A 1,153,433-nucleotide genomic window follows, 5' to 3' on the forward strand; every position below is an offset into this window, starting at 1 on the left:
AACCTTATAATCAAAACATAATTTTTTTCTCTGATAATAAAATGTGTAACATTTGTAACTGCCAGGTATAATACCTATGTGTGTGTTTATTAACTATTTATTAAATAGTAATATTGTATTTATTCTCTTTTGCTTCTTTTTCCAGAATTAGAAAAACAACAAGGGGTAAATTTGAAAATAGAAAAAAAAATCACTGACATTTTTCTTTGTTTTTATTGAAAGATATATATATTTCACTGAATTTTGTATATGTATATGTTTGTTTTTGTCCAGGACACTAGACAGTATTTGTGATGCAAAGAAAATACAAACTATATATTTTACACTCAGTATGTGTGTAAATACCTGCATGTTTTATATGTATGGACATATATAAATATATGCATGCACATGTATATATGTACGTCTATATGTTTATGTATGTGAATAGATAGTAGCATGTATGTCAATGTTTGCATATGATTAACATAATCTGAAGGACAGATTCCTGAAATAAATTGTTGTTGCATAAATATGAACATTCTTATCATTAGTTAAGCTCAATCACTTATTTTTTAAATCCCTGCAAGAATTCTGTAAAGACAACTATCAATATGAAAATCAACTGTCTTCCATAATCCTTTAAAGAGACAAATACAGAAAATAAAATGTAAAAACATTGACTTTACTATTATGTTTCTTTGTAAGGTCAAACACAATTACCAACTCAAACTTTTCACTCTTTTTCAATTATAGCAAATCCTTTTGAAGTATAGGAATGGCTCCTTGTACCCCTGCAACAGAACAGAACCCCTCAGTATTAGGCTCCAAGTTTTTCAGTGAGCCCACTATGGTTTCTAGTAAGTGCATCCTGCAGTCCACAAGTACAACTAGCTCTCCTTGGTTTGGACAAGATGATCCTAAGCTTTACTGTAGCTTTAAATTTCTATGGGTCTCTGGTATAAGTCAATTTAATCATTGTGTTTTCTATCAAGTTCTTATATTACCTATACATTTTGTGAATGATCACTTATTTTCATTCTGAAGACCAATGTGTTTTTTCAAATTGAATTGGGGCTGCTTTTATATATCAACTAAGTTCATTGTATTATAGAATTGTAAAATCGTGAAAAGATTCCTCTCTTCACCCCCATGATTACTGCAATCCTTCAAGTCCCCGCTTTTTGTTTTCTGAAGTAGTAAATGGTCTCTGCCTCCATTTTCATCATACTGTCACTTAATTGATTTTTTTCTAAAACAAAAGTCTGATCATATTAGTCTTCTTAAAATCCTGCAATGGTTCCATTGCCTACAAGCTAATATCCACATATTTCAACATGATTTAAAGGCACTTCATTGATCAGGTACAAACCTCCCTGCACCTTCCTTTCCAATTATTTGCCAATTACACTCTCCACCTCTGAAGTACATTACACCTCTCTACATTTGTTCATGCTGTTCCCTCTGAATAGAACACCTAACCCAATTTGTTCCTCTTATTTCTTTCAAGCTTAAGCTCAAGCATTACTTCTACAAAATAGCTCTCTGATCCACCGGAGAGGTGGAAGAGACATCCCCCTTCTTGTCTTTCTCTAAAACCTCAAATTTACAATATTTATTCAGCCACCCCATGCTGTGTTTATTTTTCCATTTGCCAAACTTCAATATCAGTATTTGTTAAATTATTTGTCTTTTTTATTAGATTCAAAATCCCTTTAGGGAAAGGTCTTCATCTTTGTATTATCAGACTTAGTATAAGACTGAATCATAGTAGATGCTCAGTTGATATCTACTGAAAAAACAAAATGAAGTATCTACACCAGAATATAAGCCACATGAGATGAATAAAATACATGGATTATGCAAATGACTTTATGCATTATGTTAATTTCCATATTATGCATTTATATGAAAACCAGAGACAGTATAGTGAGTAACAGCAAAATTTTCTGAAGTGCTTATTAAAATACAGATTTCTGAGTCCCAAGAACTAGAAATTTTTATTTCTTAGGTTTGTGGAACACAGGAATCTATATTTTGGCTATCTCCCAAGTTGATTTTTTTTGCATACTAAAGCATGAAAATAAGTCCTTATAAAATATTGCAAGAAAAAGTGGGGTCATTTTTTTTAATACCCTGGTTGACAAAGTCTCATCTTTGTTTTCATAATGAGCAGAGGGGTAATTTTTTTAATAGACTGGTTGACATGAAGCAAATCCTCATCTTTGTTTTCATAATGAGCAGAGTTGAATAAAGGAATTCTAAATACCTGAGTCTTGATCATGAACAAGTTTCTTCATATGTCAATTTAGCTGTCTCCAAATATGTCAAGATGGCATTGTAATATTTTGTCTTATAAAAACAGAGTTGCTTAATACTTTTAGCAGTCAGAGTTGCTTGATGATTTTAGCATTAAATATTCTCAAATGAAGTGTTGCTTTAGATTAAATTTCTGTTAGCAGAATTTACTGAAGGACAATCACAGGTTTACATAATATATGCATTTCTCGATCATATGTATTTATATACTTTATTAATATAAGTTTCAGTAACCAGAAGATAAGTGATGAAGTTAAAATCTCTCTGAAACTTAAAATACAGTATATCAAATATATAGTATACTTCTTCAGGCATATGTACTAAAGTATTTATATCTGATCCATGTTCTTAATTGCAACTATTATACAATTAATGGAGTAAGATAATATAAACAAGTATGATTTTTTTCTGAATATTTAGCCTTGTCTTCTCAGGGACCTATATGACTTGCAGAGAAGTTCATATTTTCTGTATGGACACACACACACACACAGACACACAGAGTCACATACAATTTCTTGTCTTAAGTGCCATATGGTCTCTTTTTAAATCTTTTGTCTTCCAGATTGTATAGACTTTTACTATTGATTTGGCTTATCTAACTCATTTTCAGAAATGAAATGAGTTTTCTGATTAACTTGACTCATTCTTAAATGTATAGATTAAATGCCCCTTAATGTGTCTGCTCACATCTGGTATTCCAGATGTTTGCTATAATAATCATATAAAAATCGACACAGCATTTCCAGGGCCGTGAAAAACACTGAAGAATGAATAAAGGCAGAATTGTATCTCTTCCTGCATATGATTCCCTAGAAATTGAGTATTCTGTACTGCACGACCCAAATCAATTCAAAACCCCAAAACTGAAACAGTTTTAACCCAGACTTAAACAAACCGGAGTCCTAAATAGCATGAAATAAATTTCCCATTCAAAGATTCTTCTGAGTACGGAAATCTTACCATAATAATACCCTAAAAGGAAGCATCTTGAAATATTTTTTTTATTATGATGATTTAAAAAAAAAAAAAAAACACAACACCCAGAACTGGTGTTTGGTGGGGTATGGTGCCATCCATGCCAGACAGACATAACGAGGAGTTAGACAGCCACACAGAAGTGAATTTTAAGGGAAGGTTCAAGTTACAGGTATTAGGAGAGAAAGTAGGGACACATAGATATCACTTCAGTGGTAGGTGCCGTCAGATAATAGGTTGGGACACGGATGGATAGGGCAACATGAATGTTTCTGGTTAAGTAGCAGTTAGATGTTTCAGAATGGGAATATAGTACAAGGATTTATAGTATATCCTGTACGTCAGAAAAGGTAGCTGGGCACAGAAATTTATCTTCAACTTATCTGAATTAATAATTGAGATTCCCAATATGAATGCTAGCAAGACTTTCTGAGCTCATGGCTCTGTACTGGGAGATTTCAATGAAAACTGCTAGGTAATTTTATACAATTATTCTTCATTCAGTAATGGTCCTTTGCACAAAGCCAGACTAAAGAGTGCATAGGTAGGTTGAAAATTTTTAATTTAAGTACCCTCTGACATACTGAAATGATGGGTGTAAATAATCAACATAAAATGAATAATGAATAATGCAAACTTCAATTGTAGTTAAAAAATTCAAGGAGGTAAGTATAGAATGGAGAAGCAAAATCTAACAAAAGATGTCTGTGGAAATAATTCTATGTCTATACGAACATAATATCATTTGATGCCTCAAATTCTAATACAATAATTAATCCATTAAAAGAATTATGGCTTTTATGGGCGCTGGGGTGTCTCAGTCGTTTAAGCATCTGCCTTCCGTTCAGGTCATGATCTCAGGGTCCTGGGATCGAGCCCTGCGTTGTTGGGCTACCTGCTCTGCCACCTGCTTCTCCCTCTCCCTCTGCCCCTCCCTTGACTCATGCACACTCTCCCTCTCCAATGAATAAATAATCTTTAAAAAAAATAAAAGAATTACAGCTTTTAGATCAAGTGAAGCAATATTCCACTATGTTCTACATACCTACTGTTTAATTCTGGACATTTTTGTTACAAAGAACATTGGCAGGCAATCACATGTTGAAGAGAGCAATCAGTTTAATTTCAGTTTATCATATATTGTCATGCTGATAATTTGCCAAACACTTTGCTAGATATAATAGAGAGTCTAGAAAGCATTATAGAGAATATAACTTGTAAAAGTGAGACTATACTTACCTGGAAAAGTGAAGACTTTGTATGAAGTAGAGTGAGGTTAGAAGGAATACATTGTATCTCTTTTGAATGTATAAAAGACCTAATGCCCAGGACAGTGACATTCACTAAAAGTAACTTTATAGAAAAGAAACTGAATGGAGTATCTTATGAGGTAGTAATTTTCCTGTTGATCTACATGGTCAAGCAGAAGACTGGTGACAATGTTTAGGTACTCTGAAATAAAGAAGGGGTTACATGTTATGTTTAGTGGAAAACTGCTTGCAATTCAAAAATTTTCCCCCCAGCTATTGTATGGCACGGGCAGAAACGGAACCTAGGGATACTGTCTTTCATTCTTTTCAATATACTCTGACTTATCTGGGTGATATTCACCAGCCTGCCTTATCTCCTTTGGCAAGTAGATAATTCATGATGGCCATTTTATATCAGAAAAAAAAATAGGCTGTGAAATGTTGCTCCAACTATGTATACTATGTCCTAGAGAATAGCAATACAATAGCTTGCTTTTTCCAGAAGGGTGGAGAACTATAAACCTAATGTGAAGGAACATGAGGAATTTGGAGAAGGAGGTATTATTTGAAACCTAACTAAAACAAACATTATTTTATTTACTATTTTAAAAAAATGTTTATGGTTATACTGTTTCTGATGACTTTAGGTATCATAATTAAATTATACCTCTATTTTCTTACTTTACTTCTATTGTACTATAAGCATAATTTATTCTTTTATTCCTACTGTGATGGGAGGACAGTTTGGGATGAGAATTTAATACAGTGTGTGTCCTATTTGCTTCTTTAATTGGTTTTGAGAACAACGCAGGATATAAAAACTTGAGCAACTTGTGATATACTTGTTTCCTTTTGAATAATATGGGGACTTACTATGTGCCAGATAAGATTCTTAATACGTCATATATATTTTCTCATTTAAGCAAGTTTCAATCACATAATATGATAGCACTTCCATTGATACTGAAAGAAAAGCTCATTTTCACCCAATGAACATACCAAGCTAATTGGCCATGGTTTACGATCCTAGCAATGTGCAAGGTAATATGGTGTTTCAAAATAAATTTGAGACTGTTCTTGATACAAGTAGTCTAATATTTTCCCAAGACACGAATGATATATCCACAAAATCATGTTAGCCTTGAGGTATCCTTGACAGTGACCAAGGTAAAGCAATCCTTTCACTAACTTTCATATAATTACAAAAGGCAGGTTTTTGTGTTCTTTTTTTAAACAAATATCTGGATAATAAAAACCATTTTGAATGCGAAACATTTCAACCATACTTGAACGCTGCATTTTCCTTCTATGCCAGTTTTCTCTACTTGAGCAGGTGTTTTCTATGACAGTTTAGCTAACCTGTAACATCTTTGTGGAGGAAAGATGTCCTGGCTAGCACTAGTAACTATTTTGTTACAGTACCAAGATGTGAAAATGGCTGCAAAAGAATTCCTAGCAGTTCAAACCTGAAGATATCGGAACAAAACAGTGAAAAAATGTTCATGCAGCAGATGTACTTTGAAAGTTCTGTGTCTTTGCCCATGACCCAACACTTACAGTATAATCAGTTTTGTAAATGGAAATGGTGTAGCATACGTGGCACACTGCTAATCCAGAGAATTCTCAAGTAGTTTTTCTTTACTTCTAAACTAACTCCACATAAGTCATGGGCTTGGGTCACTGATTATAAAGTGGAAAACTATAGAAATCCAAGCTTAAAAAAGTCAAGATGATTAATGTGCAATCAGTTCAAGTCTTTGTATGTGTAATATTTAAAATCATCTTCAAGAAATATTTTAGAAAAAGGCTAAAATTGGCTAATTTATTTTGCTCTAGAATTCATCCTAAAATGGGTAAAAAATATGAAAAAATAAACTGTTGAGAATCAGCTAAATTGAACCTCAAAGAAGACAGTTTTCATTAGCAATTTTGAATGCTGACCACAATAGGTATTTTGAGAAATAATTCACACTGAGTAAACATACGTACCCAAGTCACATTATGTATTTCTCATTCTTTCTATGAGTAGCATTTGTTAACATGTAAAAAAATGGAAATACACCAACTTTATCAGTTAAAATAATTACAGCATTTTGTCCAACAAGATTGCTTAAGTGAAGCAAGTCAGAAATGAAAATATAGAAATACACCTATGATTTAAATAGAGAAGAAAGTACACTCAAACTTGGTTAAATACTGAGTTTTAACCACACAAGTGAGTTAAACATTTTAGATATTATTACCCTTGTCGGCAAAATACAGAAAATCATATGTCCCCTACATAACTCAAAATGTTATTGCATGTTAAAAAGTGATTATGAAAATGAAGTTGTTAGAAACCATAGGAAAGCATGTAACTAAGTGATGAATAAATGGACAGAGAAAGGTTGAAAAGGTTGGTTTGCTTGAAGTTTATAAATTTGCAGTTATCTTAGTTCTATTTGAAGAGTATGTGCTTCTTAAGGGAGACTGGTTCCCACAACCTGGTGTCCCCTGGCTTTGGCTCATCTGATCAAGTTCTCCAACTTTCTGGTGGTTTCCAAGACCTTCCATTCTTCCAAAATGTAATATTTCCTGCATAAGAGAGTCAAAGTTGGTTTTTGCCACTTGCAATAAAAAACCTGATTGTCGTGCAATGAATTCGTCAAAGTTCGTTTTGATACATAGCATGATTGTAGTAATATGATTGGTACCCTTTAAAGATTTCAAATATGATTATTGATTTCATGAGTTCCTCTTCATTCCTAGAGAATACTCCTTTCTTTCCTTTTTTTTGGGGGGGGGTAGTTTTTTATTTAAGTTCTAGTTAGTTAACATACAGTGTAATATTAGTTTCAGGTGTACAATATATAGTGATTCAACACTTCCATACATCACCCCGTGCTCGTCAGGACAAGTGCCCTCCTTAATCCCCATCACCTATTTCACCCATCCCCCCACCCACCTCCCCTCTGGTGACCATCAGTTTGTTCTCTACAGTTAAGAGTCTGTTTCTTGGTTTGCCTCCCCATCTCTCTTTTTTCCTCTTTGTTTGTTTTGTTTTTTAAAGTCCACATACGGAAAATACTCATTTTTCTTTCTAGCTCTCTGATCTTTTAGATATCCTAATATGATAATACTGTATTGTGGCAGTCTGAGACCTCTTCTATGATGTCTTACCTGAAATGGGCATACATACGGAGACATTCCATATCCCCATCAGAACTTAAATTATATTATGGTAATTACTATCCTGAAAAGAGACAGTTAGAAACTGTATATACCAAATTGAGAGGGTAGATATATTAGTAATGCATATTTTAGTGTCTACGGGTCTACTTTTCACTGAAATACGGTGTTTCTACCCTTCACTTGTATAATGGAATTGACAGCATATTTCTGAGGACTGATTTATTTGGCCCGGTTTGTATGAACTGATTCATTTTGGGACATTTGACAGAACGGTTGGTATCAAAATAATGCTGTATACAGAGCACATAAACACATTATTGAATGAAGAATGAACTGAAAGATCATAAGTTCTCAAAGATGATGCTCACAGCAAGAGGATTAAATTGCATAAAAATCAAGTCACTACTCTGAAATACACGGTGTAATAAAAGCTTGGAAGAAAAATGTGAGATGAACTCAATTTCTCAGCCATTGCCATGAGTGTAGATGTGCTTCCTGCTGTTATGTGAACAATTACCATGCCTGGAGGGAACTGAATGAATGCTGGCACCTATTGGTAGACAGAATAAAAACCTAAGCTTATTCTCCTATCATGAGGCTCACATGCCATATGCTACAAACTAATACATTAAGCTGGCATAATGAGGAAGATAACACATTTTACCATGGCTTGCTTACACTGCAAAAACTGGAACACCATTATATAAATTGCCTGCAATTCACTGAGTTTCTTTTTTCTTGCAATTCTTAGAAATTTAGAACAACACAAGTCATGTAGATTCACTTGGTTAAGAGTATAAGGTACTTTGAACTTTGTCCCAAGGAGTACTCTTCCCGTTTTCTCTGGAATCTTCCAAACTGTGTGTTATATAGTTATCATTGATATATGGTATATATCTTTATTATAAAATACAAGAATGCATAGAAAATACACAGAAATGATACTGAGAATCTTATTTTCATTTGGTGGATTATTCTTATAAATATAATTTAATTGTACAATTTTAACATCAGTGTTAACGTTATGACTATGTTTCCTGTATAATAGAGATATAAAATATCTAGCACAGTTTAGGCTTTGAAGCAAGAAGTCAGTGAATGCTTGACTATCGACGGACAGTTGATACATGGAATGCTTGAAACTTTGAAGTTTATATAACCAAATATCATTATTTCTGAGTATCAAAGTGAGGATGTATGGCGGGAAAATGAGTTCTTACTTCAAATAAAAGGGAAACGGGCGCTTGGATGGCTCAGTCAGTTAAGCAGCTGACTCTTGATTTCGGCTCAGGTCATGATCTCAGGGTCATGAAATCAAGCCCCACAAGGGTCTATATGCTTAGCTTGGAGTCTGCTTGAGATTCTCTCCCTCTCCATCTGCCTCCCGCCACCACTTGTGCTCCCTCTCTCTCTCTTTAAAATAAATAAATAAATCTTTAAAAAAAAGAGAGAGAAAACAAATTTAATCTTCTTTCCAATTATTCCTGACAGAAACCACATGAATTTCTCTGAACAAGCAAACAAACAAAGGGCAGCATAGGGCGAAGCTACTAAGAGTGAAAAGGGATAACACGCACGTTATTACCATGTCCCTAGACCTCTCATCAAATCAGCCAGTGAACGAAGTGTTTTGCATTTGACCATGCACTGTGGGATATTCAAGGAAGTTAGGACACATTCTTTCTTCTCGGGGAGTTTCAATTTCAAATAGGGTGCCAACACATACAGAGATTAAATGCTAACAATAAAAACTCAATAGAGAAAAATGGTATGTAACGTAAACAGAATAGACCAAACTACCATGGGATTCCTGGAAAGTTGGAAGGTTTAGTGCAGAAGATTGGAGTTGACTGGTTCATGAAGGATGTGAAAGATATGGATAAGTAAGAAAAGGTGTTAGAGAATGCCATGGAAAGACGGGCCAGAATAAGCAAAGTCATGATAGTAGCAAGGAGCCTGTTTTGTCTTCAGGAGAAAGAAGCAGTACTGCTTGATGAAATGTCACAGAATAATTTGATATATGTTTAGCTAGGAAGGAGCAGATAGCTCATGGAAAATATTGAAGAAGAGCAGATATTTGGACCTGATCTGCTGGATAATAAGGAAATACTGAAGAAAACACAATTTCATTCAAAACTAATACATATTAATGTAATTCCCAGCTACTATTGCCTGGCCATTGTCCAAGATGTTATCTCGCTAAAATAATTTCCCCTGCTTTAGAGTTTCAAAGGAAGGGGAAAACTCCAGGGGTTCTATCATCTAGGATAGCCTAGCTATTATTAATAATATTTATTGGTTAGGTATTCTAGGTGTATCAGCTAGTTTCGGTGTGTGGTTTCTTCATCTTGAAAATGTTTTCTGCCTTGCTTAAAAGTTTATTTTTAGACATCAAAAAGGAGAAAAATAAAATATGGAATTTCTGGTTAAGATGACTCTGTACATTGACACTTTTAAACTTTGATTTCTCTGATACCCTACCTCCTACAACATAATGTGCGGCAATGGTATATAAATACATGAAGAGAGATTTTAAAAGCCCAGAAAAATAAACATTTCCAGGTATCAGATATAGAATGTAAATGTAAAGCAGTGAGTAGAGGTTAAAGCCACATGCTTCCTGGATTTCGGGTATCAGTTTAAGCTGGAAAAACCTGAAGTTCATTCTGTCGAAGTAATAAAAATGGAAACTGCATCATATAAGATGGGGCGGGGGGGGGGGGGTATCCATAGACAGGCTTACCTCTTAAAACCAGAGCTGAAGAGGATTTCCACTGAGAGTGAAAGGAGCTAAAATAAGTTAATGCCAGATTGGGCCTAAAATTATGGTTTATTAGAAACTATGACTCTGGGAATAAGATGGGAAAAAAACCCAACTTAAGACCAAGAAAATAGTCTCCTTCCGGAGCAGCATTTGAATTTACCATATCCCCAGTGTTGTTGTAGGATAGGAGCTCCAAACTGACACTTTCAGAATGGGCTCTGGATTATGGGCCTTGTGGGTTAATTGGAGGCATTTAAAATCCAGCATACAAGATGGGTTATGAGTAAGAGATAGAGAAAGATGGAGAAAGCATTACAGCTCTAATCACTGCCACACACCACACAAGATGAACCTGAAAAATCAAAATTCTAACAAACGCAAAGAATGAAAAGCTGGCAAATTACTCTGAGTGAATTTACACTAAATTAAATAAGAAAATGTGAAAATATGTAAAAACTTTTAAATACTTCTATTTAATATCATTAAAGAGATAAGTGATGGAATAAGACTCAAAAATTTATTCCTGCAAGAACAGTGCAGAAATGAGACAATATCAGGCAACTGTAAAAAAAAAGTCCTTTGGAAATATTTGAAAAAACATAAATACTGAAAACAAAAACTCAGGATAAATTCTAGAATGTCTAGAGTTGAGGTCCACCAAGCTAATTGGACCTGATGGTAGACAAGTATTCTGGATGCTTGAGAGATAGAGTCTTCAAAAACTTGGAGACTGCCACATCAGTAAAGCATTTAGGGTTTCAGTAATCTGCTAGGATATCTTTGTAAGTCAGTGGTTCTTAAACTTTATTGTTCATTAGTATCACCCTCAGAATGTCTGATTAGTAGGTCTGGGTTGGAGCTCAAGAATTTATATTTCTAACAAGTTCTCTAATAATGCAAAGTCATATTATCTGTAGCAGGAAGCAAGACACTATTTAAGAAGCAGATCTTTATAGTCTATTGGGCACCAGCTGAAGCTAGTTGCCTGACCATGTGATATCAATGAATAGGTATTATTATTATACTCAGAGACTCATGACGTTGGGTGCACAGAGCAGCAATTCATCATGCAGTAGAAATGATATACTTAAGATGGAGGCCTTGAAGTTCCAGAGGACATAAGTAAGGTACATAAACAGGAAGCCCAGACACTCATGTTACCTATCTCTGTCTCGCTGCTACCTGTCCTTCAGCTTCACACCTATAGTCTCCTAGAGGGTTCCCTGAGGCTCACTGACAAAGGTGGATACTAATTCAGCTCTAATTTACAGGTAAGTTGTTACTAGAGGAAAATGGACTACTTCCAAACCACAATCCCTTTTCCCCTTACAGGGCTGGTCCTGAAGATAGCGGGCAGGAAGAAATATCCTCCCAATGGGAAGAGTGGTATGCTGTGCACATTGGTCATTTTGGGTTGGAAATGGCCTTAAGTACCAAAATACACTGACTCCTAGGCAGGCATGGATGGCCTACCAGTTTGCTCCAGATATTTGAAGGACAAATTTGGAAAAATTAAAGTCAAAGAGAGTGACAATGAGTTGGACAGGATATTTCTAGTCTGTGTCTACCAGCCTCTCTCCTCATAATCTCTTATTCTTGCACAGGGGGTCCAAGAAGAGAGTGCACCTGGTAGCAGGGTTGTAAACTGAATATGGGCTCAAGGACATATGTTCGCTATCACTACCTATAAACCTGCCAACAGAAGAAAACAACTCTGAGCCCTTTATCTTAGCACCATTCCTCAAAGAGACCTCTGGTGCCAGGTTGAATATACTGGACCCTTTCCCCCTGGAACATGCAGCAATTCATTCTTGCTGGAATTGCCATCTAGCTCAGATAGAAGTTTGTCTTCCTTGTCTGCTGCAGGGCCTCTGAGAACACTATCATCTTAGGGCAAAGAGACACCCTGACTTATTGGCGTGGGCTCCTGTACTGCATTGCCTCAGACCAAGAGACCAACTTCGTGGCAGAAGAGATTGAACAATGAACTCTTAATCATAGAACTGCTGCTTCTATAGCTTGTTACATCACAAAGACATAACTTGACTACTAGAATAATAGAATGGACATAAAAGTCACCACTAAGAAATGGCTCAGATTAACATATTTTATGAGTTCGAGTTGCAATTTTCCAATTGGCTTTGAATCACAAGCTTACATATGGTGAAAGGTCCTCAGAAACTGAAATCCTTGGGTCTAGGAACCATGGGTGGAAGTAGATTGGCCCCTCTAAACATTACTACGAAAGAGCTACTTGGGAAATAAAAGGGCAAGAGGAGTGAAGTAGATTCTGCAGAACAATTCGGGAAGACTCACTGTAGCCCATGTTAAGGCAGTGTAGCAGGAGTGCAGACTGACAGAATAGAATGGCAGCTTGGGAATATGTGAAACGACAGACTGGACTTTATGAAAGCAGTGAAGAAGGAACTTTCTGTGTAGTGCGGCAAGGATGACTGGTTCTTCACATGGAAAATATAAATCTGGATTCTTTCCTCCTGTCATGGGACAAAAATCCATTCCAGGTAGATTGCAATTTAAATGAGAAAAGCAAAACGTTCAAATTTTAAAAGAAAATATAAGAAAACATGACTTTTTTAGATTCCACATATAAGTGATATCACACAAGACTTATCTTTCTCTGTCTCTTCACTTAGAAATTAATGTATTCATTCATAAGTTTTTTAAAAAAGAAGATATGACCTCAGGATAGGGAAAGGTATCTTAAAGAAGAAACAAAGAGCACAAAATGTACAGGAAAATATTTATAAATTTGACCACAATTACTTTGCATTTTGTCTAAATAGAGACACCAAAAACAAAGTGAAAAGAAAAGCTACAATCTGAAAGAAGATACTTACCAGGCATATATAGAAAAACAAAAGTTAAATTACTTATTGTTAAGAACTTCTCCCATAATAATAAATAATAAGATGACAAAGAGCCCAATGGGAAAACTGACAACAATAAAAATAATTCACACAGAAGGAAATCTGAATGAGCAGTGAACACAAAAAATATAACGCCACTAGGGTCCACGGAAATGAAAATTAAAACACAATTAGATGCCATTCTCATAATTATTATATGGGGAAGAAATTCTAAATACTTGAAAATGTCAAAAACTATCAAAGATGTGGAAAAATAACATTGGGAATTGTCTCACATTCCTGACGGAAGTGTCAAGTAACAGCAGGGTTTTGGAAAGTAATTTGGCAATATCCAGAAAAGTTGAAGAGGCACTGTGTCATTTAGCATGAGGTCCCCATATAAGTAACCGTAAACCAGATTACAGTGGCTTAATCAAGGAAGAGGTTTGTCTCAAACATTAAAATAAAAATTATCTGGACAGGCATCCCAGGGCTGGAGCAACGGCTAACAATGCCCTGAAGGAACCAGACCTGTTTTGTCACTCTGCTTCCTTAACGTGTGGCTACCGCACCTCCGGGATCTCCGCAGTCCCAGGCAGGAGAAAGGTCAGCGATGACTGAGCGGGCACAGGCAACGCACGCTTGCGTTGTATTGGCTAGATCCAGCTCGTAACGTAGCCGCCTCTAGCCGCAAAAGAGGTGGGGATCCAGAATACTTTGTTTCTCAAACTCTAAAGTTGAGGGAGCCAAATGTAAAAGAGGTTTGGATAATGTTGAATGAGCCAGGTTGCAATACCCACTTCATCGGCGGACACACACACACATGCATATACGGGATATATATAGGACATAGGAGATATGCATATAGAGAGGATATATATATATATAGAGAGAGAGAGAGAGGATATATATATATATATATGTATATATACATATATATGTGTGTGTGTGTATATATATATATACACATATATAGTGCCTTGCTACTCAATGTGTGTTTAGGAATTTGTTAGAAATTTATAATCTCGGGCTCCATCCCAGATCTACTGAATCAGTATGTGCATTTTAACAGGAGTCCCAGGTGGATCCACAGGCAAATTAACATTTGAGAAGCAGCAATCTAGAGAAACCCCTGCACGGGTTAACAGCGTGCATTGCATCTTACAGGGGAAAAATGGAAATCAACTACATGCCCATCAATAACAGAATATTGAATATATTCAGAATTCCAAATATTGAAACAAATATTGAGTATAAATTTATTTTTTCAACAGAATAGTTTCCAGGGCAGTTGAAATGAATAACTACATTGACTGGTATAAATCTGGACGAATACCAAGAGTGTAACATCGATTTTAAAAGACAGGATGCAAAATTAAATCAATAGCATGGCATAATTTGTGTATATATTTTTTAAAGATTTATTTATTCACTTGAGAGAGCGAGAGAGAGCAAGTGTGAGGGGCAAAGGGTGAAGGAGAGAATCCCAAGTGGACTTCCTGCTGAGCCTGAAGGCCTATGCAGGACTCGATCTCAGGACCCTGAGATCATGACCTCAGCCAAAATCAAAAGTTGGACACTCAACCGGACGAGGTGCCCCATTTTTTAAAGTGCAAAACAATATTTAATATGGGCACACAGATACTTATCGAAAATATTTTGAAATGCACGGATGTAGTTTGCTTAGCAACTTCGCGATCCTGGTTAACTTGAGGCAAAGTTGGAAGAAAATGTGATTGGAAAAGAGTACAAAGTGGTTTCAATTGCATCTGTTGTACTTTATTTCTTAAAAAAAAAAACTGAAGCAGTCGTGGCAAAATGTTAAGAAATGTAGGTGTAAGTTTGCACTAGTGTCTGCAGGGTTATTCTCCCAACTTTTTTATATGTTAAAAATATTTCATAAAATATTTTTGAAGATAAAATGAATGCAGATAATTTTTGAAAGGATAGTAATGGTGTAACTCTTTTTGCACTGGCAATTTGTTCTTAAATGATTTAGCAATAGCTGGGTAAAAATGAATACATTATTTATGAAGATTAAGTAAGTCAGCATTAGAGCAACATTTGTAACTGATTTTTATGATAGGGAGTCCAGAATATTTCAACGAATTTGCAGCTCTCTCCTGGTAATAACACAGTTAGGGAACTCAAGAATATATCTAAATACATGCACACATATTTATAACAAGCATGCTTCAAAACTGCTAAAGATGAATGGAAAAAATGTAGTGAAGCTGAATATTATGCCTCTTTTTGAAAGGGATCGGAATGCTCTTGGAACCTATATGCCATTCTCCCAGCCTCTTGTAGTCTACCTCTCCACCAAGTGCTTTGACTTTGACAGTGATGTTTATTATATGCTTGCTCCTGTTCAAAACAATATATCTGCTTGAAAAATTTGCATCCCAGTTCTTGTCATTATGTTTGCTTCATTTTCAGTACACAACTTTCTCTGTGTTTTTGGTCCTTAACATTAACTCTAGAAATAGCATATTGTTTTACACTGTAGAAAACAATTGCTTAGCATATAATACTCCCAGGTAGAAATAAGCCTTGTTAATAAAAGGATCATTCACCTAGTTTCTGCCATGTATGCCACTCTCACGTTTATTAGCCATAAGATAAGTAAAATAACAGGAACAACATTTAATTAAGTGCCATACCATGAGGACACATGACAGAAAGTGAACAGGCAGAGTTGGAAACAATCCCATGTGATTTCCACTCTGTTCTTTCTGAACCTTCCATGAGCTTCACGATATCCTGAAATTAAAACCCAGAGACTTGTAGCTTCCTACTAAAATATAAGATTTTTCGTTTATTCTCATATTGGCCTCAAGTAATTACTATTCCCTGTCCTTTCCCCATAATAGATGTCAGAATAGCTTATTATTGTAAGAAGTTGATCCATAGCTACTTGGCCATCTTTACGCGCCAACACAAGAGCCTGAAGCTGGAGCACCCAGAGGGTAATTAGAGACAGAAAGCTGGCGAACTTTTAAATTGGTGAACCAAGAAGGAAAAAACTAAATTGTCATTAGTTGCACATAATATATTTCTCTTCCTGGTAAATGCAAAAGGACCACTTAAAAACTAATAAAACTAATGAGTATTCAGTGAAATAGCCAGATACAAGGAAACATACCAAAATAATAGCTTTCTCAAATGCCAGCAATAATCAGTTAGGAATTCACGCACACACATACTCTCACACACACACACACATACACACACATACACACACACACACACACACACAATTTAAAAGAAAAAAAACTTCCATTATACACTTAGGAATGAACTTCAGAAATTAGAGAAAGATGTAAATGAACAAAATAACAAAGAGTAAAGAAGTATTAATTTAAAAGACCTAATAAAAGGTACTATATTGCTGGTAAGGGAGAATTAATAATACAAAAATGTCAATTATCCTAAAATAAACATGTTATTTCAGTGTAATCTCCTCCCAAACCATAGTAAGAAGTAGATATATGCACTGACATGGAAATATATTCCATGTGTATCGTTAGTTGAGAAAAAGCAAGATGTAGAATAATATCTGATCCTTTATCAGTCATCTGAGGTTGTGTATACATAGAATACATAGGCTATACATGCATTTTTCTTCCTTTCTCTGTGTGTGCATTTATGCAGGAATGGAATAATCCACACCAAACTCTTAATATTGGCGATTGCTGAGAAACAGGAGCCAGAAAACTTTTTATATATTATGCTCTGTGTTGCTTGAAATTTGTACGATGACCGTACTACATTTGAAAAAAAAAAAAAATGAATGAATCGGCAAAGGAACCAAATGGAATTACGTCATATTGGGGGACATAAAGGAATCATTTTTGGACACCTCTGGTTGCTTACAAATCTGTTGCAAAAAAGGCAATAAAGTATGCTGAAATGACTCCCCCAATGGTGTGAGCAACGGAATCCCTGGAACCTGTGGATAGATGACCTTACCTAAGGAAAGGGACAAGCAAATGTGATTCATTTTAGGATTTTGAAATGGGGAAGGGGTTATTCTTGATTATCCAGATGGACCCAGTGTGATCACAAGGGTCCACACAGGAAGGAGGCGGAGGAAGATTTGAGTAGAGAGAGAAGGCAATGCAAAGACAGAAGCAGACATTAGGGGAGCAGCCGTGAGCCAAAGGATGTCAGCAACCTCTAAAAACTGGAAGAGCCAAGGACAGGTTCTCTCCTGGAGGCTCAGAAGGAATCGGCACTGCCAACACCTTGATTCTAGCCCTGTTAAGACTTGTTTTGAACTTCTAGCCTCCAGGACTGTTACAATATATTTGCATTGTTTTAAGCCACTATGCATGTGCTATTTGCCACAGCAGCGACAAGGACATGAATGCAAGAGAAAACATGCAGAGTCACATCCGGTACATGGTTAGAGTGACCAGGTAACCTGCATGGCCAAAAACCTATAAATTGATGAGATTGAGTAAATTTGGCAATGTCGAGCAAGAGGAAAAAAAGAATGAAACGGAGAATCACCATGGTAAGGGTAGAGCCAGCATTTAAATCACATGCGGAAAAGTTAAATGAAAATCTGGGATAAGACTGAGACAAAGTGAAAGACCTAGACGGTTGTCAGATCAGTGAGTCAGTAGATTAACAAACAATTGTTGAGTGGTTTTATGCACAAAACTTGGGATGGAAATGTGGGGAGACATGTACCGTGCCTTGACAGAGTTAGCAATTAGGGAAAGACGAACCACTGAATGACTTTAGACAGATGTGTGATACGATCACTCACCTTGTAGAAGGATTTCTTTGGTACCATTGAGGGAGATTGGATTGGAAAGACAGTATTAACCACAAGAAGAACAGAAGCCTATGCCCCATATGGAAAAGCCTAGACAGGAGGTGGGAAAGATCAGGTCAGAGCATCCATAGCGATTAAAGGTCAAGGAATGAACTGCGCCCAGCATTTCTTGTCTGGACCCCCAAGGCCTCTCAAGAGATGACCTGAGGCTTGTGCTGGGAAAGGAGGCCTGAGAAGCAGGTGTCCCCAGAGGAATGACATTTTTGTTCTTCTAAATAGAGCATTACACCAAATGAGAGAAAAATCCCCACACAATTGTATTGAACACACAAAAGTCAAATGAGAATTCTGTGCCAACTAATGCCAGCCCCCTGCTGATCATTCTTGTAACGGTGTCACTGATCGACTTCTAACCCTCATAATGGAGAGATGTGGAAAAATGCACACACACAGGTGCACACGAATATGCATGTTTGTTTTGTACAATATTAGGTATTCTATTAAGGTTTTAGAAAAAACATCTACTTATTCAAGGTCCACATTTGTTTTCATCCTGTAGTATTGGTTTTAAAATATAAACTTTTGTGATGAGGGTGGTGTGGTCTTGTTAATCTGTTCCAAAGCCATTTCAGTGTCAGGCACACATTATACACTAATTGGATTCCTGATGCATCTTTAAAAACTAATTTCAAAACACTAAGTAATCAGAGGCTTTGTCTTCAATACAAGACATTGCATCAGCAAAAAGTGTTTATTACTCAGCCACCTGTGTTCTGCACAAAGCAATTTAGACAGACACAGTCCCTGCCCTGAGGAACTGTCTAAAGCCAGTGCCATTTTAACATTCAAAGACATCAGACAACTACACTAATGACAACCACAAACTACTAACGTTATTAAAATATAAAAGAACCCACTTCATAATGTTATTTGAATCAAAGAATGAGCTACTGTTTTATTTGGGGAAAAGTGACATGGGAACTTGCTAAATACTCAATAAATATTTGTTGAATTAAATAATGCATACGACAATCTTATTTAGATTCAAGAGGTGGAAAAAATTAAAATGCAAAAGTGGTTTCTTGATTAGACCATATTATAAATGGCACTGTCTATATGAAGTGGTTTTTAAATAGTTTATCTGAGAACCAGGTTCTTATACGTCTTTCTGTAAATTCTACTAGTTGAAGACAAGATCAAGAAATACGACCCTTTGTGTATCAGTTTTCACCATAGTATCTGGCATATAATATAGACCTTACAGAAACATTGAGGATGACGAGCAGTGAACGGCATATAATAATATCCGGACCAGTTTTCCACAAGCAGAAAAGTTCCTGTTTATTCCTTCCTACTAGGCCTGCAATTTGCTATTTGCGGAGGATTATTAATACCTTTCAATAGAAATAATTGTATTGCATGGAGCACTGGGTGTTATATGCAAACAATGAATCATGGAACACTACATCAAAAACTAATGATGTACTGTATGGTGACTAATGTATCATAATAAAAAATTTTAAAAAATAGAAAGAATTGTTAGATCACCCTGGCTTTCTTTATAACACTTTCCCATAATACAGATTATCCCTCTTTGCTTCATCTATGCCACTATCAAATGTTTCTTCAGGAGCAAGAAGAGGGATTAAATGAATTTCCAGCTGAGTCCATTTTGTGAGCCCATCATATATGGATGTACCACACAACTCTAGGGGAGCACCGTGTATGTGGAAAAAGGAATGTAATTGGAAATTATACCCCCTGAGTTGTGCATCATGGTGGTCCTGTGTGAGCAAAGGTGCGTACATCACTTTCAGCGTAGACAATAACTTTTCTCACAAACTGATGTGTGTAGGCATCATGCCCCTTTAAAGCAATCTCTTCACTGGAACACTCTCCAAGTGTTCTTTCAAAATACAACCCTTTTCCTCCCTTCTGGTGGAGAAGAAGCAGATTAACAAATAAACAACAATAAAATATTTATGGCATCCTCATACATCTATTCTTGGGAAAAGGAATTACCTCCATCAAACCATGGAATAACTTTATTCTGAGACCAGAACTGATTGAATTAAATTCGCTTGTTCTAATCAATTTTAAAGTATTGATAATCTATAATCAGATTTGCTCTGTGATACATATGAGGTTTAGTAAAATATTCTGAGCTTAGTTTCTGCCTTAAAGAGTTTTCTGGGAAAATAAGAACTACAAAGTACACAGAGTGAGTTTCATTGTCAGATCTTTCACTATCAAGACACTTGGGGAAATTCTCATAGGATGTGTAAGAAAGAATTTTGTATAATCAATTATGTCATCTTAAATTTATATCATATATTTTCAAAGAATTTTAGATATATATGAAAGATAGAGATGGAAAGATAGATAGATGATAGATAGATGATAGATAGATGATAGATAGATGATAGATTCATGCACTTTGCAGAATGACAGGGAAACAGAATCAATACAAGTAACTACAAATAAATAAATCAGAATCAATAAAAATTTCACTTGACATCTACTGTAGTAGGCTAAATAATGGTCCCCAAAGATGCCAAGTCAGAATCCTCAGAACCTGTAAATATTATCTTATTTGGAAAAAGCATCTTTGCAGATGTGGTTAAATGGGAAATGGGGAGAGTATCCTGGCTTATTAGGATGGGATCTAAGTGTAATCACATGCATCCTTATAAGAAGGAGGAAGAGGGAGAGAGAAATGAGAGGAAAAAGGGACGTGAAGGCAAAACAGATACTGGAAGATGCTATGCTGCTGAATTGAAAGATGGCGGAAGAGGCAGGAGTCAGGGAGTGCAGCCCTAGAAGCTGGAAAAGGCAAGGAAACATTTTCTCCCCTAACCTCTCTAGAGGGTGCACAGCCCTGCTGACACCTAGGTTTTTACCTGGTGAAACACACTTTGGACTTCTGACCAAAAAGACAGGAGATAACCCATGTTGGCGAGGATGTGAAAAATAGGGAACCCTAGTGCACTTTTGGTGAGAATGGGCAGCCGCTATGGAAAGTGGTATGAAAACTCCTGAAAAAAGTTAAACTAGAACTACCATATGAGGGGCGCCTGGGTGGCACAGCGGTTAAGCGTCTGCCTTCGGCTCAGGGCGTGATCCTGGCGTTACGGGATCGAGCCCCACATCAGGCTCCTCCACTGTGAGCCTGCTTCTTCCTCTCCCACTCCCCCTGCTTGTGTTCCCTCTCTCACTGGCTGTCTCTATCTCTGTCAAATAAATAAATAAAAAATCTTTAAAAAAAAAAAAAAAAAAGAACTACCATATGATCCAGCAACATCACTTCTGGGCATACATCCAAAGGAAAGGAAACCAGGATCTTTAATAGATACCTGCACTCTCATGTTCATTTTCAGCATTATTCATAATGGCCAAGGTATGGAAACAACCAAACTGACCATCAATGGATGAATAGATAAGAAGATGTGGAGAATATATAATATGGAATGTTGTTTAGCAATGGGAAAGAAGGAAATCCTGCCATTTGTGAAGACATGCATGGACTTTAAGGGCATTAGGTTAGGTGAAATAAGCCAAACAGGGAAAGTCGGATACTGTATGATAGTCACTTATATGTGGGATCTAAAAGAGCCGAACTCACAGAAGCAGTACAATGGTGGTTGTGGGGGGCTGGGGCAATAGGGAGATGTGGGTCAAAGAATATAAACTTCTAGTTAAAAGATGAGTAAATTCTGGGGATCTAATGTGCAGCATGATGATTATAGTTAACAATAGTATTTTACATACTTGAAAGTTGCTAAGAGAGTAGATCTTAAATGTACTCACCACAAAAAAGAAATATTAATTAAATGGGGTGAAGGAGATATTAACTAATTCTACCGTGATAATTATTTCACAATATATGACTGTATCAAATCATTACATTGTACACCTTAAACTCTCACAATATTATATATCAATTATATCTCAATAAAGCTAGAAAAAAATAGAGATTCTAAACAGGTTTGAGTATACTTTCAGGTGGGAAGATAAAGATGGTCCAAGTCTCATGAAGAAACAACTAAAGCAATGAAGAGAAGTAGTGGGTTTTAAGATAAAGATGAGTTAACTTAAAACTTGTGGGGTATGGGGGTGCCTGGGTGGCACAGCAGTTGAGCGTCTGCCTTCGGTTCAGGGCGTGATCCTGGCGTTATGGGATCGAGCCCCACATCAGGCTCCTCCACTATGAGCCTGCTTCTTCCTCTCCCACTCCCCCTGCTTATGTTCCCTCTCTCACTGGCTGTCTCTGTCAAAGAAATAAATAAAATCTTAAAAAAAAAAAGTTTAAAACTTGTGGGGTATGAACAGCAGTTCTAAGGGGTACCCTGGACCTTTAGAGGCCTCCCTGCTGCTCAAACTTAATCACCATAACACCCCTCAAAACCATCAGACACAAACAAGTTTCTTATCCTTGCCATGCAAATGCATCTTCAAGATCAGTATTCACTCCAGAATAGATTGGCTCTTTAAACAATTCCTACCTCGACTTTCTTGAATTGCCAGTGAAGTTATAATACCTAGTAACATAAGACTACCTGTGTTAATTTTCTCTTCTTCCATCCAAGCATTGTTATTAAAACCACTTGCCCCCCACATTCTAAACTATAAGTTCTGGCATTTGTATGTGACTTGTAATTGAGAAATGTGCCAGATCACAGATTCAGAGGTTGAGATGTACCAGCAGTTTAACTATCTGCCCAGTTGCAAACCTAGTAATAGATTTTATCTGTTCTTTTTTTTTTTTTTTGGCCAACTTAGTTGTTCATTTGCCTATACAACACAGCAGAGGCTTGAATTTTAACTTAAATTCAGATCCCTAAACATCCCTTAAAATGTCTTTAAAGTGATAGCACTACAATCCAGCATTGGAGAAAAAAAATCATACACAGAAAATTGCCTGTCACACACCAGGCAATGTAATCAAAGTTGGTAGAAATTGCCAAATTTCTCAGTACAGAATAAATCTTTTCAAAATCTGGACTTCACAGGGAATGGATTCATACGTGATGAAGAACGATGACACAGATGCCAACAGCTATAAAAAAATGTATTTTGGCAGGCTTGAGAGAAGGGCTATTTAATTTTCAACAATATTTAAATTAATTTTAATTAAAAACAAAACAAAACAAGAATTTAGCCAAATAGGAAATGCAGACAGAATCATGCCACTGTTTCATATTATTGGAAATTGTATCTTGAAGATTAAGGATACTTATACAAAGATGCTTACACATATTTTTACATAGAAGAAATGTGCCACATTTCTATAATGATTGTCAATTGTCTTAGGTGATTCACAAAAATCTTTGTACCCTGAAATTGAATTAGGTATAAGCTTAAATTGTAATTGTGACATTTAAGAGGGAAAATAGGAATTTGAAAGGATAGCATTATTTATTTTTGATTGGTTAAAATGTTCTGTCTTTAACAGAGTACATTATTGAAAAAAAGATCGTGTATCTTATAATTTATGAGGTATTGGCTTCATGAAAATATGACAGTAAAATCATGATTAAATACTCCAGCTAGATCTCACCAGTGTTTCGAAGATTTAAGACCCACAACTCGCTGGGGCCATTGCAGTGTTAGAAAAATCAGTGAGAGTTCGTCAAGAGAATAAGGGTGAAAGGAGTCAGTAGCATGAAGTTCAACTATTGCTCTTCATGTTGGCAATCTTTAGGAATTAAGTTGTAATTTATTAAAGAATAATAAATTTCCATTAGAGTTATCAATTGATAAGTGGTCTTATGATTCTGAATGCTACCCTCACACCCTGTAGAACACTGAATTTGAGTGTTCCTAATTTAACTCTTTCAATACCGTACTTGAAGAAACTCTGTTGGAAAGTTGAGCACATCTGCTAAAATATGTACGTTTTCAAAAAAAGGTACACTAAGGTGGTTTTCCAACTCTAGGCATTGCAAAATTAAGCATTGTCCTTAGAGTATATCCATTCTATCTGGTTATTTATGTATCTGAAAAGGAACACTTTTAAACTTTGCACTTTATCAATGCATAAAATACTTAGTTGTAAAAGAAAGAATCCACATTTTGCGATGATAGCTATTTGGGCCCATCCAAGACTATTTCAAATAATCTGCAATAGAGGTTTTATATGAGTTACCATTAACTCTTAAATAAAGAATTGTTACAGCATCAAGGCAAGTGTGACTAATAACAAATGATTCAGTTGGTTTTTCATCAGGAAAGAACAGCATCACCCTTTGTTTGGCTACTTTGTGTTCCATGCTATTTTACTTTAGCTAGATTGTTTCTTTAGAGCTGAGTACTTAGTACGTACTGTTACCCAATTTCCCATTATCACCAAAAAAAAACAAAAACAAAAAACAAAAAACAAAAAACACAAAAAAAACAAAACCCAGGCATAAGGCCACTGAGATAAGCATCAGCATTCACAATCTATATTCCCAATCTGTAAACCCAAAGTTCAACTGAAGCAAAGTATATGGACAGCTATGCCAGCAGTTCTTTGCTAGTCCACAAGAACACTGATCGAATATCTAGTGCTATAGTCCAGGCTGATATTTCTTGTCCATGAGAGCCTTGTCATCTCTCCCAGCTCCTCCTCTCCATCTTTTCTCTAATAATAACTTCCAAAATCTGTATTTTCCTAAGTAACCTGAAAAATATCTATAATCTTCAGCAATCTTATAACCCTTTTTTTATACACTGAAGCTGTGGGAGCCTCTGGCTTTCCCTGGTATATGATTCTTCTACCAAAGACCACCCTGCACGGACCTTGTCTTTTCTTCTTCTTTTTCCTTTTCTTGTAAAAATGTTTTATTTTTATCAAAGTAGTAAATTTCCATAGGCTTAATAACAGAGATCTAGAAAACCTGTTATAAAAAACAAATTTGTAGTTCACACTCCTTATGCCATGCCTGTCCCCCAGAGGTAACAAATTTCGTCTTTACCTTTTGTTCTATAATTTTATCCATATTTCTTATTTTTTTAGTCTTAGATACTATTTATCTAATTATCTTAAGAAAAATTTTTAGATATTATCTATTAAATTTTATCTACAGGTGTTTGGGGGTTTATCTCTCTTAAATTCAAACCCACAATAAACCTCATCCTCTCAATCTAACTATAACAAAAATTTGGTTATACTGTTTTCTATGATGGCCATTAGCATTGTCCTTTAATTGTTGAGATTATTATTTACAGCTGAGCCATGTTATTTATTAGTATATTTCCTTTCTTGTATAATTTGTTTTCCTCCCATAATTAATTGTATAGTTATTTTTCATTGGTGAGGATTTTTTATACTTTTCCTTAATTCATCCCCAAACTCTCCCACAAAAATAAATATCTCCTTTATTACAGTCAAACATGTCAAAATTTCTATTCGTTTCTTTTCCTTTCTTTCCCTTTCCTTTCCTTTCCTTTCCTTTCCTTTCCTTTCCTTTCCTCGTCTTGTCTTGTCTTGTCTTGTCTTGTCTTGTCTTGTCTTGTCTTGTCTTGTTTTGTCTTGTCTTGTCTTCTCTTCTCTTTTTTCTTCTCTTCTCTTTTCTTTTTTTCTTGGAGAAAGTTTCACTGAAATCCCCCTGCTCCAATGAGTCATTTCCTTTATGTTGCATGACTGTCATTTTGAGCATTTCATTTGTGCCAGTGTCCATTTGTCAAATTAACTGTTCTCCACAAATATTTCCCATCCCTTGACTCTCAGTTCTTATTTAAGACCGAAGCACAAATAATCCCGTACACTGAGGTTCACTAACAGGTAATCATTACCCTGTAATGATCAGGCAGGGATTCATCAGCTTAGTTGAGCATGTGTAGATCTTTCCTCCTGAGTTTCTAGGTTTTCATTCTTCAGAGAGAAATTATCCGGCCTCAAAATGACCGCCTCCAATATGGAAGCAAGGTCAAGGAAGAGGCTAGGAATCCCCCATTAGGTATGTAGACTTCCACTTGGCCCTGTTGTTCCGGCGCATAATGTCTCAACATCTCCAGGGAGGAAATTCACAGAGCTCCCAGCAATGTTGCCTGACTTTGCAAGATGGATGAAGGAATCTTTGGTAACTCTTTTAAGACAGGCTTTGGAACAATGGTCTGGCTTTGAACCACAGAGCACCCCTTTGCTATAACCCACTCCCGTTCCTGAGGCTTTAACTGGCTAAGCCACATCTCGACTATCTTCCTGAAAGCTTTGGTATCCATTTTCTCTATGTGCTGAGCTTTATCCACATTCCAGGTTCAAAACTTCTGTTGACTTCTGTTATCTTCTTAACTCTCTTTTCTTGGTGCTTATATGTTTATGACTTTTAAAAATCTTTGTTTTATTGCTGGAGTTTCCAGAGAACATGGAAATAAAAGCATGTGCTCAGCCCACCTGTTTAACTGGCTCTCTGCTGCTTTTTAAATCAATTTCTCATTAGTGAAAATTTCCCTCTAACTGTTGTCCCCAGTACATTGCAATGCTCTTCATTTCTTTCTTATTACAAAGCCGTGGAGGATCCATCTCCTAGGAGATGGGCGGCACCTCTATGCGGTTTCACCATCTTCAGTAGCAATCACCTAGCTGACTGCAAGGTAATCTGAGATTAGCAGTGTTTCTGCCTCCAGCCATCAAAATGGGAACTTCAATAATGCAGAAGTCATCCTTGTATGTGCATCCACTGAAAATTCTTTCTCTGAGTCTGCAATGGCTTAAAGTCGAGTCTTTAAACATACAGATAAAATTTATAGACTATTTTTTATGGAACTTCTGCTTGCCTAACCCATGCTCTGCTGAGTCTCTGCTGGCACTCATTTTCTTTCAGTAGGCACAGATCTGCACCTCTCTTTTTCTCTCTGAGAATCCTAAGTGTTGATGCTTTTTAGGAATAAGAAGATACTCATAGTACTATAGTGAGCTGCACAAATGTATTAACTGAAAACATAGCATCAGAATCCCTCCTAGAAAAGTAATGATCATTGCTGAGCCAATCACACTGATGAAACTATATGGGGAAAGTGGAAATTTCAAGCTCAGGTTGTGGAAAAGAGCAACAGGATAAGCTAAAGTGCTCAGCCTGAACCAAAGAGAGGCATTTCTTTGGCACCTAACTAATGAAGGAATTATAGGAGATAGGAACAGTTTGGGAAAGAAGTCAACAAGGTTTTGGTTCTTTTGTATTAAATTGAACATAAACAAAATCATAAACTCTATCCTTGCATTCTTCAAAAGGGAAAGAAAATTGGGATAAAGGAAAAGTACAAACAGGATTTTACAAACAGGATTTAAATTCTATCTTTAGTGTTCTATGTCTTAAGAAGAAATCTGAATTAAATATGGCGAAAGGGTAAAGCTATATTAGATTATGTGGTAGACATATAAGTATTCATGATGTGGCTTTTGGTGCCTTTCCATATGCTTGAAATACCTCATAATTTAAGAAAAGGCAACAACAAAAGAATATGGCTAAATATCAGTTTTTCAACTCAGGGAACCAGACCTATGGTTGAAAGTTTATGAATATCAGCCTGATCGGAATTTTCCCAGGTCATGAGACCTAGGTGCAGGACTCATTCCAACATCTGTCCAAAATTGACCTTTTATCTGAGAGGCAAATTAAGGGGAAAAAGAAATTAGGAAAGTAGAAAAGAAGTAGCAATTTTCTTCCATTACAAAAAGAAAAACAAAAAACAAAACAAAAACCAGCAGAATTATCAAAGGTGAAATAGATATTAAAGGACTAACAAAACAATATAATGTTCCTTCCTTTGTGCCATGTTACTCTATGCAGGCAGATTCCCAGACTGTCGCACTTACCCATCCCCTACTTGAGGGTCTATTTTGTTTGTTATTTTGTTTTCTATGTCATGCCTTATTTCCTCATCTACTTATCTGCATGTCTTATTTCCTCATTAAGACTAGTAAGTTAAAACTTTATCATTTATCATCACTTCCGATCTGTCTTCCTTCACACAGAATTTTCTAAATTTAATTGGGGTTTAAGGATTTATTATTATTATTTTTTTAAAGATTTATTTATTTATTTATTTGACAGAGAGACAGCCAGCGAGAGAGGGAACACAAGCAGGGGGAGTGGGAGAGGAAGAAGCAGGCTCCCAGCGGAGGAGCCCGATGTGGGACTCGATCCCGGAATGCCGGGATCACGCCCTGAGCCGAAGGCAGACGCCAACAACTGCGCTACCCAGGCGCCCCATAAGGATTTTTTATTATTATTTTTAAACATGCGATCTTTCTCATAATCCCTCAGTTCTAGTATCTCATGGAACACACCTGAAAGATGATGGATTAGATAATTCCCTAAGGCACATTCAAGGGCTAATATTAGGTGATTCTATCATTTCTTTGAAATATCGCCCCTTCCTGTGCTGGTGGTAGATGTTCTGCTGCAGCTTATTAAACAGCAGATGCTTAGGTATCCTGCTGTCATCCAGGGAGCAGGTTTATTTTGTAGCAAGTGACACTTCCAGATGGTGAACTGGATGCAATCTAGCAAGCTGCTGATGAAAAGGCTCAGGAAGTAGTGTAAGGCATTTGTGGGCAGTCCAAATTTCATTCAAAATCAGATATGAACACCATGTTTTACACATTCAAATGGTTTGGAGCTTAATGTCAGGGTTCAGCTTTGTCCGTTAAGCTCATAAAGGTCATGCTTCATCATTAAACTCAATACATTTCCTCCATTAGTGTGTTATCTTAGTAGCAGATCTTGTAAAGAGTTGTCATTTCTGTCTTACAAGTAAAAAATTGCCATATCTAGTATATTAATAGACATATGACCTTCTCTTTTAGCTTAGCCACATGCAGCATTTTATCTACTCTGCAAAGCAAGTTGGATTATTTTTTTGCTTTTCTTACTTTTATTTTTGTATATTTTCAAATAAAATGAGTTATTTATTAAGTTTTTCTCGGCTGTTTTTTCATTTTAAAACAATTACTGAAGAATGATTATATGTCAAGGGCGTATTAAACTATATAATTTAGGTGTAAGTGTTAAGTTGTAGGTCTGGAAATGATAGAGAACAGTAAAGCATAAAAACTCTTAACTGAAGAAAACACTGAAAAAGTGAGATCACTACAGCATACGTGAAAGCACGTAAGGACAGATTTTAGAATCTATTTGAGTTATGTTGAAACAAATTCTCTGGCATTAGCATCGTTTTTGTTTTGTTTTGTTTTTTACTTTTTCCCTTCTTGCTTCACAAAACGAGTATTCTCTAGTTGTCTCATAGCAATCGCTTTTCTAAATGATTTATATTGTGTTATGCCCAGTTATATTGTTCTAGTTTTCATAAATCCAACAAGGTTCAGATAAAAGAAAGTAGCTAATTTGATCTGAGTATTCGGCTTAAGAGTTTACCTTTATAATATCGTTATCCAGGTATATAGTAACATCCACATGCAAAGTGGCTTATTTCCAGATAAATAAGCCAAGAAAAATGAGCTCTGAGTCTATACAGAAGTAAGAGAAAAATGTATGAAACTTACTAGAATATCTGTATTAGTTATATATCATATATAATAATTTACTTCAAATATAGCCGCTAAGCAACAAACATTTTATTATTTCACGGTTTTTGCTGGTCAGGATTCTGTGCATGGTCTAGTGTGATCTTGCAGCTTATAGTTACTAAGCTGAAGTCTTACTAGGTTAAGTGGCTGCAGCCTCCTCTTAAGGCTCATGTGATTGTTGTCCGACCTTGGTTTCTTTCTCTTGAGTTGCCTCCAGACAAGGCAGCCGGCTTCTCCTAGGGTGAGTGATCCAAGAGAGAGTGAGAGCGAATACCCAATAGAAAAACCAGAGGCTTTTTATAACCTAATCTTGGAAGTGACTTCCCATCACCTCAGCCGTATTAAACAGCAGATGCTTAGGTATCTGTTCCTTAGAAGAGAGTCTTCGAATCCTGATTGTCCTCAAGAAGAATGGATCACACAAGAGCATGGATACCAAAAACCAATGGTCATTGGGTGATTACCATAATATGTTTTGTATCTTAAATGACTGACGTAAATACTATTTTGAGTGACTTTAAGTGTTTTTAATACAGAAGGTCAGTAGGACATAATTGAGGCATACAGGTCTTAAGAATAGAAGTTAATACCCAAGGAAGGATAAAAACCCAAAAGCCTCTTGGGGTAATTTTCCATTCTTTGTGTAAACAAACCCAAACCTAACTTTAACGCTAGTAGAGAATTGGGTTCACATAATTCTACACTGGGAAGAGTAGATTGTTCTGCCTGTGAGGAGATTTACCTGACTCCAAAGGGAAACAATTATGTACGTGGACTTTATACATGGACATATATCTTTATGGGAAGTTATAAAAATCCTATTTGATAAAATGCCTTTGTAATTGTCCACTACTTTTAATGCACAGAAGCAAAACAAACTTAATTATTATAACAGTGTAAGAGGTTAAAGCCCTTTTTGAACAGATGTTTATATTTCATTATAGAATGTATTGCTGCTAACAATTTAAAGATTTATATCAGTATTATCTTAGTATACTTAATAATTTTATTTATGGTAGAAGAAAACATTTTGGTCCTCTGAACAAGGATCATGATAAGATAGGATATTTTAACCCATCTCTGATACATAAAATACCAACAATGAGCTGACAATCAGAAAGATGCCTCTCTCTTTCTCCCTTTGGTCATATTTTCTCTACTCTTTTTAAAATTTCCACTGAAACTATAACTCACGTTTTATACCATTCAAAGGGATTAATATAAAGCCATTCACATGCCAGAGAAACTTTAGGTCATTTTTAAATACTATATTTCAGTTAATAAAATCTATGCTATGAAAGAATTCAAAATATTAATTCATAAGAAATGTGTGGAAAATATTAGTTGCATTACAAAGTCATTTTCCAAAATCAATACAGCCTCCCACATTACCAAGTGACACTCACCCTTTTTCAAATAATCCTAATTACCATTGCATATCTAAACATTGAAAAAGTAACCTATTTCAGATCAATATTTCACAATAGATACTTTTAATGATAGCTATCCATATCACACAGCTTTTGTTTGTTAAGCTGACACAGAAAATTAGCTCTGCTTTTTCTCGCTTATGATTTGCACTTGCACATGAACCAGATGGCAGTAAGAATCAGATAAAAGAATAATACACTTAAGCTAGAGAAATTGAGATTGTTTGAAACAACATATCATTTCAAAGATATAAAAACCCTGACAGTTAAATCCTTTTCCTTTTGCTCCTTGCATGAGCTGTCTAATGCATTTATTTCCATCTACCTTTATTGGAGAATCTGTCCATTAAATTAAACCACGGAAATGCAGGGCAGACGAGTCTTCGTTCGGGGAACTAATAAGCCCACTAAGTCATGAACAGTACATCAGATGAGCTGTAGTTTTTCACCTTTCTTACACACCTGGGAGGCATTATACAATTTTTCCTCTGAAGGGGACTTTTTTCCTTGTCCAGAGGAAATACTTTTCTTACACAGGCTCTAAATAACAAGCCACTTTAAGGTAACTCTGTGTGGAGGGACTTGCGAGGCCGAAGTACATCACAGGATGTGTGCTGTATGAAACCCAAGCTTATTACTTTGATGTGCCAAATGATGCCACAACTCAAAAATTCCTAAAGCTCTATCTGTTTGGCATGCAATGAAGTAAGTGACAAATAAAGATGTTCTAATATAGCCTTGCTGTCTCCATGTCAAGGCCTGCATGAAACAGAAACCTGCTTCTCATAAAAAAAATCTTGGGAGATACTTGCATGAGTGTGGATCCTTGTGAGATTATAAATATGTTCTTACTGCATGGGAGGTTAGCTTTAATAGCACATTAAATATAGTTAATAAAGAAGCTATTCTGACAATGGATAAAAAGAACATAAGAGGTTGAACTAACTAGTGGATAAAGACGAGCAAGACATGAAAATTTAAGAGAACGCCGATAATTTCAAATTGAATAGTAGTGAACTAAGTTGAGAATTAAAAAAAAAAAAGATTGGATTTTTAAGTAATCTCTACACCCAATGTGGGGCTCGAACTCACAACCCTGAGATCAAGAGTCACGTGTTCTACTGACTGAGCCAGCCAGGTGCCCCAATAGGCAGAGATATTTACAGATGTATGATACAACCTATCTACCTGCATTAATCACTGCTGATACAGTAAAAATGGAAGAACTTGGTGGAAATCTTTTAAAGTACTTTTTAATTATTTTCAAATTGTTCAACTGTACATTTAGATAAATTAGCTATTTCAAATGAAAAAATCATCCCACAATTTTGGGAGTCTGAGGAAATGTGTGTGTGTTAAAAAAATAAACATTTTCAGGTAAGAACTAAGAGATTGGAATTGCTAAAAGGCCATTTGCTAACAAAACCTGATTTTTGTGATACTATTTGAATTGATAACCTCACATAATTTTGTGAAATAATACTAGTATTTTTCAGTAAATTGAAATGAATAAATAAAGCAAGTTGAAATAACTAAAGGGGTAGGATAAGTTATGCATGAGAATTTCATCAGCTATTGTTGGTGTTTCTTGTGTAAATTGTAGGTTAAATTCTGACAGGCTAGAGAAAGAAAGTCAACTCAAAATTGAACACGTGCAAATTCAGTCTCTGTTTGCAACTTCAGATAACATTTCTTATACTATAATTGACTTCTCTTTATACTTTTAATAATGATCATTTTAAAGCACCTATAAAAAGGTAATATTGGGGGCACCTGGGTAGCGCAGTTGTTAGGCTTCTGCCTTGGGCTCAGGGTGTGATCCTGGCGTTCCAGGATCCAGTCCCACATGGGGCTCCTCCGCTGGGAGCCTGCTTCTTCCTCTCCCACTCCCCCTGCTTGTGTTCCCTCTCTCGCTGGCTGTCTCTCTCTGTCAAATAAATAAATAAAAATCTTTAAAAAAAAAAAAAGGTAATATTGATGAATATCACCCTGAGTTGAGAGAAAAGGATTGAATCTAGTCAACATACACTTGAGAGAAGTAAAGATCTGTATTTGTCCAAAAGTAACTACGTTAAAACCAAATTTCAAAATTCTGTTAATGAAAATAGATTAAAAATTGAAATTGGTTCACCAGAAACATATTTAATTCAATGATCCTTAGCTTCCTGAGTTTAGTGTAAAGTGAGTGAAAATAAAAACCTCTGTTATTCATTTTTTTAAATGTTTTTGAAGACACTCGCTTTAATAATGAAAATTTGGAAGTGTTGTTTTACCTACTGGATAATAAAGCAAAATTGAACGCTGTTTGGATTGTATTTAATACTCAGCTCAGTCTGACGTAATAACCCCTTCACCTCCGCACTTTCTAAAGTTTGGTCAACATGACATATAGGTGCAATGTCCTTGGGAAAAACAGCACCCAAATGGGGAAGAAGGAACCATCTGAAAAGCATTCCAGGTCTTTCAGTCAGTTACCACACGTAGAGAAATGAACTGTGGTATGGAAGTTTAATCACTGGCTGCTGAAGAGCGAGTCATGTATTTACTTATTCACCGATTCCACTTGCAAAGAACAGTTGGGGTGTGTTTGGGGCAAGGATCACCTGTCAGTGTGCTTCAGACAATAAATAAACTGTTGGGGTTTTCTGAATCGAAAGCACAACAAAGAACAGATCTAACCAACTGCTTTAATGGAATTTAATTCTTCTATTTCAATGAAGGTATTTTGAATTTCTTAAAGCTCACAATGTCCTTTAAGACAAACTTTTGTTCTTCACTTAGAAAAAGTGAAGTAGTCACATGGCCATAGTTATAGCCTTAATTTTTAAGCACGCGCGGGTGTTTCATTTAGACAGAGGAATTATTGTTGATTTGTATTAATGGATATTCCAGAATCATTCAGAACAGTTTAGCAGCTGCAGAAAAGTCATTCTGAAGTTCAAAACTTCTACACAACTGATATTCTTTTTTTTTCTGATACTGTTTGTATATGCTATGTCTAATACATGTCATTGAAAGTTATTACATTATTTTGAATTTTTTTGCCACATTGAGAGAAAACAAATCTCTGAACAAAGCTCTCAGTTGTTATTTTGTTCTAGTAAAAATCATGACAAAGGATGCCCAATATAAAGTATCTTAATATCTGAAAAAATAAAGGGCAAATAATAACATTTGTACAAAAATTAAACTGCTAACACATTAATTGCAGTACAGGCACAGCTATGGTAAAAAAAATTAAATTGCAAAATTCAAAATACAGTGATGTACATGAAGAGAGTATATGTATTTTCTCTGTCATCACAGTCTAGAGATCAGTGGCAGATTCAGAGGAGTCTGCTCCAGGAAGCAGACAGGGTTCCGGTTTCATTTCACATTTTTGCTTTGCCATTGCCAGCGTGTTATTCTCTTCTGCATTGTTGAACCGAAGTCAATGCTCTTCTACACTGTAGCCTGTGCAGAGAGAAAAGGCAATTCAAATAAATTTCATTTAACAAGTGAGTTGGCTGTTCATTCATTCTCACAGTCTACTGAAGGAAAAATGTCATAACTAACTGCAAGGGAGGTTGGAAAATGTCTCAACAGTCATGTGCTCAGCAAAAATCTACTGTAATGGAAGAATGGATCTGCAGCAGCAGTGAATAAATGGACCCGAAGGCATGGGTCCTTCCTTATTCCCACATGCGGTTCATCTTACAATTCATTGCATCTGGCTCAGCTTAGGATTCTTAGTGAAGTCTAGTGGTCTCCATCAAGCCTAAATACGACTCTTTGCAACCTGATAATCTATAAACCGATAGATAATTTATATGACTACCTCTCACCCAAAATGTAATAGTGTGATATATCAATCCACCACTTGCAAATAACTGGCTTTAGTAATCCAGACATTTGGTTTGGGTTCATTAACAATAAAATTCTCTCAAAAAAACTTGAGATTGTCATCTTATTTTATTCCAGTCAGTTTTTCTTTTTGTTGTTGTTGTTGTTGTTAAAGTAACCATTCCCAAAGATTTCTTCTAGACTTATGGCTCAAGCCTACAATGCTTCTATCTACGGGTTCTGGGTAGACTCCCACTCTCCAATGATGTGAAGGCATCTAAGTGGAAGATACCTTGAAACAAAGCGATTGGATGGCAAGGCAACACCTTCCTCTGAGCTTTACCACAGACTGGCTCCCTATTCTGCCTAGAAAGTTTAATTTGGAGGCTGTGGAGATAGGTTGCAAGTGACAATCTCATCTTTTGCTATTTAGGATAAAAAAGCAGTTGTTATTTTAATACTTTTAGGGCCCAAAATAATGCTTGCTCAGTCAATATGATTGCTGATTGTAGGCCGAGATTGCCTCTCTTAGCAGTGCTATATTTTCTTCTATGTAGAATTGCAGAACTTATCATTTCTTGTCTGATCTCAGCTCTCTTTACCAGTAATTTTGCTAAAACAACAGAGAGCAGCCAAACACATCGTTCGTCTGAATTTTTTAAACAAATTCCAGTAAAGCTACAGACTTGTAAGCATATGGTCTGCCATTGAAATCATCACAGGTGATAGCTTTATAAGTTTCGCCTCGTCCCAATATAAGTTGTCGTCTTTCCAGCCAGAACACTCACGCCATCCCTTTTCACCTTCTTATAGCAATGCCTTGTCACATGATTTGGTTTTTGTTTAATAGCATCTCACTTCCAGATATCCTTATTGCACTTTGAAGGACAAAGTTGATTACAAATAAACCACAGAATGCGTTAGTTTAAATAGGAGTTACTGCTCTCACATGTGCAGTACGGAAGTGGTTTGGACTGAAAAGCATCATGCCTCTGTGAAGTGCTTTTTTAAGGAAACCCACGTTCTTTCCATTCGTTGACCTTTCTTCCCCTACAGAATTGATTTCAACTACATGTCCAAAAGAAGTTATTTTCAAGCCATGTTTCACCCATGGTATTAGGAACATCTCATTGAGGGTAGGTGACTTCCTTTTGAGCGAGACAAGCAAATGTTACACAGATTACATCTACTATCCATATTTCATTAGAAAGAACTTGTTCTCTTGGCCACAGTTAACCTGCTGAGAACCCTCCAGACAGATTACTTTTCAATGAGGGACTTGTAAAGGGGACTTTTTAGAGTGTTGTCAGCAGATGTATTTCAGTCGTCCGGTTTTTCAAATATTGCCTGTTATTTTGTCTAAGGACAAATCCCATCCAGGACAACCTATATGCAATGACTAGTCCATGTGGGGATACAGAGTCTGGCTCCCTCACCAAAACTGAGGGCAACTTGGAAAGCCTATTCCATTTTCAAAGTGATCCATGGGCTCAGGCCAAGCTGGGCTGAAGCATGACTTCTCTCTCGGACCACCATTTTTCTCCCCTACTCCCACAGGTGTTGATCCCGAGGACCGTCCTCAATATCCCATGCACTAAACTCCATCTCAGAGTCAGCTTCCTGAGGAACCTAATAATCCATAGTGATAAGGTATTTCATTTAGTTAATGCATATATAAATGTATCTTTCTACAATTCAGCTAGCCACACCAAGGCCAACATAATAGATGTCCCCATGCATGCCTTCCACCCGATTCAAACTTTCCATCAGTATAGAAGTTTTTCTCAAATAAGGAAGTTATCCTCTATCCTTGTCCTTGTGACTACAGTATCCAATGAACAAGAGAATGAGGAAAATATGCGGCTTTTATTATTTTAGTGCACATTACATGGCTCCTTAACAATATATTTATTATAGCTGTACTCAAAAGCTACTACCTGATAGGAGTAACCAGACTGACTCTCATCACTTCATTCCAAATTCATGTCACTTGAGTAGGCAATGGTAATACTCTGACCTTCTCTGCTTCTATTGTAAGTACTAGTTTTCCTTTAAATGGTTCATGCCAAAGCCAATATATCATATATCACTAGAGACTAAATAAGGAAGCTTTTCGTCAGCCTCATAAGCAATGCTTGTTAAAGAAAGAAATGCATGCAGAAGAAAGACCATGAGGTCTATGAGGGTTCATAAGGAAAGGAGGATTTAGCTTGCTCCTTCCCCTTCTTAAGGACAAATGAGGAGGGGAGAGCTAGAAAGAGGTTGCCAGTGGGCACGGGAGTGACTCTCCCTCTGATCAGGGGAAAGATGTTCCCAGAGCGAAGGAACAAAGGTGAGTAAATTCCTGCTAGTTGGAAGATAAGACTTCATTCTGAATACCCTATGCCATATCTAGCCTGCCATTACATTTTTTTTTGAGGCAAATGAAGGCCAAAATTTTAATGCATTCTACATTACATAAATTACCATAGTGTGCTCTGCTGTTTTGACCTTTTCAGCATTCCTTGTATAATTTGATTGGGCAGCCATTATATTTGCTTTCTGTTTACAACATTTAACCTGAAAGGAAGAGAGATCTTGAGCCAAACAAGGAAAAAACTAAAATAACACAGAGACTTAATTAGAGGTATAATGTGCAGCAAGTCAGGGGACCAAAATGCCAGCAAGTCTGGAACTGCCTTGTGAATTTCTTGATTGACAGAGGCAGCAAGAGAAGTGAAAGTGATAAGTAAAGTGAGGACAACCAAAACCAATTATTGGTATTATTCAAAGGTCATTTACATTAAAATTTTCTCTAATATAGTAGATGCAATAATAAAAATGTTTTAAAAATAAATTCACAATTGAGGAATGGGAAATGTGCTGAGCTTACAAGAGAATACCTTCGGATAAATAAGATTTGGCAGAACAAATCCAGTCTGTCAGGTGGCATTTCTTGAGTGCCTAGAATGTATAACACATTGGGTTATGAACCGAGTACAAATAAATATAAGACATATTTCAAACAGCTTACAATCCGCAGCTGAAGTTGTAGACAATGAATGTGTACTGACACGAATCCATACATCTGAGTGATTTTCCCCAAGAGCATTCGGCAACCTGAATGAAGAAGTAGTGGCAATGGACAGTTGGATTCATTGAGGGTTGAACTTTGCCAGTTGATGTAACAGAAAGATTAAGGAACAAGGAAGTTGAGGTTGTTTGTAAATTGGTGGTTTTGGTGAGGTCTAGGAGTATGATGAACGGAATATAGTATGTGAAATAGGGGAAGAAAGACACAGAGGACAGTAGAGAGAATATACAGTGCTGTAAAGGAGGAAGCAGAGATTAGTTTGGAAATAAGTGTAACGGAAATGTTGTGAAATTAGCACCTACATTTCTGATGCTGGACAAGAAAGGCAGGGATTGAGGCATGGTAGCAGTAGCTGATTTTACTTTTGTGAGAACAACAGAGAAAGGATTATGAGAAAGGAAACTACATCAAAGTATGTGAATCTTAATTTTTGAAAGATAATTTAAATGAACTAATAAGAAAACTATCTTTAACCCACCCAAAAGCCCTAATTATATTCTATATTTTAATTAGTTAGCTTATATTTTTAATTTGTTATAATCCACTAGATGTGCAATGCCTGCCATTGTGAAATGACTCTAAAAGTATAAAAAATGATTATAAAATTAATTCTCCAAAATATACCAATGCCCATATATTCAAAATAGTACTACTTTTCAAAGTAGCCTGAGTCTACATCTAAAATTGGTACATGGTTGAATGACTTAAGATTTTCTTGATTGATGATATTTCTAAATCATTGATTTATGATTCTCATATAAATCAATATAGGCATATTCTTTAAAAATAAGACATAAATCTAAATAATATTGTGTAGGTTCACCCACCAGAAATTTCAATTTTCTGAACTTCTGAAAATAATACAAAATATATTCTAGTATTTCATATTATTGCATGCTAGTAGTACAAAGACCTAGAAAGACTTTCTACCAAAACCAAGCAAAAACAAAACCACAAACCCCCAACTTCCCAGTTAAAACTTACAATATCATGTGCTAGCAGGGTTTCAAGAGGTAAGGGCAAACTCTACAAATCCTATTCTTTTTTTTTTTTTTTAAGATTTTATTTATTTGAGAAAGAGAGAGACAGAGATAGGGAGAGAGAGCATGAGCAGGGAGGAGAAGGAAAAGCAGGCTTCCTGCTGAGCAGGGAGCCCAATGTGGGACTTGGTCCCAGGACCCTGGGATCATGACCTGAGCTGAAGGCAGGTGCTTAACCGACTCAGGTGCCCCTACAAATCCTATTCTTAAAAAAGGGGAATTGAGATTCCATTTCTGAGAAGATGGAATAGATACACTTTTCCCTATTCCTCCCTCTAATTATACCTAAATTCCTAGACATTGTATATAAAGCAAACATAAGGATGGGGCACCTGGGTGGCTCAGTTGATTAAGCATTGGACTCTTCATTTCGGCTCAGGTCATGATCTTGGGGTAGTGAGATCAAACCCCACATGGGGCTCCATGCTTAGCCTGGAGTTTACCTGAGATTCTCTGTCTCTCCCTCTGCCCCTCTCCCTGCTCACATGCTCACTCTCTCTCTTTCTCTCTCTCTCTCTCTCTCTCAAACAAACAAACAAACAAATACAGTAAAGCAAACATAAGGATAATCTGAAAATGTAGAGAGAAAAAAGGCAAACTAGCTAGAAACCAGGGGACCCAAAGAACAGCAAGGCAGTAAGGTCCTAGGGTTTCTTTTTGCCTCATATACCCAGGATTTGGAGGTAAAAGAAGCCAGCAACTCAGAATGCCAATTAATGCAGATTTTTAAAAAAAATCCTGCTCTTTCTAGCCAAAAGGGCAAGAAAAGTGCAACATAGCAAGACAATAAGGTTAAACATGAACTGTTCTACACCAAACAATACCACAAGAAACACAATAAAACTGTGGTCCCATCCTTAAGAGCAAAGACTTGATTTGATATCAGGAGCCTAGACTTTCACTCTTGCCAGGAACTAACAAGACACTAACTTCTTGCCAGGGTAATGTCAGAGAAAGCTAAGTAGTGAGCTAGAACTTAGTCCCTTCTAGTTCTAACATTCACCACCCAGACCCACCACCCCACCCCACTCCCACCCCTGCCTGGCAATGTTAAGGTCCCACTCCTTTTCACTGCTAGGAATAGTCAAATAGGAATTTTAGAGCTAACAAATACAATATGCGAGATAAAAAAACTCAATGGATGGAGTTAACAGCAGGATGGAGAGTATAGAAGAAAAATCAGTGAATTTGAAGATAGAACAGTAGAAATTATCCAATCTGAAAAACAAAGAGAAAATGAGAGGGGAAAAAAAGAGTATCAGTGACCTGTGTGACTATAACAAACTATTTAATATTTATGTCATCAGGATTCCAGAAGGCAAGGAGAAAGAAGCTAAAAAGAAGCTTTCAGAGCTGAAAAGAACCTTGAAGAACTAATGGCTGAAAACTTCTCAAATTTGACAAAAGATCTAGACCTACAGATTTAATAAACTGAGTGAACACACACACACACACACACACACACACACACACACACACACACACACACACACAAATCCACACCAAGACACTTGGCTATCCAACTTTGAAAATTAAGGACAAATAAAGATCTTGAAAACAGCAAGAGTGTAATAACACCTTACCTATAGATGTAAAACAATTAGAATGATATCAGGTTTTTCATTAGAAATCATGTAGGTCAGGAGGGAGTGGGACTACATTTTTCAAGTGCTGATAGAAAGGAAATGCCAACTTAAAATTCTACATCCAGAGAAAATACTCTTCAAGAGTGAAGGGGGTATCAAAACATTCTCAGATGAAGAAAATCCAAGAGAATTTATCACTAGACTTACCGTAAAAGATTGACTAAAGGAGATAGTCTTAACAGAAAAGAAATGATATAAGAACTCTTAGAATGTTGGGTAGAAAGAAATAGCAGAAAGAATAAAATTGGGGCAAATGCCATACTTGCAATACTTCTCTTAAGTTTTACAAATTTTGTTTGATGGTTGAAGCAAAAATTTAACATTGTCTGTTTTGGTTTTAAATATATGTAGGAAAGAAATTTAAGACAATCATGCTATTAACAAGTGAGGCAAAAGATCAGTGATAGGTTTCTACATTTCAGTCTAGCCGGTAAAATGTCAACATGTCTCTATTGTGAGAGGCTCTGTACATCTTATGGGATACTACAGAGATACACTTAAAGCAATCCCACCAACAATATGAACGTTCTAGTTGTTCCACATTTTTTTCATCTGCTAGTATATGTCAATCTCTTTAATTTTAGCCATTCTAGTGGGTGTGAAATTGTTCTCATGATTTTAATTTATACTCTAGCACTAAGTTTATGTCTTGCCTTTTTGTTTTCTATATTGTATGTCTCAATAAGCAGAGATATTTAATTTTGATGAAATTCAATTTATCATTTTACTATTTTTATTATCATTTTTGCCTTTTGGGTCCTTGGAAGAGTCATTGCCTAATCCAAGATCACAAAGATATTCTCCTGTGTTTTCTTCTATAAGCTTTGTAGTCTCAGCTTTTAGTTCTATGTCTATAATCATATTTGAATTAGTTATGTGTGGTGTGAAGTAGAGATCAAGATTCATTTTTAATAGATTTTTCGAATTTTTCCAACAACATTTGTTAAAAAGTCTTTCTTTTTCTACATTTAATTGTTTGGTTCCTTTGTTCAACTCCAATTAAATCTATTCATCAACTTTCTATTCTGTTTCATATATCTATTTTCTTTCCTATAACAATACTCAATTGTTTTGAACACTTAATTTTTACAGTACATATTGAAATAAGGTAGCATAAGTCTTTCAGCTTTTTTTAAAGTCAATATTGTTTATTTTCTAGGCCCTTTAAATTTTCATAAACATCACTTGTCAATTTCTCCAAACAGCCTTGTTGGGGTCTGATTGAAAATGTGTTCATCTATTGAACGCTACATCTGAAACTAATGTGCACTGTATGTTTGCTAACTGAAATTAAATAAGAAAAAAGAAAATGTGTTCATTTAAAAGTCATTTTGGATTGAATTCTCGTCTTAACACTTTAGTGTCTTCCAATCCATGAATATTGTATATTGACCCATTTACTTAGATATCCTTAATTTCTCAACATTTTTTTTTTGTTTAGTTGATTTTATTTTTTAGCTTTCATTGAGATGGTCCTGCACATTTTTGATTAAATTTTTTCTAATATTTTAAGGTTTATGATGCTATTGTATCTTAGTCAATTATTAATATAATAATAACATCAACTCAAGAACAACAATAATAATAAAATACTAATAAGCAGTTAGGCATTCACTATAGAAAATTTTTTTTAAAGATTTTATTTATTTATTTGTCAGAGAGAGAGAGGGCACAAGCAGGGGGAGTGGCAGGCAGGGAGAGAAGCAGGCTCCCCACCGAACAAGGAGCCTGATGTGGGACTCGATCCAGAACCCTAGGATCATGATCTGAGCTGAAGGCAGCTGCTTAACTGACTGAGCCACCCAGCCACCCCAGAAATATTTTTTGATAATGGATTATCTTATTTTTTTACCCTCCTTGAGGATGGATTATATGAACAAATTGAGAATAAAACATATTTCATTTGCAAGTAATGCAATTGAATAAACCAAGACAGATATTTCTAGGAGAATGTTGCTTTAGGAAAGCAAAAAATAATAAAATTTATAGCAACAGATAAAACTGTATTATGAAAAGGAACTGGTCTATTTAATGGTCAAAAGGCTAGTATTCTGGCCTATGATGTTCCACTAATTAGCATTATGACCTTGGGCAATTTATGTAACCTCTTTTGTCTCTTGACTTCAATTTTCCCCATCTGCAAAATAAAAAGGATAAGCTAAATGATCCGTTCTTTTCAGTTTTAAATCACTCTCTTTTCAAAGATCACTCAACCAAAAATTGAATATTGCTATTTAGAAGTTCAGGGAAATTATTGTATATGTTCCTTTTGTAGAGGTGGAGTGGCATGGTGGAAATATTTATGCTTTGGAGACATGGTTTATGGTTTGAATTGTGTTTCCCTATAAAAGATACACTGAAGTCCTGGTCTCCAGTACCTCAGAGTATGACCTTATTTGGACATAGTGTCATTGCAGATGCAGTTAGCTTGGTTAAGACGAGGTAATACTGAAATAGGATGGATCCCTGATCCAATATGCCTGGTATCCTTATAAGAAGAAAGTCATGTACCCACAGAGACCCATAGGGAGAGTGTCAAGTGGTGAGAGAGGCAGAGATTGGAATTATGTAGTTGCAAGCCAGGGAACATGAAGATCATCAGCAAACCAACAGCTAAGAAGAGGCAAGGAAGAGTTCCACTGTAGATTTCAGATAGCATAGCCCAACTGACACAATGCTTTTGGACTTCCAGCCCCCAGAACTTCTAATCTTCAGAACTCTGAGAAAATGAAGCCGACTAGTTTGTGTTAGTTGTGGCAGCTCTAGGAAACTAATACAAAAGATTTTTATATAAGCTCTGCTGTTTCCAGTATATATGACTATGATACTTAACCTGTATGAACTTTAGTCTCTTCTGGTGTAAATTTTGGATGGTGAAATCTACTACACAGTTTTGTCTTGTGAATTAAATTAGAGAACATATAAAAGTGACTCAAATGCTCTCTCACCATAGCAAGCATTCAACAGTTTCAGTCCTTATAATTTATATCACTGGTATTTGAACTGTTGGAGAAGTTTTGTAAAATGTAGATTCCTTGGCCCCACCCCAATTTCATGAGCTAAAATTTCTGGGAGTGTGTTTTATGACTGTACATTATTTTAAACTTATTCCTAAGGTGATCATTATCTACTTTAGCCAGCCTACTTGTAGATCTATTTTGGGGAGCCACTTATTTGAATAAGAATGGTTTCATTGTTGATCTAAAAATTGTCTTACAACTATAATATGGAGTTATTGCTTTCAAACTTAAAACACTCTTCATAGCTAGAATTGGTTTCTGGAGTTTATTATCCCTTTAAAAGAAAATCTATCTTCCCCTCTGGAAAGTAGTTTGTATACATATTTTGTAAATTGGGGTTTTCAACCAAAATTCTAAAGTTTGCCTATCTAATAATAACCTAAAAAAGGTGTTTCAAAGTCTCTAATGGTCTCTCAAGAGAACCGCAAGTAGTTTTATTCAAAAAGACTATGAAATAATTTTGGTCACATGCATTTCACAAATTTGAATGTGTAGCTTCATTGATATTCTCTCAGAAATGTTGTTGTCATAATAATCTTTGTATTTTTAAAGGTTTTTATTATACTCTAGATTTGTGTGTGTGTCTTATTTAACTTTCATTCTCAAGTTAGTAACAAGTTTCATCTCAGGTGATGGTGGGGGGGGTCATTTCATAGTGTCTGTTATAAATTATATTTTTTGAATTTGTATTTTTATTGAATTATGGAAAAGCATATAAACAGCATGGACCCAAAGCAATTTTTGAAAAGATAAAAGTTAATGATAAAAACAGTCATATAAATATTACAGTCAAGACTTGTCATAAATAAGTAGTGAGAAGGATGCCAATACTGATGTAGATTATGAATCGGTATGAGCTGGAGAAAGTAAAACAGAGTATGATAATTTTATGCAAATGGACTAAAATGATTTAAAAGTCATAGGATTGGAAAATGGATTATATTGTAGTAGAAATTCATTAACTCAAGTTTTCAGTATGTCATAATTTATGAAAATTACAAATTTTCAAAGCAATTTTCATTTTGGTAGACTAATCACATTTTTTTCTAGAACAAGTAATCGATATTAATTCCACTGTATTTTGACAAATTTATCATGATTTAGGTACCAAAACTGTGGACATATTAAAATGTTATCCCTTTAGGAAATTATAAACAATCATATTAGAACACATTATTCCAGATTAATAAACATTATTGCTGGATAGAACACAGAAAGGAAAATTAGCAAAACTCCTTTATCAATGAAAATATAAATGGTAGCAGACATAGCATTTTACATTTTAATTAGACCACTGACATGTAGGACATGAATCAGCTCTTGGCACATAGGATTATTAGGTAGATGTGTTCAACAATTTACAGTCAAGTCTCATTATTCCTAGATCAGATTCTACATTTGTGAATTCATCTACTTCCTAAAATTTATTTGTAACCTCAAAATTAATACTTGCAGTGCTTTCATGGTCATTTGAGAACATGCTCATAGCAGCAAAAAATTCGAGTCACCTGGCATCTACATTCCCGGCTGAGATGACAGGAGTAGCGGCTCTACATTCTTGTTTCAGCTGTCATGCAGAGATGAGTGGGAAGTGGAAACAGTAGCAGGTAGTGAAGTCAAGTGCAAGAACTCCAGCTCTGGGTTGAGGACTGAATCCTAACTGGCACCTGTTAGTGGGGAAGTCTAAGGCAAGTCACTTAACACTCTTGAACCTCATTTTCTCTTTTACACACACACACACACATGCACACACACACGCACACACACAAAATCAGCCAGAACAGTTGTTTTTAGGGTTTAAGATTATAATCTATGTGAATTACGTATATCTATATGTACATATTTCCCCTGGGGCAATGGTTGAGTATTTGCGAATTCAGCTTTTGGCAACTTTATATAGACATAACTACTGTGCATAATAAGAATTAACTGTACATTGTCTCTCACTGCAAAGCTACACAAAGGGAGAAAAATTTCCATATATACTATTTTATGACCAATTATATAGATTGTAAAGGTGTGTTATCTGGAGCGAGTATCTTCCAATTTAATATGGAAGGTTGAACACATGAGTTTTTACTTGTTCCCCAAACCCACTAAAATAACAGTTAAGAGATAAAATGTAGATACACAGAAGAAAAAGGAGGAGGGAGTAGACAAGATATGTGAACAACTTTTGGGAGATTGAATGTGTGTAATTCAAGGTAATGGTTTAGAGAAGAGAAAGCTGAAAGTATCAGGAGCAGTGAAGGCAAATGGTCTTCTTCCTTTCAGTAATAGGTCCCTTCTCTTCTATCAACAAGATAGAAGGAAACTGAGTCCCTGGACAGTCTCTAGGAGGAAAGTTACTTTTCATTTTGGACAGTCTTCCAGTTTGCTGGCTGTCTATGAAGGACAGCTGACAAGTTGGCTGAAACCCATAGTACCTCTAGGTCTCTTTCTCCGTTCCAGCAGGAGACAGGAAGTTGCTTCTCTTAAGAGACTGAATCAGAATTACTCTGAATAAGAGGAAACGGGGCTTAGCTGAGGGCAGGAGTAAAGCACTACACCAAAACAACAGATATTAACTAAATGTTTAAAACTTAAAACCATAAAATCCTAGTCTTTCCCCAGCTCTATAGCCGGCTTCCCACCTAAAAAATTGGAAGACTCCTCTCTGAGGAAATGATAAGCCAAAGAGTAAAATCGACAAAGATCGATAGGTAAGTGTGCCTCAAAAAAATGGTAAAGTCTAAATTTTTTTTTTAAAGATTTTATTTCTTTGTAGGACAGCGAGAGAGAGCACAAGCAGGGGTAGCGGCAGGCAGAGGGAGAGGGAGAAGAGGGCTCCCCGCTCAGCAGGAAGCCAGATGTGGGGCTCGATTCCAGGATCCTGGGATTATGAACTGGGCGGAAGGCAGACGCCCAACCGACTGAGCCCACCCTACAATTTTATAAGAACCCAGTGAACACTAAGCTTTTAGTTAACTTTTTAACATTTTACTCCTAAATATAAACTGGCAGTCAAGGAAAGAAATGCCACAAACAGAGGACAACGAAGCAAACAAAATAGAACGAGAATTCATAAAATATTAGAAAAACCCACAGAAAAATAATCTCTTAATCTGAAATTAATAATATCCATATTAGTTATCTAGTGATGATTAATAGATTATCTTAAAAATTAGTGGCTTAAAACACAATAAATGGGTGAGGAAATCAAGAGGTACAAACTTCCAGCTATAAAATAGAGATATAATGTACATCATGACAACTATAGTTAATAATACTGTATTGCATGTTTGAAAGTTGGTAAGAGAGTAAATCTTTAAAGTTCTCACCACAAGAAAAGAGAATTCTGTAATTTTGTATGTAACAATGTTAACTAAACTTATTGTGATGATCATTTCCCAATATATGTAAATATTAAATCATTATGTTGTACACCTGAAACTAATATAATGGTAGATGTCAATTATATCTCAATTAAAAAATAAAGCTTCCTGCTGATTTCTAGTTCAAAACGGTAGAGAGATCACACACCTGTCTCTTCCTTTTCTCCCTAAATACTAATGAAGTAACACTCAAAAACTCAGAGTGTTGAGAACAGGAGGGAATCCTTCAGTATAACAGAGAATCTGAAAAAACGAAACAAAACAAAACAAAGCATTGGTTATCTCCCACAGTTTCTTTGGGTTAGGAGTTTGAGAGAAGTTTAGCAATGTGGTTCTGGCTCAGGATTTCTCGTGGAGTATAAGTTAAGGTGTCTGAAACGTTAGTCATCCAGGGGTTTGAATAAGGCTGGAAGACTCCTTCACAAGGTTAGCAAGGGTACTCCAATGTCCTTATGACTCTGGTGGCTGGTGTCCCCCAGAGCAAGTGGTCCAAGAGAAGCCAACACAGAAATTACAGTATCTCTTATGGAGTAGCCTCAAAAGTCATAAAGTCACTTCCTCAGTATTCTGTTCGTCATACTGGCTAATCATTACTCATTGTGGGGGGGGTTTACACAAGGTGTGGATATCAGAAAACAAGGATCATCAGAGTTCATTTGGGAGAATGTCTACTGCATCATCTGTAGGGAAAAAGTAAATATTAAGTTGGAGGGAAAAAGACCAATACTCCAAAAAGGAACTTTCTAAAAAGAAAAATAAATCCTTCAAAATTTAAATTTTAATGTCAAATATTAAGGATCCAATGGAATTTTAAAATAAACTCCAGAAATTAAAATTTAAAAAAATGTCCAGATGTTAGAACTAAAAGACAAAGAATTGGAAAATATGAAAGACATGAGTATTATGACAAATTGCCTAGAAAGCTGCCTACCAAGAATTCTTCCCATCTCTGTATATTCATGAAAGTCCTCCTGTCATGTTATGGAGTCCATTTCCACTCATTCCGAATCGAGGCTGGCTTTGGGATTTGCTTTGATCAATAGAATTTGGGAGCAGGAAGATTAAGAAGGGGGGAGGGATCTATTTCTAAGCTGGCCACTGATTTTCAATGAATAACATTCAGTTGCTCATTCACATAAGACAATCTGAAAGAGGGTATGAAACTACCAGATAGGCGTATGAAAATAGCCCATGGTGTGCAATATTGGGCAAAGTAAGAGCAAGTATTTATCTGCTAACTCCTCCTCACATCCTATCTTTCAGGTCTTGAAGTTCACCTCATGAGTATGAACTTTCCTACCTAATTCTAAGTTCTTATTGATGCCAGTGGACAGCAGTTACTGGGAAGTCAGATTACCCACCATCAGCACTGCCACCCATGAGAGAGCTTCTTTATTTGACCCTGGAAGTGGTGAGCTGTGAGAATATCTGCGTGTTCCCTAACACAAGGCTTGGCTGCTACAGATGCTCTGTTGTCTCCACAGCAGTGCAGCCAAGGTCAGGTTATCATTTCCAGGACCCCCGAGACAGCTAGTTTTAGGAGATTAGGGGACAATCATGGCAGCTAAGGATCTCCATTTTGTAAGTATTTCAATTTGAGAGGCAAATGGGACTTAACAAATTTGTTGGGAGAGCACATCAATTAGGTTTCGTACAGTCCATCCCTTGTCCCACTCACATTCTTCATTAACAATATGAAAGTAAGATTGCCACGTTACTTTACCAAGAATGGAGGTACGAATCCAATCATTCAGTAGCTGGTTGCAGAATTTTAAAAAGTATTTCAGAGTGTTAGTAAATCACGCTATAGTCCCTATCCCTGCAGCTGCTCCCAAGCTGTAATTGATATTCCTCTTCCAAATTCTAGATTCATCACCCCCTTCTGCTTTGTCCAATATTTCACCCTGTCTAGTGAAGTAATGAAGTGACTGAGATCTTCGTGACTGAAGGTTCTGAATGGAGCTTTCTCGCTCATGTCTGGCTGAATTTGCTGCATATATGCAACAAGTAATGTCACCTTGAAATTCATTCATTCCATACATCTTCCTTCCTGCACCTGTTGTGCAGAAGTACCCCCAGCTTCTCTTGGTACTCAGGGTTAACTATACCAACCAATCCAGCAATTATTTCCTTGCCTGCTAATCCTGGAATAAGGAACCTATTACGGCCTAGTGTTATTTGCAACTTCCATTTCAGTGAAACTCTTATAGTTTCCTCTGGAGGAAATTACTCCCATAGTAAACAGAACCTCTATTTCAGCAGCTATTACTCCATTTCAGGGAAAGCCTGTACAAATTCTACAAGCTGATCGCTGGAAGCTATGATGAGGGAATCAATTCTATTTCTTCTTGTTGTTGCCTGAAACTTTAGGAATACAGCTCCAATGTCAGCCACTGGATCAGCTCATATGCCATCTCCAAGAGGACAATGCATGCAAATTCATATTTTCCAAAATGGCTACAATACTACCTTCCATTCCCTGTGGTCTTCCACAACGTAACTTTGCCAGGCCCACGTCAGGAGGTGGGATCCCCACCTCCTTCAATTTTATGAATCTGAGCCAGCCTTAGTGTCAATGGCGATATTATAGTCTGAATCATAAGAACTTTTATAGTTCCCACGTGTGCCTTTTAGAACACCTGGTGTGGGAATGCTCCCTTCCCAAACCTAGACATCAAGCCCAAGGTGCATGGCAAGGCCATGTGTAGATACTTAAGTTACCAGCCCCAGCTGAGCGCCTGACAGCAACTGCTAGTCATGTGAATGAGCTATTAGTCCCATCGAACCTTTGGCAGCCCCAACTACAGCTCAGCCCCAGTATCTGAGCTAAGCTTTCTAAGAACTTCCAGTGAGGACATTCTAGCTGAGCCTAGTGAGAGGTAATTTATTTAAGCCACTTAGTTTAAGTGTGGTTAGTTGTACAGTAACAGATGACCAGAATAGTGCCCCAAACACTTCCAGGGGATAACCCCAAGTTGATACCTTAACACACCTTAAAGACTTGTCATGAGCCTTACTGTCATAAGTCATTCCCATTATATAGCCCTCTTAGTTAGAGGCTATGTGGGATACTGTGTTATTGGATTAGGCGTTCTAAAGGCCATGGTCATCAAATGGTGAAGTTGGCAGGAATAGGGAAGGCAAACCCATCTCCACAATGTGTATCAATTTCAGTGAAAGGAATCTCTGTGCCCTCCAAAGTAGAAGGTGCCTGGTATAATCTACGGAAACTAGCTGGTTTCCCTGATAATAGCGCCATGCTGAGGAGCCAGCACTGTGCTTTACTTCAGGGGTTGGATATTCTGCTATAGCTAATTCAGCCTTTGCAATAGGCAACCTACAATTTTTGACAAATACATGGCTTCCAGACATGCCACCATAGCTATTCCATTCATAGGGCCATTTTGCAGGTATTGGAATGGCTGGGGAAAGACACTTGCTAACATGGACAGTATAGTATGTTGCCTAGTTTTTGAAAGTCTGTTCTTCAAAAAAGCACACTGGTGGGTGTGAATATGAGACGCAAAATCCTCATACTTTGCGCAGTCTCCCATTGTGTCTATCCATATAATTCTTCTCCAGACATCCTTATTCTCGGTCTTCCATTCTTATTTCTTTCCAGTCATTATGCATGACATAATATTTTATATATATCCATATATTAGATGACATCTGCATACAAAATGGATGAAAGAGTATTTTGCTCACAGCTTTGTCTCCTGGCATGATTTAATTTTACCAGGGCCACCTATAAATGGGGTTATAACATGGCGGAAGCTTTTTTCCTGATAGTTCCAACATAGTGTGGTGGCTCATCAGTGAGCCAGGCCTGAATCTTTTCTTCCTCTGTCAATTGGTCAAAAGTTATCCTCCATAAGGACATAGTTGTGAGTAGAAGGATAAACATCAGATAAACAGAAGTAAGTGACAAGGGAGTCTGGGCCATCTGTTCATTTAATTTACTTGTGCTTTCTGAATCTGCTTCAGCCTACTCTTAAATGTGTCACTTCTATTAAATATTTGATTGCTATAGCACCTACCTAACCTTAAGACTAGCTAAATTCAAAACAAGTTACTTCATAATGGAAAGTTCTGGTTACATAATCTTTTGGGGTTCTTTGGTCACATCCACAGACAAAAGCAGGTGCTTAGATAAAAGCAGTTTCTGGCATATGCAGAAAAATGTACTTTTCAAATATGGTGTGCATGGCTTTGCTCCAGGACCCTTCATGATTATTCCATATCCAGAGACACAACACAGCATCCATATCTACCATGGAGTCCGCTAGCGTAAATTTGTCAGTGGATGACACGGCTACAACAGCAGGACAGTCTGCAGTGAAGACTGGATCTCTGAACCTCATTCAATACTGACAACATTCAGAATCTCCTGATCACTGGTTTGGAGCCATAGTCTCAAAAGCTGTGCATGTGGCATCAATAATGCAAAGAGACTTATCAAATACAATGGCTCTTTCTTAACGTATGTAGTTCTGTGAGCAGCAACAACTTGTCTTTATTTTAATGCAGGGTATCCTGAATGCTCCAGATCTCTGAACCCCTACAAATTTCCCTAATCTAACAGTCTCTAGTTTAGATGGGTTTATTACCACCTCCTGGCATTCTTTCACTGCCATGACTCTCACTTGGGTATAAAACATCTGTTGAAGCTTTAAAAACACAACCAAAAACTTTCTTGCAGTTCTACCAATCCCATAATCAGATCTTTGGTCTGATTTTCAAGAGTCTGTCTAGTAACTGCAGAAGATAAAAGTCTTTTTAAAATCTACCGCAGAAGCTCTTTGGCTTTGACAGCCTACCTGAAGTTGACAATTTCCTTTTTATAAAGTCTGCAAGCCATTAAAAAGGTCATACCACGTTATTTAATGTTCAGTATTGGCCATGTACAGATCAACTGCACTTGTCATACACTTACACCTTATGTAAAAACATAACCATGATGTCATTGAGTGCAAAGTTATCAATATCCCACTTATCACAAGAAGCATGGTCCTATTTTATTCAAGCGCTAGGCCTATAGCCTAAAGTCCTCTCCTGCAGATTGACCTCATAGGGCGAGTGCCAGTCAATTGTTTCAGCCCAAGTTCCTTTGAAACTGTGACTTTAACTAAGGCTTGTGTACTAATGCTTCGTTGGTGGATAAAATTCCAGACAGTGAGAGAGAGCTAAAAATGAATGTGGAGCAACAATGGGGAGAAAGCAAATGCAAGAACTGTTACTAAGCTGGTCCAGCCTCACAAGGTATCCTATATGGGTGGACTTGGACATCAGAGCTACTCCAACTCCCACTGCAGTGGAAATAATGGAGACTACCTAGTCCTTAACCCAGGAGAGAGATGGGACAGCCAGCAGTGGCTAGAGGTTTAGTGATGAGGCAATGGAGGTTGCTGTGGCCACATACTTGATTGGTTAAACAACAGAGAAGGAAAGTGGAAATTAACAAATATAGATAGGTGTTTGAATTGGTCCCAATAATATAAATTATAAAGTCAAAGCATAAATTCTGAACATTGCTCTTGGAATTATATTTTGTTTTTTAGATTATTCATGTGGATTAATGTTAGTAATTAGTATCACTTTCTTTAGGTACTCTGTATACCAGACGTTTGCAAACCTTTTCTTTTAATCTTCACTATAAGTATCATAGAAATCTCTAGTTTAGAGATGCCATAACTGAAATTAAGAGAGATGAAATAATGTCCCATTATCAGATAATTAGTGTTTGTGATTCCAACCTAGTTCACGTTTGTTTTTACTATAGTGTGACAACTCAGGAAAAACAAATTGCTTTTGTCCATTGCTTGATAGCAAAAAAAAAAAAAAAAAAAAAAAAAAAAAAGTCAGGAATATCTATTTGTCCCCTTTAAAACTTGTAAAATAAGTATGGTATAAATTATTACTCTTATTTTACAATCAAGAAACCTGAAACTCAAAGAAGGTAGACATCGTACCTAAGTTCACATTCTTGGAGAGCACAAGGTTATGGAAATTCTTCAATCACCAATCTGAAAATTCAGTAAACCACCACAAGGACTCCAGGAAACACAAAAACATTTTAAAAATGAGGCTCAAGTTTACGTTATGTGTCACATTTGTCAATGACCATTCCATTCTGCAACACTTCTGCCTGCTAATTTGGTTATTTTTTTCCCTTTGAAAAAAGAAGACGGAAACTATGAAGAACTGTCATAATATGGCCTTCGCTCAAAAAGCATTTCTACTAATGGAAAAGCACAGAAAAAAAAACAGTAACTCATGTTTGAGAAGAGAGAATTTCTGTAAATCCTTTTCAATAATTAATCAGTTTTCTTTTTCTGCCTTAATAGAACATTCTAGAAGTAATAGGATGGTCTGTACCAATAATATAGGTGCTTTTGGGGTTCGTAGTGAGGTTCTGAAGTATGAATATGCGCTGCAGAGGCAGATGGACCTGGGAGCTAAAGCTTTGTACAGCCGTTGAGTAGCTATGAGACCTAGGTGAAGTTAACGGGTCTTTCCCACGTCAGTTTTCTAATACGCAAAATGGAGATTTCTAATTGGTGTGTAAAAGGTATGATTTGCAATGAGCTTAGTAGATGCCTAGTTCCGGATTCCTTAATATCTGTCAGTCCTGTGGTTTAATTTCACTCCTTTAAATTCCTATTTTTTGTTTATATATTTCAGAAAAGGTAGGGTGTTTATTCGTTTTACTATCACTCTTGCATAGTCCCACAACGCTGGCCACTAATGAAGTTAACTCTCAGTTGCTAACTAATTAATCTGAAAATGCTAAATACCCACATGAATTAAATCCTTGTTTTCATGAGTCACTCACTAAAAATGAAGAGCTATTTAAGGTTGTGTAAAACACTGATTAATTATCTATCAAAAATAAGAGTTCAGGGATACTTAAATTCTTTGCATTTCCATAGGAGACAGTGTTTAACTTTTATCACTAAACTAAGTCGTTTTAGGATTGAGGATGCGAAAAATGAGCTCTCAGCTATGAGAAAGGGGTAAGACGACACCAGAGAATGACCCTATTCCCCATTTTTGTGACAGCATGTGAAGTGTGTTGCTGTGAAGTGAACAACACAATCACATATGGGGAGAGGCAACAGCTGTCTCCATAAAGTCTTTGGCCTCCTGCTGCCCTCCATCCTAGAGGCAGGCGGGGTGGTTGACGGCTGCCCACCATGCTGTGCTTTATGGCTTCATTGACTGTGTTGCAAATGCTGACAACAGTTTACCAGCCGCAAAGAAATTATTTGATTTACTCAAGTTCTTTTGCTACCATTCCAGAGTCTTGCATGTCCTCGGTTAAATGGTGCCCTTGTAAAATTGCAAGGCAAAAAATAAACTGTTTTCCCCTTAACCAAATAGATATAGTGCTGCGATGTGAAATTACTGAAAAAAAATGTGATTTGGGGAAATTACAGTTCCTTGTTTAGTATGTATTTTGCATGCCCTACAGCCTTCCCTAACCAGTAGCTCCCAATTTCATTTAAATTGTAATGATTTCCTTTAAGGACAATTAAGTTGCCTAAGAGCATTGCATGCATACTAATGCGGGAGAGGCAAGGCTCAGTGTAGAAGAGAGTAATAACTGTTTATTAATATGATAATTAAGTGTTAATGCTTAGCAACCTAATGATATCTGTTAAATAACTTACATTTTGGAACCAAATCCTGGCAAATGGAATTCTATTAAAAATAACAAAATGCAGTGAATATAAAAATAAATGATGCTAATCTGCCATTAAATCATATATATTTTCTGATTTGCATCTCATATGAGAGAAGTCCCCTATTCTCTCTTTTCTACCAAATATGTGAAACCAGCGTGATTATCCACGCCCATTTTAGAGCTTTTTGGCTTGTGGATGTTTATATATATTCAAAAGGAAGGAGAAGTAATAAAAAGTAGGGATGAAGATGAATACCATTTTAGAATATTTCTTTTCAAAATTATCCTCTTAAAAGTATGCGTTTAGATATTTAAGAAATTCTAAAATAAGAAAATAAAACATCCAAAATGTGATATTCAAATTTTAACGCTCTCTACGGGTCCTATTTCTCCAGTCTCAAATTATCTTTCATTTTTTCATAGGTTATTCCATAAATAATGAATATTTCCAATATCCCCAGTATTATCTGAATTATTTTCTCTTTTTAAAACTCACTTTTAAATTTTAAAATGCATATCTTTGATTCTTCATTATCATTACACTTTTAGTGACATACACATTTGAGAGTGTAATTAGCTATCGATTCTTAAATTAACGGTTTCAATCAATGTGATATATTGGGAGAACAAGTAGAAATTGTCATTGTTCTTGCAAAATAGGTAACAGGGAAAATTTGTTCTACGAGTGAAGATCACTCTTCTATATAAAAGAAATGAACAAACCTCTTATGAGTTGCTTCCTTTTGGAGCTGTCAAACTACTTTCTAGGTAGAAATGAGACACAACAATATCTTATCCATTGAGTGATTTTTGGTCTTTGATGGGCAGTCTGAACCCAACAATCAAAGAAGGAAAATATCCCATTCAACACCACAATCCTGAAATTCCATTTTTTCTTACACTCCCCCAGACTGCACTCTCACTGCTGTCCATGAGTTAAAGTATACACAAACTGATGGTGTAAAGTCCTTCAAAAGGAGACAAAAAGCCTGGTGAGCTTCTTTCCAGAGAGTGACATGTATGAATGTTGATAGAAGAAGCCAAATGCTTTAGTGGATCAAATAAAAATGAGAACTAGCAGCACTCATTGGATTTAATCACAAAGAACTCCTTGATGGCCTTTAAAAAGGCAGTAATCTTACAGTATTAAGAGCTAGGTCAGACTGCAATGATCTGAAGTGTGAACTGGATTAAATTAAATCACAAAAAAATTAATACAAAAAATAATTAATAATTTTCAGATGGTAGCTACACTTGTGAGTGTAGCATAATGTATAGAGTTGTCGAATCACTATGTCGTACATCTGAAACTAATGTAACATTGTGTGTCAACTATACTTCAATTAAAAAAATATAACTTTCACGAAGCTTGGCTATAAAGGGAGGAAGAGATAGAGGACATTAGCTAAAGAAAGAATATAAAATTGAGGACTCTTTAAAGATAGAGTATATGTTTACTTCAATGTGTTTAGATGTTAAAGAAATATTCAGGAGAGATTGGTTGAAGAGTAACAGGAAAAGAGTAAAAAATAATTTAACAAGTTCCCTGAAAAAGTAGGAGGAGATGAGACTCAGAGCACAAAGGTAGATATTGGCCTTGAATCCTACCCAGGAGCACCTAAGTCTCTCAAACTGCAAGAAAAGGGGGTGAAGTGGTTGTATTTGTATTGTGAAGGTGGGAATCTCTTACCAAATTACCTCTAATTTCTCAGTGAAATAAAATAAAAAGCACTGCTATCTCATCTTTTCTTTACTACAAGTGGTTTTATGTTTGGTGTATTTCTCTTCACAATATTAAGTAGTGGAGTTTGCAAAATCCAGGCTTTCATGGCACACCTGTCATTATTCTCCTTTAGTCTGTAGACCTCTCAACCTCAAAGGTTGTAGCTGATGTAGTTAGTCTTTCCTATTTCCAACTTTCAGCTCAAGTTATTGTCTTATGTCTCTCTCTGGATCTCTAGGGTAGTAAGAAATTCTTTCCTATTTGGCCTCAGGTTCACCCCTTTGGCTTCTGGTCAAATTTAGACTGGCATACTGTCTACCTCGTTGCAAACTTGGCTGATACTCACAATGCTAACAGGAGAGGGCCTCTGTCTCTTGGCTAACTCTTCTGTTCAGACAGGGGCATAAGTCCCACTCCGTCCATTAAAGCATGCTAGATATTCTGTTTTTCTACCTTTTCTGCCTGACTTTGACTATTTGTATCTTATCTCTTATAAAGTATAATAAAAAAAAATGCAAACAGAATAAGAAGATCGCTTTTGTTGTAAGTGCCAGTTAGCTATTTATGTTGAGGAGTCTGGACTTTCATTAATATTCCAAGAGCTTGGAGGTCTCTTGTTATCTAATACATGTCTCCTGAGCAACAAGTAAGGGAATAGGATCCACAGCTCTAGAAGAAGAGATTAATAGTTTGATTAATTTGGAGTTAAAATGACTTCTTACTTGATTTTATGATTGAATAGAGTAGAACTTGTATATAAGGGCTAGCCATGTGAAAGTAGTGAAAATTACATATTCCAATGAACATGTTTCCAAGGGAAGTTGTAGAGGGCAGTCAATCTCAGGTCAGGAAAAGAGCATGTAGAGGTCTGAATGGAAATACAGCACATTACCAAATTTTCTTTGTTAACCTAGTGAGCAAACACACGTCAGTGGTTTGGGGATGGGTAAACTGGTATCTAACACTGTGTTTACTAAGAGATTCTAAGTGTGCACATGAGGCTTATCCCTTGATGCCAGTTGTTTATCTTTATTGTATTTTTGCTTGATCAGATTTCCTAATGTAACTGTGTCAGAGTGCTTATAAGAAATCACATGCACTGCCTAGTCCAACAGGTAAATCACTTTGACAGACCTAAAATTGTAAAGGAGATCAGAAGACACAAAACCAAAGAGATTCATACTAGTTAAGGCATTATGAATGCTTTATTTTTACAAGGAAACAAAAACAATAAACTATTGATTTCAAGATGTCAAATTGTGCTCACGTATTTATATTTCTTCCCTTTAGGTATAATAGAAATTATCAAGTAAACACAATAAATGTTAAAACAGGGCTAAGAAAAAACAGTGCTATCTCAATAGACCAAAACTTGGATTAATTTTATAATAGAGGAATCAAATGGGATTGGATTAAGAAAAAAACCAATTAGTTTCAAAAAGCCTTTGATTAAACATATCAGTAGAGAGACAGAAACAAGTAGACTGTTTCCCCCTCCAAAAAAATCACCAGGTTGCTTTATGAAGTCAGTGTTACATGTGAGCATACGTGTTTGCACCTATCTTCATGTGCGTGTGTAGCTGTGTGTGTTTTGTGGTTGGTGGGGATTGAAGGAGTATGAAAACCTCATCAGGACCAAAAGTCATCCTGTCTTACAGTTGTAGCAGTCACTTGGTGGCCAGTCAAGTAGATAGTCCAAGATGGAGAATCCAGTACAAAAAGATAGGGAAGCAGTTCTCCAAGTGAGCCCTGGATTGCAACTACCCCAATAAATACTGAAGAAGAAAACCTTCAATGAAGTAGAAATCTCCAAATGAGACAAGTTTCCTCATTACCTCCTTCCCCATGTCCTACTCATAACTGCACTTAGACTGAAAGGCATTCTCAATACCTCACAGAAGATGGAAGTGTAGAAGTTGACTGGTGGATAGAGATTTGATCAAAGATGTAAGGAACCCCTTTAGCCTCCTTCACTGAGAGCAGGCAGAGACTGCATGCAGCTCCAGGGCAAGTGCAGAAATGAGTTTTGCCCGCCAGCTTCCATCATCAGAGGTTTCTGCCCCACCCTAAAACTCATTTGGAGGAGAATTCTCCAAGTATAGGAAGAGAATTCAAGTGATGAGCAGCCAAAGAATTCACTATGTTGCTCATGTTCTTGATACCAAAACCAAACCAAACCAAACCAAACCAAACAAGACTTAATAGAGTGCCACAATCCAAATTCATAAATGGCACATTCTCTCATCATAATAAAACTAGAAATTAGCAACAAAAAGCAAACCAAACAAAACAGCTTACTGCTCAGAAATGTAACACTTCTTAGTAAATCTGGGATCAAAAGCTAAATCAAAATTAAACTACAGAAGTACTCTACAAGAGGACTACAGTAGAAATGAGAGCTAATCTACCCTCTTAAATCCCAGAGGGGCACTGAGCTGGAATCAGCACCTACCATGAGGGCTGGAGTAAGAAGCAGTGCTGAAAATCAAGGACTAGTTGAAGGTCTATAAAAAGGAACAGCTCTGCCCAATGCCTGTCACCACCCTACCAATACATGCCTGTGTGTACACGTGCATGCGCATACACACACACACACGCACGCACACACGCACACACACACACAGCATAACTTCTGGCAAAAGAACAAGTGGTTTTTCCCTAAAGAAATTGAAATAGTAATCAGGTGAGAAAAGTGAGAGCAAAGGTTTTTGTTTGTTTGTTTTTTTGTTTTTTAGATTTTATTTATTTATTTGAGAGAGAGAGAGAGAATGAGTGGGGGCAGGGGGAGTGGAGGAGCAGAGGGAGAGAGACAAGCAGACTTCACACTGAGCACAGAGCCCAGTACAGAGTTTGATCTCATGACCCCTACACCATGACCTGAGCCAAAATCAAGACCTGGAAGTTTAACCGACTGAGCCACCCAGGCACCCCGAGAGCAAAGGTTTTTAATGGAGTGTTAAAGCTTCACTGTTCTGGGTATTTACAGTTCCTGCCTGACGGCCAGCTACTTGTCTGCAACCTAACACCTGAGAAGTGAAGACTGCCTGTCAACCCCAACATTTCCCCATACATCAGGGTCCCTGCAGACTTCCTAGTCAGGGAAGGTAAGAAATCACTCTGCATATACTATAGAAGAAGAAATCCATACCACCCTCCCAGGACTTAATTACTGAATAAAACGGACAACCAGAAATTACCAGATAGCTGTGTAATGAATACTGGTAGCATGAAAGACAAAAGTAGATTCTCAGAAAAATATATAATTCAAAAGAAGATATTTTATACTACCTAATTTGTATATCCAGAGAGATTAGGGGCAAAAATTTACATGTTTAACACAAAAATAGAATGCCAAGGGGGAGAAAAAGGAAAGATCAGAGAATGAACAAAAACCATTATGAGAATATGGATTTTGTGTGCAAAACATGAGATTTATTATTTTGTCCATTCAACAATTACTTATGGAATATCTGCCGTGCGTCAGTATGTCAGACACTTTCTCCCCATGCTCTCACATCTGAAAATTGTTTGGCAGAAGAATCTTGGCGAAAATTCAGGCTTAAAAGGCCAATATCACTGAGAAATGAAAGAAAAATTTTAAATGCCCACTAATATGCAAATAATAAAAATCAAAATTTTAGATGAGAGAAGCTGGCACTAGAGGAAGTAGACTGGGCAAAATCCTGAGGCAAAATGACAGAAATGAAATAAAAAAAGATACTGGATGTTGAAGAAATTTGCCTACACCAAGTGGCTTGTGGCCCAGCTGTGATCGATTCGTTGTTAGGTGAGTGGGTAGGTGCTCCTGGTGTTTCCCCACACCTGGAAAGTGTTTCCTAAATACCATCTCCAGCCCTTTAAGGAGGTTGTACTGAACCAGAATCTCCAGGGGAGGGGCACTCGTAACAACTAGCCTCCAATCAGGAACTGAGAAAAGGAAAGGAAGCGGAAGTGGATGGGCGGGTTTGCAGGCACTAGAGAGCAACGTCTTGACTTCAAAAAGGGAAACGTCGGTTCCTGGAAAGCCTGAGTCCCTGAGATCTCTGGGAGCTTCCGGAGTTAGTGCTTCCTCGGTGAGGTTAGTAGGCTCCTTTGTTTCTGCCTTACTTCTTTTGCCTTGTTTTGTAGTATTTCTCTAAAGTCAAATGCAAACTCTGAAAGGAAAGAACTGATTGGTGTGATGGCTGACAGCTTGCCTTTTTTTTCTAACCTTCAGTCTTATTTGAAATGGAGATACTAACGCCTAGTACACAGAGCTGCCATTAATATTCACTAAAATGGTAATTTAAGGAATAGCTGGCATGGTGCATCGTGCCTACTGGGAACTCAAGAAAAGAGAACTGTTAATGCTGGTGAATTTGTAGCTGCTAATGACAAACATGTTAGTTTTTTTATGACTTTTCTCTACAAATATTAATCACATTGCCTTTTTCCTGAAAATATTTAAGAATGTGATTATCAGTATAACTGCTACCACTGCTGTTTTTACTACTACTCTAAAACTCTTCAGTCAGTTGTCAGTGTGGCTAAATTTTATAGAATGAAATGCTTAAGATAGTGCATAAGCATAATTAGGGACATCTTTCCTTAATCCATAGGAGAAACTGTCAGGAATGGTTGACAAAACCTAGAATGTATAAAAACCACAAGGAAAATTTGTTAAAGAACACAGGTCCCTCTCTCAAGAGTTTCTGGTTTGGGCCTTGGAGTAATTCCGGCAGAACCCACAGTTCCCCAATTCTATACCTGGGGAATCAGTCCTTGCTTATGAATTGTCAAGAAATTAAAATATCTTCGTCTGTCTGAGTCAGCTATTTCTGGTTGAGCCATTTATTACATCTTAAACTATTAATAGAGTTTAATATCCCCATCTTTACTCTTATTTTAATTCAAAAGGAAGAGAGTTCTGCTGTAGGGAAGTCAATTAAACTACTCATTACTATAAATATGATGAAGGTAGAAAAATTTTATATTACCATAAACCTGTAAGGTACTTGCAGGCAGATTTAAGAGAAAGCTTAGCAGAATATTTGTGGTGTGTTCAACTTCACAGGTGTAGACTGTGAGTAAATCTGTGGTTGGGTGTATTTGATTAGTGCTCCGCTCTGGCTGTGATGGCTCAATACACAAAAATGGGCTGGAATAAATTGAGGTGAGAAAAGGGTTGAATGCAGCCAAATGGCCGTTTGAGGTTCTTGTCTGGGGCTCTCTAAAAGCAAAGTTATTAACTTTAACTTGGTTGTTTTTCTTTCCAGAAACCATTAGTTCATTTGTTTATTCAATAAATAACTCCTGGAAGTGCCTACCATGTCCCAACGAGTATGTGAAATTAATTTATCTTATTCATACACAAGAGCTTTTAGTGAAAATTTACAGAGTTCAATACTGTCCTGACCTAAAAGAATAACATTGTTATCAGAAGGCAAAACTCAGGACGGACTACTTCCGTTTGAAACCTATTTCAAATTCTCTTTGCAAGACTGTCCCCAGGGGAAGCAGGTGAGTAAGACTGGGTCTAGCATTTTGCGTTTATGAACGTCAGCCAGTTACATTTCAATCACCCATTCAACAGCACGTAGAGCCACACAGATTATTTCATTCAAATCTATAGTTTGCTTTGCTTATCAAAGGATCCACCCCATTTTAAAGCCTAAGCATTCTTATAGTTCTCCCCGGGTCATTTTTTAGAGGGCTCCGCGAAAAACTAAGTCTCCTCAACCATGTCCATTATTATTACTTACCAAAGGAAAAAAAGCATTTCAGAACATTTGACCTAAGAAATATTTATTTCCTCTTTATTTTTCCAAAATATGTCTGGAGTTACTAAGATAAAAATTAACTTTGGCAAAAAATGTGATAATTCAATATTAAGTAATGCATTAAATAAAATTATATACGATTGGTATTCTTATTCCACCAACACATTTGAAAAGATTTAGTATTCTGAGCTTTAAAAATTATTCATAATGGATTAAATATAAAATATATGGGCATTTCTTTTAAAAACTTCAGTGTTATCCCACTGTCAGAAATATTTTACCATTATTTCTGTAGGAAAATCAGGTTTGATTTATATCATTTTTACTTTTTTTTTTTTTTTAAGATTTTATTTATTTATGTGACAGAGAGACAGCCAGCGAGAGAGGGAACACAGCAGAGGAGTGGGAGAGGAAGAAGCAAACTCCCAGCGGAGGAGCCTGATGTGGGGCTCGATCCCGGAACACCGGGATCACGCCCTAAGCCGAAGGCAGAGGCTTAAGGACTGCGCTACCCAAGCGCCCCTATATCATTTTTACTTAAACTGCCTTTTATGGGTCTGTAACACACCTTATGTGTCAAGACTATTCTTGTCTCGATTCCCCCTCCTCTTTTGGTAAATCAAACTCAAGTTGACATTTTTTTCCCAAGGATGTCAACATTATAAGAACTACATCTGTGGAAAACAAAGGAAATTTGGAAATGACCTGAAAAGATTACAATAGCTGTCTGAATGCAGTGAGGTGCAAGTAATAAACCTGGTGAAGGAAATAAAACTGATGGGATATGTAGATAGTAATCTGTTAATGAAAAAATAAGCTCAAGGAAGATCTAGGAGAGATAATGGAAAATAGAGTGAATAAGTCTTTCTAGACAGAAAACCATTTTGATGGCAAGCTGATTCTAGTAATTAGAAATTTTGATACTGAAAAAAGCAATCAGATACAAACAAGGAAATGATGGTGGCTTGAGGGTTAAGACTGGATTGTGGCCTAAATGCTGTGGCCCCTACAAGAACACCTCCGTAGACTTATAATAATCTAAGTAACTACTCTATTTCAGTGAGTCTAGGATTAAAAACATGAAAGCATTCAGGGAATGGGAAGAATATACAAATTTTATAGATAACCAAATGGATAAGAACTGTTCCAAGAAGAGAAATTCTCCAAACCAAAAGGATAGATGATGGGAGGGAGAAGGGCAGAGTAAAATACTGTAATATGTGTAGCACCTTAGAGAGCTGTACATTATTCAGTCTTTCTCATGTGATCCCCACAGTCACCAAACAGAAGAGATGAAGATAGTCTCAAGCAGATGAAAAGGCTTACACTCAGGCTAAATTTTCTAGGCCGTCTTTGTATTTTTCTCTGATATTACCCATAACTTCCAGCATCTCTTGTTTCTTTTCTTTGATTTCTTCTCCTATGCCTTTTTTTTTTTTAAGCTAGGAATTATAACAATAAGTATTATGATCTTATTCTCTGGGATTCTTATGCCTTTTTTTTTCAGCAGAGGGAAAACTGAATGGTATTAGCAGGCCATATGTTTTCAACTGATGCATGGTGGTGCAGAGGGGCTCCAATACCAATTGTGTGTCATATCTTTGTCTCTGAGCTGCTTGCTGTCTGTACTCCAAGACTCACTTCTTAGATTTTTTTAAAACTTTTATTTATTTTATTAGTTTATTTTATTTTTCCTTCCAAGTTTTTGTTTAAATTCTAGTTAGTTAACATATAGTATAGTATTGGTTTCAGGAGTAGAATTTAGCTATTCACCAGTTGCATATAATACCCATTGCTCATCCTAACAAGTACCTGCCTTAATGCTCATCACCCATTTAGCCCATTCCCTCAGCCACCTTCCCTCCAGCAACCCTTAGTTTGTTCTCTAGAGTTAAGAATCTCTTATGGTTTTCCTCCCTCTCTGTTTTTATCTTTCTTTATTTTTCCTTCCCTTCCCCTACGTTCCTCTGTTTCGTTTCTTAAATTCCACATGAGTGAAATCCTATGGTATTTGTCTGACTTACATCACTTAGCGTAATACCCGCTAGTTCCATCCACATTGTTGCAAACACCAAGATTTCATTCTTTTTGATGGCTGAGTAATTCCCTTCTAGATTTTGAGGTGAAGATATTTTCCCCATTTATATATCTGTTGGTAGTTAAGACTGTTAATAAATTACTCCCTCTCCTTCTGTTTCTCACTAATGGAGAGACCTGAAATGTGGTGTTCCGAGTGAACAAGCTATCATGAACGGAAATGCTGGAGAAAGCAGTCAGGGTGAACCTGAGCCACCTGACCCACAGTCTTGACACAGTCCTCTTGATAAATGAGTTGGTAGAGCAGAAATGTAAGTATAATCCACTGTCTGTCTTGGACCCTGGAGGAGAGGGAAGGAAGGCAGACCTTTCCACTTTGGAACTTCTGGAAAGCCAGACTCATAGACACAGACTAGAATGGTGGTTATCAGGGGGAGGAGGGAGGGGACGATGTTGGGCAAAGAATACAAACTTCCAGTAGAAGATAAGTTCTGGGAATCTAATATACAGCATGGTGATTATAGTTAATACTGTATTTTATACACTTGTAAATTGCTAAAAGAAAAGAGTAGATTTTAAATGTTTTCACAAAAAAAAAGAAATGGTAATGATGTGATGTGGATGTTAGCTAATGCTATGGTGGCGATCATTTTGCAATATATAAATCAAATCAACAGTTGTACACCTTTAACTTACACCATGTTATATGTCAATTACGTCTTGATAAAGCTGGGGAAAAGCTTAGGAAACTTTTTAAGATTTTATTTAGAGAGAGAGCATGGGCATGCATGGGTAGGTTGGGGGGAGCAGAGCGAAGAAGAAACGAGAGAGAATCTGAAGCACTGAGCACAGAGCGCAATACGGGGCTTGATCTTACCACCCTGAGACCACGACCTGAGCTGAAATCGAGAGTTGAATGCTTAACTGACTGAGCCACCCAGGCACCCCAAGAAACATTTTGTTTCTATAGAACATACTTGCAAAACTATGGATTAGTGTTTGTTTTTTTTTTTATATAAGTATTTAGCATGAACTTTTTCTCAGGAGGATAGTTCTCTTATTCCTGCCAGTAAAACAAAATATCATGTACATCTTAAGGTCTACCACAAACATAGTAACCTGCATGAATTAGAGTAAGTAGAGACGTAAAGGGGAGCAGATGAGTGCAATGGGCAAGAGTGACTTGCCTGCCCATTAACCAGTACCTTTTATTGTGGTACCAGCACCTCAGTTTTTCGTTCACCTACTCTCCATTCATAGGATTTAGACTTCTGCTCCTGTGCCTTTCCCCCAGATTCCCGGAGTGGGAAGGTGACCCAGCACTGGCTAGTTGGGAGGAGTTTCATTCCCCCTCGCTGTAAGGATGAGCACTGAGCGCAAGACAGATCAATAGAATCCATTCAGAACTCTTTAGAAAGCAGTTACGTGTCAGGGGCACCACAGAACCCTGCTGGCCCTGCAGTCAGGACAACCTTGCGGCTGAGACTTTTTTGTTAAACAAATTTTCTTCCTTTCTTTTTTGACAAAGCCAGTTTGAGTTGATTTTCTGTAACTTTTTTCTTCAAGTCTAGACAAGGTGGAGGTCAGACTGTTGGAATCTTACTTCTTTTACTGTAATCAAACGAAAGCGTTTGGTATGAATGTGGTACGGAGCCTGAGGACGGCTGTAATAATTCTGGTCTCGTAGAGAGTCCACAGTCTGCTCTAACCCCCTCCTCTGAGTGCGGGCTGACCCAGTGACACTCTTAGAATGAACAGAAGGCAAAAGTGATGGATTATCCCTCCCAGGATGAATTTACGAAGAACTGTGGCTTTTGTCTTGCATGCCCTTCCGTAATCTCTATCTCGGTTCCCTTCTCTGAGACAGAGGAGCTGGAGTGTTTGAGCTGCTCAGGGAGGGAGGTCCAAGCGGGGAAGAAAACTGATGACTCCCACCAATAGGTGGCACGGACCTAAGACCCTACTCACATGAGTGAGCTTGGAAGGGGCTCACTCTAGCCTTTAGAGGATTGTAACCCCAGATCGTACCTTGATCTCAGACTTAAGAGACACAGTGAGCCCAAGGACCCAGCTAAACTGCAGTGAGATTTCTGAACCTATGGAACTGTCAAGGAACTATGATATAACATTGGTTTTTAAGATTTTATTTATTTATTTGACAGAGAGAGAGCACAAGCAGGGGAGCAGCAGGCAGAGGGAGAGGGAGAAGCAGCAGACTCCCCACTGAGCAGGGAGCCCAATGTGGGGTTCGATTCCAGGACCCTGAGATCGTGACCTGAGCTGAACGCAGATGCTTAACCAACTGAGCCACCCAGACGTCCCAACAGATGCTTTTTTTAAGCTGCTAAATTCGGGGATGATTTGTCATGCAGCAATAGGTAACTAATAGAATGGAGTTAATCCCCAAATAGATGAACAAAATATCCTTTTAAAAAACTTAATTGGAATAATGTGTCAATAATAATTTGTTAGTGGAATTTATTAAATTTATGTATCCTTTCTAGTATAATATAAACACCTTGAGCAGATTTTTAAAAAGAAAGGGAGACTGGATAGTGGAGACGGCCGACAATTTCCACTCCCCTCGCCTTTAACTTCTGCGCACCAGCATCCTACGGGCGGGTAGAGTAACATTCACGTAGTCATTGCTTCTCTGTTTCTGGCCAATACATTTCCAACTATCTCATGAGTTTTTACCCTTAGTTTGATGAATGCTGTTGTGTTTTGTTTTGTTTTTGCTACTTTTACTTTTTGTTCCTTTTTTGTTTGCTTTTTTACTTTTGTTACTTTTTGTTTGCTTTATTACTTTTGTTACTTTTTGTTTGCTTTATTTTGTTACTTTTTGTTTGCTTTATTACTTTTGTTACTTTTTGTTTGCTTTATTTTGTTACTTTTTGTTTGCTTTATTACTTTTGTTACTTTTTGTTTGCTTTATTAGGTGTGGAGAATGGGAATGTTATGACACTGTTTATTCTGCCATCTTTTCTGTGTCACCTTTATTTGATTTATGCTGTTGTGCTCGCTCACGATACTTCCTAGTCTTTGAAGCATGTGAAATCTTCTCTTACCCTATAATCTTAAGGAAAAGTACACATGAAATATATATATATATATGTAATTATTCTAGCTGTGGTGGAATATATGAAAAGCACATATCCGGATTATTGTCAGCAGATTGTCCATTAACTTTTTAAAATTCATGTATCTCTTCTCCTACTGGATTAAAAGCTTCCCGTGGGCAGAGATCAGGTATTGTTCTTAAGTTCAGATGTATATAGCTATATAAATATAGGGAATCAAGAATTAAAAGTAAAGAGAAATGGGACATTGGGTTCAGGTGAAAAGGAAGGAGAAGGGAACATGGGTGAATAATTTACGCTAAATTTTATGAAATAGAAATATTTGGTACATAAGAACAGGCTAGACTACCATGGGAATCAATTGAAGGGAAAAAGGGACACTCGATTTAAAGTATCTACCTACATTACATATCAGTTCAACATTATTCAAATATATAAACATGACTAAACATGTAAATTATAGTCAAAGTAGACAGGAAAACAAATAGCACATTTTATTAACTTCCATCAGTGATGCATAAAAATAATTGAATAATTGCCCTTGTGGATAAATATTTTCTTTAAATAATTCAACTCCCATACTTTCATGAAAAGAACAAATCAAATGCTAATGAAAATATTATACCTTAATACCAAAAGCTAAACCTCTGGCCAGTGTTGCTAGTTGATACACATTATTTATGACGGGTATGGTTTAATTAACTCTGAGGCTCAATGATCAACATTGTGTGGTCTGTTTTACCAAACTAAACATACCCAAAATAACAAACATAGATTTATCAAAACAAATATTTTATTAATGCCGTCATGACTTCCTTGGGACTGCTTTTTCTCCATAAAACTAAAGATACTAGGAAATCAAAAAAAAAAAAAAGGAGGGTGTCCTTGTCCTTTAGTGGTGGATAAGCCAGGAAAAGTGTCAGGAAGCTAAAAAACTTGTCCTTGGGCGCCTGGGTGGCTCAGCAGTGAAATATTTGCCTTCGCTCAGGTCATGATCCCGGGGACCTGGGATCAAGCCCCACATCGGCCTCCCTGCTCAGCGGGGAGCCTGCTTCTCCCTCTCCCTCTCCTCCTGCTCGTGTTCTTTCTCTCTGTGTGAAATTAATAAATAAAATCTTTAAAAAAAATAAAACAAAACTTGGCCTTGCACCTAACTGAATCATTCAGTAGGGTTATAGTCAACTTTATGGAAAAGGACAGAGAATGTTAAATAATAATTCCCGTGGAAAGTGATATCAGGCAAGTGAGTTTTACTCAAACTACCTTCTCCATCTTCATATTCTAAGCTAATAAATTTCTATTTTCTCTTCACGTGAATGTAATTTTCCACCATATGTGCTAAGTACTTATTTTACTAGCATATTTAAGTGCTACTTGAGAAGGATAACTGAGATGCCATCCTTGGTCTCTAAGGTCTTTGCTACTAGAAAGTAGTGATAGTCTATAAAGCCTTAGTAAACTTACCACTATTAAACCTTACAGAATTAGTACGTCTGCACGTGTGTATATATATACACAAATACACTCTATACACCAGAAAGCAGGCTCTACAACGTACTTTCACTCATTTTCGATACCCCCTACCAAACCTACAGTGGGGTTTCCGGAGGCTACAGTACTGGGAACATTTTTAATTCTACTTAGTGAAGACTAGACCTCTTTGTGCTCAAGATTAGGTGAGCTTTTTCAGAATTAGAGTGCTAGGGAAGACGCCAGCAGTGTGATTGTCAGGCTAGTAGAAGATAATGGTATAGTCCCTGGCATGTTATTAGAAATTCAAGCTTGTGGCTCAGTTGTCTTAGTAGTGTAAAAACTTTATATAAAATGTATCGGGTCATAAAATACACTGAGAACTGATGTTTGTAAAGACTGGTTCCAGAGGTGTATCAAGGCGATCAGAAACAGGCCATATAGTTTGGCTAGATCCATGTGATTTCAGACAACGGTAAGTAATGTTTTCTATGATAAGCAAGTTCAGCAGCCACAGTTCAGATAGAACCCCAGTGCTATAGGATTGAGGAGGAAGAGAGAAGCTTCAAGCAGGCAACACACTTCAGGACTGAGTATATCTTGAAAGGAAAGCAGAATTCTAGGACAAAATCCACTTACACCTACAGAGCCACCACCTCAAAGGAAGTAGAAAACTGACTTGCAGAGCAAATTGACTCCTACGTGTTCATCCATGGGGTTCTAATGTAGCTCTGTGGTGAGCCAGGAAGACCAAGGGATCCCTGAGGAATGCTGTCGGTCAAGACTGCCGAGGCAGAGCTTCGGGAGTCCCAGATGAGGGAGTTTTCGGAAGGTGTGGCCAGAGGAAGTAAGGTTGAAAGGCTGAAAAGTGGGGGGTGACTAATACTCCTCATTTGCTTTTGCACGGACTCAGGGCAGCCAACACAAAGAGCTGAAAACAAGAGAAATGGAAGTAGTTTCCAGATTTAGTAAAAATGTTAAAGGAAAATATGTAGAACGATGATTTTAAACAACTTTCAAATCAAGCCTATGAAAAGTGACATCTATTTAAACCAAGAATACATTTAAAATGGAATAGCCAGGGGCGCCTGGGTGGCTCAGTCATTGAGCGTCTGCCTTCGGCTCAGGGCATGATCCTGGAGTTCTGGGATCGAGCCCCACATCAGGCTCCTCTCCTGGGAGCCTGCTTCTTCCTCTCCCACTCCTCCTGCTTGTGTTCCTTCTCTCTCTGGCTCTCTCTCTGTCAAATGAATAAATAAAATCTTAAAAAAAAAAAAAGGAATAGCCAAAAATCCTGATGTGCTTTGTAGTTATTACAGACTTGGAGAGAATATGCTAATTGTGACTTAGGGGCAGGAACTTATGATGCACAAGAGGCGATCTGTGACCTGGCAGTGTCAGCAGATTCAGGGCTGCCTCCCACATCTAAGCTGCACGTAGAAGAAAGATTGATGAAGATTTAGCATAGGGGTGCAAGAATTATTTGTAAGCAGTAGCTGGCCTAGGACTATTTAGCAACTATATTTTAATTTTCATTACAAATTAGCCATCTAAATATCTTTTCCTACCCCAGTAAGAAGGCTGATCTTTAGTATTTATCACTCATGCCGGCCTTGCTCATCTTTAGCTGTGTTCACTTCCTTAAGGAAATCTCAGCTTTGTAGTCATTAGTGATCATTATCCTTAAATGAAAATGTACTGGAAATAACTTTTATATCATTCTTATTGGGTAATTTAAGGGAGAAAATGGGAATATTAATGTTGAAAATGTACAGTCTAATAGCTAAAAAGCCTGTTGAAGAGAATAACAAGGATTACCAGGAAAGAAGCAGCCTTGTCTGCTGCTTCACATAAGGTCTCTATTACTTCATTCCCATTACCAGAAAAAAACTCCGCCTTGCCTTCCAAAGCGAAGAGAAAGAACGCCAGCCGATACAACCTAACATCAGACTGGTACCTTAGCTCTCAATACTTGAAGTATCTGCTTTCTTTCATTGCCAGAATTATTCACTAAAGCCCTAATTCATGCCTGAATTCTCCATCTAAAAAGAGCTGATGATATAACTTTTAATCTGGACCAAGCATTCATAAGCTGGAAGCCCCACCTACCAGATGCTGCCTTTACTTAGCAGCGAAAACAAAGTACCCAAAGGTACTCTCACTTTGTAGTAACCGCGAGACCTGTGCTTAACAGCAGATGGGACTCAGCAAGTCTAGGCTCAAACAGCAGTGGAAAAACCCTGACTAGCCCTGAAGATACACGAAAGCGGGACAAGGCACTCAGTCGTCTTCTCCACTTAGACTCAGGTTACACTGCATCTGTTGAGATTGTTCCACGTGCCAATCCAAGCTACCCCCAGATCAGCTCACCAGTACCCCGACGTTCCACTGAATTGTCCCTCTTCGTGGGGATAGTCCGTCCCTGCCTCTCCTAGCTGTAGTTCCTGAGGCTCTTACCCTTCCACTTCCCCATTACTCTCATTCTCTTATTCCTGTCTAGCTTTCCACTCTCGTTGCAAAATCCAGCTTCATTGCGCTTCAAAAGTTCCATGTAATTATAGTCTCTCTCTAAGAACCTTACATTTACTTGCCTTCGTAAACTGAAACCTGGATTTCCACTAGAAACATCTGCTTTTTCTGCAGCCTGCATGCATGGAAATCAGTCCTTTTCTCTTACCTCATGTTATTGACTATGAAGCCAGGTGGCAAAGTCCCCATTCTTCTAACCATGCTTTTCAAAACTCAGTCATTATTCTTTTACCCTCCTGAATAATCTTCTCCTACAAATTCCTACCCTCTTGCCCTCTTTTTCATTAATCTATTCTGAAGAGTCACTTGTTCACATCATTCAGGAGTTAAACTGAACTAAAGGCTCTTTGGTCATCGCAACTCTTGCCGCAAGAGTGAGAAATACACATATAACAATTTGGATATCCATCAGACAACCAGATCTCTTTCTTTTCTTCATGTTGTGACCTCTGTTGCCCCTCAATTTCTGCAGTTCACTCCCAAGAGCACACCTTAAACTTCTACAAACTTAGTTCTTATCCTAATTTTTCACTACAACTTTCTATTCCTTTCATAACTTCATGTCTTAGAATACGTGAGATATAGATCACTTAAAATATTTGATTTTGCAATGGAGGGAGAAGATGAGAAACCTCTTAAACTTTGAGGAGGATATAAATGTCAGAGGGAATTCTTTAAAGTTGTAGAGAACAAAAACAATTTTAAAAATTTTAAAGATTGAATAGAGAAAGAAATGTCAAGTTATTTGTAAAGTTGAATAAAATAGAAACACTGAGTTTAAGGAAAAATACAGAAGGCACAATTAAAAGGAGATAAAATCCTACATTAAATTTTTTTTAAATAAAGGAGAATGTCCTAAATACCAATAAATCAAAGTCTTAGATCAATGAGCAATTTCTCGAATAGTTTATAGAAATGGACTCAGAAAGTCAAAGAGAACTTGAAAAACCTATAATTATGGAAATTGAATTTATAGCTGGATTTATGTCACACACACAAATACACTAAGCCCAGTTACCTATATTCCTTACCTTATTGCTGATTTTCAAACTTTTAAACAAGATTTTCTGAAATAAAATTTTAAGGCTATATATTTCCCCCTTCATGCAGTTTTACTTTTCAATGAAAAATGTTTCCGGAAAGGTAAAATCCCATGTTTCACAAAGAAAGGTGAGCTTTACGTGGTCAAGGGGGTGTCATTGCTATAAGTGTTCCAGTTACTGTGACTGTAAAAAACTAGTCCAGGACTTAGTGACATTTTTTAAAACAACCTTAATTTGGCACATGAATCTACTACCTGGAGGACATGTCAAAGAATTTGCAGACCTGTTTTAAAGACATCCCAGTAACCAAGGCAGTGTTTTTAAAAGATGGGAGTGGATAGAAATAAGATGGACGCTTAGAACTGAGACTGTCTCAAAAGACAATGATCCAGAGAGACTCAGAACATAGGATTTTCACCCCCAGTGAAACAGTAGTAGGAAAGACCAACCTCTAGGAGAGAGAACAAAAACATGTCTGTCTTAGCCACGATTTTAGAGAGAGAAAGTTCCATTGCCCCACTTCAAGATTCATAATTACTGATCCAGCCCTAACCTCAGTTTGGTTCTTGCTGAGCCTAAGATCATAGTATAACATTGCCAACATATATTGAAAAATATCTGAAATATCTTGAAAGCAAGAACTGCCCCCAAATTTTCAAAAGAATAGTAGAAAAAAAAAATAAACCCACCTCATTCATGAGCTTAATATTGCAATGATAAAGCAGCTTTCTCTCCCCCTTCCTATTGTTGAAAACTGACCTCTGTGCTGCGGAGCCAAAATACACAAAGACAGTTTGGGATAAAGAGAAACAATAGCTTTATTGCTTTGCCCAGCAAAGGAGGATGCACAGGTCATGGCCTTAAAACTACTGCACACATGACCTGAGGAAGGGGTTGGGGGGTTTTATACGGAAATGCAAGATCTAACTGATTTTGATAGAATCATGTACTTGCTGCTAGCCTCCTTTGTCGTGTGTTTAGGGTGGTACCAGGTTCCTGACACAAAAGGCTAAGAAGGAAGGAGGGGAGGTTTGCATAAGAGAAAAAAAAAGGTTCCTTTAAAATGGAGCTTCACTGAAGCATTAGGGCAGCCATTTTGATTTTTCTATTACTTACAGAAAGCCAGAATTGTTGGAGTGGTGCTGTATCAGGGCAAAGTGATCTAGTCCTCAGCTCCTTGTTAGAAGTGGGGTGGGCGTGTGACTATTTTGGTCCAAGTACAGGTTACTGAATCAGGAGTCTGCGAAGACCTTTTAAAAGATGCCCCACTCAACTTCACGTGCCCTTTTATTTTTTTCATCTCCTACCCGGACTGCATATGTCATGACTCTTGAAGTCATTTCTTGAGCATGAAGATAAGGTTCACAATTACAGTCTGCATTAAAACTCTTGTGTGTCCTTTTTTTAAACAACATGGATTTATTGTCTTCCCCCACCCCCTTCTCCTTGCTCTTCTTTGTGTTTGAAAGTATATAAGAAACATTGCAAAAGTGATTGATGTTCCTCCTATAACAAGAATCCATAACTAGGGCAGTGGCCCTACGATGTCATCAATGCTTCAGGCACCATCTACCTATGGGGCCTGCGGTTTTTGAAAAGTGACTTTTATCCTCAATTGCAACAGGGCTCTGCACTCCCATGCATCACAAAGACATTCCAGAAGATAAAAGGAGAGGCGGAAACTAAAAGTAAAAGGGGAATGACAGCTAAATCTGTTTCATTTAATCCAAGAATAAAGCACTCTCCCTGGGGTTCTGCCCAGTATTATTCCATTTACATTTTATTGGCCAGAAGCATATCACTTAGACCACACCTAGGTGGGCAGCAGCCTGGAAAATCCTGTATTTAGCTGGAAACATTATTAAACCCAAATAAAATTGGGTTTCTGTTCCTTTAAAAAGGGGGGGGGGATTGAGTGGACAGCCAGTACTGTTTAATTACATCCTCTTTCTCCTCAACATTCTGATTTTGTTTGATTATATGTATAAACCAAAGTCCTGGGGATATTTAATATTTAGCCCAAATTAGACAAACGGGTATTTTTCAAGTTAGGGAAAAAGTCATAGAATTTCAGTAATTATTTTAACTATTAATACATACAGACCATTTGTCCAGTCTTTTAAAGTGATTACAGTAGTGTACGTGGTAGCATTCAGATTATTATATTTAATATTGGGCAGTCGGCCCCAATTTATTAAAAAACAAAACAAAACTAGGATAACTTTGCCTAACTTCCCAGTGAAAGCTTTTGGATGTTATATTCTTAACCCAAATGTCCTTATTATATTTTCCTCAGGCGTTTAGCCATTTTGTTACATCTTACAGCAGCAATAATTCTCTATTCCATAAAAAATGGAATTTTACAAGCAGGACAAACGGTTCCATAAATTAAGAGGAATACCTGCCTATGCTGGGACAACGCATTTCTTTCTTATTCACACTTTTGTGATGTATTTGTCTTGGAATCACACTCTCATTTTTCTTAAATTTACAACTCCTTTTTATGGCTTGAAAATCCGGTGAAAAATTGGTTGACACCCAGAATATCAAGAAGCAAGGAATTTGTAAGTTAAATGCATATTTCAGATATGAATGTTTTCTCAAAACCTAGCTTTTCCTAAAGTGTTCCTGAATATATTTAGTAAGGTTTTTCTCCCAGCCCACTTTCGGTCGTTGAGGTGTGTGTAAACACATTTATACATGTATGTAGTTAGCCATGTAATTGAGAATTTTTTAGTTTTTTCTGAGACAAAATTTCATTGTTTTATTTTTTCCTGAAAATTTCCTGGTATCAGTCCAAATCTATACATGACAATTGCTAAAGGAAATGAATCCTTTAGAAACAATAGTAGGGCAAGTTTACATCTTGCATTTCAGTTCATATTGGATCTGATCATTTTCTCACATGTTACAGGTAAGGCAACTTTATCAGAATGGGTAAGCACTTTTCATATTTTCACATTTGAATTATGCAGTTCTAGATTGAATCAGGAATATGGAACCCAAGTGCTTTGTGCAAGCCAGACACCTCAGAGCCATGCAAATACTGAAAATAACATTTGTAGAAGTAGGATTTCCTAGTATTGTTACCAGCCCAGTATGTAAAGACCTATTCAATTCTAAGAAAAAAAGTATAAAAATTTAAAAATTACTAAACTTTTCCAAAATATATATGGCTTGAGAATTTCAACTTAAGGGACGCCTGGGTGACTCAGTCAGTTAAGCATCTGCCTTTGGCTCGGCTCATGATCCCAGGGTCCTGGGATGGAGTCCCACATGGGGCTCCCTGCTCAGGAAGGAGCCTGCTTCTCCCTCTGCCTGTTCTGCCTGCCGCTCCCCCTGCTTGTGCTCGCTCTCTCTCTGACAAATAAAAAATAAAATCTTTAACAAAAAAAAAAAAAAAAAAGAAAAGAAAAAAAAGAAAAAGGATTTCAACTTAAAGGGCACCTGGCTGGCTCAGTCGTTAGAGCATGTGACTCTTGATCTCAGAGTTGGGAGTTCGAGCCCCACATTGGATGTGGAAATTACTTAAAGAATTTCAACTTAAAGATTCTGAAATATTTTTCTTCTGATATTCTTAGGACAACTCTTCTTATGAGTCAATACTAATTTTTTTATAGATGTATAATATCTCTGAACTCTCACAGATTTTCTGCAGATGGATCAGACTTCATTCATAAATATGTATTAAGCTATTACTGTATCTCACCTCCCATGCTTTGGGAAAAAAGTTTGTTGATCCATAAACTTTAGTTAAAGAAAAATCCAGATTTGCAGGGGTGAAAAGTTAGTGAAACTTAGTTATGCATTTATACTTTATATGACTTTTGAAAAATAAAATGCTTAATGCTTTATTTCTGTCAGTTTCAGATTAAATAGATCTAGGATTTCAGAGAACTCTTAGCAAGTCATTTCTGTATTGGAGAAACATGAGTCCTTTCCAAGTATTTAAAAATGTCCACTGGAAACTATGCTAGGTGCTTAAAGCTAAGGCAGACCCAAGAATGAACAAGACACATGCTGTGACCCTCCAGCACTTAAAATCTAGCAGGCAAAAAAGGAACACTAATACAAAGCAAAATGAAAGGTGGAATGTTACAGGTGTTCAGGAGAGAAGAGAAAGAAGGAGAAAGAGGGAATGAATGTTCTCTTTGGGACTTCAGAGAAGTGCTTTATGTATTATTCTCAAAGGCAGACATTCCCATTTTGTTGATGAGAAAATGTAAAGAGACAGTAACTTGCAGGGTCTGCATCAGTCTGTATCTCTGAGACTCTGTAGAACAAAGGAATCCCTCTGCCTACCTTCCCCAGTCTGCCACACACAGAAAATACGTTCATAGTTAGCAAGAAATAAACTTCTGTTGGGTTATATCACTTAGATTTGGGGTTGTTGGTTGCTACAATGTCACCTATTATATACCCTCAATCAGAGACATTCTGGGTAGAGGAAACAGTAAATGTAAATATTTAAGAGTACATCAGGAGTGTAAAATGGTAACAAGTTTAGTTTGGCTAGAGCATGTCACTTCTGTAAGGTAATAATGTGGGATGAGGTTGTAAAGGCCGGTTATGTCTGTGGTTTGGGAGTCTTTTAATACTGGAAGGAAAGCAACTATCCTCCAGTCAGTAGGTGTAATCCAGTGCTTAGGCAGCAGGCTTAGGATATGCTAGGAAGATCGCATCAACATGCAGTGCATAGAATAAAAGTGCTTTCTAAACTAATGAATCTATTATCCTAGATTTTGAATCTGTTCTCTGTATTAAGTGGATATAAACAATCCTTCTTTAAAATGGTTTTTATAAAAGCTACACAATAGGAAAAGCTGAAAATAGTCACTTTTGGAATAACATTATTTAAAATAAGCATGTTTGCTCTATTAGACAACTGATGGTGATAATAAAAGGAATATAAATATACTAAGACATAGTATCTATTCAGCTAACAGATAACTTGAAGAAATACCAAAAGCTCTTTTGGTAAAGATATGGTTGTTTCCCATAAATCATTGCTAGGATTGTTAATATAGGGAAAAAAGGCTTTCCCATAGCTTGGATCCAATCAGCAGTGGCTGGTTACCATCTGTAGTGTAATAGATATTTAATATCGGTCATCTCTCAAACTGGAGCGACACATGGGGTAGATACTGGGCTAGGAGAAACTCACATTATTGCAAATAAAAACTGAAGATGTGGAGCCTGAAAGTAAAAACAAAGATGGCGCTCAGTGGACTGCAGCAAATATCTGGGCTGATAAGCAAATGTGCAAACAACAGTAGCAAATAGTGATGAGGGCATTTTGAAACTCCTGTAGGCCTGTAGAGCACACCCAGGGAAAAAGGTAGCCAATCCCTGCCCCAGGTCTCCATATTCTGGGATTGTAGACAAAACTAATCAGTTACTAAAAAACAGAAAATAAAGGTCTCTAGAAATGCCAAATAAGTGAGCAGAAGAAGACCAGAAGACCTTGCAGAAAGAAGGCAATAACAGAACTAGAAGTAGAAGCCGATGCAGTGGCTGATGTGCATTTTCCTTAGCTCTAGCTCCTCCCCTTTGCCAATGAGATCGACAATCTCTTTGCAGGTTTACAGTTCTAGGTATGCTATAGATTATTCCAAGACCCCTATAATTAAGAGGATCATTGTTGAAACAGTCTAAATTATAAAAGATGTGTATTTTTAATGCATACATTTGATTTTGCTAGAAATTAGGAAGATGAACTGTAAAGCTGATTTTTAAAAAGTGTACTAATTTGTACATTTTCCAAAACTCAATCTTAAGAAACCTTAGGCTCAGTAGATACTAATTTTCTAAGAACAGATCTTTGTTCACCTGCTCTTTAGAATTACTAAAGAATTCACTTTTCTCTTGTAGCTTCAAAATTAAGATGTCAAAGTTCCCAAGATGTCCCATAGTAAAGAAACGTCTTTTAACTTTGAGTTGAAGAAGCCTATTTCCACTGTAGTTTTTTGTTTATTTCTATGAAAACCAACCTAACAACACCCTTTAGTGCTGGACTAGAAAGCTTAAACTATGATTTCTCAACCTTGGTGCTATTGAAATATTGGGCCTATATTTGTTTTCTGTTGCTACGCAACAAATGACAAGTTAGGCAACTTAAAAACAACACCCATTTATTAACATGCAATTCTGTAGTCAAAGCCCAATGCAGTATGCCTGGGGTCTCTGCTCTGGCTTGGGCAGAGTTCTCATCTGGAGGCTCCACGTCCTTTTCCAAGCTCATTCCTGTTACGGGAAGAATTCAGTTCGTTGTGGTTGTGAGATTGACTACACTGTTGTCTTGCTGGATGTTAGCCAGGAAGTGCTCTCAGCTCTGAGAAGCGGCTGGCAGATCTTTGCCCACAGGCCCCTGAATCTCAGCAAAACAAAGAACCTCCCCCATGTCTGATTTCCCCTTCGTGATCCTCAGGAGAAAACCCTCTGCTTTTAAAGGGTTCGTATGATTGGCGTACTTGACTATCTCCCTATCGTGAAGTCGGCTATGCTATATAACATCACAGGCATGAAATCTCATCGTATGCACAGTTCAGGGTATATATACGGGGATGGGATAACAAATCGTAAGGGACATCTTAGGACCCTGCCTACTGCAGGGTGGGATAACCCTTTGTTGTGGATACTCTTCTGTGCATGTGGAATATTTATCAGGAACTGTGGCGTCTACCACTAGATAAGTTACACCCTCCACCCCATTTGTCTCAATCAAAAATGCCTCCAGACCTGCCAAATATACCCTAGGAGGCAAAATTGTTGCTGGTTACCAACCACTGGCAAAAACCCTATTATGGAACTCAGTGCAAAAATGTGCATAGTCCTAGTTTTTTAAGTCCAGTAGAATACAGATTTTGTTAATACAATGTATTGGTGCTGATCTTTAAGTGCATTTCCTAGCCAACATCTGTATAATAAGCATTTTACTCAAATGGAACCATAGCATTTGTTTAGCTTTGCTAGCTAACAACCATGATAAACCAGTTTTAAAAACTTAGGCAGAGTAGTGGGAACTTCAAATATTGAGAGAACTCATTAATAAAAGTCATAGCTTAGAGCGCATTGGCTTTCAAGTTCTAGTTTCCCTTCAATCTGATACTAACTCGCCACCTTTGGAAATTTCTCTACCCTCTTCAGGTTTATTTATATCTTCAACATGGAGCATTTTCAGGGTTTTAAGTTTCAGTTTTACAACTAACTCTGTAAAATGGAAGTATCTTTTATTACTTCTAAAAAGTAACTTTTGTGAGTTTCTGGGGACAGCCTCTTCAAATGTTCTCAAATTGCTAAAAACTTTCACGTCCGTTCTCTCATATATTTTTGAATTTATGGATTTTATAATATTCCTTCTTGACTTTTATTTCTCCAGGTTGAAGAATTCCAATTTTTAAAAATCTCTGCTTATATAGTACCATTTTTGGCTCCATAATTCATGAGTCCTCAAGCTTTTGTGAGGAGAGGAGAGAAGATGGGTTGCTTTTTTTTTTTTTTTTTTTTTTTTTTTTGCCTTGCTTCTGTCAGTAGTATGGAGAGAACGGGTATGGGCTAACACTGCCAAAGCAGATACTAGCCAGTTGTGTGACTTTAGACTACTTAAATTTGATAGTCCTTATTATCCTTCTACTAATTTAGGAATTATGTATCTCTAGGATTGTTTAAAAAAAAAAGCTGTAACTTATGCAAGGGCCTAATATTGTTACTTAGTACTTAGCTCAAAGAAGTCCTTAGTAAACCTATCCATTCATTTAAGAAATAATGTGTTGGAAACTGGTCTGTGATAATGCTGAGTAGGAGTTGAAAACACACACACACACACACACACACACACACACACACCCCAAGGCTGGCCCCAGTCCTCATTGGTCTCGTCAGTTTTACGTTCATATGAAGAAGAGGGAAAGAAGACAAAGATGTTAATTGATGTTCTTTCCTGCCCCACTACTAGGAAAAATAAAATTTTAGAAGCCACCCCACAGGACTAGATACAGTGATAATTTCCAACTCTGTCTTTTCAGGCTTTAACAAGAACTAGTAAGCAATTGATGAGTAGTTTATATCCTCTGATCATCTTCTGGGGGTGACTTTACAAAATACAGACATCTAGGCCATAACCCAAGACAACATGATTCATTAAGTTTCTAGTGTGGAATACTATCTGAATGTTCAGAAAGGATACAAGTAAGTTTGAAGCCTAATTCAAGTCTAGAAGGTATGGCTGTGTGGCCAATGAATTATGGCTATGTATAGCATCATTCGTTGACCAATTGTGTATCACCACCTTAATTTGAATCATTGTATGGACTTTTCTCACTGTGCTCATTTCTTGCCTGAAGTGGTTTCCAGAAATGCATGTAATTTTTTCATGTCTGGATGTATCATTATTTTACAGAAGAGTACAATATTATTCTATTTTGTGTTCACCATTGCTCAAGGATTCTCAACTTCACAGCATGTTGTGCTATCTTCAAGACAAAGCTCACAGTAATTAATCCTGGAATATGGCTGATTATTAGAGAGTCAAATTAAAAATGAAGTAATTTTTTATGTCTAATGCAGGTACTATATACTCTGTACTGTGAAATTCATGTTTCTCCTCCCTCCAGTATATAACTTCTCCTGATCATTTTTAGATTTTGCTACTCATGTGCCATTTCATTCTCCACAACCTTAGTGATATCTACAAATCTAGCAGATTTACTAATTACTTTAGAAATTCTATTAAATTGTTATGGCCTAGTAAGTTATTATGGCCTTAAGCAATTTTTAGAAACCCTTCCATTCACAGCTTTGCCTCTATGTTTAATCTATGTTCATTGACCTTATGGACAAATAATTGGAAAAAAAAAATCTATTTCCTCCTTTCCCCTAATCCTTTAATTTTTCAACATTGCATTTAACTTTTTCAAAAAATTTTGAAGGTTATTGGTCTCCTCTTCCAATTGTAAAAATAAACCAAAATATTCTTCAATTAACCAAAATGATCTTCACTTACAGTTTTGTATCTCTTTCTTAATATATGCAATCCATAAATACCCCCTAATCCTACCTTTTATTGCATCCTAAATGGAAATAAATACATAAATGAGACTAATTGGGCTATAATTCATACTTATCCTTGGAGCCCCACTCAGGAATAAAGTCAACTTGTATTCTTGAAAGAACTATTTAATTACATGGTACCATACTTTCATAATTTCACCCTGACATTTTTTTCTCCAAATTCTTGGTAATTGCTTATTTAATAATTCATCTCTGTTTCCTTAAAATGCTGGCTTTCAAGTGTTTACTACAGCTGCGAGTAAGATCACTATCTGTAAGATCTGTTTTACATGGTGACCAAAGAATATCCAGCACAGTGGTTGATGACCAGAGGCATCTTCCCAGCCCAGCCTACATCCTTCCCTCCAATTTTCTTGGATAGTAGTAGCCCCGGATTGAGGTGGAACCTAGTGTGTATAGTGTGTGTGCATGTCATCGAGCTTTTTGCTCACTTTTGCTGTTGGACATCCAGAACTTGATGGGCATTCAGGATTTGATTTGTTTGGCAGAAGTGGAGAAATGTCACAGTTTTTCCATTTCCAGCGTCCTGGAGCAGCTAATAATCATTGCGAATACAATTCTTACTGTTTCTTTGCTGCTTTCTAGTATTGTTTCATACAGATTCTGAAGTTCACCATTCTCTCTAGAGACTAGAGATCAGGCTCTATAATGGAATAGAAACTGGTTGTAATTTGAGCTTTTGTAGTCTTCTAGAAGAGATGTATGTGATACCCTCATTATAATGATGGACAGAGTCCTAGAAAGTTAAGAATTCTCAGGTTGGTAAACTTTGCATTTTTTTAAGAAGAGAAGTAAGGCTGTTTGCCTGTGACTATTTGCCAAAGGCACTAAAAATCATTTGTTTTTACAAAGGTTATTCAAAGCAAGAATAGTTTAGAATTTTCTCTTTTAAATATACAAAGTATCTGCTATATTTTCTAGGAAGATGATAAATCGTTTCCAAAAATATATACATTTGAACTGAAATATATCCTACTTGAAAAAAGCCTAAAGGCAAGTAAAGTTTAGGTATTTGAAATTACCAAGTTTCATATGCTAATATACCATCAACTGATGTGTGTGTGTGTATATATATATATATAATGTTATGTTAAAAATGTAAATATTAGTAAAAGATTCTTTCTCATACAGAGGTTCTCTCTCAACTTCTGGGCATACTGTATTTACTTTGACAGTTAAAAATCAGGACTCATAAAATTAAGTTGACTAGCATAGAAGATAAGACTGATAAAATTAATTTGTAGGGATGAGAGTCAGAGAAGTAAGATAGAAATGTCACTGTCCAAATATTAAATATTTGAATTCTGTCATTAAGCAATATATAGTAAAGACTTCAATGCCCTTTTTAATTTACTTACTTATGCTATTTCATCACAGGATACCATGTTTGAATAGCAGATATAAGGAAAACATGTTGAGAAAGAACAAAGGGGTCATTAAAATACATGTAAAAATGGGAAGTAGGCTACAAAAATTTATTTAAATATCCATATCCAGAACTGGGAGCTTCTCTTTTATGTAGTATCTTGGTTCACACAGCTGTTTTTATTTGACCAACTTTTTCAATTCAGAAATACATATATCTTAACTATGGTGTTGACAGATTTTTTAAAATGGGATAACTAGGAAATTAAAAATTTAGTGAGGAACTGACCTGTAAACTAACAAATATAATATAGTGAATTGATTGGTATAGATTTGGAAGAAAGTCTGTCTTAAAAGAAGTAGCCTGAGTTTTGCAGTGAGAATGAAATGATTTTGAATCCCTGCTCTGCCACCAACACACGGTGTGAACTTGTCATGGCACTTAAACAAGAGTGTTTTTAGAGGATTATTCGCAACATGAAGATGTAAGTTCTCGGAGGGGTGAAAAAGGCTTACACAGGTGATGACATTCGTGAAGTACTTGGTGGAGTACCTGGCACACAGTAGGCATTCAGTAAGTGGCGGCTGTTCTGTTCAACAGCGGATCGTTTTTCTCAAGGTGAAGGAGTGGGAAGGAATATTAGAAAGGCTTATGATCACATCATGCTGATACCATTCTGATGATAATGTTATATAATGACAAAATACTATTGGACCTTAACCTCAGAGGACAGATTTTATATGCTGTCTGCCATCGATAACATTAATTTGCTCTAAAGTTGTATTTGTCCCTGGCTCTGTAACTTTTATAAAAAAGGGTACAGCATAAAAAAAGAAAAATGTGCCATTATGTTCATTTAAAAATTTTAGTTAGATAATGGACATCAAAATAGGGTAACCAAGAACAGCTTATTCAAAATACAAAGAGTGACACTGAATTAACTACTTTTAAGATAGCTGAGTCCTATTAACCTTGAATCACACATGCTTTCAAATAAACCAATACTGACTTGGTAAATTTCTAGGGGTCAGGACAACTTCAACTATGTTTTAACAGCTTTCCTGAAGTATCCCTCGATATATCCAATACGTTGGCAGGAAGAGATTATGGAGGTGGAAAATAGGAAAATATAGTTAATTTCCAGGTTGAAAATAGGGCAATTAAGTGACTTCAGCTCTGCCACTTTGAATACCTCCAGTCCTATTAACCCTCTTTCATGCTGGGACCTTACTGTATCCCTTTCCATAGAGGCATAGAGAGAAACATTTGGAACAAGGATTGTGGTGGTTTTTGCTGTTTTTGAGGAGAGGTTGGACATGGTGAAACTGTGAAGGGCTGAGATCAAAAGAGTATCATAAAAAATGACTAGTTCCTGACCCTTAATTCCATTTTCTAATGTAAGTTTGCTGTGGAAGTACTTGGGTATGTTTACGTTACTTACAAAGTCATTTGTCAAATACATAATTACTAAGTGTCCATAAGATACCCACAACTAAGCCAGGAGATACAGAGCATCCAGAAAAATATGGAATGCTCTCTTCACCTTTAGTAAATTAGTTTATTGGGTCAGAGGAAATGTATATTATGTATTGACAAATAGGAATAGAGGGCATTCAATGAGGTAAAAGACCTAGAATAAGAAGAGGACATGACTAAAGACACTGGTGGGCTAGTCGTACAAGGGAAAAAGGGGTGTTACTCTGGGAAGGCTGAAGTCTTTCTGGAGGAAGAGTTGCCTTAGTTGAGAGTTCTTGCTAGGGACGAGTTAAGGAAATGAAGGGAAAAAATGCAATCTTAAGGTAGAAGAGTGATAGCTCTGACAGAGAGTTGAACTTTGAACTAAGTAAATATTTAAAATGTACATTTGTAAATAAGGAAAGACAGATGTTCAATTAGCAAACTACCCATCACTATTCAGTATAGAACAGTGGGTGATAGAAGATTGAGTTTGGATTGAAGATAATTTATTCAACTGAAAGTACTGAGTGAATTTGTGCCAGAGACACATCAAATGTAAATGTTGGGCTCTTGCACCTTTCACAACCTCTCCGTCCCTCTCGGTAGACAGAGTGGTTTTGAGTGTTCTGCATTGTTGAAAAGAGAAGGTTGTCCACCTGGCATAGTTCAGATGAGCTGAGCAAAGATTTAGACTCAGAAGGCATCAACTCCACTGAACTTTCAGGGGAATGTATGGTAACTTCAAAGCCAAGGCCTTGCCTGACAGAAATGGGAAGTACAAGTAGTCTTTGGCCACGTGGTTGTGGGTAGAATTCATTCACATAGTGAAAGAGTGGTTATTCATTGGGCTTCCTTGCAACTGAAGCCGGCATAGACTTTTAAATGATTGCCCCAGAACTCCTATCTCAGACTTGGAGGGCTTAGTTCTCAAATCCAAGCTTTTAGAACTCAGTTTTTGTTTCTCTCAAATTAATGCCTTTGAGATGAATATTAAGTGTGTTTTGAAATTCAATAGATAGGCATTGTCTTTCTAGCTACCTGAACTTTTCCTTTCCCAGGGACTAGGTGGAAAATCAGAATTTCCCAGACTGGAAGATTATTCAGTTTAATGCATATACATATATAAACAAACACATTTTATTTATGTACCTAGACACACAAATATCAAATATACTTATTTTATATATCATAAATACACTACATCTACTGTTTTCTGAAACACCATTACCTTTTTTAAAGATTTATTTATTGTAAAGAGCATGTGCCTACAAGTGGTGGGAGGGGTAGAGGGAGAGAACCTCAAACTAGACTCCCTGCTGAATGTGCAGCCCGATGAGGGGGCCAGTCCCACATCCCATGAGATCACGACCCAAGCCGAAACCATGAGTCTGACGCTCAACAGACTGAGCCGCTGATGTGCCTTCTGCAATACCATTCCTAATTTCTCCTTTGTAAGTAAAAACATTCAGTCAATTTAGAAACGCATTGTTTCTTTTGCTAAGTGATAACTTAGCAATATATTTTTTGTGGAGTCCTAAAATATATTTAAGTAGAACATTCCAAACTTATTCGATCATGGAACCCATTTCTCTAGATCTGTTTTATTTTCTCATGAGTGCTGAGGAACACCTTATAGAAAATGTTGCTAGATGGCATAGAGATCAGCCTTTTAAGTGAGCTTTTTCTTCTTTCTCCCCTTTTCTACCTCTACCTACGCTCTGAGAGGGCACAAACACTCTTATTCATCCTATATTCTCAACATCTGACATGTTATATAAATTACAGCTGGGCTTAAACCTGTTTCGTTCAAATTTGGATTTTTTTTTTTCTGGTAAATGCATCAACATTTATTCCTTGCTAAAATATTGTACAGGTTTGAAATCTGACTTTTGTTGTTATTGCCATGTTAGTATAGCTTTCAATAGAGATGAAGGAAAATTAAGTAAAGAATGTTTTAAAAGTCTGTAACTGCTTAATTAATTAGTAAATATTTTTTATGGTCTTGGGGTGAGTAAGACTTGTAGCTATGATGTAAAACTCAGAATTGGAAAGGAGCACGGAACAAATTTGATTACATTTAGACTTAAATTCTCTAATAAAAAATCATAATTAAATTTGAAAGGCAAACAGATAAAAATAATTTGAGAATCTTTTCAAAATGCATTAGCTTCTATATTTCAATAAGAAATATGTAATTTGTTAGAAAACAAAATGGCCTGAAGAGGGAACTACTAAAAGAAATAAAAATATATATCATTTAAAAATCCCAAATTAATGATCAAATATATCAAAAGCTAATTCATTTTTGCCTATGGGATTATGATCAATCTTGCTCATTTTTATCAATGTTAGAAAGGATTCGATATATACTACTGGTACATCTTTAAGTTCATATCTATTGGGAAGGCAGTTTGGAAATATTTAACACTTGCATCTCCTCTGACCCAACTATCTCCGTTCTAGATATTTATAGGAAGACAGAAGAAACAAGGATATATATATTGTGATGATCAACATAGCAATCAGTTTTAGAGAAAAAGTATATGGGAATGGTTACATTTCAAGAACCTTCTCACCAATACTGATAAAAGTGATCTCTGTGTTTCCATACAAAAAATAAATGCTGAATTCATATTTGCATGTATGAGTGTGGTGGGGGTGAGGGATGGGCTTGAGAATCTAGACTCACTGTGCACCAATCTGTTGTAGCTGAAGTGAGGGGAGACATTCACGTTCTGTATTACACTGTTCTTAAAGAAATTTCCTTTTCCCTAAGGAGTTTATATAGCTTTGTAATTTAAGGAGCTATTTCAACTGGAACACTTTCATCTATGAATGCCACATTTGGGTGGGAGGAGAGTATTAAAAGTAAGATTAAATTAAGCGTGGTATTTAATCACTAATGTGAAAAGGTAACCATTCTTTTTGTATCATACTAAATTATGTAACCCTGTTACTAACCTGAACTTGTTAAAGTGTTTACAACACTTGCTTAAGTTATATGGGGAAAGCTCTATTTCTCAGCCATTGAAAGCCTTGTAGGAGAGGTTTGAATTTAAATAGATTAATTGTATAAACTTAAGATACAAAAGTGGTAAAGATAGTGCAGCTTATAGATGATCAGAATTACAAACAGCAAGTATAATTCATATTGACATTTAAAATATAAAATGCTGTTGAAATAAAAACAATAAAAAAAGGTTGGAAAACTGCAAAATCTACGTAATTACTCAATGTATATGTCTTTTTTTAAAGAGTAAATGAGGGACTTGACAAAATATCTATGAATTTCATGAAGTCTTAGTAAAAAAGCATTTAAAAAAGATATTATGTATTTTTCCAGTTATGTGTAATTTTTCTGGATTCTTTTTCAAGCCTTTAAAAAGTTATTCAGAGAAAAATAAACCATTTCCATGTTTCATGGTCTAGACCTCATAAAAAATTAACAGAATGCTGGAAACCCGATCAGTGCATGTATTTGTTTCATGCTGGTAGTTGAGTTTTATTAAGTACGTGATTCTGTTGAAAGAGCTAAGCACGTGGCATGCAGCCCTGCAGGCTACTTTATGGGAATGTCACATGTGTCTGGCGTTGGAGTTCAAACCTGAAACCTCAGAAAAATAATCAATAGACATTACAATAGGCAGATACCAGTTCTTCAAATTGTAAGTGGTCTATAATGCACTGTGGTCTTTTCTATTTGTTTAAAGTACAGATGATTTTTTTTTTTTTAAGTAATGAAGTTACGGAGGCAGGGAGAACAGCTGACTTAAAGAGCAAACATTCTAAGAAGTATTTGTGCAATAAGTTAAGAAGCCAGATGGGAATGCCCTCAAATAGATTTGAAAACCACTGCAACCCCAACAGAAGATTTTTCAGTCCTTGTGAGGGAGAGAAGAGACCAGAGGAAGAATGGAGGGAGGCACAGGGTGTTTAGGCAAGCAGCTAGGCCAGCAGACAGCAGGACTAAGGTGATCCTTTTAGTTCTTCAGGTTTAATTTAGTTACTCGAATGCTCCCCAGGAAGTGCAGATGGGGGATGGGAATGAAGAAGGTAAGCATTACAAACGTTAACTTCCAAGACAAATTGATGAGTGAGTCCAAATTAAAACACACAGGACACATAATCCAGCAGGTCCCATATTTGGTGACCATAGTCTATACCACAGTGAGGTTCAGAATCCTGCTAATGACAGCAGTTGACTCCGCCGTTGCTCTATGAATTAAGGCTTACTCCAAACAAGGAGGTGTAACAACAAGAGACCACAACGCATTAGGACCAGGGAGTTCAGGATGCCCGCATGTTAGAACTCTGCACAGGCTGCAGATCCTATGGCGAACTGGGAGAACTACGAACACAAGGCAGGCAGAGGTGGAACCTCAGGGGCGACTGGGGCTGCAGGGACTTCATGCTCCAGCCTTACATTGTCACTGAGAATTCCAGGTGAATTCCCCAACAGGTTGGAGGCCCCATGTGTTGGTAGAGTGGTCTCCCAGTCACTGCAAGTAATGCCTTAAGAACACATATATAGATTGATTGTATAAATTATTAAATATCCTTTTCAAGACTGTACAAAAGCCCTAGCAACTAAAGTGGAGAACAGATTCTTTCTTAAGGCTCTTCCTCAAATGGTTTTGCATGTGTAGAAACCGACTTAGCCCTGTATTCATTTGTTCAATTACCAGTGATGCTCTTTTGATGTTTAATATCTGCTGAATGATTAAGCAAGGAAAACCATCTTTATACTCAGAGACTGTGACTGAAGACTTATTTTTCTCTACCAAGCAACAAGCTGGATATCCTTCATCCTGGGGAAATGGCATCAGTGAAAGCTAGGAAGAGTGAGCAAGGAGCCATGACAAAGCCATGAGAGGTGACATTTTTAAAGTGTTTTTTCAGGATTACGCATTCTACATGCAAAACGACGAAATTACGTGGATGTTGAATTTATCCTCTTAAAGCAGAAATAATCAGGTGACTGGAGGTATTCTAAGTACAACCAGCATAGTTGATGCTGTATTCACATTAATGAGAACTAACTCATTCCTGGGATAGATTTCTAAATCTAATATATAGTATATATATATTTATACACACATCTATAATAAGTACATATAAATACATAATTTTTATGTAAATATATGTAGTTTTTTTTTCCTAGATAAGGGAATGATTGCATGTTTAACACCTTCAAAAAACCCCTCACAGTGACAGTAAAGAAATAAACTGGGGCAAAAGCCACAAGGGTGAAGAGCATAGAAGGCTGTGAGCAGAATTGAAGCTTCAAGAAATTTATGGAAGATCAAAAAAACAAAGGAAGCACATGTTCAAAGTGAAGAAATCTGTAGTTTAGGACACAGGAAATTTAGAGCTAAACTTAGAAAAATCCCAGCTCGCAAGAAGTTTAGGAATAAGAAAGACTGCCTATGGGACTTTACTTTTTCCCAGGTGATCTGTGAGAGAACCCTGGAATCTCAGTCTTTCTTTTTTTTTTTTAAAGATTTTATTTATTCATTCGACAGAGAGAGAGAGACAGCCAGCAAGAGAGGGAACACAAGCAGGGGGAGTGGGAGAGGAAGAAGCAGGCTCATAGTGGAGGAGCCTGATGTGGGGCTCGATCCCATAACGCCGGGATCACGCCCTGAGCCGAAGGCAGACGCCTAACCGCTGTGCCACCCAGGCACCCCTGGAATCTCAGTCTTAACCCATTTCTCCTTCTTAGCCTATGTCAGGTTCACTCCTTCATGGGTGCTACTGATCAGGGGTTGGGTCTCCAAAGTCCGAGTCCTGGGTCTTTGCTACTTTTATCTTGGGCCTCAGCCATCTTCACAATGTGGATTCAAAATTAAGCCAAACCCAAAACTATCAACTACACAGAACAATTTGAAGAAAAACCTGCATTCAGGAGACAAGAACAGGATGCTATGAAAAAGGATCTCTCACAGAATGTGAAGCAGCATTGGCATTTGAAAATGGGACTGGGAGTTTTTTTTAACAGTAGTAAAAGACAATGAGGAAGGAAAGTTCTTTACTGAAAAACGACATCTAATAAAAGAAGAAAGGATAACAGCGTCAGGAAATGTGTTCTGTAACCTGTCATTACTGATTCAGGTGCAAGATCATCAGTGCATGCCTGAGTCGTCTGGTGCCAGTTTGGCTGTCTTTGACTATTTTGTTATTTGATGGTGTGTCATCCCACACAACATTTACTGATTGAAAAGGGGAAAGAGTCCTCTACAGTAGAAAGGATTACAGTGACTTCTTATAAAATAACCGTACTTGACATCATGAATAGTGAAACGGTCTGAAATGGGGTCTCCTGGTGTAAGTGAGTGTGAAGAACACAGCCTCACCTACGAAATACTGTTGCTTGTGGTGCTTGGCTTTAAGACTCTGGTTCTAGTCCTGTGCTCTCCAGTATGGTGGCCACTGGACCTATGTGGCCATTGGAAACATGAATTGTGCTCTGGGTATACAGTATACACTGCGTTTCATAGATACAGTACTCTAATAGTTAATACATTTTTTAAAAAAAAATTGTATTGGTTACATGATGAAATGTGTTTTAGATATATTGGGTTGAACAGGATATCTTATTAAAATAATTTTACCTCATTTATTCTTAAGAGCGGCTATTAGAACACTTAAAGTTATATACATGGCCCAAATTATATTTTTATTGGACAGCACTGCTTTAGATCTCACTCCCAGTTTACAAAAATTCAGGTCACAGAGAATCAGGTTAATGACCCAAGAGGAAGCAATTAAGTAAATCCAGATTGTGGAATGGTCTACCCTACAACTGTCCTAAACTGTCAAGAAAAAAAAATTAATGCTTTAAGACTAAAGAGTTATAGCAAAAGCATTGTAAACAGATTGGATTGGGTCCAGAAGGGAGGACACGTAGATGGCTATAAACTTTCTGGGAATAAGAAGAAAATGTTGAATATCAACTAGCCATTAGATGTTTGGGATTATTACTACTACAGCATGCTATTGTGGTTATGTAGGAGATTGCTCTTAGCTGCATTCTGAATGATTTTGTAGTGACAGGTCTGTCTTTGGAATGACAGCAAATATGTGATGAAGAGATCAAGGACACTGGATACAGTATTTAAAATTGCTGAATCTAGATAAAGAATTGCATTTTTCTACATGTAAGTTTTCTTATTAAAAGGCAAGTGTCCACCGTTTTAAGTGCAAAAGGATGGCCAAAAATTTTACACTTTCTATTTCTCTTTCTTCCATGTGTATTTCTTATTGATAAAAAATACAGGGGTGCCTGGGTGGCACAGTCAGTTAAGTGTCCAACTCTTGGTTTGAGCTCAGGTTGTGATCTCAGGGTCGTGAGATCAAGCCCTTTGTCCGGCTCGGTTCCACGCTCGGTGCGAAGTCTGCTAGACATTCTCTCTCCATCTGCCTCTCTCACTCATGCTTTCTCTCTTTCTCTCTCTCACATAAATAAATCTTAAAAAAATACAATACATAATTGTATAATATCAAATAATATGAAACTATTAGCAGTCTCCACTGTAAAAGTAATTTTCTATGTACATTGATGTGATTCAGTTTCTTCCTTTCTCATCAGTGATCATTTACAATTGAAACACCAGATGCAAAATGGTGATGATTATACCAGTCAGCATTCCACCACTATCATTAACCCTGTAATTTTTACTCATGTAAATGTAAAATAATAATTGAATAAAATTGGACTCTACCATGGATATTCATTGTAATGAAAACATCAAATTATGAAAAGAAAAATTACTTGTATAATAACTTGTCATAGATTTCTCCTCCAGCTAGGCATCTGAACAGCTTTATAGCAACTTTGCAGAACTGCATTTTAATGCTACGTATCTGTCTTGTTTGACTTGATTTGAAATTTATACTCTCCTTTGTCTTCCTAGAAACAGAATAATCTCTAGCAGTTTAAGTGCAGATCTAAAGTGAAGGTACTAAAATAGAATCTCAGCCATCTAAAAAATTGCAAATACACCAAACATGAGTTATAAGTGATACAAAGTAGACTGTTCACAAATCTCAATGATCTGGAATTCAAGGAGCACACAAAAAAATTCAGTAACACTTGTATAATTTTTAATTAAATGCATATATTTGATAGCATTTAACTTTAAAATGGACACTATTCGTAATCTGGAAAAATTGTCATAGAACATACATGTTTTTCTTACTTTTTTGTATCATTTTGTTTTTATTATTCACTGATTTTTGATGATGGAAACTTCACAAATGCTAAGGTGTTAGTATTTCTATTTAAATAGGCAATACAGCAAGGTACCTCTCTTTTTAGGTACACCTTTTTAGATCCTGAGTACCCTACAGTCTCAGCCACCATTGATTAATGAGTAAGTTCTCAAATAGCAGACTTAGACATCAGCACATTGTAAACTAATGAAACAGGAGTGAAAAATGTTCGTTAAAACTAACGCAAAAGAGGAAAGAAAGAACTAACAAGAATAGCACAGGCAACTTTGTTGCTTTTTCTGAAAGAAACATTTGTTTTAAAGTGCATACGTTCATACGTTGACACCATTGTATTGCTGGTTTTTCTACTCTTGATTCTAATGTATCTTTTGCAAGAATCTGACTATAATTCTATTATAATTAGTTAACTAAATACCAAAATTAAGTTACTATGTGACAAATGTGAATAAACAACTTAAAAACATGGTTAATAAAAATTTCAAAGAATTTCTTTAACAGTATTGATCCTTAAATCACAGAAAAAATTATCTAATGGTTTAATGTTGCTCTTAATTTTATAAGATAAGAATTTTGTTAGGTTAGTGAAATTTATAAAAATTATAGGATAAATCCATACGCTTAATACATTTGGGCATTTTAGTTTTGATATGCATTACCAAAAAAGTCCTCTAGATGGCAGTGTTTACCACAGTTAGAAAATACTTTAGCCCTATTTTAACATTTTCTCAAATGAGCCAAATTGTAACGTAGTAAAAACCTCAGTCTTCTAGTACTCAGTATTTCCTCAGAATTTTTATTTTGCTCTGAGTGAATGTTTAACCTAATTCAGCAAGAGTTTGCTCATTTATTAGGTTATTATTGCAATTTAATTTGCAAATTTCCAGAAACTATTCAGTTGACCCAAAAACTTTAGAATAAACATATATGTGATCTGTATCCTTTGGAGGAATTAAAATAAGTTCTTGAGACTATGATAATAAGGATGAAAGAAATTTTAGCAACTAACAGGAGTTTGTTTTTGTTTTTTTTCTCCAGGCTTGTATATAATCATAGATTTGAATAGAGTTATAGATGCTTTACTGGGAATTAGAATCTTAGAACCAAAGGAGGTTTTCATCTTCTATTTGAAATAATCGTAGTTTAATTTTTTGCCCTGATGAAAACCCAAACGAGTCAGATATAACAAAATCTAGGGCAATCACGTTTTGTTAGAGAACTGTGGGTGGGGTAGATTTTTTTAGTACTATGAATAATAGAAATGATAAGGGTATATAAAACTAACTTATACTAGATATATTACACACTAGCATAAAACTAGTAAAAATGCCTCACATATACATGAATCTTAAATTTTCTGGAAACGAGAATGGACAGAAATGGCCAAGTTCAGGCCCTACGGGGTTGGAAGAGATTTCTTCAGATTTCGACTAGTATTTCAGAGAGATAATTTGTAACCTATTTTGTCCATTTTCCTGTGGGTTATCAAATGAACTCCAGTGGTATTTTACCTTTTGCTCTGGTGATTTAGAAACTTTAAATATAAATTAAATCATAATATATGAAAAATACAAATGCTCTTCTTCTAAAGCAGCCTTCCTCAGCTTTGGCACCACTGCCAGATTGGTAATTGAATTGGTAATTCTTTGGAGGTGGTGTGGTGGTTGGGTGGGGGGGGAGGGGCTTAGGGAAGTGGGGGAGGGGTGTGGAAGCTGGTCTGTACATTCGAGAAGATTTAACATCATCCCTGGCCTCCATGTACTAGATAGCAATAGCAAACAGCAGCGACCCTTCCCGTGAGCTCTTTCCTCTCCCACAGACCCCTCTTCCCATGCTCAGTTGTGATCATCTAAATGTCTTCAGACACAACCCGAGCTGAAAACCATGGATATAAATGTTTGATTTTTCTTCTCAGGTATTCTCTCTTACAACTATAAAATGCCGATCATGTTAGTACAGTTCATGAGTCCTTCAGTGGGTAAGTTAGGAGTGGGGTCAAGCAAAATTACTGAGTTGCTGTGGTGAATTCTTACATTAGCATTCTTGGTTGCCAGTGATAGTTCGCAAAAAGGCTACTCTGAGTGTAGCTCTCGCACTGTGGCCCGGATATGACCGGAGACCAACAGTGAACTGGAACCGGGTCATTCTCTGCCATAAGGGATCTTCATCTCTGATTCTTTCTGTGCATCATCTTTTTTCTTCCCTCCCGCAACCTTCCTTTGGTTTTCTGACCTATGTAATGAAAAACTGCTTCTAATTCCTCCTGAATACATAGTTCAGAGTGATTCCATCTTGGAATATCACTGTTTTGGACTCAGGTTTTTTAGGGACAGGGTTTGCTGGTCAGTCTTGAATTTAATATCTTCCTATGTCAAGGGTTGGCAGAACGGGATGGGTCCATCAGCTTCTGGCAGGGCGGGAGGAGTCCACACTGTGTGGACATGGCTGTTTTGCTGACCGTAGGGATGGGACATGGGGAAAAACATTTCCAAAAAAGGAAGTCTTGTGAGCATTGAAAATGACCCATAAGGTGTCCACACATGTGTTTTATCACCTCTTTGTTGGTGCCTTCTATACTCATCAATGGCGTGGTGCTCTCACGTTGCTCAGAAAGTGTCTGAGCCCTCCCATTCTGCCCCCAGAAGACTGCCAGGCTCTCCAAATAGGCTTCCTTCTCACTGCCAGTTCAAAGTCAAACTAAAACTTAGCTCAAGATACCCAATCTCTGAGGGAAAAAAAACTAAAGTTAATATGCATAATGTGTAAATTCTTCAAATCTCTGAGCAGTATTTCCATCAAAAGAACGCTTGCTTGATAACAATTAATCCCTGTGTGGTAAAATGGTAGGTATAATCCTTTCTCCAATGTTTTTGTCTTTTTTTTTTTTTTTTCCTGTGGGTCACGACACTTCTTAAAATTCCTCTTAGGTTCTTGCTACTTAAGGTATTGTCCACACACCAATATCAGGATCGCCTAGTAATTCGGTAGAAATGCACCACTTCAGCTCTCTCCCCAAAACTAATGTATCAGAACTGGCATTTTATTTAACAAGATATATGGGTGATTCATATCTGTATTAAAGTTTGAGAAACACAGAATCAGGTTAATTCTTATTTAAATCACTAAGTTGACTTTAGTATAATATTAGGCTTGAAATAATAAACCCAGTGGACCTTCTGGACTAACATGAAGAGAGATCAAAATCAACTCGATTGCTGGCATATTTATTTATGAATATTATCAAGAACTCACTACTAAGTGTTTGAACTGTTCAGATTAATGTCACAAGCAAAATGTTTTAAATCTAAAATATAAAGGAGAGAAACTGAATAGTTAGCGAAGTAGAAAGGACTCACAGGCTAGTATGCCTCAGCTGAATTACGCTTGAGATGCAGACATTTGAATATTTCTGTACTGAGCATACAGGAGGTTTTAAAAAGTCTAGTAGGTATTCTTTTTGTACTGCATGGTTCTTAAATAGATTTTTGAATGAACTAGTGAAGATTAGTGACACTCAATTTGTCCCATATGAGTTTAATAATTTCATGTAATTCTCATTTTATACTTTCTTAATTGTGGTATTTACATGAAGTGTCACTTGGTGGTTAAGATCTACTTATCTGTTGTAACATACCAAAAAGTCTGTCTAGTTCCATGGTGAGAAACAAATATCACTGAAAAATAATCCCATTACACCTCTTCACCATAGCTGTTGAAGATACCTCTATTGGTATGGTTGTTATTCCCAGAAATTAACAAATAAATTTGCAATTAGGTCATAGATACACTAACGTTACTCTCAAACATGGTGCTCTTTACTCTCCAAAGTCAATACATTGCTTGAATATTTTTGTGATATAAATGTTTATGATCTTTTGGAAATTATAAGAGGTATTTCTTGCTTTTTGTTATATTTTACAAGTGATTTTTTCCAAAGAAAATTCTCTTAATTAGGCTTCCTTACAAGTTCCATGTAATGTGTCTTGTAACATACTATTTTTAAAAGTAAATCACTTATGATGTGTCCTCGCTTACTTTAAAGCAGATCAACCCCATTCTATACAGTCAAGAAGTATCTTTGGTGAATTTTCATCAAGGATTAAAAGAGCCTCAATCTTTTATGGCTGGAGCACAGTAAATTCATAGGCATAGGGTTGAAAAGATGATGTGCATTTTAGAACCTTTCAAAGGAGTGTATTAGTATACACTACAGAATCAGCTTTTCATTTAAGAAGAAATTAAAGAATTATGTGTATACACACAATTTTTGTAGGCAGAGTGGTATTGACTTAAGCCCCAGTCGAAGCATAGCAGTATCTTTTAAAGGCTGAGCAATCCTTATATCCATTACTTGGGTCTTATCAGTGATACGGAGTTAAGCCAGGGCTGCAGGAGTCAATGGAATATGCATAGTCTCCCTGACTCATCCTAATTCAATTAGGGGGAACTGTGGGTTGAATTTGGTTCCTGAGAGGAGATTATAAGAAAAACGAGGCTTATCCATCCTGCCCTATATTAAGTCTATTTATGTGCACATTATGTAACAAATTGGGCTCTTAGAAGAATATCATATGAATTTGTCCTTAGGAAAAACAGGAAAAAATTATAGGTATGAAGAAGTTTGGGGGGGCTATAGAATGAGTTACTAGAATGACGTTTCAGGTAATACGAAGTTCTGGTTTCAACAACATACTCTTATTGAGAAAGTATTGAGAGAATAAAAAACTTGACTTGACAAAGTCCTAATATTTAAGAAAATCATTTTCCCAGTGCACACTTGGGCAAGTGTGCACGCTATTTTTGCATCTTTGGACATTGATTTAAATATGAATTGAATAGATCATAGTTGATAGTCTAAAACTTTTTACCCACAAAAAATGTCATATACAGGAAATAGGAAGTTTTGTATGTTCTATTTCACTTGGAATAACATGACTTTAAAGTGATCAAATTAAAGTTAAGCATATATTCTCTCTTTGCAATCTTAAAACCCCTTTTCATGTTTTCCTGAGTGATTACCTGTATACCTCTGATGATAGCTTTGTTATGTCTGTATATAACCCTAAGTCTTAAATAACCAATAACGAAATTAGAAAATTCAGTATTTCCTTTATACAGTAATCATGATAAAATAGTTGCACTGGAAGATGTCAGTTAATATTGTAATAACGTTAGAGCTACAAACCTGACATCTGTAATCGTTGTCAGTCATAAAAATACAGCAAATTGGGATAAATTTAGTTCAGTCATTCAAACAGAATGAAGCTTCTTGTCACCTGCTTTCCTTTGTGATTTGATTACCTTGGACTAGGTTTTCCTTAAAGAAAAAGAAAAAAAAAAAAGGGTTATTCAAAGGAAAGAGCTAATAGTGAAGCAAAGGAATTATTCAAGAATCTTACTACACTTTCCCAGTTTGCACAGCCTTAAAAGGTGTTAATTTTCTTTCTGTGGTGTTAAAGTTCTGCATTGTCATTTTCTAAACAGTGCTAATATGAATCACCTTTAGTATGCTTCACACAGTTTCCCCCAGAAGTACACTACAGTAGTCCAGCCTCTTTTGTGAAATGGGGACAATCCTACCTGCTATGACGTCAGAGCCCCTGTGATTGATTGATTAATGTCCTTAGACACAATAAACTATATGGATTAAAGGAACTTCAGAAGTACAGGGCATGGAAGTATTTTTTAATTTAATTTTTAACTTTGAATACAATATACAATTAGTATATTAGAGATGAAAATTTTAGTCTTGAAATCCTTGAGGTCATTTGATCATTCCAAATATCACAGTCTATCTCTTATATAAAATGTTTTTTTTAAAAAGCCTTTGCAATCCGAGTGAAAAGTAATTTTAAAATGCTGGATGATAAGTAGAAAATCAGATGAAAATCCAATTGAACAAGGTCAGAATTTTGGTTATTAAATGCCATTACATGGAAACTTTGGTTAACATACATAAATCGAGCAGCATTAAATTTTTGAAATATAAACATTTTAACTTGACATCTGTCTTTATAGAAATCTGTAATAGCATTTTAGTTTTCAGTCTGCTGGCTGAAGGTGACTTAGCTTCACAAGTGTCCCATGACTTATATAACACTCAGAGAACACCAAAGGCAATTTTACTACAGCCCAGACGACATAATTACTAAAGTCCTAATCAGGTACAACGCAGGTGAGAACTTCATAATTCCTGGCTGTAGAGCACATGCATTGACAAAGATGGATAAGGGTTAAAGAGATCTAACTGGAAGTCTAGGATACATATTGAAAGCTCTGTATTAGAAGTCATAACTGGAAATCTAATATTTTATTAAATTCACTAAGGAAAAATGACTAAAATGCAGTAAGACAACATATTCCCCTACAAAAACTAAAATTACTGTTTCCCAAATTCATAATTCTGCAGACACAACTTTTGAAATAGAGGTGGATTGGTGAGCAGCTTGCATTATGCACGTGTTCTACATAGTGGTTTGGGCAGAAGCCCCAAGTTATTTTTTTCCTGGAATATTAATGAGATCTCTAATCCTAGTTCTCACTCTATAGTTTACAAGTTGGAATATAATAGGGCAAACAATAAGCTTCAGTTCTGGCTTTAAGAGCTGGCACGGTGAAAGAATCTCAATAATTTAGAAATGCTAAATAAACACAAAATAGGATGCACCGAAGTCAGCTCTATTTCTGTATTCAATTTCCTTCACAAAGAATCTAGAAATACTTCTGTTTGGGGGCTTTGACCTGTAGGTTCCACTAATTGGAGTCTCATGGTCATAAATTTAATCATGTGATGATTTTTTTCTCTTCCTTAACCTTCATCTGTGTTCTAAGATTTCATCTATGAGCATAGGATAATAATGGGTTCTGACTACAAGTCAAGCTCTCCCTTAGCAAACAGAAACAATTACGCTTGGTAATAAGGTTAAATAATTATTGCTAAGCTATGTGCTGCGATTACAACAGAACTTTGAAATGACTACAGTATGATTAGAATAAGAATGTGAGATAGCATGATACTTATGAAATGAACTGGAAAGTGGCTGTGCTGCTGTTGTTTATTATAAATGTATTAGGGTGATGGTTCATTTATATTAAACTAGTCCAAAGCGTAAAGTAGGTGACGATTGGAATAATACACCAGCTTTAACTTTAGATTTTGTGGATGGCAAAATAATCATCACTGATAAAAGAACTTTAATTCACATTGTATCAGGTAATTTTTTTTATTTTTAGATACGTAAGCAGCCCTTTTTATTAAATTTGTGTATTCTAATCCTACAAAATACTATTATAAGAGTTGTTAGGCTATTTAAAAACAAAATCGACCTATTGCTTGCAAGAAACTGGTTTTGTATTTTACATCTAAGGGATCAGTGTATTTTACAGTGGGCTTTTAGACACTGCACTTTTACTGTGAATATGCACCGGAGAAGTTTGAATAAAAAGGAGCTTACATTTTCATAGATGAGGGGAAATTGTAACGCTGCATGGGTTGGTTAAAAAAAAAAAAAAAAGGAATTATATACCATACCTAAGTTTGGTAGGCTTAGTGTTTTTTTTTTAACTTAAATATCTAAAAATAAGTTGTTCGATTGAAAAACAACAACAACATTGTACTAAAAAACAAAAGGTATCTCCTAAACATGCCATCATAGTACGTAACTATGTGAAGAGCTTTAATGCATCTACAGCCAGCACAGAATATGGAACACGGAGGTTTAAAATAAATGCTCTTTATCCGCCGTGTAAGTTAGAACAAGTTACTCAATCAGGCATTAAGACCTTCTCAGACAACCTTTGTAGGTCATTCAAAAATTTTTGTGCGTTCCAAGTGAACTGTTATTAATGCCTCAAACTTAGGTATCTGGCATTGTAGGTATAGCCCCTTACACGAATTTTCGTGGTTTTATAATTTTAAAAGATCAATCAAAAACAGTGCTTTGGGGCTAATACTTAGGGAATAAAGATAATCCTTTCGGGAATCATTCCATTCAGCTCTTGTATGAAAATGAGAAACGTGTGAGGATATGCTACAGAACTGGTCAGAAAGGCACAGGGAAAGACAAGTAGTACCACATGTAAAGTTGGAATCAGAAGTGCAAAGGGAAAGGAAACGTTCTACAGTTTGGGGAGCAGCCGGACGGGACTCCTTCCAGCCTTTCGCATGCAAAGTTTGCAGTTGGGTGAGCTGGAAGCCGGTTTTGCCGCAGCCGCCGCGCGACCTAGCAAGCTCGGGTTCCCAGGTTTCTGGCCACCGCGGGAGCCGAAGTGCAAGGACAGCTAAGATCGGCCGCCGTGGCCCATGCTGTTTTCCGAGATGAGACTCCACACCGCACGCCAGACTGGCCTAGGGCTGATTAAGGGAGTTCCCAGAGGCTGCCACTTTCCCTTTCCCCCGGCAGCTTCCGTCACCCTGCTTCTAGGAAGTGCTCAAATTAATTTTCTTTCCGGTTTTGATTGAGATTCAAATATCCTGTCCCGACCTTTCGCTCTCCGCCCTCTCTGCCCTTCTTGCCAGTGCTCCTGCCAGCAAAAGCCTCTAGCTGCAGTGCTGGGGATGTTGTCTGTTTAACGCTCTCCGGAGAGCTGTTGGCCCGTGCTCCCTCCCGAGGGGTGACAGTGTGTATCGTGCCTTGTACCCTGGGTTGACTCTTTCCCTTCTTTGCATTTTGGCCCCTCCATTTACTAAAGACAAGTGCGAAATGTGCGCCCGGAGATGAGCCGTCTCCGCGTCCCCCGTCCGCCCACCGCGGTGCGGGAGGCTCCCCGGATCCTTGCCTGCGCTCCCCGCCAGCCTCTCGCGCCGCCCCGGGTCGTCCCACCACCGGTGCTGCCGTTCTCTGCCCGGTGCGGCACAGAGCGACCCGCCAGCCTGGCTCGCGGGGCATGAGAGCTGCAGCCGCGCGGGCCTGGAGAGTACCGGCGTTTTCCTCCCGGGCCGGACCCTGCTGGGCATGCTCAGTGCGCCTCCTGGAACCCGGCTCTCCCGGGGCCAGGATCGGTTCTCCGGGTTTTCGCGTCTGCCGAGGGGGCGCTGAGGAGGGGAGGCTGGGAGACAGTCAGTGCCTTGTTCCTCGCCCCCTCCCTCGCGCCCGGCTGCGGCCGCCCGCACCGCAAGATGCGGGCCAATCAGGGGCTGGGGGCGGGGCTCGGGCAGTCACGCCCTCCCTCTGGGCTTATTGAGAGTTATATCAAGAAATTCAGTTCAGAGAGGAGAGAGGAGAGGGAGAAGGAGAGAGGGGCAGAGGAAAAGGGAGAGAGGGAGAGCATGCAAGACAGGAAGGAGCGCCTCAGAGTCTCTGAAGCACGAGAGATAACCGATTAGGAATTTTTCAGGCAACTGTCATCCCGGAGAGCAGCCAGAGAATCACCATCACCCCAACTCTGACGTTTCCTACAAGAAGTTAGAGACTTAAGCAGAATTGACATCGGAGGGAAATGGTATGCTTGATGCTGTGGAAAATACCCCAGAGCTGAAGAAGTGCAACTGGATGTTGTGTGTGTGTATGTTAAATACCAGAAGAGCCCAGACCCCGTGGGTAATAGAGACGAAATGTGGAGAGAATGACTAACGGCAAATCTGTGAATTTGTTCTCTGGAGTTGCTAATTTGCCAGCCCGAAGCAACACATTTTACAAGGAGGAAACGTTTTGCTGCTTCTGATTTCTCCCCAAACTGGTGCTACCAGATGCATGGCTTTCTATGTGTTGGAACAAATCATTCCTAACCGCAGCATACCGGGAAAGGGGAAAGGTTGAGGCAACTAACGTAAGTGTAAAGTTTCGCATGCACAATTGTAAATTTTGTGTTTAGATATGTCCTCAGTGGGGACGAGGGATGTTTGTAATTGGGTAGACGGTTGGGGCAGAGCTCACCTACTAGGCTGTATCTGCATCCCTACCTGCATCACTCTGCTGGAACTAATCGTGGGTATCAGCTACCGTGCAGCCTAATGCAGATAAGATTAGAGCCTGGGAACTGACCAGTTCTACTCAAGTAGGTAGCTGCCTGGAGGCTTGCACCCATTTAAATTGCAGTTAGGGGAGCATCTAAGCAGAAGCCTTTTTACCTGCGTTATTGGGTTGCAGTATTTATGTGTGGCAGATGTTACTAATATTATAACCAGGGATGAGGGTTAAGAAACTGCATTTTTTCCTCTCTTTAATGCTCAGTAGAAAATATTGTGCTGGTACATGGAAATGTTAGCTGCGTTTCACTTACATCTCAACACTCTCTTCCACCTCTAGGATAAGGAATCCTGTTTTATACATTTTTAAAAGTTTTAGTGTGTTTCTTAATCCAAATGGGGAGAATTTGGCAATATGGAGAAATGAGAGCAAGGTCTGGGCAGGAAATTTGAAGTCTTGGTATTGTGCTTCTAGGCAATGAGGATATGTAGTGGCCGGTGACTACTGCTTCTGATGCTGCAGCAGCATGTCCGGATGCCTGTTTCCCAGTAAGACTGGATTAGAAGGCAGTTGAAGAACTGGGAGGAAAGAAAAAGATAGTCTTTTTAGACGAAAGAGATGACTCAGTGTAGCAGAGAAGAAAACATCACATTTGACATGTGACAAAGCAATTAGCAGGAACCATAGCTAAATACTTAGTGTTTTTCACTTGCACCTAAAAAAACTAAGGGAGGTGGGTTAGAAGCCAGGAGGTGGGTGAGACAGGGGGAGGGGAAGAGGAGAACGCAAGAATGCATGTTTTGAATTAAACAGTGTCCTGAAAAACAGTGTGGGTGAACACAGGTAAAAATAGCAGCTGTCCTTAATTCAAAAGTAGATGAATTTGATTTTCTCTGGGCAAATGCAACAAGCAGTGGGTATTTAGTGTTTTCCTCCACAGAGTTAACTTGCAAACAGTGGCAGAGCAAACTGCCATGTTTACTAATATGCAGTGGAAAATGTGTTGTGATGTTTCATGACTGTGTGTTTTTGTTTACTGAAGAATAATATTGTCTATACAATTGTGTTGACAGTGGCTGTCTCCAAATAAGCGATGAGATGTAATGCATCCTCCAGTCCATGCACGCTTCCTCTTGCAATTCGTGCATCATTCCTCAGTGGAAACCTTTAAACCCTAAAATCCGGGAAAAGAAAATAAATACATTATCATGGACCTGAGGAATTTTTACCTGTTGGCTGCTCTGATTGCCTGTTTAAGGCTGGATTCCGCAATAGCTCAAGAACTTATTTACACTATTAGAGAGGAATTGCCTGAAAATGTGCCCATAGGAAACATACCAAAGGATCTGAACATTTCTCACATCAATGCTGCCACAGGGACCAGTGCCAGCCTTGTCTACAGACTGGTTTCTAAAGCTGGGGATGCCCCTTTGGTGAAAGTGTCCAGTAGCACTGGGGAAATTTTCACAACCTCCAACAGAATAGACAGAGAGAAACTCTGTGCCGGAGCCTCTTACGCTGAGGAGAATGAGTGTTTCTTTGAACTTGAGGTAGTGATCCTCCCCAATGATTTTTTCAGGCTGATCAAAATAAAAATAATTGTCAAGGATACCAATGATAATGCCCCCATGTTTCCATCTCCTGTCATCAATATTTCCATTCCAGAAAACACTTTGATCAACAGCCGCTTTCCAATTCCATCAGCAACAGATCCTGACACAGGCTTCAATGGTGTACAGCATTATGAATTGTTAAATGGGCAGAGTGTTTTTGGACTGGATATCGTGGAAACTCCGGAGGGAGAGAAGTGGCCACAATTGATTGTTCAGCAAAACTTGGACAGAGAACAGAAAGATACCTATGTGATGAAAATCAAAGTAGAGGATGGAGGCACTCCACAGAAATCCAGCACGGCCATACTGCAGGTCACAGTAAGTGATGTCAATGACAACAGGCCAGTGTTTAAAGAGGGTCAAGTGGAGGTGCACATTCCAGAGAATGCTCCTGTGGGCACCTCTGTAATTCAGCTCCATGCCACTGATGCAGATATAGGCAGTAATGCTGAAATCCGGTACATTTTTGGTGCCCAGGTCGCCCCTGCAACCAAAAGACTCTTTGCTTTAAATAATACTACTGGGCTGATTACAGTTCAGAGGTCCTTAGATCGCGAGGAGACAGCCATTCACAAGGTGACAGTGCTGGCTAGTGATGGCAGCTCCACGCCCGCTCGAGCAACGGTTACCATCAATGTCACTGATGTAAATGATAACCCCCCTAACATAGACCTCAGGTACATTATAAGTCCCATCAATGGCACAGTGTATTTATCTGAGAAAGATCCTGTCAACACAAAGATTGCCCTAATTACGGTTTCAGATAAGGACACAGATGTGAATGGCAAAGTGATCTGTTTTATTGAAAGAGAGGTCCCATTTCATTTGAAGGCAGTGTACGACAACCAATATTTGTTAGAGACCTCCTCTTTGTTGGACTATGAGGGCACCAAAGAATTCAGCTTTAAAATTGTTGCCTCTGATTCTGGGAAGCCCAGTTTAAATCAGACTGCCCTGGTAAGGGTTAAGCTTGAGGACGAAAATGACAACCCACCAATTTTCAACCAGCCTGTAATTGAGCTGTCAGTTTCTGAAAACAACCGACGTGGGTTATACTTAACAACTATTAGTGCCACAGATGAAGACAGTGGGAAAAATGCGGACATTGTTTATCAGCTTGGGCCGAATGCCTCCTTCTTTGATCTGGACCGAAAGACAGGAGTTTTGACAGCCTCCAGAGTCTTTGACAGAGAAGAACAAGAACGATTCATTTTTACAGTAACTGCCAGGGACAATGGGACCCCTCCCCTCCAAAGCCAAGCGGCTGTGATAGTTACTGTTCTGGATGAGAATGACAACAGCCCCAAGTTTACTCATAATCATTTTCAGTTTTTTGTGTCTGAGAATCTGCCAAAGTATAGTACTGTCGGGGTAATCACAGTGACAGATGCAGATGCTGGAGAGAATAAAGCTGTGACTCTTTCCATTCTAAATGACAATGATAATTTTGTGTTGGATCCCTATTCTGGAGTCATAAAGTCAAATGTCTCATTTGATAGAGAGCAGCAGAGTTCCTACACTTTTGATGTCAAAGCCACCGATGGGGGACAACCACCCCGCTCCTCTACTGCAAAAGTCACTATCAATGTCATGGATGTCAATGACAATAGCCCAGTTGTCATTTCTCCACCTTCCAATACTTCTTTTAAGTTGGTGCCCCTCTCGGCCATTCCTGGCTCTGTGGTAGCAGAAGTTTTTGCAGTGGATATCGACACTGGGATGAACGCGGAACTGAAGTATACAATTGTGAGTGGGAACAACAAAGGCTTGTTTCGGATTGATCCAGTAACAGGTAACATTACTCTGGAAGAAAAACCGGCACCTACTGATGTGGGCTTGCACCGTTTGGTGGTCAACATAAGTGACCTGGGATACCCGAAGTCTCTGCACACACTCGTGCTTGTTTTTCTCTACGTTAACGACACTGCTGGGAATGCCTCCTATATCTATGACTTGATTCGCAGGACTATGGAGACCCCACTGGACAGGAACATAGGGGACAGTAGCCAGCCCTATCAAAACGAGGACTATCTCACCATCATGATCGCCATCGTCGCGGGTGCCATGGTGGTCATCGTCGTGATCTTCGTCACCGTCCTGGTGCGCTGTCGCCATGCATCCAGGTTCAAAGCAGCTCAGAGGAGCAAGCAAGGTGCTGAATGGATGTCCCCGAACCAGGAGAACAAACAAAACAAGAAAAAGAAAAGGAAGAAAAGAAAGTCTCCCAAGAGCTCTCTTTTGAACTTTGTTACCATCGAAGAGTCCAAACCCGATGATGCAGTTCACGAACCTATCAATGGGACCATAAGCCTGCCGGCTGAGCTGGAGGAGCAAAGTATAGGAAGATTTGACTGGGGCCCGGCCCCTCCAACAACCTTCAAGCCTAACAGCCCTGACCTGGCCAAGCACTACAAATCTGCTTCTCCACAGCCTGCTTTTCATCTTAAACCAGACACTCCAGTTTCCGTGAAAAAGCATCATGTGATTCAGGAACTCCCTTTGGACAACACCTTTGTCGGGGGTTGTGACACCCTTTCCAAACGCTCTTCCACTAGTTCAGATCACTTCAGTGCCTCAGAGTGCAGTTCCCAAGGAGGCTTCAAGACAAAGGGCCCCTTACACACCAGACAGGTAAACGAGCACTTTTACTGGTCTATAAGTACTGCATACAAGTGCCCAGTCAACCAGTATTAGCGTGCCAGTGTGTCTATTGTTTTGGTCTAACTTTAGCTTAGTTTTAAAGAGGGAAAAAAAACTTGACCCCTTTTCTGTTCCTCTGGGGCTCAGTCAAGAATTTTTAGAACAGCTTTGAAATTTCTGAGTTCTGAGAATTATTTAACCTCCCAGTTTCCTTCAAATGGCAAAAGATGAAAAGAGGAAGTAATTCCAAAAATGTCCCAAGATAATGTTTGCTGAAGAAGAAAACCTGTCCTGATATGCCAAATTCTGCTCCTGGGGTTTCCAAATTGACTGCTTCAAGATTTTCACGTTACCTTTTGATCTAAAAAGTCACCTTCAAATCCCAAGTTTTAAATGACGTTTGAAGGTCTGACCGTAATTATTTTGGAGCTGTGGTTGCTAAAGGGGTTAATTTTTTTTTAGTCTCTAAACAAGATAGTAGATTATTAAATGTACATCAGCTGTGAAGCACATGCTTGTCGATAGATTGCAACGAAGCCATATAGGAAGCTTTCTCTTTGATTTCAGATGATTTCATTGTAATATAGTAAATTGGGTATTGAATAGAAAGGTTGGCAAATTGTCCATAATGGCCAAAGTACTCTTTCAAGAAAAAAAAAATAGAAGGAATGCTTTCTCCCTGATATAACCAATTTATACAGAAAAGAATTAATCCATTGTAAATATTCTCCCATCTTAGTAATGCATAAGTGATCTGTCATAACTCATTTTAAACTGTGAAATATGCCATATGAAGAGGGATTAAGAGGCTGAGAAACTCATATTTCAACCAAATCCAGAATTAGTTTTTCTTAGGTCTAATAATTCCTTGTTAATAAAGATTTAAATGCAGCGCTGTCTAATTTATTTCACTGGTGCTTGTCTATTGCCCTGAAATTTGGGTGTCAGTAACAGCCTGTAGATGGCACTAGGGTATCATGTCGCTGGTGCTGGCCAGGTGCCAATCCCGCAGTAGCAAGGAAAGGGGGGAGGGAAGGATCAAGCTGGTGCTACAGCCAAAGATACCTTTTATTTAATGATAGTTGCTCTGGAGCAACTAGCATTTAAATTCATCTGCTTGCTCTTTTGCGATTAGCTCTCACCACACCAACTTTCTAGGATTTTGCAATCCAAGTGCTTGCCTTGTTGGTATTGAGTCCACCCATGGTAATGCCCCATCTGAATTTGTTGAAAATAAGGAACATACAGATTTCAGAAAATCAAGGAAAGCAAAATAAATTTGCAGGATAGTATTGGCAGTTGTCGATTAGTGTTTGAAAACTCAAGAGTTTTTCCTTTGTTATGTGGGGGTGGGGTGACGTAGAATGTTTTACTGAAACTCTATTTCCCTCTTATAATCTAGTGTTTATTGCTCTGGAATGACTTTAAGGTTTGGTGATAGTAAGATATTTATAAAAATAATTTTGACAGTGAATCACATAGATATTCCCAGAACAGTAAGCATAATGCTTATGATTATTCAACTGCAGTCTCCACTCTTTAAAGGAAAAGATTAGATACCTAGAGCATTTTAGAAGTACACATACTTAGAGCTCGAATGCACAGAATGAAAGGAATTAAAATAAGTCCATATGGAAATTCTTGAGAATATGAAGTTGTTCGATAGAAGTTCAAGTTGGAAGGACGCATTTTTATGTTAACTTCCTCAGCTTTATAGGAGAGGTTGGTGTTTTAAAATGTAGAAAATTTCCGAGCTTAGTAAAGGTTTATAAAAGTTGGTAAACAGTTAATCGCGTGAAGTTATTTATGAAGCTAAATGTGAAGTTGCTGTTAATGAAAAGAAAGAAAAGGGCTTTTTAAAAACTTTACTTTTAATGTGAAGGTCACTCACAATATACCGAGATTGTGTGATTTGCATAATATCTTGAAAAAACCTAACATGATTGAAACTTTTCACATAAATTCTGAAATTTGTTTTCCAAAGGAAGACACTGACATTCTTCCGACATCCTCTTTCTTTTGATGTAACGTGGTGTTCCTTGCGTTGACGTACAGGCCCACTTTTTCTGACTTCTCCGCGAGAGTTGAAACTATATGTAGTACGGTGCCATAAATGTTAAGTGCATTTCAGCAAATTATGGAAAAGAGACTTTGTTGAGGCTTAGTCATAAGAATATTTGTATGATGTAATCTTTAAAATAGGATGCTGACTAATTCTGTAACTGGAACTAAAGTGCATTTTAGACATTCCTTGAGACCATGTGTCACTGTGCAGCTCTCGCTGTGGGCATTTTGATGTTCAGACATAGCTGTAATTCACCATTATGATAAAGAGCTGTTGAAATGGCTTTGCTTATACCTCTTAGAAGTTTTCATGCTGAGAAAGAAAAATTGCAGTGTTGGAGAAAAGGGATATTGGAAGTAAGGAGAAGTGATGGTGATAGCAAGATGCACAATTTGAGTATAAAAGAGGCATATTTTCTATGAATGAAGAACACAAATTATATACTATCCTTTTAGTTTTCCTTTTTTAACTGAGCCACATGAGTGTTATCTGAAGATGTTCTAGTTAAGCCAAAATAAAAAGTCTTTTTTTAGCTCCTTCACTTCAACTAGTGGCTTTTATACAAAATGTGCTCCTGAAGCTACACGATTTTGAAAAAGTAGGGCTTATTACAACAAAAGCTTTCAAAAGGAATTTATAAACATATAATCTGTGAAGATTTTTAGTTGAGTGGGCACAGATTGCGGTTAACAGGAATACCTTTTCCCTTAGTGGTGCTAGGCGATGTGTGAGTACAATGCAACTCTTGAGTAAAGGGTTACCAGATTTAAATATCATTAATTTGTATCATCTATACAATGAAAACATAATGTCTGACTCTTACACAAGTTTGCTTATAGTGCGTTGGTTCTTATTTTGTCTTCTATTCCCCTGCTGTTTTGCCTTGTGTGACCCTGCAGAGAACATTGGAAACCACATCCCTCATCCACTCTATTTCACTAAGCTTTCATTTTCCTCGAATATAACAAATCGGTCACTGGATTATTTCGCATGGATTTTTGGAAGTACCCTTAGCATTCACAGATTGAGTGAAATGTCCCTTTAAAAAAAAATGAGGTCATGTCTTGATATTTATTCACAGAGAAGCAGAGTTTACTGTTACAGGGTTAAGAGGATGACAACATAATCAATTCCAGTAGGGCTTTAAGTGATAAAGCTCACTGGTGTATTTTTCTAAAAGGAAAATATATTCTTAATGGATGTGATTTTTATAAAGTGTGATATTAAGTTTTCAAATTTTAGGGTGTCTCAGAATCACCTGGAGGGTTTCTTAAAACAGGGGTTGTTGGAGCCCTCTCCCAGAGGTTGTGATTCAGTGCCATTGGGTTGGCCCCGATGGCACGGAAAATTTACATTGCCGACAAGATCCTAGGCCACGATGATGTTGCTAGTCCAGGGACCATACTTTGAGAACCACTGCCTGAGCACCCTGGAATCAGAACCGTCAGCTCCTTTCCCATTCAGATTTCCAGAGTACCTGTTTGTGCAGGGCCCAGCTCTCAGCTCGCTTATTGACAACCTTTTTATTGTAGCTGGAGGGGCTTTCCAGTAAGCTGTTTATTGCTATTTCCCAACCCAGTTGACAGCATTTGGGGAATTAATTTTCTTGGCCCCAGTGTGCTTTTTGTGAAGGTATGAATGAAAAAAAAATTTTTTTTAAGTGACCTATTTACATTTGACAACTTCTTCCAGTAATAAAACAATCTGTGAGAGTTGTACTAGAGTTTGGTTCTGGGTAAGCAGTCATGTTTAATTTTCTAAATGAAATGTTTAGAGTTTAAACATCCTGACTTTAACTGTTCACAATTGAGAGTGTTGGCTCATATATACATCTGTGTATATACTGAAGAAATTAGACATTGAAAACGTGTGTGCATGCTATACTCAAGTGTATACATGTACTCGTACCGTGTAAAGGGAGTTGCTTCTATTCCCAATCATTTAGAGATACTGTACTACATTTATGATTACTTTTCATTTTTGAGGAATCCCACTACAACCACTAAAATGCTATGTTATGTAAAATGTGTGAGGCAGTCATAGAATTGCTATTTAGGAGGGTGAAAAAAATTCAATTGAGAGTGAAGGGAACAAATCTTAACTAATGTGAGGCTAGTAAAAACTTTAAGGTACTTGACTAAATTTTGCAGTCTACTGTTGACAGTTGAACGCGGGTGGCATGTGGAGAAAAATTGCTCCCCCAAATGCAAATTATATTTAAAGTGCTGTCAGTTGCAATTTTTATTTCTACTCCTTCCCTTTGGCTAAGTGCCCTATGATCATGAAATGAGTTACGAGGCAAAGGATACCCAGACCCTTTGGATTGATTTAAGAATTTGAAGTGAGGATGAGCCATCTATTCAAACAGGCTACTTTTCCTCTTGGATTTGTGAGACAAATACTTGTTTTTTTTTCAACTTGATACAGCCAAGCTATAAAATTCAAGGTGCATTTTAATATTCATTGCTAATAACCTTAAGGAGAGTAAAAATAAAAGTTGCCGCTGTATTAAGCATGGACGTGTCTTCTGATTACTGAATATGTGTTAACACAGAGAAAACAATTTCTGCAGTTAAAATATTATCTCCTAAATTTTGCAATTATTTCTATATATAGAAACACTCTAAACTGATGTTCCCTTAGTTTCAAATGAGTCATCCTTATGGTGTCACAGAACAGGCTTTAGCATCATTAAAATTACCTTGCAAGTATTGTACTTGTGATAATGTGTTATAGTCTTATGGTATATGGGTAGTCTTATTAAATATTTCAAGCTATAATGCATCTTCTCATAATAGCACAAATTAAAATGTATGTGAAATAGTCAAATAGAATTTAGACTTAATGAAAAACCTCAAACTTAAAATCACATTTCCTCATAACTAATTATGAATTAGTTTGACTCTTGAACTTTCATTTTTCATGTTGACATACATGAGATGTGTGTAAACTATGCCCAAAATATTAGAAATGGCCTCTTACCGAATTATTTTTCATATTATATTATCTTACATGATAGTACTGAGGTATGAAAGTGAGACCTGTAAGTTATTTTCTCAGAAGCTCTGTTTCCACAGTTTTATTTTGTTTTTCAGATTTTTTGATTTCCAATTGTTTTTTGGTTGGGTAGGAATGCAGAAATCCCTCAAATGCTGAAAACTGCGGTGGTCGTGTTGGTCTAGCGGTACCAGACTGTGTGTTTATAGGATCGGGGGCCATGTCAACTGCACTGTGCTTTTTTTAATACTTTCTCAGTTTGACTTTGTCAGAGTTGAACTCTTAGCTTGTGTATTGTTACAGACCAAAACAAAACTAAGTTTGGTGGATTATTTACCACTTTCACTTAAAATCCCTGGAGGAAGCATTCTCTGAATTTAGGGTGGTGTCTTCTCTGAATTTAGGGTGGTGTTTTCTTGATGGAGCTCCTTTATTCAAACTACTCTCTTGCTAATATTAACAAGTCAGTTAATATCGTATATAGTCAACGTAGTTGGAAACTAAGAATTATTTAACACAGATTTTTAAATTGTGCCTTTCTTGACAGCTGACTTTATGTTTAATATATTTTCCAGAATTTTACATACCAGGGCCCTAAAATTTGCTAGTTTTTTTGTTTTTTGTTTTTGCTTTTTGTTTGTTTTTTTGTTTTTTTGAAATACGACTCTAATCACAGGCCAGATGTTAGCGAGAATTTGGGACTGCGAGTCAGCAAGGGGCTTACTCTGAAGTTTTCAGTATCTGGAGGCATAGGAGTTCAATAACTAATGTTTCTCAGGTGATGCATCCTTTGTAATAGTTAGGACTCCCCAAATCTGCATCAGATCACAGAGGAAAATCCAAATCTAGAAAGAAGATCTCTCAGGTAAAGACTCTGCTGTTTAAGATTTCATCAGTTATTTCAGATAGCTGTTCAATCTGTCAAACATTTCATTTGGAAAGGAACACATGCTTTTTACCTTTGTTTGATACAAACCTATTGGGTTGTCAGTCATCAGAAACATAGAACAAGAAAGACATATTACTATGATTGACATTTTGGGTTTGATTTATATTCTTTTTTCCCTAAGCCAAGATTGATTAAAATGGAAATTCCTAAGTAAAACAACTACCCTTCCTTAACGGTAAAGAGTGATGGCAGGAACAAGCTGGGAAAACAACCCATATTTAATCTTTCATTCACATTGTTTTCCTCTAGACAGTTTGTATCCTATAGACAAGAACGGTAGCAGAATTAGTAGAATGTTCCGAGCCATAAAATGACTTTAAGGCATTCAGAACTTGAAGTCATTCATTAGGGATGTGTTTTTACATACTTATCCATTATTTAAGTGGCACGTGAAAATACTTCCCCTGATCTTTAACAGTCTGATTGATTACAGCGCCATCAGCACATGTCACATTAAAATGATGGGCTTGGGACCACCCGTACAGCTGGGGGTGGTGGGGTTATAAGCACCATCTTTGAGGCATATTTGACTAATTCTTTCTAGTCATTTTACGCTTGTTATTCTGGAATTCCTTGAGAAAACAGGTGAAATTAACTTACCTTTTCTTTCTTTCTTTCTTTCTTTCTTTCTTTCTTTCTTTCTTTCTTTCTTTCTTTCTTTCTTTCTTTTAACTTACCTTTTCTTAAAAGGAGTCTACTACAGCCTCACCACTCATTATTTTATACAGATTTTTAAACTATATGGGCAGCAGGGAGATGGAAATTTGGTCGATTTTACCATGTTTGCATAATATCTTTTAACATTCTCCCATTGCTTGTCTTCCTATCTGGCCATCTCTGCCTTTTAGAATTACACTGCTTGTGAATATCCAGTCTCTGGCTTTTTTAAGTCTGTTAGCAGTTGATTAAGAAATACTCTAATCCCTTCCAGGATATTGAGAAACTAATGGATTGCAGAGTATTTGGGTCTTTAAGCTTCAATTGTAAGTGGTATGAAGAATTGTCATTGAGCTGATATTTGCATGTATCTCTCCCAGTGCTGGTTACTTTGCCTCCCTTTTGTCCTCCTAATCTTCAGCTTTCATTCTAAGAATATTTATTTTGGTCGGAAATAAGCATGCCAGTGATAGAAATTTGGGATTCACCTCCAAATGAATGCCATCACAGACAGGGAAGTTCTGGCACATTTTGCATAGATCTGTATGAACACAGTGAACCCTTCATAAGCTCTTAGATTGCAGGAAATCAGTGCTGAAAATTAAGTGGGGTTTTAAAGATTTGCAAAGTAGAGAGCTTTGTATAATGCTGGTATTGCAGGTGCCTATTAAATATGAAGTAAAGGCTTTGTAATACAACTAGCTAACACATTTCCCTCCACAGTAGAGTGATTTATTGCCTAGAGAATTAGTCTTGCCTATTTTTTTTTCCAAATGCAGAAACATTGGAAATGTCTGAAAGACTAAAAATCCCAAACGCACGCCTTAGAATAGACAGATTTGCTTTCTGATGACTCTTAAGTGATTCCAAGTGGAGAGTGAAGGCCTGCTCACACTTACCTTCGGGACCTCCGATGCCTGGGATCTGGCTTGCAACTCTGCCTGAGAAGAAGCTCTCAATTGTGTGTGTAGATTCTCCTCTAAACGTAAATCAGATTAAAACCCTAGGTATCTATGCAACTACGGCATTACCATAATGAAGAGGGCTGGCTACTAAGTGAGTGCTTTGATCCTCATAGGAATTGATATTGAAACATTTCTCAAGCTGTATTTTTAGAATTCATCTTTGCTCCATTTGTAAATAGTGTGTATTTGTAGCACAGCATCTCATTCCAGACATACGTGCATTTCAATATACTTACCTTCATGACAGTGTTCAGTAAAATGCCTTGCAGTTCTTTAATACTTAATGTCTTTGGCCCTGTTAGGTATAAATCAGTGGAAATAGCCATGCATATTTTTAAAAGATTTTACAACTCCTACATCTTGCCTACTAGAAAGAGCATATAATCCGTGTGCAGTCCACAGTAGGTACAGTGGACTTGCTGAGAATCATCATAGATGATTGATTTTTAAAACAAAACAGTTTTTGTGCAAGACAATAGCAACCGCAATTCAGTGAAATGAGGTTTTTTCCTCATTAAACAAACCTCAGTATGGAGAAGAATGGAAACACAGAAGGATATATAAAATGAAACCATATCTTTTATAGGAAGAAAATGTCTTCTGCTGACAGTAGTTCCATAGTAGATCTTTTCTTTGGGGGAAAAAAAAATACTGGTGCTTTTTTGGATGCGGAGGATGCAACCAATCTGTGCCTCTGTGTGATAGCAGCTGCATGCTGAGGACTTTCAAACACACAGCTACATAGGATTCTGCAGGCAACTTTTTGTAGAAGGTGCAAGTGACAAATGGAGACAAAACGGACTGAGTTCTGAGTTGTGAGCTGATGCCCTCCTGTGTCATATATTCATGTCATTGAACCAATTTTCACATTGGAAGCCTAGAATCACAATAGCCTTCCTTCTGTTGGTCAGCTGTGAACACACGCGCACTGGCGACTTTCCTTTGCTCCGTTTCTTGTCATTCACTAGGTGGATTACATTCATTTATGTTACTTGATGTACATCTGTTTTCTTAAGTCTCGAGAGATTTGAAAATGACGCAAAATTATTTCTGCATGTCTGTTCTGCATGTCTGTATATTTTGCTCAAGAACACCCAAAGAGTATCAACACACCCACCATGTGTCCTTTCTTCCTAGAAATAGAAAATCTCTATAGTTGTCCTTTGCAATTTTTAAAATCGAGTTTTTCTTACCGATAACCATTTTCAAGGTGAAGGAATAATGTTAAATTAAACTGTAAGGATTAATGTTTCAGTGCATTCCCAATCTTCAAATTTCCAACATAAAAAAGATGTTAGAATTTTTATAAAAATAAATTTTCTCTTTGCTGCAGAATTGAAATGAGTATCAAAATTACAGTAAGTTGTAGTAAAAACAGACACAGTCTTTAGGATATTTTAGTTTGACATGAGCTCATTCTTGGTCTTGACAGCAAAATCTTCTGCCAAGCAGTGACGGCAAAATATGTTGAATTCATTGATTGATTTTTAAACATGGTAATAATTAAGCAAAATCATTTTGACACCTCAAGTCTCTGTTTTAGACAATTAAATTCTGCTTTCGCTAAGGTTATTGACTTCTGGATGATACTGGAAGCAACACTCCTCAGGGTTTAAACTATTCCTGTAGGACCATCTGTTACTGGCAAGTCTGTGCATCCTCTCCAGCCAATGCAGTACCAACCCCAGGCGTATATTCAGGATTGTTCAAAACACGGCCCTGGTTCCTCATGATCCTTCAGTCTCAAGTGGTAACTCAGTTAAGTCAAATACTGGTATGTTGTAATTTAAAGCTTAATAATGAGGGTGACTGTAAGAAAGTTCCTTAAATTAAGAGGCTGTATCTTACTTACCTTTGTATTTCCAAGACCAAATCTCCAACAATGCCTAGGAGTGATCTTAGTAGACATTCAGCAAATGGTGACCTAACTGGAGAGAGAAGCTGATATTGGAATCGTACTTTATATATGTATAACAGTTCCATTGATTGAATCCCCATAACCATATAAAGAAGACATTCCATTCTTACTCAGCCAATGTAGAAACTGAGATTCAGAAAATATGTTGTTGTTGTTTTTTTCCCAAGTCACATGGCTAAAGCCAATGGCTCTTATTTCCAGTCTAGAACCCTACCTTTACACTGTCATTTCTTCCTTATGTGTGGCCTACTTTTACTTGTAAAACACTATTTTTAGGCTATGTATAAATTTGAAACATTTTCCTCACTAGGGACTTTTTTTATTGAAAAGGGTTGCAACCCTTTTATATATTTTTAAAAAATATATTACAAGGCAACTCAGTGCACTCAAAATTGTTCTTCATAAGTTACGTCCCAGTAAGGTCACTTTAGATTGCATTAAAATGTGGTAAACGTATGACACACAAAAGCTCATCTATACCCATTGTTGCTGTGACAGAGGCCGGAGTGAATAAAGTATATATGGAGGGAGTGAATGTTTGGTTTCAGCTGCCGTCCGTATTTTCCTCTATAACATCTGCGGCCTGATAACACAAGCTCTAATTAGTTTAAAGAATTTTTTGTAGCTGAGGGGTCACTATCCTCTCCAATCTAAGAAATTATGGTCTCCCTGGCACCCCTCCATTCTTCTGGAGGTCTAACTTAACCCAGTCCTATAGATGAGTTAGTATAGGCTGTCTTAGACTCTGCATTTCACCATTTTGAGTTTTTAACAGTGAAGTATAGTTAACACCTTTATATCATTTATCAGTGTCTTGACTCAGCAGTTTCTGCATGTAGGTGAGAGAGGAGCAGAAAATTAGAAAACTGCCAAACTGCTGATTCTAATGGACATAAAAACTCTCCTGTCACATAATCAGATGTCTCCAGTTTCCATCTTCTCCCTCATTTCTTCCACACCACTATGCCTGCCCATCATAATACTTTTTTTTTAATATATTGGGATATAATGGGAAAAGAAAGGATGAACTAAATAAACAGGATCAGATCTCTTTTTTAAAAAAAAAAAGATTTTATATATTTGTTTGAGAGAGAGAGAGCACTTGAGCGGGGGGAGGGGCAGAGGGACAAAGAATCTGAAGCAGACTCCGCACTGAGTGGGGAGCCCGACACGGGGCTAGATCCCACCACCTCGAGATCATGACCTGAGCCCAAACCAAGAGTTAGAGGCTTAACCAACTGAGCACCCAGGCGCCCCAGATTCCTTTTCTTCTAAGCCTCCTCATCAAAAATTTTTACTTAAACCTTGAAATACTTAGATTATTGAGCGATTACCTCTAAACATAATGATCAATAGATTTTCTTTGTTACCTGCTTGATAGGGACAGGTGTTTTAGAGGTTAAAAAAAAAAAGTTGTTACATTAAAGTTCCCTTAATAGACTTTTGAGTCAACCAGACATCACCCTAGAATCACATATGAGTTCTATAAAAAGAAGCAAAATAATAATTGAATAGTGACTAGAGCAGTGTCTAGCTACTATATTAATTTTAGAAAGATAAATTCGGTGTCTAAAAGAACTCATAGAATAGTTTCTCAAGACTCAAATGGGCCTTTGAGAGTATTTGGCCTATTTAATTCTTTTTCCAGGTGAAAAAAACTGAGACCCAAGAAGAAATGTAATATTTGGAGTAAGAAAAATGACTCCATGAACTGCTACTAAAAACTGTGACATTGGGCACATCATTTAAATATACCAGTCCTAGCTTTCCTTGTCTGTAGAATGAATGTAATCATGCCTAATCCATAAGGTTATCAAGAGACGAAAACATGGCCCATGGTAGGCAGACACTCAAAAACAAAAACAAAAACAAAAACACACAACAACCCAAACCAAAAAATCCAAACAAACCTACCTGCTGTTCTCTTTTTTCTGTCCAAGAATGCCGGCTTGCCGCTGACAGAGGTGCTGATTTCACTTAATGCATGTTCTCTTGGTTTTGTTCTTGGTGGTTTTTTGGAATCTGAGTTTTATATCTTTTTAATAAGTTATGTTTGTTAATCTGCCTTTGGTTTAAAACATTCATTTGGTTGTTTAGGATTTCTGAAAAGTTGACCTTGTAACAGCCTCAGAATAGTGCCGACAGGATCTTATGTTTTCTTTTTGATCTTAGTCCCCATTGTTTCATATTTACGTAATTGCTTCATCTTTCATTTTGAGTATTTCACCATTTTCATTCGCATGTTGTATTTAAAATTATTCTGCTTTTAGCATTTGTTATTAATTTACTTCCCCATTGATTACCCATAGGAACTCTACCTGTCTGGGGATTTTCACCTTATACATCACTCCTATTACAAAACAACATATAAGAGAGTGAATCTGTTTCACAGTCAGTACTTAACACAGCTGGAGCCATTTGAAACCTGCTGGTTTTTGCTTCCAATTATTCCATAGACTAGAAAGCATCTCTGTCGAAGTAATGACATCCATGGTGTAATCAAACTAGTTAAAATGCCTTGGAGTATATGGATCATATTTCTGGGATTTATCATATGTAAGCCAGAAGCATAATAACCAACAGGGCTTTTTTTTTTTTCTATCTTTCTTATTTGAAAGTAATATATATTCACTTATAAGTAAGTGTGTAATGTCTGAATATGCAAGTTTATAATGTTTGAATATGTGGATGATGTTATAACAAATGGGATCCAATAAATAAAAATATAACACAATATGATAGTGTCTGAAAAATAGCTTTTCTTAATATCCTGGGGTCAAAATCATTGCCTTATGTTAGACTAGCTGAAATCATCAAGATAAAGTTATTGATTTGGATTTGGAGCGAAAGGTAGTGGGGATTTGTTACTAATTCAATTAACTTTATCAACTAAAGAAGTAGATTTGCCCAATGTTTAGGTGGCTTCATTGTGACTTGAATTGTAGAAATTAAATTTTTAACTTCTTACTGACCTTTACTACCTTCTCGGTGTGATAAAATTGTTTTTGTATTGGCCTTTTGGTTTAGTTCTAATTTTATATATAGACAGTGGCTAAGTAAGAAAAAAGGACTTTAGAACAAAAACAATATGAAAACTTATTCCTTGCGCTTGGAAAATTTGAATCAAACAGACAAAACATGGCACATTGGCATGATTTCCTTTTAGACTTCTGCTTGCTTTATGGTAAGATGTACTATCTTACAGCAGTGTATAGTGAGCAGAGCAGGGACGGACATAGTATGGATATTACCTTGAGTTATCAGGCTTCATGGAGTTGTAAGGATTATAGCATCGCATACAGTAGATGTTCAATAAATTTTGCTCAATCCCACCACAAGGGCAAATGTGGAGATAATTCGACAAAATGAAGGTGTTAAATACATTTTAAACGGCAAGAATCAGGCTTTAAGGATTTAGATTCATTCTTTTTTATAAAAAAATATTTAGTCTTCTCATGGCATCAAGTACATATAAATGTATACTGTGTATTGCTAAATGTAAGTTAAGATGGCCACCATTTTATGTTGTCCATTTCAATGATAAACCTCTCTTAACTCTTAGAGTAGAGAAGTGATTGTGCATCCCAGGAAATATATGTAAATTCCAGTTCAGATAATGACCAAATACCTATTCTATGAAGAGAATTATATTTCTTGTATTGCAGTCCTCACATCTCTCCTTCTGCAAACAGGGTCCATTTGATTTTCTCCCCTAGAAATCTGAAGGACCTTTACTGCCTGTTGAATTCCTATTTGGCCGTAAGCCTGACAAGTAGACAATATCCAGTTATCACTAGACTGCTAAACCATGTTACATTTTCCTTAACGGATACTAAAACTTATTCCAGAATTATATCCTATAGTTTTAAATGTGTATTCTTTTTTGAGAATATTTTTATATCTTTTTAAAAAATACATAACTATGATTTTTTTTCTGCCAAAGACCTGTAATATGATCTACTGATATATATATGTTAATCTTTATTTTTCATTAATTCCATTATTCAATAGACATCTATTGAGTAACTGCAGTGTTCCAGAAACAGTGTTAGACAGTGGGATTTTTAAGAAAATAAGACATCTGTATTTGCTTTAAAAGATTCCAGTGGGTTTAAAACATAATACATTTTTTCCTTGGAATTCCCTTACTTAAAATATGAGTTCTCTCTGTTTTAAATTGATGTCATCATTTCCCTGAAATATATTTTTTGAAGTCTTTTTTTTTTAACTAGAGCCAGAGATTTGATCTTTCAGTGGGGTAATAAAATTCTAAGATCTATTACTCTAATTATAAGAATGCCACATTTAAATTTATCCTTTGGTTAATTTAGAGGGAAATACACTTTTTCATCCTTAAAATCACACTTCTTCTACAGGCAAAGGTGTTAATAAAATATAGTTGCGAGAAAACTTCATTTTTGTAACTATGAGATTAGCATATTTGCTATGTTAAAAATCACTTTAAAAACATGGCACACATTGATAATGTTGAGTAATAACCTAAGTTGAAGAAGACAGTGTTCTCTACAAATGGAGTTCCACTTATGCATGGATCCCTTTTCAAAGGGGCGTTTTGAATCATGGTATTCTGCAAAACAGCCTTCACCCTTGGAAAAGACATAAGCTTAAATGGAACATAGATGTTAAACTCTGGCTAGAATAATTGTTTGGTTTAATTGGCTTTTACCTCCAGATGGTTATGAGTTGGGCGAGTCCATTTTCTTATGAATATTTATCACAGTATTTCAAGGAATGGATGCAATGAAGTCATGTTGAAAAATAGAGACCTATATTGCATCTTTTTTTTCTTAAATTGAGAAACATTCATATCCTGAAAATTTGGTTTCCTTTAATCACAGAAGAAAATGTCATAAGTGAGCTTTACATTTCAGGCAAGACAGACTATAATATTTTTAACTTTAATCATTTCTAAAACACTAATTTACATATGGATGGTGTTTATATGAGCAGGTCATTTCAAAATTTTAACATAGTATTCAAACAGATTTTTTTTAAAATAATGCATTTAATGCCTCACCTGTACTTTTTTTGTGCATTTTTTTAAGATAAATTTTCACTGCCAGAAAATTGTACTATTTTAATTGCAGTTAGGCTTCAGTGATAACCACCAAGCTGGTACCTAACTCCAAAAAGATCTTTCCAACTGTTCTGTGGATACTTAGGCAACTATCTCTAAGTAATTACTCTAACGTAAATGAGTTACCAAATTGAAACCTTAGGAATATGTACACCTTAGGAATAAAGTGTGTAATGGCACTTAAATATACCAATTAAAATATAAACAATTTGTGGGGAAGTGATAAACTTATTGATATGACCAACCACATAAGTAATGTAATCCACTTTTCAGTGTGAAAATATGGACAGTTAAGGTAAGCTAATTTAATACCAAGAAACAGAATAGATTAAACTTAGTAAAATAGATACATTTAAATAAAGGTTGGTATGGAAATCACATGCATGTTATTCTGTTTGCAGTAACCAGTTTCTACAGACAATCAGAACTGTGTCAATCTCATCATTACAGTGATTGTTAACTTGGTGTTTTTACATAGTTTAAACTTTTTGCTTATTATGATTTTTGTAAGTGACTATACATTGCTTTACCAAAGAAAATGAACCAGTAGGGGTTATTAAAATAAATAGATTTTCCAATTTTTAAAACTTTGATACTTCTTGCTTGCTAATTTTTGGCAATAATCTTATCTATTCAAAAACACTTAATACTTTGCTGAAGTTTCACTTAGCATCTTGAGAATTAAATTTTCTCATCTGAAAATTAGATCATCGGATTCAGCCATTTTTTTCATTTCTATTAAAAATTGAACTATGGCTTTAATTAATACTTAGGCATCCTCTTTGGCAGATTTCCTCATACCACCCAACATCCGTCTGGCCTACTTCTTTCTATCATTTGATATATGTTCAAACAGTGCAAATCAGTGTTGACATTGACTCATGAAAAACAATTACAAAATAAACTGTATGGTTCAGTCTCTCCTGACAATGAACAATTCGCAATATCCCCATTGTTTGTATGATCTCTGTTATCACTCTCTTGCCCAGTGTTGATAACAGAGCATTGCCTTTATCTTCTGTGAGGTCTCTGCCTGATTAATTTTTTCCCTTGTGAACTAGAAAATTAACTTTTTTCCTCCTATATCAGAAATCACAAAACAGAAGAACTCTAAAATCTCAATCAGATTATTGGTGTTTATAGTCTGATTAGAAAATTATCCACTTAAAACAGTATGTAGCTACCCTATTTTTATCAGTAATACTACTCTGAATTTTTTTCTGTAGTAAAGCATGAATTTTACTATTTTAACTTTTGTGAACATTGCAGACACATAGTTTTGGGATAATGTGTAAATAGAATTTTTGAAAAGTCAAACAGTGGTCATTTGGAATGATGGTGGTGTTTATTATCAGGATACGTCTTAGAAAAGCTAATTAAATCTAATGCTTATTGATTTTACTGGCAGCCTGTACATTCAAAGACAAAATTGGGTTAAATCGAAGAAATAATGTAAATAATCAGAACTGTCAATCTATTGCTGAAGGAAAATCAAGTTTGGGATTAAAGAGATTGAATTGCAAATTCGCTGACGTAGCCCCCAAATATACCACCTGAGTGGCAGACGAGTGCTATTTGCTCACAGGAATATAAACTAGAACTAGGTTTTGCCACAGCAGAGCAGCTTACCACATTCTCTCCAGAATAGTGCAGAAACGGGGCCATTCAGGATCCTTCTGAAACCTGAACGGTAGCCAAGGAATGCTTATTAGGATATCTAATCCCTCAATGATTGCTGACCCTCAGATATGCTTGCATTTATCCTGACTGACTGCACTGGGCTCTGTCGTCTTATAAAAACTTCAGGAAAGAGCTGCTGTATCAGTGTTTTTGCTGGAGGTATTACAAAAAGACTATTTTACACCATAGGTGGATGTGTCTCGGAGTTGACAGAGATGGGGGAGGTGTAGTTCTAGAAATGCCACATGTTGGCCACAAGACACTTTTTTTTGGTTTTGTTTTTCATATGAAGCAGCCTCATCCAATGCTCACGTCTTGAATGTGCAGCAATCGAGATGCCTTTCTTAACCATATGGCTCTATGGACCTGATGTTTAAAATTTTTTCTTCCATGGATATAAGGTCATTTGGAGGTCATTCAAAATAAAATCCCCAAACTATTTAATGTTACTAATTCAGGCAGCAGCAAATTATAAAGAATCTAAAAGTAATATAAAACAAAATAATAAACCCCATAGATTAGGTGTCAAATGAATAGCCTATGATTTTTGCCTAAGAGGCATCTTAGCTATTTTGAGCGGTAATTGATGGAATGAGATGTAAGCAGTCACTGGCAAGGTGAGAAGCTGGACAGGCCAAGTCTTAAAATCCTGTGAGTTCATGGAGCATTGTCAGTGTGAGCCGTTCTGGGGACAATACAGTGAATCACAGCTATATGATTAATCAAATCAGTCCTCTATTGTAAAAGTACAAAGAGAATGATGTCCATTGGCATCTGATTTGGAATTGGATACTTGTATATTAATGAATTTGTGTAGACTGTGCCTTCCAATGTTTTGCCTGGAAAAGAAATTCATTAGGAATTTGGACGAAAGCAACATTAGATAACCATAATAGAGTTAGAGTAGCCTATACAGAGGAAAAGCTAACACTAAGAAGAATAAAATCATTAATCCAAATAGTATGTTATTGAGGTTGAAACTAATTATTGAGTACTTTAACATGATTAGTCATTACTTCATTACTAAAAGATGTAAACATGCTTTAAACGTGTGTAAAAGCAACTGGCCAAAATAAATCACAGTAATTTCAGCTAAATAGCAAACAGTTTCACAGGAGGAATGGGGGAAATTTGGGGCTCTGAAAGACAAGATCACAATATTCACTTTGGCACCATTATCTCTTTAATTCTAAAACCTGGTTGAAACTAGATTTCCAACACCAGATAATGATAATAGCCGCCATTTACTTGCGTGTTCATTGTATGCCTGGCCTTCTTCTCAACCCTTTACATGTATTAACTCCTTAAATAGGAACAGTGACATTGTGAGTCAGGCACTATTATTAATATCCCTCTTTTACATCTGAGAAGTGGAATGGTTTGCTCAAGGTCACAGTTCTTGTAAGTGAAGAGTAGTTCAGGACTTGAACCCTCCCAGTGTTCTACGAGAGGCTTTGCTCATAGTTGCTAGGCAATACTGCCTCTTGATTGAACTTTAAGTTAAAAAAAATAAAATTGTGGTGCCATCACCAAGAGTCAGTTATGCCAAAAATAAATTCTTTGTGTGATGGTAAAAAAAAAAAAAAAAAAAAAAAAGGACAAAGTCTAACGTGTTTTGTTTGTAATCCCTTTTGTGTACACATTTTGTGTACACATCTTGCCGCTGAGCACATGGCACGACGACGCAGTCGTACCTGAGGCCTGGTTCTTTCCCGTTTACAGAGAACCTTCTTCACAGACAGTACAGAGCAAGAGTAGGAATAACATTTGTATCTTTTCGGCAGTAGGATTCTGAATACTTTTCACCAACAGTAGATTTTAGCAGTGAATTTAAAACATTCTGCTAATCTCAAAATAGAATAAGAGTTTTTTGATTATCCTTTTTTTAAACTACTCCTATCCCATAAGAAGGGAAGTAGAAGAGGGGGAGGTCAAACTAGAATGATAACAAAAAGATCTCTCTTCTGCCCTGGATTAGAATGATGCTTTCTGACTCCTTCAACAATTTTTAGTCCAGCCCCTATTGCTGAATGGGTCAGAAGCGTCATCCACCATCCAGCTCTGCACAACTTGCCAGCTCAGATCAGCAGGGGCCTCTCCCAGCCTGTTTGTAGTGCACGGGGAGAACGCATAGAAACATGCATATAAGTAGTGTTTATTCAATTTTAGCCCTTTTCTCAGGTTCTTTAGTTTTGTCGCCCACAACCACAAAAATTATCCATTAATTTTATGCAGTTCTGTATATATATAATATTTTATTACTGGCTTAATACCTTCTTGCTTAAAATTCTCACAGTAGCTGGTAAACACTTGTCAACCACACGTTGGACTTTCAAGATCCCCCTTCAGTCTGAGAACTGGAAAGAATGATTTCAGCCCCATAGTCAAATAAAATTTCTTTACCCCTGATTCTTATAACGGATGCATTGTGATGAAACTTCTAGGTGAGAAAGTTGCAGTTTTAATTTCAAGTACATTGGAAGGTTAAAATGAAATAGCTAGGAGTTAGGCACACACGGCTTTCCTTATTCCATCTGGCAAAGGAGAGTGATTCTTGGAACAACGTGCTAACCTTTCCATCCATTGTGTCTAGTGCATGTGGGTCACCGAATAACTTTCATGAATGCTATTCTTATTTAGAACATAAATTCTGTCACACGCCTAAACAATAAAAAAAAAAATTGGCCCTTTGAAAAGTTCCTTGTTATGAGACAAGCAAATTGACTTATACTTCTAAAAACCTATAGTTTGGGGGCTACAGTTACATTTGGATTGTGTGGACTCAGTTATTATTTAAAGCTTGGTTCGATTTTGGGGCAGCAGCTTTTTCTTGATGACCCTTACTAATAAGCTTTAATTGGCAGACAAATTTCAATTATTCTAATTAAGGAGCAGAATCGAACATGTTGACCGAAGTAGATTCATGTTTCTAGTTAGACAACAAGAATATGGTAAGGGCATACTTTTAGATTAACCATTGAAGTAAGAAACCTAAGTTTACCTGTTAATTTGTCAGTGAACTAGAGTGGCAAGATTTCTTTAGTTTAAATGATTAAGGTAAGATATTGGAAAAGCATAATTCTTAGATATGAATTCGAAGACATACAGGCAAGTTTACTTTGAACTCAATAACATATGTAAGAATAGAAATCAATTTGTAGTAGGAAGGTGAGGAATGGCTTTTGTATATTTGTTTAAAGAGTCATTTTTAGAGAAGTAATCTTTCTTTAAATTATACTTTTTTAATAATAATTTTTAAGTATGTTACATTAGTCACCGTACTGTACATCCCTAGTTTTTGGTGTAAAGTTCCATGATTCATTACTTGCGTATGACACCCAGTGCACCTTTCTTGATGTAACTCATGTTTAATGAGACCAAACATACAAGCAAACACTTTTAGTAACCTCTATTTATCAGGTTCAGGTAGAAGACCGCCAAACTGTTTTGGTTTTACAGTAGGTTATGGTCTTATGATGGAGTTCCCAATTTGGAACTTGGTTTGGGAACTAGAACCCTGGCCTGCAGACACGACGTGCTGCTTCAGCTTCCTAGGTGACTTAAAATATGGCCGGCGTTCTCCTTTATTCAGAAACTAAACAGACAAGGCCTCGTGAGGAACTAAATTAACATTGCATCGACATTCTGGGTGTTGGTGATAATTTGTAGTGACATTATGCCTATTGGTTATGATTGTGATAGGCAAGCTCCATCCAAATGGACATTATAAGAGCCAAATTTAATAGTCTTAGTATTGGAAATTTCTGCCTTGAGGAGAGCAGAGTCTCTCCAGCATGAACTTTGCTTTCTACCTCCACAATTATGTATTAATATACATCAATTCTTCGAAGCTGAGGAAGAGCATGAGGGGATGAATGGAACTGGACAATATTAAAGTAGCCAAGTGAAATTTCTGTGGTGGTTTTCCTGTAGGGATGTAGTAGAAAAGGCACAGGGACACCAATTCCCAGCCTTTGAACATTCAAGAAAATTAATTAACTTTCCAGAAAATGAATAAAAAGGGAAGTGGAAAACAGCTATGTAACTTAAATAAGTAATTTTTCACAAATATCAAGAATTGATTCAACAAAGAGGTCCAATATTATACGTAGTGTATGCTTTTGTTCATTTAATTACGATCACTTTTATCTCTTAAAAATATTCACAGGAAAGGTATGCTTTACCTGACCACAATAAGAAAATTAGATACAATGAATGTACACAGCAAATCTATTCAACCATATACATATTGCTGTATGAAATGTCTGAAGTGAAAAGATTTTTCCATACCTTACCAAAAGTTTTAATGAAAATATTTTAACTAGAACATATTGAAGCCTTCCTTAATTTCAGCCCCGTTTCCTGCTATCCAGCTTATCTACGATGGCAGTAGAATTATGGCAATATACAGTTGACCCTTGAACAACATGGGTTCGAACTGCACGGATTCACTTACATGTGGAGTTTTTTGATAAATACAATACTGTCGACTTATTTTCTCTTACGATTTTCTTAACATTTTCTTTTCTTCAGCTTTATTGTAAGAATACAGTGTATAATACATAGAACCCACAACATATGAGTGAATCAACTATTTATGTTATCAGTAAGGCTTCCAGTCATCAGAAGGCTATTACGTTTTGGGGGAGTCAAAAGTTATACACAGATTTTCGACTGTGCCCGAACTCCTGCGTTGTTCAAGCATTAACTGCCTACACTGCCTAAGGCTGTGTATGTTTTCAAGTTATCTGAGAACTTTTTAGCCGTCCTTATTGCAAATTGATAAAATTACCGTTTTAAAATTACTGTATTAGTTTGGCAAGCTCTTGAACCTATTTTTTCATAGATTCCTGATGGGGTGCTAATCTTTAGATTTTTGACAGTATGACTTTTTGGAAAGGATTAATGCAACTGGACAACAGTATGGTAGCAGAGTAAAAATTCTGTAGTGGTTTGTCTGCAGTGAGGTGATAGAAAAGGCAAATGGATGCCCATTCCTAATTTGAGATATCTATTCAGTAGATGATTTATTTTCCTTGATTGCATGCATTTGATTTTTTTAAACTACAAAATGTATTTGAATGCTGTGCACACGTTGGCAGAAGTGAACTGTGGCAACATGAAAATAACTTACTTGGTATCTCTTCTATAGATCAGGCAGTGGATTGTAGCAATTCATCGTATTTTTTAAAGCTTTTAAACATTACCTCTTACAATAGTAATTATTAAAGCCGAAAGGATCAGGAATATGCCAAATGTAAGATCATTTGTAAAAAGTGATTCACAAACTTGATAATCATATGACAATTGAGTGATTGTCATATGGTGATTATAGGTGAGTTTTTGATATACAGAGTGGCATTAAAATAGAAGTATAAAGTCAACTATAATGATGGAGTTCTAGACGTAGACAAATAAGATGATTGTTTTTAAACTTTCAATAAATTTGTTACCTAATTTACAGATATCCGTAGCTTATGAACCCTTATTTACGTTTATTTAACTTAAAAAAATGAAGAATTAAAGAATATTTGAAGTTGTTATTTTATTTCTAGCATTCTGAGAGAGTGGCCAAGAGACTGGAAATGTCTTAACTTGGTGTGAATGTAGTTAAATGAATCATTGCTATGCTACTGTCCAGGTCTTAAAGTGCAAAGTGTTGAGAAGACATAGTAATTTGCTTAATTAACCCCTGTTCATTTCACAGGGCAAGAAATAAGATTACTCTTTGGCAATCACATGTTACTTGAATTATATTTTATTTTTATTAACCTGAAAGCGTACCAACACACTCACACACACAACCCCTAATGCAAATATGGACGGAAGGAATCCCCCCCCACTCATAAATCAGTCTGCTTCTTTCTAACATACAAGAAATGTTAGTAGCTCTGACGAAAAAATACGGTGTCATAAAGCTCATGCTTTACAGTTTATGGCCTGACTAAAAGCAGATGACGTCTGCATTTGTGTGTTTCCTCTGCATAGCCTCCCAAATAATATCAACCGACTTCTTGTAGAAAATGTACATGCTTTTCATCCTGACCAATAAAAGGCAACTTGGTGAGTTACGGAGATTGACTGGGTGCTTGACATGTGGTGCTGCTCCATTGAAACAGTGGGCACTTGGTACCGGGGAGGTTTAGGAGAATTTAACTTGCTTGCTCGTTTTTCGATATGTTGATATCCTAATATTCTAAAATTATAAAAATGCAAGTTTAGTTCACATACAATAGGTTTCCTTATATTGCTTTTGTAGTTCATATGTAAAATAAAGAAAATAATGTGCTCCTAGTCATTCTGTAATTGTGTTCTGATATTACCAGGCAGTTTTTGTAGACATAGTCAGATAAACACATTGTTCATTATTTAAATGCAAAATGCATCTTTTCGATCTTATTGCCTAAGTAAGTTTTAGAGAATGATCATTGAGGGGTCCCTCCTCCCACTTCACCACTTTAAGATGGGTGGGTGTGTTCGATTCCTTTTCCGTCCTTCTATTATTAAAAGAACCCTAGGGAAAATATAGCATTTGTTCTCAATTAATAAAAAAAAAACCACCCTGGTAATTATATTGTTTTACTTCTGCAAAATAGCCACATTTTTACATACTCCAAATAAATTGTCACATGTAACTATAGGCTGAAAACGTGGCTGAAAATAATTTCCCTTGTTGTACTACAATGTATGAATAATTATAAATGTAAACACTTAACGTCACATTTACCATTATTCTATAGGTACCATTCACAATACGGTATATTCTATTGCTACTTTGTGAAATGAGTTCTTGAGATTCATAGTAGGGCACTACACAAAGCATTATTATTAAAGAATTATAGGGAAAACTTTCCCAATTGAAAACTGATAACTGAAGGTATTATTTAAAATAAATATACTGCAGAGTAGATAAGTTCAGTGTAGCAATACCTTTCTATTTTGGTCTCAGATTAAGTTTTTATATACACAAAAACAATTTGCCTCAAGAATTAGGTGATCTATTTTAGAAGATTTAAAATAACCAAAATAATGTTGCCGTGTGTTACATTAGTAATTTATCAATAAAAATTATTACTGTTAATAATTGGTAGAATTTTTTCCTCCCTGTGCTAGTGATTTAAGTTGATGGGGATTTAGTAACATGTATAGGGATGCATCTTATATCTATATTTGCTGAACAGTGTAAAAACACAAAACTGTCCTCATTAAAATGGACTTTTGTACACTATAATTTGAATTAAGTAATGAATATATAAAGTATTTAAAAAGTTGTATATCAAAATGTATAACATTCCATTTTTGGCTATATTTTGTAAAACATTTTTGGTGTAATCAGTATGACTCTCACATATGTCAAATCAAGTATTTTACTATTTATTTAAACAGATATATACCTAATGTATTTGGAAGCTTATTGCACTCATATAATTGTATATATTGTGGCTTCAAAAGTCTGTACTTATCCTTGCTTTAAAAAAGTAGTATGTGCATTTCTTTCCAATTTATTTTAATTAATTATATTAAGGAAAACATCCTTTACTAAATGTATCTTAAAATTCACAATAAAGTTTCAGAAATTGTTTTGTACAATGTTGAGATTTTGTGTTGAATTTGTTTGTGAGCATTTTTTGAAATTGTTCTCTGGTTTTCTAATAAGGGTTCCCTGAACTTAACCGTATTGATAAAATGATGAGTGGCAACACGTGGTGTGGTGAATAGCCAGCCCCCGGTGAATCGGGAGGCTGTTCTCCTAAGTGGTGAAGTGCTAACACCTGTGGAACCTTGGCTAAAAGACACCAAATGTCCCCCCCACCTCAAATTTCTAGTAACTCATCATGTCTAGATTTCTGCATTGGGATGTCAAGCAATTTGGACTCTGAGTGCCCTAGAGGGCAGAGAAGCAGTTACATGGAGGTAATGTGGAGAAAATATATGCAGGTCTGCTCATCAAACTTGTTAATTTCTATTTACAGAACTTAAATGGATATTTAAGAGTTCAAGTTTGGCGTGTTACCTTTGACATCCCATTAAAAAGATAAGGCTAGACCCCCCCAAATACAGTAAATATAAATATCCATATTTGGTTCAGGTTAGTTCACTGAGGGACAGACTCACTCATTTTGCTAAGAAAATTCAGGTTTCTGAAGCGAGGAAAAGGCCTTTTCGTTGTGAGTTCCCCACAGTCCTTCCGGTCACCCTTGAGGTCTGTTACGACACAACCAGTTGGCTATTTCCACATGAAACACATAATTTTCTACCTTGCTGGATGGGGATAAATATGCGTTTCATGTTTAGATTTCCTACGATTGGAAGTGGGGAGCGGAGCGAAAATTTCATAACCACTTTCCCAGTTGCATGTTGATTGTTTTACACATACTTGTTAAAGACAAGCAAAAAAATCATGAATGTCCTTAAAAGGTCCCGGCATTCTTCACGTGAAAGGACTCCATTTTGTAATGATACTCATTTGAAATAGCAGAGATGAAAACTTTCTAATCATAAATATGGAATGAGTATTACAAAATTGCTGTTGCTCTTAAATTTGTGTTTTAGCCCAGAGAGACTTAGCCCATCTGCCCTATTTGCAGGTTTTGTTTGTGCAGATGTTTGTCCCTTCAAAAGAGTAAGTTGGTCAGGTCCATTCATCAAATGGAGTTGAATGAAAATAGTTTTGCCTGTGCTGACATTCCAAAGCTACCCATAAAACAGAACACTGTTTTACTTTCCATTCATGTAATGAAAAATCTTTTGAATACTGAAGTAGTCAAATGTGAGGACTAGGAGCTGGGCAGGTGGCTTGTTGGTATCTTAAATATTAAACAGCCAGGGGAAACGGGGTCCTTTTTCCATAGGAGAAGTGAAGTGATTCCAAATATGCCTTTTCCTCTTTGCAATTGTTTCCTGTTCTAATGCTATCCAGCAGTTATATCCATTTCTTCTTTTATATTTTTTCAGGAGATACAATTCCTTACAACGATTTTACTCACTTTTTAATTCATAAATAGTGCATGTTCTGTTAGTTTATTAAAGCACATTAATACAGTACATTATTGCAAACCATTTTCACCACTTAATTTCACCTCAAACATGCATTCTGATATTAACTTGCAGGGTTAATTAAGAATTATTGGTCATATTTTAGAAGATGCAAGTGATTTTTAACAAGAATCGGTGGGGAAAAAGGAATGAGTATTATTCCGATACATTCTGACCGACAATACCAGCTAATGTAGTCTATACTTTTAAGCATTTGATGGCTAGAAATAAAGAGATGTATTTGGGTATATGTTCATACATTTATATATAGATAATTTGTGCATATATGTATGGAAGAATATATATGTTTTTTATTTTTAAATTTTTTTTATTTAGGTAGATTGAGAGTGATTGGAACATTAATTCTTCTATACTGTAAAACCTAATTTTCGTTGTTTATTAAATGATATAGGCTACTTATCTATTATATAATCCGATTTTAATACATATTTTAATGCCAGAAATTACTTTTGACATTATTTAAATAAACCTATCAGCTTTCTGTTTTAAATTTTTGAATAGAGCCTTTGGCATTTTTATTAATATTTTTATTAACGTAAACACCAGAAGCTGAGGTCAGTATTTTTATATAGCTGCTTTTGATATTTAAACATATTTCTTTTAGTAAATCACAACACCCACTTAGTTTTTGAAAATGGACAAGTAACCACTCATTCATGAATATATAAATCAATTCAGAGTTTTCCAGCTAGTGTAAATGAATCCTTTATTTAACTTTTTTTTTTTTTTGGTGACTTTAAAATGCTATGTCACCAAGGATGATTCCACACTTTATTTAATACATACCTCCTGATCACCTATATGATGGTCAATGTTTTTGCCAAATGAGTCTTTACGCATAATTTGATGTGTTTCACATGCTGTACTTAACAGCCTTCGTTTGTAAGGTGTCTAGGTTTTGGGGGGTGAAGGGGATAAGACAGAGTTTTGTATAGCAAGTGGGACTGAATAATATGCTGCATATTGAAAAGAAATCTGGCAGAGTTCCTGGTTTATAGTAGGAACTCAAATACATTATGGATAAATGAATGATGGAAGACTCCTGATGATGGAGTTGTTTTTATTAATATAATAATTAGTTATACTTTTTTCAAGTAAAATTTCAGTTAATCTTGTTGATAGCAAGATGCATGCTAAGATTAATTTTATTTCATTTCTTTTTCCTCAATCTACTTGGAAGATAGAAAAAGTCTGTTCCGTATACAATGGGAAAAATAATGATTTTTTGTTTTGTTATACACAGTGCACACTTGGTATTTAAAATAAGTATTGTCCTTACAGCCCAGAAAAGTTATCATCCAACTATTTGCCATGTTGAGTATAAGTCTATATTTAATAAAATGGTATTCTATTTTTAAAATATTGAAAACAAATACTGGTAAACTTTCGATAAACCAGTGTTATTTGCATTATTACGTCATGTCTTATATGGAAGAGTAAGGGTGTTCAAGTTAATCCATTTATACGTCATAACTATTAATTGGTACAGTTAAGGGATTATTCTTAAATATATGGATTAAATGCATACATGTGATATTGTGCCTTTTAGTAATTACTTATTTTAGTCATTTTGGAAATATGCAGTAGCCTCAGCATATAAATGGTTATTAATATAACAAATATATTTATTAGTTTAAATATTTCATTTTATAACCAGCAGTGCTTAAACTTTCTGTGTTCTGACTCCATTGAGTATCATTTAAAAGCTGTAGGCTCAATCTCCAGAAAAATTCATATATATATATATATATATTTTTTTTTTTTAAATTGTAAATCATTCAGAGTTTCCACAGACCCTGTGAAGCCCATCTATGAAATCTGTCAGGGACCTATGGCCCTGGGTAATAACCAAATACATGTAAATTATTGGACTCTCTATGCAACTCCTACTAAATATTCTTTGAAAATAGTTTGAAGTATTTCAAAGAAAAAAATGTAATATTCTTTTTTCAGCACTATTTCTTAGAAAATGAACTTTTTTGGGAACAGTTGCTCCTATAAAAATGGATAGAGCCTAGAAATATATTTCCTTCTTTGTACAAAAAAAAAAAGATAAAATGTTAAAAACATACAGTTTTGCCATAGGAATACATTGATCACATTAATAAAATGGTTTTCATTGCATATATAATTGATGCTGTTAGCAGACATGCAAATAAGCAGCTAGACAGCCAGCCAAATGGAATAGGGCAGCTTTAAATTTAAGCTCCCTTTGATGTATGCAGTCCTCACAATTTGTTAAATTTGGTTTCTTTTTTATATTTTGTCCGTTGTCCTTTTGCTGTTGTAAGATGCACAGAAAATTCCTACAGAGTGACATCACACAGGTGTAATTTCCTGTTCACCCTCACATTTCTAACCTAGATTTTGCCTGTCATTTTCTTTCTTCTTAAAAAGGGAATAGTAAAAACAATACTTTTTTTGCCTATAGCCATATAAATTTATAAAGTAATTTCACATAAAATAGTGTGTTTGAATTCCACAAAAAATGTGTGAATTTGGTTTTTATCCCCAATTCTGAGAAAATTAAAGCTCAATGTTTGAGTCGTTTTCAAGGCCACACAGCTCCTATGTGGCTCAGCTAGGATTTTTTTTTTTTTTAATCTTCCAACACTCATGCCAAGAATCAGGATCGATTTGAAAAAGAGTCAAAAGTATGTTAATGACAGTGATATGAAACATTGCATATATATACATCAAAATGTATTTGCCCAGAATTCATCTTTGAAGATATGTTCAAAACTTTAAGGAATTTATTTTAATATTTTAATAGTATTTGTCGCATATGCAGAGAGACTTTTTACAATACATTTTCACTATCCTCTAACCCTGTCAGAGACATTTCAAACTTGGTGAAGTCATAAGGATTTCTGTCTTCTTGTCTGTGTGTCTGTCTCTGTCCCTCATCCTTCCCCTCTCCCTCCCTTTCTTCCTTCTTTCCTTCCTTCAAGTGTGTGTCTTCTGCCAGAATTAAGAGATAAATGTAGTTTCTCATCTTTCATGGGTAAGAGGTCCTGAATGAGAATACTAACCAGTACAAACTTATTTCCATGTTCTGAGTAGGATTCTTTATCAGTCCATTTTTTAAGATGGATTTCTTTCTTTATTCCCCTCCTGTTATGATTCCTCTTTAGTTTTGGCAAATTGATATTAGTACATGAACTGCTATATGTAATAATTATTATGCATTAAATACATTCCACACATTTTTTTTTCAGGGATTTTTTAAACCCTCAAAACAACCCTATGAAGTAAATGTTACTCATATCCTCAATTCCATTGATGAGGAAATGTGAGTTTCATAGACATTAAGTAATGTATCTAAAAAGTTTGTTTCAACTTAAGTAGTAAATCACTTCAACTTTCCTTTAAAAGTTAGTGATCCTTTTATTTTTTTATGATTTTACTGAGGCATATTATACATATCATATTATTCACTATTTATATTGTACAATTCCAAAGTTTTTAGTAAATTTAGCAACTTGTGCAACTACCATTATGTCACTTTTATAACATTTTATCAGTCTACTGAAGTCTCTTGTGTCTATTTACTGTTGATCTCTTCTCCTCAACCCCCAAACCCTGGCCCCAGGTAACCACTAATTTACCAGCTGTTTTTGAGATTTGACTTTTCGGGACATTTAGTATACATGAAATCATATCATACGTATGATTTTTCTCTTGTATTTTGCTTTTTAGTGATTATTTTTGACACTTTTAAAATAAATACATCTTTATTACAATTATTAATACTGAAAATATAATAACATCTACCTATATTCCCATGAACATGAACCATTCCCCCCTAATTGGACTCGATCCTTATACTTCTCAAAAAGAACTGATAGGGGATAATGCTAAGTGAAATAAGTCAAGCAGAGAAAGACAATTATCATATGGTTTCTCTCATCTATGGGACATAAGAACTAGGATGATCGGTAGGGGAAGAAAGGGATAAAGAAAGGGGGGATAATCAGAAGGGGGAATGAAGCATGAGAGACTATGGACTCTGAGAAACAAACTAAGGGCTTCAGAGGGGAGGGGGGTGGGGGAATGGAATAGACTGGTGATGGGTAGTAAGGAGGGCACGTATTGCATGGTGCACTGAGTGTTATATGCAACTAATGAGTCATCGAACTTTACATCAAAAACCAGGAATGTACTGTATGGTGACTAACATAATATAATAAAAAAATATTATTATAAAAAAAACAACAAAACAAAACAAAAAAAAACTGATAAAATCAAATAACAAATGATCATTATTGCACCCAAAACTGGTATTTACATCGTTCATTACCTATTAAATAAATAATAGACTACCTATGAAAAGATTCATTAAAGGATCTCAAAACGTATGAAATTAACAATATCCAAAACATTATTAATTTACCAAGTGGGGCTGTACTTACTGCATTTTTATAAGCATTTTTTGGTAGTGGTTTGGATGTGGCTCTGATGACCTCCTGTTATGGAGATTCCTAAGTTGATACAAAAGATCCACCTTCACTGAAACTGGCAATACTTCCTTGATACATATCACACCATTGTAATTACAACCGGCTCACGGTAGACATTCCCTCCTTTATATTAATGGTGTCTCTTCACTATGTTTTTGAGATATGTTGGTTTTTACCATATTTCTGCATGTATTCGAACTGCACAGTGGTTCCAACTATGCCACTCTTGTCAAAAAAAGTTATAGAACCATAAAAACTATCAGTTCTCCCTCAGGAAGTTTCATGAGTAGAAACAAACTACTTGCTATGTCCTTGCAATTATTATAAAGATCATTAGAACAAAAAACTTCAAATTTAAAGGGCAATTTAATAAAATAATAAATAGGAATATTAATATATTTGAGAAGCAATGATAATATGTATTACAAAATAGCAAATAATCCAATTATATGTGCTTTTATCTTAAGATGGCATTCCTGGGTTTTGGTAGCAAATTTAATTCCTCACTTGTAATTTTTGAGCAAATATTTCAATGATTGTATCCTCAGCAAATATTAAACAGGTGGTAATATGAGATGACCAGAGATAGTCACTAACACATAAATAGTTCACTGAAGATTCATCATACCTATGAAGAATGAAGTACATAAAAATAATGGAGAGGAAAGTGAAGTTACAGAGTTTATTTTTGTCTTCGTGCTCACTACTGAATTTTTGTCTTTGTCCCTTGTTTTAATTTGGAGCCAATGATTTGTGAGTGTCTTAATATTTGTGAAATAGAGAAATATTAAATGTGTTAACGTTTTTATAATGCTTATATGAGTGCAATAATCAATAAATTAATATTTGAAAAGGCTTAGAATAATGCCTGGGACATGGTGAACATCATAAAGTGTTTAATAAATAATATTGCTAAAGAAAACAAAGTTTTCCTCTCAATTTAACTTTAACAACTATTTTTGTTTTAACAGTACTCTGTCCAATCAGTTTTTTAAAAAAGATTCATCTTGACTCCTGTGGGAGAAAAGAACAAAATAATCTAAATGTATAAAATTTGGAAGTTACATTGTTTCTCGTTCCTGTGTGTGTATGTGTAACTTAAATATCAGTGACACTGGAGTTAAATGCTAGCCCTGTTTGTATAATAAAATCTGATTTAACAGAAATATTTAAAACTAGCTTCACTTCCATATAAATGTGGACAGAATTAGTAGAAGGTTGTTGCCATGGGGATTTAAAGGAGACTATCAAATTGAAAAATTAAAAGAGCCTCTTTTTGAAACGTCCATAAACTCAGGTGTAAGCTGCTCTTTCACCATGACTTGTAATTAAAATTTTTCTTTTGTCACTTATATGGCAGTGAACTGAGAATATATATCCAAAGTGATCTACAGAATATAGGCTTTGCATGAAAGGTTACTTATTTTTATGATTGATTTCTTTTGGAAAAAACTCCTGTTTTGGACTTTAACAGATAGGAAATAGAGTTTGGGATTCAGGTTCACTTCCTAACTTCATTCAACATCAGATCGGAATTGAGATACTGTGTTTTTCTGCATTTACTTATATCAAATATAATGAAACGTAAATAGAGGAAAATGTGATAAATGACTATGCAAAAGGAATTGTGAAATGGAAGGGATGAAGTCGTAAGGGAAGTGTGACAGAGACTTTCTTTTTTCTTCTGTGTGTGTGTGTGTGTGTGTGTGTGTGTGTGTGTGTGTGTGTGTATGTGTTTTCAATATCAATAGCACACAGCATGATGCCTTAAATACAGTTGACCAAGAACTAAAGCTTCAAGGAAATGGAAGATCTTAGGATACTAACCACTCTGGTATGGGATTAATTTATCAGATACCTTTTTCACCCAGTTGAAGAATTTATCCTAGAAATAGTCTGAATCTGGTGTGTCACTGGATATATGCTTGATTATAACCAAATGCGAATTTAATCAGGCATATATGAGCGCACTCATAATGCCTCCTGCTGTAATTGGGTTTCATGTGCATGCGTTCAGTTTATCTCTCTAGTTTTTACAAGATTAAATTGGGTGCTAACAAATTGGGAAAGGAGCAATATGAGGAAGGAGCCCACAACAGAACTGGGCAGAGAAGATGGTTCCTGCTAAAGAGTCTTCCCTACTAGCTATTTGATGGAAGATATTAGAATTTTGCATAAACCTCCTTACAAACACATGGAAGTCATATATGCTTCTGGTAATAAATAGTTCAATGACCAGGGTATTTAAATTTAGTGGTTGTAAAAGTCACAGCTTTAAAAAAAAGTTGCCGCTTTGTACACAAAAGTAAGGCAAGGGCTATCCCTCTTATAGAATATCTGCTTTATTTTATTTTATTTTATTTTATTTTATTTTATTTTACTTTATTTTATTTATTTTGTGGTGGGGAGCAAAGCATAGTTTATTGAGTGATAGTTATTGAGTAATAGTACAAAGCTCCCGAAGAGAGAGGGAACCCAAGAGGATTGTCCTATCTGTGTTATTTTAAATGGCATCTCCTGGGGAATCTGCTTTCCTTACAATGATTTCTACTTTTCTGAGTTTAGCCATTAATGCTTAGTTATTCAGCTTTCCTTCCATTTCATGAGAAAGCCCAGGACCCTTGTGATACATTTTTAATTCTACCCCTCTAGTTTTGAATTCATTTTCATTAAGTCAGACTGGGTTTGTTGTTGTCATTTGGAATCCAAGGATTATAAAAGCCTTATCAATCTGGGGAGTTTATATTTATAAGGTTAGGCAACATATGATGGCCAAAGGTTCTATAGTCCACAGGTTCTGTTATTATGACTGGGATGGTCAGGAAACCCTCACAGAAGAAACTTAAGAAGCGTCTCAAAGTTTAGGTTGGTAGTAAAGTATTTGTTTAGTTTTTAGTCTTTTTATATCACTTTTTTAAAAAAGATTTTATTTATTTATTTGACAGAGATAGACAGCCAGCGAGAGAGGGAACACAAGCAGGGGGAGTGGGAGAGGAAGAAGCAGGTTCATAGCGGAGGAGCCTGATGTGGGGCTCGATCCCACAACGCAGGGATCACGCCCTGAGCCGAAGGCAGACGCTTTAACCGCTGTGCCACCCAGGCGCCCCTTTATATCACTTTAATATTTATTCTCTCAGTTATACTTAACACATGGGCTTGGAATGTCAGGTATTTTTTTCCCACATCTTATCGTTGACAAAATTAAAGTCACTGATGGGATGCATGGTGGAAAAGGAATATATATATTATATTCTTAATATGTACTAAGAACTGTGTTAATCTCTCTTAAGTCTTCCTTTAAATCATAGTTTGATTTGACCCAATTTTTACAAGTAAGAAATCAAGGAAGTGACTTGCCTAGGGTCACATGGAAAGCAGATAGTTCAATTCCAATAAGAACCCCTTGTTTCTGATATGACTCAGATACGTTTTTTCTTTCTTATAGTTTCTAGAAGGAAAATTAGCAGAGGGGGAAAAAGGGGGAGAGAGAAAGAGAGAATGCTCTTGGGAGATGCCTGAGGAGAGATAATAGAGTACAGAAATATATTAACAGAACTGAGGGCTTCAGAGGGGACGGGTGGGGGATGGGGATAGGCCAGTGATGGGTATCAAGGAGGGCACATATTACATGGTGCACTGGGTGTTATACGCAAATAATGAATCATGGAACACTACATCAAGAACTAAGGATGTACTGTATGGTGACTAACATAACATAACATAACATAATAAAAGATTATTATTAAAAAAAAAAAAAAGAAATATATTAACAGTCTAGGTGAGGGGCTGCTGGTTTGGCCAAGCAGAGATTTGTGCAGAAAAGTGGTTAGAGGTGCCCCTGAAGTAACACACTGGTGTTAAATTACAGTGAGCGGCAGAAACTCTCTAGGTGTTTCTATTGTTTCCAGTGTTTTCAAACTGAAGTGTGGGGATATGTTCCTAACATGTAAAATTATATATTGTTTTCTTCAAAAACACTGGAAATAGTTTGGGCCAGTAGAAAGCAATTCAGGATTGTGAGCAGAAGACAGGGACAGAGTAGTAGACTGTGGAGATGAACTCTTCAAATTCATTCAAACACTTATCAAGTATTGTTATATGCTTATCAAGCCTGTTATATGCTTGAAATTGAGACAACAAAATGAGCAAGACATCCTCCCTGTGTTCAAGGACTTTCTATTTTTCAAGGCACATACATTTTCCCAGGATTTTACATTCTAGACAGAGAAAAACAGTGGTTATATAATGTGCATATTAGGTATACATAGGTATATATTTGTTTTACTTATGGAATTAGGACTTAGCTCATAGTAAAGATTAAAACCTCTAAAAGTGAATTATTTTCCAAAAAAGGAGTATTTTCAGAACATTCACCAAGTATTAGTGGTTATTAAAACATCAAAAACATATTTCATTGCTTCGAGAGATTTAGTCTTCAGAGATCATGTATGAGTGGAATAGAGGCCAAGGCCTTGAGAACTTCTTGTGCAATCATTTTGCAGTATTTTTTAGTAAGACAGAAAATAGAAATTACCAGTGTGACATTTTCCCCCCCATTTTCTACTTATCTATAAGAAGGCCAAATGAAAAATTAGCTTTCATTTGACATTTTTAAATATTACTGAGAAGAATCAAGAAGTTAAGGGATATAGAACACTAAAAAAGTAATGTGTATTCTAACTAAAAGAGAAAAATTGAGTTTTCTGCTGTTTCAAAATATATCATTTAAAATTACAGAAATTTTTGAATTATAAATAGTAACACTATTCATATTTTAAAAACTTTGTTGACCAATCTACATTAGTTAATGCGTTTGAGCACTTCTCCTATCTATAATTACTAATTTTACATGAGTAGATTTTTACTTGATTCTGACCACCCAGTATGTGGGATTGAGCATTTTTAAAGTAATCCAAAATTCTGTCTTGGAAACTACAGTATTCAATTTGCTAGTTTATCTTTCTCAAAAGGATACACTAATTACTCAATTTCCTCTAGATACTGAATTCATTATATATATAACAAAATAAAACATTTCTTCCTAATTTAAGTTATTAAAGTCTTAGTGAACTTACTGGAAAGAAATCTGGTCGTTTCAAATCTGGGAAAAGTAAAAGTTAGCCCTACGACCATTCATCCATTAACTCATTAACTTAACAAACATTGATATTTTGTTCACAAGTAGTGTCTTTGCCTGTCTTATTTTTTGCTTATCTAATGTCTGAGGCATTAAAAATACCCGGCTTAGCACTATCATGTAATAAGCAGCAGGACTGGAGGTCGAAGGGCCTAGTGGCAGGAATGACATCGTATCTTTACACCTCGGGTTCTTTATCTGTACAATCAGAAATTTTGAGTAGAATTTCCAAGATTCTTTGGTTATTAATATTCAATGAGGACCTCTTCAAAAGTTTTGAATAGCATTAAGCCTTACAAAACGAGATTGGCAAATAAGTTTTCAGTTGATAAATGTCAATATCAAGAATGGCAGAAGTGTTTGATGGGCCTTTGTGGCAGTATCTAAAGTTGTATCAGTTTTTTTTTTTTTAATTATTTATTTATTTATTTGACAGAGATAGAGACAGCCAGCGAGAGAGGGAACACAAGCAGGGGGAGTGGGAGAGGAAGAAGCAGGCTCCTAGCGGAGGAGCCTGATGTGGGGCTCGATCCCATAACGTCGGGATCACGCCCTGAGCCGAAGGCAGACGCTTAACCGCTGTGCCACCCAGGCGCCCCAAAAGTTGTATCAGTTTTGATCATGTTACTTTAAGAATATTTCATTTCATCTTATTTTAGGAATATTAGTTTCAGTGGATTAGTTTATATCCACTAATTGCATTTATAGAGATAAATTAAAATCTCATGCTTTTCTTTTGAAGCTAAGTTACTTTTTCCCTGCCGTATTAGCATAGTAACCCCTTTTTCTCTTCCTAAGTTCCTTATCTCCACTTGGAACTTTTCATTTTTTTTCCCCAGATTGCCATGTGGCTTTCTCCCTCACTTGATTCACATCTCTGTTCAGTAGTCCCCCAATGCTATCTATCCTTTAAAATTATTATCTTTCATAACATTGCAATTTATTTTTTTTAACTGTATGCATTTTTGTGACTAATGAGAAAAAGCTTTATGAAGCTGTTTTTTTCTTTATAGCAAAGCCATATCCCTATTGCCTGGATTTGCTTTGCTGTCCAGTAAAGTTAGATTTAGTTAAGAATAAATAATATGAGAAAAATATTTCCCCAGTCACAGTAGTCACATATCTGCTCCTCAACAGTCTGACGTGGCCAGCGGCTACAATATTGCAGAGTGTAGACACAGAACATTTCCATCAGCCCAGGAATTGTTATGCTCCACACCACAGTGACTGATATACAAAAGATGCACAAAAAGTGCATGGTCAAAACACAAATCTGAAATTTTAGTGTTTTGAATTAAAACCTATCATTTTTTGTTTTGTTTAGATGGAATTATTCCTAGGCAGTGAAAGATAATATAAAAGTGAAAAGATGAAGCCTATATATCCCAGGCCCTTGTTTACCAGTAAAGTCAAAGATTTCCAGGGCAATTCACTCGTTCCTTCTTCTTTTCAAGTGTGATTACAAGTATTTCATTAAAAGAAAAAATAAATTTCTTTGTAGATAAATAATTTGCTAAGATTAGCAGAAAATTAATTTGTTAGGAAAACAGAATTAGTGTTAACAGACATGATCACGTGAGGAATTATACCTCTCTTGCCAATTAGAAAATACTTTTAATAAAATCATTTATTTTATGAATAACAGCATTATCAAAATAAAAATCCCCAAACCTTTAGCTTTAAAAAACTACATTTGCTTCACATTAGTAGGCTTAATAAAGATTTAGACAAAATTAAGAAGATCGTAATGGGAGGGCTGAGTATTTATGACAGCAAATAACCTCTTTTATAATAATATTACTATAAGTTTGGTGATATAACAAAGTAATGAGTAAAGGCAATAAATTATTATCAACCAAAATTATTATCACAAAAGTAGTAATCTTACACGGATGCATAGAAATTGGTATGATAAATATAATGCACAGATTTTTTCCAATTCTGTTTAAAATTCAACTTCATTAGTAAATCATAACATATAAACTGGCTTGTTAGCTTTAATACCAAAAATTTCTTATAAGCTTTTTACGATGAGATTTTACTCTTGAAATTGACTTGTTCATGTGAAGAACGTGGGCTTTGAAATTGCTGTATTGTGGATACAGCTGCATTTTCCCTTAGCCTATATCAATAAAATAAAATGGATGTGATTTCTAAATTTTATTATAATTTATAGGCATATACGTGTGATCACATTATAATGATACATATTTACAGATGAGGTCCTATAAAATCTGTGATGCAGCCCAGGAACATTTTCGATCAGCTGTCCATTAGAAAAACAAAATGTTATAGATACACCATTTAAAGACGTTGGAAGGTCTTCTGCTGGAAACAGAAACTTTATCTTGGAAAACCCATTATCTAATCTTCACAGGTTATAGCAGACCATACTGTGTAAATCAAATCCATCCGTGGACACTTTGGTGTACATTTCTATACACTGCCTTTCCTCTATCCCCAGAGGTTCAACAAGATTCGGGGAAAGACAGTTATGATTGTTTTCAGTTACTGAAGAAAGCGGCTTTTATATTTACGGGGAGGATCAGAGAGGCATCGTGCAACCTGGAGAGCTCCCTTGGCTCCAGATTTTAAGTTGTTGGGGTGTGTTTGTTCTTTTGTTTGTCTTTCAGGGCTGCATGGAACAGCATGACCATCATGTTCAGCTTTGATGCCTGTGGGAGGGATAGGTTAGATATAAAACACAGTACAGAGGAAGACAGATGCTTGCTGCATTTGTATTGAAAAGTTTAGAGGAAAAACATTAAAAGCATTTGGGTCCACCTAAATTGAAACAAACAAACAAATGAACAAACAAAAGTACTTATAAATTGCTGGTCAAACTATCAGTGGTTCCTCTCTTTTAATTATAACATATACTATAGAAAATGGCCTTAATAGTTCAGATATTGCTTTGTAATACCATTTTTTTATGCAGGCTTAAACTCAGCCCAAGCATTTACCATGTCTGAAGCTTAGTGTGTGTGTTCTTTTTGGGTTGTACCAAACCCATGAGGTAAGAAATAAGCATTAGTATATCTAACTATTGTTATACATCAGTTAATGTTATTATCCAGCTGATTTTTGACCAGATCTTTCACTTTCTCTTTCTTTTCTTCATCCTACTCTTTTCCCTTTGTGGTAGTTCATTAAACCTGAACTAATTCTATTTAAGGTCTTGCTACTAAAAATGCAGACCTCGCATGGATGAGAAACATCTGCATTACCTGGGAGCTTGTTTGAAATGCAGGCTCCCCATTCCTACTGAACCAGAACCTGCATTTCAGTAGGATTTCCAGGTGATCTGAATGCATATTTAAGTTTGAGAAGCAAAATTTTAATGTATACATTATATTGCAATAGACATATCCTAATCCTAATAAAGTTTTGATTCCTGAAACGAAATTATACTTTTCTATTATATAAAATCATCAAGATAGGAATTTTTAACTTCACTGTTACTCAGCGTGCTTGAAGGTTAAGTCAACATAAATTATTTTAATAGTATACTTATCTGTTAGGATCTAGATTGTTAAGTATATGCTTTTAGGATTCAAGAGAGAGTGTGAAGTATAATTCATTCCAACAGCAGATTATTTCATTTCTCTTGGTACCTTATTATGTTTTTATACACTAGAACAAATTTTAGCTTTTGAAATTCTTATTAAAAATATTTCCAACTAGTTAAAGAATATCAATGGTAGAGTGTCCCCATGATACTAAGAAATTTTTTCAGAAGATTTGAGATCTGTGGTCTCAGTGTCATGTCTTTGAGCCTTAAAAATAGTAGATTAAATATCTGAGCCAATTAAATATTTCAAATGATTGATTTTGGATTATTAACTACAGCTTGTTAGCCTCATGTATAAAGATTTCTTGGCCTATTGATGAAGTACATTGTTTTAATGTATCCTTATTTCATATACTGCAATCACTTATACCATATGTTACATATTTATATATTAATATATCTCGCATGGACAGCTATAATCCTGATTCATGACATCACGTCTGTCCTCTCACACCCAAAATATGAACTTTGAACCTATATTCATCTCTTCTCTTTGTTCTAACTTATTCATTTTATATAGTTTGAGTAATATTTCCTCCTGTCATTTTTAGCTATTTTTTTTAGTTTGAAGTCATCTACACATTCAACTACTTTTAATCTGTGAAAACAATTTGGAGAGGAATACCATTGTAATTTGTTTATCAAAGACCTCATCATTATTTATAAAGCACAATGCACTTAATAAACATTTATTTTAAGTTTAACAAATCATTTACTTCTTTCTGGGCCACATGTCTTCAACTAGAAATCAGAGATATGTTGGATTCTCAGAGTACAAGATGAAATTGTATAGACATTTTCAGAATGTCATAAAACTCTTTTTATAAATCTATTCTATGTATTACATAAAGTAATACATAGTTCTATATTTTAAGAGGTTTAATTATAAATATCTACTAATTATAACACTAGCTAAATATTAATGTATTTTATTTATGTGCAAAGTAAAGTAGACAATTTAATTTTTAAGTTATTATTTTATATTTTTCATTTAGAGTTGGTGATAGATTTTCACTATTACCCAGTAAACACATAAAATACATAAAATTAGGTACTGAGAGTAGAAATATGTATGTTAGAAATATTGTTAAAGAAAATGTCACATAAATTGTCCTTGGTGGTGGTGATGGTGTTTCCTTACTGTGTGTGTGTGTGTAGTTATGGTAAGAAAACTTAACATGAGATCTGCTCTCTTATTGTGCATTTAGTACCAAATACTTTGTGCTGTGTTCTTTTTAAAAAGTGAATTACAAACAACACATTTATTTTAGTTGACAGTCTCTCTAATGGATCAAGAAATTAGTATAACATTCATTCACGGCTCTCAAGGACACTGGTAGGTATTAGATAGAGAAAATGAGTGGACAAGTAATTATTGTAGAAGGTAGTATACGACAATGCCATAAGGGAAGTCTTGATTATGTCATATGGACATTCTGTAGAAGGAGTTATTGTGGTCAGCTGAGAAGACCAAAAAGAAATGCATTAGGATGAGGTTTCAAAGATGAATCACCCTTTGACAGGTCAGGAAAAGTCACCCTAAATGAGTGGAAAATAGTGAAAAACTGTTCTATTTCTACGATTCATAGTTTTATTTGCCAAGGTAATAAAATTACTTTCCCTGATAACACAAGGCATGAATTTTATAGGGTAGAGTTGTCATTTACAATTTATGAACACCCTTCACCCTGCCCATGCCTTAGTTTTAAAGTCCTGTACCTCCACAAATTCAGAGATCTCAATGGGGATCAAATTAGATTATCACTTGGACAAAGGGCATAATTTGTTCAGAATTAGCATAGAATCCATTGCATGAAAAGGACCTTGACCTCTTTTTCCATTATAACTTTCATCTTCACATTTTTTGCTCTAAAAGAAGCTGTGTGATTTTTATTTCCAGTTTGTTCCCTGTGTCACATAATAGGGTGTTCAAACACCAAACACCTGAAGGAAATTTTATCATGCATTTCCACTGATCAGGTGGTTGTGAAGTACTGAATAAAGAAAGAGACACTGTTCTCTTTGTCACTTGAGCATGAAACATGGAAAATTTAGCTACCCGTGCAAATTACTACATGTTTTAGAAAGTGGCAAATACAGCACTGGGGCACAAGTTTTCTCACTAACACCAGCCAGTAAAGTAAGAAAAGTATCAATGCATCGTAGAATGATTTACAAATATATACATGAAAAGATACTGCAGATCCATATCTCATATCTTCATTTTAACCACTTACACAGTGTTATTTTGTATCTTTACTCAAATTATTATTTCAAAATGTAATAATAACTTCGTGATAATGTTAAAATTAGTCAAACTGCTTAGACTATTTCTCTTTTACCTCAAACATTAGTCGTAAATTTTTTTTGGCTTTTGAAAAATAAAATATACAATGTATGGGAAATTTTGTAATTAAAAGTGATTGCCTCTATCCTCTGAGGCACCCTGCTATAACAATGTCCCAAAGACTTAAGAGAAACATAATAAAAACAACAACTAAGATATCTGGAGTGATGTTTGGATAAGAAAGAAAGAAAGAAAGAAAGAAAGAAAGAAAGAAAGAAAGAAAGAAAGAAAGAAAGAGGCAAACAGACTATGGATTCAGGGACTTGTAAGGGATCTATTTTCAAAAATATATTTACCTACATTGTCCAAAGTTCCACCTGACATGCTAACTTTGTATTTTTTCCTAAGTAGTTAGGAATTCAGGCTTAGAGTCAGTAGAACTAGATTTCATTCCTGCTAATTGTTTGCTCTCTGGTTTTAGGCAAAATTTTACCCTCCCCCCCCCATACTTTCTGAAATGCATTGTACTAAGGTTCAAATGGTACTCAATACATAGTAATTATTTTTATTATCATTGATATTAGCTATAGTAGTAGTAACCATAGTTGTAGTGATCATTCAAATCTGTGGATAAATTAATTGAACCCAATTAATTCCTCTCAACATCTAGCTAAGAAAGCTACACTGAGGAAACAGAGACATTCTTTTTGTTCATTTTACAGTTTCAAGAGACTGAAAGGAGAGTCATTTTAGAATTTAGATCCTTCCTGCCAGGGCACCTACCAAACATTCTAGAGAAGTTGGGGGTAGTCACGAGGAGCTTGGGGTATGAGGAGAACACGTCAGGACAGGGACGACTAAAGTAGGAGGCTCCTTCAAAATAAATTTTATCTATCTCCTAACTTTTCCAGGAAGGACTAGTAAGCACTTTGACTTGCTTCAACCAGTGGTTCCTTAGTCAGAATGGTGAAAACTTCCTCTCTCCATGTATTGAGGGATGTTGACGAGTTGAGGAGTAGGCAGAGATCAATTCATCTAAGGTCTAATCAGCAAAGATTGAGATTGTATTCTGAGTGGGAGGAAGAGTGATTAGACATTTTCAGCAGAGGGATAGCTTGATGACATATGACTTAAAAAAAATCATTCCAATTACTATGTGAGAACTGACTTTAGTGGGGAAAGAATGAAAACAAAGCTAGAGATAATGGTAGTTTGGACCTGGGTACATAGCCAAGGAGGGGTAAAGAGTGGTAAGATTTGGGATATTTACTACATAGATAGTAGAGCTGATATGATATGCTGACAGATTAAATATAGAAGTTCGAGGAAAGAGACGATTTGTGTCTAACCTCTTGATTCCTTGGTTTTTGGCCTGAATGAAAGGGGGAATAGGGAATCCTGGCCTAGCGTAGATTGAGGATGGAAACTAAGAGTCCTGTTTTAGTTAGAAGAAGTTTAAGATGCCTATTTGATATCTAAATATCAATACCAGGGAGGTAGTTTAATTAATGAGTCCTGAGAGGAGAGGGAGGTTGTATCTGGAGCTATATACTGGGAATCCATCATTGTATAGTTTAATGCCCTGGTAGCATGTGGGAGAAGAGATTCAAGGGCAGTGCCCTGAGACATGCCCACATTCAGAAGTGGGACGAGGGGAGCCACCAGAGTACACAGAGAATAGGGTGAGGGACAAATCGAGGACGGTGGTATCCTAGAAATCAAGTACTGAAAGTGTGTCTGGCGAAGAGGGTGATAAACTGGTAAAATTCTGCTAAGGGTGCATGGGTACATTAAAAGACAGAAGGGACCATCGGAAGAGAGGTGGTGACCTTCAGACGAATGGTTCTAGAACCTGTTTCGTTGCAGTTTTTTCATATCTTGCATTTTCAGTCACTTCCCTTTGATGACTTTGAAAGAAATAGCTCAGTTACAGTGTCCCTACATTTCTCCAGGCTTAACTCACATTATTCTGATTCTACACCCAGATATAGAGCTGGCACATACTGTTATCCTCACCATTTTTAGGATATTCATGTGGAATGTTTATATTGCCTCTGTTACACTATTGCCTACGAAGATTCAAATGCCATCCCAACTTAACGAGTTAAAAAAATTATCTTAACCTCCAAATGCTTTCCAGTTATTTTCATATTCATTTTATAAACCTTTTTTGAGAATGCTCTGTATCCTTTTTCTACCATTTCCTCTCTATTCTCTCTCTCTCTCAAACCTCTCGCAATATGAATTTCCTCTACAGCTCTCCTGAAATTGCTCTGCTTAATGACACCAATGATTTCTTAAACACTGAAACCAGTGGCTTTTTATGATTGTTCTCTCTATGCAGCTACTTTAAGTAGGAAGTTGAAAAAAAATTATTTGTACTATTTGCAAGTTTGATTTACCATGACTTAAATTTCAATAATAAATCCCCAGGAACTCCTTTTTGACTTAAGCTTTTCATAGACCCTAGTTTGAAAGCCACTGATCTAGAAAACAAGCATTATGCTAATGTCTTTTACAGAGGACAACACCTAAGGTAAAGGCCAAGCTGATTGTCTCTGGGTTCCTACACATCTCCCACAGTTAAATTTCACATTAATTTGAAATTGATTTTTAGTAATTAAAATCACAGTTATATTAGCCTCTTGACACAAATTTAAAATGAAGAGCTTTAACTTTATAAACGATAATGCTTATTGCAGTTGATGGTACTAAAAGGTAACAATACAACTCTGTAAACACATTTGGAGTTGCTATCCCTGAACATGAGCCAGTATCATAATCTGCTTATCAGTGAGAAATGTGCAGGGAGTGTGAAATTCAACAAGACAAGCCAAAGAAAATTAATTCAGACTTGCCTTAGAAATGCCAATTGACCTAATCTTCTCAATCTATTAATTCTGAAGGTAGAAGGAGCAATAGATGGAAAAGCCTAGGGGGTAATCATAATGACACAAGACCTAGATGCAGCTCACAGAGTCAGCCCTGCTCCTGAACACCAACCAGGGAATTCTGAATAGTTATTTTAAATGTGCATAGGCCATTCAGAGTCTTATAGGTCAAAAGCAAAATCCAAAAATCAATAACAAAAAGTGAATTAGGAAACTTGAAGACATAAATAATGTGATGGGGCTGATTTAATACAAGTGACTCTCAGAGTTGAAGGCATCCTGTAATAATAGCGGTGAGACATGCAGAAACCCAACCGTGAGCTCGATAGTGAGCTTCAGTAGCAGATTCGTAGATAATAAAAGCTTTGAATCATAATACTTATAAAATGGTATAACTGTAAAAAAAAAAAAAAGTTCCTGCAAAGTAGTGCCAGTTACATAGCGTGCAGAGTGTGGTTGTGAGTTAAAGTTTGTAGGTTTCACGCTCCGTAGCCTGTCCATTCTTTTATTTTCCAACACAAATAATAAAGCAGAGAGCATCTGTAATTAAGAGATGAAACTGATCTTCAAGGAAATATTACAGATCATTAAAAAGCATCTCAATATATCATACTTAAATCAAATATTCATTACCTATTTCATCTAACCTTCAAGCAATCAAGTTTTGTAGGAAGAATTTCAAAGAAATTATATCAATGGGTTGTTTGGAAATTTAGAAGAAATTCTGTTCTAGGTGTCTAACTGACCATAAATACGTGCACTGATAGATATATTTTGGTTTGGAGTTTTCTTGGGTCCCTGAAATACAGACCATGGATTTCTTAGCAAACCATAGTTTTAAGTCTGTATCATAATCAATATTTGGTTTCCTGTTCTATTTCTCTTTTCCCTTCCCCTTAACCTTGACTTTGAAATAGATTTTAAAAAGATGATAGAAACAGATTCCCAAGAGAAGTAATGAGAGCACATCTAAGAAACTGGGAAGAAATGTTGTAGCCTAGCTTAATTTTTTATCATTTTTCTCCAAAATAACAACTCTTGGTTAAAGAAGATCTATGAAATAGTTGCTTCATAAATGATGACCTCAAAACAACTTCTGGTGTTTTTAGCTTGAATTCTAATAGAGTATGACAGGCATAAAAACTAGATTTAATACCAGTAATTATTATAATTATTATAAATTAAATAAACAGCAGTTAACACTAGAAAGCTGTTTTTGCTTAACCTGGTTTATTTGATATAGTCCCTGTAGTTTTGATTTGACCTATAACCTAGTTACTTTAACAACCCACTTCATGGTCAGCAGTTGTGCGCTGAACAGGCTTCGCTGCACGGTCTGTGGCTAGATTGCCATGGGTGTATCACAGCCGCTGTCTTAAGCCTCAGCGATCCCCTTACAAGGACTACTCATGCTGATGCTTAAATAAAGAAAATAAAATTTCTATATGGACTTTTGTTTCTGACAATTTTGAGCGAGTGCTGGCTCTGACAGTTACTATGGGCATTAGGCAATAAATAGATGTTCTCTGAACCTCTGTTTTCTTTTCTATAGAATAGGGATTTTACTACCTCACTCATAGGAGTTAAAGGACACAAACTCAGTACATGGCCTGGGATGTAGTAATAAGCGGCCCCTTATGTCTTCAGGACTCAACAGTGTTTACTATGCATTACTGTGTACCACAACTCTGTTTCACTGGGGATATGGGCATACGTGCACAAGCTTATATTTAAGTGTCCTTGTGCACTTCAGAGTAGGACTGGGGAAAATATTAAGCAGGTCTTTGCATTTTGCTCTTTGTGATCTGTACAGAGTACCAGCGGGTTTTATAACCGAGGGATCTGTTTGTCATTCTACTGGAGCTCAGGAAAGTCCTTCTCTAACGTGACATTGTTTTGAGGAATTTAAAATGAAATTATTTGTATAAATCTTTATTCGGTACCTAGCATAAAATAAGCACGCAGCAAATATTACCTGTCATCAACGTGTTTAAGATGGACCTAACTGGCAAAGACGGAGGAGGGATGGGTGATTCGGGAAGATGCAGAAGCAAGTGCAGAGACCTGCAGTGAATGAGACTGGCACTTGGAGGAGCTGGGGGAGAAAAGGCTACTGCACGTAGTAACGAGGTCGGACTAAAAGGGGTGGAGTATTCAAGGCTAGAGTCATGAAAAGGCCAATGATAAATTAAGTTAAAAAGTGTAGACATTAAATTGTAGTGGAAATTCATGAAAAGTTTTTAATATGAAGAGCTGACATAATCAAATATACACAAAACAATGATAAGGAACGTTTACTAAATATTAGAATGAACGGTGACTACATGCCAAATATATCATTTTATCCTCCCAATATTCAATGCCCTTATTTTACAAGTGAAGAGATTGAGACATTAAGAAATAAGTCATTTGCCCAAGATCATACAACTACACTGGTGAAAATGGAATTCTAACCTATTTTAGCCTTGTCTTTAACTGCTATGATACATTTTTCTTCCATCTTAGTGATCTTAACAAATCTCTTTCTGTTTACCGAGAGGTAAGATAGGATTTGGCAGCAGTAAGAATTGAGGAAATACTGTCACATGGACTAAGAGAGTAGCAGCAAAATAAGAGAAAAGGACAGGCTTGAGGGAGTTCAACAGCATTTGATACCTGAGTGTATATCGTGTTTGAATGAGAAGGAGGATTCAAGGATGAGCTCTAGGCCTGGCTTTGGCATTGGGTGGGTATTGCTTCCATTGAGTGTACTAGGGAAAACATGAAGAGGACTGGTTTTAGGGGTGGAAGTTAAACATTATGGGTTCATGTTTGGACATGCTGAGGTTGGGACATATCCAAGTTGAGAGGTCCAGTGGAGTAAAGTATGTCTTCCTGTCTGAAGGCTGAGATTTGAGGACCATCAGTAGTAAATGGTGACAAATAGTAGTTGAAGTCATGCTCTACAAGAGGTTGTAAGAAAGAAGAGGACAAAGGGGGGGAAACATCAACACAGGAGATAAACACCAATACTTAAGGGTTATACACAGAGACAAGATTGTGGAGCTGTGTTTTCAGACATGGACAGAGGTATGGAGTGGGAGGGGGGAGGGTCTAAGGTCAAGAAAAAGAATGAGGATCAAGGTGCCAAATGCTGCCAAGATACTAAATAAGGTAAGGCCTGGAAAATCAACCGATTGGGTGCAAGAACTCCTGTGAGAAATTTCGGCATAGTGGTAAATTCCAGACGGCAGTCAGGCGCTTGAGCAGCAAGTGGTGGTGACAAAATGGGGAGTGAATGGAGATAGTTTTTTGTTCAAGAAGTTTGATTCTAAAGGGTGGAGAAAATATAGAAGTTTGGAGCAGTGACAGGTGGCAGAAGATTTTATTTAAAGACAGAAAGTGTTAATTATTTAATAACAATAAATGAGAGATACTCTCAATTTTAATTTAAAAAAGCAGACCTAGGTTTTGAAAGTAGTTTCAATATCTGAAACTTTTATGACTTATAAGTAATAAATCATAATAATTCAAAGGAATAATAAAATAATAAGGCAATAATAAAGGCACTTAATCAAATGCTTACTATTTACTAGACACAATATTTCATATTAACAATAGACTAATTCTTATATCAGCCTATTAAGAATGTGTGACTCTTGCTCCCATTTTTAGAAATGGAAACATTATAGCTATGAGAAATTACAGTTAGTAGTTCAAAAACTGCACTGTCTTTCCAATAGCAAATTGGTATAGGGTATTTTTCTTTAATTTTTTTTGAAATAGGATCATAGGAATAAGGTCTTACGAGGGTAGAAAAAAGTATCCTCACACGCTCTTAAAAAAGGGAATGCCTATGTCAGTACAAAAAAAAAGTCCCACGAACGAACCAGGTATGTAGTAAAAGAGATAAAACTAGATAAAGGATAAAAATAATCTATTCTTTTTTAATGTTGTATTATATATATATATACATATATAAAATATCATATATATTCTATACATATATATACTCAATGTTTATATATATATATATAAATAAGTGAAGCCGGGTAGCACTGTCAGTTGAAGCTTCTCTGAATATGTTTTCAGTCCTAATAGAGACTTTTATTTTTGCTTTTTGTTTTTATTTCTGGAAACCATTCAGTAGACACTTTAACAATAGTGCTTTGATAGTAGAGTGATTTTAGTCAAAAACTTTAACATTGAACGGAAAGTGCCTTTTAGTTGAAGAGAAAATAAATGAAGAGAGTGGGGCAAGATGCATGTGCAAAGATCTAGGCAGATCAGCTGGTTAAGCATGGGGGACTGGACCTGAAAAGATTTACGGGACCCTGAGCAATTTGCTTTAGGCTGGTAATAATTGCAACGCCGCTTCCTCCCCACTTCCCTTATTCACTTTCTCTGCATCACCGCTCTTTTTGAGTTCATCCATCTTAATGAAATATCCATCTTCTGTCTTTCTTTCCCGCTTTATATTTTAGACCTTATAGGGGATTGAAAGTTGTTTTCTCAGCTAGACCCACTCACTAGCCAGAGGCCAACTTTGCTTCCAAGTAAGACTCCATGCAATTTCCCCCATTAGGCATTTGTTTCATTGTCTACATGAGAGCAATAAAACTTATCAGCTAGCTTAATCAAACACATCAGCTGGAAACATCTTCTCGCTGTGAATGAACAGATCAGTTTGAAAAATTAAAAAAAAAAAGTTTCCCTGGATTTTGTTGTTAGAACAGTGTGGATCTGTTGTTTGAGTATTAGACGTGGTTTCTATGTCTACATATTTGTGCATTCCTAAAATCTGGTGCTGGTATTTTAAAGTACTATCATAATTTGCTTTATAATTAGTTAAGATGTGGGACTGGAGGTCTAATTTTAGGTGAGTTTTAAAAGTTATAGAAATAAGTACTTTATTCTATCTGTAACAAATCTGAATACATAACCCCTCTCCAGCAACAATTAAGTTTCCATTCTCTCTTATAATAAGGGATAATATATTTATGAGATCTCTTTCACTTATCTAAGATGCTCCCTGAGCTTTGAATGGGAGGATTGTTGGTGTGGGTGGTAACAAGTGAGGGCTTAGGAGAGACAGTTGTGGAAGCAGGAAGCTGGGTTTCACAAGAAACAACCATTAGTGTGTGTGTGTGTGTGTGTGTGTGTGTGTGTGTGTGTGTGTGTGTAAAAGATATTTAATTTTCTCACAAATAAGTATTCTTGTTATTTTAGTGAGTGTTTTATCTTGCAGATTCTATGGTCTATGGTCTATGGGATATTAAAAAAAAAAAATATATATATATATATATATATATATATATATATATATATATATATATATAAAATATATATATTTTTCCCCCCCCATTTTATAGCCTGTTTGTTCCAGGCCCCCTGCATATGGTAGTCTCATGGATAGTTAGGGTGGTTTATATGTGAGAGTTCACATCAGATAGCTTACATATTAAGATCATTTATTTATAATGAATCTTGGGTTGTGGTAGGTAGAAAACAACCAAAACCCCTTTATTTCTGGGGTTGTGAAAATTACTTTTCTATGATAGTAATAATTACTTTTCAACATTAAAAAGCTAGTTTCTCTGAAGAATATCATAAATATCTCAGGCACAAGCACCATACTGTCCAAGCTTAGTGGATCATTAAAGACATATTGAGTCAAATAAGAATGAATGTTTGCTTATGTTCATATCTGGATATATCATGCAAAAGTGTTCAAAAGCAAACTTCCAGGGCACCTGGGTGGTTCGGTGGGTTAAGCACCTGCCTTCAGCTCAGGTCATGATCCCGGTGTCCTGGGATCGAGTCCTGCACTGGGCTCCCTGCTGAGCAGGGAGCCTGCTTCTCTGTCTCCCTCTGCCTGCCTCTCCCCCTGCTTGTGTTCTCTGTCAAATAAATAAATAAAATCTTTTTTAAAAAAAGGCAAACTTCCAATCAACATTTCAATAAGTGGAAATGGCTCTTTATAAAAAAGAGCATTTCGCTTTATTTAGATCAAAGTCAATGAATAAGTATTTTTCTGATAGATGCTTAATTTGTTTTCAAATATACAGTAACTTATTACACATAAATTTGACATTAACACAAGATAAATAAATAAAAGACCAGTTTAAGATGGAAATAAGAAATCTAGGATGGACACATCAGCCTTGCATTTAATGGTGTGGGATCTCGCCCACAGAGATCCAGCCTACCTTACCTTCTGCTTACCCGAAGGAATGTAGCTTTAGCTATTAATTCAATGAACAGATAAATTTATTATTAACAACGTTTATAATCCATAATAAAAGGGCTATTCATACCTGGGCTTTCTGTACATAGGACCACCATAATAAACAATAAATTTCTTTCCTCCTTCCATACCTTCCATGCATATATGTATGTACACATGTATGTATGTATTATCTACTATCTGCAGTCAGTGGTATATTTCAAAATTAATATTTTATATATAAGTACACAAGAACCAGTTGTATGTATATTTGGAGTGTGTGCATGGGTGCGTGTGAAAGAGATATTTAATTTTCCTACAAATAAATATTCTTGTTAATCAATGTTTTGTCATGTAGACCATATGGTCTATGGGATATTAAAGATGCTTTTTTCCCCTCCACTTTAAAATATAAAATAATATTAATAACTTAATTATAAATTTTAATGTCTATAAATTATATGGATTATTAACCTTTTGTCCACTTTAATGGGTAGTTTCATTTGACAAGGAAAACCTGTCATCTAAGTTGTTGGGATAAAGTTAGCTTTTGGTTCTGTACAAAGTGATGTTTTTTAAAGCACAAATAATTCATGCATACAACTCTACAAATCAAGCCTCTTTGGAGGAAGTTTATGGTTTGATAAGAGGGTGGTGGGGTTCTGTTTTATTTTTGTCTTATAGCTGGAGGCATAAAACAGCATTTTCTGCCTGTAAAGAGTACTTAGAATTCGAAATTCAAAACATATCGAGGCACACACTTCCTGCTGCCTTGCTAACCTATTTTCCAGGGTCATTTTCTTTCAAGTGCAGTTAAATTTTCTCTCTGTCGAACTGAAGTATGTACCAGAGGCTCTTGGGATTTGAGTTCGCCATTCCAGACTTTTATCTAGAGCAGGTAGCCTAAGTGAATTTTCCATCTTGCGAAACTCCTGCAGTGAGGCCTCAGAGGGGAAAATGGAGCTAAGTACTGACAGATGTGCCACAAGGCCCCAGATTGTGAATCAGGGTTGCAGTTGGAAAAAGTATATATAATTTGCTGATCTTACAGGATATATCTTTCAAAGGGCTAAGCTATTCACCCTTACATTTTCTACTTTAATATTTTTCACTGGAAGGTTGATTCAGTGCCTACACTTCTCAGGTGACATAGTTCTCCACCCTCCACCTCTTCCCCCAGTTGTTTTTATAAAGCAAATTGCAAATTCTATTTATTCAAGAAGAGCACTATGGGGGGAGGGGGACCCTTCATATGGATAACTTTCAGTGTTCCCAACTCCTGCTCTAGTTTTTTGGTCTGTCTGTATAAGGTAACCATAGTGATCTAAAATTCCTCCTCTTGGATTCTTCCTTAAAGATGTTTTTATTATTATTCTTATTTTGAGTTTACTGAGCTATAAGAAACAGTTTCAGAGAGTTGAGTGACTCTTTGCTATTCAGATTTTAGCTGCTGTGGCTGCAAAGGTATGAGTTTCTGCTTGAGGTCTGAATACAGCCCATAGATTTATTTTAGTTGGACTTGCAAGTGTTTTACATTTGAATTAGCTGCCAACATTTAAAAATTAAGAAATGTTAGCTTTCCTTGAATGCTTGCATGAACCAGCATCATTACTCCACTCTTTTTTTTTTTTAAGATTGATTGATGATTGATTGATTGATTGATTTCACAGAGACAGCCAGCGAGAGAGGGAACACAAGCAGGGGGAGTGGGAGAGGAAGAAGCAGACTCCCAGTGGAGGAGCCTGATGTAGGGGCTCGATCCCAGAACGCTGGGATCACGCCCTGAGCCAAAGGCAGACGCCTAAGGACTGCGCCACCCAGGCGCCCCAACACCACTCCACTCTTGAATGGCCACAAAACCCTTCAAGAATTGATCCCCAGCTACCACTTTAGAAAGCACAGGCTCCCGCAGATTTATGGGTCCTACACCACAATATTACTCCCTCCACTTGAGGCCACATCCCCACTGCCATTTTTCTCTTTCTCCCTGTTTTAGCTTCACTTATTTACTTTAACTACCTGCTCATTGAAGTCATTTGTGTTTTCTGCTCATTCTACAAGGGAGGGCAGAAATGTTACAAATTTTCTACCAACTCTTATGAATTAGGATGTGCTGCCTGGAGGGATGTATTAAGAATAATGCTGGGGCTCTCGCCTAGCAGCAAAGTATGCCTTCCAGAATTACACTACCTGCCAGGGGAAGCCAGGCAAGTAATCATGTCAGACATAGTTGACACACACGTGAGATGAAGGACAGCAGGGCTGCCTGAGAGAGTTCCATTACAGCAACTGGAAGAGAGGCTGGTGCTTACTGAACATTTTGCTTCAGACAGATGAACACACAGTCACAGTTCTTGGATGCATAATAATCTTGTTAGGCCCAATTTACAGATAAGAAGCTGAAGTCCAATGTCTCATCTGATGTGATAAAACTAGTAAATGGTAGTCTTACGTTTTAAATGTACATCTCTGTTTATTACATTGTACATCCTTAGTATTTTGAAAAGTTTAACTTTTTTTTTTTTTTTTTTACAGCAGCCAGTGAAACCCACATACCTGTAAGCAGAGAATTAGATGCTAAGAGTAAGGCTTTTTAGAGAAATCAATTCCACTGCTCTCATTTATTGAGGGCTTATGACGCATCCATCACGCCGCTAGGTACTTTATAAAGGTTATCTCATTTACCTCTACAATTCCTCAGTTTGTAGGAAAGTATAATCATTACTTTATAGAAGAGGAAACGTGGCCTCAGGCAATATATCTAAGATCACAAAACTAATAAGTCACTGAGGCAGGATTTATATCCTGAGGGATAATTTCTTCAATGCCTAGTTTCTATGCACTATACCATTAAAGGTCTGTGTTGAAATGTATAATAAAATGAGGATATAACTATATTACCAAAGATAAATCACTACCATCACAGTGTTGCCCATATCTAGTTCTTAAGATTTTGGATGAGATCATAAGTAACTCAGTATCTTGGTTCAAGGCTTTCAGTTTCACTTCTGATAGGGAAGAAGTATATCAACTTGACGCAGGATTGAATAAATAGAGTTGAGTTTTAATGATTGATGACAGTCTTGTACCCACAAAGTCTTCTGCTACGAATGGGAACAGAACTCCAATACATAACCCTAAGCTAGGAAAGTCAAGTTACCCTCATTTTAAAGTTTTACCCCAATTTGTAAGTATTTATGCTGGCCTTTACTTAATGTAGAGGCCCTATCTTCACTTTTATCTTTTAAATATTTTTTGGGCTGGAGTACATACAGTTAATTTAAAAAATCATTCCCTGTAGAAAAATTTACTTGGCAAAATTAAAAATGACAAAAATCACTCATTAAGAACATGGAACCAGTTCATGGTAAATGGATTTGGGTATGCTTTTTTAATGTTGGAGAGATAAGTTGCTTGGGCCAGGAGTGGTCAAACTTTATGACATCACTCCTTGATACTTCCAGGGATATGGTGGCCATATTTCTCCCTCACTCATGATCACATATGACTTTTAAATTATCTCCCTGGTTCTCATTTCTTACTTCTGGTAAGTATATTCCAAGATGCATCCCCATTGTTGCTACATTATAATATTCTAATGTTATATTGTAAAAGTTTGATTCTTAAGGGAGGACCTCTTATAGAGTTTCCTTTACTATGGCAAGTCAAAATGGTATTTCTCATTTTAGACTTCTTGTTGTCCTTTCTGGACAGCCACTCTCTATATCTGGTATAAAAATAATCCTTTTACCATAGATTTTACTCAGTTTTAAAGTAACTTTCAGCAAATGTTTTTTTGAAACCACTTATGTGAAATGTAGTCTTCTGTATTAGGAAAATAATCATGATCTCCCTTCACAAGCAAATAGTTATTATCTAGAGAAGTGTTATATGTATTGCCATTTCTTTCCAGTGGACACTAGGATACATGATTATGTAAGTTTTACACTTTCTTAATGAAGCATTAAATTCAAATATGAATACCAAAAAGAACTTTGCCAAAGAATGTAAATAAAATAACCTGATACCTTTACCATACCATAGCACGGATACCTCTGAGTAACATGAAACAATTCTTGCCCTTAAAGAATGTAGCATCGAGAATGAGAGACCAGCCTGTAGATAGGCTGATACCTATTATGTAATAAATGCTGTAAAAGAGGAACGGGATGATAACGGGATGCCCTACAAGCATATAGTGGTGTACCTAATCTAATTTCTGAGATTTGGGGAGCGGGATGTGTTGCTAGCATTATAATTCAATATAGTGAGATACAGCAGAAAAAGAAGCAGAGACCCATGTGAGATGTTCGGCAATGAGCTAATTGGACAAAAAGATATAGAGGGGAAAATAAGTGCTAAAAAGATTAATTTACTTGTTCAAGAGCACTTACAGCGTTAATAGAAGAAGTTTTTATTAATCATAAAAAATGTCATTTTATATATCTTGTCAGGAAACTACACAGATACTTTGTTGTTGATGTTTTTCAGTAGCATAGGGTTACTAAGATTCTGTGAGTTGACATTGACATGACCGTTTCAACAGCTAAGGATAAGTCTAAAGTTTAACTTACAAAATAATCTCTTAGTCCCTTTAGAGCTTTTTGGTGATAATAATTAAAAAATGAACACTTCACAATCTGCTATAAGATTCTATTTTAAAGAAGCCAAAAGAAGTGTAAACAGCAATAATGTTATGAGTAAAATCTGTCAGAGCTTTCCTTAACAACAACAAAAACAACAAAATGGAAGGAATTTTCTATGGTAGAGCATTGGAACACATCAGTGTGTAAGTTTTTAATTTTCTTAATGAAAGAAAGATTTAAATACAAATACCACAGTGAGCATTGCAAAATAAATATAACTAATTTGAACTGATTTTAGAATGTTATAGCTTTGATTTCCTTAAAATGTGAATTTTCTTTTTTTAATAATAATTTTTATTATGTTATGTTAGTCACCATAAAATGTGAATTATCAATAGTTGCACAGTTTTTGCCTCATATTTGCATTCTTGGTTTTTATGTCAAATGCAATAATCTGTGTGAAAAATATAACTGTGGTCTTCATTTACAAACAAGCATTGATTTTCTACAATGACTCTGATGACTGCCGGTGTCAACAATATGAATAGAATACTATCTCCACACTCGAGTTTGCAATGTCTTGTGAATGTGTGAGGAGTAGGGAAGAACAGATAGAATATATATTAATAAGTACATGTTCAACAAAGATTTGTTTATTTATTTATTTTAAAGATTTATTTATTTGAGAGAGAGAGAGGGAGAGGGAGCAAGAGAGCACAACCGGAAGCGGGGGTGGGGGTGGGGGTGGAGAGAGAGAATCTTTCTCTGTGCTGAGCACGGAGTCCAGCGTGGGGCTCAATCTCATGACCCCAAGATCATGACCTGAGCCAAAACCAAGAGTCGGGGGGGGGGGGGGCGCCTGGGTGGCACAGCGGTTAAGCGCCTGCCTTCGGCTCAGGGCGTGATCCTGGCGTTATGGGTTCGAGACCCACATCAGTCTCTTCCGCTATGAGTCTGCTTCTTCCTCTCCCACTCCCCCTGCTTGTGTTCCCTCTCTCGCTGGCTGTCTCTATCTCTGTCGAATAAATAAATAAAATCTTTAAAAAAAAAAAACAAAAAAAAACCAAAAAAAAACCAAGAGTCGGATGCTCAACCGACCGCGCCCCTCCACAAACATCTATTAACCATCTACTGGAACTAGTGCTTATCCTCAGAAATACTAAAATGATCCAGACTCACTGATAAAAGGTGTCCTAACAGTCATTTAAAAAGTGTTGTATAGGTTCAGAGGAAGTTGAGCTCGTTCAATTTAGAGATAACAAAAGTTTAAAGACTGAGATAGCATTTTATATGAATCTTGAATAATGGTTGACAATTGGCAGTCTTTTTTTTTTTTTGTATTTTTCTTCTGTATTATTAATATTCATTTTTATAGTCACTGAAGACCTTTTTAGTATTCTTGGTATAGATCTGTTTCTCTCCTCATATTTCCTCCTCTTTCCTGTTTATTTCCCCATGGTTATGAACATTCTGTATCAGCCTTTAGAATCAATGTTCTTGAACTACAGCAATAGAAGATGGTGATATGATGCCAAAGCTTAGCTGAGAGATTATATATTGAAATCATTTTCAAATCAGATATCCTACATTAGAAGAAAGCTGCAAGAATAAAGGTTTTGTCACAACTTGTCATAAACGTGAATATGGATTGCCACCTGCTTAGGATAACAAGTGATTTTCTAGAGAAGTTGTCTACAACATGGTTGCCTTTATCAGTATGTTTTCTTCTCTCCCGGCATTGTATTTGTCATTTTTAATATGGGCTTTTGTTATCTATTGCTGTAAAGCAAACAATTTGTTTCTGCATGAAATAGTAAGGATGTGACCTCAAGTTCCCGAAGACAGCCCTGCCTCCTTTTATTTTTCCTTGGGTGTATTAGGAGAAGCTTCATTTCTGACTATTTCATGTAAATCTAAATCCCTCTATACATTAATTTTAATACATTTGCTAATAAATTGGATTATGAATATAACTCCAGACAGCTATTTGTTCTAAGTTTGGGCATAGTGCGGTAACTAGTATTATGGCATAGTCATGAAGAAAAGGAAAAAAATAAATGTTTCAATATATATTTATTTATTTATCTCACTTTTTTTTAAGTTTATTTATTTATTTTTTAAAATAATCTCTATATACAGCGTGGGACTTGAACTCACGACCCCAAGATCAAGAGTTGCACACTCTTCTGACTGAGCCAGCCAGGTGCCCCGAAATATTCCAATACTTAGATGGAATGGGGCTTAAAAATATTTAAAAGGTTTTTGAAAATGAATTGGAAATGGATAGATGCCAAAGCTGGGCCTGAATCCGTTATTTAAAGCAAGTGACTCAAAATGTTGATTTTCCTGCCACAGGGGAATGTCAACACTTGTAAAGAAAAAGATATTGACTTAAACCAAATGAGTTAGAAGGCTACATCAAAAGCTTTTCCATGGTTAAGTGAAAGCTTGATGAAGAGTGGCTTTTCTCCTTATGAAACAGTGAATTTGACTTTATGTACTAGAGAATTATATGATACAGTCCTTACCAAAGTCAGGTGCTGTCCTTATTGTTTTTATATTAACATCTTAAATCCTCACAATCACACTATGAAGTAAATATAGTTATTAGCCTTATCATTTTATGAAAGGGGAAATAGAGCCCCAAAGGGTTTAAGTAATTTGCTGAGAGCTATGCAGTTATTAAGTAGTAGAAGCAGATTAAAACTTATATAGTCTGGCCACAGATTCTCTCTGCTCTTAGCCATTTCATTATGCTCTCTAATGATACACATGGTCCCTTTTAAAGTTAAATAACGTAACTTAATATTTTACACTTAGATAGGACAAAGTCTTAAAAAATCATAATGAATTCTTATGGATTTATTATGTTGAAGTAGAATAAGGAGGGGTATTGTTCTAAGGCAAGAAGCCTGTATTAATCACTAATGACATAGTTTTTTTTTTTTTTTTAAGATTTTATTTATTTATTCGACAGAGATAGAGACAGCCAGCGAGAGAGGGAACACAAGCAGGGGGAGTGGGAGAGGAAGAAGCAGGCTCATAACAGAGGAGCCTGATGTGGGGCTCGATCCCAGATCGCCGGGATCACGCCCTGAGCTGAAGGCAGACGCTTAACCGCCGTGCCACCCAGGCGCCCCTAATGACATAGTTTTTAAAACCCTTATTTTTCAGTGATCATTATAAAATATGTGATTATTAATGTTATGTAAAGACCTTTTCAAGTTAGTTTATCAAAGAAAATATATTTACCAGATAGTGGAAATAAACGTAAAGTTGTGGTCTACTGGGCAGAAATGCTGTCAGAGATAAACATGGACTTGGACCACTCATTGCAACATTATGTATTTTTTTATCCTGATAGGGAAAAGGAATTTTATTTCTCCTATTACTGTTATAATAAGATAGCACAGAAAAAAAAAGCACAACAAAACAATCAAACTAAAACAAACTCAAAATCCTTAAAAATTCTTATTGGGCACACTTTCTATATGAGTCTAATAAAATAAGTAGACACTTCCATTTGCCAAAAAATATCAATTATGTTGTGTTACCAACTTTAGTTTGTTTTAACAATGTACTAACCAAATAATTTATATAAACTCATTACACTCATAGTTTATGTACATACCTAAATATCTACATTTTGTATAATATGAAATTAAATTTTCAAAGAGGTGAGGTGACTTGTTCAAGATTATGTAGTATAGAGAAAGTAGGTTTTCAGTTCAAAGGGATGCCATGAGTGCTGTGACTCAGTCTATTCTCTTAGCCTCCTGCTCTAGGCAGCCATCTTTTGGATGCCTGATCCATATGTATCACAGGTGGTGGGTACAGCACTAGCAAACCGAGACTCTGCACTCATGGCACTTATCTGTATTTGATAGAAGAGAAAACCAAATAATTTATTGTATGTCATGTGCTCATAAAGGTCAAAGGTGAATTAAAGAAGTATAAAGGGCCAGAGAGTTATGGCGAATGTGGAAATTATTGTATATGGAGTGGTCAGCGGAGGCCGTGCTGATAGGAAAATCCAGAGAAAGCCATTTCAAAGCCCCTGATCTTAACCATTCAGACAAATTGACGCCACCCTACAGCATTTTCCACCCAGGAAGAAACAGATTCAGAAAGTCTAATTAATCATATTGGCTTAAATGTGGTTAAGCCATTACTTGCAATATGTGTATGTAAGTCTGCAAAATGGGTAGAATTATGGAGCTTCTAATTAACAGAACGTAATAAGCTGTTAAGAAGTAATCATAAATCAACAATCTTCAAATAAGATTTATTACACTAACAAAAAAATGCAAATGCCAAAACATCTTGGAAAATTATTCAAATTTACTAAGAAATAAAATTATATTAAAAAGGTAAGATAATAATTAATGCCTACCTACCAGTCAAAAATACAAAATGAAGTATCCAAAATTGACTTAGATTCAAAAACTTAGATTCTCTGAAAGGGCTGATGGCAATATAAATTAGAATAACTTTCTTTTTCCTGGAAGGGATGGCTAGATGGATGGATGGCTAGATGGATTGATGGCTAGATAGAAAGATAGATAGATGATAGATAGATAGATAGATAGATAGATAGATAGATAGAATAAAACGTTCTCTTTGAACAGGGTTCAATCTGAATTCTGCCATTTAATTTTAAGGTAGTCTTGATAATTTATAAAACAGAACAATATCAGACTTACTGAGAACATAGATGAAGTAATTAATGTAAGGTTTTAACCCAGAACATAGTGTAATAAGCACCTACGAAATATTAACTAATACTATTATAAAATAAATAAGTATATTCTGCTGCCATAAAATTCAGCTATGAGTTCAATGGCATGCTGAAATTTTTATTAATATATTATGGATAAATAAAAATTGCAAGTTACAGAACAATATTTATGGTATGATTTTACTTTGTAAAAATAATTATATTAATTTTTATCATGTATAACCACATTTGTTTCACTATTTAACTAGATTAAACTCTTTTATTTTTTTATTATTTTTTTTAAAGATTTTATTTATTTATTTGACAGAGAGATAGAGACAGCCAGCGAGAGAGGGAACACAAGCAGGGGGAGTGGGAGAGGAAGAAGCAGGCTCACAGCAGAAGAGCCTGATGTGGGGCTCGATCCCATCACTCCGGGATCACGCCCTGAGCCGAAGGCAGACGCTCAACCTCTGTGCCACCCAAGCGCCCCTAAACTCTTTTATTATCATAGTTCCCTAATGAAACAAAAGGAATGAGAGAAATAAATAATACCAAAGGAATTAACAGAATTTATTTCTGAGTGATAGGATTACATGCGATTTTTAATTCTTTTTCCATTTATTCCTTCACATATTGTTTTTCAACTCACATTATCAAGTACCTACACTTTGCTAGGGCCCTGTTTCAGATGCTGTATTGCTGTGGTCAGTCAGAGGGTCAAGGTCTCTGCCTGATGGGGCTTTCACTGAGGGGCATAGTTGACAGGTAAAGACATTCATTTGTAAGATTATTTTCACAGGGTTAGTGTTACAGGAACATGAAACAGAGTAAGGAGGCAGAAAGTGACTGGGTAGGGAGTGGGAGGCAGAAGTTCCTATGTATAAAGCGTGGTTACAGATCTGAGGAGTAAGAAATAAACCGAGACCAGGATGAGGAGAGGAAGACACAGGTGAAGAGCAATCTGGTCAAAGGCCTGAAGGGGAAAAACAGCGGAGCTCTGCCCAGGTGACAAAGGGCGAAGGGCGTCACAACAGAGGGCCCATCTTGGAGGGCGGTGGAGATCTGATGGCTGGAGCCAAATGCTAGTTCTTAATACTCCTGTTGATTTTAGTATTTTTCTTTATAGACATGTTACATATTTCCAGATATCTTAACTGATAGCATTTATAGATCTGTGCTGTTATAAGGGGCAGACATAACAAGGATAAAACCGTTTACAGACAAAATGAAAACGGCAGAAAGTGAACTTGGAGATGTATTCTAATGGCATGGCGTGCAACTGCACATGCGTCTGGGCAACGGCTAAAAGATATCAAAGCACATAATTATGTTTGAGGGATTAATAACTTTTTAAAAACTAAATCCTTTAAGCTTTTAGCTAATTAATTTTTTACAGTAAGGTAAGGAAAAAATCATGTCATTTATTCCCTTCACAAACTTCAGGAACCCCTTTTATCTTTTACTTCAAAATTCCTGTAGGCTGTCATACTTCTCCTTATTGTAAATGGCCTGGTTTCAGATTACTAATAAACAAATCTGGACATATTTATTGATAGTATTGTTCTAAAAAATAACAATGTAAGCCACTGATTATTCCATAAAGAATTGTACAGTTTGGCCACCTCAGTATAAGTGACGAAAGGGACGCCTGCGTGGCTCACTTGGTTAAGTGTCTGCCTTCCGCTCAGGTCATGATCCTGGAGTCGCAGGAGCGAGTCTCGCATCGGGCTCTCTGCTCGTCAGGGAGTCTGCTTCTCCCTCTGCCCTTCACTCCACTCTCTCAAATAAATAAATAAAATCTTAAAAAAAAAATAAGTGACGACATATCTTTGCAAACTATTATGCAGGGTTTAAATTCAGTTTAAATTCAGCAAGTTTTAGGATGAAAAATAAACTTTCTTTGGTCTTCTTTGACATATTAATAACTAAAACCAGAAATTATAATTACCGCCTGAATAGCTTCCTACAAGATAAAATGAAATGTCACCAGATTTGAAGTTAGGGAGTTTAATGTTTTTGATGTGACCTGCTACAATAAACTTGCACTGAAATTTTAAATGGTTGGAATATAATGAGAGAGAGGCAACTTTAAGATAGAAAAGTTAGAGCACACGTAGAGGATAATTTTAATAACTGCGTTTGACAAATGAGATTAAAGTACCTGATCTATCTTCTGAAAGCACTATTCGAGATTCTACATATTACATATTTTTAAAATATGGGTTTTAGATATTTTTAATACATATTATAATTGAAAGTAGCTTGATTCCTATCTGCTGAGGATTGACAAATTCATGAACAATTGTTGTATGGCAGGTTTCTATAACTTTGTCCTATGGGTAACAATACTATACTGTACCCTTAAAAATCTGTCAAGAGAGTGGATATGCTAGGTGTTCCTACCACGATACCATTTTTAAAAAGAATATAGATGGATTTTTATAATACCATGATATTAAAATAAGAAAACAGATTGATTCAAAAAAGAAATTATGAGCAATTAGTGCAATTTTAATTGAGAGCTGTGGTCTTCCACATTTTTATTTATCAGGGCTCAGATCTGTGTGCACTTCTTTATATGTGATTCCTTTTGATTCTCATTCATGCACATGGAGTTGCTACAGTAACGAAACATTGGAAAGCCCAGAGTTGGTTACCTCTTTGATTTCATATGCGGGAACTTAAAAGTGTTACTATTTATATATGGTAACTAATTAATTGTCCTGGCTACTCCGCGTCATGATCTGAATGTGAAAGAAATGGAGAGCGATAAAAGACTGTGAAAATACACATACGAGATCTCGCCCATGTTTTCTCTTTAACTTCTACGTTTCCCTACTAAATTTAATGACATACTTAAGAAAGATTTTCTTTTAGCAGCCTCAAACCAGAGTGCCGTTTTCTCAGTTTAGAATAGTGCAGGTAGTTGTATATTGGACAGTTAGCTTTTTTTACGAATACATTATGACCGAATACAGTCATGTCTAGGGGGTGCTTGATCAGTTTTCCTTTCTCTCTGACATGAAAAAAGATGTGAAAGACTCTGAAGCCCCTTATCTTCTCCCCTCACTTGGGAGTTTTAGAAGAGGGCATTGAAGTACGGCCGATTTTATTTTCTGTTGCAGAGTCCTGCAGGCCAGGAACTGGGTCAAAAACTGCTGACCTTCCGTGAACAATTTCTTCTGGTGATCAGATAGGAAAGGCTTTTGATGCTTGTTCTGTGAGTTAGGAGTCCAGCAAGTGGAAGCCAACGCTGCTTGTGGTCTTTGGCATGTGAACTTTAATAAAAATATTTCACACAGAAAATCCCGAGAGAATCTATGTAGTCCACTTTAATCAACCGAAATTTTGAGACTAAAGTTCTAGAGAGAAGCTTTCAGACAGTCAGATGCTTTCAAAGTTAACATGTATTTTGAAATTGTTGTATTTTAGGAGAAATCCAAACTGTAATTCAACCTGAGAAAGAGACTGGCATATCTTTCTATTTTATCAAAAGTAATAATTTACAAATGTTAGTTTTGTGCAAATGCACATGATTTAGGGTAGCCAATAAGTATTAATAAATGGAAGGAATAGAGCCAAGGAAAATTTAGCCTGAATATGAAAAATTAATAACACTAAAAATTATTGGCTTTATAATTGCTTCCCAGAAGATGTGGCAAAATCTCTACTCCTAGGATCATTTAAGAAGGCTGACTTGAACAAAATGCTTACACTGTGGGCTAGGCCAGCTAATAGGTTTTGGCCCTTTCCAATTCCCAAACACTGTTGACTGTACACAGACTATCACAGTTATCACTTTAGGAAATCCAGAGAAGGGCAAAACTCTCTATAATCCTTGGAGGAATTGTGGTGTTGCTATTATTACAATGCCTTCTCTAGTCGTGAAACTAATGGAAGAGGCACAAATTACAGACATTTGGCAAGGGGAATAGTTTCATTTTCTATTATTCTCCCCTATTAGCTCCCAATTCCCGCTCCCTACTCACATTAACCCTGCCTGACAGTCCCTAGAAATTAAAGTGTTTATTAGGTCCCAGGCTTCTATACACTGTCAGTGGTACTTTCTACAGTAAACAGTTCCCCACCATAAATAATAGCTCCACATGTGGGGCTGTGACCTGCGGAAAGTGACTTACTCCTCTTGGAGTTCAGTGGCTCTCTTTGGAGCTTACCCTCAGATAAGCTGCAAAAGCCTTGGGCTCTGTGGATAAATTACGTTGAGACCAAGAAGAAAGAAAGAGATGTAGCTATTCAGAGGAGGCTGGAGTCAGTGAGTCCCGAGCCAGGTGTTTCTGTCAATGACGAGCTTTGAGCATGGAAACAGCAGCATGGCAGCAAAGCAAGACCTCCTGAATAATTCATCACTGCCCCATGCTCTTTTGAGCCTGTACTCTTATTTATGAACATAGATTATACTGTTATTGATTGCAATCCTCATGGAGGCATTTCATTAACTAGGAGGTTTGTCTGTTTGCATATGCTTTGTTTCCCTGAGAGTTTCCTTGTATTTGAACAGAAATTTAGAGCTGAAGTAAAATTAAAGAGAATTGTCTAACAATTCTGGCTCATTCTGCAATCAGGAAGGGGATTGGAAATGGTTTCCTCTAGATACCCAGGGTGTTAAATCATTTTATTCCATTAATTGTACTGTGATCTAAAAGTGTGATGAAAAACACCCCAAAAAAGTACTCTTCCCAACAATCTCTCTACCTACCTCATTTACTACTGTTGTTCCAGATAGATTATCTGAAATTTCAAATAAATTTTCCCATGGTATTTGGATTTCAGAGATGCTTAAGATATCTAAGTGACTAGACAAATTGCTCGAATGCTCCACAAACTAGCTCCTAACCACATTAATTCAAAGCATGTGAGAATTCATTTGTTCTCAGCACTGCATGAATGCTCAGAGGGAATCCAGAATCTGACTCAGTAGACAAATTGTTCTCTTAGGTGCCTCTGAGCAGAAGCATCCTTTCTTAAAGAGGAATCCTGAATGACGCTCGCGGCACATGATGTTGCAGGAGCTGGTTAAAGTGAAAGGCTAATTTATATCCAATAAAAGTGCAATGGTGTAAAGGGTGCCACGTGTCTTGAATCATGACATTCAAAACATGAACCCTAACACACGAACAGCATTAGACTACGTGCGATTGAATCAAAACAGAAATATGAAGACAATTTTTTATTGCAGGAAAGGAAAATCAGGAAACTTCTGGAGTATTTGTTTCTGCTGCATTTTGTTGCTGTTGTGGATGATGATTTGTTTAAACCTGTACTTTTAAAAAGAAATGAATCACAAAAACTAAGAGGGGTCAGGATTTCTCAGGTGGCAGAGATGCCCATCTGGGGAAGCTCTTCAGAATGTCTCTGAGCTGCAGTACTTTTTTTTTTCATGTCATTTAGAGTTTATTTCAAAATGCACTTCTTTTTGAATTTAGAAGTTCACTTTGTTTTTTAAAAAACTGCTCTTTTATCATTCACATATCATAATTCATCCATTTAAAGCACATAATTTAATGGTTTAGTGTATTCACAGAGTTGTGCAACCATCACCACAATCAATTTTAGAGTATTTCACTCACCCCAACTAGCAGTTACTCCCATTTTATTCCAGTCCTCCCAATTGTAGGCAATCATTAATCTATTTCTGTCTCAGTAGACTTGCCTTTCTGGACATTTGATATAAATGGAATCAAGCAATATTTGTTCTTTTGTGACTGGTTTCTTTTATTTGGCATAATAGTTTCCATGTTGTAACATGTGTCCATATTTCATTTTTTTATAGCTCAATATTCCATTACATGGATATACCACATTTTGTTTATCCATTTTTTCAGTTGATGGACATTTGGGTTGATTATATTTTTTGGTTAAGAATAAAAATAAGTATATTACTATGCTAAACAATATCATCTGCTTCTGGACTGAGGTTGACTGCAGGCAACTGAGACCTCACAAAGTGAAATTGCTGATAAGGGGGCACTGCTGAACTGTGTGAAACAACATGAAGAAGTAGATGTATTTACTTTCTTTAGGCCTAAAATAAGCGCTGATACCCTTATCCTTGTAACTTGTCTCTCAGGAACATTAAAAGGTCTAGTGGTACCAATTATGCCGATTGTAGAATGTGTGTATGACGTACTACAGAAAGACATGGTAGTTATCGTTATTTTAGAGAAAAGCATAAGATTCTGACATTCGGTTACCTTTGTAAGAAGTTTACTTTTAAAATCACTTCATCTCATTTGGCATCTAAACCCACCACAGATGCTTCATGATTTTATGTTTTTAATTAATGTCAACCCCCAGGTTGCAGTGAGAGTTGTCTGATTTCCCTGCCAGAGCCCAGACTGAGAGAATTATGCTGGTAATGAAGAAATGATGATGCCCATTAAGGTTTCAAACTCAAGTTTAAAACTTTAACAAAAATCTGGGTCTGTTCATGTGCTACTCTTAAGGTTGTCTTCTGCTAAGGGCCCTTCTCTGGTCACCAGAGAAATTTCTTTAATAAATATTATCACTGAAAAACAGACTACCTTCATAATTATATTACTACTTCACTATCTCACATGGCATGTTTTATTTCTCATCCAATTCCTATTCAATAAAAGAAATTATTTGGAATTTTAAACACTTTTGTATGACCCTTACAAGGGTTGGAGAGTCAGTAGAGTTTACTTACAGTGTAGGCTAGTGCTGTCATCATATAGGTGCCATCTCAGAGACTTTCAGAAAACTGACCATCCTTAAGCTGCGGGGAAAAGTAGAAATAATCATTCTTAAATTTGCTGTTAATGTAATTTACATTCATTTATTTAATATTATTTGAGCACTTAGTGTATCTATGTCTTTGAAACATGAATACCTCAAAAACAAATAAAAGAAAACCCAGCTCTCAAGAAATTTATAGTTTAATAGAGGAGATTTTTAAATTACATAAAGCCAGAGAGTGATAAGTGGCCCAGGTGATATATATATATACACACACACACACATACACACAGTGTCAAGGGCAAGGACAAATATAAAGAGGTATGATGCAGTTAAGATCTATTAATACCCATAAAGGAGTGTGTTTCTTCAATCAATTAATATTCTATATACGTCAGGCATTCATGTAGGCACCAAGGATACAGAGGATAACATAACAGATAAGCAACTCATTTTATAAAGCAAAGAAAGAAATAAAGAAAAAAATAGTATCAGATAACGTTAAATATTCCAAAGAAATGTGTTAGAGATTAAAAGGAAGGACATATGATACAGGCTGGTCTCCTTAATGATGTGGTACTGGAGCTGAGGCCTGAAGGACGAAATTGGCCAGCCACATGAAAATCAGGGGAGTGGGTGTTCCAGGCAGTAAGAAGAGCAAGCTCAAAAGCTCTCAAACAGTCACATGTTTGCCAGTTGTATTAGTCTTTGAGTTGGATTCTTAGTTATCGATATATTTCGGACACCCAAAGGCAGACGAGTTTGATATTGCCTTTTTTAAAATTCCCACAAAACAGCTTCCTTTTGTTGGTTATTTCAGAGTCCAATGTTTTACTCCTCTTTGTACAGTTCTTAGTATTCTGGATATTTCCTTTAGGGTGTCTAGCTTCTGTCAACAGTGAGTAATTCCTCAGCAAATACAGAAGGAAAAAGGGGACTGCCCCTGGGAGGTAAAGAGAAGATGGCTTAAAAATAAAATCACCTAAGGGAACACATCATGCATCTAGCATATGCTCCCTTGTTATAAAAAATACAAGAATATTTGCTTTCCATACATTTGGTAATTACGACGAAGATTATAATCCAATTTCAACATAAATAAATTAGGTTTTTTACACCTCTCTCTTTCCCATTTGGAAATCTTCCCATGCTTCTGTCATGCTCCAGCCTCTGATATAGTAATATCAAGTAATCGCTTAACCAAAGCCTTATAACAGATTTTAAAATATTAGAAAAGCCTGAAGCATTGAACTATCTCTGAAAAACTTTTGAAAGATTTAGAAATGATGCTGGAATTACTTGGGCCTGCTGGCCTGTTGCATTCAGGTCCAGAGAGTTTTAGTTTGCTCCTGAAAAATAACTGAGATGAGTTTTAAAAGGCCAAGTTAGAGAGAAACTGTGAGATATCTGATAAGCTGGGAAAGGATGCCAAAATACAAAATTGAAAATCCAATGTATAGAAAGCAAAACCCCTTTGACAAAAGACACATTAAGAGAATGCACTGAAAATTAGGTAAAAAGAAATCGCTACAGGATAATATTTCTTAATACAGCGGAAGTTACCAAAACAAGATAGTATCTCTCGCATATTCTAAACTGGCAGTGGATTATTTTATACATTTACTTTTTATATCTTATATGAGGAGAACTTTTTGTCATTTCAAGTTTCTGTTTATTTTTATTCTCTTCTTCCTTACATTTCTTTCAATTCGATGCACCAATTCTTTTTAAATTAGTTGCGTAAAACAATATATGCCTTGAGCAAGATGCCGAAGTGTATGTGTGTGTTCCTTGTGTGTCTTTAATTCTAAGGTCACAACAAGGCCAAACAAGACTGCCATTGCTTTTGTCATTCATACAAAATGATTTCCTTTGGCGATTTAGTTATTTCAGGGTGAACTAAATTTTTCATCAGTGCCTATTATACTGTAAATGTATTTTTTCAGCAAATGGTAAATCTCCAGTAACTGTAGATAAAAGCATCATAGAAAGAAGAAACCTCTGGGTAAGCAAAGGGATAGACATTAAAGGGTTTTTTTTGTTTTTTGTTTTTTTAAATTGTATGACCTTCATCAACATCTATGGAATACCCTAAATGTGTAAGGTATTTCAAAGTATACAAGGATGAAAATGACACAGCTTTCATAGGTGAGAAGCTCATACAGCTCACAACTGTACAAATATAAAGTATGTTTAAACAAGCTAAGTATGTTGTGAGAAGTGATGTACTTTTGTTTGTTTGTTTTTTGTTTTTTTAATATTGTGGAAAGGACAACTAGCTCTGTTAGAGAAGAAGGTTTAGAGAGAGGAATCTGGCCTGGGCACCGAGGACAAGGAGACAGGACGGACGGCATGGCCGTAAAGTCCCAAGGTGAGAAAGAGGCACAGGGCAGGTCCAGGGGCCACTGATTAGGGTTAGTTGTGGAAGTATCTGGAATGCCACACCAAGGTTTGGGGGCCAAGGTGGTAGCTAACTTCATCCACTTCAATAGGAAGAGAAGGAATCATTTATTCATTTTGATAGAACACACTGCTGCACTGAGATCTAAGCCTCGGTCCTCTAATTAACATCCTAGATTTATTCTTCCTAAGTATTTACAGCGTAAAACTCTCTCATCTTCCTCATTCTTATTTCTTGAGTACAATTTAAAACAGGTTTCCCCAAATAAAGCGAGTTTTAAAGTAGCTTTAATGATGATTCTTTTTCATATTGATTGATAGAAGGCTTTATTTTTTTCATCTTGTTGGGGAAAAAAAAGGTGCCGTTTTTGTTTTAAGAGTATAAAGACAAGACAACATGCCTTTGAACAAAGCTAATATTCCTTCCTTTCCAAAAGGGCATCAATCATTTTGAGGCAGCAGACATTTTCTTGAGATGCTTAAGTGTGTCATGTCTAAGGGGATTTAATCAGAGATTTAGAAATATTCTGTTATCTACCCAAAGAGATGATGATTTCAACTGATTTACTGTTGTTGCAAAATTGAAGAAATGGTCAGAGATTTAGGTTAGAAAACCTATGTTGCTCATGATTCTTTCTTCATCAATGAAGTAAAATCAGAAGTCTAGCAATGTCATGCTTTTTACTCTGAAAGGTACAGAGAGGCCTTAGGCACAAGTGGATTTCTGGAAGCAGTAGATTCCATAAATTTGAACTAAATTGTATCAGGCATGGAGCGCTGCCAAATTCTAATTCATTAGTTCACTGTTTGGCAGAGTTCCGCATCCCATCAACAGTGAAGCATACAGGTTTCTTGTGGGGGCATGGAATGTTCTCACTTCCAAAAGGCAGCTTGTGCTTTTATTTAATGTAAAAAGTGATTCTTAAAACAAGTACAACACAAAAAAGTCTTAAAAGTTCTCTACTTACGAGAAGATGAAATTTTGGGGAATTTGTGAAATATTATAATTTCTCTTACGTAATTTGGGATGAGTGTTTTAAGAAGTGAAAAAATATTCTTAAGAATCTTTGGCTTCACGCGCATCATCTTGCAACAAAAGAATTCTCTCTTTAGGCACAACGATGATACGGGAAGCCTGAGTGCACCTGAGCCATCGTGACTTAAAAATGAGTGTGGTCCGGAATTGAGTAGAGATGTTCCCTTCAGCTCTACTCTGGTCGTTACTTCCTGAGGTCTTTACAAGGCCTTAAAAGCTTAAAGTCCCTGAGCTTAATGACATTTTTCTCCTGATTATTATTTGCCTCAGTTTTGATCAATTGGAAAGATAATTTTTTTTCTTTCTCTAAGTATTGAGCAAAAAGCTTTCCCAGCTTCTAAAAGGGCAGTTTCCACCATTGTTAGCTGCTGTGTGAAATGAGGTCCTTGGATCAGATGAGGTCTTCCAGTTCTAACATTATAGGATTTTAGAATGCAGTTCTTCCTCTTAGATTTCCTACCCAAGTCAGAATCATGCCCATTTCTTTCAAACCAAAGAGGTTATAGCTATTGATTTGCCAGAAGAAACTAACCCTGTTCCCCTTGCATTGCTCAGACACATACACCCACATCCAGCAACCCATAAGCAGAAATGGCAAGGGAGTTAGGAAATACGGCCATGTTCCTTCACTACATTAAATATTAATAGCCCTAAAGAGGAAGGAAGAAATGTTTTTTTCTTCAAGTTTTTTTTTTTTTTTTTGGTCACCTGCTATATGCAAAGTGTTGCATTAAACTGCAATGGGAGAATATAAAAGTGAAAAAAGATTCTGTCTTTCTTACCAGAACTTTGTCCCTAGTAGCAGAAGACACAATAAGTGGCCCTATTTCAAGACAGTACAGGGATAAAACCCACAAATGTGATTTAAAACAAAGAAACAAACAAACCAGGATCCCTAGATATTCATAGAAGGAATAATTTTGAATAGAAAGGCCAAAAAGACCCTCAAGAAAAGGATGAGCATTTCACTGGACTTTGAAAAAAATGGAGGACTTGATGGGTTAAAATAGGTAAAGGCAGAGGACAAGACCATGTACAGCAGAAGTCGTATATGGTGAATGTTGGATTCGGTTTTTCCATAGATTAAGTTTTGTTTATGGAGTGGACAGTGGAGAGTAATTGGAAGGTCTTGTGAAGGCGAGAGTCACAATTAAAATTGGTGAGATAATGTAGCGTAGCAGGTAGATTGGATTACAAAGGATTAGTTACTAACTCTGTTTGCAAATAGTTGTGCAGTGGAAAGATACGGTCTTCCAGGAGTTCTTGTTAGGTGAGGGAACAACACTGAATGCTTGTGCTTACAAAGGGAAAGTTCTAGTTACTCTCTTTTCCAGTAGGATTTTGGTTTTTTTTTTTGTTTTTGTTTTGTTTTTTTGTTTTTTGTTTTTTTGTTTTTTGTTTTTTGTTTTTGTAAATTAAAACCAAGTATGCACTAGCTGTAAATGGTTTTCTACTTATTTACAAATCGTTATTCTCACTCCTTGATATAATTACGGGCACTTATTTTGGTGTATTGTGGTTAAGAATCACATGACTTAAATAAATTATACATATTGATTTAGCAAAACCAAGGGTTGGGGAGCAACATGGGCCACTGAAATGAACAAGAAACCAATGATTATATTTTTTGTTAACATTCATTCAAGATGCCTTAATTATGCGTTCATTTTACTTGTCAATGCAGTCAAAATACGGCTTAATAAATGTAACAGTCTCTATTAGTTATGATTTTTTGGACTTGTTATGGAAAGCAATACCTTAGACTTTTTGTTTTGATTAAAACTAGAATTTTGTTTTGCCATTAAAATAAGGACTGAAAATATTCCTGTCTACATATAACCCTTATAAATATTTATTTTCAGAATTTTGGCATTAAAGGCGAATATTAGATATTCTGCTGCTAAGGAGTTCTGTACCTTTGAGTCTTAGTTTCTTCATTTGTAAAATGGGGATAAAAATACAATCCAGGGTGTTTGTAAGGATTAAATACATTAATTTGTGTGAAAGTGTCTAGGTAAAAGCAGAGTTTTAAAAACTATACCAATGCAATTTTATTACTACTGCCATTGCCTCGTTTTAAAGTTAATAATTTTAGGTTTTAATAGGAAGTAAAAGCTTTTAGGTTTTCTTTATGGAAGTAGAAATTGCAATTTCTTTGTGATTTTAGGGTAATAAGTAATCATAAAAATATCAAATAAAAACTCATGGCTATTAATATTTAGAGTTTGATTTTCCCTTTAATGCTACTTTGTGTTTTATGAAAGTGGATGTTGTTCAGGTTTGTTTTTTTCCTTTCTTGTGAAAATAAGGATGATGACCACAATAACACAGGTGCTGTGCTTGAAATAAGATATCTCATTGAATTATCATCACACCTGTAAAGTAGGCACTATTGTACACCTTTCATAAATAAAATGAGACTTAGAAATATTAAAAATGACATGTTTGATATGACAGAACTGGGGGTGGAAGCAGAATTCAGCTGAGGCAATCAGCAGTAGGAGCCCATATCTATACTGTATTATGCTTGCTGTCTTCATACTGATAGTATGAAGGTAACTTTTGCAGGCTCACAAATTCTAGGAGGACAGATCTCTGTCTTAGCACTTTTCCCACATAATTACTCATGTTAATATTCCCTCAACAGATCTAGCAACATTGTTGGCACATAGTTGCTCCATCAATATGGTTGCAGGGTTACTGGTCTCATATACTAGATGAGGGCAGAGAGCTGGGTGCTGAGGTTTGAGTACCAACCTGAGGGTGAAAACCATGGCTCCACTTGTGTCATCCTAGCTGCAGTCCTGTAGTAGATGTTTCTTTGGATGATTCCATTCTTGATTAGAACTGATAAGATCATGGGATAGTTTATATCCTATGAATCACAAACTTAATATAAAATATTTTTGAAGATCAAAGGAACTGGTTTATTTATTATATTCATCGCTAGATAGTTTTCCGTTGCTGTAGTTTTGCAATTTAACATGTAAGCTCAAAACTTGAAGAACATGAAACCTCCAGGCCTTGATCAATTTTTCTTAGGCTTTAATGGTAAATAAAAATGTCTCTATGACAAGTGTAAAGAATGTGGAGAAGGACTTCAAAGGACCTGGAAGAAAATTATGTCTGAAGCAAGAAATGCCAAGTTTTAAATGCAAATGAATATGTTGATTGATTCAGAAAAGTGGTAATTTTAAAGAGAATGTTGGTTTCCTTTGCCTTAATCTTTTCATTTAAAATTAAAACTCATACAAGCATTCTAACCAAATGCTGGTTATTGCATATAACAAGGAACAACATAATTACTTTTTTCTTTTCTTTTTCTTTTCCTTTTCTGTGTCTCATTGCACATGTGCACACTGCTGTTACCTAGGAGAGGAAGCAGTGTACATCAGCTGTAAAAATCCAAAGAATAGAGGAAATTCCTATAATTGGTCCCTAACCGTCTGGGGAGAGCTGCTTCACACAAAGAAATGGTCTTGAACAAATCTTATTCTGTAGTATGTTTCCTTCAAATCACAAAGGGGAAGAAAAAATACAAATTCCAATTAATGTAATTTTGCAGGAAAAAAAAAAAAAGACATGGAAGGTATTCTTAACATCCTAGATATGCTTATAAATTCTCAAAGCCACTGAGACTTAGTGACTTCTGAGGACTTAAAGTATGTTAAAAAGATAGACCCGCATTTAAATGCTGATCTCAACTTTTCACTGGGGACCACTAAAAAGCCTTTCAGAAGAAAAGACCAGGATCAGCAAAACATGAAATCATTATAGCAGCAGACTTTCTAGGTCTGCTTTATATTATACTTTTGAAAAGGACATTTGTTTAAGGATATGATAGTTTTATCCTGCATGTAATGCATGCTCATTTACTAGGGAGGATGGAGTGGGTTGGAGGGGTGGGATGGAATACTAGGACAGTGAGTTTACAGAACGAAAATGCAAAATAACTGGCCCAGACCCCAGCTATTTCTTAGCAATTCATCTGTGAAGGCATTTTTCTAATACCGAATGAGGGCAAAAAAGAAACAATAGTTTCTGCTTGTAAATGCGTCCCTGAAATATAAGGAAATGATTTTGGCTTTTGAAAAGTTGCCTGTCGTAGAACAGTCCCCAAATGTCCTTGCCTTCCTTCAAAATCACTTCATTTCAGTTGTTATTCCTTTTTGGTTAACAACAACAGCAACAACAACACTGAATATGGTACCCTCTTCAAGCTCATTAACACAGCTGTGAATATTAGCCAGAGGTCAATTTAAAGTGAGACAAGCGTATCCTCCCTCCAGCAACAGCGCAGAGCGTGTGGTTAGATGTGACCCAACAGCACTTGCTATCCCATTAAATACACGCCATGGACTTGTATGTGTGATGTAGACTTCCTCTCACTCTCTCCTCTTACCCCACTCCCACCTGTGCTGTTAAAAAAGAAAAAATACCATTAATAGATTTAAATTACCGCAAAGATAAAGCCATTTTATCTTTCCAAAAATTGTCATTCTCATTCAAAAAAATGAAGGTCTGATAGAAAGTTTAAGCATCGAATTTTCAGCTGTCGAAAATAAGAAATTGAATAAAAAAGAATGCTAAGTCTAAAAACAATGGTCTAAGAAGTCTTTTCAGATCAACTGTAATACTTGCAGAACAGATAAAATGCTGTAGGCTAAGGGAGGGGAGCAGAGAAATGGTCCATTAGAGCATCTTTCCTCCATTGTTTATCTACTTTGTATGTATAAAAATGCTTCTCCTTGCCTCTGGGCACCTATATAACAAAATTCAGAACCTTGAAAGAATAACTAAACTTAAAACAGAAAGCCAAAATCACAGTTGTTCCTTGCCAAACTAGAATCTCACTTCCTATCAGAAAAAAAGAGAGGGGGAAAAAAACCCTGCTTCACTATTTACTTTATGAAATGTTTAGAAAAAAAAAAAAACTGCTCTTAAGTGGAAGTTTGTTTTGACTGAAGAAGGCTTTTCTGGCAGAGTATGTTTAATAAAAGAGAAAGAAGTTGCCAGTTATCCACAAGCATTGAAAGCATTTCAGAATTGGACCCCTTTCATAAGTCCTTAATGTAACCACTACCGCTTCTAAATGTGAACAGTCTCAAAGATTCCTGGAAGGATCTATTTTGGAAAGGGTCATTTGCTGGTTTCCGATGTTCCGTGCATATTTTTTGTGCACTTTACAAAATTTACTGAGCAGATGATTTTTCAAGATTTCCATTGACATAAATAATGGCAGAAAGCCTGAATCAAGATGTCCATCTGAGCAAAGCAAGGATAATCATTCTGGTTTGTTTGTTTGTTTTGTCTTGGTTTGTTTTTTAGGAATTTGGTTTCAAAATTACACTAGAAATTTCATTTGGAGGAAAGAACATATGGCATGTGTGATAACCTCCATTGTATAAATCATCATAAGTCCACATATCAATTTATATGCATTTTATATATGCTTAGTTTTGTGACATCTTAATGAGTCAAGTAAGTTACCATGAGCATGTAGCTTCATTACATAAAATCTTAGGAAAGGCTTTATTAGAGACACGGATTTCTGCTGTTATTCAATATCAAATATAACAGAGACTGTTTAGCATGAATTTCCTGGAAACATTTGAAGACTTTTCAATGTCATTTTATGTTGACTGAAATGGAACGTAGACTATTTCCTCAATTACCTGCCTAAAACATTCAGCAAAAAGAGACCTATTAAATCTGAAGATTAAAGGCAAGCCAGCTTTATAGCAGACAAAATTAATTCTTAAACTTATTGCCTTGCAAGAGCAAAAGACTTTCTGATTATAGATATTAAGATCCTATAATGTCATCCTTCAAAAGCACGTGTTAATCTAAAATCCTTATAAAATATGATTTTGGTGTCATTTTATTGACAGATATATCATCTCTTCTGAAGTTTGAGAAATGTCATTGAAATGACTTTCTAAACACTTTAGGGAGACTTTTCATTCATTATACTAGTATATTTTATATCCTATAAAGAATAGTACAGTAACCATCATGTAGTAATTTGACTTTGAACTGGACTACTTTGCATTGATTCTTCTCTTAGTCTCTATCCATAAAAGGTTCCTGTTACTTATTTCTGGATTTGAAAAGTTAGGACATGCATACCTGAATATATGACTGAAACTTCAAAAGGTTTTCTTTGTGTAGTCCACTATTTTATATCATAAAACCTATAGTATAAACTGTAGTGTGGCTGATAATCTAATAGGGTAAAATATCCTTTCCTATTAGGCATGGAGAGTCTCTTCTTGTTTTTGAGAAATCATATTTTGTCTTAATTAAGACTGTTGAGCTTCTCTGGTACTAAATGAGGTGCCTAAAATCCCTCAATATTCCTATCATGTATGAAAAAGGAAGAACAAAAAAATTTGACAAGGTAAAAATAATTAATTCAGAACACTTGGAAGAAACCTAAGAATCATAATAGAGAGATACTTCATTTATAAGTATCTTGTTCAGACCAAATCATGAGTTCTTGAAGAATTCTATTTCTTTGGTGTTTGCTGCTAATATTTGGACAGTCTTCCAAAGAATGCTTTGGGTAGTCATCAATGCATGTTGGAGTGGATTTTTTTTTTTTTTTAATTTCATCATTACATTGTACTATGGTGCGTAAAAGATTTTTCCTTTAAGGTCTTTCAGGGAGACTAATGAATATCAGATTTAACGTAACTTTCATTTTCTGGTTGTTTTTATGTCAAACACCAAAGATGGGGAATCTGAAAATCTGTGAACATTCCCACCCCCCAATTAAGTCTATGGATATACTTGTAAAGTAGTGATTTAGTGTGTAGAGGAACTAATTTTTGGAATTAAAGGGGTCAAAGTGACAGGTGGGCTTTAAATAACTGACAAACATGAGAAGTTTTAATTTGAAAGAACGTGATCGCTGAGATAGTGTTTCCTACTTCATCTCATTTTTGTGTAAGGAAATACATAGTGAATTGCAGAACATTTGCATGTCCTCTTCGAATGTTTTTCTCCCTGATGCATACCATACTCACCTTCTATCAACAGCTTTAAAATGTGAGTGGAATGAATCACGAGGAACGCTGGATCTGATATACAAAGGTGTTCTCTGGACACTCTATTAGCATTCTTTTACAGTGAATGATAAAAGTCCTTCACACAGGGATTTAGCATCGTTGACATTTTTACTCCTTCAATGTCAGTTTGGTATATAGCAAGTGCCTAACGTTTAACGCTTTTAATATGTGTACTTGTTCCCAGAACTATAGATATTTCCTAGTATGAATATTTTATAAATTGTATGAATATTTCACTAATTAACTGAGGTGGTTCAAGATTAATAGACACTGGTTCTTTATCTGGACTGTATTTTCTTTAGCAATGACAAGGCCCTTCTCATATGAACACTGTTCATGAGGACGAAAAACAAGGATCACTGTTCCTAAGATTCTTATAAATTTTACAAAGTTGTAGCACCTACCCTGTCCTTCATTTTAAAACATTTTCTTCTTGTTTCCTGACAAAATAAGCCCGCTATTTTTAAAGCAAATTAAACATCTCTTTTGGAAATTGTGTGGCAAAACAGAGGTTAAGAATTGTTGCTCTAAAGAGTTCTATTTGCAGTTCCTCTTTACACATTTTTCTGTTAGAAAGCTCCTAAAAGGAGCTTTTTTTTTTTTTTTTTTTTTTTTTTTCCGTTCTTAGGCTGGGGGGAGTTCCTCTGTGATAGTTACTATTGCCTTTCAGGGGGATATAGGACCCGATTTCTCATGAGAGAAAATGGGAAGTGTGTTCTCTGACAGGGTTCAGTCTCCCAAAATACAGGGTGCTTAATGCTTATAATACACTTACGTATAAAGATGCACTTCTTCAATTTCCCTTTCATAGTCTGCCTGAGCATGTAACAGCCATGATATCTTCAAGTGAGTCTGAATTGAATAGGACTTCGGTTGGAAGCCTCTAGCACTGGGGAGGCTACATGTATATGATGATATATCTCTCCCTTTGTACCACTCCTCCAGAGTTCAGCCTGCTCTTCTGTCTGGCCAGCAGAGAGTCCCCTCCCTTCCTCCCGTCCTCCATTCCTCCTTTCCTTCCTAGATCTTTTGTGACTTTTCTAAACCTGTAAGCCCAAGAGTGAAGGAACACCTTCTTGGAGAGCTCTCCTACTTTTTCCAGTTCAGATACTACAGATGTCTTTTTTCTTGTGCTGGAGCGTTTATGTTAGATATATTTGTATCTTATGCTAGATGTATCTATATTAGATATATTTATATTTTATAAACATCTCCATTATGAAGTCAGTGTGATGAGAACCACTTTTCCAATAACTAGCAGAAAGGAGCACTATACAAAACCCCAAACCTGGAGCAGATCAAACTTTAGCCACAAGACTTCCTAATTCTAAACCTTAGATTCCTTAATGTTAAATTCTATGTCTATATCACAGAATTGTTGTGAAGTTCAACGGATGATATTTTTGAGAAAATACAAAGAATAAAACTGAGTAAAAACGAGTTCTTAAAGTCTAGTCCTGTTGCTGTCCAAGATGCTAATGATATATTTGATGAAATAATTTGTTTTGATGTATTTAATACATATTTAAGGAAAATAAGTCTAATTTTTCAATGCCTAGTTTCTCATTTTATTTACTCACATCAAATCTACCATTATTTCTAAACATTGCAAGGATTTTAATTTCAGAAACTAAATTCAAATATGCTAGTATCTATTTGTACTTCTTTATTCTCTTAATATTTTAATTTTACTTTTCCTTAGTATCACATTGCACTCTCAAAGTGTATCTTTGTTAATTCTGTAACATTTTCTTGAGCATGTGCCAAACACACTCAACTGCTAGATAGGAAGTAGTGAACTAGGCTGCCATCTTTGTTTTCATTTAAAATTCAAACATCAGGTATGAATGGGGCTATTGAAACTGTTGCTGATTTAAAAGTCACACAATCTAAATGAATTAAAACCCATAATTGTTAAAATATCAGCTTTTTATTAGAATCAGTTTGAGCCATTTTTCTGGTCTTTAATGCAGAGCAATTTTATTTCCATATTGAATCAATGTAAGATCTTAGCAGAGGTAATTAATGTTGATAAATGGAACTATATAAAAGTTTATTAAAACTTATACAGGCATACCTTGGAGGTATTGTGAGTTTGGTTCTAGATCATTACAATAAAGCAAATATTGCAATAAAGCGAGTCAAAAATAAGCTATTTGGTTTTTCAGTGCATATAAAAGTTATGCTTACATTATACTGTAGCCTATGAAGTCTCTTAGCATTCTATCTGAAAAAATGTATATTCCTTAATTTAAAAATACATTATCAATAAAAAGTGCTAACCATCATCTGAGCCTTTAGCAAATCACAATCTTTTTGTGATCTGGAAAATCACAATCGTACCTCTGTGTTGATGGCTTCAAACTGATCAGGGTGGTGGTTGCTGAAGATTGGGTGGCTGTTGTGATTTCTTAAAGTGAGACAACGATAAAGTTTATGCATCAATTACCTCTCCCTTTCATGAACGATTTCTCTGTAGCATGCAATACTGTTAGATAGTGTTTAACCTAAAGTAGAACTTCTTTCAAAACTGGAGTCAGTCCTCTCAAATGCTGCTACTGATTTATCAATTAAGTTTTTGTAATATTCTAAATCCTTTCTTGTCATTTCAACAATCTTCACAGCCTCTTCACCAGAAGTAGATTCCATCTCAAGAAGCCACTTTCTTTGCTCATCCATAAAAAGCAATTGCTCATCCATTACATTTTTATCATAAGATTGCAGCAATTCAGTCACATCTTCAGGCTCCACTTCTAGTTCTCTTGCTATTTCTACCACATGGGCAGTTACTTCCTCTACTAAAGTGTTAACCCTCTCAAAGTCATCCATGAGGACTGGAATCAACTTCTTCCAAACTCCTATTAATGTTGATATGTTGACCTCTACCCATGAATCAGAGAGGTTACTAATAGCATCTACAATGGTGAATCCTGTCCAAAAGGTTTTCAATTCACTTTGCTCAGATTCATCAGAAGAATCACTATCTACAGCAGCAATAGCCTTCTAAGATGTATTTCTTAAATAGTAAGATTTGAAAGTTGAAATTACTACTTGATCCATGGGCTGCAGAATACATCACTGTGTTAGCAGGCATGAAAATATTAATCTTGTTGCACATCTCCATCAGAGCTCTTAACTGACCAAGTGCATTGTCAATGAGCAGTAATATTTTGAAAGGAGTATGTGTTTCTGTTTCAATTAGCAATAATCGCGCCTCGGATAAACCTCATTGGCTATGATACTGCCACTGCGCAAAGCTGAAAGGAGTATGTGTTTCTGAAGAGTAGATTTCAACAGTGGGCTTAAAATATTTAGTAAGCCATGCTGTAAACAGATTGGCTGTCATCTAGGCTTTGTTGGTCCATTTATAGAGTACCCGCAGAGTAGACTTAGCATAACTCTTAAGGGCCCTACGATTTTTGAAATGGCCAATGAGCATTGACTGGCTTCAACATCAAGTCACCACCTGCATTAGCCCCTAACAAGACAGTCAGCCTGTCCTTTGAACCTTTGAAGCCAAGCACTGACTTGTCCTTTCTAGCTTTGAAATAACTAGATGGCATCTTTTTCCAATAGAAGGCTGTTTCATCTATCTGAAAATCTGTCGTTTAGTGTAACCACCTTCATTAATTACCATAGCCAGATCTTCTGGATAACTTGCTGCAGCTACTCCAACAGCACTTGCTGCTTCCCCTTGCATTTTATGTTATGGAAATGGCTTCTTTCCTTACACCTCATGAACCAACCTGTGCTAGCTTCAAACTCTCTTCTGCAGCTTCCTCACCTCTCTCAGCCTTCACAGAATTGAAGAGAGTTAGGGCCTTGCTCTGGATCAGGCTTTGTCTTAAAGGAATGTTGTGACTGGTTTGATCTTTTGTCCAGACCACTAAAACTTTCTCCATATCAGCAATAAGGCTGTTTTGCTTTCTTATCATTCATGTGTTCACTGGAGTGGTACTTTTACATTTCCTTCAAGAACCTTTCCTTTGCATTCACAGCTTGGCTAACTGGTGCAAGAGGCATAGCTTTCAACCTATCTCAGCTTTCAACATACCTTCCTCACTAAGCTTAATAACTTTAGCTTTTGATTTAAAGTGGAGACATGTGACTCTTACTTCCTCTTGAACACTTGGGAGGCCAATGTAGGGTTATTAACTGGCTAAATTTCAATATTGTGTCTCAGGGAATAGGAGAGAAGAGAGAGAGAGAAAAGAGGATAGCTGGTTGGTGGAGTACTCAGAACATACAACATTTCTGATTAATTTGTTGTCTTATATGGGCACAATTCATGATGCCCTAAAGCAATTATAATATTAACATCAAAAATCACTGACCACAGATAATGAATATGTAATAATAATTTAAAAGTTTGAAATATTGCTAGAATTACCAAAATGTGACAGAGACACAAAGTGAGAAAGTGCTGTGGGAAAAATGATGCCAATAGACTTCCTCAACACAGGGTTGCCACAAATCTTCAATTTGTAAAACAGAAAACAAAACAAAACAAAAAACGAACCCAATTTCTGCACAGCACAATGAAATGAGGTATGCTTATCAATATACTAGACCATACAAAAATTTAATTGTTTGATTTTCCTAAAACATATAGTACCAAAACAATGGGGATGTAATGGCATTAATTGTCCACATTCTGGATTCAAATGAACATATTCTGATATTTACATGTATCTTCCCAGACTTTTATATCAGACTTGTTTGTTTTATTGATGGTAACATAAAATAGCAGTCACCAATATCACTGCAATACTTTCTTACCCAAAATGCATTTAGGTAGTCATCAAAAATTGTTTCATATAAAAATGTGAGCCCCATATTTATAAGTGGTAAGAGGCAAGTCTTACAGCCATTGAAAATACTAGTGCTTTGTAAATGAAGAATTATTGATGCAGAAGGGACTCCATATGATGATGTTGCCAGAAACTAAGGAATTCTAGAGTTGGTGCAATCATTTTCTTGAGATTCAGGATCATGGTTATTCCATGTAATCCAAAACTCGCACACCAGTTTGCTTCCCTTCCTCTCTTCTTCCCATTATTCAACTTCCATGTCTTCTGCTTTCCAATTCTTGTTTCTCCTTTTCCCACCCACTCATAATACTTAGCCTGCTGTTCCTATTGCATATGTGCTCTTGTCTCTCTTTTTATTTTTGGTAAGAGAAGAGAAACATTTATCCTGATGGTACAAATGCAGATCGTTGGAGAAGGCATATTGGAATGAACCAGGGGCTTTTAAGAAACATTATAGGCCCCATTGTAGATCAGTTAAATCAGAATTTTTGTGGGGCGGGGGACCAATAATTCTTATTTTAAAAAAGCACTGAAGGTAATTATAATGTGCCCTCAGGGTTGAGAACACCTAACATAGGGTAGAGAGGACTGGTTCCTCGACTTAAAGCAGCTACATACCAGATGTATGTGCTTGACGATATTATTCCCCAAGGTTTTCTGATTTCTACATCAAAGAGTTTGAATTAGATACTTTAAAGGGTCTTTCAAGTTTGCAGTATTTTTCTCCTTATTCTTTTACCAGTGGACTTTTACCTCTAATAGTTCTCATGTTGCACATTTTCCAGAAAAAGCTAAGATATACATGGATGGCCACCTGCGGTCATCATAATTAATGGCCAATTCTTCAACGTGAGCCAGACACTTTGTATGACTAAGTTCTGGACCCAGGAGGTACATTTAGTCTTCCAGACAATTGACTCAAAGTGCTCGTCATAAATCAGTGACCATTGACGCTAGCGAGCATGTTCTTTTATGATTTAACCCTTTCTTAAACCCCAAGAATATTGTTGTTTTGAAAAATAAGGCAATGGGGAGTGAGAAGAAAATACCATTTTTCAGTTGCAAAAGAGAAATCAACTGATGGAATGACATTATGAAGAACGTATTTCAGATAAAGAGAAATACCCAATCCTGTTACATAACTAACCCCCAAACACCAGAAAAGATCACTTGAAAATAATCCAGATGACTTAATTATTGACTGTTTGTCATTTGTGACCAAATGTCAGCTGATGGAAATTGTTCTGAGGTTAATGAAAGCATAATTACTTTATTTCAAGGGTTCATATCCAGAGTCAGATTGCATACTGTAGAGCAGATGTCATGCTATGGTGCAACCTGAACCTATTACAACGATTTCCTCTCAACTGGATTGGGTAACCAGATGTACAAGTCATATACCTTGAAAAGCAAAACTGCTGATTGTTGGGATGCTTTTAATTTTAAAGTAATAGTGACATATTTTGGATACGATCAAATCCTTGGTGATACTGGATATTAATAGCCACGGCAAATTTAGGAAAATAGCATCTTATGAGTAAGTTTGTATGATGGTTTCATTTTTATTCCCAGAGAAGTGGAAGAAAAGGAGATGAAGTTAGAGAATTTTGTATTATCACTCTGTTAGTTTCATTGGTAACTTCTGTGCTGGAATCAAATGGGGGAATTTGCTCTGATTGCAATATCCTACTGTGCTGAATCTCTGAGCGATTAAGACTTGTTAATAGTAGTGAAGAGTCAGTAAGACTGCTCATAGGTTTGAATGGCAACACTGAACAGTCAGAGCAAAAACTAAGTTATTTTAATAAGCAAATCTGAGTGGCACATAGTGTGACAGCTGATGCCCGAAGAAAGTCTTCCGTTAATGTTTCAGATGGTTATGTTATTACTTGGGTGATTTGACAAGAATCTACGATGCCTTATGCAAAATAGGACATGGCAGATGTCAGGACAGCAGAAGATACACATGTGATAGTCCTGACTAGAGTTTTGCCCTTGAGAACTGGGGGGAGTGTCATTTCCTTCCCAATAAAGTTATCATCTTAATGCTTTGGGTTCTCAAATAGGAAATCCTGAATCACACAGAGGCGCACATTGTTGATATTGTTTTATATTATTTTACTTTAAACCATAACTGTTCCATTTTGTTTCCAAGGAGAATTTTGTGTGATTTGATCAAGGTATTTAGTTACTCTGATCTATACAGGCTATTTTCAGTGATACATTAACAGATTACCATGAATTTAGTAGTTTAGATTAATAGAAGACACAGACTGTATGTAATAAAGCCTGAACACACAAAAACCATTACCATATCTTAAACATATCATGCAATTTACATAACGTGCATAAATAATGGACACTATGTACTGAGTACTATGAAGTGTCAGACAATGCACTAAACGGTCTTAACAGTTCACATCATTTGGTCCTCACAACTCGATGAGAAGGGCATGTGTTATTTTTAACCTTCTTATAGAGGAGAATACTAAGCCTCAATGAGACAGAGAACTTTGCTCAGAATCTCTCAAATAAATAGTAAATATGGGATTTAAAGCCACTTCATATGATAAATTCATGCATTTTCTATTGAGCTAAAATGTAAATAATGCTATAATGAACACAGGGTGTGAATATCCTTTTGAATTAGTGTGGTTTTTTTTTCTTTGTATAAATACCTAGAAGTGAAATTGCTGGATTGTATGGTATTTCAATTTTCAATTTTTTGATGGAACTTCCATATCATTTTCCATAGTGACTGCACCAATTTACATTCCCAATAACAGTCCATTGCTAAATGGCTAAAATGGACACCTCAGTCTTTCTCTGTTTCTCTCTCTGTCTCTCTTGCACAGAATATTTCCTTATTCTCTTACTGTATCATCTAGCATGACTACTGAAAATAAGACTGGAATCAGATTATTTGTGGGCACTCCCTTCAGCTTCAAATTTTTTAAAGAAATTTTTGATATGGAATTGAACAGATTTTCTCTCCTTTTTGGATATTTTCAAAGTTGTGCTTTTTAGTAAAAGCCAAGTATTGATTGTGAACAAAGATAAACAAATAATCCTTGTGGTTGATGACATTTTTAGGCCGAGCAGCTTTTTGAATAGCTGGAAGAGACCTCCAGTGAAGAAAGAACTCCCTTCTGCTTCTGTATATTAATAGCACATAAGTAGCTTTCGCAGAATCTGTAACAATAGCACCACCTCTCACTATTGCAGACATAGCTGAACAAATGTGGATAGGTTAAATGTTCTAAAATGTATTATAAAATTACATGTCACAGCAGCTGAAAGCCAATTTCCATTACAACATAGCTTCACTGTGCCGAAGTTGAGTCATCTCTATTTTGGTAACTGTTCTTTATCACTAAAGATAATTCATGCTCTATTTTCATCCTCATGATGGAGGCAAGAGGATCACCCCAAAGTTTTGACCTACAAAATTGCACTTGATAAAGCAGACTAAGGAAATAGTGATAGAGACTCTCATGCTTTCATTGAGCTTATGGTTGTAGATTTCAATAGACAAGATTTGATTTAAATAGATTATCAACTAGTCTTCATCCTTACATTATTATCGGAATCTGACTTGGCTTCCGTGTATCGGTTTCTGGCTCTTCATAGGCAATGATAGAATATTTACTGAGTAAAATGAATGAATGAGAAGTTCTCGCTTCTCACATTGCCTCTTATGTTGCCACACAATAACATTCCAGGGCACATAAATACAAATAATTTCCATAAGTCATTTTACAGAGCCTTCTATTCATAAAGACATTGTATAAAATTTGTGGAAAGAAAAAATGGAGCCACAGATATTTTACTGTTCTTTCCTGTTATTATTACCCACTTTGTAAAATGTTAAATTAGAGTCCAAGTGATTGATTCAGATTGCAACTTTAGTCTCCATTTCAAGAGATTAGACAGGGCTATTCATCTGAAACTACAGCATTATGTAAATAGTTTAGTTACCTTTCATTTCTAGTGGGCGCAATTAAATATAGCATATCAAATCCTCAAAATATATACTCAGTATCACATCCCAACCTGCTTTACTTCAGCACTATATGATGATCAGAGGACCAACCACAGGTCTAGGCTATGATGCCATCTAGAATACGGGTAATCCTAAAGAGGACAAGGTGCTGCAGTGAAGAACTGATTCATTCTCTACCTCATTACTTGTAGTTAGAATTTAAAATATTCAGTATGGATGGAGAGGAAGTAATAGCAATTCAGGAGGCACCATAGCAGACACATCAGAGAAGCCCTTTCTTGCTTTTTAGGGACAGGCAATGTTATTGTAAATAAGGACAGCACAACTTCACTATAGTCAACACTACCAGATCTCCTACTCTCCCACTGTCCAAGAAGAGAAAAAATATGGTGGGAAAACATGCCAATACCTCTCTCCACTTTTCAAGTGGACTACAATTTCTTCCACTTGTATTTTTCTGTGTTTTTTTTTCTTTTCATTGACCCCTGACAAGTTTACTGCATGTGTTTTCAAATTCCTCTTGACTATTCTCATTGTACAGCCTCCCCTCAGAGCACTGCTCTTTATAAACCACTAGTATCTCTTAAATACAGCCTACCAGGGTTCTTAATGTGAAATTGCCTTGGCTAGTGAAGTACTGGTATTTGGTGGAATATTCTACCTCATAATTTTAGAAAACCTTAAGCTTTATGTGAATGAAAGTGAGACAGAATGAAAAAAGTTGGGGGGGGAGACAGGAAATGTTCCTTATAAAATGATGTCTGTGGGAAGAAAATGGAGGGAGATGTAGAAAATATAAATTGATACATGCAGCTAGAGATTAGATTATTTTTTCCCAAGCTGGGCTCTGAAGCCAAATATCCAGTTTGAGCTGCCAATGATACCCCTGTGTGTCTCTGCCCTATCCTAACTCATAGCATCATAAAACACCAAACACATTAAAAAGTAGAAAATATTAATGTATTTTAACAATTCACAACAGATGTTTTGATATTTCTGAAATTGTGCTGCATCTTGAATCATGGTATCTTAAAGCTAGTTGATCACATTTTTAATGGCACATGGAATTATAGTACACTGTATAATTGATGGCATCTTAGAGTCAATGAAATGCATTATTATTAGCAACAATAGTTAAGAGTAATCTTTCCTACCCAGGAATGATTTTTATAAACCTATGCATATTACACAGGGGCCTGGAAATTTCTTACCCCTCACATGTCATTGCTACCTCATAACTGTGGCCTCTTTTCAGTTTCTTTGGCATAATAACTAACTGGCCCAATGTGACTTTTTTTCCTCTTTAAATAACCAGTTGTTTGATGGAGTTTTAAACATAAATTTGGGTGAAGCGTTGAAAAGTTTAAATTGCCATGTCACCCATACCAGATGCCACTTTCACATTGGTTTAGAAGCTCCTGGAGTGTCTTTATAGGTGACTTGTTTGTTCTCATACATGTTGCTAAGTTTATATATGCTGCTGTCTGGAAGTATTTTCAGATGAACTGTAGTAGCAAACCCTGCAATTCAGCCTGGATTCCTGAAGAATGTGCTTTTGAAAAACAAAAACAAAAACAAAAACCAAAAACCAAAAAAGGGTGGGGAACCCCCAAGCTTTAAATAAAGAAGCACACATATGTTAGCAGGAGGGAACTGGCTATGGGACCAAGATTTCAGTGACTCTGATTCTCCAGGGTCATCTTAACTGCTGTATGAGCAGCAGGGCTAGTGATTCCAGGTCCCCTTTGGGTGGCTACATATATGAACCATGGTGAATTAGAGTGCTGAAAAGAATGGCTTATTCTGGATTATTAAAACAGCTAATTCTGTGATAAAGGGTGATTTATATCACTTATTACAAGTCTGTGTTTTTATCTAAATGAAATGACCTATATCTAAGAACCTCAGGGAGTGTTTTGAATTTTAAATTCTCCTGAATCCTGATCTTCGCTATTTGAAAATGGGAAAAGAAGAGGATACAACGATTAGGGCTTTTGTTTCTTAAATTGTATATTTTGGTCAACACTGGGTTTCAGAGTTACTTTGAAAATACTTGGAAGCTGTCTTAGAAGGTTTTATGAAGAAAAATCACTTTTATTAGAAGTTAAATTGCTCAACATGAAAATATAATTATTGGACATAAATATTTTAAAATCATCAAAATGCTATTGATGTAAATTTTCAAGTGTGGGAGTCTTCCTGACCTGCTTTAATAAATGTTCATTGCTATCTCCTTTAAGAGACATCTCTGACTGTGAACATTCAGTGGTATCTTTAGGTAGAAGTCTTTCTCATACTACCCTCACCGTGGACTTTTTAAAAGAGCACATGAGACCTCCATGTATTCCTAAGCTTAATTAATCCATGTAGCAGGCACTGTTTCTAGCATTGCTTTTGATTAATTTATTGCATGAAGAGTCTAACATTGACTATTAAGATATTTTCTTAGTGATGTCTCTTTATAACCTTTCATTTGTGGATGAGCAACACAAGAAGAGGTAATGCGCTCATTTAGATAAAACACAAAATGCTTGCCAGGGAACCTGGGTTTGTTCCAAGTCTCCTCTTAGGCAAGTCTTTTATCTCCCTTTGATATAGACCAGGGTTCTATAGAGTACTGAACTAATGAAAAAGGGCTGTCTTTTTCTCTAATGTTATGACACAGAATTTTGATTTGATATTATAGAACTGTGGAATTGAAGATGACCTTATAGTCATGTAATCTAACTTTTCAAGCAATGTAAGAATTCCGAGTCAGAATTCCTTGCGTGCAATTCTTCTTTGCAAGTGGATCCAGATATATAAAACTCATCATCTTTACAGGGAGCCTATTTTACTACGGGGCTTCAGTTACAAGTCAAGCTAAAATCGACTTCTCTCGTATCTTTATCTGTTGGTCCTCTTTCTACCCTCTGGAAAAAAAATGGATAGATCAACTTTTCTCCAACTTAAGACCCACCAAAATTTTGGAGTAGCTTATTGTGGCCCTTTTCCACTGCAGATAGATCAAGATGTCACATTCCAAATTTAGTTTATTTTTTATTTTTTGAGATCTTGCATTTCTTGTTTGAAAATCTGATATGCAGATTTTATATGGGCACAAGTTTGCCTACATATGGTCTGATTGTGGCAAAGTACTTTTGAAGTGTTGTTTCTCATGATATGGGTACCCGATCTATGAATGTATCTTTTGAAAAGCATTACTGAAATAACCTACAGAATATGTCATCCTAAGTTCTGGTACACAAAATGATTATTGCAGAAATTCAGAAAACACAAAGTACTCAGGATAGATTTCCTACGTATAATTGCATCTGAGTACGGCCTTAAGGAAAGCATAGATGTTTAACAAGAAAAAAGGATCAGGAGTATCTTCCCTCTGTCTGACAAAACACTTTGTATTGAATTCCTGAATTTTATTGACCTGTCTGATAAATTAAGGACCTCAATCTTTTTAATGTATACTTTGTCAACCATATCTGTAGCCATATATTTAAAGTCACTTATTTTTTTAAGGCTACGTTCTGTCGTTGGCATGAATTACTACTAACTTCTCTGTTGTTGATTTTGACCCACTATTATAGCCTGTGAAAATTATTTTGAATTTTTGCTGTTATCTGCCATTGTTGCTATGATCTATGTGATACTTTCTTTTTTTTTTTTTTTTAAAGATTTTATTTTATTTATTTGACAGAGACAGCCAGCGAGAGAGGGAACACAAGCAGGGGAAGTGGGAGAGGAAGAAGCAGGCTCCTAGCAGAGGAGCCTGATGTGGGGTTTGATCCCAGAATGCTGGGATCACGCCCTGAGCCGAAGGCAGACGCTTAATGACTGCGCCACCCAGGCGCCCCATATGTGATACTTTCTATTTGATACACATACCTTCTGTATCTTAATTTATTGTTTTAAACATGGTGAAAATGGAAGGTCTTTGAACTGCAGTTTCAGTCACATAGGTACCAGAAAGTAAACTCGATTGTGAACCCCTAAGATATTTCTAGCTGGAGAAATCAGGAACAATTTCTTGAAAGGCATAACCATTTGATTGTGGATTGGAAGATGAGAGGAAAAGAGAATGAGGAGTATATTTCAAGTAATTCAAATATATTCCTGGAGGTGAGAAGTTACGGTAACATGGTGAAATGAGAGCATTGGTTGCTGACAGAGATGAAATGAAAATTGAGGCTGAAGTAATATACATTCTTTCCTCTTTTCCCTGATCAGGCAATCAACTTTAATTTTCTAACTCTCTGATCCCTTATACTTTCATATAACTTACAAGTGAAATTTAAGTCATATCTATAGGTACAGAAAGCAATTTGGTAGATAATTAAACTGAAGTAGACACTTGCATTTGTAATCCCTGTGAGAAGAGAACACCTCCTTCCTGATAATAGCAGCAGAAATCCCAGGTAGGCATCTGACCGATTTGGTGTGAGATCACAGAATCGAACGTGTGGATAGGTGAGTGGGCAGAAGCTGGGCTCTCATTGAAAGGTGGTCTTTTACTATCAGAACAAGGGTGGGGTTCTGCAGGCCTTCACAGGGTCTGTTGTAAGTGTGATCCTATGTTTCTCATACCTATGCTTCCTGTCTCAGAGGCACTTGGTCTAGGTGGTACTGTACTGTGTAGTTGAAGATGACCCCTGACATAGGAGCTGAAAGTTGTGTGAAAATAAGACAAAGTAGTTTGCACTTAGTTTCTTTGGATTTTATTTATCTTCCAAACTTTTTTTGAACTTCCCCCCATCCTCATTTTTCTGCAGCATTTCCCTGTAATTGTTATTAATGCTTTCTCATAAGCAATATTGCAAAAAATCATGTCACTGAGATTTTGTGAATGTAATATTTTCTATCCTGGCTTAACCTCAGAAGCAACAAATTGTAGGGTTAGCAACCAAAATGCCAACAAGTTTAGTAATCTGCACAAAAAAACTGGAAGAATTTGCCATGTTAAATCACACATGTTAACCCTTTAAGTTTAGGAACAATGACTGTAAAGTGTGCCTTCTTCTTTCAAATCCATTCCATTTTCCAAGAGCAGTACAACAGTCACAGAGAGGCAAAGAATCTCTGATGATCAGTGGAGATGAATTTATTTAACATCCATCTCCAGAGAGGTAGGACTCCTGTGATATGGACACTTCCTGGATCCTTTCTACAATCCCTGCTTGGGATAAATAATATATTGGAGACCACAGGTCCAAATAATAGTTTAAATAAGTAGAAATTTCATATTTAATTACAAAATATATCATCAAGCCCAAACTATAAGTAATGTAAGTAAGCACCAATTTGAATTAAACATCTAAACATCTGATTTTTCTTTTCATTGTTCTCAATTGGTATTTCTACATTTTAACCTGGTAGCATATTTATTTATTTGTTTATTTTTATTATATTTATTTAATAAACATATTATTTCAGTGTTCTCACCACAAAAAACATCATAGAATATGAAAAGCGATACAATATCCTGTAAGCAACACAACCACTTTGGAATAGATCTATGAATTTTAGATAATTCATACATTTTCAAAAAGCTGAAGAATTACTTTACAACATATAGAATTAAGGCCTTATATATGATGGTCATCTTATAGTTTTGCTTTTTGTTGTTGCTGTTTGGGTTTTAAACATTTATTCATTTTAGAAGTGTTTTGTTTCTAATAGCAAGATGGTATCAGAGATACACTGAAATAATCCTTTCCTGCAGAGCTAAGTGACTACATCTGTCTCCTGTTTCTTTCTTTGTGTGTGCAGAAAGTGAAAATGCCCATTCATAATAAGAAAATGTAAGTCTGGTAGGCACCAAGGTTTTAATATTTAATTTTCCACATTATAAAGCAGACTCTTCTCTGCCTTCCCATAAATGCAGAAATGGATAAGATTAATTAAACATTAAACCATTATTCTTCATAAAAGAAAAGTCCATTGCCAGTCATGTTTGATATACTTTCTTTCCAAGGTGATCTTTCCCAAGTCTTAACTCTCATCCCTTCTTAAAATTTTTAAAATAATAACAAGGAATGTAGTCATTTTACTGTCATTTTTCTCTTTTATTTTTTTCTTATATTATTGTGACAGACTTTCATATGAATTGTGGATTGATTTCAGAATAGAGAATTTATTTGATATTATCTGACTTACATTGTAGTAGAATTGTCTGCAGGATAGAAAAACTAATTTCTTTTCTAGATCTCTTAGCTATAGAGAATAAATATATGTCATATATTTACACAGTATATATTCATTGCATATTACATATACATGTAAATATATATTTATCCTTTGTTTTATATATATATATATATATATATATATATATATATATATATATATATATATATATTTGATTGGAGGGAAGAGCAGATATGTGAACACTTAGTGGCCAATCATGCTGACATGTGTGATTATAGTCTTTTAACAAGTGACTTATTCCTAATAGATTCTAATAGGTATTAGACACAAATATACAGTTGAAATAAGGCCAGAATATTGGATTGAAACACACACATGTGTACATGCACACATTTCTCATGCATATCATTTCTATCATGCATCGTTACCTTCTACACCTATAAACATAACTCATAATTGCTTGCACTTTTTAAACCACAGGCATAATTACCATGAACATAATTATAGCATTTGCCAGTTTCTGTATATCATAGAGAGGTTTCCTTTCCCTTTCTCCTCTTCTTTTGTTATGCAAGGTTATTAGCTATTTTCATTGTCAGATGATGATACACTTTCTGTATTTTACAATGATATTGAAGAGAATCCATGGAAACATTCAGCATAAAATATGCATATAACAGAACTGCTAACTATTTTTCGTGATTATGTTATAATTGTTCTCAGAGGATTGTCTTCTGTCCTGAGGTGCCATCAAGTTAAAAAAAAAAAGTTTCCAGTAGTCAAGGTGTTCCATTAGGCAGGAGCATATGTCTGCCAATGGGAAGAGACAAAATGGATAGGTAGACGGAGATTAAACTTCCTCTGCTATCCCCTTTTAACTCGTTCTGAGAGTAGGTAGGGTTTCAGTAAATTATCAAACTCATGTACTGGTGAGAATTTTTTGAACAGAATTGTGTCCTAGCTGTTCCATCCTCATTCCTAGGTAGCACCTCAAATTGGAATGTAGCTGTGGAGACTCAGTATCTCCTAGGGGAGTTCAAGAAATGGAAAGAGATGTAACGCCAGTGTTTATCCATAGAAACCTCAGTAGTAACGACATTCTACATCCTCATTTCTAAACAGCAACTGAAGCAAAAGTTTACAACCAATAATACAAACTGGGGGTGAAATGCTAGAGGGAGAGCAGAGGGTGATAATAAACCCACTGAGTGTATGAATTAAATTAAATAAATAAACGTAGGGAAGACCTCTGTGGTACCCAACTGCCATAACTTTGATTAACCTCACTGTGTTTCAGCACTGGGTCATGCAAGCCTTTGACACAGTTTCTTTGAGATGTCAGTCACATTTCAATAACTTTTCAGCATTGGCTTGTAAGTCCTGTCTCTTCATTGACTTTGAATGAGGCAGGCTGCTTAAGAATGCAGCTTGAAGTGTCACTCAGAGATACTTGCATTGTGTTATCTTTGATTGGCATGTCTGGGAGTTGTGGAAAAAATTCCAGCATATCCAAATGTGCTTCTCTAAACACTGAATATCTTTACACAAGTGTTTTCTCCAGGAGAATCGGCTCATACCCTTATGATGATAATCTGTTATTGCAGTGTTCCCTCTTACTATAGAGGAGGTATATCCTGAAGGGGTAGCTTTATAGGACTTGGGAACTCAGATTGCGTTTGCAATTCTGATCCTACAAGCCTTTGGGGCTACAATTTAACTAATGTATCACATTAACTGCCACATGCAGAGCCTATCTAACAACCTAATTACTTTGATGAGAATACCTGTGTAATATCCTTCTACTTGGCAAAAACAAGTGGTGCTAAAAAGATCCCAAAGCATCTACTTCATCTAGAAAAAAAAATAATAAAAGCATTCCCTTCATTAACAAAATGCCAGACATATAAACAACTGATTTGTGAATGATCCTTACAGACAAAGAAGTGCTCTTGTCCCCAGTACTGACTCCCTTGCAACAAATGACACAAGCTGTTGGTATCCACACTAGGGCAGTTAGAGAAACTATGGCTGGATATGTTAAATATACATACATATAACAAAAGCAAAAAACCTGAAATGCATAGGGGAATTGACCTCTAGATGGCTGAAGCAAGGTTATGCTCAAAATCCCCTCCCCACAGCATAAGCCTTTGTTCTGCTGTAGTGCAAAGAGGGCACACACGTGCATGTGCGCACACACACACACACACACACACAAACACATACATACATTAGCACCCAGCAGTGTACTGGGTTATCAAGGAAAGAGTCACTACCAATGTCCTTCCAAACTCTCATCATCCCACAAAGAAGAGTGCTTAGGCTGGACACAGCTAGACCAAGCACAACAGGGAAAATGCTCTAGGAGGGGTTCTCCACCCCAACAATGCTTTACATGTTAGATACCAAGGGACAGAAACATTTGGACAACCATGTACAGGTAAAATTCTAGACTGTCTTGTCAAAAAAGTGGCCTTGGAAGGTGACACCTTCAGAGAATATCATGTCCGTCTGCTCTTTCATTGAGCTCATTGAGTCTGTTGAGCAAGCTTTTTATGAAACTACCAAAAGCAGGGGGAAAAAATCTGCCTCTAGGACCATCTGGGTTTTCTCTCCTCATTAAGAGACCAAATTCAATTAATTTACTATTAATGTTGGTAAGGGGTATCTTTTTATAATATAAATATATCTGGGTCCATTATGGGACAGTTGTCAGTTATATATTGTTATTCATTTAAAGTCTGAACTCCCACCTAACACATAGCAAAGTTCAATTGGTTTAATGAAATAAAAATCTCGATTGCCATGGAAATGAAATATGACGGACTAAAATAGCTTGAGGACACCAGGGATATTTGGGAAGTACCAAAATCAGATTTCAACTGTTTTAAATTTTTGCCTGCCATCAGCCCTACTCCTTTTTTAGGAAAGGGAAGAAACTTCTCTATACTCTTCTTTGTCATACTTTTCTCCTTGCTGCCAGGACATAGAAACATTAATGCCTTAATTAATGACTAATTAATAATGGATTAAACAGACCTTTATAGCTATCCTTGACATCTAACCATTATTTATAATATTGTTTCCATATCCTTGACATCTAGCCACTATTTATAATATTATTTCCATAAATAACTGATTTATAAATTAAATCTTTAAAAAAACCAATCCATTTATAAACTAATATCTTAGCTACATTGATCTAATGAGCACTTATTTAACAGAGGCACTTATTTCACTCTATGAGTATACTAGAGTTTACTACAGAACAATGTTATTGGTTGATTAAGATGTTTAAATGAAAAGTGGAATAGCTTCAGCATGTTAATTAACTTCCTGCAGTGTATCACCTGAAAGCCCAGGCTCAGGAACCACACAGTCTAAATTTGAACCCTGATTATATATTATTATATTAATAATACTAAGTCAATAATTAATAACAACTAGGTATATTTCAATTTAAAAATTAGGCTGTTCATTTTAAACATAACACCTATTTTGTAAATCTTTTATCATCATATTTCTCAAAACTCTCCACTGTTTGTATGTTAATACATGAAGGAAAATGTAAAAAGAGATGCTTTGAAATTCTTAAAATACAAAGAATGTTGAGGGATAGGAGATTAGGATACTTAACATGTTAAATCATGTTTCCATTCTTCTCAGCTCAGTATTATATAAAATTACACATACAGACATATAATCTTTAAGAAGAAACTTTCTTTACTTGAAATATACTTGACATATAACATTGTGTAAGTTTAAGGTACACAACATGTTGATTTGATACATTTATATATTATAATGATTGTCATTATAGCATTTAGAAGAATCTTTTTAAAAGGACACTATATCAGAGCAATTTCTTCTGGAATGATTTTTTAAATTTAAATTCAATTAATTAACATATAAGGTATTAGTGATGTCATATCCATTTGTATATAATAAGGACAGTTAAAATATTTTCCAATAAATGTTGAAGAATGAAAAAAAGGACACTATAAATGGCCAAACTCAAAGGTAGAAAATATGAAAATGTCTGGTCAATCTGAGACAAATTATGCAAAAGTAAGTGAAAATATAAGAGACAAGCCCAATGGAATATATGAAAGGTGATTATAGGTCACTCACTCTGCATTTTATTGAGTTTAGGACTAAGAATAAATAAATTTGAAATGCATCATAGACTGGATGATGGTGATACTGATAATGAAAGAGGTAAGTGAGATATAGGTTCAAAAATTTCCAGAACTTACTTCTCCTTCTTCATGTATTACCATGTCCACAATTATGTTGTAATTTTTCTGTAGCTTAATATTTCTGTAACACAGGGAAGAGAAGAGATTCTTACTTTCCTCCCATGTTTTTGTTCTCTCCTTCCTCTGGCCAGGTAAAGCCAAATAGCTTTTATTTTAAGCCATGCCCTCTACACCACACCAACACAAAGTGTGGGTATGGGCAGACAGGATTAAGAATAAGGGATAAGAATTAATTGTTCCCTAACAAGGTTGTATTATTCTTGCATCAGCAACACTAATGTACATGCACTGTGTTCAGGCTGCAGAGTCACCGAGGTGCTGCAAAATAGGACACCATAGGTCAAATCCATGTCTGTATAGGGCCCAGTGGCATACCATGGAGAATACTGATCTGGGAGCTAGGAAGGAAAAGAGGTGAACATTTTATTAGTGTCTGATCTGTGTCAGACACAGATGCTTTATTTCCATTATTTCATTAAATTTTCACACATTTCTGCACATTTCCAATTTTGCAGACAAGAAAGAAACTAAGACTCAAAGATTTGCCCAAAGTCAGAAGTTTCATGAGATGCAAAGCGAGGATTTGCACTCTGCACTGATTCCAAGCCCAGGATCCTCCTTCCACACAACCTGAGTTCTAGTTCCAGGCTTGCCACTGGCTATGTTGACATAAACAAGTCACTTTCCTAATGTGTTAATTTAGATACTTGTACCAGGACCCATCTGGATCTTGGGAATATCTAAATTAGTAAAACCTAATGGGGTGAAACTAAATACATTCATGCCACTGACAGGAATGCACCACTCAGAAGGTGCACAGTGATTTCTTCTCAACACTAGTAAAAGGCTTTAGCCTCACAGGGATAAAGGTTCCTGAATAATGTATTACTCTCCCAGGTCAGCTGAAATCTAATGTAGACAGCAATGACTATGGTGGGGTGGGGGGGGAGAAGAAAAATCAAAGAGAATCCAAAATCTGTCTTCTTTTCCCACTTCTTCTAATTCACTGTGTATTTCAAAAGAAGATTCCTTTTGTTTCCTCCGCCTCCACATACTCCTCCAAAAAATTAATCAAAACAAGAGAGAATTACAGCAGGTGAGGTCAATGATCTACATCAACAAATAATACCACAAGAAAGGTAGGGGTGATACTCTAGTAGATGTTAGGTTATTCAATTTAATAAAGAATAATGTAGCTTGAAAAGTGCTTTGGGTTTGTCATAAATTAATACTGGGCAGCCAACAATATGTTTATTGTTTTACAGCTAAGAACTGATTAAGAAGTCTCATAGGACCTTCTACCTTGTTACAGAATTAATTTTTAACATCCTTTTCTACTTCACAAGATTGAAAAATGCTTGAGGAAAGAGAACAGGTTATTTATAAACCCTTATTTTTCATTATACCTATAAGATTCCCATATACATGTTGGATACTTAGTAAGTGTATATTAAAGTCTTCAAATGAATATATATGCCTACTACATTCGAGACCCTCACTAGTCATTTATCTAGTTGAGTTCAGAGTTTTCATTTGCTGTATTTATTTGTCATAAATAACAAAGACCGGAGCGTACTTAAAACTCAGTTTGATCTTGTCTCCAGTGGATAGCAGTATGGCATACTACAAATGCCATTGCTTTGACAATATTTAGTAGTTATGGAATGCACGCATTTTACTCTTTTGAGACTGTGGATTCATTATTATTTAGTATTTGAAAACAAATAAAACAAAGTTATGATTCAGAATAATTGTATAAATTATAATAAAAGACTTACATGCAGTCATGGCTAGGCACGATAGCAAGCTATTTTTTTGTTTAACTCTTCAGATGAAGCATATTTTGAGAAGTAAGATAGTGTCTGGGGTGATTCTTTAGTACTGATTGTTTAACTAGTTAATCTGAGCTAATTTTGAGCAATAGTATATAACATACATATAAATAACTGATGTTTTATAATCTGTGACTAGATGTTTTATGAAGGAAACAGAAACTTGGGTATTTTTTAATAACTTCTTGGAAACTTTTCATTTCTTCTTAATATTCAGAATAAGTTGGTTCTCTAATACCTTATATTTTCTTTAGATTAAATAAGAATGAGATGACAGATATTCACTTTAATTGAAGGCACAAACTCTCTCCTAACCATGCTTTCATAATTTAATAAATATACTGAAGACGGGTGTCATAAAATTGCTTTAAAAAGAAACATCTGAAAAAAGAAAAATCAAAGTAGGGCTTGAGCTAGTGCTGAAAACAAAAAAGACAGAAAGAGGTAATGAAAGTATTTCTCTTCAACCAAGTATATATTTATAAAGGATGGAGAGCACTGTTTTCTGCCTTAAACATGTGAATAGAGGTGCTATGTTAGAGCACAGCCACGTGTTGATTTGCTCTAACTGGGGACAGGCTAGGAGAGGAAAGGAGGGTGTTCTGGGTAGTTACATTTCTCAGCATTTCTTGCAGGAAATATGCTGCCATACGTCCATTTAAAAGTAGCAAACCATGGCAGTCTTGATTTATTTGCTTTCTACTTATGGGAACTTTATTTTGTGAGTCAGGTAAGAATATAAAGATGGGTAGAAAGAGGTCCTTTACTGCAACATGTCCATAAAGGTGAACAGATTTGTCTTTCCAAGTTTAAAGGGCAGATTCAATCAAATTTAAAAGCAGTTATATTAATACCTGAATGAACGAATGAATGAGAAAGCCTACGACAAAATTAGGGAATTTGCATACTAACTTTGATAAGCTACTTTCGTAATCGTTTTTTTCAATGTTTGTACCACTAACAAAATAGCAATAGAATTGTTTCTCAGAAAGAATGAAATTAATTTCATGGGTGAACTAATCTATACATTAAAAGCAATATTATTTGCCTCATCTCTTTGGAAGATTTCTGGTATGGGAAAGTTACATTCAGGTGAGTAGGATCCTTGCTTCCTGTTACTTTCACACTGAGCCTCAACTTTCTCATCTGTAAAATGGTGCTAACATATTCTTCATGAGGTTACTGTTAGCAATAACCTAGAAGGTATATATAATGTGTAGAAGAGGTAAGACATTTCAGAGATATTGATCCCTTTTGGCAGGCATCTATACCATGTAAAAAAAAAAGCTTGATGGTTACAGTTAAATGCCACATTTTATTTATGTAGACATTAATTTCCTTTGTTGCAGTTGGAATTATCAATTCTGTAATTCAGTTATTCATAAATAAGAAAAATAACAACAACATAAAAACCCAGTTAGGAATCTAGACCATTTAATGGATGTTGGGAGAGGCCTTGTCAATAAATTCAACTTGGTCATCCTAAGATAGATTCAAGTTCTTAAAAGTATTTAGAGTATATTTACCATGATCAATTATACGATTAAAAAAAAAGAACAAATAATCCTAGAACTAGGTGAGAAAATTGAAGCCCAGGCAACTACATGAGTTCTATAAGATTACATACATTGATTTAATGACAGATCCCAAGTCATGCCAAGTCTCTTGCACTCTCAAATCCAGACAACTTTCCACTATATAACACAAGATTTTTTCCTACAAAGAGCAATATTCATATAATCTTGCATCAAGAGGATTCTCTTCATTGCTATCACACAAGGACTTTTTCTAAATAAAAATTCTGAAAGGGGTATATATTTAAGTGGCATTCTCTTGAGCTTACTGATAGTATATAAAAAAGATTAGAGAGTACAATACAAAGTAATGTGGAAAAGGGCAGAGAAAAATAATTATTCTGTATGATGGAAAAAAAAAAGTTTAAGATACCACAACAAAGACATTAAAAGTTAACATTGCTCTAGGCGGCAATATGTTGCAATTCTCTGGCAGAACACAGAGCAGATCTCCCCAGTCCCAATACAGTAGCTCATGGGGCCTGCAGGTTCAACACATTTTAAAATAATAACTCATGCTCATTGTTTGCTTGTGGGACAAATAGTGGATGTTCTAGGAGAAGCAAGAATAAGAATCTGTATGTCTCCGACTACAGAGGCCAAATAAATTATATTTGAAAATCTTATGATGTCCATTGATTCTGATATTTTATAATAATTCCCACATTTTAAAAAATAAATATTTATATAGGAGTACCCTGAAAGAGATGGAGATTATTTTATGATAGCTTTGTATATTTGTCTGTCTCACTGCTCAATTCTGAGTTGTTTTGAGGGACCAACTTTGTCATTAATTGGTGTCTTCAGAATCTTGCAGAGTATATGGTAAGAAGTCAGTAGTTGTTAAATAGATTAATAAGTAGATAGATTCTGTTAACAATGGAATGTTCCTTCTCAATGGAAGGCGCCTCTAGGCCAATTTCCTCTGCAGTGGTCCAAGTAATTTCCTAAAAACAAGATTTTTTAAGCCACTCAAACATATGCTGACTCCTTATTACAAAATCCATATTTTTCTGTCTTAATACACGAGGAAGTAACTTGAAAACTATAATATGTTACATAAATAGAAAAAAATATCAATTTATTTTAGCGAGGTTTTACAGAGGGCTTATTATATGACACTGAGGACTCAAATGTTAATGAGACCTTATATTTGTCATATTGGACCAAGTATTCCTGTGACTAAACACTGATACGATGTAACTGAACTTTGTGTAAAGTACTACGTAAGCAATAATGAGAAAGCAATTTGGTTTGTTGGGCCAGGGAAGAGTTAAAGATAATTAGAGAAAGTCATATTTTAAGCTGGATCTCTAAAATTGAATGGTACAAAGATTAAAGGATAAAAACGGAGAAGCAAAAGGAGAGGGTCTGGGTAGGGAAAGCCAAGTTGTTGAGTGGCAGAGAGAGGAATTCAGTCCTCATTTCTAACCCATCATTCTAGGTGAGGGCCTTGCATGAGGGCTAGTGAAGATTCACATTCATAATGAATAGCATCAGCACCCACAGGGGTGGCCTGTGTACAGAGAAAAATCTATATTGCACATTTCATCATGTAATTGCATAGAGACCCAGAGTAAGAACAATGACATAAGTATTAATGCCTTTTCTGGAAGCACCATCAGCCTTCTTTGGTGCCTTTATAAAGATTCTTCTCTTTCAATGCACAGGCATGATGTGTCATAGAATTTAGACTTGCTTTTAATTCATACACTACATACAAATATAGGGTTGCAAAAAATAGAAAATCTTCTTAAATTCTTCATATATTTAAACATATTGTCTGTTCTTAGGGACAGCATGAGATTATTAAGGAGGTGGCAAATGAAGTTATAAAGTTAGAGTAAGATGAGTACATGATCGTTGCTTTCTGTATGTAGTTACACATTTTCTAAAAAACACATAGACAGTGAAAGACCTGGAGCTGTAAAACAAAGGCCATTAACGTGCTTAAAACACAGTCTTCTAAACCAAACCTCATGACCATCTAGCTCAGTATCTTCCTAACTAACCTGCATCATCCTTTGAGGTCTTGTGGTTATTTTTCTGGCTCACTCCTGCATACCCTATCTTAGCCATTACAAATCATTGCTTAAACATTTCTAAAACATGTAGGCTTCCATATCTCAGGGTAGATCATTTGGTCAATCAGTACCTAAGATTAAGTTCTACTCCTGCATCTTGAGGGAACAAATGAATTTGTGTCATTTCCCAATGTAAATCGCCACAACTCCAGATTGCGCAATTTTTTTTTTCTGTATACTTGACTAAATTTTGTTCTGTTTGAAAGACACTTTAATAGTCACTTTTAATTTTTTTTAAAAAGAAAGATTTATATGGAAATGAAATAATCTTTCCTTATTTACTGATGTAATGGTAGTGTTCAGAAGGAAGCGGAAGGTGTTGTGTTGATCCTAACAATTGTAAGCTCTCATAGATGATTGCTTACAGACAATATAAGGATACAATATGTATTTTATTCCAGGTTAATATCCAAAAGATCCAAACCCAGTTAATTAAATGATAAGGATCACAACAACAACAACAACAAAATCAATAACCAAACTCAAAAGGAAAACAAACTTGTAAACCTCTTAAGGCTTTAGGCCCACAATGGATTTTAATTTAAGAGGCAGCCTTTTATTTTTCCATCCAGTACAGCCTTGCTGAAAGGACATTCTGTTTCTTACTTGATATATTCTAAACATGATCTTAACCATGTGTGCTATAATTCACTGTTATAAACCACCTGCTACGGCAAAGAAGATGTTTTAAATCCCAAGCACAACTATATTAATAATCGTATGATGCATGCCAGGTCATCTAGCTTTTTTTCTGACCAAATAAACTAATTTAAATAAGTTACTTGTTCTACATTTAGATGCTGACCCTGGTAAATTGTGGTGACATCCAGAAAATTACTTGTTAGGAAAAGGTATTTAGGATAAATAGGTTGTAGTGTGAAGGTGCTGCAATGCCATAGATATAAATATTTAGGAGCTTGATTAAATTTTGATCTTTAGTTCAGGCCAATCTGCGGTCGAATACTATCATGTTCTATGGCTTCATCCTTTCCAGGAAGCTGTGGCCACTTGGAAAGTTAATTTAAGGTGTACATGTACATTTCACCTTGCTTGGCTTGCAGGGAGTCATGTTTATAATAGATCTTTCACAAACAAAGAAGAAATGCTGGGAGCTCACTTTAATGAAGCACAGATAAACAAACAAAATCCATTGTGCCATATGGCAATTATGCCATATGATTGAATTTATTACCAAATAAAACTGTTGGCTTATGCATTTCACAGTTTTTACTCTACATATCCAGGGTTTTTAAAGAGGTTTTCTGTAGGGTTATTTGCCCAGAATTCAACAAAAAAATAACAATGTGTCTTTGTTGCAGGAAGTGTAAGAAAGTGAAATCCAACTAGAACAGTGAATAAAATTACAAACTAGTTCCCACCCAGCCTTATTACAAGTGCCAAGGGCTATGAAGACATTTAACCTAATGCATGTAACATTTTGTTTGGTTACGGAGAGGTATATCTTTGTATCTAGTATCCACAGAAAAAGTTTCTGTAGCATATAATCTTTTGCTCCTAAAGAGAAAGTAGATATTTTCTTACCTTAAAAGTATTTAACATTGCCCATATGAAGTCTTAACTGCCAATTAGGCTGCTAAATTGTATTAAGCTCAGACAAACTCGGTGTTGGAAATTTAATGTCAGTTTTCATTTATGTAGTGATGTTACACTTTTCCTAATATATCATATATTTTAGTCCTGATCATCCAGTCAGCTTAACCGGAATCCCATAAAGAATACAAGCACGTCCTTTTCTTGGGGAGTAACTGAATAGTTCTTGCGTTTTATGTGAGCTATCTTCAAATCCTCAAATAAGTTATATTTGAGATCTGACATTTTTATGGCTCAAAATTTTTTTTAATTTACACCCTTAATTAGGTCACATTAAGAAAAGTGCTTTTTTTTAAAAAAATCCAATGTATCCATTCATCTGTGAAAGTGGACATTTATATTATTACTTCAGATAAGATTGCTCTCTGTGGTTCAGAGGCTCCGATGCATTTAACAAGTGTAATTTCATAGCATGCGTACATAGACAACATTATAAATAGCATTCAGTGTAACTTTTATTCAGGCTAAAAATTTATACTTTATTCTGTTTTCTTTTTCACTCTTCTGTGTTTCTCATTTTTCATTAAGCCACTTTTAAAATAAACTCAAAGTGTGATGCTTATGTTTAGAACCCATCACAACCCCCTCTCCCAAGAACAAAGCTGGATGCGAACCCCCCTTACTTCCACTTGGATATGCAGTTTGATTTTCTCAATGAAGTTGGCAGTGATCCTTAAGGCTGAAAGGGAATCCTTCAAGGAGGACAATAGTGCTTTTCTTTGGCAGTAGGAAAAGAAGCAAGAGAACACAATTAATTCCCTACTCTTGCCTTCAATGGCTCAATTCAGCTGGGCCCGTTCACCGGCATTTTCAGTGATTGGCGTGGAAAGGAATACAGAAAAGTGGATCTACAGAATTGCTCCTCAACTAAGACAACTCACTTATCTTTAACCTGTCAAATTTGCCACCAATTAGTGTCAGTATCATAAATTCTTTACAAATTTGTCAACACACTTTTTTTTCTTTTTTTTTTTAAAGATTGGTTCTGCTATCAGAGCATATCCTTAAAGTTAATCCTATTCCAATATATAACTTTCTTCTCTTTTTAAATGGACAATGTAAAATATGATTAAGTTGTGAATAATATTTGGCCCCATTCATGGAAACTTCCTGAGAGGCAACATTAATAATGGGTTGCCACAATAAGTTTGCTAGAATGGAGTTTGACACCTTGATTGCATTTCTGAGGTGTATTTGTTGTTGCTTTGGGGAAAGTATGTACATTGGGTTCAATAGAGCATAGAATTTTAAGTTAACCTCCTATTTTCCTCTTCTGGAAGATAATGATTCAAATAGTATCTTCTTACCTATCTAAGGCACAAAGAAGAAATGGAACAAAGAAGAGTGGAACAAAGAAGAAATGTGTTTGCTTTTATCAACATCTCTCGCCTTATTTCGGGCAGTTCAGCTGAGAGTGAGAAAGTATGAGTGACGGCTCATGCATCTGTTTTGTAGGTCACTTGCCTAAGCCTCATTTCCAAGAGGATTTTTTTTTCTATCAAGTTGAATTCAACAGTAATTTACTCTAATCAGATCCTAAGAGTGGCAATGATTAGTACTTCATTTTCCAACTGGCCTACCTAATCTTTTCTCCCACTCTCATCCCCGACTGGATAAATTTTCGAAGAATCTGGGGAAATCACTAGTTGATTTCTGAAAGTTATCAAACCTTGTCTGGATCAGCTTTGGAGGTAAATAACAATTTTTTTTTGTGATGGAGAGACGTAATTAAAAGTAATTTATAAGGATGAAGATAATATAATACTTTCATCTAATTTCCTCTGATTTTATGTGGCTATGTTTCCAGCATTCTCTAGTTGATACTGTGGTCTGTATCACAATATCTAGATTTGGGGAGTTTTCACATACTAAAAGAAATAATACAATCTCTGCATAAGTCTAAGAGAAAGGGGTTGAATAAAAGAATTTATGTGTTTAACAGATTGTACTGATGCAGGAGAGCTAGGTTCTTTTCTCACGGAATCGAAGAATGAATCTCTCAGACAAAGGAGAGTGAGTGTGATGTAGGAAAGACATTAGGGCTTGAAGCCCACAGCCAAGAAAGAATTCTTGAGACATTTTTGGTGCAATAAAGGTGATTTTATTAAAGCATGGGGACAGGACCCGTGGGCAGAAAGAGCTGCATCGGGATCATGAGGAGTGGCCCATTATATATTTTCAAGTTTGGAGAGAGTTAGGGATAGCGTAAATCTCTAAGGAATTTTGGAAGCAAGGTTTCCAGGACCTTGAGCCAGCTAGCTATAGTTGGGTAAAGGTCATTTATTACTGTCTAATAAAACCTTAGTCATGAGACCCTTCAGATGTATACCAGTGGGCCATATGCTTGGGGGATGACTGCCAACATGTATCTTGGAGGGTTTAGAGATAAAGGAAGTTTCCAAAGGAATTTTTATACCCTAAAGTAGACTTACAGGATCCTGGTGGGGAGGGAGGTGGTCAGGCTAGGATTGACTTTTGCCCTTAGCAAAGTATTGACTTTGAGGCCGTTGGGTCCCTAGAGGAATATCACTCTGCCTGTTTCAAGGACTTGTCACTGGGCTCTAGGTAGTAAAGAAATTTAATAATTTTTCTTCTGCCTTTGTTTTCCACATCAAGTAAAGCAACAGAAGTTTATTAAGCAAGGATACAGAAAAAATGCTCTCAGGAGTGAGGGGGTGGGGACAGGGTTGCCTCAGGGATGGTCTTTTATAGGAAGTTAACTAGGGAACTTACATCCTTTTAACATCTCTGTTGATAACACCATAGAGCAAAGACTCAAGCTAGCCATAACACCTTCAATGGCTTACTTCCTTTTTAGGGTCAGTAATTTTCTTGGTCACAAGTAGCTGTTATAACAAGACCCCACCTCTGACACCTAGGACAGGATGGTCTGGTTTGTTCCCTTATTTCTGGTTTCCTTTGATCTCCCACATTTTTGAATTTTGTGAGCCTGATCCTGTGGCCCCCTACCTGTCTCTCCCCACCTAGCCCCATCTGTCCCTTACTCAGTATCATTCATCCTGAGAGGTCACCAAATTAAAACATGTTGGAATAAGGCAGGAAGGAAAAAAAACCCAATATTGTCAGTCACAAGCAAAGAAAAAAGAAAACAAGTTACAGCAACTCAAATATTGCTACTACTGCCATTGCTACTCCAAGTAGTCCCTAACATTTAGCTCCAGCCATTTGGCAGTCTGACTTCATTGCATTTATTTTCTCATTTACTCATCCCCCAAATCCCATGAGATAGAAGCTGGTAGTGTTCCCATTTCACTGATAGGAAACAAAGGCATATTGATTTAAAAAAAAATTATAAGGAAGTTAAATCATGCAAACCCTTTGTCTACTGCTGAAATGGATACTTGGAGGATTTAAGTTGCCAAAATCATAAAGCTGGCAACATCTGGATTCCAACCCAGATGGTGGTCTGACTAGTGTCTTTGGTCCTAAAAACTATGCTGTGGTGCTGCTCCTTATTTGAGTTAATAAAGGATAAAAAGTAAAACAGGATACAATTATTACTCTCATCCATATATAAAATTAAAACATGCCAAAGATTTTTTTAAATTCATTAATTAATGAGGGAGCCATTGAGTTATTACATGTGGTTCAAAGGGGAACCCCAAATTCTTCATATTAAAGTCAAATAAGGAATGCTGGAATAAATCTACAAACTGGCCAAGTAGACCAGTCACCAGAGGGGCTTAAGGAATTGCATTCCACTGGACACAATTTATATTTTTATGGATGAGAATTATTTGTATTACTATCTCTATTAATGACACATTCATCCCCTTGATTTTTCCACTGCTGAAAGGACCCACAAGAGTCACTTATTCTTATGGGATAACTTTATTACAGGCAGAAGATATAAAAGAGCAGCAGAAGCATTTGCATTAAAAAGGGTCCAGAGATATTAGGTAGAAGCTCTTTTGTCCTCCCACTCCTGGATGGGTTGCACGGGACTTAAACCATCACCACAGTATATGCAAAGCCACTCTGTGCCAGGTACCCCAAAGGCTGCTCATGGAGGGAGGCATGCTGTTCACATAGGCACATCCTAGCTATACGACCAGCTTTCACCTTTAAATCCCCACCCACCAAAACTAGATGCAAATCATAAATCCAATTGCTATTTAACAACACTAACAGCTTGATACATCCTACTCCAAAACAACATGTAGACTCACGGTTACAGAACAGCATTTATTCTTAGTTAAAAGATTCTAGAGCATTGGGTTAGTAGCCAAGGGGATTAGTGTGTGGTCCATCCAAACCAGCTGACATGAACTCATGCATTTTTCTACAATTTAAATTCTACCTGTACAGAGCCATTAAAACAAAACAAAACAAAAAACAAAACAAAACCCTAAGCAAAGACAATTAGATAACAATGAAGTAGAGATATAACACAGATGGGTGGCAGGACAAATTTCAGTCTTTCATGATTTTTTCATAGAAAGTGTACTCAAAAGTAAGAAAATTGCTATAAAACACCAGTGTAACCAGATAAAAAGTAAAAATCCAGGCACTCTTCCCCTTGTGTTTCTATTTAGAATGGAAGTTTCTGATACATAGATATATTTATTGTTGGTTTTCTCTTTTTCCCCTTTCCCTGCACATCCTCACCCTCCTCATAGAGACTGTAGTTTACAAAATTAGAATTCACAGAAAGGGGCTGTTGCATAGTTTCGGAGTTAGCTTAAAACTTCATTTGTAAATATAGTTTATGGTTGAAATTCTATATTCAGCAATATCTCGTCTCATGAAGTAACTGCTATATATTGATTTAAAGATGGTAAAAAAGAGTTTCTTTGCTTCTCTTCATTCATCTCACTTCTTTCATTTAAAATTCTTTCTACAAAAAAACTGACAGCAGGTTAAACTATATGAACTGGCAAAATAAATGCCTCATTGAAATTAAATAAAAATATTTTCTATAATGTGAAACTTTGAACTTTGTCTACTCATACATTCTCGATGGGAGATATAGCTCTCAGAGGTGCTAAAATTGGTTCCTCGAGGGGGGTGGTGAGAAAAAGCCTTACTCTTTGCGTGTATAAAACACAGATATACATTACAGGAACACTTACCCCCTTTATCTGTGGCATTAAAATTTCATGGGGTTAACAATTAAGAAAAAAAGCTGTAAAGGGCTACACAGGGGAGAAATGAAAAAAAGGTTGGCAAACCAACGTCTGTTTAGTTGATAGAATAGTGAATTACAATATAGTCAATAGATAATTTTTGTCTTTTTTTTTTAACACTGAATTGATCAATTGTTTTGACTTTTAAGTAGATGAACTCAGACTTTGCTGGTAAATTGTAATTATGCTATGTTATGTTCTCTAATTTGATTCAGAAAAGTAAATAAATGAAACTTGGGTTACACTGTATAAAGCATTACTCTCCGTGATGTACCAAATTGAACACCTTGACTTTTAATTAGCTCTATCCAGCAAAACAGGAACATTTTATTGCCTACCTCAGTGATTGCATTTCTCAGTGTGATCCAGGTGTTTGATGGGCAAAGTTTTGGCAGTTACTGTATCAGAAGGAAACGTGACTTGGCAATGCACAGACTAACGTAAAGCGTTCTTTCTGTTACCATATGGAACAAAAGTAATTATTAATGATGGAAGGTAGAGCAATTTTATCACTTGCAGTTTGTTGAGAAATATTCTTCGCAGATGACAGTGTTGATGTTGAAGTTGTAAGATGTGGAATATTGGAAGTCACCTGTGTTAGGAATGTAAACAATATTTTCCTTTGCCATTTTCTTTACAAAGGCAGAAGAAATATAGTCACATTTTGTGTGGTTTTTGTTTGGATAAAGTTCTATTTATCTAATTAAGATTATGGGATGATTGGATCTACTTCACTACATCTGGGTGCTATACTTTTACTTAGTATTACATTGTGGATTCAAAATTAATTTTAATAAAGTTTCAACCTGAGGGCAAAATATTAATAAGGAACTAGGGTCTAAGAGTAGGAAATAAGATCACACTGAGGTCAGTAATATGATCTAACTGGAAAATTAAATATTCTATTGATATTGGGCTAACATCACAAGGCAACAGATGCCCAAACAGACATACAACATCATCTTGTAGAGGCTTTACACATTTTTGCATTTTAGTCAAATGACAAGAAAATGTTACTCAGTTTAAAAAAAGGGAAAACTTAGCTTCACTTATTCTTTTAATTCTCTGCTTGGATACTTAATTAGTGTATATACTCTAATAGGAACAGCAGATCAGGGCAAATGAGAATCCCCACCCTGGAGGAGTTGTGCTGCTGAGGGCAAAAAAAACAGTGTACACGGAGAGTTACAACAGAACGTGTCTGCTGTGGGTGTGTTCTGTCGCAGAATGCAGTAACACATGGGTCTAAATGTGGATCCTTCCCATGTTGCCTGTGTGTCCTTGGAAAGATGTGTTACCTCACTTATTGAATGACAATCATGATAATTATATCATAAAGCTACTTATATATGTACTAAGGCAAATACATATAATGTAACAAATACCCTGCCTAGCACAGAGTAAATGTTCAAAGAAAGTCTAATGTTAGGGATAAAGAAAATGATGATGATGGGAATGATACTAATAATACTTGTATACACAGCCGTGGAAGGTATACTGAGCAGGGGCATGCTTGGAAGTTGGGGCCAGAAGCTACTCTAAGTTGGTTATGTCTTAAATGCAGAAAATGACTCAGAAATAATCTAACTGACATTATCCTGATGTCAAGTTGCACTACTAAAAATGTGTATAAAACTGATGTGCTTGCTCATACAGCAAGAAGAATAGTGGCATGACTTATCTAATGGATAGACTATGTGTCTATCTAAAATTATGTGTCAATTTCCTGAAATTTAGTTGCAGGTTAAGACAGTAGCACCATTAGTTACATAAATATATAACTTTTTAATAAATGAACAACAACGGCATCGTGGGAGGCTTAATTAGCACAAAGAGGTGAAAGTTACATATAATCCACATTTTTGTAGCTATTATAGTTATATATCTACATTTATATTTATTATATACTTATTTATAAATTCAATATATATTTATATATTATTTATGTTATATATTATATATACATGATATGTACATATATTAAAATATTACATGTTAATAGTTATTTTATAGTGGGTAATTAAAGATCAGTAATGTGACAGTGAGTTTTAAATTTCTCCCATATTCCTTAAGAGGAAAAAAATACCCTCTTTGGTAGTGTTGACAGGAATTTGCAATTTTCATGATGTTTCATTCCTTGGCTGGTATATATTATTTATCCCTTGCAATAGGCCATACATACATAGTACAATTTAAGAGTTGCTCTTTTGGCCTACTGCTCACCTCTCCTGAAGAGGAATATGTTTATTTTATGTAAAGCTCTAGCTTCTGAGCTCTTTTACCTAAAAGCATAATATGGAAATACTGCATATTAATATCTCAGATGATAATAACTGTATCTAAATTCCACATGTTACTAGACTCATTACTTCTCTTACTTGCTATCCTGGGTTTACGTGTTTACCTATTAGACTTGCTTTACAAAAAGGGTCTGGAAAATATGAGATATAGAGACAGAACTAGAATTTTAACTCCCTTTGGTTAAAGAAATAAAGAAATGTTGTTCCAGGAAGTCACCTGAAAGAATGGCAAGCCAGATAATGAAAGGGCGATGAGATTCGGTTAGTTCAAATTGTTTATTTATTTAGACAGTCAGTCAGTCAATATGCATTGAGTAGTCAATGTGTTCTATATGCTGGGAATACAGAAAGCATTGACTTCATGGGAAGAAAGAAAACGAAGCAAGGTAATAGGTAAAAATGGACTGGGTGGGAGTGCTTTACTGGGGAATAATATAAAAACAAGCACAGGCCTAGAGTCAGGGAGGTAAACAGATACATGTATCAGTCAAGGCTCAGCCATTTCCTGAGTATGTATGTTACTCAGGCTCAGTGAACTTCTATTTCCTTATCAATATAAGAAGGATCACACCAACCTTGCAAAATTGTCATGAGATTACGAATATTATGTGTATAATACCCGGTGCATTGAAGGTCTTCAGTAATTGTAATCATTAAAAACCATATAATGAAAGACACGAAGATCTCTCATGTGGTTGTGTCCCGTCTATAAGGTCCCTTAGAATTGCTTTCTCAAAGGCCTCATAAACTAAATAAATAGTCAGGTATTTTTATTTAACTTTTAATTCTCACTGTAAACGGCATAATTATTCTTTGGTCAGGAGTTTTTACTCCTCTACAAGGGTGAAGAGAAGGTGGTGACATGTTCATCGGGTATTTTGGGAAATTACTGATCTTGGTGAACCTGGTTCAGAGGCATTACTACCAGCTTGCATTTCAGGGGCCACCTGGCTTATCATCTGCACAACAACAGGCAGTGTGACGTTAAAAGAATCATTTCCATACTTTAATTTTCTGTAAATGAACGTTTTTGCATAGTAGTTTTCCATATGAGGAGCTTAAACCTAATTGCAAGGACTCTCAAAATGTGCACTTGCTTAGATGTTGCTTTGTCAGTCTGTCTATTATTAAATTCTGCTGTGTGTATGTAAAGCCTCCTCCACCAAATTGTCAAGCCTCTGAGATCAAGGACTCATCTACTTCTTTAAAATATTATGGAAATGTAGTACACAAAGTAAGTGTTGTGTACATAGTAAGGGTCACTTGTTCTGGTTAAATGTAATTATGTTATATGATGCACTTCAAGTGGCATGTTGTCATTTCACTAGGGGTTCATCACAAAAGGTTTGATATTTCATTTTATAAATAAGAAATCAAAGCTTCAAGATGCAAAATAGCCTGTCCTAAAACCAAACAGAGAAGTCTGAAGCAGTTTTCATTATCCCAAAGAACTATTTTGATCTAAAATAAAATATTTCACTATTTCTAGAAGAGCCTGAAAATCAATTTAGCTTTACTGGAGAATGAGTTTTGAAAAAATTTCTTATGTCATTATGATACTAAATATCAGGATTATCTAGAGACTTTTATTCAAATGGGTGGTATAAATATTGATTGTGGGTTAGAAAGTATTAGGCACAAATTTTAGAGAAACCTTTTAAAAAATCAGTAATGAAGGTTTATGTGTGCTTATGAATAGGGAAGATGTCCAGACTATAAGCATACCAATTAAAGACAGATGCATTTGAAAAATGAAATACACCAAACTACGTGATTAGGCTACATTATTGGCTTACTTAGGAAAATGAATTTGATCATTTTCATAACACAATTACTTAAATCCCATTGACAAAATAGAACTTCAAAATAAATCAAGACTATAGCTGGTAAAATGTTAGGTGTGGATCTAAAGTAGGAAGAGGGTCAGGAAGTGAGGAGGAAAGAGAAAAAGTGGCAAACTCAGAGAACCCTCTTTTAGTAAATCAGAGATCACCTTTTATTTTTTCTTTTGGGACATGATTAATCTCCATTACCTCTTTAAAATTTCAGATGTGTGAGTTTGCAGTGGGTTAGGAATTACTGTAAGAAAATTTTATAAAATGTACATATTTTTCAATTTGCATAGATGTTTTCTAGACACAGGACTGGACCACTTATCCCATTTCAAATAGGTCACATGACTTTGACTAAAATTAACTGAGTATGACATGGCAATGGTATTGAACAAAACTGCTAAGATTATGCAAAAAAATTTGGCAACCTGATGAATAGTTTTGTGTGTCCATACTGCAGTGTTATTCTTTATGAATTGTTAAAATGGAAAATGGTGCATATTTCCTCAAATACACATTCATTGGTATAAAATTGATATGATTATTCAAATTTATTAAAATGTTCACCTTGTCTCCATCCAGTTATTTAATATACTGCCCAGTTTAATTAAAGTTGTATATTTATTTGATAAATAAATGGTGATTTTCATGTTTTTATGCACAAATTTAATCAGTCCTTGCTGTATCCTTGTATATTCTCTATTCCTGTAATAAATGTTATATCAGGCTATATGCTTTATGGTAGAAATGGTACAAATGGAGATGAGCTCTTCCTCTAAACCAGGAATTTTTATTGTCCTAAAGTGGGATTTTTCTAAACTGAAAATGACAAAATAAGTTGTTTATCACTTTGGCACGAGTGTATTTTTTTGGCACATCTGCCTCATTCCCACTGTCACAATTTAAAACATTATATATTGCTTATTATGAATAATCTTCAGTTTCCCATAATTATGCTATCAGCTTACTAGTAAGTAATTTGTGTGTATCATTTAATTATTTTGAAAGACAATATCCTGAATCAGAACTGCATTACCCTTAATTTACCATATTAAAATGAGAATTGTAATACAGCCAAATTAACTTTCATCATAAAATATGAAATAATCACAACCCATGATTAACCCGTGACTTTTCACTTAAAGATGATACAAACCTTTGTTACATTAAATACAGAGCAAGTCCAAAAATATAGTTAATGTTTAAGATAACCTTGATGACCTTACATTTATACTGTATTTTATACAAAATACTCTTATTTTTATTTATTATTTTTTTAGATTTTATTTATTTATTTGACAGAGAGAGAGACAGTGAGAGAGGGAACACAAGCAGGGGGAGTGGGAGACAGAGCAGCAGCCTTCCACTGAGCAAGGAGCCCAATGAGGGGCTCGATCCCAGGACCCTGGGATCCTGACCTGAGCCAAAGGCAGACGCTTAGTGACTGAAATACCCAGGCACCCCTAAAATACTCTTTTAAGGTAAAGCACTTAGAATATCTAGCACACAGTAAGTACTTAACATGTATATGTTGGATGAATAAACAAATGAATAAAAAGCAATTGCATGTAAAGCAGGACCCCAAAGGTTTTCATAAATTATCCAATGTAATTCTCATAGTGACTCTGACATAAGCAAGGGTACTTTTATTGACCGTCTTCCACATGTGAGACACTTTATATACTTAATCTTCATTAATTCTAACAGCATTATCTTCAATTTACTCATGAAGAAACAGATTTGAAAAATTGGGTGATTTGGTCAATGACATCATTATCTTAGTGGTCAAGTGAGTATTGATGCAAGTTCTAGCTGACTCAGAAGTTCATCAAAATTTCTTTCCTTATACCACAAACTACTATACGTACTAAATATATATTTTGAGATTGTTAACTTTGGTAATGGATAGAATTACATGTCATGTATCTGATACACTAAATATATTTACCTTGGGGCTATTAATATATTTCACATTTAAGCAATTGTGAAAATACAAGCTTTAGAGCTTAATAAATGTTATTCAATTATGTATAAATTTAATGACAGAAAATAAAATGAAAACTGCTCATTTTAAAAAGAGAGAAGATGGGGCACCTAGGTGGCTCAGTCGGTTAAGCCTCTGGCTTGGGTCATGATCCTGGGGTCCTGGGATCTAGCCTCACGTCAGGCTGTCTGCTCAGCATGGAGCCTGCTTCTCCCTCTCCCTCTGCCTGCTGTTCCCCCTGCCTGTGCTCTCTCTCTCTCTGTCAAATAAATAAATAAAATCTCAAAACATAAAAAGAGAGAAGAAACAAAAGACAATAAAAACCCCAACTCTGTCCCTTAGTTTCCAAAGATACTGTATCATTCCTCTTGTCACTCATTTTCTTTTCTCTTCTTTTCTTTTTTTTTGAGAGAGAGGGAGAGAACATGAGTGGGGGGTGGGGGGGCAGAGGGAGAGAGAGAGTCTCAAGCAGGCTCCACGCTCAGCCCAGAGCCCAACCCAGGGCTCTTTCTCATGACCCTGAGATCATTACCTAAGCAGAAATCAAGAGTTGGACACTTATCCAACTGAGCCACCCAGGCGCCCCATCACTCATTTTCTAAGGAGGCTGCTTTTATTCTGTAAAATTATATCATTTCTGAACTTATATAAAAAAATCATAAAGTCTTTCAAATTTTTATTAAAAAGCATTTATTTCACAAATAGGCAAGTTTTATAATAGTTAATTCGTGTGCTCACTTCATCTCTGGATACACAGAGAATTTGCAGCTAGAATTATTTATTTCAGCACTTCCCTGTCAATGACCCATTCTTTTCTGGTAATCCAGCATGCAATTCTCAAAACCTATAGCCGAAGAATAGGGTGTTTTATGGTCTAAAAGAAAGTGTTCTATTTCTTGTGTTGTATTTCCAAAGAGTTCCTTTGCCCAATAGTATTATTTTAATTTACTAATTACTGACAGGTGAAGGAAGACTTTCCTTTTACCTGATTTTTTTCTTAGAACAAAAAATAGTACAATCCTTCATATTTTTCATCTTTTGCCAAAAAGTGTAGGCAATGTCACATTATCTTCTTTCCAAATCAGTTGGTGATCCAACTAATGAAAAGAGACATAAAATACTGAAGGAATGGAACAGCAACTCAAAGACCAGGTGGTTTCAATTTTAAGAGTATTAGTGGCAAGATACGTGACTGTAGACGTAGCAGTGTGTGATGAGAAGGGATGTGAGTTCAAGAGTCAGGTAATCTTGTGTAGGAAAAGTTTTGAAAGAAGATTCTAGAGAAGATGCAATGGTTTTTATTTCAGTGAAGTTGAACTGATTTAAAAAGTGAGATTAAAAATTCTCTTTTAGAAAGGGGGAGATCCTAAAGGTGATAACTATTTCATTGTATAAACAGATATGATTTATATGCTTAGCAATCCAAAGGGATCGTTTGTAAAGTGTCATGCTAAACACATTTGCAATCAGTTTAAAATCTATATTGTAACTGGGAAGGAAGATAGGCCCAAAGGGAGGTGGGGGAATGTGAAAACAGCCCCTATCGTTGATATAACTGGCCTGACAATGCTCTAAATGTCTAACAGCCCTTTAAAAATTCCATGTGAGTTTATTATTTTTGCCATACAATTCTGAAACATTTGAGTTTCCAGCAGTTCAATGCATAAACAGGCTAGGTAGAAGTAAAAAGATTTGCATTTCTGTAATCCTCACAGTAAAACCTAGCCTAAACTCAACATGATAGGTTTAAACTCTAGGACCCAGATTTTAGATGAGGTACTTACTGTCAGTTGCTTCTTCACGTGAACTTCGTGCCATTCTTTTCAAGAGATAATCTAGAGGGAAACACAAAGCTTAAAATGTTTCTGTATTTCACGACTTTTTGATAGCAAGCCCTAACTTTGAATATCTCATATAAAAACTATGTATTATTCAAGGGTATTTGATTATCTTGAAATGTCTAATGCAACAGTCTAAAGATCACTAAACTCTAGCCACATCATCACTACTGTAATTTGATCTCAATTGGCCTCTTTGCAACTAGATTCAAAGTATTTCACTTAGCCCTGCACATAACCATCAAATTGACTGTGTGAATTCCCTGCTCAAAGAACTTCAATGGCTCCCCACTGCCTACTCAAATGACAGAAATTCCTTAGTCAGGCATTCAAGTCCCTGTGCAATTCACCAGTCTCCTGCGTTTTCTATGAGCTAAATTATCTTCTATGAGTACAAACTAAATTATCTTGTTTCTTGTCCATCATGCATCATTTCTGTTTCGACATAATTTAAAATACTTCCTCTGACTGTGTTAAGTAATACACACTTATTGTAGATTAGGAAAATATAGAAAAGGAAGAAAAAAAAAGAAAAGCACTTGTTCTGCTGCTTGAAGAAAATCAATATTAATTGCTGATATTGCATTTAGCAAGTTTGAAATTATATTGAATTTAGAGGTTTGCAATACTTCTCTTAAGTAGTTTCTTTTTTCTAAAATTTTATAATATATACATTTTTGTGAGCATCTCTAATATACTTGTAAATAAATTCTTGAAAGTGGGATTACTGAATTATAAGGTAAAAAGATTTGAAAGCTTTTCAATTTTTATCAACACCTTGTCTGCAAAGCAGGCACAGTGATTAGCCTCCCAAAATGCAAGGGTGTGGTTTTAATTCCCCAACCCTCCTCAAATAGGTGTTGGTATTTAATGTTTTAAACTTATGAGTGTTTTTTTCATGGATATCATCATTTTCCCAGTACTATTACTGTATTTTTATTGATTTTAAAGATCCCAATATATGCATAACACTTTGTCATATATCGTGACATTTTCCCCAGTTTTTTACTTAAATTTTGCTACATTTTATAAACATTTAAAAATATTTGTGTAGTGGAACTATCTTTTTCTTTTATGGTTGTTTCGTTTGCCATAACGGTTAGAAAATATTTTAGGCAAATCCTTACCTATTTTTTTACGTATACATTTTATTAAGTATCAAAGTGTTATTGCCCTATTCTATAGGGGCCTTGTTTTGGTATGTGATGAGAGGTAGAAATATAACATTGTCTTTCAAACAAAGTCATCAATTGCCCAGTTTGTACATATTTTATAAATTAATGGTTTCCGCTGTCAATTTAATTATGAACTAAATTCATGTGTATGCTAATCTGTTTCTTTTATTTTGTTTTTCATTTTCATCTGGCAAGTATTCTTTTAGTAGTACAGTGGGTTTATAATATGTTTTATATCCAATAGCTCAAATCTAATCATTATTTCTTTGCATCTCTCCCCATGGAAAGTAAAGCTCGAATGTGTTTTTTTGTTTGAGTGGTATGAAGGATAAATAAAGATGGTAATTTGGTCATTAAGTAGTTTTAGGGTTTTTTTTTTTAATAGTGTTCCATTTTTTAAATTTTTAATTTAATTTTATTTATTTTTTAAAGATTTTATTTATTTATTCGACAGAGAGAGAGAGACAGCCAGCGAGAGAGGGAACACAAGCAGGGGGAGTGGGAGAGGAAGAAGCAGGCTCCCAGAGGAGAAGCCTGACGTGGGGCTCGATCCCAGAACGCCAGGATCACGCCCTGAGCCGAAGGCAGACGCTTAACGACTGAGCCACCCAGGCACCTCAATGTGTTTCATTTTTTTAGACCTTCGACTTCTGTTGTTTTATATGTAAAAACGCAGGTGTTAGGGCACACTGTTGGCAACACTAACATTTTTGAATGCCAGTGTTTTATATCTGCGTATCATTCCATGTTCAGAATATGTTCAATTGTAGGTGTAGTTTGACTACTTTACAGATGAGATCACTGATGCTCAGAATGATCTCAAGATTGCAAAATCCAAAGACACTCATGAAGGAGCCTTTGTTTTGCCTGTGTACAAAGTCTGTCATTACTCTGGTTTGAAAACAGCTAAGGATCATGGGGCCTGAAGTCCAATTCTCACAGTTTCACTATGGCACAATGCAGAGTCCCTATGTCCTTCACACCTGGTGCATTTTAATTGAAGCTCTGGAAGACTTACAATTGTTTGATCTTTTAATGTAGGAGGATGACTTTTGAAAAAAGGACCTCTCTGCCCTTTTATGATAGAGAAGTCTTATTAAAAGGGACATAAATATTATGGTTACTACAGAAAGAAGCATTTTCACATAGGCTCAGTATTGGGACTGAGATATTGCGGAGATTTAGAAATTTGTGATTATTTAACAGCATTGGTATTCCATTGAGGCATTCCAATCCATTCCATAACAAGCATTGGTGTTCCTTTTAACAGTCGTGGTTATCCATTGTTTATTTTTATTCTTTTTATTCTTTTTTTTTTCCCTTCACTGTCACTCATTGATGTTTACCTTGGAAGAAGACTTGTGTCATAGCTGAAAATGGTGTAACATAAACCTAGACTTAAAAATCAATAGTTTATTCTCTCTGGGGTTAAAATGCTCATTGAGTGATACACACAAAAATATTATTTGGGATGTGTACGTCAATATAAAAAACAAACAAAAATTCCTTACTGTAGTTAGGAGTTACATTATTATACATTGGCTGGTATTCTCAATTTTGTGGATACACTTATAAGTATGTGTGTATTTTTATATTTATGAAAATAATATATATGTGATACACATATATACGTGAGTGCATATACACGTATGCACATGTATGTAAACACATGTATTTACAGGATGCTAAATGGGTGATGCAAATTTATATCCTACTTCATTGGCAACCTACTTTTTAATTTCTTCCTTTTTCTAAGATTTTATTTATTTATTTGAGAGACAGACAGAGAAAGATAGACAGCACAAGCAGGGGGAGGGGAGAGGAAGAGGGAGAAGCAGACTACCCCTGTGCATGGAGCCCAACTCAGGCCTCGATCCCAGGACCCTGAGATCATGACCTGAGTTGAAGTCAGATGCTTAACTGACTGAGCCACGCAGGCACCCCTGCTTTTTTAAAAACTTCTTAAAGAACCCCCCCTTTTTTTTTAAAGAAATTGCTTTTACATTGTTTTTTAGAGGAAAAGCTGAAATACCAAATCCCAGAGTGTTTTCTATTCACACATAAAATATACTCCCTTTACTTCTTTTTTTCCCAGCTGTACAGAAGCTGATTCAGTGAGTGATGATTAAGTGGCAGTATACATCACAATTACAGTTTTTGTTCTTGCTTCCAACCAGATTGCATTTAAACCATTTTCTTTCTGGAATCATGAATGAAAAGGTAGGAGTTAGTGTTTGATATTGTGTTTTACATGAAACATTTCCATTGGTGGGTGGTAGTGGCATGGGTTAAGGGTAAGGCATAGCATTGTTCTGGGGAGCTGACAAGACACTTGATATCAGTGGTTCTGCCTTCTACAGATCGGCAATGCTTTTCCAGTCTAATGGGCATGGTTAGGCACCTGCTGACACCCTTCAGGGGTAAATCAGAGATTCTGTTCAAGAGGTACTTTGCACACTAGAGAAATGTACCCATTCTTTGAGTGATTACATTACTTTCTCAGCGTTGTCTCTCATAGCTCTCTTTCTGTACTTTTCATTGTGCTACTTCTTCAGAGGACTTTTTCTATAGCTATCCCATAATCAGGCTAAAGACAGATGTTCAACCTCAGCTAAATAGGTTGAGAAGGAATAAATTGTTTAGAGCAATCTATAAGCAACCAGGCAAAAAAAGGAAATTCTCAAAGTATTTGCTGATACTAGAAGACAATAAGGAAATGAGTGAGAAAAGACAGTGACAAGTATCTCTGAGGAAGAAAGAAGCAACTTTCTGAAAGAAATTTTTTTAAAGATTTTATTTATTTATTTTACAGACAGACACAACAAGAGAGGGAATACAAGCAGGGGGCATGGGAGAGGGAGAAGTAGGCTCCCCTTTGAGCAGGAGCCTGGTGCAGGGCTTGATCCCAGGACCCCGGAGGACCCCGGGATCATGACCTGAGCTAAAGGCAGACGCTTAAAGACTGAGCCACCCAGGCGCCCTGAAAGAATTTTTGATAAAGCTAAGATAGAAACTGCAGAGACTACTTTTTTGGTACTTACTTCTGTAGTTTCTTAGTATTAATTCTTACATTAAATTAATAGTATTCCTTAAATTCATACATATATTTAAGATATAAATATTTCCTGTGTTTCAGCAGGCTTTACTTTAATAGAGATAGTATGAATCAAGACAGAAATATTTCTGTGTGTTGTGCTTGATGTATACATTTAAGGGTAATTTATTTTGTACTCTCCAAGTATTTTTGCATTTTAATTAAACTAAATAATACATATAAAACAGTCCCTGGTACATATGGGGTGCTCAGTAAATTACCTCATTATTATTTTTATTATTACTAAGGGTATATTATATCTTGATAGTATGAGGATCAAAAGAAACCAATAAAGTTATAATTTAATTAATTTGTTACAGGTTAGCTGACCTAAAAAGCATTAATGACTTAAGCAATGTCAAGTTCTTTAGGGACTGTGAAGAGGGAGCATTAATGAAGATGTCAACCACTTCAGAGGCAAGGGCAAAAAGCCACAGACTTAGTGACATATCTACTCTAATGTTTTCTTTTATTTTCTTTTAAATGTAGTTCAATGATTTAAAATCACTAGGAAGAGTGTGTTTGAACTTCTAGAGATGTGTAATAGATGTTATACAGTGCCATGGAGCACAGGGACCCATTATTATATTTCATTGTCTCTTTTATTACCTGAGGGTAAGCGCAGGCAATAGAACAAGGTGTCAAACTTACTTTTAACCTTTGCTAGAGGAAGAAGTTAGATGAAGGGTTGAAAGGTATTTCTAAGTTATTATCCTTAGAGACACCTCACTTGCTGTCCCTTTGCAGCTACTGAGCACGAATGTTATCCAGTCTGTATGTCAGCCCCTCATATCAAGTTCTACTTAGTCCTGTTGTGTTCTCCACGGGGCCATTCACCCGAGTGCCTCTGCTTCATCTAATGCATTGTAGATGAGTTAGCTTTTCCCACTGTGCAGTCTAGTTGGATGAATTGTACTTAACAACACAATAAATTCCCTTTCTGAATATGTAGAAAAAGTTACTTTTTTACATCATTTCATTTAGGACATTCTGGATTAAATGTCAAATTTACTGACTATAGTACATTCCCTTAAGTTAGATATATATCTCTCTATATATATGGTGAGATAATAAAAAGTTAATATTGGAAGTCATTGATATTTACCTCATTTATTTTAACTGTTACAAATTTAACAACAGATTCTTAAAAGCCCACTGACTTTTAACTTAAATGGATGGTTTCACGTGGTCCACATTAGTTACCTGACATGCAGTATACATGAAAGGATGTAGAGAACAGAGTCATTTAGTTATGCCAAGCCAGACCAATTCAGGGAGTTCTCAGATAATCTTTCCTATGACCGGGAAAAGGAAAACTAGAGCATCAAGCTAAAGTTCTAAAATATCTGACTGATGGCAACTACCATATTCACATCACAGCATTTCTAGGTTTATGTAAGTTGATTCTAACCTTTGATAACTTTGTTGGTGTTTAGTTGACTCGCAGGAGTAGAGTGAGAGAATAATGACGATATGAATCCACAGATTTTAGCGTAAAATTCTAGATTCAGAGGGCCCAATTTGAGATCATTGTTTGCCAAGGATTAACTGGCATGACACATTGAGGGGAAATGCTTTGTGATTTATCCAATATCCACTTCACTTCTAGAAAAAACTGGAACAACTAGTCTACTCACCATCACCCACTTTCTAGTTAGGAATCAGTTTTCCTGTTGCTGTTTCATTGCCTTTTTATTTTTGGCATTTTAACTTTATTATTTATATGGGTTTATGGATATTTTAACCAAACTTTCCTATCACCCACCAATAATAACTTTACTTCAGCAAGTAAGAGCAGGTTGTGGGAATACAAATTTTGTCTATCTCGTTGCCACTCTTGTTTGTAGTACTCTTTTTAAATTCATTTTTTCTAATACTTTTGGCATAAGGTAGCTATGCAAACTATAAAACTTAAAGAAAATTTGAAGAAATTTTATCAGAAACAGGATTTAGACAAAGATTTTAAAAATAATTGTGCACAATAAAATGCATTGTTTATAATCAGAAGATGTAAGGAAAAAAGGCACTGCATTTAGGAGACTTTGAAAAAGCCCGTCTTTAATAAAATAATACCTAGATTTTTAAATTTCACTTAATTTTAATAGGTATTTCCCCTAAGCATTTAACCATTCTTTAAAATTATATTATTCCTAGATGTATAGAATTACAGAGCTGGGCAATGCTTCAGAGATCACTTAGTCCCATTACTTAACAGATGTGAGTGCTTACAGAAATGTCATGATTTAGAGATGATGTAAGTATTTTGACATTCTGCAAAGTTAATATTTATATATTGCATACTCTTCTATAGCTCTATTTGTTTGGGTTTTTTAGTCATTTGTTCCTCCTGTGTCTTTTGTTGTTCTTGTTGCTGCTACTATCCATGTTGTTTTTAATCTTGCAAATAATACTATTTTTAGTTTTCCAGTGATATTCTTCATGATCAGAAATTGTCATGTGAGTGTTTTGTGTGTATGTGATTGTTTGTGTGTGTTTAATTCAATCTGCAAGAGTGGTTTTTGAACTGCTTTACCTTCTGAGATGTTTTTTTAAAGTATTTTTTATTCATAAATGTGTATAACACTTAATTTCACAAGGATGTTGTCTGGAGTAGCTAATTAAAAACTACTTAGCACATTTATAATAAGTAATCTGAAGTCCTTATCTGATAATGTTTCCCCACAACAGTGAACTGTTTAGCTCTCAATTGGTTGTGTTCCTTGTTTTTATCACTTCTGGGTGTGTAGTTTTTCTTTATATCAGGAATGTATAAATGCTTTTTATCCCACAAATTTGCTTTAGTAAGGGTTCCAGGATGCTAAAATAAAATAAAAATTAATTTTTTTTCCTTTACTGGAAAGAGTAACTATAGATCAAATGACCATGAAAGCAGAAAATTCACTTAATGTTAGATTGTAACAACTTTTTACAAAACTCCTGTCCTAAAAGGCCCAGTCACTATTTTAGTTATAATGAATCCCCTTTTTTCCCTAATAATAAACAGCTTAGCAATTAAAGTATTTTTTATCAAAAAAAAAAATCCTATTGCTTTACTTTGCATTATATTTGATAGACGTATTTTCAAATTGATTGGTTCCTAAGAATAGAGATCACTTATTTTGTAATGCATGTAAAATTCTTCAATTAAAAAAAGAAATTAACAGGATAGCTTGCAGTTAAACCTGCAGTTATATTTTGAAAATATTTCAATTACAAACTTCTTAAAATATTTTTTAAACTGTGCCAGTCACACATTTGATAAGGAAAATGATCATTTTAATTTTACATGGTTTTTAAAAATAGACTTTTTTAGAGCGATTTTTTAGGTTCATGGCAAAACTGAGCAGAAAGTACGGAGTTCCCATATAACCCCTATTTCCACACACATAGAGCCTCCCTAGTCCTACCCTACGCCAGTTTTACATAGTTTTTACATTTACTATGAAAAGAGAAAGAAAACAGAGATGGATAAATAATGCAGCAACACAAAACCTACAGCAGTACTATGTCAAGTATGGGTCCTATCCTACACTAGGGTTATCTTCAGCTAGTGGTGTAAAAGAGAACCTCTGACAAGAGCAGCTAAAGAGGTGTGAAGAGCATTTAAAAGTGGTATTTTCGCCAACCTGATGTAATTAGGATCCTGTTCCTTGAGTTGCTGAGGATTCTTGTGCTATTGCTGAGAATTATATCCTTCCAGGGGGAAACTATCTACAGAAAAATAAATTTAGTTTTTATGCCTTTTGGTACAATGAAAATATATTCTAGAGACAAGATCTAAATAAAATGAATATTTTTTTGAAAAAAAAAAACCTCTTCTGAGTCTAGGAAATGGAATGTTTTTCAAATGAATTGGTTGAATTTTATGGGTTATACCTTGTCATGGTATATTGTATGATAATCTAGTTAAAACAGTGACAGCAATACTACCAACTGATAAGGAAAACAAAATATAAGAAACATTCCCCCAAACACACACACACACACACACACACACACACACACACCATTTATCGTGTAATGCCTCTTTATTAATTTCTCCCCAATGTAGATATTAAGTAAATACTTTTCCCCAAATAGGTTAAAACCTGTTTAGTTTCTTTTTTTTAACTTTTTATTTATTTTTATTTTTTTTGATGTAGTGTTCCATGATTCTTTATTTGCGTATAACACCTAGTGCACCATGCAATATGTGAAAACCTGTTTAGTTTCTTAAGAAAAATTTATTTTCTGTCAAATATTAACTATATTTCAGCAAAAAGAAAGCACTATTACATGTTAGCTTATCTTTACCAAGATAATGTACATAATTCTAAAAGTTAGCATTCTTTTCCTTACTGGCCTGAGTACAGCTTCAGTTTTGGCATAAGAGAATCAGATTTGCCTTTTAGTCAAAGGTTTTTAGTTTCTATTTAATTGTGGCTTTTTTGTGAGGATAAAGATTACAACTGCAGTTATTTGGGCCAGATGTTGTTATATAGCAAACCCAACAGTTCATGATAAATAGGGTATTGTCTGAGACCTTGTTTTAGCTTAATTTAGCCAGGGAAAGGAACTAATCATTTCTTTGGTGAGAAAGACTCAGTAGGTGACAAGTGCTATGATAGGTACTTTATATACGTTATCTAATTTAATCTTCACAACAAGGAGTCCATTAAAGTGAACGGAAGAGCAGAAAGCTAATAATGCTTCTAAAGACACATAGCTATGAATGACAAAGGTAGAATTTAGTAAAATGTATTGCCCTGATGACTAATGTGATAACGTTTCATTCTAGTCAAATATGCATCCTCTCTTCTGTCTTAACAGAGGCTGCCATCCTGAGCTGTGTTTTCTCATCTTGTTTTTCTTCAGTCTAATTTACCCCACATGTGCATATGGATTGACCTTGAGGATCTTAAATATATTACCTTTTTAAAAATAGAACATTTAAAATCTTTTCTGAATTTGGTAATGATTATAAATAATCCATGACTTTGAAGTAATAATCAAGAAACACCTTGGGTCCAAGTCCAAACTGTAATCATTCACATGCAATCCAAGTGAATTCTATACCACAGTATACAGAGTATTTAAAGAAACTCTGAAATACTTCTTGGACACAGCTATATTCCATGCTGTCTGAGTAACTGGAATGCAAGTAACACTCAATTGAATTACCCACAAGCCTAAGACTAATGCCTACTTCTGTGCTATTCATGCTTCAGTGAAGGTGGTAAAAATGAACAAAACAATTTGAAAGAATATTTGTCTTTTGGAAAAAAAAAACTCTCAAGATTTTAAATCAAAATATATGTCATAAGGAGGGCCAAATGTTTCATAGTTTTCCCATCAGCTGAGGGAGACAACTTGATTTTCAACCAAGGGTTGCTTTTCGGTCCTTAAAATATTATTTACTGATTTTAGTCTGAGATTTTGGCCAAATTCTGGGCTCAGAAGACAAATTGCTAAGACATCTGAAGGGAGGGGTGCCTGGGTGGCTCAGTTAGTTGAGTGTCTTCGACTCAGGTCATGATTGCAGGGTCCTGGGATTGAGCCCCACATCAGGCTCCCAGCTCAGCTGGGAGTCTGCTACTCACTCTGTATCTTCCCTCCCCCCCAACTTCCACTCATACTCTCTCTTTAATAAAAAAAATAAAATAAAATCTTAAAAAAAAAAAAAAGACACCTGAAGAGAATGGACCATTTTTAGTTGGAAGGTAGCAATGGTAAATGGTTGGATTTCCCCAAGAATGAAATTCAGAAAATTCATAAGATTTGGAAATTGTATAGAAGAGATTCATGAATCAAAGTACCAGCTTGACATTATTTTAAAAACAGAAGGAGAGAGAGAGAGATTTATGCCTGTTTTATTATGTGTGTTTATGCAGGCAAAAAACCAAACAGGAATGTCTGAGGTCTTTTTTTGTAGGCAAAACAGCAATGCCAGACATGGGTTTATCTTGGTATTCTTATGTCACTGTATCACTTTGGGCAAGTTTACTTAATCTTATTTCCATAATCTATAAAGAAACACAGAACAGGAATCAGGGTTAAATGCTACAAAAAATCTAGAGCATGAAACACATTGAATGCCTTCCATAGATGTCAGTTTCATTCTTTCCTCCCCTATGGGTGCAAATGATGACACCAACAAGAAGGTTTTTTAAACTTTGCGAAGTTACATTAATAGGAAATTGAAAAATGAGAATAAGATAGAATGATTGAAATGCTTTTTCACCAAGAGTTCTCACTACTCCATTATTTGAATTCATGCCCATCACTGCTACAGATATTACTTAGGAAAGTCCTGTTCTGCTCCTGAATATCCAGAAGTTTTAACTCTTGTTTGGAAGTGTATTTACTATGACTTAACATCGCAGTCAAAGATTAGAGGAGTATAAAGATTTTCAATTATACAAACAAAAATATTGTTGTAGTCAATAGGAGTCTTCAGAGTGGAAGAGTAAAAAAATTCTTGTTCCATTTTCTCTTTCCTGCCAAACCTACCCATTCCATATCTGGTACCTTTCCTACCACCTCACCTTCCAGATTCCCTAAAACTAGAAAGTGAATTTACTAAGATAAATTGCATTAATAATATTGGAATTATATCCTAATTTCATCTAATGGCCAACAGCCCCATTCATAAGTCCCATTGTCTGTATCTGTAGCCACCTCCAGGTCAGTATTGACTGTAGGGGCTGGAATCCCTGCAAATCTGTTGTATTGAAAATAGGTATATTAGTCTCCTCATGGGAAAAAAGAAGCAAGTGATGATTTTCAGAGAAATGATTAGCATACCTGTATCTGAAGTGTTACTCTGAGGTTTTTTTGTTTTTTTTTTGGTTCAGAGCCCTGAGATTACAGTTGATACTTGTGCTCTTTTATGTTTTTAAAAAGATTTTATTTATTTACTCGTCATTGAGAGAGAGAGAGAGAGAGAGAGAGAGAGAGTGCACAAGCAGGGAGAGCAGCAGGCAGAGGGAAAAGTGGGCTCCCGATGTGAGACTCCGTCCTAGGACCCTGCGGTCATGACCTGAGCTGAAGGCGGACATTTAACTGACTGAGCCACCCAGGAGCCCCTACTTTTGCTCTTTTAAAGACAAATTAGTCAAATCTTATTTTTCACTAATAAACTAAACTTCGCTAATAGCTACTTCTTTGGGTTTCAAATGGTAACAAGTTCTCTTTGGGGGTCAAAACATACCTAGCTCAGGTTTTAGTGTGTTACTGAATTGTGTAATTACTGAATTTAAAGTTACTATAGATGTTTCCCCCCTTACCTAGTGGCCTAATAATCTACACCACTAAATAACTGAAATTCTAGTCAGTAAGTGAATCTAATAGCTGGTTGGGGTTCAGAAATGCTGAAGCCAATATGAGAAACTCATTCACATTTGCCCACATTATTATTCTTCTGTAAGAAACTTAATGATGTTATAAAACTGAACATTACAGTTGGAGAGTAAAAGTTCTGGCTCCTAGGATATTTCTCATTGTGCTTTTTATGGGAAATAAAATGAAATAACATAGGGGAGAAATCATGTGGTTTAGTGCTGTTGAGATGACAACTTTAGCAAACAAGGTATGCTACCATCAGGGAAGGCTGGAGAGGCATTAGGCATTATAACTGTCTCTTCAGTTGGGGGAATAAACTATGTGGAAAGAGTTACAGCAGTGGCAGTAGTTCAAATCTCTATGGGCCCTTAAATATGAGATTTTTGCTTTTCTCCTTTAGGTTTTTGCCTGGATTCTAATAGCTAAACATACATCGAGGTACCCTGTGATTGAGTCATTTTCTCTACAATTCGGTACAGGTTTAATGAAGAAATTAATAATAAGCCATGTTATTGATGTTTTGACTTTGCTACAGATTGAGCACTATTAATCCATAGAGTAAAAAGCAAAATACTAAAATAAAAATCTGCCAGTAAAGACTGGGATTTCTTTCCATGTATGTTTCATAAGTTAGATATAGAATACATCTTTGATGTGAATATTAAGAAATAGAAAATAAAATAAGAACCATACAAGTAAGTGGACAAAGGGCTTTTTGTTACCTTAGAAACAAGATCAGGATGAAAATAAGTTCACTTAAAACTGATAATTTCAGTGTAGAATCTCTAGAACCATTTTTGACATCTATCCAAAATCTTAAATCTCATTTCTGTGTTTTAGATGTAAGTAAAACATATTCCCTTTAAAGGATTACATTATATCTCAGAAAATAATTATAAAACAATTTAAAAAAGCATGAAACTAAAAAAAACAATAAATAATACTTAAAGCCATTTTATTGGGAATGAAAGCACATGATTTATCATGAGTCACTAGCTAATAGATACTCTAAGTGATATCAGGAAAAAAAATGATAAGGTTCTCTGACATACCCGAGGCAATATTAACAGCAAATATCCACCACAATTTGAACCATGCCAGAGAGTTAAATAGCCTACTGATTTTTACATGTTTTGTAAGTTTAATGTTCATGTAAGTATTAGTTTCTTCATTATGCAAATGAGGCAATAAAGGGTAGATCAGGATCAGCTGTGTGTGACATCAAAGGCAATGATCTCACAGCAACAATATAGTGCGTCCTTGCAGGAGATACTGAAGGCACAATTGTATTGGTTATAAAAGTAAAGAAAGGATGTTTGAGTGCCCGTCTATATCTAAGTAAGATTTCTAATATGCATAAAAAATAACCATGGTGTAGTGAACAGCAGTGGGATTTTGATTCACAACCCCTGTATTCAGAATATTTCCCTTTAGGCTGTGAGCCTCAGTTTTCTCATCCGTAAAAAGAAGAATTCATATCACCTTCTGGTTGATCCATGAAAGCCATATATGTGTTTTGTCATGTATGTGTTTTGTCAATTACAGAGCACATACAGATGTTGATTTTTTATTTTCATAACTATTAATTACCCTAGCAAGGAGGAAATCAGGAAGCAATTTTAAAAAGTGTTCCAACACTGCTGTTTAAACTCAAGCTTATATCGTTCTATTTATGAAATTATTTCTTAGGATGATTGAAATATAGAACATTTGTCTCTAATAATCTGATGAATGTAATGTTGGAAGATTAAACACATGACAAACTAAAGTGAATATGAACAAATTCAAAGGTTGTGGCTGCCATCACAGATTCTTGGGCATGTAAGCTAAAATCCGCATGTACTAGTAAGAGAACGCCACTGGCAGCAAGTCCTACAAGTCATGGCAATCCTCATATTCAACAAAACATGATAATATTTGTAGCTGGGGTTTTATAAACTTTAGCTTTTGTAACTTTGAACAGTGTAGATTTAAATTGGCAAAATCTACACCATAATAGCTTTATCTCTTGCATTTTTCATGAGGGTTTTTGTGTAGATAAAACATAGATTTTGTTTTGAATTTCAGTTTTATGTACTTTTATAATATTTAAGTCATTTAAATAAAGAACATATGTGATTTTAAATTTCATTGCACCAAAGGGATGTAGAATTTATTTAAATTAATACTTGAGTTCAAACATGTTATGAATTTACAAATTCACTGGAGGAGGAACAAAGTGAAACACTGTAGAAAGCATTCAAAGGAGAAAGAAGTTGAAACTGAGTCATTTTATAACCACTGTCACATATAACATCAAGGATTGAGGAAAAAGTACAATGAAGTTCTAAAAATGATAACACACTTTTAGATCTACAGTCTCTCTAATGTTCAAGAAAAATAATTTCAGAGAAGATTATAGAATTACTTTATGTGAACACTGGTTCTACCAGTTCCTAGCTGTGTGACCCAGACCAAATGATTTAACCTACCTATACTTCCATTTTTTCATTATAAAATAGTACTTGTCTCAGGTTATTTGTAAGAGTTAACAAATGTGAGCATCTAAAATGTGATTGATTCAAGCCTTTTGTGATTGGAATACACCCTCGATGTAACAGCATCTGTTCTTTTTCTCATATTTCTATCAAGCCTACCAATTTTCCTTCATTTTTCTTCTTCAGCATTTCAGAACTTCACTGTAATTTTATACAACCTTTGCTTTTTAGCTGGTAACAGTTAGTATAGTTAATACTATTTTTTCTCTTAAAGTTGCACAACATTCTTTATTTACCCTCCAGTGAATCTATAAATTCCTAAACTCTAAAATGCCTGCCACGTGATAAGTACATGGTAAGTATCAAATATGAAACAAATAAGTTCAGTGAAAGATTATGCCTTCTAATGGATGGTTAAGCCAAGTGTTTACAGCCAACAAACATGTATCCAATAATAAGATTTTATAGCAGTGCCCCAAATTCCTCCTATATAAAGTGTTGATGAGGACCAGCAGTATTAGTATTACTTGAAAGCATGTTAGAAATGCAGACTATCAGGTCCCACCTCAAAAGTAATGAATCAGATGCATTTTCACAAGTTCCCCCAGATAAGTCACATAAATACTAAAATTTGAGAAAAACTGCCCTAAAACATTTTTGTCCAATATTGGTCATCATTTAATCCACCCTTCCAACAGATACTTCTCAAGTGCCTATTTTGGCTTCTCGAAATTTTTCCATTCTAATCACTTGAGGTGATGGTCAATGCGAAGGGGGCAAAGGTTGATTTGGAATGACCATGCTAAGTCCTCTGCGGACGAATTAGCATCTTAACTTGAGCTAGGGGAGAGGTCACAGAAGCAATTAAGAAAAATAAGAACAATTCTGTGAATTTGGGATGCTAGTTAATTCATCCATGACAGGTGTGACTGATTGTACTTACAGGTATACTAATATCTCCAGGAACAAATTGGGTTAAGAAGTGACACCAAATATGGACTTGGTATTTTTTGCCTAGGGACCTCCATGAACACTTGAAAAGGGACCAAAAGGTAATGTTAAAATGCAGGTAAATGTGGGGGAGAATATTTATGTTCTAGAGGACTCATTATTTGACCAAAGAGGTTCTTTATAAAAATAGTTTCCCTTGTGTATTTAGAATAATTTTATTTATTACATGTGACTAAATAGTTCTATTTCAGGAATTAGTTATTTGTCACAGTATAACTTTTTATAAAAGGAAATTACAAAATTTTCACAAAACTCTATATTGATGGAAGGCAGAATGAAAATTTGCTTCTCCTTCATATATTCATGGCCTAGTGCATTACATAGATATCGTGTATGTTCAGAAAAAAATTGTTCAATAAAAATTTATTGAATGGAACTTAACTGAAGCCTTGGATTCATTCACAAGAGACATAAAGTTCTTCAGATATATTGCTGCTATCTCATCATTGAAGAAAGAACCACTGAGGTTATATATCTTGGGCTTTGTAAATAAGTAGCAAACTTAGAAAAAGCCAAATAAAAATATAATTTATATAAACAAGCAATTATATTTCTGTACTTGCATATAATTAAAGTGAAAAAGACAAGTGATATTTGATTCTCTAATTATACATCCTCCACACACACTCTTCCTTCCTATTGTTATAATATTCTGCCTCCGAGTGTGGAATTGGATATTAGAAAATAATGCACACAGTATTAATGATTTTTACTCTTCTGTTTTTTGGCATATATAGTGTGAAACAACCTTAAAACTTTTCTAGGTGAAAAAAATTTGAATGAAGGCAATGAATATACAAAAGAAGATAGAGTGTGTTTATTTTATATAGAGTAAATTCTGTCATCTCTCTAGTTATATTACCTAATTTTATAACTACTGCTCTTCTTCCATGCCACAAATTAAATATGATTCTCAGGCACCTGCCTGGCTCACCCAGTAGACCATGTGACTCTTGACCTTGGGGTTGTAAGTTCAAGCCCCACGTTGGGTGTAGAGATTACTTAAACATAAAATCTTTTAAAAAATTAAATATGATTCTATTATTAATATTAGAAATACTTGAAATATTAATTCAAACGTCAGACTTCCGTGACAATCACTGATGTCCTTATAGCATTCTTTTCATTGGAATACAGCTAGAATTGTGTTTCTAAGCTACTCAGTAATATTTTTTAAACATATGTTTGATAATGCAACCAGTCTCACAGAATTCAGAACGCCCAGTTCTCAACGCAAGCACTCTGAACCCTAATACTGTGTATGTTTCAAATTATTAAACTCTTTGTTTTCAGTTGGATGACGTAACAATTATATTCTCTGCCAAGTTTTCTTAAGACCTCCTAGGATATAGCGATAAACTTTCCTTTTTAGGGGAGAACAAGTGGCCCCGTGTCGAAAGTTTAAATATTATTAGTTGAAAACATAAATAAATAAATAAATAAATAAATAAATAAATAGACATTATTAGTTGAGATACTTAGGGTTTTCTTATGACTTTTGCCAAAATTCTAAGTTATATTATGTCAGCCACTTAAGGAAAAATCTGGAAGAAGATATAAAAGAAAAAAACCCTGTTTTGTCACTACTGGATTGTCCATGGAAGTTGAATCACTGCTATGTAGTAAGTAGATGCTTGACAAAATTTGGTGAATGAATGGATGGCCTGCAGACTAATCCTGATGTAGGATATCATCTGAATTTGTTTGCATACCCATTTCTAGAAGCTGGGTAAAACTGAACTGCCGTCTAAAATGATCTGAGATCCAAGAAACATGGGTTAATATAGTACATTAAATAACACTAGGACCTCATCCACAGAACTAGAGATAAATGTCACATCAAGCCATTCAAGCCGAAATTCTTGTTCTTTAGGCAGTAACTCTACGAGGAAAAAAAAAACCCAAAATGATGAAATAGACCAAATCCCCTATCTTTCACATTGCAGAGTAGCTGCAATTCCTAATAGTGAGGCTCAGCAGCTTTGGGGCTGATCAGGCTATTTTGGTGCTATATCAAGAGAAAATTTTGACAGTCTTGGCTCGCAATTTAACCTCATTCAGAACTGTTACAATCTGGTGGGGGAATATCCACGGAATACTAACCATCTATCTTGTTTTAAAACCAGCCATTCTCTCATAAATAATAGCTGTATTTCATGCATGATCCTCTTTTTGTTCTGTTGCTGCAGAGGCAGCCAACGAAGCAACAGAGGAAGCAAAAGTAAACTAACATATTCCCAGTTCTCTTGGCATCACTGATGGAAATGTCTGTGATGCTTATGATGATCCAAAAGGCATCAGAAGAAAAATCGTGTTGGCTCATGCTGTATAAGTAAAGTGTGTGTAACAGGAGGACGGAGCATGGACAGCCAATGTTTGCCAATTGAGAACAAAGCTTGGAGGGAGAATGTGTTACGGTGCCGCAGCGTGCTGTAGTTCACAGAGACTAAGAGATGAGCATTGAAAATATTTTTAACACTCAGAACTCGCATTTACCATTTATATTCTAGTAATGGTTGAATTACTTACTGTATTAAAATTTATTTCTTAAGGAAGATTAGAAAGTATAAACCTTTTTCTCTGTAGATTAGAATAAAATGGGGTTTTCACATATTTGTAAAATTGTTAGTAAGAAGATTTATTCCTATATCCGTTAATCTTTGCTCTCATGGAGCATATCAAATACTTTTTTAAGGCCTACAAGTAAGAATCCTAGGGGAGGGTTTTAGCACAGGGACTAGGAAAGCCCCTTCTTTGACATACAGGCAGTCCTGGTGTTACACACTGGGGAAGGACCTTAAAAATGACTGTTAACTGAGGTTCTGCAAACAGGTCTTAATAATTGGATATTATGATATCCAATAATGGATATCATAATATGATCGTTCTGTCTCTTTTTTCCCCAAACATTGAAACTCTCTTCCTGATGGCTATACAGGTATAGGGAAATGAACAATGGTAAAACTACTATTTATTTAGTACACTATAATTTAAAACCTTAGAAACATGGATGATTAAAGTATTTTGTCTCTTTGCAAAAACAAAACAAAACAGAAACAAAACTTTCTAAGGGTAGTTTAAATAGTGCTTGCCTTTTTCATCTCATCATAGAACTTGGAGTACATCTTTACTATGCCTTAGAAGTAGCATCTTTACTATGCCTTAGTGAATTGTCATGCTCCTTTCCAAGTTTGGATTAGCTAGCAACAGTTTATCCATTGCAGTTTCAATGCTTTAGGGTCTCTGAGAATTCCATTATTGTGACCTTTTTGCCAGACTCACTTCTTCTGGGACATCGTCATCCTTTCTGTCACAGCTACTTCGCTCAGTTACGTTAATAATTTTGCCTCCCTTAAGTTTCTCTGGCTGTAGATCTAAAGTATCTTGAAGAGTGACAGGATCAACACTCCCACACTCAGTTATTTCTTCTATAACTCATTTATATTCTATCCAAATTTTACTTGTAATGCTATCACTTTTTGTTTCTTTGCTGTACTTTCATCTTTGTTGGCCAATTGTGTCTTTCAGTTACCGAGTTCTGTAAAATGTCACAGGGGTTTATCACTGGGAGACAGAAGGCAACAGAACTATATGCTTTGCTATCTGTGCATTTTAAAAGAAATACCAAGATTGGTTACTGATAAATACATAGAGATTTGTGGACTGAACAGCTAGCAGCAAAGTGTGTGCTGTGTAACTACAAACTGTATATCAGCCCCTGTGGTATCTGAGATTCAAGACATGTTGTTGGGAACACTCGTGTTATTTAAATCATGGTAACTACAATTCATACATGTAGGAAATGTATAAATGACCCTCCCTGTATAGATAATTGTTAATAAGTTATATGATTAAAGATGCTTTATACTTGTAGAATAAATTCTTTTAGGTTCTTTATCAAAAATAAAAACATTGAACAGTCTATAGGGGATATATCATTTGTTCTCAGCCATACTTATGCCTAGATAGAATTTGCCTGAGTAGAGTGTTAATATTTCCCATAGTTATAAAGACGATTCAAAGAAAACTATAGATTATATCCAGCTTGGTGTCACAGGATCAACTACTAGGGTCCTTTTGGGTCAAGGAGCATTTTATTTTGTTTTGTCTTGTTTTTCACCTTACAGATAGTGAAACTTCACTTTAACAAATGACCTGTAATAAGTGATGAGGCTCTGGGGCATTCATTTTTGTTAACTAGGCTAATAAGAAAATACCAATTTGCATCGGGAGATCTGTTGACCCCAACCGTTTGTTCGCATTTGGCAGTTCCTTTGGACAAACTCATTCAGTTAAGAGGTAAATTCATTTATTGGAATATTGCCTATTAGTTATAGAAACAGAATATATTAAGAGTTAAATCTCGAAGTATTTTCTTCAATCAAATAAGCACATTCAATAATCTGTCTCTCCCTATTTGAGAAATATTTCTTTAGATCATGGGTACCACTTAAAAGAATAAGCACTTTATAACCTTGGTGTGAAATGAGTATGAACAAACTTTAAGTTTCCAATGCTTATTTGTCAACAGTGCTTATTAAAGACCAAAATTAATTCATTTTTAACTCTTTCCTTGTAAATACTTGAACTTTACACTTCATATGGCAATATCCTACATATATTTGAAAATTGCCTGCACATCGAATGTGTATATTATTTTTTTATCTTTTCTTTGCTTCCTTTAGCTATTTTTGTGGTTCTTGTTGGTAATCTTTCTTTAAGGACCTACAGTATTGCTCCTTGTAGAGAATAAAAAACTTAGGATTCCCAAGGGCAATATTTACAGAACACAACATTGATTATTTTTATACTGGGAATATTTTCATCAGGAAGCCATTTTAAATCATTGGTTAAGTCTTAATTCACAGAATGACTTTTTCCTCTGAAAGGAAAACACAGAAAGTAAAATTTTATAACTTTTGACCCCCCACAGTAAGGGTAAGTGTTATTAAAACTTATAACTTCTAATTAGTATATATACTCCCAATTGTAAGACTAAATGACAACATATACCAGGAACTAGTGAGGCATAAACTTTAAATACAGGCCCTACATTTAGATGGAATTTATATGGGCTAGAAAATTAAAATAGACTAAAATTCTCTTTCACACTAAATTGTCAACCTCTTTCAAAATAAGTGTTCCCAAGACATGGTAATAAATTGAGTTGCGTCATGTTTATATCTGGAATCTTATAAGGGCGGGTTTCGAAACAGCCTTCTCTGGTGTTACATGGATGCAGCTCTCAGAGTGTCTTGTACTAACATGATGTATTCTCTGACATGTTCCATTTACAGAGCCCTTTGTGTTCATTTTTCTGCTGCCCACTTCCTTGTCAACTTTTCTTCCTATTACTAGATGAACAACACTCTTGATTTAAAAAACAAAAAAACCCATATTGGGCTCATGATGTCTCATAAGGATACTTAGTAATGAAAAGCCACGGAACTGATTATTTTCCTGTAATTCTCTGTATATACTTCATTTTAAACAGTCATAATTTCCTTTTCCCAGTTGTAGGCTGGTATTTTAAATTAATATATACACCCTCTTTTCTTAATAATGCTAGTGACACATTTTTTTTGTTGCTCTCTCTAATTAGTTATTTAAGGCTGATATAGGAATGCTTCCCACTAGACATCACTAAATGTACCTAACCCAGTTATGTTTCCAGACTGACTTTTGTTATTGTAACATGATTAAAATACCACATTAATTATGCAAAACTTTATCAAATGGAATTCAACAGAGGTAATAAATGCATATTAATAAAACATAAATTATTAATCTGTATATTCTGTTGAATGAGATGCAGAATATATTTTCAATTCATAGAGATTAACTGTACTTTTTATATAGTTATTATCTTTAATCTTATCCAGCTAAAAAAAGAAAACCCTTTTCCTGGTTAACCAGGATTCAAGATCATTGTCATTAATTTTATTTTAGCTTTATAATCTAATTTGAATAATTACTTGGTACATTGGAGAGCTCCAGAGACATTCTGGTATTTTTTTTAGACTTGGGTTTTCATTACACAAAAGAACAAGTAGAAATCGATGTCTGAAAAGATAGAGTTTCGGAAGTTTGCTGGCAATTTTTATCTAAACATGGCACTGTAAAATTATTTGGTCTATATATTTAGGAATTTGCATTTGGGTATAGCTCTCTGCGAACATACATTTGTGGGGGTTTTTTCTTTTTTTGTAAGAAGCAACACAGACCAGGGATGATAAAAAGTACCATTTGTAAACTTGGCTTTTTAACTAGGTAATCTTTCTCCAAAATCTGAGAAAAACTCTGAAGTCTAGAATAAGGGATAGTAGAACACAAAAAAGAAATAATTGGTGAAGTTTTGATTTAAAAATCAGACCACAACTCAGAGAAATATTAAGCAAAGTGAAACAAAATTTGTGAGTGTACAAGACCTAAATTATATCTTGTCAGAGGCTAAACAGGATCACTGATTAAAAGAAAGTTAAGAAAAATCTGATAAAGTAGGGGCGCCTGGGTGGCACAGCGGTTAAGTGCCTGCCTTCGGCTCAGGGCGTGATCCTGGCGTTATGGGATCGAGCCCCACATCAGGTTCTTCCGCTATGAGCCTGCTTCTTCCTCTCCCACTCCCCCTGCTTGTGTTCCCTCTCTCGCTGGCTGTCTCTATCTCTGTCGAATAAATAAATAAAATCTTTAAAAAAAAAATCTGATAAAGTAAAATAGTTGAACTCCTAGTTCTAGTCAGTCTCCAGGAAACTATTCAGTAGAGTAGAAATGTTACATTTCAGATATTAATAATAAATTTAATACTAAACTTAGGACAGGATTTTACATTTTAAGAACAGAAGATTTGCAGTACAGGGAAGTGAATACAGATTACATTTGTAGGGTTTCAACATACCCCCAAATTAATCATATAAAACAACATCCTGTTCTATGAGACTGTCATTAACCACAGATGGTACTTGCTTAAATGCACACAAATCAACACAAACAAAAATCATTACATTGCTTTAAGTATTATCACCACAAATAACAGTTTATTACACATAATTCATTCTTGAATTACCAAGGTTCTCCATATCCTTGTCATTTCATTTCTTTGAGTCAGTCTTGCTATTTTCAAATAATAAATTGAACAATGTTTAAACTCCAGGACAGTTAGGTATGAGTATTTCTTTTTTTCAAACTTAATTCAGAGGTTTCTTTTATCATCACTACTACCTTATAAGTACACCTCATATTAAGTTAGATAGATTGACAATACTCTAATGGTTTGCTAATCAAAAAGTTACTGTACTTTTTGCAAAATAATGAAGTTTATTCCATTTGATTTAATAACAAGATCACACAAATAATTTCAGGTGTTTATTATGCACTGATAGATGTATCACAACTAATACTTCACAAATGGGTTAATTCACAGGTTATGCTTTTGTTGACACTTCTGTTATCCACTCAGCACTTACTATATTTGTTGATTACCATCCTAGTAGGCTGTTAACATTGGGCAGTTGATTTCAAGGCAATTTGCCTAAATATTAACATTTTGCTTTTATTGGGCGCCTGGGTGGCTCAGTTAAATGTCTGTCTTTGGCTTAGGTCATGATTCCAGGGTCCTGGGATTGAGTCCTCCATCGGGCTCCCTGCTCGGTGGGGAGTCTGCTTCTCCCTCTCCCTCTCCCCTACTCCCCTGCTCATGCTTTCTCTGTCTCTCAAATAAATAAATAAAATATTTTTTAAAAATTGCTTTTATTTTTTAATTCTTTCTGAAATCCCAAACTGTTTTATTGAGTTTGATTTGCTAATTCCCCTTAATACAGAAAGTGGTCACAGTTACATGACAACAGCATTAGACTGAAAACTAACACTTCATAGAAATATAGTTTAATAAATGGCCAATCAGAGTAGTACATAAAGAGGGACCTTTGAACATTGACTACTAGGCAAAAAATGGTGCTAATGTAGCCATGTGTCCATTAGAATTGTGATTTTGAAAGTTTTAACTCAAATAGCCTTTTCACACATTTTTCACTAAAATCCCAAAGCTGTATTCTGAAGCCTATGTGAAACATATGAATAAGAATAAAATATTTATTACAGTTTATTGGGTACTTGGTTAAAATTTTAAGTGCTTTGACAATGATTTAGGAATGATAAAATCATGTTTTATATTAGTGCAAATTTTATTAATTTACCAAGATAACATTTCTTTTCCCATTTAAGATAACACATTTAGAAACTATTTTATGTTTCATACAGTTCATCATATTTTTAAAATAGTCTTTTTTAATTTTATTTTTAAGTAATCCCCATACCCAATGTGGGGCTCGAACTCATAGCCCTAAGATCAAGAGTCACATGCTCAGTCAGTGACTGACTAAGTCAGGTGCCCCTCATTTCATCCTATTTCTAAGAGTAAAATAGGAATAGATTTCTAAAAAGTATATTTTTTTTCTAAGTTTATTTATTTGACAGAGAGAGAGAGAGAGTGCACAAGCAGGGGAGGGGCAGGCAGAGGGAGAGGGAGAAGCAGGCTCCCCACTGAGCAAAGAGCCTGATGTGGGCCAATCCCAGGACCCCAGGATCATGACCTGAGTGAAAGGCAGACGTCTAACTGACTGAGCCACCCAGGTGCCCCTGAATATTATAATTTCTTAATATAACTTTTCTTTGCTACATGATAAATGTATTCTATTGCCTTGCCTTTTTCACTCTTCCAAAATCCTTGATTCTATTCCCCTCATGCTGATCTTTAGTGTTTATTTAACATATTCTAGGGGAATAGTAATTATACTACTTACATGTAAACTTTGTTAACCACCCATGAACCTTCAACTTTGTCCACTAGTGTAAAGTGAAATTTTCTTAGCTTCTGGTTTGTGGACCAGATCCAGACTGGCCCCTACATAACTCTAATAGAGAATTGCTTTCTGATTTGTTGGAATGTTATGAAAGATTTAGACATAAATGTGAAGAGGGGCTCTAGATCATAAATAGGACTTTATTTTGATATGCTAGCCTCATTCTCTCCTAATAAAGGATCTTCAGCATCCAATTCATCAAATATATACTGAATTTCTAGAACTTCCAAGGTGCTGTGTTTACACTTTATGAAGATAAATAAGACATGGTTCCTACCATCAAGAGGCTTGAAGTCCAATGGGAGGATGAGATATTATATAGGAAGAGCTATAATAAAAGACTTTTTTAAAAAGTTCACAAGTTGGAGAGATTACAGAGGGGATATATATGAGGCACAGTTGAGTCCTTGAGTTTGCCACTTTATGGCCAAGTAAGATTTAGACTAGTAGAAAGAAAAAGGAAGGCATTGCAGGAAGAGCAAAGACTGGTTGAAATTTACACCTTTGATGATCAGTGAACCAACATTCTAATTTTGCAAGAAAAGCAGGCAACAAGATCAGAAGAGATCTATGAGAGATTTATTGAAGGATAAAGAGTAAAGAGCTTGGGAAAGACAGGGAGAACCTAGAGGTCTCAGATTCAGGTCTCAAATCTGAGGTAGGTAAAGGAGGATTGGGTAGGAGAGATTCAGGACTCAATGCAGGTCTGAGAAAAGTGTGGCCAGGCTGATGGCACAGCTGGGAGCCAAAGCACTGGCACTAGTCCTCCTGCCACTGTTAGCCTTTGGTAGGAAGCAGCCCAGGGAACCTTGGCTTCAATATCAATGGACAGCTGCTAAAGACTATGCCCAACTGTGGCTCCTATAAAAGTCTGAAGGAGATCTGAGTGGCTGATGTCCCTTGACATCACCACCATCTGGAAGAAAGCCAAGTAGTTTTGTTAACTGGAATATATAGAATATAACACAGGTAAGGAGCTACCTCAAGAGGGGCCTGAAATGTCATGCTTTGCAATGTGTACTTTATCTAATGGAAAGGCATTGAGAAGTTTTAGACACTTCTATAGAACTATCATTTAGAAAGAATTAGCATTTGGAACTATATCTAGGTTAATATACACACAATGAATATTTATAAGAGGCAGGCTAGCTACACACACAGACTCAGTATCTGTTGTACTAACTCCACTGAAAAAAATGATGCCCTAAATATTAATATTAAAAGTTAATAGCTGTGAGTGAAATGCAATGTTGACAAAAGAATCAAAGACTCAGGGAGAGATAACAAGTAGGATTAAAGAATGGGAGGGAACAGAAGTGATTTTGAATTTAAACCTAAATTTCTCAAAGAATGTTAATGTCATCCATTTACTCATTCAAAAATATTTATTGAGCATCTACTATGTGCTGAATACTATTTTGGCCACCAAAGATCTGGCAGAGAGCAAAAGGGGACACAAATTACTTTTTAAATGGAGTTTACATTTGAGAGGGAAAAGACTGAAAATAAAGGTAAGATTTTTATCAAGCGGTGGTAGTGTTAGGAGAAAAATCAAGCAGAGAGTGCAGAAAAATTAGAAGTGCCAGGGAGGTGAGGAGATTAGCTGCTCTTTAAAAAAGTGATCAGGGACACCTCATCAAAATGACATTTGAGAAACAAACACAGAAATAGCTGAAGATGCAGGCAAATGGGCATCCGAGGAAGAGTGAGGGATAGAGGAAAAGCAAGGGGAAAGGCCCTGAGGTAAGAGCATTCTGTTATATTGAGTAAACGGCAAGGGAGCCAAGGAGATTAGAGAAAAGAGAGTGACAGAAAGAAGGGGGAGAGAAGGCCAGAGAGTGATGAGTGATGATGATTATGAGGTGGGGGCAGGTATCTTTTATGACATGACATCAAATTAAAGGTTGTCATTTTTGAACAGAGCAGTGACATGATCTCACTTTGGTCTTCATTCTGCTTATTCTTTTGAGAAAAGACCACAGGAGAGCAATTTCAGAAACAGGACAACCTCATTCGAGGCTCTTCATTACCACACAGGAAATGTTTAGTAATGAATGTGGTGCTAAGAATTCAGATTTTGGATAAATTAATCAGACATGATCAGACATTAAACACTGCTACCCTGTCATTTTTTGCACATTCACTTCTCAGAGGTTGAAGCAATGGCAATAAACATGTCTTAAGTTACTTTGAATAGGACAATTAAACTCTATATTGTGCATACATTGAGTCTAGCTGGTGATCAGTATTGAATTAAATGTACTGTCATTTCTCTTCCTTTAGTTTTTGGAAAAGTAGCTTCGTTTCATGAAGTTTTATGATCAGTTCTATCAATAGTTTTCATAGAAACTAAAGACTTTGTAGATGCAGATTCATTTGCACAAACACTATTTCCTTTCATCACAGTTTTGCTGTTGGTTTAAAAGGAACTTCAGCTGAGAAGTCTTTCCTGACCGAAAGCCCACACCACATCTGTGCTACCACTCCGTGTGCCCACAGCCTCTCTATTTTGCTTGTTATGGCACCTATGCTTTGTAGTGCTTGCTGACTTAAACTTCCACCTTCCTCTTAGCTGACTAGCCTTTTCCATTGAATGAAATTTTCTTCTGCTTCATTACACAGCTATTTGATTTACCAAAGCATGTTTCTAGTTCTTCACATACCAGAAAAGCGTAGCTTCTCACAAATGTACTAAATGTTATCTATTTCCACAAATCAAATGCCCCACTGTGCTAAATCTCTATATATGGACTCTCTCCCAAACAAGAGATTTGCTTTTATTCTTGTCTATAAAAGCTCTGTAACTAAAATAATGCAGGTAAAGTACTCGGAGCAGTATTTGGCAATGGAATGTGCTCAACATGTTTTGTTCCCTTTATTATAATGACTATAATCATTTTCTTTTTTTGAAATGGTTGGAAGAATAGAAGTTATAAGTGGAGTGCTTTGGACAATCCACATATTTGCTTATTTTAATTATTCTTTTTTTCTTTAAACTTTTAATTTAGGTTAAGCTTTTTGTATATGAAAATTATATTAATAATACATTCCTATCACTGTCTTGTCAATATTTTTTGTCAATTCTTTCCAAAGCTTTCCAATCTCTAAATTTATAGAATTGCATAATGGGGCTGGATAGTAGTCCACAAAGTAAAGTAGGAGTTTCTTACAGTTTTGACATATCATGCTATATTGGGCTTTTTATTTGTTATTAGTAGTGGTCACAGTATTGTCATTCACTTAATCATTATTTTCTTGAATTAAAAAACACATTTGAAAAATTCTAACTAAAATATTCAGAGGGAGTGTTTTATCTGCTCATAGGGAAAACAACGGATATTGTTAAAAAGATTTTAAAATCTAAATCAGAGAGTGTATTAGGTTGTGTGTGAAAATATAGAAGAGCACAGAAATAAATATATACATATGATGAGTAATAGTACAGAAAGGTGTGATGGAATTTCAGCTAGATGGGAAAATAGATGGAGAGATTTTAAGAAACGTTCTGAAATGTGCCTGTCGAAACTACGAGAGAAAACATTAGTGATTTCTCAGTTCCTCCAGGAAGAATGAACTGTTATTATACTAGAGAAGTGAGAGCTGGGGATGGCAAAGCAAGTTTGAAAATGCTTCCTAGGGTATCTACTCCCTTCCCTTATGAGAACCAGATTTTTTAAAATCACATTTTTCCTTTAAACAATTAATTGAATTAACTCAAATGTTATACTGTAAGAAAGTAGGAATTTAAAAGGAAAAGCGTATTGAAAGGAATGTCCTAGAATCCTCTTGTAACTTACTCAGTGAGCATTAATAAAAGCTACATCTATCAGATTGGTTTTTTTTTTGTTGTTGTTGTTGTTGTTGTTTTAACTTTATATTTCCAGAAAATCAAAACATTCCTAGTTCCTTTCTTTCCCTCTTTCATAACTGACTTCAATAACCTTCCTCTTTGTGCACCCACAAGAAGAACAATAATCTTTTTTCCCCAAAGAAAAACAAATGTACTGAATTAACTGAGAAATTTTGAGCAAAACAAACTACTTCAAAAGAGAGAACTAAATGTTGAAAATGATACATGTAGGAGAATTATACTGTTTGGTGTCCTTAAATTACTTTCACCATTTGGCTATCTGCTTCTAAGCATTTGATTTTTTTTTTTTTCCTGAGCATTTCATTTTAAACAAAAAGTTGCATTTTTTTTTCTTGTCTATCACACTAATACACTAAGGAATTGCAAATAGAAGCATGCATGACAACTGATCCATTTCCCATTGGAACAACACAAGGGGCCTAAAAAATGTCTATACTTAGGATAAGCAAATTCTGGCTCCAGCTCAGGTTTATAGTGTCTGATCAGGTTCCAGGGGATTCTCCCATCCTCAAGTGTTAGAATAAACTAATATATATTGAGAACCATAGTTTCCATAAAAGCATTTTCTTTTTTTTCTTAGTTCAAAGCAATCTTTTACATACTGATACTAAAATTCTATACTCAATTCCTTTTTATTCAAAAATTATAAATCACATATTAAAGACACATCAGGCTGCAATACATCCTTCAAGTTTTTCTCAATTTTGCTTGATATTTATATTTTTACGGTTGAGTAGAACCATTCTATAGCACTTGTCTTGAGTTTTCTTCCCCTGGATAACCTTATAAATGAAACTACCTGTGGGTGTTTCAGGATATAAATACCCTGTTAGATGATATTCAAGATATAACTCTCTTATACTGAATTTTACTCCATAATATTGACTATTATAGAGAGATAGCTAGCTAGCTAGTAGGTTTTTCTCTTATTTACTATTATATAGCCAAACATATTCTTCTTTGTAGAAATTTTGGAATATTTACCTAACACTGCCACCAAATCTTGAAAGTATATTATGTAAAAAATTCCCTTCCTGCCCCTTGGGTTCCAACATGCAGAATCTCACCCTCCACTGTCAACAATATGGGACTGATTATTTTCATAAGGTCAGCAATCACTCCTAGTCTGCTCAAAGGCACATCTCTCAACTGTCTGAAATAAGCCTTATGCAAAACTCTTTACTTACCTCTAGAAACTCAATTACATTACCATATTGTCACTTTGGTAATTTTACTAAGATTTTTGGGGGTAACAGATCATCGAACCATATGTTTCTTAAGTATTCTCTTACTACTGAATGGTGTGTGTTAATTTTTTCTTGATACACTTTTAATAAATGTGTTTATCTTTTCTGGGAAAAAATTATTAAAAGTAACATTGCTGGATAAAAGATTATGATGATTTTAGCTTTGACAGATACTATATTACTCTCGCCATTGATTTTGCCAATACTAGAAATAAATTTTGAATATTTAAAATTTTGCCAATCTAGGTGTCAAAGATTGTATTACATGTAATATCCACTGGCTTTTTATAGTATTTGGTGAGTTTGTTTTATATTTCGTCTTTTATGATTTGGAGGGTGGTCGTTGTTCATTTTGTTTAAAAAAAAAATCACTGCAGTAGTTAGGCATGAAACAGGGAAATGGGATTACCAGTCTATTAAAACTGATCATTATGCTGTCATTTAATAATGTGGTTCTTCCTGTTCTATTATGCCCAGGTATAGAGGGCTAGGCAGAGAAAGCTAATTTTCCTTAAAGAGAAAAATCCCTGAAGAGAAAATGCCTTTTGCTTGGGAAATTAGCTGGAATGAATATGTAAATCTGAATGTTCAGATTATTGCTTCCATTTGCTAGAATGACATTTTGTCAAATATATGCCAGATTACCTAGAGTTTAGGGGAGCTTGAAAAAAATGCAGATTACTGCTCCAGATCTTTTGAATTAGAATCTCTGGGAAGTGAGGGTAAGGAATCTGCATTGTAGCATTGCTCATATGCAAACTATAATTTGAATACCAATGCTGTAGGAAAAAAAAAAGAACCAATTTATATGTAATTATTAGATTTTGCATTCAAGAGCTGAATTAAACAAATAATTAGAAATACCTACTACAGACCACGATTTTTTTTTTCTAAAAAAGAGAGCTATTAAGATGCATAATTTAAAGAGAAAATATACGTTAAGACTTGATATGATTTTCCATGTCCTCGGCATAATTTAATCAGTGACAATTGCAGTGCTTAGGTGAAGTAGGATAGGCTCAACATAAAACAGTTGTTTTGCTTGTTCTATGCAATCGCTAAAAACAAACACAGCAGGTAGATTCCTGAAACAATTGTGAGCCTGAAGTTTAAAAATAGGAAAGGCAACTTTCATGCAAATTGTAAAGTGTTAATACTTCTCACACTTAACAGTGAAAGGCTGTCCAATGCCCTTTACATTCAATGTTACTGATTTCACAAACCTCCATAATAGCTGTTGGCAGATTTAAATGAACTTTTTTTGGAAACTGTGAAGGTAAAAATGAGCCTCTCTTTTTCTTCACAGCAGTTATGCTTAGCAATACTTAACATCAGGTGGAAGTCACTTGTGATTGGTGCCTTTATTTTATTTTAAAGATTTTCTTTATTTGTTTGAGAGAGAGAGCGGGGAGATGGGCAGGGAGAGAGGGGAGAGAGATCCTCAAGCAGACTCTGTGCTGAGTGTGGAGCCCAACACGGGGCTCAGTCTCACGACCCTGAGTTCATGACCTGAGCTGAAATCAAGAGTCAGACGCTCAACCAACTGAGCCACCCAGGTACCCCTTGTGATTGGTGCCTTTAAACATTTCTTTTTAGATGACAGAATCAGGGGTAAATACTTTTTAATTTAGCCCACAATAAAACAAATTACTAATATGTAGCTATTAAAAACCTCTACATGGAAAACAATCACATTTTATTTAAAACATATTTTTGTATTTATAAAGTATTCTATCTTGTTCAATCTTCATATGGTGGCAGGGCTGATAAAAGTCTAAAATCCGCCAATTACTCAGAATGCTCTTGAAGCACTCTGGATCACAGAATGTCAAGAGACAGAGGAAAGCTTAATGGTCTCTGTCAAAAGAGGTTCTTAGTCTTTTACTTGATGTAACATGAATGATGGACGATACTCACATGCCTAACATATTCCTATGAATATACCCTGCTTTTGACAATCCCAGGATTTTTTCAGAGAAGCAGAGCAATTAGCACCACAGATTTTTTTAAATCAATTAATCTGCCTAAATCTGTTCCCATTAGTACTGTTTATTCTTAGCCTCCATAAGGGTAAAAAAAAAAAGCAAGAATTTAATTAGAGTAAACTTCCTCACAGTAAATACATGTAATGATTTCTTTACCATAAAGAAGTTTTGTGGTCTGCAAAAAGCAGATTCAGAAAGAAAGGAGCTGGTCTATTACAGGGTGTGAAAAGCACTAGCGAGAGATCAAGCTGCTCATTCTCAGCGTGGACCGAGAAGTAAGAGAAGGTTAAGCAGGTTTGAAACCGGCCTGATCCTTCTCAGGCAGGTTGTAATCCTATGAACCTATGATTTTGGTTCAATTTTTTGTAATTCATAGATCTTTAATTACAAAATATTTGAACTTTATTTTATTTCATTTTTAAAAAAGATTTATTTTAGAGAGAGAAGGACAGAGCACACACACATGTGAGTGGGGGGAAGGGAAGAGAGAGAGGAAGATAAGCAGACTCTGTGCTGATCGTGGAGCCAATGGGGCTCGAACTCACAAACCTGAGATCATGACCTGAGCTGAAATCAAGAGTTGGATGCTTAACCCACTGAGCCACCCAGGTGCCCCTGAACACAATTTTAAAAACAACTGCAAACTGGATAGTATTTCAAAAATTTTTTCAGTTAGGTTGCTATTTTCTCCACCACTGAACACCAACACAGGAAATAAGGGTTGCTCTTACTTCAAGTCACTTCTGTTTATTTGGAGTTTTGGAGGAATTGGGGGGGGGGGGTGGAGAAAGATACTATCACATATGATGTTCTCTTCATTAAATAATAACTTTTTTGAAAGAAAGAATATTTGCAGTTATTCAAGAAATTCATTAGAATATACTTACTAATATAACTGATAGAGTAATTATGAGTAATATTAGTTTTATGAAATTGTAAATTAAATGCATTTTATTATATGCCTTAAAAAGTGAGCACTAAATGTGAATCAAGTGGGTTTGTTTAGCTTTCATTTTTATAAAAACATTACTGTAGCAATATCCTCAACTTCAAAATGTTAAGAAAGTTTAAAAATTTAAGGCAGCAAGTTCTGTGTTGTTAAAAAATAAACTGGGTATGTAGTTTCATTTGAGCTTAGTGGGAAAAGCTGTAAGTCCTATTACACTATCAGCTGCCAAGTTGGCCAACTTCTGGCTACTGAAAAAAAATGTTCCTGGCAGTATTTAACAACCTTTTGGAAGTAGGTGGCATCTCCAGAAAGGGTGCAAAGGCCATCACTCTCTCAAGATGCAGAGCCACTCCCAAAGATAACCAAAACAAAGAAGAAAGCCTTAGATAATCCCCAACAGCCGGCAATAGTCAGTAGGGCCCCAGCCTCAAATGGAGTGAAATCCAAATTTCTGTCCAGCCACATTTAGCTGTAAATGGGGTGCAACCCACATTTCTGTTTGGCCATATTTTTGGGGTACCCAACCTGATAGTTGCCAAGTTAAGTTCTCAGGATACAAAAAGGGGACAAACAAGAAGGCAATAGCTGCTCCTGGGAAAGAAAGGATCAACAACCAATGGGTACCTGAAAGAAAAATTCACAAGCCACAATTCGAGGATCTAATTCATGCACATGTTTTTTGTCTGCCAATCCGAATTTGGAAAGGAAGGGACAACATGAAATTTTACCTTCTCTTGATCAGGCACCGCAGTAGAAATCTAGGAGAGCTGACTCTGGTAAGAATTCTCACCTTTCGCTGGTTTCTGCCAGTTTTCCCAGGATCCTGTCTGTAGGCTCCAAAGTGAGTGGGCTGTCCCAGTGGGTTTCATCCTGGTCACTAGAAACTGTAAAGGAAGAAAAAATAATTTTTCCTTCTATCCTCAATGGTGAGTGTTTTGTTATGACCCCTTTATCTCTAGGGCACCTCTGTAAATGTTTATCTAAAATGGTTAAAAGTTTTCTCCTGTGGCCACTGTAATTTAGGATTATCTTTGGTAAGGTTAACCTGATTGTTCAGCCTTGAAACAAAATTGTACTCACCTGAGGCCTCACACTGGACCTAGTTCAGTTTCGATCAGACCCAGTCCAACCGTGGACCTAGCTTGGTGTCTAAGTCAGACCCAGTCCAATCCTGGACCGAGCCGGGTTTTTGAATCAGAACCAGTCTGATCCCGGAACCATTCTGACCCTGGACACAGCCCGGTTTCTGAGTCGGACCCAGTCCCCCCTGGACCCAGTCCGGTTTCTAAATCAGAACCAGTCTGACGCCGGAACCATTCTGACCCTGGACCCAGTCCGGTTTCTGAGTCAGACTCAGTCCCGCCCCGGACCTAGTCCGGGTTCTAAGTCAGAACCGGTCCGAGCCCGGAACCATTCTGACCCTGGACCCAGCCAGGTTTCTGAGTCGGACCCAATCCGATCCCGGACCCAGCCCGGTTTCTAAGTAGGAGCCAGGTTGACCTTGGAACCAGTCCTGTTTTGAAGTCAGACCGAGTGAGGAAAAGAAATGCTCAAATAAAGCCTGGAAGCTCATAATGCAAAAGCTGCTGAGCCAGGATCCTAGAGGGACTTTCTCACTACCTCCTGAGGCAGCAAGAAAACAGCCAGCTCTAGGGGCTCAACAGGTACAGCTCAAGGCACTCGATGTTTGTTTGCTCACTGTTCCCAGGGCTATCGGCGTCTCCTTTTGTTAAAAGACAAACTGAGGCATATTAAAAATGTTAAGAGTTTGAGCAAGAATTGATTCAAATCGGGCAGCATCCAATCTAGCAGATAGAAAGGAGCTAAGGGGAGTTGTACAAAATAAGACTTTTATAGGCTGAAGGGAGCAGAAACGAAAAAGTTAGGCTAAGTAAAAGAGCGGGTTGGTTATTGCAAGGTTACTTTCCTTTAGGGGATGGCAGGGGTCTGTCAGGCAGATTACCTCACTAGTGCTGATCCTGTGATTCCTGATAAGATTCCTTTTCTGGGAGAGCTGAAACTAATTAAGTCTTGGTTTGGTGATAGGGGATTTAGTGTAAGCTATCCATTTTGGGCCTCTTGCCTTGCATTTAATATTGTGCAACTACTAGTTTAGAGGATGCAAGTTTTAAATTCAAGGAGATGACAAGAAAGTAAGATAAACATTCTGATAGGATTAATCCATATTTTCACATGTTGAGATGATTTAAAATTATAATAGGTGTTCTTACACTTATAGTTGTTGATGAATTAAATGTACCACTTTCGCAAATATTTGAAAGATTATTTTTCCTTTATTGTTTCTGCTTTCAATTTTTTGCTCGATGATTCTAAATTGTAAGCAACATGCTGTTTAGAAGTAAGTTTGAGGTTTGGTATCAAACGCACCTATTCTAAAGCAGGCTTTGCCACTTACCTGTAGAAACAGGAATAGGCTATTTAATATTTCTGCTTTAATATTTCTTTTTTTTTTTTTAAGATTTTATTTATTCATTAGGCAGAGAGACAGCCAGCAAGAGAGGGAACACAAGCAGGGGGAATGGGAGAGGAAGAAGCAGGCTCCCAGCAGAGGAGCCTGATGTGGGGCTCGATCCCATAACACCAGGATCACGCCCTGAGCTGAAGGCAGATGCTTAACGACTCAGCCACCCAGGCGCCCCTGCTTTAATATTTCTTAAAAAAAAGATATATTTATTTTAGAGAGAGACAGCACATGGGGCAGACTCTGAGCTGGGTGTGGAGCCCTAAGTGGGCTTGATCTCAGGACCCTGAGAGTACCTGAGCCAGAAGCCAAGATCTGGTGCTTAGCCAACTGTGCCACCCAGGTGCCCCAGCTATTTAATATTTCCGAATTTCAATTTTCTCATGTGTAAAACGGCAATGATAATATCCAAACTTTAAAGGCATTGTGTTAAATAATGTAGTAAATATGTAGCTCCTAATTTTCTAAACACAATAAATATTCTCTTTGCTATAGCTCGATAGAGATCACATATCAGACATCTTTGAAACTCTAGCTTTTGGTATAATGCATATACCATGTGCATGCAAAGCTAATTTTTGTTGATAACTGCTTCTTGAAAAAAATAAACTTTTAATGAATATGCTTTACATAAAAAATCATCTTCTAGAATATCCTCTTATTTAATACTTGAAGTAAGTTTTTAAAGAAAATTTGAACGAGGTAATATTTTACCAAATATATGTTGATTTTATCAGGACTATTGTTTGTGCTGGTACTATGTAAAATTGGACAATAGTTAGCATTGTTTTGTACTGAGTATGCTTGTTTTACACTGCTTCCTGGTGTTATTCTATTGTAAAATAGATATGTGCAGGAATTGAGAAATTTGCCTAGGAATTAAGAGCTATCAAAACTGAATGCTGTGTCACTACAACTGGTTCTACCAAAAGAGAGTAGTAAGGGACTATAAACTTTGAGTGACCTAAGGATGACAAATCTTATTGGAAGTAACGGAAAACTTTTCTCACTGGGGATTATTGCCATTAAATCCTGACAAGATTTACTTAACCCATGCAATCCAGTCCATGGAGCTAGTTTTCCATCTTTAGTTACCATTAGGATAAGTTGCATGAAACCCTACCTCCTCTTCCGTATAGGCCCAGTACTCAAACCATGGACTTCTTTCCCTAAATCAGTGACGTATACCGCCAGACTTTCCTTGCCTGGAAAGTTAATACACTCAGATTTTTGTTTTATTGTTGTTTTTTTAACTCTGGTGACTTTGTGTTATTCTTTAAAATTCCTCTTCCCCCTGGGGCGCCTGGATGGCTCAGTCCTTAAGCGTCTGCCTTTGGCTCAGGTAATGATCCCAGGGTCCTGGGATTGAGCCCTGTGTCTAGCTCCCTGCTCCTCGGGAAGAGCCTGCTTTTCCCTTTCCCTCTGCCTGCGACTCCACCTGCGTGTGCGCGCTCTGTCTCTCTCTCTCTGTCAAATAAATAAATCTTACATTTTTTTTTTTAAATCCTCTTCCACTTCCTTCTCCTCGCCCCCCCTCCCCCAAAAAAGGTTAACAGAAACAAAATTATAAGCTACGGAGTGACTACTATGGGAAGAGAAATGACATTTTATATTAGTAAAGACTGTGCATCAAATAGGAGTACTCATGGGCCACATGTGGTAACTGAGCCCTTGAATGTGGCAGGTTTAAATTGAGATGTGCTCCAAGTGTAAAAATACACAGTTATTCCAAAGACAGTGTACATACACATGTAAATTATGAAGATTTCATTAATATTTTAAATTGATTTCATGTTGAAGAGATGGTATTTTGGATACATTGAGTAAAATCAAGTGCATTATTAAAATTAATTTCACCTATTTCCTTTTGCTTTTAAGATACGACTATTTTAGATACTTAAAATTACATACGTGGCTTATGTCTTCTATAGGACAGTCCTGGTTTAGAACTTAACTTGCCAATTGTGTTTCTCTGCTCATTAACAGAAATCTTCTCCCACAATTAAATTGAGGGACAATATGAAGAAGAATAGTTAGAAATATGAATGAAAAGATTTTGTCTGGAATTGTTGGCTAAAAAGAAAGAAAAGGAAAAGAAAAGCAGCAAGTAACCCTGGCAGGCATGACAGCCCTAAGTGGTTTCCAAATCTTAGCCATTTATCACTCGGAGAAGCAGAGTTCAACACCACTAATAGGCAACAATGCCATTGAGGATATAGATTCATTTACTTAATATGGATATGCTGTGTCTGCTCTGAGTATAATAGTGATAGGTGCAGGAGAGGAAAAAGTTTTCCTCCACCCACCCTCTTAGGGTCCCTTGATAGATCTGAAAATTAAACTGGCAAAGACAGATTAACAGGACGAAAGCACATATATTTGTTTAACATAAGTTTCATGTGACATGGGAGTGTTCATAAGAAAATGAAGACCCAAAGAAACAGACCTGAGTAGTTTTAGGCTGGGTTTCATGAAAAGTGGGCAGTTGTGGAGAGATATGATAGGTCAAAGAGTATGAGGTAGATATAGTAAACTGGGGGGAACTTAGCAAGGCCTGTTTGTTCTGTTGCGTCCCAGCATTCCTTTGTTCTGAGATTAGGATGCTCCTTTCTTCCCTGTATAGAGGGGGAACTTCTCACATGAGAGTTTTATGACCTATTTCAGAGGAGAAGGGTGGGGTAAAGTCATATTGAACTTCCTGCTTCTGTTGTTTTCTCAAACCTTTTCAACTTAAAATATTCAGTATGCCAAGGTGTCATATTTTGGGGGGTAGCATATTCCGGACCCCATCAAGGGACATTATAAGTGCATAGCCTTATTATCTGATTAGGGAAATGTTATATGACCTCAAATGAGTTGCAACAAAATAGGGCATATTGAAATTGGTCATATAGGTAAAAAATTACTAGGTGTATATTAATGTGGAAAATTAAGAAGTAGCTTCTTTTATTTTATGATAACCATATCCATTATTCCTCAGCAAGAAAAACACTGACAAAATCCCTAGAATTTCAAAATATAACAAATACAAAAAAAATTTTTCTGTATGAAAAGCTTCACTTAAGATTTTTAAATATTTATTTCATTTATTAAAATGACTTAAAAAATAAGGAAAGGAAGAAGTCTCCTGCATATGTGGTTTAAGTTTAAGCATACTTTTTCTTTGGGTTTTCAAACCAACTGAAATTTATAATGATTGCTTTTTAATGACTCCCAAATATTCCACTGAATCAATAGGCTGAAGATGCACAAATATGTAATTTTCATTTAAAAAAATGTTGTGAGGAACAACCTGTGATCCTCAAATCATAGAGCACACACTTTTTTTTTTTCAAATAAATTTTTTAAGGAAGGGGTGCATAGTGAAAGAAACATTGTAACGTGATTGCTAGAGCCATAGTTTGTGTCACTTTGTACTTTTACATGCAATATAGGAGAGTGACTCTTTTCTAACTATGGCTTCACTAAATTTTAATCTTTCAAAACATATACTGATTTTTATTTCCCAACTTGATGCCTAAGTATTCAAATTAATATATGCTTTATTTCATGGTTTTAATTTTTTTGAAGTAATCTGTATGCCCAACGTGGGGCTTGAACTCTCATTCCCAAAATCAAAAACCGCGTGCTCTTTTGACTGAGCCAGCCAGGCGCCCCTTAATTTTTTTAATTATAAAATTAAAGTACCACAAAAAGAGTAACAAGAGCAAAATTCTTTTCATATCAAATGAAAGAATATTGGACTTGTGTGAGGAAACCTGTTCTGCCCCCAACAACCATATGGCTTTATGATTTTCATATCAATTATCTGAGTCACAGTTTCCTCATTCCCAAAGCAGCAGTGGTGGTAGTTAGTATTTGCCGGTGGAATTTTTGAAGTTCTAAACTAAAATTTTGTTTTAAAGTTGTATCATTTAAACCATACCATAATGGAGTATTTAATGGAATTTTTAACCCTCACAGTTTCCTGGTATTTATATAACATGATTAAGAATCTTCCAAACTCAATTCTATCTCATTCTGTTATGTTGGAATTGAAGTTCAGTTAGTATCTGAGACAAGAATATAATTTTAGACAACCGAATAAAATCTGTGAAGAAATAATTATATCTTTAAGTGAAAGTTTACTTGTTTTCAGGTATTATTTTAAAATTAGATGAATAAAAAACTTTTTTGGGGGGTGCCTGGGTGGCTCAGTTGGTTAAATGTCTGCCTTGGCTCAGTTCCTGATCCCAGAGTCCTGGGATTGAGCCCCACATCAGGTTCTCTGCTCAGTGGGGAGCCTGCTTCTCCCTTTCCCTCTGCCTGCTGTCCCCCCTGCTTATGCGCACTCTCTCTCTGTCAAATAAATAAATAAAATCTTAAAAAAAAAAAAACAACAAACCCAAAATCCCAACCTCCCCCCTTCCAAAAAAAACCAAACCAAAACAAAACAAACGCCCCCCCCCCTTTTTTCGCCCTAAATGAACACATCCAAACTCCTGTTCTTCTTTTAAAAAGCTCAGATGTGGAGGTGGGGACTTGCATGTTTTTCTTTTCATTTATCACCATTCAATGGACTTGCAACAAAAGAATGATTAAATACATGATTAACATCATGTAAGCATGCTTCATTCCAGTTTCCTGACAAGATACCAAATCCTCTGAGTTTTATGTGAGAAGTAATCCCAAGATCCAATGTCAGCGTAATTCCCCCAAGACAGCTTAAATATTTATCATTCTTTCTTAAATCAAGTAATCCCTTAGGTTTCTTTGGATTGCATTTCTGCAGATATACATATCAATATCCATCTATCTATCAAACATCTATCTCTTTACACAGGCATATACACACATATACAGACACACATGCATATATTTTTTCCCTTGGAATACCCTAAAGGATTGTTGAAATGCTTGCCATTTGTTTTTCTTCATAGTACTCTAATGAAATACATTTTAAAAAGTGTGCATGGTTGACAAATTTTATCTTTTGGGAAAGTCTAAACCTGGAAAAAAAACATGAGGGGAGAGACATTTATTATGATTACTAGACTGGAATCTCAGTAGGCTAGGATTATTGTAAGTAAAATTGATTTTGTCCGTGATTTGATTTTAATCTAGTTTCGCAGAATCATATTCTACAAGGAACAGATATTTAATTTAGTACATTATGATGAAAAGGCTTCAGTTCAAAGAAGTTTAATGCATTTGATGTGATAAAAACACTGATTATTAGGTTTTTAAAAATAGTTATTCCTTATTATTTTATTACCATTCGAATACTTTCTTCTCATAATATTTATGTTAAATGTAGAAAATATTTTAGGCTCTCGTACTGGTACTCAGGCTGATTGTCTCTGTAAAATGCAGCACTTCCTTAGGAAGGAATAAATAGAATTTAAAATTTGCTGCACAGTTGTTTTGTTTGATCTGGGGATTTTCAGAGAAACTACTTGCTATAGATTGAGTTGGAGCTGTCTACTTACCAGCTACAGTTGTAAACAAGAGTCTATGGAAACCAATCTACTGTAATTTTCCAGTCTACTGTTTTCCAATATCAAGGAGTTAGAACACTTGGCAGTTTTGAAGATGCTGCTCAACAGAGGTCTCTAGCACTTTAACAGTTGGGACCAGATGGGACTGTTTTCTGAGGTTAAAACCAAGGCCAAGAGAACTATCCAAGCAAAGGAAAAGAGACAAAAGGGGAAATTCAGGATGGCATATCAAATTTCTTTTTTTTATTGAATAATTTATGCAGAAACATTCTTGCTCTCCATTTCTCCTATGGGCTCTTGATGTTATATAAATATTGTGTCAATTCATCACATTCCCTGAAGCTCCCCAACTTATGTGTAGTACAGCAGCCCCCCTTTATCTGCAGTTTCACTTTCCGTGGTCAAATGAGTGTAGCCTGGAAGTAGATGATCTTCCTTCTGACTTACTGTCAGAAGGCTAGTAGTAGCCTAATGCTACGTCACAGTGCCTCCATCATTCCCTTCACTTCAGCTCCTCTGGTGGGCAGTTTATCATCTCCTCTCATCACAAGTAGGTTGAGTGCAGTACAGTAAGATATTTTGAGAGAGAGCCCACATTCATAGAACTTTTATTACAGTATATGGATATAATTGTTCTATTGTACTATTATTGTCATTCTTACTGTGCATGTTTTATAAATTAAACTTTATTATAGGTAAGTGTGTGTAGGAAAAAACACAGTATATATACGGTTCAGTACTATCCACAGTGTCAAGCCATCCACTGAGGGCCTTGGAACATACCCAGTGCAGATAAAGGGAGACTGTGTTATATTTTTGAGTTGTAATGAATACAAAGCACAAGTTAAGGTTGTGCTTTCCTTTTCTGTAAATAATTAAACCTGTCTTTTAGCTTTGTACCATTAATTCCTTTACATTTTGTTGTATTAAATCACAAAGTCACATCAAAATGGCTGTATACATGCATCATACATTTTGTTGTTGCTTTTAAGGTGAAGAATTAAGTAGTACCTGAGACCTAATGGGAGACTCCGCAGTACAGTATAGAGAAAGGAGGGTGACCATTGTCAGATAGTAATAGCTTTTTTGCTTTGGATAGCTTCTTAAATTCTATGAGCCTCAGGTTCATTTAGTAAGCTAAATGGAACCTTAATAATATCTACCTGCAAGAGTTACTGTATGTATTAAAATTATGTGAATTAGTTAAAGCACCTCCTCAAACTGAGCACTTAGTTGGCCCTTAATAAATGGTGGCGGCTTCTTTTGATATTTATGCTTCCTGACTCCCTTGTGGTTAGATGGTCTCTTGTGAATAGTACACAATGAATTGTGAGCAAGAGTGAGGTTTATTCCTGCTGGGCCGGAGCATGTAATTGCTTGTGTAAGATTGTCCAGAACTCTTTATTTCTCTCTACCATGGCAACCGGTAATGTTGCAGGTAGTAGTTGCTCCATCAACTAAGATCCCAAAGTGAGTACGACACAGAGCAGAGCCTCGAGCTAATCTGTGATGGACGTGTAATATGTCCGAAGAATAAATCCTTTTTATTTGCTTTAAACTACTACGCTTTGGGGGCTATTTACTGCGGCATATCTACCCTATCCTGATTTACCTAACCTTTGGATAGGTATAGAATATAAGACCAACATTATTCTAGCTCTTTGAAACTACTTAACCATTTAGCAACTTCTGACCTGGATTAGGAAACTTTAATGCATGTGTTTTAGATTGCTTCTCTTCCCTTTTAAGAGAAAAGTGATGAATATATCCTATTATTCTCAAACACATTAGAAAAGACCAAATTTACATCAATTTAATTAAGCTGAAGCATGTTTAGCTATTTTCTCCAAAATTGTTGTAGGACATAAATTCACTCCCAATACTTCTGATTTCAGAATAATTTTGCAATTCACTACAGTGCTGAATGAAATCTATCTGTATACAATTTTGAAAGTTTTAAAAAATGTAACAGTTTAAGACCAGCACTCCAGATGTTGTAAGGAACACACAATTGTTCATAGTTCCTGATGATTATCTTTTTCTTCCTTTTCAACATATATCTGCCTCTGCAAATGAGAGCTAACAGTATACAATGTGCAATATGCAGTCATACAGTGAAATGGCAGGAGATGTGCTTGCCTTTTATATTATCTAAGATGGTTAACATTGTGAAAGAAGTCTTGCATCCTCTGCAGATTTCTCCCTTACCACTCTTGGGAACTGCAAAGAAGGCTTTTCTTTTGTCAGATGGCTGTAGCATGCAAGCACTCATTCTGATTAACACTGGCATTTTTCCTGCAATATGTTGAGGAATTTGGGGCGTAGGTCACATGCTTAAAGTGTTGTGTTTTTCTGGGTTTTTAAAAAAATTTTAAATCTATCTAATCTCTCCAATTTCATGTCTGTGTTTCACTATCTGTTTTGGGGCAAGTAAGATTGATAGTGCTACCTTGGATTCCTGTCACTTGGGGCCCGGTGAAATAGTGTAAGACACATCACCCACGCTGAAGCAGGGGAGCACTCCTTCGGCCTGTCTTATCAGTAATCTTTGACTTCTACCAGCTGCAACTGCTAGAGTGCCTCACTCAGCCTCCTTCTCCCTCCTCTAGATTCGGGAGTAATGAGAATTCCCCACCTTCTTGCCTACAAGTCCTGCACTGAGATTACATCAGTTCATTTAGCTGGAGCTTTTCAGGCACTCGTTGGCAGGAATTGATTTCCTTATTTTGGTCCCTTTGCTTTTGGATTCTGCCCAAAAGACAGATTCAAGGAAGTGAATTCTCCCTTCACAAGGTCTGTTTCAGATAACTACCTGAAAATGTTAGAAAATGTAAGCCAGTACGGAGGTTGTTTTTCTTTATCTGTAAACCCACTAAGAACGTGTCTATAGTGCACTTTTCTTCTTGGGAGTTTGTTGAGAGGCAAGAGACAGGAAGGGAATGAGAAAGTTAATTGATTTTCCTTTCAAATTGTTTCATTAGAAAGTTTCTAAAAGATCAAAGGTTCTGAAATAACAATAAAAAAGTAAATTGAAAAAAATATAGCATGTGTTTTTAAACCAATCTTTTCTTCATCAGTCATCATGTCACTTCAAATACATTTCCTGCCAGTTTTCAAACCATATCTCCTTTGCATTCAAATATAGCAATTATTTTATGCCTATGCTAGGTATAGATACAAAAATATGATTAATGTATTGTTCCTGCTTTCAAAGACCTTGCAGTTCAATGCGTATTAGGTTTTCTGCTCATTTGACTGTCTCCACAACTGACCTGAAAGGTCTCTGGGGAGGCAGTCAAATGAACAGAAAAACTGGTATCTGTTGATAACTACTGTGATTGAGGGAAGCACCTCCAGACTGCTTAACCTAGGGGAATGGAGACAGTGGAGAAATGAGGGGGGAAAATCCCTGTTTGAAAGGGATGGAACTGAGGGTTGCTGGAGGGGAGTGGGATGGGGGAATGGGGTAATTGGGTGTTGGACATTAAGGAGGGCGCATGATGTAATGAGCACTGGGTGTTATATAAGACTGATGAATCACTGAACTCTACCTCTGAAGCTAGTAACACAGTATATGTTAATTAATTGAATTTAAATAAAAAAATAAAGGTGAAGGTTTTGCTCTTTTTTCCCTGTTTTTACTGCTACGAGACAATACTAGACAGTATTTTTTCATATTTCATGTGACGTAATCTAACTTCACATGAGTACAAAAACAGTAATTAAATTAAAAAAATCATTTGACTTGTCAGCTATGCAGGGTGTAACTTTATTTGGTTCTATAATGATGATAATGATGACAGTGATAATAATGATTCTAAAATAGTACAAACGAGATCTTATTTGCCAAACAGGTTGCTCTTACTTCCTCCCCAAAGATTTTATGCAGGAGCCTTCTAGTGTAAATGATCTTAAAGGAAGCCTTTACAGAATAGACACCAGAGAAGGGAATTGCGGAGGAAAAATCCAATCCATATCATCTGGGAAATGATTCAAGAATGGATAGAATTGGCCTATATTATTTTTGATGTTCTGCTTGGATTTGAGTCCATGAATGTTGCTCTCAGAGTAATTTAGAGAAAGTAATTTGGGGATAGAGGAGGAAATGGAAACAAAAAAGCTGATTTGAATATCATCATATTTCCATTATATGGTGATAATTGTTAGAATTGTGGTGCTGGTGGTGAGAATGGAAATGAAGGGATTTGTAAAAGAGCCATTTCAAAATAAAACACAAATAATAGCAGGTCTTAAAGAGTGATTCGATATGACAGGTGAGAAAAAAGAATCTAAAGCATTTATTATTTGTGACGTGACGTAGCAAACAAAAATAAAAAATAAAACAAACAAATGGAAGCTAAAATATAAAACGTATTTGTGGTTGTAAAGGTCCTCGATTTGAAATTTAGCTCTTCACTTCTACTGTGAGAGCTTGGAGAAATTACCTAACTTTTCAGGCCTTTCATTTCCTCTCGGGTAAATTGGGCTGTTGTAAAAATTACATGGAATAAATGTGGGAAATATCCACCACCTGTGGTCTCCGTTGCTCCTCTGAAGTGCCAAGTGGTGCTCAGGCATTTTGTGCACCTGACCTCTTGAAATCATTCTGATGAGGTTGGGGAATATAGTGAGGTTCAGTGGGGTGGAGTCCGGAGCCGATGACCAAGAAAGAATTCTTGAGGCGTCTTTGGTGCAAAATTGGTGGTTTATTAAAGCACGGGGACAGGACCCGTGGGCAGAAAGAGCTGCTGCCCGGGGGTTGTGAGAGGTGGCTGTTATATACCATGTGGTTGGAGGAGGTAAGGAAAAAGGGAGGTTGAGAAAATACTTTCATATGTTAAAGAAGATTCACAGGATACTGGAGGCCTTGCCATTGTCAAGTTAAGGTTGTTTTTCCCTCTTAAGATGGTTGGGAACTTCCTGGAGGCTGCAGATTATAAAGACATTTAATTGTATCTACATTCCCTTCCGGAAGCTAGGTTATTGATAGAAATGCTTCGTTCTTGTAAACTGCTAAGACATTTGTAAACTGAGGGATTGTGGTATCTATAGGTTAACTATTTCTTTGTCCGTGCAGGCAGCCAGGAGTGCCTGAGGAATGTCACATACATCCCATTGGCGGGGGGGGGGGGGGGGGGCGGTGCACGGCGTCAGTTTCTGCTTTGTCCTCAGCTTCCCTTCTGTTCCCTCATCACTTCCAGGAAAAAAGCTGAGGAAGTTTTATTCTCATTATGATTTATAACAGTGAGGATCAAATGATGTGACAACCTGCCCTTATTTCATTCAGGCTGTTATGACAAAATACCACAGTATGGGTAGCTTACAAACAGAAGAAATTTGTTGCTCCCAGTTCTGGAGGCTGGAAGTCTAAGATCAGGGTGCCAGCATGGTCTGGTGAGTGCTCTCTTCCAATCATAGTTCTCCTTGGATCCACACATGGGGGGAAAAGGAGGCTAGGGGGCTGTGTGGGGTGTCTTCTCTCAGAGCACTAATACCTTTCATGAGGATTCTACCCTCTCCTAATCACCTCCCCAAAGCCCTACCTCCTAATCCCCATTGTCTTTAGGGATTAGGATTTCAACATTTGGGGAGGGATACAAACATTCAGGCTATGGCCTTCCTGGAGTCACATGGATAATGAGTAGCACAGTTAGAATTTCTATCTCAGTCTCTCTAAATTCAGAGCCACATTCCCTATTACACAGCAGGCACTCAATAATGGCATTTCTCCTCTTTGCAAAGTGTTTGTTACACTTTCTGAACATATAGCAAAAGTGGTGGGCCTTCACCTCAGAGGGAAAAAAAAGAACATACATAAACACAAAATGTTGGCATTATGGATGCTCTTAAAGCAGTAAAAATCTCTGAGAAGCTGATAGTTTCAAAGTTAATTTTTATAAAATTGAAAATATGTTAATTAGAAAATAAGTACAACACTAGAAATACATTTCCCTCTTCAAATGGTTTCTTCTGTTAAGCTTCCCTACTCTAATTAGGCAAATGTTGAGTAGCTTCATTGTTGCGTTGAAAGGACATTTAGACCCCACAGATGCCTGGATTCTCTTCCCAAGACTTCCCAAGACTGCACTGATTCCTTTCATTCAGATTTCTGCTCAAATGTCAGAGGCCCTCTTTGACCAACTGCCTTATCTACAATCACCCCACAACATGTTGCATTCCACACCCCGTTGTATTTTTCTTTTTTTAAAGATTTTATTTATTTATTTGAGAGAGAGAGAGAGAGAGGAGCAGAGGGAGAGGGACAAGCAGACTCCACACTGAACACAGAGCCCTATGCGGGGCTTGATCTTACAACCCTGAGACCACGACCTGAGCTGATATCAAGTCAGGTGCCCGACCAACTGAGCCACCCAGGTGCCCCTGTATTTTTCTTTATAACACTTTATAATTACTTGACAGTGTAGGATAGTTTTATTAAAAACATTTTTTTCCCCTATTTCCCCACTGGAATGTAAGATTCTTGAGGTCTTGGACTTCATTTTGCTTGATCTTTGTATTCAGCACCTAGAACAATTGTGTCAAACGGTAGGCAGTAAATACATACTGTGCACCTAAACGGAAGAGTTTCTAGGTGGCAGACAGTTACAGGTGGACAACATCTGTATTGTGCTTGCTGTTTTCAAATAACAGAGGAGGACAGAACAGGAAGGAGAGAACAGAGTTGTTCTGAAACTTTTGGTTCAGGGTGCTTGAGTGACCCTGTGAGAGTTCAGATTCTCTTGGGGAGTGGCTGTGTAAGAAGAAGAAGAAAACAGCATGCAGTTGGGTGTAATTGGAATATCCTCACTAATGTTGTGGTCAGTTAGTAAAATTTCCTTAGACACTTTTTACTCAATATATGTTGAAAGACCCCTTTCTTAAAAAATTACACCTGGGGCGTCTGGGTGGCTCAGTTGGTTAAATGTCTGCCTTGTGTTAAGCGTCTGCCTTTGGCTCAGGTCATGATCACAGGGGCCTGGAATCAAGCCTTGTGGGTAGGGCTCCCTGCTCAGTGGGGAGTCTGCTGCTTCCTCTCCCCCTCCCTCTCCCTCTGCCTCTTTCTGCCCCTCCCCGCACTCATGCTCTCTCTTGGACTCTCCCTCAAATAAATTAATAAAAATCTTTTAAAAAAATTACACCTGAAAACAAGTAGCGTACATGTGTTTACAGTAATTGGAAAGCTGTTCTATATTTGCAGGTTAGCTCTATGCAGTTAGTTTCAGGATGTGGGCTTCCCTGTGCCAGATATTGCCTGGATATCTAGCTAAAAGCCCTTTCCAAAGGTGTGCTAATGTATAGAAAACTAATAATACAATTATTTGTTACTCTTTGAGGGTCAGAGGTGAGCCGCTTACAGTGTTGCCATTTAACATTGATCCTAGGCATGCTGTTTTTGCTATTTAAGATTCCCCACACACTTCAATGCATAAAAGTCTGTTTGCTCTCATTTATAGTAATACTTCTGTGGTAGGAGGAAAAGTATGTATAGTTATAAGTTCAATTACAGCTCCTGGCTTATCAGTAGCAGTGTCCTAGACTGGACCGTGGCCCTGACGAGGGCAATGCAGTGAAAAATGAGGATCATGCCGAGTACAATGGAAACTTAAAATGAGATTGGGTTTAAATTCACTGCTGGGACTTGCACACTTGGCACAGAAGAACATGGGGTCACTATAGTAAGATAAGGAGCATTCAATCATAGCCTTCAGGGAAGCTAAGATACTGGTTTAATAGCTGTTGTTTAAATGCGTAGAACTTTCTCTTAGATGATGTATATGTTTGTAATGTGAGTGTGTGTGTATACATACTTAGACACAAACACATAGATATGTATATTTTGAACAAAAAAGCTTTATTTGCAAATGAGAGGTAAAAATTGTGAAGTCATAAAACATGCCTTTCCAATATTATTTTTTACAGTGCTTGATAATAAAAGAAAATATCAGATAATGTAAATATAAGACTTTAGAAATAATGTTTCCTTATGATTTTAAAAGCTATTTTTAAGGAATGTTACTATTTAAGTAGGATAAAAACTCAGTTTTTAAATTTTTATTTACACATTTGCAATTACAGAGTTTCAGAGAATAAGACTGAGTTGGAAAAAAAATACAAAAATTGTAAGCAAGAAAGAGAGACAAAAAAGAAAAGAGTACCACATTTTATTTGTGGGCTTATTATGTGCCAGGTATATGGATTGGACATTTTGGGGGGGGGGTGGCACAATGCTAGTTATGCTCAGAAATAATGTAAAAGCTAAGTATCATCTCTACTTTTAGAGGAAAACGTACAGAATTAAGACATTCAGTAATTTGGCCATTTTTAAATTGGTTGTCATTGGTAGAGCCATAATTTATACTTAGATCCTTCAGAATTCAAAGTACATATTATTTCTAGGTTTATCTAATTTTTCTCCCTCTTTTCACAAAAGTATTAACTTGGGTTTTATTTGTTTGTTTATTGTTTGTTTTTTTTAACATATAATTTAGGAAAGGGCATCTCAGAGTAAGCCTAATTCAGTGCTAGGAATGCATGAAAATCTCTCAAACACAGCAAATACATGGTTAAGAGGTCTAGATTAAGTACATCACTGCTTTTGATGGCCAACTATTGTGCTGATGATCTATTACCTTGTTGTAAGATGCACACTTTGATTATTTCCAAGTGTTGTCATGCTGAGAATTTCATATCCTCTCAGTTATTTCCCTAGATCAGTTGTCAATGGATAAAAAATTGGTTTGAATCTGAGACAGAGTGGTTAATTAAAAAACTACTGTGCTTCCCTTTGGATTTCTGTCATTTATTTATTCATTCAGCAGATATATGATGAATACTTGTATAGTTACTGTGCCAGACCTTTGCCTGATCTTTATGGAGCCTAAGGGCTTCTACACGAGTCGAGAACACAAATTTTCAGACAGGTAATATAAAGGAGAGAAGTAGTGTATGGGGTCCATCTGTAATAACCCAAAAGATACCTGCCTCATGTTAAAGAGTATCATTGCTACTCAACACTTGCCAGTCATTGCCATGTAATGATACAGCTCAGCATTGCCTGTAATGTAATTTTTTTTAGGAAAACAAAAAGATTTCAGATTTTTGTATGAAATCATTCATTTTTAAATATTGACAGTTTTTGTTGTTGTTGTTTATCTGTATGCAGAACATTCGGCCTTTGAAATGCCTTATTTATAGAGAATATGTTGTTTAAAATGTTTTCTACCAGGGGTGCTTGGGTGGCTCAGTCATTAAGCGTCTGCCTTTGGCTCAGGTCATGATCCCAGGATTCTGGGATCAAGCCCCGCATGGGGCTCCCTGCTCCACTGGGAGCCTGCCTCTTCCTCTCCCACTCCACTGCTTGTGTTCCCTCTCTCGCTGGCTGTCTCTCTCTCTGTCAAATAAATAAATAATATCTTAAAAAAAAAATGTTTTCTACCAATAGATAGTGAGTTCCTAGGGGACTGGGATTATTTTTGCATTTGTAGAGTTTAGGAGGCAATGCAGGTTAATAATTGCTCAGTAAGGTAGAAATCTTAATTTAGGAAGCAATTGGTGATACCTAGTAAGTGGGAAATAAGCCTCTGACCAGCATGGGAAGAAGATACTTAGGAGAACCTAATACAGCATAGGCATATTGAATTGGTAATGCCACTTGGTGATCCAAATCAATGTTGTTATTAGAATTATCTGTTTTATAAATGAAGAAGATATCATAATTAAATAAGGTGAATGGGGTTTCATCCTGCAATAAGTGCATATTTAAAATAACTGGAATCTTGAATCAAATATACCTGACTTCAAATTCTGGTGATTTCAAATTATATTCTTGTAAAGCATTGTGTAAGATATTTAAACTCATTGATCGTCAATTTTCTGATATATGCAGAGAATAGAATAAAAACCTTATAGAGCTTCTGTGATACTTATTTGAGATTCTTTGAAGATTCTTTAATGGCCAGTAGATAACATTATAGCTATTGTTTTGTGTTTAAAACCTGTGTTCTGTCTGCTATACCTCTGAGGGCAAACAGTATATCAATGGTATTGAATTTGAAGAAAGCAGAGACAGTGGCTTGTTATCTTTCCACATATTTGATTATTTTTAGGTCACTATGCTAGTGGGCCCAAAGGTCACCAAGACTATGTTCATGCTTCTCTGTGGGTACAGAGCCAACTTTAGCATCTCCCAAGCTCCAGTCAGTCAGATTCAAGCTATCCAGTTAATTTCGCTTAGCAACTAAGTAGCCACTCTTCTAAGGAAAATATACATTGCATCATGGATTTCAACCTGGAAAACACATTCAAAATTCCTGAGATATCTTTGTCTAGTTACAGGTATTCTTAACCTCAAGGAGGCATATCAAGTAGCTGCGCCCTGAGTTGCGAACCATTGGTTTTCAAAGAAGCCTATATTCAACCAGAAATGTTAAAAAGATAAGAATACCCATTTCATGGTGATGATTTATATCTTTTTAATTAAATATCTATATTGTCATGAATCTGAGAATGTATGATGAATAGTGTGGTAATATAGTTACAGACTGAAGAGTCCTTCATCTTTGTATCCCAGATTCCTTGCACAGTAGATGTGAAATGGTGCCTACATCATCAGTGCTGGCTTTTAAAAGCTTCAGTTGAATCCGTTCTTCCTACTTTTGTGATAGTGTGGATGATAATGATGGTGATGATGATGATGAGAAAGATTAAGCATGCCCTCACTCTCACAGAGTGCCAGGCCCTATAGTAAGTGCTTTACTTGTGGTATCCCATATAATCCTCACAATATCCCCATTACTAAGCTGCAGTTTTCATCTGCATTTAGCAGAGGATGAAATGAATGGATGAAGAGGTTAATTAGTCAAGGTTTACATACTATTATAGAGCCATGATGTGAATCCAGGCATTCTGACTCCAGAACATGGGCTCCTAGTTTTATACTTTGTTGTCCACCATGAAGGAACTCTGAGGCTAGGGGGTCTTCCTTAAATAGTTCCCCTGAGACCCTTCCACCAAGAAAGCTTCTTTATCATCTGTAATATTGGACATCTGTTCCCTCCTTTAGTGAATATAATTAATAATTGACTATGCATCTTATTGGGAGCAGGAAATCAAACACAGAGATACAAAAATAGACATAGAGATACATAGATAGATAGTATCTGGTCACCTAGCTAACTTGAATAGATATAGCAATCAGATCCAGAAATAATCACATTTTTGTTAATTAGGCCCTCAGTGTTTTTTAAGTGCCATCCATTCTCCTAACAAATAAGTACTTGTCTCTTAAATAAGTAAATTGCAGCCCTGGTCTCATTTAGTACATTAACCGCCTTATGAGAATTGATAAGACCTCTTTAAATATCATAATATCCTGTGGTTCTCCTTTTAAAATAACAGCGCTCAGTTTTGTAGATTCCACTTTAGTAAATCTGCGAATTTTGCCTTTCTTAAAATATGCTATTTATTTGTTCTATAACTGCTTGCAGTGTTTCTGTGTAGACTGTTTATCTTAGAATATGATCCCCCTTACCACCCCCATGTCTAGAATACATAATTCCATTTGAATCTGACCAAAAATCCTAGAGGAAGTATAGAGCATTTAAAGACAATGAATGTGGATTGGATGACTACTGATTCTGTCCACACAGCCTGTTGAGATACACACATGTTTATCTTAAAATCTCAACAAATATGTCAGAATTTTCAGAAAAATAATTTGACATTTGTGAACCGTTTGGAACTTCTCCGAGTTTATTTTGGCCAATGGTTTAGCAACTATTATTCTTACAGTGTTTTAACAAACGTACTGTGATAATATCAAAAACGCCAAAGTAAATAATTTTTAGTAAGTGAGGTGTTTTCCTCAAAGGACAAAACAAACAAAACAAAACAAAACAAAACGAAAAACAGATAAGATCAAAATAGTTCAATGACTTTTAAGCAGAGATAAAGTATTCCGCTAAAGGGAAATTGAGTTTCTTCCTAGGATCAGCACAATGGTGAGAATTTTAAGCAAGAATTTAGCACCTCAAGATACTTTTAGCATCACATGGTTTTTTGATGGTCTCAACAAATAGAATATTCTTATCCTTTTGTTGCCCAAGCAAACATATTCACTCATTTATCCATGCAAAAGATACATATTTTTTGAGTGTCTACTGAATACACATCCCAGTGCCAGATAATATGACAGATGCTGTGTAGTAAACGTTCCTGACATTAAGGATTGTGATTTTTCTTAGGGTGAATTTAGTCCTGTTATTTCTACTTTTAACCCTTCAAGCTGTTTTGATTATAACAAGTTTCTTAACATTAAAGCATTGCAAAGTTTTATTTTTTTAAATTCTGAAGTGTTGAAAATTAACATAACTCTGTCAAAACTTACATATACCCATGATATGTGCAATAGAAAAAGATAGCTAGAAAAACTCTGAAATTTTACTAATACTGATTTATCTATCCTCCAAGACTGCTGCATAGGTATTTTAGGGCTCTTAGATGAATTTTTTCTGACAAAATTGCAAGATACAACAGAATCAACAATAATTAATCCAACATCTTTTGAACCACTATGTGCGAAAACTCACATATTCCCAGGTAAAATAAGCAAAGGTCTTTGCTTGCTTTGTGGTGTGTGTATTTTTACAGTAGAATATACTGATGCTTTCATTTACAGATTAAAATATATGGAAATAGAAATGTTGCAATCTTAAAACAGCAGAATTTTATTTCCCAATGTATTACGTTAACTAAGTTGTGTGCCTTCAATTAAAGTGAACTATTATTGTTATTTTGAAGAGATTTTAGAAGTAATTCTAAATATGTGGTCAGAAAGAAAACCTTAATGTTTTACCCCCCTTCCTTTTTTTCCTTTATTTTCCTAGTCTGTTACAACTAGGTTTGCTATTTTTACCCCAAAATGGGTAGGTGGGTGAGTGGGGGCAATCAACAGTTTGTGTCTTCCACTGATGATGATTCAGAGGTTCCATAATTTTAGAGCATCTTAGAATAGAGGGTTTTCCTTCACTGAAAGGAGTGTGATGGTCTCTAGCTCATTGGGTTTTTATGAGGATTCAATGAATTAGTAGCTATAAATTGGTTAGAACACTACCCTGTCATATAATAAGTGCTCATTAAAAGTTGTTATTTAAGTAATCACAGAACTTGTTTCAAACATGAGTCTTTTTTTTTTTTTTAGGATTTATTTATTTATTTGACAGAGGGAGACAGCCAGCGAGAGAGGGAACACAAGCAGGGGGAGTGGGAGAGGAAGAAGCAGGCTCCTAGAGGAGAAACCTGATGTGGGGCTTGATCCCAGAACGCTGGGATCACGCCCTGAGCCGAAGGCAGACGCTTAATGACTGCGCCACCCAAGCGCCCCCCTCAAACATGAGTCTTGATAAATATCATAATAATAAACTTCAGTGTGTCATTTGTATTATTGCCATACCTAATTTAAATGACAGCTTTGCCTGGAAGGCAAATATATATATATATATATATATATATATATATATATATATATATACATATATACATATATGTATATATATATTTATTTTTATTTTTATTTTTATTTTTTTAACCAGTGGATAGCAAAGGTGTTTTGCATTATTTAGTTTGTTTTGGTGCATAAATCACTGTTTTGAGATAGCTTATGGACTGAAAATCATATCTGGAAAGAGAGTGAGAGCAAGAGAGACCAAGACCTAATGGCTTTTATGTGTGTTTTAGTGTCTGCCCCCCTTTCAGTATTTTTTTAATCGTGTTTTATGCTGTTAACTGAAATTTCCCACCCCAGAGCACCACACTTTGTTTCTTCACTCTGTAACACTTTGTTGTTTCTTGTCATGTGTCGTGTTTCTTCTGTGCTATTTGTGGCTTCCATATCCCTCTGCTCCTCCTTTCCATTCTAAGGTCCCTGGAAGATAGAGCAAAAATGAGGGTCCAGACATATGTATGGCACTTATTTTTGGACAAAGCTTTGGCATAAATTCTGCCCCCTGATGCATTTTTTAATAATATGGGTTGGACAGTCAAGATGAAATTGAAATTCCCAGTTTATTTCATTTGTAAATTGTGCCCTGATGTCGGTTTTACTCAAATGATCTTTATTTTCTCTATCTTGGGATCTCTCCTGCTCCCACTGGCTTCACTGAAACAAGGCACTCTATTGCACTTGACCTCTCTACCCTTTCTCAGACTATGAGCTGGTCTCTGGATGACTACTCCGTTTCAAACTGATAGAACTGCTGATTTGTCGTGTGCATATGGGCAACACCATATGGGTACCTGCAGTGCATCACACTCATCCTTGTCTAAAACGGCACTATCTGTGCTCTGACTTTGTAGCTTGTTTTAGTAAACATCGTACCGCCCCGAACCAGAAGCCTTGAAGACCCCTTCATTCCCTACCCTCTACCTCCACAAATAAGTCACGAAACTCATTCTTTTTGCCTAATACATATCTCATGAATTTATATACTTACATATATGTTTATATATAATTTATATAAATAGCTCACTTCCTCCTGTCGCAGGTTCACCCACAACTTCTCCCAGCCTTTTATCAGAGTGCCTGCACCTCCCTCCTACCTGGCCTTCTTGCATCCACTCTTAAGCCACCTTTACTTGTGCTTTTTTTTTTTTTTTTAAAGGCGCTGCTAGCGTGATTACAAATAGGATTCTGCAAGTAGAACTTCCTGTGGATTTTTAGTTCTCATTCAGATAACCTCCCAAATCTTTCAACAGGGCTTACGAGGTGATGTGAATACTGACCCCTCAACCTCACTTCTTTTAGTTCCTGGAGCCCTTCAGCCTCCTTTCCCTCTTAGCCTAAGGGTGTGCTTCCCTCACCTACGCAAAGAATCTTCCCTTTCTCCCCTCCTCCACTCCTTAAAGGGGTAACTTCTGCTCTCACTTCAGTGACATTTCTCAGGTATCCCCTTGGCCCTCTCCTACCTACTCCACTGCTGGGTATGCTGTGCACCCTGTTGGTTTACACTTATCTTGCTGCTGCTCATTGATATCTCCCAGCATGTAAGAGCACCAAATAATTATTTGGGAAACTGAATTTGGATTCAGAAACACGAGGACCGAATTCCAGTTACATCCCTTGTAGCTGAGTGACTTTGTGTATGCCATTTAATTTCTCTGGGTTTTAGTTCCTGCATTTATAAAATATGGACTATAATTTCAGTCTTGCATGGTTGCATTAAGTTTTAATAATATCATATAATAGCTAACATGGTACCTGGAACACTTAAAACACAGCATGAATGGCAGCTGTTATCTGGATATTTCCCAATATAAGTTCTTCAGCCTTCCAGTGAGTTTAGTTGTATAATCTGTTCATCCAGCCTACCAAGATGTGACCTAACAAATACTAAGATAACTTAACATATATTAGGAGAAAGAGAAAAGTTGAGAGGCAGATGGTTTTTGCCTGCCAAAGTTGTAAAAAATGACCAGTTTCCCTTAGGTCTTTTCTTATTGGCCCTTCACTATTTGATAATGGATTTTTGTGTTACTTTACCTTTTTATTATGCTTTTGGCTTTTTGACTTTAATTAAGAACCGCTAATCCTTACTCCAGATCATGTAGCCCATTTCCCAGAAAGATGGAGACAGGAGGACGGTTAGCAAGTGAATGCCAGTTTGAAACCAGCTAATGTTTTCTTTCCCTTTATTAATGTGTTTGCATTTTATAAGCACTTTCAGAGATAAAATGGTTTAATCTAAAGGCTGTAAGAGTAGGTATTTTCATTGCCAAGGTCAGTCTGGTAGGTAATTATTTTGGAGCAGGTTCTATTTAAGGAATCTTGAAACATTCTCTACTTTATCTGTGCTCTGAGTAGAACCTGATTCCTAGTGCTACCGCATCTTCATTTGTAGCCATTAATACAATTCAAAAACCAAGTGAAGGAATAAGATTTCTAATCCCCCAAAGATCTATATATATTGCTTGTTGAGCTTTTAGTTGTATTTTTTATTACTAACTCTTGACATGTTTGTGTATGCTGAAGATTTCAATTAAAACAGACAGCAGGGTGATATTGAATCAATACTTGTTGTTTTGTATCTAGGGAAAAAGAAGCAATATGAAATATGGAAATCTGAGAGAATGTAACGGTTCTAGGATCTGCTATGAGACATACCCTCCTGCTTGTCAGATAGACATGATTTTTAGAGCAAAGAATTTGTTGGCTTAACAACGGCAACTTGCCGGTTTCATTAGTTCCGTATCTTACTCTAAACAGAGTCACTGTTCCAGTCATTAAAGTACCAATCCTAAGCTTCCATTAAGTTTGAGCCAAATGATAGCATCTTTTGGAAGTGCTTTGTACAATAACATTATGGAGCTGAATACTGCTTGTAGATGAGTAAGCTTGTGATAACTTCACTATAAACTGGGTCTGCTCTCTTTTTCATTCTTGCTTCGGTTTAATTTTCATGAGCTTGCCAAGAACATCATTATTAGTGCTTCTTATAAATACCCAGTGAAGATCACATTGAAAGAGAGTCATTCTTAGAAGAGTGGAAAATTTACAAATATAAAGTAAAGTACCAATATGGTAGGAACTGAGTGGGTGGAATCACTGATTGATTTTTATTATGGTAAATTTGTGGCTTTTTTCCCCTACCTGCTCAGGGGTATGTAGAGAGTTCAAACAGATTAGATCCAAAGAACAGTGAATTGATTAAACATATTTAAGGAGCTCTTCAGAATAAATGCTATCAGATCATGGGGTATCTCTTGTGACCAAAATTTGGATGGGAAATCCACCTGCAAAGAGCAAATCTCTAGTGAAGAAAATAATATGTTTTCATTTTTAAAACCAAACTATTTCATTATTGTGTGTCATACTGTGCACCCCACATAGCATCAGCCTGGGATTTAGAGAACCTGTGGGAAATCTTGTGACAAACATTTAAGGTCAACTAGATAACATTTTCATTCTCTGTGATTCCCTCTGAATTTGCTATTGTTCAATCTGAATTCATTGTTCTCTGAAGGCAAGAAGCAGAACAAACACTAACTGTTGGATATCTTGGCTACATGTAGTTCTTCAGAATATGATAGAAAATAGTATTTATGTTTATATATTTTGTGTTTTTCTTGAACATATCATTTTCCTACAGATGCATTAAACTTCTTAAACTGCTAATGGACAAGTTTCCCAAATTGGCAGTTATTTCATAGACTGGCAAGGTAAATATTTCCTTTGTTTGAAAAGTTAACGCTAAAGTAAGGATGAGGATACCAGCTACCAGTAAGTGCTTGGTGCCTTATTAAAAGTCCGTGGCTTCTTTATAGTCATCCACAGGCAAAGATTCCTACAAAAGGTGTTAATAAGTTCTTAATATATATACATATGCCTCTTGGGCTTCTTCTTCACCAACAGTGAGGAGAGAACTATAATAATCTGCCCCTTGAGAAAACTCTGTTCATTGCAGGGAAGAAGAACCTGATTGCTTTTTTCATAATGCTTGGATTATGTTTCATCCCTGTTGTTACAGGTGTCCAAGTATAAAACAATACGGTAAATGATTCTCTACAATTTATAGATTTCTTCTGTTAGCAACATTATCCCTTAATGTGTGCCTGTAAAACAGTTCATCGGGACTGTATAAATAATATGTTCAAGATTCTTTTTAAAGCAATATGCTAGACCCATGAAATAATTAGTTCTGTATCATTCAAATATTATCATTTTTACATTTATTCACATGTTTTATTTAGTTTTTACTTTTTCTTAAAGATTTTATTTGTCAGAAAGAGAGAGAGAGCATAAGCAGGGGGAGAGGCAGGTAGAGGGAGAAGTAGGCTCGCCTCTGAGCAAGGAGCCCGATGTGGGACTTGATTCCAGGACCCTGGGATCATGACCTGAGCCAACAGCAGACGCTTAACCGACTGAGCCACCTAGGCGTCCCTATTCATGTGTTTTAGTAAACACAGCCTAGTATTCAAGAAAGCTACTTCCCATTAAAATAATTTAAAAAAGATTAAGGAAAGCTCAGAGTTAAAGAGGGTAGATCATTTTAAAATTTTAGACTATTAGAAATATCTGATTACAAGCACTCACATCTAAAAAGTAATTTACCTTTCAAGGGTGACTAGAATTTTTGATTTCCTAAGGCTTTAAGCACATGTCACCACTGCAAACCCTGCAGGTATTTCAGTATTATAATGTCTTCCAGTGGTTTTGCTTTTAATTCAAAGTGTAACAGGCCCCCGTGTTTGCCTGTCAGTATAACAGAACTAACCCAGCAGCAGATTCAATTCTATAGACATGATATGAACACCTACTGTGTATAAAAACTGTGTGTACTACTGAACAGGACATACCTGTGAATAAGGCAGAGGCCCTGCCTATAAACTGCCCACTATCTAGGGGGAGAGGCATAAGCTTTATTGAGCTTTTAATTAAAGCCAAATAGCTTCAGAGTTAGCAGGCCTCGGGAAACTCCATTCAGCACACATTTGTTCTATCCCCCTCCTACCCATTTATCGTTATCTTTGTTTTCCCATGCAGTCTGATTTCTTTCTTTTGGCCTCCTCCCTCTGAGGCTGAGAATATACATCTGTGTGGGAGTAAATGCCCTGAGTCACTGCACAAGCACATGAAAACAAACAGAAGGGACAGGCAGCATGTTATGCTTTTAGAAGCACGGCCTTATTCCCCTACACTCCTGACAGTGTCACTTCAGGCCCTGAGCATATGGGCAAGGGCTTGTCTTCAGAGCCACCCATGGCACATGTATAAAATTTACTTTACTTTCTGGAAAAACGCAGTGTTTGTGAACCATTCGGGAGAGGGATGGATTTATGCAAGGGAAAAAATACACCCAGTCAAGCTATTAAACACTGGTTTCCATGCCATTTTCAGTCACTAGGCTATGAATGAGGAGCTCTCACGTTAGGCTATAAGATGAGCAAGTGTTTCCATCCTTTTTGAAATAAACTGCTTGTCAAGATTTCTTTTAGGGATCAATTTCACTATATCTTTGGAATCATAGGTTTTTGAGGTCAGTTATGAGGGATTAGGGATGGGCAACACATGTAATGACGGAAGTAGCATAAAAGTTATTTTTCTACTGCTGAAAAGAAGTGCAATATCAGAAACAGCCATTTCTCAAGTAATTAATCCTTCTGAATTGATTTTTCAAAGAAATCTGGTTCGTAGAGTATTCCATGCTTTTGTTGATAGAGAAGTGGTAATATGTTCTATGGTCCTTTGGGGTGAATAATCTTAAAGTATTAATCCATGTAGGTCCTTAAATCAACTTTCCAATTGGACATTCGTATTCCCATTTTGCTGTGCATAATATTTTTAACATCAGGAGAGTTGACTTTCAGTGTAGGCATATATTAGAACAGAAGATCTTGGTGGCATGCTGTTAAGATCCTATACTTGGAATGGCATTGTACATTTTCACTAATATGTTTTATTTTACTTAAAGTGTTACACTTATTCCTTCCTGTATATTTGTGAAGTTGTATCAAGAAATTTTCATGGTGAAATGTGATCCCAAATTGATAGGCAGCAAGGGTGGGAAAGAGAACACTTACAGAGAAGACCTTCTGGATGTCAATTTCCAATGAACAGAAGGAGGGAGAGCCCTTTGTATGTAACTATGTATTTTGCATAACTTAACCTTTGAAGTGCTGTGAGATTTATTTATATATATGAAATCAAAAAGAAAATGCCATTCTTTTCTATTGCAGATGTCATTTTGGTTAAAGCTATAATTAGAAAAACATAACTTGAATATTTAGAAAGTGTTTTGTTTTTACTTGGGTGGGGGTTGAGGAGGAAAGAGAGTGGCAAGTGTACTTCAGCAGGTGCTGCTTACTATTCAGCTGAAGATTTCATCCCAGTGGAGCCTGTGAGCACCATGGCCTTTTGGAAAAGGCATTAGAGTGGGTGTTAAGAAACCTGGATTCTAGCTGGTTTTGCCACTAGTTATGTAACCAAGAAAACCTCACTAATCTTGTCTCCTTACCTCTCCTGCATTCCCCATTAGTACTTTATATGTGATATGCATATTATCTAAATATGTATATATTATATCATGTACTTACTATGCAGGCATGTGATAAGTCCCTAACATGCCTTGCTTTATTTGAAATGTCTTATCAGAATATTTACTAGATTATATTGAAATTATCTTTGCATGAGTCTAACTTTCCTGTGTGACAGAGACTATAGTTTATTGACATACTGGGTGCTTATTAAGGTCTGTTAAGAGGAATTGATCTTTTATGTCCCTCATTTCTCAATTGTTTGGGTTTTATTTTGTCAAATAAAAATAAGATAATATTTTCTTCTCATCTGGGTGAGAAGGGTTTTCTTAGTGTTTTCCGTATTGTTGTTATGCTATAGTTTAGCCTTTTTTTTGGTATATATTTCCTGTGTTATCATAGATCATTGCTATTTTAATTTTATGTTTATAGCTCAGATGACTCACTCAGACACAGTGAAACATTCCCTCAATAGATTGTTCTGAGTGATAAAATAAGGCAAAACATCATAGATTTTCAGTTCCATGAGACAATAAAAATATGTAGCAAAGCCACAGGGTTTGCCAAAATCTTTGATCTTTACTTTTGATCTTTACATTGATCATTGTGAACTTGACCTTAGGTCTTTTAAAAAAGCTATGCCTTTTTATATTTTTGTATTTGTTTTTGTGATGCAAATATTAATGTTTTTACTAAGCTTTTTCAGTTTTATCAAACAGAAAAAAGTTTGTTTGATTCAACCAGATTTGTTAGTCTGTACTCTGTAATCTAAAAACACCTTTCAAGAGTTATTTTCTAAAATAGTGTTAGGATCTATATCTCAAAGCTGAGCATAAAATCCATTAGCAGCCCACACTGAGGACTAATTGCTGGAGTGTAATCTTGGCAACATTTTTATAACTGCTAGTGAAGCCCACATAGCTAAGAGGGTACATTATCTTATAATAATTATATTCTTGGGGGATTTTGTTCTTAACATATTACAATAGTGTGAATAATAGAATGGGCCTCTGGCCAAGATGGAATTCTAATCTGTTGAGATGAAGATCTCCTACTAATATAAACTATGTTTGAAGTGTTTTGAGTTTATATTTGGGATGAATGAGATGAGTTACATTCAGTTAAACACTCTTCCTTTTTCCCCTATCTTTTTGAGCATTAAAACATCCCAGTACCATTCAGAAGTAGGAGAGGGAACAAAGAGAAAAATAAGAATTAAAAAAGCAAGGAGAGAATGAAAACAAAAAACACAGACCAAAAGTAATCAGGGGACAGCAATCATCAGAGTTTGATGAAAAGTTTCTTTCCACACTGTTCTGGACAACCAAAATGAGGCCAAGTGTTTATTCCTTTTGGAAAGGAGCACTGAAGTTTCTCATCATATTCAATTACATTTTAGTAGGCATGATAGGGACATTAAAAACATTGATAGGATTTGTGTAAGGAAGAGGTGGTAAGGAATAAAATAGAAAAGGGAAGTTTGAGTCATGTGTAGAACAACTCCGACTCGGCTGAGAACATTTACCCCAGCAGGCACTAAAGTTGGTCATTAGGCACTAAAATGATAAGGTTGCTAAACAAAGGGCTCTGTTTTTATATGTTATTTTACCCAGATCTTTGCTGAGGCTCCCCCAGCCTCTTGGAGATCTGAGTAAACTTGCTCTGTTTCCCTAATTCCTTATATCCTGTGAATGTCTCAATCTTTCCCCCCGATTTGTAAATTCCCAAAAGCTGGCATTTCCGTTTGTTACATCCGTGCCCGCCATCTATGCTCAGACAATCTCACTTCACCTGATATGTCCGGATATCTGATAGGATATCAGATCCAGCATCCTCATTTTTTCCATAAAAAAATCCATTTACAACAAGGATTTTACATTTTAAGTTATTTTGCTGAAGATTTGAGAGGCCATACCCTGAAGCTGCTTTCTCTTTACCCTCTCCTTCCCATTTCACTGGGAATAATTTTCCCCCTTCTCTGGAGCCCTGATACAAACTGACATCCATGCCCTTAAGGGGCTTCCCCACCACCTCCATAAATTTGCTCATTTTCTTGAATTATTAATGTTCAGTAAGATTTAGTCACAGCCTTTTCCTGTCTCTGAAACTGTAGTGTAAAGTCAGCAGCCTTTGGAAGATCCCAGGATATACTTTAACATCTGCCATCCCACTTCTGATACTCCATTGAAAGCATTAGATTTGTTTTAAAAGGGATGGCCTGGAGCAAGCTTAGGGCATAATTCTCTTGGGGCTAAAGAAATGAGTTATTGCACTTTTATGTGCGTGTGCATATATTGTGCACAAATACACGCTTTCAGACATGAAAATAACATAGTGAATACTTTTGAAAAGCACTAAGAATTCCAGGTGGAATTGGCATTTTGGGTATCATTTTGATAGCCATACAAAATGCGACATGAATTTTAATTTCTTCTTTCTAGCCACTTTAGTAATGGAATTTTGTTGTAAGATTATATTTCTTACTATTTTCTGATGCAATGGGTATGTTAAGCTTCTCTTTTCAAAATGATAATGCTTTCTTCCATTTTCCCCCCTTTGAATGAAGCTTCAGGATAAAGGAGTTTCAGAAATTGGCCCAATTTCTCCCCTGACCTTTGTGGGCCTTTTTGGTTACCTCCCTAGTATCTGTGACTCCACTTCTCATTCCCAGTAGAATCCTCATTGTGTTCCTTGGTTCCAACCCTCGCTCCAGGGTTGAACTTGTTCAAATGAGCTAATTCTATTAAGACCATTCTTTTTTCCCTAGGTTAGGAATGGTTTAGTCTAACCAGTTTAAACTAATTTGATAAAAGATTTGCTTTGGCCTGCTTAAAGTTTCCATGCATTTAAAACAGACGGTAGAAAGCCCACACAACTCTCCTACAGGACATCAATAAAGTCACACACACATAATCATGATTGTTATACTGGGGGGCCATCCCATGACCATCAGAGATAGCAAACTTATGATGAAACAACTACAGACCACAGACATATAAAGGAACTGGAAATTGATGGTGGTATTAAACCGCTAGATCAACTAATGCTGACACATGCTCTAACTTTGGATTCTTGTTAGAGGAGCCCCTACTTTTCCATATACTCTAAGCCATTTCTTCCCTCTTATTAAACCAACATTTTCCTGTTACTCGACTCTATGGTTCCAGTGGTTGCATATTTCTATCTCAATGCCCCATAGGTCCTAAGGTTATATCACATTATTTCCATTGTACTACTATTTCCTATATGTTTTATCCATGTATTTGGTACTGCCATTCAGTTTGTCACAGAAAAGAAATCTTAGATTTTTCCCTTCCTCTTCCCCCTCACTTCTCACATCCAACTGTTTGCTAAGTCTTATTGATTCAAAATTCTGGGTATCTCTTAAATTCATACAGTCCTCTTATGCCTACTTCAACTGGCTTGCTTCAGTCCTTAATCATTCTTTATGTGGATTGCTACAATAGATGCCAATCACTTTCTTGGCCTTCCATCTCTTCCCCCAGCAATTCAATCTCTAAAATTACTTCCAGGAAGAGCTTTCTAAAATACAAATTTGGCATGTCATTTTCTTGCATAAAATTTGTAAGCAGTTTCCTACCCCTTTAGGATAAAGTCCCAAGTCTTTTTCATGATATTTAAGACTTGCTATTTTTTTCTTTTTCTTTTTGTGCTCTTCCTACCTTATTGCTGTGTAAATCCCATCTTCCAACTATACTGAATTTTCCAAAATTCCTTAAATATGACTTTTTTTCTCGCAACTTGATGGTTTTTCAAATTCACCTCCTTCCATGTACTCCCTCTAATTTATAATATTTGTGTATGGCAAACTCTTTTTTATCCTCAAAGATTGTCAGGGATTAGCTTTTATGTAATTGCTACCCTAACACTCCTTAGGAAGCACTAGGTCTTTCTCTACAGGACTCCTGCAATGTCATTGCATACCTCTATTAGAGCACAACAAGGCAAATTCTAATTGTTTCGTTTCTATTTCTCTGCTAAACTCTGAACTCTTGGAGCTAGTCACCATTTGTCATTGTATTTCTGATATTCTCATTGTGCCTGGCACATGTTAGACAAGCAAAGTTTGTTTTCTAATGAATAGTGAGAAAGAGAATTGCTAATGCAAAGACTAAAGGCTATCTGTATATGATTCAGCCCAGCTTGTTAAAAGGAACATTTCAGAGAGTTAATTGTTCTTTTTCAACTATCCTTGTAATAGCACGTGACCAATTTTATATTTGTTTTGGTCATTGCATTTTGTTTTTCACTTAGATAATTGAAGTTACTTTGTAGTTTTGTATTGTTTTTCTGCTTTGGAATGTATTCAGTCACAGGAGATAAGGTGGATTTGTCTTACATGAGAATTTAAGCCACTAATCAGGAAAACAATGGAAATCACATTTTTAACCAAAATTATTTATTAATTACAGGATGGTAAATCAATGTATATTCTGCCCAACTTAGGGGTAGACTGTAGGACTTACAGTAAACTCAGGAGATGATCTTCTATAGCTTATTGTGGGTGAAGATGTAGTTATCAGGATAGGCTAGGTCATGAAGTAGTAAAACTAAACAAAACATCCCCACACCCCTCCCTAAACCCCAAGATCTCAGAGGCTTAATGCCACGAAATCTCATTTCTCATTACTGCTACAAGCTCCATGCGTGGCAGAACACCTCCATTCCACACAGTGTCTCAGGGACACAGGCTGACAGAATGTGCTCATCCTGGAGATGCACCCTTAGGAACATCGGTCCTCCCCGACAAGCACTCCTCCAGCACTCCTCCGTGCCTCTGAGTGTACTGAAATTTTTAACCTAAGTTAAAAATTTGATAAGCAATTGGTTATTGGAAAACATATATCTAAGTTTTTAATGTAATCTTAATGTTTATTTTTATAAATAGTCATATTAATGTGATTATTATGACTTATGTGCTTTCTTTTCATGAAGAAGAGTAGATTATTTGGCTAAGTGCTTTTAGTATTAGATTTATAATATCATCATGAAATTGGACACAGTTTGGTTCAAATCTAATTAATTTAGGTTTGGGTATGTGTATGTTTGTTAAGGCAACTTGCTATGTTATTTCTTTATCAGCAGTTACATTAAAAAATTAACACTTTAAACATACCAGATTGCGTTTTCCTAAAATCCTAAACCTATGCCTGCACATTGAAATTACTATATTTATCTGCAGTGATTATGTATATAATTATATAAACACAATATATATTATAAATGTATTTATAATGATCATAAACATAATCACTGTATTCTTATTCTCTCAGGTCTATGTTGATCTTAAAGTATATCTGAAAAATGTTTGGAAGATGTGACTTTTCATAATATAATTAATGTTACAGTATTTTTACTCTAAAAACCGGTCCCTTAAATTAAAATTTAATTTGTTTTCTAATACAAACTCCCAAATAATTTCTTAATACTGGCAAGCAATATCAAAGCCTATTTCCTTGGATTCTAGGTGAGTTCTTGATTTCAAGTGGAATTTCATGCAACTTACTTTAAGTGTTTGTGATTTCCATTTCTGGTGTAAAACAGCTGTTTTCATCATTTCCATATGAGCTGTTATTTATATCTTCATGTTAAGCTTCTAGGAATTTCTTTTCACTGGACTGTCTCACGACATTCTAAAATTTGCCGTCTTCCTCCCAGCTCTCTCATTACAACCATCTTTCCATTTCTATTGCAATGATTTTTTTCACTATTTTTATTACCAAAAAAATTGTTCTCTATGCCAATATTCCAATATTCTTATTGCTCAGAAAGACTTTTCTCTCTTGGCCAAGAATTAAGGCTTATGGGATTAAAGGACCTACTCCACATTCTCAAGTTGGTCTTCTTTATTAGAAGTTCCCATTACTTTCATCTTGCTGGGATACTGAAATATATAGCACTAATATACTTTCATTTATGAAATGGAACATTCCTGAACCACGACCCATCTGAGAGTTTCCATCTCTCATTCCTGTGATCTGTGACAGTAAGCTTGGTACCAGAGAGGAACTTTCAGAGTAATTCTGTCATCTAAAAGCTACAATATGGTTCTCACAGGAAGAACTCTCCTAGTTTTAGTCAGATTATACAACATAACAAGAATAGCATTGTGTATTCAACATAAACCTCAAAATTTCTTTAAGATGATCCATGTAAATCCAGAATCAAGACCTCATAATTGTGTGTTTATACTTTGGATCATAAGGAGTCACAAAGATGGCCATAGTCATAGTTAGCAATAACAAGAAAATAAACCTTAAATATAACACTTTTAGAATTGAAAATTTATAGTGGAATATTTTATCTATTCATGGAATACCTACAGTAAAACTGCAGAAAGTATAAGTATCCTGAGACTCAGGGCTGAGAGTCTATATGAAAGTAAAGAAGCTAAGTCCAAAAACTGCTTCTGTGCAAGCCAAGCAATAACGTAATGTCATGATTTAATGTTATTAAAGTGAGCATTTTTCTCCCAGTTCCAACACTACTTAATCTGGAATTTGAAAGAAGTTAAACAAAAATCCACAACCTCTCTTGAGTTGATTTAGACTTTTCCTCCCTATGAAACAGCAATCAGAAAAAAGTGTAGAATTTTGTGGAAAGTTGAAGGGGATGTAATCAGGGATTGAGGGGTACTCTAAAGCTGCTTTTAACTAAGTCTGTGGGGTAATCTGAAAACTAGATCCTCCAGCCTAGTGTCAGGTATATGCTAAACCCCAGTTTTAATTTACAACCTATAACATAGTTTCCTTGGCAGTGATTCATAAATCCCCATTTCAGCCGATGACTGCTGCATGATAATAATGCTTTCTCTGGAGCAGCTTCTATCTCTGCTAAGCCTGTGTCTTAGGCCATGAAGGCTTCCACTTAGAGAATACCACCCAATGCCAGTCTTAACAAATGCATAGCCTTATTGAAAATGTGCTGGTGCCTCATATTGTTATGCCGGTCCATGGTCATTAAAATTTTATCATATAAACCCTGCTGTCTGCACAGAAGAGAAATTGAAATGTTGGCAAGAGATGACCACATATTTTATCAAAATCTCCTAAAAGGGAAAACCAACATGTTTAGAGCAGGAAGGAACCAAAATAACATCGCCTTTAATTTAAATATAACAAAATGTCAAAACCCCTGAAATTGACATTTATCTACTATAGTTCATTTTCACATTTTCCTTGAATGTTTCAGTCTTCCAAAGTTGCATGACAGTTTGATCCAGTTGCACATGATATGATTTTCATATGTTTCTCTTGGAAAGCTGATATTAATCAAAGGATGCCACTGAGACCCAAAGGCAGCATGCTATTGATTGCAATGTTGACTTATCAAAGGTCTGAGAGATTAGTGGGTTTAGCGCTTTATGTAGGAAGAGAGATTTCAATGCCTGGAAACCTGATTTGGGGAATGTACTTTAGCTTATGAACACAGATAAAATATGGAACAGTGGGGACAAAACCAATCTCACAGTATCCACAACATTTTCGTTAAATGCCCACGCATTCTGCTCACCCGTCCGCCCATATCGCTCCATACAGTTGTGTCTGAATACATTTTGTTTATTGTGAGATGCGGCATTTCATGTTACTCATTTTTAGATTTAGAACAGACTATAACTCTACTAAAATGCTCATGTGCTGTTCCAATTTTCATCAATGGTATGAGTAATCATTTTAAAAAGAGAAAATCTATCAGAGCTTTTGAAAATATACAGAAGTTGTTCTTTCTTGTCATATTTTAACATTTTATTGTTTGTAATAGTTTTAATGATTAATGTCTAAGTTTTCAAGGTTAGAATCAGAGTATATTCAGATAACTTCTTAGCAGATGAGAAAAATCAACCAAGGACAAATGTTGGATTATGTGCTAAACTGTTAAATATTTGTATTATTTTGTATATAGATAAGGTAAGAGTTCCCATTATTGGTAAGCAATGTCTGGATAATATTCTAGAAGTAATAATAGATTTGCTTTGATTTATCATTTTCTCTTCAGCCTTTTGAAATTGTTGTGGAGTTTTGTGGGGAGAATTAATCTATGTTGACATTTACCGTAGGTGCCCATCATATTCATTTTTTTCTCTAACAAGTCAAAATTTATTATATAATTCAATTTTAATATGTAGTTTAAATTAATATATAGTTATATATTTATTTATTTGAAGCAGTCTTTATTTTTATTGAAGCCCAATTTCTGAGTTTAGTTTTAAAAGGTTCAAAAGGTAAGAGAAGATAAGGTTGTGATGAATAATTGCAGTGTTCACTTAAGAAACTGAAAACTCTGTATGATGCTGTGAACGTAATTCTACCATCATGGCAGTTCTGAGTAAATACAGTGGAAAAATTGAAATGGGGATTTTATCTATTGTATATAATGTATATGCATATAAATATTGTATTTAGCACATTCATATAAGAATAAAGCTTGTCAAGATATTTTGGTAAGGGATGTGTGCCTTCTACATGACTTGGGTAGGTTGGAGAGTATATGCTTGCCTGCCATGGTATCCTGTGGCATACTCTTCATCTGAAATCTGTTTATGCAACAACAGAGCAAGTGTTTCAGCTTGGGTTTCATAATGCCATGAAGAAATTAACAATCGCTTGATAATAATTGAATCTTCCTTCTTTTCACTTTTAGCATTATATAACATAGGTATACATACATACATATATGAACATAAACATATATGCATGTGTACATATAGGTACACACAACCAACAGACCGTAATATTTCAGGACCACTGTATTCATGATGTAACCATATGCAATCATTTCAATGGGAATGTAATATGATTCTAGGACTGACTAGCATAGTTAAACGAATTGACTAAACTTATAGCAGTGAGGTATTCTGAACTTATGTTTATTTATTTAAAAGATTTTATTTATTTATTTGACAGAGAGAGAGACAGCCAGCGAGAGAGGGAACACAAGCAGGGGGAGTGGGAGAAGAAGAAGCAGGCTCCCAGCGGAAGAGCCTGATATGGGGCTTGATCCCAGAACTCCGGGATCACGCCCTGAGCCGAAGGCAGACGCTTAATGACTGAGCCACCCAGGCGCCCCGAACTTATATTTATTAAATTATACTTCAAATAGTTTAAATAGTTCAAATGCTTCAGATAGTTTAAAATTTTTAACAGACTAAATTTTAAGAAGTGGAAGAACATTCTAGTATAAAAATATGGACCTAAACACTGCCACGGTGTATATTGCAAAAAAACACAGTTGCTTGCCATATTTGTTCCTTCAGAGTTGGTTCTATCATATAGTTCCTTGTGCCAGGGTGGTATGGGTGGAACATAGTTCTGTATTTTATGGCGTACAATGGTTTATGTTTTTGCTGCTTTTTCTTTAAACACGCTAAAAGATCATCAGTAAAATCGCACTTCACTCATCATGCAGGCTTTGGTATGAATGTCATAGGCAGGATCAGCATATTGAAAATGTAAAAAATTGGTCTTAGATTATTACATTCATATTCTATTGTTTATACTTCAAATAGTATATAACATGTTTAAGATTATATCATTGTCCATTTTATTTATACAAATTAAAATAAGGGGCACCTGGGTGATTGAGGCTCAGTTCATGATCTCAGAGTTGTGAGATTGAGCTCCCTGTTAGGCTCCGTGTACGGAGCCTGCTTAAGATTCTCCCTCTGCCCTTCCCCCACTACAAATTTTAAATAAAACACCATCCTTTTGAAATTTGTAAGTTTATTTCCTATAAAATAATTTCATAGTCTGAATTTCTTCCTAATCCATACTGTCTTGAATGAATAGATGTTTTGTTTATCATTATTGAAATGAAATGGACAGTAAGTGTTCAAAGGATATTTAATGTCTTGCTTCGTGGGATTATCTCAGAATGATTTCCAGTATGAGAATGCTCAGCCAACTGTTCCTTAAGCAACAAAGACATTTAATAATTTAATAATCTTATATTACAGAAAGTGGAGAGATAGGCAGTTCTGGGGCCCAGTGGTTCAGTGATACAAGGGTAGCTTTTGTGAAGGGTAGAGTTTTGAAAATTCTCTTGGCTTCCTCTCAGGGTCACAAGATGCCTGCCACAGCATTGATTATGAGGTCCTATGCCATTGTTTCGGGCAGGAAGACGCTCTAAAGCAACATATCCTCATTAGCAAAACCTTTATGTACAGCTCCAGCATCTATATTCTCACAGATTGAATAACACAATTTTCTTCTGTCACTGTTCCATTTTTTTTCCCCTTCAGTCTTTCAATATCATATCTATGACACAGAAACTCAGCCATTCTCTGTGTTTGTTGGGTGCTATCATTTATATGAATCTTGATTTTTTCCTTGCAGTCACCCATAGCTCTAACTACGGAAAATATTTCATTATCCTGCCTCAACATTCAGTAAACCTATGAATGCACTATTTGACAACATAGGAGCACAGCAAAGAGAGAATTCCTAATTTTCATTGGCATGAGGATAACTATTTTAGCCCTCTCCCCTTTTTTTAAGATTTTATTTATTTATTTGACAGAGCACAAGCATGGGGAGCAGCAGGCAGAGGGAGAGGGAGAAGCAGGCTCCCCGCAGAGCAGGGAGCCTGTTGCTGGACTCCATGCGGGGCTTGATCCCAGGACCCTGGAGTTCTGACCTGAGCTGAAGGCAGATGCTTAACTGACCGAGCCACCCATGCACCCCCCCCCCCATAGCCCCCTTGCTTGTAAATCTATGTAAGAGGAATGGCAGAAAAGGTGGACAGAAAATCAGGGGAGTCCAGGTTGTAGTCTAAGGATTTCCTCAGACCTTGTAATTTACTTTCCACCACTCATCACAGCAGTTAAGAGCCACATTTAGAAGAAAACTTATCAAGCAGACTAAAAACATGGACCAGTATTAGAAATAAGTGACTCAGATTTTACAAACTATGAAAACCATTCTGGTAGATCTGGTAGATCTACAAATAAAAGCTGATTCTAATTATTTCAGAACAAAGCACTTGCTTAGGAGGCAAACTCTTCAAATTGTTACTCAGTAACTTGCATGGAACAGCATCAGTCCTGTTACATATGAAGAACTATTTCCTGAAGTTTGGTGCCCTTTATATAACACAGCTAATGATACTGCTTCAGAGTTTTAATTCAGACTAAAAAATAGCATGGCCATTTGTCTAAATAGTCTTATAATAAGTCTCATTCAAATTGTGCTAATAACATGTAAAAACTTTCTGGATTTACATTTAAACCTTAGAACAAGAGAGATTTTGTTTTAATAGTCAGCAGAATTTTTACATAAATACAAGCAATTGTTCACTTTTCCAAGTTAGAAATATTTGCTTATTAAAACTGAAATTTTCTTTCTTTTTTTTTTTTAACTGAAGTTTTAATTCCAAAAGCCACTTAGCAGTTGCCTTCACACCTACAGTCCCTGACTGCTGACTGTTTTTAACAACTTCCACTGGAAGCTCAGTGACTAATTACAAAAATCTTGTTGGTGCAGGTGCACCTGTACTCTCTATAGAATTGACCTCTTACTAAAGATTTTAGAACTTCTGTTTTGAAATTGCTTTTTCCCTATATTTACCAATGGCAGATTTCTGTAAAAATCATATGAAGCCTAAGTAAAAGACCAGAAGGGTTGTATCTCCTTGACAGGCATTGTCTCCAAAGTTGATTTCTCTTAATTCTGTAATAATAGGTCAGAAACAATATAAAACATTTTAAAAAAGTACACTGGCAAGGCAGGTGTTTCAGACATAAATAATGGAAAAAGCTATCAAAATAGCCAAACAGTGAAAAATCCAATGTTTTATACAATTGTATCTTACACATAGGTTAATGGATATTTTGGAGGGATGCACGTGTTATTTGAATTGGACTTTACAGGTGGGAAAAAAGAGTTAAGAATTCTGGGTGAAATTATTACTATGGATTGTAGAAAATATAGATAATCCTTAACTTCATTGTGTGGGTGTGTGTATTTTTTAAATTTTCTGAAATAACTTGTTTTTTTATCTTCTTGCTCATTACAAAAATTATGGATGCTTTCAACTTTAGATTACTCTGGTTTTGTTATTGGTTCTTTTCTTAACACATACTTTCAAAGTAGTTTATGGCTGGAAAAAAAGAGACAACATTATAGCTCTCTCAAAGCTTTCCATAAATGGTTTAATTTTTTTCACTCATTTATGCTTTGAATACAAAGTTAGTTTGAAGCAGTAAATTTTTTTTCATTATTTTACTCTCAAAAATGTCACTTGTGAAACCACAGTATATAGTTATAGGATTAGTTATTCACAGTTTCCTGTATCAGTGTTACTAGGACTTCAAATGGGTTACTGTGAACGACTACTTTAAAATACTAATAAACAGGGGCGCCTGGGAGGCTCGGTCGCTTAAGCGTCTGACTTCGGCTCGGATCATGATCCTGGGGTTCTGGGATCGAGGCCTACATCGGGCTCCCTGCTCAGCTGGGAGCCTGCTTCTCCCTCTCCTTCTGCTGCTCCCCCTGCTTGTGCTCTATCAAATAAATAAATAAAATCTTAAAAAAAATACTGATAAACAAACTTACTTTAGGAGTTGAGGATTTTTTAGGTCTTCTTATAACTGCTACTTTTTAGTTTATAGTCCAAAATTTTAAATTTTGCTTTCTAAGTCATAAGGTAATACCTTTAATCAACAATGACAGAAAAGTGAAGGTAAACGTTATTATATAGAGTGAGAGACCCTCAGCCTTCAGAGTAAAGGCTCGAAGGTTGGTATGAAGAACATACTTTTCTTTTCATGAAGATTAACTTGGGTAGAAAGCACCTGAATTCTGGTAGAAGTATCCTCAATCTCAGTTGAAGGAAAGAGTGCGGACTCTAGAGACTCTTATGAGCATTCTGAATACTAGAACAATTATTGTCTTTCACTTTGCCCATTTGCACCCATGGAGAATGTTTTCTTACTGGTCTAAAGCTATAGTTGCACAGCAGGGTATGCTTGGGACATTTCTTCTTTTACTCATGCACGATAAAGTGTAGTCTCTTTCTGATAATGGGATCACTAAGCCAGCAAGAAGAGCGACTGGGTCAGAAATTGCAAAGTTGTGGATGTCCCAAGGCCTCTGCTAATTTTTATAATTGATTTGACAGGAGGATAAAGGATTCTGACTTTTTCCCAAATATTATTTATTAAATTGAGAGATTTACCTGGAAAGAATGAAAAAATAATAGAAAACGAAAATACTTAGAGTTTGGGAGTTGAAAAATGGAGAGTAATGAGAGGTTGCAGGAGGTTAGTATTATAATTTATGTTTAAATGTTCTTGGCAGAATTTTGATGTGTTTTCCTGGTTGGAAAAAATGATGAATAAGCATAGTTCCATAATGCATATTGATCATTCAAAAGCACATTGCAAACTAAAAGGCAGACAACTCAGTCAAGGTTCTTAAAACATGCAGGGAATTATGCCAGCAAAGGAAGCTGCTTTCTAGGGAACATAGGGATGTATTAGCTTTCGAATGAAGAGGTTAACCGCTAAAGAACTATTTTAGAAGTGATGGAAAAACAGAGAATATTGGGGAAAAAAGAGAGATAATTCTCCATGATTGGGGAAAGGCCTCCATGTAAGTCTATGCAGGATATTTTTAAGAACTAGGTAATTAGAGTGAAACTGGAAGAAGACTACATTAACATTCTTTTTAAGAAACCATTATATTTTTCTCATGCTTCCCTGCCCAACTTTTCACATATAAATCTCATCTAAGGACAAATTTGAGGAAGATACCATCCTCCTTTCTTTCTCCTTTTCGTTTCTGATAAAAAATGATTCCAACAGCTCTTTAAGTATTTTATCAAAATTATTATTCCATCTGTCTTGCCTTGATACTGTGAGTTCCATGACAGCAGATCATTTTTTTCTGATTCATTTTTTTGCATAATCAGTGTTTAAGTCAAAATATTTATTGAATAAATTAAGAAATTGATAGGAATATATCAAGATCTATTTAAAATTATAGAGTTCATATAGGCTATTTTTAGAAGCCAATTTGATTTTAGGCCAACGTGATTTTGCCAGAATTATCTTTCTGATACAATTAAACTCTAGTAAGTTAACTTAAGAAAGAATAAAGTTCTTTGAAGTTGCTAAGGTATCTCTAACCTTCATTTAAATTTGTAACTAGCCCATTAAAATTAAGGTGTCATTTTCTTAAGGAGTCATTGTATGTGCAGTGAGGCAGATATTTATTTATTTATTTATTTATTTATTTATTTATTTATTTTTGACATTTTATTTATTTTACTTTTTAAAATTTTTTTACAATTTTTAAAAATTAACATATAATGTATTACTGGTTTCAGAGGTACAGGTCTGTGATTCATCAGTCTTATATAATACATAGTGCTCATTACATCATATGCCCTCCTTATGTCCATCACTCAGTTACCCCATCCCTCCATTTCCCTTCCCTCCAGTAACCCTCAGTTTGTTTCCTATGATTAAGAGTCTCTTATGGTTTGTCTCCTTCTCTGGTTTTGTCTTGTTTTATTTTTTCCTCTCTTCCCCTGTGATCCTCTGTTTTGTTTCTTAAATTCCAAATGAGTGAGATCATATGATAATTGTTTTTCTCTGATGGTCTTATTTCACTTAGCATAATACCCTCTAGTTCCATCTACATTGTTGCAAATGGCAAGATTTCATTTTTGTGATGGCTGAGTAATATTCCATTATGTGTGTGTACACACACACATACCCCACATTGAAGCAGATGTTTAAATAACATGTTTTCATTGTAGAGAAGTAACACATGTTAGTAAAATATTTAGAAGAAAAACATATTTGGAATGCAAGTACAGGGGAGGAAGTTTTAAAGTTTGTAGTCTTATAAGCCTCAGGTTAACTTTTAATAGTTAAACATTTTTATCTTTTTCTCTAAATTGCACACTTTAAAAATGAACTTATTCCATGTATATAGTGTTGTACTTGCTTAAAAATACTGAATAATTTACGTTTGTTACTTTTTGAAAAGAACATATTATAAAAGAAAAAAGGCACAAGATCAGCTACACATATAGCATATAGCATGATATTGTGTATTATATAGTGTTATATAGTATTATATGTATTATATAGGTTATATAGTATTGGATATACTATATATAAAGTGTTCTTTCTTCATTCTACAGACTTTCAAATGGGTTGAGGTAAATTGACAGGGAATAAAATGCACATCTTTAAAATGCAATTCAGTAGGTTTTGACATGTGGCTATACCTGAGAAATCACCACCACAATCAAAATAGCAGACATCTCCAACACCCACAAAAGATCCTTCAAGCCTTTGTAACCACCCCCTCCTACTCTCCCTTAGTAACTTTTAATCTGTTTCAGAAATGGAATTGCTTTAGCCTACAGTGGACGTTCAACAAATGGAAATTAAGTAAATCAATATTAAGTTCAAGCTCCAAAGCAATTCTTTTCAGAGAATAATTTAGTTAATTTTTGATGCCAATGCAAAATCATTATTATATATTTCTGGATTGTGTTCACCTGTAGTCTGGAGAGAAAAAAATAAAATAAAGGAGCTTCCCTCAATAGCAATCAAGATTTTTGAATACTTAAGGGTAAGGAAACAATCATATTAATTTTTTGGACACCCCATGAATTATATTTGAAATGACTTGGTTTTGCTATTTTATTACATTTGTCTAGTATCAGCTAACAACCTATAACAGATGGCCTGGCTTTTCATAGGAGAATTAAGATAAAAACATACTAAACCATTTTCTCCTGTCCATTTAGATGAAAAAAATTAGAGTACAGCAGCACAAGTAAGCAATAGGTTCTTCTTTCGTAGCACATGTACACATATATATGTTCAAACCAACACATGCACATTTATTGTACGTTTTACTGATATAAAGAATGTGTAGCTCACAATTTATTAATAACATGTACTCATGATAAATTCCATATAACCAACTGATTCTTACAGAATATTTTCATTAATTGGTGGTAAAGGACAAACGAGTACAATTTTGACATTCATGTTGGTTGATATTTTCATTTATGCTAATAAATAAAGCAGAAGTAAAACTACAGTAAGACATATTATTGAACTTCATTCATCAAAAATGTAAGCACTTCTTTGTTTAATCAGATAATTGTTTTCAAATACTGGAAGAATATTTCATCACTTTTTTCCTCCTGTATGCAATGTAACAGCTATAGTTTATTCTGTATTATTAATATTTTTCCATCACTCTCTTAAGTCTAGATGATCAACAAAGCAATAAATCAAGCCCTGATATGTAATGTTTGCCAATTTCTATGGTGTAAGTCTTTCCACCACAGCCAATTTCAGGGTACCAACATAATATTACAGAACATAGAGTTGAGAAGGATTGCGCATAGCACATCATTATATACTGTTTCTACCATACAGTTACAATAGATGGAAAAATCTCGAGAGCATAGATAATAGTGAAAGTAAAACAATGATTTTAATATTATTTATTAAATTACAAGTTCATATGCATTAATTTTTAATAATGACTGTGTTTAATAACCAGCTCAGAAATTCCTGAAAAATATAACAGGTTTTAACAGCACCAGTACACCATTGCCCATAGAGTGCTGCACTGCTAAATATGGAAACTATGACCAATGGCCATTGAATATTATGGTAGTTAGCTTATTCTGATACACATTTTTGCTCCTTAGTAGTTAATCGCTGCTCAGTCACAGGTCAGTTTTTGCTAAAGTCGGCTTAAGTTTGTATCAGATTGTAAAGTTCTGTATCTCTTGATCTAATTAACTCAGTAGGTTCCCATCATTCCTTTACATTAAAATACATTGATTTAAAGGTAAAATACAAAAATTGGTTTCTGTTGGCCGTCTGATAAAAGAATTTAGAGTAATACATGGGCTAACAGTTGCATGCAGGTTTCACTTTTCTGAGGTTCCTGGGCATAGAAAACAATTATGGCAACCACAGCTTTACTATTTTCACCTCCAGATAGTGTCTTATAACATGGGACATCCTTAAAATATAATCCTGGTTTCTTATCGATATAATTTAATATATTTTATTCATTTATATTATTTCTGATAGACTCTGGCTTTGCCTAAAAATTGCATTTAAATATGCATTCTTTCCAGTCCAACCTGTTTTTCTTTTTCTTTTTTTATTTTAATGTTTTTTTTATTATGTTATGTTAGTCACCATACAGTACATCCCCGGTTTCCGATGTAAAGTTCGATGATTCATTAGTTGCGTCTAACACCCAGTGCACCATGCAATACGTGCCCTCCTTACTACCCATCACCGGTCTATCCCATTCCCCCACCGCCCTCCCCTCTGAGGCCCTCAGTTTGTTTCTCAGAGTCCATAGTCTATCATGCTTCATTCCCCCTTCTGATTACCCCCCCTTTCTTTATCCCTTTCTTCCCCTACCAATCTTCCTAATTCTTATGTTCCATAGATGAGAGAAATCATATGATAATTGTCTTTCATTGCTTGACTTATTTCACTTAGCATTATCTCCTCTAGTGCCGTCCATGTTGCAGCAAATGTTGAGAATTCGTTCTTTCTTATAGCTGAGTAATATTCCATTGTATATATGGACCACAACTTCTCAATCCAGTCATCTGTTGAAGGGCATCTCGATTCCTTCCACGCTTTGGCTATTGTGGACAATGCTGCTATGAACATTGGGGTGCATATGGCCCTTCTCTTCACTACGTCTGTATCTTTGGGGTAAATACCAAGTAGTGCAATGCCTGGGTCATAGGGTAGCTCAATTTTTAACTTTTTAAGAGACCTCCACACTGTTTTCCAGAGTGGCTGTACCAACTTGCATTCCCACCAACAATGTAGGAGGGATCCCCTTTCTCCACATCCTCTCCAACAATTGTTGTTTCTTGCCTTGTCTATTTTTGCCATTCTAACTGGTGTAAGGTGGTATCTTAGTGTGGTTTTGATTTGAATTTCCCTGATGGCTAATGATTTTGAACATTTTTTCATGTGTCTGTTAGCCATTTGTATGTCTTCATTGGAAAAGTGTCTGTTCATATCTTCTGCCCATTTTTTGATTTATTTGTTTCTCGTGTATTGAGTTTGAGAAGTTCTTTGTAGTTCTTGGATACCAGTCTTTTATCTGTAGTGTCATTTGCAAATATATTCTCCCATTCCGTGGGCTGCCTCTTAGTTTTTTTGACTGTTTCCTTGGCTGTGCAGAAGCTTTTTATCTTTTTTTTTTAAGAATTTATTTATTTATTTGACAGAGATAGAGACAGCCAGTGAGAGAGGGAACACAAGCAGGGGGAGTGGGAGAGGAAGAAGCAGGCTCATAGCGGAGGAGCCTGATGTGGGGCTCGATCCCATAACACCGGGATCACGCCCTGAGCTGAAGGCAGAAGCTTAACCGCTGTGCCACCCAGGCGCCCCAGAAGCTTTTTATCTTGATGAAGTCCCACAAATTCATTTTATCTTTTGTTTCTCTTGCCTTTGGAGATGTGTCATAAAAAAGGTTGCTTTGGCCGATGTCGTAGAGGTTGCTGACTATGTTCTCCTCTAGGATTTCGATGGATTCCTGTCTTACATCGAGGTCTTTCATCCATTTGGAGTTTATTTTTGTGTATGGTGTGAGAGAGTGGTCAAGTTTTATTCTTTTGCATGTAGCTGTCCAATTTTCCCAGCACCATTTATTGAAGAGACTGTCTTTTTTCCGCCGGATGTTTCTTCCTGCTTTGTCAAAGATTAGTTGCCCAAAGAGCTGAGAGTCCATTTCTGGGTTCTCTATTCTGTTCCATTGGTCTATGTGTCTGTTTTTGTGCCAGTACCATGCTGTCTTTGTGATCACAGCTTTGTAGTACAGCTCGAAATCCGGCATTGTGATGCCCCCAGCTTTGTTTTTCCTTTTCAACAGCTCCTTGGCGATTCGGGGCCTTTTCTGTTTCCATACTATTTGTATTTAAGGACTATTTGTTCCAGTTCTTTGAAAAATGTCCTCGGTATTTTGATCGGGATAGCATTGAAAGTATAGATTGCTCTGGGTAGCATGGACATTTTAACTATGTTAATTCTTCCGATCCATGAGCATGGAATATTTTTCCATCTTTTTGTGTCTTCCTCAGTGTCTTTCAAGAGTGATTTATAGTTTCTAGAATATAGATCCTTTATGTCTCTGGTTAAGTTAATTACAAGGTAAAGTATGGTTTTTGGTGCTATTGTAAATGGGATGGATTCCTTAATTTCTCTTTCTTCAGTCTCATTATTTGTGTATAGAAATGCAACTGATTTCTGAGCATTGATTTTGTATCCCGCCACATTACTGAATTGCTCTATAACTTCTAGTAGCTTGGGAGTGGATTCTTTTGGGTTTTCCATATAGAGTATCATGTCATCTGCGAAGAGAGACAGTTTGACTTCTTCTATGCCAATTTGGATACCTTTTATCCCTTTTTGTTGTCTGATTGCTGTTGCAAGGACTTCTAGTACTATGTTGAATAATAGTGGTGAGAGTGGGCATCCTTGTCGTGTTCCTGATCTTAAGGGAAAGGCTTCCAGCTTTTCCCCATTGAGAATAGTATTTGCTGTAGGCTTTTCATAGATGGTTTTTATGAGATTGAGAAACGTACCCTCTATTCCTACACTCTGAAGGGTTTTAATCAGGAAAGGATGCTGTTTTTTGTCAAATGCTTTTTCTGCATCAATTGAGAGGATCATATGGTTCCTGAGTCTTTTCTTGTTATGATGTATCACGCTGATCGATTTGCGAATGTTGAACCACGCTTGCATCCCAGGTATGAATCCCACTTGGTCATGATGGATAATCCTTTTAATGTACTGTTGGATTTTATTAGCTAGGATCTTGTTGAGGATTTTGGCGTCCATATTCATTAGGGAAATCGGTCTATAATTCTCCTTTTTGATGGGGTCTTTGCCTGGTTTGAGGATCAAGGTAATATCGGCCTCATAGAATGAGTTTGATAGCTTTCCTTCTGTTTCTATTTTTTGAAATAGCTTTAGGAGAATAGGTATTATTTCTTCTTTGAATGTTTGGTAGAATTCCCCAGGAAAACCATCCGGGCCTGGAGTTTTGTTATTTGGAAGGTTGTTTATCACTGATCCAATCTCTTCATAATTAATTGGCCTGTTTAAAAAATCAGTTTCTTCCTGTTTCAGTCTTGGTAGTTTATAGGTTTCCAGGAAGGCCTCCATCTCTTCCAGATTGCTTAATTTATTGGCATATAGCTGTTGATAAAAGTTTCTAATAATCCTTCCAATTTCATTGGTGTTGGTCGTGACCTCTCCATTTTCATTCATAATCTTATTAATTTGGGTCCTTTCTCTATTCTTTTGGATAAGTCTTGCCAGCGGTTTGTCAATTTTATTGATTTCTCAGAGAACCAGCTTCTAGTCCTGTTGATCTGCTCTACTCTACTTCTGGTTTCTAATTCATTGATTTCTGCTCTAATCTTGGTCAACTGCTTCCTTGTGAGTGGATTAGGCCTGTCCCTCTGTTGCTGTTCCAGCTTCTTGAGGTGAGAATATAAAAACTGCCTTTTAGATTTTTCTGTTCTTTTGAGTGAGGCTTGGATGGCTATGTATTTCCCCCTTAGGACTGCCTTTGCAGTATCCCATAGATTTTGGACCATTGTGTTTTCATTCTCATTGATCTCCATAAATTGTTTAAATTGATTTTTGATTTCCTGGTTTATCGAGTCATTCCTGAGCAGGATGTTTCTTAGTCTCCAGGTGTTTGAGTTTCTTCCAAATTTTTCCTTGTGGTTGAGTTCCAATTTCAGAGCGTTGTGGTATGAGAATATGCAGGGGATAATTTCAGTCTTTTGGTATCGGTTGAGACCTGTTTTGTGTCCCAGAACATGGTCTATTCTTGAGAATGTTCCATGGGCATTAGAATAGAATGAGTATTCTTTGGTTCTGGGGTGTAGTGTTCTATATATATCTATGAGGTCCAACTCGTCGAGTATGGCATTCAAAGCTCTTGTTTCTGTGTTGGTTTTCTGCTCCGGTGCTCTGTCTATTGCTGATAGTGGAGTGTTGAGGTCCCTTACTATTAACATATTTTTATCTATATGTCTCTTTATTCTGGTTAAGAGTTGGCTTGTGTATCTTGCTGCTCCCCTGGTGGGGGCATTTATATTTATAATTGTCATAGCCACTTGTTGGATACATCCTTTAAGAATAATATAGTGCCCTTCTGTGTCTCTAACTGTAGTCTTTAGTTTAAAATCCAATCTGTCTGATGTGAGAATTGCTACCCCAGCTTTCTTTTGAGGTCCATTGGTGTGAAAGATGGTATTCCATCCCTTTACTTTCAGTCTGAATGTATCTTTAGGTTCAAAATGAGTCTCTTGTAGACAGCAAATGGATGGGTCATGTCTTTTTGTCCAATCTGCAACCCTGTGGTGTTTTATGGAAGCATTTAGGCCATTTACATTGAGACTGATTATTGAGAGATGTGATTTTAATGATGCCATGTTGCCAGTAAAGTCTTTGTTTCTATAGATTGTGACTTTCTGTTCTCTATCAGTCTTGGGGCCTTTTTACTTTTATAGAACCCCCCCTTAATATCTCCTGTAGGGCTGGTTTCGTGGTTACGAAATTGGTCAATGACTGGCGATTGTGAAAGGTCTTTATTTCTCCATCTGTTCTGAATGACAGCCTTGCTGGACAGAGGATCCTTGGCTGCATGTTTTTCTCTGAAAGAGCTTTAAAAATGCCCCCCCAACCCTTTCTCTCATTCCAGGTTTGTGTAGACAGGTCTGATGTAATTCTGATACCTTTGCCTTGGTATGTGAGAAATTTCTTTGCCCTGGCTGCTTTAAATACTGTATCCTTGGATCTAATATTTGCGAATTGCACTATGACGTGATGTGGCATAGGTTTGTCGTGGTTGAGCTTGGGAGGGGTCCTCTCTGCCTCTTGGACATGAATGTTTGTTTCCCTTGCTAGATTAGGGAAGTTTTCAGCTACAATTTGTTCAAATATCTCTTCTAGACCTCTGTTTTTCTCCACCCCCTCGGGGATGCCGATGATTCTGATATTGGAACGTTGCATTGAGTTAGTAATCTCCCGTAACCTACATTCCTGTGTGTGGATTTTTTTGAGTCCAGATACTATTTTAGATTTTTCTTCTACTAACCCATCCTCCAATTCACCGATTCATTCTTCTGCCTCATTCACGCTGGCCGTCAGAGCCTCTAGTTTTGACTGCATTTGGCTCTTAGAATTTTTAATTTCTGCCAAATTTATTCTCATTTCCGCCCTTAGAGATTCTATATTCTCATTAACATTTTCTTTAATACTTTTTTCAAGTCTACACATCATCTTGACCATTGTTACTCTGAATTCCATTTCCGATAATTTGGTTATATCCATATCCATTAGTTCTGTGGCAGAGGCCACAGACTCATTGTCTTTTCTTTGCTGGGGGGGACTTCTCCTTCTCGTCATTCTGATGAAGAGAGGTTGCGGGGTTGTCCAGAGCCCAAATTATTGACCGGGACCCAGGCCGTGCACCCTTGTTTTATAGGGATCTTAGGGATGTGGGGGTCTTGATTTTTCAGCCTGTCTTCTGGGAGAGGGGCCTGCCGCTCCAATACTCAGGCAACCCTGTTTGGGTAGAGTCTCCGTGTCCCCTGCAAGGGGGATTGGGGATGGGCACACTGTGAGCCGGTATTTCCAGGCTTTTGTTCTGGTGGCTTTCCCTGGTGGTTTGCTGTGCCTCTTCTGAGAGTCAGAGCAGCAGTGGCCGAATCTCAGCCTCTGTCTCAGAACAGAGGGATCACGGACCGTTCTCCGCTGATGTTCTGGCCACTTTAACTCTGTTTATGTTGGTGCTGCTCAACCCTGCAGCATCCCGGGATGTGCGCCCCACACCCGGTGTCCCAGCCCTCACTTCCAGGGCTGGTGCATCTCTGACCTTTGTGTTTCTAATACCGCCAGCTGCTCCCGGTCTCAGTCTGGTTCCAGTGAGCCCACCGAAGTTCCCCGTGAGAAGTCTGGTGGTGCGCTCCCGGCTCATGGTCTCAGTCTGCTCTCTCATGGGTGCCGTTGGCGAGTCCGCCTGCTCCCCCTGCAGGTGGCTACCACTTCCCGGCACCCGAACACGGTGGCTCCCTCCCCCTTCTGTTTATCTTCCGATATCTGTGTGCGGTTTCACGGCTCCCCGCTTCGTACCGCAATACTCAGCACTGGAGATGTTCATCTGTAGAGATCCAGATGTATCTTCCTGCGTCTCAGGCTGATTCTGTAGATGTTCAGGCTGGTCTGGTACCTATCCAGCTCGACTCAGGGGACCGGCTGAAAAAGGGGTCCCCTACTCCTCCACCATCTTAACTCCCTCCTCCCAACCTGTTTTTCTTTTAAGTGTTTCCCAACTGCCTTTTTCTTAAGTTAGTTTTTTTTTTTTTTCCTGTTGGCTGCTTGTAGCCATGGCAACAACCTGTGGTAAGCCATTGTGAGCTTTTCCATCCAGGAGCTTTGCAAAGGCTGGCCAAATGCCAGGGATATGTGTTGATTCAGAACTTTGAAAGGGTCCATTTAGTTGTCCAGTCTTTGATCCAAATTGAGAGTTCTTCGCTCTGTTTGCTTCCCCTTAGGCAAACTATCTTCATTTACTTGTTTCAAATTCTTGACTTAGCTATTGTCATTTCAAGTAACTGTTAAAATGAAAAGATTCACTTCAAATATGTCTTTATTTTATTTGCTTTCCTATTTCCTGGAAGTTGATTATGTTGGCATATAGAAGATGCAGTTTTACTATAGAATTTCTGGTATGTCTTTGAAGTTTTGAAATTGTGTTACAAAGGATGCTAATGTGATTGCTTTTTTATGGGTAAAGGAAGGGAAATAACAGTTGGTGGAGAAGCGAAAAAGGAGTGTAGGACTGGAGTACTAATTTGAAACAGGTGTTGATCATTTTTGCCTAGATTAAATAGTGTAACTATAAACAAATTGTTTTCTGAAATAAAGGTTCAAAGTTAAAAAGGCTGAAAGAAAGGTTTTCCATGAGAACTTCCCTCAAGCCTCTTCCTGAAACAGAAATGTTACTGTAAAACAGAAGTTTCTCAAAGTGGTTAAGAGTGGGTGGTTGGAAATACAAGCCAAAAGAGAAAACTGCATTTCAGTGATTGGTTTGATTTGGTGAATAAATTGCTATTTTCAGATTCAATTTGTATCAATAGGTAAAGCTCTGTACACCTGCAGACCCTGTCACAATATCAGGGCACTGAAGCAGCCAATCTTAAACAGTCTGTTTCCCTTTCCACAATAATTGCACCCCCATTCTTGAAGCCTTAACCTAGGAGAGGAGCCTTTGATGTCTGATCGCCAAGCAGTACTCTTTTCTATTTCTAATGGAGAGAACACCACGGTTAAAAATTTAGAAAATATCTCAGAAAATTCTGCCTCCTTGTTGTTAAAAGAGCTGAGGGTGTTGAGCTGCTAGAAAGATTCATCTTTATTAAATGTGACTGAACACTGGAAGTGTAAGATACTGTTTCCTGAAAGATAGTAAAGAAATCACATTTTGGTTATGTACAGTGCTCAGTATAGCAGATTGAGTTAAACAGGTATTCATGAAAGTTCATAGTTCCTGGTTAAGAAGAAAAGCAGTGAAGTAATTTCACACACTTCTCACCATTGAAGGTTAGGGATTGAGGTGAAATACCTGAGTCTTCGTAGGCTCTGATTTAGGTTCATAATTAAAGACCATTTTCTTGTTGTTTTAGCTCTCAGAAGCTGGAGCTTTTTTATGAAATGAAGAAATCTTTCATGTTGAGGCCCTAATGCAAACTAAGTAATTATTTCATAAATATATTTTTTATTTAAAAAATTTTAATGATTTTATTTATTTGAGAGAGAGGGAGAGCAAGAGAGAACATAAGCTGGGGGGAGGGGCAAAGGGAGAGGGAGAAGCAGACTGCCCGCTGAACAGGGAGCCCAACAGGGCTTGATCCCAGGACCCCCGGACCACAACCTGAATGAAGGCAGATACTTAACTGACTAGGTGCCCCAATTCATAAATAGCAAAATGTAGCATATATGTATATAGAAAGAGAGAAAGAACCAAAAAACCTTGTGTTTGAAAATGACATCATAATCAGTATAAAAAATGCCACTCCACATCCCTTGGTATATTCATAGTAACATATAAACTTTTAAACCCAGAGATATAAGAGGAAAAAATACATAATTTATTTCAGTGATACTTTCCTAGTATCAAACTTTTACGGGTGCTTGAATAAAATAAGGCTATACTATTGTCATATGTAAGTATGCATTCAAGTTATTTAATGATTCTGTTTTTCCTGTTACATTCATTTATTAAATATTTATAGAGTGCCTGATACTCAGGCACTATGCTAGGTGAGAGATATACAGCTGTGAATGGTTCTTGCAGAATTCCATTTAATCTTCTAAAGAGAGCCTATAGGTATAGCAAAATATTCTTCCTTGTCTGCTAGTAGTTGTATAACATAAGCAGTTGTCAATTTGCTTCTTGAGTTTGAAGCTCGACTAGATCTGTATTGGGTAACATAGGAATGATTTGTACCCTGAATGACAAGAAATGTAAAGGGAGACTGGAATTTTGAAAAAGGAATATGTTTCTTTTATTTCACATAGACAAAGAAAATGAGGATAGAAATGCCAAGTTATAATATGTAGATATTTGTGTAATGAAGACATTCACATTTAATTGTATACTTTGTTTCAACAAAGTTTTCTCATACTTATTTTTACCAGTGTTTTAACTACTGATAGAAATCTCATATATTCAGATTTTGTGGGCTCAAAATGTTTCATTCACCAAATAAAAATTTTCCATAGTCTCATATGATTTAGGTTAACAGATGACAGATACATAATCCAGTCAAAATCAAACACGTTGTAGTGGTATTATTATGATGATTCTATTTCCATAATTCTGCATGTGATATATTATAACAGGCTGGATTGATTTATTTGACCTCTCCTCAGATATTTGTTTATTGACTGAAATCTACATGGCATTTTTCCCTGTGGGGATTTGGCTAGTATGTGAGAACAACATGCCAACTACGAATTTTACTGTTTTGATTTTTCCAGCTGCTTTCTTGATGGACAGTCTGTTTCTGATTTTTCTTTTTGCTTTGCAAACAGTTTGGGAAGAAAGGAATGTCTGCATTTCATTTCCTGTTGTGGGGATACTTTTTCAGGGGTTCAATCCTCCTGACCCATACTTTACCTTCTTAGTAATCTAGACAGATATGGATATTGCTTGAGTTGCTATGGATTCAGCAAAGCTTTACTTGAGCAGTGAATCCAGAAATAATTTTGTCTGTCAGTGTACTTCAGCTTCTATTTAACTGCAGCTTGTCAATGGCTGGTGGGGAGAAGGCAGGTGGTTGGATGCATTGGCATTAGTCACACATGGTATAGCATTGTCAAACTGGGATAAGTGAGTATCACACAACCAAATAAAAGCTTTTTTTGTTGTTGTTTTTCTGTATTTTTTTATTCACAGATGGATGCTGCCTGTAAGCAGTACTTGACTTTTAGAAAAAAAGAAACCTATACTACACACACAGACTAAAAAGAAAAATATAACTTGATACATATGCATTTTGAAATATAAAATATAATATAAAATTAAGGGTTTGTTTGCAGAAAATTTATAAAAAATATTATGTTTCTCAACCATAGAAGATTTGTTTATAACTAAAGAATTCTTAGTTTGTAAATGACTGAGAGGGTATGTCCAATAAAGCAAATTATTGGCTAAAAGCCACCTGTCCACCTACCATCACTATTCAGGCACCTTTCTCTCCCAAGTAATTGTCATATGGGCAAAACAGTTTGCTTATTTTCCCTGGAGTGTGCCTGGAATTCCCCTCTCCTGCCCCTGAAGTTTTGCTCTATGCCCAACAGGAATCTCTTGCAGCTTCCTCTCTGCCTTCAGATAATCCCTTTATAATCTCTTTTCTAGTGTTTCCCCATTTCCCCCTGTCTACCCAAGCTTGAGGTTATCCTTCTTCTCCTTAAGCATTTTCTGAAGACTTATTATAGCCATGGCCATGTTCAGGTCCTGGGGACAGTGTCTCCCCTCAAGAGCTTATGGTCTTGTGGGAGATCCATAAAAAGCAAACATCACAATGGAAATACATAGATAGTGAAATTAAAGGAGCTACTGCCTGAAGATGTTGGGAAGGCCTTGCAGGCAACTATTTGAACTGACATTTTCAAAAGGAGGAGAAAATTCTCATGTGAACTTTGTGAGGGAAGGCATTTTAAGAAGAGAAAAAAAAGTATGAGAAAACAATGATGTGAATAATGGAGCTGTTCAAGGAGCTGTAATTAGCTTAGCAGTACTTAAGGGGAAAGTGAGAAACAGGCAGGGCAGGTGATGATGGTTGTTATGAGACTAGATATTTATGAAGTTATGAGATCACGAATGTTCTTATTTGGCCAAATAAATTAAGTTCGAACTTTATAATGGTTTTGAGTTGGGGGAGCGGGTGACATAGTCATATTTAAATGTCAGAAAGAGAATTTAATTATCAGGATTCATTATTGAGTTTAGAGGCAGAGAGACTAGAACACGAGCATTGCAATGCCTAAGTGACGGGTATGAGAAGACTGAAGTGTTAGAGACTAGTGTGTGGAATGGAGAATGAGAAAAAAGGAAGGGCCTAGGAGAAGGATGGCAAATACAGCTGTGAGTGCCGTCTCTCTCACTCTTGTACCCATAGGTACAGTACTAACCAATCAGCGTACTCATTGTAGCTAAACCAGAGTACGGCTCAAACTTCTGAAACCCACCCCCAGTCAATCCAAGGGGCCAGGTAAGGGGACACATTTTGCCATTACCCAGATAAGATGACTCCCAGTTTATTGGTTCTTTTTGGAAATCTCATGGAAATATGTTCTATTTAGTAACTCATTATTTGGCTGCCCCTTTTGTTATGTTATGTCATATATTTTATTTATTTATGTTTCTTATAAAATATAAAATAAATCTCACATTTTAAAATAATTTTATCCACTTATAACTCTTCTTCTAACTAAATTGCAAGTTTATTTAGAATCCTGATGATGTTATTTACCTAACATAATTTTTCTTATTCCAAACATAATTTGCACTTAATTTGCAATTAGTCCATATTTGCTAAGTGAACTTGTGAGCCGTATAGGCTATCACAAGGCAATGTCCAAAGACAAGAACACATGGCATGTTAGTGATAGGTGAATTTGTAATACATAAATAAATTATTAATTAATAAATAGTAACAACAAAGAGTTGGGTTACTACTAAAGAAAGAAAGGTACATAAATGTGTCTATGTCCAAATACGTGTACTTGAGTCCTCCTGAGTTGTGTATCTGTGGGTGTTCAAAGTAGTTATTTTCCCTCACCTACACCATTACTTCTAAATTGATATGTACTTTCTGGAGTATCAATCTGAGATTATTGGATTTGTAATCTGTGGACAGCAAAAGCTTTGAACATTTTTTCCCTACTTACTACACCGATAAATTTATGTGCACTATAGTTTTAATTACTCGTAGACTGTTCGGAGCAGTAATTTTCTTAAATTCCTGAAGATTTTGTAATTCTTTTTAAAAACAGTCATTATTTTACATTTGGGATATATTTAAGTTCTAAAAATATGAAAATAGTACAAATATGTCTTAACTGTGATTTATCCTATTCTTCCTTCATAACTGAAACAAAAAATGTAAAAATAGAACTATTTCTTCAGTAAACCTGGGATCATGGGCACATACACAGTAACAGGTGGGCACCTCTCCTTTTCCCCTCATGGTGCCCATCTGCTGGTACCCATCTGCCTTATCTTTGTAAACAGGGATATTTTAAACTGTAAGGGAATATCAATGTCTGTAAATTGCTTAGAGAGCAAGATTTATTTAGATTCCCAAAAGTGACAGTATAATTCACTTAAAGTGAAACTTCATTTATAGTAAAACCGAATGAATGTTCAGATATCTAAATGTATTGTGTTGTTTAAATTGCATTTTTGGTTTATATAGAGCCACTTTTCTTGGAGCAGGGTTTACTTATGAAATCAAATTGAATTCTACTCTATTTCTGTTCAACAGATCACGATTCTGCCCTAAATGAAATCATTCTGTTTTCTAAACAGTGGAAAACAGGACATGGCTAGCTTTGTCTAGCCTGCATATGATTCATATTTGCCCATGTATCAGAGCTGCTTCTTCACACTCTGTGGCTATTTCAGTGGCATTCACATTGTTAAATTCAGAACTATTGGAGGTTGCATTGATTGTGTTGCCCTTCTGAGAGTGCTAGAAATCCTCTCAGAAGACAAAAAAAATGTCTTGTAGAAAATATCATTGAGCACTTAATGGGTGCCCTTGGGTCCTATGTAGTAGGTGCTATTACTGAAAAAGACTGCAGTGCAAGAAGTACACTTTCGAAGGCTTATGCGAATTCTTACATAGAACCTACCCATAAATGTAATAATATGAAAGAAAAAATGCTTTTATATAAAATCAGTATTGTTACTTGAGACTATTGCTAAAATATTAGCCATGAAACAAGTCAAATATGCTTGTATTCTGATTTTGATGAGCAGTAGCTTTGGTGATGTAATAGGTCAGTGAACTATTCAAAAGAATATGGGAAAACTACAAATAAAATTTACTGAATTGAGACCAAAACTCATTTTCAAGAAGTTCATTTACTGAGCTTTATAGAAAACTTGCGTGATTGTAAGGCTTGAGGTAAATTGGCAAGATGATTGGAAAAATGACACAGTAACTTCCTCTCTGTAAAGGCTTTGAGCCAATCCACTTATTTGTGAATCCAATTTATCAAATTCATCTCTTAAATTATATAGCCTGCTTTTCCTGAGTAGCTCAAATTGTCTTACAGACATTATCTCATTTGTCCTCATAAAGAGATGGGAAGTTACTATTGAATGAATGCTTCATGGAGTGAATATGTTAATGAATGGAAATTCAAAGTAAGTGCTTTTAATCCCTACTGTATCACCCACTGGCTTCATGACAATGATAAGTAACTTAACCTCTATTAGTCTTATTTTCTTTATCTATACCATGGAGAAATATTCATACTTTTCATTTAATATCGTGGGGAGTATTGTAGGAAGTCATGCTTATGCTCAAGAAAATTCTTGGAATTCTTCTGAAGATAAGATGTGCACTGAATTTTAATAAACTTTAAGCTATGCTAAATAAAGTGTGTTTTGCTATTGAATTAACCTCATCTAAAGGCAGTTCATTCTTATAGTTATCAGAGTGATTTTAATTACTGCAATTAATGTTTATTTATTTTCTAAGATTTATTTATTTGTTTTAGAGAGAGAGAGAGTATGAGTGGGGGTAGGGGCAGAGGGAAAGGGAGAGGAATCCTCAAGCAGAGGCCCTGCTGTGCATGGAGCCCCACGCAGGGCTCAACCCAGAGCCCTGAGATCCTGACCTGAGCTGAAATCAAGAGTTGACTATTCCATTGACTGAGCCACTCAAGTGCCCCTACTAAAATTTATTTTAAAAGCATTTATTGAGCCCAAAATATTTATCAGGAGTTGTGCTGGTACAGGTTACAGAGATGAATAATGTGGTTGCTACCTTTCAAGAACTTCTAATCTAACTGGAAGGACAAACATGCTAGAATTTAATAAAACAGAAGGAATTGAGAGCTTTAACTGTCCCCATGAACACTGAGCCATGGGAGAATAGATGAAATAGAAATTCATTCTCCTTGGGTGGAATAAAGAGAACAATTATGCAGGAACAGAGATTAGAAAAGGAGATTGGGCCAAATGTAAAGGAGTTGAATTGTAGATGTAGATTGAGTCCTGTTAACAGAAACTTCAAGTTTTTTAAACCTCTTGAATTTGATCAGTATATTTAATCTAGTCTATGTATTTGAAAGGTAATTGTGATGATAGTGAGGAAAGTAGATTAAAAATGGGTTGTGGAGAGGAACAACAACAGGGAAGGATAAATCAAATAGGATTTGATGACTTCTAAATTGAGTTGACTGGGTGAATGGTGATACCATTAATCAAATATCAGAAGTAGGGAGGGGAAGCAAAGCTGAACGGAGGGAAGGGATAACAAAGTATAATCTTTATAAATTTAAGTTTGGTAGTCCTCTGTATCCTACATTCTGATCTTGACTTAAAAATCAAGCTATATTTTTTTAATATCCACCCAAATATATGCAGCTTTGATACTTACCTGTGTTTAGGTAACGATAGAGCCATGCAGGCCACTGTGCCTGTCCAAAGAGAATAGGGAGGAGAAGGAATACAAGAGAGTGAGGACCAAACCTAATAACATTTAAGAGGTTATTTCCAAACAAGGTGACCATGCAGATAGCAGAAAAAAAGTTATAAGTGAAGAGACAGATGTGAATAATGCAGTGAAAGCTCTAGAAGAAGATCTCAATAAATGAGTACCTTGTTGTTAAATGTTTTAGTGATGTCAAAGAAACTTCATTGAGCCCAAAACTCATTTTATAAGACCAAGAATTGCTCTTTGAAATGAACAATTACAAATCCACTGTGGGGTGGAATGTTATGGTTATAGTAAAAAGATGATAAAAGTGATAATTCATAAAGTTTAGTAACTAAGTAAAGGAAAAAATAAGACATCCTCTTGAAGAGGAACTAGGCTCAAAAGAGATCTTTGGCTATGGAGGATATTTTAACACATCTACAAGCAGAAGAAAAAGGTAGATGGATGCAGTGGAAATTCCGGAGGGAGAATATAGCATTCTTAGAGTACAGCTGTAAGAAGTAGAAGAAGATCAAAAACACAATTCAAAATTAATTGAGCCACTTATTCCCAAGGACTGTAAAGAAGTCCACTAGTGGTGGTGTAGAAATAGGTTACTTGCTGAAGTGGTTAGTTATATGTGTTTGGTGGGGGGAGGGATGGGTATTTTGAGTAGGATAGTTATAACTCAGAACTTTGTTAAAGTGGAAAAGGAAGCCAAGTAGATATGATTAAGTGTGCTTAGTAGCACTGAGATGAAAGCAGTGATATTATCAAAGGAAATCTAGACTTCAGGTAAGTGGAGCGATAGAATATTGTGGGGGAAAAGATTGAAGATGTGGATTTTCTCTCAGCAAGTGAGTGAAAGTTCTAGAGGACACAGTCAGCCTGAAAGGACTTTTTGCAAGGCAAGAGATAATGAAAATGTCCAGCATAGGCCTGTGCATGTGCTGCCTGTGGCTGCCCTGCTTCTGCCAACAGCCAGGTCTTTGTTTACACAAAGGACATGTAGATAAGACAATCTTACTGATTAGCCAGGCCCAGAACAGCTGTCTGTGGATAATATTCCAGCAAGATGTGTATGTTAGAAGTTACAGAAAGTGATCCTTCTTTTAGTGGGGATGACCAAATTGCCTAGATTTAAGGAAGGCGAAAGAAGTTGTGTAGTTCTGAGTGGCTTCAAGTTTGAACAGGAAAACGTATTTTGATCTGGGTGTTAAAGTCCTTCAATATGAAGGATATAGAAATGGTTCTGAAGAGCATGTAAACAGAGCTCAAAATGGGGGGATGGCCAGAGCATTGGGTTATGCTCTGAAAATGGGAAGAAGAACATGGGATCCAGAGAATGCTTGCCTCAGATGGCAACACTTTTCCCTGGTGGTGTCTGTCTTCCTCCCTCAGGGCCTTTCCTCTCTTTGCTGCCTTAGCTTTTTTCATAGTTAAGGACAGTAGTCTTATACTAAACCTATTTCTTCAATCGAAAATTGCTTTTATGCTGAATGTTTTGTTTCTCCTATTTAACCTCATATATGTATATATATTTTAGTCCATCAATTATGGTTAGAACTCATTTGAGGACAACCAATCAGGAATGAGTGAGTTTGTCATCTGAAGAATGACAAGTGAGTGGGCCCAGTCTATGAATAAATCATAGGTTCTGTGGTCAACATATGGATTTGAATGATATATTTTTAAAAAACATTTTGTAATAATCACAACATACAAAAATCAAAACCTTATCTACTTCCTGGAGTTTATAGCAATGAAAAAAACCCAGATGTGTGGAGAAAGAATTATGCATGGAGTTTATCAGAGATGGATATGTGATTAAATGTATATGGTATATCCATGGCATGCAATTATAATTTTTTACTTGACATTTAATGATATTGGAAGAAATGCTTGTTATAAAGTTAACTAAAAAAAATAGAATACAAAAGAATGATCCATATTTTAGGAGGGAGAAATGTGTGTGTGTGTGTGTGTGTGTGCATGTTTGTGTATCACAAGCATATATTTAGAAAAAAATTCTGGAAAAAGTACAATATGATTCTTGCACTGATTATTCCTGAGTAGTAGTTTCATAGATGACTTATGCTTTTCTAATACACTCACCTAGGTAGGCTAAATTTTTCATAGTGACCATGTATCACTTTTCTAATCAAAGAAATGTTACTAATAAGAATACTTACGTGATCACAGCTATAATTTTTTAATATTTTTATGCCACAGTTTTTATGGTATATGCAAGTGCGTGCATACACACACACACACACACACACACACACACACACACACTTTGACACATTGTCTGGCTCCTAAATGAGTACAGTGGCTTCACCTAGTAATTGGGCCTAATTATCTCCTGCAGGTCTGGGAAGTGTGTTCTTTTTGCCACAAAGTCTAATGCCAGCCAATTTACACTTAGGTCCTCTACAATTGATCTTCTGGGCTTTTCATGATATAATAACACTTTAGAATTTTCTCAACAGCATGACTGGTTAATCTTTTCACATAAAAAAGGAAATATTTGTCTATTATTGAGTGTTTCAGTGTTAACCATTTGATTTAGTTGGAGGCGGGGGGTGTAGAAGCCATCCCAATTATGGGGGAAGAAGCTGGATGAATCAGAGTCTGTCTCTGCTGTTCATGAGGTAGAAAACAATGTGATTCACTAACCATTAAATTTATTTGTACTCTTCCTGTTCATTAGTCCGTGAATAGTATAAACTGGGTGAAACAGTGATTCAGAATTTTCTTATCAGTGTTCATTCAGCAGGAGAAATCTTGAGGTCCCACAGTTTGTTTTGCTTTTTTTCTTTCCTTCTTGCATCAATGATAAATTAGAAAAAAGTAATTAAATACTGTTGGTAATAATTTGCTTGTTGTACCTTGAAAGAGAATATAACTCATTATAGAAGACCTGCTGGCTGGGTTTATTCTCATTCTTTCTGTCTTTCTCTCCTGCATACACATGCACAAAAACATGCCACCAGATATTTAAACATTGTTTTGCTGATGGGACTACAGCCTAAATCCCACTAAATCTCATAGTCCTACTATTGGAGAAGAGTTGTTGAGCTCTGAATATGGGCCAGGTGCTGTATAATATGCTATGTATGACTCATTCCTTGTTGATGGCTTTTGTTTTCATTTGCTTGTGTTTAAATTAAATATTAATTTACCCTATAACTTTATTAAAGGGTTAAATTGAATTTTTCATAGTTTAGCAATTAACAGTAGAATCACTATTCAAAAATTTTGTTAAATCATTTCAAGATCCAGTGCTTTTTTAAAAATTAAGCTTTTATTTTAATTCCAATATAGTTAACATACAGTGTTATATTAGTTTCAGGTATACAATAGAGTGATTCAACACTTCCATACAACACCCGGTGTTCATCACAGTGTACTCCTTAATCCCCATCACATATTTCACCCATTCCCCCACCCACATCCCCTCTGGTAACCATCAGTTTGCTCTCTATAATTAAGAGTTTGTTTCTTGGTTTGTCTCTCTTTTTTTTCTTTGCTTGTTTATTTTGTTTCTTAAATTCCACATATGAGTTAAATCATATGGTATTTGTCTTTCTCTGATTGACTTATTTCACTTAACATTATACTCTCTAGTTCCATCCAGTGCTTTTAAAAATAAAAACTATATAAGCAATAGAGTGATTTTGGAATTACCAAAAGGGAAAAAGACTAGAGGGAGAGAGGAAGGAAAGAAGAAAGGAAGGAAAAACAGAAGAAAGAAAAGAGAGAAGAGAAAAGAAAAGAAAGAAATGGTCTTACTGCTCTGTACAGAATATCCTACCCAGAGCAAGGTCCTCTATTTATTCTTCGCTTCATGGTTTGATACTTGAGCTGAACTATGTTCTCTTAATAAAACTATAAAGAAGAGGGGCGCCTGGGTGGCACAGTCATTAAGCGTCTACCTTCGGCTCAGGGCGTGAGCCCAGCGTTCTGAGATCGAGCCCCACATCAGGCTCATCCGCTGGGAGACTGCTTCTTCCTCTCCCACTCCCCCTGCTTGTATTCCCTCTCTCGCTGGCTGTCTCTCTCTCTGTCAAATAAATAAATAAAATCTTAAAAAAAATAATAAAACTATAAAGAAGAGTTGCCATGCTGTTTTTGCTGAGTAAAACAGAGATGAACTTGAAAATCAGCACATTGTTATTTTGGAGTGCAGGGTTGCTAATATTAGTGACCACCTAGACATTTCTTCAAGGAATACAAGATTGAAACATAAACACCTCTATTAAGAGCAGAATTTTTACAGGATAATTTCACGAAGAGTGCCAACAACACTAAGTTCTCCAGCCATCATTTGTTGGTACTATTATTTTTCTATGTACATTTAATTTGGTGAGTCTTCTCGAAGCTTCTCTGATTGAAAATGCCTCAGATCTTTTTACAGCGGTCTAGTGATGTTTCATATGGGGACAGTCTCTTGCATAACTGTGATGCGTTCATGCTGTACACAAAACATTTAATTATTGGCACACAAAAAAATACTCATCAGTAGTAAACTCACCTCTAAGGTAATTATTTAATAGGTATCCTAATGAAAAGCAAAACTTTCATCTCCTAAGACAAGAATAAAATGGTTTTGTTTTAGAAAACTAGTACTTTAGTATCCCTATTATGTTAAGTAAATAGAAATCATTTAATAAGTGATAAACTCCTGGAGTAAATCTGTTTTTTAAAAAGATTTTATTAATTTGAGAGAGGGCGAGAGAGAGTGAGTGAGAGAGAGGGAGAGAGAGAACAAGCAGGGGGGAGGGACAGAAGGAGAAGGAGAAGCAGGCTCCCCGTGGAGCAGGGAGCCTGATGGGGGGCTTGATGGGGGCTCGATCCCAGGACCCTGGGATCATGACCTGAGCTGAAGGCAGATGTTTAACCTGCTGAGCCACCCAGGGACCCTGGATTAAATCTTTTAATAATATTCTGGTTTATTAGACTTTGGACTATAAATGGAGGATATGAATACAAACTTTTCTGTTTCCTCTTGGTTACATTGGTCATAATATGCGCCTCGTAAGTTGTGAATGACAACTCTGTAAATACACATTTGATATAATTTTATCATAGAGTTGGTGCTAGTAACATCACAATTAAAAGAATGATTAAAAATGATATATGAAGAAAAAATGTGGCAATATATTAAGTAGAGTCAGAAGTTGTTTTTGCTCAGATGTTATGTATATGTCGTAACTTCCTTTTTCTTTAGCTATATACTGATATACAGAATTGTATTGGTCACCTTCTGTCTAGGTTACGTGAATATTATGATTAATATCACAGTGTTTGTGAAATTTTTTTGAATCCATAGAAAGGTAACTGGCAGGGAGTAAGAGCTAAGTGTTTAATGGAAAAGTGGAAGTCAAATACTTCCACATTTGATTTTACCCACTGTTTTCTACCTCCTACCAGAGGTGACTGATCTGAGTTTGAGTTACTTTTCTTTAAATCGGTAAAGTCCAGTGGAAATGTTAATGTGCCCTGAGTTGTAGTATCTCTATTACTGGGACAAGGAATCTCTGCATGAGTTAAGAGTTGTTACAAATTGAGCTATATATACACAAGTAAGGAAAAGAATCTTGCAAAGAGATCAGGATAATCTATTAATATGGAATTCTGAGTCTAATAGAACATTCATCAAAATAATAGCAACTATCACAATCTGTTAACTAGTATTTTATCAGTCTGGAAGCTATATCATTGATATTCTTCAGTGTTATTCTTCTGGCTTCCAAGTGCATCTGTTCTGTTTAGAGTTGGGGGAGTGCTGTTATCCATGGTGCTGTTGTGCTTTAACTGGAAGTTAGCATCTTGCCTCTCAGGCTTTTGTAGGTAATAGAAGAAAAGATGATTGAAAGAACCTCCGTACATCCACTGCACCTAAACATAATGGATTACAGTTTCTAGTTTAGCTGATTAAAAGTTAAGGTTTTGGAGTCCTATAGTTTGGAGTTTGAATCCGTACTCTATATTAGCTGAGGGACTTTGAGGAAGTTATTTAACCTTCCTATGCCTTAGTTTTATCTTAAAGCAACAGCAATCATTGCAATAATGGTAGCTTATTTTAGGGAAAATGTGAGGTTAGAATGAAATTATGTGTGGAAAGCCCTAGCATGGTGCCTGCCAGTTAATAAGTCTTCAATAAATACCAGCTGCTATTGTTATAGTTATTTTAATTAACACGATTAACTTATTCTTCACATTTCTCTAACTTTAATTTGTTAACTGATAGATATGTAGCTTAGCAAGTAACATCCAAAAGGGTCTTTACATGTATTCTCTTTAGAGCAAAACACATAAAGAGCTAATAGCAACATAAAGCAGTTGACAGTTGATAAAAAAAAAAAAAGAGCTAGATTAGTCTAGTAAATAAAGAAATGGTTTTGGTATTAAAAAATGGGTGGAATTTGCTGTGGGAAAAGAGCAAGTGCAGAGTGAGGGCTGAAGGACTTACTAAGTAAAGGGAGCAGATCAGATGGGGTACATAAATTAAAAGAAGTTGAGCATACTCATAACTGAGTGAAAACTCTAGATCCCTAGCAGCAGAGGAGGACCCAGTCTCTGTGTGAATTAAAGCATATATTTTTAGAGCTCTCTTAAGGAAAAGAATAGACATTAACCCTAAGGCCTTTGAAGAGGCCTGTGCAAATGAAGGGAGTGATGTGTTAACTTTACTATACATCCACATCTATCTAAGAGAAGTATTTACTGAGTGAAATGAAATGAGTAGAGTGGCCTCAAATTATGGACAGCTCTGAAATCCCAAAAGAAGAGTTTAGAACTGTGTTAGAACAGTGGTTCTCAAAGTATAGTTCCAGGACCAGCAGCATCAACCTCATATAGGAACTTGTTAGACATATTTTAGGGCCTAATCCTAAAACTGATCCAGAAAATTTGAGGCCAACAGATGATGTTTTAACAAGCCCTCCTGGTGATTATGATGCACATTCAAGTTTGAGAATCACTTCATTGGATGAGGGGCTCTGGGCCCCCTATGAAGAAGATGGATTAGGGTCTAGCATGCTCTGAATGAGAGGGTTTTAGGCACCTTTGTAGTACTCAGCATTGGGTAGATTAGAGGCAGACAGGCCAATGATAGTGTTGTTGGGTTGGTAAGTATATAATGCATGTAAGAAGGTATTTAAGAAGAGGGGAATTGACTAGATTTGATTGCAGCCTGTCAAGTATGAAGGAGGTTTAATTCAGTTTGAGTCCAGGTGTCTAGGTTGCTTTGGACACCAGCAGTGAAAGTAAGGACTTAGGGGTGGTTTGCTGGAAGGAGAAGATGGGATTGATGGGTGATGGAGAAGATAGAAAATTCTGTTTGAAATGTAGTTAGAGACCCAGACTAAGACATGTTCAGTGCACATTGTAAATTCTTTGCATTTCTGCCTGGGAGGTGTCCCTTGAAGTCTGGAGTTGACAACAGAACTCCCCAGGGAGGGGAGTAGGGAGGCCTTCAAGGCTTCAGGGCTGTAGCAGGTGATGTGATGATGTGAGACTTTATGGATGCATGGGCGTAGTCTCTTCAGATTCCTATATCTTCTCCACCTCAAACTGGAGATGAGTTTATAGCAGAATAAACTGAATAAACTGGGGAGAGGGTGGCAAATCTGAACATAAGCAAACCATAGAACCACTCAGAGACATCAGAACATGAAGTTCAAGATTCTACAACAGCAACAGATTAATTTTTTCCTCGTTCCCTTTCACCATTTATACGTAACACATAGAATAAAAGAAGAGGAATAACAGTTACACTACTTGGAGTTGTTTAGCATCTTCTATTTTCCCCCAACTTTTATTTTATTTAATAAAAAAAATACATTTTTATTTAATCATTCTTGTGATGTAAATAGGGCTGGTATTATTTTCCTTATTTGTGAAATGCGCGTAGGGAGCCCAGAAAGAGGAATTGACCTCCATTAGATTGGAAAAAAAAAAGGGGGGGCTCTGTTTTGAACATGGTGACCCTGGGATATCAGTGACATATCGAACTAAAAAGTATCTAGTACACAATAGGGTGAAAGGAACTGGAGTTAGTTGCAAGGACTAGAGGTAGAGCATTAGCCTGTTTCCTGGATAGCAACATAATGCAAAACAATATATAATAACATACCCCCCCCACCTAACAAAAAAATAAACTAACAGTTTTATAGATTGTGCACTAGCTGATTTCTCCTTGCTTGAATTGTTTACATAGAAAAGAAATGTGATACAGTTCTTTTCCCAGTGGGTAGCTGTACCTAAAAAAATTCCACTATTAGTTTTAGTGCTTTTTACTTTCCAGTAACTTTGAATAGACTCTAGCAATTTTAACTGCTAGGAAGACTGTAAACAGAAACAAAGGATTTGTTGAGAGCTTTTCATAATTTTGTTCCATATTATTATGGTTTTGTTTCACTCTTTTATTCCAAAATGTACATATTATATCCAATGCGGATTGGGAATTATTCTAACTTTAATAAAATCTGCTTGTTTTATTTGTACTTTTGCACTAGGTACATAATAAATGTATTTGCATTTCATGATGTATGCTAATATGAGTGGTGAAGTAAGCTCTGATTAGAAGGCTTTTTTTTGTGTACAGTCACACAAGACCAGGAGCATTTTCCACATACCAGTTATTTCCAAAGCAGTGATATAACTGCATTCTATGTCTTTAATTGTGTAAAATTGTTACACTTGTGATTGTCCCCACCACTCTCAAATTGGCTGTTGTACATGTTAGGAAAGACAGCTGAATAAAAATATTAGCGACAGTCACCAGTACTCAAAGGTTTATTTATAGGTTCTGAGGTTTGGTCACACAAATTGCTGATCAGCAGTCAAAATGAGGAGTATGGAAACAAAAGTGGACATCACCTGTATTCACACATGAGGATTCTTTTTTAAATTCCACTGCATGGGCTGAACATACTATAGGGTTAGTAACTTCTTGCTGAACGAGTGAATGGAAGTTATGTATTCCCCCTTCTTTTTATCCTGTGCTCCAACTGCTCAAGAAACAAGAGAATAATGGGGGTGCCTGGGTGGCTCAGTCGTTAAGCGTCTGCCTTCAGCTCAGGTCATGATCCCAGGGTCCTGGGATTGAGGCCCACTGAGGCCTGCGTCCGTGTCCCTGATCAGCGGGAAGCCTGCTTCTCCCTCTCACTCTGCTTGTGTTCCCTCTCTCGCTGTCTCTCTCTCTGTCAAGTAAATAAAATCTTAAAGAAAAAATAAAGAAATAGAGAAAATAGAGAATAGTGCTTTCAGTTATGCCACAAATGACAACATACAGAAAAGATTTCTTTTTTTTTCTTTTTTTCCAATTGGATTTTTTTTTTTAATGATTTTTTATTATATTATGTTAGTCACCATACAGTACATCCCCGGTTTCCGATGTAAGGCTCGATGATTCATTAGTTGTGTATAACACCCAGTGCACCATGCAATACGTGCCCTCCTTACTACCCATCACCGGTCTATCCCATTCCCCTACCCCCCTCCCCTCTGAGGCCCTCAGTTTGTTTCTCATAGTCCATAGTCTCTCATGTTTCATTCCCCCTTCTGATTACCCCCCCTTTCTTTATCCCTTTCTTCCCCTACCGATCATCCTAGTTCTTATGTTCCATAGATGAGAGAAACCATATGATAGTTGTCTTTCTCTGCTTGACTTAAGAAAAGATTTCTAAGCCAAATTAATATAGTGTTTCTCTCCATACAGAAAATTTTAATTTTAAAAATTATTTTATTAACACATTTTCTAAGTTGATAAATATAAGTAATAGTTTAAAATTTAAATATTTCTGAATCCCTCATAATCCCACTATTTTATTACGATTAATGTTTTAGCTCTTTCTTTTCCTTTTGTTCTTTGTGCTCTGATACAAATATATCTACAAATTTATTATCTTAATGTGTATAAACGTTTTTTTGCTCAAAATTATATCTTAAATATTTTTAAACATTTTCACTATTTTTATTTTGATGCTAACACAATATGCAATGTAATAATATTGGATTGATACTCTAAAATATGTTTAGCCGTTTCAACTCTTGTCATAGATATTGCTGCTATAAAATGTTTTGGAGAATAGTTCTTTCTACTTTTATAAATATAGGAAGATTTTCCAGAAAAAAAAATTTCAGAATACATTTTCGTATTCTTTGGGATATTTCATTGTAATGTATTCATACATTGGGAGTATTGCTGAAGCTTGAAAATGTATTATAATTATAAATAATATATATTCAAGCTTCAATATTGCATATATATATATATAAAACTTGGGTCCTGACATTAGGGGTCAAATTAGGCTTAGATGGGTTACTTCCTTTAAAAAGTATTTCTCCCTAGGAAATTTCATCATTTCCATTTGAGATTGAATTATATTTAAAAATTTGAAAAAATATATGAAATTCTTTCCCTTTAAAGTTATAAATATAATTATTTATACCTAATTAAAATATATAATGCCTAGTTATTATATTTAGTAATAAAATATATAGTAATATATACCACATTATAGGAGCTAAATAAATGAGAATTACATTCAAATTAATGGTCCCAAAGAGATGCTTTTAGAGTAAATGACCTTAATGAAACTTATAAAGCTAAAGAAATCTGTTTTTAAATATTTCCCTTCACTAATCTTCCCTCCTCTAGGTTATTGAGTTCTAAATGATGGTCCAAGGGCCAGTGTGGAAGGGATTATATAAAATCACCAGGGATATGGCTAAAAATACTCATTTCTAGATCTCATCAACTAAATCTTTGGGGGTTAAGACTTGGGAATCAGTATTTTTAATAAGTTCCCCAGGTAGTTCTGATAATTTCAGACAGGATTCAGAACCAATGACCTAGATTACCAGAGATGCCCACTCCATTTCTATTCCTGTTTTATATTTCTTACAGTCCACTCTTCACGTTTTAAATAGACCCCATTCTCTAAGGGCTTGGGCTTAGGTATTATATTTTCCCTGTAAGATCCAATTTTAATCCCATTATTTAATGATGCCTGCTACTTTTTTAGATTTATCATCTAATCCTTATCTAAAGCTATTCTGGATCTAGGGTAGGACAAAATACCTGTGAAATAAGTAGAAATGTGTTATTTAAAGGACATTAAAATACCTTATTCATTCTTCACTTTAACTGACAAGATGCAATCATCCCCTACTACCTAACTAAATTCATTCCTAGTGTTTGAAAATTAAAATGTATGTATTATCTCTGGAAGACATTTTTAAAATGTACATATTGACATCATGGAGTAAATTAATGTGATTGCCACTCTAGGAAGCACAAAGGCCTGAAGAGGTGTTTGGTGGCAAGGACTGAATGACCCACTGGATATAGGGTGCCACCCACAGGGAGCACACATGGAATGCTTGAGGAAAATGGAAGGCACACTTAAAGTTTTAAAGCAGGAGTTTGGAGAAGGGTGGGGAGAAGGAGTTCTGAAGACAGAGTGATTTATAGTGCAGACATAGCCGCACAGAAAAGCCCATCTAGCTCTGTTTTTGCCTAGGTTTACTGCTAGCCAAGCAAACTTACTCAAACCCTAAATAAAACAAAACAAAAAACCCCCAATGATTTAAAGTGAACTCAAATAATAAAAGTCCCCTTACTTCACCAAACCAAATTCCTGCCCCCCCTTCCCCCCGCCCCAAGCTCCTCTTGCTACCATGTTTTTCATGAAGATCTAGTTGAGAGGTCTGCGATTCTGCTTGCCTTAGTTTTTCAGATTCCCTCCATGTCCTGTGTGACATTTTTAAACAGGGAACACTTGCTGCACCATCTCTTCCTCCTGTGTCCACCTCTTTCCAAAGGTAACCTTGTCTAATGTCTGCTGAAGTACAGAGAGGAAAAAAACAATGCCACAAATAATTTGGAAAAAAATAAAGTACACCTTTTATTTTTTTCTGGATGTTGACCTTCACAGTTAGAGATAACTCCCTTGAAGATTGGTTGAACAACTGTAATGTTAGTCATAATTGTCATCATGGTCAACAAACAACAGCAACAATAGCAATAGCTAAAGCATTGCATTATCTGCTATTCTTTGTCAGGAATAACAAGAGCCTTAAATAAAATAGCTCATTTACTCATTCCCCCAATCCCGTGAATCTACTATTTCCCTTCCCACTTTAAAGAAAATTAAAGCACAAAGAATTCAAGAAATATCTTCAAAATCATACATTTACCAAATAAGAGAAACTGGATTCTAACCTGGATTCCATAGAAGGCTACAGTCTGCTCCTTACTGCCAAAAAAATTAAAAACATATTTGTTTTAAAATATGTTCTATGTAATGAAATGCTCATAACAAAGAACAAGGTATAAATTCCTTTTTTAATCTATGATATTTTGTGTGAATATTTTAGAAGAACCTGATTAGTGTATAGCATTGTGAGAAGTTTCTAAGTCTATAATGTGGCTTTTAACTATGTTTGCACTAAGCAAATAAATACATCAAAGGAAAACAAAAGTTAATTTTTTCCTCTGTGACCTAATCCTTTCTATGAAATAGATCAGGACCCTGGTAATACCACACTGCTGAATAGGAGTGTTTTTCAGAGGCATTTTTCTCTTCTCAGTTTTTCAAAGAATTTCATCAAAACTAATGGGACTATAGAGAAGATTTATCAGAAATTCAGTCAGGTCTGTTAGATCTCCCCTGCACGTGGGAATGGGCACATCCATCTGCTTTCCCTAGAGACTAGTAGGATAGAGAACTCATGACAGATATCATGCCTTTTAAAGAGACTATTTTTTTTAAATAAAGGCTCTTTCTTCCTATGCTATTCTCTAATAATGAGTAGCAATCATTAAAATAGTTCCTGTAAAATGTTATTTAATTTTGTAGTTGTAATGGATAGACTAGAGAGTGAAATATCTTAAGAGTGTATCATGACTGATTTTACAGTGGGGACAGACTCTTTGGCAGTATATGAAGTAATAAGAATTCCTGCTTCATATGATACTGGTTTCCTTTTAATCTTCATTTAAATAATTGGATGTGATGTTTGTAAGTATATTCCAAGTCCAGTAATATTAGATCTATCTAATGATATGTGCATCTGTCAGGGGCTACTTCTGCTGGAGAAAAACATCTTGTGTAGATACCCTCAAATAGGATACAAAATTAAAATGTGAAAGTAAATTTCTGTCATTATAGTTTCTTAAAATAATATAGTGATAATATATGTGAATAATAAACGTGCTATAGAATGAGGAGATAAATTGATTGAAACTGTTTTCTCCTCATTTTTGAAATTTAAACTGCTGTTCAAAGCCCAGTATAAGGGGCAGAATGTGAAAGTTTTTGGAATAAGCAACTTTTTAGAAGTCAGGTATTATATATTTATATAATATCTTTGTTGCAAGAAAGTTATTTATATAGCTGCTTTTATTTCTTTTTTAAAGATTTTATTTATTCATTTGAGAGAATGTGAGAGAGCGAGTGGGGAGGGATGGGGGGGCAGGGGAGAGGGGTAGAGGCAGAGAGAGAATGAGAATCTCAAGCAGACTTCGCACTGAGCATGAAGTCTGACTCGGGGGCTCAGTCCCACGACCCTGAGATCATGACCTGAGCTGAAATCAGGAGTCGGATATTTAACCGACAGAGCCACCCAGACACCCCTGTAAAGCTGCTTTTAAAATATAACAGTACTTCCAAAAGTGTATTTGCTCTATGTAATGGATTTCTAAATCGTGCACTTACCATGCATGTGAATGTGTGTATACTTATACTTGGGAGAAAGCTCCATAAATGAACCAGGTCAATCAGATTGATTGGGAGATTGTGGAAAACAGGTCTGGTAAAGACCAACATGTTGCATCAGGAGGTTTTATAAACTGATGTGCGACTCTTTTGAAAACATCTCTGTCTCGATATAGTTGCTATATTTAGCATTAAAAAAACACCCAAAAAATAAAACAAAAAACAACCCAAAACAGGCTCCATGTCCACATGGAACTACAGAAAGACCCAGAGGTAGATGTCTGAAAGTGAAAGCAGTAGATACACTGATAATTAATGGACTAGTCAATATGTCCCTTTCTAACACCATTCATAATATTTTTCACTGGAGACAAAACAGCATAATAAACCCGATAATAGAAGTATAGTCAGATGGCAAATGAATAGAAAGAAGGAAGTTCGTGGAAGATTAAACTCTCTCCTAGGAAAGCTAACTTTGTTTCAGTGAAAGTTAAGTTATGACTAATTAGATTTAGCATATCATTAATCCTATTTGGAAACCAAACAGGGTTGGATCATTATCTCTAAAACTTGGTAGTTGTCTTTTTAAATGGGGAAAAAAATAGGAAATGCAAAAATTGGATATCTTTGATTCCTGGTTATTGTTAAAATCATTTCAAAAAAAGAATAGTGACCTTTGGGGCTAGCTCCATCAATTAAAACATTCAGTCTTGAACGTATTTTATTACCATTCTAACTCCGTATAAAGTATGGTTTCAAGTACACACCTAGATGATATGCTTTTTGATATAAATTTTGAGAAATTTATTGTATCTTTGTTTGAGTTAAATTAGGATTTTGAAGAGCTTATGAATTATTCTAGGCAACTTTAAAATCCTTAGTAAAATCTTTTACTATGAGTTTATTGGTGTAGTAAATTAGATTTTTTAATAATAAGCATTTCTCTTAATGATTGCTATGTCGTCCATATTTCAGTATTGATAGATTGATGGTTTTACATAAAACTAAATGTTTTGAACCTTTTACAAATATTTACCCCAAGGAATTCTGAAGATAAAGTCATGCTATGGGAAAATTTAACTTGCTTACTTATTGTATTAAGGTAGTTTGGTTGTAACCATTTTTGGAGACATTGGGAACAATTTGTTAGCATTATGTCAAATAATAAATATTTATTTTACAAATGATATAATATAGGAGAAACCTATATTCATTTTGTATGGAAATTTTGAGGCATAATAATTGAGTTGGAAAGTTTTCTTGACAATAACTGATTTCTTATAAGCTTCCTGCAGAGCACTCACCTGTACTGACAGAAATTAAAACTAGGAGAGTAAGAAGTAAAAGCTAAAAATGCTTAATATAGCAAATGCATTCTTGGTTTTGGTTGGCTATTAGTTGTCTCTGGAAGATTCTTTTCTTGAGCAGGGTTTCTGGGATTCACTATTACCATGGGGACTCTCCTGTCCCTTCTGTCCCACTAGGAGTACACGACTCCGTCTGTTCCTCCTACTTCTTAGATCCCATGTTGCTGTCTCTCTGTCTTTCAGTCACAGCCAAACAACTCCAGTTTTAATTAAACCAAGGGGATTGACATTCTCTCCTAGGTACTTAGAATGCTGTACCAAGAGCATTCTCAGACCATGCCAGGCAGGGAACAAGCCACGGCTTTTCCCATTTTGGGATTTCTCTACCCTTGTTTTGTTAGCAGTAAGAAACAAACTAAGACTTGGATTCCCGGCAGCACAGCATAGCTCCTACTCTTGTGCATTTGTGTCTGGTGAAATAATTTTCAGGGACATAATCCCTAAAGTTTTATTGCACAATTTTTCCATGTTTTACATAGGTTTGAAATGTGGTTAATAGAAGCATGATAACTGTGTCTTTGAATCTGTTCAAACATCAAATCTCCCACTTTTATTTGCGTATAGTGATTTTAAAAACTAGCTTAGCTCTATAGTTGGAAAATAAGCTTTTGATTAAGACAAACTTAGTTGTGTGTTGAATTTATTAGCTGTGTGACTTCAGGAAGATATTTTGCCTTTCTAAGTCTTAGTTAGTTTTTGTAAAATGTGGGTAATTATAATACAAGCTAGTCTTCATCTATCATTTTGTAAATGGGTAAAGGATGTGAAGTACTTAGAAAACTGACAGCCTCATATAAGTACTCAATAAATGCATATCAGTAATACCAATAAAGAAATTATTTTATATAAATATGTTTACCATTTGAAAAGTATCAGTAGAAATTAATATTTTCAGTGTTAGGAAAATTTTGGTATTTGTTTCCTAGCTTAAGACTATTTAAAAATACTGTGAATAAGATGAATTGGTAATAAGTCTAAAACCCACTTCTTAGCATGGATAAAAATTAAGAATATTATTATTTCCTTCTGTACAAAGAGAATTTGATCCTGTTCCTTGCGAATTTTATTTTCTAGAAATATAATTGAAGAACAGAAATGATGTTAAGTTACATTTTCCTTTAACGGTAAGTTTATTTAGTTTAAAAGTCAAAGAATGCAGAAGAAACATGCAAAGGTAGCATATATTTGAAAAATATAAATGGGTTTGCTCATCTCCCTTCACATCATTTTTTTTTAATGTTTTTCCTTTGCTACTTTCATCCAGTATCAGCATTTCTACTACTTGCTATTGACTCTGAAGCCTGTATCTCAAACTTACTTGACATTTCAGTCCAAATTAGTTGATTTAGAGATTAAATGACATATGAACTGGGCCCTGAAGGCTAAGCAGGAGTTTGTCAGGCCGAGTACAAAAGAATATATAGCATGAGCACAGGCAGAGAGGTGGGAAAAAACCTGGTTCATTTGGAGAGCGCAACATTCTAAAGGGTGGTTGGCCGGGCAAGTGGTTACGAAGGATGAGAAGGAGGCTGGTATAGTTGGCAAGAGACTCTAACTCTTTCTCAGGTATTGATAGTTTATTTTGGTTTGTGTTGTAGTGAGTAACGATTTAAGTCTTTGCTTTTTGTTTTTGTTTTTGAACTTCAATAATATGACGTTTTTTCAGCTCTCAATGAATCAGTGGGTAAGTTTCTTTTGGGTATGGCCCAGTGTTATCTGAGATGAATTCTGTGTTATCTCTTTTAAAGAATATTTAAGAACCTATTAATCACCTCTCTATCTCCAGTCTGATACCTCCACATCTAATCTAATTCACACATCCCTTTACAGCACAACTCTGTTACCATTCTTCTCTTTTCTGCAACACCTTGGCTCTAGTTAAAAACTTCAGTAGTTTTCAATGATATACCGAATTTCCTATAAAATCCTTTCTGAACTTGAAATAAGGGTTTGACCTAACTTCTTAGTTTTTGCTACAGTGATTCTGCTACAGAGGCACCACTTTCCAACTAAATGGGACTATTCACATTTGGGCAAGTGCACTAGGTGATACTATAAGTTTGCTCATACATGTATTCAGTATACTTTTTTGTGCCTGTTCTATTTCAGTTTAGTACTAGGCTCTTAGGATAAACATAAAAATGAATTATAATTTTGATGCTATTTCCTTCCTTAAAACAGTCTTTCCCACAAGCAAATGCTTATTAAAATTCTTGAAGTTCTTGTTCAAATGTCACTTTCTCAATGAAGCCTATCTCATTCACCCTATTTAAAATTGTAATCACTTATTCCCAGCGTGGGCGCTCCGAATCCCCAACTAACCTCTGCTTTTCTTTTTTTCTTAGCATTAATGTTCTAACATGCCATATAGCTTACTTTTATTATTACTATTGCAAATAATTTGCCTCTACTCACTAGAATGTGAGCTTTGCAAGGGCAGGGATCTATGACCGTTCATCAATGTATCCTAACTACCTGGAACGAAGTAACAGTCAGTAAACTGTCCAGCTCAAAAGACACTCTCTTAATGAAATTTTCTCTGAGGACTCAAGCTACAGTTTATTTAGTACTTTTCTTGTTCCCCTCAGATAAAACTTAATGTTCTCCCTTGCTGTATCTTCTTATTAAAAAGCTCTTGTGAGGGGTGCCTGGGTGGCACAGCGGTTAAGCATCTGCCTTCGGCTCAGGGCGTGATCCCGGCATTATGGGATCGAGCCCCACATCAGGCTCTTCCACTGGGAGCCTGCTTCTTCCTCTCCCACTCCCCCTGCTTGTGTTCCCTCTCTCGCTGGCTGTCTCTATCTCTGTCAAATCAATCAATCAATCAATCAATCAATCTTAAAAAAAAAAAGCTCTTGTGAGGCTAGACAGGGTTATTTACATATTTTTATCTTCCATAGCACTTAGGCCCTTAGCCCATACCAGTAAGTGGCAAATAACTGTTTACTGGGAAAAAAATGAATGAGGATTATAAACTGTGAAGTAATATACTATGAAGATCTTCTTTATCTTTTTCCAAATACAGTGGCCCGATAATCATCTAAGAGGTCTCAGTAATCATTACTTTGTTTAGTCAGGTTCTTTTTATTTGAATTTAGTATTTCAGAGCATTTTAGATAGCAGTAATATGGATGATCTGTTCTCTCTGACCTGGTTGAATATGTTTGATATAAACTATTTTCTAATCATTTTATAGAACGAGATTGAGCTCTGCCTGGAAGGAAAAGAGTTTAAGATGCTGCAGTGTTTGCTGCAGGAACACACAATATAACAGATGTTCTGTTCTTCTTTATAGTCACAGAAAACCATCTTCACTTTGCAAAATTAAAGGGTAGAACTGACACAAATATTGAACAGTTCTCCTGACTTCTTAACCCAATCCTAAAACTTAGAGTTTGAAATTTGGTTACAGCTGGTCCTTTCTGTTTCTTAGGGTTTCTTTCTTTCTTTTTTTTTTTTTCTCCAACCTTAGCGGTGGACACGTTTATGCACCAGCACTAACAGAGCCTCCGACTGCAGGTGCATTTACCATTTGGGGAGTGTGCCGCCCTTGTTTTGTTAGCGTCAGCATTTTCAGAAACCTCACTTCCTCTGTGGTGCTGGTGAATATATCACTGTCCCACCTCTTTTGCCTTTTGTATTTACCGTTGTCTTATGCTTCAGTGTTTCTGATGCCCTTGAGAAGCTGTAACCATGCTTCACATTTGAAAGAGTGCCAGCTCATTTAATCAGGAGGAGTTTGAGAGGCATGGATGAATTTATTCTATCTAACACTTAATAAAAAATAAATTAAAAAATGTGACTTATGCCGTGACATGCTTAGCATTACCTTTCTAGGTTTAAATTTGAGAGTTGTCAGCACCCTTCCTGGTCTGGCAACTGACACGTTATCAATCTGGTGTGTGGGTGACAAGGCCGCTGATGTCTTCCCAAGGTTCTTGTTTAATAATTAATTTTTCATTGCAGGCATGTTCAATAAATGGATTATAAAACTTAAGTCCATTTAAAAGGTTTTAGAAATTCATTATTAGTTTTAAAAGATGAATGCACAAATTAACTATCCCATGATAGATGGGGCATACCAAATATAGCCAGATCCTCTGTGGTTTTAGCCTATATTTATATACAGTGTAGAATAAGATATAAAGTCAGTATAGTTTTGTAGACAGTGCCACTGAATCATTGAGGAAATGATTCTTTTCAAAGGAGACTCAAAAAGGGAGATCAGATGACAAAATCAAAGAAGTCCTCAACCACCTAGCCTGTGGACATGCTTCGTGCTATTTCTGGAGTCGGTACCTTAGCTCGAGTTCTTCCACAGAATGATATTATGATTTAAAATGAAAGGGATCTTATCAGTTATCACATCTTAATTTCCTTGATTAAATTTCAGTGCAGGTTATTAAGCTGTTATCTTCCAGCTCCAGACCCACCAGCTTTGTGATTTCAAGGCAGGGGCTCTTGGAACTGCATTTCCCCTTGGCCATCTGGCTTTCCCCTAGGATCTGCAGACAGGGAGTGCCAGAGGGGGGCTGACTGTCCCCGGAGAGGGGAACATGACTTCCTTCTCTCCTAGTTGCGCTTTTCATTGTCCCTTAGCCATGGTACCTCACCTGGCATCAGTCCTTTCCTTTTTGCAGTGCTTTTCTTCATTTCTAGAATCTGTCTCATTGTACCCCCTTGGAGTTACCAGGCAAAGCCAGGCAGTGCCTCTCTTCAGAAGTCCAAGTTCCAAATCTGTGGGGTCCTCTGACAGGCATCCAGTGTCTAATAACCCTAGGCTCTTCCCTTAGTGTCCTAAGTTGTGTAAGTGTTTGATCGTTTCCACAGGTATTCATAACTGTGTTATCTTGGTGTGTCTTTTTCATTCCTTTCCTTCCTTCCTTCCTTCCTTCCTTCCTTCCTTCCTTCCTTCCTTCCTTCCTTTCTTTTCTCACTTTTTTATTTGTATCTTTAACTGTCCGACATCTAATTAACAATTCTCTATGTTAAATTTTCTCTGTTAAAACAGCTAGTATGCTTTGTGTTTTCCCAACTGGTCCTTGTTGGTCCTGGTACAAGTGCCACAGAGCATTAAAAAAAAAAAAAATAGAGCCAGTTTCTCTCTAGCCTTCTAAGGGATTCCGTGTAATTGGATGATTAGAGAATTCCGATATTTTTCATTCTTAGAGCATTGAAAATGTTTTATATATATATATATATATATATATATATATATATATATATATATATATATATTTAATTATAAAATCAGAGTTCTTAGTAGGTTACCTCACAACTTATTTACCCATTGATTTTTTTCCCTCCCACCCCTCCCAGCTTTTTGGTTTGTGTTTTATATTTCCAGCCAAGGAGGTGTGAAGAAGAAGGACAGTAGTATAAAATGGCTACAACTCTGAAATTTTTCCTTATTAACTGTTGTACTAGTGAAGAAGTCTGCTATTCAGTCTCCCTGCTCCCTGCCCCTTCAGAGTAAATGAGAAGCTTCAGATAAAAAAGAGAGGCCACCTTCCTTTCATTAATGTCTTTCATTGACAGTGTACTAACAATTTTGCTTTCTGAAATGGCTAGTCTTGCTTCATAGCCATGCCTCAGATTATACCGAACAAAGGCTATGTCAGGACTTGGTCTGACTTAAATCTTGCCCCAAATAAAATTAAGCTAAAGTGTTTATTTAGAGAAAGTTAGAATTATTGATGTCTTGTTTTTCCATATTTAGTATACATTTAAATATCAGGTAAATCAGGGAAAAGCATTTCCCTGTTTAATCATTTTTCCATTTATTATTCATTAATTAATTCATTTTTTTGTAATGGATATTTCGCAAATGGTTACTACCTATTATACAACATACTAAACACTGAACATTTTTAGTGGCAAATTCTTTGTGGAATCACTTCTTACAAAATAATAACGAGTGTGAGCAATTCAGAGAAAATTGTTTCATGAAGACTGAAAATTATTTGTTGTCTCTACTAGAGTTCATTTTATAGGAAATCTAAATTTTAGTGCCTAAACTTTGATGTAAAACATTTTCTTCATATGATGATGGCAGACATGTTTTCTCCTTTGCTGCTATTTTACTTTTTAGCTGTAGTCCTTTCTGGACTTTTTTTTTTTTTTAATCAAGACTCTTAAGTGATCAGAGATTTTTACTCTCTAGTTCTGATTTACATCTTCATAAAGACAATTAACAGGCAAAAGTAATGATATTCCTTGGACCTAGGAGATCCTTGATGATGAAATTCATTGGCCTGTTTCTCTGCTGTTCTGTCTTTTGTCTTTTGAGCATGAATTTTTATCAGTTCAGTCTGTTGTTGTGACTAGTCCAGAGTTGACCACGATGTTATGTCTGGATTAAGCCATTAATTAGTCAGTGTTTTTGTACCTCCCACTCTTTTCAACTAAAAATGTCAACAGGCTGTGAAGGGAAAATAGATACTGGCTCTAAAATTAAAAGAGCTCATCTTCTAACAGAAGTGTGATGATATATTAAAGAATAAATGAATATCACAAAAGAGGTACAATAGTCAAAGAAAAGAACATTACTTAGATGTAGTTAATTTGGTGCACTGGCAAGGAGAACAAGCAACAGCTCTGATGGCTTGGTGTGCATTTCAAGTTGCCTCACTCAACTGGAGGAAATAGTTTCCCCAATATCAGGTTAGCTCCCTTGCCCATTCTTGAGGCAGCAACGTGACTTTCCTCCATTGTACCCCATCTACTAGCATAAAATATGTAGAATGTGGTAGGTGCTCAGAAAGAATTTAATGAGTGAATATATCAGTAGATGACGGAAGCATTTGTTTTCCTGTGGGGATACTAGTTTCCTTTCTTCTCCTGAATCTCAGGTTATAATGTGTTCATTGATAGATCAGAAGAGATAAAGGATTTATTAGAAGTCACTGGTCACCATCTTACTATATTTCTCTAAAAATCTAGAGTTTGTGGCACTGCTTTTCATTGTAACATTAGGCAAAAACAAATCTCATTCTATCAGTGGAGACTTAAAACTTCCATCAAATTGGAAGTAATATTAAATAAAAATATACTCTAACATGATCATCTATCATTTCCTACATTCTGAAATATGAAGGTATGTGACTTCTCCTAATAATCAAGAAGTATGCCCCAACGATTTTTTACATTGCCTCTTTCTCTCATTTCCATTTATATTTATGCTAGTAAAACTTACTACTATCATTCATGAAAACACTGTTATTTTTCCCCTAAGGAAAATATTTTATTTCTTTCATGAAAATATGCCTTACTTTACTTCTGAAGTAAAGACTTCATTTTGTTTTTGTTTTTGTTTTTTGTTCCTTTTGATTTTTTCTAGTCAGCCTCAACATTATTTCCAGGTTTGAGTTTAGGTGAAAATGTTAATGGAATTGAAAAGCAGTTAGGTGAAATTATAATGAATTACTTAAATTTGAGGTAAACTGAAATAATAGCAGATGCTAAGTTTATTAAAGAAGAGTAAATCAAAATTACGCTTTAAAAAAAGTGTGTAGTACAGCTTGAAATCTGGCAATGTGATGCTCCCAGCTTTGTTTTTCCTTTTCAACAATTCCTTGGCGATACAGGGCCTTTTCTGGTTCCACACAAATTTAAGGGCTGTTTGTTCCAGCTCTTTGAAAAATGTCATTGGTATTTTGATCGGGATGGCATTGAAAGTGTAGATTGCTCTGGGTAGCATAGACATTTTAACTATGTTAATTCTTCTGATCCATGAGCATGGAATATTTTTCCATCTTTTTGTGTCTTTTTCAATGTCTTTCAAGAGTGATTTGTAGTTTTTAGAATATAGATCCTTTAAGTTAATTCTGAGATAACATATGATTTTTGGTGCTATTGTAAATGGAATGGATTCCCTAATTTCTCTTTCTTCAGTCTCACTGTTCGTGTATAGATATGCAACTGATTTCTGAGCACTGATTTTGTATCCCACCACATTACTGAATTGCTCTATAACTTCTAGTAGTTTGGGGGTGGATTCTTTTGGGTTTTCCATATAGAGTATCATGTCATCTGCGAAGAGAGACAGTTTGACTTCTTCTTTGCCGATTTGGGTACCTTTTATTCCTTTTTGTTGTCTGATTGCTGTTGCAAGGACTTCTAGTACTATGTTGAATAATAATGGCGAGAGTGGGCATCCTTGTCGTGTTCCGGCTTCCAGCTTTTCCCCATTGAGAATGATATTTGCTGTAGGCTTTTCATAGATGGTTTTTATGAAATTGAGGAATGTGATCACAAAGACAGCATGGTACTGGCACAAAAACAGACACATAGACCAATGGAACAGAATAGAGAGCCCAGAAATGGACCCTCGGCTCTTTGGGCAACTAATCTTTGACAAAGCAGGAAAAAACATCCAGTAGAAAAAAGACAGTCTCTTCAATAAATGGTGCTGGGAAAATTGGACAGCTACATGCAAAAGAATGAAACTTGACCACTCTCTCACACCATAGACAAAAATAAACTCCAAATGGATGAAAGACCTCGATGTGAGACAGGAATCCATCAAAATCCTAGAGGAGAACATAGGCAGCAACCTCTACGACATCGGCCAAAGCAACCTTTTTCATGACACATCTCCAAAGGCAAGAGAAACAAAAGAAAAAATGAGCTTGTGGGACTTCATCAAGATAAAAAGCTTCTGCACAGCCAAGGAAACAGTCAAAAAAGCTAAGAGGCAGCCGACGGAATGGGAGAAGATATTTGCAAATGACACTACAGATAAAAGACTGGTATCCAAGATCTACAAAGAACTTCTCAAACTCAATACACAAGAAACAAATAAACAAATCAAAAAATGGGCAGAAGATATGAACAGCCATTTTTCCAATGAAGAAATACAAATGGCTAACAGACACATGAAAAAATGTTCAAAATCATTAGCCATTAGGGAAATTCAAATCAAAACCACACTGAGATACCACCTTACACCAGTTAGAATGGCAAAAATAGACAAGGCAAGAAACAACAATTGTTGGAGAGGATGTGGAGAAAGGGGATCCCTCCTACATTGTTGGTGGGAATGCAAGTTGGTACAGCCACTCTGGAAAACAGTGTGGAGGTCCCTTAAAAAGTTAAAAATTGAGCTACCCTGTGACCCAGCCATTGCACTACTGGGTATTTACCCCAAAGATACAGACGTAGTGGAGAGATGGGCCATATTCACCCCAGTGTTCATAGCAGCATTATCCACAATAGCTAAATCGTGGAAGGAGCTGAGATGCCTTTCAACAGATGACTGGATTAAGAAGATGGTCCATATATACAATGGAATATTACTCAGCTATCAAAAAGAATGATTTCTCATTTGCTGCAACATGGACAGGACTGGAGGAGATAATGCTAAGCGAAATAAGTCAAGCAGAGAAAGACAATTATCAGATGGTTTCACTCATTTATGGAACATAAGAAGTAGGAAGATTGGTAGGAGAAGAAAGGGAAGAAGAAGGGGGGTGTAAACAGAAGGGGGAATGAAGCATGAGAGACTATGGACTCTGGGAAACAAACTGAGGGCTTTGGGGGAGTAATGGGATAGGCTGGTGATGGGTATTGAGGGCATGTATTGCATGGTGCACTGGGTGTTATACGCAAGTAATGAATCATGGAACTTTACATCAAAAACCAGGGATGTACTGTATGGTGACTAACATAATATAATAAAAAAATTATTATTAAAAAAATAAATTAAAAAAGTGTGTAGCTGGAGAAAGTAATTTTATTGTGATGTCTCCCGTGATTCTTAGAAAAAAAATTTTTTTTTCTTCCTAGAGAGTACTGTTTGGGTAACATATACAGGAGACAGTTAATTTTGGTAAAACAGCATGAATCATCCTTGTCCACTGCAGTGGGAAAAAAATGTGCTTCATCTGTTCTCTATTAATAGTTTTTAGATGTGAATGAATTGGTCTTGCAAAATTAAGTTTACACCCGCTGATGTCTTGGAGCTCCATCTTGATTCTGTTATATATACAGATAAGTTATGGACCATAGACAGGTTAAAAGCACTGACTCACAGAAAAAAGATAAAGAAAATATTTTATGAAATTTGGTGTTGGCAAACTAGAATTAAGGACATACTAAAAAATGAATACTAATATTGAAAATCTTTTCAGATTGGTCTTCTGGAAAGGAAAATTATCATGAAACAATAACAAGAAAACCAATCTTTAGGGGCGCCTGGGTGGCACAGCGGTTAAGCGTCTGCCTTCGGCTCAGGGCATGATCCCAGCGATCTGGGATCGAGCCCCACATCAGGCTCTTCTGCTATGAGCCTGCTTCTTCCTCTCCCACTCCCCCTGCTTGTGTTCCCTCTCTCGCTGGCTGTCTCTATCTCTGTTGAATAAATAAATAAAATCTTAAAAAAAAAAAAAAAAAACTTTATGAAGAGATGCCAGAACCTATATATATATTTTCTGTAGTGAACTTTTCTCTCTTTTTTTTCCCTCTTTTTTCCCCCATTTTATAATTGTAGCTTTTTTGGTGTGGTAAAATAGTCATAACATGAAATTTCCCTTTTTAACCATTTTAAAGTTTACAGTTCAGTGGTATTTAGTACATTTATGGTGTTGTGCAGCCATCACCAAAATGTAGTTCCAGATTTTCATCACCCCAAAAAGAGACTCCTTGTCCGTTAAGCACTCACTTCCATTCTCTCCTCCCAACCCCTGGCAACCACTAATCTGTTTACTGTCTTGATGAATTTGTTTAATCTGGATATTTCATATATATGGAATCATACAATATATGGCCTTTTTATGACTTCTGTGGCTTCTTTCACTCAGCATAATGTTTTCAGGTTTTATGCATTTGTAACAACGATGGCCATACATCATTCCTTTTAATGGTTGAGTAATGTTCCACTGTGTGGCTATACCACATTTTGTTTATTCATCAGTTGGTAGACATTTGGGTGGTGTCCACATTTTGAATATTGGATTAGTGCTGCTGTAAGTATTTGTGTACACGGTTTTGTTTAAACACCCATTTTCAATTCTCTTGAGTACATACATAGAAGTGGAATTTCTAGGTCACATGGTAATACTGTGTTTAATTAAGTGAGGAACTGCCAGACTGTTTTCCACAGTCACTGTATCATTTTATACTCCCATCACCACTTTTCCAGTTTCTTTACATCCTCACCAACACTTCTTTTTCATTTTGTGTTAGCCGCAAAATGTGCCTCAAGTGGTATCTGTTGTGGTTTTCATTTGCACTTCTCTTGTGACTAATGATGTTAAGCATCTTTTCATGTGCCTGTTGGCCATTTTTATATCTTTTTATGATTTGTGTATTGTAACTTATTTAATAATTTCCCTAACTTTGACTTTGGTTCATTTTTAACTTTTGCCATCATAAGTATCATTGCTACGAACATCTCTCTATAAAAATTGTGTGCATATCTAGTTATTTCTATAGGATAGCTTCCCTAAAGTGGGATTGTGGGGTCAAAGCAAATGTTTCTAGGGTGTTGTTATGAGTGAACTTATTCTTGGTTAGGAGAAAAATACTTCTCTGTTAAGAAAAAAAAATATCAGGGGCTCCTGGGTGGCTCAGCCATTAAGCGTCTGCCTTCAGCTCAGGGCATGATCCCAGGGTCCTGTAATCGAGTCCTGCATCGGGCTCCCTGCTCGACGGGAAGCCTGCTTCTCCCTCTCACACTCCTCTTGCTTGTGTTCCCTTTCTCGCTGTCTCTCTCTCTCAAATAAATAAAATCTTAAAAAAATATATCAAAAATTTTTATCAAAATTAGGATGAGTACGAGTTGGAAGATAGAAATTATATAAGTTATCCAATGGATAATGAAAATATCAAATATAAATAAGCATAAATCTTAGTATTTTATTAGCAATCAAGTGTGGAGATGTCTATGCTCTTCAGAAATGTGAATTCCCTTTGAACATAAATGAGAAGTTGCTATCAATTTTGTTTGCTATTGAATTTGTTTTTGATATTGATTTGGTTCTGACATTTGCTTAACTGTCGCATATGCTGTATTCTTCTAAGGAAAAGGAAAAGGATAGGGAGATGATGGACTGTCACTTGAGTTTTCACCAGTCCAGGCATAGCTAGTGTTTGGAGTTTACTGCTTATAATTGTTTATGATAGTCTGGGTTTTAAAACTTTATCCTATTTTACTCCTCAAGATAATAAGATGATACTTGATTTTTATTTTAAATCTCATCCAGTTTAGTCTTTAAATTAATGGCCCCATTCACTGGACCATTACTAAATTTGTAAAGGAGTTAGAAAACTGTAAACAATTACAGAAAAATAAAGAATACAAACAAAAACCACGAACTTTCTTCCATTGAAAAGAATTACTATCTTTTTTTAGATAAAAAAGTTGCTGATACATTTATTATACTGCTGTGGCTTGAAAACTTATTTTTCATCAGTCTTTGAAATGTGCTATTATAGAGTGCCTTGTTTCTTCTAAGGAAATGGCCTAGGCATCTAGCAAGATGGTAATTTTGAATTGTTCTACAATGCAGGTGAAAATGCTGCCAGTCTGAAGAAGTATTCCTCCTTGTTCAACTTTTTTATTTCCCCATTGTGCTAATGGCTCACCCTATTCTTTAATATTCTGTGAGAGTCTTAGGAAGTGGCTGCTCTATCAAGTGCATAGTCAATTAGACACTCTGTCACATGAAGTGAGAATGTAAATTTTAACAATAATTTAGATATCTAAAATAATTCACAAGTACACAGGATTGTTAGTTCATTATTCATGAATAAAGTGATTTAGAGCTAAAGCTGAGATGAAAGTCTTTCTGGTAAAGAGGTTGAGGAAAAAAAAAGACTTTAGGAGCAAAGAGTAATTTCATAAAGTGCTATTTCTACAATCACCAAGTGGCATTTATTACTTGATAAAATTAGTGGAGGAATAAATTTTTGTCTGTTTCTCAAATTATTGTATTTGTAAGATCATAGGAAGCAAACCGTTGGAAAGATGACATTAAATTATAGTCTATTTAATGGCTACAGTCTCTATATTAAGGAACTTGCCTGTTCCTGATAGCATTGTGACTGTCTTGTTTCATAAGGTCATTTGGGGTATTGGTGGGTCAGATAAAGAAAGTATTTCTGGCTAATTTAACATTACTTGTTAATTCATAAATAGATTATTCAAAAACTAATTAGAATGTAATATTTTTCAGTAATACACATTCTAGTTGCTCCATATTATTTCAGTTGGATCAGGATCAGTTCATGATTCGTAACGTATGGTGTATTTATACCAGTACTTATTCACTGTGATTGGGAAGCCAGTGTAGATCCTTAATTTCGCCCCTCAAAAATCCTTTCTCCAAAACTCGCCTACCTTCCTAGTAGTCTCTGTTGCTTAGGATATATGTTGTGCTCCAACAAAGTTTGCTGCGTGTGAGAATCTCTTTCATATGTCAGAACATTTGCACATCATTTTTTTGCCCCGAATGGCTCCGCATACTCTTCTCTGCAACCGCAATCAGCAGCAAAGCTCTGGATAAATAGTTACAAGTTCTCTTTGGTTTAGATCACCATTGCACCCTCCACTAATACTGAAGCTGTGAACAAATCATCTAATGGTCATGGGTATTCATTTCCTCATCTGTAAAAAGAAATAGGAATAGGTAATTGCATCTAGCACTGATATTTGAATGCCCACTAGTTCTTTCCTCCTTCTTTCATTTGTATTCTTGCCTAGTTCCGTCATTTACATTCCAGATGGGAAATATTGTATGTGTTCTACTTTCTAAACCATTTTCTGAACACTCAGAGTGCTATATAGAACAATACTGTCCAATAATGAAAATTCAATAAATATCCCAAGAGTCTGTGTCATCCTTTCTGTCATGAAATGTACTACCTTGTCTTGCTCTTTTTTTTTTTTTTTTTTAGAACACAAAGCTCACAAACTTGCCATTTGGTAAGGGAGATATTGTGTAAGGACTCTTTTAAAAAACCTTTTCTTGGCATTTTGAGGGTGGACTGGAAATGGAGAAACTGGCAAAAGTGCTTTGTGTGAGATTTTATTGTATAAACATCAGACCACATGTTAAAAAGTTGCTTTCAAGATAGAGCATTTTATTTTTGTCTTGCATCATAACCAAATTTCTATGGCCTCAGTTAACTTGTGTGCATTTTCCAGTAAACTTTCATTTCTTGGAGAGCAAAGAACTTTACTCAAGTTTTACAAACAACAATTCCATTAAAAAATACTTTTGAATAGATATTCATGGAGTCATAAAGCACATTCTTAATTTATTTGACGTTTTTAATTAGAATATCTACTTTAAGTTTTAGAGCTTTAGAGTTCCTTCAAACCATGAGTATATTGCCTGGCCCACTCATTTGGTAATTATTATTTAAGAGAAAATTACATTTTAAAAAATGTGGAGCATCTTTTCTAATCATGAGGCTGTAGCATCACGATTTTGCGATTATGCAGTTCTTTGCAATATAAATTCTGCTTACCAATGATTTAGTTGATTAAAAAAATAATGAGGTGCATATCATATGACTCTTTTTTCATTTTGTAAATTTATTGGTATAATACACATTATGTAGGTTGTTGAATGTGGCGATTCACTTGAAAAGTGCAAAACAAGGTCAAATTGGAATGCAGATGAGGTCATAAACTTTTAAAATAGTCAATAAAGCAATTAATGTATCAACAGCATGTGCTATTAAGCAGCAATGTAATGATGCCAGTGATCACACCAGGGTCCTCTTGAGTGTTTATAAACAGGCGAGGAAGCTGGGCTCTATAGATATTTCACATGCACGCTGCAGAAAAATATCAACATGTAGCCTTGGAATCATTAAATAGAGCTTGATTTCAAATGTTTGCAAGAAGCTCAGAAATACACGTATTACAAAGCATACTTTGAAGGAATAAAATAGAAGCATACAAAATATAAATTACAGCCCCCTTTTTAGTGTTACTTTCGTTTTAATTGCAAAGCAACATGCATTCATTGTAATAAATTTAAGTAAAACTAAAGTGTGGAAACTAAAAAATCAAAATCTCTGCCCTTCTTAATGTCATTTGTGGAGGTAGGCTTTGTTCATGTTAATTTGAATTATTCCTTTAATTTTCCTGCTTGTGATACATAACTATATATTGATGTAGATACAGATAAGGTAAAGAAATAGATATTACCATATGTATATGCCTACCTATCTACTATATATGCTATTGACTATCTGAGTGTTTAGGGTAAGATTGACTATCATTTTTCTGTACCTTTTTTTCCCTCCCAGATTGTATAAAAAGTGTGCACCACCGTATTGAAATGCAAGAGCACAATACACCCAACTCCAACTACAAACACACACACATACAACTAAACATCTATTTTACTAATTTACATGCTTTTGTAGTAGAAAGATGATAAGCCATTATCAGTCAGTCACCCTGCAGCTATTATTACAGAACTTGAACAGTACAGCAGCTGAACATCATCCAGTGAATAACTAAATTTCATAATCAGTCATGCAAATAAGCTGTGTTGATGCTTGGTTGAAATCAAAAGAGAAGTATAGCCTGTGAACTTTGATACAGTTCATGGTTGAAGAAGAAAACAACTCTGGTCTTATTAACACCTGAAATTTTAAATAAGCTTTAAGAGAAAAAACAGTATCAGACTTAACTGTATATACAATGCATTTTATTAGGCATAGCTCCTTGTTCATAGGCCCAATTATGAAAAAGTTTAAATATGTAACATAATCATAATTTATTAACTGTGAGTGAATTAACCTTATATTACTTTAACAGTCATTTAGCTTTTTATATATTATAAATGCTCAAATGCACATTTATATTCCTTCAACAATAGTAGTTTTTATTGCCAGGGACTGATCTTGGCACTGTGGTAGAGAAGACAGAAAGAATACATATTCTTGTCTAGGCAAAGAAAAAAACAAGCGGATACACAAGCAAGATGATTTCACCTTGTAATAAGCACCCCAAAGAAGATAAACCTGAGAAATAACAGTAGAGAATATGGTATAATAGGCAGTAATAGCTAGACAAATCAGGGACTCTTCTCTGAGAATATGAGAGTGGAACTGAGATCTGAATGGTCTAGGTAAGCAAAGATTTGGAGAAGTGCTTCAGGCAGAAATAAGGAGTGCAAATAACACGAGGCTGACTTTGTTGGCAGGTTGGAAGAACAGAGAGATAGCCAGTAGAGCTGCAACAGGAAGAGTGAGGTGTAGGGTCTGCTATATGAGAGACCTTTTCAAATCAACCTTTGGCAACAATCTAGGAAATTACTAAAAACCTATTTATCATTAAAAATAGGAAATATACAAGTGTGATATTTTATAAAATAACATGTTAATTATTGTTTTGTCAAAAGGAAAAAGATAAAAATTTTGGTAGAAATTATTTTGGTAATAAATTTCAATTATAGTTAAATTAGTCATTTCATAAATTCATTGTATGTAGATGGATTTTATTTGTTATTTACTTTCTTGAGTCTAACCAATATGTGGTTCCACTTTAGAATTAGCGTGTTGAAAAACATCTTAGCTTTTATCAGATCCAAGTATATCCTTGGTTCCCTTTTTACAAATGAGGAAACCCAAGGCCAGATGGTTTCAGTGATTTTTGCTAGGTGGATCAAACAGTGCTAGGAAGGCATCTAGAAGTAACTTAACCTGAGCACTCAGTAGTGTGTGTTTCTCTGCTGCACCACATGTGAATCTTTCTTACGGAAATGCTGAAAAGGTGGGAAAAATGACGTTTGTTTGAAAATGTAGATTATAGATACCTTAAAAGCATATGACAGTTTTCATGAGCACTTAAATGTCTTATTTAAATAATTCTTAAAGCAATCTTAGATGATGGCAAATATTATTCCATACATTAAAAAAAAACAGTGAATGATTTTCTTGTTCTCAAATTCATAATGAATGGAATCTTGAGCTAGTAAAGAGATTTTCTCAATCCTACTGTAACATTTGATAAAGTTACCATTTATTTACATCTGTCTTCATGAAATTTTGAATTTTGTAAAACTTAGTATATTTATTTGCACAGTAGAAATGTATAAAAAGGGTATATAGATTGTAGTAAGTTACAGTTATGAGCATTGGTATCAGTTATTTAGTTGGTAATAGATTATGTTCAGGAGGAGAACTTTTGCAAAAAATAGCTTTTCAATAGAATGCAATTCTTATTTACATTTGATTACATCAGTGAAAATAAGAGTGAATATATAAAGTAAAAGTTTATGATTTCTCTTGCCAGATCACACACTAAACTCATGTTTTAATTTGAGAATATTTTTAAAGCCATCTGCTGCATCTCTAGTAATTCTGAGAACGCAATCAGTTCCCAATTACCTTCTCAAAAGAAGGATAAAGTGAAGCAGTGAATAATCCAAAACTATTTATATTTGACTAATTACCTTTCTTTTTCTTTTTCTTTTTTCCCCTCACAAATTTTCTCAGACATATGCCTGACATCTCACACACTCACTTTTTCATAAATTGGAAATGAACATTTATTTTTATTTATTTATTTTACTATTATTCTTTGTTAAGTGACACAACTCTGCTGGATAGCGAAGAGGAGAAAAGTATTCCATCATAGTGAATCATCTGCAAATTTTATTCCACAAAGTGACATTTTAAAATGTCATAGCTTCCCCCCCCCAAAGGTAGTGAGAACTCTGAGAAGAATCTTTAGCACCTAAGAATAATTCATAGGAATAAGAAAACATTCCATTAAAACAATGGGATATCGTTTACTTAACACATGATTTGTGTTTATTATAAGTATGTATGTAGAAAGAAATACAAATGTACTACTTTAGCTATATCTCTGTTCTGTTACAGGACAGCCCTATTAACTCCTGCAGGAATCCCACTGAAGTTAACCTGTAGTTCTGCAGCTACTTCTTAATTTACATATTTTGAAAACACCCATGAGGGCATAGTGATATGGTACATAAATTATGGTGATTTTGGCTGCCAGCAGGAAAACAAAACAAAACAACTCAAACTATCTTAAGCAAGCAATAATATGTTGGTTCTCCTCTCTGAAAGGCCAGGATATACAGGCTTCAGCTATGATGTGATCAGGAATTTTGCTCTGTAATTCTGCCATTTTCTTAGTTTATCTTCACTTTGTCATAAGATGTATTCTCTTGCTGGTTTCTCTCATGGTAGCAAAAATGCTGTAAAAGTTCTTGACCTCACGTAGCTCATGCTACCTGGAACATGAAGTCCAAGTTTTAGGCTTCCCTCTGATTGGAGCAATTTAATTCATTGGGTCACCTTTAAATAGTCATTGTTATCTATGGATGCCACATGTGGGTTGGCTTACTTGGATTGTGTACCTGTTCTTAAACCAACCAACATGTAAGGAATTTGATTATTTGGATTGGCAAAGCAATCAGAGGCCACCCTTAAGACCAGGAGTGGAATCATCCTTCTAAATTCTCATAATGTGCAATGTAAAACAATACCAAATGCTATAATTTATCTCATGGAAGTAATGAGAAACAAACAGAAGTACTTTTATAATGAGAATGAATGTAGGGAATTATTTTTGGTTGTTCTGATCAATATATATATATATATATATATATAATTACATTTTTTAAAGTGCTTCATTTACTATTAATGCTGTGTTATAATTGTATCATGAAATAGTGACAGGTATATCAAATTTTCTTATTACTCAACAGTAAACATTTATTTTTTGGAAAAGAATTTTTTTAAAAAATAAGACAGATCAGAGGACTTTCTATACAAGGCAAACTTCTTATCAATTCTGATTGCTCTTATTATTTTATAATTGTTTTCTTTCCTACAACATAGTAAAAGTTGGGAAAATTGTGAGCTTCCTAATTATGAAACAAACTATGTTTAGCTATAGTTAAATACCTTAAAGTTAAACATAAATATATAACTATGCAGTTGTAACCAACATAAAATAATATACAGCATATGGTATCTAGATCATAGTTAAAACTAGAAAATAAAGAGGTGCCTGGGTGCCTCACTTGGTTGAGCGTCTGACTTTGGCTCAGGTCATGATCTTGGGGTCCTGGGATCAGGCCCTCGTTGGGCTCCCTGCTCAGCGGGGAGTCTGCTTTTCCCTCTGCCTCTGCTTCTCCCTCTGCTTCTCCCTCTGCCCCCCATCCCCTCTCTTTCAAATAAATAAATAAAATCTTAAAAAAAACGAAACTAGAAAATGAGATGTAATTATTCAAAGTTAATGAAATATTTTCCATCTGCATTGTCCTAAAAAATACTCTAATAAAATTATTAGACTATGTTATTTAAACCAACTGTTATAGTCTATGGTCTAATTCATCTCAGGAAATACAATCTTTGCAGCAGAGGCAAGAGGAGAACACCACCATGTTCATGTCTGCCCAGCCCCCTCTTTAATCAATATACCATAAGTATTTTTTGTCTTACTTCAGGTTGTGATTGCAAACATGCGATTAATGGTTGGAGGGTTAGGAGATAGATACTCTCCCCCATCATTTTGTAAATATACACACCCATATTTTTGTGTGAATTACTATATATATATACATATACATATATATGTATATGTATATATATATGTATGTATATATATATGTATATATATATATGTATGTATATATATATATGTATATATGTATACATGATGTGTGTATAGTGTAATAACAGGTTCAATGATGATTCCTCTCTTCTCCAAAGTCTCTTACTTAATATAAAATTATTTTTCAAATAAGAGAAATTTTTGACATGAATTTTTTTAACTAAAGTTGAAGAAGATATGTTCTTACTTTGAAAAATTCTATTTAAGGTCTCTGATACTGTGTATATGTGCCCAGATAACCTATTAGGTAATTGAAATGCTAGTGATGACTAAAGCATTTGGTCTCTCTAAGTGACTTTGTTGGGTCATCATTTTCTTCACTGCTGTTGACTGTCACTAACAGAAGTTGGGATTGTTTTTTGTTTTTTTAGAGAAATTTTAAATGTTGAGAATAAAACTAACATTCAATTTATATATTATATATATTTTATTTATTATACACACACATAACCACAGTAGTCTGTGAGTGTCTATATAGTGTAATTGGTAACATAGTACAAAATTGCAAGTACGTACTGGATAAAAATATGTCTGAAAACACCTTTTTTTGGAAACACTCTTTAATACTGATAAACTGAAATGTACTAGATGTTGTGAACAGATACACATTCTTCTACTTAAGCATTCCAGCAATTTATCCATGTAAAAAGCTGAATTAAGGGAGAGAAATAGCATAATGACTACTATATAATAAATACTGAAAACAATGAGCTCATAAGTGTATAGTGCTTCTAAGATCTCATGCAAACCTTTCAATACCTGTGAGATAGGTATTACTGCCATTTTAAAAGTGAGGAAACTATAGTTAACTTGCCCACAGGATTTTAAACCCAAACCTATTTGACGGCAAACTGATGATCTTCATATCACCTAATTTGAAAGTGGTTATGTGAAAAGGGAAGTACATCTTTTAGGAAAACTAAAGAGGGGTATAGAGCTCCTGTTTGATTTGTTAAATACAAGAAAGAAAGAGGATTGTATTGCCCTATTTCATTTGTCATATGCAAAGAAAACAGTAATGGACCAAAAGATGGTGAGAAAGAATGGGAGAAAAGAATAAAATTATTTATTTCCCAGCCACAAGCTTCTACTTTGAGGGTACTCTCGTATCAGTGGACTATTCCTTTCTTAGAACTTTTATAGAAATCTTTATTAATAAGTATAAATTTGTCTCTTTTCCCATTAAGCTATCTTTTGTTAACTGATAAATTTCAACTTTAGAATTTCGATGAAAATTTCACTCTTGAAAAAATGGAACATTTAGTAAATTTAAATGTACATCAAAACCAGGAGTACACATAAAAACAAAAACAAATGTTGCTTGAGAGATGACGAATCCCAGTGTTTTCTCTTTTCCCAGATTTCTGCTTAAAGCACACATTCTCACCATTTCTTTATAAGGCAGCATCTGGAGGAGGTGCTCAGAGCAGGCCAGTGTTGATACAGGTGGTAGAAATGATCTAAGACATTTCTGAAGAGGCGATAGATGTGGTGAACAGGTGATATTGTTCTTTCAGGAAAGCCTAGTTGTAGATAGGACTGGAAGACAGTTTCATATATTTAACAAAATCAGATGAAGCAGAAAGGCTACTTCCAAACCTGCCTTTTTAACTATTGAATTATTCTGTAGTACTTACTCATGTCTACTTTGATATACATCATGTAATTTTGGCTTTTTGTTATATTTTGGAAGCACATTCTATAGGAAAATATTTATATTATAGGAATTGATATAAGGGATTTATTACTTTTTGGTTACTGGCAAATAAGTTACTGTTGGACTCATTTTCTGTTATAAATCTCACCTATGTCATACATTTTAGGCCAATTTTCCATGTTAATTTTCAACTTTTACCATTTCAGTTTATTTTTAAATATTTAATAATGTTTTCAATTAGCATTATGACAAATCAAGAAAATGGATGTACATGTATTGCATTCAGTAAGTACAGAGCTTTAATTTATAGTATAGCTAGAATTTCATTAATAAGTTAATCAACTAGGGAAGGTTTTTTTTTTTCAGTAGAAATTGTATAATTAACAGGATCTTTAATAAGATGTAAGAATTAAGTATGTTTAGATTGAATCAAGTTTTACATAACTAATATTAGTAATAAAGAAAAATCTTTTTCAAGTATATTTTTTGAGTATAATTTATTGCTTTTTATTTTTATTTTTTTTATGTCTTAGCCTTATTTTACCCTATTCTGGAAATTTCTTTAAGGTCAGTACTTTATATATTCTGTTAATAGATATAACACCTATCATACAGCATGTGTTTAAAATAGACTGCTAATAGCAAAACACATGGAGCTTACTTTAATAAGCATTGTACAAAGGCTGACTATGATGGAACAAATATAGCTTATAAAACAGCTTGGAACCAGCATGTGTGTTTTTTAATGCATTTTTTGTTTATTTTGTTTTAGATTTATACTGAATTTCACCCTAATGCTCTTTACTACTGGAAAGGTTTCATAAAATATTTGTTTATTTGGCAAATATTTATTAAGTACCTACTGAGTGCCAAGTATAAAGCAAGAGGTTGGATATAAAGTAGTAAAGAAAGCATACATAAACACAATTTTTATATTTCTTTAAAATTAGTGATTAGTTTTAAATAAGTAAGCATACAAAGGAATATATGATTACAAATTGTGGTAAGACTTGTAATGGAAAAATAGAGGGCATGAGAAAGGAAAAAGGGGCTTTCTGTAGATCAAATAAGGAAGTTGTCTTATAGGAAGTAATGCAATTGAGATCTGAAGGATGGATAGAAGATTCTAGAGCATTGGGGAGTGGTTGAAGTGGTTAGAAACCATAAGGAAATGTTGGCCAAGATAATAAGTCTTTATCTTTAAATTAACAATCATTTTAGATAGAAAAATACATTGCATTATACTTTTTTAAGTTTATCTTGGCCGTCCTGTATAACGTGAACTTGCACTTGGCTTGAACTTAGACTGTGGAGATGGAGAGGGTTGTGTGTGTGTGTGTGTGTGTGTGTGTGTGTGTGTGTGTGTGTGAGAGAGAGAGAAAATATGTGGTGTGATCACCATCATCTCTTGATGGGGCTGGTGAAGAGGATGGAGGTTTTAAGAATGCCCCCCCCAGTTGGGAACATGAGCAACTGAATAATCAACATTGCCATTTCTTAAGATGGAGAATTGAGATAAAAACAAGTTGTTGGAGGGGTATCTAGGTGGCTTAGTTGGTTAAGCATCAGACCTGATTTTGGCTCAGGTCATGAGTGTCCTGAAATCGAGTCCTGCTTCAGAGCCCCTATTTGAGCCTCATGCTCAGTGTGGAGTCGTCTTGTCCCTCTTCCTCTCTGCTCCCTCTGCCGCTTGTCTGGCCTGGGCGTGCTCTTAACCGCCAGCGTGTGTTTGCTCTCTCTCAAAAAAATACAATAAATAAAATCTTTAAAGGGCGTGATATTAAAAAAAAATTCGAGTTGTTGGAAGGATCAGAAGTTAAGATAGAAAGACAGATGATAAACACAGGTAAATATATATGTATATAAAAATATATATATATATAGGGATGGATATATATACATATATATGTGTGTATATATATAGTTTATGTATTTACTTAATGGGGATGTCATTGCTAAATAAATAGTATTAGAAGCAAATGGGAATAGGAGATATTACCTTGTAGGAAAAAAATCACTCCAAGCTGAGCTCTTAAGGGTTTCAGTAGTCAGCAGTTAAATAGAAGAGAATGAAATAGGAAAGGAAATCAGAGAGCCAGGGAGAGGGATAGAAGAAAATAACTAGCAGGTGGTGAGTGAGAAAAGCCAGAGAGAGAGAGGGATGGAAGAAGAGGTAAGGAGAGGGGAAGAAAGAGGGTGGAGGAGGAGAGGTTCAAGTATAGTGCGCTCAGTTGTGTGAAAGGAGCACTGAAAAGTTTCCATATGATTTGAGTTGACAGATGTGGAGGTTATTGGTGGTCTTAGGAATGTATTTTTTTTTTTTTGAGTTGTAAGGGAGAGAACCTAATTAGAATAGACACCTCTTTTAAGAACTTTGAACATGATTGAGAGAAGAGAGAATAGATGATATTTTAAGGGAAATGCGGAGTAAAATATAATTGGTTGTGTTTGTTTTAAAGTGAGAGTCATAGAATATTTGTATGTTGTTAGAATGATCTATTAGGAATGCTAAAGATTCAGGGGAAGGAAGTCTGAGAAGGCATGGTGTGTGGGTGTTGACTCCAGGACAGATGGTAATATTGGCTTTTAGTAGGAAGAAAGATATTTCCACCATTATTAATGAGCAAGATGATGGAAAAGATAGATTCAGGACCATGTGGATTTGTAGACTTTTTGGATAAAATATGCATTTTCTGCCAAATGACTTTTATTTTTTCAATGAAATGTGATACAGGGTCTTGGTTAGGGTATTCCATTACAAAAGTAAGGAAAGGACATAATTATAAGGAAGTTTGCCTAGGGTCCATTTTTCCATTTTTGCAACCATTCAGAGCTGGTGAGAATTCCAAGTGTGTGGTTTTATTTTTTGTGTGGGCTTTAACCTCTTTGCTCTGATAAGGATATTGATATCAAGTTAACACTAACAACATGTAGTTAAAAAAATCAAGTCATTCTTTGCTAACCAAATATGGATATTGACCATAAGAGTTAAGGATAATTTTATGTAGTTCTTCATAAATACAAATATATATTCTTTATAAATACAAATAGGTATAGTATTTTGGCTTTGATAATTTAAATAGCTGTGTATGTATATATACATATATGTATTTCATAGAAGGTAATAGCTTAAAATAAGAAAGCAATATATGTATGGGTCTCCGATCTATGATTCACTTCTATATAGGAAGACTGGATAAATATGTTTTGTAGATGATATGGAAACATCAAAATAGGAATATATGTTAAGGTCTGTAGTAAATTTCACTTTATGAACAAATACATATGTATAACAGTTACCTTTCAGAAATTTGTAATAAAGTATGCTAGGTAATAGTACCCTTTTTTCTTGTAATCATGCAGAAATTATATTAGCTTTAATTTTGCAGATGGGTAATCCTGAGTAAGAAGAAAATCTGTGTTGTTTTCTTTCCCCATATTTGGTTTGCAGAGCAACTTTACCCTAAATATCTTATAAGCTCTAGCTGAAAATTATCATTTATTTATTTTTTAAGACTTTTTAAATTTATTTGATAGAGAGCACAAGCAGGGGGAGCAGCAGGCAGAGGGAGAGGGAGAAGTAGGCTCCCCGCTGAGCAGGGAGCCCGATGCGGGGCTCCATCCCAGGACCTTGAGATCATGACCTGAGCCAAAAGCAGATGCTTAACTGACTGAGCTGCCCAGGCGCCCCCGAAAATTATCATTTAAATGTATTCTTAAATTTCGGCATCTGAATATAAGTCTCTTATTCTCTTATGGTTAATAACAGCAACAGTAACGGTAATAATAACATAACCTAAAAAACGAGTAAAGATAAAAACATAAATATCAAATACCTGAATGCATATATCTAAATCATTGTTTCTATCTTTGGTAAATTAATATATTATCTTAATGAGAAAGTTGGATAGTTTTAGAGTTTTGTTTCCATTTATGTTATGAAAGGTTTAGAGTATATTGAGTGGTCAACAGATATGAGTAAAGATTAACTTAGCATATTTTCACTTAACATTGTTGACTCCAATGTGGGTTATGTGCTTCATTCAAATGTTATAATTTTGCCTTAAAAATCAGTGTTCTTTTCTTTGCACCTTAGCTGTTTTCTTCAGGAAATCCAGTGGCATTGGCCATTTCCACTGAGGAGATCAGATTTCACCAGAAGCACTATTTCCCAGCACTCCTTTCTGGTAGAAGCTGGGTTCCTAGTGGAAATGATGCTGCTATTAGGATGATCTGAAGTACGCTGGAGAGAGACCTTCTGCTCAGTTACCATTCAAGCTGGGGCCTGCTATGACAGTTGTCAACAGTGCCCTTTCTGATGTCTCCCAGTTGTGTTCCATTTAGAATAAGTACTTAAAGAGACACCTGCTAGGAAAGCCAGAATAGAGAAGCTGCGTGATTCTGGCAAACATATGTAGACAATAATATCCCTTTCCTACCTTGGGCAATAACTTAATAAAGCCTTTAAGACAACAGAATCTTAAGTAGTCATCCTTTTTGTTGTTGATGAGAAGGAGGAATATGGATACCAGCATCAAAACTTCCTTTGTATGCCTACAGCTGTGATCTGGGCACTGCCACACTTTCCTGCTGCTATGACTCTCTAGCCATATGCTGCTGCTTAGAGCACAGTCTATGATTCAGGCTGCAGTGCTTGTGAAGTTGGCATATAGGCTGTCATCATTGTACTCTAAACACCCTGCAAGCAAGATTTGTCTTCTTCCTATGAAAATTAGACAAGATCCCCCAAGTGTCAAACATATAAGTGTATATATTCTAAAGATAGAAAGAGAGGTATACTATTCAAGAACAGTGAAATTTTATTTATTAATTATTACCTAGGGGGAAGTATAAAGAGCTCAGAAGTTTATTAATAGAATGAGAACAAAATGACATACCCCAAGCCTATTATAGGTTTCTAGTGAATAAAGGAACAAGATACTCCCAACAAATCATTTAAACATGGCAGATTAAGTGTTTGGATCCCTGGGGTTGGGGAGCCATGGTCTACTTTTGAGAATTTGGAAAGGGTTTAAATGGAAAACAGAAATGAAAAATTAGATTCAAGTTTCTGAAAGAGATGTCTTATTTTGTTTTTGTCTTTATTCTCGAGAACTATAAAATTAAAAAAATGATAGTGCAGATGGATCTATAGATAGAAACAAAGGTAATGTAAACTTTCTTCACTCCCCCAGACATGATGTTCATCCTTTTTCTGTTATTTGATTACAGATAAAATGTAATATCCTGGACTGGATATAGGTCATATAAATGACAAATGACGGTTTGTATTTGGTTTTCCCACCTTCCCTGACTTCAGCTTAAAAGATATGCCCCCAACTTTAGCACTGCCTGTGTTACCTAAATATTGACTCCTGTTGTTCATATTGGCTCTCAGCTTTGTTAGGTTTACTTAATTGCTACTCCCAGTAAAATAGAGTATGCATGGGAATAATGTGTATTTCTTGCCTGGGGGATCTACAGTTTATTCATGAAGCCAAAAATCATTTCAAACTCAAGGAATTGTTTTACTGGTAAAATTTCAAGCACTGAGAGATGCCATAGAGGAAATGAGTTTTAGCCAAAGGGCCTATAGAGTCCTCCTCAAATTATGCCCAAATAAGAGCTACCTAGTGGAACTTTAAATATAACTCCAGTTTATGTGTTCCTTAGATTGACCGTTTTATAAATAAATACCATATCTTCTATATATTTTTTCTGTTAATTTTTTAAGATGATTAATCTTTTCTTCCTCCAATATTTAAAACTGAAAAAAAATGGAGAAAATAATTGCTTGTAACTGAAATGCAATTTGCTAGTTAGGGGATTTTAGGATTGAAGGATATTCATTAGATTGATTGAAGTAGACAGTAAGTAGTAGTTACTTTGCATATTTTTCCTCAAAGGACAAAGGGAATATCTCTTGTCTCACTTTGTACATGTCCTGTCTTTCAAAAGAAATATTTTTCAATGCCTTCTTTCTCTTTCCCAATCTCAGTTCCTCATTCTTTTAAAAAAAATGTAGCAAAAACTCACCTCTTATGGACTGTTTTATGTGATTAACTAAATCGCACTGATTACTGAATTGCTCTTCCACACAGTTTTACTTAGAAATATATTACTTTTCACTCATTGTAAAGTTGCTTTTGGAGGGGGGATGATATCATATCACTTGGTATATAAATATATTGCCTCTTACTATATCTCACTGCCGTTATTTCTGTTTCCTCTACTATACTGAGATCTCCCCAAGGTCAAGTACATTATTTTTGTATTCCTGGCACCTAGTTATCTAGTTCCTGGCACATAGGGTACACTTGATAAAGGTTTGCTGATTGAGAACATGAATATAGAAATGCCTATTGAGTGATTCTTCAGTTTCTTTGTCCCCTCTTCCACCTACCTTTCTGTATCACTGCTCTAAGTAAAATGTTCAACATTGACTGGAGTTTTTTGAATTTCTCAGAAGTAGCCTTCAACTTCCTAAACAGTAGTTATTTCATATCAGCAAAGTGGTTAAAAGCATGCCCTGCTAGCTGGATGCCTTTGGGCAAGATACTTAGATCTTTGCTTTTGTTTCCTTACCTGTAAAATTGAAGTAATAATCCTATCCACCTTGTGAGATGGTTTTTGGATTAAGTAACTCCATGAATGAAAAGCATGTAGGAGATTGTCTAACTTGTGTTGGTCAATGTTGTAGTTATTATTAATTCTTACCCTAATAAAAACATCCATTGAGATAGTTTGACAGTAGAATTGTCTGTTCCTCCCCCAAATAATTTATATTTTATTCACATCTCTTCAACTGAGAAAACCTTGTGGTATCAAAACTAATTCTGATTGTTGTAATTCAGTAATTTGAGGTAATTTATATATTTGCATTCTGTAGCATGGCCTATCCATGTCTCTTCTGTTCATTATAAAGTCTAGTTAGATAGAGATATTTTGTAGGCATTTATCATGCTACTTCATAGCAAAGATATGGACTTTTTAATGGAAATTTTAAACCTACAATTTTCTTTTATTAGTTTAGTACAATGATTAATATTCTCAAAGTAAACAAAGGAGTAAAAGCCTAAGCATCTCTAACATCAGACAGGCTTTTATTAGTGTCATATCAAAAGTCATTTAACCACTATGTGGTTAAAACTGTCTTATTTAAACCAGGTTATGTCATAACACTGTTGCAGATAAGGTGAATAGTTCATACTGTACTGCATGTTCAGTTGCTCGTAATTAAACTTCACAATCTAAAATTTCACTTCAGAGCTGCTTTAGACTTTCAGTTGGCATAAGACCTAGAAATCTCTACATGTGCAGTTTGTCATTTATGAATGGGTTTTGTTTCCTAAATATATGGTTAAGGTCAATTGTTTGAAATTAGGAAGATGTTTTGTTATAGAAACAATAGATTTTAAGAAGACGTTAGGTAAACATACTAGCTCACAAATAATTTGCCCATAAATTACCTCAAGAAAAAGTTCTGTAGAATGTTTACTAATACGTGACTGTTATGTGGAAAAATGCTTTGTCAAAATAGGATGCCAGATTGTCTTTCCCTCAATTTTAGACTTTAATTTCCCTCCTTATCTAATACAATTTCTACACAAATGGAGTGAAGTCTCCTTCATCTCAAGCCTGTTACAGTAGGATGTTGAACAAAGTAGGCATCAAAAGTCTCTGAATAAAGGATTGTACCTGGCCAGGGAGGAAGAGAATGGAGTTGGCTTAGGGAAAACAGAAGTGAGATTTTCTTTTCTATAGTCATTTACAGCTACTCCTTTATATCAATAGCTTCTAAAGTGGGGATCACATTTCCCAGAGGGTAATTGGTATGATGCATTGTAGTGTAAGGAAAAATATAAGAAACTCAACTGGTTTTTTTCCTAAAGAAAATAAATAACATTTAACTTTCTAATATTTAATATATGAATTGAGACTTAACTCCATCACCAAGGTTATTGTGGTCATAAACACCTTCGCTAGGTAGTCTGAGCAAAGGGTAGGAGAACCATAATGTGGAAAGATGAAGAGTGGCATTCTTAGTACCACATTTGCTTTCACTGTAATATATAATGTTCCATGTTTACTCCTGTTAGGTGAAATAACAATTACATGATTCCATTAGGACTAATCCTCAGCAAGTGGGCATGTGTCTGTATTCAAATGGACAAAGCAAATAACTGAAAATTGAACATAATGCAAGTGAGTGTAAATAGACATCAAGAAAATCACTTGTCGACTCCTAGAATAAGCTTTATATCAGATACACTGTATTTTTGAAACTGATGATTTATCTGATCTAAGAAGTCATAAAAATGGAAAATGTAAAAGATACTTGAAATCAGTTGCTACATCATCTCTTATTAATGATGAATTTTACCCTAGGTTTTTATTGTGTCCTGATAAATTAGCAATGTAAGTACATGGCTATAATTGAAATTGGGTAGTTACACATAGTAGGTCCATGTTTCTATCTTGTTCTTAAAATTGGAATATGATCAGAATAGATTGAAACCACTGGTCTAGAACAGCATCCTGTCACTGTTTCATTTTTCTTTGAGGATTTTCAGTGTCAAAGTCCGTCCTCTTCCTCTTTCATTCCTATACCTTATGGCTCATAAGTAGTTTCTCTTCTTTTGTAGCTTATTGTGCAACACAACTCAATCTCATGTGCGTTTCTTTTAATAAAATAGCCATGGTGTGGTGTCTCATTATTTGGGAGTTTGCTTTTGTTGTTGCTTGTAACAAGTTACATCTTGAGAAGGGGTAAAAAAAAAAAAAAAAAAAAGGTGAACCTTTAGATTTCTAAGAGGACTAAAGCAGTATTTCACAAGATCCCATAGCATTTAGTACATGAGTGATGGATTAGAAAAAGTGGTGAGTATTGAGGAGTTGGATGCCAGAACTGTGCTATGGGGGAAGCCACAATGAAGAACAAAACACAGTTACTCAGAGGGCTAATTCCCCCAATGACACTACAGTTCATTGAATACAAAAGAAGTAAAGTAGCAGTTTTAGGGTATAGTTACAGCCAGTGATATTAGACAGAGTGTTGATTAGAAAGGGGATGGACATACTACATGAAAAAAAATAGGCCAATAAAGAAATTTCCTGAAGCTACTTATCTGTTTACTAATACCAGATGAATTTTTTTTTTTTGTATTTTGTTTATTTATTTGAGAGAGCAAGTGAGGGAGTGGGCATGAGGGGGGGAGCAGAGGGAGAGGAAGAAGCAGACTCCCCGCTGAGCAGGGAGCCCAACCAGTGGGGCTCAATCTCAGGACCATGGGATCATGACCTGAGCCGAAGGCAGATGCTTAACTGACTAAGCCACCTAAGCACCCCCAGGTGAATTTTTATATAGAGAGCATGGACAGAGAAAAGACAGTGACCGATCTTCTAACTTAGCTTTATTTCCTTTTCTTATTTTACTATATAGAAAGGATGATAGAACAAGTATAATTCATAAAGCTTAAGTTTCTGTTAGCACTTCCGATGACTTAAGTTGATCTTGAAACTTTTTGTTTGCCAAAACCAGGTTTGGAATTTCTGTATAAGAGTCATGGAGACTAGAACTGTGTCAAATCATTCTTGTGAAAAATAAATGAGACAGTGAACCAGGATTTCAGATGGATGTTTTTGGAGCATTGATGTCAGCAAGGCCACAAATTAGTGATTTCAGGACTTATTATAAAATATGCTCTAGTATGTTGAGAAAAACTATGATATTGCATATATTCTTGGTGAGGAGAATAGCAGAAGCCATTTCTTATGGAGAAATGACTGCAAACATACAGTTAGCATAACTTGAGTCATATCCCTTTCAGAATTCAGCACAAGGTTATATTGCAAGGTTAGGAAAGGCCTACAAAAAGAAAACGCATGGCATATGGAAAATATACTTCTGAAAACAAATTATGTTTTCCTAGGTTTAATAACAATTGTCTCTCATTCTCCTTCTACCACTATTTGCGTCTGTATTTGGTAGAAAGACATGATCAGTCTGTTTAACGTGGAGGAGAATGGGTAGCAATTCTATTTCTTAGAACTAGAACAGTTATCTTCTGTAAGTAATTTGATTTCTTGCATTGTGTGTGTGTGTGTGTGTGTGTGTGTGTGTGTGTGTAAGCAATACATTAAAGTGGAGTTCCTCATAATCAGTGTGTAATAGCATAGGGTTAGGAAATAAATAGTCATAATAACCTAACTTAGTTTTCTTCCTTGGTATTAAGTCCATTTGCCCTCAATGGAGGTAATATACCTAAAACAAAATTTATATTACATCAGTTGTATTAAGATCATGTTTATGACCTAATGTTATCTTTTAGTATAGCACACTATTGTTTAAGGGTAGCCAGAAGTCTGAACTGTAATGTAATTACATTCCTTATAAAATGTAAAAGAGCAAGGAGCTATTTAGTTTTATTCCTTTCAACTTAAATATCTTTTGGGCTTCTAAGATCTCTCGGATGTATTGTTTGAAAGGGCTTTCTCCCAATTTATTATTCTTGTTTTGTTTCTGCTCTTCATCAGGACAAACACATGTTCAAGGACACATCTGAAGGATGGAATTTATGGGCTGCCTGTTCCAGTGTGCATTAGATTTGCAGTCATTGAATAGATTAGTTTAAGCAATTAAAAGAGACACCGTATAAACCTTACACAAGCGTATAATGATGCCAGGAGGCAGTAATGGCCTTGGGAGAATATAAATCAAATAATCAGAATAAGATTATATTGTAGTTCCTTTTCAAAAATGCAGGAGAGGAAGCATAAACTTTTCCATGCATTCATCCTTGATCTTATTTAATGTTTTCGAGAGGATAGGAAAAATGTGGTTTTAAGAAAGGGATTTTTTAAGGACACATCAATAAACATTATTCTGGAGGTTTGTGTTTGGTTTTGTTTATGTTCATTTGCATATTATGGACTGCTGTTTGCATAATAAGACTACTGTTATTTCTAGTCAGTCCATGGATGATTACACATATGAATAACACAATCGTGTATCCTTTGTGATATACATTATTGTAATCTATAAAAGTATCCTGACAGTTCTCTGCACTGAAGGCCTACGAATCATGCTGCAGTGTTAGATGACAATTCCACAGTATTGTGCTGCCATTTAAAAGGAGGAGGATTCTAAAAACACATAGAATTCATCCAGATGCACTTTAGATCTGCAGTGCTGTGATTAGAAAGCTGATCTCATGCGTGCCCAAAGATCTGGACAACTTGGCCCTCTTTGATCAATATCTATGACTGACATGATTGCGCAGTGATCTGCATAGATAAGACGGCCAAACAATTAGACTGAGTAGCCGGCAATTCTGACACTGATCATTATAGGCTAGACAGAAGAATTCGATATAGGCCAACTTCTTCTTCTCTCTCTCTCTCTTTTTTAAGATGCCCTCAGAGACTTGTAACCATAATGGAGGAGGGGACGGTGTGGGGAATAATGTAAATCTCACTGCCTGGAACACTCCTGCAACTCTCTAGAAATGTGAGGATCAGTCTCGTTAACCAGAAGGGACCCAGAATAAGAACTCAAGAGTAGTAAGCTGGGCAAGTGTGAGAAATGTGGCTACTAAGCCTTTTTTTAACTCCTTAATTTTTTTATAAGGGCTGCCAATGAAATGCCTCATTGCTTTACTCTCAGTATGCATGTAACTTCACATAATACTACACATTTCAACAAATTATTTTTTAGGTTCTTCAGCGAAAATTATGTGAGAGTAATAATCATCACACTATCTCTATTTGTTATGCATCTAGATTTTCTGAAATTCTAATCAGTTTCAAGAAGCGTGGGCCTGGAACTGCTTTCATAGGTGTGAGATAATCTAGATTTTCTTTGCAAGAATATCTGAGGCAGATTCACTTTTCTACTTTCTCTTCTTTCAAAGAGTATGTATTTATAATTACAGAAAAGAGTAAAAAGAGAACTGGATCTAGAAAGATACCTTAATAGCACACATATATGCAGATACTTTGGACACATAACCAGGACCTAAAATATCATTGTTATCAATATGATTATTGTAAGACCTGTGATTTTTTCCAGGAAGCACTTTTGCAATTAACTTTTACTCTCAAAAAAGTGAAGGGCAGCTAATTATGCCTCAAAAGTATGTATATGCTCCATTTCAGAATTATATAAGAAGAAAAATCTAATAGCTGATACCCAGAAGAATAGATTTAACTTCTATAGTTGATTCTGCATATATCTGTGAAAATAGAATATAATGAAAATGCCATTTTAGTTGCTTTAGGTGAAAGCACTAATATTTCTGAGATTTTTGGTAATAATCATTAGAAAATGAATCAATCAGTACTCATTATTGAAAAAATGGTTCGAAACAGAAGGTATTTAATTGATGTGCATGATGCTATTTCACAGAGAAAGTGCTGGGCAAAATAGTTAAATTTTGATTTCGATTTCTCAATCATACTATTGAAGTTGAAGAGTATAGTATTCTTTCACCTGACAGGATTATGCTAAGAACATAACTGTAAGCACTAGACTGTAGTCATTTCAATTTATTATTATTTTATATGCTTCTGGACATAACAATGACCAATATGTTGAAATAGAAAGTGTCTACATACATAATTTGCTTTTGGGGGGTCTGAATTCAAAAAAGGGTTTAATGATAGATTTTAAAAAGTAAAGATTAATGGATTTAACTCCATTATAGCAAAGTATAGGACAGAAAATCAGGTATGTTGCAAACATTTAGGAAAAGAAATAGAATCACTAAGAAGTATTTCCTGTAACAAGAATGCCAAACAAAGTTCATTTTTATTTTGGAAGAAATAGATTGGCAGCTTACTAGAATGTTAAAGAAATAAATTAGCAATGTCAGCATGGCTTTTGACAGTTTTTATTATATTTCAGGGAATAGAACAGATAAATAAGATCTGGGTATTAGATCTTATTGGATCCAGCTATACTTAAAGGAGTCATTGTGTTATGTGGTAGGTAACAGGCAGGATTTGGAGTGAGAAGGTTACAGTTGGAATTCCAGCTCTGATAGTGTCTAATTAAGAATCTTGATGAAATCATTCACATTTTCCATTTCTTTCTCTATAAAACAGGGATAGTATATTAAAGGGTTGTTGTAAGAGTTAAAGATCATATATGTGTGGTTCCTAAAATATCACAAGTGATAAAAAATGGTAATGTGTGACTATTGTCTTAGAAAGAGTTTTCTGGTATTGTGATGTTGGTATTAATTTGCCCTTGGTCTATTTTTATCAGTGACTTTGATGTAGACATATAGGTTATGCTTATCCAATTTGCCCTCAACACAAAGCTGAATTGATAGCTAATATATTAGATGATTGACATAATCAAGGATTAGAAAATCTTGACCGATGGAAACAACATTGACCAAGCCATCAGCATGAAATAAAGCCCTCCCCTCAAATACAAGAAACCAACTAAAAGAACCAAGGACGAAGGAGTCATGATTTGACAACATCTCATCTTAAAGAGTTAGGAACTGAGTTGATTGTAAGTGGACTATGAGTCATCCTGTGATGAGAATGCCAAGAAAAGCTAATGGAATCTTGGGCATTGTTAATAGAAGTATACTGTACAGAGCCATGGAGGTAATTCCCACAGTTCTCTGCACTGATCAGAGCGACTGGTAGATAATGTAATGTTCTGGACATTGCACTTCAAGAGATGTAAAATTAGAAGAGGAAAAAGAAGTATCTGGAAATATTGCCTTATGAGACAAGTTGGTAGATTAAGTATTATAGTCACCTGCAAGTGTTCCCAAAGCTTTTACATGAAAAAAAAATAAACTTCTTCTTTTAAACTTTATCTGCTAAAATGTAGGATTAATGGAAGTTATATAAGCAGGTAAATTTGGATTTTCTGTAATTAAGAAACTTCTTTCTAACTGAACTGTTAAAAATGGAATGCTTTTCCTTATGAGGTGGTAAATCCCTTGCCAATGTAAGTGTTGAAGCAGATGCTGAATGATTTCCTGTTAGAACTGGATGAGAGTCTCCCACATTCCAGAAACAATTACTGAGTGCATGCTAGGTACTAGGGTTGCAAAGATGATAAAGAGAGACAAGTGAATGGTACAAGTTTTAAAATAGCAATATGTGCCAGGATGCAGTGAAGGCGAACCTAACCCTGCCCCCCACCAAGACTTCTAATTATCCTGTAAATGTGAAATCCTGTAATAAAGTTTAAATAAAAATAAAATGAAGAAATTAAACCCTTGATATCAAAATATTTAGTTTGATTTAACTTTTGACTCTAGATAGCCACATGTTAGCCACATTACACCATGCTGCTTTAAACAACTGGATTAATTTGATATCAGCAAAAAACAACAACAAAACAAACAAAACAAAACAAAAAAAACATAGTTCCTGTCAAGAAGCATACATATATAGAACTGAAGGAGTTATTATTATTATTTTTTGGCATTATGAAGATTTAAATCCATGTTACTATTTGAGGTGATGCTTTTCCTCCAACATAACTTGGAATCTGTCTCATGTTTGTCAAAATGTAGTATACTTGATTCCTTAAACCTTACTTTTCTAATGTCAGATCAGGAGCTATCTTAGGGTAGTCCTTCAGGCTTGTTCCTTTTCTTTCACACTGTTCTGTCAGTTAGGCATTGAAGCTTGCATTTGATATGTTTATTTATTCATATATTTGGGGGTCAGACTATGGGCCACTTTTAGTTTATCCATTTGGCTTCATGCCATTGCATTTTGTTTGCTGATATTTCCTGATTCTAAGTTACTAACAACTCTATACAGAATATGTTTCTAGCTTTCGTCTCTTTTTCACACTCTGGTTTTCATTTTCTTACCTCTTCACCATGGAATTCATTTCTGAACATTCCATTGAATTCACCACTGCATCTATGAACACTGGCATGCCCTCACGACTCTGTAGCAAAAGGTGTAGGGCACTAGAATTATTGTGAATAGTTTTTACCTCACTGTAAAGGCAGCTTAAAAAAACTGTCACCTAAAAATCATAGAATCATAGAAATTTAGAGCAAACCTGAATTTAAGAAATATTTGAATCTCTCTACTGCTTTAAGACAAAATTGCTTTTATTCTCACTTTATTCTAAGAAAGATATATTAGTATTTCCTAACAACTGATTCTATTTTCCTAAAAAACAATCATTATTAACAGTCCTCACTGAGGACTATTATATGATTATAACCACCATAGAGATTAACATATATAAAAATGTGTATGTGTATGTGTATACATGTATGTATATGTGCGTATAGTTATATAGTTATAAAGTTATATTTATATAAATATATATACATAAAATTTATCAAGACATGAACTATATAAATTTAAAAAATTAGAGCAGTTTTTGGTTCACATTGAGGGGAAGATAAAGAAATTTCCCATATACCCTCTGCCCCGACACATGCATCGCCTCCCCCATTATCAACATTCTTTACCAGAGTGGTACATTCATTACAGTTGGTGGATATACATTGACACATCATGGTCACCCAAAGTCCATCTTTTACAGTAGGGTTCACTCTTGGTGTTGTATATTCTATGGGGTTGGACAAATGTATAATGACATGTATCCACTATTATAGTATCATACAGAGTATTTTCATTGCCCTAAAAATTCTCTGTGGTCTGCCTTTTCATCCCTCCCAGCCCCTAGCCCCTGGCAGCTACTGCTCTTTTTACTGTGTCCATAGTTTTGCCTTTTCCAGAATATCATGTAGTTAGAACCATTCAGTATGTAGCCTTTTCAGATGGGTTTCTTCACTTAGTAATATGCATTTAAGTTTCCTTCATGTCTTTTCATGGCTTAATAGCTCAGTTCTCTTTGGCACTAAATAATATTTTGGGTCCTGGAAGTACCACAGTTTATTTATCTATTCCTCTACTGAAGGATGTCTTGGTCACTTCCAGGTTTTGGCAATTTAAAATAAAAATACCATAAACATCTGTGTGGAGATTTTTGTATGGACGTTAAGTTTTTAACTCCCTTGGGCAAATACCAAAGAGCACAATTGCTAGATTGCATTAATATGTTTGGCTTTGGAAGAAACTGCCAAACTGTATTCCAAAATGGCTGTACCATCTCTCATTCCCACCAACAGTGAATGAGAGTTCCTCTTGCTCCAAATCCTCACCAGCATTTGGTGTTGTCAGTGTCCCAGCTTTTGGCCATTCTAATAGGTGTGTTGTAATATTTTGTTTTAATTTAGTTTTATTTTTATAAAAATATTTTTATGTAATCTCATTTGGTACTTGAAACAACTTAAACAGCAAGTGGGGTAGGCAGGGCAATCATTACTATCCTTGTTTGCTAAATGAGAGAACGAAAACTCAGACATAAGGGACTTGCCCAGGAGTTTGCATGTGTTGAGTTACAGAGATGGGAGAAGAATCAGACCTTTTCTTGCTTAATGCCCCTAATCCTTATGTCAAGAAATAAGGAGTACCATGTGCATATATAATAAATATTTTTAAAAGATGGCACCCAGTTTAGGTGTTTCCTTGTTCATGGCATAAATTAGTCATGAGAACATTTTCAAAAGGATTTAGGTGAACTAAATTTAATTCCTAAAAGTCTAAAGTACTCTTTGACCTTGAATTCCTAGCTTTCCCTCCTTAATTTATAATTTGACATTGACTTATATGTTTTGAGGAAATATATCTTAATTTTTTATGTAAGAATTTATATATCTGTTTTTACATATTTTATCTTCTCTTTACTAGAGCAGCTACAGCTGACATTAAAAATAATCAGAAATTATTCTATTAATATGGTAATAGTGTTATCACCTTCACCATGTTATTAGGGCATAATGAGTTGCTGTGATTAAAAATAATCATTCATTCATAAGCATTACAATAAATAAATTATGAAACCTTCTGCAATTGATTAATAATAAATTTCTGATCTAAGGTGTGATGGCCCGAGTGGAAAAAAAGAAGTAGAACAATTTAATATAAATAGAAGAAATCAAGATTTGTAAAAGGTCACGATTGGAATGTTTGAGCAGGTTGCTTTTTGGAGATATATGGGGGAGGCTGCAATAGCTTGATGCGTGTAATCTGGAAGGCTTCCTAAGCATATGGAGTGGTGAGAAAAAGTGGCACAGAAATGCTAGTGACGAAAGATGAAAATTGGATGAATCAAGGGAAAAGCCTGGGGGAAGGGAGATGTCTGAGGAAAGATGGGAGCAGATGTAGAGATGGTCAGTTTATTTTTTGAATCATAAGATTATTTTGAATATGCTCTTTAAAAGAATAAGTTACTAGAATAATTTAGTAAGAGGTTAAACTGGTTGGAATGATTACAGGAGGTTATAAATGATAGCAGTTTCCAGTTTCAGCATATTGATTAAAAGAGAATTTAAAATTAAGAATATCTAGTAATGGGTGAGCTGCAGTTTTTAAGTTTATGCTTTGCATAGCATCATTCTGACTTTATTTTATAGTATGTGTGTGATTTCCCTTCTGAATATAAGGGCATTTACAATGTATGAAGAATTTTAAATGCTTTATTTTTCCTCTATTTCTGAAAAGAAACTTTAACATTTTTTGTCCAAAATGTGCAGAAATTTATTTGCTTGTTCTAATTGTTTAATGTGTTATCTCTAATAGATGAAAAAATACATATTTAGTAGTTTTAGATTTTTATTTGATGATATTTAGACAGATACAAGGTGTTTAGTTCTATAATGCCCTTGATTTTCCATGTGCCCCAGATCTCTCACTCAAAAAAATTATGATGTTAATTAACCTTGAACATAAACTTTTACTTCAAAAGGATATTTATATAGAGACGCTTATTCCAGATAATTGAAGGAATATTTTTAGAATATACATTTTGTCTGTCATTCTGAAATCAGAAGGAAATTTTGCCAATAAAGGACTTGAGATTAAAAGGAAAAATTCCTTAATTGAAGGCCTGTAAGAATCCTGAACAAAAAAAAAATTTTTTTAAATTTTTCCCAGGAAGGCCTCCCATTCCAACAGAGTGAGCCATAGAAAGCACACAGTACGTCCATGTTGCCTTAAAGCTATCATTTTAAATCAAAGGGTTGACATAGAGAATTTGACAGTGACCTCCTAGGCCAAAGCTAGGGATTGCACTTGCTCCACCTCAGATAGATACAATTTATATGCTGTTTACTGCTAAAGTATGCAATCACCACAGTCCATTTCCTTTATAGTTTTGGTCTTTACTAATATCATTAGATTCTTTATTCTGTTTTTATCTGGTATGCCTAACCTTGTCTAAGGAGATATATATATATATATAACCATAATGAGAAGCCAAATATATAACCATAATGAGAAGTATTCCATTTAGGCCTAACCCTTAACTGCAAGGGATAGTATTGTGTTCCCCAGAAAGTGATACAAAATTAGATTTCGCTACATGTCTGCTTAGAATTAACCCTACTGCCAGTAGAGATATCCATATTACCATTGGTTTTCTGAATATAAGCAGCAACTGAGTTTTTGTTATTTATTCATTTTATGCAGTTATAAAACTCACAAATTATCAGTTGATACCAAGAGATAGTGTATTATTGTTTTCATTATTAAATCTGTAAACTATTCGTAGTATTACTAGTTTCAATATTTATATCACTACAATTTTAACATGTTACTTAATAGATTGTATGAACACAAATTTTCTCTAATGTCTAACATGTTATACCTGTTACCAAAAAAAATGTTGCCTTATTCAGAATTATTACTGTGCACAAGATCAGAAATGTACAGGATCCTCTTGCTTTTAGATTGATAAAATGAATCCATTAGTCCATTGTATATTGACTCATTACATTGTGTTTTTTATTGATGACTCCAAAGAAGAGTAATGAACATTGGTAGTTTTCACATGGAGATGCTGCCCTCATCTGTGTCATCTTTGACCAACATATATGTTTGTAAGATTATTTGACTATTTTTATCCCATCATCTCCATACTATTAGGGGAAAAGGGGGGAAATAAAAAAGTGCAGATATCAGTCATAAAAACAAAGTTTTATCAATTTAATTCACTTAGCATGGGAATCAGTAAAAGTACTGGATTTTTAAGTCTTACTTGGATTTGTCCTGGATTTAAACCTATCTACTAGATATTCAATTACAAAAACACATTAAACCAAATAGCAACTATAAAATGCTGGAGAGAAAAGATTGTATTTAAAAACCAAGGTGAAAACCCACAACTGTATGGTCAATCTTAAACAAAGCAGGGAAAGAATGGGAATAGGAAAAAGAATGACTCTTCAACAAATGGTGTTGGGGAAACTGAATAACAATGTGCAAAAGGATGAAACTGGACCATTTTCTTACACCATACGTTAAAAAAATTAAAAATGGATTAAAGACCTAAATATGAGACCTGAAACCATAAAAATTCTAGAAGAGAACACAGGCAGTAACTTCATTGACATTGGCCATGCAACTTCTCTCTAGGTAGTCTCCTGAGGCAAGGGAAAGAAAAGCAAAAATAAATTATTGGGACTTCATCAAAATAAACAGCTTCTGCACAGCAAAGGAAACAATCAACAAAACTTAATGGCAACTTATGGAATCGGAGAAGATATTTGCAAATGACCTATTTGATAAAGGGTTAGTATCCAAATATATAAAAATCTTACAAAACCCTAAAACCAAATAATCCAATTAAAAAATGGTCAGAAGACATGAATAGACATTTTTCCAAAGAAGATGTCCAGGTGGCCAACAGACATATGAAAAGATGCTCAACATCACTGATCATCAAGGAAATGCAAATCAAAGCTATAATGAGATTTGTCAGAATTGCTAAAATCAGTAACACAAGAAACAACAGGTGTTGGCAAGGATGGGGAGAAAGGAGAACCCTCTTGCACTGTTGGTGCGAATACAAACTGGTGCAGGCACTCTGGAGAACAGTATGGAGGTTCCTCAAAAAGTTAAAAATAGAAATACCCTATGATTGCAATTGCTCTACTAGGTATTTATCCAAAGAATACAAAAATATTAATTTGGAGGGATACATGCATATAGCAGCATTAGCTATAATAGCCAAATTATGGAAACATCCTAAGTGTCCATCAACTGATAAATGGATAGAAGATGTAGAGTGTGTGTGTGTGTGTGTGTGTGTGTGTGTGTGTGTGTAACAGAATATTATTCAGCCATAAAAAAGAATAGAAGAATGAAGTGTTGCCATTTGCAATGACATGGATAGAGCTAGAGAATATTATGCTAAGCAAAATAAGTCAGTCAGACAAAGGCAAATACCATGTGATTTCACTCATAGGTGGAATTTAAGAAACAAAACAAAGGAGTGACGGATAATAAAAAGAGAGAGGCAAACCAAGAAACAGACTCTTAACTATAGAGAACAAACTCATGGTTACCAGAAGGGAGATGAGTGGAGGCATGGGTTAAATTAGTGATGGGTATTAAGGAGTACACTTGTTGTGATGAGCACAAGGAGTTGTATGAAGTGTTGAATCTCTGTATTGTATACCTGAAATTAATAGTACATTGTATGTTAACTGAAATTTAAATAAAAACTTAAAAAAAAAAAAAAAAACAACAACCACCACCAAGATGTAAGGTGGGAATTTGTATGGCTTTTTACTCTTCTGGAAATTGAGTCTCTTCATAGCACAATAATTCAAGGTTTGATTTTTGCTATAAGTTTTCATTGATATATATAAAAGAAAACATCTGCTTATAACTGATGAGATTTTCTTGATAGTATCTGTAGTATTTGAGAAACTGTTCTGACTCATATCCAGTTTTGCAGATTTCCTTGAATACTTAAAGACAACTACTTATGATCCCTCTCTAATGTGAATCTAGGAGAGTGATCATGTGTTCAGAATATTGGAAATCTAGGTAAGTCCATCACCAAACTATATTCATGAAAGATCTTTCTCATTATCCCTTTCTCCAAATGAATCAGTTTTATCTAATGCATTAAGTAATTGCTTGCCTTATAATTTTTATTAATGAAAGACATCTACAGTTTATAATCAAAGTTTTTGGTCAACATAAACAATCCAGTGCTACTTTTCTCAATTGATTCATTTCTATCCAAATGAAAATACTTGATATTTTAGGCTGTGCAGACTTACATTGGATAAACATTTAAATTATATTAATTTGGGGTGCCTGGGTGGCTCAATCAGTTAAGTATCTGGCTTCGGCTCAGGTCATGATCCCAGGGTCTTGGGATCAAGCCCTGCATTGGGCACTCTCCTTGGTGGGGAGTCTCCTCCTCCCTCTTCCTCTGCCACTCCCCCTCTGCTTGTACTCTGTCTCTTGCTTTCTCTTTCTCACAAATAAATAAATAAAATCTTTTAAAAAATAATAAATTACATTAATTTAATTTAAATATTTCTTAAGTTTATGGAATATAAGAAACAGTATAGAGGATCATAGGGGAAGGGAGGGAAAACTGAATGGGAAGTCATCAGAGAGGGAGAAAAGCCATGAGAGACTCTTAACTATAGGAACCAAACTGAAGGTTGCTGGAGAGGAGATGGGTGGGGGGATGGGGTAACTGGGTGATGGGCATTAAGGAGGGCATGTGATGTGATGAGCACTGGGTATTATACACAACTGATGTATTATTGAACACTACTGCTGAAACTAATGTACTATGTGTTAGCTAACTGAATTTAAATTAAATGAAAAAATATTTCTTAAATTTGAAAAGAACATAGACATCTATTACTTCCTTTGAGAACTTCTTAACAGTTCCGTTTATTTTGTCAGTTTACCTAATAACTAGCATCAGGAAATGTGTCTATTGGGAACTATGTTGAGGCTAAGGTAACTTGTTTCTTGCCATTATTGTGCTTAAAGTCTAGTGGACCTTATTTCAGGTATATAATCGCCATGTTACATAAATAAGCAATGAACTCTGCTTGCTTTTATAACATCCTTTAAACGATATGCCAGTGGAGTATGTTTTGTTCTGTTTTGGTTTGGTTTGGTTTCCGGAGTAGAATTTAGTGATTCATCACTTATATATAACACCCAGTGCTCATCACAAGTGCCCTCCTTAATCCCCACCACCCATTTAGCCCTTCCCCCACTCTCCTCCAGCAACCCTCTGTTTGTTCCCTATGGTTAAGAGTTTCTTCTATGGTTTGCCTCCTTCGCTCTTTTTTTTTTCTTTCCCCTATGCTCATCTGTTTTATTTCTTAAATTCCATATCTTAGTGAAATCATATGGTATTTGTCTTTCTCTGACTGACTTATTTCTCTTAGCATAATACACTCTTAACTGCATCCATGTTGACTAAGGGAGTGTTTGAACCCATCCTTTAAAATATATCACAGTGTTTCTTTTTCAGTTCTATTTTAAATTTGTATGTTGTTTAAAGAAAAATAGAAAAGGTGAAGTTTTCTGTACTACAGTCATGGTAATGTCAGTGCAAGTCAGTTGAAGAAGTAATAACTAGAAGATATACAGATGGTTTAAACACATATGCATATATCTGATATATATATATATATATATATATGTGTGTGTGTGTGTGTGTGTGTGTGTGTGTGTGTGTGTGTATGTATGAATGGATTTTCCACAGCTGCAATCTTTTAGACCTGCCTAATAAATAAATTGCATTATGTTCTGCTTATTTTACCAGTTGATAGTCAATATAGAAACCAAGCCAGCCATGGATAAACATGTATGGTTTTTGAATAGTTTGAAAAAAATAACCAGCATTACTTTTAGAATTTTACAAGTTAATTGAACATTATTATTAAGAGTTACATTAGTGATCCTATTTTCTTTGGAAAATATTTTTTTCATTCTCTGTGGTGCATTAAAATAGTAATGAATGCTGTTTTCTGTTTTCTTAACTGCCCAATTATAAGTTCTGTTAAAGTAATAATTGTAACATCCATAGCTAGAATATTAGAGCTTCAAATCTAATCGTGTAATATTCATGTAAAATCCAGGGAAGTAAATAATAATGTGAGAGTGACCTTCATTATTTCTTGGGCAAAATTTAATTAACAAGAGATCATCTCCTTCCATGAACCCACTGTGGCCCTTTGAAATTTTTTGGAGTGATTGAATTCCTATCATAAATTCTTTACAGGACTTTCAAAATTACTGGAGAAAAGTAAGTAGATAAAATAAATCTAGATATATAACTTTGATGATAGTCAAGAAAGCACTCTGATTGAATGGGGTCCAATGTGTGGTGCTGGTTGGAAATATTTAATTATATGTCACTTTTTAAAATTAAAACCATTCTTTTTTTTATTATTTTCTTTTAAATTGCCTCTGTAAGATGTTTATAGAACACTGACACCTAATTTTGGCTGATGACCAAAAGCTCTGTTTGCAATTAAATATATTTTTTAAGTGAACACTAGGTCATTAGAGGTGTTTTGATTTCAGTTCACTTACAAAAGTATGAGGACTGATCTTTAGTGGCTGTAAGTCAATTCACAAACAAAACTTTCTGATAATTTTCTGGGACTTTTTGCTTTAGGCTTTTTTAGTGTCAAAATCATTCCCTGTAAATATTCTGATATGTTAGATGCTGTTTCAGAGTCCTGAGTCACTCTGGGAATAATATAAAGGTCCTCTGTAAGTTAAATGTGTTCAGAAACTATGGAAAACTTTTGACATAAAGTCTCAAGCACTTCAGAAAGTCTGTCGATTCATTGATTGAGACACAAAGCTCTTAGGCCAAAAGAATATCATATTTAAGTAATTTCTTTTTTTTTTTTTTAAGATTTTATTTATTTGTCAGAGAGAGCACAAGCAAGGGGAGCAGCAGGCAGAGGGAGAGGGAGAAACAGGCTCCCTGACGTGGGACTCCACACGAAACATGGGACTAATCCCAGGGTCCTGGGATTCTGACCTGAACCAAAGGCAGATGCTTAATTGACTGAGCCACACAGGTGTCCCTTATTTAAGTAATTTCTTAATCGATATTTTTGTATGGATGGCTTACAGTTGGCCAAATATATGAGAATTTCTTTCTTATTAAGAGAAAGCCTTTGTTTATAGTTTGTGATTGTTAAATACCATATAGAAAAGAGTGGTATGGTACGTTAGTTTTATTTTTTAAAATTTTTAAAATCAGGGCACCTGGGTAGCTCAGTTGGTTAAGCGACTGCCTTCAACTCAGGTCATGATCTCAGAGTCCTGGGATCCATTGAGCCCCACGTGGAGCTCCCTGCTCACCTGGGAGTCTGCTTCTCCCTCTGCTCCTCCCCCTGCTCCTCCCCCTGCTTGTCTCTCTCTGACTGTCTTTCAAATAAATAAAATCTTTAAATAAAATTTTAAAATCATATTTATTTCAAGGCACCCGCTTTAGTCTTCATTGAATGTATCAACTCTTTTGTGTGCCCCATGTTATATGAAGAATACTGTATTCAAACAGATTTTTTTATCATGTCCTTTAAAAAATATCATTTGAATATTTCCTGAATTTTTTATTTAAGGATGTGAATCTGTAATTTAAAACTTTATTAACCCACATAACACTCTTACTTTAAAGTAGGTAGAACTTGCCACAAATTAGAATATTTGTAATTGATCTTTTAACTGAGGTCCTAAAAGTGGAAGAAAAGACCAAGGTTGAGTTTAGGATAGAAAGAACAGCAAGTTTTCAAAGAAAAACTAGTCAGAAAATAGGATGGGAAATTTAAATGTTTTCATTTCTGAGAAAAATGTCTAAGTATAAAACACAGCATGATGAATCTCTGTAGAGAGAACCACCTACTCGCTATCGTGAGTACTCCTCTAAGTGACACTTCAATGGAAACGGGGAGAGCTCCTATTTATGTTTAACTTAGCTTAAAAACAGCAGTAAAGCTGTGTGCCTAATATAGAAATGCTCTCAGAAGATCTAGTTCATTTCATGAAAATATAAAAGAACAAAAACTTAAAAAAATACATCAATGACTAGCATGTCCTAGTTGCACTTTTAAGGGGAAAAGTGGAGAGGTGGTTTTGTTTGTTTGTTTTGGTAATGTAATATATGAGAAAACAATATGGGTCCTTAAATATTAACTGCTGTATAGTGAGCATTTATAAAATTAAAGTCATTTAAGTCCATGTTACTGACTCATCATCTTTCTCTATCTCCAGTCTCATACAATTGAAGGCATGCCATGAAGAAAATGGAAAATTAACCCTCCTGCTATATCAGTGCTGTTCCCTGACGGCACTTCCTTCTTCCTTTGATCTTATTTGCAAGCAGTGAAATTAGTAATAGAATTTCTTGTCTTTATCCAAACTACTTCATAAATCCATCATCCTAAATACTCTAGTTTTAATACTCCACCTCCAGGATTTTCTTTGCATCATTAGCTTTCATTTCAGCCAGTTGCTCTTACAACTATACCATTCTTCTTCATCATGTTCAGTTGTAGTGTTTTCATGGATTTCATTCCTTCTGCCTTCAAACTGGGGGAGGTCTTTTAAACATGAATGCATCTTCATGTATGATTCTTGTCTTCTAATCATCAACCATATTTCTCCTTGTTTTTGGAAACAAAATTCTCTTTGGATGATATATACCAAATGCTTCCCTATCTTATTCTTACAAATCTTATATTAATCCATCATCATATGTGTAATAACTCCTCTCAAGCTTACAAGTAACTCTCTTTCATTTTACTTTGTATTAGTAAGCTCTGGCTACCGTAAGTAATACCATAGACTGGGTGTTCTCCAAACAGAAATTAATTTTCTCACATTTCCAAAGGATGAAAGTCCAAGATCAGGGTACCAGTGTAGTGTGGTTCTGGGAAGAGCTCTCCTCCTGCCTTGCAGATTCCTTCCTTGTTGCTAAGTCACAGGGCAGGAAGAAAAGACAGCAAGCTCTGTGGTGTCTCTTCCTTTATATAAGGCACTAATCCTGTCACAAGGGCCTCACCCTCATGACCTCATTTAAACCTGATTATGTCCCAAAGGCCCCATCTCCAAATGCCATCACACTGGGTGTTAGGTCTTCAACATACAAATTTGGGGGAGACACAGTTCACTCCATAGCAACTTTTCTGAAGTATTTAACATCTCTGACTGATCTTTCTTTAGGAGAGGATCTGTTTTTAACTTCATGCCAGCCTACCAATGCATCTTCATTTGCTTTCTCTGTAAAAAATTTCAGTTAGGTCATAGATAGCTAATAGGCATCACATTTGCAGATTATGTGAAACTTGGAGGTGTAGTACTCTGTTAGAAGGCTATCTTGTAAGATGGACAAAAGTAAGGGTGAAAATAAGAGTTCAGTGTAGCTGTGGCCCAGGTATGGTTGGAGGATTATGAGGCTTATCAGCACATGTCAGAAAGATGTTGGGATTTTAGTTGCTGGAAGTCTGAATATTAGTCAATAGTGTGATGTGACTGCCAAAGTGCAGATGCAATTTTAAGCTACTTTAGTCAGCATACAGCTTCCAAAATAAGGGGGATAAAACCTCACTCTATGCTCTAACTACAAAGCACTGTTACGTTAAATTCTGGGTGCCACATACTCAGTGATTTATTAGGGTGAATCGAAATCATGCGTTATGAGTATCCCCTTGTGGAAACAAGATTCAGTCTAAAAAGACACCAACTTGGAAGCCAAGGTTTCAAATTCCTCATAAACTGGAACATTTATAATGCTACCCCAAATAAAAATAATCCTTGTTTCCCTGGAAAACAAACAAACAATGACCTATTTGAATATATAAACATGTAGGGAAATAAGAAATAGTCAAATTTCTACTCGTAACATTTAAATTACAGCTATTATAACACATCATCCATTGTCAAGTTACTAGAGAGATTGTACTTGCTAAGAGTGATTTTCTCATGAGAAATTTTTATTTCAAACGGTAATTAACCACATATCCATTCATTCCTTTAGTCTGCAAATGCATTTTGAGCAGCCCTTGCCTTCAGGCACTGTTGTAGGTAATAGGGATGACTCAGTGAGCAAGAGTAACAAAGCCTAGCCCTTGTGTTCTTAGATTTGCATAACAAGAGAACAATCAGTTTTCATTCATCACTTTGGTTTCTCTACCTCATTGCCACACCAGCTACATTTTGTCCCTTGAATTTTTTTTAAAATTAGTTCCAGAGGTGGAATTTAGTGATTCCTCAGTTGCACCCAATGCTCATTACATCCTGTGTCCTCCTTAATGCCCATCACCCAATTTTCCCTTCTCCCCACGTATCTCCCCTCCAGCAACCCTCGGTTTGTTTCCTAGACCTCTGTAAGCATCCAAATGGAGACATACTATCATATTATCAAAGCTGATGTGCCTTCCTAGAACAGGGCTCATAACATGAAAGAATCCTAAAAATGCTCAGCATAGTGCAGCTTCTTTTGTTCTGAGGGATAGTTTTTGGGAAAAGAGCATCTCAAGCATGTATAGTATTTGATGAACCTTAAAAAAAAGGTATGTTGAAAGCTTTCTGGCTCCAGAGGACCAATGTTTGGGGGGCAGATTTTAGCTGATTTTACTTATTTGAATAATATCCTAATAACTACTCTTAAATTTTCTAAAATGGAAATAACTCATTAGGAGAGCAAGTTTACTACCACTGGGAATCCTAATGTAGAGCTGGATGACCAGTTTCCTTCCTCCCTCCCTCCCTTTCTTCCTCTCTCTTTCAAAGTTCTAGTGAATCCTCAATTCCCTCTGAATTCTAATTTGTTATATAATTTTAACCTCGTGGCTTTGAAATAATCAGATCATTGCTAGTTGATGACATGCTCTTGAGCAAGGAAGGATAGTAGCAATCCGAGTTGTGATAGTTGTGATGTAAGATATTTGATCTGAGGGAGAGAAAGTTTAGGAGGGGGATACCTGATATAATTGTGTCCTTGGTCTATGAGAGAGAAAGAGGATGCTGTTGGGATGTTATACTTTGTGCTAGAGTACAGGCTGGGTCTGTGAGCTGACACCTGCAATGATGTCCATTAGGGGTTTCCCCAAGGAGGCAATGGGGAGGAGCCCAAGTTCCCTTTGCGGGGGGAGGGGGGGATATACTCTGGCACCCTTGAAGCATCATAGTGATATGCAAATTAATGTTGCTTTTGCAACAACCCAGAAACTGCTCTTTCCAACAGCTTCAGCCCATTGTATATTTAGGTTAAAACTTTGTATGAGTCAATACAGGAAGTGTAGAGTAGTGGGTGCAGAGTCATGGGCCTAAGTTTGAAGGCAATGCGGGGTGGCTTTGTACAAAGGACTTAATCTCTCCGAATACCAGTTTTATGAATAAAGTGGAGAAAATAGTTTTTATCTTGCAAGGTTGTTGTAAGATTATATATTCACATTCATAGTTATGTACACATATAATTATATACATGTAAATATAGCATATATCCATATAGAGGGAGACATACAAGTGTCATAAGGCATGGGCTAGCAGCAGTTGGGGACATCTTTAAAAAGTAGATAATTGTGTTGTTTCAAGGGTGCAGTAGCTACTGATACTTGGCAGATGCTACTGCCCAACCCCACTCTTCTAAAGTGTTGGTGCAGAGGCTCCTTCACTTGGTATTGTGCCTTGACCACATTATGATATGGAGTGTGAGACATCCTGATTGTCATGTGTCCCTGAAATTTCAGGTGGTTTGCTGAACTGCAGACCTACTACATTCTAGTTGGAAGCAAAAGGGAAAGGTAAAATGAAGATCACTGTTAGGCCTTCCAGTATCTCTTCAGGAAAGAGTGTGTTTTTTTCTTGATTTTCTCTGATTCAGTTCCCTTATCCTCCATTTAGTATGGCTCACCCAGTAGTATTCTGAACCTAAGGAGAAAATACATATACTAGCTATACGAGATAAAATTACTCTGAAGAAAGCTATTTCAAACATATACTGCACAATAGGTTTGTTGGTAAGAGGAGTGGAAATGGTAAATGAGGAGTCATGAGCATGTTACATTAGTACCCCTCCCATTATTATTAGTGGATGCAGGGTAGAGGGTTGATGTATGACAAGAAAAGAGCAGACAAAAAGGAAGGACAGAGGCACTGATGCAGTTAGAAACAGTTTGTGTAATATTTTTGCAACAATAAGTCTATACTCTAGATTATTTGCCAATGAATTTTGGGATTAAGTGTATGAGTGTATGTATACAACATATATATTAAATTTGGCAATGACTAAGCTTGTGGTTAAGAGATGTAGTGGAAGGGGCGCCTGAGTTCCTCAGTCTGGTTAAGCTCTGACTCTTGGTTTTGTGAGATCAAGCCCCACGTCCGGCTCTGTGCTCAGTGTGGAGTCGGCTTTAGATTCTCTCTCTCTCCCTGTCCCTCTGCTTCTCCCCTGACTCACTTCCACTCACACACTGTCTCCCAAATGAATAAAATCTTTAAAAAGAGAGAGAGAGACATAGTGGAATGTTCAGTCACTGATTCAGCAATTATTTTTGAGCATGTACTATGTTCCAGGCATTGTAAGCACTGGGGATGCAAGGATGAACAAATCCTGTTAGATCCATGACATGAAAGAGCATAGAGTAAATAATTACAGTATTGTGGCATGTGGCCTCAATATTAGCATTTTTGTGTAAATTTTTTTAAAATCATATTATCACATATTGGTAATTATTCTTTATTAGCAGAACTTTGTAAGCTCTAATGCTAATGCACATGTTTGTATGTGTATGTTCACGCATACCCATTCTGGTTTTAACCTTTCTTTTCTCAGAACTCATAAATTTGATGATCTGTTTTGGTGCTTCCTGCTTTCACACCGGGGAATGCCATGAGTAGTCAAGATAGAGTATGGGTTATAGCATATAATCAGTATGCCTTAAATCTGTGACCTTACATTTAATACTTTACATTTCTTTGGATTCACATTACTGTTTACACCCTGGGGGAATGATTTCATTCTGTTATGAAAAGGATTTTATTTTGGATGAGGTGAATGAGAAAAAAATAGCATAGAAGAATAAAAAACACATTTCTAGAGCTCCTTTGATATGCTACTTTCATGTACTTGGAACAAACTATTAACTTACACTACTTTTTTAAACATGTCTGTGGGGCTGTAAAATAACACGGTGTAGGCAATGTCAGCTTGAATAATTAGGACAATGTTGTTGTAGATGCAGGAGGTTGAATATCACTCAATATAAATACAGGGAAGCAGGATTTGTATCAATTACTGCCCAAGGTGCCTTCCACAATCCACTGTGCTTTTGCTGGAGAAGCATTTGTACCCTAGGGTGTGCCGTCAGCACCCTGCTCTTTGAATGAAGGAGAAACTAGCCTGTACGTAACCATGTGAAATGTTCATCCATGGGACTGTAAGTTTAGAAGATACAATGAAATTGAGAGAAATGATTCACAGTGTTACCAGACCGGTAAAGCCAGTTTGCTTACCTTAGCACAGATGCTTCTCCCTACTTTAGTTAAAACCATCTCTAGTAACAGATGAAAGAAATAATTACAGCCCACTCCATGTTTATTTTATGGGGAGAGGATTAACATACAAATTCACCTTCTCCTTTGAAATTTTCTTTTAAACAGATAGATCCTGCAGGCACTTAGAAGATGGAAACTGTATCTACATTTAAAAGGGGAATGAGGATATTAAGGTTATCAGGGAAGTGGAACCCCCAAACTCCCCTCTTTCTAAACAAATGCTATAGGAAGTTCAGTGAGGAAAAGCAAGATAGCACCATCAGTTCTGTCTTTGTTGGTAGACCTAGTTTGGTGTTTGGACGTCCGTGTCATTATAGATACTGACTCTGTTAGGAAGTGGAGGCACTGGGAGAACATCTTGCTCAGACACACTCATCTTCACTTTCTTCTTTCCAGTTCATTCCCCCAGCATTTAACATGATCACCGAGGTTGCTTATGTGAAAACAGGGTCTTTGATGACAATTTCATTTGTGGCTGCTGCTTACTTCTCATTTGAAGTTAGGAGTCCAATTATGTCAGCATTCACTCTTTCTGATGTGAAAGAAAACTCCCTGTGGCTGAGCAAAATATATTCCATTCTCCCCCGAGATACCTTTCAATCCAGGCTGCTTTGGGAGACCTTCACTTGGAAGTGTCCCTATATATCTTCACTTCACTTGTAATACCATTTGCTATCACCATGAGCAAATGGTATATATTTCTGCTGCCCTGAAAAATCAAAAAAGAGAGGGGGGAATAAATTAATACTTACACCCAAATCCTTCATCCTTATGAAGCATTTATTAATAATCTATTTATATGTGGTGCTGGACTAGAGGCTTCACAGAGTAAGTTAAGAGCTCATTGCACTATGCTCTAGGGCTTTACTAGTAACCAAGAAACAGGGCAGAATGGGAGACATTTTACCCAGTAAACACTGAGAAAAATAGATTAGGTGATAAAATTCAGTATTTTTCTTGCTTACAAGCCAAGGGTTAAGTATATCTGATAGAAAATTCACATTCAACCAGCTGTCCTTAGTAATGAGAAAAAATAAATACACAAAGGGAAAACCTGTCCCATACCATATGACGGATGGATAGATAGCTTGTGGAAGAGGAGCTGTTTGTTGTTAAGTAGACAGTTTTAAGCTCTTCACATGGTTTTAATCATTTAAAAAAGTCCACATGATCACCTGACTTGAATGTTTATTTTCCTTGTCAAGGTCCTGGCAGTGCTGCATAGATACTTTCTAGTGAAGTTTTTCTGTGTATACATGTCTGTGGTCATCTGTTTTACATTTTTTAATTCTGCCACTTAGTATTATAAAACATTAAGATAACAATACTGTGTAACCAAATGTATACAATGACCTAATGTACAAAGAGAGAACAATTATTTTCCTAGAACAGAATCTGAAATTTTCATTGAAGTAATAATCCTAAGAGTAAAAAATAATCACAAATATACTTTATTGTGAAAGTACTATGTTCCCCAGCTGTAGATAATATACATCAGTTATTTCAAATTTATTTGTAAAACTCCTGCATGACATAGCATAATGATAGTGATTAAATAGATGAGGAAATTAACGTTTGTAAAGGTTGACTAAAGTGCTAAAAATCTCATAGCTATTAAGTGACAAAATCTAGATTCAAACCTTCTCTCTGTAGGATGTCACAGATGCAGGAGAGAAAACACCAATTCTAAGGGAATTCTGTGTATTAAATCGGGACATACGCAACTATTTGAGTTATAGACAAATCTCATTTTCTTTAAATATAGTTATTTTATGTCACTACATACATCATCTGATTTAATATTTACAGAAATCCTATGATAGGCATTATTATTTTCCATTTTATATCATAATCTTGTTTACCAAGATTAAATTTCCGTAGTCACTTGAAAGCAAATAGAACCTAGACCTAGATAGCAAGGTCCAAGGACATTTCTTCTAGCCACTAGATTCTTCTGTTAAATATAAATTGTTCAGGGCTCCCTAGGTGGCTTAGGTAGTTAAGCATCTGATTCTTTTTTTTTTTTTTTAAGATTATTTTATTTATTTGACAGAGATAGAGACAGCCAGCGAGAGAGGGAACACAAGCAGGGGGAGTGGGAGAGGAAGAAGCAGGCTCATAGCGGAGGAGCCTGATGTGGGGCTCGATCCCGTAACACCGGGATCACGCCCTGAGCCGAAGGCAGACGCCTAACCGCTACGCTACCCAGGCGCTCCAAGAATCTGATTCTTGATTTCAGCTCAAGTCATTATCTCAGGGTTGTGAGATTGAGCCCCAGGTCAGGTTCTGTGATAGGCATGGAGCCTGCTTAAGATTCTCTCTCTCTCCATCTCCCTCTGCCCCTCCCCCCTAAAAAATATTTTATAAACATATATGTTTTATATATTTATATATTATTAAATTATATATAATAGATACTAAATATATATATGTATATATAAATTGTTCAGAGTTTTTTTGAATGTCATTTTTTGAATGTCATTTAAATCTGAGTCTAAAAGCCTTTCTGTGTCTTTTTTCTTTTTTCTTTCATATACAGGTACCCAGTTTACTCAGAACTGGTGCCAAGCAAAATTGTGAACTATAGAAGTTTCTATTTCAGGGTCCTCTCACTCCTGCCCATATCCCTTTTTCCTTTATCTTGTTTCTCTACTCATTTTTCCAAAGCTCTATTTTATTTCTTGTTTCATTCCAACTAGTCCACTAAGATGATAGTTGATAAAAGATTAAGGCTCTGCATTCCCAGGAGTATTTACATTTTAATGGGGGTCTCTTGACGATCAAAAAGCCTCCAGGATGCAGAGGAATAAATTCTAAAGGTAACAGGCGGGAGAGATATTTTTAGATAGGAGCATCTGGCTTGCCCCTCTAATCACATCCCATAAGCTGCCTACTCCATTTATTTGTAAGACCTTGGCTTTGCTGTTTACGGTGAGAAGGTTCTCTGTAATTGCACATGCTTTTTCAAAGGTTTGAATCCTGTCTCAGAGATGGTGTGATATTGGTACCTCAGTGTTTATTCTCTCTCCTAGTTCCGCATTTTTGATGACTGGAACGAATTCTGAAAAGCTTTTTAACGATGATGTAAGGCCTTGAACAAAATGAAAATCTGTTGTTTTAGCATATTTAGAAGAGAATAATTCAGCTGTCACAGGATGAAAGACTTGTCTGGAAATGCCATCTTTCCTTCGATGTGTTATGATGCACACCTAAAAGGGAAATACCGTTTTGTATAAACGTTAGAGCCCTCTTAGATATAAAGAAAAGAATGCATAATAAAGCACCCAGCAAGCTTTTGTCGCTTCACCTGCAGAAATCTCTCGTTAAAGCATATTTAGCTAAACTAGTACGCCTACTTGTTTTATTAACCGAAAGAACTGAAAAGATTAAGAGAAAGTTTTTTTTTCTTCTTTTAAGCATTGATTTAGTGTATATGGTAGATTAAACTGGGTGCTCTCACATAGTAATTTTCTATGCAAAAATAGACACCCTACTGGGTAGTTTCAAACCTAAAATGCTGAATAATTTTCAAAAAGGCTTAGTAATTAAGTGTGATGATAATGCATTAAAAATGGAAAACAATTAAAGGAGGCTTTCAAACGCGTTCTTGAAGTGAAGAAAGTTGGGGAAACATCCTGAAAAACTTGGCTTTGATTTGGTCAATTAATTAATATCCTAGTTTTTAACTGCTGAGTACAGCAGTTTTTCTTGACAAAATGTTAACATTTGCCACTCTTTTAATACCTTTTTTTCCCTGTGTTACTGTACATACTCAAGAAGGAAGCAAAAAGAAAGAGGCATATACATCTGAACCTCAAATATAAATCTGGCATTCCAACTTCTTTCCCGAGAGCAGGATGAATAAGTTTGAGAAGTAAAAGGGCAAGACATCACTATAATATTTCATGTAGCAACTGATTTTTTTTTCAGAAGTCCCTAATTGTTTTTTTGATTTACTGGTAAGTTATTAATCAACAACAATTCTTTTAAATTTCTGTGGTATGCTAGGACCTGTACCAATATGAATGGCATCTACTTCTCTCCAAATAAATCTTACATTGATGCAGTTTGAGGTCTTCAGATAAGCTGTTAGTATGTCCAACAAATGTATGTGGTAAACCAAACATTTCTGCAGAATTCCCAATTTATGTAAATGGCACCACTGTTCTCTGAATCATACAACTTCAATTTGTGAAAGTATCTTTAAAAAGTCCATTAGTCTTCACAGTCCTGTATTTGTTCATAAATCTTGTCACTTCTACATCTGTACTATCTCAGCAGTTTTCCCCATTAACAAAACAAATTTCCCTACTATATTTTATTTCACTCTAGGTTAGGTAGCTGCAGTAACAACTTGATTTTCCTCTTTTTTTTTTTTCTTCGAGATTTTATTTATTTACTGAGAGAGAGAGAGAGAGAGAGAGAGAGAGAGAGAGAGCGCCCGCGCACAAACGGGGGAGGGGCAGACGGAGAGAGAGAAGCAGACTTCCCACCTGCCAAGGGAATCCATGTGGGGCATGATCCTAAGCTGAAGGCAAATACTGAACTGACTGAGCCACCCAGGTACCCCTTGATTTTCCTTTTAATCCAGTGCTTCCTGTTCAATCCAGACAACTCCCTGAAGACAGATTTATCTTGTCAAAGAATACCTTTAATTATGTTAGCCCTCTAACCCTGCTGTTTCCCTCCTAAACATATGAACATATTTGCCTGCCTGTGCATGGTCCTGTACAATTTCATACCTGACCTATCTTTTTACATTTATCTCAGATGTTTTCTCTAAACATAACCTAATTTCAAGCTAAAATGAATGATATATTCTTCTCTAAAAAAGATCCCATACATTTCCCCCTCTAGATGTGTACTCATGCCGATTCTATCCTTCTGTTCCAATTCTTTAATTTTCATTTAAATCTGTCTCCACAAAGTCTTTTCTCACCAACACCTCTATCTACCATTAAAAAGAAAAAAATAAATGTATCAGTATGTTGTTTTTAAAACTTTTTGGTTCTTTATCTCCATTTTTCCTGTGGCAATTATATTCTGCTTTGTACTGTAATAACCTGTGTACTTGTCCTAATTCTCATACTGGGGAGTATTTCTTGGAGGGAGAACATATTTACCAATTTATTTTTACAGTGAAGTTCATTTTTTTATACTAAAGTTTATGCTAACAGCTACTGTCTCTGACTCTTGGTGTCCTTATCTGTAAAATGGAGATAATCATTTGTTATTGACAGGGCTGTTTTGGCAGATGAATAAGGGAACACTATGTAAAAATCCTTTAGCATAGTTGTGTTTAATTTAGCTGTCAATATAGGGTTTTCAGAGATTGGTATGTACGGTATGAGAATTTCAGATGAGTTGTCTGGCCTTGAATATTGTGGCTGTTTTACACTGCCCTGCTGTCATGCCAGCCAGTTCCCCACAAAAGAGATCCTCCATGGGAGGACAAGTTTTCAGTTGAGCACAGTTGAATTATGTGCCCTAAAATCAGCCTAGTCAATATTATTTGATTTCAATATTTTATATTCTTATGGTAAAATGTGAGTTTGAAGTTATTTCTCTTTCTTTTAAAATTGAGGAGACTGTTTGCATGAAGGATGAAGAATTCGTAGCAAAAACAGCACATTTATTGAACATATATGTTGTACAAGGCATATGGTAACTTCATTTTATAGAAAAGTGTCATGCTTTTGGAGCTATTTTTGAAAGATTCATATTTACTACATATTATCCCCCTCAGGCTACTAAAATTCCATGAAGAATTATTTCTAAAGGATGTAGTATTTTTGGTAAGGTCAGACAGAGAGAAGAAGAGATATTTTTGCCATAAAATCCATGAAGACTTTATAGTTTTGAGAAGGCCAGTGACTCCTGGATTCTCTTTTCACAAGATGTTATAATTTAGGATTACATATTTATGGCCTTTGTTATGATTTTGTTTCTTATTTATTTATTTTTTTACCATCGTTGCTGGTAAATAGTACCACAGTTGAGTATTCTTTTCACAGGTGTTATATATGACCTTTTGAAAAATATTTTTAAGACAGCAAATGAAATATAATGTGTCAATAAATGTAATAGTATAATATTCCTTGTATTTTCATATGCCCTCAATGTGATTTAATTGTACCAGTGTTTAAGGAGTATCTGTTTTGTACTCAGCATTTCATCACTCTAATCAAGATCTCTTTGCTTAGCATTTATGCTAAAATGTGCTCTCTAAATTTTTCATATGTTTTACAATTAAAGAGGTATTTTTGTTAAAGGGAGAAAGATTTATGAGAAGAATAGAGAACATTTCTTGATAGGGATTTTGTGTAACAAATATTAGTAGCTTGGTTGTAGAAAAGCAGTGTAGTTTTGAGCAGTTCTTGAATTAATTATAATGACTGTATTTAGATATTGCTTAATAATTTTCAAAGTGATTTAACAGTCATTGTTTCATTAGATTCTCACAAAAGCCCTGAGATACAGACATAGAATCATTATAATTTTTGAAATCTGCCATTGAGAAGAAAGAATTTCTGAGTTTTTAAGAGATAGGCCCAGGGTCCTGCAGTTTATATTTAGGAAGGCAAAAACTCAAAGCCTAAACAGATTTTCTGGCCCACATTGGTGCCATTTCAAAGCAAGTTCTTTGCAGTCTCCTTTCCCACTTCCCCCTCCCTGCGTATAGTAATTGCGTGAGGTCTGTTCATATTCCTATATTGACAGAAAAATTACACCAAGAGTCACTGTTCTTTGAATACAAAGCATAACGATAGATATAGGTAAGTATAAGGTCCTTTGAGTATAGAGATCTATATTAATCTCTAGGAGTCTTCAGAGAAAGCTCTAACGTGACAAGTCTATAGTTAATTTCAAAAAAGTTTTCAAAATCTTAGAGTAATTGTGTTTGAATCTAATGGAGGTAATTTTCATTAATTTCAAAATTTCCAAGTTAAGTAAACTGAAAATTTCAAGGAATGAGAATTGTCACTAGGGAAATTATTGACAGTAGTGGAGTGGAGAAATGTCAGTTCTCTATGATTTCCACAATCATTGATTATCTATCTAGACAATTTAAGGTGGAATATTAAAATAATTTTTGTTAATCATCTTCTGTTGTCCCATTTCGAGTAGATAACTGTGCCTATGACAAAAATAGGCTCTGCAGTTTATTCCATGAGGGCATAGTGGTGAATGGAGGGCAGGTGAAGGATGGAGTTCATGACTAGAAAAGGAGCAAACACATACTTTTGTAAAATTATACACAAGTTGTAATGTAAAGATAACAACTTAGCATGATTTATTTGTTTTGCAAATGCAATGAAAAGGTATGCTCTGATAACTACCTTTAATATGAATCAGTATTAGAAAATGATGTTTAAATAATGCTTAATTTAAGAGAGTCATGATAATGCTTCTCAAACTATCGAGTAGGGTTAATTACAATCTCTTAGGGTTTGTTTTTCTTCTATTTGTAAATTTGATATAATGGAGGGATATATCAAATGCCATTCAGAGAAGTCTGTGAGGTTACAAGTACTTCTGTTCTTCAAGACTTGCTCTCCAGCCATTGTTAATCCATTACCTCAGTGGTCAGTTTCTTGAGGGATATACAGATACTTGGCTCACACCACTTGAGAATTAAACCAGAAAAATCAGTTTCACCATTTAAATTAAGAAATTCAATTCCATATTAGGTCTTCACTAGCTTTCTTTCAGCTCATAAATTGTGCAATTCTGAATGATTAAACATTTCTATTGAAATAATAAGAATGATTTTAAAGAAGCTTGAACAGGGTATGTTTCATTTGTTAAGGAAGAGAAGCCAGCTAAGGCTCCAGAACATGTTCCTGATCTGAGGGACTTGGTGGAGGCATAGTCCTTACTCCATTTCTTCATCCTCCTCACATAGCCTTGAAATTTGCATTTGATTGCATGAACCAGATAAGGAGAGCATATAGTTTGGATTTAAAATATGGCTTGGCCAGCGAGGTCACTCAGAGTGGCTTTAAAAAGAATGGTGCAATACCTCAGTATTCCAGAACGATGAAGGAATGGTCAGATAAAAATTTCCAAACCTGAATTAGATAATGTTACTATATGCAGTGAATTGCAGACTAACCCAGTCTCAAAACTTTTGTTCTTTTTTGGTGAAGAGGAACAAAATGTGTAGGTTTATTGAATAAAAATCAGAGACAGGGGATGCCTGGGTGGCTCAGTCAGTTGAGCAACTGACTCTTGGTTTCAGCTCAGTGGGGAGTCTGCTTAAAGATTCTGCCCCTCCCCCCACTCGTACTCACTCCCTAATAAGTTATGATGTAATGCCATTGAATATATCATGTGTTGTAACATAATATTAATAATCCATGTATTTGGTGATGAATATAACAAAATAAAAATTATTAAAAAAAAGAAAATACAGAGGAAAGGATATTAGACACAAAAATGAAGTGATAAGATCCAATAAAAAAAAATCCATGTGTTGTACATATTCACCCATATTTCCAGTAACTGTTTTGTATATTGAAATGCCAAAATTTCTTTAAAAGATCTCTCCCATCAATGCAGAAAATCCCTTTTATCAGAACATATCTTGACAACCATTTTCTATTAAGATTTATTTATTTATTTGAAATTGTGCGTGCACATGCTAGTTGGGGGAGGGATAGAGGGAAAGAATCATCAGGCAGACCCTCAGCTGACTGCAGAGTCTGATGTGGGGCTTGATCTCACGATCCATGAGATCATGACCTGAACTGAAACCAAGAGTCAGTGGCTTAACTAACTGAACCACCCAGGGGCCCTGAAAACCTGTTTTTAGGGAAAGCTCTCAATAAGATATATTTTCCTAAAAGAGAAATGTCATAGAGATTGTGTTCTTGACCAAAAAGTGAGAATAAAATATATCGGATAATGACAAATGATATAAGGAATAGATACAATATTTATAAACTTTATTATAATTTGGAGTAGAAAAATTATGTTCCAAGGCATCAGCATGGTTTTAAGGATGCCTAAATATTTCTTCCTCCTCCCCCCAAATCCATATTATTATGTGAGTGGATTCAAGATTAAAGAGATAGGAGATTGAGAATTTCTAAAGTTTATAATCTAAATAGTCTGTATTTCAGCACAATAAAATATTTGCAATTTCTATAATATGGTTTTGCTTTGCAGATAATACCATTTATACTGCCCTTTTTTTTAACTTTTAGATCCGATATCTGACAATCTCAATTTTCCTATTAGTTGAAATGCAGATTAAATTTTCGTTAATGAAATGTACCTTGGTTTTATGAAATGATCTCTCCTTCCCTCCAATCCTCATTCTTTATTGATAAATCTTTTATTATCTTCTGGTTTATATTTGAGTTATCTATGTATTTATCTTATTGTCTTTTTCTTAGATTGTTACTTTATTTTGTACTCAAAATTCATACAAAAAATAAGAGACCTGGGTTGTATTTTCAAGCATAACTTTATTAACTGGTAACCTCTGGAGTCTTTTATTTGTTTTATTATAACATGATTTTATGAAGATTCTGATAACCAAGATTCCTTAATCTACACAATTACATGAATTAAATTTTAATTGATTTATTGATAACTAAAATTCTTCTTTATGATTCAGGTATTTTAAATGCATTTGTTTTGCATAATGAAAAGTAGCCAAACATTTACATGTTTTTTTTCTCCAAAGGAATCTGTTGACATTTCTACTGCAAAAATCAGTCTATTGGTTTAATAAATTTTCTTTGAAAAGGTGGGACCCTTTTTAAATATCTGGATGTTTTCTCCTCTTTTGCTACTAAGTGGAACACCAGTGAGTTGTTAATTGGATGAAATGCAGTCATAATGGTAACTGTCTCTCTAATCTATTGATTTAAAAAAAAAAATTGAGCACGATATTACCTTAAATAACTCCAGATTTGATTCAGGGACATATGTTACTAACAAGAAGGAAAAAAAAATGTGTTAAAATCATTCTGAATGATTCCATGGATGGGGTACCAGATATCATATACAAATGACAACGACTGTCTCTACTTTAAACTCAAAAAGAAGAAATTAACTGAAATAGTATTGGTAGTGTAGTATTTATTGAATGCCCAATATCAGTCAATGTTTTAAGTACTTTAAACATGGTTACATATTAAATATGACTTTATATGATGTAAGTGTATCACAAGCCATTTGAATGAGTCAGTTAAACACAGAACAGCTTGAATAAAAACCATGGTGCCCAAATGCAAGCAAAATCCAACATCTCACAGTAAGTAATTCATTCCATTTTAGTTGAATATATAAATATGCCCCTTTTATATAAGTTTTGTGATATTAGATCTCAATATGAAGGAGTAACTGATAGACACTTCCTTAATTAAATTGAATAATATATAAATAAATGTATTTTAAAATAATTCTATTAGAATTTTGCTTGTCATATGTTTGTACATACATTCAAATTAAAGTGTTTGGATATGAGAAATTTGCATAGATAGATACATAAATAGACTCATAATGTAATACATTTTACTCAAAAGTAAAGTACAAGTAGTTATATGAATCCACAAAAATAATTTTCTGGATTTTCCCACTGTTCCAGTGTTGTTATGGTGATGAGTTTAAAGTGAAAGAGAAAGATGTAAAAGAACAAAAAGGAAATAGTTTCTTTTTCTTTTATTTAAAAGGTTGACATCAATGACAATAGTTTCTGCATGAAGTTAGGTATTGTTGAAGAGAACATTGGAACAATAAACAACCATCACATGGAAAGATTGCGTTTTGATTTGTAGCTGCTGCAGTTTTTACAGGGTTTTCTAGAGTTTATTTCGTATTCTGAAATTCAGTCAGAATCCTCCATTCAAAAAGAGCTATGACTCCAAGTTTCATAGATGTCCACATCCAAATTATTACAACTAAATTAATTGATTATTGCACCTTGCAAGCTTCCCTATATTCTAATTCTATGGCATCAATTTTTAATCAATATTTAAACATCAATGCTTTACTTATTCTGGTCTATCATGTAAAGGAGATTATTTCATTTAAATATCAACTTTGTAATCATGATCATCTTAAATAAGCCCTACTGATATTTTCCTCTTTTATTTTTCCTAATGGTAACTAATTATACCCCTGGTACTTGAGGGCTTCTTGTCAAACCACTAATTATCTCTCAGAAGGTTTAGACTACTCTAGTTTGGAAGACTGAAATGTCTACTACTTATAGAGAGGTTGATAAAATTTATTTTGAATCATAGGAATGAGCCATACTTTTAGAGTAACACACAGTTTTACTCCATCTGAAAGATTATTTATTTATGTATTTGTTCAATAAATATTGAGTTCCTGTGTATACAAAGTTTATACCAAATGTGAGATAGAAAGTAATGAACAAGCAATATGTTTCCTGCCTTCATGTAGCTAAGGAACAAGTTGGGGAGACAGGCAGTAGCAAGAATAAAGAAGTAAGTATTTATCTTTATGTAGTTGTACAGTTGGCCCTTGAACATGAAGGGTTTGAACTACCTGTTCCACTTATATGTGTTTTTTTTTTTATAAATACAGTACTATAAATGTATTTTCTCAACATTTTCTTTTCTCTAGCTTACTTTATTAGAAGTATACAGTATATAATATATGTAATATACAGAATATGTGTTAATCAACTGTTTCTGTTACTGGCAAGGCTTGAGGTCAACAGCAGGCTATTAGAAATTGAATTTTACAGGAATCAAAAGTTATAGGTGGATTTTTGACTGTATAGGGGGTTGGTGTCTCTAACCCTGAGGTTGTTCAAGAATCAACTGTACATACTATGCAGAAAGAGGAGGTTGATACCCATTTTCTATTCTATATGTAACACTTTCAGATAAGGGTTAAGACCATGCTATTTAGCATCAGGCATCCCTGGATGTGAAACATGATGGCACTACTCTGCAAATTTCTGCAAGTTAAGTAACTTTACCCAAGTTGGAATTCCTTATTCAATAGAATAATAAAATGAACCTAATAGGGTACCTCTGATTACCAAATAGGATAATGTATGTAAAATGCATAGCCAAATATCTAGCATGTTATGCACATTCTAAAATGATTATAGCAGTACTAATTGTTATTACGTTTCTGACAAACAAAAGCAGATGGTAAAACTAGAAAAATTATATTAAGAACCATAATGATTGTCACAAATATTTATATTTTATATCTAATTGCTTAAGAAAAAAAATTACATGGTATGAACAGAAATTATTGTTCTGTCTTTCCAGATTGTGTACCACACGGTTTTGTAAAATGTCTTATACAGTTTGATCTATAGGATATTCAGTCTTTGATACAATATATAATAGTGAAATGAAAAATATGTCGAGGAATTATTTTAAAATGCCTTAGATGATACCATTCTATTTTAGGAAGATTAAGGAACTTGGCTGAGAGCTCACTGTTATTAACTGGTAAAACATTGCAATTCAAACTCACATGTCTTTGATCCAAAGACATTGTGGCTTTTATTATTATATTATTGATATATCTTTCTCAGTTATTTATTTAGTGGACAGATAATGAAAGAGCCAGGTATAATTCAGGGTTTCCATTGCCATCTATGTGCAGAGGCTTTTTCAAGCACTATTTTACTTACATTAGTTTCAACCTACAGTTTCTACTTGTCTGAATTTTTTCAGAAGTTTAATTTTGTCACTCAACATGATGGCATAACTGTCTTTAATTTCCTTTTCCAGAAATCTGGTTAAATATGCCATTTCAAGTATGAAAACCCTTTAAATATAGTCCTTAATTATTCCCTACATATACCTAGTTTTTGGACCCACATTATTAATTGGAAAACAAAATGATGCAAAACAAAAACTGAAGCTCAGAAAAGTACTGTAAGTTATGTTGTCAAATTGTAAAATTATTAAGAATAGTGTGTATAGATCCCTGATGCAAAACTGTGACATTCGTGCTTTCTCAGCAAAAATATTCCAAGTGACATTGAGCCTGATAATACCTCAGAAAATACTTGTGTAATATATTTAGGAAAAACCAGGCATCATTTTCAAACAAATACCTATCTTTTATTACTTTTACAAAGTAGAAGATTTTGTGATACTTGAAAGGATGTTCCATTACTAACATTGAAAACATTAGGATTTTAAAAATCATAACATTTATTTTTGTTTTCTTTATTTATTTATAGTTAAATACTCTTATTTTTCTGTTGTTTCTGTTAAGGTCTACTTTGTAATCAAAACAATGAACCTCCAGGTGAGCAACTGTTATGTAGTAATTATGCACAATAAAGATTTTACTTTTCATTATTTCACTGGAGTTAATTGTAACTATTCACCTTGACAGAGCTTATTTCTTCATTTTATTTGTACCATCTGTCACTATGTTTCTATTTGTACAATATACACTTAGTTCATTGCACCATACTAGTGAAGCAGACACCACTGTGTTCAACTGAGGATCAGCTTAACTTGATAAATCTTAACTGCTCAATTAGAAAAAAATAACTGAATGAATTAGTAAGATGTAAAAATGCAATTATACTGAAATTGAGTACAAATATCAGAAGGAAATGTTATCATCATAAAATATTCACTACAAACTCCTCAGCACATAACTTCTGCTTTTTGTTGTATCTGCTTTTTTTCTCTTACACCCCACCAAGCTTTTACCTTTTTCCCAGGTAGTGTATGTTAGGAAAGACGATTGTGTACCAGTCAACTTAGTGAAGTAGCTATACTATCAAATCATTCTGCTGAATCAATGTGGAGGTGAATTCTCAGACAACAGTAACAAGGGCAGTGGCCAGGCTGGCTTTAGGTACTTTGGGTATATTTGTTTTTCAGCCATGATTTGTATTTATATAATTTTTGTAAGATTGATTACTTTTGGTTGGGATCATTGCATTGTAAATGGATCATCTTCTTAGTTCAATTGAAACCCAGTGTCTCTTCTGCCCCAATATTTTCTGCCTAGTTTGTATTTTTTATAGAATTACTGGGTTCTAAATGTTTCATATAAAAACAAACGTTATGTTTTGAGATGTTTAATTAGAGCTGAGGCAAATTAATACAGATTTTCTAATTAATATTTACAGAATCCAAAACACTTTACAAGATTCTAAGATTTGATTGATGACACTTTTTTTTTTTTGCCTTGTTTGCCTGACGTTCAAATTGCTGAAATCTAAACGAGAACTAAACGTTTTGTCTTGACAGTAAAATAACAACTAAAAATATCTCCTACTTGGGTTGAGTAAAGTACTTTTGTAAATCTAATCTATGAACCACCAAGGGCATTCTTACTCCCAATTTAGATACTGGGGTCTAATAAATCTACTTTACTATTATAGCAGTACCAAATCTTGAAAGTGTTTTTCTCAGTGGGTTTAAAATTTGGCTGTGTTATTTGGATTATGAAAGAACATCAACTACAACATGATAATATATACTGTTGACAAGTAATCTTAATCTTTCCTGTTGAGTTTTACAAGATAGTTACTTACCTTATTTGGCTGAGAAACTGAGAAACTTATTTTCTCTAAACTGATTCTTGAATATTCTCTTTATTAAAATAAACTGATGTCATAGATAAAAGGCCCTTTAGATTGCAGATTATTAAGAAAAAAGTCCTTTATAGAAAGAGGGCATTTGCTTTTGGACAAAGACTTCCACACAGTAAGAAATCACACGTATCTCAGGACACAAGGGGCAGAACCTAAAAAGGCATAAATATACTGTGAAAATGAATAGTATTGTGGTTCTCTGGGTGATAGAATATAAAGAATATGCAATATTTCTAAAAGTTTTGTTATATTTAAATGTACCTCTTGTACGACCTAAAGAATAATGTTCCCAGTAACTCAATAAATTTCATTATTTTAACTCTTTCCATATCAATGTATTATATTATACAACATATAATACATTTTTATATAAATGCAAAAACTATATTATTTGTAAATACCTGTTTTCCAAATTTTTCATATTAGATATTCTAGAAGGTTTTATGGACATACTTTTTCCCCTTAGTTACACTACTCTAAATATATTCTGAATTAGTAATATATAATTTAAAAGCATCATTAATCTATTCTAAAAAAAATAGGTTATTTACATATTTGAGCCTGGTCAAAAATGGAAGTTTTTTTTTTTTCTCTTTATCTTTCCAAAGTGAATGATGTGGCTTTTCTTCTTATGAAGGAAGTAAATAGAATATTTAATTAGAATATACTACTCTAAGTAGGGAAGTCATTTTTTTTCTTTCTTTTTTTGAGGGCAGGTTTTGTTTTGTTTTGCTGATGTGTCTTTTGAATATTCATCCAGATTTACAGCTATAGCAGAAATATTTTAGAAATCACTTTGGAATCAAAGAAAAATGAAGGGTTTCAAAAGTTAATTTCTTTAAAATGATTTAGTATTGAAAGACAGTTGAGGGGATGTTCTTAGCTAAGTTTTGTATTATATGGAGGAAGAAACTGAGACACTGGAAAGCTAAGTGAATTTACTTTAATATTAAACACCTCACAAGTGGCAGAGCCAAGATTTTTACTCAAGGCTTCTACATCCTGTGAATCAAAAGTGCTCTGAAACTCTTTCAAGAAAGAGAGATCATGAATTATTCTTTGAGGTCTCCCAAAAGAGAGACTCTACAATTTCCTTCCTGTTATGATAGTGGATTCTAATACTTGTGTCCAGTTGACTATTGACTTCCCCTTCACAAATCTCCCATATACTTCATTTCTAGTAATGTTAACAATTTCACTCAAAGAAGAGGAAACAGACACTTACACCCACACCCACCCGCCCACACAAACACACACATGCATATATATGTATGCCTGTACCCTCACTCAGTCATTCATCATTGCAAATATAAATTCTCTCAGCTACTCCGTAGTACTTTGCTATGTAGTCAGACATTTGTGAGAAGGGATGTTGATAAGCAAATTCTGTCACTTCTGGAAAATCTTTATAAGAATTGAAATTATTAATAGCATTAAATCAGGGTTTAATTACTTGGGTGGAATCAATGGCTGATAACATCAGGTTTTAAGGACTTGACAAAGGAAATTTCTCTCTTCTAGGATTATACATATGAAACAGAAAATTCATGCCAGCTGTTGGATGCGTCCTACTTTTGAAAGCATTGGGAATACAGTGCATTAGAAATCCAATGAACAACAGCATTTTTCTCTTTGTTTTCGGTGTGTGTGTGTGTGTGTGTGTGTGTGTGTGTGTGTGTTTATGTAGGTGTGCTTGTCCTCATTCTTCGAAAGCATCATTAGCTTCAAACTAAAATTAAATATATTACATTTTTCTTCTATATCAAACATCCATTTATACTTTCCTGAGGATACAGCAGAATCCCTCTGATTGACCATGGAATTTTTTTTTCCATAAGATTCCTCAGCAATATATTTATAAACCACCAAGTGGGTGAGATGCTTGAAGGTTGGATGCTCATTATTTCTTGTTCTTAATATTTTGTTTGTTATGTAGATCCCATATATTCTGAGACTACTTTTACTACAACGTGGTTAGCTCATCTTTGCATATTAAATGAACAAAACAAGTAACATTTATTATTGGAATTAAACTTACAAAGAAAATTTAAATACATAACATTCTATTCATGACTAATACAGTTTTTACAAAGCTCTAAGCTGATCCCTTTTTTGAAATAAGATGGGATGGGAGTTCAGTGCGCTGCAGTCAACAAAACAGGGCTGGAAAACATTAGTTGATGTGGGCAGAAAAGATAGGTTTCCCTTTTGAAAATTTTAAAACCCTGAGCACATTCAGTGTGTTCTGCCACTTAATGCATTGTCCACGTATTTCCTGCACATCCAATTTTTATGAGAACCTTAAAAGGTTTCTAGTAGACAGTTTAATCACATTTCCTCTCACCACTTGTATGTGTGCTTCTTATATGGAGGTCATTGTCATAAAAAGAAAACTTGTTTGGTTTCTCAGTGTGCCTTTTGATTTTCTTTCTTTCTTTCTTTCTTTCTTTCTTTCTTTCTTTCTTTCTTTCTTTCTTTCTTTCTTTCGTGGGGAGGAGTCAGAGAGGGATGTGGAGGCTGGGTAATACACCAAAGTAGGTAACATTTACAAATGCATGCCAGTGCTTGATTTGTCAAATGAGCTATCGTTAACATGTGCAAAACACATATCTGTATGTCTCTAGACTTGGCTCCACCTCCTTCCCTGCCCTCCAAAGGAATTAATGACCGTGAACATTAATAGATGAATGGCAGCAGGACAGTTGCTCATAATCCCTATGATATATGTGTAGTCAGATGAAGTAATCTTTTAAAAAGGGCTTCATAAGATTTTCATGCTCTTACTTCTTCGATGGCTTTTACACCAGATATCCTAAATTTACAGATCAAAGGTTACAAGGAATGGAAAACAGAGCACTGAAATGGAAAACCAAGCATTGTCCTCTCCAGGTCTCATTTTCCACCTGTAAATATTCTTTAGTTGAAGTTCTCGTGGCTGCTCTTACTGATAGGGCATAGGAAAGTACTAAATCAAAATTACTCTTCTTGAGAGAGATTTTATAACAGGAACAATGGAAGAAATAAATTTTGGTCATTTTGTGAAAACTACTCGAAATGATTTTTAAGGTCACAAATGGTGTTACAGATTTGAATGACTGTATCCTTGGAATGAGAGCAGAATGCTAAATAGCAAAACTTTTAGGTAAAATAAAAGTGCATATTCTTTTGGTTTGATGTGGTACTTTCAAAGTCTGTACAGGGCCAGAGCATACCATAGGAAAACAACTTAGATTAAAAGACCATGTCTACATTTCATCAGAAACCAGGTGAATACTGGTTTCTTATTAATACAGGTCATCAGAAAGCAGCAAAAAATTTCTCAATTTAACCAGATAACTGCCAGTTAATAGTGTGAGAATACAAACTATACTTTGTCACAGGACTAGATTAGTATCACGTAGGAGCATGATAGAACTCATTACCTCTTTCAAGTTTCTATTTATTAGGAATTATTAGGAATTAACGAAGATTTTTCCATGATATACTTAATGTGAAAATTCCCTGCTCCATTATATCCTTTAGTATATCTAAATATTTTTCTTATTGTGAAGACTAAATACTATAGAAAGTATACAATATACTAACTAGCATATTCCAAAGGTGCAATGCTATATTTTGTTATATGGATGTGTACACACCATTATGGTATAGAACAAAGTTTAAATTATCAAAAATATTCAGTTTCTAAAGTTTTAAATTTTCACATAAAAAGTAAAAATGTCAAATTAATATGAATTATTCAATTTAATATTAAAGATATGATTTAATAAATAAGATTATAAGGCTACTAGACATGAAAAATGTCAACTAATATAAGGTATTGAATAAACGTAGTTTTAAAACTTGGAGGTTTGACCAAAATATTTTAATAATATGAGTTTTTAAATTTTTTATGTATGGTCTTTAAGATGAAAATGACAAACAGTGTTGTTCTTTGGTTAAAAAAATCATTTTTTTTTGGTTCTGCTTAAAGGTAAATATATTTAAAGTATCAGAATTATGTCTTATAACTTATGTATTCAATATAGAAGTTATTCTCAGACCAAAAAAAAATATTTTTCAGTGTAGGAAGATGGAGTCAAGAGATTTTTTTAAAAAACTGTACATGACTCAGAAACTGTAGGCATACTTATTTCAGCTTGATAAGGAAAGATGATGAGCTGTGGAAGTCCATTTCTTTCATGGTTATGTGACTTTAGAAGATTTCTTTAGTATTCTGAACTTCCATTTCCATATCAGAAAAGTGGAAAAATAATGTTCTTGTGTATTGTGAGAACGTGACATTTTGTATTGAAATTGCCAAAGTAGAACCTTGTACTACATACGTGGTACCAGTTATTACCATCTTCATCATCATGATCTCACCATCTTGTTGAAATAGACATCATTGAAATCTCCTTTATCTTGGAGAAATTTCAGAGTACTTCTCCTCCAGGTTTTATACTTAAAAAAATGAGATAATTGAGACCCTGATAGCTGACCCGCCAAGGTCACACAGCAAATGTATAGCAAACTGAGAAGACACCCATGGCTCGTAACTTCCAGTCTAGTATTCTTTCCATATGATTATAAGTGAAGAGAATAAATGTAATATGCTTTGCTTTTCTTACATTTTTCCACCCCTATTTCTGTGTGGTATGTATGCAAGTTAGGGTGGTATGTATGCAAGTTAGGGTGATATGAATTCAAATAGGACTTCAAATTAAAGAATTTGATTGATGGGGATTACTTGGCTATTTATTTCATTTTCTACCCAATAAATGTGCATTTACTAGGTGTTATATGCTGAATTGTGTCCCCCAAAATATATATGTTGAAGTCCTAACCCCTAGTACCTTAGATTGTACTTGGAAATAGAGTCTTTAAGGGATAAGTAAGTTAAAAAGAGGTCACAAGGGTGTGCTTTAATCTAATATTGATGGTGTCCTTTTAAGAAGAGGAAATTAGGACATTGGTACACACAGAGGGAAGACAGTGTGAAGATAGGAATACGATGACCATCTGTAAGGCATGGAGAGAGACCTCAAAAGAAACCAATCCTTTTGGAACTTTAATTTTGAACTTCTGTCCTCCAGAATTGTGCGATAACAAATTTCTGTAGTGTGGTACTTTGTTGTATTAGGCCTACCAAACTAATACAGTAGGCACTAGACACTCTTCTGAAAACTTGATCTACATTTTGTCATTTACAGCTAAAATTCCAGAGTAGTTATTTTCAACTCTCATGAAAATGTTACCACCGTTTACCCAAATAGAGAATTTATTCTTTTCCTTGAAAAAATGATGCATCGGAGAGTCAAAAAAGAAGAGCGGTACCCAGAAATCCCTCATTAGAGAGCCATCTTACACGTTCCTACCCCACTCCTATGAATCTGCTTTACTAGACTGTGTGAACTACTCCTAGGAAGGAACTCTTTATGTCATGTTTTACTGATTTTTTGTGTGTCTTTCACTTCTAAAAGAATGTTTGTTAGTTCACATAAAATAGACTTTACCCCCAAGCACGTAGCACGGAAAATTGTAGTGTGCGACATTTGTAGGTACTTGATAAATGCTCGTGGAATTATACTGACACCTCTTCATAATGCTGATCTGAGTACCTATGCTATGTGACTGTTTGCTTTGGTCGGGAAACGGTCTTACAACGTGATCATTTAAACGCCTCAGTAATTAAATTTGCTTGGATGGTCTCCAGGAAAGACTAACTCATGCCAATGTTATTATAGCGAAATTCCAGAATGGTAATTCTGGTTCTTGGTTGTAGAGATGATCCTTGGTACCTAAAGCTAATTAACATAACAATACAAATCTTAATCCATGAAGTTTACAAGTAGAAAACCCAATTAGAGTGATGTGATATTAATTAGAAGAAAATAGGATTTTGGATTGAGAGCATGGTGACACAGTATGAGTTGCCAATAGGGGCATGTGTAGAGGGAGGGAATGAAGGGGGTCCTAGCAACACAGGGCATGACAGCTTCAGTTACTTGAGATACTGTAAGTGTTATTTTGAGGATATTTCAAATGTCTTTTAACTCATCTAAAAAAGGAAGATATAACATAAAAAAGTGGTGATTTGGTTTTTTTTTTTTTTTTTTTTTTTTTTTCACAGATATGTACGGTAGGCAAGAAAGGGAACAGGAAAATTGTATTCAGGGAAAATCAGTGAAGGAGCAACTGCCTCCCCCCCTGCTTAGACAGGATTGGAGCCACATGCAATGATAAAGCCGTAAATGGGTACTTTTTTTTTTTTTTTTAGGGGAAATTCAGTATGTTGGTTTATGGTACTTTTCTAGGAGAATAGAGTTTGGAAAGTAAAATAATATTTGGAAATATAATAATGTAATTCAGGTATTGCTATTGCCATGACAGTTTTATTCAGATGATTATATGTAGATAATAAATAAATGAAGCCCTGCAAAGAATTAATTATAATTAAATTACCATATCCAGAGGCAAAGATTTATTTTAAGAATTATCACAGAAAATTGTTAGGAAAAATATTTTTATGCTATTATCTATTTATTTTACTACATATTATTATATTATAATACATTTATATGCTATAAAGTATTTGACAAAGGGAATATAAATAATTTTAAATGTGTCCAAATATGTCATTAATGAAAGAGGCATTGAAGATGTAGTAAGAATGAGAGAATGTACAAATCACCTTAACAAGGTTAAATGGATCAACAGACGACTACTGATGACTATATAATCGTGTTGAACTCAAGCGCAGAAATGAACAGGGAATTGAAGTTAAAGACTGTTGTTCAGGGAAAAAGAAACTTTTGGATTCAGTGTGACTTAGTTAAATCAAATCTGTACATTGTGGCCCCTCCACATAAGACTCCAAAGGAACACATACACAGTTCGCAAAATATTAAATGATGATATATTAGGGAAAACATTTTATGAGGTGCATATTAGAGATTTGGTACAGAGACACACATGTAAATTGAAGGCTTTTAGGACCCTGAACATGGAAAGTGAGTTATTTTCACCATTGGGAGAAATTTTTTATTTTTAAAATAAAACAGCTTATACAGGGGCACCTGGGTGGCTCAGTCAGTTAAGTGCCAGACCCTTGATCTCAGCTCAGGTCTTGATCTCAGGGTCGTGAGTTCAAGCCCTACGTTGGGCTCCATGCTGGACATGGAGCCTACTTAAAAAAAAAAAAATGGCTTGTAAAAGAATATTAAGAAATCATATTTTTAAATTTCTGAATGAGCAGTCATCTGTCATAACATATTCCTTAGTCCATTTTAAATTATTTGAGAATACAATTTGAGAGTTGAATCAAATTGACAAAGAATAGATTTAAAGTTTATTTGTAGGCCATTTATCCATTTTAGTTTTGCGACATATACTTTCTATTTCCTGTTTAACAACTTCAGATCATTTGCTGAGATCTTTAATGTCTCTTAACAAAAATTTATGTTTATATTTGTGCCACTTATTTATATATTCATGCTAGTTTGTGAGTTTTAAAAAGCATCCAGTGTTTATATGCTGTATCACAGCATGCCGATTTGCCCTGTGGGATGTGCATTCTACTAATCCCAATCCCTACAGATTTCAATAATAATTTAACTACACCAGCCAACTTGAAATTCTAAACACTCTGAGCAGTGAAATTCTCTAATATGTATCAAACCTGTAGATATTTAAAAATTTTTTTCATATGTGCATACTTTATGTATGTATGCTCATGTATGCACACTTCTCTATTCATATATGTATTAACATTATTTTCAAAATATTTATGAGACTGATTATACATATTTCCAGATTACATTTTTATTTGTTTTAATTAGTACATGATGAAATTATTTACAGATTTTCTTTAAATGAAGAGCTTCCCCAGTACATTTGAATACTGGTAGAAGCTCATATTAAGTAGCATTACTAAGATCATCAGAACTCTTACCTTATGTTTAGACCTAATTATAAGCAGTAGTTGATTGAGAATATGTACAAAGTACAGAAGCTATATTTTTTACATTTTTCTTTTTACTCAAAGCATGTGCTTACCTGTGTAGTATATTTAAACATAATAACATGGTGGGGAGAATGCATTGCAATGGGAATCTTACTAGATTCAAAGTGGTACTATATGGAAGGGTAAATTTTTTTTTAATCCATCCTGCACTGTCTGTCTTTGAGGACTGTCTGAAATAAGATATAAATATATTTTAAATGTAACACTAACAATTTGATTTGATGGGAACTAAAAAGAGTAGTTTTATAAATTACATGAGTTTTTAAAGATACACTTTCTGTGAGCAGCAGGTGGCTACTTGTTCATGGCTTGGCGGCCACAATTGAATTCTTACCCAAAGGAATTTTCCGAATGTTTTTAAATAATACAAGTTGAAAACAGTATTGAACAAGTGAGTAAGTAAGCAGTGGTCAGATATGTTAAAGATAAAATAAAATTTAGGAATGACTGTCTTTTAGGTTACAGGATTTGAGAGTAGTAGGTGGTCTCTATTTCTCTTACGTCACTTTTCTTTTCTTGGCCCTCCTCCTTCCTGCTTTAATTCTGTGCCAGAATGACTGCATGCTTTTAGAACCTGACCTCAGGTTGAAAGCTCATTTCACGGTCTAGATGAAGCGGGAAGATCCTGTATCTTTAAACTTGTATTACACATAAAATTATTAAATTGCATTGGTATGTTAAATACTGTGTTTAAACACTGAACAGACACAGTTTCATGAAATAGGTAGCTGGTAAAATGGAAAGAATTGTGGAGGTGCGTTAAAAATATTTTGTTGATTCTTAGAATCTACTTCACCCTCATTAATAAAGCTACAATAGAAAAGTAAAGTTGCCAGCATCAGGGCCCTCTCGCCATGGCAGAGAATTCATAAGTGGGCTTTTTAACCATTTAGCTTTCTGACATTGAGCAAATTACTTCCTCTCTGCTTAGGTTTCCTTATCTAATAAAAAGAGGATGTAGATTGCATGCATTCTATTCAGTGATTATGAAGATTAAAGAAAGGATAATACATTTGAATTACTTGGAACCATATCTGGCACATAGTAATGTTACCTATAATTATAAGCTTTTGATTTTTTATAAGCTTTTGATTTTAACTCGAATATTAAAATAACCCCAATCATATAGAACTAGATATGTTGATTATCTTGATTAAAATGGATCTTTATTCAATTTATAAAGTTAAAATATTTGAATACAAAATTTTCAGAAATAACTCTGTTATGAAACAGAGTTTATATATAATTATGTACACAACTAAAAGATGTGCTGTGCTTTTCTCATTTCACTTATTCTTCATAGTCAAGATTTGGTACATATAATTAGCGATCAAATGTGCCAATTATACAAGTGCTTATGTGTATTAGCCAGGTGTATCATACCTTAAATATTAATTCTGTGAATCTGAGGAAATTATATGAATGATACCATTTTTTGCTCTTCAGATAATGGGCATACAATAATACATCTATTCACCAGTGATTTAATCTTTTCAGATTTGTATTTTTTTTTTTAGTTATCTGAATCATGATACATTAGTATGTTATATTCTCAGTTTCTGAATCGAGCATAATTATTCTCCTCTCTTTTATACTCCAGTGGTGCCAGGAGAATATTAGATTAGATATAAGTAAGAACTAAGAAACATACACTTCTTGTTCTATTTAGTTCTAAACATTTAGTAAAATAATGAAGCTTTTTCATACGGTGAAAAAATAAATGAGTTAGAAAAATATGACCATTACAATAATAGTCTTGGTAGCATTTATCCTTTCCCCAAGCAGAATGGAAGGGAGATGTATTTTGATTGGCTGTATCACCTAAAGAAAGACTAAACTGTGAAACTGAGCAGGACTGTCAAGTTCCTCATACCTAATACAAGAGTGGCAAATTAGAATTATCTGCAGCACTAGCAATAGGAACAGATTGCATTATAAATCATCATATCATTGACAGACAATTACATTCAGAACTTTCCAGGCATGAGGCGGTGGCAATGTTTGTCCACCAACAAAGTTATTCAAGCCAAAAGCTCAGTGAGGATGTGAACATAAGGAAGTTACTTCTGGATGAGTTGCTGGAATTAATTTCTCCTATTACCTTCCTCCCACACATCTCTAATAGAATCATGAAAATTAAAGATAGAAAATGCCTATTAGTGCTCATTGAGTCTGCTCTCCTCATTCAGAAGCAATTCAAATGTAGTGTCTTTCTTTCTTTCTTAGGTCAGGGGGAAAAATGTCTTTGTAAAAAGAAGGCAGACAGGTAGTTCTTCTGGAATTGAAGAAGAAATAGCTGATTACTTTTTTTTTAAAGATTTTCTTTATTCATGAGAGAGAGGGAGGGAGGCAGAGGGAGAAGCAGGCTCCCCACGGAGCAGGGAGCCTGATGCTGGACTCGATCCCAGGACCCTGAGATTATGTCCTGAGCTGAAGGCAGACGCTTAACCAAGTGAGCCACCCAGATGCTCTGATCATTTTTTTAAAATTAGAAATGTGACACTTGATATTTACAATTAGATATATATTTTATATATTCCAAAACATTTGTGTAATATTAAACCAATAATTTTTGATAAATTATACATTTGCATCACATTTAATTTCTGCACAATCATCTTAATCAGAGCATAGTCAGTAACATGGGTGAGTAATAAAGTGAAGAGATGGCATGGTTTCTCTATATGAAAGGCGAACAAATATTGGTATCACTTATACATGAGACAAGTTAACCCAACTAAGCAACTCATCTCATGACATAGTTCAAAGTTGACCTAAACTTTTTTATTTTGTCAACAGTGATATTCCTCTGGTAACATTTTTAAATTAAATGGTCTTAACTGTTCTACAAATGGATTAATTTACTAAAACTGCTACCAATAACACAAATAAATTTTAGAACAGTTTAAATAACTGTTAGACCTATTACTATTAGGATAGTTTTGAATATTTCCCTGGAAGTTTTGCTAATCACCCACTCAACTCCACTGTACTCATTTAGGAAGCATTCAAATAACAATCCACCTCATTTTAAATCACTTTTTGTACATGTGGTCTTTCCTTGAGGTCTAAGATTCTGAAAGAGAGATGCTATGTTTTAGTCTTTTCAGTTCTTCCAGTAGGTTTGAATATGTGCTTTTCTCTGCTGTATGCAAAGCATATATTCATGTAATATGTGTGTGTTCCTGTGGCAAATTTTAGCTCTGCCAGGTCTTCCACTAAAATTGGCTTTTTCTGTATATAACTTCAGTAAAATAAAGATTACTTACCTACTATGAGAGGACCAGATGCAATAAATATAACCCTTCACCTTAGTTTTATCAACTGGATTGGCCAATAGAACCTATTCAAGGTGATTTAGTTGTCTGCCTTATAAAGGGAACTAGTCTGAATCTAATTCTGGTTTTTAGTCTTTTAAAAAAATCCTGTTTCTTACGTAAATACAGTTTCTGCTCCCATAGTTACAATAATTAAATGTAGTTAAGAATATTGAATTTTAAAAAGCTTATCCAATATTCCTAATTTATTCACTTTGGAAATATACCAATCACCTGAATCCTTTTAAGTAATGTTTCCTGGTTTACCAGAGACTTCTCAGGCATAACCCTACTATCTGCTCTAGATTGTGTTTTTCAGGTAGAGATCTTTGCAAGCTGAAGTAAGAACTTACGTTAGTTTGTTGAGTATCTACTTTATGCTCTTTATACATAATGAAATTCAGTACAAACATTCATGAGTCTTACTTAGAGGAAGCCTGCATTACTGAACTCTGAGATTCACTCTTAGATAGTTTTATGTAAATGGTAGTCTTGCAGATTCCAAGAATAACCCCATAATCTGGCTTCACCATAATTGTTGAGGCATTCATACGAAGAGGCATTTTTAAAATACTGATTGAAAATATGCAAACATTCAGGAGGTTATTGTTTTAGGATGCCTTTGATTTTGGAAAGGGGTTATTTTTTGCTCTGAAAATTATGGCTCACTAGAAACAAGAATTCACTCAATAGAATTGATTTGGAACACAAAATGCTACATAATTTTCAATATATCCATGTTACATAAGTGCAGAAGGCTGCGTAATTTTACATTACATGGGTTGAGGATTGGGGATATGTGTTTGTTTCTGCTTCAACAATTGCCTGTAAAAAAGATGATGAATTGCAAGGTGGTTACAGGCTTTAATTTTTTGATTGAATGAAGGGATTGTGTTTATAGAAGGTCATTCAGCTCCTGAGGGGAAGGTTATTAATATAAGAAATTATGTGCTGAGGTAAACCACCTCAGTCAGACAGTGAAATTCATCATTCACGACTTGTTTAGGGACATGCAAAATACACTGTAAATTGAGTGTCTCCCTTTCAAGGAGATTAATGCTGCAGCTCAGGAATTTTCAGGAAGTTGTGATGAGAGTCCTGAGGATAAGTGACAATTAGCATACAGTTAATTTTTCCTTACTTTATCTGGAGACCAAATCCATTTTGGGATACTTCCTTAAATTTTTGTTCTGCATATCTTGCTTGAAAATACAGGGGGAAAACTGTTTATTCCTGTCATTCTTGAGTAAAAGTTAAAAGCACACATCTTAAAATACATGGGTTCATTAAGTCAAGTCTCTTCCAAGGCATATATAAGTAAATGCAAACAGTGTTTAGATACCAAGCATATATCCTTCTGAACAATAGCATGCCAATGTTTATTCTTGGAACAGTGTTTTAAGGGTCACAAACAGCATATTATTTAGATTTTTCTAGGAAGCGGACATATTGTCAATTATATGAATATACTTAAGAGGGGAAAGAAGTTAAAAACATTGCCCTAATCTGTAATTTTGAGAAATGAACATCATGCTAGCTTTAAAACTTAATAAGGAATAGTAGGAACATGTTGTATATAATTTTAAATGTTAATATTAATTAACAGAACCTATTTGTATAGCCCCTCACACTTTTCAAATTCGTTCACATCTAATTATCTCATTTAAGCCTCTTAGCCACCTTCCTTGACAGGCAGGAAAGGGGTCATTATCCCCCTAGGGACATAACCATTTGCTCATGGTGTTAAAGTGAATACAAAGCTTTTTCTACTAGAACACTCTGAAGACTTTGCCTGCATGCAACCAACCTGTCTGAACGAAACAATCCCAAATATTCAATACTTTCAATTAGCTGTAGCAAATCTATGGGGTTCTGTGAATGCCAGTGTATTTTGTGGTTCCAAAGTAGAATTTGAAATTGAAAATACTGCATATTTGAATTCAAAAATAGTTTTAAGAATATACTACCTGCTAGACACTGTGAACAGCACTGGAACATCATGGGGGAAATAAGCACAAAACCACATGATTATTATACAGAGAAATGAGTGTTCAAAAAGTTACATTTGCTATGGATGCAAAAGGAAAAGAGTAAGGAGAGTGTAAGCCTGTATCTTGGACTTTGGGTGACTTGGTTTTAAGGTGAATGAAGGAATCTTAGATGGAGTACTTAGCAGACTTTTAAAAATGCACAATGAAGCATAGGAAAATAGTTGGTTCTGAAGCAGTGAATTTGGGTGTCATCACTTAAAGGTGTATAGGAGATAATTAAAGGTGTGAAATTACATGAAGTTTCCCAGAGAAATAAGAACTAATGAGAAGATAAGCTAACCAAGAAAGTAGACTTGCACAACACCAATATAGAAGGTGATTCTGGTAAGAAAGGAACAGTGAAGGATAGTGAAATGAAAATTATTGAGGAACAGAGAGATTAGCATTATGGAAGAAAAGAGGAAGAAAGAAGAGTGATGGCTTTCTAATAGTAACTTGTCAAATGTTAAGGAAGCTGAGGCATAATTGAGGAATAAAGAAGTTGAAAGTAGAAGGTGCAGGATACTCTCTCCAAAGCACACAACAAGAGAAATATGTGGAAAACAGAGGGTTGGAAATATCAGTGAGTGTTAGGTTAATTACAAGTAAATTATGTGACAAAGTTATATCATTATTTAGATTTAAATCCATTTGGCATGTCAGAAGTACTCAGTGCTCTTATCGTGATAATATAGAAAGAGCAGGGCATCCAGCTGATACTTGGGCACATATCCTACTTCTCTGCTAATTTTTTTTCAAGAGGGGAAATTTAGTGAAAATTATTACTATAGTGATTGTAAAAAGCTGTTAAAATGGTAAATTAAGGCATTCTTTTTTCTTTTTGCCTTGGTAAAACTGACTTTTTTACTTGTCTTACCCTTTCCTGCAAAAGAGTAACAAAGTGATACAAAGCAAATTTGAAAAAAGTCTTACAAAACTATAATATATACAATTATAAAAGTCAAAGATGAAAACTCTTATGGTTATAAGAAAGAGAAATTCATTTACCCAGCTAGATTAAAATATAGATCTCTTGGAACCCAGAGAGAGAAAATGAAGAACACTTGGGTTCTTATCTAAAGTGGAAAAGAGAGTGATAAATGAAGCACGTTCTCTTTGTATCTCTATGTCTCTTACTGTCTGTGTCCCTCTTTCTTCTTTTACACTTGGTGCCTATGTGTTTCTGGAAACATCTCTTTACTTTCTCTGTACTGTTTTGTCACCCTTATATATGGCTGCTGCTCGGACCTTGTATACTACAGCCCTTCAATTTCAACTTGAGTCACTGAGACTTTTTTTTTCTCCATCTTGATATCCATTTCCACGAAAGCATTGGGGAAGAAGAACTCATCATTTTTTGAAAATAGCATATACAGCAGTTTCAGCGTAAGACATGGTCATCTTAGATTTTGCTTGTCTGGGTGTGTGAGGCACACTACTTTGCTGCTAATGTGCCAGGTTGTAAGGGAGAAGGGATAGGAAAGAGGTGATTGTGTTCTGTATGTTGGGGTATCTCTTCAGGGGATTCGGGTATAGCAGAGGGAGATGTCTTAAGTAGTTTGTAATGTATATGATTTAAAGTGAAAACGTGGCACTTTATATTTACAGAATTGTTCATCTAAATAAAGAGAATTATTACCCTGGGAATATTTTAGTAAGGGGATATTTATGTATTTATTTAATCTTGTAATTAAATTAAAAGGGATCTTCTCAAAGATTCTCCCTTCCAAAATTTCTGTTTGTATTGGATTCTCACACTAAGTATTTGTCACTTCTTTTCCATAAACTTATTTTACACTGAATCACAATGAATATCACAAAAACGAATAGCATGTCACACATTTATTGGACCAGAGCCCCCTTGAGATAATGTCTGAATTTTCATCAAGACTATAGTGATTAGTGTTTCTGATTATGATAATCAAATAACTCATTAGTGGTTATGTTTCAAAAAGGATTTAAAATATAAAATGTGTCTAGAATATAGTGAGTCATTTGGCTTAGGCTACTGGAAGATGGGGAAAGCTGAAAAACATTTTTGGCCCTTAATATTATGCACTTAATATCATGCGGGTGCCCCACTTTTATATGTAACACCTTCCCAAAGGCCTGGTTTCATAGCAGTTCATCTTAAATTGTACATTGTTTGTGAAAGTGTACTCTTCGTTTATGAAGAATAAATTGAGCAAAAGTTGTTGTCTTGTCCAACTTGACATCTCAACATAAAGCATCCAATGACAGAATAAAGTTTTCTACAAGTTAAGTTTTATGTTTTATTATTTGATGCTCAATATATGCAGTAGGCTACTGAGGTAAGGGAAAGTAGGTTGTTACTTTATTTTTCAAAGAAAACTTCATTTGCAAGTAGTTTCAGTTTAATGAGCAGCAGAAAACAAGGTTTTGTTTTCTTTCATGTGTACTTTCCATAGCTTATTTAAAAGTTTGTAAATATTTGCTGAATGTGTTCTTTATTGGGTGTGTTTGTGTGTGAATGAGTTTTCCTTCCTTAGGCAAACTTTCCTTGTGTTTAGCTATTTATTTTAATAAGACTGTGGACAAATTTTTATACTTCTCCATGCTTTAGAAAGCTCACTAGGGAATAAGATTGGAAAGAATATTCTGTATTTGGAGAAGATATGTACAATGTCAATTAACTTAAAAGCACAAAATACAAGTTGGTAAGGTTCAGTCAAGCCTTGCTCAAAATCAACCATTAACACAAAAGGGTCTAAGCTATATGGATAAATTACATATACAGTTACAATACTTAGACCTACAATTCTGGCCATATTCAAACACTTTTTCATAGTATTTGATTTTAAACTCCTGAGACTCTCCTTTTTAGCTGATGTTTCAGAATATCTGATTGGCCCTAATAACTCCCCAAATCTGAGCATGGGATATTTCAAGTTGAACTGAGAAAGATGTGTTTTATGAATACATTTGAATATTGAGTTAAGCAGATGGTTTCTTGAGATTTGGTTATAAGTCCCTTCCAGGGAGAATTTTTTTTTCCTATTAAATTGAATGGCCATCTGGATTGAATAAACTAGAGACTCTAAATTCAGTCTATTGATGGGTCTTTGTTACTAGTCTTTTTCATGAGAGTGATCTGGGCAATTTGTGAGAATATTAATGAGCTGGGTTCAGAGGTCCCTTTAAACTCTGTAAGCCTATAATTTAAAATATGGGATTGAGAATATGGCTGAATTTCTTTTTGCTTCAATTATATTAAAAGGAATTAAGATAATTTCTACTCTATGTCATACGTCATCCAGAACAAAATAATGGCACCCATTGGCCTCTGAATATTTGACCTTGGGTCAGTCAGTCTCTGTGCCTTAATTTCCTCATTGATAATAGAATTTAAGGAAAGAATCTTTAACACCCCTTTCAGCTCTAAGATTCAGTGAGCCTATCAGATGTTGAAGTCACCCAAAGGAAGGGAATTGCTACAAATCCTTCTTGCAAGCACGATTTTCAAGCCCAGATTCCAACTCTTAAAAGAGTTTCAGTACTACTGAGGGGAATAAAAAAAGAGACCTAATAGAACTTCAAAAGAGCAAAGGCTAAAAGAAAGGCAAACAGGGATTCAGAACTACTGAGCTCAGTGTCAGGACTGTGAATCATATTTACTCTGATTTCCTGTTTCTTTTCATGTTGAGTCTCAAAAGAAACCAGCTACCTTATCTGGTTGCTTCCTTCTGCTTCTCTACAGACACACAGACATGCAGATTCTCTCTCTCTCTCTCTCTCTCTCTCTCTCACACACACACACACACATCTTCAAGCCCCTACCTCTTAGAAGCTGGAAAAAAAGTTGTATTTTGTTTTTTAATGTGTCCCATAGCTGTTTGGATTATTGCATGATATTATGGATTGCAGGATTAATTTAAACAATGTCTTGCAAAAGTGAGATAAGAAAATCAACACAAATTAGTGTTGGTGGTTTCATTCTCTATTTTAGGTCTCTTGGTAATCAAAACAGTAAGAAAAAGATATTGTGTAGTCTAGCAGAATCTTCTCTGTTATTTCACTGAAGGAGGGTGAAAAGTCTATTCATTCTTGTCAGATCCTTATCATCCAAAATTGAATAAAAAAATCTCTATAAAAGAGCTTGAATTTGTAATAGAGTGCTAATTCAAGATTGCAAAGTGCCATGCTTCAGTGGTATTGAATTTAAGAGGCAATAATTAGGATATATATGTGTGTGTGTGTGTGTGTGTACTATACTCTCTTTTCCTAAAATTATTTTTTTATTCATGCATTATCTTGGTTTGGAAGTATATTTCTGTTATCAGTATTATTTTATCAGATTTTATTTATTTAAGAGAGAAAGAGAGCAGGCATGAGAAGGGAGAGGGGCGGAGGGACAAGTACACTCCCTACTAAGCATGGAGCCTGCCTTGGGGCTCCATCTCAGAACCCTGAGATCATGACCTGAGCCGAAACCAAGAGTCAGACACTTAACCAACGGAGCCACTCAGGGCCCCCTCTGTTATCAGTAATATTAATATGAAGAGAAATGTTTTATAAAATGTTCTCTATTGTTTAATCACCTTTAAATATTTCCTCTCCTCCAACTCATAAAAACTATCATGAACTTAAACATCAGTCCTTATTTAGTGGAGTATATTTATTGTAGTATCGCTGTAGGACAAAAGTGTGTTATTGTCTAACAAGGGGCTGTCTTTCTGTATTCTTCTAAAAAAACTCATATAAGGAAAAAAACCTGTAAAATGCTACCATCTATTCCTATTCTCTTTAGGTATTCTCTTTTCCCTTCTCTTTTGAGATATGTATATATATGTTGCTGAATGCATTTGGGAATATAAAGAGTTCATAAAAATGACCACATTGAAAATACTGTCAACTCGTTGAGGACAGGATTTCTTAATTGTATTCTTTTGACCAATCATTAAAAAATATTTGGCACATAGAGGTTATTAAGAAATATTTGTTGAATGAACGGATGTGTTTATTTGGAAGAATTTATAAAATCATAAAATTTATAGCATGTAACGTGCTTCTTGAAGAGAATATTGAATCATATGTTTTATCATTTTCTTCCTCAGAAAACAGGTATTTCCCAGTTATGCTTGATATTTATTACTAAATTTTCAAAATAGGTTTTTATGTTTCTGTAATCTATTTCTGTTCATTTTCATACCTCCCTTTACCAAGGGAACAACTTCATAAGGAGAAATCAGAGAAGTGGTAGTGTTTTACAGAGTCATCTAAGTGTTACAGTTCTATGACCTGAGGATTAAAGATAAACAGTAAAGTGGTTTTGCTGAAGTTATGTTTGTTTGGAGCTTGGAGATAAAGTAATTCAAAAGATGGACTCTATTAGCAGTGACTACATCTACAGTTATTTCCTTATTTGTTAAAATACATTCCTTCAGGGATTCTCAGCCCAAACCTGTAAAGCGAACCATTTTAAAGACCTTGAAAGTGAGCATGTTTCTCATGTGACTTGATTTTGTTCCTTAAAATACATAGAACTTTAATTTTAAAAATAGATTTTAAAAATGCTCTAGCCTTTTAAACATTCACAGCTTGATAGATTCCAGACTTGCTAAAGAGTTTCCATCCAACAGCACTGTGATTAGTTTCTTTAATTTGGCCCTAAATACTCTAAACGATTTCAAAAGTTACCCAATGCACCAATTCTTTTTCTAGAAAGAATGTAGAAGTGTAGTCAGTAAACATCAGGCCTTTGATAGTGGGGTTTTTTTTCTCTTTATGAATAAAAAGATGTGTATGGGGCCTGAGAGTTAAAGTTTTACTTTGGTTTTAATACAGCCACATGTTTTCAAAGCTATCAGCAAGATGAGAACAAATGCTTATAATGAGTCATGGTAAAATTTCCACTTTCCTGTAGTTTCCTTTATCAATTAAGTTATTTACACCATTTTATGAAGATCTAAATTTAGAGATTTATATTTAGGAAAAAAAAACCGTTCTCTAAGTTTTGGGTAACATATCTAATAAGGTCTCACATATATACTTCAATTTTTACTTGGAGAGGTAGAGGAGATCTAAACTCTAAACTTCCCATTTACAGACAAAAACGCTTAGGCAAAAACACATGGTCAGATGGTAGTGGGGCTATGGGTCAAATCCAAGACCCCAAGAGCCAGTTGGAACTTTCCACTATATTCCGGAACATCTTTTTTACTCTAAGTCATTAAAGAGTTGTGAATTTTCACTCAACTTCAGATACTGGACAATTTGTATAAGTGAATTAAAATCAAAATATGAAACACTTAACTTACAAAAACACATCTTAAAATTATGTATTCAAGGGGTAGTGTTTGTTATTAGTATACTACAAAAAATCAAGTGTGTTTGCTCTCTTGTTCTCTCTGAATAGCCTATTAATACTATAGGTTCCAGCTTCAGGGTCCGTTTTAGAAAACTTTACAGGAAGAGAAGTACAATAAACCACTAAACTTATTCAAGAATTTGCCTAGAAAAGATAATGTTCAAATAACTGGCACAGCCTTGAATTTTGAATTCACTTTAAAACACTCTGGATGTGTGTCTCTAAATTTATTACCTGATTTCTTTGACTGAAGGTAGACTTGAAGGCTTATGTTAAAGACTGGCATGCAGATAGTGAAGGCTAATATTATGTTAGACATTTATTTTTGGAAAGTATTTTTCATGATATAAGGACATAGTTCTAGTAATGGAAATTATATTCAGTCCAGATTTTTAAAAATTTCTCTATTTATCACAGAAATTTCAAAATATAATTCTTGATAGAATTATTTTTCAGAAATATTTCACCCTAAACTCCAGATGCATTTTCGTTAGACGTTATATACATTACCTTAGTATAGTATAAAATGTGGTTTATGTATAGCACACTTAAAATTTAATGAATGGGGCACCTGGGTGCCTCCTTGGCTTAGTTGGTTAAGTGTCTGCTTTTGGCTCAGGTCATGACCCCAGAGTACTGGGATTGAGCCCCATGGCAGGCTTCCTGCTCAGTGGGGAGTCTGTTTCTCCCTCTCCCTCTCCCTCTGCCTGCTGCTCCCCTTCTTGTGCTCTCTCTTTCTCTCTGTCAAATAAATAAATAAAGTCTTTTAAAAATTTATGAATAAATAAATATATATTCATATACATATACATACTTTATATAGTTAAGGGTGAACTCTTTTAGAAAAAATGTAGTACTTGTACTATTAATTAAAGTAATCCTATGTAATAAATACTCATTCATATACAAATATATGCAGTCATCTCTATGAAAAAATACATGAACCACCCACACGAAACATGTCTTTACAACCGTGGTGTGTATGTGCACACATGTAAATGCAGTTCACAAATGGCCATTTCTGTAGTGATGGAAAGCCCATCACTGTATGCCTGGACTCTGCCACATCATAGGCTCATAAAACTTTTCTGTGCATTTTGATAACTAATACTTTTGTTTTCTATTAAGTTGGTTTTAGCACTATGTATTTGGTCCTCTTTCAGAACTCTTGTCTCAGGGATTTTAGTACAACAAATAATGGAATAAACCTAAATTAACTACAAGAGACCCCAAAACAATTGCCTTGAATAAAAATAGAGCATGAATAATCCTGATCAACCCCAGTGCTGCAAACTTCTGTTACTGTATTACTTGAAATATGTTTGGACAGAAGTTAACATCTCTCTTAAGTGTATGTGGAGTTGCAAAGGCCTACATTGCCTGCATCATTTCTTTAAATGCATAATTAAGTTACAATGTGCAGTGTCGACTGGCATTAATAGGTCTTTGCTCAAGCAATATAACATGTAATCGTTTTGTAATTTGAAGCCTTTCAATGTATTATTGCTCTTGTGAAATGGCTTTACAGTAAGGTAATAATACAGGGAAAGACCAATGGAGAAATTTTGAAGTACGGAACATTAATGTTTGAAGTATACTTTCTGAGGAATTTTATTTCTATGCATACCTATAGCAACTGGGTCAAAAGAGGTACATAAAACTCTAATATAACACAACATCCAGGCATCATTTAAATAAAACTGTCGCAGTGTCCACAGAGCAGCTACAATTTGTAGTCCTCATAAGGTGGCTTTGCATTGTTCCTCCTTTGTGAGTAATGACTTGAAATTGTATCTAGTTTATCTATATTAAGTTAGCTTAAGTAATTGCTCATGAAAGAATTTATAGCCAGATGTGGGAAAATATATGGGCTTATTTATGTATGTATTTATTTACTTAGCAAGATTTTGATCATCCTGTGTGCCTGGCACCCAAGCACCTTGAGAAATCTTTGGCACATTGAATGTTCGTTCAAGGAGCTCTGCTCCGCTATTGCATAGAGGGACCCACTAAGGAACTTTGACATAGGGAGCTGTTGTTTAACTCTTAATTGAATTATAAAAAATTCTACGAGACTTCAAAATTATTTTTCCCTTTCTTCCCACTCTCATTACATATTTTATTGAGAAAAGAAGACAAAATTCAGCCAAATGCAGCCTTTTTGAAAACCAAATGATTATTTTTAGACTATATCTCTATCTGTCTTATCTCTATTTCTGCAGTTGTGAATAGTCCCTTAGGAAAAGCCTTGCAAGTCATTGCAAAAAAGGAAAATCAACTGGAAAAGCATTCTCCGGAAATGTACAATATACAGAGTTACTAAAACTTTATAGTAACTGAAGTTATTTATGGCAATAGGTTGCTCTCAAATATCACTTAAGCAATAACACTTTGAAAGAAAGCTATCTTGGTTACGGTACTTGGCACCTATACATTTTATTAAATTGTTAGAATTATTTGAAAAATGTCAGCCAGCCAGTGATAGAGATTTTATTTAAAATTTTGGAATAGTGTATAAGACAGAAATTCCTAAACAAAGAAAAAAAATAAAATGTCTCATCTGGTGCTTAGGCTTGTACCTCTTACTGAATTTCCTCAGACTTTTTAATTTCACATTCTTAAGATTTCTTTCCAATTTTTTTTTTTTTACTTAGTTTGTTAAGATTTTTTCTGATTATAAAGTATCCCTTGTATCTTGGCTGTTTTGAAACAAGTGGGTTTCATTTAGTGATCATAAAGTTGTAAATTGAGGTAAAGTTTCTACTAATGCTTTAAATATGATCTACTTGCAACAACAAACTGCACAATAAGAAATACTTTTTTAAAAAGATTTTATTTATTTGTCATAGAGAGAGAGAGTACAAAAGCAGGCAAAGGGGCAGGCAGAGGGAAAAGCAGGCTCCCTGCTGAGCAAGGAGCCCAATGCAGGACTCGATCTCAGGACCCTGGGATCATGACCTGTGCCGAAGGCAGATGTTTAACCCACTGAGCCACACCAGGCGTTCTAAGAAATACTTTTTTAAATTTTAATTTCACTTGATCAGAAGGAACTATAATTGAAGAAACCCAACTGTTCTACTTAATGGCCTGTGCCAAAAGACTAAAAAATCATCTTTTGTTTTCTCATGAATCCCACATGGAATACTCAAGTTTTTGCTGTTTGTTGAACAGTAGTGACCACCTCTATCTGACTAGTCACTGTACAAACCTGGATTAAAAATGAAAAGGCTTGTTTGGATAGGGAACAAAAAACTGCTATTGAGAAAGAGAAGAGAGGAGGTACCTTTGAGACATCAAGAAGGAAGAAGGAGAGGGGGTGCCTGGGTTGCTCAGTCGTTAAGCATCTGCCTTTGGCTCAGGGCCTGATCCCAGGGTCCTGGGATCGAGCCCCACATCGGGGTCCCTGTTCTGCTGGGAGCCTGCTTCTTCCTCTCCCACTCCCCCTACTTGAGTTCCCTTTCTCTCTGGCTGTCTCTCTCTCTCTGTCAAATAAATAAATAAAATCTTAAAAAAAAAAAAAAAAAAAAAGGAAGAAGGAGAAATGGTGTCTCCAGACTGAAAGGAGGTCTGAAATGGGGATTGTAAGAAGGGTGGAGGAAAGTTTATACAAAGTTGTAAGGGTTATTTGTCATTTCAGGGAGTTCTGAAGCAGATCCTAGTCAACTCGCTTACCAGGTGGTTTGCTGCCCTAGAAGTACCAAAGGTGAACTTTGCAAAGTCTCCTGGGTAGGGAAATGCTGCAGGACCGGGGAGTTGAAAGGAGCTATTTGTTCACGTATATAGTAGGTAACTTCAAATTTATCCACTTAGGTAACATATTACTGTGAGGAAGTTACCTCTTGCCATGAGTTGCTAAGGGTCCAGATGGAGATACAAAGCACGAAGACTAAAACCACTGCTTTGTTTAACGTTTCTACCACAGGTACTCTCAATCTATGCTACTAGTGCACCTTATTTTTGTGATAGCATCTATGAGACAAAATGCTAACTTGGGGATACTAATTTCCAATGAATTTGTCTGTTGTGGAACAAAAGAAAAACAAACAAAAACAAGCAAAAGAAAACAGCTACAAAAAAATTATCACCCAGAGAGTTAGAAGCCAAAACAATCTGGGTGAATATAAATCATTGTAAGGTCTTGTATTTATTCATTTATTCCACTTAAAATTTTCACTTAAAATACTGTAAAATACCTAGTAATGCTGAAGGCATTGTTATTACATGCCTCTGATAAATTGTCAGTAGGAGGATCACGTTCCTCGTGAAGTGGAAAAAAGCAAAACTACATTTAAAGGAAGTAGAGAAAGACCTTTATGCTTTAGTACCATAGAGGGAAAAATAAGCATGTTTCTCACCGGCTTTAAAGAAACATTTTCCTTTTTTTTTTTTTTTAAAGATTTGATTTATTTATTTGAGAGAGAGAGCAGGAGCAGGGATGGGGGAGGGAGGAATGGCAGAAGAAGAGGGACAAGCAGACTCCTGGCTGAGCCGGGAGCTCAATGTGGGGCTCAATCCCACGACCCAGATATCACAGCCTGAGCCGAAGTCAGATGCTCAACCAACTGAGCCACCCAGGCGCCCTCGAGAAACATCGTCTACTGACAAGGGGAAATTGACCCTGAGCCAAATCTGAAGACACCTAACACCCACATGGTATCTTTATTTCTGAATATGCACAATTACAAGATTTTATGACTTATAAAGCTGTTTTACAACAATTACCAAAAGTCTTGTTGAGGTTTTTAACAAAGCCACACTAATCCTTTTTTTCTATGTGCTTATTAATATTTAGGTATTTGAAAAATTTAGAGAAAGTAAAAAGAAATAAGGAAAATACCTATGTCCCTGTACCCAGAATTAATGTATGCTAATATTTTGTGATATTTCTGTCTCTAATTTTTAAAGAAGAAATACTATTTTTTTAAAGAGAGAGGGAAAACAATTAAAAAAAATAAACAAATTCCTATATACTAAAGGTATAGTTGACATTCCTTTTGAATCCTTTGATGGTCCACCTTTGTTTTTCATTTTACTTAAGGAATCTCTACCTTGAAATTCTTATAGATTCTGGCCATGTGTATTTCTATTAGTTGAATAGGTATTTATATGCCATTTGGTTTTAAAATTTATTATAATGCATTTTTTAAAATCAAAATACCTATTACCCAAGCTGAATAACTTTGTGTTCACCACAGTTCAATGAAGATTTTAGCTTTGTTTTCAAATTATATGTAATGATGATAGGAAAATAAGCCAGTGGAGAAGACATATAGAAGATATTAGAAGGCTGCTGACACAGGCTGCAGGCTTCCTGATTTGAAACACAGTAGGTTCTAGGACAGTAAGAGATTGGAACATATTTTCAGAAATAGTAAGAATCCACACTACAGATCTCTGAAACTATACATTTTCAACAGTTTCTAGAAATGACCTTAAAATATGTTCTTTGAACTAAGCATATTTAGGAATGTTCTAAGAGTTCTTCCCTTGCCTGCTTATAAATAAGAAATTGTTGGGGCACCTGGGTGGCTCAGTCGGTTAAGCATCTGCCTTCAGCTCAGGTCATGATCCTGGAGTCTTGGGATCAAGCCCCGCCTCGGGCTCCCTGCTCAGTGGAGAGTTTGCTTCTCCCTTTCTCTCTCCCTCTACTCCTCCCCGCCTCGTGTTGTTCTCTTTCTTACTCACTCTCTCTGAGATAAATAAATAAAATCTTAGAAAAATAAATAATTTTGTTCATTTGTCTATCTGAGGAAATATTTTAGAGTCAGGAACTAGTGGAGAACATTATCAGAAAACATACTTTCTGAGAAAGTACTTAGATTTCGTTTTCTCTATACTTTGCAGTTTCTTTTTTTTAAAATAACAACAAAGACAACATGAACAGTTAATGATTCCAGAAAGAGAGCACAGAGGTAAAAAGAAAACCATGAGTGTGTGGTGTCCTAGAAAGCTAGTGACATAAATATGTCCAAAAGGAAAGGAATTATCAATTGTGTCGAGATGAGAATTGAGAATTGGTCTTTGAGTTACTAATATAGAAATCATTTGTGGTTATGGCAGAGCAGTTTCAGTGGAATGGGGGTGTTGAAAACCTGACACATGTGGTCCTCAAAAGAATGAATGGAGAGAAGTTTAAGACACCAAGTACACACAGTTCTTTAAATTCTTTTCTGTAAATGTGAATTTCTTATTAACCTTAGAGCTCTTTTTAATCAAAAGTTTTAAGAATGTTTTACAGTTCTTCACAAAAAGAATTTCTTAAAATGGGTAGGAATAACATTTTCAGTGGGAGTTTTTAACAAATGGAATTATTTAATGAAACCTATAGCACAAAAATACAAGGCTACTGCCTCTATAATGATTGTATAAAATTTATAACAGTGCCATTGATTTTTAGCAAACAATCTTGATTTTATAAGAAGGTAGGAGGAATAGATTAAAAGGGCATATTGTTGCTGCTATAGAGTTCGATAGAAAATGTAAAGAACCCCCTTTTTAGCAAAAAAAAAAAAAAGCTGTGTCTTAGTTATGGTTATGTGATTTTTCACAAAACTTTTGTTGCTTTTGCCACTGTTGATACTTTTCTCTTGATATCATAGCTATGAACTCCCTTCTTAGAAATTTGTCAGAAATGAAAAAGCTAATATAACTGACCATGAGGCAAGTTTGAGTAGGCCACCAGTGGGCCTGCCTCTCTCCCTCCCTCCCTCCCACCCTCCCACCCTCTCACCCTCCCTCCCTTCCTCCCTCCCTCTCTCCCTCCCCTCCCTTCCACTCCCCTCCCCTCCCTTCCCCTTCCTTCTTTTCTCCTTCCCTTCCTCCCTCCCTTTCTTTCTCTCTCTCTCTCTCTTTTTTTTTTTTGAGTAGGTATTTCTGTAGGTAGTGAATGACAGTTTCCTAAGAACTACAGTGGATGTTTGGGGGAAGCAAGATTTATCCACGTATTAAAATAGAGACTATTAATCGTAGGTAATGGAAAACATCAAGTGGATTTTAAAGTATAAAACAAATGTATTTACAGTGATTTCCATTTAATGTGATTGTTGTTATTGAGCTCTGGACCTCTCAAGTGATTTGTCTGCAGTATGAAATCTGATTTAGCAAATTCATCCTAACCATAATTCATTATAGAGTTATTCATATCAAATTTGGCAAACAGAAAAAAAAATTTTAGTGGGTGAAATCTTGAGACATTTATAATAAATCTTCTTTCCATTTCAGGCTACAGCTGTCCCTGAAATAGAAACTTGTTAGAGAAAATTCATAGTGATTAAATTGTTCTTCACTTAAGAACTTGTTTCCTTAAAGTTTTGGCTATTTATAATATTTGATCTCAAAATATTGTTTATAGAGTTATTTTTAAATTTCTTTTTTTCTCAGGCTTATAGATTTATAATCCCCAGAGGCTATTTACATCATAATACTCAAAAATTTTAAAAATTGAGAAAGAAAAGTTGGGTTAAACTTTTCCTTTGGTGCCATTCACTGCTTTACAAACAGCGGCCACCCTAGAATTAGGCACAGGAGAGGCTTAGGGTTGAGATCTTGTTGGGATGGAGGGACTTACTCAAGTGTCACAGGTATTGCAAACACACCCAGTTTGCTTATATTTCTTTATTGAACTTGGGAGAGAGAGGAAGGTAACTCAGGCTCACCCTTGGCACGACCACTGGGAAGCACTTATCCCATTATTTGGTAGTCCTCCCTTGTGTTAGGCCCAATTCTGTAACTTCTCATCTTGGATCCCCTGTTAAATTTAATGCTCTAATAACTTGTCCCATTCCTCACATCAGTCCTCACAGGGTCCATTGTTAACACACTGTCAAAATCCTTGCAGCTCACAGACCATGTCACAAGAATTCATGTCTTCTAGCCTTTGCATATGCGGTTTGTTTTGTCGTGAATGTGTGTTAACCATGATTCCCTCTTTGGCCCATCTTTTCAGATTCTTCCCACATATCAAACCCAAGAGCCTAGTCATCTGTCTTCTTTGTCCCTAAGCAACCTGTGCATACATTTTCATGTGGCATTTTCACATGTCATGGTAGTTATTTATTTCTATGTATGGTTTCACTGCTGGAGTGAATATTACAGATATTAAATGCCATATCTTAATGAACCAATAAAATCCTGACACATAGCATGCACTCAGTAAATATCTGATGATCAAACAAATGAACAAACAAGCAGAACAGAGTATGAATGAATGAGCAAATGAACGACCTCCTTAAGGGAGATATGGCAGAAGAGAAATAGCTTGAGTTCTGTCACTTAGGAATGTTTTTACTTGGCAAATCATTGCATGAGGCCACAGAATGTATCTGAGCCTCTGTCTTCCCCATCTGTTAAAGAAGGTTTATGTTTCTACCTCTCTGCAGAGGTTTCTTGTAGATAATACAAAAAATCTTGTATGTAAAGGTATAAAGTATTATACAAATTTAGAATTTTTTCACATTCAAAGGCATTATGATATAATCCATGAAAAAAACAACTCCCAACATATGACATTAAATAAGGAAAAGAAAGAACAAATGCTAAAGAGCTCAAGAGATCAGATCAAAAGAGGAGTGAGGCCAAAATTTGCTTTATTGTCCTGAGCACCAGACAAAGAAGTGTTAACCCGGGGATTCTAAACTCTGACTGCACATTAGAATTACCTGGGTATTTAAACCATGTTTTTGCCTGAGCTCTAATTCATCTGGTGTGAGGTAGGGCTCAGTTATTGGTATTTTTTAAAGCTCCCCAGGTGATTCTAATATACAGCCAGGGTGAGAGCCACTACCAGGCCACAGGAATTGAAATGTTTCTAGGGAGAAACACTGCATAAGACGTGAGATGTTTTAAAAAGATTAATCAGTATGAATAGGTATAAGGAGAGGCTAGGGACAGGAATTGAATGATTAAAATGTCTGAGAAACATCATAGATGACAATAACTGTTTTAAGGTCGAAGCTTTTTTCTTTAGAAAGCAAAGGAAGCCACTGTGGAGAAATAGGAAAGATAGTCCATAATCAACAGTGACGTTCAGACAAACCTAGGCACATCCCAAGAATTAAACTGGCAGAGCAGCATTCTACAAACTATGTCTAGAAGTTACTTAGGTTGCAAGCAGTGGATAAAATGGTTATTGCTATTTATTTATTTACCCATGAAAAGTTCCTAGAGGAGGCAAGTTTTGAACATGGTTGAAATGATACTGTTTGTACAGAGGACAGGAACAAAATATATATTTTTTCATGCTTAAGGGTTTCTAATGGGGGTTTGAGTTTGAGAGTCATGCCTTCCTAGTTCTATCGTATTGCTATTTCCCTTCAACTAACAATGAAATAATCGATTGATATATTTGAAATAATAAAGTAATAAAGTAATAAAAGGAATCCTAGAATTCTTTTTTGGTGTTTTTGCCCCTTTTCTGTGTTTAAAATTATTTCAAAATAAGTCTAAAAGAATGTAATGTGTTTAAAAATATTTAAATATATAAAATAGTGGTCTTGAGGTGAAAATATACTGAACACTAGCCTCAAAAATTAGTTTGCTTTTTAAAATGTCTTTGATAGTAATTTTCTAACAGATTTTTCTTTGGTATTGGGAAAGTAGAATTTCATTAGTTAATTGAAAATGTGCCATACTAGTTTGAAAAAATATTATCTTCCCTACTTACGTCATACAAATCTGTTCCTATGTTAGTCTTATGAAAGAGGAAAGATGGTATACCAGTGGTGAACCTTTTTTGGAGGCACTACAATATCTTTCATTAATGTAGAAGACTTAGAAATTCCAATGTTATGTTTAACAAATGGCCAAACAGCAATACTTACAAATGTTCCTTGCCTTGAATCTAATAAGAGACTTAGGAAAGAAAGAAACAAGGATAACAGGAAGTGAATAATACCTTATTTTCACATAAAAAAGTCTTGTGAGGGTTATGGAAAACAACCATTTTAATATTTTTATGGAGAAAGGTCACACCATAATTTAATGTCTTACACTGCACAATTCACATCCTTTTCCTCGTGAATTATTTTAGTTAACCTGTTTCAAAAAATACTTGAAATTTGGTACAGAAGAAAAGTGAAGTAATATTTCAAGACCTTAAGCTTTTAGTTTTTCACTTTTGTTTCTTTCAAATGTATCATTTATAAAGACCTTGCTTGTAGTAGATAAGGTATGGGGCATGCTCCTGGAAACCTGGGTAGGCAGCCCAACCTTGGGAAGAATAGTTTGTATGCCTAATTTTCCTTACCTGTAAGTGGGGATAATAGTAATATCTATGTCGAGATGTGTGTGATATATATCAAGCACTTGGATAATACCTCACAGAAATAGTAGCACCATACAAGATTTAGCTACTAAAATCATAAACATAGTGATACTGCTTAAAAAAAAAGGGTAAAAATAAAATAACTAGATTTGAGATTCTTTAGTTTCACTTAAAACATTCTGACAATTTGTTTAGCCTGGAGACATTTTTAATCTTTTTTTGGAAAAGGCTCCATATTAATGCATGTTCCTATGAGTGTAGACCCTTGCTAGTTCAAATGGTACTCCTTTAATTACTCTTAGCAAACAACCATGTCTCTCAAAAGACACTCTAAATGTGGAGTAGTTTGTCACAATTATTTGGTAATCTCTTTCAGTGTAACTCACACAGCAAAAGTGACAATATTCCTGTCACTCCTCAGAAATGTCCCAGCTCTGCGGGTTTCCACATTCAGGAGAATGAAGAAAGCCATTACGAGGTATGCTGTATCTCTATAGAGACCATGTTAGTACTGAGCAATTTGCATTTTCCTAGTGATTTTATATAGTCTGAGTTAACTATTATAAATATTTTCTTTGCCATCCTCTTTTATTTTCATATTTTTATGATAGTACTTTTTAAAACAACTTAATTTTAGAACAAAAGGCAAATAATATTTTTCCTCTTTGGTCATAGTCCAACTATTAAATATGATGTTCTTGTCATTGAATGCAAAGTATTGATTATTACCTAGTTTTGGAGAAAGTAATGAGCAATTCCTTTTGGAGTTAAAGATTCTTAATTGATTCATTTTTATTAGTTGAGCTCAAAGATAGGAACATCTATTTGTTGAAAGACTGATTTGCTTCATTCCCTATCCTTAAGGAAGATAAAGAAGACACTGTTGCTCAATATGAGCAGGTTAACTGGAATTTCCATTAATCTTTGCCCTTTTTTGCCTTTTCTCAGCTTGATCCTTTATTTCCTTGTATATTTGGATTTAAAATAAAAATTACTTTTCTTTTTCTTTAATGAGTCCATCCAATCTAAAATGTAGAAGATCCATATTTTATTCTTTATTCTTTTTTTTGTTTTTAAATATTGGGAAGGCTATCCTAGTACTAATTATTCTAACATGGCTGGATGTAAAAATCTGTTATCTTTCTTTTAATTTATTAAAATTGTGGTTTAAAATATATAACAGAATTTACTTTTAATCATTTTAAAGTTACAGTTCAGTAGTGTTAAATATGTTCACATTGTACAATAGAAGATCAATTTTTAAGGAATTGTGTGTCAATAGTTAACTCTAATATTAATACATACATATTTGTTTCATGTATTTCTATAGTCTTTACATATAGATTTTAGATAGATGATGGAGAGATAGATATAGATAATATGTATATATATGTGTGTGTGTGTGTGTGAGTGTTAGTGTGTTCCTATGTATTCTATTTTCTCCTTGAAGCTAGGTTTTCCCCCCCATTTTCTTAAAGGTACTGAAAATATTTTGATTATTATTGTTTTTGCCAAGTAAAGGAATCTGTCATTCTCAAAACTCCCAGTGGTAATGTAGGTCAGAGAAACACTTTGGTTAATAGAAATTTGATTGAGTAAGCACCTTCTTTTCTAACAAACTATTAATCAAGGTGGAAAAAGGATAAAGTAATATTTTGGACAGTTTTATTCCTTAATACTTCCTTCACATTTTTTCTTTTTCTTTGTGTGGATCTAACTATTCAGAAACATCCCTCTAACCTATAGCATATATTCTTCTTCCTATTTTGCTTTTTATTTTCTCTCTTTCTCCAAAATCTCAATCACTTGACAGTTGAGAGAAGAACTATAATTTAGCCCTTTGATTTTTCATCATTACTATGTGTATTTCAAGTGTGTAGAACATGGAAATTTCTCCCATGAATCACCCTTATTTCATCCAATAATAACACAATAACACTCTATGGCAGAAATAAATAAGTTTTATTCATATATAAACACCCATGTAAATATTTACAAAGCTCACACAGAATGTTCTGAAAGTCATTGAAATCCTGAATATTTCCTTATTTTTTGTAGAGAATTTAAATGAGCTATAAGTAAAATAAGTTTCTGTGAACCATATTTTTATTCTTCCTTAGATATTTTATAAGGCCCAAAGCACAAGAACACAGTTTGTACAGGGTTTATTTGTCTAGAGAATGTGGATAAGAAAAAAAATCATACTCAGGGTTATCACGTTGATTTATATTATGATTCCAATTATCAAAGAATGGTGAAAGTAAATCTGTGTTATATTGATAAACAAAGGAAAATAAATTATTTTAGAATACTTTTATCCCACAAATTCTCACTTTACCATTATATTCCAGGCCCATTATACTCTGAACGGTTTCAGATTAGGTCATCTCTAAGGTCCTCTCCCTCTCTAGTGCTCTGTGATACTAAGTAAAGATGATGATGTTGACAGCTGACACTTATGTGGCACCTGCTCTGTGCCAGGGTCTATGTCAGGCTTTTTATGTGTATATTTGGCCATCATTTACATTTTGTCCTTGATGAATTTAAATTGCTTTTCACCATAATATACCTAATTTAGTAAGTATACATTTTTTTTAATGCAGAGAGAAAATCTCTGATGTTTCTTAGAAAATAAAACTTGGAAACAGAAGTAATGCCACCTTTGGAGTGCTGTAAAGCATTCTGCAAGACAGGGTTTCTGGATAAATGCTTAATATCTGTAGACCAATAACAAGGGGATAGTTGCAGTAACCTGCCCCTTGAAAGTTACTAATCTAGTATTAACCATTCTTGAGAATTAATGAGAGGTGATTATAATCTACAAAGTTGGTTCCTGTGTTATGCTGGTATTTTTTTTCCTTTATATTGAATAATGTGGTAAGTCTGGTAAATATATTACTATTTTTTATTTTCTCACCATTTACACTTTCCCTCCTTAGTCACCTTACTAAAGTAAAAAAAAGAATGGTAGGTTCCTAACATGTCTCTAAAAAAATATTTAATTAAATAAAACTATACTGTCCAAGTAGAAAGTCATATTTTTTGTTAACTGATATTGATTACTCTGAATGTAGTTCGTAAGTTTGTATTACGACTTTAGATACAAAATGGAACAAAGGCTGTATGACTAGCAGGCTTTTAATCATTCTTAAATTATCAGACTTTACCTATCATGCTTAACTTACATGTAACAATTATTGCTTACATGTAGAGAAATGTTAGTATCGGCTATTGGGTAATTTTTTTAATCAGATATTACCCCAAGCATTTCATGTGAATTACCAAATTTTGTCTAATCTAAGGTGTTCAGATGTTACTGTGTAACATCTTAGTAGAACACATGCTATAATTTCATTTACCATTGGGGAAAAATGCTGTTGATTAAACTCTGGTAAGTGCTTATTTATGATTTCTTTAATATGTATCCTGCTTTAAGATATGTTAAAATATAAAAAGGCTTACATATTGAATCATTAAAATATAGTTCATTTAATTCTGACAACAATCCCATTATTATTATTCCCATTTTACAGATAGGGAAACTGAAACTCACAGAGATTACATAATTTGCTTGAATTCACACAGGTAGTAATTAATGGAGTTGGAATATAACCACAACAACACAGTTTCAGAAACTACAAGGTTAACTATTCTAAGATAATATTTAAGTCAAAAAAAATTCACAGGCTATTTGGCTGTCAGGGACCATAGAGATTATATATTCATACTACTGAAGCATAACTTGACGACAAGAAAGATGGAGTAGCTTGCCATAGGTCACAGAGCTAGTGATAGCACTAGAATGAGATCCGGGTTTTCTGATCCTGGAGTAATCTAATGACTACCTCCAAGCTGCATAAAAATTTTCCAAGCAAATGTTAGAGAAAATAGTTCATATTTGAAATTTTTCTTAAATTAGATTTTAAATAGGGTGTGGAATTTAAATGAACTATCATATTTAAGTTCGTCTTCCTGGCAGGTCTTCTGTCATTGGATAGACAAAGTGCCTTAATGGTTAAGATAGAAGCGTATAAATGAATAAGTGCACATTGTTTTCATGCTATAAATGCATATTACCTTTACTAAGCATCTTTGATCTATAAATTTTATTGTCTTTTCCCTTCTATTATGTTCGGTTCCCTTTACCCATGAAATAGCATAGAATGGAAGCAGATAGAGCTTTCAGTGTCTATATTCTGCAATCTGTAGGAAAATGTCTCATAGTTATTGGAATTCACACAAGACTGCATCTCAGTATGAGTAGCTGTTCCCTGTCACTGTTTTTGATGCTTGAGCTAAAGTATTTTTACAAAATGGTCTAGTGTTCAGTGTATGAATTCTTGAGATAAGACTTTTCCCTTGTAGCAATGAAATCCAAAAATCAATGTCAGATGGAAATCTTAACTCTAAGAGTTAGGGAGATTGGTGGAAGAGTTTTAAAATAAGTATGAATTTTAGCCGCCAGACTTTGGAAATGTGGCAGTTATCTCAAGTGTGAAATGCATGGGTGCAGATGGTTGATCAAGATATCCCAGGATGGACTGCTACTATAAATCTCCCGACCAAAACTGGGAAAACAATTTTGATAAGGGAAATATTTCTGACCTTTTACATGAATTTGTAACACAGGTTTTGCTGGATTTGGAGTTACACAGAAGTTAAATTATCATTGGAATTTCATGAACATTCCAATTGTGTCATTTGATAGAAATATTTAATAGAGTAAAAATGTGTCAGATGGAGAGTGAAAAGAGCGTGCGGGAAGAGAATAGAACTAAAATGTATTAGACTATTACTATTATTGTGTGTCTTGCATTTCACACTCATAACCTCACTTAGGACATAGTCTTCTGGGTAAGTATAATTTTCTCACCATTAAAGATGAAGTTACAGGTATACCTTGAGCATGAGTTCACTGAACCAAGGGCACACTGAGTGAGCGAGGAGAACAAGCGTTCTCCATGTTTGTAACTACAGCTTAGAACTCTCCTGTTTAAATTAATAATACCAAATGGAGTAACAGCAAAAATGGTAACATTATGTTACTTTCTAATAAGAAGGGAAAGATGTAAAGCCAAAGCCTTTTGCTTTTGTCTTACTTAATCTTGGTCTTGTCTTTCCTTTCCTTTTCTGTTTTCTGTACCTATCACAGATTGACCTTAACTTGTAACAGTCTGGATCTAAATAAATAGAATTTAATATATGAATATTACACCACACACTTACATTTTCCTGTTTTTGGTGTTTTATACAGTTGTGTGACCCAAACACATTTAACTCCCAATAAATAAACATGTTCGGTCCTTAGAATAGATATTACAGTTAATAATCAGCTTTTAAGTTAAAATAATAGGCGAATCATTTAGCAATAAGTCTTTATGTGTTACAAAGTTTGGCAGTAATACAGGTAATTTAAATTAATAGATTTTCACTAATAATAATAAATTAATTCACAAGCCAGTTTATTTTCATTTTCTTTCTTCATAAGAACAACCTTTTCTAAAACCCCAAAGGTAAAAATATTTAAAATACACACACGCACAGACACATATTATACACATACATGCATATATATTTTGGGAATAAGTCCTCATATATCAAAATATTTAAATTCTCAGTAACATATAGGATTACCCTCCAAAATGAAGTAAGTTAACAAACATGATAAAAGCTGTGTTACACTTCAGTCACTTACTGTGAAACTTTGCATATATTATAATCAGTGGAGAAAGTATGCTAGATGACAGACTAGCTCACTCATTAGATAAGGATTTATTCCTCTGTCCATCCTTTATCATAAAGGATCCAAGTCTGCACTTCGGCAAAATAACAATAACAACAAAAAATACATATCATAGGTTGCAGACTTGTTCAGAGTTAAGTTCTCACATGTCCAGCTGGGAAAAGTCAAAGATCTTACAGGCTATTTTATGTCAGATTGGCCTTGCAAATGATTTCTAACAAATCCCTAGACAATTGCTAACTACCATTATGAACAGGATTTAATGACTGGTTGAAAACTCTCCTTGATATGTATTTGTTATATGTAACTTATATATGGATGAATTTTCTCTAAATCTTTAAATTTTTTAACCACTTATTAGCTACCAAGTAAGTATATATAAATTTGAAACAAATTACTAAGAACTCATTTATAGTACAATAGTATATAGACACTATGTACATTCATGTCTAATGCCTATGTATATTTTCTAGAAACATATGAATATTGTTTTATTTCACACTATTGAACTTATGTTTGGAAATTGTAGGAGGTATTAATAATGTGGGAAAATATAAAAATATACATATTTGACCAGCTCTGTACTACAGTCTCTGCCTTCTGATGTGGTTTGATTTAATTTTTAAAATGGAACCATTAATACATTCCCTAAACCAGATAAACAGAGATTGGGTACTAGATATTCCTTCCTTTGTTTCTTGCCCATAAACATGATGTTGAGACTCTTCTCTGGAGGGGAAGGAAATTATCCATCTTCTCCTTGTTGACCTTTTCCATAATTATGCTGAAACCAATCTATGAGTCTTAAGTTAACAATCCCTACCTGCCTGCCTTCCACAAATACTCATCCAGCAAATATATCAGAGATGCTGTTATGTGATATGCTAAGTACATCAGGCTGAGGAGGCACACATGCTTCCTTGTGTCTCAGGTATTACAGGGGATACACTCTTAATGGTAAGTTACCATAAAGTGCAAACAGTCCTACAATATGTTCAAGATTCAAGAACACATAACAGGAGCCAATTTAACCTAGTAGAGGAAAAACATTAATGTTAATGTGAGTCTTGAAGAAGTCTACCAGGTGAATGATCAGGGGTGGTGTGATCACTGTGGTTGTGGACAAATGAGAATGTTTCTCAAGAAGATTGCATGTGTGAAGGCTGGGCGTTGGGAGAAGTTATCACAGGTTTGAGAAAAGTTCCACGGGTTAGTTCTCTTCTCACTTTAGAGCTCTTTCCTGGCTCTACTATCAAGACCTCATGCTGGTTCAAAATACAGAATGACAGTACCTATCAAACTTGACATTCTTAGTTAATGTGATATCTACATACACTTTTAATTATTAAGAACAATGACTATATAATGTTTCTCAATTCATGTTCAATATTGTTGGTTTAAAAATTTCTAAACCCTTAACTGTGGACTCAGATATGCATATTTATAGATGCATTCCTACAGATTTAGATTTTAAATGAATGTTATATATAACATATATATTACATGAATATATGTAATAGATGTGATTTGAGGTTGCATCTGTATGTGAATGTGCAAATCTGATTTTATTTATAATAATTGATAGCCCCCTATTATTACAGAAAGTGCACATTAGTGTTTTCCAGAGGCTAAATAAATATACTCGATCAATTGGGAATTGCTCCATTGGAGATTCATGGAGAAGTTTCAGTTTGATTCCCAGTATTCCAGCAACAGCTATAAATCAGGTATCGGATTTTCCACTAGCTTAAGATTTTTTTTTTTCAATTACTTAACTCTGTATAAAGGATGGCCATCACCCTCTTTTACTTTTTATTACACATGTTCTGCCAATTTCTTCTTTACCACAGAACAAGTGGCCTTGGGTTTATTCACAGGAAGAACCACATTTGACAGATTTGCTGATGGTGTCAGTGGTGGTTGCATGCTTGATGGACAGCACCAAACCTTGCTGTGTCCCAACTCCTGCTAATTAGTTGTTTGAAGTCACTCTGTGTGCCAGAGGCATAGGCTTATCAGCCAAAGACATCTTTGCCATTCCGAATGACAGGTGTGATGCAGCTGTTTGTGGAGAGAATGGAGTGTACAAAGAGAGAGGAGAAGGGCCTTTCAAACAAGTGACAACCATAGTACCTTTCATTGAAGGATCCTGAAAGCATAACAAAAAAACCAGAAGGTAGAATACAAAAAGGTACAAATCAATATTTGTTACATCAGCGTGGAAACCACATATTTTGAAATGACAATAAATAATATCAGACTGTGAGAATGAGAGAAAAATACACCTGCCTCACAGTACTTTTTAAATCAACTGGAGTTGCATGTTGTGATTAATACAGGCCAGCAGTTTCCTTAGGAATTAATATAGATGTGTGGAGTTTTCAGAAGGTTCTGCATATATCCATGGATACTAATAGGGAAACCTGGGAATCCTCGAATTTGAAGTCCTATAGAGTACATGGTCATAAATAACTTATTGAGACACTAGATATCTCAGGATATTGAAGACACATTGGGAGTAGTAAAGGTAATACAAATACATGTGAGAAGAATATAGAAATGGAAAAGATAGAAAAAGAGAAAATGTTAACTTTTTTTAGAAAATTGAAACATTGAAATAATAATAATTTTCTTCTATGTTGTGATGATTGTGAACTGTGAGATTTCTTTCTAACTTCCATTGACAGGATTTGGAAATCGAATAGAAAGTGAAAAGATCTTTTGTCAGACGTGCACATTGACAAATTAAATAAATATTTTTCATAAAAGCATTTCATATTATAAAATCCTCATTCTGATTTCCAAATATCCACCAAGAATCAATGTTTTTATAGGTGATATTTAATAATTTATAAAACAATTTTAATTGTATATATACGTTATAGAATTTATAAATATGTTCTAAATTATTATGTAAGCTACAGAAATTCTGAGAATAAGATATTTCAAATTTGAAATGGGTTTTTGGGTGTCTGCCTTGGTTTTATATACTTATATAACATAAACATTGTTATTATACTCTATAGACATATATAATGATTACTCCAGGGGCATATGAGATGTCATTTGTTGTGTTACCAAATTCTGGGAAGAATGGAGGTAGAATTACAGCTAGTCTTCTTATCTGTTCTATAGTACATAAAATAGTAGATACAGATATAAGAATGTTTTACCTATTTAAAAGACTTGACACACACTTGTCTATGCCAATTAAGAATAGAAAAATGATACAGAATATAAACTACATAATCCCAACTTTGACTTGATTTTAGCTTTTATTTTAACTTTATATAATTTTGAGTTTAAAAATGCTAAAATTTAAGTAAAACCTCCATTTATAAACAAGATGCATATTTAGAAAATAAAACAAAAAGGGCAAATGAGTGTTGATTAAAAAAGCAGAAGCCCAAAGTCTTTCTGATTGAGTCCAAATTCTCACAGTTTTTGACACTGTTACCCATTCGGATGTGTCTACTTTTTTTTTAAAGGAGACTTATATGTCTTATCACAAATATATCTTCTTTTTTTCCAGTTTTGTTAAGAATTTTTAAAAAATAAGATCAAAATTAAATTAATTTTTCTAGTTTTTAATCTACTTTACAAAATAATAAATCCCAAACACAGTGATATGTTGTAATTATTGCACAAACACTGTTATACAGTGAAAAATTACAGAAATAGAGCTACATTTTGGGTGGCAGCCAACTCCAGCTTCTTTGTTGGGTAATTTACAGAAGTTTGAATTTTGCATACAATGGACATTTTCTGAATTTGGATACATAAAAAATGGCAAAAAATTTTATATTGGTCAAGTACTTCTCATATATATGAAATGTAAGTTGTTTCAGATTGGCCATGAATATTAAAAAAAACTAGCCAATTAAATTTATAGGGTAATATGAGAATATAGGGAAAAGTCATTAATTAATTACCACTTTCTTATATATTTTAATTTTTCAATATGTCGCTCACATCTTTGCATTTTTAAATTGGAATGAAAGTGAGGAGACTGCCAGTACATTCAAACATTTTTTAGGAATTTGTTCTCTAGCTATAGAAGATAGAAGTTTCTTGATGCCCAGGATTCAGAATGTACAAATAACTCCACTCTCTGTCAGTTAAAGATGAAAAAGTCAGCCAAAACTAACTAACTAACTAACTAACTAACTAACTAACTAACTAACTAAGTAACCAACCAACAAAATCCCATAACATATATAGGTTTGATAATGAATTTTAAGATCATGAAGTTCATATATTTAAAATATGTAAATATGTGAGTTTAGCCCACATCTAACAACAGGAATTTTCTTTAAAAATATGCTTATAGGGAAGAGGTTTATACTCTTTTCAAATTGATCTTATAGCCTTCTACTATGTAACATTCCTATTCTCTTGGTATATTGTTATTGCCATGTTTTTGGCCAGGAGGCCAAGCAGCTTTAAAATGTACTTTCTGGCTGAATTATCTCAATTTTGACTTGAATGGATAATTAGGACATGATATCTGTTTAGAACAAATGAACAGTATACAATGTCAACAAATTTGATATTGACATTTAATTTTAAGCAATTTGTAGATAGCATTTTACCAAAATTTTATAGAAGATTTGGTATTTTTTTAAAGAGGTGGCTGGATCATTTGTTCACATACTGGCATAGTTATTATATGAGAAGTTTTCCAGTTGAAACGATGGAAAACCTCCACCCAACCTGGAAAGGAAAAGCAAGGATCTTTTGGGTGAATCCGATCTTGATTCAAAATGTATCTGGAAAACACAATACTTACTATATTAAGTAAGACAAATATTGATACAATAAGGAGAGTCAAATTTAAATTCAAAATATGGATTGAAACAGATTAGTTGTGGTAGTTTACAATGTAATAGGATGCAGCAATGAAAAGAAGAAACGAGGAATGCATGCAATAACATGGATGAATATCATGCAAGTGAAAGAATAAACATATAAAAGGTTACATATTGTATGATTTAATTTCTGTGGCATTTTGGAAAAGGTAAAGCTTTAGGGACAGAACTTAGATCAGTGGCTGCCAGGAATTGGGGCTTGAGGGGCTCAAAGGAAGTTCTTATAGTGATGAAGATGTTCTGTAATTTGACTGTAGTTGTATGTCAAAGATAAATTGCACTGGATGGAGTTAAATGGCTATAGTTAGGAGAGAAATGAACTCAACTCCTTCGAAATCAGTGCAGGAGAGTTTTTTAAGCACTGGGATGAGCTAGTAGGAAAAGATTGGAGGATGTTAAAAGGGAGGTTGGTCAGTGTGAATAGGCTGGCTGTGTTTCCTGATTGGCAATTCACAAAGTTAGGCTCCTCCCCTCCCATAGAGACTAGGAGATGCAGATGTGGAAGCTATTTTTCTTGATGTGTGCATTTCAAAGGGGTAACTACTAAGAGAAGGACGTTCCTGAGGTGTGAAACTGGCAAGAGCTGGGAAGAGTTACATCTCAAAAGGGCAGAGACCGAATTTACAATTGCCAGTTTTATTTTTGTTTTTAAGTAAATGCTCTAAGAAAAGGGAGGCCAGTGACCTAGAGTCAGGAAGAAGTCTGCCTCAAATTGAGTCAAGCTGAGGGGAGTATTAAGGGCATTTTAGGTTCCCAGATTGTGTGTGTCAGAACTCCTAGAACTTTACTTCTAAGCGGGTGGCTTTCACTATATGCAAATTATTCTACGGTATGCTATAAAAATCTGATCAAAAACAAATGCAGCTGGGAAAAATACCCTCATTGGCATAGATTGAGAGCAGTAGAATCATAATGCCATGGAGAAAGGAAAAAAAGTGAGATTATAACCCTGCAGGGAATAAGTCCTTTTCTCTTCTGTATATGGAACATCTAACATCTTTCATTAGTGACATGATAATTCATAAAACCTAATATATACACCAGACGGCAGGTCTCCACTGAGAAATACAAAATAGAGACCCTAGCTGCTATAGATGAATTATGTTTGCTTATCTTTCTGTTTACTGGATTGTTAACAAAAGCAAGAAGCAGTTACCCAGAGGAGCATATTTGATTAAAATCAATACACTTATATATCCACATGCTATGCCTCACTCACTATTCCAGCTTCATAGAATTGAAGCAACTGTACTATTCTTTCCACAACAACTGATGTACATAGTGATGGTGAAAAGCATCTCAGCAGGAGTGAACTTTGCTTTTTGTCATATGCCTCTTTCTCAGAATGTAATAGTCTAGGGGCAGAAAAAGAAAAGAGAGTGTCTATATGTTGACTCCTATACTGCTGAATGCTTTATTTCAATTCCAAACCAGAGTGTCTACTCTCCCTATAGTGGCAATTGGAGGGCAAACTTCTTGTTTTCAAATAGGTGACAAAGGGCTAGGGGCACAAGGGACCAGGATCTCCAGGGGACTGCTTGTTAACAAGATTCACAAGCCCCTCTCCCTCCAACCTTTAGTCACTTCACTGAAAATACAAAAGGCTCATTTAGCAGCACCTTTAGGCATATGCATCACAGAAGCAATCAACACAAATATTTCCTTTCTGAGGCTCCCTCCTGACCTTGAGAAGTGTGACAAAGGACTTAGAGGATGGAATGACAGAAGTTTCATGATAAACCAAAAAATTATATTCTGCATGATGAGAAATAAAAAGGAGAGAGCTAGATATATGTTTAGTTTAAATAAGGCTCGATATTCTGCAACACTTTTGTGCAGCCTTGGCCCCAGATCAGAGGTACTCAGGCAGCACAGTAATCAGGACTTTCTCAATAAACCTCAGCCTGTTACGGTTCTTACCACATTTACTTTCTCAATATGATAGTACTTTACAGCTATCTACTCGATTATGGCCAGAGTTCCTAGCAGTTATTGATAACCATACCATAGACTTTATATCTCAACCAGCACAGGCAGGAGGAAGGCAATCAGCACAGTGAATTTCCTAACCTGGATATATCTTCCTGAAACGCGAAGATGATGACTCAGTTCTACAATTGAGCTTGTGATTCTCACTGTGGCGAAACTTCTTATGTCATTTTTATTTTTAGCTCTTTGGCACAATTATAGAAAATTATTGTAGGAAAATCACGGCTTCCATAAGGAGGAGCCCTGACTGCTTTTAAAGGGTTCTAAATGTTGGGAAAACTCATAAACCCTGTGCAGTGCATTTCTTGGTGGGAAAAAGCAGATAGAAATTTGTTTACTAAAAGAATGAAGCAAGATTGCAAGATAGTTTCAGTTTATCTTTCCCATTCTCTACCCTCTCTTTCTGAACCCTGCCATGTATTTCCTTTGCTGGGGCTGCTAGCAAAAATCCACACTCTTCTAAGGCTTACCTTTCTTCAAAAATTGCCTCTCTAAAATTCAAGGGTCCATTTCCTGCGTGTGCTGCATAACTAAATTATGTGAACATGTAGTTGATGAGAATGACGATTTTGAGTACCTACTCTCCCACCTCCCTCTCACTGAGATGCAAGTGGTAAAATGAATTAGTTTAATATAAAGCCAGAGGTGTTTGCAAAAGCCGAATTCAGTAAGACGACGTCATAGTGATTTGATACGTCAGAGTGACTTGAGTACCATGAAATACGGGGCCAAAATTTTGGATCGCCACCTATACAACTTAATGTATGGTTATTATCCATGTTATGTACGTATTCACTCCTTTACTAAAAGCAGTATTTTGACTTTTAGGTCTGCAACAATATGTAATTTTTGATATTCTTGTTATGTAGAAAAATGACATTTAGATTTTACAATTTGGGTTTTTAGTAATTTTGGGTATGCTTTTATTTCTAAGCCAGTGTCTAGTACACTTCAAATACCAGAGATGATGTGAAATAATGATATGAATGCAAGGTCTAGGTAATATTTTATAACACAGCTGTTACTTAATGATCACTTCTGATGGTTTGTTAGTAATTAGCATATTAGTATTACTGTAGTAGTAAAGTAGAGAGGTAGCTAGTACTAAGAGTACTCTTAATGATTTTATATTATTATGAATGCATGCTATTTATGAGGGCACTCTACAGTTACAAATTAGTGCATTCCTTATTTGAAAGTTTCAAATGCTTTATGAACATCTCCCTTTTATACAAATATTCTCATGCTTCCTTTTCTATGTTTGCTAAAAAGTGTCTGCTGTAGAAAATAGAACATAGCATTTTTTTTCCCATGGCAGAATGCACATCTCCGTTTTTAATGCATGAGCAGGCAGTTTGGTTCATTAAGCTCAGTGGCACCGATAGTAAACTAAAGAGGAATGAAAGGAAGAGGAACTGAAATACCATCATCCCGCTAATGATACTGAAACTGCTTAGCTTTATTGGGAGTCTGCCCAGACATCCACTAATAGAAGGCATGGTCCAGGATGTGAACTTGGTGTTGAAGTGCCAAAACCACAAATCTAGGAGGGAAAAAAAAAAAAAAAAAAAAAAGCATTGCCTAGAAGAATGTCTGGAATAATTTAAGGAATTGTCCAAAATTACGGTGTGTGTGTGTTACTGTATATGTTGGTGGGTGGGTTAGAGAGAATGAGAGAGAGAGAGGGCACAGACACAACAGGATAGAAGAAAAAAATGGAAGTGGGGAATATCCAATTACCTCAACACTGTATTGAATAAGGATAGCAGTTGTATCGCAGGGATATATGTATCTCAGGATGCATGAATTGGAGAATATCCAGATAGCTTGGCGTCACTTTTAGGCTTAAAGAATGTAGCTTCAGAATGTTAAATAATTTCTGATAAACGTGCATTTTCTTGAGAAGGGACTAGAATGCATGGCTCTTCAGACACCCATACACTTCCATATCACACTATTTACTAACACTCAGTTATAATAATTAACACTACGATTTCTTTTATAAATGAATATTATTGTTCCCAGTTTACCCCTACTCATGAGGAAGTATTCAGAAATGTGCCCTTTGAAATGAGGGAAGAAAAACAGATTCTCTGTTCAAATTGGGTTTATGCCCAGTTTGAACAGAGAATCACTCAGCTGGGGATGGCAGCTTTCGTGGCCTCTGGCTAACACAAACCCCTCAGTGGCTTTTCACAGCCACTTAGAATCAAGTCCCAGGAGGCTCCAAGTGTAAGCTGCAGCTGCGGACACTGGGGAATCACCTATGTGGCCCTCAACACACGCTCACGGGTCCCTTTCCCATTTCAGTTCTGCTTATGTTTTGTGCAGAAGGTTGGAGGGCAGGTAGAGAAGGGACATTCCTCTCACCCAGTTTTCCCCTCCTCTTCGATAAGCCCTCAGAGAGAGAGAAACCCTTTGGAAGTTGCTCAGGTATGCTCTGAAAAACACAGATCAGAGACTGAGCTCAGTGACATCTTTGCCCTTCGAAAAACACAGAACTAAACACACAAGTCCCTTTTTTAATGTTCCGCCAAAGGCAAATGAGTCAACAGAACAGAGACAGTAGGAAGGCCAAGTTTGATAACTGTACCTGAGTTCCTGGCGAACATTTAAACATGGTGGGGGAATCGATCCATAGTCAAAGCTTTTCCTGCTGGAGGACTTCGCTGAGAAGTAAATGGTATGTTTTACAATACCAAGAGGATCCCTCCTACAGGGGTAGGGCATGGGACATATGGAAGAAATGGAGAAAGTCCAGCAGGATATCCTTAAATAGAAATGAGTTTTTAGATAAAGAAAAGACTTTCATGAAAAAGAAATATCAGCTCTTTCTGGGTCCCAGGTGTCCATAAACCCAGCAGAAACCTCCATTTACTCTCACAGGCTCTAACAAATTATGTTATTACAATTCCTCCCATTTGTTTCAATTTTTATTCCTATACTCTTTGAAGTAACAAAAGAGAAATTAAGTATTTGTACCAACCAGGGGACCAAAAGGCCTTGATAAAACTAAAAACGTCTTAGGTTCAGTAACATCAGCTGGTGCCTGGAATATTGGCTGAGTCGGCAGTATAAAAGCACAATCCTGATTTTTACTCGGATCCTCTCTCTCTCACCAGTTTCTCTCCATTAAATGTTGAGTCCAGAAACGTCTATAGTTTTAAGCTATCCAATAAAAGAAATATCTTGGACCTTAATGAGAGCAAATTCTTTAAGGTATTGTAAATTATTGTTACATGGCTCAAAAGTGAGTAAATGCATTTAATTCAGAATAGCCTAGTTAATTAAGTATGTTCTCTTAATATTCAGTTTAATATACATATGTTAGTGTACTACTTATGTACAATACTTTGATATTTTTCTAGGAACTTCAGGGATAAACATTTCATCCAGTTCTTAAGTTCTGCATCCAAGTTTTCTCGAGTTGCGGACAGATCCTACACACACATTAATACTGTATGCTGGGATAGGGCACATCAGCTGGAAGAAGGTTGGACAGTGAGAAAGACTCAGGCTGACATACCAAAGAATGCCTCATGGAAGAAGTAGGGTTTAGGAGAGCATCAGAGAACAGTAGGAGAGATATGAGGTAGCAAAGTAAGGGGCAGAGGATGGGAAATTTTAGGGTACATCATGGTATAGAGAGTGTACTATCAGGAGAGGTACATGTAACCCTTGATCCCAGCTGAGAGACCAAGAAGTGGTAGAAGAGATACAGTTTAGTCAAATTTATTGCTGATAAGAATTTGTAAACCAGAACTGATATTATGGCACTCAAGGCTTAATGAGACAGACAGCAATAGAGTTCAAGATTATAAATGTTTTTAAAATGTTTTTGAGAGAAACAGCACATAACCTGTCTTTTTGTTTGTTTTTAATTCACAAAGCTTCTAGTAAAGGAATTTTTTCCTCTCAGGCAGTAATGTTTTGGGAGGTGGGAAAGAAGGGGAAACAGAGAAGAAAAAAAAATTTTATTAATAACATCGATATGGCATATACCCTTTATTTTCAAGGCCACCCTTCTATTTGATGACCTAAAACACTGTAAATTTGATCAGTCTAGAAAAGTATTTATTTTATAGATGGTCTGGTCAACTATCAACATGATGTTACCTAATAAAAATATTATAATGAGGCAAAAGCCAATTTAGCTTTGGGATTCTTTTCTTATGCTGTTTCTCGTTTTACCTTCTCTCCCCCGCTGCCCCAATGAGCATAACCACCACGTACCCACTCTCCCAACACACATCCATAGACAATCAGTCTAATTCCCGAGATCTTTTCAGTATTACAGACATTTTAGATGGCCTGGTAAATGCAGAGCATTGTACCCACATAAATTAAGAATGAGGACAAGCGTGAAATATATAATGATGTGATATCAACTATATTGTAGGTGCTGTGAGAACGCAAAGAAGCAATTAGATTCTGATAGAGGCCAAGTGAAAGAACAGTCAAGTATGATATTTAAGGTCTACCTTCTGGGCTGAAGTCTTTGTTGGTACAAGACTCTAATGCTTTTCCTGCTTCAGTTGTGGAAGCCCATACAGAAACAGGGACCAGAAGCTCATGGCACTTTGGAATGCTGCACCTCCTCCATGGAGAGTAGGAAGAGTCCCCCAGTCCTGTGATGGACTTTATGGGGATGAAAAGTAAATTTGTTTAACTACTGAAAAAAAAAAAAGATCTACTTTGAGTGCTGGTTAGGAGTTCAGTAGGTGACCAATTAGGAGCAAAAGCCCTCCACATGGAGGGGACAGCAGATGGGAAAGGGGAGAGGATTAAGGTGTAAGTGTGTAGTTATGTTACTGGAGGAGCTGGTCTTCTGCAGAGGTTGGACCAATACTTCCCAAACTATGTCCCAGGAGATGGGAAAAGGCAAACAGACAAGAAAACATGGAATGAAAACAGCAAATCTTTCCACTTCCAGATTTCTTTCCTAGAGGACTTCTTTACCTCTTTAATAAGCTAATATGTTTCATTACTCTTCCGTAAGACACTTCCATTATTTCAGGAGGTATCTAATGTGACTAGTGTTTTATGGTCTATAACTTGGAAAAGGCTGACTCAGGAAGTAGAATGTGCCTATTTTGTTAGAAAAAGGAAAATGAAGGTATTTAAGATTCATTGGATGCTTGAAACTGGGACAAATTCCTTCAAACAAACAAATACACCCCCCCCCACACACACACTAGCACTGATTATACATCTGGCAGAATGTCTGTGGCTTCATAAGCATAAGAAAAAGATGAGTAAAACACAGTGCAAGTCTCTAAGTAGCTGACAGTGTGTTTGAGTTTTACAAAGGAGTGAAGATTTTTTCCAACTGTTGGGTTAGGTGAACACTCTTGAAGCAGGTGACATTTCAGCAGTGCCTTACAACAGATACAGATATACATGAAGGGCATTCTAGGCAGAGGGAACGACAGGAACCAAAGTTCTGTCTTGATCTCAGGGAAGAGTGAGGTACCCTGGCTCAACCAAATATGTGCAGCATGTTTTAAAAAAAAAAAGATGAGAAAAATGAGGAAGAGAGTTTAATCTTATGTAGATACTAAAGGACACTGAATGTCATGATAAGGAGTTTGAAAGTCAATCTCTAGATAGTGTGAAGTTGTAAAAATGTGTACTGTGACATCATCATAAGAAAGAAACTGAGAACTTCATGAGGTCAGCATTATTTATCTTTAATTAAGATATTGTGGGCAGATAGAACTTATTGCACTCATATCTTTTTGAAAACAGTTTTGTTTTATGGGATTTATATATTTTTAAATTATGCCCTATAACTGGACAGCTTTCCCATTAATTAGTGTCATGGTAAAAGAGTAGTTGCCATTGCCTTATATTTAAAACAGTGAACAAATTACCATTGAGTAACTGCTTTCTGGATATGTTTTGAGGGCATACAAAATTAAACAAGTATTTATCAAGTGCTTTTCTGATTGAGGGAAGCCGTATCTGCATATGTGTCGTTTTCTGAGGGCAATTATATAGTAGGTAATATGGAATTGAAATGTAAATACAGTAGTTGAGAACACAGAAAGAGGAATCTCTAGGATTCCTAGGATTCCTAGGATTCTAGGATTTCTAGGAGGTTGCTCCTCAAAAAAAGAAGTGGAAATGGGGCCCAGCCTTGATGACTGAGGAAAATTTGGAAAGGTAGAGGGGAAGTATTACGTTAATGTGGGAGTAGAAAGCATGAGCAAAACCGCACTATCAAGTCTTGTTGCTGCATTTGCCTGGTATTGAAGAGGAGTAGGCAGGATTCTGAGATGACAAATAAATACTGTTTATGGAGTGGAAGGACACTAAGGAAGGATAAGGCAAATTATGACAACCAAGAGTTTACTTTTAGATTTCTAAAAATGTTAACCAGAGTTTCTCTGTGGCACATGAGATAAATGTTAGTTTCAGAAATAATTATACTGCCACCAAGATAATTTCTTAGAAACCAATGTTTCATGGAGACAGAAAACTACTTGTTTTTGAATTTGGTGACTTGGCTTTCTAGACCAAATAGGCAATATAGCAGGAAGTTATATTTTAGAAAAGTGTAAATTTGCTTTTAAAAGCAGATTGTACTTAAGAAAGAGTGGATTATACGGCATGAAGATTTAATAGGTTATGCATAAAATGCTACAACAAGTAAATTAAGAACAGGCCATGTATTTTTAAAGCATTGTTTAAAGTTACCTTGGATAAACCTATAAAGCTAGCCTGCTTTACCCAATTCTAACAATGGTGAACTTTACTTTCCATATTTGACATATGCGATGATTTCTCTTCTTTTGCGTTATTTTTATGGTTATGAATTCAAGACTATTTACAATTTAAGTATTTATGAAGGCATTGGAAGTAATCCTAGAGTTTTAGGACTAGAATGCTTAAAAACTGATTTTTTTTATACCTGTTAAAGAATCCACTTTTATATGTCTATCATGACTTTCTTTTGTAAAATATTTTCAAACAACATGCTTTGGAATTACATATTGTTTCCCTTACTAATATAAAATGCTTTCCTAATCACAAATCAGAATTGCAAATACAATAATCTAATAGTTCAGTTAGTTGCAAATAAATATGTGTAGATGACCTTTTTTTTTTTTTAATGATTTTTTATTATATTATGTTAGTCACCATACAGTACATCCCCAGTTTCCAATGTAAAGTTCGATGCTTCATTAGTTGCGTATAACACCCAGTGCACCATGCAATACGTGCCCTCCTTACTACCCATCATCGGTCTATCCCATTCCCCCACCCCCCTCCCCTCTGAGGCCCTCAGTTTGTTTCTCATAGTCCATAGTCTCTCATGTTTCATTCCCCCTTCTGATTACCCCCCTTTCTTTATCCCTTTCTTCCCCTACTGATCATCCTAGTTCTTATGTTCCATAGATGAGAGAAATCATATGATAGTTGTCTTTCTCTGCTTGACTTATTTCACTTAGCATTATCTCCTCTAGTGCCGTCCATGTTGCAGCAAATGTTGAGAACTCGTTCTTTCTGATAGCTGAGTAATATTCCATTGTATATATGGACCACAACTTCTTAATCCAGTCATCTGTTGAAGGGTATCTCGGCTCCTTCCACGATTTAGCTATTGTGGACATTGCTGCTATTGGGGTGCATATGGCCCTTCTCTTCACTACGTCTGTATCTTTGGGGTAAACACCCAGTAGTGCAATGGCTGGATCATAGGGTAGCTCAATTTTTAACTTTTTAAGGGACCTTCACACTGTTTTCCAGAGTGGCAGTACCAACTTGCATTCCCACCAACAATGTAGGAGGGATCCCCTTTCTCCACATCCTCTCCAACAATTGTTGTTTCTTGCCTTGTCTATTTTTGCCTGTAGATGACCTTCTAACTACTACTAGTTTACAAGTATTCTTGTCAAACATGTCTAAGTACTTTACATGAATTATTTTATTTAAAACTCGAAATAATTATTATCTCCCATTTTTTAGAGGAGACTGCTGAGGTGTGAAAATGTTTAGCAGTTTGTTCAAGATCACACATTCACGGTTAGTGCTTTATATATATTATGTCAAATAAGTACCCTGTTAGTTAATTCTTCTTGTATTGTAGATAGGAATCTTTTTTCTTGTGCAGAAAAGGGAGACCTTGAAATAGTTTTCAGACAATTATGATTATTCATACCAGGACTATGAAATATTAAATACAATAGAATGATTGAAAGATACCTGAATAAACCTAGATTTTTTTGCTTTAAATTTTATATTATTTTCCTGCGCAGTAATATAATTATTTGCTTTCCTGCTATTTTTTTCACAGTCCAATGAGGTTTCAAAATCTTTTTCTTCATGATTGCCAGCTTTCATTACTGAGAGTGGACCATCCCATTTGAGAGGCACATGTCTCACCCCTCATCAATTTTCCTTTATTTTGGAGTCGTTGCTGTCACAAGCGATGATGTCTGATGTTTGAACTTCATAGGATGATTGTACCCAGAGGCTTTTTAGGCAGCTGTGTTTCGTGTCTCGTGGACATTAAAAGGAATGCCCTCACCATAGTTTCCTAACAAAGTACTAGTCATATAGTAAGTATAATGAATCCAACCAGTGTTTTATCATTATTCTACTTACTTTGATTTATTCTTTAGTACTTCGGTAGCACAATATAACCAATCTCTTGTTTGTTCTATTCCCTGCCACTGTGCATTGAGCTGAGTGCTTTGTAGCTATTTTTCCTTAAATAATAACATCTCCTTTCTCATCTTGTATCCTGAAGCATTTTTTTTGGGTTTGTCCTTTGGCTTCAGGATTTGTTTGCATTCATTTGTACTAAACTACATTTTTAAAAAAAATTTGTCTTCAAGCCAAGCCACTTAAAATATCTAAATGTGTCAGTAAGTTCTAAAGGATGTCTTATTTCATTTCCTATTCTGCTTTTTAATTTTACAGTATTAGTAATTGTGCAATCTATTGTAAATCTAATTTGAATAATTTTTATTCAATTAGATGCTTGATGTGTTGTCACACAAATGCATTTTTGAGATTTCCTTTCATGTTCCTTTCCTATCTCTAGGTCTGGGCAAAATGAATAGAGCTACATTTTGTCAAAGATACCTTTTTAGTTGAGGTTATTTTTAAAATGAACGAGGTGGGAAAATAGACTTCTTACATATTCATGTTATTTACACATATTTAATCCTAAATTGTCATTTGATATTGGCAAGTGCGTTAGCTTATTTTACAAAGCTATCATGCCACCTGTAGGGTTATGTGTATGTGTAGATCTCTCAAAGGAAAAAAAAAAAAAGAATGATAATTAGTAGCCAGCCATTGGGACCAACCATGCTCATTCTGTTGGGCTCCCTCAGTTTTAGCCATATTGATATTTAGCCATCTCTTTTTAATATAAGAATACATTTTAAAGTAAAGGCTGGTCTATGTTCCCAAAGCAATTATGTAGCCAGTTGTAAAATTAAAGATTTGTACTTGTTTTTCCACCCCTCGAGAATGCCTCCACTAGTGGTTTTGATAGTAGAAATTCCCACTATTCACATGATAAAATTCAAAGTCAGAGAAACGTAATTATTAATTGTGCATTAGGTATTTTTTCATTTGACTTGAGAAGAAGTCACGGTTCTCTACTCTTTTAAAATTGGCTCACAGCAAATCTGCTAAGTGTCTGTTTTCCAAAGTGACTTCTTCTCCATGGGAGAGGCATAGCTTTTCACAAACAACAGCTTTACTGTTTCTATAGTGACGCCTCCTCCTTGCTACACTGAATGACAGTGTGCCATAGTCTTAGGTTATTCACACTCACACATGGGTTCCTTGGTTTCATTGTCTTCTATGCACATGATGCCCTATCCGATTTGGAAGCGGACATTCATTAGAAAAGAAAAGGGAAAAACATTGAACCCATCCTAATGTTCTTGCTTGTCATCTGCTCTGTTCTTCACCTTCTGTTTTCTGGTGTATTATACTTTAAAACCACCAAAATTTCTTCTTAATCTCAAATGCCCAATGATTCTCCTTCTTTGTAAATATATTTATTTACAAATAGATTTTCCTTTTTATACTTTGTTCATTTTGTTTTCAGTTGTAAAATATTTAACTTCCCAACTATTCCTCATTTCACTTTCAGGATCACAGATGCTAAAACCTAGTTGTTTTTTTGCCTCTCCAACATGGCATCCAGCATCCTACTATAGAGATGAAGATAGGCTTTCGGTCCATAGATGGAAAGGTTTTCTTTTCACTTCTGTTTAAAGCAGTAGCCTTGCTCTTACATTTAGCCTCTTTGTGAGTTTGATTGCCCTAACTCATCTCCCTTTTTCACCCTCTGTGTCTCCTACTTTCCCCTTTAAGATCCATTCCTTATTTTTGTATCTGTCATTATCTGTGAAGCTATTTCTTTTCTTTTCCTTTTTTTTTTTAAGATTTGGTTTATTTATTTGTGAGAGAGGGGCACTTGGGTGCTTAGTCAGCCTGCTTGTACTCTTTCTCTCTCTCTCTCAAATAAATAAAAAAAATCTTTAAAAAAATATGTATTTGAGAGAGAATGAGAGCGAGCATGAGCAGGGGGAGGGGCAAAGGGAGAGGGAAAGGGGGAAGCAAACTGTCTGCTGAGCGGGAGCCGGACAAGGGGCTCAATCCCTGGATCCTGGGATTATGACCTGAGCCGAAGGCAGATGTGTGAAGCTATTTCTTTCTTTCTTTTTTTTTTTTTTAAAGATTTTATTTATTTATTAGACAGAGATAGAGACAGCCAGCGAGAGAGGGAACACAAGCAGGGGGAGTGGGAGAGGAAGAAGCAGGCTCATAGCGGAGGAGCCTGATGTGGGGCTCGATCCCATAACGCCGGGATCACGCCCTGAGCCGAAGGCAGACGCTCAACCACTGTGCCACCCAGGCGCCCCGTGTGAAGCTATTTCTGAAAGTATTTAAAAATCTCTTGGGTTGAAGACTAGTGTCAAATGCTAATGAAGGAAAAGGGAGTATTGAATTAAAAGTTTGTGATCATCAGGCTACATGTTAAGTGTCCGTTTAGTTGAAAGGACTTGTGGGAGTTGATGAAATATGTCAGTGTTCCCTATTCCTATTGAGTTTAGAGACATACAGTTCCAGATAAGGTATATTTGAATTCACAGGAGCCACCTGCCAGAAAAAAAGAAAAATGTAGGTTCTAAGGAGTTGAAGAATAATCTTTTTTTCCTCTATGAACATCAAACATTGTGTACTTGAAAGATGCCGTCCAATGAAGATGTTGTTTCGTGACTAAGGTGTTGGTTTAAACATAAAACTAACCATATGATGCCTAGAGGGAGAAACTGGAGTGAAAATGATCTAAGTGTTTTCACAAATATCTGAAGCCTGGAATGGGCAGAATGCAGATACATTTTCCCAGAGAAAACCCCTGAAAACCTGCTAACTGAAACTGATGGCTTATAAATTCATATTCTCTAGTTCGTTGACCACTTCTGATTTGGGATTCTCCTTGAATTTGAAACCACTTTGGGAAGATTGCAGAGGTTTAGGTGCAAACCAAAAACTGCCAGGAGTGAAACTAATCCAATGGTACTCAGATTTACATTTCTTTGAATCTTGCTTCCTATTCTAAGGATCTTGCTTCCTATTAATTCTAATACTGTTTTATATTTATAGGTTCATGAGGCATTCCATGTTTTTCCCTTAGGTAAACTATGGACTTTGGGTGATTATTATAGAATACAGTGTTGTTGTAAACAGAAATCTATTTTTTATGGTCAAAAGGACATATATCTGATTTTCTTGCCTTTTAACTAGTGTGTTTCTTTTCTTCTTCTCCTTTTTTTTTTTTGTTTCAAGTTTTTATTTAAATTCTAGTTAGTTAACATATAGTATAATACTGATAGAATTGGGGGGCGCCTGGGTGGCTCAGTCCTTAGCATCTGCCTTCGGCTCAGGGCATGATCCCAGAGTCCTGGGATCAAGCCCCACATCAGGCTCCTCCGCTGGGAGCCTGCTTCTTCCCCTCCCACTCCCCCTGCCTGTGTTCCCTTTCTCGCTGGCTGTCTCTATCTCTGTCAAATAAATAAATAAAATTTTTTAAAAAAAGAATACTGGTAGAATTGGTAATGGAATTGAGTGATTTATCACTTATATGTAACACCCAGTGCTCATCACAAGTACCCTCCTTAATACCCATCACCCATTTAGCCCATTTATTTTCCATTTTCAGTTTGGCTAAGATTAATTAAATATCAAGCACTATTAGGAAGCTTCATATACATTGTCTTATGTAATCATCTCATTTAAATCTGTAAGGTAGATATTATTATTTTAATATTTAGAATATAAAACTAGTTCAGTATCAAAAAGGAATCTAATACCGAGGGTAAAAACAATCTAAATTGCAGGACAGTATTCTAAAGATATCTAACTTTAAGAAATCTGAAAATATCATCATATTAAATAAAAATAGAATATGTGAAACTATCAAATTTTTCTTTTTCTTTTAAGTCATGTTTTAGCTGGTGACATTTAAAACATTTTGATCTTTAGAAATCTCTTTTCTCTACTTATTTCAAAAGCAATTTCTCTAACATGCTTTGTAATAACCTCTTTTTATTATTCATTTTTGTTTCACTACTAATTAGGCTACATACACCATGACTTGAGATCATCATCATTGATGCGCATGTCTATAAAACAAAAACAAAATCAAGTAATTTCAAACACTGGAGAAACTGAATTTCTCCTAATTCACTCCTTTACAAATTAAGTTCATTAGTTTCTTTGTTGACATGCTGAAGAGCAGAGAAATGCATTTGAATTTAGAGAGAAGGAACCCAGATTTGAATTAACAATACAAAACTTGATGTTTTGTAATTTTCTTTCTTTTTTTTTTTTTTAACTTCACTCTTTCTAAGGCGAGTTATTTGTTACACTGAGCTTTCTTTCTTAATCAGCAGCAACTGAATATCTGATCTGTTGTCATGGTCTCATTTTTTACTAAGAAAGATAGATGCACAATAATTGAGTAATATGTTTTTTTATTTCCTTACTCTCTGATTCTTGATGCATAGTATTCACTTTAATTCACAGTACAAAGCCTAATCAGTTCTGGTCATTGGTTTAAGTAAGTTCTGGCGATATTTTAGTGAATAACTTTATCAACTACTAAACACTACAAGAATTCATACTCATACTATGAATTTACAGCTATGTTTACAAATTCTAAGGGGCAATGAGCCCTTTCATATTTGTTTATACTTGATATTAGAGTTAGTGATATAATGTGAGGAGGCTTGGAATATATACTTTCATTCTCCCTACATACTATAAACACATGTTATGTGTTAGGCAGCATGTCAAGTCCTGAAGTCATACCTTTCCCTTGAAAGACAACCAATTCTAATATAAGTCTATTTGTTATAAAGGCTGACTTTGGATTTTAAATATAGATACTGCTGACCACCAAGACAATTCATCAAGGCATTAAATATTGTCATTGTAAATTCTGCTTTCCTGTCTTCTCACCATATGAATGATAATGAATTGATTAATGCCTAGTAAACTTTAGCAGTACACTATAAATAAATCGGGGACAAATTACTTTTTGGAATATAGATAGCAAACATACAGGATTATATAGAAAAGACAAGGTAAAATGTGATTTTTATGGTAAGTGGAAACTTTTCCCTGGTTGGCATTTAAAAATATATAGTGCAGTTCTTTTTACCGAAATAGACGCTGAAATGGAAACTGCCCACACTTTCTCCCGTAGAAAAGTAGGAAAATGTTTCCAGCAGCCTCTCACCCCTTGCTTTGTGTGCTCTGTGTATCTGGCATCATGTGCACTCAGTGAGAATCCAAATGTGTTGATGTTTACTAAACAGCATGGTGCACAATTTCCTACCACAGTGCATAGGAAGAAAAGCAGAACATATGCTTGAATATTCCAAATAACTTGTTAGAAGATGCATGTGGATCTATATCTAATATGAAATTAATTTTTCACACACACATGGAGCTCTGTAACCAGATTTTTACACAGTGGGTTGTGATATTGTAATCCCTCATTCATAAGCTATGTGTTTGAATTGCACTACTTGAATTATCAAAGTCATCTTGCTGTTTGAATGCCGCTGGCATCATATTTGAAAAAATTTTATAATCAAGTCTAGCTCCTTTAGGGGAGATGTTGATACTGCCCCTGTAGGTGGTACGATAGATGTTAGTTAGTGGCTTGAAGCTAATTTTTCTATTTCATGTTTTTATGAAACATTGTTTTTCCAAAAGATACCAGAGTTCTGATAGACCCTTCCTTTTCCTCTCTCTCTTTCTTTCTCTCTCTCTCACAAACACATGTGCACACTTTTGCATATGGAATCTGTTACCTTCCTCATCTATGAAGCACTGTTAAAAAGATAATTCAATGGACTTTTAAAAGTTTGAAAAATTTCAACAATTTTATAGAAGATTGGATACTTACAGAAGTCTTCAAACCTCCAGATTCCCAGTTAAATGGGTCTTTTCCAGTGAAATGAATCTTAGTGTTTTGGCCTCCAAAGAATCATACCAAGTATATTTTACCGAACACCTATACTAAGCCAAATATTTCCCTAGGCATTCTCATGAATCTTTCTTCCTGTGACAGCTTCATAATGTTATAATTATTTCCCTGTGAGAGCCATGTAAAGCTGAAGGAGTTCCATATATTGTTATGTAACACAGTGCTGATCCTATTTTAGTCTAGCCTTACTTTATTACTGACTTTGATAAAGATCCAGAGAATATGTTCATCATATCTGCATGTTGTATGAAGTAAAATCTACAAGGTAGGTGACCGAATCAGGATGAAGAAAATTTCTAAGTGACTGGAATAACAAAGACAAAAATTAACTGTTTTATGTGTGATATTCTATGTATGCATTAGAGCTGAGGAGGAATATAATTGGAAGACGCATTTGACCTAGCTTTGCAATGAATCAAGTGGTAAGATTTGGAATGTTATATTCATCATAATTCATTGTAATCTAGCAGATTTACACTGTTTCTGAAAAATGATAATATTTTCTTGGACCAGATTAAGAAATATTCTGGGCCTATGTAATGAAGGTAATGATTTGAATTTATATTGGGGTGGTCGAATCCTATCTAGAGTTTTACATTCAACTCTGGGTACCAAATTTTCAAAGAAACATTGCTAGATTGGAAAGTATACAAAGGAGGTAAACTTGGATGGTTGTGATCAGGACTCATTTCCTATTTCAACCAGAGATGATACATCTGGAAAACCAGAAGACTTGGGGAGCTGGGACAGAGGGTGGGAGAGGAGCTGTGCTGTATGTTCTGTGTATCTTTATTTTTAAAGAAAGATTGTATATGTTTATTTATTTAAGAAAGAGAGGGAGAGTGCACGTGTGCACGCACACACATGAGCAAGGAGAGAAGTAAAGGGGGAGGGAGACGTGTAGGGGGAGGGAGATGGACAAACCAACTCTGACTCTGCACTGAGCAGAACCCCATAGTGGGGCTCTGTCTCACTACCCTGAAATTATGACCTGAGCCGAAACCAAGAGTCAGATGCTTAACTGACTGAGCCACTCAGGCGCCCCTCTATATATCTTCAAATTTTAATAAGATTATCTTGGAAAGTGGAATGAACTGAATCTGCGGCATTCAGTGGACTAGCACATAGAGATTAGGAGACAAGCCTGACACATTAAAAGGAAAATTATAGCAAGGAAAAATGTCCCACAATAGAACAGTTTGTAATGAACTTCTTTTCTTTGGAAATGCATTTCTCATATTAAAAGGTAAATTGGACTGTTTGGCATTCACTGTTCCTTCCATTTTAAATGCTTAAGACTTTATACTTAAAATGTAGAATGAAGTAATAAGAGAAAATAGCTTATGCATATTTTCAATATATGAAAATGGCATTCCTCCTACTTTTAAAAAATGTTTTTATAGATATTATGGTGACATTTCATAGCAGGCCATAATAACATAAAATAACATAAGTAGACTGACTCATGAAAGTTGTTTACAAAAAATTCCTATTCAGACACAGGTTAAGTTAACTTGACTTTTTTCCTTCTCAAGGTGATGTTTTTGGAGAATAAATAGGAAAAAAGAAATGCTTTATATTATCTATATTTAATGGTAACTTTAAAAATGTATCTATGTACACATAAATATATTAGATGTTAGTATTCAAGTTTTAGACTTATATTTTTCAAAATGATAAATTACCCCCTTCCTACAATCATCCATAGAAAATGGCATGATATATGTCTATATTTATTAAGTTTCTGTTATCTCCCTTTTAACTACTTTATATCGAGGTTTACAGATATCATTGCAAAAAAATATTTTTGACTTTATAAGAGCACGTTCTTAAAGTAGATTGTAACTCAAGAAAGGAGTCGAAGAAACACCATTGACCAATATATTTTAACATATCTATTTAATTTTAAAGACTTGCAAGTTGAATCCCACAGAATTTGATCCATAACCATGCTTCCATATCATATTGGCTTTCATTCGTGATTTTCATTTGGCGTCACTGAAGAATGTGATATAAAGAACATAAGAAATAGTATTTTTAAAAGTATTAATATAGGTAAAAGGTTTGATTTAAAAACTTACTTTATTAAACTCCTTTTCCTACTATTTGTGGGCTTTTTAATTTGCCACACTCATCTTTTTTTTTTAGGACTATGTGATTTTATGAAGAATTACCAGATACTTAAAGCTCTTCCAAGCAATATAGCCAAGCTAGATGAATGCTGGGGACATGGGTGTAGCCAGATATGGTAAAATTATTTCAGCTTTATTCATCACAACTACAATTAAAAAGGGCAAGTCACCTTTTAGAGAAAAAAAAGAAACAGAATCTTTCATTTCTGTATGAACTGATTCACTAAAGAGATGAATATAATTAGTTGTATTTTACTTGTCCAGATCTGATAATAAAATAGTTGTGGCACAGAGTGAAAGGTGTATTTCACCCTCTTGAAATCAAAGATTTACTAGATCAGCAACATCATTAATTTTGATACTTTCCTCAGATTTGGCTCATACTTTTATCACATGTCCTTTATTAAGAATCTTCAGTATCTGGCACTTTTAAGATAATTTGATAAGAATTTGAAATGTGGTAGTAGATAGACATGTTAAAATAATCAAAACTGTTTTACAAATATGCTAGACATTTGTGTAGAAAGAATTGTCACTCATTGTGATTAGGAGACTTGAATAAGTCATTTAAGGGAGATAAAGTTTGACTTGTGTCTGGAAGGTTGAGACATTTGCCATGTAGTAAAGGTAGGGCAGACTATTTCAAAGAGAGTAAGAAATGTAGGGGGGGGAAAGAGAGAAAATAGCATCGATGTGAAAGGTTTGGTTTTGTATGAGTGCCAGGAATTAGGTCTTGAAAATTGTACTAGGGCAGATCAAGATATCACCAATATCAATAATCAATACAGATAACATGATAAATGTAAATAAAAAGAGATTTAAGCGGATAGTGACTTGGGTATACAGGTATGGCAGAAGACCACTCTGGACACAGTATGGGCAGAGGAATTAGAGTATGTCTCATCCTGATTCAGAAAGATGAGTAAGAAGAATATCACAAGCGGCCCCTGGGTGGCTCAGTTGGCTAAGCGTCTGCCTTGGGCTTAGGTCATGATCCTGGGGTCCTGAGATGGAGCCCAGTGTCCAGTGTCAGGCTCCCTGCTCAGCAGGGAATCTGCTTCTCCCTCTCACTCTGCCCTCCCTCAGCCCCTCCCCCTGCCATCTGCTTGTGCTCTCTCTCAAATAAATCTTTTTTTAAAAAAAAGACTATCACAAAAATCCAGTTCTGAAGCAAAGAGAAACAGTGACAACCAGCAGTAGACCATGATGATCCTCTGTGCTTCCAGAAGAATTAAAGAGAATTTTGTTTTAACTAGAGTTCACTTCCCCTCTATAGACCTAACCCTCCCTTCCCTTTTTATCCTTCTTTCCATCCAAAAATATTTTTGAGTCCATAGTCTGTCTTCAAGCTTCTAGTTACTAGAGAAACAGTAGTGAACAAAGGAAGGAAAAAGTGACAGGATTGTGTCTAAGTTTGTGTGTGTGTGCACGTGTGCATGTACGTGTGTGTGTGTGTGTGTGTGTGTGTGTGTGTGTGTGTGTTTGGGGCGTGGCTAACAAGGTGTTGTAGGTTCAAGTGGAATGAATAAATACTTGACCAACAGCAAAATGTCAATCAAGTATATAACATGTCTTCTATAAAAATGAAGCATGGAGGTATGCAGAATAAATCCTCAGTTTACTGCAACAGTATTATCATTGTTTGAAATATATGTATTAGAGCATGGCATCTGAGCAAGATGGATGGGAAAGTAGACAAGATGGGAACGGAAAATTTCAGCCTTTACAGCCCAAGAAATCTGTGTTCAAATCCCATCTCTGTTGCTTTCTAGCAGTAAAACTTTAAGCAGTTTATTTGACCTCTCCAAGCTTTAGTTTTTTTTTCTCCATGAAAGGTGGCAAAACCAAAGCAAATAATGTATTCAGTGTCTGGCTCATTGAAAGCCTTCAGTAAATGCTAGTTTATTGAAAATAATAATGATTAATACTCTGTTAGGACAAGGATACTATTAAAACTTTTCTTTGTTGTTACTGCTCTAATTGTTAAACTCAGTATTAATTTTGTCATCTGCAAATCACTTCTTAAATGCTCCATCTGTTAAATACTAAAGAGAGCAGAAATTGTGCTGAAGGACATCTTATGGTGGGCAGCTTTGCTAAATGAAAATCTTGTGTGGCTTGACTGAATTTAAAATTTAGTATGTAGTCAATTGAGTTAGACCTATTTCATCGCACAGTTTACAAGTTCTTTGAAAGAACCAGTTTTTTTTCTGACTTTTTAAGACTCCATACTTCTTAGCTTGGTGCCTGGCACATAGTAGGTATGTAATAAATACCTGTTCACTAAATCAGGTGGAAGGTTTATTTTTCCCAACTTTTCCTTGAAGTGAACAGAAGTCATCACCTGGAATCAATCAACTTCTGCCATACTCTACCACATGACTTCTAACCATTGTATGTAACAGCAAGTTTATTTCAGACGCAGACTGCAAATGTCCAGTATCTGTCTTTGGCCCTCATTCACTCTTGATTCATGTCTGTGATATTTCTTCCTCATACCACGACAGAAAGACAGTGCAAATACCATCTATAGAACATATTTTTGTTCATGCAGTTCTTAATTTTTTTTTTCTTGCTCATGGTTGGTATTCCTCAAATATTTGTTAAAAAGACGTAAAAAGAAGGTACATTGGTATATTTGTGTATATTCTTCTGTAAGAGAATATGAAAACCTCAACCAATAATTTTAAATGGTTGTAGTATTTCATATAATTGTATATTATCTTCTATAAAAATTTTGACGATGAATTGAAAACGAGTTAGTATTATTGAAATTCACCATGTAAATAAATGTAATTATAAAACTAATTATAGTATTTTGTCATGGTAAAATTACTTAATTTGCCCAGTTGTACTGCTATCTTCATAGACTAATATTGAATTTAGCCATGCTAAATTTGTACTGCATATTACATTCTAGCAGCACTTTCAGGAACCCGTTATTAACTGTCAGATGTCATATTATATCAGTGAAATTTGAATCACTCATTACATTTTGGCATTTATATTATGACAGTAATTCAGTCTAGGAAACCTATTTAGAGAGTGATTTTAACTTTAGCTAATTTATTACTTAAATAATACACTTTATAACTATCAATTACACTTACTTGACTACATACTATAAAGTAAACTTTCAATTGATCAGAATCAAATTAATTGAAATCCACATTTATTTATTAATTCACAAAATAACTGCAGACTTCTAATATTTGATCTTAAAAGGAAAAATGAAAGAATATAAACTAATATTTGGGTTTTTTTGAAAAGTTTATAGTTGGTAGAGTCAGAGGATATTCATCTCAATGATCTTTACTTGAGCCCTATAGATCTTCATTATCAATGGTTTCGAAAGGCTTACTTTGTGACAATATCAAGATCCAAGTCATCGAAGAAAGATGATAGCTTGATATTCATCTGTGATAATACATTATGGGTGGTTTTTGCATAGCATGACTCAACAAATTATTTTTCCTGCAACTTTCAATTATTTAGCAACTTTCAATTATTCAGCACATTTCGTGTTTCTAAGCTTTTTAAAAATTGTAGCTCTTCTCATCACACATCCACGCCTGTTTTGTCTTTTACATTTTATGATTCATATAAAAATATTAAATCATATACTATTCAGTAACTCAGCATTGTGCTCTGCAGGCTCACTAAAGGGAGAAAATATTACTTAAAGATAGCAATTAGGTATTTTAAATATTTAGATACCTAAATATCATTCTACAGTCTTAGTCTCTCTTATTGAGACAAATTATTCCCTGGTTCTGCATTCATAAACATCACCAGAAAGAACATTAATAATCATTAGGTATGTGCCTCAATAGAAATTGGGAAAGAGTTTAATGGGATTTTAACTTAAATGAAGACCAGCCATGAGTAACACTTACTTTATGATGGATCCTCAGGGTCTGAGAGATAACCACTAACAAGAAAATGATCACTTATCTTTTGGTTTGCTCTTTCTTCCTGCATAAGTTCCAGAATAAAAGGCTTGAAAAATAAGACTGGGATAACAATTCAGTCCCATTAAATGTTGAATATAAAAATGCGGCACAAGAAACTGATTTGATCATTACCGTAAACAGTTTGAAAACCATACAGATCTAGTTTTTGGATTTCTAATATTAATATCCATTGTCTTAGAATAACTGTGCTTTGCCTTAGGCTTGCTGGATTTCAAAAATGTCAGAAATTTAGTGTATCTTCCTACTGTGAAGTGATGGTATTCATATACACATGGGAAAGTTTTTTCCCCAAGATTATTGTTTCCCCCACACAGTGATACCTATAGAAATGATGAAATAGAAATGGATTCTCATAAAACAAATATTCCAAATGTATCTCATGTAACATTTATTCTTGCCCTTTCTTCTTTCAATGTTCTTGTTTCTCTTTCATCCCATCATAACAAAGCAATCTACTCCACACCTTCTATCCTCAATATTTTTTTACTTGGTAGTGGAAAGGAATAAAGGCCCACTTTTAAGTAAAAATTTGTAGTTAAATGAACAAATTTGAAACAATTTAGGGATAGTTTTTAATTCTTCATTAGGCCATATAAATTTCTGACTCAAATAGTTTTCTGAAAACAAATAGAGGTACACATTTAAAAGGACATATTTTTAAAAACTCAGCCAGTTGATATTTGCTATATATCACTCCCAGATAGAACCATCATAATTCAAGAGTTTACTTTGGAAGTAACTTGAAAGAAGCATAATGTAAAATAATCTCTGCCACACTGCAGAGCATTTATAATAATAGCGTTTTGAGGAAGAAATGGACACTCCTAACCGTTCTATGTTCTCTGTAATGTTCATCAGGCATCCCTAAGCAATAGGGAAGATACTTGGTGGTGTCTTAGTAGAGACCCACTGAGAATGATCTAATCTGTATTGACTAATGCTTCTAACCTATGAAAACGTCAAAGAATTGAAACTGTCCCTATAAAATAAAAGCTGATAAGGATCAAAAGACATCATTTTTTCAGTAAGTTCTAATCACTCAAAACCCTTGAGTAATTTTGGTACTAGAAATCATAGCAATTTGTAATAGCACATAAAGAAATGTTTAAAATTATAAAGAAAAAATTTGACTACATACAAAATTAGTTAGAGAATATATCATTATGGGATTGAGCTCTATTAATATATTATTTGTATTCTTTTGTGAGGCAATGCACCCATATACCTGAAGTGATCATTAATGAGCATAAGCACAGAGGATTATAATGTGCTTGTAACATGCTTAAGGATAAATTATTTTAATTATATTTAAAAATTAACCTTAAAGTCCTTTACCATGTTCTGAAACTATTTAGACAATATTTTTTTAGGAAAAGAATAAACATGAAGAAACAAAAAAATGTATGAAGATTCTGTTTTAGTGATATGCGCTTTTCAATTTTTAACATATTTGTAAAACTCAATCGGAAGGAAGGATTTGCTTTTAAGATCTTGGCTCATTCTTTCCCTTGTATTTGTTCTTGTTCTTGTCCTTTCTCCAATTTTCCACCATGACAAAGTGATTGAGAACATGTGTTGGGTTTTCTTCCTTAGCACTTTTGTTCAGCAAGTGTTCTTTTTTGGTACTTTCCAGGCATTTGGTCTGCTTTCAAGTTTATTTGCATTTTTAAGACAACACCCAAAATAAAACACTCGCAGATCTGATTAATGCTCACAGTTTAACTTCTGAAACACAAACAAACAAGCAGTGCAGGCCAGCCACCTGTGAAATACTAAAGGGGCCTCATGATTATTGGGAGAAAGAATATTTCATGAGAAATTTTGCAGGCAGGAGAAAGTACGCAGTGTTGGCTCTAGAGAAAATGAGTTTGCTCACCAATTTTGGATAGGGTTAAATATAAATGAAAAAGATATTTTAAATGTGCTTTCGTAGTAATATGATGGGATATTCAGAGTAAATCATCTATAATCACTTTTTTTTATTAAGTGGCTTCAACTATGACAACAACACAAGAAAATTACATAGAATTTAGAATAAAGTTGATCTTTATTCAAAGCACCTAATACCTGCTTTTCTGTCTTTCCAATCCTGCTTTTTGAGGGAGGTGCACCAAGTGAGCCTCAGAAATTGATGGCTCAATGACCAAAGAACGTTGGAAATGTTCCCATTGTTATCACGAAAATGAGGAACAAAAATACCGAATGCGCTATAATTTCCCATAATACTATAAAGCACTTCTTGTATTATAATTTCCTATAATGTCGTATGGTGGTAAGGTTCCCAGGAATTTTATATGTCAGATAGTTCATACAGTGGCTTTATTGTTGTTGTTGTTGTTGTTATTATGATTATTATAATTATTAGGTGTTATCCCAATAAGTCAGTTTCAGAATGTGCTCAATCATACGTTTTGGTTTGGAAAACCAAAACTCTGTAAATTGATTTCCTAGGATTTTTCCCAATGATCATTTATTATTTGCTAGTCAGTATGCTAAACGTTTTTCCCCTGCATTATCTCAATCAATCCTCGAAACCAAATTCTGAGGCGGTTATTATTTTACCACTATTTTACAGTTGAGCAAACTGAAGCCTAGGAAGGTTAAGTAACTTTTCTAAGGTTTACAGGACCAGAGGCAGAATTGGCCATCTAAGCAGTCTGTTTTCAGACCTTGTTTTTTGTTTGTTTTTTTTAAACCTTATTCCAGCCCTATGAGACAACTAAATGAACCTCTGAGTAGGAGTGTTTACATATTTGAGTGATGTCTACTACTTTTAAAGAAATAGGATATTGCGACTTTGAAAATGTGACTTTCTATATTCCACTGTTAAGACAGATAAACTATTGTAGAGATGAGAATTTTTTTACTTGGGTGAACTGCTAAAAAGAGTTTTGGGGAAGTTATATCTTCCCAAATGTCTAAAAACATACAATTAATTTTCTCAGTGTTTAGCTTTTATTTCATAGTTATTTCTCCAGATGTGCTTGCTTGCCACCATTTTTCTACTAGCGTGTGCTGGAGGAGGACAAAATAGTGAGTAGCAAATACATATTAATTGAAAACCTTGGACACAGCAATGATGCAAGTCATAGAGGATTCTTTTTTGAGGGAAATGTGTTCATTTCATGAATCTAGATTGCTTATGTCATATGATATAGTAATAATTTTTGTTGGCAAATTATTCCATCTTTTATATTAAAAATTACAGGCTTTAAGAGATTTACAGAGTAGTTTGGAAGAGAAAGTATGGGTAGATCATTGTAATGCAGAGTGACAAATGCAATGAAAGCTATAGGCAGGGAGGCCATCCTGCATACAAATAACTGAACCCAGTCTGGAGAATTATCTTAAGAGATATTTTGAGAAGGAAAACCCTCAACCAAAACTTAATTGACTAGGGAAACAAAAGTGAACTTCATTTCCTTGACAATTTACATTTCAGATAGTTTAAAACAGATATGAAAAGAATAAACAACTAATTTTCATCATAGGTAGGACTATACTAAATACTAGCAAAAGCTAAAGACACCTTTCAATATTAACTTCGAGTAAAAGATCTATATTTAGCAGCCATTTGAGTGCAGGCTCTCCATACAGCAGAGGAATATGGGAGTTGCAAAGCAGGCAATAATGTAGAGAATTAAGTCCTTTGTTTCTCTTCAACGGGAAAAGTTAACAGCAAAGGTTTTTCTTCTCAAATTCATTAGACTTAGTATGCTTTACAATCCTACACCTACTCGCCAGAAACACATACCACTAAATAGATTTTTTTCCTGGCTTAAAATCAAAGTTTTTTTAACAAGTGATTCTTTTTGCATGTACTCCCTTTTGAGTTAATAGAACACTTACAAGATATGACAAAAAAAATGCTTAGACATACACTATTCCCTTTAAAGATTGGTAGGTATTAATAATTGAGGTTTGAGAACATATTTAAGTGGCTACAAAGCTAATGTAAAGGCAATAGAGCAGTACTGTTAATACCATTTAGAGTAATGTTGGTATGGCTAATGATGGTGTATTGCTGTGAAGTTGAATGTAAAACAAACAATAGATGAAAATGGTAAAGTCTGTGATTGGTTATGGAATTCATTTGTTTCACTTTTATAGTCCTCCTTTTATAAAATGAGAAGTTGCAATTGTTAAAAAAAAATCAATGACCCTTGTTAATGATGCTAAGACAGACTTTATTCAGGACCATTACAAGAGGCGTAGGGACCACTGCAATGGCATTTTATAGTGGAAGAGAGAGATTGGACTCAACTCTGAATACAGCATGGGCAAGTGGGAATTTATAGCCAAGGAGTCGGGGGAGGGGGGTCAGTGAATGGAGAATTACTCAGAGAAAACATCAGCAGCTAAGTGGGTTTCTGGCTAAAGCAACCAAACAGGATTATTGCTGAAGATAGTCCCGGGTGATCAGATATCACCTAGGGATGGCGGAGGATGAGGAAACTGATCAGATATTCGGGATGATCAGATAACTTGGAATTTGCAAGAAAGTGTACAGATGAACCAAAGGAAGGTTCAGTAGCCTGACTAAAGTTTGGTCAAGCAAAGAATCTTTGTCACAAGAGAGAAAGGAAAGGATATAAAAGTTTACAAGGATTGTTTCCCCACAAATGCTTTAAATCCTTCAAATCTCATAGATTTCAATTTCTTCCCTTGTTCTCTGATTTCGTTAATGATAATGTATAAAGTATAATGTCAGCACTATTTCATTTATATAAAAGCAATGCCATTTTTATTTATTTATAGATAAGTGAAACTCTGGAAATATTAAAATATTTTTCTAAGAGCTGCAAGTAATGGGCGAATTGTACGTAATGGAAACAACATGGCTCACTGGAGGCATTTAGTGTCCAGAATGGAATAGCCTTTGACTGATTAAGTGGGCCGACTTTATTGACTACATTATTAAATATGAAATCTATTAAAGTTAAGTACAACCTTTCCCCCCTTCAAATGTTAACATCAGTGCCAGTGGGAGAGTAAAACTCGTGACATTTAGAATGGAGAGAGAATCAGATGAGATTTACCAGAAAGAGGATATATAAATAATTGAATAGGAATGTCTGTAACAATGCAGCTCTTTTAGATAATGTGTGAGAAAATATTTCTCTATTTTCTAATAGGGCAAAGTTTCTAATTGAGGACTCAATCAGTTGTTCCTAAGGCACTGCAATCAGGGTAATTTTGGAGGCTTCCTTCCAAGTTCTGATTTATCACCCCAGTATCCCAAGGGCCCTCCATGTGATTGCCTTGGCACTGATATTTATGCTGGATGAACTCAAAGTGCCGCACTTAACTCGATATTATCCTTCTTTAGGTCACGAGAGTGCTATCTTTCAAGTACATTTGGGTGATTTTCATGCCGCCCCGTATCTCACCAACACTAGAGGTATCTCTTCTTTGAAACTTGGAGTCTGCTAAACCTGTAAATAAAATTCAGCAAGTCTCAGTAAATATTTCTTTTCCCAGCTGGGATGCCAGTTCACAGAAGAGGAAAGTCGATGCACTGAAGTGGGATAAATTAGTGCATTGGCTCCTAGTACCAGCTTCGCAGCTGTGTCATGATTTCCTTTAAGGGTCTAGGAAAATGTAGCTTTTCATGCCTGATATTCTTTCTATTATTGTTGTCTATATTCTCTTCAGAGGTGTAAAGAAATGACCTTTCCCCTGGAAATGCCAAACTGATTCTTTCAGAGAGACTGCTCTTGCTTCTAAAGCGACAGGCCTCTGTTTTGCTCTTTTGAAGAATCTGCCATTGCAATCACAGGTAAAGTACTTAGTAGGAAGAAGACAGTGCCAGGAGTCTCCAAGGTGGGCTTACTCTCACCACGGGGCACGGGGTTTGCCACTGCCTTGTGCATTCAAGCTGCCAGAGTGCTTCTCGCATGCTGATATCTTTAGATAGCAAGACCTTCACTGTCCTTGTTTACATTCTAAAAGTGAAGCTTTCTTTCTGCTCTAAGTTTGCAAGCTGACAGCTTTGGAATGTGAGTTTTTCGGTGTGTTTTCAGATCAAGTAGCATTGACAGGATCTTCCTACACTGCCTCATGTTGGTTTTCTGCAAAACTTGGGTAGAGACTGGTGTCAGCTCTGCTCTCCAGCTAGCTGGAAGCTGGGCCAAAGGCAGCAAGCCTTCCCTAGCCCAACAACGTGCTCAAGTGGCATTGTACCGCAGTCTGCTGCTAATGCCCATAAATTTTTGATATAGTGAGGTCTTACAAAGAGTGGGTTCATTGGTGTAAGTCGGGTGAAAATGTTCTCCTTTTTGATCCTTTGCTAAAAAATAGATGCCACTTAGGATATATATCGTTAGAATGGTTTAGACATTGACATTGTTGGAAATGGAAATTCTTTACTCTGGGAAACTTGACATTATCACTGTCTTGTCATTTGCATAATGCTAACTGATTGGCCAACTCTTGATTTCCGTATATACTTCTTTGTAATCCAGCCTATCTTTTACTGAACTAGACTGAGGACTAAAATATATCAGGCCATAATAAAAACTACACTGTAGATGTTTGTAAATTTTTTAAATTTGAAGATTCATTAAATTCAAGCGACCTTGTACATCTTTAAGTTATAAGAAAGGCAAATGTTTTATTAGTAGAATTGCATTTCCATAAAGCCAAAGGGTTACAAAGCAATCAGCAATTATTTTACAATAACACCAGAATGTATCTCTCCATGTACTTTCTTCTTAGACTATATAGTTATTCTTATACTGTATTTTCTTAAAATAATTTTGAAATTTCTGTTTTAGAGATGCCTTCACAATCAGGCTAGTAATTAACACAAGAAAAAATTACTTTATTTGATTGCTTTATATTATTTCACTAGAAATAGTATTACATACCAGTTTAATCACCAAATTTCTTCTCTAAACTTGCACTCAAATGATTTTTGTGCCTGAAAACATGCAGGCTTTCTGTTCCTGAGAGCATTTAAAGACTGACTATAAAACTTACAGTTTTTATGAGATATTGCATAAAACTAATCTACTTCATCTAAACGTTATCCTTTAGCTGCATTTTAAGCTGACATGTTGGTTAAATGTTGAGCCTAGAAAAGGCTCTTTTCATTCAGATGCAGATATTAACAGAAATTAATATGAAGAAATGCCAACCAAAGAAACAATGAATGAGAGTCCCTATTTACACCAAAAAGGAAATGTTAACGATGGTTGACTAGAGCTCTAAGTGCCCTACAAATAGAAAGTTTTCTGAAAAATGAAATGTAATTAAAGTATGGATATTTATTTAGTGATTTGGGTAAAGAAAAGCTTTATGTGTAATTTCTACTTTTAAGTGCATAAACTAGCCAAACAGCCCTTTGTTGTTCTTTCTAAAAATCATGATATAATAAGGTCACGTACTCAGGAAGGTGATATTGATAGAACCATACACAAATACTTTTGTTTCGAAAGATGTTTCCAAATATCTGATATTCAGAGCACTGAATAGTAGACTCCCCAAAGTTCATTTTCACCAGTAATTGCTATAAAATATTAAATAATGCTGTGCAGTGATTATGTAGACATAAGATAGATATCAGAGGAACTAGGAGAGAGAATGGAACCTTATGAAGCATTAAGTGTCTACTCTAAGTCAGCCAGTCTTCTAAACACCGTGAAGCAAGAATCAGTGGAGGTGTGAGGACTTGTTACCTAATCAAGGAGGCAGACACATAAACAAACAATTACTGCATGTAAAAATTATTAAAATAGAAGACAACAGAGAGCTCTGAGAGCAGCCAGAAAAACATGGGAAACTTTGTCCTGTGGAGATTGGTAATCTGAAGGTGGCAGGGCAGAGACAACTTTAAAAATGTGTTGAAATTTGAGCTGATTCTTAAAATGTAGGAGTCAGGCAAAAAAAAAAAAAAAAGGAGAATTCCAGACAAAGGGGAAAGTATACAGCTGTCGGCTTAATATAAATATAAGTAAATCATTGTGGCAGGACCTAGTGGTATTGTGTGTGGACATGGCAAAAGAATGATTTAGAAAGACAAGAATACTAGCCACGTGCAACTTTCCTGTCAGACTCAAACAGGTGCACCTTTTTCCTGTAACAAAGGAGTACAATGAAGTATTTTAAGCACATTTTATTAGGATCAAATTTCATTTCTAGAAAAAAAATTACTCTAGCAAGTGTTTGAAAGTTGACTATTGTTTGTGCAGGTTTGTTCAGGTTAATGGAGCTGATTAATTAATGGCATACCCTCCCAAATAGAATCTCCTTTAGGAACCAAAAGAGAAAACAAATCAAATGAAAAATGAATAAATTTACTATGTTTAAACTTTACAGTGAGTCAGAGGTGCTTTTAATAATTTAATTGTGAGGGGCTCGGTAGGTTAAGCATCTGCCTTCTGCTCAGGTCATGATGTCCAGTCCTGGAATTTGACCCCCCCATCAAGCCCAGCATCGTCAGTCTCCCTGCTCCTTGGGGAGCCTGATTCTCCCACCTCCCCCCCCCCCCCACCGCTCCCCCTGCTTGTTGCTCTCTTTCTCTCTCAGATAAATAAATAAAATCTTTTAAAAAATAATTTAATTCTGCTATTCATCCTAGTCAGAATATTATTTTAAAGAGTCAATCAATTGAATTGAAAGAAAGATTCCATACATTTTTGTCAACCTAGGACTTTGATAGCATAATGCTTCTTGGGTTATTAGGTACAAGATAAAGGATAAACAACTTTTTTGCTGAGGGCCTGTTTTTCCCTTTGACATGCAGTTCAAGGTTATAGGACTATTGTGGTCAAGGCAGATATTACCAGTCTGTCTGTGAGTTTGGAGGAGGAGGTGCTTTACCTCCAGTGTGTGGATCGTATTTCCAAAGATGCAACCATAGGAGAAAATGATCTATTAAGCTTTAATATTTGCTACATTTATTTTCCCTATCAAATAATAATATGTAATATGACATCACTTATCTAGTTGGAATTGGATGGGTATAAGTAAGTGAAGGAGGAGGAGGAGAAGGAGAAGGAAAAGGAGAAATGAACATATAGACCAAAGTGAAGAAGAAATGCGTTTAAACTTCTGATGCATAATCTGTGTTTTGTATTAGGGTATAAACAAAGCAATATTAACAAAGGTCTATATTTGTTCCCTAGTTACTTCCAGAGTTGCTGCTTTCCGCAGTACAGTTTTCTGCAGTGTACAGGCAGAGCAGCAGCTCTTTCACCGACTGCTCTCTGGTTACTTAACATCCTTTTCCCTCATATCTTCTATCCCCACCTCCATACATATCTTTTGCTAATCAATAAAAGAATCAAACAAACAAAATCTTGACTGCTCATTTATTTTCTAAAGGATTTCAGTAAACCACGTGTACCACCAATGGTACCACCACTTTTGCCCCAAAGCAAAAAAGTTATTTGAACTTCAAAAGTCAAACATAGATTGAATTTATGATAAAGCACAAGACTCTTAATACCCTCTGACCTCTTCAAAGACTTTGCTATAAAATATTGACACTCTGAGATCTCAGAATTTAAGACAGATGTGGAGAATTTAGCATGTAGGCTAGATGAACTTAATTGGTATGATTAAATTCTTGAACAATAGTAGCTTAAAGTAAAAAAAAAAAATAAAGTCTAAATACTATGGACGTGGAAGGAGCTGGAGGAGATTATGCTAAGTGAAATAAGTCAAGCAGAGAAAGACAATTATCATATGGTTTCACTCATGTATGGAACATGAGAGATAGGAGGATCGGTGGGAGAGGGAGGGGAGGAATGAAGGGGGGGTAAACAGAAGGGGGAATGACCCATGAGAGACTGTGGACTCTGGGAAACAAACTGAGGGCTTCAGAGGGGAGGGGAGTGGGGGGTTGGGATAGGCCGGTGATGGGTATTAAGGAGGGCACATATTGCATGGTGCACTGGGTGTTATATGCAAGTAATGAATCATGGAACATTGCATCAAGAACTGGGGATGTACTGTATGGTGACTAATATAACAAAATAAATATTATTTAAAAAAAAACACCCCACCACAAAAAAAATAAAAAAATTAAAAAAAAATAGTGAAGGAGAGAAAATACATAAACATACATGCATGCATACATACATACATACATACATACTATGGAATTATGCTAAAGGGAAAAGATTGAAAGTTTAAGAGATTGAATGTTATATAGGGACTGCTAAATTCTTTATATTCAATTATATGAAGTTTTTAAAAGGAGAAGTCTTATTAGGTGTTTTTTTTTAATAAAAAAAAGAAATAAATCTTCAAAGGTATATGCCCTTCTACTCCAAGGTAAATCCCTCCCCCACCAAGGTAAGATTGTATACACCTGGTTTTTAGGGAAAATTGATTGTAAAAATACGTTTTTGGTGGGAACATGGAGCTTAGAAGGTAATGAGTATCATATTTCTGGCATAAACATTGCTGATGTATATGTTAAGATATTTACTGGATATCCATATTTACAGTGGACATTCTATTCCCATAATCTCATCTGTAGCTTACATCACTTACTAATTTGGGTACCTGTCGCAGCAGTCCTGAATCAAAGGGATAGGATTGAGAGACCTGTAATAAAAATTTTAAGGAAGATTTATGATGTTCCAGAGGAAGTGCAATAAGATTGTGTATATATTATCCTCTCCCTAAAAACAACAAAGCAAAACAAAAACAAAAAAACCCAAAAAACAAAAAACAAACCCACAAGGGAAAAGTTATCTTTCTATTGTTGTTGCTACAGATTTCAGAAAATGCTTTCCAGTCATAAAACTATTATTTTCAAAAGAAGCTATTTATTGTGGTTGATAACCTATTTTCAGGTGATCAGAGAAACTAATTACTACTCTGTTTCACATTTATGCTCTAACACTAGATGTCTTAAATGCATTTGAGCTCTCATAAGTTAAAAAGAGATTACCTCCAACTTTCCCCCATTTCCCTTGATATGCAGGGTATTTTACTATTCTTTTACAATCTCTAAAATGGTGGTAAACATTTAGTTTAAACTAATCTATCATCTCTCAAACCTGCTACAGTGTGCTAGAAACTAGCAAAACAGTATCACATTTTATGTTTCCATTTATACATGTTACTGAAGTGGGCAAATTATTTCTTTATTATTGTGAAAAGGACTAAAATAAGAAAATCCTTTATTTTTGTAATTGAAAGTAGAACTACATTTATGAAGCCAAAAATCCATATCTGTCATGCATTCAAATGATCTACCTTTTCCCATTTATCCCTTGTAGAAAAAAACTGTGAACCATTATCATCACTGTTTTGGGGTGGATGGATGGATTGATTGATTGATTGATTTAAAGCTTTTATTTATTAGAGAGAGAGAGAGCGAGAGAAAGCATGAGCAGGGGGGAGAGGGAGAAGCAGGCTTCCCGCTGAGCAGGCAGCCCAATGCAGGGCTTGATCCTGGGACCCTGAGACCATGACCTGATCTGAAGGCAGATGCTTAACTGACTAAGCCACCCAGGCACCCCATGTTTTGAGATTTATGATTTCATCTCTTTATTTTATTTTTAGAGTAATTTGCAGAATTCCTAATGTTTCACCCTTTTTAATAGATACTATCCATGATAATATGTCTCACTTTTTCTCAAGTAGATAAGTAAATATGTGTTTGTTTATGTTTCTACATAAAATAAGTACACATAATATTGCATTCGCTGTGAAGAGAACAGAAGGAACAGTAGACAAATACGTTAACCAAGGGTTTGAATTCCCAACTCAACCACTCACTCAGTTGCCTTGTACAAATTATTTAACTTTTTCCAAGTTTTGTTTTTTCTTTTGGTTTGGTTTGGTTTTTGTCAGTAAATTGGCACAATAACAGTAATCATAACACCTAATTCATAGAGTTGCTATGAATATATATGTATATATATATTCATATATGTCCTGTTTAACATAGTTTCTGGTATAATAGCTCAGTTAATGTTAGCTAATAGGTTTGTCCTGTGTCAATTGAAAAGTTATTTATATTTTTTGAGGAAAAGTCTAGCAAAATCAGGAAATAAATAAATGTTACAAAAGCATAATTGTATTCTAACAACAATGGTCCAGAATTTGTAACTTGTCAGCACTTAGCACATATTAAGGAAACAATCAATCAAGATATTGTTACAACATGGCAATCCTGATCCATTATTCATTTCTGAAATACAAGTTTGAAGGCAAAGGTCTGTATGTTAGACCTTATCACATGTGATCATTTTTTGGTGAATGAGAGAAGTGGGTTTTCTCCCATGGACCAAATCCATGCTATTGCTAAATAAAATAGAATGAGAGCAGCATGATCCTAGGGCACAAACTAGTCGTCTTTTCATGAGCATTAGTAGCATGACGCCAAACCCACTCTTACTTCTTTTATAATTACCTCGTATTTGTCACCTGTGAAGTAGAAGAAAGAGGAATTTAGTGTTTGTTGAATTTTCAAACTCCATGTTTATATTCCCATTTAGAAAGAAATACATTCGCTTTCTCATTATTCACCATACTTATATTCTATAAAGTTGCTTCAAATGCTGGATTTGTGAATATTGAATCATTGTTCCTGGGGCAAACACAGGGTTAGTTAGTCTCTGTGAGCCTCTGGTTATGACATTTTAATATATTATCAGTACATAACTTTGTCATATATGTTCCTGTTTAAAGACATCTTATTTAATACATATTTTCGATTCATTAGTATTGAACTTATGGCCAGCTACACTGTAACTCATGCTTGAACAAAGCTTATCTAACACTCATATTTTCTCTGTAAGACACATCACAGTCTTTTTGTGCTTAGGAGCACTGAACGGCACTTTATCACTACGCTTGGAGTCCATTTTAAACAGCAAAATCACCAATAAAAAGCACAGAGATGCAAAAAACATGGCTCTAAATAGATGGCAAAAAAAAATGCTTGTTTACACAAGAAGAGCTGAAACAAGAAGGCAGAGTGTCATACTGTTTAGCTTCAGCTAGGAGTATGTGTGTTGGGCAACTCAAATTTTTTGGATCTCTGGCATGTCCAGAGTGACCACAAAAGTACTGTGATTACTGGCTTTGGGATAGCAAATAAGATTCAGCAAGTAGGCAAATTCACAAATATGAAATATATGAATAATGAAGATTGACTATACCTACATAATCTATATTTTTAAAGTTTTTTTTTTAAAATTACGCTAGGATAACAATGATACAGGGATGATTTATAATAAAAATAAACATTTATTGAGTAAATTTCAGGTCAGGTTCTGAATTCACTTAACCACCTCGACTATACTACTCTTTGTTACAGACAGGAAAATAAAGAGTTAAAGAAATAATGCCACAGTCTCACAGCTGAAACTGAACTAGCTAGGATTTGAACCAATCTGCTTGAGTCTAGAGACTACAAGCTCTTAACCACTGTGTTGTACTTCTCATTATAAGGAATGCAATATTCAGTTGTTCACAATGGAGCAACATTAGTGACTAAAAGAACAGTGCATTCCATTTTAGTGCTTCTTTGATCCTTGAATTTCATGTTCAAGGCTTTCCTTCTCACCTTTGAATATGCTATTCAAATGTAAAGTAATATTTCCCTCTTTGTATATATTGTGAAGCCATATTCTTATTCATATTTTGACTATCTAAATAATTTCATGTTTTTCTCTATTTGTATTTCCATTAAACATGATTCATCAGTGAGTCATGTTCCCAAAATTCATGAGTCATTCAGAGGCTTCGTTATTTAAACATAGCGGGTAATATCCTGGATCAGCCTCTCTAAGCCTGTTTATCTCATAGTGAAACTTGTCTAGAGAAAGAATACCAATAGCACATTTGGAATCACCTTTTATAACAATATTTCCTTGGGACAACAGGGTTTCTTAGTAGAATGACAGAAATATATATATACCCAGTACAGTTGGTTAGGTACTTAAAAGCACTGATGTGTGGAGGGTATGGAGACTCCCCCGCCTCAGAAGCATTGCTGGCAGCCTGAAAAAGGAACTGGAAGGAACTTTAGAAAGTTTGGATCTGGAGAGAGGGGAAGAAAACAGATGGAATCAGAAATTTGGGAAGAGAGAAGTAGTTGAGAGTAAGGAATGAGGGGACCAGAAGGACTCCTAGTCCTTCTAACTCCCTTTCTATCAGGGGACCCGCTTAGGACCAGGACATCTTCCTATCTAAGTAGTATCTCTTTTTACTGCTACTCCCTCAGATTTTGATTGGTAAGCTGACTTTTTCACATCCATATTTGTTGCTTTTGATCAGTTTTTCTCATCTTCCTACTACCCTAAAGAAGATAATTCTAGAGATTTTCACTTATGCTTTTGTCCCTAAAGTTCCCAATTCACAAATAATTGAAGCATTCTTAGAATATTTAATGTTAATAATGAAAAAAATAAGCTTATTGAAGAATTCTCTATTTTTCGTCTCTTTCTCCCTCCCTCCCCTCCCTCTGTAATTGTTTTGTCTTTCAAATTTTAGTATAAATAAAAATTATCTAAGGGCTGTGTATTTTAAAAATATATAGATCCATGGATTTCACCTCCAGATAGTCTGATCAAATAGGTCTGCAATGGAGTTCAGGAATCTGCATTTCTAAAATGTGTCCCAGGTGTTTCTGATAGAGGTGATATAGGACCATCTTGAGTCCTATGATTTAGTGCTTAAAAAGAAATGAGGGGGTGCCTGGGTAGCGCAGTCGTTAAGCGTCTGCCTTCGGCTCATGGCGTGATCCCGGTGTTCTGACATCGAGTCCCACATCGGGCTCCTCCGCTGGGAGCCTGCTTCTTCCTCTCCCACTCCCCCTGCTGTGTTCCCTCTCTCGCTGACTGTCTCTCTGTCACATAAATAAATAAAATCTTAAAAAAAAATAATAAATGAAGTTCATATAGGAGGTTACCAAAAGATCTTTACATACAAATATGGAAACGTAAATGGAATCAGCATTTCAGAGAGCCCAGAAAAAAGCTCTACACAACATTTGAGTACACGATTAGGAGCAAGAGGTTGGTAACAATGGTGCCATTTTTTAGAAAGAAGTGTTGAGAATTTGGCCTGTGAGAACTTACTCTTCTTAGCCACAATGATCAAGAAAAGAAAATTAAAGATAATCCGTAGGAATCTTTCCTGTTCATACCTTTTCCTTGTCTTTCATCACTGGTAATTTGGCCATCAAATGCATTATGTTGATTGGATTTAAGCAGAAAATGAAGACAGAAATTAAGATTGGAGGACAGTGATTGGCAATGCCTATGTCAAGAGATTGAGAAGGAGAGGAAAATTAATTACTTTTTGACTACCAAGTCATATTGTTGGGTGGTACATTCTGGAAAGATGTACCTCTATTACTGGATTGAGCAACATTATCTCATCATTACCATAAAATAGCCATCATCATACATTGCTACCATTTATCCATAATTAAGGACTGAATGCTATGGACTGAATTTTGTTTGCCCAAATTTATGTTTACCCTAAAATGTGATTATATTTGGAGATGGGGCCTATATAGAAGTAATAAGGTTAAGTGAGGTTATAAGGGTAGGGCCCTGATCCAATAGGATTAGTCTTTATAAGAAGAGGAAGAGAGACCATAGTGATCCCCACCCCCCCCTCGCCCCCTGGCCACCCATGGATCTTGGAAAGGCCATGTAACAGACACAGAGAGATAGTGGCCATTTGCAAGCCAGGAGGAGAGCTCTGACTATAAACTGCATCAGCCAGCACTTTGAAATTGGACTCCCCAGCTTGCAGAACTATGAGAATTAAATTTCTGTTGTTAAGCTGCTCAGTCCATGGTATTTTTTTTATGGCAGCCCAAGCAAACTTGTTTGTTTTTGTTAAAGACAGGAACTTTAATTATATTCTCATTTTGTTGTCCTAGGAATTTGAAAAGAATTAGTATGATCCATTTTAGTCAAAGAGCCCAACTCTAGGTACCTTGTTCAAGGTCACACAACTAGTAAAAATTGTGTGTGTTTGGGGTGTTAGGTGTAACTCAGTCTAACACCAGAACTTAGAATCCTAGCGATAGATAAAACCGTGCATATGTCTCATAGATGCATATAACTTGGCTTTCAATTTTTTTTATTATGGGTTTATAATTTGAATATTATCTTTTTCTGTTAAACTCACTTTTCATGTTAATTTATTTGATAAGAGACAAAGCAATTCATCGTTGTCTAAACTTACTTGTATATGTTGAATAGATTCTTTGTCAATAAATTTGTTATTATTTCTGTTTTAAAGGATTTGGGATTCTGTATGATACAGTCAGAAATTTTGCAATCTTTTCAGAGGAGGGTTTTTTTTTTCCCCTAATAGGTGGAATATTTCTAGACACTAAAGCTTTTGTGGCAGTCTTCAAAGGAAAGATGTCTAAGGGCAGCGTGTATTTTAGAAGAGTTTCTCAAGTGCTTTCCTGTTCTTTGTTACACTTTGTATTTTTAAGTTCTTTGAAAGTAGGTATAGTGCCTCATATTCAAAAGATGTTAGAAGAACCTAAACTAGATTTCTATTGGTTTAATTCGACATTTCTTTGAAAACATGCAAGTTGGCAGAGACAGAAGTTCCTCAAGGAGGTCCAGAATTTCAGTTCAGAAAAGACTGGTTGTCCGTAGACACACTATTTCAAAGCATTTAACACTGTGATGTAACTTGAGAAGAACCCAGGGCTCCACATAGGATATCTGAAAGATCAGCTGGGTGTATTTTCAAACAGAAGAATTTTCTATTAAGGTTAACTCCCTTGTTTGAATTAAAAGTTTCTAATGTTTCAGCTCAATGTACAATGATAAAAGAATTTGCAATCATTGTAAGTGGAAAAACCAATAAATATGTTGGCTAACCATTGGGATATAATTTCACTTAAGGAGAAGGAATCATAGGTGTTATCTTTAAGTTAAGTTTGAATAGATTTTTAAAGTAATTCATTCAAATTTATTTTAAATAAGTTCCTTAACAAAGGAAATAGGGACACCTGGGTGACTCAGTCATTTGAATGTCCAACACTCGATTTCAGATCATGGTGTGATCTCGGGGTGGTGGGATCCAGCACCATGTCAAGCTCCACGCTTAGTGTGGAATCTGCTTGAGATTCTCTCTCCCATGCACACGTGTGCACTCTCTCTCTCTGTAAAATCTTTTTTAAAAAGGACATAACTCTTGCTGTTTATGTCTTCTTCCTTTACGTTGCTGTTTTAACTTACATTCTAATAGTACCAAAGAGTAGAAACAAAAAAATCTAAGTTTCTGTAGTGGTGTCACTCTAAAATTCTGAGCAATCAGTCACAATTTCTGCAACTCCAGTTCTACTACCATGTTTAGTGGCACTGAATTATTGTTTTTCCTTGATTGGTGGTAAAATGGAAAGAATAGCGATTTTTAGGAAGGAGGAACCATGAGATAGTAAGTGACCCTCTCTTCCCTGAAGAGTGACTCAATGCTGAAGGAGAACAGGTGTTCCCAGGCATTACACAGTCTGGTCTGACATTGGGTTTATGCTAATATGGCAGCACCATGGTCAGCGGCAGTTCTCAGCAGTTTCAGTTCCCCTTGTCTCGGTAGCTCTTCCTGAAGACTTGCAGATGCTAAAGCAGCATCACCTGGTGGTTCCTTATGTTACCGGATTTCTTCCTATCTCATTTCTTGTTGGCAGTAAGTCCTAGTCATAATTACATAGCTCTTTGCCTCCTCCAAAGGATTCAATCACATGTTTTTCCCTAAGGCTAGATATAGATTCAGTGACTCTATCAGAATCCATTTACCTTAAAGTAGCACAGCTCCCCCATTCTGCTCATGCCTAAAGGGCATTGCGAGAGAAGACTTGCAATCTCTATCTATCATCTCTCTATCGTCATCTGTCTGTCTAGATATGATATAATCCCTGCATACCACATAGGTCCCCTTGAAAAGTTACAAATACACTAACCAAGTGCAAAACCATTTATCAAATACAGCGTACCCAAAAGAAGGCTGTCTTGCAAGTGATATTTTAACAGAACCACTATCACTGGCACACATTGCCAATATTAAGTATACCATCACACTGAATTGAACAAATAAACGTCACTGTATTGTTGTATCTTATTTAGTGGTAGTGGTGGTAGTAATGTTGGTCATATCATAATGTATTAACGAAATACTACCACGGGAGGAAAAAAAATAAGTAATCCTAAATCCTTATATATCCAATTATTGTTACTTGAATAGTTGATGAAAGTAGTTACAAATGTATAATATACCAAAAAGGCCAGTGCGTTAGAACTTCCAACTTAAAGGGATCACAAATAGAAGAATATTTGGTAATGAAGTTACTGGAAGCTCTTTATGACAAATGAAAGAAATTAATTTTCTCTCCCCTTATATATTCTAGAAATTATGTCCCCAAAGTATGTAGAATTATCTAAACTGCATACTTATGAAGGATTGAGCTATAGAGTACTGTTTATATTTAGCAGTTAGTGACAGAGCATGAACATTTATTGATACTCCCACATTAAAGTAATTTAAATTATACATCCCTAGATCTGCTGTTATTGCTTTTTAAGGGTAAATGTTTGATCAATGATGTCCTAGCAAGTAAATTAAAATGGGATTATTTTGTCCTTTGGTCATGTAGGACAGCAATAAAATGTGATTGGCCACTTGAAGATCTCTTGCCAGGTTTCAGCATAAGCAGAGCTGAAAAATGAAATTATGGAATTTAAAAAGTATGTTAGCTTTTTTAAAATTATAAGTGTTCCATTATTCTAAATATAGTTTATTTTTAGTAAGCTTAGTAATTTTAATATAAATCTAAAATGTAGCCAAAAAAGGGGAAACAGATTTTTTTTTGAAAACAGATTCTTTAGAGTAATACGTCTTTTTATTCAAATATGACTTCCTCTTTAGGCTCTAAATTCTGTTGATATGCCAAAATACTGACAGGAGATTTGGGTACCTGGAAAACCATGGATGGTAAGATATCAGAGATGCTGGACAATCAAACGAAAAACATAAGCATGGTCACAAATGCATAAACACACAGAATAATCAAGTTAAATACTTACAAGTAGAAATATACTTTATACAAATATGTAGACATGAAATAGTAAATTACTTTTAAAAGGCCTATAATAATAGTTGAAAGAGAAAATGATATATTATGAAATCAGTTCTATTTTAGAAAAAAACACTTGAATGCTTTAAAGGGATATTTAGGTGTATGAAAATAATTTTACATAAACCTTGTTTTGGAGACAACATCAATGCAAATTTTTTCTAAAGGCAAGAACCACTTAATAGCTTTAATGGATCAAATTTAGAAAAATGTATCATTTAGACTTATTTTTATTTTTGTATATGTAGTTCCTAATATTTATTTCTTTATCAGTTCAAAAGAAATGGGAAAAATGTTTCACTAGAATTTTGAGATCTGCTCTTAAAAAATTGTCTTGTTTATCAGGAAACAACTGCTCTGTGTGTGTGTGTGTATGTGTGTGTGTGTTTGTGTGTGTATATAAGGATAGAAATAGAGATGGCTGGCATGCTTGGAGAAAGATCTTGTGAGAAAGCTCACATCTCTTACTGTTAGAGTATTTACACAGGAAGTCAAGGAGAAGGAAACTATACTTTAAACATTTTTTATTATTTTACTCACTGCTTAATAATTCTGCTCTATTGTCAGTAATATTCATATATTTTTCACAGATGGAAATTAATTTGATGTAAAGGGACTCTAGCTGAGTATAGTGACTAATAATTTGATTTGTGAAAAGAAAGAGAGAAAAAGAAGCAAAGATCAATAAAATAGGAAAGAAGAAAAGAAAGAAAAGGAATGTAACAACTCTCACAGGACTATCAATATGAGTCATGTTTCTAAGAAAGATAGTTAAGAAAATATCCACATAATTTTAGGTGATAGAATTATCTTCTGTTTCTAGTATTTTTGGTGGGTAATAAAACAGCAGGTTTAATAAGTTAGTGGAAAAAAGGCATGCATATATTCTCTCATTCAGCAAGATGGGAATCACTTAATTGTTTAGCAAAATATGTTAATCAAATAGTAACCCACATTTGAGATTTCCTTTTATATTTAGAGGACACAAAATTAAATTTTTCTGTTGAAAAGGTATTTACATATTTAGTGACACTTTTCCCAAGTTCTTTGCAAATCATATTCCAAATATATACCCTGTGTCCTGTATTTTGTTCCCAGAGAGCTTTTATACACTGCTCATATACAAGCTGATTTTTGCTTCCCCTCCCTCAGCCCCCGGATTATCTATATGTGTTTACATGTTTCACTGTAATGGCCCCAGAGGAAGTATTATGGTCCATCTCGTCGATAATCCATGTTTTAAATTCTCTAAATACATGGATGGCATTATCAGCTATCATTGTACTGCTCTCCATTTTAAGAAGTATCTAAATACATATTTACCAGCTTAATATGTATCTTGAAAGAGCCTTGAAAGGAAGTGTGTATTTATATGATAAAGTGTACTGACACAATGCGAACTGACCTTTTATGCACTGTTGTAACTGGTTTTTAATTATTAAAATAAAACACAAAGCTGTAGGGTACATTTAAAGTACTTGTTTAGTTGCACAACTTTTTTCTTTTGGAAAAATATCAAAAGTGTGTAAATGGCTTTTGGACTCTTAACTTTTATAAGTGTCGTGGAATCAAAATTTTTGAAGAAATTATGGGTATTTTCTTTTTCTTCCCTTTTTTGGGTTAAATTTTTTTTTTTCATAAGGTCAGGGACAAGGATATATGTGGCAGGACAAAGTATCTGTTTCCAAAAATAGAAACATTCATTGATATAAAATATGATTTTATGTATTTATTTACTTACTTATGTATTTATTTATTTATAAAAGATTTTATTTATTTATTTGACAGAGAGAAAGAGAGCACAAGTAGGCAGAGCAGCAGGCAGAGGGAGAGGGAGAAGCAGGCTCCCTGCTAATGTTTAGAGCCTGATATGGGGCTCAATCCTAGGACCCTGGGATCATGACCTGAGCCCAAGGCAGACGCTTAACTGACTGAGCCACCTAGGCACCCCTAAAATACGATTTTTAGATATGCTCCATTACCCAAAGAATTCCTACAGAATGGATACTCTTGATTTGCATGTTACTTAGGTTATGTGATCTTTTACAGTCTTTTATTTGGTTTAGAGTGTTTGGAATACTTTCTTTAGTCTTATTTGTTTAGAACTTTATCTGCTGATTCAAACTAGAAACCAAACTTGAGTATAATGTTGGATATGAGGAATTCAGAAAACATACTTAAATACAGAATTAAATAGTAATATGTATATTTATGTGGGTTTTTTCCCAAGTTAACTAGACTGAAATCTCTCATAAGGCAGCCACAGATCTTCAGTCCCCCCATGACTCTCTTGTCAATTGTGTCTCAGAAATATGTTCTTGAAAACCTGTATTGGAAAGTCTACTGCTGTATATTTTAGTCAGGTTTGTTAGATGCACAATGCATTGGGCACGACTGAAGTAAATTTGGAGATTTAAGCCACAAATGAATATAAACAAGATACCTTCACAAAAGAGCATTTATTAGGGCACTTATTAACTTGTACCTCGGTTGTACCTTCATTTAAAATCCAAGCAGTGGTATTAGCTTCCATCTCACAATCCTGTTCCTCTGAGCTGTTCCACTGACAGATCCTCTCTGTGACCCCAGCAGCAGGCCCAGCACATGTGTTTCAGGCTTGTCCAGGCGGTCTTACAGTAGATTTGGTATTCACCCTATCTTACCTAGGATACTGGCTCATGCTCCTGTCCCTAAACAAGTGTCTGTGTCTAGGAAGATAGAGGTGCTGTTTGGAATAGTCCTTGCCCCTGCCCTCAGACTCAGGGGTTGACAGTGAAGACAAAGTCTGTGTAGAACAAATTTGGGATATGATTACCAAAGAAAAGGAAGTGGATTCTAGTCTGAAAACCAGGACAAATATCCAATACATGTGACTCTAAAATTTTAATAAATCTAGATGCTGATGTGTTCACCAGAGAATATTGGGGAGAGGTGTGCACGTGCATGTGCACATGTGCATGTGTGTATTTGTGTATGTGTCTCTAAGACCCGGTCTTCTAGAAGTTCAGCTCGATCAGGCAGATATTTCTGTTGGTACGGTTAGGTTGTTTATAATATTTGGGTTTTTCCATCTGTCTCCGTCTACATTTAAAACACAACCACTTAAATTCTCAAAGCAGTGAATGCAGTAGCACTTCTACTTAATGAAGGCTTAGTCAGAATTATCTTTGCTGAGGGCACACACCTGCGTGTAGCTGGCATCTCAAACCTGGGTCTACCTGAAGTTCACTGCCGATAATAATTGATTTCCTTCCTTCAGTCAACTTAACATAGATCAAGAGTGAAGTGGCACTTGGCTACATACACAATCTCAGCAGCTGCAATTTTGCTGTTGCCTGTCAGAGTCCTTCTCTTACGGTTTCCATAGAGGCTGGGCATGTTACTGAATTTAATTTTGAAGCACTGACTGCCTTGTCCCTATGCATCTGAGTTAGGGAGATATCCCACACCACCAGATCTGAAAAGAAAATTATCTCCTTTACCATCGTTAAATTTGTACCTTTCCCTCCTTATTGAGTACTTACAGTAGTTTTATAATATTTCATCCTTATTACCCAAACATTGGCAGATGATATTTTACTCTTATGCCCCAAACATGAGGATTAATAAATGGATAATACCAAAAATATTTATATATGAAATTGATCCTATGTTGTTTTATGCTCAAATTGGAAGTAGTTTTATGCCATCCTCAGTTCAGAAAAGAGATGACGTTTCCTTCTTTCTATGATTTGAGAAGAATAATATACAGTCTTGGGGCTACAGCAGGTCACAGCTTCAGTGGGACATTTACTATTCCTTTTGGAGGCATCATTCAAAGCCTGGAAAAGGTAATGGAGAAAAGGGTAGGGTAAGGGGAAGGGACCATGAATTGCCCTTCCCTCTTCAATGCACCTGGCTTTAAAGAATTGGAATTTGAATCGCATTAGAATTAATTTGCTATGCATACATTGGGGAAAAGAGTGAGGGAAATAAATTTTCTTTTTCTAAGATAATGTTTAAAATAAGACCTAGGTCATTGGTAAATTATTTTACAGCTGACACTGCTTTCATACATAATGGTAGCTATGTGAGGATTTATTGGTTTTCAAAAAACCTTATGTATAATTCCATATAGAAAAAATTAAGATGAAAGATAATTTTAAACTATAAACTTAAATGAAGCTACATTTGATGTTAGTGAAGTATGGCATTTTATGCCTAGAGGAATCCATGGCAATATTCCCATCTGATTTTCCTCCAATCTTCTACACTCCTAGTTTCCTAAGCTGGGAATCGGAGTTACCTACTCTCTCCTTTCCCTCACCTCACCTTCGATTGTTCTCTGCTATCTAATTCCTACCTTTAAAATGTCATATTTTTCCCACACTGTCCTAATTGAACCTCTAATCATCTTTTATCTGAATTAATATAATGATTTTATATCTTCCCATGTAAATTTCTAGGGAGAAAAATAAAGCAATAAAGAGATTTACCTTGGGGGGACTCCAAATAAAAGTTCAGATCCGTGTTCAGTCCTCCAACTTGGACAGCAGGGATGTATGAGCTGTAGGGTAAATCTTGGAGTGTCTCCACTAATATTTACAAAAAAAACAGATATGTGAATTTCCAAAGGGTTATAGATTAGGCAATTCAAATATGGCATGGTTCTAAAGTCATTTTTATTGTTTCTTTCATTATTGCTATGAAATATGTTGATTATGAAAACTACAGAGGAAATGTGCTGTTCTGTAGAGCTCTAACATTTTATAACCTGTGGCTGATTCTTAACTGTATTGCTAGATTCTAACTATGTTAACAAAATACTTAATTTATTTTCAATAGCATATTATGCTGCTTTAATTTGCACTGCTTATAGCTCATTTAATTAAACGTAAGAAAAACAGGCATATAGGAGGAAAATCACATAATTGTCATGCAGTGTACATAGTAGAAGGATTCCTGATTTTTTCCTAAGACTAAGGTGTTTGTCAAGAAGACTTTTATATATGCCTATATTTATGGATTCCTTATTTAGGGAGCTGCAGGCTATTGTAAAACTCATTGTCATAATTTTCTTCATTTTTTTCACTTTGCTACCTCTTAAAGATAGATACCCTGTCTTTTAAACACATTTGGATCTAATCTAAATGCCCAGATTTAATCACATTGAATTTTTAAAAATAAGTTATCTTTAAAAAAATAAGATATTTTTATGCTAGAGTTTTCTTTTAAACTGCTCATGAGGCAACAATTACATGAGAATTCAGACTGAGACAAGCCACTGAGGTGCTGTTTTCAGTACCCAAATGGTCTCCACGAAACAGAGCATAGAGGGGTATATTTTCTTTTAACTTGACTTCATTTCTCTCTAATTAGTAGTGTGCAATGTACCATTGTGATGCCTGCTTCACCCCCTTGGTTCTTGCACCTCCCCTTGGGGATTTCCCAGCTGTTTTGCTCTCCTGTTGTAATTGAAATCTTACTTGTTCCAGCCTGTAACTGATAGTGAACCCAGCCATTTTATGTTTGTCATGCAACAGATGTACAACAGAAACTCAAAGTGGCATATGGAAAAACTGCCCTACTAGAGTGAAATCAGATCCGCTCCTATATCACAATTCCATTCTCTCAACACTTGGTGATTTTTCTCCTCCTTGCAAGTGCTTTGTTGCAGCAAAGTCAGTATAAAATCATAACATTCATTGGCTATCTGATGATTCTTCTTTAGCCTTATTACATGATTCTGTATGTATAATAAGGGCTTCACAGAATAATGTAGACGATTTAACAAATATAATAGGGCTCTCTACACACTTTTGTCAAGTCTGGTCACCGCTGTTAAGTAAAATAATTAAGCTTCCATGAACATGGATAAATCGAATGATGTTTGAATTAGTTAACTATATTTCTTAAATTAAAAAAAAACAACTCCTTGCAAATGCAAAATGAATCTCCAAATCAATTAATTCCAATTATAATTACAACTGTAATTCAAGAGTACTTCAAGTAATTCAAGAACCCTTTGCTTAAAAAGAAATACTATCTTTCTGGGCACCTGGGTGGCTCAGTTGGTTAAGCGTCTGCCTTCAGCTCAGGTCATGATTCCAGAGTCCTGGATCGAGTCATGATGTCAGGCTACCTGTTCAGCGGGGAGCCTGCTTCATCCTCTCCCTCTGCCACTCCCTCTGCTTGTGCTTTCTCTTGCTCTCTCTGTCAAATAAATACTTAAAAAAAAAAAGAAATATTATCTTTCCAATATAACATAAAGGATCTTTGAGTAATTGATTCCACATTATAGGGTATATTACATTTTCAAAAAGTAGTGTTGGATGCTTTGTAGATTGTTTGATAGGTTTTTCTGAGGATATGTTAGGCCCTGAGTGGCTTAACTAGTGTGGAAAGAGACAGGGCGGGCAACTGGGTGGCTTAGTAGGTTAAGCATCTGCCTTTAGCTCGGGTCATGATCCCAGGGTCCTAGAATTGAGTCCAGTATCAGGCTCCCCACTCAGTGGGGAGTCTGCTTCTACCTCTGCCCACCCCCCCACCATGCTCTCGTGAGTGTTCTCTTTCTCTGTCTCTCAAAAATAATAAATAAAATCTTTAAAAAAGAAAGAGACAGGGCCTGGACTGAGCAGGACAGTTTAGGGTAATTGACCATTTCTTAGGATGGAAAACCCTCTGCAGGTGAAATGGGATATCCAATTACAATGTCCATTGCATGAAGACTTTTAAAGTATGGGGCGCCTGGATGGTGCAGTCGTTAAGCATCTGCCTTCAGCTCAGGGCGTGATCCCAGGTTCTGGGATCGAGTCCCACATCAGGCTCCTCTGCTAGGAGCCTGCTTCTTCCTCTCCCACTCCCCCTGCTTGTGATCCATTTCTCGCTGGCTGTCTCTCTCTGTCAAATAAATAAATAAAATCTAAAAAAAAAAAAAGTAAGTATCTAACAAGGTTAGATCTAGAGGAAAATATGGAAGTAAAATGTTTGGGTAGTGGTGAATCAGGAGATAAAATGAATAGCAACTTCATTCTGCAAGTATTCTTTTTAATTCTTAGCAGAACCTCAGTCGGTCTCTGAGAATGTGAGGGCCAGGGTGGGAGGAAAAAATAATTGTCAAGTGTTTAGGGTTGTGCTATGGTACCAATCAAAGGTCCTAGAATCCAAGTCAGAGCTCTGAGCCCCAGTGGAGACCACAAGGGCTCATTAGCTAACTGAGGCAGAAGCCTGAATGACTGATAGTATTGGAGGCGGATTTTTGAAAAACCTGGTTGATGATATTGTAGCCAGTAGGTTTGAGGATAGAGAAGTGGAGGCAGGGAGATGAGTTAAAGAGCTACTAAAATATCCAGATAAGAGACCAGCATTGGACAGAGGACCTGGGGAGTGCCCATGACATAAGAAGATATTTCAGATGTGTAAATGGCATGGCACTCCGTGAAATGTGAAGCAAGGAAAATGTGGCAAGTGGCCCAGATATCTGTAGCCTGACTGACTGGAAACTGTTTTTCCAGTTGGAAAATACTGGAGGAAAAGCAGACTTGAGGGATAAAGTAAAGAAATTAGGCACCTAATATCTTGGAAATTCTTCTGAAATATCTAGACACAATGTAAAGTAATTATTTAGAAGCAGGAATCTGGAGAGAGCTCAGATTAGATATACATTAAAAAGTAGTTGCATATTAACCAGTTACATAACATTTTAAATATGTTTCAGAATCTTCTATAAGAGGTCATTTTTGAACATAAATATATTGAGAAGTTAATATAATATGATTTTAAATAATTTTATTACTATTCTTCCTTTGAAATAACTTGTTTATACAAAATGTGTTAGATAAGAAAATGGTTAAAATCTCATTATTTTGCAGTTTATGAAAGCAGATTGGATTATCATTTGATGAGCTAGTTTTCTTGCACCAATTCAAAATTTATTTCCATTGCCTTTTTTTTTGTTCTGAATTATTCAAATAGCTGACATTATTTTTAAAGTGATCACTTCTGCTTTTTGAATAAAAGTCTATTACTAGAGATTAGTGCCTCATACATTATAGACAGAACAGAGAAATGAGCTGCTCTAAATAATTCTAGTATATCATGTTTTCCTTTTAAGTGAAAAAAGAACAGAAACATGGCACTTATATTTAGCTATGTTTGTAATAAGACGTGTCTATAAACTCATACATTTTATTTCAATTGTAATATTAAAATGCAAACATTCACATGAGTTTTTATGTACTATCATTTTTCATGCTAGCAAGAAAGATTGTGTTAGTATTGGTTCAATTTTAATGAAGTAGAACAAAAGGTTGTAAAATATATCAAATACATTTTAGCTATTAATATCAGAAGAAGTTTTCTCTGTTGAAAATCTGGCTAAATTTTACATGATTCTTAAAGTATATATGAATATGTAAAAATTTATTTTATTTATGATAAATTCATAGTTTACATTTTTTCAAATCATTAACACATCAACAATGTGCTTTTTTTTAAAAAAAGTGAATATTTTTGAAGATTAAATTAAATAAAATACTTTTATAAGCATAAACTGTAAAGTCCGTGGTACTGCTGAGTTGATTTTCACTGTCTCCTTATCTCAGATGGCTGAAGTATACCTAGAGAAGGTCTTTAAAAGAGATAAAGTAAATGGCTTTCTGGTTAGACTCTAGTGAGTTGTCAAGACTCACAGAAGACTGAAAGATGAGAAAAGATAATGTGGAATGAAATATATGTTCTGTAGCATGAATATATATTTAGAAACCTGGAAGTAATGGTAATGAGTACAAAAACTGGAAAATTTGGCATAGTGGATTAATCTCATTTTTAATTTTTTATGCTTTAATTTTAATTTTTGATGTTTCATTTTTTCTTTTATATTTCCGTGAAAATCCAGATTTCAATTTCATTCACACCATCTTCCTATTGCTATTGCGCTTTCTGGCACTGATTAAAATGGGAGAGGAAGAAGCTTTTGGTGTTAACTCCCATTGGTGTGTGTTTGGCAGTCTTGTAGTGTAACTCTGTCTATTGCCTGGGGATTGCCTTTATCTTCTTGAAGCTTATTTGATGAAAATATTACCAAACCACATAGCTACACAAAGATGGCTTGGAAGATTGCAATTTATAGACAAAGTCATTTCGGCATAAAAATTTGAGACGTGCGATACTTTCGACACATTTCTCGTAGGCTTTAGAGCAGGGCTAAACTTGAAGCAAGGGACAGAAAAAAGAAAGATTTCTGTTCGCTGTGTAGTTGGCTCTCCTCCTTCCCTTCCCCATTACTTGATTTGGAAAAAGGATGCAGAACAGGAATCAGGACAAGAAACAAAGGAAAGGAGGCAGAAACAGGCTTAAAAATGGCAGGGTGTCCAAAAGGAGTCCAGCTTGGTGAGGGGCGGAGGGATGCAGCCGTTCTTCCGAGCATGATCTTTGGAGCCGCTTATTTTTGCATTATTTTGTTCAGATCCGTTAAGTTCTTCATCCCTCACTTTTCTCCTCTGTAAAGTGAAGCCACTAACAGTATATTAGTTCATAAGAACTAGGTGAGTTAATACAAAGAAAGTATTTGAAAAGGACCTGACATGCTGAAGGTGCTAGGTGAGCATTTGTTAAACATAAAATAAAGGAAAACAAGAGTACTTGCTTTTGAGAGATTTTGGAATTAAGGCAGACAAAAAATTAAAACATGTCACTTAACAGTACCTCAGAAGTTAACCTTCATGATTTTGGTGTATTTTGTGACCTAGCAATTCCATCCGTGAGTACATATGCCAAGGAAACCCTCACAGTTTCCATAGGTGGCTCCATGTATTAATGAGATGCTGATGGTTAGCACTTACTTTGTACATTAACACATTTACCCCCTCGGGCTAACTACAGGAGTAGACTATTTTATAGATGAAGCATTGAGGCCCAGACTAATGACATGCCAAAGGTTACACACCTTGTCCATCAGGGATCCGAAATTCAAGCCAAAACAATCTGACATGGAATCTTGTTTTTACCTATCAGTCATAACAAATAGAAAGTCAGATGCAGGGAAAGCCGCTGATAGATTCATTCAGAAGCATTTCCACAACATCGACAAAGGGCCACAAACTGTTCTAGATATGCCAACGAAGCAAAAGTAGGGGGTTGGGGAGGATGGTGTTCCCAGTCTCAAACAGTTTGGCTTTTCTTGAGCAAGACAGGTACATAAGCGAGAATTACCACCTAGTGAAAAAAGTGGTGAAGGTGCATGGAAAATAGGGTTAACTTCTGTGCCTCTGTGTATGGGATTCAGGTAAAGACATAGTAGAGAAAGTAATCTATGAATAGCATCACTAAGAAGTTCAAGAAGAAGTTCGATAGATACCAGGATGCCTTTCCAAACAATAGGACATCTTTAAAAAATCATATGACAATGATATTTAAGTGTGAAAGGAATGTGATAAAAGAAAGAAGGACGATTTGTAAAATTTGCATAACATAAAAATTACTGATACTCCAGTCATCAAATTGAAGTAGACTATTGGGAAAAATATCTCACATCAGCTTTTCATTCTTTTTTATTCCTAAGAAATGTAGAGCCAATAAATAGGGGCCAAAGGCATAAGAGAAATGGCTTTCATTTTGAACTTCAGGGTTCACTAGTGTGGACAATATCAAATTCAAACAAATACAGTTTCTTTCAACTGTTTCCCTATGTGACTAAGTGTACTGTCACTTTTATTCCTCTCTATTCTGTACACAGCTGCTGTTTTCTTTGCTTCTGATGTTTCAGCTCACTCAACATTACTTTTATGCTCAAACTTCAGTATTTCTTACACCTGGAAAAAGAAATGCTGGTTCTTTTATATTTCAAATTCATAGTGCTTTTGATTTTTCAGCTTTTATCTCCAATTAGATGTCTAGGGTCATATTTAAGCTTTTTTTCTCCTTGCTTTTTATAATTTGAGTAAATACATTCTTTTTGTCCTTAAAAATCTGTTAATAAGTATATATTAAATGAATGGGGGGGAGGATAATCCCTTTTAAATTTAAAATATATGATTTTCTTCTAATATTTTCTGTTCAAAAGAAATAAAGTCCACTGATTTTAAATTCGCTATTTAAATGTGTATAGGCTATAATTCTAATGCAAAAAATACTTGTTGTGATGGCTGGGTGGTTAGGAGAAAAACAAGTTTTGTAGCATCATAACAAACCCTCAAAGAAAAGTGAACCCAGCATCTAACACGGATTTGGTGGGAAGAAAAGAACTGCAGATCATCCATCACTTTTCTGTCATGACCTCTGCTGAGTCCACTAGCGAAGTCTCTGTTACTGAAACACAATGACAGACCCAAATACAAATGTCATGACTTTGCTATGTTCCCTGGGTCTTGCCACATCACCATCACCATTTTCTATTCCCTTCCTGGGGACACTTTGGAAGATTTAAAGGCTTTCAGCCTAATCTGACTGGCTCCACACAAACACTTGGAGCTTTGCCAAGAGCCGAGCCGATTATGTCAACAAGATGGCTTCGTCCACACGGGAGCTCCAGACGGGTATGCAGGAGCTCTGGGAACTGCCATGAATTAGCTTTATATGCTCCAAGAGGCAATTTCCTATAAAAACAAACTTCAAAAGCTGCCAGAGGAAATTGCTTCCCATTGGAACTGGGCCTAGCTAGTGATTGTCTTTAACAACTGTGTCACTTTGGTAGCCAGTCCTCAGGACATACCATGCTTAGCACTTGGCCTTCCGTTTCAAGACAGAACCAAAGCCCAGTTAACACTGCACATGTCAGAACACTTCCATAAGAATCATGGAGCTGCTGTTCAGCACCCAATTATATAAGTTATTGTTTTTAAGTTTAAAAGTCAGCCAGCCAAACAGATATTTTCTGATCTCAACTTAAAGAGGGTTGCTCCTATAACTTCAAAGAGGTCATTTCTATTAAACATAGCATCCAGATTAAGCGTAGCACAAAGCACTCCTCAGTTCATTAGCCTTTTGCTAAAGTGTTAAATGGAACAGTAGGAAGCTTCACTTACAGGTATATTTAAATATTAGTAGCATTTAAATAAGCCTTATGCATTTTGACTAACTCTTTGTTCTGTTCTTTCCAAAGAGTGCTCCAGATGAAAGACCACCGGGAAGGTTAACTCTTAGCTTCCCCAATGTACTATGAATTTGGCATCTTAAACAGCAATCAGTTGGTGTAGAATAGCTACATATATGGGCAGCACAATATAATGACTTTTTGTATGACCTATAAAGGAAACACCTAGAGTCTGTGATGATTCTAACGTTCTTCTGGGCTTTTACACAATTTAGAAATATCTGTAAATTGTAATTTTGGGTATGGTTTTATAATATATATGCATCCAAAAATGCATAAACATTTAGATCATTAGGCGTATAGAAATTATATTCGGGGTAGTAAATTGGTAAATATGTGTTGAGAGACACCAGAATATAAAGACTATGTGGCTATAAAAAGTGCCATATTAATGCAAAGAAATGGATTTGTAAAAGCTGATTTTTTTTTCACTCTACCCGAAGTTAGAATGGGTGTTCTTTTCTTCCATAGAAATAGATATTTTGGTGGTGGTTTCACTGAACTTAAGTATTTGTCAGCTAATTGTCAGTTGTTTAAACAGTACCAAGTGAAACCAGTCATGGTCAGGTTATTTCTGTTACTAATCACCTGCTATCCATGTTTTCCTACACAACGAAGGAAGAATTTGTTCAATTTTCAAGTTTACAAAAAACAGTTTTCTTTATCAAGACCTAATCTGCAAATGTTATCTGATGTCAATTTTTCCTTACACAATTGTAACCTCTTTTCTATGTGAAATTGCTAACTTAAACTAAAAGCTATATGTAGAAATAGGTAGAAATGTTATAATCATTTATTCAATCACCTATTAAAAATCATTAATCATGTACCCTAGTTAAAATAATCTTCCAGGCAGGGTGCCTGGGTAGCTCAGTCAGTTAAACGTAGGACTCTTGATTTCGGCTCAGTCTCTCCCTCTGCCCCTCTACCCCCACCTCTCTAAAAATAATAATAAAAAAAAAATCTTCCTGGCTTCTTGAAGAATACAAAAATAAGAAACAGTGCCTACCCTCAGTGTGGTTATATTCCCTAAATAGGAAGAACAGATGAACAGTAAGTAAAGAAAAAAAAATAAGACAACAAAAAACAGAATCTGATGCTGGCCACAAGGATGAACAGAGTGCGTAAAAAAAATGAGATTATGATTCGCCTGGCCTTGGGATGGAGAAAGGATCAGCTAGGTTGTTATGGTGGAGTTGGTATTTCAGACAGTGAATTTAAACCTATTGAAATATGAGTAAAGGAAGACAGGATTAGAGAAGACAACAGGATTAGTATGACCAAGGCAAAACCTGGGCTCCAGGAAGGAGTTTCAGTTTAGTTTTGTTAGAAGAAAGAAAGAAATAAGATGGGGCACATCCCCTGAAAGTTACTGTGAGGAATCAGTAAAGATGGTAGAGCAGGGAGGTGAGAGCATTATAGCTGCCTTCGGGGTACATTTACCAGGTGTTAATATGTTGGGAAGGGAAAGAGTTGATTGGCTGGGAGACAAGTGTTTGATTTAAAATAGGGGCAATGAGAATGAAAAGAAAGGGACGCTTGGAGATGCCAAAAGACTTGATAACTGATTCTTTTATGGTGTAAGAGGCAGGGTTTAAGATCTTGAGCCAGAGTGACTCTGAGCCTGTTGGTTCCATCAACGCACAGGGAGCAGGAGGAGGATACTGATACCCTTAGATACAAACTCTGTTGTGCATGGTTCCTGTAGCCCTGATGTATCATCCAGTGGCTTAAAGACCTTGGGAAAGGCTCCAAGACCAGGGAAACACTGGGTAATCATCTGACTTGAGCTAATGTCTCTGAGTTGATATTAACAGCTATTTTACAAGATGATAATCATGGGAAAAATAATTTTTTAATTTTATTTGATTAAATATTTGGGAAAGGCGTTTAGGCATTATAACCTAAATTTAACCAAATGGGATCACCCTATATATAGAAAATAAAGATAGAGAAATGGATAACCATTGCTCATATCTATATATACTCATTGATATATGGTACATACTTAATATACACATGTATCAATATATGTGAAAAATATTTCTGTAGATTTGATTTTGCATAAATGTGAAACAGTAATTATAACTTACCATTAGAGGTAAAACTGAGGGAAAAACATGGTATTATAGTGAGTTAAAGTGTTTAAATTTCTGTAAGATGTTTTAAATACTTTATTGAATCCAAGAATATTCTAATTCTGCTTTAGTTATTAGTCACCTTTAAATAGACTAAATTCTATATAAATTTTATATGCTGTAAGTTTGTTTTCTTGAATATGATCAGACAATACAAGTTTTATTTATAATCTTTAAAAAATGATTTGTACCTTGGGTTAGATTGTGTTCTTCAGCCAGCTGTGCTCCTGTACCCTTTCTGTACTGTTATTATATCAAAAAGAATTTTTTTTGAGGTTGTTGATCGTTACTATTACCCTTTAACTCTGTGAAAATTGAGTAGCCTCTTCTGGTTTGGTCTGAATCCAATAGCATATATAAGCAACTGTGTGAAGAGAAATCAAATGTATTTGAAATATTTTCCCATAATTTTATATCCTACAAAAAGGTAACATATAAGGAATTATGTGGCCTTTTTTGAGCTTTTGTTTTTTCCACTGAAGTTTTCATTATACTGCTCAATTGATAAGCATCTGACTCCATTAGCAGTGTTATCCCAGAAGCTGAGAGTCATGTGCATACCAGGGTAAAATCTATTCTTAAATTTCCCCCACAAATTGTAACCCAGTGTACCAACAGTAACATACAAATCTGAAGCTGAAAGCCAGCCACTCATAATGACAGCAATTAATTTGGGCACATCTTAATATACAGGCCCATTTCTCAGTCTCAGATTTAATTTGGTGCTTCAGATGAAATCCTATTTGTGAAAATCAAATAGAGGTTAACTGAAGATTAGGCTTTTCTGCTGTTTAAACGTCCTCAGCTTTGATGTGACACCAGTGTGACATCTAGGTTTTATTTCCGTATCCCCTATTGGTGCTACCTCTCTGTCTCAGAGATCATTTCCTCCTGCCAGTTAACAAACACAAGTGGTGCACAAGAATTAGAATGCTTGTCACGGCTGCGATCATTTTGGAATTCCCTTGTAACAACTCAGAATATAAAGGGCAAGGAAAACATCGCCTGCTTAGCACAGCTTAATCTTTAGGAAGACTGGTGTCCGGAAGCCACACCTCATACTTTATACTGTCAATTTTAAAAAGCCTTTTAGACTTGAAACAAAAAGAGGTCGAAGGTGTTTTTTAAAAATGTAAAATGCTGCCCAACAGTCAATACAAATAATACTACACATTTTGGGTCAACAACCTCGTGTGCACCAAAGATCTGTATGACAGAAGGAGATAGCCCTGCTGAGGAAGGACCCCCTCAGCTGTAGTATGTGTCGGTCCACAGACAGCCTGACTCCAGGAACTCACATTCCTCTTCAGTCTCATCGAGTCCACGTGTAACAAATCATGGCATAAGCTCATATCTGTGTGTACTGACCCACCCAAGAGACCTTGCTTTTGTAATAGCTGCAGCTGTTCCATTTAATGTGTTTTCTATTAACGTTTTTACTTTAATATTTGTGCCCCAGGCACAAAGTCTGTGAAAGGTACAATTTGAAAAGTTGAAATTTAATAAAAAAATATTATCTAGCTTTAATTTGTGTATGTGCTAATCATCTTGAATTCATTCTCTTCTTCCTAGAAAAAAAGTATTTAAAAGTTTTCTATGCAATTGTGAAAACTAATCAACTCTTTAAGTTGCTCTGGGTTGGTTTACACTTTTATTGGCCAGGGGCAAATTAAAGTATCAAAAATGTATACATTTTGAATTTCATAGAAGTGATCTAATAATTTTACTGTATTGACACCTGCAACTAGGGTACAGGACTTTAATTTAAATACCAGTGTCTCATAACTCAGTACTTAATCTCTTGAACTTTTTTCATAATGTAATTATAAACAATACCTTTGATTATATATTATATATATTTATGAATGTACATATATTAATATTTTGTCTTTAGTTCATATTATATTTAATTAGAATATATTTATGACCTAACTTTAAGAACCTGGAGATGTTTATTTATGGATATATACTTAATATGACCTGCTCTTTTTTGGAGGAGTTGATAATGAAGGTGTGTTAATGACCACTGGCAAACCAGCCTAATTGCCTCAGATAAGGTAGCCATTAGCCTTTTAAAGAATCAAGTTGTTTTTAGCTCAGGTCATGATCTCAGGGTCCTGGGATCGAGCTCTCTGCTTGGCGGGGAGTCTGCTTCTCCCTCTCCCTCTTCCTGCTGCTCCCCCTGCTGTGCTCTCTCTCTCTATGTCAAATAAATAAATAAAATCTTATTTAAAAAAAAAGAATCAAGTTGAAATTTAAGCAATCATAAAATCACTTGTTTAACCAGACAGTCTTCACTTCCCTTCATATCTGTAGTCCTCTCTCTACTTAGAAAATCATATCCCAAGTATACACTGCTAGTCATTGAGAAGCAAAGTACGTGTTGCATATTTTGCCTCTAGTTCCAAGGATTTGCTCTGGCTTTATTCACATTAAGGTTTCAATGATGTTTTTGCAATATTTATAACTCAGCTTGGCCCATTTGTTGCTGTTGTGTTTTCCTCTCAACAAACTCAAAACCAAAGTAATAAAAAGTTGAAGCAGTTTCTCTTTCTTTTATATAATTTTTAAATGTTTTAGCCTTAGGGTTGTATGTAAATGAGTTATTTTTTTAATATAAACTTTAGATTTTTGAATAAAGATTTGATAAGTTAAAAATGGGCTGCAAACTTGTGATTTTGAAATGAATTATAGAACCTAGAATTCTAGAACAAAATCTATAGCTTTTTAAAAAGATTTTGTTTATCCATCCATCCATCCATCCATCCATCCATCCATCCATCCATCTATCTGAGAGAGAGCACATGCAGGTGAGTGAGCAAAAGGGCAAGCTGGGGTGAGGGGAGGGAGGAAAGGGTAATGGGGGAGGGAGAGGAACAAGTTGACTCCTCACTTAGCATAGAGCCCAGTGGGGGCTTGATCTCAGGACCCTGAGGTCATGCCCTGAGCCAAAATCAAGAGTCAGATGCTCAACTGATTGAGCCACCTAGGCACCCCGAAAATCTGTGGTTTTTTAAACAATTTTAAAGGAGTATCTTTTTATTTCACTTTTTAAAGTAAGGTTAACTGAGGAATAATTTCACACAGGAAAACTTCCCCTTTCAATGTACAGTTGCTGTGTGTTTGACAAATGGATACAGTTCTATAACTATCAACACAATCAAGATATGGAATATTCTGTCATCCCCAATAATTCTCCCTGACGCTTTATTGTAGACCCCTCCCCCAGGCCCAGCCCTTGATAACTTCCAATCTGTTTTCTGTCCCCAGATTTTTGCGTTTTCCAGAATGTCACGTAAATGGAATCTTACATTATGTAACCTTTGAGTCTGGTTTTTTACTTGTCTTTCATTTTTAATAATACCATTATTAATTACCTTTTATGGCTGTTGATAACATCTAATAGAGAAAAACATCCTTATCAAATGTGGGTGTGGTAGGAGGTATAATTTTTAACTCAACCTACATAAGTGATAAACATGTTTGTTCTCCTCAAATTATTATCATAATTTTGATGTATGGCTTACCATAAAATTTAAAGAGCAATCACTGTGGATCTCCAGGAGACATTTAAGTTACTCAAATTTCTTTAAAAAATTCTTTTTTTTATTCTATTTTCCCTGATTCCCTGCACTCATTGTCACTTTTTCTTTTCTTTTTTTCTTAAGATTTTGTTTCTTTATTTGAGAGAGAGAGAGCACACACGAGTGTGAGAGAGAGCAGGAGCAGAGGGGAGGGGAGAGGGGGAGGGAGAAGCAGACTCCCCACTGAGCAGGGAATCATATGCAGGACTCAATCTTAGGACCCTGGGATCATGACCTGAGCCAAAAGGAGATGCTTAACCGACTGAGCTACCCAAGTGCCTGTCACGTTTTCTTAATATACTGTGTTAGTATTTGCTAAAACAAGTGAGCGATTTAAGGACATTTAAATTATTTTAGCTCTTTCCTACTGTTCTAAAACATTGTGTACTATCTGATAGACTTTTAAAAAATAATGGTTTTCTTAGATGATTAATGATATGTAGTATTGTTTATAGATGTCCCTGGTTTTACCTCAAAAAGTCAATTAAGTAACATAATTAGAAGAGATATATGTTGGAGGAAAAGTATGTACTTTTAATACATAGTATTAAAATAATACGTAGTATTTAGTTCTGTTTTCAGTAATGTTGTCATTAATATTTTTAAAAGTTTAATTTTGGTGTACTGTATTTATATTTCTCTTCCAAATGGTTATATCAGAGGAATTAGGAATTATTTTTTGTTTAGGATAAAATTGACTATCACATAGGGCTTTGAAGTCCCAAACTGTGCCTTGATTTACCTCTAGATACTACAGGGTTACTGATTTTCATTTATGTTTTCGTTCATCCTTACATCAGCCGTATAAATAAGTTATTAGTACTTTCATGTTTTAAACTTAATATTCTATGTTTTTTCTTTTATTCTGTCTGCCAGTATTTTCCGCAGATGTTGTTCAACAGTGGCTTGAATTTGATTAATAAGTGGATATGTTTGCAATTTTACCTGTAAGAAACTGGATAGAGAGAAGAGATGAGATCTATTTTTATATTTAGGAATAAAATTTAAAAAGTGATGGTTGGTTTTGTTGTTTAATTACTAGCTATTGATAACATATCCCTGGGGAAATTGTGTGTGTGTGTGTGTGTGTGTGTGTGTGTGTGTGTGTGTTTTAATGATGTCCTCTAACTGTCCTGTTGGAGATGAGAGCATAGGGGACTATCATTCTCATTGTCCCTGGTCATTCTTTTTAGCTGAATCTCTTTATTACCCATTAGTTAACATTTAAAACAACTCCAGCGCTTCAACTAGAATGTAAACAACATATGAACTCTTATTTCCTTTTCTACCATTTCCTACCATCTATGTGTAGGCTTAGCCATCTCTTATAAATGTTACACAATCACCCAATTGCTCCAGGGTTTTGGATGACTTCGCTGCACTCATCCTAACCATCAACAAGTACTGTCAATACCACCTTCAAAATATAGCCCATACTTGAGCCTTTTCTCGATCTCAGTCACCACCACTACCCACATCCAATTTACCATCATCTGGTGCTTAGAGTATCCTTTTCTATTACTGTTGTACAAATGACCACAAGCTTAGTAGCCTAAAGCAACACAAAGTTACCTACAGCAATTCCAAATCAGTTTTACTGGCCTACAATCAAAATGTCAGTGGGCTTGTTCCTTTTGGAAACTCTAGGGGAGAATCTGTTTGCTTGCTTTTCTTGCTTCCTGCTTCCTGTCCTGTTCTTTCCATCACTCCAGACTCTTGCTTTACATCTTCTACCACTCCTCTGTAGTCAATTCTCCTTTTGCCTCCATTTTATAAAAACACATGTAATTAGTGGTAATCTAGGATAATCATCCCACTTCAAGACTCTTCATCACATCTTCAAAGTCCCTTTTGTCATATAAGGTAGTATTCACAGTTTGCAGGGATGAAGACTTACGTATCTTTGGGAGTCATTACTCAATTTAGCACACTCCTAAATTGCTTTGCTGAAAACAAATCTGCTTTCTTAAGCCAACTTTTTATAGCCTCTGAGCTTTTTTACTTCTTGGTCTTTCTGTCAAGAATGTGGCCTCTTCTGATCATTTAGGTCCCTGCTCAAAAGCCATTTCTTCAAAGAGATCTTCTCTGACTGCATATTTTAGAAGTCATCCCTTCTTCCCATTCACTCTTTAGTTCTGCATTATTCTCTTCACAGCGCATATAACTCTGATATCATTTTATTTGTTTACTATCTAATTGACTCCACCACCATAAGTCAGGGTTTTTGTCTTGTTCATTGATGCATTCCCTGAATTAACTGTATTGGCAAGAACATAGTAATCTCTTAAATACATATTGAGTAAACAATGTATTATTCCAATTATAAAGGAGCAAAAACTGAGACTCACAGGTGTTAATTTCTTAAGATCACAGATCTAGTAGTGGCAGAACTGAAATTTCATCTCAGATTTGTCTAACTTCAAAATCCACATTCTTTATATTACCTCTTTCTCTTTAATGGAATTTAACTTTAATAATCATGACCTTTATTAGTATGCATCTACATTAGCCACAACAAGAACCAAACCCAGAACAGACATTATTTGCATTTTTTCAGGGAATCCTGGAGAGTAATATGCTAATAAGTGCTATTGTCAGTGCTTTCCTGACATTGTGCCATTTTGGAATCCATTCCATGACCATGTGGTGAATTCAAGCTCAGGGAATGATTCATGTAAGTCCTTGAATATGTTATACAATATGGTCTTTAACATGCAAGTTATCTTTTTATCGTCCTAAAAATGATTCTGGAATGTTAAATGCACTTATTCTGTGGGTAGTTTTATTGAAATCCTTAAGGAGTCTCTAGGTTTTAATTCAATACTAGAAATGTAATTTTTTCATGTAATGCTTTTTTTACTTACCATTTCTTTAAAGATAACTATTAATGCCTTACCAAGTCAATGATTATAGTCAATATGCAAAAACTTACTGTATCATCAAAAAAAATGAGAGTAGTTTTCTTGTACAGTGCCACGTAGTTTGTGATTTCTTTTGGCACCATCTATTTTATCAAGCTGGTTGTCTATCAGCCAAATTCTTGAATCATGGCATTCATGTGGAGTAGTTGCTTGGGTGTGTGAGAAAACAGGAATTTGATCATGGTGATTTTGTTTTGAAACCCGTTGACTTTTATCACTACTTTGGCAATTTTGATTTAGCTAAACAGATAACCTAATGAACTTGTATTAAGCTTTTTTTTTTAAAGCTTTTGAAACACTCTGCTTAATGTTACTTAGAGATAATACAATAAAGTTTAGTAGCAGTTCTAAATGCTCCTGCAATATGTTATGAAAAAAATATAATGTGTCCAAAAGAAGGAAGTACATTTGCATTTGTTCCATGTGTCATTTAGTGACAGGCCAAATGGAATGAAAACATTCTAGAATCACCTTTCTCTATCAGATGATTAGAAAATGCTAGTAAATTAAAGAATGCCATGTTGTTGATTTTAACAGCATGAACATGAATATCTTAAACTTATGGAACTGTTTTATTCCTGACGAGTTTAGCCTCTCTTCTTAATTCATTGACTGTGCTGATAATAGAAGCATCCTAATAGCTTGAGATATTTAGCAGTGGGACATAAAGACAGCTACAAAAACCTATCCTTTTATGTGGGTATAATCTTTTGGACAGATTTCAAACTTTCACTTGGGATTTTTCTGGAATATGCTTCATTCTCTCACCTTGATCATTTCTTTAAATCAGAAAATAAAATATAATAATCCTAAATCTGATTGGACTTAACATTTTTTGAATATTTAGCTATATACATATTATTTCAAGCAAATGAAGGTGGAATTAAAAATTTAGCCCAAGCTACCTTTGGCAAGTCAAAGAATAAATTTTGAAAATATCTTAGTATGTTAAGACAAGTTTTTAAAAAATAGATTTAAAATAGTTAAATAGATTTAGTAGATTCCAATTTCGTGTTAATAAGTAAAATGTCTTTGGGATGCCTGGGTGGCTCAGTCAATTAAGCGTCTGCCTTTGGCTCAGGTCATGATCCTAGGGTCCCGGGATTGAGCCCCACATCGGGCTCCCTGCTCAGTGGGGAGTCTGTTTCTCCCTCTCCCTCTGCTGCTCCCCCCTTTGTGCTCTCTCTGCCAAATAAATAAATAAAATCTTTAAAAAAATAAGTAAAACGTTTTTAATGACCCAAGTTGAACAAATTAATTTTGACTATTTAATAAATAATGAAAGGAATTTTTGGATACAAAACAACTAGGACTCTGTAAAAAAGTTGCTCAGGTATCCTTCATCTTTGGATTCTACATGGTGCCTTCTTAGAAAGATGCTTTATAAATATTACATGTTTTTTAAATTTAAGTTGACTGCATGAACACATTAGATGAGATAATTACATAGAAAAAGGAATCAGAAAACCTGACATTTTCGATAACTGATATAGTGTCAGAGAATCAATTTTGTTCACTAAAACAACTTTTTTATGGTCTGAGACTAAAAATACCACAAATATCTTAATTTTACAAGTTTTACTAAAATTACTTAGAATGTTTAGCACAATCTCAGCACAACTGCTGAGATGAACCAAAATGTACTTTGAAAATAGGGTGAGATTTTAAGCATACCTCAATAACTTAGTCTGAGTTCCTGAAAGATCAATACTTTATCATTTGCAATTAAAATTATATTAAGATGTCTTATGAAAATTCATTATTAAAGGAAGTCTTTGGTTAACTCATTGATATAAAGAAGCAACTTGCAAAATTATTACTTTCATTCTATACTATAAAATCTCTACTTTTAATTATTTAACCTAGGTTTTTTGCCTATAGATTTATGGCTTATTTATTAAAGTCTGCCTATACCTGATGAAATTTTTTAAGAAAACATTTATTTATTTGAGAGAGAGAGCATTGGGGAGAGGGGCAGAGGGAGAGAGAAACTCAAACAGACACCATGCTGAGCATGGAGCCCTACATGGGGCTCTATCTCACAACCCTGAGATCACGACCTGAGCTGAAACCAAGAGTCAGAAGATTAACTGACTGAGCCACCCAGGCACCCCCCCAATGAAATATTTTGAAGTGATTGTCTTTATAAATTATTCTTTATACTTTTTGCATAAAGTTGGGCATACGTGTATTTAATGTTCTTTTTTTTCAATGGGGCATGACTCAATATGCTGCCTTTATTAGATACATTGTATGAAAATACTGCTATATAAAAATGACTTAATTTTTATACCTTAAAATATATGGGAAACTAAGAACATAAACATATATTGAAAGTAGAGCCAATTTTTCTGTGTAGCATATAAAAAAATCTAAAATTCCTTGATATAATTTTAATATCGTTTAATTTATAATCTAATGGGGAATATGAGCTAGAATACATTTCTATTTCTCAATAATTTTACATGTTTTTTAATATTTTACATTGCCTTATTAAATGTATAGATAATTATGTATTACAGTCTCTAAACACTCACTAACTCTTTAAAATACATGTTAAAAATTTCACAATACGGCTTTCTATATAAATATATTAATACCTACATGGTGCATATGTACTAGCTTATATCCATCCAGAATTTAAGGAAGTCAGTTGTCTTTATTTAATACATATCCTTTTAAGGTAATAATGAAAACCAATAATAGGTTAATGATTTAAAAAATCTAAAGTATCAAGTATCACAAATTCTAATTTGTTGTTCAATATAGCTCTAACTCTGCATAATAAAAACTTCTATTCATAATTATGACTAAAATATGTCAAGAATTGAAAGTAGGATATGCTTGATATGATGCAGGTTCTAAATCTTTGAATATTGGTCATCCATTAACCATATACATTTTAACTTTCAACTAATTTAATCAGAGATGTCCATTTCTCAGCAGTTATGGATAAATTTGAAATTACTGAGCATGCTAAACACTCAAGATGTGCATGCCAAGACAAAAGTAAATACATGAAGTAAATAAATCTTATACATATGTTTGTGTGTGTAAAGAGAAAAATTCTAATATTTATGTATACAGTATATGTGTATGTTTATGTATTAAATGAAACTCATTACACTTGACCCTTGAACAACATGGGTTTGAACTGAGTGGGTCTACTTACACATGGATTTTTTAAAATAAATGCAGTACAGTACTGTAAATGTATTTTCTCTCCCTTATAATTTTCTTATTAACATTTTCTTTTCTCTAGTTGACGTTATTATAAGAATACAGTATATAACACATATATACTGTACAAAATATATGTTAAATCAACTGTTTATGTTATCAGTAAGGGTCAGTCAACAACAGACTATTAGTAGTTAAGTTTTTGGGGAGTCAGAAGTTATACACAGATTTTCCACTGCATGAAGGGTGGTTAGCGTCCCTCCCCCACCCTCCCCCCATGTTGTTTAAGGGTCAACTCTATGTAGTTAGTATCTGGAGGACATTATGCCAAGTGAAATAAAAAAGAAAGAGAAAGATAAATACTGTATGGTATCATTTATATGTGTAATAAAAAAAAAAAGCCCAATTTCACATAAACAGAGAATAGAATGGTGGTTACCAGGAACTGAGAAGGGGAAACAGTGATGTAGATCAAAGGGTATACATTTTCAGTTATAAGAAGTATAAGTTCTAAGGATCTAATGAACAGCATGGACTATAGTTAGTAACATGGTATTGTGTACTTGAAAGTTGCTGAGAGTGGATCTTAAGCATTCTCACCACACACACACAAAAGTTACTTATGCTAACTATGTGAAGTGATGAATGTATTTATTATCTTGATCTTGGTAATCATTCGACAATATATATGTATATCAAGTTATCATTATTGTGCACTTTAAATATACACAATTATATTTGTCAATTATTTCTCAACAAAGTTAAAAAAAAAAAAAGAATGAAAAGCCAAGGGACTAGTGAGCTGATGCATGCTGCTTTGTACTGACATGTTCAAAATATTGATATAGGTTGAGGCATAAAATTCAATAATAAAACTCTCATGATTTTCTAAAAGCAGTGTTTGTATAGTCTGCAATTTTATGAGTGGTCAGTTGACATAAAATCATATAGACAAACCCAGTAAGAAATCTATGAAAATAAATGTGCAGGATAAAAGAACTATCTCCGGGCCAAATTAACATGTTTCTTAGCTAAATCTTCTAGACATGTCGCTAATTATTTCCAGTTATGATATTAAGGCACTTTGGGAATTGAATGTACCACAAAAATCCTCACATAAGGATAATAATTTCATACAGGAACAATTAACAGATGTTTTTATTTTTAAGTTGGGGATTCTGGTCACAGAGTTTGTAGAACTGCTATGAAATTAGGATGACTTAATAAAAAAAGTTCCTGCATCATTTACCACTCCAAATTTATTTCCTCCAGAAAATAAATGGTCTGGCTTACTCTCTTAAGGATGCCATTTAAAATACTGCCTTTTTCTATAAAAACTGACTAAGTACTTGGTAGAAGATATGTTGTGCCATTGCTAGTGAAGTATGACTCTTATGAGTTTGGCTTCCAGAAAGTCTCAGAGGGATATAAAATGGTCCGTTTAGCTTATGTTTATATAAACCCTATTACTCTGTAAGGTTCAAAAAGGAATAGCTACTATATTTCTGTGATTCAATTTTCCTCTTGTTGCCTATTTCTTTTTGATCCTCTGAAGTATCTTCATTTTTTCCTAATCCAGAGGTCTAAGAGAGATCTGAGTAGGAAAACATGATTGTACTTATTTATCTAGCGTAAAATACTGCTTTCAGCTGAACATAAAAACAGAGACAAACATTTCTACCTTTAACTTACAATTTTACAACAAAGAATTCAAGGTCACTAGAGATAGAAAAGGTTTAAAAAATATAAATAACTAAAGACATAGAGTTCAGTTTGAATTTACATTATAATCAGAACCTGGTAACCGTAGTTTATGAATAGAGTACTTTTATTAGAGAAGAAATCCTTTTAATACTTAATGAGTTGAACAGAGTCTAGGAAGTTAGAAGTATTGACAAAAGAAAAAAAACCTACTAGAAGTAGAACTGATAAGAATTTAAATACATTAAAAATGGTTAAAGAAAGCAATTTAGGTGATATAAAATGAACTTAATTTAACATCTCATGAAATGAACAGTCTTATTTTGGAGAACTGCAAAATGGGCCAGAAGGCAGAAAGCTTTTACAAGATAAAGAATAAAGAACAACAAAGAGGAAAATAGAAAAATCTCATTGCTGGGGACACATACTCCACTTTGTTTGGGGTGAGAAGGAATAAGGAAATGAGGATAAAGCCCATTGGCTTGGTATTTGGAGATTGGCTGCCTGGATGTATTCTGTTCTGGCCAAGCAGAGCATTTACAGGAGCTTATCTAAGTTTTGGTTTGCTGGCATGTTACCCCAGGCAGAAGTGTCTCCATCTTAGGTCTAGAAACTTACTTCAGCAATCCCCCTCTTTTGGTTATCCTCTTGATCATTTAAGAGGTTTGATTAAAAATATCAATTTTGGGGATGCCTGGGTGGCTCAGTTGGTTAAGCATCTGCCTTCAGCTCAGGTCATGATCTGGGGGTCCTGGGATCAAGCCCACATCAGGCTCCCTGCTCAGTAGGGAGTCTGCTTCTCCCTTTCCCTCTGCTCCTGCCCCCTCTGCCACTACTTGTGCTCTCTCTCTCTCCTCTCAAATAAATAAATAAAATCTTTAAAAAAAGTATCAATCTTTGTGTGACTCTTAGTTACCATTGCCTCTTCAGGTGTCAGTGTAGGATATATAAGAGACCATGTCAAGGGTGTATTCTTACACATGGTTACATTCTTTCGTTCTTCTGTCATTCCAGTCAGAGAGAGACCATGTGTCAACTGGTCAATGGCTGCCCATGCGCATTTAAAACTTTTGAGAGAACATGGCATATTAGAGAGACAATAATAATCATTAGCAAGAAAACAGTGTCTGTGGTTTGGAGGGTGCTCCTGAGCCAGGATCCCCATAACCCAAACCAGCTAGAATCAGATAAATCAAGAAATGATCCCAAAGAGAGGGGTACTTCTATAAACCAATTGGCCTCTTTATGCATTTCTTATAACTGTGTCTCTGCTTCCTCAGAAGTGTTTATTCAGCAAGATTGTTTGAGAGAAACTGAGACATTGGAAATCAGGGTCAGTGTTTTGGTTATGGGCCCCTAGGAGGGTGCATGGGGGAGGCCCAAGTGTTTTAGATCTCCGGTCTTAGAGCTGTTGTTATTGTAAGCCCACTAAATTGGTGGACTTTCATTTATAGGCTTGTGGTCACTTCAGAGTAGAAAGGTAATTCGGATAGAGGGTAAGTAGATCGTGAGTACTCAGATAAAGGAGGGTAGAGGAGAGTAGTAGAAGTCATGTCAGTCTTACAGTTTTTTGTTTAAAGTACCCTTTGTCTTTAATTTTTCATTAGCCTTTGCGATGAATCATCCAGTGAAGCTACTTTGGAATTTTGAAGCCTTTTGAAGGCTTCTGCATGTGAGTTAAAATAGGTATTTCATTCTGTTTGATTTGGGAACTCTTTCTTTCAAGCACTCCTGTTGATGTAAATGATCTTACCTAATTGGAACATTCCTCATAATGGTCATTGTAATTCTAGGCTGTCCTAGAGGATTTTGCCATTTCTGTCGGTACCTACAGCTTCCAGGACCACAGTTCGTAGCCAGAAAATAAGCAGGTGTGCCAAAAGGATGGCGTGCTCAATTCTTAGAAACTTGAGGATCCCATTTCTTTAGCTAAGCTCTGGCTCTTTCAGAGCCAATTTAATACCTAAGAAGGGTGTGCTGCTGGATTAGGGATTTTGTGGTATTTTACATTGTACCTCCCTGCACAGAAATTTTCTTAAGGTTGGCAGGATGATTTAGTGTCCATCTAACCCAGTCCGTGACCAATTTATCCTAGCACAGGAGTCTTAGAGTCGGGTGGTGACCTCGAACAGCTTTAGAGTGCTCCACCCCACGTCCACCAAAGACAAGGCTTTGTCTTCTGAGATTGCCATTAGCGATTGATCTGTTATTCCTTTCAAGAGAAGATTTCTTTACGGTGCTGGACACCTAATGTCTTTTAATAGTCCCATTTGCGCCTGCTTAGATTTTGATTTTGATGAATTTCTTGTCTTAATTTATTTTCCCATGTCCCCTATCAGTTTATACTATAGATTTACCTTGAGGCTTTGTGACTCCCTAAGAGCTACTACCAATTGTGGATCCCAGGGTAGCTCTCCTGGAACCTTTCTGGGAATTTTAATAAGTCCCAGAATTTTTTGGGGAGCCCAGAACCTTTCTGAGATCAATTGATCTATCTATCTATCTATCTATCTATCTATCTATCTATCTATCTATCATCTATCTATCTACAAAGGCTGCCCTTAAAGGAGCAGAGCTCAAATCCGAGAGTGACATACTCACAGCCCTCATTCACTATGACAGAAACAGTGAACTCAAAGGGTTCAGGGGGCACTTGGCCTGTGAATCTCATCTTCCTACAGGCTATTAGTCGTAAGCTTCTGATCTCATTCCTCATCACCAAAACATTTTAAAAAAATCATTAAAGAAAAACAATTTAGGTGATGCAAACATCTATTTAACACTGTGTGACATGGACAGCCTCCTTTCAGAGAACTGCAAAATGAGCCAGAAGGCAGAAAACTTTTGAAGGATAAAGAATAGAAGGCAAGGAAGAGAAAAATAGAAAAATAGAAAAATATCTGATTGGGGCCACATAATCCTTCTTGTTTGGGGTGAGAAGGCCGAGTTGGATTGGCATTTGGGGATCAGCTGCCTGGAAGTGCTGTTGTTTCTGGTCAAGTGGAGAATTTACAGGGACACAAAGGTTATTTAAGGTTTGGTTTGCAGATGTGGTACCTGGGTAGGAGTGGCTCCATTTGGGGCCTAGAAATTTGTTTCACCAAACATAAATCCTCTTTTTATCTTAAAATAGTATCTAATATTGTGAATAGCACATAAGGTAGATTATGTTTTTGGTTTGTATTTGAATGACTAAATTTATTGTCACTGAAAAGCAGAGAAGCATTTTAATCTAAATGTTTACAAAATACATTATTGGAATAAGATAAATGTTAAAATTTGCTCATTATTTATAATATCCCTACTTACCCCCAAAATTACTTACTTTGAATTACTCTAAATAAAGAGTAATAGGTAAGCATTATTTTTGTTTATTTTAAAATACCCAGAGTAATTCTCTCTTCTGTTGAAACCTACGATTGTCCTTCAGAATGATTAAGAATGAAGAGAAATTGCAAAGCATGTTTTAAAAAGCTGCAACAGTTACTCTCCCAAATGTACTCATTTTTAGGGTTTCCATGAAAGCCTAACCAGAGGTGTTGACTTTCAATCAAGTAGGTTCCAATAATAAAGGAATCTACATATTTCTTGTCATAGTAAATGTTAACTTGAACCAATGTGGACTAGAGTGGGTAAATAACAGAATCCAAAGTCTTGGTCTACAGTCCTTTTAAAATTGTTCATTTTAATAAAAAGCCAAGCAAAAATACCTTTTAAAAGGTTTGTTTCTTCTTCACTACTGTGGGAGAAAGCAAATGGAAAGTTTTATGATGGAAAAAATAAATATATAAATCAATGCTTGAGTAGGCAGCTCTGTTAAGATTTGAAAACCCAAATTTGGCAAACCAGTGGTTCAGGTAGCTTTCTCTTTTATTTGTTTAAAATATGGACTGCACAGCCAAACACTTTATCTTTCTTATGCTCAATTGAAGGGAGTGATGAGCTGGAACGCATCTGTTGGTTTTGGCTGCCCTGATGAACCCCTTCTTTGTAGGGTACTTTGCTGTAGTCATGCATATTGACACCCATTTTAAGCTTTACTTGAAACCCTTTGGCTTTTCATTTGAAATAAATTACCACACCTTTTTGACAGAGAACACTGCTTGTTTCTGGCCTTGTCAGCATTTGTAATATGGAAGGGGAGAGTACTATGAGTTATTAATTAGTCTATTGATTTGATATATTCTCAGTGTAGTTTTTTTTTTTTTTCATTTTCTTTTCTGCCAATACTGTGCCACAGCATAAGAGTTTAGACATAGGCTTTTTCTGTGCTTTTCAGGATAAATGAATTTTTATTTAAAAATTAGATTCTGATTGAAATTGGAGTGGAAGTACAGCCTCATCTCCCAAGAAACATTATCAGATATTTTTAAAAAATTATAACAGTAAGCAACAACAGAACTTAAACACCAATTAAGGGCAGCAATATAACTGTAAAAGATAATTTAAGACTTGTTTTTTTTTTTTGGGACATATAATTAAAAATGCATATTTTGTCATTTGCTCAGCAAGTGAATCTGCTCATAGCTAGGAGAAAAGGGCAACATCATACACCTGGATTTATGAAGACTGTTCCTTACTACAGCAGTGTTCCGAAACCAGTCAAGATTTCAAATCTTGATAATAGATATATATTCTCAAAATGTTATCAAAGAAAAAACTAGATGAGACTCTGTCCTTTAAGAAGGAAAGCTCTGTGTATTTCATCTTCAGCAGCATGATTTATTTGGATATATTTATTTTGGTCCCTAGTGAAATAGTTCTCTAGAGTGTTAAAAAAAATTCTTGGGATCAATTATTTATCTCTGTAAAATGGCAAATCTAATTAAATGCACAATTTCACTGGCATGAAATTTCTTAAGTGATTTTACTTGAACATATCAATAGTATTATAATATTATAATGACATTCTGTTAAAATGAGAACTAAACTAAAAATGCTAAGATGTTTAATGTACTCATTTGGCTTCTATTCATTAGGGAGTTTTTAAAAACACAATGTGGGTTTTTGCAAATGATTCAGTAATTGTTCAGTATACTCAATGATATGTACCAATCACATAGATGTGAAAGAGATGTGTATGTGTGTGTGTGAGAGAAACACATTTTATACAAATTAAAATTCCTAAACAACATGGTATCCTGTACAGTGTTAGTCTTCTGCTAGTCTCCCTTTCCAAGCCCAAATTTAGGAAGAGGGAGCAGCATTCATCATTAAAAGAATTAATAAACCTGTGCACCTTTGTGATCCCAAAATATTAGTAATGCAAATGGTTATTACTATCCAGTCAATTGAGTTCACACTCTAACCATATGATATAACCAACACGCCAAGATTCACAAAACTATGGCTTGTTTCACAAAACAGTAATGTTTCTTTAATAACCCCCTGAGATTGAAAATATTTCTGAAAGTACACCTAACCTTTTGAAATTCCTGCAGAGAAACTTCTCCTACTCTCTCTAGGCTGTCCACAAGCCTGGAAAGGAACATAAATGCTAATTTAGGTAAGGTCAAGGAAATCCAGTTTAAAAATATTGTGATTATGAGTGTGTGTGTGTGTGTGTGTGTGTTTTGGAGGGGTTGATTGTGTACATGCACACTCATTTGGGTTCTAACTCTGGCTATTAATCACACTTAATCACAATCCTGCTGCTCTAGAACTGGTTTCGTTTTAGTTTGTTGGTTTCTCAGACAACTTTGCCATCTTATCTAGGGCCAGACCAAGGTGTCCTGGAAAGAGTGTGCAGTTGATCCTCAGGTGTACATGCTGCATTCTGCACACATAACATTTATGGAAAATTTGAGGTAGTTACTTAATTTCTTCATATCTTAGTTTTCCAGTTTGTGAGAAGGAATTATGATCTCCAACTTTTAGATTTGTTCCGGGAAGCGTATAGTATATATATGAAGCACCTGCCATAATAAATAGCAGTACTCAGTAAACTTTTCCCTACACTTGAAATATCATGGAAAATAATTGCATTTGTATTAGAATCATGTTATGTAATGAGGAAGACCAGCCCAATATAATATTTGCTTTTAATTTAAAAATTCAATTAATAGAACTAGTGCATTTGAAGCTGATTATTTCATTGGGAGACAATAATGGACGTTTGGATATTTGTACCCAGATAGATAAATGTATTTTTTTTCTGTGCATCAAACCAGCCTTGCTCCAGGCATTGGTGACTAACAGGCTTGCATTATTACCTAATTTGATAAGTATTTATTCTATGCAAATGTAAAACTTTAATAGCATAAACATTCAATAAATTGCATTTATATGAATATCTAAGCAGACTTTGGGTTAGTTAGAAATTATGCATCTTGATTCATAACCATCATTGATTAATAACAGCTTAATACATTTATTCTAGAGAAAATTGTAAGTGAAAAAGAAGAAATGATTAAGCTACAAAGAAGTTACACTAGTTGGATCTTAAATTTCCATGGTGATAATTTACAATTAATCTGTGATGTTATTAAATACATTCTGAATAAGCCTGTTTAGTTGGAGGGCACTACTTTCTTAATATTTTTTAAGATTTATTTATTTATTTATTTATTTGAGGGGGGGCAGGAAGGGGCAGAGGGAGAGGGAGAGAGTCTTAAGCAGCCTCTGCTAAGCCTGAGGCCAATCTCCATCTCACAACCCTGAGATCACGACCTGAGCCAAAACCAAGAGTCGGTTGCTCAACGGACTGCGCCACCCAGGCACCCCTACTTTCTTAATGTTACAACGTCTTTTATCTTCGTAACTAAAAGGAATCTTAAATTCTTCCATTAAATGCTATGTTTTTGTTTTTGTTTTTTAAGATTTTATTTATTTATCTGACAGAGAGAGAGCACACAAGCAGGGGGAGCAGCAGGCAGAGGGAGAGGGAGAATCAGGCTATATGTTGACTTTTTAAAAGGTGATAGGCCTGTTGTCCATTTTTCCCTGTGACCACTGGGTAAACTAAGCGTTTGTGGCATTTGCATGTTTTATTTCAGTAGTACATTTACACATATATGCGACTATGTTTTACTTAGTACTAAACTGCTGGTAACTTGTTTGTAACTGGCTCCAGTCCTGCTAGTATTTTAAAAAGCCAGGGTTTTGGTAGTAACATTCACTGTTTTTCAGCTTTGACTTTTTTTTTTTTTTTAGACCATTTCTTTAAAGAGGCTAGGCTATTTTTGAACCTGAATTTCACTATATTGTATATAATAAAACACTTGTCCTTGTTCTCTTTTTAAGAACAATTGAAGGATAATTTGTCAGGTGGGATAGCATGTTTAACATCAAAAAAAAAATCTGTACTTAATAAAGAACAGAATAATAGGCAAATTATACTCAATAGTAACTGAAAAACCACCATGAAATCAATACATTTCCAAAGATATCTTTGTTTTTGTCTTTAGGGTTTTCATTTATATATGTTAGGTAAATTAATACCCATCTTTATTTTGATGTTTCCTTCTTTCTTCCTTTCTTTCCATATTTCCTTCCATCCTTCCTTCCTTCTTTCCTTCCTTTTCTATTCATTTACACATTTCAGCAAATATTTATTGAGTATCAACTATGTACCAGGAGTAATTTGGCAATAATCTTTGTTTTCTTTTTTTATGTATTCTACTTAAAGAACAGAATAAATCTGCTTTACTTTAATGCATGCCTTCTCTGCTTACGATCAAATTAGATACTGTTTTTATTGCTTTAGGAATTCTGAGAGTCAGAATGCCTTGAGGCAGTCATCCCTATTCTATTAATTCCACGTGCATCAGCCCATGGTAGTGATCTTCTCATTTTTTGACAAGTGAAAAGAGTTGGTGCTTATGAAAAATCAATTTCCACAACCATCACTGACTCCATTCATCATTCTCCTGCCAGTAAAGGGGAAAGTGAACAGTTCCACGTGAACAATTTGCATTTATGCATGTGAGGAATTACACTGATTGTCTATTGATTGCTTATCCTCATTTAGGCTGCTCCAGAGTGACTCGCAAGTATGAGCACATATAACCACAGGATTGGGATAATGTTAGGACAAACTGGGGTCTGTGACGGTTGCCATTGGAACTTTAAATAGCAGTGAGTGGTGTTACCACTTGACCTTTATAGAAAACAATGTTTAAACCAAAGAAAAATAACAGAACTGATACACCTGTTCTTAATTATTTCCTCAAATACTATTTTTAATCCTGTAACAACTAAACTGTGGTCACCTAGTCATAAGATTAATGCTTTTTTTTATGTGTTACTGCTTATGGAAACAACATGGCACACTTAGATGTCGTGCTCTGTACTATCCTATTTTATGGCAGTCAGATGCTCTTTTTCTTCCACATACTACTTTAAATCCCTGCAGGCTCCATCAGTGCCTTAGGCTGTGAAATCGGAATAGAAAATGAGTTGCTCCTAGACAAATCAGATACATTTTATATGCAAATAATTTCCTCCTCAGTATCATCAGAGTACAATAATTTGGTGTTTGGCATAGTGTTTTTTCAGTATCTATCTAACATGTCTTTTAAATATTAGAGTTCTCCTGACCCAACAGGATTTGATTGGAGTGGTAGCTAAACTTTCTAAGTGTTTCTTTTCCTCTCTTCTGCTTTTCTTAGATGTCTAGTTTAGAATTACCTAATTCTTAAAAGATTTATTATATAGTGATACTAGGGATTTTATATTTCATCAGCTTATATATTTTACGCCTCCTTCCTTCAGACTTTTAAAAAAATCCTTCTAAGTATTATTGAATATCCTGAGAGCTCTACCCGTAAGACGATATTGAAAGATGAGGCTCAATCCAGAAGCAATTTTATGAAAACTTTATGTTTCATGATTTTCTACATACAGGCTTGTGAGGATTATTTTGGGCTGCCAACTTTGTAACCAAGTAAAAGAAAGAATGAGAGAGAGAAAAAAAAAAGGGAGAGGGAGGGAGGAATGGGTCTGAAGAATATTGGAATTGACTGCCAGTGAGCAAAAATATTTCAAGTATGAGCTATTAATTTGATGAATTATTTTAAGCATAGGAAAAATAGCATTAATATGGAAGCTAGTGAGAGCATTCCTTAAAATATCTTTATTAGTTATTCCCCTCATGATTACAAAATCTTTGACAATCACACACCTGGTATAGTGGAAGATGCTTAATGCAGGACCATGGGGGCCTCATTAGCAGATTCTTTAACTCAACTGTTTTGCCCCCTTTGTCAATTAGAATTTCTTTGTAAAATAGCAGGAATACCTCTTTCCACTTGTTTTCCCCTGGTGGACAAAAGACCGATGAGGCTATAAACTAATAAATTGAAATTACCATTCACAGTATCTAGATATTCACGGTTTTAATAAGCTTTTGTTTCTTTACTGAACTAAAATACAATTTTATTTCTAAACAAATTTGAGGCAGAATTTGTAGTAGTATGACTTCCTTTTGACACAAAAATGCCTGTGCTAAAATAACATTCAATGACATTGCAATCAAGTCTTAAAAAGTGCTATTAGAAGTTCCATTTCATTATCAGTGTTAGTTAAGATGATCACCAACGATAAATATTACAAAATAAAAAGCGTATTTATATTAGCTAACATGGAATTATATATATGTTGTTCACTCATCTCTAAAAAAAGATAGCAATACATATCTTGTAGTGTTATTGGCAATACCATAGAAAAACTCCCAACCAGCTTCCATACTGATCTTTATTTTTCCTAAGCTTGAAATAAATTTCATCAAAATAATATTTGCTACTTGAAAATGTTTTGCTCTCTGGCACTTAGTTATAAAATTCTTCAAATTTCTTTTGGTGTCTTTTAGATGCAGATTTAGAGCTTAATACAGCTCTCTTAATAGAAACAAAGCGTATTAGTGTCAGAGGTTGAATTTAAGCTTGTGTCATCATGTACGTAAGTGCTCACTCTGGTTTATATGAAATGGCAGAAACAGTAACAGCTACTACTGATTGAGCAACTACCTGCCCCGGTACCTTACATTCATTATATTCCCGGTAACATTGAAAACTATATAATTTTACTACTTTTTAACAGATGAGGGATTTGGGACTCTGAGAAGTTAAATAACTTATCCATTGTCATATAACTAATAAGTGACAAGACTAGACTTAAATTTGAGTGAATTTGTTGTGCTGTAAAGCTCCTAAATTTTTCATACTGATTAGTCAAATATGACGTAGACAGAAGTTCACTTAAAGAAAACTATACTAATTCATTGCTTCCAAAAGAGAATTTTAAGTCCCTTTATTATTTGGACTTACTATTCTAACCCCACGCTCACAACCTTTTTGTATAGTTAACAGAATGCTCAGTGATTTGTGTCTGCATGGTTTTATGGTAGTAAATAATAGTAATAAAACATAATCGTATATCATATTGTCCTTTTTGGCTAGCATTTTCCACACATATTCTTCTTCGTGCTTAATTGTCTTTCCCTTGGCATTTTATGCCTCTTTTCTACTGTTATATCTTGTGTATTCTTCAATAATAGATTTATTTTTATTTATGATAATTACTATTTTAATAACATTACTTTTTTTAGTCACAACAGTCAAGGTCAAAATATGGAATATTCTTATAAAATTTATGAAAGCTCTGATCATATTGACTTTATTGAATGTACTTTCAGTGGTATTCAATAAATATTCATTAAGCATCTATTTTTTTTTTTTTTGCCAAGGACTAAGGTAGATAACTAGAATTATAAAAGCTAATAAAACATGATCCCTACATTCATGAGCCTGTAAATACTGCAAGACATAAGTAAAACCTATAAACAAAGAAATACACTGAAATTAGAAGGCACTGAACTGAAAGTATTTACAGATTGGTGCTAAATTGTTGTAATCATGAACCTTTGCAGGAAACACACAAAAAAGTGTCATTTCAATAACGGTACTGACTCTTAAGAGTCAGAGAGAGACTTGTTACCGTATTTAGTGCCTGTGTAGAATTTACTGATTTCTTTTTTCTACTTTGGCTGCACATTTGGTAATAATTTAACCATTGCTGTTTATTGCAGAACAATTACCAAAAAAAAAAAAAAAAAACAGATTCTAGAAAGATCTTGTGACCTTTATCATTTTACCTGTTTTCTGTTATTGTGAAGCTGGACAAAATTTTCTATAAATCTTAAGATGTATTCAATATATTGTCTACTTAGTACCCAGATTCCAGGTACTCTTCCTTTTTTTTTTTTTTTTTTGGTAAGTGATTGTTTTTGTTTTTAAATCATAGGAATAGCTTTAATGTGATTTCTCAAAATGTAATGTGCATACAATTTCCTTGGAGATCTTGTTAAAATGCAGATATGCATTCAATAATCCTGGGGTGAGGCCTGAGATTCTGTATTTCTTTTTTTTTTAATGATTTTATTTATTTATTTGACAGAGAGAGACAGCCAGTGAGAGAGGGAACACAAGCAGGGGGAGTGGGAGAGGAAGAAGCAGGCTCCCAGCAGAGGAGCCTGATGTGGGGCTCGATCCCAGAATGCCGGGATCACACCCTGAGCCGAAGGCAGACGCTTAATGACTGCACCACCCAGGCGCCCCGAGATTCTGTATTTCTAATAAGGTTTTAGGTTTTGTTGATGCAGCTGGTTTAGGGTCTGCACTTGAAGAAACAGGAGCAAGAGTAGTCATGACTGATCTGCATTCTGTAAGGCTGATAGCATATTTCACCTCTGTGGTCAATTAGCCTAGTAGTACTTTATGGGGAAGCAGGGATAGAAATATTCTCAAGAACTTGAATTTAATCAGATTGGATTTGGGAGATCTATCAGGCAAGTATCAGGAATTGGGTCACATTAATCTGTTCCCAAGTCTGTTAACACTTAGTTAAATCTTTTTTTTTTTTTTTTACTTTAGCAGTGAAATAATATGAAATTACTCTATTACTATATAATTGTTTTAAAGATGCATTTATAAATATAAAAACCATGTCATATATTTGCTAGAAATAGTAAACACATATTGTCTATATTGACTTATATCTGGTCTTTGTTGTTCATGGCATGTTGATGATAGATCATTGCACCACGGAAACTTGATTAAAATCAAATTTAATCTACGCTGTTTCACTTCAGTGTCAGAGAGAAAGAAATTCACTTTCCCAAATACAATCCATGTCCTTACATTTGCCAAGATTTGCTTTGTTCATTAGGATGGACTGGGGGGTTCTGCATGTTCTGTATATTTTTATTATTTGATAGTAATGTCTAGCTTTTTCCTGCAGGTCTGGCCATTTGCATAACTCTGGTTGCAAATTTGAGAGGAAACTACCTACAATACTCTTAAATTAAGAAAGCTTGTCCTATGATCTGGTCTTTTATAGCAATGGTTCTGAAATGTTCCTCCGTTCATCCCTACCACACCCACCACTATTCCTCTATGTCCAGCCCTCCCAGGATATATCTAGAGAATGGAAACCAACTGGAAGGCTCTCCATCTCCCTTTATCTTTTACCATTAAAGAGTTCAGAGAACTTTACAAACTTTTTACAATTATGAACACCTGTGAAGAGGGGAGAACGATTAAGATGTTTAATGTTTATTAAGACTTGTGTATTGCTTTGAATGATGCAAAGGATTCAAAATTCTCAGGACCTGAAAATATCATATTACTTATTAAAAAATAATAAATTTTTGTCCAATAATTTATATCTTTGAAAGCATTTAAAATTATGTTAGTAATAATCACAAATACTTATTTCATGTTTTTATGCTATACACTGTGTAAAGTTCTTCACATACATGATCTCATTAAAGCTCATTAAAACACTAGTTATCATTCCCATTTCAGAGAGGGGGATTGATGCCCGAGAAGCTGATTAAGCACACATCTACTGAAGGACAGAAATGCTTAGAAAGCTTTCACATCCCATCCTCAGGTTCTTTTATACCACCCTACAATAATTGTTTATATTGAAACAATAAGATAGACCAGAGTATAATGATTTTCTAATTTTTCAATTTGAAGCATTTGAAAATTAGTGTGTTTAAGAGTGCTACCCAAATCCATATATAGCTCTTTGGCACTTTTTAACCTTTTAAGCAATGCATAATGTTTTTTTTTTTTTATTAGATTTTGAAATCTGTAGGCTAGAACAAAGCATGTTTTTGATGAAGAAGTGGAATGATAGGGAATGGTAAATCTGTAACTTTTAAACTATAATATAAAATAATCCTGGAAGTTACTATATATTTGGGTTTGTCTTTCTCATTAGAGGAAAAAAATGGTTGTAGATGGTCTGATCTCACACTGATAAAAATATTCTATAAATATGAGATTTAATTAGGGACCAAACAAGGTTTGAGTATGTTAGTGGAATTTATATTTATATTGTTAAGGGAAAAGTAAAAGTAAAGTGCCGGCTATTTTAATTTCTAACTTAATTTGTAGGTACCTTGGATAGAATGAGAGGTGTGATGAAAGATAGAATTAAGATTAGATTGTTTTATTACAAATGAGTACATTTCCTTTTGCAAAATGCATAGTAATTGCTACTATTATGCACGTGCTAGTCGCCAATATTTGAAAATTAAACGGATTGATAGATGAATGCTTGCATGTAGACACGGTGTTAAGCACTATACTAATTTGTCTCACTGAATACAGCACAGTATTTTCCCAAGTTTATATTATTATTATCCCAACTTTATATACAGAATTTAGATGGAGTCCTTACTTTAGGTTGCATAGCAAGAAATTATAAACAGCAGAGTCAGACTACAAATCCAGAAACAGTCCTAGTCTTTATAGTAGTTATTTAATTATGCAAATGAGAATATGTGGGTTGTGGAACTGTTTGTAGAATAGATGACTAACTGTTTGCTTCCATAACAATAATGACAAAGGTAATCATACATAGCCAAGATTACACTGGGCAAAAGTATTCAGCAGATGGGCCTGTTCTAATATAGTAACTAATAGTCTGATTCATGTTGGATGCTGGCTTGGAAACTAGTTTCCAGCAAGAGGTGGTTATATACTCTTCCAACATCTTCTAAGCTATGAGTTAGTCAACATTATATCATACCACCTGGGGCTACTCTGAATTACCAGAGCTCCAAACAGCTGCTAGTCTGGTAACACTGAACTACCCATGGTACCACGCCTCAAAAAGGAAAAATTGAATTGAATTGTATTTGGGGTTTAAAATAAAATTTAACATGAATATTTTTAGCAGGAATGTTTATACGTAGATGAATACACATCTCTGTGTAGATAGATGTACATCTACTTGCACCTACATACACAAGAGTCTAAAATTTGACATTTTCCCCCTGGATTTGTACTATTAAAATTTATTTTGCATTCATAAAAGGCATGCTGTCAGCAGCTAGAACTTCGTTGGCAACCCATTGAAGAAGTCATGTTTTCTTCTAGAATTGATTGATGGTTTACTGAGGAAAAGAACATTGGGCTTTGGGAAAAAAATGTCATAAAACAGAAAATAAATATGAATTACTGTGGTATTTGGCAACCTTTTATCAACTCTGCTAAGCCAAAAGGGCAGTCTGCCAAATATTGTATTGTATCCAGAGTGGATAAAAATACTGTAGCAAAATAAATAAGGAAAAAGCTATAGTATCATCTTAATCTGAAGAAAATATAAGGGAATTGGAATAGTGACTACTTTTTATATTAACAAACCTATTAATTTTTTTCTTTCATACAGTGTATGGTGGAGGGAAGGATAGCTTACAGTCCCAGTGGGCAAGTGCCTGGTTGGGTGACTTCGTGCCTGTTATTTAACTTCAGTGATCTTGATGTCTCCCTGTGTAACATAAGGAGATAAAAATACATCACCACTCATCTCCTTCAAGCAATAAAAATCCATGTTTCTAATTTTATAGATAAATATAAAATTTTATTTTTACTTATTTTAGTTAAAATGTTGCATCTTTCTTGAAATTCTCTGTGGATACAGACTTGTCACCCTTGAATTCTCTTAAAATGTCCTCAAGCCTTAAATTATTGTCTTTGGACCAGTGCTATTGAGTATACTGAATAAGTTTGACTGTAGAATTAATTCCCTTGTTTGGCAATTAGAACATAAAAATATTCTCTAGAGATCTGCTATATATCCTGTAGGATTTCTGCAGTATGTGTACTTTAGGAAACACTGCAAAATTGAATTTTTAAAACTTACAACTATTTACTTATTGTAAACTGAATTAAAATGGTAGTTGTATGACACCATCAAATCAAGCATTTAAGCACCCACAGGAACATAGGTAAACAATGGCTCACAAAATATTTATTAGGTGTCTGTGAGACAAGGAGAATAGTAGAATAGGATACATTCTGGCCAAGGTATCCCTTCCATGGAACCCCTGTGTCAGTAAGCTTAGTGAATGTCCTTAGAACCTCCAAAAACATTGCTTAGAGGTAGGTTGACCATATATCCCAGTTTGTCCAGGATCATGTTGGTTGTCTTGATGCAATTATTAACAGCAGTCTCTTTTACTCTCAAAAGTATTTGAAATTGGGTAATTAAATAATTTATCATTATACCTAGGAAGTATAAGAAGTCCCTACCAACTTTCTAGAGTTCAGCTTTGGGTCTTCATAGCTCTTCCTCCTATAATCCTGGAGAAACTTAGGATGTATCAAATATATTCCCAACTTTCCAGAAAAAGAAATAATTTTCAGTTAGGAAAGTATATGAGTTATGGCTAAGAACTAAGTTGACTCTTACAAGAATAATTCCAATTAGTTAACAGATTTTTTGAGCAGTAATAGGACAAAGGAGGCTTCCTTCGTATTTAGTTCTATGTATTAATTTGTTAATACTGCTTCTTTTGCAACCCTAATGGGGAGAGCTGAAAGACAGATGGCAATTGTCCTGGAGGGCTTGTGAAGCCATGTACACTTTACAGTCATCATCTTTAACCCACCCAGGACACTTTACTAAAATAATTTAAGTTTTACCAAAAGTTAAGCAATTTAGGAATCATGCAAAATGTCATAAAATGTATCTATGCGTTTTGGTTATACCAGGTACCAGCCTTTTCTGTTCTTTATATTTGTGGTATACATTCTTATGATCTAAATGTTTACTAATCTTTAGGAAAATGAAATACTGACAAGGCTCTTAATCCAGAGATCAGTTTTACAGCTGACTTATTTGAGTGGTTTGTCCAAAATGAAATGTAGAAAAGTGTGACATCCCACAGCAGGGGGGAGGGGAGGAGAATTGGATGCAAATAGTAAATTAGATAGGAAGGCTTCTGATTGATAAGAGTGGCGTCACATGCCCAAATGCTGCTATTATAGCAGGATTTCACTGATATCAACCAGGGTAATGGCTGCCTGTATCAAATCATGTTGTGGTCACTCAGCAGTCTCTGTCGGGCTCAAGGCTGAGCTGTTCAAGTCACCCCTGGCACCCAGTGAGCCAGAGACAACTGGTTATTACTCCAGGCTAATCACACAGATCACTTAACAGCATGTCTGTCTCAGTCAGTTGGAAAGCACCTTCAGATTTTGTGGATTATTCTGCAAGCCAATACAGTTATGCCACACATGTTTCCAGATACTGTTTAAAATACTTTACTAAGCAAAAGAATATAGCTGACAGTTCCTTCTCGTGGGTCAAGTTAACTGTAACATTATCCAACCATTTTTACAAAGAGCAGTCTCTAAACCTGCTTGCCATATGCATATGAAATGAATCATTATTGTAATGAAATTCCAAACACCCTAGAGTACTGGAGAGAAAAGGGAAAATAAAATAAAAACCTGCTGCCCTGGTGTTGAAGACTGCCAAAGAAAGGGACTTGCTTCAGTGAGCATGTGGTTTGTGATTTCAGAGAGTTGCTGCAGAAGTTCTTGTGCAGCTGGTGGGAGGGGGCAGGTGGTCCCTCCAAGATACTCAATAGTAGACATTAAATGTGTAGTGAGGGTCACTGAGGCTTTGCTGTCTAGGATATTATGAAATGGTAGTGTTTGAAATTAGAGGTGGTTGAAAGTGGGCACTTGTTTCATTTAGCTCTTAAATGTTACCTTTTGACCTAGTTACTACTGGATAGTTATCCTCCACAGGAATGCATTCTTCATCCCTGCATTTGATAGCTTTTTATTCCAGCCATTTATTGCATCGGGAATTGCATGTTTATAGAAGGCAAGAAGAGAAAAAGAATGCTTGTTTTATGGCATAGGACTGACAAGAACTCATATTTGTTGCATACCTCAAGGGACAGGATACCCCCTCTGGAGAGACTGACATCATAATTAATTACAGCCATTTGTTTCATAGGAATTCAGGTTGACTCCACTGTGTACAGAGAGTTGATCCCATTTGTAAAACTGTATACCACACTTTAATAACTTGAACTCTAGAAATACATCATTAAATTAGTAATATCTTCCATACTTCATGACTTGACTGCTAAGTTAAAGACTACTCAACACCTGGTTGAATTTGGAAGAAAAAAGATCCCTTAGAGTAAATCACTTCTTACTTTGAAAAAATTGAATAATAATGAAATGAAAGGAAATAGTAAGAAATTGATATATTTTAAGATTTTTTGTTTGTCCCAGTTGTTTTTCACTACTACAGAAGTAAACAAATTATTTTGTAAGCCATATATTAATATTTTTTTTATTCTTTGGATAGATTTTTAAAAGTTTAATGACTCTTGTGAGAGAAAACTTAAGTACTTTTGACTTTACAACAACCCATGGTAGTGGACATTCTTTATAACAGATTAAATAACAATGAAATGGATAGTACCTGCCATATTTTTCAGTTGAATGAGATTCTCCATTGTCTTTAAGAAGTAGGCCATGCAAAATATGTTATTATAATGATAGTTTACTACATCTCTGATTTCAAAATATTCCTAAGGAGAAATATGTGAATAGTCTCAATTTTTACTTGTTGAGAAAAATTATGCCTAATATTTATTAATTAACATTTTCATTATTTTAAACATCCTATATGAATAAATGGCCTTGTGTGTGCTGGACTGTGTTCATAGTATTTTATATTGCAGAGACAGTATGTTAAAAAAGAACTCACCCTTTTGAGAGGTTTTATCTTGACAAAGACTCTTTTTTTTTTTTTTTTAAGATTGTATTTATTTATTTGACAGAGAGAGAGATAGCCAGCGAGAGAGGGAACCCAAGCAGGGGGAGTGGGAGAGGAAGAAGCAGGCTCCCAGTGGGAGAGCTTGATGTGGGCTCGATCCCATAACGCAGGGATCATGCCCTGAGCTGAAGGCAGACGCTTAAGGACTGAGCCACCCAGGCGCCCCCTGACAAAGACTCTTGACCTGACCAAACTTTAGTCAGGCTCCTGAACCTTCTTTAAGCCTCCTCTGTGCACTTCCTTAAAAAATTCAATTTTACCAAGAATTGTGCTAAGTCAGTTTAACCAGAACCCCCACCCTTGATATCTGATCACCCTCAATACCCTGGCCTGTCCTGTTAGATTGGTTTAGCCAGAATCCCCATTACTCCTGGTGTTTCCTCTTAGTAATTTTCCATCCACTAGCCCCCATCCTGCTCCTTAGCTAAAAATTCCCACTTTCACAAGCTGTATTTGAAACTAAGTCCAATCTGTCTCCCACACTGTAAAATCCCATTGCTGTGGGCCTTGTGCCTTTTGCAATGGTCCTGAATAAAGTCTGCCGTTTTCATCTTTAACAAATGTCACTGAGTATTTTTCTCTTTGACAGTATCTGTGATCACTTAAGACGAAATCGGTTATTAGAACTGTATTTTGGAAGCTTTGATAAACACTGACTAGAATTAATTTTTAAGAGCAGACTAAAGCAAATAGTAAATAGCTCTAAAGGAAAAAGAGAACTGATTAGTGAATTCTGTGCAACCGGTGTAGAAGTGTTATTGCCATTTTGTTATATTTCCTCCCAGAAACTTAAAAAAAAAAAAAAATCCCGTAGTCCACACATTATAAAAATTAAGAATTCAATGTGTATATAAGTACATATATTTTAAAATCCTGATTTGGGGTCTGATGAATTCTTTGTAAATAAGCTGTTTAAATTATTTTCTGAAGTCAATATAGTCAGTTTAAATAATTTGTAGAGAAATAGGATGTATGGATTTTTGTTTAAAAAAGTGTTCAAAAGAATTTTAAAACCCACAGGACTACTCTCTGTTTGCTTAATAATATATCTTTACCTACCTGCAATTTGAAGTATATAGGCATTGAATTAATATGTTTTAAAAAATAACCAAATAAGTAAATAAATAAAAATAACCAAAAACTGGCATGGCAGTTTTGAACATTCAGGAATTATCTAACATTTTCTTGCTTGAATTCATATAGTAGTTTGTAGAGATAGCTGCTTGATGTGTAAAAGCATTTTCCTCTTAATCCTCAACCAAATAAAATGATAAATTCTGACACTCTGGTAATTTGCATAACAATTGGCCACAAAGAGTAATTCATTAATATTCAATGAAGTTCTAATTTGCACAATGCCTGCAGCAATATGTAAACTTCATTTTGCTTTAAGATGGAAATTTGTTACAGTGCAAATATCAGTAAGTATAATTTTATTAATCAGCCCCAATGAGCATTTGATTCTGTGACCTTGACAATGTCTGTACTTTTGTCCTAGAACACACAGACAAATGGAAATTAAGGTCACTGTATTTTCTTCTGATTGCTACTTAGTTACACATAGTTCTAGATGAACACACTGTAGTGCAAGAAACCCTCATTATTCAAAAGATAATGTTATTGGTTAACCTCCCCGCCCCCAAAAAATCAGGCTTATTTTCAACCACTTCATTAATTTAGTCAGGTAGCATTTGTTAAATATCTGTTATTTTCCAGGTAACTTACAAGATGCTAGAGATATAGACTTGCTTTGGTCTCCTAGAGCTTTCAGACTACACATTTTGAATTAAGAAGGATGCATTTGCTGTGAAATAGGAATGGAGATGCTATAAATGCATTTTGAACTAAATAATAGTAATAATAAGAGTCAACATTTATTGAGTGCTTATAAAGTACCAACCACTATTCTAAGTGCTTGACATGTATTAGCTCCTTTAATTTTCATAACAACCTTGGGAAGTGCATATCATTATTATCCTCATTTTAAGTAAGAAAAATGGGGAATAGTGAGGTTGTTAAATATGTTTATACAAAGAGCAATTTGACCTACGTTGTGATTTAAAATCAAAGTTTAATTTCTACCAAGATTTTCTGGTTAGATTTAAATGTACCAAGAAATTTAATCAAGATTAATATGTAGATGATGCATCTTACTGACTGAAACCTTTTTCTCAAAATTTTTAGATCAGCAATGTACTTTCATTTATTCATTTGAAATGCATCTCCAACCTGTCCTCTCTAGGCACTGAAGATTTATTGGTCAGTAAAACAAACAAACCTTGTAGTTTAGGTGCTTATATGAGGGTGTTGGAGACAAATAACAAACAAGTAAATATATGCATAATATACACTCAGGAAGTGGTAAGAAAAACAAAGCAGGGGCCCCTTAGTGGCACAGTCAGTTAAGCACATGGACTCTTGGTTTCTGCTGAGGTCATGATCTGTGGTCTTGAAATGGAGCGGCCTGGTTGGGCTCCAAGCTTAGCAAGGAGTCTGCTGGAGTTCTCTCTCTTTCCCTCTGCCCATACCTGTGCACGCTCTCTCTCACTCTCTCTCTCTCTCTCAAATAAATAAATAAATCTTACCAAAAAAAAAAAAAAAAAAAGTAAAAGCAGTACAAGGTGATTGACAGTGGAGGTTGGATAAGGTTAAGTTGTAGTTGTTTGAGTAGTTAGGAATTGCTTAGTTGAACCAAAACTTGAATGCCAGATAAATGAGGATAAATTCAACAATATGGAGGAAAGCACTTCAAGAAGAAGGAGTAGACCCCAGGGAAAACAAAAGAGATTTGTTTTATGGAGGAAAAATGAAAGGGTTGAACTGAGCGTGTTATAAAGTCAGAGATTGCAACTGCTGGACAGCCCTGTAACTCAGTGACCATGGAAAATAGTTTGGATTTTATTCTAAATATGATAAGAAACCAATGGAAATTTTGAGGAAGGAAACCAAGTGCTATGGATTATGATTTTAAAAGATGCCTCTGACTTCTGTATAGGAAACAGACTGTAAGGCAGCTAGGAGGGAAGCAGCCAGGTGGGTTAGAAGTTCCTGCTCCCATCCAGGAGACTATGGCTAGGATGGTACAGAAGTGATGGGACATGGTCAGATTCAGGGAAGATTTAAATGGCTGAGCCAACAAAACTCTCTGATGGGCAGGAGTTTTAAAGCTGTCACCGAGATTGCTAAGTGTCCACATTTCAGGCAGACTCATAAAATGTTCCATTTTTTGACCTGGTTTCTGATGTTGTGAATTGAAATTGAAAAGAAGGTAGGATTTGGGGGCGCCTGTGTGATGCAGTTGATTAAGCCACCAACTCTTGGTTTCAGTTCAGGACATAATCTCAGGGTATGAGATGAAGCCCCATGTGCGGCTCCACACTGAGTAAGGAGTCTGCTTGAGAGTCTGTCTCCCTCTCCGTCTGTCCCTCCCGCTAGTGCTCTCTTTCTCAAAAATAAAATAAGCCTTTTAAACATTTTAAAAAATAAAATAAGGTAGGGTTTTAATGAAAGTTATGAGGAAAGATAATTTAAAATCCTTGATTGTTCATTATCATAAGTCAGTGGTTGTATTAAAGGAAAAATAGGAGCAGACAATATAGTCATTCCTTATTACCTGAGAATAAATTATAAATGAAATAAATACTAGTCTTTATATTTCTTAGCTGATAATTACTGAATATTGCTATATATTCAGGGAAAATAATTGTATTACATATTGAACACCTTGGTGGTAAAGTCAATCAGTGTTTATTAGGTGACTCCTCAGGGTTATAAGTTAATGATGATAGTGCTCCAATGCAACAAGATTCTACCCCCAGCTTTATTGAGGTATAATAGACAAGTAAAATTGTAATATATTTAAAATGTGTAATGTAATGATGTATATACATATACATTGTGAAAGGTTTCCCACAATCATGTTAACACAACCATTGCCTCAAATATTACCTGTTTTTTTCCCTAGTGAGAACTCATAAGATCCATTCTCTTAGCAAATTTTAATTATATATACAGTACTATCAATTATAGTCACTGTGCGTGCTATACAGTAGATTCTTAGAACCTATTCATTTTATAATTGAAAATTTTTACCCTTTTACCAACCTCTCCTCATTTTCCCCACCTCCTAGCCCCTGGCAACCACCAATCTACTCTGTTTCTATGATTTGGACTGTTTTAGATTCCACATATAAGTAAGGTTATATATACAGTATTTGGCTTTCTCTGTTTGACTTATTTCAGGTAACATAATGCCCTCCAGGTTCATTCATGTTGTTGCAAATGGCCAAGATTTTCTTCATTTTAAGGCTGAACTATACACACAGACACACACCCATACACACAAACACAAATACACATACACACAAACACACACACATCACCCTTTCTATATAAAAATAATCACATGTTTCTTTATTCACTCCTTTATTGACAGGTACTTTGCTTGTTTCCATGTGTTGGCCATTGTAAATAATGTTGCGGTGAACATAGTGGTGTAGGTACCTCTTCAAAATCATGATTTCAGCTTCTTTGGGTATACCCTGAGGGGATTACTGGGTAATATAGTAGCTCTGTTTTTAAATTTTTAAGGAACCTCCAGACTGTTTTCCATAGTGACTGCACCAATTTACGTTCCCACCAACAGTGAACAAAGGTTCCATTTTCTTCACCTGCTCACCAGCATTTGTTATCACATATCTTTTTGTAAACAGCTATTCTGACAGATGTGAGGTGATATCTCATTGTAGTTTTGATTGAAATGCAGTAAGATTTCTTAAGTGATTTTAATAGTGCACAGTCTCCATTTTGCCAACCATATGCCCTTGGCAGCATGTGCTGACAGGCTCTTCACAGTAGGCTAACTGCCGCTCTTTATTCAGTCAGTGTGCTTACCTTTTTGACCATTTGAGTGTATAAACTATCCCTTGTACTTTCCACCTTAGAAAAGAGCAATATGTGGTTGTAGATTCCCTGGAGTTTAAAGTACATAGTAAAGTGTGGTTGTAAAATGTATTAGAGAAAGCGTGGTAAAATATTCTCTTTAAAAATAAAAAGGGGGTGCCTGGGTGGCTCAGTCAGCTAAGCATCTGCCTTTGTTTCAGGTCATGATCTTGGATCCAGCCCCAGGTCGCTCCCTGCTCAGCAGGGAGGTCTGCCTCTCCTTTCCTGCCCCTATCCTCCTCCCCTGCCCATGCTCTCTCTCTCGCTCTCTCACATAAATAAAATCTAAACATATAGTAAAATAATTCAAATAATTTGGAACCTTTTTTTTTGCATCTTTACACTGCACCCTATACCAGTCATTTCTGGTTGAAAGCACCTTCTTTGGAAAGAAAATATTATGGGTCGAAGACTGTGTTTGCTCTTAGGAAGTTGATTAAATGAATGAATGAATGAAGCAGCCCTGAGGTCTGAGGTTCCTTTTGAGCAGCCAACCAGGACAGGTTTCCATTCCATTCTCCTTCAGAATAACTGCCTCTATTGCCAAGAGATTATTTCAAATATGTCCATCTTTATTCAAATGCAGAGGAAACCATCCTTTCCTTTTCTAATTTTGATGGGGGAACTGTAGTCTTTTCTGTGTGACAGTAGTCTTTTGTCTAGATTCAATGTCTGTGAACTTACTTACACCTACTACTAGAAATGCATACCACTCTAAAGGAGAAAGGAAGATGAAAGGAAGAGAAGATGGGTAGAGACTCTCCTAAAGGAACATTTGATTCTAGAGATTCACTGACCAGGAAAAAGTGATCATTTTAATTATTAAATCCTTTAGGATATTTGATATTCAAAAAATAATAGAATATTGTGGTTAAGTCATATTTAGAACATACTTTGAAGAGATGGTCATACATTTCATAGAACTGCATCTGTGTTAGTAAAGATTTTAGTGAATATCTAATTTAATACTAGCATATGGAAAAATAAGAAACGAAGACTGATTTCCAAGAATGACTTCCTTCTTCCCCTTCCTGTTCATTCTCCTCTTTCACCTCCTCTTTCTTTCTCTCCTCCTTTCTTTTCTCCTCCTTCCTTTTAACCCATAAACAAAACAAAACAAAACATTGAATGATCTCTGTGTGTACGGGCTGAGAACACCACATTGTAACTAGCTATGGTTGGTAGATAAGGCTAAAGAGAAAGATTCCAGCCAAACTGGGAAAAGGCATTAATAACCCAGCTGAAAGTTACAATATCCTGTTCTTGTCTATATACAATGATGCTCCTTATTTAAAAAAAAAATGCCATTTGTGTTTATTTTACTGTTTGTATTCTTTAAATACAATCATGTGGGGGAATTCCATACAAAAGGAAGTCATGTCACATGGGGAGGGTTCAGTGTTAAGTTATTTTGTAGGAAATAATCGTATGTGTTTTATTCACCATGACATATGTACCAACTTGGTGATGTCTTCATTTATCGTTTGTGCAAAATTATTTTTGAAAATTATGATTTACATGGTTTACTTAGAATGTTCATTACTACGGGACTAATATTTTATATTCTGTGGTTACTTTATTCTTTAATAAACTTGAAGTAGCCAAAGATTAACTTTTACAATTCAGAGAGCCATGTCACTATGGCAAAGTGCTAAATTCTAATTCAAAACCTATGCGTATTTGGATTATTGGTTAAAAATTAATTTTAAATAAATATATATCATTATCATCTTGCAATTTTAGTGACTCCTTATACCACTTTCCCCAAGAAATCCAAATATGGGTATGTTGAATGTCTTTAAACCAATTAAAATAATGGGCTAGGACACTAGAAATATTAAAGCAGTGCTTATTTTGAGAGTAAAATCCCAATCAACAGATCCCTGTAACCTATGCGATAGAGTCTTAATTACTTTAAGTGGCATAGAACTATACTCTCAATTGTTTCTTTGTTTATATCCCTGGCTCTTTCTCTCTATCTCAATGTATGAATTAGCTATACGGAATTTCTTGAAATTCCTTTACTGAACCATATTATTTCATTGCTTTATGTCTTTGTACCTCTTATATTCTTTGCACAGAATTTTCTTCTCCACTACCTGCCTTTTAAAGTCTTGCTCTGGCACAAAAATGAAAATTTTCCTTCTCTTTATAGCTTTGCCTAACATTCTCCTACTTTTCCTACTGTGTCAATTATTCTCTTCTTTTTTTTTTTTGAAGATTCATTTATTTATTTATTTTAGACAGAGAGAGAGAGAGGTGGGGGGAGGGGCAGAGGGAGAGAATCTTTAAGCAGACTCCCTGCTCAGCGTGGGGCCTGATGCAGAGTTCCATCCCGGGACCCAAGAGATCAAGACCTGACCTGAAAACAAGAGTCGGATGCCCAACTGACCGAACCACCCAGGCGCCTCTATTCTCTTCTTGAACCTTAATGTACTTTGGCTTTTATTCTATCAATAATACAAATGTAGTATGATTATGTATCTATATGTCTGTCTCCCTGGACTTTGGGCTTCTTGAAGGCAAGAACTATTTTGTTCATCATTTTTATAAAGTGTGTGGTAGAAACTCAGTAAATATTTGTTGAATGAATTAATTCCCTAGAACAAAATTATATTCTCAATAATACTATTTTTTTCATTTGTTCAGTTTAGTATTTATGTCTACTTTCTGTAAGGATCACCGAGTTATATTTGCCTTATATTATTATTACCCAGAACTAAAAAATGGTTTTACTTTCTTTTTCAAACTAGAGAGGGAGAGTTGTTTGAGAAAACTGCCACTATCTGCAGTAGACCAGGGTACTACTTAAGTGATTGTCACTAATTGAAGAAAGGAGACTAATGGTTACAAGCAATAGCACTGCAATAATGAGAACATTACATTGACATTATCATGTCGTTCCTTGGTAGGCTCACATGTTTTGCATACACGGGGCTGCAACATTATTCTTCTCCAGCTTCTGTGCACATTAAAAAAAAAAAAATGCCACAATGCTATAGTAAATGTGGAGCTGGCTGAAGAAATAAGCTTCCTTCACACATATTCAAATGGATCAGGAGTAGTCATGACACGTTAAGTGCTCGCCAACTGCGGATGAAAGCCAGAAGTTCCCCATAAGCCAATGGCTAGTGATAAGTAGTAGAAAATGCCCCCAAAGGATCACACTAATTGTCATAGAAATATCATATTACAGTGAAAGCCTAAACTGTTTTGTTGAATAAATCACTGATTAACCTGCTAATACTGCCTGTAAATGGGGGAGAGAGTTTGCAGACAGTCATCCTAGACATTACTGGGCAACAGTTACTGCTTCCCAGAGGAGAGAAGAGCTGAATCCGTCCAAAAGCAATGAGCAAGCACACAAACAAATCAGTGGGGAAAGCAAGAGGATACAGCAGAATTCACTGTTTGTAGTAACAAAGGGATGCTGTTTTATAGCCACAGTAAAAGTTCAGTTGTAGAACAAAATGAGCTCAAACATTCCTCCTTGTAATGAACTGTTTTAAATTGACAGCATTATCATGTTTTACCATCTTTGCAAAATATTTTTATTAGCTTGATTGGTAATGAATAAACAGAGCCCATTTCCTTTTCCCTGTCATTTGAATGTGGAAGAATGCCTTATATAGAAATAATGACAGCCATAAAAATACAGGGAGGATAAAAATACCACTTCTGATGTGGAAACACTTCATATCACCAGTAAGAAAAGAGAGTAAAATAAGAAAGGATGGGAAAATATCACATTGCCATATTTTCCTTCAGTCAATATGGACTAGAATTGTTTAATTAAAGGTATTTATAAATTGTCAGGTAGCACTTCTCATGAAAGTGTAGGCAGTAAGTATTTGTTATATATTTATACGCAATGTTATTTATTTTAGACTACAAAGGAAAAATTATTGATATCATATTAAATAAGCCATTCAGAAACTTGATTATCATGTGTTGGTTAGCTTTTAACACAATACCGTCCTTTTTTCTTCTGTGTGTTTGTATTTGAGTTCATTCCATTTGTGAAACTACCTGATTAGTGTCCCTAGAACTGAAATCTAATTAGGATTCATTCACTTTAAATGTATTTATTAAAATACTATGGATGTACCCTTGAGTGTTTTAGTAAAATGGAAACAGAAAAAGGACCAAAAATGCTAATAACAGTGCAAAGGCTTTTATATGGTTTCATTGCTTAATCAAGAACTTTACAGTGCCTTATACACATGGGATGAAAAAGCAAGTTAACAGGCTGCGATACAGTATTGACAGCAGGAGAGTTAAGGTCAAGCAAAGTTGAATGGCAACGTTACTGCTAGCCATTCTTCCTTGTAGATCTGAACTTTAATCCACAGACATTGTTAAAGTCTCAGGTGGAGGCTGGGTGATAATGGTGGCTGTTATCCTAAGGAACAGATGGTAGAGTGAGTGACACCTATAAATGTGCAGGCTGTGTTGCTTCAGTGACAAGATGCTAAACCCTTCTGGCACTGAAGTAAAAAGACAGGTGTCTTGACACAAAAAGAAGTATTGAAACTATGCCTCTAGCCATGTATAACAGTGGAGCCAATTCTTCAAGCCTAAGTAACTGAAAATCTAAATTGGGGTGTATTAGTATGGGAAGATTGCTCTTGGATCTTCCCCATTAATGTTTCTTCCTTTCTTCTTTCTTTCTTTCTTTCTTTCTTTCTTTCTTTCTTTCTTTCTTTCTTTCTTTCTTTCTTTCTTTTCTTTTCTTTTCTTTTCTTTTCTTTTTCTTCCTCCCTCCCTTCCTTCCTTTCTTTCTTTCTTTCTTTCTTTCTTTCTTTCTTTCTTTCTTTCTTTCTTTCTTTCTTTCTTCCTTCCATCCATCCATCCATCCATCCATCCATCCATCCATCCATCCCTTCTTCCCAATGAGACTCACTACCTTTCATCCAATAGGAAGTTAGCAAGTAATAATTGCAGTCTAAATTTCTGATTTTAATGGGTTCATGCATTTATGTGAATAACCTTTATTTCTTATTTGTAAGACAAATAAAATAGCAAACACAGTTTTTCCTTTTTAGGCTTATACATGACAGTGGAGTTCTTCAGTTACCTCTATGTCTGCTTTAAGTGTAGTGTGAATTTAATCACGTATACATATACCATTTATTATAATTGTAATTAGCAATGTCAGGTTTAGAGATTCATGTGGCCAACAGGGAAACCACAATAGTGTAAAAACCAATTTAATGAATGTACTTACTTTAAATTCCATTATCACTTCAACAGATTACTTGTTTTAAAAGGTATTAAAGCTAATAACATTTAATCTACTTGCTTGAATGTAGCAGCATTTTTGGGGGAAGCCAAAGAAAATAAAGCTTCAATAATGAAGAAAACAGATGTTAAAGTTTTCAACACAATTCTTTCTTAAAGAAATTAGGTTCTAATAGCCAAATCGTTATACCCTCTTTTTCTTCCCTTGGATTTTAAATGATATAGTCATATATATTTCTACAAAGAGAGATAAATCTGACAACAAAAAATCATTTCATAATACCCCAATTAAATGTTTTGGAACTAGTAATAAATAAATAAAGACATTACAAATGTTGAAAGACAACATGAGGGGCGCCTGGGTGGCGCAGTCGCTAAGCGGCTGCCTTCGGCTCAGGGCGTGAGCCCGGTGTTCTGGGATCGAGCCCCACAACAGGCTTCTCCACTAGGAGCCTGCTTCTTCCTCTCCCACTCCCCCTGCTTGGGTTCCCTCTCTCACTGGCTGTCTCTCTGTCAAATAAATAAATAAAATCTTAAAAAAAAAAAAAAGAAAGACAACATGAGGATTGTTTAGATATATTTCAGTGAGGTAGTAATATGAGTGAATGGTATCACTAGATTCAATGTGATAGTAGTATTTAAAATTAATTACATTTTGGGCCCTACTTTTCCTCATCTGCAAAATCAATGACTCAACTAGAGTAGCATTAAATTCTTTTGTAGCTCTATTACTCTAGACTGTATCTTCTTAAAGGAAATTTTCTTTTCATCTATCCACAGCAAAATTAATTCACTACATCCATTCTTGCAGTAAATCTAATATTTGATGAAAGATTATAGGTAAATGTATATCACTTTAGGCTTTAGGCATGCATACAATCATGGTTAATTAACAGTAAATCAGTAGAGTCCAAGTTCTCTGAAGATTATTACCTGGTACATGATAGAGGTTCACAGACTAAATGTAGGGCCAGGTTCTAGGTCTTCTGACTATCATATGACAGTGTATTTTAAGGTACCATGTGGCCTGTTTTTTTTTTTTTTTTTTACATAATACATGTGCAATATTGTAAAATTGTTAAATTGGTAGCAAAAGCCAATTTGAATCTTTTTTGTTTATTTTTGTTTCAAAACATAATAATGAAATCCACCCTAATAATGAAATCCAACCAACTAAGGGGAAAATATTACTCATTCTTTGATCACTGTTGAAATTATTTTCAAATTATTTCAGTGATTCTTTTTAACATTTTAAATACCAATATACCCTATGTAACTATCTTAATATTCTAATTTAGTGTTTTATTTACTTTGTCATTCTACCCTGAAGTGCAAAATCCACGAATGTATTATTGAAAAAAATTCTGATCACAAAATTAAGTTTATACATGTTTATGAATATTATATATAGCAAATATGTATATCTATGTAACACATATATGACATGTATATGATACAGATATGTGACCTGTATATGCACACATAGATACATATATGCATATATATGCATGACGTGTGTGTGTGTGTGTGTGTGTGTGTGTGTGTGTGTGTGTGTGCATAGAGTCAATTTAGTGGTTGGAAGTGTTCAAAGGTAACCTATCGTGATGCAACAAATTGTCATAGGCTTTGGTTTTATAATGAGCCACATATACATGGCCTGTTTCCTCTTAACTGCATAGGACTAATTTGTATACATGTGTTACATATTTAATGAAAGCTTATGTTCACATAATTTTAACTGGCATGTCCTTGTAATAATGTATCTCCAGCTGTATATATTCATACAGTCAGTTTTCTACTACTGAGGAATTCTTCATGGCCCTGGAATAAATCCTGAAGGTGGTAGACTGACCAACAAGAAAAATATTTTCAATGACTGCATTATATAAAACCACACAAATACGCCTTTTATAGACCCTTGGAGTTTGTGAAGTGAAATTTGCAAAGTGCTCTGGTGTAGCAAAGTAAGCATTCTAAATAGGAAATTATTGATTTCCATTGTAAAATTCATAACCTGGGTCTTTAAGAGTCTTAGAATAAGTATCCATTGACTTCGGGTCAACAAAGATTTTTGGGGAGCATAATTTGATATATTTGGATGGTAACTGATACCCTGTAATATTTGTATTGTAGTAAAGTCCCCATGTTAGGGGAAGAGTAAAGGTAGTGTGGTTTATATATGTTTTGAAAGCTATTACAGCAAAATGTTATTGTATGTAGTGCATGTAAATCTCAAAATCTTTACAGTCCTGCAGAGTTAGTCATTTTAACATTGCCAAGAGCCTAAATTTATTTCACTGAAGGGTTTACCAGGATAGCATTGTAATGAGCTCTCTTTTAAACATATACTTAATTATTTTTATAGAACAGTGCCCAAGTTATAATATATTGACTGCTTTTTCATGAATTCAAAACATATAATAATTGTCAAACACTAAATTCTCTCTGTGTTATGACTCACCAACCTTGATTTTGCTGTACTTATTTAAAATGTATTAATTTCCCAATGTGTTTATGTGCAAAGCCTTGCTCTCGCATTATTGCAGATTAACGGAGCTACAATAGAAAGTGAAGTCATTCCACCTACTCTGGCAATAAATTCACTGCGTGGTGAAAGATGATAGCTAACCTTACACAATAGGGTCTATCTTGCTACAGGCTCAGAGCTAAGAATTGCATAGTGATAGTAAATTGCCTGTTTAGAAATTGTCTCACATTTGAGCATTAACTTTCCTACATTATGTTTGATTGATTATTTATTGAAATGTAACTCCCACAGAGAACTTACATTGGCTAAGATAAAATACAATTTTAAAAACAGCTTAGGTGATTAGATTCCTGAATGACATGAGATTTCTTCTTTAATCCTATATAAAGTTTCACAGATTAAAAATATGGTTGAAGGTTTCTGGCCATATGGAGGAATACTGTTAGAAGTTATATATGAGATTGGCCACTCGAAAAGGATATTGTGATATTTGATTCATGAGAGAGGTGGCATTGCATACCATTGGGTTAAGGATAGAATTTTCAATAGATATTGATGGGAGAGTTGGTTATTCATTTGAATAAAGCATTAAATAGGCCCCTGCCTCACACCATACACAAAAATCAATCCTAGATGCATTAAAGAACCAAATATGTAAGGAAAAACAAGTGAACTTTTAAAAGTCAATATAGAAATATATCCCTGCATGCAAGAATCTCTTAAAACAGACAAAAGATTCATGGAACATTGCATCAAGAACTGGGGATGTACTGTATGGTGACTAATATAACAAAATAAATATTATTTTAAAAAAAGATTATATACCGTGCAGCAAAGGGCTAATAAATTCAAATACAATTAATAAGAAACTATTTGTGAAGTTACCAAAAAATGAATGAAAAGTCAAACCATTTACTGGAACATATTTTCCACTTATTTAGTCTATGAAACTTATGAATGATTACTATGCAGAGTATATGATGAACTCTTATGAATCAATAAGAAAAAAAACCCAATAATCCATGGGGAAACAATTGGCAAAATAATTTTGCAGAAGAGAAAGAATTGAAACGATATATGTATGAGGTGATATCTCACCTTGTTAACTATTATTATTTGCTAATAAAACTATAGTGAAACTATAGCAAAACACCATTTCGTACCTCTCAGATTGAAAAAAAAAAAAGTCACAGAATACCAAGTGATCTGCATCTGGCTTCAGTGAAATCCCTATTCATTGTGGAAACAAAAATTGGAAGAGCCACAGTGGCTTTAATGACAGATTAGCATTACCTAGTAAATATCCTGCAATCTAGCTATTCTACTACAAAATAGATTCCCTGGAAATAATCTTGGTTGATAAAGTATTCTAGACTTCAGCATTACTCAGAATTAACAGAATTCTTTACCGAAGAATAGACACATAAGTCCATTGTTCACTTTTTTACTTATTAATTTAGCAAATATTTATTAAGCGCATATTATATGCTGGATGTTGTTCTAGATGTGGCGGATATAGCAGCAAACAACACTGAGAAAAAATCTGTCCTCATGGAGCTTGTATTTTATGAGGAAGGGCCAAATAATAAACAAAAAAAGCAAATAAATTATATGGTATATTGGAAGATGGTAACTGTTAGCAAGACCAATAAAGCAGGAAAGGGGGATAGAGCGCTGGCAGGAAGTTGCAATCTTTTTTTTTTATTATTTACATGAGAGAGAGAGAGAGAGAGAGCGCACCCGCATGAGTCGGGGGGGGGGGGCAGAGGGCGAGGGAGAAGCAGATACCCCTCTGAAGGAGAAAGCCAGACGCAGGACTCCATCCCAGGACCCCAGGTATCCGAGCCTAAGGCAGATGCTTAACCAACTGAGCCACCCAGGAGCCCCAGGAAGTTGCAATCTTAAATTTTGCTTTACTAATAGAGAATATAGAGCTAGGAAAATATATAATCCATTTTAGATTCTGGCAGTAGCTTCAGTTGGTCCGTAAGTAGATGCTAGGTTATGAGCAAAAACTTCCTAGCCAAAAAAAAAAAAAAAGAAAAAAAAGAAGAAAAAGAAAAAAAAAAACACTGTGGATAAATTTATGCCTTGCTATGTGGAGACTATTTTGATAAACTGAAGGTAAAAATTTAAGTTGCCCAATTTCCAAGGAAGAATCATTTCAGTATGCCTCGAACAGCAGGCACTGGTTGAAATAGAAATTCTTGTAATGTTAATGGCCTGGCTAATAGGAACCATAAGCCACCTAGGAGATTGCCTTGAGATGGAAGACTGCTGGTTAAGAGTCTGGACTACTGAGTCAGATAGACATTTATACACATCTCAGCTTTGCCAGATGTTACCCAGCTGAACATGAGCAAGTTCCTCAGGATCTGAATTACCCATAATCCATAGGGACTTTATAAGAATTAAATTGGACAGCACCTCTAAATGTCTCACTTCAGACCCTTGACACATGGAAAGCACTCATAAATGGGAGATGTTTGTTGTTGTAATTATTGCTTGGGTATTTAGGATTGGTGAGTATTCCTGGTGAAGGCCAGGAGAGGAAGAAGAGCAGAGCAATTTTTAAAACCCAGTGGATTTGTAAAGAACCAAGGGAATTCTGGATGCACTAGTCAGAGTGGAAGTCTCATCTCCAGAAAACTCTGCCTGTATCCTATGATGTCAGGAAAGAGAGAAAACTAAACAGGGAGGACAGTAGTAGGATAAATATAGTTTGCTGGGATTTTTTGCTTTATTTTGTTTTGCTTTTTCCTTAGAGCCTTTAAGATATTGACTTGAAGCCTAGGGAGAAACAAATACTGTTTCTTTTTGTACCCTGGGAGATAATAGACTGAAATTTCAGCCTGAAATTCAGAATGGGAAGACTATGAGCCAGCAAGCAATTCCAAAACTTAACATTAGAACAACGGGAGATGCTAAATGTGCCAGGCATTATTAAATGCCTTTACAAATGCTGTTCAACTTAACAGTCACGTTCCAGGACATATATATTATTAGTATTACCATATTACAGATGAGAAAGGCAACAGTCAAATAAATCCTATAATTTACCCAATGTTGCCAAACAGTAAATGTGATAAACAGGGATTAGAACCAAATCTAGGTGTCTCATGCCCATGCCATCTCCCTGACTGCTTCAAACAGGAGTCGAAATGAAAAACGAACAAACGGAAAACAAAACCCAAAAAGACACAAAAAATCAAGATTGGATATTTCCAAGGTCTGTGTCTTTAAATTTTGAAGAATCCGTCTTTTTAAAAAGTGGGTTAATTTCTCTAACATACTTTACTATCAGAGACTTTAATATGGTGCATTGGTAATACAGAAGGTGTACGATCCCCCTTGACAATAAGGAGTTATAGCACTGGATCCCTAAGTGATTGGGGAACAAGTAGTTCTCACCAGGTGATTCTAAAGGCTAGCCAGGTGTGAGAAGCACTGGGTTACAGTTCAAAAGCATTATTTAAAATAAAGGAAATAGAGCAGCAATCACAAGTTTAGCATTTTCTTGGCGTTTACCTTTTAACAGACTTCTCTTTGGAAAAATAGTAGTAATACAGTACCACATGTCAAATAGCTGTGTCTGCTGCTGCAACCTTGCATGTCAAAGATACTAGTTTGAGAGACAAGAATTACACCAAACAATGCTGAATGTAGTTGAGTCTTGCAACTCACCACACACACACACACACACACACACACACACACACACACACACACAAGCATACACACGCACAAAAGTGACAAACCTGATCACTTTGGTGGCAGACTATCATAGACTAGAAATCTATAATTTATTTTACTTCCCACCTAAATTTAGTTTTTAACTAAGTCTTAGTAGTTTGGGGAAGCTTGGTTTAGGAAGTCAGAGAAATATTATTTTGATTTGCTTTTGAGAATCTGTTGCTATCATCTGTGTTGTCTTCTTTATCCTTTTTCATGTATTGCTTAGACATCTCATGTAATATACCATTGGTTGTGATTTTTTTCTCTCTCCTTAATATACATGCCAAAGTCTTTTTCTTATGTTTCATTTTTTAAAAATTTGATCAAGATTAAATTTTTGCCACATGAAGAACTTTATGTTTGTTTACTGTCTTAATTGTCATGGTTTCCAATATGAATCATTAAACTAGTTTAAATCATATGTTTACCCAAATGGGATTTTCCCTAAATAAAGCTAGCCCTACTTTCTGGAAGGATAAGGCAGTTGAGGGAGGTTGGTTGTTGTCTCTGTAGGCCACAGGAATAAACTGGATGATCTAGGCTGCAAGTAATCAAAACCCTGATTCAGGCTGAACTTTTTTAAAAAAAAGAAAATGTGTACTTAAGTATCATGATGCAATCAGATCAATGACTCAATAATATCACGGAGAAATCCAGAACTTCTGTATTTTGCTGTAGCGTCAGGTTTGTTCTAGCTCTCATGTTCACAAGATGATGCAAGTGACAATTTGGACAGTTTCCTTCACATGCAGGAGTCCATAAAAGCAAACCTCTTCCCCAAACGTAGAACCTTCTCCTTTGGTCCTGTTGGATCAGCTTATAAAATGGTTCTAATCCTTGATCTGGAGTGGTCACCAGGGCAGTACCACATGGCTGGTTCTCATGAGAATTTACTTTCTGGAGTTTGGCATGTGTCCGGGTGTTCTTGATGCATGTGGCTGTATGTAGTAGAGGTAGGCACCTCAAATGATACCAAGGTTCTATAATTAAGTGGAGAGGAAGAAATGGATATTGACTATTCAACAACTTACCACTGGGGCTAATTAGCTGTGTGACCAGGTACACATTGATTAAGCTCACAGAGCAATATGAATATAGAGATTAAAACTGTTTCATAAAGATCTAAGAAGTTAAATGAGATAACATGGCATGAGGTAATAATGTAATACCTGGGCAATTCTCTATTGTGAAAATTGTTGCATAGTTGTATTATAACAATATTATGTTCATATCACTATTATTTCTAAAATGTGAAAATTGATCATTGCTGTCTGTCCCTAGTTTCTATGAACTAGATAAATGACATTCTCAAGTAGTTTTTTTTTTTTTGTTAAGGAACTATGAAACCTCAACAGTAATCAGTGAGCTAAAGTCATGACACAGGATGACCCAGACATACACTGTTCAGTGATGTCCCTCAATAGAGGAAAATGGTGAAATAGTGAATTAATAGTCAAATTTTGTCAGAAGCCTTCTATTGGATGACAGAATACGAGGATGTGGATCAGAATGATAGATATGCAGATATGTCACCTTGATATTGCTGATGTCCTGTCAGTTATCAATAGAAAGTAATTTTCTGAAGCGGATGAAAACCAATGACACCATTCCTGCCTTGACAGATGTATATTTCCTGAGGTAAATGATTCTAGGAAAACTCTACCTCTCCCATATTAAAAACCAAGAGAGATGTAATTAATCAAATAAATGCAAATTAAATCAGAAGTATTGTCAGTAAAATAAAAAAAAATAAGTGATCTATTTGGGGAAAGTCTTAGTGAAAGAGACTAAAATGATATACTCTTCAAAAAGATCTGTTTGAAAATATTCATCAATACTATTAAAAATACTCATGCTTTTTGACTCAAAATTATACTCACCAATTTTCCAAAGGCATAATTGATACAGACATGGATTTATTAACTTGTTATCATGCTGTATTTTGGTAAAGCATTAAACAAACCTAACAATATCCAATGATAGTTATTTAATGTCATGGCTAATGAAGTTATTGTATTAAGTGAACAAAACAAATATAAAAAAATGCAGTTAGTGTCATCCCTTGTGTCATCTCTTTAAAGGAAAAAATATAATAATTATTAGTACTTTAATATATTTTAGAAGTATAAGTTTCAATAATAGTGGAATTACTAAAGCAGAGTTTCAACAATGAGAGTAAAGGAAAAAAAACAGTTTTCAGTAGATCCCTTTAAAGTTTAGAAAAATTATTAAGATAGATGCTTATTACTTAGAGGTTACATATAGTTTATTGAAGTATAGGCATCATAATTATGATTTTCCTTTTGGAAATAGTATTAAGATCTATTGACATCAGAAATATGTTTCTACTGTCCTTTTTATATTAAAATGCTATTGGCAATCTAAGTGTTTTACATTATAAAGTATACACTCGACTGTTTTTTTGTTTTGTTTTTTTTTAATACAACATTTGTACATATACTGATAGAAGAGTTTAAACCTGTAAATTTTGGGGAAAATGCCCAGGTGAGTTAAAATAAGAACATGACTCTTACATTAGTAATATTCTATCAAGAAGGATTAGATTCAGTTGTGTGTCATAGAAAAACACAACATATATCAAGGTTTATTTATCTGCATATAAATTAGGTCTGGAGATGGGTGATCCTAGGTTTCTGGATTGCTTGCTGGTGTGCTCAGAGACCTGCCACAACATCATGGCATCTGGCTTCCATTCTCAAGTTCATCACAGATTCTAGAGGGTTATTAGAACTCTAGATTTCATTTCTTCATTTCAGGTAACTTGAAGCACAAAGGGAAAAAAATGGGTGAATCTAATCTCCTTTACAGAAGATTTCCCACATGTCTCTCACATTTCTGCTTATATCCCATTGACTCAAATTTACATACTGGGTAGTATATGGATGAAAGGGCACTGGCAGGTCTTTTTTAAATGTGTGGTGGCAATGTACTAACTAAACATTATAATACTACTACTAAGGTGAAAGAGAAGAATAGCTGTTGGGGTAGGCAATCAACAGGTTTTTGTGCATAATTAAATTTCTGCTATCAATGCTTGTGATACCACTGTCCTTTCCTTAATGAAATTTCTGTTTAATCTAAACTGTTTATGAAATTCTTCTCAATTATGTAATCCCATTTTATTTTATTTATTTTTTTTTAAATGATTTTTTATTATATTATGTTAGTCACCATACAGTACATCCCCGGTTTCCGATGTAAGGCTCGATGATTCATTAGTTGTGTATAACACCCAGTGCACCATGCAATACGTGCCCTCCTTACTACCCATCACCGGTCTATCCCATTCCCCCACCCCCCTCCCCTCTGAAGTCCTCAGTTTGTTTCTCATAGTCCATAGTCTCTCATGTTTCATTCCCCCTTCTGATTACCCCCCCTTTCTTTATCCCTTTCTTCCCCTACCGATCATCCTAGTTCTTATGTTCCATAGATGAGAGAAATCATATGATAGTTGTCTTTCTCTGCTTGACTTATTTCACTTAGCATTATCTCCTCCAGTGCTGTCCATGTTGTAGCAAATGTTGAGAACTCGTTCTTTCTGATAGCTGAGTAATATTCCATTGTATATATGGACCACAACTTCTTAATCCAGTCATCTGTTGAAGGGCATCTCGGCTCCTTCCACAATTTAGCTATTGTGGACATTGCTGCTATGAACATTGGGGTGCATATGGCCCTTCTCTTCACTACGTCTGTATCTTTGGGGTAAATACCCAGTAGTGCAATGGCTGGGTCATAGGGTAGCTCAATTTTTAACTTTTTAAGGGACCTCCACACTGTTTTCCAGAGTGGCTGTACCAACTTGCATTCCCACCAACAACGTAGGAGGGATCCCCTTTCTCCTGTAATCCCATTTTAACATCTTGAAGTCGGAGATTTATTCTGTTATGTATCAGCCCTGAGATAAAATTAAATCATATTCAATGATACAGCAATCATTAAAAGTGAATTTAAAAGGAATAACTATGCAATCTTGTATGCAGTTTGATAATACTCAAGATATTTCAGTTCTGCTGTGTTGTACCTAAAGAAAGTTAGAAAATATATAGGGATAAAAGGATTGACAGTTTTTAGGGGAAAGAATGTAGAATGTCTAATGAAAACATTATACATTACTAAGAAATATAGCACTGTGATTATCTCCATCATTTTGTTTCTTCATTCAGAAATGTGTGTGGGATTTTTTGTAGATTTGTTTTCTATTTCTTTTTTAAATATATTAGAATGAATTAAAATAGTAACTATTAAAAACTATGCATGTTTTTGGTAAACATACAAGTTTCTGTTTTGGTATTGGGCATTGTTCATTAATTTCAGTTAGATTTATTCCATTTCTTTCACTGTGTATGACATTGTTCATGATATACCTGCCTTAGTATGACACTTTTGAAAGAAACTGCCCTGCTTATGTTCTGGACAAAAGTGTGATCTGGGTGACTTTGTTTTTTGTTGTTGTTATTGTTTTTTTGTTTTTTGGGTTTTTTTGCCAAGCGACCTTGTCCCTGATAGTTGCAGCATCCAGAAGTTAGCCAGTCACCTTTGAGCTACGGCAGAGCATGACAAGATGAGCAAGAACAACCAGATTTCCTTTCTAGGGATGTGTATTATAAAATAAAGAGAGAATTGACTGAGATCACTGAGAACAAACACACAAAAAAATCATAATCAGAGAGAGGCTGGAGGACAGCCCTCTGGAATCAGGTGATGGTCAAAGATGAGGGAGACAAGAAATAAAGCAGGGCAAAAGTTAAGAAAACATGGGCTAGAGAGAAAAGCCGAAGTCAGCATGCAGAGAGAAGTAGAAACCCATGGAGTGATTAAGACCATGTATGTGTCTCTTCAGAGAGTTAAATGGCCTTTGGAGCTGTTTTGATTCTAGTCCAGACCAGCCCTGCTGCTTTAGAAAAAGTCTCTGTTCTTTCAATGGGAAGAACAAAGCTAAAACACATAAATGTGAAATTGTTCAGATTAATTTACATTAAATGAGCCATAGCTGTATAGTGGGTCATTAATTTAGAAATATTAATAATATCCATTACGATTTGACAGAGAAGAAAGCTTATTTATCTGACTGAAGTTATGTGTAATTACCTCTTGCAGGACACACTCTCCTATTTAAGTTATTCTCTCTAAATCCATTCTAGAGTACTGCTGTCTAATAGAAATATAATGTGAGCCACAAATATAAGCCACACATGTAATTTAAAATTTTCTAGTAGCTGTATTAGCAAACGTAAAAAGAAATGGGGGGGAAATGAATTTTAATCCATTAACTAAATAATTAATATTAATGATATGTTTCATTTAATCTCATATATCTAAAACATTCTCACTTCAGCATGAAATCAATGTGAAAATATCAATGCAATATATTATATTTCTTTTGAAATATAATGTATATTTTACATTTCAAGCACATCTCAGTTTGAACTAATCACATTTCAACTAGTCAGTAGTCACATGTGGTGACTGGCTACTATTGGGCAGCCTGGTTCTAGAGATGACTATGACTGATTTCATTGGCCTCTAGTCCCCTTTAAAATAAATAAATCAGCTAGCTGACAGCCATGTCTCCTAAACTCTTCTTGCTTTTTCTAGTTCTTTTATTAGACTAGGAAATAATTTATGATGTGTTCTTATGCCAATACAATTATTTCTAGTTCCTAATTCATAGGAGATAGGAATTTTCCATTTCATAAATAGAAGGAATATATAGGCATAGGAACATTTGCAGCAGATAGGGAGGGGGGAAGGGCGGAGAGAGGAATGGGAGGAGGAACACCCTAAGCAAGATGTTGTAAGGTTAAGAATGTGAGATATAATGATGAGACCGTGAGATACAATGTAATGCAAGATGTTAATGCTTAGAAAATGGCAAAACATTAAAATACCAAATTCTGAATACAGGAAGTTTAATATATTGAGATTTACTTGAATGGAAGAATGAAAGTATCTTATCTCTTTACTAGTTCTTTTCCATTAAGGAAAGAAAGTCATAATAAAGAAGTACAGGTGTTGGGGCAAATTATCAGATTGTGTGCAGATGCTGTTGGTTGTTTTAGAGCTAGATGCAGCCATTTCACCTGAGACTCATTATTATATGACTTATTTTATTGAAATAGCTTAATATATCACTAAAATAAGTTCATAACTTATGTACTAGTTTTGTGATTGAAGTATTGCTTTTATAATTATATTTCAGTTAGGATGGAATTTTAAAAATCCAAGACCCTGAAACACTCTTTAAAATACACGAATGCATATGTTCTGCCGGTTTGGCGTGTGACTGAAATGACTTAGTCCTTACTGGGCCAAAAAATATATCATCTGAAACCTGAGACTATGTAAGCCTAATGTGTACTTTTACATTTTTCTTCCCAAATATGTTTTCTTTTCCTGCCAAGGACAAAATATAAGTGCTGAGCTAATCCAGTCTTCAGAGATCAAGCCCCTACTAATTATAATTTCCTAGGCTGATTTTTAATTCCTTTGTAATATCAGTAACAGTTTTAACACCTTGTCAGGCATTCAGGAACTTCCATCTGTGCAGTATAGTGTATTCATGAAATAAACCCATCTGTACAGCTGATTAAAAGTTGGATTCAACCCATGTTTTGACTTTGCCCTGGAAGAGGTGAATCCTAGTGCAGTTGTTGCTGTTAAGGGAAGAATGCGAAATGATTGACATGTATAGAGGTAACAGAACCAAAAGTCATTTTCTGTTTGTTTGTTAGTTAATTTTAATATAATCCAAATTTAAATAAAATCAAATAATATTTAAAGAAGTGTGATAATTTGACCCAATTAGCAATAAAAGATTTCTTGTCGTGATTCCTTTGTAGTCAAAAACCTATCTGTAGCAAGACCCACCCAATTTTATGCTTAAGTAGTATATTAAGTATATTGGCCACATCATATGCAGGGAGATTATACTTACAAATTATAATATTATATTATTATTATATGATATTTTAATAATTAATTCTCTTGAAATGCTGGCTCTCTGTCATTCTTTAGCATGGCCTGAAATTCCACAATTATGGCTTCATGCCATTGCTTCAGTTAATGTTTTAGTGTTCTTTCAAACTGCATGCGTTATGGTAAAAAGTAAAAGAAATTTTGAATTTATTCAGTCAATCAAAAAATATTTGAGTACTTACTATATGGTAGGTACTGTTTTAGGCACTGGGAATAAAGCTCTGAGCTAAACAAAAATCACTTGTTTTCCTAGGACTTATATTCTATTGTGAGGAGACCTAAGAAATAAATATTTATATATATATATATATATATATATATATATATATATATATATATGTAATATATGTAATGTTATATACATTATACATAGTATATACATAGTATATAGAGGGGTGGGGAATCAGTTTTAAATAGAGTGGTCTTAAATATCACTGAAAAAGATCTCTTCAGTGAGGATCCTGAGAAAGAGAGCAAGCTGCCCATGCGGGTATCTAGATAGAGGAAACATCCCAGTTCCTAAGTCAGGAGGGCACCTGGTGTGCTTGAGGAGCAGCAGAAGGCATGCACTCAGTATTTGAGCCTGGGGGTTGGCAACTCTTCCATACTCTGCATGGCCTCACATGGTCATGTTTAAAGTAGAAAGACACAGATGCTGTTCCTACTGAAATATAAAACCGTATCTTTAGGAAACACAATTTTAAAAATAAAATTTAAAACAAAGCAGAGATTTGCTTTTATGCACAGCCTTTCTAAATTGAAATATCTCTCAAGGACAAGGGAAATGTAAAAACTGACAGAATTATACTGTGCGATTATGAATAAACCCAGTGAGGAAGGGATCAGTAGAATGGCTACCAAAATCAAGTTGAGTGCAAAGGGAGCTCTCTAACAAACTAATACTTTAATACTATGAAATATTGATAGAATAAAGTGGAAGTGAACCAAAGATAAATACAAAATAATAACATAATTTGTAAAATTGATGTTCTTAAAGCTCAGCTCCTGAATGCACTACAATATGTGGAAATGTCAAGGAATTTAAAAGTGATTTATTTAACCTATGTTGTAAATAAGATAAACAAGGTGAGGTTTACCACTTAGGCTTAATATTAACAGAAGACAGTAAACAGGGAACCATAGAGTGTTGGTGGTTATATTACTGCATTAAAACAAAACAAAACAAACAACAACAACAACAACACAAAACACTGACAGGCCTGAGTTTGAATCCCAGCTTGGTCACTTAGTAGCTCTAGGAGTCAAGACATAATATTTAAGTTTTTGAATTTCACTCAGCTTCCTCATTGGCATGTTAGGTATGTGTGATTTAGAATCATGTGAAATAATATTTCAGAGCACTTTTCTCAGTTCTGGGTATGTAGACAATAACTATAGGGTAATTCCTGTGTAATTATCTCTTCAGTAACCTGTTTAATCAATCAATAAACACTATGTAGAAGTCCACTGTGACAGGCATCATGGCAAGTCAAACATAGAAAGAGGCACTTTTCCTGCCATCTTGGAGGAATGGCCGGTAAATAATTATCTGCAATATGAAGGAACATACTTTAAAATTAGAGGTAAAATATATAGTCTAAACCTGGAAGCCAGAGTAAATAATTTCACAGCTATTACTGGAAATGATACTGGAGAAAAAAGAAAATGCCTCAGTCTGGGTTGCCATACCAAAACTATTGTAGACTGTGTGGCTTATAAACAACAAACTTTTATTTCTCAAAGTTCTAGAGTCTGGGAAGTCCAAGAACAAGGTGCCAGACAATTCACTGTCTGGTGAGAGCCAATCTCCTGGTTCATAGACAACAGATTTTTCACTGTGTCCTCATATAGTGGAAGGGACAAGGGAGCTCTCTAGTTCTCTTTTATAAGGGTACTAATACCATTCACGAGGGCTCCACTTCCAAATACCGTCACATTGAGGCTTAGGTTTCAACACATGAATTTTGGGGGAACAGAAACATTCAGTCTATAACCAAAGACTCATGGGAAGAATTTTAAAATGGGATTTGGTAATGATATTTCAGAGAGTAAGATAAACAGCAAAATCTTGAACAACATGAGTGTGCAACAAGATTTGAAATAAAAACAGAAGCATTAACAGGGACCTTCAATAGGGTAGACTAATGAACCACCTTGTGACAAAGGGGAACTCAGGCCTGACTTTAGGGAAGGCTTGGTCTACTATTTTCCCAAGGATTCATCTCCACTGAAGGAGAATTCCTGGAAAATATCCAAGCATCCTTAGATCCAGGGTCACTATGTCCTGGTTTACCCCATTGACAGCTGCTAGCTCAATTATTTACATAGCCTGATTTCACTCTCAAAAGTATCCCATTCTGGGATGATAAATTATATGCACACTCTACCCAAGTCTGAGAGCAACGTTAAGCATATTGAAAAGGTGAAGTGATTTAATTTTACCACAAACATACCCTGCTCCCTGAGACACTGATAAATCTCTTTATTCCACTTCTTAGTCTTCGAAAGTGATCCTTTTTAAAAAGAAAACAAATGTTAGGTCATTTTTGAAAGAAACACTGCATTAGTTCATAATCCATAAATCAAAGCTGCTCAGGTAAAAGACTCTTCCTTTTATAAAGCATTAGCAGTAATCAGCATAAAAAATAGTAACTTAATCATGTATATAGAATCTGATAATTATAAAGGATTTCAATGTCATATACTTAGAATATGATATCAAAATTAAATCAAGTGAGGAAAAGTAACAAGCTAGTTGATGATAAAATGGAAAATTCTCTGAGGCAGCCAAGTACCCAAACTTGAGTAGGTAAAACAAAGCTGTCTGTTTGAAGGTGAGTGAATATGAACATTGGCTAAAAGTTGGAGGACAAGGGTAATTGTAATTATACACAATAGAATTATTACCCACTGAGTACTGATTTTGCTTGAATGTAGGGCACTTTAATGCTTAGGTGATAATAACAATACGTCATTTAGAGTATTGTAAATCACCTCGAGGGATCAATGTGAAAACTCTGGGGTGAACAATGCCCAAGTGTTGGTACCTTGATGAAGCACAATAAATACATTGACTTCTTTTATAGAACAAGTAGGACTAAAATATAAGCAGAGTGTGTTATGTTTGGCATGACATCCTCAATCTGTCCATTTTATATGCCTTGGAAATATGTTAAATATCTTTTAAAATTTGCTGATGAGTTAGCTCCAGAGTGAAAATCTAGTGGATGAGCAGGAAAAAAAAAATGACTCCATCACTTTGCCCATCTTTCTGCACAGTGAAAACCATCTGTTTGGGAGCTGCCTCCTTCCTCTCATCACAGAAGCAGACGGTGATTCACGCAGGGACAGTACAAGCACGTTAGGTTTGCAAGGCGGCTTTTTATTCCCCTAGGTAAAGATAAGGTGAGTCAGACATTGCCTCTCATAATAGCAAATCTGTCTCTTGTGATCTTCAGTCCCTTACGAATATAACTAAGGAGACTCAGGAAGAGTCATATTCTGCAACTTGAAGCAGATTATTATTAATATGCTTGGACGTATTTGTCTTGTTTTAGATGCCAATTCTGCTTTGCAGAAATAGATGCAGGGACACTAATTCAGACCATCCTCTGCTGTCCAATATGGTAGCCATCAGCTACATGTGGCTGTTGAGATTTAAATTAATTAAAATTCAATAAAATAAAAAATTCAGGCCTTTAGTCACAGTAGGCACATTTCAAGGGATCAATAGCCACATGTGGCTTGAGGCTACCATATTGGACAGCTCAGATATAGAACATTTCCATCACTGAAGAAAGTTCTCTTGAAAAGCACTGACTAAGCATGTAAGTTTCTCTTTCTTTTGTACTTGACGTCATGGGAACAGTCGTAAATGGATGACACACCAGCTGGCTCACTTAGAATTAGTCATGTGGTTGAATGGATACTTCATATTACCATAAGAAGTGAAATTCCACAACTTATACATTTAGCTTAATTTATGCAGTTCATGTCTAATCAACTAAACTTAAGAGGGTTCCTGGCATCCTTTGTAATCAACTAAATTTAAATGACTAAAACTATTTTTGTGAGAGCTTATTTCCTGGCTTACTTTACACCAAATGTGACTCTATGCACGGAGAGTAGAGAAATAATAATGACTAATATACTAGGTATAAATATTGATAGTCCTGTGACATTGGTATATGCTTTGTAATGCTGTGTTAAACCATTACGCAATTTGATATTTGACAGTGAACAATCAAAAAATAGTGTTTTTAACTTATAGGGCAGGCATCAAGTTTTCATGGTTTTATTTTTTGTTATTCTTATTTTATTAAAATCTTCTTATATTGACCCCCACTCTATGACATTTAAAGATATTATGTAAACCAAGAGGGACAGCATGGTATGAAGTTATTTATATATAAGTTTACATGGTATGAAAGAAAATTAAAAGACAATACTGTTTCTGCATTGGCGTAATTTTCTCAGAGACAATTCAAACAATTAAACAACAGAGTCTATAATACAATACACAGCTTTTATTTGCTTACAATTTACCAAATGTAAAAAAACCCTCCAAAAGTAAGTTTATAAAAGGGGCAGGAATAAGCTAGAAATTGAACACTTGCATGTTAAGCAAGGCCTGCCACTGATAAAGAGGTATGACTTTTAACTTTGGATTGCAAATGAATACTCAGCAGAGGCCACAAAGGATGGGAATTTTAAGAATGTATAGAAACATGATTTTTTTCTCCTACTGCAGGTGTCTTGAGGCATACAAGATGATTGCTAGAGCAAATCTGATCAGATTTATGCATGAAACATACCGTATTAATAAAGCTGTTTTATTGCATTTGCCAGGTGGCTTCTTGTACATAAAGCTATATTTCTGAAGCTCATATAATGTGTTTGTTTGTTTTTTTTTTCAAATTCCTTATGCCACAATTTTGGCTACCTTATACTTTGTGCTTAAAATTCACTTGTTCCATGTTTTTGTGAAGTTTTAATTATTATTAATTTAAATTGTGATAGCCTTCTAAAAATAGAAAAGATATAGACTACTTTTGATTGTGTTCTTCCTTTTCTTACAAATTTATATACATAGACCAAGATATCTTTGTTTTTCTAGAAATACTACCCTAATGCTACCTCTATATGTCTATCAGAGTCTCTTCTCAAGGATTTATCTAATTTTTTCTTATTTGATGTTTACACTTAATTCCATAGGGATGATTTTCTAAGTCCTATTTATAATTAAGAAACTGAAAATTAGGGAGGTAAATCAATTTGCCTACTGTTCACAGGTAAGAAAAGTCAAGAGTCCAAAATTTGAGTCCAATTAGAACTGACAGCACCATGAATGTTCTTTATCAAAACTCTATATTGTGTCCTTGCCTTATGGCAGGTCTGTCGTCTGCCAGTTTCTGTTGGTTCTGATGTTAATGTAGTAAAGATGGTATATGACCTTGAACATTGTCCTCCTAGCACTTATCATGATTACAATTAAATGATTAGTATTTCAGTTAATGGTTTAATATCTGCCTTCCCTGTCAAAATGTGATATCCAGGAGAGCAGGAACCATGGTGAGCTCTTGCTAAATATTTATGAAAAGAGCAAACTGAAAGAAAGACTGAATGATAAGGACTAAAGACATGAATGAAGGCAAGAAGGGAGAGAGGTGGAAGGAGGGAAGAAGGAAAAGAGACCATATTCTTCTGTAAGCCAAAAGGTAATTAAACAAATTATTCACATTCAGATGATTGCTATGAGGAAGTTCAGGAACACAATAGGGATATGAACCTGGTTAGAATGTGGCATTTAGGTTGAGTCCTGAAGGATAAGTAGGAAGTAATTCAGGTGAAACTGTGGTGTTAGGGAGCAGCGAGGACCTGCTGTGTTTTGTAACTCAGGTTAAAAATTTAGGATTTATCAATGACCATATTTACGTTTTTGAAAAGTTTCTTTGGCTTCAGTGTTAAAACAGACTTAAGGGAGCTAAATGTATAGTTTTTTGTTTTTTTTTTTTTTGTCGTTGTTGTTGTTGTTTTTTGTTTTTTTCTGAAGGGCCCAAAAAGGGAAGAATTTGCCAGGATACTGTTGTTTTATAGTAGGAGAAGCTCTTTGGCAAAAGCGTGACTTCTCTTGGAGGGACACAGAACAGCCCTTTCATAAGGGATCTCTGGGAAGAATCACCCAGATTTGTATCTCTGCCCACCATCCAATCCCCTACTGATGTCACCTTTCCTGAACCTAGCAAGAAGACAGAGGGCAGCAGGGTCCTGTTGTTGAGTGTCTCTAGCGGTCAGCCTTCTGTGCCCAAAGCAGGTGGAAAAGGCAAAATATCCAGCACAGTTATAAATTAGTCATCTTGAGAGAGATTAGTCTTCTTGAATGAATTGATCTAAGACTTTTGGGCATACTGTAACCGAACTAATGTGAGTTCACTCCTTGGTGAGTCACAGATAGAAACTATACCAGATGGAATTGTTGCACAAAGTAACCTATTTACAGCAAATAAAGAGATCACAGAAATAACTTCCAAAGCTGTGACTCCCTGAGAGAGAGTGAATGTTTGTGGGGTTTTGTGTGTGTGTGTGTGTGTGTGTGTGTGTGTGTGTGTGTGTTTGTTAGGATGAATATATGAATAGGGAGGCCTTGTCATCCTATGTGGAGGCAGGCATAAGGTCACGTGTGCACTTGAAGGAAACATGCCTATACATACATCATATGTTATGTAAATGAGGCTTGTGCTCCTCCTTTGGCAGATATTTTAGTATTATAATGAGGTAAAGGTAACTGTTGGTTAGTCTGTGGGTCACTCCATGGTCCATCTGTGCTAGTGTGTGTCCAGAGTTAAGCCCAAACTGGTCTGGGTGGTCTGGGCTAGCTACAACTCTGAGAACTCTTCATCATTATTGCTTGAGGGCTAGTTCGGATTCCATCATGAAATACTTTGTCCCTCCAGTCTTTTGCCTTAGTTAAGAGACGAGTTGGAAGGAAGAGCTTAAGGAAAAGTATGGGACAAAGGTCAATGGGTACAAGCAGGTGAGTAGCAAAGGTTAGGTCTTGGGGTCTGGCTGGTGAAAATACTGCTATAGAAACTACTGATGCTAGATCCTACTGAAGCAATTTTTGAAGCTGACCTATTTCCTTATGCAGGCACTCCACTCTTTGTGTTGATAGTAAGAATTGAATATTGTTTCTGCCTTTTTACCTAACAAAATCAAGTAACTTTTAATTATTAAATGGTATAAGCAACTCCATTTCCCAGTGCAAATAGAGTGAATCTCTCTTTGCCATCTCTATATTTCCCTTAATAGAGAGTTGTTTTTAAAATATTATAGAGTCACAAGGTATTGAGGTGTATGCAAATAACTACTTTTTTCTCAGGGATTTATTTTCTAAAAGAAACACCCTCCCCTGACCAAATGAGCCCCCACATGTCTTAGCTCCCAATAAAAGCCTAGATTTTTTTCTAGAACTTTCAATCATTTGTTTCCATGCAGTCACTTCAGCTGTAAAAATAGGGTGTTTGACCAAATAAATGATCAATGAGGTTCCCTGAGGCTCTACAATTTTGTGGTTCTGTTTCCTGGAAGATCGTCTAATTGAAAGCTAGTGTTCGTTGCAGTGAACATTTAAGGACATCATCTTCAAAAAAGCAGCCCATTTTAACTTCAATCACAGAGTGATGTGATCTTGTTGAATTTCTAATTGCAAAGCAACTACATGTGGTCTGTAGGTCAACTTTTAATAGCACAAGTATATTTTGGTTGATAGAATTGTAACCACACTGTTATCAAAGTGGCTCCAAGAAACCTAGAGAATTGCATCTTTAAAAAATAGCTATTAATGATGCCAGAGAACTTCAGGAGATTGCCTTCCCAAATATTAATTTTTCTATATTATTCCTATTTTTATTATATTGTTATACCCAATTAAAGCATCAAGCACTTAACCTATGCTTGTGAAAAAAGCAGTTTATGATGGGTGTAATCATATTCCCATAGGTCCAATTATCTCAGTTGGCTCCCAATTAATCCATGGAGTTGTTAGGGACTCCTTTTAATTAGATCTCTTCCTTTCAAAGAACAATCTTTTTTTTTTTTTTCATATTTCACTTTATTATTTCCTTTACTGGAACCCTGCAGGGTGGGGATGCTACTTTGAAATGTAGTTGTTTGTTTGATAGCTAGTTGAGATTTAATAAAGATGATAGTTTTAACCAGAGTCTTTCTGAGTAGAGATATAAATGCAAGTCCTTCTCTATGAAAATTAAATGCAAATATGTACAAAGTGAGATGAGGCATTTCTTGTATATTTTAAGTTTAACATTTTTCTTATTAAATCCCATTGATCTTTTGCATTATCTCCCTGAATGTGAAAATTGGCATAGAATTAAGTGCTTCTTTTTTTATACTATCTGATCTACCTGTTAACTTTATTACCTTTAAGGACATTAATTTATGTTTTAAATTAAGATATAATAAAGTGAGCTCTAGAAGGAAGATATTTGATCCACAGTGACATTTTGCCTGTTAAATCTCCTCTAGGCCATAGATAAAGTACGAAGGATAAAAGGTTGCTTTGTCAGCAAGGGGTTTCTTTTATATTTGCTTTCTGGTAGCTAGTGTACTCTTGCTTTCTTTTTAGAGTTCATCAAGAAAATTCTTTGAAATTGTAGATTAAAATCTAAATTTGTGTCATTCTTGTCCAACTTTCTAAGCTGTTAAAAATATTGTTTTATATATGAGTAAACCCTTCTCATTAAATCCAGAATTGATACAACTTTATAGGAGTACAATTCCCTTTGCCGCATCCTGCATACCCTATTCACTGGCATAGACTGCATGTCTCTGATAGGAAAGAAAGTAATCCATTTCATCTTTAAATTTATTGACATTACAGGAATTTAGGAAGTTAGTCTTCATGAGGACTGAATTACCTCAAAAACTTTGTTGTATATATTCAGCCTAATATAAATAAGTATATTTTAAATTTTTGTTTAGAAAATCTGGCTAATCACATGAGATATAAATTTAGTCCAGTTTCCTTTATTATTTATGCCTTTGATTGTATCTACTATGGCCATTGGGGAAAATTTGAAAAATTTAATTGGGAGCCCATATTTATCTAGGATGTCAACGAACAATAAAAGCCATAAATATACAAAAAAACACTTAAAAGGTATACTGTTTGTAGTAAAATAGATCTTTATTGACTGGGAACTTTCAGAATGACAAACTAAGACCTTGACTCCAGAATTTTCACAATTCTAGTCTTTTCCACTGATGAGTTGATTTTTTCAACCCATATATTTCTTCCTCGTAGCAACTATCACATTTGTTGCTATTATTACTTCTCAAGTCTTCCCACTCCGCTAGATTGAGTAAATGTAGGACTCAGACTTAGGAATCTCTGCAGTTGCAGAGATTTGTTTTATCGCCTGCAGTATTTACAAGGCTTTCAATAAATATTTATGGAAGGAAGGAAGAAGAGAAAGAAGGATCACTTTTAATATCCATGTGGTGGGCTTGTTCTATAGACAAGAGTGACTACTACACACATTCTTTTAGTACTTCAGGAATAAACATCGATATCAAACACAGTTCAACAGAATTCACTTCATCCCGCATCCCACCTTTTGCTGTCAGGCTGGTCAACGTAGTTAACTCTTTCCCTGAAAGGTACCTGTTATGTACTCTCAGTAGAAGTTCAAAAGGATCAATGGATATATTGCTGTTAGGGTGGGTGTCAATTTTAGTGGCCATCTGGCATGAACTAACAAAAATGTATATAAACCAGTGTCTCCAGTTATTAAATAAAAATGAAGAATACTTGAATAAACATTAAATCAGGAATAATTCAGATTATCTTGACTCAGTTTTTCTTGGCTGGGAAATTGAAAGGAAAGTAAATTGCCAGAATATCATTTAGTGATCTAGGAATTTGAACAGTGGGATCTGTTTAAAGGAATTAGGCTAAGATTGCCTTAAAGTTAATGCATCTGCACTTTTTAGATAAAACCTCCCCTTTGGTCTTATGGGAGATCTTTTCCCTAGCACAGTGCCTGGAAGTTACTGCTAATGTGTGTTTCAGTGACTCCATTTCCTTGCCTGCTTTGTCAGCCATACCCCCTTCAGATGGGCAGTTTTTCTTTACATATGTTTTTACTTCATACTTCAGTTATGTTTTTAGACTCTAGATCAGACCTGGGACTCAGTTTACGTAAAGAGATTTTAAACATCTCCATTCAGACCATTAGGTGTCGATTACATGGTTTAACTTGTTTGAAATCAATGTTACTTCACGTCTCTTGAGTATAGAACCCTACTGTAGCTTCAAGTGACAAGTACATTAGATGTTCAAAAAGCTTTTTGAATGAAACCACTATGTGGTACTCTAATACCATGTTACAATAGCTGATATCAGTGGTGAGACATATTTATTGAGGAAGCTAAAATCTCAACTTACATTTGGGCTTGCTGTTTTACATAGTAACCTTCAGTCATCTGGCACCAATGATCACTGATTCATCCCAATAATTAACTTTCCCAAATACATGAGATTTAGAATGTTAGAATATTTAATGCTGTCAAGACTGACTAGAACTATTTTTAGTATTCTCCCTCTCCTCCTTCCCTTTCTCCTCTCCTTTTCCCCCTTCTCCTTTCCCTCCCCAACTCTTTTTCTCCTCTTCTCCTCTTTTGTCCCTCCTTCTCTAATTCCTCCTCTTTCTTATTCTCATTGTTCCTTTTCTTCTTATTCTTTTCCTCTCTGAAATACAAAATACTTTCCTTGCTCAGATCTGTAGATTGCTGCTGTGCTATTCCTCATTAGAATCATCTGCACGAACCCAAAAATGTTTGTAGGGATTGTGTTTTGATATATCTTGGATTATGTTAATTTTCCTTTTAATGTTCAGTTACGTTTGGAAATGATTATGTCCTATATTTGTGCATCAAGTCTTCAAGAGAGCTCTTTGGCACCTCCCTTTTCTAAGCAATAGCCTCTTCTACCTTGGCAGGGCCATGGGCTGGTGGATCTCTCTTCCTTACCGAGTCTCAGCAGCTGTCATACTGACTGCTGCTGTCTGGTCCCGTCAGGATCTCCAGGGTTCCTTCTAGAGCTGCTGCCACTTGTACATCCCCGTATTTTTCTTAACTCCAATTTTCTTCTTTCTCTCTCTTCTTCCCCCCTCTGTGGTGGTCAGTTTTGTCTCTTGTGCCATCACAACCTGAAAAGTAGCCCCAGTTTATGTCAAGCAAATAAAATTACTATTATCTTTTACTGTGAATGAGCTAGGCAATTATAGTACCTGTGGTATGATCATTAGGATCTTAATTCATTGTTGCTGCTCAGGGGCTAGACTTTTTCTGGATTTAACACCAAAGGATCCTGGTAGACTGGTCTCACAGAAATTAAATTGTAATTGTGATTAGACAAGTTATACTACCATCATTACCTATTATTTGTAGGTGGAATACTCTTTACCAAGCCCTGTTCTACGTAATTTACAGCCATGATATGTTATGAGAATTCTTGTCACTTTCTTCAAACTATTTAACCTTTAGCTTAATAGATGTGTAACTTAATGATCTATGGTTGTTTCAAGGTCTGGAATTGGAACATCTCATATAATCTGTATAGAAAGTTCTACATGCAAATGTTAAGGGCTGCAACCCAAAGGAGTTTAAATAACTTAAGTCCTTTCTGAGTCACAGGCTTCTTGTTGCCTGGGTCATATCTTTTAACTGACCTTGACTTTGTTTAATCTAAATTAAATCTTCTCTAAAATAAAGACAGATTGAGATTCAAGTTTTTTGTTTGTTTTGGCACACCCATGCATGTTTGTCTGTGTGTGCAACTGAATATTGTGTTTTTATTTTTACTATATTGACCTTCTCCATATTCCACCTCTTGAGAAATATAATATAGATGGCCCTACCTACAATTGCCCAGTTTTAACTATCAAAGAGAATACATTCCTCCGACCTACCATAAAATAAATGAGTTCTAAGTTGGACAAGCTTGGCATGGGACTCCTTGGAAACATAGACTGAGGTACCTGGTTGTCTTGCTCATGGCATCCCTGTAGGCAACCTGGACACTATCTCACATATTCTACTAAATGCTACACTTGTAATAAGGATGACTTTTCATCCCTCTTTACTTGCGTGACAACATAATTTTTTCCTCTTTTTTGGAAGTCTCTTTGAGCATCTCTAGGAAAATGGAGTGAATGTCACAGGGATAAAGTATTTGGCTTTAGCTATATTTAAATCTGGAATTAGAGTTCTCTTAGCCTTGGTGGAATCATCTTTATCTTAATCCAACCTCATTGTCCTTTCCCTTGTGCTTACATACTTCATATACTTGCCACTAAATATTGCCTTTTATTTGGTTCTGATTTCATCTTTCAAGACAACTGCTACTTAGTTAAATATATCTTGTTTTTGTTTGCCTGTTGCCCTGTCTGAATTCTGTTTACTTTATATTTTATATGTATTTTTGTTTTCCTTTACTCATATATATAGTTTATAGAGAAAATATATGTGCTATTTTATAAAATTTATATATACAAAGATAAAACATATACGCAAAAAAATAAGTACTCTTGTAATTCTAGAAAATGATTTACTATACTTTTGTTTTAAATGCTGAACTCTGAATTTAAATGTGAACTGATTCATAGAGTTTATTTATTAAATTTCTTTTTCAGTCCTCAAGAGTTCTATGCTAATAAGTTTGGAAACTCATATGGTATGGATTGATCCAATGATTCACCATAACTTATGTTTCATAGCATCAAATAATTAATAAATAAATTTTAAGATATGTACCTTAGAAGCAATCTGTTTACTTTGCATATTCCTTATCTTCAGTATCATGCCAATAACATGTAATATGTTGGATGTACTTAAGAGATAATTATTGACATTTTAAATTTCATATCCATTTAAGAATACATTAAAGAATTTTGACTAGGCCTTTGAGCTATTTCAGTTCCTTAATAATAGAAAATTGGAAAATCTTTATTATTCACGTGATTACAGTTTGGTAAAATTCTGTTTTCTGTACTTCTTTACTCTTTCATCTACAGAAAAACATTTTAGTTTAATTGGTACTGAGATACTCGACACTAGCTGGTGCATATGAGGATGTTGAATAATTACTATTGGATATTTTCTTTCCACAGTAGTTAGATACTTCCCTTTTTTGGGTAGGGTGAGGTAATATCTTCCCTCATATGTGATACGTAAGTCAGATTCTGTAATTTACATGTTATCCTTGAGTTCTACTCCTATATCCTGAGAGGTAAACACTAGTCTATTTTCCATGATATCTACATTCTAGGTATTTTTCATTTTTTTAATGAGGACACATAGAAATTAATTGAGTGAATAAATGAGTAAAAAAATAATGAGTAAAACAATGATGATAATTTAAGTAAACCTGGGTTTGAACTTTCAAAACTATATTACTGTAGTAGTTAATTTGACTAAGCCTTTAGCAAGGAAGCCAAAATAATTCAGTGACTTAAAGAATACAAAAAAAAAAAATAAGAATAAAGTAAAACAAACAAATTTATTTTAATGGTGCAACTTAGCTATTCCAGGTCAATGAATGGTTGTACTCCATGAAGTCATTCAGAGACCCAAGGTAAGGGGAGCTGTGTCATCTTCAACTAGTGTTCTCCAAAGTCATTCTAGAAAAGGTGGAGGAAAAAAGCATGGAGGATCTAACATGCAACTTGGTCCAGAAATCAACCACATTGACTATACCTAGCTACAGGGAGTGCTGGAAAATACAGTCCCTAGGTGATCAGTAACTCCCATCTACAACTCTATTATTATAAAATAAACAAAGAACAAAATTTGGTGTATAATTACCAATATCCACAATAATCCCCTTAACACATAAAAAATATTATTTAAAAAGAGTATAAGGTTCAGAAAGAAATCTCAGAAACTTGGGAATTAGAATTGCCATTCCTATGATATGTAGCCTTACATTCATACTGGGATTGCATCAAAGATTATTCTATGAAAGATGTTGTTGACCTCATTGATATCAACATCAGAGGTGATTGATCTTTTTGCCAGTATCTCCTTGTTATCTTTAATACTGTACAATGGTGTATCATTTAATATAATTCCTAAAACTATTTACATATTCACACTTTATAGCCTCATATGATAATCAGTTTAATGAGTTAACTTGTGGTTTACAAAACATCTGTTTATTTTAATCTTATCTTATTCAAGATTCTTTGATTTTTATTGTTCTGATATGCTAGGATTTACAGTGAATATATTCATCTTATATTCCTCATGATTTTTAAAATGTTTATTCTGAATGTACAACTGCTTTTTTCCCCTTAAACACCAAAATACACTGTTTTATCCATGATAGCCATTTAATTATGAGTTTGTAGATCTAAATCTAATTTTAAAATATTTTAAAGAGCAACCATATCTTCCCTCCCCTGAGTAACGTATGTTTACTCTGGACCTTCTGCAGGTCCATGGTACCAAGATATGACCATACTTACGAGGCACTTGTTCTTAGTAAGGCACCTTGTTGAGAGCCCTAAGGGATGCAACAGATTTTGACATGCACATGGAGCCACTTAAGGACAGAGGCCTCCTGGTCCATAGCTGTCAGGACACATGATCTAGGATTCAAAAACAAACTCTGGAGAAATTCTCTGTAGTTGTCGATTTCTTATTCATTGGAATTTTCTTCTTGTGATCTTCTACTGATTTGTTCATCCTTGTTTTCCTAGACAACGTTTCAAAATCCAGGACATGCATTTCTTATTTCCTCAGTTTTATGGGATTCCTCTATCTCCATCCCCTAACACCTCAGACTCCTGATTTCAGTTAGTTTTATGTTTTTTTGTGTGGTTTTTTTTTTGGGGGGGGGGAATATAGTTACTATGTATTTCAGAAAACCAAAATTACTTTTTCACATTAAAGAAAGTTAAGCAAGAGGGATTGGCAATGTCGTGCACAATATTTTGTGACAAAAAAATTCTCTCTTTATTATACAGAATAAAGTGGAAAGATGATGAGTTTTAATGCTAAAAAAAAAATACTCACTTTTATTCCCAGCTCCAATACTTTATTTCAACTGAAGAGACATATACTGCTTTCCAGTGATATGTCAGTCACTCTCCTAACTATACACTGTAGGTTCAGAAAAGAATAAGACAGTTACGGCCCTCAAAAGTATTTATAGTCTGCTGTGTGATACAGACAGTTTAGTTTAGATTTGTAGGTACCAGTTTCCTTCTCTGTGGAAAGGTGATAAGATTTGCCTCATAAGACTATTATGAGAAATTAAATGATTTTATTTAATTCCCATAATTATAATGCATATGAACTTTTATGTTTCTACTCTGGGATCAGCAAATTTTTCCTTCTGTGGATTAAAGTAATTTAAAAATTTTAACATTACAGTTTTAGAGATTGTTTGAATATTGACTTTACATAGAGGAAGCGAAAAGTAAATATCCCTAAGTACATTACAGGCTAGTGATAAACAATTTATCACAAATTGTTTCCACATTGTTATAATTCATATAATTCATTTTTCATTGTGGTTTATTTACATAAAAATAAATCATAGAGATATATTCATTTCATATGAACTTCAGCCTGCCTTAGAAAATTAATATTACCTGTATATACATATGTATTTATATATATGTATATGTAATTTCTTCCTTGGTTAGTACTTTTCACAAATAAGAGGAGTCAGTGAATTACCACTATGATTTATAATCTTGATATAGGAAGAGCCAGACTTTTCATTTTAGTTTCTAATATAAATACTTGATGTATTTCCACTTATATCAGTTTCATCTGGTTAATATAATTGTTACATAATTATGAAAATAGGCAGTCAGCAATTATGCTTCTTTATGGAGTTCTCAAGGAATCAGAATTCCTAAAGCCTGTGTAGATTAAGTATATTATGATAAATTTTTAAAAATCTTTCATGCAATATGTCTTCACAACTCTGGACTACAAGATTTGCTTCAGAAGTCAGTTTACCCCTTCCCTACTCCAGCATCACACGCAGACACACACGTGCGCATGCACACACACACACACACAGCTCTTCCAACAAAGAGAATGAAGAAAAAGTTAAGAAGCCATTTAGTTAAGAAAGAGGTTCAGAAAGAAATGGGTGACAACACTACCAGAAATTAGAAGAAAAAAATAATGATTAAGTTTACTTATTGATAACCAATGAATTTCTAAAACTAACAAAAATATGAAGATTCAATATTAACATTATTACAAGAAAGTTTGCATTCATCATATTTATTTGTCCCCATGCATGTTTTGACAGTTTTGGTTGTCTGGATGCCGTGTTTAAACAAATTGTGTCATATTTTGTGACTTTTTGCCATTCTGCTTAGAGTGGGACTATGATATTACTTATCTAGAATGATTAAGCAGTGTTGAGCTTTGGGACAATGCACTGAAACTTTTTATAGGTAGAGCCGGCATGAGAGTGAGAGCGTAGTCACAGCAAGGGAAATAGAGTTAGTAGAATAGACAGCCTACTCTGTTTACCTTACCCCCTTTAGGATGCACTGAGCTAGTTTTCTTGATTGGGTGATATTTCCCCATTCATTTTTTATTTGAAATGGAAAATTCCTGTGACAAAAATTGTATTAATAAAGTTTTTGGGAATACAGATAGGAATGTGTGTCATACTTCTCTTCACATCAGTTCCCATTTGAATCTTCTTTGTTTATTCCTTTCTTTGTTTGTTGTCACCAACACTAACCCATAAATTCTAGGACTTGTTTCACTTTCACTGCACACCTGCCTACCAGATCCCCAACTGTAAGAGTACAGTGGAACTGTGGTGTCCAATATGGTAGCTGATAGACACATGTGGCTTTTACAGTTTAATGAATTAAAAATTAAATAAAATTTAATTTTGTCCCTCAGTGGTACCTGCCACATTTCAATTGCAAATAGGCTCATGAAGCTAGTGGCTACCATATTAGACAGGGTGGGGAATATGTCCATGACTGTGCTGAAAAAAGAATAGTGCTGCTTTAGAATGAGTGAACAGTTTAGTGGCTTGCTTTTGAGAGATTACTACATCATTTTCCTGAGACAATTGTTAACATAACACAGAATTGTAAAAATCAGGGTGCCTGGGTGGCTCAGCCGTTAAGCCTCTGCCTTCGGCTCAGGTCATGATCCCAGAGTCCTGGGATCGAGCTCCGAGCTCCGAGCTCCGCATCGGGCTCAGCGGGAAGCCTACTTCTCCCTCTTCCACTCCCCTTGCTTGTGTTCCCTCTCTCGTGGTCTCTCTCTGTCAAATAAATTAAATAAAACCTTAAAAAAAAAAGAATTGTAAAAATCATACATTATTGGTACATGGACTTAGTGAAATTTTATCTTTTATACTAAGGCAAGGAGATTTTAATAGTGGGAGGTTTTTAACTTGTTTACTTGTTTTGTTTTTGCTTCCCTCTTTTTTAAATTAGTTTTTAACTAAAGTGAATCATTGTTATTTAATGTCTTGACATGAAAAAACTTCAGTTTATACATTACAAACCTTGCTCACTTCTTTCACAGAAAATTTTTTCTTTGAAGTCATTGGGAGATCCAACCAGGAATAGGAGGTAGAAGAATTGTGCCAGGGGGCAAAATGCTATTCCTTTTCATGTATCTATAAAATGAAATAAAATATGTTTGATGAATTGCCAGTCTATTTGCTCTGCTTCAAAACTTGCAAGGTACCTATGTTATTATGAAATATAGATGCCAAAGAAAACTGGAGTGACTAAAGACGGAGTGAAAATGTTAGAAGGTGTGGTGAAGAACTTTGTAAAAAATACAAAGTAGAAGAATTAGAATGCCTAGGTCTATTGTTAGCTGTTTGTTGTGAACTAATGTTTCATACCCTGAAAGTGCCCTCTGTGTTTCTGATATTTCATGGCTTAGGAATACATTCTCATGAATATATCTCACTAAGTCTTAAACAAATGCTATGCATTATATTTTAAGTATAAGTAAAACACATCATCTGGCTTCAGAATGCTTAAATATTAGTTTGATATGAATATAGCTATACCTGCTTCCCTTTTCTAATGTTTTATGACTATACCTATGCTTATTTCATTTTTATATTTACTCTGAAATTTTGTTTTTAAGCCTCCTTATGTCTGTTTTAGGCAAAATCTATTTAGATTAAAAAAATTCAACCCAAGATACATGTTTTATCTTAATGGATTTATTTAGTTGATTATATTCATCATATTTTATTAAAGTAGTTAAATTTTCATTTGGCATTCTCATTTATGCTTTTATGATTTATCATTTTGGTTTTTGTGGTACAAAAGTGGATGGGGGCATGGCTTTGTTTTGTCACAAAAACCAAGGCAGCTTCAGTGACACGAGGATGTAGAGAGAAACAGAATTGTACTTCATAGTTTAGGCCTCTTTCACACTAGGAGATGCCTTCTCTACCCTGCCACACATTGAATTGACAGTAATGGGGCAGTAGCCCTCTGCTGTTCCCCTGGTCCCAGCTTGGGAATTGTATGCCACGTCAGGAAGTTCTCACTGTAACTGCAGGAGCATAGGTCCCATGTCCCTATCCCCTTTGCTCCATATGTGCACACCCACATCAATATAGAAGTGTGCCCTGTATTTAAAAAAGCTGTCTCTCTCTCTCTCTCTCTCTCTCTCTCTAAGAGGACAGGGGAGCCTCATTTGATTGCAAAGGGAATGTGCTTTGGACTGAGAAAAAGAAATATGCAGTGTTGTGTCTCCACACCTGGCTAGTAAACGACACACTTAAGTGCAAGGTGAGCAAGCCTCCCACTTGTCTTCCATAACCTCTGTTAGGCAGATGCCAACCCCGATGACAGGACACAGAAGAGGCCACAGTGAGGATGATTGTAACTGGGAAACAGAGGTCCAAGAGCGCCTGGTTCTGGGGGTCCTAAACAGACCGGGCTCGGCCACTCGACGCTGACAAAATCCAAAGGCAGAGAGAGGAGTGGTGGTGAAACAAGAAAGGAATTTATTTCAGTGAGGCCCACACTGGGAAAACGGGACTAGTGTTCCAAAAGCTGTCTCCAAAGTGCTGAAAATACTTCCAAGTTTATATAAGGCAAATGTGGGACAAAGGTCGGCAGGGACGTGCAGGTGGGCAGTAAAGGTCAGGTCGATCATTGTCTTGGGGTCAGTCATGCGAGATCTTTATTGCTTGAGGCGGTAGTTCCGGTTTCCATCGCAGGATGCTTTCCCCTCCGGGTCTTTTGCCTGAGTTAAAAGATAAGCTGGAAGGAGAACTTAATCCATTAGAAAGTATGGACTGCGGTCAAAACGAAGGTAGTTGAAGTCCTCTTTCATGATTGCTTTCACCCTGGCTCCAAGAGGCTAGGAGTTGGGGCCCACCCACAGGTTGGGCAGGGCCATGCTTTTGGCAGTGTTGTGAAGAGTAACATTTCAGCCCTACCAGAACAGAGAGGGTATTGGGGAATGCAGGGCTGAAGAGTAAGGCAGGGCAGGACAGTAATGTCCTTTTACTTTCCTGTACACACACATACACACTCACAGATTTTCTGCTGTTAAGGCACTAAGGGACCACAGTGATGTGGTGGGGCTCTGCTGCTCTCCCAGAGTGCCAGGACCTGGGGGGGGGGTGTCCGTCCCCACCCTGGGGTAAGAGGCAATGTTTGCTTGGAGAGAGAATAGCCACAGATGAAAGAATCCCAAATGAGAACAGAAGAGAGGGCCATGTAAGAGATTCACTCTTGTTCATCGTATTTTTCTAATACGGCATTTATTTAAAATGTTTGTTGAGTAATATTTCTGACTTATTTTCTTTTACTTCCCTGATCGCTGTTCTAGGAAATTGATGAATTAGTTTCAGGACTGGCTCCATGGGCTTTGGCCCACAGAAGGGTCCTGCGCTTGTTTTAATGTTCTACTGTTGCCATCTTGGAATTTTTTTTTTTTTTAAGATTTTATTTATTTATTTGGCAGAGAAAGAGCACAAGTGGGGGGAGAAGCAAGCAGAGGGAGAGGGAGAAGGAGTCTCCCTGCTGAGCAGGAAGCGTGACTCGGGACTTGATCCCAGGACCCTAGGATAATGACCTGAACTGAAGGCAGATGCTTAACTGACTGAGCCCCCCGGCGCCCCAACCATCTTGGAATTCCTAATAGTTTTGAACAAGAGGCCTCACTTTTTGCACTGGGCTCCACAAATGATGTAGCCAGTCCTGATTAATCTTACCTGTAACAACATTAACCAGATTAGTGTTAGAGGCATCGAGGTACTTCTCTTTCAACTTCACACTTCATCAGTCATCAAGTGTTATCTATTACACTTTTTTTTTTTTTTTTTTTACCTCTTAAATCCTCTTTTCTTCATTCCTGTTGCCACTTCCTTATTTCAGGATAAGGTAGTCTCTCACCTGGACCATTGTAGTCATCTCAGGATCTTTCTGTTTTGTCTTTATAATTCAACCTTCTCTTCTTGTTTAACGGTAATGATGTTTTCCCTCTGTATCTAAGATTAGGTGATACCCACTTTTTATAAAAACATTTATTTATTTACTTATTTTAGAGAGAGAGAATATGAGAAGGGGGAAGGGTGGAGGCAGAGGGAGAGAGAATCTTCGAGCAGACTCCCCACTGAACATGAAGCCTGACCCAGGGCTCAATCCCTGGACCCTGTGACCGTGACATGAGCTGGAATCAAGAGTCAGCCACCCTATGATGATACCCACTTTAAAAGTCATTCAATATCTACCTCTGATTTGTGTGTGTGTGTGTGTGTGTGTGTGAGAGAGAGAGAGAGAGAGAGAGAGACAGAGAGAGAGATTGACAAAAACTTTCTCTTTGTACCTACACTGTTTTTGTGCTTGCAAAGGTTTTCTGTTATGGAATTTAGAGCTAGTATAAAAAAGATGGTCAATGTCAGGTCTCTGATTATGAAGTAGATTTTGTTTTCTAGTTCAAGCAAAGCTTAAACCAGAGGGTTAAACAAGGGGGGTAGGTGTCCAACTTCTAGTACAGACATTTACCCTGATTTTAGGAACTGTGTGTTTTCATTTTGAAATATTTTGGACTCCTTCTAAAATCTGGTTTTAAGCTACTGGTAGGAATGGGGAAGCCAACATTCTATTGTGATTAAGATAACGGATTTTGGAATTAAATTGAATTCCAGTCATACCAACCCTTCTTAATATGGTTATATCTTCAGTTCCTAAACCACAGTTTTCTCATGTGAAAAATCAAATTGTAATGCTTATGTCATAGTATTATCCTGAGGATAAAAAGAGATAATTGCCTGTCAACAATCACAAATGATTGTTGATTGTCACGTAGTATTTGTTGTTACTTCTCCTGGGGTGGGTGCAAGAAGGCGCAGATGGATTTTGATCATCCTGTCATCATAGCTCTTGATAACTGGCAGAGTTTAAGATGGGTTCAGCCACTGTTACATATTACAGATATTTTTGGAATGTTCCCCCTACCCACGTCATATTATTGGTGGAAATGACATTTAAAAAGATAAAATTCTTTGTGCTACTAAAGAGTCAGTAATCTAGATGAGTGATCCACATATCTGTATTTGCATGTGCATCCTTCACTAATATTATGTTTTGATAATGGTGACTGTAAATGGGAGAATCTCACAAATAATGTTACAGTCGTTACTGTTGGTTTCTTCCTGAGTCACCATTAGCAACGTTCAAATGAGTTACATCTGGAGTGCTCTGCGCTGGCACACCCTATCTGTGTGATCAAGAAGAGATAGTGGCAAAAATTTAAAGTACAGCTGTGAAGAATGATCAGGATCAGAGTAAATCACATCAGCTTTTGAAAATAATGGCCACTTCTAAAGAATTAGTGATACTTGAATGGCCTGGAGCATTTCAGAATAGGAAAAAGTCCTGAAACTCCTTTTGTGATTTTTTATGGTTTAACTGTTGTGCACTCATCCACTTTAGGAATGAATTTGACTTTTGACAAAAGTGAAACCAGTCAAGATATCTGTAAAATAAGATTTACCTCATTAAAGTTGTCCAAACAATATACAACATAATTCTAAAAGAATCCACTTTATATTTATTTATTGCCATTGGTTTAGGTCTCTATATTCCTAACAGCTATTTAAATCATTACGATAGCCTTGTCATTGTATAATCAGTACTCTAAAGCTACCCTACCTTTCAAAGTACAATATGCTTTGGGATATATCAGCATTTCAAGTTTTTCTACTTGAATGTGCATGTTCAGTAGCCCTGAACCCAATATATGAAGGTCTAATGAATTGGCTTTAATGGTTTCCTTGCCTCTTTAAATGTTTTTGTTTTAATTGGTTATACCACACTATATCCTGAACTACATTGAAAAGTTCACAGCATTGATGCTAATGGTCTCTTTCTAATTACTGCATAATGAACAAGGTCTGACAGTGCAGTTTTAGAGGTTAGACACCACACTTAGTGATTATCTTCATATTTTCATGAAGTAGAAATCTAAGCCTTCCATTATAATGTGGAAATTATATATGTACACATGTGCTTCAGTGTATACGGATGTGTATGTGTGTGTCTATTTTAGGTAAATGTCTGGCAAAATGTACATTTAGGATATTTTATTTTTAGTTTATCTGTGTGAGTATGTATGTATATGTAAACATGCACACATATATTGGAGAAAAAAAAACACTACATACTAATCAAATTCTTACCAAAAACTTTATTTCCAGTTTGATATGTTCTTTCATAAATGTATCTAGTACTTACGAAACATCTCTCGCTCGCTTGCTCTCTCCCTCTCTCTCTGGTCTGGAATTTGAACAAAATATCCATATTGGTCACAATTAAAATACTCTAATGAAAAGGATTAAGATCATGCCATATACTTAACAGATTAAGGAATCTTGTTTTCATTATAAATATATGCCTCAGCATAAAATCTTTACAAATTGTTGTTACACTTCGATATTTAAGGGGAAATAAGAGCAAGAAATCAAACAAATCATGAAAGTTGGGGAGGAGGAACAGCCTGAAGAATTCAAGACTCTTGTTACACAAAAAGAGCCAAACATTTTTATACTTACCACTTCTAGCATTGGTTCTCCAAAACAGTAATTTTTTTTTTTCAAAGGTGGTGAGAAAATTTTAATCTGGTTTTGGCTATGCACATTTTAGTTTGATTTGCCTTTCCAGAGTAAAAGTATTACTATTTAATTTGAAAGAAGTTTCATGCCAAATTACCTATCAAAAGAGCAATAGACGATATGTTAACTTTTTAGAAAAAGACCCCTAAATATCTTTTATACAAATTGTACGTACTTATATTGATTTTTATGAAAAACAATTTCAACTGAATTTTTGTGCATATTTGTTTTAGAGATTTTTATGGGTAATGGCTTTCAATCCTCTTTTGATTCTGTGCCATTTTTCCTTTCTTTATTCTATTTAATATTCTTTATTCTATTTATCATTATTCCTTAAATTAAGCTTAGTTAAAGCATGCTTTCATATCTGAAAATTCTGTTTATTCCCCTTGTTAGCACTGCAACACTTTGAGGTGTTGTAGGCAAAGCACACTACAGGGAAACATTCCCATTATATTGTTTGCAATCTTAAGTTAAAATAATATACAAATTAAAGGTATGTGACAACATACATTCAGAAGGCCAAATGAATGGAAAGAGAATGAAATGAGAAAAAATGATTTAAATGGATATATCAATGTGTTGAGTAAAGTGAGCAGAAATGAATCAGTTAGCAGCATTTCTGAGAGGAGAAAAGCTCAATACAGAAGTAGAGGAAACATTTAAATTTTAAACAGGAGGCGATTGGGACCCAGTGAAAGGATCTAAGGAGGTAATAATGTGTTTGAGCAAAGTAAAAATGTTCTCCATGTTGGCAAATCTTAATCATTTCTTGCTGTGATAATTAATCAGACAGCTAAGCACTAGCCACTCACCTGCTTCAAAACATCAATTTTACTTTATGTGCACAACAAATTACCCTATCCTGCACACATAAAAAATATACAAATTCTCCATGGGATGGAGGAGATGTTCGATATGTGCCCTTGGTGGAAATGATTATTATTAAGATTAGCATACTCTAGGCAGACTGTTAGCATTCCCGTTTTATCTAAACACAGCCATGTGAGGGGCACAGGGCTGTCAGCGTATTGGTGGAAGCTCTCCCACTGTTCCCAACAGCTGCTGAAATCACAAACATTTCAATCCTATTAATTCAACATGAAAAAATCATTAGCATTGTACTTAGGTGTTGGAACCAGCTCATTCCTGCCTGGTTGATCTTTCAAGTCAAATGAGGAAACCTCCTGCTCAGGAGCAATTTACTTTTTGTTGAATAAAGCCTATTATTCTGGTCACATTTTAAGATGGTGCTCCTTTTGCTCGTCTTATAAGCAATGATGAATTTAACTCAAGAAGGAAATTGAGTATTAGGAGTTTGTGGGGAAGAACTTTTCTGTCTCTTAAGAATCTTTTCAAGTATAATGCTTAGGAAAAAATCCATAAAATATTTAAATGAATAAGACATCATCATTGTCATCACCGTCATCAGCAACAATAACAGTTAACATTTATTTAATCTTCGTTAAATATGGGGCATTATTCTAATTGCTGAGGATGTGTTAACCCTTTTGATCCTCACAACATCTTTATGAGTCAGGTTCTATTATTCTCATTCTCCAGATGAGGAAACTGAGATACAGAGAGAAAAAGTAAATCATTCACAGTTCTACAGTCATGGAGCCTGAATTTGAGTCCAGATAGTTTGACCCTGGACTATATGCTCATTGTATACAGTTGAATATAGAAATAAAATAAATCAGGGGGTGCCTGGGTAGCGCAGTCGTTAAGCGTCTGCCTTGGGCTCAGGGCGTGATCCTGGCGTTCCAGGATGGAGTCCCACATGGGGCTCCTCTGCTGGGAGCCTGCTTCTTCCTCTCCCACTCCCCCTGCTGTGTTCCCTCTCTTGCTGGCTGTCTCTCTCTGTCAAATAAATAAATAAAATAAAATAAAATAAAATAAAATAAAATAAAATAAAATAAAATAAAATAAAAAACAGAGAAAGTGAAAGGAAATGAGAAACTTTTCCCTCTAAGATATTTAGAGGCAGCCTCTTTATTCCTATAGGTGAGGAAGTAGCTAGTAAATGCCAGAACTAATATAAATTTGAAATATCAGATTTATGAAAGTCAATATGTCAGTGGTCCGACTGAGACTAGAAGCCGTATTTCCTTTCCATCTAAAACTCTGAACACTGGAAGAGTAACACTGAAGAGTAACACTGAACAGAACATGATTCTTTATATCTGGATTTCTTTCTTGTGTTTTTTTGGGTATAATATGGGGTCTGGTGGGGACAATCTGATAAATATTTGTTTTATTATATAACATTTGTTTACTATACAAAGTAAAATGATGGCACACTTGACTTTGTGTGTAATTAACCACGTTTGGGAAGTGTATTTTCTTTTTTTTTTAAAGATTTTATTTATTTATTGTTGAGAGAGCGAGAGAGCGAATGCATGAGTGGGGGTGGGGGGGGTGGGCAGAGGGAGAAGCAGACTCCCCGCTAAGCAGGCAGCCCCATGCATGACTCAGTTCCAGGACCCCAGGATCATGACCTGAGCTGAAGTCAGATGCTTAACTGACTGAGCCACCCAGGCGCCCAGAAAGTGTATTTTCCTGTACGCACATGTATTGGGTGTAATAGATGTCAAAAGACTAACACAGTTATGATGTTTAGTTAGGACAGTGGTTTTATGCCTTTCGTTTAGTTTTGGGCTTCTCTAACAACAGTAATTCATTGATATTCCTGATTAACCTTTACTTCAAAGTCATGCTTTAGATTCCATCTTCATAGTTTGAGCGTTTGATCCAAGTAGATAAATTGCTTAGCTATTTCATAAATAGAATAAGAATTTTTATCCTGTCAGACCCATTTAATCTTCATAGAGTCATAAAGCATCTTTCTTTCAGGAAATATAAGTGGATAACTATTAAAATGTTGATAATATGTGCTAAGAATCGATAACTGTGTAAAAAATGTTTTACAGTTTAGGAATTTCAGGCACAAGCATCAGAATTCCATTATCCAGAGTTGTAGGGCTTTCTGCTTCCAGTCATAGTGCTGAGGGAGGATAACAAACGGGTAAAGCACTAATCTTGGTCCACACATTTGGGCTGGCTGTTTGTGAACTTAATACCTCATATTTCCTTCCTCTTTTGCATCGTTTTGGTGTTTTTTGTTGTTGTTGTTTTGGTTTGTTTTGGGGGGCTTTTTTGGTGGCCATGTCTATTTTGCCCGGTAGACTTGAAGCTACTTTAAAAGCAGGCACTACGTCTTATACATGTTTAAGCTGCATCTTGTGACTTCACTTGGTTTTTGTTTGTTGCCTTACAGAAGATTTTTAAAAAAATAGTTCAATAAAAGTAAAATAAAATAACCTGTTTGGTTAAAACAATGAAATGATATTTATTAGGTGACTTATTTGCAAGAGATGTCCTGTTGTGACTTTTGCAAACTTCTGGGTGCTCTTTCAACTTATTTACGCACCACCATGAAGGCTTCATATGCCTAGCACATAGGTCCTTCTCAAGCGGTTAGTATACTTTCATTAAATGGAACCTTGACCATTCTCACATACCTCATTCCTACATGAAACTAGTGAACTCCATGATAATAGCCTATTAATCACTGGAAGGTAAGTGGGTTTAAGATAGTGTTCATAGACATGAATTTTGGGCAATCTGAGAACTTCTGACATTATTGCAAAAGTGTGTGTGTTTCTCAGCTTGGGGTAAGAAAACCTATAGCTTTTAATCAGATTATGAAAGAGATATCTGACAAATAAAGCTTCAGGAACCACTGATTTAAGGGTAAGGACTGGACAACTATGTGTAGGCTAAATTTATCCATCTTGAATCACTATGCTAATAATGTAACAGGAAACCAGACAAAACCAAAATGTGAGCTACTGTGTGTTTTTATATGGCAAAAAGAAATGAGAGAATAAGCAAGAATATTTTTTAAATTTGTTAGGGCAACCTGTATAAAATAGCTATTATTTGGTGAATGAATACAAGATAAAAATATTTTATAATAACTCTTCACCTGTTAATATTTTATTAAAATTATCTATTAATTCAACATCTTTTTCATGCTTAGTTTATGGAATGCACTATCCTGGGTCTTGTGTAAAATACCAAAAATATAGGCTCCTGTGCTTTTTCCTCTCAGGAAATTCCATTTTATATTGCTTTATAAGTAAGGCAAATGATCCTGAAAGGTTACCCAATAAAAAAGATACTAGTTAAGGGTCAATTCAGGGGAAATATCTCTGGGGGACTGAATCATTAGTTATGTCTTTAGGGAAAGAGCTAGTTTCTGCATGACAGATTAGATTCAGATAGATGTAAAGGACGTGTATGTTTCAGAAATGGGAGCTCCATGAGTATACATAAAAATGAGACTCTCATAAGCATCTTCAAAGCAAAGAGAGTAGAGCCACCTACTCGTATTATGTGATTCATGCCTGGGTACATAGAAAACTATTGTAGTAGTGACCAGTTTTTAATGTCTGAATGAGCACTTGTACTGCCAATTAAATGTTGCCCTGAAAACTGTTTTTTATTAGAAGGGTGTACTAGTTTGCTAGGGCTGCCATAACAAATCCCACCATAACAAAATACTAAATAAGACTAGGTGGCTTAAACCGTAGAAACTTATCTTCTCACAGTTCTGGAGGTTGGAAGTCCAAGAGCAAGGTGCTCCCTGGTTTGATGACTCCTGAAGCCTCTGTCCTTGGCTTGCGGGTCGTTGCCTGCTTATGATGTCTTCATATGGTTTCTTCTGTATGGGTGCACATCCCTGCCTCTCTGTATGTCCAAATTTCCTTTTCTTATAAGGACCCCTGTCAAATTGGGTTAGAGCCCACCCTCTCAGCGTCGTTTTAACATAATTATCTCTTAAAGACCCTACTTTCAAATACAGTGACATTCTGAAGTACTATTTATTAGGGTCCCAATGTATGAATTTTGGGGAAATATAATTCATTACATAACAAAACCCAAAGTTCTGGCTGTAAAAATAAATATTATAAATACAGTATACCACAATAGTATATTTAATTAATAATATAAGAGTGAATAAAAGTTTTAATATCCTCAACTAAATTTTATTGAATAACTATAATGTTTCAACATATATAAGGAACAATTTTAGAATATGTTTCATTAAATTCTTATAATTACTGCATGAGAAGATGAGCAAAATCATACAGTGACAAACCTCAGATTAAAATTCATGAAATCATGACTCCACATTTATTGCTTTTTTTTTTTTTTTTTTTTTTTTTTTACCATTTTCTGTCATGCCTGTATGGTTCCTATATGTGCCTGGACTAGAAGATTTGTGATTCTCTTTGGTTTAGTTTGTGTAAGTTCCACAGGTTTCTGTGCGTATACAGTTCTATACATATCTAAATGTTTGTAAATATATGTGGTACCAGATACTCTTGTGTTTGTGCACAAAGTATACCCAATCTTTAGTTTATGAGACATTCTCTGATATCTCATAAATCTCTCCTTATTTTAATAGTTAAAAGCCTCCCCAGCCTTAATAGAATGAGTGTTAGTTATATAAGATTCTGCAAGTGTTTGATAGTTAAACTTTACATTATATTTGGGAGCATCTTGGCAGCATGTTGTGTCAAATGAAAGTAGTAAAATCAGTCTGAGATTTCACAGCTGCCCTAATTAGCTGATAACTCTTGAAACTTTGAGAAGTCAGTAGCACAATCTGTTGTAGATATAATCTTGCAATGAACAACTATATATTTTGAGTTCACCAAAAGTGTCCAGCACTATATTTATGTGTCTAAACCTGCTATTCCTTGTATATTAGCTAATCATGTTAATCAAAATTGCATATGCTTTTAGCCTTAAGATATTTCAGACTTAATCAACTCAGCCTCAAAATAGGTTTGGGAGCTGTGTTAACAAGGAGAGGCTGTGTTTTATAGTCATTCTGAGTGTGGGATTTGAAATGGAGCTGGTTTTGAATTCTGACTTTGCCACACGTTAAGTGTTGAATCTCAGACAAGTTATTTATTTCTCTTCCTCTCTGGAAACAGGATGTGACAATATCTATTTTACAGACTGATAAGATAAAACAAGCATTTAATACATGTGCAGAACCTACCATATAGTTAGCACTCAATACATAAAGCTACTATTTATTTTACCAGATACGTATTTTAATTATTTTTTTTTAAATTGCAACTAAGCAGAGGTAGATATTAATTAATATTGAAGTCTAGTATTGACTAGTAGTATGCTAGAGGATTGAAAAAGGGCCAAACTGCAAAGGCTGAAGGCACCGTCCCCAAGACTGCCTTCACTTCTGACACCACTTGTAAATTTGGGTGTTCACAAAACCACCTTCAGGTATAATAATTGACTGGAGAACTTACGGAACTCAATGAAAGCTATTATACTCATGGTTACAGTTTATTATAAGAAAAGGATGAATGTTAAATCAGCAGATGAAAGAGACTCATAGGGCCAAGTCTGGGAACATTCTAAATGCAAAGCTTCCAATGTCCTCAGGTTGTATTATCTTCCTGTCATTGATTTATGACAATATTTGGGGAGTACTGCCAACCTGGGAAACTCACCTGAAAGCTCTGATGTCCACAGTTTTTATTGAGGGCTCATTACATAGGCCTGATTGATTGATTGACTAGATTGTCCACATGGTTGAACTCAGTCACCATGTTAACTGATACAGTGCTACTCACCCTAAATCACGTGGTTGTGTGGTTCTAGCATGGCTAACTCACTCTGTAAGGTAGTTGGGTTGTGGCTAACATCACTATAATATCTGATGTGGCCAGTCTCTGCCCTAAACAAAGTCACTCACGTCAGGTATGGCATGGATTACTTTCCAGAATGAAGGAAAAGGCCAGTCCTCTCATTGGGGAGGCTAAATTGTTGACTACATAGTTATATTGCTAGAATTATACAGATAAGTTGATTTGTTATGTGTTTGTTGCACTGTTATTTTATAAGAACCCAGAAGGTGATTAGTGAGATAATATAGAATATGAACATAAATAAAAATGTTGCAATTGTTATGACATTTTCAAAGTATCATCTCCAACAGCCAATAGTATAATGATGTTTTTAATGTTATAAACATACCTACAAGATGGACTGACAGCTGTTAAGGCCTTCAAAGTATTAATGCTATAAAAAAAAGTCCACTTTGATGCCTTTTTCTATATATATATATATAAAAATGTCATTAATCTTTAATTAATATATATCTATAAAGATTAGAACAGAATATACCTATAAATATTTTCCACAGAAATTTGTTGAGGTGTGCATAGAGAATTGAACTACCTGCCTTGATTGTTAATTTGTAGTACTTGACCACATATTCAATAACTTATACCTGCTATTTGGGAATGAATTCTTGGCACCAGTTTTGTACTTTGTATGTCTTAAGTTACAATATTAATAAATATATCCATCAAAATTGATTAGTGTGGAGGGAGGTGATCTAAACAATTAACTAAAGGTGATTGAGTAGCACTTTTTAAATTTAAAAATGTGAAAGGAATAATTTGTGGTTACACCTGATAGAACTGTAAGGAGGAGTTCTAAGCTTCTATACTGTTGATGTCATAGTTAAAGGGACATTGTGAGAGATGGAAATATACTCAATAGGATAATTATGTAAATGAAAACACTCCCTGATGACTAAGTTTATAAAATTATATGCAGAGGATTTTCAAGGTTAGATTCAAAGCCATAGAGCCAGGTCTTAAATCTGTATAGCGATCATGGTCTACATCATGACCTAAAAGGCTGTATTTGTGTTATTGATGGTGTAACCAACCCCTGTTTCTATTAAAATATTTAATTTGGTAAGATATATGAATATATGCTTAAATTGTAAGTTTCCGGGGCGCCTGGGTGGTACAGCGGTTAAGCATCTGCCTTCAGCTCAGGGCGTGATCCTGGTGTTATGGGATCAAGCCCCACATCAGGCTCTTCTGCTATGAGCCTGCTTCTTCCTCTCCCACTCCCCCTGCTTGTGTTCCCTCTCTCGCTGGCTGTCTCTACCTCTGTCGAATAAATAAACAAAATCTTAAAAAAAAAATTGTAAGTTTCCATTTTAGTATCAGAGATAGTAAATATTACACATGTCCATGTTGAGGTGAAGTGACTTGAAGTAAGCTGAAGTGAAGTGAAGTGAGTTGAAGTGAGGTGTTGAGCACTACAAGAAATAAGTAGGGAAAATATCAACAATTGATACTTATCACAAAGCTTCTCTCATAGATTACATTTCTTGGAAGATTTTGAAGTTGTGGGTTAATTAAAAATCTTAGGCTAACTTTCATATATTTATCCTTATACAAATAAAAATGCCAATTTTCAAATGAACCTGCCTAAATTCAAGAACTCTATTAGTCTTATATTAACACAATTTGAAAAAATAAGCAGTTTAGCAGAAATAAAATATCAGTCTGTACTTAGGTCTAAATGGAAACAAAACAATGAAGGTATTTGGTAGCTATTTAGGATTTAGAAATTTGGCTTTAATGACTTTGGAAAATATATTTTTTTAAGGTTTTTGTTTAAGTAGTCTCTACACCAACATGGGGCTTGAACTCATGACCCCAAGATCAGGAGTCACATGCTCCTCTGACTGAGCCAGCCAGGTGCCCTGAAAAATAATATTTTATTTATTTATTTATTTATTTATTTATTTATTTATTTATTTATTTATTAAAAGATTTTATTTATTTATTTGACAGAGATAGAGAAAGCCAGCGAGAGAGGGAACACACGCAGGAGGAGTGGGAGAGGAAGAAGCAGGCTCATAGCAGAGGAGCCTGATGTGGGGCTCGATCCCATAATGCTGGGATCACGCCCTGAGCCGAAGGCAGACGCTTAACCGTTGTGCCACCCAGGCGCCCCTGAAAAATAATATTTTAAAGGTTAAATTAGTTTTGACTTGGGGTGGTAAAATTTTGTCTCATACCTTAAATAGAAGCTAATAACTGAATAATTTTAAATTATTTTCCAAAGTTGGCCTATGTGAACACATCTAGATGTTATTTAAGCCAGATCAATGTAAACAGTAAATTTTACATTACATCACAGATGATAGTAGCAGGTTGACTTTTAAAAATACTGTTGCCTAAAAAGTTAAAGATTACATTTTATTTTCAAATCAAAAGAATTTCTTAAATGTAAGAAAGAAAATGAAAAAAAAGATTTTCCAAATATTTTTTGATTTTTCAAGGGAAATGTGCTAGTGCTTATAGCCTTCCACATATGGTGATATTGTTATGGTTCACAAAAGATAATAAAGCAGCATCAAATGTTTTAAGAAATATGGCAGTCTATTTTTAATATAAAATACACACTTTTCTTGAATATTAATATAAAACATTTTAAATTGTGTTTTCAAGAAAGGTGTGGAAGAGAAATCTATTGATAAATAGGGCATATAATTTAATATTATGATAATACTAGTTTGGATTTGGGCTATGGCATTTATAATATATCTCCTTTGACTTACTTTGGGTTTTACTGCTTGTGAATTATTGAAACTTAATTCACTTATGAGATATGTTTATCTCAATTCAGTTCAAAGTGAATTTCCTTTTCCTTTCCATGCAAGAACTCATATTGAATGTTCAGTGGGACTATAATCCATCATGTAGTGTCTTGGAAAACACATTTATAAGCTTAATATTATACAGATAATTTACATTTCTATTGCATAGGAAACACAAAGTTTTATTTTATTAGGCTAATGAAACAGTACAGAGTATCATCTGAGCATACAATTCAAGATTTCATAATCATAAGTAAAATAAAGTGGATTCAAAATCTAAAGGCTAAAAATAACCCTAAAAAGCCATCTTCCCTGTTTTACTAGAACCATATTCAGACACAAATTGGATACAAACTGTCTGACTTCAACAGCAATCCTATATATAACTATGATGCTTGTACAGAAGAAATTCCATAAACTTCCCTAGCAGGTTATTTCAATATCTAAAACTTTTCATTGGAAATAAATTAAAACCTCTAGTGAAGGTTTATTCCTTTTATTACTACCATTTCCTCCTGTATATATTGAGAAGTAACTGGCTATTCTCTTTTTGTTGTTGTTGTTAAGATTTTATTTATCTATTTTTGAGAGAGAGAGAGAGAGAGAGGGAGAAAGCATGAGCTGGTGGGGAGGGGCATAGGGAGAAGCAGACTCCCCACCGAGCAGGAAGCCCAATGCAAGACTCCATCTGGGATCATGACTTAAGCCAAAGGCAGATGCTTAACCAACTGAGCCACCCAGGCTCCCCTGGCTATTCTCTTGGAGAGCTCCTTTTCTAAGCCTGAGGGTTTTTTTTATTGAATCACATTTGACTATCCCTCTTTGGAGTTATATTTATTCATTCTTTGTGTGTGTGTGTGTGTGTGTGTGTGTGTGTATGAATATTTAAGACATTGTCAGTAGAATTAAATGGTCAAATGATTTGAATTTATAGAATATACTGAATTTGTGGAATATACTACAGAAAATGCACAATGGAGCAACAGGTCCACTGCAGTTGCTGAGATGTGTTTAAAAATGAAACAAACACAGGGGCGCCTGGGTGGCACAGTCCTTAAGTGTCTGCCTTCGGCTCAGGGCGTGATCCCAGCATTCTGGGATCGAGCCCCACATCAGGCTCCTCCGCTGGGACCTGCTTCTTCCTCTTCCACTCCCTCTGCTTGTGTTCCCTCTCTCGCTGGCTATCTCTCTCTCTATCAAATAAATAAATAAAATCTTTTAAAAAATTTAAAAAAATAAAATAAAAATGAAACAAACACAAAGCAATGGTTTGACAATCATTCAGAAAACTTTCCCTAAACATATGTATTCTAGAGTCTTTGAGGTTATAGGGACTAAGATGGAATAAGATGCTGTGTTTTGGGCTTTTAAATAATGCGTAATCTACTTGGCAAGTTAGACAAACAGAAGGTCTGACTTACTTTTCAGCACATTGTGATAAGTTCTAAAATCTTGGTTAGCACCAAGGACAATCAGTGCATAAAAAGTCATGAAGTCTCAAGGAAGTCTTCATGGAGAAGTTCATTGAAAAAAGAATAGAAGTTAGCCAAGTAGATGGTTGAAAGCAGTTTTCTCAAGCAGAAGGAGCAACAATAGCAATGTAAGTTGGATTAGAAAAAATAGCAGTTTGTTCAGTGTCAGGAAGGAAAGTGTTCAGAGGTTGGAAGTAAAGGCAAATGAAAATAAAGACTGAAACAATCATCAGAAGCATGGCATAATCTTCTAAAAAGTTTGGACTTTCTAAGGAAGCTAAGGAGAAGGTTTGAAGACTGTTAAATAGGGGAGTAACACAATTGATTTGCATTTTATGGAAATGTTTCTGGGAGCAGAAGAATAGTGAATTTTTTTAAAATGCAGGCTTAGTAGCGTACACACACACATGAATAAAGCAAGGAGTGCACTTGATTGTCTATTGTACTAACACTGGAGTGAAATGACAAGAGCCTGATCCAAGGCGAATTTGTGATGAAATTTGAGCCATGGAGAAATGGAAGACCGAAGATAACCAGCAAGGATCCCGTTTGAGAATCACATGACTGGGAAGGGTGTGACACTATCTTACTTCACTCATCAAAGTAGCACAAGAAGAACAACAGTTTTGGGAATAAGATGTTGAGTCTACTTTTAGATACGTTGGTTATTAGAGATTTTTCTAGGACATTCAGGTAAATATTACATAGATACTCAATGCTATGAAAAGTCAAATTTATAGGTTGAAAGCTCAGAAGAAATATCTAGACTGATGATATAGCACAAATCATCAACAAATAAGTGGTAATTGATGATGATGTCATCTGTAAATATAGTTTTATTTCTTCCTTTCTAATGTGTATGCCTTAATTACCTTGTCTTGTCTTGTTGGATTAGCTAGGACTTCCAGTATGACTTTGCAAAGGAGTGGTGAGAGGGACATTCTTATCTTGTACCTGATCATAGTGAGAAACCTTTTGAGTTTCTCAGCATTAAGTATGATGTTAGCTGTAGGTTTTTTGTAGATAGTCTTTGTCAAGTTGAAGATGTTCCCCTCAAATGATACTTAGTCTAAAGATTGATGATTTTTGTATTGGATAAAGAATCAAACTTAAAAGAAATCTTAGCAAGATAAATGTAAAAGTACAAAATTTAAATCAAAGAATCAGTTGCACAGATTAAGAGTGGGCAAGTTCTAGTTTAAAGAGTATTAAACCTGGAGAATTAAATTAACTATTATTTTCTAAGGAATAGCAATATAACATGATGACAGAGACAGAGACAGAAGGAGAAAATATCAAAATTAAAAGCAAACAAAAAATCCCTAATGAAGCTTCTAGGTTTTATTGGCATATCTCCAGATCTTACAGGCCCCACAGAGATGAGAATATGGTTTAAGAACAGTTATTTGTAAACTCCAGTGTACAAAAGAATTGAGCAGAATAGCATTGTTGCCCTAAGTTAAAAGTAATGCTGAAAAAGTAGGGTTATCAAACAGTACAATTTAAATAGTGAATTGGATGTACATCATATGATATGAAGGATAGTTAACCGAGCTGAGATGCTTTAGGAAGGATATAACAATTCTTTTAAATTTAAAGATTTATCACGTGAAAAGAAATTATGTTTATTTTTTATTATTCCAAATGGCCAAGTAGGAATTAGAGGAAGGTATATTTTGATTTAGTGTGCAAAAATAAATTTATTCATAGTTGTTAGTACATGAAATGTCTGCCTATCAAAATAATGAGTTCTTTGACACTGTGACTATTCTAGAAGAGTTTTAAAAAACCAACTACTGGTGGTCTTATAGTCTCCTAGATTATATGGGCCTTAAAATTCTTTAAACTAAATTATAAAATGATGTTCCCAATATTGATACTCCATTGGAAAAAGGAACCATAGGAATGCTTTTTCTTTCGTACCCAGTTTACATTAATTTTCTACATCAATCACATTTTTGGAAGAAAAAGAAAAAAGATAAGATGAGGGAGAGGAGAAAGAGGAGGGAAATAATTTGGCTCTGACTGTCATGTCTATACCTGTTTGATTTCTATGTCTATATCCTTAACACGCACACACAGTGGAATATTACCTGCAAAAATATAATCTATTTTTATTTGACTTTCCTTTATTCTTGGTTAAATTTCAAAATTTCGTAGTATATTCTACTGGGACTCTTTTCCTCTGTTAGTGTAATAATTTCAGCATATCTCTTCACAGTTTTATTTTTTGAGAAATAGAGTATAGAGGAAAGATAGATAATGAACAACAAAGGCTTAAATTTCATTATTAAGCAGATGACTAAAGAAAAACACTGAACTATTCTCTTTTACCATATTTGAAAGAGATTATAAATTTAATGTGTCAATAAATATGTTATTAAACGTTTTGGATTAAAAAAATCAGTATATTTAAAGATAGGTGAGAAATGAGGTGAGCAGGAGGCTGATATGTGCGTAGACGCTTTTTCTCTTAGTGAGTACACTTGAGATTCACAAACAGTCTCTAAAAGCCAGCTTGGCTAACTTAGAGAAATTTGGCTATATTTGTCTAAGTCACTTTAGCTCTTTAAGCATTTATGTAACACACACTACACCTCAGGAAGTGTGGTAGAAATCAAATAACAATGTGAATAGTGCTATATTTGGGGTCTTTGGTATGTGGGAGGGGGAAAAAAGGCTAATTCAAGCTACCTCTAGTGTTGCAAGAATATTTTGAGGTAATTTGGGGAATAAGTGGAGCAGGAATCCCACCAAAGCCCTGGAACAAAAGGACTAAACAGAGATGGGAGGATATTCTCATAACCATGAGGGACACAGTACACCAATGTACCTCTAGGGACTAGAGTAGCAAACATTCTTGCATCTTCACCCTAATGTGCTTTAAAGAGATTCATTGCCTTCTCCATTTTTCTTCCTCTCTCTCTCTCTCTCTCTCTCTGTGTGTGTGTGTATGCTTCCTTTGCCATCTAGTTGCTTTCTCTTTTACTTTCCATCATGCAAGTTTTCACTACCTTAAAATTTTGTATGTAAGAATTTGTAGAAAATTTTACAACTTTGACAATTATTCTGAGTGAGAAAGGGAATAGAGAAGTGCCAAATTGATTGACACTTTAAAAGGACTACTGTGGATGTGGTTTTGACAGGAAGCAGGAGGTCAAGGGTAGAAGCAAGGAAATCAATTAAAAGGTTGTTACAGTTATCTGGATGAAGGGTGATGATAGCTTAGACAAACAACTAAGTAGGCAATGGCAAAATAGTACAGTTTAATCATGTTGTGGATATCTTTTGAGCGAACAGGATTTGCTATTGAATTAGATGCAAGGCAAATGAGGATGAGAGAAATCATGGGCTATGTCAAGACATGGGACTTAGGAAATTGAAATGGTGGAGCATTTAGGGAATGTGCACCGTGTGGGTATTTTTGTACATGTTAAGTTTAACAGACTCATTAAATTTGCATGTATAGATGTTGTGGAGGAGCCAGACATTCAGGAGAAGCCTGGGCTAGAAATATAATATTGGGAGTTATTAGCATTCATATGATATTTTAATCCCAAGCATTTGTGAAAATATCCAAAGACCACCCAAACAAGAGTAGAGAGAAGCTATTATGTCAAGGGAGTCAGCCATCACTTGTATTTGGCATCTTTCATGGCAGGGGAGTAGAAAAGCTTTACAATAGGGGAAAAAAAGAAAGGAAGATTCAGATATGCTCTGATTGGAGGTTATTGGCATGGGGAAGCTGGAAGTGGGATAACTAAAAGTGGGGCTTTAGATGTGATTGGTTCAAGAAGGCGATTGCCTTTCTGTTCGGTCTCACTGGAGTTGTAAAGGGAAAGGGGTGGTAGCAAAATAGCAAGCATTCATTGACAAAGTACTAGTTGTTTTGGAATAGATGGTTTAGAGATTGTGGTTTGGCTTACTGGACACCTTACGTAGGTCAGAGTTCTATTGTCATATTTGTCTGGTCATTGTTTGCGTATTCAGTCTCTCACACCAGAGGTAAATTAGGTTAAAAAGTAAGAGTGGAAACAGGAAGATTTACGTCCATACCACTGTGTCTAGAATTTTGTTGCTACATTGGATGAGGCATGACTCCTAGTGGCAATTTTAAGCCCTATGCTTTTGTATATTTCCTACAGTGCTTCTCATCCAAGTTCAGCTCATCTCTGCAAGGACACAGCTAACTGAAATATTATCGTTGCTTGTTTAAATAACACCTGTAGTAAAAAATAATCAAATTAATTGTGTGGAAATCCTAATATTAGATTGATATGTGGAGATACCTTAGCTATGAGTCAAGATCATTTGGAAAGATTCAGGAGGTTCTCTAAAGGGAGAAAAAAATGCTGGGCACTGTCAACATCATAATTGATTAGCACTGCTGTTATTGTAATTTTGCCCACTTTTGTCTTTCACCTCTTTTCTTTCATTGAGTTCTGTTGTCAAGTTTTTCTTCCCTAAACCTGTGGCCTTCTTTCAAAGAATGACTTCCAATTAAGCAAAGCCATGTACTTTAAATTTTAAAGGACTCTCTGTGGGGTGAGGCTCACTACAAGCCCTCTGGCACAATGCTACATTTAAAAACTGTCCAACTGTTGTGTGGCCTGTTACTGTTCCTCCTTAGCTCTATGCTCTCCAGTCCTGCAGCTTTTCATTAGAATTCTGGGCATGTTACATCATGTTGGCATCCCTATCCTTCCCTTTATTACTGTGCCCTTCCTTTTACCCCCTTCTCTTTTGCTTCTGCTTGGATCTTTTGTTATCCAGTTTCTTTTACCCTCCTTGCCTTGCTTCCTTGTCCTTTGTCTTCTTCTGTTATGATTTATGATTATGCCCTGCTCCTTCCTTCTTCAGGCCATCTGCTTCCAAGTGAACTCCCTACCTTAAACCACAGTCAATACTTGTATAACTACTTGACTATTAAATATGTAACTGAATTTTTAAATAGAGCACTGAGATAACTTTCATTTACAGTTATATTTAAAAGACACAAATCCTTTAGTATAATTTTCTTACACCATTTTCCTGAATTTGTCAAACCTAATGCTAGTCCCTTTTCAACAACAGTCCCTATTCTAAAAATTTCAATTAGAAATGATTGCGCATCTTATCAGGGATGATTCCTTTTCTGCAAGATATTATATGTAGATCGTTCTCTTTTGTAGAGGTCCAGAAAGGAAGGGCCTACTTAACTTTCCCTTTCTTTCTTTCTTTCTTTCTTTCTTTCTTTCTTTCTTTCTTTCTTTCTTTCTTTTTCTTTCTTTCTTTCTTTCTTTCTTTCTTTCTTTCTTTCTTTCTTTCTTTCTTTCTTTCTTTCTTTCTTTCTTTCTTTCTTTCTTTCTTTCTTTCTTTCTTTCTTTCTTTCTTTCTTTCTCTCCCCCTCCCCCTCCCTTCCATAAGAGAGACAGGAGAAAGAGACCTAAGGGAAAGGCCACATAATAGGGCAAAGAATCAGGCAGACTTAGAATATTAGAAATAGTGAGAAACAATTTGGTTGCATATAATAGAAAGCAATGCCAAATTACGTAAGTCAGAAATGGAATTGTGTGGTGATTTATTATGCCTTGTAACATAAGAGCAGAAATTAGAAATTTGCAAGAGTGAGAAATAGGAGTCTTTCATTGCTTCTCATCACATTTGTTTTATTCTTCTCTCTTCCACTTATCTTTCTCCATGGGGAAGAAAATGGCTGCCCCACGAATCACACATTTAAAAAATAAGCTGACACTGAGACAGGAATGTCTCCCACAGGAGAATTTCAGAGGGAAGGTACTCTGCTTGGTCTATCCACACCAACTGAACCCAATTAATAACTGTTGGAATAGAAGAAGAGTGACACAGTACAATTAATCATGGCTTCCAGGGAAGTCTGTCTCCCACACTTCCTAACTGTTTAACTTGGAAAAATGTGCTCAGACTCTTTGAGATTTAGTGTTCTCATTTGTGAAATGGGGATAATAGTACCTACCACATTAAATAAGAACACCAGTACATGCTAGCTGTTATTATTGCCAAAAACAAAACATTAAGGGCATCATATACTAACTATGTAATTATTGTCGAGCACATTCTAATTTGGTATATTCACACACCTGATATATAGCCTTAGTTTTAAGAAAATGCAAGCAGCACTTACCTCTTAATATTATGAGGCCATTTGCACGTGGATGACAGTTCTGGCAAATGTCCATGATTATCTAAGTCACCCTAAGTACTCTAGAAAGTAAGGAGAGTATTAAGTTTTCCTTTGACCAAGTATATTTAGACAGTGGCTAAAGATAAATGACACCCAATAGAAGGAAACAGACTAAGAAATCCCTTGCGGGTCTGTGTTCATAAATTTATCCCCTCAGAAAATGATTAGAAACCATACTAAGGTTATAAACTGGAGGTTCATACTGTTGAAAGTTTGGGGAGATAAGAGGAATTTCTAGTACTTGAGGTAGAATGAGAGCAGCACTATTGAAGATTGTGGCAAGCCAAAAGGAAAGATACGGACTTCAATGTTTTTGAAAAAATATTGAAGGATTAACAGACCGACTAGGTGTGAGTGATATTGGCTATCAGGATCTGGCTGTGGCATGAGGGTTCCTGATTTCACATCCGGGGTAGCTGCGAATGCTTCAGGAGAATATTGCCAGATGAAATGACAGTGAATATTTTAAAAATATAAATCCCTTTATAAATTCCAGGTGTTTTCTTTATCTGAATCAGGATGTGGCTATAGGGGAACATGAGTTCTGTCTTTCACAGTTCTGACTCTGTCTTCACAAGAAAAATCACCAAAATATCCAAGACCTAATATATTCAGAGAACTTTTGTAATTTAGATCAGCACTTCATAAAGCATATTGTACATTCCTTAAATGTCAATAAGTGATAACAAAACATGCTATATTAAACAAAGATAAATAGGTATCTTTACTGCAGGACTTCACAGAGACTTTAGTATGCCAAATGTTCATTTTAATCCAAGACAGGAATATGTAATATGCTGAATTTCCAAGATATATATATGATCTCAGTGCACTTTTGGTATTCTGAGGACTTGGCTTGAGGAAACATAACTTTGTTACACTGTTTCTCCGTATTACATTATATTATTCCCAAATTAGTAAAACATAATCAGCACAACCTATATAACAGCAGGATGGTTTTATACATACTTCATTAAAAGCACTCGCATTTCCTGTGAACAAATACATTGTATTAAATTAATAATAGTGGTTATGAACCCATAACATTTAGAAACTTTTGCATAAATGGATTTTTTTGTGTGTATGACAGTGACACTTACACTGTGATATCGTTGCATTCAGTGTAGGTACACAGATATGGACTCAGTTAATGCTATTTATCCTCATTCTACCATACAAAAGTTTTTACTGTGCACACTGAGTATTCCATCTGGATTTTGGGGCCTAGGATATATAGTCATCAAGTTACTATTATATTCTCTGATTATTCTCATTATTATAACTTTCTTTTGTACTTTGTTATGTGTCAGGGGTGCTATCCTAATTTTACTTACTGTGTTGAGGGTTTTCTTGTTGCTATTATTTTGTATGATTGGCATCTAAAAATGAAAAATCATTCCATAGGATGTTTATAATACTTTGGTTTCCTGCTAGATACGGCTCCTAAACTTTCTTAATTTTGTATTTTGTAGCAAAATTGTCTGTGGCATATATGGGTTAGAATTATGGTGGTTCTTGGAAGAAAAAAATTGTTTGGGTATTTGTAATCTTTTAAAACAATTACTGATTCTATATCTCTATATAATTGTTTTTTTTCATTTGTGTTTTTATCATCTAATGTAAATACTTTTTAAAGTATTTTATTTATTTGAGAGAGCAAGACAGAGCGAGAGAAAGCACAAATGGTGGGGAGGGGGAGAGAGAGGGAGAAGCTGACTCCCTGCTGAGCGTGGAGCCCGAGTTAGGGCTCAATCCCAGGACCCTGAGATCATGACCTGAGTTGAAGGCAGATGCTTAACCGACTGAGCCACCTACATGCCCCTAATGTAAATACTTTTTGATGAAATCTAGGAACTGGTCCTAAATTAAAGATATTTAACAACATTTAATATTGATTCTGTCCATTCCTGCCTTACGCTACCTAAGAACTTAGACATGGTGGCTGGGCCATCAAGAATTAACTTGAAACTTGAGACCAACCAAGGAGGGGGAGGATTCAGTTATAACTTTAGGTCCACAAATGCTTCCTTCTTCTTTGAGGAACCACCATCTTATTTTTACTTGAGCCATTGGTGCTTTCATCAGTCTGTCCCCTTATTTGTTATTATGTCCTGGCTGAATAACTTCATCATAGTTGCCTAGAAAAATATCTGAAATCATTTTCAAGTTATTATGTTGTTTATATTCTGATGCCAAAGGACTTCACTATGGTTGTTTAGTAAAAGGTCTAGAAACTTCTTCACTTTAATCATTTAAACAAAAGTAAGACAGATATCTACTATCGTCACTTTATACTGAGCACTAATCATGTTTCATGTTCGTATTTAATCCCTAATATTCACACATTCATGGAAAAGAAAGGGATTATTTTTAAGGAAGTGAGATATTAAAGACTTCTCTAAGACCATTTAGCTACAGAGTAGCAGAGCTGGGATGGAAGCACAGGTATAGCTACCTCCAAGACGAAATTCAGTCTAGTAAATCACCCTTCCGTCTATAACATCTGAAAAATGTATTATTGAGATTTACATTACGTATAATGGGTTCCTGTTTGAATACAAGAAATAAAAAGTTAAGCCGTATTGGGGCACCAGTGTGGCTCAGTCTGTTAAGTATCTTCCTTCGAGGAAAAAAAAAAAAGTGTCTTCCTTCAGCTCAGGTTATGATCCCAGGCTCCTGCGATAAAGCCTCATGTCTGGCTCCCTCCTCAGTGGGTAGTCTGCTTCTCCTTCTCCCTCTGCCCCCCCCCACTTGTGCTCTCTCTCATTATTTCTCTTTCAGATAAATAAATAAATAAATAAATAAATAAATAAATAAATAATAAAATCTTAAAAAAAAGTTAAGCCATATTAACTAACTTTTGTAAATTTAGATTAAAAACTAAATCTGTAGGCAAGAAATACTTTAGCAAGCTTTTTTTTCACCAACTCATAGGCTTCGTATTTGTCTTAACTAATATCTAGGATGGCCCCTGGAACAGTTCTGCACCCATGGTTCTAATCAGCTGACCCAGGCTTCCAGCCAGGTACTACCAACGCTTTGGGGAGATGAAAATAAATCTGCTCAAGGAAATATTAGAATTCTTTTCTTACAGGCCATGCTTAAACTCAGATGTACCATGAGACATGCTTGAATTTGGTGTTTATTTGGGGAGCCAACAATTTTTTTAGGTGCTTTTGTCTCACCGTAAAGTTTGAATCATCAAAACCATTTGTTGTTGTTCCCTCCCCAATTGATTATAATTCTCATGACAACTTAATTATAAGCTTTCTAGAAATTACTATCTGATGATAACTTTTATGCCTTTTTATTGCCTCTTAGTACTTAGCAATTTTAAGATGAATGACAGTAGAATATTTTATAACTTTTTAATTCTATTATTCATAGTTTGAAGGTACACACATAAACAGGAGTCATTTTTCTAGCAGCATGGTATAGTGGTTTTTTGAATCGGATTCAAATACACCTGGAGTCCTCAATTGAAGTCCCTCTGGAATAAGCTATAGTAAGAATATTTTTGAATGTCATTTATCCCCTTTGAACCTCACTTTGTACACCTGCAAAAAATCTGACAAAACAAAATTGTTGTGAAGTATAAATAACACAACATAAATGAAAACCCTTTACAAAGTGTTATATATATAATACCTTCCCTTTTAGTTTGAATAGATCTTAAGATGAATAAGTTAAATACGAAGTCTAGCCCTCATACTTACCTTTTAATTTTGCTAAGTATATGAGTCCCAATTTGCTCATCTACAAAATGCAATTAAAAATAATTGTTTTAAAAAAATAATAATTGCTTTCAGGATATTTGGACCATGAGCATATTTTAAATAAACGCAATGGTTAAAAGACAGTTATTTTTCTTTCATCCCATCACTGTACCATCATCCAAATCTACTTGACGTGCCCTTCTTCAGTTGGTGATTTTCATTTTCAATGTGAAAGAAGACATAGTTACTGAAGTTGTTAAAATGTGAAACGACAATAGTTTTGCATTATAATGATCTTGATTATTTTGATCATTATTGGGAATACCAACATGATCTCTATCTTGCTCTATTTGAGAAGCATGGAACTATATAAATAAATAGATTACCTACTTATAAATTACATAGGACATCTCAATAAGGACCATGTGAGACATTTAGGAAGTTTTGCTCTGAGAATAGACATTAACATTAGTACCTGCTTAGAAAATATCACACTAAAGAATATTTAAGAGGTTGGAGGTAGAAGAATGACTCAAAGACCCAGTGCAAGCTGAGTATAAAACTTTGTAGGACGTGTTTAAATTGCCTGTGAATATTAAGGCTATTGCAACAGCAGACAGTAAATAAATTGAGACTGATAAAACTCTTCAGCAAAGTTGTACTCATCTGTCAGACATATCCTTTACTGCTTAAATTTTGGTTTCATTTTATTTTAAAGTTGCCATGTGGTGTAAGTAGGTGGAAAACACCTTGAAGATTCCCTAAGATGTTAAAAACAAAGAAGATAAGATAATTTTATGAAACTTACTCTTTAAGATCAGAATATGCACATGAAAAATCACTGTGATATGACAAACTGGCTCCCAGACTAGGACTACTGTATTTAACCATAACCAGGAATGAATTCAGGTTTTGTGGGGACTGAAGTTTATCTTGGAAGAACTTTCAGACACAAATACCTTCCTTGGGCAGATGTTCCTTGGCCAGAACGCTTTGTTCTGGCTTCTCTTTGGCCTTGGAAGAGACCTGTTCAACCGAAGAGCTTAAGCTTCTTTAGCTTCAGGGTTAGTCTACCAGTGAGTAGAGCTGATTAATGGATGAGCACATGCGAAGGAAGAACACGTCTCCAGGAAATGGTATAACCAGGAGAATCCCTGAGATAAATACTGGCATTGTCCATCCAAGCAATGCCAAAGAGAAGAATCAAAGATAATAGATTTGAGAATTTGAGTTTTGTCAGCAAAGTTGCTTGTATTGTGAGATGGGTCCATCTGGCCATTTTAGAATCCTACCAGCATCTGATTTCCTTATTTATAAAGCCAAGGTTGGATCAGTTCTGACATAAACCTTACCACGGCTCTTCTCCCTCCACTCCAATATCCCTCCACTCTAATATCCCCATGGAGGAAGAGAATGAAAAGGCAAAATGATTCCACCTCTCTGGTCTTTTCTGCACTTCTTATTATAAATTAATGAACAGGCCTACTTATTACACATATAAATTTATCCAAGCCTAAACATTACTTAATTATCTCTCTGTTCAGTAGACAGCCCACAGGTTGACTCAGTAACTCAGATTCTGCTTTCATGAAGCAAACAACTATTTTTCAGTAGCACTCTTTATATCAGTGGAGATTTTACAATCTTCTAGACAGAAACAAATTCTCAAGTAAATTAAGAGCTTATCATTTGAAATTTGAAAAACAGCAATTAGAAATCAGAGATACAAACCTATTCTCAATGCTTTGCAGCCACCCTCTTGGTTCCATCTGATAAGATCAAGCATGAAATTTATTAGTCTTATTTTATACAAAAACAGTGGCTCTGTTCTTAGAGCAGTTTCTATAACTATTGCAGATAGGAATAATCCATTATTTCTGTTTTCCTTTATGAAATGTTTTGAGGATTCCAAGTGCTCCTTTATATTAGTATATCTAGGAAAGCAGATGTTGAAAGAAGGAAGAAGGCAAGGCATGCATGTGAAATGGAGCTTTTCTTTAAGTTAAACCACCTCTGAAATGCAGACACTAATGCACATTCATATTGATCTATTGGTTTATTGTTGCATTTATTTGTCTCTGCATTATTTATTGACAACTTTATACTCAGAGGAACTTATTGACAACTTTATACTCAGAGGAATTAGATAAAGACTAGACTTTTTATTATGGGGAAGTAAAATGTTGTAGAAACACAGCACATTATGCACAAGGACGCGCACAGTGATGAATTAGATATGTATATCATCTGTACTCTAACATCTTACAGTGCCATGTAAATAATTGAGTTAATTTACTGAGTTGAAACCCAATTATAAGTTATATATGGCTCAAGCATACTATAAATACGACATGTTGACTGCTGTATTATAGATCCTCTTATTTTCAGGCAAACAAATGCCTCGTTATTACATGTTCTTCTTATTAATCACCTCACTTTTAAGTCAAATCTCTGAAAGCCAAGTAAACCCATAATAAGCATTAGTGAAACACCAAAAAAAAAAAAAAACCCTGTAACTTTGAGAAGGAAATTATTGATCACTTTGGTGAAGTAGTTTAACACCTCAGATTTGAAAGAAAAATATGTTCAAGATAGCAGAAAATATAAATAGAAGATGCAGTTTCATAGGAAGTAATTTAGAATTTTGACCATATATATATTATAAAAGTTGGAGTACTAGGGATCTCTGTCAGTTTAGAGAAACAAAAACGTGCCGAAGGACTGATGATTTAGGGCTGAAGTTAGAAGCAGTTTGCTATGACAGCTGTGTATTTATCATTCTCTGCTCCAAAGATACTAACTTTTTTGTTCTTCTATCCAGGTAATTCTGTAAGACCACAAATATCTTATTATTCTTGCTTTCTCCAATAGGGGCAATATGGCCATTGCTTTTAGACAAATTTTCAATCATTTGCTGATATCTGACTTAGTCATGCTCAGTCATAAATTATTATGCTGGGGTTGGGGAGAGGTAGTAACAATGAGTTAATAGAATTTAAATAATTTTAAATATTTGATTGTCTGATGTTTCCTTGGTCCTCAAGAAAAGGTAATACTATTTTAAGTTTCAAGGAAAACTTAGCAAAAGGAAAATGGGAGGCTTTTATCTTAATTCAAGCCTCAAAAAATGGCAAAAATCATACTTCTATTATAACATTCAGTCTATAGCCATTAATATAACCTCAGTTTAAGTGGTGCTGTGATAGAAACAGAAACAATTTTCATAAATACCTAAGTAAACAAGATTAGATAGATAGAAATACAGTTATATAGCATTTATTTATTGATTTTATTAGTATTTTCATTTCCATTACTTATTGCATTGTTGGGCTCTGAAATTGTTCCCCACGCTTACAAAATAACATGTAATGTTTTCTTTAAAATGCCCTGGATAGGCAATACCCTTTTCTTTACATGTGACATCTATACCCTAATATAAAGCTATGTATTTATTTATATTATATAGCATTAACACACACACACACACACACATATATATATAGTTATATACTTGCCTTGAAATCTGAAGTCACCTTCAAAAATATATGAATTTTTTCACCTTTAGAATAAATTATACAATGAGGAAACAATAATCAAACTAATGGATCAATCATTCACAAGTCATAAGTAGAGATCAAATGATTAGGAATGAAAATCATACTTAGCAGGATTCATTCTCTACGACCTTGCATTATGGAGATGTTGAGGACTATCAGGGGTTCAAAAAGTTCCATGAACCTCTTTCTTCTTAGAGATTTAATTTATTCCACTGCAGTTTGATTGACACTATTAATTGGTTTTGGGTATCAAAACACAACTATGCACACATGAAAGGAAAAGAGTTAAGGATAAAAAAAGTAAAATTCAGTTTTGTTTTGAATTCACAGAGGATCATTCAGGTAACTTTAAACCCACCCATTCTTAAAAGCTCACAACGGTACCATCCATTTGTACACCAGATCTCAAAAATGTATTAAGCAGTGAAGATACCAAGAGGGCATGCATGGTTGCCTTTCTTCCTCCCAAATATAAAAATTTATATTTGTGTACTTATTTGACAATATGTTTAGTATTTTTTCCTAGGCAATAAGAGTAGGTAGGATAAAATAATCTTTGAGAACAAGATAATATAAGAACCAGAACAAAACATCAGGAGAGGGAGAGAATTCCTGTCAAAAAAGGACTTTTGAATAGATTTGGAGACTGACTAGTTGTTAAGTGGCTAAAAGGGAGAGGTATAGTCCTTCTCCATGTGTTTCTTATTATGGAAGAGAAGCAGACCTATGGTCTTAGAAAATGGGGGTAGATGGATCTACTCACGTCTAGGTATGATTTAGCTATATTATGATAGATATATGTCAGAAATATTATGAAACATATATAATACATAAATGTGTATGTCAGAAATATTTAAAATAAATGAGCCATTGCAAAGGTAATCTGCAAGAATAATTAATCCAAATATCCCAATATTGGATATTACATGTGGCTTATAATGTTAGCCCCTCATCATGACATTTTTAAACTAATTTGGACAATGATTTTAAATTTCTTGCAAAGGTATTAAACAATGGTAACATCAGGAAAGGAACTATAAAAAAGAAAAGGAGATACATTCAATAACAGTAAACATAACAAATAATAAAACTAAATTCAATGTGAACCTTTTCCTGGTAAAGCACAAAAATAATATTATGTATTCTCAAGTTATTGAGTGTCAATTCTACAAAATTTGGATATTATCCTATTATCTTTGGTTGTACAACCAATAAGGGGATAAAAGGCAGCAGATCATTGTCAATCCTTATTTTTGTAGAAAACATCAGTTTCATTTCTTTTGGAATATTTTATTTTTGGTCATCATGTATTTCCTTAGATTTGCAGCAGTTATAAAAGACAAATAAAACAATTGATAGAAAATGCACTGGTTTATCTTAACATCAAAAATTTTAAATATTTTCGTGTATCGTTACACTCTTGCTATGGCTTCCTTAGGGTGATAGATTGAATTGTATTTGGCAGTTACTCAAGTATATACTCAAGTATATTTCAGTTTGTGTTCCTTTCTAAGTCACTTGTTCAGAACCCCCCAAAAATGTTCTTGTAGAGTAAATGTGATGAATGGTCGATAGCTTCTCAAGCTGGATTGTGAAACTCATTCATTCATTTACTTTTTTATTCATTTGAGTTTTTATTACATGTTACCTCAGTAAGACCTTCCCTTGGCACCCAATCTAAAATTTCAAACTCTGCACCAAATATTTCGTATTTCTTTTTTTCTTTGCTTTATTTTTCCATTCCACTTATCACTGTGTTGTAGTTACCTATTTTTACTTATTTATTGTGTCTATTGTCTCTCTTCCCCAGTAGAAGATAAGATTCATTTGTGCCAGCTTTTTTTTTTTTTTTAAGATTTTATTTATTTATTTGACAGAGAGAGACAGCCAGCAAGAGAGGGAACACAGGCAGGAGGAGTGGGAGAGGAAGAAGCAGGCTCCCAGAGAAGGAGCCTGATGCGGGGCTTGAGCCGAAGGCAGACGCTTAATGACTGCGCCACCTAGGCGCCTCTGCCAGCTTTTTTTTAACTACTCTCTTTCTGTGACTAGACTAAGGCACACAATTGATGCTCAAAAAATAAATGATAGTGGTGATTCTTTGTGTTCTTAAAGAAATGAAGTGAAGTTCAACTGTACAGTAGAACTCCCAGACTAAACCACAGTTCTGAGGATTTTATCTTTTATGCTGAGGCAGAACTCATTCGTTAGAGCATGGGGACATAACTACCATCATTAAAATGGGCACATTGAATAGGCAGCTAATACATCCTATCTCTCACCCTCCATAATGGCTCTGCCTAATGAGAAGGAAACTGAGGCTCAGAGATTTTATTTTATTTTATTTTTTAAGATTTTATTTATTCATTTGAGACAGAGAGAAAGAGCATGAGCAGGGGGAAACGCAAAGGGAGAGGAAGAAGCAGACTCCCTGCAGAGCCAGGAGCCAGCCATGGGGCTTGATCCTAAACTCAGAGATCATGACCTGAGCCAGAGGCAGACGCTTAACCATCTGTGCCACCCAGGCGCCCCAGGCTCAGAGATTTTAGGTAAGGAACTTCCATTCACACAGCTATAAGGAGAGAGTGAAAACTGGGTTACCTTTTTTCCCCTCCAGATTTCACATTCTTACTCATGAACTTAAATAAAACAGAAAACTTTCTTTTAATTCTCCTTTATTCCTGCTGTTACTCTTCCCTGGTAGTGCTAATGCTTTACTCTAGCAAGGTCATCTAGATTATTGGGAGAGAGAGGGAGAAGCTTTAAAGGAGCAGGGAATGGAAAGGACAAAGGGAACAAAATCCCAAGAGGGATAGCTGGTAGAGTTCTATCTTGGTCACTAGTCTACATCTAACTTCTCTCTTTCTCTCTCTCCCTCTCTCTCTCTCTATATCTATCTGTATATATATCTAAATAAATAAATAAATATATAATATATATTTCTGAAGTAAGGACAGTAATCAAGCTTATTTGAAAATAGTTTATAATTGGCAGTTAATGTTTGTGATCTTGATCTGTCAATCATTCCTGTGTGTAGTCTTTTTAGACAGTGAAGTCTGATTCCATTGATTTAATGTTTCTTTTTTATTTTATGAAATGCAGCATACAGATTTTTTTTTAATCTCACCAATACAACTCTGAATCAAGCAATAGAATCCCCTTTATCTGACCTCCAATAGGAATATAAGAAATTCTATGATTGGCCCTGTTATTAATATATATTTCTATTTTGGATGCATTGAAGACTTTTATTATATGAAAATCCATGACTTATTACAGTGCTAGTATCATATGATTAAAAAACATAACCATATGATGCGAATAGTATCCTAGTGGAAGCATAAATGCCACTCATTAATTTATTCTTCTTTTTTTTTTTAAGATTTTATTTATTTATTTGACAGAGAGAGAGGCAGCGAGAGAGGGAACACAAGCAGGGGGAGTGGGAGAGGGAGAAGCAGGCTTCCCGCTGAGCAGGGAGCCCTATGCAATGTGGGGCTCGATCCCAGAACGCTGGGATCATGACCTAAGCCTAAGGCAGACGCTTAATGACTGAGCCACCCAGGCGCACCCTCATTCATTTATTCTTGACCTTTATCATGTCCCAATGAAGTTTGAATGATCCAAGTTTGTCTAGATTATTCATGCTGAAGAAACATATAATGTTTAGGGCGGCATAAAAATACATTATCTGAGCATTTTTCTTCTAGTATTAACCCGCTGATATTAAATCTAATTTTTTTAAAGTTAATTTTTACTGCTCCTGAATATAAAACATTTCTCATGACACAAAATGGTAGTCTTAAGTTGTAATTTACCTAACCATGCATAAGTAGGGATTTATATTTGAAGCTCTTCATGGTAATAATTTTATTAACAACCATCTTGCCTCACTTTTCTCTCACCCACTAGAAACATTATTCCAAAAAGAGGCTAAGATATGTAATTTTAATACATTATTTAATTTATGTCTATTTAATTTAATTTTTATGCAACACATAGTTTTTGTTCTATCTGATTAGACTGTGATGCAGCCTTCAAAAATCCAGACAGAAACTCATATTTTAATATGGTATTATTGTTTGCTGAATGAGGTATCTTCTACTTTACATGGGTTAGCAGAACACCTTTATATTTGCATTGGGAATAATTTCTTGAGGGAAGTATCTTCAGAAAATATATTTTGGATGAATGTATTGTCAAAATAACTTCTTGGAGAAATGGCATGTGGGTTGTCTTTTTCACTCAGGAATGGCACCTGCCTTCCTATATTAGAGAAAAAGTAAAAGAATCAAGTGGAAATTTCAGTTCCCAGGAACCCCCTGCTCATTGGGGGAAAAAAATGTATTCAGATATCCCTCCTGAGATTATGTAATAAGACTTTGTTAAACAGCTGGATTGATATCCACTATTTGTGAATAGTTTATATGTTTTCCTTTAAAAGCTGGACTGGGGACACCTAGGTGGCTCAGTCAGTTAAGTGTATTACTTTGGCTCAGGTCATGATCTTGGGGTCCTGGAATGGAGTCCTGCATTGGGCTCCTAGCTCAGTGGGAGTCTGCTTGTCCCTAGGTCCCTCCCTCTCCCCATCCCCCTGCTCATATTCTCTCTCTCAAAAAAAAACAAAACAAAACAAAAAAAAACTTTAAAAAAATAAAATAAAATCTGGACACTATTATTTTGTACATTATTATGAGTGAGCTCAAAACAATATAAACCAAATAGCAGTATCTGGTTTTTGTTGACACACAAACACGCATATACACACACATAGAAACACACATACCTGGATACACTTCATGTTTTAGATCATTCAGTTAGTTTTGACTTGAATAATTTTCTCAGAAGAATTTTTCTACATTAAAAATAAATATGACTCAAATTTTTGGTATGTCTGACTTCCTGTATATTTGAATTATTTAATTCCAGTTCCTTTATTTTAAAGAATGACTTTATAGAAGGACAATATCTTGGGGAAAATGATAATCAGATTTAGTAAACACTATCAGGAAAAAAAAAAGAAAGAACAGAGATGTTTAGTATTAAAATAGCCAGAAAATGTCCAAAGATATTTGGACAAAGCATAATGACTTACAGTTTAGCTTTTATTTCTTTTTTTTTTTTTCCTAAGTGAGCCACTATTTTTATTCAGAACAATATGACAATGACATGAGGCACACAACACAAACATTATTATAAGTTATATAATTTAAAAATAAGCAAGGACTTTTTTCTAGTATATTTTTGTTTTTTGTTGTTGTTGTTTGTTTATTTCTATTTTGGTTTTTTTGAGAGCATTTGGTAATGTTACCATATTTCAGAACTATTCTATCCCTTCCTTTCTGAACCCCAGAGAACTCTATGGTCAGGTTTTGAAGAGTGACCAGTTCATCCCCCACCACCTCCAAAATAAAACAAAACAAAACAAAACAAAACAAAACAAAACAAAACAAAACAAAACAAAACACACCACCACCACCACCACCACCACTACCAACAACAAAAACCTAGCTCATACTGTCTAAAAAATTGCTGTGCCATTTGAAAACATACTGATGTTGGATTGCTAACACATTCACTGAAATAAAATAAAGGTTAGAAGATTTATTGGCAAACAAAATCAGAACTCAAGGCTTGGGTAATCTAAGATGATATTTTAATTGTCCTCTTACTTTTGCAAGTACTTTCTCAGCTAAACTAAATTTGATTGTTTAGAATTTGCCATTGAGGGCTGAATTTGACATTTGCTCTATGCGTATATTTAATATATGCCTTTTTAGCTTATGTAGAAAAAGCCAATCCAAAGGCTTCAATTTTGTTACAATGTACTAGAAAATATGTGATGTCTATGCAACATCAATAGCTCCACAACTCTATCTCCAAAATTAATAAAAATAGAAAAAATAATTGGAAAGTCATCTGAAGGTAAGACTGCTAGTATAGAACAACAAACAAGGTTATCCAAATGACTTCTGCCTTCAAAGCTTGGCAGTGTCCATTTTCCTCTTAAAAGGAAATCCTATTTTAAAATTTTAATAGGAAATTCAAATGTATTAGCTTTTCATTTCCTTGTGCCCACTACAGTATTTATTCTCATATTTAAATGAATGAAAATCATCATATTTGTGTGAAGCCTATTTTATGGAAAATCAGAACTCTAAATCCGGACTTGAGTTTTAACAAGCATTATTAACATGACCCTATTATATTGAAGCTGAGTAGCAAATGAATAAGTGCTTTTTTGTTGTTGTTGTTGTTTTGTTTTGTTTCATTCTATTTCTCTTGACTATCAGTTTTATGGAATAACTCTTTTTTTTGTTCACTGTAATCTAACAAATGGATTATGTCATATAATTTTATAACTACATGCACAATGTCTCCGATAAAGTAAAAAAAATATTTCTAGAAATACTAAAATATGAAAAGGAATACCTTGATTTATTTTAAAGTTAGTTCTGAATTTCAACTAATGCAAATGAAATATTCCTTCTTTTAATTTTCCAAATATCTATCTATGTAACTATTAAAAATTCAGATTCACAAGTAAGTAGCACTCTTGCTCTATAACCCACGAAGGAGGAACATAATGGAGAGAGGGGGAAAAACAAAACAAAACAAAACAAACTTCATGAGCTGGAAAGGGATCATGCAATATCATAAACCTGGGAATTGGGAAACAGAGATATAAAATAAAAGTGAAGTTGCTGTTTGTGAGTTTGAATAAAATCTCAGCAGTATGTTGCTGTCCAGAGCAGAAGCCAACAAGGGCTAAAAAATCAAGTGAAACTATTGCAGCAGATGTTCTTTGAAACATTGAGCATACAGCAGGCTCCAAAAAGCTCAAGGCTAAGAGTATAAATGATTCAGATAATGTGACCGTGGATTATAAGAGGGATAAGTAATTTGTGGTGAAGAATGAACATATTTCAAATGTAATTTTAACTCCAGTTTTTATTATTTCCAAAATTACTGACATAACCCAGTGTCTACCAGTCTTGGATATTATAATCGCATGTATAAAACATGAAAATTAAATAACACTTCTTTTTAAGTAAAATACTACTGAATTTCTTCTTTATTTTTGGCACTTGATAATGCTCAAGAATAAGGCTAAAAAATCTATATACTCTGAACATCACAGTCTCCATATGACCTTTAATAAAATCAGCTACAATACACGGGTTGCTGCAACTCAGGTTAACTTGTTTTTACAATTTTCTTCTTCCTTAATACATAAAGATTCCTTCCTATAAAAAGTCAATATATAGAGTTGGATCTGAGCATGGTGGATCTGAATCCATGGATCCAATTGTCTCAACAAACCTACTTGAGAACACCTTGCTTTTTATATTTAATATATATTGTTATCATATTTCTATGCCACTATATGTGTGGCTGCCTTGTTCTTTGTAACAGGTGTGTAACAGTACATTGCATGTATATATCAAAATTTTCTTAGTCAATTCTCTGTTAATGGGTAGTTTCCAATTTAATGTGAATTTAGATAGTATTTTATATGTTTATTTGTACAGTAGACAATAATACCCCCATTCCCCCAAACTCCATATCGTAATCCCCGGAATCTGTGACTATGTCACCTTACATAACAAAATGAACTTTGACATGTAAATAAACTACGGAATTTGAGACAGGGAGGTTTTTGTTTGTTTTTTAAAAATATCTTATTTATTTGCCAGAGAGAGAGAGAGAGAGAGAGAGTGCACACATAAGCAGGGGGAGCAGCAGGCTGGTTCGGTCCCAGGACCCTGGGATCATGGCCAAAGCTGAAGGCAGACACTTAACAGACTGAGTCATCCAGGCATCCCTGAGACAGGGGTATTATTTTAGCTTAACAGGGCCATCCCAATGTAATCATAGGGTCTTTAAAAGTGGAAAAGAGGAGAGTAAGAGAGTTAGAGCAAGATGTGACCACAAAGAATTACCAGAAAGATGCAGTATTGCTGGCTTTGAAGATGGAGGAAAGAGTCATGAACCAAGCAATGCAAGTGGGCTTTGGAACATGGAAAAGGCAAGGAAATGTAGCCTGAAGAGGAATGTAGCCCCACCATTGCCTTGATATTATCCTAGTGAGAACTGAATCAGACTTTCGACCTACAGAAAAGTGAGATAATAAACCTGGATTGTTTTAATCCACTAGGTTTGTGGTAATTTGTTACAGCAGCAAGAGAAAATGGATACATTATGCTTGTATTAACATTTCTTAGATAGCCATTCCTTGAAATAGAGTTACTAAAATACAAAAAAACCACATGCTTTAAGTGTTTCAAGAGAGTTAGTATAAAGGCTGCCAAGTCAAAAAACATATATCTTTTACAGTAAAAGCAAATCTTATACCTAGCGAAGGGCATTGCTGTCTTGTCATCATATACACTTTTCTCTTTTAAAAGGTGAATGGTTAGGTATTATTGTTTATGGAACCAGGATAATGCAGTGCATTCTGTGTTCTCCTGGATGTCGAAGTAAAATCAAATTAAGTCAATTGCTACACCATAGAGATAAATAATAGAAGACATAAACATTCTAGTAAAATGTGCAGGGAAAGTTATATATTAATTTTCAGTAAGAAAAAAAGTATTCTAGTTCCAATTGTATGTTGAATAGGACAGATTTCATTCCACAAGTCTCATCCCAGACTATGTGTAGTAAATGCTTATAATACCAAATCAATTGGTGATTGCATTTGTTAAAACATGTCTTAATGGCTGACCATTGAGTAATTTTTAACCCACATATTTTAAAGATTTTATGTATTTACTTTAGAGAGAGATAGAAAGCATGAGTGAGAGGATGGGCAGAGAAGAGAGAAAGAATCCCAAGCAGCGAGGCTCAATCTTAAGACGCTGAGATCATGACCTGAGCTGAAATTAAGAGTTGGACACTTAACCAATTGAGCCACCCAGGCACCCCAAACCCATAGATTTTAAAAACATAGAAAAATTCATTAATAATTTTAAATCACTGTGATAAACTTTAAGTGAGAAGATATTTTCTTTTCTGACAGTTCTTTGCTATTTCATTTTCTGACAATATTTAAATATTTTACTTATTTATATATGCAGGTATGCATGCATGTATTGAATGATTGATTGCCTCAACTCAAATCCTTGGTCAGAATTAGCCTTAGAAAATATAACAAAGACACTAATATTTTTCTTTGACATCCTGTTAACTTGTCTACTACAGCATTCTTCTAAAATGCATTTGTCTCCTTAGATGAAGGGAGATCTCAAATTTGCATCTGCCCTAACTCTGTCAATAATATCCTCCCTCTTCCACGTCTTACTATCATCCCATCAAAACATGCATGTTCTGTATCACAGCACTGGGGCTCTTTGCTAGAATACAAATTGAATTAGCCATTGGCAGTTATTTTTAACATATTATTCCTATGTTGCAAACATATTCATTTTAACATCAATATTCAAAGGCCAATGTCTTGACTCAAACAATGCGTTTGACAGTGAAATTTTCAGGCACCAGAGAGGGAATGGATGTTTGTTTGCTTCTTTGTTTTGTTTTGTTAGTAAAGCAACCTATTGGTAGCTCACTAATCAAGCTCTGTTCTCTGCTATCTGTTAACTCATATGCTTACTTACCTAGAGAAGGGGACTTGAATTTGGCTTTAGAAAAAAATCACAAAATGATTGCAAAGGGACAAAGAGTATACCATGTCACCTGTTCTGGGTTAACTAAAACTGTAAACAGAAGCAAATAAGTGTTTCTGAATGCTAAATAATTATTTTCTTTGATACAGTTGTATTTAGTTATTGTTGGGACTAGGAAATATTTTAAAACAGTGTAAATCATATTCATGAATATAGTTTATTTTTTGGAGTAAAATAATCAGTTTCAATGTGTAGGCTTTGCTGTCCTTCACAGTGCCACGATTCCCTAAGTCCGTAAATGTTAATAACAGCAGTATAGAAAATATTATGTTATTTTCCAGTGGATTGGAAAAACCTCCTTCCAGGAAGTTGTGCAGTAAATCAATTGTCAAGTCATGTTTTCTACCAGCACATCTCGCTATATCCTACAAATGAAAAAGCCTGAAGACTATCTTATGGCTAAAGCTTTCAATCTCAATTCTGATCTTGTCCCTGAACCAAGGGCTTACTTAGAAATGGTATGTTTCCCAAAGATATATCAGAGCACACCATAACTACTATGACACTTTTGGGTGGTATAATCATCTCCCTAAAACCAAACCTCTGAAAATTTGGTTGGGGGCAGAATGAGTGATCTCTATCAAAACAGCAGCTGAATGTCATGAATTTTGCTTTTGGGTGTTATTTTTGAAGTCAGGGATTGTTTTATCAACACTCTTCTTTTGAGCTACAGGGTCTTGGGTTTAATTGCAAATTTGATTTACCCATCACCGAAAGCAGCATCCATTATTTGGGTCGCATACTTAGACTGAGGAAGACATGTATTTTCAATATATCCGTGTGTTTTTGATGTGAAAAATGATTCTGTGATAGTGTACATTCACAGTCCTTTCTTACAGTGCAAACTGGAGTATTGATTCCACTTGTTGTCACTAAGAGGCATCTACATATCAGGCTGTAGTTTTCCACAGCTATTAATTTTTCTAAAAATGGTATTATGCCTGAGGCAATAGTGTTTTATGGAGCACCTTCCGGAACTGCAGTTGTTGCCCAGCTGTTTCAAACTAGACCTGACAGAGAGAAAAAGATCTTGAACTAAATCACCACATACACTTCTAAGTTTTAAAGAAGAATGAGGGGCACCTGGGTGGCTCAGTTTGTTAAGCATCTGACTCTGGATCTCAGCTCAGGTCTTGATATCAGGGTTGTGAGTTCAAGCCCCACGTCGGGCTCCATGCTGGTTATGGAACTTCTTAAAAAAAAAAAAAAGGAATAAGAATTAAAAATAAAGGGGTTTCCCTGTGTTCAATTTGACCATTTCCTTGAAAATAAACAAGGAAACACAGAAGCAAAAAGATAAGAAAATTCTACTGTGAATTGGTGTCAAGAAATCGGTGTAAGAACAAGAAATTAGTAAATAGGCAGAATAATTTTCCAGGAAGAACAAGAGGTGCTTATCATGGCATATCAAGGAAAGCATATTAAATCTTACAAATATTTTAACTAGTAAATTGTTATTACATTGCTTGACAATTCAATATAGAGTGAGTTATTCATCAGGTATTCAATAAATGTTAATTGATGGTGATTAGATAAAATCCTGCCAAACACCCCCTTGCATACAATCAAATGAGTGACCTGAGCAGAGAGAGGTACATGTAGCATTTCCATTGCTACTAATTTGTCATCCTTAAAATCTTGATAATCTCTATGGGTTATTTTCATTGATGAGTTCATTAATTAATGTTTATTATCTGAGTTTAGTAAGAGAGCCTGTGTAATCTCATTTATCCCTATGCCGATCGGTTCTAATAAATAAATGTGATGAGCATTTCCCTCCAAGTGTAGAGTGAATTAAGTGCTGCCTTAGTTAAGGTAAGTTCATTTTAAATTGCCAGTACGCGAAGGTTACTGTAGCTTACTAAATGACTTCACATGCTGCTTTTTGGATCTATCACTTATTTTTTCTAAATGCTTCATCATCATTGTATTTCCTCATTCAGGACTGCGAAATAAGTCAAAAGTACAAATATTTAGAGTAAGAGACCCAGTCAAAGATATTCTGTAATGTTTGAAATGGGAAAAAGAAGTTGAAATTATCAACCTGTGCCTGTCTTAAATGGCAACTGCGTAACTTCCCGGACCATGTTCCAGCTACATGTTTTGTTTGAGGACCACGTGTTATTATGCTAAGTTCAGCTCTTTCACATCAATGCTATGTTCCATATCTGGGGTAGTGAGGAGGGTTAGTAAAATTAAAATATTCATTGGGGGGGGGACTTGAATGGAACCTCAGCACATACCAGTTTGAAAAATTATTTATTCAGATTTGTGCTTACCTTTGGCACAAAGCTTTGACCCTAGCTCTGTGATCTTGCATCTGTCTTCTTAGAATGCTAACCCCAACATCCCGGGACTGATGCTCTCCTAATGCCAAAATAGAAGATGCTCTATGACTGAGCTAGATGTCCCCCAATAACCCATTGTCTTGGCTTGACAGAAAGTACCTGTGAGTCCTTTGATAATGGACTATTTCTAGTCTTGGCCCTGACAACTAAATTCCTTGCTTCTTAACTTTTTCTGTCTCAGTTCTGGTTTCCAAAGTTTTCATATGGTAAAGAATAAAAGTAATGACTGGCCTCTTATCTTTCATAGCCTTCCAGCCTTAACTTGTCAGTCACAACTTCTCATATTTTTACTGTCTAAAACGTAGTTTGGCACTTGGCATTTGCTTTATGCCTTGGGTATATAGATACATTTTTTTGTTAACAACTAGTAAATATCACTGACACTACCACTATGGCAGTAGTGGTATTATTAGTGTTTTAATGTTTGTTGAGCACATAATATTTACCATATATTTCACTAATCACTTTATATATCTCAGTTGATGCAATCCTAACAAACAAACAAACTGAGATCTAAGTGGTTCTTTACTCTGTATTATTAAAGAAATAGTTTCAGAGAGGTTAAGGAACTTGTCCAAATTTGTGCACCTGGTAAGTGATAGAGTATGAATTTGAACCAACGTTAGACTTTTGAAAGAACTTTGAAGAAAAGGTTTTTGAGTCTAACCCAGTGTCTTTGTATCTCTGTCACCCAACATAGCCCATTATACCTGAGGGTATTCTTGAAGTTGACGATGATGATGATGTCTGAGTTTCATGGTCTTGCTTTAACTCTCAGGTTTCTAAGCATTTCCAAGTTAAATTATTTCTTCTAAAGAGTATTTCTCCTGTTCAAATACATACTCTACTCTTCATGTTTTGGCTCAGCTATAATTAATAACTCTTCATTTACATAATGTTAGCTGTCTTCTGGCCCCAAGTGTGCTTTTTATTCTTCCTTAATCAAAGTATTTCATTACAGACACCTGGGTTGTGATCAATAGCTGATGAATAACTTCAAAGGAAATTGTCTAAAATCAGATGCCTACAGGGCCAAGGAAAAGTAGCCATGAGATGAAGGACTTTTAAATAATGAACAATTGAATATATTTATTACTTATAGAACCACATTTTTTATAGTCCTCTTATGTTTATGATTATTTATATGCTTCTTTAATTAAATCCTCAGTTAAGTTTTAACTTATCATCCTGTCTTATGATGTATTATTTTCTGTCATTAGCAAATGTACTTCTCATGTAATTCTATATTTCTGTATGTGCATAGAGTGAAAACTGCATATTAGTTTTTATTTCTTTGTATAATATATTTTCATGTATAAAAGAGGTTTGTTTGTCTGCAAAGTTCTAATATATATGGGATATGAATTTATTGATGAAAAATGCCATACATTACGCCAATTCGCAGGCACTTTCAAGCTTCTCCTTCTAAGATAGATGAGGTGAACTTTATTTAGGTGTGATGGGGGATTGGGCGATTTGTTGTTTTCCTCTAGCTAACTGTATAATTTAAGAGGAAGTCAACATAAGCAACAAACATGTTGAATCAACATATAGTTAAGCTTGGAGAAATGTGCTAGCATCCAAATTTGATTAATGCCGGTATGGAGAACAATCTTTCCCATGTCTCCTATAAACATTATTACAATAGCAGCAGTTTATATGCTACATATTTTGCCTTTGTTCTTCCTTTTAGAAAATGATGTCCTGGTATGCACATGTGTTATGTATAATATTCCTATGATGTAAAATTATCCCAAGAAACCTTATATATTTTTATGAATAGAAGGAACTGAGTTACCTATTCCATAAAATCTTTATTGTAGTTTAAACCGTCAGTATAAATTTAACCCTTTGTAAGCATTTCTAGAAAAACTGACTTTTGATTAGAGAAAAGGTATATATTTTATAGTTTCAGGTTTAATAGGATATTAAAAGTTATAAAATAAAATTTGCAAATTTAAATTTTTATATTTTAGCATTTGTGAACACAAATTGCTATAAACTATAAAATAATAGTTAAATGTTTAGCATTGGCAGTAGGCTTCAGTGAACTAATATTTCAATACCAACATAATATTTGCCCAAATGAAAAAAAATTATATTTTAAAAACCTCTAAATAGAATACAAATGAACAGATTAGGTGCTTTATCTTTTTTTTTTTTTTTGAATATTTATTTGTTGGGGCACCTGGGTGGCTCAGTCGGTTAAGCACCTGCCTCTTGATTTCGGCTCAGGTCAGGATTTTAGGATCATGAGATCCAGCCCCACATGGGGCTCTGTGCTCAGTGTGGAGTGTGCTTATCCCTCTCCCTTTGCTTCTCCCCTGCTCTCTCTCTCTCTCTCTCTCTCTCTCAAATAAAAAATAAATAAATAAATAAATAAATAAAACATTTAAAAATATATATTTATTTATTTATTTGAGAAAGAGAAAAAGAGAGACAGCACAGGTGGAGGGAAGGGCAGAGGGAGAGGGAGAGAGAGAATCTCAAGCAGACTCCCTGCTAAGCACAGAGCCTGACCTGGGGCTGGATCTCAGGGTTGTGAGATCATGGCCTGAGCCAAAACCAAGAAACAGACACTTAACCAACTGAGCCAGCCAGGCACCCCAGATTAGGTGCTTTATATCACTTGCATTTTCTTTTTTTAAAAAACCATACTGTTGAGGCACGATTGACAAGCAAAAAGCTGCATTTATTTTGTGTATGCAACTTGATGAGCTTGAGTATAAGTATGCACCCATGAAACTATGACCATTATCTATACCATAAACATATCCATCACCAGCCAATGCTGCATGATACCACTTATAGGAGGAACCTAAAATAGTCAAACTCAGAGAAGCATAGAGTAAAATGGTGGTTTCCAGGGACTGGGAGAAAGGAGGAAGGGAAGATATTAGTTAAAGTGTATAAAGTTTCAGTCATACAAGCTGAATAGGTCTTAGAGATCTACTGTACAGCATGGAGTCACTTGCATTTTCTAAATTAGCATATAGAGAATTGTGTCTCTAGAACATGTTTTCATACAGTATCTATTTTAATGGAAATGTGATTTTATTTTCCTTTGCTAAAAGTTATACTTACCAGTCTCTTTTTCTTTCATGACATCATTCCCATTGTCATCATTCTGTCTTGTTCTATTATAATAATTTATTATAATTTATAAATGAATTAGAAATCTTCTTCTCCCCAATTCCTAACTCCCTTTTTCATTTACTTTAGTTTTTTCAAATGCCAAAAGCTTACTTTATTGTCATTTTTACATTTTACATTTAGGAAAGGGTAAATCCAACTACATTTGCTTTTATTTAGACTCTTAATAAAACATGAATTATCTATGTAAGGCAGAAATGTTACAGAAAGAAAACAGCCCTAAGAAATGTCTAGTCTTGTGGCTTATATCAGCTTAGCCTCAGGCAACTACACTGCCTGTCACATGTAAGACATTGGTTTATGCTTCAACTATAGTGAAGGCATGTTACAAAATTGAAGCTATCACTTTTTCGAAATGTATAGTAATTTTATTTCATTCATAAATGAACATATCAAATTTCATTTCATGAACAAGCTTGGTGTTTTAATCAAAACTAAGTCTATTCAGAGTGTATTTCTGTATGTCTTACATACCTGAGTGTACAAAAATATTCTGAAAAAATGATTTTTAAACTGTGCACCTCAGTGTGATGAAGTGTAATGAAGCATTTTTAGTGATGTTAAAAGAAAAAATAATTAAGGCAATTATATTTCATCACTTTCTATTCTTTGTGGACTGAATCAACAGTAATGAATGAGAATGTATGGCTGTAAATATTTTACTAAATGGAAAAATCTTTAACTTCAATTAATGTATTTGTCTATCAAATGCATATAGAATATCTTGAGAAAGCAAATGATATCTTAATTTCATCTCCTCTTCTGGACCCAAAAGTGAGCAATGCTAAGAGAGTTGAATATGATTGTTGAAGGTCTTTAACACAAAGCTTGATCTATCTTAGCATATAACTGTTGTTCATTAGGCCAATTATTGAAATCCTAGCACTCTGCTCAATTAATTATATAAACAAAGCAATATAATCCATTATATTAATGGAGAGCCAAAGCCAGAGAGATATTTGTGGTATTGCTTGTATAAGCAAGAGAGGGAAGGACAGTTCCTAGAAGGAAGTAATTGGGTCAAGTGTAAGCATTAAATAGAATTATATACACTTAACAAAAATATAATAATAATATAATGTATTACATGTTAGTAGTAAACTGAAATATTAAAATGCTGGGCAATCTATATTGGTATTTATTTTAGGACATTTTTCCCTAGCAATAATAACTTCATTGTATTAATATTTATTCAATGTATAATTTCACTGTTTATTCCAAGTTTATCTTGAAAAAACCACACTCATGTATGTACATATATTTATACATACATGTATATATATATATATGTACACATACATATACACCTACACATATATATTATATTTTGGCATTTTATTTTTCAAAATCGATTTGTTTTTCTATCATGGGGAGTCTCATTCAATTATGATAGTGCTGATATTGGGGGTTGAAACATTTAAATAAAATTCACATGACTTATATTTCAAATTTATGTTTTTCCTTGGAACACTAGAAGCCTTATCATTATCAGTTTGAATGTTCTGATTCATATTTCCTGTATTAACAGTACATTAGTATACCTATTTTCTAAAACTTAAAATCTGTATTCTGAAAGGCTTATTTTTTAGTTTCCTTTATACCTTTAGTGATAGAAATGTTAGTGCTAAAATATAATTTAAGTATCTTTGGTGCTTCATAATTTTCAAATGTTCTCTCTTGCAAAGTTTTTTTTTTTTTAACATGAGTTCATTTCTTAAAGGAAGTACATATTCAAGTAAATCAGGGAAATTAAACTTCATATCATCAAACTTTGTATGAGTCAGTGTCCCTTATGTTGCTATTTTGAAATAAAACATAAGTGAAAAAAGAGTAGAAATGAATAAGCTCTCTGGACAGCAAGTCTTTCCAGTTAAGAGCATGTACTTCAGAATCAGATGTCCATACCTATGCTTTTCCTAGACTTCTGACTTTGGGCAAGTTACTCATTTTGTTAGACTTCAGTTTCTTCACTCGAATAAAAGCAAATAACAATGTCTGTGTTACAGGAATGGACATTATCAGGATTAAATTAGAAAACGTGCATGGTGTTGGACATACAGTTAACCAGCACTAAACGGAAACTTTGCTATTTTTATTTTCTTCACTATATTTTTAATTCTTATCATGCCTTAACACAGAATATCAAATGAATTAAATTCAGCTTGCAAAGGCCTAAAAAATTATCTTGTTAGTGGTAAAATAAATAGATAAATGAAACCAACCAAACAACAATAGTAACAACAAGAGTAAATTCCGTTATTGATGAAGGGCTTTTGAACCTACTCTTTAAAAAAATGTGGTTTTAGTCTACACATAAGTAAATACCAGGTCAAGCAAAAGGACAGTCATGATGATTAGGAATTTTATGGTTTCTTCACTTTCTGTTGAATTAATCTCAAGCTTTGGTTAGCCTGAGTCTCAAAAAAATATAGAAACACACACACGTGTATAAACATATGTATGTATATATGTATATATATAGATGCCTACACAGAAATATTGGCATATATATATATAGAGAGAGAGAGAGAGAGACAGAGAGACAGAGAGACAGAGAGGGAGAGAGATTGACACAGTATTTTTGTTCACAGCAGCCATGCCACGGAGGTATGATCAGAGAGAAAGCATGAGGCACAATTCTATCCAAGAAAGTCTCACTGCCTGAGTCTGATGCTATTCTTCATTTCAAGATATCTGAAGTCTTCATGTAAATGTGTCAGTCTGATGCAAGTTATGGAATGCAAATATCTCTAAGTTTTACTTCTAAATAGGGTGTATGTTTGTTTATTCCAGACAAATACTAATGAAAATTAGAATTCAATGAGAAGCTTAAAATATCTAAGTAGAGGAAAAGGAGAGTCTAATTTAGTTCCTTATGCCTAAGAAAAAGAAAAGAAATATGTACATAGAATTTATAGAAAGAAGATTTCAAAGCATGGAGAGGATAGAAAATAATTTGTCAGAGTGTGAACATTATTTCCATTGACACATGTTTTTAAATGACTGTGTGTGCATCTTGCTGTATATCAGAAAACGGCTTATTGTTGGAGTAGGTCAGCACAGTTTGCCACTTCAGCACATGTTAGAACAAGTAAGTTTGCTTTTGAAAGTCTCATCCTGATTTATAAAGAGCACTTAGTTTGTTTCCTTTTGTTGAACTTCAGATTCATCCACCCACTATTTTCAAGCTGGCCTTTGGATGTTCCCTGTTTTTCCCTCAACTGTAATTACTTACTGGGAATTCTTGTGTTCTTTTGAGAGCTTGCAGTGAGACGACTCAGAAGTGGTGAATAATGGGTTCAGACTGCAGTCCCGCTCATCCTTTCATAACCTTTTGGAAAGTTTAAAGTCTCTTGTTTTATCAGCGGCTTATATTAGTTTTAATCTCAGCTATGTCCTGAGAAACCTTTGTAAAATTAAAGGAAGAAGGGAAAGGAATGACACCGGGTTTTTTTCTGCAGGACCTCGTGTAGGCTTCTGTCTCATTATGTTAACAATCTGCCAAGAGAATGGAGTCAGATCTCAAGAGCAGACTAGATTGATTTACTTTACAGGCCTTTCCACCCAGCCTAATTATTGCATTACAAATAGCGATTCTTTCACCCCATGAAGGAGCACTTTGATTAGTGCTTGCGATACAGGTGCCGGGGTCTGCTACAGTATGTGCATGCTAACTAGCTTCCTGTATCACAGTCAAACGGCCCTAACAGCCCAGAATGGGGGCAGGCACCTTCTTTCACATCTTTCTGACGTCTCTAAATGAACATGTTTGGTACCGTTGTAGACAGTGCAGTATGATGCGTTTATTGTTGGGTCAGAATAGACACGCTGTATAGCAGCATCCCTTAAAAGAAAAGAATAGCCTAACACAGTCTCTCCTATCAACATTATGCTTGAGATATGGTTACATATTTGAAATCTTGCTCTAGAGAAGAGTGGGGATAGTGTTCCTCATTGCAAATTGTAACTGCCTTTTGTATTAGCTTTCTGTGACTGCTCTCACAAATTACCAAAAGTTGGGTGGCTTCAGTAACAGAAATTTATTCTCTCTCAATTCCAAGGTCAGAAATCTAAATTCAAGGTGTTGGCAAGACCACATGCTCTCAGGATGCTCTAGACAGGCCTCCGTTCCACGCCTTTCTCCTGGTTTCTGGTGGCTACGGCCACACCTGGCATTCCTTGGACTGTGGAGGCATCCATTCCAGTCTCAGCCTCTGTCATCACATTGATGTCCACCCTCTGTGTGTCCCCTCTGTGTATCTCTTATAAGAACACTTGTCACTGCATTTAGTACTCACCCAGATATTCCAACATGATCTCATCTAAAGATCTTTACCTTAGTTTTATGTGCAAAGACCCCTTTTTCTAAATTCACATTCACAGGTTCCAGGGATTAGGACATTGATGTAGAGTTTTGGGGACCACCATTCAACCCACTACGTATCAGTCATGCCATTCAGCCAGGGTGTTCAGCGATTTGTCCTATATTTGCTACTCTTTAGACAATTATTTTCTGTTGTGCTAATGAAAGACTCATTTAAAAATGGAGATTGTTTCTAATCAAAATGGTCTTGAGAGAAAAGTAGTATTAATCCATTAAAACAGGAGAAAATGTTTTCCTTTTATGAGAGGAATTTGAAATGTGAAAGAGCACTAGCATTACGTGAAATAAAGTGATTGCTTAAAGAGACGTAAATGCAAATTATGCCGTAGCACGGTGGTACCCAAACATCGGTGATTTTGTCCCTGCTGCCCACCCCCTGGGGAATTTGTGTAATGTCTAGAGACATTTCTTTTCATTGTGGCAAAACATACATGACATCAAGTTTACCATTTTAAGCGTATAGTTCAGTGACATGAAGTATCTGCATTTCACCACTATCACCACTATCTACCTTCTGCACTTTTTCATCTTCCTGAGTGAAAACTCAAGTTTATTTATTTATTTATGATGAACAATAACCTCCCATTCCTTCGTCCCGCAGACCCTGGCAACCACCATTCTCTTTTCTGTTTCTGTGAATTTGACTACTCTAGGTACTTCATATCAGTGAAATCACAATATTTGTCCTTCAGCATCTGCCCTCTTTCACTTAGCATAATGTTTTCAAGGCTCATCCGTGTTGTAGTATGCATCCGAATTTCATTCCTTTTTGAGACTGAATAATATTCTCTTGCAGGTATATACCACATCCGGACATTTTTGTTGCTTCCACCTTTTGGCTATTATGAATAATGTTGCTATGTACATTGGTATATAAATATCTGCTTGAGTCTCTGCTTTCATTTATTTCGGGTATATACCCAGAAGAGGAATTGTTGGATTGCATAATAATTCTATGTTCAGTTTTTTGTTAAGAAACCATCATACTATAGAAATGTTTCTTACTGTCTCGACCAGAGGTGATAGTGCTACTGGCATCTAGTGGATAGAAGCCAGGGATACCGCTAAACAGCCTACCATATACAAGACAGCACCCTTCCCCATCAGCAAAGCATTAAGTGGTCTAGGATGTCAATAATGCCCCCTGTCGAGAAACCTTGTTTTAAAAAAATCTTAAATTGAGAATGATCTTCATTCTCTTACTTTAATTCTTCCAAATATTGTCAGAGAGATGTGGAATATTGTGTTATATAGTTAATGCTCCAAGCATGAAACTTTGTGTATTACAATTTCTCTTTACCTATGTGAGAGCCCATCCCTTCTCTCTTCTGCTGTGGTTCTGCTAATATTGGTTTACGTGGTGGGCAGTGAAGAGGATTGCTGTTTCACCGCATTACTTTCCCTCAGTTTGGGGTTTTTGGGGGTAGCTTTTAGAAAATAATTTATGAAATCATGCATGAAGACTACTAATATTAGTGTCTTTAAATTTTATTGCATTATTTGTGATTTCCAAGAATATAGCTTAAAAACTTTTAATCTCACCCTGTTTAATCGAAATATTTTTAAAAGACAAATACACTAGGGCCCTTTAAAACCTTGCAGGATGAATTTAACTACCAATGATTAGAAGAGAAACTACTTCATAGAAAAGAAATAATTTAAAACCTCTAGTGGTTAAACAATTTTAGAGCTAGAAGAAATTTCAGGTTGTTTACAACCTGAAACCTTTAGGGCCTATATGTAAATGGAACTGTGTAACTATTACTGCAGTGAATCCACAATACCTATTTCATTAATAAAGAAGCTGACACTCAAGGAGATTAAATATGTTCTTCAAAACCACCCAGCTAATGAGTAGTAGATCCAAGAGTAAAGAGATTTCTCTTTTCTGTTGGCTCTAATGCTGCCACTCCAAATCCCTTGAAATCAACCTTCATTTCACAAAAGAAGAACCTGAGACCCAAAGAGTTTTGACTTGGCCAAAGTTGCCAGACAAACAAAGACCACACCTAGCTTTCAAACTTGTGCATTGTCTTATTACAGCTTTCATTCAGTATGTGAATCTTTAGCCTCTCCATCCATGGCTAGATCCTAGCTAATGGGCAGGTCTTAGCCCAACAGAACCTACCTGCGTGGACAACAAGCAAAGTGTCTCCTTCAAAGTCAGAAATGGAGGATTCCGGTAGATCATTTGGTCCACATATTAGAGGTAAAAAAAAATGTGACTGCAAACATTTGACCATAAAAGTAAAGTTACATAGCATACCATTAATCAAAACTTCTTCCCAGAATGATCCAATTTTGCTGTTCATAAGTCAATTACATTGCTCAACAAGAGTGATGGTTTGTGTAGACATAAACTAAGATATATTGTAGAACACCCAGTGAATAGAATGAGGAATACTTCTTTACAGAAAAGTTAGAGAACAGTTATTTTGCCTGGCATGGCTATGAATATGGAAGTTATTGTAAGATGTGTTACCTTATCTCTTCTAAAATAGGTGATTGCACAAAGCAAAAGGACAGATTAATATTTCAGTTATTTTTTCAATAAAAAAGATTAAAAATTATCAGAAAAGCACATCAATGATTACTGAAATATTGAATTGTTATAACATGAGCAAAGTTTTAGCAATCATTAATTTAGTACAAGTGAAAATTATTTCTCCTTTTTTTAATGTTCTACAGTCACAGAAAAATGATTTTAAAAAGCCACCAGATTCACATATCACCTGTAGCATAACTCTAATTACCAGTAAGTTTTAATTAGTGCATAATTTTCTGCTCTTTAATCACCATACAAACATAATTCATGAATTTATATAGTTTTCAATATAATAAGGATTTTTAAAATCCAAGATGGATAACTAGCTAAATTTATTGTGTTTACTCATCATGTCCATATTTTCTGAGTTATGATAAATGCAAATATAATGCATGATAATGCAAAGAAAATTATGCTCTAATTGCTTTTTAATATATATTCACAAATGTAAATTTTAATAGTATTTAACCACTTATTGAAAATATTGAGATGGCCATACAATATAACAACAAATATAATCACCTCATAATTAAATTAATATGTAAACTACATTTAATCTCACGTTCAAGCTGAGAGACATTAAAACTGACATGCATATTTTTGTGTTTACAATGCAATCAATTCATTAATAAAAGATTTTTATGGAACTAAGGCTTAAAAAATGTGCTTGTGCAGCGCTTGTGTGGCTCAGTCAGTTAATCATCTGACTCTTGGTTTCGGCTCAGGTCATGATCTCATGGGTTGTAGGATGGAGCTCCATATCCATCAGCTCCATATCAGCATGGAGTCTGCTTGGGATTCTCTCTCCTCTCCCTCTGCCCCAACCCCCACTCTCTGTCTCTCTTTCAAATAAATAAATAAATCTTGCTTTTAAGAAAGTACTTGTGTCTGGGTGCCTGGGTGGCTCAGTCATTAAGCGTCTGCCTTCAGTTCAGGTCATGATCCCAGGGTCCTTGGATCAAGCCCTACATTGGGTTCTCTGCTCAGTGGGGAGCCTGCTTCTCCTTCTGCCTCTGCCTGCTGCTCTTCCTGCTCGTGCTCTCTGTCAGATAAGTAAATAAAATCGTAAAAACCCATCTGTCTTATAGAACAATATATGTTACCTTTATTTCTAGCATAGCAAATTATCATCAACCTACTAGCACTTACTACTGTACCTAAAATAATTACTGAAGGAGAAAGCATAATTGTGTTATATGTGCTCAAGATAGTCATATCATGTGAATCATGGTATGTGAGATTTATTTTTAAATATCTCCTAACTTAGGGATATTAGACTCAGATTTCATTGAATCAATTGCCGGAAGAATCTAGATTAAAAATAGGTTATATTACAGGACTTAAGTCTCAGATTTAGTGACAGAAACCAAAACCCACGTATTTTGATCCACAGTTTTAAACTGGTGTTAATATAGCACAATTAGTGATTAAAATATTTTCATAAATGATGAATGTGTATTTTTAAGAAATGTTCATATATTTAATTCAGCAAATATTTATTGACCACCTGCAGTGTGCCTGACATTGTCTAAATTGCTAGATATGCAAAGATGAACGAAAAAAGACTTTTAAAATAGAGAAGTTTCTAAAATCCATGATATAATATATATTACATTTGGCTATATACTTCCACTCTAATATTTTCTAGAAGATGTGTTTAGGGGTGCCCGGATGACTCAGTTGTTAAGTGACTGCTTCAGCTCAGGTCATAATCCCAGGGTCTTGGAATCAAGCCCCATCTCAAACTCCCTGCTCAGCGGGAAGCCTACTTCTCCCTCTCCCACTCCCCCTTACTGTGTTCCCTCTCTTGCTCTCTCTCTCTCTCTGTCAAATAAATAAAATCTTTTAAAAAAATGTGTTTAAAATATCCAGTTAACATATAACAACCACAAATTTTTACAATGATGGTTTTCCCTATATGGGCCATATTTTTTAACCTCCTAGTGCATTTTTGTGTGAGAATAACCACAAATTAATGCCAGATATCACCTGAGGGGGGTCCCTGATGCAATCAATATAAACCAAAATACTCTCCTGAGAAGTAAATGCAACTTTAGTTGTGTGATAATGTCTTTCCCTTAACTGACCTTATAAATTAACTTGCCTGAAACCCACACAGTTGTTTTCTGATATTTTGGTTTATGTTGATCATCTGACAGCCCTTTAGGCCAATGCTGAGCATAGCCACTATTAGCAAGGTGTTTATGCTTTGGTAATGCATTTCTTGAAATCGCATTACATATACGCTTTTATTACAGACATCCATTATAGAAATTCAGATAAGATCCTTCCAGCTTTGGGTTACAGTGTCACCCATAGATGACATTTTGCATTAAAAAATATTTTCACCTGATGGTATAAAAACATTTTTAAAACAACAGGACATTAACTGGATTTCTCAGCTGGGGTGTCCCCATGGCAGTGTCCTATACTCTAAACCAGCAAGACTGCTAAAAGCCACCTGCAAATTTCACCTTCATTTCCTCTTTATTTCTTGTGTATTTCACAATATTTGTAAGGTAACGTGTGGCTGGAGACATGTCATTATGTTTTATGCTCCCTAACAAAACTGTTAACTGGAATACTGCCATTTGCCATGCAAAAACATCTCACAGATGGAAGCTGAGTATCTTATCTACCACTCCGCTTCATGCTACTGATACTCGGACTAACTAACTATATCGACCTGATGACATACTTGTCATTTTTCATGTGGATATATAACATATTTCTGTTTAGGAGGAGACAATTTGACCAATCTATATACAATTTGGAAAAATAAAAGCCTGCCAAAGCAAATCCATTATTGGGAAAACAGCTGACAAATCTAGGGCATTGAATATGGAAACAATTGGCAAATTGTCCATAAAAAGTAATCTCAGGAAACATACTGATGTTTCTAATTTTAAAAATAATGAAATTAGTTAAATCATGAATTATAAATAAATAATAGATAATTTTGTCACCAAGTATTTATTGGTGGCTACTATTCTCAAGTCCCAAAGATATATGGCTCCTTATAAATCTCTTTTGTTTTCTGTTCTTGTCTGGGGGTTCTGTAAGAGTCTTAGACCAAACTGTTTTTTTCTTAGTATTATAATTTTAAAAACTTACTGAAAAAGATAGCAGAGTCTAAGAAACGATTTATAATCAATATGTATTTGAGACTTGACAAATTAAACTATTCAAGTTTATGAAAATAAGTAAAATGCCACAACTCTGTGATACAAGCAAAAAATGTTATTCCAATTACATATGAAGAAATTAATGTTTACAAAAAGTAAAGCATTTTGACAAGATGGCATGGTTAATGGTAGAATCCGAATTAGAATTTATGTCTCCTGCTATCTAGATGAATGCACATGATAGCACACTATCCTAAATATTCTCTAAACCTTAAATAATTCCACCACAGAGAGCTTGAGTTTTTTGAATTCTCATAATAGGTGTTGTTAGTGTCCACTCATACTAAGTTCAGCGTTTTATATTTAGTTTCTTGTATTGTAGGCATATTTTACAATTCTCACCAGATAATTGATTACTTGTCCATATCACCTACTGTGCCCAGTACAGTACCATGTTGATGACTCTCTAGTGATAGATTATTACACAAAATGATACTCTTTTTGATTAGAAATTATACATAATTATTTCACCAGTATATCTCTAAACAATGCCATGGTTGGATAATTTACAACAAAAATTAAAGATAATTCTAAATATAATTGAAATGTCTGTAATATATAAATTATATTGTTATACCATAATTCAGAGTATTTGTGTAAAATACTATATGATACCTTACATTGAATCAAAATATAATGTATAAATGGATGGTTATGGATTAGTATGGGTTTGTGTGGATGCTCTTAAATACCTTGGCTGCACTGGGATTGCAACTAAATATCTTAGAAAATAGAAATAAGGATCACCCAGGTGGCTCAGCTGGTTAAGCATCTGCCTTTGGCTCAGGTCATGAACCTGGGATCCTGGGATCCAGTCCCACAATGGGCTCCTTGCTCAGTGGGAAGCCTGCTTCCCCCCTGTGCACTTGCTCTCTCTGTCTCTGACAAATAAATAAATAAAATCTTTAAAAAAATAGAAATAAAATCTAAGAATATTATTTTTCTTAATCAATGCCCAGCATATGCACTTTAATCAATAGTTGTGCGGTGAACATAATTATATTATTACATTGCAACACTTCTTTTTGAATATCTTATTGGAGTTGAAGAACACTGAATTATGTAAAGGTCCTCAAAGCTGAACATGATTCTTTCAATCCTCCAAAATTAATTTCCTGTATTTTTTAAGAATTTATATATTATGATGAAGGAAATGTCTTCTCTCTGAGATTCTAACATGTTAAACATTGATGAGAAAGCTATAGTTTTAAGTTTCTTTCAAGACTAATTGATTGAGGGGCACCTGGGTGGCTCAGTTGGTTAAGCGACTGCCTTCAGGTCAGGTCATGAACCTAGAGTCTCAGGATTGAGTCCCTCATCGGGCTTCTTGCTCAGCAGGGAGTCTGCTTCTCCCTCTGACCCTCCCCCCTCTCATGCTCTCTCTCTCTCTCAAATAAGTAAATAAAATCTTAAAAAAAAGACTGACTGATTTCTCATTCAGAATTATAATTTAGAAAGTGAATTGAAGAGTGACAAAATTACTTCATGCCACAAGGAGGCTTCAATGAAAGAAACTTTGCTGTAGCATGGACATCGTCTAATCTATTTGTCGTTGATTTATACATTGATGGTAAAGTTTTATTTTATTTTATTTTATTTTATTTATTCATTTATTTATTCAAAGTAGTATTTTATTTTTTAATTGATTGATGATGATGATGATGATGATGATGATGATGTTATGGTCAGTAAGGTTTTGAATAGAAATTCAGAAGCCCAATGCTCCATGACTCAAGATGGCCTAGCTAATGTTTTGGATGAATGACAGGATCTAGATTTTTAAAAATTCATTTTCTGTGTGCATCAAACATTGCCCGGTTTTAAGCAGGTGGCATAGTATCCTTCTTTCCCCACCTTCACCAGTGAAAATGCTTACTCTTATTTTAAAATATGCAAAGTTTTCAATGAAACTAAAGATAACAAACATCTATTTGGAGATAAGAAATAAAGATATTGACCATTATTTCAAATATTATGACTTTAATATGAAATTTGAAAGCATTCCATTATATTTTTAGCATTTTATGGCACAGAACACATTTTTACAAATATAATGTGTGTTACTTTTTTCTTATTCTTGTTCTTTTCCAAAGAACTCTAATTTCAATGAGTATAGAATATGTGGGTTTATTTTCCCAATGGTGATTATAGTGATTAAGTTTATTTTTCCTCTGAGATATCAAGACAGATATTATAGTAATTTTCAGATGCAAAAGCATCTATGTTTAAGTAAGTTTATATTGCTTATCACATAAAAAGTTAAAATAATCAGGAAACAATCAGATATAGTTTTGTTTTGTTTTTAATCCTACAGCAACAAAACACAAGAGGACAGGTGTTTTGACAATACACTGGACCAGGTGTTAATTCTTAGCACGCTTTAAGCATCCCATAATGACAGGAATTCAGTATTCTGTTATTCTAGTTAAGTCAATAATTACACAGCAGTTGAAAAGTATTTAAATTTGGATAAAAGCAATTGTTTAAAACTTCAGAAAAGTGTTAATAATTTAAAAAAACCTTGGTGCAGTATGTCTCAGGACTAAATCCGTGAGGTTCAGAGTTGAGAGCAGATGTTTTGCTGCATGCTAGCATCCATTATGAGACTACTATTCAGTAGGACTCTTTAATTCCATTCTGAGCAGATACTAATATATACTCCACCTAGAAATGTGTTTTGTTGTTGAGAGAATTCAGGAAGGAAAACAGGGAAAGCTCATTTCTGACCCTGATTTTGACACCTATCAGCCGTGATGTTTTGCCAAGTCAGTTTTCACTCCTGGAAAATAATGAAATTTTCCTAGGTGACCTTAAAACTTCAGCTTAACTGACTTTTTAAATTGCCTTTCTGATACACCACAGTACTTATGGTTAACGTTTTCCCCTCCATTTCCACAGCCCTTTACGCTGTCCTAAAGCTTTTGATGTGTCTGTTATAAACTGTAACTGTAAAATTCTTGAAAGCAGGAGATGGTTTAGATGATTCTTTAATCTTAATACCAACCAAATGTAACCATTCACATGAGTTACATTCGTATTTGTTGAAAGAATAAATGAATGATTCCTAACATCTCTTCTAACTCTAAAAATCTATCAGATTTTGTCTGGATTATTACCAAAGTTCCTTCCAACTTTAAAATTAGACAGTTCTATATTCATCTATTCCATACTCAGATTTTCTTAAGTAATTATGTCACCTGCCTGCAATAATGTGATGATGGAGTATTTGATTTAAAAAAATGTATTTCATCCCAGAAAGTGTTGTTTGAATACTAAATGTTCAATAACTTAGTGTGTTATGTTCTAAGTTCCCATTAAGAAGGGAATGATACACAGAGTCTATTTCTGCACTGTCATTTCTTATATTACATTGTCTTTCCATGTGCTTGAATCGCTTTTCACTGGCATGTATCTCTATTTTTATTTATGGTGGTTTTATGTGTTCCAGTTCTGTAACTAAGATAATGCTCATCAAATTTTGAAGCTGTTTTTAATTTTCAAAGGATAGATTTATTTTAATTGAAAATATAACACTTACGATATGTCTTGAGGCATAATCCTTAAAACAAAATAAAAAAAAAAAAGGAAAGAAACATTCAATAAAACTTGTCTGTGCCTTGCTTTTTCTCAAGTGGATAGTACTGTTTTTGTCAATAGCTCCATCTGCAGACCAGGGACAGCTTGTGACTCTTGCTTAGTGATCAGGTTATAAAAATGAGCTCTTAGCTCACAGTTGTCTATTAAAATTTGATTTGAAAGATAACACCCGAAGACACCTTTTTGAGGTTAATTTTTCAGCAGTGTCAGGTTTTATATGATTTCTGAGAGGATAGCTGTAGGCTCTGTCGGTGGGAATTCACTGGGAGAGAGAGAGAGAGAAGGAGAAGGAAGCAATATCCATTGCTGAAGGCCTGCAATCAAGCATAATAAACTCTTCAGTCAGCTGTTTAAATAAGTACACAGCAAATTAATTTTTTTCCCTTTTTTTCCTGCAGAAAATTGATTTATCTGAACATTTTCCCCCATGAAGGCAGTTTCTAAGCTGTCATGTACTCAGTGCTCTTTCCCTAGTGATGTGAGAACAGTTCAGTTCCCACTGCCAAAGCTATAATTTCAGTAGTTTAAATACTATGTGCTCCTAGCAGTGGTATTGTCAGCAGTGATTCTGCATTAAAGGAAGTGGGTGAGGGGAAGAGTTTTGCCATGCTCGAATGTATTTTCTGCTGGGGGTCTCTAGCTTTGGAACACTAGAGGGCTGTATAAGTCTTTTCTTTAGTAACCTGTAATGGTCCTGGAATCCCTGAGAGGATGGGGTTCACATTATATGTTAAAATCAAATCTCAGTCTTTGAAAATGCAAAAATATCAGCAGAATTCAAAACAATAGTGCATGCTCATGGCTAGATACATGTGCACCTCCCTTTATATAGTGTATTTTGAAGCCTAATTACTAGAATTGAGAACACCTGCTTATTGAATGTATTGGTCTTCAACGCTACCATACCTTAATTTTTAAATGGCCATAGATTTTTCCCATAGAGGCATCAGAGGCAATATATTTTCTTATATAATTAATATGTTTATAATGGAGCACATTAATGTAGGATGCAAAACAAATGCATGTAGTTACAATGAATTTGCTACTACGTGTGCCATTTTCATAACAGCAGAGTTGTTATGAGACTGAGATGAGGCAATAGCTAAGAAAATGCTTTGAAAATAGGCAACTGCTGTATAAATATAAGGTAGCTATACTTGTTGTTAATCAGTAAGTTTCCATGGAGTAATAGTTTTCAGACAATGGTTTCTGGAATATAACAGACTGACTTAGATTAGGGAAAGTTTCATTCTTGGTGAAGCAATTTATTCAAAACCACATCACAATGAAAGACAAGTCTCTCATACTTTTTTGTTGTTTTTGGCTTCAATGCTTATATATATCAACTTTTAGTTTCAAGCTAATATGATCCTTCTGCTTCTACTTTCATGCTGAATAGAGAGCAAAACTTTGTGCACGTCTGTTCTTAAATGCTCTTTTTGAAGAGTAGAAAAGCAAGACACCTACACACATGGTCTGTATTCATCAGTTAAAAACAGGAAGAGTGGAAAGACGGATCAATCTACATAAAGAAATAGATGGAGTGCATGATCTAAATAGTTTGTTACAAAGCTGAGACAACACAATGGACATATGAAGTGTAACAAAGGTAGAGGGATAAAGACAGTGTACTTCAGGTGTTTGTGACAGAAAAAAATAAGGCAAATGTGTTGAGTCAAGTGTATAAAGTAGATACACATAGTTGTAGAAAAAAGGCAGACTATAATAAATGTCTTAAAAGAGAAAAACATTAAGGGAAGAGAATAGTATATGTAGATATAAGTGTAGAAAATCCTTCATAAACAAGGCAACCTTTGAAAGAGAGGCTTGGGACTTGGTAACACACTGAGAAGTACAAATGAAGAAAAGATTATTAAGGAGAAAGAAAAGCATGGACAAAGTTTCCCAGGCGGAAAAGAGCAAGACTTCATTCCACAACATAAACTGCAGTTGAAACTAAAGAATTTTAGACTTTATCCTCTAGGACCTATAGCATAGGCAATGGGAATGGGAAAATGTCAGGATCTCTTGAAGGGAGTAATCTTATTGCACAAAGTGAAAGCTATGAAAAGGGGATACTGGAGGGCACTTTGCAACCTCATTTCACAATTAAGTTTTGAAACAGATGAGGTCATATGGATGGGAATAAAGGAATAGAGGAAAAATGTGCATGACTTTGTATATCTATTAATTAATTCAAAATAAGTGCCAGACACTGAAGTCCTAGAAGCCAATAGAATATACAGTTCTAAGTATCCAGTAAGTGACAAGAAATTCAAGTATAGAACTTGGAAAAAGAAGTCTAAGTGTGTGGAATTGGGAGAAATCTACATAGAGTAATGATCGAACTAGAGTAGATGCAAAGGCTGAGAGCAGTAAAGACAAAATGAAGGAAGAAAGTCCTAGGAAATGCATTGTTGAGGATCTGGAAGAAAAAATTAGTATGACATGGAGTGAAACAAAGGAGTAAGTGAAACAAAGTAGAAAAAATACAAAGAAATAGACATCAGTAAGGCAGAATTTTAAAGAATGGCTACTTAACAGTTTCAAATTCTGGAGAATGGAAATTCTTATCTCAAGAAAAAGAGAGTAACTCAGGCATCTGGGTGACTCAGTCACTTAAGTGGCGGACTCTTGGTATCAGCGCAGGTCATGATCTCCTGGTCATGAGATTGAGCCCCACGTTGGTCTCTGCGCTCAGCACGGAGTTGACTTCAGATTCTGTCTCCCTTTCTCTCACCCTCTCCTTCCAGCTCATTCTCTCTCTCTTTCTCTCTCAAATAAATAAATAAAATACTTTAAAAAAGAGAGAGAGTAACTCATGGATTTACTCTCTGTCCCTTTCCTAGAATTTCTGTGTTTGAATCAAGCATATTCTTCAGTTTGTTCCTAGAAAAAAATCTCAGCTTATTGGAGTTTGTGGTCATTTCACAAGAATAACTTCTATTCTCCCATAATCACCCTTTGTCTCATGGGTCACCTATTGTTTACTTTGCAGCTGCCCAAACTGTATCTGATCCTGCTTTATGTGGGAAATCTGTCTTTGGGCATAATTAGGACCCAGGCCTTTTGTTCTGAAGAGTCTTTTTTAAAAGTTCCACTTTTCTATATTCAGTCTCCTCAGATTTAAGTTTAGAACTTATAAATAAAATTTTGACAATCTGTACTTCTATTTTCTTTTTTTTTTTTTTTTTTTTTAAGATTTTATTTATTTATTTGACAGAGAGAGACAGCCAATGAGAGAGGGAACACAAGCAGGGGAGTGGGAGAGGAAGAAGCAGGCTCCCAGTGGAGGAGCCTGATGCAGAGGCCGATGTGGGGCTCGATCCCAGGACTCTGGGATCACACCCTGAGCCAAAGGCAGACGCTTAACGACTGAGCCACCCAGGCACCCCTCTATTTTCTGAACCTAGTAATACTCTTTTTGCTAGTCCTGTGTTCTGCCTGGGAATGTCACCTCTGAACGAAACAATGAGGACTTTGTTCAAACCCTTACTAGTAAATTACTCACTTATTAGTAAATGTTATAAAGTGGTAGCAAGTAAGAAATGGTTATACTACCACCTGCAACTGTATTCACAGACATATTCAGTAGATCAATGTGTATTTGCTAGAGAATAAATAATATTTATTTCGTCCTAGTTTTGTGTGTGTGTGGCATATTGGAAAATTGGGATTAATTTGTTCTTTTATTTTTTTAAAGATTTATTTATTTGTTTTGGTGGGGAGGAGCAGAGGGAGAGGAGGAAATATCAAGCAGACTTCCCCTGAGTGAGGAGTCCAAAGTGGGGCTCAATAACACAACCCATGAGATCACGACCTGAGCCAAACCAAGAGTCGGAAGCTTAACTGGCTGAGTCACACAGGTGCTCCTATTTGTTCTTTTAATTCCAAACATTTAACTGAGACTATGGGTTGACCAAGTTGGTTGACCTCTCCAAGAGATTTGAAATAGCCCTACATTGATGGTGTGCCCTCAAAGTATTGAATAATTTTGGCTATTGATTTAGAAGATTCTAATAAATTTCCCAGAAGTAAATGTAAAGAAATAAAATAAATTTCTACTAATAAAGTATACTTCAAGCTCTAATAATGGGTGCTATCACAACTAATACTTAATTTCTTAGATACGAAGTACAAAATAATTACTTTCTTCATAAATGCATAATCAATGAATGATGTTAAAGGGAATATATTCACATAGAGCATAAACTATATGTAACAGAGCATGAGAAAAATCCTTTTCTCTTTTATATTGCTTTTTAGTAAGGCTCATGTTTATTCAAGCCAAGATCTTACACTCAATCACAAAATATAATACCCATTTATAAACAAAGTAGGAGTTCATAGACAAAGCTTATAACTCAATTCTTGTTTTAAATTTGTATACAGAGGCACCTGGGTGGCTCAGTCAGTTAAACTTCTGACTCTTGATTTCAGCTCAGGTCATGTTCTCAGGGTCCTGAGCTCTATGCTGAGTGTGCATCCTGCTGAAGATTCTGTCTCTCCCTTGCCCTCCATCCACCCCCAACTTGTGCAGTTACACATGTACATGTGCATGTGCTCTCTCAATAAATAATTTTAAAAAAATTTGTGTAGAGATGTTGTAAACTTCCAACTTCAAGAATTTCCATTTGTAATAATTTTAATTATAATTGTTTCCTCAAAATACCAATCAATGGTAAGAGTAGATAATGAAAAATTGTTTATTGCCAGGTTATACTTACTAATGACTAACTGTGAACATTTTAGGTGAATACTTGTAGTGTTACATTGTATTTCCTTGCCATAATTTATCAAAACTCCCTTGAAAAAAGTGGCGATACATAGTGATGATGATGATAATTGCAGTAATATTTCCTATAACAATGATTAGGATTAAGATTAGGAAATATTGTTCTTGTAAGCACTTAAGTCATGCATATGTAGGATATATTTTAGCTGATTTACAATGAGAAATTAAGGGTTGGGAAAATTAGATTATTTGTCAAGGGATACAACCTCATAGATGTAACCATATCTTCCAGCTTCAACTTGAGTTGTTTCCTATTTTGGATCCTAGGTTGCCATAAATGTTTTTATTATTATTTTTTATTTTTAGAAGAATTTATTTACTTATTTGAGTGAGAGAGGGAGACAGAGTGAGGGAGGGACAGAGGGAGAGTGAGGGAGGGGCAGAAGAGATGGAGAGAGAGAATCTCAAGCTGACTCCATGCTGAGCCCTGAGCAGATCTCAGGACCCTCAGACCATGACCTGAGCTGAAATCAAGAGTTGGTCACTTAACTGACTGAGCCACCCAGGCACCCCAACCATAAAAGTTTTCAAAGTCTAGTTTCCCATCATTACTATTAGATAGCCACTATTACTTACTAAAGAGTCATAATTTTTCATGCCCTCCTTTTGATCAAGATGTTACTGGCATCTTGATCTTATCTCTGTCTCTCTTTCTCTCTATATATAATATACACATAATCATGTATGTACCTACGTCTGTTTGTGTGTGTATGTGTGTGTGTGTGTGTGTATATATATATACACATACGTATCATCATATACGTATGTACATGTATCTTTTTTTTTCCATTTGGAAAACAAGAAAGAAACCAATAAGCAAACTTCTGAGGGACAATTGAAGTAATAATTTTGTGTGCCTGGAAGCTAAAGACCTCTTAATTTACTAGGTCAATAACTATTTGGTTGCTGCTGGAGACTCTTCTGCTGCTTTTCATACTCATATGTCTGCCCTTCAGATTCGACTTACAATAGTTAGGAGCTTTTGAAGAGATTCTATAATTTGTGCAAAGAATTTCAAGTATTTATTTATGTGTCGATAAGTTAGATTATAGCAATAGGTAGGCTAAATTAGAGAAATGACCAATTATGCAGAATAACCAAGGGGCACAATTGTAATTAAAATACAAGACTCTTAATTGACTATTCTGTAGGAGTCCAGTAAAAAATTAGAAGAAGCTGTCATTTGTTTTCTTGGACTATATGGTAACTCTGGACATTTCCCAGATATTGCTAAATCAAAGGAATTTTTTTTTTTTGTAGTTTCATACTATATACAAGGCATTGTGATACTCATTATAAAAAAATACTGAAAGTATCAGAAATAGTTCCTTCCCCTAAAACCTTCTGATCTATTTAGAAGTGCTCCATTTAGGGGTGCCTGCGTGGCTTAGTCGGTTAAGCGTCTGCCTTTGGCTCAGGTCATGATCCCAGGGTCCTGGGATCAAGCTCTGCATCAGGCTCCCTGCTCGGCTGGAAGCTGCTTCTCCCTCTTCCACTCCCCCTGCTTGTGTTCCCTCTCTCGCTGTCTCTCTCTGTCAAATAAAAAAAATAAAATCTTTAGAAAAAAAAAAAAGAATGCTCTCTTTAAGGCATAATCTTGAAAAGTGAAATAGTAATACATAAAATGATATTCGTAAGTAATTCTTTTATAAAAGTATTGTATGAGTTCCTACACTTAAAATCTCACTATGAACTACATTCCTTTAGAAAGATATAGGATAGGAAAAGGGCTTGGATTTGGATTTGAAAGATGGCTAAAATTTGGGTACTTGCGATGATGGGGAACACAATGGGCTTTGTTTTATAATACTGAGCAAGGGGATGCGGTTCAGCATAAAGATGAAGCCTGTGGGTTCTGTATGCATACCCTCAGATTTTAAACCTATGATCTATTCTTCCCTGGCTGTTTCCTCATCTGTAAAAAGAGAACGATAATAACAGCCATCTCCCATGGCTGGCGTGAGGATAAATGAAGTGGAACGCTTAAACACACTGCCTGCTCACAGAGTGAGAGCCAGCTGCTGTCGTCAAGGTACGGGCAGTGAATGCATCCGCCAGACTGCAGTAAAGGCTTCACAACAGAAGCAAAGTAAGATACTATAGTGCCTGTGGTTAGTATAGGGAAGGGGAATTGGGAACATTTGGAAACTTCTCTAAATTTTGCTCTAACTAACGCCTGTTTGTTTTTGAAGCCAATGTGGTATTGGATGACTCCACTGAGGGCAGCAACTAATGACTTGTGACAAGCAAGACTTGTCAGTTAAACCATGTAAATTGTCAGTGTGTCTGGACTAACCTGGTGTTAGGCAGATAGTTTGTGAGTGCCTGCTGGGCAAAAGGGAAAAAAAAACAAAACGACAAATAGAAAGTGTCTTTTAGATTTGGCATCATCACTGAAGCTTCCTTGATTGTGGGCTTTTACCTGCCACCCACCTTCTATGTCATAACAAGTTGTGACCTTGTATTTAAATGACAGCCGCCACTGTAAGTAGATTTAACAAGGTGGTGGTCCCTAGGGGCATTGTAAAATGTTCCCAGCAAACCCCTGCCATTTGTTTCTAACCACTCTGTGGACTAATAAAAGCCAGAAAAAGCAAGAAATAGGGCTGCAATCCCATTCTCTCTGCAGCTGCTCGTGTAAGACCACGGTTTTCCCGGCACCTGAGATGTTTGCCTGTAGAGAGTTATTTTTCAAGCTGCCTGTGGAAACTGAACAGATCCTAATGCCACCAATAGCTTTTAAAGCTTCAACTCTGATACAGCTTTGAAAGTAATTAGATGAAGAAAATTAATTCCAGTTGGGAACACATAAAACATTTCATTTGGAAACGGACATGAATAAAATTATAACTATGGTAAATATAAAATATGAAAATCTAAAATTACAATACATTCTGACTTTAACATTTCCATACAAATTAATGTTTTGTTAACACTCAATAAAGTACATAGTAGCCAGGAGACCAACACAACAATCAGAAAGGACGCTTTTTTTGTGCAAAGCCTCTGGGCAGACCCAAACTCTGAGACTGAGCTGGAAGCAGGAAGATTCTGCAAAGAGCAGCTGAAGCAATGCATCAGAGAGTGATCAATTGGACATTTTCTCTCTCCTTCCCTTTCCCACTCTCTCTTCCTCCCTCTCTCCCCCTCCTTTTCTCTCTAGCTAAAACAAACAAACACACACACACACACACACACACACACAACAAAACAAAACAAAAAACCCATGATAGATATAAACAGAGACAGACAGACAGACATAAAGGTAAAGATAGATGATACATTCTCAACAGAGGCAATATTCCCCAAGGGGTGAAAATGCATTTTGAGGAGCAAAAAAATCTTAGACGTTATAATGATTATAGACCCTCCAAAGAAAGGGCCACAGTACATAAAGTTATAGTGTGTGTGTTTGTGTGTGTGTGTGTGTGTGTGTGTGGTATCAAAACTTCACAAGGCATGGGTGATTAGGGGAAAAAAAGTGTCCAATAATAGCAGTGAGATAATATAAAAATACTAGGAAACACTGCTCTAGATATATATGGACTTTGGGGGTAGGTACCTTTGATCAGGCCCTTATTATACAGAGAAGGCTCACAGGACAGTAGCATGGTGGAAACTAAAATCAAAACAAATAGAACAAAACCCCTAAACTGTTATGTGCATGTATTTATGCTGATATGTATAATATCAGATAAACATATACTTAACTTCAGCTGAGCTTCACGGTTATTAATGAAGTGCTTACTATATGCTAGGCATTGTACTTCCTCTAGAATAGAGCAGCGAATGTGCTCCTACGGGAAGTATGAGATCAAACCATCCTTAGCAGAGAGGATGTTGGAGGGAAGGAGGAAGTACAGTGCCTTGCGAGGGTATAGCAGAGGAGTCCTTGGAAGGGGATTTTCAATGAGACTTGGGTGATAAAAAGAAGGCAGCCAGGCAAAGTCACAGAAGAAAAATGTTCCAGGCAAAGATACTAGCATGACCAAAGGCTAGAGGTCAGAGGCAGTGTGATGTGTTCAAGTAAACAAGTGGGATCCAGAGGGCTGAGATTTGGAGGCAAGGAAGAGGCCGGTGGAAGACAATGAGACTAGAGAAGGAGCTCAGATGTGGATGGAGGCCTATATGTCATGTTAAGCATTTTGGAATATATCCCAAAAGGAAAGGGACACTATTGTATAATTTTAAGAAGGAGAGTGATTCATCAAGATTGTGTGACTAAAAAAGTGGATTAGGTCAAGTTAAATTTCCAGTGTAAATTCTAACAATAGATTTCCTTCCAAGTACTTGTAAATACTCTTGCAACCACATCAGGCTCTTGTTTAACATAAAAACTTTTGAGGTTGGAAACCTTGCTTGGCACTGTACTGTCCGGATATTGGAGAAAATAATGTAGTAGCCAATGGGGGCGCGTGGGTGGCTCAGTTGGTTAAGTGTCTGCCTTTGGCTCAGGTCCTGATCTCAGGGTCTTGGGATCGAGCCCTGCATCAGGCTCCTGCTCAGCAGGGAGCCTGCTTCTGCCCCCCGCCCTTGGTCTCGCTCTCTCTCTCTCTCAAATAAATAAATAAAATCTTAAAAAAAAAAAAAGAATGCAGTAGCCTGTTAAAGCAAATACAGTATCCACAGTTTTGCTTTGTGTAGTTTCAATTCCCTGTGGTCAACCCTGGTCTGGAAGCAGATGATCTTCCTTCTGACCTATGTCAGAAGGCGAATGCTAGGACACAATGCCTACATCATTCTCTTCACTTCATCTTCTCATGTGGGCATTTTACCACCTAACATCATCACAAGAAGAAGGGTGAGTGCAGCATAATAAGATAGTTTGAGAGAGAGAGCACATTCATATAACTTTATTACTGTATACTGTTATGATTGTTTTGTTTTTATTATTAGTTATCATTGTTCATCTTTTACTGTGTCTGATGTATAAATTAACTTTTATCATAAGTATGTATTTATAGGACAAAACATAACTTATATAGAGTCCCGTACTATCTGCGGTTTCGTACTGGGGTCTTGGAATGTATCCCCTGTGGATAAGGGAGACTGTATACAGATAGTGTACTTGTAGGGGGTAAAGCTATTGTGACAGGTTTTTACAGGGCATGTGGGACAGTTTGAAATAAGATGCCCGTGACATTTGTCATGCATTTGTGCAGTTAATGGGGTAGTCCATGTTAATGGAATTTGAATAAAGTTAGGAGTGCAATTGAGCTGGTTTTCCTGACCTATGTGATTTCTCCCTGCAACATAGAAATCGTGTATGATGCTTATGGATTGGTTGGGGCCAGTCTATCTATGGGAATGGGAAGCCAAAGACCCTCTGTGAGCTGTAGTCAAGACATCTTTTGGAACAATGGTTATTTTTTCCTAAAGTAAAGTTTAAAAGGAGTAGAAGATTTTAAGTCGTTTCATTAATATACGATCCATTAAATTATTCCACCTGCCTAACACTGCTTTTTATTTGTTGAATTTAAAACAAAAGTTTACCTCAAAATATTTTCTATAAAAGCAGGTGGCAAACTGTGAGAATTTAATAATCAAAGCTTTTGTAGAATGTAAATAGTTTACATATGAACATAAAAAAACACAGCAGTGAAGGCATAAAAATAAAAAAATCTATTGTCTATTTTGTTTTATATCAGTGCACAGTTATATGCATATATGAGTGATATTTATTTTTGGTATGTTCATTTTGTTGCTGTTTTCTCCTTTTTTGAATTATATTTGGCTGCAAGAGTATTTACAAGACATTACATTTAAATTCATATTTCCTTGAAGTGGGTGACGTTTGTTGTTTTGTTTTGAGTTTCTGTTTAGGGGAGTTTTATTTTGGTACTGTGTATTGTGTATGAATTCTCTGGTTGTAGCTCCTGAGTTCACTTTGAAAGCTACAGGGGTTTTGAAATGCCATTAATCAAAATGGGAAATTATAAATGACAATGCAATTTTATTTTATGGCAATAACCTGTGGATGAAAGTAAGATCTGAAAAAGACCATAAGCTTGTCTAAAAACACTTTGTGAAATAGCAACTCCTAGAAAGCAGAATGTTACAGAGTAAATAGATATGACTGTTGTCTTTAAATTCAAAATACTAAAAAAAATATGAAAAGACTAACCCAAATAAAACTACCCAGGTTATCTAGAGAATAAACTATGTATTAAGCATAATGGGCTGCAAAATTAGTTGACTGATTGGCTGCATTCAAAACTGGCAAGATCCCACTAATCTCTCTCTTACCAATGAAAAGAAAATTTCTAAATTACCTATAAATAAGATAGCCATTGTTAAAAAGTGAGGTGTCTGACACTGACCGAATCAGTGTCTGACTATATGTGTATTATTTCTGTTGCTGTCTGACATAGATCAGTTTTACAAAAGTCCAAGATGATGCAGGATAAAACAAACACTGCTTGGTGACAGCAAGCATACATTGTCCAGGCTGTTGTCGATTTCTAAAGTGCCTCAGACATAGTTGATCTTCCCTAAGTATTTGCCAAAGAAATCTGGAGTTGAAGTTGTGAACCTAAACTCTTAAATACGTGCTGATTCTTACTAGAAGAAGTAACAAGAATGAAAAAGATGTGAAAACCCTAGCTAGATGATCAGAATTCTTTAGTAGCATTAAAGAACTTTAAAAGCAATTTAATTTGATGGTTTATCCCATGAATCATCTACCTCTTTTTAAATAGAATTTTCAAAAGATCATCTAATTAAAGATGCATTCAGGACCTTGCCATGTATCAGGTGAGCTAATTTTCAAAAGCATTTGCATATAAAAATTATATAAATTGTTCTTTTCAGCATTGGAAATCTATGCATATTATATCATTGAAAGCAATTATGTCTCTATATTCTTAGATAACATATTTAAATAATCTATTGGGGGTTTGCTTTTCAAATTAAATTACTGTAACATTAATATGGCTATATTCTTACAAAAATGAAGGTTTCAGATACATTAATTCCAATTTAAGCCTTCTCTTCATCTTTCAGAGCATTGCAATAATAATTTGGAACAAAAAAAATTAAACACAAATGAGAAGGTTATGTTGAGTTGGGATCTTTAGTCTAAAAGCTTCAAAAGGCCCATTATTGGGTCTAGTGCTTTTGCCCATGTGGTTATGTGCTGGTGAATGCATGTGTTATTACAATGTGTAAAATACAATTGAGTTCAATCTTTTCAAGGTTTCAATTCCACCAAGCTGTCATTATAATTACGTTGATATTTGTATTATGGCACAATGAGCATTATTTGATGAATTTTTACAATTAATAAGCAATTATTAAGGGACTATACCCCCAGATTTGTAAAGGTGCAGTTGCTTTTTCAGAATACCAGTTGTGTGTACAAAGTGTTCAAGAACTTCACAATCAACGCATTTAAATGATTTGAGAAAAAAATGCTGGAAAAGGACAATTAGCTTAAAGTTTCATTTAAACACATATATTATGTATTTATTTATACAATGTAATCGTGCATCCAATGTGATCATGGTGGATAGGTTAAATATAATGAATATGTACCTTGAAAGACTTATTTTGCCTCAGAACATGTAATATACAGGCCACAGCCCTTCTTTCAATGTTGACTGGAACTCTGCCTCTTCTTTCTTGCAAAAACAAACAAAAAAAGTACATTAACTATGAATCCTAGGTTTGTTTTCAAGAGTCAGTGTGAGAATCATTAGAGATTTTTTTAACTCTCTACTTTTTCTGCAATTGCTCTCATCAATCTAAACAGAACTTTTTAACAACTTCATCCAAGTTTACCTAAGTACTCAACTGAATTTCCATAGAAACAATATTTCTTTTCTTGCACTCATATTTCACTGCAAGTTCATATTATTTTATCACACCTAATTAGTTTATATAGTACCACTAAAATTATTAGTGAAGTCAACAGATTGGGAACAAAAACAATTTGATGTTATAAACACCTCTTCGCACCGGTGGGCGTTTACGTGCACGCACAGTGGGCTGCCGAGTGTCCTGTTAGCTCTGAGTCTCCAGACTGCTCTGGGCATCAGTGAGTGTGGTCATCAGATACAGTGCAGTATGGTTTATCAACTATTCAAGCAATAGTAAACAGTAATCCACTAATTGGAAGGCAGTTTGAAGAGATTATTTTACTCTGCTCAAATTGTGACCTGGAAATTTTTTGATTGGTAATCTGACCTCTTGCAAAACCCACAAAGATTCACATAATGCAGCTCCTAGAGAAATTTCTCTCTCCCTCTTTCTCTTTCTCTTTTTTTTCTTTCTCTCTCTCTTCCCCCCTTTCTGCCACATATGTATTTATATTTATAATTATGTTTATTATTTTTCAAAGACTTTATTTATTTATTTGCCAGAGAGAGAGAGAGAGCACAAGCAGGGAGAACAACAGACAGAGGGAGAAGGAGGCTGCCACTGAGCAAGGAGCTGATGAGGGGCTTGATTCCAGGATCCTGGGATCATGACCTGAGCTGAGGGCAGATGCTTAACTGACTGAGCCACCCAGGTGCCCCATGTTTATTATTTATATGTTTAAATATCAGATTCATGACTAACCCAAAGACCTCTGTACCTCAGTGGTAAATATAGTTAAAGGGCCTACATTTTCCATTTCCTAATCCAGTTATTTTTCCTACTTTTTTCTAAGAAAATTCTGTTTCTCTTATTATATGTTCCTCCCAATATAAAGGAAAAATCGCCATGGTTGACAATATGCAGAAGGTATGCTTTGTATTGACAAACCCTGTTTCCAATCTTGGCTTTGTAATAACTATTTGGCTTTGTACATGAATAAATTATTAGGTATATGTGATAAGCTTAGAATAGTGCCCAGCTCACAGTAAGTGTTATGTATATTAACTAAGTTGCTCAGTCACTCTGAGTCTTGTTTTCCAAACCATTAAAATGGGTACTTCATAAAATAATGTATATTAAGAATCTAAGTGACTCATTTCTGTAATACATACAAGGGTTTGTGTTCAATTGTGGTTCATTCATTTTAAATTAGCTACAAAATTTTGAGTTTTCCAGGCTTAGAGATAAGATCTAAATGCTATACTTCTATGTATTCATTTCTTTATTTATGTTAATTTATATATACATTTAAAAGCACATGACTTACCATGACAACAATTGACTATAATATTTGTTACAATTATTAATGAACTTTAGAAATAAATCTCTAGTGAAAAACAAAGTAAAGGATAAAGGGAACCAAGACAGCAAGCTAAGGCCAATGTTTGTACAGGAACATCAGGAGGAGGTGAGAGGGAAAATGAGAACCTTAACATATGAACTTTATTAAATAATCATAAATTTTCATAATTTACAGAATAATTTATAATAACATGATAAATGTCTCTTTAGAATATTCTGTTCATGATTGTTTAATTACAGTGAAAAATTGTTTCTAATTTTTAAGTAAAATTGTTTTTTATACAAATATTCAAATACAAAGCAAGTATTTGAAAGGAAACCAAACTGTCACTGAAGCAGAATACTAATACATATTTTTAAGAAATTTCTTCAATACCATATGTGCTATTTACTTTAAAAAAACTTTAAAACATGTTTATATGTATCTCAAACCAGCTTATTTACTATTGTAGAGCTTAAAAGAATGGAATTCATATTTATACAACTTCAAAAAATAATAAAAACATTGTTGACAAGTGGCACTTAAAATGAAATTTCATATTGATTAGATAGCATTTTAAAAAATTCTGTTATCTTAAAATTACTGTCTGGGCATTGTGTTTATGGTTTTCTAAATTGCTTTATAAAGAAGTTAAGAGGACAGGTACCCTGATGGCTGTACACCCTTTAATGATTTTCTAACTATGGTCAATCCATTAACCTTCAAGACATTCATGTATCACTATCTTTATCTTCTTGAGTTTGAGGCTAAAAGAAGTTTTAATCCACATACCTACTTGAATAGTTGGAAAATGAATCAATATTGACATGTAAATAGATCTTCATGTTTTAATAGTATAAGGGAAAACAAATATATAAATTATGTTAGGATTGCTAAGTGCAATGAACGTTTTACAGAAAAGCTTCTGTACACCCAAGGAGCTACAGTTTTATGATTTTAACAGTTAGGATATGCATGATCTGCTCTCCAAAACATGCATCCCCATCAGTTACAGAATGAGACACACCTGTGTACATTTAAATACAGAACTGCTTTCTTTTTTTTTTTTTTTTAGTTAGATTTTAGATTCACCAAGATGTGGATGATAGTTACATATCATGAATCCTTAATTTCAATAACAATATGTTAGTTTTTAAGAGAATGACCTAGTAAATGAAAACAGCCTTGATGTTTGGAGTAACAGACCTAGATAAAGATCTTAGCTTCACCAATAAGTTGTCTTGAGAACTTTAGGAAGTTTGTAACCTATCCATAACTTTCCCAGTTTTAAGCATAAATGTTAGGTCACCTGAGGATATGGGCAGGTGTATTTAATTTTTCCTTTTATACTTTTGCAATGTTTGAGACAATTTTTTTGTATTGATTAAAAATAACTAATGTTTAATCTTGGTCTGATGGAATAGGATTTGATTACTAATATTACATAATATATTTCCATTGGACTGCAATGATTATAATGATCTCTTTTGTAAAAGATGAATAACTCAGTGAATCATATTAAAATATGAAGCAAATAGTTTCATGCTATTTTTAAAAGTAACAGTGCTAAGTTTACTTGGGATGCCAAAGCTAACTGGCATGAAATGAAGTTCCTGAAATTGTGGTTCTTCATGCCGTGAGGATTGAGATAAAATACACGAGGGGGGGGGGGGGAAAGCACAGAAACTGACAAGTGATAGATGCCCTTAACAAAATCTGGACCTTAAAAAAAAAGAAAAAGCACCTATTCATGAATGTTAAAATTGTCTAGATGTATATTAAGTTGTTATACAAGGTTGGGGGAATGGGTGGAGGAAAATTGAACAATCTGCTTGTTTTAAATTACTTTGTGTAATGCTTGAATATAGACCAAAATAATAAAAGTAGGGATGAAAAGATCTAAAAAGAAAAGTGAAAAGATCTAAGACGTTAAACCCCTCTTTCTGCAAACAAGAAGACTGACACAGGGTGCTTAACTGACTGCACATGAGCAGGGCCTTCTTGGTGAAAGAACTATGAAAGCCAATGATCCAGGCACCTGCTCTTACTATTCTGTGGGAAGAGGAAGGAAGGGTCAGAAAAGGATGTCGTATTTGCTAGGTACCAGTTAGAGATTCTGTACCATGCACTTTAACACTAGGTACTTACTCATCCCAAGTGTAGACATCATTATGAACACTTTAGGGAGGACACCTGAAACTCAATTTCGTTAAGTTACTTGTTCCTTTCACAAGTGAGTAATTCCAAATAATGGATGAAAGGTTTAGTCCTCTCTCTCAGCTTGGGTACTGACTGTAGATCCTGTTCGAAAGTGAACGTTTTTTACTGCTTTGTAGGAGATAGCAGCATGTATAACCAGAAACATTCACAAAACAATTACCAGCACCGTTCTCTGCAAAATCTATCAAAACTTTGAAAGTTTGAAAGCCAGATACATTTGCATTTCTTTTGCCCATTTAAAATATTATTCAAAATTGTAAGAAAGTGATATTTATGATTTCAAAAAGAATACTTGGAGACAAATCAAACCATAGGTAAAGACACAAGCAACAGGCTTCTGAAAAGAACACACAGGTCCTTCTCATTTGTGTTTATTAAATTTTATTCTTTAGCTTCAGAACTGAAACTCTACAAAAAATCTACAAAATGCAAGTCTAGGACTTTATCTGAAAATCTTCAGTCTTTTTTTATACATAAGGAATGTGAGGAATCAAGAGTTTAAATTTCTTATTTCCACAAAATTCCTGTCTAGTTTTCTAGTGACATTAAACAAACCTCACAAAACTTAAGATTGGAGAAGTAAGTGGAAATATGAATCATGACAAAAGTTAAATTCAAAGATTATCAGGACAGATTTAGAATTAAATATACTATGGGGTAAATGGAGGGCTCAGGCAGTTAAGCAACCAACTTTGGTTCAGGTCATGATCTCAGTAGGTCCTGGGATTGAGCCCTGCGTGGGGCTCCACACACGGGGTGGGGTGGGGGAGTCCACTTCAGGATCCTCTCCTTCTCCCTCTGCCCCTCCCCCCACTCACTTTTTCTTTCTCTGTCTCGTAAGTAAATAAATCTTTAAAAAAAAAGAATTAAATACACTGCGAGATGTTTTCAGAATCATAATTTAATGGTAGTTCCTCTTACTCCATTGGAAGCATCAGTTAACTACACTCTTACATCTGAACTCAATGTAGGTTTTCATGTCTATAATAGGAAAATTTTCATTGAGTTTTTTTTCTACAAGCCTATTAAAGAAGTGAAATAAATATTAATTAAAGTGAGTTACTTTAAAGACAAACACGTATTTTACAGATGATTGATTCAAATTCACATATCCACAGTTGTGCTGCAGGTTTTAATAAGCACAAAAGTAGTTATTACTTTTTCTAATCCTTGCTGTTAATTATATTCCTTTGATAATCCTAATATTTAGTGAAAAATCCTATATTCAAGTTTACAGCATGTAGAAAGAAAACTAAAAATGGCAGTTTCTTTGTATGTTATACAATTCCAAAGTATAACACAAGTTAACATAATGGTTTGCCCACAGAGCCCATTTACATTAAGATTAAACTATACTACTGGTTATCCATCTGTACTCAATCATTTTTTTTTTTTTTTTTAAAGATTTTATTTATTTATTCGACAGAGATAGAGACAGCCAGCGAGAGAGGGAACACAAGCAGGGGGAGTGGGAGAGGAAGAAGCAGGCTCATAGCAGAGGAGCCTGATGTGGGGCTCGATCCCATAACGCAGGGATCACGCCCTGAGCCGAAGGCAGACGCTTAACCGCTGTGCCACCCAGGCGCCCCTGTACTCAATCATTTTTAATCAATAAGATATAAAATGGAAATCCTTTCTACATACGTAAGGGTTGTCAATACATTGTCGATAGTTCTTTTTAGTTTATACTATAGAGTCAAGCAGAATGTGAATTTTTAGGGTTAAAACAAAGTAACTGTGATAATTCCTTTGATAATTGTATCAGACAAGGTTTACTTTAGAATATTCATTTTCTATGGCTATAAATAAAGATTTGTAAATCACTGTCATAAAATTAACACCACAGATTTTAAAATGTTGTATTAATTGTATTCCTAATATTAAACGTCTTGTTTGATGGTGGGAAAATCTCTTGTCTGATATTTGAAGAGGATACAAAAATTATAAATTAACTCCCCATATGTGTATGTGAAAATTGTATTAATATTTAATTTTATACACTCTATAAATAAAATTCAAAATAATATCTCCTAATTTTAGGCCTTATGATAATTCCCTAAATGTGTTGATGGCAACAGAATGATACCATAAACTAATTTCATAGCAAGACAATAACACAAAGAAGACAAATTAATTGAAACTATGTAATTATTTAAATAAGTTATTAAATTAAATGTTATTGAATAATGTAAATTATTTAAATGAATGCCATGGAACATAGTAAGTTAATTGAGCCTGTATCTAGATATCTAGATATGGGGCCTATGTAGTGACGTGAACCATTGAAGCTGAGAACAGATTGTGTGTTAGTTTGCTAGGGCTGCTGTAACAAAGTACCCAAACTGGGTGTCTTGAACAAAAGAAATTTATTTTCTCACAGTCCTGGAAGATAGAAGTCTGAAATCAAGATGTTTGCAGGTTTGGGTTCTTCCAAGAGCTTTGAGTGAGGATCTGTTCCAAGCCTCTCTCCTAGCTTCTGGTAACCTCAGGATTTCCTTGGCTTGATGGCATTGTCCACGTGCCTTCATCATCCTCCCTCCATGTGTGTCTCTCTTTGTCTATCACTGTTCAAATTCCTCCTTTTGATAAGGGCACAGTCCTGTTCATTTAGGGCCCACCCTAATGACCTTATTTTAACTTGATCATTTGCAGAGACACTATTTCCAAATAAGGTCACAATCACAGGTATTACAGATTAGGCTTTCAACTTTTGGGGGACATAATACAATTCACAACATATGAACCTTGTATAAATTCATTATATGACAAGCTTTTCCAGAAATAGTGATTGTTGCATATGAATGTAAGGAAATATATTTGTTTCACTTAGTGTCACACAATTTCTATCTGTCCTTACATATTCCTCACGTTTCCCACTGAACTGAGTACCTGCTGTCTTCTGGGAGATATGTCGAAATATATTCATGCCATCAGTCTGGTAAAGGTTCAGTATTTTTAAAGATGCTGCCCTAAATGTTTGGATCCCAAGCTAGAACTAAGATAATATTGTTTTTGTAGCCTTTATCTCAAATCTCCATTCTTTTCTTCTTTCCACATACATTTATCGAATACCTACTGTGTGCTGTACTTTTTGTTAGGAATATCTCACAATGAATTATTTCAATCAAATGAACAGATGACTTAAATTGCTTATTTTATTTCACAGCTCTATTTCTTTTATCTTTCAACAAATGTTTATTAATACCTATAATATTCTAGCATTTTATTAGGTGCTGGTGAAACAAGACAAATAAAGGCACTCCACTTATAGAACTTAAATTCTAAAAATGGAACTGAAATTCTAATAATATAACAAATAATTTAAAAATCCAAATGAATAATTTCAGATAAGAGTCTTAATAGAAGGAAAATAACAGGACAATGGGAGAGCCGTGTTAGGGAGACATTTATTCATGGGGCTACTTTACATACAGTCGAGGAAGTCTTCTTGGAGGAAGTGCACTTTGGCTGTTTGTAAGAGAAACTGAGTAAAAACTTGAACAGATATGATTACCTGTTTAGCGTTCTCATTTACACATTACATGTATAAATTGAAAATCTTGTGAGAGTTTTTTTTTTTCAGTGTGTAGTTAAGAAGAGTGATCCTTGTAACATGTGCCTGATTGTTCAAAGGCCCTTCAGTATCTTTGTTCATTTCATGTAGGTGTATCAGCTTGCATAGCTACTAGTTAACTCCAAGGTGTGTCTTCTTATACCTGAGTAGTCTTCTTGCTTTTCTCCTAACTTCCACTCTCTTTTCCTCCCATTTCTGTTTGGTTTTTTGAGATGTTAGAGGGAGGCTCTGGCTGCTTGTTAGGAAATACGGCTGCAGCACCTCTGAGAACATTGGCTCCATTTCTGTCAACCTGGCACAATTCACACATCTTCAATTCGCTTCATTATTTATTGTTTTGTAGAACGGTGACAGGATACTTGGCTGGGGGAAAAAAAAAAAGATGGAAGACCGCTCTCTGCCCCAAGGACATGCAATTTAAGTTAGACAATTCAGACATAAAACACAATGGCTGAGAAACTGTTTTGTTTTCAGAGTGAAAACAACCTGAGTTTCCATTCTTGTTTGCGGAGGTAGCAAATTTACCATAGGATATATTTTCTTAAAGAACAAATAGATGTGGAGAGATAGACAATGCTATCTTTACATTTTATTCTTTATGTTTCAAACCAATTGCTAGACAGATTTTTCACTCCTATAGTGAAATACTAGAAACAATTCATAATGTAGTCTTAGATGCATAAGTATGCATGTAGGTATTTCATTAGCTTATAGGACAAAAAACAAATGCCGTAGATTCAATGAGGTAAAATCAAATTCAAAACCAAATGCAACATGAGATTAGATTAATCAATTATTACCAAAAAATGTAGGTGAAATATTTCCTAAAGAATATGAAAATGTTTTGTCTATCAAATCAGTGATCTGAGCGCAGTGAGACAGAAATTACTGAAAACAAGTGTGAAATAATAATGCTACAATGAAACAGTAAAATCTGTTAAATACAGTAGATTAAAAAAATCTGAGCAAATAATACAAATTGTCTCTTCATTAGCAGTGAACTAACTTATACATAGTGGGTGCTCCACAAATGTTTTGGAAGGAAGGGAGCAAGAAAGATTCTTCAGAAAAAGAGTGATTTACAATAATAAATTGCTTTAAAATTTTTGGTCTATGAAAGCCAGTTGTTCTGGAAATTCTTAGAGGGCTCTCTCCATCACCACTCCATATTACCATGTACATTTCCCCAAGAATTTCATATCCTACTATGAATTGCTTAAATAGAACAAATGGGCTACTTAGATTGTATATTTTTAAGAGAATGAATAAAGCTTGGATGACAGTAATCAAAGAAATACCAGTATTTCTGAGTTCAGGTCCCTTCAGTATGGAGTAGTTGTGGGTAGGATGCCAATACGTGAGATTGATGTGCAACAAGAAAACATTTAGGATTTAGGATCCTGGAGGATAAGAGAGATGAGTAGAAAGGGAGGTTAGACAAACTCTTAGAAAAACAAATTACCAATTGTGTTGAAGGCCAACCGTAGCCATGTATGCCACCCAAAAATGTTGGATCTTCAGTTATAAAAAATGGTTGCCAGTGTTTTGTTTCTATTTTTATCACTCACCTTTTCAAACTGTTCTAAAAGAAGAGGCAGAGAAAAATAATCACCCTAATCTGCCTTACTGAGTATAGGCTGCTAGGAATTATAACTAGAATCTACAGAGACAGGGAAACAAATAAGTAATTTAATTCCCAACCTCCTGAAGCTCATATCTTTTCAAATCATTCAATGGGTTTTCTTCATTGTGCTTATTCCACTGTAAAATTAGATGTACAAAGAAATACATAATTCTTTTATTTGCTATTGGTTATAAATCTTTAGAACAAGCTTAGGCTACAGTTATTTAAAACTATGTATCATGACCACATTTGCAGGGTTTTTCCAATATTTAGTTAATAGTACATAGACAGATACTTATTAAGATTCATTTAGTTGTGAAGCTAAATATAGCTTGCTTTTAAATTATATTGGTGAGGTACAACAATATATAATACAACACTGTGCGTAGTACTAGATATGTACACATTGGTCAGGAATAAATTATGTACTTAGGGGAATATAATGGCGACTCCGTATGGCAACAGGAATGAATTCAAACATGCCCATTTGTGGGTCTAGACAGACCCTAGATTTTCATAATTTGGAAGGACTTATTAAAGCCATTAAGCAATAAAATATTATAAATTTGGAGTTCTTAACCTGTGATTCATGAACTCCTAGGTCATGGACCTAGGTTTAATACTTCAGGGTTCCTGTAAACCCCAATATGTATGGTATTTACATTTGGCTGGAGAGAATTCATTCGATTTTCAGAAGGCACTGAGAAAAACTGAAGAAACAAACAAAATTTAAAATCAGAGCAAACAATTATTTTGTAAAATTCTGTTCTAGCATATTTATGTTTCCATTGCTGTAGACGTTTACAAAACATCCAAATATTTGGGAATAGCAAGGCTTATGAGTAATAAATTATGACATTTGTGAATGCTTTATAAAAGTTTGCAAAGACCTTTCACTCGGGGGACACGCTCCCCAGTTCCTCCATCCCTCCCTGTCCCTCCTTCTTCCCCCTTCCCTTCGTCCTTACATAGTCATTAAGCCAGGCACTGTGTTAGGCACGGGCACTTTGTGCCCACTGTTACATCCATTTTCACAGATTTTTTTCTCTCCCTTTCTTTTCTCAGCTTACTCTGCTCACTTTTTTAGATAAAATGTGCTGACAGCCACCCTACGAGTTCTAAAGCTTGATGTCCTAAATAGATGATTTATATATATATATATATATTTTTTTTTTTTTAAAGATTTTATTTATTTATTCGACAGAGATAGAGACAGCCAGCGAGAGAGGGAACACAAGCAGGGGGAGTGGGAGAGGAAGAAGCAGGCTCATAGCAGAGGAGCCTGATGTGGGGCTCGATCCCATAACGCCGGGATCACGCCCTGAGCCGAAGGCAGACGCCTAACCGCTGTGCCACCCAGGCGCCCCAGATGATTTATATTTTGAACCTAAGGCTGGCATTATAGCTTCCTTCTATATTTCATGGTTGCGCTTTTTATTTGTTTAACAAGTATATTGAAGTTTCACTTTCCTTAACTATAAAAGAGGAGGAGAGTAATAATAACCCATCTCATGGTTTGTATGAAAAATAAAACTTGAGTATAAATTTCATATATTCAAATATTTTTGCTAATACCCGAATATAGCAGGTCAAAGCAAATATCAATAAATGCCTGCCATTATTAGGAAGTAACTAACGCAATGTGAAAATCTCTTGACTCTCACAATATAGTCTGTTGTGAATAGGAAACTCTTACCGTGATTATTAATAACAATAAAGAAATAGGTGTTTCCCTGTGGAGGCCCTGGCACATTGTAGAACAGTTCTTCTGGAAGCTCATTCTGGAATCTGCCTGGCTAGCATGGTGAAAATTCTTGAACTCTTTCATTAGAGTACAGAAAGATATACTGTATCTATCTTTCTAGGTAGTTAAAAAGAAAAACCTATCCTTTAATTTACTTCTGGCATTTTCTACAAATGGGGTCACCTTACGGAGCTTCTGGCAAAATAGCTTTATCAGGTTTCTTCGAGAGCAACCAAAATATAGAAAACCATAGAACATCAGAAGCCAGTTGGAAAAATCTGGGCCTGAGGAGCAAATGGGACCCGGAGCCAGCTGGAGCCGAGAACAGACATCCAGCAGAATTCCATCTGGACCCACACAGAAACTACCCTTGCAGACTGAGCGGCGTGGAACATTGCCTGGCTTTGACCTAGTCTGGTTTGCTGCCCGTTACCTCTCTGCTCTGACCAGCAGCCTGTTCCACATTTGACCTGCTCTGTTTTTCAGCTCTGACGTCTGGATGTGCCCCTGTTGCCATGACGACCGGTCTTGGTTTTGACTCAGCCTGGCCTCTGGTCACAGCTTCTGCACTCACGCATAACTGGCTGCTCAGTTCCTAGCTTTGGATTAATTGGCAACCTTATTTGTACACTTGCTTCAGGCCTCTAATTCAACAGTAACCTATTTGGTTTCACTCATTGGATTGAGGTCCAGACCCAAGATCCCAAAAATGGGCCCGAAGGAGAAAACTTCAGTTTGATTATTTGATGTTATTTGGGTCCTGTCCATGTCCCTCTTTAGTGGATGGCTTTGAAACAGTACTTCATTACTCACCCTTAGTGGGGAATACTTCTCTACCCTAATCTAATCTCTCTTGAAGCCATAAGTAAATCAATCCTGCCAGCATGCATTTACTCTTCTATGAATGGTGCAAGTTTAGCTTACATGAATTTATAGCAATAATTCAATTTAAAATTATAGTGAGCATAGACAAGGGGAAAGCACGTGTAGAAGACAATACTGGGCAGGGCATCACCACATGAATAATAATGAGGCTATGCCAAGTACTTCACAGGTGCATTAAAAAATAATAACAAGAAGAAAAACAGAGCAAAGGGAGTGCATTCATAGGTGGCAGAAATGATGTATATTGGGGACACCACAGAAGTCTTCCTTCTAGAGGTGAAATTTGATGTGGGTCTTAATGAATGAGAAGGATTTGGGCATAAGTTGCATAATATATGTGGAGCTAGCAGGATGAGGAAACAGTGAGGGAGAAAAGGTGGAATTGGTAAACCATGGAACGTCATCAGGAAAGTAGTTAGCTTTCTATTTTGGCAAGAGGATAATGTTGGTCCAAGAAAATAATCCAAGAATAAAGTTGTCTGGTTGGCTAGAGTTTTCCACGGAGAGCTTCAAAGCTTGGGTGGGGAGCCTACATTTTCTTATATAGGTACTGAGATGTTGTTTATTTTACTTATATCTTAGGAAGATCGTTTTTTAAGTTATATGGGAGAAAGACTGGGCGTGGGGTGGCAGGGTTAGAGAGACGCCTGAGAAATATTCCAGGCAAAAGGATGTAAGTCCTGAAACAAAGACAGTAAAAGAGACTATAGAAGAAACAGTGGGTGGGAGATATGGCATAGAGGGGACATGAGAAGGCTACAATGTTTATCAGTGTATCTGCACTTCTAAGCATATTATTTTCCATGGGGATTATAGATCATAGTTGAAATGAGAAATGAGTCGCATTTCTCTTTTTAGAAAGAAAACTTAAAAACGAATTCTTTCTTGAGCTTCATAGAAGTTTTCTGGAGCCACAATGGCACCTAGGATTGTGGTCCCTAAACTTGGTAGTGTATCAGAATCACTTGAACAACTTGTTATTTTTTTTTTAATTTAGTAGGTATTGGGTAAGATGTTTGAATCTTTATTTTGAAAAAAGCGAGTAGCTATTTGGGAAGGGATCTGAAAATTGCTGATGGCAGGACGCAAGTATCTATGCTCAACCTCCAGCTTTCCCCGAAGTCATTACAAACTGCCACTAATGCTCTCTTGACCTGATGGCATCATTCTAAGTTATTTTAATGGCAACTCAATAAAGTGAATTTCTTATTTGTCCTTATCCAACATAGATAAAATTATACAGACCGTAAATGGCGTAATTATGTATCCATGCAGACAAATTATTCAGAGGAGAATTTCAGTAAATAAATCTTGAAGCTGTTTAGAAACACTTTTCTCATTTTTTAATAGGAATGACTATTGGCCAATTAGACAAGATTGTATTTTTTATGTAGCAAAGGGGCTAGTGAACTTATCCCTCACTGGTCTGGTTGGATGGATTCAGTGTGCCCTGCCAGCAGAATTACAGTTGAAAGTCTGTGGTTCTTTTTTTATCTTGCTCCAAGCTCCATGGTGCTCAGCCAAGCAAGAAGCTCCTATTGCCTTCAAAGATGGTTCTTCACTCGAATGAGCACTGTGGGGTGCAGAGCAAGAGGAGAGACTGGCCTTGTGTTAAGAAGCTTTAACATATGCCTCATTTTAGATCAGACTCTACCTAACAAGGACTTTATGGAAACTTCAAGGCATGTACACATCTGTATTCCATGATAGGAAATTATGCATTACAGAATAAACCAGTTTAAACTGTATATTTGAACGAGATTTAGGAGATTAAGATAAAAAATGTACGAATTAGTGAATTTTCATGTCTGGATTTTTTCCATGCATCTAGTTCACATGTCAGGAGATAGTAATAATTTATGGGTCGGTGGTACAGATAAGGTGTGTGTAGGTAGATGTATATGTATGTCCTTTTATTCTCTGAAAAAAATTTCATATTTGGGGATATAGGCCACTTTTCTATGTTAGTAAGACACTTGCATAGTTATGAAAACTTTCATCTTTATTTCTCAAATCTCTTTTTGTCACTAACTACCAAAGATGATAATATATGCTCTGTTCCCCCAGGCCTTCTCAGACAGTGCTAATTCAGTGGCATTTTTCTCTCATGCTGTCAGGTTCTGCCCACATTTTTTTTCCCTGACATTTGGAAGGATCCTGCTGCCTTCAGTGCTCCAAAATAATAGTAATGGTTACAGAGTATTCCAGTTTTGTTTTCTTTGGATGAATATACACCTTAAATATCCCAGGACAATAATCCCCTAGGTAATACAAATGATAAATCTGCCAAAATATTTATGAAATATCATAAGCCAAAGGTACCAATAGCTGCTACAACCTAACCAGGAATAGGACAAATTTATTGTGTATCTTTTTACCTCCCTTCACATCATTTAAGCTATGGTTGTTAAGATTCTCCTGTTGAGACCGGTTTGTCAAAAAGATACAGAAAAAAGAAGATACTGAATAGTGTCACTTAACATTAAATATATAACATTGTTACTTATTTTGAAAACTGTAAGAAAATTCTTGATATTTCCTGGTCTTAGAAGATAATGACAGCTGAAATCTAAACTAGAAGTGTTTCAATTCAAAATTAGTTATAAGTCTTAGCCACTAATTCTCTCTTTTTCATAGTTTTCCTTACTATTTTTTGCATACTGCGTCATGTTGTGAAACAGAATTATTTAGGTCTTACTTTCTTTGTCTTCTCCTATTTGCCTTTGACTGATATTGAGCTGGAGAAGAACAGGCCAGACCCCTCTACCACCTCCTTCCTTTACCCATTGATTCTTCATCTCCCATGCATCCTTTCCCACCTACCTCTTCACACATGTCTGAGGGTTTGCTACACACCGGTCCCTTGCTGGGTACTGAATATGCAATATCTTAGACAATACGTTTAACTTAGAAGAATTGTGTGGTTTTTTTGACATTTAAGTTCTGTTTTCCACATTGTCTTTTTCTTTTATAAAGATCCTATTTATTTGAGGGAGAGAGAGAAAGAGAGAGAGCATGAGCAGGGGGAAGGGCAGAAAGACAAGCAGACTCCCCACTGAGCTTGGAGCCTGAGGCAGGGCTCCATCCCAGAGTCCTTACATCACTACGTGAGCTGAAGTCAGACACTTAACCCACTGAGCCACCCAGGCGCCCCCACATGGTCTTTGAATCATTTATTTTACTAGTTCTTTTGGGTCTCATCTTGAATGTACTTGAGAGTTTTTTTCCTCAAGGTTGTTAGCTGCACTGAGGGGATTAAAATTTTTGGAAGCCTTGCTATCTCTACTCCCAACACACACACACACACACACACACACACACACACACACACGCTTAAAAAGTACACACACACTAATGACAATTTTCCAGCATGTCCTAGCGTTGACCTACTGTGAGAAGGTAAGCCTGAGCTATTTTATTGGTTGGCTTTGGGTTATTATATCCTAAAAAGTAGATGTGTTAATTAATGCCAGAGGACTATGCTGTTAGAACTCCAGAACTATATGGTTAGAAGTACAAATCAACCAGAAAATGTAGTTTGTTGAGAGTCCACTCCTCCCCCTTGCATATTTGGAAGTGAGTCAGATAGCTCCACTGGTCCACAGGTAGGCTTTGGCTTCTGATATCAGTTTGTATAGCTGTGCATGCGTTTATTTGGTTTATGATGAACCTAGTTTTATTTGTGTGTGGATAAAATTGTGAGCCAATTTTATCAATTTATTTTCAACTTTTCATTTGAATTATGCAACCAATTAAGGTCCCAGGGTTGATTTAACCATGATTTCATGGTCTAACCCAGATAAATAAGGGTAAACCTCAGGGGACCTCTCAGTGGTAAAGCAATTTTAATTAGTAAAGGATCCTGAAACTGCACATTCAAACAGCCAGTCTTATTCAGCAGACAATCTTGGTGCCATCAGTCAGAGTTCTCATTCACCACTTGTGAAAGGCAGGGAGCTTGGGGAAGAGCTGGTGAGGGGTAATGAGAAGTGTCATTTAAAGTTACTTCCTGGAAGTAAAGATCAAAGTGAAAGACACTCATCCTCCTGGCACTAGAATTCATATCCAAGTGTCAGGCTTCAGAGTTACCTCAATTCTACCGTTACAGACAGGAAAGGGAAATGCTCAGTTAACTTTCTGTAAGACATAGGTTCCTCATCTTGAAATTCTTAGTTCTTAATTTTTATTTCCTTATTATAGGAAATGGTGGCATAATTATGGCTACAGCTAAACCAACATGTCACCAAATCAAAATCCTCATCTCAAAGAGGAGGGGGATGGTAAAGATTCATACATGGGCTTGGTTTTTCACTACTTTGTTTATAAATGCCAAATAGTTAAATTTTGCTTTTTTTTTAACTGATATCCTCACTTGTATTTTCAAGAATTATTTTCTTTTAATACTCCATGTGAATTGTTTTAGATTTCAGTTATTCATACTAAATGTCTAATAATATATTATGATTAATAATTGCTAGATGTATTTCTAGGAAGCATCACTTAAATATTTGTACTGTGTAACCTTAAAACTGCTGCAGTTTGAAATTGAATATTATAGAGAAAATTTAAAAAAAAACCCAAATTTGAGTTTACTTCATTTGATTTTACTAAAGCTTTTACATGTAAATATATTGGGCATTGAAGTCAAATATACGAGCACATAGGTCATTATTTTAAGTTGGAAAAGTCAGTAATCGATATTGGAACACACCTCTTCTTTCATAATCTCAGTCCACCTTGTCTAAATGAAACTTATTGCTCAATCGAATGACTAATTAACAAGAGCAATGAAGACAAAAAAGGAAACTCAATGTAGAAAAGGGTGAAGAAATGAAGACCTCAAGTCTGTAGTGAAGTAGCCAGGATAGCTCTTGCTTCTCCAGGTGAATGAAGCTGGTGCTAAGGCATCCATTCTAATGTGCTAATCCCACTTTCCTAAGAAGACTTACCAGCCTGGAAAGTTTCTCTTCCTCCAGGATTCTTCCATATCCCATGCCCCAACAAGCTATGATTTGCTCAGCTGTATGGTGGTATGTTAACATTTTTCAACTCTCTCTCTCTCTCTCTCTCTCTCTCTCACACACACACACACACACACACACACACACACATACACACGGTAGAGAGAAGGAGAGAGAAGGAAAGAATGAGACTTTAGGCATTTATATGGCTCTGAATGTTGGAAAGATTTAAATACTTATCCCTTCTCAGGCAGTGAAACCACATTTTTAATAGTTCCATGGGTGGAGTTAAGATGAGAACAAAAGAAGAAATAAAGAAGAGACCAAGGCAGAGAGGGGAGGGAGTGGGGAGAGTAGGGGGAAAGAAGCAACAATGAGAAAGAAATGTTTAAAAAGTCTCTCAGGGAAAATGCAGCAGGATGCATGTGCTTTAAAATTGGAGAAGAAAATTAAAACCTGCTAAAGAATAAGCAAACACTCTTTTCTCTGCTTCTTCTGTCAAACCCACAAAACATATACCCTAAGTGGAGGGATAAACCACATTAGACTGCATCTGCTTTCAAATGTTCCAAGGTCTGTTTTAGCATAGTTATTTTTCCATAAGTCATTTTGGAATTACTTGCAACAGTGATCCTCCCCAAGGATGTAAAACTTAGAGACACTTGTAATTGAGTCTATGATTCTGATGGTGTTAGACCTCTTTTTGGATAAATAGGGAATGTACAAAATCAGCCTTCATTCGTGACTGAAATATTATGACTGTCAATACTTACTGAACACTGCTGTAAGGCTAGGGATATATTTGACAGTAAAACAAACATGGCCCAATCTTCATGGTCCTTATAAACTAGTGGAAAACTAAGCCGGTTTATCATTGCATTGGTTATTTTCTCTATATATTTTTTAAAGATTTTGTTCATTTATTTGACAGAGAGTGAGCAAGCAAGCACAAGCAGGGGGAGCTGCAGGCAGAGGGAGAGGGAGAAGCAGGCTTCCTGCTCATGGGGCTCGACCCCAGGACTCCAGGACCCCAGGACCATGACCTGAGCCAAAGGCAGACGCTTAACCAACTGAGCCACCTAGGCGCCCCTATTATTTTCTATATTTTTAACATTTTAAGTATTTTAGTTATTTTTCCCATCATTGGGGATAATTTAGATTTTCCTTTTGCTTTTTTTGTGTTTATTTTGTTTGTACAAATGGAGAGAGTACATGCCAATAACATGCAAGGGATTTGACCCTGACAATTGCACTTAAAAATGTGACCTGGAGCAAGTTAGTTACTGGACCTCTTTAAGTCTGTCTCCTCCTTTGCCAAAAGAGGATACTAGTTCATAAGTCAGAGTTTGTTGAATATGATCATTAGTATAAAGCACTTAATGAGCAGAAAATAATAGATGCTAAAAAATGTTTGTTCCATTTTTTTTTTCCTCTCCTGGCTATTAACATAGTATTTCATCAGTTCTGAGAAGCTAGAGATTGCAAAGTACAGAATATCAGTATTTTATGTACTGTTAAGAAAATAATGCTGACAAATTACAATATGATACCTTCTTAGCACATTGATTATATGACACATCCTGAATCTAGAATGCATATATGCGTTTTAAGAAATGGGTGTTTAAATTGTGCTCATGAGACATAATGGTGGTAGTGTTTTAAATTTCGAGATAACTCATGTTAATGGATATAGAGAAAAGATAAAATTGATAACTATGTATACACATTCATGTGTGTATTAAGGAAGGACACGGAAATAAAAAGTAAATTAACCAGTAAAGGATCATGACTAACTATTACCCTTAAGAATCGCTTATTCTGTAGTTTAAGCAATGGACTGGAACAAATGAATAAATAGTCTTTAAAAACTATAGGTACCTCTTAAGCTAAAGTAGATTTGTTTTATTTCTCCTTGGGAAATTAGAATAGATATAAGAATACTCAAAAACTAAATACAATTTAACATAGTAGTATTTCTCACTATTTTTTAAGTGGAAAAAGTTTTATTTCTGAATATAATGAATGACATTGGCATTATTCAACCAACTTATCCAATAATATTTTTTCCCAAAACAAATTTGATTGTTATAAATAACTTGAGAAAACTCAAACCACTCAACAGAAAACATCAAAGTCTAGCAAAGACAAGGTTTTCATGATAGATTTCTTTGATGTGGAGACACTGGAAGACTAACATTAGGCTTCTAATAGACATCATGACAGACAGCTAATCCATATAAGTGATGGCACTTTGCACTCACAAATGAGCTCAGGGTTTTGGGATATTTTGCCATCCTACACTGGCAGGAGGAGATATTATGGAATGTCTTTCCATGAATTCTTGAAATGAAACACACACACACACCCTTCAGATCTATTGAATTCCAAAGAATCACTTCAATACTGGTTATCAGATTGCAATGAAATGCTGCACAGAGAATGAAAATTTTGTTTAAAGTCACATTTGGAGTTAGAAAGTACATAGTTGTTAATCTGGCAAAAGCCATTTTCATGATGTAACCTGAACCTCCTCGAAGGGGCTCCTTGCCTGTTAGTCTCTTTGTTCTCCTCCTACTTCCTGAACTGCTGGGATTCATACCCGTGTGAGAGTCCCATATGATAAGAAACTTTATGTGCAGGTGGACTGATGCCAGGTGCCTTTCTTTCATTTGTATTAGCCATTCACCTAGAGACAGCAGATGCTACGGTGACTCAGTGAGAGCTGTTTACAGAAGAGGAGGATAAGGGAGAGCTAATGGGAAGTTAAGTGATCCACACAAATGAGCTGAGGCTTCCATAACTTGTGGGAAGCTGGAGTGGAAACTCATGTAAATGGCTATCATGTTTTAGATCCATTGATGTCTACATGCTGAGGCATCCTAACAAATTCTGATGCAGATTGCCTGCTGGTCCAGCCACACACACGAAATTAAAATGCACGTAGGGCTTTGTTTTAGGAAGCTCCTTTCTGCTGTTTTCCTTTTCTTACCCCCTTCCCCCCCCCCCACACACACTCTGACTTGCTCTTCTGGGGCAAGAGGTAGTTCTGCTTTATACACTTCTTTAAATATTCTTTTGGGGATTCAAGAAAGCAATAGCAAATGTCTGGGAATTCACCAGGTAAATGGCCAAGTCTGCCATTTGTTTTCCTCTCTCTGTGTAAAGGGAGATCTGCAGTGTACCTAACCATTATAAGAAATTTCAAACTTAGAATTTTATAAATATTTGTCTACTTCTTGTCAGATTATTCTGTTAGTGGAAAACACAGGAGTATTAGCTCTTAGAGGCTCCCTTTTCAAGCGACTATGGAGGAGGGGATTTTTTTTAAAGGACCCCCACCCTGCAGCGTTCTTAAGCAAGGCACGCACCTTTAAATGTGTGCGACATGCCTAAAAGGAGTCACTTTCACAGTAGGAGAATGACACTTATTAAAGAAAGAAAAAGAAAAATGTCATTAGCTTTGGAGGAAAACTGTAGATTTTTTTTGTCTTTTAAGAGAGAACAAAGTACCTAACCAAATTTGTTTTTCAAAGAGTAGCCTGGATGCAAAGAAGAGGGAACTTTTCTAATTAGAATGTAATTCCAGAAACCTCTGATGGTGTCTCAACTCTACTGAATATGGAAATTTCAAGTCTTCTCTGTTAATTAACTCAATTCACTAATATTGAGATGGACAGGGCTCCTCACTGCTAAGCTCTAGTATTACCCTTTGAAAGCAATAGGTCAGTGGGGCTTCTACCACCATGCTTGTGTGCACAACTGGCTTTGTTCAGTAACAGTCTGAGCCGAGCAAATGGCCTGCCGACAAGCATTTTGCTTTGGTTTTGCTTTTTTTTTTCTTTTCCTTTTAAAATCTTTCATTTGTTTTGCCAACATGCCTGCTTTTCTGGCACACCTGCTTTCCTCCTTAGATAGTGTTAGTTCTCTCAGAATCAATTGCGAGCAGCTTGCAACCAAATGCCTGATTAAAAAGTTAGCAGACCTTGAGTGCAATTACTTCAGCTCTGTAGCACTCAGGCATTAAACCCGGTGTTAATTGTTTCCCATTTTTGTAACGATCCTTATAATAGGATAAAAACAGAAGAGATCATTTCTTGTAGTTAAAACAGCAGAAAATAAAGTCATTCACTCTGATTAATCATCACAATATGAAATTAAACTCTATTGGGAGTAAATACATTCTAAGATATTTTTTTGACTCCAGCAAAGGTCATTATTCTTTCTGTATCAAAATGTATCTACCAATTGCCATTGAAACAAATTGTTCACCTAAGTAAAAGATCTATGTAATAAATAAATTTTAATGTAATTATTTGAGGATTTTATGTTGTTTCTGAGCATTGTTTAATTATGTTTATCATAAATACATATTTCCTTGATAAATCATTTTATGGGCAGTGTGGCTTATATTTTCTTGCACTGTAATTTTTAAAACATTTAAACTAAATATTTTTAAAGGATTGACTTTCCATAAAGAGAAGACACATTAAGAAGATTGCTTGAAAAAAAATTCTAGCCAACATTTTCTTATTCCATCATTTCATAGGATTGAAAATATTCTTTAAAATTTAGAATTTGTTATTTAACACACCTAACATTTTTTTTATTATGTTAGTCACCATACAGTACATCCCCGGTTTCTGATGCAAAGTTCAATGATTTATTAGTTGCATGTAACACCCAGTGCACCATGCAATACGTGCCCTCCTTACTACCCATCACTGGTCTATCCCATTCCCCCATCCCCCTCCCCTCTGAGGCCCTCAGTTTGTTTCTCATAGTCCATAGTCTCTCATGTTTCATTCCCCCTTCTGATTACCCCCCTTTCTTTATCCCTTTATTCCCCTACAGATCATCCTAGTTCTTATGTTCCATAGATGAGAGAAATCATATGATATTTGTCTTTCTCTGCTTGACTTATTTCACTTAGCATTATCTCCTTCAGTGCCGTCCATGTTGCTGCAAATGTTGAGAATTCGTTCTTCCTGATAGCTGAGTAATATTCCATTAATATTTCATCGTATATATGGACCACAACTTCTTAATCCAGTCGTCTGTTGAAGGGCATCTCAGCTCCTTCCACGATTTAGCTATTGTGGACAATGCTGCTATGAACATTGGGGTGCATATGGCCCTTCTCTTCACTACGTCTGTATCTTTGGGGTAAACCCCCCGTAGTGCAATGACTGGGTCATAGGGTAGCTCAATTTTTAACTTTTTAAGGGACCTCCACACTGTTTTCCAGAGTGGCTGTACCAACTTGCATTCCCACCAACAATGAAGGAGGGATCCCCTTTCTCCACATTCTCTCCAACAATTGTTATTTCTTGCCTTGTCTATTTTTGCCATTCTAACTGGCATAAGGTGGTATCTCAGAACACACCTAACATTTTAAATGTTTTCTGCACATGAGAATAAGGAAATGCTTGAAGGTCTCTTTTCTATTTCTTACTCCGTGTAGCTGTTTTGTACTTTGTTTGTTTGTTTGTTTGTTTGTTTTTTCCCCTGAGATCAAGAAACTGAGCATCATTTGTCAAGGGGATACTCAATGGGTTTAAGTGCTGGTTTTGATTGATGAGATTCAGACTGTGATTCTGTCTTCTTTCATGATCCAAGGGGCCATCCATGGCAGAGTCCCTTGTAGTTCCCAGAGAAGAAGACATTGCAGGCAGGAATACAACCTGTTGGATGACCTTCGGAATTAAAATGGTGGAAAAATCCACTGAGACAATCAGTACTCCTATAGAGTCCATTCATTTGCATTTGCATATGCTTTTTTAATTATTAAAAGAAATGCAGAGCTTATCTCCTCTTTTTTTCCCATCTGTCAACCCAGGTAACTTTTTAGTATTATTTTTGGGACAATTAACTTTATTTTTGTGTTTAAAGGAAAACTCAGTCAAGCTAGTTCTTTTATTTTGACACTGTTAGGGAAAAAAAATCTTCATGATTGTGTAAATTGTTATGTATTTTCATTCAATACATATTTGGAGTGCCTATCAGACATTAAGGGCTATACTAGGTGCTAGATATTTCAAGTCAAAGAAGATATGGTTCCTCCCTTTCAGAAATTCCTCCTTCTAGTTCTGATTGGTCATAATTTCTTCATTATGATTTTGATCCCGGTTTCAGATAATAAGCTGATAATTTATTTCAGTTGTCCAAAGAAATCCTGAAAGAAACAATGGAAGCTGTTTCAGAGCACCATTATTAAGTGCCCAGTATTATTGAGACCTAATAATTTAATCTCAAAAAGATAAATGTTACTACATTCATGTATATGTTAATGTATTTAGGTGGAATCAGTAAAAAAAAAAAAAAGATCCTCATACACATTGGGAAATGTGCTTCAATAGCAACTAGAATTTTTAATATTCTTTTTATTTAGGAGTTAGAGTTTGTATTCTACCAAGGAAAACAAAAAACAAAACAAAACAAAATGAAAAGAGGTTAATCCTGGGGAGTTTTTATTTATTTTTATTTTTATTTTTTTTGCACGGAATTATAAGCTAGTAAGAGTATGAATTGTGGCCTCCCAGTGTCTGACAAATGACCATGTGTGAGCTAGAATATCTCTTATTAGAAGATTTCCCTGGGTGTGTTGGACCCTTCTCTTATATACATCTATTGGACCCTTAATTTCTCCTTTATAATATCTAACACATTTGTAATTACTTATTCCTGTCTATTTTACTTACTAGACTATAAGTAAGCCTTAGGAATGGAAAGATTGTGCCATTCTTGATTACCAAATTCCCCTCAGTATCTAAGAATACTTGATAGAACATATGTGATTAACAGTGTTTGTTGAATAGCTAAGTACAACTCTCTTGGGAATTTCTTAAATCTTAAACCATTCTATCATAGCATGTATTCTCCACATTTACAAATTCTTCAAATGGTAGTTTCAGAGGTGTCCATTTTAAGAGGACCCATAATTTAGTTTTTCTTTTACTCTATTTTGCTAGTATGTATATCTCTTGCATGAAGTTTGAGGCCTAGTAGTGAAATTACAGATTGAGTTGGAAGATTTTTAACATATATTTCTATATAAATATATTTATTATTTATAAATATATTTAGCATCTATTTAACATATATTGCTAAAATAAATTTAAATCTCAAGTTGTGATTTTTTAATTCCTTCTTTCACCAGGAACATGATGATTGTATTTTTTAGTCTAACGATATTACCCTACAGACCTTAGGAAAGATTACATATGTATGGGAGTCAAATGATCATGCCCTTGCACTAAAAAACTTTTTTCTAACAGAGTTTTCCAGAAACTGAAATTGGTTGGCTGCCATGTTTGATCAGTTATCACCCAAACTGTACATCTGAAGCAGATTTTCATATCTAGGAAAAGTTAGGGATAAAATAAGATATCTGAGCTGCATTCTGTATGCGGTTTGTCAGTCTGTGAAATCTAAGATAAAATTCCTTCTATAGACACTAAACTCTATGATCTATTCCAGGATAGGTAATTCCTTAATTCCCAAAATACCATCATCTATCTTCTTTCATCTGTCAGGCTAGGATTGGACTAGATCAGAATTATTTTCTGATATGAGGAACATTTCATTTCATCCTCGTGAAGTTAAACCTGAAATATGTTCCTAGAAGTGTCAAGAATGGTTTATATCATTATAAAATATGAATTAAAATGTCTGTTTAATGGAGTATCTTTAAAAGTGTATACTGTTTCAAATATTTTTAAAGGAAACAAAGGATACTTTTATACAGTAAAAATTGTGTATAGAAATATTCTTTTTTAAATGCAGATAGTTATATAAATTAGGATCTTTCATTTATTTATGATTTAAAAACACCCAGTAAGGGCTAAATATAATGGTACATGAGTATCTGTATCTCCAACACACACACACACACACACACACACACACACACACACACACGCACACACGCACACGCACTCAATATAATTTATATTCAACGTAAAATAGAGTAGTGCTATCATTTAAAGTCCTTGAAAATGGCCTGATACCCCCTTCACTTCCACTACAGAAATCCTTGCCTATGTCCTTTCCCTGTCTAATTTTTGTTTTTTTAAATAGGCCATTTTTAGAGCAGTTTTGGGTTTTTCAAAATACTGTGCGCAAAGAACACAGACTTCCCATATATGGTCTCTTTCTCAACAGTTTCTCCTATTAATGTCCTGCATTAGTTTTGTACACCAGTTACAATGGATGAACAATATTAATGTGTTATTAACTGAAGTCCATAGTTTATGTGTTAGTTCTTTGTGTTCTAATCTTTTCCTAGATTCTAGGAAAAGATATATCCTAGATAAAGAAAGTTTTCTTTCAAATATTTAATTGTCCTTTCCCCCCATTTTAAGCACACATATAAATAATTGTTGATGACAATATTTCTTTGAAAAAAAATGTATTCTAGACTAGCAATTTGTTCATCATTTTTAACATTTTGTAAATAGAATAATATATTCCTGAATTTCAAGGTCCTAAATATAAACTTTAGGAGATATAATATTTTTTTTTCCTGAATTTCAAGCTGTCTTACTGTTCTCAAATTTTTAGCGCACAGGGTAAATGGTACTATATAGTAAGTTACCCCTGTTGGGGAACTCTTGTAAAGTTTCATTTTGAAACTGTCTTTCCCTCTCTGCCCCAGACAAAGCTTAGAAGGCATTTCTGTGCACATATGTTGGACCTTAGAGTCAAGTGGACTTACAAGTGTTTACTTTCTTCTCTTCAAAAAATATCGCTCAGAATTTGGATCTTTACCTTCTGCATTGGTGTATTCACATTTGGAACATATATGAGAGTTTAGTCTCTTCAAAAGTAGCCACCTTTTTCTGAGTACAGCACATTATTTTGTAGATGCTACCTAAATCTACAGAAGCTTTTGACATACAGAATTTCCTGACATACGTTTGAATTTTATATTTGTATTCGGGGAAAACAAATGATCCCCAATGCACAAATCACAGATTGGTGACTCAGTAATGTTTCAAAACAAAGACTAAGAGCCACAGGGCAAGTGTGATTATCAATGAGTTGGAGGAGTGATTTTTGTTTCAAATATCAGGCTCAAAGTCACAGTGACTGTCTGCAATAATAGGTGGATATATTTTTTTAAATACAGTCCAGCCAATTTGACTTCAGAACAAAGTCTTCTCTACCTAGGAGAAAAGTGATATAAAATCTTGCTCATATTTGTTCCAACTGGGTTAGTTTCTCTGTTTTCTTAAGATCATTATACGACTCAGATTCTTGCAGAGTAGAGGAGGTAGTTACATATGACATTTTTCAAAGCAATAGAGGCTTAAAACATTTTCCTCCAGCTTATCAAGACATCACTGTTTTACACTCTACAGAATAATGCTTAGTAATTCTTTTTAAAATATTTTGATATGATTTCCATATCCAAATGGGACTCCTCTGTACGTATGTAGCAAAATTGTTTTGAAAACATCTTCTCAGGTTTCTGTAATTCAAAGCCCCTATGAAGTCCATCACATTCATCTCATTCTCTCGTACTATACCACCTTCACTATACTTTCTAAATTTATGATCCAAAAAGAACATTCCTGTACATGTAAGCTAAGAATAAAGTCAAGACTGTTCTTTATCCCAAGGAACAGAAATTATGCATTTAGATGAGTGTTGTCCTTCAGACTTGCCCTCTTTTTTACCTACTTCACTTAGTATTATCATTTCTCAAAATATTTTGGAACTCCTCTTTCATAACAGTCTTCAAAGAGTTTTAAAGCCATTGAAGAAAATGTGCCTATCATTTTGCAGTCTCTCCTTCTTAAAATGCTATTGTTCACCATTACAGATGGCTTTTAGTTGTTTCAGAAAGTAAAATCAGATCGTTAAATGCAGAGCTAGCACCTTGAGACTGTACAATATAATGTCATGCTCTCATAACAATTCAAAACCATACACTCCAAAGTATTTAAAAATATTGTGCTATCACTGCAGTGTTTAGATTATTAAGTAGCTCCTCCTTGAAAGTATTAAAAAGGTGTTTTGTACAATTTTTGTTTATTTAATAAATGTTTTTCCTCATCTTATAATCATAATCTTATATGATGAATTCTACCCTAAATGAAGTAACATTGCTAAACAAGTAATTTTTTGTTATCAGGCAAGGCTGTATATTATATGGCACTAAGTATAACTACAAAGAGACTGTTTCTAGTATGTACTTCATGGTATCAGAAATTATCTAGATTAATTCAGGTTTTCTTAGATTCAATTAATAAAGTTTGGATTTCATTTTCAAAATTAACAAAGTACAGATCTTAGGTATAAATTGACAATTTCCTTGTCTAAGAATAGGGAAATTTCATGTTCTAAGGCATCTGTCTGTAGTGGAGTTTGTGCATAGATTTTGTATCATGTATGCATATATAAATACACAGACAAATTCATATCTATGTTGTACTATGTTCTTAAAAGTACCCTTATTTTCCTCCTAACTTACTCTTAAAAAAATATAACTTGGATATCACACATTCCTAATCACAATTTTTCAACTGCAAACAGTTGGTTGTTGTTTCAACTGCAAACAGTTGTCTTTGAGACAACCAAAAGAAGGGAAAGTTAGAAAATGCTTGTCTTTCACAATGCAAGTGTTTTTCACAATTCCAAAGGATAAATGAAGTTCTTACCAATTTTTTAAAAATTTGATAATCAATACAGATTATGTTTTAGAGGATAATCATCCTAGACAGTATATCTATGAATATATCACCTGTTGGATGATTTACCAATGAGTCCAAGATTTCAGTTGTAATTCCAGAGATGCTTGTTTCTTTTTTGTGTGCTCTGTATGGCCAAAGACAGCCTCTTCCTTATTTGTACTGCTTTTGCCTTCCCCATTTTGGGGAAACACTTCTCAAATACGTGTCATGTAGCATCATCATCACATTCTAAGCCTGTACACACATTTTCATATCTTATAAGTGAAACATGGATATTTACCCAAGTTTTGTGGACTGTGTTCCACTATACACTTTCTCCATGCAAATCAGCCCCTCGCCATTAACTTGTCTATGTGGATCATGTTCTTTATCATGACTGACTGTTTTGGTGGCTCCTGTGCTAATTAATAGTTATATGACCATCTCCGTATTTGAATCATATAAATCATAGACTAGAAAGAGGCTCCTCTTCCTGAAGTATAATTCCCATTGCCATTTTCCTTTTTTTGCTGAAGGAGATACAATTGATGGCTCAAAGTTAATTATAATCCAGGAGCTGCCAGTGATAGGTATCCATAACATGTGTTAGCACTACTTCAAAGAACTTTTTTTTTTTTTTGAGAAAGAGAGAGAGAGCTCCTGTGTGCACACGTGCGTGAGGGGGAGGGGGCAGAGGGAGGGAGAGGGACAGACTCTCAGGCAGGCTGCATGCTTAGCACGGAGTCTGAGGCAGGCTTGATCTCACAGCCCTGAGACCAGGACCTAAGCCGAAATCAAGATTTGGCTGCTTAACTGACTGAGCCCACCCAGGTGCACCCTTCAGAGAACTTTTTACTCCTTCACTGCTTCTAAAGAGTTTTAACATTCTTCCTTATTATCCTACAAAATAAGACCAAAAAATGAAATAAATAAAATCAAACTGCCGTGTGCAACACAAGATCAATTGAAACAAATTGTACCACATTTTAGGTGTAAATTAACAATCCTCCATGAGGACTTTTAAGCAACCTTATTGTATAGTAATAGTATTTCTTGGAGGATTTATACAGATGGTTTCTTCCACCACTCTATTTTGTCTAACATAGAATAACATGATCTGTTCTCTAAAGCCTTGACTTACTAGTTTTTATTCTTACTAGGTAATTATGATCTTGTGCCTATTCAGCAATACACAAGGGAAGTTTATTAAGTGTGTGTTTATGTGTGTGTGGGGGGGTATGGGTGTGGGTGTGTGCTTAAACTCTTTTCTGAGACAAATGCCCATGGTCTGAGGTTAATTATAAAATTAGGGCTACCTCCTAAAAAGATACTACTTACTTAAAGTAAATATGGCCTACTTTGGTTTTACAAGTCTTATTTTATATTGAGAATTATTAACAGAAATGCTAGAGAGATGCCCATTATCTCTTTTGTTAATTCTGCTAAAATTACCTAAGATAAATTCTTGAATTTTAGACACTAAATCAGACTCTATTTCTGTTATCAGTACCTACAGATTTGACACATTATTTTTTAGTGATTTTTTATTATTCCAAGAAAGACTCACTTTTTATAAAAGACCAATGCTGTGTCAATGTGTTCTGTATTTTTACTTAATAACAGTGATAGCTTCATGTAATTTCTAATTAAAATGCTGTAACTATTATGTATGCTGATTTTGTAAATGTGATAAGGGTAACTTACTTTCTCACATGGATTTGTTTATACTTGAAAACTAAATTGGAAAGGACTCTTGCTGAGCCGTTTCTTCCCTATTTCTGTACATATAATTTATAGATGCAGAAATTCAGCTTGCAGATTCAGGAGCAGCTGCTCCTGTTTAATGTAGTCATTTTATATTTTGTATGCTCAGATAAAGTGCTGCATTCCTACTGGGCAACATTTAACTGTGAGAAATAGGTTGAGGTTGTTTCTGATAGCAGGAACTAAATAAGAATATAAGAAGCAAAATAACCAACAACGCTGATAATTCTTAATCCTCTCTACTTGCCTGGGACCCCAAAGGAAATTTAAGGGTGGGGTCATGTCACCAAGCCAAAGAGGAAAGTTGATTCAAACCCTTTTGATGTAGGGAGGAGATTCCTGTTTTATGTTTTTTCCTAATATTTAAATTCAAGCACCAAGTTTACACCCAAAAAGAGTACAAAGAATTTACTTTTATTCTTGAAGCTGTCAACTGTTTTTGCACATGAAGAGAAATGTGACCTACCTTTCTCACAAATCATACTGAGATCAAAAGGAAATAAAAATAAAATTATATTAAAAATTTCACCACATGTTATATTAATATGAGTCTTTCAGCCATAGGCGCTTCTAAGGGCTATTCAATGCACTTTATTTATAAAGCACAGAAAACATAGGTCCTTACTTTGAGGGTCATTTCATAATAAGATTACAAACTAAATAGGCTAAGTTGAAGTTAATGTGGGTTTCCCACGCACACTGGAACAAGTTTCCTCAACTAAATATATAGTTGAGTAATGAAGGTCAAACAAAAGTTGACAGATCTGTCCTGAAATGAAGCAGTGGCTTAGCTGCAGGTAACCAACTAGTTAATGAGCAATAGGTAGAGTATAGATGAACACTCACCATTTCCCCTGAAAATGCTACTCAACTTTATATGGTCAGTAATCATACACACCCTAGTCCTATCTATAGATAACATTGATATCAGTCAGAATAAAAAAGTCATTTTAAAGTTGCTGACACCTTTACATTCATCACCTATGGTCAGGGAATTTGTTATACATCTTTCTCAAACACCAGCCGAACCTACCCATTTGTCTCCAGATACTTGAAGATGTAAATATTGAAGGTAGGAAGAAGGAAAAGACTGACTGTTAGTGGATTGTTATTGTGTTTCATTTTGCTACTTTTAAAATAAGGCAGTAAACTTCTTGCTGGAGAGGCAGAGAACTTTTCCCACGGGAAATCACCTTTGGCAGATGGATCATGATACTTCATTTCTACTACATCCTCTTTAGAGTTCCTGGTTCAATTCTGGCTAAATCATCTTCATCCAGTAAATATGCATTATAAGCTCATAAAATGTCAAGTGTATATGTTCCTCAGAAAAACCTGATGAGTTTGATTTCATCAATTCTTATTTGAGGTTGTTAACATTTCTCTATCTATCTGGAGACGTAAAGGAATTGTTTAAGGATATGCAGAGTTAACAATGATTCTGTATTTGAGTCAGGAATAGCCTTCTCTAACAGTCTCAGTTACTCTTTTAGCCTTTTTATTTTTTATTTTCATGAATTGGCAATGAATTCCAATCCAAGGGTGACAACAGATCTAGGGATTATTTTGGCATAAATTCAGAAAGCACCCCCCTGCCTTCTCTTTTTTTCTCCCTTGGCTATTGTTAATTAGTGAAGGTCTCCCATTCATGCATTGGCCTTGCCTAAGTCTGCAGAGTTTGCAAGAATTAGAAGGAAATCACATTTTAAAAGCTGCTGGCCAAAAACATCATCAGAACTGATAGAAACTAGCTTAATGAAATTTTGACTTTTTGGGAAGTTGTGGGATATAGTTTTTGTCTTGTTCACCATCTGATTCTTAGCAGCCAGAATAGTGTCTAGCATATAGTGGGTGCTCAACAATTATTTATTAAACAGAAGGGTGAAAGAATGAGCAGTGCTTCCTGTTGAAAGTCAGAAAATGAGGGTTCTGGTTTCCACTGCAACCTACATAGACAAGTCACTTTACCTTATTTCCTCATCTGAAAAAAAAAAAAAGTAACATTAAAATGGATAGAAAATCTCTAAGTAATTTCCAGCTAGGATAAATAAAGTCTACATTAGTAGAACCATTTTGTCATATGTACTCCCAATAAACAGGAGAGGAGAATGACTCAATTTGCCAGTTACAAATCATAAAATGACTCATTATAAAATAATTCTGTACTCTAAACATTTCATTTATCACCAGTCAAAAAAGTTCCTTATGATTTTGTCCTTCAAAACTATTCCTTGTTTTTGATAATGGGCTCATTTTACTCATAATTACTAGTAATTTGCCTAAGCCATAAATCTAGAAATCTTTTCTTGACTTACCACTTTGGACCTCATCTCTCAAACATGAATGAGAAAGAACATGTGTGTATTATTATTAGTGTCCCTTAGTTGAGCCTACAAGTATTGAGCCATAGCAAATTAAACTTCTAATTACAGATCGCTTTTGGGGTCCCGTTTACCTTACTTTCTAATTTACCATGAGTCTCAATTCTGGATTTTATTAAGAGGATAAAAGTGCATTGATTTTAGATGACAAGAAACTGTTGAGGAACTTCCTGTTGAATTGAGTCAGTAGTTTTAGTTGAAAATGTGTTCTTTTGTCATTGTGTAGCGGACTCAAAATGAAGGGTGGATGATGGTCTGGTAAGGCTGAGGAGAAGACCTAGAGATAGTAATCAAGTTGTAGATTGATTGGGGGAACTTACATACAGGGAGTCCAGAGGCAGCAAACAGGAAGAAGCATCCCATGCTGAAGTCTGCATGCAGCAAGCCTTTATATTGTAGCTGCTAGCCTAGCAAGTATCTGTAGCCACTCCATCGTTGCAGGGCTAGAACATTCCAAGGACATTGAGGCCTGCCATCTGGACATTCTTTGTTACAAAACAGAAGCTCCAGGTTGTGACCCCAGCGGCCCCTGACCTCAAACCCTGAACATGTTTCTCTATATATTCTGCTTGATGGGAATATAAAGGGAGGACAGGATCTGTACATTTTCAAGATAGTGAGTAGTGGGGGCATGCAGGGTATGCTTTACTAACCAGCCATCCAGCATGTACCATACAGTCATTTAAAAATTCCTCTTCTCAGAGCTTGCAACCTAAGACTATCTTCATAACTGTTATTTTTTAAATCTCAATGAAAATATGTTCACTTAAAACTAGGAAAGGTCAAAATGTCTCCAATTAATATTATTAGAAATGTTTGTATTAAACTGCAGTTTCCAGTCTCCAGTTTTCCTTTAACCCTCTTTGGAATGATTTCCTTTGCTACTTTGAGAGGAGATAAATAGGAAAATATTATTTCAAGTAAACAAAAAGCATATATTCATTGGATTTAATGCTGAGGTAAAGCAAAAAAAGTTCACATGTGGAACTTTGGCACCATTTTTGTTTTTTACTTCATCGTAAGTAATTTCTGGCAGTTTGTGTTTGTGTGTGTATGTATACTGTTTAGGGATTAGAGGGATGAATGATAAATCAATATTTCTTAAATGTGGTTAAAAGAACTAAATCAGAGTTAGGACTATTTCCTTGAAAAAATATTAAAGGAATTCTGCACAAATGAAATCATATTTAAATAATTGCAAAGCACTTTTTTTCCTACAATATCCATGTATAATTTTAGAATAATTATTTTAAGTGTCAGTTATTAACTAGTAAATTTGTTTGTCTTGTAATAATGGGCTTAGTGTGCCAAATTCATGTTGTTATTTTGTGATTTGAGGAGAAGACAAGAATTTTTAACTGCAATGATTAAAAATCCTAGGGAGATAAAGTCAAGAATAGAAGTTAGAATAGCAGAGCATGGATAGTAGGATTGTTTGGCATTCCTTAGCTCAAGAGAAAGCCCACCTCCTATCTACTAGACTTTTTCTATTCCCTATGAAGGGGAATACATAAATATTAGGATGTGTTTTACTATTGCCAAGATAGTCCATACAAATTTTGATGTGGTCAAAATAATGAAATTTTAAAATACCATATTCTGTGACCAGACAATACCACTTTAAACAGTGTATCCATATTCAGATCTTAACTTATGCATATTCACACAAAAAACACATTAACAAATGTAATTCAGCTAAGTAAAATCTTTACTAACCTGATTTATACACTTAACTATAGATTATATTTTCAATATCAGTAAACATTATTAAAATGTTAAGTATTGTGATTTGTTCAATTGTATGATATATAATTTGTTAATTAAATACCAATTTCTATCTTTTTGATATTTTATGCAAAGACGCAATGAACTTGACCACCAAATCTTTGCACATAGGAATCCCTGGAGGTTAGTGGGACTGGGATTGTAGACTTGAATGTGAGTGTTTCATTGGTGAATAATATTCTGTACCAGTAAAAACACACAAAAGAAGCATTCAAGCAATGATTGAGATTTCTTAGGGGACTCAGAGTTCTTTTAGTGACTCTTGAAGAACAGCGCCCAATGCAGGAACATGTGTATCTTCCCTGAGCTTCTTGAATTTTCCCTCTCTTTCCTTTCTACTAACCTGCAAGAAAAAATATAGTAAAAGTGTTTGGCAATGTTTCTTAAATTAAACCAGCGTGCCATCTCCCGACTTGCAGCATCCTGAACCTATATTTGTATGCATGGCCTTTTATGCTTGTGTAGAGTACAGAATTTCTGATGAAAAGTTTTGCATGGTTAGAATTCATATCAGCAGCCCTGAGATAAAATAACATGAAGCAGCATTAGTAGTTACTGGTTCCCATCTCATTCCTTCTCAGGGCAGCCAGGGACCTCGAGCTAACTTGTTAGTGATAAATCAGATAAACAAATGTGACATTCAAACCGTTAACAAGACATAGCCAATAATAATAGTAATGTTTACCACGGGAGAAAACGGAATGGGTAAGACAGAGATTTTAGGAAAACAAAAGTACAGAGGCTTTGGAAAGTCTGAAGTAGTCTCATGATAACATATGTTGTCCAAATTCAGTCAGGCAGGGCTTGACTGTATTTATAACACAAATTGGGTATATTTCCATGGGGATAACCCAGAAGCAACATTCCCAGAGGCAGTAAGAAAGCTTATCCCTCTTTCTCTCTTCAAATATGCAAACAATTACAGGTTTCTTGAAAGGATAATGGGAAAACCTTCACTTTCTCAGAGGAGAAATCATGTATTCTAAACTGCCCATCTTCATCTGCTGCTTGCACCAAAACAGCTTCCCCTCAGAAAGGCTCTGAGCTGACATGATCTACAGGCACTTTGGGAGACATGCCAAGACTATGGGGTCCAGGCAGTTCCCTTACAAAAGAACAATATATGTATATATATTTTTTCCTGGTGTGAAGGAATCACATTTTTTTTAAAAGATTTTATTTATTTGAGAGAGAGTGAGAGTGAGTGAGATGACAGAGGGAGAGGGAGAAGCAGGCTCCCTGCTGAGCAGGGCCCTGAGATCATAACCCTGGCTAATGGCAGACACTTAAAGGACTGAGCCACCCAGGCGTCCCAGGACTCACATCCTTAAAACTAGCTAAACACTGATAGCCCTGGAGAATAAAAGAGAATGTGCAGCTGTAAATTTCAAGAATGATAACTACCTTGGGGGCGCCTGGGTGGCACAGCGGTTAAAGCGTCTGCCTTCGGCTCGGGGCGTGATCCCGGCGTTGCGGGATCGAGCCCCACATCAGGCTCCTCCGCTATGAGCCTGTTTCTTCCTCTCCCACTCCCCCTGCTTGTGTTCCCTCTCTCGCTGGCTGTCTCTCTCTCTCTGTCAAATAAATAAATAAAATCTTTAAAAAAAAAAGAATGATAACTACCTTTTATTGAGTACCTACTATGTGTCAAATATAATACATCAACAATGCTTCTTATTGTATCTGCTTGAGCCTTAACAACTCTTCTCTGGTGAAGGCACAATCTTCCCCATTTTACAAAGCCAGGAACTCATTCAAAGAGATAGTCGCTTGCCCTGGGCCAGTCTCTGCAGGGCAAGGGCTCCCAGCCGAGAGATCTGGTTCTGGCTGCCTCACCTGGTGTTCTTCTGCCACATCTGAACAAATCTGTTGAATCCTTGCTGACACCTGCAACTGCTGTTTCTTAACACTTCATGGATCCTCATTTTCCTGCATTTCAATTTCTTCAGATTCTTCCTTTATATGTACCTTGATATTTCAGACATTGTTGTACTTGCATCGGTCATTACAATGATAAAGATTGGTTTGCTTGATCAATTTGCTTCATACCATAATATCCGTGTTCCAATTCTTAGTCCATATGCCCCACTACCCCAGTCTCCCATTAGACTGATAAACTATGCACAGTTTTGCCACTTAAAACTTAAACATCTTTGAGTCAAATTAATTAGGAAATATTTCCACAAACCACCATAGTTTAAGCATCGTGCCACTCTAATTTACACTCTTACTGCAAACAAATTACATCAGTTTTCTATCTTTGCATATTCTCACTTACAAGGCGGTGAAGGAATATCGTAGTATAATATATGTGAGATGGAATCTAATTAGTTGTATTTGAAATAGTTTTGAAAAAAATATTTTTCTTATTCTCAGTGAAATCATAGTGCCAAGCTATGTAGCAGTAGCTGCTCAATAAATCCTAGTTCTAATGGCTGTTGTGTGAGAACTGCTGGGTTCAAGTGTTACTGGGGCTGCGGATTCATGTTTCTTAGGAGAAAAACATATACGGTAATTAAAGCAATATTAATTATGCTTAGCAGAATATCATAGATGCAGATTTTTCTTTTTTCTTCTGTCTACGGAATGTATAGTTCATAATGGCTTATGAGGCCTCTGGAAATGCTTTGTACAGACTGAAGAATAATTTGTCCCATTGTCTTTCTCTTGTATTTGACTTCCTTTTCACTCACCTGAGTTATAACTAAGAGGTATTCCTCCAGAGATAATACCGAAGTTACTTTAATCACTGAAACTACAGACTTTTTAGTAGGCCAGTCATTTTAAAAGCTATGTTTGACTGTCATGTATAGTGGGCAGCCTGGTCATTGACCTTAATGCTGTGCGTATCACAAAAGGATACGGATGATTTAAGGGCATATTGAAACAGAAGCAAAAAATACTTATATTACTGCTTTTCTCTAAAAGGTTAAATTCACATGAGAGAGGAAACACTGTAGTAAATAAAAATGGTAGCATTTTCCTTCCTGTTTCGAGGAGAAATACGATCCAGATATTCAAGTTTAGCTTGCATACTGTGGAGCACTCGCCTAGGCACGTTTCAAAATCGATTGATGGGGGAATGAGACAGTTGTGCATGAAGGTGAAGTGCGCTACAATAGACTCAATTAGCACCATTTATGATTATAGTTTATGTGATGTCGGCATCAGTTCATTAAAAATGTACTGAACTATCAAATCATTTCACACAGGTCATTGAACAGCAATAAAGTGGTATCAGCTCTTCCCCATTATGACTCTGAGCTGGATTTGAACCAGTGACTCATAGGAAATAGGCAATGTTCTATTGTTGTCTATAAAAATGCATTTATAGAGTGGCAGTATATCTATCTATAGCATTTTGTGTCTAACTGCATTCTTTTTTCCTTGGAATGGATACAATCTATAAATTGCCTCTCGGCAAAACACGCAAGTTTTAGGTATTTTAAAGTGATTATACATTACACATTTATATTTTATATACTTTATTATTTATATATTCGTAATTTTCTTAAATATGAGTAAAAGTGGTCACGTGTGACATGATATTGAAAGATCTTTTGACTGTTAAAGCAGAATGAAAATTAGGTGCACTCAGACATATAGCACAAATTTACTACTCTCATATAATTCCATAAGTCATAAATCTCTACCCCACACAGCTGTAAATATTCTCCTATCTCCTGGATTACATCAGCTAAAAGAACATTTACCAAGAGTACTAGGCAGCAATCTGTGCTGGAATGTACACTTTTGTTTTATTAAAACACTAAAATTTATTGAAGTACCCACATACATATTTTAGGTCACTTCTGATAGTGACATTGTACAAATAGATGCCAAAATAATATTCCAAACATCTTTCTATTGGGATGTTCTATAACCAATGGCTGGTAGTAATATCTGAGCCAGTGGGCAATAATGACTTCTTTGCAAAAACTACCTTAAAATCATTAAATAAACAAAATGCCTGTTCATTCAAAAGAAATGGAATGTCACATTATCTATGTATTTATTCAGATCTAGGGAACAAATATTTGCATATTTCTGCTTATTTCAATTTTTGTTTTTTTTAAACGCAGAATACTAGTATATTCTTCTTTGCTTTTCTTGCTATAATTTTCAACGGTTTCCCGTTAGTGTCTTTTTTGTTCTTCAATTAGAGAAGACCGAAATTCTTTCTTGTGTTTTGCAGGTTAGACATTATATAGTAAATAGCAAATGTTAAATTTCGTTCCTAGCTTTTTTCCAAGTTTTATTTGTTTTGCTTTTACATTGTATCACGTGTTGAAAGTTGTTTTGATTTTGTGTTCCGCCGCGCCCCTTTTATCTGGGAGGAGTGTTAATCGGAGTGTCCTGTGGTCTTCTTTGTAGTCGCAGCGCCGCGTTACGTTTCACCTCCCCGATGGCTCCCAGGAAAGCTGCAGTGACAGTGGTCTAGGAGACCACGAGCCGGTGGGTAGTGGCACCCTGATCTCACACCCTCTTCCTCTGGTTCAGCCACAGGACGAATTCTACGACCAGGCTTCTCCGGACAAGAGGACCGAAGCAGATGGCAACTCTGACCCCAACTCTGGTGAGTCCCCTTAAAAATTGTGACCGTTTGGAGTTCTGGTTTTCTGTTGTGTGCACTGGAGTTTTAACAGTGATTTCGGGGGAGCAAGTAAATGGACATTCGGTTGGTTTTTGCTGGCTTTCTTGTTGCCGTATTCAAAGCATATCAGGTCTACTCTGCTTGTTCAGTGGAATGATGTTTTCCAATGAAGACTCCGACAAAAAGAAAAAAAAAAAGATAAAATTGTTGATTAAAATAAGTACGGAGTTGGGTGATAATGATTTTGGGGTTTACTTTTTTGTCTGTGTCAATTTTGGATATGTTTTTAACTAATGTATTGAACAAGTGAAATGAGTGAGATGGAGTTAGCAAAAGTCTTTATTCTGTACAGATCCACACCCCACCTTAGAAATCATGGCCCATTCAAAGTGAGCCCTATGAGGGTACTTCTTTCTTTGCCTTTGGAGGAAATTTTGGGCAAGTACTGTATCTTTTTTGGTGATGCTATTATTTTTAATTTTTTTTAAATCACTGACTAGTTCACTTTTATTAAAATGTTAAAAGTCTAATTCAATAATTATGTCCAGTCCAGAGTAATGACCGTGATTTCTACTTGATTTAAATTAAAATTGTCTTCTAACTCATCTTGAATTGCATCAAACTGGTCGCCTACAGTGAGAAACGGGGATAGGGTGAGTTTTCTCTAATGTTTAAACTACGTCTCTTCTACTGCTGTTGACATTAATGTGCCTCTGGCAATTCTGTGGTTGCAGTAGAAGACCAAGAGGAGGTAAAAAGCACAGAAGGCTTTCTTACCTCATCCTGTTGTGAGAATCCAGAATTGGTGTTCTCTGACTTCTAGGATTTTAAACTGCCTCTTTGTTTCCAGGGCTGTAGTCAGGGATCTTTTGTACATAGTATCTGTCCCTCCTCTCCCTGACGCTGGCATCCATTTCTGCATGTTTCTCTGATAAATGTCTTTCTTCTCATTGGCATGCATAGTTACATTGACATCTTCTTTCTGCTGAGGTTTCTCCCTACTTCAGCCAATCTTTTAGGAAGACCTAAGTAATTTGCACACCAGTTCTGCTTCTTGATCTTTCTTTCAGGTTCTGTAGCTTCAGCTCAGAAAGAAAACATAAGTGCATCTTTTTACTTCACATATGTAGAAGGGATATGCAAAGAGGGACTTCTCATTACACAGCATTTGGGAGAGCTGGCCCACTATCCTCTTTAGATTGCTTGGTTTTGATTAGTCTAAGCACCATTGAATCTAAGTGATTCCACCGAATCATCCTTTCCTGGACTTGTGTGAAGAGGTCAGATAGTTAGGATAGCTTTCTCTAAAGTGATTTCCTGGTTTCCAACTTTCCCCTCTCCAATTTTAAAAAATCTCTTACTGTCATTAAGCTAAGAGTACCAAACTGGATTCTTGGCCTCCTTTTTGCATATGGCAATGGTTGGATTCTCTTATCTTTAGGCTTCAGTTAAAACTGAGACAGAAAGACTCCCATTTTAAGAAAATTGTTTTAGGTCTTCTCTATACAGTTCACCAAAGCTATTTTGTTGTTGTTATTGTTTGTTTGTTTGTTTGTTACAGAAGTAAAAGGAAAAAAGGGGGCAAAAAGTACACATAAGTATGGTTAACCTAAGTTACCATAGGCCAGAACTTTATCCAAAATGTGTAGCTACTCCCCCAATGCCTTCTTAGACCAGGGCAGTAACACTAAGTGAGCTGACAAATGGAAGAAGTTAGAAGAGATTCTAAAGCCAAAAAAAAAAAAAAAAAAAAAGAGGCCCTTTTAAGATAGCTTCAAGAGGTCCCCAGAGTTTTTACCCATCTAGTCACATGGAAAAAGAGACCCAAGGGATGACACACCCTTGCACACTCCACCGTTCAACCCAACACAGTGACTTCACCCAGGAGAATCATGGTCAATAAAATGTGTTAAACTGCTGCTTAGTGGAGACAGCATCCTTATTCATCATTAAGAAAGAAGGAAAATAGGCAGATAAGAAAAGGAGGTGCCGTGAGGGGTCCTGGAGGCCAACTATACTTTTGACATTTAACGGGACTTAAAATTTTAACCTCCTCTGTAAATGTCTAGAGCAGAATTAATTAGAATAGCCTAGAAATATTAAGAGATTCATAACTAAATGGTAATTCGTATTAGGATAGTATTATGATATATTATCTTAAAATTCCACAGTCGCATTTTTGTAATTACCTTTGAGGAATTTGTGAAGTGAGGTATAGCATAATTGAAGCAGTAATCTTCAATAGTAATAATCTTGCTGTTCAGATCTAGACTGTATCCTTTGTCTTCATTGGGGTTTTCTGTCTGTGGTGTGATAATTCTTGAAGAACCAAGATTTTATAGAAACCATGCTATATCCATATAAATCATGAATGTCAGTATTATCTGTAAAGTTATTAAGTATTAAATCTGTATAGATTCCTACTTTTTAAAATATTATGCTTCTCAATAAAAAATCTTTAAAGATTAGTAGTAATTCCATAGTAACTGTTTTCATTTTACTTTTTAAAGAGAAATTAATAAAAAGAGCATCTTATGGGGAGTTTTTGGAAACATTAGGCTTTAATATAGGGTCTTTCTTCTATACACACACACACACACACACACAGTGGCATTTATCTATAATATTCTTCTTTACTTCCAAATTTATACTTCTGGGTTATTGGCATCATAAATTTTATATTCTAGCAAATGCATGAATTTTGAACAAAAATTAGGAAAGTATGAATGTATTTACATGCAATCCCAAAAATAAAGTTTGCAAATTATGCTATAATTGATGGTTTTTGTAAATAATATTATGTAAAATCTACAGTAGTCTTTACTGTATCAGATGTGACTCATGCCAATAACTTAGATGTGCTGGACATACAACTTTCTTTTTTTCTTTCATTTAAAAGAAAAACTTGAATCCTCATTTCACTAGTGTGACAGAAATTTCACTTTTCTCCCCTCTCAAGTTTACATGGTCTACGTCATGCCAAAAAGAATTGAAATATTCTGATCCCTTGGTCATCTGCCCACTTACATGTCCAGTAAGATACCCCTTGCTTCATTGGGTCCACATGTGTCTCAAAGGATACTGCCCTCATCCCAGCCCTTCTGGCTCCTTCATAGCTACTGCCATTGCCTTCGTGCTACTGGTGGGCAAAGGAGCTTGTGCATGGCTGGCTCTGGACCGTGGTGCCTGGATGCATGGTGAGCTTATCACTCTAGGATCTTCCTCCTTCCCTGGACTCTGCCATGGAGTCTAACCTCAGGACTCTGTCATCCCAATCTGCTAGGTTACTCTGAGTTCTTCCCAACAAGCACCATGTAGAGTCTCTCCCCTCTATTCCTATTTCTTTCATCCTTTTCCTTCCCAGCAGGGCTGAGTAAATGTTTTTGTGTCTGGAGTTGGAGATCCCCACTGTATTTCTTGATAGTTTTCCACAAAGACACAATTCCTCCAACCGTTTTTTTTTTTTTTTTTTTTTTTTTTTTTTTTGCTCTAGTAGCAATTGAAAAAATAATCTGCGTGGTAGGTTAAGAACTTCGAAAAATAACAGAATGCCTTTTTACCATTCTCTACCCTGTCTCATCTTCACCTGTGCAATGAATCTAAAGCCAACACCTGTTTGAAAAGGCTGGGGTAGGTAAAGGAATATATACAAGCAGAAAAATATATATATACATATATATATTAATACTTCAAAATTATTTTCATAAATAACTGTGTAAAATAATATTTCTGTTTGTTGCTAAAATAATTACAGAGCATGCTTTTAATTATACAGTGAGTGGATATAAAAGTGATAAAAGAAATTATTCCTTTTTAATGAAGTAGTTTTGAAAAACTTACGATGAAGAACTTCAACCCATTAGTCATTGATTACCACATGAATTCCAGTTCTCACAGGAAATCCAAGATATACACTTGCTTAGTATATTAATTTATGAAATGAACTGGTGCCCTAGAAACTTCCAGTGGTGACCATTAAGTTTGTTTCTTTTTGCAGTATCATAAAATTTTTTTAAGACAGTTGTGGCTATATGAGAATATGTTGGGTTTTAAATGATATTAAGAATTACTTATTTTGTTAGCTGTGATAATGGTATTGTAGTTTTATTAAGAGAAAATCCTTTATTGGTGGTAGTGATGGATTGTGAAGAATTTATAGAAGAAACAATGTAATGTTTGGAATTTGTTTTAATGGTACTCCAGCAAAGTACTAATAATGATGATAATGGTGATGGTAATGATGGGAATAAATTAAACAATGAAATGTTAGTGGTTGTTGAGGTTGGTAATGGATGTATAGAGCCTTATTATACTGTTCTTCCTAATTTTTTTTATGTTTTAAAATTCTCAAAATGCAAAGTTTATTTTAAGTATGTTGCAGGAGACTGATATAAAACTCAGAATCAAGATATGAAATATCCAAGTTCTTCCTTTTTCCATTAATTGTTTTGAACCAAAGATATGGTTTATTATACAAAAGTATAGCCAGATGGTTGTGTATATAGCAAGCATATTTTATACATTGAAGTGTATTTCGAATGGTGAAATTGCAATTAAACAGATTTTCAGTAATTACATTTGTATTTGGAAGACTAAAATGTAAATTGGTATTTGCTTCCATTAAAGACCTTTTGAGTAAAATAAAGTCTTTGAAAAGTTCCCTTTAGAATGTAGCAATAAAATCATTAAGCAGAAACCTCAGCCCTTCTGTGTATGACACCCGGGGGGTTTAAGGACAGGGCATGACAAGTATCCTTTGGTAACCAAATAGATGGTGTTTCTATGTTCCAGGCACATCTGAGTCTTAGAGCATACTTAGTCAGCTACCCCACAAATAACACACATGCAAAATGTCTTGCACCAAAGTTTTGTCACCTTTTCCGCATATGGAGACTTAGGCTGTGTTCAAATAGAAGAGTAAATCATATTTCTTTAAGAAGTTAGCTCATTAATGTGATCATACACTCCACATATAATTCAATAAAATCATTACTTCCAGGAAGATACTAAGGGGATTTTCAGTAGAAGTTTGCTATTTTTAACAACTGTAACTAGACTGATGAAAGAATTTCACTAACTTAAAAGCAAACAAAAACAATTATGTGATCAGATCAGGAACAGCTTATTACCACTAATTCAGAATTTAGGCTTAATCTTGTCCCATTGAGGATCATGAATAGAGTTATTTTTATATCTGGCATTTCTTTTAAATGTCATTTTAAAGGATTTTCTGCTGTTTAATCATGTGCATAATTGCAGATTATATTTACTTTATTAAAGCCCTGTGTGTTCCTATGCTTCTGCCTCTACCTGGACTGTATGTGAATCAGTTGGTGAACTTCTCACTAAGGATAATTTTGATACCTGAGGATATCTGTGGGTAATATTTATTCAGGTCTACTTATAAGTCAGGAATGCTAGTAAATGTTTTAATATATTGTTTATGATTCCACATCAATATTACAAGTTAGATAGTATTATGAGTCAACTGAATTTCAGAAAATTTCAGTTATTTGTCTGAAACTACTTAATGGATAGCTGAGGCAGAATATGAACTTAAGAGTCCCTGACTCCACAGCTTATGCTCTTATGGTGCCTGGGTGGCCCAGTTGTTTAAGTGAATGACTCCTGATTTCCTCTCAGGTCACGATCTCATGGGTTGTGAGATCAAGCCCCACTTCAGGCTCTGTTCTGGGTGTGGAGGCTGCTTAAGATTCTCTCTCTCCCTCTGCCCCTCCCCCCCCCCAAAAATTGCTCCTTCTCAGGCTGTTGGAGAAAACTGTCTATGCTTCTGGGTGGACTTGAGGATCTGGTTCATATGGAAATGGGCTCACTTTTCAGCTCTCATAGCAGAGTTCTTGTCAACACTACTCTTATTTTTTAAGAGAAAATTTGAGAAATTGAATCTTAAGAAGATGAGTTGGTTGAATGGGCTGCTAGTAAGATGAACAACTTATGAAAGATCTGCTCCTGCATTTTGTTTGTTTGTTTGCTGGCCTTGGGTTACTGGCAATTTCATCCTACTTAGTAGAACCCTGCAGACCATACAGTATAAAATATTTTTATACAGAGGCATTAAAAGGGAAGGCTTTGTCTATAGTAACACAGTTTGTGAGTCAAAAATAAAATTCATATATGCCACCTCTTGCTTAGCGCTCTTTTCTGTGGAATAATTTTGCCTTTTCATGACCCTTATACCTTTTCTTCTTTTTTTTTCTTACACCTTTTCCTCAAAGAAAACCTATATGATTTTTTAATTAACAATTGTCTCTCCCATTATCAGTAAGGACTATTTGCTCACCTTTCTATTCTCTGTGCATGACAGCACCTGGCATAGAGTAGGCCAGTAATGTGTACTTGTGACTGAATAAATCAATATTTCAAAAACTTATGAAACACGATCAGACAAATTCATAGTGTTCTATCAAGATAAAAGTGAATGACCTAACAAAAGCTACAGAGAAGTACACCATGTTAACTATAGCTATCTTCAGTTTGGAACGTTGATTTCTCCTTTTAAATTATCTATATTTTCCACAATTTTAATAACGTATTCAAAATTATATTTTCATTTGGTGATGAGGTGATATAAATGGAAAACCCCTGATACAGAGCTGAGAAAAAAATTCATTTCTTAATATTATAATATTTACATTAAAATATTCTTCCTGTCAGTTGTACATGCTAAGAAATATTGAGAATTTAAAATATTTGGGCATGAGAGACAGACTGTCACTTTGGGAAGAAAAAAACCCAAGTTAATTAAATAAAAAAGACTTTAAAAAATTCAGAAAAAAATATGTAAATCCAAATTTCAGTCCTAAGAATTTGTGCTAATACTAACCTGCAGGAGAAAACAATCATTGACCATAGTATGTTTTGAGAATTAAACATGAATCTGATATTTTGGCACAGTATTGTATTAAATAATTTTATGAACTGTGTTTATAATTTTTCTAAGTAGCCTGGGTTGAGCTAATTATACAGACTCAAAGAAAATTGTTCAGAAGTTTTATATTGTCACCTGCTGTGTTTCATTTCCCCATGGGATTTTCATAATCAGTTCATGTGATCCTACAATAGTGGACCCTGAGTTAATGAATGTAGAGTTCCTTACAGAATAGTATAGAGAAAGAGAAATCAATCCTACTGTGATTTCAGTTTAAAGGGGGAAAAATGTGCCAAAAACCAGCAACTAAAAAAATAGTAATAATAATTTGATAACCATTTTTATCCTAGGAGACTTTAATTTTGTGCTTTATTAAATATATTTTTCTAAATCTAACTTCAAAACTTACCTATTGTTACCTGCTTTCACCTCAAAATCAGAGTAGGCAGAAAGTTTTCTGGAATAGAATCATCTAGGTTATAAACCAAATATATATCTGCCCATTTCCCCTTTGTCTACCTACCATCTGTGTTCTATTGCTAATTATAACACTTAGTGCCTTATAGCAGCCCACATTCGTAATCTCACAGTATCTCTAAGTCAAGAGTCTGAACATGGTTTGGCTATGTCCTCTGTGTAGGGTTTCAAAAGCCGGCAATCAAGATATTGGCCAAGTTACATTCTCATCTGCAGGCAAACCACGGAAGAATTTAGTAAGATTTTTCATACTGTTAGCAGAATTTATTTCCTTGCATTTGTAGGACTGAGCACCCCAGCATCTTTCTGGTTGTCAGCTGGAGATTGCTCTCAGCTCCTAGAGGCCACCCTCAGCTGCCAGCTACACATGCCTCTCAACATATCTACTTACTTCTTTAAAGCCAGTTAGAGAGACAGAGTCTCTAGAGTGAGTTTATAGCTGCATAATGTTTTATAGAACTTAACTTAATCACGGAAGTGACATTTTATCACCATTGCCATATTCTGTTGGTTAGAAGCCAGTCTCAGGTCCTGCCAACACTCAAGGGAAGGGGATACACATAGTTGTGAATACAGGAGGGGGGACCTCGAGGGGCCACCCTGAAGTATGTCTGCCACAATCTATATAAATCATCCTGATGTATCTTCATATTCAAAAGATTTTGCTTAAGATCCTTTATTCACTTGACTTTTCCGTGATTTGCTTATTTATTAATTTATCCATTCATTCTGTAAATACTCACGTAGAGGCTACTGTGGTGCCAAGTACTACGCTAGGTTCTAGGAAGAGACGTTAAAACCAAACTTCCTAAACTTACAAAAACTCTCTGTTACCAAACTGGGAGAGCAAGAGTTCTTAATCTAGAATTCCTTAGTCAGAGAAGGAGTAGAAGCCTATGAGTAGGTTTTTTGGAATCTATGAAGTTCCTGAAATTGTTTTGCAATTTTCTTTTCTATGAAGGGTATGCCATGAGCATTTTATAGAATGTAAGAAGATCAAAAAAAAAAAAAAGGGGGAAGAAAAAGGAAAAGAAACACTGATTTTTTTAGAAGATACTGGATACCAGTCACATTAGTGAGCTATAATAAATGCTAATGGTAAGTGTATAAATAAGTGGGTTTTAGCATAGACTGTCTTAAATAAGTAGTCAATAAAGATTCTTTTGATAAAAGTGATACTTTATTATTTTTTAACACTTCTTTTTAGGTACCTCGGACATTTTTTTTTTTTTAATCCCAGAAAGAGAGAGTGTGTGCACATGTGCAGGAGCAGGGAGGAGGGGCGGAGGGCAAGGGAGAGAGAATTTTAAGCAGACTCCATGCTAAGCATGGAGCTTGACATGGAGCTTGATCCCAGGACCCTGAGATCAAAACCAAGAGTTGGACGCTCAACCAGCTACACCACCCAGGTGCCCAGATAAAGTGATACTTTCAAGAAGTGACATTGGATGAATAGAAATTGTTTAGTGAAATGTTTGTGCATGGGTGTGTGTGTGCATATGTGCTAACACTCTCACCAGTTGGGGTTTCTTGGTGCTATGAAAGGTCATGGTGCTATGAAAGTGCATGCTTGGGCAAGCAATGAGTAGTTCATTATCTTCGGAGCACATGCAGATATGATTAGCTACACTACTTGGGCTTAGATTCCTAACCTCCAGAATGGGACTATTAATAATCTATAAAAATATGGCCATAAAAGTTATAGTTATTTGATATAGCTATTCACCTAGTACAGAACCTGAAGCATATTAGATACTCAATAAATGGTTGATATTAAATTATTCGAGTATGTGACAATAAATGAAACTGGATTGAGAAATAGGTTGGGACCAGATTTTGAATGATGGGAAGGATAGGATATAGCAGATAAGGAAAAAGAAAAACTTGAGGGGCCTTTCAAGATTTTAGTTTGTGAAACATTGGAGAATTATGCAATTCAATAAATTAGAAAATATAAAAGAAAAACTCAGATGAGGAATTAATAACTTTTCTTTAATTTTAAAGTTTGAGCTGCTGGATAAGATAATCTAAGAGGTAGGAATACAATTCTGCATTGGAAATTGGAAACTAACAAAATAGAAGATGAATGAAATTCTTTGAGCAAATATGATAATTACGAGAGAGAAGAAACCCAAAAAGAAATCATGACAAACCTTAACATTTAAGGCAGGCAAAGGTGAAGGTGGAGTGGAGTAAAAATATTTGAAAGCCTGGGGAGATTTGAGTCCTATACATAGTTAATGACTTTTTTGGGAAAGCAATGTGGGATGGTTATTAAAAACACAGACTGTGAAATCAAAATAACCTATGACCTAATTCACTGACCTTGGGGCCACAGGGCTATTGGCACTTAACATAGGCTCGGTTTACAGGTATCATTATATTTTATTGTTATTATTGTTATCAATAAATAGTGAAAAAGTGTAGAACAAACTAAACATGTATCTGATTATTTAACAAAGTTTCCTATCAAGTTTTAAAAATTACCACAGTGAATTTTGAAATGTAAAATTGTTACACATTTGAAGAAAGAAATAAAATTCTAAAAAAAAACACGTTAGTTTCAAATTCTAAAAACTTTATGCTTTAAATTCTTTTCATGTGACTTTTCATATTTATCATATCTGAGGGGTGATCTCAAAACATCACCATTTGCTAAAGACTGATAAAAATTATATAGTAAAGCGTATTTATGCTCCAATATCTCCATTGTTTTACTTTAAAATACTTACTTTCACTTTACTATCTTAAAGTATTTATTATTAATTACTCACAATACAGTTTCTGTTTTATTACCATTTTTTTAAAGGTACAATGAAATGACTTTTTAAAATATTATCTAATGTAGTTTAAAGATAGCTGTAAAACAGGCAGGGACACAAGCTTTCTCTGCTGGAAAGTTTTAGTTCTCATCAATTTAAAGTGTAACTTTAATTCCCCAAAATAATTAGCTTTGAGTACTCATTTATTATAAACACTTAAAAGGTTTTAGTGATATTCTCTTTCATTTGAGCTTTTTAAACCAGGTCACAAAGTGTTTAGTAGTATAATAGAAAAAAATCTGTAGTAACAATATGCCTCCTAGAGTAAAGTAAGGGTAATGTCAACTTTCATTGGTGTAGGGATGGAATCATATTTCCATAGCTGTATGCTGTCACGTGATTCATTCTTTAAGGATCCATAAAGAGAAATGGCAGTACTTAACCTTGGACATGTGTTATGCCTTAGAGGTGAAATAACTATTATTTGTATGTCAGTGTTTATAATATTTTGAGAGTGGTAGAATGATAGATACATAAGCAAATCAGTAGTCATATCTAAAAATAAGAAGCTTACTGATTTCAGTAACTCTTAGAAACATAAAATTAAGGTTTTTTTTAAAGCTCAAAATAAAACTATCTCACAGGAAAAGTTGGAAATAATTACTATAAAGGACATATACTCGTAAAATCAAACTAATATCTTATTTCATCTTATATATAAAAATAAAGAAATAAAGAAATTGTCCATGAAGTTTTAAAACAATTTGAAATTTTTGACAAAATGATAAATGTTTGTCTAAAATGTCCCCAGTTTACCTTAACACTGTTTGGTGCACATTTCTGCCAGTGAGATTATTCTGATTAGTGTGACTAACAAATACATAGATGCCCAAATTTTAATAACCCTAACCCTAAAGTAAGTTTGCCAAATAAAATATATGATGACCAGTTAAATTTGAATTTCATATAAACAATGACATTGTGGGGGGGGGGAAATCTATGTATGTCCCAACAATAGCAATATTGCAATGTACCTTGTAATATTTAGGACTTACATAGCCTAAAAATATTATTTATTATTACTATTATGATAACTGATATTAAAATTTAACTGTTTATTTTTTCTAAATCTGGTGACTTTATTGTAATGATGCGCTATTTTGGTAAAATGGCATTAAGTGAATTAGATCATATAATTCAAATATTATGAGGAAATCTATCCTTACTGTATATTTAATTTTAAATAAAATTCAGAGCAGTGATTAGTTGACCTTATATTAAAATTAGACATATAACCCTGCCCCATGTAAAAACATTATTTCTTTACTTAAAAAAAGCACATCAGTTTCTGGTATAGTTATTTCTGTGTCCAGAAAATATTTATATATCTACATTAGAAGTTCAGCTTGTGTTTACATTCAACACTATAAATGCATTGTTCAATCATTGAATGCTGATTTCCCTGTTGGTCTTTTACTGTTGCTGCAAACAGAATTTCTGGTTAAAGTTTTTAATTCATGTTTTTTTTTTTTAATTTTTGGTTTGATGTTTCTTTTGATATATCATATTTTAGGACTCTATGTTTTCATTGACTTTTACTTTTTTTTTTTTTTTTTTGCTTTCAGTATCTAATCTATAGATTTTAGGATCTTACCACTTCCAAGAGAGAACCTTTGTCAACATGGGAAGAAGCGGTGGAGAGAGAGGGAAAAGGGGAGAGACAGTGTTAAGTTTGTTTCTGAAATTTTAAGGCTTTGCTTACATATCCTAGAAAATATATCCATCTAAAAAACACAAAATACATTTTAAAGACCTCGAAAGAAAGACACTGAGAGGAAATGTGTGTACTGGTCAATTGCTGTGGAGCTAGACAGACTGAGCACAAACCAGGGCAGCCAAAAGACTTTGGCAGGTTACTCTGCCCCAGTGACATCTGTCACATGGGATGAGCGCCAGACGTCTTCCCTATAGACTTACTGTACAGATTGCAATGGGTTAACACATGTAACTCATTTAAAATAGTTCTAGCTCCATGGTAAGTTTTCAATTATGTTAGCTGTCAGTGTAAAAATTAAAGTTGAACTTAAACCGTTTTGTAAGCAAACTCTTTGGCTTCAACTCTTTCCTCACAGCTAATACACAAGGAAAGAAACATGAAACCCATCTTCCCTAAATTCCAATTTCTTTCTGACCAGTTGAGAAAAGATAGGTATTGTTTTTTTAGCATATCTTGAATCATCAATATAATGTCTTAGCTCCGCATTTTACTTTACTTGCATATATAGAAACTGTTGTGTTTAAAAATTGTGATTTAACACCAGTGTGAAATGTTACATAGATTAATAAAAGAGAGAAAGAGCTTTTGAATAATAAATAACATGGAGGGAATTTGGCATTTCTCTAAGATCAACCCAAGCACCTACAAATAGATTTAACTGATAAACACTTAGTTATATATGAGGAATATTAATGAAAATCTTATGATATTCCAAAATCCTTATCTTTACTTGAATTTTGGACCTTTACAGTTTTATTCCTAATTGGCCAGAAAACTCTTTATTTCTTTGCAATTAGTAATAACCTAACTCATATAGTCAGATCTGCAAACAGGCAATATACTGTACTTTGGGCAAATTTGCCATTTAATCTCTGCAAATCAACAGTGCAGTTAAAAATAACATAATAACAATTTTAATTTAAATGCTCATTGGATAGAAAGAATTAAACCATAAACTTCCTACAGTGCAGGCACTGGTTTCATTGATTTTTTTTCATGTTTTTGTGTTTTGATATGAACAGCTATTTTATCACTCCTCAGTATTCAGATGAAAAACTCTGTCACACTGGCATAAAATAAGAAAACTTGAACTGCTTTTTAAAATATTCCAAAGGAAAAAAAATTGCTTTAGTTAAGGAAGGGTGTACATTATGTTGTATTTTTTTAAGATGCTAAGCCCTCTTTGACAATTATGAAACTGTGTCTAAGGACCAAAAGTAGATGCAGGGGCCCCACGAACCAACACACGAGTCTTAGGGAAGGTGCCATCCTATCATAGGAAGAGTGGTGCCTCATTGGAATATTTTCTCAAGGCCTCTCTTTATTCTGGAAATATGTTTTTGAAAAGAAGTGAAAGAGGGTTCTTCATTCAGAAGAGAATGTTGAGTTCTGATTTAAGCTCCTTAAGAAATGGCTATAGAATATCTAACAGTAACTCTTTGGTAATCTCTCCTAAGTCAGAACTGTTGTGCAGTAGATTATGTTTTAAAATAAGAAGTTCAGGTATTTTGAGCCAGAAATACCAATACTCCACATGCAGTAAAGTCTTGACATAGCGACAAGCAGCAGAAGAGAGAAGAGAAATTGGCCTATAGTCTATCAATTTTACATGATGCTAGCACAGTCGGAAGGCTTTTTAGTGCTTTAGTTTGTTTGTTGTTCAAAAAAGGTTTCAAGTACGAAGGTATTTTATGATCTGCAGGGCCCTAGGAACATGTGCTTTGGCGTAAGGAAAATCGAGGTTGACAGCCGCCCTGTACTTTCTCGTGATGCTGTGAAGTCTCAGTGTCTCTGTCTCACTCTCTCTCTGTCCCCCTTTCTGTTTCTCAATCTTGTTCTCTCTCTGTTTATCTCTCTTGCTCTTTCAGTCTTGCTGTCTTGATCTCCCTCTCTTAAGATAATAATGTAACTATTAAAGTATTAGAAATAATTTAAGCAAAGTGTCCTGAATAAGGTCTGGCAGATGTAATAAGAGCTCAAAACTGTCAGTAATATTGTTATTAAATGAGAAATGCTCTCTCTCTTCACACATAGTCCTAACAATATGATGTTTCTAATCAACTTGAGTTAACAAACTGAAGAGATAATTTGAGTGAATAAATGAGGAAAAACCTGTAGGGTATTTCCATGAATCATGTGCTATGTGCCAGCATTTTTATGAACACAGGGAACTGTATTTTGACTGTTCAGACAGCATTTTTATCTATTTCATAGTTTTCAAAAAGAATTATTTTTAATGATTTTTTTTCAAATATAAAATCAGAGGAAAGGCAAGATGCATAATTTTGATAGCTTAGGAGGTTACTGAATATTTTAAAATTCTCAAACGGTCAACTATTCACGATAATCTGCCAAATGTATATGGAAAGTATAAATTTTCATAAAGAGGTTTGTTTTTTTTTTTTTAAGATTTTATTTATTTGTTTGACAGAAAGAGAGAGACAGCCAGTAAGGGAGGGAACACAAGCAGGGGGAGTGGGAGAGGAAGAAGCAGGCTCCCAGTGGAGAAGCCCGACATGGGGCTCAATCCCAGAACACTGGGATCACGCTCTGAGCCGAAGGCAGACGCTTAACGACTGAGCCACCCAGGCGCCCCCATAAAAGTTTTTAAAACTGAAAATCCACTCTGTCTTCTGTTACACTTACCTTCACAAAATAAAAATACATAAATTATCGATTTAGATTACACTAATAGATACTTGAATTAGTAATAATAACCTGTAGTGAAATAAAATTACTGTAGAAGAGATAAGGACAAAATAAAACTTGCTTTTATGATGTATATTTTTATGTAACAAAAATGGTATCTTGGTAATAATTTATATATTACACTCAAAAGCAATTGATACAGAAATCAAATTTTCTATTTCATTTGGAGTGTGTTTCTATTTTCCTTATATCTTTGAATTGTTAAATTATTTGGGCCCCGAATGAATTGGGGGCAGACGTTCTGATTCATTGTTAGAAAGCCTGATACCTGGCATGGATTTTCTCCTTTTCCCTGAATTGTATGAGCACCTGGGATAGTGTTTCCTTTCTCCATGCTAAGCATTCCCTTCCTCTTCGGTATTAGCTACAGTGTGATCACACACTTGCAACATTACTGACACATACCCAGAGACCTCACTTAGTACACACCACACCCAGCTGGAGGTCTCCATGGAGGGGAAAGGCAAAAGTAAGGGGAGACTTTGAGAGGGCCTTTAGTAATTTCCTTTGCTACTATTCAAGGTTATGTTCAGTAGAGATCATCTTCTTTCTGTTTTCCTTACTGACAGTTATATTTTTCCTCCTCTCACAATTCAAGGTGCTAATTTTTCCCTACAACATTTTAATCTATTTCCCCACTATTTTAGGAACTGTTACTTTCTCTCTTGTCCTACGGTGACATGGAGGTCAAATGGAGCAACATGCCTAAAGAGTCCCTCGGTTTGATTCTGGGCCTGAGTGTAGCTTAGGGTATCTCCTGCTTGGAGGAGTTTGACAGAACTTTCTTCTATTAGCCTTTAGGGTGAGGTTCAAACTCTGTCTATTCCCTTCGCCTCTTTCCTAGCACTATTAGTTCAGGGAATTGGAGGTTTGAGTGAACAATGTGACTTGTCCTCTTATTGCAAGCAGCTGGAACGAAACGTTAACTATAATGCTGCCTCTCTGTACTAGTAAAGCAAAATGAAGGGCCTTTTTAAATATTAAAATTGTTTTTCCCCCTCCAATGTTTATTCAGAAGAAATGTGTGAGATCGTAAATATGTGAGACTTTGTAATTATTAAAAAATCAGTATGGTGTCCTTGAAGTTTTAGACTTTAGCATGTTTTCCCCAGGCAATAAGAGCAGCTTATGGAATTACACAATAAATTGAAAGTTTAATCTTAAACTTAATGATACTCTGTAAACTCTATAATCAATTATCATAGACATCTAACTTATAGTTTTGCTGAAATTTTTTATTAGCTTTTATCTATCTGTTTATGTTTTGAAGGACAAATATACCACAAAATACACAGTTATGAAATACCCTCTGATCCAGATTGTCCCCAAAGAAGCAGATTTCTTCCCTATATGCCTTATTCATTGGCTCATTCTTTTATTCAAACATTTTTCATGTATTTCAAAAATTATTTATTGCAAAAATTTCATTTTTTATTCACACACTTGGAAAATTTTTACTGAATACTTATTTCTATTGCAGGATGTTTGAAGAAGCACATTTTTAAAATGTGCTATTGTTCATTTGCTTTTGTCTGCTTAAGTAATGCTCATTTTATTCACACTTTCTATGAAAAAGAGGATTATGTATAAAATATGTAGTCACGTAATAATAATTAAATAAATTACGAAACTGTCTCAAAAATGATCAACTCCTTAACTGGAAGATTTCCTCAGTCATTTTAATTATGACTTAGATGAATATTTATTAGGAAATTTTACTATCCAATATCTGGATCACCATTACAATGAAAGCAGAAAGACCTCTTACTTCATCTTCCTTCCTACAGGGGCAAGCAGATTTTACTCCAGAATTCCAGTGCTCTTCCTGTCAGCATATTTTGCCAAGCACTTGTTGCCATCTAACTTATTTATGAGCTTGCATTAGAATGGAAGCTCCATGAGAAGTTTTGCTCAGTGCTGTATCCCCAGTGCCTAGAATGATGCCTACCACACAGGGGGCACTTAATCAATGTGTTAAAAAAGCAATGAATGAATACAAAAAGCGCTCACTGCAGTCTGCAGTCATATTGGGTATTCGACACACAGTAAGGAGGGAAATGTGTACATTTTTCTTACCACAGATAGAAGCACAAAAAATGTTGAGGTGACCCTCTGTGCCAGAGGCAGTGAACCAGCCATTTGTTCTCACTGCCTGTCCTCCTAATTCTGATTATGTGTGGGAAAAATAAGTGAGTGGGTGAGCCTTGTTCCTCTGTAAGCTCTAATTCCAAGGACCATTGACAGATGAAAGGGCTGCCTGCAGTTTAAAGAGCTGCATGAATGCTGAAGGCAGCCTTTTGATTTCCATTTCACTCCACCAAACTGCATTTTAGATCCTGCAAATCTTGGCAGACCCTCAAGGAGGTGGATGCCCCTGTTATCCAGAATAATGAATTGTACTTGAAAAAATGAACTCAGCCAAATGTTGCTATTGGAAAAAAATGGCTCTAGCACATGATGAATGAATATTTCTACCCCACACTGAGAATTATAGAAGAAAAAATGCAGTCATTTGAGACACACATGATATTGTATAATATTGTCTTTGCATCATCAAGTCTATTAAGATAATGTACGGAAAACATGTTTATTCATCTGGCAAAACTGATAAATAAATAAAAACTGTTAAATAAGTAATCAGAGTGCCAGTTCTGCTGAATAGTCTGTCATGCGGACACTTCATTTACTGTTTAGCTGAAGGCTGAACACGACAGACCAGAGCCAAGTAGACAATAACTTTTAAATATAGATGAGGCTTTATTATTAAGCCTACAGTTCAATATTTGTAAGAGCTGCTTGTAAAAGTCACGTATCGTCCTTTGGCATTTTCTCCTTTGTTCTTTTGTGTCTTTTCTTTCAGAACTTTAATTTTTAACCTTTGTATTCGACAGTGTAAAATATCAGAGGAAGTACATACAATGAGTCCCATATACCACAAAGTTACACATGTATTACTTGTTGATTTTTGTTCCTACCAAAATGCAATTTCTGCATAAATCCAGTGATTTTGTCCTCAGATAGCATAAATTGGGTCAGTTTTAGTACAAACATTATTTTGGTCAAGTGTTTGGTCCAGTCTGTAGAAAATACAGACGAATCTACAACTCCAGTTTATAGATACATGTGTATGCCAGTTGTGGTAAATTTGGCTAGAAGTTACATTTGATATGCCATAAATATTCCAGAAATTAATATTATTGCACTAATATAGGAAATGTCAGAAGTAATAGTATGCTAAAATATAAATCTCAAGGATTCTTATGCCTCCCTTATCATCCAACACCCAGAAACCTAGAAAATGTCAGAGTTTGATCAGGATGTGATTACCTCATCTAGTTGGAACTTTTCAGCCTTACTTAAAACCAAGTGTTAGATCAGAAGGAGATACTATAGAAAGTGATGCAGTTGTAGTTCCCCCAGCAGAGATGTTTTTGGGGAAAACTACATAGAAGATACTTGAAAAACATACTGATCATGGATAGTGTCCATTGAATGATGGAAGAAGGAATTTATCATTTGTTCTATTTTTTCTATGTATATTAAGTATGTATTTCAGGCCTATGTTCATTTCTCATTAAGGAACATAGCTCTTGTTAATAATTTTTTAAATTATTTTTGGTAACCATGTTAGAATAAATTAATTACCCATTTGGCCATTAAAATTTGTTATGTTCATATTCATTGAGAGAGAGATGTTAATTTTGGATGGAATAAATGTATAATTAGTAATATATAATAATTTACCTGAAATAATAGAGATTCCTTTTTTATATTTAGGTCAGCAGAAAAAAATAGTTAGGTTGAATAAAAACTATTACTTGTCCCATTATCACAATGAATTGATGAACATAAATGTGTACATACATAACTTTTATCTATCTATATACACATTTAAATTCTTTTTAGAATATTCTGTTCTGCAAAGGAAGATTACAGTATGAAAAATCATCTGTTGAGTCAAGTGCACTGGAAAAACATTGGTTTCAACCTGAAAAAGAATCTGTCTTTGAGGCAAGCAGAAGAACTCTGAGCTGCTGAGAGAGTTGCTGACAGAGTCAAAGAAAGCATTAAATAACAAAGTACCAGAGACAGGGAAGTCAGAAGGTGAGGAAGAATGGGGCCAAGGTTGAGTGCAAACTAAAATATACATTATAAAAAGTAGTATTTATATTTATAAAGAGGAGTCAAAATATCTATCATACATGAAAAGAAAATGCATTGTTAAACAGCCATATTTAATTAAAGAGAATTTTACTAGGGAAAGTCAGTAAATGAAAAACTACACCAAAGTTCAGTTGAACAGATGTATACTATATTTTATGTCCTTGTACTTGTGATTTGTTTGGTAATATCTTGTATTTTTCAACTGATTTTTAACTGCTTAGTTAGAGAACAAAGTTTTAAATAATGGGAGGAATTCTGTAGGGACACCAGAAATATGTCATACTTTTTTTTTTTTAAACCCTACACTTACATAAATAAGTGTCACAACCTAAACGTGGAATATAAAAGTGATAAAAAAGAGGCATTTATAATAAAGAGAACACATTGATTAAAGCTCAGATAGTTTTTGGGGCACCTGGGTGGCTCAGTTGTTAAGCCTCTGCCGTTGGCTCAGGGCATGATCCCAAAGTCCTGGGATCGAGCCCCACATCGGGCTCCCTGCTCCACTGGGAGCTTGCTTCTTCCTCTCTCACTCCCCCTGCTTGTGTTCCCTCTCTTGCTGGCTGTCTCTCTCTCTGTCAAATAAATAAATAAAATCTTTAAAAAAAAAAAAAGCTCAAATAGTTTTTAATGCTCTATGTATGAATTTCAGTGTATAACTTGTAAATGCATATTCAGTCATATATTTCTATGAAATTTCTGGGATGTAAATTAAATACATTGAACAATTTCTCAGTGACTAATGTATTACTACCTTGTACATGGAAGACATCTCTTTGATAGTACATGTGAGAATATTTAGAATTTTGGGAAAATTATGCTGAATACATACAAGAAATTATGCTTTCTTAAATTCAAATTAATTTCAGTGAAAAAATCCATTGTCGTGTTTATCACAGCCACAATTTCCAAGTTAAAAGGCAACTAATTTCTCTCTAAATGATCTATGCTCTGCTGGATTTGTACATGTTTAATAGTTAATCTCCGCATAGTCATCGATAGCGTGTTAAGTATTGGTCTGAAGAAAACTTTTTAACTCTACTTACCTTTCTGAACTCATATAATTTATTTTTTGAATATGCTCTTGGAATATTTCTGTTAATACAACGTTTTGATAAAATGTCAATACAAATAACATGTTTTTTATATTGAACTATTTGACTTGATTTAATCGTAATACTGTTGATGACAATCATGAGAGAGGATGTACTATCACAATTAAGTCAATCACAGTTTTAATAGGTTGGTGGGCTGATTATTTAACCCTTCCCTCACTCTCACCAAATGAAGCCAATTTCACAGTTACCTCGTAAAACTAATATGTTTTTAATATGTGCCTTAGTCAAACTAACAAATAAATTAATTGCGCTTGTACTAAATGTTAATCGGCAATATCATTCTCTAGCAAAAATTCTCCTGAGTGGTGTGTGTGCTTATGTGCATGTGTGGGGGGGTATCTGTGTTTTAAATAATAGACCAAAATACATTTTAAGATTTGTATAAGACATTGAGAAAAGTTACCTATTTTTTAAAGACAGACAAAAGGCGCCCATACCTTTTGCAAGGGATACCTCTCAAAACTCCTATCATTTGGAAGTAAAATCCAGAATTTGTGAGACACAGCCCAGAGTTATCAACTAAAGAGTATGATTCTCTATGTGACATACATGTTTCATGAACAAAATAGTGTAACCTGATTTTAAAAGACAGTTAAAATTTAAAGCAGTATTTTCTTACAATGTGAGTACATCGAAGTGTACAAATGAATCCCAGGTATGTCCCTGGAAACGATTTGTTTAATTTATTTATGAAAACCATGGAAAATGGAATTATATTCATTCCCTCTCTTTCTCTCTTTCTCTCTCCTTGGAATTTTATAGTAATTAAGAAAAGAAATATGAAAAAAAAATCTTAAGGCTGTTTTCAAGTAAATTAGAGTGCTCCCTGGGATTTGTGTGTAATTTCAGTCAATGCATAAATCTAGAGAGAGAGAAAAAAATTATAACGTGGTACAAAGCGCCTTTAAAAAATCACGCACACTTTTGTTTGTCTAAAATATTATACACGTGTTTTCTTGAAAAGATAAGGAGTTCAGACATAAACTCCAATGTTAATACCTATACCAATATATATAATTAGTGTTCATAAAATGTGAAGCACAAAACACATATGACAATATAATATTCTACTTCTTCAGAATATGTAACAGGACCAACTGCTAATTGCTAGTATAGGATTTTATCATGCACTTATACAAAATGATAGAAGAAAAATGTGTAATTACAGAATTGCTTGAAGTACTTTTAGTTCGTATTTATCTTTTGTCAGCTTATTAGAAACATAAGAAAACCAGTCACGAGAAATCGTATCAGCAGAACAAAATATGATTTTTTGTTTTCTACAAAAAGACATAATTGACAATCAATAATATCAGCTGCCAGACCGTTCCTCAGTAGACTCCGTGGTACTAAAATAATTTGTCTTTGAATTGACTCAAGTGAATGCTAAAGCCATGGTTCCGATCATGCATTTTTACAGTTGATGTGCACATTCTGGAATTCAAATCACTTTTGAAACCTGAACAGTATATTTAATAGTTCTTTCTTGGGCTATTGATCTAATAAACTCATTGAAAGTACTTAGATGGAGGGGATCTAGTTTAATTCCATTTCTGGAATGCATATTCCAATCATTTTTTGTGCTTTCATTAATTTAAAATTTACTGGGTGTTTATATGTAACTGGGAAAGGAAATATAAATGAGATATGATCTCAGTTTAAAAGCTGTTATAATTGAGGTAATGGGGCATTTGTAAGTATCACATCATATCAGTCAGGAAGGTTATTGTTAAATATTGAAATTGAAACCCAAATTTGAAATCCTTCTTTAATAATTTTGAGAAAATATATATTAGGAACAAAATTTATCACAAAAAGTTGAAATACTAAAGTTTGTTTCTGGCATTTTTTTCTCTTTTATATATGTAGAGCATTTGCATAATTAAATTGATAACATTAAAATAATTACAATGATTATGCATAGAATGAAAATTGTTAATAATATATAGTATAGTTAAGTGTTTTTCAAGAAGTAAAAGCAGTTACATACATAAACAAAATATTAACATTTAATTTAATAACTTCTAATAGTCGGAAAACACTAGAAAAGTAACCCACTGAGTAATATACTAAGACCTTAGGTATTTAAATATTTCTGAATAGGGATTTTAAATATTTATGGTTTTTTAAAATTTAAAAAAACCCTCAATCAAAACAAATACTTATTGAATTCCCAGAAGAAAAAAAAAAGTTTTGTTTTTAAAGGATCTATGTCATAAATCTATCAAGTAGTAAAAGATAGAGCCCAATTCATGTTATGGACAGTTAATGGAAATATTGCTAAATGAAAAAGTTAAAAATAGAACTACCGTATGATCCAGCAATTGCACTACTAGGTATTTACCCAAAGAACAGAAAAATACTAATTCAAAGGAATATGTGTGCCCTGATGTTTATAGCAGCGTTATCTGCAATAGCCAAATTATGAAAGCAGCCCAAATGTCCATCGACTGATGAACACTTTATATATATATATATATATATATATATATAAAATGTATGTATATGTTTATATATATAGAATGTATGTATATATATGTGTGTGTGTGTATATATATATATATATATGAATATTACTCAGCCATAAAAAAGAATGAAATCTTGCCATTTGCAACGACATGGATGGAACAGAGAATATTATGCTAAGTGAAGTAAGTCAGTCAGAGAAAGACAAATACCATATGATTTCACTCATATGTGGAATTTAAGGAACAAAACAAATAAGCAAAGGGGTAAAAAAGAGAGAGAGAGGCAAACCAAGAAACAGATTCTTAACTATAGAGAAAAACTGATGGTTACCAGAGGGGAGGTGGGTGGGGGAGTGGGTGAAATGGGGGATGGGGATTAAGGGGTACACTTGTGATGAAGTGTTGAATCACTCTATTGTACACCTGAAATTAATATTACACTGTATGTTAACTGGAATTTAAATAAAAAGTTAAAAAAACAGATGAAAAAACCAGTGAACAAAGAGAAGATACTGTGAGGACCCTAATTATTTCATCTTCTATTTTATACTTATCATTAAGTCTGAGAAAATTTTTTCTACCACTTACAGCAAAACAACAACAACTATATCTATCTATATATATAGTTTTGATATATATATCACTACATATCGAAACAGCTTGAAATTAAAATGTTTTTGAATGATCAAAAGATGGTTTTGCAAAGGAAACCATTTTAAGATTCCAGATGTAACAAGAAAAATAAATTACATGATTTTAAATTGTTCACTTGAAGTAATTGTTACAACAGGGAAGCTCTAAAGAAAGCTAGTATTCTAATTATATTCTACTTTGATTATCACTGTCTTTCCTTTAGAGCAGTTTTATAGATACACTGTACTAATCAAAGCTGTTTCAGTTTCACAATATAAGGTAAATAATTACAAGGCCAAATATATGAACTCATTCCCTCAAGTTCCTGATACGGTTCTTATGAGGCATTTATGTAAGATCTGGTAATTGTCCCTTTTCCCCTAAAACACTTTTAAAATTTATGAATACACCCTTAGTTTTTAATCTCCATTAATGTGTCATGTGCTAAACAAATTTAAGCAAGCACAAAATCTTGCATGTTTAGATTAATTAAATCATTAAGCCAGTAGTTGCTATGCTGCAAATATCCATTTGGCCCTGTTGAATTTATTATCTAATATCTGTGGGCACTGATTAGCAGTTTTGCTCATTATTAAACTGAACTTGTTGCATAAATCAAGGCCTTAAAACATTTACTTAGCATGGCTGTTCCCTGAGCCATTTTTAACCTTCCTGGCTCAAATACTTCATTAGTTTAAAAAAAGATAAATACGTATTAATTTCTTGAGCATAATTTTGAATATAAATCATTACAGTATTTGAAAAATTTTCTCTCAACTTGTATATTGTTTCTATATATCCTCTATATTGTCCTCTGTATTTAATTTTTCATTTAATGTAAAGATAACTAAAGGAATAAAAAACAAGAAAAAAATTAGTTTCTTTTGAATAGACATGTTTTTGTTCCAGTACAAACCCTACCCTTAACATTTTAAATTGCTCCCTCTGCCTTTTTTTTTTTTTTTGAGTTTTATAGAAGTGGTTACTTGGCAAAAAAAAAAAAATGAATCAAAGCAAAATATTTTTTTCTCATAATGAACCATTACATAGTGTATATGGGAGTTCTTTCAAAAAGATTTCAAATATTTCTGTGGAGTTTTTTTTGTTTGTTTGTTTGCTTTTTTAAAGATTTTATTTATTTATTTGACAGAGACAGCCAGCGAGAGAGGGAACACAAGCAGGGGGGTGGGAGAGGAAGAAGCAGGCTCCTAGCGGAGGAGGAGCCTGATGTGGAGCTTGATCCCAGAACGCTGGGATCACACCCTGAGCCGAAGGCAGACGCTTAACCACTGCACCACCCAGGCGCCCCTGTTGAGTTTTTAATCGTTTGACAGACTATAGTTAAGGCAAACCAATGATGCAGTGAGGGAGAACATTACGTCCACATCTTATAAAGTCTTTGACTCATCCGCTTATTCAACATGTCATGTGTAAAATTCCTAAAAGGAAGATTGCAAATAGCAAATACCTATAGGTATTACATATAGAAGAAATGAAAATACATTGTATCTGCCTCATGTTTACATATATGTGGATGTATACATAGGTACATATCTATAAACCTATATATTTGTGTGAATATGCATATATAAATCTAGGTATATACATAGATATATGCCTAAAACTAATTATCTTTGCACTAAATTTTTCAATTAAAAAATTTTTCTAGAAAAAAATAGACAATGTTCAGTTTGTTAATGTATGCATTAAAGAATCGTTTGTTGGGAAAAGGGACAGACAGTACACAGATTTAATGAAGGCTTCATACAACAATTTTTCCTCTGCCTGGATAGGGGGTAGGTAGTACTAGTCATTTTTTCATGTGTGTGAAATAAAAGGAATCTCTGCACCATGTGGAGTTAAAATTTGCATTTCTTAGATACCTTCAATATTGGATCAAAACAATGTGACCTTCATTTGAATCATGGGAATACAATATATATTTGTTTTGTTTGTAGTAAATTATTGCATATCATTGTTTCATGATCTTATTGATTAAAAATAATTATTTTTTAATGTTTGTCAGCACAGCCTATGACCTCGTGCATTTAATATGCTATCCAATCCAATGCATTTTTAAAATCCTATTCTGCTAGAGGATTATGCCAAATTTTACTTTTACCTTGTAAGGTCAGTTTTTCTTGTTCGCTTAATTAACAATGGTGTTTGTGTGCTAAGAGAAGAGTCTCACACTCTTTTATATCATTACTGAAAAAAGGAATAATTCCTAGATGTCAGTACATTGTATTTAGAAAAGGTGCTTATCAATAACTGCGCATAAACTTATTTATGTCACTAATACTAAAATGTTGACATATATTTTCCCTGTGGTGCATATATTCTGAATTCTTTGTTTTGGACCAATTTTTGCCATTGTTGGGCAATTATAATTAAAAACAAAATTTTCTATAAACCCAGAGATCCTTTCTACAAATGTAGGAGAGAAAGAAATCACTTTCATTATTGAGTAAGTGTTGAGCCACAATGTGATGAGTGTCATTGGCAATCCTGAGAGATTTCAAAGACAGAAAGGAATCTCGCCCCCTTGTGTGACGAGCAGATACAACCCATTACAGACATGTTTTCAAGATAAACAGTTATCAGTCCTCAAGTGACAGGACTTCATGGCACTAATTGTCACATATAGTGCAACCAACTTTACCTGGTTATAAGGGTGACCATTTGCTCATTGGTGTCTCATATCTTTATGACTAGACGTAATTTTGCAACCTGTAGCACTGAAGTTAGGTTCCTACCCTTCCACAGAAACTAGGAGATGGGGTGTTATCTACCTTGACATGTAAGATTCAAAGAGATGGCTCCCGGGTTCTTGAGAAATATTCCTGGAGTCTAAAATGACAAAAGACCTCTCTAGTTTTCAAAAAGACTTACATAGATTTCAGACAAATGAGAGTACTTACAATTTTAAGTTTTATAAAGTAAATGTTTTAAGAAAAAGGAAGGGATGGTAATATCTTCCTTTATTATCAACCAACAGAATTAAACCTTTTATTTTTAACTTTCCTTTGTACTTGTACCCTTAAAACTGTAATTGTTTAATCTAAACTAACCTGATGTTACCTTAATCTTGGCTATTTTAGCTAGCTATGTGGTCTGTGTCCAACAATATTGTTCCTTACAAGAATTTTATTTATTTTCCTTAAAATAAGGAATTGATATAGTAGCTGCACATTGCTTTCGTATAAATTATCACACAGATGTTTTTCTCAGAGAACCAGGGTTGGAGGTTTTTTTGTTCCTAGTCTTTGATTCAGAAGATTATACTCAGATGTTGTGACATGCTAAGTAGAATACTGTTCATGAAAATATAATGGGCATATTGTTTCTCTCTTCCCTCATATCACACGTCTCTTAGTCATATTATTCTGACTTCAGAAAATATTTTGCCTTGATTCATTACTTCTAAATTAACTTAAATTTAGCAAAGCCCTGTTTCCAAGTGGATGTTTTGTGTAGTTCCATAGTTATTAATAAAACATAATTGCTTCAGTTATGTCATACCATCTGTTACCCCAAACACTAATATCCTTGAAAAAAATTCATGCTTAAAAACTCTATAAAAATATTTTATATATAATAATATTAATTCCACCCTGTTCCAAGCCCTGATGAGCAGTGTACTGATGTATAGAAGAATTTGATGTCATTTAAAATAAAACTACTTTTAAAGAGTGTAGAGAAGGAAAAATAATTTTCCCTCTACCCTTCTGAATTTTTGGCTGAGACTCCTGTAATAAAAGACAGATTATCATGAAGAAAACACAACACAACAGAGTTTATTACCATTTTGTATCTCATGTGTCCACGTGAAATACCCAGGGACAAATGAGCAACTTCCCAAGGTGCTATCCTTGAGAAGTAAAACAAATTACAAACCTATTTCGTCCTTGGAAAGAGTATTCCTTTTCCTTTGTTTTCAAATCAAAACTTGGAGTTAAAAAAAAGAATTCCAGCCATGGTTATTTATAATTAGACTATTGACTAATGCTTTTAGGGTATTAGGAAAATCATTTTTCTGGCTCTATAACCATAGTCAAGTAAGAAAACCACCATGTATTTTAATGTTTTCTGTGTTATAAATGATTTTTTATATGCACAGAATAAAACAAATTCGGTCATAAAGTGATATCCCTCACAGATAGAGTGCCATCCTTGTATTTTGTCGTAGACCACTGGATCTACATCAGAACCACTTTCTAGTGGAGGAAGGCATCTTAAGAATTCTATCCCATATCCTGTTTTCCTGAATTTGTTTTTTACAGTTTCATATATTAACTTACTGCATTCTGTATCTTCCTGGGGTATCATTAGAATTCCTTTCTACTACATCACATGAAAATCTCGCTCTGGTTAATACAACATCCTTAAAATTACCTTTTACGATGACAAGAAGAAATGCTCTAAGAAAATGATCTTTAACACCAAGTCTGCATGTGCACATTGAGTTCCTGTAAGCACTGTATTTAATAAGACACCAAAAATGTCCCGTGTAATTTTAATAGTTCTTGATAAATACTTCCAAATTTAGAAGAGATCTCAGAACCAGTTTTAAAGATTCACAGTCTGTTGTATCCTTGAAATGTTATCTTTCCTTGGGCCTCTGTTAATATTGCCATAACCTTTAACCTCAAGGTAGGTACAGTGGAAAATAAACGTCCAAATAATGCTTATTTGTAAGTAAAAAATAGGAAACCGACTACATTGAAATATTGTTTTTTTCTATCCTCATTTTTATTTTTCCTCTCTTACATTAATTATTATATCTAGCCATGTGTTCGTATAAAGTAGTCTTAACCCTTTAATAATCAACTATTATTATAACATTTTATTCTGGTCATTGTCTCCTCGTTCTATTTCTTTTGAAATTTTTCTTAGTCATTTCCCTAAAATAACATTACAGAAAATTAAGCTATATTTGCCTCACAACAAACAAAATAAATAAAATGAGAAAAAATTTAAACAAACTAGTTACAGTAAAAATATGTATAACTGGAATAAAGCAATATAAAATCTTCAATTCACTGGAACTTTTTTTTTCCTACATTTGACTTTAGGAGAAAGAGGAAAATCACAGAAGACAAAGGGAAATTACAGTGTTTTAGAAAAGCACTCTATGTTCCTGGTATCAATGTAGATTCAATTAGTTTCTTTTGCTTTTAATATCTTGAGCCATTGATATATCATATTTTAGTAGCTTTGCATTCTGAGAAGGTCTGAACTATCAATTAAATTACTATCAAATATTGAGGTAGGAAAACATTACATAGACTATTTTAAGTTCTTCCTTCCCTCCTTTCTCTCTCTCTCTCTCTGCCCCCTTTCTTTCTTACTAAAAACTTAATACTGATCTCTGAGTTAACAAGGACATTAGGTGCATCATGATTCATGCCCATCATTCTAGTTAACTGGGGTGTGTTCTACTTTTTTGTGTCTTGTGAAATATACAGCACTGTTTGGTTGATTGAATCTTGCCTTTCTTAGAGGTGAGTGAGTTTGGTCCGTCACACTTAGGATATAAATAAAGCCTCTCCCTTATTGTGCTTATTTGTACTGTATGTATTGAGAGTCACTTCTGCAAAGAGGCTCACACCAAATTGATACTCTCTGAAAGTCTCTCTGGATAATGTACAATTCATTAAATAGTTGACCTTCTCACAAGCTGCAGATGTTTTCAATTTTCTCTTTTTATTGTTATGTTTTCAGTAGGTACTTTTCAATCAAGATTGTCATGAAAACACATTTTGTTTATTTGTAAATGTTACTATTTAACATTTAAAATAGTACAGATATTTTCTTCAATATTTAAAATTATTTTATGGTTTTATTTTCCTTCCAATGTGACTCTCTCCCATTGCTTTGCATTAAGATAAGTAAATCATCAAAATTTTATACTATTTCGGTATTATCAAACCTATAGCCGTTACAGATCTTTTTTCTGGCTTACTCAAAATTCGTTGTTGTTAGATAATTACAAATTAAAATATGTTCTAAGCCTCTTGTAATTCTGTCTGAGTCAACTCTTCTTCCCTTGAAGCTTAAATCATAGCTGATCATTACTTGTTACATGCTAATTGATTTCTGTTTAATTTGGCTTCTTTCTTTATTGCAGTAGATCAAACTACTTGACAAGATTCCAAAAGTAGGATTTTGCTTTTAGTTTTTCTTTTAAGATAGTTACCATCTGTGGGTAAAAGTTTGGCTCATACTGGCTTAGTTTTCATACAACTATTTTTCTTAATGTGATTCATCTCAAGGTAAATGCAATGTTAGCAAAATCTAGATTTAAATGAAAAATATATTTTAGGTCAAATACATTATTTACAAAATATTGACATAAAAGAGCTGCATAAAGCATATGATATTCTGGAAAAACCAACATATCACAGTTGCTTTATATTAGATGCAAAACAACAAACTAAATCTAATATCAAAATAAATAGGAAACAGAGAAATGGATGATGGATTGATGTCAGTGCCTTCTGTGGGACATTGACATAGAATTTCTATAGAATTTTTTATATGAAATAAGTATAGATAACAAATTTTTATCATAGATTAACATTAACTTGTAACATTAAATAATAAAGAGCAACTGAGGTACTTACTACTTTTTAACATCAAATAAAGATTGCTTGTAGTAATTAATGTAATTTTGCATTTTCAAAATCATGGTTTGACAGAATTTGATACATTTTGGGGGGTTAATTTGGATACCTACATATTAAAAAATACCCTTATGTTAAATTGTATATATTATTATATTTAGGTTATATATTAAATGAAAAGAGATGATACAGCAATATAAGGAAAGAATTCAAAATATAGAACTATTGGGGCATCTGGGTGGCCTAGTTGGTTAAGTGGCTGCTGTCAGCTTAGGTCATGATCTCAGGGTCCTGGGATGGGGAACCCCATATCGGGCTCCCTGCTCAGCAGGGAGTCTGCTTTTCCCTCTTCTGTCCCTCAACCCCGCTCGTGCTCTCTCTCTCTCTCAAATAAATAAAATCTTTAAAAAAGATCTAGAACTATATATAAAGAAAGTAAAATTTTTAATCTAGAGAGTTAAAGTACACTTCAACTTTTAGATTTCGTACTGGATAGGGTTTTTTGTTTGTTTGTTTGTTTTGTTTTGTTTTTTTTAAGTAGGCTCCATCCCCAGTGTAGAGACCACTGAGGGCCTTGAACTCACAACTGTGAGCGTATCAGAGTTTATTTCAAGCACACTGGCTGCACGTAATCTGTACGTATCAGTAAAATTGAAGACAGCTAGGCACAGACTAACTTTATTTACAAAATCATGCAGTAATTATTCAATTAATTAGATTTAAAAAATAAAACATATTCAAACCTTTTTTTGGAACTGGATGAGCAATAGCTAACCACTAACACAGCATTTTTTTTTTTTTTTTGGTTTAGGTAAAAGCGAACATTTAATGTAACATCCATATTAAAAGAGAACAAAAGCAAAAAAAGAAGTATGGGAAACATTTCAGAACTATTGATTATTAGTAATTTAAAAATTAAACTTTGCTCCTGTTCTTTATTTGTGAAACAGTGGAAAGTTTTAAAAAATGTTTTTATAATAATAGATTTGTAATTTCCCTGGAAAACTAGTGGGTTTTTTTTTCTCTTATTTCTCCATTTCAAAGTACTATCTGTATTAGAACCCCAAACCATATAATTATATAAAATGTGTTATGCTGTTAGCTTACTGAGTTTCCATGAATTATATTCAAGAAAATAACTTGTTTCATCAGCTTTAAGTATAATCCTCAGGAATTTTATCCTGTATATCTTTCTCCTGTGGACAAAGTATGACAGATTTTAGGACAAGAAATTTATATAGAAACTTTCATGTGACTAGACTTTAATTTTCTTTAACTTTTCAACAGTTTAATAAACATGAAACACATGAATATATATATGTGTGCGTGTATATATGCACACACATACAAACACACACATAAACACATACACATGTAATAAAGGTTCTCTCCTTTGAGTGAAAAATAAAATAAAAAGTAATAACAGTAAAAAGCCGATGGGCAAAAATTGATTCATAAATGAGATGGTGGCATTCATCTCAACGCTCTTATTGGAAACCTAAATCTCAGTAAATTTGTAGCCTAAGGATACAATGGGCTTAAAGGATTTCTGTCTCTGAAGAAAAATTAGAAGGCCTTTGAGGTAAGGTAAATGGAAAAGGTTGTTTGGGCAAATGTGGAGCTCTAGCACTATTAAATGTTAAGCACCATCAGGGGGTATCTCAGTCATTAACAAGAGTGGCATGTGGGAAATTGTTTCAAGCAGGAGAAAAATTATAGATGGCTATGTGAAGGTGGCCCAATGCCATAGGGAAATTCTGTCAAGCAAGAAATGATTTTTTTTTTTTTACAAAGTTATTGTAGAGAAAAAGTGAAGAGGTTGTGACCATTTCTTCCCATTTTTGCCCATTCTTCCAGAATATGGGAGAACAAGATAGTTGTCAGAGGGGAGAGAGAAAGATTTTGGAGGTGAGTGGATCACTCAGTGGCATTCAACGAAAAATGTGAGGGCAAGTAAAGATGTAAAATTGAAGAATTATTATACTCCAGCTGTTTAGCATCCTTGATTGTTTCGGCGGTGTTTTATTTGGTTTGAAAGTTCGTTTTATGGGTGGTTAAAAAAATCTCCAGGACTGTTTCTTTCTTCTGCTGTGTTGCTGCAACATGCTTTCACTTGAGAAGGTGGTAAGAGCTAATTCAGGAATTTTATCTCTGACCCTATTAGAAACCTAAGCACCACATACACAGACAGAGGACTGTGTTTTGAGACAGCTACTTTCACTCAGCACTAGGCCATCCACTTGCCGACTCTGAGAAATACCCTCCGATTCAGAGCTCTGGGAGAAGACATCGATATACTCCCAAGCTGGAAGTGTGTAGTGATGACAGCAGTTACATAAATTTCCCCAGTACTGAGGTGGGTTTACCTCTGGAGTGCTAACTTAACATTACTCTTAGATTTTCCTTAAATAGCCCCAAAGTTGGTAGCCAACGCAGGTGGTATCTGCAATTATTTTTTAGATTTAATACGGTGCTCATTTTATTTGCATATTTGTATTTTTTGTTCGTATGCTTGTAACGCATCTTGATTTATACTGTATTCTAAGCACTATATTTTCATTCTATTTTCAGCTTTTCATTAAATAAGTTATATTTATCTGGTCAGGGAATTAATAATATAGTTTGATCAATATGATCAGTTTACTTTAAAAATGGGGAAAAAATGTTGATGCCGTGATGAGTAGAGGTGTTTTGTTTTGTTTTTTAATCTGTTTTTGGAAATAACAGATAATGCTAGCCAAAAACTTTGAATTTATTTTGAGATTTGCCACTGAAAAATTCCAGCCCCGAGCATATTGTATATTAATTTTATAGTAGATTTTCTTTAAAAAGCCACGCTGTTTTGCAAGTCTTCCCATTAAGAGGTGGGAAAGTGGAGGCTTGTTGGAGTTTGCTGTGTTTTGCTGCTGGGAACCCTGAGACTTCCAGACAAACACGCTTGGGCCAGCCTCCCAGGTGAGCCCAGACCTCAGCCGGTCTGCCAGAGGACTTGCAGCAAAGGCTAACAGCTTTATATCTGCTTTCCTCAGAAATGTTTACAATGTCACGGTGATGACTTTCTTCTAAAAGGCATTGCTTGAATTGAAAATTAGAATCGGTTAAAAAAAATCTGAAATTTAATCTCTGAGTCTTACCTAATGTGTTTCTTTTTTGCGTCTATGACAAATTATTATTATTTTTTTGGCTCTCTGGTGGTTTTCATTTTTTTAAATGTACTGGCATAGATCTGCCTAAAGTCTAATCTGTCATTCTGCTAGTACTTTAACTACTCTTAGTTCATTATATTTATTTCTCCCTGAGTCTATTAGAGAATCTAAATAATCAGTGCATTCTCTCCAGTACGTTTAACACGCGTATGAGCTGACACTCAGATGCGCATGCTTTCTCTGGCTCCTTCCTATCCCACAGATGGACTTTTATAATAAGAGGTCTGTGTTTGATGTGGTTTGAAACGGAGCAGGCTTGTATCACAAAGGTGGAGTGTGCTAACCCAGTAGAGTTGACCCAATACACATCACTCATTTCAGAGTCTCGGCTTGAAACGCAGAGTATTGGCCACAAAAGAAACAGAAGACCTCTTTTAGTTCCTTTGTCTTAGGTCAAAATTGAAACTGAATCTGTTGGTCATATATTCATGTTATAGGATCATTGGTTCACCTCCACGCACTGCAATACAGTTCAAAGTAATTGTCAGTCCTTTAAAAGTTAAAAAAAAAAAAAAGGGCCAGTGGCATGACAGGGCACTTTGTAGGTCCTCTGATAGAATGAGTGAGGTCTTCAAGTCCCCTGCCTCGTGCCAGTCACTAGCGCTTTGTTTCCATGACACATGCAATTAATTTTTAAGAGAAAATAATGAATAATAGGGAGTATTTTAAAGGATTTGGCTTCTGAAATAATTTTTGAGTTCTTAAATGAATGGATAAGATAGTCTAGGTGACTTATTTCATTTTAAAAAATTGATAAGAGAAAAAGCAGCCTTACACAATCTCACTTAGGAAGGTCTGTCAGGAAGGCAGATGTAAGGATCTGTTAAATATAGAGAAAAGAGATACACATTTAAATTAATTTTAATTGGTTGCACTTGATATTTATGTAATGGTTAGTAGAAGTACTGGTTATACTACCTAATTGGTTTTGACTACTCACTGATAATCAAAATTTTACACAGTACAAAGGCAATTTTGTGTTCTTTATTATACATTTATATTATACATTCTCCCAACATGCACCCCCATATTCCAGTCTCCCCAAATTACTAATTCATGTGCTTTCCTAATTATATGCCTTCGTGTAAACTACCTCCCTAACTGAAGTGACCTTACCACTTTTCATTACGTAACAGAGCTTTACTTATCTTTAATTTAAATACTACCTTCTCTTTGAAATGCTTTTAGCTTATTTCTAGTTGGAATAAAACAGTTTCCCCCATTTTCTTAAGACAGGTGTTACAACTTTTAGCATTTATAAACTGCCTCGTTCAGTTATGAGCCTCTAGAAGTCAAGGACAACATTTCATTCCTCCCTTTATCAACTATTATGCCTTGTACATGTTTGGAGTTAAATGAATGCTGTTTGAACGGAATTTAATGATACTTTCTTGGCAGCATTTGAAATAAAGAAGGTAATTAGGAAAAATGTTCAGGATTGTTTTTGTGGAGTTAGAGATGGTACAGAGATCAAGGAAGTATAGGGATTAAAGTGAATATTATATTGGCCTCATTTGAATCATGTGAACCTGAAGTAAATAAAACTTTTATCATTCAAGAATTGCATGGTCATATTCGCCAGTGGTTCTCCACTTTGGTCAATGATTTGGTACCTTGAATCTTGCAATGATCAAATGGAGATACCTAGGTTGTTTGGAGCAGTAATATTTGGTTGCAATCTAGGATTTGTGGGCTTTAATTTGAGTCTAGAAATCATCATTAATGCTCTACTCAAAACAACCTTGTTGAGTACACAGTTGACCCTTGAACAATGTGGGAGTTAGGAGCGCCAATCCCCACGCAACAGAAATCTGTGTGTTAACTTTCGACTCCTCAAAAGTGTAACTACTAACAGCCTACTGTTGACCTGAAGCCTTACCAGTAACATAAACAATCGACTAACACATATTTTATATGCTATATGTATTATATACTGTATTCTTACCATAAAGTAAGCTAAAAAGAGATGTTACTAAGAAAATCCTAAGGAAGAGAAAAAAGCACTCATAGTACTACACTGTGAAAAATCTACCTGTAAGTAAACCCACACAATTAAAACCAGTGTTGTTCAAGGATCAAGTGTATATTTTATTAGGATTTCTTTGAGAGGCAACTTTCTTAGGCTTTTCCATGAAATAGCATAGTTTCTTTCTTGACATATAAAGTGATTAAATAGAACATGGAATGATAAACTCTTTTGAAAAGTTTTAATTCTAAATATCAATTAGGTAATCAAATGGTAAGAAAGTACTCTCAAGTAAATAAAAATAATCCAGATGTCATAGGCTAGTACATATATGCATTTATTTTTCTGGAGAGGATATCCATTTCTTTAATCAGATTGTCCCCAGAGTGATTCGTGACACCAAAATGAACCACTAAAAGAAAAAATACATATGCACATAAACTCAATTTTGCATACAATTTCAAGAACAGTCTTAAACTCATCTATGGATCTTGTTTAGCAGACTATAAAAATGAGACTAAAGGAGAGGAAGACAAATTTAAAAAAAAAGCAGTCTAACATAATGAAAATAAGGGCTTATAAAACAGTAAACTTGGTGCCCAGAAAAAAGGAGGGATAAAAATTAGACGAGAGATTATCACAGGTGTTTTGGTAGAGAGTAAATGGAGAATTTGTGTTTGGATCATAAAGAGAGCTTGAGAGATGTAAAGAAATACTAACAAGAATTGATGGTAGATCTCTGTCCTCAGAAGAGTATTAAGGTGGAACCAAAATCTTGCTTCAGCCTTTGTAAATTTCTTGTGCTTACTGAGAAATAGATTTTATAATAGATCCCACTAGTGATAAACCAGGGCTGTGAGAGGACAATTTATGATTTCAAATCTGGTTGTCTATTTATGCCTCTGTACTAGTTAGTTAGTTTTGACCACAGAATAGTAGTTTTGCAGTTTATTGGACTTAATAGTATTACCAGCATTCGAAATTTTTATGAAACACACTTTTAGCTGATTGTACTAAATGTGAGAAATTATACAAGGCATGTCTGTTAGTACATTAAGAAATGTTAAAACAACAAGGCTCTCTAAAAGTGACAATTATCAATCAATTTAATATTTTATCCTTAATATGAGATAAATAGTTCCCTGAGATGAGTGAACTCTCAGGATGATTATTGAAATAGCTTAAGAGCATTTTAATTTATACAGATTGTTTTTGGAATAGGTGCCATCTAGGTAAAGAAATCTTATCTTCTAATATGGAACATAACTGTGAAATGGCAAAGGTAAGCCAATTTTTTAAAAGAGAACAGACACAATATTTTGTACTTCTATTAAAAAGTAAGAGTAGTTTTCTATCTCTCAATAGGTTAGGTGTGTAATGATATGTTCTTTGGTCTCAACACATTACCCAGAATGACTCAGTGAGCATAAGATTCTCACTGGCTTTCAAGAGGAAGATTTAAGTTTGAGACTGACTGATAAAGGGCATGAAGAGAAATGGATTCGTTGATCATGTGTTGCATACCCATATGAATAGTTATTATGCTGACTAGATGAGGTACATTTTTTCAAGATCCAAATAGGATGACTGGTGGATGGTGTAAATTTTGTATTATTATGTAGATCTCTGAGGCAGAGCTTCAAAAAGTAGGCATTTGAAATCAAAGAGACTGAAGCAAAAATGTAGGAAGGCCATTGAGTGGCTGGTTTTCATAGCAGCACCTGGCACTCTTCACTTCTTGGGCACACATGGACTATAATTCAATTTCTGTGGATGAAATCTAAATCTTTTGAGGAAATGTTAGGGTAATTAAATGATTCTGCTTCATGAAGAGAACTTTTTGTTTTTAAGTTTGTAGTGGTGTTATTTCCTTTTAGTAGTCTTATTTGCATGTTTCCTTCCTATGTAAGTTTGTTGTCATGAGGAGTAGGAATAAATACTACAATTAAAAGCATCTCTGATAACATTGTACTTCAGGGAATTCACTTTTGCTCTGCATCTTCTTTGAGACAGAAACCCCACAACAGATGGTGTATTTAATGTTAATCTCCTTATTATTCACCACCCAGTATTGCAGGAAACCTTCACGTAACAAAATATAGCCTGGCTTAATAATCATGCTATCTCGATGCTTATTTTATCCCATCCATGGAATGATACTGACTTGCCAGTGGCAATAAAGTCTTAAGACTTTGATTCGTGTTTTGAAATTTGTTCTAGAAAGCAAAGCCATTTTCCAGACATAATCTATTTACAAATTTTCACTGTCTGGAATTCAAAAATTACGACTTCATGGTTTCTATTCACAGCAAATGTGAAGCATTACATATTTTATGGTAAAGTTTAGTAGCTCTCATAGCATTTTTAAAATTGGCAATAAAGGGATTTAATCTATGAATTAGGGCTTCATAAATGTAGGAATATCTGTGGAACTGAAGATTGGCAAGGCTGCAGCCAAGAGACCACCCTCACTGACCACCTCTGTGTGGTCGGAACTCCAGCCACTTCCAGTACTAATTGAGTAAACCCCCCACTTTCTGTAATCCTCTCCTATTTCCACTTATGTCCTCTCATCCTATTCTGATTCCTCTCAATTATTTTCAACATCAACTTGAGGATATAGAAGAAAAATTGTCAAAATTGACGTGACAATTATTGAGCTTATTGAATTTTAACAGCTATATTGAAATACCATTTGCATACTACAAAATGCACTCATGCAAAGTGTACATTTCTGTGATGTTTAGGATGTTAACAGAGTTGTGTTTATCATCAACACTCTCAATTATAGAATATTTTCATCACCCCAAAAAGAAACCCGTATCCATTAGTAGTCACTTCCTACCACCAGTACCCTGCATGCCTTATTAGTATTTGACAATATTTAGCACTTCATGCAAAGCTTAATGACCTTTTCCACACATGCATTATGGTGATATCAGAGATATACTTGTTTAACAAGCATTTTATTGAGTATCTCCCAGGTGTCAGACAGCATGATAAGTAGGATGGAAGGATGAATATAACACTGGGTCCAGGCCTCAAGCAGCCTGGCAAAAAAGTAATCTAGTAAAAAATAAAGTCATGCATGCCTGTATTTTTAGAAAAATGAGAGAAATATTTCAACAAAGATGTTTTAAATTGATATGTAATCTCAGAGGAAGATTTCAGTTACAATTTATCTGGGATCGGGAAAATACAAAGTTTATATACATATACTGTAGGAAATTATTTATTATTTTTTAATTAAAACATTCATTTCATATGATACTGACTGACATAGTTTATGACAAGCCTGAATCCATAGTCTTTTGAGATATATAGATTCTGTTGATACTGGAAACTTGAAAGTTCAAAGATACATTTTAAAGAAAGATATTTGAAAACCTTCAACTTTTTTTTTTTTTTTTATGTCTTAGATCGAATTTAGACTCTGGAGATAGTATAGTACCTGGGTGTTTAATTATGTCCACAATCAAATCACTTAACATGTTCCAATGAGGGCTCTTTGAAGACTATTGTTTTTTTTCTAAGTTTATAGTTGAGAATACCACTTTTGTCAGATCTAAAATTCTACCTTTATCACTGTTTTTTTTTTTCTTTCTACCTTCTTTTTCTTCTCAAATATTTGAGATATTTCAGTATTTATGTGCCAGGTATTATTTTGCTTTAATGTTTGACAGACTATTCAAACCGTTTTTGGAATCAAGTGGGTAAAATCAAGTAAGTCCAGTCTAACTGATCGACACCCCCATTTTTCATCGCATTTTTAATTTTTTTTTAAGATTTATTTATTTATTTTAGAGAAAGAGTGAGCAGGGGGAGGTGCAGAGGAAGAGAGAGAGAATCCTCAAGTAGACTCCATGTTGAGCATGGAGTTCGATGCAGGGCTCGATCCCAGAACGGGAAGATCAGGACCTGAGCTGAAATCAAGAGTTGGCTGCTTAACCGACTGAACACACTTAGGTGCCCTCACTGTACTTTTTATTGTAAAAATATTGTTGCTTGATAACTTTCCCTTACCTCCTATCTCCCCACCACACCAAGACATCAAATGTCCAGGTTCATGGCAAAATTTTCTGCAAAGAGAATCTGCTTTCCATCCCTGGCCTATATATCTCATAACAGTCATTTTCTCATTCATGTTTTTGACCTTCAGTAAATGAATGTGGCAATATTTTGTTTGGTGGTGATTTAACAGCGCTTGTCCCTGTTGCAATATTTTTCCGGTTCGAAGTTTAGCATTTTGGCTGCTGATATACTTCAGTATATTTATATGAAGCCATTTTATGTAGTAGATTTTATGATCTCCATTATGGAACACTTATTATGATTTATATATTTATATTTTAGTTGTGGTTAATGGCTACTGCAGAATGAAACTAATAGGAGCATCAATTTCGAAGAAAGAGCTCCCTATTTATTATGCATGCCAAAACTACAGACAAAACAATTAAGAGACCATGTACCTGTAGAATGGAGGGGCTTCTATTAAATATGCAGTTTCCGTGGTTATAAAAAATGGGAGGAAGTTTATTTTAGGGGCTCCAGCCCCTACTTGTTGATCACTAAGTCTCAACCTACACTGGCAGGAAGACAAAGGCCCATATTGAGTGTCTCCAGTGGGGATCAATGATAGAATTACAAGTTGCCTTGCCTTGCAGACATAGTTAAGCAGCACTCATATCTGCAAAGATTAAAGAAGCTTAAAAACTGACTGGAAATTCAGGGGAGGACGGGTTTGTGGCTAGTTGGCAGAGAACAGTATGAACTCCACTGATATTCTCAATGCTTACTAAATTTATTGCATTACCTCATATGATGTGTCATTATGGTATTACCATTGCTGTGGTTTTTAGTATTATTTTTACAGATTAAATGCAGGAAATGGGTTTTCAATGGATCATTCAAACACAGTTTTCCTTTTCTTCTACTTAACTGATGGACTGTTGGAAATTTCAGTGTATTTCCTAGTTCTGGACTTTAGTTTCTTTCTTGTGAAATGTGTTTGTCTAAGATTGAAACATTGGAGATCCGGGTTTTAAAAGCTGGATACTGTGGGGCGCCTGGATGGCTCAGTCGGTTGAGCATCTGCCTTAGGCTCAGGTCATGATCCCGGGGTCCTGGGATTGAGCCTCATGTTAGGCTCCCTGCTCAGTGGAAAGTCTGTTTCCCCTTTCCCTCTGCCCCTCCCCAACGCTCATGCTCTCTTGCTTGCTCTTGCTCTATCTCGAATAGATAAATAAAATCTTAAAAAAAAAAAAAAGAAGTTGGATATTGTCAGCAAGCTAATTTTTCTGTCCCCATGAGGCAAACCTGCAACCTCTCAGTAGACAGACTGAGCACTTCCTTACCCAGGCCCTATAGCAAACTAACTACAAGCATTTTGTTCCTCATCACCCGCAGAGTGAATAGTTCTTACCCACACTTTAACGATAAAAAAATCTGTAGCTCATTAAACTTATGTAATTTGTTCAAAGTCAGACAACTAAAACCGTTCAATTCAAAGTCAGGTTGAGAAGCCTCACTACAGATACTCCTCCCTGGATAGAGAGACACCACATTCAGATAAGAAAATATGAGCCCAGGTAGTGTGATGTTTTCCTTGAAGCTAAAAAATATTTTTAACAAATTATCTCAAAGAGTGCATGTTTGTATGGATTTTAGTAATTGTTTCTGTACTCGCTTCCTGTGTCTTCATGATGCATGCTAATACATTAGGGAAATATTTAACATCTCAAACTTTAGATAATTTATATAATCTTCTAGATAGCTATACAGTACACCTTTTACAGAGAGACAAATATTAACTTTGACCTCGATCTAATTGCCAGTTGTGATAAGAAGAAAGTGCCAGAAAAGAGTTTGTGATCACAGCTTTCCCACCTTTACCTTGGTATCAGCACTTTAAGAAATAGTAAATCGGCGGCAGAAGTTTATCAGCTGAGCTTACAGTTGTGTGTCCTATTTTTCCACTTTCCATGCCTCTGTCATATTCTAGGTTTTAGCCGGGTTTGCTGAGCATAAGAATCCTCAGTCAACAAAGTGCCAAAATCCATAGCTCTGAAAACCCTGTTTTAACCAGTAAGGAATGCTCTTCAACTCAAGTGGAACTGCAAAACTTAAGAAAATCTGAGAGCAATCCCCTATCAGTGAACCGGGCTACTTCTATTTCAATTTCCTTGAAGATACAAAAGTAGTAAAAATATAAATAGGAACGGTACATTCTATGCAGCGTGTTTCAGGGCTACCAATTAGGGAAAAGGACTAAATTCTGAAATAGGAGTCCGAGCATGCCAAGTTTTCTGGCAGTATAAGTATTTTGTGCTCCAAATGTAGAATTTGTATAATATTGATAATATACATATTATTCTAAAATGTCATTAGTGAAACAAAATTTAAATTAAAAAAATTCCTCCATTATCCATTTTTGTTTCTATTATTTACCTGGTACCTCCAGTTCCTAAAATCCAGGATAGTTTGGTTACTGCAAATAATAATTCTACCCCTAGGATGAATCAATTCTGAAAAGAAAAAAAAAATTTTTTTTAATGTAAAGATCCATCTTAATTTGTATACTACTGGCAAAGAGTATACATAATATTTCTAATTTTAATTGACTATATATTAATTTATTTGTTAGTAGACTGGTTCACAGAAGAAATGAATACCAAAAATTCTAATCTTCTGTAACAGTTGCAAAGAATTTTGAAGTTAATTTATATTATATAAGGTTATTTCTCAGTGAGATAGCTTGTCAGTTTCTTATTCCATGAAATTTTGTGCTGTTCTTTTTAAAATCAGTCAGCTCTGGAGTGTTATATGTAATATTATATATAATATAATTATATAATACATATTATTTCTCTTTAATGTAAATTTACATGGAAAAAATACACTGTACTGATAGAAATGTATGCCTCTGAATAAATTCACTGATGAGTTATATACTTTTTCTCATTTTAATTACCCATAGAAGCTATTTCTCAATCCCATGGCATAGTACTGCATCTAGTTTTTCTATAGCTTCTTTTCTCATAGGATTTCATTCCACGCAAGAATGGAAAATTGAAAAGGAGTGAGATTGTGGCAAAATAATTGATGTCCCTTTAGGTTTTTCCCATGAGACTGCTCCCATAATAGCTTAAATTCCCCTGATTTAGGTCTCACAGTTTAACTTGTCAATATGTAATTATGATTCCAAAACAAAACAGATTACTTTGCAGTTATGGTGTGGATGCTGTCATGCTGAATAAAAAAGAAGCATTGGCTAGAAGTAAGGAATGTCTCATTAGTAGTTTCTTATTTAATGATCTACCAAGGTTAGGACTCTAACTGTGAATGCTATCTTTAACAATCTTAAGCAGGATTCCTCCAGAGGCTCTATAATAGCTGTAAAGGTTTGAGTCTACAACCTTAAATTTGACTGTTACGATTATGGCCATTATAAAAAGAAATATATGTACACGTAGCAATGTGCATGTATCTGTATGTAAAGAAACTTATGTATTATCATATAACACTGAATCACATAGAACTACACACTTCATTTACAATGAACATTTTTGGATAATATATTAAGTTTGAAATTCTAAAGGAATGAAACTATCAAAGCAATAAAATATTTATATTTAAATAGTTGATTACTTGTAATCTCAGGTTGATTATAAAAGTAAAGTTTACCTATTTTGGACTGTTGAAGAATTTTCTTTTGTTTTTGTTTTTTTTCTCTGTTGTGATGTTTTATCCTAATTGTTGTTTTTACTTAGGTTAAAAATAATTTAAGGTGTTTAGCTTACATACTCCAATCGGATTATATTTTGTACTATACCCATGTGTTAATTTTAAGTACAAAAAAGGTGTAATTAATGTATTTATTGAGCAGCCACAATTTACAAGACCATGCTAAGTATTAGGTACTTAGGTACCTATATTATATTATATTAGGTACCTATATTATATTATAATGTTATATCATATATTAATATCTATCTATCTATATATATTATATATATATATTATACCTATATTATCAGCTATGATCTATATCTGTATCTATGTATATGATTTCTTCTCTCATTAGACTTGTCTAGTGAGGAAATAACATATAATTAATTGGGGGCACCTGGGTGACTCAGTCTAAGTGACCAACTCTTGATTTTGGCTTGGGTCATGATGTCAGGGTCCTGGGATCAAACCCTGCGTCAGGCTCCACCCTCACTGGGGAGTCAGCTTGAGGATTCTCTCTCTGTCTCTCCCCCTCAGCCCCTCCTCCCACTCACTCTCTCTTTCTCTAAAATAAATAAATAAATAAATAAATCTTTTAAAAACTCCCCCAAACAAAGAAAAACAAAAAAACATTAACTGATTTGTAAAAACTACAATAAATTAAGAAAAATTACAGGATATTTTGCAAGTTAGTTAAAGAGAAACTTGGTATAATTGGTTGGAAATGGTCAAGGAATGTCTCTAAAGAAATGACATCTCAGCTAAGACCCAAAGAATGGAAGGGTGTGGTTGGAGGAGGAGGATACTACATTGTGAGAATAGGGAGTGCTTAAGACCTGGAGGGAATTAAGAACAAGTCCATATATCTTTAAGGAATGAAATGAGGCCCTGGTTTGGATCACACTCATCATTGAAAAAGAGAGTGGTAGATTCTCACTGAAAAAAAGAGGGATATCATACAAGGGCTTGTGGACCATGTAAAGCTTTTCAACATTATTCCTAAAGCAGCAGAGAACCATTGCCAGATTCTCAGTAAATGCTGCAGGGACTGAATGTGAGGAGGAGTCAAAGGACGTATCAGTAAAGACATTCAGATTTCTGGCTTAAGCCACCAGCTGAATTATGGTGCTGCCCTGAAGTAGGAACCGACCACTGGAGGAATGATAAATGCTTGTGAGAAATTCAACTGGATATTTTTTGGGGGAACCAGGAAAGAGCTAGGACTGACTATGTAAACCTAGGTATTTTCAAACATAAATATCTGTGTTGTTGCTAGACCACTCCTTATTTCTCCATCTAAGGCATTTAGGGACAGTGGAATCATCGGTCAGTGGAGCAAGGCCGGCTTCTATGAAACAGGCAAGGGCACAATCCGTCACTGGAGTTTGTTGAAGAGTGAAGAATCACAGGTTGGAAATGGTGAAGGATATGATTTTTTTCAGGAATCTTTGTTGGAAAGTAAGAAATGTAAAGTGGTAGCTAGACACATTGGCTTGGGGAAATTATTTCTGAAGATGAATATGACTTAATCTGTTTGAAAGACCCATAAGATAGTAAGAGTATGAAGATACCAAAGAGATGGATTTAACAGCAATAAAGTACTGAGAAGGCTAGAGAGATTGGGACTTAGAACCCAGAAGTAAAAATTAATTAACACACATTGTATTGTAAGAGAAGCATGTGAAAAGAGGATCTGTTGGTAGCTCGTACATCATCAACTTAAGGTTATTCTTGTATGAAGACTTCTATTTTCTCTCCATATCAGTAGGTAGATCATTTGTATGGGAGTTAAGACTGGTTCAGGAAAGAAAAGGAGAAAGAGAAAGGAGACTGTGAAAGGATGAAGGCAGACCACAGGTTTGGAGAGACCACAACTGGCTGGAAAAAGTGGTTGCGGAGAGTACTACAGATTGACCAGAGAACCAACACAGTTGTTTCCATGCAATGTTCATCTTTTACCAAAGACTGGTGATCCCAAATATGTTGCTGACCCATTCTGGTTATGTAATGTGGTTTTTCTCCTGCAATGGTGAACAACTTGGGTGTAGAGATGGAAGAAAGCAGAAATGAATTTACCTAGAAGCAGTGTTTACCTCAGTGGTCTTGCCCTGAGCCATAGGGCAGGTTGGCTATTGAGTAGAGGGAATTTATTAATAGACTATAGAATTTTAAAATGAAAAGCAGGGGAGAAAATTAAATTTGGAATAGACTAATGGGGAGAAGGAAAGCAAAGGAGGAAATTATAACTGGAGAGTAACTACAAGGTAAAAGGAACTGTAGTGGAATTGTTCAGGATGCCTGGGTCCTTATGCAGGTCATGTTGAATGATTAGTTGCATCATATTTCAGCTGGTTTTGTACTACCCCACAAAAAAATCATCACTCAACTAAATACCCTTAATTGTGTGACTACTATTTAATAGCACTAATTATAAAGATGTAAATCTGTAAATCACTTTTCAGTTCATAAAGCATTGAACATACATTATCTCAACCTGCTACATCAAGATAATATCTACTCAGCTACTGTGCTAGAATCCAGTGATACAAGGTGAACAAGATGGGATCCTTGCCTTCAAGAAACTCACATAAGGCAGTGGGGAATTCTGTTTAGGAGTCATACAAAATTACAGAAAGAAGGTGATCACTGAATTGGATCCTAATTGAGAACAGGGAAATTCAGAGGGTTTAAGAGATTTACCCAAATTTATATGATCAAAAAGTCAGAAGTTGAAGTAGAATCCAACTCTACTGAATATAAATTCTATTACTTTGTTTTCTGTATTTGGAAATATAGTCTGCAAAATCACATGTATTTAAAAGTTAATGTCACCACCAATTTTCTTCAAGAGCAACTAGAGGGAATTGTACATTTTTGATATGTAATCAGACATTCATATTAATTCAGGCATATACAATGACATATTTGTTTCCAAGACCCAGCCAAGATAGGAATAAAGTGTCAGATTAAGAGACTAAAAAAGGGGGGAAATTATTTTTATACTCAAACATTTGACTATTCTATGAACTCAGCGGAATTACTTGCCCACTCAGTGTTGAGCTTTCTCATTTGTAACTGCATATGCAATAGACTTATTAGTCTATTTCACAAGCTTTTTATGAAATATGGCTAATAAGAATAATTATATAAAAACAGCAATCTTTTAGCAGTTGAACTGTCAAGTGATAATGAGGATGTTAGCTGGGAGTAGGACTGGTATGTAGGGCAGAAGAGGACAATTATTTCTCATGGCAACAAGGTAAAAAAGAACATCAATGCCATTTAATTGCTATTTCTAGCCTAAATAGAGCTTGCTAAGACTTTGATAATGCCCTTCTATTTATCCATAGCACTCAATCTCTGGCTATTATAATTTTTCATATACAGTTAGGTGAGCAAATCATTCTGATAGATCTACAAATAGCAAGGCAAGGGTCAATGTTTTTAAATTACATATAGTTATTGCTTATGAAGAGGCTTCCAAATGTATTGGAATATTGTTTGAATTAAGCCATAGCAATTCACAGTAAATGCCTGGGAGGACCAGAATTAGAACAGAGTATCTGATATTATATGTGCGTATCCTATTTAGGTAGGATAACTACCATATCACACTGAACATATTCTCATAGGAAACATACTTCAAATTTTATTAGGCTTCATCTAATATTCTTTGATAAAGCAAAAGCTCTTGAAAAAGATACCTCAAACCTGTGGTAAAATTTGATTATTTTGTGCCTGATAATGTTAAAAATATTATTTATAATATAAAACATGATATGTTTCCATTATTGAAGAGTTTATTAATATAGTTGTTAATACATCCTGGCAATTTCATCTTCTTTTTTTGATACACAATGCTCAATCATATAAGTACTGAAATTATTAAAATATATATTCTAGACTTACTAATTTTCCTCTATTTTTGATAGCCATTTATTTAAATATATCTTTAATTCACAAATGAAATAAATATCTTATTTTATGTCTTATATCTGTCATATATGGATTCTGTAGTCTTCAACAGTAACAATTCTGTATTCAAAATACATTGCCTAGGGGCACCTGGGTGGCACAGCGGTTAAGCATCTGCCTTTGGCTCAGGGCGTGATCCCAGCGTTATGGGATCGAGCCCCACATCAGGCTCCTCTGCTGTGAGCCTGCTTCTTCCTCTCCCACTCCCCTGCTTGTGTTCCCTCTCTCGCTGGCTGTCTCTATTTCTGTCGAATAAATAAATAAAATCTTTAAAAAACAAAAACAAAAACAAAAACAAACAAAAAAACAAAATACATTGCCTAAATCTAACCACTTTGTGAAATTAACCATTTCCTTTTCTAAAATCTCATTTGTCCTTACTTTTTTCCCCTCTGAATCTTCCTTTCCAGTTGATTTTTTATTAAAATGTTGGTTGAGGTAATTGATTCACTTGCAGCCTTAAGAAATGACACAGAGAGATCCTGAGTCTACTTTGCCCAGTTTATCAAATGATAACATTTTGCAAAACTATAGTACAAAATCACAATCAGGGTACTGACATTTGTACAATCTATCCATCTTATCCAAATTTCACCAGTTTTATTGATACTCATTTGTGTGTGTGTGTATGTGTGTGTGTGTGTTGTAATTACTTCTATACAATTTTATATCCTAGGTAGGTTCATATATCCACCATAGCAGTCAAGATACTGAATTGTTCCCAAACTATAAATATCTCTCCTATTGCTCTTTTATAACCATACATACCTCCTTCCCATTATCCTTTCCTCTCCCCAGCCCATTCCTAACCCCTGGTAACCACTCATCTGTTCTTTCTTTCTTTCTCTTTCTTTCTTTCTTTCTTTCTTTCTTTCTTTCTTTCTTTCTTTCTTTCTTCCTTTTTTAAGATTTTATTTATTTATTTGAGAGAGAGAGAGGATGAGTGGGGGGTGGCAGGGGCAGAGGGAGAGGGAGAAACAGACTCCCCACTAAGCAGAGAACCAGACTCAGGGCTCGATCCCAGAACCCTGAGACCATGACTGGAGCAGAAGGCAGACGCTTAACTGACTAAGCCACCCAGCTGCCCCTGTCCCCCGTTTCTTAAGTTTTGTCACTTCACAAATGTTATATTAATGAAATCATACAATATGTAACCTTTTGATATCAGCAGAGTTTTTTCAACATAATTTCCTGAAGATTTGTCCAAGTGTTTGCATGTATCATTAATTAGATCCCCTCTTTTTTTTTTTTTTTTTGCTGAGTAGTATTCCATGATCAGATCAGTGTGGTGAATCATTCATTAATTGAAGGATATCTGGGATATCCAGATTTGTGTAGGGCTCCAGATTTGCCTACTAAGAATATAGCTGCACAAGGTCACACACAGGTTTTTGTGTAAACATACATTTCTATTTCTATGTGATAAATGACCAAAGACATGTTGTACAGTAATTGCAGATGTGATTTCATAAGACTTGATAAGTCTTAGTTTCCAGAAAGGCTGTACCATTTTACATTCTTACAGCAATGCATCCAGTTGTGAATCCAGTGTGAGCCACTGCCTCCGCACCCTCACTAACATTTGGTGTCGTCTTCGATTAGGTTTTGATCACTCTATCTTTTGCCAAATAAACCTTAAAATTCTCAGAATGTTCTTCATAAATACAAGCATCCCCCAGCCAATAAACAAACAAAAAGCCCATAGATGGTGACTGACTGCACAAATTTTTGAGTATGGAGTGGACTTTGTGGTAACCTCAAAAATAATGGATTTACAGGGCTGCCTGGCTGGCTCAGTCAGTAGAGTGTACGACTCTTGATCTGGAGGTTGTGAGTTCCAGTCCCACGTTGGGTGTAGAGATTATTTAAAAATAAAATCTTTGAAAAAGATAATATACCTATAGGATGACAATGGTATATAATGACATTGAAAAACATACATAATGTTAAATGGAAAAAACTTACATTATTGTATGTGTTTGTACATTACATCTGGAGAAGATCAAAATGTTTTATTATGTTTAACTTTGAGTAGTAGCATTATTGGTGACTCTATAATTTATTTTTATTAATCTGCAACTTGTAATTTTTTAAATTACAATTTATAGAGAAAAGAAACAGTTAATAAAAACTCCAAACATACCAACATTTCATATTACATACTACTTAGTATTTGTACATCAAGACCCATCTCTCATATCCAAGTGCTGTAAAGAAACCCTCTCCTTTTCAGAAATTCCATTAATTTTCACCTTCCATTTGCAAACTTATTTCCCTCTTTCCCTTTAGAATGTTGCTATGGATGTACCTGTGCAGTTTCATGAATATATTTTGCTGTTGTTCTCTTTGACTTCCATTAAATGGTAAAGGGACACTTGGATTTCTCTTGTCACTTCTCCCTAATATACTTTACATGTTCCTTATAAACCACCATGTGTGTGTATGTGTGTGTGTGTATCCATGTGTATAAATATCCCCAGGTCTTAGTTGGGCAGTGTCTTAGTCTGCTTGGGCTGGCATCACAAATTAACACAGACTGGGTAGCTTAAGCAACAGAAATTCATTTTCTCATAGTTCTGGAGTCTGAGAAGTCCAAGATCAGGCTGCCAGCCAGTTCAGTTCCTGGTGAGAACTCTTTTCCTGTCTTGTGGATGGCCAATTTCTCAACGTGTCCTTACGTGGCGGAAGAGACACAAAGCTCCTGTGTCTTTGCTTCTTCTCATGAGAGCACCAGCACTTTCATTTTTAGGGCCTCACCCTTATGACCGCATCCAATCTTTATCACTTCCTCATAGGCCCTATCTCTAAATACAGTCACACTGGGGGTTAGAACTTCATTATATGAATTTTTGGGGAGAAGGGAAACACACTCAATCCATAGCACACAGAATAACACACAGTAGGCTTGCTTATTAAGCAATCCTTTAGGCTTTGGCTGTAAACCAACAGAAAAACATATGTTTCAACTAAAATGTAGTTCTAAATTGGGTTAGCATGGATGTGATCATATGTGCTTTATATAATAAGAATTAAAATTTCACAGAAGAAACTCTAAAAACACTACAGTTTTTCTGAGTTTATAAGGATAATTTCTTACTGCTTACATAATTTGATAATGAAAAGTCACTGAATGTAATGTCAATTATATTTGCTTTTGTATTTTAAAATGGTACTTCTGACAGTTTTAAAGAAAACTTTCTGTTGAGTTGTTGATATTGGTAGTAAGTTGTGTTTCACTAAATACTGCTCCAGACATGTCCTCTTGACCTATTATGCAAAAGAAAGAAGTGAAAGGGCTTAAGAGGTTTATGCATTGCTTTGTTGGGATCATGAATTTGCATTGTAATATCATTTATTGAGGTCAAGACTATTGATTTATTAGCTGAAGGATGGATTTATTCAGTGTTGTAAAAATGAAAGAAATCGAAATAGTAATTGAAGGTCAGTCAGTGATTGGCATTTTGGTGTAATGGATGGGAAAGGGAGAAAGAAGACAAGTGTCAGGGGAAAGGGGAGCAGATTTAAAAACCAATGTAAAACAACCCTTAAAACTACATAACCCATGCCATGCATTTTTATTCAAATCTAGTCCGGTAATGTCATCTATGTAAACGTTTCCTCTGTAACTAGAAAATGAATTCCTTGAGAAAGAAGCAGAGATGTAGATTCCATCATATCCTGAGTATCACCAGCACAGTGTTGTTCCCAGAGAAACACTTAATGCACTTTCGGAATGGAATTGACTTAAATTGAACAACACTGAATTGATCAGACTTTTCCCTTAGGACTGGCTGAAGGTCCAGGAAACAATTGAATCCTAAAGGTTTTTTAATTTTAAACGTAAGGATGGGGACTTTTCCCCTCCCTATTTTCTTCCAGTCATGTACCATTTTTATTTTACCTACATTTTCCACATAATCCCAATGGATTTGCTGTGATCCTATCATCCCCTTCCACAGTTTACTAATTGCAGTTTGTTTATATAACTGTGAGATGTCAAAATAGTCTCCATTAACGTTTAAGACACTATGCTTTACTTTTGGTATATAATTAAATGAATGCATCAAAAATTTGAGCATGATTTTTTACAAGATGCTAACAAAATTATAACTAGATGTTAAAATTATGACCTAATTGACTATCGAGACTAGCCATTAATTTGGTTTCTAAGACATGAAAGACAACTCCACTTCAGAACAAGTAATAACAGGCCAAATCACTTTGATATATCAACTATTATATCCCTGACAAGCAATCCTACTGTTAATAAAATAAATGCGTGTGATAGCACTTTTGGTATAGTCATTCTACTTTCTTTGAATTTTATGTTATATACTCTCTTACCTTTTGGCTTGGTATGAAGAGAGGAATAGGCTACTTGTTGCTACTTCTTTATTAGATAAGGCACATATATATAGAAAAGAGAAATCATCTGAAGACACCCTGCTTCTTGATATGGAGGTAAAAATGGATCATTGTTAGCCCTGGTTACCTTGTGGAAATCCAAAGCTCTCTTTATATTTTATGGACATCTACAGTGGACTTGCATTCCTATGGCTGGTTTACCTCCAGAAGGTTTATTCTTTGTCTGCATTCTGCTGCCCCGAAGATGAAGCACTATTATTGTTAGTAGTAGTAGTAGTAGTAGTATTAACAAAAACACACACTCCTGGGAAGTATTTTTCAATGTAGTGAACATTTTTTTTCTTACTATTCTAGGATGAGGGGAAATCTGATGAGTTACATCAAAGGTCAAATAACTTCAAATTTAACATTAAGCTTTTATGTTTTTAAAAATCCTTTGAGGGACTCTGCCACCTTGAATGTCTCCCAAACCCAGCTCCACACTGAAGCCGGATTCTCATACTCTTTCCTTGTCTCTTCTCTAAATGCCCTCCTTCTCTGCTGTTCTCACTCCCTCCTCCCTCCTGGAACAAAACGGCTAACATAAAAACCAAGGATTTCTTTTTCCAAGCAAGCAGGAGAGGGATTCTCCATGTTTGCTTAGGCTCTTGCCACCATTTTTTGAAGTCGTAGAGTCTCTCCCAAGCAGAGGAAATATGAGCACCAGATGTTAAAACAATGACTAGATTACCACTTTATATTTATTTTCTGATAGACCAGTGTTCTAGAAGGAATGCATTTAAATATACAGACCGTATATGAATGTCTGTGTATTTTCTTGCTTTCATAAAATAACATTTTTAGCACAAAAAGAAATCTTATAATTGAGTGTGAAAATGTTCAATGATAGAAAAGCCTGAAGATGAGATCACTAACCACATGAGAGGTGTAAAGCAGAGCATGAAATCTAAGATGGAGATAAATTGGAAGCTTTCTCTGTACTAGCTTTAGCAGCTGTTCTGTCAAAATCTGCAACTCTCCCCAGTTGCTATGAGCCCAAGACTGAGAAAGTTCATTTCAGGAATTTGTTTCACTACACTTTCTAGGCTTCCCATGTAGCTTTACTTCATCATATCCTGTGAATCTTGAGGGCATATCCATTCATGAAAACCAAACAACAATCTTTATCACAAAACTAGATAATGATTCCTCTGCACTTAAGTTGTTATCACTATTTCTTTGCATCCTGTTATGTTCTCGATACAAAAGTGAAAACTTTGTATATCAGCATTAGGATCAATTTGAGTTTACAATTTCAAGACATAGCAATTTACCAACAAAAATGATATACATAGCATTTTAGCACCGATCAAACATGAGTGAGTATATGGTATTCAAAACGTACATTTATTGATCTGAAACAGTTAAAAGAATATGTACAAATTTTATGATATTGTATTATACTTGTATAGCTTCCTAAGGGAAGAATATTCTCCACATGATGTCTAGCACAGAGAAAAGAGGTTACATCTGTGTGGATGCGTATAACCCTTCCATTGATTTATGAAAACAACAAAAAATCCTCAGGGTATCAAAATTAAAAAAAAAAAAACACCCTACATTATGTGCAGAATGTATCTGAGTGAGTTTAATTTTTATTTGCATTTCGAGATGGATGAAAGATGTAGAAAAAAATCACTTGTGAGAGAGAATTCCCTATTGACTGTGCATCAGGAAAAAAGTAAAATGTGTTGGTATTTCAGCAACTAGATGGAATATTTTTATGACTAAATACACTAATTTATGAGAGGAGAATTCAAAGAAGAAGAAGAAGGAGGGGGGAGGAAGAGGAAGAAGAAGAAGAGGAGGAGGATGAGGAGAAGGAAGAAGAAGGGAGAAGGAGAAACAACACATTGTTCTCCCTGTTTTAAAATGGTCTTGCATTTTCGAAGATATTGTCATTTTAGTGACATCACATGTAGTGATCCTTCTACTTCTCCTTCATCAATTTTTTTTGCCATATTTAAAAACCATTTTTAAAATCTTTGCCAAGCCATTGGTAAAAGAATATCAAAATTTCTCATACAAATATTGAAACAGGATGTCAATGTCAGTGTTCCTTTGGGGTCTGCCAGCTTTTAAGATTGAATTCTTCTGGTCTATTGTCAGCAACAAAGCCCTTTCATTTCTGTCCCATGATTATTTCTGAAGCATGGACTTCATGGCAGACACATCTTAGCCCCTGGGAATATAATGGGCAATGACAGTCAATGGCTTTTACAAAGAGCTGTGGTGAGGGAACTAATAAATTAAAAAAAAAAAAAAAAACGTAGTATTTCAGTTGCAAAAAGTGCTTTGATGAAAATAAAAGTGGATAATGTGATTCCAAAAGAGGAATGGGTGGGGCAGTTAGGCTGCTAATCTAGCATGGCTAGATAAGGACTCACCATCTAAGAGGTAACAACATTTAAACCCAAACTTGAAGACACAAAGATGTCAGGGGTAGGACAATGGTTTTGGCAAAGAGGGCCATGTAAATGTCTTGACATTTAAATGGGCTTTTCTTTTGAAAAACAGAAGAAAGACCACTGAAGGTGGAGCCTTGTAAGTAAGGTTGAGTGTGGTGGGTGATGACAGCAACAGGCAACAGTCAGATCACGCAACACGTTATTCTGAAAATGAGTTCAGGTTGTATTTTAAGCACAAGGAGAATACAGTGTGATGTTTAAAGCAGGGGAACGAGGAGCTCTCGTTTATAGTTTTGCTGGGTTGCTCTGGCTTGAGTGAGGTGGATTTTCAGGAGCACCCTAGAGAGGAAGGGAGAGTAGTTTGGAGTGTGCAGCAGGCTCCCAGGCAAGAGGTGGTGGTTTTGGCTAAAGTAGTAGGGGGTCAAGAGACAGAAGCCAAGTGCATGCGCAGGATCTGTTCTGAAGGTGTAACTAACAGGACTTGCTAATAGATTGGATTTATCTGTGGAAGAGAGGAGGATGGCCTCCTGGGCTTTCTGCGTCATGACTGGGTAGATAGTGATGCTGTTATGAGAATTAGGATATGGAAATGAGGCAGGAATAGGTTTACACAGTAGGGGGAGCAGGGGTGGGGAGTGGGGGAAGAATCGCTGGAACTCTACTTAGAATAAGTAAAGATAGAGGAACATAGAAGACAGCAAAGTCGAGACATCAGTCTCTGGTATCTAATTCCCCAAGCCCGAGTGATGTCCAGGCAAACCCATGAATGTTAAATAAACCCCACACAAGTCAATGAGTTCAACCAGGGAAGAAAGGTGTTAGAGGACATGTTAAATTGAATGCCCTTTAGAGTATTACAGTACACAGTGTATATACAAGCACACAGTGTATATACTTCAGATACACCATTCCACAGACCTATATACCTGCAGTTTTAATACAGATGAGGAGTGTGACCGTGATCTGCTAGTGGTGCTTTATTCCGTCTCATCTGGGTGGCTCTGGGAGTTCTTGTGACTCCCTCTCACAACTCTCCATTGACTTACTCAGGGGAGATGGCTTTGCTTGGATCACTCATGCATTTAGTGTATCTGCTTTACTGGGATCTATTTGTGTCCAAAACTAGGAGCTTTTTAAAGGTTTAATGATGTGTAAAACACAGCAGCCTACATGCTGGGCAGAAAAAAATATATCAGGGTGATGATGTCATTGGTGATAATAGATATACATTTTGCTATGTTTGAATATTTCCTTTTTTTTCTTTTAAATACATTTTTATATGGAAGTTGTGCTTCATATAGTTCAAGAAATTCTACAACTGCACAGTCCCTGGCTTCTGGGCTGATGCTGGATCTCGTTTCTGTAGGTAAGTGTAGAGGGGCCTGGGCAGTGGCAGAACTGGCAGAGGCCGTGGGGGGATCAACACCAAGTACAAGTTAGATAAGTAGCTTTAAATTAAGAAGATATTTTAAGTTATGGCCTGGAGACAAAGATGTCTGGAGTTAAATTTTCCCTTTCAACTTTGCAATTCAAGAGTAGCTTGCAGCCAATTTTATTAATTGACCATTTATTTGAATTCACATAATTACCTACTATGACAACCAGAGCTGAGTGTTTTCACCGTTCACTGGGAGGCCAGGCTGTGCAGTCAAGATTAAAAGGCAGATAAGTGCCACCCAGGGAGGAGACCAGATTATGATTCAGTGTTGCTAAGAACAGAAAACGTACAGTGAGAAAGGGGAGAGTGCGCGAGACCAGCGGCTTGCGATTCTATGGGTCCCTAAGGGCCAGGAGCCCCACCCTGCAGCCTGGGCAGGCGAGGGAGCTGCACACCCCCACTTCGCACTGTCCTGGGGGGTCCCCACCCCCTCCACCTTGGGAGTCTGAATACAGGAAGCTGAGGGTGTGCCTGAGGACCATTGACTCCTGTGCTTAAACAGAATAAAGGAGTACACATCAGGCCTAGAACAGAGAAAGATACTCCCAAGTGAGGCCGGCATGGACTGTGAGGGCTCTTGAGACTCCAGGCTTGTTCTTGTGCGGTCCAGTGAGGGTTCAAAGACTATGCATGAGACTACCTTTCCCTGCACTGAGAAACAATTATTTTGAGACTCAATAAACTCAATGTTTCTGTTTTTGAATTTCTGTTGCTCTCCTATGTGTAAAACTGTGATGCTCCTAGCTCTGCATGTTCAAGGCTCTGAAGGTGCAGCATGGCAATGTGAGAAAGCGGGCTTTGCCTCAGGTTGACCTCCATTTGAATCCCAATTCGCCCTTTCAGTTAGTTACTTAACTTCTAGGAAGTCCACTTTCATAATAGTGAAAGTAGAGATAGTGTCTGCCTCAAGAGATTTGTCAGGTTAAATGAAGCAACATATAATAAAATATTGTTCAGATAGCAAGCGCACAGTGTTTTCTAAAACACAAAGTCAGAAGGCAAACTTTCCTATTCCGTGGGAACAGATGTGTTCAAGATCACCAAGATTACCTGGTACTAGGAAAGTGAACAATCGATAGTTTGAACAGGATGTAAGTAGTCAGAGGGTTAGATGTTTTACTTTACTCTCCTGACAATTTTCTGGTTGTGATCAAAGGTAAATCTTACTGACAGAAACAACAGGTTTCAAATTCACTGCACAGAAGAAACTAAGTGCAAAGTTTCCACCCCTAGCCTCTTAATGATTCCTTCTGACCCCACTTCTCAAGTCTTCAAAACTCTGTGCTTGTCAGCTTTGTCATTGAAGAACAAATTAAGAACTTTCCACTACCACCAGGTAATTATGTCTCACTTCATTGACAGTCTTCCATTCGGCTTACAGAATTTCAGTTCCCTTAATTACAACTAAAAACAATCCTAGGAACAACTTATAGAATAAGCCATTTGAACCTTTGCCCTAAGGAGTCTTGAGAACCAAATTTCAGCTTCTGGCTGACTGCATCCAGAGTGGTCTGAAGGGAATCCAGCATTTTCCAGACTAAGCCCATACTTTGCATCACCGCGTTCTTTCACTGTTAGTGCTGGCCCTCTCTGCTTGAGGCGCTGACTCCAGAGGAGCTCACTGTGTGCTAGGGCACTTTCTTCAAGTTTCAGGGAGGGAAGAAGGTGTTTGTTGTTTGTTTGTTTTTTTTTTCCAGTCGGTGCCAAAGAGGGCTTTGGGGTATTTTCTTCCTCAGCAACTCTTTAACTCTCCCCTTGTGAAACATCTTTCTGTGTACTTTGCTGAGAATGGAATCTCACCAGAGGCCCTCTGAAACGACTGCAGCAAAGCGTAGCCAGGAATCAAGCGCAGTCATAGACTCCTGTTGTCTCCCCCTGACCCCCTTGCAGGGCAGCTGCAGGACAGCACTTTCCACCTCTCTTTTGACTATGCTAGAATCATCATGTCATAAAAGGCTTTTTTTCAAGTCCAATTTTGTGTGAAGCTATGTAAAACGATTTCCAAAAGCAGAGTCTTTTTACTTAAAATGGACTTGCATGTAATAATGGCGCTATTAAGTAATAAAAGAAATTGTGGCATGGCTGACTTATTATCATTCGCTTCTGTGCTTTGTCAATAATTTGGTCATACTTCCGATACTGACCTTTTTATAAAATTCTACATATTTTAGTCCAGATGTGTATACTCATCATCTCATCATATATCATATATATATATTTATTTATAGATATATACACACGTATATATGATGCTTTTCTTTGAATATCTTGTCTATCACATACTGATCATACTCTTAGAATATAACAGGATTTTATATAAACTTATGAACATTTATCATATTGTAACAGACTAGATTTTTTTGCTTTAGCTTTTCCCTCCGTTTTTAAAAATACTTATCAAATTTATCAGGGAATTCTATTATAATTGGTGCAGAGGGAAATGATGGCTCTTATACAGTAAAGGGAAAGCAATATAAATCATTATATAATCGTGTACATGGTGATATCTATATTTATTAGCAGATGAGAAGCATATGTTTCTCTGAAGTTTTCAATTTTTTGTGAAAGGAATCTCCTTAATAAAAAAATCATTCTAAAATCTACGTTTGTAAAATAGACTGCATTTAGTATTACATATTCAAAGTCTCAATGAATACATTGTTTTTTAGTGATGATTTTGTATATTTAAAGAATTTACAGTCATGTTTTTGGATTCACCAAGGGATTTCTTCTAAACTTCTAACCAAGTCTTTATGATAAATAATTATCAGCTTCTTTTATAATGTAATTTTGTCTGTAAGATTTTTGCATGGTTTATGCACAAACAAAAAATACCTTCCTTTTCCATTACTGCTGGCAGTTTTTTTCCCTTTATGTTTTTCTCTAATCCATTTGAACTTGAAAGGATGGACTACTTCCTCAGCAGTATTTGGGTGTTTCTCGTCCATAATCTTATTGATGGGCTCCTTTGTAATTTGTAAAGCAAAATTAAAATCGACCTGTAATCTGTTAAAACAGTGCTAAGCATTCACATCAACCATTAGCTCTGATAACTCCTTTATCTTTGTGAAGAGGGAAAGGCTCTTAAGTATTGATTTTAAATAACAAAACATAGCTGCTGATCTAGTTTTGCCTGTCACACACGTAGGTTCCTGGGTTTTGTTCTTTCTGCTTAATGGTTGCCCTTTTTGTTATGAAATAATACCCTCTTCTATTTCAAAGGAGTGTTGTAGACTTGTTTCTTTCCTAACAAACAACTGTAGTTTGAGTGTTGGCCACAATAGAGACCTTAGTAAAATGATGTAAAACTATAATTGAGGATGTTTTCCTCCGTTTTACTACAAAATATTCATGATTAAATTACATGCTTCCGACAAACATTATAAAAATAATTTACTAGTACAATTTGATCAGCATATTACAGTACCATTTACAACATATAGACTATTTATTATTGTGATGGAAAGAGTCACCCTCTCCAAAAATATTCCATCTGCTTCCCTGTACTTCCCAACTCCTTTGCAGCTAGCAGATTCATCTCCCTTGTTTTGGCCAGTGGGATGAAGTATATCATTTCCAGGCTAAAGAAGAGCACTGTTCTCAAGTCTCTCTTTTTCAGCTGAGATGACTGAGAAGGCTGCATGTTCCTGATGAGGATGGTGAGTCAGTAGTCTGGTCTCTGAGTGGCTCTGTAAAGAACCACCTGCAAAGGTGATGTAAAATTAGCAAGAAATAAACTTTTGTTTTAGGATAGCAGATATTCACAGTTACTTTGTTATTACATCATCATGTAGCCTGTCCTGGATAATAAAATGTCATGAGTAGAAATTATCATGTCATCACCTACCATGATATGTCCCATGAAAATCCACCGCATAACTTCCAGAAAAATCTCATTATAATAATATTCTCTATGTTAAATTGGGGAGTTTCTTATTATTCCATTCAGCCTCTTACGAGTCAAGAATAAGAGTGAGTGAGAAACCAGAAAAGAGTGAAATTGTTCTTTAACAGAAAGAATTGTGCTCGCTGTAATTCATCTTACCAGAGAAGATTCAAGGGCAGACAGAGCGTCTCTAGAGTTTTTGAAGACACTATAGGCCAGTTTCTTGAAGAAGACAGTTTTTAACTTATTTAAAAGGCCTACTAGATTATTTTTATGTTACTTTCTCAGGTTCAGTTGTCAAATAGCTTCAAAGGATGTTCAAAATGTGATTTGTTTTCACTGAATTATATGTAATTTGCATCTAACTATCTCAGGCTCAAATTTTATATTAAAAACCACCTTGGAATCTACTAAGAACTGTTGATATTTTATTGCACTTTCATGGAAATTCACATACAATGTGATAAAACTTTTGATCTTATCACATTGATTTATCTAAGAATCTAATTCTGCTTTTAAAGTTCTGAAATGTTTAACTACCAGTGAAAAAAAAAATTGAGTTCCTTTTATTTTTTGAATGCTGTGACATATTCCATATATGGAAACAGAAATTACCTATGTTTCTTTGAAGAAAATCCACTCAAAAGTAAATCACCCTTTTACATACAGAAAAATAGAGTTTACACCTTAATGCTTGAGCAGCAAACTACTTATATTATAGTAGCCAGTTTTCCCCAGTACCCACATCTTGTTTTTAGGCTCTAGCAGAAACAAACACACAATATATATGTATTTTTATATATTATATACATAAAATACATAAGATCATATTATATACATAACAAAGTTAAAGTCTCCATTGCCTACAAATTTTTAAAAATTGAACGATGGGGCCGCCTGGGTGGTGCAGTCCTTAAGTGTCTGCCTTCGGCTCAGGGCGTGATCCCAGCGTTCTGGGATCGAGCCTCACATCAGGCTTCTCTGCTAGGAGCCTGCTTCTTCCTCTCCCACTTCCCCTGCTTGTGTTCCCTCTCTCGCTGGCTGTCTCTATCTCTGTCAAATACATAAATAAATAAAATCTTTAAAAAAAAATTGAACGTTGTATTTTAAGACTATCTCTTGTTAATTAAACTGCTGCTGTAGGACTCTGCACAATTTTGAATGAGTTTTATATTGAATTCAGAGCTTAGCATTGGTAGTCTATGCTCAGAGTAAGAGTCTAAAAACTAATTTTATTCCACTCATATACTGTTTTAGATGATAGAGGCTAAAGAAATGAGTATGTCATGGACCTTTACCCTCCAGATTTACCAGTGTAATGGAGAACATCGATGTGTAAATGGAAAACTCCAAGTACAAGTTGGTTATTATAACTGTTATAATATTACAACTAATTGAGTACTTTAATATGCAAAAAGAACTTCAGATAGTTTCAGGAGAGAAGATTAAAAGAAATAATGCAAATGTGAAATAGGGAGTAACAATGGCAAGGAAAAAATGAAAAATATGTTTTGCAGATAATTTTTTTCTGAATTTGGCCAGCATTTGGATGATAAAAGGAACAAAGAAGTTTAAAATTCCTACCTGTGTTTCTACTATAAATGACCCAGTAATTCCATTAATTATATTAGAGAATCTGTAAAAACAAATAAAAACCGTTTGAGAGGAAGTACCTTTTTGTTTCTGTGCAATAACTCTTGTATCTCCAATGCAAGCATGTGGCCCAGCACAGAGTTGGAATAAAAGGGGCACATTTTATTTTTTTTTTTTTAAAGATTTTATTTATTTATTTGACAGAGACAGCCAGCGAGAGAGGGAACACAAGCAGGGGGAGTGGGAGAGGAAGAAGCAGGCTCATAACGGAGGAGCCTGATGTGGGACTCGATCCCAGAACGCTGGGATCACGCCCTGAGCTGAAGGCAGACGCTTAACCGCTGTGCCACCCAGGCGCCCCAAGGGGCACATTTTAAAATGGACATGCAGGGGCGCCTGGGTGGCACAGCAGTTAAGGGTCTGCCTTTGGCTCAGGGCGTGATCCTGGCGTTATGGGATCGAGCCCCGCATCAGGCTCCTCTGCTATGAGCCTGCTTCTTCCTCTCCCACTCCCCCTGCTTGTGTTCCCTCTCTCGCTGGCTGTCTCTATCTGTGTTAAATAAATAAATAAAATCTTTAAAAAAAAAATGGACATGCAGAACTACCTCATGTTGTACATTATTCTATTCTTCAGTCGACGTTCTTCTAGGCCATCATTAATCTTAACCATTAATTTGCTAGCATGTTGTTTGTTTTTCTCCAAATTTCTTGTTAATCTTTAGTAGCTGCTCTAGATTTTCCTAATTTTGTATTAACCTTGCTAATGATGATATCCTGCACCTATTCAATAAAATCTGACACCTAAGCGGTTTTTCTGCAAGCCAACAAAAAATGTCCAACTGCATTTTATTTGTCAGGCTTCACTTTTTGGATATAAACTACATGGATTTCAGCTATTAGTTTATTTGAGTTCAGAAGAAACACTTCATAGTATGTTTATATGTCTAGCTATCCATTTAATATCTATATGCCCTTATGCAGTAAAATTTGAGGTTGATTGGAAATGTTTTACTGCCTTAATCTTTTAAAAAATTATAACTTTTACAACTACCTTCTTGGAAAAGATCTTATTTCACTTTCAGTTGCTGAAAATGGTCCTACTATAAAGTTGCAACAGAATACATTATAAATACCAAAACTCAAGTTATAGCTACATATTTAATGTCTAGAAAATAAATGTGTGGCATTCTAAAAACTCACTTCTAAGGGTTAAAGAGTACTTTTTAGGTGGTTAGAAAAAAAGTAATTACTATTGATTAGCAATTGGCTCAGATTCTGTAGAAGGGTTATTAAGGTCTTAAAATACAGAACAGAGTGTTATAAACAAGATTGTGTTCTCCCCATTCTGTCTTGGACTAACCATTCCTTTGTCTGAAATGTCCTTTTGACATAGCTTATGCATCTCAGGAGCTTTGATATAAGGAGCACTTTAGAACTAAAGACTATTTCAGCATTTAAAAGGGAGATTGCTCGGAAACCCCCATAGAAGCAGCATAAACTCCAATAGAAATGGCTCCAAAATGTGTAAAAATGGGGATATTATCAAATGGCAGAGGAAATAAAACATCTCCATTGCATATGTATTTTTTACTTACAGGAGAAACTTTGTATTATTAAGAGATACCTCTTGAACCCTTCACTAATTTTCAAGTGATTGAACTCAAAATTGTTTGTGTAGGCACCTGGCATTTGCCCAAATGACATTTCTGTTGGGAGTTGGATCTTTTTTCCCTTGCATACCTTCTCAGCACAGGTAACCAACTTAACTCTTCAATCTCCTACAGAAGTCTGCTCTCTCTTTTTGGGCAGTTTTTGTCCTGATTGAAGTAATGTATAAAGCCACCTTATGAATCAGCTTTATGTGTTACAATTTAGTACATATGACATGTGTATTTGAGTTACAGATTGACATCAGTGAGAATTTCACGTTAATCTATTTAACTTATACAAGCTTAATTTGCAGTAAGAATGATCATTTATTCATCCCATCAGTAATCCATTCAACAACTATTTAATGCATTTTTACAGTGTACTAGGCTATATTTTAGGCATTGGGGATAGAAGGATACACAAGGAACATTCTGCTATTATGTTGGTCTTTTCTTTAAATTTCTTCCTAATTAGTTGAGTGATTTTGTTTTATAACTAGACTTCCTTTTGACCAGTACAGATGCCCATCTTTCTTCTTTTAGCTATTTCATATTATTAAATCTCTGGGCCAATGACCAACATAGTGAACACATTATGTTGGGTTTTGTATGTATGATTTTCCCGAAGATACAATCGATATCTTATTAATTTTAATCCAGTGCCTGGAACTCTGTAGGTTCTCAACATTGTTTGTAGAACTGAATTAGCCATAAGACTGACCATCTCAATAACACAAAGGGAGTTGGGATAGGCATCAAGCTCTGGCACTGGACTTAGTAAATATGTCAGAAGTTATTGGGATTAGGCCCCGCTGATACCTGAGAGGGAATGACACCATCCAAATTTTGGTCTTACACACATCTGTGCTAAAAGTCCAAGGTGGAATTCAATGATGCCCAAAGAAAGAGGCGGCCTAGCATTAAAGAATGGAGGAAGGAAGTAAACATTCAGACAGGCAAATATTGAGGCTAGGGAACACAGGAAAATAGCTCAGAGAATCTCTGGCTGTGAAACTCCGCAGAACCAGACTCTAAGGTAGTATAGGCTGAGATAGGGGAATAAACTAAAATCTAGAAATCAGTATCAGGAAATTTCAACGAAAATCAGATATTTGGCGTGATAGGGATAATAATCTGCCTTGAACCAGATTGGGTGGAAAGTGGGCAGGGCTAACTTGCATAGTAAACAAGGAACCTGGGGGCTCATCTTTGGTGGACTGGAGGAAGAACTTTGTTGGGGACTGACAACTATAAGACAATTTGCATTAGTATTCTTTGTGTTTGGCCTGTTTATAAATGGGTTCATTTTACATTTAAAATTTAGCAATAGGTAATAGAAAAATCAGACACTTCCCTGATTAGGAAAAAATCCCCACACAAAATGGTTTTTTTCCCCATCAAAACTGAATAAAGCAAATGTAGATTATTTGGCTGCTGAAATTGCATCCTATATTGTATGATACATGTTTCTGCTCCACCTTTTTAAGGTAGATAATCATTCCACACTATTTTCAGTGCAAAAAAATGAAAAATACACATCAATAGTTAATCATAGCCTTGGAGTTTAAATTAACCAAACTTTGTTTCTACTCAACACCACCCTTTACTAAAGAACTTCATTCTTCTCTATCATTAGGGCATCATTGTTTATGTTACACTCTCAGGTGGGTACCAGAGAACATGGAGAATTTTTAAAAATTGGTTAGCTGTCATGATGAGTTTGCCTTAAATTTGACATGAGTTCTAGAACTCTTTCATTTCCTGTTACCTCCTCCCTCCCAGTTTTCTGTGTTGCCACCTTCTTTGTCATTCTTTCTAATTTAATTCTTTCCAATAGGGAAAAAGCCAAGGAACAAGAGAAGGGCATGTGGTTCCAGGTGCCTTTCCCAAAGTTGGTGAGCTATGAATGCTATGAATCATATGGCTGCTGTGATGCTGTGAATCATATTCTCTCTCTTTTCTGCAGCGAGATGCATTGTGCTTCAAGTCGGTCGCTGTAAAAAATAACCAGTTAGTCTCCTTTTGGCAGAGAGGGCTTAAATTGAATATGGTCCTTTGGGATCTTAGTTCCAAGGTCATTTTAGGGAGGTTTCACATCAAGTCAAGGAAAAGACACTGTTGGCCAACATAAAGGGAAGGATTTGTTAATAGAAAAGTTCTGCTTCTCTTAGAAAAGGAGAAATTAAAAAAAAAAAAAATTAACTGCCAAGTCACCCTGAGCTTGAAACCAGCTGAAAAGCTTGTGAAAGTAGATTAGCCAAATTTCTGAAAATGTCATGAATTACTTTTGCTTTCCCTCAATTGAGAAGAGTGTCAAGGGGCTAATCAAACAAGCTGTAGTAGGGAAATCAGGGATATTAGTCTACAGTATCATTTGTGCTGTCGTAAACATGCAGTATGTAATGTCTCTCTTGTGTGTTCGTGAATCACTTAAAAGGTAAAGAATGACTGTTGTTTGATAAAAATGCCAAGCTATTTAGTCAGCATCATCCCTCTTTCCTCCAGCAATTCTGTGTTAGTTAAGAAGTTTAGCTGCAAGTGACACAAAACCCAAACTAGCATGTGACATTAACAAAATAGTCATATACTTTTTGCTTATATACAAGTGTCTGGCTGTTGTGGGGCTTTGAGCCGTCAGGGACAAAGCCTCTTTGTACTGGTTGCTTTACCAAGTATTGCCTCTAACTTAAGACAGGAGCTCTAGAACCCAGGCAGGGGAATGGGGATGGTGGAGGGGAAGAAGAAGAGGCCAAAAAATATCCTCTAGGTACCTCTGTTTATAATTCATTGCCCAGTACTTAGCATCAAGGCAAGCTGGAAAATATATTGTGGTGGCCGCATGCCCAACCAAAATGTACCTTTCTGTAGAACAAGGGAGGAATAGATGTTGAAGGAAAACCAGACGTCTCTGCACCTCAGTTGTTTCAGAGAAGTCTTATAAAATATTAATATTCTTGTACTTTAGTTTTTTTTTAGACACACCAGTTGGATTTTAGATTCTGTGACTTACAAAGAGTTTTGTAAACTCTGCGTGACATTCTCTTACTTGAATGTATCCATTAAGCTTCAGTCGTTCAACGATTATAAAATACAAATGCAAAGCAACAGCAAGCAGATGAGAATATGGGGTTGTATATATCAATAACTCAAAATTCTTCTCTTTGCCTTATACTTGAAAGTTTTTGGAACTATAGATTTTCTTTCTTTTTTTCCAATTATGGCTGGTTTTTGCTAAATATGGAAGGCAAATTTTTAAATGACAGTTTGTTTTTTCTTTCAATTAATGTTATTACAATTTGTTTTCTACTCAAGAATTTGAAGAAAAAAATAGTATTATATCCATGACTCTGAAGTGGCATTTCTCATAGACTTCTCTATTATTTCCTTTAATTAGCACCATATAACCAAGAAAATTAGCTTTGTAATTACCCCAAAATATACTTAAGATTTAGAACATATCTTTGATCATCAACTTTTACAAAATTAATTTGACTTGTCAAACGTCTTTAAAACCTTTCGTGATAAAGTAGCTTTTGGACCAATGTTTCTGAGGTATTAGTTTCCTTATAAAACTAGTTTAGTATGCACATTTGTACACTCACCCACACAGAGCCATCTGTATGTATGTGTTGATTTATATCACTGGTTTCTAACAGTGTATTTAATTCCATAGTCATATATTCAAGTAAGTTTGGAAATACTGGGTTTAACAAAAATCAGCAGAATTCTGTAATGAGACATTTTGAAGACCTTCTAATATATTATTCTTCACTGAACCTCTTCCAGAGAGGAATGTGATATGTAAACATATATGACCACGTATCCTCTATTCTAAAATTAGTCAGTTATCCTTATAGAACTAGTATTCTATGGAAAACATTTTAGGAAATGATGAAAATCATCGACTGATGAACAAATGGTTAGTTTGTGTATTTATTAAAATCTAATTATAAATTCAGCATACAACCTGCTTTACCATAACCCTGGAGAAAGAGTCTTCGTAGGAAGACGATAGGTACCCATGGTGATCATTTCAGGAGCACAGGGAACATCTTAAATGGAAAATTCATTTTTATAAAAATGCTCTAATTTTGCTGAGTTAACATTTTTAAAAATCCAACCGTATTATGAATACTAATCCTATAGAGTATAATAATGTACTCTTTGTTTTCTTTCATTTATTTAGGCTGTATCTGTAACAAGAAATTCTTTTGAATGACTTTGTTCACTGCTGTCCTTCATGGACATCATTTATTTGCCACCTTTATTCCATCTCACTAGTAACAGAGTAAAAACAAAAACAAAAGGAAAACATTTATTATTGAAAGCCTACCATGTAGCAGGAACAATACTAAGCACTGAAAATACAAAATTCAGATAATCAAGGACTATGAGAAGTTTACATTTAAATATGGAAGAAAGGCAAAAATTGATGCCTATCCAGAAAAAACTTAAAATCGTATAGAGTGCTTTAGAATTGACTAGAACAAGTGTCTAGGACAAAGAAAAATACCCATATCATCAAACTTCTAATCAACTTTAAGAGTACCAACAACATGTTTATTAGTTGTTACAAAGACCAGAAAGATATTTGCATATAAACTCAATAATTTTAAATTAATTAATCTTGAGTGACAATAAATATATATAAATTCCAGAAAGCAGGAATTGTGAGTCCTGGTTTTCTGACTACAGAGCAGGATAATTAGATGTTACTAATAAGACTGAATAACCCCTACATGGAAGATGCATTTAAAACTAAAATGGTAGGCTGTTGTGAAAATTAGAAAAATTTAAACTAATGTAACAAAACATATGCTATAATGTATTTAAAAGTCAATTCACAGACCTTGATCCTTAAATTATTAAAGTAAAAAAGCAAATAACTGCTTATTCAACAAAGAAGAGGAATCAAATCCAAATAATTGAGGAAGAATAAATTAATAATTAAAGGGGTTATGACATAGAAAACAGAAAAATGATAGGATAGATAAATGCATATAAGAGCTGGAAAGTTTAATCAGTAAGAAAGGGAAAAATCACAAAGAAGTAGGAATAAGAAATAGGATCTAAACAAAATAATGGGAAAATTTTTTTAAATTAGTATAATTTAAAGATTTATTTTTTTGCCTGTTAATTAAGGTAATCTTTAAATTCTTAAAAAAATAAATAAATAAATAAAAACTAACATAAGAAGAGTGAAAGCTTGAAGTTATCTGAAAGGTTATACATACTTGTGATTACAGCCTTGTGATCACAGAATATCTGGTTCCAAAACCTAGCTCTGCTAATTATCTGTTGTGTGAACTTAGGCAAATATGGGAACTCCTTAGTGCATTATTTCTCTCTTCTGTAAAATGGTGATAATAAAACCTACTAAATAATATTGTTTTAAGAATTAAATAACAGAATGTATAAAGCACCTAGTATAATTTAAGTACTATAACAATTGTTTGCCAAATCTAAAATTGCACCTCTTTTCTATTTTAATCTCTATGATATAAATCACCCTGCTTAAAACCAACAGTGAACATGTTGCCTTTTTTTTCCCTACATGATATTTTGCATTCTACGTGTCACTTAATTTTATCCTCATTATAAGCTACAAACAATTGTCTAACATAATGAGAGGGCGTATATCAGTAACCAGAAACTTTAAAAAAAATGCATCTACAAATATAAAAAGCATTCTAAAAATGTTTTATTTTCATGTAGGACAAAAAAAAAAAGCCTCATATGGAAGTGAAAAAATATTCCCATGCAAATTTATACAATTCATTTTTCTCCATCTAGCACTTTCATATACACACACACACACACACACACACACACACACACACACACCACGTAAATTTCAAAGCTATTTAAGAAGTATGTGTTGGAAGAAAAAATGTCTTGCAAACAGGTTAAGACTAATTTCACTGAGTTGAGGGAACTTTAACTCTTTTCTTACTTGTAGTGGTATATTTTTCTTTAAATTAACTATCCAAACCAAAGGACATTTTAAAATTTATTCCTGATTTTTATTTATTTTTATTAAGTTAATTCTAGCATGGTTAACATACAGTGTTATATTAGCTCCAGGTGTACAATATAGTAACTCAACAATTTTGTGCATCACCCCGTGGTCATCATAACAAGTGCACTCCTTAATCCCCATCACCTAATTTACCCATCCTCTACCAACCTTCCCTTTGGTAACCATCAGTTTGTTCTTTATAGTTGACTCTGTTTTTTGGCTTGTCCCTCTTTTTTCCCCCTTTGCTCATTTGTTTTGTTTCTTAAATTCTACATATGAATGAAATCATATGGTATTTGTCTTTCTCTGACTGACTTATTTCACTTAGCATGATATACTCTAGCTCCATCCATGTCATTGCAAATGGCAAGATTTCATTCTTTTTATGGCTGAATAATATTCCATTGTATATATATACACCACACCATCTTTATCCATCCATCTATTGATGGACACTTGGGCTGTGTCCGTAATTTGGCTATTGTAAATAATGCTGCTATAAACATAGGGGTACATGTATGCCTTTGAATTAGTGTTTTTATATTTTGGGGGTAAATACCAAGTAGTGCAATTACTGGGTGTAGGATAGTTCCATTTTTAACTTTTTGAGGAACTTCCATACTGTTTTCCACTGTGGCTGCTCTGGTTTATATTCACACCAACAGTACAAGAAGATTCCTTTTTCTCCACATCCTCACCAGCACTTGTTTCTTGTGTTTTTGATTTTAGCCACTCTGATGGGTGTTAGTTGATATCTCATTGTGGTTTTGATATGCACTTTCCTGATGATGAATGATGTTGAGCATCTTTTCATGTGTCTGTTGACTATTCTGTATGTCTTCTTTGGAGAAATGTCTGTTCATATCTTCTGCCCATTTTAATTAGATTATTTGGTTTTAGGTTGATGAGTTTATATAAGTTCTTTATAGATTTTGGATACTATCCCTTTATTGGATATGTTATTTGGAAATTCCTTCTCCCATTCAGTAGATTGCCCTTTAGTTTCATTGATTGTTTCCTTTGCTGTGCAGAAGCTTTTTATTTGGGTGTATCCCAATAGTTTAGTTTTGCTTTTATTTCCCTGCCCTCAAAAGACATATCTAAAAAAAAGTTGTTGTGACCAGTGTCAGAGACATTACTGCCTGTGCTCTATTCCAGGATTTTTATGGCTTCAGGTCTCACATTCAGTTCTTTAATTTGTTTTGGGTTTATTTTTGTATATGGTGTAAGAAAGCAATCCAGTTTCATTCTTTTCCATGTAGCTGTCTAGTTTTCCCAACACCATTTGTTGAAAAGACTGTCTTTGTCCTATTTGGTGTTCTGTCCTGCTTTGTTGAAGATTAATTGACTCTATAAGTATGGGCTTATTTCTGAATTTTATATTCTATTGATCTATGTATCTATTTTTTGTGCCAGTACCATACTGTTTTGATGACTACAGCTTTGTAATATAGCCTGAAGTCTGGAACTGTGATACCTCCAATTTGCTTTTCTTTTTTAAAATTGCTTTGTGGGGCGCCTGGGTGGCACAGCGGTTAAGCGTCTGCCTTTGGCTCAGGGCGTGGTCCCGGCATTATGGGATTGAGCCCCACATCAGGCTCCTCCACTATAAGCCTGCTTCTTCCTCTCCCACTCCCCCTGCTTGTGTTCCCTCTCTCGCTGGCTGTCTCTATCTCTGTCAAATAAATAAATAAAATCTTAAAAAAAAATAAAAAGTAAAAAAATAAATAAAATTGCTTTGGCTGCTTGGGGTATTTTGTGGTTCCATATACATTTTAGGATTGTTTGTTCTAGCACTATGAAAAATGTTGTCCATATTTTGATAGGGATTGCATTAAATCTGTAGATTGCTTTGGGTAGTATAAACATTTCGACAATATTTATTTTTCCAATCCATGAGCATGGAATTCTTTCCATTTCTTTGTGTCGTCTTCAGTTTCTTTCATCAGTAGTCTATAGTTTTCAGAGTTCAGGTCTTTCACCTCTTTGGTAAGGTTTATTCCTAGGTATCTTATTATTTTTGATGCAATTGTAAATGGGATTATTTTCTTAATTTCTCTTTCTGATGCTTCATTATTAGTCTATAGAAATGCAGCAGATTTCTGCACATTTATTTTGTGTCCTGTGACTTTACTGAATTCATTTATCAGTTCTAGTAGTTTTTTGGTAGAATCTTTCAGATTTTCTATATATGGTATCATTTCATCTGCAAATAGTGAAACTTTTGCTTCTTCCTTACCATTTTAAATACGTTTTATTTCCTTTGTTGTCTGATTGCTCTGGCTAGCACTTTCAGTATTCAGTTGAATAAAAGTGGTGAGAATAGCTACCTGTCTTGTTCCTGACCTTAGGGGGAAGCTCTCTGGTTTTCCCCATTGAGTATGATTCCTGATTTTGAATGATATAATATTTTAGTAGAAACAAGTTATCAATGGCATTGTTGATAAAATTAAAGATCCTTTTCACTTTTTGGTTACTTTGGAAGATTGTTTCTGAAATATAAAAGCGGGACCTGTCTATGTTACGAATACTATTTGTAATCACCTTTGAAAAGTTCAAATAAATTCTATACCATTCAAATATAGACCATTTAGAGTGAATATCATTACTATTACCCAGCCATTAAAAAGGGTGTTACCTTGCCATTTGTTAGAACATGGATGAACCTAGAGGGTATTATGTTAGGTGAAATAAGTCAGACTGAGAAAGACAAATACCATACAATTCCACTCATATGTGAAATATAAAAAACAAAACAAATGCATAAACAAATGAGAGGTAGAATCAGACCTATAAATACAGAGAACAAACTTATAGATGCTGGGGGGAAGGGGGTGAGAAGATAGGCAAAGTGGGTGAAGGGGACTGAGAGATACGGGCTTCCAGTTATGGAATGAGTAAGGCATGGGAATAAAGGTGGCACAGCATAAGGAATATAGTTAATGATATTGTAATAGTGATGTTATGGTGATAGACACAGTTGTGGTGAGCGTAGCATAATGTATAGAGAAATTGAATTGCTGTGTTTTACAACTGAAACTAATGTAATATTGTGTGTCAACTACACTCAAATAAAAGTATATTATAAAAAAATAAAGTGGATATTATTATAGTTATTGTGATCACAACAAAATAAATCCAAGGCCGGAGTTTCATAAATTATAGAAAATTACTAAAATAAAATTTAAAAAAAGAATAAAACTCGCATTTATAGTATTCACGAGAATAGATCTTTAAAAAGTAGAGTAATGTTTTGAATTATAAGGCTCTAATATTGCCAAGCTAAAATGTCTATTTAAAAGGCATTACTGTTATGTTTTAGTATACCACATCTCATTACACAATAAAGGTATAATTGTTCTTCTGAACATGAAGATAGTAGAAAAATAGGCACTAAAACACACACACACACACATACATGCACACACATACACACACACACATATGCCATAAAGCTTCCCACAATTTAGAGTGTCTTTAAGCTCATTATTTTATAATGAGATATTTAAATAGTTACACAAGTTATTTATATATTGACATATCTTTTTGATTCTTTAGACTATTTAAAAATGTGCATTTTATGTTATGGGCTTAAGAATCTTGCTCTATTTGGAGGGGAAAATAGGAATACCACTTTTTTAAATGATACTGCTAAGAAAATTTCCTTCCACAGTTTGCTAAAGATAAACAGCAATATGGTAGTTCTTTGTTAACCTTCTGTGAAATCAGGGGAAAGATGTGCAGGAGCACCTTATGTTTCTCAGGATTAAGGATAAAGATCACAACCCAAGCAAATATAGGAGGAATGTGGGAAGGTTTTTGCCAATACCGGAAGTAATGCAGAATGCAGTCAGTCACCTTTATGCCTGTAAGAAAATGTACTGTATGGTTCAGTGAACAAGAATGGCGATGGTTACTAGAAAGTCAGTTTAATTAACCTACTCTCCCAACAATAGCCTTGTATACTCTGTTGATTTGAACATTCAGTTATCAAAGGGAGAATGTAAAAATACCATTTTTTTTCTCTTTTCACTAGGGCATATAATGCCCCTAAATTAAGAATAAACACCCCTAAGACACCCTTGTCTCTGCAAAGTTCCACAGAGTATACAAGTCATAGCTTGATTTAAATAGTGGTTAAAATAAAATGCTTTTTAGCAATTCCTGCTTACATGGGAAACAATAACTGATTAATTTAAAAATTATCAATGGAATTTGATTTCTATAAAGTTGGTGCTATGAGTAACTGGGATGAAAGCTGAAGTAATTATAAGATAATGAACCTATATAATTTGTCAAGTTGTAAAAGCCCAATTTGATTAAATACAGAAGTATACTATCATCAAATTAAAACAAGCTTAATTTTTATTACATTTCTTGAAATCTTTTCTTAACTAATTTGATATGTTTTTATCTTACATCTACTTAACCCAGAGAATGAAAATGTAGGGATAGGTTAATCAGTATCAGAATGTTCTGTTCTGGCTCACCAAGGGAAAAACAAATTTGAAGATTTCTCAGTGAAAATGACTATTGTACTCTTTGTTGTGATTCTAAGTGACAATAAAACAAACATAATTAGACTGAGCATACAAATCAAGGAAAGGAAATTAAATATACTTTATGTTTTTCTTATTCAATGTATTCGTACAATCTTAGGATAACAAATGATGTGTCCCAATTCTGTCTCACTCCCTGTGTAGCACATAGAGGGTAGTTTGGGTCTAGATGATTTTTTATTAGAGACAAAATTCTTGTAGCAGAACACCACTATGTTTCATTTCTATAAGTTATTTGGATTATTTGTTTATAATACATGTTGTTTGAAAGAAAAAAATTTTTAGAAGGTCTTTTTCAAAATGTTTAATTCAACTGACTTTTCTCTCTCTTTAACCACTTTACAGTGCACTTAATGAGTTTGTGGGACAAATATTCATTTCTCAGACTGAGAAGAATTATAGCAGATTACATATACATGTTTGAGGTGCAAATTACATAACTGCTGATTATTTTATTCTACTTTCTAGTGATAGGAAAGAATAATGTGCCCGTGATTTTCACAGTCTAATGTGCAGTTGATTTAAAATTATTTTATTCTCTTCCTCAAGAACACCATTATGTTAATGAGTGTGTAGAAAGAATGAAAAAGGAAAAAATAAAATTATTGGAAAGTGAAAATATTCTAATCAGCACTCAATTATAATAATCTTTCTATATGTTTCTTCTGAGTTGAAGGTATATTTTATGACCATATAACTTTCAGTACATATATATTAATCTCAAAATTATAACTATTGTAAATTTCTCTATATTGATGACTATGTAACTCACTCTTTTTATTAGTAGGAGTTCTCCTGAGAAACACTACCAGTAGGATGAATATGTAAAATTTTAAATTTAAATGTAAAATACATATGTACATAAAGGGATTTATTTTTAAGAAATTGGCTCCCATGTTCGTGCAAGCTGGTGAGTCCAAACTTCATAGGGTGGGATGACAGGCTGGAAACAGGCAGGGGTCATTGCTGCTGTCTTGAAACAGAATTTCTTCTTGCCCAGGAAACCTCAGTTTTTTTCTCTTAGGCCCTCAACTAGTTGAATGAAACTCATTCATATTATCTAGTGTTATGTTCTTATATTCAAATGATTATAGATGTTAACTACAATATAAAATACCTTCACAACCACACCAAGATTAGGATTTGATTGCATACTGGGTGCAATAGCTTAGCCTAGTTGATACATAAAACGAACCTTCCACCCATAATTAGTAAAATCTGCTGGTCAAATTTAATTTAGTTTTATAGCCTGGTGTCATTAATGGAAGTAGTCTGTTTGATACTTCACATAGACCTTAATAAAGCAAGTATAAATGAAATAATGTATGGTGAAGATGATTATTAGTCTAAACCCACCAAAAACTTTCACATCACTTCATTTGATGGCTTCTCATCTACTACTTCCTACAGGAGATTTCTCAGTACTTCTCCTTAACTCCCTTTACCTATATCCTCAAGCCTTTAAATGCAAACAAACATTGCAGGAACTGAAAAGCGGAAGGGCGTATGTAATTCAAGCCTGTTAATTTACACGTAAGTACAACTCCAGTGAACATCTTTGATTCTTTGGGTCAAATAGATGCATGAACACACTTTTCTAGTTCTTTCTGTGTTTTGTCTATAATTGAGTATAATGTGACCTTTTTTGGAAATAGTTTGTTTGCTGATATAATTGGTTAAGAAGTCATACTGGATTAAGGCCCTAAATCCAGTGATTGGTGTACTTATGAAAGAACAAAGAAAGAGAAACAGGAAAATCATGTGAAGGGATAGAAACGATAAAAGAAGATGGCCCTATAAAGATGGAGGCAGATTGGAGTTAGGTTGCCAGAAGCCAGGGAACACCAGAAACCATGAGAAATTGGAAGGGGCAAGAAAAAATTTCCCCAGTGCCTTCAGAGGGAGCTTGGCCCTAGTGACATCTTGATTTTGGACCCCAGCTTCAACTGTGAGAGAAAAAAATTCTGTTGTTATAAGCCACCCAATTTGTGGTAATTTAGTATGACAGCCCTAAGACACGAATACACTCTCATTACAATTAACCACTAGATCTTTCTCTATCTAACTTACATGACTTTTGAAAGGAATAATGAATCTTCAATCTTACATGACTTGTGTTCAATCTAAGAGATTCTTGGGACTTTGTATATAGACGGAGTGCCCCATTTTCACACTTCTCTTTAGAGTCCTACATGGTAGAAAAAGAAGTGGAATGAATTAGACTGCCATTTACACTGACTAGGGGGAAGGGTTTCTTCTTCAATGAATATGTTTAAAATACCATATTAGTTGAATTGAACGGAGTTGAATTGAATTGAATTGAATTATTTTGAATTTAGTCAAAATTCCTTTCCCCATCCAATTTATTCTTGCCAAGAGAATTAACTGACCTAATCTGTAGTGTGTAGAGTACAATAAGTTACTTCCATGAGCATAAGAAAGAGCAGCCAAGGCTATCAAAGTCATGGTCTTTTGACGAGTGTTGCTCAGTTTAGAGCCATGCTGCAACCAAAGACTCATTAAGCTTATCTAATTAAATAAAAACAATAACCCAAATAATTAAGGACAAAGACATGACCTTTAATGATCCCTTAGCTTATCACTGTTACAAAATGAATTTTAATTACCATTAATGGTCTATGTATATCTAAGGTATGACACAGCAGTTATGATCTACCCAAAGGGTGTCCTCTGTTCCTTTTGTACAAGAGGTAACCATTTGGGAATGGGTATTAATTACTCATACACAGAAATAAATGTGCATTACGTTCTCAAGACATTTTCTGACAACTGTCATAAAATTTTAATTGTATCCTGGGTGGCTTCTAATATAAAATTATCCTTGAGAGCTTTTAGGGGAACTTTAAACTTTAGTTGCCATGTAAAGAAAGCTTAATAACTAATTTTCTGATTATGTTCAGATGGCATAAGTTACATTTAGTTTACATGAATAGAACTGACAGTTTGATATGTGGTTCAGATCAAATTTAATTTCCTACTAAAATTACTAAATTTGCAAAACCAGCACTACAATGCACTGTGTTTATATGAACCTACAATTTGTTTTTCAATAGTTTCTTTATAAATATGTGTGTATAAATAGCTTTTCCCCCAAAATTCAATGTATTATTGCTCACTTTTATTTAGAAGGCTATTCAGCAATCAGTTGTTCATATTCAAAATTGTGGGCCCACTTTTGGGAATCTCTTAGAAATGAATTTTGGAGAGATAGTAAGGCAAAAAAAGTAGTAGATGTTAAACTTTTAGTGTTTATAAGAAATAACCTAAGGGTGTATATTAATTATCTATTACTATGTAAAACCAAACTAAAGCAAACAAAAAAAACCCTAAAACTGCATGATTTAATGTAATGACTGTTTGTTTAGCTTAAATTCTATGGGTCCACAAGTGGGGCTGAGCTCAGCTGGGTGTTTTCTCTAATCTCTGACTGGGTCCTATGACTGTATTCAGCTGCCGGTCATATGGTGGATTGGGTAGGTGATGCGTGGTCTAGGGTGGCCTCACTCACATCTCTGGTCGTTAATTCCCTGTTGGCCTAAGTGAAAGGGCAATTAGGCCACGTGTTTCCCATCATCCTGCAGGCTAGCATAGGCTTGTTCTCATGGGCAGCATTGCAGTGTCTTGGTGGTGAAAGTGGCACTGGGAAAGATCTCCTGAGTCCTAAGCTCAGAATTGGCACAGTTCCATTTATTCCATACTGTGTTGCTCAAAGCAAGTCACAAAGCCCGTCAAGATACAAGGCATACATAAATAGACTCAACATAATCAATGGAGGAAGCTGCCAAGTCGCAGTGCAAAAACAATGTGGATTGTAGGGTAGGATGGGGAATTGTGATCCCTTTTGCAGCCTATCACAAATGCTTGTCAAATATGAATGGTTACACTCAGAGATCCTAATTTAGTTGGTCTAGAAGCCACGTCAGTAGTATTTTTAGAGCAGAAATAGCCCATATTAACACTCAAAGTACCTATGGTTCTCATAAAGTCAGGGTCAGTCATAATTTTGTTAAGTATTAATTTCTCTAATGAAATAACAAGTTAGAGTTGATAATTCTAAGTGCCCACGTAAGTCTGCAAGTCTTGCTATCTAACTTCAGTTATCTAGGAGAGCATTTCACATTCAGTGCAATATTATTAAATACTGTATTACCCATAGATGTTTAAGACAATATTCCTATTTACATAATTTATACTAGTTATTTTTAAAAAGCTTACTAAGGCCAGTCAACTATTTTACACTTATAAATTAATGGATCAATTAAAAATAACTGATGTCCTTGTCTTTCAAGTTTCAAAACAACAGGTCTTTTTATTATAAGGCTCTTAGTTTGTCTGGATTATAAACTTTTTAAATTCAGGGAACATCTTTATGCATCTGTGTTTTGAAATAGTGCTTATCTCAATGTCATATGCTTTATATGGAGTGTCTTACAATACAAAAAAGAGTACAAGTTCATGGTTGAGATATGTCAGAATTTTTATTTCTTTATTTCATTCAACAAGGAGCAGAGACATAAAATACCTGAGTCTGTGGTTCTTAGGAAGAATTTCTAGGGAGGTCCTATTTGAACTAAATCTTATGGATGAGGATGAGATATCAGACCAATGGTTATGGAGTGTGAAGCAAGAAAAGAGGGAAATGTCCCAGTTTGCACAAAAATGTCACGTGGTGTTCAATGTGAGGTGCAAAGCAGAAGAGAGGTGAGGCTGACCCTGTTCAACAGGGCCTGGGACACCATATAAAGAGCTTGGGTATAACCCAAAAGTTACCTGGGAGTTTTGGGGAGATAAAAAGTAAATTTTCCCAAATTACAGACATTTCAAATCAGTCCAAGTTAATGATACTGACTTGGGACTTTGTGTAGAGGGAGAAAAGAATCTACAAAATCCTGGGATGATCGGGAAATAGAGAGCCGGTGGAGGAGATAAAGAAGATCGTAGACTTTCAGAAGGTAATGTTGAATGTCAAGAAGAAAGAGACTATATAATCAATAAGACTGAAAAGTGCCCATTAGCTGTGAAGAGGTCAATGGCGGCTTCAGTGAAAATAGCTCCACTACACTGTAGGAAGGTGTTGAGTGATGTTAAAGACATGGATGCAGTGGGTGTAAACGTTCTTCTGAGCAGTTTGGAAGAAAAGGAAGAAAGACTAAAAAAATCTTACAGACACAAAAATATTTAAATGTCTTTATATATAATAAACAATACATGTATATTTTATTTTAAAGTTTTACTTCCATTTTATTTAATGGCTCAGAATCATGAGATACTATGTGGAAAATTATACTTCTCACTGAAGAATAATCTTTTGCAAAAGATTTTGCTGAGATGAACCTTTCACACTCCCTAGAGAGAATCTTATCCTCTCCAAACCTATAGTGGACTTCATCCCGTAAGTGATAGTTAATTTTATGTGTCTACTTATTTACATCACAGTACTCAGATATTTGATCAAACTTTATTCTACATGTTATTGTGAAGTTATTTTTACAGGAAATTAACATTTAAATCAGCAGACTTTGAGTAAAGCAGATCATCTTCTGTAATTGTGGTGGGCCTTGTCCAGTCATTTGAAGGACTTAATAGAAAAAAAAAAAGTGGCTTTCCCAGTGAAGAGGGCATTTGCCAGCAGACTTCTTTTGGACTCAAACTGCAGCACTTCCCTGGGTCTCCAGCCCACCAACAACATACTCTGTAGATTTTTGTGCTTGACAGATTCCACAATTGTATAAGCCAGTTCCTTAAACCAAGTCTCGTTCTTTCTCTCTCTCTCCACACACACACACACACACACACACACACACACACACACACAAACTTTGCCATTCTGGCAAAAATAATTTCTCTGAACTTTTTAATGTTGATGGTGTTTGCTGAACATTTGTATATATGAAAGTATTAAATCATTACCTTCTAGTGATATATACTTTTTGTAAATGTTTCCCCCACTCCTAATTGCTTTCCATATTCATATTTTAATTGTTATCCCATTACCTTTCATTCTGTCTCTGTAAATAATATGCAGAAACCAAGAGTACAAAGCACTAATTAATGAAAATATAAGTGAAACATTTATATTGTCCGAACATCATTAGCATGAAAGACTTAAGAGTATTCCTGTCACTGAATTAGACAACCAAGGTAACTCTAATGAGAAGTACAGAAAAAATATTTTACCTTCTCGTAATCCTGTATTGCATTTTTGGTTTTCTAGTGGCCTTGTCAAAGAAAAAAGCGTATTAGTTTTTGCACGGGGAGAATTCACAATGATTAATTTGGAGGATCATTTTAGTGTTTAATGAAAATTTTACCAGGTAGCTTTTAACAGGAACTTGTGAAAAAAATGTTTACCTCACTTTGGTCGCTGAATACCCAAAGCCTAGAGGACTTCCTATTCAGTGACTAAGTTATTCAGTGACCAAATGTGCTCTGGATAAAAGATTTATTTTAATTAGAATAACTGTTTGAATGACTTCTGTGTTAATCTTTGCAGAGTAAACACTAAAGACTTTCCAATAGTCTGCAAGACTCTACATAATCTGGCCGCTGGCTCTCTCCTTGACCTCATCTCTCCACACATCTCCCTTATTTCTCTCAGTGTCAGCACTACAGGCCTCCATTTATTCTGCACACATGCAAAGCTAATTCTGCCTGGAATGCTCTTCACCCAGGTATCTTCAAACTCCTTCACTTCTTTGAGGTTTTCTGTTTAAATGTCACATTCTCAGTAGGCCTTTTACACTATATAAAATGTCAGCCATCCTTATCTTCTTACCTATTTGTTATGTATATCAAAAAACTATCTGCTAATTATATAATTAGTTAACTAAGTAGTTAATATGGACATTATAGTTAGGTTTCGGGTTCACTCCAATACAGACTCTGTATCTACCAAGAGTGATGCCAGGAGTCAGCACTCGCTGAACATAATGCATCATTAGCTGACTAATGAGCCATGAAAACTCAAGGGTGCTCATAACCAGGGTGCTCATGATCACTGTGTGCAATGCAACTAGTGGTTCTCATCTAGGCAGATAATTAGAGATACCTGAGCATGCTCCCAGCACTCCCATGAAACACATGCTAGATAGCTATACATTATCTCCATCCTTTACCCCCCTACCTTCTCAGGTTGAGGTGTATTCTTCAGAACAGTAGTGTTGAGAGCTAAAGAAGTTAATTCATTTAGAACTGCGATATAAAAAATTTTATGTGTACCCCCAAAGTGCTTCAAAGAGATGTGTGAGAGTTTTTAACTACTAAAATTCAGCAGCAGAAGCCACATTAATAATAGGAAGATGAGGCTTCCTTTTGAGTCTTATCGTTCCATCACACACAGGTGAGGATTGAATGTGACTATATATGGGAAGAATTTAGAAGACCATAAGACAAGAGGACAACAAAATTTTTCTAAAAACCAAACAAATAAGTTTATTTTTATATTGAAAGAAATTGTGCTTAATGACTAAACATATTCCTGGTATTAATTAATATTTTGGTTCAGTTGCATCTTTCCTTGTACAAAAGGAAGAAAGCCACTAGGAACGGGAAGGCAAGGCACAGAGGAAGGGACACTAGGTGAGGAGTCAGAAGACCTGTGTTGGAGCTTTAGCTACCTCACTCCCCAAGTTGAATGACCTTGAATAAGTCATCTAATAAAATACAATTGCTTATTATCTATAAAATGCCAGTAACACTTTTCCTAAAACTATATGGGACAGTGAGAATAATCAAGTGAAATAATACTTGAAAAATTGCTTTCTAAACTTAACAGGTCATAAAGGTATGTATGCATGCCCATGCGCATATACACATGTTTTGTTTTTTTTAAAAGATTTTTTATTTATTTATTCGACAGAGACAGAGATAGCCAGCGAGAGAGGGAACGCAAGCAGGGGGAGTGGGAGAGGAAGAAGCAGGCTCATAGCAGAGGAGCCTGATGTGGGGCTCGATCCCACAACACTGGGATCACGCCCTGAGCCGAAGGCCGACGCTTAACCGCTGTGCCACCCAGGCGCCCCTACACATGTGTTTTTTAAGATACCGTTGGAGAGGTGCCTGGGTGGCTCAGTTGGTTAAGCGTCTGCCTTTGGCTCAGGTCATGATCTTGGAGTCCTGGGATCAAGCCCCATGTCGGGCTCCCTGCTCAGTGGGGAGTCTGCTTCTCCCTCTGCCCCTCCCCCCACTCATGCTCTCTCTCTCTCTTTCTCTCACTCTCTCTCCCTGTCTGCTCTCTCTCAAATAAATAAAATCCCTCATCTCATTGATATTATTACAAATATAGCTAGGATTCTTCACAAAAACACTTTAGGGTGGACATTTTGTAGTTAAACTTTGAAACTTCCTTCTGGTAACTAGCACTGTATTCCTGAGAGGAACCATTTGCTCATACTACTATTCCAATGCTGTGGATTATGATGGGGCTGCCAATGATGGTGTCATTGGCTCTTAGAAAATTGAAGAGAAGGTACCCAAGTAATGTCTGTCAGAGCCCTTACTGAGCATGATTTTAATTAGAAAAAAGAGACTTTTCTAGAATCCACTGGCAATTATAATATCTGCTTTGTAGATAGCCAAGGGTAGCTTTTCACCGCTTATGTTCTGAATTAACCAAATTTGGTATGAAATTCTGGCACATCATAACTTAAATTAAAATGATACTTTGTAAACACAGTGGCATAAATTTTTGTATTTGAGATTATTCCAGCTATTGTTCTTCTCACATCTAGGTTATTTAGTCAAGGGCTAGGCAGAAAAAATGCTAGTATGTATAGCAAACTATTAGCTTGTTGTTCTGAGAGTTTCAACAATAATATTTGTGATAATAATATAGTGTTTTGGACTTAAAGGGGTTGCAAAAATGTTCAGTGTGTGTGTGTGTGTGTGTGTGTGTGTGTGTCTAAAGGGAACATCTTATTTTATTTGTAACTCAGGGCCTAGTGGTGAGTTGCTGCAGAGGAAACCAGGTATACCAAGAAAATGTTTTCCATCTTGCTAACAATTTTTAATATGCCCTCCACAGTTTATTATTTCTACTGTTAATAATGTTGAAGTGGCTCTATTCTGGTTTTACAGTTTTGCATGTTCTGAAAAATTTCATTTAAATATTGTTCTGTTACCATCTTTCACTAATCAGAATGCCAGAAAAGTTTAGTGGGTCACTGGTTTGGGGTCCATTTATGCCACATATACATAAAGAAAGAGCTTTGGATCACAGGACTCAATAGCATTTCTTTATTACAGAGCCATTTTACACTTTGGGGGCCAGGTGTATTTTTATATAATAAATTGAGGAAAACCAAAAGGTGAGCCACTGTTTTATAATAAAAAATGCCTGCCAGTATTAATAACTGTAGCTTTTGTCACACTTGACAAGAGCTATTTTTGAATTTGTTACGAATTTCAGAACCTCTAACAACAGATTATGCTGCCAGTATTCATAAGGGTACTAAAAAGACTGTCAGCCTTGATGTATGCGGCATTCATTAGACAGTTACACTGAGTGAGGAGTCACAAGTTAGTATAACTCTTGTAGGAATGTATGCAACTAAGGCCAATATAAAGAGAAAGTGTATATGAGAGAGAATGGAAAGGAAACATGCAATAAAATTTTAATTAAGGCATCCTTTAAAAATATCTATTCATCTTTATAAAATTTGAGTTTTCAGATTCTCCTGAGTTCTCCAAATTTTGCCCTGACTCTTCTAAATTATATAGTTGTATCAAAATGACATCATAGAGTTGGGACCAACTGAATTTTCAATTTTGAATTCATCTGGTTCATTCTTTGAAGTTGAAATATCAACATGCATTAATGAAAATAGCATTCCTAAAAGCAAGAGTAAGGAAAACAATTGAATCAAAGCAACGTGTATATGCTGCTATGATAACCATTTCATAGTGTTTTTTTCAGTCATACTTTCAAATTGTTTAATTGGATGGATTTCCATCCTTATAAATTGTGTGGCTCATGCAGAGCTCCAGAAGTCAACCAATGATGCTAAAATTGGATTTGATTAAATAAAATGAGTTTCGGTGGAATTTTCTTGTTTGTTTTGTGTGTGTGTGTGTGTGTGTGTGTGTGTGTGTGTGTGTGGTTTTTCTTTCTGCAACTTCATATTTGGTTGCATTTTAATCAAAACATGTCCTTAGATTATATAGTCAAATTAATAAATAGTTGGCTAGCCATGAAAAATATTTGTTGACTTCTCTCTAAGCTTATGTCTCTTAAAACTAACAGCATAAACAAATTAAAATAATATTGTGGTTAAATAAGGGCATCTTGCAATGAATAAGTAATGACATTTAGTCTTAAATTCAGTGACATGAGGAAAAATGCCTAAAAGCAAATGTTTTTACCAGTGAGTGCGTAAAATTGGGATATGATATTTTTTAAGTGAAGTAGATTTTAGAAGTATTTTGATTGTTAAATTTGCAGAAGACTGAAAGATAAATGCTTAAACTTTCAATAATTCACTGCTCTTTCTTAATTAGCATACATTGATACTTATACGTGGGAAAATACATGAATAAGGTTTAGAAGAATTTTCAGGAAAAATCTCTTTTGGTGTTTTTTAACTTCAGTGTGGTATACTTTACTTGGCTTTATGATGATGTATTTGTTTTCTTAAAATATCATGTTTTTAAAATAAGACTTTCTGCTTTAGTTTTGCTTCTAATGGAAGCATATGGGACCTGTGTCATTAAAAGTTAAATACTGCTAAACAAACTGTTATGATCAATAGGGACATTAAAACTAATTTTTTAAAAGCACATGGATCCTTTCAGTATAACATGTTCTTTTCAGTTTCTTAACCATCTTATAGAATATGGATCAAAAATATTGTTTACTCATCAAAAGTGAAAGATACATACCTACACCCTCTTCTAGGAGATAAAAATTTTCCCATTTTTAGCAAGTGAAATCCAGAATTACTACACGATTATGTATTTTATAAACTTAATCTATATACTCAGTACTTTTACTGTTATTGTACTATTTCTCGCAGTATGTAAGCCCATGTACTTTTCATTACTTTCTTTTTTATATCTGATCTTTTCATTTCTTTTTTAGTTATTTAACTACTAGAACCTTTATATAGAACTTAAAACTTAGAGGTCTGTATGGAACTTACAGACCTCTATATAAAACCATTTTAAAAGCATGCTATACTTTATTATGGCTTAGAAAATAGTTAACTTAATTCAACTCAGTGGCTACCTTATATTTCATGCTCAACTAAATAATAAAACCACTGCAGATATTTCTTTTATTCTCATTGTCTTCATATACTCTTTAAAAGCAGTTTTATTATAAAAATCATAGTTTTTTGAAAAAAGAAAAAAGTTGAATACTATAGATATGTAAAAAAATATAGATAGTAAAAATTTCCATAAGCTCCTGTCTCCCGCTTTAGTCTTGTGTATGTTTTCAAGATCTGTAAATAGATGTAGGTGCAAATATAAAAGAAATCAAGCTCATCGTGTTGTTGGTAAGTCTTTTTTTTTTTTAACAATATATTTCAGACAACGTTTACATCCTATCTATTCTGCTGACTTCTACCACTAAGTTGATTATCTGCCCCCAAAATTAACTAACATTTCAGGATCTAGCTAAAAAAGGATCTTAGGATCTGGAAAACAATGACTTATTAAAAAAAACAAAACAAAACAAAACCACACTTTTCTCAAGGTAATTATTACACTCAAAAGCAAAGGGAATTTGATGATTAATTTATGAGTATCTAGTTTTGTACTTTCTGTTTATTTTTACATATTCTCAATATTTGACCTAAAGAAAAGTGTAAGCCATGAGATGTAGAAAGGGGTTCAGTGGTCATTATGAGAAAACAGAAAGTGAGTTAAAATTTTAAAAAGGAATAGATTAGTAGTCTGGAACATATCCACAATTATCTGGAAACAGCTGGTGCCCTTTCACCATTGCTTCAAGTAGAGGCTCTGGTTTTCTGCCTCTCTGCCAGAAATAACATCAGTCCAGACGTCCTGGATCCCAGTGGTGGGGAACTGCCAGAGTGTGAGGGTCCGTGAGTGCACAAGTGGCTTCCTCAAACTGCATGAAGATGTGTTGCTAAGACCATGGGATAACCTTTTTAATTTTTTCATAGATGCATTGAGTTATGCATATCTTTAAGCTACTACATCTTATCCATACTTAAACCATTTTCTAAAACGATGATTAGTTCTCATATTGTCACTTAGTTTGAAATAGTGTATTGCACTCTGCAAGATTGCTGTCATAGCCAATCGCTAATAACAGGTAGAAAGAAAAGTGAAAGCCAAGGAGAATGGCTATTGTGATATGGGAGTGAGCAATAAAAGATAAAATCAATCAAATATTTATACATTTGGAACAGAAAATAACACTGCAATTAATTGTTAAGAATGTTAAAAATACATTTAAATTTGTTTCTCCATTTACAGCTTATTTTCAGTGTCTTAAATATTAAAACTCATGGGTCTAATTGTAAATCTTTTCTAACTCTTATTTGGACACCAGGTATGCTGACTTACAGGACATGTTTAAGCATAGAGATCTCCAACTTATGAAGTAGACACAAATAAAATATCTGAGGATAGAAGAAATAGAGCAATTAGAGATGTATAGACATTTTCCTCATATTACAGAAGGAAATAATAACCCAGAGAATTTAAGTTAATGGGAGTCCATAGCTTAAGTCTCTAAGCTCCTTTTTTGTTATTGATTAATAATCAGATGATGGAAATCTAACTTAAAATTCCATAAACATGTTTGTTTTAATGCTTCTTAATTAGAATTCATAAGCACTTATTTTTAAATGAATACAATTTAAAGCCCCAAATGAAAATTTGTTCTCCTTGTTTTTCCAGGAGCCTTCTTATATTTTACAGGTGTAGGGATTGGACCACCACCCCAAATGAATCTCAAAACATGACCGATATTTCTTAGGAGAGCTGCTAAAATTTAGATGAGACTTTTCTTTCTTTAGTACAGATTGTTGATTGTAAAGAATCTCAGGTGAATGAAAAAGATTCATACCGTAACAAGAAGATTGCTTCTTGAGATGCCCATGATATACTATCCTTTTATTTTAACCTTCTGTCTTGTTGTTAACAGCGCTTTCCACTGCCAGGTTGAAAACAATGATTTTTAATCAGCTCTCCATATATAACTTCTAATGAGTATATCACAGCAATCCATTGAGATTAAATGGGGATAAAGACTGTTGTTTTCTTGTACTTGATAGGTATAAAGTGCAGCATCCTCCCAGTCTGAAAATAAATGCAAAGGTGGAGCTATCTATTATCAGCAAGTTCTCGTTTGTCTTTTGTTCCTTAGACCAGAGTTCTTATCACCACCTGAGTCTGATAGAACCAATATTACCAAGAAAGCAGGGGACGAAAGAGATCAAAGGGGACAAAGGAAGCAAAGACAAAAAAAAAAAGGTATCAAAAACAAAACAGGGATTTTTGTTTTTATCTCCAACACTTTTTAATCATTTAAAGTTATTTTTAAAGTCATTTTTCTTAAGGCACTCCAGTACTATCATGATAATAAGCATGGGGAAAACAATGGGGGATTAAAAAAGCACAACAAAACCCACAGACTTTTTAACATCTAGCTTCCTGACCTGGCCTGAGGAAATAGGAAAAAATAGTGATAGAAGTCAGCAAGTTGCACGTAAAGGTAGATAAACACTTCGAGAAAGAAAGAGAGAGAGAGAGAGAGAGATAAGTAAAGTATTTCAGACTTCGGTGTTCTCCCCAGAGTAAGTTCTCAGAATGATAATGCAATCAACATCAGCCAAGGATTTAGTTGTGCTGTAATTGGCTAAAATCTCTTATTTTCTCACCATCAACTTATTTGCTGGTGAAAAGAGGGGGAAAACTGTGTTGGTGATGTTAACCATATTTTTATGTTTTCATTGGATCAGTGGGCACATGGAAATAGGCACTACTAATTGTATACAGAGGATTCTGCTAATTTCTAAATAGCATTTTTTTAGCGTGTATGTGATGCTAGATTGATGAACAATGGAGACATTTTTTTTCTTGTTAATGTCATAGTTTACCTTAAAAAAAAAAAAAAGAGATACCACAAAGACGCTTAATAGATGGCACAGAGATAAGAATCTCCCAAATAGAGATATGACTATGGAACCAATCTACCTCGATTAATAGATATCTAATAGTCAAAGCCCTGCGGTAAGAAAGAAGTAAACTGTTACTAAGTCAGCATTAAGTTTTCATCTCATTTGAGATGGTTTCAGGAGATAAGCCACACACTGTCTAAAAATAATGAAGTCTGAAAGGTTGGCCACTGGGAATCCTTGTCACAAACACATATCTTCTCATGCTCTGACAGTATTAATAATTTCTTTCCATAGACAAAGACCTTCAAAACCATAAGCCATATCAGAAGGAAGGGGGAGAAGCTTAAAAAGAAGTTAAAATTAAAACCTGCACTTAAATTTGAAATTGGAAGCAGAGAAGTTATTGCTTATTAAATTCCGTTAGTAATGATTGACAATACAAAATATCAGCTTACTTAATTACATATGCAGGGGAAATATGAGTGTGTGTGTATGTGTTCATGGTGTTTTGTGTGAATGCACTGTCTGTGTATTTATGACTCTTACAAAAGTTGTGGATCATTAAATTTCTACAAAAGGAGAATTTTTTTTTTCTGACACAAGTAAAGTCCTTCTCCTTTTCTCTCCCCTGCAGTATGGTAATATAATTTCTTTGTAGTATGCAGTACTATCTTGTGTTTATGTGGTATCGATCTGTATGAGGAAGCTTTTGCTTTATATCTTTGTTCTGTAACGGTGGTGCATATCATGTTTTTATGTCACAGATATATACTACCTACCCTATGAGACAGATACAAGTAGAAAAAGACAAAACGAATCAGTTGATCTATCAGATACTTTTGCAAACAGGAAAAAAAAAACCAACTTTAAAACAGACTTCTTATAATAAAAAGAGATTGCATAATATTCAGTTCCAATGCAGTTTTATTGAGTATTTGAGAGACAATCAGATTTCATTACATCTCAACGAACAGTGTAGTTATTAGTTTTTGGAACAAATTTGACTCTACTGATGTGCAAACAAAAAGGAAAAGACACAAGCCTTTTTGTTGCTCAGAAAACTTCATACAAATGGTAATAAAAGGTAGTTACTTTTTGCTTGAAATAGTTCACTTTAGTGCAATAGGTTCTATTTTCTCAGCTGTCAGTACTATTATTGGCGTAAAGACTGGGTGTATAGCTAGAATTTTCCAATTCCCCTAAGAGGGGATTCTGTGTCTGAAGAAATGGTGCATTTCAAGTCCTTTTCAACCTGTCAGTATTTGAGAGTTATTAACTTCAACTTCCTTCTGCCTTTTGAAATCTGACACTGATTTGTCCCATATTTCCCAGAGGCCTCTGTGTGCAATTAGCCATTGGATTCACTGAGTAATTACTTCATTTTTCATGTAAAATGCTCTTGATTTATTATATACTTGGGAAGCAATGGCAGAGATAGGTCAACAGCAGTTAGAGGAGATTAAAGTAGATATTCTATTTAACTGTGGAAGCAATCAATCCCCATAAGTCTGCAAGCGAAGAGTTAAGAAGGGTGCCACTCAAAGTTTAACAGTGGTTTTCTAGATGAATTTGCCACTGCTTTGAAATTCACCAAGTAATGGGAGGGCATTTTTAAAAATCCTACCTCAGGAACTTATCTAAATGAGTAGTGGAATGACATATCACTTAGGACAAATTCAAGAAAAAAATGTTTTTAATTCTCAGCAAGAGTTTTACAGTTCTTATAAACTGGGTAAATCAATGCAATTGTACTGGTTAAAAGGAAAAAAAGGGAGGCCATTGTTAGACTCTTCCTGCCATCCTTTGAGGAGAATTTTGCTAGCAATTGCTGTGCTAATGTAATGCTTTTCTAAATGGATTTCCCCTGTCTATGGATAGGTTACTCTGACTTAAATAAATGATACTTTGCAGGGTAACACAAAAGGTATGACTGGCTTAGAATGAAGAAAGATTGTTTCCTTTTGTCTAGGTACTCACATTTTATGTGTAGTTTAGTAGTTGATACTATACAGCTGAAAATTACACTTCACTTGCTTGGGAAAACACATTTTAGCAAGATGCCAGTACTTTGTTTCTGTTTGTACAATTGCACTATCACTAGGAGCTTCCTCAGTAGAGTAGTTTCCTTGTGTGTGGCTGGCATCTGAAGAGAGGATAATTGAGTGACCTTGCATCGCTGAGGAGGAATGCCAGGTCGGAAATGGAAGACTCCCCTGTGAAGGGAACTGCTGAGAGTTTTCATTGCACAAGATAACAAAGCAGGGGTGGATCTTTCAAAAATTATCAAGCTAGCTCCAAAAGCACTAGACTGTCTCTTCCTCTGCCATTTCTGTGTTTATATTTCTAATTCTAGTCATTGAGAGATGGTGAAATTGCACGAAGGGGAAAAAAGGAAAAAAGCTGTTCCTTCAGGGTTATCGCCATTTACTTTAACAATATATTAGTTATTGTGTGTGTCGCTTAGGGTGTTTTGCTGTGATAACAACTTCACCCCTTTTACTTTGAGACCACGGCATAATAACTCACCAACGGAGCTATGTGAGCTGATTGTTTTTAGGGACACAGTTGGCTGTCTTTGGACATTTGACCAGTGTATGCAGAATTAGTGTGTTTGATAATTTCTCTCTCATAAATGATCCATTCTTTTCTGTTTTCTTTTATCTTCAACTTTCTTACACATTTTGGGCCATTACATCAAGGCATGTTTAAAAATGTAAATGGGCAAGAAGGTTTCTTTATGTAGTTTTAACCCTATGGAACCTCATCAGCACCAAGGGTACTGAGTCTATGAAATGAGAAGTCCAGAGCACTAAACTTTCTGCTGTGGCGTATCAGCACCGTGTCCACATAAGCTTGGTAATACTGTTACCTGTTTCACAGAAATTATAAGAGAGGGGCAGAGATGAATGCAGAAAAAGAGAAACCAATCATCTATAGGTCAAAGTAGTAGGGAAGATTTATATCTAACATACTAAGCGATGAATTCAGGGAGACAATTCTATCTTTTAATTAAAAGAAATGACATGACAATATTTGCTGGTTTGAAATTCTTTTTAGCAGCTTGAATAAAACAAGGTCACCAGGTATACGCCACCCTGACACAGTAATTTGGGAATGATCACAACATGGAAAAAATGGACAAAACTAACAATATAAGTTTTACATAGTCAGATATTTTCCGCAAAGAGTGTCCTGTAGGAGTGATGATGTTTTCTGAAAAGCTTGTGTAGAGGATTAGTGCTACTTCGTTTTAGTGTCCCAAAACAAAGCTGGCCACGGAATGAGGAAATCCCAGGAACATTCGTATTCAAATCTCACAGCCATTGCACAGCCTACCTGCTCAAATTCAGCTCAAGCAAGCCTTTAATGGCTTTTTTCTCCACTTTGGCAGTTGAGTGCATTCAGGGATAGGCTCACAGTACTTGAACGTACTTTTGCTTGCACCAAAAGTAATCATGTAGTTTTATCCTTCATAAGGAATCGAAAAGACAGACAGATTCTCTTATTCACAGAGATTTTGTTAAAAACAAAAGTAATCCTAACATTTCAAAAGTATGTGACTTTGAGATTCTCTTGCTGGGGGTATGTTAAGTCTGTTTTGAACTTCCATTCATGTGAAACTTGACGTTATTATGTTTCAGGTATTCATTTCAGATATTTGTTCCAAATATTAGGCTTCAGATATTCAGAGAAAAATCGTATCAAAAACATCTTGGATGTTAACTCCCAATGCAATGGGAATTGATCTCTTTCTAAGTATTCATAAAATGAAAGAACAAATTATGCCAAATTAACAAATACTAGTGACTTCAAGAGAGGAGGAGGAAGGGACAGAGACAGAGATTTCAAAGCATTGCATAAGTTTAAAAATACATGGAATTTAAGATTATCATGATTTTTAGGCATTTTAGCTTGGCAATATTTCTGAACTTTGAGCTGTACAGACCTTCCTCTTGTGAGGATCTTCATTCTGACAAAATTATTAATCAAAATATTTGTGAAAGACACAGTACTCTTATTTTTATCTTTTATTAACATTACAGCATCACAGTCACTTTACATAACATTTGTAACTCAAACCTCAGGTGTTCCTTCTTTATGCTTTTTCAGCTCTTAATTAAAATAAATAGCTTTATTCCTTCTCTAAAGCTCTGACAATAGGGAAACTACAGTTAGCGAAAGCTTTCTGCCCTTCTTGGTTGGTGGCTTTACACTTAGAGATATTATTTATTTTTATTGAGCACCAATTATGTCCCAGCCTGGTGCTCAGTCCTAAGAACATATAAGGACTGATACTGTCATAGCCCCTTCTACTGAGGGAATCAGACCGATATCCCATTAAGTAGTGCACCTAAGTGCTTTGAAAGGGAAGAGCTGTGCAGTGGAGATGTAAAAAATGGAAGGATTTAAATGCATTGTAGGAGCTAACATTGAAGGGTTAACTTGGATTGACTGAGGAGAGGGCTAAGTCAAGAATAACTTCGTAGCCCTAGTCTTGGCAATAAAGTGAAAGCAGTGGAGTTTGAAAGGGAAGATGAGAAAAGATGAGAAGTCTTGTGTTGGACCTGCTGATTTTGAAGTACCTTTGGAGAAGATGAACAGAAATGTCCGAGGTTCAACTGAGTGTATGTTGTGGGCAGAGGCCAAATGATAGCACCTTGAAGCACAAATGGGTGGTAAAGAGTCAGAGACATTCAATGTAGAGAAATGTGTTTAAAGAAATTTGGCTTAATGCAGCAAGAATGAGTCAATGGGCTAAAAAGACCTTTTTTTTTTTCCTTTGTTTTGTTTTGTTTTAAGAAGGAAAAGATTGGGACATATGTAAATGTTGAGGTACTGAGTGCCAGAAAAGAAGGAAACATTGAAGGCTAAATGAAGGAGTCGTAATTGATAATATTTAGTTCCACGGATGGGAAGGAAATTGGATGCAGAGTGCACATGGAGAGGCTGGGATGTGAGAGTGTGTAGGCTAGTGTTAACTTTAAGCACAGGAAAGCAGAAAAGAGAAGTGAGGAATAAAGGAGGACTGTAAAGAGGTGGCAAACTGGGGGATTTTCCTACTGATGACATCCATTTCCAAGAATTGATATGGCCTTTTATGAGGCGAAGGGAGATTAGTGGAGATGAGGGGTTACAGAGAGCAAGGGAGATTTAAAATGCGGTTGCAAAGGAGGGGAATGAGAGGGAAAGAGAGAACTAGAAGCAGTGCCCGGCAATGTTAAGGAGTACATGGCTGAAGTTAGAAGGACAAATGAATAGTGACATGAACCTGTGAAATTCTGAGATTTTTCTCCTGAGGCATATGTGCGCATGTGTGTGAGCGCACACACACACACACACACACACTTCAGATTTTTAATAGAGATTTCCCCTGAAAGTTGCCAACTATGTTAAAACAAGAGCAAAAGTTGGCAGTTTTTTCAAGATACCTGGAGTATCTACATATTTTGGTTTAAGAATAATATTCTCTTCTAAGAATGAATATTCTCTACTTTTTTATTTCCCAATTTATATCATTATAAACTGCCACATACTGGTTTCTATTGGCTTTACTAGAAAGCTCATATAACCACTTTAGCCCTTTTGCATTTCTCAACAGAGGCTGAGTTAACATTTGAAGGGATGGGGTGGGATAATCAAACATAATCACTTCTGTTCCTCTCCCTTTGGGTTATGCTTTTGATAGCTCTGCATTTCCAGATTTCTCCATGTCATTTTGCAAATCCAAATTATGTTACCATTGACATGCCCCTTTTGCTGAAAAGAAGGGAGTTCCTAACAGGTCTTAAAATTTGTCAAATTTGCCTGTACCCTCTTTAGAAATTCTTGAACAGAAAAGATGCTGGTTATTTGTTCTGGAATTATATATAAAAGTTCAAGACATACAAGATTCACAAAATTAAAATGCCAGTCTTCCGTGGCAGAATAAAGATAGACACAAAAGGAAGAGTAATAAGAAAAAAATCTGATACTTCTAATACAAATGGAATTCATATTTCAAAGGAAATTGATAACCATTTATATGATTATAAAACTATGAAGATTTATCATATATAATAAGATACTTTCAAAATATTTTTATTACTTTCAATTTGTTTGATTTTAACAGAATTATTCTTGTAATTAAATTGTGATAAGATTTTGATAGCTTATCTTGGCAAAACCATGAACTCATTAGAGCCCCTTCCCACTTCGTTTTTTCCCCTCACTTCTCCACCTGAGTTCCAGATGATTAAGCACATTAATCATTATTTAGCATCACTTCATAATGGGCTATACTGACCTTGATTATCTGCATATCAATGGAGGTTTCATTAGTGTACACTAAATCTACAATATATAACCCAACTCAAAACTTTCTGATTGTTCTTTTAGGTAAATCATTTTCTACTTAAATGTCATTCAAAAGTTGAAATTTCTAAAAACCATAGGAAATTTTGTTTTTTCTCCCCTTTGATACATGATTTTTTTTCTTCTGTGCCAGCAAAGAAATCCAAGTTATGAGAGTGAGCCTACAGATGCTATCATTTGATCCAATCATCTTCTTAGTGATGATGATGATGATAATAATAATAATAATAATAAAAAGCATCCATAACTTAATCTCTTCTCACCCCTCACTTCACCTCTTTCCTGAATCTAATTCCCCTAACACTCCTGCGGAGCGCCGTGTATGTGCTTCCTTCTCTCGAGTCACTGTGCATATCCTATTATCCTTATATAATAAGTTCAGTTCATCTGAACCATGCTTTGGGGAATGAACCCTGCTCTTAGAAGGCACACATCATCTGTTACTTGAACAAATGAATTCTTGTCATTACCTGTAAAAGTGAATCCACTTGGCAGTTGCTCTTTCTCATGTCAACTCTTTTTCTTTACTTCACTTGTGGGCAATGACTCAAGCTCTGTTTTTCAGTTCCTCATCTGTAAAATCTGCGTAAAGCAAGTGCTATGTAACTAACTGTAAGTGATGACTGTGACGGCAATGGGGAGGATGATGATGGGGCATTTCACAGAAAGGCAATGGTGCGGGAAAGGCAAATGAGAGAGTGATTTCACTTTCAAGAATGCTGACGATTCTTCCCTAAACACATTGCTATGAGTTCACCTCATGTCACCCTTGCTTTGAGGTCATTCTGAAGAAACATCCTGCAAGCGAGAGGAACATACAGTGCACTCTCTTCTGAGCTTTAAACTTCAATCCAATAAAGGAAATTCAGGTTATTCTGCTATCTACCGTTATGCTATCTACTGAGAGTTCAAATAAGAATAAGAGGGTTTGTTTGTTTGTTTGTTTGTTTGTTTGTTTGTTTGTTTGTTTTTAGTAGTTTCTTGTAGCTGCTGTAACAAATTACCACAGACTTGGTTACCTGAAAACCAGAAATTTCTTCTCTCCTATTTCTGGAGTCCAGAGGTCAGAAATCAAGGTGCTGGCAGGACTGCACTCCCTCTACAGGTTTTAGAGGAGATCTTACTCCTTATATCTTCAGTTGCTATTGGAGGTCACATATTCTTTGGCTTGGGGCTGTGTTACGCTAGTCTCTGCCTCCATGGTCACATTGCTTCCTCTTCTTATTTCTGTGTCTGTTGTCTGTGTGTCCATTCTAAGGACACTTATCATTGGATATAGGTCCCACAAGAAAAATCCAGAATGATCTCATGTCTAGATCCTTACTTACATTAATAGAGACCCTTTTTCCAAATGAGATCGCATTCACAGTTCCAAAGACTTGGATATGAACGTATCTTTCTGGAGCCACAATTCAACCCCCTACAGATATACTTAGGTTATGTGAAGCTATGTTTCTAAGTAACTGTGAAATTATCCTTCTTAATCAAAATTGAAGTTACTTAATTGTTTTCCTTAATTCTAAAAGCTACCCCAATCCTTTGATGTCCTAGTCAAACCTCTTCCAGAAGATCTTCCCCGGCCACTCAAATTTATATCAGACTCCCATTTTCCATATGCTAATAGCACATATTGTCCGTGTTGCTTGTTTTGGTTCCTGCTCATGTATTATTTTAAGGTTTGAAGCATTTAGAAAGAATTCCATGCCTTGATCCTGTCCCTTGATACTTTGATTCCATTCAGCTTCAGAAAGGTTTCTGGTATGATATTTTTAAAAAACTCCCTCGGTAATTTTTAAAGTGCAGCCAAGGTGTAGGAGACACTGCTTATCCAGTAATTCCCACAAGTTCGGAATCAAATTTTTCTTTCAAAATCTAATGCAAAATACTGGATCTACCCACCAGAAGAACATAGATATGCATACACACAACAAAATACTACATTAAAAAAAGCATGTGGGTACACACGTGTCTGTGCAAGTCCTTTCACAGGTGTCATGAAGTTAAAGAGACCTGTATTAAAAATCCCTAAACAATGAGTGAATTTTGTGAATTGTTTCCTCTATCAAATTTTTCTAAAGCAAGTCCCACCAATTAAGTTAATTCGTTTTGGACCAATTTTGCATCTTCAGGATTCAGTCACATTGTGGCTTCAACCGAGCCTCTCCGTTTATAGAAATGTCTCACAATAGCATCCCACGAGCATCCTGAGCCCTGAGCGATATAGTGGGCTCTTCCCTATTTTCACTCATGGTAACAATATCAGTGCTCCTGCTGGAAAGGTAGTTCCTTTTGACAGTTTTTATATAATTGAAATTCTATGTTAGCCACCTATGATAGGATCTGTGATGTTCATAAAAGCAGTTTTCTTATTCTATCTTCAAAGAGGTGACTGTGTTTTGAGTGACTGACAGAGAGCAAGATTCTACATCATGTGGCAGAAACTACTGACCTCATCATGGCCCATTTCCTTTCAAATTGTGCAGGAAAATAAATGATGAAAAAATGTGAAGGAAATGTTTCAGAAACAATCTTTCATGTTTCTAACCACATTACACAACACATGGAAAGGCTAATACTGTATTTTATCTCAGTTAGTGTAACTCATGGTCATGTTTTCAACAGAGGAAAAAAAGATTTAAATGCAGGTCTTGGTTTAATTTAGAACTGATTGCTCATTAATCTTTGGAATAGGTATGCGAGCTGTCTTCCAAATGAAGGGGAGGCTGTTGGCTGAATACCCTAAACCCTACTGTGCTGTTTTCAATTTGTTTTTCCATATGATATTTAGTCTTTCATTCAGTGTTTAATACTAAACATTAATGGGGAAAATATTGCTTAATGAGCTGTTGCATTGGGCAGAATGCAGTGAAACACGCCTCCTTTGCAAGAGCTCGCCAGCTTGTGCCAGTATTTAGATAGTGTCATTAATCATGAGGCATTTCATTCTCCTCTATCCTGGAAGACAAGGGTTTCCTGATGTCATGGAAACAGGCCCTTTTAAAACTGGTTTGAATTAAGACATAGGCTACCTAAATACAAGACATCACATGGTTCAATTACTGTGAGGCAGATACCCCATTTAGGGTTCATAGGTGCTTCTGTTGTGGATTTCATTACCTCCTAAGAGTAAAAAGTCCAGAGTTAAGGATGAAGAATCCATCCTACCAATGCACAGGACTTGAAGATTCTGCCATCAGAAAAGATCGCCTAAATAATCAGATACCTGATAGATCAACTCGTAAGGCAATGAGCATTAAAATAAGCTTGTCTGGTCCCAGGGAGACTGCTTTGCCTCATAGGTTTTCATGTGGCTTCAGACCTGCAAGGTGACGTGTGGGACAACCACAGGAACAGTGCAGTGGCCCACAATACCCGGCCATTTCTGACCTGATATTATCTCCCACACAGAGGAATGACAAAAAAAAAAAAAAAAAAATCGATGTATTTAGTTCAGGTTCAGATTACTGATTTCTTTTATTCACAGAAAAGAAGGCCAAAGGAATTTCAGGACAATTATAAATTCCAGATTAAATGGGAGAGAGAGAAAAAAAGGTCATTGTATACACATTTAATACAAATTCAGGGAAGTCCACTATCACTGGTATTTTGTTACATAGTATTTATCAGTTTAAGAAGTTAAAGGGACAAGATGCTAACACGAACAATAGTCTTGAGGGTAAGGAAAGGACATAAAGAGGACTGAAGGCACAAACACCCCTGTAGCCCCTGCCTGCCGGGAAGCACGTCGCTCCCTCTTGTCATCGCTGACAGTCAGGAGGGGACAAGGCCTCCTCACTTTTTGGTCGTGAACCTATTTGGGTTGCTGCTTTGGCAGCAAAGGATGATCTGAGTAATAGGAAATACGTGTCAGTCAAAAAAGTTTTATTGAGCGTAATCCCTTGTCATTAAAATGTGGAAGTGTAGACTCTGTTAATAGGACTGCCACTGTTCAGTCCAAAACAGGAGCTCAGAAGCTGTGAATGCTGGCCATCCTGGCTTTGCATAAGCTTTTCCAATGGCTTCAAGCTGCTTTGGTCTGCAAAATCAGAAAAATACTTAACAAAGTTTATATAATTGAGAATGTTATTGTGTTGTGCGAATGTGGGTTAAAAAGCTCCTCAGTCATAGCAGGATCGGAACCTCTGGTAGGGAAGGAAACTGGCTTGTGTTTTGTCTGTTTCTTTCATAATGCCTAGCAAAGGTCTGCAAATGTGATACTCACACATTGAGAGGATTCATAGACTAATAAAATCTTAGGGCCAAAAGGACCTTAGGGATTCTCTAGACTAACTCATTTTTTATCTTTCAGCTATGGAAATTGAGACTCAGAGCTGTAAGTGGTTTACTCAAGGACATACTGCTAAGTAGGAACAAGCCCAAGATGATAAAAAGTGTCCCTCGGACCCCTCCGTTGATGGTCAGCTTGATCAGCACAAAGCTTTTGCCCATTTCCGTCACCAGTTACATATATAACCCAATTAACAGTGACTCCGCCTTGACATATATGGCCAGTTGAACTGCTTGCTATAATAATAAGCAGTCTCTCACATAGGACTTATTAGGTACCTGATTTTTTTTTTAGGGGTTTTACATATATGAACTTATTTAATCCTTACAGAACCCTAAGAGGAAGACACTGTTATTGCTGTCTTCTTTCAGAGTAGAATGGGGAAGCACTGACAGCAGAAATAACCCATTCAAGGTCACAGAGCTTAGGTGCTCACTCAGCTATCCCAAAGCACAATGTTAGTGGCAAGTGGCTGGGTCCACAGAGGTTTTTGCAGCCTCAAACACAGACGATGCCCAGAAACAGGCATTTCTCCACATACTCTGAGAAAAGTTTTTATTGTTATGTCTGGGTCATGAGCCAAAATTTCTTTTATTTAAAGCAGTTTTACTTCAGAGATGTTGTCGCCCTGTTTGCCTCTAGGAATCTGTTGGGACCGCTGGATTCTAATAAAGAAACTGGCCGTGATTTCAATGGGTTAGGGTTCTGGTCCTTCCCACTCTAAAAGTTTTACAATTATAGTGGATTGACCACCCCTTGAATTCTCTTGCCCTCTTTCCCCCCTCCCACCAACCCAACAACACTATAGAGCAAGGATTTGAGAGTATGGCAAGTCAAAAGTTTTATCCCCCTCCCTGCTAGCCCACATACATTCAAAGTAAATGCATATTCCTCCTGAATTTACAACCTTCAGGTGTTTCCTCATAAATAAATGTCTGCTTCGATGTGACTAACTTGTCACCCCTGATGTAAATAGACTAACATAAGTTTTGAATTCCCCGAAGTGTACCCTTTTAATCCCTGCTTAACAACCCAATCTTGCACATACAGAGGTCTAGTTCCATAATATTTAATTACTATTTAATATTAGATTAGATAACATTTTAGATAGTTTAGGTAGTATTAGATTAGATTAATGATTAAATCTAGTTTTCATTTGGGAGAGGAGTTTTCCTAACTTAGGGTCAGGAATCAGCTATTATTTCTAAATTATACTATTGAAACTTTTTCAGTATTGCTCTAATGTGACTTGATTTGATGAGATAGGAAAATAAGATTGGATAGAACATGCCAATTTATCTTGTTGGAAATAATGGATGCCATAGTCTGGAATGCATTTATTCATTCCTTCCTTCATTTATTTATGCGTGCATTCATTCATAATTTCTTATGCCTACTTCCATAATGATTATATTGTACTTAATTTTTCTTAAAAAATTATAAAATCATTTAAAAGAAGAAAAACAAAAATCAAATATTAAATGAGTGGAATGCAGAAGTGTGGAGAGCATGAAGGGAAGGGAAATGTTAAGATTAGCTACTAAAATTGAGCTTTAATATTAGCTCTGGGTTTCCAGAAGGCCAATTTTAGAAGGGAAGGGCAGTGGATTGGGTAGCTGTCATTGTATAACAAAGGGAAACATAGCAGTTCATTAGGAAACACACACTTTTCTTTAATGTTGAATTCTGGGAGGAATTTCAACATGAAATTTTATGAGAAGCTTTGAAGAACACAGTGGATATTTTTCTTGATGGCAATTATTATTATTATTATTTTAAATTACAGAGAATTCTAAGAATGCCTGTTTCATTGGAAAAGCTAAAAGCATAATTATTGTCAAAGGTCCTCAAAGCTATCTTTAATTCTACAGATATGCAGCTCAGTATGTAGTACTCTGGTGATCTCACTAGATAAAGGGATCAAGTTTAGAGGAAATGCGGTTTATACCATAATTGGGTTTCTTGCTCTATGATGATTTAATAAATCAATTAGGTATCAAGTATCCAGTATGTCCTCTGAACTGCATGAGGTCCTTTGAGGTCATACTCAAAATATAAGTTTTAAAAAATGATTTTTAATCTCAGGTATAGTACATTTTACTTAGAAAAATAAACTTACTTAAATTAAAGGAGACTGGTAATATGCAGTTAAATTATATTTTTTATGTTCCATTCTGTATCAGACAATCTACCAGGGGTTAGCAGACTTTCTGTGAAGGTCTAGACGGCAAATGTTTTAGGCTTTCCTGGTTGTAAAAGTCTTCATTGGCAGCTACTCAGTCCTGCCATTGTAGCGGGAAAGCCACCATAGACAATACTAAACAAATGGCAGGGCTGGATCTGGTTTGCTGGGAGTGGCTTGTAAACTCTGGTTAGAGAAAATAGCGCTGAACTTAATTCTAAACCATGGGACACTGACTACAGATGCATTATGAATTTAAGGGAAGAGAGAGCCTTAAGTAGGGAGATAGTTGCTGCTGATGAGGAGGATGAATTAGAGCACGGCCTGATAAAATGACTGGCACATGCACAGAGTATATGTTTGTGTGTGTTGAGGATCAATAGTTTTAGGAGGGTGGCAGCTCATCACCTTTAAGTATGCAGCCAAATGGCTAAAGACAAGGAGTCAGATAGTCTCTGAGCAATAACTGGATCCATTAATCAAAACACTGAATTGCTCAGGGGCTCAGTCAGTTAAGCAACTGACTCTTGGTTTTGACTCAGGTCGTGATCTCAGGGTCCTAAGATCGAGCACCAGGTCAGGCTCTCCACTCAGCGTGGAGTCTGCTTGTCCATCTCCCTCTGTTCCTCCCCTGACTCGTGCTCTCTCTCTCTATCTCTAAAATGAATAAATAAAATCTTTAAAAAATACTGAATTGCTCACAAAATATCTATGGAAAAATGATGAACCATCCTATAATGTCTTCCTGCTCAAACTTCATAAATATTTTCTTTCCAGAACTTTTCTAATTTGGAAGATATGTTAGGGCATGTTTTTAATATTCAATCAATAAATATTAGAGAGCAAATATCAAAGGCTTAGAATATCATGTTGCCTTTTTGCCTTTACAGAGCATTATAGAATAACAAAAGGAGAAGCATGCCTTCTAGGATCATGATTGATAATATTAGAGGTATTCGGTAGTTCTCTTGCCTTTTAAGGATTTGAAGGACTTGAAACATGAAACCATCTTGAACTACTGCATACATCTCTTTGTCTGAATATTTTTGCAAATCATATCTATTGAATACTGTATGTATTTTGTAGACTCTTACTTTATAAAGTTAGTGCACGTTTCATCTATTGAATTGTACTCAGGAAAATCAAATTACATTGGGCTATTATACTATTTTCATGTTGATGAGAGTTAACAAAGAAAGTAATGTTATATGGGCCAATATTTTCTTCTAAAACTGAAGTTATTTCAAATGATATTCAGAAAAAATTCTTTAAAAAATTTTGTTTTCAAAAGGAGCAAAACCAAAAACCAGTGGTTATGGGAGGAGAATGTTACACTGTAAACTTGGAAATATAATAGTCATCCTCCTTTGTATGAAAACACAAAAAAACAATGCAGATTCCTCAAAAGTGTAACTGATTTTAAGGCTAAATCCATAATAGTGAGACATACTCTGTAGGTTTAATTTTTATGAATTCATTCCTATACACACAGAAAGGGAATCTCTTTTTGTATCCTAATTTTTGTATTCTTGAAGAAACTTTTATTGTTTACAAACCTGAAATTCATTATAGGAGGGATTCTAAATTTGTCCTATGAAGAATTAGAGAAAATAACAGGCAACAAATTTGCTTTTGTGCAAAACTTGTATAGAATGCCTCTACATGAGCCATAATTTTCCATCAATTTTACTACTCATTTGTGTTTTGCTGAATAATATTTTAATTTTTCCTTTTTCAATTATGAAAGATTTCCAATATAGAGAAAAATGAAATGCTTATGTACTTTCTTTGCTTCTGCTTGCTCAATTTTTTATGAAAGAAATAAAACATTACAGAAACATCATTCTATCTTTCTTTCTACCCAGGCATATCTTTCCATGTATGTATGGTTTTATGGTTTTTCTAAATAGGTATGTATTCCCCAAGCGATATGTGATAATTATTTTCTTATTTTAAATTTTACCTAGATGTTATCATGTACTTATCCTTTCACAACTTCTATTTTAAAAATCAGAAGAAATTTGATTAGCTGAAGTTATTAAAATATGGTTACTGAACATATTAGTAACTCTTTCGAATTGGTTGAATAATAATAAACTTGAATTTGTTCAACCATCAATCATATTTTGATTTCTTATTCAAATATAACATATTGTGTTCCTGTGAGCAAAGCAAGGTTAATATGAGTACCCTGGTAATACAAATAAATATATTTATTTATACAAAACTGGACATCATGCATTATCCAGAGGTAAACTCTCTATAAATCCTTTCTGACTCTTCTGCCCTTTTTTCAGTGACTGTGTTATTCATTGTAGAGCAGGGATACTAAAGAACCAGGAATGAGATTGGTAGCTCTCTCGCAGAACTTGCAGAATTCCAGGTATAATCAGGAAGCTAATATAGTTTTATGATGATGAAAACACTGTACTTATAAAACAGAATGAAAATAAGTAGATATTTGGGCCCTGAATTTAAACTGAGACAAATGTCTCTGTATGAAATGGACTATTACAGATTTATCTTCAATTCATTTCAGAAATACACTACAGTAGACCAGTGGACCAGATAATCACATATAGTTGAAAGTGTGAACAATGCAGTGTAGCCATTCATTGCTTTTACATTATGTAGCAGGCAGAAAATTGGTAAGAATTCAAAATGCCTGTAAATAGCAACCTCTTCTGAATAGAGATTTTCAGAGTGCTTACTAAATAAGACAATGGAAGCTTGCTAAATCAACTGGTTTTCTTATGTCAGTTGCAAAAGCGCACCTGAAGAATAAATTTTCGACATTGAGTTTCCAAATTCTATATAATATACTTAAGAAAACCTTAATGTAAACTGTTGCCTAAGGCATCTCCTTCCTACACTCAGCAACTCATTTTGCATGTCTCTCTTCTTTCTGTTTCTACTTCATTTTCCCATTCATTAATTTTTTTTTTTAAAGATTTTATTTATTTATTCGACAGAGATAGAGACAGTCAGCGAGAGAGGGAACACAAGCAGGGGGAGTGGGAGAGGAAGAAGCAGGCTCCCAGTGGGAGAGCTTGATGTGGGCTCGATCCCATAACGCGGGGATCACGCCCTGAGCTGAAGGCAGATGCTTAACCGCTGTGCCACCCAGGTGCCCCCCCATTCATTAATTTTTACACTCAAATAATTAATTTTTTTGGTATACTGCCATTCTCTGTCTACACGTAAAGAAATGCCCCCACACCATGTCTCTGTCCAACTATTGAATGAATTTTATATTATACAGACCGGGTCTAGATCTTTGAACAAGGTGAATGTCCCAATAAATGCAGCTAATTCAAGTCCAAAAAATAGATTTTATTGAATCACATTTAAGGACTTGGGATATGCCAGGCAGCAATGTCTTAGCAAAATCAATTTGAGAACTTTGATTAAGTATACAGTACTGTGTATGCCTAATCAAACTTTATTTTACTCAGACCTATTTAACCAGGTTTGCAAATATAGAGTCCATATTTTTAAAGAGATAAATCTCCACTCAGTCCGAATCAACCTAGTGATTACCAGCTGCTTATTTTACTTCCTAATATGTGGATGTGGGCTTGGGGTCACAGAACGGAATTTACCCAAGAGTTGTTGATTCAGCTAAAACAAAAATGCCATGTCAAACCTCCTTCTGCAGTTAGTGCTAGTTACTGCCAGGAAATAGCTTTCTGAAAAGGAGTTCTTAAATTTAATATCCACTTGATTGAATTAAACACACATATCTGAAAAGAGAGTAAGAGAAGGAAAAAAAAAGAAAGAAGAAAGAAAAAGAGTTATCTCGTTGCTGAACTGTTAAGGAAAAGAATGGCTAGACCTTTTGAGGGAAAAATATCCCGACTTCAACTTATTTCAAGGGCATAGTCAGGGTGGTTTTTTTTTTTTTTCTTTAAGTTAAGAAAGGTTACACATTTGTATTCTGTCAGCCATTCTATTGTTTTCATTAAAGACTGAAGAATGAAAGACCATGAGAATATTCAGCTGTACCTGATAAGATTTTTTTTCTTTAAAGATGACCCCAACCTGTGGAAGATGATTTATGAAATCATGGTTTTCATTATTGGACTTGGTGCTGACTGTGTTGTTTTTGATTGATGGGCCTGGAGTTTTCGTCTTCTTTTGTCTTCAGCAGAGAGCAAGGGCATAAGAACACTGCTGGCGGATGGATGAAATTATGGAAGAGGTAGCACTATTTAGGGATGGGTCGTTCTAAAGAAATGTAGAGGAAAGCATTTTAATACTTTGGACACATAGTAAAACATGAGGCTTTATTTTATGGTTTTAAAACAGATTACTGTTTTTTGAAGAATATACATAAACCATGGCAGACAATTTGTAAAAGTTTTCATTTGCTGTTGATGAAAATAATACTGAAATGCAAGAAAAGGGACATTTCATTCACCCTGGCATATAAAATGTTCTGGCAGAGAAGAACAGCTGTTGTTTTATAGACAAACAGAAAATAGATGTGTCTGTGTTTATAGTTTATATAGGAATGTGTGGGGATTTTTGTTTTTGTTTTTGTTTTGCTAGAGTTAATATTCCTACAGCTTAAATTTCAGGGGATTTCTCATCACATAAACAAGACCCAATATGAAATAATATTTTTTCTTATTTTTTGTAAACGTGAAGACCTGTGTGTGAGTGTGTGTGTGCATGTATGTGTATGTGTTCTTTAAAACTTCTCAAAATAATACAGGCAAGCCTGTAAATTGATGGGGATAGACTTCACAGCAAAGCCTCGGCACACAGCATCTGTGGATATTGTGGAGGGCCAGCTAGGACTATAGACTGTGAGAAACAGCTTCATTCCCCTCCTTTGAAATACTTTCTAGTTATTCTCAGAGCCTATTTTCCCTTAATATGTTGTGCGTTTTGATTTCTCAGTCAAAGGAACTTTAAGAGAAGCTGTGTAAATGCCACATATATGTTATCAAATACAACTCTCTATATATGATTGATGTAATCCATTTATTAATGAATACTGCCTCTTTTCTATGAAGCATTCTCATTATATGCATCGAATTCTTAATGTATCCATATATACATTTTTATTGGATAAATGAAATTATTTTCTACGTTTCCCTCAAAGTTCAGTAAAAAAGTAGGCAGGCAGGGATTCAGGCCCAAATATTATAAAAGTTCTGGGACCCTCTTTAAGAAAAGAATATAAAATTATAAATGTGGACATTGCATAAGGAAGTAAATATATGAATAGGAAGAGATCTGTACAAGTGAGAACTCCTGAAAGTTAAGCTTCATTAACTTCATGGTAAACTTGTCTCCGCATTTCTTTTCAAAAGGGATTGGATTTAAAAAGTTATCCAACATAGGTAAAACCCACCAGTTACGATGACTTGACCAATCCATACCCACTACAGCCATCACCACTGTCACTGACTGTTGGGCAGTTACAACATGGCAGGCACTGTACAAGGACTTTGCACTAATCATCTCATTTAACTCCCATAAGAAGGCTGTGAGGCATGTGAGATCCTCTCTGCATTTTAGAGATGAGGTGGTTAATCCTCAAGGAGGTCTAATAATCTGCCCCAGGGCATGCAGCTAGTCCATGGAGGAATAAAAATTCCAATTCAAATTTATAGAGATTTCAAGTCAATGAAATTAAGTAGGATCCTCCATTGTATATGTACAATGAAAAACAACAACCAGAATGCAAAACTGACGTGGACATTTTTGTCTTTTTTCAGAACAGGACTCAAACTTACAGTGATTGTATGTTTCGTAAACTTACAGTGATTGTATGTTTCGTAAACTTACAGTGATTGTATGTTTCAGGAATTTTAATGTGACAGATTTAATATCAGAATCTTTCTGGATATTAATCCTGGGAGGAGCACTGGAACGTTCAAAGCTCATTACAATTTCAGGCCTCATTGACCCCATTCATCCTGCGTGTTTATTGGGAAGAGTGGTTTTCTTTAGTAAGCAAAGGAAGTGTCACCACAACAGATTTCTTGGTTTCCAAATTTCACCTAGTTGTTTGTAGCTAACAAAAATTTAACAGCACTTGGGTGAGAAATTTCAGGGGTCATCTTAAAGGTCTATATTTGTATACATTTGATCCTCGTAAAAATTCAAATGCAGCTACTCTGTAAGTAGAGAATTAATGTAAAGATGTTAAACATATGTTTTTCAAATCAAAATATAAGATTCAAGACTTGGCTGCTTTAAAAGTGGAAAACCAGAACAAAAATTATTAAATCCCTGAACAGCAAGGCAATGCATGTATTTTTAAAATGAGGTGTGTTAAAATGCAAAGCACTTAATAGTTTGATGAAGCAAAAATGCTTTTATTGAAGGTATAGAAATAATGATATATATTAATAACTCATAGTTCAGTGTAGCTGTTGGGTCCTGGCTCTACCACTTATAAACCTGAGAGATACGTTGAGACAGAGCTTTTCACAATTTTCTGCTGTAATTTTCTCAGGGGAAGAGTGACCATCAGTAAACAAGGGGAACCTGCAAGTTCAGACCAAATTTATCAGTCTTTATTTGGAAATACACCTTATCAGTACATATGGACATTGAATTCTCCATAACATACTCATGTGGGTTTTCATAGAAAAATGTTTTAAATGCCCAGGTAAGTTGAATTTTTCTTTGAAATCTTCATGTAAAATGTGAGTGCCAGGAAGATGCCAGCGGGCTCTGTGTGAACTGTCAAAGCAAACATTGCGCTAGCTAAAATTAAACAGGCAAGGAAGACTTTATTCAAGACTATTGCAACAGAAGGGAGAGACTGGACTGCCAAAAGAAAAAGCGAGAGGATGTTTAAGCACTGAGGCGAGCCATGGAAAATTTCTGGAGGACATTGTAGGCAGAAGTTGATCAGTGGGCTGTGTCAAGCTAATTTAGTTATTCCTGAGTCTGCAGATTTTTTTTTTTCCCTCTGACTAGGCCATCCATCTGTGTTTGCTAATTGCCACCCATCTAAGAAGTTAGGGTCCCACAGAGACTGGGAGATAGGGGTGTTCACACCTTCAGAGTTACATTTTAAAGAGATGTTTCCCAGGTCCCTGAGAAAGACATTTCCTGGGTTGTAAAACTGACAAGAGCCTGAGAGAAGATTTGTAAACATTTCATAGAGGCAGAAAAAGAATTCGCAATTTCCAGTTTTCAAAAGTAAGTGCTTTAAGAACAGGGAGTTCAGGGGCCTAGCTTCAGGAAGAAACGTGTCTAAAGTTTAGTCAAGGGGAGGGGAATTTGGTCAGAGCTCAGTCACAGTATATGTATAATCTGATTTGAGAGTCTACTGGTTTCTTTTTGTCTACTACAACATGCCTCCACCTCTTTTACACCTAATATTATATAATAACCTTTTATAACAGGCACATTTATAAATATTTATTATATGCCATGCAGAGTTCAAACCCATTATGTTTGTGATCTCCTTCAGTCCTCACAACATCCTGAGAAGTTTTTTTTTTTTTCATTGTCAAAATTTACCTATGAGGGAAGAGAAACTTTGGAAGGCCAATAAATGAAGGGGTTGGGATTTAAATTAAGGCTCGTCTGACTCCCAGTAGAAGTTATATGGTATACCTCCCCAAGAGTTTTTCAGAAGAAAGTAACTCCCAGTCTCTTCATTACAAACATAAACATGTTTTCATAAAATAGATTGGACATCACTATGTCTGTTAGTCAGTCTTGCCATACAGTGCATGATAGTGGGAATGAAGAAGATGATTGGCTAATATGAGGGGTGGTACTGAGTAACGGTATTTGATGTGAGCTCTTCATGAATAGCTCTGGGGCGCCAAGATTCCCTGTCTGATTAAGGGCAGTGCTTGTTAAAATGGATTAACTGAGTATAAGTTCTTGCTGTTAATTGTATTTACTTGATATCTGTATTTCAAAGTATGTGTTCATTGTTCCATATTATGATTACTAGTGAGCAACACAAAAGTTAAGAATTCAGTGTCTGTTATCTGATTAGCACACTTTTCAACGAACTGTTGTGCTAGAGAAAAAGCACATGGAAAAGAGAAAATAGGAATATGCTCTTGAGAGGCATGCAAATCGGTACTTCAGGACTGTTGCATCCAGGCGCACAGCCCTCTGGTGGTATACAAGTGGATATATTTCTTCTCTCAGCATGTGGCTGAGAGACCAGGATGGTGTGGGGTAACTCTTGGTTCGCTGAGAGTAAGAGGTGAGATCTAGTTTTCTAAAAAGGTCTTTACTGCTTTATGATTTAAAACCTTTCTTTTTGAGCACAATAGCCTCAGTTTTCAGAAAGAAGGGTAAAGAAGCTATTTCCAGATATGCCTTAACTCAGCTTACAATAGATTCTCACTCTGTACCAAAGATTCATGACTCTGTTTTAAAATTCTCTGAGGACCTTTTAAAGATACAGCTACGTAGGTGCCTCTCTAGAAATTCTTACTCATTTGGGCTGGGTGGTGTTTGGGCTTAGTAATCCTTGAAATCTTCCCAGGCGATGCTAGTATTAGGCAGCATTGAGATCCCTTGCTCTGCTTCCCCATAGTTTATGATAAAATGAACAAACACACCCAAACATTCACCCATCTATCTCAGGTCAGGGAGGTAAGGATGTAGCTAGCAATTTGTCATTTCTGTGTGACAGTCATAGTCTTGTAGACAGTCCAGGTTTTGTCAAAAGGAAGCCATCTCTTCAATATCACATTCCTTCCTAGAAACAGAATAATTTGGGCAATATTTACTCCTTCTGGAAAGCTGTGTGGTATAAGGGAAAGGGCATTTATCTAGGTATTTAAAGAGGAATATTCTTATTCCAAATCTGCCACAAAATGGGCCTCAGGACTTGTATCAGCCAGTTTACACACTGAGCCTCAGTTTCTTCCCCTAAATATGATCTTCCCTTTTAGCTCTATTACTAATGTTTTATACATCTGGTCTCTATCTTGGAACAGTTCAAATTAAGTATTATTAACTACATTTCCTAGATGACTAAATTACAATAAAAAATCATCTTGACAGTGTGCCTAGCTAGGTTCCTGTCTGAAAGAATCAGAGATAAGAATCCCATCCAAGTGCCTTTGGCTTTAATGTTGAATAGGTTAAGGTTCATTTGCAAACAAAACTCCTTTAACTTATTTAAACAGGAAGGTGGCTTACAAATTCAGTGAATGAACTGGAGGGCTCTAGGCTCAGCTTCCAATAATGATTACCAGCCCCCAGAGACACTCGCTTTGTCCTGGATTGGGAAAACTCTTGCTGACTTTGTAAGGAGCCCTTGAATTATGAAGCTGTTAACAAAGAAAGACGCTGTTGGAATCCACACCAGCAAAATTGATTCATGGCACTTTGCCTCTCCTTCACTTAACTCAGTTCTGAATATAAACGTAATGTAAGTTCATCTGATTGGTGAAAATCTAAATTTAATCAAGCCCCGGGTTGCAAAGCCATTTGGGAAATGTAGTTTTACCCTTCTACCTTCTACCATGCAGGGAGGTACAGAAGGAGGGGGTAGAGGGATCTTGAACAGCCAGTGTACAACATCTGCCACAAATTTATATGCAAGTTTTACTGTTTCTGACTATATTATGTGCTTGTTCTGATCATGAAATGAGACAATGTGTGAGAAGTCCCTAAAATATCAGGTCTTTTTCAAATACAAATTGTTGTCTTCAAGTAGGGTCCAAATAATAGGCAACACTCTTTTGGAGCAACCTTTATTTAGAAGCTACCATGTCCCAAGCACTGTGTTAAAGGCTTTATATCAAGTAATTTATTTGACTTCTCGTTAACCTTATAGACAAATCAAGGTGAAGTGGTTAAACAGGTAGCCTGGGTACTGTGAAATAGAGCCAGGCTTGTACGCATTTAGTCTGCACACCTGGGACCGGGTAATCCTACGTTCCTGTGGCAGACATAGACACCACTTGCTTTCATTGAATCCTTGGATGCTTTACAACTTGATTAATGCTAGAACATGACACATAGAAAAAAAAAAGCAAGCAATAAACAACACCCATGAATACACACATGCAGTTTTTCTGACAAAGGAGATAAATGGGTTAGGCCAGAAACAGTAAAGAGGTTGCATAAGGAAGAAGGAAAACCCAACCCTCTCTCCACGTTAAGTTGAAAATAAATTATTATTTTGCAATTTGTCCACCCGTGATACCCATTCTGAATTTTTCCTGCATAAAAAAGAAGAAAAAATGTGTTTCAACTTAAATACATTTTGCCTTAAGGAGCTTCAGACAGTTTGAACTTGAAATGCAGCCTGTGAATGAATATTTAATTTCACTTTCCTTATAAGTGAAGTTGAATCACTTTTGCAAGTCTGAGGGTGACAGTTTCAAATTTCAGCTCAGGCAGGCAATCAACAGAGAATAATATTACAGCAGGGTAAAAAGTTGGTGATTCAGTAATGACATTTTAATGTTACAGAACAGAGTATTGGTATAGAAATTTGCAATCCCTTGTGATAGCTTTCTGTTGACTTAACAATCAATACCATCATAACAATAAAAATATGCAAGTCCCTAGCTATAGGCAATGCCTGAGAATGAGAACTTGTCCATCATTTGTTACAGCCTTCCAGCTTTTCCTACACAACAAAGAATTTTCCTTGTATTTAATCTGGTGTTATAAAGCAAGGCATAGACATTTAAAGATATTGAAAAAGTATTTCTTCCTTTTGGCTATTATTTACTAAAGCATAGGTGGTTTTACAGAACACTTTTTAAAGTTAGCTTCTAAAACTCATTTGCATTTTTATTTTAATTTCAAATAGCTTTGAATGCAATAGATGGTATCTCATCCTCATTAAGCATTTATTAAGCTTCCTTGTTGCATGGCGCCATAATCAGGATTTAAAAGAGACATGGTCTCTGTGCATTAGAACAGGGCGGCCTATAACCTACTATAACCACAGAATGGACTTCAGCCCACTCACTGTCTTTACTTACTGAGCTAAAGAATAATGACTGTAGCAGTCTGGTCTTTCCTAGTAATGATGTTTATAAATTGATCTTCTTTCTTATTATGATCCACAAGCATTTTCTCATTTCTGACATGTTTTTCTGTTTCCAGGGAACCTTGAAATAGACTGTTATTATGTCCATCTTCCAGGGTGGAAGGAAAGAATGAGAAACAGCCAGAGTTTACAGCTTTTTAAGTTTTGAGTTAGGGAAACATGATCATAGAAATTTTCCAGTCTTGTTTTGTGGGGTTATTCAACTCTATCCGTATACAAAATATGTGTAAACTTTCAGGCCCACAAAAGACCATGTGATATTGGATCACTCTCCCCCACCAAATACGTCTAGGCCTTATTTGTTCACTTCACAGCTGTTTATAGTGAGTATCAATCTGCCAGAGATGGGGAAGACAGTGAGGTGTGATGTCTACCCTCAAGGAACATGTAATCTTGAAAGAGAGAAAAGTCAGAAGGTTTTAAAAATTTTCTGAAGGAAATATACTCTGCATTTGTGCAAGAAGTATTTGCGGGTACAGATTACCCTCCTGCCTTAGTAAATGCATCTCATGACCTGAAACTAAGAAATAGGCTTTGAATGCCGAGTAGAGGTAGCCCAGGCTCAGAGAGGTGGAAAGGGCACTCTAGAGAGATGGAATAGCATTAAGAGAGGTTTGTCAACCTCAAAATTCAAAATATGTCTGGAAAGGGTATATAATCTGATATGGAAAGAATGTAGGATGCATAAAGATGGACTTTCTGAAGGTAAGTGTGAAACAGAATACAAGTGCCAGCTTTTGAAGGATCATGTTTGCTCTGCTAAGGAGTTTACATTTATCCTGATCAAATTAGCAGCCTTTGAAGGGGAGTGATTTGTTAAGACTATTTAAGGAAAGATAACCAGGGGAATAAGTGTTTGCTTGGAGAGTGTTTTACCTCGTAAGCATTACTTATCCTGTCTTAGATCCTGTGTGTAGTGTCCCTGATACCTTTCCTAGCAGGCAAGAATTTATCAGTCCACTTTTTTATCCAGCCACCTCTTTCTACAGGCATTTACTAAACACCAATTATTCCAGCCATAGTTCTTGGCCCTGTGGACACAGGAATAACCCATGCTGACAATCTCTGTGCTCAAAGAAGTTCCATTTCTTGAAGGTGTATGAATTCATCATCTATAAACAAACCACCCAAATCATTACCGTTTTCTTTCTCAAAAGTCTGTGGGTTAACCTGGCAATGTTCTCTTGGTCTAATCCAGGCTTACTCTTGGGGCTGCATGCAGCGGAAGTTAGCTGGATGTGGTGGTCTGTAATGGTCTTACTCATGTGACCAGTCCCGACCAAAGGATAGGTAAATAGACTCCATCCGTTGAAGGGAGAAGCTGAAAAGAAGTTTGGGCATTTGACCGTAGGGCAAGTTATACTTAAATAAATAAATAAGAAAATGACGAATACCAAAACATGCTTTGAAGGAAATAGACCTAGTCATGAGATAGACACGAATCCCCCAGATCATTTTAGAAGAAAGGATCAGCCAAGGCCATTCTAAGAATGTTGTATTAATCTGCAACCCGAAAAACAAAATGAGTCAATAAGCACAGTGACTTATCTTGCAGAAGCAGGAAAGGATATTTGAGGAGCAGAGAAGAGGTCAGTGTGTCTGAGGAATAGTGAGCTCTAAGGGCCAAGTGGCTTGAAATGAAGTTGGATTTGTAGTTAGGATCATTCTGCTTAGTGAATTTTGTGGACGATGGTAAGAATTTTTAAACTTTTGTTTTGGCGTGTCTCACGCATTATCTGTCTCTTTTGTTGACTTTACAGATTTATAGGGTTGTGATAATATCTTATATCCCTTCATTTAACAAGGTCCCACCTAATTTTTGCATATAAAGGGTGGTCAGTAAATGTGATCTGAGAGAAAGAGGTAGGGGAATAGATTAAAAAAAATAATTTGGAAATGTTAAGGTTTAAATCTGCCGTTGAAAGTTGTACATACTTGAAAGAGGGACATTGCTTTATGATCGTTTGGATCTTAAAATAAGATGGGATCAATGTGACTATTATCCCTTTTGTAAAGATAAGAAAAATGAAGCTTGAGTAAATCAAATTGCTTGCTCATATTCCCTCTGAAATTATCAGTGGATCTATTTACCCTTATCCAATACACTATATCTCCTTTCATGCTTTCTTTTTCACAAAAGAATTAAAAAAGAATGTAACAGTAAAGGGAAAAAAATTACACACTTGTATTTTTTTACAATAATTCTAAAGTATCATTTAAGTTACCATCAAAGAGAATCATCCTTTGTGTTTGGTTAAATATACATTCTAACTAAATCAAACAGTCCCCATGGGGACTCTGGAAATACACATATTTAATCTCTCCCCTGAAACACTGATATATCTACACTGTATTTTGGAAAACAGTGTCTTCATGTTTCTTCGCAGGGTAAAGACATTTATTCTGAAAACTTTTGGCAAATGAATTATTCCATTGCTTAAGAATTATGTGATAAAGGGATACCTGGGTGGCTCAGTCAGTTAAGTGCCTGCCTTTGGTTCAGGTCATAATCCCAGGGTCCTGGGATCAAGCCCCACATCCAGCTCAGCCCCAGGTCGAGCTCGGCAGGGAGTCTGCTTCTCCCTTTCCCTCTGCCCCTCCCCCTGCTTGTGCTCTCCTGCTTTCATAAATAAATAAGTAAAATCTTTTTTTAAAAAAAGAATTATGTGACAAAAAAAGAATTATGTGACAAAAAAGAATTATGTGATGTTGGAGATTAAGCACACATTTATGAAGATAAATTAATTAGCACAATTCCAAATTGCAGATAATAAGCATTTTTTTGTGGAAGGAATTGACTGGCTCTTAAGGGAACATTTTATAATGGGATTTTTACTTTACAAATATTTCAACAAACTGCCTTGAGTGTTTACTTCTATTTTATTAAAAGTTTTATTCTTCATTAAGTTAACTTCTACTTAGATATCTAGACATTCTTTATATGCATGTACTTTTGTATTCTTCTCATCCTTTTGCAATACAAGGGGAACATTATTTAAAAGTTTTGGTGGATAAAATTGCTAACCTTGGAAGATCATTATTTTTCTTAATGTGTTTTTATTTAGCTTTAATTTTTATAAAAGAATAAATCACTTTTGTATTTAAAAACCTAGTAAACTTTAAGAAAACATATTTTCGTAATGATAAAAGACCATAATTTTTCTAAGTGGTCTCTTAATAGAGCAGCCCTGTAGAATAGAAGTATGTGAGCCAAATACAAAATTCTAAACTTCCTAGTAGCTCTGTTAAAAATAAAGGTAAAAAGTGTATGTGTACCACAATAATACCTTATACAATGTGACAGCTAACGTGAAATGAAGTTTTACTAGAACAATAGTCTGTTTAACAGAAAAATATTTTACTTGGGTTTGTCGAGTTAAAATTTAATTAATTAAATTTAGCCCCTAGGCGCATTTCCAACGCTCGATAGCTGCACATGAGTAGTAGCCGCCTTATGGGATAGCACACAGAAAGAATATCAAAGCTGGCCATCGGCAAAATGGCCCAAACCCGCTGTTTCTCACCTATATAGTAATTAAGCTTTTATATCACTTTCTGGATGCCTAACACACAACTTCAGACCGAAAGCACTGAAGGGTTCTCAGACTTTATGAATCGTTTTGCAACATCTACCTTCTGTTAGATGACAGCTCTTTGTCAGAAGTTCCTTTGACTCTACTTGCCTTGTGCTTTCTGGAGAGCTTAATGCCTTTAAGTAAAACGCACTACCTTATTGAAAGGTCCTTGCAAGTGTGACTGATGGAGGGGAGATTTTCTGGGTCAGTTTGATTTGTCAGTTCTTCAGGATGCTGTTACTACAATAATGAATACTTCTTGGGATTCTCATTTATCTTAATTGTTTAATATGCCTGCATATTTGAACCTGTTAGAATTTACTAGTGTGATTATTTTGCTGACTATTGAGAAAGTGTTAATTCTAGGTACATTTTTCTTAAATATATAAATGGACAGTTGGGGTAGAAGCATTTGGATGAGGAAGAGATGATTTATAGTTGGTGGGAGAAAATAGGAAGAGAAACGATAACCCTCTTAATGGATGAATACAGAGGGGGAGAATTTCCTTCATTTTTTTCTGTGTTGTTTAATGAAATTCTTTATGACACAAGAAAATATATTTGACATTTGAGTGTCCGCAAAATGTTTAATAATGATTTACCACATTTCAAATTACTCTAGGGTCTAAGACTGCTTTATCCCTGACGGAGAAATGGTATGTAAAACATTCAAGTTCTTGAGTCTCCCCATCAAGAAGGAGATGGCTCTCTCATAGGGAAGGTGGGCACAAACCTTACAAGATAGCACATGTATAATTTCAGACTTCTCAGCATGAAATACTGTTAAGAATGTGCATTTTATGTTTTAAATTAAATGAGATTTTATTTTCAGCAGTTCTTTAAATTTGATCCTATGCACCAAGAAGCCAAATATTGCCAGAAATTGTAGTGTTGATTGGAGAGACTGGGGTGATGTGGAATGGGAGACATCCAAGAGGCCGGGTACCCCATCAACAACAGGACTAAATGGAGACTGATTATGGATGGCCACCTCTGTAGCCCTAGTTTCAAATCATATTGTGGGGGGTACCCCTTTACTCAGGACAGTATCCTGGGAATTTAGGTGGGCATGTCCCCACAGGCTGGAATCCCACTGCCTGTTACACTACATTCCTGATTCAGAATGTCAGGAACCAGTCCCCTTCTGGCCATGTGCTAGCAGGAAACACAGGGCCTCTGTGTGAGTCAGGTCTCCCAGGTGTCTCTAATCTGCAGATTCCCTGGTGACATAGGGATGGATAGGCAAGAGTTCCCATGAGATCCATGGTGTGTGTGTGTGTGTGTGTGTGTGTGTGTGTGTGTGTGTGTAAAATTCTCTTCAGATATATACCCAATACTAGGATTTCTGGATCATACGGTAATTCTGTTTTTCATTTTTGGGGGGAATCGTCATACCGTTTTCCATCGTACGTGCACCAATTTATATCCTTACCAGCTATGTACAAGAGATTTCTTAAGTTTTGCATTGAATTTGAAAGTTTCTGATGATTCTATTCCTACAGAAATATTTCCTGTGGGAATAACAACTAATCAGTTAACTCAGCTATTAGAAATATAATTAAACCTAACAATATTCTGGAAGTGTGAATTATTGTATTTTAAGTATTAGCTTTTTCAAGTATTTTTTGTTATTGTTAATCTCAACCAAATGGAAAGTGCTATGTGGAAAGAAGAAAAAAGAACAAGTAATTTTCATGTCATATAAGGAATATATCTCATTTATAATGAAAATGGTGATATTAGAATATTATTTTAGGAATTAATGAAATGTAGTCTACAGAAAAAAAGTAGAAAATAAGAGTAGGAAACATATAGGAAAACCTGGACACCAAGAGTGTAATGTTGTCTTTCAAATGGCTTAACATTTTTTTGGAAACTTACCAGTTTTATCAATAATAAAATATGCTAAGGTTGTGATTTTCATGATGTAAAAATCTTGACATTTCAGACTTTGCACAGTACCAATAAAAATAACAATCACCAGCTCTTCCGAAGAGCCAGTTACCTCGATAAATGTTTTATATGTGCTGTCCCATTACAATTTACCCTGGTAGGAAATTTTATTTTTCCTGTCCTAAATATTTTTTTTAAAAAAGCAAAGAAAAAAAAACCCTGAGACATACACTGGACTTACAAACTGGAATTACAATTATTGTAACAATGTAATTAACTCTCTTTTATATCCTGCACTTAATAATTTATTGATTCTGAACAACAGAATCAAAAGAGATTGTCTTAGTAGGTTGCCCACTGTTTATGTGTCAGGATGGTGTTCACATAGTTAGCATATTTCTATCAGTGGTATTGCACTCAATAAGTATCAGAGGAAATGATTAATGACCGTTCTGACTCACCACCCACCCCATGGGCTATGTGGTTTGAACTGGATTTTGATATACACCAACAACACTGCCTCTGTCACCACCAACTTGAGAATTATGACTTCTGTCTGAGTCATGGAGATGTTCAGATCATATAGCTAGTTAACTAGAACTAGAGTATTCCATACACCCTGCCATACTCTTTTGGACACATTTTTTTTTTTAAAGATTTTATTTATTTATTTGACAGAGAGAGAGACAGCCAGTAAGAGAGGGAACACAAGCCGGGGGAGTGGGAGAGGAAGGAGCAGGCTCCCAGCAGAGCATGGAGTCCGATGTGGGGCTCGATCACAGGACCCTGGGATCAGGCCCTGAGCCGAAGGCAGACACTTAATGACTGAGCCACCCAGGCGCCCCTCTTTTGGACACATTTTAAAAATGAATTACTGTGTATTAGTATATGCTTTCATCATTGTTCTAATATATACATCACAGAAATTGATTTTTTCATATATGGGCATTTTTGAAATAAAAATATCTTTTTCAAAGATTGAGTGTGAAGGAAAGAGTAAATAAGATAAATCACTTACACATTACCCTTTCCTTTTTTCACTCAAATATAACCTTTCTTTTCATTTCAAGTTGTTGAATTTTTATATTTTAAACATAATACTAGGATAAAATATTCTTCTAGCCCCAATTCTGTAAGCTTTTATTTTGTCTTTCTCTTCCACATTTGCCTTTGGGTGTTCAGGTCTAACATATACATCAGAATATAAGTAAACAACGATGCAAAGTAAAATATTTCTTTAATACTTCATTCTATGAAGTTCATTCACTATGAAGTGAACTATGGCCATGTGACATTTGAGAATGACATCCTTTATTTTTAGATCTAAAAATTCCTCTGGTCTTGTATTTTGATTCTGTTGATGGAAATCAACTTTTGGTATAGCTGCCGATGGACCTGAGAGCCAAACTCAAGGCTCAACTGTAAGAACAAATTTATCCAAAGGCAAAATGAAAACTACTTCTCTGTTCTTTTAGCTCTTCTCTTTCCCCACGTCATAGGGATACAATATCTGCATTTTGCTTTATTCTTTTTTTTTTTTAATGTTTTCAGGATTCAGGAACTTAAGTTTTAAACATACGTATTGCAGTGATATTTCTTTGATTTAAACTATAGCATGTTCTACTTGAAAATCAGAATATTTGTAGGGGTTGGGAATGAGATATGACAATATATTATTATATATAGGGAACAGATTTCATAAATTATGTTTCTTCTCAGACCACAGGAATGTTTAGAAGTGTGTAGATTAGTAGTGTAGATTTGTGGTTAATGCAGAGTATTCCCTAAGGACACTTCTTGCCTCTGTTCTTCCAACTTGGGGGAGGGGACATTAGACTAGGAATACTAGGTTGCAATTTAGGGAGATGAGAGTGTCAAAAACAAAGAAAATGTAGGGGGTGCCTGAGTGGCTCAGTCGGTTAAGCACCTGACTCTTGATTTCAGCTCAGGTCATGATCTCAGTCAGGGCCCTGGGATCAAGCCCCTGTCAGCTCCATGCTCAGTGGGGAGTCTGCTTGAGGATTTTCTCTCTCGCCCTCTGCCCTGCTCACATGCACAGGATCTCTCTCTCTAAAATAAATAAATAAATCTTAAAAAACAAAACAAAAAAACAAACGGAGTGTCTTATAGCAGTTTTTCTTTGCACACTTTCTTAGATTTTGGTCCCTCATTGCGAGGGAATCGATGCTGTGTAAGGAACACCTGCTTATAAGTCTGGGAACCTGGATTATCAACTGCTCTTACTACCACCTAACAATGCTAAAAATGTCTCCTGACCTCTTTTGGTCTCAAATTTCTGTTAGTATGTGGCATTTGAAATGTGATCTCTAACATCCTTCTCAGTTATAAACATGACAGCTTGAGAAAGAAGGGAAGAGAGATGGCTGGCTTTGGAGCATAAACTCAGATTTATATTGACTATTGGACTTTTAGACATGTAGGGAATTCAGTTAAAGTTATAACAAACTAGGCATCGTAAGTAAGTAAAACAAAGCCCGGCTTGTTAAATATAGATGGTTTATGAGTAACACTCTTCTTTTTTATATTATTTTACTTTTTTAGAGAGAGAGTGCACATGCGAGTGGTGGGGGGAGGGACAGAGGGAGGGAGAGAGAGGATCTCAAGCATCCTCCATGCCCAGCCCTGACACAGGGCTCCATCTCACGACCCTGAGATCATGACATGAGCTGAAACCAAGAGTCTGACACTTAACCAACTGAGCAATCCGTGCTCCAGGGGAGAGGCCAGAGATCGAACCCCGGGCCTCATACATGCAAAGTATGTGCTGTACCACTGAGCTACATTCCCTGAGTACAGTCTTCTTCGTATGCTTCTAATATTATTGAAAATAAGCAGAAACTTTAAAAAATTCTTTGCAAATGTCACAGTGTTGAAAAAAAAAAAAAAGGCTTGTGGTTGCCAGGTGTCAAGAGGAGGAAAATCAAAAATAATACATGAATTATGTGTCCTTGTAAAAGCAGATAACTAATCACAGCCAGTAATGCAATGGATATAAGAGCCTTAATAGAATATAGATAAATAATCCCACACTGCCTTGGGATTTTAATAAGAAAAAAAAAGAAAACTTTTTGGTTTTTTGCTTGCATTTGGTCTTGCCACTAATTGCACTATTAAGAACTTAATTGCTTGTGATATGAGGCCGTGTTCACTATTAAATAAGGAACAAGTAGCCAATTGTTGATATAAGTATGTGATTGTATCTCACTGAGGAATTATTGACATTATGTTCCATGTTCCAAATTACCAACTTGTATAAACCTGTATAGGCCATCTTAAGACAGATATTCACAATATCTAATGGACATAGAGAACATTTATTCATTCAATATATTATATATAATACATATGATATATATATATATATATTTATATATATATATATATATATGGGGCTCAGTGTTAGCAATGAGGGGAGGAAATGAATGTACAAGTGCAAGAAATACTTAAGGAATGGAAGAGTGGAATAGTAGGGTAATTATTATCTAGAAGGGAATGAATTTTGGGATTTGGAGAATAGAAAATGAAAAAAAGACCCGGGATACATAATATAGAAGGCACGAAGATAGTTTGCCAATAGTGGACAAGGATTAAAATTGGTTTGAGTTAATAGATTCACTTAGTTTACTGGACAAATGTTGAGTTTTCAAAAATGTGATCTAGTTTGAGTCACAGAAAAGAGTACTGTTTTGAATATGGGTCAACTCAGAGGGACTAACCAAGTTAACAGTTTTCCTGGTCAGGGAAGAATGAATGAAGATGGTATTGAAGATAGATATTTGAGTGTTAATACCATGAGAATAACAAGAACAATAGTAAATATCAAACTTTTATTATTGTGGGTCAGGCCCAATCTTAAGCACTTAAAACATATAAGCCATAGAATTCCCTCAGCAAAGCCATGTGTGTGGGTATCACTAGTACATCTGTTTTGTAGAGAGGAAACTGAGTCCCAGAGAAGAGGAGTCAGCAATCTGTTCAAGAACACTAAACAAGTATAGTCAGGATTTGAATCCAGGTAGTCTGATTACAGACCAGTGTGCTCTCAGTTACTAGCAAGGAGTAGTGCCTAGTGGATCCCGCACAGATCAAGGGCTGAACCTCGAGTGGCATACATATTCTGGGGTTAAGAGGGAGAAATGCAGCTGACAGAGGAAGAAAAAGAGTCATCATTATGATCGCTAGCTAGTGCTAAATTCAACAACTCTGTCATCTTATAATGTCCTCTATTTCAAGAAGGAAGGTTTTAGGCTCATCACCTATGGACCCAGAGTTCTTAACTGAATGCCGGCTGTTTCCAAAGCACTATGTTAAATCAGAAACATCACCTTAATGCTCAGCAGGGAAGAACTGGATCCTGACTGACCACAGATAACTCCCTGCCAATCCCCACCTGGCCATGAAGGGGGTGTCTTTAAATAGAGTAACAGCTGAAAGTGCTTAGCAGTTCTTAATGTTTTATTTCAAATGATTTATTCCAGAGAGAGCCAATCTACCTTTCTTTAGTGTTTCTCGAAGTGTCACCTGCTGACCACCTGCATTAAAAGTGCCCGGTGTGCTTTAAAATACAGGTTTCGGGGCCCAAATACGCATTAGAAATCAGATCCTGACAGGGAATACATAAGAATCTCCAGTTGTTTGCCAGAAACTTTTTCTTTGCTTCTTTTAATTATAAGAAATTTTAGCCATAGGTTTAATGAACCTCTATCTACCCATCTACTAAGCTCAACAATTATAAAAATTGAAATTTTGCCATATTTTCCACTCCTCCTTTCCTCCCTTTCTTCCTTTGTTTCCTTTATTGAAGAACTTTAAAGCAAATCCTAGACATCATGTCATTTCATCTTATATACTCTAATGTGCGTAGTAAAAAAATGTAGATATCTTCTTATATAACCCAGTGACATTATCATACGTAATGAAATTTACAATACCTCTTTACTATCATTCATATTGAAATGTTCACAATTGTCTGAAGAAGAGTATCTGTGCGCTTGTTTTTTCTAACCAAGGACCGAACAAAATTCAGACATTGCCTTTGGTTGTTATGCATAATATATGCATAATATAGTATAATATATAATAAGTTTCTTTAAATTTAAAGCAATCCCCTCACCCATTTTAAATCATTTTTTCATGTAATGAATACGTTGAAGAAACCAAGTCAATTCTCCTATGAAATCTCCCACAATTTGGATATGGTTCCATGTTCTTAATTCTGAAAAATTATATAAATACAACCCCAGAGTTTTTGTTTTCTGGTTTAATTGTTGGCAGATGTAAAGAACGGTGGAGAGGAATGGTCTATATAGATAGAGGATAGGTGAATGGATGGATAGATAGATAGGCAGACACACATACACATATTTAATATACTTAGGTAATTCTTATGTATAGTCAGGATATATTTATCTCCTCAAACTCATGGCAAATTCGAGCCAGCTGTTTCAATCATCTAATGGTTTATTTACAAAATCAAAAACCACCTCCGCTAGATTTGCATTTCATTGTTTGTCAGGCTTGGTGGATTGTTGTCCATGTCAGCATCATCTAGTCCTAATATTTCATGCTGTGATGGAATGTCTCAGTATCTTGACTGTTATCAGTTAGTACAATTTCATGCCTTGGAAGCTGAGAGTTTGCTGTTTACTGAGTGTCTTCCATCCTAAAAGCATAGAAGTCTCTGAATAGAAAATTCACTGGGTAAGTTGCTCTGTTGACCTTGTTCCTTAGCCAACCAGATTCATTTTCCAGTAGTGTCTCACAGCTCTGCATTCTCTTCGACAGAAAGTTTACATTCCATTTCCTTTCACTTGTTACAATTTCTTTCCTCGTCTATAAATTAACAAAATTATTTTTAATTCCTAGGCCTTACAAATGAAATTCAGCGATTACTCAGTGATCATGGCTATCATTGCCATTGTTACTTATTAGTGACACAATTATATCATCATAAATATTTGCTGTTATATTGAAAAATGTTATTCAACCTTTTCAAGCGTTGCAATTATCATTAATAATTATAAGCTTCATCACGTGGTATACCATAATGTGAATTTTTATGAAAGGCAAGTGTATTGACAAAATGAGCTATTTTTAGAAATCAGCCAATCTGTCAAATACCTTCATCAGTGGCTAGTAGAGAGTAGGAAATTAATAAATATCCATTGAATGAGTGAGAGTATAGTTTTGATAATACAACAGTATTTTAAATATAAGGTATGGCATCGTCCTTGGTGTGGCAATATCTTGGTAACTGTGGGATACCTAGGCATTAAAGTTATTTGCATTTGAGAAATCTAGAATGAAGTTGCTTTTTTTGATCATTCACACTTAAGGGTTTAAAATACTTTTTATGCTAATCAGTTAAATTACCAAGGTTGTATGAAACATGAGCAGACAATGTTGCTTGTTTAAAAATGAAATTATTTGGATTATTGTTATTTGCTCAAGTATGTAAAAAAATATATAGATGTGTGCTAAATTTACTAATGAAACTGTTGTTGTAACAGGAGATTTTAATTATTACAATGGGGACAAAGAACAATCTGCAGTAGCTTTAGAAGTTGACGTTAGAGATATAATTTGTTGCTTTGTCTCACAAAGAAAGACTTGCTAGCTAGTGTTCAAATTTCACAGGAATGTATTTGCCAAACTGATAGAAAGTACAGTTGAACTTTTCCTCTAAATACCAAATATGAGATTTGCTACAAATCTGCAAAAAGATATAAATGTAAGAATTTCTATACATGATTTTCCTCTGAATATTTTGCTTGTGTACAGAATATGTTCTAACAAGTTTATAATCACTTAGGAAACCTTATTTAATTTATTTATTGTATAGTATTCGAGTCTAGATTGGAGTTTAGGGTTATCCCATAGGTGGTGAGAAATCACTCTTAGGGTATTTTTAATGAGGCAGGATTTTCACTTCATTAATAAAACATTCAGTAGGACTAAGTTCCAGGATCACACTTAGCTCTAGCCTGCTCACCTTTTCTTCGCAATAATGTCTCTAATTTGTTGTATTAATTTGTATATATTTCATGTATTCGCCAGAGAAATTCATTTAATTTGATCATGACCTTATTATTCAAAGCTTAAATGTGAAACGTAACCTTTTCTCCTCAAGTGGTGTCACAAAAGGTTGCATCTTAGTCGTGCAGCAGATCAATGACTGTCATGCAGAATGAGGCTTCCATCAGCTCTGAGTGGCACCTGGTGGTTATTTATAGCATATAGCAAAGCCATCTATCTTTTCTGACAGCTTGCAGTGTTACTAACCCAGCATCATGTTTTCCTCTAATGCTACTTGCAAAACATCCACCCATCTATTTATCATTCATTTGTTCAACCCAGTTTCAAACAAATACATATTGAAGATTTAATGTCAAGGGTTGAATGACCAACAAGATACCTCCCTACCCTCAGGAAGCTTTTTCTCTTTATGGTTAAAGAAAATTGGATGCTCTACAGATATATGCATATATAAGACAAGGCTCCTAGACTCAAGGACCGTACTGTCTTATAAGGGAGTATAACCATGAGAACAAATAACTGCAAATCAGGGAAGCTAAGAATAAATACCATGAGAAAGTGATAATACAATAGGGAAGACAGAAAGTGTCTCTTCTATGTCTCCCTCCTCTTAAGGGAGCTTCTTTTTTTTCCCCCAAAGCTTTTATTTATTGTTTGACAGAAAGAGAGAGAGAGAACAGGTGTGGCAGGCAGAGGGAGGGGGAGAAGCAGGCTCCCCACTGAGCAGAGAGCTGGACTCATGGATAATAAAACTTTTAAAAGGGGGATAAGGAATCTAATTAACAATTGTCAAGAAATTACTGTAATAAAAATTTGCCTTACCTTACGAGAAAAAAATACCATTTAAAAAAAAACAGATACACCATGTTACAATTATCTGAGCAGATGATATTGTGACAAAAGTAATTATATGAGTTAAGCCTTCAAATATCTACACATTAAATGGAATAATTCAAAAACAATGCCAGTTCCTCAAGAGGAACCAGATTCTTTTTTGTATCTTACTTTATTTAAAGGGTAGCAACTAAAGAAGAAACAAACAACTTTCAAAGATTTGAACTTGGAAACTGACATGCTATTTCACTCACTAATGTGGTGCATTTGGGAGCCCTTAGTTGGTACTAGATTAAAAAATGTTTGTAATCTCTATTGGATCATGGTAGGTCCTCACTAAATATTTTCTGACTGAACACACACACACACACACACACACACACACGTTTGCCCAAAATCTGTTTAGTTCTAGGCAGCAAAATTTATCTGACAATTTCAATAAAAGCTGGCTTCTTATTAAATTTCCCTATTTGTGTTTTAAGCCAAATGATCCTTAACCATTGTCTAAAAAAGAACTATGGACTAATTAAACTCAATCTGGATAGCGGAGTCCTATCCAAGTGTGTTTTTATTAAACAAAGAAACAAAAAGTCAAAGGAAGTATCCATTTTGTTAGGAGCAATGGAAATGTTTAGTGAGGTTTAGTTTCAGTTTAAAATAGATGTTGAGGAGAAGCTGAGAAGAAGGCTGTAAAACTAATACCCCAAAGTGAGAGGATATTTCATTTCTATAAACTGCGGGCTTAATTAGCTGAAAGAAAAGGTAGGCTCACTTCCAGACCAGCTGTGATTCTCTATAGGGTAGCCTGAAGCAGGGACAGGCATGCTGGGCAGAGGAAAGCCACGGAAAGTTTTGACCAAAGAAATAAATTTTATACATATTTAACTTTTATCTGTAAGAGAAAAGCTTATTTGGATCAGGTGCCAGGAAGATAATTGCCCTGGCTTTGCTCAGAGTTCTTTGTGTCAGGAAATTGTTTTGTGTTGTATGTGTTCTAATTTGTCTATTACAAAATAGTTAAGCAAGTTATAGATTTACACAGTTGACAATTTTCTTGCTTAAAACACTCTTTTAAGTCAGCAGCTCATCCATTAAGACAGTTTAACCTCACAAGCTGACCAAAAAAATTCCCCCCACACAAAAACAAAAACATAAGCTACAGAAATATATGTAATAGCTGTAAAACAAACATACACACCTAAAACCTGTGTTAAATCTCATGAACGACACCCACAAAAGTTCTGTCCATATGCTTACCAGCTCAGTTATCTGGTTTTAAAGTGCACAGTGCTTGAAGAAGCAGATGAGGGGGAGAAATGGTTAGCTACAGCTGATTCACTGAGAGCAGCACCAGGAAGCCCCCCCCCCCCCCCCCGCATGGCAGTGTTGCAGGACCCAGCCCATCTCCAGAGAAAACACTCCCACAAGCTTAAAAATACCATTTAGGACTTTTGGCAAAAAGGCAAACACCGTGAAAAACTCATGAGGCCTCGATGGCATTGATGTCCTTCAACAGAGGACAGGCATTTCTATTGCTAATGATAACACCGGGGTAAGCATTATTTTCAACAGTCTCCTTAAGAAGTCGGGAAAGCGGATGCAAGCTTTAGAAATATTTCAGCCCAGTGCTTGAGTTTTTGTGTTTAGACAGGAATCAAGAAATCACTAGCTTACTCCGTTGCTGAGAGTTCATAACTGAAATGCTTTTCCTGTTTGAGGACAATAAAACTGAACTGTGACTGTAGCTCTCTCTGAGTTTGGATCATAACAAAAACTGGTTATACTTTAAGCTAATAATAATGTGTGTAATTGATGAGTCCTTCACTGATTTCCTCTCTATGGGTGTTCAATGGGATCAACAAAATTACACAAAGTACTGGGCATACAAAGATGGAATTTTCCTGAAGGGATTTGCAGTGGACTACATGGATATATAGACAGTGGATATATAACTGTGTATTAATAACAAAATATACTGAGGGGATTTGGGAATAAGAAAAAGGAGCAGAAACCCCAGTCTGAGATAGGCTCCTCTGGGAGTAGACATTAAAATATTTTTTCAGTGCAGTCACACAGTAATATGTAATATACAGCACCAGCTGTCAGTCATGCCACACTTTGGAAGAAGCATCATGACTAATTCAAAAGAACAAAATATAAAATTAAAACCATTTATTTTTAGTTTGAAAAGTATCCACCTATATGATGACTCTGTAGATTAAAAACTTTACAAGTTGTAAAATTATAAAATCGCTAACAAATACAAAGAATTTAGAATGCAATGAAAATGCAACTGTGTATACTCACACGCACACTTTATTTTTATATATTTTACATTTTGTATATTCTGGTACACTCACCTGTGGGAACTAATTACTAAACCAATTAATAAACTGTTTCTATTGGTTAGTTTTATTTAAGTGTCTAATTCATCTGAAATACATTTTAATGTAATGCAATATAGAGATCCAGTTTTATTTCCTCAAGATGGATTACCAGCTCTTTTTATGCCAGCAACTTTTATTGAATAATTGATCCTCCTCACACAGAATTAAACTATCACCAGTATCATACATTAAACTCTCGCAAATGTATAAATTCTCATATATATAAATGTATGTATATGTATATATTCTTTTTTATTTCTATAAATTATTCTTCAACCAATACAACATTAATTTTATTACAGTGAGTCTATAGAATTTTATGGTATCTGTTAAAGCCACTCCATTCGCTTCTCTTCCTACTCTTAGGTATTTTGGATGTTTAGTTTTCCATATGAACTGCTGAGTTTTTACATTTGTGCTACACAATTACTCCTAAAATTCTCTTATCTTTTCATTATGATTTATCACTTTTTAAAAGTAATTTTTAAATCTCTGCTTTATGGTCTCTTGCGTTTGTTCTCGAAGGCACTCCTCTGGTCCTCACCAGTGACCGTCCCTCTAGCAGTTCACACACTCAGTTGGTAATTGGGACATCAGGTTTGCTAGCCCAGAATTCTCCTTGGTATTGTGTTCGAATCTCTACGGGCCCCCTCCCCACTCTGTGCAATTCCGTTTCACTGCGTCTGCTCCTGTTTCTCTGGGCCGATCCCCCTCCAGATAGCTGCATTCCGACATTAGCCTGACTCGGACTGCTCCGTGTTGGCTTCTTCTCGTTCAGAAGCGGTGGTTGGAGTTCCTCGTGTCGACAGTTCGGTTGCCCTATAAAGCGTCCGCGGTGGTTTTAAAACAAATGTCCGCTCTCATCGTGAATCCTGTGGGATGCCGTGGTCCTGCCGCAGAGCGGCTGTGGTTCTCCTTCACATACCTCGTCCTCTTGAGCACGCAGCTCTGACTGCGCTTCCTGCCACGTGGTTCCTGCCGGCCTGGATCTGCTCAGGAAGGACGCTTTCTGGTAATCACAAGCGGTTCTCCTGATCCCGGCCTCGAAGCTTGTCTAGTCAACCTCCCTCCATAGAGCCTCAGTCCTCGTTGCATCTGGCTGGCCTGTCTCTCAGTTTGACCCAGGAGAGGCAGCACTGCAGTTGGTAGTAGGGGGGAAATGAGACTTTTCCAGGTATGTTCTTAGAAGTCACCTAATAAAACTGTCCTTGATATAGATTTGAAATAGCTCATTTCTCATAGAGATAGAATATTTTTGATTATTCATACAACAAAGCATTTCACTCTTTATATACTTTCCTAAACAGTTTATGTTATGAATACTGACAAAGTAAGTTTGGCAAAGGACGGAAAAACATGTTACCATATCAATACTATAAATATACAGGCTATATTGACTTTACAGGTACAATTTCTTTAAAAATGAAAACATCCATAAGGAGGAAATTTAGTGAGAGACACATACGTATTTTTAGTAACTCAATAACTATAAACTAAGCCTTTCTACATAAATGGAAATTATCCTTTTTTGCCCTGGATAATATAAAACCAAATGTCTGCAGAATTAGACAATGCTTTGAGGAATTATTGCATGTCACAAATATATCTTTGTAAACCGTAGTTTATACAGGTATGTTGATCATATACTTAGCTCATATATTGAAAGCCTAAAATTATTCTCTGAACATTCACAGTCCAACTTGATTCACAAAGGAAATCTCTGACACTGCATTCTGGCAAGACAAAGGAAAAATTGTCAAAAGCTTTGCAAATGTGTATATTTATTGTTAACATGATATAGTACAATTAAAAATATGATAATATCTTCAATGTTCCTTTTTAAAAATACATATATCACAGGCATCTCACTGGCTCAGTCAGTAGAGCATGAGACCCTTGATCTTGGGGTTGTAAGTTCAAGCCCCATGTTGAGTATAGCGACTGCTTAAAAAAATAAAATCTTTTTTAAAAATACATATATCAGAAATTAAGTTTAATCAATTTTTAAGTCCATAAGTCTTGTGAAAAATTTTATGTATATGTACACTGTTAATGGTTCCACAGAATTTTTAAAGATTTTTTTTTTTTTTTTTATTTATTCGACAGAGATAGAGACAGCCAGCGAGAGAGGGAACACAAGCAGGGGGAGTGGGAGAGGAAGAAGCAGGCTCATAGAGGAGGAGCCTGACGTGGGGCTCGAACCCGGAACGCCGGGATCACGCCCTGAGCCGAAGGCAGACGCTTTAACTGCTGTGCCACCCAGGCGCCCCTCCACAGAATTTTTAAAATAATGTACAGTTAATGGCATGTATGAACTTTCTAAATCACTTCTGAAATTTCACTACTAGTTAATAATCCAGTGGTTTATTATGAGCTTTGTCTCCCCACACACACGTTGCCAATGCCAACCTTATTTGATTGAAATAAACCTCTAGCAAGCAAGGTTGTTAGGTTGATATATATATATATATATATATAGATATAGATATAGATATAGATATAGATATAGATATAGATATATAACATACATATAACAAATGAATACATATATTCATATGCATATATATAATATATATACATATATTCACACATTACTCCTTCCCTATTTGTCTCTTGAATATAGGAACCTCTGAGTGCAAAGACCATGTCTTATTTAATATTGTTAAATCTGAATTCAGAACTCATTGGCTAATATATGCACATGGTGGATACACAGGAAATGTTTCCCAAATGAAGAAATTTACTTTAAACCATCTAGCTTATTATTTTTTAAATCTAATGGCTCATAATCTCAAAATAAGTCATTATTGCATAAGAATAATTATAAACATCAAGAATAAGATTATTCCATCAATGTTAGACATGCTTCCATGGCATAACATTTCACTTTTTTTAAAGAAACAGAAAACAAAAGTAGTTTCAAATTTTCCCCAAGCTATACTTCAAGTTTTCAAGAATACTATTTAACTGTCAGAGCTGAACACCTTAGAATTTATCATCCACCTTTCTACTTCACTTTCTTGCAGAATGGGATAAAAAAGTGACAGATATCAGTGTTTTAAAATTGATTTTGTGAACACATAAATAATCCAAATTGCAGGTACATTTTATTTTTTAATACTAGAGCAGAACTTTAAAGGGTACATGTGTATGTCTAGACATCCTTTATTCAATACATAACAAATATTTTTAGAGCTCCTCTCATCTTACAAAGCACTAGTACATGTTTTATTCTACTTGATTTTTACAACAACAAGTGAATGAAATATTCACATAATTATTGTTGTTTTACAGTTAAGGGGGGGCGCCTGGGTGGCACAGCGGTTAAGCGTCTGCCTTCGGCTCAGGACGTGATCCCGGCGATCTGGGATCGAGCCCCACATCAGGCTCTTCTGCTATGAGCCTGCTTCTTCCTCTCCCACTCCCCCTGCTTGTGTTCCCTGTTCCCTCTTTCGCTGGCTGTCTCTATCTCTGTCGAATAAATAAATAAAATCTTTAAAAAAAAAAGGGGGGGGAAGTCTCGGAGGAGTTAAGTGATATTCCCATGGATAGAATTTGAATCCAAGTCACGTCTGAATTCAGATCACACCTTTCCTGTAATGTGCTAGTGCTCTGTCGCTGTACATGCATATTAGTGTACTATAAAGTTTCCTGGCAATGCATAACTGTCCTATATAGGTGTCTACATGAGAGTTTCTCGATATCATTGGCAAGAAAGCTGGGGAGTAATTGTAATTTAATCATAAACCTATTTAAATTACATGTATGCCACCAAAGACTGCCCAGAAATATACCCTTCTAGAATTTTCTCTCTTGTTTTAATTTAGGGTACTTTGTAAGGAGAATACTTGTTAAGAATAACACACTGTAGTGCCACTTCCTGTTAGAAATGTAGATACCAAAGTACTTTTAGAAGAGGAATTTTTTTCCATCGTTATTGAGATATAATTGACAAATGACCTTGTGTAAGTTTAAGGTGTATAATCTGGTGATTTTATTTCCATTTTGTGTGTGTGTGTGTGTGTGTGTGTGTGTGTGTGTTAAGAACATTTAAGATCTACCCTCTTAGCAACATTCAAGTCTACCATACAGTATTTTTCATTATAATTACCATGCTGTACATCAGATCCTCAGAACTTACTCATCTAATAACTGGAAGTTTGGAAGTTTGTACACTTTGATCAGTATCTGCTTGTTTCCTCCACCCCCTGGTCCCTGACAACCTCCAATCTACATTCTGTTTCTTGGGTTTGACTTTTTAGATTCCGCATATGAGTGAGGTCATACATTAGTTGTCTTTTTCTGACAGTTTTTACTTCGCATGTAATGCCCTCGACATTCATATATTTTGTCACAAACAGCAGAATTTCCTTACTGTATATGGCTGAATAATATTCCATTATATATATATATATATATATATATATATATATATATATATAGTCAAGGCATGAAAACAACCTGTTTATTGACAGTTGAATATTTATCACCTTATCCATTCATCTGTCAGTAGACACTTAGGTTGTTTCCATGTCTTGGCAATTGTGAATAATGCTGGAATGAACCTGAGAGTACAGATATCTCTTCCACATAGTGATGTCATTTCCTTCAGATATATACCCAGAAGTGGAATTGCTGGATCATATGCTTGTTTAATTTTTAAATGGATTTTTTTGATAAAATGAGTTTTTCCTTGCTTTTGTATGTATGCACGAACATACATATGTGCTGGTGATGATAGTTTTCTCATGTTGGAGGTGGCGTAACAGGAGCTCTCTTCACTTTCTTCACTTTCCACGAGATTGATATAGTGACAAAATTATGGTAATGATAAATTTGACTTTTGGCCTGCCTTCCTCAGTCATCCCTTTAAAGATACTGACACAACTATCTCCTTCTCTGGCCATAATATGTTGAATCTGTAATTCCTATGGGGCATAGCCTTGTTTTCTAAAAGACAAAAGAATAAATAAGTCAGAAAGTGACAGTACGGCATTGTTTTGAGTGTGTTCTCTAATCAGAGGCTCATTATTACTTTCAAGCAAACATTAAAAATGTTTGAGGGCAGGCATTCAGATGTAACTACACATCTCTCTTTTGCACATTTCAGATGCGTTGACAATTTCCAAATAGATTGTAGACTCTTTAGAACGTGAGTCACGAAGAACAGTTTTTCTATCTTCAGCATTTGGTTGACATTCTTCTTCATAGCAAAAACTCTCTGCAGTGTCCACGAGTTTCAGAGTGAAACACAGTGGGGCTTACTATGTGTGGGAGGGTACCAATAGCCAGGGGAAGTGAGGGAGCCAGGAGGTCCTCACAGTATTATCACAGAACCATTTGTTCTGTTAACATCGTAAAATTATATTTCAAGATTATTTCAGTATTGTTCGCCTCAGCAATGCAGGTTGGATATTGAGATTGACTTTGTCATAAGTAAGAATAATTTTTTGCCCAAGAGTGTTGGAGAATTCTCAGAATTAACCGAATATTTGGAGAGATCAAAGTAGAAGAAAAATAAGAGGAAAATAAATCATGTCATAGTAATAAAACATCATGCTGCTGTTGTTGAAATAGCTGCTTGTTGTAGATGCTTGGAGTTGCCCAACCAATATCCATCTCACCGGCTACCTTTCTCCCTTGCTTTCAGAGCATGACTCTGGTTGGGGTAGCAACACACCCAGAATTACGTGCTAAACCATGATTTGTATAAGTCTCTCATGAAAATTTGATTTCATTTTGTCAGGCACTTAATTTCTCAGCCTTGTTGTAGTTAGGGATGGTAGGGTGACCCACTTCTGATCCACAAGGAAAGAGGAGAAGACTAGTGGGAATGGGTAGCAGTGGCTGAGGCTGCTTTCAGATGTTATTCCGGGAGCTGAAGTAGCTATACTGGGAGACTGAAATGACAAACATTGGGTCAAAAGACCAACTGCCAAAAATGGCAGAAAGAATAGTAGAAAGGGACTGGCCCTTGCAGACATTCTTGAGCTGCTGCTCCGTCATTTGTCTTCCTACCACCAGCCATCTTGTTCTGTGGGATATTGATGCCTTTATTGCTCAGACCACAGTTCGAAGCATCGTTACTGTTGCTTGAAGCTGAGAACAGTCCAATCTAATAATCTCCCCATACTATCTGCAAGTAGATGTAAAGTTTACATCAATAGAGTTTATAGATTTTGGTTTATACACTGAGTTGATTCATTTATTAACTTTGTATTTGTGTTTCACTTTGCGTTTTTGTGTGTGTGTTCTCTGAATTTTTCAATATTTCCTGAAGCGTCTTTGTTAATGACATTTGCTCTGGATATCTTTCAAGTCTCGAAAGGAGCGGAGATTTTGGATTTTACTTAATTTAAGGCAGAGGGTAGGAGGAGATAGGTTACAATTGTTGATTTCTTTTTCAAAGAAAAACATTTGTAATTGGATCTACATTTAACTTTGAATAATTTAACATTGTGTTGTGCTCTTTAAATTGATTTCACAAAACAGATGTTTTAACTGACAGTAAATAGTTTCTCTTAATAACCCCTTTATAGTTTCATGGTCATGTTAGATCATGTTAAAAAGGATTATGAATTTATGAAAAATAAGCCACATTTTTATAACTCAAGAGGATGGATAGAGCATGATTTTTTTGTCGTTTTATCTTTTTTGATGCTAATATATAAATATGTATATATGTATATATACACACATATATATAATATATATAAAATATAAATGTGAATATATTTGTCTGGAAGAAAGTGATTCATGTATGGTTTGCATTAGATTTGTTTTAATAACAATCAACTTTTACAGAAAACTTATGTGCCGGGTACTGTAATAAATGTTTTCCATGGTAATTCTTCTCATCTTCACAAACAGCCTCAGAGAGGTACTATTATTATCCCTGCTTTTCAAATAAGGGACCCAAGGCGCAGAGAGGTAAAGCGGTTTGCCAAGCGCCTTGCAGCCAGTACCAGTAGAGATAATCCAAACCCAGGATGTCTATTGGACAGCTCTTTTTTGATGTCTGTAACTTGACCACAATCCATCTCAAATCTCAGATAATTTAGGTAAGCACCAAATCTCATTTAGTTTAGGTAAGCATAAATTCCCATAAATCAGATCATAATCATGACTAGTCATGTCATTCACAGTTATGAAATATACACTGAGAAGTGCTTGAGTATTATAACCCCATTTACTTCTCACACTAATCCTCTTAATTAGGTATTGTCATTATTTAGTTTTGTAGTTGAGAAAACAGGTTCAGAGAGTAAGTTATCCAAGCCATATAGCTTTTAAGTAGGTGACATCTAGAGCTTTTAGGTGTGTCTGACTAGAGTATACACTTCTAACTAAACCTTTGCTAATAAGATGTGTGACCTTTTATTGTTTTATTTCTCTCTCCCTCACACACACACTCACAGACATTGAAGACCCTCTCTGTTTGTATCAAAATTCATACTTTGCATTCTTTTTAATGACTGAAATAAGTGAAGTAGAGTTAATTGTTTAAGTAAAATGGTTATTGGATTACTCACTATACTTCATATCACTGACTAATAATTTTTAAGAAAGGTAACAAAATTGAATTATCCACAATTTTTCATCTGCTTATTTAAATAGGTATGGTTGAAGAATCTTTACATCCTAAGAAGTGTTTTAAGCAGAGATATTTATTTGACAAACTGAGGGTTGAAGTAACATCAGTATCATCAAGTTAATGTTGTAGCTTCCTTCCTGACAATATTTTCCAGTATTAGTCTCCAAAAGGCACTCCTAGTTTCCTACCTTGTAGTAATAAAACAATGTCATCAGTACTAAGTCAAACCGATCTTTTTGGATTTGCTAACAGATTTAGGTCGGAAGGACATTGAAGTTAATGAATAAAATCATATTTTACATTTTAAAAAAAGAAAATATTTATTTTCTTATGTTCTGTGGGAAAGAGGCAAGCACTGTATTTGCTGGGCTTCATAGCATTGGCATAATCAGAAATACTATATATTGAATCCACTTTGCAACGCAGATGTTGTTATTGCAATCTTTTAAAAATATTGGAAACTTAACCCAACTCCTCTATTAAAAAGGTATATTTATTTCATTTTTAAAATATTTATGATAATGTTTTTACTTAATCTGGTAATAGTTTAATATAGTTGTAACTAATTAAGATTGCAGATTATCAAATATAATATACAAGATTGGAACATCTCACTGAATGCAAGTTGCAGTAATTCTATTGATAATTCTCTTTATAACAAAATAGTGTTTTATCTATCTTTATGTAACAAAGCCTAATAATTTGTGTAATATCAATGTTACGTAATATTTTATTGATTTAAAAAATGCAACTCTCCTGTTGGGGAAGGAGATTTCAGGTAAATAGTGATAATATTTTGAATGTGTACCTGAGAGTGGACAGACACAAGCAAATTCCTAGGCTGCATTAAGAGTACTTGAGCAATGATTCAGTTTACTGGCTTCATGAAGGTATGTGTGTGTTTTAACTGAGGTCACAGTAAAATGCTAGGGCATTTGTCTTAGGAAAAATTTTTGAGAAGATTTCTAAAGAAAGAAAGACAACCCAGTTCTCAACAAGTGAGGGGCTCAGTGAAGAAGGCTGTAGACTGAAAGGGAAAAGAAAACGACGGTAAACCCAAAAGGGCAGACTACTTGAAGAGTTAACTCAAAGAGAGAAAAAGGTAAAGGACAAGGAAAGAGTCAGGAGTCAGGGCTCAGTTAGGGAAGAGAATTGGAGGGCAACTGAGGCACTTGAATTCAGACAGAGAGAGAGAGAGAACGAACAGCGAGGAAGACCATCTGGTGCTAACGCTTTGTCATATTCAAGTTGAACGAATGTTTACAGTTCATTGTAACTAAGTAAGCCTTAAAGCTCCCTTTTGGGGCATGCGGCTGTTAGGACTTCAGTGGTGACCTGAGGATTTTTCTCTCCTGACAGGAGACCATTTGGAGGGCACACTACTAAGTGAAGCTCATATCAAATATGCCTTTATCGCATTCTCTTTCATCTACCTTGTGTGGATGTAGGAAGAATAAAGATAAGAACATGCGAGTGAAAGGGAGGAGGGGAGAAGACAAGGAGAGAAAAGGAATTTACTCATGCAGGAAAAATTAGAAAGCTGCAAAAAATAGTCTGCTAGTTCCAAATGGTTCGTCCCAGAATGGGTGAATTTAGGCATCTATGAGAATGTAGAAGTTTTAAAACTTATTGTTTCGGAATTGAATAGTATGTAGTAAAATATCATGATAAAAAGCCCTTATAAGGAAACATATTTTCTGCAAACCTATTTTCAAGTCACAGTGACAGCAGGGGTATAAGAAGGTGATTAACATATTCTGCGCATCTACTATGTGCCAACAAGTGTGCTTTATACATATGGTCTCTTTTAGCAAAACTGGCAGATATTTGCTAATCTTGTATCTAGATAGTCTCCACAACCAACAACAAATGTGTTTCTTTATGCTATAAGCATAGAACACTTGTATAATGAAAAAAGCATCTTGTTATACTCAGCAGTCTCTTTTCCTTAGAAATTTTATAGAATTCATCTTTTCTATTAGTCTTGGAGTCTTCACACGTCACCTAACTTGATAGGTTATATTTTCCATCTATCTGTTGTGACATAGTGTTGTTTCAGGATGATATTTATCCATAGGAAAAAATCATAGATGTGGACACGGTTTCAATTATTTTTTGGGATGGCAATGAAACTCATTCAAGGAGACTCGAGGTAACTTCCTCTGTTCTGCCTCAGAATTCATTAGTACTAAGAATAGGAACCATAGGGACAAACTATTAAGAATTCTAGAATTTCAACTCTGGATAAGAAAGATAGAGGGTTCGTTCACTCTGGTAACTACCAGTCTAAGAATCACATGTTGATCCAGTGATGCACAGTGATGAGCCAAGAAATTTCAATCCCATTTCCCTTTCAACTCCAGTCATCTAAATAATTTTATTAAAGTAAAATTTCTGCATATTAAGCCTAAGTTTATGTTACATTTTAATCCTGCTCAGTAACCATTATTGATATATGTTTGTTTTGGTGTATTTTATACCATAATTTTTATGATTTTTAATTTACTTAATATTTTCTTCTATGACCCTTATAACAAATATTGACTACATATACCTGCCAAAATTTTGTCAAAATTTCAACTCAGCAAATACTTATTGGGTGCTTAATATAAATGTTACTATTAGTTATGGTTCAGTCTATTGTATGGTTCAGTTTCATATTAGTACATCGAATGGTAGAAGTGAATCTCTCAGTTTTTCTGTGGTTTTCTCATTTTATCTGTTGAAATCGTGTCTTCAAAACAGCTGACATCTGTATGAACTCAGAGAAATAAGAGCCATCTTTTTCACTAGGGACTGTTTTTATGTTCTATGTGCCCTGGAGCTGTGTTTCCTGAGTCACACTATGGTTTGCTGATGCAGATGGATAAGCCAAAATGAGAAATGGATACAAACTTGTGGTTTTATTGAATTTGGTCATAATCATAAAAATATACATAGGTTATCTATGCCCCAGTTTATATTAATATATTGACTACATTGATTGTCATATTCAATTTCATTAAATGTTGATGTTAAATAAAGCTAAATACATGGTAATTTTATTTTGATCTTTTAAGAGTTGATAGACATTAAAAGTTGTGATTTGTATATGCACATCGAGATTAAAGAGTTAGGGGTTTTTATATCTTTTATTAAGACAGCTATGTATAGCAATGCTTGTTAATGGAAAACTTATGCAACATAAGAGAGTCTACATATCCATAGGAGATAAAGAGCCAGAGCTGTTTCTTTTATGGATACCATATGAATGAAAATTCGCCTTTCTCTTTGCAGCATTATAGAAGCAGCCTTACTAGTCCCCAGGGAAAATTCAAAATCTGCATTTAAATAAAGATATTAATAACTTGAACTGGGTTCTCTTTAGAAAGCTAAGTGGTTTGAGATATTTTGTATAGGTAAGAATGTGAAGTGAATTGCTAATGACATATACAGAATGATTTTGAAGGGCTCATCTTTTGTCATCACATTGTATGCAGTAAATTACTAGTTACATTATAACATGAATGCTAATAAATGTATTATTCAGGACTTATTGATAGAATTTTAATAGAGATATACAAGTTTAGTTTCAGTATGCATTTATTAGTAGTATTCATTGTAATAATTCTAACTTAGATTTCTAAGTGGCTTCTGTCTTCTTATATATGCCAATAGAAATTTTAAAAGAATACATGATACCTTGATTATTATTAATTTATCATTCATACTTAGATTATTAAAAGTAACACTGGCAAATGTTAATACTTTAGTTCTTTTTGCCTGCTAATTTTTTTTCAGTTTATGCTATGCATCTCCTTTATCTTTTTGTTAAAATCTCTACCAACATAACCTTCAAAAATTGCCATATGGATAATAATCATAAAATATATAATTTCTTCTTTAAGGCTTAGCATCTCTGTAAAATCCAAAGGAAACTTAAGTAAGCTGTTGTGGTTTAAGATCTTAGACTACATATAAAACTACAATTGTCAATTGGAAGTTCCTCAAATGTATAAAATATACTAAGAAAATTTTGTAAGGACATGATCACATACTAGTATTTAAATGGAATAAATTCAACTAGAAATCATAAAGTTTCAAATATAATAATTAACAATAACGTGCTGATGTTTTATACTTTCAGAAACTATTCAGTGTTATCAACTGTCACGATAATTTTTTTAAAAAATATAGAGTGCATAAATACTTGGCTCTCAAATTCTTTCCTCCCATCTAGTGCTTTCTGAGTTTGAGATGATTCTAATAATAAGACAGACTTGGAGGCTTAAACTCGAAAACTCAGAAGGTTCTTAACTAGAAAAAAAGATTTTTAAAGATGAGGGTTCTGGAATCATTTTCAATATTGAGACGTGGCCACAGATGTCCAAAGTCAGTAACTTCAAGTAGGAAAATCAACAAAGCCAAATTGTAGTGTAGATTCATTTTTGTTTCTGACAAAGATGAACTGTTTCTATATTTCTATTTTAAGTCAGTAAAAATGCTATATTAAGGATTATAATCTTGGGGAATCACAAAATAACTCAGATCTTGCCCCAACACACATTCTCTTTTTATTGTTTTACATATTCTGATAATAGCAGCATGGTTATGTGGATGCACGATGGAGCTAGATACCAGGGTTCAAATTCCAACTCTCATTTAGTTGCTATGTAAATTAGGGAAAGCTACTTAAACTCTGTTGCCTGGATTTTCTCACCTGTGAAGCGGGACAATATTAGGATTTTCTTCATAGTGTTGTTATAAAGATTAAATGTGCTCATCATAAGCAAATTGCTTTACATTGTGTCTGGCAAATAGAATATGGCATATGTGTTAGCTACTATAGTGTTCAACTAAAAAATGTGTCTGTGTTTCAGTCATATCAAATAATTACGTATCCACAAGCTGATCAAGTAGAGATCCATTCTGATGGAATTAAAATTATTGCCAACTTTTATTTCTGCAGATACCTTTAGTAAATCTATAGCAGTAATCTTTTTTTTTAACTATCTCTGTAAGATCAATTAAATGGAATCGACTGTTTTTAGCTAAACTTGTAGGACCTGAGTAACTGCTAAGAATGTCTTTTTTGCTTACTTCTCAATTGGTTCTTTTGTTGTCAAGGTAACAATTTAAAAATCACCTTTTCTCACTGCCTCCCTCGTCCCTGAAAAAAGGCAGATATTAACTGATCAGTCCTTTTGAAACTGTAGCTAAAAATATGCAATAGAAAACACATGGATTTTATGAGCAAGTAGCAATTTCTTTTAAGCACTAGGCAAGGGTTCTGTGGTGGTCTGGTTGACTGGATAAGGAATCATTTACCCTAGATTCTTCATATTTTTAGTATGAAGTAGTTTCTTCAGACCAGATATTAACAGTTGAACATCAATAAAGGCTGCTGTTTATTGAATACTTAGTATTTACCATCCATTGTGCTTTGTGCACTTCATCTGTATTTATTTAAAAAAATAATCCTTCTAAATCACCCAAGGATCAGATAGTATGTCTCCATGTTATAGCTCTGAAAGTTTAGATCTGGAGAGACAAAACCCTTGTCCAAGTTTGTACAGAGAGAAGTAGAACTGGTAGGATTTGAACCCAGTCATGTGTCTACATAATCTTTAATGTTAATTTCTACACGAACTTCCAAAAGTATTTTTGGATTTCAAGGCTTGTGTCTGTACAAAGCCTCATGATCCACCCCCCCCCCTTGGCTTTTTCCTCTAGATATTTATAAGATTTCACATTTTTAGTATTTTGTACCTCATAATAGAAACTAGAGATGTGTTTGTATATGTTATTGAGTGTGGCCCTGCTGAGGTGAGCTTTTCTTCACAGTTAAACTGACCCAGATTCCAGTAAGTTACCAAATACTCTTCAGGAATATTGCACTTTTCAAAGATGTGTTAACACTTTCAGATTTCCAGATATTTTAGTGACGAGCGGTAATGTACTTAGGGAATTGAGTTAATGTATCTTATATAAGAGCCTGAATTTTAGGGAGTAGGCACTGGATAAATATGGCAAGCCATGTGTTGGGCGTGCACATGTACTAAATTTCAACAGAAGGATATATATATATATATAAAATTCTAAGTATAAAAGTGCCTTAAGTCACACTGTTTCTTTTGGGATTTTATTTTCTTGTTATCTCCTCATTCTCATCTATATGTATATCTACATACCTACAGATATCACAACTCAAACTAGCAAGGAAGGGCCTGTCATATTCTTTTAATTATGGAAGCAATTCTACTAATATAGAAGTGGCATTAATCAGGATTTGCCTGATCACTTAGAATAGAAACATTCCTATGAAACACAAAAACAGAGAGGAGAGAGAGGGAAAGGTAGAACTTGTGTATCTCGAGGCTTCACCAGACACCACTGCAGAAAGTGGACAACCTCCAGAAAGAGAGGCAGACAGTGGGATTCACAGGGTCGATCACTCCTTTGCCATTTGCTTTGGAGGATGATTAAAGTGCCCCTGTCCATGACATGCTCTGGCTTTATCTGTTACAGACATGACAGATAAAATGTCCATTATAGACGGAGGAAAGAGAGAAGGGGTGCAGATAAAGGTAGACAGAGAAAGCGAACCATTAGGGAATGAGAAGCCTGCAGACCGTTGTGATGAGAAAAGTAGCAGAGCTCCGTGTACAAACAGGAGGCGCTCCGAGATACAACGTTTTCCATATTTCTAGTGTACTATCACCACACCTTGAAGGAATATTTAATAATATTAAATGTAAAGTATAATAAAGTGCTCAGTGGCACAGAGGAAGTTATATCAATATCTGGTTAGTTACAGAGAGTTTGTAAAATAACAGAGAAAATGGATCCAGTATGAAGTGTTTGGTTACAAGTTGAGCAGTTCTGTCCTTCTTTCTTTCCTTCCTTTCTTCCATCCCTCTGCTTCCTTCCCTCTTCCACTCCCTCTCTTCCTTCCTTCCTCTCTCCTTCCTTCTGTTCTTCCTAGCTTTCTATAAGTGATGCCTTTTTGTAAATCAATATTAATATATTATATATATTTAAGTATGTATCTAAGAAGACAACATAATATGGTTTTGTCACAGCAAAATGTTTCTTTTTGTGTAAACAGGTATGTTACTATCCTCATTAAAACAAATTGAACTGTCAACTGTAACTGCATATCTAATTATTAAATTTATAAGCAGCTTTGGAGCAATATGAAAAGAAATAATAACTAGAATTTTTAAAAAAGAAGCAGTGCAGTCTCAAGTTGATAAAGGGCATAAGGAAGACATTGATGAATCATTAATTAGACAATAGGGATATTTTTGACCCAATTTCTTTTTAGGTCCTATAAACATACACAAACACATATACTACACACACACACACACACACACACACACACACACACAGAGGCACAACATACCCATAAACATGCATAAATAAGCCCTTTAGAAAACATCCTTACTTACGTTGTTTTCAGAATAATGCTTTTGCATATATTTTGCCCAATTTTATTCCTTAACCCTATCTCCTTGGATGCAGAATGACCATATTGGGGCGGGCATGCTTGTAACTTTAGGTATTTAAGCCTCTTTGGGAAGCACACAGAAGAAGGCTCAGAAACTTTCTCTCTGGAAGGGTTATTCACAGCTTTATTCAACTCATTACCAATGTAAGGTACTTGTAAGATATGGAAACTAGGTATGTAACCTAATTGTTAATACAAAACAAATTTAGGTGCACAGACATTGAGCAAAGGATCATTTTATCATCCATGCTTTATCCATGAATAATCTGGGACACTAGTCAAAAATATATATAACTGGTATTATGCCTTGTATTTGGGAGATGTTTAATAGAGAGTATTACCATTATCACTGTATTGCAAGCAGAGTATGTATTGTCATGAAGTATAAGGGACAATGAATCTTTTCGAGAAATTAGGGTGTGAAAGTGGTTAATAAAAAGTGGATGACAATAAGAGATTCAATATTAGGTGATTAAGAGAAATGACAGTCACCTTCCTTACCTTTTTAAAAGGCTCATTCTGGATTCTGTATTAATAATATAACATTAGAGAAGTATCTGAGATGATGGTAGTTTGGATCAGCATGGTGACAATGGAGGTACAAGAAAATAGATTAATTCTCAAATTATTTTTGAGGTAAAGCATTTGCTGAGAGATTAGAAGTAATGTGTGAGAAAAGCTAAGGATGATCTAAAGGTTTCTGGACTTTGTATCTGAAAAAGCATGGTGGTGCCATTTCCTAGGATGAAAAAGAGTGCAGTGTAGACAAGCTGATGCTTGTGGAAGGAGATAATAGACTGGTTTTGGATAAGGTAAATTTAAGAAAACCTATTAGACATTCACTTGCAGGTATGGAGGAAACAGTTGGACAGACAAATCAAGAGAGGACAGAAAGCAGTACAGATACAGATTTCAGAGAAGAGAGGCAGAGGAGAAAGTGTGATAAAGACTGGGGATTTCTATGGGATTTAGTAACAGAAAGGTTACTGTTGACATAGATAAGAGAGGCTTCAGTGAAGAGAAATGAGCATGAAACCTATTGGAAGGGGCTCATGAGATAATCAAAAGATAAATTGGAGAAACAAATGTAATCAACTTGAGAATTTTTCGCTATAAATAAAAAAAGGAAAATGTAATATCTGGAATGGGATTAGGGATCAGATAGATTTTTGATTTGTTTTAGTTTTTGTTTCCTTTTTGTTTTTCTAATTGATATGATCCATTCAGAAGAAAACATAAATGGTACTAGATAGAGAGATAATTGCTGGAATAATATTCCTGAATCAGCAACAAGGGGTAGTTATCTAGAACATAGGCAATGGTATCCAGAGCATGTCCTTAGACAGGAGAATGGACAAGTCAATTAGAATCATGAGGAAAGACTGAGGATATGGACACAGATGTAAGTTGACTGTTAGATATGAGGTGCTTCTTCTTTCTCAGTGAAATAGATAGGAAAATCATCATCTAAGAATGAGGTTGAGGAAGAACACGATGGAAATTTAAGAAGAGAGAGGATAAACAATTCCTAGTGAGTAGACTTGGGTAATCCATAGAGGATCTCTACAAGAATTTATAAGAAGCCAGGAACAGTGGTTGTCTTTGTGGAAAAGGCCTGATGAGGCTAAAGGTTGGGGTTGAGGGGAAACAGGGCTAATAACAAATGATGATGAAGTGAGTGAGGGCGAGCCTTTGTGGAACTCATTGCTTCTTTAAGTCATCTCAAGGACATTCAAAGTTAAACAAAATTGTGAGTAATTTTAAGCGCTCTTATCCATGTTGTACCTCTCAGTCTAAAGCAGTTTTGTAGAGTGTGTTTCCCAAACACCTGTATTAGAATCATCTGAGATACATGTTAAAACACAGTTTGCTATCACTCCAAGTATGCTAACTTATCGTCTCCTTGAACATAAAAGTTTGAAAATCAGTTTCTACTTCATAGGAAGTCATTAAAGGAAAAGTAATGGTGATCAGATACCATTTTAGAAAGATTGCCCTTGAAATAACATGGAGAATAAACTCCCTCTATGGAAGGGGTTTTCAGAAGCTACACTGCCTGTCTTGGTGTGGGGTCTTAAACCAAGGCAATGGGAATAGGAAGCACAAATAAGATCTGAGACATACTTAAGTGGTCTTAGACTCTGTAGAACGGGGGATCAGCAGATGTTTGGTGGGTGATGGAATGGAAGGCTTGGAAGAATCTCAGTTACTGCCTTTGAAGGAATTCTGATTCCATAAATGAAGATCAGGGTTCATGATAAAAAGCAGAGTTATTGGTGAGATGGTGGAAGTAAGAGATGTGGAGGGCATTAAAACTCAGGAATGGATTTATTACACTAGAAGTAGTACGTCAGTGGATAAAACAAGATAAATATTTCTAATATGAAGATTTCTTCTTCCTCTCTTGGCCGTGGTTGGGGAGAGGGGTGGAGAAGAGGAAGAAGGGTGGGAAGGAAGGAGGGAGAAAAGTGTATTTTATAAGTTTTTACTGAATTAAAAATTCTGTGAAGAGATATAGTTTCCTTTCTGTGAGTAAAACAATTTACCAATATTTGAAGAAAGTAACTCCAGAATCCAGGTTCTGTATCTTTGATTATGAGAGTTCTTTATTTCTCTTGGTGTACTTGGTGCTTTCAAGAGAACATATTTAGGGCATCAACATCTGATTAAGGCGGCCTTTCTTTACTTACCAGATTGTAAGGATTTTGCATAAGATATAGTACTTTTTCTTTTTTTCCTTAGCTTAAGTTGAATTTACCATATTAATACATTTTAATAAAATATTGTATTGGCTAACACAGAGGAGCTTTCCCTTAAAAACTTACATGTTTAATTTCTTAAAATAACTGTCGGCATTTAATTTCTGTGGGATTATTTAGACAATAAAAGCAAATGTTATCCTTATAATAATTTAACAAATGAGCCAACTGAGGCACAATAATACAAAACAGCTTTTCGAGGCTTAGCGCAGGTGGAAGAACCACTTCAGTGTTCATTCTTCTATAATGCTTTGGCTGGTTTAAGCTCACCAAAGCATGAGAAAGATTTTTGATGTGAATAAAACTAGACGGTGTACTGCCTACCTTAATAGTATAATTATTTTGAAGTATATAAATCATACTAATTGAGCTGTCACATACACTTACATTTTACTAAAATTAATTTTATATGTGTTTAACTGGCAATTTAGTTACAATCCAAAGCTAACCTACTTAGTCTGAGTCATTATAAATACCATTAGATTCAGGTTAGGACAAGATTTAAATGATTCTGAATGCATTTTGGGGGTCATCAAAATGTCTATTTTTATATTTCTGGATTTGCCCAAACATATTTTGGTCCCCTATAAAATGTTTTTTATCATTTGAATTCTGGTAACGTCAAGATTGTAAGATCATCCAAGGTTACAATCCTGATACTGTCGGTTTTCACAGGCTGTTGTTGGGTCGATGCTGCAGTATAAATCAGGGCTCCTTCTTGCTATTAAATCACTCAAGTCACATTTCCCGCAAGATGGTACAGATGTATAAATTGCTACTGCTGAAACGTCACTTTCTACCAGATGTTCAAGAAAGGCTAATATGCTTTCACCCTAAATACAGCTCAGTTGTTGCCTCTCTATAGAAAAGTGTGTGTTAGAAAGAGTAAGATGGTACCCTTAATGAAGTGAAGTTTGGTGTGGCCAAGTAGAGAGGATGGGAAAGTAACTGCAATAAATTAAGTAGAGCCTTTGTAACTGTTTCATATGAAATAGAAATTGGAACCTTTGAACATAAGAATCAGATTTCCAGGAGACACACCAAGGTGAAGATACTTACACTTGTCCCTTTCCAAATCCTCTTTTTCCTGAGTGCCACCCGGGTCTAGGAAGTTGTGCCCAAGCACTTTCCTACAAATAGGCACTCTGAGTCCCCTATCCGGACTAAACGGAAGAGTAACAGATTTGTTCCGTTAAGCATGTCCAACCTTTGATTACTTCTATTACTGCCCAGTCCCCATATCTGGCTATTAAATTGTGCAATTTTCCATCATCATGGAGTTGGGCTGCTTCAGTTTGAGCGTACTGTACTCTGTCTTCTAATTCCAGTAAAGTCAATTATATAAAATCTTTTGCTTTTACAAGATGCTCTTTACCACACTGGCTCCCTCATAGCAGGCAGAGCTGAGCCAAAGAGAATCGTGGAACCCTTTCAGGTGTAACTGTGTTCTGCTCAGCAGGTGCATTTATTACTAATGGGTAAAATAGTCTCCCTTTTTAGCTACATAATGCTTCTGAAGCCTTCCGTTTTCTGGTTTTGATAGACATTCCAGTTACACTGAGAGAGGAGGGTGAATACCATTGATCACACTATGAAGCTGCCACAGGAGCACTTTTTTTTTTTTTTAATCATTCTCTTTGCTTCATAAGTCAGTGACTGCACTTGTCTTAACGGGCTGATTTGCATTGTATACTGGGGTCCTCCCTGGCTTTCATGCTTGAATCTACTTCCTGGTCTGTCCAGATATTTATAAGGGGAGGAGACCTCAAGTATTTTGGTTTCATATTTTCAAAATAAATGTTTGAACAGGAGGGATCCCATCAATCACTTTGGTACATGTAGTGTAAAACAGACATGCTCTGTAATTCTGGCATCAGTTAAATTTAAATTCTTAATGCTGGTAGATTGTTTTGTCCTCCCCCCCCCCCCGTAGACATCTACTTATATATGGATAAATAATACAGAATCATATGTAGATTCATGGCTAGCTTAAGCCAATACTTGATAAAACATTCTTTGCTGGGGCGCCTGGGTGGTGCAGTCATTAAGCCTCTGCCTTCGGCTCAGGCGTGATCCCAGCGTTCTGGGATCAAGCCCCACATCAGGCTCCTCCGCTAGGAGCCTGCTTCTTCCTCTCCCACTCCCCCTGCTTGTGTTCCCTCTCTCGCTGGCTGTCTCTCTCTGTCAAATAAATAAATAAAATCTTTAAAAAAACAAACAAACATTCTTTGCTAACAATGACTAATTGTACCTTTGAGGAAAACATGGTAATTTGGGCAGGGGCCTGGGAGAAGACAGTCTCTCCTACTGTGTATTATGACTTTCTGCATCTGAGCACCGTATTTCCATGAACCCTATAGGGTGTAAAGGGAATGAATCTAGTGGAGCCGACAAACTTTTTATTCTGGGCATCTACCATCTTGCTCTTCCAAGTGGGGTGTGTGTACCAATAGACTTTACCGGCTTCAGCTTCCCCTGCGAACTTGGTGAAAACGGAGACTCTTGGGTCCCAAACCTGGATTCTGAATCTGAGTTTCATGCACACTGAGTGCTGGAAGTCCTTGCATTGCGGACCTGTCTCTGCCCTCTCCCTGGCTTGTTGTTTGTCGCGCTTGCTTAAATTCAAAGAGTAGAATCACGCTGATTGTTTATGATCTTAATGAAGTCTCTCTGTCAGGACAGCATATGCCTAAGGAGGCAGTTCTCTCCCTTACAAAGTGTCCTTTCGGAGGTGACTGAGCTCCTTCTTCCACCAGAATTACAAAAAATATTTATGGTATTATATTTGGTGGGTTAGACATGTGTTATGCAAGGTATAAGACATTTTATTTTGGATAGCTTGTGCAAGTGGTGACATCACATTTCAGTTTATACCAAGAACAACTAACTTTTTTCTCACGATTCCCTGACTACCAACTGTTAAAGTGTGGGGGTAGTGGAAAGCCACTGAATTCATTTAACTGAACTCCTCTTCTGTGGTTGAAAATAGGAGTGCTTTTTACCTTAGCTCTGAGTAATGGCAGTAACTAGCATGCTTTGAGGGATGGATCTGGAAGACCCTAAAGCTGGTGATGTCTCCATTTCTCTCTGTGTTTGAGGAATTTAAGGCATTAAAAGACATTTACATGTTCGAATTATAGAGGAGTGTTTCCCAAACATGTCTGCGCATTAGAACCACTTCGCATCTTTAAAGACTTCCAAAACTCAGACCATATTCCAGACCAGTTAAGCCATGGTCTCCAGGAGTGGTATACAGACATCAGTATTTTCGAGGTTCTCGAAAGCTGATTTTTGTGTTTAGACAATTTGGGGAACTACTGGCATACCCCAAAATGTGATCATGGATGATTTGAACTCTCATATTTAGCTCCCCTAATGTTTTTGCTGAATTTCATCCTTAGGTAGACAAGTTAGGTCCCAAGCAAACTCCCCAAATGAAGGTCCTTCCTGAGTTCTGTATTTCTGATAATGTCCCTTTCATTCTTCAAACCATTAGGGTTTAAGTTGTCATAATTAGCTTTTTTTCTCTTTTCAGTTTTAAGCTTCATCTCTCCAATTTGATCTCTTCAAATAAGTATGTTAAGAACTGGAGCTGGGGTTTAGGTATTATTTTTTGCCTCTGTAGCACACAGATTTTTTTTTTCCCTAAAGAGCTCATAGTGGTGTGTTAGTAAAGAGGCTAGTGAGAGGCACAATGTATCCTGTTTGCCACTTTCTGTAGTGTAAATTCTCACGTCATGGGATGATGGCTTGTGAGAGTCATGGTCTTTAACAGTCAGCTCTCGCAAGCTGGCACGAGGTGGCTCTGGAACACCACGTCAGGTATTTAAAAAAAATACAGGTGTTGAATAGGATCACTGAGTAAGGAATAGGGATACTAGGGAAAGGGCTCTAATTACACATGAATTTTGACACGAACATCTGTTCACTTGTATGTTAAATTGTTTAACTTTATGTTCTAATATACTCATGTATTTAATAATTAGAGAGAAATTAGCATTTGGTACTCTCTTATTTTTCTTCACAATTTACCTCAGAATTGCATGTTGTTTAATGCAATTGATGTATCTAAAGCAAGTATTTATTAATTCTCAAGGCACTGTATGACATTTCTTTGAAACAAAAAGAACTATATGTACACATAAAACAATAAACTAAAATTGTAGGCCTCACATTTTGTGCATATTGCTTTAATGTCATGATGTCTCCTGCAAGGACGACGAAATTGCAGTCCATGTTAAGCATAATATTATATTTTTTTGCATAGCTGATTTTATGGACACTCAGTTTTTTTTAATGGATTAGAAGGTGTATGCATGTGAAATGTGAGTCATTTAAACTAAAACCATTATCTTGTTGACCCATTTTTTTTCAAGATCAATATTTCTTCTAAACATTTCCTTTTCCATTCAACACAAAACACTAATTTTAATTCAGTGAAGTCTGAGAATAGAAATGTATAGTATCCCAGAGGAACTTGAAGATTAAAAAGTATTTTTGGCTAAAGATGATTTATGTAGTTTTGATATAACTGAAACTATGCAATGGGAATTTTCTAAAATGTAACGAATGTGATTTGTAGTCTTAAATTCCACATGAGTGAATAATCAAAGGAGGTTGTGAGTCAGGCATAATCTTTTAAGAAGGTTTAACATGATAGTGATATCTTAGGAACTGACTCCCAATTAATTTATTTTAGCATTTTGAAGACAGTCTCTTGAGGCATTCCTCAGTGGTAGGAAGGCAGAGGATACTCAGTCTAAATTGTTGACCAGAATTAGCCTTCATTGTTTTAGCATCTAATAATTTGTCTGAGCAGATATGAAGAACCTTCGGCCAATTCCTCTTGTGATATTAACCCCACACGTGTTAGTCATCTAAACAGTATTATTTTTAAAAATGAAGAAACGACCAGAGTGTAGGTAGAAGCTTCCAGTATTGTCATATCTGCTGGGATTCTATAATGATTAGGATGGTGTCACCGGTGAAGGGCTTACGTGCTGGAGTAGTTTAGGCAATTTTGCAGGTGTTGAATGAGAGAAGAGTCTACAGTGCCTGCTGTCTCTGTCACTCAGAAGCTATACCTGTCTCTCCCACTGACTCATCCATGTGACCTTGGAAAAAGTCACTTAAAATCCCGGGTATCTTTATTACTATATCTTTAAAACAGGAAGTTGGTTTTAATTTAACCATCTCATAGAAACATTGGTACAACATCCATTCAGTGCTTTGCAGTCCCCATGAGAAAAGGCCAAGGCTTTTTATACTTTTTTGTTATCTGTTAGTTATGTTCTTACTTTTGAAATTTGAATTTCCCCTCACTTGGCAGAGTTTCTGAATATCCACCATTTCTCTCCACAAGTATTGACATCCTACTGTCACCTTAGATACAGAAAATTCCTGTTAAGTAAGCCATATTGGGCCAGCATAGAGTTTATTCCCCCATGGTTTCCCATTCCTTGTTGAAGTAGCTTCAGGCTGATAAAGCTCTTCAAATTAGGAGAGGTAACAGTCCTACATTTAGCTATTATATTTCATTTCTAAATTATAAACTGCTCTCCTGTTTTTCTCATCTCTCCTAAGTCTATAATTCAGTATATTTTACTTGATGGTGTCATTGATTTTCTGTCATGCTCATTTGAATTGTATATTTTAAACAATATACACAATATTTATATTTTATAACTCTGGATGTAAGTCGTTGCCTGTCACAAAATCAGAAAAAAAATTAAATAGTATACAATAAAGAAACTAAAATAGCACTATTGATTTGACAAATGAAACAGTACAAATGTTATGTTCCTTCTCTTGGTGGTGTTGTTCCTCACTTCTTTTATCTAGAATACAGATGCTCTTTAACTAAACAAGCTGCAGCTATAAACTGGAGGTGGGGTTTAGATGGTGTTATGCTGCGTGAACAAAACAGTTGCACACCTCCTCACCATATCTTCCAGTGCTGTGTATGATTTACATAATTTGTACAAATGTTAAAGGATTCAAAAGCAAGCCCAGAGCTAACTTTGAATCTAAAATCCAATTTGATATGCAGATATTTATTAGATGCTATAACATTAAACATTAATGCATAGCTTTAAGCGTGATAATACATTTTGTCTTCAAGTTCATTAGGAATATGAGCTAAACTGGCACCAGAGCATTCGGATGCTGAAGTGGCAGGCTTCTAACCGCCTTTCTCCTACTCCTTTAAGAACAAACTATCTTTTTCTATTATTATTTTTTGTAGTTGTCATCTATTTTATGGTTTTATGTTTTTAAGCCCTCCAGAAATTTACATCAATGAATACACCTTCAATATAGTAACTCAAACTCGAAAGCTATTAAAGTCCAAGAGTTTTTTTTCTTAATTCAGAAGTAAAACCTCATGTCATTTCAATCAATAGCATCCACACGGAAGGCAGAAATAAACATCTTCCTATTTTTCATTCCAACACGATACCATTGTCGTAAATGCTATCAGTTCTCTGTTCCTCTACGTTCTTGCACGGGTGGCAGTTGTGGTTAGGAACTGGACCCTCCAACACTGTAAACAGCCCTGAAGCACGACCCCGTAAATACACATGCTTCTCTGACTCAGGTGGTTGGATTCTTTTCCTCTGGGTCAGCCTCCCCGCAGGCAACAACTTACCTCAGGCTTAATATCTTCCACATGGAACATCAGGCCCCTGGAAGTTGTATTTCCTGCAGTTTCAACTGAAAACAGACAACACTGAATCACAAGTTATTATTTTCAAGAGCCAGAAGCTCTTTTGGAGTTAAAGTACCCCTATGCCTACCGTCCAAAACACATTGCTTTGATTTCATTTAATAGCCATAGTACATTTGTCACTAGCTTTAGATTTCCTACCACATGAACATTACCACCTCCTGCAGAATGTCATCTTAGTGGAGAGCAACATACAACTGACATAATTTAGTTAATATTTAAACTAAATGGCTAGGCCTGATGTATTGTAGTAGTCTTTTCTCATGGGAAATTTTGGTTATGTCGTGATTGTAATGCACAGTAAGTTTGTAGTCTTTGAATGTGACCATTTGTCCTCTTGGTAGGTAATCCAAACTGTCTTAAATAAGATTTTGTATAGGATCAAGGCACTTTTCCGATTTTACTGGTGATGCATGTAACCTGATTACATTCCACCAGACTTCCAATTACGTTGAGTGTAGACAAGTTAAAAAGTTTATATTACCTTTGGAAACGATGGAGAAAGCCAGAGAGAAATTGAGAAAGTGAAGAGAGCAATACAAATCAGCAAACTGTAGGACAACAGAAAAAGATGTGTTCTCTTTCTCCCTTAGCTTCAGCTGGGGGTGTGTGGCTTCCTACATTTAGGTTGAATTCAATACATAAATTTCTTTGTAATTAAGATAATTCTCTGCTAAAAAATAGAATATTTTTGGAGCATACACCATTGGTTCTAAATGTGAATAGTGTATAGTTTCTATTTAATTTGGATGAGATTATATTTAAGTAAATATGAATAAAATTATGATCTGAAAAAAGCTAAGAAAAAATTATTGAAATGATTTAAACTTTTTATAACTGCATATAATGGGTAAAGTTGAATAAAAACAAAGTCTACAATAAAAAGAGCTCAGGTATTATGTACGATTTAAGAGACTCGGTACAAGACTTCAGGGTTATAATTTTTATTCTGTGCAATATCATCGTTATCAGAAAAAGCACAATTTGCTTCTCTGCATGTGCCAGTTTGTTAGGTACTGTACAGAGCTAATTCACTGACTTATTTCCAAATCCTTAGGACCTTAAGATGTACAACTGATAAATATAAATATATGTAAAGGGCTTAAAAACAGCAGAGAGCAAAATGGAGAGAAGGATGAGCTAAGTCGATTTAAGGTATTTCATTCAGAGACTACAGCAGGTGGTTTTAGGGGTAACATGTGTAAAGAAATTGAGCCAAAAAAAAAAAAAATTGACACTTTCTCAGGGAAAACTTCCTAGAGTAGAGGAAGGTAATGGGAGTTAGTCATTGTGCTTGGGGCTATAAGAGAATATTGAAATCTCAATACTTTAAATAAAAAATGGCTCAGCGTAACTCGGTGGTTGCCAACTTTGCTGTATTTTGCAATTACCTGGAGATCTTTTAAAAATACTAATGCTTGGCTTTCACTTCCAGACATTCTGATTTGATTATTATGGGGTTTGAGCTAGGCATTGGGATTTTCAAAAGCTCCCTAGCCTATTTTAATGAAGAGCAAAGTTTGGAGATCACTGGCATGAATGTGATACCCTTTAAAAAATAAAATGTACCAGGAAAGCTTTTTTTTCTTTCTCTAATACACAATAACTTTTTGTATTTGTAGCTTTTCTTAATTGTATTTAAATGTGAATATACCTTTTATTTTAAAATTAGATAGGCTTCCTACTTGGATTCAAAGGCAATGTTGGTTATTTAGGTTGCCAACAGCTGGCAGATGCATTTAATAAAATTCTATATAGCATTAAAAATGAACATATTGAAGCCTTACATGTTAATGAGGATAAATACCAAAATAATAAACTTTTTTGGAGATGGTAAACTCAAGAAGCATTCCCACAGTATGATAACATTCGTATAAAGTATTAAAAGGTATGAAATAATTGCTTTTGTTTATGAGTATGTAATAAACATAAAACACAGGAATAGCATAACATTCACTAAATTTAGGACAGTGATTACTTCTGGGAAATGTGGGAAGAATTAGAACGATGAAAGGGTACACAGTTATTATCCTTAGTTTCTTTAAGTAATATCCCAGTCAAATACAGCAAAATGATAAGATTTGGCAAAGTTGGTGGTAATACACATGTGTTTGTTAAAATATTTTTTATCGTTTTCTCTGTACTTAACATATTCCATAAGTTTAACAAATGATGTTGGGAAAGCTGGCCAGACATATGCAAAAGAATGAAATTGAACCTCATCTGGAATTGTATACAAAAATCAACTCCAAAAGGATTAAAGAGGGTGCCTGGGTGGCTCAGTCAATTAAGTGTCTGCCTTCGACTCAAGTCATGATCCCAGGGTCCTGGGATCAAGTCCCACGTCAGGCTCTCTGCTCAGTGGGGAGCCTGCTTCTCCCTCTCCTCTGCCTGCCACTCCCCCTGCTTGTGTTCTCTCTCTCTCTGTCAAATAAATAAATAAAATCTTTAAAAAAAAGGATTAAAGACAAACATAAGGCCTGAAACCAATGAAACGCCTAAAAAAAAGAGGGGGGGGGAATCTCCTTGACATTGGCTTTGGCAAGGAGTTTTCAGAATTGACACTGAAAGCATAGGCAACAAAAGCAAAGGTAAGTGAGCAGGGCTACATCAATCTTAAAAGCTTCAGCGCAACAAAGGAAATAATTGACGAAAGGAAGAGGCAATCCACGGGATGTTAGAAAATATTTACATACCATCTATCTGATAAAGGGTTAATATCTAAACTGTATAAAGAACTCATAAAACTCAACAGCAGAAAACCCAAATAATTCGATTAAAAAATGGGCAAAGGACCTAAACAGACAGTTTCCCAAAGAAAATAAACAAATGGCCAATAAGGATATGAAAATGTGCTCAACATTGCTCACCATCAAGGAAATGCAAATTGAAACCTTGATGAGGTACCACCTCACACCTGTAGGAATGGGTATTATAAAAAAAATCAAAAGATACCAGTTTTTGATATGAATTGTAAAGAACAGGGAACCCTTGTGCACTTTTGGTGAGAATGTAAATTAGTACAGCTACTATGTAAAACAGTATGGAGGTTCCTCAAGAAATTAAAAATAGAACTATCATACCATCCAGTAATCCCATTTCTGGGTGTATACCCACCATCTCAAAGAGATGTCTGTACCCCCATATTCATTTGCAGCATTTTTCAAATGGCCAAGAAATGGAAATAGCCTAAGTATCTATCTACAGATGAATGATATAGATCATCACATTTTCTTTATCCATCCGTACACACATAATAGAATATTATTGAGCCTTAAAAAAGAAGGAAATCCTGCCATTAATGACAGCTTGGATGAACTTGGAGTACATTATGCTAAGTGAAACAAAGTCAGATACACAAAGGCAAATATCACATGGTTTCACTTACATGTGTAATTAAAAAGAAATAGCTCAAATTCCTAGTAACAGAGAATAGAGTGATGGTTACCAGAGTTTGGGGGTGGAGGAATGGGGAAGATATGATCAAAGGTTATATACCTTTGGTTTTAAAACAAGTTATAGAGATCTAATGTAAAGCATGGTGACTGTAATGAATAAAAATGTATAGTAAAGTTGAAATTTGATAAGATCTGAGCTGTTCTCACCCACACATGCACAAAGGATCACTATGGGAACTGATAGATATGTTAATTAATTAGTTTGTGGTATACATGTATACATAAATCAAAATATCACAGTGTATACCTTAAATATATGTACATTTTTGTCAAAAATAAATAAATTTAAAAGAACATATTCCATAGCAAAAGTGAAAAATTCCTTCCTGTTATTCAAACTGTACAAGAAGGAATTAGGTTGTGATAGTTGAAAGAAAAGAAAGGAAAAAAATTCCAAATTGAATAGCTTATAACTTATTTTTAACAATTTAGCAAGCTGAGAAAGTACAAGAATTGGGATGCTGCAGTCTTATCATAGGGGATCTGAGACTCAGAGTTGGGTTTTAGTACAGTAAAACTAACCCAAGAGGAGATCATTTGAGCTCTGGATTTATCTAGTTCTTTATTACCAAAATGTGGGTTTTTAAATTTTTGGCTTGAATTTTCTGGACAATTTTATTAAATTTTTTTTTAAATATTTAACCATCAGATAGAAACCATTTTATTTTTGTTTTCAGATTATTCAAATATAGTAGAATGTGTTCAGTATAGACTTTCCATAATATTTTCTAAAAGAGTTCTAAACTTTCTTTAAGAGATTTCTAGGAGATATTTGAAGATCAGTGGACCCTCAACACGGAAAAGTGAATGTAGATATATATATGCAGCATCCTTTGTACAATTTTATAGCTTCTGTAAACCTCTGCAGTTTCTACATGGACTCCAAGCTGAGTGTCTTACCTTTAGACTAAAATAACAGTGAAAGTAGTCTTTGTTTTCTTTTCTTTTCTTTTCTTTTTTAGCATATGAAAATTTAGCATAAGGCATCATACTGACTGGATATTTTCACTTAAGATGAATAATAAGTAAAAAGGTTAAATATTACTTTACAAGTTTGTGATATTCTATTTTTATAGTGAAACAATATAAGACATTAAATATTATAAGTGAAAAGAAACTATATTTTAGCATTACATGCATACTTTTGCTCTAAAAATACAAATGTGGAGGGACACCTGGGTGGCTCAGATGGTTAAGCATCTGCCTTCAGTTTAGGTCATGATCTCCAGGTCCTGGGATCAAGCCCAGCATCTGGCTCCCTGCTCAGCGGGGAGCCTGCTTCCTCCTCTCCCTCTGCCTCTCCCCCTGCTCGTACTCTCTCTGTCTCTGTCTCTCTCTCTCAAATGAATAAATCAAATCTTAAAAAAAAAGTACAAATGTGGTAAATATAAATGGCCACACTGAGCAATTTAAAATAGAAGATGTCCAAATTGGAAGAATTGTCCATTTGAAATTAATGAGAATTTATTCATTTATTTTTTTAATACACTCATTCTTAAAACATTTTTTGGGAATCTAATAAGTGCCTCCTCTTGGGCCAAGATAAAAGCATAATAGTTTGCCTTTGGATTCTGGCATATTATGGGAATAACAAAGAATACCTTTAATAGAATTTTATGTTTTTATTCAAAAAATGTTAAAAAGTATTGTGAAAATGTTATGAGTGGAAAAAAATGACCACTTTTATGTGAGGGGAGAAGAATTTGTGCAAAAAACAATTCTATGTTATGTAACATTCTAGTTTTTAAAGTATGGAATATATGAGTGAGAAGGCAAGGAATATATGGCCAGTGTTGATCAGTGTCAACACAAAAATAATACCTTAGGCTGGGGTTATTAACAGAATTAAAATGAATAAATATAAACAGAAAAAATTATAATATTTTATAATTAAATCATTAAACTCATAATTGAATTAGGTAGGTGATGATCTTACCTTGATCTTTTTGTATAACTGCAGAAATATGTGAGAAGAAAATTGGCAAACATTTCTAAAAGACATAAAATATATCAGAGAAAATTAACACAAATAATTGCTATATTAAAATACTTATCTAATTAGGAAAAAAAAATCTCATTGTTCCTCAAATGGATTTCCTCCTATTAAGATATAAACTTGGTAATTTTTACAATCATACATTCAAGAGGATCAACTAATAAGCTCTTAGGACAAATTTATATCTCAGAATTCACTTTCCCTACATTTTGCCAAAAAAGGATATGCAGAGATCATGTTTTCCAAGAAGAAAGAAAACTTTACCAGTAATCCTCTGACATTTTTTTTCACTCCTTCTTCTACAAGACAAGAGATAGTGTGGGTCTCTCTTCTTCAAGTCCTCTGTGACTTTAGGTAATGCATCATTAAGGGATAAAGAGCACAGCCTCCCATATGTCTTTAACACACATTCCCATTAAGCAGGAAGGAGGGAACGGTTCCTAAATCAGCACTGATTCCTTTTGCCCATCATACATCATTGTGGAAGTCAAATTTTATTTATGTTTAGGATAGACAAAGAAGAGAGAGATCCCTATGACCTTTTTCATTACTGTTCTGTGATTTATATATTCAGTACATCTATGAATGTTCTTAAATATTATAGGTGCTAATTAAAAATGTAATAGTGAGGAAATTCAAGTTTGCTGTTTTTTTCTTCTACATTGTAGCTCATTATATTTTATTTGCTCAGATATAAACTTTTATGTGGCAGTAAGAATACTGTTTTTTTTAAACTACCCCATAAACTGTATATTATTTTTAGAAAGAAAATGCATTATTTTAAAGAAACAAGTCTTTGGAGACTTTTTCTCCAGACTTGTAGATATATTTTAGTTTGACTGAAATTGTGATATATGCTTATTAGAAAAGACTAAAAAAAGAAAAAGAGAGTCTTGTAAAGTTTTTAGTTCCAGGACTATACATTTATATGAAAAAAAGTGATTGGGCTATAAAAAAAATCAGTTATTATTCCAAAGACAAATATCATATTTTCCTCTAATTAAAAAAATGTTAATGAGCACTTTTTGGATTGATTATTGACAATGAGGTGAGTTGGGATGGAAAGATATATTTTGTTTATTTTTTTCCTGAATTATTACTAATGTGGTATGTGCATGTATTAGTAATAATTCAAAAATAAATAATTCAGGAATATTCTTAATAATTCAGGAATTTAAAAGAACAGCTTTGACCAATGTAGAATCCACTGATGTCCTAATTTCAGATTCTCAAAAGAAATCTGATTTAGCCCAGCTTGGCCCCTGTACCACAGCAGAAACATGGCTACTGGTTGCCTCCAAAATGATATTTCCACAGATGTCCCCATGGGTGTCCACAGTGGCTGGAGGATAACTGGGAAGAAGAGCTGATTTAATTAACTTCAAGAGTGTTTATGTTAGCACAGTTAAAAGTAATTCATCATTATAATAGGCACTGGAGGAACAAAGAAGGAGAACCAGTCTGCCTTTGATGAAGCTAGTGATTTCCTGGGGATAGATTATAGTTCTGGGACTTGCAAAAAGGAAATATTAGAGAACAATATGACATAGAATCTTACTATGTTGAGAGTGCGTTTGACAGCTAGTGGGAAGAGTAGCTTTCTAGGTCAGCTCACTTTGTTGAGGACAGCTTTATGTAGGAAGTTAGACTTGAGATTTTCATTGAAAGAAGTGGAGTCAGAAAAATCCCTTTCTTAAAGGCAGGGATTTTATATGGGTAGAGATAAGAGGAAAGAAAACTCTAAGATTCAGTTTAGGTTGCACTTTCTTTTCCTGATTCTTGCAAGCTGAGTTAAAAGCCCTTTCAAATTCTCCCATAATATATGTCTTATTTGTAGTATACACTGCCACGTAATTAGGAAATTTTGATCTCCCAACTTGACTGGGAACATCCGGAGGACAGACCAACGTTTTAGTCTGTATTTCTAACATCTAGCACAGTGTGGGGACCTCTTCCTAAAAGGTGGGCTGTTTGACTGCCTGGCTAGCTGGATGGGCAGACAGACAGATGCAATGGGATGGCATGGGATGGGATGGGATGGATGAATATATTTTAATTGAAAAGATTGGCATGGTCAAAGTCATGTAAGAAGGGATACCTAGGGAGTGGTAATAATAGTGAGGGAATATCCTGTCTGAAACAGTGTATGTTTAGGTAAAGTAATATATTTGGTGGTATAGACAAGGTGGAATCTATGCATGGTGCTTCTCAGAGGCCATTAATGTGAGTCTGCACCTGACCAAACTTTGAGAAAATCATTGAGAACTCTTAGGGGAGTGGCATCATGAAAGTAACAATTTGAGCAGACTAAAAAGCTAGAGACCAGGAGCCTATTGCAGTAATCTAGGCATGGAGCAATGAGGTCATGGACCAGAAGAGTAGCACTGAAAACATAGCAGTTCAGGCAAGTCCTGGAACACTCCAAAGATAGGCTCTCCAAGAAATGTGTATATATTATAAGCGAGGATGATGAAGAGGGAACAGTAAGAAATCCATCCAAAATTTTGAGTTTGGTTAATTGGAAAAATGGTAAAATATTGGCAGGATTGAAAACTTGGCAAAGGATAGTTTGCTTGAGGTAGGTGGCTAATAAGCTATGCTTTGGACCTACCAAGCATAATATACAATTCATTTTAAATAATATAATTTAATAATTTAATACAATTCATTTTAAATATATAATTTAATATAATATAATTAAATAATTAATAATTTAATACAAAAAACAGGTATAACCACATTATTAGAACAATTAAGATGCCCTTTTCCTCTCCCCAGAAGCATCATTGTCTCCCAGTGCCACCTATATGTAGCAATTTTGCACTCCTCCTGTCAGCTACAATACCAAGATATTTTCTCTTGGATATTAGCTGATAGAGTTGTCATACGTTATAGTGATATGTTCACATCCTTCAGAGGATTATTGAAGACATAAGAATTATCAAACCTCAAAAGAATATTTGAAAATTTAGGGGCCCTATGACAGGCAAGATCTTTGCTCAAGCTTAAAAACAAACAACCAAACAGAAACACCGAAGGAAATCTTGTCAAATTATCAAAATTATTGCAAAAGATAGTAATTGTCATTATTATCTTTGAACTCTAACAGTATGTAAATTTATTCTAAGTTCCTAAAAAGTCTGGTGAAAAGAGAATATCACAGGATCTCCAATTTATAACTCTAGATGAATTTTGCACATATTAATAGTGTACTTTGGATTTTTATGTATTCATTTTTAATAGAGCACTTACTAGATAGCTAGATCCCAAGATGCTCGATTTTTAGTCGTGCATGTCTCACTTGATAGCTTGTGACTTCTGGGAATTGATGTGGTCTTTCTAAATCTTAGATTCTTCATTTGTAAACAGTTTTGTGAATGTGTATAAATATTGAATGTAAAATGCACTGTGTACAAAAAAATTGCTAGCATTATTTTCTATAAATATTATTTAAAAGTTGATTTTGTTAAACTAATTAATAATAGCTTTGCAAATATTTAAAAAATAATAGTTTAGTAGTTAAAGGTATGTTGAAATTCATCAGAGTTGTTCTAATGCTCACGTTTATATTAAAATGTCACCATAGCACATGCTTGGGACATTATAATTTGAAAGAAGGGAGCCTACTTATTATTTTGCAAAGCCAGGTTAGGTAAACTATACCAAAACGCAATCTGCAAAATAGAGGGAACTTTGTGAAATATAAAGAAGAGATAGTAGCAATGAATTAGATTTGTACATTTCCCAAGTTTTATTCTGTAGAAGTACTTTCCTTCATTCATTTTATGCAGAATAGACCTGGCTTTAGAAATAAAGTTTTTTGAGTGAATTTTAATACCCATTACTTTGCTAAGCTATCAAAATTTTTGGCATGAAATTACATAAAATATAGATTACAATTTGATAACATTAGCAATGTCACAACTCTGCTTGAAAACGCTATCGGTCACTAGTATTCAAACATGCTCTTGTATGTCCAAAAGCTTGCTTATTCTTCTTTTCTGCTGCTTCCCAATATCTTCCAATGGAAATATGACAGATCTTTTTACATCCTTCTAAATGCTCACTCGTCTTTCAGAGCCTCTGCAGTCTTCCAGCCAACAGGAAAGTGCTTTCCCTTCTCTGACTCATCATTGCCCTTTAGTCAGAATTCTCTGAAAAGTATCCTATCCTATCATTCATTATCATTATTTAGTCTCTTTTTTTCTCATGTTTGTAGGAATGAAAGCTTGTTAGAGGCAGAGACTCTTTGTTAATGATCTCTGAATCCTAAGCATATTATATAATAGCATATATATAATAGGGGTTCATTGACTATGTTTTGTTAAATTGTTGCAAAATGACAATTTGTTTACGGTGCTATTAGTGTCACACCATCTTAATTTTCTGTAACTTTGAAATAGTATAAATAAAAGCAGCCACTGGCTGTTGAAATTTTCTTGGATCAAATTTGGTTGTCTGTATTTTTCATTCTTTGAAAAAAACAAATCCCTTTAAAGTGAATGACTGGAAGTATTGAAGTCTAACCTTCCACTGCCTTCTTTATATTTTATATTGACAATTTTCAAAACAATATTCCTGCCTATTGTGTAGAGAAGATAAGTCTCATAAAGGTGATGGAATATTCAACTGTTTTATGTTTTAAAGTTGCAAATATTGCTTATGTACAATTAATATAATTGGTAGATGTAGGAAAACTTTTTCTAACCCTTAGAAAGAATCACGTATGGATGTATGGTGGTCATTTTTGTTAAAGCAATATTGTAAGTAATATGCCCGCCCTAAAGTAAAATTAGGGTCTAGAAGTTTGATAAAATTCTAGAAAGGCATTATGCATAAATTTAAATATATGGTTTGATATTTCATTTTGAAAACCCTGCCAAACAGGTGTTGGTATTTCTTTATTAATAAAAGTTCTATTTAACTTTACACTTTATTTGTAAGATATGATTTTCTTAACTCCCATGTGAGGTGTTCATGACAGTGTTAATGTTTTCATTATACCCATAACACAGTGGAAGATGGTAAAGATCAGATGACAAGCCTGTAGTCCCAAAGCTGAGAGTGGCAGAACAAAATATCAAGTCCAGATCATTGCTTTCTCTCAAAAACAAAGACAAAAAAATCTGCATTCTAAACCAAATACAGTAGAAGAAACAGGAGGGAGGAAGGCAGACAGAAAGACATAATAATGAGAAATAAAAAGATGAAATAATCACTTTGAAGTTATATCTTGTCATTGCACGGCATATTTAAGCATGAAATGATATTAAATTTTACTCTTGTTAATTTTCCTGTTTGAAACATTCTGAAGGCCTTTTCCCGGTTATAAGTTTAAATACGAGTGGCTAATTGGGTATTTAATATTAAAGTACCTTAAGATATAGTTTTTTTTTTTTCTTTTTTCGCTCCAGTCAGTGCTCCATAGAAGATTGTATAAGCTCAGTAGGAGGAGAGATGATTTTATCCCTTTGTCTCTTGCTGAGCTGCATTAAGAGGACTGTCTGCACTATTAAATTTCTTTATATCAAAGCCTTCTCACCTCTGCTGGGGGCTGAAAGGTTTATTGAAACTAAGAAAGAATTGGACAGCTAAAAGGGCCAAAAGCAACCAAAATGTGACTGATAAGTTTCTATGATAGATATATTTTCAGCTAGAATTATCTCATGTTTCAAAGAAGATCTTACAGCATAACTTAATTTCCTTGAAACAAACCTACTCACTTGATTATATGGCTGAACACATTACTTGAAACTCAACAATAGTGGGTAGCACGTGTTTTTGTTCTTTCTGTTATAAACCAATAGATGGTCCTCTCAGCTGTATTTCCGAGTATTTTCCTTTCATTAATATGGTACTTTTAACATATGGTCTAATTTACCTTTGTTAGCCCACAATTAAATCTCTGCCCCAGTTTCTCTGATGTGGTATTATCAAAACTGCATGTGCTCTTACAGACATCACCAAGATAGGTCAGTACATGGAATTTCAAAGATTTTCTTTTCACACTAAGATTTTTAACCTGTCCTCATAACTCAGTCTCTTTAATCGTAGGATTAACCTAGCTACAATTCTGGGAATCTTTTCTTTAAAGTGTTGCAATATCTTTTTGCTATATAGTGAAAAGAACTAACGCAGGACTCCAATTAGGGCCTGACCCTTACAACGTGAAATGCAGCTTTTGCTCAGTTTATCTCACACCTACACTTGGACTGTGCTTACACATTCACGGCTCACAATGTACCGGCCGATGTCCCTGGGGATGTAATTGGAGTTCTGTGGGTCTGAGCCATCAAAACTAAACTTCTATAGCCGCTTCTCACAAAACTATGTGAATTTCTGGCATTAGGTCATCCATAAATACTACATGACATAGATTTTCACATCTCAAATCCACCATTTTCTTGGACTTGAATTTGTGTCTATTTTGGTCTGAGAAATTCCTTTCTAAAGAGCCAATAACTAAATTTCCCGCTAGCTTTTAATCTTTTTTACTGGCTAACGAAAGAAAAGAAAGGAACCAATTCAGCCAAATATTAGGCCCTAACTACAGTGTGGTAACTAAATGATTAAGGCATTAATGACTAAGGTGAAGTTCATATAATGAGGAAGAGGTAGAATTTTTGTAGTGCTCTAACCTCATGGAAAATACTCAGATACAATGTGACTACATGGGGTTTTTTTCGGTTCTTGAATGTTGAGCTGAATTAGTGATTTGGTTAAAGATTCAAGATCAGCATCTAATCATGTTTTACGTTGTCCTTGCAACATCAAACGGAATTTGTTCAATACTCAGCTTTTAAAAATTATAAGACAACTTTACTCACTTTATTTCAATTATTATTTTTTTCAAGTAATTCTAATAACAGATTAGCTTTATTCCAGATAACCACACTTTCTGTTTTTATTGCATTAAGTTTTGTAACCTTTAAGTACCTGGCATTTTTTAAGAACAACAATAAGTGCCCAACTGATGAAAAGGAACTGAGTTCTGATTACCGCATTGAGATTTAATTGGGCCCAGAATATTAAAACATTAAGTAGAAAGGAATGTGAAGTGATTTCTTTTTGCAGGAAGAAAAAAGTCACAAGTAAATTTCCTGGGAAAAGCTGCATTAATATGGGCAGATTTCTCTGACATAGACTCATAATATGTGGTAATTATTCCCGGTTATATTTCTTAAGCATTAGCAGTTTATTATGAACACAGTGCAATTTATAAGCCTAATATTAGATTCAAATCTCCCAGGCTATTAGTTATGTTAACTCTCAATACACATGTTCAAGCAGAATTGTGTTGCAAATATCACAAAATGAAGGCTTAATTGATAAAGGAAATCAATTTTGCAACCTAAAACCTATATTGTAGGCTTTTCAACAATTTTATAGAGCCCAGAAAAGTAACACCTCATAGATTTCCTTAAATATTTATGATTGTTAATAGAGGATGAGTATAAAGTTGTATTCCTATATTTGTTGGAAAATTTTGCCATCAGAATTAAGAAAAAATGCTTTAAAAATTGCCTGATCATTTTTAGGTTTGTAAACGTATAAACAAACTAAATGTTTAAAAGGAAAATATTAACTTTATATTATAGCCCAAATCCCTAGTTACGTTTTAGGGAATCTTTTGTTTTGTTTATCCCCACCTATGTATTTATAGAATATGTTTTTTGTTTGTAAATGCATTTTATGTGTTTATTTATTAAAAATAATTATATGTCAGAAAGAATAAAAATTAAGGATTTCCATTTTTCAGAGTTCACAATTTCACTTCTCACTAGATAAACGGGTCCACATTTAGACAGATTCTACAATTTTAAGATATCTGAATATAATAGACAACATAAACATCCATTCATTTAATATGAACATATTATTTCTTGATCTTTAGTCATTGCCCAAGGGAATCAAAATGAAATTTGCACTCACCTGCTTCATCTTAAATATAAAATGTGCTTTATCCTACAGAACAGAAAACTAGTAACATCGTTTTCATATGTAGCATGGATATTTTAATATTCTGTATGTCTTTATAAGAACTTTTGACAATTCTAGTTTCTTCCAGGTAAACCTCATTTTGGGTCCTCTTTTTCCTACCCACCCTTCAGAAATTCCAATAACAATTTTTAACTGAGTCACTATACATTGGAATAAGCTTACAATCCATAGTGTTTATTTGATGTTGTAATCTCCAGCTGTCTTCTTTTACTTTTTTTTTACTTCCAAGTGCTGATTTTGCTTTTTCTTAGCATTTTTATAAATTTCTCTTATCTATAAGTTTGTGTTCATAAGATTAAATCTTAGCAACAATATGAGTTAACAATATGAAAAGTTTAAACATTCCCTTTTAACAGTATAAATACTCATCAGTGTATCTTTAGCATTTTTTAATTGAGATATAACTGACGTATACTATTTCAGTTTCAGGTGCACAACGTAGTGATTTGATATTTGTATACACTATGAATTGGTCATTCATTACATGAAGTCTAATTTCTGTTATCACCATATAAAGTGATATAATATGCAGTATAGTATTATTGACTAGAGTCACCATGGTGTACATTACATCCCATTGACTTCTTTATTTTGTGACTAGAAGTTTGTACCATTTAACACCCTTCTCACATTTTCCCCAAAACTCCTACTGCCTCTGAAAACCACCAATTTGTTCTCTTCATCTATGATTTTTGTTTTTGTCTTTTAGATTGCACATATAAGTGAAATCATGTGGTTCTTTCTTTGTCTGAATTATCTCACGTAGCATAATGCTCTCTATGCCCAGCAAATCATGTATCCAAGAAGAGATTAATAAACAAAATGCATAAAGAACTCTTATAACTCAATACAATAAAAATCCAATTTACAATGGGCAGAGGACTTGAATAGACATTTTTCCAAAAACATACAGACGGTCAATAAGCTCATGAAAAGATGCTCAACATCACTAATCATCAAGGAAATGCAAATCAAAACCACAATGAGTTATCATCTCACACTTATCAGAATGGTTATTACCCAAAAAATAAGAAGTAAGTTTTGGCAATGATGTGGAGGAAAGGGAACCCTCCTGAACTGTTGGTGGGAATGTAAATGGGTGCAGCCACTATGGAAACCAGTATGGATATTCTTCAGAAAAACGAAAGTGGCATACCGTATGATCCAGCAATTCCTCTTCTAAGTAGTATATGAAGAAAATAACAACACTAATTCAAAAAGGTATATACACCCCTATATTCACTGCAACATTATTCACTTAGCCAAGTTATGGAAACAACCAAAGTGCCTATCAAAGAATGAATAGATAAAGAAGATCTATATATCTATATCTATATATCTATATCTATCTAAAATAGAATACTATCCTATATCATATACAGAATTAACTCAAAATGGATTAAAGATGAATATATTTCTTTTTCTTCCCTAGTTGTTTTGGCTAGGACTTTCAATACTAAGTTGAATGAAAGTGGTAACTTGTCTTATACCTGATCTTAGAGGAAAGCTTTCAGCTTTTCACCATTCAGTATGATATTAGCTGTAGGCTTGTTATATACAGCCTTTATTATGTTGAGGAATAGTCCATCTATATCCACTTTGTTGAGTGTTTTTTTTATAAATGGTTGTTGAATTTCATCAGTTCCTTTCTCTGCATCTATTGAGACGGTCATGATTTTTATTGTTCAGTTTGTTAGTGTGAGGTATCATGGTGATTGAAATTTGGAGGTGTTGAACCATCTTTTCATTTCTGGAATAAATCCTACTTAATCATGGTGTATGATCCTTTCAGTGTGTTGTGTAATTCAGTTTGTTAATATTTTGTTGAGGATTTTTGCATCTATGTTCATCAAGGATATTGGCCTATAATTATCTTTTCTGAAGTGTTTTTGTGTGGTTCTGGTATCAGGGTAACACTAGTCTCATAAGGTGAGTTTGGGAGCTTTCCCTTCTCTTCAATTTTTTGGAATAGTTTGAGAAGGATAGGTACTAAATTTTCTTTGAATGTTTGCTAGAATTTACCAGTGAAGCCATCTGGTTCTGGACTTTTGTTTGCTGGGAAGTTTTTGATTACTGATTCAATCTCCTTGCTATAATCAGTCTATTTATATTTTCTATTTCTTCTTGATAAAATCTTAGAAGATTGTATATTTGTAAGAATTTATCCAGTTCATCTAGGTTTTCCAATTTGTTGGCATATAATTAATGACACCTGTCTCTTGTGATCTTATGTATTTCTTTGGTATCATTGAAACTTCCCCTCTTTCATTTCCAACTTTATTTCTTTAAGCCCTCTCCCTGCTTTTCTTAGTGAGTCTAGCAAGAAGTTTGTCATTTTTGTTTATTTTTTCAAAGAACAGCTCTTAGTTTCATTGATTTTCATTGATTGATTTTCTCCTTTAACTTCTTCATTGACCCATTTGTTGTTTAGTAGCATGTTGTTTAATATCCACATACTTGTGATTTTTTTCTAGTTTTCTTTTTGTGATTGGTTTCTAGTTTCGTACCATTGTGGTCTGAAAAGATGCTTGATATACTTTCAGTCTTCTTAAATGTATTGAGACTTGTTCTGTGGCCTAACATATGATCTTCCTGGGGAATATTCCATGCACACTTGAAAAGAATGTGTATTCTGCTAGTTTTGTATGGAAGATTTTGTGTATATCTATTAAGTCCATCTGGTATAATGTGTCATTTAAGGCCAATGTTTCCTTAGTGATTTCCTTTTTGGATGATTTATCCATTGCTGTAACTGGCATATTAAAGTTCCTTACTGTTATCATATTGCTGTTGATATCTCCCTTTAGGTCTGTTGATATTTGCTTTGTATATTTAGGTACTCCTATGTTGGATGCATAAATATTTACAAATGTTATATATCTCCTTGCTGGATTGACCCCTTTATCACTACGTAATGCTTGTTTTTTATTACAGTCTTTGTTTTAAGGTCTATTTTGTCTGACAGAAGTGTAGCTACCTAGGATTTCTTTTGGTTTTCATTTACATAAAACGTCTTTTTCCATCACTTCACTTTCAGTCTGTGTATGTTCTTACATCTGAGGTGAGTCTCCTATAGGCAGTATATAAAATGGGTATTGTTTTGTTTTGTTTTGTTTTTATCCATTCAACCAGCCACTCTTTGTCTTTTGATTGGAGAATTTAGTCGATTTACGTTTAGAGTAATTATAGATATGTACGTCATTATTGCCATTATGTTGTATTCTGGCTATTTTGTAGTTCTTGTTTGTCCTTCTCTTGGCCTCTTCTTTTGTGATTTGAATACTTTCTTTATTGTTATGTTTAGATTCCATTCTCATTGTCTGTTGTGTTTCTACTATAGGTTTTGTGTTGTAGTTACCTTGAGGCTTACTTATATCAGCCTATATATATGCCAGTCTATTTTAAGTTAATAGCATATTAAGTTTGAATGCATTCTAAAGCTCTACATCCCCCCTCAACATTCCGTGGTTTTGGTGTCACATTTTACATCTTTTTATTTTTTGTATCCTTATCTAATTATTATAATTATACTTATTTTTATTACTTTTGTCTTTTAACCTTCACACTAACTTTCTATCTCTCTCTTCTCCTTCTGGGACTTCTATTATGTGAAAGTTGTTCTGCTTGATGTTTCTCATAAGTTCCTTAAGCTATCTTCATTTTTTAAAATTATTATTATTTTTTCTTTTTGCTGCTTTGTTTGGGTGAGTTCCACTGCCCTCTCTTCCAGATCACTGATCCTAAGAGAGTGAGTCTCTGTGTGAGCCCTTTAAGAACAGAGTCTCAGTTTCCTACTGCCCTTTTGTTCTCCTGGACACAAGCCCCTTTGGTTTTCAAAACCAGATGGTTTGGGTGCTAATCTCTCCAGTGCAGATCCCAAGGGCTGGGGTGCCTGATGTGAGCTCAAACCCTGTGCTTCTCAGGGATATGTTCCCTAGTTGTGAGATCCCTCCTGCTTGAGGGTCACCGCTTGGTGGGGGGAGTGGGTTTCGACTAGACTCCATCTCCACCTCTCCTATGCATCTTAATGTGGCCTTTTCCTCTTCTGTTGTGGAGGAGCTGTTCTGATAGTTTTTAGGTCTTTTTCAGAAAGAATTGTTTTATATGTAGCTGTAGGTTTGGTGTACCTATGGAAGAGGTGAGTTCAGGGTCTTCCTACACTGACCTTTTAAACTGTCTTCTTGATTTTACCTTTAATATAAAAATTAAGTGCTGAGCTAGCAAGCTTATCAAATGTTTGCTACTCTTTTTCTAGGGTTACCAGCTGGACACTGGAATAAAACCCTGCTAATGGACTTCCTATTTCAAACATGGAAGGATGCAGATATTTTAACCTGCAACAAACACAGAGAAACATACTTACATAATACACACACACACACACACACACACACACACACACACACACTGAGCTTTTAAAATATCTATTAGTTTGGGGTAGCACAATTCTTTCTAATGTGCTAATTTTCTAAAATATAAGCTCTCTAAGATTACAAATTATTTTTCTATTAGCACAACAAACTTTCAGTGAAATTCTCATTATAGGTATTCCACTCTTGGCTCCATTTCTTATAAAAATTCTTTTCAAAATATCTTCTTTCTAATTCATAATATTCCTGGCTGGAGAAAAAAAAATTCTTATTAGGAGAAAGCAAGATAATATCTTTCCTTGTGGAAGCTTTCTAACAGTTAAAACTCATAACTTCATTTCCTCTGCCTCTAAGCTACACTATGTAGAAGTCACTCCTGGTAAGTTATAATTAGACATGTAGGATAATTCTAATGATGTCTTACAACTGATGAAATCAGTTTCAGCCCTGTCTACCACCTGATTACCATGGAAACCATTGCTGGCCAACCAAGTAATTCTGATCAAAAGGAATTATTATTAATCCTCCTAGTATATGTTGGATAGGGATTTGCACAGCTTTTGTTAAAGTTTCTTGTGGAGGCTGAAAGGTCCAGTAAGGGTAAATATTAATTCTTAATGTGCTGGAGAGCAAGAATGGCTTAGTCTCTATGGGGCACAACTGGCTCTTGGTAAATCAGATATTAACAGATTATAGGATCAGCCTTGCACTAACCCAGGGATTAGAGATAAACAGGTGAATTTGTAGAGGAGGAAAATAATTTCTAAAGCTGACTTAACCAAGTCATTGCCTTGTCAAATTGGAATTTAAACAAGAAAAACAGAATTAGAATGAAATTAGAAATTTGTTAAATAATATTTATGGTAATTCCCAAGAAATTGGATGATAACATTGAATAATTGTTCTCCTTCTTTACATAAGTATAGGTATGAGATGATGTGGAGGATGATGACTAAATGTCTATGATGAGAGGCAGAGTGTTGCTTAGGGACCTTCTTTACATATCTTCATCTAGACATTTACCATACTATATTGTACACATAATAAATGGTTAAAAAAGTAGTTCTCATGTTAAGGAAGTATTCTTAACTCATTAAAACTGCAAACTCAAAATGAAATAAAATTTAAAAATTGTGAAATCAGACTTGACATAATAAATACTGCCAAGAACTGAAAACAAACTCTTAATTAAAAGAATCATTATGCAAACTCATGTCATGTAAAGTTGTGACAAAACCATAAGTGTTTCCCAAACTTTCAGTTTATATTCCAAGACTTAAAAAAAAATACATGAAAATCAAGACTATTAGTTACATTAGTATTTTCTCACTATTAATCATGAACATTTAAAAACTCTTGTCTTGATGGTTTGTTGGTATCCTAATGAGTATATAGAAGCTCAAGATTGATAGCAACATGGAAACTAATTCATTCAGACCAATGGAAACTTATAGCCTTGAAAAATGTCAGTTTTTAAAATTATATCAGAATTAGAAAGCTATACACATTCTTTGACCAATTAAAGTCCATTATTAATGCCAACTAAAAAATGTTTCAGCCTGTTGGCCATGGGATGAATGAGTTTGTTTTGAAGTGCTCATTAAGTATGTGGCTTTGTCTTAAATCTGTTTGTTTTATGTAAGATAAGATAAAACCAAGCCAGTATTTTCTGAGTTATTTCTTGGCTACTCTGACCTTGCATGCTACTTTATATATTTCTTGTCTGTTTTAGTTTTCTGGTGTGTGTAGTTAGGCCCTTGCTTTGCTCTTGTTTTGGCATTCAGAAGGAGTCAGAGGGTTGAACTGGCACTTGTGCCATGTATTTTTGGCGTGCCCTGATGAAATGTGTTAATTTCTGCAGCTGTGTAAACTGGAAAGGGAAATATCATGTAGATGTGCCTGGAATTAGGAGCTACCATTTACACATTTTGCTAACTTAATAAAGTTAATCATGAAGGTAAATTATGTATATTTAATATGTTTTTTTTTTTTTTGTCAGTTGTTAAATCTCAAAATCTTGAAATGATATTATGGTAAAGATGCCACTATATGATATGGGAGTCCAAACAATTTCAAAACTGAATTAATCATTTATTACTAAACTAATATTTTATACTAATAATACCTTTAATGTTCATGACAAAATGATTTAGATCAGATAAGACTAGTAAACAACAAACTAAAGGTGAATTTATTCTTTTAGGCAATTAGTCTGAAATCTAGAATTTACTTACTTAAATAATTAAAGTGTTCTATATATTTAATAATTTATCTCACCCTTCAGAAGAGATAACCCCTTTGTTTGTCACCATAGATTTATTTCCTTATATCCTTTTTCAATGAAAAGAATGCTGGTCCATGACTTAATGAACAAGGAGGGAAATCTTTTTGGACTTTTCTCCAATTAATTAATTAAAGACCCGACTTAATAGTAATCTTTGTCTGGAAACCTCTGTGGTTTTATATGAGGAAGAATTTGTATCCTCTCTTTGAAAGACTAGAGTATGCTGTTTTATCCCCACTTTTCTCCCATTTTCTTAAGAGTACATTTAAATACTCTGGATGTTCTCCAGGGACCTTTGTGGTGATCTCTCACCTTTTGTGTACATACTTTTTCAGGCAGCCACTGCAAGGAACTTACAGAAGAATCAGCGTCAATTGTTGTATGTTAACAGCCAGTTTTGATACAGTCATGCTTTGTCACTAGACAAGAAAGCTTGTAGAAGTAGGAGGTAGAATCCTTCCCTATACCTTTATGTAGTTGCTAAACATAACGGGTAAATTTATGCTGTAGCTACAATCAGATACATTTGTCTAACTTTCAGTTTGGATTAAGAACCTAACTAGATTATACTTCTGGAGTAATGTTTTCAAATTTGCTATTTGCATACATAACCTAGCAGCTATGTGTAATCTAAGGGTATATAAAGAAATGGTTTTAAGATTTATAATGTAAGAACCTAGAAACTCTACAGTATAAAAGAAATGTAGTACTGAGGAGTCATAAAACATACACTGCTTCTACCCTGTTTTTTTAGATACTTTTAGTGTTTTCCATTATTCACCAATGAATACTCTTTTCCTCTTCTAATTCATTAAAATAAAAGCCCTAATGAATTTAATAAAAATATTAAGTAATAAAATAGAAAAGAACCAGCCTAATGGTTGTTTTTGTTCTGAAGATCATTATTGTAAAGATAGTTTATTAGCTTTGGAAACTCTGTCCTTGCATTTAGGAATTTCAAAACAAACCCCTGAGGTTAAAACACTCTATGCATGTATTTTTTTTGAATATATTTTAATAATTATTCAAGAGAAACTAATTCTGTTAGAGTGGAAGAATTTATTTAATAATTATCTTGCTTTGCAAAGTACATCCTAAAATTAAAAACAGTTTTTGCTTCAATGTATTTTTAGGTGATTGTCCTAATAATTTACCTCCCCTTCTTCGTGACACAAAAAAATTAAAAACAAAAAACCCACCCCAGTCTCTTATATTTTCATTGCTTTGAGAATACAAAATTTTTCTCTAGCTTTGGTGGATACTTGTGAAAACATTGGCGATATTCAGACTTGTTAATGTAGCTTGTCTGCCCACACCCATACAGGAAGCACTCCATCCGCCAGAGCTCATACAAATAACACACTTCACTGCTGGTGAAGTCACATCCAGAGAGTGGTTTTAATGTTCTAGAGATGTAAATGGAGTGTATGGTAGAATGGCAATAAAAAAGCAATTTCATTTAGGAAAACTCATTTCTTAGTGTATATCCTGCGAAGGGATATTGTTTGATTAAAATAAAAGACATTAAAATTCAATAAAGACAGAATGATCATGGCTGAAGAAAGTTGAGTCATTTTAAAGTTAATTATGCTTGCAGTTGATCTTGTGGCTGTGTGGCTGATATATGTGATGTAAAATCTGCTTGTTTCCATGAAATCATATTGTATCTCTATGTTGGACGCATGGAGGAACATTCTGGCAAGGAGGAAATAAAAAGAGGCACAGAAAATAAGAATAGGAGAGTTTCTTTACAAAAAGCTAAGTTTGAAAGTAATGTTCTATTAGATACATTTGTCACATATTTACATTAGTGAAAGAAGAAATGCAACAGAGTTTATTACTCAGGATGTAGAAGACCTTGTCTCAGTCCCTTCTATTCCTTCCATTTGTTACCTTTTGTGACTTTAGACTTGACTTCACATCTTTCTAAACCAATTTTTTCATCCAAAAATTGGAGCTAATGATATCAGTTCTATATTTCATATTGCAAAGAATACAAAAGCATTATATACGTTATGAAATTAACATATTTCAAAATATCCTTTTTTGTATAGTATTTATAAATGTAATATTCATTACAGAAACGGATTTAACTCTTGACTCTCTGTCAAAATCTAACAATCATTTCTAGACATCAAACACAAGTTGATAATAAAGTAAGCAATGGCCTAATTTCTTTTAGCAATGATTTAGGTGGTTTCTCCTGTAAATCAAAGTGGCAATTGACTTCAGCATTGGCACATGTGCCTCCTGGATCAAAAAATAGATAAATACATGAGGGAAATTCGGAGACACTCCTTTATGATCAAACTGCAAAATTTGCCAATACAGTCATTACTGCATTGGCTTAAGTTGGCCTGCATACAGCACATGGAAGTATACACATATACCAACTGTTCGATGGAATAACTCACATTATGTGGAGAGAAATTCGTTCAATATAAAGAACTACTCATCAGTTATGCCATATGTTTAAAATCCTTACCGTTTTGGGTTTTTTTTCTCAATATGATGAGGCATATGACCTTGTGTGATGGTTGTTTAGCTCAAGGTAAACTTTATTCAACAAATGTATACTTGAGAAATTAAGGATAAAGTGTAAACTTACAGACTAAAATGTGTCGTAGAGTCGAACTCAAAAATAAGTTCTTCTAACCCTTTATTAGTTAGCTGTGTATCTGTTTTGATGCACAAAGCCAACTTAAACCTCATGAAAACCATGAACAACTTCAGATAACGTAGTGAGAAACTAAAAAGGGATGTATATACAAAATTTTGTATAACTTATGCCCCGAGGCCTACCTCTGTGAATAAATTGTGTGAATCAATAGCATGAACAACAAGCTCTATTTTTTTTAAAGATTTCTTTATTTAGAGAGAGAGTAGGGAGTGGGGCAGAGGGAGAGAATCTTTGAGTAGACTCGCTGATGAGCATGGAGCCAGATGCAGGACTCACCGTCAGACCTGATCTCACAACCCATGAGATCATGACCTGTGCCAAAACCAAGAGTTGGACATTTAACCGACTGAGCCACTTAGGCACCCCAATAAGCTCTGTTTTGAAGGATAAACCCTAACTAGGACGTCTCAATTAAAAACAAACAAACCACAGTAATGGCTGTGGCAGCCACCATCCAGTGACTGTCCACTGTGTGAGAAGCAGCATATCTTACATGTATTTATTATTTAATGAACTAAAGATACGGTTATACTATCAGCCACATTTCAAGATGAGATAAGTGATATCTATATTAGTCAATTCAATTTCAGTTTCAAATCAAATGCAATTCAATTTCATCCAGATTCGTGCAGATAAGAAGTGATTATTTTATATAAAACTCAGGTGAACTTTGGGAAATGCATTAAAGCAAGTCCTGTTTTGAAGATACAAGGTTGGACCAGGAATGAACAATAGGGATGTTCCTATGGAAAATGGCAACTACATATTCAAAATCTAAGAAGGAATGGGTGTTTCATCCTATGCTGAGTCACAATGTTTATTCAGAATTTTCTGTATAAGTGGTTTTCCTTGATCTTGGGTTTCAACCAGACCCACTGACTGTTGTTTAGGATCAGGCTGTCCAGATTATAAGCATGAGGGGGTATATTGGAGCAAATGTTTCAGTATCGAGGACAACTATCCTTTCTCAGCCTCCTTGACTATTCTTAGCTACCTTTGCTTACTGAGTTGGTTCAGTGCTAGTAATAGGGTATGCTTGCTGTTTTAATAACCCCAAATATTAATGACTAAACACAATACCATTTATTTATTCTTATATCACTATCCAGACTAGGTCTGAAATGAGATTTTCGTTGTTACATGATTGGCTAGATCTTAGACTCCTCTCTCAATCCTTTCACTCTTTTAGACAATTAGAGAGCTATAGAAGAGGATTGTGAGGGGTTTTATGGGTTAGACCCGCAGGTGGTGAATAACACTCATGCACACATTGTATTGGTCATATCAGTCACATATCTGCTATCCACCAATAGGAAAGAATGGGAAATATTTTCTTGATGAATGCCAAGGAGAAAACGAGGAATCATTTTGTAAATAATCAACCAGCCTGCCATTTTGCCCTAGAACTGTTTACTGATTGAAATAAGCTATCAACAATTATTTAGCATGCCTTCCGTTAGTAGTGCCTAAATGTATAGGATGTAGGGTAGGAATGCCCTATTTTGTCAGATAAAATAATTTGCTTCTGATGTCAAAGAGTGGCCAAGATTCTTTTTTTTGTTAAACTTTTTTGTTAAAGCATAATATAGTTAAATAAAAGTATATATATCGTAAGTGTATTTGCACAAACTGCAAACAACCATATAAGTAGGGCCCTGATCAAGAAACAGAACATAACCTAAATCCAGAATTCCTTTTAGGGGTCCCTTCCAATTCCCTTTTAGTGCATGTCTTGTGGTGAACATATGTGTGCAATTATTTTAGGTATAGACCCAGGAATGGAATTATGGGGCATAAGACATGTATTTTTTTCAGCGTTAGCACATACTGCCAAGTCAAGCAGTATTCCAAAGTTGTTATGCCAATTTACATTCCCACCCACAGTGCATGAGACTTCTGGGTGTGCTGCATTCTCTCCTAGTTGGTATTTTATGTCTCTTTCATTTTAGCCATTCTGTTGGCATATAAACTATTTCATTGCCATTTTATTCATATGTCCTCAATGGCTAATGTTATTAAGCATCTTTTCAGTCTCAGATTTTCTGATTTATGTGATGAGAATCCCACTCCATAACTATATGTTATTTTTTTCTGTTTCATTTCAAATTATGACTTGAAAATTTAGACGTTGACTTTATACTTTTCACCTTGTTTTCAACAAGATAAGCGTGTGGGAATTATCCATAGGGTGAGAGCATCCTAGATTGTAGTTTTCTCATCATGGAGTAAAGTGAGAACTGGGACGTGGTATATTTGGGCATAATTCCTTTACTGTACACAAAAGAGAGTCACCTATTGTCTATTCTCACCTGAACTTGGCAGAAAAATGCTTTATTATGACTGTTTTGCCATTCATAAAATTTTTAGTTTCTGAAAATAATGTTCATTTTGAAGAAATAAGTCAGAAAAATCTAGCACACTCTTGAATGGAAATTGCTCATAAGCTTTCTCTCTTATAATTTTTCTTTGACTTCAAAAAATATTGCAGTCATATGTTATATATGAATTTAAGCAATTTAAAGGTATGGAGCTTAGGCCTGTATTATCTTTATGTCAAGAATTTTAACAATTTAGGGGTACCTGGATGGCTCAGTCAGTTAGGCATCAGATTTTGGTTTCAGCTCAGGTCATGATGTCAGGGTCCTTAGATAGAGCCCTGCATTGGGCTCTGCACTCAGTGGGGAGTCTGCTTCCCCTCTCCACCTCTCTCTGCCCACCCCCGCTCACACACTATCTTAAATATATAAATAAATCTTTTTAAAAAAAGAATTATGACAATTTAATTGAAATTAAGGCACAGTTTAGGTTTCCATATTCAATTCAATATGAAGGAATGACCTCAGAGGTAAAGTTAGTATACTGTGGTGTGTTTAAAAAGAGAGTTCAGGATGTAGAAGTAGTATTACACAATCCAGAAGCAATGCTGGGAGATCGAAATTTTTTTGGAACCAAAGATGGGTGCAGTTTCCAACACTACAGAGATTGTGGTCATTCTCCCCATATATAATTTTAATTAAAATAATACTAAGCCATAGAACAAATATAAGAAAATTTAGCAAAATGAGGCTTGTTATTGTGGTTACTAGGCAATGATTTTTTGTGTACCAAATGATTTTGAAAAAATAATGCCCTTGGTTTTCTGACAATCCTAATACTGCCAAATATGTGAACCATTAAAATGAAGAGTGAATCACTGATATCTAGGGTCCTAGATACCAGATATCCTCTAACCTAAATTAGAGCACTAGAGAAAACCATTTCCTCTCCTGGGACCTGAGTTCCATTAGAATCTTCCAGCCTGCATGTGCCTTCAACTATGAGCTCCTAATACAGAATTTCTTTTTCTTAGCCATTCGGCTTTTTGTGAGTATCTGTGGATGATTAAAACAGAAACATCTTGTAGTTCACCCATTATTTCTGGGCAATATATAACATCTCTAGTCTCTGCTTTGTCTAAATGAATTCAATTTTAATGAATATTATGTGAAAGTACTTTGCTATATATAATATTAAAGCCTTAGCGTGTGAGTGAACATGAAATGGGTTAATCTTAGTAAAGTTATTAATACATCTTAAAGTATTATCACTGCTTTAACATGTTAGTGACTGCCATACCCCAAATTGGCTCATGTGATAAGAAAGCAATTAGCATACTTCCAATACAAATATTATAAGAGTTTTATATTGAATTACCAGCTTTGATAAAACCCTGGTAGTTTCCATTTAATAATTGATTTATATGCTCCAGATAATGTACTAATACCCACTATGGACATGAAATTTAGGGAATCGTATATCCTGTTTTTCTTTTTCCAAATGTATTTCCACTTAAAAGGAACCGGATATAGACAGTTACTTGTCAAAGGCATGATAATTTACCATTTTACTTAATTCTTCAATCACAAATAATGATTAATTTTACCAGCTATTTTTCTAGATTTACTTGCAGTCATCCCCCCCAACATATCCTGCAATACAACTTATGGGAAAGAAATGAGCAGTTTTCCCAGCCCATATAATGAATTCCTTTGCACTTTTGTCATATTCCCAGAATGTCCTTCTTGACCTGTGATTTCCACACTCCAATTTCTCCTTTCAGTCTTAAGTCAAACCTCACTTTCAATGCAGCCTATACTGATTTTAGGCAGTCAGACATTTCCTTTTTTGGGCTCTCCTAGCACCGTTTTTTTCATACTCCGTTATAGCATGTTTTACATTATTATTGAATTATTTTTATACATCATTCTCCTTTTAATAGACTCAGAATATGATTCATAGATTTCTAGTATTATGGCTGGCATATCATAGAAGCATTCACAAATGTTTTTATGAATGGATGGATGGATGAATGAATGAATGAATGAATGTGTTACAGTTTAGAAGATAGCTTACAAATGAAGTTAAAATGTTTGAACATTATATTCAGTTTATATCCATGCTATTTTAAAACCTACATATATTCTAAATTCATTGGACTTTTTTAAAAAAATGATGACAATTTTTACAACTGTATTTCAATTTTTTTGGCCTTATTCATCCTTTTATCTAGTTGACAAGCATTGATCATCCATTATGTGCTACACCCTGAATTCTACTAATGGTGCAACTGTGAACAAAACAGAGAAATTTTCCATTTTAATGTACTCTACTTCAGGGAAAGCTAACACAAAAAAATGAATATGTGACATATAATATCAACCCAAGAAATGCACAGCTCCTTTGATTAAGTTGAAAAGACAATTCATTTGAACTTATCTTCTAAATACTGAAATTCAACTGAGAATAAGAACAAGAATGATCTGATTTGTTGTGTTTTCTATGTAAAATCCAGAATGCTTATAGATGTTAAAATGCCCCAGGTATTCGTTTATCAGTGTAAAGAGAATTGGAGGGATTCATGTGAAGACCATGTCATAAAAATGAATTGGTATCAAGTAGGATCAAAATGGCTTCATTACAGATTTTGATACAATTCTTGAAATATCCAGCCATTTTCACAGACTACCTTGATAACTTTGTATTTTATCTGTTTCTGTTCTTCATATATACTTTACACTAAAGTGACACTGGTTCCAACTCTGTCAACAATACTATATTTAACTGCTGGTCTAAAAAATTAATTATTGCCTCTTGACCATGAATAATATCTGTCTGATCACGCTGTTGGTTTCAAGGAAGATTATCCAAACAAAAAGTCTGTTAACATCATTGAAATAAAGATCCAGTTGTGAAAGTCTAATCAACACTCTTTCTTCAATTTTTACCTGGAAAAAAATGCTTATTTGATTAGCTCTGTAGTTTAATATTACATTTACAAAAAAGAGAGACTTCTAATTTCAGAGTATATGAAAACAACAGAATACATTTTACCGAATTTAAATATGCGCAAACTTGAATAGAACCAGTGTTTCAATGGTTTAATACCTGGCATATTAATACAAAAAGTGTGATACTTTGTATCAGGTAATAAGTATTACGATAAAACATTACAATCTATTGTAGCTCAGGTTCTCAACTCCTATAAACCAATTAAGAGACATCCTTTAATGTGAATACATGCATGTATTTAAGTGGATGTCAAGAAAAGAAGTCATTTATGTAGCATATGAATTGTTCATATTAGCATGCATGCATTATTCTCCGATATCTAGATTTGTTTATGAAATAGATAAATACCTTGAAAAATAAGGTTTTCATTAATTTTCAATTACATGTTAATTAAGATAATTTTTATGAGAGCATTTTTGTATGTTAAGTTGGGTTTAAAAAAACTAACGAAAGTGAGAGAAGATTAATTGCTTAGTAATCATAAATATAAAAATGTGAAAACTCCAAAGGCACTGAAATTAAACTAATAGTTAACGTTTATTCTTTTAATTAACATTTGGCAAACTTGCTATTGCAAGTTAGTGTGATATAATTTAGGTTGATGAAAATTATAATTGACATTTAATAAGTGTGTTGATTAAAATATATGTTGTTTTGTCTTCCATTCCAAATGACAATTACCTGCTTAAGCATCCCTTTCATTTCACAGATTATTAAGAACAATAGAATTTTAATATTCCTCTGGCCCCAAGACTGTTATTTATATGATTTATACTACATAGGATTTTCCCAGTACAGAATTTACTACCTTGTAGTAAATTAGGCATCTTCCTAAGGGCATTGAGCCATATTTTCCTGGTGTGCACGATCTATGCCCTGGGAGTGATTGAAGCGCATTGGGAGCTGTGTGATCTCGTGCAGGCCAGTGGGGTGCTATTTAGTAAATAACTACTTAGACTAGATGGTATTCACCATTTCTTCCTCATTCTAAACCTATCATTTTTATTTTCTAATCGCTGTCTACATTCTGCCTCCTTGCTTTCTCTCAGGTCTTCAGTCTTGTGGTCACCTATGGTAGGAACACGCAGTGGGGCCAGAAAGTGCTAGTAGTGAGGGTCCTGCCGGCTGAGAAGGGTAGGATCCAGTCTAGGAATTTCTCCTATATCTTTTCATCTCATCCAACCTGACCTTCCTCTGTCCAGCATCTGGCTCTTCTCTGGTTTTCTGTAAAGACTGATGAAAAATTAGTTTTCCTACCACATTCATTAGTTTGTTTGTTTTTTTTTTTTTCCCTCTGTGGCCTGCATTTTTCTTCCTGCTGCACCCTGGTACTTAAAGAGGTCTCTCTCTGTCCAGCTTAGTTTTCATGACAAGACATTAAATCCTCTAATTCCACTAAATATTACATATTTTGAAATGCTAAACAATAGGACTCCTGGGTGGCTCAGTCGGTAAAGTGTGTTTGCCTTCTGCTCAGGTCATGATCCCAGGGTCCTGGGATCGAGCCCTGCATCAGGCTCCCTGCTCAGTGGGGCGTCTACTTCTCCCTCTCCCTCTGCCTGTGGCTCTGCCTACTTGTGATCTCTCTCTCTCTCTAACAAATAAATTTAAAAAAAATCTTAAAAAAATTCTAAACAAGAGCTTTCATGAAAAGGGAATAGTATTTAAGGGTATCAAAAGTGTTATTATAGTGAAAAATTGTGGGGAATTGATGACTATTGCTTTGAAAGTTCCCATGCTCTACCTGCCTCAGGTCAGTTATCTCCAGGCTCGGGTATCGTGTTGTCATAAATTCCCAGAGGCAGTTTGAAGCAGCCTTCTCGTCCCATATTTTGTTGGGCCTGTTAGCTTGTTATACATCAGACATTTTAGACCTGGCAATGCCATAATATTCCGTTTGATTCAGGACCTCTCTGTAGCTAAGGTTTACCTAAATATAAACACTTGGATAATAAATGTTATCTACTTTATTTCCTAATGTTTTCTTATACTATAACAAGTAAGTAAAAAGAACTTGCTTAAATAAATCATTTTTACTTATATATAAAAGAAATTTTACATAGAAGAAAAATTTGTGCCATCAATATCATTAAAAACACAACCAACAGAAAAAAATCTTGCCATTTGAAGCATATTCCCAGAAACTATTTGGAAATACTAATTGAATAAAACAAGTAGTATTATTAATGATCAAAACCAACAATGTTAGAAATCTGCCCATTGACTGAATTGGCTTATTATTTACTTTCTTGTTTCCATAGTCTATGAAACCATACCAGAGAGAATGATGAGACACAAATCCTAATAAATCTCAGAAGTCATTAAAATGCAATCACCCATGTTTTTGCAAGGCTTTTCTTTTTAAAGCCTCTTTCCGTATCACCAGTGCTTTTTAAATAATCAATGTGTTTGTGGGTATCTTGGTTTCAAAATACAAGACATTGAAATGAAATACTTTAAGTTCTACTTTGATTTTGATAAAGATTTAGCCAGCATATATTATTGTAAAGCCCCTGTATGTCCATGTTATACAGGACAAAACTAATCTTCGATTAGCACTATAGTAAGATTCTTAAGAAGATCTGTTGATATTCCATATGGTGCATGTCCTTTATGCGCTTACCACGTCTAACAAACTATATTGTTGATAAATCAACATAAACCCTGAACAATTTGAATAGGGCCGTGCAGTATAGTGGAATAAAAACAGATGCTTTGAGTTTGGGTCTTACCTCTACCATTCGCTGGCCTTGTGACTTGATCAATCTGCTTAACCTGTTTGTGTTTTAGTTTCCTATTTTATAAAATTTAGACGTTAATATTTATCTCATAGCATTGATGTACTAAATAAGTTAATACAGAGGGAGTATTTGGTATTGTTCCTTACACATGGAAGGTGCTAAATACATTTCAACTTTTCTTGTTAATGAATCAAAAGTAAACTCAAATTTTGCTCTTTTGCGTAAGAATGTGTAGTAGTAGGACTTGGTGAACTATTATAGACACAGATTTGAGCTCAATGGAAAATTATGCTTCCCATTTCCTCAGACCAACACACACACACACACAATCACCAATTTTCTTGAGAAAGAGTCATTGGTAAGATGCAGAGATATTGCACTTTTATTTAAACCCTGTTCGAGCTGACGTTATCCAAGATACGCCTTAAAGCTAAACTGTAGATTTCCAAATTTATTTGTGAATTTATGAATTGCCGTATCCAGTCTCCTCATGATTTGAGAATTAACAGTTCAGATGTCTCTCCAACTTTGAGAGAAGGTTCTTTTATGCCTACCCCCCGGACCTTTTGTGCCTATGCTGCACTTTGAGTTGGACCCCATTACAGTACTTACCATACCACATTTTAAGTGACTGTTTATGGGGCGCCTGGGTGGCTCAATTGGTTGGGCGTCTGCCTTTGGCTTGGGTCATGGTCCTTGGGTCCTGGGATCCTGGGATCGAGTCCCACATCTGGCTCTCTGCTCAGTGGGGGAGTGTACTTTTCTCTCTCACTCTCCCTCTGGGTTCTCTCTCTCTCTCAAATAAATAAATAAAATATTTTTAAAAAATAAATAACTGTTTACATGTATAGCTCCTTTCAGTTCATTTAGCAACATTCCAAGACTCTGCTTTGTGTTAGTGATAAAATGAGTCAAAGATGCTTGCTGTTCTCCCAGAGGCAATAGCAGGGTGAGGAATCAAGGAGATACCCTTGATGGCACCATGTTGGTACTAACACATGGCCAGTGTAGCTACTAACACATGGCCAATGTCTGGTTGCCACTCAGTACATGTTTGCCGAGTGAATAAATGAATATACTATGTTATTGCCTCACTGGAAGGATTCAGCAACATCTTTAAAAATGCATCCTCCACTCTCCCTTGAAGAGAAGACTATGTGGAGCCAAGATTTGCAGCTGTGAGGGAAATAGAGGACTCGTTTCTCTCATTCTTCCTCTACTTTTAGCTTAGCCTATTCTTATTCTGACCCACATTTATTTTATTTATTGATGTGGAAATATGCCCTTGATATATTGAGTAAAAGAATTAGATTAAAATGAGGTGTGTGGCACGATCCCATATTTTTAAAACGTATGAGTTTGTCTCTCGTTAGTGTAGGTGACTATAAACCAGAATATTTACAGTGGCTGTCATTGTGTGGTTGAATTAAGACTAATCTTTAGTTCTCCAAATGTTTGTAAGTAGGCATGCCTTAGTTTTATAAATAGGAAATAAATAAGCTATTTTAGAAACAGAGAAGTAACTTGACTAGAAACAGGAGGTAAAATGGCCAAAGGGTCTGGATTCATGCTCATATGCGTGCAAGAGGGCCCTTTGGCTACTTAAAGTATGGTTTCTAGGAACTTTATTTACCCCCTTAGACATTTGCCTCATGGTGAAGGGGATGAGTCGATGAAGGTATAATTACTTTGTCTCACTAGCATTTGCATTCCCCTTAATAAGCCCTGTAAGGCTAAGGATGGTGCAGATTCTAACATGCTAACTTCACCATTGGTACTAATACCTTTGACAAAACGTCCTTGACTATCAACAGTAATCGTTGCTGTGCGCTTGTCTGCTAGTGATTCAAACCAGTTGACCTCAGTCTTAAGAACTTTTAAAATAACCAGCAAAAGTTTTATTTTTTCCTTCTCTTTAGCTATAGGCCATTGTTCTGTGTCCTTCTATCTTTTGACATATGAATGATGTCCTTCCCTTAGTCACACAGTTACCTTGAAGATATTTATAGACCAAGTTCAGATCCCTCTGAGGGAGCTCTTCAGTTTGCACTCTTCAGATTCAGTGTTTTGTATCCTCCAAGCCTCCTTTGTAACATATTTATTCTGGCAAAAATGTTCTGTATTAGGAAACTTTTTTTTTATCTTTTTCTTACCCACTGTGGGTGCAAAACAAACAAAAAAATGTAAAAAAAAGAAATGAAAAAAGAAAAAAAATCAAGTCACACCAGGAGATTTGTGTGGTTCACATAGTCATCGATGCATATTATATAATTTTTCCCACCCCCACAACTATTTATATTTCTTCTTCTTCAGGAAATGACATTGGCTTGTTTCTCCTATGCACCGAATTCTTCTGTGCACATTCTTACAAATCCCTTTACTTTTCTCAGACATGTCATCCTTTAAATGCTTTATTTATCTGTAGTCTGAGTGTAATCTTGTATTTTGCTAAATTGCAGTCATATCAGAGTAAATTTTACTGTATAAACATATTTTTCCACAAAGCAAATAGGACACAGTGTGCATTCTTTCTTATTTCAGGTCACTATTGTAAAAATGTATGTGCTAGAACTAATTTAATCATATGCATGCTGCAATAAAAATAAAATTCTTTTCCCTCTCTTCAACTCTTTATTTTAGACTAAGATCCTATTGTACACCATGAAAATATGGCTATTAATCCACCACATGTTTAGTAATTTGATTATGTATAGATTTATATTATTTTTAGCAAATTTATCTTTTTTAAATGTTGAGGCATACCTTAAAAAGATTGATATGTTAATTACTGTCAGGTCTGAGCTAATACTCCATTTTTATTGATTGAAATGATTGGCAAACCAAGAGCTGAATTTAATAATCCAATTTTTGAAAAGGAAGGAAGAATATCTGGGAATGATATAAGCCCATTAACCCCAGATATCTCATACATTCATTCAATCACTCAGCATCTACCCAGTTGAGATATATAAATATAAAATTCAACCTTTATAATAACTCTGTAATAATAGATATGTTTTTCTCTGCCTTGCATGAGGCAGCTGTGGATGAAAAGATTAACTTGCCTGAAGTGTGATTTAGCACTCTACTGTCCTTTACATTTCACTATTTGCAGATTAATATTTGTCAACAAAAAAGATGACACATTTCCAAGGCCTGTCCTGAAGGAGTTCAGAGTGCTAGCTACAGTCTTACATGCATTCTGTACAGTCCCTTGCCAGGACCTTAATCTAGTTTCATGGGGCTATAAGTCAAGTTTACAGTAAAAAAATTAGCACCCTTTGCATAAGGTTGTGCAAGAACACATATTGTTTCTTTAGACCTTTGTTAATATAGCCAATATAGTCTTTATTAATCAAAGATAAATTTTTCTGACATTTATGAATTCATTGATTGTGATTTTTCCCCTATCCTTTATGCATTGGGTTATAAAGAATGAAATCAGATATTTAAAAAAGATTGTAGAGAAATATGATCCACCATCTAATATGGAGATTGATGTGCAAAACTTCCATTGAACTTTTTCAAAATATCAGCAAAAACAGCATAGGCAAAATACTACTACTTATAGCCAAATATATATATATATTTTTTTTAAATGAAATGTTTTTATAATAAAGAAGAGAGAAAAATATCAAAGCTAAAGCTTTCAAGCTTACTTAATAATATTTAATTACCTCAAAATATATAATGTTAGTTCTCCAGTTGTATTTTTTATATCTGTTGCATTTTTGTTGAGCTTGGTTAATTTTCTTTCATCACTGTAAACATGAAACATTTACTGAAAGTGATCGCCCTTGGTGATGACTGAGCTTACTATGAAAAACGTATGTGAGGTGGAATACTTGATGGTCAAGACTCCCACACTCGGTTGATGGGCTTCCTCATACTACTAGTGGCTAGAAAAGTTATATTTTATGTTTGAAAATTTTTAGTAGGTAAAGGAAGCCATTCTGTGAGGTTGCAATTACAATGGAAATGGGACAGTTGCTCAGATTTTATTCCTGGCTCCTGACTGCCAATTTACAGCTATGACAAGAGCAAACTTTCGTATCTGGAATTAATGCAAAACATGAATCTAAGTAAACCAGTGAGCTGCTCGTTTCCCACACATGAGATTAAATGGATTTGAAAAGAAACTCATTCATAGAAGAATAAATGCAAACAATGGAAACAATGGAGAGATACCATATCAAATAAGTCAAGTAACTAAGCAGGCTTCATTTTGCCATTGAATGTGCAGGCAAGTCGTACCATAGCTCATCAAGGCTCATATAATTAGGACTTAACTGTTATGGTAGTAATATAGCTTTGTAATCAGAAGTATTTACCATATATACTAAACAGTTGTTTTTCACAGGTTCATGACTTACATTAGTAATTTAGAAAATTGGTACCTTTAGAGATTCTGAGTTTTATGTGATTCACATAAAAAGTGTTTTGTTAATCTTTTCAAAGCAGCAGTGTCAAATTTTCTGATGTTGGCGCTGTCACTAAAACCCATTTCCTTTTTCATTTTTCCATATGTTTGTATGCCACAAAAATGACAGCACGTAGCTCACTGATTTCAAATTCAATATATAAAATCAGAATTTATAAAATAGATAAACTAGACAGTAATTATTCTGTATAAGATTCTATGACAAAATGCTCTAATTATAAGTCATGTTCAAGAATTGTTTTTAACATGGAATTCCACTAGTATGTTTATAATGCAAAAGAATGATATCCATTTTAGTAACTTTTAAAGGGTGATTAATAGCAAAATATACATGGTTTCTTTAAATGTGGTAAACTTTTCTTTTTAAAGGTTTTATTTATTTGACAGAGAGAAAGCATGAGCAGGGAGAGGAGCTAGGGGAGAGGGGGAGGGAGAGCTGAGCAGGGAGCCCGATGATGTTGGGCTCGATCCCAGGATGCCGGGATTATGACCTGAGCTGAAGGCAGACACTTAACTGACTGAGGCACCCAGGGCACCCTAAATGTGGTAAACTTTTATTAAGGTGACGGTAAAAAAAAAAAGGTAGAAAGTTACTCAGTAAGGTATTGGCCTTTAATAACTACCAGATAATTTCAATTCAACAAATTAAAGATCTTTTTTTTTTAAGTCTGTATCATGAATTTCCAGGGAACTAGAAACTCATTGCTTGGTTTCCACATATTTACTCTTAATAATAATAATAATAATAATAATAATAATAATAGTGATTTCTGTGAATGAACTTTTAGTATTACATGGTATACTTTTCTCCATGTTTATAAATAATATCAAAAGAGACCTAAATTTGTACTGTTCAAAGGTCAGGCAGTAGTCTGGCAAATATAATGTAGTAAAATAGATGCTCCAATAAATTGAAGAACTATTGAAAATATTAACCAATTCAATGGAGGTTTTCTCTCTAGATGTGCTTTAAATTCAGAAAATATACTAATGGTTCATATATTCTACTGAATATTCTGTGGTTGAGAAAAGATAAATAGAACTATGGTGTCTACTGCTCTCATTAGACTTCATTAACATGCAGAATCCCAATTTCTGGCTCTGCCAGGGAGTATTTTTTCTTTTTCATTAATACAATAAGTTGAATAGAAAGAAATAATCATTGTCCTACTACTTACCAGATAGACTAAAGCGTCCATGTGGCCCGTTTGATCACTTTCTTCTATAATCGGTATTTAGTACAAACCAAAAAATGTTTTATTCCTACCTTTCCGTTTTCTATCATGGCTATCAGTCCTGATCAGCTTCTGTCATTACAACATTACATTATGATGGACATGTTTATAATTAATTAGACTATACCTTAGCTTTTGTAAATTACATTTTGGATGGATGTCTTCATTTCTTGCTGCTGATGACATTTAATGGGGATTAGAATTCTTAATGAACTTCAGAAGTCACCCTCATCTGTTCAACCAAGAGCATGTTTACCAAACTTTTATTAGGATACTTTTTTTCCTTTGGTATACCATCCACAGATGCCCAAATTCATCTAATTTATGATAAACACTAGTTATTCCAACCAGAAGGATTTTCTATAAAACTATTTCTCCACAAGTTTGGCCTGTACATACACAAGTGAAATGCTATGCTAGGTAATCCTGATGACCTGAACATACATATCCCCTTCCCTCCTCCATTCCTAAGACATATTTTATGCCTTTGGGGAATATTTTAAGAGGATTCTTGTAAAACAAAGGCAAATTCACAGGCAAATCTTTTCTTTTTTTTCTTTTCTCCTATGTTCTGAAAACAGGATGAACTCTGCAGCCATTGGGATGGATTGTCTTCCCAAATAAATGGACAAAAAGGCCTTTGATGAGACAGGAAAATTAAAAAATAAACCTGTAACTTATTATCTGTATTTTCCTTGGATTCTTGCTTTTATTATTGACAAACCATGGGAAACTGAGTTATACACTTAGACTTAGTCACTGAGATTGTCTAAATTGTATGTCTACTGCACCATTAAATTTTATAACTTCAGAAGGCATTGGAAATAAAAAGTTCACTGTGACCAAAATTGTCAAACTTTAATGGTCTTTATCTGTAATGTCTTTCACAAAGCTCTTTAGGCAGGAAGAGAGATGAAGTGTTATTGGTTTCATGGTGGAATATATTCAAACAAGACATGTAGTGCAATAGTCATTATTCTTTTGTGTCTAACAGCAAATACCATAAAATGATGAATGTAATAGAACTTTAGATTTTGGATTTTTCATTCAAATTATGCAAAAACAGTTGTTTTGCACTAAAATATTAGCATTCCATTTGTTACAGTTTGACCATCCTGGTGTGAAAACATTTCTTTAGCAAATGGACTGTGATTGTATGTATTGCTTTTAGGTATAATTGCAGGTATCATTGATGAAGTTTCCAGGTAGCTATTTCTTTACTTTTCAATATAGTAATTAAGAGTAATTAAAGAGTGACTAGTATAATTCCAGGTATTGCTAAAATCTTGCAGAAGATTATACATAGATTTAGCCCAGTGCCTCTTAACCTGCAAACTCCAGACAACTTTACTCAAAGGAAAATTAAATAAATTGATGATTTTAATAATCTGATAACCTTTTCCTTTCTCTCTTTTTCATCTTACATTTTAAAATATAGATATGTATTTGTTTTGGTAGTAGAAACTTATGGGCAGTGTACGAGGAATGTGTAATAGGACTTCTTCAGAATGATTGTAAACACTTGTATGCAAATTGGGACATAAACAGCATTGCTCATCCAGAGGTCCTTAATTCATGTTAGGTTTACATTTCCTGGTCTCTGGCCTTTATTAATGACAGTTTCAGGATTGGAAGAAACCATCTGTACAGGTCACCTGAAGCTTAAGTTCTTTCTATATTACTTCCAAATGGTCTTCCATACGATGTTTGTCTATCTCCGGGGAAAGGGACTCATCCTTCTTCTGAAGAAACTAAATTTTCTTGGGCTTGCTCAGATTAAAAGTTTTGTTTTTTTCAAAAATGGAACAAAAATTCATCTTATCATCATCACATACTTATCCTACTCACGATCATACAGAAAGAGGCTAATATTTCATCCCCATTATAATACTTGAAATATTTGATGACATTTCCTTTCTTATGATGCACATCTTTGATGTTGGTCTAAGTTCCTACACCATTCAGATTGTTTTCCCAGAATATGTCTCCTGACACTTTCTCTGTTTTTCCCTTCCCACTCAGGGCTGAGCACAGTAATCACAGCGTCCCTGACCAATGCAGAGGAGAAGCCAAACTATCAACTTCATTGCTACAGATAAAATTCTAGGGGTGAAGCCTTGCAGCTTTGTTAACACATGTTGCCTCTACCATCCAGGCCACATTCCCATTGGGCTTCCTGCATACCTGGACCGATACTACATACACACTCATGATAACTCCCTGCTGCAAAGTTGTGCTTGCCAAATTTGGTAAACTAATACAAATTTAGGGCAATGGGCATTGTAACTCTAAGTTCCGAAAATGGCATCCTATCTTAGGGCTTTCGTTACTCTAATTATAGGAAAATATTTAATTAGATATTTGGAAGAAGGTAGGGCTAAAATCACAGCTTGAGAATCGATTGCCCAATTGGTAGACTGGAGTCTTGGATATGATCTGAAAGTTTTTAGAAATTCTTGTGATTTCTTTCTTTGTTTTTTTTTTTTTTCCCTTTTTTATATCTTTTCTTCTTTGGGCTGGTAATATACACTGTCAGCTAGGAGCACATAAACTGCCAACAGTACAGGATGTTATCTCCTTTCAACTTTGACTCACACCATTGAAAAAGAAGATGTTTTCAGAATTCTCAGGTCCTGTTGCTTTCAGAGTGCCCAGAAAAACAAACAAACAAAAGTATACAAAAGTTGTATTCCATATGCCATTGTCATTCATTAAAAAAAAATTTCCTTCCCTCCATCCTAACAAAAGAGCAATATCTATTAAAACAGCTTGGAATTCACTGGAGCAACAACACTTAGAATTTAGTAATGAGGCATTCCTCTGGCTTCACATCTGTTAACATTTTTGCTGTAGACTAAATTTCGAAGGGAAACTAATAAAAATTCCTGAGAGTAATCAGGAAATATTCTGAAACAATCACACATTAGAAGTCCATTCTCATAATTTTTTTAAGTGAAGTCCTATGTTATCTCATATGAATTAACTTACAGCTCCTTCTGTATTAATACTCCTTCTGTATTTATACTACTTTGACATTATTTGTTTTTTGGAATCAAAAGTCTGGTATAAGACTGAGGCTTCTGTCACTTCCTTTAGTTTTTCCTATTATCTTGCATCTCTTTTATTTTTCATGTGTCTATTTTTTTTTCTAAGCATTCTTATCTATCTCTTTTTGAGATGATAATGTCTTTCATTCTTTGACGTTGAATGAGGGTGGAAGAGAATTGGCTTCTGGAGACTGAGCAGGGTAAGGGAACGCAAGATAGCAGCATTCAGCAAATGGTAGAGCATTCTGTGGCAAAACAATCTGACAGTGGTTATACATTGGCTACTACCTAGCTAGTTATAGTAGAACTTATTTGTGGGTGGTGGAAAATGATATGCCGTGGATTCTACCCCTGAAGAGATGACATTTATCATAACGCGGACAGAATGGGGAGTGTGGCAATGTAGAGTAGGTGGTCAATGAATCTGAAATGTTTTCTAGAACAGATGGATTTGGGGGAGGCATTCTGGCAGATACTGTTTCCATTATAAACACTCTTCTGAACTTTTACTTCATAGGCACAGCTATTTTCATTTAAATAAGAAAGGCATAATAATGGGATAAGAGGTGAGAGGTGGAAGGTAAAAATAATGTTGGTGGGGGAGCTAAGTTTCGCTTGATATTAAGGATGTCTTTAATCACATTCTTTTTTAAAAAAGTAACTTACAGAATTTATTCAGCTTATTTATTTTAAAAACTTAATCCCAGATACTACATTTGGCTGTACCCAATGTCATCGATTTCTCTCATTCACATTTTTAGCATCAAAATGTTCGTCTATTAATACCATAGGGATGGCTGAGAAGTTCTGAGCATCTTCCTCTGAGCGATGCTAGTTCTTTTAGCAGTGTAGTATTTTTATGCTTTCAGAAGTCATATTTGGCCCATTTTCATAAATCTATCCTTTCACAAAGGAAAGCGGATATGATATGCATTTTGTTTTGTTTGTGCATCCATAACATTTTTACCGTTTTGAAATTCAAATCCATTTAATTCTCTGGGGGGGCAAACTTAAAAAGTATGACATAATGGTTTTCATGTTGAAATAGTACACTTCCGAGGCTGATGACAAATTATAGTGAGAGGAATTGTACTAGTAATTTGATCACATGGGCAAGTCTCACCTCTCAGAAATAACATATGTTTCACATTTTCAGCAGTACTTAGTGGCATCCTGCAAAAACTCCAAGCCTTGAAACTTCTTTAACTCGTGGCCTTTATTAACCCCTGTCATAGACCATCCAGAGTTCAAGTACGCCAAACAAATGTATTTATGCTTCCATAAAGTTAAAACAAAAAGATCTTCCTCAGGATCATGATAAAATCCATAGCCCCTGGGAGCTTTTGTCATGCCAAATGTTCTCCATCCAGGAAAGGAATAGTTGTGGAGAACTGCTCTCCTTCCTATCCAGAAGGGGCTTTATTGATGTAAGGAACCTGAGGCCAGCCTCAGAGTTTCATGGAGACTTTGCATAACCAAGGCCCTCCTTTATTTCGTAAGAGCCGTACAATGTAACATATGCCAAAAGTCATAACTGGTGTAGCTAAGTCAGCATCTCTACAAGTTTGCAGAAAGCCAAGCCCATTTGTTTATTTTCATTGCAGTTGAAAAACACTGACACAGGAAAGCAAGTTGATCAAATCTGTTCCAAATTGCCCAGTGAAATTTAAAGTGTTAGGAAAGAGATGAAAATAAATGAACTGCATAAAATACAGGTTTAGTCTTTGATTTTTTTTTAACATGGTCTTCTTTTTCATCTTGAAGAAAGGACCCTTTTCTATCTATTAATCTAAATGAGAATTTTATATGCAAAAGACCGAAATAAAACAAAACACATTTTAACATTAAATACCCATGGGGCAAGTTCAAACCTGAACCTCAGTATATGAAGCTACATTAGGAGATACTTCGGTAATATTTCGAGGGACATTTGTCTTTTGCTTCCTTGCCTCATATCCCAGGTCAGTAATCAGTTTGCATATGCAGATTAAAGGGTTTTTTCCCCCTCAACTGATTAAAGCTCAATCTGAACAAAGATTCTTTTAAATAAAAAATTAGTCAAAAGTCTGATAATTCTTGGAAAGGTAATTTAATTTCAAAGGAATGGCTATATCTTTTCAGGTTCTTATATATTAAATTTGTGGCATATAGGAACATGGGTGTTTGTAGGATATATCACTAAATGATTATGAGCCTATTAAAGTTGCAATGATTTTAGAGGTTGAGTACAGTTTAAATATTTAAAAGTCAAGAGCTATATCCTGGAGCCAATAAGTAAATGGGCATACAGAAAGATGGTAAGATATGAAGCAATGGGAAATGAACTGTAAGCACTTATATTTTTTCCTTGTAAGATTCCTTGTCTTATGACAGTTTTGCTCAAACATGTAGGTGTCAGCTTGCAGAACAATGTACTTGGAATTAGGCACATGATGCTTGTTAACAGTAACAAGGTTTGTTAATCTAAATCTCTGCAGACTCCGCTGAAAATATCCTTTCGTGCATAGGTGTAGCAAATTATGAACATATGCCCTGTGTGTGTCTGTTTAGCTCAGGCAGTGCCTTCAACTGGCCCTGGAAAACACTTTAGATATGTAGGGCAGTTTACCACATCCGGCCTCCAGTTCACTCAACATCTTGCCAGATTATTTTTACTCAGTTAACAGAAGAACAAAAATTGGGCAGGGGCCAAAGGGAAGCGACTGAAATACGAAAAGTGAATACAAGTTTGGACACCAGGATTGGTATGGAAAGGTTGTTAGCCTGAGGGGGAAAAAAGGTAACTTAAGAGCATTATTCAGTTGTCTGACTGTATCTTATATTTGGGATACCAAATTATCTATCTCTATTGAAGGGAAAAAAATAACGCTTAAAATTGCAGAAGAGAAGATTTAATTTATACATAAATAAAGAATAGCTATAATAGTTGTATAATGAATGTAGTAACAAAATAAATAAGGTCTTCTTTCCAAAGAATGGTGTATTAAAGAAAAATCCTGGGGCGCCTGGGTGGCACAGCGGTTGAGCATCTGCCTTCGGCTCAGGGCGTGATCCTGGCGTTCTGGGATCGAGCCCCACATCAGGCTCTTCTGCTATGAGCCTGCTTCTTCCTCTCCCACTCCCCCTGCTTGTGTTCCCTCTCTTGCTGGCTGTCTCTATTTCTGTTGAATAAATAAATAAAATCTTAAATAAAGTCTTAAAAAAAAAGAAAGAAAGAAAAATCCTTCTGCCTTGCTTGACCTACATTGATGCTAATAAGCAAAGGGCCTGTTAGTGACATCCCTCTGATTAGACTATAACTCTGAGTTTTGGATGTAATTTGAACAGGGTCCCAGCCATTCATATCTGCTATCAATTTGGTCTTAAGAGTTCTGTATCGTAAGTTCCCTCAGGAAAAGTTCAACAGCAGAGAATTATTTGATATATGTTCTTGTGGTCCCTATGTAGATTATGGAATTCGTTTGTTGTTTTTGAATGAGGAATACTATTTGAAAATATCGGCAGGGTGATGTTTCTATTTCTCTGGGAGCAGCCCTCCATTCTAGTGAATGATACTGGATTTCGGTGTCCATTGGTTCATCGTTAAGTATCTGTCTAGATTGATATTGAAATAAACCATTTTGAAAAGGTTGACCTTACATGAGTAAAAATTGTACACGTTTCAGAAGAGAATCCATTTCTTACATATGCACAATGTGACTTTCTCTTCCTCCCTGCCTGCAAGGTGTTTATTTTAGGATCTCCCTGTCTCATCTATCTATCTACCTACCTACCTATCTACCCATCTACCTGTCTTCACAGATCAGAGTCAAGCATGTAGCTAGACAGATATTCAAAATTGTAATAGCATTTCAGGAATTTTTCTGTAACGTGTTAGGCAATGATAAATGATATTTCTTTAAATCACTGCGCTGAGAAGTGATGATCCAATTCTACCAGTTTAAAGAAAGATTTCAACTGGTATGGATGTCAGCCTTTGTGTAGAACTCCCTTGTCGTTAAGAAGGCCAAAATATTTCTTCCCAGTGATATAACTTAAGATTACCAATCATATAAGTAATAATGTAAGTTTGAGACGTTTAAAAAGCAAAATCAAAAGGGAAAATAAAGTAAACTACTGATGAGTATTACTTATTACCAGTGTGGGGACTAACAGAAGCAAGTATTGAATTTGCTTGAAGAACTCTGTCACAAGTTAGGTATTTCATTGTTTTGGGGACAAACTTGTGAGTTTTAGACCATCTTAGTATTCATACAGCCCATTACTAAATCAAAAGTTTTTACAGATGTTTGGCAATAGAGAAGCAGGGAAAAAATTAAATTACTAGAATCTTTCATCTTATTTAGGAAAAATTTTTAAAAATTAGCATTTTGTCTTCCATTAAGGCAGTCGATACCAAGCTCATGGGCCACAAAGAATTGTATGATTCGAAGTCATAATCTATTCAGAAGGCACCATGCAAGGAGTGATACTTAGCTTCTCCCTTCCCTCCTTCCCTCCCCATGCTCAGCAACATTTCTGTCCTTAGGAGCTAACTTCTTACAAAGAGGTGTAGGTACGACCGCAGTGGCTGGCAGGTTTCCAAATTTCTGGTTCGTCTTCTTTTCCGGAACACCAGAAGTCATTTTTAACAGTAACATCTGGCCCTGAAAGTGGCCATAATAACTAAGCAGAATGATCAGAAAGTGACATTGGCACAAGTTATAGTTTCCAGTGACCACTCAGGAATATTCAGCATCACTTATGGGATTGTATCTAATTTCCTGTTCGACACTATTCCCAAAGGCATGAACATGCTATGGTTCGAGCATTGTAAAACTGTGTTAAAATGCTAAACCTCCTGTGGAGAACACATTTCTACATTGTAGACTTCCTAAAAATGTCATTCTTTTAATGCCATTGAGCTTTTTCCTTTTTTTTTTAAAGAATGAATGATTTCAGAAATATAATTTTATTTTTCATATTTCCATTATTATCATTGTAGATAAAAATAAATGCAGAGGCTACTTTTCTCTTATTTGGCGGTTGTAGTTTATTACTTGATATCCAAGTTAAAAATCTAAAATTGATTTCCCTTGCGAAGTGAGTTTTAGCCAACCATCTGCTTAGGAGAGGGGAAAGGCAGACAAAGCTCATTCTTGCCTGCTGCTGCTTCTCACTGCTGTTAGATGACTACTGGGAACCTTAAAACAGGATCGCCAGGTTTAACTTTGCAGAATATGGAGTAGGCACATGTGTCTACCAGGGATTGGGGGCAGGGTAGGTTGTACTTAGACCAGTGGGACTAACTCACTTACTAGATACTGACGTTGCTGAATACCATCAACGGAAGCACGGATGTCACAACCATGTCTGGCTTCCCATCCCACATTCATGATTCAGCAATAAAAATGGGATGGTCTTGAATATATGGATCACCTGGGAACCTAGGTGTAGACTTCAGTGTTATTACAATACCTGGATTGCTTAATCTTAGTGGATGGCAATTTTCAGGACGCATTTATTAAAGAAAACTAGCTTTGGTGCTGGCTACAAATTAAAGGAACATCTAGGAAAAAACAGAAATCTTAGAGCCCAAAAATTCGTCATGATGTTCAAATGTAGAACATGTTGGAAACTTGACTGTTCAGGGTATGCCCAACTGTGGAATCGAATTCCTGGCATTGTAGAGTTTGCCATTGCAAAATATGCCTTAATAGGGGAAAAAGAAGGTGAAAATAATTAATGCAATACCTAAGTACTTAAATCTGATATATGAAGCTAGATTTTGAAATGCAGCAAATACTGAATCATATTTTAAAAGGCCATGGAATTCAGAGGAAGGCAACATAATGTTAAAGATGTTTTCTGTCGAAATGTATAAAAATTATTATAAACCCTGTATTTATTTTCTCATATTTTTGGTATTTTCTTGGCTTCCTGGCTTCTTTTCTTCATTTGTCAAAGTCTGTGTGGTATTCAAGCATTAAATCTCTCTGGTCCCACATGTGCTCATCCTCGTTTTAATCTCTTCCCCTCTCTCCCTCGCCTCCCATCCTATTCCTGTCTGTCTTTCTTCCATTATATTACCTGATCCTTACATATAAAGAATTTCTATACTGTCTGCTTTACTTCACAGAATCTCTTAAATATGTTTCTATAAATTTCGAAGTAGGAAGATTTTCTTCCTTACGTGTCAGTACATTTTTCCCCCCAGAAAACCTCAAAGGCTAAAATTTATCAACTGAAACAGAAATAGTCATGTTGAAGCAGGAAAATGTTTGCTACTTAATGCCATTTAACCTAAACCTATTCAATGATTTAGTGTGCATGACCTCCATAATTGCTATTTGAAAAACAGAGAAAAGGAAGAAGAAGAGGAGGGGAAAAGATTGGGGTGGGGAGGGAGGAGGGAAAGAAGAAAAATGTACGCATTTGTAGTGGCTATTCCGTACTCAGAGCAAGTAGACATTCACAAGGACATATCCAAATGTTTCAAGTAGGTTCTACTGTTTAGCTAAAGTAAAAGAAATTAAAACCAGGAGTCACAATTATGCTTTTCTCTTTCCAGAGTTTTAAAGAACATAAGCCAAAACTGTATGCATGTGTTTTCCTGTTATTCTCTTACTTCTCCCGTCTATGCTAATGTATATCCAGAAAAAAATAGTTCTTTTTGTTATATTTACCAACATTTTAAATTCTGTAGTCCCTGTCAAGAAAACGGCAAATGCAGACAGTTCACAATTAGCCATACCCTGGTTCTGGCTGATTCTCTGCCCTTCATAAGTGACCCTTGCCAATAAAAGATTTCAGTTCTGGATATTTTCACTTGAACTTTGTTTAAAGTCTGAATTGTCTTTCTCAATTACATAATCCACTGTGGTGTAGTGAACCTGACTTTCTTTTATTTAACAGTGTTTAAAACACTGAAATAGGATAGATGACTCAGATAAAATTTCATAAATAAGTATATTGAATTTAAGAACATTAAAGGGGCCATCTAAGGGACTTTTGTTTCAGTAGCTACAAATGCATGGTGTTTTACTTTAAACTGTCAAGAATCTCTGGAATACCAAAACTGATGGATTGCAGTTTTTCATGTTAACCACTTATGACATAGTAAGCTTTACCATTAAAAACTGGTGTTGACCATGGGTTGTATTCCTAATACTTCAGAGTGAGATCAAATGAAAACAATTTTTCCATGAATGTTGTAGGTGCTACAGTGAAATACTTAAGATGTGATTTGTTGAAATGTTCTAAATTATGTTTTACTACACAGAAAGCCCACTTAAAGCAGCAGCATTAAAAAAAAAATCCCCCCATGGTTACAGTTAAGTAAATGCTGCCTCAGGGCCAGCCACACTGTCGGCTCCCCTCTCTGTGCAGTGTCCTAGAATACATTGGGAGTGATCAAGCACGTCTCTCTATTAGTGAGTCCAAACCCACATCCTTTATTGAACACAGTGTTTAGAACATAGATCAGAAGAAAGAGATTTTGCCGGGCAGAATTCCTAAGCTGCTTCTTGCGTTGTTTTTCTCTCTCAGATATATTTACGCTCGAGCATATTTATTGCTGCTTTTTTCATTGCTTTGTTAGTATTACTAGCACTTTAAACTTTGAGAAGTTCCCCATCTCTGAGGAGAAATGAAGAAAGTCGTTTAATGGGAGGACATTGCTCCAGTGGAAAGCTGTACCCTCTAGTGCCTTTTAAGTGGGTCTTTTGGGTTCTAAGTGAGATCTGTGCCTTGTTTCTGAGAGGAGCATATAAAACTCTGTTTTGGTAAGACGTGGCTTTTTCTTTAGTCGCCTCTTGGGTGCTTCTTTCTAAACCACTGTATATGGTTTTGCTGAATCATGGAAAAGAGACATTTCTCTGTAGCTAAAAATCTCATATATATTTTAAACCGAAAATTGGTAATATTGGATGAAATGTGTAAGAATCTACAACTCTATGGCATTTATAGGTATTATATCCATGTATTTTACTGTCATCAATGCTAATGTGGTTGGTTTTGATTGTTGGTTCTGTTTTGGTTCTGTTTTTGCACGATGCCAGACGCTAATGATACAGTGGTGAATAAAACCATATAGTCCTCCTGAAAGGATGTAAATTCTAAGTAATTCAAAGATTAAGGACATAACTTTGGATTTTAACAGAGTTAAACTGTGATCCTATCTTTGCCAATTATCAGTCATGTGAAGATGGAAATGTGTTGGAAATTCTCTGAGTCACAATGTGCTCATGGGTCAATAATAGATAATCATCACTTTTTTGGGGTTTGTGTTACATAATAAAAGTCAAGAGCCTAAGACACAACTTAACTTCCAAGAAGTGTATAATAAATATTAGTTACCAGTAGTGTTTGATGTGTGCTAAGCTTCTAATAATAATAGCAGTTTGTACGTTGACTGTGTTGGTCACAAATATTGTCTGCAAACTTTGCAGCCATCCCGCAAGGGATATACTAGTTACTCTGTTTTATAGCTGAAGACTCTGGGGCTTAAGGCAAGAGTCTAAGGAAATGTTGCCCAAGTCTCATAGCTGCTGCTTTGAACAAACAATTGAACCACGTTCCTCTGATGCCAAAACCCATGTGTTTTCTACTGCATTCATCTGATCCTTAATCTGAGGTTTGCACTGGTTGGAGCAGCCATTCTTCCCTTTTTTCCTGTTTGGGAGAGAAGCAAATTAGACCTTTCCCTATCCCCAACCCTGTATTCTGAAAGCGGCAAAACAGTCAGCAAACCTCCTCATAAAAACAGCACTCTGGCTATAAAACCTTGGAGCAGATTTTGGCCATACACCATTAAAATAATCTCTCTCTAGCATCACCTCTTTCCTAACTTATTCCATTCCAGATCTGTGCCCTAATACATGAGGTCTCCATATACGTTATCTCCCAAACTGGGACATTTTGGAGACTATACAGGGGCACTAGTGGTAATTATTCCCGGCAAACAGTTGTGCACCAGCCCCATGCTGGAGAAGCAAAGATACACATCTATTCTATTTACAGGAGTCCAAGGTTTCGATTTTCTGTTAGATTAGGAAAATGCTGAGCATAAAAGGGAGGAATATTCTTTGCCCCGGTAAGTGGGCACATAAACGGTTCTCCCGTAAGGCCAGAGTCCCTCCACTATTAACGCAGCTCACCAGTACTCAGCCACCCGCTATAGCTGTGGGAGAGCAATTTCCACCCTTCCTGCTGCTTCAGACCAAAGGGAGAGGAGTAACTGGCTCCTTCTTATAACATTAAAATAATCTATTTTCCGTTCAGGGGATCTTTGGATAAAAACACTTATTTTTTTTTTCCCTGCAAGTCCTTTGGTCAGTGCCCAAATACACACCCCGTGTATTTAGGAAGAAATGTGCTGTGTAAAATGGTTTGTTCAATCATAGCTAAGTATCTGTGCAAAGGAAGAGGTATTTGTAAACTGTAATGCAAATTTTGCTATCATGGCAACACCCAGTTATTTGCGGTAGTTTCTTATTGCAACTGACATCTTGGAAATTGACTGCTAGGTTAAATCTTTTATAAAGAAATAATGAAGAGAAGTGAAGAGATAAGCAGAGTGTTCAGTTAGGTGATTCAGTCAGGGGTGGGGGTGTTCCGTCAGGGGTGGGGGAAAAAGGAAATAGAGCAAAATAGAGCAAATAGAAATGAAACATAGTTATTATGATTTCCCTCAGATTTTACTGAGTTTTAGGATCTGTTTAGAATCAGTGAATTTGCTGAAATTGGTTGTCCATCCTTACCAGGTATATGTGATACCGGTGATAGGTGATGTCTTTTAATATAATATTTTTGTTATAGATGTAACATTTAAATAACAAGCAAGCTATAAATAAAAAGAAAGAGAGTGGACTATAAATCTGGTTTTATAGTATTGTAAGTTATAAGCAGGAATGTTTCAACAATTTGCCTTAAAATTCACATAAAAGTCATAACTGTTAGAAAATGTATCTTAATCTGATAGAAACTTAAAGTAGAAAGGGGAAAGGTCATTTCCATGCAAGTAAAAATATGTAAAAATTCTTGAATTCCCCCACCAAAAAAAAAGTATTAAGACAGCATAAGCCAATTATAAAGCTTACAATTATGTTGTGAATTTCAATGATGTATTTAAATTGAATGATTCTTGCCCTGACGCATAATTCCATTTACTCTCTTTTCCTTCCCTCTGTTCCTCTTCTTTTGCTTTCTTCATTCGTTCATTTCATTTATTCACAGTTCTGAAATATCCATTTCTTTCTGAACCGGATTTCCTTAGAAGGCTCTTACTCCCACTTCTTTATTAGCTTTCTATATAGTTATACTACTACATTTCCGCTTTTAGGATCCCCTCCCCCTTCTTGTTAGTCCTACTTTTCAGAAATTCTGGCAATAAAATCCTAAGTGTCTTTTCGTAGAAGTATTGGACTCTGCTCATCTAAAATTCCTGCCTGAGTATAGTTTCTTTTCTTTATTATTTAAAATATGAGCAGTTCATGTCTTCTGAGGATTCCTACCACTTACACATAAACAAGCACCAGTTTTTCCTTATTTATCCGAATTAAGCCAGGAGGAAGCAGTGGCTCTATTTATTTCTACTTTCCGTGAGATAAAATTGACTTCAAGGCAAGTCTTAAATTTTATCAGATATTCTACTTTTAGATAGTGGAGCCGTCTAGCAGTTTTCATGATAGTTAATGTACCCATAAGCACTGCCAGCTACAAACTGAATTAGAAAAAGCATTTTCTGTGTTGCAGGCTTTTTGGTAGACTATCTACCTTTATTTTTCTTCCTTCAATCAATTGTTCTTTTTGAATACTTGCCTGAAGAACAGTGTACCTCCCAGCAGCTTTGGTCTATTCATTTTGCTCCAGCTTTTCCTCCCATTGCTGTAGGCCAGTGGTTATCAGAGTAAGGGCTGGGGACTCCTGGGTTTCTGAAGATCAGGACTGTTTTGTCAGTAATACTAAGACAGTCTGCATTTTCCACATCATTCTCTCACATGGAGAGGAGGTTACCAAAGACTTACATCATGTGTGATGGCTTTATTGCTCTGATCGCTAATGGGGTACGTGCTTGGGATTCCTGTGTTTTGAATGTTTCTGTTTTATTTCTAATATGGTAAATATTGATAATTATACTCACATCAACAGAAGCTCATTAGGGTTCTCAGTATCTTTTAAGAGCGTACCGAGCTCCTGAGACCAAATGATTGGAGAACCAGTTAGTCTAGTCAAGGGTAGTGATTTACCAAGTCACAATGATAACTGTAAAATATATATACTTTGTGTAAAGCTGCAAGTGTGTTTTGCTTATTTCTGATACTTGGTGAAATTGTGATTGTACACCTTAAGCCGAAGTGGTTTTACCAGCCTTTTCTACGATAGTTTCTCTGAAGAGTTAACCAGTTTTTCTCCAGCATTTTTCCTTGTTCTCTAATACACTTGCTGTATCTCTAAAAGCCTTTTAGCCTGAGGACAGTGTGCTTTATTTGTTAAACAACATTTAGAGAAAGAGACGTTCATATTTATTTCATTAAGCGGTATTAGTAGTAGTATGATTTTAGTTGGCTGTCATCACCTTTTGATAAAAACAAATAACTGGCATTTGGAAAGATGATTTAAAACACATAAGGGCATAATGTAGATTAACTTTTGCTTATTATCTCTGACATTATCATAACCATATGATAAATAACTTTTATTTTTCATTGTTTACTATGTTGAGTACATTTTGCATAACTAAGTTAAGAGTCGACATTGTTTCAGTTTAAAATGCTGAGAAACAGAGGTTTTCAGCAGAGGTAAATTTAACGTATTACACATTTAAATGGCATGCCAGCATTAATAAGAATTTGAATTTATAACAAAATTAATAGTGACATCTCTGCTGTATCCATTAAGATGATTTAATGAATCAAAGAACCAGGTCAATCAACAATCAGATTGTGATCATTATGGTTTCAAAGCCTTAAATTAGGAGGATAGATATAAATCTTTAATCTAAACTATATTGGCATTTACTTTATGTAACCAGTAATAATATAATAGTAAGATAGATATTGGGTATGTTAATGAACAAGTTTTTATGTAAATTTTTAAATTCAGTGTTTCTCTTATTAAAGAAATATATGCAAATAAAATAAATCCGGTTTCTCTGAACCATAGAGACGTTTCTTGTTTACTTAATAAGACCTCTGGTTATACTCAGTTTCAGAATTGGCTTAATGGCAGTTTAATGATGTCATCAAGGGCAGAGTGTTTTCTATTCTTCCTGTGTCACCTTTTTTTTCCCCCTTTTGGTTGTACTAGATTCAAATTTCACATATTAACTCTGTCTCCTAAGGCTGAAAGCAGTCTATGCTAAAAAGATGACTTATTTATTAATTAATTTTTAAAACAAGAAGGATAGATTTTCTGAGAAACCCTCCAAGAGACTTCTCTTAATGTGTTCCTGCCCAGGATAGTGTCATTTGGCCATCCCCTAGGGCAACCAAAGGTTAGAAAGTGAGTATCAGGTGGAAACTAAGATTTGAATAATTGATTTCTATCTCTCAGTCACTTTCTAGGCTGGGCACATTGACATTCTGAGAAATATATTAGTTCTATCAGGAATGGAGGGGGTCATTCCCTTTGAATAGGAAACTAACAGCTTTTGCCACAATTGATAAGTGATAAAAACAAGGATATGCACAGGTTTCTCCGAAACCCAGAGGGTCAGGAAGCCTTGTGTCGGTAGCTGGGGGGAGGCACACTGGAAGGGTGGATTAAGTGATCCAAATCTAGAAGGCACAGTAGGAGTTAGCCAGGTAAAGTAATGCGGAAAGGCAAATGGAAAGATATTATCCAAGACCTTAAGTGGTATGAAAAATCTGAAGTGATCTCGATAGGGAAGATGAGCTTTTCATTCTACAAATTGTATTTGTTAGAAGGCATTACTATACATTTCTCCTCACCCTTGTGTGGGTATGTTTCAAGACACCAGCAGTGCTAGGATTAAACTAGTAGGACGGTGTCCACATAGTCATAGCATTGCACTAGATCAGTGAAGGACTTTGACACACCTGTGATTTCCCTACAAATTTAAAGTGGTGTGAGGAAGCCATGTCTTTTTTTTTTTTTTTCCCTGTTAGTCCTCCAAGGAATTCCCTATTGCATTCAGTCCTCCACTGGAATTCTTTATTATATTCTGTTAGATTACGTTAATAGTCCCTTGTGAGGTCTTCTTAAGTACTAAAGCACAAAAGAATTGAAATCACTGAGCAAAGAGTCTTGGGACCCACTGGCTTGGCTTTTTTTGTTTTGTTTTGTTTTGTTTTTCCTCTAATACTATAATCTCAAGTTGAGCGGTTGAAACCAGATGCCTACTTTTTATGGTATTTACTTTCTAATGATTGTTAAGACTGTGCTTTTTCCACACAAATTCACTCGAGTTGCAGTCAATTATTTGCCAAGTCCTTCAAGCAACCTTATAGTCCCATTTGATTATGGGTTTGCTTAGAGAATAGATATTCCATGAGTTTGCTTCCAGGGCAGGTGGAAACCCAATAATTGTGACTGGGCTGTTTCTGTCACTCTTGCTATTCATTACTACAAATACAAATTTATAACTTGTCTGGATATAGTATGACTCTTTTCAATAAGGACAGCCATAACTAGAGAGCAACTACTAACTATGAATAAGTGATGGTCATACATTTTTGCCCTTAGGAATTTATTGTATAGAAGTGATCTATTATTTACACATTGCCTTGGATAAGATTTACTTGTAAAGATTTAAAAAAAATTATATATATATATATATATATATATATATATATATATATATATATTTTATTTTTTATTTTATTTTTTTACTCTTTGACTAATAGTGCCTGCTTGCCTAGGACTGATTCTCATTGTATATATCAAGAGGTTTCATCCTGGCATTGGTAAGCAAAGCTATACCTTGAGAGACATGTATTTTTAGCTGATTATTAGAAATGAAGTGGATAGACTTCATGCCAAAACATGAAGATAGGATAATATATTCTGTAAATCCAATTTTTGTTTGGGTGACCTCTGACAGCGGCTACTTCTTCCAGTGATAGGATAGGAACAGGCTGCATTGACCTGAAGTGATTGTGGGGTGTGAGTGAGTACGGAAGCCCTTGAGCTGTTACAGGATTAACCATGATGTTGGGCTGTACTAGGAATAACTTTGCTTAATGAACGCCAGCTTTTTTGTCTGAAATTGAACTGGAAAGTCAGAAAATTAAAAAATATATATATTAGAACCGAGGGTCTAATATTCACTTTTTTGTCATTTAAACTAACTAAAGAAATTTGTGTATATGATAATCAATTGTGTTTTCCTATTTACTTCTCTGACCCTCCCATCCTGATTGCAAAGAAATATCAGTAACATCACCAAATCTCTTTTCCCAGCTTCCTATTTTAAGCATTACCAAAAGAAAAGGGGGGGGGGACTTTACTCCTGTCTAAACCACTTGAACATCAAAAATAAGCTGCTGGCAAGAAAGATGCAGACCTACCCCGGTGTAATACACACCTTTCAGAATTTCCTTTCTAGCGCAGAAAATGACGTAGTCTTACCTTGGGTGACTTTATGGATATGTCCAGCTCAGATCAGTGGAAGACCATAGGCAGAAGCCCAGGCTGATTATTCAGGAGAGAATAATAATTGAACACACATGGTGTCAGGCTCTATTCTAGGAGCCTTCAAGCGCATGTACATTTATACTCCACTGTAGCTCTACAGGACAGGGATTATGATTCTCACTATTTATAAATGAAAAAGGAAGTGAAGCTCTGACTAGCCTAATAACTTGCCCAGGGTCCCTTATTTGCATGTGGTAGTACCAGGATTCAGTTACAGGTGTGCCTAATTCCAAGTTTTTCCCACTGCATAGCTCAGTAAAAAGCTACTGTCTTAATGAGTGGTGAGATGAGTACTGCCTTATCCCTTGGCAGCATAATCAACAAATCTCACAGCGTACAATTAAAAGTTATTTTGTCCAGGTGCATAGTATCTACAAACTACATGTCACTTATATTATTTGTTTTCTTTTTGTAAGTATGTTGTGTTTAATGGATGAAAATCACACTTTCATTTGCAATAAAAGTTATTCTCAAAGATTTCAATAAATTTAGCCACAGTTTAGTGATGGACATAGATAATGCATTGGTCTTCGTTTTTAAACTTTCTTTAAAATTTTATGTAACCAGAATTCAATTTAACATTCACTTAAATGTGATCTATACACTTTCCTGTTTTCTTCTTTCTCATTCAATGAGGATACCTCAGTTTCACATATTTGTGAGAATCAACAAGAGAGAAAGGAAAATCTAATGTAGATATAGATTTTTTTAAATAGACAAATCAAATCCTAAGTAAATCAAAATACCTTTAAGTGTCCAAAGTCTTTTGTGCTCTTCACGTGTATGAACCTAAACCCAAGGATCTTTTACTTATGAAATGAAGTCATAATCATTCCAACAGTAGAATTTTATTGAATGCACTTAAAATAATTTAAGAAATATCAACCGAAAACATTCTGTACTTTCTACTGAGAATTTATCCTTAATTTATACATTTCATCTAACCTTACAAAGTTACTTTCTTACTGCTATACTCCTCACTCTAGATTTTGATTTAAAGCATGGGATGCAGGATGTGGTGCCCTTATTTCTTCCAATCCTAATTCTGCCTATCGTGTATTTTATAATGTTGGGAAAATCACATAACCTTTTGAAATCTCGGTGTTCTATTATATAAAATGAAGCTCAGAGTATTTCCATACAATAACTAGGATTGTATGATATTAAATATATGTTGTTATTATTAATTCTATAACCTGAGTTTATCTCATTTTTCTTTTCTAAAAAAATTGATTATTTCACAAATTTATTATTTAATTATACAAAGTCTGCTGTAAGCTTGTGTAACAGTCATTTCACACCACTAAATTTTGTTATGACACATTCATATTGAGAAACTTGGTGTCACTACCCTCCTCTTATGTAGAGAATAAAAGAAGATGTTTAGAAAAGGAATATTAGTTCAATAATTAGTATAAAACTGTTCAGCCGGTCAGGGATAAGAAGGAAGCATATAGAGCACAGTTTCACAAAGATTTTTTTAAAAAATTAACAACAATCTGTTTATTCTTTGCTATTACTGTGTTTAGAAACAAGACTGAATACTCCTTCAATAACTTTAATCAGTGATTACATGATATCAACCTCTGTTACCTTCTTGGAGTCGAGGCATTTCCTAAATTCAAACTATGTTTATGATTCAAGAGGTGTGAGCATACATTTTGCTAATATGCTGAAATCATTGATCCACCAAATGATTTTGGTTTTATTATCATGCAAGTAGAAGATCCTTATGTACATGGCTCCCTCCTATCAGTAACATTTACCTTTATAAGAAGAAGTGGTAATGCTTATCCTAGAATAATACTAAAATGTATTCTCCATGCTTACCCATCTCCTTTTTCCCATCCCATTGTATTAATATTTCTTCCTCATCTATTTTTCTCATGCTTGGCCCTATATCACTTATGTCCCTTTGTTGACTTCCAAATTCAGACTCTACGATCATTTACTCAGCTGAAAGCTATTATGTGCCAGGCCCCATGGTGAACATTTTCTTTCCTTTTTTTAAAAGATTTTATTTATTTATTTGAGAGAGAGAGAAAGCGAGCACCAGTGGGGGAAGGGGAAAGTGCAGAGGGGGAGGGACAAGCAGACTCCTCACTGAGCAGGGAACCCAACCCAGGCAGATTCCCAGGACCCCCAGATCATGACCTGAGCCGAAGGCAGATGCTTAATCGACTGAGCCACCCAGGTGTCCCCATGATGAACATTTTCATACACATGATTTTTTTTTATTACTTGTGACAGTTACGTGAATAAAAACGTCACCATCCACATCTATGAATTTAGTATGTGGAGGTAAACTGAGATTCTTTCACTTCAAATCTAGCGTCCTTCCCTCTCGCAGAGCTGCCCCCAGATTCACAGATCTTTATTTGTTTGTTTCTTTGTTCATTTGTTCATTCATTCATTCATTTGGGATCATGGATAGGAAGCAGACATTACAGATCGTAATGACTGGGGCTGGTGAGTATTTGTGACATTCAGGATCATTGTTAGAGTCACAGTGAATGGTAGTTAAAGTTTGTGTAAAGTAAGCCTTAACTTAGGTCTTCAGCGTGGGTTCGTCACATACGCTATCAAGCTAGTTCATCACATATCCTAAAGAAGCAAAGGTGCCTTCGGGAGATGTCAGGCTCTTGGGACTAAAAATGTGAATAAGACAAAGTCTTGTCTTTGAAGAACTTACATTTTAGTGAAATGGTTATCTGTGAAGGGGGTGTTGAGAGGAATTCTGTGACAATCAGCATTATCACCCATCCCCCCTGGATGGCTCCTCTAATACTGTGATGTTCCACGAGAGACGGGCAATGCTTGGGATGTGTCTTTGCTCAAGTTCTCAGGGTGATTCTGATTCTTAGTATTCCTGTCCTTAACCCCTCCTCTCCATTACATTAGTTTGAAATCCTTAAACATGGTAGGTGCATACGATACACAAACTCAGCCCTCTACCCATACCTTCTTCAAATATTTTTGTGTATATATGCCTTCCTCAATAGATTTAATTCTTCTCTGAGAAAAGAAAGTATATTTATTTTTGTCTTCATTTCACAATGTATACTTGAGTCAGACTATACTAGAAGAATGCTTTTCACCTGGTAGGAAATTTTTTAAATGTTTGATAAATTGCTGGTAGTGTAATGAGATTCTAGAGTTAACGCAAATATACCATGGACAAGATAACATAAGAGCATTTCTTTTAGTGTGCAAATTTTTACCTCATATTGTCCCCCATAATTATCAAGTGCCTAATGACTTTTGGTTTAGGGAGGAGATTATTTTGCTAATATAGAATAGTTTTTTCATTATATAAATATGTTCTCTGGGTACTGTATAAGTTCAGTCTTATTTATTTCACACTTTCTATAGATTTATTTTTTAGTAGAGTCACTCTGTAGGGGAACATCAGATTCCTGAAGATACCCACCAGTAGCGCACAAGAATATCCATCAGTTGTGTACTGAATGGAAAGACTAATGAAGTAACCTTTACCTTACCCCATCCTTTAAGCCCTAACACTGAAATTTAGAGTTTTATTGGATGTTTCATTAGCATTTGAATCTTTTCTCATATATGAGAACTAATATCACGTTTTTCTCTTTTAAGATGCAAAACTGTATTATCAAACAAATGCATGGAAAGAACATTGTATATGACCAACATTGTTTTGCAAGGATGTTCCCCTGAACCCTGCCACTTTTGGAATTCCCCTCTTATCAAGAGATCAGCAGAGTTACTTAAATATATACGCCCATGCTCTGATCATTGACATACAATACAATAACTCAACTTTATTCAGTATATTTTATTCAGTATAGAATAGTCTCCTTTTATCTTCTGGTTGTCAGATGGTTACATTTATTTAAAAGTAACCGTGCTATGTCCTCTTCTATGTGTAACTGTCCTTTTTATTCATTTAAAAAATAGTATGTGTTCATTAAAGAAACATCATCATCTATTCCACTCCTTTTCATGCTCCATTTCTCAAACTTGTATATTAATTAGAACATTTTGGGGGCACCTGGGTGGCTCAGTCATTAAGCATCTGCCTTCAGCTCAGGGCATGATCCTGGCGTTCTGGGATCGAGCCCCACATTCAGGTTCCTCTGCTGGGAGCCTTCTTCTTCCTCTCCCACTCCCTCCTGCTTGTGTTCCCTCTCTCTCTGGCTGTCTCTCTCTCTCTGTCAAATAAATAAATAAAATCTTTAAAAAAATAATTAGAACATTTTGTATTTAAATCAAACATCAAATTAGAAAGAGGGCAGTTGACATTGTAAAGATGATGGCCTCTTAATGTATTTTAAATGAGACAGAAGTTTAAAAATTCTGTCCTTTTCCATAGATTGCAAAGAACACGTGAATGCAAATATGTCCAAGCCACCCATAAATAAGCAAATTTAATTCTGCTATGGGCAAATGGTTATGTTGTTGTAGGTTTTTATGTAATTGATTATGGCTGACTATTAAGGAAAAGACCACAAAACATGGAAATATTTATTAGTCCCAATCTTCGAGTCAGGCTTTCTTCGCCTCCCCATCCCCAAGTAAATAGGTAGACCTATGATTAAGCACCATACAAACAAACACTAACTTCTTTCTGGAAGCAATAGGAGGTATGAATTCTAATGGAAGGAAATCTGGGTCCTGATGTTTCTTAAAGTAAGGTAATTTCCTGTATACATCACCAAAAAAGATTTGTTTCACTGCAGTGCTATAGAAGGTAAGCTTCACAGTTTATCATTTAGGCCGATGACCCATGAAAATCTAGGAGAGTTTGCCACTGCCGTTGGTTATCAGATCTTCATCCTCCTGTCTGGATTATCATGATAGTTTCCTTACTAGACTCCCTTCCACCAAAGCCTAGCCCACTGAGTCACCTCCCACCTTTCTACCAGATGAAGAGTGAAGGTGTTTTATTCCTCAGCTTCAAACCCATCTATTTCTCCTATCAGCCACAGTATAATATCAAATGCCTTAGCATTGTACCAGTTATCCCCTAACAAACTCTAGATTTGTCTCCTGCCTCACCCTCTCCCTTTTCTCTTATTTGGCTAGTATTGCCTAACTACCCAGTAGACAAAGGGATAAATGAACCTCAGTCCTGCCCTCAATAACTTACAGTGTACTCTTCATATAAGAGGTAACTCAAGAGTCACCTCCAGAAACACATCTTACCTTCAGTTAACCTGGATTCTTTTACACCACACCTACCCACAGTTTTGTAGTTCTAGAATAATTTATGCATACTTGTTTTACTTATTTATTCATGTGACGTATGCATGATATACCTTTAAAGCTATTCACTCATTTAATAAATACTTACTCAGCATTAATTATGTGTAAATGACTGGTCATTGCCAAAAGCCACTTTGGATTCCTGCCGGCCTTCCCCAGCAGCATGAATCTCTCATGCCTATCAATGTGTCCATACTTTGCACTATTTTCGATGTTGCTGAGCTTCTGTTCCCCAGCCAGACACCAACCCCCTCTTCGGCTGTGACAGCTCCTCTCCCTGCAGAGTTTCGAAGTGCCAATTCAGCTCTTTGCATAAAAGGAGTTAGCAGTGGTACTGTGTCCATGGTTGTATTCACAAGTTGTCTTTTTTCCGCCATTCTTACAACATAAATCATTACTTGTCTGAGTGAACTTGTAACTATTTGCAAACGTGAAGTGCCGTCTACATTTTGACTTTTATATTGTCAGTGTGCAGATATTTTTTAGAAAGAGAGTTTTAGATTTAGGATTTTAAACATCAACAAATAAGAATTATATCATTTTAAGACCAGAAGGAAATTTACACTTGGAACAATCAAGCCCAAACTGTCCAAGAGCTCAGTTCAAGGTCGTGCAACAAGTCGGATGAAATATACAGAAAACAATAAAAGTGAAGTATAGGGCAGTGTTTCAGTTTGCATCTAAAAAACATCCGAGATTTAAAAAACTTATCAATGTTATAAATGTTGTTTACACAAGAAATAAATCAATTACTCCTCATCCAGTGGATTTCTAATGTCCTGCTTTAGGAAAGGTGCAACATCTGTATTTTTCCCCTACTCTACTCCTTTGAAAAGAAGAGCAATACGTTGCCTGTAGAGATAAGAAGGCTTCTCCTGGCATCGTCATGGTAGGACAATTCAGAAGCAGAGATGCGACCTTCATAGCATTTTTTACACAGCTTAACCTCAAGTAGTGTTGCCTAATTTTATCTCCATAAGATATGAAAGTATGCAGTTCAAACCCAGAAGTGTAGACTGTCAAGGAAAATATGTTTAACCCACTGACCCATCTCTGTTTCACTTTGTGCTCTGCAGACTTTAAAGTTTTCAATTCCAAAGGCAAACAACTCTGTTTTAAATGTAAAGAATAAAAGAAAATTGCACTGCAAACAGACTGAGAGGAACAGCTGAAGGAATAAAGAATTGTTGTGAGAGAGAACAATGCATGATATTATTACTTTTAATTTCATGAGTGCTAAAATGTGTTTAGGATTTATTATAAAATATCTGACCTGAATTACATATCTAGCCATATAAAAATTATTGAAAATAATTTAATAAATATTTTTAAAATGATGAGATACCTGAGTAATTTTTTGAAAATAACATGAATTACAATTCTTTTGTGTTGTAACTTTTTCATCTATCACTAAAATATATATATTTAATACTCTTATCTTAGGTATTTGTCTTAATTAGTAAATTATTTCCTAAAATTATTAGCGGAAATAATTTTGTTAACCTTGGAAAAACATATATGTTTTTTCCAGTGACTTCCTAAAATTAGTATTTCAATTCAGTTTCATTTGACAAATTTATTTACTTACTTATTTTTGTTTCCATGTGACAAATTTATTTATTTGTTTTTTTCATTTGACAAATTTATATGTGATACCTACCATATGTCATGTAGTACTGAGGTTATACAAATTAGCAAGGCAAAATTCCCTGTTCTCAATGATTCAAAATTTGTCTCCAATTCCTAGCTTTATGTAGCAGTAGGTTTTAAGAAGATTGCAAGAGTGTCACTTAATATATTGTTTTCTCCTAAGAGAAATTACCATGTAAACTAAAAAGAAAAAACAACAACTTATATATGTGTGAGTGTGTGTGTGTGTGTGTGTGTGTGTGTGTGTGTGTGTGTGTAAAGAGTTTGAGGTGTATTTTTACTATAATTTGTACGTCAGATTTATTTTGAGCAACTTGATTCCATATCTGGGTAGATTGGATGCAGGTCGTTTTCATGGCTGTCATAAAGTGAACGCTTTAAACTGAATACATGATAAATTCCTTCGCTAAGACTCCTACAATGTGAGCTACCTTTGAGTTGTTCATTCATTTATGAAGGTTTAGGTTTGGTTCTCTGAATTGGGGGAAAAATTGCAATTCATGATACCAAGAAATGAGCATAGACTTCTTGCCATGCAACATTGAATTTGTGAATCTAACCTGAATATATAATGTGAGTTTCCTAAATTCGTTGGCAAGTTCCTCTTTTAAGAAATCACTGAAGCTCAAGGCTCTATTAGATACACTTGTTGACACTTGGGTGCCTTAAAAATGTACCTGTTCACTGAAGAAAATGATAAAACAGACAGAGCATTTGTAGAGTTTAACAGTATTTGGGGCCTCCTAGTTACGTTGTACAACTTTCATTAGGAACTTTCAAGACATTGACGTGAAGAATATCTTTATAATTTCATAGCTTGTCAGCAGACAGTACATATGCAAGACCTAAAATAGGTTCTGATCACTTACTGTAAAACAATTCTTGCTTATAAAATTGTTGGTTGTTTTGGATGTTACTTTTTTTTGATGTTTTACTGATGACAGTTTATTTTATATTACAACATTCTACTGAAATAAGATAAAAAACAATTAATTAATTATGGATCAGTGTTAAAATAAGGGATGATACTGGTAATTTTACATATTATACACTGCTTTACAATGACTGTGTTGGTAAAACAAAAAGATGTCATTTGAGTTTATTTTCTCAAAGAACTGCAAACCAAAAACTGTGGTTGTTTTCTCATTTGATCTTTTCCTCATAATAGCATGCTGGATTGGGATGGAGGGCATATGGTTAGGAAAAATACCCTGGTGTTCTTTACTCTCCACTTAATTGAGATGAATACTAGTTTAAGAGTATGAGAAGCTTTGAAAGGAAGTGCAAAGAAAAGGCAGCTCTAGGTATAAGATAAATGGAGGTGTAAAAGGTTGATGACCTTGGAAGCAAGTCCCATTTCTCCATAACAGTTTCTGTGCTCATCATATAGATTCTGTCCATTTCCTAGCACGTGACAGTGGAATGCTGGAAGATAAAAATCATAGTATAGGGGGGCGCCTGGGTGGCTCAGTCATTAAGCGTCTGCCTTCAGCTCAGTGCATGATCCTGGCATTCTGGGATCAAGCCCCGCATCAGGCTCCTCTGCTGGGAGCCTGCTTCTTCCTCTCCCACTCCCCCTGCTTGTGTTCCCTCTCTCGCTGGCTCTCTCTCTGTCAAATAAATAAATAAAATCTTTTTTAAAAATCATAGTATAGGAAGCAGTGTTGTGTGTGGGATGGTCTTGCCCAGATTTTTTAGACAGCAACCAGGTCTCCCATTTCATTTCTGGCTGTTTTCTCCCCAGGAATTATTATTCACTCAGGAGATCTGCTAGAGGATGTAATCTAATCATAAGGTCACAGGGCGACTTCTATTTTTGGGTCAGAGTGAAAAAAAAGATGGAGGGTCTAAGATAGATCAATGGCCCCAATTGATTTCTCATATCAGAGATAACACAGATTTAGTCTATCATGTTTGCCACTTGTCCACAGTTTGAGAAGAGAAGGGATTAACTCGTAACATGGGGGAAATGTATTCTCTTTTGAATCAGCATTTTGAAACATTTTAGACATTGTTTATCAACCAAGTTTTTTTCCCAATGGAAAATTGTCTAAACAATCATATTTAGATGTGGTTCATATGCCTGGATGTTATCTCTGTCTCTTTGTCCCTGTTTATCTCTCTCTGTCTCTGATTATGAAAAATATGTGACTATGAAAAGAAAATGTGTGTGGGGGGGGCAGCATTTCCCTCCAGCAAAGACAACATTAAGGCGATACCATTTTCATTAAAATAGACATATATGTCTGTATAAAATGCTTTGCAAGCCTTATAAAATACTATTTTTTTAGTTGAGGTAAAGATCGTTATCTGGAAAGTACTTTCACGACTAAAGTCATTGACTACAATTTTGAGTCTGCGTGAAACTGGAAGATTAGCTTCTAAGAGGCAAAAGCAAATCAATATGGCTCTGCTTATCTGATATTACATTTAGTCCCCTCTGACTAGTCAAGGGAATTGAAATCTCTTTACCAGCTAACTTTGAGCCACCTGAGAGCCCATACAAACATCAAGCTTTTAAGCCTCTTTTGGACCCTGTTTTCATTGACAGAGGAGATGTTGTTGAAGTGAATTTATATACCATTAGAATTTATGTTTAAATCTCAAAGCCATTGGTACAAATTCTATCTTTGAAGGTCCTAGAAAATTAAACAATTTTTTGAGAATTGTTATAATTTCAAATGGTCATCCTTAATCTTTGACTCAGAACTTGATTTATGTGTAATGGCAGAACATATCAGTTCATGTGTTTTTAGAAATCACTTGTCATGAACCAATTCCTGTGTGCATACAATATAGAGAAAAAGGTCACATTTCTTCACATTGGATTCAGCCATTTTGAACAGAGTTTGAGAAGTGGGAGGAAGCTAAGTGTTGGGAAATAGAAGATGGTAAATGGGCCTTGGGGTGGTACTTTAAAATACATTGTAGAGATAACGTTTAGATGCTAAATTTGATGTGGCTAACTTCTTAATCCAATGATTTTATTCATAAAATAAAGAGAGTTTCCTTCTTGCATGATTTTCTGTTACTATAATGATTTTACAGACATGTAAGAGTGTGAAGAAACATGACGAGAACACATGGACAGACAAAATGAGATTGCACACAATTTAAAGAAAAATATAGCATTGCAATCTATTGCAGAATAATATAAAACATAATAAAACAAGTCTAAGTCAAATAATTATATTGGTTGTTACTAATTTCATTTCTTAGAAATGTGATCTGAACGTACATGTAGGCTTTACTCTCTGAGAGGCTATGTGATTACATATTTATGAAGATTGGCCATTTTTTCAAGACACTTGCATGATCACACATTTGTGAAAATATCTATTGTTTAGCAGGATTTTGAAATAAGTGTTCATGGTATTCACCAGTATAAATAACAATATCATATAAAATGGAGTTGTCTGCCCACAATTTACAAGGAACGTTTAAAACTATTTTTTAATTTATTTTTGTAAATATTAAATCACAACACTTAGATAAAAGGCATGAACAGTTTTCTTTTAATTCTTAAAAAAATGTTGCCAACAGTAAACATAAACTTCTCACAGTCAAAAGTAAAAAGCCTTCAAATCTTCAAAACCACCGCATGTAACCAATTAAACATTACTGAAAAATCCTATAAAGTGGTTGTAGGAGGGAGTAGAAGGAAAAAAAAAAAACTTGACAAAATCATAAATACTACCTTGACTATCTTTGAACCTTGGTAACAGTCACTGCAAAATCTATTTTAATCCATTAATGAAAAAGCTACAGTCAGTTCACTGAAGGTGAAATCATTATCCAGTATAGACTAATTCCATTTCCAGTGAGTAGGGAGTGTAATTCTTATGGGTGTAAATATAGTCATACATCTCATGGTTTCATAAATATAAATGATATATCTACCATTCCTTTTAGTCTAGAAGAGTTCATTCTGTTGGCAAGCACAATCATTTAATGGAAATATATCTTTACTTTGAGTGGTCATGGATAAAAATTGAGACAACTATAAATTAATGATATTCTCTGATAGAAGGCTCTTTGAAAATATGTTTACACTCATCACCCTCTCCTTAGATATGTATTCCAGGGGATTTGACTGGTATCCAGACAATAGCAAACTGACTTTTAAAAACTGCCCAAAATCAGCTTGAGGGAAAGAGCCCTATTTATATCTATTTAACTCACTCAGTTGTTTATTATTTATCGAACAAATGGTACAGCCATGCACCATGCACATAGTAGGCTCTGGAGTCAGACATAAATGAAACTGAAGGATGCATTTGCGAAACTTCTGGTGAAAATCACAGAGTAATAATTGCAGAAAAGGAGGTTTTGTCAGTAAACCCACCCAGAGAGCTCAGGGGAGGAAGCAGCAAGCTCTGTAATGTTATGGGAAATTTCACACTAGAACTAACTTTTGAGATACATTTGAAGGATGAGTAGAAATCAATCAAAAGGTGGGGACTTTCATTGTTTAATTGGTTGGATGGAGAAGAAAGTCTTGTAATTGGTAATAGTGTACAGCCAGGAGGGGGAAAAAAAGGTAAAATAATGCTTTGTATCTGAGGGGGTTTTGCTTATTTGTCTGTTTTTTTGTTTGTTTTGTTTTTTTAAGGAGCATGTCCGTGAAGACCATTTCTCCAAAATAGTGTGCTATCTTTAGAGTGCAGAATGATAAACAGTTATTTCAATACTGAGTATTAATTACAGAGTTGATTTTTGTGTCTCACAGGACCATTAAATTAACAAGTTATGATTTTCTTGGAGAATGTAAAACATTCAAGAATTACTAAAACTGCAAATATAACTGTCTTGCCATTACTATGTGAGTTAAAGAACAGAGAAACTGTGACATCATGTAGCAAAGCTGATGTTCAGTGATAGACCTTAAGGACTTGGCCTATTTGACAGATCTCTGTCTGGTGTTTTGTTCCCAATAAATTAATGTTAATATCAATAGAAAATGTTGCCATGTAAGATGTGCATGCGGGTGTCGGAGACTACTCAATTTTGTCATTAATTGAGAATTAAGTAGCTCTCCACTTCTGCCAATCACCACTAGCATATTTCTATGACACCATAATTTCTGGAACCCACTAGCAAAGTAGAGGCCATAGTCTAATTAATTTATAACAGATTAATATAAATCTATAAACATACATAATTAAAAATAATTTTGCTACTATTAGGGCTTGCTGTATGAGTACAATGAAATAAATCATCATGTTTTTAAGTCACTTTTGGTAAACCCTTCCTTTATTCTTTGATGGTATAAAACATTTATCAACTAAAAATACATCACTTCACCCCAAACACGAAGGCATATTCATTATATGTTCGTCAGGGACTTTATGGGGTGGAGTGGAGTGGGAATACAAAGAAGTTAAAGATACGATATCTGACTTTCAAAAAAAAATGAGACAAAAAATCAACCTTTCGTAATGGAGAGGGGAATACATTTCACAAGATTTTCTATTGAGAAGGAAGATTTAATGTCAGTTTCATAAAAGTTATAATGTTAAGAGAAAAATGTATAATGACATCATATTATTCCTTGAACAGTGCAGACACAGTGATGTTTTGGAGTAATGGATAATGTGCAACATTGTTACAAAATATATATAATTTGTATATGTATAAGGGAAGAATCTTATGGGCCATTAACCTGATTTATTACCAGCATTTTTGACTCTAGTTAAAGGTACCTTTTCTTCCCTTTCTTTGTCAGACATGTTTCTTAGAACAAAATAGAAAATACAGTTGTAACAGTCTTTCATTTGCTACATTAAACACATTTAAGTGCCTGTCCACCACAGACTTTCACATCTCATGCTTTCTCTCAAGATTGACATATTATTCCCCAGAGTTCTAAACTGGATTTTTTTTTCTGTTAAGCCCTACCAGACAGGTAATATCTGAGACCACTGTTCGAATTAAAATGTAACTGAACCCACTTAACTCTTATTACAATGATATGACTGCCCTCTTATAATCTTAGAATCCTCGAAAAATCCATAAGCATTTTACTATAAGCTTTGCATTTAAATTATAAGTAAAGATAATGAAAAAGACAAAAGCTCTGAGATGTTGATCATATCATCTTAAGTCTGATTAATCACTTCCATGACATCATCAATACCTTATTTAGATAACTTGAGACACTTCCAGTTACTTTGTGGGACTGCAGTGGGAGAAAAGGAGAATTCCTATGCCAAGTCAATAGTTGGATTAGAGGATTTGAAGCACTGTTATGGTGGGGGGGAGGTGATGGGGCAGGGTGGAGGTAGGCATGAGAAAAATTACACAGTGGATTCCATTTATATTTAATTGACTTTTTTTTAAAAAAAGATTTTATTTATTTGAGAGAGAGTGAGTGAGAGAGAGAGAGCACGAGCAGAGGGACGGACAGAGAGAGGGGCAGAGGGAGAAGCAGACTCCCTGCTGAGCAGGGAGCCATGTGGGGCTCTGTCCCAGGACCCTGAGATCATGACCTGAGACAAAGGCAGACGCTTAACCAACTGAGCCACCCAGGCACCCGTATTTTATTTACTTTTTACCTTTCCTGAAAACTGATGTAAATGTCCTTCGTGTTTTCTTACCTAAAACAGTGTGAAGGTCTCTTAAAAAGTTAAAAATAGAGCTACCCTATGATCCAGCAGTTGCAATACTGGGTATTTACCCCAAAGATACAGACGTAATGAAGAGAAGGGCCATATGCACCCCAATGTTCATAGCAGCATTGTCCACAATAGCTAAATTGTGGAAGGAGCCGAGATGTCCTTCAACAGATGACTGGATTAAGAAGATGTGGTCCATATATACAATGGAATATTACTCAGCCATCAGAAAGAATGATTACCTAACAGTTGCATCAACATGGACGGGACTGGAGGAGATTATGCTAAGTGAAATAGGTCAGGCAGAGAAAGACAATTATCATATGGCTTCACTCATTTATGGAACATAAGAAATAGCAGGAAGATCGGTAGGAGAAGGAAGGGAAGAATGAAGGGGGGGCTAAACAGAAGGGGGAATGAACCATGAGAGACTATGGACTCTGGGAAACAAACTCAGGGCTTCAGAGGGGAGGGGGTTGGGGGACTGGGATAGGCCAGTGATGGGTATTAAGGAGGGCACATATTGCATGGTACACTGGGTGTTATATGCAAACAATGAATCATGGAACACTACATCAAAAACTAAGGATATACTGTATGGTGACTAACATAACATAATAAAAAATTATTATTAAAAAATAAAAAATAATAAAAATGACTCAACTTTCTTTTCCCTATCAACAGATGTACACAGATAATGTTAGGTTTTATGAACTTTAAGACAGGATGCTTAACTAGTAATCAAAGTAAGGATATAAATATGTTAAAACCAAAGATTGAATATTCATAATACCTATAGCTGGAGTGCACACATAGAAAAGTGTTCATTTATATGTTAATTGTTCCTATAAGTTTCATGTTGTCAAAATTACCATGTATACTCTGATCAGAGGTTTTTTCCTGGAAAATAGTGATTTAATTTAGATTCTGTGTTTGGAAGTTAAGACCTGAAAAACATGAGGATAGTTAAAGGAAAAAAAGCAGGTATATTTAATAATGGTCACTAATCACCTGTAAACAATTTATACAAATAACACATTTCAGTAGAAATATTATATCTTTGAACTGTTATTGCTCCTTTGTTAGAAGATCGTCTTGCTAAGGAAATTTTGTTTCAATTATTTGTAGTTGGAAACCTTTTACAGTGTTTGAATTGATCTTCATAGAGTGTTGCATATGGGGAAAATGAGAATTTGGAAAATCAGAACAGTTGTTGAAAATTCCCAGAAAGTGAAAAGATTGATATTAGGTCATAAATGGAGCACTGGCACAAGCAAGATGTATATGTTAGCCTCTTTATATTGAAAATCATGATGACACTGTATTATCGTTATTTTTGCTGTAATCTGGATGTCAGATGGTCAGTCTCACTTCCCTTAGAATTGCTGCTGGACTAACTAGTTCTTGGAGAACAACTAAACCAATTAGCAAATTGACTTTGATGTGCACCATTCTTGAAGATGGCATTGCATTTCCCCCGAGGAGATACAGTATTTCTGAGCATTTGAAATGAAAATGAACACCAAGAACTCACATTTTTTTGGAAGAAAGGCAGTGGGATACAGTGCTCTTAAACCAACCTCACGGGTGTAGGAAATGCAAGAACTAAGAGTCAAAAGATGCTTCTCTCTATATTGTGATGATGTACTGATACAGAAGCAGACCCCTTTTTTGTGTTCTTTGTGTCTGGTTCGCCTCATCAAATAAAGGCTCATATTGTAATGTTCCTTCTTTTGTGACAGTCTCGTTGATCAGCAGAAATTAATGCCTGGTAACACTTAATGTGGACTATATTATGCTTTGTAAAGGTAAGGTACATTTTCCCTCATATAGAAAATAATTAAAGATATTGTATTACCCTTATATCATAGGTGGTTGAAGACTGTATCTTAGGTATAGAAAAATCGCAAATCCCATCCTTGGACAGCAGCTTCTCATAAGTGTTCAATTCTTCTCTGGACAGTTTTGTTCCTAAAATGAACAAACAAAAAGCAGTTGATTAAATGACCAAGTGAGTAAATTCACAAGAAATTACTATAACATTGTTATAATTGAAACAGCAGAAATGTCATATGTATTTGCTTGTATTTAAATGTTTTAGGAGCTAGGGAAAGAGCAGTTGTCTCAAAGCATAGTTTTCTGCTTTTTATTTTTTTATTTTTATTTTTTTGCTTTTTTCATTCAACTTAGCAACTGTATTGCATCTATAGCCACCAATTCTGCCATTCTTGACATTAATATCAAGACCCCTTTTCTGGGTCTCATCAGATAGTTTTCCTTGCTCATGGGCTGGGGGCCTATTCTTGCTAACTAGATTCATTTCAAAGAACTTGACCTATCAGTATCCCTTGGATTTGAATTAGGGTCATTTTCAAGAAGTACATTTGTTTTCACAGTGTATTTAGAAGATGAAAAGTTTAACAATTAATAGATTTCCTGGGTAAGAGTTCACTTTTAAGCATAGCTTTAAAGAAAAGGTTGTAATATTTTTACTCTATTCACCTACCCTTTCTGATCCTCATATAATAACTTCTTTTTAGAAGAAATTATTGGAGCGCCTAACCTGCACTCTTTACACAGGCATTGATGCCAAGTCACAGGTTTTCTTTCTTTTTTCCTTTTTTCCTTTTAATAATTCAACTCGTATGCACCGCTTATCACATTGAATTTGCCCTTGGTGTAGATGGCAAAGCTCTAAGTGAGGGTTTAATTATAGCCATTTAGAGACAACTTAAAAACTCCTCCTGTCTAATTTACCGCAGTTCTAAAGTAGACTCTGGATAAGAATTTGAAAGTTTTAAAACTACTAATGGATAACCTGCTTACAGGGTGGTTTGTACAGTTTAAAATTTTTTCAAGGAGAAATGAAAGAATCAAGAGACTTTTTTCATATTAAAGTCACATGACCAGATCTAGCTTAAAATTTTCACTCCTTTATTCATGCCTTAGAATGTAATGGCTTCAATAATTAGCTTTATGTTATCTTCTCTAAAAACCTTTCGCTGTACTTCTGATTTTAGGACTTTTTTTTTTATGTGTTTTTTTTCGAGAAAACTGCTTTCAATCATAAAAACTTGGTTTTGTTTAATTTGGTACTAAGACTTATAAGGTCTGACAAGAGGAAAATCATTTTTAACTCACATAGAATTACTTCAGATACATGTGGTAATTTTATATCCCCAAATTTTCTCTTATTATTTCTCTTATCATACTTTAATTAAATATTTTATGCCACTGTAAAACAAATAGGTGCTCCAAACACTTATCCTGTATGTTTCCTGTACTGTCAAATGCTAAAGCTCTTCCCATAATGAATTTCCCAAATGAGTTCTAATCCTTTATAAATTCCCGTAATGAATTCTAATCCTTTATAAATTATGAGATGTAAGTTTGTCTCCTGGAGACTAGAAAGGAAAGGAGTTAAGGAATGAAAACACTATCCCTAAGAGAGAGCCTATTGCCAAGGCAATGGTCTTTGGAAGGAGAAATATTTTAACTGCAATTTTAAAAATATAGTTTCAAATTCCATTCTTCAAAGAAATAAGATACTTTTACATGTATATAATTTTGTAAACACTGTGTACACTGATAGAAACATGTCATTGTGTTTCTCATGCTGATGGTTGGCATTAATATTTTTTCCTGAACTTGAATCAGGGTTACACTTCTGGGTCCCAAAAAGGAAAACAGATAATATCATATTTTATAGACCATGGGGGAAAATGTGATTTTTCTGCCTTAAAACAGCCACAATCCCTTCCCCATCTTTTCTCCCCAGCAATATGTGTCATCCACTGTACTTATTACAATGCCAATTTGCTATGGAGGCTTGTATTGCTTATGTCTTACGACTTCCCAAGTTTCTTAGCTCGCTACAGTTGTGTCAGTGGTTGGTTTAATGAAATCCCTGAAATAGGAAAGTAATATGAAATATCTTCAGAAGATATTGGAATGGATAAGAGTTTAGAAGTTTTGGTCTTGAACTTCCAAAGATAAAACTATTGCTTTATCTAGTGTGACTCTTATTATCTCAGTATTAGGAAGCTACTTCATATAGGTCCATTAATTCATGAAACCCAATATATTCCTCAGGATTAAACTCTTTATGGCTTCTTCTAAGTTGTTTATGACTAAAGAGCTACAATTTAGAAAGAAGTTAGTACATTTTTCTATAGGCAAATATAATAAATCCCTGATCTCAACTGTGTGTTTGGATGACTTTTAACTTACCAGGTCCATATATATTCTAAGTGTAATCCTTCTTGACTGCTTTTTCTTCTACCTGGGAAACAATAATCTTTGTGTTTGGTTCGTTGTTTGTTTTTAAGGCACAGGCCATTTTCCCAACTATTCTGAACCCTTTACCAAACAGTCAAGAGTAGTTTTTCCTTTTCCTTTTTTTTTTTTAAGATTTTACTTATTTATTTGAGAGAGAGAGAGAGAACGAGCACCCGCTAAGCAAGGAGCCCGATGCCCGAGCCTAAGGCAGATGTGCAACTGACTGAACCGCCCAGTTATCCCAGTTTTTCCTTTTTAAGAAATAACTCTGGAAAGCTAATTGCTTTCATCAGCTTTATTATGCATGCACAAATATAATGCACAGAGATGATTTTAAACTTTTCGTGTTCCATTTCTCGAAGGTTTTCCTCTCCCCCTTTTCCATGTCTTCCCTCCCTTTTTTTCTTCTCCTCCTTTTCCCCTTCCAGTCCCCCTCTCCTGCCTCCTCTTTCTCCTCTTCTTCGAGGTTACTCACAGCAAGGTTAAGTTGTGCCCTGAACTTACATACAGCCCCTTCTTCCCCAGGCACGAATCTCAGTTGCACCAAGACCTCTGGCAACACACCCTAGTCACACCTCTCACCCTAAGCCGGCCTCTGCGTGTCACCTCCTGCACATCAGTGAGATGATTCCATCCTTGTAGTCGTTCAACAAAGATTTATTCATCCAGTTCTGTGTGCCGGGAGAAGAATTGCTCTCACCCTATGTTTAGATGTTGAAAGTAAGGATTAGTTAATTTAACACCTGAACTGTGTTAAAATATTACATCAAGGGGTGCATGGGTGGCTCAGTCGGTTAAGCGTCTGCCTTTGGCTCAGGTCATGATTTCAGAGTCGTGGGATGGAGCTCCACACCAGGCTCTCCACTCGGTGGGGAGTCCGCTTTTCCCTCTCCCTCTGTGCTCTCTCTCCTTCTCTCGCTGTCTCTCAAATAAATAAATAAAATCTTTAAAAAAATATTACAATGAGTTCTGACCTGCTGTCAACACTAATATCAGGGTAATCCAGCGGTACAGATACCACACCTCTTTGGCTCAGAACTTCGTCAGCATTAACTTGGTCCATGAAACCCTGCGGCAGCCCCTCTCAACCTTTGTTTCATCCATACGGGTGTCATACCCGAGAAAGGGCCATGTGCAATCCCCGCCCCGCAGCTCTAGCCATTTATCTCTCCCTGCCACTCGAGAAGGAACATAAGAATGCAGTGGAGAAAAAAGGATAATGTGACACTAATTTAGTTTTTAAAGATCCATAATACTTAAAGCTGTGGGTCCTTGAAGTAACATTAGCAACACAATCCTTGCCTTATTACTGAAAACTCTTCCACTGTAGTGTCACCCTGCTGTTGGAAGCCATCATTTGCCACTCTGGAACACTTTTCTGTAAGTCGCGCTCAGCTGTCCACTCTCCTCACATCCTCTTGTGATGTGCAGCCCGCATGGTGGGACAGATGGCCAGAGAGAGGTGCGTTACCTGTGCTCATGCAGCAGTTTCTCAGTGCGTCTTTACCATTAGCATATGACTCTTCTGCCCTTATTTTCTTCATACGATAGTGTTAAGTGAGGTAGTCCCATCTGCTGTACAGATTGTTGGGATCCTTGCTGCGAAACAATTAGGTAGGGATTGCCTGTACAGTGGAAAAATTCGAAGTGTCTGTTTCTGTCTGGTTTCCCTTGAGAGGCAAAGGCCATCAATTGACAGCTTGAAGGTGACTTGCCTGGTGAACTTTTGTCATCTTCCTACTTCAGCAGCAAACTGCACGTTCACACAACAGAATGACCTCAAAATCTTTGCTTTACTTGAAGACCTCTAAAATGCCTAACCTTATGTATTAGTCTCGTCAATGAATGAGAGCATCAAACCTAAGACTAGCCCTCTTACCTGGAAATGTTCAACTGATTAATGAACAGGAACAAGTTCTAAAAGCTACCAAAATAGTAGTCTTCTTAGATTTTTCCACTTTAATAGTTAATAAATACATAGTTTGGAACGATGGATAAAAGAAGGATATAAATTACATTTCTTAACCTCAAGAGGTCTCAAGTCTAGTTGAAGAAATGAAAACCCATAGCTTCTTTGAAGTGTATACTGTGCTTGGGGGTGGGATAGGTGGGAGTGGCTCTGTTTTGACTTATCTGTGAAAGACAGAACTGTAATATTACACTTGTCAAATATGGTGCTTGAGGGTAATTCTGTGCATTTTGATATTTTTGTCTTTTGGATAGCATGGCATTCAAAATGAATTAGGTTTTAATGTCATACTGTAATTGCATTCAGTGATCACATTAGAAATACACGGCATTTACTTAATATTCTATTGAAAACTCAGTTTTAGTTTATACTATTTTTTATTTAATAAATGTAATATCAAAATTTAGTTTTGTTTTTTTTTTTTTTACTGTGTCTGTTTGGAAGCCTAAAGCTCTAAGCATTCTCATTTACTTTCTGTAGATACATAGAAGTTATGTTCATATGCCCATTTTGTTCCTGGAGCATATAAAAGCAGTTCTGTATAAAAAGTGCACATCCCTTGTTATAGCAAAAGATGTTACATTCTAGTTCTCTAGTGCAGCCCCTAAAAAGAGAGCCTCATATTATTTTCAGGTTTCTCCTTTAGCTTTGAAAGAATATGCACCCCAACCTCAGGACTTAATAACACTTTCTGATGGAGTCATTGTGAAAATGGATAGTTTACCCCCCACACACACACACACAATGGTTACTTATTGTTCCAATCTCAAAGTGCTATTTTACAGAGAGCATAACTTCAAATACAAGGCAAGCACTTACCCATCTACAGTTAAGGAGCTAACAACTGTAAAATGAACTCAGGATGGATCACTTCTCGCAAAAACCAGGGCTCAGGCAAGGTGGTGTAAAAAAAATTATTACATCTTTGAAATGTTGAACGAAAATAATTCCGGCACAGTTCATGTGATTAAATCTATTTTCATTTAACCACACAGTTTGCACTTTTCTTCATCCTCAGGGCTTTTTAGCAGAGTTATTTGTATAATCAATCCCTTAAAGAGGAAAAGAAAATGTAACCCAGAGTCTCTCTTTGAATTTGCCTTTCTCTCCACAATTTGAATTTCTTCGGAAAACGTTTTCCAAATAGATTTTAATCTGTTATACTGATGACCAGAATTGTATCTTTAGGATCAGCTTGTGACACAGTTGGAACTATTGCTGAAATATTGACTTTAAAAACCTCATTTGTGATAGTGATTACACCTAAGTGTACATCTACTGACAAAGAACCATTAGGAAGAGAAACAAGAATATCGGGCAGAAAAGATAAGATGAAGGGAATATAGGGATATAGATATGAGAGGAGAAATAGTAAGCATCTTCTCCATTCTCTCTAAATTGCATAGTCAAATTTTAAGAAAAGGGACATATAATTTTATCAGCCTGCTTTCAAAATATTTCTTAGCACATGCTATAAGGCACATTTGTTTGTTCCTACAAGTACTCAATTACCCTGCTTTATTCCTGGGAAAGAGATTTTCTGGCTCATTCCTTTAAAATCCTTTCTATCATGAGCTCTAGCCAGCTCTGGGATACATCAATGGACAGCCAGTTGGTTAACATATATTAAACTGTGTATATGCCTTGCTTTTTGCATGTGATTTCAGCTTATGTCAGTTTTTTTAGATTGCGAAATTTTCTTTTAAGTTTTTAATTCCAGTTAATTAACATAGTGTTACATTAGTTTCCGGTGTACAATATAGTGATTCAACGCTTCCATACATCACCCTGTGCTCATCAGGACAAGTGTTACAACAGTTTTTAGAGTAAAACTACTTTGTTTGTTTTTTAACATCCTGAAATTGTCCCTAAAATAGTTCCTTTTTTGGTTCCTAAAATGTGGTCTCTGGACCAGTGGGAGCAGTTATCACCTGGGAACTCGTTTGAAATGTAATCCTGGCACCCCATTCTAGACCTCTTAAATCAGAAACTCAAGGAGTGGAGCTCAGCAGTCTGTTGTGGCGGGGGTGGGGGGGGTGGGGAGTTGTAACAAGCCCTGCAGGTGATTTTGATCCTTCTAATTTGAGAACCAGTGCCCTAAAGCATGCATTACACAGTGAGCTGAATAGACCAGGTGTCCACTAAGAATGACGACTGTTGGTCCCACTTTAGTTCATGTGCATAGAAGACTAACAATTCAGGCTCAATTATATTTTGTTCATCGGCACCATGATTGCTTACAGATGACAGAATAACCATAGCAAAGCACAGCATCCTTTAAATCTATTACATTCTGGAAAGGAACCTTGATTAAACTGGGTGCTAGTGTTGTTTTCAGCAGAACTATTTTTTTAAATTATTTTTCTACTTTGCATAATTACATATACATATGATACTGATGCTATTGGCCTAGGTAGATCGTTGTTTATTTAAATGAGTTGATGAAGGTCGGAATAACAAAAACATCTTAATTTAAAACCTGTAAATGTATAACCATTTGCTAATTATTTTTATGTAATGCCAGGGCTATTTTTTGGTTAGTCTCCATAAGGAACTTGTAATTTGTAATTTTCTTTTGATTAATCCATACTATAATTCATCTATTTTTCTGATATTTAAGTACAAAATTATCTAGAATTTAAAATACAGGTAAAGAGGGGCACCTGGGTAGCTCAGTTGGTTAAGCGACCAACTCTTGGTCTCGGCTCAGGTCATGATCACAGGGTCGTGAGATTGAGCCCTGAGTTGGGATCAGCACTTGGCACGAAGTTTACTGGAGATTCTTTCCATCTTCCTCTGACCTTCCTCACCCCTCACTTGTACACACTCTCTCTCTGAAATAAAGAAATCTTCAAAAAAATAAAATAAAATGCAAGGAAGACTTTTTGATACAGAACTTTTCCAGATTTTTATGACATTTCCCTCCCAACTTTCACACATTTGACCCACATATAATTCAGAACTTTTTGTTTTGATTTTTTTTTTTTTTTGGATAACTCTTTTTCATTTTGCCTTTCAAGAGAGATCACGGTGGTTTTCATGACAAATAAATACAATTTGACACTTAAATTATGATACATAAAATATTTAATTAAGCTACATATTCATAAGAACAAGTGCAGTAAGATCATGTTAATTAAACCAGATTATTAAAAAAACAATTAAAATATTAAGATCAAATTTGAGAACAATCCACAGTGACTTTTGGAAAGCAGCAGCCCAGTGGGTGAGAGGTGAAATACGGGAGCCAGTGAACAGAGCAGCCCGCTCAGCATTCAGTGCATTAGAGAGCTCCCATCTTTAGGTTTTAGACAACGGAAGTCCTTTTAATAGGTGAGTTGGCTAAGGGCCTGATGGTGAGTGATCCTCTACTGTATTAGAAGAAGGGCTAATGTGCTAGGTTCTCTTGATTCAACCTTGTTTTTTCTATTTTAGGTGATGATAAATTTAAGGGCATTGACTTCCCTTTTTCTTTTTTTTTTCCCCTGCTTTTGTGCATGTGTGGTTCTAATCTTTAGGAAATTTTGAGTGGTCTGACTCCATGGGAAGTCAGTTATGAGGGTGTTCTGACTTTGTTTTTCAGTAGTGTGTAAATTGAACATCTGTTTCTCGTTAGATGCTCAGCACTCACAAAGGAGAACTGAAGCATGGTAGCTTTTGTATTGTTTTGTTTTGTTTTGTTTAAGTGTCTCATGCAAAACTTTGACCCTAAAGGAGGCTCAGTTTATTGTATGGGATATTCAAGTAGTAGTTAGTGGTAATGGTGGTAGGGTATTATTCCTTGGTCTGGAAATAATGATTTTAAAAGCTAATGTACTACATTTATTCAAATCATATTTCATCTTCAGTAATAGTTAGCTCCACTATTATCAACTATTCTTAATTTGTTACCTGCATTTTCTTAATATTACATCGCAGCTTAATGAGTGTTTTCTAGCATGGCTATATTCACTTACAAGTCTGTGAGAAATAAAGCAAGATGAACTTTAAAGCCCTGTAAGTCACACTAAGTACTGAAGAAGCATAGTTCTGTTACTTGTCCTGATGTTTCTTATTAAAATCATGTTAAAATATACAGGTTATTACCTGTAATAAAAGGGCAAACACACTGCCTATTTTTTTCCTGTTGTGTAGATGAAAACAAAGCCACAGCCTAGTATTAGGAACTAAGAAAAAGAGGATGGAATTAATAGGGAGCAATGATAACAGGAGAACACCTGTTTCACTGCAAGGATGGGAACTGAAAAGTGCCGGCGTTGCTAGGCAAACCTACCTTTTACTGATTACAGGTAATACTATGGAGTTACCTCCAAGACTTTAGGTGATCGAGTTAAGAAAGAGTATCACTTATTAGTAGGCACCTGAGTCATAATATGCAATTACAAACTCCATCTGGCAAATACTGCCAACTTCTGATAAAGTAACTTTGCCATTGGCAATGAAATTTCTCTTATCTTTTAGTAACAAGTTTCATGTTTTTAACGGAGTTAATCACACATCAGACAGTACTCTATTAATCCCTGAATGGCTTTAGCATATTGATAAGTAATACTTAGCAGCTTAAATCTGTTTACCTAAAATTGGCAGTGTCTTGTGAAGCGGCAGCGTAATGTACGGGAAGAGTCTCATGAACAAGTACGTTTGAACAAATGCTTTTCTCTCTCTGGGTCTAATTGTCCTCGATGACAACATTAGCTGTGGTGATCTCTGAGCATTCTTGCAGCTCTAAACTACTCTGAAGAAATACATCGTGTTGTTCACCAAAGGAATATACTCTGTTTTACAGACATATACCCTCCAGTTAGAAACAGTTCAGATTTAGAAGATGAAGTGCTATGGAGGCTGTGATCTTTCTGGCAAACCACCTGAGTGCATTTTGAGAAGTCGAAGTTTGGTCAAATGGTAGTATGGAAAATGCATGCGCACAGGTGCTAGAGAGAATTGACTAGACACGCACCCACCGTTTACTACTTGTGTGCTTTGGGGCAAAGTACTTACAGTGTCCCCATCTAAAAAATGAGGATAAAAGTCTATCTGCTAGAATTGATGTGAAAATTGAATATAATAAAATGCGTAAAGTGCTGAGTTCAGTGGTGGAAACTACTGTTCCCTCTCTCCCCAGCTTCCTGTCTGTTGCCATCTAAATGAATGAGAATTCCCTAATCAAATTTCTAAAAGTAGTATTATCCCATCACTTTTAGTTCCTCCTTGATGCTCATTTTTCCTCTTGCCTTTTCATAGTCTGTCAAATTCAGAGGCCCCCTGTTCCCTTCCCATCCCTTCCTCTCTACTGCAAAGTAGAGAATTTACCTGAAAGATCTACACTTATTAACAAAATGTTGGGGCGCCTGGGTGGTGCAGTCGTTAAGCGTCTGCCTTCGGCTCAGGGCATGATCCCAGAATTCTGGAATCGAGCCCCACATCAGGCTTCTCCGCTAGGAGCCTGCTTCTTCTTCTCCCACTCCCCCTGCTTGTGTTCCCTCTCTCACTGGCTGTCTCTCTCTGACAAATAAATAAATAAAATCTTTAAAAAAAAATGTGGCAAGGAGGAAAGGAGTGCTGGATTTGTTTAAGTAAATTATACTAATGCAAATATAAAGACCTGGTAAATGAGTCCAAACTTTTGAGTCTAAATGATCTAGTTTGTTCTCAGACCTGACCTCAGTGCCCTGTGTGATGTTCATAGCTAATAATGGTCTCGCCCCACCCTTGACAGTCTGGCAGTACTCTCTGTGGCAATTAACCTAGAAATTGCTATCATTGTTTATACAAAACCCATCAAGGAGGTCAGCAGATAATAATAACATTTGCCTTTCTTGTATACCAAGCACTAATAAATGCATGATTTGAATCTCATAATAATCCCATGGGATAAGCAGGTATTATTATTATTATTTATGAATTGTTTGTTTTAATTGAGTCATTAAGTAACTTTTCCAAGGTCTTATAAATAGTGTCAGGAGCCAGGACTGGAAGTTAAACCTCCTATTATATTATCCTCATACTTACACAGTGGGGACTCTTTGAAAACCTTTCTTTGACAGGTTCCAATAATTAATTTCATTCATCTGTTACAATAGCACCACCTACCCTTATGTAGACCAAGTGTATCTGCCTTGTTCACGTTGCTATTAAACAGATAACTGGTAAATTTTAAAGGCCATTTCTGTTTGACATTCTCTTTATGTACTGTACTGAAGAAATAATTTTTGGTTATATACATTATTTCACTATGCATGGCATATATAGAAGTAATTTTGGTTACATATGTATATATATAGAGAGAGAGAGAGAGCTGTGTGTTTCTTTTCCCTTTTTTGGTCCTTTTTCCTCTTTTTTTTTTTCTTTTGTCTTTTTCTTTCATTAAAACCAGCTAAAATTCGGAAACCATACCAGATTTCACAGTTCTGTATAACCTCTCCAAACCCAGGCCCCTGATAGCACTTTATTGATTGTTATTCTGTGGCATTTATCACTTCCTTTCTTGTACAGTAGTTATTTATGTACCTTAAATTTCATACAAGATTTAGCTTCCAAACTGCAGCTGGAGGGCGGATGTTTGTGTGTGTGTGTGTGTGTGTGTGTGTGCGTGTGTGCGTGTGTTTTCATCTTCTTATCTTCTCCAGCACGTAAAGAGTACTTTCCACATAGTTAACAATCAATATGTATGTTTTGAGGGAAGGAATCAATACATAAATTAAGTATTGTGAAATGGGACAGACGCAATTTCTTCAGATTCTTAAAGTTGGTGAAAACGTTATATTTGCTGAGATGAAGCAAGGAGAAATGTATTCAAACAGGGCTGGCAAGGGTGCATGAGCCTTCGGCTCAGGTCACGATCTCCAGGCCCTGGGATCGAGCCCCATGTGGGGCTCCCAGCTCAGCAGGGAGTCTGCTTCTCTCTCTCCCTCTGGCTCTCCCTCTGTGCTCTCTCTGCCTCTCTCTCTCTCTCTCTCTCTCTCAAATGAACAAATAAAATCTTAAAAAAACAACAACACCACAACAAACAGGGCTAGCATGTGAGCCTACAACCACAGATCTTTTAAAGCAAACTAGTTATAACTTTTCTGAGCATTGAGGAGGTATTAGAGGAAACAAATAAACCAAAGAGTTTGGCTTCTAAAATATGTGGTTGAGGAAAAATTGTAACTAGTGGCAGTAGGATTTTGCTAGTCAATGAGAAGGAGTATTTTACGTGGTAGTTAACATCCTGTTTTTAAAAATTATTTATTATTTTTCCATATATTAACCTGAATGCTAAAAACTATCTCAATTTAAAATTAATTTAAGAGTCACTTTAATGTGTTAGGTGCTTCAAGTTTTATCTCCATTTTATTTCAAGTGTATTAAAACATTGAAGAAAAAATATTTTAAAGAGTTTTATTGTAGCCAAATAGGGGCAGAAGAGTACAACATTTTAAACACACCTAATTTTGCCTTAGAAACACTACAAAATACATCTTAGGACCCATCCCCCTATGAAGGGCAACACTTTAATTAAGAAACAATTTTTTCTTTTGGAAATATAGACAAACGTTTTTTCCACATGGGCAGAAATATATAAAAAGTCAAGTACTATTCTGGTAAATCATATGGATATTTGAGTAATAAGAGTGTGTGATCCCCAAGTATACAATAAAATCTCAATCTCGTGTCAAAATGGCAATTAAATGGAAAAGTTACTGAACTAATTTCCTATGTTCCTCATGTTGATTGACTTTGTGGGAGATGCTTCTTTATAATTAATAATTCGGAAAACATTTGGAAAAATATGATTCATGAAAGACTTTAGCAAATGTTGAGAACAATTTTATCACCTTTGTAACATTTTTGAATTCATAATATTACTTTAAAAATTATCTTGTATCATCAGGAATGATAGTCTTATAATTAAAAGCAAACATTTATAATTTTCTCCAAACCTTATTAAGCTATAATCAACTAAGTCTGTGTCATTATCACATCTATATATTTCTTATAAATTCAGCAAAATATTATTTTTTGAATTTACCCATGCCCAGAAGTTTCGAAGAAATAACGGAGTAATATGGTTCTAATTCACAAATCCAAAGAAATAGTGACAGTGAGGAAAGAAAAATTGTACCAGATACTTGTTAAAAATAGCAAGGGAGATTTTATTCAAGACTATTGCAATAGGGGGAGAAAGTTGAACTCACTTTGCTGAAACAAAATAGAGGTGAGCTCATGGAAAAATACTTTAAGGAAGAGGTTGGTCTAAATGATTAAGTCTTTGTGTTTCTTAATTGTCCCCTTATTCAGGGTCATCTCCTACCCTCCCACAGGGACTGGGAAGTAGGGGTCTGATTTTTTCTTGATGATTACGTTTCAAAGGGATGGCTTCCAGGTCTTGGAGAAAGACATTCCCGGATTATAGAAAATTTCTATCTCAAAGGAGTAGAGAAAGAATTTATCATTGCAAGTCTTCTAGAGTAAATGCTTTAAGAAAAAGAAGTCAGGGAACTGGAGTCAGGAGGAAACCTTTCTAAAGCTGAGTCAACCTGAGATGTTCTGGCCTTCTTGGTCACAGTAGGTATTTGCTTTTAGGAGTGTTACGTACCTAGCAAAATTTTTGAATTTGTTCTTTGTTACACTTTTCACTGGAGTGATTCTGGCTCAGTATGTGACAGGAATTCTTCCCAAAGGAGGTACGTCACTGCTCTCTGGGGGAAGTTAATTTTCAATAGTTTTGACAACCAAAATGTCATACCCAGAGGAGTAGAAAGAGACAATTTTTAGGCTTTTCTGTCAACAATATCCAAATACCAGTCTTTCTATTAAAAGTATTTCCCAGTGGATCATCCTCAATCCACTCCCACCATGTACCATGCCTCTTTACTGGCTAATTCAGGATGAACTACTGTTATTTCTAAGTGCCTACATTCCTACTCTGTGACTAAAGAGTTTCCCTGTATACTTTCATCCATGTGAGAATTATTTATATAATTTTTAAACATGAGATAAAACAGCTTTCTTTTTCAAAAATAGGTGGCATTGTGCTTTCCTTCATAGCCTGTTATTTTAAAGCCAAAGTGATTACCAAAGAGTGGGAGAAAAAAAGGGAACTCTGTTCTATACCTCAAGAAACTAGCATTTTACTAAAGAAAAGGGAAATGGAGGAGATCTGAAGTTTTCTACTCACCAACTCACAATCCCAATTAAAAAAATTATCTGGTTCTAATTTTATCTTCTAAACTAATTATAGAAAACAGAACAGTGTCAAGTGTAAAGTATGTCAAAGTTGTACACATAAACCTTTAAATATTCCTGATTTATACTAAATAAAGTGAATTTGCAAGTAAGTACGGTGTACAAATTTAACCACATATTCTTCTCAGATAACCATCAAAGTATCTACATAGTTGCAGAAAAGGGCACAGATGTTCACCCTAAAAAAACCTGTAATTAAGACACATTTATGCTCTGCAGATGCAGCCAATTCTAAAGACTACCAAGTACTCTTGTAAACACACCCAAACCAAAGAAAAATCTTTTTGAACTTCCTTAGTTTTATTTTAACAAGAAAATCAAAACAAGAATCCTTTTTTATCTATTTATTTATTTATATTTATTTATTTATTTATTTATTTATTTATTTATTTATTTTAATAATGATTTTTTATTATATTATGTTAGTCACCATACAGTACATCCCCGGTTTTCGATGTAAACAAGAATCCTATTCGTACAAATGTGGCAGCTTAATTAATGTAACATTTGCTCTCTAGCTGTATATATGTTATAGGATGTGTTGAACTTAAATTCATAATATTTAATGTTTTTATCCCAGACACTGTTTCTGAAACTTACCAGGAAGATTTATGTCATATGTCACGGGTAATATAAAATTAGAGGTATCACTGATTTTAGTAAACCCAATATAAATCAGTATTTGAACACTATAAGGAACTAACAAACGCCTATTGAAGGAAAGAGATTATCTTAAAATTTTGTTTTGATGATATATTCAATATTTTGGGCACATATTTTATTTAACCTTGAAAATACTATAAAATAATACGGGATACATCCATCCTTCAGTGAAAGGAGAACAAACCTGCATGCTTTCAAATTCATTTTTGCAGTAACATTTTAACTCTTTTAGTAGTGTTAACAAAGGCATCAAAAAAGGGGTCACTATCCATTCTGGCAATGTCAAATTTAATTGTTCTCCTTACAATGGAGTCATTGTTTTTTCTTTCCTTTTTTAAAACTAAATTTTGTATACTTAATCCATTTTTACTTCAAATATTTAATTTGTTACTTAAATTTCTTAATTTAAATATTCTGTGTTTCAAAAATATATTTACATCTTGACATTTTGATTACACTTTAAGAGATGTAAAGATTTAATATAACGTATAAGGATTGCATTGAAGTTGTACAAAAATAGAGTTCGTTTTCTTGGGTTATATCCTGGAGGCATTTTTTCCATCTTTTCTAGGCATTACAGAGTTCCTGGAGTTACCTTTCTAAAACAAATTTTATTACATGTCTTCAAAAAATATTTTAATGGTCTCTTCTCAGCATTATAATAAAGTTCAAATGCCTGAACAAGGTATAAAAGCCCTTCATGGATAGCCCTTTGTTCCACTTCCCCAGTTCTCTGTATCCTCTCCGCAACCCTCCAACATCGGGGACTCTGCTGTGCAGTACCCCAGGCTCACCATTTTCTTTCTACAGGGTACATGCAGCTTCTTCCTTTCTCTGGTCATCTTTGAACCCATCATTTTATAATCTTGACGTTGAATTACAATTAACCTGTTAAGAATACTTTTTTTAAAAGGGCTTCCTGGAGGGGTGGGGGCTGTGTTGGGTAAGCCACCAACTCTTGATTTCTGCTCGGATCATGATCCCACAGTCCTGAGATCAAGCCCTGTGTGGAGCCATTTTGGGCTCCCTGAGTCTGCTCCAGGATTCTCTCTCTCCCTCTGCTCTTCCCCCCAACTCTCTCTCTGTCTCTCTCTCTCTCAAATAAATAAATAAATCTAATAAATAAATAAATAAATAAATAAATAAATAAATAAATAAAATGGCTTCCTTGGAAGTGACATTGAATTTTAAGAGTCAGCCTATAATGGCAATATTGAGAATTGAAGCCATGTTTGGTTGACAAGGAAAGCTTGTTAAACGTGTATTTATTTTCAGTTTATGCTTTTTTAAGAAAAAAATAGTAAGTGTCTTTTATTTTACCTTCAGAAGCTTTTCATTTTGAAACCCTTATAGACTCAGAAGTTGCAAGAATAGTGCAGAATGTCCTTTGTACCCTCCCTAAACGTCCCCCGGCGGTGACATCTAATATAACTGCAATACACTATCAAAACCAGGAAACTGATGTTGGCACATTAGTGCTAACTAGATGGCAAATCTCACTTGTTTTCACAATTTTCTAACATGCATTCATCTGTGTTTGTATTCTGTAGCCTCTATTCCGTACTGGTGTAGACATAGGCTCTATTTCATCTACACTGCAAACATGTTTGGTTGTTTCTTCACATATAATTTTTCTTAAAATGAATCTATTAGTTACTTGTGATTGTTTTTTTAAATGAATTAATACACAACAGAAAAACGTTATCAGTGGAAGCAAAATAAAATGGATGTTTGGCCTACACACTGCTTGTTTAATGTTGGTTTGGTTTGGGTATACATATATATGATATTGAAAAAATAAATATTCTTAGCAGCAGCACAAAAGAATGTGACGATAAGTTCTGTTATACATTATGTGTGATACCAAAAATAAAAAATACCACACATACATTATGTGTGATATCAAAAATGCAAAAATAAAATTATGATTAGTGTTGAACCTTGTTAAGCATAACCACAGTTTATGAGATTTTAAATGTGCATGTAATTTTTGAGGTCGATTATACTGATGGACAGTTGTGAGTCATATTACTTTTACCATATACTTTAAACAGAACTTAGGATGAACCAGGCCAATTTAATTATAATTACCTACACTATCCAGTACATTGGATTATAATGAAATCAATTATTTACTGGGCTTCTGCTATTTTTATCAGCTAATATTTCTTTCGATGCCTACTATGTATCTAGGAGTTTTGTACAAATTAATGTAGGACCTATGCAATCTTCTCTGAGAAATTAGAAGTATGACACTTTCACTTCCCTCTACGAACATGCAATTTAATTAAATAATATACTTACACATAAAAGTTTAACAAATAGTCAAGAAATTAATAGAAATCTCATCTTAAAAAACAGTAAATGAAATTATAAGGAGATTTTAAAAGAGAGAGAAACCAATTTTAGTATCATTGCACAAAAAGATCTGGGTCTGGGTTAGTGAATTGAAAGATATTGTAATGGAAGAGAAAAATACCAGTGGTTGTTGAGAAAAGATTATTTTAGTCAATAAATTTAGATAACATGCTTATTTTATGGATATACTCTGTTGGCATTAGGTGATACATAAATGGAATTAAAGAATGATTATAATCAGGAAATAAACTTTCTAAATCTGTAGAGGTCCATTTTGTGATAACAAAAATAGCAACTTGGGTAGGAGAAATATATTTTTAACATGAACTTATGGAATTTGAAAGAACCTTGTAAATCACCCACATTGAATCTAAAGTCTAAGGAAGAAATGATAGTTTCTCTTTGCTGTTGTTTTATCCCCTCGTTTTGATTTAGTGAATCCTAACATGAAACCTGTACATTTTGAGTCATTTTGAAATTTTTATAATAGATTACAAAGCAATTCTTTTAAAATTTGCAAAAATAGTTTTATACTAACCTCTGATTTCTCCTATATGAATTCTATATATGAATTACATAATTTGTTTTACAATAATTAATTCTATCACTCCTTATTCAATTAACATTTATTGGGCCCTCGTAATATATCAAGAGTTGTACGAGGCACCGGCTATTCAAAGATCAACAAAATTTGTTATTGCAAAGAGAAAAATCACAGGCCAGTTGAGTTGGAATCAATGATTTGTACATGTCATCCACATACCGAACAACAACCAAAAAGTACCACTTCATCATTTTTCTCTGTTTTGTGATTTAATAAGCCCCATTCTGTTCTTCATCTCTGCCAGAGTTTAAGAAAGACAAAGGAAATAAAAACATAAACCTAACCAATTATCAGTTAACACACCTTCAAAGGAATAAAAATCTGAAGAGGTCTGTTTCTGTTTCTAGCATTCTAATTCTTCCTTGAGTTGGAAGTCTTCGTTTTCACAGCTACTCAGATTTTCCTGATTTCGTGTAGCTGGTGACAATGTGCCAGTTAAAACATCATCTGCACATGTTGACAAGTGTCTAAGGAAGAGAGTCAAGTGTTTCAAATACACCAAGGTGACTCAGAAAAAACTGTCAGACAGCCGTGTTCTCCAGAGGTGGCACATCACTTGGACTACAAGAGCCATTAGATGACATTTCTCCAGGAGAGAACCTTGTCGTTCTGCTCCCTGCCTGCTGTCGGGGCTTCACTCTTGCAAGGTGATGAGCCAGAAAGTAGAGTAAAGGAAGGTACGGAGCAACTGTAGGAGCGAGGTGTACTTTCACTCCAACTCTGTGTACCATCATATGAAAGAAATCAAGTTCATCTGTGTTGCTTCCTTTTAGGACAAAGGAAGGGCCGATCCTTCAAAAAGGGCAGTCCTGATAAAAACCATGTGTGAGGATGCATCCATCCTTCCTGAAATGCGGAGCTACAGAGTTAAAGGGTGGGAAGAGTTTGTGAGAAATACCTCCTGAGCCTTGCCCCGGTTTTGAATTTGTTAGCATCAGAGCCTCTATTCGACTTGAGTCCTCAATTCACATTGGCAGTTGTACAATTATGTTCTCTCCTGTTTTCAGCATAATCTTTGCATCTACTTTGCAGAATGCAAGAAAATCAATCTCTGACTCACGTATTTGAGGGATGTAGCACTATCTAGCTATTTCCTCTCTCTAAGATTTTCTTTCTCATATAGAGATCATTTTTTCTTTCCTTAATCTGCATGGGGTTTCACTCTCTATTTCATTCCATTTTCTATGTACTCTGGTAATGTATTTCTAGCTGTCAGAAAATTAGGCAATTTAATGCAATGGGTAGAAAGAAGATATTCCTAATCATTTCCCCATATATCCTAAGTATATTAGTTCTGCAAAGAAGACTTTAAAAAAATAACCTTACTGCTGGGTAAGATCATGCTTCAGACAGCTGTTGGAAGGAAATCATCTTCTTTTCAGTATAAACATCTTAAATGTTTACCGATTAAAATCAGTATTACACTTCCAGTGATAGAGGACCTGCTGATCATTTAGACTGATCAAATCGTCACCCACGATGGAAGATTTAGGGCCTCCAACTTCCTCTAGCTCCATGGCGAAACGTATCTGTGTATTTGTAGACAACCAAGTCAAGGAGAGTTGACCAAACCTGCTTCACTGGATGAATATGTGTTTAAATAAAATAAACACAAAGTAAAAAAGAAATGAGAAAATAAACTTTGTTTCTTTAGAAACTGCAAAAGTAGTAGGCCCAACATCATTATTCCAAGCCTCAATGTGTGTTCATGGAAATATGTACACACTGACATGCGGAAAAGAATGCATAATGCATGAAGAGAATATGCTCACATGTACCAATATAGTTGCTCATATTTAAGTACATTTTCTCATGAAAGTCAGTAAAAATTGAACTCTGCCATCTGGGTTTTGCATATTTTGGAATTTACTATGGAGTCTGTCTTGAATCTACAGAATAAGCAAGGAGGACTTGGAATGATCTTCATAATTTTCTCTCAGATTTTGAAGGTATATCTTTTGGAGTGAACTCCCAAAGGTGGTATTTCAATACCAAACTTCTATTTTATGATTTTGTTTATTCTAATTTCATGATTTATCTTTTTATTTCCATCGAACCTAATATGTGTATTTCTCAACTGATTTCTGGCTAATGCTTAAGCTGGGCATTCTAGTAGACAATCTTAATCTTGATCCTTTTCTTTTTTGCAAAAGGGCTTAAAGGAAATATGAAAATATATTGTACTTTTAATTTTACCAATGGAGAAAAATCAAAAGATCTGATAAGATGGTGATAAATAAAATAAATCTAAAGGGCATTTGGATTGTTTAGGTACACCAAGAATCACAAAAAATAAGGATCTTTACAAAATCATCTCTTTTTATCGATGAAGGGAGAGAGAAGCTAGATAAAATGTGTAAGTTGTTTAAGGTATTGCTCCTAGTTAACAATTAGAACTACACTAAGCTCAAGAGCTACAGTTAATATGTGTTATGGTTGACTCCACTGGTCAGTCTTGATATGTTACAAGATTACACACATGCTCACACACATATACATACCCCTCAGCCACATTCATGACCAAATCCACATAGAGAGAAAGAGGGACAGAGAGAGAAGAGGGAGTTAGAGAAACATGCATACATATATCCATCATCTCTAGGAACCTGTAAGATTGTAATCATTTTATTTCAGACAGAGAAAATGTAGGAAGGACATGTTCATGGATAGAGTCTTCTCACAATGGATAGAGGGTTTCACCCCTAGAATCTCAGTTGAATCCATACAATGTTGGGATCATCCTGTTTTAGTGACTTTGAGAGTAGCTCCCTGATGGGAGGGACCAATATTTTGCTAATACCTAACTTCGATGTTCCTGAAATGTAGCTCTCATGCAGGAGTACTATATGAAACAACAATTTTGGCTAAGAGATAGATTTCCATTATGTTTATATATCATTAGGAAATTACTTTTGTTAAGTTGACGGGCTGAGTTTTAGCTTCTCATGAAAGATTTTAAGTTACTATTTAAGCAAGTAGGTACTCTTTCCATTTTAAAATGTTGTTGATGGATTTTATTGAAAAATTACAGATGAAACGTGGATCACATTCAAAGCGCATTCTAATGACAGTTAGTACTCCATAGCAAGTCTAATGGAGGTCAGTTCGAATTTCCAAAATGATATCAGACTAAGAAGGTAAATCTAATACCTTGACCAGGGATTTAAAATAGAACTCTGCCTCATTTAATCAAAATACTGTCAATTTAAAAATCTAACATTACAAAATTAAGCGATTTTTTTCTTATAAATTCAAAAGTTAACTTTAACATAAGCCAGCAAGTGGTATCACATTACGCAGCTAAAGGGATTTTGAATAGCTGCTCAAACACTAATGGAGACAATGGTTAACACCACACATAAGCCTACACATTTCTTAATAAGCTTGTCCTATGGCATATGCTTAAAAAAAGAGAGAGAGATCTAGTACTTTGGGGAGCCTGAGGGGCTCAGTCAGTTAAGCATGCAACATCAGCTCAGGTCATGATCTTGGTGTCCTGGGATTGAGCCCCACATTGGTCTCCCTGCTCATTGGGGAGCCTGCTTCTCCCTCTCCCTCTGCCCCTTCTCCCCAAACCCCCCACTCATGCTCTGTCTCTCTCTCAACTTAAAAGAAAAAAAAAAAATCCAGTACTTTGAGCCATTTATAGATCAAACTTTATTTTACCTTAAAATATATATTCTGGTGATCAGTAGATAAAACAAATTAAATTTATGTGGTAGACATTTGTTTTTTACTCCTTTTTTGTGCACAGCAAACATCTTTATATATATGCTTTAAACTTATGCCTTAAAATTATTCACAGAACTCAATTTTGAAATCTCATTTTTACTATGATTTTGCTGACACTGGAAATACCAAATGAATGACATCTTGAAAAGGGGAATGCTATTTCGACAAGAAAAACTAATGACATGAAAGACTAATGTATTTATTGCTTTCTAAGTAAATCATATTTTCACCTATTTCTAACTCCATATGAATACTGTGTATTATTTTTATATATTTGCATTAAAATTCATTAATTTGAATTAGTAATTATTTATACACATTTAGTCCACAGAGCATACACACAAATAATTAGAGCTATGCATTTTAACTCATTTAATTAGAATTATACTTGGAATGATACTTATTTTACTGCCAACAGACAAAATTTGAACAGAGTGGAGGAGTAAAGAGGTGTAATTATGAGCTTAGCACACAGTTCTTCCTGTCAGATGAGTAAAGGCATTGTGGGTCTGTAGATCCAGTCCACTTAATAGATACCAGTGGCACTTTGGTATATATTCAGTGCTTCATTGACTTAATAGAAATACACTGGGGCCATGTTATTATGCAGATTACCTCATCAGCCATCCAACCCTGGGCTATATAAGAGCTCTCGAGGACACACAGTGGCAGCCCCACTTCATTTGCTCTGAGTGACCTATTGTTCTCAATGGTGTTCCATCAAAAATTAGCTCAGCTGGGAAAAGGATAGGTTTAGGCGATTATTAGGTACTTACACAAATACCATATCTAGTGCAAGGTAATTGCTTGAGATTTGGTTACTGTTAGTTATACCTCAAACTCAGGAATTTTGATGTATTAGAAGGGTATTGATGAGGTTAAAAAGAACCTTCATTTAACATTTATTTCAGTTCACCTTGAATTCCACTACCGCTTTAATGCAATCAATCATCAAGACTCTGGAACATGAATTATGGCAATTTTCAGTGATTTTCAAAGAACCTAATATTACTTTCAATTTTTAATGTACAATTGACTCAAGCCACATTCATTACTTATAGGTAGAAAATTTGAATAACAGCATAAAAGGAAAGCAACTTTCAACTATTGTCAAATAAAGACTTTACATAGCTGCTCAAACTAGCCAATGTCTCTTTTAATTAACATTCATAAATACATAAGAAAGAAAACGTCGGAGTTTTAAATTTAAATTAAAAGTCAAGCTGTTTTAGTAGAGGGTAGGCATATTGCACACCAAAACATCCTTTGAGAATCACAGTTAAGGTTTAATAAACACCCTCCCCATTTCTGCTGTGGTGTGAGTTTCATTTTGCATAGGCTGACCTTGGTTCAGGATATGGAAAGTTTGTTACTAAACTTACAACCTGCCATCGAGGTGGGCATCAGCTTTTGCAAAACAACCCCTATCCATATATTTCCCCTTTTAGCAGCATGTCTTTTCAGCTACCACACAAATATCCAGGTCATCAAACAAGGACATATGCAAAACAAGATTCTTAGTTCCTGTGCAGATGAGTGTCTGTGTAGTAGGTTTGCTCTGCAGAGCTCGTGGGATCCTCCCCAACATTTCCTACCAGCTGCCAACATCTCCACGTAGCCTAAATGGCCTTTTACCCGAGACAAAAGCACCTTTTTTTTAGAGCTAGCCAAACAAACCTCAAACTTGTTTTCTCATCACACCTAAAGGTAGTTGAAAGAGATACAAATAACTACCATCACCCTAACTCATATTCAGCTCATATTTTAAAAGTACACATACTGGGGCACAGTCCTTAAGCATCTGCCTTCGGCTCAGGGCGTGATCCCGGCGTTCTGGGATCGAGCCCTGCATCAGGCTCCTCCGCTGGGAGCCTGCTTCTTCCTCTCCCACTCTCCCTGCTTGTGTTCCCTCTCTCGCTGTCTCTCTCTGTCAAATAAATAAATAAAATCTTTTTTAAAAAAAAGTACACATACTTATGCCATTAACACATGTAATTATACACTGGTCTTCATGAGCTCAGAGCTAACACAGAGTTCTGAAAACCGAATAACCCAAATAATGGCCAGATGAATGAACTGAATGGTTAAGGAGAGAATTTCTAAAGATGGTCCTTTGTCACCAGTTAATTCATACCACCTTGTTCCAACAACCTTCAACTTAAGACACAGAAGAAATAGTTGTGCTTTGTCCTCACTGTAGATTTGCCACTATGTTACCAGACAGTCTCAATGTTTCTCCTAGAATGTAATTCATCTTCATTGTTTCTGTGCCGACAGGATGGAACCTGCTTACAAATTTTACAGCTAGCAATACTTTTTATTGTTGTTCTGAAAGGGCTCCTGAGGGCTTTCTATTTTATTTTTAGGAACATTCTGAATTTTCCCCCCTTTATGCTACACTTTTCACTATTATGAGTGATGACCCTGGAATACTTGGGAGGAAAAAACAACCAACACCCACCAAACTCTGTAACTGTCATAAGTTTTAATGCAATCTTCCAATACTTTGATTTATTGCACTTGCTCGGTTTTAACTATGTTATCGCTAATGAAGAATATCAGCAGCTTTGTGGAATGCTGACATTCCTTCCAACTAAAAAAACCTTCAGGATGGCTCAAATGTCTTCCAGACGAAAAATGATACAATAAGGGTTGTAATGGTTTTCTTGTGCTTTTAGGTACTGAATTAGAATTTAAGGCATCTGAAATGTAGTCAATTTTATGATGAAACTGTGAAAAATGTATCATTCACTGTCAACTGTGTTACTTTAACTGTCACACTTTGTTTCTGTGATACTCATCAGGTTTGGTTATACCAGAGAGTCGCCAAAAAGAGGCCCAAGAAGCCAAAGTAGTATGAAATCACCATTAGCAATTGTCTTTTGCCTGAAATTAAAACTAATTTACATGACTTCAGAGAAAAAATATTTACCAAACAGTAGTGGGGAGAGACGCTTTGTGAAAACAAAAACAAAGTTTGTAACATTTAAAATGAAACTAAAAATAAATGTGGCATTTTGTCTGTTAACATTTCACAGACCTCTATTTATAGATCAGCTTGCAAGAGGTCAATTGTCCCTATGAAAAACAGCACAGAAACATGCTGAAACGGGAAAGATGAGGTAATCCACCATATACTTATTTTGTTGTAGAGGAGAGAGATTTGCTTTCTATGCTCTTGCATAATCAAGTTTCATACTAATGTTGAAATCCAATTGCCAACTGACTGTATTGTAATAGTTTATAAAGAAATAAATTCGATCCAAGTCAACATTCAAAAAAAAAAAATCAATGGGCATCCCAAAAAAAAGTTTTCCATATGTATTGGTTACTTTATTAAAATGAGAGTTTGTAACTGTTCAGTCTAGAAAAGTGAATTTAGCTACTTTGAAAATCATTTTTGAATTTATGAAGGACTTTTTATAGGCAATATATATTAATATAATAATTTTGTCTTATTTTTATGTAACAATAGCTATATGAAATCTGGTAAATTTGTTCTAACATTTTAAATACTTTATTTCTAGACAAAGACTAATAAAAAAATGCTGAAAATAATTAAACTCCTTCCAAAGGTGTCCTGATTTGGAAATGACCATGTTATTAACATTTGATAAAATCAATATTTTTCTTTAATTACTAGTTTTGCTTAAGTTAAAATGATTAATAGCTTAACTGTTACATTAGGGAGATGGTAAAATTCTAAGTATTGTCATTACATAATCATCAACTTAAACTTAATTTTCATAAGCAACTTAATTATATTGCTTACATCGTATCAAATTTAATTTTAATTAGAATGACAAGTCATATTGCATTGCTCAGAGTGTATCACAGATGAGTATTTCTATGCTAGTTATAGAAGCAATACATTTATTTCAGTTACTATGACAATAAAATAAAAAATCTTGTGAGGTTTTTGCATTGATAAACTTACTGAATAATATCACAAAATAATCTAAAAGTGTATGACTTAGATTATATTTGAAGGGCATTTGTGCTAATAGCCAAAGGTGTGTGTCCAAAGCAGATACTGTTTATAGTTAACTAATCTTTGTTTTCTCATTTGTAGGGAACTTGTTGTGAGAGCCCACAAATGAGTTTTAATCAAAGTAAACCTCAGTGATCTAATACACATTGATCATGAGATAATCCCTATCCTGAATGGTCTTACAGTGTAAGGAATAGACATCTGAGGGGAAGTAATCATGTGAAGTTGAATCTTTGAATGCAGTGTAGCAACTGGGGGTTTTAACACCTGTTGTCAAATGTATACCTATGTTGGGGGCACCTGGGTGGCTCAGTCATTAAGCGTCTGCCTTCGGCTCAGGGCATGATCCTGGCATTCTGGGATTGAGCCCCACATCAGGCTCCTCCACTGGAAGCCTTCTTCTTCCTCTCCCACTACCCCCTGATTGTATTCCCTCTCTCTCTGGCTCTCTCTATCTCTGTCAAATAAATAAATAAAATCTTTTTAAAAATGTATACCTATGTTGATAATCTGCCTTATTCCCTGAAGAGTCTGAAGTTGGCTGTAAAGGATTTGAGAGCCCGCTGGTTTAAATTACTCAAAGAATTAATTGATAAATGGCTTCCTTCTTTTTGGCATCTGTGGCTAATCTTTGTTAGAATAAACAATATACCCCCTACCTCACCTGGAAAATATTCAGTTTTCCTAATAACTTGCCCTTCAAGGTTTATCTCCCTAACATTGCCCTGAAGAAATCCTCTGATTCAGAAAATCTGATTTCACCAATGTCCTCTATTCAAACCTTGTACTTCTCTGCTTGTATGTTGTAATTCTCTCCACGCCTCCTGACAGAAATACTTTACTATCCACATTTCTCTACCCATCCAAATCTTGCCTACTCACCAAAGCTCATCTTGATGCAACTTTCTTTATGACAGTTTGGGTGGGTTCTCTGAATTTATTTGTCTGGCTTAATTCATCTCAAATCTTAATCATGTTTTGACTTGTGACACTCTGTACTCCTTTTCTCTCTTCCAAGAAGCTGCAAGTTCCATAGTGAGGGGATATAGCTCTCTTATATTTCTTTTTTTTTTTTTCATTCTTTTTTTTTTTTTTTCCTGCTCATGAGGACAAAGTGGAAAGGTGGGGCCTTGGAGCTCATTGCCAGGCTTGCTTTCTACTTCTCCCGTGTACTAATTCTGACCTTGAGCAAATTATCTAAGCACTATATCATCTCCTCATATGATAGACCTATCATCAAAGGAATGTCATAAGAATTAAATAAGATACTTAATTCATGCATGATGCTTCATCTCACTTTGTAGGTGCTGAACATATATTTGTTCAGTGGTGAAGTGATTTGGCTCTCATTCTAGGATTTCCTTTTACTCTTAAGAACTAGTCCTTAGTTTACTCTATGTAGACCTGACACAGTCACTGTTATGGTTCCGATGCATCATCTTTGCTTTTGTACTTTGTCTCAATTGCCTTTTGTAAAGAAGTTACATTACTATCTTTTATACAATGATGAATTTTAAACCTCTTTTTTTTTTTAGCAAAATGGACTGACCAAAAAAGAAACTATTGGTGAGAAAAATAAATATAGATGATTATAATTGAAGAACAAGAGCTATGAACCTATTAAGGGGTTTGCAGAGGAGATATGAAGAAAACAGATTTTGGTTTATTGAAGACAGGAGTTGGAAGAGGAAGTATATTGTAAAACTTGATGACCTTGTCAAATGCCTAAACTGGAAGATTCTTTCAAAAGAGTGGTTTTCAGGCTAACCTTTAAAATGCAAAGCTTCTGTAAAGCTTCAGCAATTCTATAAAAGCTTAATCTTTCATTTAATAAACTATTTTTTACTGCTTAAAGTAGTTTAGAAATATCTGGCTTGAGAGTTAAGAGTGGACACCCAAAAAGGAATATTATAGTCAAAGGGGACATCAATTTGGAGTCTGTGTTCCCACTGAAGTTTTCTTCTGAGAATAGTACAGGAGGCATAGTCAATTCTTGTTATTTGCAGTAGTTTCGTTCTATAAAGTCACTGTGAACACTAAATTAGCCAACACTGAATCATTGCTCTTTGGGGAAGTACAGGGTTAGGTTTCTATGAGCATCTGGTCACAATATTTTCATCAGACAATCAATATGTAAACTTGTTTTATGCATGTTTCTATTTAAAAACACTTTATTTAATATATATAGTTGATTCATTAACATTGAACTCATGGCCACCGGCACCATAACTCATGCCTGAACAAAGTTTATCTAACACACGCACTTTTTTCTGAAAGGCACATCACAGTTTTCTTGAGCTTAAGAACTCTAGACAGCACTTCTGCCTAATGCTTGGGGTCATTTTAGACAGCGAAATCACCAAAAAAAAAGCACAAAAATGCAATAAAATGTGGCAGTAAATAGAACTCAAAAAGGACATTTGATTACAATTCAATTCTTACAATGTAAGAATTGAAACAAGAAGGCAGAAAGTCACCTTGTTGAACTTCAGCTGTGAACGTGGACATCAGACAACTCAAATGTTCCAGAGCTCTGTGCACAGGCATTACTGACGGCAAAGCATGGTCATTGATTTCTGTGATTACAAATAACTTTTAGCGAGTAGGCAATTTGTAAATACAGAATGTGCGAATAAGGAAGACTAACTGTTCTTGTTTCTTAATCAAGCTGGAGATAAACAAAACAAAATAGTCTTCACTCGGATTAAGTTGTTGTGAGGGTAAGAAACTACTATGCACAACCAAGCAATGACTCTCTGTAGATGTGCCATTAGACTGTCTTGGGAAGCTTACCTTCAGCTTGCACTCTGGCCATGTTACTCCAGTGTGGCCATGACCCTGCAGCAGGGACATCACCTGAGAACTCGTTGAAAATGCAGACTTTCAGGCTGCACCCCAGACTTACTAAGAACATGCATCGATAGCAATTTCTATGCATATTAAAGTTGGAACAGTATGAGTCCTGGGATGGAATGAGGCCAGTTTATATGAAAATTCTAGGTAGCTATTACATGCTATGAAAATTAGAAGTGGGAGCAGTGGGCTCTAATGGTGGTAGAAAGAGGGAAAGGCTTTTTTTTTTTTTTTCTTTCATGTGGCTAAACCACCTTGGTCAAAATGAAAGTCTTTCCACTTTTGATCTTGTTTTTAAGTGTGATGTTCTTAAACTCCATTTTTTTTTTTAGCAGCTACAGCTCTTTCCATTTTCTTCTTACTTTTTTTTTTTTTTAAGATTTTATTTATTTATTCTACAGAGATAGAGACAGCCAGCGAGAGAGGGAACACAAGCAGGGGGAGTGGGAGAGGAAGAAGCAGGCTCATAGCAGAAGAGCCTGATGTGGGGCTCGATCCCAGAACGCCGGGATCATGCCCTGAGCCGAAGGCAGATGCTTAACCGCTGTGCCACCCAGGCGCCCCAGCCATTTTCTTCTTATTTTATTCCTATTCTAAAGTGTTGGTCACTTTCTACTCTTACTTTAATTGCATTAAAAAAAAAAAAAAAAAAAAAAAAAAGCTGTGTTAATTTTTTCTAAGTAGAAGCTTCTCAACAGACAGGAAATTAGACTTTTAAAATGCTGTTCTCGAGATCTTTGCCCATATAATTTTTCTCATTAAAAACAAATGAAAACAAACAAAACAACTCACCTTCATCTTAAAAGCAAGAGGTAGCCATGTGAGAGTTTAATGGGTTGCTGCTCTGTTAAATATGGTCATCTTTTCTTTCTGCCTTTTTGAGTTGATTTAGAGAATATCTTTCTTCTTAAAAATAATATGTCAAAGAGACTTCCAACTAATAAACCTGGAAAATCAGAGGGAACCTGATATTTAATCGTATACCTTCCAGTTTCTCTTTGGGTAATGTTTAAAAAAAAGAAAAAAAAAAGAAAAGAAAAAAGAAAGAAAACCCCACTCAAACCACGTTCAAAATGTATGTGGTTATAAAGAAAGCAAAGGAGAGCAGTAAACATGAAAAGGGGTGTTGTTTCCATTAAAACATTATCAAAGCTCCTCAAAGCAAATTTTTGTTTCCAAAACGTGGAACACTGTGCACCGCTGTCTCCTAACAAGAGGCTTTTCCTTCTTGCCAATTGTTTCCATTCACAATATTCAGCCACCTAGTGACTGATTTGTGCCAGGTGGAATTTTTCCAAGCATGCAATATTTACAATTCTCTGTTTACTAGTTCCTGGAGACAGTTAGATAAAAATATAGCAGTAAATAGTTCTCTCTCCAGATAGAGGAATGTACTTAAGTATCTGAGACTCGAATGCAGGCAGAGCTCTGAAATGCATTTGTTCCACTTAACAAAACACCATTTTATTACATTTTTATGAAGATGAAAACATCATCATATTAAGTAAGCATAGAAGACGTGACTTTAGATTATGACATCTAAAAAGGTTATCAGCTGCGTAAAGAGGTGTCAGTAAAAACCAAAAGTGGTACAGAATAAAGAATAAAATGTGTACCAAATTTGCCGTGTAAGTAGCAAGAGCACTTCCAAGAGATAATCTGAAATTGTGTCAAAAATCGGAGTTGAATGAAGAGTGATACTTAAACACATTATTAACAATATCCTTGTGTTGTTTTATTTTCAATACAGATACAGCAGAGGGAGTTGTTCCTCTAAATTGATTTATGAACTACCTACCTCCTGCTAGCAATGGGCATCTCTTAAATTCCACTTCTTAAGTATGCTCTTGAAGTTTAGGCATTAATATTTTTATTTTTCCACCTTTTCATGCCTTCAAGGTTTTATAACACTATTGATTTCGGTGCCAGTGAATCATTATGTTTTTTGAGGACCACTCACTTTCTACCAGTATGGAAGTGCAGCTGCTATAAAAATGTATTTTAAAGAAACCATACTTAGATCACAAGAAAAATCAAAGGACGGGAAGGTAAAGGAAAGGATTTCACTGAATCTTGAATCAATAGTATTTGACCTTATCCAGTGTTTAATTGATTGGCTCTTCAAATCTGTAAAATGGAGGATTACCCTCCCTGGGTAGAGAGGCTGTTTTACAGCCACGGTGTATATTTGTATTGATCATGCCTGTGCATCAGGTCATGGTTATCGTTTAATGGATAGATCAGAATGGAAGAGTCCATTTAAGTGTTCCACAGCATTGCGATCCATCTGCGAGTTGCCAGATGTTTGTGACACTCGGTGTCAACAAGCAGTTTTATTTTGGAATCGTGACCTTCTGGAAACACTTCCAGCTATTGTTTATAAAACATGTGTACAGGACCAGTGACAAGATGGATTATTGTGAAACACTGAGTATTTGTGTCCCTCCGAAATTCATTTGTGAAGCCCTAACCCCGGTATAGCTGTACTTGGAAATGGGGTCTCTAAAGAAGTAATTCAAGTTAACTGAGGATATAAGCACGAGGCACTAATTGGTAGGATTCATGTCCTTAGATGATGAGACACCAGAGAGCCATGCTTTTGCTCTCTTTCCATGAGAGCACAAAGAGGTATTGTGAGTGCACAGAGAGATGGTTGGCACCCATTAGCCATGAGAGGAGTCCTCAGAATGAAACCTGCCTTGTTGGTGCCTTGATTTTGGACTTCCCCATCTCCGTTACTGAGAAATAAATTTCCGTTGTTTCAGCGCCCCAGCCTGTGGCATTTTGTTATGGCCGCCCAAGCAGACTAATACTGTTACATAGGGCATTAGAAAAGAGTAAGAACATAGAAAAGAATCAGATCCATGCACGAGCATGGATAATTTCAAAGAAATCCCTGAATTAGATGACTTACAAATAAAGGCACAAAGTAAGTTATCTTCGATTGCTGTGTATTTCTTTATGATTAAAGTTAAGAAGCTCTCTTGAGAATGTTTCCACGTACAGCATCAACTATAACTTTGAGGGAAAGGATGCAACGTAAGAAAGGAATGTATCAGGTGAAGCCAGTTTGTTTTTTATTTCGTTTCAGTGAGGAATTAAAATGAACCAAAACTAAGATGCTATCGCTTGGCATATACTGATTCAGTCAACCTTGTGCTTTATGGTCCTGAGCATGTCAGCTAATCTCTTTCAAATGCAGTTTCTTCATGTGTAAAATCTAGATAATACCCTGTGTGGTTAATGTGAAGATTAAATGAGGTAATATGAAATAACTTAGCCGGTGTGTGGTACCTAATAGCACTCAAATATATTTGAGGATTTGGAATGCTGTTTCCATTTTCCATTATTTCATTAACGTTGACCTTGATTAAAGAAAATACAGTTGACCCTTGACCAACATGGGTTCAAACTACATGGGCAGTTATACTTATAGATGGATTTTTTCCAGTGGATACAGTACAGGACTATAAATGTATTCTGTCTTACGATTTTCTTATTAACATTTTCTTTTCTCTAGCTTGTTTTATTATGAGAATATAGTATCTAATACATATAAGGTATGTGTTAATCAGTTGTTTGTGTTATCTGTAAGGCTTCCTGGTCCACAGTAGGCTCTTAGCAGTTAAGTTTTAGGGAGGCAAAAGTTATACACAGCTTTTCAACTGCGTGAGAGTCAATTTCCCAACCCTGCATTGTTCAGGGGTCAACTGTGATTGTGTTTTTCCTTTAAGATAACTATAAATCAAACATACATCTTTTTTTCTTTTACCACCTCCCTACTTTTTTTTTAAGATTTATTTATTTTTGAGAGAGAGAGCGAGCAAATGAGTGAGTGGGGGAGGGGCAGAGGGAGAGAAAGAATCTTGAAGCAGATTCTCTGCTGAGTGTGGAGCCCGACGATGCAGGGCTCGAGATTATGACCTGAGCCAAAATCAAGAGTCCTCTAGTCAGCTGACTGAGCCACCCAGGTGCCCCACCACCTCCCTACTTTAAATACACAATATACAATCCATTTCTTAGAAAGAACAGAAGTAGCATCATTACTGGTAGCTTTTGGTATTGTTAGCAGTAGGAGACTCCTGGCATGAAGATATAATGTGGTTCAAATTACTCTTTCGTTATTAGTTACTAGCATAATCCCATTATCTTCTAGTACTCTTTAAATGAGCTTGCCCAAGATTTGGCTGGCCAGACTGGGCTCATCTGTCAAAACTTGGCTACTCTGCCAAAGAAGGGTCATTTTAATAACTAAGTTATGGAATTGTAGAGAGAATCAAATGAGAGAATACATGTGATGTGTTTAGTATTGTGTCTGGCCTAGAGTAAGTTCTTCATAAATGATTATTGCTGGTGTAATTCTTTTTTTATAAAATTTATTTACTTATTTTAGAGGAAGAGAGAGAGAGCATGTGTGTGCAGGTGCACCCAAGTGGGGGAGGGGCAGAAGGCGAGAGAGAATCCTCAAGCAGACTTCCTGCTCAGCGGGGATCCCAATTTGGGGCTCAATCCCAGGACCGTGAGATCATGACCTGAGCTAAAATCAAGAATTGGAGGCTTAACCTACTGAGCCACCCAGGCACCCCAATTCTTTTTAATTTCTATGATTATTAATATTATAATGTCTTCCTATGGATTGTGTACAAGAAGATGGGTTATGGCGATCTTCTTGGCTATGTGTGGTAGGTCATATATTTCTTTGGAACAATGTAAATGAGAAAAGATTAGCCATGAAGTTTGGTAAGAATGCAAGTAGCAATGGTCTGCAATATTATTGCAAAAGCTATTAAGTAGCAAAGACATTGGCTAATGATCCAGTGATTACAGTGAGATGGAAGCTACAGGAGAGTTGTGAAGAGAAAAATGACACACTCTGACATCTATATCAAGAGATTTGTGCTAATTCTGTTTGAAAAAAACATGTAGAAATAAGAAGTAGGAAGACTAGTTAGGGAGTTACTATAATTTTGAGGCAGGAAATCCTGGCGATTTGGACAAGGGTGCTAGACATGGCAAGAAGTGGCAGATTCTGGATTACTAATGTAAATCCACAGAATCGGAGTGTGCATTGAACACCCGGTGAAGTAAAAGATATTTATATGAAGTAACTATAAGATTTTCCTCTTGAGACACTAGGAGAATTGAGTTTTCACTGACTGAGAGAGAGATAAGAGAAAACTGAGACTAGATGAGATTCCATCTGCCGTGAAGACCATTAGGGAAGAGACAGGGTCTGAGGCCTAAGGACTGTGCCCTGTAATACTCCAGCACGTAGGAGCCGTCACACGACATTGGAGGAGGAGTGGGCAGTGATGTCAGGGAAGAACTCCTGAGAGAGTGTTTGCTGGAAGACAAATGAAGCAAATACAGTATTTCGAGAACGAGGAAGTTATTAACCGTGTGCAGCGCCATGGTGAAGAGGGATGGAATTACTTGAAGATTTCACGTCTCTATGATTGGGACTATTATGTTGCTTTTAATATGCCCTAGGGGTTAGAAGAAGTTCGGGGCATAAACCAATGAATTTACTTTAGGATGAGTTGATTCATAGTATGGGTGAGACATCAAGTTAGATATATTTGACTAAAATATGAATCTGGAGGTCAGATCAGAGCTGGGGTCAGGTCTGGAAGTTACAGGTCAAGTATCGTATGAGCAGAGATTAAGTTGAAGCTGTGGGATTCGATACCAGTGAGCGTGCAGTGTGAAGTGACCAAAGGAAGTGTCTTGGGAATGCCTAACATTTAAGGGTATGCTAAAAAATATTTAAAAGAGGAGAGGGTCAGTGAGAACAAAAGCAACAGGACTAGGACTGTGTAATATTTTTAAAGTCAAGGATTTCTTTTGACTGCACACATCTACAACTAAACAAATAACCGGGTTGGGAGTAAGAACCAGTGTTTCCTTAGCGTTAATCCTTCCAAGCTTGTAAGACGCAGCTTCCACGGGCTCTGTTCTCTCATCTTGGAACTGGCGTTTAACGTTTTCCTTCTTCAGCCCTCTTCTGTTGACCCAGTTGGCCAAGCTTCCAGCCCCCACTAGGCCAGGTAAAGGTAGCACCACTGCTGTTGGGCTGACTACTGGTAATGGTATCTCCCATTGCTCCAAAGCCCCTGGGACTCTCATCAGCTGCCATTGAGGATGTTGGCACTTGGTGCCCCTGGCACGTCGGATGCTAGGAGACCTGCCAGGGCTGCGGGCACTGCTGCTGTGCAAAGAGTTCTGGATGTGCCAAAGCGGCGACACATTTTCTGTCTCCTCCAAAGCCCAGTGCCACACTCCCATGCAAAGAAGGAGGAAACCCTATCTCGTGTTCTCTGTGTTGATCACAATAATTTCTTCTTTGGGTCCTAAATATCAAATAGCGATAACGTGTCATCCATGAGACAATGGGAGCTGAGCAGAAAAGAAAAAGAGTGAAAAGCACAGGATTCTACTTTAAATCATCGCTTCTCTGTAACAGCCAAGGCAGTCATTCATAAATTTCTTTCTTCAGCAAACCTTTACTGAGAGCACAGTATGTGCTGGCATCCTTCTTCCAGCAAACGCTGCCTGCTGGTTATCATATGAGGAGGTGTTTTCCCCATGTCTCTACCCCATCCCAGGAGATCTCTGGACCCATGCTTGGCAAACTCTGAGTACTTCAGAATCGCACCAATGCAGCTTCTGACTCAGGACGTCTGGTCTGAGCCTGGGAATCTGTTTTCCGCATTGGTCTGAGGTGTACACGTGTCTGGTCCTCGTTGTTTCGGCCTCCCATTTATATCTGAACCATACATGTGCACAAGCTTTAAGTCCTAGGCCGAAGCTCCTACTGCACAAGGAAGGAGGAAGCTTCCAGGCGTGATGCGCTGTATGAGTGCTGGAGACAGGGAGAAGAACATGGCTGTGGGGAAATAAAATGTAATTGGCTGACATGGAAGTCAAATGTGACCTTGAAAAAATAATTTTAGTCTGGGGAGGGTGCTGATTGCAAGGACTTGAAAGGTGATGTGGAAGTGGAATCTATTAGGCCTCAGGCTATTAATCATTAGAGAAACTTGGTAGCGAAAAGAAAGGTAAATTGCAATGCTGTAAGCGCTTGACAGAGCAGCAAGGTTAGGCAGACGTGGTTTTTGTTGTCGAATTTTGTTTCTTGTTTGGCGACGGGGCAGACAGGGCAGTAATTTCTACAATGGAAGGAGTCTGCAGATGGGGAAATTGAACAGAACTGCATCTTGTATGGTCGGAGGGGGGGTGAAGACTTACAGATCAAGACCCAATGATGTGCTGGTCAACCAGCAAGCCCCCAGGAATGTGACAGCGAAAGAGATAAAAGAAAACAGGTGAAAGATTAGGGGCAAAGCAGGGGAGAGGTTCTTTCTCTGAGAGACTAACGAAGAAAAGGAATGAGTGTAAAGGTGGAGAGATAAAGAGAATTAGGGCTTCAGCTGTCTCAGTTAAATGACAGATGGTGTCATTTGCCAAGAATGAAGTATTTAGGCCTGAACTGAGGCCTGAGGAAAAGCTCCCATGTTGAATTCTCCCGCGAGTCAGTAAGCGATCATTACAGGACTTGTTGAACACCAGGGAGGGTCGAGTTGAGGCTGAAGCACAGGTTTGTAGAAGAGCCTGTCAACACCAGTTTCAGAGTGGCTCGAGCAATAGCTGGCAGCTCGGGAGAGAAGCAAAGAGACCAGACGGGTGAAGCTTTGGCAGGGTAAAGAATCAGCAGAGGGGGCAGAACTGCAGGTCAGCAGAGCTGAGCTTTCTAAGGCCCTTGCGGGAGCATCTGAAGTGGCTGCCCTTGGCGGGGAAAGGCTGGGCAGGAGGGCAGGTGAGGCCGGGAAGGCATTAATAAATGTGAGAGCAGAAAGTGCACAGAGTACCGTAGGTCTCCATTACGATGAGGAATGCATTCAGTAGGCACAAGAAAGAAGACGAGATGGATTTTATGTGCGGATCATTTCAGAAGTCAAGTTTTTTGGGAGTGGTACACTACTGAGTGGCAGAATCATTTTTGCCTCTTTTGACATTTGTTTTGGTTTCTAATTTGCCATCTCAACCATAGCCTAAGGCCTGACACACTTACACATTTCAAGTACACTGACTGATAAGGGAATTGTAACTGTTAAAGGTCTTTTTTCCATCTAAACAGAGCAACTCACTAAAACTACTAAAATTCAAGATCTAAATGCAAAATACTATTGCATTCTATTTGTGTATTACATATGTTCAGAAACATGAATACATTAAAATACACTTGGTATGCAATTGAGCAGGAACTTTAATATATTTTTCTTTAGAGACGTTCTTAAATTTCCTGTGCCAGGTACATTTTATATCTGTGTATAAAATTTATATAGCTAGCCGTAACTTATAATTGTAATACATAGTGCACTTTTAGTTGTAAAGATGTGTTGTTTTGACACAAACCCCCTCAAGGCCTGAAAGAGTTAATGTGCCCCCATAATCCTAAATTTAATATAATGAAATGACTCTGGGGGAAAGAAGCATTTTTCTTTTGCCTGTTGTTGCTTGTATTAGGAGCCTTTCTGACTTCCCTGCCTTCATTCCGAATTAATAAAAACACTTCTTTGGGTGTGTGTGTTTCAGAGATTCCTAGAGCTGGGAGGTGCCGTGTGCATTTGTCTGCGTTAATTCCTCATTTTAAGGGCGCATGAAGCCGTCCCAATGCAGGTTGCTGACCTGTAGCCAGGTGGGGAAAGAGCTGGGACTAGAAGCGACGGCCCCTAGCCAGTATTTTCTGAACTCTACAGCTCATGCATTCTGTGTTGTCGAGGAAGGGATTTTAGAAATAAAACTCTCATTCCTGCATTTCCCTAAGTACCCGGGCTGCCCCAGCGACCGCACGGACCATGTTCTGAGGCATTGCTGGAATTGCCGCCCCGTGACAGATGCGTTTACGTGGTAGTGTCAACCCCCGGGATTGACTTAGGAGGTCTCACCTCTCACAGAATAAACGTCTTCACCTTGCTTTCAGACCTGAGGAGGAAAATGGCACATTTTTATCGAAAAAGGGTATTTCGAGAACCACATTTTCTAAGCTCTTGGAGCTCCCACTCGGTGCATAGAGTAGACGTGTGTCTCTAGGCACAAAAATCCCTAGTCCAGAGTGAATCTTCCCGTGGTCGTGTGCTCACCATGGAAGATCACCGAAGGTGAACGATGACAAGAGGCTTCGAATTCTTGCTGTTCGGGGTGTTGGAGAGCAATCAAGAAAGGCTCGCTGCTTTGTTCCTCGTTCAAGAACAGGAAAATACTCCATATTAACTGAATGCAGTTGGCTCGCTAGTGTAAGTGTGACAAATAGAGATGTGCCAAACTGCCTGAAAATAATTTGGGTCATCTGCAAATCGCTGTGCCTGCCAGTTTGCAGACAATTCCTAGTCCTTGTGGTCTGTCACATTTCTTTTCCATTAGCTATTTACCATCTGACGAGTGAAAGAGTACACTAATTTATTTCTTGAAAAAGAGATATCCTGTTTTATTGATGTGTTTTTTTCCCCCTACAAGCTTATCGTGTGGGGTAAACTCCAGTACCTTTGCAAATGCTTACCGGGATCTCTCCCCAAAAGGGGGCTGTTAAAGTTAAAAAAAAAAGATGGCAAAAAAAAAAATTCAGTCTGCCCACTCTGCTTGATCATCTGAAATGCCAATTGTTTTTAGATTAGCTCATACTTGGGATATGCTTCAAGACCTTAAGGAGTATTTATGACAGTGGACATAGCACGTCTCCATGGATTGGACAGCAGGCATCGTTCTTGCTCTGTGACTGAGGTCCAAATCAGCCTTATGTTTCTGAGTTTACAGGAAATTCGGGGTAAACCTTTTATTTACAAACAGGGACTACTTGCCAAGATGGAATAAAAAAGCCACTGATTAATCAGCATGCAGCCTTCATCTTGGAGGGCCTCGCTGCCAGGCCCTTTTCAACGTTCAGGAGATTGGCCTTGTGTGAGAGGGATGTAGTGTGGAAATGCCTTTGATAGCTCGGTGATTGAGTCTATCATGCTTTGGAAAGGGACAGGACTAGGTTTAAACAACCCTGCCTGATAGAACACAGAGTGTGCATGGCTGGAAAAAAAATTACCTCATTATAGCTCAGTGCTGTTGCCCTTTGGAGTAAAAAGAGAGAAAAGCTTGCTCTGGGACTTCTGCTGATAAAATTCACTTTCTGGAACACAACCAAATCCCAGCATATATCATCGGAGAGAAATAAAGCAGTCAAAAAATTGTATTCCTAAATAGGCCTGGAACATCTTGGCAACTGCTAAAGCAACACAAATAAGGAACAGTGCCCTACTAGCTCGACCCTTAAATTATGCAGCTGTTCATTACCCGAATTATACATCTCAAGCTGCCCTTTGGAAAAAGGCATGGAGCACGGAGCTGGAACAATCCCTGAATTATAGTACAATAAGAAAGACCTCCTAAAGTGTCACACGCATGTAGTGGAAGATAAGAAAGGCCAGCTTAAGTTCTTGGCATTTTAAAGAAGGCAATCAAGAAAGCCTTTGAATTCCTTAGTTTTCTTTCTCTGCACTTCATTTGCATTTTTGTGTTGCTTAGACAAAGCATCCCATTCATGTGTCAGCAGTCCTGTGTCAGTCTTCTGCTCTGGAGACGTGCATGTGTGTTTTGGTTTAGGCTGCATGGTATTTACGGATGGGACCATTAAAAACATTAATAACCACAGTAGCAAGCCTGCCATATTTAGAGAATTAGGAATGACAATATTTAGTAGCTCGAAGAATAAAGACATCATAAAAATAAAGCTATCATAGAGCTTAAGGGCAGGACTCCAAAATGCATTTTGCCCCCTGCAATGGATTTCACATGTATGCAAATGTGAAACCTAGCACACTAGTTAGCTTGAGACTTAAGTAGCACACTTGTTTTTTTTTTCTTTTGATGTGAGAAGATTCATATTTCTTCACCATACTTTACTAGTAATACTTGTATTTGTATCCACTTGGTTGTGTTAGTAATATGTAGATATACTCTTGAACCACCATGAGGTTAAAACTTGTAAGATTTTATTTTCTCATCCACCCCTCTGAAACCCTCGGTTTGTTTCCCAGAGTCCATAGCCTTTTGTGGTTCATTCCCCCTTCTGTTTACCCCCCTTCATTCTTCCCTTTTTCTCCTACCGATCTCCCTGCTATTTCTTATGATCCACAAATGAGTGAAACCATATGATAATTGTCCTTCTCTGCTTGACTTACTTCACTTAGCATAATCTCCTCCAGTGGTGGACTGTGATAGGCTAGTGATGGGTATGAAGGAGGGCACATATTGCATGGTGCACTGGGTGTTATACGCAAATAATGAATCATGGAACAGTACATCAATAATAATAATAATAATAATAATAATAATAATAATAATAAATTCAAACTATCTCAACCCACCAAAAAAAAAAAAAAAAAAAGAAGAAGAAGATGTGGTCCATATATATAATGGAATATTACTCAGTCATCCGAAAGAATGATTACCCAACATTTGCAGCAACATGGACGGGACTGGAGGAGATTATGCTAAGTGAAGTAAATTAAGCAGAGAGGGAGCAGGAGATCTTCAGATGGCTCCCAGCTTACAGCTATCAAGGAAACCGTGTCCTCCACCCAACAACCATAGAAAAGTGAAGCTGGCCAACAACCCGAAGAAGCTGGGAAGCTGACGATTCATCCCCAGAACCTACAGAGGGGACTGTTTTATGGAGGGCCTAGGTCAGTCATCTGTACCCAGAATTCTGACCTATAGAACTGTGGGATGATAAATGGATTTTATTAAGCCATTAATTTGGTGTAGTTTGTTATATGAGCAATATAAAATTAATACACCTGTCCTCTGGTATTCTTTTTTCCCCCCAAGATTATTTATTTATTTATTTATTTATTTATTTATTTATTTATTTGAGAGCAAGAGAGAGAGCAGGAGCAGGGGAGGAGAGGCAGAGGGAGAAGGAGAAGCAGGCTCCCTGTTGAGCAGGGAGCCCCACGTGGGGCTTGATCCTAGGACCCTGAGATCATGACCTGAGCGGAAGGCAGATGCTTAAACAAGTGAGCCACCCAGCTGCCCCAAGTCCTCTGGTATTCTTTCAGAATTTCACTCTTCCCAGGAATATATTCAGTTTAACCATTATTTTTCCTTGTGAACTTAAGTATTAGTTACCAGCTACACCAGTTACAGATACTAGTGACGTTGTTGTGAGTTGCTCGTTTTTTGCTTGCTTTCTTGCTTATTTGGGGAGAATGAAGAGTGCCTTCTGATCACCAAAACCATAACAAGTCAGAAGGTAGGAGAATGTAATACTTGTTTATATGGACTCTGGAGATAGACCGAAAGGGTTTGAATCCCAACTCAATTACTTGCTAGCTTTGTGATCTCAAGCAAGTTAATAACCTCTCTGTGCCTCAGATTTTTTTATCTATAGAAGAGAATAATAACACCAATCCTGTTATGCAGACATGATTTGATGTTTATTAAAATTGTCCATCTTTATAGTTGTAAAAAGTGCATTTAGCTATTTCAGTAGGAGCTCTTTATTTAAAATAGGAATTATGTTTTATTAATTTTCTAGCACGTTTCAGATATAGTAGTGTCATTGAGCGTAACACATTGAAACAGAATTGATATTTCTTTTGAAATTGAAACGTGTCCTTAAATGGTATTGAGTCAACCTTGATGCAAGACTTACTCCATAAATGGGTATTTAAAATCTGTATATTCAGATTCATATTAATCCCAGGAAATTCTTTCCTTGGCAGAAGTGATGATGTCAAGTCTCTCCCTTTGAACTTATGAAGACATCAGGAAGGGGCCCGCCGTCCCCACCCAGCCCAACCCAGAAGAAGCGAGAGTCCTCTTTTTTTATTTTTTCAGTTGTACTGAGACTCCGCTCTCCCCGAGGTGGGCGCTTGCAGCCCCCGCAGCTGCCAGCAAAGCGTATGTAAACACACACTTGCAGTGTGCAGATTTATGTCTCCCTTGAGAGCAGTGGGGCCACAAGCGCTCTTCCATTCTGCCTCTGTTCTGCCCTGACCGTGCCCTCATTCTGGAGATTTACGAGCATCGCTACACAAAAGTCCTGTGCCTGTTAGTGCAGGAGTCCTTCTAGCAAACCAGCTCCGTGCAAGCATCCACCTTGTACCCCAGGAGGCGCATAGATAGATGTTTGTTTTCTCTTTGGGTCACTTGTACAACCCAAAATCAACAGAGTCGTTAATTAGATCACTGTTTCTCAAGCTCCTAAGTGCATCGGAATCACCGGTGGGTTTGTTGAAATGCATGTAGATTCAGGTGATCTGAAGTGGGGCTGAGTCAACCTTCCTCGCAGCCTTCAGGGGGCGGCCGCTGCTACTGCCCCTGGTAGCACACTTTGCCGAGCAAGAAATTCGAGCACCGTATAAACTTACAAATTATGTTCTCTGAAGCAGATCACCGTCACCTTCTGGATGAGTGCCAGTGTCTTTGAATATGAGCTCTAATTCTTAATCATTGCGAAGTGCTCACATTTTGCTCTGAGGGTATAGACTGGTATCTGCTCTTCTGTAAGGACAGCTGTCATTGTGAGAAAGGCCTCTGTGTTAAACTGCAATCATTTCTCTTGCAGTAAAAGTATAAAGCCCACAGGGATTTGGCATTTGGACTTCAGCATTAATACATGCAGAAAACCGAGCATAAACAATCTCTAGTAATTCAGATTTTGGAAAAGAATGAATGTCCATTGACCTACGAGCTGCTTGTAGCAAGTGGTCTGGAGCAGCTCACCCAGCCTCTTTGTGTGATGGGGGGAGATAGTCGGACCTGTGGCTAGAGTTTTTAGGCAAGACTTAAATGAACTAACTATGTAAATAACTTTGGAAAAATGCCCAGACTAAAGGAATAAACCTTTTTCAAGATATTGAGCAGATATGAAAAGGTACGTATCTGCAGATCCTGACTGAGGAACAGCAATCTTTAAGAGAAAGTTAAGCTCTGGCTGTGGAATTACTGTTCTATGGTCATCACTAAAATGTGCAAGGGACTGTTCGATTTGTCATTAGAACTTCAGATCTAGCCTTGCCAGTGGTCCCTATCAGTTACATTTATTCTAAGCCCATTGGCTTGAGGGCAAAGAACACAAGCCACAGAGTAGAAAAGTATCACCATGAAACTGTTCCCTCAAGAAAAAAATACAGAATCTTTCATCTCTCCCAATTCTGAATTTCTCCTAGCTGAGCAAATGTGCTAGGATCAAACTCGTTGGGGACTAAATAGAAAAGATCCCCAGGACCTTGAAACCATTAACTGATTTTTACCTAATGAATTTTGCTTTCATGGGTAAGGAGTTTAATTTGGAATACTTGAAAATAATGTGACATTATCACATTATTCATTGACTCGGTGACTGGATATTTGTATTACCCTGGAGATTGTAAATGAGGAAATCACACTGAGGAAGCTTTGGTCTAAAGTTTCTCTGTCTTCATCTTTTCCCTCAGGGAGTGTTGCACAGGGACTCTAAGGGAGGAAGCTTATGTCAATAGGTTACTGAGCCTAAGGAACAATAGATTTTTAAGAGATAGTGAGAGCCTGCTTCAAACAGAATGAAAATTATGTGCCAAAAGAAACAAAAAAATGAATAAAGAGCATTTTTGATATGATGGAAGAGTTGAAGAAAAGCAGAGAAGTGAACCAGAAGAAGCTACAGGTTGCTAGAATATTCCCCTTTTTAAAAAGTGCCTCCAAAGTGTGGCTAGACCTCTCTTTTCTCATTCTATTTAAGTAAACCACAACTGCATGTTCAAAAAAATTAAAAAATAGAGGAAAATTAATGCATGTATTTTTTTTTACTCCCTAATGTTTGAAAATAAAGCAATGCATACACTTCATAGCAAAAAATATAATCATGATATGGTGCATTCACTTAGCATCCTTATTCTGAATGTCTCATTGTACCTTAGGTATATTATCTCAATAATTTGTAATAAAATATCTGTGATGTAAGAGGCAAGTAAAAATATCTCTTCAAAAAAACCTGATCACTAATGCAGTCGGAAAGCTGGAGACTGAGGTCATCTCAAAGACTTAAAATAAGCAAAGAAATGTAGAGAGAGTTCTCTTAGAATCACCCTTGTGTTTTTTGTTGCTGTTCTCATTACCGTATGGTAGAAAATTGAAATCAACACCTTCCTGGGTCTGTTTTAGCTGTGGTCATAAAGGCTACGACTGCAGCTATGCTGAGTTGAAGTTGTTTTCTCTCTCTTCTGGTCTAATTCACTTTTAGACTCTTGCTTATGTGAAAAGCTCAAGTCCCCTGAAACTAAGAGATGTGCATGTTTGTGGTGAACATTTTCATTAATAATTTCAAATCATACGCTGCCAAGGATCTGCCACTGTTTCAAGTTATGGCTATTTGGAGTTCTCGTGTTTTTCTGCCAATGTGAAAATTGGTTTTGCGGGATTGTTTATTGCTGCTTCTTTACTGCTTTTTTTTTTTTTTCTCCTCCCACCAAGAGAATACTTGTGCTCTGCAGAAACAATGGAAGCCTAAAAAGATAGAATGTTTTCACGTCAGAAAAATTAAAGTCATAAAGGAGATAGATTTCCAGAATTAAATTAGAATTGAACAAGTCAGTTATGTGTACATCCATCAGCCCAGTGGTCAGGATCTCATTTCCACTGAAGCAAACTTAGCTAGAGGGCAGAGAGGATTTCTACACAGAGAACCCCCCCCCATCTTTCACAGCAAATTATGCTGAGAAGAGCAAGTACTCACCTACCGTGAGTAGAATGTCTTAAAAAAGGCATTCTCCTGTTTAAGAACAACTGCTAATTAAGTTCACAAAATATTCTAAATAAGTGCAGGATGAAACCAAATATTAGAAAGAGTTTCCAGATAGATTTACTGACTATCATGCCCAGAATACAACGTTGATGGTCAGGTGTCCATTTCTTACCATGTTCAAGTTGGTAAAACCCCTTATTCTGAATATTCGTTTTTTAAAATTATCAAGTTAATATTCACTAGTGATACCAGATAATGTTTATGCTAAATAACATTTGTAATATGTCAGGTGTATATTCGCATGTTTAGGATTCAGGAAGGACTTATAATTTTGTCCTTCCATTGAGTGACACAAAAAGATAAATGTCACTGAGGCAGAAAAGAAGGACGAAGAGTGGATGCGTATTAATCGGGCACCTACTATGTTCTGTGTATTATACTACATGATTTTATTTATGTCTTTCAACAAACTTAACAACGATTTTCAGAGGGAGGCATTACCATCCCAGACTTTACAAAATTGAAAACTAAAGTTCTGGCTGCCTACGTAGTTTACCCAAAGTCACAATGCTCACACAGAATATAGTTTGTCTGCAGACAGGTCCATCTGAATCCAATGCAGAGGAGGAAAATTGTTCACCAGTTGTGGGCATTCCCTCTATCCACCTTCATCGTGTGTGTGTGTGTACACACACACACACACACACACCACACACACACACACACACATATGTATACACACACATATATACACACACACACACATATATATACACACACATATATACACACACATACACACACATACATATATGTATACACACACATATATACACACACACGCATACATATGCATCATGTATATGAGAGAGAGCACATGCCTGTGAGCCGGGTGAGGACCCAGCCCCAGCCCAGAGCCCCGAGGAAGGACTCAGTCTCACAACCCTGAGATCATGACCCAAGCCAAAATCAAGAGTCAGACACTTAACTGACTGAGCCACCCAGGAGCCCCTACGTGCATAATTCTTATGCCATATTTGTAATGGCATGTTGATTTTCTAAAATCAAGAGCACAGATTACCCTCGCAAGGTTATTCTATATATTTATTTAATTAAATTACTTTTCATTTTAAATAAATGTTGCTCAAATAGAGATCCAGTACCCTTTTATTTAGTTTGTACAATTATGTATAATGCAATGCCTGCTATTATATGTTATGTTATGCTAACTTTAATGTATTGGCTTATACTCAAGGGTTTTTAACCTTATGGAAGGTTAAGAAAGCTTTTGAGGTTGGTGACCTCAAAATTTAAAATGTCCATAAGGGACTTGAGCAGTCCTTGGGTTAGATTCAGAAATTTAAGTTGTTAACAGACATTTAAGTACCATTAGTCTATATTTTTGTTTTTGCTTTTTCACAAGTACCCCCCCCCCCCCCCCCCCGTGAGTTACATCCAATGCGGACGATTGGAATACTGATCTGCAATCCCAGTCTTAGGATACACCAGATTTTTAAGAGGGATGCAACCATTATAAAGCCAGCTGTGCGGCCTCATGCATCAGTCACCAAGGGCTTTCTGGTATGGAGAATTCCTAACTTTAGGCAAATCAGTACTGGTCCCTTCAATGAAATCCCCTTGTTTTTCCAGGATTAGTTCATCTTGTTTGTATTTTCATTTCTCTCCAGAAACCAAATCAAATATCAGGAAATAATTTTCAGAACAGTCTTAAGTTTCAAAATCTATGCAAATTGAAAGAAAAGTATAATTCTTGAGCCTAATTTTGACCCCATATCATTTCCAGTATTTTTTATAAAGTGCTTTTACATTGGGTATTGAGAGACACCAAATGTTACTTTATTGTTATTACATTCTATGATTTTGCATATATAGTCATTAAACCCCCTGTTTAGTATTTGGTGTTGATTTATATGCAAATGGTCTTCAAGCTTAATTGTTTCTTATTGCCTAAGAAATAAAACCTTATAAGAAGAAAATTGTTGAATTATTGCACAGTATGTTCTATAGTTGCAGAGGAGAATTTTATTATTTATAATTTCTCTTAATTTAATTTTTCAATTTTTAATTTTAGATAGTTTGCATATAATTTAATTTATTTAATCAAAACTGCCTATATTTAGTTGCTAAGAGACATGGAGCATTTGGAATTAGAAAGAAACTGATTCTTATGAGACACAAGCAACATTATCCTGGACTGAGGTTGACCAAACAATTTAAAAATAGAATTTTTTCTTACTCCATTAAGATTAAAAAAAAATGATGTTTAAGAGCCACAAATTACTAACATGCACTTTATCATTTGCAACTTAGGAAATATATACATTTTAAAATTTAACTTCAGCCAACTTGTGTGCAAATAACAAAGCTCATTTATTTTCCTTTTATATGAGACTACAAGAACATCAAACTGTTTTTCTCCATTCCGTTCCCATCATAGGTTATTAGGCATTTTTAAAAGCATCTACAGGTTATTTTATGTTAACATATTTCTCATTTTATTAATTTATATTAAGCTATTTTTATTCAGCGATGTCTATTATTAAAATAATTGAGATAGCTTTGCATGTTCCAGAGTATTACATCATCCCTCTAACTTACCTGACCAGGTCTGAAGTGAGTAACGTGGGCCATACGAGGTCTAGGCTGTGATTTTGCACTTGCACACCAAATCTCACCCCACTACTGGCAGTCCAGACATGTGTTCCCAGGTGGTGTAGTGCTGTGGACTTTGTAATCAAGCAAACACCTTGCAACCTGCCGCCTTTGGGTGGTGTACTAGACTATAGGATCCGTTACTTGTTTCATGTATATATATTTTTAAATGATACTTTATTTTTTTTTTAATTTTTAAAATGATTTTATTTATTTATTTGAGAGAGAATGAGCAGAGGGAGAGGGAGAAGCAGACTCCCCACAGAGCAGGGAGCCCAAGATGGGGCTTGATCCCGTGACCCCGAGATCATGACCTGAGCCGAAGGCAGATGTTTAACCTACTAAGCCATGCAGGTGCCCCTAAGTGACACTTTAAACTGATAATGTTAACAGGATCTCAAGTACTGCTCTTACTCCTGTCAGTAGGCAGTGGATTCCTATAGGAATCCTTTAGCTAAGGCCTTTCATTTCTGCTTTTGTTTGGGAGAATTCTCTTTTTCTCATGTGCCTGTAGGGGTGGACAACTTTCTCCTTCTTCCCTTCTAGGTTCTTTGGCTGGTCTAATCGTTAAACCGGCATAAGACAGATTAACAGGAGAAAAACAAATTTCATATGTATGGAACTTCATAAAAATAGGAGACTCCCTGGGTGTCAGGTAACTGAAACATATGTACTATCCTGAGCTAAGGGGAAGCGGTGTGGGACTGCAAGGGGGAAGAAGACAATTCACAGGAAGATGAGAACACGTGTTGGTAGACAAGTGTTTGCCATAACATGCAGATAGGTCTTTCTGATATAAAAAAGTTGTTTCTGGGAAAACTTTCTTCCTGGTACAGGCCCCCATCGAAATTCTTTTAGACAGTTCAAGGGGAGGTAAGAAGTTCTTCCTAAGTCTGCAGGGCCCCAGCTGTCTTAATCCACAGGCCAAAGAGGCACATTCTGTGGTGGTGTATTCCGCTTCCACTCATGCCCATTACTGTACATGATTGCTTATCTTTAGAAGGGGCTGCAGTGCAGAGAACGTTGGGGGATGTAGTTGGACAGTCTGTTCTCATAGGATTTTCTAGTGTGTGCTCTGCCAGGCCGGTCATCGCTGCACGGCTCTCATGCAGCAAACCTTGCCCGAAAGTGACAAAAGAGGAATGAAGCAACTGTGCTTTCAAATTCAGCGGAAGCCCCTTGTACTTCTTGCTACTGTTTTACTGGCTTCCAAAGAGAGGAGTCATTTTTTCTTATTTATTGTTAAAAATCATTAAAAACTGTCAAGAAGAGAGGTTGCAGGGTTAAACCACATTTCACAATAAAGAAATATTTCATCCTATCTATAACTGGGGCCAAAAGTATGTTTTGTAATCAGACAGCCCTTAGTTTAAATCCTGGTTTGGCCACTTTTGAGCTCAGCTATTTTCTGCAAGTTGATGTCTCTGACTTTGTGTTTCTTCTGTGCCAAAATAAAAATAAAAGGGCCCACTTCACAAGGTTATTACGAATTTTATAAAATAACACATATCAGATACTTGGCCTGGTGCCTGGTATATAAGTATGCAAAAATGTTAAGTTTTTTGTTCTTTAATTTGGTCTGTGTTGGTGTTGGTTGTTGTTAATGTTATTATCTAACAAGCTAGGAAATACATAAATATTAAGTGGATCAAGCTCATACAAAAAGGTCAGAGCAGATTCTGTGTTAAAAAGAGATAAGTAAGAGATGCGAAAATTCTCAAATATCAAATGAGGAGGAAGCAATCGAGACCCAGAAATTTAATGCTTTGAAGTAAGCAGAAGTGAGGTGTTCCCCTCGTGCTTTCTTCTGCATGTTCCTGCTGGACTAACATATAAAAGCAGCGTGAAGCGTATGGTTAGGATTGCCGTAGTGCCTGTTTTTGACTTGGGCCGTTGTGATGTGATGGAAGACAAAGGTGAATTTCAGTCCTAACTGCCACACATTATTTTAGCCTCGAGATGAGTTGAGGACGCCTGGATATGCTCCCTGGGTATGACTCTGGGCTCTAGTTCTCGGGCCTGGTACAGGACTTTTACTCAGAAAATGTCTTTCCCCCCTCTGTTTCTTCACTGGTGAGGGTTTGGGCAAGACTTATCCTCATTTATCATTTATTAGATAAATGTAAAAGTACCTACATCTTGGGGTGTGAGAGAGAGACAGAGAGAGAGAGAGAGAGAGGGAGAGGGAGAGAAAGTCAATATTATGAAATCGATGAATATAAATGTGCTGTAAGAATTAAACTGTTATTTGGGGGAGTTCCTAGGATTACAGGGACATCCTTAGAGTATATAATTACAGGTTCAAGTATGAAGGGCCATGCCACTGTGTTTATAAAGTATGAATCAACAGAGATGTTTTTGTTGTAAGGAGTTTGGCCCCTATCACCACCATTCCATTAGGTGAACATCAAAAGCAAATCATAAAGAAAAATGAGGTGTATAATTAGGCAAGGAAACTTTTTTTTTAATAGAAAAGAATTACTTGTTATGAGGGTTTGTGTCTGTCAGAGTTCTCCAGAGAAATAGAGTAACAGTGTGTGTGTGTTCGTGTATGTGGAGAGAGAGAAAGAGAGAGAGAGAGAGACAGGGAGAAAGACAAAGACAGAGAGAGACACAGAGAGGCTTGAATTGGCTCACATGATTGTGGAGGCTGGTAAGCCCGAAGTCTGCAGGATAGGATGACAAACTAGAGACCCAGATATTTCATTCTGGAGGCAGAATTCCTTCTCGGTGGAAGTCTGTCTTTTTTTTCTTAACACCGTCAACTGATTAGAGAGGCCCACCCACGTAACAGAGATAATCTGCTTTACTCGAAGTCTACTGATTTAAGTGTTAATGTCATCTTAAAAATATCTTCACAGTGACATCTAGACAGGTGTTTGTCCAAATATCTGGGTACCGGACCCAACCAAATTGACACATAAAATTAGCTACAGCAGGTTTGTATCATTTTTTTTTCAGAATTGAATTTTTTAAAGATGTTATTTATTTGTTTATTTATTTATTTGAGAGAGAGAGAGTGCACAAACAGGGAGAGTAGCAGAGGGAGAAGCAGGGTCCCTGCTGAGCAGGGAGCCCAAAGTGGGGCTCGATCCCAGGACCCCGAGATCATGACCTGAGCCGAAGGCAGACACTTAGCCGACTGAGCCACCCAGGTGCCCCTCAGAACTGAATTCAAATGATTCTGTTATTGACTGATTTTGTATTACTAATGTAAACTCCAAGCACCAGGGGCAATCATACAACAAAATAATCCTTCAAAATCTGTTTCTGAAAGACATATTTTTTATTTAGGTAACTTCTTCTGATTTTAAAATTTGTAATTTGTCTAACAACCACCACAAAAGAAAATCAGAAATAAAGATCTTTGTTCTTAGGTCACCCCATTTTAAAATGTCTACCCAAAGTAATTTTTCTCCTTCAGAGAAGTACCTGGTCCTCAGGGACCCCACTGTTTACTTCAAGCCAGAGGAGAAAGAGCATTGCGAGGGGACAAGCTGCTCACGGCTGTGTTGTGAAGGACATGGCACCCCTGCTGGTCGGGCCTTCGTGGGGGTGCCGAGCCCATCATTTTTACCTCAGTGCTATATTTGTGCACAAAGAGCATTGCAGGTTTCTGATGTCTCCTGCAGTTGATGTCTGGGACCAGGTTAAAAATAAAATCTCCATCTTATCCTTTGACAAATATTCTGAGACCATTACACTATTCTGGTTCCTGAAAATCTATACACACTGCATGCTTATTTCTCTTACCTAAGAAAATAATCCTTGTTTCTTTTCTTTTTTAGTTTACCTTGTAGTGGGTGTTTTAAATGGAAACGTGTGCTGCTAAGAAAGTCTTCCCTGTAATGGGAATCCTGTATGTTTTCAATTCTCTCATAATTAAGAGTCTTTGCTGTTGTAAATGCCACCTTTAGTTTAAATATAAACCAAGCATCTGTCAGCATCAATGTAAGAAAGCAAATAATGCCATAAATGCTAGGAGAGTAAAACTCTAACTGCATTGAAATGAGCTTGTCATCGCAATGAGCAGTGACAAACAAATCCTTCTAGTTCAGTAAAAGAGCAGAGGTAATAAGTACATATATTTCCCAGATAGTGACATATATGATATATATATGATATAAACCTTTCGTTAGAGTTGTGCCGAAAAGCTCATGTGATTTTCCAGGTCACTCTGCTCTGTTCCCTTCTACTCTGGCTCCCCTTCCCCAAAATGCCCTTTCCGTGGAACTGGTTGCAGGAGCCAGCTCTCCCTGGAAGCTCTCCCTGGCCACCCCTCCCCTGAGAGGCCAGACCTCAGTGCACTGTAGCAGGCGTTTGTCATAGTATTTGCCGCCTTACCTGTTGACTTGTGTGTCTTACCCATGAGACCGTGAGTTCCTTGAACTGCTTTGTTTCCCTAGCTCCCAGCGCTGGGGACTGCACCATGAGTATTTGTCGAGTGAGTGAATTAACATAAAGTAATACATCAGTACACAACTGGTGAGTTCTGTTGATTCAAGAATTATGATAGAGGTCTGAAGATCGTGTTAATAAAGGCTTGACAACGTTCTTTTGACAAAACAGAGGTAGTCTTGGACAAGACATGGCTTTCAAGAGTTGATTGAAGGGCCTCTTTCTAACCTGCGTACTCTGCCTCTCGTATGACTTTGTTCTCTTCGCTTCACATCCCCTCCATCTCCCCTGAATGGGCACAGCAGTATCACTTCATAGTGGAGAGTTACTTAGCACTGCTGAATGCCTCAGCAATTTGGAAGGCACTTCTCTCCTGGGTGAGCCAAGGAGGCGTGGAGAGTTCTTTGAATCCTCTTCTTAGTGGGACCACAGAGAGCAGCCTTCTCTTTGCTTTTCAGAAAACACCTGCTGGCTACTTTGATTCTCTATTATTCTCTCTCACTGCTCACCCTTCCTTTGCTTTACAGCATTTATCACCATCTGTAATTGTTTTTAAGTGTTTGGTTATTGCCTTGCGCTCCAAAAAGGCAATATAGGAGCCACCTTCTGCATCTCCTCTCCATTTTCACGGCGCCATGCTAAAGCCCGCCCCCCAAGTGGAACACGGCAACTAAATAACTACATTGTTTCTCAGGTGAGAAACACCTTGCCTGCTTGCCAAGCATCTTGCTGCTCTGCGTTCTCATTTAGAGAAAGTCTGGCTTGTTTACCGGCTTAGTGCTACTAAGCTGCTGTCCTCATGGGGATAAGCCTTCCTGTTCTAGTCGTGTCCCCTATACCCAGCAGTGTCGGAAACAACTAGGGGATCACTGAAGGCTGGCTGAGTGATAACCCTTCTGCCAGCTCAGCTGGTTTGATCACCAGTTTAAATAAGTTGGTCACTAAGTCAGGAAACATTTTATACCATTTTGTGCTACTTCTAAAATTTACTTCATCAGATCCTCAGGGAACTGGCAGTCACTTACATGGTGGTCCCTTAAGTCACACAGAGATGCCTAATGATAAATTCCACCAAACATTAAACCAAATAAAGAGAGTTAGTATAACCATCACTTTTCCTCTGGCTCTCATGTAGTTTGGGCCAGAGTGTTTCCATAATAGTATTTCAATATGTGTTGCTCGAACTTCAACTCTTTCATGAATGGATTTGCCAGGATTCACCTCTTCCCAATGACAATCGGATGTGACTCTACTTTAATTCAAAAGATCTCCCGAGTTGTCTGGAAATCATGAGGACTTGTTTACCCTACATTTAGCATTCAGTGTAAATGCTTATTTTAAATAACTGAGTATGTTCCAAGAAACATATACATCCATGCAGGCATGCGCAGACGCACAGACTTCCTCTTTTTTTTTTTTTTTAAAGATTTTATTTATTTATTCGACAGAGATAGAGACAGCCAGCGAGAGAGGGAACACAAGCAGGGGGAGTGGGAGAGGAAGAAGCAGGCTCATAGCAGAAGAGCCTGATGTGGGGCTCGATCCCATAACGCTGGGATCACGCCCTGAGCCGAAGGCAGACGCTTAACCGCTGTGCCACCCAGGCGCCCCCAGACTTCCTCTTCTGAGCAGAGTTTAAAGATTGTGTCCATAATTTTCTGGGATTGACTCAACCAATTTCTAATCAGCATCCTTCTAATTATACATTTCTTTTTAAATGGAGAAGTGGTTTGGGGAGACATTATCTCAGACATAAATAAAAAATTCCACAACACATTTATTCCCAAAAAACTACCAAGCCTATTTTTTTCTAAACAGTATCCTCTTTGCCTAAAATGTAGTAGTCAGTTCAGGAACTATCTTATGCTAGGACTGGATGTGAGGAGTATAGGCCATTTGAACTTGAACCAAAGGCATTTGTTTTATACAGAATTATATGCTTATGTGCAGGGGTTTCCCCCCCCACCCTCCCCCACCAGATGAAAAATAAGGCTTAAAAGCCTTTGAGATCTATACTCTACCTATAGTATACCAAAAGAATCCTTAAAGAATTTTTTTCCTGGAAGTTATTTTGTCCCCGATCTATTCTTTTAAGCAATAGTTTTGTTTATCACATTTCCCCCCCTTGCCTTGCAAGGGAATAGGGTGAAAAACAAAGCGAACACTGGCAACAAATCCGTCCGGCGGACTATGGTTGAAGCACAGTAGGTGTTGGCAGAAAGGACGAGTGTCTGAAACACGGTAAATATGCAGCATGGGCAAGCGCTTCTGGTGCTGAATTTTGCCGCAGGACATGCTGAGGCAGACACTTGTATAGACAACTGCTTCTAAATATGTCACTCTATCAGCAGGAAACAGAAGATCTCCCCACTTCTATTTTTCAATTCTGAAAATGGGTCCCTATGAGTAATTACGTGGTGAATTAGCAAGCATCCTGAATAAGCAACCGGTGCCAAGCTGTCGGACAAGAGGATTTTAAAGAGCAAAGAAAAACAGGAAGAAGCCATCAAAATAAGCATTGAGCAGACTTCCATATGATTCATACCCTGTGCAAGTGGCTTGTAAGGGAAGAAGTGACGGAGTGTAAGGTTTCTCAGGCAGCCCTGCTATCCAGCACTTACAAAGTGTTTTTAATCCTCTAATTGAGTTAAATTCATTTAATTAGCACTGAAAAGATGCAGTTTAAGTGTTTAATAAAACGTTTTACATTCAGAACAGCTACCAGATGTTTTTCATTGTAGATGTGAAGCTATGCGCGGTTTTCTTTGAGAAATTCAGCACTTTCATAAAAGAAGAAATACCTGTTTTGCTTCAATAGATGGTGGCTGAGAAAAGAAAATTCATGTTTATGGTGTTGCCTTTGTCGTTCCAGAAAGATCTTTGTTTTTACACTGTCCGGTCGGTCGGCCTGTGTACATTTACATTCACACACATTCTGCACGATGCACACACGCAGACACCAGTGTCTTAAGAGCTGAGCAAGGGCAAGGCTTCCTTTGGTTGACAAGGGTTAAAAAGGGATCCCCGGACATTTTATTAAAAGCCCATACCATGTATTAGCCCCAGGGAAAGACGTTAGAGAGCATCATGAATCATGGCCTCCTTCATCAGCCGGAGACATTCTCCTTAGAGTGTGACTCCGTCTCAAGCAAAAAGTTGCTGGGAAAGCATTGAACATAGATTCCTTTGGGCAACAGTGCTGGGAGATGGGGGGTGGTGAGGGGAAGTGGGATAATAAGTTGAAATTATATACTTGAATTGAATCTTCACATTCAGTGACTGAGCAGCTCCTAGAATCAGTAGATGTAACTTTTTTCCCTCAAACTGTTTAATACAGCTTTTCTACACTGCAGTACAAATCAGAATAATTGTGAAGCATCCAGGATCTACCAATCACACAGTCACATGGGCAAATATGCCTGAGGGCTTTGACTCCAAGTTACAGGTATAAAAGTACTGAGATTACAGAGATTTAGTTTCTAGAAAACCTATCTTGATTAAATGATACATGCTTTCCAACGGGACTTACTATTCTCTATCTTCTTCTGCTATCATTTTACAGATTTCCTAAATCCCTCGAGTTAACGTAAAGAACAAGTACAGAATTATCTCCAAAGGGAAACTCTTTGTAAGCTTACTTTCTCAAAAATGAAAAAAGAAAATAGTAAGAGGAAGTGTTGCTAGCAAATGACATCTTTAAATGATTACTGAACGCTCACATATTAAAATAGTAACTAATCTTTTAAAGCAAGGCTTCAGAATTCCTTAAGTTACGTTCTGGTTTCAAAAAGAACATTTGACTTTTAGGGCCAGTCTCCGAGAAAATGTGCTTTGATATTTCTTTGAAGTTCAATTCAATATCTTTGTCTAAGGGGGAAAAAAAAATCACATCTTGACTGTAGAAATCATATTGAAACACCGAAGTGCTTACTGGTGCTGCTGCTGTCAGTCATACTCGTCACACTCGGTGACTGTCCTCAATCCAGGCAGAAAACCCATTCTCAGTTAACATGGATCAATTGGAAAGAATATAAACCACTCTACTGCCCTTAAGACATATAGACGTCAACTCTCACACAGGTTATTTGAGGCTCCATAGGAATGGTGAGCGGCCCGGGGGCTCCTGATACACAAGGAGGTTGGATTGTAATACCACGTTGTAAATTTTCTGTATGTTGTGTGAAAAACAAAAGAGTAATTGAAAATCATATATTAAAGGTCTACCTTAACTATTGCCTCATTACTATAAATGACAACAGCATACTTCTGAGGTACTTCTTACTTTCCTAGTGTTTTTCTTCGGATGCTGCCAGGGTGAACTGGGCCAATATTATTTATGTCTGAAAAATATCCTTAGTTTGGTTTCTGTAATTACAAAACCAGAGGATAAAAGTAATAAATGATAGTAATTTGGTAAAGCATTTTGTTCGATGCCTCAAAACTATTTTAGAGAGAGAAAATATTTCTGGCCTTGATAAAAGTAAACCTGAGGAGATTAAAACCTGGCTGATGAATTTCGTGCAACAAGTAATTGTCAAGTATCCTACATTCATTTTTGATACCTAATGGGATTTTTGAAGGGTCAGTGATATTTTATTTATGTTTTCAACATTGATCTTTAATGAGTAACTAAAAGCTTATTAATTAGATGCTACAGGGTGCCAAATCAGCTGCAAGGATTGTGGAAAAATACAAAGAGTTTCAGAGAAATTAAAGACACCAGCAGGAATAAACAAAATTAAGTTAATTCGAGGTTTCATAGCTGAGGAAGATAGAGTACAAGATTTTGGGTTCATTGCCTAAGTGTCTTTCATTTTATTTGTATTGTGATTGTGCACCAGTGGCACCTAATATATTTATCCAGTTGATTTGATGCTCACAGTAACCTCCTAATGGACCAGGTATTATACGCTATAATTTTAGAGATGAATTTAAGGGCTAGAGACGTTAGATAAGGCCCCACCTACCTATGATGACACAGATATTTGAACCTTGGTGCTCAAAGAGGAGCCCAGAGCTCTTTTGCCTACACTATGCTATCTCTCATGAGAATATGTTTTACGTATTTATATGGTTCATTTTTTTTTGGTTACTCCTAGGTTAATATTTTTTAAGTGACTAACATAGTACCTTTAGGAAGAAGGGAAGACTTGTGAAGAATATGTTTCAGGACAAAATAATTTCTTTTAATTCTCAAAACCCTGTACCAAGTGGTCCCACATTCTCCTAGAGGGGAGCCCCCCCAAACCAAAGTAAAGACAAGCAAACTTGTTATTCTCCCTTCCATCAAATATAAAATAAAATATTATGGCTTTATGGTCAGCTGGGACCATAAAAGGCTAGGAATTTAGGTTTTCCAGAACTTCTGATATCAGCATTTTAAGGCATACTGGTCTGTTGGGCAGGTTTTTAAGCAAATGAGCACACATTCCATTCTTAGAACTGTGACTCGATGTGACTATTTCAGTTTGGTCAGTGATTCTTAAGGCTATTCTCAAGGCTTTGTACACAAGAGTGTCTGAATCATTTGAAAGATAAATACATTAAGAATGATGATTGCAACTTCCTTGGAGAGAAAAAAAAAATCTAAAAGAAGGAAAGAATCTGTATGGAAATAGGGAGCATTTGGTGAGAAAAGGTACTGCATTTGTCCAAGTGAGAAATGGTAATTTTTAACCTAAGGGCAGTGTGCCTATGTTAGGTGGGGGAGAGGAGGCATTGGTTTTATAATTTCAGTAGCTTATTTTTACTTAAATTCAATTTATTTTTTTAAGATTTCATTCATTTATTTGAGAGAGAGAGCAGGAGTGGGGGGAGGGGCAGAGGGAGAGGGACAAGCGGACTCTGCTGAGCGGGGAACCAGAATCAGGGCTGGACCCCAGGACCCTGAGATATTGACCTGAGTCAAAGCCAGAGGCTTAACTGACTGAGCCACTCACACACCCCTCAATACATGTATTTTTATCTATAAAGTTTAAAATTGAATAAAATTTCATGATGTCATTGTCATTAATTTCACCCACAGGAATATAATTATGAGTTAAAGTGCATTATGTGGCTGTGGAATTGCTCTGATATCTATGGGTGTTTTTAAAATAATGTCAAAGACATGGCTGTTAAGCTCACAGCACTTAAATTTGGGAAATGTGAAAGACAGGGAACATATAGCCAAGAGTGCGACATCCATGTAGGTAGGAAAGATCAATGATTATGTGTTTCAGTTCCTAATCCATCTGTGCCCTGGCTAAAACCATATGAAGATGTAATCAAGGTCATACAAGAGGAATATCATTTTGTTGTCATGGTATTTAGAGCAGACTAGCCAACAGTGCGAGAAGCAGGAGACTGGTGCAAACAAGGCTATTAGGGTATTAGGAATGTGAGACAAGCAGCCCCTGGACAGAGGTTTGATAGAGTAATGAGAGGACTAATGCAGCTGAGACGTATTACAAGGGAAATGTAAGCCACGGTTCCTGTCAGATTTCTGAGTAAGAGGTGGGAATGATCTGCCAGTTTTGCTTCATAATGTTTGTAATGAACCTCTGCTTCAAAGCTGTTTCATTCTAATTCAGTCCAACTCCATGGACACAAGATCACATTCTTAATCTAATTCCGTGACTTTTTCCCTCAGTATCTTCCCCCAATACATGTATTCATTAGCAGCAACCAAAAGCATTAGCTTTAACAACTGTGAATCAAATCAGGACGACTTCCCACAGATGCATGCTTGGATTAAATATGTGTAACAGCCACGGTGACCCTGCAGAAAGTGCCTGCAGTCTGTAAATGCAGGTGCACGATGATGATTCTTAAGTACCACTTTTCTAAGGAAATTCTGGAATAAGGAAAAGACAGACATTCTTGTATTTCTCTAAATGCTGGCCTATTCAGTAAAAGAAAATCAGAAATTTAAACTTGTCAGCTCTAATTGTACAATAAACTGACATAGTTTAACTTGACACGAACGTTATCTCTGTCCTTAACATTTTTCTGGCCTTCTGGAAACTTTTTTTGTTCAATTTCCTCAGTAAAAACAACTCCTCACAAGTCCCAGAGACATCATAAGTGCTTTTAAACCTTAACCCTTGGAAGAGGGAAGCTCTCTGTCACAAACCTGAAAATCAGCACTTACCCTTCTAGTCTGTATATATTAGCTTTCTGAATAATGATTCTCTTTTAGCAAAGGCCGCAGAATCCAACTCTGGAATGGAATGGCAAATGTTTCTTGTACAGAGCTGAAAGCAGCTGGGGGACACATTATGACAACAGCCATGAAGTTTGCACCTCAGATTTCCTATCTGTTTTCTCTCCAGAAGTTGAGTAATGTACATTTCCAGTGAAAGGTACTGTTTCTGTTGTGTCATTGAAAGATTTTTTTACGAGCTACACTGAGTCGCAATATTTGTGACTTAGTCTAAGTGGAGGTATTGACGTCTAGTTTCCCAGAATGGGGGTGAAAGATAATAAGTTTGTGCATGTGTTCAGATTTCCTTATTTGCGCACAAGGAAATTTTCCCAGGTTCTGGGGACCCACCCAGAAACCTTAGTGAAGGGTAGCGAACCTGTCACTTCCAGCTGCTTGGCGAATTATATTAATCTGAGTGTTCTGGATAATTCCAGTTTACAGGCAGCATATTTCTGTGCTTATGAAATTACCTTGTTCTATTTGCTTAGGAAATTTGACTCTTTGTAATACTTCGCGTTGCAACCAATTTTTCTGGGCCACTCTTGCACTGGCTGCTGTTCTCCTTGCTCAGGTGTGTGCGTTCCACGGAGCGTCTTATGGCTGCGTCTGCCCTTTAGACTGTTCTCATTGCCATATACCGCCTGATTTTGTTTTGTTGTGCTCATTTTAAGTACCATTATTAATCTAAAATTGATGTCCTGTCAACAACAGAGAAGCAACAGCACGCAGTACTGATTTTTGGAATTAGCAGTTCTAAATCACAGCCCCATTCTGTGTGACTTTTGGGAAGTCACTATACCTCTCAGAACCGATCTTACCTGATGAAAATGATGGAGCCGAGCGAAAGCTCTCTTCTGTCTCTCTCCAACAGTTCCAAAACATCTAGTCTTATCTACAGATTCACCAATGTATCTACCCTTCTCCATCTGGTGAGGGGAGGAACACGACAGGAGAGTAGAGCGAGATGGCGCATGTCATCCCCCCTGAGGTAGTCTCTAAGAGGCAGAAAAGAACACCTAACTTCACTGCTTCTTGTGGCGTTCCCCAGTTCACTCTTCTGGAGAGCACTCTGCTGGAGTCTGTCTTTCTTCTTCCTTTACAGACCTTCTGTAGGAAAAACGACAAGAAAGGAGGGAGGATTAGGAAAGAGTTGCAATGCAGAAGTCACCTCTATTTTAGAGAGCAAAGGCCCGTCCTATGTATGCACGTGCACTTCGGTGATACAACTTCAGCTGCACTTGCTGGACCAAGATCGAGAAACAGCGAAGAGAGAGACATAGTTAGAGTAGTCAGGTATTTCTACTAGTCATTCCTCCCAGGACAGTAAACTGTTGTGGTGACATGAATGTTTGTTCTTCCAGGTCCCTCACGTCCCTTATAATCCAAGAACTTGACATGCGGAGTGGCCTTCAAGGGTAGTTGGGCCTACCCCTGAATTTTGCCTTCAGCACTCACCTTAAAACCTACCGATGATGTGATGCCACCGTAGGTTCCAAATATATAAGTTCCAAAGCAAAACGAAGCCAATAAAAAGAAGATTTAAAATAAAAATCAGCTTATCATAAAAGAATCTCCACAGTACCCATAAAATCTATGCTTTAGAAGCAATGATTCAAATTACAGAAGAAAAGCCAAAGAAACAAACTCTTGAACTCCTTAAAATGAAACCAAGCACCTCTTTTGTTTCTTCAGTAACACAATGATTTCTTTTTATTTTATTATACTTGTTGCTATTATTATATTTTTATTATTTGGGATATCTCATTGCACGTGCACATGTACACACACACACACACACACACACGCATTTAACAGCTATTGCCTTTAAACAACTTACTGTGCTGGAATTGTTTCTTGATAATTGAATCCACCAGGTGGAAGGGTAGGTAGCTGGGTAAAGTGCAAATGCAGACTCTCTCAAAGAAAATTTTATAATCATTCCAATTTTTGAGTTTAAGCCAGATGTTCTGGAAAGGTATTTGGGTGGGAGATGAAAATCTCATTTAATACAATTGTTAGGGGTCCATTTCCTTATTTTCCTACATAAGCCACTCATTAGACCCGACAGAGGACCAGAGGGCACAAAGACCAAGAATTTTAAGTGTCTCGACGGGTCATTCCTATGTAGCATCGTTAACATCTGCACTGCTCTTCTTATCAAGGAAGGGAGACCCTGAATATGTTGGTATTTGGGAATGCAGTCAGTCTTTTAGTCCTGGTCTCACTTAATGGTTCTGTTAAAACTATATTTTGCTTTAAAAAGGCAGAAACCATAAAATATCATAATTCACAGTGGAGGAATTTTCCTGTTAGGTATGATTGGATGATTTCAAAAAAAGAAGAAAGAAAAATAGCAAGAAAACTCTAACAGCCCATCATTTTTGTAATCCAGTTGGACAAGAAATATATAAGGATTTTTCATACATTGAGTTTTGTTAGCCAAGGTTAAGAATGAACATATGTGCATATGCAAATGAAGCTAAAATGTCCACTAAATACTAATTATGAAATCATTGGCTCTACTTCGGAAAATTTGATTTTATAGGTTGCTAGAATATATCATTTCCAACATCCATATAGCACACTTTCCTATCTGAAAATGCAAGTTCTTGAATTAATAAGGATGGTACGCATGCAGTCACTAACAAGGATGCTGTTAAATAAACAGGAAATGTGGCCTGTGCCTTGTTCTCTAATGATATGAAGGAAGCAGATGGCTCGAAAAAAGATGTGTCAGTACATGGTGGAAAATCATAAACGGGGATAGATTGCCAGCTCACCTCAAATCTAGCCTTTTCTTTCCAGTCTCTACAGCGCACTAAGTGCTGCCACTCAAGTAAACTTAACTGTGTTAGATTTTTGATTCATGCCTTTAAACATTTAGGCAGTATCTATATGTCACAAACCGAGTTGTGGCCATTTTCACAATCTATACTGATCATCTCAGCCAGAATGATCATGGGTTAATATACATCTGTCATTGAGATAATGAGAGAGAATGGAATGGCTTGGCTTCTCTCCATTCATTTGGTACATTTCGTTAGGTACTCAAATACTGTGATCCAGGAATGTATTCTTACGGAAAGAAAATTAAAAAAAAAAAAAAATCTAGCATGTCCTTCAGAAAAACAGCAAAAATTATGTGACACCAATTTAGCATCAATTCCAAATAACAATAATAATCACACAATTGGCCTGTTAATGTAATTTGGGCATTTTGTCAGTCTCACTAATAATTTAGATTTAGTACTAGTTGGTGTAACTTCACAGGCCTAAACTGGCACTGTAGCTAGGTACCAAAGACACAGGTGTTGAGATAGTGGAGAAACAAAGAACCACAAGAAAGAAAGAAGTGAACTACAGTGAGATATGGTGAAGAAACTTCGAGCAGCTCAGAAGGAGAAAACAATAAATAAGAATTTCAAGTCTTAGAGGAGTTCAGAAAATACTCATAGAGATTGCTTATCTTGTCATGTAGTGATTAGAAAGAATAAGGTTATTTTTAAAGCTCTATATGTTTACAAACACAATCTGTTCATTTATAATGACCATTTTAATTAAACAAATGAAAACAGCTTTGAGTTTCATGTATTGACCTGACCATCTTAGGGATCCAAAGGGCTTTGGGATAGGCAGACAACCAGATACACTTTCAAACAGCATTAGCTCCTAAAATAATAGTGATGATCATTAACCAAAAATAATTTATATAAATACAAATAAGTCTTCAAGATCACCTTAACTTTCATCCCTGCTCATTCACCTGGATACCAACTTTCAAGATGAATCTTTATGTAAGGAATATATGGTTTATAGTTGTCATTTCTAGTTCTCTTTGTAAAATTAATTAGATATCAACCCCTCATCCCCTGCAAACAAGCCTATTTTTAAAAAGTCATGGAATCTTTATTTTATCACAAGGAAAAAATATATATATCATGGCAAATTAACACCCTGCATTTGAGGATGATCTTTGGTATGTCTCCTGGTTCATGACTTTGCCTTTCTTCAACTTTAAGTCAAAGAATTTGAAGGACAGATTGTAACCATTGGTATGTATTCATAGCTGGTTTCAGGAGCCCAAACAGGCATGGTGATTTAGAAACACAAAGGATACTTTTTTAGCTCCGCATAAGGGTTTTGTAAGGTATTCACCTGAGAGGAGATACATTTTGGTGGCCGTAAGAGTAATTACCAAGAAGCAATGCTTTTGATTCAGTGAGAAACACTCTGAAAGAGAAAGAAATTTGGCTCAGTTGTATTGCTTATAGGGAGGGTGCTCAAGCTACATGTGATCCTAATCGTCTGTTTGATCCAAGAACACCATTTTATCTTCTCTCATCTGTGTCATCTCTAAGCAAAATGAGGCTTGGAGAATATAATTAAGACCTACGTTATCTAGTTATATTAGCAAAATTAATGCTCCTGTCAGTTTGGTAACTCGCAGATTGCAAGCTTGTGGATGAATAGACGGACAGATAGATATATTCCCCAAGTAGGACCTCCAAGTAATTTATTAGTTTTAGCAGGGTTGCACATACGCTCTTGTTCTGTTTACATTCCATGCTGACAGGGAGAACATTTTGGGGGCATTTCAGCCAGATACATAATACTCTCAGTGATTGATTTTGAACCAAAGCCATACCAATTGTTCTAGACGACAACTTGACTTTATAAATCTTGCCAAAGGTTCACAGATCTCAAGACCTTTGACTGTTATCTAGATTAAAAAGTAAAGGTTCACTGTGCAGGTCACTTCTATTAGAGGGAAGCTAACTGACATCCTAAGCAGTATTGATAATGTTTGGCAAGGGCCAGCTGTCTTGTGATTTTATTGATGTGGTAGACTGAGGCACAGAGGCCAACTCAAGAACTCGAAACAAGAATCAAGTGCTTTAACCATATTTTATTGCATCAAGTCAAAAAGACTCAGAAACTATGACTTATGAATTTATAATAATTTTTACTTTCAATAAAGGTATACGTTATTTTTGTTATGACCTACATATACAAAGAGTGTGATTTTTGGTGAGTATACAAAGTGCAACATTTCAAGAATTTTTACTAAAATATTAAGAAGACAATGGTATATGTCATTCATTCTTACTAGCCCTCTTTTTATCAACTCACGTGGCTACTCTGAATTTTTTAATAATATTTATTCTGAGTTACTAGCCTTATAGTTGGCTTATATACTGTGTATAGTTAATAGGAAGCATTGTTCCAAGCTGATCACACTTGGATTTGCGGTGGACGACCATAAAGTCAGACCTTTGCGATTGAATTTCAGTTGGAAGGATATTTATTGGCTTTGTGTCTAGTGATTTACAAAACAAACAAAACAACAAAAACAAAAACAAAAAAGCAGAAACAGAGACTTTCCCACACTTGCTCTTATCTTTTATATTATAATTTATCTTGTCTGTTCACTCCCTGGTTTCCTGAATATGTTCTTCCAAATCTTCCATAGTTCTTTCTAGATTTCAAGCCAGTCCCACCCTCCCTGTTCCTTACCTCTTTAGGTATGGGAGTGGTGATGATTTCATACTTTTCCAGGTCCTTGCCTCCCTCCCTACTTTCTATGAATTCACTTTCCTCAGCCCACACTCTACAAGGAGTTCCTTCATTAAACTCTTTTCATTAATCCTTTTGAGGGCCGTCTCTTCCATGCCAGGACATTGAAAGATACCCTAGCTACACCAGCTCGTGGAGAGGCGTATTTTCACCTGAGATTTGATGGATGCCTCAAAGCCCTCTCTATCTCGAAATCCCATTCATCTGCTGTCATGCCTCAAGCCTTCATGTGTGTGAATTGAAACGGCTTTCTATGGCTCTTACTGAGGTGTAGATATTCTTCCAAAGGATAACACTTAGCATTTTCGTCAATAACATTATAAGACTAATGAGTTTGTCAGAGTAGCCAACCGCCAATTAAGCCCAACAGACAGGTCATTTTGATGAGACGTATTGGAAGATAATAAAACATATTCCATTGCAAAGGGACAGCAGACCTAGATAGGAAGCAGATGTGATTAGCTATAACTCTTCCGAAGAAACTATTGAAATAACCCAGAGGAAGAAAAAAGAAGACCCCCCCCCCCCAGAACAGAAGGTCAAATTTTGCTTACCAAGATATTTTTCTTCTGGATACAGAATTAATGGCGGCCCTATCCCCTCTTTTTTGTTCTTACTTTCACTCTGAAACTCTATTCTGAGAATAATGCTAGTTTGCCTAAAATTTTGCATGTAAACATCAGCTTAATCTTGGGAAATTTGTAAATATTTTTGTTTAGATGGTAAAGTACATTAATGTTGCAATGAAGTTTTTCAATCTTAGAAAAAGGATAATGATTTACATCTCATAAAATCATAATGGCAATGAGTTTTTGGTGATAAATATGGCCACATTATGTCTATTGAATAGTTGGGAGTTAGGGTCAACTACCAATAACATCAAAATATTAAAGAGATGTTTTCTAGTATCAGAAAACTATAGTCTCTGATTGGCGATACGCTGAGCAGAAAATAATGCAGGAAATCTGAGCTGAATTTGTATAGATGTTATAAAATTCCCATGTAACACTTATTATTTTAAGAGAGAAATTGATCTTTCAAACACCTATATTAATGAAGTAATTTCTCTGGATTTGCAAGGTGCATTCAGAGATAAACATACATTTTAGATTGGAAGGGGTAATTCTATGCATCACCCTGAGAGGGCAAGATTTCTCTCCACAATAGTCTATTATACAGGCCATTTTCAATAATGAAGTAATGCCATTTTCAACAGTTGCCTTAGGAGATTCTTTCAAAATATAACATTAAACTTCTCATTTTTTAGAGTAGTTTTCTTTATGTACAACTGAATTGAAGCAGTGAATTTTACCATGATACTCCATGTGTAATCTAATGTGACATATTAGCTTCTTTTAAAATCACCTTTTCCCCTAAAATTTGTGAAAAATAATTTCATCCTTTAGAGTTTTAAGCCAGTATATTTGTGAAGTCTAAATTACATTTAAGTGTTCAATACATTCCCTAATCAACTTAATTTTTTCTAAATGTCTTCCCATTTACCTGAACATACCTGTACCAAAGAGCTAAATCCTATACAATGATCTGCATCTCATTAGGGCTCTGCTTTAGAATAATGGCTAATAATTACTTTGGTGTCTTCAGGCTTTAAATACTTATTTTGTTATGGATTCTGTGAGTCTGGACTTCTGAGGACATGTAAGGAGCTCTGATGTAAAGGAGTTATGAACTTTCTGTCATGATCAAGTAGTGTGATAGGACATAGGAAGCAACCTAATTATGTTTCACTTTGGGGCATTCCACTTGCTTCATCTCCAAAGTAGGGTAGTGCATCAGTGCTTTTGAATGCAGCTGTTTTGCATTTATTAATACCATCTAGACATTCCAAGTCTTCTCTTAGTGAAGTTTTATGCTATGAACTCTTAGCAATGTTTCTTATGTACAGGTAAAAACTATTTGATTACTATTTTCTAAATGTAAATTACTTGTCACATAATGTTTTATGTACAGTTTTTATGTTAGCTCACTGATCTGAGGGCTCAAAACAAACTTCATTTATTCATTTGTTTTGAAACATATCCAGTAGTTATCTACAATGTCCCAGGCCATGGTAACACATGCAGTTATCAAAAAACAAATTACCTGGCTTTGTGGTGCTTACATTCTACTGTGAGCGCTAGATCCTTAACAGATAAATATATGGTGGCAGGTAGCAATGAGTGCCATCAAGAAAAATTCAGCTGGGTAAGGAACTAGAGTGACTGGGTAGAGGATATTTTGTTTTTATAAAGTGCTCAGGAAATGCCTCTATGACTGAACTTGAGGAAACATCTAAATGCAGTGAGTGAGTGAGTGAGTTTCTTGAAGGCCAATGAGAAGACAGTCCAGATGGAAATAATAGCAAATCTGGAGGCCCTGAGACCTCATGAATTTTGGTGTATTTGAGGCACAGCAGGAACGTCAGTGAGCAGAGTAAGGTGGGGTTGAGGAGAGCACGTGGGAGATAAGAGTTCAGAGAGTTGGGCAGGAGCCAGATCATGTGAGACTTTTCGGACCCTGGAAAGGAGTATGTCTTTTACTCTGATGTGGTGGGAAGCAAAGGAGTGAGGCGTTCTGCTTTAAATATTGTGTTAGACTGAGTAGCCCCCAAATATACTCACATCCTAGTCCCCAGAACATGTGACAATGTTATCTTCTGTGGCAAAAGGGACTTTGCAGATGTGATTAAATTTAGGATTGTGAGATGAGGAGATTATCCTGGCTTATCCACCTGGCATTATGTAATCACAACAGTCTTTGTAAGAAGGATTCAGGAGGAGTTTGAGTAGGTGATGTGGTAAAAGAAGCAGAGATTGGAGAGACGTGCTTTGAAAATGCAGGAAGGACCCAGAAGTCAAGGAACGTGCATGACCTCTATAAGCTAAGAGAAGGAAAGGGGATGGATTCTCCCCACAGCGTTTCCAGAAGGAAGCAGTGTGGTTGACATGCTAACTTTAGTTTAATAAAACTGATTTCAGACTTTTGACATCTAGAACTGTAAGAGAATAAACTTATGTTGTTTTAAGCCACTAAGTTTGTGGTAATTTGTTACAGCACCAATAGGAAACTAATATAAGTACCTTAGTTATATACTTATAACTCCAGTTGACCCTTGAACAACACGGGTTTGAACTGCATGGGTCCACTTAGACATGAATTGTTTTTGATAAATACAATACAGTACTACAAATGTATCTTCTCTTCTTTATTATTTTCTTAATAACATTTTCTTTTCTCTAGTTTACTTTATTATAAGAACACAGCGTATAATACCTACAGCATACAAAATATGTGTTCATCGACTATGTTATTCAGTAAGACTTGCAGTCAACAATAGGCTATTAGTAGTTAAATTTGGGGGAATCAAAAGTTATGTGCAGATTTTCAGCTGCATAGAAGTAAGTTCTCCTAACCTCCATGTTGTTCAAGGATCAACTATATCTCTATCTATCAATTGATAGCAACAGATAGAGAGATGCCTCTAGTTAGGGATTGGAATGTCAAAAGAGTGAAGAAGGCTTAGTCAGTAGAGCATGAAACTCTTGATCTTGGGGTTATGAGTTTAAGCTCCACGTTGGGGATTGAGTTTAAAAAGTGGAAGAGGGGAGTCCTGTTAGGAAGTAATAGTGGCTTGAGCTGGTAGATTTTCAGGGAAGTAGGTCGACTAAAGAACTTTGACTGTGTCTTGAGTAAATGACAGATGTTACATTAGTTTTTCTATTGCTGAGTCACAAATTACCACAGTTTAGCTTGTTTATAGCATTACAAATATATTATCTCAGCTTCCAGCCATTTATTATCTCGTGAGTCCAAGTGGGCTCAACGTGCCTAGGGTCTCACAAGACTGAAATCAGGGTATCAGCCGGACTGAGCCCTTCTCTGAAGGCTTTGAGGAAGAATCCATTTTTTAGCTAACTTTATTAGCTGAATCCTGGTCCTTAGGGTTGCGGGACTGAGATCCTTGTTGCCCTGCTGGCGGCCCAGCTGGAGTTGCTCTCTGCCATTAGAGGCTGCTCTCAGATCCTTTCTGTGTGTTCTTTCCTGTTTTGAAAGCCACCAATGGTGCATTGAATCCTTCTTGTGCTTTGAATATGAGCTCCCCTCTGCCTCCTGCTAGAGAAAACTCCCTGGTTTTCAAGGGCTCAGGTGATGATATTAGGCCTACTGGACAATCTCTCTTTTATTTAACTAAAAGTCAACTTTACTAGTTGGTAAATGACTTTATTATATCTGCAGTGTCCCTTTTGCCATTGTCTTAGTTTGGGCTGCTATAACAGAATACTGTAGTCTGAGTGGCATAAACAATAAACATTTATTTCTCGCAGTTCTGGAAGCAGGGAGGTCCAAGATGAAGGTGCCTGCAAAATCGGTGACTGGTGAGATCCCTCTTCCTAGGTTACAGACAGCTTCCTTCTTGCTATATCCTCACTGGGCTGAAAAGCAGGGGAGGAGGAAGGGAAGGAGGAGAGGAGGTAGAGGAGAGGAAGAGGGAAATTGTGATTGAGGGAACTAACTTTTTGGTCCATTCTTTATAAAGGCACTAATCCCATTGTTGTTTTCCTCTGTCACGCCTCATTTAAACCTCGTCTAATCCTAAGGGTCCCATCCCCAAATACTACCACAGTGGATATTAGGGCTTCAACATATGAATTTGGGGGACAAAAAAACCTTCAGTCCATAGTAGCCATATAGTGTAACACAATCACTTGTGTGATCTCTTACCATATTCATGGTTCCAGAGATGGGTTAGAGACTATTGAGAGGAGAAGCATTTTAGATTTCTGCCTAAGAGGTGCCAAGGCTTATTCCTTTCTTTTTCTTTTTGTCTGAATTGAGCAACCAGTGTGCCACTTACAAGAATGGTAAATGCAGGGAAAGTAACAGGTCTGGAGAAAGGAAAAATAGCAAGAAGTGTTACTTGGAACGGTCAATCACAAAATCAAATGATGCTGAGGAGCCAGTAGTCAGATATACTGAAGTGGCCCCAGGAGAACGATACGGGGCTGAAAATAGAAACTGGGAAATCACACTACATATATGACATGGGAGGCCACATAATTATAGGAGCTCACCTGGAGGGAGTCGAGATAAAGAGCACTGAGCAGTCCAACATTTAGGGGTCTGGAAAAGGTTGTGGTGCCATCCGAGGAAACGGAAACAGAGAGACTAGTGATATACCGGAGAAATCAGGAAAAAAGTGACAGCATGAGGGAAACTTATTAAAATTGAAAATTTGGGGGTTTCACCCCAAATCTACAGAATCAGAATTCCTGGATGGGGTCAAGCAATACCTGGGTTAAAAAGTCCTGCAGCTAACTCTGATACATGTAAAAGTTTGCGAGCTTTAGTTGTTTGGGCTACGGGGACAGGGCAGAACGGAAGTAGATAAATCCTTAATGTCCTTGCATCTTGAAGTGAGGTCCTTGAACATGAGCAGCAACAGCATCTGTGAGATTGTTAGCAGTGGGGGAGCTGAGGACCCCAGATTTACTGAACAAGAAATTGTCCTTTGACTGATTTCCTCACGTGGTTCATATGTGCATTAGCATTTGAGAAGCGCTGATCAATGCTACGTTATTTCAGAGTTATGGAAAGATAATCCAGGTGTGAACACGCATACACACACACCCCTACAGATCACATATACCATAGAACTGATGTTTTTTTGCTTTTTTTTTTAATGATTTTTTATTATATTATGTTAGTCACCATACAGTACATCCCCGGTTTCCGATATAGAACTGATGTTTTATTCCATTTAAAAATAATCTTTCAGACATCTTTTAAAGTATATAAAGTCCTTAAATTCTTAATAAGTTAGCAAAGAATTTCCTCCAAATTTCTCAATGCTTAAAATAAACTGGGACAAGTCTCTATGCCCTCTGAAGACCGTGAGAATCTCTAGCTCAGACCAGCGGAGGCACAAGGCTGCAGTTCTGAGTGTCCCAGGTGAAGATCATCAGAGCATGCTGTGCAAATGAAAGTTAAGTTCACCAGTTTTTATTTCTCATCCCCGTTCTGAAATATGGGAACCAGTGGAGATTGTGTAGAGGCAGATTATTTCACAATATTGTGTACTACTGGCCTAATTTTAGATAAGCAACTGAGATTTCTTTTAAGGGCACAGAAGACTACATGGATTGCTTCTTCATTTTTAATTTGGGTCTCAGCCTAAAATTTATCTGTAAATACTTACTTCATTTCTTAACATCTCAGATTGGCTTCTTAAAATGCGTTGCACATTAAATAAGATTTACTACATTTTTTTGAGAAACAATGCAAATTGCAAGTAATGGAGAATAATTCAGAATAATTCAGTTAGCTATCAATATGTGATTGAGTACTTAAGATGAAAGATATTAAATATAATCAAAAGAAATGGTAAACTATAAAAGAAAGTAAATGTGATCTGCAATAATGTAAATAAGGTGTTTCACATCATGCAATTTGGTTAACATGTGGTAATTAATTTAAAAAATCAATAACCTTAGACCTTTCCCATTCAACTGATTGCAACATCAAATACTAATAATGGCTAATAAATATATTTATCAAAGTTAATTTTCTTTGCAGGTGAGAAAAAGGCAGCTGATATTTATGCCATGCAGAAGAAGGCTAAAGATTTATAAGGAAGTGCTCTCCGATCTTTGCGAGCTATAAAGTCTGTCCAAATAGCAATATCCTCTCCCGCAGAGAATCTGCTGCTTGGACTGGCCATGTGTTATTGTATTTGGACTGTGTCCATCTGCAAATGTTGACTCTTCATCTGTGACCAAGGAAAAAAATCTGTATGAGGAATGTGTAAAACATTTAATCCTTGTTTACTTGTTAACCAAAGGTTTTGTCAAATCCTGCTGGTGTGGGATTTTTGCATTTGCTTCTCAAGGTGACTGTAGGTGCATTCACATTGTAGGGTTTAAATCTGAGCTTGAAGCTCAAACTCTGCCGAAATCACTAGGTTTTTACTTAGATTTAGAAATCTAAATGCTTGTTCTAAATATAGTTTTACATTTGAAAACCTAAATATGACCTAAATAATACAGTAGTCTATAGGAAGAATTGATTTATAACTCCTTTGCTCTGTCTGGGGTTTCTCATTACTAAAACAAATATAAAACTGAAAAGTTTGATTATCTATGGCAAACCACAATGGTATTTGATAAGGGAATAAGGAAACTGTGGAGGCCATTCATCAAAATTCTAGTCTCTTACTCTCCATTTATAGATGAGAAACTGGAAGCTAAAATCTCTTAGGAAATCTAAAATTACTTTCACAAAGTCCATATTAATTCATTGTTTTATTGTGGTTCAAATCTGTTTCTGTTTGCCCTAGCCATCGATAATGATCATGTGACCTGAGGTTTCTAGCCTGGTTCTGATAGTAGATGTTCTATGTAGCAATCTCTTGAAACTAACATGAGATCAAACAAAACCTGTTGAGTGAATGAATGAAAAATATTTTTCCCATAAGCATACTCAAATTTGCCAGATCTATTTTTGGATTTAGACTGCCCACATAACTGTGCTGTACTACCTCATATACCAATCTCAGTTCACGGCAACGGAATTTATTATGCCTTTTGATTGTTTTCCTATGCAAGAGCGGAGTAATAGCTGATATTTATTCCCATGTGACATTTTTAAAATTTTTGATTTGGCATCACATAATGTGATCTGAAGTAGAATGCTGTATCAAAAGGGAATGTGGGCAATACTCAACAATTTCCTCTGTTTTTCATGCCAACTGTCATATTTGAAATTAATTTTAGCCGTATTTAGATTGGAAGCAAATTAACTGATTTGATTTTTAACAGCAACTGTTCAATAAATATAGTAAGTGATGATGGAATTGTAGATAGGAGGGGTGCCTAGCAAATGAATTTATCTGACATTTTTTCAGAGCCCTCCATATTTACATAAGCATTTAGCTTTAGTTTTCCATTCAAAGTAATCCACAATGATAGGAAATTGTTATGCTGTTATACCTTGCCTCAAAAAAAAAAAAAAAAAAAGAAAAGAAAAGAAAAAAGAAAACAAAGAAAGGCAAAAAAAAGAAAAAAGAAGAATAGTAATAAGGTAAAAATGATGGTGAAAATGAACTAGTAAAAATACCAATATTTTTGGATTGGTTTTTTAGAGATGCTAAAATTAACTTCAAATGTAGTGAGTGAAAATATTTGTTTCCCTGAAATTTTGTTATAGGGTAATTGATTAAGGCAAGAAATAAGTATAAGAAGTAAGATTTTTCTCAGTATATTAATAACAGCAAGTGCAAAGCAACATTGTAGGCTAAAAGCCTACATAAAATGGAAATTTCTTTAAAGCAAGTGAAGAAATTTCATCATTGTGCCTAGAGATCTGGGAAACTGCTTCAGCAAATCCAAATCTGTGGATGCATCCTTCAGTGTAAGGTGTTTAGTGATGCACGACCCTGCATACTCCATTCCTGCTACTATAAAATCTTGGGGAAATCAGCAAAATTGGAACTTAAGAACAAATGTTTTGCCTAAAAATAGTGATATATGTTCTTATCACCAAAAGGCCATTATAACATGAGAATCAGATGTGTTCTGCATGGAAGAGGTATTTTTCTATAATAAAAATTGAACAAAATGAAAAATTAAGTGAGATGGGATGAGTTTGATCCCAAATGTTTTAAAAATGACTTACGTCTTTTGCAATTCAATTCTGGCAGTCTGTTTAATCTTATTTTACCCAACAGTAAAAATTCTAAAGAAAATTCATTCACATAAAAGGCCAAACCTTCATATGGTATGAAACCGAACCAGAAATACGAAAGGTCTCACAATTTTTTTTTTTTTTTAATATCAGTTTCAAGCTTTGGAATTAAAAGGTTTCAAGTCATCAGGTTTAAAAGTACGTGGAGGACAGTCCAGAAGGTACTTGTTAATTACCACAGTGAGTTAATCAATGAAGTAACAGTTCTGCTTCTGGGTATAATAAAATGAGATCAAGACCCATTCAACTATCCTACCATATACGTACAGCTGGAGATCCATTAACTTGGATAGTTTCACATTTTAAACTCCCATCTTTAAAAGTCAGCAACGCAAGCAGCTCTCTGACAGCTGGTGATGCCTAACCACAGAAAAAGCATTTTGTTGGGTTTTGAGTGAGAAGGTGAGCTGTGCAAAGGTGGAGAGGGAAATACACTGACACCTGATATAAATATTAACTGAGACAACTTTCAAGCTTTCGGTCATGTGCTTTTGTATTTGCTTTCAACATTTAAATGCAGAGACAGATGGCTTGTATAGTTTTATCAGCCCTTGTGTCTTTATACATTCAAAAACCTGGAATGATAACCAAACTCATAGACTGCAGATTTTGAAAGGGAACAAATAATTTAGGCTTAAAAAAAAAATCAATGAAAGCTTCAGTGTTAGAAAAATCATGATGGTGGATTTTAATTATTTTGAAGGGAAAGGAAACAAATTGCGGAATGCCGAAATTGTAGAAAGTATCGATAAGAAGTTTGGAATCCCGACCTGGCTTCTAAATAGATACTGTATAATGTTGCCCAAGTAGTACAAGAAAGTAAATAAAAAATTGGAGAAACAGGGAAAACGCAGGTGCGTCCACATGCACGTGCGCGCACACACACGCGTAAAATCTGAAGGCGTTTATTAAGAAGCATGAGAGACTATGGACTCTGAGAAACAAACTGAGGGCCTCAGAGGGGAGGGGGTGGGGGAATGGGATAGACCGGTGATGGGTAGTAAGGAGGGCATGTATTGCATGGTGCACTGGGTGTTATACGCAACTAATGCATCATCGAGCCTTACATCGGAAACCAGGGATGTACTGTATGGTGACTAACATAATATAATAAAAAATCATTAAAAAAAAAAAAAGAATCCAGCACAGTATCTGATACATGTGATACATGATAGATATTCAGTAAACACTTTTTGAGCGGACTTATAAGTGGGAAATAAATATAATTAATCATCAATTAAAATAATTACTTATAGTGATAACATTAAAAATAATCATGGTCAAAGATAAAGAGCAATATTTTTGTGTACATATGTTTTGCCATATTAGCAAAACTTTCCTGATATTTTAAGTGCCCTATATTTGATAGAGAATTAAAGATTATTTTAAATCATATTTTAAAAAGTGACAATATTCAATACCAGTGCTTTAGAAAGAATGTTTTTTCTCCTTTCAAAAAGTATTAAACAATTCAGTCATTGTTTCTAAAAATGAAATAAATGAATTGGAAACTCCTGTTTAGCGTGCTTCCGATTATAAACTTCTGAAGAGCAGAGACTGTCAGGATTTTTTAATTTAAAAAGTGTTCTTTTTTTTTTTTTCTTCTTACCATTTCATGACAACTTGGAAGCATTGTTATTTCCCAAAATAAAACCTGTGTTTTTTTTTGTTGTTTTTTGTTTTTTTACTATCAGGGCAACTGCAGGTGATTATATAAAGGCCCAAATAAAAAAAAGAAAGAATTTCCCTATTTAATGTCATGTCCCAACATAAAAAGTTACCGAAGCATGAAGCAAAGTATATTTTCCCACAGTGCAGCTCAAGCATACAAGGAAAGTGGTATAATATGCTTTAATATACTTTTGTTGTTTTTTTCCTTTAATGCAGTCGACTCAGTTCTGAGGCCCTGGCTAGAGTTCCCCTTCTTGAATAAGCCCACACCACACACTACTTTCCTTCTAGAGCTCCCACACTCTTAGGTCATTATGCACCCTCCCTAATTGCCCCAGGGGTCAGGTACCAGAAAACTTGGAACAGCCCCTTTGTCCTAGAATTTCAGAATTATTCAAATTAGTCAATTCACGGAGAACCCAGGAAACCAACTCATCCCACCCTATTTGCCATGCATAAGCTGCCCCCTGAGATCTCAGTTTCTTCTTAGCCTATTCCTTGTTGCCATCCTCTGTGCGGCCCGGCCTGGTGGCCTTTTCTCCTTCAGAGCTGTGAGTAACAAGCACTTTGGGCTTTCATCCCAGTGTCCACCTTGCGGTGGATCTTTAAATCTTACACAGCAATCAGGTGCCTGAAAGAATTACCCAAGAATCTACGAAATGCCTATAAATTTACTTACATATTTTATCAAAAGCCTTCAGATTTATGTATAAAAACAAATCATAAGTACAATTCTCAGAGAGCGATTAATATTATTTAATGGAAAGAAACTCATTTTTTTAATGAGTCCAAGACTTTGTATAGGGCACATAAATTTTGACTGTAAATATCTTCAGTTGTCAATTATCTGTAAGAGGAACTTTCAGAAAAAGGTAGAAATGATGTCACAGGGAACAAAATCCATCCTTTCACCTTGTAAAGAGATAAGCCTTCCTAAATCAGTTAACTGGTAATGACACCTGTTCATTCCTAAGGACGCCTTTTCTCCCTTCTTTGTTCACTGCTTTTAAAATAGTTGTTTCCCAAGATAACCTGAAAACTGTACGAGGACAGCGTTGACCCTGATTTTGTTCCCTGCGGTATTCCTGGTTCCTGTCACAGTGTCAGCGTATAACACGTGCTCCGTAAATATTTATGGAATAAATGAATGCCACCAGTTCTGAAAAAAATAGATATACACTATTTGTTAGAATGTGTCACTCATTGCTGAAGACTAAGGGTCCACATGTATTCACACACATACACAGACACACAGACACACAGACACACAGACACACACACACACTGATACTTTCTCCATCTCTGGATAATATTCTTAATTTAATGAGAGGGCAATGAATGTTGGATAAAGCTATTTTAAAAATCATCTTACATATTCTCCCCTTTTTTATGTACTCAATAAAAACCTGATTCTATTGATATTTCCAAGGTAGCTGATTATTCGTTTTCCTTTGGAGGTATCGACAATAACAACAAAACCATAATGGGTCTAGAAAGGTAAAAATGAAAGGCTGGCGTCTAGGCCTCAAGCTAGATTACACATCCAATTGGTGATTACTTTATCTCCACTGATATCTTGAAAGGAGTGAATATATAACAGAGAAGTTAAATAATTCATTTATTATCTGTCACAAAGTATTGCCAGGCAAAGAGATGTGTTGTTGAGGAAGCTTTTGGTGCGATGTTTGTGAAATCAGCATCTTCTATTATAATTACTTAAGGTCTGCCTTTAAGGAGAGGACATTTTTAATTATTTCTCAGAACATTTTCAACCTCATAAAATTTTAATTAACAATTAACATTGTTCATAGATCACCACTATTGCTTAGCACTATGAGAAATCAGAAGACTTGAGAAGTCATTTTTTTTTCCATTTATGGATTTTAAATCTAGTTGGAATAAAACAAAAATAAAATGACCCTCATGAATATACAGAACCTCCCCCAAAAGATGAAAGTGCCATGAAGGCACGAGTTGAAGGAGCTCCGTTAGGAAGGGTGTTATTCATCAGTAAGAGATCTATGGAAATCTCGAAGGTGCATAGGAGCTGTGAATTGTTGTGGTTGTGGAAGTTAGCTGTGGTACTGGGGAAGCAAGCTGACCTTGAAAGAATAAGTAAATGAAAACAGGAGAGGCAAAAAGCATCTTCTAAAACTGTGATCTCTCTGTAAGGAGTATGGATGGGTTTAAGCAACATGTGTTAGCTTTGTGGATACCGTCGTTGAGCACAACGTGACCCTACAAGGGAGAAATCCGTTTGAACTTTTGAAGCGTGGGCAGAAGCCAGAGGGCAAAGAAAGGCTCATAGAGAGGTTTAAGTTAAATATACTTAGGACTCATTGGAGGTTTGTGAGAGAAATAGTTTTGAGCAACAAATGTGTTTAAACAAAATAAAACTGTCCGCTTTCAAGGGTCAGATGGTCAGGAATGTTGGTCAGATGAGAAGGAATTTTAAAGTTACTCTGAAGAGAAGATTTTAGATTTTAAAAATGACTGAAATTTGAGTCTGTAGGAAACAGCAAATTTTAGCCACGTTGTATTCACATCCGGCGTCCGTTCCGATGTGGCTTGTGTTTTGGGGTCTCGGGTAATTGGCCATCAACTTTTCCCTATTTCAGCAGGCATTTTTCCATATGCAAGGAATAACTACAATATTAGACAAACAGATGTTAATATTTGAAAAACCACAGTTATTAGGCACTTAAAAAGGTGAGTAGTGCTAACTTGGGTTTTAGCAAAGACACATTCCAGTTGTTTAGTGTTTTAATCGGTGTTGAGGCGAACATGCAGGTGGTTTTTCATTCTCTTCTGTGTTTTTAGTCTGATGACTCTCTATTTTTAAAATGCTTCACACCGCAGCCATTCTTGCCTATCTGCGTAACCTCATTTGTAAAATCAATTCCTAATTTCCAGCCTATCACTTATCACTTGACTGTTTAATCAAGGGGAAAAGAACAAAACAAAACAGTTTTTTCCTAAATCTTTTGGCTGTTGTTTTTCAGTAAAAGGTTAATTTCCTCTTTATATAATCAGAAAAGAGTTTACTTTTGAAATCATGGTTAAAATACATGTTCTGGATTGCCTGCAATAAAAACAAACAAAAAACCCCAAACTAATAGATAAATATCTATGATGACTTGTTTCCCCCTGAATATTAGACTCCATGTGATCCAATCTGCAATTTAGCTAGACTTGCATTCAAGTGCAATCTGGGTTATTTAATACACTTAGAAATATAGAAAATAGTTTAAGCTTGGAAGGAGCCAAATGCTGTCTTTGGATGCAAATGCCTTTTTATTAGGTGGATTTCAGAATGTTTGCAGCAGACCAGGTGTTCCTTTAGTAAAATACACATTAATTAAAATATTCTTTAAATTATTTTTGATTTTTAAAAATGTTGCACTATTATTTTCATGTGATTTCATATAAAATTAACGTGTTTATATGGAAAGATGATACTTTGTGTAACTATTTAGAGTACTTTTTTTTTTTTTAAAGATTTTATTTATTTGACAGAGAGACAGCCAGCGAGAGAGGGAACACAAGCTGGGGGAGTGGGAGAGAAAGAAGCAGGCTCCCAGCAGAGCAGGGAGCCCGACGTGGGGCTCGATCCCAGGACCCAGGGATCACGCCCTGAGCCAAAGGCAGACTCTTAAGGACTGAGCTACCCAGGCGCCCCTAGAGTACTTATTTTTAATATTATATTTCAAGTAGTACTTTTGCGTTTTGTTTTTATGGAGTTGTACGTTTATACATTTTTCAACATCACATATAAAATTTTTCTATTTTTCATAATTTCTCATAAGAGCTTTTGTTGAGGATTAGAAGATAAATGAGTAACAATACATATGCCATAAAAAGAATTGATCAGAAATGATATGTCTGTTTCCTCATGTCTGTTTCTAGGTGTAAATGAAGGCCTAAGGAAAGAGAGATTTCTTACTTCCACAACAAGGAATTTGATCCCTTCTGTTATTCTTGAAAGAATTTGAATTCTTTGAAATGCTTAACTTACATTTTTCATGAGAAAATGAGATCACTGATGCACTTTTTCTCTAAGGAGACAATTTTATGTTAAAATTCTAACCACTTTCTTTTCTTATTCTTTCTGTCTCTTGCCCTCTGTAGATGGGCCTTTGGGTCCCCGAGGATTAGCTGAAGCTACAGAGATGTGCACTCAAGAGTGCTTGGTTTTGGGTCACTCTGATAATTGCTGGATGCCTCCTGGCTTGGGTCCATATCAACACCCTAAATCTCCTCTCTCAACCTTTGCATCCCAGAAAGAATGGGTCAAGAAGGACAAGCTTGTGAATGGGCACACCCTTACCAGAGCCTGGAAAGAAGATAGCAACAGGAACCAGTTCAATGACCGTAAGCAGTATGGCTCCAATGAAGGCCATTTCAACAATGGCAGCCACATGACAGACATTCCTCTGGCAAATCTGAAGTCTTATAAGCAAGCGGGAGGTACTATTGAGAGTCCGAAGGAGCACCAACTCTAAAAAAAAAAAAAAAGGCTACATGGGACCTAATAACTTTAATCTAAATAGACATGCTAATACCATGTGTGTCAGAGCTTTATGTATTCAATAGATCTTTATAACTATGCCCCTTTATAGCAGGGATATCCATAACTTTGTGTTAGCACCATGGAGGATACAATATTTTACAACATAAAAGAGAAGATAGTTCTACTAGCCATGTGATCTTGTTTACTAGAATTGATTAAACTCTCCGGAGATCACTCCATTGTGCAAATATCCTTTTTTTTTTCTTTTTAATTGAATTTTACTTTTGACCCTGGACTGCTGCTATGAACAATAGAATATGCATTTGGAGAGTAAGAAAGTTCCATGGATTAGAGTGACTGACCAACATATCCAGTTAGAAACTTGTGCTCTTTGTGTCATTGATTTGTGCTGGGACTGCTATACTTGACATTATACTTCAAGCGAAACTTAAAAAGATAAGCATTAAACCTATCGTGCTGTTAACAACGTTAGTGGATACTTGTAAGTCAATCAGTGTTAAAGTATTTGTAAATAGAAGCAAGTTATTATTAACAACTTTTGTGTACTTACAACGTTCACCTAAAAATGTTGTAGCATAACTCTGTGTTTTATGGTTGCTTCTTTCCTTCTTCTTAATTTGCCTCTTTGTTGTTATTTCTGTTGTTTCTTTTAGTGAGGTGTTTCTGCGTTAGTAGTCTGTCTTGACACACATTGTTCAAAGGATCTCAAACCCTTGTGTTTAAAAAAGGTTCTGGAATCTTGCTTCTTTTGTGACAGCTTATGATGCTAGGGTTCTGTAAAAAATAAAGATAAAATGAAAACTTTATATAAAAACAGGACTTCTGCAAAAGCTTAGAAATTCAGAACCTATTTTCTTGACATCCTTGTTTTCAGAGTAGGTGAAAGCAAAATCACTTAATTAGTAGCATTAAGTGAAAGAATAATGGGAAAGTGTTATCCTTCAGAAAGTAATATAATATCCTGTACTTGTCACTCATACAAAACTAATGTATCAAAATTAGCATATATTGAAGAAAAATTACTATTCAAAAGTAGTTTCAACTGGGCAAATGTGTGTCTACAACTTTGTTGAAATGGCAGAGTCTGTGTTGATCCTCATATACGATAATGTTGTTGTAACACAAGTGTTAGACCATAGCCACAAAATATTTAATGTGTTGTGCCTTCATGATGTAACAGAACATTCTCCAGGTAGGCTAGTTGGGGGAAATAAAGGGATAAATCTCTAATTATTGCTGTTTAACTGTTTGTTATCATAGTCGGCCAATGCCTGGCAGGTACCAGCATCTTGTCACTTAGGTCAAACCAACAGAGTGACAACTAATGTTAATAAGATCTCAGTTGCACGTGCAAACAAATCCAAATTCGAACATTCTTAGGAGGTTTTTGTTAAGGCATGACAGATGATTTAAACAAATAAATAGCATGCAACAAAATGTCTTTATTGAAAGAAGTGAAAGTTATCTTAATGCCACGGTTCAACATCAGTTTAAAAGTAAAAAAAAAAATAAAATAAAAAATAAAAAAAAAGGTTTGCTAATTTGATAATTTGTTCTTACCAAAAATAAAATTACTTTGTAAATAGCAATTCACATTTTTCCACAGTATAATGGAAAATAATGGGTAGGGGTGCATTGCTTATTGCAGTACATTTTTGTCGGTTTGTGAGGGGTGTTTGATGACTTTGACAGAATAAATATCTAAACAATTATCCTTGTTACTGCTTTGCCAGTTCTACGTTATTTACAATTATTCAGCTCTTGCAATAAATGTTCTGAATTCCTGATTGTAGTGTGTTAATTCTTGGTCAACATCCAAAGTGATGATTTCTACTCTAATTGTTGGATAAATATATGTTGATAAAACAGCTCTTAATTAGAAATCAAGGCAGACTCATTAGGGATTTACTACCTGTGTTCTGAAAATATGGTTTCACATTTTAGTTAAACTCCCTTGATGGTCTAGGAAATCATTTTTAGGGAAATTCGTGGAGAACGTTGGTGCACTTTCTAGTCACGATGCATGCAAATTTCATCCAGGTGAAATCCTGAGTCCGAGTCTGGAAGCTGGCAGGGAGCAGTAGTTAGTGAGGTTAGCTTCTTGACTCTCCGTCTCTTTAGCAAGATTGCATGAATCAAGCTCTCATATAGTTTATTGTTGGCCAAGGCAGAAGAGGACTATTCTGGGATTAAGGCCTTGAAACAAGGGTGAAACTTCATCTATGTTTATTTCAGATTAGGAAAATCGGCACAGAAAGCTGTCGAGGATCCTAAGACACGCTTACGCATATGCCCTGTGCTTATATTCTGCAGAGAGCACCTGGATCCATTTTCACTCACGCTAGGGTCGTAGGGTTGGTAAGCCGGCCTGACTCTTCCTCTACAGCTTTCTTTTCTCTTTTCTTTTCTTTAATTTTTTTTTATTATATTATGTTAGTGCTTTCTGAAGCCCTGGGACATAAGACTCAGGAGTTAGAGACACAGAGATAAAGATATTTGCTTGCACTGTGGCCCTGGGTTTGAAACCATAACACTTCACCTCTGAATAAGCCCAACTTACCCGTTACTCTGAGGTACACCCGCAGCTGTGCTGTCCTCCCTTCGCAGGGGTGCGGTCTGCCCCAGGTCACAGAGAATGAACGAATCCTAAGACAGGATACTCTGGAAAAGGTGAAAGAAAACAAAATTCATGCCTGCGCAGTCTTTCTTCAGGTTTTTCCAATTTCCCCTCTGCCTTTTAGAGTGAAGGGTGAGAGAAATTAGAACAATTTCTCTTATATTTTTCCTTCCCATAAAGACTGGAACTATACTCAAATTAAAAAAAATTAAAAACAGGGTAAAAAAAAAGAGTTTGGGAAAGAAGCTCCCCATCCCCTACCATACCCTATTTCTTTGAATAAATACAACAATATAACAATATCTACTCTTTTTTCTTTTATTTCATTTTTTTACAATATCTACTCTTTTCAAGACATTCAGTTACATGCTCTGTGAAATTTTAGCATTGATAATAGCACAAACCAAAATGAAGAACTTACCAAGTAAATAAAATAGTATAGTCATAATGACTATTCCTTCAGTATTATCCACATTGTTTAGCTGTGTAGACATTGAATATTATGAATCATTATTTACCCGGAAATTAAAGCCATTTACATTTCCTAGAAAAGCACACCTATATGAAGGGCATAAAGATAATGACTTCTAGAGTGATTAGCAAACATTATGATGCTATGTATTAACATTTTTAAGGCAGGTATAGAAGTAAACATTATAAAGCTGAATATGACCTATTTGAATGAGTATTTCTACACATACTGTAACATGAAATATATATTTAAGTAATGGTCGTTCATTAGTAGACAACGGAGTAGTCCTTTTGCTGCACTGTTGCTATTCAGCAGATCTCATTCTGCAGAAAGTGGTGTTCCCTCCCCCCAACATTCCTTAGCTAACGCTAGAAATGCAGCTGAGGCCCCAAAGCCCTTCTTGTATTTATTAAACTCTCCTGGCTAGAAGCCAGGAATGGCTAATTATTATTAGTGAGGAGTTTTGGCAGCCAGGGATGAAAGGGATGCCTTGTCGGTTTCAATTCTAATGTGGATGCCAGGGTGTTGCTTTGTAAGAGGGCAGACCAAACTATGAGGAGGAGGAGTGGTGTTGCCAGTTTAAAAATGCTTCATTGTTCTGCTTTGTTTTAACCAGAGCTGCTCTTCCCTCCCTAAAGGAAGCTCCTTCATTGGTTCTTTTGGGAGAGAATGCTTTCAGAGTCCCCCACTGTTCTTAAAGGCACAGAGATCCCATAATGAATTCTCTATATACTGTTCCTTCCTGTTCCCAACTAACTGCTCTAAATTTTAGTGGATATCAATCAGGCTTTTCACTGTGGAGAAAATATAAAATTATCCTCTTAGGATTGAAATATCTTTGTAAGATAAATACCATTAAAACATGGCTATCATAATAATATTGCATTCACATTCAGTTCACTCAAAGTGTAAATTAATGGGTATCCCCAAAATATAAATTTTCTGTTATCTTGATGCTACCATCGTCTATTTTAAAACATTAAATAAGGACTATATTTTCCACTTCTATAAATGCATCTTATTGTCGTCTGCCTTAAAATTCTTAGTATCCCACACATGGAAATGAGTTCTGTCCATGTTTTTGTTATCGTAATGTATTATTTTTTGAAGCTTTATAGTAAAAATCTCTGTTGAAATAGTCTTTCATTTTTTATCCTCAGATTTTCTCTTTAAAGTCCTACCTTTGTATTCTTATTAGCATATATATAACACAGTTATATTGGACTTATTCAATGCCAGATATTATAGAATTCATATATTTGCAAATATGCTCAACTATAGTGATTTTTCAAATAATATCACAGTACCCTTAAATTCAAACTCTGTCTTTTCTGAATTTGTGTTCCTTTAAAAATTTTTTTTATTGAGCTATAACTGACATATAATATTACATTAGTTTCAGGTATACAACATGATTCACTATTTGTATGTATTGCAAAATGATCACCATAACAAATCTAGTTAACATTTATCACCATCCATAGTTTTAATTTTTTTCTTGTGACAAGAACTTTTAAGATTTTCTCTCTTAGCAACTTTCAATTATACAATACAGTATTATTAACCATAGTCACCATGCTGTACATTATCTTATGTGGTTCTTCTAACAAGAGTTCATTATTTCACTTCTAAATTCATCATTGGTTATGGCATCACTGACATCATCCTGAATAATGATAATTATAATAAGAAAAGTCTTCACCTTGGAACTCTAACACAATTAAGGTGTACTGGATACAGCATTAGGTGATTCTAGGTGAAATTACAGTGTTTTTATATTTCATGACATCACATCTATTTTCTTTGAATGGACTGTTCGCGTAAGCAGTTGTGGTCCATATTATTTTATCGATGAAGTATTTTCACTTTGTTGAAGAAAAAAAATCACGAAAAGATTTAAGGTACCGTGTATTCATTCGCCATCAAATCCATGCATCGCAAACATACTTCAATGTCAATGTAACAACTTGGCCTCAATGGCAGGGCATCAAACCTCTTACTGAGAGACACATAATGGAACACTCCTCCTGGAGACATTGCCTTCTCCTGGTTTCCTGGATGCCACAACCTCTTGACTTCCTCTTACCTCACTGGCCGTATCTTCTCAGATCTTTATTTTTTTTTCAACATAAGTTTCCCACTGCCTTCGCTTCGTCCCATAGGTTTGGTATGTTGTATTTTCATTTTTATTCAACCATAAGTATTTTCTAGTTTCCCTGGTGATTTCTTCTTTGACACATTGGTTGTTTAAGAGTGTGTTGTTTAATGTCCACATATTTCTGAGTTTCCCAGTTGTCCTTCTAGTATTGATTTCCAGGTTCATCCCAGTGTAGTCAGAAAAGATCGTTTTATAATTTCAAACTTCTAAAATTTCTTGAGACTTGTTTTGTGGCTTAATATATCTGAGCATCCCATTTTAAAATTGAAGTGCCTCCCTGGGCATTCCCAATCCTATTTACAACCTGCTGTACTTGCCCCCGCCCGTGGCACTGAGCGCCTTCTAACTCTAAGCTATAATTGACTTATTTTCAGTGCTTATTGTTCATTGTCTGTCTCCCCACACTAGAAGATAAACTCCACAAATATTTTGGGCAGATATTTTGAACTCTTGTCCACTGATGTATCCACTACTCTTAGAGTGGTGCCTGGCACCAGATAGATGCGTAACATATATTTGATGAGTGAACGGATGAGCGGATGAATGAACTATCACCCCATCCCTCAGCCTTTCCATTTCTATAGGTTTTATACATGCAATGGGGAGAAATTGATCTTACTTGATCAACATCTAGTTTTCACGTGGATAACAAGTCCTTAGTAAATTTAAACTAGGAGGAGACTTTGGGGTTATGTGACTAGGAAATTACAACAAAATGCATTATTTGCGAAAGACTGAAACACTCCGTTCTCCACATGTTTCCTCATCTATTCCTTTCTATCTACTCACTGAGTTTGTCTATTTTTTCCTTAAGGGAACTCTAGACTTTGTTTCAGTAAGTTTCAAGTAAGAAATGATTATATTTCTAGGAATTTGCTGGTTTGGAAGAAGCTACTTATAAAGCAAATAATTTCCATTTTACCCAGCAATTTTTCTTCGTGGAATCTATTTTCCTTACTCCTTGAAGTCTGCACATTCCAATGCCTGGTGAATGTGATCACTGTTTTTATAGGTTTTGCTTCTTCCCTGATGCTTCATGACTCGAGGTTCTAATACAAGCCTCCCTCACTCTCTAGGACATTTGCTGTACACACTCCCCCAGTTCTGCCCACTGCCCCCAAGCAGATGCTGTCTGTCGCCATCACCCTTAAGGGAAAGGCTAAGATGGTAGCAGCTGTCATTTTCAAACCACATCTTACTTCTGCCAGAAACAAGTTTTAGATTGCTTTTTCCCCCCAAAATCCATGTATACCAGGAAAATAAAAATAACAGAATTATCCAAAAAAAAATACAGAAAATTGAGTCAAAGAGAATGTGTGTGTCTGTCCATTATGTGTGTATGTGTGTATATATTCAAAAATTTATGTCACCGATTCTGCATACTTTCCAGGAATGGGCCATATTTTTGTCTCTGAAGTTATTGGGAGCTGAGGTAAAACAAATGAACAGCAGCACACCACTTACCAGTAAAATGGGTTTTTAAATTTCAGAGGATCATATTCTATCTTTGCAATTTTCCTCAAAGTCTGATAACAAATGGACCATTAGAAACAATATTTTTAAATAGACACGTATTTTCAAAGGGGAGCAGATTTTAAGTAAATTTTAAGTAAATTATGAACGTAAATTATGAACGTCATTACATAAACTACATAAAATTCTATGTAAATATATTTTTTACTTCACTTGTAATAATATTTTTAAATGTTCAATTATATATCACCTAAGTAATCGTGCTTGCAAGTTCCACTCTTTGGAAAACATCATGATAATGGCAACTCTGCTGGTCCCCAGACCATTCATGTCATCAAGTTTCCTGTCACTATCTAATTCTCTTCCCTGCATTATGGGAAGGACTGCTTCCCTCAGGAAAGCCTAGAGTTTCAAAAGGAGGAAATAATTTCCTTGGCCGCCATAGCCAGGAGGACCATAATCCTTATAAAACAAAACATACTCGGCTTCAGTAATGTGTCCCCATTCCCCCACCTTTGGTTAAAGTAGCCCTAATAACAGTGTGTTCCGGATCTCCCTGAAGGACCACAGTCCTTGGATATGGCAGAGGTTACAAGAGAGTTAAAATCCTCACTGCCAGTGCCTGTAGGTTAGAAGGCCTTTAGTTGTTTCATAATACAACAACTGATGTAGAGTCTTTTTTAAAATCAGGGTTTTATTTACCTTTGGTTGCAATTGTCCCCAACAGCAGTGGGGGCTTTAATCAGGGCTCCAGAGATCTTCAGGGTAACTGACAAGAGAGGCCTGACACACATCACGAGACAGAGTGCAATTTCCTGGGAAATCTATCAGCACAATTGTTGGACTAAAACTCAACTAGTAGGAAGCTTATTTGCAGTCCTTTGTTTTTCTGAAGCATGTAAACATCCTTCTGTGAGGTTTTGTCTTATTTATCCGCCAGTGATTACAAAGGCGTTTATATGGCACTTACTCTGTGCTCAGCACAGTTCTAAGGATTTACATGTGTTAACATCTCATTTTCTCATGTACTTTTTTTTTTTTTTGAAAGATGTGTGCTGTTTGTCTCACAGTTCCGATGAGGCAACTGAGATACAGGAAGGTTAAATGAATCTACTCCAGATCCTAGACCCAGCAGGCAAGCAGGGATGTCAGTCTGCGGGTCTGACCGCAGCGTCCTGGCGCTTAACGCCTGTGCGACACTCCCTCCTTATGAAAGAGTCAAGCACTCTTTGATTCTGGGACTAATATGTTACCTTTTCTTTTCTTTTTTTAAATAACAGCAATAAAATGATTTATTAATTCGTTCTAAAATAAATATCTTCCTTCCACCTAGAGGCGGGTTTACCCAACGGATGGCATAGTCATGTTGGCTTAAATATCTGATTCCCTAAATGTGTAACAATTGTGCTCTTTAGCCTCGGGACAAAATCGTAGAGTCTAAAATGGCACACAAGTTTAGAGTGAATGTAGCCTAAATGGTGTTCCTGGGAAATCTAGCTAAACGCCCCGCTGCCGGCTAAAAATGCCCCATTCCTTTCACACGCCCTTGTGTATCTGTTCACGTTCACACCTTTTTTTAAACGTAGCCCTCGCCTTCTGTCCCCTGAAACATCAGGTGAGGAACAAACTGAGCCACATATCAGGCTTCCATTACCGATAAACAGGGCATTAGAACGAGACCCGAATCCGTCTGATAATTAGCTTTAGCAAGCCTATTTTCTTCTCGTCACGGAAGTGCGGCTCCCGGGGACATCAAGGGGAGCTACGCGCTCACACGCAGAAGAGAACGGACTGCCCGAGCCTCATGGAGAAAGCTATCCATATGTTAAGCTTCAAAGCATAAATGCCCTCTCTTACTGCATCACCAATTTTAATCAACCACCTCTTAATTTGACAAACAAGAATCCCAGAGTACAGATATGAAATAAATTAATTACAATGCCAAGGTCATGCAATATAGCTGTACTTCGTCAGTCTTCTCTTCCCCCAGGAAAGGCTGACCATAGATGTTATTTTTTTTTTAATTAATTAATTTATTTTAGAGAGACAGAGAGCACGAGCAGGAAGGACAGAGGGAGATGGAGAGAGAATCTCAAGCAGGCTCCACACTTGAGTGCAGAGCCCGACGTAGGGCTCAATCCCACAACCCTGAGATCATGGCCTGAGCCAAAACTAAGAGTCGGATGCTGGATGGACTGCGTCACCCAGACACCCCTAGATTTTAAATGTCAGTTCCCTGTAGTTCACAATCTTACAGGGCACTCCTTTATCACAGTGTATGATAACCAACAACATAAAATATTAAATATAAATATTCAATTAAGAGGAGTTTAATAATATCACAGCATCATTCAATAAGCCATTAGTCCATTAAGCCATTTGTGTAGGATAACTTCATTTCTCTTTTATACTTTGATCTTTAATTATTGCCATGACATACTTGCTGATGTAAATAATGGCACATAGTAATCATAAGAACTATCTGTCTCTTTATGCATACACAGCAATCAGTATGAGAAATCCAACAATATGAAACTTCCTGAGAAAGAAAATACATATGGATGTTTCTTTTAAAAATGTTGACCTGGGAATTTTTGCATGTTTTATCATTTATAGATAGAGGTATGAAATACATAGTTATATAGATAGACTTTTGTATGTTATTTTTAGCATTTATTACTAATGACTTACATGGTTATATTTTTATGTTAATTTGGTAATGCATATACAATTCCAGAATTCTAGGCAGAGAAGTTCATCTAGTTCAAATACCAACTTCCCAGTGGGCTGGCATTTCAACTACCTAGTGCAGATGCAAAATGACAGAGAAGAGCTTGCTTTGGTTATGCATTCTAGGGGCTCATGAATTAATTTAAACTTACATGGTACAAAATGAAATACTTAACTATTTAGCTCATGGTTGATGCCTTTAGCAATATTTAGTGGTAGTGAAGTTCTTTACCATATTTCAATATTTATTAAAATTAATAATGGAATGAGGATAAAGAGATTTAGCTTCTAAATCCTACTTAGGTAGAAAAATGTAAAGGAGATAACGATCCTGAATGTCATCAACTTGAGAAATTTCCATTTTGCAGTATAAAATCTGGCATTTTATATAATTGACACAATTATTTTTTAATGAAGGAAAATTGGGAGAGTAATACTCACTTCATAGGCTTATTGTGAAGATTGAACGGGTTGATTCATCTATAGAGCTTAGAATGGTGCCCGGAATACCATAAGTGCTTCATAAATGTATCTGTATTTAATTATTTTTGTTAGTAATGGTAATAGTTTATTCAAAAGCTTTCCTAATCACTAAACATTTAAAATATATTAATTCTTCAGAATATTACAAACGCATTTTCCTTTAGTGCTGCTCCTTCATGCTAAGAGTTACACCGAGATTCTCACTGAGAAAGTTCCCTCTATTCTCAAAGGAGATTTTTGCTTACCACTCTCTCCAGAGAGCTGAGAGGGCGTTAGTCAAAAATCCTCCCCACTTTTTACCAACACAGGCAGAAACTTAGCCATGTTTCCTTTCTTTTTTTCTCTCTTCACTTTTGTGGACATTCTTCAACTTTTCTGAATCCACAACTTTGGGCTCCTTCAGGCTTATTCTGTAATTATTCTATTATTATTCTACAGTTCAGCCTGCACAAAATGAAACATTTCCAGAGGCTTTTGAAAAAGATGGTGGAGTCTGTTTAGCCACCACAGCCACTTCCATACAGAATACTGGGCCCTACTTGCCAAATTGTCCAGACTTTCAAGGCAAGCCTAAATCCATAATGTCAAGGGAAGTGTCTTGCTAGAATACATTATGGGCTTAAAACAAACAAACAAACAAATCTGGCCCAGGTCAGAAGTTCTCTCTTCCATTTTCTGTAAATTCAGCCATTTTTATTTTAGTTGCTCATAAGTTTATGCCTTCTCGTAAGCATTTTCAAATGCTCGAGTCTCTCTAATTTAAAACAAACAAGGAATAACAAAGAAATAAATAGAAAGCTTTCCTTCACTCACTTTATTATCAGGCCTGTTTTTATCCATTTCATGAGCTTCTTGAAAAAAGGTCTATCAACACACCACCATCTTTTTCTACCTCTAACCACTCCCAACAAGATGTCCCTTGCTAAATTCTCCAAATTATCTTATTATCTTGCCCTTGGTTATTCCTAAATGAAAAGGCCACCTCTCAGGCTTTACTTCCATCAATCTTTTAGCAGCATTTCACATCTTCTTAGAACATTCTACTCCTTTAAGTTTTGAAACAAGGAATTCTGATGGGTTTCCTTCTATATCCTCAGAGCACGGCTTCTTAGTATCTTGGGCAAAACTCCTTCTTTTTCCAAGTTTTGACAGTCGGTCTCCCCCAGGTTCTGTCTTCTCCCACACTGCACACCCTAGGAGTATCTTACTCATGCCAGTGGTTCAATTCCGAGTGCCCCAAATGCACACATATGTAGTCCAGCTTTTCTCCTTCACACCAGATCCATGAAAACAACTGGCCAATAAAATATCCCAGCAATGCCTCAAACTCAATTCCACTCAGTGTCTTCATGCAGCTTCTAGAGAAGTCAGATCTCATATGTCCAGATTATATCTGAATGTAGAAGTCAAGAAAGAACAAGAGCCTCCGTGTGTCTGGCACCAGAGCTGCTGTGAGCCCTGCTATGGCTGGGAGGACGGTGGTGTGAGAGCAGCCCTCTCGGGAAGGCCAAGATCACAGAGGATGCTAAGACAGGAGGGGTAGTATGGGAGCCCCGTCCACTAAATCACTGAAAGCCATAAAGCCACTGAACTACTGAAGCCACTAAGGACCTCACAGTTCACTGGTGCTGAGCACTTTGGGGGCATTGTTGAAATTGGGTCTGAAACAGGCCCCACGGTGGGGGTGGGAAGCCCTAGCATACTCACCTGCTGCTTGACTTGAAATCCTGATATTCTCCCCAAGTAGCCAGTGTATTTTGTCTGAAAAGAAATCTGATCACATCACTCTTGGCTAAAACTGTTCGGGGTTTCTCTATTAACTCTCATTCCAAAAGTCCGTAGGTCTTAAAATAGCCTACAGACTCCAGCACACTCTGCCCCCTGGTGACCTGACCAGCCTCTTCACAGTCTACCCCAAAACTCCGATCGCTCGGTGATGCAGCTTAAATGGAACTCTTTTAAGTTCCTTGGAAACACCACGCTCTTTTTTGCTTCTGGGCCTTTGTGAGTGTTCTTCACTCTGCTGGCACGTTCTTTCCTTTTGTTCTCTTCCCTGGAGTAACTAACTCCTTCTTACTCTTTAGGTCAGACCCGAAAAGATGACTTCCTTTAGAAAGGCTTATCCGACTGCTCCCAAGGACCCAGGTGCTATTATTCGTTGCCCACTCAGAGCCTTGCCCTGCATTTTAATTGTTCATTTACTTGCCAGGACCCCTCCTTTGGTGCTACACTCCTTGGAAACAAATACTCCATCTCTGTTATTCACCATTGTGTTCACTGAGTCTTGGACACAGGTGGGGTTCAATGAATGTTTGTGGAGTCAATGAATGTTTGTGGAATCAATTCATGACTGCCATGTGACTGTAGGGCTCTGCCCACCGCGAAGGGTTTGAGTTCTTGCAAGTGCACATTGGTTCTACTCAGGGAACTTGGTAGATGATCCGAGGGATAGTATTTAGACAGAGGTATTACAGGTATTATAAAGGTATTATTAAACCGATGTAGCACTGTTCTGCTTTCTCCTCCTCCGATCCACTGTGGGTTTTAGGTTTTTCCTTTATTCCCTTTTTGCTTTTTTTCTGTGTGGGGAAAAAGTAGACCTACTTTTTGATAGGCACTGATTCAGACTTCACCGTCTTTGCCCGGGTGTGGGTGACAGGAAAAGGCTGAAGAAGTAGTGATTTCCCCTTCAGGAGGCAAGGATCTGTGGTCTTCCTCTTACCCAGGGGCCCCTCCTGAGCATTCTTTTAGCGTCTTCTTTATCAGAGTATTATCCCATTAAGTTGTAATTGTCAGTTTCTTGGCTGCCCGCTCCTCCTTGCTGGGAACTGTGTGACGACTGACTAGTTACTCCTGTGGAATAAACGTCCCATCTGGGATTTATAATATGGTAGGCATTTAATGAATGCATAGTATGAAATATGTAATAAAACTCTTCTGCCTCTAGAAGTAGCAAACCAAACTTGCTCTAAATATGACAACAATTTGTCAGAATTTTTAAAAGATATACATCAGATGTGGGTTTGATTAAATGGCTTTTAAGTATCATTTCTTCCAGATTAATCTTCTATAACACTTTGTAACATGATTAGTAGGGTATATTTAGGGGGGGATTAGGATAATATAAGGTTGGGAAATAAAGATCTAAAAACCAAAGCAGAAAATTGAGACCCAAAGTTAAGTCTGTTTCTTATAAGTGTAATTATTTTACTGGAATTTTCTTAACATGCTAATAAAGTGGACAATAGACTAGTTCTGAAGTTAAAAAACCTTCTACTCAAAGTTCTTTTTTGATTTCTCCTTTTCAACTTTGTATTATAGTATAAATAATTCAAAAACATTTCAAATTTTCAAATTCAAATATGAACTACTCAAGAATTATGCTGCAATTGCTAAATGGCACCATAAAATCAAATGGTTGGGCTGCGGATATGGAAAAAGCTACAGTCAAATACAGTTGTTCAAAGTCTTATGCATTAAATACTGAATTATGAGTTATCAGTCATTCTTAAAAGGTGCATTTTATTTGAAATACTAAAAGATATTCCGTAAGAGACAGTAATTTGCACTTACTCAATGCTCCAGTATATAGAAGCAGTAATGCTTATGCAGTGGCGATAAACTGCTGTTTTAAATTTACCAAGAGTTTCTTCTATTGCTCCAAGTGGAATTTGGATTTCTAAATTATTGAAGCCGACAAAACGGCAAGTATGGTATTTATAAGTAGATTCTGAATTTCAGATTGGACATTGGAATTGTGCTTGGGACCCAGTCTTGCTTCTATTCTGGTCAGGTCGGCTGGAGAGCAACGGTGACTCATGCAGGCGTGAGCTAGTCCTTAACAGTGACGAAGTCTCAATGAACACAATCAGATGGCGTGGTCGTGACGTCGTTAAAGGCTCACTTGGAGCTGAAGGAGTTGAATGCTTCTTCGTGCTCTCCCTGTCCACCCCTGGCACACACGCACACAGAAAGAGAGGCGGTGGGAATTTGACTTCAAGCACGAGGACAGAAGCTGACCCTCGGCAGAATGATTCAACAAAACAGAGGGTCCTGGAAGTGAAAAGACTGCTAGATGCTAAGACTACATTATCTGATAACCATTTTTAGGGTGTCCCTTCCTGCATCGTAGTTCTTATTGTTACAATCAAACTTGAGCAAAGGTGTATGGCATCCTACAACCTGGTGTGAACTGTGCGGTGTGGGAACAGGGTGTAGAACCACTCCCTTGTCTCGGAAGTGGCGGCGTTTGGGGAAGCAACCCAAAGACAGAGGGAACAAAATGCATCCTGGATTGACGCTGCATGAAGACATGGCAAGAGGAAACCAGTATCAATTCACGGTACTAGAGAAGCATTTCTTGGGAATCCTCAGAAATAATAAGGACGGTAAATCTATGAAAGACACATATTTTTTACAACCGAATAGGAGCGGGGGGCTTGGGTCTGTTATTTGCTATTACGGGAAGAGAAACCGCTTTGTTCATTGAAACTGCTTAAATTAACAATTCACATGAATAAGCATTCTTGTACTTCTCCATAGGTTATACTCCAAAAGTTTGCTTGGCTATTATTGAATGTTAGAAATCTGGATCACTTTTCTCAAGGAGGGAGAGCTAGATGCCTCAATAAGGTAAAGCCTCTTTACCTTTTTTTTTTCCCCTGTAATCCACAATGCTTGGGTAACATACTACTATCTTTTCTATGTACGGAGTCTTCTGCTTCCATACAAAGCCTATGACCCAACTCAGATCTAAATAGTCTTGTTTTTTTTTGTTTTTTTGTTTTTTTTAAGATTTTATTTATTTATTTGACAGAGAAACAGCCAGCAAGAGAGGGAACACAAGCAGGGGGAGTGGGAGAGGAAGAAGCAGGCTCCTAGCGGAGGAGCCTGATGTGGGGCTCATCCCAGAACACCGAGATCACGCCCTGAGCCAAAGGCAGACGCTTAACGACTGTGCTACCCAGGTGCCTCTAAACACAGTCTTAATTGTAAACCAACTGTTCTTTTGATTTAAACGATGCTATTGACAGCCAAAATAAGGTCTTTCTTTTAATCACTTCCATCATGACAAAGGTCCTCCCTCCCCTCCTCTTTTTTTTTTTTCAACCTCATAATTGTAGAATAATATAAAATTATGGTGAGTTGCCACTGGTGGAATTCTGTACACTGCGAACAGGATCGGCAGCTGACCCAGGTTTTCCTTGACAATTCAAAAGACCAGGGAGTTAGGAATGTCAGGCTGGGGCTGATCAGTTAAGCTAGGAGCCCTAGTGAGGCAAAGCAGAAAAGCAACTCCTGGGACTCACCCTGGGTCACAATGAAAGGTAGAGATGGGGTGGGCAGAGGGGCGGTGCTAGGCTGCAGCCATTGGAAGAGAATGAATGGAAAGGCACTAAAGAAAGCATTAGCTCAGATGCCAGGAAATTCTAAGAAACTATTCTTGGGAGCATGACTTGATATAGTTCCCACTTACACAACAGACTTAGCTTTTCCCTTTCAGCAAGAAATATTTATCAGAACACTGTTCTTAATGCTTGCTTTACACTTGCTGAGGTGAAAAATCTTTTCCCAACAATTTTAATGGATTAATCACACTTTTCTTCAACTGTAATTTCCACTTTTTTATTAGAAGACTTATTCTGCTTTTGGTACACCAACCAAATATACAGTCATTGACTTTGGCTCGTGCAATTTATTTTCTTGAGAAAATTAATACTATGTCTTATCTCAGTGATATTTTAAAGTTCATTGAAATTAATGTTTCTAGAAACCTATGCCACACCTATTCCTTTTAAATATAATCTTATCTTTTATGTGTAACTGTGTATGAAATATTGGAAAGATCATCTATCTAAATATCCAAAATATAAAAGAATAGGAGGTGATCAACTCAAGGTTATTTTATTTAAACAAAATGTTCATTATGTACTTTCTTTTTTTTTTTTTTTTTTTTTTTTAAAGATTTTATTTATTTATGTGACAGAGAGACAGCGAGAGAGGGAACACAGCAGGCGAGTGAGAGAGGAAGAAGCAGGCTCCCAGCGGAGGAGCCCGATGTGGGACTCGATCCCTGAACGCCGGGATCACGCCCTGAGCCGAAGGCAGACGCTTTAACGACTGCGCTACCCAGGCGCCCCCATTATGTACTTTCTTAATACAAAGAGTACAGTTGCCTACTTAATCATATTAACTATACAAACATCTGAGTATAATTCTGCATTATAGCAGTTCTCTCAGATTTCACATGTCATTTTCATTTGAATTAAATTTAAGAAAGTTATTGTACATGGATAAAATATGCTTTGACTTATTGTTTTTAAATATTGACATTTTTAAATGTTTTCTTAAAAAAGAAACCAACAAAATTAGACAAAAAATTTTTTCAGTCCATTTTTCTCTTTTGTTCTAAATTATTGTGCTATTTCTGTCCAGAAGATATTGCTAAACATAGTAGGTAATTATAAATTTTCAAAATATGCCAACCTTGCTTTTATTTTTTTCTCTGCATGATATGCTTCATAGGTACCTTATGTCCAATTTTCTAAAGTTGACTTTTCACCTCTCAACAAATTTAAGTCTTACTGTTCCAGGTTCAAAGTATCTTCCTGACAATTCTGAGTATAAAAACTTCTCTTTTGTTAGAGAAATATGTTCTCATAATATTTGTATTAAATTGACTGCATTGATAGTTTTTATTACTGAGGCTGAGCAAGGTCAATACATTTTGACTTCTTTGCTGCACAATGGGATCAAGACATAATTCTATAATATTAATTAAATTAAGTTGGAGTACATATAAAATATGGTTCAATAAGAAAGCTTTCTTTGGATGTAGGACATGTATTTGTGACAAGCTTACATATTCAAATTTTATAATTTTTGGCCCTGGACCAAATTCAATCATAATGAATGTTTTCTTCTTCTGTTTTTAAAGTGATTTAAGAACTGATTAGATTTGGGGGGAAAAAAAAGAACTGATTAGATTTGATCAATCATTGTGCTTTTAATACATTTTTTTCTCAGATGCTTTAGGATTTTTATACAAAAGTTGTTTCCTAACTTCTTCCCTATTGCTATAAACCTAATTTTGTTTAGCAATAGAAAAGGTTTTTAAAAAAATCTCACTGAAGGTAAGATTAGTCTCTGGTATAGGACTGAATATATAACAAATTTCTAGCCAATGACACAGAAAGGAAAGTCTTCTGGGAAACCTCTGGGACAGTTTTGTTTTTGTTTTTGTTTTTTAATAAAAAGCATATCTTGATTGAATGCAGCTGTCTTGTTATGATAAGTCACTGTCACATAAGCCTGTGATTAATTATAAAAAGCAACTAGCTCTCTGGAGCCTGGGTGGCTCAGTTGGTTATGCAGCCCACACTTGATTTTGGCTCATGTCATAATCTCAGGATCCTGGGATCAGGCCCTGCCTCAGGCTCTGTGCTCCGTGGGGAGCCTGCTTGGGGATTGGGATTCTCTTCCCTGCTCCCTCTGTCCCCCCCCACCCCCCGCCAGCTCCTGGGTGGGCTTGTACATTTTCTCTCTCTCTCAAATAAATAAATAAATCTTTTAGAGAAAGCAACTCACGTAGACAAATCCCTCCGTCGATGTAACTTGGACGTAGCTTGATCTCGTCTACGAATGGATGTAGCTTCAACTCTGACACTTTGTACAATTTAAAAAGAAATAAGCAAAAACAATAGGAGAGAATAAAATAGGGGCTTTTCCAAACCAAAGAGGGAGTTCTGTGGAGAATGAAAATGCCATAGGGTGCAATGAATGTTCGGTGCCTTTATCGTTATATCTGATTTTCGTACTGTGATAATCTTAGCCTAGGACCACGTCATTGGCTGTTCCGTGAGCTGTTGGGAAGTCAGTATGATTTGGCTGAAAGAAGATGGAATGAAAGCTAAGACACCAGAAATATGGTACTGGTTCTAATCTGATTTTTAAAGAGTAACTAATGGTGTTTAAGCAGCATTACAAATACAAGACAGTTAATCTCTATTAGCAGACACACAAGACATATTCTGAAAGTACATTAAAATAAACTTTATATCTGGGCACTTGGGTGGCTCAAGTTGGTTAAGTGTCACATTCCTGATTCAAGTTGGTTAAGTGTCCCACTTTTGATTTCAGCTCAGGTCTTGATCTCAGGGCTGTGAGTTCAAGCCCTGCAATGGACTCCACACTGGGCATGGAGCCTACTTAAAATAAATAAATAAGTAAATAAGTAAATAAATAAATATTATATTCAAATTAGCAATTCCTTTTTCAGATGAATTTTAGCTATTAAATCTACATATAGTCAGCATCAACCGGAAAGCCATTCTTTGCTTTTCAACTGGGGCCTAATTAAATTTTAGGTCATTGGAGTATGACAGGGCAGAAACCCATATATAAAGAGTAAAAGCAGAGCAGAAAGCCCATATACAAATAGTAAAATCATAGTTAACTTTATTAAAACAGAATCTTTATAAAAATAACAAATAAGCAATGATTCAGAATGTCCTTTGCCCTCTTTGTTGAGATTCATCAGCCATAACCCTATGACCAAGTGGGTGATACCAGACCTTGAAGAAAATGTGTCTGTTTCTTTTTACTCATAAACTTTTTTCTTTTAATCTCGCTAATCTTTTTAATGCAATATTTTGTCTTTCTATCCATCGTGCCACATGTTGTACTTGATTGTTGGATGCTTAACAAATCTTCACTGATACATCAACAAATTCCAACCTCATTAGAAATAAAAATACAAATAGACTTGAGATATAATCACTTAATCTATCAACTTAGCATTTTTTAAAGGACACTGCTTGGTATTGGAGAGATGTAATGAAATTGGTCATTATTATCCATTGCTGGAAGGGGAATACATTGTCACAAGCATATACTAGTTATTGTAAAATAAGGAAATGAATACTTAATTCACAGAGAGGGATTAAATGAAATAATAAAAAGAAGCATCCAGTAACAATGGTTGGTACATAGTCACACTGGTAGCTTACAGGAAAAAAAAAAAAAGACAAAGAAGCAATAATTGGACACCTGTTTATATTTCTTATAAATTTTGTGTTGCCTTCTTGACCATAAATTCCAAAAGGTCGGATACCATGTTCATCATATTTACCTTTGTACCCTGACACATTATGCAGTGCCTGCCATATTGTCCCTTGGTTAATATTGGTTAAATCCATAAAGTTTACTTAGCTCTCCTAATTACTTAAGAGAAATTCCAATGCAAAAGTGTACTGGCTATCAGTGGAGAAATACAATACATTTTACATTCAATGAATGATCATATATATGAAGAAGTATGATCCTGGAGGAGAGCACAGGCTCTGATTCTAAGCTCCAACCTGCTCTCCACCATTCCCAAGTTATTCAGCCATCCCGAGCCTCCATTCATATTTATTTGCCTCTGCAGTGAAAAAGGTCCATCTTACGGAGTTTCCGTGGTATTAAATGGGAACATATGCATTTAAAGGTGCGGCACATTTTATACAGTCACAGACCGATGAATATTTCACCTAGATACAAAATTTCAGATTTGGAGGAAACTCTTTAAACATTCTAGACAAGGTCCTTACCCAAGCTCAACACTGGTAAGATTGTGAGATTCCTGTCACCTGGGTGCTCTTTTCACTCTACCACACTCTTCGTGGGGTTCTTTTCCCTGATTACAGTGCATGAACATTCCATGTTGCCTGTTTTCCACAGAAGCCCTGCAGTTTATGCCAGCAAGTGAGTCAGAAGAATAGAGGAAGACGAAGCCAACAAGAGACGAGTGTGTCTGGTTGAGTATTTGGTTGGCATGGTGAGGGTCGAAGAGCTCCCTCCTCTTCACATAGCAAGCAGCCAGCTCCTCCATGTTTCACGTGTGTCCAGTCTGTCAGGGAAACAAGCGTTTGTTCTTAGGAAAGCCTTTGTGTCATTGTGCTTGTGGTTTTAAAGTACAATTCAAAAGAAACAGAAAGCAATACAGGGGAAACTTTCTAGGCCATATTTTTCCTCAAAGTTCCTACATACGTGAATAAGTTTAGTTTTTAGGATTATGAGTTATTTAATGCTATTAAATGTTACTTATTATGATTATGATTATTAAACGTTGTTATCATGAATATTATCCTATAGTCTGTCTATAAGCGTCTTTATAAACGTAGCGAAGTGTGATCCACACTGTCATGGGTCCCAGTGTTTACATAACACATTTTACCTAATGTTCAAGTGTGTTACCTCCTTAAGCCTCACAAATTCACTGGGGAGTCAGGATGTGAAGACGGAAAATTTAAGCAAATAATAATATCAAATCGTACTGAGTATTCCCTGTATGTCAGACACTGCATTACATCTACTAATTTACTGAATTGTCATGGCAGCCTTGTGAAGCAGAACTACCATCCCATTTTATAGATAAGAAAACAGAAGCTGAGAGAATGTAAGTGATTTGTCCAACGTCACACAGCCATCAGGTTGTGAATTCAACAGCTTGGTTCAGGAAAAATAAAATGGTTTACTAAATGGAAGTCAATGATAATATTCAGTCTAGAAATAAATGCATTAGTTTTTATTCAGTAGGTCTCTTTATCCAGATTGCAAGTCAACATGATGTGAATTTTCAAAGTTGCCTTTTCTAAGCAAGAAACCAAGATCCAAAGTGAGCACCGTAAGTGCAAAGACGCTTTCATTGCATGGACGAGAGAACAGAAGGCCGCATTGTCAATCTCTCTTCTATTATCCCAACAGCTTTTGTGGTTTCATGTGGCAGCTCTGTGGGCTGCATTATTGAGTCTGAGTCGACTCCTCTGATTTTCTGTCTCTTTGGAGTTTTTAATATTCCTTATTTTCTGACAATTTTTTTATAAATAGGGTAATTTGAATTCAGTATTGTGGTGATTGTTTATAGAATTTAGTTTAGCTGTAGATAATGGAAATGTCTTTCATAAAAAGTATCATTTTATTAAGCTGAAGGTGGGCTTTGTTCCCTTGATAACTTTTTGACATTGAGACTGCTGAAAGAAGATGGATTTGTATTTTAAATGCTTTGAAGTTGGGACAATTTAAATGAGGGAAGTTTCAAATGTCGCATTGAGACACAGCAAATTCTTTCATTGCCTGAAGCAGATAAAGAAAAAAAAAGTCTGACTCATTTGCGTTCTTCTTTTAAAGCTGTTTTAAAATTGTAATGATGAGGTGTTTGTCTGTGTCAGGAGTTTTAAGGCTTAGTGGTATGATTAACTGAAAACCAAAAACATTAATGCTGGTTGGTAATATCAACATTTTCATTGGGTTTTGACTTTTTGAATATACGAAAAGTTGGAATTTTAGAAGGTGTCCTTGGAAGGATATTTTATTTGGCAGAATGATCCCTAGGGAGGTGCACATAGTAAAAAAAAAATCTTGTTTCTCATATTTCTCTCCCAACATTTTATGCAGGTGAAATCAGATAAAAGCAACATTCATAAAACACTTGAATAAAGAAAAATATCATAAGATATAGCCTGAAGGAGAATATAAAGAAAAGGATAGGACCGTTTCTTCCCTACTTCCATTTCTAGACCAGGTAATATTGAACTTTTTTTGACTCCAACCCACAATAAGAAATACACGTTACATCGTGATGTGACACACATATCCAAACGCACAGCTGAAATGAAAGCTTCATGATGTCCTACATGTGATGTACTCTACTTGCTGTTCTTTTTCCGTTATATTTTACATTTCATTTTATTTAAAATGAAATACTGGCCATTACCATTCACTGAACTTCATGATCCAGTACTGAAATTTTTGAGGTTTTGAAGGGAAAGCAGACCTTCCTGTTTCCCTTTATGCCCACCCTGTGTCATCACCAACCACCTTTCTAGCCGTGACAAAGCCATGACTACAATCTCCGGTCATTCAACAGTTGTATTCTCAGAGGATCCATTACATGAAACACTTAACGTTTCTGTACAGTTAAAAATAGAAATTGTCCCACGACCTGATTTGAATGGGTACCTGTTCACTGTGCCTTTTCCAAACATTTTGAAAATTTTAAACATTGAACTGATTCAGGTATTCTTCCCTGAGACACATGACTGCTTCTAGGCAGTTATAAAGTATGTCAAGCTGTTTGTTGAGGGCAAAATTCTTTTTACAGAGGGAGATTTTAATTTTTTTTGAAAATATACATGCCACAGATTTACATAGGAATGCATCACTTGTTACATTTATTAAGGGATGGGATTAAACTTATCTCGCACCACTTCTCATTTCTTAAGCCGTCACTTCACCCCCAAAGATCAGCCATAATGTTACATTAGCAGAAGCCAAGAGAAGTCTAGATATTGAAAGGTTTGTGGAACAGCTACAGAGGGACAGAGCTGTTACCTGCCACTAAATGCAGCCTGCTGCTGACCTACCCTCTGCCTGATTCTCAGATATCTTAATCCTGCCTTGGACCCTTCCCACAACACACACGCACGTGTACACACACACACACACACACACACACACACACATACACACAGAGTTCCCTTTCCAGATGCTCCTGTGACCTATACTATGCTTAGATCACTCTCTCTCTCTCTCTCTCTCTCTCTCTCTGGCTCTCTGGCTTATCTCTGTCTCTATCACCTATGTCTCTAAGCCATGGCACTGCATTGTATTCTTAAAATTCACCATTTGCATTCGACTTTATTCTTCCCATAATGATTATATTTTCATAGATGGCTCTAGATCTGAGTTTCTGGCTCCTGACCTCTGCCACTGGACAGAGCCTGGTTGAGTTACAAGGTTTGCTGCTTGCTGCAGTCATTTCTTTGGTACCCGTTTGTATGCTTCCCTATATTTTTAAAAATATATAGGACAAGTATTTCTTTAAGATTATTTATTTGTTTATTTGAGAGGGAGAGAGCGAGAGAGGGAGAGAGAGCAAGAGCACAAGCAGGGGAGCAGCAGAGGGAGATGGAGAAGCAGGATCTCCGCTGAGCAGGAAGCCTGATGCAGGGCTCGATCCCAGGACTCTGGGATCACAACCTGGGCTGAGGGCAGATGCTCAACCACTTAACCGACTGAGCCACCCAGGCGCCCCTACAGGAAGAGTGTTGACCTGGCTTTTGCTCCATCTCACTTTCTCCCCTATGTCCTCTCCCATTTTCATTTCCTCTTTACAAACTGTCCACTAACCATCTTACTCTTTGGTGACTGACCATAAAGTAAGTTTCTGGAAGACGAATTACAATATTCCCGTGAGTTATATTTACGACAAATAGACACATTCCTTTGGTGAAAAATCTAAACTGCAAAACTTGATTCGTCATCTTCTCCATTACAGACTGGGAAATATTGTTTACAACGATTTTTGTCAATGAAATATTTCTCTAAATCTATACTCAGATCTGTCAGACACATCAAACTTTATCCTCTTGGTTGACATTTTCAGTGTTTTAGGTGATAGTAGCAAATCTTGCCTGGAGGTGACACAGTCTAACACAAGTTTTTATTGATACTGGAGAGGTCTCTTAATTTCAAACATTCAATTAATAATACAGAAGAAAGGAATACACATTGACCAGTTCTACAGTTCTATCAATATATAGAATTTATCTAAAATAAGTAGTATGCATGCTGAGAAATTCCAACATATGTCAACTTTGTTCACTACTCGTTTTCTAGTATCCAGCATAAAGCCTGCACTTAAGAAGCTGCTTCTTTTTTTTTTTTAAAGAAAGATTTTATTTATTTATTCAACAGAGATAGAGATAGCCAGCGAGAGAGGGAACACAAGCAGGGGGAGTGGGAGAGGAAGAAGCAGGCTCATAGCGGAAGAGCCTGATGTGGGGCTCGATCCCAGAACGCCGGGATCACGCCCTGAGCCTAAGGCAGATGCTTAACCGCTGTGCCACCCAGGCGCCCCAAGAAGCTTCTTAATATACCTGTAAAATGTGAAAAGAATGAATGTTCCTGTCCTCGATTCAAACACCAAAAGTAAAATTGACTTAAAGAGAATTTTATTTGTCAACATGGGTAGGGGAATTCATAATCTTCTTTTGCACATTAAACTATCATGCTTTCAAGGAAAAAAAAAGAAAACAATTGGGCAGCATAATGGAATATGTGCTAAGTAACGCTGAAGCTCCCCTTGTTTCAGTTTATTTTTCCTTAGAGTTTTTAAGTGTTACAAAAGATACTGATATTAATTGTTCTAAAGCAAAGCTTCATTTTTCTTCCAGATATGCAGGATGCCTCCATGAAGGCAAATTGGAACACTTGAAAAATACTTACGTTAATCAGCAACTGCTTTAGTGCCCATTGGGCCCTGTTAGCCCCTCCGATTTGGGAGTCTGCTGGTAAGTGGTGGAATGAGCCTGCGTGCGTCTCGGCCCTCCCTCTCCGACTCTGAAATACCGCGCCCCCTCCATTGGATCTCCATCCATGGCGTATCTCTTTCCCACCTTCGAGGAATAGGGCCAACCATTCCTTTCTCTGTCTGCCTTCTTCCATCAGGGGTCACTGTAGTGGAGCAACAGTCTCAGTGTGAAAGTTAACGGAGGGAAAACAGTCTGTAAGCGGACGAAACAATGAGCTCATGGTTCCAAGGACAGGCTGGATCCTTCCAGGTGAGTACTCCCCGGCTCCCCTGAGGATCTTCCGTCATTCTCTCCATCCTTAGTGCCATCCAGCCAGACGCTGGGTCGGGGAGCATCTCTGCGGGTTAAAGAAGCCGCATTCTTTGGAAACAGCCCTCGGATTGAATGTATTTGCTTCCGTGTGGGCCTGCAAGTGGCCTGAGCATGGCCGCATGACAGAGTCTCTCCTGGAAACGATTGTGAGGAAAGGAAATTGTAAGGCTGCTTCCACTGAGAGACTCCGCAGGCAAACTTCTGGACGAACTCCAGTCATTACACATTTGGAAAGGGTTTCACACAAAGGTATTTTGTGCATGAATGGTCTGGAGGAATAGGTTTCTGGACCAACTGGTGTGTAGCTAATTTTAAAAAGTCAGTTTACCATAACAATTATTTTATGGGCTGCAGAGCAGATCTCATTAAAGAAGGAAGGGAATCGTAAATTAGAGGAGAAGTAAACACATTAATATGCCTAATGCTGCCTTTCTGAACAGGAACATTACAAATAGGATTAAGAATACAACTTTATTTTCATTTTCTTTTCTCTTTATTTAAAAAATAGAAAAGATTGTTCAGTGGAGTTTTCCAAATATGGCATCTCTCACTTTCTTGATTTGGCTTCTGACAAACATTTTGAGAATACCTATTAGTTTGTCCGAAAAGTTCTCCGAGGGTGTCCTAATTATTTTACCAGTTTACTCAATTTATCGGAACCTCTTTTGTTTTACAGAAATATTTTGAAATTCCTTATATTAGTATTTTATTTCTCCAGTGGCCACCTCCTTTCTTCTGTAATCTACTTTGGAATGAAAGCCAGTTGCTTAAGGCTGTTCTTGATAGCTATTAGAGAAAATAAAATATGTATGCCCCATTATGTCTTTTGCTGAAAAAAACTCAATATTTTTGGTCTCATTTATTTTGATTTATTTAAATATACAGGCTTTTGCGCATACTTTTTTAGAGTGAGGTGTTTAAAGCACCCGTTTTTTCTCTTTTGTTTGTTCCTCTCTCTTCTCACAAACTTTCCCTAAACATTAATATATATTTTCAGATTTAAAAAAATTACTATTTAGGAAGGGCACCTGGGTGGCTCAGTTAGTTAAGTGTCTGCCTTCGGCTCAGGTCATAATCCCGGAGTCTTGGGATCGAGCCCTGCATCGGGCTTCCTGCTCAGTGGGGAGTCTGCTTCTTCCTCTGTCCCTCACCCACTAGGGCTCTCTTTCTCTCAAATAAATAAGTAAAATCTTAAAAATATATATTATTTAGGAAAAGATTGTAAGTATCTTTGCAATAAATGTAAGGTGCTAAACACTTTTGAGACATTTTCCCCAAATTTTAGAGGTAGTCCTAAGGTTCCTTCTTAGAAATCTTACCATTAAATCCTTTTGTATGCATTCATTAACCCCATAAATATTAACTGAATATTTACTACATTGTAGGTGGTGATAGATGCAGATTTGGAGGAGCCCAAGTTTGCATGATTTTGGGTCCGTTTTTAATAAAGGCTACTTACATTTACAAAATGGCAAATGTTTAACAAAAACATATGACCTTGTGAATGCATTGCTTGGGGTCCTCCCAGGGCCTTGGAAGGTACCTATGAAAAGAATGGAGCCTGAAGCCTAAGGGCTTTGCTATCTTCACAAGAAATCTGTCTCTAGTTTTAAACATTGTATCTTGGGCTGGCAATTCAGAGATGAGGAAGATATATTAGGACCACATTCATGAAATTCAGAGTCGAATCAGAAATAGTGACTTTAAATAAACTTTATATCCAGTCAGTGTTTCTGTTCTTACTCACCTCTGGGACATCTGGCTACTCACTCAGCCTCTCCCACCTAATCTCCCCTCTAGTTCTGAGCACCCAGGCTTCACTTACCCAGCTCACTGTATTCAAATTTCCTCACTTTTCCATCACATCCATTCTATTCACTCCCACTTTAGCCTCGGTTAAAACCTAGCTTCGCCCAGGATCATCTCTCTGCTTGCGGCTAACTCATTGTTCTACTGTCTGCTGTAAACTCTTGAGGAGCAGAGCTGTGAGCATTCTTCCAATTCCATGGCTATTTTGAATAATTATTTATAAGCAGTGACTCCCAAGTCATTCCAAGTAAGGACACATATTTTTATCATGATAAGTCAGTATTTTCATGACTTTTCCCTCCATTCTTCTGGAATTCTGGACACTGCCAGATTCTTCTTCCAAAGAGATGCGAGCATCTTCAAGAGCAGGTAACAAAAGTGTTCTCCAGCCTAACCTCGTGGCTCCTGTGATAGCTTCTCTCAGGCCCTGTTTCGCTGTGACTGTATCTATAGTCATTGACATTGTCAAACACCACAGCTTCTCTCCAAGGTCCCCCATTACTGTGATGCCTGATAAAGTCTACATTGAGGCTATAATGGTCAAGGTCAAAGAAGCTAAGTTTTGAGCTAAAGAAAATGTCCAGAGTTTTGGCAAAACAACTGGAGCTTCTTCCAGGACTGTAGAGCTTTAGAACCTCGTGTACTCATATCATGAGTAGGCAATGTCCCAGGTCTGTAGCGGAACAGACCAGAAAACAGATACCCCCCCCCCCCCCGCCACTACATCTGTTTTTTCCCAACATTTTTAAAGAAAGGTTTCAAGCATGCAGAAAAGGTGAAATACTTTTCGGTGAACGCCTGTATAATGATTACCTTAATGCTACTACTATTTTACTCTATTTGCTTAACCACATCTCTACCCATGTACCCATTATCATCTTGTTTCTTGATGCATTCCGAAATAAACATTCCCCTAAATACTACAGTATGCATACCACTAAAACTCACGTAATGTGAGTGTTTTTGGAGGTGACAAGTGTTAAAATCGCAATTTTCTTTTACTTCTTATGCAATAAACATCTCGTGGTGTGGTTATTACTTTCTCTGCACCAGGAAGATTTTGCTGTTATTTTCTGTTTTAGCTTTCATCATTATCTTCAAAATCAGATTGCTCTCTGTGATTCATTAAAGGATTTGGTAACCTTATTTGTAGTCTATTTCTTTGTGTCAACCTCTGCTGCTATTATGGGTAACTCTAATATCAATTAGCAACCCATTTCCCTGGCTGCAACTCAGAACTTATTATCACCTGGAAACAGTCAACTTGTGAGATTATTGGTGGGCAATTCTCCAAGGCATTTCTACACATCATCTTGGCTTATCTTGCCAAACGTTTTTGAATAGCAAATAGCCTTGGCAGCCAAAGATAGCCTATCCCTCTGCATTTGTTTCTGAACTAATCCACCGTACATAGAGAGCATTTTCCTCCCCCAACGTTCCATGGTAGTAATTCTTCTTTCTTTACCCAGAGAATATTTGCTTACATTGCAGGGTAATAAGACAGAGATTCCCCTGGGGTAAAGGTCCGAAGTGTTGCTAGAAGCTACCTTTTAGATTTGGTGTTCCCCAAGCTGTTCTCAGCATCACTCACAGCAGTTTTTTATAACCTGGTCCTGACCTACCATCCTTACTAAATTACTTTTCTGTGTGTCATCCACCCCTGCTTTCTCTTCTCTTCTCTTTTCATACACTTAACTCACATCTCTACCGATTCCATTGCTATTATCTTAAAATTCTTTTAATACCTGTTCAACCGTATGAACATCCTATCCAATCCACAAGTGAATGTCTCTACTCCTGCGCTTGAACTTTTGAACTCTGCTAGTAAAAAGAGGGAAGAGGGTATTGACATCTTTAGATATTTCAAGAATATGATGACTTTGGCTGGGTGACTAATCCTACCAGCAATTTTTATCTTTAGCTTTAATTTCTTTTGTCTCCCACTACCCACGTAATGTACACACTCCATCAGTGTTTTCCCATGAACTTCACGCTGAAATCCAGACTTCTCAGAATGGTTAACTTTCTGCATGAGCTGGTTCTGGAATGCAAGTCCAGTCATCCATGCCAAACAACTTGCAGGTCCTTGAGTAGGGAATGGTCTGTCCTGTCCCAAGGCTTTGCAAATCTTTTCTCTCTCTGGACTGCACTTTTCATCTCTTTCTACCCAGTGCAGTTTTACTAATGTTTGCAAACTTGGTCCAAAATTTATTTATTTATTTATTTATTTATTTATTTGAGAGATTGAGAGAGAGAGGATGAGAGTGAGGAGGGGTGGGAGGGAGGAAGAAAGAGAAAGAATTTGAAGCAGACTCCACGCTGAGCACAAACCTAACGCCTGGCTTTATCCCATAACCTCAAGATCACGACCTGAGCCGACACCAAGAGTCAGACGTTTAATCGACTGAGCCACCCTGGAGGCCCTGCAAACTTGGTTCAAATATCACCAACTCTTTTGACTCTTTAGAAGGAAGGAGAATTTTATTAGAAAAAACATGGCTTGGTAGATAGACTTACCTAGATACACTTCTTTACTGAGCTTGGATTTGCTTAACATCTGTAAATCTTATATTCCTAGAAAATGAACCTAGTCATTTTAAGTGTGTTGTGCTAGAGAAGTAAGAGTGAAGTTGTACAAATAATGCCTGTGTCATTTACAACGCCACTACGTAATTTAACCTTGGCCTTTTGATGGCAGATCGCAAGAAAGTTTGCTTTTGCCCGTGCACTGAGTATATTCACCACAACGGTCCACACAGGTAACAGCTGGATGACGACCACCCATTCTCTACACACAGTTATCTTTTAAAGTGAAAGTGAAAGATATTTATTTTGAAATGCACTATTAATGAAATAGATGTCATTTGACAAATTTAATTTGGAATTTAGTGTCTTGAAACTGTTTTTATCCCTTTAAAAGTTGGCATATTTTTCTCCATTATATAAAATAAACTATGTAACTCTGGAGTGTCAAAAAGCGAGAATTTAGAGCTCAAGTTAGTGTATAATAATGGGTTAACTGTATTCCTTTTACAGACACCGTTTTAATCTCTTTTTCCATTTCTTTGATTTTTCTCCTTCTATTTTAATAACGCTTTATTTTGATCCTTGACATTTTAAAAAATAGATATTCACAGTGAAATAAAAAGGAAATAACTAATTCTATTTTGAAAGTACAGTACATACCTTCAAGCAATTTGTTATTCAAAATGTTCAAAATCAGCCGGCATTAAAAAGGAAAGGAGTAGAATAGAGACACTGAACTTGAAAATGAAATTTTATAAAATAAAAGATGACTTTTATGAAAGGATCTATTATTTAAAATTCTACTAATTACAAAAAATGTGTGTTGTGTTATTTAAAATATGCTTTCAAATAAATCATGTTATCTGAGCCTCAAACACCTTCCTTAGTCTGTTCGGGCCGCTGTAACAAAATAGCATGGATTGGGTAACTTAAACAACTACCATTTATTTGCCACGGTTCTGGAGGCTGGGCAGCTCAAGATTCAGCTGCCAGCTGACTTGGTATCTGGTGAGGACCCGCCTCCTTGCTCACTAACAACTGTCTTGTCACCGTGTCCTCCTTGGTGGAAGAGGTCAAGGATCTTTCTAGGATCTCTTTTATGAGGACACTAGTCACCTCCCAAAGGCCCTACCTCCAAATACTATCACACTGGGGATTAGCTTTCAACATATGAATTTGGGGTGGGGGACACAAACATTTAGTCTGTAGCAACACCCCTGTGAAGAAGGCAATAACAGGGGTGGCAGAGTGGCTCAGTCGGTTAAGTGCCCAACTCTTGATCTCAGCCTAGGTCTTGATCTCAGGGTTGTGAGTTCAAGCCCCACATTGGGCTCCACACTGGACGTGGAGCCTACTTAAAAAAAAGAAAGAAAGAAAGAAAGAAAGAAAGAAAGAAAGAAAGAAAGAAAGAGACAGAAAGAAAGAAAGAGAGAAAGAGAGAAAGAAAAAGTAATAACAGAACCCCACCCAGTGGTCCCTCATAGATTTCACCAGAAGCTTCAAAATCCTAAGACCCTTTATGATATAGACCACTGCACATTGAGTAAACATAAAGTAGTAGTTAATTCTTTGGCCAGTGGATTGGTTTGAGATTCTTACTCAGCAATTAACCTACTTACACAGAGTTTTGGAAAGTTGCTTATTTCCAGGAGCCTCCGTTTCTCTGTTGGTAAAATGAGGATAATACCTTGCCTACTGAATGGTGCTGTTATAATAATTAAATACCAGGTGAAAAAAAACTTAAAAGAGTGCCCAGAATGTAATAACTATTCAATAATATTATTCTTACTATATATTCTAAAATAAAAACTATCCTCAATTGCCTACATCAGCCAAGGGCATGGGAAGGGAAAAGATATTTATTTTACCCATTCTAGAATAATGCTGGAGGTAGAGAGGTTGGTAGGGAGGATGCCACCATAAGGCAGTACAGAGCTTATTATAAAACATTTGCTCTGGGGAGGATAAGTAAGTAATAAATATATGTGATTTTTATGTAGTAAAATGATGGCAACTTTCTGGGCCTTTTACAAAAACCCATATAGGTTTGTTTTCAGATACTCTGTGAGAAATGCCATGAATATCACACAATGCAATGTATCAACACGTGTGACTATCATGTGAATATCAACAACCCACTCATTGTTATTTTGGAGTACCTTTAGTTTAAGGTATCTTGAATGTGGAATACAGTCTGAGTCTGGGTTTTAGGAATAAGAAGGTAAGAGTGAATATAATTGAAGATGATGTAAAAATATATGAGATTTAGTGAAAACTCTGGCATAATAGAGAGAAATTAGTACAGGGGCAAAATGACCACTGAAAAATTTACATTGATTCAAAAATATTTTTCATCGAAATAAATTTCTGGAATGGTCCAGGGACTGAATCCTTGACATCACAAGTATGAGATACAATAAGGTGTGTTCTATGCAGTACTGAGGTCAAGGAAAAAGAGAATGCAACATTGATTAGTTTTTTCCCAAGAAATTGGGACACATAGATTATATTTTAAATAGTTAGAAGTCAAATAGAAAATAGTGGATTGAAAGTTTAGGCGATTACGAAATAACTTCATAGGTAATTAGCCCCCCAACTTGACATTTGCAGTGTAAATTGTATTCTTCATAATTTGGCGGTTGTGATTTATTATTTTATATAATTGTAATTACACTGAAGTTAAAACCAAAACATAGACTGGATCTTCTATTCAGCACTCCATGACCAGCATTACTACAGCTAAACCCTCTACTGGAAACTTTGCTGTAAAGCAGAAAGCTGTCTTACAGCCAGAAAATCTGAGGCCAAAACCTATGTCAAACTTTCGAAATAATGTTGCCTTGGACAAATCACCAGGCTCTCTCAGAGGCCCTGTGTCCCTATTTGTATAATGGGAATTATGATCCATGTCCCACAAACCTGCTGTAATTGAAGGTCTTTGTATAAAATAGAAGCTCAACAGATGTTTAAAGATATGCGTTATGCAGTTGAGCCATTTCTGTACAGTGGGAACAGGAGGAACTTAGAGTCCATTAAACCTGTGGTCTCAGAAAAATTAATACACTACTCTACACTTCAGGTCCCTCACCTGTAAAAGTGGAGATATTCCTACTTGCATAGAGAAAGTATTGTGAGTATTGAACAAGGCAATGTGTATAAAGTGCCTACCACAGCTCTTAACACAGAGTGGGCTCTCCATAGACGGGAGCTATACTTCTTATTAAATTACCTGGCAGAGACTCTTCTAAGAGCTGGCTCTTGCATGGTTTTAAAACTGAATTTAAATTTAAATAAATATGTAAGCATTTAGCTTCAGTTTTAAAAAATTGTAGGTATGCATGAAATCTTAGATACCAAAGCGCAAAACTTCCAGAGTATTAGCTGGGGTTTGTTTTTTCTGTTTCAGAAGAGCATTTTTTTTCCTCTTTAAGGAAGGGTAAGCGGAAATTGTCATTGTGTTCCTAGGATGGGAACTCTCTTAGCGTGGAGACATTATCAACAAGTGTTTGTGATACCCTAGTAATAACAATGATAGTAATGATAATCCTAAAATAAACAAAAATTAGTAACATATGGGTGCTGTCTTAAGCATCTTCCAGGTAGTATCTACCTTAATCTTCTCAACAACCTTATATTAGCAATTTTTATTGTCTTCATTTTAAAGATGAGGATTTTAAGAACAGAGAGGTTAAGTAGCTTGTTGGAGGTCACACAGTAAGGCAGTTATCTGATCCTAGTGTGAAAAGTGGGGATTAGTAGAGGAGAGGGTAGTAGAACTCTAAGGAAAAGAGTGAGAAGGAGAAGGAGAAGTGGGGTCTTATAAGTACCATTTTCTGTTCTATTTCAAAAGAAGACTCTTGTTTTGTTTTTGTATTAACCATCATCACAATTGCCACTTAGTCATCTTCAATTCTCTTTTCTTTAGACTCCAACTGGAATATGGACTTCCCGATTCTTGCCCATCCTCTACACCATGTTCAAGCACAGTCATGCAACCAGAAGACATTACATATTTCCTCTATAAAAGTAATTCTAAAATATAAATCTTCATCTTAGTGTTCTTACGTGGCCTGAAGCCCACCACACTTCTGTCCCTAGTCATGTATGTTTCAGATAATAATGGCACTGCTGTCTTCCTACCTGTTAAGGGCAAAATCTTAGGAGTCATGCTGAATTTTGCTCTTTTTCTCATATCCACTCCCAAAGCCCATCACCATTATCTACAGATTGTAATTTACATCTAACCGTATTTCACATCTTCACTGCTATACCAATAATGTTGCACTGCTGGCTCAAAGGTCTCCCCAGCGGGTCCGTGTGCTGTCTCTTGGCTATTCAGGATCTTCTCCGCATTCCAGCCAGCTCATCTTCTTAGGGCAGCTATCAGACCACATTGCATTAGAACAAAATTAAAACTCATTACCTGGTCTGTAAGGAAGAAAACCATGTGTCTCAAATTGCCTGGGAGAGTCCTCATTTATATGGGTTGTCCTAAATTGCTCTAGCCTCCTATTCTCAATGCTCCTTCTTTTTTTCTTTTCCCTTCACCTTCTCCTCCTTCTTTTTCTTCTCCTCCATCTCCTCCCCCTCCTCCTCCTCCTTCTTCCTCTTCTTCCTCCTCCTCCTCCCCTCCTCCTCCCCCCTCCCCTTCTTCTTCTTCTTCTTCTGATACTGTCCTTTCCACTCCAAAAATTGACATAGTTAAAACAATAAATTATGTAGCATCTCTAACTATAAAGCTCTAAATGCTCTAAATGTCTTGGACCTTGTCTACCTTTCTGTCCCTATCTCCCTATCCTCCCATCCCCAGCCTTTGTTCACTCTTTTCTAGCTACACAAACTGTCATTATACCCCCAAGGTCGTTTCTGCCTCATGATCTTTTATTTGCTGTTTCCTCTGTGTGCAGTGACTTGCCCCAGCTGCTTACGGTGGCTGGGTCTCTCTCCTCATTCAGGTCTCAGATCAAATAACACCTACAGAAAAGCCATTCTTCACTACTTAACTAATCTGTGTCTTCCTTTTGTTTGTTTTTTTTAAATAGCACTTGGCCATAATCATAAATATGTATATATTTTGAATATCCATTTGCTTGTGTATTTTTCCTCATCTATACCATTTTTCTTTTTTAACAGAATTAATGCAATTGACTTGAGCTTTCTGGGGCTATCATAGGCTCCACTTCTACCATCCTTCATAAACATCTTAGTCACCTCCCAGGGAACCAGCTATTCTTTTTTGACATGCAAGAATTAAGGAAAGGAATCTACACCGATGGAATATTTATTTTACGGTCACAGGTTTTTCTTTTGATATAGGCAATTTTTTTTTCTTCGTAAGTCTTATATGAGGGATGGACATACAAAGAATGTTTGAGACAATCTGTTAGGGGTCTAGTAAAACTAAGATGCACACTAAAGAGAAATGATAAAATAAGCCAGCTATTTCACACCGGATTTTATAGATGGATAAATAAATACTGTCTGAGATGTTTATAACATGGCTGTAATGAAGTCCTGCCATAATAATTGAACTGGCGGTTTAGCTGAGGCTTGCAACTATTCATTAGAGATGAGGGACTGTAAGCTGATTAAGAAGAGATTTCATGAAAATCTCTGAGTGATTCTTATCAAGTTTTAAAAAGGACAGGAAAAGCATAAAATGGGTATAATAGGCAGAATAATGGCCCCACAAAAATGTCCACATCCTAATCCCTGGAACCTGTGAACACTTTGTAGATGTGATTAAGCTAAGGACCTGGAGAAGGGAGATTAGCCGGAATTTTCCAAATGGGCCCCATCAAATCACAGGAGCCCTTAAAGAGTGGAGAAAATTTCCCATCTGTAGTCAGTCGGAGAAGATGTGACTAGGGAAGAATGAACAGAAAGAAGCAACATTGTTGGCTTTAAAGAAACGGGAAGGGGGCCACAAGCCAAAAAAATGTGCATGTCCTCTAGGAACTGGAAAGGCAAGGAAACAGATTCTCTTTAGAGCCTCGACAAAGGAACACATCCCTGCCAATACTGGGATTTTAGCCCAGATATCCATGTCAGACTTCCACAGAACTATAAAGTTAAAGTTTGTGCTGTTTTAAGCCACTAAATTTATGTAATATTTATAGAACAATAGAAATTTAATACAATGAGGGAAATGACAGAATTAAAATTTTGCCTTTTTTTCCATCACTGTTCAGGTTATGATCAGAAGGAATTTTATTTTTGACTTAGTTTGTACCCTTAGACCAGCATCTCCTCCATTTCCCCCTACTCCCAACCCCTGGTAACAACCATTCTACTATGATTCTATGAATTCAACTTTTTTTAAGATTCCGCTTATCATGAGATCCCACAGTATTTGTCTTTCTCTGTCTGGTTTATTTTGCTCAATGTAATGTCCTCCACGTTGATCCATGTTGCCGCAAATGGCAAGATTTCCTTCTTTTTTAAGGTTGAATAATATTCCTCTGTGTGTGTGTGTGTGTGTGTGTGTGTGTGTGTGTGTATGTGTCTATATCACCTTTTCTTTATCCATTTATCTGTTGATAGACACCTAGGTTTTTTCTCTGTCTAGACTCTTGTGAGTAATGCTGCAATGCACATGGAGATGCAGATACTCCTTCTAGATAGTGATTTTATTTCCTTTGGATATATACCCAGAAGTGGGATTACTGGATCATGTATTAGTTCTACTTTTAATATTTTGAGGACTATCCATATTGTTTTCCATAGTGACTGTATCAATTTACATCCCCAACTGCTACGTAGAAGGATTATCTTTTCTCCACATCCTCATCAACAGTTGTTACCTTTGAAAGTTTTTTTTTTTTTATTTTAGGGGGGGAGGGGGGAGTAAAAAAACATCCAGAATTTATTGTCCAACAAGACAGACAGCATCAGCAGTTAAAACTACTGGGGTTTCTCCATAGGGCATACATTCACAAGGCATTATTTGCTTAACAGTGAGAAAGCCTCTGGTGTGTTCTCTGTAACAATATCCACTTCACAGTGTAAATTGCTACTAGTATTGTGTTCAACTTACAATTCCAGGAGGAAAGGCACCACTTGGCAAAAAGTTTTTTTGCATCCAAAAGTCGGGTGCAATAACACAGCCTAACTGTTGATAACAGTCTTGATCAGCTTTTCCACATAGAGGGAGACTTCTCCACTCAGAAATTAAGGTCTTTCTTTCTCCCTCCTTGTTAAACCATTAGAGCAATGTTTCATCATTTGCTTAATATTATATATACAAAAGGCAGGATTTTAAAAAGAATCACAAAAAATATCTTGAACGTCCAGCTGTTCCCACCATACGTCAACTCAGGTTTTAAGACAAGGTGTCAGAACATTTCAGTGGTTATAAAATAGGACAATAGAGACGATGGCTACAAAAATAAAAAAAATAAAATAAATGAAGTAGACCAATTAAAGCTTTCATACCTATGACTTGCCTGTTCCAACCTTGTAGACTTCATGCAATACTCAAGAACAGTCTTCATAACTACCTGGCCTAAAGCTGCACCAAGGACATTTTTGTACAAATTAGTGTGTGAACCTCTAAGAAACATGCCCTTCCATGAGTTTCTTTAAGAATGAAAACCCAGTTCTGCAATCGAGTCGGCACTGGCGAACTGAATTAAGTCACCTGAAGGTCCCTGCTCAGGGGCCCACTTCTCCAGGTGGCTCAGGAAGGAAGCGTCTAGAAAGCCAAGGGAGTACACTGGCACTCTTGGGGCTCCGACAGAACCGTATTTAAATAAGCAGCAACACATATTGACTTCCAAAGGACTGAAATCAGTCCATTTGAGGGTATCCTACTTAGGATTCCGAGGTTAAAGGAATTTTGTAATTCTACAAGCTTAGTTTAAAAAAGAAAGTGAGGAGCACCTGGGTAGCACAGTCGTTAAGCGTCTGCCTTCGGCTCAGGGCATGATCCCGGCGTTATGGGATCGAGCCCCACATCAGGCTCCTCCGCTGGAAGCCTGCTTCTTCCTCTCTCACTCCCCCTGCTTGTGTTCCCTCTCTCGCTGGCTGTCTCTCTGTGGAGTAAATAAATAAAAATATTAAAAAAAAAAAAAAAAAGAAAGTGCATTCAGAAAAAAACAGAACAACAAAAAAGGATGGGTGCAGAGTTGGGGGTCATACAAAACAGGTCCCTAAAGAGATGCCAGATCTTGCCCATGTAGCTGTACACCGTCACCAGGGACATAAATGGAGTTTTTGCTAATAGCCATCCTAGCAGGTGTGAGGTGATATCTCATTGTGGTTTTGATTTGTTTTGCCCTGATGTTACTAATTTTGAGCACCTTTTCATATATATACCTGTTGGCCACTTGTATGTTTTCTTCAGAAAGGACCTCTATTAAGGGCCTTTGCCCACTTTTAAATCAGATTTTTGTGTTGTTGTTGTTGTTCTTTTGAGTTGTATGAGGTTTTTGGGAAGATTTTATTTCTTTCTTTATTTGGCAGAGAAAGAAAGAGAGCACAAGCAGGGGGGCTTGCTTGCAGAGCTTGCAGAGGGAGAGGGAGAAGCAGGCTTGCCACTGAGCAGGGAGTCTGACGTGGGGCTGGATCCCAGGGTTCCTGGATCATGACCTGAGCAGAAGACAGACTGAGCCACCCAGGTGCCCCGAGACTTTTGAGTTCTTTTTAGATTTTAGATATTAACTGTTTATCAGATATATAGTTTGCAAATATTTTCTCCCACTCCATAGGTTGCCTTTTCATTTTGTTGATTGTTCCTTTGCTGTATAGAAACTTTTTAGTTTAATGTAGTCCCACTTGTCTGGTTTTGCTTTTTTGCCTGTGCATTTGGTATCATATGTAAAAAGTTATTCCCAAGTCCAATGTCAAGGAGCCTTTCCCATTGCTTTCCATGGGCATGACAAATGTAAGCTCCTTGAGGACAGTGACTGTTCTACTCACAGTTTTATCCCTAGACCCTAGAATATGGCCCTGCATAGAATTGGATCAATGCAAATGCAGTTTAGATGCCTGCCCCCCACCCCTGAGCAAGTTTCCATTGATAGCCTATACTAGAAGAAAGTCACTGACAATTAATTTAGAGATGGAGAAGTCATACAGGAGGACAGGGAGGGGATGTGCTTGAACGGAGCTTGACCTCAGTAGTGGCTGTCATTTTGTCAGTGAAAAAGCAATGCTGCCGAAGACGCGGGACCTAACTCCTGACCATGTAGGTACTGGATCCAGGAGACCCTGCAGGCCGTTCACCTGAGATCACATGCCTGCTTCAATGCTACTGGGGCTTTGAATCCCCACACAAAACCAGTCACCCACTCCATTGAGTTGAGTCACTATGATACCCATAGACACTTACAAACCATAACAGACTGTACAATCATAAAAATTCAGCATGTCTACCTATATTTGGGGACTATGAGGAGGAGTTTTAGAACACTCTGATGTGGGGACAGAGGGAGACGTGCTTGATATAAATGATTACATGAAAAAATATGAAGAGAAGTCAAGCAATTAAATGAATCATATTTCTTCCTTGATATTCTCTTCTATATTTTAAGTCATTCCAAGTCAAGATACATATTGTATCTGTATCTGCCACTCTCTATGAATCCTTGCAGAATCGGTGCTGCTTCAGCCCTCTTGCATTAGCAAATGCAGAGCTTTTTCCTGCCTGAAAAATTAATAATTTTTACTAGAAATTGACTTCTCAATGTAAAAATTTTGCCAAGTTTCACAGACATTTTACCCAATAACTGAAGAAAATCTTGAATCAGATTTCTAAATTTAATTTTTTTCATTCGTTGATTTAAAAAAGTATCCAGAAATATACTGAGATGTTCAGATTTTTTTCAATAGTAGGGATTGATGCTCTCTTCCAAAATCAGTCACATCACCACAATTTGCAAGGAAACCATTTTCATCAGAGTGTAATGTGTATGTGAGTTCAGTCTTTCTAAAATGACCAGTTTATTAGCCTCATGGAGTATATTATTTCTTGGTAATCTTCAACCTTCTATACATCGCTTTCTCCCTGCCCCCAAGTTTAGCACTTCTTGAAATACCTGAGATGTTTGATGAGCATAATTTAACCACACTCTTGCTAACACACTTCCTACAAAGTATTTTGGTTACTAACAGAAAAGGGATACCACAAATATTAAGTAAATAAATTGTGAGTAAGTTTTTCCAAACCATTTAACTCTCATTCTTCTGTTTTTCCTTAGGTCTTACTAGGTGAAGAGCTGGTGTTCTTCGTTTAAACTTCTCACTGTTTTCCGTGGCCTGTAGTGTGGGACCGTTGGTTGCGTGAATGTGAATAAAAAGAGGGCAGCCCCTGGGAGCTTATTAGAGAAGCAGAGACTCTGGCATTACCGGGACCTAGTGAATTAGAAACTGTATGAGAAGATCTTCAGGTGATATACACAGGTCAAATTTTGAGAAAGCCTGCCCTGGAGTACAATCCATTCAGATCAGGGTAATAGGACTAATTTTTTGGCAACACCGAGACCATCATACTTCTCAGTCCTGTTATTCTCAGTCACCACACAGCAGGTAAGCACCTCGGGGACTCATCTTCCATTTACCCTCCCCACACCGCTGTTCTGCCCTTCTCCGAATCACGGAGCCCCCTGTCCTCATTCTCAATCTGTTCCACTGGACCCTGGTCATCTTAGTAACAGTCTTGGTAATAACAGCAGGGGACAATAACAATGATGGTGTTGATGATGATAGAATGCTTCTGCCAGCTCCTGGGATTCAAGCGACACCGTCCAATCCTGCAAACGAAGGTACGACTTCCCTACAGCTTTCTCAGGATGCTGCTGCTGGTTCTGCCGTACCTGGTGTATCTCGGAATCTTGAGAACATGCTCAATTACTTTTTTTCTCTGAGATACAGTTTTTAGAAAACTCTTCCTTCCATTCTCATAGCAAAGGCTTGGTCTTCTGAGGCTTGTGATTTCAAGCCAGTCAGTCAGCCCTTCTCCTCATCGATACTCTTACCTTCCGCCTTCTCTGCCACTCTTCTTACTCTTCTAAGGCTTTGAACCTGAACCTTCTGCCTTTACCGACAGAACTCTGTCGCCCACATGATTCAACAGCAGCATCACGCGACCTCAATTTTAATGACTTTTATCTCCACACTTTTTATCTCTCTTTCAGGGATGCAACTGGACTTTGGCATTGTCTGAAATTGTCATACCTTTGCAGTCAGTACGACGTTTAAACAAATGACCCTATAGTGTTAGAAAAATCACACAGACCTCCTTCCTAGTTTTGCTCAAAGTCCGTTATTACTACCATTTTCTTGCAAAAACTTTGAACTATTTGGATCCTCTCCCTCTGTCATACATGCCTGGCAGATCCTAATTCTGCTGGACCCAACTTAGTGTATTCTAAGCAACTTCATCTAAAGAAGTGAATATTATTGGAGAAAACTAGAATGCCTGGTCTCACTTTAAATTCATTCCCACAGACTTCAAAAGGTTATTCAATTGCTCTGAAATGCTACACATTTTTTTTCTTTGCTCTATGAGAAAACAGTTTGTAGCTTCTCTTTTTGCTCAATATTTCCACACTGTCCCTCCACCTCACTCTCAGAGGACAGCCTTACTGAGATGAGAATAAGACAATAAATGTCTTCAGGAAAGAACTGTGTTACCGTCCTACCCTGAACTATGAAAACATTCCATGAGAGTTACTGACCATTGATTTGTGCATGACACTTCACATATCCCCTCACTTCATCCTTACGACAAACCTACAAGGTAGTTGTCTTATTGCAGATGAGAAAACCGAGGAAGTGGGAGGGGAAGAACTAATTGCACTCATACTGGAGCCTGCAGTCAAAACAGGTCAGACTCTAGAGCTCAGACTTCAGTCTGCTTTCAAACCATAAACTGATATGCACGGGTGTGTATTATTGCCATAACCGGCTCAGCAAGTGCTGTGGGCCAGGCTGACTTGTGGTGTTGTGGATGAATAATTACTCCAGAAGACGTCTACCAGAAAATTATAATTATTCTCAATGTGTTTTTCTGTTCAAAGACTACTGGACTTTGTCAGGAGCCCATAGTTCTAGTCTCTGCTCTGAATCTTACCAAGTCTTCCATCTTGAGCAATTCCCTTATTACCACTAAGACGTTCACATACCATTTTTAAAAGGAAGAGGATTGAGCACTAAGGATACTCCCAGCTCTTACACATTAAGATTATTAGTGACCACAGGCACAGATCCATTTTGGGTTGTGTGGTAATTAAGGATACCCAGAAAATTTTCGATGCTGCATTCATTGAAAAGTTGGGTCTATGTCCTTTCTTCTTGAATCTGTTGCAGGCTCTATGACTACTCTGACTGGTAGAATATGGCAGAAGTAACACAGTGCCACATCCTGTCTCTTGGAGTACTCATACTTGAAACTCTAAGCTGCCGTGTTAGAATTGTGATCATCCTGCTGGAGAGACTTCATGGAGAGGTCCTAAGAACTCCTGGTGAGGGAGAATGGCCTGGTGGCCATTCCTGCCAAGGCACCAGAACTGTGAGTGAAGCCATCTTGGATCTTCTAGACCAGCTCAGCTGCCAGCTGAATACATACAGTAACCACATTTGGTGCCATTCAGAACAGAAAAATCATTCAGCTAAATGGGCCCTGATTTCCTGGCTTAATAGTCCTGGGCACAGTACAATAATTGTTGTTTTAAGCTACCAGGTTTGCTGTGGTTTGTAACACAGTAGATACCTAGAACAGATTCCAGTTCTACTCATGGGTTTAGACTGTTAGGTTTGCTTTCCTGCCCAAAACAATTGCAGAAAGAATGAAACAACAAGTATAAACAAAGTGAGTAATTGAATCTTCCGCAAATCAGAGGGAAAAAAAATGTTGGCCCTGGAATGTCAGATCCTCAATGTTTGTACATGCCTTGGTCCAATTAAGAGTATCCTGAAATGAGAGCAGGTAGGAAACCCAACAGGCATTAAGTGAAGGTGCTGACAGAGCCAAAGAAACCCTCATAATTAGGGACTTCTCTTAGGAGGTTGCTTTGGGAGCATAACATTTCTCACACTAGGTTGAATATACGCTGAAACAGTGTAATAAACACAATTTGTTCCTCTCTTCCCTACTCATTGAATGTTTTTTTTTTCTCTCACTTTGAAAAATAAACTCTATTCTGATGGTCATGGCCTGAATTGGAGGGTATGTCCAGGCCTCACTCAGGAGCTATATGACAATTACTTGCATCTCACTGGTAAAACTAGTTATGGAATACTAAAACTAGTTAGCAGAATATTCCCTATAGCATGAATTTAGCAATTAAGAGACTAACTCTCTTAACCTATTTTATAATTTTTTTTTTTTGGTGGTTATATGCCCAAAAGTCAAGAAATAGTAATACAAGTATGAATCGGTACAATCTGATGTGAGTGGGTGAGGGGTACCTGCAGGGGACTCTGAAAAGCCAAACATATCTGTCTGACGACTGAATTAGACCACGGAGGGAGCATTCCTAAACAAATCTGCGGGCATTATAGTCTCTAGAGAAGCTGTTTCCTTGATGAAGTTGCTCCCAGCTGGGTCCACAGCCAAGTGCCTGGTTGTAAAATTGGGGCTACTTTGATCAGTGGGACCAGCACTGAAGAAGAGACACAGAGCTGGGACACCTGGGTGGCTCAGTTGGTTAAGTGTGTGACTCTGGCTTAGGTTATGACCCAGGACTGGGAGCCTGCTTCTCCCGCTGTCTGCCGCTTCTCCTACTTGTGCTCTCTCTCTGACAAATAAATATATAAAATCTTTAAAAAAAAAAAAAAAGACAGACAGAAAAAGAAGAGACACAGAGGAGAGCAAGGACCAGGTGGGACCCTCTGGCATCTCTCTGTTGGTCTGTCATGATGTCTGATTATAATGACCTTCTGAGAGATCGATTTGTTTCCTTTTCACCTCCCAGATCTCTTAAAGTTTCTTTTCTCTCTCTCTCTCTCTTTCTCCCCCCCTCCCCCGCCTTCCCTCCCCTCTCCTCTTGCCATTCTAATTTAGACTCTTACAGGATATAGAATTCTGGGGAAAATGTCCCAGCCTGAGTCTAGTTAACATCTCCCAATCTATGACCATGTGCCATATACAGTTTTGGGAGGGTGAAAATAGCAAGTAATTTTCTGACTGAAACAATACTTCAGAGCCGTCTCCCCACCCTCATTCTATACAAAATGTCACAAATAAAAATTATAGGAAGAGAACCATCAAATCTACACATTACAGCTAAAGGACACATTTACATGTTTATGATATCTGTTAGCATCGTGAAAGCAATCAGTCTATTCTACTAAAGGCATAAATCACCATTAATGTTTGTGTAGATAATAACTTCTTAAGAGCTATAACATTCCCCATATTAGCATTCTCCTTGCTTTAAGACTGTAGTCTATTAAATTCAGAGGGGTTTTATGAGAAAAGAGGGTAAAAACTTGAGAACTTAACCTTTAACTTGGAGGCGTCTGTACTTTGGTGATCTAATCTTTGTTCTTATTTGGTGACCGAATCTAAACCTTTTGGGTCCTTAGAATTGGGCTACATATAGCACCCGGTTCTAGCCTAGAAAACTAGACAAATTAATCTTGACTCCAAAATGTTATCTTCCTATTTTCTAGGATCAGAAGATTCAAAAGATTATAAGTTTCTCAGGGAATCGAGGAGAAGGGGAGCATGTGCCAGTCTGTCTTGACTGTGGAATTTACCACTGGGTATGGGGTAGAGCTCATTTTAAATCATTTTGATTGGTCCCTCAGACCCCTGCTTAAGCCAAACTTAAAAAAAAAAAAGGTGTAACTTTATGAAAGAGGCTGAAAGAACTATAAAAATTAAAATTAAAGTAATATTAATAATAACGTAGCACTGATTAATTAATAAAAGTTACTTTAAGTCCTTTGAAAAAGACCTAGGGGACACCTGGAATTTTGCAAAGAAAATATGGTCAAGGCATTTCAGACAAGCATAAATACATTTAATGTAGATATATGTGGAATTTTGACCCCTCTGAAGAACTTTGAATTCCAATGATCCATTTGGACATAAAGGATACTCTTTGGACCTCACTCCTCTTCTAAGTCAGCGTGTCTGTTGTATTGACTAGGACTGTAGGTAATCTGCTACCTTCCTCCCCTTGGAATGAAGCAGTTTCTAATCATCAATTTCTTCTCACTGGTGGCAGGATTTTCACAGTACCTATTCCACTCTATCTTTAGAGAGAATGTAAATCTTCCTAAAGGAACTAGAATCATCGTTTAAAGCCTTGCACTTAGCTACAGAATGATTCAAGCAGAGACAGTAACTCCCTTACCAGTGATCCTTAATTTTGACTTACAGATTTTGGCTCTATAGGAGACATTTCTGTGTCTCTGTTCAGGCAGTCCCGGGCTTCCCTGATGAGACTGATAGAAAAGGCATTGATTTGCATCAATTGAAAGGTTTTATGACTGGACTGAGATCAGAAATTCATTTTACAGACCACTGAACAATTGCTAAATGCCTGCTCACTTCAGTTTCCAGCCATTCACTAATAATTTTAGTCCTGGGGTGGATTTTATGAATACTGGTCAAATGCCACAATAGTGAAAATGTGAATTATTGGAAAAAGGATGATTTTGCTTTTCTATGTGACCTCATTGTCCTCTAAATTTCCTTTACAATTTGTTTGTTGTGAATTTCTTCTTAATCCATGGAAGCAACCAATTTCACATATTAACATTCTCACTGTCATTTGAAATTAAGGACTTTGTAATGGATTGAAATAAAATTAAAATAAAAATTAATTTACCATTTATTTCATCTTCTCTCTGGAATTCCCATTTTTATGTGTTTAGACTGTCAAACGCTTGCTGTAGAGGACTATTTTCTTTTTAGTACAGACTTTAATATATTATCTGTTTTAAAATACTTATAGATACTTATCAAAATCACTGGGGTACCACGTGAATTTTGACCTTTGTGAATCACAACATGGCCACCAGCTAACTTTGAAGTATACAGATATGTTGATAATTCAGTGATGGAAGCCTAAACCGTTCCCTAAATTTCAGTGGTTTAGAAACCAAAAAGCTTGTTGGTGTTTTGTTTTGTATTTTAACTCATGCAACAGTCCAGCGCGGAAGTTGCTTATTGGCTCCACGTTCAGGATCCTAGGCTGTCATATACAACACTTGTTTTTTAGGACACGGACGAGTCCAATTAGCTGGAAGGGGTAAAAAGGATGAAAGGGTCTGTTGGAAAGAGTATGGAGAAATTTAGAAGAACAAGAGAACTCACACATGGGAAAATATGTGGGTAAGAGGCTCCCTTGTTCGGGGCTCGCTCTTGATTTCAGGTGACAGAAACCTAACTCTAAGTGCTTAAAAGAGGAAAGAGAATATTTTGACTTATGAATCTGAAATGTCCAGAGATAGACCAGCTTCGGATATGGCTGGATATGGGGGCTCAAAGATTATCATAAGGTCTCATTCTTCCTCTGTCCCTGGGTTCTGCTTTCTTCTCTGTTGCCTTCATTCTTAGTGACATTCTTCATAGTGACATGCAGTACTACGGATACATCCTCGTGGTCTTCTAGACAGCACAAAAAGAACATTTACTTTGTTATTATATATATATTATATGTTTATATATTACACACATATGTAAATATATAATATAGTATAGGTATATATATTATATATAACAAAAGAACATTTTGCTATTATATATTATATATAAATATTATATATTTTCTATATTTTCTATTTTATAAATATATATCATATATAAATATACAGTATATTATATATAAATATTCCATAATACATGCATAATTTTATATGGTTATAAATATGTATTTTATAATTATAACTATAATTACATAATTATATATATATATGTAAAATATATATCCCTAAACATTTGGTGCCTTTAGCTCTGTCTGACCATGTCTATATCACATGCCTATCTTTGAAGTCAGGGAATATACTCTAATTCCACTATCTGGACAAAGAATAATACAGTGAAGTTTCCAAGAAATTTGGGTGCTTTTACCTTACGAAAACATGGACCATGCAGCCACAATCACCAAATGTCCTGCACACAGGAGGAAAAACATGTTGTGAGGTAACATGTTAACTCCTTAATATGAAAAGTTTCCTATTACTGTACCTGGCTTTTCTTTGCAGTCAAATATAGTGTTTTTTAAATCATGGATTCATTCGCTCCTTGTTATAATTAACAGCCTCTTTGTGTTTCAAAATCATCCTGAAATCTAGATTTTGATATGAATTAACCTAATTTTCCAGACCTGATTTGGCCACACCCAAACGGTTCTGTGGGTTGATTATGACCACTGAGAACATTTTGCAGCCTCTGCCCTAAGTCATTTAAGGAAGTGAGTTGGAAATTTCTCCTAGAGTGGGAGGTGTTGAAGGCTGGTAGTATGTGCGTGATAGTGGTGAAGATTCCTCAAATTGGCGGGGGTAGGGGAGGTGGGGGGTGTGGGGTGGGGGAGGTGGGGGGTGTGGGTTGGAGGGGGGGACGGGATACCAGTTTCTGAAAGTGGCAAAGAGTGGCAACAGTCTCATCATCAGTATATTAAAGGCTGAGGAGCTTGGATGGTAGGAGCTGGGAAAATCTGTGATGACTTAAACGATAAGAACTGTAATCTTGGGGACTTGGTGAAAGTCCTCATGGTTCTGGTCAAGGAGCAATAGCAACAGTGACAACTATAATGTGAGAGGCGGTGGACCCCATTTTTCATGGACTAGGGCAGCTACAGATTTTGGGTAAAACTCGAGGAGAGAGAACCATGAAAAATGATTCATCTTGAACCTCATGCCAATATTGGGGAGCAGAGAATTTGAACCAAATTTTTAAAAAAGTGACACTTCCTATAGTAGCAATGTCTTGGGACGTTCATACTCTTACATTTAGCATAGCTCTGAGATTGAGGACAGCACACCAAGAGATAAGGGGCCGGGTATCGCTAGCGCTAATGGCACCTGGTAAGGAAACACACATACACTCCATTGGAAAAGATGCAACAGAGGAAAGTGTGAAATGAGATACAAATCATAGGGGTAATGGAATAGTCAACATTTTTGGTAGTCCCAAACAAATTGAATAAGTTACCGTTGAAGATTGGGAAGCTATACTAATGTTCGTAATAGAAGAAATTTTAAAAAGCAAAAAAATGAGATGGTTACACATTATGCTGTCTTAAAATGAACAATCCATAGTAGACAGTCTCTGAGATGAGTAACACCCCCAAGAGATACACTGGCCTCTTCTAATGAGAAGCTTGATGCTACTGTGTTTCAAAAGACACGTTATTTCATCTCTCTGGAATTATCTGGGGCAAAGTACTATAAACACACTCAAGTCACCCTTGCACACTGGCTAATGACACGTCTGCCTGACACAGGACTGGGTCCCCGACCTTATCCGCCTTCTACATCAGGAGAAAATCAAGATCATTATGGTTATTTTTTCCACCTGCTTTAAGCCCTCACAGAGTGAGAGACCCAAGTTCACAGGAAAAGGAGCAGAGGCGGGGAAGGGGGGTGGAATCCGTTGCCTCCATAATCTAGTTTTAAGCCATTCACAAAGAACATGCACATAGTTTCTTTGTCTTTCTCTCTTTCTCTTTCATTTCTCTTTTTTCTTTTTCTTGTTCGGAAACAAATTAAAAAATTGTATAGAAGTAGTTACTTTCTTGTTATAGGTAGGAAAAGGAAACAGAATACTGACTGCATAGTTTGGGGGCGTTCTTATGACTTGATAAAAAGGAGATATAGGGAAAAGAAATGCTAATATAAGAAGTGTGCTTGAATGATAAAATACACACATTAGAAAATATAAAAGTATCTGTAAAGTTGATATACCCTTTTTATTACTTTGCAAAACTGGGATAAGGAATATATGCAATATTTAAATGAAACAGCGTTATGTAGGAATCAGATTACATTCAAAGTATCCCACTAGATTTCATCTTTATTTTTAAACCATAAATTAAGTAATACTTTTATGATTGAATTACTCACAAGTTAGGCAATTTTATTCTGTTTTCTGGAAGGAAGACTTCATAGTTATAACCAAGGACATCATCAAAGTATTTGAGGCCAATGAGAATCAATTTTTAGTATATGTGGTTTTGCTTTCATGAAGACGCATGCATTTCTCACATAAGGCCAGAAGATTCAATTAATAAGTACGCTAACGTAAAGCATTAACGTTTATTTCTGAAAATTAAATTCAGAAAATGTCATCTTCTACCTTCAAATGCATTGACATTTCATTAATTACAAAATGAAGTTTGGGGGCCCTTGGGTGGCTCAGTCGGTTAAGCTTCTGCCTTCGGCTCGGGTCATGATCATGGGGTCCTGGGACGGAGCCCTGCATTGGGATCCCTGCTCAGTGGGGAGTCTGCTTCTCCCTCTGCCCACTGCTCCCCTGCTTGTGCTCTCTCTCTCACTGTCTCTCTGACAAATAAATAAAATCTTTAACAAGAATGAAGTTTGTCTTTCCTGCATTTTTCTGTCTGGGCTGAGCTCATGGTTGTTGATCTCTGCCAGCTCCGGCAGCACAGCTGTGTGACACACTTTCTTCGCCTCTTGGCACAACGGCCATCGTCCCGCAGCAGGAGGCCCTGGAGTTGGTGGACGACACTCGCGGCTCACCTATTTAGAGAAAGAAACCCGGCAAAGTAGCATCAGTTCTGAATCTTGACCGACTAATGCATTAGATGTGAATTTGATTCATTACATTTAGGACTATATTCTCTTTCAGTTATTGGAGCAAATCATCAGATTTTGGTTTAATTAAAAAAAAAAGCTTTCACTGTCAATTCACAGGGGTTACTTTTATTTTTCTCTTCTGTTGCCCAGTAGACAGAGTGAGTTTTCAAGCCCATTAAGAAATGCGTAGGTTGTAACTATTAGTGGACTGTTTATCCATTTGCCATATCCAGCCCTAGCCTAATGCCTTCCCCAGAATGGAAACTCAGCTGTGTTGTTAAGTTGCCGCCTGGCCAAGTGCTCTGTGAAGAAGAACGTGGAGATGAGCAGTCAAGGGCCATTATGACTTAAATGCACACGAAGGTCATCTAAAGTTGGCTTAATCTTTTCCCCATTTTCCACAGTCTGTTTAACAGTCACTACCATTGACATTCATGCTTTCTCCCACCTTTGCTAGGATTTGATCTGACCTCACACAGCAGAGGACGCCTGTTCTGTGGTGCGGCCGGGGAGAGCTCCTGTCTGTTTAGGGATTAACCAACTTTGCCACACACTGAAGAGTGATTAGTCTAAGAAAAAGAGAGGAAAGGAAGGAACAATGAAATCATGAATTTGGCTGACACAGCAGTCTAAGAATGCTAAAGAATTTACTATAATGAGTTTCTGAAGAGGACTCTATATTCTATAAATGTATTCTATATGTATTCTATAAATTCTGAATTTGGATTCCCTGACATTTTTCTGATCTTGAATGAATTTTAATTTGTTTACTTATTTATTTTGCCAATATAATATTTCAAGTAAAAAACAAACAAACAAATGTGGGCTTAGTAAGGAGAGACTTTATCAGACAGGATTTTGTAAGTAGAGGGAGAGCATTGCAGGACATGTCAGCCATAGATCTGCGAGTGTCTGAGGGTTAGGCAGGAAAGGGTTTTCTTTTTTAATGAGGAATTAACAGGGCTACAAAGGACTGGGTTTGGGGAAGTAGGATGAAAGTGTGGCCTTATAGGATAGTAGGTCAGAAAATATTTTACAATAAGGCCAGCATATTCTCAAGAGGATCTGTATGCTGGCTTTAACTGAGGGTGAGTCAAAGTTCCTCCTGGGAAAGGAGAGAGACTTAACAGAAGTTTGGGTAACACGCATTTTGTTCTCATTGATTAGTGGGGACAGTAGACTAGCTAATAAAATCATGTGGCAAAGAATAGAAATTTGGACACAAGGTCTACGCCTGGACTTGTCATAGATGAACAAGGGGGGACATCCACATGTTAAAAGCTTTCAAGTATCCCCAACAACTTTAAAAAGATGCTACAACATTAACATAAAGGAGAAATAAAAAGAATATAATTTATAATAAAGTAATATGTATTTTAAAAATGTAAATACTCAGATATGAATTTACCAGAAGTCAAAACGAAGTACATGAGATTCTTGCATTTGTACACAGAGTCACCTGGAGTGGGAAAACCTATGAAAGAGAAAGAAAGAAAGAAAGAAAGAAAGAAAGAAAGAAAGAAAGAAAGAAAGAAAGAAAGAAAGAAAAAGAGAGAGAAAAGGAAAAGAAAAACAGATTCAAGCAGGTGTTTCTTTGGTGATTTAAAACCTGTGATCAGCATAGCCATTAATGACATGATTTTCTGTAATGATGATCAAATCTTGGTAATGTTTCAAAACAAACACAAAACAAACAGTCTTCCCTGAATTTTAAAGTTAGTTGCATTCCTGGTGATGCATTTCTATTAAAACCGTGTGCAAATATTTGTGTCCGTATATATAATGGAGTAGGTCACCAGCCTTGTGTAATTATAAGCAGTTGTCTCACTTACATAAAAGCAGGAGATGGGGACAAGTTTTTTTCTCATGTGGGACCTGAACAAGATGGCCTTAATTTTTCCCTCAGGTTGAATCAACTTCGAACAAGCTTCTTCCTTACTTGAGGCCCCTAACTCTCCTTTTCCTGAAAGCATTTACTTTAGAAAATGGGCAATTATAAACTATTTCTCTGCCTGGTTGAGATGCAGATCTTCTCCCAGCACCTCACCAGTTTTAAAATCAGTTTTAAAATCCGGTTTCTCAAAGACCTGGCGGCCATCTCTGGAATGCAATCATCAAGGAGGTAGGGCCCCTATCTTTGTTCTCTGTAGGAGCGCGCAGGTGCCTAACATCCGTGAGCAACATTAGCAGACACAGAAGGCCAATCCCATTGAGCAGCCCATCCGTAGTCCTCTAGTATTTTTCCATTAGTTCATCCCAATGCTTAAAAACACTCCTACCTTTCCTTCCAGAAGAGTTCAGCTCAATCTCTCTACCCCACTGCAAAAATGTTGGGTGAAGTCTTCCTTGCCTGTCCAACTGACTGGACTCTCCTGCAAGCTGCAATCGACCCACACCCCAGACCCCCACCCACTAAAGGTTGCGACTTCTCTCAGTTATTGTGTAACCAAAACCTCCCATGCCATTTCTCAAAATTCCTTCTGCACATGGTATGACTCTCTGGAGATCCATCGATTTAAAGTATCTGTCACCAGAGGATCAGAGTTTATAACCTGCTTCCATACAACTACTTGTATATAACCTGGAGAAAGTTGCTTAAACTCTTTAAAATTAAGTTTTCTGCTCTTTGTAAATACATAGTAATGATGCCCACCCTATATATGACTAATCCAAACATAAACCTAAACTAGAACCACTTTGTAAGCAAATTACAGGGAATTATCACAGCACACTTGATTTTAAGTTATCTCAATTCAAAAGCATTTGAGAGCGACAAAGAGGCTGAGAACCTTCAGAGAGACTGGTGGAAGCAGGTGGTCACAGGCTTCCAGGGCCTCCTGTAGAAAGCTATTGAAGAACTAATTAAGGGCCAAAGAAAACATTGCCTAAACAAAAAGTTAGATGTAGCTGGGAGACAAAGGCAAAACAACACACAGTAAAAGGCTGGAAGCTTGGTAATTTTCCCAAGGAATTCTAAGCACTGAAAGCCTTGAATAATTAATTTATAAATATGCTACTTCCAGAGAATTTTGTATAAAATATATTAGTAAATACATCATGCATCTAGATATAAATCCATTTAGAATTGGATGGACAAAAACCAGTTTAATATGCTTTATGGATCTAGTTAGGAGATTTTCATGAGTAATTTAAAAAATTGCTCGTGAAAATTTTGCAAGTTCTGCTCTCTGCTCTGACTTTAGGCTCTAACCACTCCATGTAACACATGATTCCTCCTTAGAGAAGACAGAGGAGTCTCTATCACAGACTGTTTGTCAGCCAAGAGCTATGGGACTCTTACTTTGTGCTCCCCGCTGTTCTAAGCCTCGCCATTCAGGGATTCATTTACATTCCACCACGCTTCGGTCGAAGTACTAGTTTACATACACTTGATAATTTCTCCTCCATTCGAAAAATTTCAAAACCTATTTCCTGGATGCCCGATGGAGGATGTACAGAGTTCAAGGAATAAACAGTCACAGTTCTGCCCTCGGAGAGTATATTCTCTGGAAAAAGAAGAGAAGACAATAGAAAGTCAATGTCCCAGGAAATGCAATTGAGATAACATCTTCTATAGTATTTTAGAAACCATAGAAAAGAAAACTGGCCGCTGGTTTGGGAGGTCACATATGTGGCCTTGAACATGCTGTCTGTGACAGTAGGTAACCAGGTGCGGATGGGGTGTGTCGACTGCACTAGCTTTGGAACCTGAAGACCCAGCTTTCAGTACGAAGAAATCACTTCACCTCCCTTCAACTTTTTCTTCAACCTGTAAAATGGGTATAAAATAGACACTGGATCTGGATCCAGTGCTGCTCTCAGCCTGCATGGGCTGGTTCACAATCCAGCATCGTGCTGACATTTTGGGCGCTTCTTCTGCTTGGTCAGGGCCCACGCTGTACTGATTGTCAACTATTCTGAATATCACCTCTGCTTACACCATAGGAGTTTTGTGACTATACAATTGGTTTATGTTAAAATATTTTATAAAATATTATATCAATAATGATAGATAGGTTTGCTCAGAAAGTATTTTGTCAATTTACAATTTCTAACAGTTTGAAAGTATAGTTCATGAAATCGAAAACCGTGATTGATTTCCCCAATGCCATTTGCCCTAAACGGAGAGATTCTAAACTTTTTGACCCCATCTACCTGGATGCCAGTTGATTGCAGAAGATCTGGTTATATAAGTAAGGGTGGGGACCAGAGATTTGTAGCATGGTCTAGGAAATGATTTATGTAAATCAGATTCTCATTTTTGTCAATTTGAACTAAGAATATAAGAAGGAATTTGACAACTGGTAGAAAAAATAAAGAGGAAAACAAACAAAAGTCAACCAAGATTTTGCTAGTGTGAAAGTCCACATATATTACTAAGGTCCCCAGGACTTCCTTGAGTCTAGAAAACGTCCTCAACTTGGTCTTGAGTAAGCCCCAGCCTTGTCAACATTTAGTCCTTACACTGTGTTCACTGGTCCTTAACTACTTCTCACAACAGACTTTCTTAATTTGATCTGTTTTGATGAATCTTTTATCATTATAGCAAAATTATCCTAATTAAAATAAGTGACCAATTTTGTATCCCAGTGTCTAGCAAAGTACCTTGCCTACAATAGGTAATCAATAAATATCTAAAAAACAAAATATCTATACCAAAAAACTCCTATGAGTTTTTGTTTGAATTGTCAATACTCTCATTTTACAGATAAATTTCTCTCTCTCTCTCTCTCTCTCTCTCTATATATATATATGTATCTCAAATAGGAAAGAATCTTAAAAACCCTAACAGTGAAAATTTTCTCTTTTCAAAATGCCTTTAAGTGACATAATTTTGCCTAAAGACATATGAATTGACCTAAAAACTTCTCCTTTTCTTACTCTTTTTAAAATACGTACCATAAATTGCCCTTAGACAGCATTTGTATTCCTGTTTGAGTTGATAAAAACCTTTGTAGTTCACTGCCATCTTCATTATGCATGAAATGTGACTTTATGGAATATACTGGGACTCTAGGAGCAATAATGTATTACCTTGAGGCTCACATGGATCAAAATCTGATGGCTAGATTGAGAGAGAGGATGAAATGCAGGTTGAGCAAACATTTTCGGTTGAGGTTTCTTGACTTGACAGAATAAGGTTTTATGACTATTTGGGCTATTTTACCGTGAGTATCATGCATTCATCAAGAAGGCTGATGACCAACCTATTCCATTGTTGGCCCTAATACCGTGTGTTCATCTCTTTCCATTTCTCATGATAATATTTTGTCATTTTAAAATCCCTTTATTACAGTGCGCCTAAGCATATTTTATCATGATACTTGCCACAATGTCTTGATCCTGACTCACCTCTACTATATATTTGTTCATTAAATAATCCGTATTTTAGTCCTAGTAAAGCCCGGAGAATGTAAGTCTTGGATGAAGTAATTTAAAGACAAAGCCACAAAACTACTTGTGCAGCAACAATGAGAACTATTCTTCTATAGATTTACTGTTTATTCCTGACTGGGACTAGTTTTCTACCAGTGCCGATTCCCGCTTTCTATTTTTCATGGAACTCCGGAGTTTCGGGGAGGCACAAGGCTACCCAGCAAATTACATTTCCCAGCCTCATTTGAAGCTCGCTGTGCGCGGAGGTGATGTGAACCACTTCTGTGTTGTCTCTTAAAAGGGGATTTTGCCCTTTCTTCCCTCTCCCTGAGAAACAGACACAATATCAAGCGCTGGACCAGCTTCCTCAGATCTGGAAGTTAGCAGCTGCGGATTGAGGATGGCAGTGCTGCCTTACCAGCCGCATTCTTCTGAAACACACTGTAAGAGAGAGAGACGTGGTATTTTAAAGCTTCTGTAATTTTTGGTCTCTTTGTTGTAACAGTTCAGACTATACCTTAATAGTATATTACCATTTTAAAATTCAACTTCTATTTTCTATCGTTCTTTCTTTCCTCGTGTCCTTTCCTCCTGAAGAGGTCACTCCTTGTCGTCCAGCTGAGGAAGCCTTACTCTCTCTTCTACTCCTATATCGTGACTGCCGTCTGTCATCGCCTCTGGGCTCTCTTCTGTTTGCCTTAAGCACTATGGTCACCCCATTTTCTGCAGTGATTTATGATGCATAGGCATTTTAAAAATCAGCCCACAACCCTTTAGAATTTGCATATTTCTAGAAGTCAGGAATGTGATTAATATTTATATCGTCATCCTCCACCCTTAGCACATTCCTTGGCACACACTCTGATTGAAGAAATGTGGATGCACAAAGACAGAAAACCTCCCCAAAAGGGGACCAAAACCAGAGAGGAGCAGCAAGGGGACGGTGGGGTGGGGAGGAGGCGCTGCCTCACTGGGGGGCTTCCCTCTGGACTGAAGAAAAAGGGAGAACACCAGAAACCAAGGCTTAATTGCTATGCATGTGTGCCTCAGGTTGTTTTATTTTTTTTCCTTAATTTTAATTCTAATTTTTTAGCGCCAGCTGGCAGAGCCCACTCCTCCCCTGCCAGCTGCCTGCCTGAGATGCTGGCCAGCTGCCAGCGTCTGAGGCTGTGGAAAGAGGGCTCCCCCAGACACTCGAGCAGACCACTGCATATCATTCCTCTAAGCTTTCTTGATAACTTGCGTTTTTGTTTTTTGGTTTTTGGGTTTTTTTAGCACCTAATCATTAAGCTAGTTATCCTTGGAACAGTTCACTTTCTTCAAGAACTGAAGTGGTTGGGGTTCTCTAAAGAAATGTTTAGCTCACATCAACTTTATTTTCATGAGCTCATGTATATATTCTAGTCCTACTTTAGATTTTTGTTTGTAATTTTCAAGCGTACAAAGGTGTTCCAAGACCGAAATATCATAACAGAATTGGTACTTCAGTTCAGGGACTGTTTTCTCTTGTTGCTTTTCTTGGCAAGTGATGTAAGTTCAAAAAATTCTTTCCTTTTTTTTTTTTTTTTGGTCTCAGGTTTGTAGTCGAGATCCTGTATGTAGTGACCGTAAGTTGTCATCTCATGGAGTCAGTTCGGTGACCTGTACAGACTAAATTAGCAATCTCTGTCTACTTTCTACCGGATATGTGTCTAAATCACAGTTGACTACCTTTTTAGCTGCCTCAGTTAAAAGTTCGGTGAGAGAATGAAACAACCCAGATTTTCATCCCTCAGGGGCGTCCCTTAGCATATTGGACGCTCATTAACAGAGCTTTGGCACTGAGATTGACCACTGTATACTTGCACTAATGGGTTTTCGTACTTGGTAAATGTCTATACATGCTAAACGTCTGTAGCAAATCCTATTGACATTTAATTTTTAAACTATCTTCTGTATTTGTTTGTGACTTGCTCAGGAAGTATGCGTAGTTCCCATCTGCTGAAATATTGATTCTGATTTATGATTTGGTAAATTAAGGAATGGCTGGTTTGCATATTAAGCTTCGCAAGTGATTCACAATATATTACATTTATATTGCCCTTTAGAGTTCCACAGAGTCCTTCCACGAATGCTATCCGGGAGCATACTGGGGAAAAGAATCATGTTTAATTCATCTTTATATCCTTAGCATCTAACCCAATGCTAGCACATGGAAGTTACATAATGCAGGGCTTTTAATGAACTCATTTGAGTCTCTCAACAAGTCAAGGAAGATGATAAAAGTGGTAATTTAAAAACATGCACACAAATTATTTGACACACCTTATGTTAGTTTCCTATTGTGGCTATATAACAATTTATCACAAAGTTAATGGTTTAAAACAACACAAATTTATTGTGTTATAGTTCTGGACACTGAGAATCCAAAACGGGTCAAAAATCAACACAAGGCTCCAGTTTTCCAAAAGTTCTCGGTAAGAATCTGTTTCCTTGCCTTTTCCAGCTTTGAGAGGCTGCCTCGTGTTGGCTTGTGGCCCTACCTCACTCTGACCTCTGCTTCTGCCATCACATCTCCTTCTGTGATTCTGATGGTTCGGCTTCCTCTTAGAAGGACCTTTGTGATTACATTGGACCTGCCTGCATGATCCAGGATAATCTTCCCTTCTCAGGATGCTTAACTTAATCGCATCTGCAAAGTTCCCTTTACCGTGTAAGGTAACAAATACACAGGTTTCCAGGATTAGGAAATGGACATCTTTGTGGGGGGCAATATTTAGCCTACCACAGTCCTTGAGACCTCGCTGGTTTTGGTGACTTGTTTGTAGAGCAGAATGCCGTGGGAAGCAACAGCGCACGATTTTCCAGGCTGGCTCAGATGAGTCAATACAGCTTTAGAGCTTCTACCTGGCTTTCTCTCTTTCATCTTTCATGCATACAGGTCTTGGCACCCTGAGCTGTTTTTTTTCTCATATATAAATATAAAGATAAAAGCTCTGGTTACACTGAAGTTTCTGTTAGAGAGATGACCTGGTATTTTGCAAGACGTGTAAGTTCTAGAGATCTGGTTCACAACACTATGTGTGTAGTTCAGAATATTGTACTGTTCACTTAAATTCTGTTAAGAAGGTGGAGTTCATATTAAATATTCTTAATGTGCAGGCGTGTACACATACAGAATGCTTTGCGAGCTAAAATTCGGATGAAAGCATAAATATGAAAGTTAACCCCTTTGGAAGCCTCAGCAAATGTTGGGATGGATTTTGACTTGTCTAATTACATGAGATGGGGCCTCTAAGCCATTTTCTCTGGATATTAAAGGAAATGTTAACTCAAGAAATCTGGAAGAATTTTGTTGTTATTCCAAATTTTTATTTCCAGTCTATATGTTGCTCTGAAGCTTAAATAGTCTCTTAAAACAAAATAGTTAAAAAACTGAGTTTGATGTTTCCTTCTGTAATTACTCACTTCCTCCAACATTCCCCATGTTAATAACACCTGTACACATCCGAAAGTCATCTCTTACCTTACCTTCTCGTTTCCTACTGGCCAGTAGATTTTAAAGGCTCTCCTCCTTAACAGCTTCCATACCTTTCTCCAGCTTACTGCCCATCCCCACCCTTCTGTCCATAGCTTTAATTCTCACCTGGGTTACATTCACCCCTTAGGTGTTTTTGCCACCTGTTGACTTTTTTTTTAAGATTTTACGTATTCAGTTGAGAGAGAGAGAGAGCACAAGAGCGAGCACAAGCAGGGGGAGGGGCAGAGGGAGAGGGAGAAGCAGACTCCCTGCTGAGCAGGGAGCCAGATATGGGACTCAATCCCAGGACCCTGGGATCATGACCCGAGCCAAAGGCAGACACTTAACCAACTGAGCCACCCACGCGCCCCGTCACTTCTTGTTTTGTTCCTTTCTGAATCATTCTCCGTTCTCCTTTTAGGGTTATCTTTCTGTAGAGCAATCTGAATTATGCTCTTAGGTTTTGATTCAATTTGCTGAGTTCTTGCTATGTGCCAGCCTCAGTGACTTGCCTTTTACCTTTGTGTTAGTCTGATTGGACTGCCATTGCAAAATACCATAGGCTGGGGGGCTTAAACACAAAAATGAATTTTCTCACCTTTCTCAGGTCTTGAAGTCCAATGTCAAAGTTTAAGCCAACTCAATTTCTTTTTTTTTTAAATTTTTTTAATGTATTTATTCGACAGAGATGGAGACAGCCAGCAAGGGAGGGAACACAAGCAGGGGGAGTGGGAGAGGAAGAAGCAGGCTCAGAGCGGAGGAGCCTGATGTGGGGCTCATCCCAGAATGCCGAGATCACGCCCTGAGCCGAAGGCAGACGCTTAACCACTGTGCCACCCAGGCGCCCCCAGCCAACTCAATTTCTGGTGAGGGTCCTGTTTCTGGTTCATGGACAGCTGCCCTCTCTCAATGTCCTCACGGGGCCTTTCCTTGGTGCATGCGTGTGGAGAGGAAGAAGATGAGAGAGCTCTCTGGGGTCTCTTCTCCTAAGGACACTAATCCTATCAGATCAGGGCCCCACTCTTAATGACCTCATTTAACCTTAATTAATTCCTTAAAAGCCCCCATCTCCAAACTCAGTCACACTTGGGAGTAGGGCTGCAAAATATGAATTTTGTGGGAATACAAACATTACATTTATGACATCTATTTTAGTTAAATTTAATTTTTCATTTCAACTAAAGCTATGAGGTAGATATTACTATTACCATTTTACAGAAAAGCACACTGAGACAAAAAGAAGTAACTTTCTCGACTAGTATTAGAATGATGAATTTCCTAGGGTTCATGATGGCAACCCTAGGAGTAATAACCAACCATTAAGCCCGCCAACGTTTGCTGGGTATCTGAAGACGTACAAATAAATCCCTTTATAATTTCTCTCATTGACTGCTTGCCTCTTCCCTTTTCCCATTCCAATCACCAGCGTATAGGCCATAATATGTAAGCTTCTGTGTCTTTGCACACGATTCTCTGCCTAGACAACTTTTTACTCATATTCTAAAGCTTACATATGTCATCTCTTGTAAGAAACCAACATTTGCCTACTCTTAGCTGTGTATGTCGTTGGGTTAATTCTTCTCGTAGACCTTCCATATAGTACCCCTTGCCTATCTCTCACCTCACTACATTGTCATTGTTTTCTCTCTGCTTCCCAGGTGTTTAGGAACTGCTCAATTTCGGTGACTGGATCTTGGCATTACTCTAACACACAGCACCATCCCTGACACATCGTTACATTTCTATAAATGTTTGTTGAATGAATCACTTAAGGTGGTTTGTGTAAGTGTGACCCGCTTCTCTGTAGCGATAGAACGGTAGTTTTGTCATCCAATCTGTTCCTTGTCACCCTGATGACTGGGAAGTTCAGAGTTCCAGCATTTTTTCTTACTTAAAAGGTGTAATATCTGTGTATAGATTTGGAATTTTTCTTTGCATTTTAAGTAACAGTGCCCATTATTTTAGAATAAAATTTATCTAAGCCCCAAGACTTAAGAATGCGGAACTTACAGAAAATTTCATTCTACTATTAAACTTTGGAAATGTAATTTTTAAAGTGCAAACAGAATCCAGGAGTTATATTTAGTTTCTAAATTGGCATTTAGTTGGAGCATAGTATTGAAAATTGTCTTTCAATTTTCTGTTAGCTTGTCAGCTGGTATATTGTTCAATGACTCCAAGATATAATATCTGCTACCATAGTAGCCTAAGTACCTTAAAGATGATCTGTGACTAGTGGAATTAAATTGTGTATAGGATAGGTGTCTTCTTATATAATAATGGTAGTAAAAATTGTTCCTTCATATCAAAAAAATGACAAGAAAAAAATCATGATATTTTGCATTCATAAAGCAATAAATGGTTTAACAAAAGGCTTTGGCTTGTGGTATATTAATAGATAACAATATATTCATTTTGTTTACCTGAATAATAATTACATATTTTATGAGTTCAATCATCAACCTAGGAGAACTCATTCAGTAGCAATACCTGGGATCATGTATTTTTCATTTTGCATTAATTAAATAATGTCAGCCATAATACAAGTTGCCAAGATAAAGAAATTTTTCATCTGTTAAATTTCACACTTGTTTATAACACAGAAGGTACTCCAAAGTTTCTGAACCCAGTGCTCATCATTTTAATTGTAAAGACCAAATGTCAGGTTGTCTTTGTAATGATAAATAACAAAGCAATTTTAAAAATTCTTGCATCTTATTGTAGTCTATTTGTGTTTCAATATTCTGGCCTAGGTTTTAAGATGAAAGTCTCCCCTTCTCTCGTTGCTTTATTGCTAAAGCAAACACTTTAGGGATGTATAAAATCCAGCTACCATTTCCTCCCCCCAGATTTTAGTGTAGTGCACTCAGATTAGTGTTTCCGTGAGCCACAGGACAGAGCAGGTTTGTGTCAAGGTATAAAAAAGAGAGGGGGGATGAAGAGAGAGAGAGGATGGAAACAGCATTAACACTAATAAGGATAGATCTGAGTTCATGCAGCTTTTAGAAAACTGCTACTGAGAAATATTTATAGCATCAGCAGTTATTTTTATCTTTCATTTTTCAGAAGGTGATACATGTGTTAAGTTCTTTTCTATTTTAATACTGTTGTAGGGGGCACCTGGCTGGCTCAGTTGTAGAACGCGTGACTCTTGATCTCAGGGTTTTGAGTTCGAGCCCCATGTTGGGTGTACAGTGTACTATAAAAAAAAAAAAAAAAGAAAAAGAAAAGGGTAATACTGCTGTCATCATGCCCTCGGCAGTCCTGAGGGAGCATTGAGCAGCATGTCAGGGCGCCAGGGCTGCCATAAAAACGTACCATAGACTGAATCGCTTAAACAACACATATTTATTTTGTTCATAGCTCTCGAGGCTGCAAGTCCAAGATCAAGGTGCTGCCAGGTTTGGTTTGTCCTAAAGCCTTTCTCCTTGGTTTGTGGACAGTGGACTTCCTTGCCAGATCCTGACATGGCCTGTCCTCTGTATGTATGCATTCCTGGTATTTCTCTGTATGCCCTAATCTCTTCTAAGGACACCAGTCAGGTTAGATTAAGGCCCATCCTAAGGACCTCATTTTAATGTAATTACTTCTTCCAAAGCCCTGTCTCCAAATGTAGTCCCTTTCTGAGGTGTTGGGTGTTTGGGTTCAATACATGTCGTTTGAGAAGACACATTTCAGTCCCTGCAAGTAGTGTTGGTAGATTACCACAGGCCATGTGATTTCTTTCCCTTTTATGTTAGCAATTTAAATTATTTTTATAAGAAAGGAGGCTTGGGAGGTCTGTAAATATCTATATTGAAATAATGATTACAGTTTTCTTATCTTGGGGGCACATAGGTTTGACTTACTAAGCATAATAGATCTCACTTAAATAATACTTCGTTGTCGTATTACCTAACTCTATGGAATTGTACCTATTTATTGTAATTCCTGTGTAAATGTTTATGTATTACAAATTGTAGTTAGTAAGATAGTCACATGACATTAAACGTTTACTTTTGTCTTGCATATGAGAAGGGGAAAGAAGAAAGAATTCAATGTGATTACTTCATTGAATGATACTTTTAAGGAGAATACACATCTGAAGGAGCAGAGTAGTCGAACTATAAATGAAAAACTTTTCTCATGCGAGGTCTCTACATATAAATCTGGAGGCTATAAAATCTTTCAAAACTAATTTCCCAGAAAAGTGAGGAAAAATTATAAAGGAATGAGATCTCTTTTTAATGAAACAGAAAATGCAATAAACCACTGTTTTTTTTAAACCCTATAATGCGTTCACTATGTAATACATTTAGAATTGGATTATTATAAACTATATGATTATCTATTTACTTAGTAATTGAATTAAATATCTTTCATCAAAAGTAATGACAAGAGTTGATTTATTTAAAGAGTATATCCATGCAGAGCTATATAAAACTTAAATTTGTGGCATTATTTTAGTGTGAAATAGCATATTATAAAGTAGCATCATGGAATGCCTGGAAAATACAAATATAATTCCGTGTGTGACCTACCGGTCATAACTAATCAAAGACCTCCTATTGTTCTTTATTTCTCATCCCTATTAAGGGATTGCCACATCATAATTTCAGATATTATTTGTCTATCTTATATTTTTCCTCTATCCTGATATTTCTAGGTGGTTTTTTTCATGAATGATATCTTCATAAATAAAATTTTTAAAACACATGTAATTCTCTTACAAATTGTTGTTTTTGATTAAACCATTGAATGGGTACCATCTGATAAGCAGTGATACAGACAAACCAAAGGGAAACTCTTGCTCTCAAGCTGCTGATATTTGCTTGTAGAGACAAAAAAGCACAATGACTTTGCAAGACAATGTGATAACTGCAAAATGAGAGGTAAACACAAGGTGCTTAGAGGGGAAGACTCTAAATTGGCTCAAGAGTTGGGTTAAAGGGTGGTGTCATGAAGGTTCACAGGAGATGACAGCATCAGAAGTGAATTTTGAGGGGCACCTGTGTGGCTCAGTTGATTAAGCATCCGACTCTTGATTTCGGCTCAAGTCATGATCTCAGGGTCATGAGATCAAGCCCTGCATGGGGCTCCGCACTGGCATGGAGCCTGCTTAAGCCTCTCCCTCTACCCACCCCCAAAAGTGACTTTTGGAAGAGATAGGAATGCGTGCAAAGGGAAGAATTCTCAGCAAGAAATTGTTCAGAGGTTCAGATGTACATGAGAGCATGTTCCACGTTTGAAGAAGAGAGTTGAAATAGCTTGGTATTAACCAGGAGGGACAAAAATTTGAGTATTGAAATTACAGAAGGGAGCAAGATACCTGTCATTAAAAGCCTTATATACCCTACCAAGATGTTTAAATTTTATCTCGTAGGCAATGGAAGCTTTGCACAGGTTGATGCTATGAATAATATTTTAGAAGATATCATATTCAATACAAATTACCGCAAACTTAGCATCTTCAAATAACACGCATTTATTATCTCACAGTTTCCATGGGTCAGGAGTTCAGACATGGCTTATTTAGGTCCCCTGCTCAGGGTCTCACAAGTCTTCAAGGAAGGTGCCAGCTAGACTGTGTTTTCATCAAGATGCTCAACTGGGGAAATTCCACATTGAAGCTCATTTAGGTTGTTGACAGAATTCATTTCCTTGTGGTTGTGTGACTGAGGGAGCCAGCTTCTTACTGCCTGTCTTAGAGGCCAACCTCCCGTCTCCGCCAGGCATCTTCCGTACAGGCGGTCCACAATCACCGCACGGCTACTAGTTTCTTCAAGGGCAGCAGGAGAACTTCCCTGTCTCCTGCCTCCACTAGTAGAGTCTTCTATGTCGTAATATAGTCACCGGAGTAACATCCTACCACTTTTGCCATATTTTGTTGGTGAGAAAAAAGTCATCGGCTCCTTCCACACTCAAGAGGATTGCATAATACAAGGGTCTGCAATACAAAAAATTGCAAAATTGCAAAAATTCTGATGTAGATCAGAATCATTCCTAAGGACCACACCAGCAGCATCAGCATTTCCTGTGAACTTGTCAGAAATTCACATACTCAGGTCCTACCCCAGACTTCGTGAGTCAGAAATGCTGGGAGTGGGGCCCAGCATTCTGTGTGGCCAATTTCTCCAGGTGATTCTGATACCTGCTAAAAAATTTGAGAACCACGGATTTAGGTGTTAGATCTTTTTCACCTAGGAGTAAGGTTTGATGTATCACCCGATGGTATTAAGAAATGAGCTGAGGCACGTTTTCAAAATCAGGTTATTTCCTCCAGGATTAACAGGAATTATAGTGGTAGAGAGAGCAAACAAGAGAAACTAAAAACCAAGAGTCAGTGTGTGAGTTCAAGTTGTTAGAGCCTGTACAGCAAGAGATGATGAAAAGATGGTAATTTGAGGAAGTGGGTGGTGAAAGCGGTTCCTGATCCAAAGCACAGGAAGATACAGAGAATTTTTATCTGTTTTCTTTATTTAGGGACCTGGCTTGAACAATAGTGATACAAAAGGGGAGTAGACAATGGATGTTGGTGTTTTTTATCCAAAGAGAGTTTATTGAACGAAACGACAAAGGGCTGAGATATATCCACATTCAGGGGACAGAGAGAGAAAGAAATCAATAAATGTAGTATTAAAAAATGCAGAAGGGAAAGCTGGAGAAATGTATCTTAGAAGTTTAGGACAGGGAGAATTAAAAAACAGAGGGAGTATTCCAGAATGCCTCGCTTCACAGGACAGTTCGAATACATCCAGTTATGAATGGCACAAACCTAATTCAAACCTTTTAAAGCAATGGGTATTTGAATACATGTATTTTTTTCACATATATGGGAAATCCAGGGTGATGCCTGACTGGATCAGTCATGACTAGATCCAGGGTATGAAAACAGATTATCAGGAATTTTTCTCTCTCTCTCCACCTCCCTGTGCCTTTCACTTTGTCTCTCTCTGTTTCTCTATCTCTCTCTCCCCCTTTCTCTCAATCCTTTTTCCCCTCAGCAGTTCCAGACTCATCTTTTATTCCAGAGTTGGGGAGAGGTAACATGACTTTCTCTCCCCTGGCGCCCATATAAATCCTGTAAAAGGATTATGATTGGCTCTGCTTTGATCACATGACTACCCCCCCCTGAGGATAAAATATATTCCCTGGCCAGCTTGCATCATGTGCCCACTCTTGAAAAAAGCAGGAAGGACTAATTGAGTAACAGCCCACGAGAAACAGTGTTATTGCCAGTAAGTTCTGCAAAATGTCCATTGGTTTTGACAATCAAAAGGTCATTGATATCAGGACTATTTTGACAGGTGGGCTGCTACAAAAACAAGATTGCAGTGGTTGAAAAAGTATAAAGGAAGGAGGCAGTGGTCCTTGTTCTGTCCATGGGGCTCCGCACTGGGCATGGAGCCTGCTTAAGCCTCTCCCTCTACCCACCCCTGAAATGGCTCCTCACAGAAGAATTAATCAGTAAGCCCTGGCCAGAGCTGCCAAGCCTTCAGTTTTTACCATTTTAAAAAGAGAATGTAAAGTTATTGTTATTTTCTGACCTGAAATAACCACCGTTATACTGAAAGAAGAGGTGCTCAGCCCTGGCCCTGTGCTTTCCACCTGCAGTCCTATCCAAGGGGCAAGGAAGGGTTCGTGGGTCAGGGTCCATGCTCCAATTTCTAGTTGTGTCCTGGAGTCCAAATTCCCTGCTGAAATGCCCCCAAGTCCACTTACAAGGCTTGCAAAGTTCTGTCCTCCACGTTGATCCTCTAGAGGCAGGACCATACTGCAGTAGAACTCAACTCAAGGGCAACAAGTGTCTTTCTGCTGTCCGGAGACACATAAAATACTCGGAAATGTGGACTATGATAAACAAATGCATGTGTATGAAGCTCCCTGCAATGCTGCAGCCGGAGCGGAAAGTGCAGAAGGGTATGCTGTGGACCAGCTCTGCCTGCATCTCCATATGCCAGCAAGATACTCCGGGAAGTCCCAGACATTTGAACTCGAGGAAAATGACACTGAAATGAAAAGCATTCAGATGTGGGGGTCAGAAAAAAGCCTGGGTTTAAACCTTGACTTAGTTTCTTATTAGCTTTTTTTTTTTTTTTTTTTTAAGATTTTATTTATTTATTCGACAGAGACAGAGACAGCCAGTGAGAGAGGGAACACAAGCAGGGGGAGTGGGAGAGGAAGAAGCAGGCTCATAGCGGAAGAGCCTGATGTGGGGCTCGATTCCAGAACACTGAGATCACGCCCTGAGTGGAAGGCAGACGCTTAACCGCTGTGCCACCCAGGCGCCCCTCTTATTAGCTTTGTAACCAAGAACATGTTTCACACTCCCTCAAGGGGCAATTCCTGGATTTAGAATAATAAAATTATTGTGAATATTAACTAACACAGTACTTCTAAGGTGGCAAGTACAATATGTGGCACATAATAGGTTCTTGATAAATGGTTTGTTCCCTTTCCCTTTATTACTCCAAACAGCAGCAAAATAAAAATTTACAAACGTGGTCATATTTTTTGGGTGAATAGCTATTTCTTCATGAAGAAACACAGGTTTGCATGAGTGCTGCCACATGTTGAGGATGTTTAACTTTGTAAATTCTAGACAAACAAAGTATGTAATTTACATTAAAACCTGTTAAATGTCTCTGAAACTTCCTTAGAGGTATTTGCTTCTGCAGTGCCTCATTTACTTCTCTGTTCTATGTCTTAGCGAATTCCTCACCGGTATTGGAATCTAGTTGGGGAGGAAAAGTATTCAAAAGCTATTCAAGTATGTGAATGCTTTTCAAATATATTTTGTCCAAAAAGAAATGAGTACTAAAAGAATGTGTGCAGAACACTTTTTATGGTAAAATTATTGTATATCATAAATCTATTTTTCTTTCTATCTATCATCTATCTATCTATCTATCTATCTATCTATCTATCATCATCTATCTATCTATCCTTCAGCCTGCAAGCATTTGGGAGTGGAATTCCTGGGTATATCCAGGATACCAGAAGAGAGAGAAAGAGAGAGAGAGACAGAGCATACACGAGAGCACTGCCCTCGTCACTGAGCTTAACTGGCATTCCTCAGGTCGTCCTATCAACCATCCCCGATTCCTTCCAACCTCACATAGCACACCACCTTTCAGATCTCCTCTTTTTCCCGAGGACATAGACAAAGAAAGTGTCATATCTGCATCAAGAAGGGCCTCTTTGAGAACAGAATACCTGACCAGGCCTGGCAGGTATGCTTGGACTGTGTCAGCATGAAAGACAGGGGCAGGCCTGTGGGAACTGTTGGAGCAGCTTCCTCACGCTTCCTCAGCCCTGCTCTTTGGTCTCTCGGAAGCAGCTATTCTTTAATTCTGCCCTCACTTTTCAGACTTTTGATTCTGGATCCCTGAGCCACTGCCAAGAGTTGCCAGGAGTCAGATTCTAGAGCAAGAAATTGCTAGGAAGTGCCCGTTGTGGGTCAGCGGGAACAGGAAAGCAGGCAGACAAGGTCCTATATTCAGGAATGTAGAACTTAGTGCGGGAGATAAACTAAAAAACAAATAAACATACCGAGTTAAAAATAAGAGTTATGAAAGAAATGGGGCATTGAAACACAAAATAAGAAAGCACTCCAGATTTCCCTACTTGGATTTTCCCATGATTTTGCCGAAGCACAATTTACAACTCCAGTCCTATTCCCGAGATGCTTCATTTTAGGAATGCATATAATTGATTTCCCTGAAAAACCTGGTTTTGCTGGCCAAGGAAGGAAGAAGATGCAGAGGTTTGGATAAAGATCAATAGGGAGGATGAAGCCTTCTTTCTTTGTAATAATAACTGCCTCTCTGCGCATTTGGGCAAATCTAGAAAGCAGCAGGTCCTGTGAATTTATAGTGATCAGTTCAGCAAAGAAGGTTGGAAAGCTGGATGGTGTCGGATGAGAGGTTTCTCAGTCTCAAAGCCCAAGTTTGAATTCTAGCTCTGTCACTTACAGGCTGGTCATTTTTGACAAGTTACTAAACTTTGTTAATCCCCACAGTCTTCATCTGTTAAAATGAGTATTAAAGTAGTATCTACTCCATATTGTTAAGAATTAGGTAAGATGATTCACATAGAGCACCTAACACATTATTTTTTCCATAGATATTAGCTATTTTTACTAATGAGAAATATGTTTTGATAACTGTGGTAGTAAGATTGTTTCTCATTTATTCCATCTATAAATATATGTATATCCATGAATATATGCAGTTTGCAATTATTTATAGAAAATATGATAAAATGTTGAGGTTCTAAGGAAAATTGTTTTTAAAAGCAGACACATTGCTCATGTATATAAAAACTTTTAAGTCCATTTTTTATTGATTGCTGTTCCTCTTTGTCTTTGAAGTCTTACTTGAAAGTAAGTGTCATATCTTTAAAGATATATTTTATACTGTCCCAGAGATATTTAGTCACTAGCTTCTATGTGTTCCATTGAAATCTGCACTTTTTATATTCTAGTAATTACAATGTTTTAATTTTTTTTTACCTTTACTCATATTTTTCTTTGATAGTTGCTTGCATATAATGCTGTCCCTGGAACATAGTAAGCATCAAGGAACCCCTTGTTTAATGAATAAGTAGATGAATGAACGAATCACTAAAATATGAGAAAATGGTCATTAACCATCATAGAAATACAGAAAAGGTATAGATTCACAAATTCTGTAGTCTGGATATCTGGAAAACTACATTTTGTTCATAATACTTCTCACACTTATGTTAATGTCATCAATATTCATGGACTAGGTAGATATTATGGGGCTACATGCAAAGACTTAATGTAGAATTCAGCTTAACAATCTCTTTGAAACATCATAAATACACATAATTATGAAATTGAGTGGGTAATCTTGCTGAGATAGATCGAATACAAAATAGTACCAATTCATCAACCCTTCCTGTGTCCATATGCTTTGCAATATGACTTTGCTGCTCATCTCAACAAAAAGGGAATCTGTTTGCCCATTTTGGATACACTTGATACTTGCTTTTGCCTAAAGAATCTGTGAAGAATGGCCTTGCATTAGTTCTGAGCATAGGCCATGAATGGCTTCAAAGGCTTCCCCCTTTGAAACGCTGATACTATCATGTGAACAGTTACAATCTAACATGCTGGATATTTAAAGACACATGAACCATGCCAGGCACAACTGACCACAGTCAGTTGATCACCAGGTCAGTGATCCTCCAAGCAAACTTCCAGCTGATAACAGAAACATAAGCAAAACCAGACAAAATCAGCCAAGCCTGGATAAGATCAGCAAAATTGCCTGGCTAATCAATAATCTTAGGAGTGTTAATACTTGTGATTTTAAGATACTAGATTTTGGTGTAGTTCATTATACAGCAATAGATAACTGGTTCACGTATGTACTCATATGCAATCTGTTATGTAATCTATACATACTCACACATTTACATGAAATATGCTTACAACCTTTAGATTGTGCAATACTTATGTGCAATTATATGCATACATACAAATATATTTATATAAATGGAGGACAGAGAATACGCATGTGTGAAGAAGAGTGAATTTGGCAACTCATTTTTTCATCTCTCCTTAACAACCCCAATGACAACAGAAAATTCTAATGCTGGCTTTAGGCTAGTGATTTGCTGTGGTAGATCTCCCTCCATAAGTAGTCTTAACTCATAAATTTCCTTTAAGTAGTAGTTGCCACTCAGTAGACTAGAGAAGAGATTGAGAATACAAGAGAATTTTGTAATATCCAACATTAAATTCCAGAGGGTGCAAAATGATGCAGGAGTTGGAGAGAGGTAGGAGAGGAGGGGTCAGGAAAGGGATTAGAGTAGATGATTTGTGGTGATGACTTGGGAATCATGGGATTCTTGTAGGAAGGGATATATCTCTAGGATATGAGATACTCTTTGATAGATCTTGATGATCCCAACATAGAGAGTTAGTGTCTATAAATGTTAGTGTCTATGAAGATTTTTCTAGGAGCATGTTAATTCCTGGATTGCAGCGATGTTGACTCCTACAGAACTAAGAACAGAGTAATCTTACACCCAAAATTTCAGGACTTTTTAAAGGTAGGATGTCTTACTCATGTTCTGGGGCATCTCCTATACTTCCAAAGATTGAGATATGGCACATCACCATAAAATTCTCTAGAGACCCCAAAATAGACCTTTAAAATATATTCTAGATATCTATTGCTCTTATAAAACTATTTTAAATTACATTTTCCACTGTTTTTGCGTATGTGTGAATGCTCAATGAATTTGAGTAAAGTTACTCTTACAATCTTTTGTACATCTAGGATTTTTAAAGTGTGTATACACATATACATACATATGTATCATCTGAGAATAATGCCATTTTCATCCTGTCAAATTATCATAAATTCTATTTTCTTGTCATATTGTGTGGGCTAGCACCATGAGTAAAATGTTGAAAATTAGTGATGATAATGGAAATTTTGTTTTGTTCCTATTAACAGAGAATGTACCTATCATGTCATCACCATGTATGATTTTTTTGAAGGTGTTCTGAGAGATAATGTCTTAGTCAGTTAAGGAAACTCCAAGAGGTTTGAACTCAGCAAGGCATTTTATCATGAACATCATTAAGTTTTTTGACATACTCATGAAATATACATCAGATATATATATATTCATATATAGATCTGCACACACCAGCATTGGATTCAAAGCATATTTTTCCAGGTCAACCAATGTCAACCCTTTACTTCTGAAAGTCAGTCTGTCAGGTAAAGATTTATTCAAATAAACCTGCTTCTGAGATTCAATCAATCAACTCACCTCTGAGTAACCAACCTTTACTAAGTGATGACACCAACCATATCCACTTCTAAAAGTCCACCAACTCCTAAATTCCCCTGATCTTAAACACTCTATATACGATGAACATTCTGCTCTGTTTTGGAAGACTGACTGACTAGCATAGATCTTCTTTCCTATGGTAAGCAATGAATTCACTTTTTTTTTTTTTCATTTCAGATACTGAAATATCATCAGTTGGAAACTGCCTCTATTATGATGATCGTACTTTAAAAAATCTTTTAAGTTGTTAATATGATGAACTACATGAAATGTATGTTTTTAATGTTAAACTATCCATGTATTTCCAGTAATAAATCACACAGTAATATTAGTGTTTTGCTTTGTAAATTTGGATTCAAATTGTTAACATTGTAAGTAGGATTTTGCATCTATATTTGTGAAGTGGGCATATGATTTTTTTCTTCTACTCCCCTTCTCAACTTTGTAATTTGAGCTTTTCTGTATTTTGGAATAAATTACATGAAATTGAAACTGTCTACAATGAGATATCTGAGCTTGTTTTGGTTAGTAGATTTATAACTGCTTACTTTTTTTATTTTTTATACAGGATTTCAAAATTCGCTCCATCTTATTACTGTTACAGTGACCATTTCTATGTAGATATTGATTTGCTTTATGCAAGGAATGATTAGGCATCCCATCACCTTGAACCACTGCATGTACCCCTATTCTATCATGGGTCCACTTTCAGAGACTCTTCAATCATTCATGGACAACCAGGAAATGCTGAGAAATTAATGACCCTTGGACTATAATTGACCACAGAGGAATGAGAATAAATGGATACCTGTCCCCCTTACTTTTCCTGAGTAAAGAGTTCTGAGACATATCTTAAAAATCCAGCAGTATTTACCTAAAGTTGAGGACAATTTCATAAATTCTTAGGTTGGTCATCCCTCTTCTCCAGTTTCATTCCACCTGTCTTATACTTCTGCTCTATGGAATCACATTTCTACATACGTACCACATGCAAAACTTTATGTTGGTTCTAAGGACATCAGGCTAAAGCATTTTCAATAATATGTATATATAATTTCTCTATCTTTTGTGTTAATTGTGTTAAGTTACAGTTTTATAAATAAGTCAATTTTGCCTCAATCATCAAATCGGTTGACATGAAATTGCTCACAGTGCTTTCTTACAATAATATTTTAATTAGTCATTTGTAAGATGCACAAATTTATGCTCCTTTAAGAAAAAAAAACTTCATCAATTAAACTATGACATATTATTGATTGTAATGCATTCTGATTTCAGAGATGTGAAGATATAAGAAAATATACATTTGTAGATTTCAAATCTTAGCATTGATTTTTGTCTTTTCAACCTATTCATGTATCTTTTAAAGTCTTAAAAAAATAAGCTGTTGGTTTTATTGGTCCACAAGTCTTATATTTTTGTTTTCCATTGTGGTTTTATGTTAATTTTTTACTTTCTTAAGATAGTTCTTCACTTCCTTTTCTAGCTTCTCATATATACTCTAACCTCACTAATTCTCAGGCATTTTGCCCCTAATGTAAGCTTATGGGACTGAAGTTTCTCCTCTAAATGCTGCTTTAGCTGGATCCAACAAATTTGGTATGCGATTATGATTACAAATTGGTTTTAAATTTTTATCCATTATGACTTAATTTTTGACTTATGAATTATTTACATACTCATTTAAAACTTTCCAAACTTTAAAGTATGGGGCTTTTAAGTTAGTTTTGAACATGGAATTATAAGTTATTTATATTGTGATTAGGAAACATGCTTTGAATAGTACCCTTTCTTTGTTATTTGTTGAGAGTCATTTTTGTTACATTTAGTATATTAATATTTTTTAAATATTTATAAATATTCCACATCGACTTAAAAATATGTTTACTCTCCAGTTTGTGGACTCAGGATTTCACCTTCCTATTTTTTAATGATCTCTTTTTTTTTTTTAACTTTTACTAATATCTGTTGGACCTTATTTTGCCTCTTACATCTTTTAATTGGTCTTTCATATTCCCTCTCTCTCTGTGGGTGTCTATGCTTTTATTTTTTGTAATTTCCCAGGTATACCTTTTACCTCACTAATGCTCTACTCACCTAATTTGCTATTTGATTGATTCAGAATTTGTTAATGAGATTTATTATTTTTTAGTATTTTATTTGCAAAAGTTTAATTTTGTTCATTTTCAGTCCTGTTTATTTTCAGAATATTTTTATATGTCTGCATACTTTTTCATCATTTAAAAGTCTGTGTCTAATCATTCTATTACATAAAAATATTACTCATTGTGTCTACATTCTTGATCTTGAAAGCCTGAACAACTACTATGTCATTCAGGGCTGTGAATTCACATTCAGGGAGACCTTATCTGTAAGAATCCTCTCTTATATAAATCAAATGTTGTTCTTCTTGAATACCTTTGCCATGTTTCTATCACTTTTGGTCCCACTTGAGATTGTTTTTTATATTAATTTGTTGGATTGGGTGTTCCTGGATAATGCTTGAGGGAAAATATTTAATCTCATATGAAATCATGAACATATTTTTAAATTCTCATTGAAACTATTTTTGTTTCAGCATTAATCTCAAACAAAGACAGATGAATTTGTTTTCTAGCTGCTAAAGATTGATTTTTTTTTCCTAACCTATCTGTTCAGTGATGGTGAAGTCCTTTGAATGTCCAAATAAATGATGATGTAACCTCTTAAATGTTCTGAATTTCAGCTACCCAACATATGCGAGCCCAACCCTTAACTATTGTGTGGCTGTTAAAACCAAAAATTTTAGTTATTGAGATTGCAACACCCAAACCCATCCCATCGTCCCTTCCAATAGCTGTAGTCTCTATTTTCAATTTCTTCTTTATGACTCATCAAGATTTCTATCCTTATATACTCACTATAGTTTTTAAGTAATGTCTTTTTAGCATGTGCATGGAAGGGTATTCAGGACATTTGGTCTGCCTAATGCTGAAAAATAAAATCCAAATTCATTCATTTCTTAAGTTCATTTAAAGTGCAATTAAATAAAATCCTCAATTGCTTCACTTTCCACCTGATTGAGGGGAAAATATCTTAATCACATCTGTCTACATAGCAGAACTACACAATGGGTTGGACACAGAGATGCATAAAAAATAAGCTACTACAAATAGTTGTACAACATGGGAATCTTCAATAGCTTTGCTGGTGGAAGGGAATATAATTGTAGGCCTTTCTATCCAACCAAAATTAGCAGTTGCTATTTTTCTACCCAAGAAAAATGCATCTAATAGCAGTTTACTGAAACTCCATCATTGCAAAATGTCACTAGTATAGGGGAAAAAACCCACTCGTATAATCAGAGAAATACTATGTTTAGCTCATTTCTCCAGCCTCTCAACCTCTAAATTTAATAGTTTTTAAGCATAACTACAGTCATGAATTATGAAGTTATGAAGAAATGATTGATTACATAGGCCTTTGATTCATTCACTGCCACCTATGATTGTAGCCACCACTTAAAAGTGTCACTTTGAAATAAATTTTTAGAAAAATATAAATGTGTAATATTATAATGTGTAAAAATCCTTGAATAGAAAACAAATACCCACTGATTCAAAATTAAATATACAAATATAGAATTGGTGATTTAAGGAGCTTTAAAAATAGTTGCTTGCATAATTTTATTCAAATGAGGTATCAAATCATATTTTTAAAAGATATCTACAGTGAATACTTATCATGACAGTTACTGATTTCTTGTCTTTCAGATCCAAATCCACTCTTTCTTGCCTTGTCTTGTGTAATTGGAACAGTCCCACCCCCAGGCATTTTTTCTTTGATACCTAGTACAAAGTTTATCATTAGATAGCATTGAAAGGAATCTGGAAGGAAAAACAGAAGTTTTTTTTCTTGGTTCTGGTGTGTTTTATTCTTCCTGCCTCTGACCGTCAGTGGTTTGAGGGATACCTGTTGGGACTGTGCCTTCAGTCACTAGTATCGCAGCGGGCAGCTTCCTTGCTGGTGGTATGTGGGAGACCTGGTGGTGCACGCCTTCCAGTGAGTTCCACATCACTGCAAAGTAAGATTGTCATATTTAGCAAATAAACATACAAGACAGTTATAATTGAATTTCAGATTAATATTTTTTGCAGTATTTGAGATATACTAACCTTTTATTCATTATCTGATGTTCAAATTTTGCCCTACATCCTCTGTTTTATCTGGTAACCCTGCATCCAGTGGGAGTTTTCTGTTTGTTGGCTGCAGACAGTTGGCATCCTGGTAGGCAGCTTTCCGCCCAGCAGCTCTGATCTACACTACCTCTTTGAATTTTGTTTTCCCGTGCCCACAACCTCACTTTCTCCAACAAAGTTTGAGTTTAGGCCTGGGTCAGAGTCAGTGGGTTTGGGGGTGGGGGAAGTTCTCCTAACTTTCTTTCCTCCTTCCATCCTCTCCCTTGGCCGTGGGTGTAGCAGCTGTTCCCTACCTTTGCTATTCCTGTATTCTTTAAGAGTTGTCTTCTGTTTACTAATCATCTTAATTAGTTAATAATTCTTTATATTAAATTTTCTCTGTGCCAATTACCATAATGGATTCTGTTTTATAACTGGATCCTGACTGATGCAGAATTAGCATCGGAAGTGGTCCTAGGAGACACACCTTTAAAGATGGGATTTAGGGATCGGTTTGGTCATGCTCATGGGCTTGCGTAAAGTGGTGAAATCCTGACCACTGGGACACAGGATGTTAAGAATTCAAAGCATGTAGTGGCATCACAGTTAATCAAACTACCACCTGTGGTTGATTCTGATGAAGTGCCAATTGAAGCACATGCCTTGGGAGCCCAAGTGGCTGCTGCACTTGACCGTTAAGCAATCACGATACGTATGAGCGTTGTGGTGTGAGAGGAATCTGCTGAGTGCACTAGAGCCCTTACAAAAAATAAATGACAAGATCAAGTTCTTTAACCCTCAGTTCAAATCACGATCTGAAATCAGAGCTCTCATGACTGCCCTTACAGAATCTCTTATATTTTTAGCCTTGGAGCTGATTCTGCTCAAAAATCAAACACAATAATTGTATGGGTTGCTAAATAACATCAGTTGAATTCACAATGTCACCATGTGACACAGTTTCTCATGTGCACACTGCATTGAACCAGAAAGAATGGAACCAAGCTTGGAATGGACTACACTAGCTTGGACTTCGATGAAATGGACGTGTCAAACTCACAAGTCAATCTGAGCTTCCCTTGCAAGTGGAAGAAGCTTTTCTTTCATGTCTGAAGAGACTAGCTGCCCTTGGTTTGGAAACGCTGTGATAACCTCACCTTGTGCAGATGCTTTGAAAGGGGATGCTTTTTCTCCTGGAGACCCATCGCAGCTACCGCTTGATGCCGCTAGACCCGTACGTAGAGTCAACCATCAGAATGCTTCCAGTAGGCTGAAGGAGACCCAGTGGCTCTCCCCCTCCAGCCTGTTTGCAGCATCTGAACGAGCAGTTTCCTTGCCAGCACGATGTGGAAGACACACTGGTGATCACTCTCCAGCAAACTTCACTGTCATTTGACGGAGAAACTTCTTTGCGTGTTTTGCCGGCACCGTCACAGGTGACTTCCGTGGGAGATGTGTGCTGAGGAACCCCGTGGTCTGCACCCTGCAGGGCGTTTTGTCAGCACCCTGGCGCAAGGCGTCCTTGCTCTCGGTTGGGAGAGCCAGGATTGCACGTCTTCCAGGGAGAGTTGCTAACAGCCCCGAAGGCATTTTCTTACCTCGAAGAGAAACCGCTGCACGTAGGCTTTCGGTAACGTGGTGGTGAGGTGGAGGGGGCAGGGAAGTGCTCTGTAGTCCTATGATCAGGTCTCAATCTCGAAGTTCATGAGTTACAGACCAGGTTTTCCTGCCAGCACTGGTTCCAGAGGAGGTTTTCATTGTGAGTATTGGCCCTGGTGGCCATGACTTCCTTATCTCTACTTATCTCTCCTGTCTTGGGACAGCAATTCTCCCTGTGTTCCCACATAGGATCTCTTACACATTCAAGAAGAGCGGATTTTTCAGTCTATTTAGTTTTTTACTTGTTGTTAGGACAGAGTGGAGACTTCCCAGCTCCTTAATACAGAACTGGAAACTGGAAGTCTATAAATTTGCTATATAAATAAAGTGCCATTTATCCTCTATATCCTTTAGAGTTCTCTTCTACTACTTTTAGTAACCCCTTTCTACTAGTAATAGTTTTTTATATTAAATTCTTCTTTTTCAGATCATTGGTGTGTTTTCTTTCTAGTGACTGGACCCTAATACATTTATAATTATATTCAGCCCATATTTAAACACCCTTGATATCTGGGAAGCAAATTGATAGCTCTGTATTCCACCACAGATTTACAATATGTAACTTCCGTTGGAGAGTATATGTAGTGGTTCCAGTGTTTAAGGCTCTGTAACTACAGCAGTAGAAAAGCTGTAAATTCACAACTACTGTGGGGTTAGCCTAGGGGTAAGGGGATAAGTATCCATAAACCTCAGAGACCATTCCTGTGGGAAGTTTATGCCCCAGCATGGTTTTTCAGCCACTCACTGCATGTATGACCTTCTTGACATCAATTTAATTAATTATCTTTCCTTGTACATTAACTAAAGTTGTCTTTTAATGTTTGCAGCCAAAACCCTGACTAGTATAACACCAAGTATGAAGATAAATTACCTGAGAATTTCCTTCATAATTAGTTGAGAAACTTCTACTAGACCAATGATTTAAATCCATCATTTATTTGGCATACAGTTAAAATCTTGATTCATATAACAGTTAATTTTTGCTATTAAATTAGCTAGCTAGATTAAAAAAATAAACCTAACATCTGGCTACTGAAGTTTTCTTTCTTGTTTTTTTCCCCAAGGATTTATTTATTTATTAGACAGACGGCATGCATGGGGGAGGGGCAGAAGCAGAGGGAAAGAATCTTCAAGCAGACTTCCAGCTGAGTGCAGAGCCTCACACAGAGCTCAGTCCCAGGACCTATGAGATCAGGACCTGAGCTGAATGTAAGAGGTAGACGCTTAACCAACTGAGCCACCCAGATGCCCCTGAAGTTTTCCTAATATATAGAGAGTTTTGTTCTAAAATTTCAGCCATCTGACATATCTTGTAAGGGGCAAGAGCCAGAAAGTGAGATAGATATACTGATCTATCATAATAGTTTAAGAAATTATTATAAATTTGATAACAGGGTGTTTGGGGATGTGGAGGGCGATTAGATGGTATAGGTGAACAGTGAGAAGGATGGTGATGGTGGAAAAAGACTAACAGAGGACAGGGAGGAAGGGACTGAGCAACATGGAGGCAAGCAGAAGGGTCTACGGTACAATTGCTGGCCAGTGAAAAATTCCTGATGGCTGGGAAGATTGAAGGATCTTAAAAACAGGGTTGTTGAATATCAAATTGTAAGGATTTTTTGCTTCAAATGGATGATCTCATAACTGCTAGTATTTTTTAAAGTTAATTGTTTATAATACAATTTAAAGCTTTACTTAAAACATTAAAATTAAATCTTCCAATTTTTTCTTTCTAAAATCTTGATGTAGGGACACCTGGATGGCTTAGTCAGTTGTGCACCAGACTGGGGGTTTTGGCTCAGGGCATTGTCAGGAATGGCCAGCAATCCCTGTACCAGTGGAAGAAAGATGAGTCTATACTTTGCTGTGAAACAGAGGAGAAGGCAAGGGGGTCAACGCTCCTACATGAACACACTTTGCTGTTCTTTACTCCTGCTTTTATTGGTCCTTCAGGATAATCACAAATCCTTGTCACTGTGTCTCAAGCACATGATGTGTGACAAAGGGTCTTCCTGGAACCGGGAGGAGCTGTTTACGGGAAACATACGGTGCGCTGATCTGAGTGTTTGATGTGCTAATCCATATGGTCTACGAGGTCCGCTAAACACAGCCGAAGGGACAATGCCTACATCTCTTAGGTCACAGGGCGGCTCTTTGGGCTAAGAAAGCTTTGGGGAAGGCAACTCCCTGCGGCATTCCAACGGCAGAGAGATCAAGCCACATGTTGTACTCCCAGCTCAGGGGGAGTCTGCTAGAGATTCTCTCCCTCTCCCTCTACCCGTCTCCCCACTTGCAAGCTATCTCTCTCTGTCTCTAAAATAAAAATAAACAAATAAATAAATAAATCTTTAAAAAAATAAAATCTTGATGTAGTAATATCCCAGCCACTCTGATACATATAATTATTAAAATACCTCTGTTTTGTCCGGCAACCTAGAACTCCATTTGGCTCTCCCCTGTCTCCATTTTCTCTAACAGAGGCCATTTTGATTCTCCACATGAATATATTTAATAGGTGACAAATTATTTTCTAAATGGTTTCTTCAGTGTGCTTTTCAAAAGTTTGTTACATCATTTCCAGAATAATGGAAATAAACATTTAGATATGGAAAAGAATTTAAGTAAATCTCAACATTTGTTAACAGAGTATTTATGTTCCCAAACTTGGACAAATTAACATTTTCATAGATTTGGCATTGAGAAATTTTTCAATTGCCAAGAAAATGACACTAAAAATCCGAAGTAAAATTAACCTCACTTTCCTCACTGTATACCCCATTGCAGGGTATAAATTTGTTTCATAAACAACCAACACTTAGATTATTAGTGCAGGGAATTCAATGGGAGTTTTGCCCAGGGAACAGTGTAGAATATAAAAACTTTTTATATAATACAGAATAGATTCCCAGAACAAAAACAAAACCCGAAGTGTAAAAACACAAAAGGATTTTACTATTGTTTATAAAAGTTGAGACTTTAAATTCAGAAAGTATAAAAAATATATTCTGATCATATCTGAGCATGTGGTGTATATTCTGAAATAAAAGTGTGACTTCCCAGTGACATTGAAGTTTTTAAATTAAGTTAATGGCCAGTTATACACAGCAGAAGGGGAGAATTTTAGGAAATAAGAAACTGATGTATATTATGCATATATAGGGATTCTTAATGCAAGTTAAAAAAATAAATGGAAACTAATTTATCAAATGTATAATTGTCTGAATGATGGATTAGAGACCAGTGAAAAAGTTTATATCATTTAGAAAGAAATGGAATTTGTTAGCTTTGTTAAGAGGTGGACAATAATGAACAAGGGACAATAATAAGAGACTGTTCAGTTATTTAAAATAAAAGGAAAATTTGTCACCTATAAATTAACCAACAAAAACCATACACAATGGATGCAATCAAAGTTATCCAAAATTATCTCAAAGAGACTGACACAGTATAAGACAAAGCTTTGCATCGACTTAACAGATGAGTTATTTATCAATAGAAGGTTTATATTTGAAGTCGGAGTTTGGTTTGAAGAGACGGGCTCCTGGGTGGCACGTTGGGTTGAGCATCCAACTCTCGGTTTTGGCTCAGGTCCTGATCTCAAGGTTGTTGAATGGAGCCCTGCTTTGGGCTCTGTGCCCAGAAGGGAGTCTGCTTGAAAGATTCTCTCCTTCTGCCCCTCCCCTCCAATACATAAATAAATCTTAAAAAAAAAAAAAAGAAAGAAAGAAAAGTGAGTCACAGGGATTAAGGTCAGCAAAGCCAATGCAAGCCCTTTTGCTATGTCAGGATTTTGAACTACAATGCATCTGTCTTTTCCCCAGTACACACGTCCTAGTCCTACACTTACACCCTGAATCAGAATTCACAGTTTGAGGCAGTGAGATTTGTGCGTGGGCTTATAAAATCGCTCCCCATGTAATTCCAATGCTTACTACTTAAAAAAAATTATTGACTTAAAATTGAATATTTAGAAAGTGGGCCTGAGTATGTTGTAGATAGATTCATTTAATTAATCGACTAAATTCGCTTAATAATCTTTCAAATTATAATGCTTAATCTTTGTTTATAAATTCAATCTAATACAAAAGTTTTTACTAAGTAGGTGTTATATTAAAAAGACAACTTGTAAAACACATTTTAAATTTTTCTCTCATATTTGACTGTGAACCTGTTTATGTTTTTCAAAGAGAAAAAGCATAAAAAGGGTTCAAGACCTTCAAACATCCTTGTTCAAGGGCAGAATTGTCTAGACTTATTTTATAGATAAGTGCTTTTATTTTATTTTAAAGATTTATTTATTTATTTATTTTAGAGAGAGATAGAAAGGGAGAGTATATGTGAGTGGGGGGAGGAGCAGAGGGAGAGGATCTTCAAGCAGACTCCCCACTGAGCACGGAGCCTCACATGGGGCTTGATTTCTCGACCCATGAGATCATGACCTGAGCTGAAACCAGGAGTTGGTTCCTCCAGCAACTAAGCCACCCAGGCACCCCGATAACTGTTTTTAAAAGAAAAAAATGCATCAGTGTACTTTTTATCTGGAAGAAGAAAATTAATTATCTTATTTCCATTATTAAATCAATAACATGATAATAAGAAATAAAATCTGAGTGTATAGCACTATGGCTTATATATTTATAAATGCACTCAGTATGCTCAGGAATATAAGCTTTTGTCTTCAATTTCAGTTTCTCCCCTAAGTTTCAACTCTATATCCCCCTATAGCTTAAGTGACAATTCTATTTGGATATGGTTCTCAATATTAATATGACCAAAAGATTATTTTTCTTAAAATACTCTTCCAGCCTTGGCCTTCCCCATCTTAGTTGCCAACCTTGACTTCTCTCTTTGCCTCCCACTCTTATCTATTAGGATTTTTGATTACCTCCCTTCAAAGTATAGCTGGAATCTAGCCATTAACTAATCATCAGTCTAAAACACCCTTCTACCTCTCTGAATTGCTGTCGTAGCCCCCAATTGCTTTCCTGCTTGTATCCTTACATTTCCCTTAAAGTCAATCCTTCAGGAGGTTGTCCGTGTGATCTTATAAAACTTAAGATTAGTTCATGTCACTCAATTGTCCTAAACCCCACAAATGGTCTCCAAAACTTTTAGAATGAAACCAAATTCCTTATCAGGGTCTACATAACCTTACCTAATCTGCGGTAAGAAGGCCTCCAACCTCATCACTCTGCACTCCCTTCTTCCCTCCTGCTGTTCCCTTTACAGTTGGACTTTGAGTTCATGGCCTGTACTCACTTTTCCTGCTGTCTGGAAAGCTTGTCCTTCAGAGTGGTGTGACTCACTCCTCAGGTCATTTCTATCGCTGCCCAAGTGCACCTCTTCAGAGACGCTATTAACCACCCTAAGCAACGTAGTCTTCCCCAAAGTCACCATCTATGCCTTTGTTTTGCTCATTTGTCTTGATTCCTCTTTTCATTACATATGTCTCTTTTTTTTTAAGATTTTATTTATTTATTTGATAGAGAGAGACAGCCAGCAAGAGAGGGAACACAAGCAGGGGGAGTGGGAGAGGAAGAAGCAGGCTCCTAGCAGAGGAGCCTGACGTGGGGCTCGATCCCAGAATGCCGGAGTCCTGCCCTGAGCCAAGGCAGACGCTTAACCGCTGTGCCACCCGGGTGCCCCACCATTACACATGTCTTTATCACTTTTTTTTTTTTTTTGAGAGAGAGATTGGGGAAAGGAGCAGAGGGAGAGGGAGAAAGAATCTTAAGCAGGCTCCAGGCCCAGCGCAGAGCCTGACAGGGACTTGATCCCACAACTCTGAGATCATGACCTGAGCCGAAATCAAGAGTCAGTTGCTTAACCAACTGAGCCACCTAGGTGCCCCATTACATGACTTTAATTACTTGTTTAAAATTGGTTTCCCTCATGAGAGTGTGAACCTTGAATCAGTCTTTTAAAAAATCAAATTAATTTTAATGTTTTAATTAAGATTTAATTTTTAAATTGTTGTTGAGAGCTCAGAATTTAGAATAGTAACTGTATATTAAGCAAATAGTAAATATATTTTAAATGAATGAATTCGAAATGAAGCGTGTTATATAATGTCTCCTTTCCCCAAATGTCAGTCCTCTCTTTCACAATGTCTGAATGGCTTAAGCCTGTGAGAGGCTTTTTGTCTGTGCAGCACTGATTTTCCCTGTTCAAGAGCACCTCGTTGACAAGGAGAAGCTGGATGCTCAAAGTGCTGTCCTGCAACATTCGTTCTCCCTGTCAAATCCTGCCACTGCTCACCCCCCCAAACCTATGTCAAACCTGAATTCCTAGGCTTTTTCACTGAAACTGCGACAGATACAGTTTTTAATGATTTTGTTTCTCTCTCTCTCTTTAAGATTTTATTAATTTATTTGAGAGAGAGAGTGAGAGAGAGCACGAGAAGGGGAGGGTCAAAGGGAGAAGCAGACTCCTGCTGAGCAAGGTGTGGGGCTCCATCCCGGGACTCCGAGATCATGAACTGAGCCAAAGACAGTTGCTTAACCAACGGAGCCAGCCAGGTGCCCCTGATTTTCAGTTTTTCATTTTACATATATTAATCGAGTGGTGTTTGTATATGAATAACTAAATAAAAACCCAGCACCATTTTCCTTACTGTGTCCCCCACCGTAGAACATATGAAATCCAGCTGACATTCAAATTTTTCCCTAATTCCTGCCTTTCAAGTCTTATCTCTGACTGTTCTCACATAGATCTTCCAGAATAGCCAGATCAGAAATATTCTCATATGGATGTTCTAAGATAACCTACTAGAAATGCTATTTGGGTATCTGGGGATCAAGAAAGTGCTGGATACAGGATGAGGGATTGATGAGAGGAAATAAAAAGTGTATGTTTTTATAATCCCCTAGGTTGTGAGGGAAACTGTGGGGACATATAAAGAAAAGATTGGTCATGCGATGATAATTCCTCATGTTGAGTGATATATGAAGGTGAAATATTCTATTTCTCTGTGTGTGTGTGTATTTCTGTGTGTGTGTGTGTGTGTGTGTGTGTGTGTGTGTGCGTGTGCACATATTTAACTGTTTCTCAATTCCCCACTTGCTCCCATCACTCATACATTCTCAATGTTAAAATAGAATGTGATTTAAGGTCACTAAATGTTAACTTATATCTGTACGATTGCCTTAAAAACTGTCTTTGCATCTGTATGTTTTAAGTTAGGAGGTCCTTGAAACTATTTGTCAGGAAGCATATGCTTTTGTGTGCCAGATGGTTTGTAGAAAAATGTAAGAAATTAGGATTACTTTGTCAATAATTTTAGGTGTTTGCCTGAAGCATTTCCACTCACTTAGGAAGAGAGTTAAATCATAATATTGTTTCAGAATGTTTCAATTTATTTTTAATTAGGCAACAGTTATTGTTAAAGTCACTGAAGGGGTTTACAGAATGAGTAGGACATTTAAAAGTAAGATAAAATTCTTGCCTTTATGTGGCTTATTGATGGGAGGAAGGCCAAGTTTATATTAGTCTGTTGAACTAATAGGATCAATAGAGAAAGGGGAAAAAGGGAAGGTATATTCACATAGCTCTTATAGGATAATGCCTGTACCATAACAGGCAATTGATCGAGTGGCTGTATCAGTTTCCTAAGCCTTCTTTAATGAAGCAGCACATACTTACCGGCTTAAAACAACAGAATTTTGTTGTTTCACAACTCTATAGAGTTTAGAAGCCTGAAGTTAAGGTGTTGGCTGGGCCGTGCTCCCTCTGAAGCCTATAGAGGAATTCTTCCTTGTCTTTTCTGAGCTTGCTGAAAACTTTTTGTTCCTTTTCCTTTGCATAGGCCAGTCTCTGCCTTTGTCTTCACTTGGAGTTCTCTGCGTGTGTCTCTGTGGCTTCCCTTATAGGGGCACCAGTCATACTGGATTCAGCATCTACTCTAATCCAGTATGATCCTATCTAATCCAGTATGTAGTTTAGTTACACCTGTGAAGGTCTTACTTCCCAATAAGGTCACATTCCGAGATAGTGGGGGTACAACTTCAAAGTATCTTTTCTTTGGAGAGGACACCATTCAACAACTGTGGCTTATGAGAAATATTAACAAGAGTGCATTAATTAGATGGAAACATTCCATGACAATAGAGATATAGTAAAAGGCTTCCCAAATGAATAGAAGAGCTGAGATAGACCTTGAAAACAGTGAGAATAGCGATAGTTAGAAAAGGTGGAGATTGTGTTTACAAAACTGTAAACATGCAATTAAACTAGAGAATAAGTTGTGTGTAAATATCACAAAAGGAAAATAGGGAAAACTGGGTTGAATCTATTTTAAGAAGAGGTTCCATTACCAGACCATTGAGTTTGTATTTAATTCTCTAGACAACTTTGTCAGCACATGCCATGTCAGAAGTTGATAGGACTGGATCTGTGTGTTAAAGATCAGTATAGTAGACAACTGGGGTAAAAGTCCAAGCTAGAGAAGTGACCCCCTAAACTAGAATGGTAAAAATGAGAAGGAGATCCTGGGTTTTTTCTTCAATCCACTTTTGAATTCTTTGTAATAAAGTACACACAAAATAAAAGATTCACTTTTGTTTCAAGCACATTTTCCTGGTTTGTTTAACGACAAATAACAGAACTCAAAAGTCAGTCCCCAACATTTGGTGTTTACATTATCTCTGGAAAGTTTTGCACCAAATTGCGTCAAAGCAGTTAATTTAAAATTATTGCAGATTTACTTTATTTAGAGAGTGCATTATTAAAATTAGCCAAGTTCCATCTTTGTTTATATTGTTATGATTTATTTTGTAAAAGGTATAGTTTAAAAATATCTCTTTGATTTTTTATAAGAAGCAAATTGTATTTATACTTCCTTTCCTACACCTAAAAGGTTTTCTTCTCAGGAACAAGCATTCCAAAAATATATTTCAGGAAACATTTTATCAAGTCAAGAAAAAAATCTATTTAGTCACAGCTAAGAATAAACTTGTGCAAATAAAAACCACATGCCAGACAAAGCCTTATAAATTTATTCATTCATTCAAAAGAGTTTTATTGATTACCTATTATAATTAAACCACTACATCAAGCAAAATGTAGAAATAAAAAAAAGCTTTCCGATGTGGTCTCTTCTTTAAAGTTACTCGTATTCTATAAATGAATATAAGACTCTTACAAAAATAGGTATAGTTCAAGGAGAAGAGTGATTGCTGCAACAGATGTGGGATAAATAATTGAAGTGTGTGTGTGAAACACTTGGCGCTAATCCAGTAACACCAACATCCCATTTGTCTTTGCTGTTAGAACTTTTATATTGCCCACGTAGCAGAAAGTCAGACGGTCGTTGATCTTGGTGAGTCTAAAGCTAAGAAATCATGGTAATTCTAGCTCTGCAGACATAGGCATGTGAATGGTCACGTGACATGATTCTAGCCAATAAGATTTGACCATGCTAGATGCATCTGAGAAAATTGTTCTCACTCTTAAAAAAGAGACTTAAGGGGAGGCCTCCCTTTTTAACTCCGTCTGCTTTTTTTTTTTTTTAAGTGTCACCTTCTTTCTACACTTGGAACAATGGCAACCATCTCTGAATCCTGAGCTTTACTAACAACTATAAGGAGTTGGCAAGCTAGAAAGATGAATCCAGAGAAACTGGACTCTTGATGATTTGAACTAGGGAATTTATCAAGCATACAAGCATCTTACCTTGTGATTTCTCATTATGTGCAATATTATATTTTTATTATTTAAAAACTTAATTCTGTTTGGTGGAGGAAGAGTGACACGGAGCTGAACGTAGAAATACCAACCATTTTATTATTATGGTTAATCTCAATTGATGGAAGGAAATCACTGTATTTTAGTGTGTGTGTGTGTGTATATATATATATATATATATATATATTTCTCCTTTGATCTAAAACTTTCAAATTCATTTCTATTGAAAAACCAAGAATGTTCCTAAAGGTCTTTTATCTTGTTCTTATTTCCTTAACTGCATTTCAAGGCCCGTCATTCAGCACTTTGAACAATGTATTTAAAGCTCACAAGAAGGCATCACATACAAAGACATGAAACATAAATTCTATTATGGAAAAGGATTAAATAAGCAAATATCAAGCAAAGTCTAAACTTTATTTCCGAGGTTAATTTTTATTAAGTCCTTGACATAGCCATACTGTCAGGTCAATTGCTTTGTTTTGTGCTTTAAAAAAATCTGCATCCATTTATTGGATTGGAACACTAATATTCTTTATACATGGAACTCTGAGATGCCCAGAAATCCAATTAAATTCCGGGAGATCAAAATGGGATATTAATCTAAGCTGCTTAAGAAACGTGAGGACTGAGCTACACTTTTCTGACAATACTTCCTGAAAACCTTCCTTCTCTAAATAGTATACATACTGCAGTAGAATCTATTCCTGAGACTGAGAGGCATTTAGGAAGGCTGAGGTGGGGCACACAGGGAGGGCTGGCATTCTGGTGACATCGGTTCAAAGCTGCTGATTCTTTTTGTGGGCCTTTCAAAGTCTCTCTTGTTTTTAGTAAAGCCATGTGTGCCTGCAAACGATGTATAATATGTGTTATTTCTGGATGAATGCACTTAATTATCTCTAAAAATCATTTCACCAACAGATGTCTCCTCCTCCTTTTCCTTGTACTAATCATTCTCTGCAGTTGCAAACTTTTTTTTTCCCCCGAGTCCTTGTGTTCCCTCTCTTCTTCTTTCTGAAGGATTTCTTCTCCAGGGCAATTCTCCCTCTCAAAACCAGAACGTGTAGCAGCATAAAAGACACCATAAAAGCTTTGAAAATGTTCCCTAGTGCATATTTTAATATAACTACCAGATTTGTCCAAACAAAGAAAATGAATTTTCATCATTTTAGTAATTTTTGCAATGGCATCATCATCCAAATTTATCAATTTATCTCTTATTTATTTATCCATCTAAGTGCAGTTATACTTCATTGTTTTGACAGTGATTAGAAAATGAAAAGAACTGTACAAAATTTTATTGTTATTCATTTCCATCTCTACATCTTGTTTTGTGAATCACACCAATTAAGTTGTTTAGGTATTAGGATCGCACAGGGCTTATTCCTTTAGCTCCCTATTCAAGTCCCAGGCTCTAGAAAAAACAAACATATCACCCAGGTTCAGAAATGCAAAGAAGACCAGTTGTGATTGCACATAAATGAGAGTTTTATTAGGGCTTAAGCCAATATTGCTATCACATTTTAGATTTCATAGACTCCTGGCTCATTTAAAGTGATTATGGTAGACATATTTGCTTTCTAAATTATTATTCAACTGGAGATTTGATATGGTACAATCAAAGCAGAGCCACTTAAGTGCTGGGAAATGAAGACGGAGGCCTCTTTATGTATGACCACACACCTAAGCCTGCTGGTGTTTACAGTTGCTTTAATTAAGAATGAGGTTTTAAATTTCACCAATTTGAATTTTATCTTTTTAGTCTTTACCTCAGGTCTTTGTATGCAATTGATTCTTAAGTAGAAATGTCCACACATTGCTCTGAGAAGCTTTCCTTTTTTTACCATTTATTTTCACATATCAAAAGCCTTGCACAAGGGATTTTTTTTTAAGATGTTATTTATTTATTTGAGAGAGAGTGAGCTAGCAGGAGAAGAGGGAGAGGGAGAGAAGGAATCTCAAGCAGACTCCACACCAAGAGCAGAGACTGACTCGAGGCTCATTCTCGGGACCCTGTGAATCATGACCTGAGCTGAAATGAAGAGTCCTGAAGAGTCCGGCACTTAACCGACTGAGCCACCCAGGTGCCCCCAAAAGGGATTCTTGTGTTGGAATTAGCCCTGGCATTTTAAGTTTGAAAAATCCCCCTGAGATGATGTTGCCGATATGTGACCCTGGGAAAGAACAACTAAGTTGCTGATTATAAATATGGAGCATCGAGACCTGGAAAGTTCTGGCCAGGACAACTATGTGTTTCCTCAGTGGAATACTTAAAAAAAAAAAAAAATTCCATTACATTTTGGAAGGTGTGCAGTCTTTTCAAATTTGAGTCCATTCAAAACAGTACTCCTAAAGTATCAGCCACTTTGGAGAGTAAAGATCCAATTGGAAATGTTAAAGATTCGAGTTAAAACATATTATGCTAAATTTGATGTGACATACATAGAAAGGATCCTGACCTTGAGAACATAATTTAAAATTCACAAGCTTTATTTTACTTATCTGTACAATTACAGGGTTTATCTAAGTGCTCTTTGAGCTCTAATGTTCTGTGATATGTTGATACTCTATCCAAGAGATTGAATAATTATTTTATGGTACTTTTTTCCAAAAAAGATATGAAAACACATAAAAAAATTTTATTAAATAAAAAATAGAACTTGAGAAAATGAGGATTAAGGCAAAAGACCAATGTTGCTGACATCAGATCAGTAAGGTTTCCTTTATTTGGTATCACCACTGCCTCCAGGCTTCTCACCAGTCACGTAGAAGAAATAAAATGATAGCTTCTAGAATAATGATCTTCATAGTGCGATGCTGTAAAATATTAGCATTTCTTTTTTTTTTAAGATTTTATTTATTTATTTGACAGAGAGAAAGACGGCCAGTGAGAGAGGGAACACAAGCAGGGGAGTGGGAGAGGAAGAAGCAGGCTCCCAGCGGAGGATCCTGATGTGGGGCTCGATCCCAGGACTCTGGGATCATGCCCTGAGCTGAAGGCAGACACTTAACGACTGAGCCACCCAGGCGCCCCATGAAATATTAGCATTTCTAATTATATTTTTAACTCATCCATATTTTAATGTCCATTTTTGTGTGCCTTATGGTAAACATATTAGCACAGTGTTAATAAAAGATAAATATATATGTCTAGGCATGGTTCAGAAAAGAATTTTAATGATGCAGTAAACATTTGGAAGACACTGATACAGGGAAAAAATAGAAGCTCCTTAGAAAATACAAAGTTTTAGTAGTTCCAAGTGCTGAGAAAAAGTCAATGTGAGAAGTAACATTTAGAAATATACAAGGGAAGGAAAACACAAATGCTTTCAAGAGTCAACTAGGTAACACAAATGCTTAAAGCAGCTTGCGAAGAGATAGCTGGGTGTCATGGCCTTGTGCAGATATGGACAGTGCCCTGCCTAAAATGCTTCTATATATAGATTTATAGGTTTATATACAAACGTTTATATTTTATAGGTATAAATGCTACTTTATATATATAAAAGCTCTCAACTGTTGAGATACATACATATAACATATATTATGTATATTTTAGAAATATAAAAAATATATTGTTTATTCTAAACACAGCATCTATAGGCTTAAGGTTTAGAATTTTCCTATTCCTTAAAATATATAGTACCCTGAGCAATGATTTCAGAACAAATAAAGAAGAAATCATATGCTTTTTAATTTAGTCAACTTCAGTTGAAGTTCAGAAAACAATATTGAAATACACCTTTGTAAACACGATTTAAAAAATACAGCATAAATAAATTTTTCCCCTGGGGTTTTGATAGGACTTCAAATATAATTAAAAGTTATGGTGTTGATTATGAATCTAAAGTCAAGGTACCTCGTACCATTATATAAGATGAGAAGATGAGATTTATAAGGAAATAAGTCAAATAGGAGTTAGGAGAAAATTTTTATCACCAACACTGAAGATCTTAATTAAAATTCTAACTGAATATGTAAGTTCGTATGTTCTCTGTATGAGGACAGGTCAGAGAAGTCCAAGAACCTCCTTAAGAAGAAGTATTTTTATATGATCTATGAACTGAATAAAAACTGGATTGATCTAAAAACAATAATATATTAAAGGCGATGACAAAGAGTTTGAACAGTTGTCAGGGCAAATGTTGCTCGTGTATTGACAGGGGCCCATGAGCCATAGAATGCAGGCAGCCTTTAGAAGCTGGAAAGACGGGGAAACGGAGTCTCTCTTAGAGCCCCCACAAAAGGATATAGCTCTAGTGACATCTTCACTTTAGCCAGTAAGACTCCTTTCTAGAGGACTTCTGAGTACCAGAACTGTGGGATAATACATTTATGTTGTTGAAGCAACAACCTGTGTTGTAATTTGTTAAAACCACAGTGGGAAAGTAGAGCAGTTTTTTTGAGGACCTCAGGTATAATTTTTTCACGTAGACTTCTAAACTAAATTTGTTAAAAGAAGCAGTCATATTTTCTGTACCTCTATACCTTTCTATATAGCTCTCTCATCCCCAGCCAGGATTATGGCTGTTTATGGAAAACTGATGTCTCCCATTACTACTACTTGGCATACTTTTTACCTTTTAGTGTTTCAATAACTGTACACATTTTCCTTCAAACTATACATTTTGTTTTTCAGTCATAAAAATTCTTTCGATTATTATGTAGTATTACTTCTTTTGGTCAATTTCTTATGTTGCTGCTGTAGAGAACTCTCACGTATAAACCAAGAACCTTTTGGTTGCCCATCTTTTCAAATTCTGTAACGTGTGTTTATTCTCTGTCTTCATGGTCAATCAGTGGTCAAGAATAGTGAGATGTCCTTTACAATTAAAATTGCTTGATTGTTTAAATTGATGTGAACTCTCAAAATACATGAATAAGAATGTATATAGCAATATGAGTTTGTTGAATACATTTTCTGCAACTTGACATAATATTTCATGATATAATTATAAAAACTGTAGAACTCAGTGATAACCCATCATGAAATAGTTCGTTCTTTAATTATGATATGTGCACACAGACTAAAAATGTCACAGATGAGAAGAAAAATAAAAGGATGTCTATATGACGTTGGGTCTCAAAAAAATATTTCGAGGGATATTTTTAACCCAGGAAAATGGAAGTTTAGAAGGTTTGATCAAAACCATATCAGTCTTTATTGGAAAAATGAAGATTCGTTGCATTGTCACAGGAGAGAAGCCCGGAGGTAGTCACCCAGAGCTAATTGTGTGTGCCGTGTTTAATAAGGTTGCTGCCTAATGGACTTCATCACAGGCAAGTCTTTATTGCCCAAGAGACCTTGACATTAGGAACATTATTGGAAGGGTTTCTGTCTACACATGTATCCAGCTACTTACTCGCCCAGAGTTAACATAAGATTTTTTCTAAAGGTTGATTGGTTCAGCCATCACTTTGATTTTCTGTCTCCTGTCACTTTTTGCAGTAATCACATAAGTAGTTTTTGTTGTTGTTTTCTAAGCAACCTGGATTAAGGAAATGGTTTTTCACTTGTACTAAGAGGTGTTTTTCATTAAACAACCTGATCAAAGTTGCTATTTTCAATTTATATGCTAATAAAGTGTACTTTAGAACTTATAAACATGCGTTACCCAGTGGGATTTTATTCCTGGATCCAACATAATCTATGGCCTCCAAGGATCTCTTCAGGTTAGAAGAGCAAGAGAAAAGTGGTTGTCAATTGAAAAGTATGAGGCCATATTCACAGTGAGGTGGAGCATTAGAGCAATAAATGATAAATTTAGGAGAGATTAGAAAGAAATGTGGATAGAACAAACTTCATATAGAATTTTTGGCATTAATTATTCATGGTTCTTTTTCCTAAAAATATTATATATCATATGATTATTTTAATTATATGTTTATCGCTTGAATATTCCCTGACATTTCTTTATTTCCAATTTATATAATCTGGAATGCCTAATAGATATTACCTTGTTTTCATTAAGTCTTATAAGCCCATCTATGCCTGCAAATAGCTATGAGCACTGTTTTGTTTTGAGATGCTCACTGATTAAGATCTTTGCCCTCAGTAGTGAATCTAAAGAATTTGTGAAGTATAGAGAATCATCTTGTCTTTATGTGACCATTCTTCCAAGAAAAATCCTATGGGCCTGATGTGACAAACTGATTCAAAGGAAACCAATATATAGGTCAGTAAGTTTTGCCTGAAGCGGCTTAAAATTAAGATTCTACCCAAATGGGCAGGATGTAGCTAGCTGGTTAAATCAGATCTTTTTTGAGAAATATAACTATACAGCACAGAAGAGCATCAGCATTTTATTATGGAAATAACACCTGAAGAGACACAAAGAGACCTTGAGATGGTGGAAGAAGTGAGTTAGCAGAAGCTGTGAGTAAACTAAAGCTATGAGTCATCAGAATTCATAAGTAAACCGAAATCAGAAGTGATGAGGAGTCAGAAACCACAAGCCACATTCAAAGTTGAGGTGGCTTGTTCACAACAAGCCACTGGAGCTTATTAGAGTTTGTTCATAGCAGCAGGGGCCTTCAAAACACAGGAAGTGAGAAGTGTCCCAGATATGGTCTGCAGACACCTGCCGCTGATGGAATAGATCTGGGATAGTTCTGGGTTTGGGGTCAGATGAGTGTAAGATGTAGGGTACCATAGAATTCCATGATAGACAGCGACTGATGAAACTACTTCACATATGGGCTCCTTACATGAACATTTTTCTTCTCCGTTTGATGCATTGATGCTTTTGGAAATGAAAATGAGAAGCCTGTGCTTTCAGATGCAACAGAAAGAGCGATTGCTCAGAGTGGATAACCTACTTTCCGTTTATTCTGGGTCCCCTTTCTTTAGAGGATTCTTACTTAAATTAAATGTTTTTTCTGTACATTATTAAGTAATCTCATCAAAAAATTGTGCATTCTGTTGCTTTTATATTTATACTGAAGTTCAGTTAACTGAGGCCCTGCATTGCCTTCCTCCTGAGTAATTTATATGATTTGGGTATGGAGTGAGTAAATGCGTGTGTGGGTATACGACTGCATGTGAAGATAGGATATGTTGAGTGCCATGAGCAGCAATATTAATGATTTTCTAATGTAGATTACTGCTAATAAAAATATACTCAAAGCATTCCTGTGGGAGACACTCTTACTATTCGGGGATATCTGGTTTTCTTCTTTTTACTCATTTCCCTCATCTCTTTGGAGAGCAATGAAGCTATAGGACTTCCTGCAGCCAATGACGTTTGAGCTGAAATCACATGTATCAGTTCTAGGTGGAAATACTTCTCAGAGATCAACTCTTCAACTTGTTTTCTTCTTCTGCCGCGTGCATATAGAGATACACGTAGGTATAGAGATAAAATAACCAGCATAGGAAAAACATCTGCACTTGACGGTTGCAAAGAACAGCAGCAGACTGCACACACACACAAAAAGAAAACTTTGTTGCTTTCAGCCACTGAGATTTTTAGGTTGTTTGCTATTACAACATGATCTAGTCTATTCCGACTCTGCCCAAAAGAAGAGAACCATTACAAAATTTTATCGGTATTAATGATAGAGACTTTTATCAGGTAAGGTCCCCAAATGTTTCCACACTTTAGGGAAAGATTCAAAAGATGCAGACTCATATTCTCTTAATCAAGTAAAAATCTTGAATGACACATTTTATAAGTAATGATAATCACTTGTGAACTAACCCTTCACAGCAATATGTTAAAAATAATCTCATTTGTAATCAAGTGAAATCTTTTCTACCTAATATTTATGATTTTATAAATAGATTGTGTACTACTTCTTAAGGAACTGTAGAGCATTAATTTGCAAATCCAAGTTTAACAAAATCAGGTATGTAAAAATTTCCATGCTTTAGTCATGTAACCTACATTTCATATGAACTTCTGATATTCCTGGCTGGAAATATTTGATAACTAATTTCTGCTTAAATTTTTGTTAAATTAAATTATCGTTAATGTCAGTTATATTATTTTTATATACTTTGGATGGTGGTAAGATATCTTCTTTTTCTGTCCTCTTGTATCTACTTCAATGATTAAGTTGACCAAAATAAAAGGAAAACTATAACTGCTTTACTTCCTTCTGAAACTGACTTGATTCTGATCAAATCTGATTTTTAAAAAATGGAAAGCAATGTCCAAATATTGCTTCCATTGCTAAGAACTGGCTTTCAGAAAAACAGGTACGCATATAAGTAGCCATGTGACTTACTCTCATTTAATTCTCCAAAGCAGGTCATATGGCTACTTGCACTGATTATATTCAGAATAATGATAAATAATGACAAAAGTGTGTATCATTGCCTTGTTCTTGAGTTTATCAGAATGGTACATAGGTTTCCCTGTTTTGTATGATATTGGCTATTAGCATGAGAAAATATTAATTTAATCATGATGGATTTTCTTACAACAGGAATTTTTGTGGGGCATGGATGTTGATTTTACCAAAACCCTTTTGGGATCTATTAAGATAATCAGATAGATTCTTTTTTCCCATTCTATTGCTGATTAATTATTAAGTAATTAATTAATTAATATATTTTTGTTTACTCATCTTAGCTCTTTGAGGTTCCTGGACCCCAGTTATAAAGTGTATGTGTCAAGGGGCCTTCCCACATAACACTAGGCAATTCTCAGACACCTGCTAACGTCCTCATCATGTCCAAGAATTCAGTTCAATTCTGACACTATCTACCCAAAGATAGCATCGGATTCCACAGTTTAAGGGTTCGGTCCAACAAAGCTATAACCCTAACCCTGCTTCAGAAGCCAGTTGCAAGCCTAAGTTGTTACCTGTGCTTTTGACAAACTGGCTACAAATTGGAGGTTCCAATGACTCCCTTCTTCCTTAGGTTTGATTAATTTGCTGGAGCAAATCACAGAACACAGAGAAACATTTTATTTATTAGATTCTGTTTATTATAATAGAATATAACTCAGAAACAGCCAGATTGAAGAGATGCAGAGGTCAGGGGGCTGGGACTGAAATCTCCAACCCTCTAATCACATGGCTGGGCCCCTTCTTAGGTGCTGTCCAAAAGTCACCTCATTAACATAGTGAAAGACATCTTTGTTGCTTTCATCACTTAGGGAATCCTGGAGGGTTTCAGGAACTCTGTGCCGGAAACAGGGACCAAGACCAAGTATACATTCTTATTACAAATCAGAATATCACTCTAGCCCTTCTTAAACACACTCTATTTTGATAACGATTTCTACTTTCTCTTCTTCTTAGCAGCTCTTACCCTTTTACCTTTTTTTCCTACATTGTGTTATATCTCATTCTATAAGTTTAATTTGCAATCATTTACAATTGTTCATTGGTGTTTGTATAAGTCAATCTATTTTGATCTGGCCTGGAAAATAGAAAGCATACCAAGTATTTTTAAAAGATAATTATATATAAGGAACTGAAAAAGCAGGCACTAGAGAAATTGAGAGAGGGAAGGAGGCCAGAGAGAGAGAGAGGGAGAGGGAGACTAAAAGGGATAGCAACCAAAGAAGTAGCTCACTCTTAGGACAGGAGGAAAAAATGGAAGATATAGGTGTTATCAGACAGAATAGTATAGACTAGAATAGGATCAGACTAGAATATAGTAGGAGGGGCCCCACAGAGCTGGGACCTAGACCTCTGAGGGATTGCTTGTACCTCAGGAGCTTGGAGGAGATCACCTAAAGAGCTCTGAGGAGGGGGCCCTGGCCATTTTGTTTTGGTACCTCTGAAGGGTATGGTTGAAACTGGTTCTGGTTCTGGAAGAGTGAAGAAAACAAAAACATGGAATCTGGAGTATCTGTTTTTGCTAAAGTGAAAAACTGTTGCTGAGATGCTGCTGAATGGACAGCAAGCAAGCCAGAGTGAAGCAAGCTCATCTCTCTCCTGCCTGCCGGTTTCCCTCTAACACCACTGATTCCTGAAAACTGATAGGCAGCCAACTGACAAAGAGGAAATGTCATTTTCAGAGGCCAACAAGCTCCAACAACACAAACATGTATAGCAAGGCGGCTTTGGAATTGAGGGACAATAGCTTAAAAAGTGATTCAGTGGAACTGGTTTCTAATTTCTACTTTAAGTATTGTTAGTATGGTATTACAGGTGTACTAAGTTTGTAAAATAAAAACTAAACATATATTCTTTGCTCGGGAATAGTTTACATAACATGAGAATTTTCTGTCCGTTAAAAATGTAAATGCAATTTGAATCAACTCTCTGCGATCATGGCTATTTGGGATAGAATTTTGGACAACTTATTTAATTTCAGCTGTGGTTACTGGTAGGTCTATGTTTTCTAACTTTGCTTAATTCTTGGGCACTCTCTGATACATTCTGGAAAAATGTTCTGCTGCTACTCTTACTTGTGTCCATCCTACTTCAGCAAAATATTTTCAAGTAATATATGGTGTGACATAGATCTTTGAAATTAGGAGACGAAGCGATCATTTGGAACACAGGTACATTTCATAATGCAATAGCAAATACAAATATAGACAAACACACATGCCAACATTTTAATAAATTTACACAAATAGTCATATTTTGAATAATAAAATCTTAACATAATGCTTTTCTCAAATACACATGGAGTTTTAGAATAGAACTGATTGAGCATTAAATCAAAGTCAGCAGTTTAAATACAGTTGGCCTATGTAGGCGTGTCTCTTGCGGGTGCATTTCAAACTGGCTCCAGTTTGGGCACCTGAAGATTTGAGAACTGATATTAACCTGCTTTAAGGTAAACAAAGTCCAATCATTGTTATTTATCACTGGACTAGAATAGGGACAATTACTGAGATAAAAGGACCTTGAGAAAACTTTTGAAAATAACTAGTTTTCTTTCTTTATCTTACAGATCTTTAAAGCTCCATGTTCCCTCTGGGGTGCTTTCTCTCACTCATCATTTGGGCCATCTTGTCTAGAGATTCCAGGCCATGCTGCCTTTGAAGAGATTGCTCTTTTATTTTTAGTTGGTAGCTTTCTTTCGACAAGTTTTTGGATCTTTGTTGAACAATTGTATTCATTTTTACAATCCCCCAAACGAGGCCAATGATACTGGAGTTAAACATTCTAGTGCTTTGGGGATGACACTTTTGATTCCTCTTAGTTTCAGGTGAGCTTTCAGAGCATATCTGGAAGAAAAAATTTGTTTACTTTTTTGCAGGAAAGAGTGTGAAAATGTATGCATGCATTATCATTTTTTCCCTAACCCCTCCTGGTTTGTAACAGAAAAATACTATTTAAAATATGTTTTGTCATGATAAGTAACAACCTAAAATTAAAATGTTGAATCTATTTAGGTATATAAAATATGTTCCTTAGGGAGATAAATATGGATATAGAAAAGGAAGAAATCTTTGTACATTTGATTTTATTAATCTTTATAAAAAACATAAAAAATGTTTGCTTTTAAGCAGTTAAATGTCAAAAGAGGAAATTGTTTTACTGTGAAAGTTCTCAGAAGAAAATTTGGTCTTGATCCTGTCTTTTATAGTCATTCTTTGCATCTTGAGAGCATTTTCCTTGCTCTACCAATAAACTTATTCTTTTCTTCTGTTTTTACTAGTAGTGTTCCAAAAACATGACTAGCTACAAAGCAAATCTCCCAATGCATGTGTCAAAACAATGAGATACATGCCTGAGTGCAATACCAGAAACAAAGCTCTGGTGATGTTTCTAAAGCAACACTTAATTAAGTTGTTGTTCATGTAGTAAACACAACATCAGACTCTTGGGTCCAGCATTCTGAACCAAAGGACAACATAGCTTCGCAGTCTCTGATAACAGGACATGCTTTGAGCAGAGCAAAAACACTCATCCAAAAGGAAAAGCAGACATTTTAATAGATTATCTGATTAAAAACTGGTTTTACAAGCCCATTTTATTTTAAAGGCAAGGATAGCAGATGGAAAAAGTATTGTGATAGTTGATAGAGGTGTCAAACTTAGCAAAATAATAATGTGGAAGGGTAATCTCACTTTAACTTAAAAGATAAAGGGAAATTGTTTTTAGAATTATAATCGGGATGGACATAATCTTATTTCTTATTTTGAAATCATGTTTAACTCTTACACTAAGATAGGACAATATCTATGTGCAGTTAAAGCATACACAGAGGAAATAAAATTCTAGTAAAATGACTAGAGGAATGAACGATACTGGTTTTATAATGTAAATGGTTCTTGCCTGTGGATTTTGTGTTACCATTTGTGCTAGCTAGTCTAAAATTAAAGCAACACAAACTTATGGTCCATGGTACTAAATATATGAGGAAAAATTTGCCTGATCAATAAATCTCTTATCTCTTAATTTAAAAAGTCAATTTAGGAGCAGTTAAAATTCAAGACACTTTCTTTATACCCACCTTAGATCATATTAATCATTTAATAATTGTGCATTTTTATTAGATGCATGAATGATAGAAGTATCACTTGTTTAAGACATATTCTGATGAAATAAAATGATAGTTATCTCTAGACCCACAGAAAATAAGTAATTGTTTATGTACCTAAGTTCTGGTTTTAACCTTAAAGTGTATTTCTTCCTTAAATTGTAGGAAAGTATTCTAGAAGTTGAGTTAATGATATGGCAAATAGGCCAGGTAACAACAATGTTAAAAAAGTACAATACTGGCTAATGTGCTTACACAAAAGGGTAGAAATGAGATTTAGCAGGGTCAGGGGATAGGTAAGCAGAATATAAGACATAGATTTAATAAAAGCCATGAATAATGACAAATATAGAAAACAGTTGGGAGGTCAACATAAATCACTATAGCAGCTTGTCGTAGACATTTGATTTGGTTCTCCCAAACTCCAGTCCAGCTTCATTCAATTTGGAGATAATAGGAAGCTGAAAACAATCTTCCCACACTCTCTTACACATAGGGTCTAGACGCAAGTAAGGTATCCTTGTAGTTGGCACACATATAAGGCTTGGAAGGCAGACATGAGGCAAAAGCTGTCTCCTGCTGATGTTTTCTCTCCAAGCAAGATCACAAGACATGAGGAAGTGTGGTGACCTGACTCGATATCTAGTTTCCAGCTTTCTGGGCACTGTGAATCAGCACTGCTGGCCAGTCTTGGTGGCTGCAGTGTCAACAGCATCTTCTCATATTCTTGACTGGAGCTAGATGGTGGTATTTCAAATCATTAGTGAAATAATGGCCTCCGGGCTGTGGCATCTCCGTGCCTCTCAAAGGCTTAGCTAACTCTTTTTTTGGGTGCGGGGGCGGGGGGTGGCTAACTCTCATTCTCTGCATTAAATTCATTTCTGATTGAAATTAGCAGAAGGGTTTCTATTTCTGCACTGAACTTTGAATTATAGATACAAGATTTGACTACAGTGTTATTGATGATAAGGAATGAAGGATAAGGAATGAAGGAGGAAAAATGGATAAGAAAGGAAGAAGGTTGAAAAAAGAAAGAGAAAATGATGTTTCTTACTGATTATTGATCACCTATAATACACTGGTAACTGTCCTTGTCACTTTCACTTGTTGGAATTTGCTGGATGACAGATGTGAACTTAGAAAAAACAAAAATAATAAATCTACCGGTATTCTGCTTATTCTACTTATAACTTCAGGTCAGATCAATAGCAGAAGCATATTTCATACAACAAGCACTCTTTCTCAAAACACACAGACAGAGCCAGATCTAGTATGACATCATTAAAAGTAAGTACTGGGGAGGGCGCATGTTGTGATGAGCACTGAGTGTTATATGCAACTAATGAACCATTGAACACTACATTAAAAACTAGTGATGTACTATATGTTGGCTAACTGAATGTGATAAAAATAATCCACAAGTCTTATAAAACAATGAGTCTGTTCTCCATGGATAATTTTAAAAATCTGTTAGTAATCCCCAAATATTCTGACTTTCCAATAATGACTACTTTCATAATTTCATAAAGGATGACATATTAAAAATCCCCTACATCAAAAATTTGGACTTTTCTCTGGCTAATGGCCTAGGGAAAGACTGATATGCTTATTAATAACCTAACACTACTCATGAATCCTCACTTTCTTTTCATCTCACTCCAGTCCAGAGGGCCGCAGTCTTTATCTCAAAGTCAACCACAGATGGAATCCATTCTTCCAGAGGTAAACCACTCTTCCTACTGAGCCAATTTAAAAAATAACAACAACAAACCAAAAAGCTTTAGTTTGCTCCTTTTTGATTCTTCCTCTTCTTCCTGTTTCTAGTTTCACTCATAGAGCAGAGTCCTAGCCCATGTACCCTAATGCTCTATTCACCTTCCCAATCTTGGCATGTTCCATCACTTTTGGAGAGTTCCTTCCCTTATATTACTGAATCTACCAACTGGTTTCTCCAACATTTGTACAGGCTAATCAGAATGCTTACTACTACTTCCCACATTCATTCTCCTCGTGGATTCCCCAGTACCACACTCCGAATAAATATCCTGAAAACTATCCCTGTCTCCTAATATTATTCACCTTCCACTGGAAACAACTATGTACAGAGCTAATTAGGAATGACACAGCTATACTCCCCTCCCTGTACCCCACTATGAAATCCTCAGCTTCCTTTGTGAAACAGTCTTTGTCTAGATTTGTGCCACACACCCCACATTCTCACAAATGACTCCATCTTCTTATAGGTAGATATACATTTTGTTCTAAAACAAAATAAAGAGTAATTGATATAAAATGTAAATAATCAAACTATGAAATATTTCTAATATCCAAAATTCTTTCCATAAAGTTATTTTATTTCATCTAGACAAAGAAGTTTACCTCTAGAAAGGTAACCTCCATGGGGATAGATATTCTATTTTAGCAATTACTATGTTCCCAGATCTCAGTATAATCCTTCATACAAGATAGCACATATTTAATAATTTTATATGAATAAACAAAAAGGAATTTATGAGTTGTTGTCACTCAAAGATAGTTATTATTGACTACAGTTATTATGTGTTGAGTACAATTTACTATTTATCCCTGAGTGTTACAGGTTATAGACACAGTTCAGTTTTTCCACAGGAAATGTAGTTTTTATTTAATGCTGAAAAATATATTGTCCATTCAACTAATTACTACCATTGACTACTTTCAATATTCTTAGCTCAAACAAAAATAATACAGAAGAGAGTGAATTATCTAAATGTCTGTGAAAAAAAAATCTGTTCAAACTCAGGGAAATAGGCAGGCACTTGGGTGGTGCAATTGATTGAGCATCTGACTCTTGGTTTCAGTTCAGGTCATGATCTCAGGGTCATGGGATGGAGCCGCATGTAGGGCTCCAGGCTCACAGTGGAGTCTGCTTGATATTCTCTCTCCCTCTTTTTCTTTCCCTCTGGATCATGTGCTCTCTCTCTCTCTAAAACAAATAAATAAATCTTTTTAAAAAGTCAAGGAAATAGGAATTCATCTAAAAGAGATAATAAAAGTACTGTGACCTATCTATTCCCTGTGGCTCAGCTTTTTCTTCCCCCAAAGCCCAACATATTTCTTATCAACTAACCTTACAGCTCAGCTGGTAAACCATTTCTTATACACACAGGAAATGTAAACTAATTTGGGTTTTTGTTAAGTAACACACCATCATGATCTGTTACCAAAAAAAAAAAAAATTCCCCAAATTGGACACAAATGTCTTCTGGATTATTCACAGTTTTGGATAATCCATGCTGCTGCTTTCTGGTAGTTGAGAATTATTTGTAAAAACATTCCAAAAATGTGCCAATTACTTAAAATAAAAATACATCCTTCTATACTTGTAAGCAGAATTTTGATATTTTTTACTCTGGATATTTATGATATAACATCTGTTTAAAATTTCATGTGCTATTTAAATTAACTATGATAGATTGAATAAATTAGTAGGAAGACTTTTTATTAAGCTAGAATAACAAAAATAAGGATGTTTAAAAACAAACAACATCTCAACATTTTCTATTATACCTTGAAAATGACATTGCATAAATAAAGGGGTATTTATTACTTTTTCACAAACTCAAACCACTGAGAAATCCTTTGACCTCTATGAATGGTTTAACTTAATACTTTAATCCTTTCTTACCAAAAAAACTGCATTCACCTAATATTTGCTCACCTCACTGGAACAGTCACTCTGATATCTGATATATACAAAATTAATCCGGGGGGGGGGGAAGACTGACTCAACATTTGTTAGAGTTCCTGTCTTCTTCAAATAGCTGGCTTTATTCCTCAGAGAACACTGTGAGATGATATAAAAGTTTTCCAGAGGAATATTAAATATGTTTAAAGAGAAAAGAAATCAATTTCAATGTGATTTGGCATCATATGAAAGGTAAATATGTAAACCGTATCAATCACTGTTAGGAATCTCCACAGCTCTCTCAAAGACTGATTGACTTGTTATCTCATTCACTCACCTAGTCCAGAGCATTCACTGGGTCTGCTATATACACAGCATTATGCCGGATGCTACCTACTTGTAAACAAACGAGCTTGGTACTTTACAGTAAGTTCCGTCATGGAGGTGAGCGCGGTGCCGTGGGAGCAGATGAGAGGAGTGCTCTACTTGGGAAACATCTGAGTGGAATAATGTATGATTAGAAAGATTACCACCCGCCATGATTCTCTCAGTCTTCCAACATATTTTTAGATTTGCTAAAATTATTTTTCCTAAAAATGAATCACATGTTACTTTTCAAATTGAAATCCTTCCTACTGCTTTCCTGGCAAAGTCTAAACCTTTTTCCATGGCTCATTAGACTCTCCATGATTTTCTCCTGCCCATATCCACAAACTCATCTCTAAATAGTCCTTAAGATATCCTGCACCATAAAGCCAAGCTACATGAGTTATAGTTCCCCAAATTCATTCTTTGATCATTTTTCTGCTTGGAATACTTTTATCCAACTTGTTTAATCTTAAATTTTTAGACTCATGTCAGGCTTCACCAGATGAGGAAAACTTTCCCAGATCCATAATCGAGCTGCTCTGATGACCCTCCCATTTTACCTAGCACTTTCTTTTGAATATTTGTCATATTGTACCATAAAAGCCTCTCTGCTGAACTGGACTGGGAAATATTCAAAGATAAAGACAGTTTCATTCATTTCTAAATTTTCAGGTTAGCACACTGTCTGGCAGTCAATGAAACTTTGCTAAATGAATTAAATAATAATTGATTGTAGAGCAGCACTCAATAGCTTTTTTGTCTTTTTCCATCAGAGCAATTCATCCCAGGGAAACAAGAATGGACACATTTTAAGTTTGGGGTTTTAGTATGGCAATACCTCTTAACTTCCCAAGTGATGTGTCTACCTCCTATCTTTCCCATTAAATTTGTCCTCAGGTTGTGTTAGGACATCCTTTTTGGACTCTTATATTAACCTGAGCTTAAGTAGGCTGCACCTGAACTATCACATTATAATATGTTCATGCATATATATGTCTACGGACCTCATTTCCTTGTAGTTCTCTTTTTGCTTATCTAATATATAATACAGTTCCTAGGACATAATATTTCCTCGATTTTCCCATTCTATTATTCATTCATTTAGTAAGTATGCATCTAGGAGCTTCTATTGAGCAGGAGTGCCAAATATTAAGGAATCACCAACACAGTGTTTGTAGTATTAGAACCTGAAAAAAGCAAGCAAAAGGAGAGAATAGTGTGGTAGAGGTCCATGTCAGACAGGAACCTGACCTAAAAGTTGGGGCACCAGGTACTTTTTCCCTGAGGACTTGAGTGGGAGAAAAACATAAATGTTGACTTGGCATTAACTAGGTGAAGTCGGACAGAGGAGAGGGCATTCCAAAGAGATGAACAGGAGTATGCAAAGAACCAGTAGGGAGAAGCATGACTTAATCAAGGGATAAAATACATGACAGTATGTTTGAATCTTAAAGAGCAAGTGATTATGTGGTGTGACATTAAAGGAAAAAAGTAAGAAGGTAGGGATGAAAGCATTCAGGCCTATTGGCGACAGTAAGAATTTGAGGTTTTTTTCTAGAAGCAATGAGAAGCAATTAATAGGCTTTACATAGGAGATGATACCATAATATTTCATTTAAAAAAGAACTTAAGTGTGAGGAATGGAATATAATGAGGCCAGACAAAATATGAAGAAACTAGGAATCCGAACAAGAGGTGAAGTAGCCAGATGAGGGTAGAAATACTGCACGTGGAGACAATGAAACGGGTAGTAGGGAGTAAAATGAAATCAGTAAGATTTAATGAGAGCTGGGATGCTGCAAGTGAGGGAGAAAGTTGTGTCAGATCAATAGCACAGATGTGAATAGAAATTTGAAGTTGAAAAATGAAATCAAGTATAAATTGAAGAGGGTTGATGAAAGACAGTTTAATAGTAAGGGTAGAAAGGACCAAATGGAATATAATAATTGTCAGAAGTCATTATAAAAGGGAAAGTCCTCTTTAGGTTTTTGAGATTTAGACGGCACTATGGAATGACCAAGATGAATGAAAATCCTAAAAGGAAAGTGGAGTGATGTAAACTTACAAGGCAGCTGATTTAGAAGAACAGAATTGAGTGATAATGGCGACTGCACTGAGAAGTTCAATAAATCATTGACATTGTTATTAAAGGAACTATAAATGATTAAGCATGAAGAGAGGAAGCAAGTGAGCCAGGTGTTGAAATCATCAAGGAAGATGGAAGAATTGCATTGATCATTTGGGAAAGATGCAAAGTGAAATGGCACGACTTCAAATAAACGGTGAGAACGAAGTTGGAAGCGGGAGAGCTAACATTTCAGTGTGAAGTGGCAGCAAATCAATAGTCTGGAATTTGTACCACAGCGTATGGGCAGAGAGGATACAACCCCACCTTCGGCTGAGTTGTGCAGAGTGGGAGGTGGTAATGTTGCCACTTTTGTGCCATACCAACATTGTAGGTTTTAGCACTCTTAATCACAAGTTACAGGTATACAACTCAAATTAACCTTTCTTTTTATTTTAATTTTCTTTTAGCAGAATTTTTTGGCTCTCATAATTGAAAGTCTGCCTTTGGGAATATCAGAGTACAGGTGTTCAGGTGATGAGCCAGTCTCTCTCCTTCTCCTTTGCTGTGTGTAAGTGTCAATGGCAGGAAGGTCTCTAACATGGTGGCAAAGATAATTTGGGCAGGTCAGGGAACGCATGGTACTTAGTTCTCCTATTAGTCACTCTTCTCAGTACCAGCAAAAATTATGGGAAGGACTTCTACTGGCCCTGTTGCCTTACATACTATCCTCAGCAAATCACTGTGCCCAGAGAGATGCCGTGCTTGGCGTGGTGAGGCCTCACTCCTGTGCCCACCCTTTTGCTGGGTGAAGAAGGGGTAACTCCTCTAAAACTACATAATATGATGTTCATTTTTGAAAAAAAATTCCATTTTCAGAGAAGGAAGAGTGTTCCCGAGTGTCAAAAAAAACACTTATATAAAATGTGTAAACATTTATATAAAATATATAAAACATAAAAAGAGTTAACATTTCTAAACTGAACTCGTCTTTCCCTAAAAATATATTTCTCCTTATCTACATGATTCCTTAATCGCCTTATCTACATTATTTTTTAATTTAGTTCCGAAAAGTATATTTTAAGTGACACCTTCATTTTTTTTCCTGTTGCCCAAGCAGACCATCTGGGAGTCATTCACGATGCTTTTCACACAGGGAAAGGAATTTATGTTGAGTTAAAAAAGCACTGGAAGAAAAATATTTAGATGTAGTTAAGGCTTATAACATAGACAAGGAAGATTTTTGAAGTTTTTAGACACAGTCATGGTATTAGTGGTTTTCTTGCATTTAGGGACCAATGAATCCCAGAAATATTTAGTACTGTGATTGCTCTTTTAGCAAGTCATTTTCACATAGTGGTTAAGATAATAGTGTATGGGGACACCGGGGTGGCTCAGTTGGTCCGTGTCTGCCTTCAGCTCAGGTCATGATCCCAGGGTCCTGGGATCGAGTCCCGTGTCAAGCTCCCTGCTCAGTGGGGAGCCTGCTTCTCCCCCTTCCTCTGCTGCTCCCTCTGCTTGTGCTTTCTCACTCTCGCTCTGTGAAATAAATAAATAAAATTCTTAAAAAAGAAAAGATAATAGATTCAACAAACTTGACTCTGTATCTCAGTCTACTAAAGCACATTCTGTTTGACATCGGACCAGTTTCTTTTTCTATAAAATGGAGGCAATTACCGAACCTTATTCAGAGATACCGTGTGAGGATAAACTGACATAAGGCACAGAATTTGCTGTATGTCATGTCTGATTCAGGGTAAAAGTTTAATAAATATTAAAGATTATCATGTTATTATTAGACATGGCTTCTGCTTTGGGATTTGGCCTTTTCTTTCAGTTACAGCTTTCAGACGAGGAGCATGCCGTTATCTTATTTAAGAACAGCACATGTTTCTGTGCAAATGGCTTAGCAGTGTCAAGGAGGATAGGTTCCCACTGCAATGCTAACTGTTCTAGCTAATCCTTTAGACTACTTTACACCGACGTCAAAACAATGGAGAATGGCAACAGCCTGGAATCTGACTGTCGATTATCGACAGGGCATTACTCTCTTTTCAGGCTCAAAGAAAAAACATAGGATAAGGGAAAGCTGGCATGTTTCAGAATATAAAAACATCAAGAAGAATCAGAAAATGGAAGAAAGAAGTATATTTAGGGGAATCTTTGGGGATCTATCTTTAGTTTTGCTCCAGTAACCTGAACCTTACTTTTCGTGGTGATCCACAGGGCTCTGCCTCTCCGCTTCCTTCTCTGACTCTTTCTCCTTCTAAATTTAGCAGCGGGGCTAATGAAGTGCTTCTGCGACAACGTAGTAACTAGTCAAACCCAATTTGAATTGTTTAATCAATAAAGCAAATATGCCTTCTGCAAACTATATTAGTTTTGCTTTTTAACTCCATCTAGGAAAAGTCAATGTATGTACTCAAGTAGAGCTTAAAAGATAGCACAGATGAAAATACCCATTGCAACTGGTTACTCCTTTCTTGTGCGATAACACCTAAATGCAAATAAAAGGTTCATTATTCTTCTGAGCATGAATTAAACAAATATGTACGAATGATACAAAGTCAAACTACCTTCAAGTTATCTTGGTCCTATGCCACGAGAATCGATTTAGAAAATGTGAACAAATCACATTCTGTAAATAAGTGTTAGACTGGGGAGTCGCCTTTCTCTTCACCTTGTGTTTCTCTGCTGAGGGGCGGCAATTACTGCAACACAACCTTGGTCTTTTTAGCGTCTTCCCTTATTCCTCACCAGGGCAAGACGAGTGAATTATCTGATTGATGAGTTTTGATGCAGGAACTGAGTAAATGTAGTCAGCATCATCACTCTTCCTTCTCTTAGGGAAAATGTCTACTTTCAGAGATGACACATCCTACTCTGTGCCACTCCCTTCCATAAGCTTAGCTCAGGGTTTTTTCAGCCATGGCACCCAATGACCTTTTAGACCAGGTAATTCTTTGTTTTGTGAACCGTCTTGGGCATTGTAGGATGCAGCATCCCTGACTCATACTTACTAGATGCCTGTAACATTCCTCCATTTGTGACGATCAAACTTTTCTCAGGCATCGCCAAATGTCCCCTGGGCGATGGGCGGGGAGCAGGATGGCTTCCGGTGGAGAACTACTGCTTTGAGGCTTGCCTTTACAGGGAGCACTGGCTGATTGAATGGGTGACTCAACCTAATTCTTAAGCAATCTCCACACCCAGCATGGGGCAGGAGCCCACAACCCAAGATCAAGAGTCTCAGGCTCCATGGACCGAGCCAGCCAGAAGCCACTCACCTACTTCTAATCAACCTGAGCCAGATTTTACAATAATGCTATCAGCAACACAGTTGATGCTTGCCTTTCGTTTTATGTGACTTCTTTGTCTCTCTAACAGTCCAAACTCTAGGAGTGTTGGTTATGGGCCTTTTACAACTTCAATTAAGGAGAACACAATTCAGTTTTTGTTGGTTTGTTTGAGAAAATTAGCTATAGATGGACTTTGAGTCCATTGATGGGAGGGAGGAGGTTAAATATTTTTAAAATGCAAAAGTAGAATCTTTACTTTCCTGCCAATATTAATAATTTGTCTGAGAGCCATATTTTGCTTTTTAAACAGACTACTATTTCTTTTTTTTCTTTTTTTACTTTTCAAATAACTTTTGTCACTAACATTTATTTCAATTAAGGAAGTGTGAATTCAGAATTAATGTAAGGTAAAACCTTTTCAAAGTATTTGGCAAAGGAAATACTATTAAGAGTTTGACTAAAATGTTTGTGGCACCTACGCTGGGATTAGGATGGCAACTTTTGACCAGAACATGGTCAGAGAAGGGATACATTTCCCTAGCCTCACGTTGCCCGGGAATGATTTCTCAACACTGGAGATTAATGGATAAGAGAATAGACTCTGGCGTCAGACAGGCTTGGGTCATTTATTAGCTCTGTGACTGTATTTAATATAAAAAATTCCTCTGATATTGTTTTCTCACCTCTAAAAGAGGCTAAGATGAGTACTTCCTTCAGACATTTTTGTTTTTGAGGATTACATTAGACAATATGTGTCAAGTACTCATCACGCTATCTGGCATACAGGAGACACTAAAAAAAATTACAGCCATTATTCTAATTCACACTCAAAATGATGACAGCAGGACAAGTATCTACTCATGATGTGCTCAGGGCAGAAAGCAGAGTGATCCTTGAGACTGTGGGATCCACAGAGAGGAGAGACACTATTCAGGACACCAGAGCGCAGAGCATGGCAGTGGGTCAGCCAGAGTGGCAGGGCAAGGCCATAGTAGAGACCGGGAAACTGAGGCTTTGGTGACCAGCCCAGCGCGGTGCAATCACGCCAACGTGAAGCGTGCAAGAGGGGCAGTTTCTAATCAATACAGGAAAAACAAGTCACAGAAAGCATTACCATCACTAGTTACCCTGGTCGGGGAGAAAAATGTGGGTTTGTTAGAAACTACATTTCAGATATAGGTGAATGCAGATGGTGTCAAATAAAGTCCTGAAGGTGACCTACTTCTCAAGCTCTTTCTATTTCACTGGCAGATAACCAGAGAGCAGAAGAGAAGAGCACAATGCAACATGGACAGCCAGTGTCAGTACTGAAGAGGAAAGCCTCTAGCGGCAAGAGATTTAGAACCTCACCAATGTGGAAACGATTGTTAAAGAAAATTCGCAGTTGCTATGCTTATTGACAATATCAACATATAGAATATACAGTTTAGTTTTCTAGTGACTGTTTGGACGGCTCTCACATAACTCATTTTTGAAAGGACTCTGCTCAAGTGTCGTTAAAAATGATAGAGAGACCAGGGAGACACAAGCAAGCACGTGAACGCAGGAAGTGTGCATAAGAAGCAACTTGTCTCGGGGCACCTGGGTGGCACAGCGGTTAAGCGTCTGCCTTCGGCTCAGGGCGTGATCCTGGCGTTGTGGGATTGAGCCCCACATCAGGCTCCTCTGCTATGAGCCTGCTTCTTCCTCTCCCACTCCCCCCTACCTGTGTTCCCCCTCTCGCTGGCTGTCTCTCTCTCTGTCGAATAAATAAATAAAATCTTTAAAAAAAAAAAAAAAAGCAACTTGTCTCAATTGTGTCCGACAGCTGTACTGATTCGACTTGCACGAGTGGTGCCTGAGTGGGCATTGTTGCCAGACAACCCATTCTTGCAGTAACAGGCTAGAGAGACTTTTCCACACTGTTCTAAGTGGGATCAATGACCCTTGGGGTACAACTTTTCCTCTACCCCCTACCTGCTGGGCTGGTAAGACATTGAAACAAAGGTCGATACATAACAAGAGAACAATCGGGTGGGGGACATGAAGTAGTGTGCTGGTATTCTGCTTTTTTCTTTCTGCAGACATCAGATTTTATTTGTTCACACTAACGCACTTGATATTCCTATTGCAAGAGGAGTAAGGAGTTGTCATGAAGAAAAGGTAAAAGGAAAGGAAATCACAAAACTTAAGAAAATTTTCTATACATTCTACCCTTTGGAGAGAAGAAAGAAAGTGACATCTTTGATTGTTTAATTTCAGTTTTCCCAATTCTCCCTCAATTGGTTATCGTGCAATTCAGCACTCAGGCACACAGATTGTGCTGTTACAACTTCCTTAAGAATAGAAGGAGTTCTGTACTCTATGGAAACAGGAAAGGCAATGTGATTACCCTTCTCTTTTATCTTAAGACTCCTCTCACAATTTGAAGAATTCAAGGTACTACAGTTCAAGTTTAACATTGTCACTTCCCCACTTTCATTTCACATGGGAAGAATGTTAAAAAGAAACCTAGCAAGAAGTTAAAATTTGGCCTTAGAAAGTATTTTTTACATTAAACAAAATCAGTAAAAATATAATGCCGTATATCAGTAAGATGGAGATCTTGTTTTATCTTGTATAAAAATTTCATGATTGTCCATGTAAATCCTAGTTTTGAGGGAAATGTGTAAAACAGACTATTAGAATGTCACCATGATGACCTGGAACTATCAGACGTGAAAAAAAAAGTATTAAAATATAGCACTTGGGGAATAATGAACTCTATTTTTTAAAACTCTAAATAATTTTGTCAGACTGCTTTGACCTGGTTTGGTAGCAGAGTTTCCCAAAGGACTTTGAGAAAGTGAAATTTCTACTTCATTATTGTAATTTGACTTATACACACAATGTAAAATGGAGAAATGAAGCCAAAACGCAAGCTCAAATCATGGCCTGTCTTTTGACCTTCGGAGTTTAGATGTCTTGAGTTGATTTAAAACAAAGGAACAAACCAATAAACTACCACAAACTCTTCTTGTCTTTGTTTCTTTGGAGTCACCTCCATTGTTATCATGTGCTTACTACTATGCTGCATTCAGAAAATACCTTTTTTAAAAAAAATTTTATTTATTTATTTGACAGGGAGAGAGAGAGAGAAAGCACAAGCTGAGGGAGCGGCAGAGGGAGAAGCAGGCTCCCCACTGAAAGGGAGCTGGAGGCAGGGCTCCATTCCAGGACCCTGGGATCATGACCTTAGTCCAAGGCAGATGCTTATCCAACTGAGCCACCCAGGTCACCAGAAAATATCTTTTTTTAACAATATCCAGTGATTTATTCTAGCCATAAATAAACTACACTTAAAAATAAATAATAAATTTATGTTTTACTCTAGGAATAAAACTTCAGCATTCCTTAGATTTGCTTCTTATACAAAACACTATATCTTAGGACCTAGCTGAGCATTGCCCATTTACTTACAGAAGAATGGAAGAGTTAGGAAAGACTGGGACCTGGAATTATCCTAAAACATGCTCTTTATGGTCTCTATGGGCTTGTGTAGGCAGTTTCCTTTGGCTAGAGTGTCCTCTACTCAATTCAATACTACTGTTTTCTATACTCAACTCAAATGTCACTTTTCCTTTTGTAAAACCTTTCTCTGCATTCCAAGGCCAGATTACATGTGTTTCCATAGCACTTTGTGAATGCGTAGAGTGTCTCGAGTTCCCTGGTTTAAATACCATCTGTCTTGACTAAATTGTCCGCTAGGTCTTATGCATCTCTATGCCAGTTTGGTGTCTTCTCTTATTATTCATCCAATAAATATTTGCTAAATAAATGCTAAATGAAATGTTTATCTATCTTGGATAGTGAAGTTGACAAGGAATAGGACTCAGCTACCAATGCTGAAAGAAAGTTTAGTCTGGAAGAAAGAGCATAAAATCGTGATTTGTGGTGATACTTTTGTATCATTTATCCCTAAACTCAGAAGTCATTCTATAAAACCATCTCTTAATTTATCTTGTGTCCAATCAGTTATGATTCTGACAATTCTACTCTGACTCTAATTCTGCCCCCTTCTTCAGCCTATCAAATGCTAGATCCCTAATTCTGGATGTAACTTGCAATTTTACTGAGAAATTTATTGCTAATTTTACATACACATTTCCAATATACAAATAAGCATATTTGATTTAAATTCTAATATATATCTGTATTCTGTTTATAATTTCATCTTACCTTTTTTTAATTAAAAAGTTCTTATGAAATTCTCACTTTGTATCCTGTACTATGCTAAAAGATATAAGAGATGTAAAAACAAGTTTATATCACCAAATACCTATCCTTGAGGTTCTTATACCTAGGTAGAAAGAAAAAAGCAACTGTAAGTCAAAGGAAACTGGGACATCATGGAAAATTTCTAAATATTTGTGGAATGACTGAGTAAAGTTTAACCTCAAAAGATAAAGATCACAAGCACAATGGTAATGTAGAAATGAAGGAAATCAATGAATACTCAAGCGCCAGTAAGGAGATAGCTAGATGTCAGATTTAGGGCAGTTTGGGAAAGTAGATGGTGGAAAAGGGTCTATATGGCAGAAACAGTGGTCCCAGATGTTACAACCTTCAAAAAAGAGACATAAACACTGGGGCAGAGTCCAGGATTTTCACAGAAACTTTGCAGAAATGACTATACCGTAGAAAAATGTTTTAATATCTTCTAAGTTCACATCCTTTGCTGTCTTCAGCATACTAGCTGGCCTTGACCTTGGATTTGTATATAGATCTTGGATCCTGCATGCTTACTTGGACCGAGTGCTGCTTGCTCTGATTTCTCTGTGCCTGACCCTATCATGTCCCTCACTCGTCACTGACTTTATGGATTAGAGTTTTGGCAGGCATTACAGGCTTTGATTGGTATGCCATAAGTGCACTGGGAATAGTTTTGGTTTTTTTATTTTGATAAGATTTATAAGCTGAAACTTGGGCTACAAACTGGTGGCTCAGTTTGAAAAACACAAACCTTGTACAATCCAACAAGAAATATTTCCAGCAAAAAACAAAGCAACAGACCTTTTACTGGCTGGGTCAGAAAATGGCATCTGTTAAGCTCACCTGGCAGAATTGTTGCTTTTAGTCCACAAGGGAGCTGATGAAAAGGGAAGTGCAAAACACACACAGAGAACACGGGCCTTCACAGAGAGATATCAGTAATTAGGAGAATTTGCTTGTGTGCTACAAACGGCCCACGCCAGAACCGTATAATGTGAATGAGTCTGTAATGTGTAATCGGTTTCTTACTAGAAAAACTATCACTGTTTTCATTTTGTGAGCGTGGCTCAGGCTCCAAGCTTATTCGGTGGTAATGGTCTGCATTCTGATACGAGCAGGAATAGATGTCTGCATTCACGAGTAGGACAGGCTTCTCTTTTAAAGATTAGAACTGAACTGCCTTTGGCAACATATTTCTAGAAGATGTTCATTTACAGCAAGGGGGGAGTTTACGCATGATTTACTTCGCTGATATATTCACTTAACACTGGTGGGTGGACGTGAGTGGGAAAATTGCCCAATTTTAGTTTTCTGTTGAAAACGAAGTTGCTAGATGTGCTCATTTACAACAGCTAGATTCAATCCTCTGAAATGGTTAAGAGTGAACAGAAGGGTGAAGAGACATTCAGTGGAAAGCAACTAAACCTTCCCAACAGTGAGGAAAAGTAGGAAAACGTTCACCCATATCATTCCATATTTTTCTTATCTTTCTTTTTTTTTTTTCAAGCCGAAACATCGTGAGGATTTTATTTCTACCCTCAATCTTTTCTACCTTGCGTCTTTATTCTCTTCATTACCCCCTTCCTATTTTAAAGCTATTGATGGAACACTGACTGTGGAAGAAACTTGGCCAATAGCTTTATTCTAAAATTAAAGTGATATTTGCTTTCTTGCTTTGCTTCATTACATGTTATTTGTATAATCAAAGAATAGACAAGAATGTCCTGGGACCTTGATATTGATGGAGACACCCACTTTATAGGGATTTGAGGTAATCATCATCAGATCCATTATATCTAAATTGTGCATCCAAATGATGGAATAGAGAAATAATGGATAGTAGATGGAGAGAAAAATAACATATACTTAATATTCTCGGAAAATATTTCATGGAAGAGTTAAAAAGCATTCAGAGCCAGCAGCTGCATGCAGAATTTAGCAGACTGTTCAAATGGAGAAAGATGGATTTGTACATCTGTATCTACTCTGGCCGCAGTCTGACTCTAGTGCTTATGACTGATATCCCTTAGCCTCTAGGACAACATTCAAACTCATGGGCAGAAACAAAACAGAAATGGTTGAGCTTGGAAGAGGGCATTTATGAGAGCATTGCAAACAGCTCATTTAAAACGTTTTCAAAATATGGTTGTAATATTGCTCAGTCACTTCATTCTGAAAACTCTTAAAAGTCACTCGCCTCAAAAATTGTAAGCTCATAAACACTGTTCTATTTCTTTCTTTTGCGGGTCTACATTGTTAATTTCAACAGTGAAAAATCACAGTGAACAAGATTAGCCTCTGTGATCAGCAAAGACCTCAAATTCTACTTCGGTGTCCAGGAGCCAAAATCATTAACTACTAATATGTCTGTCTTTAAAAAAAAAAAGTAGATGTTAACATATCTAAAAAGATGTCAAAATCTTGTGTTGATGCCGTGGGGATCACTGTGTTTGTCACTGAGGTCTGCCAGTAAATTTCCCTAATTGCTAACAACCCTCAGATTCTCTGTATTGTTTTGCACTTTCCTTTTTTTTCAGCTCTCTGGTGGACCAACACAAAAGAAGGTGGAAGTTTCAAATATTTTTAACTGCCAGAGTATTTAATACATGTTATCTTTTTAATGCCTGCTTCTACTAGCTCCTCAACTAGAAGTTTCTATTTGATACATCATCACTAATAATTTCAAAAAAAAAAAATAAGGATGGCTCTTAGCTTTAATATTTTGTGATATTGCTTAAAGTTTGTGGCTCTTTGTAATGCTGCATACGGATTTTTAAAAAGTTTAACTATATTATTAGATAGGTCATCATTAATACGGCTCCAATATATAAATAAAATAAGATAAAAATTTACTCAGTTGCCTTCCTCATAAAAAAAACCTGCTGGTATTATACTTTTATGGGTGGCCTTCTAAATAAAGATACTTTGTGAATTAATAGGCATGTACAAATAAATAAATAAATGAGTAGATAAAGTCAACTCTTTTCACACAAAAAAGCACTATTATATAAAACATGCTCTGAACTTTGGCTTTATGATATTCATATGTTTGCTGCTAATATATTGACAATTCATATAAAAATGCATCTCTTCTGGCATATTTTGAAAGGTGCTACATAGTCATAACTTTGAACTATGTTGTTTATAATGGATAGACTTTAAGGCAACCAGTCATGTTTCCCGTTTTCTAATATTCATACCGATGTGTAATCTTCTCTCTTTGAGGGTGGGAGGGAACTGTGATTTGCTTCAATCACTAGCATGTGGAAGAGGTGATGGCATGTTATATCATCTATGGAAGAATCCATCTTGTTAGCTGACTTGGTCTAGAAGTTCTCTTTGCTGGTTGGTGAGGAGAGTGGCTATATTAGGAAAGATCACATGGATAAAATCTGTGGGCAGCCTCGAGGAACTCTAAGCAGCTTCTCAGAGTTGAGGACACTCTCCAGCCAATAGCCATCAAGAAGCCAAGCCCTCAATTACATAGCCTCAAGAAAATAAATTCTACCAACAATCGGAAGGAAAGATGGAACAATCTGGATGTAATGGCTTCCCCAATGAGTCTACCAATGAGAGCATAACCTGTTAAACACCTGGATTACAGCCTTCTGAGACCCTAATCAGAAGTTTCAGCTAAGCCATGCCTGCATTTCTGACCCATACAAACTATGACAGAATCAATGTGTGTTGTTTTAAGCTTCTAAGTTTGTGGTAAATTTGTTAACACAGGAGCAGTTAACTATACATCCGTAAGTTCACCTTTAACGACTTGGCAATGTAAAAATAATAGGAAGACTAGACAAAAGTGCAAAATGAAGATGCATGTGGATTAACATGAGAGAAAAAAATAAATAACAGGAGACATTAGTTTGTAGTAAGCAATATAACAAAACATATGTTGTATTGTCACAAAATATATCTATTAAATACAAACTAGGATAATGCAGTCATTCTTGTATGAAATGTCAACATATGAGGGTAATGGAGTTATAAACAAGAGCAAATATATCTCATGTGGATTTCATTGTGATTTTCCTTAAAGTTAAAAATAAAAGCTATTGCTAAAGATTATGCTATATGTAACTAATATGTCCTAAATTATGACCATACTCTATTGGCTTTTTAAAATTTATCGTTTTTAACACCTATGCTATTTAAGATTTTTTTGTTGTCTGAGTGGTACACAGTAAATGCTGTGTTAATATTTTAGTATTTCCCTCATCTACCCACATGGAGAGAAATTATGATGTGGATGGAGGACACTGATGATTCATCAGTGGATGGAGGAGACCATAGGGAAAGGAATGGAGGGGCTGTAAATAGAAACAGACAAGCAACTATTCTCTTGGCGTTGATGTCTGTTCTCACATTTTTTCGCATCTGGGCCCCTTTCACTGGCACAGCTCTGATGTTCTTGATAAGCTCACCAGGTTGAGAGTTGGATCCACAGCCTGGGAGAAGGCCTGCTTTTCTCTTATTTCTCTTTCTCTTTCTCTCTCTCTCTCTCTCTCTCTCTCTCTGTGTGTGTGTGTGTGTGTGTGTGTCTGTGTGTGTGACTTTTTCTCTACCTAAATGTCAGAGCTCAGTGATGTAAGAGCTCAATGGTATGGACATGGAGAAAATGGCCTAAGGTGCTCACTTAGCCTGCTTCTGTTAGGCTCTAGATAGTGGCTCAAAGGTAGAAAATGTCACCTAAGCCAGTTCAAGGACCTCAAATATAGCTTATTTTTTTAAATAATCTCTTTTATTTTAGAATACTTTTTGAGCCTTTTAAAGTGTGAATATAGGACAGAGTTCCCAAACACACCCACCTCACTTCCCATTTTATTTACATGTTAACATTAGTATATTGTCATAATTAATGAACGGGTATTGATACATTATTATTAACTAGAGCTCATACTTCTTTTTTGTATTTCTTTCGTTTTTACCTAATGTCTTTTCTCTACTCTAAAATCCCGTACAGGATACCACATGGCAATTAGTCATCATGTCTCCTTGGGTTCCTTTGGCCATAGAATCTCTCAGACTTCCCTTGTTCCCTTCTCTTATATTTGATACCTTGGCAGTTTTGAGGAAAACTGCTCACGTATTTGTGGAATGTCCCTCAACTGGGATTTGTCTGATTTGTTTCTTATAATTGGACTGGGGTTATGGGTTTTTGGTTGGAAGACTGCAGAGACAACTTCTGTTCTGATCACATCATACCAAGGGTACATGAATCGACATGACTTATTGATGTTAACCCGGATCACCTGGCTGAGTGGTATTTGACAGATTTCTCCACTGTAAAGTTATTCTTTTGTTTTGTTTTTTCTCTTTCCAAAGTGTATTCTTTGGAAACAAGCCACCATGCATCTCATACTTAAGGAGTGGGGAATTCTACATAGAGCATTCACACTGGTAGGTTTCAGGGTAAAATCCTTATTTGGGGTACAGTAAAATGAGATAATGCAGACATATCTCCAAAGACATACAATATGTATGTTCAATCTTCAATCTAATTTACCTATATATTCTATCTATGTATCTATCTAAGAACTATTATTTTTTAAAAGATTTTATTTATTTATTTGACAGAGAGAAAGAGCACAGTGGGGTGGGAGAGGGGAAGGGAGAAGCAAGCTCCCCACTGAGCAGGGAGACCAACACAGGGCTCCATCCCAGGATGCTGGAGTCATGAGCTGAGCCGAAGGCAGACGCTTAACCAACTGAGCCACCCAGGTGTCCCTCTAAAAACTTTATTTTCTAAGTTGTATGCACTTTAATAGTAAAGTTGAACTCCAGAGACCCAGGGAGATATAGAAAGGTTTTAATAGGCTGTACTTCTTTAAACCACCCCGTGAAACTTCGTTAAGTCAATAATATTGCAGAAGCAGTAGGATAAACTGAAAAAAAAAAAAAGAATACCATGAAAAAGAAAAGGGAGAACAATCATGAAGGAGATCAGAAGCAAGAAAGGCTCTCTGGACTGGAGAAGTCTATAATGAAAGAGCTATAAAGGACACTATCTTAGGAGCCTATATAGTTAATAACAGCAATCAAACAAACAAATTTGTGGGTTATTTAGAATCAACCAGGAATCAAAAGCATTTTTAAATAAAAAATATGTAATGAATTTTTTACAACCAAACATACATGATACTGGAAACATATACATATATGTGTGTATACACACACACACATTTGTATGCTAGGGACTTTGGTGTAAAGAATTCATACCATTGTAGAAGAGATGGGATTGTATTGTTAATATCATTTTACAATCCATACCATTGTACAACAGGTATACTGGCTAGTGTATGTGAATATGTAGAAGTAAGAAAGTCTTGAGACTTAATTTGATCAGGGATTCATCTATTTCTTTAATGTTTCTTTATTTTTGTTCTCTTCCTTTGTCCTTAGGCTGATTTCCTCACAGTTAAAAGTAATTAGAAATAACAGCTTCTTCATTTTCCCATAGGTAGGGAAGAAGAAAGCACTTTTTACCTCGCTATTCAAAGAATGGCCCTATAATTCTTTCTCAGTTGAGCTGATGATTTTGGCTAGGGGAATGGAATCTGTTGGCTGGTTCAACAGACCTTTTACCAAACTGCTCTTACTCTCAACATCCACCTGCCCAACTCCATCTGCTGGTGGGTTTGTTCATGAAACACAAGGGCTCAATTCTAGACTTACCCATATCCTAACAAAAACATGGAGAGTGTTGGGAAGAAGGAAATGTAGTGGTCAAATATAGTGAATTTTCTATGTCCTGATGTATCAGGGAACATTGTTCTGCCTCTACTAGTATCTTTTTAGCTATGAAAAAATTACCTTATATATGTTCTCCTTATTATCCAGAGAACATGAATATGACCTATGTAGTTAACTGAAATTCATTGATCAGTAGATCACATGTTTTCAAAATCAGATCTTGTCATATATTGGGTATGTCATTATTTTAGAAATTTTTATTAGGGTGTCAGAACACTGAGAACATAGCAATGATTCTGATATTACCAATAATATACACACTCTTTGAATTAAGCAGATTCATGGTTGCATGAGTGGATTGTGAAGTCCGGTGTGTAACTTTTTTCTCTCGGAAAGATTTAAAGTTTTGAATGCAAAAAATCACATTTTGGTGTTTAGCTTCCTCATAGCCCAACTTGTGAAATATTTCCTAGAGTATTTCTACTCTAGATATGAGAGAGGTGAGAGTATCCCAGCCTGTGTGAAATTCCTACTGTGGTGGAAAAAAATGTTCTAGTTATGACTTCATGGTTAATAAGAAGAGAGTCACTCAAGACACTCCCAGTAATGGAGAAGCTGTTTTAAGAATAACTGTTCATCCAAGAAAAAAATGCATAATTAGACCATAAGCAGATAGAAATTATAATATTGCAGACCGATGAGAAAATATAGAAACCTATTTTTTTTTGGAGGGGGGGATTCTCCATCAGTACACTAAAAACATCAACTATAGAAGATTAGACAGAATTATTAATGATTATGTGTTCTGCTATAAAATGACTCATGACCCTCCTAGTTTCTATCATTCCTCCCTTTTGCTACAAGTTTACTTTGTCTTGTTCTCCATTGTGCACAGATACTTGATTTGTCATATAGCTCCTGTTTACTCCTAACTACTCTTTCCTCCCAACTCCAGCATGAATCTTGCTCTTCCTTATATGACAAAGTATTTCAGGGTTTCCTTGAGCGGGTCTTTCTAGATTTATCTTCTGCTAAAAGCTACTTTACTGCCCCTACGTTTTCCAGTTGGAATTCCTGAAAGAAAATATGGTCACCTAGTTGATCGGTGTTTTCTGTTCAGTCTATTGACCAGGAAACCATGGATTTGGAACTCATCCATTGTTTAATTTTCTGTGGTTTTGCGGGGGGGGGGGGCAAGTGATTAAAAATATGGCTGTTTAGACTTTTCTTTAGAAGTTAATAGTAAAAAAGCTCAAAATGATCAACTTGTTTCACATAAAGAAATAATTTCAGAACAATGAAAAGAGTGCCAATGATAAGATCTTGTAAAACATGGAAAGGAAACACAATGAGGTAATAAATGACAAACATTTTCATAGTCAGAGACATTTTCATAGAGCCAATATACTTGAGTTAGAGTTGAGCAGCCATTTTTCAGGTCCTTAAGTAGGTGGAAGAGTTTTCCAGAATGACAGAACATATGCCAAGGCACAGAGACAGAAAACTCTTTTATATATTTAGGAAACCATAAATAGTTTTGTCTGGTGGAGGAGGTAAAGATTGGAAATTTGTCAGCAATCATTTGCAGTAATACTTAAGGGCCAGATAGTGGAGATCTTCTACATCAATGAAATGATTATGGATTGTATCCAATGAGTGATATGGAAACATAGAAATGTTTTAAGTGGATATGTGTTATACTTAGATATGCATTTTCAAAAGAGCATTCTGGAAATACATGAGACAGGATTGAAGATGGGCTAGATGGGTGATCAGTTAGGTATCATCCACAATGGTGTTGTCAAAAGAACAAGAGAATGGGATGGCAGTGATGGTTGGAATGAAGATGTAAGGATAAATGCAAAAGCTGCTAAAGAAGAATCAGTGGCCCCTTTGTGAAATCACCATGACAGCTGGAATCCTATACGCATATCCCAGAAACTGGAAGGACTTTAAGGCCCTCTTTGCAGCTCAGTACCATGGAATTCAGGTTGGCATATTGTCTGTAGCACCCCACTTCCACTTTGTCCAAACCAACTACACCCCTAAATTTCTCCATAAATTTCCAGCAAGTTTCCAGAACTTCAGGGTGACCATGGATCCTGTGTATTTGAGAGCAGTGTCGCTGCTTACCATGTGCGCAATGAAGAGCCGCAGGGATATACTCTAGAAACAACAGGTGACGCCTTGGGTGAACTTTGTTGATAGCAACATAGTGCTACCAGCCAGTACCTGCCCATCTTGGGCATCTTGCAGCACAACAAGCAGGAAATGAGGAGGCGGGGTAACTTCTGGGGCTGCTGGATGCTCACCTCAAAATGAGGACTTTTTTAATGGAGAGCACAGGACCCTGGCTAACATTACAGTTGTCTGAACGCTGCTGTGGCTCCATCAACAAGTCCTGGGGCTTTCTCTCAGCCAGACCTTCCCCAATATCAACCACTGGTTCCTTAGATGCATTAACCCAGTCCCACTTTTAGGCTGTTTGGGGAAAGGTGAAACTCTGTGAGAAGATAGTTTGATGTTAAAATGTTTGCAGACACACAGCCTAAAAAGGACACCTCACAGAAAGAGAAAGGTTCATTGGAGGAAAAGCAGAATCCCCAGCCTGAGCGGAAAGAGGAGAAAAGCGCACTGGCCCTGCTTCCGAGGAGATGGATGAAGACGAGCAGGTACTGGCTGCTAAGCTGAAGACCAAGGACTCCTTTGCTCACTTGTCCAAGATGACATTTGTGTTGCATGACTTTAAGTGTAAATGCTCCAACAAGGACACCCTTTCTGTGGCACTGCTGTATTTTGATAAGAATGGCTGGTCCCTATGATACTCCACATACTGCTTCTCTGAGGAGCTCACCCAGACCTTCATGAGCTGCAGTCTCATCAGTGGAATGTTCCAGTGACTGGACAAGCTAAGGAAGAATGCCTTTGTAAGCATCTTCCTCTTTGGAACTAAGAGTATCCATTCCATTTTGGGAGTCTAAGTCTTCCAAGGCTGGGAACTGGATCCTGGAAGCAAGGAGACCCAGAGAGCGGTTTGAGAGTACTTTCCCTGGGAGAGGACCCTCCAGCACGTGAGCAAAGTCTCCAATCAGAGCAGTATCTTCAAGTGAACATCTTTTGCCATCTACCCAGCTGCCTGCACCTGCCCTTTAGAGAGATGGGGGTTAGTAAAGAAACCGAACACTGAAAGAAAAAAAATCAGTGGGTGTCAGTGACAGGTTCTTGATTTTAAAACCAATGATCAAACATTAACAATGTGAATATTATTGTTAGATTATCATATTTAAGTCATTATTACATTTTTATTTTAGTTATAGGATTTTTATTAAGAATGACTGCTGAAATTTTATGAATGATGTCTAAAAGCACCAGGAACTTTTCACAGAAGAGAAGATGATTGAAGGATGAGAGATTATTTATAAGATTATCATTTATTAAACTGAGGGTAAGAGGTAGTGGGAGAGGCCATTCCAACATCAAAGACTGCAAAATTCCTCTGCTTCTATAAAGCTGGAATCCACCCCCTCAGCTATTGAGGAACTAAAGTCACCTTCACAGTCAGGGGGCTATAGAATTCATCATAAATTCTTGGTAACTTCACGGATACATAAAGGGTAATGTTACATGCAGACATTTAATTCATTTGCTTATTCATAAAGTACTTATTGACAAACTGTTCCTTCCACCTCTGCACATAAATGTTAGTGAGAGCGATAAGAAATAAAATATATATTGTTTGTCAGATACTGATAACTATAATGAAGAAAAAGAAGACAGAAGTCCCATCCAGAGTTATGGAATCTCTCAGATTCACCCGGCTTCCTGCCCATGCCAATGTGAAGGTCCAGGAGGAAGAGGGCAGTTACTTCTTCATACCTGGAAGGCAAAAGGATCTGGGATTTTCATCAGATCCTGTCCCTCCTGTTCTTTTTTTTTTTTTTTTTTAAGATTTTATTTATTTATTTGACAGAGAGACAGCCAGTGAGAGAGGGAACACAAGCAGGGGGAGTGGAAGAGGAAGAAGCAGGCTCCTAGCAGAGGAGCCTGATGTGGGGCTTGATCCCAGATCGCCGGGATCACGCCCTGAGCCAAAGGCAGACGCTCAATGACTGCACTACCCAGGCGCCCCTGTCCCTCCTGTTCTTACATCTAATATTATTAGCCTAGTTTAGTTGCTCTAAAGGTTTGTTGCATGTGTATTAGAATACAAAGTTTATTAAAAATGTAATCTCCTTGGCCTCTGCAATTTAGATTCTGATGTGATAGAGATATGGCGACATTCAGGAATATGCGTTTGTAACAACACCCCAGATGATTCTTATTCAAGAGGTCTGTAGTACACAATTTCACAAATGCCAGTAAAGTTATTCTCATTTCTAAAACAATAAATTAGTGTGAAGTCAAGTGATTGGCCGGAAATGAGCTTGTAGAACAGATATCTGATACAAACTTTGAGTTTAGCTGCCTGGTGGAATAAAATGCCCTGAAAGCCAGCCAGACCCAGTATTTCATAGAACCGACTGGATACGGCAAAACATCCTTGTCAAACATTTGCTGTGTTGGAATTCTTCTTAATTAAACTCCCTGGAAGTTACTTCTAGAGGGTGTGACTACTTAGGAATCATAACTCTTATGGTAACCAACCTACATTAAAGAGGATTTTAGGCGTAGAAGACAATTTTCCACTTAGAGGGTCAGAAACATTCCAAAAATATCCAGTACCCTTGATTTTATCTTTAAAGATTTATTTATTTGAGAAAGAGAGAGAGAGAGAGAGAATGAGGGGGGTAAGAAGGCAGAGGGAGAGGGAGAGAGAGACACTTAAGGAGACTCAGTGTTGAGCACGAAACCCTACCTGGGGCTGGATCTTACCACCCTAAGATCACGACCTGAGCTGAAATCATGAGTCAATTGCTTAACCAACTGAGCCACCCAGATGCCCCACCTTTAAATATAAATCTAATTGTATTTCAGAAGTTTTTACTTTATGTGTTTAGAAATTTGCAAATTAAGGCCGAAAGTATAGTTTTCATAAATTTGACAATGTACAATGTCAACTTAGTTTTGTGGTCTTCTTATGTTTCTTTTAAATGTATGAATTTGCTTTCATGTTACGAAACAAGTGTTTATTCTGGAGTAGTAACTGGTGCAACTCTTTAGCCACAGTCCTCCTGTCTTTAAGGTGATGCAGCTACACGTGTAAAATATTTATATTTTGGATATTAAGAACTTGTTTCTTCCTTATGGCAAGAAACTTGTTAATATTTTTATTCTCAATAGGGAAAGGAGTTGTAATTTTTATATTTTAATAATATTTGGATAACTAAAAGCCATATGTGTGTAGTATAACTTAGCAATTTATTATGAATGAAAAGGCACCTGGCTGGCCTCAGCAATAATTTATATTATGAGCATATTTTTTATGTCTTCAAGCTTTTATTTCAAATGTGTGTTGGGAATGTACATGGTATTGTTATAGTTCAAAGAATTTACTGTATCAGAAATGTTTAGAGGCTTCTTTTCCTCCTAATTAATCTCAGAAAGTTCACTAATTCTATATCTTCTTTGACTTTCTATTTGCAAGTTGGAAGCCCTGATAATAAGTCTAGATTAATTAGAGTAATGGACTAAGACAGAGTTGCTGTAACATCTGGTAGGATTTGGACTTTGCTCCTGGGAAGTGCAGTGCACATAAACACTAGCAGCAAAGGGTCATATGTATCCAGCAATTACCAAATTTACTGTATTTCAATACTTCCTAGATTGCCAGTGAGTTTCTAAGGGACATCGTTCCACACCAAAATTATATATCAAAGGACATATCGTTTTTTTAAAAGAGGAAATTTGAGGCAAAAACAATAATTTGGGGTAGTCCTCTGAACTAATTCTTAAATGATTAGAAGTTTTACATGAATTTGAAAATAATTTAAGTCTTTAGCTTAACTGATTTAATTAATTGATCAAAGTCAGCACACAGTGACATACGTTGTGGAGAACCAGGTAACTCGAAAATAGACTACAGAAATTCAACAAAGACATAAAGACATAAAATGGAGCTAGAAATGAGGTTATCATAATAATAGGTGCCATAAATCTTGTATCTTTGCCAGGAATGGGTTAGAGTTTTGTCATTAATCAGTGAACATGAGAAGAGAAATCTAGTTATTTATACAATCTACAGAATTCTTAAGGCAAATCATAAAGAGTTGTTTAGAAAACATGCAGATATTTCTGATTAATAAAAGAAACATAGAAAGTGATACAATAAAGTGAACACTCTTAACAGAGTGTATTCATAATTGCATAATAAAATATAATATAGAATGCAGTATAAAAAATGACAAAATGTTGGTGTAGGGTAATGAATAATATCCCAAGCCCCACTGCCAAGCTTAATGGTATTGTTTATTAGAACATCCTTCAACACAAAGCCTGGCTTGATATTTTACCTGTATTCTTCTTCTTACAGATTTTAGTCTTAGAATTTAAACTCTGAGATTTAGGATGACAACAAAGGATGTAAGTATGATTTTATTATATGAAGTTTCATAGCAGGCAAAATGAATCAATAGTGATTTAAACCAGAACCATGGTTGCGTAGGGGAAGGTTTGGGGGAAGATAGTCTGCAAAAGGGCTTGAAGAAACTTTTCAGGGATAGAAATATAGTGCTTGAGATTGTCAGTACAAGGAGCTATGTATTTGTCCAAATTCATCAAATTGTACATTATATTGGTGCATATGTAAATTAAAGTCCAATAAAATGATTTAAAAACACAATTTAATGCAAGTTAATTTAATTTGTACTTTAATTATTTTCTGCTGTGACACACTTTTTCCATGTCAAAATGTATTTTATTATACCATAATTATTTTATCCTTTTCATGTTTAGAAGTCAGAGGCTGTGTTTATCTTGTTTACCATCATATTCCTAGTGAGTGACCCATAATTTATACTCAAAAATATTTTTAGAATGTAAATAGGTGATAAAATCCTCAGAATTCTATTTTCATTGATAAGCTTGAAATATTTGGGCTGCCAAAAATTTATTTAGAAATTAGTTATCCTACAGAAATCCTATTTGAAATCCAGTTGTCCTACAACTTAAATTTGCAGGTCTCTGATTTCCAGTGGAGTGAAATATTTACAGTATTGTGATTACACTGCTGTATGTATATCTACTAAGCATAAATGTGTATGTTAGTGTATATCATACTATTAGCTGAAAGAACAAGGAAGGCTTTATGACACTAATTTTATATACAGTAAAACTAGCTGGACTGTATTAATGATACTGTCAAAATTGCAAATAATTATATTGCTAGTTTTTAAAATATTATTGTCATGAGTTTGTGTATTATGTAAATTTTCTATCAGTTTTTATTCAATAATGAAATGAGGATAATTTATAGCTGAATTCAATGGTAATTTACATACTCCCATGTCCTCCACTTTTTCACCATGTAGGAAACTGTGACACATTTCCAAAGTGACAGGAAGTGCTACATTTCTAGGATCTCCAGGTATCCACCTTAGACCACAGAGCTGTTCCATCACAAGAGTTAATTCAAAATGAAGGCTTCATTTAAGAGAGACAGAATGAACGTCACAGACTCAGAGGGAATTCTGGAGCATTTTAACCTGTCCAAGCTTCAGTTTCCTGATTTTTAAAATAGGGGAATTGAGATAAATATTCTTAAAGATCTCATTCAAATCTAAGTCTATAATTCTGTGATCATCATAGGATTATAAGTCTCTTTTTTTAAAGAACTCAACCTGAAAATAAGAATAAGATATGAAATATGAAGAATGAGATTATCTTTTAGAATTTAGGATGACATGGTAATGACTTATAGACTAACACTTATTTTCTCATTTTATGTCTCAAAAACTGTGTCTCCACTGAATGCACGAATAATGCCTTAAAAGATGGCCCATTAAAATAGTTTTCTCTCAACCTAACAGACTAAATAGTATGAAGAATTATGACTGCTTTTCAATCTTACATACCTTCTAGTTCATATTATTCTTAAAGTCCAGCACAGTATCTACAATTTAGCTATTTCTCAATAGCTATTCATTATTATTATAGGAGACGACAAAATTAAGAAAAAAAATTATTGATGTCATTTATGCTATTAGAACATAGTTACCTCATTTAGGAAAAGTTTATAAGCATTTAACATTAAAAACAAGAAATAAAAAACTTGTATATTTTAATAGACATTATTACTTCAATCCCAAATCTCTCCCTCATGTTTTTTTGTAAGGCTTTCAACATTAATAGTTTGAACACACACACACACACAAATTCTTAGCAGATGGATATCCTGTGCAGTATTGAGTACCTCATTAATTATTCAAGAATTTGTAGGTCTAGTTACAGAATCAAAAATGTCATTAATCATTAATACTGCTTGCATAAATGCATTAGAATAAGCATTTACTTCTCACAACAAAAACACCAAATGTATAGTTTACCCCTGTTTAAAAATTGCTTTCTCATTTCACCCACTGGAAAGTTGGTTTAAGTTCAGTCCTCAAAGCCATTTTCTATCAGAGGAATATTGCCTTCACTCTGTCTTCTAAATGAATCAATTTAAATGGGTTTTTAAATAATTATCTAACTTTTTGTAAATATTTTTACTTTTTTATTTTTTAAAGATTTTATTTACGTATTTGGCACAGAGAGAGAAAGCACAAGTAGAGGGAGCAGCAGGCAGAGGCAGAGGGAAAAGCAGGCTCCTCACTGAGTGGGGAGCCCAATGAGGGGCTTGATCCCAAAACCCTGGGATCATGACTTGAGCTAAAGGCAGACACTTGGGGCGCCTGGGTAGCGCAGTCGTTAAAGCTTCTGCCCTCAGCTCAGGGCATGATCCCGGCTTTCCGGGATCGAGTCCCACATCGGGCTCCTCCACTGTGAGCCTGCTTCTTCCTCTCCCACTCCCCCTGCTGTGTTCCCTCTCTCGCTGGCTGTCTCTCTGTCACAAAAATAAATAAAAAATCTTAAAAAAAATAAAATAAAATAAAATAAAGGCAGACACTTAACCGACTGAGCCACCCAGGTGCCCCTAACTTTTCATAAATACTTATAATTAGAAATTGTGTCCAGATAATGTCTTTAAACTATAAATATGTTTTAAAAAGTAGATTTGTTGGGGCCCCTGGGTGGCACAGCCAGTTAAGTGACCCACTCTTGATTTCAGCTCAGGTCATGATCTCCAGCCCTGCATTGGGCTCCATGAAGGGTGTGGAGCCTGCTTAAGAATCTCTTTCTCTGCTTCCTTTGCTCCTCCCCCCAAAATAAATAAATAAAAATAAAACGTGGAAGTGTTACATTTCTTGGCATTTTGTAAATCTGTAAACATTTTCAAATAGAATAAAAAGTTCAGACAAGGCTATGATCTGGGAGCTAAAGTGAAGTGAACATAAGGTATTAGATGAAAGAAAAATTGACATAATTCAGGCCAAGTGTCTCAATTTATAAATGAGGAAACTGAGACCAAGTGACAATGTGACTAGTTCAAGTTCACGTGTGTAATTAGAATAGAAGGTAACACTAGAGCTCCTCAGTAGTGCTCTGCTAAGGCATCACACTGCTATATATCTCTGTAATGTAACTTCAAACCAACTCTGCTTGAGTTGTGTAATTATCTAAAATTGCTTCTGAAAACACAACCTTAGGGTAAATTGTTTTGCCCTTTTCTAGATGAAGAATCCATGCTTCTCAAATGTGAAGCCAGACACAATGAAAGCACAGGGTTCCTTGTCACCACAAGAAAGAAGTTTTGTACAGGTTGCACAAACTTCAATTTTTTTAAAAAGATTTTATTTATTTATCTGAGAGAGCAAAAGGGGCTGGGAAGAAGTAGAGAGGGAGCGATAGGTGGACTCCCCACTGAGCGAGGAGGCCGAGGCAGAGCTTGATCCCAGGACTATGAGATCATGACCTGAGATCATGAATTGAACCAAAACCAAGAGTCAGAAACTTAACTGTGCCACCAAGGCACCCCAAAACTTCAACTTAATTATTTTATTTTTATTTGTATGGCAATAGGAAAATACACTAAAGTAATTTTGAAAATATCTGCAAAAATGTGTTATTTGAAAAGTATTTTCTCATTAGGTCAATGGTAAGAATAACAACCTATTTGTGATTTACAAACCTTTGATCAGTTTAATTTCCTGGAAAATCATGAAACTGAGGATGATTCAAGAAAAAACTGATGAATAAGGTGATTATTTTCCCCAGTATCTTTTCCCTATATATTCTGACTTATTCATACTGCTGGTAGGTTTCTCAATGGTATTCTACTTGTTACTAACTAACTAGCTGACTAACATTAACTAATGGGTTAGTAATAACACATCTCCATCATGTATTAATCCTGAGAATATCACTGGCCTATTACTGACTGCGTATAGCATAAGTCAATAAGCAAGTGTTGAGAAATGAAGCAAGCTCTTTAGAAGTTCTCATACTATTATAAAGTTTTGTAAGGTGAAATATGTACAAGTGGACAAGACCTACAAACATATACAGCAGCCCTCCCCCTTATCTGTAGTTTCACTTCCAGTGGTTTCAGTTGCCGCTAGTTGAATGAGGTAGAGAAATAGATGATCCTCCTTCTGTACCATCAGAAGGTCAATAGTAGCCTGAGGCTACATCACAGTATTTATATCATTCCCAGCACTTCATCTCATCACATAGGCATTTTATCATCTCACATCATCACAAGAAGGATGAGTATAGTACAATAAGATATTTTGAGAGAGAGAAAGAGAGAGAATGCATTCACAAAACTTTTATTGCCGTGTATTGTTGTAACTATTGTATTTCATCATTAGTTATTGCTGCTAATATCTTACTGTGTCTAATTTATAATTTAAACTTTATCAGCAGCGTCTGGGTGGTGCAGTCGGTTAAGCAACCGACTCTTGGTTTCAGCTCGGGTCCTGACCTCAGTGCTGTGACGTGAAGCCCCGGGTCAGGCTCATGCTCAATGAGGAGTCTGCCTGAGAGTCCCTCTCCCTCTGCCCCTCTCACTCATGCTCTCTCTCTCTCTCTCAAATAAATAAATTAAATTAAAAAAAAACCTTTATCATATGTATGTACATACAGATGTACACATACAGAAAAAGCAATATATACAGGGTTTGGTATTATCAGTAGTTTACGGCATCCACCAGGGGCTTTCGAACGTCTCTCCCTCTGTCCACGATTATTGTGAATAGAAGATGATAGATAGATAGATAGATAGATAGATAGATAGATAGATAGATATTTAGAATCATGTAACTCTGAAACTGTCAGAAGAAAGAAAAAGTAATTTGACAGAATGTTAGTAACATATAACTATAGACAGGGTTTAGAAAGATTTTTTGAAATGCTTTTGCAAAGAAGATGAATCTGATTTCCAAAAAAAAAAAAAAAAAAAAAAAAGCTAAGGAAAAACTCATGGAAGGCCCAAGGTATTACACAATGTCCTTTCTGGAAGCACATAATAACTGAGGGTTATCTCAAGATAAGGCTGATTTCAGCCAGTGAAAAATGCTTAAAAATGGGAAATAAGGAATTAATGTTAAATTATGTTTGAATGGGACCAATTAGGGACGCCGGGATGGCTCAGTGGATTAGGTCTCTACCTTCAGCTCAGGTCATGATCTCAGCATCCTGGGATCAAGCTGGAGTTGGGCTCCCTGCTCAGTGGGGAGTCTGCTTGTCTCTCTCCCTTTGCTCCACTGCTCATGTGCGCTCCCTCTCTCTCTCAAATAAATAAATAAAATCTTTTTAAAAAGGGACCAATTAGAAAAACCACATATTGAAATGTTCAAAAATCTTGAATTAATCAAATATTTGGAACCCCATCAGATATTAAAGTACTTCATAAATTTCTCAACAAAGTGTTCACTTAGTAACACAAAAACATCACTTAAGTTTCTTTGAATCCTTTTTATACCTATTGTGATGTAGTTGTGTTTCAGTATGGAAATTAAAAAAGCATTCTCTCAATGAGTGTATATTACTTATGTCCTGTAGATTATTGATGAACAAGTCATTGAGTCAGGGGAAAGATACCATTTCTTTTATTTCTGGAATTCTCACTGTGCATCCACGAAGATACTAAAAACGAATTCTTTGACTAATTAAAAATTCTGTGGGTTTTTCAAGCTTTCACCAGCCACATAAATCTACCTACTATTTTGTTACTAATAGTGAGTGGTGTAGATTCAGATTTCTGTCCCTCCTGCTATCAGAAATTACTCCATTGCCATGTTTTCTCTCTTTCTCTTTTTAATGTAGTTGAGCCCTAAAGTAGTCTGCAAAATAGAAATGTCCAGTTAATGAGTTCAAAACATTTAAACTAGCTCTAGTTTACATTTGCTTGGGAATCAGAAATCATGTTTCCCACGTACCAGTGTTTCAAATTGCGATTAAAAAAAAAAAAACAAAACCTTTTCATTATTTGGATTGAACAAATTTTTCACTTACGATTTGACAGACCATTAAAATAAATACATTTCCAGGTTTATGTTTAGCTTTTGCTGCATGCTTTAGTATAATATAAAATGGCAGGGTTGCTGAATTCAAATAGTACGCTTGGAATTTGGGAATAACCGACCACAGTGAGGACGAGTAACTAAAGATCACGTCCACTGGATAAGGAGATCCTCCGACTTTTTGCTGACCACACCCAGTATGCGATGGTTCGACTTGCTGAGCTTTTGTCTACCAGCTTCCCTTGACGCTGGGGCTGGATAATTGGCACTGCGGGTTACCTTAAGAACCATTATCTGTCGATTCGGAGGTCTCAAGGTCACAGGCAATAGTGTTCATTGTACATGGCTGTCGCCAAACTTGGAAGTAAAATCCAGTAGTCTAGAGAGTTTCTCTAAATTAAAACACACATACACTCACAGTCAGAGGAAATGAATGCCGTGGCTTTTCTTGATTTATTTTGAATTGGGGAAGACAGAAAGATTTGCTTACATTGCAAACCCCTCTGGAAACTTTCCTTTTATGTGCTCCAGAGAGTTAACAGTACACTTATATTCTGGAAAGAAGTAATGTTACTCAAACTTTTAAAACACCTTTATCTGTGATTCCTCTAGGAAGATAATGGAAAGAGGCTTTATTTTGTAATCAATATTGTTGTTAAAAGACATTTATGGCTTCATGGAACTCACTTAAAAGAACCCCTCAGAAAAAGTAACTGAACGAGAGCTGATACCTGACTCTTTTCTTTTCTCTTAATTTAAGACAGGAACATCAAAGTTGCAGGCCCTCCAGCAGTAGCAAAAGTCAAGTGCTGCCATTAGACTACAAAGCAGCCTCTGTAAATTATTAACTGTCCAACGGCCGCATCCAGTTAGCTCCTATATAAAATCATAAATATTAACTAGTCAAGGAATTATTTAAAATATATAAAAATATTGTAAAATATTATTTTAAGGGGCTGCAGAGCATCTTGAGCTTTTCTAATTTAGAATCATTTACCACCAGGAACAGTCATAACAGGTAGCTGGGGGCATCCATCACATCGCTGGAGTAATTTTCAGCTTTATTCGTGGCTTAAATTGGCAAAATCGAGAAAGCGCTGGTCCTCTGGAGAGGTAAAAATTCCGTCCTCCAAGATTTCCAACTACCAAATCCTAAGTACCCGTGCAAAGCTGAGGTGGTGACGTGCGCACGTGTGGCGATGTGAATTTTCTCCCAGACATCCAGAGGGGAAGGAATCTTTATTAGTCTCCCACTGCCGTGAATGCTTCTGAGGCCCTAAGGATTTTACTTACCTCTTCAGCCTGTTTTGTAGCATTAGACGTAATGCAATACCAGCCTTCCTTTTATACCGGCATGAAATGGCCCGACTGGGAAGAATAAAGAGTTCCTCATTAAATGCAGCATTCGATTCTCTTCCTCCCGGACTCACTCTCCTCTTTACTTGATTAGCATGGATTTAGGTGGTGGCAGAGAATTACTTTATCTTCAGGAACATTACACTTTTGTGTGATTTTCAAGAGCGTGGTCCCTGGAGTGAGCACTGCCAAGCAGCACCCCCTCATGTATGACTTCTGGTGTCTTTTTCTTTTTTCGTGACGGATCTCTGAAGAATCCAAGAGACCCATAAAGGGTTATTATGTATTTTCCTGTTGCATTTCTTGCTGTTTTCTGGATGTGAAAGTGAATATTGACTTCAAAAGTTCAACATTACTTGGCTTTGGTTGACAGGTGTGAAACACACAGGACTTTGGGAGTGAAAGGTTATGTACAAGAATTAAATATGCTTTATCTGAGCTTCAGCGTTCTTGGTACTGTATAACTGGATCCTTCTAAGACTGGGATTGTCAACTTCATGTTTCTACGCGCTAAGTAAAATTTAGATATTTATTTTATGAAATTAAATATTTATACTTCAAGAGATACTTTTTACAATTTCAACTAAGAAAATTTGAAAATTTTATCAGTCTGACTTTCTTATACAAATAATGTGACGCTAAAGGAGTTGGAGAAGAGTTTGGTTAATATAATCAAAATTCAGGAAAGACTGCTTCTACTTCTAATGACATTTATGTATCAGTTGTGTGACCTTGGATAAATCACTTATCCCCTGAGATTCACATCTATAATACTAGACATAAATCTTCGTATTATCTCATAGAGCAAATGAGTGGGGAAAAAAGAGGATGCTGTATTAGTAATATAACAAAATAAACACTTGCAAAACTGTAGGAAAGTGCAGATAAAAGTGCTAATATGCTAGATGATAGGAGCTCTGGTATATGCTATATTATGAATGCATTTATAGTTTTAGAATTATTTTAAGGTTTGAAATGAAGTCACCAGCTTCTTCATGGTCAGCAGTGTATGACAGGATTAGCATAAATAATTTCTATGTGATTTGACAAAAGTGACACTTTGTGAATTAGACTGAATATGATAACGTGAGAGTGCATGCTGCCTTCCTGCCTTCCTCCCCTCAGCTAAATTACCCTGAGGAAGGGCTATTGGAGGATGGATTGAACGAGCACATATTAGGTCACCTAAGAAATAAAGACATGTGTACCGGTATCATTAAAGATAAGTGTATCAAGTCTCACACAAAGCAAAAGAAAACATTCCTTCTGCCGACTCCATCCAGCATGATAAATAGCTCCGTTGGCTTTCCAAATATCATGTGGAAGATACCAAATGACTACCTCTGTGGAGATAAGGTATCTTTACAAGCTGTGGGGTGCTTGGGACTCAGCTGATTTTACCACCTTAAACAGGAAAATAAATATATAAACCTCGGCTTTGTGCATGTATGTATGAACATAAAGGCACTCTGTTTTTAGTTTTCAGATCCTTATTACTTTTGTATCAAGAAATATTAAAGCCTGGGAGAGCGTTTTAAATCATGTAAATTTCTTCAAAGGCAAGGCATAAAAGAATCAGTTGGAGGTGCACATTTTTTGATAGCATAGTTGCCACCATCATTATTCCTAATTATTCTTGACATTTTGTCCATTATACCATGAGGCTCCTTGGAGGATAGAAATAATCAGCTGGAAGTGAGGACTAGTTAATTATCTGCATGGTAGAAAAAAAGTTGTGGTATTGTAGATGAAACATCAATTATGGAAATTGGTGATAAACCCTGACAGTAGAAATACATCTTGGAAATGACTCTTAGCCACAAGTTTAGGAATCTTGTACCATCTCTTCTTCTCAATAAACTAGTAAAATCTCATTTGCAACAAGCAATATATATAAGAGTAGTTTAAGTGAATTACATCATAGGAAACTATAAAATATAATTGCCTCTTAAGCCTGCAAATACAGTGGTTTTTAAAATTGATTATTTATGCAGGATAATTATAACATTGTTCCTGTCTACATTAAGAAGCAATTGTTATTTGGATTTTGTTTATATTAAACAAGAAAATGTTAGTTGATTTTGCAAACATGATTTTATAAGCATAGTTGTAATTTTTATATGTTCTTAATCCAGAATTTGGACCATACCAGGCTTTTGAATCTGAATGTGGGTTGTTACAAAAGTCATTTGCATTGGAACTTTACCAAAGCACAGTTAGGCAAAGGTTAACTTATGAAAATAATTAGCTTACCTATTATAATGGAAATGAAGTTGGTGTTTCTACATAGTCTTGTAACAATGGATTGGAAAATGCGGGTTATCCTTGTTTTATGAGAAATTTTGTCTATATTTTGCAATTTTAAACATCGACATTTTGCATTCTTGCTTACAAACTCCTCTTCAACTCTTTTTTGAATTTGTAGATTATGTTAGTAAATGCAGCAAAATGCCTGGTTTTTTGAGAATTCTGTAAATGAAGGAAAATGTAAATCTTATTAACTGGAACAATGCCATCAACTGACTATTCGTACAGCTGGGAAAATAATAACAAGCCAACTGCGGTCAGATTGCCAGGCCCCAGCCTGATCAGTGTTGGCATCTCAACCAGATGAAATTCTGCTAACCCAGGGAGCGCATAGGCATTGGCGGTATTTGGGGTTGTCTTAGCGACTAGGTAGGAGAACTACTGAGATTTAGTGGAGAGCAGGGGTGCTAACATACAGGACAGACTGTACAATGATAATTTGCCCCATCCTAAATTTGCCCAGGGCTAGTGGGTGCTCAAGATGAAAGTCGAAACACAGAGAAAATTCTGGAATTTTAATTTCTATTCACTTGTATTTAAAGATGAAAAAAAGCGCTTTACCCTATTGATATACAGATTAATATAATTATGTGTGAATGATTCATAAAGCAAGCAAGTACTCATATGCTTCCATGGATCTTCAGATTTACTGAGAGCGGTTTGCAATAAAATAAGATAATGCAATGAAACAATGGTTGAAGATCCTTGCCTTAGAAAGGCAAATATCTATTAAGTTATACCTGCTAATGAGCACACCCTTAGGATTATCAATAGAGCTTAGTGATGGTTAATCAGGATAATTCTCTGATCAGCTTCAGGATGAAGGAAGAGGAAAGGGGTTTTGGTGTTGTGGTTGTTGTTGTTGTTACAATTTTTTGTTTCCTTTTCCTAGTGCCAAAACCCCTTTTGCTCGACTTGTTTAGGAGAGTTACATCAGTGAAGGTTCACTCAGAGAAGCAGACAGCATATACCTATGGGTGTGTAAACACAGACCCACAAACAGAAACAGGACGTATTAGGAGATCTGATCGTAGGCAGTTGTGCCGTTTGGCTAAGCAGTCTCTGGAAAGTTGTCTCTGCATCTGATGTTGCAGTTTAAAGTCTGTGGAGCAGGTTGACACATTACAAAGCTACTTCACTAGTTCTTTGGAAGACGGGCTGTGTCTCCCCCTCTGAGGCCTGAATGATGTATACCATCTCCTCGTAAAGCAGGGATGGATTCTGAATAGGACTGGGTTGCATGATCTGTACTAGGCCAACATCGAGGCAATGTAAGTATGACTTGACTTGGGAGTGGTTATGTAACTCTGAGGCAAATATATTTTCAATTCTCAGATATACGATTAATATCTATAGAATTGCTTCCTTGGGGAGTAAATTCATTTAATGCAATATGTTATTTAGAGCCACTTAAAATTTAGTGGCTTGAGTAATATGTGAAATACTTAAGCAATAGAACATGACGCACAATGCGGTAGTTCTGATTAATTTACTTCTTTGGTGCCTTCAATCTGCATCGAAGGGCATTAATCAGCTTTACTTCACGGCTTGCTATGCCTCGTTGCAATTATAACATGATTTGCTATTATTAATATTTAAGAAATATTAATAATAATGTTTGAATTCTCATTGGTAAAACCATACTAACCCCTTAAAATGTTAAATACATTATTAGGTGTTTGCATACATTTATCTATGGTAGAGAGCTCTATCGTCAGTACACAATTTAAGAATTTTAATTGGTAGTGTATATTCCGTGCAGTCAATGCAAAACCCAAACACGAAATAATAAAAGTGGTAGGATTTAAAGCTGAAATACAACCCACAGAGACACACACACACACACACACACACGTGCATATATAATTTTTTATTCTAGATTTTGGTTATGACTATGAAAAGCACACTTGAACTCACTTCTCTTACAGAATTTATCAAACTGTTACATAATTGCTTACTTATTTATATTTGTCCCCACCAAACTCAGGATATAATAAGCAAGGGCACTTTGTACAAGATGAATGTTTGGTGTACGAAAACTTTGGGGAAAATGTAGCACAATGTTTAAAAAACAAAAAGAACGCAACAACTTCTAGTATCTTCCCTAAAACTTAACTGTACAGGTTAACAAATTCTTCATTTTTACAATAGGGGACCTAAGTGAGATAACCTAAAAGTAACTTCCTTTCTAACTCTTTGTGAACTATGATTCTGGGTCAACTCGAACTTTCCTTCTCCTTTTTATTAACTGAATGTAGAAGAAGCACATAAGAATGGTGTTCATATTTTAAAGAGGGGAAGAAAGAAACTTGGACGATGTGATAGATTTGCCCAGTTTAAGAATGGATCATTCTGTGGCTCTGCGTTGATCCTATTACGGGATCCCTTAATTCTACTCATCTTCTCCAGAAGGCTACTGTTCTCTTAGATAATTGTCACTTTTCTCCTATATTGCCGTTTTAGGCAAAAGCTGCTAAGTAAATCCCTTTTGTATTGTTAGATGAAGTAAAATCTAGAAGTGGAGAGAAAAACCAACTTTCTTCACATGCTTATGTAAATACTAGATTATGTTAAATTTTTGGCAGAGAACAGTGCTTGTTTCCTCACCAAGACACTCAGTCATAGAGTAAATCCGTTTTTTACAAGGAAGATTGAAGCCTATTGATCCTCTCTTAGAGTTTACAGGACAGGGCTCCTCTTCCCCATAAACAGCTTCTGAGAAGGAGATTAGCAAACTGGAGGAATTTTAGGATGCAGTCTAGAGATTAACGCTGGGAGAACGGAAGGGAGGGAAGCAGGACTGGACAGAGGACGGGCTTGGGCTGTGATGCAGTCTCAACGACCTCAGTTGATCCGTGGGGAGCTCTGAAGCTCGGGTGGACCTTCGCAGTTGTTTAGAATGGAAGCTATCTCTGCACAGTTAACCAGGCATTGGCTTCAGGCTGTCCTGTGAAGACACCCCCACCTTGGAGGAGGTAGGAGCCATTCCGGCAAGGCTGTTAGGAAGAGAACTATCAGTGGAGAGATGTCTGCCAGCAGCATTCCCACCAGCTAGAGGACTATGTGCTACCGTCAGTCCTCAATGAGCAGGGAGTTAGAAAATCTACTGCAGAACCTTGTCACCTGTGCCTCACGCACCTCCATAACTCCCGTAGAATGTCTATTTTTATTCTCTTTACTTGGAATCTGAACAAACCGAGCTAATTGATCAAGACTGCGGAATTTTGGGTTCTGTTTTCCAAATGAGTGAACAATGTCTAATCCATAAAAATATCAGATTAAGAGAATGAATAAATTTCAAAGACAATAAAAATAGAAGAACAAAAAGGAGTCCAAAATCAAATCAAATCAAATCAAATTAGAACATTTGAATAAATCACGAGAATATTATGTGATATTCAAAATAACTGATTTCAAGAAGAAATTTTTTTTCCTCCTTATTGGTTTTCACTAAAAATTGCAGGAAAACCTGATTTGACAGGGCCACATGCAGGAGTGCATTTTGACCAGCACGCTGCTGCTTGGCACACCTTAGATGTACCAGGATTCATGCCAGAATGGACAGATTCCATTTTAACAGCCTAAAACACTTGAAAAAAATTAGACATAGTATTAAAATGAGACCAGGCATGTCACACCCTGAATTACAAGTTAACATTCCATTTTATCTCAAGATAATTTTAAATAAAGATGTTCCACTCATATGAGACAGGAGAGAATTGATTGTTGAAAAAGAAGTTAAAACTGAAATCCTTCCGTAAAATATTTTTTAAATATTTGGAAAACAGCCTGCAAAAAAAAGTCAATAAAGTTTAAACCTAGCAGAAATACAGTTGTGGTGGTGTCTTTTTATAGTAAATGTTGCATTAAAATTAGTCTATTTGTATCAAAGCCGGGTAGCCCTATAATAGAGTTTACCAAATCATAGCAAAATTGGTGCTTGTAGATACCTCCTCACAAAGCCGTACATTCATTGAGGGAAAGACTAATGTCTTTATAAATGTGGGATAGAAAATGTCTTGTAGAAATTGCTTGGTATTATTCAAACTACTAATGTTCAAATAATTTCTGGTAAGTAAAACAGCCTTAATTTTTTTTTAAACTTTATTCTTGTAGAAGTTGTTGTAGGAATATTTTTTCTCCCACTAGATCTTGAACTGCTTGAGCACAGGAGCCATACGGGATTTGTGCAGGTAGCCGCCACACCCAGGACAGGACCTGGCACATTGTGGGTACTCAGCCGACATCCATCCAACTAGTAATGGATTAAAAATACATTCAGTAACACCTGGATAGAAAAGCAATGTTTCCCATATTAGGAAAGAGGAGGACTTAATGTTCTTCAGCTCCTTTTCAACTAAGAATGTTTCAGAAGGACAAGGACATACACCTAACCCTCCCAAGAGCAAGACGATGCCAGTGGTAGGGACAGTCACATAAAACTCATAGCAACTTTGAATCTTACCTGAAAGACCAAAAATATTTTTTCTTTTTTTTTTTTAAGATTTTATTTATTTGACAGAGAGAGAGACAGCCAGCGAGAGAGGGAACACAAGCAGGGGGAGTGAGAGAAGAAGAAGCAGGCTCCCAGCAGAGCAGGGAGCCCGATGCGGGGCTCAGTCCCAGGACTCTGGGATCACGCCCTGAGCTGAAGGCAGACACTTAACGACTGAGCCAGCCAGGCGCCCCCCAAAATATTTTTTTCTATCTGTGTAATACCTTGAAGTATGGAAATAATTTTAAAATCCTAAGAAAATAATTTATTCTTGTCCATGGGGGGGGGAGGCTTAGATTACACTCTAAGTAATAAGTCTAGTAAGGACATAAAATTTGTCTTTAGTATATTTTTAAGATAATTAACTAAGATAAATTCAACTTTTACCTAATAGTATGAACTGCTTCAGAGTAGGTTATATAGTGTTAGTAAGGACAAAAAACAACGTTAAAACCATGTTTTACAAGGAAAGTCTAGTTTAAGGAGAATGGAGAATAAAGTACAAGTAATAACAGAAGGGCTAATTAGGTTGAAAAGATACATTTTTGGATGACCAAGAAACCAATCAAGATATAGAACCTATTCTTCAGCTTGAATATTTCTTATTCTTCATTTAAGTCAATCTCTAGGTTTCATAGGTGCACCATGTTGTGATTTCTATAATGATTGAATTTTAACTCAATTTACCTCTCTCCTATAGATTCAGAAACACTGAAACCATAATGTTAGTATAACTGAATTTCATATGCATGAGTGTAAACAAAAAGAAATTTTAGGATATGGTGGATTTTTTTTTCTGGGTAGGGGTGTGTGTGCGTGCAAAAAAATCAACACTATGTAAATTTTATTTTTTAAAGATTTTACTTATTTGGCAGAGAGAGAGCACAAGCAGGAGGAATGGCAGGCAAAGGGAGATACAGGTTCCCTGCTGAGTGGGGAACCCAACGCAGGACTGTATCCCAGGACCCTGGGATTATGACCTGAGCTGAAGGCAGACGCTTAATCAACTGAGCCACCCAGGTGCCCCTACACTATGTAAATTTTAAATAAAGGATTAGGACAATTATTCAAAGTACTATCTAAACATCCTTTTATTCAAGGATTAGATTTAATTTTTCAATGGGTTATTTATTCCATGATCTTACACAGTAAATACGAAGTTTTTTAGAAGCAAAATGGGAATTACTTGAAAGAAATATGTAATGGTAGGATGGTTGATAAATTTAGACTATATAGTGGTAAACCAGGCATATATAAATAGAATAATACTAGAGTAAATAATGAAATCTCTTTATATCACAACCAGAATGCATTAATAAGTATGGTGCAGGGTGGGAAAGATGAAAGCAGTGGAAAGTTTCTTACAAAGAGTCATTTATTCTGCAGTTAATAGAGGATTGTTTTCAGATGTTTGGTTAGTTATGCCATTGGCTAAAGCATTTTATTAGCTCCTATATCAATCATGTGAGAGGTTGCTTTTTGTATTTGTTCAAAATGGCAAGTGCTGGAGTCAGAAGACCTCAGTTTTTATCTTGACACTACCATTTGCCAAATGTGTAATCTCTCTTTGTTCAGTATCCTTCTCTTAAAATGGGGATGATAATTGTATTCACTTCAGAGGATTGTTCTGAACATTAAATGAGATAAATAATGGATGGAAAGCTATTAGCACAGTGCCTAGCACAAGACGAGTCCTCAATAAATGTCTGTTGTTTTGTTGCTGTTGTCATTGCTACAAGGCATGCAATAAAAAAAATAAAAGGGAGACTTTACATAGATGAATTTATCTTAATGTCTAATCAATGAAAAATTCATCCCTTCATTCTAAAAGCATTGTTGAGAGCACGCTGTGTATGAAGCACTGTGCTAATGGAGCGCCAGAATGGATGCTCTATTGTCTGTTCTGGAGGAGTGCCTGGTCTACTGGGGGAAACAGGCATGTCCAGTGTTATGACAGTGTAATAAGATGAATGCTGTAATAATAGCCTAAACCAAATTCTGTATAATGCAACACAGTAGATGGTGGTCTTGACTTGTGAGAAAAGATACATAGAGAAATTTTATTTGATTTATGTCTTAAAAGATAATCAAGAGATTCCCAAACTTGGGGATAGGGAGGAAGAAGCCAGGAGAATATTCTGTAGCACAGGATTCCATATGGACATAAATAAGGAGATATGAGAGGATCTGGTCCATCTAAACAATGGCAAGTGCCATATGGGGAAGTAGGTAGAAAATAAAGAGAGCTGGGGAAGCAGTTTTAGATCCTATCCTGGAGAATCCTGAGAGTGAAATTTATCCCATTGTCTCCTTTATTGTTGTCAACACAATAAACACAGCTCTCTCTCCTTATATACGGACTTCAGAAAATAATATTGCATAGTTAATGAATACCCCATTAATTTAGAAGAATCTAGAACTTCTTTTACTCAAACAGAAGAATAGACATTTAATATAAGGGTGTGAGAAATTTATCTAATATTTGACAGCCTTCAATCGGCTTCTCAAACTGATTAATTTTGGCACACTTATATTTGAAAAATTTAATAACCAATTAAGGGCAACAAATGACATATTGCAAGCAGCAGAGACTTTCACCAATTTTTTTTAAAATCTTTTTTTACCTGCATGATTAAGCAGTTACTGCATTATGAAAAACATTCATCTATGGCAAAAGCGATTTGTTCAATGTAGTTTTGTAATGTTTTCAAAAAGTTCCCAAGGGAGTCTACTGTTTCAAATAGAAATATCTTCCTCTTGCAGCATCAAGACAAATGTAAGCCATTCTCTTATGGAATTTATTATACTCTGTCATATATTGTAGTCATTTGTTGTATTTGGGAGGAGCCCATGAAAGTCCAAGTATCTATCACCATATGCACAAAACTCCGTAGGAACTAAGCAGCCTGAGATATGTCCTTGGGAACACTTTGGCATACTTTGTCTCGTTGGATCCTGGAATGCTAGTCATAGTTCATTTGTCCAGAGAATATTGACATTTAACCCTAGTGATTAAACAGACTTGAGTAGGGGCCTCGATTCGATATTTTAACAAGCTCTGCTGTAATGGTCCCAGAACCATTCTTTATGAAGTAAAGACTTAAACGGGATAAGATTCAGCCAGTTCTACATAAGGTTTGTTTTAGAATATGGGGATGGGATGAGAAATGTGGAAGGTATTAAATTACACAGCAATCCATGTCTCTCCTATGGAGAATAACTTATATAAATGAACAATGTCACAGATTTACTCACAGGAGTGTGTAGATGTAACCCTTGGAAGCAGTGCGAGGGTGAAAAATTCTGAGAGTCCCAAGCACAGAATGGAAATCCAAGTTCTTCTGTTGGTTTCACAATGCACCAGAAGGATAAGGCCTCAATAAGCATCCCCCTCACCCAAAGCAAAAAACAAGAAACAAACAACTACATGATTACTTACCTTAAATCATATGTGACACAATATTTTAAAAATAAAGTTTTATTTATCTAAGAATATCTAGTATTTTACAGAACGCTTTTCTTCAGTTTTTCATCAGCTTCTCTTCTGTAAAGGTAATTTAATTAACTCCCAAAACCTCTAAAAATTTAATACATTGGAAGACCAAAGTGGCTGTCTATCTATAGCACTGTTTCTAGAAAGGGAATTCAAACTGAAAAGGAAAACAGATATTTAAGTAACATGTTAACAATTGTACGGACATATTTTTTTGAAATTCTAAATTTACAGATGAATTTACCAATTCAATTTCAAATGTTACCAAAGTACATTTTTATTTTTTCATGGAACAAGATGATGGTGAGAAATGCATAAAAAGCAGATAAGCAATGCAGTGATCAGTGTTGGTGAAACCAGTCATAATGCACACCCAAAGTGATATCTTGGATTGGTTAGTAATAAGGTGTTTTATGTTGGACCAGAATGATTGGTAAAAGTACTATATAGCTCAGACCTTAAAAATATCATCTTCATAGCCTACACATGTATATACTTTGGAAAATTCAGTTCCATATACATTCATAAAATCTAGATTTAAAAAAACTTTACATATTGGTTCCTCAGTTACTTGTAAACCTATTTCAATCTTTCCTCCCCCCATATGAACCACATGCTTGAGACATAAATAGCTCATTAGGGGTATGTTAATAATCTGTGGACCTCTTCCTTCTAATGGCAGAAGGATGAGGCTCACTGAATCTCTTCATACCCAAAGGAAGAAAAAAAAGCAATTTCAAGGTACTGTACTTCCTTAGTAGATGCTGATATTTGGAAAGAGCACCAGAACCACTTTTTATAACTATAGAAACATATTGATTCACCATTTAAGTAGTTCTCCTGCCTTAGTTCATTATAAGCTTAAAAGTAAAATCATCTGGGGGCGCCTGGGTGGCGCAGTCGTTAAGCATCTGCCTTCGGCTCAGGCCGTGATCCCAGAGTCCTGGGATCGAGCCCCACATCAGGCTCCTACACTGGGAGCCTGCTTCTTCCTCTCCCACTCCCCCTGCTTGTGTTCCCTCTCTCGCTGGCTGTCTCTCTCTGTCAAATTAATAAATAAAATCTTAAAAAAAAAAAAGTAAAATCGTCTGGTCTCAGAGTTGGAAAAGCTTCATAAGTGAATTAGTAATACATGTACATCAAATTCATGAAAAGTTCAAACTAGTCTTGAGGTGGTATTTAAAGTTTTGACAAAGTTTGATCAATCTTTTCTTACATACTCCATGCAGTCCAATTAAGTTTCATTTTCACTTTTGTTTTGACATCTAGCAATGGTTTGGTACCACTGTAGTTGTTTTCACTAAGATCCTTCCTTAGTTCAAATACTCAATACATTAATTAAAACAACCACATATATGTCTGCCGATAGATACCATATATCACTTTCAGTATTAAAATGAATAATTATTATATGCCTTGCATTTCTGTTACTTTACTATATGTCTCCTATTTAGTTACCACTCAGTGAAAATTTATTTTGGTTGGAAAAAAAAAAACGTGTTTTTTTAATACCATTTAGAAATTCCGTCAGTTTTGCAAGTAAAATATGTGTGTAGATGTTAAGTGCACATTCAGATTGGTGGTACTTAACTAAATGCAACAATGGGGATCTGTTTTAAGTGTGCATGTCATAATTATTTAAAGCTCTGTACATTTGGCATTTACTACGTGAACACGTGCCCTTCACAGTGAGAGTGTTTCCTGTGAGTGGTACGTGAGTACTTGTTGATAAAGCTTCAGCGGCACTTAAGCACCTAATAGAGGTTCGGGGTACAGAGACTATGAAGAGTTTTAATGAATCATGAGGTTTTTAAAAATAGCGTTGATGCCAGTCTTTATATCTGTGAAGCAATTTGCATTCTCATTTTCAGATAAGAGAACTTGAACCCTAGAGTGGTCAAATGAACCATGAATGACTACTTCAGAGAGTGAATAGAGAGTAAAGTACATTTCCCAGCACACCATTTACATAGAGATGTTTCTAAAGTCAGGGAATTCAATGGGGTAATAAACATCAAAATGTTCCCGTATTCAGTTCAATTTAATCAAAAATAGATCAAGTAATTCTGGATTAAAAAAATGCTTTGCTGGTGGTAGATGCCATTAAAGGGGTATTTGGTCAGGGCTAGCCAGATCTATTTCTTATCTGTTAAGTTAGCTAATAGATGCAGAAAGCATTTCTCTTGTGGTAGTTATGTGTTGTTTGTCTCATCCAGCTCTACACTGAGTTCCTCGAGGGAAGGAGGGGACAATGGTTTAATAAGCTTTGTGTCCACATAACGTGCCTCTACATAATAGATAATTAATAATTATTTATTGAATATATATCTTAATGCAATTTGCCAGTTCTGAAAGGAATTCACCTGTGGTGGGGAAAAAAAAAAAAAACATATTTGAAGCTTGGCTAATTAGAATCCCATAGATTTCTTAAGTAGTCACTAGACACCATTAATGGCCCCTAGATAATGGCCCCTAAAATGTTAGTTTATGTCCCTGCTAAGTGGGTCTCTATACCTTTTGATCTAAGGGTCATTTGTAGGGTTAGAAGAATGAGTTGAATGTCTTCCTGACAAAGACAAAGCACATTCTCAGCTGATCCTGAGTCAAGAAGCCCCAGGTAGTAACATTCATTTCTTCTTCCCATGATTTGGCTCTCGGGATGGGCCTTGTGCATAACTGCAATCAGACGCAGGTGAGCCGCAGTACAGTTTTTATTGGAAAGCCACAGTCAACTGTAGGTTGCTGCCAACTTAGTTCCTCTTGGTGAGAAATAGAAGGGAATTCTGATGAGACTTTTTGAGAGAATAATAACTATTAAATGCTCATTTTTATGTACTTAATAATATGTATTGAGGACCAACATTATTTGCTCAGTTAAATCAATGTTATAATCTGATGTTATTGTGAAATTGCTTAGATAATACATTTAGTACTTCTTAAATATTTTTTTTTTTTTTTTTAGTTTTATTTATTTGACAGAGATAGACAGCCAGCGAGAGAGGGAACACAGCAGGGGGAGTGGGAGAGGAAGAAGCAGGCTCCCAGCGGAGGAGCCCAATGTGGGACTCGATCCCGGAACGCTGGGACCATGCCCTGAGCCGAAGGCAGACGCTTAACGACTGCGCTACCCAGGCGCCCCTAAATCTTTTTCTTTTAAGGGAAAGGTGTGTGTGTGTGTGTGTGTGTGTGTGTGTGTGTGTAATGCTTTAAGTTCGTCCTTAAGTGAAAAGTCTACTATATGAATTTTGAAGGTCCAGAAATTTGTGATGCCAATTTCCCAGGAAAATTTAGGTTTTGGAATTCCTGTTTCAAACAGCTCACATGTACAAAGGATTGAGTTCTTTTTTTTTTTTTTAAGGTTTTATTTATTTGAGAGACAGAGAGTGCACTCATGAATGCACAAGCAGGTGGAGAGGCAGAGGGAGAGGGAGAAACACAGGCCCTGCCAAGCAGGGGGGGACCCCACCCGCCCTGGGACCACACGGGGCTCTATCCCAGGATCCTGAGACCATGACCCAAGCTGAAGGCAGACACTTAACTGACTGGACCACCCAGGCGCCCCCAAAGGATTGAGTTCTATCAGACAATTTGTAATGGTAGAATTTACTTTTTTACAGTCTGAGAATTTCTATTAATTCGAGTTCATCCTTTACTTGGTGTCAGGAAGCACACTTCCTTTGGACACCACATAATTCCTCCTACTCTTAAAAGAAAATCCTTCATTTTTAGAGCAAATATTACCTTTTTGAGAACCTATAAAATAATAATATGATTTCTTTTTGATGCGTTTGAAATTAGAGTTTCATAGAGTATTAGGGTATTCTGAAACTCGAAGTATCCGCACCCCAATGGACACTTTTAAAACGGTTTTATATGAATCAATATAAATAGATGTTCAGGAGTGCCAGACAAATCTCTTTACTTAGATAATGTGGAACAAACAAGGACAAGGATTCTTCCAGTTTCTTCTAGTTGGGCCCAAATTATTTATTATTGTATTAGTGCAACTGTGATGACACATCACCGATCTTTATCACTGGTTTATTTTATAATACTTTTTGAATATGCAAGTTAATATTTCATTTTTAAAGGTTTAAATTTTTAATGTAGCTTGTAATGTCACCTGAGGAGTCTCTAAAATCAGTAAGAAGATGTACCCAAGGAAACTGGATTCCACCGTAAAAACAGAAACCGCTCTGACGAACGTGCCATTTGCCTCAATTATTGCTTGTGTTTAGTCTTGGGATCCATCTTATCTTACACTTTTAAAGCGTTTTCATTTGCTGATGTACTAATAAATTTACTGAAGTGTATTTATGAATGCTATATGTAATTACCCAGCCTATTTTTGTCTTACCATCTAAAAGAAAGGCTGCTAAAATATGCTTGTTTGACATACATTGATTTTCCTACTTTTCTTTGTGGATGCGTATGTTAACGTACCAAATTTCAGTAAGAGTTAAGACCCATAAAATTTTTATTATTTTATTGCCTCAGTTAATTTAATATTAACTGTTCTTGTTAAGAATGCCATTAGGTATGATGAAAAGATTAATATTCACCCCGGAGTTACATAGCAAAAAGAAAGTTGAATTTTTATCAATTTATAATTAAATACATTATGGATATGAATATAATTAAATATTATATATGGAAGATATTTGTGACTGAATGTTAATTGAGAAAATCTGGATACCTACACATATGTACGAATACATATACATGTATTCACATACACACGTAAATGTATGCCTCAAGTTTGCAATGTGCGGATGGAAAATATATGTCAATATATAAAACAGCTGTTGTCTATAGATGGAGAGATTATAGGACTGTCATTCTGCATAGGGCACACTACTGCTACTGCCAAGATCCTAAATATTTAGTGAATTCACATTCAGGAAGAAGAATTATCTTTATATTGTCTCACTGTCCCCATCTGCTCCACGTTTTCTATAGAGAAAAGCAAAAAGACAGATGTATAAGCAGAAACCCACTTTAGAAACATTAAATATTTAACAAAAATTGGATGCCAAGTAATTTATATAGAAATTTGCAGTTTACATGGCTTTAACCACTCTTTATTTCTCAGCTACATTTGTTTTTTGCTTTGTATGGGTAGGCCTTTAATTATGCTCATATGAATGACTTTAATTTATGTTAAACTTTGTCCTTAAATAACACACTAAAATAATTTCAATTTCCCTGAATACCACAGGTTTCTGATCATTATGGGTACAACTACAAGGCGTATTGCAAGGCGTATTTTCAATATCATGAGATGCTATTTATTAAACAGATATACCAACATTTTAAAATTGTATGGAAATATGAACTTATAATTGAACACTATTTAAAATTTATATATTACAATTTCCTTGGTTCAGATTTCTTCCTTTTTAAATACTCATTCAGATGTATATTTACACAGATGATAACCTATTCTACACACATTTACTCAGATAACTATTTTACATGACTTAAAATCCACTTGTAAGGAAAATTGTAAAAAATAGAAATCAGATAATGAGGTTAAAAGAAAAACACAAATGTGCAGATTTTTACAGACAAGCATTTTTTCCTCAACTAAAACAAGATTTGGTATTAAGATTCTTGATAACCAAATGAACAATGTAATCTTGTCACGTAATTACTTTTTCCAGAATCAAAGTCTATCTAAAAAATATTTTTCATAAAATAAATTTTAATAGTGGAAATTTGTATATACTTAAGATACTAAATAATATATTGAATAACATTTTAATATTAACAGTAAACTCAGAAACAGATTTTATGTTGTAATCTTTACCAGTGAAACCTGATATCATTGTTATTTAGAAACATTTTCTAGGTACACGGAACGCAGCATCAAAATTGAAGGCTGTGGGTTCTAGTTCCCCTTGCCCAATAAAAATAACTCTATGCCTGGAAAGCAAATCTATAACCAATAAAGAAGCTGTAGAATGCTATTACTGATTCTTTACTTTCTGTTATATCAGGAAATACAGCATAGTGGTTAAAAGCATGGGGTTTGAAATGGAAAGAAATGGATTTGAGTTTGTCTTGTGCTATTAATATTTTACCTTCAATACTTTAAACTTCTGGAAACTTCAATTTCTGTATCTTTAAAATTCCAATTAATATAGATCTATGACTATATATATAGTAGTTCACAGTTCATACCTTCGGGTTTCAAAAGAAATTACCAACTTATCTGTCATTTGACATGTTTGGTTCCAGAGCTAAGTGTCCTTCTTAAATTTTTTTAAATGGTTTTTAGTAGCCCCTTGTCAGTTAAAACTTACTCACATAAGTATGTCTTAATATTTCAAATAGTACTTTTTGCAACGTTCGGCATGTGACTGTAATAAAAAAAATTTTTTTAAATGAAAAAATCCACAATTTAAATAAGGACATTTTTAACAATTTAAATTATATTTTTAGTTGCTGGCCTTAGTTATTTTTGGTTTTAATTATCCATATTTCCTTAAATATATATTATTCTTCTGCTTTAAAATTGTATATATTGTTCAAGTCTTGCATTATCTATAAAAGGTTTACCTACTTAAGTTTTACTTCACCTGTATCTTAAGATGGTACAAAATTGTATTTACTCTAATAAATGGTTATTCTTCATTACAACGTCACAAATCAACCCTAATCACCTGTCTACTCTGTGTAGTTTATTTGTTATATATATTTCTTCTTGTTATATAAGAAGAAACTGATAGGCAAGGAGGAAAAACACATACTGTTTGTGGGGTTTGCAGGGTTGAGGCCCAAAGGGAGAAATGGGATGCTAATCACCAGAGAAGTTAAGAGAAAGAAGTGATGGCATGAATATTCTGACTTTGGCAACAATGACATTTTGGTAAAAGATAGAATTGTTCCAAAAATCAATAGACTGTCAGGGCAGGTATTGAGTTAATTCTCTGGTTTCTGGTCCTTAAACACAGACCAGATAAACACTTATGGAGGATTATATATGGGGAATTTAAGTTTGATAAAGTGGCAGAACCAGATGATTTTAAAATCTTTGACATTCATATTTGCAACCCTGAACCTGACTGCGGGTATCTCTACCCTCTAGCCTTTGTAATGAATGATCTCAAAAGCAGAAAAACATAGATCTCAACTCCAGTCTTGTCCTTGCTTCAGTCCATTTTTCATGTTGCTCTCCATGCTGCTGCCAGAACAATCTTTCCAAAACATTAATTTGATTATGTCATGACCTTTCCCAATCATCCAAATGTTTGCCTTCTACTCTTTCTCTGGTTAAAGCACAAATGCACACTTTGAAGCATGCCTGCCAGTTTCACCATTAAGGATTCACCTTAAGGATTTACCATTTTTCCACCAAGCCATAGGCCCTTATTCCAGCCATGCTGCCCTACAAACTATTTGCCCAATTTGTCATATTCTCTAAGCCTCAATGCCTTTGCTAGATTTTTTTTTTTTTTTTTTTTTTGTACTTTAGGTAAATTCCAAGGAATTCTTCACACTGCATTCTCAATAGGTCAACGCTCTGGGAACCCTCCATGACCACTTTATAGGCTGTTAGGTCCTTTCTTTTGTGAGCCTACTAGTACTCTGTGCATGTCTTCTTTATAGCACTCATGGCGCTAGAATCTTTGTGTATGTGCTTATTACCCTACTTTGTGTATGCATTTATCACTCTACTTAAATACCTGAACTCTTTGAGAGGAGGGACTTTAAAAAGAAAAGAATCCTTCGGTTTATTTCTTCTGCAGAATGCCATTCATGTATAGTAAACTCTCGATAAATATTTGGTGAATGACCAAGTTAGTTTGCCATCCAAATTCTCACTCATCTTTATGTGTTTTGCTAATAATTAAAGTTTTGTGTAGGCAATGATTATATATGGAATGACCAAGAGATTGTATTGCATAGGTCACATAGAAGCTGGACCTGTGACTTCCATATATTCGGAGTAATTGTTTAAGGAAAGGAGAATTTCTTCTCACATTAGGCCAGATATATACTTTGGGACAAATTGAGTGACTACGCAAGACATAGAAGGCTGAGTACACAAGGTACTCAGTTTGATAGTTTGCTAGAAGTAGTGTGTATATGTAAGGGTAGTGATCAAGAAAGTCTGGATAAGCAAGAAAAGAAAACCTATTTTTTTCTGGAAAATAAATAGAATGAACAGAAGAAAAATGAGATGGTTGTTGAATGAGACCGTCTTCATAGGCTCATCTCCCAAAAGCTTTTATTTTACTTTGTTCTGTCCGTCTGTCTAGTCATCCAAGCATCTAGCCACTCATTCACCATCCATTTATTTGTATCTATCTGATAGCGATTTTTAAACTGAAAAGTAGGAAACAAATATGGTGAAAATTGTGAACAGTTCTAAGTGATCTACAGTATAACCTTAGGTCTTATTCCATCACCACGCCACCTTAATCCTCATTCCAAAACAACAGCAGTTTTTGTATGTATAAATAGTGCAAGAAATTTTTAGACTCATAAAAATAAAACTTTTCTTTCTCCCTAAATGAATGCATATTATATGCATTGCTTGTTCTTTTAAGCTTAAGAATGTCTCTGGAGATTATTCCACGCCAGTATATTTTGATAAAGTTTTTTTAAAGGTTTTATTTAAATTCCAGTTAGTTAACAGAGTATACTAGTAGTTTTAGGTGTACAATATCAACACTTGCATGCAACAGCCAGTGCTCATCACAAGTGTACCCCTTAGTCCCCATCACCTGTTTCACCCATCCCCTCACACCCCTACCTTCTGGGAACCATCAGTTTGTCCTCTATAGTTAAGAGTCTGTTTCCTGGGGCACCTGGGTGGCTCAGGTAGTCAACTGCCTGCCTTTGGCTCAGGTCATGATCCCAGGACCCTGGGATGGAGTCGGGTGTCTGGTTCCCTGCTCAGCGGGAGGTCTGCTTCTCCCACTCTCCTCCTTCCCCCTGCTCCTGCGCTCTCTCTCTCTCTCAAATAAATAAATAAAATCTTAAAAAAAAAAAAGAGAGTCCATTTCTTGGTTTGCCTCCTTCTTTTGCTAAAGTTTTCGTTTTGTTTTGTTTTAATCAACTGAACAGTATTCTTTCATATGGTTGGGACTATAATATATTTACTCAATCCTTGATCAGTGAAAATTCGTGTTCTTTCCTATTGTTTGCTCTTACAAAGAAATGTTGCCAGGACTCTCCTTCTAAATGTGTCTTTGCATAGTTGGGTGATATATCTGGAGGTTCTTTTTCTGGAGGTGGAATTTCTAAGATTTGCTGTTACTACAGCTTCCTGTTAAGCACCTTCCAATGTTTTTGATTATAATAATGTGTTGGTTCTTATCTTTTATTCAAAGACAGCAGCGTAGTATCATCTTTCCCCTCTTGGCATCCATCATCCCAACACCTTTCCTCTTTCCTGCCTCCTGTAACATTCTTATAAGTCATACTGTGATTGTTTTGAGCCCATTCATCTCAAAAATCCTTAACTTAATTACATCAGCGTAGGCTCTTTTACAACGGACGGGAATATATTCACAGGTTTTGGAAATTTGGACCCGGGCAACTTTGTGGCGACACTGTGCTACTTAAAAAGGGAGGATTTATTGTAATTTCCCTGTCCCTATTTTATTATTATATTAAGAGTGGGGCTGGGCAGTCGTGAGAATAGGGACAAATAACACGTTTTATTTGTTAGATTTCTGGACCACGGTCTAAACTTGAAAGAGAAGCCACATGGCCTAGAGATTCTGAACACTGAAGTAATGCATTGACTTCATTAGGATTTGAAGCTTTTTTCTTTTTTTTTTTTTTAAAGATTTTATTTATTTATTTGACACAGAGTGAGACAGCCAGAGAGAGAGGGAACACAAGCAGGGGGAGTGGGAGGGGAAGAAGCAGGCCCATAGCGGAGGAGCCTGATGTGGGGCTCGATCCCAGAATGCTGGGATCACGCCCTGAGCCGAAGACAGACGCTTAACGACTGAGCCACCCAGGCGCCCAGAAGCTTTTTTCTTAAGAAGGAATTTGCTGAGTTCTACGCATAGAATAGAATAAATAAATAAACATTGATTTCCCCCCCCACACACACACACCCACAATTATTGCAGGAGAATCTATGAGATGACCTCTTTAATCTTTCTGGACATATAAGAAGTTTACAATTCCGAGACTCCCTTGACGTGATACATGTCACTTGTAGGCTTGTTCTTAAATAATCACAACAATCCTTTTTCTTCCTCTTTGCTCATTGCCTATACAGTCTTAGCAGAGAATTCTGAAGAAGTCCTAGAAGATGATGGTACATGATTTAAAAAGAAGCAGGGTCGATGAATGCATCTTGCAAGACTGTCCATGGAATACTTGATTAAATTATTGTCATGAGTGAAAAATAAATCAGTATTGTGTTAAGCCAGTGAGATTTGGGAGGTTGATTATTATAGAAGCTAACATTACTCACCCTAAGTAATATGCTATATTTTATTTCAGTATCCGATTTGTGCTCTTCCTGTAGAGAAATATTGTTGACTTTTACTTTAATTCTAAAAATTTTACATGAAAATACTTTGGAATTTCTATGTAAACTATCATGTCATTTGAAAATGACAGTTCTGCTAATTTCTTTTTTTTTTTTTAATTTATTATTTGTCAGAGAGAGAGAGAAGAGAGAAAGAGAGAGAGAGCACGAACAGGGGGAGCAGCAGGCAGAGGGAGAGACAGGGACCCCACTGAGCAGGGAGCCCGATGCAGGACTCCATCCCAGGGGCCTGGGATCATGACCTGAGCCAAAGGCAGATGCTTAACTGACTGAGCCACCCAGGCGCCCCACTTTTGCTTCTTTCTTTCCAATGCTTCTCTCTTCCATTTCTATTTCTTGCCTTATTTTGCTGGGTAGGAACATCAGAACAATGTTGAATAAAAGTTCTGATAATAGTAATGATAGTAATAATAGTCTGCTTTGGCTTACTTCTGATATTAAACAAAATTAACATCGGTATATGATATACGACATATTTCTTTTTGGACATAGCCTTAATAAGATTTTTTTCTCTGGATAAGAAAATTCCGTTTTAATTCTACTTTGATAAAAATCTTTTTAAAAATAATGAATACACACACACACACAAATAATTCTACTAAATGTGTTCTTCAACATGTATTGATACAATTATGTATTTCTTCTTTTATTTGTTGTGTGAATTCCTTTCAGTGATTTCGCAGTGTTTATCCAATCAACCTGCATTTCTGGAATAAACTCAACGAGGTTTTGATGTATTATTTTTTGCATGCATGACTGGATTTTATTTGCTTATATTTTATTTAGAATTTTTATATCTAGTATCATGAGTGTCTTAAGTTAATAGAATAATTTTTTCATGGTTTTCTTATTATCTTTTAACATTCTGAAGCATCTAGTTATATCTTTTTTGCTCATTGTATTCTCTTAATAACTTTTTAAGGTCTGAAGAATCTGAGTTGTAGCTCCTATTTCATTCCTAGCATTGTTTATGTGTGCCTACATTTTTTTTCTTGATCCATCTCACCAGAAGCTCTTCAGTTTTATTAGATTTTTCAAGGAAACAACTTTGGCTTTGTTGATAGCAACCATATGTTTGATTTCGGTTTTATTACTTTCTACTCATCTTGACTGTTTTTCTCTAATTTCCTTAGGTTTGTCTTACTGGTCTTTTATCAATTTCTTCGGAAGTATGTCTACTAAGCTCATTACTTTTTTTCTATATAAGCATTTAAGCCAGGGGTCAACAAAGATTTTCTTGTAAATGAGCATATAGTGAATATTTTAATTTATATGGCCACATATGGACTCTGTTCAATATCTTTGTGTTTTTCACCGCCCTTTAAAAGTGTACAAAATTTTTTTGTCTCAATTGTTGTACAAATGAGCATAAGACTGGATTTGGCCCATAAGCCACAGCTTGTCAACACCTGATTTGTCAGAAGTGTCCCTCTCAGTAATATTATAGAATCAGCTAACAACTTTCGAGGTTATTAATTTTAATTTGTAATTATTTGCCAATTTCCAGTGGTGTTGCGACTTTGATTCATGAGGATTTAGAATTTTTTTTTCTTAACATTTTAACATTTTTTTCCGGGCATTATATTATTTTTACTTCCTAACTTATTCACCTTCTATGCGATGACCAGCCAAACTTTTGAAACTCATCAAGGCGTGCTTTACAGCAAACGAACATTCAATGTATGTTTGAAAAGAAAGCGTCTTCTTCAGTTGTTGGATTCAGATGTTCTATGGAACATTTAGATCGCCTTTAACATTTTCTTAATCAAATTTTCCATATATTTTACTAAATCTTTGACTATTTGTTCTACCAATTCCTTAAACAGGTGTTTTAAAATCTACCACTGTGATGACGTTTGTTTCTTTTTGTAATTTCTGTAAATTTTGAAGCTATGCTATGATTTTATATAAATTAAATTTGTTGGGGCGCCTGGGTGGCACAGCGGTTAAGCGTCTGCCTTCGGCTCAGGGCATGATCCCGGCGTTATGGGATCGAGCCCCACATCAGGCTCCTCCGCTGGAAGCCTGCTTCTTCCTCTCCCACTCCCCCTACTTGTGTTCCCTCTCTCGCTGGCTGTCTCTCTCTCTGTCGAATAAATAAATAAAATCTTTTTTAAAAAATTAATTAATTAATTAATTAAATTTGTTTTGTTTCGTGATGAATTGAAATTTTATCATTATAAAGTAATCCTATCTGCTATGTTTTTTGTTTTGCTTTGCTTTAGAACCTTTTTTGTCTGGCATTAATATTACTGCCACAGATTTTGTCATTGTATTTAGCATTATTTGTATTACCTTATTCCTTTTATTGTTTAACTGCACTGCATTTTGTGGGTTTTTTTCTTCAGAAAATAGCATATACCTAGGCTTTGTTCTTTTATCCAATCTCAAATTATTTCAGGATTTATTAATTAACATTTGTTTTAATTATTGATATGTATTATTTATACCATCTTATTTCGTACTTTTCATTTTTGTGCTTTTTCTTTAAGTTGTTTCTGGGTGTAGATTTATTCTACTTAATCCTTTTGGGGATTTGTTATACTTCTTGAATATGTAATTTGGTATCTTTTATCAGTTCTGGAAATTATCAGTCAGTAACTCTTCAAAGTTAGCTTTTTGGAGGTTAATGAGTAAGAGTATAAATGAAACCAAATTGAATATGAGTTAATTGTTAAATTGGGTAATAGATAAATGATGATTTATTAGACTATCTTATTTTGTACACATATATAGATAGATAGGTAGATATCTCTATATATATATTTAAGATTTTATTTATCTATTTGAAAGAAAGTGAGTGAGAGAGAGAGCAAGCAGGGGGGAGGGGCAGAGGGAGAGGAAGAAGCAGGCTCCCCACTGAGCAGGGAACCTGACATGGGGCTCAGTCCTAGGACCCTAGGATCATGACCTGAGCCGAAGGCAGACACTTAACTGACTGAGCCACCCAGGCGTCCTTGTATATATTTTTTAATTTTATAATTAATAGGGTTTAAAAAATAAATATATAATCAACCACCTAAAAATCACTTTTTATGTCTATTCATAGATGAGTTTGAAAGTATTTTGCCTATTTTGGCTGGCATATTATTTTATATGTATAAAAAATTACTTATGCATAATCAAAACACAGAAAAGTACAAAAGTCTTAAGTATAGAGCTCAGTGAATTTTACAAACAACACACCCATGTAATCTGAATTAGAATAAACACCCTAGACATTCCCTGCAACTGCCCCTTACATATATTGGATTGATCCTTCCCAAGGGCAACCAATATCCTGACCCTTAATACTATAGAATTGCTTTGTCTGGTTTTAAATGTGCTTAAATGAGTCATGCAGAATGTACTCTTTTGTTTCTAGTGTCTTTAGTTCAATGTTGTATTAATTTGAGTTTTTAATCTTAGTAATTATAATTTTGTTTCTTGAGTTCTCTTTTGTCAAGCTTGCTTGCTATCTATTGATATTTTACATCTATCTTTTATTTATTGAACTATTTATTGTACTGGTTATATAATCTACTGATTTTTCCAATATCTGGAATTTTTGTGCCTCTACTTTTGCTCTCTGGTGTTTTCTGTTTATTCCAATTCATGTTACCTTATTTATGCATGCATGTTTAGTGATATTTATTTACTTGCCATGTGTAGTTTATTTTCTGGAAAATTTTAACGGTGGAAATATACAAGATGTGGAATGAAGTTAGATTACTCAAGGAAGGATTTACTTTTACTTCTGTAAGGCACAGAAGATAAATAATATTTTGAGACTTGGGACAACACTCCGGGGTTTAGATTTCTCTGGTCACTCAGTCACAGTGAATTTGGGAAACACCCTTGGAAAGTCAGCTCCTTATTGCAAATTCTCACACTGCATGTTACTTGTAGGTACTGGTTGGAGGTGATAATGCCACTTTTATTATTAGTTTGCTCTAAATTGAGGGTGTGGATATTTGAGATGTTATCTCCTAAGTCTATGTTGAGCCATATTTGTTCCATAAGCTCACAAAGCTAAATAACTAATGGTTATGTTTACTAAATTTGGTAAATTTCCTCAAGGAAGAAGTGACGTTAGTGCTCTACTTACTACTCTGAGGTCTTGTCTTCATGTAATTGTTGTCTGAGGATTCTTTATATTTTTCGATAGCTCATCATCACATAAAGAGATGTTTTTGCATGATAGTAAGCCATCTACTACACCACGTTTATGGAAATGAAAGTCAACACAAATATTTCTTAGGTTTCTTTTTTCCTTTTTGATCCTTACAATAAATTTCCTTTGTTTGAAATACCTGTTTTTTAAATTGTTTTCTGGTTTTACTTGAAGATATAATATTTATTCCAAAAAGCATTTATATTTCTACTTTATAAATTATTGACTTTTTTGTGACCTAAACTGTAATTATAATTTTATAAATTATCCATAGTCTCTTCAGAGAGAACTGCTTTTAATACATGTGTAGTAGTTTCACCTTCTTAATTATGATATTCTGGACTTTCATAAGCTCACTTTTTTTTTTGAGAGCAGTATCTTATTTATTTCTTGGAAGACAAACAAAACTGACTCTCTTCAGTTCATAAGAGGTTGAATTTTTTTTACTTACAAAATGTTCCATGTAATGAGTAACCTGGTAGAAAATTAAATTATATATATATATAATGCTTCATGCTACAATTTCAACATCTCCGACTTACATTTTCCTCTTTTATCCATTTGCCTCATGAAACTCTAGGTTTTTGGCTAAGTTTCTGAGAAGGAAAACTATGTGGAGATATGAGTATTTGAAATACTTGGGGTGGGTGGGGAGAGATGAGTGAATGTGTACATGTATTTTTAAAAAATTAATACTTTATCTTTTATGAGCAATTTTTAGTCCATAGCAAAATTGAGGGGAAAGTACAGAGATTTTCCATATATCCCCTGTCCCCACACATGCATAAGCCTCCCCCATTTTCAACATCCCCCACTAAGGTAGTACATTTGTTACAATTGATAAGCTGGCTCGCTGATTTTTTATCTACTTGATCTTCATTTTCTAAAAGAAGTTAATTATAGTCACATACCATATTTGTATTTTTCTGTATTTTTAGTAGTTTTTTTCTTTATGAACTATGATATATATTATTTGATGCATAAAGACTGGTGACCATTAGAGATAGAAAACTATCATTATCAGGACCACAAATATCTTTAAGTTTTTATATTAGGACCAACCTTGCCTGGTAATAATAACTGGATCCTCTGATTTTCCTTTCTTGCATCGCACATCCAACATTGATCAAATCACTGCGACTAAGTGTGATTTAGAGCTCGGACTAGTCAACTTGAGACTAGTAAAAATGACTATGACGGTGGAGTGGGCATCTGGAGAGTCAGGACGATGTTCAATTAAGTTTGACACTCAAAAAAAAAAAAATGATGCTTTTTCCAGAAGAACGGGTATGGGTTACTTGATAGGCAAAAGCAATGCAATATTTATTAAAGCACTAGATAAATCAAGGTAGTTAAGGCGAGGTCCCACAACTGAAATCGGAAAACATTTGTCAGTTTGGCTGGAAGGTGTACTAAGGGACGGATAGGGAAAGGAAAATGGTTTTATTTCTAGGGGGAAAAACTAAACAGAAGAATTTTAAAAACCCAATTTCTTAGTAGATAAGTTACCTGTATACCAATTCATTAAATCCACTTATGTCTTCAAACTATTTTATTTTATAATGTTGATTACATCTTCACAACGTAATTTTCAGAAAAGTTCATTTTGTTTCTGTCTAAGATTCCTGCTCTGCCCTGGGGACATGAGGGCAAAAAGACCGGAGCACTGAGAGGTGGGACTGTAGGAACAGAACACAAGGAAAGCAGGCTGAGAGAGGGAAATGTAGAAGCTGATAGAGCTGGTCAGCTTTTCCATCTTTCTGCCGATAAGTATACGATTTTATTTTGTTTTGTTTGGGCTCTCCAGTCTGCATCTGCAGCACCAGGGCACACAGGGAAAGCTGAACATTTTTCAAAATGCTATTATAAAGTCCAAATGAAATCCAGTTGTAGTTATTAGTATCCTGGATAAGCTGCTATTACAAAGGCCAAAGAGCAATAGCTAATAAATGTTAAAGTTTAATTTCTCTTCCAATTAATAGCTGAGTCCTGAAACGACAGTGGTTCTCTGATATTAGTTCCCCAATATCCTTCGACCTTATTAATCTGAGGCCCTCAAAACACTGCTTCCGTTTTATGTCAAAAAGGGACCAAGGTTCCATTTCTCAAATCTCTATTTCAGCCACAAGAAAGGATAGAAGAGACGTTGGATGCACACTCCTGGCCCCTAATGGTACGGCATAGAGATTGAACTCACTGCTTCCTGTTCAACCCCTTTAGCCTAGGTGTAGTCACATGGCTCAATATTGCTGAAGTCGAGCCTAAGAAATGTAGTCTTTAGCTACGTGGCTATGTATGCTGATACAATTTAGCGTCTTTACTACTAAAAAAAAAAGAAGGATATTGTGTGAAAACCAATTTCTGATTCATCTAATAAAACTAAATATTGTAGATAGATCATTAGGTAAATTGCTCTGCTTATAGGGATATTTGGAAATTAACTGCTCATAAATGCCTACCTGGTGCACGGAAGACATACGAACACATCTTGAATGAATGAGTGAATGGCTGACCCATCAAAGACTGGGTTAAAAATGACAATAACAGAGCATGTCAGACTCAGAATCAATTTAGTAAATATTTGCTGGAGGATTGTAGACCAAGATTTGTTTTAGGCACTGGGCTAACAAGCATATAAGAGCTAGAACCTGCTCTAATGTGCTAAAGGCTTATAAGAAAGAAATTTGAAACTAATTATACAATTATATATATATATTTATATATATAAAACTAATTATATATATATATATATTTAATATTCTTGAATTCTCCCACAACAATATCACAGCTCTTCTGCAGGGTTTAAATCCTATCAGCTTACCTCCAAGAAGAATCGCAGATAAGTTTGCTGTGACGCATGCACTTCTTTTCAGCCTTGTGTAGATCCATACATATATTATTAACCAAATTCATGAGTCTGATGTACAAGCAGAATGTTAATGTATTTCTTTGCAATAAAACATTCTTGCCACACAGACCACAAGACTCAATAGTGACATGATGAATGTATTTTCTCTTTAGGAAACCTTTGCAGGAAGGCAAGTCACAAAAAAAGGTTCCTTGATGAACATGAAATCTCAAAACTGCATGGAACAAATTGAAAATTTAATACCTGTAATAGTCAAATACATTCATTTTACCGCAGAAGTTTCCTCACCAATGGAACTGGGATATTTGTAATATATTGGCATGAGCTTCTCCCATGAGTGCTTCAGAAATGGTGTCAGCTCTCATTTTACTCCCCTATACAGTTATTTTTTAAAATATCAGGCCAATGGTGATCAACCCTGTGCCATCTCAAAGCCCGCTCTGAGTTTTGACTGATATATATTTTGCTTAGATACCCTAATATTTTTTTTCCAGCAGGTAATTATGGAGCCATCTTATTTCCTCCAGGTGATTTGGAATGTTCTTTTAAATCTTACTCACTGTGTTAACTTCATCATAAAAATTTACTGAAATGTATTAAGAATTGCATTAGTATATTCCTCAGATATTTAAAATACAAGGCAAACTGGACCAAATACTACGCTTAATGTACAATAAATATTATGGAAACACAGAGGAGGGAAATGTATTTGATTAAGGGCATCAAGGAAAGCTCTTTATATAAACAATTATGTTTGAATGGGGCTTTGAGGAATGAATAAGATTTCAAAAGTAGAAAAATGGTAAAGAGCAATTTAGGTCAAGGAACCTGTGCAAATAGGCATAAAAATTACAAGGCATGTTTACAGAGTGCTAAGTAATCTGATGTGCCTAGAAGATTGTAGTGTTTTAATAAACAATGACATTAGAAAAAATTGTAATTGTGTGAGATACCTTGATAAAAATATTATCTTTTTACTAATATAATTTTAATAATGATTCAGGACATGGATTTGTATTAATTGATCAAAAAGGAAAGACTATAGGATCAATGAATTGAACATTCTCAATGTGTGTGACTGAAAAAGCAGAAAATTAATAGAGAAGTATCTAACCAGTCAAAGAATTGCTTATCTAAGGATATTATTCAATAAGGCATCTTGAGTTTAATTTTCTGTTTTTCCTTCTCTTCTTAATTATCAGGCTTCCTGAAAAAAAGCAGCAGGCTAACACACAAGATTTTCTAGATCTATCACATAGAACAGTCTTCCTTTCAGTATAAAATGTATTGCAGCTAAAAATACACCCTGAAAAGGAGACTTTAAGTCTCCCCAACAAAGACAGTACTCTTCCTGCCCATGAACTCCTAAATCTGATATTAAACTCAATAAATGGAACTTCTCTGTAGCATTATATCAAACCAACAGAAGTTGCCTTGTTGAGGGCACTCTATTATTACTAGCCCATCCTATATGCAAATGAAATATTGTGTATGTGGATAAGAGTAAAAGAGAAAGAGAAATATAGACTGAAAACTTTTGATTAAAAAGACTATTACAAATTGAAAATTATAGTCAATCCGATGGCAATTTATCTCCCTAAGATATTACTTTGCAAAAGCAATCAGTTGTTAAAGATTGGTTTCCAAACATGGTGCTCAGAAATATATCCTGGGGAAATGTTTAAAAAAATTTTGATATTATGTAGGGGCTCAAAAATCTTTATCATTTAAGACACATCTCTATATTTCTTCCTTTCCATGCTCCTTGGAGAAAGGTCAGAGGTATACATGTGTCCAGCTCAAGTGACATGACTTTATAGCCTAAGCTCCAAAGGGCCTGGCAGAAGCAAGTTATCATGTCACTCTTTTCCAGGTCCCAGAAAAACACAGGAGTAAAGCCCAAACTGGTAAAACTTCACAAATACCTCCATTTGACTTATTTGTCTGACTGTAAGATGACCCATCTCAGAGACCTCAACAAAATCTGTCTGGCAGAGGATTAATTCTGGAAGATCTTTATCCATCAAAAGCATGGAACATTTGTAGTTCTGCAAGCTTCTACGTAGCTTTGTCTCCAGGCTGATTTACAGCAACTTCAGGAATGCAACTCTAAAGTATTCAATTTCCTTAGGAATCTCATTTTACAAAATACTAACAAAGGGGGGCACCTGGGTAGCGCAGTCGTTAAAGCGTCTGCCTTCGGCTCAGGGCGTGATCCTGGCGATCCGGGATCGAGTCCCACATCAGGCTCTTCCGCTGTGAGCCTGCTTCTTCCTCTCCCACTCCCCCTGCTGTGTTCCCTCTCTCGCTGGCTGTCTCTCTGTCACATAAATAAATAAAATCTTAAAAAAAAAAAAAATACTAACAAAGGAAAGCTTAAAGATGATTCTACTGAAGCACAGATATTGGTTTCCCAAGTTTCAATGTCCATGTACATCTGCTTGAATACTGAGGATGGAGGAGACCAGGAGGAGAAAAGGAGGAGAGAAACTTCATAGACATTCTCCATCTTTATATAGCCTGCACCAAAGACCATCTTTCCGAACTCACAAAAGATACCCAGGGGGAGGAAGAAGATGTAGAAAACAAAAAGTTAAGAAGTAATAAATAAATAAATAAATAAATAAATAAATAAATAAATAACATAATGAAGTTTTTAATTAAAGGCCCACATAAATTTGCTCCTAGTCTCCCAAACAAATCACCTGAAGTGGTTCTGTTTCTTGACTTCTTCCCTCAGTGTGAACAAATCTGCACAATGTCAGTGAGCGTTTGGAAGAGTTAGATAAGGGTGTTGTGGATGAATCTGGAAAAGAAATAAGCAGATGTTATGGAGGTCCATTAGATTTCTGGAGGAGTATTTCTGTACAAGCTCTAGATTATTACAAGTACTGCATCAGTTCAGCCAAAAAATGACATCCAATAAGGATCGATTATTCTTCTTTCAATTACTATGACCATAATTTTGCTACTACTGGTTCTTTGGAGACTACACAACAGCTTCAATCACCAGTTTTGGGGTTGCACTCTTAAATCCTTTCCATTTTAGCAGGTTTGCTGATAGTTCCAGAAGAAGCACGTCTACACAGCACCATTGGTTGCTTAGGAGCAACCACCTTTGATCATAACAACTGTGCAATAAATAAAAAGTACAAGAAACCACTTCTTTATGTGTAGGCTAATGATGGAAGGAATGGTACTGAAGCATTAGGAATTCTTTATAATGATAATAAGCACACCTTAGTACTATGCATGCTGGGCCCAATTCGAAGTACTTTTTAATACTCACAAAAATCCAGTTAGGTACTATTGTTATCAAAATTTATAGATTAGAATTTGGTCACTAGGAGTTTAAGGAACTTGCTCACAATCCCACAGCTAAGTGATAAAGTGAAAAATTAAACCTGGACATTCCGAATCTGCAGGCTCTACACCTTCCTGCGTAGTGAAATCCTCTGACACTTACACTATTATTTCTGAAGGCATTTTTATAAATGGAAAAACCTTAAGATTTTCACATGTGATGAATGTCTTCATTTAAAATACCAGCTTAGTCTCAACAGAGAGTAGTTTTAATTAATCAATTAACTTCAAAGCAATGCATGCCACTAAATTTGAAATTTGTATTTATGTTTATTGTGTCTTACTATTTCAAACAATCAATAAGTAGACAGCAAGCTTTAGGAAGAAAGTGTCATTTCTGTATGTGGCTACTTCAACTGTCTGCGAATACAGTGCCACTCATCTCCTGACCATAACTTTCTTGTTTTCAGATGGCCTTTTTTCCAATTGATTTTATTTACTTTCAAAGTGACATTTCAACAGAGGTATCCACTCTCATTTCCACTCTCCTTTGACATTTCTGTGACTTAGAGTGCAAGGAGCTGCTTGCCAAAGACTTGCTAGATTGATGTTGGGAGGAAGGGAAAAAAAATCCGCAGATAGCAGATGTTTCTTTTCTTCTTGTTGTGCCTATTACTTTGAAAAACTGACACTGCTTAAAAACAGATTTCAGATGTTCTGTCTTTTTGGCAGCAAGAGTGGATGTGTTGCCCAACTAGGGGAAGTGTAAGTATTGTCTCAAAGGCAAATTGAAGATGGAGGATGCAGGAATGAATAAACTCTCAGGAATGCTTTGCTTTTTTTCTCCTCAATGAGCAATGTACTACAAAAAAACCCTAAGTTGGCTAGGTGAGTAGATTAGTTACACATTGCATTTTGACCTTGTCAAGTTACGGCTAAGACTTTAAATAATACTTGAACTAATTTTTATTCTTTCTTATTTGATGAGTCGTTCACGGACATTTTTCAGATCTCAAATACAACTGGTTAGAGATATTTGGGGAGGCACATTTCCAAGTCATAGATGAATAATTTAGCCAAAAGTTATTATAAGACTGTTATTATCATCACAAAAGACACCAATCAAGTATAGAGGGCTTGTACAAATTACTGACAATATACCCTTCTCCCAGGTAGGCTAATTGAAAAAAAAAAAAGTTTCCTTTATGGGAAACCAAACTATGAAAGGGTACCTGTGCCTCCAGGCTAAATGCAAACCGATGCAGAACCTTGAGCAACTGAGCATGTGCTAGCTAAAAGTCCTTGCTTGACCCCTACCATGTGCATTTGGGCAGGGCACCAAGTGCACACACTGATTCTGCAGCCCTGCAAATAAACTAAAGCATCTATCCAGAGATTTTTTTAGAATCTTCCAATTTAATATTCTCATGAAAATTTCCATTTTCATGTTCTGTTCACCTCAAGATCCCGAAAATGGGTTCAAGCGGTCTATGAATGGCAAAACCATTGACAATTCAACTAAGTCAAGGAAATTCAAGAGTAAGAGTCATGATGCACCTATCATGCATCTTCCTTCAGATTCTTCCATTCTCCTGGACGTGTCAGTTGAGAGGTCTTTTGTCTAATAGATCAATTTGGGTTATGGACACGGTTAAAACATAATTTTTAAGAAAAAAAATTGCATATATTCTACCTTTCCATTTGTCACATAAATAGTGAAAATATTGTACCTGGAAAACTAAGACTGTCTTCTTAGGCTTATATGGCAGGATTAGAATGACTTTCTTTATTTATACAGGTGAAAGCGTAAGAAGAACTCTTGAGACATTGATTACTTTCACAAAAGTTGCCACCCCCTTGGAATGCAAAGCCACTTTTGAGAAATGGTGGATGTTTGTTTTCGTAAAGAGCCCAGGATCTTATGGGAAATGTAGGATGGAATCATCAAACATCTTCTCATATTTAAAGTTAGAGAAAAGAATGTGATTTTGGCAACCCAATGAAAATCAGTGCCAGTAAGTCATAGAAGACAAAGAAATAAAACTCTATTGAGGAAAGGACAGGTCTAAGTTGAAGAATTAGTTTTAGAAATATTTTAAGTAATTTTGGTGGTGTGTTGTTTAAAGAAAAATGTTTGACTAATACTACAATTTGAGTGATGCTGGAAGCACCTGCCATCTTGATATTTGAGCTTTTGGGAAAAGTATGCATGTAAGATACAAGAAAATTTCCATTTTGCAAACTTGGAATGGTTTCCAATAGTTCTGTTCAAGAAAATGGACTATCAGTGCCATCCCTGTAGTAGACAAAGCCTCCATGAGAGTATGCCACTCCATAACAATACTGTGGCATCGGGAAATGAAACAGCAGAAGAGGATTTATCGTAAAACAAATGTTTCTCTTTTTGTTGTATTAAGGCAGAACCCTCATTTAAGATTTAATAGCTCAATTAAGATTTTTTTTAAACAATTGGGTAAGGACAGTCCTGATGAGGGAAATAACATACTTCCCACTAATAAGGAAGGTAATGGCAAAAGTGATTATTTGGAAAAACAAGAAATGTGGCTATATTTTATCCCAGATTAATGAAGCAAGTCATAGGAGTTATATAAAACATCTATCATTATCTGAATAAATTGTTGTGCTGTTTTATTTATCCTGCTTTTCTGTAGGATCACCAGTAATCATATCTATCCTGTACCATTAATGTATTCTGTATGATTATAAAAAATAGAAAGCTAGAAAAAATGGTATTTCTGTGTTTGAGAAGAGAATCTCTTATAATCAGATTCTACTCTGATTATAAGAGAGAACTTGGCTTGATCACTTTTTGTTATTTCATTTCCTGCCATCCCTTCAGTTCAACCACCCTATGTCTCTAGCCTCCAAAAATCAATCAAAGATTTAATGGATTCTGATTGTCAAGATTTTTTCCCAACAATCTCAACTACAAAGTCAGTTAAAGTGAAATGCTAAAATATGTATGGTGCTCTTCTTGATTTGGGGGTACTAATTAGTAGAGTATGATATTCAAGTAAAAGACCAAATAATTCATTTAATTATACCATTAGATTCTAAATTTAAGCCTAACCGACTGTGAAGCACTGGATGTGTTTCAAGAAAATGTTGCATTAGCATTACATATGTGTGTGTGCATTTACGTTTGTATGGATGTATTTACTGAAACTTATTCACTTGATGTGTTGAATAACAATTATAAAATGTAAAACTATCAGTTTAACCCTGTTAAGCTTTAAACTCAAGAAGTCTGTTGGATCTCACATATTTTGTTAAATCACTAGTAACAGCTTGCAAGATGGAAATATCTGTTCAATGTTGTAATATAAAACCGTCTATCTTGGAAATATTCCAATTAAAGACTAAAATACAACATATGTAAACATAAATTTAGATTTTTTTGGACCAAATCCATTTTCCAAGAATTAAAATATTACCCACCTTTGACCTAAACTCACATTGTTATTTGAAGCCTGACACTTGACAGAGTGTTATGAAAATTAGTTTTTCTACATGTAAACTGGAAAATAAAATCTAATTAAATAATATTACTGTATGTATTACTGGGAACAAAATGAACTGTACATATTTTGTTGAAATTATATATAGATCACATAAAAATACAATTCATAGATAAATTAAAGATTACTTCAGTCAAGTGGAAATTGAAAAATACAAACAAATCTCAAATGAAAGAATATGGCACTAAAGATACTATAAGAATATAGATGCCAAAAAAGGGTGAACTGGAAGTCTATATATTTAAGAAGTATAGTAATTGGTAGAAAACAATACAATGCACGTCACGTACCATAGCTCAGCAATTGGCATGTGGTCGATGTACAGTAAATGTTAGATGAACGAGTGAGAAAGCTATTGAATCAAAAAATAATTGAGAATTTCATGTCTGGGAGCAATCAGAGATGACCACGGACAGAACTACAAGATAAAGTTAGACATTTTGTTGGAGGCAGTAGAAATAGATAATGAAAGAAGTATTAATGAAAAAGAGATCACTGGGAATTAGGAAAAAAAAAAGTTACCGTAAGAAAGTAGTGTCATGAAACAATTACACTTTGCTTTTTTGTAATATTAGAAAACGTTTGGCAGGGGCGCCTGGGTGGCACAGCAGTTAAGCGTCTGCCTTCGGCTCAGGGCGTGATCCCAGCATTATGGGATCGAGCCCCACATCAGGCTCCTCCGCTGGGAGTCTGCTTCTTCCTCTCCCACTCCCCCTGCTTGTGTTCCCTCTCTCGCTGGCTGTCTCTATCTCTGTCAAATAAATAAATAAAATCTTAAAAAAAAAAAAAAAGAAAAGAAAACGTTTGGCATTTTTAAAAGACCAAGGGAAAGTTTCCTGCAGAGAAGCTGACATTCCCGAAGGAGGAGATTAAAAAGTAAAAATTTATTTGAGCTCAAATATCTTCTAAAATTCATATTTCATGATAGGTTTTTATTTTTGTGTCTGTGGATACAGGAAATAACTGCTGAATTCTTGATATGTGGAAAATTATTGGATTGGATTTTGACTTTTAGAAGCATGGAATTTGAAAAAAGCATGAAATAATACTGAGCGGGGGGAGAGAGAGAGAGAAAAAAAAAAGGAAAGAAAATTGAACCCCTGAAGTATATGAAATGGAATGAAACAAGTTGATTAGTAAGAAACCAAGAAACTACATTTTGAGGTACATCATAGGTACTCCATGAATAAATACCATAAAAACTAAATTTATTCTTATTATACTGACCCATTCCAAAACTACACAAAGAAAAATCTTTTTCTCTTCCTCCCTTCCTTCCTTCTTTTTCCTTTTTTCCTTCCTTCCTTCCTTCCTTCCTTCCTTCCTTCCTTCCTTCCTTCCTTCCTCCTTTCTTTTTTCTTCCTTCCTTCCTTCCTTCCTTCCTCCTTCCTTCCTTCCTTCCTCCTTCCTTCCTTCTTTCCTTCCTTCCCTCCTATTTGCTGCTGGTCCCCTTGTTGAGAGAGAGAAGAGTGGGAAAGATGCTGCCAGCTGCAGTAACTATCTTGCAATTGTGAGAAAGGCATTGCCCACGTACTCATGATACTTTGTGGGTGATGAGGGATTCTGGGAAATTGGTGGTTTCTCTCGGTCATCAAATCAACAACTAGGCGTAGACTTTGGAAATTAAGTAAACAATAAGTGTTCTTATGATTTAAGCCAATTTTATGTAGTCCTTTATGTTTAGCCAAATGTTCCAGATGATGTACATAACAATTACATTTGCTTATTATTTAAAAATTAAGTGTTGTTTTTTGGCTTTAATGGAAAAAATACTTTGAAAAAGAACCTGTCTAAAATGCAGTGCTGTGAGGAAGGCAACATAAAATAATTTAAAATGAAAAATTTGAAATCTCTCTTAAGGTTATTAAAAGCCATTCGCAAATTACACATTTAACCATACGTATTCATGAAGTAACTACTTTGAGCCAGACTCTTTAATGTCTAGTCGACGCTGAGCACCAAACAAGGAAAGAGACAAAAAAAAAGTTCAAACAATATATGTATTTAGATAGTAATATGTGCTCCATAGAAGATGCACTTAAATAAGATATATGCTAACATATTGAAAGAACAAACTCAGCAGAAAAATCAAGCACCTTAGTAAATTAAAAGAAGACAGAAATGATCTCCTAAATAGCCAGGACTTATACGGTTTTAGTAATTTCAAATGTTATGGCTGCGAATATAGTAAAATCTTATTTCATTATTAGTCTTGCATCAAAAGTTTGATAGAGTGTTAGTGCCATTTCAGATTTTGTATCATTATGCAATTCAGTGTTTGAACACACACAGTGTCAACATGATACATATCTGTAAACATGGAATACAACAAAGCACTTACGCTGTGAATAATGATAGCACTGAATTATGTTTTCAAAATCATTTATTTCAAATCGTCAGAACATATACGCTCTGGAACATACCCATAAATGCATTGTTGATGTATTAGAACTCCTAAGAATAATAAACACAGTAATAAAAATTGACATAAAAACATTAAGCTTAATAGCAAAAAATGAATTAAACAATAGCCATTAATCCTTTCATTGGATATTAAATATGAAAATATTAGCTTATTATTAGTATAATTCACTTTAGTAATTAATATCCATTTTCTAATGCCATTAATTGCAGTGCTAAAATAGATTGCGTTTTTTTTACCTCCTCAGAAGTCATCACTCACGATACCCACAGTAGTAAAAATGAGAATAACAAAAAGTGATAGAAAAGAATACACATATTTTCTTTTCATGTTGAGCTGATTGTCGTGAACAGCCATGAGAAAGCCCGGTTCGTTTACCAACTGTTCTGAAAGAGTAACTGACTTCATTTGTCTTTTGGAATGAGGGTAAGTTACTCAACCTGCAAGAAAAGCGTGGTAACTGCATTTTCCTCACTGATTGTCTCAGCTAAATTTGGGTCTTTGCCGGGGCAGCTTTGGCAGGGGAGAAAAGAGCCACCACCGTCAGACACCTGACACAGCCACAGAGAAGCCACGTAAGCAATGGCCAAACCCTTCTGACACACAGCTGACTTGAGCCACACTGAAATTCTTGAAGGCACACATGTGCCTGCTTCTCTAAATGAGACTTCCTTTGCTAATAACGTTTCTCCGTTCCCCGATAATCTCCTATTTGTCTTTCTAGACTCAGCTCATAAATCATTTAATGAGACTTTCACTAATTTTTAGCTGAGTTCACTGTGTCCCTTAACTACGCTTTCATAATCCTTTGGTCAACCTCATCTCATTACTACGTTCATTACATTCATTCATTCATTCCTCTTCCACGCTCTGCGATGCAAAATACTCCTCATCCAATTCAAACCTGTGAATCTCCCTGCTTCCCTTCAAACAAATAAATATTCTTCAACTTCTACTTCCTCCCCAAAGATAACTTGACACGTATTTCACAGAGAAATCAGATGTTATCCGATTCCAGGGCTCTAAATTTCCTGCTACTGGATAAAACAAACTATCTACAAACACACCCAACTTCTTCTCCCTGCTTTTTGAAAAATTGAAGATCTGTCCTTTGACCTCTATATGGTCAATCTGCACGTGCACCTCAGATCTATCTGGTCTCAGGAACCCCATGCTATTGGCTTAATTCTTTTTCTCCTTTGAATTCAGCTTTTCCTTTTACCTTGATCATTCTTATCATCAGTTAAATATGCTGTGTGCCAGTCACTATGCTCACATATATATTTTCATTATCATATAATTTGACCTCTGAAAACTATTCAATATTTTTCAACATTCCTTTATCTTTAAAGATCCCCTTCCCATAGGCTTCTATGACTATGATATCATACTCTTCTTATTCTTCTAATGTCTTTTTTGGCAACAAATTCCTGATCTCTTTTATAGGTTTATACTTTGTATGCAGCCGTCAGATATTGGAAATACCCAAAATTCTGTCCTGGACTCTCTTCTAAATCCTATAGTGATTTCTTCAATGCCCTGTATGTTATTTAACACATTGCCCCAGGTCTAACCTATGAGATAACCAACTACCTCCCTGACATTTCCACTTGTATATTTCAAAAGTACCACAAACCAAACAAGTCCAAAAAGTAACCAATAATCTCCCTTTTCCTTGTCAGCCTCCCTATCATGGCTTCCCTCCAATTATTTTTATCTTAATAAAGAGAGCTACTGTTCATTTCATTTCATAGGTCAGAAACTTGAAAGCAGGCGTGCCTGGGTGGCTCAGTCATTGAGCGTCTGCCTTTGGCCCAAGGCGTGATCCTGGCATTCTGGAATCGAGCCCCACATCAGGCTCCTCCGCTGGGAGCCTGCTTCTTCCTCTCCCACTTGCCCTGCTTGTGTTCCCTCTCTCGCTGGCTGTCTCTCTCTGTCAAATAAATAAATCTTTAAAAAAAAGAAACTTGAAAGCTAACTTTTCACGTTTACCAAGTTTATTATAAAAGATACTGATGGACAGACGGAGAGGAACATAGGGTGAGCTCCAGAAGGGTCGTGATGGGTCCTGAGTGCAAGACCCTCCCCCTCTTTGGAACTGGAGTGTGCCACCCTCCCAGCATTTGGATGTATTCACCAACCCAAAAGCTCGTCAAATTTCATTGTTTAAGAATTTGCCTGGGTTTTTTTTGAAAGTTAACTTTGATTTCTCCCTTTCTTGGTCCCCCCCTATTTTAATCTATCACCAGTCTTATGATATTTACATCATAAATATCTCTTAATTCATTCGCTTCCCTCCAGCTCCTTCCCATTCAGTAATTTAATCTACCATCCTTTTCCATTTGGACTACTTTCTTGTTTTTTAAGATTTATTTATTTATTAGAAGGGTGAGGGGTGGGGGGGATTCCTCAAGCAGACTCCCCACTGAGCGCAGAATCTGATACTGCGCTTGATCCCACAACCCATGAGGTCATGACCTGAGTCAAAACCAAAGATGGGACGCTCAACCGACTGAGCCACCCAGGCATCCCTGGACTACTTCTACTTTCATTGGTCTTTTTTTTTTTTTTTAATCTTATCTCCACACTTCAGATGCAATAATATTTTGTAAAACCTGCTAATCCAATCATGTTAGTCCATACTTAAAATCTTTCTTTTTATGAGCCAGGAAAAAACCCAATATTCTGTCTTGTCTGAGCTGGGTTTCTTTTCTTTTCTTTTTTTAGCTATCTTGTCTTTTTTTTCTCCTAGCTTTATGGAGGTATATTTAGTATTTAAAAACTGTACATACTTGATATATACATCTTGTTGAAATTGGACATATGTTTACACTCATACCATCACCACAATCAAGGTAATAAACACATTCATCATCTTCAAAAGATTATCTGTGTCCCTTTGTGCGTGTGTATACATGTGTGTGTGCACACGTGTGCATGTGTGGCAAGAACATTTAATATATGATCTACCTTCTGAACCAGTTTATAAGTGCACAACACTATTATTTGAGCTGTCTGATCCTGATTTCTCCATCCTTGTTTTGTACCACTCTCCTCCAATTTGTCAGAGCTCTGTCACACTGGAATCTCTCTTTTCATCATATGTGCCATGTCTCCTTTTACCACATGCTGTTTCTTTTGCCTGGAACATCCTTCTTCCACACTGCATTCAGTAAATCCCCATTCATCCTACACATAGCATTTCAATGGCTTTGTCTTCATGAAAGCCCCTCTTTACTCAGAGTTGTAAGTCTCCTTGGCATTATAGTCATCCCCCACTTACCCATGGTTTTGTTTTTCCTGGTTTCAGTTATCTGTGGTACCATGGTCTGGAAGCAGATGATCCTCCTTCTGACTTATTGCCAGAAGGTCGGTGGTAGCTTAACACTATGTAACAACGTCTATGACATTCACTTCACTTCATCATCTCACAACGTAGGCATTTTATTATCTTACATCACAAGAAAGGTGAATACAGTACCAGAAGATATTTTGAAAGAGAGACCATATTCACATAACTGTTATTACAGTATATTGTTATAACTGTTCTATTTTATTATTAGTTATTGTTGTTAATCTCTTACCATGCCTAATTTATAAATTAAACTTTATCATAGGTTTGTACTTATGGGGAAAAAAGCACAGTATATACAGCGTTCAGTACTATTTGCACTTTCAGGCATCCACTGGCGGTCTTGGAATGTATCTCCAGTAGATAAGAAGGGCTACTATATATTTCCTTTTCTCAAGGCTCTTCTCCCTTGGATATTTTATATTTTTCTGTGTCATCATTTAATTTAGGTCTGTTTCTTTCTATATACCCTACACTCCATGAAGCCATAGAATATATCTACCTTTTGGGCATCTTGGTAACTCGGTTGGTCGGTTAAGTGCCTGCCTTCGGCTCAAGTCATGATCCCAGGGTCCTAGGATCAAGCTTGGCATCAGGCTCCCTGCCCCTGATTGTGCTTGCTCTTTCTCTCCTCTCTCAAACAAATAAATAAAATCTTGAAAAAAAGAATATCTCTACCTTTATTCTCTATCAAGTGCAAAGGCCAAGCATAGTGCTTGAAATATATTAGGTAATCAATTCCATCTGTTGAATGAATATTATTTTGAAATTTTTAATTTATATTTCCTTCTTTTTCCCTCCCTTAAGGTCAGAGATGATGAAAATATTCATCTTAGAATTCTCAGTTCCTTAAATAGGTCCTCAAATCCATTAAGAAAAAAATGATTTTTTTTTTAATAAAGGAGAGTAGGTTGGGAATGTAAGGGAAATGATATATTAGGGAAGATGAGATAGAGTTATTGTAAATCCTTCAGAAAATGTTCATTGTTTATTATCATTTCAATGACATCTAATAGAACAACACTGAATTTGAAATGACTCCTTTTTTCCCTTCGTTTTTACAAGTGCCTTGTACTTTGATTTATTTTCCATTACCATTTTTAATTAGTAAAGTAATTTAAATAACTTACATAGAGCTGGTGATGTGAATAAAAGAAGGAGTTGCCACACAGAAATCTTGTCAATTTCTGGTATCTGACTCTTGTAAATAACTCATTTCCGACTGGCAAATGATAGGAAAGCAGCATTGCCTTGTGCTCTCACTAACCTATTTATTAACGCCAGTCTCTAATAAAAGCATTATAAAAATTCGCAGAATTAGCATATCTAATCTTCAAATTTTAATTTTTCTCTTTGAACCTAAAAAAGAGATGACGATACCTTTGTATGTATAATCATAGAAATTGGGAAGCAATTGTGATTCTGTCCTAAACTTTTCTTTATTCCCTGACCTATATAACAACCTCAAATACATATTGCACCATTATAAAATGGGACCTATAATATGCCAGGTATATACATATTAATATTATGAGAATTGCCATTCTACTTAAGCTAAAACTATTTAATGTTTAAATTGAGGCATTGAATGTCAAAGTTTTCCCAGGTATTTATAAATAATGCTGAGAACATATTTTGATAGTCTGACCTGAAGTATGTTCATTAAAAATCAAATACTCTTCCATGATATAAAATATTATTTTTACTGCTTTCTGTTGCTATTCTTCATTTTCCCAAATACCGTCCTTATTACAAGTAGAGAATGAACCAACTGCATTCCTGCAGTTTGTCTCAGAAAGATAAAAAAAATGTTCCCAATTTGGTGTTCCCCAAGTGTGCATTAGTCAGGCAGAGTTAATGGAGCTATCTATCACTTCCAGCTCTCCTCTGTGAGCAGAGAGCAATAGATGACCCAGCTGACTCAGCTCAGCTAGTTTGTTATTCATAGGCTGACTGCAGTGTCGTTCTGGTGGACTCGTCACAGAGATCTAAGCCTCAGTTGGGCAAACGAATCTGAACTACCATGTCAACTCTAGAGGTGATCCTTGCCGATAAGGTCTTAATTCAAACGGTAGAGTCGGAGAAATCATTAATTCCATTTGTGAATAGAAATAAAAACCTTAGACCTGATATTTTATGGCATAAAGTCCCAAATGTATTTAGTCATTGCTGTTATAAATGGGGAGAAATGGGGGAAATACCCAATCAATCTGTGACATAAATAATCAATGAAACAAGGCAGGTAGACAATAGAACATAATCAGTAGTTCCTGAAAATATCTTGGACCAAATCACAAAGACAAGATTCTTAAAAAAAGGACAATTATGTCAAAACTTTGGATACAAGATGATTAGCATTCTAATCTATTTGTACCATTGCTTATTTGCTAATTACCAACAAATCACATCAAAAGATCACCGACTATAGAAGTTAAATGTCAAAAGTTTGTCTTGTCCACCTTCTCCCATAATTTCTCAAATTTGTAAAGTTCATTGAATATGGGAAAAGGTTGAGAAAAAGATTGAATAGGTGTAATGAGGTATACTGCTATATTCTCATCTTCTAAGGCCAACCCAACCCTATATGAATTATACCATTTCTTTGCCTTTGAAGTATTTAATTCTTGAATGTAGGCCTTTGTGTCATTTCTTTTCCTTTCCCTAGATCTCATCATTTTTGAATAATGTAGAGATCTGGACATGTACCATCTTTGACATGTCAGAATGATTATTTCTAGAGAACTGTCAAGTTAGATCAATGTTCATCCCTATGCTAAAGCTTGAACTGGAGTATTTAATTCAAGGACTGCCTCTCTGAATTTGACAGTATGACACTAAGAATCTAGTGATAGATGTGAGATATACACCTGGAATTTGAATGATTTCCTGAATGTTTGGAATCTGAGTATAAATGTTACTAAATATGTTAGTTCTAATAATAAATTAATATAAACATTATTTTTCGTGTATAGTGAGTGAATTTTGGAATCTTTAAAACGACATTCTGTTATAGACTATTTTGAATATTTGTGAGAGTATTCCTATATGTTAAAAGCAACATACAAATCTATATTCTATATTTTATTGTTTATTATTAATTATTTCAAAATACACTTTATACAAAGAAGTGTATTTTGGAACTATTTTAAATATTTTTTAAACTTCAAATGAGTTTTAAAAATCTCTATGCTTACCATTTTCAGGGTATCCCCTCCCCTCTTCCCCAGGATACACCATATGACAGGACTAAATGTTAACTTCAAAGAATACTCAAATCCAGAACAGCTTTGTAGGATGTGGGGTGCTAAAAGTCAGAATAGCTTCTTTTTTTTTTTTTTTAATTCGAAAACTTATTTTCCTCTAGGCAAAGCTTATATATCTCTTAAAATGATAAATACAACAAACAAATCTGACAAGCTGGTCACTACACCTTAGAACATTGAAACAGAATATTCACTAACCAAATTCCATACACATCATAGAGATATAATAGCTCAGTCTCACAGCATGTATTTATAATGTAGTGATTAGTTTGTATGATGGGGGGGAGCACTATAATGTACCCTATAGAAAACACTTAAAAATCTAGGGAAAAAATAGTAAAATATTATCCCACAGAACATTGTCCAATAGTAAATTAAATGAGAAATATATATAGATTCCCATATAATATAAGCATAAATAGGCACACAAAAGTTGGAATTTTGAAACTTTTTAAGACTGGAAACTTAGAAAAATGGATAAAACAGATTAATAAATTATTATAATGAAAACTTGTTACCACTACTAAAGTAAAAAAAAAAAAAAATTTCCAGCACTGAGATGCCTATATAAATATCTTGTGGATCACAATAATCTCATATCCAGCCTTTAATGTTATCAATTCTGTGATCTTCTTTCAGTTTCATTATCTAATTATGCCTGCATAGTATATGTATGCAGTAGTCAGGGTTCAAACAGAGAAACAGAACCAGTATAAGATATGAATTAAGAGATTAATTGCAAGAAATTGGCTTATGCAATTGTGGGAGCTAAGTAGGCAAGTCTAAAATCTATAGGGTGAGCCATTAGGAAGGGGATACGGATGAGCTGAAACTGTGAGTTACAGGTATAATTTCTTCTTCATCAGGGAAATCTCAGTTCTGTCCTTAAAACTGCAACCGATTGAGTCAGGGCACTCAGATTGTCCAGGATAATCTCTCTTACTGAAAAATCAATTGATTATGGATTTAATGACATCTATAAAATACTTAGTGTTTGAATGAATAACTGGAAACTATTGCCTAAGCAATTTGACATACAAAAGGACCATCACAGTATGTAAGCTTATATATGCATGGTTTAGTTTTACTTGTTTTTAAACTTTATTTGAATTTATTTTTGCAGAAAACATTCTTTTCTATTTACCTCTCTTGTTCAATATTATTTTTCAAGATTCATCCATGGCGTCCCTTGCAGTTGATGTTTATTTTTACTTTTTATTATTTGAAAAAAAAATGCATTTCTTTATTCTATGCTTAATGAATATTTGAGTGGTTTTCTATTTGGAGTACTCATAAACAATGGTTATATGAGTGTTCCTGGGTATTAGTATCTTGGAACATTTAAGAACTCATTTCTGTAAGGTATATAGCTAAAAAGGAATGGCCAGGTCACAGGGTATGAAGATCATTTACCTGACCAATGTTAAAGAAAAATCACCATGATACTTGTTAAAACAGGAAGGGTTTACCTAAGAAGACTGTAATAGGAGTCAACTCTATTACATAGGGAATAGAGCTTAATTCTAAATACAACAGGGACATGTGGGCATTTATAACCAAGAAGCAGAATGAGGGGATCAGTGTATGAAAAATTGGTAATAGGAAGCATCAGGCATAAGGGAATTTTTGCTAAACTGACCTACCAGGATTCGTGGTAAAGGCAGACCAGGGACTTAAACATGAAGAGTGGAGAATGAAGAACTTGATCAGGTATCGAGGGTGGTCATGTATCATGGGTGGGGAGAATCTTACAAAAAAATTACTTAACAGGATACCTGCAGGTCAAGTTCCAGGACTAATCCTGAACTCTGCTCAAAGGAGCCTGACTAAAATTTGGTCAAAGAGAGAGTTTTTGTCAACAGTTAATGCCAAATTCTTTTCCAGAGTGAATGTCACCAATTAACACTCCTCTACAATAGTGTATGAGAATTTATATTGCTTGACAAACTTGTCAACAATTAGACTTTTCAGTAGTAGTCATACTTGTGGGGATAGAATTGCATATCACTGTGATTTTATTCTTATTTATTTTTAATGCAAATGAGGGGTGACCCATTTCTAAATGTTTACAGGTCTTCTGCATTTTCATTTCTTTAATGTGTGTACTTAAGTTGTTTTTTACCTATTGGTTTGAATATCTTCCATTTATTGATTCTTGGGGGGGTTCTGTATATAGTTTGGATATGAGCCCGTTGTCAGTTGTTGGAAATGTCAACTCATTCAGTCTCCCAGTGGCTAAGTTTCCATTCTCTTAATAGCTCTTCTGTATGAGCAGAAGTTCTTAATTTCAATGCATTCAAATTTATCAATTATTTTCTCTATAGTTTCTGCTTCTTTTGTCAGTTTAAAACATTTTTCACTACACAAATGTCATGGAGTTATTCTCCTTTATTGGTTTATTCATTTTCCTTTGCACTGTAAAGAAAAGTTTATTGTAAGTCTAGGGTCCATATATCTGTAAACCTGTTTTCACTGTCTCTTTATTCTATTTTGTTGACCTTCTCTTTCTGGGCCAACATAACAAATATGACTAAAGTTTTCTAATATTTTGTAATATTTGATAGATAAAGGTCTGTTCACTTCTTTCTTCTGTAATAGGTCTTGACTCTTTTTGACTAGTTGAACTCCCATATACATCTTACAATTTGTTTAATTTCACAAAAACCTGCTCAGATTGTGTTTGGAACCTCCTTCCATTTATCTCTGAACTTGAGAATTGACATTGAATTGGTGAGTGGGTGTCACCAGTGACTAAGTAGACTTTCACTAAATAACCATGTTTTTATTCCCTAAAGCTCCTTCCTCTGTTGTGCTTGCCTTGACAATAGCTACAAAAAAATAATTTTTAAAAGAATGTCTTGCCACTCTCAGAGACTTTGGAAGGAGTAGAGAATAAGGTTTGCAACGCAGAACCTCTCAGGTTCCATCAGCCTATGAAACTGAGATGCTGGATTAAAAAAAAAACAAACAAGCAAACAAACAACTATATTAAGTAATTAGACAATTAAATCAGATGCTTATGTTAAATAATTATCTCTTTAAACCAAGAGATTATAGTTCTTTTAACAGTCTTTGATAGTCTCTTTAATATTGTCATAGGCTTCAGACCACACTGCTCTCCTATGTGATTCAGTAAACATGAGCCTTCAACTTCCCCTCCACTGTCAAATAATTGAAATGGTTTGTACTCTGTTTTAGGACTTTCTCGTAAATAATACTGTGACAGATTCTGTGGATATTATGAGGTGAAAATGTTTCAAAAGAGGTCAGTAAGTTCAAGTGACAGAGGAGGAGAGAGAAATAGCAGTATTATCACTCAAGGTACAAAGGTAGAAGTAATAAAACCATTTGAGGCAAGTGAAAAACTTAACCAAGTAGATGAAGTGCTAGGGATTACATGCTCTACAATTTTCAAATCAGTGAAAACAAGTAATCCTGCTGTAAATAATTCAAATATTGAAGCATGTGCTTACCCTGAGATTTATTTTGTAAATGGCTTTGCTATTAAGATTTTTAAATTTATAATTATCATTTTCTCTCTAATGCATATTTAAATTTTCTACCCTTAATTTTATCATTTAAATTTTCCAGCAGCAATTTTTACTTTTGACAAAACGAGTCTCTCTTTTAATGATGGGAATTGGTATAAAGCAGGATTTGATTAATAGAAATCCACCCTCCATTAAACAATCATGAAATGTTTCTAATCTGTTAATAGGGCCTGGGGTAAGCCACTTAGAAATATAACTATGTTTAGTATTTGTTATAAATTTCTATTTCCTGACTTTCCAACCCATTATAAAATAACTACAGTCAATTTATTTTAAAAATGTGGAAATAATTATTTTGTTTCAAAGAGAATTATTATTGTTCTTATGAACTATCATAAATTTAAATGACTCAATAAACGAACATGCCCTGTCTGCTTTATTCTCATCTACTTTCTAAGAATATAATATTTAGCTGTACCAAGGAAGATGGTCATCTTAGGTATTATTTGCAAGAAATAGCAATATACATATTCCCAAATGAATGAAGAATGTTCACTATGTTTTGTAGTGGGGGATTTCACGTTAATTAAACTGGCAAATTATCAATTAACTGAAAAATAAATGCATTAAATATACATCTTAAATTGCAGAATTATTTTAAAGGTAATTGCATCTCTTCAGGGTGCCTTTAACCACAGTTAATTACTATTGTAATGTGGAGCTACGATTTCCCTGCATTTTTAATAAGGGTCCAAAACCACCTTTGGAATTTGCCCCCTTGTGTGTCTTCACCAGATATTTAAATCGTTTTCTAATGACATGCATTATAAGGGGTTTAGCAACTAAGGCAAAAATCATTAAACCTCCCATTTTCATTTACAAGGCTTCTCATTTCCAATCAGTGCTTTACTTCCCCTAGTATTTACACCATTTATTTTCTTTCTTCTGACTTTCGCACATCCTGGAATCAACCTTATAGTTAAGATTTTTCTCTTTTCCTGAAAACACATATACCTAACATTTTAGTCACTGTTTTATAAAATCAACATTGTCTTTTGCTGGAGGCTTTATTTTAGTAAAGAGATAAAAACAGAAGGAAACTATGTTTCTTGTCTCATCACTTATTAAAAGATACTCTCTGTGATCACTTGGACTGTTCTTCTACCCATTTAAGAAAATGAAGTAATGGGACAATCTTGAGGATAGATCCGGGTTGCAAGTTGCCTCAAGTTTATACAAATTTGAGAGGCCTCTTTAAGACAATATACAAACAGACAATTCATATAAATGTTATAAGGACAAGTAAGAATTTAAAATAAGAGGCTCACTTCTCTCACTTGAAAATAAGGAAAGAGACAACCCCCTCCTTTTTCTTAGAGCAGGTACTGTAGAACACCTGTTAGTACTTTCTTCTCTCTGTGAAATTGCTGCATGTCCGGTTAAAAACTAGATTGTCCTTGGGGCGCCTGGGTGGCTCAGTTGTTAAGCGTCTGCCTTCGGCTCAGGGCGTGATCCCAGCGTTCTGGAATCAAGCCCCACATCAGGCTCCTCCGCTGGGAGCCTGCTTCTTCCTCTCCCACTCCCCCTGCTTGTGTTCCCTCTCTCGCTGGCTGTCTCTCTCTCTGTCAAATAAATAAATAAAATCTAAAAAAACACCAAAAAACTAGATTGTCCTTTTGTTAGGTTTATGGCCAAGAAACGTCTTTCTCTAGGACCCGAGAGCCATCTCTTTGAAATGTAAACATGAAGGAAGATGGCCCCCGTATCTCCCAGTGTCTGTGGAAGCTTAGGAGCCTCACTTCCTGAGCAACTTACTGCAGGTGGCAAAACTACCTCCTGTCGTGAAGATATGTGCCATTTCTTTTTTTTTTTTTTAAGATTTTATTTATTTATTTGACAGGGAGAGAGACAGCCAGCGAGAGAGGGAACACAAGCAGGGGGAGTGGGAGAGAAAGAAGCAGGCTCATAGCGGAAGAGCCTGATGTGGGGCTCGATCCCACAACGCCAGGATCACGCCCTGAGCCGAAGGCAGACGCTTAACCACTGTGCCACCCAGGCACCCCTGATATGTGCCATTTCTTTATTGCTTCTTTTGTTTCCTGCTACAATAACACTACCACTATGGCCAAATCCGAATTTCCATGAACAACTAGCTCATGCTGATTGAAAATCATGTACAGGATGTTAACAACAACAACCAAAAAAACCCCATTAATATAAAGTATGTGAAATTACTTCAATTAAAGTGTGAATAGTGAAATCATGTAAACCCACCTATATGTTCTAATTAAACATGCATAATTCTAATGAAAAGGTATATCTTGGGCAAATTATATATGTGTGTACATATATATATAATTGCTAAATAACATATTACATTCATCTTTTCATCAAGTAATTTGACATCTATCTATAATATCTAACATGTATTTTGTGTTAACATATATTTTATGTTTCATATGTTTTAAAAAGCTGACAAAAGGCCTATCTAGTTTTCCAAAGGACACATATGGGAGAATCAGGAAAAACTGACTATAAATATATGAGAATTCTGAAAACACTGACTCTAAAAATATGATATCTGAGCAACAGTCCTGCACAATAATGAGTTCATCCTTAGAAAGATGCTCTAAAAGCAGCTGAGAGGGGAGAGGACTTTCATTTCATATGAAGTGTGATTGTGAGGTAGCTAAATTTAGTATAGGTTGAAGCCGCATTACTCTTCTACCATCAATAAAAAATAGACACTTCTACAAAAACAAAAAATCAAAGAAAAAATTAGTATTTAATAAATTGGAGTAAAGCAAATTTTTGAGCAATTGATGGGGAATAGGAAAAGAGACTGTATTTGACTTGGTGCTAGAAATATTGTCAGGCATTCAGTGTTCACGACAATGAAATTTGGAGCTATTATATTAGAATGTAAGCCCTTGAGGACAGGGGCATTTTTGTTTCTTTGTTTATCTATTTTGTTCTCTGCTGAGCCCTCTGCCTAAAGCTATTTCTGGAATATGGTAAATGCTCAATAAATATTTATTGACTAAAAAAATGACAGACAATCTTCGCATTCCTCAGGGATCTTCAACTTAAAAGAGTTGTATAAACTTCATGGAAAAAGAAACTGAATTTTAAGACTATTATGTATTGTTACAATACTAATCAATAAAACATTTAAAAATCATATCATAGTATAATGATAACACACTTGTCAAAAATGTGAAATCAATGAAGACTATTAATTGGGTGAACTAGAAGTTAAATATTTTTTCCTTAGAAAACACAATAGTTAAATCCACAATCATTGCTATAATAATGTTTTTAAAGCTATAACCTTATGCACCTCTAAATTAAAAAAGAATAATAACACGTAAGTAGTGTTTATACAGGGCACTAGACTGGATGTAGGACGATATTTGAAAGGAGAAACTTTTCATTACAAACATAATTTTTTTCCACCACGTGTATCTAATATTTTGATATAAAATAGGAAAAACAGAAAAGAAATCAAGGTAATGGGGTCAATAAAAGCAGAAAATCATAAAAATTCTTTTTTTTTTAACTTTTTTTTTCTGAGAGAGAGAGAGAGAACACAAGTGGGGGGTTAGGGGGAGGGGAGGGGAAAACGGAGAGGGAGAAAGAGAATCTTAAGCAGGTTCCATACCCAGTATAGAGCCTGATGTGGGGCTCAATCTCACGACCCTGAGATCATGACCTGAGCGGAAATCAAGAGTTGAATGCTTAACTGACTGAGCCACCCAGGTGCCCCTAAAAATTCCTAATTGAGCTCTTTTCCTTGTCTGAATGTAGGTATTGAAGCATTGTTTCATCTTTATCTTTACCATAGTGGTTGTCTCTATGGCTTGAATGAGTTTTTAATTCAAAATAACTTGTAGAAAGTATTTTAAACCCTTTTCATTTTAATATTTAAACTTGGAATTTTAAGAAGTGAGGGTGTTATCCCCTTTGGAATACGACTGTTGCTTGTACCCTACAATTTCC

The 1,153,433-nt window shown here is 35.7% G+C and overlaps 1 protein-coding gene, 2 long non-coding RNA genes and 2 pseudogenes across 5 annotated transcripts; 3 read left to right on the forward strand and 2 right to left on the reverse strand.

The window, feature by feature from the left end:
- The first annotated feature begins 101,702 nt into the window (after window positions 1-101,702).
- On the forward strand, window positions 101,703-971,595 carry PCDH9 (protocadherin 9). Of its 2 annotated transcripts, none has more exons than XM_087865103.1 (5): window positions 101,703-102,249; window positions 103,463-106,633; window positions 425,443-425,544; window positions 670,932-671,133; window positions 969,406-971,595. In XM_087865103.1, the coding sequence occupies exons 2-5, from the start codon at window positions 103,598-103,600 to the stop codon at window positions 969,777-969,779; spliced, it is 3,714 nt and encodes a 1,237-aa protein (XP_087721229.1). In that variant the 5' UTR covers window positions 101,703-102,249; window positions 103,463-103,597; the 3' UTR covers window positions 969,780-971,595. The 2 variants fall into 2 exon arrangements, with proteins under 2 accessions (XP_087721229.1, XP_087721230.1); XM_087865104.1 differs by having other exon boundaries at window positions 671,058-671,133.
- On the reverse strand, window positions 186,253-186,367 carry LOC123801174 (U4 spliceosomal RNA; annotated as a pseudogene).
- Window positions 971,596-988,172: 16,577 nt separating the features above from the next.
- Window positions 988,173-994,097, reverse strand: LOC148109350 (uncharacterized). Its single transcript, XR_015725927.1, has 2 exons — window positions 994,010-994,097; window positions 988,173-989,630 (listed from the first exon to the last, which is right to left on the reverse strand). It is a non-coding gene; the product is annotated as an uncharacterized LOC148109350 (long non-coding RNA).
- A 179-nt stretch (window positions 994,098-994,276) lies between these two features.
- On the forward strand, window positions 994,277-1,014,503 carry LOC123801110 (uncharacterized). 2 transcript variants are annotated; one of them, XR_006782111.2, is made up of 4 exons: window positions 994,277-994,344; window positions 1,002,668-1,002,768; window positions 1,008,942-1,009,269; window positions 1,011,052-1,014,503. It is a non-coding gene; the product is annotated as an uncharacterized LOC123801110 (long non-coding RNA). The 2 variants fall into 2 exon arrangements; XR_015725928.1 differs by lacking the exon at window positions 1,002,668-1,002,768.
- Window positions 1,014,504-1,090,275: 75,772 nt separating this feature from the next.
- Window positions 1,090,276-1,091,479, forward strand: LOC123801164 (elongation factor 1-gamma pseudogene; annotated as a pseudogene).
- The last annotated feature ends 61,954 nt before the right edge of the window (window positions 1,091,480-1,153,433 follow it).

This window comes from Ursus americanus, chromosome 10 (genome assembly GCF_024610735.1).
Source record: "Ursus americanus isolate L20-20 chromosome 10, mUrsAme1.1.p, whole genome shotgun sequence".
NCBI classification, from domain to species: domain Eukaryota; kingdom Metazoa; phylum Chordata; class Mammalia; order Carnivora; family Ursidae; genus Ursus; species Ursus americanus.

What these genes read in the sequence shown, in the direction of transcription:
- PCDH9 (XM_087865103.1), top strand. Translation starts at nt 103,598, where the DNA reads ATGGACCTGAGGAATTTTTACCTGTTGGCTGCTCTGATTGCCTGTTTA. An exon ending in GCCCCTTACACACCAGACAG is followed by an intron (nt 106,634 to 425,442) that starts GTAAACGAGCAC and finishes AATCTCTTTCAG; the next exon opens with TGTAACTCACACAGCAAAAG. An exon ending in CAACTCTGACCCCAACTCTG is followed by an intron (nt 671,134 to 969,405) that starts GTGAGTCCCCTT and finishes TGCCCTCTGTAG; the next exon opens with ATGGGCCTTTGGGTCCCCGA.